We start from the raw sequence: 932,046 nt of genomic DNA, 5'->3' as shown, positions 1-932,046 counted from the left end.
CAACTGGTCTACCTGATGCTGAAAGGTAAGTAGAGCCCCCTTGAGTCTGAAAGGTAAAACTAGGAACTCAAAAAGTCCTACAGGTGTGGTAAATGCCAATTTGGTCTCAGGGTCCAAAGGTACCTACCAATAGCTTTTTGTGAAGTAAATTATAGAAAGGTTTTGTGCACCATCCAACTTGTCTAGTATCTCATCTGCTCTAGGCATGTAGTATGGATGAGACTGTGATGACAAGGAGCTTTCTGTAATCCACACAGAATCTAGTTGTCCTAGCTTTCTTGGATACCTGCACCACAGGTATTCAACTCTCTTGGCTCAACATGCACTCTTGCCAAAATATCACCACTGTTGGTGTAAGGCCTTATCTGTAGTTCCTCTGCTCTGTTGCTAGCTCATCAACTTCCCATCTGATTTAAAATATCAGATGAATAACATCATTTCACCTTTGTCTATACTTCTTTCCTTTCCTGTTCCTGTAATGATTACATATTGTTTTACCCTATAGCTGTATCATTTAACTTTATTTAATGTTAAGAATGCTTTGGATAGAACTAGTATAGAAATTCTTTATAAAATTAAAGTTGCATATTATTTGCACCAAGTGGTTATTAAGGGAGAAAAATATAAATGAACATCTCTAAAACACACCAGGTAGTTTACAAAACAAAACTATTCCTTGTGACTAGAATTGCTTATTTTAAAGTGCATCACTTTAAGGATTATGCTTTTAATAAAAATTAAATAGCCATGATTTGGTTTGGTGACCTGCTAATAGTATATATGGAGATCATATGAATTATGCCAAAGATTGTCAGATAGTTGGAGATAGTGCCCAACACTGAAGCAGTTTCTGTTCAAGTTCTGAGAAAGGTCTCTTGTTCCATTGGCTAGCAAAATAGGAAAGTGGCTTAAAAGTTGATAATTTGACTCTGGGGGACAAAAGTAGAGGAGCCATAGTACAGTTTTGGTAATGTTGCCTAGCAGCATTGCTGGGTCTCTGATAGATCAGAATCCTGTCCTCTCAGCAAATGACTGATTGGATGGGGAATATGGAGGGGAAAAAAAGACAAACCCTTGAAAGAGGCCTGATAAGGTAGCTGATGTAAGAGAAAATGGAGTACGCAGGATGAATGGTTCAGCAAAAATCTTCCCCTAGGCATCAACCAATGTCTTGAATTACAACACAAGGTCATGTTTTCACCCATATAGGCATAGGGAATTAGAAGGAAGGGCCAGACTTGATCGTGCTTTATTATGTCTGAGGAAAATATTATTTCTGAGATTGTTTATTATGTCTGGAAACAATATTGCTCCTAACATATTTTCCCTTAAAACAATTTCTTTTAACAGAAAGGTATTTTAGGAAACTCAGGACTGAGGCATTTTAAACCTTCTTCCAATGGACATGGCACTTTTATTGGAATTCTACTTAAATGTGTACCTATAAACTATATTCCCCTTCAGATTTCTGAATGACTGCTTTTACATCTATACGATACCAAACCTTATTACCACAGATTGACTAAAAGTCTGTTGTAACCTGATGGGATAAAGCTAATCCAAATCAACTACCTGCCATGATTTTATGACACCCAGTTATTTCAAAAGCACAAAAATAATTAAAGTGGAAATATGAGTGGATGCGTTTTCTGAGCTGTGGGATTGTCATAGAGTCTAACACCCCCTATGGCTATTCAGAGTAGCAGGTCCGGTGCAATAACACATTTTATTTTAGTTTCTAAAGAAACTGTGGCTCAAGTAGTCCATCAATTAAATTCATTCTGAAAAAAAGTATGACAGCTGTGGCAGTTATAAAACAGAGGTGCCTTGTTTCACTGAGTGACACTAATTATAGATAAGAGCTTTATAAACACACCTCTCTGTTCTCTGGACGCTGAACAACATACACTGAAACTCTGGCATAACAAAAACAACATGTACGTATAAATAGAAATTAACTGTACGTATCTAATTGAACACAGATAAGAAAATAAATCAGGAACACTTAAGCTCATTTCTGATACAAAGTGTAATTTTCTACTCTTTTGGCAATGCTAAAAGTGGCCCATTGGAATTTTTCCATTTGTGGTATTCCAAGACCTGGTCTACACATAAACATTCACTGTTATAATTAGATTAACCTCCTAAAACTGATCTAGTTATTTTGATGCAAGTCTTTGTGTGGACACTCTTCTTTTAGAATAGAAGTGGTTAAAAACTTTAGCTACCTGTATTCTGAAATAAGCATCCACACACAGATTTGCACTCAAATAACTAAATCAGGCTTTAAAAAACTGATTTGGTTAGATCAGTGCAAGTATTATGTAGGATAGGCCTATGAAGAAAGCGTTCTACCTATGCTAAATGCTTGCTCTTGAAATGGAGAGAGATATTGCCATACAAATGCAATGTATGTTTACCATATAGTCAGAAATGTCTAAATGTGAACTCTGGAAGAAATCATTAGAAATATTTATACACATCTATGGGTTCAAAATTAACTGAAATTGCTAAACCATGGTGCCATAAGGCACAACACAATGAAAAAAGCTGTTCAATATGCACCAGTGGTCATAAAAGCAAACAGACAATGATTGACTGTATAATGACGGAAATAGAAAATAATACCAAATATATGTCATTATATATTAGTTATGTCTCATTGTGTTCTGTCCAGGGCACCATAATTGAAAAGTATATAGCAGAAATAGAAAAGATGAGTATGACTGATTCAATTTCTATTTTTCTTAAATGCATGAATTTGTGTTGGCTTACCCACCACGGCAGTGGCAGAAATGCTGATGCCAGACAAAGAAGACTAGGCCTTTCACACAGGCTTAAGTATATTGTAGAGTATGACAGATAACAGTATTGCTTGTCAGTACATTTGTGCTTAAATATATGATACTGAACTCTCAATTTATGAGATCATGACTTAATTTGATGACTTCATGAGTACAACATTTTTAAAAAAATGTACTGTGGTCCTCAATGCAGAAACATACAGCAGACTAAAATGAACAGATTTTCTGTTTGGGAAGGTAAGTATGATATACTTACTAGGGGAACCAAATCTGCCACTTCCATGTGAGGCTAAAGAGCGGGGCTGAACAGAAATAGCATGCGTCTCTTCCACCTTTACAGAGCAACTGAATCAGTGTCATCAAGGAACATCCCACCACCCTTAAATCCATCCTCTATTTCAATTTATGGTCTGGTGGGGCTATCACACACCTCCCTAATGGCAAATTTCACGCTAAGAAACTGTGGAAGTCAATATGCTATACAATGGCTGCAGATAAACAGCCATTGATTTCTTACAATCTAGTGTTTTAACTGAGATGATTTTTTGGTCCATTTATTCCAAAACACCTTCTACAAGTTAAATTGAACTTTCAAATTTGGAGTCCATATAGTTTTTGATTCTTTAGTTGCAAATGGTCTTAACTCCAATGCTCTGGAGATTTTCAATGGTCTTATTAATGAAGAGATGACTGATGCTACTGATACAATAGTTACTTCTGAAATTATGATGTGCAGGATGATGAATTCCTTTTTCCTCCAGTGTCTGTCTCTCTCTTCTCTTTCTGTATCAGATGTACTAAGTGGTTACTCATCTGTTTTGCACAAGAGCTGTAGCCTCCAAACAAGCAGAAGTAAATGCTTGATTTGGATGGTTATGCTGAAGTAGTCAGAGATAATCTGACAACTCTTTTCCCATCCTGTTGTGTGCAGTTTTCCCTGAAAATACATATATGCATATAGTATGACACAGAGCATCAGCCTCTAATGTGAACCCAATCAGCTGTGGGGGGTGCTTCCTGTAGGGGGAGCTCACTGATGAAGAATCCTCTGTATTAGAGGTCATCATAGGAAGAGAAGGAAAGGGAAGTGCCTAATATCAAATTTATTCTGAACAAGGCTTGCGGGACAAGTCGGGGGCAATTATTTTTGGAAACACAAGGCTCTGTCCTAGCTTCTGTGTTTCTTAACATGAGGAACTTAAAAGTTTTATTTCTTTAAAATTATAATCCTTTATTTGAAGAGGAGCGGTATTATTAAAACCAATATTCCCTAATTATTTCAAGATTTGTGATACTGATAATTATTTTGAATTACCTTTCAAACATTGATAATCTTAAATGTTCCATCAAGGCTTTCTCAAATCTCCATGGTACCATTTGTGTAGACATATTGATCATCAGATATGAGTTCTTATCTGAACAGATGAACCATGGTTAAGGTTAGCAATGAGACATGACAGGGCATGCATTGTTGTCCTACAATTGCATGTTTTGAGTGTGGCATGAGGTCAAAGGCCAAATGTCTTTAATTATCTGAGAAGTACAATTGCAGGACAACAATGCACACCCCAGAGTGCTTTACTGGGATCAGATAATGGGTTTGTGTTATTTTGGTGGGGGGAGGGAGGAGAAGATGATAAAGATACACAAATTATTTCAGAATCTGTATTCTGACAAGATTGTTGCACTTGTGCAATTGCTGTACCATAATCACACAGCTATAATAACCCACTATTAACCAATCAGGTTACCCAATTTCCAAATAACATTTTACAAAGTTTATTTTTTTCTCTAACTCCTGCATACAGCACAATAATGGAATTTTAAATTAACTTCATTATAAGATTAGGTTAAAACAAGGCACTTAGCTTGACAAAGGCCTAAACAACGGAAACATTGGCAACCAGGCAGCTTGCAAAAAATTTCCTTCTTTGATTTTTGTTACACAGAAATAAACATGAAATTCTATGTGTCTTTTTTATAATATGAAGTTTATTTTAAACTCCAGTGTGCCCTTAAATACACTGTCATTTGGAAATGTGACTGTTTACTTTGAGTTATCCCTGTGAATTAAAACCACAAATAAAAACATCAAGGAAAATTTATTAGAATAGAATAAGCACACTATAACCCTCAAATGAAAAGGGCTAGGGTAAAAAAAATTGTGTGCTAAAGACTTTCTGACCTCATTCTATAGTTTTTTGATTAATCGTTTCTAAACAGTCATAACTCAGATGCACTAGATATTTTCAATTACTATTGTTAGACAGAAAAGAAACTACAGTTTCTTCAAACCCTATTTTATTGAACTTGTCTTTGAGACATTGGAAAGGTCATTCTATCATGTCTAGAAACAGTTTTTATTCAGAGCACGTCTGGAAAGAAAATAAACAACTATTAGTTCCTACTATAGTTCATCATTTCAAAACAGTTTAAACCAATTCAATTAGTTCTTGAATTTAAAAACATAAAAATGAAAAGATGTGGATTACAAGTATCAGTGACTAAGTGTTATTTGGCCTTAACTGCTTCTTCTATGCTTGTGCCATCTAATAAAAGATATGGGTTTCAAGTGACTAAATTCAGGAGCAAGCTTGTCAGATTGAAGAGTTTACCATTCAGTGCTTAATATCAAATTTTTAAATTAGTGCAACAATAGAACAAATTATTAAAGCACTATGTCAGTTGCAGTAAATAAATTTGGGAAGATCTGAGTGATTTACCCTAGATTTACACTTGTAGAAAGGGGACTGAGGCAGGGTTTTCTCCGTGGAGGACAGAGAGCTACAGAACTTGTTACCACTGGAGATTAAGCAGAGCCTGAGTCATGTTTAACATGTATACTGAGTTTGGCAAGATGCACCTATTCTAGAAGACATTTCCCAAATAGCTGGGGTGCTAAATCACCTTGACTGTGCAGCGTAAGCTGTGGAAGCCGAGGGGAACCCATCCGTTTAAAAGGACTCCAGTCTCTATTTTATGTTTGTGAGACACCAAGATACCAGTGTGATAGGGACACTACAAATGTGTCTAATTATAATTTATGAAAGAAAAAGTAAGCATTTTGCATTCTGAATTTTTTATCGATATTGTTCATCCTACATTACAATAATTTTGTCTTATTTAAAAGTTATTTAACAAAGAATATTTTGTGATTTAAAAATTAAGACGGGGGCCAGATCCTGATATAAATCATCTTGGGTCCATTTGTCAATAGAGCCACACTGACTGACACCAGCTCAGGGTCTAGTGCAAATATTATATCATTGAAATATAAGCTTTTAAAAATAGCTCAGGTAAACAATTTAACAAAATTCCTGTAAAAGAAATTCATGTTGTCAACGTGGTCCATGATGAAATGGGCAGTTAATCTCAGTATACCAGACAAAAAGGAGAAAAAAATCCATTTGCAACATTTTCTCTTCCATTTGCCAGGAAAATGCTAAATTGATATGGTTGTGGTGTCCATTCTGAAATGCAGAATTTTTGTATTATTGTTTGCCATCTTCATGGAAGTTATTCTAGGAAAGGTAAAGTAAAAGACAGGTCTTGTATTTAGCTCTGAAGGTGGAAAGAAATGTGGTCAAGGGCTTATGGACCACTGCCAAGTCTGATCCTGTGCACTGATATTGCATATCAGCATCCTAGGATAAAACACGCAGCTCCAGTATACAGTACCTGAAGATCGCAGCTGTTAAGGTAGACATGGTCACAGGTTGTTCCTAAGATAACTGATCAAGATCATGAATTAAATCCTGCCCCCACTGAAGTCAACAGACCTCAGGAGTTTAAATTGGTGCCTGCCAGAGAACCAAAGGTATACATGGAGCACTGGGGTTACGTTAGTTAGAAGACTGCCTGCCACATGTTGTACCATATGGAACTTTTCATGGGGTTTCCCTTTCAATTCCAGATACACATATTGAGTGAAATTTAGAAATTAATTAATATGTATCTGTAATGTCACAACCACTAAACAATAAAAATTAGAGAGGCAAGACACCTCCTGAAAGTGATCTCATTTGAATCTTTCAAAAAAAGAATTAACAAAGAATATAAAAATATATATATATTGAAAATACTGCCATTAGCTTAAGTAAAAAAGAAAACATAGGAAAGTTAGTTATCCAGCTGGACTTTTATAATGAACCTAATTCTAGGCAAGGTGAAGAAAGCTCTAAACAATAATAAAAAATCTCTTCTTGGGAAATGTAGTTATATTTTTATCTCTTGTCTAATGTTGGCCATGCATTTCTCTTAGTAAAATGTGGAACACAAAAGTTTTGTAGGTGTTGAATTTTACTGTAGAGGGTGCTATTGTTAATGACAACTATGAGAATGAAGTGTAACCTATAGAGAAAATTATACTGTATGGAAGAAGAAAAGAGGCAGAACTATTTATACATGCTCTTTTTCTTAATAAACATGGCTCAGCTGTTTTTTGTCTGATGAAGAGTGCTTATGATTTTTTCTAAATGAAGACTTTTTTTATGGTCTGTACTAATAGTTTGCTTTATGTCTTGGATTGACACTGTAGTTTATGTACTATCATAATATTTTGAAAGATTTGTTCATCATTGAAAGTCCAGTTACTCTGATTAATCTGAATTCTTATGACCAGGTAATTTACCCTCACTGGTTCATTGTTGTACAATATTTCACATCAAGTGGGGTTTTTTTAAAAAGAAGGTTTTTAAATTAAGACATAGCACAGCAGGTCTTCCCAGAATATTATATGGGAATGAGCAATTTATCTTAAGTATTTTTCTTTTTAATGTTTAACTTTTGTTTTTCACCCACTATCATTTGTAATATTGATGCAGAAACTTAATAATAGGTTTGTTTGTGTGTTTCCCTATTAGTTTTATCCTTTTGAGAAAGTACTATTTTTATCCGCTGTTTCTTATGGCAGCCAAGACAAAAAAGGCATACTTCATTACTTTATTTCCATATGAGCAATTATGTGAATATCTCTGAGAATAGGATTTATTTGTGAGATTGTGCTTTCCTATACTGGCTGCTTCTGAGGAAGCCTAGCATAAAATATTGCACTGTAGTTCTTATAAAGAGATACATTTATAAACAAAATCTCGGACAGGACAATAGATTGCTTGTTGGTTTGTTTTTAAACAAAATGTTGAGGACATTCCTCTCCGGTTTACAGTAGGTTTGTAATTTTGCTCTAAAATTGAACAGGCTCTCTCTAATTCTCAGTGTTTGGTTTTATTTCGCTCTTTATGTCTTAATACTTTTTAAATAACAAAATTTGACCTAGAGCTAATACAAATTGAAAAGATTCTCCTATAAAATGTGAAAAGTCATCTCAGACTTCTGCACTTTTCCAACATCAAATAAATACAATTAGGAACTGATCATTAACCATTCCAAAAGAGGAAGACTGCCATAAAGTCTAAAAAAGTACAGCAGTTTAATGTGAAGATCATAATAAAACAAAGTATATAGCAATATCCTTTATACATTCTTATTAGCTGTAGTATCATCTTCCTTGATCAATTAAAGATGTCTTTAGGTTCCTTATTCATTCCATCTCACAATTTGCCTAGATACCCTCATCTAAATTCAGGTTATCAATATCTAGAATAGCAGTCATTGTCAGCAAATTTGTTTTTAGAGAAGAGTTCTTCCCCTGTTGCGAAAGGAGTATGATTAAACTCCTTAAAAATGTACAGCTCCTTACTCCAAAATCATTATCTCCTACTGAGAAAGCCAGCCATTCAGGAACAGACAGATTCAGCACTTCCTCTCCCTCAATATCTTTCTAGACCAATGGCCCCTAAACTTTTTACCACTCCTCCCAAACTGGAGTTCTTGCACAATATTAGTCATACAAATTTTAAGTGTCTATATTGTATGTAGCTTTTCTGCAGAAAACGAACTCTAGAAGAAAACATAAAATCATCATTGATAAAGTCTGCACAGATGACACACAATTTGGGGAGTGATAAATAATGAAGAGGACAGGTCATTGCTACAGAGAGATCTAGATTGCTTGGTAAACTGGGTGGAAGCAAGCAATATGCATTTTCATATGGCTAAAGATAAATGTATACATCTGGGAACAGAGAATGTAGGCCATACTTACAGGATGGGGGACTCTACCCTGGGAAGCAGTGATTCTGAAAAAATGGTGGTGGTAGCAGATAATCAGCTGTATGGATAATGAGCTCCCTGTGTGACAATGTGGCCAAAAGAGTTAATGTAATCCTGGAATGCATAAACAGAAGAATCATGAGTAGAAGTAGAGAGGTTATTTTACCTCTGTACTTAGCACTGGTGCAATCACTTACCAGAGCACTCTGTCCAGTTCTGGTGCCCACAATTCAAGTAGGTTGATAAACTGGAGAGGGTTCAGAGAAGAGCCATGGGAATGATTAAAGGGTTAAAAACAAGCCTGATAGTGATAGATTCAAGGAGTTCAATCTACTTAGCTTAACAAAGAGAAGGTTAAGGGGCAACTTGACAATGTAAATATCTACATGGGAACAAATATTTAATAATGGGCTCTTCAGTCTAACAGAGAAAGGTAGAACACAATTCAATGGCTAGAAGTTGAAGCCAGACAAATTCAAATTGGAAATAAGGCATAACATTTTAACAGTGAAAGTAATTAACCACTGGAAAAATTTACCAAGGGTTATGGCGTATTCACTATCACTGACAATTTGAAAATCAAGATTGGATGTTTTTCTAAAAGATGTGCTCTAAGAAGTATTTTGAGGAAGTTTAATGGCCTGTATTACACAAGAGATCAGACTAGATGATCACAATGGTTGAGTCTGGCCTTAGAATCTATGAATCTAGCACTGTCTGACAATTCCTTTTCCATTCTTGCCCCGGTGGTCTTCACAGCCTTGCTTATTTCATATGCTGTTGTGTTGAGTGTTCCACTCAAATGAGCTCTTCTAGCATAATTACATCAGTCTTCCCCTTTATTGTCAGCCTTATTTATCTGAACTACTCAACAGAAATTAAACACAGTTTAATTATGAAACTTCACACAAAATAAGTTCTGTCTCTTTTTCCCCCACTGTGCTCCTGTGGTTCCTAGAACCTTTCAAGCCAGCCCTTGCTATAGTGTAATATAGCCTGATTTTCAGAGGCATTGTACAGTTGAGGCCCCCAAGCAATCAGACCAACAGAGTCCCAGCTTCCAGACAAAGCCCATCTTCCCTAGCTCTCCTCACTCTGATGATACCCAGTTCTCCGTTCTTGATTCTCTTTGAATCCTAATCTTTCTCTCAGAACTGAGTTAGAGACAGTAGTTTCATTGGGCCTGATCTTCACAATCATTCAAGCAAAACTCCCTTGAAATCATTGGGGAGTTTTTTATGAGATGGGGCTTCAAGACTGGCTTTTATAATGTTCTATTTGTGCTACTCATTAATATCTCCTACATACCCTCCTCTATTCATTGCAATGTAAATGGGTAACCTTGAGTAACTTTTATATGACATTATGTACTTGCCATTTACTTTAATTCTTGCTTAAGAGAAGTAAATGCATCACTTCCAAAAGGGAGATCACGGTTTACTATTTCATTCTGGTATGTGTTTGACCAGTGATCTTTAAATTTATTTCTCCATTTAATTTAAAATGCCACAGCACGTTACCATCTTCTCTTACTTTGCTAATGACCAAGGCTCAGTTATTTCTGGATAATAGTCTATCATTTGCAAGTTTGAGTAATACTTTGATATGTGCTGTTTTCACTTTAGTTCACTTATATGCCATATTTATTTAGATAATGGAATTTATAATCTCATTGAAATAGACTTTTTAGAGATCCCGGAGAACCTTTTCTATCTGCCCATCTTAAATTCTGCACTGCTAATGCACTATCTTTAGAACACGCAACATGTTGCTTGATATAGGGGTTGGAAAGAAAAAAATCAGAGAAAAAGGACATATCCTGTACCACTGAGCAGCTGTTTTAGTTCTCACTTTCTTGGCATTTTCATGTTTCGTCTTAATTGTCTTCTCCATACTACTGTAGTCATGTTGTCAGGCAAACTTTTTTTTGCAACTCAAGGTAGTTGCAACTCTGAGAAAAAGCAAAAACCTGGCATACTCTATTTACAAGTATTATCAACATGGGTTACCAAACCCCTACGTACATTACCTTGGATGATACTCAGAGACACCTAGATAGGCTAAATATTTCTCTGTGTCGACCAAGGAGCAAAATGTTATCAGGGTGACAATAATTTACAAAGATAAGAGTAAGGCTAGCTATTATAACATGAATCTTAAGAGATGTTTGTTCAATATCAACTATGAAAACAATATGATACAGTATGTTCTATAAAGAGTCAATTTTGTGCATAAACTAGGCATGTTTAATGTGTAGTTTTGAAAACGATCTACAAAATATAAATCTAAAATTCAACATGTACCATGCACATACAAGTATCAATTTTATTCAATATTATTCTAGGAGTAACCCCGAGTGATATTATTGCCAAAGTCTTAGTTCTCTAAAATGTTTGCAAATATCTCAGAGTATTTTGCTTTATTTTTTTCCTGTGCAGCCAATAGCTAAACAGAGTCACGTATTAATGATTGATTACAGATATGGGATGAAATCCTGGCCCCACTGAAGTCCATGGAAGTTTTCCTATAAACTTCTGTGGGGCCAGAATTTCATTCATGGATTTGTGGCAGTGAAACAAACATGATTCTATAATTTATTTTAATAAAAAAGCTTATAGGTGTATGATACTACTGTTTGGACAGCCTGTAAGTCTCTTGCTTTTCTTTAGCTGGCATTTTTGTACCAGTTGGAAAGATATGTAATAAAGACATAGTACAGTAGATGTTTTGCTATTTGGATCTATAATACATCTATAATATATACTACAGTAAATCATCCTAAATTAAAAACTGTAAATTAAACATTTTTTCCTAAACTAATAATATGATCTCTATGTCACAAATATGAAAGCAGCATGTAATTTATATAGTGATGATGTCAGTAGTATATTATTTAAGTTCTTAATGGAAGATGAGTCTTAACAATACAGGAACAGCTTAATATTAGCTCTATGCTTTGTTTTAAACTGAAAACAACTTTAAATGTTAGGTTGCCATTGTTTCTTTTTCATATTGTCAGGATTACTCTTTTAATTTGTTTTAAACAAAATAAAACAAAATAAACAAAACTGGCAAAACTCCCATTTCCTTCAATTTGGCCAGGACTTTGCACTTATACCTCTGATATATTGTCATTTCACATTGACTGTTGCAATTGCATGTTAACTCTTGAAGTTAACTCACAGAACTGACGTACCCTAAAGAATAACGGAGACATTCAACTCTCCCTGTACAAAGCCCAACACAAGAGACTAAGGAGAAAGGAGCAATACCCATGCACTGTGAGCCCTGGTCTACACTTACCTGGAGATTCGGCGGCAGTCGACGAAGTTACGCAAACTACACAGAGTGGCTTGCGTAACTCACGTTGATTGCTCTGATACACTGTGCTGTGCCGACAGGAACAGCGTTACGCTACTAGGGGGTGGTTTACCGGTGTCGACTCCCTGATCGATTGAGCGGGTCTACACTGACCACTCAATTGATCCAGAAAGATTGATCTGGCGGTGGCGAATTTGCCGCCGTCAGTATAGACATGGCCTGAGTTTGAGCCCAACCCTTTGGAAGCTTTCAGAGAAAGTGTGTTGTGTGTGTTTCTTGCTCTTTGCCTGCATTCTGCAAGGGCTTCTTTTGGAAGTTGTGCACTGAGACCAAAATTTCTGGTTTAAGAGCAATATTTTAAAGTGCTCTAAAATCCACATGTGGACTGATTTTACTTAAGAATAGAGGGAACGCTAGTAAGCATTTAGGGTAATGTAATCATGGCTCATACTCTACTCCTACCTGTATTAGTGTGATCGACACAAAGCAAGTTGTTGGGGCATTTGGTGAAGGGGTTTCTGATACATAATCTCCTAACATGAGCTGTTTGTGCAGTTTTGTTGTAGCTATGTTAGTCCCAGGATACCAGAGACACAAGGTAGTTGAGGTAATATATTTTCTCTTACCAGCAGAAGTTGGTCCAAAAAGAGGTATTACCTCACCCACCTTGTCTCTCTAATGAGCTGCTTATAACATTTTCTTATGCTTGTAACTTCTTTGGTGCAAAGCTAGGGAACATGGTGGGTCATAGTAGTGTGTGTTGGGGGGGGGGGGTGTTGGAGCAGTGCAAGGAATACGGGGGGTTTTGCAGGGCACAGAATAGGGTCTCTGCCTCTTGGACAATCTTTGCGACGTAAGACTGTGTGTGCTCTGACACAGATGCTAAGAGGCCTAGATGACGACTCTTTTTTATTAGAGTAAGGGATCATCCAAACCGTTTTTGAAAAACCAGTTGGATAACTACAATTTTGATAAAGTACTGGGTCTCCCCTTCCCCCCAAAAAAGTAATTTTTCTGTAAACTCTCAATGAGTAAGGGATCATTCTCAAAGGGACCTTTGATCTCTGGGAACTCGGAAGGCCTGGCAGAGAACCATAAAGGGGGAAAAGTTGGGCTCCTTCTCTAACACTGGGAAAAGGATGTAGAACCATCTGTGCCCTCCCCTTCCCTCTCCTCCAAATGCTTTCTGTCCCCTGTAATCCCTCCACAAGACTTCCTCACCAGGATAACAGAGGGGGTTCCAGTGTTCCCCTTATGTTCCACTGCTCCCTGATCATGGGAAGGAACTCAGAACTTTCCTTTTTTCTCATGCTGTCTCCAGCAGTGGGAAACAGAGCTCCAGGCTCACCTTTCCCCTAGTTCTTCATTTCCTGGTTTTCAGAGATTTGAGTGTGAAAGAGCATGAAGAACCAGCAGGCAACCTTAACTCTATGTTACTGAAGTTTGGGGGAATTTAATAGTATTTTATGTCCCAGCCTGTTCCCATTGAAAATACTGATGTCAATGGAATCAGGCTCTACATTCCTATTCTGAGTAGCAATTTTAATAGAACTATTATGTTATTTGTATTATAGTAGTGGCCCCAACTGTGATCAGAGCCCCATCACGTTAGGCATGATACATACACATAGTAAGACAGTCCTTTCATTGAAGAGCTTACAGTCTAAAGAGACAAGGTAATCAAAGTCCCCTCTTTTTACAGATGGGGACCTGGAATAGAGAGAGAAGTTAAGCGACTTGCCCAGTGTCACACTGCAAGCCACTGACAAAGCCAGGATTTAACTTAGACTAAATCCCAGTCCAGTGTGTTAACCATCACACCAACCTTCCTCTCTATACACAGATATCACTGAAAGTAGGTTTTTCGTCCAAGGGATTTTGTGGTACAGCAGAGAAATGGCAACTTCAACAAGAATGTCAGATGAGATGAAAGAAGTAAGCAAAAAGGGGTTTTATGTTGATTTCGCTCTAACTTTTGGTTCACTCCCTACCCCATTTCTGACCCTTGTCTCATATGGCAAAGATTACTACTGTGCTTCTTAGTGATATCCTGAGGTTACAAAAAGTAATTTCTTCCCTTTTCTGGTATACATGTTAATTGGTTAATTTGTTTATTAACATGATTGAAATTAAGTAGAAAGGGTAAGGGGATCTTTAAATGAAGATCTAATGTTTAGGGTGTGGTTGTGTGCTGTCTAGAGTTTGTTGCATAATAAGTGTGTTCATATTTGTACAGGAAATTGCTGGTTTTACTAATTACTAAATAGCATAATTTATATCTCCTTTTAAAACAAGTTTCATTGTGAAAATAGACTGACTTTTAAAAACTTGTGGCCTTTCATTTCTAAAGACCTACTTCTTTTTGTGACTAGCATGAATCTTTGATAAAATTTCACATGCCATAAATGTAACTGCAAAGGATCTGACAGATTTGAAATGTTTAGCAGTTTGTAAAGAGGAGAATGAATTACTGTTCGATTAGGTTAAAAGCTGCTGAGATTCTAGTGAAGTACTCGTCACAAGGTGATCGTAAATGCCAAAAATGATGAGAGCAACGCTCAGTGCTGGCACCACCTTACTTAACCACATGTTTAATGATGTTATGAGAAGAACAAGTATGTAAAATATGAAACTAAGTAAGACAGCACTAAATATTAATTATAGGTGACATCAATAATGTCTTAGTGAAAACGGATTTTCAACATACAAAACTTGTATAATTATTGTAATACCTTTACTTTATACTTAACATTGATTTTACTGGAATGAGTAAGATTTGGGGTGTTTGCTGAAACAGCACTCCTGTCCTTTACCTTTACACACAGAGAGCGTCATCCCAATTCATCTCAGTATACTGCAAAAATCTGACAAGTTTTCATTTTTATTAAGCTTCTCTTTATTCCTTCACTCCTTTCCCATTCTGAACTGTGGGTTTTTCACCTTTATCCTTTCCTTCTCCATTATTTGGTCCTTTAATACAAGTAATCATAACAACATTCACAAGAAAACACAATACAGATGTAAAAAATGCTTTTAAAAGTACTTTCACCCACAAAGACAAACAAAAAAATTAATTCCTACATAATCATTTCATAAAATATTATGAGAAAAAAAATTGGAAAGGTCACTGTGTTGCTTTATACCTGCTATTATTTATGAAATAGCAGCATAGTAGTATTGATTGAGTGAGTAGCACCTCCTTAGTTAAAGTTACTCAATAGCTCCCATTATAAGGCCCTATTTTCACTTTAACCATTTTGGCTGAAATTTTCTATGCTGGGTGACTGCTTCAGGCTGAATTTCTTTGGAAACTTTCACCTAAAATGGCTCAGCCATTTCCAAGAATGGCATTACCTAAATTGTTTTGCCCATTTTAAAAAGAACCCAACAAATTAATCCTACAACTGTTTAGCTGAGTAGGTTTAGCACCTCCATAGTTTGGAGCAGGGACTTGAAAGTTGACAAGATGGTCATCCTAATGTCAGGGGTCTACCTTTCGCCATCCCAAATTTGGCCACATTATTAGCCTCTGAAAATTGCAATTTGCACATGCTCAGTAGAGACCTGTTAGTTTGCCAGCTAAATTTGCTGAAGATTCCATCTGCACTGGGCATGCTCCTAGCTGGAACTACAGGGAATGAGTAGGACTTTCCCTGCAGATGTTTCTCCCTGCTGCAGCACCAGGCACAGGAGCTGAGATCATGGAAAATACAATTTCTTTTGTACTCCCCTGCTGGCACCCAGGCAGCATGGAGGGAGGAGGATAAAGCAGCAGAACTGAAATGCAGGTAGAAGCAAGGGTTGCAGGAGCTAGCGTGCCTAGAGAAGCTGGTGGTTGGAGGAATACAAAGAGGGATGGAAACAGGAGCTTATGGTGGTGAGTGGATAGGAGCAGAGTTTGGAGGAGAGAAGGACATATTGGCTCAAAGGAAGATGGGGTGAGGAGGCAGGAAAGACTGTAGATAAGAGAGAATGGGAACAGGCCAGGGGCTGGGGTGGATTGGGGTAGAACAAATAAGAGCATGGGAAAGAGGCTGGGGCCACTGAGGTAGAAAGGACTATAACAAGGGTGGCCAAACTATCTTGGGAACTGCAAGTGGCTCTTTTACAGTTCAAGTGTGGCTGGTGGAGCCCCCATGCCCCACCTACCAGACTGGGGTGGGGAGTTTTGGGCTTCTGTCCCTTGGGAGGCACCTGCCAGGGCTCAGGGCTTCTGCCCCATGGGGTGGGCCTGCTGGGGCTTCAGTCCTGCAGGGAGGGGAGGCTTGGGGTTTCTGCCCCGTGGAAGGTACTTGCTGGGTCTCAGGGCTTCAGCAGGTGCACCTCGTGGGGCAGAAGCCTTGAGCCCCTCTGTCACAGGGCTGAAGCCCAGAGGCCCAGCAGGTGCACCCCGGCTCTCGAACTTCTGAAGATTGTTGTATTGGAGGCTTAGTAACTTTTGCCACACCTGGCCTATAACTACAAGTATATATTCCTCTCCAGAACCCTGAAATTGAACCCAGGACTTCTGACTCTTTACATTTCTCTATCAGCAAAACCAGCTGAAATCCACCAGCAAAGTGTGTGTTTGATTTCCCCCTTCAGGTGGCTGGTCCACACAAGGATAACAGCCTGTTGCTGCTACCAGTTACTCTGTTAATTCAAGTGGTAGAGTTCTATGCTGTGGATCTAAAATCCAAATGCTGCTGATGACCCAGTGTAGGAATCAGTGTGGTTCCACATGATGGAATATCTATTTGTTCAGTTTGCTTTTTTTAAAAATGTAGGAAATTACACTAAAAAAGCCTTTATTAAAAGAATACTATGGGTACAAAGTCGAGCACTTAAAAGTTAAGAAATGCCAAAATATAAGTTGTCTGTGCATTCTTAATTTGGCTCCAATATGCATGTGTATTATAAAATAGTTTTTAATTGTGATCACTTACTGTTTTGACAGCCCCCATCTCATTCATCTTTAATTCTGACATTTCCTGGCTTGAACACTTGACTTTACAACCTTAACATTCTTCTATCATGGGGTTTGGGTTTTTTTAATGTCGTATACTAGTAGATTGAGTATATCAAAAAAGGTGTTGGTACTACATGAAATATATATAAAACCAATAATATGCTGTTGAAAAAGACATACAGTGTTTACATGGCAAATGATTATAGTGGTGTGACACAGGTAGTGGAAGATAACAGAAGATATTCTTCTGAGCCCCTTCTAAAACTCAGAGGCAAACTTCTTATTATGGTTACCTAGCATCCAATAAGGATCTGATCCTGTTTGTCACATCCTCAAAATTCCCCCTTGAATTTAAGAAGAAATTTGAGTGCATGGACATTCAGATAGTTTAGGAGGCTCACAATTCATTTTACAAATTTGAATCATTTAAAAAATATATGTATCATTGTTTTTTGAGTGGTGTGTTGAAGCTTGCAGCTATGGGTAATTGGGAAAAGGTTAGGCCTCGATTTAAATGATGTGGGTGATTTTTGGATTGATAAGCTTCATGTCTGGAGTCTGATCCAATTCCCAGTGCAGACAATGGAAGAATTTCTGTTGATTTTAGTGGGCACAGGATCTGAAGGGTAGAATAGCAATGCACTGAACCAAATTTGCATCAAATGTCTCCATCTTTAAGTCTCCTCTATTTCCATAACCAGCACCTATCTCACTGAATAGAAAAGAACCTATGAAATTCTTGATGCACAATGAATTTATGACTACAACATACCAGGTGCATGCAACTTAATGCCAAAGTAAGTTAAATAAGATGACCATATAAATTAAAAGCCTTTTTGTATGATACACAGGAGACAGCATGCAAAGCATTTTAAACAGTGTTAAAAAGAAAATGTCAGATAGTATAGACCCAAAATGGGATCCACTCTCTACTTGCTAAAATCTAGCAGCAAATCATCAGGGCTCTATAAATACAATTCTAAAAAACAAAACAAACAAAAACCCCCACCTTCAATTATAAAAATCAAAATAAATATTAAGCAAAATAAATTAGTCATAATTTTTTTTTTTGTCCCCCAAAATCCAACCAAAACCTTTCCCCTGGCTATCCACATTTCTGTTGCCATTACCGAAGATGATGTTGAACTGACTTCATTGGGAGACAGGAACCAAAGAGTGAGCTATTTCATTTTGGGCTCTTTGAGAAACTTGGAGAAAGAAGCTCTTACCCCACTACTCAACTGCCAATAAATTTGGCATCAGTCCAGTCCAGTTACAGTGGAAGGACACTTCCCAGAATTTCAGGATATCAATTGTGTGATGACACAGCATTCCCTGATTGACAAATGTAGCTTAATCCCTTCTCCCCCCAAATTGGTCCTGATATCATAGCCTTTATTATACAGCGTTCCTGTACACTGTTAAATAACTACCTTGTTTCATCCCAAAAATAGCTTCAATTGTGAGTGAAGTGATTCCTCTATTTATTGTTTTGTAATATGAATTTGGAACACTATAAAATATCTATAATTCTAAATCATAGGCTTATTTATCAATTTCCAAGAATAATACTTGACAAAATGAAAACAAATTACACTTGATTCAGTTCCTTGATCCCTCTCCTAAAAAGCTAAACTAACTCAAAGTCTATCATCAGGACCTCTGTTTCTTTCTATGTGCTTTAAACCCTATATAAGATACTGTTTAAAAGTTGAAGACAGTAATTATTAGCAGTTGTATAGAAATGCTGAGCATTTATCTTGCATCACCCTAGGCTCAGGTGCTAAAAACCTGCATCAAGATTGAGTAATTACTGCTGAATCATAAAGGTAGGTTCCTTGAATTAGCTCCAATCAGGATATACAGAAGGTGAGAGTGTCTGTTTGGGCTAGAACATAGGTTACTCTAGGAACACACAGGCTTAGGGAGCAAGTTTAGGGTGAGGTTTATATTTTATTGTTGAGTTACTGATAAACCAAACCCCAGGAAGGGAGAGGCGTAGGCACTTATTCTAAGGACTGTGTAAAATGGGGGTAGGATCTCAGCATGTTCAAAAGGCAACCATCAATCATCTCTGCAAATGACTACAGGGATACAATCTCAACTACTATGAATTATATACTGAGTAGCTGGGATCAATGAAGTGCAAAACTGCTGGAACTAGACGTAGTAAAAAAAGTGTTCTAGGAGAGATTCTCAAAGTGCAGTGCATTAGAGACCCTAATCTCATAATCTAAACGTGTATAACTTTAACCCCAGGAGTAGTCCAATTGGTTCCTTCAAATAAAAGTAACATGCTACTGTTTCCAGCATTGGGGCCAGGATTGTATTTTTTACATCTTGTATGGTGCTGATCACATTGGTGCTTAACAAATAACTAATACCTGCTGAATAGATAAGGTGTTATCCTTACAAACAACAGCTGAGGAAACTGAGTCCACAGAAAGGCTAATTGATTTGCCTAAGATAACACAGGATGTCTATAACAGAATCAGGAATAGACCAGATTTCCTGATTCCAATTCTTTTTTCTTCAGTCATTCTTCCATGTGTGCACCCTAAGGGCCTGATCCAAAGCCACTAGAGTCAGTGGTGGTTGTTTGTGTGGTAGCTCTAAGATACTTAAGGCAATACACCTTTTATTTTTTTGGTTTTTACCCCACCAGTGTCCTTTTAATGGTGCGTGTGCAAGACTAAAATCTCTTTTCTCCCTTGGTATAACTTCTGATCTCTCCAACTGTATCATTTTTAGGAAGAACTGTATGTTAATAAAAGTCCTATTGGAAAACACGTTTGTAGAAGTAGCTACATGCATCACTAAAATCTAGAGATGAATGAACTGGATGTGGAAACTAAAATCCCCCTAGTAACTCCCACACCCCCAAAAGTAGCGGGCTGTTCAAATTTTAAGGTTTTGGTTCAACCCCTTAGAAAGAGAGATCTTTGAAACACACGTGGTCTTAATTCCCAAAGGGGGTTCGGTGTTTGCATCGTTTGGGCCCAGCTGCTTATACCCAGTGTACTACCAGTGCCGGAGTTTATTCAATAGCCTGCAATGGTTCTTGTCCTGTGGCACACTTAGTTCAGTGCAAGACCAATCCACCCCAGTTTAGGAAACAATCCCTACCCAGTCCCGCAAATTAATACAGCCTAGGGAACCCGCCTCTTTGGACTCGTCCCTGCTTCCTCCCGAAATCCATAAAGCAGGAGATTTTTTCCAAGCTGACTCACACGCCTAATGTCAGTCCTGTCACATCCAGCTCTGCAAGCTGTTGCTTGAGCTGTTGCTGCTTTGCACTCAAGCCTCTTTCCCCCCTCATCCACCCACCCTTCTGTGGCTCGCTGGCTGGCTGGCGTGGGCGGAGTCTTGGGGGAACCCGCCCCTTGGACACGCCTACCGCTCCACTCCCCCACTGAACAGGGACCGCAATGATTTAGAAGTTCAGGAATCCCACGTGACGTCACCGAGGGTGATGTAATGCTTCTCTAAATAGAACGTATTGTAACCTTCTCTCAGTCCAACGTGGTTCCTTCACCCAGGCTGCTGGTCCTTTCCCTTCTACACTTGTTCGGTAAGTTCTTCTTAATACTGAGCTGCCTTTATGAAACTCACTTTTCACTGCAGTTAAACCCTCGTTTCCTGGACGCTTTAAAGTACTTGTTTGCATGGGACTGATCTTCTAGGGACGGGGAGTATGTGTGAATTAACTGGGGAGCACGGGGAGGGGGGGGGGGAGGCTCTAAAGTGAGGAGGAAGAAATCTCATTAATTGCAAAGGGGTTTGTTTTTTGTGTTGTTGGCTAATAAACAGTTGTTACTACTAAGCCCGGGACTGCTCCGGGGACTGTTATAAACTGCTCTTGGTTTGTTTTCAGTTTAACTGAGATATGATAGTAACCATTTGAGATTTCCCCCCTCCAGTTCCAGGAGGCGGTTTAGTGACTGCGATGTTTGATCGGTGAGATGCTTCAATGAAGATAGCTTTTTGTACGAGTGTGTGTGTATCGCTCCCTCTCGCCCCTCTAAGTAACTGGGGCGGGGGGGTTATAACAGCTAGGAATCAGGAGGGCTTTTTGGGGGGAGGAGAAAAGGGGGACTGGAAAAGTTGCTGAAGCTACGAGCGCAGTAAGCAGTTCGAGGGATCGGAAAGGGAGCGAGGGGAGCAACTATGAGATTCTTCAGTTTAACACACTAGCCAAAAAGTTGGAAAGTTTTGAAACTCTCTCTCTCTCTCTGTGTGTGCGTGTGTGTTGAAACAAGAGCTAGCAAAGTCATTAGTATGCTGCCGGGACCGTATGCGTGTGTATGCATGTGTGTCGAAGAACCGCTGACATGTAACCACTGCTGCCATCTCCGCTGTCTGCAGGGAGCGTGTAGTAGGTAAATATTGGTGCAAATAACTTGTACTCTTGGTTAAGCTCTTTCTGGAGAGGATTTTTTTTAACTAGACACACAAGTCTGGAAGACTGATTTCCCCCCTCCCCCCCGTTCCTCTCCTATCTTCCCCTTATTTCTTTCCGACATAACATCTTTTCTTGCTGCTGCTGCCGCCGCTGCTGAAATGACAGCTCTTTGGCTGCTGGAACTGCTCTCAAACTCTTCTTGAAGCTTTCGCTTTCTTCTTATCTGAACGTGATTTCAGTCGCTGCAACTTTAAGTTTTGGAAGAGGCTTCTTAGTCCAAAGTACCAGAGGCTCAGCTGCGTACAAGTTGCTGGTGCGAGTGTGTGTTGTTTTTTTAAATGGACTTTTTTGGTAACTGCACAACAAACTGATCTCACCCCCCGCCCCTTCCTCATCTCCAGTCCCCACATGATGCCTATTGTTAAGGCTCAGGACTAGAGCAGGCTGTGTGTATATTTCGTTGTTAGGTGTCTGCATCGCTATGTTTGGTTGTCTCTCCACCCCCACCCCCTTTCTGACATATCTCTGGGAATAAGACTGAATACTGGGCCATTACGTCATTCTGCAGACTAGTAAGTGTTTGATTAACAGCCTTAGATACTGTAGGGTTCAGGGGGTTAGAAATGCTGACAAAGCAACTCTCCCTTTTACAATCCCACTGGCTAAGCACATCTTTTTTACACCCTCCCCATCCCCTGGTTCAATGCATATCTCCTTTATCCCTCCTCTGGTTTAGATTTCTCTCTCCAGCTAAATTTTGTCCTTTCAGAATTATAAGAGCTTCTGGAGTATAAGGGGAATACCTGCTAAACTCTGTGTTTTCTGTTATTTATGTCCAGATATGATGAGTGAGCTGACCTCTCCAGGGTTTATTATAAATTTTACAGTCTGAAAGAAAGAAGTGGTTCAAAGGCATGGATAGTAATAAAATAAAATGAATGTCCATGTGTGTGTCTTTTAAAATTAAAATGCTTTAAAGAGCACTTATTCAAGCAGCATGACCAGAGGGTTTCTGTATTTTATCAGTAGGAAACAATATACAGAAAGATAAAACCAGAGGTTAAACCAAAGGACAATAGAGTTCTTGCGTTTTCCTTAAGAACGTACATTTCAAAGATAACTCTTGTCCTAGCCCATTGAATTGCACCAGTTTCCTTGCCTGGTCATTTGGACAAAATACAGTGTGTCAAATAATAGTGGAGGAAGAACTTTCTTCTAAGAAACTGTCGTGCAGAAATAATCCAGGAACCATACTGTAAATTTTTAAAAAAAAAAAAATTTTCTAGAGTTACAGGGTGAGAACAAAATGAAATAAAATCTATAATCTGACAGTTTGTGGGAATTTGTTCTGAAGTAGATACACTTGGGTAGAATTTTTTTTATTAGAAAAATGTATAAATTTGAATGCTCCCTTTGGCATGCATTTGGATGAATTCCGCATTAAGATGTAAAAATACTTTTAAAATGTTAAACTTCTTATTTGTTACTGCTTAGCCCTAAAGGGAGCAGTGCAGGTTGCAAAGCACTAGAGAAAAGTGTGGTTAATGATCAGTGATTAGTGATAAGTGATTAGTGGTTTTATTCAAACTGTTACCTCTGACCAGAAGCACACATCAGAGGATTAACAGGCTCTTTAGATAAATGCTCATTAGTGGAAGGAGAAAAGCGAAGATAATAGGCATGCACGCAGGGACAACTTTCGAGGAAAATCATTCCTGTCTCTGGAATAATAAGCTCTATTAGCAGAAAGCCTTTTTAATTTAAAAGTTGCTTTTATCTTGTAAATCAAAGTTAGATGTAGAAGGTCACACTGCTATTATAAGCTAAATTTTCCCATATCCACTGGATGTGGATTATCCCAGTAGTGATATTTATTTAAATAAACAATTGAATCTTTAAAGAAACTGAAAATTCACAAGTGCTAAAGCCCAGCATCTTAAGGTATCCACTTCTAATATAAAATGTGAAGCCTGCTGACAGCTAACTAGATGGCGTAGTACTGTTCTCTGTGAATATAAAGTTCTGGATTATAAACTGAGCAAGTAGCTACTTGCTAGATGGCCTTCAACACTTACAACAAAGTTGATTTTGTGCTGGGCTGGAGGCTAGACAGTTCTACAAGTTTTTAGTCACAATTTCCATGTCCGTTAATTTAGTGAGTTGAAGGCTAGTGGAAAAATTAGTCTCATTACAAAAAGAAACTGTTAGAGAAAGAGAGAGAGGCAAATAGTGCTACCTGGGGGGTTAGCTCTTGATTGGAGCAGTGATTGTAAAGTACGAGACCTGTCCTCTATTGGTTTAATAAAATAAGATGCTGGAGGTCATAAATACAAATATATAGAAATACACAGTGACACTTTTTCCCCGTCTGTCACTGGCAAACGGATATTTAAAAAAAAAAAAAAAAAAAAAAAGTCGCTAGGAGAGAGAAGTTGATTTAGTGACTGAACAGAACAACTCATTCCTGATTTTTGCTCTCCAGATAATGGTAAGAAGTCTCTTATTTTCCTGTAAATTGACTAAGTGATCTTTAACTACTGATAAGGATAATGTCTCAGCTTTATTCGTGTGTGGTTTGTAAAGAATGTGTTGAATTTGTAATGTTTCTACTGCCTTGACTACATAAATCTTATTTATATTTGTTTGTATATGTCTAGATCATCAAGCTTCCAAAACTTCAATGTTTTTATGTACACATTTACCATGGAATAGTAGACAGAAATACTAAAATTTTGAATTGAACAATCTGAAATGGCCTATTTATTGTAACTTTAATTAGACAGAGTTATGAGTAGTCAGATTACATTGTATGCGATGAAGAGATTTTCTAAAGACAAAGAAGTTTCTTGAAATTTTTGACATGAGGTTGGAAGTAACTTGGTCTACTTGGAAGGGACAGTAAGCTTTGCCTTGGACTAATGATATTGGAAGTCATTTATTCTAGAATTTATTCTACAAAAATCTACTTCTGTTCCCAAATCTTAACCTCTATTTAAAAAAAATTACAATCAGAGAATCTTATAAAGATAAATTGATAATATAGGCTGTTTTTACAGAAACCCTGCTCTCGGAACAAGGGAAGGTCTTATCTCTTTATTTAGCCTATGGGAAAAAGAGAGAGTAAAAACAAGTATTAAAAGCGAAGATAAAACAGGAAGAGGTTGTGTCCATAATCCTGCCCACTTTACCGTGCATTGGGGCTACTTGCATGAATAAGAGGAGGAAGATTTGGCCCTGTGTTTTAAAATTTGGTGTTAATTTGCTCAGTGTCATTTAGAAGAGTCTCTGAAATACCCTGAAATTTCCTAAGATTGTTTTATGCCCTTCAGAGGAGTGTTTCATATGATACCGCATCTGTTAGAGCAAGAATTCATTCCAATAACGATGGAAGCGAGGTAACTTTACATTGCCTTGAGATACCTCTTAGAGCTCAATCCTTTTGTCTTCAGTCAGGCAAATCCTTATTGGATATCAATGAGAATTTTGCATAATGATTTGGCCCCTAACTATTAACAGAGCTAATTTTAAGACACTTTTTGCTTCCTTCTGGGACCCCAGTCAAGATTTGTGTATCTCCAAGGATGCAGGAAGGTATCGTTACCCAGCTTTAAAATACACTCTTCTTTACTCAAAGATCTTTTCCCTAGAAATCTGTCACTTTTTGTATCTCTCTTTCTAGTTAGCAACCTGCTGGATTTACTGCAGACCTGTTGCTTTGATTTATTAATAAATCTTCTGCTTATGGATTGGCCACCCTAAACTAAATTAAGCTTTATTTTATTTTAGCCCAAATTTAGCACTCTTTTTGTATAACCCTCTATATTCATCAAATTAATTTTGCTTTCTTTTTTGCAATAACCTAATAAAATAGCTGCCTATTTAAAGTAGTGTTCAGTTGGTAAAGTCTATACCATGTGGTCTTTACTTGAACAAAATAGGAATTTTTCTCAAGTAAAGATTATAGAATTTAGCTGTAACCATTTATTACATATGTACCTCTGAATAGACAGAGATATGGTCCCATTAACGACAGAAAGCAACAGGTCTTTCAGTTATGCATATAGCTCTGTTTCTTTGTTGAATAAATGAACTTGTATTTAGCTGATTTGAATTTTGTTCCGGTCAACTTTTCACACAAACTTTTATCACAATAAGCTGGTAACTTCTTTTAGCTGAAACATTGAAAACATTTTTGAGATTCACACGCTTGCTGACTCAGTCATAAGTGATATTGTCACAGCTGATCAATCAGCTAGTTATCTAGGTGACCATTCTATGGTATCCCAACACACAATTTCTGTAGCTTGGTTGTGTGGGGTTTTTTGTTTTTGGACAATGTGCTATGTGTCAGGTAACCTGTGCTACTTGTCTCTGAAAAAGTGAATGCAAAGTAAAACATAGTAAATTCTGTAAGTAGTTCTTTGTTACATACACACTCGAAGAGTTCTTTGTTTTAGGGAACTATGGATTTTTCTGCTTTTTAAAAACATTATTATAAAGACAGTCACAATTAATGCAACTTTAGCTTTTAGTAATTTTTAGCCTTAAACTTCAGCACACCTTTCCCTCTTACTACAAATTGCATTGTTACATCAATTTAAAATCTTTAAAAGATTGTTCTTTAATGTAGACAAAACAATTATCTCAATTTCTTTTCTTCTCTAATATGAATATTAGCCATGTTACAGGAATAAGATCAGTGTTTTTACAGATTTGTGATACATTTTACATCGCTATGTATAATATGAATGTGAATGTCTGAAAAAGTTACATTGCTGTAAAAAAAAAATGTAGGTGTACTCTCTCAGATATAAATGTAAAAGTAATAATTGTTGCTGTAAAAATGCTTGCTGGAGCAAAAATATTGTGGTGTGTTGTTTGAGCCAAGTAATTATTTTATTTGTACACTGATCATTTACCTATACAGTGATACTGGTTGAAGTGGTAACTCTGGCACTTTATGAAAACACTAGATATGCTATTATTTTTAAACTTATTTTACTGTATAATTAAAAATATTGGCATTCAACACTTTTATTACCCATCAAGCTTCATTAATGGGTGCTGCAGCTGTAAATCTGGATTTAGAGATTTTAGAAAGGGAGATGGCTGTATTGGTTTTGTAGGTTTCAAGATGGTGATACTACATACTATTTTATAAACAAGAAGAGATTGACTAAGGATTTTACTGAGGGCTGTAGGATTTTCAAAGTAAAACATTCAGAGCTTAATACAATTTCCTTAGCTTACTAGATGTTATGCTTTGGTTTTCGTTTGTCTTCTTTTTTGAGAATCCACTCAAGAAGTCAATCCCCACACACTTCAGAATAAATGTTTCAGAAAGTTACACTTACTAGTGTTTGTTTAATTTTTGTGTTTAGAATCTCATGTTTTGAATTAATTAGGACTTGCTATCGTGTCAGCATTCTGCTCATGGTGATTTTAGGATGTGGCAATATAGTCCATCACAGCAAGGGGACTCCAGTGGACTGATTTAAAAATTACTATAATGCATTGGGGGAGGGGCTGAGGAGAAAGCATATTCTTTGGCCATATTAGCTTAACAGAATTCCCTTGCACACCCAAAACTCCCATTGAAATCTATGGGAGTTCTGAGTACCCAAGGAATTCAGCCATTTGATGCTTTATGCTTGCTTTGTCCATTTGATGATCACCCCTTAAGATATATTCAATTTCCTGCATCTGGATACACTTTAAATAATAATTCTTTCTATTTCTACTTCTTTGCCTTCTTCTGCAAGTGATTTTTTTCTAATACTACCACCCTCATTTGCCCTCCATTTCAATTCCTTACCTTCCCCAGGACTTTGCATCTCTGGTGCACTCCATTCCAGTGGCATGATCTGGACAATCCCAGTGATTACCTAGGTTTGAAGTTTCCCAACTAGCAGTCCATGGTACTGAGGCCTATTCTGGTTGGCTCAGTGACATATTTTTTGTGTGTTTTATTGGGTAGGAAACAGAGGGCTTCAGATAAATTATTTAATTAAAGTTGAAAAATCTTTTTCCTTCAGTTTGACAGTAGGAGCCTTTTTACCTGTTACAATGTAAGCCCATGGACTCCGCTGCTCTACATTGTGTGTGATGGGGCATCATTTATAGCCTCCTCCTTTGTAGCTGTTCACAATTACTTAGAAGTTCATTTAACTAATGTGGGAAATAAACAGGGGCCAGCAGTTCCCAGATTTTTGTTCTTCAGTACCTGACTGGCGTCACTTGAGTAATGGTAGTTAATATAAAACATTCCACACAGGGGGGTCTGTGGCACAATAAATTGAATTTAAGATTAGGCTGAGGATATGTTGTATGAGGTGGCTACAAGAGGATGAGCTAAATTGAGGCGTTACCTTGAGCACACAAGTAAACTGCTAACTAGTCTATATGTTGTTTGTCCATATTGCACTTGCTACTTTTTCCCCCTTTAAGATTGAAAGGTGATCTAAAATGCTCACTTTAAAATATTTTGAGTACAGAGTTCCTAATGTGTTGTGTTTGGACACTTACATATCCATAGAACAGTATTTTACCTAATTAAGCAGCAAGACACTCCAAGGTGTGAATTATTGTAATAATTGACACTGTGTTGGACATTGCCATTAGTTCAATGAGGTGTGAATTAGCACACTATTATTCACACTTGAGTGTTTCCTGCAACTGTATAATTATATTTTAAATAATATTTATATTTAAGTGATGAAGCTTGTAAATTGTGAGTATCAAATCATGTTGTATTTATAGTCACCACTCAGAATTATTTTTAGTCAATCAGATCACTCCCTGATGTCAATGAGTGTAATTGTCACTAAACTTAAAGGGAGAAGGTGCAGACCCTTAAGGTTGACCTGCACAAGAGGATATGGGGGGGTGGGTGGGTGGGTGGGTGTGTGTGTGAAGCCTGGAAGGGTTTTGTATGTTAAAAATTCAGATCTTACCTACTTTGGAACAATCTGTGGTGACTGAAGAAATAGCAAAATTAAGATATATCAAGGAAGTGAAAATTGAGAGGGAAGGGATTTTTAGTCCTATTGTTTAGAAGTCTTTTTTGTTGCTGTTAACCACTAACCAATTAACTTCCATACTTAATGAATGTTTGAGGGAAAATAAAGCTTTGTTTAAAGATTCAACATTCCCACAATTCCATTCTCAACATTGACCTCTCCAGAGACTTTCCTTGCTACCAGGTAATCTTCCAACAAGACTAGGGAGGATTAATTTTTATATTTTTATGCTTTTTAAAAAAAGAAGTGGTGGTCTATCGTCCCCATCACTAGGTCTCCAAAGACACACACACTGTTTTCTAAGTGACATGTGAAACCAGAAAGGATCAAATGAAGATCTATAGAAGTGTAAAGATACATGTTATGGTAGAAACAAAAAATATTAATCATAATAGGGCCTAGTTGTTATCTCACACTGATATAAATCAGGACCAACTTTGCTGAAATCAGAGAGTTACAGTGGAATTTCTCTTTTGAGAGGAGAATCAGGTTTGTGGAATTTATTCTGAATGTAGTGTGTCAGTTGTGTATTTGTGCAATCTTCTTACTAAAGCAGAAACCTGACTCATCAAGTTGAGGATGTCTGTTTCTTCTAGATGAACATGTTTATATAGCTGTCCTTCTATTGTGGCTACTCTTACTGTGTGTGGGAAGAGGGAAATATTAAGAAAACTTACTTTGTGCTCAGTTCATATTCCTTCCACTCTCTTCCTCTCACAAGCTGTATGTGTAGAAGTTCCGTCTACTTATACTGGATCTCTCCAGCAGTCACCCTCTGGCCTTAGGCTTGTATAACATATACCAAAATCCCACTAAGTTTTTTTTTCAATTACAGATAGGTGATTAATTTGACTTCTAACACTGATGCAGATTTTGCTCTTAATTACACCATTGTGAATTGCAGGTAACTCCATTGATGTCAATAAAATTATATTTGTGTGAAAACAGGTTAAGCAAGACGAGGATAGGGCCTAATATTTTTTTTTCTAATTCTAAATGTCTAATTTCTGATTCACTTTCCTGTAGCCCCATGGAGTTGGCAAATTATAATATTTTGATTGATGGCAAGGTTTTTCACACTTCTGAAGGAATGCTTTTGCCCTGTTGTATGTTGGCATGGTTATGGCTCAGGACATTTACAAATAAGACACTCACTACATGTTAGTTTCAATTTAGAGAAAAATTAAACAAATATATTTACACAGCAGACTTCTGTGTGTGCTGAAGAAACTGATCTGATGCTCTGATATACAGAGTCAAGATGAGAAATGTTAACGTATGTGGACAGATATTCACTGTTGTAAATCCTGTGTAGCCCCATTGGCTTAAAGGAAATTGCACCAGCTGAGGATCTGGTCCATAGTGTTCACAAAACTGCACACAGTAGGTAACTTTTGCATATTCTGTTTTGTAAGAGGATACTGTGAAGAGTTTTAGATCTCACAACTGAAACTGATAGGGAAACGTCCTCCAGTTTTAAACAATCTAGAGGCTATAATAATAATAAACCTTATTATTTCTTGCCAAAACATTTTTAAAAGCACTATTTAAGCACACATTGTTTTGTGTTCCCTCTGCTGGCTCTGCAATTGACTAAACCATTATTCTCAGAGCAATGCTGTGCTGAGATCATCAGTGATGATGGTGTGAAACAAACAAGTTTTAGCACGAGAAGTCACTCTATAATTTGACAGAGATGTTGTCTGCTCCAAAACATCCCCATTAATTTCAGCTTCAATGTAAGTAAAGAAGAAAACAGATTGACTCTTAACAAAACATATTCTACTCTCTGCTGTGCTGGTGTAAATCTAAGGTAACTCCATTTGAAAGAAGTTTGTTTAGGTTTACACTGGTATAGTTGAGAACAGAATTTGGACTTTTATCTGAAAAATAAAGGCCTGAATTCTGCTCCCACGCATGTAGATATAAATCAGGAGTAACCCTACTGACTAGAATAGCTTCTATTACACTCCATGAAATTGAGAGCATAAGTCCTTCCCCCACGTGATTTTTAAGGGTAGCTTCTCCAAAAGAAAATTAAGATAGTGTTAATCTGAGTCAACTGCACTACACGTCTGAGTTATAACTTTGAAAACTAATTATGACAATTTAATGTTTTGCTCAGAACATTTCTGCAGAAATTTTCACAAGTGTTCTTATTTGTTGTGGCGAGCATTGAGGGTGCGATGAGCTGGATGGTTCTTGTAAAAAAATTAGTAGGATGAGAAACGTGGAGATCAAGACCCTTTATTCCTCAATTTCAAGTCACTTCCCTCTCTCTAAGGGCAAACTTGGAAAGAAGAGCTACATCTCCCTGATGCCACCAGCTGAAACTGAACATCTGTGCAAAACTCCCAAATGTATCTTTTGTGGATGACAAAAGCCCCAGCTGCCTCCTGCTTAGCTACCAAGCTCTCCAGTTTGTATCTGACAACTTCCATTATGCATTGTCCATACAAAATCTTACAGTATATTGAAAAGTTAGGGGTAGCATGCCGAAAAATTTTATTTCCAAAATTTAAGATTAATACTGAAGTTAAATTCAAAATACTTAGCACAAGGCATATTATAGTGACCTTATCATTGAATTAAACATGAAAATATGTATCTGTTTGAATTCTCTGTGACCACTTCAGGCAATTTTCTGTGTGCTGCAGAATACAACAGCTGATGTTCCACAGATGCTAGGATACCTTGCAGTGAAATTTAGGACCAGTCTGCTGCAGAGAAATATGGTCACTGCTAGTGCGCTCTCTGTTAAGAGGAACATCCTTTCTATGTTGCTGGTATATTTTCTTCCCACAACACTGCAGGCCTTGATGTAAATTTCGTATTTGTATCCACCACTCTTACACAAAGATGGGCAGTTTCCAAATCTTAAATGTGGGCTGTATGTTATAAAATATTGATTCTTTATAACATCTGGTTACTGAGTGGCAAAGCTAAGCCTGTAACTTTGGAAACTGTTTTGCAGGGGTAGACCCCTGCACTTGTAGGGAATAATTCTCAGGATCAGGGCCTAAGTTATTCAGTTTACTACAGGAACAATAGCTAGTCCTAAATTCTTTTTTTTTTTTTTTTAAGATCTATCTATATATATATATATATATATATATATATAAACACCAAAGTATGTATATTGGGAAAAGGCTACTCATATATATATATATATATATATATATATATATATAAATAAAAAAGACATGCCTCGTAGCACATTTATTTAACCATTTTAAAAATAATCAGTATAAACATTCCAGCACCCTATGAACAACCCTATGATAACTTACAGTCCTGGAGTCAAATCCTGCTTGTTACACCCAGCATTCGTGATTGAGGTGAGCATGATATGAACTCTAAATGTAAAAGTTTTCACAACATCTCTCCTCTCTTGCCCATCCACATTACTATCACAAACAGGATCTCCTACCTCTAACACTATTTAGCACTATTCATTCCTGAGCTGAATCTCACAGCCAGTGCTTGATAGGGTTAATGATCTGTGATTGCAGAAGGCGATAGAGCTGTGAGCTTGAGGGGGAAGACCAGGGGTAGGCCTCACCAAGCTACACAAATAATCTGTCTGAGGGCAGGTCTACACTACTGCTTAAATCGATCTAATTTATTTCGCTCAGGGGTGTGAAAAAGCCATCCCTCTGAGCGACGTAAGTTACAGTCACCGAAGCGCTGTCCACCCCCGGCGCTATGTGGATGGGAGATGCTCTCTCACGGACATAGCTTCCTCCTCTCGCAGCAGTGGAGTAATTATGCCAATGGGAGAGCACTCTCCCATTGACATACAGTGTCTTCACCAGATGTGTCGCAGCTGTAAAGCTGAAGCACTTCCAGTGTAAATCTGCCCCTTCCTCATAGCCCCATGGGAGTGAGTGTGTATAGTGGTGGGGAGTGTAAGACTGGGGAAAGCATCACTGAAATCATGCTGATAGTAAGGTGAAGAGAGCGGAGGTGAGTCCTCTGTTGGTGTGGCGGTTATGTGTCTCCAGGAGATCCCACAGGATTTTCTCTGATCCCATGGGGTTGTTAATCACAGGAATAAGTTTCCAAGGGAGGTTGTGGAATCCCTGTCCTGGGAGGTTTTTAAAAACAGGTTAGACAAACACCTGTCAGGGATGGTCTCAGTGTATATGGTCCTGCTTCAACGTCATGGGCTGGAGTAGATGGCCTCTCAAGATCCCTTCCAGGCCTACATTTCTATGATTCTATGGAAAGGGTGAGATACCATGTCCCATGGATGGAATGTGAGGGGAGGAGATGGTCTGGACTTAAATGTCCAGGTGATAAAGGGCCAAATCCTGCTCACATTATTCATATAAATAGTCATAGTAACTTTACTAGGAGTGAAGTTAGCAGGGTTTGTCCCATAACAAACAGAATAAGTTTGCGGACGACACTAAGCTGGGGGGAGTGGTAGATACCCTGCAAGGTAGGGATAGGATACAGAGTGACCTAAACAAACTGGAGGATTGGGCCAAAAGAAATCTAATGAGGTTCAACAAAGAAAAGTGCAGAGTCCTCCACTTAGGAAGGAAGAATCCCATGCACAGCTATAGACTGGGGATCAACGAACTGGGCAGCAGCTCTGCAGAAAGGGATCTGGGGGTAATGGTGGATAAAAAGCTGGATATGAATCAGCAGTGTGCCCTGGTTGTCAAGAAGGCTAATGGCATATTGGGCTGCATTAGGAGGGGCATTGCCAGCAGGTCACGGGAAGTGATTATTCCCCTCTATTCGGCATTGGTGAGGCCGCATTTAAAGTATTGTGTCCAGTTTTGGGCCCCCCACTACAAAAAGGATGTGGACAAGCTGGAGAGAGTGCAGCGGAGGGCAACAAAAATGATTAGGGGGCTGGAGCACAGGACTTATGAGGAGAGGCTGAGGGAACTGGGCTTGTTTAGTCTGCAAAAGAGAAGAGTGAGGGGGGATTTGATAGCGGCCTTTAACTACCTGAAAGGGGGTTCCAGGGAGGATGGGGCTAGGCTGTTCCTTGTTCTGTCATCTGCCACCACCAAGAGCAATGGTCTCAAGTTGCAGGGCGGGAGGTCTAGGTTGGACATTAGGAAAATGTTTTTTACTAGGAGGGTGGTGAAGCACTGGAATAGGTTACCTAGGGAGGTGGTGGAATCTCCATCCTTAGAGGTTTTTAAGCTGAGGCTTGACAAAGCCCTGGTTGGGATGATATAGCTGAGGTTAGTCCTGCTTTGAGCAGGGGGTTGGACTAGATGACCTCCTGAGGTCCCTTCCAACTCTAATATTCTATGATTCTATGAAATATATTTATATATTTTAAAAGATCAATATGAAGTAATTGGCAATATAATAAATATTCAACTTCATTATTGATTAGAGAATTTTTTTAAAAGCTTTTGGTTTAGAATAAATCCATGTTTCCCAAATAAACTATTGTAAATTGTGAGCTGGTATGAAGATTTGGATAAAAAGGTATTTTTTAAATAAAGAATAAAAAGCAAGTTATAAGGAATTTTCTCCTAGCATTTTATAGGGGAAAAATTCTTAATTTGCTCTGACAACTTTAGTTCTTCAATTGTTGTTATAGTTGTGATACAAGACATGATGATCTTGGGGGATGGGGAGCATGTTGTGTACTGTTACTATATTTTAATAACATTTGTTGCAGTTCACATTACAAAATTGGTAAAGTATTTAATATCCCCATGTTCATTTTTAATTTAATATAAATGTTTTGAGTCATTTGTACATAGAATATTTTTTCCATACTTCAACATTTCTAATAAAACACTGAATACGTTTCAAACTTTCTTATTCACACTTCCTAATCATAATCCTCTCAGTTTCCTTGTCAGCACCTTTTTTGGTCTTTCTCTGGACACCTTTATCTAATATCTCTGGAGGTTAACCTTTGACATGCTCTATTACTTGCTTCTTGCTGCTTTTAATAAGGTGAAAAGAGGTCAATTTCAATAAAGGGGCAGGCATTATTAAGAGACTTCTGCAGAAGCTCTTGGTGACTTGTCCATCTTGGGCAACACTGGGTGCAATATATTTCAGAAACGCCTATAGTTCAAAAAAGGAAATTCCCATTCAGATGAAAGATTTTCTCTTTCCTTGGAAAAGTGTTCACTACTTTCACTAGAGAGCTTCAGGACACTGTTTCTCTTTAGGAGGCATAGACCATTCCTGCTCCCACTGGACACTATGGGAGTTTTGTCATTGACTGACTTCAATAGGAGCAGGATTGGGCCTGTTATTTCTTAATTGTTACAATTAAATGGATCATACAACATGTACTTCATAATCAGTGTTGGCTTTTGTTGCTGTGGCTTCCTTTCCTCAGCTATATGAATTTAAAAAAAAACAAAAAAACTTCGAAATATGCTGAATTCTTCTAGATGTTTCAAAAATGAAAAACATAAATGGACTGGAAATATTCATGTAATTTTTTTTTCACTTGATTAATGATGCTTAATTTTTCTTGGTCTGTGATCCTGAAGTACAAAGATTATGAAATCACACACCATGTCAAATAAGTAACTATTCTACTGTATAAGGAAAATATTTGATCTTGTTGGCATGGATAATGTTTGAAATTTAAAAGGAGGGGGTATATGTTTCTCTCAAAACCAAAATATTTAATAAAAGGGAAGGAACTGTCCCAGGAGGCTTAGCGGAACACACAGAGATCTCTAAATTGATATTTTAAAAACTGCCTACAGGATTTAGCCGCACACCTTCCATTAAAAATTAATGAAACGTCCCATATTGCTTTGAAAGATCTTAACCCTGGATTTTATTAGAGGAGACTGTTGATTTGCATACTCCTATCAGTTATTTATTGTATCTTGTGCCTGACTTTTTAATATTTGTACACTTAGAGTCTGTAAAATGCAGATATTTGAAAGGCACACCTGCATAAAAAACGTCAACAGCCCAGCAACAGAGATACAAAATGACTGACTGAAACTTAATTACAATTTGTAAAAAATTTCCCCATTATCCCTAGAAAACAAAGTTGGATTGAAGATGTTGAAACAACTTCCATTTCCTTCCCATATTCTTCAGCCAATGATTGATCTCATGCAGCCAACTACTATTGTACTCCTTTCTTAGAAGGAAACATAAGTCAGTGTTACCTGACAGAGGCTTAAGCACCACATCAGTTCTACACAAACTAGTGCATGAAGCTAGTTTAAATCTTTTTGTAGCATTAGATACTAGTAATCTTAAGAGTAGAAGGAGAAAGTGGTACTCTGTTAGAAAAGTTCATGTTTGGAGTAAAAACAAAATGGAGTGGTAAATAATTAAGAGGACAGGTAATTGATACAGAACAATCTGGATTGCTTGGAAAATGGGGCACAAGTAAACAATATGCATTTTAATATAGTAAATGTATACATCTGGGAACAAAGAGAAGAGCCATGAGAATGATTAAAGGGTTAGAAGGCATGCCTGGTAGGCTGAAGAGCCCATTATCACTATCAGAGAAAGGTATAACACAATACAATGGCTGGAAGTTGAGGCAAGACAAATTCAGACTGGAAATCAGGCATACATTTTTTACAGTGAGGGTTATTAACCACTGGGACAGTTTACCAAGGGTCGTAGTGGATTCTCCATCACTAACAATTTTAAGATCAAGACTGGATGTTTTTCTAAGAGAGATGACCTACGAATTATTTTGGGGAAGTTCGATGGCCTATGCTAGACAGGAAGTCAGACTAGATGATCACAATGGTTCCTTCTGGTCTTGGAGTCTATGGAAATCAAGAAATAAATGAATAAACAGGAACAACTATTCAATATTTTAACACAGAAATAAAAAATGGTTTGTTTATGACAAATGTAAAATATATAGAGATGGAACCACAATTTCCCCAGTATGTCATAAAGCTGCTGTATGTTGTGTTTCTTTCTCATGTCAGCAACTTTCCGAATGAGTAAGAACGAACATGTAGGTTTATCTTGGCATATTCCTTTTTTGCCCAGTTTATTATTCACTTTTTCAGGTGGGCAGGCAAGTATATTTTTGTTGCATCATTCAGTTCTGTTCAACCATTTCGTAGCTGGGTTTTCAATAGCTCTGTTAATAACTTACCAAGGAGACATGTCTGCAGCTTTCATTTTTAATTTCTTAGTCTGCCCTGCGATTTAATTTTTAGAAAACAGTTCTTACTTGGGTTGCAGGATTGGTCTCTAAAGCAGAATCCTTGGGGTCTAGGCCCAGCAGGTCCAAAGGGCCCAGAATGTAGCTGTGAAACAAAAGTGTAGATCAACCCTCGCTGGCATCTTGGGGGTGAGGAAGAGGAGGATTTAAAAAAATAGGGGCCAGTTTGTCCATGCCGTTCAAGTTTTGACTAACACTTTCGGTGAGGAATCAAGGAATCTATCTGGTTTAGCGGGGGAGTATTGGGGTGGGCTGGAGAAAGATTAGAGAGTCCAAGGATTTAGTGGGGAGCAAGGCTGAATGTTTGAAAAGGAATAGGGGAAGATTAGTCTCTTTGTAGATGTGGGGCTAAATTGAGTGGAAGAATCTGTCCAGAAGCCTAAAGACTTTTATTAGTGGATTGGTGGGGCTACGAAGCTATGGTGGATCCAGACCCTGTTTAAATTTAATCTACCCCTGCTAAAACCAGTGACCTTAAAGAACCCTAAATTAGTCGAATGACCTTGATATTAGGATTTGTGCATGTTAAATGGTCAAACTCTGACCTTAAATAAGGTGCTACCAAAATATATAAGGGGTAATTTCCTCCCTTAACACAACAAATAAATGTAACTCCTTTTAATAGAGAGGTAGTGGAGAGTATTTGACTTACAATATTTCAAAAAAACTTTAGGAAACCTTTTTTTCTTTTTTCCCCCTAAGCAAAACATCAACAGCTTCTGGTACCATTCCATGTAGTAACTCCCATTTATGTACAGGGGAATTCCATGTACTGAACAATTGCAGGAAAGGCTCGTAAAGCCAATAGTTCAGGAATGACCTGCACCTAGGAAAAATCACTCTCTTCCCCCACTTCTGCTTTCTTGTTGGGTCTTATTTTAGAAGATCAAATATGAGCAGTGCTCATCTTTGTTAGTTGTAGTAGGGAATTATTATATTCATGCCATGAAGAGAGTTTGCACACATTTCATAATTTGCAGCAGACTAGACCGAAACTCTGGCACTGTGGGCAAACTATGGTTTAAAAACAAACGCCTACTTATATTACTTCTCTCAGCCAAGTTCTAGGGTGGCACCCAGCCTTGCATCAAACCCAAAATCTGTAGTCTGAAAAGAATTTAATGTGAACAACTAAACCTTTTATTAACACTGGAAGATTGTGAAGCTATAAATACAGAGAAAGTGAGAACTTGGGCCACTATTTAAAGGCCAGAGAATTTTAGGAGAGTTTCAAAAATAGCATGGGTAAAGCCACTTTGGAGTTGGGGTTGGGAAGAAAGATGAATTTCCTGGGTTGTTAATTTTTGTGTCCTCTTGTTCAGTGGAATGCAGTTTTTGAAAATATATATGTATGCTTTAAGGTGCTTATGTGAAATGCAAATGTAGGTGGGGGGAAAAAATCTACAAGCCTGGAGCAGCCACACTTTCACTTGTGTTGTTCACATCCTTTTTAGCAATCTGTGCTAGAAACAAGGTGTTTCAAAAGCAGTTACAGAGCTCCAAGTTCCATCATATTGCATTTAGTAGAAACAAAGCACTGTAAATTGACTGCAAACTGGAAAATGGCAAACTAGTTTTGCCTAGCTTTGAACTCACGCAAACACTGAGGGGTCAAACTTTAGAAATGCACATTGAACCTGTGCTCTGTTTACAGTGAGCAGAACATAGTTTTGAGGGCAACAGCCTTGTGCCAGGAAAGCTTGCAGTCCCTAGCTCTCTCTACCATTCCACTGCTCCTGACTAAGAAGGGTGAAGGCTAGAGAAGAGTAAGTGCATCCCTCCCTCCCCATTTCCCTGTGGGAGAGGAAGAAGAGCCAGCACTCACACCCTCCTCTTCATAAAGCATCCCTCTAAGAGGCCTTGAGGTTACCTCTCTCATCTTTTGTTTTCTGGACCGCTTGGTGGCCAAACCCTACATCTCTGTTACTTTGTTCTATTTTAACCCTTGGTTACCAGGAAAAGCTGTTGTCTCTTCAATCAAAACAGAATATCCTCTGGATTGGTGGCCTTCCTCTACTTTCACATTAGCAGTAAGAGCTGGAAACCACTGTGTCTTGCTGCAACTCTCTGAGGCGAGATGTGCCTGGAGCACTGAGAAAAGGGTAACTGTGCCCTGGTTTACACTGTCCTGGTGATTTGGTGGCAGTTGACAGGAGTTATGCAAGCTATGCAGAGTAGTTTGCATAACTCCCGTTGACTGTTGTGCTTCCCTTCTGTGTCTTCACTGCACTGCGCCAACGGGAACCGGGTTTCCGTCAGCACAGAGCTACACCACTTGAGGGGGGTGGTTTACCAGTGTCGACTTCTGGATCAATTGAGCGGGTTTTCACTGACCACTCAATCGATCCAGATAGGTTGATCTGACAGCGGCGACTTTGCCTGTGTCCAGGAACTTCCCAGAGGCTAGCCTAAGCAGTGCTTCCTCTAAGCTAGTAGTCCCCAAACTTTTGGGGTCACCCCCTACTTCCTCCCAGGAGCCACAGTTGGGAGCCAGGGCTGGGAGTGGAGCCAAAGCCATGGTCGGGGGCTGGGAGCCGATGCCCAAGCTGCATCTGGGACTGAAGCTACAGCTGCTGAGCATGGGGCCACTAATGGAGCTGGGGCCAGGAATGGGGCTGCAAACGGGGCCGTGGCTGGGAGCAGGGTCCGGGACCCAGACTGTGGCTGGGAGCCGAGGCTGGGGCAGCAGCTGGGGGGGTGGGGGCTGGAGCATAGATGGTGGCAGAGCAGGGCTGGGTGGTGCTTCCTCCCTGCCCCTGGGGGGGCTGGTCCACGCCCCGCCTTGCCTCCCTGATGATTCCTCCTGTGCCCACCTAGGTGAGCTTGTCCCACAGTTTGGGGACCTCTGCTCTAAGCACAGTGTACTATGAAATGTTTCTGTCCTAGAGAGCAGAAAGAGCCAGGTAAGTGAGAGGTAGAGTATTTGTAGGTTTCTCAGTAATGGAGGGGTGGATAGGTGATGGGGAAGGAGTATGTGTGCAGATGCCTGCTCCTAAGGGACTTATTCCTGGATTAAAGGTGGGAAGTGGGCTTTATCTCCCTCTTTCAGGTGGGGCCTGCCAGGAAGGGAGTTTGTGCCATTCGATGATAATGGAGGCATGGAGTTGCTCCATTAGCCACCTTCCCCTCCACCCCTCAGGAGACCACTGACAAAAGTATCAGGGGAAGTATTGGGGATGAGGGAGAGGGTAGGAGATGTTTCAGGAACAACAACATCGTCAGCTCCTCCCAACTCATTAGGATGAAGTTCGGCCATCCATGTTAATATTCCTTGCACTTCCTCCATGGTGAGCACTGAAACAATTTGAGTCTTTCATTCCAAAGTGCAAGTGTCATGTTGGTTAAAGTGAACCTCTACTCCAGTGAAGCAGTTCTGTGTTCAAAAAAACCCTCTCATTTATTCACTGGAAAGAGTAAACAACAGTTTACATAATAAGATTTAATTGTGCATACTAATAAAAAAAAATCTATTTTTAAAAAATGTTGTTGTTTATCTGGTTTCCTAGTGGGTTTTTCTTTATGGGGGATGGGTGTCATGGGTTAGGTAATTCTCTTTCTTGTGCTAGATGAATTAAAAATCATGTAGTAAATTGATTTGGTATTAAACCAGATCGGTGCCAGCACAATTGTAGAAACTGCAGCAATCACTAAGATATTTTTAATTTCTGCATTTCCAAAGCCTTGGAAAAAATACTCGTGCGAAAACCAAATCGGGGTGGGTAATGAAGGTTAAAATTATTTATACAAATCACATGAGTCGGAAAAATTATCTTTATTCAGCAGCAACTTTCTGCCCATCAAATTAAAGCAACAATGAACACATTGGTGTTGGAATGTGAAATCAGTAACTTTCTAGTAAGTATTCTACCTTACATTTATTTGATATCAGTTTGCTTCAGTCCAGTAATTTTCTTCCCCACTCATGTTCTGGCTTAAAATAAAATAAATGTGCATGTTCTTGTAATCTGATATGTTATATCCAGCAAAAATCAATATTTGTTGTCCAGGCTTCTTAAGACTGATTGCAATCTCTATGTGTGTGTCCTTGCTTCAGTTCTGTTTCCTGGTATCTCTTAAACGTACTCATGATCCCTGCCTCACCTACACACAAATTGCATTTTCATTCAGCCACTTTTACAGGTTAGTTTAGAAAGCACTGGAAGCCTGGTGGAATTTGCCCTCAAAGGGGCCTGTTTATCACCCCAGTCTTCTCATAGGCTACTCGCTTTGGGGGTTTGAAAAATTGTAGCACTTTCATGCAAACTATTATTTTTCGTGGCTAATGCAAGCATAAAACTGGCAGTACTTCACAGCAAGCTGGTTTATTTCTTTCAGTTATTTCTTAGTGAACATAAAGGCCCTGCCTATGTAGTACAAAGTCATTCACTTAAATTTAATCTATTAAGTGGATTGTAAATGATGACAATAAAGCAGGTTATTTTTTTTCATGTTATCCAGATGTGACACATTTTGCGCACACATTCACCAGCAGAGGCTGCTGCCACCATATGCTTCACTAAATAAGTGGGCGTTCATGGCAGTGAAATTCATATACAGGAAGAAGCTGGAGGTGGGAACGAACCAGGGTCTCTAGTTTACCGGGCAAGAGCTTAGCTAGATAAGCTAAAGCAACAGCTTTTTAGCATCCTGTGACAAAGAACTTTTTAAATCTGGACAATGCCTGACTGAGACTAAAATAAACATAACTTCAACTACAGTCTTTTTGTATCAGAGATTAATTTTATCAGTTTCATTTTTCTACACAAATAACTTTTCTAAAAATCAACCAATAAAATATAACTTCCAGTTCAATTTAGGAAACTCTAGGCATTTCCTCCCACATAAAATTTAGTTACAATTCATGATTAGTCTGTAAACTTTTGCTGTAGAATTTAGTTCAAAGAAAGATTAAAGTATCCGTTTCTTGCCTGCATACATTATGGCTGTGATCCTGCAAAAGCTACTCACAGTGCATAAAGTCTGAGTTATGTCTCAAGTGTGTATGTCTCTTCAAAGCCAATGGGGCTACTCATATTGAGTAAAGTTAAGCACACAGAACCATAGAAATATAGATGTGGAAGGAACCTCAGGAGGTCATCTAGTCCAGGCCCCTGAACTGAGGAAGGACCAAGTAAATCTATACCATCCTGACAGGTGTTTGTCTAACCTGTTCTTAAATCTCCCTGACCGGGATTCCACAAACTCCCTTGGAAGCCTTCGCCAGTGCTGTACTGTCCTTTATAGATAAAAGTTTTTCCTAATATCTAACCTAAATCTCCTTTGCTACAGATTAAGCCATTTCCTTCTAGTCCTGCCTTCAGTGGACATGGAGAACAATTGATCACTATCCTCTTTACAACAGCCCTTAACGTATTTGAAGACTGACATCTGGTTGTCTCCTGCCCCCCGCCCCCCCTGCTTTCAGTCTTCTTTTAAGACTACACATGCCCAGTTTTTTTAAAAAAAACCTTTTCTCATAGGTCAGGTTTTCTAAACCTTTTATCATTTTTATTGCTCTCTTCTGAACTCTCTTCAGTTTGTCCACAACTTTTTTAAAGTGTGGTGCCCAAACTGGACAGAATACTTCAGCTGAGGTCTCATCAGTGCTACATAGAGGGGGCCAGTTAGCTCCTGTGTCTTAAATACGCCGCTCCTGTTAATACACCCTGGAATGATATTAGCCCTTTTTGCAATTACATCACTTTGTTGACTCCTTTTCTATTTGTGATCCAATATAACCCTCAGATCCTTTTCAACTGAACTTCTGCTTAGCCAGTTATTCCCCATTTTGTAGTTGCACATTTGCTTTTTTTTTTTTTTTTTCCTTTCCTAAGTGCAGTACTTGGCATGTGTCTTTAGTGAATTTTATCTTGTTGATTTCAGACCAATTCTCCAACTTGTCAAGGTCATTTTGAATTCCACTCTTGTCTTTCAGATTGCTTGCAACCCCGCACAGCTTGGTGTCATCTGCAGTTATATAAGCATGCTCTCCACTCCACTACCCACATCATTAATAAAAATATAAAATAATACTAGACCCAGGACAGACCCCTGTGGGTTCCCACTAAATATGTCCCCCCTAGTTTGACAGCAAATCATTGATAACCATTCTCAAAGAGTAGTCTTTCATCCAAGTTGTGCACCCACCTTCTAGCAACTTCGTGTAGACAAAATTTCCCTAGTTTTGTTTGATAATGTCATTTGGGATTGAGTTAAATACTTACTAAAATCAAGATAGATCATGTCTATAGTTTGCCTCTCTTCACTACACCAGTATCCCTATCAAAAAAGGAAATTAGGTTGGTCTGCCATGTGCTTTTGATAAATCCATGCTGACTATTCCTTATAACCTTATTATGCTTACGAGTGCTTACAAACTGATAGTTTAATAATTTGCTCCAGTGTCTTTCCAGGTATCAAAGTTAGGCTGACTGGTTTATAATTCTCTGATTCCTCTTTGTTTCCCTTTCTAAAGATAGAAAGGACACTTCTCCAGTCCTACCGTAACCTCATCCATCCTCCTTAGATCATCCATCCATCCATCCTCCTTAGATCATTGCTAACCATTTTGAGATTGCTTCAGCTATTCCTTAAGTACCTTAGGGTGAATTTCATCAAGCCCTGCCAACTTGAATATGTTTAACTGATCTAAATATTCTTTAACCTGTTATTTTCCTATTTAAGCTTGCATTCCTTCCCTCTTGTTGTTAGTATTGTGTTGAGTATCTGGTAATGATTTACCTTTTTAATGAAGACTAAAGCAAAATAGGCATTAAACACCGCAGCCTTCTCAATGTCATCCATTATTAGCTCTCCTTCCCTGCTAAATAGAGGACCTATGCTGTCATTTGTCTTTTTTCTTGTTCCTAATGTATTTATAGAACCTAATTTTCTTATTGCCTTTTATGTCCTTTGCTAGATGCAACTCATTTTGTTCTTTGCCTTTCTGATTTTGTCCGTACATGCCCATGCTATTCTTTTGCACTCCTTCTTAGCAATTCATCCATATTTTCACTTCTTGTAGAGTTCCTTTTTGATTTTTCATTTAAAGAACTCCAGATGGAGCAATATGGACCTCTTACTATTCTTCCTATCTTTCCTTCACCTTGGGATAGTTTGCTGTCACTCCTTTAATTGTCTCTCTGAGAAACTTCCAGCTCTCCTGAACTCCTTTTTTCCCCTTAGACTTTCTTCCAGTAGGCCCTTACCTATCAGTTGTCTGAGTTTTTGCTAAGGTCTGCTTCTATTTAAGTCCATTGTCCTTATTCTGCTCCTCTCACTCCTTTTTTACCTTGGAATCATGAAATCTGTCATTTCCTGATCACTTTCACCCAAATTGTCTTCCACCTTCAGATTTGCAACCAACTGCTTCCTGTTAGTCAGAATCAAGTCTAAAATGGCTGTCTTCCCTAGGTACGTCTTTCACTTTCTAAAACAAAAAGTTGTCCCAATACATTCCAAGAACTTATTGTACATTATGTGTTTTGCCATATTACTTTTCCAAAAGATGTCTGGGTAGTTAATGTCTCTCATTACTATCACGTTTGCTTTTGGATATTTCTGTTGTTTGTTCTAGAAATACCTCATCCACCATCTCCTTCTGATTTGGTCGTCTGTAATAGACTCCCATCCTGACACCCTGGTTTGTTCTACTTTTATCTTTGCCCTTTCAACTCACCTCCTTCTGGACCTCAGAACAAGTGCATATATAAAGCAACACCTCTTCCCTTTTTTTTCCACTGCCTGTCTTTATTGACCCAGCTATACCTCTCTATACTAATATTCCGATCATGAGATTTCCCACCAAGTCTCTGTGATGCCAATTAAATAATAATTTAGCATTGGAACAAACACTTCAAGTTCTTCCTGTTTATTTCCTATATTTCTTGCATTTGTATATAGGCATCTAAGATAGACCACAGTAGGAGACTGTTCAATATCTTGTTTTTTCCTGTGACCTATTATAATTTTCCATGGCCCCAACATTTAGACCTTTTTAAGGTCACCTACTTGTGTAAGTCTTTGCAGGATCAAGGTTTTAGACTATTAAATTATTTTGTTCTATGTGTTCATCCTAGACGCACACAAATCAACAAACACTGAATTCCCTGAAATGTTTTATAACTAAAATATTAGCAGATATTTTTCCCTTTAAGGAACAGTGTGTGGTAGATGGCAGTGACTGTTCTCCAGGATAAGAATGTGTGAGCTCTAGTCTTCCCAGGAGTACATAGAGTTTAATCAGTTAGACTTAGATCTTGGGCTTGTTCTCTCAGCAAGACAGTAAATCACGTTAAGAAGATGCGCCACAAATTCCGCTGACTATCAATGCAAAGCTTTAAGTGTAACAGCATTGATTTATTTAAGTGTGTTTTTTGTGCCCTCTGAGAGCTTACCATCTGCTTAAGTTGTTTACTGTATGTAAAAAGTCAGCATTTTACTGATGAATTATCGAAAAACGATAGATTTACTTATTCTTTGTGACACCTGTTTAGGAATAATTTGTTAATTACTACTTGGGGGTTGATTCTTGTTTCCTTTCAATTTAATGGATTTAGTTAATATCATTTAGTGAATAGTTACTGTAATGCAACAGTAATATCTCTTGATTACCTGTTACAGTTGCTCCAGTCCTGCTTGTGGTATTCAGCTCTTGTGGGGGGGAGGCCACATCCTTAACTGGTATAAATTAGCATTGGTCCATTTAAATCAATGGTGCTACAATGATTTACACCAGTTGAGGATCTGGCTCAAAGATTATATAGCATGAGATTTGGTAGCATAATGGCCCAATCCTGCAAGCACTCATGTGGAACTCACACAGAGTACAAAGCTTGCTTTGTATAAGGAACACTTGCAGTGATCGGCTCATGCGTTCAGTATTAGCAATTGGCATAGCATATCAGCCTAAATCCTGAAACTTGGACCCATGTACACTTGTTTTGTCTAGCTGCTAGAGTGTTAACAGCTGAGCTAAATAGATATTGATGTAACAAATTTTCAGTGTGCTAATTAGTCTAATATTTTTAAGTCCTACAACCCCCCATTTTATTACTGTACATTTGATGCACAGCAAAAGAGTTCGAACTGTTTGAGAATACACTAAAATAATGAGCATGTGTGTTTTATTACTGTTTAGTAGTATTCGCATGTGTTGCGATGGTGGATGTAAAGAACTAAGGACCCAATAATCTTTACTCTTGTGGGTAGTCCGTATTCATGTGACTAGTCTCAAGAAGACATTGAGTCTTCTAGTTCAGTGGTATTACACATGCACAACTTTCACTGAATTCAACTGGAGTCGAATGCTCAGCAGCTCTGAAAATCAAACCTAATGAAGATCACATGCAGGACGAGGCCCAAATACTGCAGTAACCAAAACTCTCTACTTAAAGTAGAATTACATGAAATTGTAAATACTATAGAGCAGTTTTATTACAATATATTTAATTATCGTAGTTATTTTTCTTTACACAGGTTGTCTGAATGAAAGCAGACACTTTCTACTTTTTTGTATAGCAACAAAACAGACATATTCCATAGCAATACCTCCTAATGCATGGTGGGGCCTTTTAGCGCAATGCATTTGAGAGAATATGTATTCAAATAATGTATAACAAAAGATAGATTTGTCTTTGGTAGTTAATTATTCCACAGTCATAAGTATAAATAGAAAGTAATCGTGTTGTGGTGGGTGGGGAAAGTAACAACAACATGCATCTGCTTAGCTTCCTAGTGATTGGGAAATTTTTGTGAAGGGAGCATGCGTGGTTCCTGAGATGGCACAGAAAAGAACACCTCGTGTTACTCAAGCTTGCACCATTAGACAAGGAGTAGCACTGGGAAGCTCAAGAATAATTCCTCTTCAGTTCTATTATGGAAGGGGAAGTGGCCACAACAGAGGACCATGAGGGTGTGGATGTGTTTGGATTTAAAGTGTTTTTGATGGGAGACGGGGAGTGAGGGTGGGTAGAGACTGTTAATGTCGAGGGGCCCAGTTCATCATTGCTTTGCATCTTGTCAATCACTTATGCCAGTGCAAAATGGGAGTTAAGTCAGCTTCTGTACTGATGTGAGGCCCCAACTCAGCAAGCACTTCATTTGGACTACTCACATGCTTACAGTTAGGCAAGTAATTAATGTCAATAATGTCAATGGAACTACTTGTGTACTTAAACTTAGGCATGTGACTAAATGCTTACTGAATCGGGGCACTAATGACCACACCAGGACAAGGCAATAGTGAATGGGGACCAGGATCCATGGAGCTCCAATAAGGTTATGGAGAAACCAAATCAGACAGCTAACCATACAACAGAATTACAATAGCAATGGTACTTAAAGTAGAGCCGGTTAAGGGCCTGGTCCTGCAAACCCTTACGCATATGTTAGTACTTGGAAGGCCAGTCACATTAGTAGGGCCCAATCTTGCAATCCCATAACTCTTCAAAATCTTTTTGATTATGTGGTGTAAACAGAGGACTTTGTGGCTCACAAATTTTTGTTCTAATCTGTTCTGATACTGATGCCATATGTAGCTTTAAGCAAATCGCTTATTCTCGTGTGATCCATCTGTTAAATGGGGACAATATCTGCATACTTTCTGGCGGCGATTTGAGTGTTAATATATCTGAAGTGCTTTGGCATAAGTAATAATGTGGCAATAATAATAATTATTAGGCCTTATTTCATCTTCAGATCCCTGAAAATCTGGTAACTTTCCAAATTTGCATTTCTCCTACATTTGGAAAATATGCTGGAGAAATGTGCAAAACACCCACTGCAGAATCGTAGCCAACATTATCACAGTTAGTCAGATTTTGCTAGCCAGGAGAATTTCTTCCATGTTGAACTGGGTTCTGCAATGGCATTCAACATTTGGAGCTCCTTGGTCCCTTTTTTGAACTTCATTTAATATAACTGCCTTGCCATAGAAGAGAAAGCGATTGGCTGAAAACAAATAATAATTTCACTTTTTTTTTTTAAAGTTGTGATGTTAATATTCTTTTTAAGAGACTATCTTATTCCTATTTTCTTAATTTTAAATCCATTTAAATAAATAAAGACCTGCAATACAAAAGCCTTCTGTGCTATTGCCAGGGCTTTTACGGCACTGATCGCATTGATTTCAAAGGCCATTTGTTTTAAATAAATTTTATTTTTAATGAAGGCTGTGGTTGTCCATTTTGTACACAGAGGGTTTAAAATCACATTGTTTATATACCTTAAAGATGAATGTCAATTGCATCAAGAAAATGCAAATATTCCCCTGTGCTGGAGGGGTATATTTCCGAGAGAAACCAGGCCAGGAGTGCTTTCAAAATTCTAAATCTGTTTTATGTGGTGCACAAGATACTGCCGTCATCACTCAGATGCAGGAAAAGCCAATGCTGGGCTTAAGGGGGACAAATTAGACTTGACAATGGATGAAAAGACAAATAAACAATGAAATAACCATTTTTATTTGAGATTTCTCTTTAACATTCACCTTCATTTATCAGAGTTCTGCAAAACATCTGCATCAAACCTCAAACTCCGTTTAAGGTTCAAGGTTCAAATCCATGCAAGCTCCAATTCTATGCAACCTTCTCTCCTTGTCCCAAAGCTGGTCTCTTTCTTGCCTCAATAAGTCCCAGGACAACTTTCCCTATATTTTTATCTTCAATCTCTTCAGTGGGCTCGTAGGGTGTTAAGTGAGGGTAGAGAGGGTATATTGCCTTTGGCAGATGAAGTTTGGGCTCACACTCCAAGATAGTCTGCCTGAGTGGATTCTCCTCTCACCCCTGACAATTGGACTAAACAGTTCAGTTTGCAAACTCCTCTTACAAAACAAACCTTGCAGCATTTGCGCAGCTCTAAAATTTCTGTTGCCCATCCCCATTTGTAAAATCCGTAAGGACAAACATCTAAACAACTTTGAATGAGCCTCATGCTAAGCAATCTGTTCTTGTCCTTCCTTTCTTCTTAATACCACCCAATGTTTAATTTTAAGCTGCCTTGCAACTAGTCACATACTTACGGTATTTGGGATGGATTTGCCAGGGTCTTGTGGCAGCTAAAGGATCCTGGTTATTGAAGCTTTGGAATCACAGACTGAGTGTTAGAAACTAGTTGCCAGCTCCCCAACACAGTTCATGATTGTAGTTTTATCATTAAATCCTATAAAGTAACTTTTTTTTTTCTTAAACAAATAATCAGTGGGAAACAAAGGGATATAAATACTGTTGGACTCATAGGCAAGGAGGACTTGACGTTTGGGAAGGAAGGAAGAATAGATTTTTTCCTTGTTTTGTGGGGATTTTTTTTTTTTTTTTTTTTTTTGGTCTGCCTTCACACCCGTGAGCATGTCTGTCTCCTTTGCATCATCCTACTCCACGCAAGGCCCTGCAATATAGCCGCCATCCACTTGAGTGAGATTTGCACATACTGCCCTTCAAAGCCCTTTCTTACGTGGCCAAACAGGTCAACTGTGAGAGCATTCAGGGCACTCCTTTCTCCTCAGGCTGTACGGAATGTCTCTTCCTACTAATGCTATCCAGTGCTGGAGGTGAGATGCTCCCAAATGCATGGAAGTGTGGAGATTATTGGTACTAGGCAGTATGCTGTCCCCAAAATGTGATCTAGTCAAAATAAAATACAACTTACTTCGGAGAGGCTATCAAAATGTCAATGAAGCTTTTAATCCCTCCTTTTTTATTAACAACAATACCGCTTTGCATTTTTTTAGCACTTTTCATTTGTAGATCTAAAAGCCTTTTGCAAACTGGGGGGTCATTATTATCCCTGTTGTGAAGTTGGGAGAACTGAAGCGCTGAGAGTTTAAACTATAGGAAAAAATGAGAAAGCCAGGAGTAGAACATGGGTCTCATGACATTGGTTATGCCCTACCACCTTCACGAAATCATGATGGATTCCGAGGCTTTCCTTAGAATCTCTGATTAAAGAATGTGCTACGTTGTCTTTAATAATAGCTCTCCTGGTCCAGTGAAGCACTTACATTTGTGCAGAACTTGAAGCACACATAAAGTTCTATTGCACGTGCACATCCTTAAGTTTCTTGCTGGATTGGGTTCATAGGATCAAGATGGTGCCAGAGGTCAGCATATCTCTTACAATGAAGAGGATAGAAAGAGGTAGACTAATGGCTCTTTGTTTCCCATTCCTCCTCTTCTTCCCCCCCACCAAAAACACCCCCCACCCCCATACACAAACAAAAACCCACTCACTTCATGTTGGCAGATGATAAAGGCCCTTCCATCTCTATGCTCCCAGTGATCACTTGTTTTTATTTCCTATAAGGCAGGTCTTGTTTATCCAATGCACTTCAGGGAAATAGGATTCTAAGATTTATCCATCAGCTTCCATTGTTGCCTTGAAGGTAAATAAACTTTTATAACAACCAGAATTTATAGAAGAAGGGCTCAAGAAGCTGTGAGAAACCTGCCAGTCTGTAATGTAGTTGTTTCTGTGGTTTCATTTCTGTTGCTTTCAAATGTTCTCACATGAGCTCAATTTAGAATTACATATTTCAAAGTTTGCTTAGCCCATGTTCCTTTAAGGCTGCCTACAGGGCCCTCTTCCCTTTTTGCTTTTTCTCTTTTGTTTTCGAAACGCTCTTTATTATTTGGAAAATGTCAAAGGGATTTGCACGCACCAAAATGAATAGCCTAGCAATATACAAGTCATGCTGCAGAAAGAATTGTCATTAAATGGTCCATAGTGTGTGCAAGTCTTCAGACCTGTGCATCTCAGGAAGTGTTTGTAGCTGACCTTGCAGTAACTTACCAATCAGCAGTGGTAACTGAACAATGGACCTTCACTTCTGAAAGCATGAACATTTACTGCTTGAGCTGCAGGGCTACATCCTCTAGTTGGTAGCTCTAGCAGATTTATTCCTGTAACCCTACCAGTTCTCCTAAAGTGTGAGTTATATGTGCCCTGAGCGTAAACAGTAGGTCTGGTTGAAATATTTCACATGAAAACCTAGTCCATGTCAGCCCCAGTGCATGTAGTCCTTAAAAACCCTGCTCTTCCCGATGAGAGCCATCTCCCTCCCCCAAGCCTTTCTGTTCAGAGAGCATCATCACCAGACCTGTGTCTTCTGCCACACCTAAGCTCCTTGTTGGTTCTCTTCCATTCCTCTGCTGGGACAGCCACCCCAGTCCTTCCAACTGAAGTGCAAATTCCCAGCAGGAATCCCCCAGTCTCTCTGTGGGGAGATCATTCTCACAAGCGGAGCATCCCTCACTCCCCTGGTCCCTCTCACTGTTCTCCCTAGGTCCTTCTATCTGGAGTGGAGATGTCAGAAGGTAAGTCCCTCTGCTGTTCCCCAGCCTTCAACTCTCTCAGGCCCTGGGCTTTGGCTTTGAGCCAGCAGGAACTTTCCTCTGCTGCTCTTCTGCCTCCTCTGGCCCTGGCTCAGGGACGACTACGGGCTGCTCTCCTTGCCTTCAGCCTTCTCCCAGGAAATACTTTCTGGCTCTGGCAGCACTGAAAGTCCTGCTAGTCTCTTTCTCTCAGGTAACCCTGACTCACCAAGTTTCTCTTCCCTTTAGGGCTCAGGTACCTCCTTTTAAGCCCAGTTGGAGTGCACTGATGAGATACAAGTGCACTGGGCCTGTGCCCTCTTAAAGGAGGAAATAGGATGGAGGAGAAGAAAGAAAAACCAGAAAATAAAAAACTTGAAAACGTTTTCAAGAAAAACTTTTTCTTGAAAAATCAAATGAAAATTAATTTATTTTCAAAACTTGAAAGATTAAAATGATTTCAAAATTTTTCCTTTAAATTTTTTTGACCAATTCTAATAGCCCAGCCCCTGGGTCTCCCACAAGATCAAGCTCTTAATACAGTACATGACCTATTGTGCCATATTTAAAAAGTGTGGCCTCAAATATTAGCTCTTTTCCTCCTTAGTCTGTCTTTATAAAGAAAAGCAGCCTTTAACTAAAAAATGTTGATAGAGACTCATGGATTCACCATATTTAGTTTTTATTTAAATATTTTAAGAGACTATAATAAGTTTAGGCCTTAAACATATTTGTATTAAATTCATTTTAAACAAATAAAGTTTTTATTTTTAAAAAGAAACTATAATAAAATAAAAAAGCCAATTTAAATACAAAAATTTTTTGACTGTAATAACTTCTGCAGGTGCAAAGGGAATATTTTCTTCATTTAAGTTTATTCAACTAGTGCTGTTCAATAACTAGTTTATTCAAAGTTGAGAAACTGATCAGGAGTTGGAAAAGCTGGAGACCTTGTTTTCCTCTTCCAATTCCTGAATAAAAACGTGTGAAAGGATGAGTTTTACTAGTTCTAAAATCCTGAAGAACATTGTTTCTGGTCACCATCAGTTCAATTCTCTAACTGCAGGTAATACTTCCTTTGTTCAGTAAATACATTTTAAATGTAAAACATGTTTTGATAAACGTTTCTTGTATATCCAGTACACTTAAGATAGTTTGATTTAACTAATTTTAAAAAATGTTTTACGCATTTTAATTGAATTCCAATTTTCATTCAAATAGAGCTTGACTCAAATCACAAATAAAATTAATCATCCAGTAAATAAGAAACGCATCATTCACCATTTTCCAACATAATACAAATTATTAATCTGAATAAATGTATGTTAAAATATATAATTGCTGAAATAAATGTGTATAGATAGTGTATCCTCCTGGTTAGCAGAAAGAAGTACCAAATTTGGTACTTCCAAGTCTATATTTAGTTGCAAATCAACATGTTTTAATGGTAAGCAAGGAGAATTAACTTTTCAGTTATTTGCCTAGAGAAAAGTACAACTGCAAAACAAGATCTAAAATGATTATTTCAATGAAGATTTCCTGCTTGGTGATTTAAATCATGATTAAAATTGGTGATTTAAATCACCTTGATCTAAACCAATCCATCCTGTTATATTCGCCTGTGGAATAGCATGTGTCATGGATCACAGCAGAGAGAGCTGTGCCTGCAAGCTGTTGTTCTAAAATCCTCTTGCCTTTTTGGCAGGTTTTCTATGGAATAGTATGTTACCTTTAACTTTAGAGAATGCCATGCATCACATTTTCTAACCTTTCTACAAGGAAAGGGAAATATCCTTTTGTGTGGTCCTCATCAGTGCCTAATGTGACAACTAAGCTTCACTTCCTCAAAAACAAGCAACCAACCAACTCCCCCTCCCCCCAAATCCCCAACAAAAAAGGTGTGGAAGATGCAAATATTTATGGCACAATATTCAGAGGAGCCATGTGTCTAAAAGCTTCCTGTTATTAGACTGTCAAAGATGTTTGCCTTTGACATCACTGTTTATCAACTGAGTGAAAGCATGTTCAGATAGTGTAAAATTATCTTTTGATTTCTAATGAAAAAAAAGCATATATCCATGGCTCTATGCCCTCTGACAGCAACTGAGATTATACACATTTAAAAAAAAATACAGAAAGCTTGTCCAATCCAGGCAGCCCAATCCTACCAGGATGGTTTTACAGCTAGACATTGAATTAGGCTCAGGAGATACAGGTTCAATTCCTGGTTTTGCCACTGACTTCTTGTATGACCTTAAGATGAAATTCTCAAAGGAACCTAATGAATTGATGTACCCAAATCTCACTGAAGTGTAATGTAATTTGTGGCACCTAACTGCCTTAATTTCTTTGTGCTTCAGATCCCTGCCTTTAAAATGGGGACAGTAACACAACCTGACTTTCTAGGGGGCTGTAGAGAAGGAGGGAGATATGTGCAGAATTATGTATGGAATATTATATATTCCTCATTTTAACTCTGTGATATTTATTCTGGATGACTGAATTAAACCAAAGGAGGCTGTTGAGGGGGAGCAAGCAGAAAACAAACCTTATCTCTGTCATTGTCTTCTCTAGTAAGAATACCAAGGGCCTTCAAGAGAACGGTTGGTGAGCAAGTCTTTGGGAAATATCTACCTACAGGTGTCATCGTCGTGTGTTGTCTCGTCGTTCCCCCCCCAAAAGCCAGAGCCTAAAATCAAAAGAACACAGCTGTTAAAAACCCCTGCCCAGAGAGCAAAAGTGTGTATGGAAGCTGAGTGGGCAACAACTGCTTGGTGAGAGGCACTGGAGGGTAAGAGGTGAGAGAGAATAAGAAATTGCACGAGGACAGTATGTTTCTCCCTGCCCAGAGATGGAGGTAGCTGGGCTATGGAATGAAGAGAAGTGTGAGTCTCTGGGGTACCTAAACTTGCCTGTGCTTTTAGGGAAATGATCAGTTTCAGGCAAGACCCAGGTGTGCAGACCTTTGTGGCTTTAGCCCTTTTCTCTGTTTGCTGTGTATCTTTGGGTGAATGGATAATACGTCTGTCTGGAACAAGCTGTTTTGAGTCAGTTTAATCCGCCACTGGTCACAGGCTCCCAGAGAGAAGTTTCTTGCAGATACCAATTACAGTTAGGCCTGTTGTCGTGTGAACATGGTTGGAAATGGGGGGCTGCAACTGCAGGGTCTAAATTCAGAGTGATAGAGCCGGGAGGTTCCATCTAAGGAGAGGTGAAGGCAGCAAAACTTATCACCTGATGGGTTCACTGTTCAGGGAATACAAGGGGCTACAAGGCATTGCTTGCCCTGTAACCATGACAGGATGGTGGGAAACATGGGGTGTCTGTAGCATGGTGATGCAGTCTACAGAGAGGTGCACGGTGGAGTTCCACTCTGACATAAGTGCAGGTGAAGGCTTTTCACCGAGAGAGAGTGCCCACACAGACTGGGGAGACATCACGTGTGCAGCTCTCCCCTGTGCTATCACAGAAGTGTTCTGAAAATCAATCGATCAATGTTTGTGAGGCACTCAGACACTGTGGTGATGGGAGGCATATAATTAGGTAGAGAGAATCAAGCCAACCATACAGACAAGTCCCCTCATTATTCCTCAGAGATTCTTATTCCCCTCCCTCAACCTCTGCACGCTCCTACATGGCATGGAGTGTTTAACAAATGTCACCTGAGAAACATAGCTCGTATTTATGTCATACTGGTACTTTCTTTGTTTCCAGTTAATAAGCTTCAAATGATGTCTACTAAGGACCTGATTCAAGAATCATAAAGACAGACCCTTAATTTTCTATTGCAACACAATTTCAGGTTCATAAGCCTTTGAGAAAAGCCTCTACCATTTTTCCTCTCAATGCCTCCTTTGTGTTTCAGAAAAACTCAGGTAGGCATTTTGACTGAGTAGAATAATAAATTAATAAATAACATGGGTTTTTCTTCAATGGTCTTGTCTTTCTTCTTTCCTAGTAGACATAGGGCCCAGTCCAGCAAGGTGTTGAGGATTCTAAAATCTCTGACTTTTCTCAGAGTTTGGGGTGCTCATTAACCCTTAGGAGACACTCAGTGCCTAAAATGATCAAGCTTTTTTCTCCATGTAACAGAAGCCTCTGCTGCACATGTACTAAAGGAGAGGTTAACTAAGCTTGATAGAAACTGCTACAGATGCAAAATGTTTTTGCATTATAAACCCCGGTTATAGATATCATGACTTCAGGAAACATTCAACTTCATCTCTTCTTGGTCTCTGACTCAAGATGAAGTAAAGACTCTGTAAAGAGGTCTGATCTGTTTGGAGTGAGGTGGTCAATACTTTCTGAAAATGAGGTCCCTTTTTAATGTATTTCAGTTTGGGCTCTTAAAAAGTGAAGCACTCAAAATCACTAGTCACTCTTCATAATCTTGGCCAAGAATTTTTTCTGAAAGGATTGCAGTTCTAATGGCTGATGTTTGAAAGCGATGTGTTTACATCAGTATAAGTTACAAATCTGGTTTTTTGGAAAGGTTTGAAATTTCACCGCTTTACGCTTGCAGCATGTAAAAGTTAGTTTTTTGCAGATTGTGAATGTGCAGTCTACGGAGGATTTCCACCAATTTGTTTTGTTTCATTGTGATGAACTGCTTTCTTAATGGAGGCAATATTCTTTTAGCCACAATGGCTGCTGTTAAAAATCCATTTGATAGTGTAGCAGTCTTTTCTGAAAGTGATTTTTTTTTTAATGTGTTGCTTTTGTTACTCTCATAGTAATGGCTTGATCATTGCCAGAAATTTGTGGCTACTCACTAGCTGGGAAGTTGTTTCATTGTGATGAACTGCTTTCTTAATGGGTGGGGAGAAGCAATCTGCTTATTCATTTTCTGCAGCCACAATGGCTGCTGTTAAAAATCCATTTGATAGTGTAGCAGTCTTTTCTGAGAAGGAATTCTCTGTATTTTCAGGTTGTTACATAGTTCAAACAGATCCTTTCCCACCCTACTTGATCCTCTTTTAGAGTCTAGTCCTGGCCCTCTGTACTCAATGATTTACAACTGATTTTCATTGGAAGCAGTTTACATTAGTTATGTAGGAGGCTGTTAGGATGATTTTAAAACTAATGCTTTATTTGAATGGGAACAGTTGGAATGGATAATTACTCTGCTCTGCATTTCTATACATGCGTGCATGAACCTAAAAGTGAATGACGCTCACTTGACAGAGGCTGCTAAGCTGTTGTTAGTAATGTTAAATGTAATGTGCATCAATGACTTCCATTAGTTTTATATGTCTAGTACATCTATATGAAAAGGCTAGATCTGCCCTTGATTACCAGGGTTGGAGTGAGAATTTTTAGTTTTTAATCTAATGCTTTGTGGTGCTGAGTATAGCCTGATGGATTGTCCGTGCTCTCAGAAGACATTCAGCACCTCAAGGAATTGGACCCTGTGCCAATCTCATTAAACTTACACATTAGCGTTGCCCACCCTTCCCATTGGAAAATCGTGCGTCAGACCCCCAAAAATCATGAGATTGGCTTAAAAATGATGAGGATTTTTTTTTAAATAGAATGTGGGTTCTCTTTATTTCCCTCCGGTTTCTGAGCCTTTAAGGTGCTCTCAGGTGACACATCTGGCTGACAGCGGGAACCCCAGCACCTGGGGCTGGCTGACAGCAGGAGCCCTAGCCGCCAGGGCTAACAGTGATTTCTAAGTAAAATTATTAAACCTGACTGATGATCTTGGGATAGAACTCTCAAATGTCAAATCCTTTGAGAGTTCTATCGCAAGATCCTGAGTCAGGCTTAATTTTATTTAGAATTGAATCTCTCTCTCAATTAATTCGTGAGAGCTGGCATGTCTGGTATGTCTTACCACAATTAGACACCTGCGGCTGGCCTGTGCCAGTTGACTCAGGTTCATGGGCTCTGGCTTAAGGGGTTGTTTAATTGTGGTGTGGAGCCTGGGCTCTGGGACCCTGAAAGGTGAGAGGGTCCTAGAGCTTGGCCTGCAGCCTGAGCTGGCACATCTCCACCGCAATTAAACAGCCCCTTAGCCCAAGTCAGCTGGCACAAGCCAGCTGCGGGTGTCTAACTGCAGTGTCGATATACCTTAAGAGTCTGATTCAAAGCTTATTGAAGTTAATGGGAACCTTGCAGTTGCCTTTAGTGGGCTTTAGATCAGGCCTTGTTATATCTTTGTTCCTTTTAAATGGTGTGGGTTTCTCTAAGTTCTTCAAAAAATTATAAAACTATGTTCCTTTTGGCCCACTTAAATGAATGATTAAAGGCTGGTGGGTAGATTAGTATGGCCCCCTTTTCCTACACAAAAAAAGCATTCATTTGCCTCTTAAGTTTTCAGTTATAAAGGAAAAAATGGTATAGGTTGATCTGTGTTTGACGATGTTGAGGTATATTACATTCACAATGCTGTATGTCACTGTCTCATTGCAGAATTTTAATTTAGGACTCTTTCATAATAAACCAGAAGGAGAATTTTGGCTGGCAAAGTTTTCAAAGTTCACATTAAAGCCCTTAAACTGCTGCTGGCATGAAAGTCAGCTAAACAGTCTTGTGTTGTTGTTTCCCCCAGGATGTCTTTCATGCTTTTTTCTCTTCCCGTTGGAAATGCAAGTATTTATTTGCGTGCAAGGTAGGTGAATTCTTTTATCCATTTGAGTATCATAAACCAAACAATTAGTATACTGCAATCTCAGTACACTTTTAAAAAAAACAACGCTTCCAAAGTCTTTAGTCAATATTATTATTGGAGGGAAAACTCTTAAGTAACTGTATGCAAACAACAACAATAGGCAAAGTTGTTTGGTGTTTAGTAATAAAGGTTGTTCTGGAAAACAAAAAAAGTGACTTGTAGCACAGAGTGCCACATGCAGCGAACTCAAGGATAGAAATATGAGATCAGTCTTTAAAGGGATGGATAACACACTATCTGCCAACACTGGAAAATCCCAAAAGATTAGTCTATTTGCCAGATGTTATTGGGAGTTCATCATTGACACCCTCTGCTTCATAGTCTTCATCTCTCCCCGCAGTTGTCTTTCCTGCCCTTTGCAAATTTTCTGTCTTCAGTGTGCAACACTTAAGTTCCTCCTTGAAGTTGATTTTTTTTTTGGCTTCATAGTAATAGGCAAGTTGTCCCCTTGACTTATGAAGATGATCTGAAGCCTTTCTTGTTTTTCTTTAATACACCCACTGTAACTCTCTTGGCATTAGCATATCTATGAAAAAGCCACTACTGTGAAGTATAGCAGCTTCTTCAGTTCTGGAAGTCTTGCTGTAGTTGTGAAAGGGCTTGTGGGAGATATGGGACCAAACTTCACACAACCCCATTAACTTCAGTGAGGTTTGGTGCTCAAGGTATAAACTGGGATGGATTTGTCCCATAGGGTATAAATCTGCTGGGTCTTTTTATGAATAATCTCAGAACCTAAAACCCCTTTTTTCAGCAATCTATTTTTGTGCTGCCATTAGGTGCAATCATCTTGATAGTACCTCAAGCATTGCTCCTTAGTGGGTGATATTGTGCTGAATTAATCAAAGCAATATTGAGTACAGGGAAGTCTCAGATAAATGACAACAGACCAAAAAAAATAATTGAACAGATAGAATGATTTCAACTAATAGAATTTTTAACTTTGTTGTGTGTGGGCTTGTGCCTCAAGTAATTATGTCCCAAACACAGCAAGGTTAAGGCTTGCTCAGAGAAAAGAAAAAATGTTTAATTTTGTTCTTAAGATGCTTGGTTGTATAGTATAAATTTTTAAAATATGTAGAACAATGTGAGAGTCAGAGGATGGCTGGCTGACTGCATACTGATGAGTTGAGTATGAGATTCTGACTTTGTCTCACTACCCACAGAGATTCAAAAAACCACTCTGCCTTGGGGGGGAGGGGTGTGTGTGTGTGTGTGTGTGTGTGTGTGTGTGTGTGTGTGTGTGTGTGTGTGTGTGTGTGTGTGTGTGTGTGTGAAATGATTACAGAAGTATTGCTTCCAGAATCAGAGCAATATCTCTCTCCTTATAAAGATTCAGTTTGAGTTTTAGAACACTTTTGTGCTGAGGCAACTATCATGAACAGTTTATCAGTGCTCCTACTACTCCTTCCTTACCCTTTAACCTCTAATTTTTCTATGTCCTTTGTGGACTATTTTAGTTAATAACTCAATGGTTATTTCTATATAATAATATATCCTTCTGTATATATCTAAAATAACAGGTTACTGCTTATTGTGTGTCCTTGCTTGAAATTCATATTGGTGGTTGGACAATTAAAATACCCATGCTTCTTATAGGCCCTGAGCTCCCGTATCTGGTTTACATAGATGCCATGTTTCATCATGGTTCTAAAATATCCAGAAACTCTGTGAGCAAAAGCACGTAGTGGTAGGAGAAATCAAAAGTCTAGATAAATATCCTGAACTTATGTTTAAAGCTAGACATTTTAAAATCAGAAGGTCCAGATAACTTGCATTCAAGAGTTTTAAAAGAGCTGGATGGGGAGCTCATTTGGACCATTAATGTTGATTTTCAATAGGTCTCGAAGGACCGAGAAAGCTCCAGAAGACTGGAAGAAAGCTAATGTTGTGCCAATTTTTAAAACGGGTAAATGGGATGACGCAGGTAATTATAGGGTTGTCAACCTGACATCAGTTCCAGGCAAGATAATGGAATGGCTGATATGGTACTCAATTAATAAAGGAAAAAAGGAGGGTCATGTAGTTAATGAAAATCAATATAGATTTATGGAAAATAGATTCTGTCAAACTAACTTAATATCTCTCTTTGAGGAAATTACAAATTTGCTTGATAAAGTTGAAGTAATTGAGGTAGTTCTCTGTAAGGTGGCTGACTGGTTACCACACGACATTTTGATTAAAAAACAAAAACAAAAAACTAGAATGAAATAAGATTCACATAGAACATATTAAATGGATTAAAAACTGGCTAACTGATAGGTCTCAAAATGTAACTGTAAATGGGAAATTGTCATTAAGTGGGTCTATTTCCAGTGGTGTCCTACAGGGATTGGTGCTTGGCACTACATTATTTAACATCTTTATCAATGACCTGGAAGAAATAATAAAATCATCACTAATAATGTTTACAGGTATCACAAAAATTGGGGGAGTGGTAATTAATGAAGAGGACAGGTCACTGATTCAGAGCAATCTAGATTGCTTAGTAAACTGGATGCAAGCAAACAATATACATGTTTTAGTCAATTTTAATTGACTAAATGTAAATGTATACATCTGGAAACAAATAATGTGGGCCATTCTTACAGAATGAGGGACTCTATTCTGGGAAGCAGTCACACCAAAAAGGATTTGGAGGTATTGGTGGATAATCAGCTGAACATGAGCTCCCATGATGCTGTACCAAAAGAACGAGTGTGATCCTGGGATGCATACAAGGGGGAATCTTGAAGAGGAGTAGTGAGGTTATTTTACCTCTGTATTTGGCACTGATGTGACTGCTGCTGGAATGCTGTGTCCAGTTCTGGTGCCCGCAATTCAAGAAGGATGTTGATAAATGGGAGAGGATTTAGAAAAGAGCCACAAGAGTGATTAAAGGTTTAGAAAACATGCCTGATAGTGATAGGCTCAAGGAGCTCAATCATATAGCTTAATAAAGAGAAGGTTAAGGGGTGACGTGATCGGTCTATAAGTATCTACATGGGGAACAAATATTTAATAATGGGCTCTTCAGTCTAGCAGAGAAAGGTGTAACACAACCCAATGGCTGAAAATTGAGGCTAGATAAATTTAACCTGGAGATAAGATGTAAATTTTTAACAGTGTGAGTAGTAAACCATGAGAATAGTTTACCAAGGGTCATGGTGGATTCACCGTCACTGACAATTTTAAAATCAAGATCGGATGCTTTTCTAAAAGGAATGCTCTAGGAATTATTTTGGGGAAGGTCTATGGCCTGTGCTACCCAGGAGGTCAGATGAGATGATCACAATGGTTGCTTATGGCCTTAGAATCTTAGGATCTATGAATTTGTGAAGATTCCCACCAGGCCCTGAGACCCTCCCATACTCAGTCACTGCTCACCTAATTATGGCCTTATTTTCCCCCTGCCTAATATTATATTTTGCTCCACCCAGGAAGATAGTGGCATGCTATCTCTGCTTGCTGTGCCTGGAGGCAGCCAGTAGATCTACTGCTTCCTATACATGTTTGTAAGGCAAATGCCCCTTGCCCATTTGTCTCCCCCTATAGCCACATCCACTCCTTCTGTCACTTTTGGTGCCTCCCCCTAAATTCCTTCTTGGTATTTCACTCTCCTTTCTCCCTTCCTCTTTTTTTTGGAGGGTTTCCAATCTTCCTCCTCACTCCCCTTTAGAGTTCTCTGCCTTTGTGCCCTTCTCTGTTTGAGTTTCTTCAGTTCTCTTCTTCATCCTCTTCATCCAAAGCCACAGCATGGAGTAAGATTTGAAGAAAAGCTAGAAAGAGTGAGCCAACTTCTGGCTTTTTCATGAATAGCAAGAACAGTAGCCAAAAGCAAAGACAGCAACAAAAATTCTGTTTCTCTTCTATCCCAGTTGACATGAGACAGACAGGTGGACCTGGAACAGATAGCAAAAATTCAGGACTGCTGTAAAGTGCTATATTCCCTGCATTACATTTTGTCCAGGCCAGCGGTAAATGAACTAAGTGACTGCATTAAATCTGAGGCACTTAAAAGCCTTTTGTAGTCACAGAAATTGGAATCCTTGTGTACTTCATTTGGAATTCACACTGAAGTATGCAACTGGCCAAACAGTTCACAGGTAGCAATGGCTGAGTGCCATTGACACACCTTTCCTGCCACACACAAGATGCATTCTACTGGAGTGGAAGTGTTTTTTTGTTTTTTTTCCATATACAAATGCCATAAAACTATAATCACAAAAAAGCCCCTAAAATACTACTGTGGATTTCAGCCCTTGCAATCTATCACATTAAGGCCTACCTGGGGACTCTGGAAAGTAATCTCTCTCTAGCATCCAGAAACATTTAGGAATGCTTTAATCCTGAAAATAGGGGGTTTCTATTGGAAATGCTGACAGACCATTCACTGTAGCAGCCCGAGCGGCCAGTACTATAATAATAAGTTGTGCATGTGGAAAGCATGATGCTAGTGTTAGAAAACAAACACTTCAGCTGAACAGTCCGTGAGAAGGAAAAGCACCATACTCCATTTCATTGCAGTGATCCTGAAAATTGGCAGTAGGGTTTATTCAGGCAGGGAGAAACTGGTAACAAAGTTGGTCATTAACCCTGTGTGAACTATATCTTCAAAAATAACAATTTGTAATAGCACTACCTGAATTGGTCACTAATATTACCAGCGGGGACTATTCTGTACACTTTAAAATTCTACATTGTCTGGAGATTGCCTTTTTGTACTGGTGGGTATTTTTTTTTTCAATGTTTAATCTAATTTCATATTGCAAAACCCCAGGCTCCTTTAATGCTGTTTAAATTGTGCTCATGGCACTGTGATCAATTAGTACCAAATAGTAGTGGTATAGTAGTACTTATTACCTTGAGTGCTGCCACAAATGTCAATAGGATCCTTGTGCTGTTATTTTGAAGTCCCAGTGTCATCAGTCTATTACAGTAGTAAGCACTACACTTATAAATACTTTCAGGATTGGGTCCTATGCTGGGAACAGTATCCACCCTACCTTCTTTCAACTGCACCAGTATAAGGGGCCCTGACCTGCAAATACTTACGTAGGTGAGTTACTTAAGTTAATGGGGTAAGTATACCCTTTCTGTGAATATAATTATTCACCTGAGTATGTGTCTGCAGAATTTGGGCCCTGACCTATCCTCAGCGTGGCACACAATCTATCCTTTTTAACTGTTAATCACCGGGTTGAAAACTTTGCAGTGTTCAGTAGGTTTGCCGCTGAAGGCTGAAAAGTCACTTTTTTTAAATGGTTAAAAAGGTCGCACAGCTGCAAATAATAATAGCCCAATGAAAATCAGATTCTGACTGCAGCCCACTTCAAGAATAACATTGAAACAGGAAACAAGCCTGCTTGATGTTTTTAGCAGTTAAAGCAATAAGAATACGGCTGGCTCTTATTTATTAATTTATTTAATTTTTCGAGAGAAAAACTTCAAAAAATTTAGAGAAAGGAGAGCAGACTTTCTGGGTATAAGTGTAGTAGTGATGATACAGCTCTGTGCAGCCTTGTCGAGAAGACTTAATGAAACGTCCAACTTAGAAGAGGATGCAGTTTTACTTTATTTTGAGAGTGGGTCTTTTCCTTTTGCTTGCTCTATGTGTTTCAGTTTATTAATTATTCTAAAACATGTTTGCAAGTGCATAATGCAAACACTGAAAAAACAAACAAACCCTTTTTTGACACACAACTTCATTTCTCCTATATGTAGCATTGGCTGAAAAAGCCCTGGCATACTTTTGTCCTTTAATCTTTTAATTTGACTACCTCAGCTTCTCCTAGGCAGAATGATGTTTCCGGGGAATGGCAGGCTACAACAACGTAGCAGATTTCCTCACATATGTATCCTGCCAACAAGACTCTTCACCTAGTCGCAATAGGGCAATAAATGCTGACAGATGTTAACATCACTATTAAAATTCAACTCCCTTTTCAGATACATAATGTATTCAAACCCATGTTAATAATATCAGAACTGATGCTGACATGTCAGTATCATTTTAAGTGTTCACTTATATTCATGATTCCTGTTTGCAGCTTCAAAGCTGCTATGTATTGAGGAATTGATCACAGAAGCCAAGAATTCAGACTTTAGTTTTTAACCAATCATTCTGGATTGATTTGATGTTCATATGTGAATTAATTGGATGGTGTTGTGAATATCACATGTAATTCTATGGAAAATCCATTGTAAAAGTAATTTGAGTTTTAAAAGCATTAAAGGTTAATTTAGATAGAGGTGTTAATATGATTTTTATTAGATGCAGCAGGCCTTGGTGGGTTATTTTCTCATGCATGCTGTTGTACGTACATACTTTCGTAAAACAGTTGAATTGCATGTGCATCTCAACAGAACCTATGAACTGTGTGCTATAGGGCATATGCAACCATCACTATTCTGAACTGGGGGATGTGAGACACCCACATCATGACAAGAACTCCAAATTTCTCCAAAGCACAACTGGAAAAAACCCTGCTCTTGAGAGGTAGCCGTGTTCTTCAATTTTAATGAGATCACACATGCAGATAACTACTCTGCATAGTGTAATTTGACTCTAGAGGTTTGTGGTACTTGATAGCACATTTTATAGGGGCAAAGTATGTTGGACAATATTCTACAGAGACAAGGTGGGTGAGGTAATATTTTTTTATTGGACTTGTCTCTCACCAACAGAAGTTGGTTCAATAAAAGGTATTACCTCACCCACGTTGTCTCTCTAATATCTTAAGACCAACATGGCTATAACTAAACTGCATAAAACAGGGCATGTATTTTTTTCCATACTGAATTATGGATAATTGTAAAAAATATGTTTGCGACTGATTAATGAACATTGTACTTTATAATTTTATTTATCTTTTAGTTTAGCTTGTCTTAACATTTTCAGGGAAGTGTGATAGGAGACTTGCAATTATTTATACATTCATAATAAATGATTAGACACAGAATCTGACATTTTTGAGGGGTGTGGAGAATAAAGACAAAGACCAAATTTTCATATGGAATTCCTGTCTATATTTAGTGTATATTTAGGTGCCAATATCCATATTTAGGCATCTAAATAATATTAACAATTGTTTAATAATTATCTAACTGATTAATTATGGATTTAGGTATTTAACTTTTGGTATCCAGGTTTGAAAAAAATTGGCCTTATTTCTTCATTTATAAAAACAACTTTCAATTAGAGAAGAAAATGCAATAAGAATGTCTGGTAGCATTTTTAAACTCACTTGTACACTTGGGATCAAAATTATTTAGCTCTGTTTCCTTTTCACTAAGCGTCCTCCATTCTTCTCCCATTGAAAGTGCAGTTGTCTGCCTCCCCTGAGGATGAGGGAAAGGAGTAGCTCGAGTGTTTGGCATTGCTTCAGTTGCAGGAGTAATTGAGATATCAGATAAAGTCTTTCATTATCCACACATAGTTTTTCCTGTGAAAAAGTCTTTCTAGAGTTCTATTTAAAAGCACTTTGGCAAAAGGCAACATTCCAGGGTCAAATAAAGGTGGGATTTTAAATTGAATTTACCAGAGCTATTTTAGGTCAGTCAGTTTTCTCTATTGCTTCCTTGCTTTAAGTCAAGACAAGACAGTACAAAAATCATTTGAATCCTTCCATCTCTAGGTTATTGGGTCAAATCTAAAGGGTCTATCTACACACAAAACTAAAATTGGTTGCAATTTACATCTTGCACCTTCAGTTAGGTCAGATAAATCTGTATATGGACACTATTTCTTCTTTCAAATTGAGTGCCCTATTTCAATTTAATTTAAAATTGACTTAAGTGAAATCAAAATAGGACATTCAAAATCTGAAATAAGTTTCCATACACAGATTTATACCAAAATAACTAAGGGTGTTAATTGCAAGGCAGTTTAGTTATTTCATTTCCAGTTTGTGTTTAGACATGCCCTATCTCTTGTCTAAAATTTATTAACTTCTGCTGGCTGTTCAGAGAAATAATTTGCTAGTCTCAGCCCAGATTTAGTGTACAGTTGTCCACATTAGAAAAAGCAGTTGGCACTAAGTCTCATCTTTATTGGCAGTCTTGGCAGAGAGGTTAAGGGCTTAATGGAAATGGCAACTGACTCCTTGCTCATAGAAATTGTCTGTCTGGGTCAGGATTAAAGTATAGAGGCAGGATATCATGGGGAAGCTCGTGCTGCTGTTGGGTATGTGGTACCTTACCTGGTAAACAGGAAGTATAAGTCTCCCTGGCAGTTAAACCAGTACCTTTCAGTAGCACAAAATTCATTTTAAAAAAGAAAAAAGGAAATGTTTGAAATCAATCATCTGGAATTTTCACTGCTGTAGTAAATAAGATAATGGGGAATAAGTGCTTATAGGTACAGGTCTGGACTGATGGTCACGGTAAGAATGCAAAATGTGTACAGGATATTTACAATTTGCAGGATACTCTCAGAACTTCTAAGTAAATAATACTGCTTTGAAAATTAGCATAAACAGGAATCTATAATAATGCAACAGAATTGTACGGATGCTATCATAATGATAAAGGGACATAATCAACTTGACATTTACTGTTTTTTCCCCTTAAAAATGGGTTCAAGTAATTTCTGGTTCAACACCTGCCCAGGAGGCCCTCAGCCAATTTTGGGAGCTTTATAACCAAATTTTTCTACTTATTTAAATGTCTTTCTCTCCTCTTTTATTGGGTGAAAGAGTCACACAAACAGAGAAAATAACTGGCTAAGCAGGAACAGAGTGACATTGAATACACCCGAAATGTTGTCCAGTGCAAGCAAGCTGAAAAATGTGTGTTTTGTTCTCTATCTAATTAATTTATTATAATCCTAGATATTACTTGTAAAAATAGGTTCAAAATAGTGTGGTGATTGTCCATTTAAAAAAATCCTTTATAAAATAATTTTGTCCAAATCAGTCAGAAGCACTGCTCGAATACTGATGCAAATTCAGTTGTAAGAGTGCACTCTGAGATTTATGTATTATATGGAGAGGCAAATGTTTATTCTCTCCCACCCTCCCCCCGCCCCTTTTTAATTGTTTGTTGTTTTGTTTTGTTTTTTCATTCTATAACCCATCAGCTCTCTCCCAAGGGGTGGTCCACAATTAAAATACTGGACTGCCATGGCCTGTGAGGACATTACAGTTCTGCTCTCTGCTAGATTTCAAGTCTTATGATCCTTAGGATCTAGCAAGACTGCATATATAATACAATATATGCTAAAAGTGTTACTCAAAACAAATTCACTACTCAAAATGCAGGCTCTTTTGTTAGAAAAATTCCAGTTAGTCTGATTTAAATGTTGTTCAGCTGGAACTGAAGAAGGAAAAGTAAAAACCCTAAATTCAGGATCTTTCTGAGCAGACATGGTCTTATCTAATAACAACACTGAATATGCTTTTTTTCCTCCTAGGCAGGTTTTCTGTTGTAACAGCCTAATGGCTTTTTTCTTCCTTCAGAATAAATATATACTCAGGAAAGAGCAGTAAGAACTTAGACTGTAGGGAGCCTGATGAATATTAGTAAGTTAGGATCCTGAAATGATTTTTTTCTTGTCAATTTTGGGAGTTTTGGAATTAATATTTTTAACTTTAAAAAATGCTTCTATTTTGCATGTTTCCTGAAGTTTAGGGTGCATATAATTATGGGTTCCATTTTTTCCCCCCACCTTTTAACATGTAGATTTATGAGGAATCAAAGATGAACTTGGAGCAGGAGAGGCCTTTTGTCTGCAGTGCCCCAGGCTGCTCACAGGTGAGTGGAGTCAGCGGCAATATTAACTGAGCCCTCAGCGTTAGCTCTGGCTTGTATAATGCCTCCTGATACATTAACACATGCCTAACAATAATATTTTCCAAAACCCTCTATTTTTCTACAAAGATACTATTGCAGAATAATTAAACCAAATATACAGCTATTCATGTATGCATCACTAAATGTTTTTTCAAGCCTTTCTCACTCCCAAACCCAAACTAAATATTTCAAGCAACACTGCGCACTCCTTTAATTATTCAAGTGGTAGACAGCACAGGAGGGGAACATGCTGGCTTAGTAGGGTACAACTCTTCTAATATTTGTCCTTGGTTTTCACACCCTTGTACAAACCAGTAAGTTTTGTGTGTGTGCGCCTGTGTGTGCATGTGTGTATTTATTGCCATTTCAATGGCTAATGGTTGTATCTTATAGGACATTTTCATAATAAATATGCTTCATTTAAAATATATTTTATAACCAAATTCTGGCCCCTGATGTACGCATGGGATTCCAGTTGACTTGAATGGCAGCCCCACATGTGCATTTGAGGACATAATCTGGACCATAACATTACATGTTTGAATTTTTCCTCCTTATAAGTGAATTGACAGGCATTTTACCCACTAAGAACTGCATTTAGAATTCAGTGTTTCTTCGACACAATTGGTAATTGATAACATCATTAATCCCTAAAGCAATGTATGAACTTTCATCCCTTTCATTCTGCATGCTAGTCTAGTAACTAGAATACTTAAATATGGAGTAATTACATATGGGCTTCCTTTAAGGTGTTATCATATAGACCTGCTGTGTGAACTTGTATAAATAATTTATCTTCCTTAGCCTCAGTTTTCCCTATCTGTAAATGAGGATAATACTTCCCTATTTCGCTGGGGCATCATCTTCAGTCCTTAATGTTTGTAAAACCCTTTATGCTTTTCTGATGTGAGCTATAGGGGTGCAAAGTATATTATTGTTAGAATTTTACATGTTGGTAATTTCATCCACAGTTGGAGTAGAAATGTGAAAATCTTGAATTCAGTGGTTGGCATGTAACTGACATGCTCCACCATTTAAGTTAATCGGAGTCTTACAATTGACTTCTGTGGATTTTAGATCAGTCCATAAATGAGGAATGTGTGCATTTGTAGTTTTAAGTCTCTGTGTACACAGCTGAAGCTTCACTAGAGGCCCTGCCTCCAAGAGTTCAGTTTTTAAAATATCTCCAAGCTCTTCAGCAAATTTTTTATCTAATCTTTTTAAGAGTCTGGGCCAAGTTCGCAAGAAGCATCAACTGATTGACCTTCATCGAAATCAATGGAATTGAGCACACTTAAGCCAGTGGTGAATTTGGCTTCCACCTCTACTGGACAGTTAAAGAAGAGGGACATCAAATAGTCTATTTATTTGTTTGTTTAATTAAAAAAAAATTTAAATTCACCTTTAAATTATAGCGCATCTTCTCTTTACTATAAAAACATCAGTGTATACTGTAATATTGCAAATTACTTAAGAGGTTTAGGGCCTTCCTTCTGCATCAACCAGTTCATATATTCGAAGAATTAGTTAGTCGGCCTTGTGCACCATAAACAAAGTGTGATTACAGAAAAGACACAAGTCTGGATTAGAGAAATTACTTCTTCCCCCGACCCCACCAGGCCTTCTTTAGGCCCTGTTGATTTTCACTCTGAAGATGGAAGCACAGCATTCCATGGAGGAAAATTCATTTCAACAGTGTGTTTCTTCTCACAACATCAGCATGGAGAGTCTTTCCCACATTCCGTTTGTTCTCAATGTAAATTTTTAGTGCTTTTATTTCTTCCAGATGAGTAAACACCAAACCAGGATTTCACAGTGAGGAAAAGGACTCCCCACCCCCCTTTCTTGGAACTTTATATTTTTTGACCTCTCATCCACATTATGTACTCTCTGTGAATACCTGTATGCACATAGATGCTGCAGAGTGTAACGTACCATAGTTGTTTATAACATACCATAGTTACCAGCAGAGGTACTTAGTCTGGGTTGTGCCAGTTTAAAAGTACCAAATCATATCCATTTTGCAACTACCAGTTTCTGTCTGTCTTCTAGAGACCTGCTGCTTTAAAATGCCACTCTTTACAAAGCTATCCAGACACATCTTAGCTTTCTTTGCTACTCCTTGACTACCCGTTGAAGCAAAAAATATTACAATAACTAATAGCAAAAATATTACATTTGTCCAATATGTACAAAAATGTTTTTTCCAGATTCTTTCACTTACATGTTGACCTCAGATTATTTAATCTACAGGCTACCTCCATTTTCTGCTCTGTGCCTAGTAAAGTTGTGTCCACCTGCTCTTTCGCTGTAGGAAGTTTTTTTTTTTTACAGGCACTATTTAGAACACAATGTGCCTAGATGATTTTTTTTATAATTATTAAATATTCACTCCAAGTTTTTGTTCTTATTATTTAAAGAAACAGTTACAATTTATAATTCTGTTATCAGGATTATAAATATAATTACACCCATTAGTATATTGTGTAAGGTTTCCTATCAAACATAGCCCTTCCCTCTTGTCCTTTGGGCAAAGGAAAGGAAATTAGTTTAATATATATTCCTGGTTGTAAATACCATTAGAAATCAAGTACCATTTGTATAGTGGCTGGACTAAATCAGATCTGATTAGAACCAAGTTGATCTGTTGCAGGCATGAATCATATGGAAACAAAAACACATGATACCTGGGCATCTTTGGGTAAGGAAAGGCTGACTGTTTTGATTTTTTTTTTCTTAAATTGTTATTAAACAAGGATATGTTGGCGGTGTGGAAAACCAATCTAAATTTTGCTACTGGTGTGTATTTTGGGTATATGACTAGATAGGCCATCTGCATTTTAACCCTTTTACTTGGGTGTTGTCCAAGACATCGCTGCAGCAAATTAGTTCTCACAAACAGAGTATAAAGATAGTTCTTACTTATGCTTACTTGCATTTTAGAATTGTTTTTGGCTGTTCCTGCGTCATTTGGATGGCTGGATGCATTTTTTTTTAAAAAAAATCTTGTCCATTGCCAAAAATGTATTAGAGAACTAAATACTTCTTTCTTCCTCTCTCTCTGTTTGTCTGACAGCGTTTTCCAACAGAGGATCATCTGATGATTCACAGGCACAAACACGAAATGACTTTAAAGTTTCCTTCAATAAAAACAGATAATATGTTATCAGGTAAGAAGACATGAATGCAAGAGTCAAGTGAGATACCTATTTTGATGTTGATGTTATGACTCCTGCTGGAAGGCTATTGCCAAAATACCTCCAAGAGGTTGATTTCAAAAGTATTCCAATAAAATAACAAGTAGAGATGGAACAAATTATCTGGCATACCTCTGGACAAGGTGGTAGCTGCTATTTGTTTGTCTTTTCTGAGGATTGGTATGAGAGAGGGTGAGATTTTTTAACCTTAGCCATGATGGTTTTGCCTTTATACCAGATATATGGGGTAAAAAGCTGCTCCAATGCTGCCTCCATTTACCAGCATTCCAGTGAAATATACGCACGAGTGGCACTACAGAAATCAGTGGTGAAAGGGTTACTGAAGTACATTTGTGCAGTTCCTACAGGTGTCATGATTTTAACTTATGACAAGCTCACCTCAGCGCCTATTTTATGCCACTTATAACATTCACCTTTTTAAGATACTGACCCACTTTGGTAGGTAGAAATCAGCAAGTTGAAAAAAGCCAAAATGGTGAAAATAGCTAAAGTGCCCCTTGGGATAAAAATATTACTAGGTGCAAAATTATCGTCACATTCCCTTAGTCTTGAGCTAGTTTTGAAGTTTTCTCACACAAGTGTGTGTGTCCATGCCCATACACACATTGGTGGCTTGCTAACATTGCGTGGTGATCGTAATTTCTGCTTCTTTCCCTTTTGCTTGCCCTTCTCATTTTCATAGCGTATATTTATAAGACATTAAGAATATTCTTAAGATTATATCCATAGAATTTTTAGAAACTTTGTTTTTTTTACTGTTTTAGAACTACAAAACATAAATGTAAAAATAAAATGTGCTAAATTATGATGTCCAGTTAGGGTTTATACACTTTATTTGACATATTAACTCTTCATGGAGACAAATTTTCTAAAGAGGGCTCCTTCTGAGTAGGTTGTACCTGCTGAAAACATTTAGTACATCCTTTGCATGCATAAATTCCATCAAAGTATGTTCATTTTAGGTGCATCAGTGCAATAATTTAATGGATATGCAACGGATTCAGGCTTTTTTTTTGTGTGTGGATAAAATTCAGGATTCCCCATTTTAAACCGCAATTCTGAGTTGTGTGCATTTAGCTAAAACACAAACAAACAAACAAAAAACCCCAAAACCCGAGTAGTAGTAGCGGAAGAGGACTTTGGAAACAATGGTGGTGCAAGTATCCAAAGAGTTCTTCACATATTCTCCTTACATATTTTCTGTAGTATAAATTATTTATCTGCTAGTCTACTCCACTGGATTTTTCACAGTGAATCTATAAAAAAAAATTATTTCGGAGAGGTTCTTCTATAATCATGCTGCGCTGAGGAATAACAGCCTCCACAGGCTCTTAGACGCTCCTTTTCACTGCTGTGATGAAATGGTGTGGAGCTTGTCCATTGGACTGTATTAGGAAAGACATGGCACAGATGGGTCAAGACTTGCTATATGTTTTTCCTTACAATTGTGCCTGTTTTAGTCAATAGTCAGGTTTCTTTGGTTTTGCACTTACAGGAAGATACATATTTTAAAAGGAGGGGACAAACAATTTTCAGAGATTAGCTTTAAGCCAGCCAAATCATATCGCTCGTCACTTTTAGGGAATCACTTCCTCATTCTCGCTGGGTGAACTAAATGCTGGCACCATATGAATGGGTGAAAATGTATTTGTAAGAGGTAGAATGACAATGCATTTATCCCAAGGTGCTCCTGTGCATCTATTATATGCAGCATTTACTGAGTTACTAATATTCAAGATATTTAACCAAATTAAGACTATTAAAAAAAAGGAAACATTAACCTGGGCCTATGAGCATGCGATAGATGGTGGGCACTCAGCTACAATGTTAATAGGTTCAGTATAAGAATTTAGGTAGATGGCGATTACACATATATTCCACATATACATTGTGGGACATACATAAATATCTCGGATCTTTGTCAAAGGTAATTAAGATATTTGTTTTCTCTTTCATACCACTCACCTTATATATTTCAATACATCTCCATCTCTATTAGAAATGCTTACAAACATTTCATCTGGGTAATGTGAGTTTGTTTTGGTTCTTTTTGGTTTTTTTTAAATCATGTCTTTGGTATTTAACAGTTCAAGGATGACAGACGCCAGATTGAATGTTCTCTCTCCCACCCCTTGAAAATGACATTTAGAGTCAAAGTTTCAAGTCAGGCAGGCAAAACTGCACAACATACTGAAAAGCAGGATGCACACAAATGCATATCTGCTTGCTGTGCCCGTAGAATTAGAGCAGTGGTTCCCAACCTTTTTGACTTGAGGGCCACAGATATAATTTTTAAAACCCTGAAGGGCCACCCAGTCTCCTCCAGTAGCCCCCCCACCCCTCCACTGCAGCCAGACGGAAGGACTTCAGCGCGGAGGATGCCTCCCTCCTTGCTGATCTCCCGTCCCCTTGGCTGCAGCAAAGGCCTGCACCGGTCTTTTAGCCTCATAGCAATGCACTCCAGCTGGGTCCTTGGGCAGTGGCTCCCTATGCAGTTCGTGGGAGAGGAGCGGTGGGCCACTCTGAAAGCCCCCATGGGCCGCAGGTTTGGAACCACTGCAGTAGAGCATAAAAAGTTTTTGAGATTTCAAAACCCTTTCCTGTCCTAACGGGTGAGGAAAAGTTGAAACCTTGACAAATTTTTGTGAACCAAAATTCTGGAAAAATTTCAGTGCAGGTAAATTGAAACAGTGTGTGTTGATAATTTCAAAATGTTTTGTTTAGGTTTTGACTATTTTTTTTTTTTTTAACTCAGATTAGCTTAAATTTCTCAGCAAAAAGTCATTGCAAACTGGAAAATTGAAATTTTTCATTGACAATTTCATGGGTTTTTTTTTTTTTTTTTTTTCAAAATATTTTGAGTTGAGAAATTTATCAAAAGTGACCCTTTCTTATGAAAAGTTTGTTTAAACAAATTTGCATTTTCTGACAAAAAGAGTTCAAAAAAATCCTGTCTTTGCAGTTGGTGGTGTAGAAATGCTTCAAGGCGCGCGCGCGCAGAGTTCAGCTTTTTGAGAGCTGCTTGTATGACAACATGCAAAGCATGTTTGGGAAAGGCAGGGGTGAGAGGACGGGCTAGAGGAACTTTCAGTGTGAACATTCCCTGGTCTTTTTCTCTTTTCTTTTTCCAGCCACCTTAGATTATGTCTGTACTACAGCTTATATCAGCATAATTTATATCACTCAAGGGTGTGAATAAACCACCCCTCTGAGCAACATAAGCGCCAGTATGGACAGAGCTATGTCGGCAGGAGAGTTTCTCCTGCTTGCGGAGGTGTTTTTATAAGTGCAGCTGCACCGCTGCAGTGCTGTATGTGTCAACATACCCTTCGAAGCTACACCTTGAGTCCGTAGACTCTGCTCCAACCATTGGGAGTAGCCTGAGTGGAGTGGCTCTATTACTACTCAGCAGCCTTTGGGGTATGAGTCCTCCACTCGTTTCCTTGGGTTGATCTCTGAGGAAGATACTTGGCTGACTGCTCGGGATGAGATTTGCACCCAGACCAGTAACTGTGTGCACAAGGCACATGGTTACCCAGCTTACATTCAGAAGTACAGAACTTTATAAGCACAATGGACATGTGGTCATGTTTGAGGGACTCGCTCTTGAGTTTCTAAAAATGCCCTGATGTTGGTGAAAAAGGGAGGGTGTAGAGATGGGCACACACAGAGAGAGCAATGCACATACCTGTGTGTTATCCCAACCACGAGAGCATCTGTATATTTTTGCGGACAAGTCACCCAGCCTGTAAGTTATGAGGTTTTTTGCAATTTTCATTTCAGAAGGACTGATAGTTTTCCCAGTCTGTAGGAGACACTGAGAAGCAGTCGTTTCATCACCCAGAAAAACCCTGGGGAAATTTAAATTCCTTAAAGTAAAAAATGTTTTATTCTTGGATTTCATAAAGAAAAAATGAAATGATATATGAGAGGAGGAGACAAGCTTTCCCTTTAGACATTTGTCTTCTTGTCTTCCCTTTTTTTGGCAAAGTTGTTCCTGTCATCAATATCCTTCAAAGAATTGTGGCTGCAATGCCCTATAGCAAAGCCAGGTGTGATATTTTCAATGCTAGCCAGAAGTTAGACCTTTCCACTGTTTCCCGATATGACATGTACAAAATTCTTACAAAAGAACACTCTCTTAATATCGTGTCTTGTATTTATATATTAGCTCCTTCCAATATTCCAAAAAAGACGGTGAAAATGAGGTGGTCAGGAATTTTTCAACAAAACACTTTGTCATAGGAAAATGCCTATTCAATTTTGAATACATTTTCTTAGGTCTAGGATGATTTTTAGCCTGTGTGATGGGCAGCCCTTCAAGTTTCAGCGCTAGACCTATTACACTGACTTTGTTATCATTGTATGAAAGTAAAACATGGGTAAATACATAACTTCAGTGCTGCTTCACAGCTGAACAAGCCAAATTCCTGTTATTAATGCACAGCAGACTAAACAGTTTTTTAGAAAGATGAAGCATCAAGTTACAGCCTTTGGCTCTGTGCTGTCCAATATCTACGTTATGGATGAATAACATTTGCAATGGTTTAGTGGTCAATATAAACTTTAAAAAGCTGGAGTTCTATAAAATATAATGTTTGGGTTATTTTATGGCCATCACTTGGTTTTGAAGGGGTTTTTTTTCCCAACCAGCACCAGGCTGTAATATTTCCATTTATGTCTTGATAGATGAAATTCTAGGAGTCAGTTCTGGTGTTGCAAAACACATTCTAGTAGACAATTCAAATAAACTTTCAGGATAACATGCTAACAATGCATTTCCTCCTAGCACTGTGCTTACTGGGGCTGCTGTTTCAAAGGCAGTCCATTCAGATTGGTCCTCCTTTTTTGGGGCATAACTTTGACATATTCAAAAAAATCAGTTTAATGTGAAACGCAGTGAATATATAATAGATTTTTTTTTTTACTTTGGTTAAGACTTCAGATCTTCTATTCCTTCACACTGTGTATTTTAAATGAGAATCCAAGGGTCAAATTTTCAAGTGCTAAATGCACATAGTTTGGCAAAATTATCAAAAAGAATTCAGCTCCCATTTATGCAATCAAATAAGGGCCAGATTTTCAAAAGTGGTCACCAAAATGCACTCCATGTACTGAATTCTACATAATTAAAAAAAAAAAATCTGGCCACTTATTTTGGTGCTGGAATGGGAGCTGAGTTCTTGGAAATCTGCTTTGGAAAGTGGGTACTGAGCTCTCTTGAAAATCTATCCACTAGTGTACAATCAGTTGACTCATAATCTGTGCTCAATTAGACAGATGGACCTTGCTTTCGGTTGTATTACTCTCAAATTTGATGTTTATGTTTTACTTAAAATTGATGTCACTCTTAGCCTTTCTGGCAATAACAGTGTGACTTTTGAACACTAAGTAAGTATTCTTATCATTCTCTCTCTAAATTTGATCACCCTGAAGTCCAACAGCTAGCTAATGGACATTTACCAAAGCAGTTGTGAAGTCAGTGGGACTACATATGTGAGTAACTGCTTGTCAGTGTAAGTGGTTCACAGCCTAGTTCTTAGCTGTTAACCCCTTCTCCCCACACAATTTCTGTGGACCTCTGCACTTGCTGATTTCTGCTGGTTACAGAAGTACCACAGGGTTGTGGGGAAGTCTGTTCTTGAGGTATGTCTGTCTTAGCTGACAGCCAGAAGGACTGCAAACCTTTATGAGAAATCTTGATCTCATGAGGTTGCCAGCCTGATTTCTAGACCACAGAAATTCCATACAGGAGCAGATCCTCAGCTGGCATAGATGATCATAGACCTATTGAAGTCAGTGGGCTCGTGACAGTTTATACCAGCTGAGGAACTGCTCCCAGGTTTTTGGGTAATTATTCAAAATATCTTCCAAAGGGGTAGATTCTACCCCCCATGCTCACCCTGAGTAATACCTTGCTCCGTTTATTGCATTGGTGTACATTTACCATTCCACCTCTGTACAAATGGCAGAATCTGGCCTTCAATTTTTTGAGGTTACTTCATCACTACTGATCACTTCTAAGCTTTTGACACAACATAATACTTTGTCTCAATCTCTTATTCACAGAATAGATGCTGGTGATCAGGGCTCCTACTCTGTGTCTACTTGCTGTATTCAGCTGTGTGTGCCTTAGAAGTGTTTTGTTATCAATGTTTTAACCCCTCGCCGAATACAGTAGATTGAAATAATGCATAACTTCTTGACGGGTCATGTACCTTAACAAAACATAGGCAGATCTTAGCTGTACTCATCCTCTTCAGCTGACTTTTTCTAGATTCAGGGATAGGTAGCTCTGTAAAGGAGCTGTTTGTTTTAATTTTATTTCTGTATTTATTGCTATTAGCCTGAGTGTGTTATTGTGCAACAGAGCTCAATCTGTGATCCAATGTTAATTCTAGATTATGGCTTTTTATGAGATTTGCCCAAAAAACCCTCAACAAACCCCAGCTAACTTCTTTCTGAAACCCTGCTTTCTGGTGCTGATTTGATTGCAATGATACCTACCTTATTTAATATGACTATATCATTTAATAAGATAAGAGTTTGTTTTATGTATTTACTACAGATTCTAAATCAAATGTCTCCTTTATGTCAAGGAAGGGTTGGCACCCCTTCAGCTGGAGTTACATAACAAAGTACATTGCATTTTAGAGTTATTGTTCATCCCTTTGGATATACAACCTGCTCCTCCCTCCTTTTAGAGCACTTGCAGGCTGTGTGCCAAATTCAACCCTGTGTAACTCCACTGAGTTCAGTGGGGTTAGGCTAGAGATGGCACTACTTCTGGTTTGGTCCTGAAGTGTCCTCAACTCCCATTGATTTCAGCTGCTCCTAGAACTGGCTCCTTATACCAAGATTTCAGTGAAGGTGTTTGGAGAGTGTCATGTTCCTGATTCTGGTGATTGTTAGATAGCACCGTAGCTGTCAGTGTAAACTAATATATGTACACAAATTCGCAAAGACTAGGTTTTTGTTCCTTTTCTCAGTTGTATGTTGATTGAAACTCACAAATATAACACTTAAGCCAAAAGAAATAAACTAGACTTTTAATAAGGATTTGCTTTTTATATTATATCAATGTTCCATCAGAACAGTGTCTTAAAAATAACCAAGGTGTGTTTCGATTTAAATTACAAACCGAAACCAGTAAATTTACCAAATTTAAAAAACCAAGCAGAATTAGGGCCGGATCCTCTGCTGCTGTAAATTGACTCTGTGGAAGTCAGTTAAGTAGCATGATTTATACCACTGCAGGATCTGGCCCTTACTTTCCAAGTGGATATGTTATTTCCTTTCTTATGCATTTTTTTTGGTGTTCTCTTTGTTTAGGCATCACTATGTGTATCTGTGCTGATCATGTAACGTGCATTCTGTTTGGCAACAGAGACTAGAATCTGACCCATCTTGACTAGGCTCAAGGAACTCACTTAGGTTGGATGTGTGCAACTAAGGTCCGAATTTGGTCCGTTATGTGCTGGTGGGATGAGTGAGAGCAACACTTGTTTTCATCCTTTATGGGCTGAATTTTAAACAAACAGTATGGTAGTAGGTTACTGTATGAATGTGGGTCAGAACAGCCTCTCCATACAAAGGAAATAAGCAGCAGCTTGAGCTGGATTGGTAATCATGCCAGGGGAGGAGGGAATTTTTGTGGATTAAATACGTGGTACTAGTGGTATTTACTAATTTGCCACATGTATATAGATAGACCTGGTATTTTATAAACAATACTAATTTCCCATTAATATGGTACTGTAGTTATAGTGTCATTTGGCTGATGGGGAAACTGAGGCAGACAGGTTAAAGCTCTGCCCCAGACCACAGAGGGAATTGATGTCAGAGCTGACATTAGAATTAGGAGTTCTTGGTTCCCAATTTTGTGCTCTGCGAACTAGATTATCTCCTTTCTTCTGAGGATGATTCTCGATGAATCAGAAACCTGTGGTCAGTGTTGTTACTGAAGCTGAAGCCTCCAGGACACTTTACAGTTGCTTACAAAATAACCCTGTAGGATCTTGAAAAGAAGCCTCAAAGCTTTTTCCATGTCGCTTACCTTCTTGGGCCCCTCTGGGTGTAACATTAAAGAGAATGCTGTCCTTCTCTTAACTATTCTGGTGGGGTGGGGGTGGGGAGGGGAGAAGGTTTCCAGGAGTTGAGCATATTTAAATTAATTTGACCATAATTCTTCTAAATTTTTCAGCCTTTTTAAATGACTGACAGGGAATTTGATACTTTTTCTCCATGTTTTCTTGGTGTGGTCAATGTCTCAAAAATCTTTTCACGTTTCTGATGTGATTGCACCTCCTCCCTCAAAAAAAACCCCCAAAACCAGAACCAACTCACTCAGTAGCACTCCTCTGTATGACTGCAATTTTACCACATGTTCTACAGGACAAAACTAGGCATGCTTGAGCTAGTCTTCAAACAGTTCAGGCCCAGAATTGCATAGCTAATCTGTGCACTCTGCTGCCAAACACATACATTGCGTCTGCATGGGAGTGTATCTAATGAACAATTTGCATACAGTCATTGTAGCTTTATGCCCCCATGCAGTGGTGATTTGTGCAAATTAAGGGGACACAACTGTCCACCTATCTTGTCCGATAATCTGGCTCTTAAACTCGCACTTAAATCTAGTTGGACAGCTTCTACAAATAAAGTGCTGCACACTTCGTAAAGCAGTGGTTCCCAAACTTTTTCTGTGCTGTGGCACACCTTGATACTTTTAATTATTTTGAGGCACACCACCATATAGTCGCCAAATTAACTCATGAATATTCATGAGCCAACTCAGAACTCTTCAAGTCGTTTTTTTAAAGAATTCCGTGGCACACCGGTTGGGAAACACTTGTAAAGCACTCTTGCCCAAACCCAGTCCCTGCACCTCACATATCATGTCAAAACTCCCTGGCTTTGTTTTGCTTTTAACAAAGTGGTTGTGGAGGGGAGGGCAAGGAGCCGGTAGATATGGGAAAGAGATGTCTCAAAGTGTGTATTCTGCTTATCCTTGTTTTACTGCAAAACATCCATTGTAGATCCTTTTTGATATCTGTTCTCAGATCAGACTCCTACACCTACCCGATTCCTGAAGAACTGTGAGGAAGTGGGCCTCTTCAATGATATTGACTGTTCCTTAGAACATGAGTTTAGAAAGGCACAAGAAGAAGAGAACAATAAACGGGTATGTTTTAGTGGAATGGAATCTTTCCCCCTTCCCACCTCCTAAGTGTTTATGGATGCTGTGCGAAAGCAGATAGATCTCCATTACCTGGTAGAAACCTATTTGGTCGGAAACTAGGTGGCACTATAGATTGTGACATGTTTTCTAACTATTGTAATCATTGACAAAAAGTATAACCAAGGTTAAATTTCCTGAAGTATATTAACTAGCTTTTGATTGCTAGGTTTATACTTAAGTAAACCTGTGCAAACAACACATCTCTTAAGGGAGAAACTTGGTAAAATCTGATGTTCTCACAAATAGGATTTCACACTTGATTCTTTTTATTTGCTAAAATATGTTTTAGGGGAGTTGTGGAGAGGAAGTAGAAGAAGAATCTGCATTGAAACAGCTCTGATTTGATTTCTGCTCTTGTTAAATATCCCCCCATTGTACTCCTAGATTTAATTTTCATCACTGCTAATTTTAATTTATATAGATTGTATTTTTTGTAAAATATTCAAACTAAAGGGAGACAAATCTAGTTTATAGGGTACAGGTTGAGAGAAATTACAGTTCATCATGGATCCAATTTCCAGACATGACTGGGTATCCATAAAGTTAGGTTGGAGCATCTACATCACTTTACAGTGGACTAAGTATGCTAAACCACCTGACACAACATCCTAGTCTTTCGGATATCATAAAGCTCTGTTATAATTTAAAGGTGATTATAATGAAGTTTAATGTAGTTAAACAAGTAAGAGTGATCAATGAGTCTCTAAAACTTTCAAATAAGTACCCAAACTTTTATTTGCTTCCCTGAACTGAAACATATCTAAACAATGTGAGGCTTCCATCCTCCTGCTACTGTGGGATCACCCAGTCTATCTGCAGCTTCCTTTCTTCTTCTTTGCAACCCTCAGATATACCTCTCCTTAACTTTCCTTTGGGCCCCAGTTACCTCTCAGCAATCCTCACCGCCGGGCCCTTAATCTATCACTTGGCAAATAGGTTTCCCTAGTATTGAACTTCTTGTTACAGGGCCCAGCTATTCTGATGATGATCTGTGTCTGTTAGTCTAATTTAGGTCTTAAACAACACTTGAGGCTAAAATAAGCTTCCCTTGCTAAAACCAGCAGGAGGCCCACCCATATTCCCTACCTCCTGGCTTGGTTAAGCAGCAGTCCCCCATAGAGCATCCTGCCTCTTTGACTGGGGTATTGAGTGCTCCCCGTTCAGATTTGGTCCACATTAACCACTGTATGGTGTGCTGGGCCTTGGCGGCTGCTGCTGAATTCAGATTGCACAGACTCGAGGACTGTGCACACCAAAGTGCATCTCTGAGCTTATGAAATCTTAAGCAAGCAGCATTAAAGGCCTTGCAGCAGGATCTTTGAGGTACTATAAGAAAATGTGTAGAGCAAGAGCTATGGGGGTTCTTGGAAGGGGACTGCAGCCTGCTGATGGGGTGTGAGGAGGGAGATGAGATGTGTTGAAAGGTCATGGGAAGGGAGTTCAAGGGGTTATTTGAAAATGGCTTGGAGGGAAGGAGACTGGGGTTAGCTATTAGGGAGGGAGGGAGGGTGTCATAGCCATGCTAAGGGCAGGAAGGGACATGTTCCAAACACAAAAGGGTCTGGTATCAGGTCAGGGAACGGGGAAATATTCCAGCCAGTTACAGACTGACATATAATGAATGTTATGAAACAGTCACGTAAAGAGAGTAAATGTGTCTAATCTTAGATTAAACTGCAGATTAATGCTAGTATGCAGCTAGTTTGCAGAAATAGCAAATTAGGACATTTTAGGTGTTAAGACTCGTTGCTATATTTGCTTTCCACAAGCTACTCTGAGTATAATTATTTTAAGAGTGATGTACCTGAATACTTGGATGCTAATGTTTCAACTATATTATTAAATGTATTAACCTTAATTTGGAATATTGCAGATTATGTACTATATATATTTTTGACTTTTAAATCAAACTCTGTACTTTTGGATACCATACCCAAATGTATAAAAACTTTTTTCCTAATCCTGTGTATTAGATAACTTTAACTTTAGTTTTAATAAAAATTTCTACACAAATTATCAGTGCTGAAGAAGATTCCAGAGCAGCGCCCACAGTGTGGTATTTATCTTGCAGGAAAAAGAGACAAGCAGCAATCTCATGAGTTTGGGCCATGTGAAGTTAACCACAAATGATACAGTGTGATGTTGCAGGGTCCGTTTCAGATAACCAGGGGTAGTTGCACAATCTGATTAAAACCTAGAGTAGGGCATCAAATTACTTCATGATTGTCAGTTGTTTGAGGTCCTCTGGAGGTCTTATTCTGCCCTCCTTCTGTCAGCCACTGAAGCTGCCATGCACCCCCTCTAGGTAGAAAAATGAATGTTTTTCAAAAGAAAAGCAAAAGTCACAGAGGCGAGTTAACCTGTAACATTTGTTTTGTGTTTCCAATTAGCCTGCTACACATTCATTCCTACATTACCAACTGACTGTAAGATATTAATCTGGAGCTGGCCCCAGTAAGGCCATATGCAAATGCAGTAGACAAAGGAAAATCACTCCTTCATATGTATTACTCATGAAATGCTCTTAATAGTTCCACTCTGAAGTGCAAATGTAGCTTTCTGTAGCCTTCTGCAGTGGTGGTAAGTAAGTTTAATGGGAGCAGCACCGATATGTTACTCACCATTGAGAAAAGGCTTCCAAATATTTTTGATTAGGTGGATTCTTGGTGCTGTATTGGACTATGAAAAAATGTTAGTTTATTTTACTGTGGCTAAAAGAGAAAACATAGGATGACACAGAGATTCTATGAGAGGACATCTGTTTTCTTTCCTTGCAGTCCATGGAATCATAGAAATGAAGGGTTAAAAGGCACATTGAGAAGTCATCAAGTCCAGCCCCCTGTGCTGAGAGGCATCCCTGATTAGGTGTTTGTCTTACCAGTTTATAAAATCTTCAATGAGGAGGATTCTACAACCTCCCTTGGAAGCCTATTCCAGTGCTGAAGTTTAGAAAGATTTTCCTAATGCCTAACCTAAATTTCCCTTGCTGCAGATAAAGCCAATTACTACTTGTCCTGCCTTCAGTGCAAATGGAGAACAGTTGATCACCATCCTTTTTATAATAACCCTTAACATATCTGAATACTGTTATCAGCCCTCTCCCCCATCTTCTTTTCTCAAGACTAAACTTTAACCTTTCCTCATATTTGCCCTTCTTTGATCCTCTGGTTAATCACTCGTCCTCCATGAGTTCTCAAGATCATTGCTAATGGCTGTGAGATTGCTTCAGCTAATTCCTTAAGTATCCTAGCATGATTTTCATCAGGCCCTGCTGATTTGAATACATGTAACTTAGCTAAATATTTTTAAAACCTGTTCTTTTCCTGTTGTGGTTTGCATTCCTTCTCCCTTGTTGTTTACTGTTAAGTGTGTTGAATATCTGGTCGCAATTTACAGTAGAACCTCAGAGTTATGAACACCAGAGTTACAAACTGACCAGTCAACCACACACCTCATTTGGAACTGGAAGTAAGCAATTAGGCACAGCAGACAAAAAAAATTTTAAAAAGCAAATACAGCACAGTACTGTGTTAAACTAAAAAATAAATGGAAAAGCAGCATTTTTCTTCTGAATAGTAATGTTTCAAAACTGTAATAAGTCAATGTAAACTTTTGAAAGCGCAAGCATAACATTGTGTTCAGAGTTATGAACAACCTCCATTCCCAAGGTGTTTGTAACTCTGAGGTCCTACTGTACCTTTTTAGCGATGACTGAAGCAAAATAGGCATTAAACACCTCTGCTTTATTCACGTCTCCATTATTAGCTTTCCTTCCCTGCTAAAGGGAAGATCTACTCATTCCTTCATCTTTCACTTAATTCTAGTGTATTTATAGGATCTATTCTTATTGTCCCTTGCTAGATGTAACTCATTTTTTGCCTTACACTTTCTGATTGTGTCCCTATGTGCTTTTCCATGTGCTATTCTTTGCACTGCTCCTTAGCAATTTGTCCATGTTTCCACTTGTAGGATTCCTTTTTGATTATTCAGGTCATCAAAGAGCTCCTAATGGAGCCATATTGGCCTCTTAATATTCTTTCTTGTCTTTCCTTCTTGTTAGGATAGTTTGCTGTTGTGCCTTTTAATATGGTCTCTCTGAGAAACTGCTAGCTCTCCTGAACTCCTTTTTTCCTTAGATTTTCTTGCCAGTTGTCTGAATTTGTTAGTCTGCTTTTGTGAAGTCCATTGTTCTTATTCTACTGCTCGCACTCCTTCCTTTCCTTAGAATCATGAAATCATTTCATGATCACCTTCACGCAAGTTGCCTTCAACCTTCAAATTCTATGAGATTTTCTGTTTTGATTTAAATTGGTTATGTGGAGAATTCACACCCTAATTTAGTTGTGAAAGGCTGCATGCTGTATCCTTAGGCTTTGCAGAGTTTGATTTTTTTTTTTTTTTATATATATAATTTTGATGGCTTGTTGTTTATTTTTAAGCATTGTTTTTGATTTTTATCATTTAAAATTCTCAAAACTGAGGGAAATTATGGGAGGTTCAAATTACATTGAGGTTCAAAAAGGTAAAGCTTTATAACCATTAAAACACAAATTGTCAACATCGCATGTCAAAATATATAAAATAAATATTCTTAAATCAAACTCTAATAAGTTCTCAAGCAGCATTTTTCTTACTTTGCCTATCTGTAAATTTCAGTTATTATCAATGGAAACATTTTTCCTTGGTTTATATGTGGGCAGTGAAATTGGCATTTATTGACCTTTACCAATAAAAATCTAATCTTTCCAAGACTTTGTATCCTATAGCTAGTGCACTGATTCTTCAAGGAAAGGTGGTCTTGTAGACAAGGCACTGGATTGGGACTCAGGCAATCATAGTTTGTTCTTTTCCCAGCTTTGCCATAGACTCCCTGTGTGACTTTGCCCAAGTCAGTCTCTCTCTGCTTCAATTCCCATCTATGAAATGGGAATAATAATGCTTCCTTTCTCCCTCTATTTAAACTGCAAGCTCTTTAGAGCAGGGACTCTCTTGTTATGTGTTTATGATAGTAGCTAGCACATTAGGCCCCCAATTTTAGATGAGACCTCTAGGCACTAGTGTAATACAAGTAGTAATAATTGACGTCCCAGACCCAAATTTAAATGACAAAAGGAAAGTTACAAGTGGAAGTGAGGTTGGTGGTTTCTTTCTACTCTCCATATGTGTTTGTCAAACAGTCTGGGTAATTTGGCATAATTTAATGTAACTGTTCAAGAGAGGCCGAGGCCTGGAAGACGAAGGATACTGCAGGTCAGGATTAAGTGTATTGACAGAGCCATGTGGAAGAAGCTTTCACAGCATCTGGCTGCATTATTTCTGATTCAAACATCCTGACCACTAAATTCACTAACAGAATTAAAAAAAAACAAAAATAAATTAACTTCTGGGAGCAGGAAAAGGAAAAACTAAAAAGCCAGTGGTGCCCAAGTCAGGGAGCCATCTATGAATCTTTGACACTAGACAGCAATTGATGGCTCCGCCTCAGACTCTGCAACCCAAACCAACAAGGTAGGCAGTGGTGTCAGATCAGATTATCATCTCAGCCTGCAAGCGAAAGGTTGTAGGTTTACACTGATCTGAGCATTAAGTATCCAAAGAATTTGTCATAGGTTAGATGTGCAACTTTGCTGGTACTGGATAGGGCTTGCTGGCAAATCTGCTCAGGAGCAAGCAGCACAAGTCTGAGAGAGCAATGTCAAAGATGGGGAAAAACGATATCCATCTCCTACCAATTAAATGGAGTTAGCACATTAAAACTCCTCTTACCTGCATTCTGTACTGGTTTAAATCATGTTTTGTTTAATGCACACAAGAACTAGTAAGAATGTTGTGGGTCAGCACAACAGGTGTGATTTTGAAATTTCCCATTCAGTATCTCTGTGTATGTCTACACAGCAACTAGACACTCACGGCTGGCCTGTGCCGGCTGAGTTGGGCTCGCAGGGCTGGGACTGTGGGGCTGTCTCATTGCTATGTAGACTTCTGGTCTCGGGCTGGAGTCCAAGCTCTAGGACCCTCCAGGGTGCAAAGGTACCAGAGCCATGCAAGCCTGAGTTGGCTGTCATGGGCCAGCCGTGGGTTTTTCTTTGCTGTGTAGACATACCGTCTGTGTTCCAGGAGTGTGTGCAAGCCATGGTGGTGGGATGGGAGATGGCTATTGTAAAAGGTGGTTCTGTTGTAACATAATTTATTCTGCTTCTTGTATCGATGGGGTAAAGTTAATACTCCCTTTTTCTATTGCATTCGTTAGCCAGGATTATTGTGTTATTTTCTAGGCACCTCATTACTAGAGAGGTATTGACAACTTGGAGGGAGTCCAGTAAAAAGAAACCCCAAAAAACAGGGTTTTGGTGGTGAAATGATTGAACTGTAAGGAAGGATTTTAACCGTCCACCCCCACTAAATATGTATAGTTTGGCTACATGCCAACTAAGAAAGGACATAATCTAACATGCATTTGAAAGGCATAACCTGGACTTGCCCCTTCTTCCAGCTCCCCAGGCCCCAGTGTATTCATTATACCAACTGAGACTCTTACACATCGGTAGAATGTAAGTAGATCTAAAAGAGGCTGTGTCTTTCTAATGCCATCTTCCCATCAACAGTAAATTTGACCTTATGATTCTGTGATCACCAGAAAAAAATTTGTGTCGGATATTCTCTGAACTCTTACCAATAGCATGCATCATAGCAATGAGGAGGGAGGAGGTAACACCTGGCACCAGTTGCAGTGAAGAATGTGGAAGCTGACAACATATTGGGTATGTATCTGAAAGGAGAGAAAGTTTTAGCTGCACCTCTGCCCTCCCTCCCCCGGTTCAAATTCGCCTAATATAATCCTGTTCTATAGGTTTGCATATTTTTCAGAAGATGAACAGGAAAAACAGATCTTGCCTAAATAAATGGGTGTTTGGTTTGTTTTGATTTTAAAAAAGAAAAGAAACCTCTGCTGTTCTGTCAGGAAATTAACAGACAGATGGCAGTGCCATAGTTTTGAAGGAAAAATATTAGATTTAAAAGAACATTTTTTTGCCACTCACATTTAAAGCTCGGAAGCAAAAAATATAGAATTCTCGACTGACTTTAGTGGCAACAGGAATAGACTCAAAAGTTGTTTTGTGGAACCATCCACAGTGAATCCTTTAGAAATTAGCAGCTGAAACCAGCAATGGTGGTGAGTAGGTGTCTTTTGACAGGCAAGAATTACATTTTAAACCACTAATTTGATGCCTAGATATTACAGTGAAGGGCTCATTCTGAATGCTTAGCTAAATCTTGTTTGCTTTGTATAGATATTTGGCTCTTATATCTGTGTACTGTATTAGAACTTGCAACAATATTGGCAAAGCAGTTTATACACAATATGTTTTCACCTTAGCAAATGTATATTATCAAAATTCAGTCGTAAAAAGGATGGTGCTTAGACACAGACACCTTAGAAATATCTAGATGGCATGGGCCTGGTTAGGAAAGAGCAAACGGATAGTGTTTGTCCAAGTGTAATTTTTAAAAGCTTTATCATGGTTCATTTTGGGCAGGTATATTAGTTTGCAGTTAGTACTAGTCACATACAGTAACCTTGATTTGATGCAAAATGCAACAGCATTTATTTGTATGAAGCTGATTGTTAGAATAGTGAAAGGTGACTGCTTGGGAGATTGGATGAGGAATGTTGTTATAGTTTCAGTAAAAGGAATTTCTGAAGTTCTGATAAAAGTTGTCTAAGGTTAAAAGTTCTGATAAAAGTTGTCTAGCTACATTAGAAGCGCTACAAATGTGCAGCTGCACCAATTTAGGCTCCACAATCTGAAAGGAGATCTTATGCTTTTCCTGCAGTTCCTGCCCCACCGCATGCAGCGAGGCAGTTGGAGGGGTGGTGGTGGAAAAGCATACATTTTTGATTGAGCCAAAACCTTTCTTTAACCATTATCCATCTGTATTCCTCTGAATTCCATTTGATGAGTCCCAGTGCTCTGTGAAAGTGCTCTGAGTAAGATAGCCAGATTGACCCTCTTTCTCCCTTTCATTGTCCCTCTGTGTGCCAGTGATGAAGTTGAGTCATCCTCTTTAAATGTCCTTTTTTTTTATTTGTTTGCCACAAAAAGTGAGCCTGCTGGTTTAATCCCAAGATTTTTCATGACAGCATGGCATGTTAATGAAGCCATTCCATCAGGCTTTCTTTATGTATTTTTTTTAAAGCATAGCTTTCTAATTACCTGTTCATATTTCAGCAGCCTGGACTTTGTGGCACATACTGGAGATAAACCTTCACTGTAATGGCTTTCTAGTAAGACTATCTCTTAGCTAAGGCTCCTAAATCTTGGCAACCTCCTTCTAGTGAACACTCTGCTATTAAACACAAACTCTTCACTCCCCAGAGCCAAATTGTAAGTGGAGTGCAGTGTACATGGCTGGGTAATAAGATACTGCTGATACATTTTAGAGCAAGGTGCACTTTTACTTTATTTATGAAGATAGACATGGTGGTTGAGGGCTTAATCACAGCTGATAAATCATTTTAAGAAAGCCTATTAGAACCATATGCTGATTCTTTGCATTAATATGATATGTCTGTTGCTAGTCTAATAAGACAAGGTTCTCTCCCTCTCTTATCCTCCCTTCACCCCCACTCCTGCCGTGTGTGTGAACTATTTATCTGTTTAAGTGGTATCATTAATAAAATGAGGTGAAAGGAGGAGAAAAAAAAATTCCAGCATGAGCAAGCTGTGTGTTCCTGGTCATCTTTGTTTAGATGGAGTTCCAAAGCCAGTGTAAAAAAGCTGAGAACAGCAAACATACGAAAGTTTTGGAGAACAGCAGAATGGCCTTCACTCAGCATAAGGTCGTCATTTTGGCCCAGGTGGTTACAATACTGTAGCAAAAGATCTGCAGGAGGGGATGGGCACGCTGACATTTCAGTTACCTTTCCTTTCCTTTGCTCAAAGAGGTCCGCTGCAGGAACAGGTTCCCTGGCTCTCTAATGAGATCCATATGGGCTTTGTTAGTCAGTGCCAAGCCCTGTTTATAACTAATTGGTGCGTTTGCTTGCAGATCTTTTCTATTATTTCTGATTTTTTCCCCCTACACTTTTTATTATCTTGCCAAAATTCAAATGCTAATAATTGTATGATTTATCATTTGTTTATAGCTTTTGTCTAATGCTTAAATGGAGGTATTTAAAGGATTTCAAAACCGGAACAGCTCTTGCACTGCCTGGATTTCACTTTATATACATAACAGTCATCTATTTGTAGGCCTCCCTGGGGACTCTTAAAGCTGTACAGTTGGGATCGGTAACACCCCCTAACCCCCTCAGTATAGTTCCTTACTATATAAGTAATGATGATTGTTGCTATATGGAGGGAGTATCCACTGGGTAAAATGCATAGGTAAGGATCTTAATTTGTACCCCAGGATCAAGGCAAATCTAGTAAAATAAACAAACAGGGCACAACATAAATCCAGTGGGGTAGGAGCATTTTCTCAGTAAGACAGAAGATCCAGATCTGAGGTACTGGGAATCTGTGGCAGTGCAGAATGGGAAATTTGAGACGCTAACCTTAAGCCATATTTATGTACAGTTTAAAATAGCTTTACCTTTTTCAAATGGCCTCTAAAACCACTGCGAGGCACTTGTGTGAAAACTTGCAGAGTGAATGTATTGTACCTTCTAGAGAATTTTGTGGAGGAAAACAAGTACCATATTGTCCCTCCTTCTGTCATTGGTGTCATTCACACCATTCATAGTCAGCTTCTCTCCACTGTAGGCAAGATCCCCCTTGCCTGCTGGTGTCATACAATAATATCTGAAAATTTGTGAGATTGTAGTAACATGTTCCCTATGTCCGACTTCGATCAGTGAGTCACCTTTGTATCCGGGCCAGGAACATCTATGAACATTTCTAGTGAACCATGCCTTAGTATAGGTCTTTCTAGAGAGGTATTAACTCAGTTTACCTGGCCTATATAAACCGGGACTAAATAAATGTTTCCAGTTGTAGGCCCTAGGAAATGTGTAATAGTTATCCAGAAACACGTAAGGTCAAATCACCCAGGGTTACTTTAGTCAATATCCTCTTCAAGAGGACACGTTTCCTTTCATCATCTGGTCTTTGTCCTGGGAGCTGTTACATTTCTAGTGTAACATATGGATTTGGGGACTGATTAGAGAAACACTATGCACCAGATATTTGGGCATGCCCAAATGCAAGTCAGGTGGTTGTGGGCAAAAGGTGACTTAAAGCATTCCTTTGTTCTAATCTTGGTGCTGCTCTGTATATACCACCCTTCGTGAGCAATGCTGGAACAGCCTGTGGACTGCTCTAATTTATGGCAGCCTTCAGAAGCCACAAAAGGCTGAAATAGGGACGTCCCTGTTTTCTAACCATGCCCATTTTTGTTTTTAAAAAAGAGGGTGCGTGCCCCAGTCAGTAACACACATGCATAGAGTGGTGGGCGCACACACTGGAAATAGGTTCCAAGCTCAAAAAGTCAGATCCAAACTCCAGACCAGCTCTCTGCCCACTACCACCAATGTGCAGAGATGTTTAGATCTGGGATCCTGGTGTAGCCTGAGGGCTGTAGAAAGGGCAAGCTGCAAAATTTAGATCTGGGATCTGATCCTAAGACCTAAGCGGTGTTCAGATCTGATTGGTTAGTTTAGGTACATCTCTAACCCGTATGTTCAATCTCCCTGAAGCCTGTTGTCCTCAATCCCAAACACCCTTTAAGCTTGTAATTCAGATAATGTTATAAAAATAGTATTTCATTCTAGGATTTTTCTTGTCTTTTATTTTGTCTTACCAGCGCTCCTCGTCCTCCTCCTCCCCCCCCCCCCCCCCATGGACTGCTGAGGATGAAACTAGTTTTCTCATGCTGTCCTCACCAGTTCAGCTGATTGTTTTGCTTTCATTTTGTAATGCTCTTATTGCAAAGTTAGCTAGTGCAGATTCCTTGGCTAACAAACATGCACAGAAAAATTATGCGACAAGCATGTCATATTCCATCTACATTTCTCAGATTGCAAATATTGCTTTTTAAAAGCATTTGTTGGCGGGGGGTAGTGATTTTTATCTCTTGTTTAAGTTTGAGAGAAAGGGAAGATGGTTCAGCCAGAGGAGACTGAAGGAACCGTTTTATTAACTTTATTGTTAATTCTGTGGTGCATCCTGGTAATAAAATTAAAGGACTAGAGGAAAGTACAGCAGCTGGAATTGCAGCCTGTGAGAGTGAGCCATAGCAGTGAATGAACCCTATAGCAGTGAATGAAGCCTATAGTTGAGTGATCTATTTGGAGTGGGTTATATTTATCCCTGGTGCAACTCTATTGACTTCAGTGGAGTTTCACAAGGAATGAGTTTGGTCCAGTATAGCTTAAGCAAAGATATGAAGGGAAAGTCCTCTCACAGATAAAAATGATGTTCAGGTCTGAGTGTTTGAATTTCTGAAAATATATACAACTAAACTTTTACCTTCATCAGAAAGCAAGAAGGGTACGTTTTAAATGCTGTTTCCCTATTCCAGCGTGTCTCTCTCACACACACACTCCCACAGAATAACAGTCTCTTATCAAATGGAGAGTAGGTTTCTCCCTTTCCTGATGTGAAGATGACCCAGATGTGTGATCGGGTATGGTCTCTGGGAAAAGAGCATGTGTTGGTTCATCATGTGAGTGTACATGTCAAGTGCAGATTTGTCTGCCTGCATGGGGCCTAGGGGGTAGGAGGGTTTAAATTGTGGAGCTAGAATGAATTCTATGGTACAAACAGTCTCTTTTGAATTTCTACAACCTATTAGTCACAGCAAGCTGCCCTTATTGATTTTGGTAAGAGAGGTCACTTTTAATCCTCTAAAGTGAAAAGAGCTGCATATGTGTGCTCTCCATAGCATGACATTAAAATTGACACAACTCTGCACCGGCTCTATGAAAATTCCCTGAACCTAGATAGATTATTGCCTTGCCTTTCAGTGGGTACAAGCTGCCATCCATAACACACCAAGCCAGAATCAGTGTAAAAAGTTCAAAATGTTCATGAAAGAAAGTGCGACAACCCCCTCCCCCCCCCCCCCCCAAAAAAAAAAAAAAAAAAAAAAGGCTGAGAAAACTTATGACCACACTAGAAAAGCTGCTTCTGTGGAAATGGGCCATTAGTTCCCCCCCCCCCCCCCTGTTTCTCTCTCTTTTGTCAAAAAAGCAATATAGAGAGTTGTGATTATCATATAAAAGGGTAAGCAAAAGCTGACCCTTCTCTATGATTATGAGGAAAACTTTATCCTGGCTCCTGGCCCATGCTAGTTTTGTTTATGTTCTTCAGAGTACTGAACCTTTGAATGCAATTTGAATAGTCCTACTCAAATCATAAGTGTGTCTCAAAATAAACATAAACAGCAGAGATGAACTCTCAATAGTTCCCTTTTCATCTCCACCACCCCTGCCTCTGGCCTTGTATCCTGCTTAATGATTAGTCTGTGGCATCTCATTATTAAGAGAAGATCTTCCTGAGGAAAAATGTGCTTAATGAGGTTAGGAAATACCTTATGGTCATGGAAAAGTAGTAATTTTTTCCCTTTTTCTTGGCAGAATAGGAAACGGTAACTGTCCATGTTGATTTTATGCCAGATTTTATTTGGAAATCTGTTCTTGAAGGTTAACAGGGTTTCTATGAGCCTTAGTAAAAATGTACACTCTGATGTTTCGGAATCTTTGTTTGGCTTATCGTGTAAGCTGCGCATTCCCTCTCCCTTTCCATTAGCGCTAACTTCTTTTTAATCATCTCCCCCAGAGCAAGGAATTCTCAGCCTTATTCAAATACTGTGACAGCCACTTGCAATTGGTTCTTTTTAGATGAGTCCCAGAAACCTTTGTGCCCTTCCCCAGTGGAAGGGGAAGTGTTGCTAGCATTGGCACAATACATTATGGGGCACTCTTAATATTGGTGGATTAGCAGTTGCAAGTAACTGCAGCTTCTGCAGAAGACCAGAGACAGGGAAAAACAAGAGATGTGAGACCGATGGTGGTGTCGACCAGTGGCAGTGAGTGGCTGAGGGCCACTGACTCAGTATTTCTGGGTAATAGGGTGAATCTTGCTTTTCTAATTGAGGGACATCTGGAAAATAAATCATCCCAAAAATTTTTGAGAGGACAACAGTAAAGACAAGGCAGTGTGTACTTATTGTAATCCCTGTGTTTATTATCCTACTTGAAACCTCTATACTCTACCACTCTTTAGTAAGAAACCCAAGATTTTTTACAATTGTTAATTAAGTTTTGCAGCATCCTTCTCAGTAGAGTTTAAAATAAGAGGAGAAGTGTGTGTGGAGCAGAGCTTTGCCTTCTCTGCTAAGAGAGAGCTCCTCTTCTTGTCTTTTCCCCCCTCATTTGAGGGAGCGCTGCTCTTTCTCTTCCTGTCTGCTGAAGGAAAGAGGGGAGTCTGAAGAAGCGGTAGTAATGGGGAACTAGTGACTGGCTGGAGTTTCTGGTTTCCCAGTTTTCATAGCAATTGGTGATGCAGCATCTGACTGGCACATTGGGAATGAAAAGCTGTTCCCGCTATGAGTTTCCTATCTGGTTTCTATCCTGTACATAGGAAGCTCTGTTTCCTCTTCTTGCTTCCTTTTGCCCTCCAGGATGAGGGAGACCCCATCATCAATTCTCCCTCCCATCCAACATGAACAAAGAGAAGACATTCCTCCACTGCCAATTCCTTCTTATCTCTGAACTGAAAAGACAGACTAGTCAGATCTCTTAAGTCCTCCCTTCCTTACCTAGCACGCCATGGTGTGGATGGGAATAAAAGGTGGGAAGGAAGGAGATCAAGGAGCAGAATGGAGAAAAGCCATTAGCTTTAATTTATGCTGAACTGGCAAACCCTATCCCTGCTTCCTGGGTTACAGTTACAGTGGTGGAGAGAATAATGGAAGACTTAGATGGATGAAAAGGAAAAGTTAGTAGGGAAAACTGAAAGGCACAGATGGGCAAACATGGGTGGAAAGGGGGGAAAAAAGTCAAATAACTAAAGAGAACCCTCAGATAATACACCAAATAAGTCAATTTTTATTGCATTGGAAGTGTGATGCCAAAATATTGCAGTGAAATAGTCATTAGTGGTGCTGGTCAAAATACTGGAAAATTGGGAGGTGGAAATTGTGAAAAGTCATTGACTTTTGTTTCCCCCAAGGATTTCAATTATCTTTGAAAAATTCAAATTCAGAAAATTTCAGCCAGCTGTCTTTATGGATGTTTAATTTAAATGTCAGGGAACAGGACAGTACAGGAAGAGGAGGAGAAGGGAGAGACCTGATTATGGATGGGAGATAAGGATGGTTTTCCTGTATAAAGGGAAGAGGAAGGGGGGAAACCTGCTTTGGTTTTATGTTGTTTAGGTTGGGGCACTAGGGTTGTTTGTTTGTTTGTTTGTTTTTATATTCTTCCTTTTTTCCTTCACATTTTGTATGGAGCATATGTTCATGTGCATGTCTCATGGGATACAAGTGTGTATTTTGTGCCTGATTTAAAAATCCAATAAAATTTGCCATTGGCAAGTAGTTGCAATTAAATACCAGTTAAAGCTCTTGGCAATCCACTTATGTGTGTGCATGAAATCTTTTGAAATCTTTTAAATCTTTCTATAATACAGGAATGTGTATCGGGTTTTTCAAAATTTTCAGAAGAGCCCTTAACCCCTTCTCCCATTCACAATCCATTTTGTTTTCCTTCTTGCATCCTATCCCAACCACCATTTCAGCAAAGCATTTAAATACATGCTTAAGTCTCATTTACGTCAATTGTTTTATGCATATGCATAACTTTAGGCATGTGTATAAATGCTTTGCTGAATAGGGATGGACTGTTGAAACAGAATTTTAATATGGAGACCTGGAATGAAACAAAAACCTCCCATTTAAATATATTTTAGCTACTGCCTGTTTGGTACCATACATAACTGTTAATATGTCAGTTTTGCTAGTGAGTACATTCAAATTATGGAAGGGTTCAATGACTTGCCCAAAGTCATTTGAGAGTCAGTAACAAAAGACTTTAGTTTCTAATACCCTTCTGCAACAACTTGCTTTTTCTCTAATAAACATCTTTGGTTGTTATGTGAAAAGGAATCACTAGAGGTATTCATGTTGAGTAAAAATGTTAGTGATATTTCCTGTAGGAGATAATAAGAAATATGAATATATTGTTTTAATAAATTCTGAAAAATAGCTTACTTTTGATTTATTTTTAAAATCTATGTTGATTGTAGTTCTCTTGAAGAACCTGACAGAATATTTCTCATAGATCTTGGTTTTTCCCCCCCCAATTGTTAGATATCCACATTTTTCAGTTTTTTCTAATGGAATTTGACATGAACCTGGTTTGTATGGCTGTTCTTTGTTTGTGTATCAGTGTCACCATAACACAAGAAATACATAATGTCTGTGCTCATCCCTATGCAAATCATGGATATTTTATTAATTTCTTAGTGAGAGAGTGCCTTAATTTTGAAAATAAAAAATTCAAATCCATTCCTATTGGGTTATACCATTAAATACTGTTATTGGCCAAATTATGGCCTAGCATCCAAGGTGGCACAAGGGAGGTGAATATGGGGAGATGGCACATCCCCATATTCTCTTGTGTCATCTACCCACATCACAGATAGCAGCATGGGATGGGAAACAGGCTCTGCAGAGCTAATACATCCCTCCCCTGTGCAGGTGAGCTGGAGGAGTCAGGGAGTGGAAAAATAGCATTCATGGCTGATTGCTTAAATCAACTTCCTGTCAGTGGACAAGGACGAGGGCAGCCTGTATGGAATGAGTATGTTTTACCTTTTTGTTGGTAAAGTGTTAAATACAATGTTTAAAAAGAAAGGGAAAATAAATTCCATTGTTTTGTTTTAAATTACTGGGATTTCTTTTTGTTTTCTTGTCACATTTCAATATTCAGTTCCTCTCATCCCATCTCAAGGACAGCTAATCCTGTATCCACCACTTGAATAGCATTATCCTGACAACATGGCAGTGAAAGGAATCCAGACAACAGGGATTCTAACAATGCCTGAGGGCCCCAGGAATAGGAATGCCCTGAAAAATGTGCTCTAATCCAGCTGCCCTTCGTATTGTCGTCCCCCTATCCAATTTACTAGAGAATTTCCCACTGGTTCTTGGCTTGTTCCCAAATGAGAGTGTAATCTTTAAAAGATTACACTGCATAATGAAGGGACAAGGAGCTCTTTATTAACTGGAATGGGGAGTCACTCACTGTTAGGAAGGGCAGATGGATGGACTGTATCAGCGTCTCTTAGCTCTGCTCTCTACCTCTTCTTGCCTCTGTGATAGGATGGTAAATTGGGAGTGGGTAACCACCACAACCAAACTGTAGGAAAAAATGGAATGTAGGTTATGATTAGGGCATACTCCTATAATATGGTGGATTATACCATAGCTATTACATTGCCAGCAGAATTAAATTACTAACACAATACCACAGCATGCTAAAAATTTCCCTTCTTGTTCCAAAGTTGATCCATTTAAAGAAAATTAATATAGTATGAAGGATCTGAGAAGGTAAGTAATTTGCAGCACAGTCTTTATATATTTATATATATATATATAGCTTGGGACATATCCTTTTCAGCTTGACTTCAAGAGAGAGTTGCTGATTTATGCCATCAGAGGATTTGGCTCCCTTCCTGAATGGTGGTGGTTCTATACTTTCAAAAAGGGATGGTTTTTAAGAATTCAGTGAAGCGGCCAAACTCTCTGCTGGTGTAACTTCATTGACTTAATAATTACACTCTGAGAGAACGTGGCCCAAGGCTTCTACGGCAAAATATGTTAATGCAATATTCTTTATTAAATGTTTTTCAAAATTGTTATTTAATAACGTAAAAAAAGTTCAGTACCAAGTCACTCCCAGGGCGTTGTGCCTTTCAGCACAACTTCTGGACTTTCAGCTTGCAGCGTGATTTCAGTCTCACCTCCTAGACAGACAGGGATGTGTCCAGGAAAACTTGAAACTACTATTTCCAATAGTATAGACTGTGCAGGGCTGTGGATATCAAGCTCAGTTAATTTTTCAGGGGCACCAATTTCTTCTTGTTCATCACCTTCTAATGACTAGATAATTATCCCTTTGAAAACTTCAGAAACACAGCACATAATAACCATAAGCGTTAAGCCAGCTGGCATCATGGAAAAAGCTAACAACACTCTAATTTAAAAAGACACCAAGAGAGAAATGTAGCTGAACAGTCTCTCTCTCCTCCACTTAGAGAGTTTTTTTTTTTAATGAAAAAATCTTGTCCATACCCTGCATGCCTAAATATTTTTGTAAACTATTCTTTTCTCTTTTAATTGTATCATATTTTGATACACCACTGCAACAGGTACATACTTATTAAAATGACTTTTCAGTTATTGTACATGCCCTTTTGATACTTTGGGGAATATACAAGGAGGAGGAAAGGGCTACTTCCTTCCCTTAAAATAGTGGTTTTCAACCTTTTTTCATTTGTAGATCCCTAAAAAATTTCAAATGGAGGTGTGGACCCTTTGGAAATCTTAGACATAGTCTGTGGACTCCCAGGATTCTGTGGACCACAGGTTGAAAGCCACTGTTCTCTGGTAACAACAATCTTTTGTGAACCCTTTAGATATAGTCTGTAGACCCCCAGGATTCTGTGGACCACAGGTTGAAAAGCACTGTCTTAAAGGGATTCTTTCTAAAGATGAATTAGAATTTTGGACATCAGGCAACTGAGTGGGTAAGGGAATTGAAACTTATGCTAGGGTGAGAGTTGCCTGGTATAATTTGTTTTCTTTTTTCTGTATGGGTCCTTAACAAAATATCACAGCCCACAGAAAAACAACACTAACAGGGAACTTCAGAATAAGTGTCAGATGAAGTCAAGTTGTCTTGCAAAGAGCAAATGCAGCTAGTGCCACTTGTGGGCTGCACATTCTCAAAGACAAAAACAGTTGGCTTTTTGTATTTGCTGTTCATTTGAGCTTGAAAGTGACATATGCATGGAAAATTTCTTCTCTCACTATTATCCTGGAATTGGGAGGACTTGGAACTTTGGAAATATAAAAAGTTTGTTTTACAGTTCCCATTGCATAATTTTACTGTTGTCTATAACGAGGATAATATTTTTTTTCTGAATTTATTTTTAATTACTTCATTTATATAGTCTACTTGGGTGTCTGTCTGTCCAGTAGGGATTCCTTTCCATTCCCTGCCTTGCTTAGTGTTACTTTTAGATTTCACCCATTTGTTTGAAATGTAGCAGCCTGCTAGTGACTTCATCCCAAGGCTTCTCAAGCCAGGTTCACCCTGCTATGCTGTAACTCTCTGATGATGATGGAGTTGCATAAGGGATCCATTTGGCCCCTTGTGTGTAATGACCAGGGATCCTAGAAATCCTTTTGCCATGTAAAAACGTGGAATTTGCGTTTTTGTAGAGAATCTTTAGTTTTCATATTTTGTGAAAAAATAAAACGTACAATAGAACTCTGTTTATCCAAGCCTCCATTATCCGGCTCTGTATTAACTGAACTAGGCCGTCAGCCCCAGTTTAGTTAATAGAGAGAGCTGAAGCCCGAGCCCCACTGCCCGGGCTAACAGCGGGTGCCCTGTTGCCCAGGGCTGAAACTCTCTGGATTATCCAAATTTTTGACTATCCAATCTGGCCCCAATCCCAATTAGATCAGATAAACAGGGTTCCACTGTGTATCAATAAAACATTGTGTTTATCTGATACCTATATGTATTGTGGCTAAGGAAACTAAAATTCAGTGTTTCATTTTAATTGTGGAAAAACACAGATTTTTATGTTTTTTGTTTGTTTGTTTGTTTTTTAAATCATGGAAAACTAGGACCCCTGGTAATGGCCATGTATTTAGCCAGTCAGCTTTCTGAGCTGTTGGTTGCTCTCTCCTTCACATTGTCGATGTAGAGTTAGAGTCAGTCTTGGATTTTGGAAACTTCTGCCGACATGGTGCAGAATGCGGTGTCCTAACAGTGGCAGATATGCTGGTGATGCAAGGAGTGTGCGGTTTTTCCTCTGCTGGGAGTGAGAGTTTGTAGCTGACCTGTGCAGTCTCAAAAGTGGGAAGTGCTGACTGGGAGATGTGTGAGCAGGGTGGATGGAAGGAAGGTGCACTGATTCAGTGGATCCCTTTGCCGCCTCCTCTGTCCAGGCTCGTATGGAGTCCTAATCAGAGCAAAGCAGCTTCAGCTGCTGCAGGGAAATGCAGTTTTCCCTAATTTATGGATGAGTTTTAAAAAAAAAAAAAAAGTCCGCCCTGAATTTCAAGCTATTTGGGACATCAACCTGCCTTCCAGACATCCATCTTGGTTCCTCTCTTGGATAGTAAGAGATTTAATGACCTCTCTGTGATTGGTTGTATTTGCTTGAGCACCTTCCTAAAAATCCTACTTCATAACAGGGCCCAATGGTCTAACAACCTCATGCTGTAGTACAGGGGTTCCTAACCTTTTTGAGTGAAAGCCCCACTAGTTAACACTAGGTAAAACACACACCCCCTCCCCCCAATCTCTCACCAGCCATAAACACATAACCCCTATAAACACTGATGATGATGATAACACTAAATTACATTAATAATAATAATAATATAATAATAAAAAATTACTCTTACCTGAATAAAAAGCTAAGCCTCTTTCTGTCCCTAAGGCACTGAGGATAATGGAGGCAGGCTCTGGCGTGTTGGCAGGGGCTGCTCCAGGTCCCCATTGGTGTGGGGCTGTTCCTCTCCACCTAGGTGCCACTCCTCTGCTCCAGCTGGATTGGAGCTTGGGACTGCTGTTCCCTCGGGAGGGGGCCTGCTCCTCTGCTACGCCCAGTGCGGAGCTCAGGGGGCTCAAAGACCTCAATATTACTGAAGCCTCATGGACCCCCTGTGCTCTTTGACGCCCCTCTAAGGGCGCTGAACGCATCCCGGGTTGGGAACTGTTGCTGTAGTACAATTGGATATGCTGGAAACTTTGAAGGCAATCATTATACAAAAATGTGTGCACTTTTGTGTGTTCCATCCCCTTGTTAATAGGTAACAAAGCCTTGGCATTTTAGTGTGCTTTTGTGCCACCGGGCTTTTAACTGCTGTAAAGATAAAGGCATAACATTTTCCTAGCCATATTAAATAGGGCTGTAATTCCATCTATAGATATTAGTAACTTCATAAAGTGTCAGAGCAGAGCCCAAAGATAGAGTGTGAAAGCCTTAATTTACTCTGTGAAAGTTTTGGGCATATGTTATTTAAAGCTATATTTGATTAGAGCTGGTGTTCCCATTTTTCCACCAGCTCTATACTATACTTGTTTCAACAAAAGCTTTTGCCCACAGTTTGACACTTGGGCTCTTTTATTGTTATTTATCATCCTCTCCATTTCTCTGGTCTTTTCTTTTTTCCTTTTCAATTTCCTTCCCTGAGCTTGACAGTTCTTGAGGTTTAAAACACTTCACATTCTAAGGAATTCTGTCTTAAAAATAAGTTTTATTCTGTACTTTTCTGCTCTCATTTTTTTTATTAAAAGTCAAATACTGTACAGTAATAAAGATGTAGGCTGGGATTTTCAACGGAGCCTAAGAGAATTAGGCACCCAAATGCCACTGAAATTCAATTACAGATAGGAACTTAACTCCCATAGCACCCTTCAAAAACTGCAACTGCAAATATGAGGCATGGGTAAATCAATTCTGATAAAATAAAAACTGACCTAAACCTTTGCCCAGTTCTGGAACAAAACCTTTGAGTACAAAAAAGTTCAGTTAAAAGTGTATATTAATTTTTATTCTCCTCTGAAACTCTGGATTCAGCTGGGACCAGAAGCTGAAATAAAGAAATGCTGAGAATAATGCTCCTGTATTTCCAACATGATTGAAATCAGAAAGTACTGCAGATCTTTCTTGAGAGAGAAGTTGTGAGTTCTTAGCCTCATATCTCAACTAAATAATTTTTGGATGATTGGCAGAACCAAACCTCTTGAGTCTTACTCAGAATACTATATAGATTGTAAGCTCTTTTGGCAGGGCCTGTTTTCTGCTATGTGTTTATACAGCACTTATCACAGTGGGCCCCAAACTAGAGTGCTATTTTAATACAAATAATATATAAAAATAACCAATTATGAACCTTACTTGCATGAGCAGAATCTTTGAGTTTGTTTAGTTGCAACAATAAGAGTTTGCATAATTAGCCTCTAAAAGAGCACCTTCTTCCACGTAATAAAATACTGGTAGAATGTAGACAATTTAGCATATTGCAGCTCCATCAGTTTACTATATGATCACTTTGCATGACAGGTGCTAATACCATAGAGCTATAACAAGCTAATAAATTCCAGCAATGCTTTCAAAGTGTGTAAGAAATCATACATTTTCACAGGAAAACAACCATTGCCAAGAGCACATTTCCTTAGATAAAAAAGTAGCTGTTTATGAGAAGGGCAAGGTAATGCCTGGACATATCTTCTAAAAAGAACTGAGTTGGCAAGAACTATCATTTAGAAAGTACAATGTTTCATGCAGATACTGTCCTGTAGAACTATAACTTGAAGGAAGCGGGGGGTGGGGAAGAGAGAGAGAGAGATTAACATACATAGTCTGCTGCATGGAATACACAATATAAATCTCTGTCCTGCTCTAAGCTGTGAATGCCTCTGCAGGAGTTATAGTAACAGACAAATTAGCATAATGTAATTGGCAGTCAAGGTCAGCCCCTCTCCAGGAGCATTAGCAATGTTTACTGTAGGAAGAGACAGACAAAGTATTGTAGGATAGTATTTTGTCTGCTCCTTTTTGAAGGGACAATTGCCATTTTAGGACTCAGTAGATCACAGCACTCTTTACCAAACTCTGGTAAAGTTTCAACTATCTTATTTCCTCCTCAAAACAAAACAACAAGAATAGCAAAGATTTCCCCCCTCTCTCTCTCAAATTTTAATGCAGAGAGAGGAATATTTTTCTCTTTAAAACTCCTTTTTCTCATGAACCAACTTTCTCAGAATGATAAACTAGCATCCTGCCTGATACCTTGTAGCCATTGTTATGAGGTCTTACAATTTCTGATCTCATGGTTTAAAGTTTAATTAAGAAAGCTGGTGAGTATAGCCAAGTTTGCTATATATTTTTGGAGTTTTGGAGTGTTTGATAATTGTAAACTTCAGGGCCATGTAAACTCAGACAAACCAAAACTCCTGCTCACAAAACTCACTGGAAACTAAACCGGTTAATTTCACACACAGATTAAAACCTAAGCATAATCCCATATCTTGAAAGAAGCACTGTACAAAGGTGCAGCTCTTCCCTCTGCCCCCTCCATTCAGTTTTGATTCTAACAGGTTGGCAAATAAAAATATTTTAACTCCTCCCATATAGTTTGAGCCAACTATTACCCTATATTATTTGGTTTGCCCTAGATGACCAGTTGCTTAAAAAAGCTTTAGAAACATCATTCTTTGGGATACCCTGCTTTTTTGCCCTTCTCTCCTGGTGTGCCTCTAAATTATCATGTCTCATGGGAGGCGTCACTTATAACCTCCTAGCATACTGGCAAATGGCAGACTTCAAAGTGGTATTATAATGGGGAAACCCATTTCCATTATACACTGGAAGTGTAATCAGATGGATCTCTAAAGCAGACTCATTCTCTAGCCTTTTGTTGATCATCTAAAGACACATGACAACAACTATAGGGTTCCAATATATTTTGATTCCTGAGGAAGCAACATCCTCCAACCAAACCTTGATCACAGTGGTTTTGCAACAGGCACTTTAACTGCCTTCACTGGTGTCAGTATACTATTTGCTTCCTTCATATAAGACCAGGAGTATGGCATTATTTTCTGAAGACTGGTTTGTCAACTTTAGCTATCTGGTCACAGTAGCACTCCACTCATTCGTGCCTAAACTTGCACCTAGCAAGCATCCTGACTAGCCTTTGTTAAACTGCTGGCATACTCTTCTTCTGAGCTGTAGTATTGGGAAGAAAAGACCACCCAACAGGAATGATACAGGCCTTCATGTTGATATCCCCTTTATCAAAGAAATATACCTAGCCATCTTGTCCTCCATTGGAACCCTAGTTCTCACTTGGCTGAATCATGTTCTGTTCTCCCTGATGAGACTGAATATCCAGCTGTATCACAACATTCTATAAGATGACAAATTTATTTACTCTTTGGGTAGGGGTAAAAACTGAGTAACTGGTTCATCATACTTGTCAGACATTTCCTCACTGTTTTAGAAGCATGTGCATTGTGAAGGTATGTATTATATTTTCCCTGGGATGCACACACCTTAGTAGTGCTTATAATGGTAATTATGCTTGCACATCAAGATAAGTATTTTGCTTGTTAACATTATCAAATACTTGAATATAGTACAGGATGTTTGTTTGTTTTACTCTCCATTTACTCCAGTCAAAACAGAGGCTGCATATGCCCAAGTGATTTTCCCTTGGTGTCTGTTCTTTTTCCACCTTGTGTAATCTTGCTGAGTTACTTCGCCTAATTTTTCAAGAGTGACTAGTGATTTTAGGTGCCCAACCTGAGATACTTTAAAGAGACCTGTTTTTCAGAATGTGCTGAACACTTACGTGTAAAAATCAGATCCCATAAAGGTGTCTCAAGTTGGGCATCGAAAATCACTAGTCATGTTTCAAAATTTAAGGCTCCTAACTATGATTTTCTGTTTTTTAGGCACCAATGAAAATATTTCTATATACTTTGCTGTCCAGCTATTTTCTTTTGACATTTATCATGCTCTCAAAGGGCAAGTAAGCAACTTACAGTAGACTTTGGCTCATCAGTTCCTTTCTAGCACTGTTATGGTGATGGATATGTTGCTCTGTCATCTGTGTCAGACTGGACTTCGAGTGTACCCATACTCCATGCTCCTCTGTAGAGCTGCCTGACTTTTTTTTTCATAAGTCTTCTGTTTACAGTATATTACTGTATTCAATTGATTCTGTAGACATTCTATGTTGTGTTCAAAATTATTTAATGAATGTTTTTCATCTATTGCTCTCAAAGTGCTTTAGCAGCATTATTAGTCCTGTTTTAGATACAGGGCAATTGAAGCACAGCAATGTTAAGAGGCAGTGACTTTCCCAGGGTCATGCAGTGAATTCGTAGCTGAGCCAGGAATAGAATGCAGATCTCTGTCACCCTATCCCTTACAGTATATCTGACCTTCAACAGCTTTCTTGAGTTTGTGTGAACCATCCTCATGATCTCTACTTCTCCGATCCCCAGTTCACTTAATAACTTTCCATTCCAGATTACTTTCTGATTAGCGATCTTGCTTTCTTTTTGTTTTTAATAACTCCTTCCTCTGCAATCTCCAGATAGAGTGTGGCCTTCTGATATGCATTAAGATCCAAGTTGCAAAGCTCCCCATTCACAGGCAAATGAAAGACAGAATGGATAACAGCCCTTTGGCATGAAGACTTTATCTTCATTTGCCTGAAATAGAGCTGAAGGAGGATCGTCCTCATGCATTTTCAGTTCCTTCAACTAGGCTTATTTCCTTGCTATTGTTAGCCAAACATTCTCCTTGCTCCTGGCTAACAGCTCAAACAATGCATTGATAAGATATGCCACAAATCTTTCCCCTTTACATCCTAAAAATTGCCCCTAAATTGGTTATTGTGTTAGAGGGGTAGCGTTTGAAATGTATATGACAGAGGAACGGTTCCATGCGCCTTCAAATCCGCACTGTTGCATTGCATTCCTCTAGACCTCAGGACTATCAGCACCTTAGGTAAGGCATGGACTAGAGATGTGTTGCCATCATTACTAGTGTATGATGCAAGAAGTGACACTGTCTGTATGTAAAGGAATGTTAAATGCACAGAGTAAAGAAATGGGGAAAAATTGTTTTCCTTAAATCTCAATTGTAATAAAACTAGGTGTTGCGTGTAAGACTGATAAATATAAAATGTACAGGTGGAAATGTGAATTTCAAGCTGATGGTGTCTCTTTAATTTAATTTTGAGGGGGATGTGACTTTATTATTGAAACAAAACACAATTACAACATTCGAGTCATGCTTGCAGCTCCACAGAACATTAACATCATTGTCTCTCCTACCAGTTTATCTATCCCCAGCCCTTACTATACTTGCTGAGAGTTAAGGATCCCTCATGAGACAGTGTCTCTAACCAGGAGAATTTAACTTTTTGAAACTCTTTCCATTCCAGTTACCTAGACCTCGGTAATCTGGTCACCTTTAAAAAAGTTACTTGTGACTACAAAGATTACGGTACCTGAACATCCCCAATTTGTACTCATGATTCTAAAAGCTCCCTCAGTCCAAAAAGTTTTCTTTCTCCCTTCCAATCAATAACGGCAAGTTATTTAGACACTGGGGTGTAGGCTGCAAAATCCATAACTTATTCTCATGAATTCTGTTCTGGATTGAGGAGGATTGATGAGTGAACTTGAACCTCCAAGGAACAGCAGAGCAACAAAACTTTGCCCTGCTCAGCTTCTCCTTAAGAGAACCTCTTCACTCTCAGATCCCTAGCCAACCCAGTTTCTTGACCTTTGAACTTTAGCTAACAGTGGCCATGATGCTTTTTGGCCATCAGCCAATCTCTCAATCTTTCTCTCTTCCCTCCCTTTGTATTGGACCCTATGGTGCTTCATCCAGCCAGTCCCATCAAAGCTGCTGCAGCCAGAGGAGTTCAAGAGAGTTTTTAGTATGAGCATTTATATCTGGGGTAGAAACACTTCCACTTGACCTCTTATCAGAAAAGTTAAATATATTGGTTTGTTGTATGCAACTTCCTGAATGGAAAATTGTGTGTGCATGCGTGTGTGATTGTGTATGTGTGAGCTACCAAGCTTGTGCTTCTTGACCCAGCAATTTGCCTGAAGAATGCTCTTGTCATTGTATACAGTGAAGGAGTCATTCCCATCACTCACGCATGATGCCAGTGAAATCAGTGAAGTGAGTGTCACAAAATCGCTAAATAAAGTTTAATAAATTAGATGCCAAAACTTTGTCCAGTGAATTTGCTACTAATGGTCTAGAAATTGCTTCAATAACATTGAAAAGCACCCCTTTAGCGCGTGGTTTCTAAGACTTGTAGTCTAAAGCAACACCTGGAGGATTGCTACTGGTTCTACTTCATGTTGGATAAAAACAAACTTTTTGTTTTAAAAAAAAAAAAAAAAAAGACAATTTTTCAGCCAGCCTTTATCTGGTTTCCAAATCCAGCAGCTACTTTTGTATGTCTAAGAGCTTGTCTACACAAACACTAAATTCACGGGAAACTGGGGTATAAATCTAGCCTGCCGTGCACGAATGTCCATGTGGATCCTGCTGTTGCACATGAAACATTTCTTAATGTGCTTTGATCTACCCCACTTCTTGAAATGGGAATAGATTAAAGCTTATTGGGGAACTTTTAGTGTGTGGCAGCAGGGCCCACATGGACATGTAGGGTACATCTATGCAGCAAAAAAAAAAGCTGCTGTGCTGAGTCTCAGAGCCCAGGTCAACTGACTCAGACCCATGGAGTATTAAAAATAGCAGCGTAGGCTGGAGCCTGCGCTCTGAAGCCCAGTGAGGGGGAGGGTCTCAGAGTCCGGCCTCCAACCCAAGTCCCAAAGGTTTACACTGTTATTTTTAGCGCCACAAGGCAAGCCTCACCAGCCCAAGTCTGTTGACCCGGCCTCTGAGACTTGCTGCCGTGGTGTAGGTTTTGTTTTTGTTTTTTGTGCTTTGTAGATGTAGCCAGGCTGGTGCAGGGTAGATTTACCTTCCAGCTTGCCGTGAGCTAAGTGTTTGTGTAGAAAAGCCCTAACTGATTATCCTATAAAAACTGATACATGCCCATTTTGATCACTGGCTGTATGTACAATCAGTTGTGTCTATAAAAATACGAATGAAAAATGGCTGTGCAAAACCAGAGACTATGGCTTAAAATTTAGCCTTTTGAAAACAGTTTTCATACTTAACATAATAGTGAAGTAGCTATAGTGTCATGTTGGAGGCTAAGAAGTAGTGTGATTTAATAGATAAAGCTTTGGATTGGAAGTCAGAATCCCTGGATTCTGTTCCTGACTTTGGCAATGACCTGCTGTATGATCTTGGGCTAATCACTTCCTCCTCTGTGCCCCCTTCCATCCTTTGTCTTTTTGTCTATTTAAATTGTAAGTTCTTTGGGACAAGTACTATCTCTCCTAATGTGTCTATATACCACCTAAAGTAGTGGGGCCCTAATGTCAGTTGAAGTCTTTAGGCACTATTGTAGTAGAAATAATAAGCTAATAGGATGCTAACTGATTTCTTTGGGTTTTTTTACACTGATCTAATGGGACCATGTCCAGACCTTCAATACAACATTACAGACGTAACAGAGTTTTTCTTTAGACGACGTTTTATAGAGAATGTATTTTCCTGTAAATATGTTCTTTATAAAAAGATTTGTTGTTTTCTGTTTGGTGCTCCATCTGCTCAAGAAAGTAGATTTTAAAAAAGCTAACTCCAGCATGGCATATAATGTTTCATTAGGAGACATAACCTTGTTTATTTGTTTTTTAAAATTGTATTTAGAAAAGGAAATCAGTTTGCACCACTGACATGTTGCCAGATTCTTGTTTGTAAATGCTACAATAGGCAAGTTGGAAGAAAAAAATACTCAGTTTATGACTTGATCATTAAGTTTGGCAAAATTTGTGTACAGAACCATGCAGCCAATTGTATTTCCTGTGCTCTGCAGCCTCCAATTAGCAGGATGCAGTGCAGTATCCCAGTGCAACATACACTAAATGACCCTAATTGTACCATGCACGTTTAATGTTACTGAGGTTTATTTGAACATAAGAAGCTCTTTGTTTTCTGTACTGTTTGAGTGACTCTCCCAGGCAATTGATTGCGTGTGAAATAAATAATCCTTAGGAAAATGCAGCATGGCTGTAGTAAACTTTGTGTTATAGGCATGCAGTATATCTTTTTTTCCCATAGGAAATTATTTTCCTTTTAAAACTTAATATGTAATACCAACATTGGTGAGATGTAGCCCCGCTGTTCCAAAATTTCTTCTTCCTTTAAATGCTTCCACTAATTTCCCCCATATCATGTTTCTTTTTTCTTTCCTGTAGTATAATGGCTTATCATAGGTACATCTGGTGCATATTGTATATTACTGCATATGTAAAGGAGGCTTCAGAACATATGTCAAAAACTTAGAGAGACATGCCGAAAAGGGCAAGGGGTGGATTGTAAGGGGAGGCCTGGAAGACAAGGGGCATCTTTCAGTATTCATTTCCACTGGTAATTAGAGGGCAGCACTGAATGTCTGTAATTAGATCATGTCACAAAAATTAAGATAAAAGACCAAACGCACTGAATCCCCGGCATTTTCCTCAGGATCTCAGAGGAGTCAGAGAGCATTTGGTTAGGGCTAGCAGCCGCAGTAAATGGTAAATGTGGGAATCTTAACACACCATAGAAAGGAGTTTTTTATGTAGAAGTTTTCTCTGAATGGCACAGGGAAAAGCCCAAAGGATGTGACTCTGCTTCACTAAACATACTGAAGCAGAGTTTCAGCTGGTGTAAATCAACATGGCCCTATTGAATCCAACAGCTGAGGATCTGGCCACAAAGATGATTGAAAAAACGACTGATATTGCAAGACTGGTGATCTAGAGAACGGTGTTATAACCTGCCAGAAACAACAATCGCCCCTCTGTGCTCCTCCAGTTCATCAGCAAATTTACCAAAACCTTCTGAGGGCCTGCTCCTGTCCCATTTGAAGTCCATAGAAAAATTCCATTTGAGTGAGATCCCCACTCCTCCTCTGACTCCTTTGTGCCGTGTAAAAGGGGCCCTAAAAAGCCACAGCTGCTGGTGGATGGGGCTACCTCCAGCACAGCATGGGGGAGAGAGCTGTAAGGTACCTCTTGAAATGACCCCTTCCCGAGCCCTGTTGTAGAGAGTGTGCTAGGGGCAGGATCGGGGTGTGTGGGCGGGAGATTAAGAGATTGGGGGTGTGCTACAGTACGCAGAACTGTGGTGATTCTAGCCAGCCCTGTATCCCATAGCACAGGGTGAAGGAGGTTGCCACAATGTAACTAGGCCACCAGCAGTGTCTTAAATTATGATGGGGGCATCTCCAGTCTCCTAGAGCAGTTCAGGATTGGAAGGGCACAAAGGGACTTAAACGTACCTTAGTCCCTCCTCCCCCTGGACGAAGAGTTCTGTGCTGTGCTTCTTAGGGCTTGTCTTTATTGCAGTGTTCAACTCAAGCTATAGCTCAAGTTTTCCTTTAACCCAGCTTCCATCCACACGCACAAATCTGTAGCTCGAGTTAGGTTGTGCCTTCTAGCTGGCCCAGCGGGGGATAGGTTGAAGCTCAAGTGCTGCTGACACTCTAGCTGACAATGCAGTGGGGATGCAGCAGCTAGAGTTACAACAGCTTATCAGCTACTAACCCAATCACACTGGGCTGCTAACCAAATTATTCTGTGTCACTGGAGTATTGCTTTGCCCTGTGGTCATTCTCACGTGAGCTGGGCTAGGCTGGTGAGTGGAATAGCTCAAGTGTAGTAACGCTAGCTAAACTTTTCAGTTAAGAAAAGCCCTTCGAGATGCAGCATAGAATCTCACCCGTTGACTTCAATAGAATAAGATCTGGCTTTAGTTTTATGTTTAGAAAGATAATTTCAATATTATCACTAGACTCCTTCACTGATCCTGACTCACCTTTCCTCAGACTGTGGCACACCTCAGGAAGGCTTTCTGTTAACATCTTGTAGAACGTACTATGTAACACAGTATATAACATCTATTATAACAGTGTATAACATCTATACATTTTAAAAAGAATTCCTCATTCATAATTCTGCCAAGTAAATCAATATCTGCTCTCAGGGTCCATTTTCTAAAATTATTTAACTTTCTTTTTTCTTTTTTCTCTCCTTTAAACAAAAAGGGACTTCCCCACAGGTTCTGTGATGGATACCTAGGGTATAATTTTCAAAATTACTTGAGTGACTTAGTGTCCGAAATTCCCTTTTTCAAAGTGATTTAGGTACTTAGGCCCTTGAGTCCATTGACTTTCAATAAAATGTAGGCTCCTTTGACTACTAAATAACTTAGGTGCTTTTGAGACTGTTACCCCTAGTGTCCAGATACTCCAGTAATGGATGCACTATAAATGCCTGCAAAGATAGATAAGCATAGCTTCAAGGCCTGATGTCTTCAGTGAGAGCAGGATTCCCTCCTGTCCGCCCGATATATCTATTTATTACCTGTCATTCTTGAGAATACAGTGTATTTTGTCAAATTTTTATAAGTTCACTTCATAAGGTCACATTTGTAACATGACTGAACAGCGTTACCAGAAGTTTAAGAATGCAGGAATACACTTAATGCGCCTGGCCATTGACTCTTCAAGCAATCATGCAGCAAGCTGTGATGTGTATTTGGGGAAAAAATATCAGTCCCCCCCAAATGCATTTGTCCTCAGTTCTGTGATGTGTCACTAGCAGCTTTTTAAAAAAGTCTCTTTTATATTCTGGCTGTTTAGTAAGGTTTTGATTCTCTTTGAAATGTGTGAGAAATAGATCTTTTGGCATCACTTCGGTACTTTTAGGTGTCCGACCTTTTTTAATGACTCCATACCTTGTACTAAGGAAAGGAATTAAATGGATTTAAGCCGTCTGCAATAGGATATTCCTAGTGCTCTCTCCCTATGCTTAATGTTACTGCATTTTTTAAAAGTTCTTGCTATGTGCTTAATGTCCTTTTCACCTTTTTAGTGCCTTTTCCCATACAAACTGTACAGATGTTATAGTTTGAAAATGTATTTTATTACACTCTTCATCTACTAACCTCTACCCTGTTTCCTGCATACCCATTCTTTTCTTGTTTCCTATAAATTTTACATTTACTTTTTTTCCCTGTCTTCTTTCCATAGCATTAGCAAAATAATTCTTGCTTTATTACAGTCAATTTTTTGTGCCAGTTCCTCTGTTGGGGTTGATCAGCGTGTACGAACTCATGTACAGTGGTACAAAATTTGTGGTAGTTCAGTGGATGGGCTTTGGGAACAGATAATGCTGTATTCTTTGTCTTTACCATAATTGATTTAAACAATGAGGAAATAATATATCAATTTTATCACCAGGCAATTGTAGTGAGGAATTTTGGTATCTGGATTGAAAAGACCTTCTTTCCTAGTCGAGAGAGAATGAGAATTAACACAGAGTTAGTGATTCTGATCTCTGGTTACATATGGCTATAAGCACTCTGGTGAAATATGCTGCTATTAAATTACTATAGTTAGTCTATAATTTTACTTGACAGTGGCCTCCAAGTTTCTGAGCGAGATCTTTAGTTGTATTCTAAGCATGTCTCATTCAACAATAGTGGTATCTAGGTTCTATTCCATCTCTTCATGCAGAGGGGTGTGCGTGTGCGTGTGTGTGTGTGCGCGTGTGCGCGCGCGCGCGCAGGTAAGGTTTTGTTGAGAATTCTATTGTAAATCCTATTTTGAGGAAAGCACTCACCCCCCTCTAGTTTAGTCTGAATAAATTAACCACTGCAGCAAAGCTCATTTTAAACAGGCAACTCCTACATGATTTGTTGACCATTTGTGTAAAGCTGGTATGTGCTATACTTACTAAAAACATGTCTCGAAGACTTGATAGCTCAAGGGAATAGTAAGTGGACACAGAGCCTGTCTATGGTCCAAACTCCAGGTCCAGAGATAGTGAGCCATGACTGAAAGTCAATATCATCTAATGGATGCTTAGTAGCCAATAAAGAATGGATCCATATTCCATGTTCTGTGTGCTAATGGACAGGTATCCATATTGCAAATATCATCAGTTGGCTGCCTGTTGGCAGTCTCACCAGAGGAGTCAGTGTTCAGTAGGCATGGGTAGTACCAAGAAAGGAAAGGGGAGTTTATCCTCTGTGACTGTTGAATTGCTTGTTTCTCTGCTGTAACTGCCATTAGGATGTCCACTGGTGGTGTTTAGGATGTGATATGTGCCCCTGTCCATTAGACCCTGGAAGAGAGCCCCAGAGTCTTCTGCCTCTAGATAACGCTTCATCCATCAGACAAGCCATTGAACATGGGAGAAAAATGTCTCTTGGAGAATGAACTTCAAAGACATAAGGAAAGGGAGAACACTGATTTGGGGACCCAAATCAGTCTGGCTCACTTGTCTATCTCCTCTTGTTGGGGGGACAGAGAATTCCCATTAGCTTTAGTCTCCTTGTACATCAAGTTTTTACTTAAAGGCTAAATATTATTAAAAATGCAATGGTGCGCACCAGACCAAGGAGCCTACTGTAAAGGCTTTGCTCTGTTACCCAGGGAAGAAGGGAGACCTACTTTCTTTTGTTCACAGTCCAAGTCTCTCTCCTCTTTAAGAGTGACTAGGAACTTTGGTTGGGGCACTGTATTTAGCCCTTGGAGAAAATAAATCCTCATGTAGCTCTTCAGAGAACAGACTGTCTTCTCTGTGTCTCTCCAGTGCCCAGGCCAATGGGCCTCATTCCTGTTGAGAACCTTTGGGCATGCAAGGTATAATAAAATGATCAATAATAACATAGCTCAAAAATGTCCTCTCCTGGATGGTCTGGAATAGTGCCAATTAGAGCTGGCCGGGAAAATTTTGACAAAACAGTTTTTCATTGGAAAAGGTTTCTAAGGACAAGGATGGAATTATTGGTGTGAGAGAGGGATCAAAATAGCCAATAGCCCATTTGTTAGGTCTCCCACATCTCAGGTGAGTGTCTTAGCCCCCAGGCTATTGGCTATTCTGAGTGGTCTCACTCTCATTTTTTGTCAAAAAACTTCATCAGAAGTCTCAATTTCATCCCAACGTAAAACAGGAAGAATTTTTAAATCTTGAAAGTTTTCACAGGACAGGAAAACCATTTCCCACTCAACGCTAGGGCTGATGGCTTCTGAAGGGAATCTCATCCACTCAGTCATCTTCCCTCAGAAATGTTGTGGTAGTGATATAGGCATGATCTTCTGGCCGTCCTGGCAGAAAAGAATGCAGAATTTCTTAAAAGAAAATATAACTGGAGAGCAACATGACCAAATAAAGATATAATAATTAGTTTGAGGTTTCTCTGCTTCACTCACTGTTGTTGTTAGAATTTTTTCCCCTAACTGTGAGGGCTGGCAATCCCTTGAAATAGTGTCTGCATTCGAATGAAGCCTTTTAAAAATTTTTTGGTGGAGTTCAGATCTATTTTGGATCCGGTTCAGGGCTCAGCATGGATATGAGCACATTTTAACTGCTCTATAAATTCATAAGCATCATTCAGATGCAAATAATTCAGAGGTTGCAAAACTCTTTGCTTGTAAATGTAAGTTATGCAAAGTTTGACATGGGAAATCTCAGGCTCTTTTTTTTTTTTTTTTTTTGGTGGGTTAGTATCTGTGTACATATAGATCACACCTGATGACAGCACTTGCATTACTTGCAGGAATTAATTCATTGGATGGTCCAGCAGTTATTTTAGTTTTTCATCCCTCATGCATTTTGGCTACCTTTGACACCCCATTGACAATATGAGGTATTTATTTTAAACAATTAAAAATTGTAGACTGCATTACAAGTTTATGCAGGTAGGGTAACAATTACAGTTATAATATCTCATGTGCAATCAAGATTTGTCATCATACACATTGTAACTCAAACCATCAGTATCTCAGGGAAGCTGAAATTAAAGGAGAGGGTCAGGCAAGTATCATAGAATGAAAACATGACTAAAGGAATGGAAATGGTGACTCCAACCCTGCAGTGAGCTCCGCCCATGCAGTGCAGAAGTGAAATCAACAGGGATCTGCACAGGCACAGGGGTCTGAATGATGTAGATCTCATTGCAGGGTCTGTATGTGTCTTTTTCCAGTGGTTAGTGCTCTTTGGCTTGCCTGTTTCCCTTGCATATTGTGGGTTCCCAAAATTATACATCCCAATGCCCTACATGGGTGGAATGGGCAAAAATTGGATAGGAGCACAGAAGAAAAAAACATTTCCATTGCTCTCTTCCCTACTCTGAGTCCAAGCAGCTTTGCCCTGTTACACCTGCAGTGCCTATCCAGGATAGAGGAGGAGCTTAAAAGGAAAACTGAGTAGTTCACTTGTGGGCAGCTGATGGATGTGAGAAACCCTAGAATCGGAAGATCTGCAAAAGCATCACTGTGGAAGGCCCAGCTGCTTGGGGCCCTTGTCTCTTGAGGGTCTACCCGACCTGCTAAGGGAAAAGGATCTTGGATATCTGCAAGGGTGGAGACTTCTTCGATTTATTTTGTTGACATGTGTTTGCTTTTTCCCTCTTGTGTGGGGAGGCTGGTAGAAGGTGATCCAGGGAGGCAGTTTCATAGCACTCCAAAGTGCAGGACTCAGCTGCCTACCATTGGGCCCTGGATTGGAAACCAGTGGAGAGGGTGGGCCTGGCTTCCCTACCCATCCCCTCAAGGGCTGGAGTGAAAAATCTATCCTTGATACTCAGGACTATAAAGACCCCATATCCCAGAGAGTCCTGCTGAGCAGTGGAAGTAACATTTGTTGAGCTCTCCATACTCCAGAAGGGTAAGAATGAGGCCTGGCCAGAGGGCCCGAGTCACAGAAGGGGACGGATCACTTCAGGGCTAGAGTGGCAATCAACCGGGGGTGCCGAGACAGAAGATCGCCTGTGACACCCTCACCAGACCACTAGTGGCACTTGTGGGGAGCAGACCCCTTCACAGGTCAGTGGCAGCAGGCCTAGTGAGCAGATGTTGTCTGAACGTCAGAGATCTATATGGGAATGTATGCTGCTGGTTCATGCAAATAGCCCCTTCTGGACAGGAAGTGTGTGCAGGCAGGTGAGCCATGCTGCTAGTGACAAGAGGAGGCTGTGTGCCATGGCAGAGGGGCCTCGTATTGTGTGGATTATGTTTATTTTCTCTGTGGCTCCTACTTAGATCCACAGGGTAGGAATGCCATACCTTCTTCCTGCTCCTGTAAAGCACCAGACCTCTCTACACTGAGGAAAACATTTGTCAAACTCCACGAAGAGAACAGGGATGTGGGTTAGGTTTGGTCGTAGGTAACATTTTAATAGTTTAGAACAGTGAATAAATGGCATGTTAATAAAACTTGCAGATGATACTAAATTGGATGGAGTTGCACTAATGAGGACAGAAATAAAGCAGAGAGACCTGGAGAAATTAGAAATATTGGCCAAAGCTTAATTGAAATTAAGCTCAAAAAAATTCAAGCAAATACTTATCTGTGGTGGAAAACTAATCCAGGGAGAAATCCTGAGGAGTGGTCAGGCTAAAAAAGACTTAGTCATGATAGTGGACAGCAAATTAGACCTGATTTTGCAGTATGATATGGCAACAAAAAAGGTCAATGTACTTTTGGAGTATCTATACAGAGGCATGATGTCTTTGGTAGGAAAGCAATAATCCTGTGCCACCATGCCTGGAATATCTTTCAGCTCTCTGCACACTGGGGCTGAAGTACTATTATGGGGTTTTACAGTGCCTAGCAAAATGGAGGCCCAATTTTGGTTGATCCCTAGGCAGTGCTATATTAAACATGACTGTTACAAGAATATTATTGACAAACTGCAGATGTTTCAGGGAAAGCAACAAATAATGAAAGGTTGCTGGGTAGTTGGGTTTAGAAGGAAAGATTAAACAAGTTATGTGTGTGCATCTTGCATCTGTAACTTGTCTGGTCATTGATATTAATAGACTATTTTGCTTTCTATGATGTACCTGAAAATATGATTTCTTCATTACTTTCATTGGCAGGGTAATTCCCATTCTCCTTCTCTACTTTCCCTCCTCACAAAGTAAATATTCCTTCTTTCATTTTGTATTATAATTATAATTATAATTAACATTTACAGTTATTCCTTGCTGATTGTTAGGGTTTCACTGCAGGGACACAAGAAATCCATTTGGCTGTGGACTTGATCAGAAGCTTAATGGGTGAATATGTGTCTTTTCATTTACTTCACTGGGTTTGGGGTCAGGCCTGAAATGAATACCGTTTAGAATTCAGGCCAGGTGGCCTGATCTCCCTCTGGATTCCTGTCAAACTGTGCAGTCAGGGTTCAGAAATCTGGATGAGGTGGAGAGTGATAGATATAACACCAAAAATACCACATGTGTTATCTCATTCACTTCATGGGTCGTGCAGGAAAACCCTCTGTCTGCAAAAGGACTTCGAAGTCTAGCAGCCAGTCAGCATAGGCACCGAGATCTGCTTTCTCCTGGCTAGTTTTTTTTTGGGTAATTAGTAAATTATCAGTGACATCTCCATCACTTCTGACCATCATAGGCTCTTTGTTGCCTTTTTTGTCAAAGAGCTTCCAAAAACTCTCCTCCAGAGCTCCCAGTAAGATTCACTTCTAGCTGTTTTCTTGCTCCTCACTAGCTCTGTCTGCTGTTACCATGTGTTTTTATGTTTTTACTTTGCTTATCTTGCTGTCTCCCTCTCACCCTAATTTCCAACATTCCAACCTCTTTCCCTTCCAGTACTGCTCTGTGGCCGGTATGGCTTGATATGATCTGACAACAAGCTGGATATTAGCACATTATTATTATTTATTATTTTATTTTGATGATGTTGTTTCACTTCCAAAACAGGCTCAAAACCAGAATTGTGCTAAAAAACTGAGCTTTACTTTTCAATCCTGAGCATTGTAGTCATCATAGAAGATATGTGATTCTAGCTGGGAGAGAAGGGGAATAAGGGGATTCACTTTCATGCCTCTGATTGAATGCGGCATCCACATGCACTAGCTGGCCGACTGGCCGAGCTTCCAAAAATCTTATGCTCAACAGCTTTTGTCTGTCTGTCATGGGATAACTTTTGAATGCCAGGTCCAAACAATTCCAAAATTTTAGGAAATGTTCTAGTTATCAGTGGGCATAACACTATTCATTTTGGGGGGAAATTAGAAAACTAAAAGGGGGGAAATGGTGGACACATGGGGTATGTCTACATTGCAATTTGATAGCCGCAGCTGGCGTGTACCAGCTGACTAGGGCTGGCAAGGTTCAGGCTAAGGGGCTGTTTAATTGCAGTGTAGACGTTCCACTCTCACCTACCTTCCCACTTGTAGGATCCCAGTGCCTGGGCTCCAGCTCAAGCCCAAGTGAACTAGCATGGGCCAGCTGCGGGTGTCTAATTTCAGTGTGGACATACTCATGAAGTCCCTGCTATCTGATTAGCATAACCACAGCATCAAGCATCTCTGCAATTCTCTATAGCTCAAACAATTGGTTGATGGTAGCCAGCATAACATTACTTCTGCTCATCTTCCCAATGGAATTTAACACGTTGACACCCAGAATGACTTCTTTCCCGGACAGCAAGAAGAATAATTGTTTCTGGGGGGGAGAACATTGGAGTGGGGAGAAATGGGGATGGGGTCATGCACACATGTGCATGTACCCCTGGCCTGTGGGGAAAATGGGGTCCCTACTATGTGGGAGGGTGGAATGGGGGAGAAGGGTGAAATGGAGGGAAGAGAATAATGAGTTCACACAAAGCCCCTGCCATGGGAGGAAAATGGGGGACCCTGCTATAGGGGGAGGAAGGAATAGGGGCACACAACCGCTGATAAAGGAAGATTGTGGGACCCTGATATAGGTGAATGAAGGGAAGGGGAGAGTAGGGGCATACACAGAGCCCCTGCCATTGGGGGTGGGGGGGGAGGGAGAATGAGGGAGTCTTGAAATGGGAGAAGAGGAGCTACACAGAGCCCCTGGCATTGGGGGGAAAGTGGCAATGGAGGCACTCAGAACCCCTGGCAGTGGAGATATTGGGGAGTTGCAGGGAGTCCCTGAAAAAATGGAGGTAAATGGGAGGGTGGCACACAAAAAGCTTGTGCAGAGTGGAATAGAGGATGCAAGGGCCCCTCATGTGTGCAGTGAACTCAGCCTACATAAGCTACATAGTGTTGTGACCTCCTATTAGTGGTGGGTGGAAGTTGAAGGCTACTGGTCTTTCTCTTGCAAAACAATTCATAGATTGGCGGTAGAAAGTGCCTTCAAAGTTATTTTTATTCAACAGCCTCGTGGGGCTCTAGGACATTATTGCTCTACGATGCCTACTATATTGAGAAGAAATGGCTGTCTCATGAAATACTGTGTACTGTTTGCTACTCTAAGACCATAAAACTCGATTCCCTTGTCATTCTAAGCAAGTCTAGTTCTCGGTGAACAGCCCAGAATAGTAAATCAAAATGCCATGCACTCACCGCATGAAAAATAATTTTCAAAGGAAATATATATATCTTAATCATTCAGAGGAATATGTGCTATGCATCTCCATTATAAATCACAAGTCACAGAGGAGTGATTAGTCTACTTCCAGGTATTTTCCATTGATATTGCCCTATGAAAATAAATAGATATTTTTCTTTTCTTTGTAGTTGTTAGTTAGCGTAAGATATATTGACTGGAGATATGCCAGGAGCCAATAACTTTTCATTTTTTGTTGACACTTCTAGATTCCTATTTTTAGGCATGCAGTACATGGACACAAAATAAAATGTTTATTTTTTTCTCCCCCACTTCTCTGCCTTTCACAGAATATCTCAATGCATAACACAGTCGGAGGCGCAATGGCAGGACCAGGGACCCACCAGCTCACAAATACTAGGATGCCAAACCATGACACCAGCGTTGTGATTCAACAAGCCATGCCATCTCCACAGTCGAGCTCGGTCATAACACAAGCACCTTCCACAAATCGACAGATTGGGTAAGTCCAATCCCTGTATTTCTGTTTTTCTTGCTGGTGGTTGTGGCAATGGCCCATATGTTGTGCTTTAGATTCTTAAGGGGTCTAAATAAATGTGCGTTGATCCCATCACCACACAGGAGAGACCCCTGTGATATGGGATGCACAGCATGTGGAAAAACAGCATCAGTCATGCAACTATTCTAAAGCCTATGTTCTAGAATACTAGATTGCTGTATTTGGAGAGGAAGAAGCAGGAATTCCATCCAGTGTTTTGTTTTTATGTTGTTAAATTCCAAGTTCAAAACTGTTCTTAAAACTCTGTTGGGAAGAAGGAAGAGACAGATGATGTTTCTGGACCTGATCCTTCCAAGTGCTGAGTGCCCTTACTTCCCATTTACTCAGTTGGGAAAAGAGGGTGCTCAGCATGTGGCAGGATCAGGCTTTCTATGTTTTTAATGCTGTATTTATTTGAGGACCGCCAAGAGACAAAGTACAAAGACAATCTAGGAAATATTAAGGTAAATGGAGTTTTGGCACTGAAAACTATTTTTGAAATGGTGCCTAATTTAAAACGATAGACCAATATTTATTCCCATGTAACTATGATTTGTAAGTTCTTATGCGGACTATACTCACACCATGAACAGTTATTGTGTTTAGATAAACTTTGTGTTGTCTATGCCTAAATCTTCAGAACAGCATGCACAAAAATGTATGCAATACAACCACAAAATTTATTTTAATTGCACATGAAGGCATTATAACTGAACATATAAAGATTAGTTATTTGTAAACATTTTATATGCCAATTGTGTGCACAGTTTTGCACATAAGTCTGAAAGCTTGGGCCTATCTACCTGTGCAACATATAAAAATGGGCATAAACGGTTATAAAAATTTAAACCACTGGACGTTCCAGAGAATGAAACAGCATTAGAGAGATTGTTGTTTATCTTTTGTAATTTGATAATGCCTATTATGCTTCGCACAATCCACCTACATGAAGACAGTCAGTGCGCCAGATTATGGTCCAAGTAATTGTTGATCTGTTTGCAGATTCCTAAAAGTAAATTTTAGGGTGAAATATTGGCACACAAGGCCCGAAATGCAGTCATAATGTGCTGTTTCATTCTGCAGGGTTCTGGAAGGCTGTGGAGAGTCCATACCAGCAGACTTAGCATGGTGTTTTGTACTGCAAAGCGGTACTCCAGAGTGATTCTATGCGACTGGAGAGGGCAGTTTGTGGGCTGGCAGGATGTGGCTAGAGCAGTGTTTCTCAATTGGTGTTCCGCAGAACCCTGGGGTTCCGCGGGAACACTGTTAGGGTTCCACGAGCAGCTGTTCTCCGCGCCGCCGAAAAAGGGAAGATGTCCCGGATTTTTCGGCAGAGGGTATCGAGTGTAAGTGTAATTTAATTGAGAAACGCTGACCTAGTTGTTTATATATAATTTGCTTAGTTCGACATTTTTTTTGGCCCCATATGTAAAAATACTGTTAAGAGTTTGGGGGGTTCCGCAATTATTTATCCAGTTCAAAAGGGTTCCGTGGCCAAATTTAATTGAGAAACACTGGGCTAGAGGATCTTGAGACAACATAGATCCACTTGCACCAAACACCACGATGGTGAAAATCTTAGGCAATCTGCTGCAGAGGAGTCCCGCGTTCTATCCACAGGATGGGGAAGAGAGTTCCAATTCCAACCCCAGTGTGGGTCCCCCAGGCAAAATTCTCTCACTACTATTTCAGAGTTTACACTTAATGCAGCAATGTGTTAATGTATGTGTTTTAGGCACATATACTGGATGTAGATGTGCCCACATATATTCAATAGATTATACATTAGCAGTATTTATTATATACTAACGTTGGCTCACGTGGTCACAAAGTGATGTTGTAGGATTGAAATGCCTTCTACCTGCATCTCCATAGCTGTGAGCATGAATGAGTGAATGAATGTATGAGTGAATGAATAAGTGAATGAATGTATGAATAAGCCATCCATTCAATTTCTACCTTAATGTACCTAGGAGTAATTATGACTCCAGTTTGGAAAAGAACCTTTAATGCTCAGTGTTCGTGTATAATATTGGAGTACACTTGGCTTCCAGCAGCTATTTAAGTACAGTGACCAAGAACTATATGTGATTTTGCAAGACCCTGTCAATCAGGTTTTGGGTTTGCAGCGGTGGGATTCAGGGTCCATTCGATCAGCATCGCCAAAGTTTGAGAAATTTAAAATAAAAGGGCCAGTTTCCTGATCAGTTGCTAGTGTCTGCATTGGGTGACCTCATATCATGACCTATATCTTAATTCTGTCAAGTTGTTGTTGTTTTGTCCTGCGATGATCATATCAGGCCATGAAATTTGAGAATGAATTTGGCAATCCATTCAGGGTCCTTTGTAAGGGTTTGACAATGTGTCCAATCCGAAAAGCTTCATTTTCTTTACAGTACTACAGTGAAGACCATTGGGAAGTGTTAAAGCCTGCTCCCGACACAGCTCCTGCATCCCATTGCGTGATGGATACATCTTGGTCCCATCTCTATTGATTTTCATCCACAGTGTGCCTCATTTGCAGTCTCATGATAGCAGATGTTATTTTCCAAGATGCTTTGATATCAGTCATAGGATCTTTCATCTTTTGACTATGTATTTCAGCTAATATTTCCTTAATAGGGCATAAGTATCCTCAACCATTGTCAATCTGAGTTTCTGATCTTCCCATTTTGGCCAGGTCATTGGCCAACTCACTCCTGTATACACTAATGTGTGATGGTAAAGACCATGCCCCGCTGAGATGTTCCAGAAGGTGTTCTCTGGCTAATAGGAGTCTGGCAACCATATTCCCAGCATTCTGTCAAGTGATTGATTCATATAAGAGTGCTGTAGGCTGTGTGTAGAGATGCTGTATTGAGAGACATTTGTAAGCAGCTTTGGTCTCTGTGTGAATGAGGCCTGTGTGTGACACGACCTCCAGAACACTACATTCTCCATTCTTCCCTCATTGAAGGAGGTTTTGTTTTTTTCCTGGCATGTCCTAGGAGATAATGGCTGCATTTTGGATGTCATATATTTCTCAAAATCTTGAGCACCCTTGTTGTTTGTCTCTTTGTTTAGGCTTTTCCTTGTGGTGCCTGCTGCATTTATTCATAGAACTTATCTTGTCAGTTCCATTATCTTTATTTTACCGATTCTAAATATGGTAAAGATTGTAGCCAGGCCTCATCTTGGAGGAATACAAACTAGCCAATAGTTTCAATAATAAGCAATTGATGGTAAAGCCAGAGATGGTCTAAAACTAGAAAATTCAGAACATAATTACAAGCACATCAAAGGTTGGTGGTTTTGGTTTGGGCCTTTAAAAAATTAGGATCAAGATCCTGGTTCAGATTTCGAACACCCTAGAATCTGAAGTGTTTAGATCTCAGGCTTTGGTTTGGGCCCATATGCGTGTAAAACTTTAGGAAAGTTTGCTCCCTCCTTCCCTAAAATTGGGAGCATATACTTACCTTAACCATGAATTGCCCCAGAGAACGTGCCTCTTAATGAACACTAACAGTTAAAGATAGTAACTGAATAAAATTCCTTTGATTTCAGTGGGAGCTGCAGCAGGCCCCAAAGGTTATATAGAACCATCTTGTAGTAATATTCTGATTTTTATCACAACCACAGATATTTAAGTGTCAAAATATGGCCAAGCCACCTGCAAATGTTTTCAGTGGCCAGAGTCCAACAAAAACAGCAATGAAAGTCTGCGTTCAGACCCTGCACTTAGGCTCTGCTCCAGCAAGTGAGGCTGGGACCCACCTGTGCCCACGCACATTTTGTTTCATCGTGTGCAGTGAGTGTGTTCACAACAGCTGTGATTCTTGACCGATGTTGTTTGTTCTATTTCCCCTCCCCCTCTCCCTCCCACCTCCACTCCATGCTCTGGCTCTGAAGCTTTGCAAATAAAATGAGACAATAAAATATTGACACAGGCATGGAAAACATTACAGGATGAGGACAGTTAAGAAAGGCTTACTGGGACAATATATACATATTTTTTCAGATATTAAATAGCTGCTACTACTTAACAGGCACCAAGCCAAATCAATCAGAAAAGGGGAGGAACATGAAGAGTAATAACTTTAAAAAATGCAGGGTATTGGCTAACGCCATATGCCCAGTTGAAAACAAGCAGCATTATTATTATTGCAACAAGCTAGCAGGCTGGTATAAACATCCCAGATAGTATTTATGTGGTTAGGCAGTCCTTACCCAAGGAAAAAAAAATCACGTGGGAGGAATCCTGTAACTAGTAACTACTTGTGCTAAAGAAAATCAGTCGAGGAACACTTAACAGTGAAGGGTGTCTTTGGTTGATTAATAGCACATTGTTTGAGGTTTAGCTGCACAGCGTTAAAACAGTAAGGCAAACCAAGTCAGTCAGGGGAGAAAAATGATATAAGACCAGCATTCATCAAAGGTATGGAAAGGCAGATGAGCTGAATCAGCACCTTACTCAAGATATGAGACTTTGTATTAAAATGTACAATGGCTGAGTTTGTCATTTTATTACAACATTTCAAGCAGGCAGTTCAGTTCAGTAACTGTGTTAAACCCAGGAATGGGAAAGTAATGGTAAGGCAAGTTACTGACAACACAATACTCTCATTGCTTTATGTGTAGACTTCTTTGGCGAGTGTAAGAGCTCTTTTTCCATAGTAGTTAACAGTCCATTTAATAGGTGGCTGCAGCCTTCCTGGAAAATGTACGCTTCTTTTTTTGAAACTGAGTGGGAGACATAACTGATACTCACTGTGTCTGTAGGAGAACCACTCTCTGCAGCGGAAATGGAACAAAAAGAGAGGATTCAGTGTTGATGTATACTGAGAACCAACAGTGTGCTTAGCACTGTACTAATCATAGAGGAGGATTGAAATCAAGTGACTTGGGCAGTCAGAAATGGACAGATTTCTTTGTGTTTTGGAAGATAACTTAAAATAACAGAAATTCTAATAGTGTGTTCTAAAAACTGAATCTTTATGGTTTGCACACTCCTGTCAATTCTGTCTGAAGTGTGGTTTTATCTTCTTGGTTTTGAATGACTGTAAATATGAAGCTTGATTACTCACAACTTACTTTCTTGTCTCCTTTTTATTTTGCTGCTTTTATGATTTATTTTGAAAACGTCTTGCCTTATCAAATCAATAAAAGTGTCATCAGTGGAAAATAAATAAACATAGAGGGAGACCTGACCCCTACAGCAATGATCTTAGAGTTTAAAAGTGACAGACAGCATGGTCCATACAATATACACTATTATCAGAGGAAAATTTCAAAGTATTACAGGCACTTTTAATGAAGACAAGGTGGCCATTTGGCACAACATCAGGGAAAGAAATTGTAGTGATATCTGGTAGAATGGAAGAGAGTGATGGAGAGAGTGTGAGAGAGAATTAAGAGGGTTTTAGGAATGTGGATTGGGAGAAGCAGATTCTTGAAGGTAAGGATGAGAAGCTAGAATGTGGTGAGGTGAGAGGAAGCCTAATGAAGGGATTTAAAAAGAGTGAAATCATCAGTAGTTGGCAAGGAAAATTGTTTTATCAGTGGTTATGGATTGCAGAGAGCAAGATGAGATGCAGGGAGGAAGGGGAGAGAGGAAAAGTTTTCAATCAAGTTGAGCGATGACCAAGACCTAGCTAAGAGTTGTTTGGGAGCTGTGGGACAGCACAGTCCTTTGAACCGGGCCCTTGAATGGCTTCTGTTGGGGCTTTGGCTCCATGACACACTGAGATACCAATGCTGAGCCATTGACAAAACAAGGTCTCCTCATGGTGCTGGTGCCTCTGTGTACTTGAGATCTAAGGTCCCAATGGCAGGGGAGCCATTCAAGCCACCCAGCCTTCCCACACAGCACCAGTACACCTGCCCCAGGACATCCCCCCCCACCCATTCCACTGTCCCTACATCTCCACTCACTCTCATGCCTGCCTATGTCTCAATATCAATGGATGATCATATGGTTCCTTCTGACCTTAGAGTCTATAAGTCTATGTCTCCCTTCTCCACCTGCTCCTTCTACTTCCCTCCTCACCCTCTGTCTCCTGGGGGAGGATAGCTCTGATGTGGGGCCTGGAGGGTTAGTGGTGTCACTGAGGGATAATAGATTTATGGGGGAACAGCTGGTAAGGGGACCATCTGTGTCCCCATCCACGCCTCCAAGCTTTGGGAGACTTCCTCATCCTTCCCAGCTGTAGTATTGGTCGATGAACCTAAGCTGCACAGAGTAATGACTCTCCCCTCTGGCAAATCACAGGAGTTTCACCAGAGGGACAAACCGCCTCAGGAGCAGAGTTGTTAGCTGTGTTCTGGAGATTCCCTCCTACCCCTCAGTGGTGGCTCTAGGCATAAGCAGACTAAACAATTGCTTAGGGTCCCAAGCTGCTCAAGGGGCCCTGATTTAGTATTACTCCCAAAACACCATTCATCTTATTTAACATGCATTTCTTATTGTGTGTACGTTGATGAGTGTTGTGTTGGTATATATATTTTTTGGTTTGTGGAAATAATGCAATTAACATTTTTTAGGGGATGGATGAGAGGCAAGGAGGGTCCCAAATATTTCTGCTTAGGGCCCCTGCTGTGGGCTAGCACTGCTTCTGCTGCCCCCTATTATAGTGTGGGAGGTCATGTAGGCAGATGCTTAGGCCTCTTCAGCATCTGCTCCCTGAATTCCTGTGCAGGATCAGGTTCTTAGAGCCCTAGCCACGATTTTTAAAAAATGGGTTCCTAAGATTAGGCTGCTAAAGCCATTGTTAGGCACCTAAGTAAGTGGCTTGGCTTTTCAAAAGGGATGAGCACTCAGCAGTCCCAGTGCACTTAGTGCTATAGTTAGAGTGCAGGAGTAGGGCTGGTCTACTGTGGTGGCGGCAGTTGATGAGAGATACACAAGCTACATACTGTAGCTTGCGTATCTCCTGTCAACATACTTACGTTTATGTAGCACAGCGTCTTCATGGCACTGCATTGACGGGAGACGCCATCCCATCGACTGAGCTTTACTCCTTTCGGGTAGGTGGTCTAATTCAGTTGACTGGAGAGCACTCTCCAAGCAACTGAGCAGGTCTACACAGACCCGGTCAATAGATGCCTCTGCATCGATGCCTGCCATGGCAGCAGTGAAGACATACCATAGTTGGGGTGGACCAAGCATATGGCCACCTACACCACTTACAAGTTCTGCTGTGGGGCTGCCTCAGGCCACAGTGTTTGGGTGGGGTGGGCAACTGTGCCTCCTGTGTGCTTCAGAGAGGGTCTTAGCTCCCAACATGCTGGTGAAGGCGCCAGTGAAGGGGCCATGGAATTGTATTTATGCAAATTCAAAGGCCAAGCCTCCTCCTAGGGAACATATAGGGGCAACAGCCACTCTTCAAACCTGTAGATTTGAACAGAAGCCTTAGAGAGTGGGAGGTGAGGGGAAGGGAATGAATATCAGGCACTTGACCAGCCTCTGCTTACTTGTCTGAATAAAGCCTAGGTCTCCTGGGTATGTTGTGCAGGAAGTTGTCAATTTCACTTTTAGGTGATACTGCCCTAAAGGTTCATTTGTGATATTCTGTCTCTTGTTATATGATTTGAGAATTTTCCTTTCTTTCTCCTTTGCACTGTCATGCAAAAGTTGGAGCTTTACCCACTGCTGTAGTAAAAAAAAAAAAAGCACGTGTTTTCCCTGGCTGTAAACTTTTTCTCTGTTCCAGGTGAACCGTTTGTTCTAGAAATCTTTTCTGTCATGAATTCTTTCACTGTTACCAAGCAGACTTGAGCCTGAATCCCATCATAACCGTGTGAGCAGCAGTCACAAGCCTCTGTGACACTCAGGTGAAATTATTACAAATGAGGCATTCATAGAAAAAGGTGGTGCCTAATACAATAATTCTAATAAGTAAGTATAGCATCAAGGGGGACAGGAAAAATAGCATGGCAAAACTTTCTTTCAGGCAATTTCTCCCTTCCCCGCCCCATAGCTGGTTGGTGCTTTGCCAAGATCCCAATACACACTTACACAACGCATGCTTGAGAACTCCTCTCACTCTCTCTCCTCCCACTACTTCTCCTTGTTTGCACTGAGATGGTTCATGAGCTGCTGACTCAGATCCTCTGAGAGCCTTCTGATACTGCTGAGACAGGAAAAAGAAACAACACCAGTGTCTCAGCCAGTGTACAATAGGGTCGATAACATTTCACACACATCCCAAACCGTATACTCCTTTACCTCCGCAATGTGTTTCTTACTATAAGGTCCAGGGGGGATTGGAGGCATTAAGATATATCAAGATGATGTTCAGGAGAGTGAGTGAAGGATCAGTGTGTATATATATAATAAATAGCCTGTCAACCAGGAATGGAAACTGCTCTGTATCCTTTTTAGCTGACTTTTTAAATTAAACCCCATATTGAAGTGTGTAGTAATGTTGGTTTAATTTACTAATGAATACAATCTCATTGAAAGTGCTTCAGCTACTTTAAAATGAATAATTAATTTCTCATTTAAAAAAAGGGGCGCCTAAGGTATCGTGTAGATTTGTGGCACTGCTTTTGTTGTTGTTTCTTATTAGAAGGAAGCTCTTTACATTTTCAGCAACAATCTCTACTGTAAGTTATTTTATCCCTTGAGTTTTTGTCCTTTTTGCATGTGTCACAGCTGTGCTGTGAGTTTCCCAGTCTTCAGCTCCTGTTCTTCCTTATTTTTTCTATACAGTTCTCTATACAGTTTTCTATACAATTTCTGTTTTAGGCTTGGTTGGCATTCCTAGGCTTAGTCTGAATCTCTGCAGAGAAGAGAGTCTTAAGTTGCCTCTTTAGAAAATGTGTCCTGCTGATCAATAAAAATGTGATCTCATTATTGTGTAGTGGACCTTTTTACCATGTCTAACCAAAAGCATTAATACCTCATAGAACTGGGTCAATTCTCACATCTCAGTAACAGTTATAATGTAGGTAATATACTTGACAGTCAGGGAAGACAGATTTACTTAACTCTGACAATCTGTATCTCTTAAATACATTCAGTAGATATAATATGTATATTTTACAAGTCTTTTCTAAAGGTGTCCTCAAAATTTATAGTCATAGCTTCTTATTTACACCCTTCTTTGAACTAAAACAGATGTAAAATCGCTTGCTGGTAGAAGAGCATTTTGGAGTTAGTGTGTTTGATACAACAGGTCAAGCTTTTCCTGGATCAGGAAAGATCATTAGATTTCTGCACAGCGGAATTGCACAGCTCTGTTCTTCATCACACAGGCTTCCACTTAACATGCTCTTATGCATGATCCCAATATGTGTTTTATCTGAATGTCAGACCCTTTTGATGGGTACCTAATCTGCAGTAAAACTCTAAATCAAACAACATAGACCTTGCTTTTTGTCTGTTGGTGTATGTCAGCTCTCCCTCTCTGCAGCAAAAGAGAATTAATTTGCAGGTTCTGAAGAACAAATATGAGATGCACCGTATAATTTCAGAGAAGGGATAAAATGTGTGGTGGTGTTGGCTCGGTAGTAGAAATGAATGAGTACAAAGTTGAGAAGAGATTTATGTATTCTGGAGAACCCTGATTACTCTCTCGCTACTCAACAAAAAGTTATAGAATGATTTGTTTTTCCAAGATAGGAATTGGCACTGATGTAGTGAATAATAATACCTACCTCTTTCATCAGTAGATGTTAAAGGGCTTTACAAAGGACATAAGTGTCATTTAGCAAAGCCTTAATGATTATTTTCTACCTGTACATGATTGAAAAACAGTGATGATAGCTTAATGAGAGGTTCTAGGAAAGAGGTGGGTCTAAGAAAACTTATGGGTTGTATTTTATCATCCGCTGTAGGAATTATTTTGGGGACATTCTATGGCTTGTTATACAAGTGGTCAGACTAGATGATCAAGATGGTCTCTTCTGGTCTTGGAATCTAAGAAGAGATAGAACTCCCCATTGATTTAAATTAAGACTTCTGTTTAAAAATCTATCACATAGTGTGGTCCCATATTAAGAAAAGTTTTTGGTATGGTATTTATGGATAAGTTAAGTACATATTTTGAAAACCACAATTTACTAGGTATGAGTTAGCGTGGATTTATCAAAGATAATTACATGAGATAAATATAATTATTTTAAAATAAAATAACTATTGGTAATAAAGAACAAATAGTTTTAATATATCTAGGTTTTCAGGAAGCTTTTTGTCAAAGTTCCTAACAAAGTTCCATGAATGGTTATTATTTTAAAGTTTCTTAATATGGGTTAGGTAACAAAGTATTAAGATGGAAAAGGTGATGGCTATTAGGTAAAACTTGAAGGCGTGTTTAAATGTGTGCTCTCTTGACGGATAGAGGGGTGGTGTCTATCAGAGAGAACTTACTTCAGAAGCGGGCCAGTGTGATTATTTTTTAGGTACGGTCCCCACCCTTAGAACCTGATCCTGCTGCCACAGAATCGTACTCTCTGAGTCCCATTGAACTCAGATGAACGCAGTAGAACTCTGCCAGGGCATATGGTTCCTGATTTATTTTGGAGAAAAACAAAGCGAAAAATCTTTGTGCTGTTCCCAACTTTCTCTGGTGCAAGTGAAGTGGAGCGATAGGGTCCATATATATTTAGCAGGGCTTCAGAATGTTTTCATAGACAATTCTCCAAATAAGCTAAGGAGCTGGATTTGGCTGTCAGCCATTGGAGAGTTGTGTGTACTTCCTGGGGAATCTTAGGTTATTTTCTTTCTCTTTCTCTAGTTATTTAACCGTAGCACCCCAAAAGCCAATAATATAAATGTGAGGGCTCCAAATAGCCATTTCACTCCTTTCCCCTAAAATAACTGAGAGATAGGATGTGTGTCAGGAAATGCAATAAAGGAACATAAATATATGAAATCAAATGCACTTTCCTAAAAAATTATGCATATTGTTTTGTTTTTTTTCTCTTCCCTGCCTATATCTTTGTATCTTCCCTTTCTCTCATTTCAGCTCCAGTTTCTTTTGACAAGATAGAAATAATAGAGTTAGCATCAAATTGTTCCATACATGAAAATCCTATAACTTGCTTTTGGTTCCTCATGTCTGTTCAATTATTAGGGCTGACAGCAAATCTACGGCCAGTTTTTCTTTTTTCATATTTTCACAAATAGCTTATGATTTTTCCAAAGTGATTTGGAATTACCGTTGAACCAGACTAGTTCATTGAATGACTTTTGTTCTGTAGGTTATTGTGAGCAGCTCATTGAGAGTACTGTAGTTTTTTTAGAGGATCTGATCTTGCATTTAGTGGCAACGCTTTCCTTGTCATAAGTTGGTGCAGGATGAAGCCCAGAATCAGATTTCTAGCGTTACTATTTTTGTTTGTGATTTCATAATTTTCTTTCTGTAAAGATTATCTACAGTTCACTTGAAAGTCCCTGTTTCTGTGAACTTTCTGGGTAATTAATTCATTCATTTATAATATGTGCAATAAAATAACACAACAGGGACACAAACACCATCACACTAAGTTTGTCAGTGAATGTATTTTGCAATATGCATCCAATTCTAGTAATTATGAACTGAATTTTTTTATCTCCAACCAAGATATAATTGGTTCAATTAGTGTACAATATACTGGTTCAATGGCAATGTATGATATAGTGTTTGAAGTACTGAGAAATCAATTAAACGTGCATTTCTGCACAGAATCTAGAGTTAATGAATGTCGTACTACAGTTCTGGGTGGGAGAGGAGAGCCCACTGAAGATATATTCCACAAAAGTACGATATTATAATATATGGACATTATTTCCTTTCCATTTGGTGCTGATGTTAAACTGAATGGGATTCTCCATTTGACATGCACATACAACTCCCATAAGGAAAGGAAACAATATGTTGTCTTGATGAGGAAGAGGCTCAGGTTAATACTAAGGGACAATATTTTTCTTCGTTATGATAAATAAATTCTGATGGATGTTATAGATTTTGGACAGTACATAGAATGTTTTAAACATTACAGAATTGGAAATTTACTGATTTATTTATTTATTTATTTTAAAATGGTTTCTAACAAATGCAAATTAATCAAGTGCAGTTTCTAAAAGTAGTTTATATTAAAACCATAGTGTGACAATAGTTTAGATTCTGATTGAGATGCTAATGGAGGGAAGATTGATGGTCTCAGTCATGTCCCCAGGGAATATTTGTCCACAGCACAAAAACACAAATTTTTGGCATAGCTCATAATGACTGTCAGTCTCTATTGAAGAGAGATTGGAGATTTGAATAGCAAGGTAATGCGGAGGTGTATGGGCAGAGCTGTGGGTGGGAAGCTTGCACTGCACCTTAGCATGCACTGTGCCTGGGTCAGGCCAGTGTTCTGATTTCCCATTTTGTATTGTAGCTGAAAACCTCTACTAGAGATATAACTGTGGGCTTAGTTTCCCTATAAGAATTTTCTCTTTGGATACGCTGAACTTCTTCTAAACTGGAGATTACTACTGTGAATCAGTGTAATGTTTTGGGACATGTTCATGAGCAGATGAATTGGTCAAAGATAGGAAGATTCTTTAGGAGTTAAAAAAAATATTTTTGATTAAATTAAGAGAGCCATTATTCACGTTGACTTGCATTTAAAGTATTTATATAAAATTTTAAGAAATGAATTACAGATTTAAACTCGTAAAGAATTTGGCCCAAATTGAACCATTTCCCGAGAGTCTCATTGAATATTCTTGATTTGTGCTTGTTTCATGTGGTTTGTTGGCCTGAGGTTATGTGGTACAGGATTTAAATTTAGCTTTGACTGAACATATGTGATCTAGAGGTTATAAAAATGAGAGCTAGGTCATACACTACTGAGACTAAGGACCCTGTTATGGAAAACTTTACCTCTTCTTGATTCCCTAAAATTTCCTTGCAGCACATTTTACTTTCTTCTTCCCACTCCACCGTGGGTACCAGGCCTGTATAAGAAAGAGCATTAGAATAGCCCTGAGTTCTTCTATGGTATCTGTTGGGGACATCAGAAGCAGGATAACATTTCTGCTGTGAAGTAGCAAAGCAGCATGCTTTATGCCGGGCAGTTGCAAAGCCCACTATTGGTGGAAAGTGATGTCAGTGAGTTATCTTGTCTGTGTCACAGACACATGCTGAAGTGCTGCAGTGAGGGATTATGAGGTATGAGTTCTGGGCTCCATGACAGAACTGAAAATCCATACTTGCTGCCAGCTTTCCCTCAGGCTCTTTCATAGTCCCATTGTTCCAATATGGAATTTATGACACAACACTGAGTTAAATTGTAGTAAACAAGGTTCATCCAAGTGACCGTGAGGTTAGGCTTCATACAATTGTGTGAGAAAGTTGGTGTCAGTTTCCAGTCTGGGGCTCTCTTTCTGAAGGCCAAGCTAACCGGACTTAACTCACCCCATTGGGTATGTCAAGGAGCACCTCACAAAACAGTTATTAGAGAATTCTTCACCTGTTCAATATACCTTGGTAATAGACAAGCCTTTTTCAGAGGTCAGGTAGAGTTCTCTCATCATCAAAGCTATGGAATCTGTGGCTGCTGATTTTCCTCAGCTCCAAAATTTAAATGAAGTATAGAGAGATGAGATCCTGCACACCCCTGGTATTGATCTTCTCTTGCCAAGCAAGAGACCATAAGACCATTTTAATTTCATTTTGGCTGTATAATTTTAAGTGACTAGTATTGAGGAGTAAACTTAAACTTTGGAAGTTCTCATAGGGCTTGATTGATACAACAAACTTGATATCAGTGGGAACCCAGTGAGTTCAGTGGAAAAGTTTGGATGCTTACTGAAAGGTTATTTAAACTACGTGAGTCAGCAAAATTGGGTTTGAAAACCCACAATAATAGGTTTTCCTGTTTAGGAGACTGGAAACACAAGAATTAGACAATGAGTTTTCTAGACAGGGACTGTCTTTTATTTGCTACTTGTTTGTTCAGCACCCAGTACAGTAGGGTTCTGATCTTTGTTTGGGGCCCCCAGATACTTCCTGTAATGCAAATAATAAATAAACATATAAATTCCAACCAGAAATGCAGAAAGAAGCAAAACTTATTATGGGAAAAAGAAAAGGAAAAAGCGAACAAAACTCAAAACTCAAAAAAGTTCATTTCAGACTCAATTTGAGTGACAGCTGAAAATGTGTTTTAGTCAGTTCACTGTTCCCTATGACTAGATCAGTGAGATGCTTCCAGTCCTCAAAGACAGCATAAATAACCCAGACCAACAGACCTTTACCACAATGACAACAGATACTCCATAATACCTAAGGTTGTATTAATATCTTCCTTGCTCCTGCCATATTCTGCTTGCACATGGTTCAAACAGGAAAGCACAGATGCTCCTGCTATGTTTACAGGCTTCTCCCTTGCATGGTTCTGTAGTGGACAGAATGCCAAAAACAAGGCTGCCAAAAATGCTTATTTGAAAAACCTTGTGAGTGCAATGATAGAGCTGTTTTGGGAGTGTGTGGGGAAGGGGTGGGGGGTGAAAGAACTTTTTTTTTTATTTTTTTTTATTTTTATATTTTTTTTCTCTCCATTACTAATTTCTTTAGACCTGATCATGCATCTGCTTACTTGGACAAAACTTCCATTGACTGTAGCAGGAGCTTTTGCCTTAGTGAGGACTCAAGATCAAGTCCAAAACTTCTAAGAAATAAATCTCTCTTTAATTTCTATGAGACTTTAGAAACCTATGAGCTATTCAAATTTCTATGAACTCTTAATTTCTAGATGGTTCCAAATTCTGATTTGAAGGTGATCAGTAATTTTCAGTATCAGATATTAAACTAATTATTTATTGATATCTCCACTGAGTTTTTCTTTCTACAATGGAGGAGTCCCAAAATAGTTGTGAACATCTTGAATGTTTTTTCCTACTGCTCTTTAAAAATAAGTATTACCTGTTCCAAATGCCAGAAAACTAGCAGCCTTAGTCAAAAGGACTTGCAGGACTTTTACCATTCAAATGATTTTTCAGACCACCAAGAAACTCTGTAAAAAAATGGCCAAAGAACATCCTGTTAGCCCCCTGCAGCCCATCCAGTGCTTCTCATGAGCCCACTGCCCTGCTCAGAATTGTAGCAGGGATGTTCCCATGTAGCCCTGCATAGTAACTGGGCCACAGTGTAGCAGAGAAGTATGGCAAATTCCTACTTCAGTATGCTTTGCTTTTTAGTAGTAGGGACAAACGCAGGGTACAGACCCAGGGCACAAGCAGAAATAGGAGCCTTTCAGCCCAGAAGGGAATGGGGGGATAAGAGACTATAAAAGCAGTGAGCAAATAAATCAGCACTCCTAACGCAAGATGATGCATTGGCCAAAAAGATGAAACCCAAAAATAGTTGGAATCCAGAATGCCAATCTGTGATTGCAGATTTCAAATTTGGCTGCAACTCTTGTTTCCAGTCAGTTTTGTATGAGAATATTACAACAGAGAACATGCCAGTGTGTGACTGATATTTGATCATCTGAAACACTCTGTGAACATATACCATACATACACACCTGAACACACTAAGACTGCAGGATTGCACATGAACAAGGTCTTTTATTACTAGATGTGGCACCCAGCTACTTCCAGTTTGATGGTGGCTGTAGCCCTAAAAGGGTCTGAATTTGTAATCTTGAAAGAGACCAGATTAAAGTGCTTTCACCATACAGTAGAAAGCCATGTACTGTAACTGAGAGCAAGCAGTTCAGATTGCACTCTCAGATTCTTTCTATTAGCCTTATCAGATCGGGCCATCAGAGAGCAGAGAGATAGGTAAGTCTGAAAGACCTCTGAACCCAATTAAAGTTATACCACAAAGAAATCAAATTCATGTGGTTTGCATTTCAGAAAGTTACATTTGGTGGGTTGTACTTACTTTTATTTAGTAACCTAATGCAGACCATGTGAACATTCGAAATGCTTTTAACAGTTAAACCAGCTCAAATAACACAGAACCAGAGCAGCAATAAAGAATGAATTGAGACTGATTGGAACTGCATCCAACATTTTTTTCTCTCCCCCTTAAAGGAATATTTATGTTTATGTCTTCAGCTTTTAGCAATGCAATAGCTATTCTTTATCTTTTTAAATAGATGTTTCAAATGACTAGTTTAAAAATTGCCCTTAATCTGCAGTTTGTTTTTTTTTGTGCAGGGTTTCAGAGTAAATCAGGATATGCTGTGGAACCAACAGTTTATATTAGTGGTCAAACACCTGTAAAATGCTGGCATTTAAAATCCTGGGCAAAATATGAACAAAAATATGTGAGATTGAGAAAATTGGTGTTTAGGTTTGCAATAATATAAATATGCCTGCCGATTTTCTTGTTTCATTAGTCAAGTGCTTTTTGCTTTCTGTGACTATATGTTCAGCTCATACACATAACAAATCAGCATCAAACTGATGCTGGGTTAGTTTGTTACTTTGTTTCCCATTATGCTGTGCAAGGAACAATTGAATAAAGAAGTTGAGCCCTTCCCCTATGCAGATATCATAGAGGAAGATGTGAAGGGGCAGCTAATTATAATACCTTCTTCTTATGCAGTGCTTTTCATTGGTAGATCTCAAAAGTGCTTCACACCCTTTAATGTGTCTACCCTTACAAACACCCCTGCGAGGTAGGGAAGTACCTGTTTGATAGATAGGGACTGAAGCACGGAGAGACTAAGGGTATGTCTATACTGATGGCGGCAAAGTCGCCGCCGTCAGATCGACCTATCTGGATCGATTGAGCGGTCAGTGAAGACCCGATCCAGATGTCGACTCTGGTAAACCACCCCCTTAAGTGACGTAGTGCTGCATCGACAGGAACGTGGTCCCGTCGGCGCAGTGCAGTGAAGACACCGTGCAGAAGGGAAGCACAGCAGTTAACGGGAGTTACGCAAGCAACTCTGCGTAACTCCCATTGACTGCCGCCGAATCGCAGTGTAGATCAGGGCTAAGCAAGCCTTGCCCAGGTTCACACAGGAAGTTTGTGGATGAGCAGGGAATCACACCCAGGTCTCCTAGGATAGTGCTCTAACCACCCTTCCTTTAACTCTATACCCCCCATCAGTGCTTCTAACTTCAATAAAGTGGCATAGTGTACATCCAAAGGCGACAGGCAGAGCCAGCACTAGGCATAAGCAGGCCAAGCAATTGCTTAGGGCCCTGAGCAGCTCAGAGGGGGCCCCTTATTTGCTTTTTATTATGTGTTGGGGTGGGGGGAGAAATGTTCCTGCCTAGGGCTCCCAGTGGGAGGAATACTAGTTTAGTAGATTCCAGGAGCATTCAATGGGCAAGTTTCACATTGTGCTCAGACCTATAGTCTGCCCACCAAAAACTCTCAATGGCTTCAGTGAGATTTTTGCCCGATTAAGAGAAGGATATCAGACCCACCGATTTTTGTAAAATTTGTATTTGTTCTCCTAGAGTCCATCCTGAAGGAGGAATTTTTAGGAGGAAAATAAAAAGACTTTGGGGGGCAAATTCCACTCTGCTGCCTGGCCCAGAGCCAGCTGGAGATCAGTGAATGAGCCAGATTTCCTGGCTTCCAAGCACAACTGCAGTCCTGGGTAGATAGCTATTTCCCTCAGCAGCTGTCTTGGTATGGCTCTGTAATTGCTTTACGCCAGCCACTGCCTCTTGTGTGAAGTCTGGAACTTTACCCTCTCTACACGTCCCAGCCCTCTGGGGATGACACTGGAGAGACCCTACATATGCACAGAACCACTCCCCGTTTTGATTCAAACTTGACCTACTTTTAAATTGTTTTAATTTGATGAGCACTGGTCTGCATTTTAAATGTGCACTCTGTGTCACTGAGAACTTTTTTTTTAATTGCTGCTCTTTTTGCGGAACGTGCAAACTCCCTTGCAGACTCTACAACAGCACATGCACATTCAGTTCCCAGAGCTATACTGATGTTTGTTTCCTTTGAAGGAATAATAAAGGGTGGGAGAAAGACTTGTGTTAATTTCAAGTCAGTTAGAAACAGGAAAACTGATTCATGGTGAGGGGTGGGGGGAAATCATGCTTTTCAGAGAGTATGACAAACCATGAAACATTAATAAATAGCAAGTAATTTGTAGAGTACACAGTCCTCTAAGCCTTTACAGAAGATCATGTTCATTCACAATGTGGAACTGAAATGTCAATCTCATTCACTCACTGCATTTATTAAAAACAACGAGAGCTCTGTGGCACTTTAAAGACTAACAAATTTAATTTTTGTAGGCATAAGCTTTCGTGAGACTCAGCTCACTTCATCAGATGCAGAGGTAGAATGATGATGATGATGATGATTCATCAGGGGGGTTGAGAGCCAGAGTCCTGCTGCGGCAGGGCAGGGGGGCCTGCAGCACAGCAGCTGATGGCTCTGGGGCCCCCACCACCACTGCCTGAGGTGGCTCAGAGCTGCAGGGTCCCTGCTACCCACAGTGGATGACAGCAGCGGGGTCCACGCCGCCCACGGGAGCTCGGAGCTCTGGGGCCGGAGTCTTGGAGCGCCGCCTCCCCCCAATCCCGCCGCCTGCAGTGGCTGAGAGCTCTGGGGCCTCGTTGGAGCTCTGGGACCCAGCTGACATCTCTGGCCACCACCCTTAGCACGGGGCTGAGACTGGAAGGAAAGTGTCACGGAGATCTCTGAAAGTCACAGAATCTGTGACCTTAGTGACAAAATCTTATCCTTAGTTATTAGCTATTTTACTTCCTTAAAAATTTCAAGAAAATGATAACTTCAGTGATAAATAAGAGTGCATGTTTGAACACTAACAATTTGAAGAATTAGAAGAGTATTTTCTTTCTGCCTTCCCCTACCAAAATAATCTAAATGTCAGTCTCTCTCAGAGAATGAACATGAGAGAGTATCGGGCTCATGCCTCCTTCTTTCAGCAGATACAACCCTGGAAATAATTTTAAATATCACATTTCAGACCTATTTTGCAACACAAAGTAAAGTGGAATGAAACTGCAGCTTTTGTAGTGAAGATGTGGGGTAGTAGGAGGGAAGTTTTGTTACTCTTTCATTTTAGTCTAGCTGAAGTTTACTGGATTCATGAACTTAGCAAATAGCTTCACATGGATTACCAGGCTCTGTGGGAAATCTTCAACTACATCATTTTCATCACACTTTCCACATTGCCTTATGCCAATCAAGACCCTAATCAAGACCCAATGGACTATAAAGCTTGTAATAGGGCACGTGGATTTTTGATTTCTCCTCTTTGAGTGGATAGCTATGCTCAAATACTTTGTGTGGTGGGGCTGGCGGAGTGGAGGGGGAGAGCTGATAAATGTGAATAACTGCAAAACATTTGGAAACACTTGTTCAAGCTCTACTGCTCTTCCACCCTCACCTCGCTTTGCTTCCCTCTCAACATGCAAGGAAGTAGTGGGTGAAAGGTTGAAACGAACTCCTTTGGGCCTGGTTTATGTTTCATCAGGTTCCCGTTTCCCAAGGCAAAGTGATGTCATTCGAGGGAAAATCAGAAGAAGGTATTTTATTTAGAATTAGTTCTTTCTTAATAATGGGCTTAGTGCAGACACTATCCTCACCCTCAAAGAATGCCGCTAGTGGGAAGGTGGGGGGACAGGTTGGTGGAACCTAGTTTCCAGATAGTGTCCCCTGCTGGGCTTCAGTGGGCAGGAAAGCCCCATTCACCTCCTTTCTTCCTGGCAGGCTGGTGGTTGGCCCAGGGCACAGAAACTAACATCTCTCCATTATTTTAAATGAGAGAGGTGTTTCTGTAAACTGCTAACACTTAATTCAATATCCCAGTATATTGAGAATAGAGAGCGCTAGTTCATAGAACTCAAATAAAGCTGTCAGGTAACAAGTTCATTCTGAGTCTTTCTCATCTGTAGTGATTTCTTACAATGTGTCTCACCCTACCGCAACAAAATAAGGATAAAATTGGTACTTAGCAAAACAACGAGTTAGATACTAGTACTGTAGTCACTCTGTAATCTACAACATAGTTATTATGTATTCTGCAGAAGCTCACACATAGCCTTGAATTTTAAAGCCTGTTTCATTAAGGCAGGGAGTTCTGTGCAAGTAACCAGGTTTATTCCCTATGCTGCCAAAAAAAAAAAAAAAAAAAGGTGCCCTGGATGCGTTAATTTCCACCTAGACTGTAACTAGAGGTAGGCAGAAGGGACCTCAGTTTAATGTCTCATCTAAGAGTCAGCATCTGTAACAATATAACACATTCCTCGTCTCCTGATACTGTAGTGCAGAGTCAGCATTGAGACTGTGCCCAAATCTTGATGTGGAATTTGAACCCCATGACCTGCTGGCCCAGAGATGAATGGAAGCAACTGAGCCATTCTGACAATAAAAACCAGAAATTATTAAGAAGTTTAATTCCTTGGCACCAGCAGTCCCATTATTTATCTTTGCCAGCAATAGGATGCCTGGAGAAAAGAGAGGGCTGGTGCCAAGGGGTTAAATAAATGTGAACTGGGGAGTTCCTCTACATGATCCTTTTTCTTTGTTTGTTGATGAGGTGTAGGCACTTGGCCATGTAAAGACACGCATCTCTCAGTATCAACAGAATCAGGGAGTGCATTGCTTTTTAAACAGAGGAAAGCTGATCTCTGGAGAGAGTTTTCTTCATCACCACATTTTTAATGCTGTCTGGCATCCGTATGTTGTGTAATCTCCATATCACTATCCACAAACAAAACTTGGTTACAGTGTCTAGCAAGTGAGCCAGCAATCAGAGGAGGAGAAAGAAAATGGGCAAAATTTACTATTGTTTTCTTTTTAAATTATTGATTGAAATGTGAGAGTGAGGGCTGGAGCAAGACAGGGATAGCACAGGCATGTGCTGATGAAGATTCTCCCAGTCTTATTCATAGATTCCATAGCCAGAAGGGACCATTGTGATCAACTTGTCTGATCTCCTGTATAGCACAGGCCATAGGACTTCATCCAAATAATTCCTAGAGCATCTCTTTTAGAAAAACATCCAATCTTCTAGTAATGCAGCTGAGTTGTCACTGTTCGAAGTCTGGGCCTCTCTTGAGTGGTGACTGCCAGCTACAGTGTATTGAGTGTGATATGTACTGAGGACTAAGATGTACTCCTTTTGACATCTCGCTCAGCTACAGGTCAAAGACAGATTTCAACTGTAAGGGCCCAATCCTGCTCCCCATTAAATCCAGTGCAAAAGTCTCATTAACTTCAATGGGATTTAGATCACACCTTAAATGTGCTGGGGCAAAATTGTCATACCTGCACCATGCCAGTCAGTGCCTCAATTTGCCTCATGTGTTATGTAATAAATCCACTATTTTTCATTAATGACATGATTAGTAGCAGGGCCTTGCTTCTTGCTGAAGGTGTGAAAGGGGGTCTCACTGGAAGGGCAGCACATGATTACTTTCTGTCTTAAAGCTGTGTTTTATTGTTCAACCTGCTCTTCTCATTTCTAATAAAAGAAAGATGGTAAAAATATATGCCATTTTTCAATAAATTAAAAAGAGCTACCTGTTAGCTGTCACTGATTCATGCAAAACACCCTAGAGCAACCCATTTCCTAATGCTGCTATGTTTTGCCTGGAAGAGGAGCTCAGTTGTTATAGTGTAAATGTCTGGCTGACAATATTGTAAATTCAACGAGAGTTCTGTGGCACTTTAAAGACTAACAAATTTAATATTTGCAGACATAAGCTTTCGAGAGACTTCAGCTCTCTTCTTCAGATGCAGTAATACAGAAAATAGGTAACACAGAGGCATTTTTGTATTACTGCATCTGAAGAAGAGAGCTGAAGTCTCTCAAAAGCTTATGTCTGCAAATATTAAATTTGTTAGTCTTTAAAATGCCACAGAACTCTTGTTGTTTTTGCTGTATACAGACTAACACGGCTACCCCTCTGGAAATATTGTAAATTGTTACAAATGTGAAAAAGGCAAATACAAACCCTCCTCAATTACTCTAATGTTCTCACAATCATATTTGTAAACAGCCCAGAAAAATATAAGTCGTCTCTGTGAACATCAAAACCAGGGGCTCTTTCACTCTCCACAAGACTGAAATGTACACCTACAGGTAGCCTTCTCTTGCTCCCATTGACATATGCAGGATGAAATTCTCATTCCACTGAAATCAAAGGGAACTTTGCTGTTCATTATAGTGGGGCCAGGATTTTCACCCCCTTATGCCTAAATCCTACAGCGATGAGTGCAGTAGAAATACTTAAAATTGAAGATGTTGCCCTTTTTTGACCCAATGGGCTAGGTAAAGTTTGGAGGACTGTTGGTGTTCTAGCTGGGAGTAGAAATTGGTGGTAGCCAGGTATTTTTTGATACAATCTTCTTTATTTACATGGAATGTTCACAGTCCTGCATCTCTGCATGCAGAAGCATCGAAGAACAAAAGAAGCAGTTTTCTAGTTTACCAGCCTCTTTAGTTAACACCGCACCCAAAAGCTATCTCTAGCGTTTTTCCAGGGTCACACTGTGCTCACAGGCTCCTGCTTGGCTTTTTCTTGCCTCTTTTCCACTCTCTCTCTCTCTCTGTTCTTGTATGTGACCTCATTATCTGTGTGTGTTCTCTCACGCTCCTACACACACTTATCAAAGCAATACTCAGCCCAAAAGCTCCTGAGTGGGTTCACACAAACCTTTTGGGCATATCTATGATTAAAATGCTACAGTTGCCCAGCTGTAGCGCTTCAGCATAGACGCGAATCCGTCTCTCCCAGAGACAGTAGCTGGGTTGAAAGAATTCTTCTTCTTTTGACCTAGCGCTGTCTACATAGGGACCTAAAGTGGCATAACTACACTGTTCAGGGGTGTGGATTTTTTACACCCTGATCAACATAGTTAAACCAACTTAATTTTCTAGTGTAGACCAGGCCTTTGTCTTATGTGGGGTTTATGTTCATGATTATGTTAAGTTAAGGGTGAGTTCACACCTATCAAACTCAATGGGATTTTAATCCAACCCATAACAAGGTTTCACTCCACTCATAACAACAGATTGAAGGCAGGATAGGGCTTTGTAAATTCTGCTTCCAGGGCCTGATCCTAATCCCATTGAAGCGAATGGGAATCTTTCCAATGACTTCATTGAGTTTTGGACTGGAGCCCTATTGAGAGATTTTGTGCTTTTACCGAGGGCTTGTTTACACCTAAAATGCTGCAGTGGTGCAGATGTGCCGGTGCAGCTGCACTGCTGTAGTGCTACCTACGCCGACAGGATGGGTTCTTCCATTGGTGGAGATAATTCACCTCCCTCAGAGGCGCTTGCTAGGTCAACAGGAGAATTCTCCCATCAATCTAGTGCTATCTTCACCAGGGGTTAGGTCGGTTTAACTATGTTGCTCAGGGGTGTGGATTTTTCATGCTGCTGAGTGATGTAGTTATACTGACCTAATTTTCTTGTGTAGACCAGGCCTGAGGATATGCATGCACTACAAATGCTCCAGTGGCACATCTGCAACTATGCCCCTATAACGCTATAGTGTAGATGCTTACAACTGTTGCTGTAATAAATCCACCCTCATGAGAAGCAGCAGCTAGGTCAGTGGAAGAATTCTAGCAGTTTCTACACCGGGCCTTAGGTCATCTTAAGTACATCTCTGAGGGATGTGAATTTTTCATTCTGCAGACCATTTTGTGTGAGAGATCTTCTCCTGAAGTCCACTCTGTGGATTTCAAAATGTTTCATTATGCAGATCACCAAGGAATTCACTGACCAACAGTGTTTTGTACACGCAGTTTCAGAATCACCGATCTAGTTCAGCACAATGATAGTATTTGTATATTTCAGAAGCATCCCCATTAGATCCCTCATATGCCAATCTCTTTTCATTCTTCAGTTTTGTTCTGGATTTTTGGGATGTGGGTAATGTTAGTTTCTCAGTGTATACAAAAATAATTCACTCCCAGCTGTTCAGATGTTATATCAAAATGGTGTAATTTCAACAGCAGTGTACATAGTTTCTCCAGATTATATGAGATCAAAAATATTTATAGGAGAATACTGAAAATTTTATTTCACACCTCTGGCCTCTTCCAACATACCCCAGTGAAAATTTTGCATTATTATATTAATATGTTCCCTAACAACAATTTTGTAAACCTTCAAAGAGATGGTATCATAATTTGATACATTGCGTTAGGGTCTGGGATTCAGTCTCTGTGAAGAACATTGGCTGCTGGGTAGGAGTGTACAAAATGTGTCCCAAACAAAAGACAGTTGTGTAAGTGTGTGTCCTGTGTGTCTCGTAACTTGTAAAAATATTCAGGATGACTTCTGGTTATGTATGATATGCTATTCTCAGTATCTTGGCATAGTCTAGTAGAGTGCAGAGCCAGTTGGTTCTGGTGAGAGCTTTGTCAATAATGCATGGATTTTTAGTGTCCCTTTTTTCCTCCAGTGAGGCAAAGGTTTCATTGTTTTATTGGCTCTCTGGAAGAACTTTTGTTTTTAGCTACACTTTTGTGTATAATGTTACATAGTTTTTGTATGTTAAAAGAGTGCTATTAGTTTGGGTTGTCCATAAAACTGTAATTCTGTCCCCTTTATGCGTATACTTTATGATACAGTCTTTAATTACATGATCACACACTATTTTTATCACAGGCCCTTTGCCTCATTTAATGCACTGGATTACTGTTTCTTATTGAATCAATGCAGCTGAGTGTCTGAGACTAGTATCTGCCATAGGGTAACCAGACGGCCCAATATTATTGGGCCCATCTCAATATTAGGGGTTTTATCTTATATAGGCAACTATTTCTCCCTCTGTGATTTTTTTCCCTCCCACTCCCTGTGGGGGAAAAAAAAGTGGCCTGATTTTTCACACTTGCTATCTGGTCACCCTTGTCTGCCATAGTGGAGAACTGGGATCTGTTCCCGGACTGGATAACCTGAGGTGCCTTGCTTAATATTAAAGTTTGTGAAGGGTACAGAATTATTAATACCAGTTAGTACAAGTGAGCCTAGCCTTCCAATTGTCAGTTCAGCGCATTCTCCCCTAAGTGTAACCAATAAAAAAGGTTGGGGGAGTGGGAGTGCAGCAGTGTCAATCTACCAACTGATAGATCTGAAAGAATCAGATCAGAATGGACCACTTAGTCTTTTTACGTCAGCAGAAATTCATAGATCAATGAGATGAGCAATACCCAAGCCATAGCCCTGTTTCTGTAACATGACCAGCTCTTAAACCAGATTGAAAGGGCTCCAGGAAATCTGAGGGCTCAAGATAATGCTCTAGATAACACCCGTGCTGCTTCTCAATGAACTTCTAGATAACCTTTCCCCAAAAAGAAAGGTTACGGGCAGTGTGACAATTGAGAAGATTAGCTGTGTTGATATGACAACGTTAAGAGATTAGGAGAGTAGCTTGGTCCATGAAGCACAGCATTTTGCTCCTGTTGGTTGGACAGGGCTGCTTTGAGAGGTTGTCATAGCCCATGAGACTGGGGCGGGGGGAATAATGAGTTTCTGTTTATGTTCTCTATTACTTTAATTGCTCTATTGGTGTAATTCTTTATGTGTTGTTAACAGATTGTAGAAAACTGATATGCGGTATTTTTGGAGTAGTTCCAGTAGGCTAGAATCCATACCAGTGAAAGTTGTCTAAAAGAAGCTATTTGTTCTGAATGTCTCATTTGCAAATATATATAAACATCTTTTTGTAGGGGGTTTATATTTGGTTTGTAGTTTCTGAAAAGAACATATTTTCTGGACATAGTATAACAAATTTTAGTTTCCTACTACTTAAATTTTGTATTTCACATCTGAACTGGAAGCTCAAGTCCACTGATATATAAGGGTATATAATGCACTTTTTTGTATTTCCCATTTACCCCTTAGCTGCCCACTAAATGCTTGATCCAATGCCCATTGAAGTCAATGGAAAGATTCCTATTGAGTTCAGTGGGTGTTGGATCACGCTCCTTGTGGATATAACATTAGTGAGAAATAGAATAGAATTGTGTTTGATGTTTGGGGGAAATTTAATCTTGTTCTGTGCAGAACATCTTGGCTAATTTAAATGAGTTTACAGAGATGCCATCAGTATCTGCCATATTAGAGTATTATTCTGTTCTGTTGTTTATCATGACCTGTACCATATAGACAACAGAATTTTCAATTAGGGAAATGTATACTCCTCCTTCATTTCACTTTTTTTTTGGCATTGCTGCAGTTGCCCTAGGTCTCTTGCCCAACCAGACAGTGTGTGCATTTGGGCAAGTAACAATATCATCAAAATCTGTGTCTAGTGTCTGAGAGAGAGAGATCTTTGTGATATTACTACCCCTCACCGAAGTACCTGAAACTGTGTCTGGAAGGAAGGAATTTTCAGTTATTTTATCTGGAGTCATATACTGCAAATAGTGTCACATATGTCATTCTAATTGTGTAACAGAAATTTGGGGGTTATGTAGAAAAAGGAGAGTGTCATCTGCAAATAGATAAGATGATTTCATTTGTGTTGTTCTTAGCCTGGAAGCCCTGGATTTGTTGGTGTGCCTGAGGTGGGTGCTTGTACACTCTCTCTTGCTAACAGGTATGAATTATCTAATCTTGCTCTCTAGTTTTATACCACTCACATCATCATAGTGTCTGAACACCTGACGGTGGTCAAGGGTTTGACTGAGAGGGGGAAAAATAACCAAGAGAGATGATAGCATTGCTACATAGCCTTCATCAGTGGAAACAGATTAGTTTGTATCCTATTAGTGATGAGCATAGCTCTGGACTCTGCATAGCATATGATTGTGGTCCAAAGTGTAATCATATTTTCTCCTCCTTCTAAATCCCAGCCAGTGTGTGTAGCATGGCAAACAGAAAATCTGTCTCTTCTTTGGGGAAAACAAGACACTGAAGAAGAGTGGGGAAAAAAAGATGTCTCAAGGTATAAAAAGAAGAATGGAGTATATGGGAAATCAGGTGGAGGTGAAAGGAGAGGATTGTATTTCTTTTGGGCAGGGACAATAACTGCCCACTGTTTTGCACAATGCGTAACCCAGTGAGGCTCTGACTGGAACCTTCAGGTGCTATTTATATTATACATAAGTAATAATAAGGATAAAAGGAAGGCAGCATTTTGAATCTATGATTTGACATAGGTTGACTATTTAAAAAAAAAAAATACACGTGTACACACACAAAATCTAAACATTTTCCTGGCTCTGAATAGGGCAAGTTGCTTTTTCTTCCAAATTGTCTCCTTCATCTTGATTTTGCAAAGTTGAATGGTATTAATCATAATGTATTTTAGTTCTGGTGTCTATTTACTATTAATTTACTATTGCCTTTTCCAAGCTTTGACTTGTGTAATTAATACCCATGGCAACTCCTTTTCTTCTGAACTAGCATTTCTCCTTGAGGAAATTTGTTATAATCAATCTCCGTTTCTCACTCTAGTCTAACCATTCTTTGTCCTAATCTTCAATTCCCAATGCATTAATAGTGCATCCTTGACCAAAATAATCTTTGACCAAAATAATTTTATCTTCACCTGTTGTGTGCCTTGTCCTGAGCTTTGACATCTTTTCCAAAGAGTTGCCTTGGTGGGTAATATCTTGAAAGGGCCTCCATTAAAGTCAATAAAAGTTCTATTATGTTGTGGTTCTTCTTCCGTACCCATCACCATGGTGTCTTTGTGCATGCACATCTAAAGGCAGACTTTGGTCCTGTATTCATGTTAGTTCAAATGTATGTATTTATTTACCTTTTAAAAGTATATGCTGTACCAAAATGACTAGCATCTGATATCTACACGTCCCACCAAGAAAGACTGAGTGCAAGTTGTTAGAGTCAAGGATAGAAAAGGAAAACAGTAGAAGGAAAGGGAAGAGGAATGGTAGAATACGGTAAAACAATTTGCCTTCCATCTATTTTGCTTGTTCTTATCCCAATTAGGGCCTTGTGGTCCTTACTCAGACAAAATTCACATGGGAATCTATGAGAGATTTTTCTAAGTAAGGACTGTAGGATCAGTTCCAAAATTGCTATTACTTCTCAAAGTATGAGGATAATCTCTACCTTCTGTTCTTGAAAAAAATAATATTGGACACAAACAAGAAGACATAATCTTGCATTATTATTCTGACCTTCCTTACATGCTGCATGATTCCCCCCCTTCTTGTGACAATACAAATATGTAGTGGTAATTGCCTGAGGGGCTTACTCCCCCAGTTTGGTTTGACTCCACTACACTCTTTCAGTTTCCAATGGGGTCATAGGCAAGACCTCTGCAGTTGTCTATTTTAAAAGTTTAAGCAAAAATTCCGTCATGTCATCTCTTTCTAAATTTTCAGGCACACCCAGCAGATGTAAATTTGATCCAACCCTATTCTCTAGGTCCTCCATTTTTAGTTGTAAATTAGCCAGGTCATTACTGAGCACAGAAACATCATCCACACGGTATGCATTTTCTTACTCTATCTCCGAAATTCTGCTGCTTACTGCTTGAATCGAGAATCCTTTTCTCCCATCACCTCCATAAACTCACTGATTTTTCTTGCCCATTTTTGTTACATCCTTAAAAGTAATCTCCTGCACTTCCACGTTAACATATTTTATAGAGCTGTCACATTTAAGTGTAACATACTATTTGCACTGAAGGAACAAACCCACATTCCCAACCCTAATCATTTAAAAATCATGAGCCAAGCCCCCCAAAAAGATAATATATTTGGGGTTCTTTTAGTTTGCTGTCTGGTTTTTGCTCCTTTGGGGAACATTTTGGTCATGTATTCAAGCTTTTCTCCTCCATGAGGACTAGAAATTGGTTTTCTTTTGAAATTAAAGCAGAGATTCTCATGTAATCACTTGATTCCAGGTGTTGGGGCTTTAAGAAGTACACCAAATATCGAGAGACTCACAATAAAGTTGTGAGAGTTGAAAATGCTGAGACACGCAAACTGATGTAGTGAGAGGTCAGATTAGTGAGAAAGGGATGGAAAAGGATCTCTCACCTTGGCAAAATTCAACTATTTGTTTTCTTAAGCTTTGTCCTGTGACCTTAACTGCTTCCTAGCTTTGCTTCCTTCATTTTTCATGTTTACCAAGAAACTTGTACAGCTGGGTAATACTATTACAGAGCATGGTTAATGCTTTATAGCAAATAACATGTTTAATAAATTTAGTCCTGTTTATGAATAATCTGTAAACTGACTGATTTTTATCAATTTGCTTTTTTCAATTCAGTTTTTCAGTTCAAATCAATAAATGTTTCAAGAAAATTAATTTCAGACAATATTTAAATAGCCTGTGAACTATTTTCTGGACTATTGCTTTGAGTATTTCATTTGCCACTCATAATTTGCTGTGTGTTTACTGGTCACCAGAATCACATAGTATTGTTTCTTCTCCCTGTGTTGTTGACTAAACCTTTTATTGAAGAAAAAAAGGGGGGGGAGGGGAGAAAAAGAAAAGTCACAGGTAGGGAAGTGGGTTTGAATTATACATTCATGTCACAAGCACATTCACATAAGTATGAGTGAGATTTTTGTTTGTTTCTAACTTTTTTTCAAACAAAAGACTGCTCATTCAGATGTTTACAGAAAATGAATAAAAAGGATTATGCGCATCATCAAAGTGAATTCTCAATTTTTCTTATAAATGGAACTGATTTGAAAAATTTAATTTTGTCCAGTTCTTGCCACTTTTGATCCTGTAGTCTAAACAAAGAGTTGTCATTTTTTTCTTTCTTCCTTTTGTAACATTTTCACAGTGACTTGCAAATGTTTAAAGAAACTGGGAATCGGGACCCAAATGTTTTAAACCATGTATAGGCCCAAGCCACAAAGACTAGGTCCAGATCCTACGTTTGTCAAAATCTTAAGGTGTTGGGATCCAGAGGTTAGGTTTGGGCCCATATCTGTTTCAAACAAATCACTCACCTTTCACCCTGATGGGATCATCTTGGATATGTGCTCAGGGCATAGCTCCAAGGCAGCCTCCCACTTGTTAAGGTTTACCGAGAACTAATTTTGGCAGCTAGGTTATAAACCCATGAAGGGTTACATTGAGGATCTCTCTCTCTCTCTCTTGTCAGTAACAAAGGAAAATTGCATTTGAAAAAAGCAGAAGTGATGTGAACTACAGTTCAAGGTTTTTGATTCAGGCAAGTTTCTAATCCAGGTCCGGTGTTTATAAATGTATAATGTGGCTCTTTTATATACATTTTTTTTAGATTGTTTCCCATCCAAATTAAGGAACCTTCCTCCCACATAGGATGATGGAATGGAAAAGAAGGTGGCATCTGCCATAAAATGCAGCAATCTCTCTAAGGAAAAAAATACTAGTAAATAATTCTTGCTCACTAGGCCAGAAAGGGTTGGGAGTACTGCACGCTCTGCCCTGGTGGGTTGGGGGTGACTCTCTGGCTGATACCCTGGCATTGGCACACTACAGATGGATCTGTGTCCAGCTTCCTTGACCAAAGGGAGAGTTACTGTGAATCATAGGGCCTTTGGGAATGGGTGGGAGAGAAGAACAGTATACAAGTGAATACACGGTAAAAGGGTCCTTCTTTCCAACTTTGCAAAAGAACTGAAAATCAAAGTCGTGTGTACATATACAGTACCTATGAAATATTGCAGTGCCTAATTCCCACATCAAACTTTGCCAGCATGTAAAAAGAATTCCATCTGAATTAATGTAAATAGGACTTACATGTGGTTTTTTAGAGGATAGCTAACCAAGCACTAACAAATATCACTATTTTATCCATGTTGGAAGTGGTGTTCTTGGGCCAAATCTTGGTCTGAATTAAGTCAACAGCAAAACATTTGTTGGCTTCAGTGGGACCCAGATTTCAGTGACCCCCTGTCCTGCAAGTACTTTCAATGGGATTGCTCACTGTGGAAAAGTTAAGCGTGGGTATAAGTGTGTGCAGGATTGGGGCATTAGTGTGTGCATTTTAAAATGCTGTACCCCTTGAAAGAACACTTTTTGCTATATAAATAGATGCCTTTCTTTGTCAGCTCAATTTAGAAGAGCTAATAGAATTGGCAAAAACTTGGGATTTCTGGATTTCTGCCAGGAAACCAAACTTGCCTGTGACGCAATAAAAATTCATCAAATTCAAGATGTTTCCGCGAAACATTTTGAGTTCAACAAATTGGCATTTTTCCGATGAAACAGAGTTTTGTTGGAAAATTTCTGACCAGCTCGAAGAGGTAACTCAATATTCTCATTTTACTCCAATCTCCTTGGTCTTTTATCCAGATTGTGCTCTATGAAAATAAACACAAAACAGCACAGGACACAGTATTTTCTGGGTTATGTCATTGGCTCTGAGCATTGTTTATCCATCATGATGTTAAGGGCACAGAGATTTTGTTACATTGTTTCATCTTGCACCAGACAGATTTCACGAAAACCCTTCTGCATTTCATCTCCATTAATGTCTGTTCTTCCTCTTTAGCAGTAGTCAAGGTGTGGATTGCTTCCAAATCCCTTTAGTACTGTTTCTTTCTTTTTCTTCTATGCTGTGGCTTCTTAAAATTTTGATAAGTGTAAAAGTAGAAATAATTAAAATATGGGATTAAAGCAGTGTGTTGTCTTTATCAAAATGGAACTAAAACATTTGGATTTTTTTGGAGGGGGACATTTATCAAATGGTTTTGATAATGCTAATATAATTAGAATCAAAATGAAATAAACATCTACCAAACCAAAAAAAAATAATTTAAAAAGTTTTAGGTTTAAAGTATTTTTGAGTCAGTTACCGTTAGCTCTTCCCTCTCAACCCTATGCCTCCAAAAGTTACACTTTTTTTATACAAATCCCCCAAAACAAAAAACACAAGACACAAAATCAAACCCAGTCCTCTGTTCTGCAGAACTCATTGCAGGATGTGTGTCTAAATATGGAAATGAAAAATAAGTGATCCAGCCAGTTCCTTACTGTCATTCAATCCACCCAACTCATACCTTTCACTAACCCTAACTTTGCCCTCTCTTTTGTCCTGTAATGTGTTCTTGGATGTATACTGTTTGTTTTATATGTTGTTTGTTCTTGGCTTGACAGAATTCAATTTTAATTTTTTTTTTTTGTAATTTCAACAGATAATGTTTATTTTTAAGTATTTTTTCTATTTTTATCTATTTAAATTTTCACAGTTTCACATAATTATTGGTTTTAAGAACTTGTTTTTATCGATTTACATGTTCACAACTGTTGGAAATCATAGGGGAGGCCAAACTATAATTATTTAAGGACAGTAGACATTGAGCTTCAAAAAATTAAAGCTTTATAACAATTAAAAATCAAATTGTCAACATCACGTGTGTAAATATACAAAGTACATATCCTTAAATCAAACTCTAATAAATTCTCAGGCAGCATTTTTCTTACTTTTCCTATTTGTAAATTTTGATTGTTACAGATATTTTTGTTGGTTTGTGTGTGTACAGTGAAATCACCATTTGCCAACATTTATCAGTAAAAACCTCGTCCTTCTAGCCCTATTTATGTTATAAAAAACTCAGTAGAACTCAGTAAAACTCAGTAGAAAAGTTCAGCAAATTGGAATTCAAAACTAGTTTTCATTCCAGTTGCATTTAATAATTATTTGGGTTTTTTCTGCTGAATTTTGACTGTATTATTTCTATTTCAAAATCAGGAAATAATATCAAAATTAGACCATTTAATTTTCAAAGAAACCTGCCATGACCCCAATCCTGCAAGTACTTAAGCATGTACATAACTTTACTCATGTGAGTAGTTTCATTGGTTAAATTTTTTTCAAGTGCCTAAGTGACTTAGGTTCTTAAGTCCCATTTTCAAAAGTAGTTAATTTTTAAAGAAGTTTAGGCTACTCAGTGCCTGCATCGCTTTTGATGAGACATACATTCCATGTACTTCAGTGAGACTAGTTGTGGGTAAAATTTCATATGTGCTTAAGTGTTTGCAGAATTTGGGGTCCATGGCTGTGATTCAACAAGTACTTAAGCATGAGACTAACTTTAAGTACATGCATAGTATTGTTGATCTCCACATGTGCAGTCCCAACTCCAGTTAAATTCAGTGGGACTGCTCGTTTGATTTGAAGTTAGATTTCTGCTTAAGTACCTTGCTGAAGTAGAGACTGTGTGATACCAACCCCTGGTCTACACTTACCTGGTGATTCGGCAGCAGTCGACGCAAGTTACGCAAACTACACAGAGTAGCTTGCATAACTCTCACTGAATGCTGTGCTTCTGTTCTGCGCGGTGTCTTCACTGCACTGCGCTGATGGAAACTGCATTCCCATCAATGAAATGCTACGCCACTTGAGGAGGTGGTTTAACTAGGTCGACTTCTGGATCGATTGAGTGGGTCTTCACTGACCGCTCAATCAATCCAGAAAGGTCAATCTGACGGTGGCGACTTTTCTGCCGTCATAAACAAAGTGGAAATACATAAAATGGGGGGGGGGAGGGGGGAACAACCCCCCACTCTATGCAACAGAACTCCTCATAATGCCAATGAGATTTGTGTATGTTTATCAGTGGCAATAGACAGCTTTTAGTTTGTAACATAGGTTGTCTTATACAGTTCTTGGAATGGTGAAAATTCTTTCCCTGCTTTTCTTTGTCTTTGTTTTGTGGGTTAATCTGGTATTCTTAAAAATGAGGCACTGATAGAGACTTGGTTATACTTGGATATAGAGCAGGCTGTCACTGCAGACTTCCTCATCAAGCTCTCCATTGCCACCTCAGTATTGACCTTTAGCACCTTCCAGTCCTGATCTTTGTTGAGCTGACTGTCTCCCAGGCCTAAATTGTGCCAAATTGTTTCCTTGTCTTGTGTTGCTGGACAAAATGTGACGTGAATCAGCTGCCCTTTGTGATTCTCTCCTCTTTAGGGCACAAGAGATTACATTCATAACAGCGGTAAGAGTGTATTCATCTGTAAGCAGAAGATAAGATCCTTTTCTAAACAATGACCATTCACAACTCTTAAACTCTACTGGGAAATAATCTTAATCATAATAATACTATGGAATGTTGTTATCAAGCATTTTTTATCCATAGCTTTCACATGTGGGTGAATAAGTGAAAAAGCTACTTTTCTTCAACGTAATTGTATATATATTTATTTATTTCACCTTCTCTAGAATAGATCCATGGTGTGTTGCTGCATTAAATATTTTAATATACAACCTCTATTGGATTTCTTTAAGCAGAACCTGCACTAAAATGAGCTTTTTTCACTTTTTTTATTCTTGTCTGGCAGGAGCCAACCAGTAGTCATCAAATGAGGTGCATTCATGGTATTTAAGTACTTTGCAGGCAGTGGATGGATAATGCTGAGCCATAAACCCTGTGTATATGTTGTGTCCAGCCTATGGCCATTGCATGCCCTAGCCGGTTGTTGTGGCATAGGTGCTGGAATTAGGGTGCTGGGCATGTACAGCACCCACTGGCTTGAAGTAGTTTCCGTCACATACAAGGTTTACAGTTTGGTTCATTGACTCTCAGCACTCCCACCATGCACGTTTTCCCAGCACCCCTGTGTTGTAGGGTTAAAATTAGGGGTGACATGAGTGCAAGGATAGGTGATGGTAGGTGGTTGTTGGGAATAGCGGAGAACAGAGGGAGGAAGCCTGGTGCTGCCAATTGCAGAAGAGCTCCGTCATATGGCAGGAATCTCTGTCCTGGGTGACAGACAACACTGATTAGAAAGGCTAAATGTCAACATTGTTCTGGACTGGTAGTTGGAGGTATTCCAAGAGTATTTGAGACACAAGACTTTGGAGTTTTTCTTCTCCCAAGCTGCTTCCATGCCTCCTTTTTTCCTCTACTCTCCATCCCCTGGTACTGTAAGTCACACTGTCAAGTTGTGAGTGCTGTCTCTTCAGACCTTCAGATAAATCTTTTACAGCACCAATTTTAAAAGCTGCAACAGCGTCTTTCTTTTTTCTTCTCTTCCCCCCCCCTCCCCTTTTTTTATTTATACAGCCCACTTTGTTAGCCTGGTAAGGGTGGAGGGTGGCCTTCAAGAGCGAGGAAGAGTCAGAGGAGTAAAAGATGTGTATTGACACATGTGGCTTTGCATTTTTGCAGAGGTCGATAGCACTCTGCTTAGTGACCACAATTTGATTACAAACACTGTGTAGCTGTGACGCTTTGCCAAAAATCCTTTGAAAGGTGGCCTGCATTTTTGTTCCCCCTTGTCTGATTCATTTTTAAATATAATATTACCAGAAAGGTTTAAGGACAAATTTATTGCTAGCAAAGAGGGACCAAAATCCCCAGGGCTGAATAAAGAAAATGAAAACATGAGAAGTGCATTTATTGGCCATTTGAAAATAAGAATGCAGTCTTAAAAAGGTTTCTTTAAAATGAAAAATGGGTGACTGAGTTGGCAACTGCCACTAATCTAGAAGTTAGTGCCTTTGTAGTGATGCTGGCTGCAATGCTAAAGTCCTTAGTGGGGCCATTTGGTAGTGCAGCAGGAGGGCTTCGTAGAACATTTGCTCCCCTTTCGTTTAGAAACCATCCTGTATTTGGAATAAGTGCAGCAGAAGTGGAGTATATTTTCCATTGTCCTGTTGGTATGGTGGTGGGGTGATCCTGATTAAATAGAATGGAAATACTGTCACATTTTCAGGAGTCAGCCTTTCAGAACTTATTTTATATGGGAAAGGCACTGATGTTGATTGTTTAGAGCAGGGTCCTAGAAAGTTGAAGGTTGCCAGGTCCTTTTGCTGATTCTGCCAATGATTTGTTCTGTGAATTTTGGCAAGCTCACATAATTTCTCTTTGCCCAAGTTTATCCTTCTATTAAATGGGTATAAAACCTGCCTTGCAGAATGTTTTGAGGCTTCTGTTATTAAAAGTTTGAAAAGCACTTTGAGTTCCTCAGATGGCATGTATTGTAGAACTGTACATTGTTATGATGTGTTTGAATTTGAAAATGTTTTTTCTCATAGGGAAGGAAAACACCATGTCAGAAAATATCTTAACTTATCTTTTCCTTGTTTGTTCAGTTCTGTGGCATTCTAATAAATTATTGGCCCAGTGTAGTTTCTATTGTTGTTAGTAGGGATTTTTGCTCTTGACTTCAGTCTAGTAGAATCTGCTGAATTTAGGCCTTACGTCCACTACAGGATATGTTTTTAAAGGCTTGGACTGGCATGGCTGAAGATCAAAGGCAGCAACCATTAGCAGATAAGTAAAATTCTGAGTACCCAATGTAAGTAACATCTAGTAAGCTTGTATTTTCAACATTATTTGCTATTCTTTTTGAGCCATATCATGTCTCAAGCATGGGCGGTATATTATCCATCCTGCTCTTGGGCGAGCCCCAACAACAGACGCAGAGTTACCCAGGTAGGCCAATAATCTAGTTTTCTATACAAGTTTTGGAAGGAAGGAATTTAGACTGGCAGGGATTAAGTGGGCTGGAGAACCAGTGCAGATGGGTTCATTTGAACTACATGACCCAGCTGTCAGATTTTTGTTTGTTTTTTTGTTTTGTTGTTGTTGTAAAGGACAGCGAGATGTGGCTGGTAATGAGGAAGACAATACTTATCAGCTAAAGAGAGATTGGAGAGCCTTGTTTGTATTGTGCAAAAAGGGGAATGCTCTGTGGGTTTTTTTTTTTTTTTTTTTCTGATTGTACCCTTAAAAGGGGAAGATATTTGGTTATTGTGCTTGTTTCATGTGCCCAAAAGTGGCGGTGCACCGTGTGCAGATATTCCATGAATGCAAACAGTAATCCAGCGTTGTTTGTTGGCATGGCACACAGCAGGTCAGGCGCCTCGAATTTCTGTTCCGATTGGGAGCTCATGATATGCTGCATGAGCAGCTGCAATATGTTCAGAACACTGACACCAACAGTGGAGTTCAGTGCAGGATCCAGCCTTTCAGCTAGAGATGGCGGGTGCAGAGGAAACTGGGACCGTTGAAAAATGCCACAAAACACAGTCGGAAACCCATGGAATGACGGGATAGAAATCACTGCATCATGAGATGTTGAGCCCGCACCTATGGTGCACTGTGATACTCTCCACCTTCCCACAACTACTAGTAGTACAAGGTGGAAGTTACACAGTGGAATAGCTGCCCACAATGCACTGCTCTCTCTGTTGATGCTAGAGCACCAACCATGGACACACTTCATTGACATGAGTGCTGTGTGAATAGGCACAAGCATTGTAGTTATAGCGCTTTTTGATCATCGCTGTAACTTGCATAGACAATATTCTCTAGTGTAGACAAGGCCTTAATCTATAAGAGCTTGAGTCTGTGGCCCTCTTCGTTAATGAATTACATTGAAATCTGATGGCAATTCATAGGTTGTAAGCAGTAGCTTGCTGGAACAGTCATGTTAAATTCATGTTTACTTGATCAAGTTGCAAACTGGTAGACATTTATTTAAAATTTACACCACATGAATGTCTGAGGTAATAGGTAGATATTGTAATGTGTTTGTTTAAAACAATATTTTACCACAAGGTTCTTTGGAGATGAAATATTTCACTTTCAAGTGTGTCCTGGGTATTGGAAGAAGAGGAGGGGGAAGTAAAGAGGGATTTGGGGAATGTAAAATACCAAAGAAAGCAAGATTTTTCCAAGGAAAAACATGAGGAAGCTTGGTATGAGCATTTAATGTATGCTACAGTTTTTAAAAGGAAACATTAATGGTGAAATGTGCCCTCGAAGGACAAGTCAGTAATAAATTTCATGTCACAAAATTACCTGTCAGTGAGATTATGTTAAATAATGTAGAATTATTACTGGATTTGAGGGAGGGGAGGGAAAAACATTATAACTTTATGGGAGAATGTTCAAAGTGTTTAGAGTAGAGCACACAAATTCCATTATTATTAATGGGATTTGTGCACTCAACTCCCCTCAAACTATACTGAAAAATGTAGCTATTGCTGTTCATCCTCAAAGTATAGACATAGTAAGAGAGTAATGAAAGCCAAAATTTTTCTCCACGGGAATTTTTTGTTATGCTCTGGACAGAGAATATCTTACTAGCAGCCTATGTATACTACAACATGATTAAGGTCTAGAGGCATTTCTTTTCCCTTCCTACAGAAATAGCCAAACAAACAAAAGAAAAAACAACTGATTTCACATGCCATGGAAAAATCCATTCATATTATTTACAAGAGTGGGGAATATTACCGCCTCTTCTACTGTTAGTTGCAGGGTGATGAGCATTTTCTCTTCTTTGACTCAAGACAGATTTTAGCATGATAGGATTGGAATTGTTAAAACATTGTTGAGCATCAAATTTTGATATATTGTGACTGGAACTGAGACCACTTCCTAAGACAGAGAACAGAATACAGCAGAGAATCTATGAAGGTGGAGGGCAAGGAAGGAAAGGGGAAAAACATACAGTTGAGGCTTAAATATGACTGAACATGTTGCCATGGGATTTGATCTTATCCTCTTTACAAGGGAAAACTTGACTCATGGGCGTTAAATGATCAAGTCATTACTCACTTATGGAATAATAAAAAAAATCATGGATACCTTTTATGGGATTTTTATAAATAATGATTAATGCATGGTATTTCTATATATGAATACCAAGTAAAGACGTGCTGCAGGCTAACGTTCACAGCATGCTTCACTTCTGTGTGATCTGTTGCGAAATACTTACTATTGATTTGATTGATTATCTTCACGTTCTCTTTTTTAAAAGTTGTTTTGTTCATTTATTCATACTGCGTTAAAATAGTTGTTGCGTGCGCATATATTGGTCCATTATTTGGTCCATTTATATTGGTCCATTATTTATTTATATATATATATATATATAAATAATGGACCAATATAAATTATAGGAAACCTGGGATCAGATCCTAGGCAGCTGCTAAGGAGCACAAAGCACAGCACAGCTCAGAAGGGAGATGTGCATAGGTAGTTTTTAAGCTACCTTTCCCTTGCCCAAACCTGGGCTGGCTCTGCGGTTTTCTAGCTTCCCTAGCAGACTTACACCAGCTGCCAACAGTCTGAAGCGTTGATGTACCTTTTCCCACAATTGAAGCTCTTCATGTCAGTTGCGGAGGAAGGGTGTAGGAGCCATTACACTGGCTCTGCATCACTGGAGGATCTTCTTACTTTTGGGCCAACTTTAGCACTGCTCAGCCCATGATCTGGGTTAGTTCATGCTTTCTTTTTGCTCTAGCACTATTTTTATTTCTATGGTTTTTAAAAATCTGCTGTAGTTCAGTTTATGATGCTAATTTTATGTATGGAGAGGAGTCCATGTTATTCTAATTCCATATGGTCTTTCAAGGGACATCCAGGACTTCTGTGGATGTGCTCCAGATTTGCACTTGTGTAACTGAGAATTAAAACTGACCCATGATCTGTAAGATCTCTCTCCTACCTTTCCCTCTTACCTCCAGCAGCTTCTCTTCTCTCCCTCTCCAAATGGCACACTGTTTCTTCTGGCTTGTGGGCAGGTATATAGAGACCTATCTCGTTAGCTGGCCAGGAGCCATTGCAGCAAGCTTCAGCTAGTAGAACTCCTTCTGCCAACCCCATTCTCACCTGCCTCTTACTGGGTAGCCACAGTTTTGTTCTCCCTTTCCACCCCTCATCCCCAGTGGTCTCTGCTGTTTCCATGGCTCCGCCACTTGCCTTAGCTTTGCTGCAACTGTAAGGAATTCCCTTATCTTCCCCTCTTCTGCACCACTACTGCCTCCTTCCTGGCTTATTTCAGCCTCCTTCTAGCAGTCTCTCTGTTTACCCATTCTCCCCTGCTGCTCTTCCCCTGTGTTGTTCCTTTTTCCTTGGCCCTCTGGATTCCCTGTACAGCCCCCGCTGCATGCAACAATAGCTCCACCAATGCAGCCATTACCCTAGCTCCCCTCCATTTTCACCTTCTCCCAACTGCCCCTCACTTCATACTCTCCATTCCCCAGTCCTGAACTTAGAGGAAGAAAAAATGAGGAATGAAGGAGAGGTGGAATTTCCAGAGGGTTTTTAGAGAGAGAAAATGGTGAGCTTTGCAAGGGCTTGCATGATCTTCTGAAGTGACCCATAGATGTTAACTGTGGCAATGATCATCTTCCAGTTTGGGTTTGCTAAAACTCTAACTGAATTTGCTAACTCTTAACTGAGATATAGCAGAGGCCTATTTGCACCACAAATTACAAGCGGATTCAGTGGGGGAAAATATTTAGTTATGCACTTCAGTAGTTTACACATATCTGCAGAAACTCTGAAAAACTAAACTTCACAAGCTTGGGTATGTAGCAGCTGGGCATATTTATTATGAAATAGGACTCTGAGTATGGCACGATTGAGTGTATCACCTTAGGAACCCACTCAGCTGTAACTGAGATACTGAGTTATGACATTCAAAGCTAGATCCAAACTCATCCCAAATTCAGGCGTGTTCAGTTTTAGGGCTCCGGTTCAGGCCTAGTACGGAGATTAGTCTAAATTGCGAATCGCATCAGAATTTTTCCATAGTTCTGTGTGGGCATGTTCATGTTTCATTCAAAACTGGAATTTAAGTCCATCTATTATTTTTTTTATGCCATCTTCAAATTCATGAGGTCTTCTCTTCAGAAAATGAAAATACAAAATCTCTTCAAGGAATTCTTGAACGTGCTTAAGGACTGTTCAGTTAGGAATTGGCCATGTCAGGCAAGGGAGGGGGATACGTTTGCAGAGCTTGACCTGAATTCCCCATGGGGGAAGAAACATTTAGAAGGAAATCTGTGGAACCAGTATTCTCAGTCAGTGAAAAATTACCAGAGACTGGGATGTTAAAAAACTCTTACTGATGTTGATTCTCACCACCCAGCTAGATGGTATTTTATCAGATGCACAAACTGTATTTTTAGGTCAATCTATCCTGGATGCCAAAAAAATATATGTGGCCTCTTCTTTCTTGTTAATTCTATTTCCATAGTAAAGTGTGTGTGTGTGTGTGTGTGTGTGTGTGTGTGAGAGAGAGAGATTATAGCTTTAAAATATTAAGCAATAAAATCTAGTTTTTTCCTCTGTACGAGTCTAGCTGGTCTGACATCCCAAATGTTAAAATAACATAGAACCAGCACCAATGTGTGTCAAACTTCTACAACCAGCTATGGAGACAAAGCCATGTGCTGACATCAGTGATTGTGTAGAATCACCATTCCTGACAATGAGAATTAGACAGCTACATATGTATATACAGAGAGAAAATACATTTTCCACTGTGTGAAATGCCAGCAGTAGAGAATCCATTGGAGTACACAGAAAACAATCATTTATGGGAAAAAGCGTATACAATTCAGTATGTAGCAGAGAAAAGAGAAATAATTATTTCATTTTCACTTGTTAGGAAGACCTCGTGTATTGAAATTCATGCAGACTCTACCAGTGAAGTATGATGTGCTCATTGGATTCTTTATTTTAAAAAGTGTCTTTCAGATTTTCAGCAGAGTGCTCTCTCTCTCTCTGTTGATACATACCTAACACTGGCTCTCTGGTTTTTGCTGCCCTAGTCAAATTAAAAATAACATGTCCTCTCCTCACAGCCTGCAGTCACTTTCACAATATACTGACCTAAATCTTTTGCTGCTGCAGATACTTCACTTTCCTAGGTGCCTGCCTGTTCTGCCTGTGTAGTAGATCTGGCTTATTTAGATGTATGCACTTAGCCATTGTGAATGGTGATTCATTTCATGGGACAGGCTACCAGATTATGCAGAGTCCTGTCAGAACGGCAAAATGCCATCTGACAGGGATTACAATTGGGTGGGAGGAGGTCCACAGACTAAAGCGTCTAGATTGTTTGGCTTTTAAAATAAGATCAATAATAACGTGGTGTGAGACTAGGTCATGCTGCCTTTCTTGTGAGGGATTTTGCATTATGGGAGCTGTGAAATGTCTCCACACTTGTGATTTCAAGATCTGTTGGTGTTGGAGGGGGTTTAGAGAGGCAGAAAAATGTTGAGGGAGCCCCTGGTTAAAAGTTTGGCAGCACATTGCTGCAACATCTTTTCCAATTGAACAGATTAGTATTTCTTAAGAAATGCATTTCAGTTCTAAAATTCTTAAATGGGTGCTGCCAGTGCTCAGAGAGGCATTTTGTAAATACAGGAAAGAATTAAAACTTCACACATACTCTCGCTGCAGGATGCAGAGGGAATTTTAGATTCTGTAATGTGCTGGCAAATTAAGCCAATAAACTGTTACCTGTGCTGTTCTGCTCTTTAAGTGTCACACACAGAAACCAATCAAATTACTGGACTTCCCTGGCCTGTATTATATGTACTGTATTAGATATGGACAAAAACTCAATGCCAGCGACCAAAGTCATATTTTATATCTGCCTCAGCAAGTCATGTGATATAGATATCATGAAAGTTCAAAGTGTTTTAACCATTAGGAATGCAGCATGTAAGTGAACTAATGTTAATTGCGCTCAGATTGGCTGTTGGATGTCACAGCCATGCCAGCAAAAAATGAGAATATTTTGTTGTTGACTTGAAACTTTAAAAGTAAAAAACATTTTTAAACATTCTCTTGCAAGGACCAATTTCTAATTAATAGAATGTACAACAATAAATATACTGAAGAAGGATAATATGCACCTGGACTTAATAATAAATGCTTTTCTTGTCAAATCCTTGTGGAAGAGTACTATAGCATTTAATTGAGAGTGATGCTTTCTCTGTAGAATTTTTTTAATCAACCTATAAGGCCAGATTCCCATTTACACTGAGATCCCTTTATGCTACTCTGGCAGCCTAAAGGGGCCTTAGTATAAATGAGAATCTGGCCCATAGAATTCTGTTCTATTCTGAGATATAATTCATTATTGAATTCTGTAGGACAGTTGGAAAATTCTACAGAAAAGGATATCATCCACACTAAAATGTAATAGAATTTTAGAGTATTAACTATATAATTCAATTGTTTTAAGTCCTTTTAACGTCTTTAGGATTTTTCCATAAGGGATAACTTATGTAAGCTACCGAGATTTAAAATACAGCACAGAAAAACTGTGAATTGGTCTGCGTAGACTTAGCAGTATTCAAATGATTCCACAAACTCTTTTTAGGGCCAAATCCTGCTAGCTTTACTAATGCTGGTAATGTTACAGGCAAACTGCATTTGGTTTGTGATTACTTATATATGCTAGTAAATTATCATCTGATTAAGAATTGTAGCTGAAGCATCGATATTTGACCTTGATTCCTATTAGTAATGCACCTGAACTCTTCCCCCCCCCCCTGTGCTTTTCTAAACATTTGATACAACGCTCCAACTCCAAATAATAGTATCCTAAAGAGCCAATATGTTCTTCTTGAGAAGCACTATGGATTTGATCGTGTAGACCTTCCGTGCCTAGAGCCCTCATTATTAGAGCAGAGCTTCTGCTTAAGCTGGTTTAAATGGCTGCTGAACTGAAGTTCTGCTCACAGTATCTCCATTACACTGCATTGAATGTGCCATAGACAGGTACTGTGACAAAGGCAACTTCATTTAAGCAACTGTAGTGGTAAGAGCTGAGGTTGGATTTAAATTATGGTTCTGGTGGTTAAAATTAGACCTATGCTACAATTACGGATAAGATCTATTAACTGTTCAGCTAGTAATCAATTTAGCTGTGTGTTTAGAAGCAGTCATGGTCCAGAGTTAATTTTTTTAGGCCTGATTCTCTACTGTCTTGCCCCTTGTGTAACGTAAGTGTAAAAGATTACCAAATCAGAATGATAATGACACTTGCACTCCCTTTGCAGGGATGTAAATGACAACATATTAAGAGGCAAGGGTGGGGGAGGGACTGGCGAATCAGGCCCTGTGGATGTGCCTTGCTCAAGGAATCACTGTTACTTCAGAGTCATATTCTGATGAAAATAAAACTTTGAACAGATCAGAAGAAGTGTTCCTAGCTGTTGTTGAATTATGGGATGTTGGGTCATCTCAAAAAAGGGTATGTGCTCTATATATTATGTCTATTGGACAGTTAAAGGAAAATATGTACGTACTCTTTTGATGCGGCCTCTGCTGACTCCTTTTCAGATGATGCTATTACTAGTACTAAATTTAAGAATACTACAAGTTTGAGAAGAGTAAAATGGGCCAAGTTTTATCCCTCATGTAACTGCATTGGCCTCAGTGGAGTTATGGGAACAAGTCTGGCCCACTGTTTTTACCCTGATGTTACACTTGTGATGTTACAGTTTTACTGCAACTACAGTAGAACCTCAGAATTACAAACACCTTGAGAATGGAGGTTGTTCATAACTCTGAAAAGTTCGTAACATCAACAAAATGTTATGGTTGTTCTTTCAAAAGTTTACAGCTGAACATTGACTTAACACAGCTTTGAAACACTACTATGCAGAAGAAAAATGCTGCTTTCCTTTTTATTTTTTTAGTAGTTTACATTTAACACAGTACTGTACTGTATTTGCTTTCTCTCTCTCTCTCTCTCTCTCTCTGTCTCTCTCTCTGTGGCTGCCTGATTGTGTACTTGTGGTTCCAAATGAGGTGTGTGGTTGGCTGGTCAGTTCATAACTCTGGTGTTTGTAACTCTGAGGTTCTACATTTTGACTAAAATGCTAAGGAGTCCTATTTGAATGCTAAGGAGTCCTATTTGACCCATGAATTCATTGAATTACTATGCATCTCAGGGCCAAATTTGGGACTCAGGTTTTACTGAGAAATTTGTATCTTGAAAATAGGATACAATTGATTAAATTGATTATAGGTTATATTCATGAATTAGAATACAAGCCATCACCTGAAAAGTTGAAATGAGCAAATGGCAGGAGTTCACATCACCAGATCTGAAAAAGTCTTTGTAAGGAAAACAGAATTTTTCAAACTTCCACAGTCCTGCAAACTGGACCATGGTGAGCAAACATTTTTTTAATTGATGGTACTGTATATGCATTTATAGAAGGTACTATTTTCTGGTAAGTATTTATCAAATGAAAATGTGCAGTCTGCTATAACAGCAGTAGTTAATGAATCATGAAAAACAAGGATATAGTTTTTGGAAAGTTCTGAAATAAGATATGTCCTGACAGTACAACTGACTTTTCACATGAGCCACACAGTGCTTTGATCTGAAACACTACTGGTTTTTTTTATTACTGTCCATTTTGCAGAAAGATCTCCTATATCTAATGATAGTGTCTAATGGCAATAATGACACTTCATAATTTCACATTTATAGTTTTTTATATGGAGACCATTGTTATTGGGAAGAAATTTTAAAAAGTTGTAAAATTATACAAAAGTGCAGCAGACTCTATACATCTACATTACCCTGATCTATTCTAGTGTGTATAGTCTGTTGGAATGTTATTCATGTGTTTTGTTGTCCATTTCGAAATATTTTGGATCTCCCTGTCGTCCCCTCCCCCCCCAATTATTATGCAGATAAGGCTCCGTCCAACTTGAAAATATGTTTCTCCTTTTTCTGCAGATTAAGCAGTCTGGTTCAGGGTAAAGTTTGCTTCATAATCTATAAATGGCTCTTACTCCTTGATCTGACTCACTGTGTTACCATGAAGTCACTTATATATCAATTTATTTTTAGAATCTTAAAGAAACAAAAGAAACAGGGAGCATTTGTTTCTATCAGAAGACAACCCCAAACTGATGTATTCCACTGTAGGGAACATTCTTTCAACTTGACCTGCAATACAAGGCCCCTCTGCCAATGTATTCTTAGAGGGTATTGCACCCTGCAGCTGACTACTTGTGACTCATTTAAACAGAAAATTGGTAAAACTAGACACTTCCACATCCTACAAAATGTATTTTTTTCACTGTGTGCAGGGCAAGGCTTTTTTTATGAAGGGGAAGAAAGACAGACACAGAAGAAGATCAAATAAAGAATCAGCCTTAAATCCAAACCCATCATCCCTTTTAGAATACAAACATTGTTGAATATTTCAAATGCAATTAAAATTCTCCCAGTCCATCATGGGGGCCACTAACCCATCTAGCAATAAACTTGACAACAAAAAATAGTCTTTGTAATATACGAACTAAATAGATTTACATAAAGTCTATATACTTATAGATCAATAAGTATGATGACCAAATATATTATAGTGGACCATGCAAAAGAAAATTGTATTCAATAATATTTGTATTTGGGACTCTTGATATTCCTGGATCAGAGCAGTGCTGGGGATAAAGGATTTTGTTTTGAACCACTATCTAGGTTTTTTGGATGTTAAAACCTCAGCGTCATAATTGAGTAGCTTTATGCGTCGGTGTTTCTGCTCTATGGACATGGAGATAGATTCCCCTTATCTTCGTACGAACTGATCAGCTGCGTGTAGAGCCCTGCAAATCTGCAGATATCTGCGTTATATCTGTGCACCATTTTTGCGGATCATCGATTGGACGAGGATACAAATTTTGTATCTGTGCAGGGCTCTAGCTACATGGCCCCAGCCCTATTGCCCAGGAATATGCAACGGCAGCAGATTGTGTCAGGCCTCAGAAATGGAAGTACTTGGAAGTATCTGCATATGTGTGTGCTATACGGGAGCAGTTCAGCCTAATTGAGTCTATAATCCAATACAAGTGTGTGTACTCTTGTACTATGTCTTGGTTGCTGGTAGAAGTATAAGCATTGCTAAGGGCTGGATTGACAATGCATTTAGTTGGCGAGTTAGCTGAACAGTCCCTTGTAAATGCTCCATAATTATCTGTTTGTATATTTGTTTTTCCTTTGCATTTTATTTGGGGGGAAAAACGAATAATGAAAAAATGTTAGTGATCACGGTGTATTAACAAAAACCAAACATGCACGCAAACAAACAACTACTGAATTGAGCTCCATTTTAGTTGGGAATTTTTGATACAACATTGCCTAAGTGCATAGAAAGTGTACCACTGGTATTGAAGTGGTGATTGATACCAGCTAACCCAATGCGCTTTTGGTCATTTTTCATTTGGTTAAAGTAACATAATCTTGTATGCCAGAGATGCTGCTAGTACACTGAGTGCTGCAGTCGTGATATTTCATTACAGTGAAATAATATCCTTTATTACAAACTTACGACACTTACATAAATACATATGCTGTGCATATTGCCCTTGTTCTGTGTCTAATTTCACATGACAAAGTACAATATGTCATCGTTATCTCAGGCTATATTACTTACATTGAAAGTCACTACAGAAATTTCAGAATATGTTAAATAGACATTGTGTGTTTGTAACCAGATAGCATATATAATTATCATTATCACAATATAATAGATTTACACTATTATTCTTGATGTGAGGTGAGGCTATAGCAGATTGAGCAATTTACACCCCTTCACACTGTTGCTTCAGCCTTATCCTGCAAGTCCTCGAATACTTTTTTCATGTCAGGGAGTCATTCAGGAATAAGAATTCTAATTTGTGCTAACTGGTAAATACAAAAAGACAAGACACAAACATTTAGGAACAGCACCAAGGCAAAAGGGGGAAAAAATCCTCTATTGTTCTTCCCTCCCTTCTTGTGAATATTTCTGAGCAGCATCTCCAGTAATGGATCAACTGAACAGATGAACTCTTGCCAATTCATGGACTTCTCTAAATAAGTCCAGCCTCTAAGAAAGAAGCAGAGTTGACTAAGGGCACACACAGAGCAGTATTTGATTAACTGATGGGACACCATATTGCATGCATTGTGTTCTCATTGGTGTTAAGTGATAGCAATAACAGTTAGTGGCTGATAGATTTCTGATATTTTTGAAAATTTAATAGCCTTCAACTAGAGATTGTATACCTTTTTTGTCATGGGGCATCACCTTGCTTATTGACTTGCTTTTGAATCTAGTGAGGTCATTAATGATGATCTCTGCACCAACTAAGATATTCCATATAAGAGGCCAACATGACACAACTATAGTAGCTCTGTACAAGACATAATTTAATAAATTGTAAAGCCTGGATTAATCTTTGTGTGATACTATGTCAGGCTTCATAAATACTTAATGGATGCCTCATTGTATTGAATTTATAACATCAGTGACAAAACCAGTGGTCCTGCATATCCTTTGTGTGTGCCATACACCTGACTAGTGACCAGCCAGGGCTTGTGAACTTCAGATGCTAAAGAATTTAAAGATAATAAGGAATATAATGATCTGACAGTGCAACAGGCATTTTATTGCCACTCACGTAGCTTGATTGACCAGTGCCATTTCAAAATGAAAGAGAGAACCACTCAAAGTGAAATGTTACAGTGCAGGCAGTATAGTTTATTTTAAAACACTCTTCTAAAATCTGTTTTTTTTTTTCAATGCCTTCAACATTTAAAATCTGAAATACTGAAAAAAACACATTTTTTGTTTTCACCTGACGTTTTGCTTTTTAAAAAATCATGCTGGACTTGCAGCAGCTGAAAAAAGTTTTTATTTATATTTATTTATGTATTTATTTATTTATTTTGATGGGGGGAGAGGGTGGGCAGGGAACAACTGGGGCCTTTCTAATGGATAGCAATGCAAAGACACATGGTTTGAAGAAAAACATAACCTTGAAAGCAATTTTTTTGCTGGTGTTCTTTATAAAAAATGAAAGAGGAACGGATAGCTGCAAAGGGCTTACTTTTGGTCAGTCTTTTAAGCATGTGAGGGAGATCTTGGATTATTATACGGGGGACTTGTACAATGCCTCAGGATATATCTCAGGAACTCTTCCTTCCTCTGTCCCTTGCAGGCACTAGCTACCTGAAAGGGTAGTTCAGGGCAGTGCTAGGGTCCCCTCTGAGCACAGAGTGAAGGGCATGCTACACCTCTTGAAAGTATGGCAGAACTGCTCCTGCAGAGTGTGCTCCCCAAGATACCACAGCAGGAATTTTGGCTAAAGTGAGCCAGGATTTATCCTCAGGCTCCCCCTGCAGTACTCACTCTGCACTTCTCAACTCTGGATACCAAATTCTATCTATATTTTGAATGGCTCAGTACAGATAGATGAATGTTCTCTCCAGTCCTTTTCAGACTTGGGCCTCTCTTCTGAGACTTCTGATAAATGTGTTTAACAACAGTTATGATGCGGGAAGAGCCCTCAACTCATTTCAGTTAGGCCGCCTATCAGCTGGCCAGCCATTAGTGAGCCAGGCTGAATTTGAATTGGCAACCTAGCTTCTGAAAGGCTTTATATCCCATTACCAACACTCTGATCCAACACTTTCAGGTGTGAGTGACTATCATAGGTTCCTAAATCTATATTTTGGCACTTGACTTTCAGCGGAGCTGAGCACTTGTAATTCTCATTGACTACTGTTGAAATTGTGGATGCTCAGACTCTGAAAATCAGTTCCATTGATTTTTAAGTTAGCGCACATGGAGCTGATCCTAGACATGTGCTGTATGTGCAGCTGCATAGGGGACCACACTCTATCCACATGTCCTCCCAGCACACACCAAGACCTCACTACCAGCTGGCCCACCATCATCACCTCCCTCTTTCCACAAGATTAAATAGGGGATGCAGCTCTCTTTATCCTCCACTGACCAGTATTATGACTTCCCTGCCAGATGACTAAACTTTCTTTGACACTGCATTGTACTAGTGCTAACCATTATGACCACCTTTCTCTCTCCCTGCCACAGTTAAAACCCCTCCACCCAAAATGTATTATAATATTTGTGATATCCCACAGATCACACTTCACGAAAATCCTAGGGTTAGGCTTGGACTTGTTAGAGAGGGTCTGAGAGGTTTAAGAAAGCTAAGCTATTCTATTGTAGAAAATAAGCAGAGATAGAGTAAAGACCATCAGGATGAGAGACACTATTGAGCAAGACAGAAGTGTTAGGAGCTTGAAAAATATTATACCTATTCCAAAGTTACCTATGTTTGAAGACATAGGGTTACAGGGGATCAAACTGCAACCTCCATCCCCCACCCCCAAAGAATTGTGAATTCATTGAAGGAGATATTGTCCATTCGTAAGCCACAATGGTTAATCATTTCAGCTGTCAAAATCCAATTGTCATTTGTGTGTCAGTGCTTCAAAACAATGAATTCTACCCATACATCTTTGCAGTGGGTCATTTTAAGTACCTGCGATCCTTTTCTATCTGGCATATTTTTCAGGGGTATAGCTAATCAGCTTCACAATTTGCTTAGGAAATCTTTCTTCACACCTTCAAAGCATAGAAGGCTTTTGAGTTTTCAGAATATTTTGTTGAGCTTAGTCACTCTGGCCCTGATCCAAAGCCCACTGATGTTAATGGAAGGCTTTCCATTGACGTCAGTGGGCTTTGGATCAGGCCCCCTCTCTGTAAATTGATTCATAATCTAAAAACACTGCCTGTTTCGAAGGCGACAGCAGCACAGTTTATGTCTGTTGGCTTCTGGAATTTCTTTAATGCAGTCCAACTCCAAAGCATTCTCCTTGTGCTCAGGTCTAGACTTGCCTTCACATTCTGGCTCAGTGATGTTTTTCTATTCCCACAAGAGGCGGTAAAGGTCTTTATCCCGCTACTGAAGCTTTAGATGACTGGATTGAGCAAACAAAAGCTGTAATGTTCTCACTGCTTTCCATCACCTACCAATGAGCAGAACTTCCTCCTTTCCCACCCCCGAACTTTCCCATTTCCTCCACTTCCTGTCTTTTCAGATTGGGCAATGAATACTATATATTTCCTGAAGTTGACTAATGACAGGACATTGATGTCTGCAGCCTAACCAGTCTGGCCAGACTTGGGATGGATTCTCATATGAAAGGATTCACTAGGGTCCGTGTCCTTGGAGGCTAAAAAAGTCTAGTCTGGCTTTGACATTTCTTTGCCTTTTCAGGTGATTATCTAGGACTGTCTTGAGTAGCATCATGCACATAACCTAATATATCCCATTTAATTATTTTGATATTTCTTACATTATTACTACTTTTGGTCACTTGGGCTGAAAAAAACATAACATATTGGAAAGCTATGGGTCTGCTCAGTGGAGCTGCACCAATGTATAATCTGCTGGGGGCCTAGGCTTATAACTCTAAGTCAATTGCACTTTTGCTTCCTCTTCAATGGTACTTTTGCTTCTTACTTCTGTCTAGTGAAAATGTGGAAGATTGAGGAACTGGCATCTCCCTCTACTCTCAAATCCGACAAACTTTCAGGCTTCAACATTAAGAGATACAGCTACTTCTCAGCTTGTGTAAATTGTTGTGGTGTGTTGACATACACCAACTAAGGTTGTGGCTCAAAAGTTCAGAGTGCTTGGAACTAAATTTCCTAATTTTCCTGGTTATATTTTATACAGAGTATAAATCTCAAGAGGGGAAAATAATGTTATGAATTTCAGTTTATAGCTTTAGCGCACAAAGGAGAGGCTTTTCCCCTCTGAAGTGGCTAGACACTCTCTCCTCTTGGTTGCGGGATTTCATTCTCGTTATGTCATTAAAGCTTCAGTTGCCCTCAGTTCCTTTTGTGCTGGCCGACTAGATGGATGGATCTGCATTTCTGTATGGAGCAAATTATAGTGATATTTTATGATAGAAAAGTCAAATCCATGGACCTTCACTTATGCACCCATCAGCTTGGTTATTAATGACATTGGTGTGAGCAGAGGTATTCTCTGTGGTGCAGAAATACAGATTTATAGATTGTGGTGCCATTCAGTCTCTCACTGCTTTTGGTTTCACTGTGTTTTCTCTCTGGTGTATATATTTCTTGCATACCTAGGCTCTCTTCCTGATCAGTGATGGGAATAGTTTGGATCATTTATCTTGTAAGTTATATATCTCATTGTGCCACACTGGCCAATATTCTGGAGGCAAAAAGATACAAAACAGCAAGTAAATGGGTGTAGGTGTATTTGGGATGGTATAATTTTTCTTTAACAGAACATTTATATCTTGTGTGCAGTGTTTGTGGAATACACATACACCTTTTGGAGCCCATGAAACATATTGTACAGTATGATAACATTTTGGTACAGGGTGATCACATTGTGTCAGAATGTCCACCATATAGTGTTGTGGCATGTTGACACAATAGGCACATCATCAGGACAGCCAATTTCATAAAGATGGCAACATTATGCCAGTGGAGATATTCTTTCTTTCTTTTTTTCTTTCTTTCTTGCCACCATCTTTTCTTAATACATCTGTTCCTTTTCCTTCTACAAAGGGGCTTTGCTGTTTCTAGTTCAGCCATGTGCACTTTAGTGCCTTCAGATTCCAGATGTGTCCCCAGATCATTAGTACCCACTACAGTGGTGCCTCATTTGAAACAAAGTGATGGTTGGCTCTGGGCTATATTTGGGATCTTATATCCAGAGTCACAGAGGTAAATTTTGTTTTCTGTGAGACTCTAATTTCTGCCTACAATACAGTAATACATGTTGGAAATATATCACTGAAGGAGCCTTTATGCGCATGGGATTTAACTCCTGGCACATCACAGAGAAGCCCATATCTCCTTAAAGCTCATAGTGGCTTACATGGCTGCTTGCTTCTTTTCTCTCGGCTCCCCTCTCCTCCCCCCCTTAAAAAAAAAAAAAAAAAAAAAAGATTCTTGGGAAGCTTATTTTGGAAAGTGTCCCCAAAGGAAAATATCAGGCACAGCTGAGCACCCATTTGATTGGGAGATGGGAGATCTTCTGAGTTTGTGCAACAGATAGAACCCAAAAAGGTATTTCCGGAGGCATCATGTCTGAGAAAGGTGTTCTTTTATTACTGTTTTGAGTTGATAAACCACCAATTCATTTAAAAAAATGGAATATTCCCTTTACTTCCAAGTAGATAATCACTTTGTCTATTGAACACTTCAGTGTCAGCCACAGCTCAGCTCGATAAGACAGCAAGAGCCACAAACAATTTTTTTTTCTCTCCCATTGTTTTTTTTTTCTTCTGATCACCGTGTCCACATTGTAGACTTTCAAATGAGAGTTAACAGATGCTGTTCCACATAATGTGACGGCTCTTGAGGGGAGCTTGTTCCCACCAGACATTTTACAACAAATGTTTGAAGCTGACTTCTCACTCCTTCTGGTGCATCTCATGCTGGAAACTTGGATGAAAAGGCACGTGTACTGTGGCAGGACTTCACTTTGAATGACTTTGAATCACAGTGGGAGACACTGACATTTCCACTTACACTGAAACATGTCACTTTCAGGTATGTGGTAATAAACATGAGTGTTCAGCTGAATAATAGAGATGTTGATTTTTTTTTTTTAAAGTCCTTGCCTTTGTTGTTAGCAACATGTTAGGTTGTTTATGAAAGCTGGCAGATTTCTTTATAAAAATATTATTCTTTTCAGCATTTATACTGTTTAATTTTTTGTATTTCATTCACTTATCATTGTGAAACTAGATCTGATGATTGCATTTCCTGTTTATACTGTAGGGCCATATTCTGAAGCCCTGTTTTAATTTTCCCATTCGCCTTGGTGGGATGCTTAAGTTAGGACTTCAGAATTCGTCCCATAATCTGTTTCATCTCCTAGATTTCATGTTATGAAGGGAATAGCAAACATTTTCTTTTACTTAAAAAAATCATACATTTTTGGCTTGACAATGTCCTTTAAAACAAAACAAGGAAACAGGTTGGTTTTCTTTCTTTTTTTTTTTTTTTTTTGCTTTGCAGTTACAAAACCATTTCAGGATTGTTCAATATGTATAAAAATGTAGTGGTGTGGAAACCCAAAACAATTACATTTCAGTGACATAAATATGACCCAAACCCTAACAGATCTGAAGTCAACTATCTAATGCTACCACACCTACATCTGCTAAGAGAATATTTGTTGAACAACGTTTTCAGTGTATTGTATCTTTTTTTTTTTTTTTTATTAACCATTAACTTTTTAATGATGATTTTGGGAATCAAGCTGGATGTTCAGTAGCTTTAAAGTTATGATTGGATCTAGTACAGCTCTCTTCCTCTGTATCATGGGGCATGGCTCATTTGCTGGTGGATTCTCTATACTGTAAAGTCTTTAAACCATGATTTGAGGACTTTAATAATTCAGTCATAGGTTAGAGGTTTATTACAGGAGTGGGTGAGTGGGATTCTGTGACTTGCATTGTGTAAGAGGTCAGACTAGATGATCATATTGGTCCCTTCTAACCTTAGAGTCTATGAGTCTTTTGGAAACTGGATGATATTTTATATTAATCTACAGGCCAAGAGTCATATAGGAAGGATGAAAACCTTAATTCACTCGGAGGAAGATTTTTAACAGTGCTGAAGGGATTTCGAAGCTTGTGTACCACTGAAATACAATGCGTCCTGTGCTCCTAAATATCTTAGATGCTTTTGGAAATATCCTTCTCATGATAGTGCCCTCTTGTTTTGTTCTGCCTCAGGTTTACTAACCTACTGTACTATTACAGTACTGCTTGTATGAGCTGGGAATTTGGAAATACCTGGGTTGTCTGCAGAGTAGTGAAGAGTATTATCATTTGGTCAGCACATAATTTCTACTGTGGTTCTTCTCAAGATTGACAGTCTCGGTATTGGGAATGTGAGTCAGATTTTGATTGAGACTGTTAGAATGACTCTGTAAATAAGTTGACCACTCAGCAGGAGTGAGAGAAACTGTGAGGTTTAGTTGGACTGAGAGAAGAGCTAGGGAGTTCTTTTGCAAGAAGTCCAAAAACAACCTTGAGAGAGACTCAGTTAAATGTGGTTAACCATTACCAGCTCAGAATGTGTTAGCTTTTTAAGCATCCTGAAAAGCAAAACATCACTGGAGATGGATTACTTTTTTCTCCCCACAAACCTGAAAGGAGTCCCTGGGATATATTTTGAGTTTCATTAAATATACGTAAAATATTCACATGGGCTGCAGTTTTTCAGGATCCTTTTTCTCTTTGTTTTGTTTTTTCTTTTCTAAGATTGGCCAGCTGCTTCATCTCATTATCTGCTTTTATTTTCTTTCTGTCTGTATTTCTGTCTTTTGCCTCTGGAAATGAATCCTGGTGAAGCCACACTCTCTTATCCCAGACATAAAATACCATATCAGACTGGAGAAAAGTTCCCAACTCCATGTAACTAGAATAAGGTTGATACTGAGCTCCTTCTAATCAGAAGCCTACTTGTGGTCTAGATCAATTCAGAGTAAGCATTCTTAAATTCAGGATAATGCCAGAATGCCCTGGGAATTTGACAAATTGTTTTTTGTTAGTGTAATATTGTCATATTTTGGTTCTGTAATTGTTAGGGTAGGCTGCAAATTCATTCTTCCTATTTGCATGTAAAACTTCTATATGCTGTGGTTTTGAGAGTAAAATTTTGAACTCTTTTTATTTTATATGTCACATAACTACTTCTGTAGCCTTCAGAGAACTCTCCATGAAGGCAGATTATGAAAGCTAGAAGTTCACACATACCAGCAGAAATCTTCAAGTATCTTCCATTTTTGTCAGATGCATCTTCCTGGCAAACTTTTGGTTTCTTTGCTGAATGTGCTTATTATAGTACAAAGACTGTTCAGGAGCGAGCAAAGAATTGTGGAAAGATCCCTGAAGTTATGTTCCATTGGATGGCTGAGGGTGCTAAGTCTTCTGTTGATTTCATTAGGGATCTACAACTGGTTTGTCTTGAAAATTGAACTTTTCATTCTCTGATGCTTCAAAATATTTGAACCTTAAAGTCAAAATTAAGTCAAAATGGGAAGACTCTCTAAACTTTGTATTGTATTTGATGAAAAAAGACAACATCAAACCCCCAGCTCTGGCCAACCAGACCAATAATTTTTTTTTAAACAACATTACTTCATTACTTCAGTTTCAACTGTTTCGAATTCAAACTACCCACCCCAAATGTCCCCAGAGGATTCTAACAAACCCTTGATGAATCCTTGAGGGTCCATAATCTCTTAAACACCAAATTACAACCAGCCTCCTTGTGGTCGACCTCAGAGCATCAGTGCTTCTCCTTAACCAGCTAGAGAAGTTCCCGTTCCCGTTGAGTTGTATAAGAAAGGTACTATCACTTTGCTCATCCACAAGCTAAATGGAAGGACCAGGGACCTCTTCCAAGACCAATACAACTAGATGAGTCAGCCAACAGGAAGAGCTGCTCACAGCTGTGAGATCTGATGTGAGAACTTATCTCTGGTGCTTTGGACAAAACAACTGATGCCTCCTTGTCATCTAAAGATAGGTTTTGAAATCAGTGGGATTTAAAGGCATTCAGTACCTCAGAGGAAGCACTTAGCAGCTCACAGGATGGAGGCCACAGCGAATGATTATCACCTTCCCCAATCCCCTCCGAAACCCCAAGTGAATTGTTATGGCAAGGCATGGCAGCTTCATAATTGTAGTCTCAGTTTTTAAAGTCTAACATCACCTCACAGTTTCCCTCCCTCTTTGGCTTTCTTCTTCCACTTTAGGCATTCTGGCCCCATCACATCACATGGTTATTAGGATTAAGGTTTGTGGTGCACTGCATTAGGGACTTTGAGAAGGAGTACAATGCAATTTACATTTTCCACAAAGCTTTTGGTACCATAGCATTTTTATATGGTATGTATCTTGGTAGAAACCCAAATCGGAGCCTTCTGTTTGTTATTAGCAACATTTGCTTTCAGTTCAACACCATTTTTTGCAGGAAAAACAAACCTGAAAACAATAACTCTTGTTCATTGACATAAACCGGCTGTCAGTTCCTTGAGGGACCTGGGCTGATAAAAACCAGGGGAAAACTATTTTATTTGCAATGTAAAGAATTTTAGCCTGTGGAGATTTTTAGTTCCACAGCAGTAAAGGTAGGGAAAGCAACTAGTGAGGCTGTTAAAGGTTACATTCCCTCCCTCCCTCCCTCTCTTTTTCCCAGTCCCTTGAGTCATAATTTAAACTCCAGAAAGTGAGAAGCTGTTACTAATACTAACATGCAATTTGGAACAACAGGATTTTGCATTTACCAACTTTGTCTTTTTTTATTTTATTTCATTTTTATAGGTCATGCTGAAATTTTATTTTGCTATTTGGTTTACAAAGGGCTTTTCTGAATGGTGAGACTTTTATTAAGATTTGACAGTTGCACAGTTGTAACAGTCATGGAAACAAACACCTTGTTCAGCAGCTGGGCAATAATTATCTCCTCTTGATACAATTACACTCTCTAATTAGATGTGAATTTAGCTCCTATATGTTGAAAATGACAGAACTGGTCTCTCGTGTTTTGGACTTCTGACGTCGCCTTTCCTTCAAGAGATGAGTTGGACTTGCAGATGAGCTAACTTCCCACCTTGTAGTGAGTTGTCTGGTTTAGAAGGAGCAGCTACATAATGTTTATACAGCAACTTTCAAAGTCCTTTACAGACTTTAGGCATAATTCTGAGATCTTTACTCAGGCAACTCTCCTAATGAATTCAGTGAGTAAAAACTCACTACAGAACTCAGGATTTTGTGATATCTAGGCACTGTAGTCTGTACAGTACATTTTGCAGAAAGACTCCTATTCCTGCAGAAAGTATCTTTTAATAACCACAGTGATCTGAATCTGTGTTTTATTTCATCTGAAAAAAGGAATCTCTGCCAGCACAGTGCCCCTCAAATTTGTTGTTGGGTCGTTGAGTCAGTATTGGCACACTTTTTGCAAGTCTTTGTGCCAGCCAGCTTTTGTGCCAGTGAAGCCTGTTTTAAGTAACTACTTATGGAACTGACAAAAATCAGTTGATCAAGAGAAGAGGCGTTCTAAAAAAAAGTGAAGTGTTCTCTGGACCAGATTCCCAGGGCCGCTAAGTTTATTTTCCACTGCATAAACAGCACAAAGTGAACTTAAACTGGCCAGAAAAAGCTCCTGGAAAATACCCTTCTGTATGGGGAGGAATCTCCATCACTACCATCACCTATTGAATCACTACTTCATACAGAATTTAGCCTCTCCTTGGATCTCTTATTCAAATGCTGGCTACATCAGATTCTGCTGACTTTGAGATCCGGTGCATTTGCAGCCCATGGTGGGATGAATTGGTGGAACTCAAGAAAAATTTTTATTTTATTTTATTTTTTTTACACATCATAATAAATGATAGGCTGGTGCTACTGTCAGTGTTGTGATTTTTTATGCCCACTTTCCCTGAGCCTCTTTTCTGTCTTTCTTTTCTCTGAGGTAACCTCTCTAGGCTCAGATGCAATTGGGCTCAGAATGAAAATTGAGCACGTTGGGGGAGTGAAAGGCATGGGGCTTGCAAGTGTGGAAGGGCTTTAAGCCTCAGCCTACCCGAGGTTAAACAGTTCAAAGCAGCTTTTGTCATAAACGCTGTGATCTCTCTCTTGAACATTGTGGTCTCAAAGTTTAAATCAGCCATTCCATGTTTCCTGCTTTTATGTTGCTACATAAGACAGCTCATTGTGAGATAAGTGTACTCTTTGTCTTACTGTAAAACCTCTGACCCCTGATTGAACCAACGCTCATGGATAGTAGTACAGCACATGCTTGAAAAGAAGCTTTCATCCTTGGAAAGTACTTTGGCAGCTGCCTCCATGATAGCATCACTAGGTGTGATTGCTGTCCAGCATGGCACCAAATGTCTCACAGTGGGGAAAGCTCATTTGATTTTGATTTGAAAGGAGGCAGATTACAGTGCTTGGTCATCTTCATAAAGTGGGCGTTATTCAGGGCTACTTAAATGAACCAGTTACAAAGAACAAGACATTTAATGTGATAGGCTCTAGAAATATTTGATCTCAAGTGATCTAGACAGCATACAAAAGTGTGTCTGGTTTTGCCCCCATAAGCAATGTGTGTCAGAACTCAAATCTCCAAGTTATGGTTGCTATATTTAACCAGCAAGAACCAAAATCCTTATTTCGTTGACAATACAAATGTGTGTCTCCACATGGCATTTTGTAAGTTAAATCCGCTATTGGGTAAGAAAAAGGGACAGAAACCCTTGATTTAAGAATAATGCGTAGTGCTGTTGTTTTTTGTCATTGGTACATTTTACTAATTTTCAGTAAAAATACATTTGGCCATTTTTAAATGAGAGCAAACCTTAGAAGCTGCCTGTTTTCAGATTATTTCTTGTTCTCTGGTAATGCATTAATTTTAATTTTGAAATGAAAAAGTATATTACTCAACCATGTTGGAAACAAAGAGTAGGAATAAATGGTCAGTTTTCAGAATGGAGAGAGGTAAATAGTGGTGTCCCCCCAGGGGTCCGTACTGGGACCAGTACTGTTGAACACATTCATAAATGATCTGGAAAAAGGGTTAAACAGTGAGGGGGCAAAATTTGCAGAAAATACAAAACTACTCAAGATAGTAAGTCCAAAGCAGACTGCAAAGAGTTACAAAGGGATCTCACAAAACTGGCTGATTGGGCAACAAAATGGCAGGAGAAATTTAGTGTTGATAAATGCAAAGTAATCCACATTGGAAAACATTGGATTACCTAATTATACATATAAAATGATGGAGTCTAAATTAGCTGTTACCGCTCAAGAAAGAGATCTTGGATCATTGTGGCTAGTTCTCTGAAAACATCCACTCAATGTGCAGCAGCAGTCAAAAAAGGTAACAATGTTGGGAATCATTAGGAAAGGGATAGATAATGAGACAGAAAATATCATATTGCCTCCTTATAAATCCATGGTACTCTCCCATCTTGAATGCTGCATGCAAATTTGGTTGCCCCATCTCAAAAAAGATATAGTGGAATTGGAAAAGGTACAGAAAAGGGCAAGAAAAATGATTAGGGATATGTAATAGCTTCCATATGAGAAGAGATTAATAAGATTGGGACTTTTCATCTTGGAAAAGAGACAACTAACGGGGGATATGATAGAGGTCTATAAAATCATGACTGGTGTGGAGAAAGTAAATAAAGAAGTGTTGTTTACTCCTTGTCATAACACAAGAACTAGGAGTCATCAAATGAAATTAATAGGGAGAAATTTAAAACAAACCAAATGAAGTATTTCTTCACATAACTCACTCGCTGGTGGATCTCCTTAACAGAGGATGTTGTGAAGTCCAAGACTGTAATGGGGTTCAAAAAAGAACTAGATAAGGTCATGGAGGATAGGTTCATCAATGACTGTTAGCCAGGATAGGCAAGGATTGCTGTTTGCCAGAAGCTGGGAATGGGCGACAGGATGGATTACTTGATGATTACCTGTTCTGTTCGTTCCCTCTGAAGCACCTGGCACTGGTCACTGTCAGAAGACAGGATACTGAGTTAGATGGACCATTGGTCTGACCCAGTATGGCTGTTCTTGTGTTATCTCAGAACATTTTTAACACAAAAACCTGGAGCGCTAGTCTAGCGAGGGGAAGTGTGGAGCAAGGTATCCTGTGAAAAATTCATTCAGTAATATCTCTGGAATAGGATATTGACATAATGCACTTATTTTTAAAGACTCAGTAGGAGCCAAATAAGTATTCATACAAAATAAAAAATGTTTTTTGTTTTTTTTAAATGTTCTTAAAGCCTTTCATGCCCCCATTTAAGTCAAAGACCGTTTGGAATTGATTTCAGTGGAAGAAGGATCAGGTCCTTAACAATGAAATCTCCAGGGAAGGGACAATGAACCAGATCTGTTCTTTCTTACGTTAGATTGTAAACTCTTGGGGATGAGAATGTTTTTCATATGTCTGTACAACGGGGCCTTGACCCTGATTGGATCCTCTAGGCACTGCCATAATATAAATAATAATAAACAAACTGATGTCTGGAATAACTCCTCTGAAGCAAGTGAAGTTACTTTAGTGTAAGATCAGAACTGGGACTATTTTTGTCTTTAAGACACCAAGCATGTTTATAGCCCTGTGTAAATAATAATAACAAATATGTCCATGTAGCATTTACAGTTTTCTGTTGTAGTCCAATTCCTTTATATCAATTTTTTCTGAGCCTTTCTTTTCTCTATGTGACCATGAATGTCAAATTTGTATTTAAATTCAGGCTATGCAAACCTTGGAAGCAGAATTAGTGCATCTCTGATATTACTGAACACCCTTGCTAGCAGTCTTCTAAATCAGTAGCATTTTGTAAGTACTTCAGTGTCATTTATGAAAGTACATCTGAGATTCAGGGTACCTTTCATTTACAAGTCATGCAAGGGGATGGCACTTGGATTGACATTCCAACACCTTCCTTAGTCAGTACAGCAAAGCTTCAGCTGACTCTTTCTTTTCACACTGGAATTTAATAGATACAGCTTAGTGTGTATGTGTGCATCAGCTTCTATTTTTATGCACCATTAATCCTCATTTAAGGCCAGACTGAAGCCAGCCCTTACAAGGGTATGCAGTGGTGAGGGAGTGGGTAAAGGGTCTGGCCCCCTATTCGTTGCACAGCCTGTATAAGAGCCAGGCGCAATTGCTGCCCTTAATATTGGGGACGTGCTCACTACCATCTCCTCTAACGGATGCACAGAATTCCAAAGGAGGCGAGGAGCAGGCGAGGCTATGGCCTCTCCTGATGTACAGGAGGAGGGCAGATGTTGCACCCTCTTACTATGGGGTGTGCTTCAATGGCACAATTAAACTTTGAAATGGTACATTTTTTTCAAGCTATTAACAGTCTTGCCATCATGTGAGCGACTTACCTCAGTTTAGATGCTAATTAAATCAAGGGAGTTAAAACTCTAATACTAGAGTGTAGACTTATCCTTACTGTTTGTGCACGTTTCCCTAAAAGCTGGAAAGGAAGAGAGTATGAAATGAAGTGATGCCCATGGAACAGGCTGAGCGTGCAAGCTGCCTTTCTGAGATGATGAAATGTGCAAGGAAATGGTCTGATGTGTGTAAGAGGAAGGTTTGTTCTGTTTTGAGACTACTTCTTTGCCTGGAAGAACTCAGGGCACCAAGATGAGGAGCCTTTTTTAAAAACAAAACAAAACAAAAAACCCTTGCTCTTAACTCAGAAGACCTCACTTTTTTTTTTCCATGTGGTTTTGCAGTTGCTCTAGTCCACTGGATCAGAAAGGAAATGAAAAAGAGAAGTCTTGGTGGCACCTTCCTGCTGTAGAATTCTCTGACTACCCAGCTGCTGTCTTCTCCAAATACACTACGGAAACTGTAGGCCTGTTTTCAAAGCCATTCAAAATAGCTGGCTTCTCCAAGTAAGGCAGGCTCAAGCCTGCTCTCCTGTTGCTTTTGGTAATATTTCAGAGAATCATCCTGAAAGTGATATATATAGTGGAATTTTATGCTTTCCAAAGGAAGGAGTGCTTTAGTAAAGATATTCACTTCTTGTTTGTTGCTGCTGATAGTTAACTAACCTAGCAGAAAGCAAACTATTTAAATTTGGAGTAGGCATTATTTCAGTCCATGTTGCAAACAAAATATTAGGTAAGAATGACATGACTTTGCTATTTGTTCCCCTTCTATTAACTTTGTTTAATGTATTCAGGTGTTGAAATCTCTCTCCTTTTACGCAGTATTTTATAGCAATGAGATAATTTTTCTTTGTCAGATTTCAAGTAAAAAAATTAAAGCCATAGCTGACTAGAAAAAAAAATTTAAACGGAAAGACCCAGCAATTTTCATCTATATCTTGAGACAATTATGGGATGAACAGCACAGCATTTTTCTTATAATACTTGGGCCTGCTTCTGCTCCATTAAAGCAGATTATCTAGTCTGACCTCTTGTTTATGACAGGTCACTAAACGCCACCCAGCCAACCCACATGATGCCCAACAACCAGAATTAGGCCAAAGTATTACAGCCCTCCGGAAACTAAACTATTGTGTGCCATAGGCAGAGAACAGGAGGGACTGAGCTGCCTCGGTACCTGAGGCCCCTGCAATGGCAGAGAATTGATTAAGTGAAATATGCCCTAGAAAGTCAATGAGAATATTGCCTTTGCCTTGAATGAAAGCAGGATTAGAACCTTTAAAAACTAGTAGAAATTGTTATCCTTGTATAATACAACCATTATATTATTGTAGTCATTAAGAGCTAGATCATGGCTTCAAACCATGTCTCGCTGCAGTTGTGTATCACACTAGCGAGGGTTCGTGAAACTATCATGCCAGAGGCAGCCACAAAGCCTTTGATGGTGCTCTGGTGACCAAACAGCAGTGACCACTGCTATGGCCTTTAACAGGTCAGCCTCCTCAACAGCCTAGTTCTAGGTCAGTGCATCTGCCGTTGGTCCACAACTTTTGGGAAGTCCAGTCCAAGTGCAGTGACCAAGATTGCATCTGTTTTCCCCCCAGCAACAGAAGGGGGAAGGAAGGCTCCTTGTCTCCTCTCTTCCATGCACACAAATTATTAATTATTTGTGTTATCACAGCGGTTAGTCACTGACCAGGACCTCCTTGTGCTAGATATTATATAAACACCTGTGCAGCGCTTGGTACAACCAGTTTTTAAATGTACAGTAGAACCTCAAAGATATGAACACCAGAGTTATGAACTGACCGGTCATCCAAACACCATGTGAAACTGGAAGTAAGCAATCAGGCAGCAGCAGAGGAAGGGAGGGGGGAAAAAGAAGAAAAAAGCAAATATTTGTACTATGCTGTGCCTGTATTGCATCTTAGGCATGCAGAACAGAAGCAGCCTGGGGTCTGCGATGTTTCCTGTTTCACCTCCCCCCCTCCCCACCACCCTACTCCACTTGGAGGGGGAAGCTGTTTTCACCACCACCACCTGTCAGGAGGGTCAGTTTGAGCCCAAGAAAGAAGCTATCACAAGGAGCTACTGTGCTGCTGCTGTTACAGCCAATATTTGGCCTGGATATGGAGTGGAGGAGCTGTGCTCTGGAGGAGTTTTAAAGGGCCATAGTCTGTGCATTGATGCGGCCCAAGCTTTGCCCATGGCTGCACTCCTGGATCCTGCCAGCACCTCTGAGAGTGTAAGGGGCAGGTGAGGGGAGGGGCGCTAGCAGTGGGCTGGCACCAACCCCCTGCCACATGCTGCCTTTGGAACGTGGCAAGCAGTGCACTGAGCAGGGTGAGTCCTGGGGAGAGGCAGCTGAGGGCTGGGGCTTGTAGTGCCAAGGGTGCGGGCCCCCCCCATTCAGCCCAAAGGCAAGAAATAGGAATAGGGCAAGGAGCTGCTTGCAAACCAAGGAGTGCTGTCAGGTGCCACCTTTGCAGAGATCTCTCTCAACCTCAGCTGGAAGACAGTGACTGCAGGGTACTGTGCCATAATGTTTTGTTCAGAGTTACAAACATTTCAGAGTTACGAACAACCTCCATTCCCAAGGTGTTCGTATCTTTGAGGTTCTACTGTAGTACCATATATGGAATCTCAGTTCAAGTCTTAATCCCTGAGGGCTGGTGGCATTGAGTCCATGTGTTTAAGCTCTGTAGGAGGGTTCAAAGAAGAATATCTGTAGCTATAATGGAAATGATGCTCTAGAACTCAGGAAAGAGTTGTCCTCTTCATTCAGAAGGACAGTAGTGAAAACATAGGGACTGAGGGTCAGGGAGAACATAGTGAAAACCAGAAAAAGGTCCCTGGTCTTCCTAGCATGTTTGGGAGGGCCTTGTCCCACTTACTAATGTACCACACTGCCTTGTCTATCTACGTTACCCCTTAAAAAATGGAGAATGCACTATGTACAGCTTCCATCGCCCAAACAAGGCTGCACAAAAAAACAAACCAAAACAAGTTTTCAGGACCTGAATACATTTACATGGGATTCAGATTACTGAATTGGGCCAAACAATGTTGCCATCTCTCATTTTATCACATCTCACAATATTTGTTGAGGTTTTTTTTTTCTTTAACGTCTAAACTGCTGTAATTAGGAGATATATACATCAGATTCTCAGCTAACATTTATAAAATATGAAGTTTCTGGCCCTTATGTTTGTGGAGAAAAGCTAGAAAATTTAACCTCCTAAAGGCTCAAATACCAGAAGGCAAACAAGAAGAATCAATTTTTTTTTAAGAACTTCTAATTTTTAAACAATTTACTCATTTTGGGGGGCCTGACTCATGATTTTTGAACACTTGGGATTGACAATACCATGTAATTCAGAAGTACCCTGAATCAAAAAAGTTAGAGGAGGAGACGGTACAGTAGCTCCTTACAAGCGGATGTTTGCCATGTGACAAAGTAAGCAGACTGTTTCAAATACCCAAAAGTTCTGACTTGAAAAAAATATTCGTGAATAGGATTTGTCAGATCCTGAAATATGTTGATGAGATTCACATACTCTGATATCCTAAAAAATTCTACTCTGATTTCCAAAACACAATTATGCAAAGTACATCTGTAACTTTATGCAATAAGTATTTAAAAAACAACAACAACAACAACAAGGGAAATGTCCAACCATTGTTTAAGCAATGATCGGCTGAGGTGCGGAGGGTGAGTCATGAGTTTTACAAATTGGTAATTTTCAAGATAAGTAATTTTTTATTCAAGAGACTACATGGAAGAAATCTCTGTGCATCCTCACAACACTGGTGTTCCTTTTGTGTAGCACAAAAAAAATTAAGTGTTTAATTACTTTTCAGTATATAAACTGTTACAAAGAAACTTGCTAAAGAGGCTTTAATTTCTACTGTGTCTCGATTTGTCATGCCTGTTTTGATTTTACCTTAAAAATGTAAGATGACAGCTAAACTAAGTAGCAAATTATGCTTTACTGTTGCAGCGCCTGAGCCTTCATGCCTTACTCTCCCAAAATTCCTATTGCTTCATTAGGAATTGTACATTGAAGACGACAAGGTTTTTCCCATCATTTCCACTGAAACATTGTTCTGTGAGGTTTGCAGCCCCACATGCATGATATTACTTTGTGGGAACCAGCAAATTAAATTCATTTTATTTATCACTATTTATTATTAAATAATAGTTGCTGGGGACCTGCTCCTGCTGCCCTTGTACAGTTCTCTCTTGGAGAAATATCACATTTTAAATCAATGAGAGCTTTACCATAGGTCCACTCCTTGAGTTTTTAAATTTTTACTGTGGCAGTTGCCATGGTCTGAGTAGGGGCAGTGTACTTATATTATGGGATGTTCAATGTAACCTTGCAAGTAATATTTAATATGTAATGCCTAATAATCATTCTGTCTCTAAATAATAGATGAAGGAAGAAATCAATGAAGCATAGAGCTGTAACATTAGAATGAAAAGTATTCTGGAGTGTTTTCTCAAATGTATGTATTTTAAAACACCAAATTAAAAAAAGAAATCTTTGTCCTTAGCTTTTCCACCCAGCACACACCCACAGCCCTCCCCGTCCAAGAGGACAGGCAGTCTAGGTTACTGCTCCCTTACTCTCTCATATACACACACACGCGTGTGTACACACTGCCATAAGCTGTCCAAGTCACTGTTCTAAAGAGAGGGGTGGGGGCGTTAAAACTGTTCTTAGTTAATTCTCCACCCAATGCGTTTCTTTGATTAATGGATGTTGGCATCTTATGCTGAAGTTTTCTGATTTTCCAGCATTTATGCAATAGAAGAGCCAAATGTCCTGGTCTGGAACAATAGAAAAAAACTTTTTTAGTCTATTTTCAGGGATGGTGGCAATGGCCCACATTAAATACTGGTGTGAAGAGGGAAAAGAGGTATGTAAAGAAAATTAGTTGCTGAGTGACATTATTTTGTTTTTGTTGTTGGGTTTTTTGTTTGTTTGGTTGGTTGGTTTGGTTATTTTCAGTTACTAGGAAAAACAGAACTAGCACCAGAAAACAAGTATGTCTTCTAGCAAATATATTACAGCATGTGCCAGGCAAATTTTCTGAGAATCAAAGTAATGTGTGGCCCAACCCTGCAACCCTTCCTTACCCTGAGGGCATTTACTCACTCACATAATTAATGAGTTATTCAAATGTTTCAGTGCTACTCAACCTGAGTAAAGGTTATGGAATTGGACCCTGGGGGCAGGTTCTATAAACTCTGGCCTGTCCTGCACTTAAAATTTAGGTGAACATAGCTACGACAATCAGGGGTGTGACAAATGTACATTCCTGAGCACCATAGTGATGCAGACCTAACCCGTGGTATAGACACATCTAGATCAACAGAATGGAATAACGGTTCTGTTGACCCCTAGTGGTTGGGGAGGTGGTGGTCCGACATTGATGGAAAACCCCTTCCATCATTGTAGGCTGCGTCTACACCATGGGGTTATGCTGGGATAGCCTCAGTGCCATAGCAATGCCTCCATAGTCCCCATAGTGTAGACATGGCCTGTTACATGCATGTTTAACTTTATTCATGAGCTTCAGTGGGCTAGTCACCTGAGTAAAGTTCAGGTCCTGTGTAAGTGTTTGGTGCCTCAATAAAAGAGGTGGTAGTGTTCTTTTACTAACTTTACTGTTTCCACAAAATCAAACTCCATGGGAATATGGAACAGTAGTCTGAAAAACACTTTATCCTTTTTGTGTGTTTTTTCCTACCAACCTAATCACTCTTAACAATAGAAAGAAGCAAGAAACCAAAACAAAACAATTTAATTGCCATCCTGTTTATGGAGGCGGTCATAACCAATGTGTAACAAAAACATTTTTCCTTATTGTTTTTACTTGTTACTAAAGAAGAAAAACTCAATATAAATTCTGATTTGTGTGAAATTATGTAAGCATGTGAATCTTATGAACTAAGAGGTTTTGCATTAATTTCATAGCACTGCTATTCCATTTAGTATTCTTTTTAAATTTTAATTCTCAGCATTCTTCTGGTGGATTCAGGGAGCATTAGGAGAACCCATCCACTAGCTAATTTAACCTCTAAAAATTGTCCTAGCTGTTAATGATAGACTATAGCATAGTGGCTATTACATGTCTCAATTATATTTCAAAGACTGTTCTTTTTAGTTCTAGGTCTGTAAAAGTTTAACTTCTGTGGGGGAAATTTTTTTTACATCAATGTGATTATAGAGTAATTATTTTTTACCACTGTTCTAAATCAGAAATAAAAAAATTTCAGACATTTCACATGTACTGAAAAGCAAATTAACAAAAAGAGGTCTGTTTTATATACAGGTATGATATCTGTTAAAACAACCATGTTAGAAAAAGGCTAGCTTTTTGAATGGTCAACTTAAAACTAATATGGCCCGCTCCTGAAAATCAGTGCCGCAGACGTAGGAGTTCTAAAATGAAAAAGGACAACTACATAACCTTTTTTTGTCTTTTGTCTTGGCTGCTTATAGAGATAATACATCTTTATATGGCTGAATTGCTCTTTTTATCATCTTTTTTTTTTATCCCCACATGTGAAATGTTTTGGATCAAATACAAATCATTTGTTACAACCTGTAGATATGAAGGCATTAATATAATGCTGTGTATGATTCCTATTTGAAAGTAATAGCCCATAAAATATACTATTTTCTTCTCATTTAGAAAATGGAATTGGAAACTGACAGCAACAGACAAAAGTATTTGACTTATAGTTTTTGAAGTACTTCAAAGTGATTTTATTGAAAAATTCAAGTTATTTCTTTGGAACAGTATTTTTCTCCCTGTAACTATTAATTAATCTTGTTCATTCATCCTTGCTCTAATCAGCTACTGTAGGTACTGGTAACTGTTCATAAATATGAAGTTTCATTTGAATTCTGAAGACAGTAGCACATTAATTATACATTTATTTGATGTCTTTACCCATCCCTTTCCTTTACAGTGGCTTATTTCATGATTACATTTCCTTGAATTTCCCTTAGGCAACTGTAATTTTTATTCCCCTCATTTTTCAAGGCTCAGAGTGATAGGAATCACATCATACTATTTATAACTTGAGGAAGACAGGCTTATTCAGAAAGAATAGCCGCTTGTGAATCAGACAGTAGACTGTACTCAGTATCCAAAAAAGATTAACTCTAGTAGTGAGATCACACTTCTCTAAGGATAAAATATTTTGGATAAGATAAAATACTGAAATCTTGACACGATGTCATCATTGGGACCATATATTAAAAAAATGACATGCAGCTATGTATATAAATGTGTGTGCAATTTTATGCTTAAATTGCACTTGCCTTTTGTGTGTACAAATGGGGTGATTGGAATCAGCCATTGGTGCCTACAATTGCCTGGTTAGAGAGCTTACAGTTGTGATCATGTGTGTAAGTAGCTGCACACTTTGTGCATTGTGCACATTGTTACACAGCTAATTAATAAAAATCAGGCTTGACATTGAACTTTTTCACAAGTGCAGGGGATTTGCGTCAGTGTCAAGGACAAGTTCCCTTGTGGGTTATTACATTGTTCTTACCTTCCGTGCTCTTGGATTGATATGGTACGCTTCTTCCTTTTCGATTCCTAAACTGGTGTATAATATAGCTGCCACTTGTTTTGGCTGGTGCTGCTTTCAGTTCCACAGATGAACAGCCACGTTTTGTTGATGGCTGAATGTCTGCTGGTGAGGATGAAAAGCAAGTGAAACTGGGCTGGGGCAGGACACAGTAAAGGATGACATTGTTTCTTCTTCCTCAGGCCTAGGCAGGGATCTAGGAGGAGTAAGCTGAGGGCAGAGGTGAACTCTTGAAATATTGCATGCGCCTTTTACAGGCTTGTAGAAGACTTTGTGAATAAGTTAATGCTGAATGTTCCATCTGATTTGCAGGCACTCTTCCGTTCCCTACCCCTAACCCCAGATACTCTCATCCATCCACCACTGGGTGGAACACAACAGCGTTTTATTTTAACAACAGACACTACACAGTCATTTAGGGATGGGGTTAAGGAGAATATTGTACCCATTTGAAACTACAGGAGGTTTGTGGGCCAGAACATAAGAACCCAAAGTGGTATTTAACCAGGAGAACTTGGTTGTAATCATTACTCTTGTGAAAAGAGTTGTGGGCTCTTTAATTGACACTTTAAGTAGATAGGACTTCAGTTTTATATCTCATTGGAAAGACACACTTCTTGCAGCATAAGGCTCCCTATGCCAACCAACTGGGCCCCCAGTAACCAATCACTTTTAGGATTCATTTGGCTATGAGGGCTGGGCTAATTAGCAAGAGTTTCTGGACTATGAATTATGGTGATTGCAACATTTGTGTCTCAGCTATTTGCATGTTGTCTGACTGTGACTAAGAACAAGGTGATCTGTCTCCTCTTGTATCGGCCTCCGCACAATGAGAGAGCCAGTCATAATGCAAGGATGGTGTGGAGAGACATCCACACGTGCAAATTGGCTGTACTATCTTTGCCCCTGGTGAAAGGCCACAGAACACCTAGGCTTGACTGATCAACAGTTTCTCACAGGTGTGAAGACTTACTTATATAAGTGCTCACCAGTTCAGACATTTCCCATACGCTGTGAAAGTGACTAGAACTAGGTTTCATTGGAACACTGATCTTCAAATGCAGCTTGTCAGATTAATAACTAAATGACCTAAAACAGAGCCTCCTTTCATAACTCCTACCACTGAGCCTTTAGCACCTACCTATGAGTCTGGTCTTTCTCTCTCTTTTTAATTAATTCTGCAAAATTCTGGCTGCTCAGTGTTTCCTTTGTAATATAGCAGAACCAATCAGCAATCTTAAACCAGCTGGTTAGATATATACTGGCATAGCTCATTAGTGCAGTCATAAACTTGTTCATCAAAATATTCTGGGGATGTTTTTATTGCTTTATTATGTTTGTAAATCTCTTTGTTTGCACACACTGAACACTGATTGAGATGAATGATGAACTGCTAGTTATAATTTCTGGGATGTTTACTGAGCCAGGTATAATAGCCTGGTTTATGACTCTCTCATGCTTTTAAATCAGGTATTGCTGACATCATTCACGCTGCACCTATCACCTATTTAATGAATAGACACCAAATCAACTATGTGTACAAGACTGTGTCATATACAGAGTGCTGGAAGTAATTATTGCTAATAAAATAATACAAGGAGCTGTTGATTTTGTGGCTCAGCATCATCTCTATAGGCAGTTGTCCAACCCTATACTTGCCTGTATCAAAAGATACTGCTTATCTCATGTACTAGGATTCCAAGAGTAAGCCCTATTTTAGTGTCTGCATCAGAGCTCTGTGCCACAGCTTGCAGAACAAAGTGATAATAGTGGATGCTGCTTATCTATCTGCCAATGTCAGTAAATAAATTAAAACTCCATTTTCCTCAAAAACATGCCCCTTGTCGAGACTAGCTTCTGTCTGCTTTTCACTCTGCTGCTATTTTCCCCCCAGTCTGGGTCGTCTTTATAAAAGATTATTCCAATTTCACAGCTGTACCAAAGAGCTTCAGCATCCACCAAAAAGAGCACGTCTGCACTAATTCACACAGAAATGTAGGAGACGGTATCAAATAGACAGCTAGATGAGGTCTAGCCCACTGGCCCACCAGCAGTTCATGGTGTTCCCAGGAGGACACAGGCTGGGTTTCTCAGGCTCCAGGCTGATTAAAACAAGGGTTAATGTTAAGGCCATATCAAGTCTCTAGTTGGGGGTTAAGGGGGTTAGTGGAAGAGGCTGACAGCTGCCTCACAACTGGAGGTAAAAAGGGGCAGAGATAGCAGCTGCTAATTTGGAAATAACATTAGAAAAAAATGGTAAAGAACTGATTAGATCTGAATATGCTTATGGGTTTTTATATTACATGCTTGTGCGTGTGTTCGCTCAGTATATTTCTTGAAATGTCTAACTAGATGTGGAAGACCAAAGCTAGACAGCAATATACTGTGGATATTGCTCTCTTAAAGCCCTGAAGCTGCATTTCAGTTCTTTATTCTTTGTTAAGCACCAAGAGAGTACTCAGTGCTGTATAAGACACAAAATACAGACAGTCCCTATCCTAAAGACCGTGCAATCTAAGCAGTGCCTGACACAAAGCAGACAGGATCCACTGGGAATAACTAGCATGCTTTTTTAAATATGTAGCTTATGGTTGGGATTTTCAAAGGAAGCTCTTTGAAAGTCCCAGCCTGTATTACTATATTGTTGATTATTTCTTGTGAGCCACACAGATGTGCGCCTTTGAGAGGGATTTAAATGAAAAGAGGTTGGCAGATCAGAATTAGAATGCAGCAAAGACTGTGTGGTGGAAGGCACAGTGAATTGGATGTACCGGGGTTTGATGTCAACATCCCATACCATCATTTTAAAAGTAAAGAATGAGCCCCATTATGGACATAGGCATCAATCATCAGGTTAGGATCTGGATCCAAACTTCCCCAAAGCTCAGGACTGTTTCGATCCCAGGTTTGGTTGGGCCCACCTCTATTTAAAAGCATAGTGTGCTTGCAGGACCCATGAGATTTCACATCAAAGAATCCACAGAGGACCACATCGGTTTTCTGGATCTAAAGTATGTTCCCACAGCCACGTCCAAATCCTTAAAACTTCATTTTTGTAATTTAACGTGTCTGACAGAGAATTGTCATTGCTTTCAGACATGTTTTTTTAAAAGCTCTATTGAAGTTTGAAAAGGATCTATGAGGGATTGTTTCCACTAAGTTCAAGACGGTGGACAAGAGAGTATGTGGGAGTTTGGGAATTTTGAAAGCTTTGTTAGTTCTTGAGAATTGGCAAAGCTCAAACAGACTTTTAAAAATAAATAAATGAATGAATGAAACCTAAGGGGCTTTAGGCTAGGTAATAGGATTCCATGGTACCTGTGATACCTGCAGTTTGTCCAACAAATTCAGCATACTTTGCCAATAACCGCCATGTGTCAAATTCTGCACAGATTTACTCCTCATGAACCTCCACTGAAGTCAGTCGATAAGTCTGAAGAGCAGGTAGAACAACCCTTGAATTTGCCACCCATGTTTTTTCCTAAAAACCTCTAGTGCTACTTTTTAATTATAACCCACATAAAATAGTCACACTAAAAGATAAACTACATTAAATTACTGATAGGCATAAAGCCTCCCATTTATCACTTCTATCTGCCGTAAACTTTTTAATTCCAAAAATGTATTCATTATTGACTGAACAGAGCAAATTTTTAGGTTCAGCTAATATGTACCCAAAGCATTATGTCTAAACTAATATAAAGATAATGAAATGGCTCTTGAATTCTGGATACAATTAGAACTTTCTTATTGGCTTCCCATGATGTCATTAATGCCCCCTAAATGCTCTGATCTGAATCTCATTTTTATGGGTAGATTCCATTTCACAATGTCAGTAAAGCAGTCCAGGTTATGCATTTCAGAGAGATTATGCACTTCCCGGAGTTAGGGGTGAGTTAAACTCATCCAGTCTTTGGCCTTAAATCTTACACGCACCACCACCTAATCCAGGCTTTAGTTACCCAGAAAATTCAGAAATGGACTGCATACCATATCTTTGTCCTTAATTTTCTTACCTGGTGTTTTAGCAGATTGCATAACAAAGAAGATAAAACCTGTTGCCAGCTCACTCCGCAAACCCCTTGCTCTTTGTCTGGTTTTTTCCATGCACAATGACGTGCCTCAGGTTACTAAAAATGAACACACAGCCATGTGTGTCTTTTTTGTGGCAGTCAGCTTAGTAGTTGCTCCATTAGGTTGCAGAAACCTGGAAAGGTCTATAAAACATTTCCTTCTCAATCCTGAGTAAATCACATATAACATAAGAATCATGCTTCCTGTAATTAAGCAACTGTCATCTTATTAGACATTCTCCTCAGAAAAATGTATTTTAAAAAATTGGATCTACAATTTTTCTTGCTTCTGAGTGATGGAATGTTGATATTAACAAAAACAATGTTTTGCTTAATTTGAGTTAGAATATAAACTGTTAACTGTCTCTTGAAATAACAATTTGCAGTTCATTATATTCTCCTCCTGAGGATCTCGAAACACTTTGCAATCAGCTAAGCTTTGCAACATCCCAGCATATAAGGTCTCTGCTGCTGAAATCTCACCACCTTTTTGCTGCAACATAGGAACTCTAATAGCGCACAGCTAACACTCCAAAACAATGTATGTCAGGAAGCAACATCCTATCTATTTGAAACTTCAGGAGAGTGTAGGTCTGAGAGTGTAGGTACCTGAGTTGGAATGATGATGATATCAGCCAGGCACCGTCAGTAGAGCAGGTGATATTGTTTCCCCTTCTTTGGAAAAGTTAAATGAAACCATCATTTTTATCACAATTTCCAGTGGAAGAATTGTATGCAGTGTTGTTAGAGCCACGTTGGTTCCAGGATATTAGAGAGTGGGTTGGCGGGTAATATCTTTTACTGGACCAACTTCTATTGGTGAGAGAGACACGCTTTCCAGCTTACACGGGTCCCAGACCTGAAGAAGAGCTCTGTGTAAGTTGGAAAGCGTGTCTCTCTCACAGACAGAAGTTGGTCCGATAAGAAATATTACCTCAGTAACCATGTCTCAGTGGAAAAATTGACCTTTATTTTAAACAAACAAACAAAAACAATTTTTTTTTAATGGAAGTTTTAAAGAAAAACAGATACTTTCCAAAAATTTTAATTTCCGTGAAAACCCAGTTTTCCATCAGCCCTAATGCTCATTCTTATGAATAATTCTACGGACTCTTTAGTAGATACAAAATGTCAGGCTCTAGTGGACAACATAGGTGAAAAAAAATGTCTTAATACATTTTCTGACTGTGCTTATTAAAAACAGAAATGTATTCTTCCTCTTTTGTTCAGTCTACGCATCTGTTTGGCTTAAAAGAGTGATGTAGATTTCTCACAGGAGCAAACTTGAGGAAAAAGGAATGCTTGGTGGTGAAAACTGCCCTTGGCTAGTGTGACTGGGTATAGGTATCCTCGGGGTAAGGAGTGGCAAAAAAAGATTACTTAAAGGAGAGAGAATAAGTACCTGCAATATCTCAGAGTGATTTATAAACTGTAGTTCTGAAGGGAGCTAAGTCCAGATTTTAAAGGTATTTGGTGTTCCTGTTCTCAGTGGTGCAGTGCCTAACTGATTTAGGAACCTAAATCTCACTTTCAAAAGGAATTTAGGCAGTTGGGAGCCAAAATCCCAAGTGCCTGAATCACTTTTCAAAATGAGAGTTAGCCTCCTAAATGAGCCAAATGGTGCAGTGCTGAGTGCAGCAATGCCTAAATACCTTTACAAATCTGAGCTTAGCCTTTAAAAATAAAGGGTCATGGGAGATGCCCTTTCTCCAAGGGAAGAACACATATTGGACTCTGGGGTAAAAGAACCCTGCTGATAGAATGCTGAACAACAAAGAGTATGACAGACTCTGAATTTACTCTGTTTTAGGAACTATGAATGTTGCTGTAGTGTAAACTAAAAAACTAGGTACTCTGTGCAGTGAGAGAACCCTTTTGTTGGTTGAAATAAAACTCTAAGACCCACAATGGTGGTGTGACTCAGTCTTCAAATCTTGAAGTTAGCTAAACTCCAGCAGGCTGTCACTGCTAGTCCTTCTATTTATTCTCATTTCAGGTCTTTGTTTTACAAACAAGGTCCTTTCCTTTTGTTGGGTCACACTGTGAACCTGTTGTGTTCATGACACGGAAGTGGCTGTGATACCACACATTAAGCATACCAACTTCACAGAGGATGCAGTAGAAAGGAAAGAGCCTGGGAAGGAGTGGGCCCTATCTCTCTGATAATTAGCAAATGCAACAAAATTTAAGTAAAAAATTGATACCTGTTTTAATTCAGTGACTGTTTGTTTAAGAGCCAAAGCACGCTGTCCATTTGTTTGTGTGCCATTACTTTTGTGCAATTTTCAGCCATTTGTACTTGTGCAAACAAAAACGATAGGCACCACAACCCATTTGCATATGCAAAATGAGCAAAAGTGTGTGTATGTAAAAATGTATAAATTCCATCATTGTATGCACAAGTGATTGTACCCAACCTTGCACATGCAAGCAACTCAGGCATGTGCAAGTAGATGCCAGATTTAGTGCCTTTGAAAATTTTGTCATAAAAGATTTTGCTAGTATAACTGCCCCTCTTTTTAAGGCAACTCTCACAGATTTCGGTACATTCTAATTTCTTTCTTTCTTTTCTGATGGGGGTGGTAAATCTGTCCCTTAGGATAAATTGCATGCATGTCTGGAGGGAGGAAATTACTTAGAGAACTCATAAAAACAGAATGAAGCTTAGTGACAAAATGCAAGAAATTACCTTGCACATTGCTATATTTTTTTCTTTACAGTAACAAATAGTTAATTGATTTATTTGTGATCATTAATTATACTGATTGGACCATTACTTTTTGCTTCCTTCTTTAGGCCTAAAGCATGGATCACTTTGATTGTCTTTTGTGATGTGTTAGCCACTTTGTTACAAGATTTCCAAAGTATGTCGTAATTTAAATGTGTTATATAAACACACACACACACACACACACACACACACACAACTGGTGCATAAATTGGACTGAAAAGAAAAAAGTTACAGACAGATGATAGTTGCCCTGTAAAACAACAGGCAAACCAGCCAGCTGTGAAGGAAGCTGACATTTTGTACTAAAGCAGAAACACAATATGATAGGGAAATGCGGTTCTTTGTTCAGATCCGTTTCCTATTAACACTTAGAATGTTATGATTGTGCATGCCATCCCCTGAGGGCCGCTTGGTTGGCCTTATATGAATAGTAGTGGAATATGTAAAAATTCCACTCACACTGATTTTAAAAGGTGAGCACACAAGTGAGAGACTATGGCAATTGGAGCATGATATTTCAAATCACTGGCTATTAAGAAGGTACAATCTTTTTTGGTATCAAAGGGATAGGGCGTAAATAGAGGATGTAAGGCCAGCAGTAGGCTGGCAACAGTGTGATGGGCTTCACTGAGCAGTTCTGAGTCTGATGCCAGATAAAGACCTCTGTTTCACTGCTCTGCAGATATTCAAGTAGCTCCAGGTATATGATGCAGAGATGGTGGATGGTTCACCTTGAAGCATTGTTTCCTGCTAAGTGGGATACAAAAGAGTCAAAACAGCAGCCTGTATGTCTGATTCAGTATGCCTTGGTCTAATAGGGGGGATAGATATTTGCTGGAGTCAGAGGAACAAATTTCGCCAGTTTTAGAGGGAATGCCCAATCCAGACATATATGTGCACAAAAAGAAAGAGACGGGGGAAAAACAAGCAAACTTTGGAAGTTTAGAAAGATAATGAGAAATGTACCAAGAGCCCCTTTCCCAAAGATACTTAAGTACTTTATATATACTATATGTACATAGGGATCATAACTTAAGCCATTTAAAGGCATGCAGCCACATTCTACTTAATAGTTTGGGATAGAAAATAAATAATACCATATACAGGGAAACTACAAGGTACTGAAATGGACCGAATGTAATTAGCTAAACCAGCATTAATTCAGGACACAAATTGCTTCTACTCATCAAAGCTGTTCCATGAGATATTTAACCACCACGAGGGTCAAGGCCTCACTGTTACACCTCACGGAAAAGACACTTCTAGCTGCACAATATTCTCTTACACCATACTGAGACATTGGTTCAAGACTGATTCAGATACGCAAGTGCCACCCAGTGCATCACCAGCACCATTTCCTGCAGCACTTAGGTTTTCCTTGGAGGTCTTTCTGCTCAAACCCAATTCTGCAGAATGTGACCCTCCCCAGGAGCATCCAGGTTGTGAGGCATGTCACCACCACCACCGGCCCTTAGCGTGAGGAAGTTTTGTCTGTGCTTACTGTGGATCAGCTCCCTGAAGTCACCAGCCTCTGGCAACACAAGCATTACCTCTGTACGCCTCACTTTTTCTGTACAGGTTAGCAAAAGGCACACACCAATCCCTGAGACCTCCAAGTATTCTCTGCGGTGTCCAGCCCCTTATCCACTGAACACTCACAGAATTGTCAGGCCTGCTGTTCCCAAAGGAACAGTACACCGCAGCTTATTAGTTATACCTTAGAACTCTCTGCTTCTGCTGAACACACAGCACTTAGGTATGTTTGTAGTAAAAACAAAAATAAGTTTATTTTCAAAGAACAGAGATTCAAGGGATAGAAGGGTATTGGAAACGAAATGGTTACATATCAAACAGAAGTATATTGCGTGTTCTAGAGACTAAACTTATCTAACAAGTTATCCTCCTGTCTAAAGAAACTTATCTCACCCAAAGTTCTCTCCAGCGTTTTCAGCCACGCCTGGCTGAGATCCCTTTTTCATGAAGGAAACTCGCTTCATAGGTAAAGGATGCCAGGGTGTCGTCATTGCCCCCAGATATACCGGAACAAACCTTTGATGTGCACCTTAAGGTAGGGTGTCTCCTCCCACCTCTGTTTACCTCTTCCTGTTAGTTTCCTTCTGAAGTCCCCACTAGCCCTTCGTTAGCATTTGACTTAGACTGCTAATGGATGCCCATTGTGAATCAAACAGATACTCAGTTTACATGTAAACCAATAGATGGATAACATCCCTTGTATGAAAAGAGAACCCGCTTTTCATGTTTGCTGGTAACCAGTTCCTATACACAGACATAATGTTCAGTGTATATACATAACTCCTCACACAACACCTATGCGTGTATTTTGTATTAATATTGCTGACCAGTTGGACACAGGCTTTTATTAGAGACCACACATGACATTCTTTTGTGAATCCGAGTGTAAATACCTGACCCAGAGGTGTCCTGTAACTCTTAGGCCCCACTTATGCCCTCTTCCAGTTGGCATCAAAAGGCCCCTGGATCACACACAGTTTGAGATCTGACAAGATCATAGCCCAAGATTGTGGTGCTTCAAGGGTATTTGTTGAGTCCTCAGTAGAAATTTTGATAAGGACATGGTTTTTCTGTGCATTAGACAGATGCAGGACAGGCTTAGAAAATAATTTGCTGACTTTTCTGCTTTGGAAAAATGTGCATCCATATGATATATTTGCTTTACAAAATCTCATTGCACTGTTCACCTCCATGTGTGTTAGGGCATGAACTGGGAAAGGAAGATCTATAGAAACAATTTGAAGATTTAGAAAGTGGTCTCAAAGTCTGTAAATGAAAAGGAGAAATGTATCTTGGGTTATAATCTCTATTGGTGCTCTTATTAGTATCCCGGCCAGATGTACAGCTTGAATATGGCTACAATCAGATGCAAGTACTCCACTACAACTTTTTACTACAAAATATTGTATCTGTGTTTTTGTGTGTAATTTTTCTGAACCATCACCACTTCTGCTTTTCTGCCGTGAGATTTGAATAGCTGAGTCTGAAGAAGTTTGAACAAAGATCTGTATAGGAGCTTTTTTTTTTTTTTTTTTTTTTTTAAAACTGATGATCAGTTGGTTTGTTGAGCTTTGGAATATAATCATTTCCAGTGTGCAGTGTTTGCTTTAAATCCTAAAGGGCACCCAAAGATTCCTAAAAGATTAGTGAACAGGGTCCTCCAAATCTGTATTAATGCTCTTCTTTGACAAAAATTGATAGCACCATTGAGAGAGTGTGGTGGGGAAGATAAATACAGTGAAAGAGCAAACAGCAAAAGAAAAGAGAGTTTTAGTGATAACATGTTCCCCCTAGATGTCCTAGAACATGTACAAATAATGAGTGCTCTGAAAAAAAGACAGAATCTGGTTAAGTATTGTGTCAGGAGAGTCTGCGATCTCAAGCTATTAAATGCTGCCGTGCTCTTTCAGACTGTCATAATTCAAAAGTACAGTGACAGTGTGGTAGTTGTGAGCCAAGCTGCAACCTAGCCTGATGAAAAAAACAAGAAAAGATCAGTGCATGCATTGGGATGAGAGGCGGTTATCTCATTTTCTTATGAAAGGTCCCTAAAATACCCGCCATGACCTCTTGTGTGGCAGAATAAATATCAGTGATGGAAAAAACGGTGACATATTGCCCACGATCCGACTTTGAAGATTGGGCAGTGTTATATTAAAGCAAGACTGGAAAGTTCTGCTCAATACGTTTTAACTAAACAACTTCTAGGAACATCTACCTCCCTTCCTTCCGTCCCAAAACAGTAATGAATCCAAATGGCTAATAAAACATAAGAACTCAAAGATGTTGTACGTGAGCCATGTTTCTGGACTGATTTTTATTTTTAATGTCAGTTTTCCCACAGCTGTTACCTTCAGAAATGTAGTATGCTATCATACTGACAAGCTAAAATGAAGAGAGACATTTCTTTAGGTTATTGACTTCTCTGAGCATTTTGTTAGGAAAGGCTTCATTCTGCCGGTTTGCTTTTGTGTAGAATGTAGAAATCATGACTCCCCTATTAAACTGTTTTTGATAAAATCTGTTCACCTGACTGCAGACTGACACAGGCAACAGGCAGTTATGTACAGTCCTAAAGGCATCATATAAATTCTGAAACTGTCTTGTAAAATTAGAGTGAAGGTAAGTTACAATTTAAAATTGAAGTAGCATTCATATATTCTCTGTGGGTTGTATTTGCTCCTGGATTATGTTACCATCTATCAGTGTAACCCAGAGTGTAAGGGTCACTGACAGCTGCAAGTCTCCCTGGAGAGGTGTGTCAGTGGTGCAGTAGCCCACAACCTGGGCAGTGGGGGCACATAGGTGGCCAGCTCAGTCTGTAAAGTGTTAGTGATGGCTGCAGGTGAAGGAGCTGAGCCTAGAGCATATGTAGGATGTCATGATACAGTGCATCCCCAGATAGTCTCCACTGCTAGGGCTTCCACAGAGCTCCCAATGCTCTTTAAGCCTGCCCACCCCAGTGGAAACCATAACAGAGGATGGCAATACAAATGCTGCCTGCCTTCCTCTGTAGGTGCATACCCCATACTAGTTTAGCTGCCCCAGCTAGTAGAGTGGACTGTAGTTTCCAGCCTGTTGCAATATGGGGATCAGTCTAGCTTGCTATCTGTGTTTGTGCATGTGGAGAGAGAGAAAAAGGGAGAGGGCAACATAATTTAAACATTTAGAAAGCTGTTAGGTGTGTGCTTTGCAAAGTGGTATATTTCAGTCCACTAAATATAAGACTAGTTGTCTCCCAGGTATGCACTTGGGCTAAACTGGAGGCTGTGTGAGTCACTGTGCTCCAAATACATAAAAGGAAAGAGTAAAGGATTATGCTTAGGTTATAAGTAGAGCTAATTGAATAACATATTTTTCAGTTTGCTGGCAATTCCCAAAAGTTTTTTTTTTTTTAAATGTCTTGTTTGATCGGAAACAAAACATTTTATTTAGATTTTAAGCATTTTTTTTTAATATTTCTAAAAGTTTTGAAATAAAATCAATGGAAATTTTGAAAAGTAATTTCAAACAAAAAAAATCAATGTTTTGTTTAGAAAATGGCAAAATGAAACATTTTAAATATTTTTGGAATTTTTAGGGGCTCTCTTTTCTGAGATGAGCAATTCAGCAAAACCGACACAATTTCATGAGATGTTTGTGTTGCCAGATCTGTATTTTTTGCTGAAAAAGTGTCATCCAAAAAATTTCAGCCTGTTCTAATGGGATTTCAGTATGTGCTTTTAGTACTTTGTTGCATCAGGGTCTGTGTGACAAGATGCAAGTGACTAGTATGGCCATACTACCTAAGGCTGTGATTTGTCAGATTTTTGTAAGCTAAACAGGATTGAGCGTTTTCTATAGTTGGATGGCAAATCTTGCGTGTGTTCTAGGAAGTTGTGTCGGTAATTCAGTAGGTGGTACTCATTATTTTTAATCAGTACTAATCTGATATCTGGTATTAGTGGGCATGGCTCTGCTGGAGGCCACGTCTTTTGGATGAGATGTAGAACTAAGCTCCCTTTCACCTGTGATCATAAAATAATGGGTGTATTTGTTCAAAATTAGTTCAAAATTTCAAATGATCTTGGTAAACTGGAGCAATGTCTGAAATAAATAGGATGAAATTCAATAAGGACAAATGCAAAGTACTATACTTAAGACAGAATAATCAGTTGCACTGTTGCACGAGTACAAACTGGGAAATGACTGCCTAGGAAGGAGTACTGCAGAAAAGGATTTGGAGGTTGTAGTGGATCACAAACTAAATACGAGTCATCAAGGTAACACTGCTGCAAAAGAAAGCAACCTCATTCTGGGATGTATTAGCAGGAGTGTTGTAAGCAAGATACAAGAAGTAATTCTTTCCCTCTACTCCGTACTGATAATGTCTCAACTGTAGTACTGTGTCCAGTTCTGGGTACCACATTTTGGGAAGGATGTGGATAAATTGGAGAAAGTCCAGATGAGAACAACAAAAATGATTAAAGCTCTAGAAAACATGACCTATGAGGAAAGATTGAAAAAACTGAGTTTGTTTAGTCTGGAGAAGAGAAGGCTGAGGGGCAACATGATAACATTCTTCAAATAAGTAAAAGGTTGTTATGAAGAGAAGGGTGATAAATTGTTCTAGTTGTTTTCTGTGGACAGGACCAGCACTAATGGTCTTAAATTGCTGCAAGGGAGATTTAGGTTAGACATTAGGAAAAACTTGTTAACTGTAATGATAGTTAAGCACTGGAACAAATTACCTACAGCCGCAGTGCAATCTCCATCATTGGAGGGTTTTAAGAAACACCTGTCAGGGATGGTCTAGAGATAATATATGGTCCTGCCTCCATGCAAGGAACTGGACTAGATGACCTATCGATGTTCCTTCCAGTCCTACATTTCTATGATTTTAGTTTGGATTATGGCTTATTGTTTATCGTGACCAAAAATCGACAAAACCACAGCTTTGTTATGCCCCAAAATACAAAAATCTGAATTTTAGGTGAAATGATCCTAAAAGTTATAACACTTTTTTTCCCAAATATATCAGTGTAGAGCTTTTTGTATTAAAAATTTTAATAAATTAATTCAAATAGGAAAAATCCAAAACACAAAATATTGATATAATGCTTACTAAAATGGTACTATGCTTGCTTTGATGAAATAAGTTTTATACAACCCTAATTTACATGGCTTTATAGCTCTAAACACATTTTATATAAAGTAAAGTAATGCTGTGGAGGACCACTTTCTGTAGGTAGGACTCAAGAAGATATCACTGCATTGGTTACACTTGATTCCCATTTGGAACATTGTTTTTTTAACGAAAAGAGCTAGAAATTAATTATTTTTAAGTGCAAGATAAAGTAGTTCTATAGAGCAGTGTTTCTCAGCAATCAGTCCATGGACTGGCACCAGTCCTGATATCTTCCTGACACAGTTTAGGAAGGCAGCAAGCCGGTCCGTGATATCAGAAAGGTTAAGAAATACTGCTGTAAAGGACTGTAGCGCAGCCATGACTTTTTTCTTAAAAATTGCAAAATTTTCTTTATCCCTAACAAATCATTAGTGTGTGACAAATGACCACTCTGAACTATGGTGTCTTGCCCAAAAATCCCATTTGGGTAACTACACTGTGTCTACCAAAATTTCCTGTGTAGGTTTTGGTTCAGTGCTGACTCAAATGGAAGTGTTCCACCTACTGAATCACCAACACCACTGGGATTTCCTTGGCGGTCTCCCACCTAAGTGTTGGCCAAGACCAGCCCTGTTTAGTTTATGAGAGCAGGCCAGATCACAACCTGAGGCTGGTATCACTGCTAGCCGTATTACTCAGTGGGGATATTTGGTCATATACATCTACGAAGGGAGACCATATTGCATTAAATGTCTAAAATGAGTGTTGTATATATTGTTTGTAAATAACTTTGTGGTCCTTTCAGAGTGGAAAAAAAAAAGCTGCATAAATGTAAGAGTTAATAAAAAGAGTGCATATTTTGGTAGCTTGACTATTTGTATAATAACTTTGTGTTACACTTATGTGATTGGAAAATATATAAAAAGTAGGAAAACAGCTTCTTTTAAGGTTTGATGGTTTAGGACTACATTATTTAGATGTAATTCTTGAAAATCTGCTGTTGATGTCTATAAATAAACCCTAGAAAATCTTCACTGGAATGTTGCTTAAGTTGATCAGCAAGTGTACTAGAGTTAACCATGATCAGCTAATACATTTTTAAGAATTATATTTGTCTACCGTAGGTGCTAACTGGTATTTGAGAACATATTAATTAATATGTTAGCTAATATATTTGCAAAACACACCTTGTTTTCCTAGTCCAGACAGGACCCTCTGAGATCCTGTCTAAACACGCACAAAGTGTATGACATTAACTGTACTGGTATAGTAAAAGTGATACAACCCTCCTGGTGTGTATGCAGTTATACTGGTAAAAAGGTGCATATACTGGTATAGCTTATTCCTTTATGAGAAGGGATACTCTTTCTCTCTACCCATAGCAAGCACCTTTATAGCAGTATAAATGTGTCCATGCTAAGTGTTGTGATGATATAACTAGCTTGGTTAAAAAAAAAAATCAGACTTTTAATTGACACAGTTATACTGGTACAAAAACACTCTGTAGATCAGGCCTGAATTGTCTTCCCTTCATCTTTGCTAGTGAGGGTATTTGCATGAGAATATAAAATCTTGGTTTCTTCATGTTTCCTCTTATCCTGACATTTTACTCTCCTTTTGAATTTCCCATTTGAAGTCCTAATCCTGATTATGACACTATATTGGATATATATAACAGAAATGGAAAATAAAAAAGCATTAAAGAACTGCTGGCACCTGGTGGTAAATACTTGAAAAACATTTTTAGCAAAAGTTTGGATTATAAATCGTATTTTTGGAATATGTCTTTCCTCATTCATTAGCACCTCATTCATTTTTGTGAAAGAAGATCTTTATTTTTTATTTCCTTTGTCACTTCTGCCTGTTTCCCACCTACAGCCATCTTATTTGTGACATTCCAAACACAAGGTTTTAAAGGGGTGTCAAAGATGTATCAGATCTTATTATTTCCCAACAATGGCATTTCATTAGAAGCAAGCACAGATTTAATTTGGAGGGAAAAATCCAAGTTTCATGCAAACATGTTTGAAAATGAAGAATCAGGAATGAAAACTATGGCAGAGAGAGCATGTGAGAGTGTGTGTGTACACATACAAAAGCCTAGAGGAGAGGATTGCTTGGAGGGTCATTTTGTTTTTCTGCATTTTATTTCACTGGTTATAGGCATCATGAAAGAAATGAGTTTTGTGGGAACTGAAAGAGGAGAGGGTAGTCATTTGATGAACTGGGCTGGGAGGTTTTCATGTAGGAAAAGGACATGAATGAGTTGAGTTTTCAAAGGCTGGCATTTTTGATGGAGGGAAGGGATAGGATGGATAAAGGTGAGAAGGGGAAATTTAAAGTTGATATGATGGGCAAGTAGACATAAGAAAGATAATTTTAGCAGTTTGCCAGAGGCTGGGAATGGCTGACAGGATGGATTAGTTGATGATTACCTGTTCTATTCATTCCCTCTGAAGCATCTGGCATTGGCCACTGTCAGAAGACGGGATACTGGGCTAGATGGACCATTGGTCTGACCCAGTATGGCCATTCTAATGTTCGTGATGTATATGCAAAAGAACTCTTTGACAGTACGGGTCACTTAGGTGTACAGTATGAGTATATGCAGAGGGAGAGATTCTGTGTTCTGCTGTGGCCCATGTGTGCCACTCTGGTGGTATGTTAAGAGAATCTCTGTAGCACTGAGCACTACAGAGATTTTGTGTTGCTGCAGGCTGTGGAATAGTCCATAGGTAGCTCTCAGGAGGTTTCCATAAATTAGGTATGTAAGGTGCAAAAGTGCAGCCCGGATTCACAAGGGCACATTGGTGTCTTAAAGCCACATTTGCCCCCTCCTGTGCACAGCACAGAATCTAAGCTCCATTGTGAGTGTCTGCATAATATATACATATAACAAAAAACTACTTTAAGAGAGCTTCTCTTATGACCCTTACAAGCTGAGCTCCTACAGTGTTTCAAAGCAGGTCTTCCTTCTGTGCTCCTCACAAAGTGTGCTAGATCCCTCCCTCATCCATTTTACATCTTATAGACCTTCCTTGGCTGTCCACAAAAGATTCACAGGGGCTAAGTTATCCAACATGAATGTGTAGCATGGCCCTCCTCAGCTGCATGTTTTGTAAGATTAGTGAGAAAACATGTGGAAAACATATGTGGAACAGGATTTTGAAAGGGTCATAGCTCCATCAAATCAAAATTAATTTTCACCAGTGCCCTCAAAACCACTTGTTGTTGTGAGCTATTTCCATGGCAAGGTTCAACTTTCAACTCTCAAGATTTCTGACTGGAGAGCAGTTTAAAATAAAGTTCAAGAATTTTTTCTTAATTATGGAAAGTGTACATTTTTCACAGTCCTACTCAAAAATGGCGGAACCATTTTAGCAAAATATTTCCAGAAATATTCACTATCTGGCAGAGACCGAGCATGGAGAAATTTCATCCAAAAGGTGAGAGAGACAGGTGGGTGAGGCAATGTCTTTTGTTGGACCAACTTCTGTGGGTGAGAGAGAACCAGAGAAGAGCTCTGTGGAGTTTGAACGCTTGTCTCTTTCACAACAGAAAATAGCCCAACAAAAGATACTACCTCACCCACCTCGTCTCTGTCATATCCTGGAAACAACACTGCAGATCCTAAAAGATGAACATTTTGGAAAAAGCTTTGAATAAAAATGATTATGTAAAATTAACAATAATGGTTTCTGCCATTATTACTGTAATAATATTTCTGTTAAATAATATTAATTATTAAATAATAAATGATATTTCTCTTAAATCATTCTTGTATGCATATATTCACATTATATTTATAAGAGGTATATGATATTTATATTGTATATAGAAACGTGTTTGTGTATATAAAAATATGCTGGTATGTGTTCTTAAACATATATATAAATTCACCATAGCAGTGAGGCATACGAAATAACAGCCAAATTCTGGAGGCTTTTCAGTTTTTTCAAAGAATCTACCAGATAAAACTCCTGTTGTTTTTTTTTTTTTTAAACCTTCAAAGTTGCTCAACAGTTTCTGAGCTTTTACAATCCCGTTGCTTTTAATGGGAGTTTCAGGTGCTCAGTATTTCTCAGGGTCAACCTCATGAAAATCTTGCCCAAGGAAGGAGTCAGCCAAAACTGAGTAATGACTTCTTGGTTTGGCCCCCCCAAAACACAGAAGGACATGAATCACATAAATTGTCTTAGTGCAGTGATCGTTAGACTACCTGTCAGTGACACATCATAATATCTAAATAGATCAAAGATACAGACTAACCTAAATTGGTAACTTACTCAAGCAAAATGAAAGCAAACAGAACAAAATGTAAACAAACCTTACCAAAACGAAAAATAAAAAAGGACAATCAACCAAACACTAAACAGGATAAATGGGCCTTAGAAGATTGCGCTCTGAAGCTTGCCAACCTTTGGGCTTCTGGCAGGCCTCCAAGGATAGCATATTCCAAAGGCAAGGGGCCCTCATCTGAGACAGCCCTCCTGCAGTCCCCAGGGAGTTTTGCCCGAAGAACAGACAAGAAGAACATCCCAGCCAATCTTAACAGCCACCATGGGATTACAGCGTCGGATTTCTGGAAAGTGAGATTAAGCTAAATTTCTGATTTGTGTGAATTTAGATTAAGTGAAGGGACTCTTGTTGTTATTTAGCAAAAACAGTTTCCTTGGTTACATTGGAATAGTTTTATTTTGTAGTATGATGTAATTGGTTTGTTTAGCATTTAAGCTAATACCACGTGTGCACATTTTTAAAAAATGTTTCATCACTTTTATTTTACCCTAACTCAGCTCGGTCTCAATAGCTTGCAGCAACACAAGATTCATAAACAGGTTGATGATCACGACTGTTGAAATTTTTGTATCTGAGAACCTGAATGTTGAAGGGAGTGCACAATTTTGTCAAATTCAGGTGCTTCACCAGCATAGCACTATCTACATATGTAGACCGCCAAGTAATTCACACACATGGACGTATAAGGGAGTATAGCTGGATGTTAAGCAGCACCCAGGAGTGTATTTTCTGTGAAACTATCATGACAGGTCATGGCATCAACAAGCTGTCCTTTTTTTACTGTGGCATTCCTGAAATCCCTTTCAGTGACCCCAAAAGTTTTGCAAGATGATAATGATCCTTGTTAAGTAAAGAATGTAACTAGAGTAGAATGGTATGCCAATGCCAGGGAGGGCTTCTCAGTTCAATGGGATACAGATGCAGAATTCCTCTGATGGGTGATAAACTGGCGCCAGCAGACAGCTGAACAGTTATATTTTCTATTTAAGTAGTGATCAGAATGTCTCTATTTTATTATTAAAAATGGTCTAAAAGATTGTTTACAGAATTTTGTCAGTTGAGGGAGGTTCCAGGCTATCAGTGTGCCAATGCATAACAGGCTCTGTTAGTATTCCCAAGTATTTCAGTACCTGATGTTCTCAGGGGAAGGAGTTTTGGTAAAGAGCAGTAAGATCTACTTTTCCAGCATTGCCAGTGATGTTTGTAAATGTTCTCTATATAATCTATTGACAACTGTTTAGTGCATCAGAAGTGCAGCCTATGTTAGGGAAACTACCCTGAGATATTAAGAAAAAGAAAGTTAGGCTCAGATTCTGCTGAGTACTTAAACATTCCTATCTTGAAGTGAATTCAGTGGGTCCGCTCATGTATTAAAGTTAAGCACGTGCTTAATTATCTTGTTGAATAGGGGCCCTAATTTTTTTTACTAGAAAAATGTTTCATAAACATTAAAAATACATGATGTCAAGCATATCTCTTAAAAAAAAAAAAAAAAAAAAATAGGCCCAAAGACATTTTTATATCTTGAAGTAGTAGTAAAATGAAGTCCTTTCTGGGTGTGTTTCAGTCTTTTGAATGAGATTCTGCCCGGTAGCCTTTGTGTCTTCCCAACCATTCAGTCCTAAAAATTTGAAACATTCATATCAATATTAGAAGGAAGAATATTTTAAAAATTTGGCTATCACTTGCCATGCTAACTGTGGGAATTGGGAATATTCATCTTTTCCCTTCCTTCCCCCCACCTCCTGAGCAAAAGTGTTGGTGGTCAAATTCTAGAACGAAAATCCTAAATACATAAATTAGCGCTGGTGGAACTCTTCTTCTCAGTTTGAGAAAAGGTCACTGGTAAAATGCATGAATGGTTGTATAACTGCAAATATCAGAAAAAATATACTACAAATAGCCGTGTACAGAATTAGGCTTCGTTTTTACCCCCATTTTAAAAAGGAAGGTGGAAGATAGGTGTTTCCCATATTAAAATAAAATATGCTCTATCAGCTAACAGCTTTTGTTTTATAAGTCACACAGCTTAAATTCTTAGGCCCAGTTTGTGACATCCTTACTTACATTTGAGAGCATAGACTTCAGTGAGACAACTCCTGTACCTTTCATTGCAAGTCAGGAGCTCACAATAACGAATGGCCAGTTGAATTACCAACAAAGAAGGCACTTCTTTAGAAGCAAGTAACCTTATTTTCTGTTTCTAGATGGTGCCTTGAATTTACAGTGCCAAAGTGAGAGAGATCTGAGCTCCAGAATTTGTTCCCCACCCCACTCCCCAACAGGAGTTAAGTCCCAATCCTGATTTAAAAAAACAAACAAACAAAAAATGGAATACAATTTATTTATTTTATTTATTTGCAGATTGAAGGAATAAAACAGAAGGTTAAAGAAAATCTGTAAGGAAGAAAATTTCGGGAAAAGACTAAAATTAATGTTAGAGTCTGATCTGAACTGTTATTCAGTGCTTACTCCTACAGTATTACTGACTTCCTTTGCTCTGCTCCCCAGCTCAGACTTGCCTTACCGCATTACAGGTTTTATTCCACTTCTTGCTCTCCCAATTTGAGGTTTGTTCTCTTCTTATCAGAAGCAAATTGGGCGGGGATGCAGAATAGAGCTGGGCAGGAAATGGTTTTCACATCCTGAAAATATTTCCAAGAGTTTAAATAATTTTCCTTCCTCAAGCTGGGATGAAAAATCAAATTTAAAAAAAATCAAAAATATTTGTGATCCAAAAAAAAACCCAACCCAACACATTTTTGTTGTTGTTTGGGTCCATTAAAATATTTGTAACTTGTTTTGAAATTTTTATTTTGTCCTGTTTTTCCTCTAATTGAAGTTTAGCTTAAGTTTTGAAATGGAATATCATTTCAAATAGGAAAACTGGAATTTTTCATTTTGAAACTGTTGACATTAAACTTTTTGAAAGTTCTGAAAAGTCATCAAACCTAGTCCTGTTTCACCGTTTGGGTTTTGGCAGATTGGCATTTTTTCTTTTAAAAATTTTTTTTTGAAAAAATAAACCATTGGAAAAACTCCCAACCAGCTTTCCGGTGGAAACAGATCCTATTCCCCATTTCTTGTGGAAAAACAAGACTGAGGTATTTGAGATAACAGGGACAAAGCTTCCTAGAGTGAGAATAAAAATCATTATGGTTCTCGTTTCGCACTATCATACACTGGTGTTAATAAGTAACTCTCTTCAAGCAAATGGAATTACGTTTGTGTGAACGAGAGAAGAATCGGGTCTCCTGTTTGCTGTTCATGAACACTGACAGTTAACATGGCATTTTTAAAATAGTGGGTGTTTATCTTCGTTCTTTCCCCTGACCCAACTCATGTGCAGTGTAGTGTGCTGGCTAGCTGCCACCTTCCATGTCACAGGTGATTACATTTCTTTGTTTTTTATGGATAATATGTGAAGTGCTTTGGGATCCTTCAGTGTGAAAGGTGCTATGTAAATGTAAAATATTATTTTGTATACATTGCTGAATTATTTGTTGTAGGCATTTGTGGTTTACAGCTGTAATAAAATAACTGTCTAGGCAGACTGGATGACTCAGTGATATGTAATTGGATACAGAGCTCCTCACTTTCAGATCACCAGCTCAAAGCTGGCCCAAGGCTATTTGGCCTATGTGTAATGAGTAGGTGATGTTTCATTCTGTTTCCTCGTGGCTAAATGTCCACACCACAAAAAAACTCTAGCGCAGTTGTCGTTAAGAAGTAATGGATGGAATGTGCTAGGAGACTTAACTACTTTCACATCCTTAGAGGTTGTCAACAATTCAGGGAGCTTATGGAGAGACATGCTTTACCTCTCTTAGGGCTCTGTCTTGCAAAGTGCTAAGCACTTTAACACCCACCCCCCCATCCAGCAAAAGATTTAGGGTGGAATTTCTAGAAACACTTAGATGATTTAAGAGCCTAAGTCCTATTGAAGGTCAATGGGAGTTGATGCTCCTAAGTCACATAGGTGCTTTGGAAAATTCTGCTCCCCCAGGTGGAATTTTAGGCAAGTGAGTAGTTCAGGTGAAGTTAGCGGGTCCAGTCATGCGTAAATTAAGCATATGCTTAAATCCTTGCTGGATTAGGGCCACAGTGCTCAGCACCTGGTGAGGTTGAGCCCTAAACTGTAGGCACTTGGGCAGACAATCCCTCAGACTCTGTCCACTATAAAAACACAGGACACCCAAGTTGAACTGAACACTGAATAACACCACATGGGTTTGCAGTGGTCTGTGACTGAAAAGGTTCACTGCAAGCAATTTGCAAAGAAATCCTTAGGAAACCACCTGGATGGTTATTTTAAATTAAAAAAGGAAGAGATGCCACTTTTTAAAAAAAAATAATTTTTAATACTAGGTTTAAGGCTCTGTACATGTGATAGTCATTAAAGCTTATTTAACCCTGAAATTATCTGGCCCCCTTAATTCCACAGGGACTCTAAGGATTTTGGTTTAAAAATGAAAAACAACGTCTGGATGACCAAGGGACTTCCCTCAGTGTGGAATAATGTGTTTGAGAATATTGTTCTTAATCAAGCTCATAAAAAAGCCAAGTAGTGTATACAAAATATACAATAAATACAAGTCCTGGACATAGGGCCTTATCTTGTGCTCATTGCCCATGATTTCAACAGACACTGGATCAGACCCATTGAAATTGTGGGTGAGCAGTGCATATATGTGTTTAGAACCAATGATTTTATCCAACCACATTCTCAGCCTATTTTCACAGCCTATTCAAGCAGTCCATGCAATTTCCTTATTATAATATTGCTGCTTTTGAGATAATCCTAGTGTGCTATGAGATCTGAGCTCTCAAAATTCAGATGTTGTTCAGACTGGAACCTTTTAGCAGAAGCAGTGAATTTGTAAGTTTTTGTTACACCAAACAGCTGTGGTGTGTCTCACCACCCTTTCCCTAAGGATGAAATATGCTGCAGCCAGGGTGTTGTAAGCATTCCGAAGCAAGCCAGCTAAGCTGGAGTCATTACTGGATTGGCTTGGGCACTGCTTTGAAGAAGTCTCCCATTAGAATTAAAACATCTCACAACTCCCAGCACAACAGACCTATTCTTGAGTGTAGCTGACCACTGAAAATATAAGGATAGTGGTAAGATGGGGGGAGGGAGAAGAAAAAGAGGCTAATAAACAGATTAAAAAGGGGCAGTTCTTGTGTGTGAGTGGAATTTCCTCTGAGTACAGGATATTCTTTATCATTAACTGGACACAGGAAGGAAAATGGGAAAACAGTGTTTCCTGTAAGGGAAAAAAAAAATCAATAGGCCTTGAAAATACCTGAGATGGAAAGAACCTTTTGCATTCCCACCAACAAGCATAACGGATTTTAAATTCTTTTGAGGCATGAACTTGGTATAAAACAGTTTGCCTCTTGAAATAAGACTTTAAAAATGTACCCTATTTTTAAATAAACAAATAAGGCATCGCCACGAGCAGTACAGGTCATACTGGTGTTATCTCTGTTCATTTTCAGAAATCTCTAATTTGAGAGAATCTGTTTGAATCCACATTGTTTCTTTTAAAAAAAAAAATACTGATTTCAAGGCGCTCTTTTCTTAAAGACAATATTTCTGTATGTAGTAATGACTTAATAGACCACTTAGCATAACTTTATTGTCACTCTCTTGCCCCTTTAACACAAAAAGATAGCCATGGAGGGGAAAGTGGTGCCTGTGCTTGATTTGGGCAAACAGAATTTTCTCTTGCAGCTACTTTCTGCTTAGAGTGGGTGGCAGATCTATGGGCCTTACTCCTGTGAATAATGCCATTGGAGCCAGTGGGACTAGTCATGTGAGTAACGGCTGCAGGAGTGGATATATGTGCATGTGCAGAGAGATCCATAACACCTCTCTGCTCAGGATAATAGTTTTTCTGTCTGCAAATATTTGCTTTAGTGGCAGCTCCTCTCCTACTAGAGATGGACCAGAGTCTCAGAACTTATGCCTGTATCATATCTTTATTTTCTCAAAAGTTGGGGTGTTTGGGGGCGGGGTTCTGCTTTGGGTCCAGTTCAAGTTTATAGCCATCCCAGTGGCATAACTGAAAGGCAGACAATGAGGTTAAGCTATGTAACCCAGAGCTGCAAACGTAAGAAAAACAAAATAAAAGGGGGGAGGGAGAAAGGGAGGGAAAGATGAGCTATCTCAATTTGTCAAGAAAATGAATATAGCCTTTTTTAAAAGGAGGAAGAAGAAGAAGAAATGAGAAAAGGATTGAGATTAAAATAAAACAGCCAGAAAGGCCTGGAATTAAAAGAAAGCTTTAGGAATGATCTAACTTTTATTTTATTACATTACAGAAGACAAAAAAATCAATAGCTGGTAATTCAGGCATAAATGAATTATACAGGCCACTGACACAATGGACTAAACTTTTAACAACCACATCTGATGCCGTCAAGCCACAGGCTTCGGTGGCGCCAGTAATAATTATGGCCAATCACCTCTAATTCAGTGCTGCCTTGCTTGATAAAGGTGTCACTTGGAGTGGCTGCTGCATCAATATCAATCAGGGATGTCACGCAGGAGGGCATCCTGCTTTCCCCCTTGAATGGGACAAACCACTGCTTTTTTCCCTTCTCACCCTGCCTGTGTCCTACAATGATATGCCCAGAAAATTAATCATTTAAATTCATGACTGAAACCAACCAAGCTGAAATTAGCAGCATTGACCCCTGGAAGTATATATCTTTAAGATCATTGATATCCATAACAGCATCCTGGGGAAACTTAGTTACTTAACAATAATATCTATTGCTTTGCAGCATATGGAGCATTAAATGGCTGCAGCGATCAATCATTCAGCTGCAAAGAGCTTTTATTGCCAAGATGCTACTAAGCAATAGAAATTATTTTGCTATAAAGTTAAACCATAATAAGAACAAAATATCATTGGCTTTTGTATTTTCACCTGGTTGTATGAAAACTCTGGGTATCTCCCCCAAGTCTTTTGTAAAACTGAAGTTTACCCTGAGCTGTCCACTGAAGGGAAATGTATGGAAAAGGTGGATGTGGCTGGCAACCCAGATATGTCAGTAAAGGCTTTTCAGTTTTAGTTATATAGGGTGATGTTTGGGTTTTCTGAGCTGCATGTTGAAATTCTTCTCTTGATCTATAATTAACGAGGGCCCATTCTGGTTATCCTTGCAGTGTTCTAAGTGCAAGTCATGCTGATTTTCCTATAGTTCAGTAACGTATGTTTTCACATTTGGCATATTCAAGGACAATAGATGTGATCAGAAATTTAATGTTACGTTTTAAAAACATAAGCATTGCATTTTACAGTAGAGCTAAGTTTTTACTCCACTGACTGAAAGTAATTGTGAATGTTGAACGGTAAAAGAAACCTCAGCGACATTGAGCTACCCTGATAGACAGACAGTGTATTTCAGCCCTATGTAATATAGCTGCTAACTCTGGAGAGACTTGTATCATAAAACTACAATATTTTATAACAATGGTTTGAAACATTATGGCTTAAGACAGTTTCACGTGAAAAGTTTCTTCTTTTTAAAGCAATCATTACCAGTTCCAGTGTAGTGTCCATTTAAGTATAGGGAATATTTCTTAAACTTATAGAAGACTCAAAACAGAAAAATCTTTTTAAGTTCAAGACTGAACAGAGAGTGTTGCTGCAATGGTTTGATTGAATACTGTAGAGTTAGGCTGTTGTTTTTTGTTGCTTTCCATAGAATTTGACATTCTCTGGAAAGAAAACACCTGCACATTTCAGTTCACTGACAGCCCAAGAAACTCAAATAGAAACCCACAATTATCCTGCAAGAATGAGGGGCTTGATTGCAAGCTCTCACCAGGTTTACACAGCTTGAAGTCAGTGGAGTTGCTCCGATTTAATGAATCAAACCCGTACAAGTGCAAATGCCTATACTGATTATTTATTCTCCTCACACCCTAAAAGATCCCTCACACACTCAAAATTTTCTCTCCTACCCTCCAAGTCTCCTTTTCCCTCCCTTCTCCTTTCCCAGTTGCTCTCTCTCCTTCTTGAGATCCTGAAACATATGGGCATTTTTGTGTGTGCAATACCTTCTGATCAAAACCAGTAAATCACTGACAGCCCAGTTCCCCGAGTTTTACTCTGATTTCGCAGGCAGCTGCTCTGGCCATTCTGAGGCGGCACTGTTTCTTTCTCTGTTTATCCGTTTCCAATGGCAATTGCACCACCAAGTCTCAGTACCTCTGGAACTTGGCCTGGGGCTGTTTTGGTTACATTGAAGTTTTTGCTTCAGTTCTGCCAGATTTAAATGGTGACTTCACCAGCACTAAGCGGGGAGGAGGGGAGGTAGTGTAGAGAGAGAGAGAGAGGGCCAGTGCATTACATCATCATTTGGACTGGTATCAAATGGGAAGGATGTGACTCACTCGGGCTAGTTAAGCTTTGGCTCAAGTTCTACATACACTCATTCCAGGGCTCTCATGTTCTGCACCTCAGCAGGGAATTCAGGCTCAGTGATGTCCATGAGGTTTGTTTTTAAGTTTCTTTTCCTTTTCTGATTTCTATATACTTTTCTGCCATCCCCCCTTTTCCCCTTTCTTCTCTGCCTGCTTCTTGATCCCCCTTTTCTGCTCTCCTTTCCACTTTGCTAGAGTTTGTTTTCTGATGAGTGTAATGTGAACTTGTAGGGCAGAAACTGGTTTTAAAACGAACCAAACCCAAACAAGGAGCAACAAACTCAAGAGAAGTTTTGTGTCTCTCTCCCCCCGCCCCATCACTGTGTCGCTCCTAATCGGAGGAGACAGGGAGAGAGTTAAAATGCAGGAACCAATCGCTTGAATGGTGATGTAATGCTGGAACTGCAGGGTTGTTAAGTAATGTGAGAGCAAGGGGGTCAGGGTTGCAAAGCATTTACCTGCTCCCAAGGGGGTTTAAGTTTATTATCAATTGCAGTGACTGTAACTGGCTTCAGACTGCAATCTCTAATTATTCACAGACTCTCCTTTTTTATCTTTTATTATTAAAAGTAAAACTATATTGTGGTGTTTTTAAAAATGTGATATTATCACAGCTGCAAATTATTTTCCACCAGGGTTTTGATATTTTTTTAATGGTTTGAAACTGAGTGTCTTTTTCACCAAAAAAAAAAAAAAAAAAAAAAAAAAAAAATAGAGCAAGCGAGGATGGCTCTTTAAGTGTAAAGGGTGAATTTGTAACTGTATGAAGAGAGCAGCTTAGCCGCTGTCTAATAGAGCAAGTAAAAGGTCTCACTGTTAAAGATACTCTCTAGAAAATAAATCATTTAAGGAGGCAATTTATGTAGCTCATCCCTAGAAGCCTTGGTGCTCCACACTAATGCCCTGTTGACATCATTCTGACTCTGCCTTTTTCTTTCTTTCTTTCTTTTTTTTTTTCTTTTTTTTAATTAATGATCCCTGAGGCCCCAATCCTGTGAAGAAAACTACATGGACATAAAGTGCACCCATCCAGTGCCACATGGGAGTCTGTGGGGCTTTGTGCGTAACTGTGCCTATTTTTGCAGGATGAGGGCCTCAGGGGGCTTATTTTTTACTATCCATTTGCAGACGTCAAGGCATTTTTCTTGAGACTAACCATGTATAGAAAAATATGATATTTCCTCCATAGATTCATGGTGTGCAGATGCAAGCACGTTGCCATTCACATGGGGCAAATAGAAATTAACATTGAGGAAATGCCTATCTGTATGGTGCTTACACTGTGGCTACAGCTACACTGACGGCAGCAAAGTTGCTGCTGTCAGATCGATTTCTCTGGATCGACTGAGCGGTCAGTGAAGACCCGCTCAGTCGATCCAGAAATAGACGTACTAAGACCACCTTCACAAGTGGCGCAGTGCAGTGAAGACGGCGCACAGAAGAGAAGCAGAGAAGTTGACAGGGGTTACGCAAGATTTTTGCATAGCTTGCATAACGCCTGTTGACTGCTGCCGGATCTCGGAGGTAAGTGTAGACAAGGTCTTAGATGTGGGCTGAACAAGAGATCACTGGTATATATAGGTGTCCTCAAAGTACCCAGTCTATTCGCCCGAGCACTGAATCAAGTTTCTGTTTCAAAAGTTGTCTGCCATTAAGGTACCATTCCTCGAAGTAACCCGTTCAGGGAATTTACATCACTGATGATGCTAACAAGGATAGTGGCTTCCACTGGTTCAGCAGTAGACAAAAGACCCGATTCAGCAAAGCACATAAAATTTGCTGAATAAAGATGGTCTTAAGCATGTGCTTAAGTGCTTTTCTGAACTGGGACCAGTAAGTAAAGTAACAGATACTGCTCTCTGTTACAACCATGCAACCCCATTACCTTATTCTGGGCCAAATTTAACCCCTGACCTTCACCTGGGTCTCCAGACACCCCTTTGCAGATCCTATCTATAATTTTCCACACAGTAGACACACACTCGGGTAGCCCATGTTCATAATTGCCCTGATTTTCAAGCTGATTTTTCAAGCCTCGCCCATGTGCCATACTTAAATAACTTTAAAGGCCAGTCTCAGGGCCACACTGAATATTTGGCCAACAGTGTGTCACATACAGTATAGATTTACCACATGGGTCACATTCTCAGCCTCCATTGAACATATGGGTGTTGTGGAGGAGACTTGTACTGCTTTGAGAGTTCCAATAGGAAGTCTGTCAGACTTCTGTGTTCTCCTAGAAGCCTTAGGAAGTGCACGCTGCAATGTTTATTGCAGCTCCACTACCCTTTGCAGTATGTGATCCTCCCTATGCCTTACCAGTTCTGGTAAATGGCATAGCCTTATCCTCGTCCTTCCTCTCCCTGACTTTTTTTTTTTTGGGGGGGGGGGGGAGGGCGGCGGGGGGAGGAGCAGCAAAACTGTCCATGCTATCCTTGTGCAGTGCCTGTTTCCTGTAAGCACACTGTGGCTGGCCTTGTGCAGAAGTACAAAGTAGAGGATGACTTGTATTATCCTCTTCCTCTTGTGCACAGATACAGGCCTTGCCCCAATCTGTGTGTCTATACAGAGACCTATTGTGACACACATACTGTATGTGTGTTATTTCCTGTATCAGAACAAAATGTATATAAAACATATACAGGCTGATCTAGCAGTCCAGTGGCAGCAGATTGCATTACACAGAGAGATAGAAATGTAGTTTGGATCTCCTGTATCTCAAGCCATCAGGGGCTTGTAGTGCAGAGGAAGCAACCTGCCATATCCCTGCAGGGCTGAGAGAGCATCGTGTTGCTCTTAAGGAACACCCTATGACTGATGCATGTAGTCACACGGATGGCCTTCACAAGGAGCTGCATCCACCCCACAATGGGCTTGGAGTCAGGAGAAAGGACTTAAGGGGGAAATCCTGAAGGCTGCCCCCTCCAAAAAATATATTTCAGGTCAGATTTCTGGTCACTTCTGCTGCTAGAATAAACTTACTTTAGGGTAACACCATAGAAAAGGAGATTGAATCTCTGTCTCTCTAAATGTATATGCCTTTAAGAGCTCTGTTTCTACCTCTCATATATATATATATCCCAACAATAAAAGCATATGACTGATAAGGCATAATTGCTCCCAAGAAAAACCAAACAATACCAGGTTTGCTAAAATGGAACCGGTTCATAGTGATGGGTGCTTTTGAAACGCAAATAGATATAGCTTGAAACACCTGATTTTTAGATGTGCTGAGTCCCGACAACTCCACTTGACGACAGTGGGAGCTGTGGGTGGTCGGCATTTCCGAAATTCAGGCTGAAGGTGTTTCAAGTTGGAAACCCAACATGAATAACTATTTTTGAAAAATGTCAGCCATGGTTATTAGAGCTTTGCAAAACTTCTGCAAGGAAACCTCAGTTCACAAGGTTTCATGTTTCATTTTTAAAACAAATTTCTTAGAAATTGATGCCAACATCAAAGAAGATTCAGCCAGACTTTCTCTCCCCACACAGGCCCAGGGTCTCTTCTTTATCTGCAATTGTCTTGTGCGTAAGGGATTCAAGGGCCTGAAAAAATCCTCTTGCAATGTGTTCTGGGATGGCTGAGTGGGCAGCTGTCCTCTCTTTTTAGTGTTTGTGGTGCTAGCAAATTCAAGCCATTCTTTTCAGTTCACAGAAATCATGTTTAGGGGAACTCTCTCGTTGCCCTACCACTTGGCAGCGGTGTGTCTCCAGACACTGCTTTTAGTCATACTGATAATGAGTGTCCTGACATTTTTCTCCACGTGGTGTCCATCAAATGAACCATATTATTAGAGAAGTCCAAAGACTACTGTCCCATGTTTAGTGTTTAAAATTAGAGCTGGGCAAATAACGGATTTTTCAGTCTGCTGGCGGTTCCAAAATATCAGAACCTTTTTTTGTCATTTAAAATCAGTAAATCAAAACATTTCATTTAGAAAATGTCACAACAAAACATTCAGACTTTTTTCATTTTAATATTTTTTATTTTGGACCAAAACAATTTGGTGAAATTGACATGGATTCACTAAATGTTTTGGTCAGCCCAAATTTGCATTTTGTGCTGGAAAAAAAGTTTTGGCTGAAAAATTTTGCTCAACTCTGTTTAAAATTTAAATTGGTACTGAACTAGGGGCAGGCAACTGGGCTGCTCCCTTGATTAGAATATTTCTGTGGCTTGCAGAAGGAACTAACTTGATGTTAATTCATACTTTCTTGGCTATGTTTAGTACTCCAAAAACTGAAATCAGGTGAGTGGGTCAGCCACTCCTGTCCAATTGAACCAATGAGAGGGTCAGTTATTAAGTTCATCAGCTCCCTTCTCTCCTTCAGGATTTGACTACAGGAAAAAAGGGGATCCTATAGATTCTTAGTGAAGGGGGTTGTCTGGGAGAGCAAGCGGGAGCTAAATGTGCTGGTTTTGCTACAGAACTGGAAGATTTCACTGCATTTGTTTCAAGATTTCAGCTTAGTGTGAACCCAGAACTCTAAGTGAATTGCAAGGGGTGCCATCATGATAGTTTTCTGCAAAAACTGGTGTGTTTTTGCACACCCATAGATGTTTTGCACTATCAGCTTGATTTTCACCATGATTATTAGTGTGCATCAATGGAGTTATACCAGTGTAAAACCGGTGTGTAATCAAGAAGATATTTGATACTTGTTTCTTATGGTAAACCTATTTTATTTGGTGGTAAAACTATTTTCATAGTTATCAGTGTCTTTTTCTTCATAGTCATTTTTCTCCCCTTAGCCCTAAGTTATATCTGAGTCTTTGTGCCACCTCATGGAATGAGAATTTCTTTTCTATAGCAGCATTTTTAGGAGCATAATTTAAAAAAAGCAGTCAAGAAAAATCAGGCACAAAGTCTCGGGGCAGGGCTTTAAGCTGCTGCACCCATTTTTGTAAGGGGGAAGAGCACATTTGGCCAGCTCTTGTGGCCTTGGCTGTGTTGGAATCAGAGTCATTTTCATGTTGGGTATAGTAGTGATGATGGCAGTACAAGCCTCACATAGACTTTCATTCAAGGGAGCACAAAGACCAAATTGTGTCTAGTGCCTGCACTGGTGATAAAGGGACAGGGGGATGCCTCCTCACCTCCACTTGCTCCTTTGTTCACCCACACGTGACTGGGCGTACTCGAGCCCCAACTGTTGAAATCACCTTCTTTTTCCTTGAAAACTACAGTTAAGATAATAAATTAAGTTATTTTAGTATTAAGAGATTGCTGGGTCTTTCTCTACACTTAAATAATTGATGGACAAGATGAGTAGATAATTGACCCCCTGCATCTAGCTCCTGTTTGACTTTAATTATTTACCAGAATCCCTTGTAAACTATTTGGTACTCATCATCATAATGTTAATCTCAGTGAATTCATTTGGTGTTAATGTGGTTGTGATTTGTAATTTCCAAACAGTATTCCTGTCACAGTTTAGTGTTTGTTAGTATCCACTTACTGTGTTGTTCCCTCTCTATTGCAAAAGAACTTGCCTATCCTTTAGTTTTCCTACCTGGCTCATGTGGTGATTCCCCTGATTTGCTCCTGTATTTACGGTATATTTCTCTTTATCCCAAAGAAAGATGGAGCTCTGTGGAAATGCTCCAGGTGGTAGTGACTTTCTGCACCCTGTCACTTACTAATGCCTTCCATTTCAACACCAAACGTTAGGAAGCCCGTGTCTTTCTGCTTACCACTCTGCTGGCATTCCTTTTTAGATTTCCTCAGAGAGAGAACCTTACTACAGCCTTCATTTTATTGTCTCAGAGGGTGGGCTGGTGGGGGAGACACCCCTTTATCTTGGCCTGGAGACAAAATATTTGTTGCTTGCTAACATATTCTCCCCTGTGTGCTCTGTTTATGGGTGGAGTGCACTGTCCCACTGCCCGAACAGTTTCCAGTTTGGCCAGCCAATTCTGGAGAGAGAAGAAAATGTCTTGACTTAGGACCTGATCCAAGTCTGTTCAAATGAATGGGAGTCTTTCCATTGACTTCAGTGAGCGCTGGGTGAGCTTATAAAGCTCTTCTCTCTTTCTTCCCCTAAACACCTGCATCTTCGCAACACCTTCAGGGCGTGTTCTTCTGGACAGTTACTTTGTTTCAGAGATGACCCAATATATAGATGAACACAAATTTTGGATCACTACCAATAGTTGGGCACCACCCCTCCCACAGGATATTTGTCTACTCTTAAACGTGTCATACAGAGTCTATAGTAGATTGCTTCCTTTTGTCTAACCCCATCTCCTCTGAACAGATTGTAAAGCCTTGATTATCAAATAGTCTGACTCTAATTTTGCAGCCCAATGAAACACAACACTTGATCCCATTTGTTTTGTAGAATTCTTAGATTCAGACACAGTCAGTAAAATACCATGCGCTTAATAGAACACTTTGGGTTCCACACCCACTGCTATAATTAATTTAATGCCTTAGTGCCTTATCCTTATAGCCACAGCAAAAATTTCCCATGTTAAAATGAATAACAGTGATATGAACACCTTGGTTACAACTATGAAAGAAAGATGCAGCTTTCTGCACATCAGAATTACAGCCAGGCAATTTTATGGGATATATCAGTAGGTAAAATTACCCTTCAAAGTAGTACACTATATGGAATACAGTACACTTTATTTTTGTATTGCACTTTTCATACAGAAGTATCACAGGGCACTTCATGTGTCACAACCGTTTCTTCTATACATTCATACATATTAATGCTGCTAGGTACAATAACATCTACAAAAACATCCATATAAATAAGGTATTGTTTCTGATTTGGAATCCAAGATAACTCTGATTATATCACATCCTCTCCTAAGAACTATTTCCTGCAGTTTGCGAAAGACAGTTAACCAGATGAAGAGGAAGATATTGGGTCACATTCTTTGTTGGTGTAAATGGGTGCTGCTCTGCAAATGCCATTAGAGCTGTGCCTATTTACTGCAGAAGAAGATTTGGCCCATTTTCTCTCTTACCCTGTTGCTCCTTTGACCATAGAAATCTCCATTTATCTGAAGATTGTTGATGTCTCTGAAATAGTTTGAGTAAACGGACTTCTGCTGTAAAAATATATAGAAATATAAGTGGTTGAGGGAGCAAAATAATTAAAGCTAAATATGGGCCCAACCCACACATTTATTGGACAGCTCCAGGCTATGAACTAAGATGTACTATTCCCCTCTCCTGCCCAGTGTTGGGCTGTGCTGATGAATATCTGAGTCACATATGACCTCATTACAGCATCAGGTATTAAATCTTTGCTGAGAAGTGAGAAGAGACATCCAGTATTATTATGGGAATATAAAGTGTGCATTTACTTAAAAAGTGGGTAAAAAAGATTCTGCCTGCAGATGTAAAGTAGAATGGACCAAACATTTTCCATCAAAACTTTTTTTTATTAAAAATTGGGTTTTTGACAAAGTCCAAATTTTTGTGGAAAGCTTTCAACTTTTTTTTGTCAGAAAACTGAAAATGTTTGCCAAAAATTTAAAACATTTTGCTTTTCAGTTGTTAGAGGATGGAAAGTGGTCAATATTGTGGGTTTTTGTTTTTTTGACAAAAGTCAACATTTTCTGCAGAAAATTGATGAAAATGATAAATAGTTTGTTTTCTAAATGTAAAATTTCAGTGGGGGGAAGGGTGGAAAAATGTTGTGACCACCTTTAATTCAAAGAACAACGAAGTGACAAAGCTAATGTTAGGGCATTCTTCTGTTTTTGGATTCTGGAGGGCCTTAGCATTTGGTCTTAAGCTTTTCACATTGCACGCAAGAAATATGGTTGGTTTTAGTATATTCAGTAGTGGCACATTAGATATCCATGCATTGCCTAACTGATCTCTTTTGTCTCCTTAAATATTAGATTTTAAACTTGAGAAGATCAACATTTTGCATTGTTTTCATGAGACAGTGCTATTCTGAGGTGATATTTTGGAGTAGAGATTCAATTGAATTTGGTGCAGTGGGACACTAGACTGTTTTATCCAAGAGTCTTATATTGAGGACAGAGCGTACTGGATTTCAGAGGAATAGCTGAACTGTACATGTCTTCTGTATATAGTAATTATCAAATGGAACAAATATTAAAATACACAAACAAATTAACTGATTGGCTCACGGTGAATTAACAGACTCAGTCAAAATTCCAAAAAGAATTAAAAAACATCCCTCTCTTCACTACAAAAACATGCGCACCCCACTCAGGGAAAAACCTGATCCATAACCTGGTGGATGAGGATGAATTTTGCTTTGATTTGGTTTATTCCAAGTGAAAGTGAATGTAAGCCTTGTGAACCCATACTGGAAAACAGTTGATGTGAACCTGTGTGAACCGAATCTACGAAGTATCACACAGCTCCAGTGGAGGTAGAATAGCAAGGCACTTGGAGAACTAGGAGAGCAGACATCAGTACTGGGTGGGTAGCAAGGAGGGGGAGAGTATATTTGGGCAGCAATAGCAGAGCTGGTTGTCAGGGAAGAGGGGCATTAGAGATGTTTTGATAAGGTTGCAGATGGGGCTAAAGGATTAAAAAAGTAACTAACAAGACATGAACTTATCTCAAATATTTTACTGGTATATTTTTTGTCTATTGCCTGCCTATCTGTGGTGTCTGTTTACAGGGCAAGGACCATGTGTTCATATGTGTCTGTACAGCACCTAGCACTAAGAGGTGCTGATTGGGGATTTTTGGTGACTGCTGTAATGAAAATGATATATAATAATTTTAGGTGCTTCAACTATGATATTTGTTGCCATTTACTATTCTAATGATATTAATTTAAATTATAGAAAGCAATTGATTAAAAAGTTAAAATAAAATAAAATAAAACAAAAATCCCCTTCCCAGAAAAAAAACTTTGAACCAAAACTTGAGCCCATATGAAACCAGGGTGGTTTGAAAATTTGTCGAGAGTTTTCTCCCACGCCTGGCTTTTGCAAGCTTCTGTATTTTATGCTTCAAGCCAGGAACAGCAAGGGAAATACCAAAATGCCACAAGGAAAGCTGGCCACAAGATATTTCCAACCTGCTTGGACACCTTAAGTACCAGAAATTTCTCTCTCTCTTTCTCAAAAAATGAAAACAATTTCCCCTCTTCTGTTGAGAGATTTCCAGCCCATTTTTCAGAGCCAAAAGACTTGGATAATCCTTTCAACAAAACCTCTGAACCTTCTGAGCTTTGTCCGTCACTAGGTGGGGCTCCATTTGGTAATATTTCTGTAAACAGAAAGGTATATTTGACAGTAATCTAGCAGTGAAAACTGCTCTCATTTTAAAAACTAATGGCACATTGATGCTGTATTGCAATGAAACCCTATGTACTTTAATCATTTGTCCATTAACTAATGACTATCCATACACTGTTACATATATAACCACACATCACCCACACACGTGCCCCATTATTTGGTTATTGCTAAATTAATTATTAATTATGGAACATAATGTAAGGGTTAAGAAAAAAGTCAGTGGGCCGAATTCTTCACTGACTTATGCCCTGTGCAACCTCATTGAAGTCTTGAATTAAATAAGTCTTGAGTAGTAGGATCAAAGTGGCAATTATTTTTATTTATTAAATTTTAAAAAATACTATCTACAGTAAAGAGTTTGACTCTCAGAAACGAGATGGGATAATCTCATGTTTTCCTCTATGTTGTGCATTCACCTACTGTACATCGTCTTTTACTGCAACCCAGATTCATTTTTGTTCTTTTAAAATGCCTCTGTGCTGTGTCCAACTGTCTAGTAAATATCAGGGATCATCTCTCTCTTTTTTTTTTAAAACATTGTGAGCAAATCATTAACCTGGACAGTGTGTAAACTTCCTGGCTGGGGATTGCTAATGCTCCTGGATAAAAAGAACTTGCTTTCTTGGAGGATACCTGGCTTTCCGGTACACTGTAAATGACATTCCTGGCCATCAAGTCCAGTAGTGAGTCTCATAAAGCTTTCTGCAAAATGTATTTTTAAAATCGAATGAGAACAAATCATGTATAGTTAAAGTTGATCAGGTTTTTTAAGCAGTCTCCATGGTCAGCTCAGGGAAGGGGTTAGGCATGAAGGGATATGAGATGAGATCAAATTGTTTTTAACAGAGGCCAAAAGGCAAATGATTGACAGATTTAAGGGGTCTATTTTCTCATCAGTGTGTTTGTGGGCATGTGAGATATAGCTGTAACTCTTATTAGTGTTAATGGGAGTTTCCTGAATAAATCCTCTGCACATCAATGGGAGTGAATTCCTATTGCTGAAGAGAAAGTGAGATTATTTAGTTTGCAAATCCCCTTTAATGCCTTTGAAATACTTGTCCCAATGTAAAAATCTCATCAGTACTCCTGGCAGACTGTCTCCATTCATTTCCTGGGGAAAGTTTTCTAAGGTTTTTACCATGAATGCAGCTCCACTAGTGTTGTCATTGGTGGGAGACCTGGAGAAGAAGAGGCTCCCATAGCTGCAAACCTTTTTTCCACCATGATTTCTGACCCTGCACTATGTATGTCTATGTGACACAAAACTGACAATGCATTACTCTCACCATGATGGCAGCAGTGGTGGAAAATTTTTGCTGAAAAGCCTTAGAGTAGACAAGGCTCATAAGATTTGAGAATGTTGATAGCAGGGCATCTCTTAATTGAAACCTTCACATTGCATTGCAATTAAATTTCTTTTACTATTAAGTTCAGGGTATAATCTCCTCCATTCTTCAGCTTTCTACATGGCTGTGAAAACTTTCTTCTTTTATCTTCCCCACTTTTTTGGCCTAGAAAACCCCATCACCAAAATTTGCCTTCATCTGTAACAATTCTAAGTTTGAATGGGATCACTGAGCCGAATTATGTTTTAATTTAGACTTGCTTTGGGCAATGTCAATGAAGTCAATTTTAAGGCCCCAATCCTGCAAACACTTACAAATGCCCTTACTTTGAAACATGCACATCAGTGTTTGCAAGATCATGGCCTAATGGCCCTGGAAAAGGGTATATGGAAGAGACTTGGGGAATGCTTTTTCTCCCTAAGACCTAGGGTTACAAATTAAAAGATAACATTTCAGAGTATTCAGTGGGGGACACATACTGTGCCCAGTCCTGCCAAGACCTCCACACAAGAACTCCCGTTCACTTCAGTGGGAGTCCCATGAATGGACGACATGTAGGGTTGTGCCTTCTGTGTAGGTTTGTACTTTTACTTAGCATGAGATAGCTCAGAACTTTTCAGAGCTGAAACATCTGCCCAAGGCTTTAAAATGTAACTAGTGATTTTGGTGCCTCAAAGGGGCCTGATTTTCAGAAATGATGAATACCCCATTCTGAAAATCTGGGCTCTATAAGGAGTCTCAAGTTGGGCACCCAAATTGCTAAACACTTTTGACTATCGGTTTCTGTTCCTAAGGAAGCATCCTAGATTGTTTTTCTTTTCTCTTTTTCTTGTGAGATGAATCAGGGGTCTATAAAGAAATCCATGAAATTCCATTTAAAAGTTGAGTTCTATTAGTCAGAAAATGAAGTCCTTTGAGTGAGAGAAACAAAACACATTAAATATTAAATACAGCATTTAGGAGGGATTTTAATGGACTTCTTCCTCAAGATAGATCACAACTGAAAAATATGTAGCCTAAGTCTTATAGGAAGTCTGACAAAAACTATTAGATTTGCAGGTGAATTTGCATTTCTTGAATAGCAAGGTCTCTTTTGTGAAAGCAGTTTGGATTAATGTTCCCCAGCAGATGATGTGAGGATATCATTTGGTTGTTTCTCTCTGCACTGATCCTTGACACATTATTTTTTTTAAATATTGTCAGATTGGCCAAAGCATGTGTTTATGGGATTGCTCCTAATGTCAGACTTTCCCTTTTTTCTTTATCTGGAAGGGGACATATCGTGTTCCAGGCCGTCATAAAAACAAAATATTTAAAGTATGTTTCAAATAAAAAAAGAAGAAGAAATGCTTAACTTAATAAAGATGTGAGATTAATTTACAAAGGAAACACTGGCCACGGACCAGCAGAAAGTCAAATATTTTGCCAGCAGTTTGCAGTTCGGTCATCCTTGCATATCCAACCTCCAGCCGTACACCCTTTACTTTTAGAAGTGAAATCTGCCTCGTTTACTTTGAGTTAAATAAACTGTTTTTGGTTTACTCAGTTTAAAAACAAAAATATAGAAGGTCCAATTTTATTTCATTATGCCCAGGGGTAAAGCAGTCCTAGGTAATTACAACCACTGTGCTGTTTGCGTTGTCTTAATTAAAGAGGGGTTTTGCTCATAGGTCTTTGCACAACATAACAAAATAGTTTGTGGTTTAGCCAGCCTCAGCTAAGTGTCATAGGACCCTACTCACACGAGAAAGGCCTTCAGCCTTCTTAAAAGTAGGATTGCGGGGATATCATGCAAGAGTGAGTGAGTGGAGTTGCTCACCAGTATACAGGTAGTTTAGAGTTCTTCATATTTAGTATAAAGAAGCAATCACAAATCATGCAGTGAACAATATTTCATGCGAGTCTATGCGTTAAGTGGCATACTTGTCATAAGCAACGAATGTGGGTTTCAGTAAAGTCTGTTCGCAACAACAGGTACTGCAGAAAATCACAACATTGGTCATGCACCTGTGACCAATACTGCTTATTTCTATAGACGTTTCCAGCAAATAAGCATGATTCTTCTTGCAAATAAGCATGATTTATTTCCTAGCAAATCCTTTTCAAGAGAAAGCATCTAAGGGTTTTAAATAATGCACTTGGGATGGATAAGAAAAAAAACCCAAACTGTAACTAAGATGCTCAGTAATTAGGAAAGTTAAATTGGGTGCATTTGCTGGTTAAATAAAAAATTCCTCATGAAAAAGTAGCATAGTAAAGAGACTTTATCAAGCATGATTAAGTATTAGTACCTTTCATCACAATATTAGGTTCTCTGTTCTGCTGCTGTTTGTTTGTTTTACAATCCAACTTGGGTAAATATCTTATGTTGCTTTAAATACTCCCAACTATAATTCTTAGCTATTAAAATCATCACCCAGTTACTTGATTCAGTGATACGGGAATACAAACTAGTTTTTCATGTTCATAAATTTGATTGACACCTGTCTTCCTTCAGTTGCTCTGAACTTGTAGGTTTACTCACATTTATATCATTACAATTTTACAAATATAAGTGGGCCAGATCCTTACACTGATTTACATCAGCTATCTCCATTGACTCCAGTAGAGTTGATTTATGCATGATACTAGCCGTAGCATTTTAAACCAAGTTAACATGAGTCAAATATTAAGCTCTGTCATCTGTGCTTGGTCTTTGTCACAAATGTGCTTTGTCTGGTCCATTCTAGTCAACAGGAAAAGTTCATATGTAATCGGTATCCTGCAAGGAGGGCTTCAAGATTGGAATACTGATGTTCAGAGTACCTTAGATGTCCTGTTGGGTGACCAGCCAATAGAACAAGTTTACCAGGTTGTTTATTTAACAGCGGCATTGCCCTTGTGTTTGGAGGAGTTGATAAATTTTTCAGACAATGTGGAATTTTCTTTTTTTAAGTTAAGGAGCTTGATTCACCCCCATGGAGAGTAAGGATGGTAAACCCAGGTCCATGGACTGACGCAGTTTTCTTTGCCTGAGAGTGAACTTGCCCAGGAAGAGTGCAGATTGTTTTTGCATCGCATCCTGCCAAAGGGTTCTGCCAAGGGAAGGGCAACTTTGAATCACAGTCAGGGCTTCATAGGAACCTTACTGGCAGTGGCAGAGATTGGCCAGAGAATGAGCTGAATCAGCATACACTTTATCTACCTCAGCTTTTCAGATAGCGCCATCCACTTCTTGAAGCGGCTCTGGCTGCTTGAATGGCATGGTGGTAAAAGGGTGACTGTGGCCTGAATCAAATGCGTAAATCTGAGTAACTCCAGATTAAATCTGTTGCATGGACTGGGTTGTTCAAGGGACTGGACATGGATTATAAAACCTTTCACGTGTACGTTCAAATCCAGACCATATAAAACTGACATACCAATAGCTGTGTGATAGCCTATAGGAAACACATTGTTGGTCTCAATTAAGTTCATAGTAGACAAGTGTCAACAAGACACAGTGACACAGCCTGGCATCAATCTAAGCAGAGAGGCTAAAAACCCTAGCATACAAACTATGTACATACAGCCTCTCTCTGCTCAGACCGTTGAGCATGATGTTTTTTTGTATTGAATAAGGAGGCGTGGTCTCATCATGGACTTGTGGTGGCTTCCATGTGGAACAGATCTTTACTATGTGTGTGTTTTACATGCATAGCTTTGAATGTACAAGAAAACAGTCACTTTTTATTTCCATTTGCATTCATGGCTTCTCATGAATATCTGAAATAGACGTTTATTGTGACCATAACCCTACCACAAATTAAAATCAGATCCCAAGTCCCTTGTGAAAAGAAGCTCATTATCATGTATGGAGACATCAGAAATGACACTTCGCTCTAAACCCCAAACACCACATTTATCCAAGGCTTACGGTTAAGTCTACAGTGGAAATAAGACCAGGAGCTAAGAAAGGTTTTTTTCGATACATGTATAGCCACAAACTAAAGAACAAACAGCTGGTCTTAATACTTTTGCCAAATGCAAAGTATCTTTCTCATATACTGCCTGCATTTTCTCCTTTTAAGTAACTGATTACCATCTCTAAGATAGAGATAAACAGAGTTCAGTGGCATTATATCAAGGATACATTTGGCTTGCTGGCCTTAAACCTTTAACTTCTCTTAAAATTTTCTGAATCAAAAAAAATTTTTTTGTGGTAAATTGTTAGGTTGCAAGGTGACTCAGGAGCTAAATTCACCCTTCTCAAGCTTCACAAACATCAGGAAATCATGCTGGTTGCCCAACCTGCAACCACACTTTACCAGTATTCTTTGTACTCATCACATTTGTTATGCTTTTAAAGCACAGTGAAATGAGTAAGCTATGTCTTCCAACACCTGGAAATCAGCCATGCTCACTGCTGTGCAAATTCCAGCTTTTCTCCAAACTGAGATCATATCATGCGGGAAGACTATTGTATGTAGTGCAGTCTTGTAGATTTATTCCACTGCAGAATGTGACCATCAAAATAAAGGTGTAAATGACATAAGTCTTTCACTAGGATGTTGCTGCATGTGCAGGTGGTTGTTAAAATTTTCCAAGTAGGCTGACCATATGGATTGCTCCCCTCTATGTAATATCCAATTTATTTTTAGTTATACTGATTCTGAGGGAGCTGCCGCTTTTTGTCCTTTTGTCAATTTACATATTCATTAGATATCTACCTGTGTTGGGACACGTGCACATAATTTAAGGAAAATGTACATTTTTTTACTCTTTTACAAAAGATAGATGGAAGAGGACATCCCCACCCCCAAAAGCAAGCAAACAAAAAAGCCTTTCTCCCCTCCCGACCTCCACCCTCTCAAGCAAGCACTTGAAAAATGAAATAGGGCATTGCACTCTGCTCTGAATGTCCATATGCTCTTATTATGTCAAGCCAACAGGGGAAGCAAGTTACGTTGTGAAAGGTCTTCCACTGACAACTCCACTGTACCATTCCACACCTTTTAAATCTGGAAATGCTTAAAGTCAGATGCTTCAGCTGATTTCAACTCTTATGGTGGTTCTTCACATAAAAGGGCAGTACTCTGGAGTGGGATATCGTAGCATCTGCTAGTCAGTGTTAGTTCAAACTTTATTGCTAGTCCTGGGCTGGCTGCCTTTAGAGGCAGGACTTCAGTGAGTGATATGCCTCAGAACATCATCACAAAGCCGATGTAGACAGCGGCTTTGTCTAAACACAAAAATTGTACCACTGTAACTATACAAAAGAGCTAAAGAGTTATCTTCCCCACCCCACTGCCCACAAGCATGGACACAGTTATATCAGTATAAATATACTTATACCGTATAAACTTATTCCTGTATGGGGAATAAGCTTATACCAGTGTAACTGTGTCCACACTAGAGGTTGTATTGGTATAATATATATATAAAAAATAAACCAATACACACTTTTTCTTTCTTTCTTTCTTTTTTTCTTTCTTTCAACCTACCAATAGGTCTTAAACATCGCACACCATCTCTTCAGGTAGAAATCCATATTTGTTTTTAAATTGATTGGCTTTGAAAATAAAATGTGTTTAAACAAATAATGGGAGGAAATTAGTTCAACTTTAACTAATTTTGCAGATCCAAAAAATAGAGAGGTTTGTGAAATTTCAGACAGTAATAGACTGTTCTGCACTCAGGAGTTTTCAAAGCCCAATCTCAACTGCTTCTAACATTGCCACTTACATTACTTACATTACAAGGGAATTTTTTAGCCACAATATTGTTTCAGCAACAATCTTCATAAGGAAAACAGGGAAAACCAGAAATATTGTAATACTGTACTAATTTGAACTGCCAAAAGGGCCAACTGAGGAACCCTTACAGCAAGAACAGATGAGAGAAAACTGTAGAAATAAAGTGGTGAATAGTGCTGTGATGTCGTGCACTTTTGCATTTTTTTCCCATGACTGAGGACTGGGCTTGAGTCTTTTATACTGAATTGGAATAGTGGACTTTATCCTCATCCTTAACATCAAATTCTGTCTTGGGAAAATAATTGTTCTTTAAAGGAAGATTTCTGGCCCAAAGAAGGCACTAGGGTGGGAGAGGGGGAGGAAGGAGGAGGGAAAAAAAGGTTACAGATGTGAATTGCCAAGCCAGAAGAAACCTTAACACAAATTAGAAAATATAGATTTAAAAAAACCAAACAAACCCTATATGTTTTTATGGAATATATTGTATCATTAGCCTGTTAACTCACTACTTCAAAATATTATTTAGGAAAATGTCTTAAATTTCAACTGCGGATTAGAGATGTATCTGTTTGATCCTGTTCTAATTAATGTTAATAGCAGCACTCACATTAACTTCAATGGGAACAGGACAGTGCCTATAGGAATGAGAATAAGATCTGCCATTATAGGCTCAAATCCTTCTTGCCTTATCCCTGTGAATTGTCGCATACTTTCATTAAAGAGTAAAGTGATCAGGGTTTGCCCAGTACTTGCTAGGATAAATATTATGGGGGAGGAGGAGACTATTCATTCTCATCTTTCAGGTCATAGACACATTACTAGTAACAGGGCCCCCACATTGCGGGGGAGAGGGGAAGGGTACACTTTACCGGGACCTGGAGGTCCAGCCCAGGCTGCAACCCCCATTACCATGAGGAAAAAAATTTTCATGGCTCATGAGATTGTATGTATGGGATGAGGGATTGTGGTATGTGTGTGGGAGGGGGACCTTGTTACAAGTTTGTACTGGGCCCGAAAAAATTATGCTTGGGCCCTTGCAACTGTCCAGGTGTAATGGGATTTTTCCCTTTCCTTTGAAGCTTTGGTCACTCTCAGAGATTGGTTTACAACTAGATGTAATAGGTATTGAGCCAGGTTCTCAGCTGGTGGAAATTGACTTAGATACAATTGTCCTCAATAAAGCTAGATCAGTTTACACTAGTTGAGAATCTGGCTCATTTATTTTTGCTCTTGTATGGATGTTGATGCTTTTATATTGTTTTCTCAGGATATTATGACGACTGGGTCACAGTTTGCATTCTGTCTATTCCGATTTATATTGTTTAATGGCATTTGCTTAATGAAGATATTACACATAAATGGGCACATTTTGGAGGCCACCAGGTATAAGAGTATATAAAACTATTTAGGAGAGAAGTTCTGAACATACTTGTTAACACATTCCAACTGAAATGCCTCTGATTTGACCACCTCTCCTGGGGTGGGCTCTGAGTTACTACAGAGAATTCTTTCCCAGGTGTCTAGCTGTAGGTCTTGCCAACATGCTCAGGGTACAACTGATCACCATATTTGGGTTGGGAAGGAATTTCCCCCCGGGTCAGATTAGCAGAGACCCTGGGAGTTTTTCATCTTCCTCTGCACCATAGGGTACAGGTCACTTGCAGGTTTAAAATAGTGTCCGTTGCAGATTCTCTGTAACTTGAAGTCTCTAAACTAGGAGTATAACTCAGCCAGAGGTTAGGAGTCTATTACAGGAGTGGGAGGGCAGGGTTCTGTGGCCTGCAATGTGCTGGAGATCAGACTAGATGATCATGATGGTCCCTTCTGACCTTAGGGTCTATGAGTCTATGTTCTTGAGAACTGTTCAGGAGAGTACACCAAACTCTTCTTATAAAATCAAGAGGTTTTATATTTTTTTCCTTTTAATTTTTTTATCACATTTCCTCTTTTGCTGTCAAAAGCTTTGAAGACAGTAAGCATCCACCTTGACTTGTACTGTATGTACCATAAAACTGTGCTTGGAATCAAGCAGGTTATGTATCCCTTAGTATTATTGGTTTTTATTATGAGCATTGGCTTGGCTTGGCCATTTGCATTCATTGGGGGGGGGGGGGGGGGGCGGGGGAAAGCCCTAAGATTTAAGATTTTCAGGTTATCTGGAACTTGATCTGCAACATGAAAGGCTTCTGTAACCACAATAAGAATGAAAAAAAAAAAAAAAACACAACAACCCTGAATTGTTGTAAATTTAACTCCATACACCCACAATGGTAATGACTGCAAAAGTAGTTTTGTCAATATTTATAAATCAATGCAAACCAGAAACTGGATGTTTTAATTTACCATGGTTTAAATGTAACTGATACCCCCAAGTTTAGAGCTTTAAGCTTTGTAAAGTGCAATGTTATTGCAGGGCATGCATCCAATTTTTAAAACATTATATAGATTGGAGACAGATGAGCTTTCCAGAATTATTTTAGGCCTATTTTGATTAAATGCCCAAGATGCAATTTCCAATGGAAATTAATTGCATTGATGTGAAAACAAATGAACTCCAACCTCAAAATCAGCTGCAGCTTCATGTTCAATAGAATACTTAAAAGGGATGGAGCAGACACAAAAAACACTGGTGTGAATTATAACTTTAAATCAGCTTTCACCCATTGAACGTTGCTGGAAAAATAGACCCTAGCTCTGCTAGCACATATTTTTCAAGATAATATTAATGTCAGCATCTAAAAGGCAATTCCTCACATTATAGGCCTAATCCAAACATGGTTAAAATCAATGGGAGCCATTTTATTAACTTCATTAGGCTTTAGATCATGTCCTGTGACACTTCGTGGTGAGGCATTTCTGCTATGTACATCATCCAGCAATATACAAGGAGATGGGAGATTTTATTAGAAAAAGAGCAGGTGATTTGATTCTATCTCCTTAGGAGCACTTGGGTGTTTTTGTTACTTTTTGTTACCAAATTAGTTTAGGAATCAGATTAACTCAGTCTTTCCAGTGTCCTTAGGGCAAAAAGTAGCTTGAGACCTGGTCTAAACTCGCCACGAAATTTGGCGGCAGTCGATGGGAGATACGCAAGCTACATAGAATAACTTGTGTATCTTCCGTCAACTTCCTAAATTCTAATTAGCATGGCGTCCCCACTATGCTACGCTGACGGGAAATGCCTTCCCGTCAATGCAGCATTACTCTTTTTGCTCGTGTGAATTTATTCAGTCAACTTCCTGATCGATTGAGCGGGTCTCCACTGCCGCTCAATTGATCCCGCAAAATCGATCCGGCGGTGCTGACGGTGCCGCCCTCAGTGTGCACATACCCTGATATACATATGTGCCCTTCCTCAGTCAGTAAACAACTCCCATTGACATCAGTTGCATATGCGGACAAAGAAGGCAAAGTATGGCCCTTTAAATAATGAGAGCTGTCAACATTTGCTCAAAGTGATCTGTATTGAGCTACATTTTGAGCAGTTCTCTTCATTTTTCTGTTCCCTTAATGATTTGCTCTCCATCCTATCCCTCTCATTGTTCCCACTAACGTGTGTCAGTGGGAACTTCTAACACGTTTAACAGATGCAGTTCATGCAAAAGTTCCCTCCACGAAATGGTTTAATATTCATTTTGATCATCATGACATTTTTAAAGGAATCAGAAGAAGAGTTGGTGCGATGTTACTGACCATATATAGGTTCTTGGCAGCCTTACTTCCAGGATATAACTTGCTAAACAGGTTTGTGAGGAGAGAGAGGAGCCCCCCCCCCTCCCCGCTCTCTCTGACACATTCGCCCACCTTCCTTCCAAGAAAGAGGTTTCGAATAGGTGAGGGTGTGTAATACTTAGGTAAAATGAAGAAGTTCATTCCGTCTCACAGAGCATGGAATGTTTGAAAGCTATCATAATGGCAGCAGAAGGGTCAAAGAAACTAAGAACAATATGAAATACATAAAATATGCCATATTCTGGATAGTGTTGGTAAGGCACAGGACTAGAAGCTAGGAAAGCTGGGTTTGATCTGCCACAGACCTCAGCTATCACCTTAGGCAAGTCACTAAACTTCTTGGTGTGTCATTTTCTGTGAAATGGGAATAAAGGAATTTTTTTAATTTTCTAAATCACACGTCTTGAAGAGGATAGGTTTTTAGCCCCATTTATAGAATTTAGATCGGTTAATAATCTAAATATCAATTTGTTTCTCTTTTGATAGAAACTATGAGCAGATTTTACTGTCTGTGTTGTATATGGCGCAGTTGTCTCAGGCAGGCACTACCAGAGCAAGTGCAGCAGATTCAGTGTAGTTTGGAGAGAAGTTTGCACATTGTAGGTACCATGATGTTTTTCTGTCATGAATATTGTTTTTCTGATTTTTGGCTTTTGCAAGAAGCCCTTACACACTGCTTACCTGTTTTGTAGTTGCAAATATATTAAATTTGTATTCTTACAGAAAATCCCATGTACTCACATTTCTTCTTCTTCCTCAGCTGCTGTTATCTATGCGATATGTTTCCACTCTAGTCCCAACACAGTGATGCCACAGCTCTCACAATAGTATTACATCTTTTTGTTATAACTACTGTTAATTAGTGTTTGTATTACAGTAGCACCTTCAGGCCCCAACAAATATTGGCACCCTCTTGAGTAGGCTCTATACAAATACATAATGAGGTAGTATTTTGCCCTAAAGAGCTTGTCGTCTAAGTAGATTAAATGGACCAAAAGTGGGAAGAGGGAAGTATTGTTCCCATTTTATAAATGGGGAACTGAGGCACAGAGATTTTAAGTGAATAGCCCATGGATGTCTAAGGCCAAGCTGGAAATGAAACCCATATCTCCTGAGTTCCAGTACAATGCCTTAGCTCTAGGCTGTCCTTCCAACCTGTTTGGTGACAACATTCCTTATTTGGGGAGTATCTGAGAAAGAAAGGGGGTAAAAGAGCCTTTAAGCCATCTGAAACACAAGACTCAGCCCTTGTTTTTTCCAAGATTGCCTAAAGGCACACAAGAATACCAGCAAGTATATCCTTTGTAGGCACCCCAGGCAGGCAAAATTTTTGGAACATGGGGCATGAAACTTCTGCTACAGCATCCATCATCTTGCTGAGGACAGTGAAAACATGTGCTGTCATCTTTGACATTTTAATTGAAAAGAAAGCTTACACAGATTTCAACCTTAAGTAGTATGTTTATACAAGTGTATACAGAGAAACAAGCTGTCAGTTCAGAGCAAGCTCGGTGCTACAAGATTTGGTTTAGTAACTGAACAATTCAACATTAGCTCACACACCTTACCTTGTTCCTTGCCTCAATAATTTTTAGTAGAAATGCTTTGCCTAGAGGCACATGGTTATTAAAAAAGAGGTTCAGCTTGCTTAAATTATTAGCTCATGGTAACAAGCCTGCACTGGAGAAACTGTTGGTCCTTTGTTTTCACAATTTAGCTGTAATTCGCCATCTTATTTTCAGAGACAAACTTCTGCTTTGTTTGAGAAGTTTAAAAAAAATTGAACAAAGACAGGAAGAATAAATCACTTGAAAACGATGACATTTTTTTTCTCGTTAGAATAAAACTGGGTTTAAAAAACTCGGTTATCCTTGTGTTCTTATTAATATTTACTGGCTTCATAATAAGAGTGAATAGAATCAGAAAAGTTAATTGATAAGTTTGTTTTCCCAAATGTCCAATCTAGGGAGCTGTTGTTTCTAAGTGCTCACTGAAGTTCTGTTAACCTGTCAACCTGCTGAAGGTGGGGAGAACCTTTTTCTTCATCCTTGTTTTCTTTTTGTGAGCTATAGTTGTTTTTTGATGCAAAGTTACGAAAATCAGATACACGTTTGTGCTGCTGTAAAGCGCTCAAGAATATTTAAGTGACTGGGTTGCTGGAGTGGCAGAACATTTGAACACCTGTATATAGCACTAGTGTACCAGAACAGCCATGACATGTTCCATTGTCACCGTTGGCTGGTGGTTAGGGTTCTTTCAAATTGTTTAACCCTTTGACATTTTTATTCACTGAGCCCCACATTTCTCAAGTGTCCAATAATTCTGCATGCCCAACTATTTGGATGCCCTGCTTGAATAATCTGCATGTCTCAAGCTGGATGCCCCAAATTTGAAATTTGAAATTCTTTTGGCTCAACTATTTTTAAAATTTGTTTTAAGGTAATAATGCTGTATAGGATAATAAGATATGAATACATGCAGTCAGTGCCCTCTCTCTTCTTCCTAGAGAATTGGTTTTGGTGTGACAAAATTACTTGTCTTCCTGCATGATCTTTTGGTCTTGCCTGAGCTGAGAGAATGCAACAACACTTTAATTAGATAAAGGGCACTTACTAGTGCACTCAACATTACTGAAACATTTTATCATGTTTTGCTGCATTCTAGTTTTCTCTTTATACTGTTATTTTTTTTAATTACAGTGCAGGTTTTATCTAAGCCAATTCTTCGTTTTAATCTCTACAGCCTGCCTTTAGCTGTTTTCCCTAGTTTTGCTTTACGCAGAACAATGGCATAATTATCAGTTGTGGAGTGCCAGCCATGTACAGAACTTAGAGGAAGACAGTCTCTGCTCTGAGGAAGCTAAAGTCTAAGAAACTAGGCTAGCTCTTTCTCTTTGTATTGTTCCACTAATGGGTCAGGCAAGAAGACCAAGTGAAATATTTAGAGAGAAAGAAAGATTGAAACCAGCAGTTTCTAAGATCCACAAGTACCAAAAGGCAAATGTTAATAAGTTCTCTGAAGCTTTCAAGGACCTGCTGGTCCTTGTACTTATGCCGAATTCCCAGAGGTTTGTAGAACATGTGTTCAGGAAATATAGGTGGTATTTACACAATTTGAGTTTCTAAAGGCAAGATTTATTATTAACTAAACCCTTAAACAGAGTTTGACCCAGGACTGCTGCGCGCGCTCTCTCTCTCTCTCTCTTTCTCTTTCTCTCTCTCTCCGTGTAAGTGTAGGGGGAGATTTCCCCCCACCCCAAATGATCTTCAGAGGGCCCCAAATTATTGTCAGGCCAAAAGATGTATGAAGTTATTTATTGTTAAGCAGTGGAGCAGCAGCAGACCGAAGGGTCTTCATCCTTTATATAAATCATAGCACAAAACTGACACAGTAGCCATAAAACTCATAAAATCTAAGATTTTCCAGTGGTCTAACTAGCTTCTGGACTTCTGGAAGATTGTTTGTGTTTTTAAACAGCAACATTCAGGAGCCCCCAAAAATGACCTCCCAATAATAGAACCCGAGAACCGACCCGGTGTGGCCCACTATATACACAGCCTCATTTGTGGTGCCTTACTTTCATCAGGGTAGGTGAGAAGTGCAGCACTCTTAGGAAATGTTGGAGGTGTTACTCCACAAATCGACATTATAAGGAATGTAAGTATTTATCTACATCTTCTTCCTCCGTCTTCTCCTCAATCCTTGCCCTTCTGTATTTAAGCATGCCAATCCCTATCATTAAAATAAAAATAAAACTCTACAATTCTGAGGGAGAGGAATTGCTCCTTGTACTCAATTTCTTACGTGTCAGTGCAATGAATTCCATCAGTGACGTAACTTCTATCTGATAGCTATTGACCACGCCCTCACTATTTCACATGCTACTATAACTTCCTGTTTTCTGGCCATGATTACCGCAACTGTGCTCCACTCACGTGTGTTCAAAGTGTCATGGCTAAAATATATCTTCTGGGCTTTCTGCTTTTTACCACCCAGACTACCTTTTTCGGAGCTCCCCCTCAGCTTCAGCTCAAATCAAACAAACTACTTATCTTTACTTTTTAAGACCTTTCACAGCTTAGCCTCATTTTAGCTAGCTGCTCTAGTAACTTAGGGTATGTCCATACCGACGGCGGCAAAGTTGCCACCGTCAGATCGACCTATCTGGATCGATTGAGTGGTCAGTGAAGACCTGCTCAATCGATCCAGAAGTTGATGCTAGTAAACCACCCCCTTAAGTGGCATAGCGCTGCATCGACGGGAACAGGGTTCCTGTCGGCGCAGTACAATGAAGATGCCGCACAGAAGGGAAGCACAGCAGTCAATGGGAGTTACACAAGCTACTCTGCGTAGCTTGCGTAACTCCCATCGACTGCAGCCGAATCGCCAGGTAAGTGTAGATCAGGGCTTATTGTGAGGTCAACCTCCACTTTCACTTTGCCAACTTTCCCAAGTCGGTTTCTCTCTCAAACACCTCTGATCTTTTTCCACACCACCTTTTAAGCCCGGGGAAAACTCCCTGATATAATTCACGCAGCCACTACCTTAAAAATCTGCCCACAGGTGTCGTCTTTGCCACAGTGCCTCCAAAACTGTGATAAGTGATTATGGCTAAGCAGGTTCAGAGCTATGACTTTCTCTCTTTCTCTACACCCTTGCTCTTTCAGGCTTCCCTATTCCTATCATTCTCCACCATCCCTCTACTGCCAATTAAAAAAATAAATATATAAAAAAACAAAACCAACAACAAAAAAGTAACTAATTAAGATGCGCCAATTCTTCATTCTTTTAATTTTCATGCATGTTATATTCCCATCCTCTGTCCCTCATCTGTTTTGTGTCTTTTAGACTGTAAACATGCTGGGGTAAAGACTGTCACTTATATACATTTGTACAACGCCCACCTAGTTGGGACATTTGAGCCGCTACTATAATATAAGTGTCCATACTGATGATAAAAAAAACTATACTCATCATGGAGAAGTCTGAATTGTCTGTAAAATAAAAACAAAGATCTCTGCTATATTAGAAAATATCAGCTTCTTCAGGTGCCGCTCCCCCCCCCCCCCCCCCCCCCCCAGAATACAGTTGCGTTCTGTGCTTAACTTTGCTAAACAGAGCTCTTGTTTCTTAGAGAATTCTGCTTTTTGATGATGCAGGAATCATAACGTTGTTAAACTGTGGATGCTGTAGGTCAGGTGAGATTTACAGAATTATGCAGGGGATTCCAAAAGAGTGCACAGTATAATGCTTTTCTCCTGTGAGAGTAGTAGGATGAAAGTAGACAGAATCACACGTTTAAAGTGTCCTAGCTTTTCAGAATGAATGTCTTTAAAGCTGCAGGCAATAATTTATCAAGTGGAAAAAGTATATCAACATCAGTATGTTTTAATAGTGGCACTGTAGGTCAAGTGATTGAAGGCCACTCTGCAATAACTGAGTCAGCACTTATGGTCAGTGCTCCTTCTCGGATACAATTCCTGGTGGAAATATTTCCCCTCCGCCTGAAGCTGGAAGTTTTATCCTTGTAGTTCCTGGTGCACTTTTCAGATACTTAAACCCAGTGGTAGCACTGCAGATGTCCTAGGCTTTGTAGCATGTTTCAATTTGAAGGCAGCTCAAAATACATATATATAGTAACACTTGACAATGTGTAGGCAGCTGGTATACTATGACAGTTGCTCATTTGCTGATAGTTGTTTCATCCTTGTCTGATTGTTCTATCCACTTTTGTGTCTCATCCAATTGCTTGGGACTGGAATGTGGGTGGTAATGAATCGTGGTCAGAGCAGAGTGGTCAATCCTAGTGGGTTGGAGCCGGAGTCAGGAACCAGGAGCCAGAACAAAGAGTCAGAACCGAAGGTCAGAATCAGAATCAGGGGCTGAATGCCAGAGCCCAGGGTCAAGCCAGAGTCAGGGTCAGGAATTGGAGCTGAGGGTCAGAACTGGGTTACCTGGAGTAAGGGAGGGCACGAGCAGAGTTGGGTCTGGGACAGGCTTGAACAAAGCAGGAGTGGGACTGGAACAAGGTGGGAGCAGATGGTAACACAGCTGTGGGTGATTGCTTGGAGCTTAAGAGCTGGTCTTAAGAGCAGGTCTGCTGATCCCCTCAGCAATCGGGCAGTTTGGATGATTAAGCGGTTCAATTGGGGCCAGCTGTGCTCATTAGACTTTCAGGAGATTAAGCTATCAGATAAACAGGCTAGCTGCAGGCTCTTAATCCTGACGGTACCCCCTTCTTTGAGCGCACCATCCAAGAATCCCAGGGTTCGGCTTGTCAGGATGGGTTTCCTGAAACGCCTGCAGCAGACCTGGGGTGTGAATATTTTTCACTTGTTCCCAGGATCATCTGTCTGGACTATAATCCTCCCACTAAGTACTGGAGTTTCCCTCCAATGTGTCAATTTTGAACCAAATACTCCTCCTGCCCCTAGATGGTGATAGGTGGGGGTAGACCATGTTGGAAACAGCTTTTCAACATAAGGATTCAGCAGAGAGACATGGGTGGATCCTTAGAGACTCAGGCAACTGTAAACTGAATGCCCTGGATTGAGCCATTCCAGACCTTAAATGGATGTAGATACTGGTGGTTTAATTTAGCCAATGGGCAGCCACAACTTGTTGCCTACGGCAAGGTGGGTTTGGTGCTGGTTGGCATGGTGCTTATCCTCTTAATAGATGTCAGGTATTCCTTCAACTATTGGTATATCTGGCAGAGGTGGGAAGTTAAGTCTGTAGCACAGAGTATCAGAGACTTTGCCGAGATGTCAATGTGAAAACGATGATGAAACCCATAGCTGGTGAAGGAGGGGCTTTGTTGGGTGGAAGTGTGTGAAGCATTACTACATGCAAATTCAGCCTAGGGAAGTAGTAAGGAAACTTCTTCATCTTGGTGATAGTTCAAAAAGAAATGAAGATATTACCCAAGGATCTGATTAACCCATTCTGTTTTCCTTGGTGTGTGGCCGAGATGAGGGATTCTGTGCCCAGGAGCCTTAGAAATTGCTACCAGAAACGAGAGATGAACTGAGAGCCCCAGTTCAACACAGTGCTCATTGGTAATCCATAGTAACGAAAAACACTGTCAAGGAAAAGGCAAACCATTTCTGGGGCAGTAAGGATGGCATACCATTGGACCAAAATGTGCCATCTTGATGAAAAGACCAACCACCACAAAGATTGTCGTGTGCCTCTGAGAGAAGGCAGGGAGGTGCTGGAGAAAACCAAGCAATTTTGAGTGTGGGATCTTGGTTTGGATACAGAGATCACAGGATTTTAGATATTTTTTGACAGAAGGGCAGAGGCCCCACCATCAAAAAATCTTTGACATCAAGTTCCAGTTCTTGAAGTGACCAATTAGTGGTATAGCATAACCATAACTTCAGGATCTGAAGCCTAAGCTGACCCTTCAGGACATAAATATGGCATTTGTGGTAGAGGACATCATCCTATAATCTAAACTAAGCAACGGTTTTGGTACTGGCACCATCCAAAGCCTGCTGGATCTAAGCAGTGAATGGAGGTCAGGCAGCAATGAACAGATGGAGGACATCAGATTGCTGTCTGTTGTCCTGTTAACAAAATTGGATGCCTTCAGAACCATTGAAAGAGTTCCTTTGCCAAAGTCAAGTTACTCATCCTTATGGTGCAGGGTGTCAGCCCTTTTGTTTCTTCACCCCAGATGATAGGTGACTACAAAATCAAACCAGGCAAAGAAGAGAGACCATCTGATCTGATGGTGGTTAAGGTACATGGCTGTGCGGATATATTCTAAGTTCTTGTGATCTAAGGCCCTGGACTGAGAATCTGGCTCCCTTTGTTGATGGTTAACATCTCCTTGTCCCACATATTATAGTTTCTCTCCACCTGGGTTAGCTTACATGAGTAGAAGGCACAGGAATGCAATCGGCCATGGGGGCCTGCTGGTTGGGACAACTCTGCCCAGAGCAAAGCTTGACATATCAGCCTCAACTGTAAATGTTGTTGTGAGGGCTGAATGGGTCAGGATGTGCTCTGTGGTGAATCTCTCTTAGTTGCTCAAAGGTCGATTGGATTCTAGGGACCAGGTGAACTAGGCTCCCTTACGCAGGTGGTCAGTCATAGGGACGACTAAGCTAGAAAACCTCTTAATAAATTGTCGGCAAAAACTGAAGCTCAGGAATTGCTGTATCCTGTGGACATCTTTTGGTATCGCCCAGTCGGATATGGCCACCACCTTGTGTGAGTCCATGGCTAGCCCCTTGGGAGAGATGATACACTTGAATTATTTGGGTATATCTTGGCCAAACTCACACTACTGAAGCTTAGCATTCAGATGGTTTTTATGAAGTCTTTCTAGGATGCTGCATACATGATGATTGTTAAGGGCCTAGTCTTCCAAAAAGATGAGGATATCATCAAAGTAGGGAAATACAAAAACAGTCTAGCATGTCTCTGAAGATATAACTAATGAAGTGCTGGAGGGTTACCAAGACATTGCACAGGTCAAATGGCATAACTAGATATTTGAAATGTCCGTGCTGGGTACAGAAAGTGGTCTTCCACTCATCTCCCTTCCTAGTCCACACCAAGTTATAAGCTCTGCAGCAGTCTAACTTCATGAAGACCATGGCAGAGTGACGTCATTCAAAAAGCTCACTTTTAAGGAGCAGGGGGCACTGGTTCTGGATGGTAAATTTGTTTAGTGCTGTGTAGTATATCCAGGGCCACAGAGATCCATCCATCCTTTGTCTTTTCAAAGCAACACCAGCCAGAGATGTGGATGGACGGATGAAACTCTTTAGAAGGTTCTCTTCAAGATAGCTCTGGAGAGCCTGTAGCTAGAACTCAGAGAGGGAGTAGATGTGACCAAAAAGGATCTTTGCTTCCAGCTGATGGTCAATGTGGCAGTAAAAACTGCAAACTCATTCTTTTTATCAAACATGTCAACAAATTCTTGTTTATTGTGGATATTGCAGAGGTGATAGGAGGGGACACGGAGAGTGCCAAGATTCCTTGTGAACTAATGGCCTTGGACTCGAATTCTACAAGGAGAGCTTCTGGCCTGTGGCTCAATTTTGGGAAACAAGACTTCTGACAGTTCAGGGAGCTGAAACTTACCGTACCTGCCCACTATCAAATATGTGGATCATGTGTGGGAAGCCAGGGAATCCTGAGGATAACTGGAGGGTGTTGGGCTTGGATGAACCCAAACAGGATGGTTTTTCTATAACTATGGAGAGGGGTGACCTCCAAGGGGCAGTCTGGTGGGTAACTGGTTCCAATGAGAGGAGCAACCCATTGATAGATTCCACCAAGTCCGGAAATCTTTCCCACTGGATGGGGATCATCTGTGCTTATTCAAAGTCCAAGTCCATGAAATAACCAGAGACCCCTAAATCCATCAGTGTTTACAGTTGAACCTCAGACATGGTGGGGTGTTGAAGTTGGAGGGGGTGTCAGAGATGTGTTGGATTCTGGTTAATCATCTCTAGATTTCTGGCAGATAAATATCAATATTTGGTACTGGTGGGAGGGGAACCACACTAGCCTAGTTCAGAGCCTTCTGTTGGGGCTGGGACTTGTCTTTCCTGGCTGGGATGCAGGTCAGGCCTTTGCAGGACAGCCTGATATGATGCGTCCAGGTTCTCCGCAGTAGAGGCATAAGCCTGCCATTCAGTGTTGATTTTTCTCAGTATTGGAAAGGCTGAGCCAGGCTTGGTCAATTTGCATGGACTCGGTCTGTGGGAGCAAAGCCACAAGGTGGCAAGGTGGAGTTAGGGAAACCGTCAGGACATGGGAGGCTGAGCCTTGCTTTTGGAAGTGTTCCATCATACGGTTATTGATCTTAATGCACAGTTTGATTAGCTCATCCAGGCTGGGCATGGACTACTCCCTTCCCTCCCCCACCAGCTTATCTTTGATTTCTTTGTTGATGCTGATCTGGAAGTGGTAACATTGCATAGCCTCATTCCACTCAGCATTTGCTACCAGGCATCGAAATTCTGCAGCAAATTTGCAACTGATTGGTGCCCCTGCCACAATGTTTGGAGTACAGCTTCTGCTGTGCTCATGTGATTTGGGTCATCAAAGATCACCATCATGGCTTGCCCCAAGTTTGCAGATTGATCCAGGAGCTGCAAAGCCAAGGCCAGGGCCTTGCTGGCTAGCAAGCTGATAAGTCCTGTTGGGCTTGGTCAGTGGGGAATGTTCTTGGTTGCAACAGAAACGGAAGCTGACACAGAGTCAGGAATCCATGGAATTCATCACAGTTGCCATCAAACTTATCCTGCAATGGAATCTTTGGTTCGCAGGGAGCCAGGGTGATGTGGCTTATGCCTGCAGTGTCATATTCTGCACCTACAGGGCTGCAACCTGAGCCCACAGTTGTGTACCCACTATCTCTAACAGGGAGACATTTTTCTTGGTGGGATCAGTGCCAGGGGGTATCCAGGCCCCTTTCCCCTTGATGACAGGGGTTACTTTGGGGGGGGGGAAGGGGTGAGTGCTTAAACTGCTACGAACCAGGACATGGGCAGTTAAGCCTGGTAGTTGGAGCAGTGTCAGTCAGGCCTACTGGTCAGAGCGAGGGGGTCAGGAGCCAGCCGTCAAGGCCAGGGCCAGGAGTCAGAGCCAGTATCAGGAGCTAGAGCCAAGGGTCAGAAACCAGGAGCTAGAGCCAGGAATCAGAGCCAAAGGTCAGAACCGGGTTATCTGGAGTAAAGGAAGGCAGATGCAGGACGGGGCCTGAGGCAGGAGTGAGGCTAGGACAGGGCTGGAACAAGACAGGAGCAGAAGCTAACACAGCCATTCACAAATGTTTTGAGCAGCCAGCGTCTTGCCGCTACTGCTGGTCTTAAGAGCAGGCTTGCTGATCTCCTCAGCCAATCCGCCAGCTCAGTAGGAGCCTCGCTGCGCACATTACACTGCCTGGGGATTAAGTAGCAGGTAAGCAGGCTAGCTGTGGCGCCTTACTCCTGACACATCTACATAAAGATAAGCCCTTTGGGGCAGTACCTGACACAGCGGCTCCACAATCCCCAAATGGGCCTTCTATTACAAATAATAATAATAATGAACATTGACTATCATCTGAATTGGGGCTCTGGAGTTAGGAGCAGGATGGGACGTATCACGGTTTAGATTCTTTGATCTGGAGCTCTTCCACACACTAGAAAACGTGCTAGCGCAGAGTTCTTGACTGCTTTGTGCCTGCCACTTTTAAAGCAGTGAGGGTCTAGGCTAATGTGGCTGAAAATAACCCAGTGAACCTCAGCTAGAAATTTCTGTGAACTGAGATGGCACAAGACTACAGTTAAGCGAAACGGTCCTTAAGAATGAAGCATGTGGTTACCAGACAATACAAAGCTGATTCAAATGGGATTCTCATTGTTGCAGGCAGCATGCGTCGTGTCAGGAAGTAGTGCTTGGTGAACTATGTATTGTGTTGCATTTGATACGCTGTTGGAGTTATCTTTATTTTAATCTATGCATATCGGTCCTGAGCGTGATCCCATTGAAGCCATAGAGAAGTTAAAAGATTGTAAAATGTCTCCACTGGGTCCACTTATGGCTAGATTTTCAGAACACTTGAGCACTCACAAGTTCCATTGAAGTCAAACAGCTGTGAGTGCTTAACATCTTTGAAAATTAGGTCTAATTAGTGTCTAGATTAGCATGTTGCTTTCTTTATAGAGCAGTTCCCTATCTGCAGGCTGTTTGTCCAACAAACCTATTTACTAGAGTACAAAACAACTAATGCCAAGGGCCTAAAACCTTTGAGTCAGCAGCACTGACCAACAGGTCGGGGGCTGTACATAATCTTCAGCATTTTAATCAAGAGTTCAAAGACGGGAGGGGAACGGAGGATAATGTGCACTTCCAGCATAAAACATGGTAATACCTGTACTGATTTATCTGCTGCTACAGAAGTGCGTGCGTGTGTGTGTGTGTGTGTGAGAGAGAGAATCAATGGCTTGTTTCCAGTGTGAGCACTGGCTAGTGTCAAACTCTCCTAGTATAGAAATGAGTCTGGCGTGTGTATATTATGTAGCATTTTTATTAGTGGTAAGAGTGGTGTAGACTTTTTGACTAAGAGAGTCAGCCTTGAAACACAAAATCTCTGATTGTACCGCAGAGTTGGGAAAGATCGTACTCGGGGAAAGGGCAAGCAGGAGCTTTGGGGGAGGGAGGGAGAAGCCCTAGAAGTAGTAAAGTGTTTTAAAAAAAAAGTGTAAAGTGTATGCAGACCCTCAAAGCTAAGCAGCATGAAAGGTGAAACTGGGTACAGCGAGGTAGCTTATTTGCCATTTCAATAAATACAAATAATTCCCTTTTGCCTAAGTCCCATATTCCCAGGCTCATTAAATCAATTTCAGAAATTTTTTTGGCTCTGGAACATATAAGCAGAATTCAAACCGTGCAGTCCCTGGAGGATCACTAGCATAAATTGCATAGGTCAGGCCAAAATACGTTTCTGTCAAACAGCCTAACACCTAAGGTTATTATGAAGCTGGTGAGTTGTACAAAAGGCCTGTATATGGGATCGTCCATATGAAAGAGTGGTGGTGGGAGGGTATAAGCTATTGTCATGGTATTTGTTTTACTTCAGTCACATTGAGAATCAACTGATACTTTATTTAATAGGATTCTTCTGTGAGCTCACGTGGACTCACAGAAGTGAAGAAAGGGAAAATCCTTTTAGGTCATGTAGTCTGTCTATCCTTCTGTAAGATTGTACCCTAGAATACATAGACTCAGTGGGGTGGGGTGGCTTGGCTTCCACCACTTCAGTTGGGAGATGACTGCAGTCCAAGAAATCCAAATAAAGATCAAGTTGCTCCCAATATTCTGCCTAATTTTTCTCATTTTTAGTTTTATCTCACTACTCTTAATTAACCTCCTTGTACAGCCCCACCCTACAAAACTTCTCTCCATCCTTGACACTTGAGTCATGCTCACTGATGCGGGTAGCAGCTGCATTCCAGGAAGTGGGGGTAATTCAGACCCTGGGGAGATAAAGCAACATTTGCACTTATTCCTGCTTACAGTGGTAGGGAGATTTAAAGTGCAGCCTGATCTCTCATAGGAGCCCCTCTGACAGTGGATAACTAGGGGGTGAGCTGAATTGTGCTTCTCCCAAGCACTGCGGTTATGACTTCCAACTCCTTGGCCAGAGCAGCTCACTTTGGGGGCTGCAGTGGCTGGCTGTGGCCCCCTCTGTGAAGTGGGGGAGTGCTTATTTCAGGGCTGAATAACACCTTTGAAACGTAGAGGCTTCAAATATTTGTAGACTTTTCTCATCCTCTGCACATACAGATTGTTTACCTAAATCATAAATCAGTCCCTCCAGCTTCCTAATTATTTACATCCTCTTCTCTTAATGCCTTCCAATGCCTTTATCAGTATCTATCTGCTAATGAATTCAACACGATTACTGAAAGCACACACTGGTCTGTGATGCTCTGTCTGTGACGCCCAAAAGTGCACTGGCCTTATTTGTTGGCATATTGCATGTCGTCTTTCCTGATTTTTGAAAACTAGTACTACATTTGCTTTGCTGCAAGCTTCCAGCAACTCATCGCTTCTCCAGGACTTTTCGAAACAAGCTGAATAATTTGTTAACTAACTCTCCTAATGCCCAAGGCTGCATGTGATCTGGACTGCCTGATTTTGTCTTCAAATTGTTCACTTTCCCTCTCTTTTCAAGGGAGTTATTACTTCCCAAATGCTTTTCTTCTTAGAGGCAGCTATTAAAAAGTAGTTCAGTACCCCAGCTATTTTTGAATCCATTCATGTAATGATCCTTCTCATTTCTTAATGGGTCTGCTTTCCTTCTAGTATTTATTTCCCCCTGGTATATTTGTAAAAACCCTTTTTAATCCCTTTAATGCCTTTTGCTAACATTAACTCATTCTGCTTTTTTTTTTGCACCTTTTCCACCCTCTTACATGCTCTTTACTCTCGCTCTGTGTATTCCCATTTTTTCCATTTCTAGTATCATGAGTGACATGCTGACAAGTAAAATTAGGACTGTAGCTTTGGAAGGAGGGAATGGGGTTTATAGGAGAAGATATGTTTGTATATACAGCAGTGAAAAATGTTCAAATTAAAGTAACTTACAGGTGACAAGATTTCAGTATTCTGCATGTTTGACTATCATGCACTGTTTTGTATCTGTGGGTAGAATGTATAATAATGCAATGACTATAGAATGTCTTGCCAGGAAATAAAGCAAATTAGGGCATTCACTAAGAAATAGCAAAGGAAATCAAACTTGGATTTTACTTGCTGTTTCCTTAATACTTCTGTTATATGGTTCTACAGACAGTGGCACAATACTGTATCTTCTAGTTCTATATAATTGTCAACTGCTGTTTGTGATAGTAATGTCTGAGACTGAAGAGCTTGCTTTAGTCTCCACAGACTGTGACAACATTTTCTCCTTTTCTCCTAGGCCTGTCCCGGGTTCTCTGTCTTCACTACTACATCTACACAACCGACAAAGACAGCCCATGCCTGCCTCTATGCCTGGCACCCTGCCCAATCCTACCATGCCTGGATCTTCTGCAGTACTAATGCCAGTAAGTTATTTTATTTTAATACTGTATCAGGCATTATCAGAGGCAAAGATCTGCCTCACTCTACATCATGAAAATGAAGTGATCCAAAATAGTGAATCCAGAGTGTTGTGTAATTTTGAGTCATTTTCTGCCAGTTTTACACAGATGTAATTCAATTAACTTCAGTAGAGTGACTCCTGATTCGAACCATTTATGTGATTCTAGAATCGAGTCCTTATTCTTTATTAGAGTTTTGGGTCCTGATACTGATCTTACTTACTGATGTAAATCAACAGTGTCTTCATTGAAGGCAGAGGAGTTACAAAATTGTGAAATCAGAATGGGGCCCTTACTAGACAAATCACATGCATGGTGCCAGTATAATCTAAAAATAGTCATTCACTTCATGTGAGGAGGTAGTCAATAGGAAGTAAAAGTGATTTATTTTTCAGACCCAGTAATCAGTCATTTGCTCTAGATGCAGACCTGTCCTACATAGTTGCCCTTGCCCTCAGCTCCCACTGACTACAGTTATTCCCTCGCAGGACGTGTGCAGCACTTTGCAAGATGCAGCCCCTACTTTTCAACAGCCCTGTTAATACAAAACTTTTGGGAGACAAAGGGCAGAAATTAATGAGTGGGAGGTTAGAAATAATTAAATAAAGCACTCATACTTCACTGTACTGAATGTGTTCATTTTGCAAGGCTGTCTGAGAGCTAATGTTTGTGTTGTTCCTAAAATAAAAGTATACTCCTCCACCTCTTGGAAGGAAGAAACATGCCATTTGTTTTATGTATGGTGGGACAATGGGTTTGATTCATCCTGCAGGTTTGGATTCTTTTTTGTGTTAAATCTTCCAGAAATGCGAGTGTGGCAGCACAACCCTGAACAGAAATGGTTTCTTTTGGGCAGTCTTCCTGGGAAGACCCCCAAGGAGTCCCACGTGGGGTGAATTGCCCTTTAAAGTACAGCTTATTTTCAGGTTCACGGGGTGCAAATTGCTCCCACTTCACCCAGAGAATGAATCCAGTCATCTGCTGCTAAATGGAAAAAAACATTGAATCCTACCACATCTCTTTTCACTGAAAACATTAGAGAGAAGCAGTTTTAACCAGTAAATTCTCCTTGTTTCCAATTGTCTTTTGAATGTATCAAGGTACCATTATATAGTGAATTTAGCTTCAAAAAAAGCTAAGAGTTGGTAGGGTGGTTTTGTTTCGTTTTGTTTAGCTGCCTCAGCCAGACTCCAAAGCTTCATTAACATGACCTGGGATATATGGAAAACTCCCTTTGGTTGAGCAGTCCCAGAGAAGAAGAATGAACCCAACTCATGTTCCATACACTCTAGATCATGGATTTTTATTTATGTTTTCAACAAGCTCAGCTGGACTGCAGTGACAGCAGAAGCCACAATTTTATACAGTGATGCTTTTAAAACCACTTAGCTCAGAGTGTTGTTATACTAAAGGGGGGGAAATCATTACAAAAAAAAAAAAGCTCAAACCTGGGTGGCTGATATGTTTGTTTTGAAAAGAGGCATTTTTAATGGCTCTTGAGAAAAACAGCGTTTGTAGGACAGATTTGGAGAACAAGCAAATATAAGCCGTTCACAAAATGTTTTTTTTGAGGGATGACTCAAAGAAATAAAGCTCGGTCCCTTTGAAGAGAAACTGAACATGTGCACTTGAAAATATCCGTAGACTTTATTATATTGTCTAATTTCTTTTTCTTTCTTTCTTGTTTTCTTCCTTTTAAAGATGGAGCGACAAATGTCAATGAACTCCAATATCATGGGGATGCAAGGCCCAAATCTCAATAACCCATGTGCGTCACCCCAAGTCCCTCCAATGCATTCAGAAGCCAAAATGGTAAAAAGAAACAATTACAAACTCCTTTTTTATATTGTTTTTACACAGCCGTTACCTGGAGCAATGAAGGCTCTAGGCAGGGATTGCTTGCCTCATTCTTAGTCATGAATCATGTGATCTGTATCCATGCCTGTAACTGGATGTCAGCATACATGCACTTGCAGATGTTAGCAGTCTCCATTGGCTCTGGGTGAGATGGATTTAAAGAGAGTGGACTGTCTGATCCTTACCATGTTTAATAGGAATTTTGGTGAAAATGAGTGAAAAATCAGCAAAAGGGCTGGCTGGTTCTTTGATGGTGTCTGCCACTTGGGTTAAATAAATTGTAAGTAAACAAACATTAGAGTAAAGGGGAGGGGGTGGGGGGAGTGTGCATACTATCTGAATTTTCCAGGCAGGCAAGTGGCATGCAGTGTGATGTCAGAGAAAAGTGTCAGAAGCACAGACTGAACAATGTTTGGAAGATCAGGACTATTTTTTTCTTGAGTGCAGCTGATGAAGTTAGTGCAACTGACAAAGTGATGATTTGGACAAAAATGATTTAGTGTTTTAAATGAAATTGTTACTTCTTATCAGTGCTTAATTTGTGCCAGCACTTGCCAGGGCTGAGCCGCCCGGTACCTCTAGGCTTGGAAGTTCATAGCCCTGACATCTCTGGGCTTGTTGCATCAGTTATGAATGTAAGAAAAACTGCTTGAGCCCCAGCACCTCTTTCATTGCAAATTAAGCACTGCTTCTAATATTTCCTGAAGTTATTGTGATGTGTGTAGTGTGTGCTCAAACCTCCCCGGTAGTATGCAGAAGATTTATTTGTATAAATGCCATTAGCATTGAATTTGTAAGTCCCTCATCCCCATACACCCACTTTCAGGGGAGCATACAGTAATAATACCTTGTAGCTGTGCCCGTCAATATATGCTTATCTTATCATTGAAACATTAATGTTTTGTTTTAGTTATGTAATAATTGTTGGATGGCAGCTGTAAGTGTAAAGATACAGGTTGCCAGATTCAATATGTGGGTCGATTTCAAGATACTTTGGGCCTGATTGTCCTCTCATCCCCATGTAAACTGGGAATGAGCTCATTGGAGTTAGTGGAGTTACACCAATACAAAAATAACACATGAGAGAGGAAACTCAGGCCCCAAAGTTTAATATCTCATCTAGCCTTAAGCTATCACATGCTTATATTTCCTAGTTTGATTAGTAGATATAGAGATATAGTGTCTGTCTATAAAATGATTGACATTCGTCCCAAGGCAAAAGAAAAGATTTGCCTGTCAGTAGGTACAGCTATGCAAAAACTATGTATACAGTGTAAGACCAGAAAACATATACGGTTTTCCTGTCTCTATTTTCTTAGTCATGATAAGTCATGCATTCACCTCACTATTAGTTTGGGTTAGGCTGTTAACCCAAGCTTTGTTAACACCCTGTCTACAACCACACTCTGTAAACATACAGCCAGAAGAACAGTTGTAGCCAAAAATGCTGGCTACTTCAGCCAAGCAAAATCTGTGGTCGAAAGTTCTCTCTGTGCCACACAGTAACAGTGACATGCCAAATGGCAACAGAATCTGCAGCAGAGCTTGTTAAATCTTTTTGGAATAGGCATGTGTTTTTTCAACCCAAGCAATGGTAAGCCAAACCAAATATTCCTTGGCTGAATAAATCCAAAACTGGCATCTATTTTGGAGACTAAAGTTTCTGCCCGCCCCCATTCCTCTCCGGTCCCCCTCCCCCCCCTTATTTTTTTAACTGGAATTGTGAGGCTACTTATAAACAAAATTAAATTATTAGTACATCTGGTGAGAATTCTGTGCTGTAATATCTGAAATTACACTTTAAAGCAGATCGCTCTTTAATCTGAAGAAACTTGTTTTGTCCCAAACTCTGATACATAAAGGGATTGCTCTGTGAAAGCGTCCGCAATCTGAGTTGCTACCTGAGTTGGTATCAGTTCCAGGACATTACAGAACAAAATACTGCCCAAACAACTGCAGATGACTCTTCCAATTGCTCCTATGGGCCTTCCTCTTAGAAAGGCAGCAGCACAGGTATTAACCGATAGAACAGAGGCACCAATTACAGACCATGATCTCCCGGTTTTGAAGATTTACTTTTGTAATATTTCATATTATGTATTTATATTGTATGTTGCAGTTAACACAGGTAACATCCCCTTTCATTCACCCTGTAGGCATTGTGACAGGGCCAGACCTGATGGCTACAGGAGAGTAGTAGAGGGGATCTATATTAGCCCCAGGATCAACAAATCCCTGTTCCCTGGGTGATCCAGCTGGGGTTACTCCAGGGCAATTAGGCCAATTAGGCCAGTTGAGGCCAGTCAAGGAGCTTGCCCCAGCAGTTAAAAGCCTCCCTCTCAGGCAGCTGGGGGCAGCTGAAAGGGAGTTAAGAGGAGGAACAGAGCGGAGGAGAGCTGCTACAGGGTTTGGAGCAAACACTGTTGCTACCACAACCCAAAAGGTACCAGAGACAAGGGGGGTGCCCATCCAGGCACGGCCAGGGATCCAAGGCACACAGGCCTGAGGGAGAACCCCTTCCCACCCAGTTCCAGGAAGCGTACTGCGAGCAGTGGGGCTGAGGACAGGCGACCCAGGGAAGGGAGTAAGTCATGGACTGAGCAGTTTTGAGACTACTCCACACAGGGTCCCTGGGTCGGGGTCCAGGCCCCCCCCTGCTCCCACCCAGGCATATTGCCGGCATAGCCGAAGAGGGCGCAGGACTCACGAAAGGGCAGAACAGGCTGCCCTCGCCACAGCATATAAATCTAAACTGTAAAAATATAATAAAGGAAGAAAAGATAGGAAATATTTAGAGAGAAACGTTCCTTATGACTGTTAATGAATGACAATCTGAATTTTAACTTCGGTCTTCATCACTATCATGTTTGTTCTTTATTAATAAACATCACAATTTTCTTCCTGTTCAAAGCCTGCTAATGTGAGGTGTTGAGTACCTCTTGCAAGTTGAAGTCAGTGGAAGATGAGAGCACTTAACATCTCACAAGATCGAGCTGCACGTTAGGAATGAATTTCAGATTTCTTCTCAAATTATTAATGCTATTATCAATGATGCATCCAACTCCACATATGTGCCATTTTGCTGGCTGCACTCTGTGTTATATTCATATCACATACTATACAAAAGTCACTCAGGCAGCCTAGTGACTGGAGCAGTGCTAGGGACTGATCCAATGGCTACTGTAGTCAATGGCAGTTGGATCAGCACTCTCCATAGATCTACATAGTTCACTCTTTACCCCCAACACAAAGAAGTGCAGAGTATATTCCACTGTAGGCTCCTCTTCAGATATGAGACCTAGATGTAATGCCGAATCCCTCTTGCCTTACATGGGACTAATAGGATTTAACCCATGGTCTAGGCATAACTGTGTTTAGGTCTCTCAGTGATTACCTTGCTCCTATAGAATAAATGGTCATAAATCATCTCACTGTAGACATATACATATATGGAGACGTTTCAATATAGATAGCAAAATCTAAAGAACTTTGTCATAAAAACTTGTCCCAAGCCAGTTTGTTGAGACATGGGGACAAGTGTATAATTTTTAAATCAGCTTTTTCTACCTGCCATCTAGGGGCAGCAAAATCCAGTGACCTAATGTTAGGTTGGTTTTTTTTAAGGTTTCTTTACATTAAAATATATTGCTTGAAATATTAATCTGCTGTAGCTAATAAGACAGAATGGATTTAAATTATAATCACAAAAATTTACAGTTTATTTTATGGTATGTTCCTTCAGAATATTACATATGGTTTTATAACTGTCTGTTAATGAATGAATGAATTTCTAAATCAATATTACTTTCTTGTCAGATTCATAGTTAAAATTCCCTTGCTCCCCAGCAAGCACTCATATTATATATTTCCCCCTCCTTCTGAAGTAAAATTATTAGGTAAAAATGCATCTAGCATATGAACATGTGGCTAAATACACTTCAAGTATTATGGACCTTGAGTTGCCAGCCCTGCCTTTACAGTCACATTGTTACCTGCTCACATACCATACCTGCAACTAGTCGAGTTTGCAATTTCAGAGACTGCCATATTCAGACCTTTGCTTTGCCCCAGTTCTGATATCTTGAGAACCGTTGAGGTCAGAAATGAGTAGTATGCACAGTCCCATTGGAAATGTGAATATCCGATTTCTAAGAGTTTTCGACTCCAGCTTGACTTAGGTAGCTGCTATCACAAGAATTCTTAGAGCTGGAACTAACATTATATACCATATGAAAACTTGGAATGCAAACTTTCAAATGATGCAAAGCATAATCTCTGACTCTGTGTCTCTACTAGAATATTTGCTGCTAAAATCATGCCAGAACTGAAGTAGAGGATGAAGAACAGGTCGATACTCAGAATATCCCGATATTAAAAAGATTTTTTTCCAGTATTTTTCCTATTAAATATTAATTGTGTAAAAATGTTTCAATGGTTTTACAAAACCATAATGAAATGTACTATTTGTTCCCCTACTGTGCCTCCCTCTCCTGGCAGAATCTAGTGGGGCAGGTGGGCTTCAGAACCTGAGCTCCTGCCTGAGCCAGAATTTCAAAGCTATTTTTATAGTACTAGTATGAGCCCTGCTAGCCCAAGTCTGTTGACCCAGCCTGGGAAACTCACGCTTGCAGGTTGTATAGACATACTGTCAGTGTCTTTTTTGGGGGGGGCTGGTTTACAAGTAAGTTTCTTGTAATCTTTATGGAGTATGCCTATGGAGCTATTCACTAGTGTTAATGCACTTTAAGCATTACTGAGGCAAACAGTAATGATATAAAAAGTTGCATGATATTTTTAGCTGATGAAAAAGTACATACATAATATATTAGAAAAGGAAAATCCAATAAGCCAGTAATGAACATGTTCCTAATTATAATGACAATACTAATCATATTAACTGGGCCTGATGTAATTTATCTAAGAAATCTTTGAGAATTTTCGGGGAAGAGAAGGACATAAATTGTAACACTCCTCAGACATGGAAAACATTACAAAGCTTTTGCATTTTAGAGCTGAGATTTCAAAGGCTTGAATATCCACTTCCCAGTGCAATTAATGGAAATGGAGTGTCTAGATCCTCTCTGTGGCTTTGAAAAACTCAGCCCAATTGTAGATAAGTCCCCCTTTCCAGCAGTCTTGTGGAGGTCCGGATAGCTGTGTGTTCAGTGTAGCTATCAGATCTGAATGTGTACAGTTTCTCCATAACTACAGAGTTTCAAGTATGTTGAGAAAGATCAGCTGTGTAGGTAGGAGTCATAGCTTCCATTTACTTACAAGTTGGCTTTCGGAGTGACCTATTAAGTTCTGTGCTGCTTTAGATGTCATAAATAGTTCCTGTTTCCTCATCCACAAGGAGTTATGAGGCTAAGTTAAGCTAAATGGAAAAAATGTTGGATTTAACACTCTCTCTTTCAAGTCTATTGATATTTGCACTTACCTCAGTTGAGCTATTGTAGCTACTCTTGAACATGGAAACAAGAGCTCCTTATGATATCAGTAGCATCTTGGGACATGGCTGGTCTCTTGAGATTGTTTGAAAAAGAAAGCAGAGCAAGGTACAAATACTGGCCCCAGCACTGTAATTTCTCCAGGTGGGAGTTTGACATGAGGAGTACCTGCAGGAATAGACTTACTAAAGTTCTAGATTTACTGTTAGCATTCCATAGCACAGCAAAAATATTGGAAAAAAACAAACAAACAGTTGAATACATTAGTGGATTCCTATGCTTTAAAGTTGAACCCACCAGGACTAAAATCACCTTAGTGGACCAATAAAAATACTTTCAGGAACGTAAACATTTCTAAGCATTGGCACTGGATCAGAGATTGGAAAGAAAAATGTTTTCTCTCTGCCAAACCTTCAACAACAATTTATCACATGCCCACTCAGAATCTAGCAGAGAAAGCAAAGCAAGACAAAACAACTGTGTAAAATGATGTTGCTTTATAGAAAGATCCTCTCATGAACTATTGCATGGTACTTTTTCAAGGCAGTTCAAGGGTTAAGAAGTACACAGCTTCTGCAGTTGTTAACATGAATTGCAAATTTAATTCCTCACTGCCTTTACTGAAAATATATCTCTTATTATATGACTTTGCATTTTAAGCTGGTAAAAGCCAACTTTTCAATGTAATATTGCTGTTGTGTTTCAATAGTTCTATGAGCAAAATTCAGTAGCTTTTCCTGTAGATGGTATGTATGCCTTGCCTTGGAATATTTAACACCATGGGTAATATAAAACTATGGATAAAGCTAGCCATAGTTTATTTTCTGTACTGAAATGAGACCATATACCCTTCATGCTTAAATGCTGCATTATTGAACTAAAGTAATGAGAAACTAATTCTTTTTAAGCCCCCAGTAGCTCAACAAGTAAAGTAGGGGAACAGCCACTTTAGTTAGTCATGCAGGCTATGAATACATGTTGAATATTTAATCTCACTTTTACCAAGTGTGCACAAAGTATTGCTGACACAAGTTGTAGCGATTCTTAGCATTTTTCTTTCTTTGTGGCACTTTATCTGCAATGATCTTATTGACTATTTGACAGGAAGAGCTTGAATTTTTATTATGTTGTTTGCCTTTATTCAGCTGGGTGTTACTCAGCTGGTCTGTCTTCCTCCTAACCAACTAACCTTCCTCCCCTCTCTTGTTCCCTTTCTCCACCCCATCTGTTTTCTCATAGGATTTACTGTCTTTGCAGATTTGTTTCTCATTCTCCTTCTTCCTTCAGTGTCCACCCTGATTTTGTAACCATAGCAATAAATGAAATACAATCTCAATATTTTCATGTTCTAGCTATCATCTAGCCAAACACATGTGCTGCTGGATCTTGTTTTTGTGTGTGTCGTAAGATTCTAAAGACTTATGTCAGATGCATCTGTGTACATAGACAGCAGTAGTCTGGTTCAGAGGTCTCCCTTTCAGACAAAGTTCTGTTCATGTAAACTCATGTATGTGGCTGTGGGAATCGGTGCAAATAAAAGCAACTCCTTGTGTCATTGAAGCCAGGAAAAAAGGAAATTTGTTGTGTTATGGGGAAGTTCTGCCTCACAGAGATATATTTCAGTCTTTTGCTTGGAATTTGTACAGCTTTCACTTTCCAAGATTTTTGCAAGAGTCACTAGTAATGGAAGTTGTTTTGCACTTTGGGCAGGTCTGCCAAAGTCTGGCATTCGCTTGGGATGTACAGTAAGTCTCCTCACAACATAAATGCTCTCAGAGGTGCAGGGGAAGGTATTTAATACAACATGAACAGCTCCAGATTTTATCAGCCCAGGAAACTTATTGTACCATAAACAAATCCTCATGTTAAACAAGTTAGAAAATGCTGCTTTTCTTCGCTTTACAGGTTCTAGGTTTTTCTTGTTATTTTAAGTTATCTTCTTTTTTCTCTCTCTCTTATTATATTATGTACATTGTGTACACATAGCATTTTACATTTTCAAAGCTCTGCACATACATTAACTAATTATTCATCTGGGGTAATTTAGTATTGTTACAATGTTATAGTTTGGGAATTGAGGTCGAGAGGTGAATTGAGTTGCCTAGGGTCACACAACTTGCCAGTGGCAGAGATGAGGTGGGGGGGAAAAAGGAGTTCCTGGCTTTCAACTCTGAGTTCGGTCCATTAGACCATGCTATTCCTCTCTGGATAGGATTTACTTACAATCATTGCACAAGAGTTGGGCTTAGGAGACGGTTTACACATCCAGTTCCAGAGTGGGTTTGGGGGTCAAAGCCAAATGGAGGCGGGGGTTTCAGTTTGGATTCAATAGCACTGAAATCTTCTGAACTACTTTCATGAGATTTTGGCTCAAAGTTACAAATATTACGGATCAGCTCTTATTGTGAAATTTCTGTCATCTTCTGTGATGAAAGTTTTGTAGGATCAGATTTCCGTATGCTACAGGTTCCACCATTTTGGATGGAAATCTCATGAGAGCACCTATTTTCGTAAGATTTCAGAAACATCCAAACCAGGCCTGGAAAATAGTTTCTTTCCCATTTTGAATGTAACACAAACTTGAAATCACAGGGGGTATGAGGAGGTATTAGGATCCAAGGATTCAGATGCAAGTCCCCTGACCCCTGCAATATAAAAGTATTTCATATTTTAAGTTTCTTTAGAAATAACAGGGGTTTTTAATGTGTATATCTATCTGAGACAATTTCTTTAGGCACTGAGAATGTAAATATCTGATTATTTAGTTAGCTAATAGGATTTACAAATACAGGCCCCAGTCCCACAATGAGCTCTACAAAGGCTCAGAATTAAACCCCTATGAAGCTTATTGTAAATTAAGGGCCATAGTTCAAATACATCTTAGAAACTGAGTTAAGTTGGAAGGGACATTCATACATTTCTATCCCTCTTTAGTTTGATTCTTTTAAGTATGGACAGTCACCCTTTCTGGAAGTGAAAGGGTCACAGACCGTCCTCCAGATGTTCAGGAGAGCAGCTTTTCTCATTTATGTTCAGCTAGTTATCAAGGCGGTAGTTTAAAATGCCTTGGACAGACTAGGTCCCCCACCCTGGAAACACTTACGTAGCAAACTTTACTGTGCTACACTTGCTGTTTTTACTAGCAAAACATTGGCTTATTAAATGTTTATCTGAGCTTTTAGCATATGAAGTGCCATGAATAATGTTTTCAAATGTGTGTTTCAAGCAGACTACACAGGATATGGTGTAGATAGTTACATCCTCTACATTATGTATCCCACCTATAGTGTAATTTCTTTCAATTGCCTCGCTCTGTGGGAGTCAAGCATGGCTTAGAGAATTCTGGTGACACTGTGACCAACAACCACTCTCATCTTTATTGGGGACATTTTATTAGCATGCAGCAGTTTGTAGCCTTGGTAGGTTGCACCTCTGTTATGGTTAAGACAGCTGTAATTTGCTTCATTTCATATAATTAGCTGGTGCCTTGAACTCCAGGAAAGTTAGCAGTGTGTGTCTCAGATCGTTAATGTCTGGGTGCCTCATGCCTCTTTAATGCTGTAGGGGAAGAGTATGTCTGGTGTACTTAAGGAGGTTGATTGAATGGCCCTAAGTCTTTTAAGAATTATAATTATATAGTTTTATGCACACTATTGAAACCAATTGGGACTATACTAGGAAATGTTAGAAAATAAAGCTGTTATTTTAAGATAGTATCTAACTAATCATCTAATACAGCTATCAATGGGAATGTACTTCCATTGATAATTAAGTTCCACTTACTTATATCTTCCTGCATCCAAGTTAAGGGATACTTTAAGGTATAATTCAGCCCCAAATTTATATTGTGTTAAAAATTAGATGTCACAAAAACTGAGAGAAATAGAAATGTTTGCATCAATTTTATTTTTCAATCCAGGGAAACAGTTTATAAACAAAAAAACAGAACAACAACACCCCCCCCCCCCCACCATTTCCTGGTAACATTGAAACACAAACACTACAACATTGTGCTGTTGCTTCAGAGCTTGCCTTGAAACTCACTAGATAGAAAAGAGAAATGGACTAGTTTTGTTTTCAGTTACATTTTTTTTGATTCCTCCAGTTTTTTGATAATCTGAGGTGATATTAGTGACATAGGTAAGGAATATTTAAAAAAATATATGGTCCAGGTCTTCAGCTGCTGGAAAGTGATTTATCTTCATTGACTTCAATGGAGCTATGCTGATTTACCTCAACTGAGGACTGGCTCATGTTTTTAAGATCTCTGCAGTGGACTGGGGAAGAATCCTCGAGCCTCTCAGCACAAAGAACTAAAGGATACCCCCCCTAGACAGACAGGGGGAAGTGCAAAGACAGTGAGAACACAGTAACATGAGTATGTCTTTGCTGTGGGACCCCTCAGACCTGGATTAGGCTAACCCAGGTGCTCAGACCCAGTACCAAACACCTGGGTTAACTGTGCAGTGAAGACATCCTTGACTCTGTTCTAACTGGCTTTAACAAACTATGGGAGGATAAAGTTCAGTTTTTTGCTCTATTTTTGGTGGCGTCACTTTGCTTAGATATCTTTTGTTTTCATGCATTGATATTTTACCCTCTCTTCCATCATCTTATAGGAATATTATTTGACTATACAATTTTCAGCATTATTTTATATATTTATTTATGTGATTTTTTTTTTAAATAAATTCCTTTCTGTAACTCCAAATAGACCATCAAAAGATTTAAAACTTTAATCTGTGACTTTGGACAGTTACAGAAAATATTTGTGTCTTGTGTGTCAGGTATTTGTATTGATGAATAACGATTCTGAGCCAAAAGTTGCCATCTCTTTCTCTGAAACCTTTGGATAACTCAGGCTATTAAATCTAAGCCATATTATTTGGGAATGTTCAAATTAGCCTAAAAGCCAGCTCTCACTATATACACAAACAAAATTCATTCTTCGTTCTGCATCTGAAAATACGTATGTAATCCAATGCTGCTTTTTAAGTTTGCAAGAAATATTGTGATATTTTTATTATGGTATTTCAGCTCACACTCATGCTAATATGAAAAGTTTAGTAATGGCATATCCTCAGTACAGCCCTCAAGTGCCAAGGTTACACATGAAGCCTGGTGGGATCAAACAAATGTTTAAATATGTACCAAAGCCTAAAATAGTCTTTACTAGACCTGTACAAATTATTTTAAATTATATAAATATTTTTAATATGTCTGGCTTCTGACAGAACACTACTATATACCAAAGTATGACATTAGCTGCCCTGTGCCAACTTTTCAAATTTTTTTTCTGACACACTTAGCATCGTTATTGGTTCAGACTAGAGCCTGCTTCTTGTATCGTATGTGGTTCAGCAAAAAAGTTTGTGGAGAAGATAGACCTAGATTTTGCTACTCCTAATGGAGAGACAGAGTTCATTAGGACAAGGTTCCAAATGAGCTTTATTCTTGCTGCCAACATAGTGCTAAGGACAGAGATATCCATGATAGAGTGTGACATCCCAATTTGCTTTCTGATCTGATGAGCATGTACAGCCGTTCTGTAGGCTGGTATGGTATGTCTGTGTGTGTGTGTGTGAGGGAGAAGAGAGTGTACATTTGGGTTCCTGCAACAAACATCTTTATCTCATTTCATAACTAGAATGAACATGATCTCCTTGGATTCTCTTAACTAGACTGTCATATTAAAGCCATGACTTAATAACTGGAGATAATAAAATGGGGGAATTCTCATAGCTTCATTTTAACAGATGGCAAAGCTTTGAGATTTTAAAAAATGGATAAATTGAAGAGTTCTGGGTATTTCTTTTGCAAAGTCAGTTGGTTAAATGACTGCTTTTATATTTTTCTTTTCCAGAATGATTCATTCCTTCTGTTTCTGCTGTACATTCTTAATCTATATAAACACATTTTATCTCTGGCTTTTTATTTATCTGTGCATTACTTTATCTTTTGATAAGAAAGCATTTAAATTTCATGAAATACTTTAGAATGTTGAGGATCAATAAATAACTGAAAAGTCATGGGTATTAACCAAAGCTCACTTATTAACATCTGTCTGTGATGACTTCCGTTTACATCAACAATGGGAAATTTGTTCTGCTGCACCAATTTACAGTGAACTGTCTATCTTTTAAATGGTGTTAGTGGTGGATTAATTTGACGGGAAGCTTGATCTAAGTAGTGTTTGTATTAGATAGTTGAATAAAGGATTCCCAGAGGGAGTTTAAGGATTATGCAAATAACTTGTGGATATATACATCAGCACAGAGAGAATTCATATAGGAGACTTTCTGCTTCCATGATGAAACTAGCAGCTATGGAGACTTCCAAGAACACTGGGATCTGTCACTTCAGAAAATTGTGTAGACTGTTCCATTTTACAACTTTAAAAATTAAATGTGTTTCTCTCTGATACTGGAAGGTTCAGGATGTTGTTATATTAATCTAATTAGATTTAGGGGGTCACCTAATGCCCCCCCAAAGCCCCACATAAAATATCTTTGCATAGAGTAACTCTGACAATCCAGGGAAGAGGAAATGCAGAGGTGGAACACATGCAGCCTAGCCTCAGTCAGTACTACAGCCCATATAGTAGCTGTAGTAGTATCTCAGTTATGGTGTATACTCTCTCAACTCTAGCTTGCTATTGTCTGGTGAAACTGCAGTTTTCATTTCCACAACCCATTTCCTTGGCCTGCCCATTCCTGCAGTGAAACGAACCATGGGGTATGACAAAACATTGTATTAGAGGGTTGTGGAGGCCTCAAAGCAGAAATAATGCACTTCTGCTGCAGTTGGGTCTTTTGGCATGGAGAACTTTAGAGGTCAGGCTTAGGTCCTGAATCCTTTTAACCAGGGCCAGCTTAATGCATAGGCACCAGAACTCTATGCTGAGAACCCCAGCTCCTGGTGTCATGTGATCACATCAGAATCTCCGTTTTTGTTTAAAAAAAAGTACATTCTCGTTCTTGTGACTATGAAGGAAAGTTTGAAGTCATGACCTGCGTGTAATCAATGCAGTGTTATCTACCTGAATTTGCAGGTAGCTTGAAACTATAATTCTGAGAGGTATGATCAGACCAATGCATTTCAATGGGGTGTTAATTCCAAAACCTATTGCTTAGTTTATATCAATGGAGTGTTAACACCAACAGCTCTGGAGGGCCTTGCTGGCACCACCCCAGCAGAGGATTGCATATGTGGCGGGAGAAGAGTGTTGTGAATTAGTTTTGGAGGGTTCTCATGAAGCCACTTCTCTTCTCTGGGTGAAGGAGAGAGGAGAAGTGATAGATCCCTGCTGCTACTTCTGTGAGGAAAAGGAGAAATCATGCCATTACCCTTGCCTCTTTGAGTTGGGAGGGGAATCTCCTTGCATTCAGACATCTCTAGTGTATTTTAGGTTTTATGAAATGTCCATGACTTTTTCAAATCTCACAAAATATTTTTTCCCTCAATTGAAACCATTGTTTTTCATGGGAAGTTTAATTAAAAAAAAAAAAAGTTTTCAACCAAATAGAAGCCTCTGCTATGCAAGCAATAATTCTTCTTTTTGTCAAATAATTTTTGTCCAGCTTCCATGAGTAACAGGGGAACAAACATGTTTGGAAAAAAATTATTCAGTAGCCCAAACCTCACATTTTTCCAAGCCGTCTGGAACTTGTATCTCAAGTTTTGAATTCTGCTTTAAATCTAAAACTGGTCATAAAATTAGCCAGCCCCTTTAAACTGCATACTTATCAGGGGATCAGACAGGTGCAAGTGAGGGAAGAATGTGACTGTAACTCTATGGATATGACCAAAACTTCAGTCCACTCAGTCCCATTATGAGAATTTATATGACAGATTAATTTTCTCTTTAGTATATGTACTTGCATTAGAGCTCTAAAAATATGATGTGGAATTTTGTAGTTTCTTTAGGAAGTAATTCTACATGAATATAAAGAGAGGGCCTGATTCTCAGTCACACCTTTTACACAGTTTTGTATCTGAACATGTGGAAGAAAACTTGCATCGCATGGCTCCATGCTCCTTTATAAAATCTCTCTTATTACACCTACAATATGTAATGTTAGCATGGCATTAGCGAATGCTATACCTGCCCACTTTAATCCCCACATGCCATTCAATGTGTCTCCCTTAATAAATTATGTACTTAAGAAGCAATAGCAATAGCTGAGATTCTTGAGACAGGAAGAGTCACATTACCAGAAAGGCTGATTAAAATTAAATTGTAGCAGACAACAGTTGTGTTACAAAGGAGGGCTCTATTACAGCCAACTCACTTTCTTAGCTAACCTCTGACTTATTTATTTCTCCTGTATGCTGCAGTCTGCATACTCTTTTTAGTTGTAATGAGCATTAATTGATTAGCTGGATCTATGAAGAGCTTGAGCACTAGTAAGTACTATCCCAGTGGGTACACACTAAATAGTTTATGAGGTAATTAGTATTTTAATGCCTTTTCTAATGAGCCTTTTCAGTAATGAAATCTCATGAGAATGTTATTGGTTCAGATATATTTCTTCAGACACAACAGAAGGTAAGCTAATGCCGTTAAGAGATTTTAAAGCTAGTTTATAAAACAGCTTTAGTAACTTATTTCTGAACACGTGCCTGATTCATTTTCCTTTATTAAAAACAAGTGCAATTTTTATTTTTTCCCTTGCTGCTGTGTAGCTTGTACTCCCCTCTCCCCATGCTTCCTTACAATATACTGCCATTTTAGATTCTTGAGATAATTTCTGAGGCTGATCTCTTTGACTCTTCAGTAAGTAAATAATACCATACTGTCTAAGTGTGTTGTTTCAGATGTGTTCTCATCTCATCCTGGGGAAAAAAACCAACACACTGTGCCTGGCTGCACAGTTACTTGGATTTATGGCTGGTGTCAGGTTTGAGAGAATGACCAACCTCACAAGGCCTTTCAATGTCAAACCAATGCCTATATTCTGGAAGCTAGAAAATGGACCAGAGACTGTGGTCTCACAGGCAACCTGAGCTAAACACCCTTTTCAGAGTTTGGGGATTTATGGGGATTATCCCCAGAGTTTGAGGATTACCCCCCAGTTTGATGGGGCAAGTACTCTGCCTGGCATGTTTTTATTTCTAATACTTAAAATAAGCAGCTGTAGCAGAGCTTCAAAGGGTTTTTGCTAGGTAGAGCTTTTAACGGTGTGTATCATTTCATCTGTGACTATGGTAACAACACCACTTTTTACCTTATAGAGGCAAAGCACAGTCAGAGATGCATAATTGAAACAATTTGTTATTCTGCACCCATAAATGCACCCCAAATGTAAGGAATGAAGTATAATGTTAGTGATAATGATTAACTTTTATATTGCATCTTTCACCCGAAGATCACAAAGCACCAGGCAGACCTTATAAACTGATTTACAAACTGTGTATAGAGATTACTTCCAGCTCTGAAATGCAGCCTTCTCTTGGCAGGCACAGTTTAACAGCACATAATAGTGCTACAAAACAGTTCAGGCTGGATCGTGAAGAATAGATGCTTTGGAAGCCTATGTTTCACAAATCAGTCCTATCTGTTTGAAAATGACACATACATTAAATGCTTTTGGAAAACTTTAATTCTAATGTAGTTATATAAAATCTAATGCTAGACTTAATAGATTTAATGAAACAATAGGAAAACCCACAAATAGTCCTCATGATGTGATATAAGATGTAACGGTCCTAGTTACTCCCTGTTATAACTCCATGGGAGTATGTGGAATTTCACCAAGGATGAATTTGGCTCGTAACTGTTACACTGTTGTTAAGATATTTCTCTATCTTTCTGCTGGAAATCTCTTTCTGTCTCTGTAGACACCTACCAGTTTATCTTGATAACTAACTGTTGGTATCGGTCTAGCTAAGGTTTTTTTTTAAGGCATCCCACCTATCACTGTGGCTCCTAGTGCTAATCAATGGCACTAAATATATTGACTCTCAAATCACCAAATGTAATACATTTCTAACACTTATCGAAACATTATGCAATTTGACTAAACATATTTGGGATCTCACAATATGGTAGATGGTGAGTAACACTCAAAGGACCAAGATCTTCCAACATTGTCCATGTAAAGATCATCCGCCATCTTCACACCCTGCAATCAGAGTCCCAATAATAGTGGAGAGGATAAAGATTTCTAATTCAGCTGTTAACAACATTTGTTGATCCTTGGGCTCAGATCGCTCCCTTGGAACTATTTGTGGGGGCACCTCTGTACATTGATCCTTTCCTCAGTCATGCAGAAAATCCTCACTTGCCGCTGCTACTCTGTTACCTTTCTGCAAGATCACGGAACCAAGCACAAGAAGGCGGTGAGGGAGACTAGAGAGCCAAGGACTAGAGAAGGAAGTTCTGGGGTGCACTATGCACATTCTCCAAGGTCCATGTGTATTACAGTCCAATGCATTGACAACCAAAACAACCCACGGAATATTTTGGTGGAAATTCTATGAAGGAAAATTTCAGGGATTCCTGTTCTGTGCTCAGTTTTTTACACACAGGGGAAATGATCTGGCCCTCGGTCTGTAAAACATCTCTGCTTTGTCTGAGGTTAGCATCTATGGCTTGCTTTGCTGTAGTGGCCTTTGAGCTTTGTTGGAGCCATCTTTGAGCTTTACTGGGGGACAGGTTTTGAGTCCTGTCAGAGTGAAGCCCAGTGGCTGACATGGGCTAGGGAAAATCCAGAGCAGTGGGCAAGTTTGTACGGGTGATTGGGTGGCTGGCAGGTCAACCCGTATCAGAGGCAGTCTGGACCCATGGTCTGAGTGCTCACTAAGGGTCAGTAACCAGGAGATCCAATCCACGGGGCTGGGTCAGTGGATTAGGAAGGCAAGTGCGGGCAAGTCAGTAAGGGAAAGTCAGGTGACTCATCAGGGCAGCAAGGCAGGGTCAGATGAGCCAACAGCAGAGTCAGATGAGGCAGTGGTGTGACAAGGTAAGGATACACAAGGTAGTGAGACAAGGTGGCATGGGCAGTATCCTGTTGCTCAGATAGCTTCCTCTTCCTTTTGAGGTCTTTATATAGTCCAGGTATCCAATGAGAGTGCTGTCTGTCCAGCCAATGAGGGACCTCACATGTAGCTGCTGTGGAGCCACAGGCTGTGTACAGGGGTGATGGTTCAATGTACCGTTGTGGCACAGAAGTTAGGGAGGCCATCTAGGGACCCACCACATTGGTGTTCAAGAACAGGATCCTGACATTCTGTTCTTGCTTTTTAACTAATTGAAGCTACTTGTACATTTTGGAATGTACTGACACTGTTTTATTAACTTGTTCACAGAGTTGGTGTTTTTGTTTGAACTGCTTGAGCTATTGCCTGTTTTTGCAGAGACTTTTTAGGGTATGTTTGAAACCTGATGTATTAATGCTATTATGTGAAGTACGTCCTGATGTTAACCTCCAAAGTTCATTGAAGTCAGTCGGAGCCTGTCCATTGATTTCAATGGGCTTTCGATCAGGCCCTTTATCTCTTTTCCATTTTTTAAAAGAAAATTGTCTCTTGAGAAAACTCACTAGTGCTCAAGTCCTGCTGGCCTTTTGGTTGCCACTTGATGTGTGTGTTTTAATTAGAGTGGGCTAAACAGACTAGGGAAACATCTGCCTGATGACCAAATTCTCTTCATTCCTGAAAGAGCATCTCAAGATGGTTTCCTTTTGTTAGTTTTTATTTTATTCTTTTATTCAACTGGTGACTAACATTTATGGAGGCAGCAGTAGCTCTTAATGTTTGTTACCTGTTCCTGGTAGCTTGACGCATCATCTGTTGTTTTTTAACTTTCCAAGTAAGAGCTTTGCTGCTTGCTTCAGGGAGACCACTTACCTACTTAGTTAGGCTAGTGCTTAATTACCTTGCTGAATCAAGATCTAAATTAGTAAATTAAATTACTGCGTTAGCAACTCTCACAAGTCTGAGTGTTAAAGGTGACATGTATAATAAGGAAGAGATTTAGGATGAGAAGAATAAAATCTGGTAAAATCAGTCCAGGAGAAGTCAGAAATGGGCTGCTGGGTTATATTAGACAGAGATTAGCATACAGAAAATGCAGTAAGGGTGCATTAAGTGTGATTTTACCTGTTTTCTATCTCAAAGTATAGTAGGTATATGGCATAGGACATGCATGCCCTTCCTCAATTCCTACTTGCTATTTTTGGGAATATATCCATATTTTAATGAAGTATCACACCATCTTTAGATGTACCCCCAATTAGTAGATAAGCATCTCCTTTTCCTCCTACTCCTCAATTACATCTCACTCAGAAGGTTGCCACAATGCATTTTTCTGGCTCAGAGACTGCAATTGGCATATAATTGAAATAAAGTAGCTGCCTATCCCATTTTGTATGGAAAGAACATAAGAATCAGAGATGCATATTGGATGGTAGAATATGATCCTTCCTTTACAAGTGGCACCTCTTTGAGTTAATAATGGCTTTGCTAGTGTGCAAAGAAAAGATTCCTGGCCTGTATTTGTTGATGCAGCTGAATCCATTGGGATCCCAATGTGAGAGTCACCCTGAGTATAACGCTCGCATTAGTCTCTGTTCTGTTACACAGAATGCTAGAACTGATCGCCAGAAGCTAATTAATGGATTCTGGCTCCACCATGTCAGTCTATTACTAAATACAGTGGCTAGTCACAAATTATAGTTTACCGAATGGCTATGTGCATGAGGAAAACATTTAATCAACACTAATAATTAGGCTGTTATAAAAACAAGGTTTCTAGATTGCTTTGGAGCACTGGACAAAATAACTATAGCACTTTACTACTGCAAAACCTATTGCTGCCATAATAATAATGGAGAAGTAAAAAGCTGCGATATTTACATTCACTTTCCAAGTGTGCCACCAAATCGCAACACTTTCACAAAATAGTAGTAGTCATTATTGCAAATACTGAACCAATCCTTAGGGATGTGAATTTTCTTTGTTGCGAGACAAGGCATTAAAGTCTTCGCAAAGGGATATCTTTCTGATTGAGATTACATTAATGCTGCTTGAGTTTACATATATGCTGCTTGACCAAGTCGATGCTTTGTTACTAATACCCATAACAGTTAAGCTAGTAGAAAAATCACTGCTGGCAGAGTAGTTCAGCAAATCACCAGGCAGCCTGTGCTGCTGACACACTTTCGTTCTTGAGCAATGACTTCATACCTTGTGCTTTTGTATTCTTGGGAAGAGGAATCCATAGCTTGGAGAGTTGCTAGAAGCAGCATGGTTAAATGAAACCTCAACAGTAAGCAACTCGTGTTACTGAAGCATGTCACTGAAATTTTTGGCACAAATTCTAACTCTGTGCCTGGGCTTGAGATTTGTTTTAGAGTTTGTCATCCCATAGATACTGCTTTAGACTTTCTGTATTTTCTCTCTTTTTCTGTGTTGTCCAGGAGAACAAGTGAAAGAATAAGTATATGCATTTTAGTTTGTTTTACTCTGAGTTTTCTATGGTTCAGTTCCAGTAGCATGACTATTAAATGAATGAGGTTGCACATTTGCCAGAATAAAATTCCTAGTGACCCATTGTCTGTTGCGTGCGTTGGTTGGTTTGTTTTAAAAGTTTGCATGAATTCAATGGGAATGAAAGCAAGGGATTAATAACATCTAATAGTTATACTGTAGACGGGAGTGGGTACAATCTACCAAGGTGTATCTATCCTGACCTGCAACATCTTTTCTCTTCCAATCCTGGGTCTCCCTTCAGTAGATTCATACATGCCAAGGCCAAAAAGGATCATTGTGATCATCTTGTCTGACCTACTGTATAACACAGGCCATAGAACCTCTCCAAAATAATTCCTAGAGTATATCTTTTAGAAAAACATCCAATCTTGATTTTAAAATGGTCAGTAGGAGAATCCAGCACGCCCCTTGGTAAAATGTTCCAATGGTTAATTACTCTCACTGTTATAAATTTCTGACTTATTTTCAGTCTGAATTTGACTAGCTTCAACTTCCAACCATTGGATCATGTTATATCTTTCTCCGCTAGATTGAAGAGCCCATAATTAAATATTTGTTCCCCATGTAGGTACTTACATCAAGTCACTTTTTAACTTTTTCTTTGTTAAGCTAAATAGATTGCGCTCTTTGAGTCCATCACTATAAGGCATTTTTTTAACCCTTTAATCATTTTCATGGGCCTTGTCTGAACCCCCTCCAGTTTTTTAATATCCTTCTTGAATTGTGGAATCATACTGAATTTGGTAGTGGTTTTACAATTTCCTCAAAATTTGGTTTAGGATGAGATTACAAACTCATTTTTACTTTTGACCTAATCAGCATTTAACACTAGTTCTCCAGGTTCATAATTTATGTTAAGAATATGTTAGCCCCATGACAGGGCCATGACTTCATAAGTAGAGAGAAGAGAGAGTGTGTTTTTCCCTGCCTGTTTATGCTGCTGACTTATTCTGAAGCACTTTTGTCCCATATATGCTGTGTAACTGTCTGATCTTAAATAGAATGTCTGCAGTAAAAATGGTGAAATTTAAGGTAGGGGCTGATTAACTTGGATAAATTTAGGATAGAATATAGTACTGGAGAGACAGAGTCCAAAATCAAAGAATTTAGGTCTGGAATAGAATTAACCCAAAGTCTGAGTCAAATGGGGGTTGAGGGTATGTCTGTACTGATGGTGGCAAAGTCACCGTCGTCAATCGATCTTTCTGGATCGATTGAGCGGTCAGTATAGACCCGCTCAATCGATCAGAAGTCGATGCAGTAAATCCACCCCCTCAAGTGGCGTAGCAGTGCAGTGAAGACAGCGTGCAGAAAGAAAGCACAGCGGTCAACGGGAGTAGCTTGCGTAACTCCCGTTGACTGCCGCCAAATTTCCAGGGCTCAGACCAGGGCTCAGATTCAGGTTCCGGTGAGGGCCTCTGCCAAGATTTTAGTAGAAGAATGTTTTAAATTTGTGCAGATGAAGAGAATCTATTGAAGCAGATTGAAATTATCCAAATTTCAATTTTTCGACAAATGTGTTTATCAAAAATTCAATTTTAATAGAAGCACCCAAAAAAAAAACCCCTGTAAAATTCCCTCTAAAATTCCATCAAAAATGTTTGGCGCTTTGAATCAGCTCTACAAATGATTTGGGAGGACACCATCAAGAGTAGAAAGTCTAAAGCTATTTGCAAATTTTGGCGTAGTATTGTTATAATCACAAATCTATCCTCTGTCAAGGGACTATAACCCTGTCCGTGTGGAAGGGTGGATTCCATGAGAGCATAGGCATTAGGTATATGCCTATGATATACAACATATAATGATGTAATAAGAAGTGGTTAATAGCTTCAAAGCATGCACTCTACCTTATGCCTGTTTTTATTTCAATAACCATCAGTAGTTCCAACTATGGATAAAAGTATCATAATTATGGGCCTCATCCTGCACCCATTGAAATCAGCAGGAATTTTGCCATTCATTTATGTGGGCACAAGATGAGGCAGGTCCTATATAGAACTTTAAAAAAGATATCCAGGTACTGTTGAAATCAACTGCAAAATTCCCATTAATTTCAGTGGAGCAGGATATCCCTGTAGGTTTTACCATCTGTAGCTCTGTACATGACTGTTAATCATTAAACAATCAATTATTTGTATTTTTTGTGAATGCTAATTAAAACAATACCTGTAATTTCTAAATTAGGTCATTAGTTAAGGCAATCTTCAAGGTTATTTTGTGTTTATTGGGTTGCTAGGGATACCTAATACATCAATATGAGTGGAAGCGTTTAATGCAATAGCCAGATTTTTTGAAAGATAAATAGTTTTACATGTCTCAGAAGTAGAATCCAATTGGCTGAGGAATTGGCTTAAGACCTAAATTTGACATCATTCTTGGCAATTGCTAAAAATCATCTTTTTTTTAACATACGCTATATAAAAATATACGCTATATACTTCTAAGATTCAAAATTGTCTCTGAGAACAATGAAATGCTTTTTGATAATCAATTTTTTTAAAGAAAAACAATTTACTGAACAATCCTGTGCAAATCAACATAGCATTGCATGTCCATGCTTAAATATCCTCTTTCATTTAAACGCAGTTATTGCATATGAAACATGAATATATTATAAAAATTAAATATAACTATTTAATAAATAAATAAAACATATTAATCCTTCCATCAAATCCATACATGGTTTACAGACATACAGTAATTGTCTTTTGGAATCTAATGACATACTTCAACTTTCAGCAATTATATTTTTGCTTAATTCCAATGGAAGATTAAAACCATGTGTATTCAGGTTCAGATAGATGTGTCGACTACAAGGCTGTAAACCTGAAGAAAATATGTTTTTAATAATCCTTTAGTATTTAATTATCATGCAATAACTGTCTTATTAAATCTAAATTAAATTCTTATTTGAGGCACATAATTGAAAGTGCCACTGGGTAAAATCTAATCTGTTAGGGATGATTTGGAACAACAATGCCAAGTTTTCTTTTCTGCAGTTTTCAGGGTCGTCCAAACATTTGCTTAATCATCACAGTGGAATCTTGCAACAATCAGTTTTACTACAACTGTGGCTTTTGAAATGCTTTTGAGGTCAGAGTTGTCATCTTTTGAGAATTCATCTCAGTTTAAAAGATGATTCTCCGTGTGGAAGATGAGGAATTCTGAAACCTTTACCAGATGCCAGAGTGTGCGGGGGAGATGAGTGAATGCTCCCTTCTAGCCAGTGAGGAAGGGACGTTGGCTGTGCAGATCACGCAGTCAGGTGGCTCTAGGAGACCAAGCATTGGATGCCAGATGAGAAAGGAAGAGTATTTCTCTATAGTAATTTATATTGTGAACTAATTTACACATAGGTAAACCCGATGCTGGGTATAAATCGGTGCAGAATTAGGCCATTATTTACTGTGAGGAGTTTTGTAATGTTTATTACTGCTTTAAAAAAAGTAGTGATGCTAAATTCAGTTTAAGTTAATCAATACTACTGATGGTTTTGCTTCAGTGAAGACAGCTGAAGGCTTCTATGTACATTATTGAACCAAATTGCTTCTAAAATTCTAAACATTGTTTATGAGACTAATAGCTATTCAGACAGACCCCTGTAAAGACGTGTTTAGAGCAAAATTGTTCTCTCAAATCTTCCTTGTGGAGTTCAGTTCTGCTCTCTCACCATATGGAGGTCTCCCCTTGACAGTAAAGGCAGTTCTGCACATTCCAGGAGAGCAGAATATCAGAGTTGTGATTTGCCATCTGGATCTGACATGAGAATTTTTCCCTGCTGGTATGCTTAAAATGATTACTTACTGGTAACCTACTCCTGCTTTACGGGACTGCTCTCCACATACGTCAAGAAAAAGAATAGATCTGATTTGAATACGGCATTCTTGACATAGACAAAACTCTGATGGATCTGAGGAAGTCAGGTAAGTTGAGATTCCACTGCAAAGAACATGATAGATTCTGGATGTTGATGAGGCATGGATAATGAGGAAAATGGATGTGGGATGCACAGAGATTTGCAGCATTGTTGGAGCAAAGCCTAGAGAGCAGGGATAAGCAACAAAGTTTTTGACCAACTCTCTGGTCCTTGCTACCCATTGGCTCCCAGCTCTGTTATAGAGCCAATTCCTTGGCCCCTAGTTCAGTGGGTTCCCCCTCCATATACTCCTCCCTAATCTCATTCCAAATTGAAAATTGTTTTCTTCTTTATTTTTATTGATGGACTGTAGGGATGAGGGGAGGAAAACTACAAGGGGAAGAAGAAGCCTAAAGAGGGAAGGGAAAGGGACATTGTGAACTGTGGGCAGAGGTGAGAGCTGATGGGGGTAGATGGGATTGACATGAGAAGTATAAGTGTGCATCAAGAAGGGGGCATAAGTGGGACATCAGGGCGCTGCAGAGGTTAGTCAGGGAACAGGTACATATCAGTGGTGATAACTATCCGCAGGATCAATCCAATGCCCACTAAAATCGATGGATGTATGATTTGGGCCCCATGTGAACACCTGTCAGCCCTGTTGTATACTTATGAATAAGTTGGGAATTTTCCAACACAAAGTTTTAATTTACTTTAAAGGCTACTAGACACCAATGCAGAACCATGTACAATGTCATTTATGAAAGCCACAAAAAATCATCAAAACACACATGAAGATATGACCAGTGAGATAGAGAAGTATGCACTCTAGCAACTTTCGCTATAAGTTAATTGAACTGAAATGATATTATACAGTGCTTGTCACCATAGTTGTGTGTGTTAACAGCTCTGAGGGTCAGAAAGAGGGAGGCAGTTGCTGCTTTTTGAAATAGCATTTATTTCTAGAGGCCTGAGGCTAGCTCTTCAGTTGGTGTAGATCAGTGTAGCTCCAATCTATAGAAATTGCTGAGGATCTGGCCTATAGCTTATATGTATATTTTAGGATGCATCTTTTAGATATCCACTGCCATTTTTTTTAGAAATGAAAAATCTGTGGCATCTGAGGACTGGGATATAAAAAGTAATTGAATGTGTATCAATGAAAGTGTTAAATGTATTTCATTATATTATTCTTTTCAAGGCCGGTCAATAAAATTAGGCTCTTAAAAAAATCTCCCCCAAATTGCAAAAGGCAGAAGTATTTGGCTTTCATTTTTAATCAAACAGGCTAAATATTCATGTTTATGTGCCTAAATGAAACTTTTGTATGCAGTCTTCCACCCCATCTGCATGAATAGTAGCATTGTAACAGGATGAGGTCACTGCAGAAGGGAAAGTGAGGTAAGAACACAGCTGAATCTACAGGCTTCTCTGCTACATGGTGCACCAGCTTGTTCTTAAAGCAACAGAGTTCTTTTTCTTGTGCCAGAGTCACTGTGGGCACTGCATGTATGGCTGAATGCCTCTCACAGGGACCTAGCTACATACTGCACTCTGTGGTCTGATGCAAAGTATACACCTTCTTCAACTTTTACAAACTGCACTTCGAAGACCTCTTTACACCTCTAATATAAGTGAAAATCTATATAGTTTATTGCAAAGCCTGCATTTAAAAAAATAAAGATTTATTGGGACACATTCTGCTCTGTTACATAGTGTAAGTCCTGAGCAGCTGCTTTTTAATCACCAGTGCTAGTCAGGGTTTACCCCCAGTCTAAAATAGAGCAGAATGTGACCCATGAATGAGCCCCTCCTTCGCTAATTTAAAAAGAAATGACTCAACTTTATAAAGACTGATGGTTTCCTATTGGCGTCACCTTTGTACCTAGTGGGAACTTCTACAAATATACAGTATGGCATAGCCCAGTGTGTCTCAGCTTAAGCAGTGGACGGGTGACATAGCAAAGCTACATGGAAAAAGGAGCATGAGATTTGTTAAATCTGTTTGTCAGTTCATATTTTGCCTATTCTTCACGTTCACTTTAAAGGATGTAGGAATGGGTTGCCACGGGTACCCTGGCAAGTAGTCTCTCCTCACCCACCATCATAATTAGAGCTGTGAAAACTTGGAAAAACCTGTTCGGCAAGCAAGCTCTTCTATCCCTTTTTCCACAAGTCTCTCCAAGTTCACAAGCCTAGGGAGACGTTAAAGCCACTGCTGTTTTAAAGTTTGGTATGTCTGCTCCTGCCTCGCTGCTCAAGGTAAAGGCTAAATGGACAGTGCTATTCTCCTCCTCTTTGCTCTTCTCAGTTTGACTGTCTGACGGCAGCCCCAGAAGCAGCAAATTAATTCATTTAACATAGAAATGAGATTCTGCCTTTGCTTCCTTTCCTCTTCCCCTGCTGCGGAACTCGAGTCCTGTCTTTGCTCCAGACTTGACAGAAATATCTTCTTGAATATAGAACCCCTCCTCTTGATGCTTCCACAGCAGCTGCTGCTGCTTCCTTGAGCCACTTTAGGCTGATAGGACCCTTGCAGGACATAGTCAGACCAGAGCATTCAACAGTGAATTTCTGCAACAGGAGGTTTGTGCCCCAGCCAACACCAGGTTTTCTTTGCATGTTCCCTTCCCCCCTTCACCTCACAGAGAGCGACTTGAGCCACTTAAAAAAATGTTTTTAAAGTAAAATCGTAAAAGTTTTAGAAAGACTTTGTGGCTCATTAGGCGCCCTCACATTTTCCAGCAAAGACAAACCAGGTAGGAGATCAGGAGGCAGACGCAGGGCACGAAGCAAGTCACAAAGCACGCTCCCTAAGCTGAAGTCTTTCATATACTCATTTGTTGTTACCTGAGGAAAGACCACATCAATCCTGAGAAATTAGACAGGATTTTGAGCCATGCAAACATGTATTTTTTTTATAGACCAAAAAAAAAAAAGAATCTACTACTCTTTGTATTGTTTTTTCTTGTTCCCTTTAGGCTGATCCATGTGTCCCTGAAAACCAGGAACATCCTAGCTTTTCCTGCCCTCCCATGCCCCCAATTTGCCCTATTGTTCCTCATGAGTCTTTGAGCCAGTGCTCTCTCACGTGCAGTCTCAGATTCATATGGAATCAGGGAATCCGACTGCAGGCAGTGCTGTGCGTGGTGACCTTCCCGACAGCTCAGCCACACCATCGCTAGCAAGCAGCTACTGATCTGCTGTGGTCTGACTAGCAGCTGCACTTCTCACCACCACTTCTGCCCCAGATGTGAGCTGTGGATTGTAGTAGGATATAGCAAGAGGAGGTGGAAGAAGGGAAGACAAGGAACTGAGCGTGTGTGAAAGAACAATGGAGAGGGGGGAAGATAGGAAGGTGAGAGCTGGGATGCTAAAAGGAAAGGAAGAATAGCTAGAAGTAGGGGGAGGAGGGAAGAGGAGGAGTGAGCAAAGGAGAAAATGAGGAAGAGGGAAAAGAGAAGGCAAAAACATAGACTATGTATGATCAGAAGCTAGACCTGCAAAGAAAGTGACTGAGCCTGGGAAAAAACAATAAAAGGGACCCAAAAGAGTAAATATTAATGTTTCCTCTCCAGTGTAGCCTTTACTGTAACAGCTCCTAGATTTAATTCTGATAAAGAAGAGGGTTGCGGTGCAGAAGAAAGAAGGAAGCTGCTTGAATGAGGAGTAAGAGTGGGTACCCTTCTCTCTCTCTCCCACCAAGCGCCCCATCCCCCCACCAATGATCATCTCTGTATCCCTCAGTTTTTCCAATACCTCTTCTGTGATAAGTGCTTTTTTGAAATTTTAATTATATTTTCATTTTTTTCCACCCGGGCCTTTTATTGGGTAAGGGATGGAGAAGCAGGCAGAGAAGAGAGGGAGGACTCAGAGGTTGGGAATAGAACACAAATAAGCCTTTCACATCCTGGTCTGTAGTTCACATCTAGCCCACATCAATAGTATCTGAAAGTGACAGATGTCTGAAAGCCTAAGTGCAATGTGTTCCTTGGTGGTCTCACTCCAGTTCCTAGCGGAGGGGAGTCCAAATCACTGTTGGCCCTAATTGGCATCTTTGCTGGCAGCCTCAGAAGAGAAGCCGAAGAGCGAATGGACACACAGCCTAAGATACCCTGTCATGGATGGTTCCTCTAAGTCTGGGTTAAGGCAGGTTGGCAGGGTAGCCAAGGGAGGCTCACACTGGTCTCGTCTCTTCTTTACTAGTTCTGTAGATAAACAGAGAAATTCAGACTTGAGAGTTGTCTCTCCAGCACTAATTTCACTTCTAAGAAGGTTTTTTCCCCTTCTGCACCCATTTATTTTGCCTTCATCTTGTCCTTTTTTAAAAAATTAAACTTTCCTTGAAACTAATGGATTCAAGATAATGGGGCTAAATTCACGGTGGGTCATGTTGGGCTAGTGCAGTTTGGGGAATGCTGATCATGGCAGAGGAATGGCTGTGGTAGGGCGACTAGGGAATGTGCTGATGAAGAGCAACCTCTGCTAAGGAGCTTAAAGCTGTCTTCACATGGCAGACATTCCAAGACAAGATTGCTTGCCTAATTACCCCTTGGGGTGCAGTGGGCCTTGCTAGTACAGGGACGTGTAGGTTACACCTCCCTGCCTCTTGATGGGTGAATTTTACCCAACTTGAGTGTTGGATGTAAGTTAAAGTGTCTTAGTCATGTCTTAGCCTGGCAGCTCTCTGGCATGGGCTAGGTTTGTTTCTGCTTACACAAAAGCAACTTTTTAAAGAACAAAGCTCCCTGTGTATTCTCCCTGTGGCTCTGTGATCCTAAGCAAACCTCATTTAAAAAAAGAATACAACTGGTGTTTCCATACTCCTGACTGCTTCCCCCCCTTTGACTTATTTCTATATACATGCATGACTGCTTGACAGGTACTGTTCCTTTTGAATGGGGCCCGCTCACTCCCCCAGTGTCATCGTGGAGGTAAGGGCTTCTTCCCTGACTGACCTTCAGTCGGCTTAGGAAGAATATTTAAGTGATCCACACCCCAAAAGATACTGGGTGGCTGGCAGCTCCATTGTGGAGATCATTGAGGAAAGGGAGTAAAAGGGGCCCTTTGACCAGAAGCTCACACATCTCTGAAGCAATTGGAGGGGAGTACTTTCCAGTGATGATGGGGGATCCCTCCCCGACTGGTTTTTGGGGTATTTAAGGAGTGCTATATTTGTTCCTTTTTATTTTTTGTGGATAGGTCACATTAGCTGCATTAATGTTCATACACCTGATGTTTCAAGAGTAGTAATTTTAGATTTCTTAATTGGCATCTCAAAGGGGCAAATACTGAGCGGGTGTAAATTGTGATAACTCCAGTGACTTCAAAGTGACTCTACCTTTGAGAAAACTGTAAGCCCAAGTCCCTCTCTTGTATATGGAGCACGGCTGCGGTGATTGCATTTTTCAATGATTACAGTGGTCCTGCCATAGCAAAATATTGTAAAACTTGTTTTTCATCATAGACCAGGTCACTGTGTTAGTTGTACATTTCCATTTGTAAGTTCCATACAGCTGCTTTAAAAAAAAAAAAAAAAAAAAAAAAAAAGGCCCTCCTTGCCAAAATCCCTAGCTACATAGTAAAGATTGATTAAACATGTTTATGTGTAATTTAAAAATGGTTCTTTCAGGAAGCATATGGTTTTCTAAAGACATGTTTAAAAACCTGAGATTTTACATGGGTTTATTTATATTAGCAAAAAGGTCCTGGAGTACTAAGAAAAATCCCATGATAGATGGGGTTCACCATGTGAATTGTCAGAGCTGTTTTATATAGTTTTACTCTATCAATATGTTCTTTCACAGCTCCTAATTAGTTTTGTTAGTTGACTTACAGAAAAGCATATTTAAACCGAGAAGTAGGTAATGCCACAGCAGTTGTAGTATTACTGAAAAGCGCGCAGTCAGAAGGCAATTGTAGTAACAAACTGGTTCAACCAAAAAGCAATCTTCATTTGCATCAGCATGATTAATGACATTGCTTTACCTTGTCACAGTACACTGCAATAGAAACAGTCAGGACTTTTTAAAGCTTTCAGTGTATATTTGTAACATATGTTAGATATAGTAGAAAAATTGCATATAGATACTGTGTACGTCTGTACAAAAATAGCCTGCTATTGAGGGGAAAACAAAATGAAAGGTAACTCTAGTCAATTATAATGTTTGGGTTTTTTTAATCCAGTCAGAAGCAAAAGTGACTGTAAATAGGCTTTGGTTGTTTATATCTGAAGCTGTATCAAGGAATGTTAGGTGAAAAGACTTAATATTTCAAAGGCAACAATTCAGGGTGATAAATATGTAGTGTTTCACAAATTTCAGAGTACAGTATACATGTAATTGATTTACACAATATACACATTCATATGTCTGCAATGATTTTCCAGCTGGGAAGATTTGGATGGTTGGTTGGTAGTTTTTTGTTTTGTTTTTTTGAGCATCAAATATAGTATTGTTTCTATATGTGTATATATAGATATAAATGTTTCTATATAAATAGGTTTGCTTTAAATACATTCCAATTCAGTTTTGATTAACGGTAGTACATGGATTGCTTGCTTGTATGTACAGGATCTAAAACAATTGGAGTATATGTCATCACTTCTTGTCTGTACATGTGCAGCACTGGAATATGAGTTGTTCTGATTTTAAATACCATGCCTCTTTTCAATTTTTATGACATGCCCAAGTTACTGTATGTCTGTTGCATACCATGAGTGTTCATTATTGGGAGGAGGGGAGGAAATCCTGCCAATCCACATCATTAATGCAAGTTTGTCAAGTGATATCAGTGGCAAACTAGGATTTTGTTCCTAACCACCTACAAATAAGTCCCAAACTGCTGGTTATGCCATGATGTCAGCTCCTATTCCTCATTCATTACTTGATGTGCTGCAATAGGTGAATTACAGTTACATTCCTCCCCAGGTTTTGATTTGATTGTACTGTCATACAATGTGTTTTGAAAAATGAAAATTCCTCCTTACTAACAACTACGTTCGGAGGGGATTTCGCAATGCTATTCATTACATTTCCTATGCAAGCAGTTTTAAGCCTTCATTATAACATTGCGTTATCTACCGCGGAGTAAACTATTAAATTAGTTTCATTTTTTCCCCAGTGGATTATCTGTACTGTTAATATAATTTCAACAAAGTACAGATCATCATTCCAGTTCACTGTGTCATGATTCAGCATTTAACTTTGTTAATGAAGGATACTGCATCATTTTGGCTGCATGATATTAAAAATATCCATTTTCAAATGCTGTTTATCTGGCACAACAGCAAGTCAGGTCATTGTCATAAATACTGAATTTGCAGGTTAGATATTAACGCACAAATACCTGTTAAAAAGGGAAATCTCTGCTGGATGGATGGTTCAGGAGTAATGGGATATAAAACCTTTCCTGCTAGGCCATTGTCCGGCCACTCTGGAAGAAAGAGAGGAGGCAATGGAAGCGGTTTAATTAGGTCACAACTTTATTCACTTAAAATATCTGCAAGTACCTGAAAATAAATTGTACAGTGCAAATCATCAATTTCCTTAATCATTTCCACGTATCCCCAACCTGAATCCAGCCCTCCTGTTGCCGGGACCCTGCATGCTTCCTTCATTTGAGGGTTAAAGGGGGCTAGAAAAGAAGGGAGGTAGATTTCCCACTGTACCAGATGTAGGAGCTCTGAATCCCCCTTCTTCAACTACCTAAAGCAGTGGTTTTTAACCTTTTCTCATTTGTGGACCCCTAAAAAATTTCCAGTAGAGGTACAGACACTTTTAGAAATCTTAGACATGGTCTGCGGACCCATAGGGGTCCATGGACCATAGTTTGAAAACCACTGCCTAAAGGGATGTTTTCTGTCAAAATTCTTTTCCAATCCATTTTGTCTGATAACTGTATCCTTTCCAGAATAAGTACCTGCACTGGACCCCCGCCAGAAGTTTTATGCTTTAAGTTGCAACATTATAACCTATCCTCCTCCCCCTGTCTCGTACTGCCCCACTGAGTCCCGAGCCTGCTATGGGGAAGGTGAAAAAAACCACTTCACTCAATCAATCTGGCAGTGAGGGATAAATTCTTTCCCAGCTTCCAGAGGAAAAGGGGTGAGTAGTGTGGTGCCCATGGCAGATCATGATGGGTCCCAGTCCTTTTTTCAGATTTCATGGGTAAGTGGGAGGGGGCTGCTAGTTCGATCAAGGAGAAAGACGGCTTCTCTGGAACTGCATGGAGTATAAAAAACCCCACAACTGGTGAGCTGGAAGGGCAGTGCCTCTGGAACTGGTCCAGGTGCTTCCTGGTCCTGCCCACTCTGTCTGTGTAAGCTTTCTCTCATCCTCTCAGTAGAGAGGTCAGAGATTGAATGGGCATGGAAATTTGAAACCCAATTGAAGTGGGAATACTTCAGGTGATTTAACTGGGTTTTGGATTAGGTCTTTAATCATAATTCTAGAGGTATTTCTTCTAAATCAGGGGTGGGGCATAGTGAAGAAGCTTTTACTCATGTGGTTTATGTTGCACTTTGTTTCTGTGAGCTGGAGGACTTTGGTCTCCAGGTCTGTCAATCAATCACTTTCCCCAAGCATTCAGTTCAAACTGTTTCTTTGAAAGGCAGCAGGTGGATAATATTAACTCTGAAATTTGAAACTAATCAACAGAACAAAGGAATTAAAATCTACTTCTGTTTGTATGTTAATTTGGTAGCTCTGCAGCATCCATAGAGACTTTGAAATCAAAATACTGTGGGTGACATTTTTAAGGATACTTAGTTTGTGACCTAGATATTGTAGCCTTGTGACTGATCCGTCTCAACCCTCTGAACATTGCAGATGTAATTAATGAATGTCTACATTGCCAAAAAAAATCTTATTTTGATGATAGTTATTTGGAACAATGGGCTGAAGATTATTAACTGTAATTTTGAATTGTTCTTTCTTAAGGCCCCGAAAGGAAAAAGCAGAAATGTAACCACAATAAATTGTTTGGGGGCAGGGGGTGGTTGGGTCTGATCGAGTCATATAGCTCATATATTGTGTAACTGGGAGAGATGCCAAAAAACATTCCCTTTACAAGTAACTATAAACTATGCATAAGGTATGTTTTTTCCTCTTTGTTTCATGGAAACATCTCTGTATTGGCAAAACACTTGAGTTAGAAAAGTTGGTCTGCTGTGAAATGTATGCCAGGCTTCAAGACCAGTCTAGATTGTCCATTAAATATATTAACATTATTTCCTTTATATTAGAAATTATTGTTATTTATACTCTGCATTATTAAAACCAGAGACCCTGATCATCCCCCTCTGTTTTTGGGAAGAAAAGGAACTAAGATCCATCAGACATCTCTTAAGGGACACAGATGATGGGAGCTGCAGCTACATAGTGTGTCTGCGCTCCTCAAGAAGGACTGTGTGAGATTGGTGCTCCACGGTGCTTTGAGGGTGTGGGGAAGGGGACTGTCCTCTCCCTGTGATCCTGCTAATTTCGGTTTGGAAAATCAGTGAGTTAATGGTTCTTGAAGCAGCATTACGTCCTGCTGGGCGTGTTCTGAGGTTGCTGTTGTGTAGTCAGGGCAGAGATTGTGCCAATGACAGCACACTGTCTGGAAAAGGGGTGCTCAGAGGTGCTGCATGGAGGGAAATCCATTTGGTGGTCCCTTCTTTGCAAATCTTGGGGAATCACAGGCTTGGGTGTTCGTACTCCCTACCTCCTCTGGGGGGCCTGTAACGCCTCCCCCTTGGGAGGAAGATTTGAAGGAAAGTCAGACCAGTGAGGGGAAAGGTGCAACTAAATGGGACTTCTTGTGGGCACAAATCAAGCTGAACTTGGACTTACTACTTAATTGGCAAATGCCTGAAATCATATTCTGATAATTTAATGCAAGCATTCCACACAGTTTGACATACAGTCCTGCTGTGACTCACAGTGACCAGCTTTGTGATTCATTGCATTTATAAAGCCCCACATACATGCAAATTTAAGTGGTAAGCTTTCATTCAGCAAAGTAACCCAAACTCTTGGCAGGTGCTGAGACTTTATTCTGATGACCATTAGATAGTGAAATTGGCAGAAAGTTGCAAAATAGATTCATATAACTTTTTTTCCATATACTTTTTTCACCCTTTCCTTTGCTAAATTCATCAGAAATTCATCCAGTCACTGAAAAGTTTGACAAAACCATTACAGATGATTGGTTGTAATCATTAAACATAAACACCTCACATGATTAGACCTGGAGGACTTTATTTATAGAACTATATAAGGTACAGTACGGTAAATGAGAGGGGGTTTTTCTTCACAACCTTTGTATGGTAAAGGTACAGATTGCCAGATACTAGAAAGGGAGCATAAGTAGCCAAAAAAGGAGCTAAACTCTACTCGAGTGTGATTCTTGTGTGTCTGTTTTGAAATTATTGAAAGAAATTATGGAGTATTTTAATTGCTTGTGGACTTTATACATTTTTATTCTGATACTTACATTTAAAAAAAACCCAACTACTCAGCATAGCATACTGAACTTGAATTGTGGTTTCTATCTTTATTGCTATATTGTATTTCTTACTTTCTGTAACTCTCACGCTTTCCTCTGTATCTAAGCTTATTACACTATCCATTCATATATGCTGGGACTAGATCTCACATTCATTGACATGACCAAATGTTTAACTAGATACTAACGTTTACTGGCTCTCATTGAACACAGTGGGCCAGAATGGCCACTCCGTTTACACAAGTACAATCCCATTGACTTCATTGGAGATGCACTAGTGTAATGGAGAGGAGAATGTGGCCTTCAGTGTATAGGTGGATGAACATGTCAGACTAGTAAACACACCTATCATAGACGTGCAACATTAATGTATTGTATAAATGCTGTGTGTTGTGGTTGTTGTTTATTGTTGTAGGAGCCTAAACAACTTTTATTTACTGGATTTTGTAGATTTAAATTTATAATCATAATGTAGTTGAATACATTTAATATAACTGTATTTATAAATAAAACCTGAATATTTAATATTACTGTGGTTTCTTCTATAGAAGCTTTTCCATCTAATAAATTAACTTTAAGAACATCCACAATATTTAGCAGTGGAACAAGGCTACAAAATTAATACTCTGTAGGAGGAAAAAACAAAACTAAAATGTATTAGTTAACAGTTGGAAAATATTTATTTATAGTACTTTTGTCTTAAGTATTATTTGGCTTTTTCCATTCCCATTGAGATCAAAGGCAATTGACTGAAATGGGAGCAAGATTAAGCATATTATTTGGAATTCATAACCAACTTTTACTTTTGTTTGTTAAGAAAAAGGAAGTTCAGATCAGGAGATTATAAAGGCTTTACCCTCCTGTGCATGGGTGTGAGGTGAAGTGCCTGTTAGGGAAGACTAGCCTATGGCTCCTCCCCTTCTCCCCTCTCCCTCGCTGCCACCTGGAGCTGCCACCCCACTGCAGCTGGAGGAGCCCCACCCCACTCCAGAGCTGGGTCGTCCCAAGTCCTGACATGGAGGCACCAGTGCCAGGTGGTCCCAGCCACCCCAAATCCTGGCCAGTAGCTCCAGCCAGGCAACCCGAGCTCCACGTGGCCCCAGCCACCCTGGAGCACTGGCCGGGCGACCCAGCACTGGCCGAGTGGCCTCAGGTGGAGTCCCCGTCAGGTGGCCCCAGCCACCGGTGGCTCCAGCTGCCCTGATTCCCTGCCGGGCAGGTTAAGCTGCATGTGGCCAGGGCTGCCCCAGATCATAGGCTAGGCAGCCTAAGGGTGGCCCGGACCAGCTGGCTCACTTCCCTCCAGCCCCACCGTGTTTGGGGCAATCTAAGGGCAGGAAGCTGCTGCAGCACCAGCAATGCAGCAGGAATGTGCAGGGCCATGCCTGGCTGCTTTGGAAGGCTAAGACTTGCCCGGCCCATGCTACCCAGTGCCCCTGCTCTTGTGCGGGAGTAAATGCCCTTGTTGTTACATTACTGTATATCATACTAACCAATTGAAGATTGCAGATCTAAATGCTTATGCTATTTCCATGTTTCAGTTGTCATCTGGGAATTTATATCTATACTTAGCATAGTAAGATTTAGTAGGGCCATTTAAGCTCTTTTGGTGTTGTATAAATCAAATGTATCCATTTGCTTATCTAACTATCTTAAGACTAGTGGCTTTTACCTTTTCTCTCATGGTTAAATATTTTATGCAATTTGTAACTATTCATATTCTCTGTTTATAAAACCCAGAAAATAGTACTAATGGAAACAGTAGCAATCATATACTGGTAATTCCAGGTTTCCACTATTACGAAATTATTAATTAAAATGTGGTTTTCATTATTTTAGATCATTAAATCAATGAACTGAAAGCAGCATTTGCATTTTAGTACTCCATTTATTGTTTTCAGATGTTAAAAGGCTGTCACTATACAGCAGGCAATGATAACAAGCACTTGCTATCATCACAGACAGTTTTAAGCAATTGTTTTGTCAATATTAAATTTTTTTTAAAAACACAAAAGTATGTTACAGTACATGCTTTATTTAACAACCACAGTTTCATTGTTGTTTTCTGTTTTAAATGAGGGTAAAGAGAGGCTCTTTTTCTCCTTCCTTCATTCCCCAGAGGCATTTTAGATATCTTGTAAATTTGGAGGACATCATCTGGATTGCCCCCATTTCTTCATTCAAAGTTGTTTTCTCCTCCTCCTCTTCCCTGATAATTCTGAGCCCATTCTTTAGTCAAGCAAGCAGATTAGTAACTTTCTCTGATGCTTATGCCAGTATCATTCTGTGAATTGGCCATCAATGGACTGCCTTAGAAATGGATGTCCAGGGCTCTTTCTCACAGACTAGCTGTATCTTGAGTCTAGATATTGCAGCATATGTTAACCTGCTTGCTAGTAGGAGGCATGCTGCTTTTCCAACCCATGTCCATAGCCTCCCCAGCCAGAGCTGCACTGCCCTTCTCACTTCACTAACAAGGCATGGTGAGCTGTGGAAGTCTCCCCAGCGCAGCAGGCAGTGCTGTCTGCCTCTTCTTCCCACTTAGAACTCCTCCCTGCCAAGCCTGAAATGAAAGAAATTGCCATATTTCTTGTTCAATTTTTTCTTAAAACTAAAAAAACCTTTTTAGACTGCAAGCTCGTAGAGGAGAGGGACCTTCTTTGTTATATATGTCTGTGTAGCACCTACCAAATGGGGTTTTGATCTCTGATGTGGGCATGTAGGCACTACTGCAATTGTGGCATTAAATAATAATAATTTCTTTAAAACTCTTCCTCTCAAAAGAGGCCTAATGGTCAGGCAGGTATGAAAAACACTCCCTGACCAGCTAGTGGTCTCTGCACAGATTCTCCTCACCACCTACCATACACTGATTTTTCCTAGACCCTGTCTACACTTACCTCCGAGATTCGGTGGTAGTCGACGGGAGTTACACAAGCTACGTAAAAAACTTGCATAACTCCCATCGACTTCTCTGCTCCTCTTCTGCATGCCGTCTTCGCAGCACTATGCCACTTCTGAAGGTGGTCTTAGTACATCAATTTCTGGATCGACTGAGCAGGTCTTCAGTGACTGCTCAGTCGATCCAGAGAAATCGATCTGATGGTGGCGACTTTGGCAATATCCAAGCACTATGAGCTGTGCTAAGGAAGGAGTCCCAGCCTTAATTTGAATTTTTTGCTGGCTAATGTGGGTTTAAGTCAGATTCTCAATATTACTTTGCTGTCATTTTTGCAGTTACAATAATATAAATGAAAGGGAAACATGGAAAAGTGACTTACTGACACACATTCATGAGGTCTGTGGCTCCTTCTTACATTGTATTTTGACAATTGTCCCGTTAAACTTGAACTGTTTTGTGTATTATTTTTAATACTCATTCACCACACATTACACGCCTGATCCAACTCCCCCCAAAGTGAATAGGATTTTTTCCACTGACTTTAAAGGGAGTTGGATGAGTCCCTTAATGCTATATTAACTAACATACGTACTGTAGTGGCCCGTGGTAACATATAATTCCAAGTTACATGGAGTAAAATTCCTTCTGAAAAGTGGTTTCTTTGTGTCAGCTGCTTTTTGACTTTCATTAGCTTGGCTGTTTTGGCCTTGGGAAAGGGGTTGATTGTTAACAAAATAAATTAATCCAAATTATGGTCTAATTATTTGGAAATGTTCATAAAGTACACAAAGAATCTATTAATTTAAGATTAAAAGAGGAAAAGAGTAAACTCCTACTTTATTTGCTCTGCTTTAACTTTTTTAGACAGTCATGTAGAGACGGGCCTGAATACTGCAGACCTGAACACCCTTAAAGTTTCAAAACTATTAGAACTGGAACGCTACATTGAGATGGATCTGTTGTGAAAGGTACAAAACCCACTAGTGTTTGCAGAATCAGGTATGCTAACAAACTTATGATAGGTTACTTTCATTTGCTTGGCAGGGGAGCTGGTCAGAACGCTAGAGCCATGATAAAGAATAGATGTTCAAGCAAAATGTTTTAATACTGCTCCCATTGGAAGCTTTTCTGTTGACGGTAATGAAAGCAGGAACAGGTCAACGTTTCTAATATGAATTAATGGAAGACCCATTATAAGCTTGAGAAAGTCCTTAACACGTGGGAAAATCACACCAAGAAAAGCCAACCTTTTTTTTTATTGTTTCTTCATTGTTCAGGTACAATGGGCTAAGGAAAATAGTTGGGGTAAGAAATTCCATGTTTGATCAGGTATTCCCTTGTACTGATAGTGGGGAATATTGCTACAACCAGCTAGCTACCACTAAAAAGAGAAAAGAAAACATTTTAACAGCACCCACTGTAAAAATGCATTTACTGTAGCTTAGTATATCTGCTACCTCTGTTTCTGCATGTCCCTAACAAGCTTTTGCTCCCCAATGGATCATTGTAGTTCTCAGTTCTTTTTAAGCCATCAAAGTTCAGTTTTTCAGACATCTCAGTCAGCACAGGATCAATGAGTAATGTCAGATGATTCCTCCAACCCCAACATAGCCCAGGTACATCTCTCTCTCTCACTCACACACACACGCCAGTTTCAGTTCTTTTGCAAGATCTGATAACGTCTATGGTCTTGAACTTATCATGAGAATCATCAGCGTCATCAAGGGCCTTCATTTTTTCTTAGGCACCCTGAGTGTAGCAGAACTTTCCACATTAATTTTAATTAGTCACAGATTTTGGAATAATCTACTGAGATCATCATTAAAAACTCAATATTTTCCCACATTACTACATAGTGGCATTTGAAATACCATGGTGATTCCCAAACATAGCATCTCCCTATACCAAAATGAGGGATTGTGGTATCTCTAATACCACAGTGTGGGTACATGGGCACCTCTGTGTTTGGCCTGAAACAATTCATAATTTTTCAGGAGAAAAAAACTCCTATAAACTTCTTTTGCACTAGCTCTCTCAAAAAGATACTGTACCAGTACTAGTGCCTTCAAAAAGATTGTGTGCTAAGATTCACTATTCTGCCAAAAAGGACTACAGAAGGAGCAGTGGTTTTGTGGGTTTGAAGGTTTTTTTCCTCCTCTGTAGTTGTGTTCTGATCCCCAGAGCTTGGGTTTTGTTTGGTTGTTTTGAAGTAGCAGGTTTGGTTAATTTACTGTACCGTCTAGTACTAATTGATATCAGCTGTCACCCAGCAATCTAGTATTCTGGGCTAATCTTCACATTTTTTGAATTCTCGGTCTACAGATATGCACAAAAGTTGTCACATTAGGTTGATACAATTTGGTGAACTGTGCCCATGTTTAAAAAAAAGATGGAAAAAGGTCCCTTTTCATCAGATATAGTTTTATAAATTACATTTTACACTGAATTTTTTTTTTCCTTTGGCTGAGATAGAAATGTTTGCAGTCATTATGGTGTGCTGAGGTTCTGCAATACTGGATGCTCTGTAAATATCATAGAGACATAGAATCAGCATTTACATTAGGCTCTTCCCTTCAGTGGTCTCAAATTGGCTCTTTTTCACATAGTTGGAAGCAGTCACTGTCCCAGTTAGGGAACTATTGGAGGATGGCAGTTCAACTATTAAAAGTATTTTTTATGTTTTTTCTTTGTAAAACAGGTGGATTTCAGGGGCTGTGAGTGATGGGACAGAAATCTGGGGAGACATACAAATCCTATGAAACAAGAAAGTTTTTTAAAAAATAGGATAAACCATTGACCCCAGCAAAAATAGTCTCCAAATATTTCCTCTAGAACATAGTAAGCCTAATTCTACACTGCTTTGCAGCTTGTGCAAAATGAGCTTAAAATGCTAACAGATTAGAATGGTAACATTTTCACCCACTTTGAACATGTCTAAATGACTACACAAGATGCAAGGTAATAGAGAAACAGACCCATTAATTTTTACGCCAAAGACATAGAATTATTTTACCTACCACTAAAATACAGCTGTCTTTGAGATGAAATGTGGCAGCTTCTAAAAACTCTGAGCAAATCTACACAGTAGTTTAGGGCAGGAAGAGAAGAAGAATACCATATCCAATTGGGTTGTAGGTATACTTTTAAGTAAGCAAAGTGTAACTCAAATTAGAATTTGACTGGCCATGTATGGGTTTACATAGTTGCTCTTGGTAAGTCTCATGGCACCTGTAATTATTACAAGTGGTCAAGACTTCAGTTTTACTCCTCATCAAAAGATGGCACCTCCAACAGTAAAATGCCCCCTCAACCATGATGAATAACTGATTTTTGCTAATGCAGAGAAGAATGCCAGCTGAATAACTAAGTTCCTGAAGTAGCTAGATTTTCCTTGGACATTTACCATTCAAGTACTAACTAGGTCTGGCTGTGCTTCGCTTATGAGATTTGAAGACATCCCAATCCAAGGTGCCATGACTATAGGCAAAATGAGCACAGCAGGGAGTCAGAGGCAAATAAGTAGGAATGATTAAAATATAGAGGTTAGTTGGCAGACCCAGCTCCTTCTCACACGATGCACCCAATGGGTCTATTACCTTCCCTTCCTCCTATGTGTGAGTCAACACCCTGAAGTGAGCAGTGCCAGGAAGGGGAGGGGTGAGGGAGAGAGTTCTGTTGCTATGGAAGGAAAATGCAATGGTTAGGACATTACCAATACATTTAGTACAAAATTCAGAATTAAACTATAGTGATGAGCCATTAGTATCATTGTTCATGAAATGCAGTGGAAAAAATAGTACTTAAAATATTCTCCATGCTTTTTCTACTATAGATTTGATTTCTTAATTTATTTAGCAGTTGAGTTCAGCTCAGCTCTGCCCAATGAGTAGATGTATTTTTTTTAATAATCCATTTTAGTTCCTAAAACAAAACAAAACAAATCCATAAAAGGGCTCATAGCTGGTGCCGCACATGGCTTACTGTGCCAGCTGCCAGTTTGCTGTGTTGTTAATATTTGATTTATAGTTTCACAAATGTTTGAGTGGGTGGGACACAGCTTTTTTGGTTCCTTGTTCTTATTTTGTAATCATGTTTTTAGTTCCAGAGCTATAGTCGCTGTGCACAACAGCACAGTCCTGCCATGAGTGGGTGTATGCTTTTTAACTTCTACAGCATTGAGTCCTCAGCCGTGGTAGGTCTCCTCTAGTCTTCCACCTTTTTTGTCATTTTTTTCCCTTGGTATGCTGCATGGGGAAAAGCAGTGCCAGCTCTTTGAGTTCTCTCTGAACTGTTGCCTTCATGACCATTAAAAACATTAGCAAACCCCACCCATGTTTAATATTCCATACTCACACTTCTATACTCTATACTTGCATGGAAGTGAAGCTTTAGGAAACTTTCAGGCAGGCCTGCTGACAGGAGGGAGGGTAAGGAGGCAATTGCCCAGGGGCCTGGTGATTTTAAGGGGGCCCAGCGATTTTAAAAGGGGCCTTGGCCATGGGCGATGGGATGAAAGCTTCCCCTTGGGGAAGCTAGCTCCTCATCCTGCCTCTTCTGCCTGTGGCCCCTGCCTACACTTCATCCTTGCTAGGCCGTGCTCTGTTTTTTGCCACATCCCGCCCCACTAGTCCATCTCCCTGCTTGGCCCCCTCCTCTCTTGCACAGCCTCCTTCCCCACTTGACCTCCCCACAGCTGTGTCCCCCCTCCCTGCCTGGCCCCCCCCCACAGTTGCTCACCACACGTGTCCCTCCTCTCTTCCCCTGCTTGCCCCTCCCACCCCTGCTTGCTGTGTCCCTCCTCCTCACTCAGCCCCCCCAGCTGTCGCCCGCCACCTGGGGAAAGGGGGAGGGACACGGTGGCGAGTGGTCTGAGCAGGGGAAGGACAGGGCCTGGAGTGGACTGTGGGTGGGGCAATGGGAAGAAGGGGCGGTGCAGGACAGTTCTGCCCTGGGGTTCAGAATTCCTGTCGGCACCCTGCTTTCAGACTTCTACAGAATGCAGTGGACACTTCCATTTAGACTGGCTTAGTAGCAATAATACATTGCACTTGCAGAACACCTTCCATCCAATGATCTCAAACCGCTTTACAAACCCTAATTAATACAGATACGAGATGCTCCACTGCAGGAGCTTCATAAGTACATAGTGTGAATGGGGGTACAGAGAGGATGCAGATAATTTAGTAGGTAGTGAAGAGATGTTGCACAGAGTGAATGGAGGAAAGTGCATAAGGATAAGTAAGGAGCATAGCTGGATGCCTAGGTTGACGGGATGCACAGAGTGAGCACAAATGGGGAGTGAGCAGAAGGTTGGGTGTGTTTACAGAGAGACAGGAGTGATTGAAAGTAAAGATGGAAGAAGGAGACTTAACTCCAGCTATTAATATAATACATCAGCAGGTGCAAACATGCAGATTTCAGTTCTGTAATTTCCACATAAAATCACTGACAGCACAGATCACCCATTCCCCTAGGTTTTCCTAAATAACAGAGAAAAAGCAGAACCACAACCACCGTTTGCAATCTAACATTATATCTTGCAGTGCTTGCAGACACCCATTCAAAACCACATACAGAACAATATCGTTTATGAAATCCATGTAAACCTTCTACTAATCATCAAGACCCATGAATGTATAACCAGTGAATATAACCAAAGTTCAAGGGTCCTTACTGGTTGTTCAGGATAAGGTTGGGGATATGGGGAAAGGTGGTATTAGAAGGGAGGTAGCGTAGATTGAGAAGAGGAACTGATCAATGGAGTATAAATGGGTTGTTAAACATATGAATTTGACTTCCTTGCTTGTTGGGTCTTGTACTGGTGAGATATGTAATCTTGCAAGTCTCTGAGTCTTAGCTCAGAGTTAATACAGTATTTTGTGTAGGTGTGTATATAAGAGAGTACTGTCACACTGCCTACTTATGGGACACAGCTAAGAGCATCAATTTCAGGTCAGACAGAAAACAGGGTGTGTATTCCTAACTGATGGTATATTCTATCATAAGATTTCACCAAGGCAGTAACAAATGTGTGCTTCCAAATGATTATACTAGTTATTATCAAGCTACAGGCCCTCTACCCCCTCATGCACCACCCAGAAAAAACAGATTTCTGTGAGAAATGATTATTAAAACCAGAAATCACATATATTAGCTTCTTTCAGTTCCAAACAACCAGCCACTTACCCCCAGGTCAAAATATACTTCAGAATCTTCACACTGGTAGCCAATCCTTTAATAAACTAAACTAAAGGTTTATTATTATAATAAAAAAGAGATAAGTTATTAAATGGTTAAAGTGAATCATGTACATTACAGTTGATTTCAGAGTTTGTAGATCAGGATAATAGCAATGATGTTAAATCTGCTAGCTTGCAATAAATCTCTCTGAATCACCCAAAAGATTGAGGGTCCTTAGTTCATTGTTCAAAGTTTCCCTTTGTTAGAAATCACAGTCCAAAAATGTGGAGCAGGAAAAAGGCAAAAAGTTGATGTCACCGCCTCCAACTTATACCTTCAGCCATGTGCATGGAAAGTTATTGAGTCAAAGATGGTGTCTTGGATCACATGTTCTATGTGCCCTGCTGCGTCACTGGGATTGCATTGGCCATATGCTCTCTGAGACGTCCTGAGGAGTGGCCCATTGGAAGAGTTGATTCTCCTTAATGGCCCATTAGTTTGGTTTGCTGGTCTTCATGTAAATCTGTCTTGTGGGTGTTACCCAGGAACACAACATGTTTGCAATACAAACGCATAGCAAACACTCATAACTTCATATACAATGATAATACACACACATTAAACAGGATTACATTGTTCAGTGGATTACAACTTTTCCAATGATATCTTACAAGGCATACTTTGTATAAGATTTATCACAACTGTGCAACAGTGTTGATACCTTAGTGTAAATGGACATCTTTCTTTTAATACAGCGTCACAAGTACTATTAGAATTTTGTGTGTGCATGTGCGTGCGTGCATATATGTGTGCGCACACAAAAATCTAATACGATTCTTTTCAAGTTGCCAAAGCTGTTTGTATGTATGTAGTGTACATAATATCACTTATAATATACACATGCACACACATGCTCACAAATGGTTCTGGTGATGTGAGGGTAGTCCTGCTAGAATTCTATGTAGTGCATGAAGCCTATTACCCAGATAAACTCTAGTCAGTTAATTCATCCCTATTTTTGGGCCCAAGAACCTGCTTCAGCACAGTATTGTGAGAAAGAAGTTAGAAAAAGGAAAAGATAAAAGGTGTTCTTTATTGAAGGTGAGGGGTAAAACGCTTCCAGATAATTTCTAAGAGAAAAGTCAATATCTTCACCCACTCTTGTCATTAATCTGTAAAATTGTTGTCCAATTTCTGTTGCACTTCAATACGTTAAGAGATTGCTGAGAAACAATCGGAACAGCTGTAGTGTGCATGTAAATCCACCCTTCAGAGGGCAGGTTAATTCAAAAGAAGATGCAATAACCAATGTAAAGTTTCTGAAGTCTTTGTTAATGCCTTTATTAAGCTCTCTAGGCCTTTCACAATTAAAATCTAAACCAGAGATACCAACATTTCAAAACAAAATACTTCCAGGGACAATTCTTCAAAAGAGTTGGGTTTTCTTGGGGAAGGGGAAAGGGTGGGTGTTGTGGGTAGAGGTTATTCACATACTGTAAAACTTAGATTGTTTAAAATACAACTGTGTTCATTATCTAGTACCTAAATTGTTTGGGGTTCAGATCGACATCCAAAAGTTTGGATGCTGATATGAATCCCTCATAAAGATTCCTATTTGGTTTCTATAGCAGTTTCTGCCTGAGGGAGCTTACTTGTGACAATTTTCTCTTTTTACTTCTGTTAAGAGTTTTGACACGAAAGTACATCATGTAATTTATGAGGCACATTCTCTAATTATCTTACTTTTAAATTTAAATGACAACAATGTAGAAAGCCTATAGAATGATCATTTTAATCTTGACTAGAGCCCGTGCCATTTCTCTCCTATTTCCCATCCCATAACGTTTTTTCATTAACTTGACTAATGAAGAATTGTCAGCTTTGTTTTTGTGCCTTACACGTTATGGTCGCCAGCCAGAGTAGTTCATATTGATTTATGATCATACTGTGACCCCTCTTACTCACACTGGTGAAGAGTTACTCACCCAAATAGCCCCACTGAGTAACCCTCATGCTTGCAGTATGGAGGTCACAGTTTAGCCATTACTTTCCATTGCGCTGATGTCAAGGCAGAAGCAGCTTTCTGCTTGGTGTCAGTACATCATTGTCATAAGTTTAAGCAGGTAAAACTAATTGCTGCTTCAAACTGGGTAAATAGGGCAGTAAAAGAAACCCAAATCTTTGAATTTTATGATGGCGTTATTTGTAAAAGTAGTTGCTCTGGATTGTTTCAAAAAATCTGTCTTTCTTTCCCAGCATCCTTCTACATACTGTGTAGGACCCATTTATAAGGCATATTATTCTGACTCACTTAGCTGAACAATATTACAGAATTATTTTTCTATGTAGCAGGTGATGATATTGCCAAAAACCTCTGTTTTGTATCATTTCACATGGGTTTGCTGGTTTTGATTGACATCCTAACATGCTGTCCTGTAAATCAGCAAGGTGGGAGTACCTAATGAACATCAAAACACAGCCCCTACTGCTGCAGAATGTTCCTCTATAATTCTGATGCTGGCTAATCAACATTGCGACAGTTTGAGTTGTTTTTGTTAATAGAGATGAAATTATGGGTGTAACTAGCTGGCAGTCTTCAAACAGACTTTTGCAAGTTGTTTACTCAGCTGTCCCTGGGCGGCAGCTTCATATGTGTGGTGAAATCTATTCTCCCATCACCTCTACAGTGGATTCCATTCACCCCATTTTGTTCTCAATGTAAAGAGGAACAAGTTTTGCAGAAAATAAGTCAAAATACCATGGATTATGATCCTTAACAGGTGTTTGGTGTTCATTGTTTGGTTCATTGTTCCCAATCATCAGAACCATTCTCTTGACATCACTGGAGAAAATTTGGTCATTTAAATTCCATTATTGCTAATCTTCCATTCATTTACAACTCCAGAAGGGCAAACAACAACAAAATTGTATATGGCCTGAGCTACACAAAAAGGTGTTTAACTAAATGCTTAATTTTAAACAGTTCATCTTTGTGAATGGACACTATTTTGGTTTAAGCCTGGTTTAAACAAGTGTAAGATGTCCACTCAGAGGTTTGCACCAAATAATACATCTGGTTTTTAAGGTGATTTAAGATATCCCAGTGTAATTTCTAAGCGTAGAAAAGTCCTTACCAAATTTTCTTTGTTGTTCTTGAAGTTATGAATCTTACTTTTCATTAATAATTGTAGCAAATTTAAGGTCCAATGGGCCAAATTCATCCCTGTCCCTATGGTTTTCAGTCAGAAAGTAATAAATAACTCAAGAGTAACCATTCAGAGGTATGGACTTTAAAGCATAGTAAAATAGTATTGAAACCCTGTACATTCTTTGTATTTAAATAACAAGTGCAGTAAATAGGTCAACTAGAGAAGTTATGTGTGTATATTAAAAACCCCATCTGTTTCACAAAAAGAACATAAAACGAATACAAGATTCTAGGGTAAACATTGAGAACTTGTAAGAATTGGCAAGACCAGTTGCCACTGAGGTTTGTTTGTTAGTTTTTAAACAAAACCTCTCAAATTTAATCTGAAATTAACCAAAACATTGCTTAATATTTCAGCCAACTGTGATGAGAGGACGCTGTGATGTGGTAGAAAATTAGAATGAATATTGTTCTTCTGATCCAGAAGTGCCTGAATGGAATTTTGCCCCTGGTGCAATAGGTGCATGATGGGTGTGAAGTTGTTTGCTAACATTTGAAGCAGAAAGCATAAGCTGCTGATAGAACTATATACGAGACTTGATGGTGCTCTGATTCAATCCCCGTTGCAAATCCTGAACATGTTCCTTTTCCTATGCAGAGGGGGAGAAAGGAAGGTGAGAAGGTCAAAGGAAGTAGGAGGAGGTGAGAGAACTGGAGGAGAGACCAGTCAATCATGTTTATCTACTGTACAAGGGAATAAACTACTTTTCAGTTAACTAGCATGTATGTCATATTTGCCAGGTATATTACAATAGGGCAGTAGCACTATATAGGTTGAGATGAGCATGCTGTTTTTGACCCATGTGCTCATGCAGTCATGTGGAGTTGTCTTTTTAGTTTTTTCTGAGAATTCAAATCAAAAGAACTTCAGCTGGTGACTCTTCATTTTTTGTAAAAAGCCAATAAAACCTAGATAGTTTTCTGACACTGCCAAACACTCAGTCCCTTACTGCAGGCAGTTTGTTGTGATTCATATGGTCCTCCACACCAGCTTTCTAAACTGGAGTATTTTGGCTACAGATTTTCACTGTCATAAAGGTGATAAAAATGTATTAAAACTACACAAAAGCTTTGGTTGGCTTCTGAGAAATCAGTTACAACCAGACACTTTGCTAACCAGAAATGCTGGCATGGAATTAAAATAGACAGGGCCAGATTCTGAGTGGGTGTAAATCAGCATAGTTCCTTTGCTGTCAGTAAGGCTAAGCCAAATTTCACCAGCTGAGGGGAAAATATATATTTCATATTTTCTGTACAGAATTATTTCTTACAGTGAAAGGGATGGATGCTGCCTGCAGGAACTTGTCTGCTAGCACCAAATCTGTATGAGAAAACAAGCAGTAATAGAAGTGGGCTTATTGCTTAGCTTTTCCCTTTTTACAGAGCAATTTATGAACTGCTTTGCAATTTTTGAACAGTTGTTTATAAACTGGGGAGGGATGAGAGGGAAACAAAATTGAAAAAAAAAAAATCAAATAGCCAACTCCTCAAATGCAGAATAACTCTATTCTGCCAGGTGATGACAGACTTGCCTCAGGCTTTCTCTTTGAAGGTGCTTAATTTGCTCCACTGGCTAGAGTAAAGGAGTGAATTTATTAGCTGCTGAGAGAGGTCCCTTATTTAAAAGAGATAAACTGGCAAACACAGCGAAGAGAGGTGGGGGATTTCCCCCTCGCTCTAAAGAGGCTCCTTATTTACCTTGGGTTAATATTTCTTAGTCATTCATTGCTTGGGTTGGGGTGGGGGTCAGTTTTAGAGGCACAATCCTTGAACTGTGATAAGAGGGAAGAGAAAAGCCCATATTGCGTTTATAGGGCCTGGTCCACTCTTAAAACCATGTCATTTGAGTAAGCATTATTTATGTGTAAGGGTGTGCTGGATCTGGCACATAATTAGATTGTACTTTGTTTATGGCATTAACTTGCAAAAGCAAGCAATATACACCCATAGATAAAATACATAAAAGAGAATATCATGTAACATATATTTTTGTTCTTATCTATAATAAAGCCTGATGAAAATTATAAATATGTGGATAACAAGCTATCAAAACCTATTGTATCGTAGACTTGAGGCACTAAAGCAAAGAATAAATGAGAGATAAAGAGTATTCCTTATCAGTTTTAGCATGGGAGACTGAGACATAGTATTCTTGGATTAGGTTTTTGGCTCTGCCACTGATTCACAATAAAACATTGGGGAAATCTCTGTGTCTCAGTTTGCCATCCGTAAAGTGGGTATAAGAGTGTTTGCATCCACATCACGCAGGGGAGTTGTGCAGTTTCATCATTAAACTGGGTGAGATCTTACAGCCTGTACTGACATTAATAATCTAATTCACTTTCAGGGTTGGGCCAATGTTTATGCAATGCTTTGAGATCCTTGGATGAAAGTATGAAGTGGTGTTATTTAATCACGAGGGATTGTATCTTTAATTCCAAGGCTAATTACGCATCATGGTTACCAACCCCAGCATGAATTTACATTTACAAACTAAATACTCAAATATAAAATAATTGTATAAATAGCATAAAATTAGCACTTTAGAGATATAGTCATTCAGATACTGTAAAGATAATCTCTACATAGCAGTACCATGATTCTGCTGCAGAGTACATTGAGGGTTTTGGAGAATTGAGCCATAAAATATATATATTCCAAACTCTGGAATTACATGGGCCCTCCCATTTGTCTTGTAAGAAAAGAGAAATGTATATCTGATAAGTAACATAAAAATCCGTTCTTTAAAAAAGTTAGGACTGCATCAGGTAGCTCTTTAGTTTTTGCTCTTGGCTAGAAGGCTGTTGGCTGAACAACATGATTAGGTGTGAGCTTATTCAAAATCTGGCCCACTATCACATTAAATAAAATCATCACATTCCCATAATTATGCAAGGCAGCACTGCATTTAAGTTTAATAGTTTCTTTCACATACTGTTGAACAAACCAGATTTTCTGCAACAAAAGAGTAGATTTTTTTTTTTTTTTTGGCAATTCAGTACCTTCAAATTAATGCTTTTTTTCTTTCTGACCATCATTTTTATTTATGAGGGCAGGGAGTAAAACATATTGAAACAGTCTTGGTCACAATATTTATAGATTCTGAATGCATATTAAATTAATAGGCAAAGGAGGAATGGAATTATGTTCATTTTGTAACATTGTACTCTAAAGGCAAAAATCATTCCCGCCAGTGCATCTGTAAATGTTTTAGCTCACAACTGAGAACCAGGGTAACATTGTTGAACATGTCTGAATGGCATAGCACAGCTGAAGTGTCACCTACTGAATACGGAACCCCATAGAGAATCTAGCTAGGGTAATTAATGAATCCATTTGGAAAAGTCAGTGCCCTTCAATTAGCCTGAATGCAGTGAAGCAGATGGGATCCCATCCTCCAGGGAGAATACTGAGAGAGATCCTAAGAAATACTACATTGGACTGATTTATCTGGGTAATTATAAGCCTCCTTTGCACAAAACTATTCAATATGGCTTCAGTGAGAAAATTAAGAATTTATCAAATGTTGATATGTGGCCTAAACTATCAGCATTAGTGGAATCATCTGTCAAACAGAATCTCTGTTCAAAATATAAAATTAATCCTCAGACGTAAGAAGCTCAAAGGAAAATTCAGAGGGTGAGGAGGGGAGGGGAAGGAGGTTACACTCCTGGGGAACCTTTGTTAAAGGCTCAAATGAGCTCATCTGCAGTGGAAACATCCATTGCCATCCTAACTTGATATGGTGTTCTGGCTCTGAAGTGCTTGTAAGATTTTTACAGTTTCATAATATTCAAGTTTGCCTGGAGAAGCTTTAAGAAAAAACAGATTTTCTTTTTACATCAAGAAGAGGAGGGTGGGGGAATTGAATGAATAAAATGATCTGCATTGCCACCAAATAATCATGGGCCAGTTCTTACTCCTATGAGAATCCAACATTCATGTGAGCATTCAGTGAGTCAAAATACAAATTGCTTGAGTGAGAGTTGCGGGAATGCACCCTGTTTTTTTTTTTTTAAGGCCTAAATTAGAACATTGTGCATGTATGTGTGTGCGAGATGGAGATGAGGAAGTTTGATGCTTTATATGAGCCATAGGGAAAAAAAGTAACTACTGTTTATGGCAGTGTTGAAATCTCAAAAAATTAATATTTAGTTACATGAAGTCACTAGATGTTTTTTTTCCTGCTGTGATGGGCTCTGTATCTGAAGGGAGGAATAAGCCATGTGTGCCACATTGTACATTTATAATTTAATGCAGCAAGATAAAGGGCTTTTATCAAAACAACTAAAATGCTTATCTAGCTGGACCAGTTATGTTACCATTGTACTGGTATAGTGGTGTGTATATATACCTTGCGGACTGGGGGGAGGGGGGGGGAGGGGATATGTTGGAAGCAGGCATATCGGATCTTCCACACGTGTGTATATATATTTCAGGTTACTAGCAACAGCTGTGCTCGCCTCTTACCAGTCAAAGGGCTGGCTCTTCCCACAACATTTCTGAACCATTTCTGAATTTCCACCAATAGTGCCAAAATTTTCCCATTTTGGAGTGGATAGGGAGGGGGAGAAGTTACAAACAGCAAAAATAACTGACCAGTTTGAGTTGGTTCTTTCATTTTATTTGGTTTGAAATTTTCAGCGTGAGATTTAGGAGAGATGCTAAAAGCCTCCTAAGTCCTTTCTCTCACAAAACTTTTGTTGAACCTAGTCGATTAAGGATGGAGTAAGGACTGCTGGATTTTGGCCTATTGTCAATGATGGAATAAAATGATTCTTTCTTCCTCTAAAACCTCCTTCCCAGGTGGTTCCTTTTTTGTCGTTTGTGAAAACGAAGTGAGCTAAATGAAATGTCATATTATCAGGGTTTTGCACCTTCTGTACATTCTATGGAACCAATAAGATAGTCAAGAAATATACATGGATTAGCTGCAGCAAAAGAGTAACACAGACAATATTCATAAACAACACATTTAGTTGAGGGCTGGACATACATGCCAAATACTCCTCCATAGCAAAGACACTGTTTATTTTTTCACAAAATAATTCTCACTTTCTCACTGCACAGTTCATGTGCAGTCATATTTTAAAAAGAGATTCTCACCCAAACAATTCCCCTTTGGTCTGGAAATAAATGCCATGTATTATGGTGCACATACCCATAGCGTAGAGGGGTGAGGAATTGGATAATGTATTCGATAGTGCATGGCTGCTTGTAGAAGGGTCTGGACTCGGAGGGTGATCCACTGAGAAACATTTTGAAGATACTTGTATTGGAAATTAAAAAAAAAAAAAAATACTTTACCAGCTCTCTCTTCAATCTGATGGTAGAATTTTAACAAGGGACCTTTGAGAGCACTTTCAGCACATCACTGCCCTCCTGACCCTCCAAAACACTCTAATAGGTCAAAAGAATCCACAAACATCCCTTTTTATAGCTTTCGAATGCTGGCAGGTAACTAGGAAGCTTCATCACCCTAAACATCAGCTCAGTGTTATGCTGGTGAGTCCGTTGGAACAATATCACCATTGAATTTGAAATTAACAGTGTATTCATTGATTTTAATGAATTAAAAATTAGTTCTGGGCAGAATGTCAGACATAACGAATACATTTATAACATTGTCCTGCTGGCACAGAAGCTGTAGCTCTGTTTTAGGCCCATCTTGAGCATTCATCAAAAATGTGTTGTGTTTTTTATTTTATTTTGTTTTTAATTTTTCCTTTTCTCACATCAAAAAGCTCTGGATAAACGCAGCGATCAGTGTACATAGTCAGAGCTGCAGGGGTGAGAATGTTCCATCTTACCATTTCCCTGTAGGTCCAGCTGCAGACGAGCTGAAACTGGCACAGCATGGCCTGTAGCTGCACCTTCTAGCCCTGCACTGATAAATAAGCAGGCTAATTGAATTAATAAACAGATAGCTTTTTTTCCTGCCAGCTGGAGCACCATCAAAATGTGTAATAAATTATCTGTCGCTGCTTTAACTACAGGGAAAAAAAGGAAAAATTAGCTGCCTCAACCCTTCCTCCACCCCCACTCCCTCTGCCCCAGCCCCCAGTTTGGTTTAGCTTCACCCTCCCCTGTCCTTGTCTTCTACACTTTGGCAGCCTTCCAAGGAGAAATAGTTGTGAGAGAGGAACTTATTTGGCCAGGTTGATAATGGGTTATTAAGCTTCTAGACTGTGGTAGGATGCTAACATTCCATGCTATTCTGTGGGAAAGAGAGATGGTCTGCCTCCCTGCCAGGATGCGTTCAAATCTAAGCCTGCTGCGGTTTAAGCACACAAGAAACTTGTTAAAAAAGTGGGGTGTGTGATGTGGTTCACTAGCTTAACACAGCAGTGTCTGCTTTCTCTAGTTCTCTCTCTGTTAATGCCAAACAGCTTTCAGGCTGCTCTGATACAAATTCACACAGCCTGCAGGCAAAGACGACAAGGGCCTCGCTCTCCATTTCCCTAAGGAACAGTACAAGGTGGTGCAAAGACAAATGGAGCCATCTAAGAACCCCAGCCTTTTTTTCATGCTCCCCAAGCCTCCCTGTGTCATCACTTCCCTATCTAAGAGTTGCCAGAATGAAAACTCTGAATCTCCTAAACTGCAGGGAAATTTGGATTCAGATGCAATCAAATTCCCATCTAGCCACAATCTAAGGACAGGTTGCATCATCTCCTGTCCACCCTCCCTGCCCGCCACATAGCTAAGGGAAGGACTGTGCGTTGCATGCACCCCCTCTTCACCCACCCCCTTGCACAGCTGTGCCTAAATGGCACAATTTAGCCCTTAGCCTATAAACTCTGTTGAGCAAAGACTTTCTTAATTACTCTTTTGCACTTCTGTACTGCTTTTCATCCATACAGTTCAAAGCATTTTACAAAACTTGGAAAAGCATCATGATTCCTATTTTACAGGTGGGGAAACGGAGAAGCAGAGAGGTTAAGTGAGTTCCATAAATACAGTAGTAGGTAACAGCACCCACCTCCGAAATGCAGCTCTCTCTAAGGTGGAACAAACTAGCTATGTTACAAGTGCCACAGTTGCAGTACCAGCACAACATACAGTAGTAGAAGCAAAGAATGATTTCTGTGTTTCAACTTGTAGGGGGAATATTAGGTAGGTAGGATGAAAATACACAATTGGAATCTGGCAGAGTTTTATTTTATACATTTAACTTATCACTGTTAAAGTTTGATTTGCCATGTCTGCTACAGTTGCTGTGTTCTTTTTGGCCTTTTCTAGCTCACCACATCCCTTTTGCCTTGCTATGTGCCATCAGCCATTAGCTTCACAATGAGAAAAGCAAGCCTGGAATTAAAAAATTAAAAAAAATTAAAACCTCTCCAAGCCTTATGTTTCTGAAGCAGCAGGAAACTGGAGCTGCTGTTAGGTGCAGTATTGTGCGTGCTGAAGTGTGAGATCACAGCATCATGATCTTCATGAGAATGTGACTTTTGCTGGTGCATGTGTCGGAAAGACTAACACTGATGGCTGATAGCTGAGACAGTAGACAGGGAGCTGCGTTAAGCATCAAAACAAGTCTTTGTAAGTGCTTCTTCCCACCCCCTTTCAAAGAACGTGAGTTGAAAAAGGTGGTGGGGAAATTGGGTCCCCAAAGTGCCTTTCAAGGGCTACATTGTGCTATGTAGCATAGCCCATAGTAAGAGATGGGTGAGCACCAGGAAGCAATCTGCACGCACCACTACAGTCCTGTGTGGGGGACACTCTGCTGTCTCACATGCGTTTGGCAGGTGCTGCTGGCCAGTACATGGTGGTGGGAAAGGAACCATGACTCTGCTTCCTTCCCACTTCCATTGGGGCACTACATTGCCCTCAGGAAGCAGGGAGAGGGCAGTCTCTGTGCTTCACAGAGTGCAGGGGTCTGCAGTTCTGCTCGGCCCTTATTCTGATTGCACAGGAGAAGGCTGCTGTCCTGCCCGCACACTGTGCAGCTGCCTAAGAATTAGGGCTATTTCTCTCCTCTGTTGCATGGTGCACTTGGGGCAATAGGGTGAACCCACACAAGAGCAAGCAGAATACCCTTCTTGTGACTCCTTGAGCCCTGGAGGAGAGACTCTGCCAGTGTGTCAACCACAGTGCTTGGGCATGTGGCCAAGTCCCAGACGTCTTGCATGTATGCTGTAGCCTCCATTATGTGCTAGAGGGAGGCCGAACTGCTTCTTAGAGTACACCACGTTTACACCCAGCCGTTCTGAGCACCAGCAGGATGACTCAGGAGCTTACCAAATTGACAACACCCTTTCTTCCCCCCACCCCCAGAATAAGGAAGGAAGCAGACGTGTTTAGATTGAGCAAGTGCGATTTAAACAGCGTTTGTCAAGCCACTGTGTATGGGGCACAATCGTTTAAAAATGCATACCATCCTGAGGAAGAGAAGCTTATGTATGGGTGAGGACTGGGTTGGAGAAGCAGGGAGGTGGCTGTGTATAGGCCTTGGGGTGAATGTGAAGCACCATGTGTCTGTACCAAAGAATGTTGCTTGAAGGGAGCAGAGATTTTTTTTTTTTTTTGGGGGGGGGGGAAAGGAGGAGTGTTGTGGAGCTGGGTGGTGAGAGACATGGGAGCAGTCTGGTGTGCATAGGAGGGAGATGTACAAGGGAACACAATGGAGGTATGCAGTTCTTGGGGGGAGGGGGGCTAGCAGTGGAAGAGGAGCTCTTAAGAGGGAGGACACAGGAGACATTGGTCTCTGCCTGTGGCCATCGAAGAGACAATGCATATCAACCCAGATTAGCTATCCATATTAGTAACGATCAACACTGACATATTTATTTAAGAAACAGGCAAATTCCCAAAAATAAACTAGGTTAAAATGTTGAGTTAAGGTTGTTAGACTGTACTGTCTATATCTACATTCTATGCATTATGTGTTTGGATATTTAGAAAGAGAGAGAGAATAAGAATATTGTATATGGAAAATCATCAGTCATTGGACTGTCAGAGACAGGTAATTGAAAGCCATCTGTTTAATTGCAGTTATGGTACTTTATTCATACTGGAATTCAGCTTTTTCTTATGCCATATCTACACTAGCGAGCTTACAGCAGCACAGCTGTACTAATGCAGCTGTGCCGCTGTGAGATCACTTGTGTAGCCGCTCTGTGCTGACTGGAGAGAGCTCTGCTGTCGACATAATAAAATCACCTCCATGAGCGGTGGTAGCTGTGTTGGTTGGAGAATCTCTCCCGCTGACATAGCCTTGTGCACCCTGCCTCTTATGCCGTGTCTTTTCACACCCGGAAGCAACTTTGCCGATATAAATGGTATAAACTTTGCCGATATAAGTGGTAGTGTAAACATGGCCTTAAAAACATGAAATAATCCTATTTACCATAGTGTCTTTTCTCCAGAAAGACCCCTAAGTACTTCACAGACTATATATTTAGGGACCACTTAGTTTTAGAAATGAAAAATAACTTCACTTGAAACTACATGGGAATGTTTGGCAGGCAAAATCTAATTATCCATGTTGAATTAGTCAGGACTCTAGGCTAACAAACGTCAATACTCTTTGAAACAGTGCCAGGGGATCTTTAATGGCTGTAAGTAGTCAGGGCCTTGGGTTTCCATTTCAGACACTCACTGGTATAATCTTGAAACAAAATCTAAAGATCTGATTGCTATGCTGTGTATACAGCAGTGGACTCTTGTGTGTGTGTGCGTGCGTGCGCACGCACTCGAGTACTGCTGCATCTGGGATTAAAACTATAAAATGCAGGTTTAAAACGTATGTGCATCAGATTTTGGTCCTGCTTGTACCTCTTTAAAATGTGTTTAGTCCAGTAACAATGAGTTTACAAAATTACACCAGTGACAGCAAAGCAAAGTCTCATGTACTTGGGTGTTCAGTCTCCTTAAATAAGCATGACTAAATGTGATTATTGTTACTAGGTATTATGCAGATGGAAATAAATAGCCGTCATCTTTTACTAGTAGCCTCAATCACTCTTTCAGTGGGTGTGTGCTTTTGGTCTGAGAATTCAGCAAGGGAGTATAATAATCTCAGTTTCTGTTTTCAAGTGCAAGGATAACTTGATGAAGTTGCTCAGATACTATGATGATGGGATAAAAACCTGAATACAGTTCTCTTTTGTGTGTTACATGAAAATATATGGGTTGATTTTTCAGGTTGCTCAGCACCCAGGCCCCATGACAGAATAGTGATGATCAGCACTTCTGAAAATCAGCCCACTAGGACACGTCCCTTTCCTTAACTGCCAAAAGCACCCATCAGAGGCAAACATATCCATTTACTTTCCGGGATCCACACCTACAGGAGGACGGGGAGGTTCTTCTGCCCCATTCCCTAGGAGTTATGCTCATAGAAGCAGGTTTAGTCTTTGGTGGGAGCTCAGTTATAGGTCAGCCACTGAAGGCTGCTGAGAGTGGGGCACTGAAGCAGCATACACCCCAATGCTCTGTCCATTTGTACGCAGTGCTGTTGGTCCCCCCAGTACAGTGAGGCTTGTGGCTACTTGACACTATTATAACCTCTCTTCCCAACGTGGGCTGTATTTCTGCAATCTCTGACACATCACTGCTACAGCCATAGTTATATAGAGTTCAATCTATAGCGCACTAGAAAATATTTGATAGAAAGTTAAGCTACAAAAGTTGGATCAAAATACTGGTCCAAATTTCTACTCCCTGTGCATGGTTCAGTGGTGCTTAGATTTGGGTTTCAGTGCATTTTTTATTGAAAAAAGCCCTTACCATAACAGTCACATCTGGTTTGGGGTCCAGATTTTGAAACATCCTCTCCCCAAAGTTAAAGGGTTGTCGCATCTGAGGTTTTGATTCAGATTTGGTCTGAATGGGGCAAATCCTGCAGCCCTTTTTCTTTATTCAGATGAAACACCAAATGAAATCAATCTCTACTTGTATCCATGTATTTCAATACTCATTGCATGATCAAACCATATAGAGATAGCACTACAAAACGCTACATATGTGACTATATAATAGAAAAAAATGCAGTTAAACATAAAACTGCCTAATTCTTCATTCTTTATATACAATCTCACTGGTGAAGCAGTGTAGGACAAAAGGAGTTAATCTCTATTCTATTATATGGTATTATTTGCCAATAGTATGTCCCCTTGCTTGCTCTTGTGTGATCATGTAATTAAATAACCCTTAGTATCCCTTGGAAGTGTATGAGGCACCTCGCACCACCTTCCCATAGCATGAGGAAGTCTACTCTGCCTGCCCTGATCTGCTCCCTGAAACCACTGCTTCTAGCAACACAAGCAATGACTTCTAGGCCTCCAGTGCCTCGTTCTCTTTGTGCAGGTAGTGATAGGCACACACCCTCCCTGAGTCCAGGGAGTATTCCCTGAAGTGTCCAGCTCCTTATCCTCTGAACACTTACAAAATTACCAGGCCTGCCGTTCCCAAAGGCACGGTTCACAACAGCTTATTAGTTATATCTTGGAACACAGCTCTGCTGAACACATAGCACTTAGATATATTAGTGAAAAAAAGAATACGTTCATTACCGAAGAACAGAGTTTCAAGTGATAGTGAATAATAATATTGGAAACAAGTGGTTACTATAAGACAGAATTGTATTGCCTGTTTTAGAGATTAAACTTATCTCACAAGTTACCTCCAGTTTAAAGAAGCTTATCTCACCCAAAGTTCTTTCTAACATTTTCAACCAGGCCTGGTTGAGATCTCCTTTTCATGAAGCAAACTCACTGCCCATTTACTTCCTAGGTGAAGGGTGTCTCTTTGTACCCCTAAATATACCAACACACACCTTTGATTTGTACCTCAAAATAGGCTTCTCTGTTCCCGTTTCTCCCCCTGCTGTTTATCTCTTCCTGTTATTTCCCTCTTTGAAGATTTCACAATGCTTCATTTGCATTCAATTCAGACTGGTAAGTGGAGGCCCACTGTGAACCATACAGTACTTAATTTACATATAAATAGACAGCTAAACATTTCTTGCCTGAAAGAAAACTCGTTTTTCACCTTTGCTGGTGACCAGTCCTTAGACACAGACCTTAAGAACGTAATTTTTAGTGTTCATACATAACTTTTTGCACAACAGCCCTTCCTGAGTTTTACAATGATACTGATGACCAGTGTGACACAGGCTTTTGTTAGAGACCTCACAGGATCCCTTTTGGTGAACCAGAGTGCAAATCCCAGACCCTGGGGATTCCTGCAGCCTTATGCCTGCTGCCAGTTCGCATCAAGAGGTCCTTGGGTCACAGATACCATATTGTAATCATCGAAATGTAAGGCTGGATGGAACCTCATGAGGTCTTCGAGTCTAGCACTGAGGCAGGACAAAAAATATCTAGACCATCTCGGACAGGTGTTTGTCTAACCTATTCTTAACCCCCAAAGACAGGGATTGCACAATCTCTCTGGGAAGCCTATTTCAGTGCTTAACTGTCCTTGAAGTTAGAAAGTTGTTCCTAATATCAATACCTATTTCGCCCAGGCTGCAGATAGGGCCAGTTACTACTTTCATTGGACATGAAGAACAACTGATCACCGTCCTTTTTATAACAGCCCTTAACTGGACCCGATGACAGTCTTCAAATATGTTCAGTCTTCTCAAGACTAAACAGGCCCAGTTTTTTTAACCTTTCATGCTAAAACTTTTATCATTTTTGTTGCTCTACTCTGGACTCTTTCTGATTTGCTCACATCTTTCTTAAAGTGTGGCACCCAGAAATAGACACAGTATGCCAGGTGAGGCCTCATTAGTGCCGAGTAGAGCGAGTCAATTACCTCCCATGTCTTACATACACCACTTTTGTTAATGTGCCCCAGAATAATACCAGCCTTTTTCATAACTGTGTCACACTGTTGACTCTATTCATGATCCTCTATAAACCTCCAGATCCTTTTCAGAAGTACTACTACCTAGGCAATTATTCCCTATTTTGCGGTTGTGCATTTTTTTCCTTCCTGAATGTAGTACTTTACACTTCACTCCTTTGTATTTATTGAATTTTATCTTGTTTATTTCATACCAGTTTCCAATTTGTCAAGGTCATTGTATGATCTTTCTAGATCATTTTGAATTCTAATCCTGTCTTCCAAAGTGCTAGCAACCCCTCCCAGCTTGGAGTCATCCACACATTTTATTAGCATACTCTCCACTTCCTTTTCCAAGTCATTAATGGAAAAATTGAATAGTACTGGACCCAGGACAGAGCCCTATGGGACCCCACTAAGAATATCCGCCCAGTTTGGCAGCAAACTATTGATAACTACTCTTTCAGTATGGTCTTTCAGCAAGTTTTGCACCTACCTTTATCTATCTTTATCAATTTTATCTACACCACATTTCCCTAGTTTGCTTATAAGAATGTCCTATAGGACTGTGTCAAAAGAATTACTAAAATCAAGATATATCATGTCTACAGCTTACCCTATCATCCACTAGGCCAGTAAGTCTGTCAAAGAAGGAAAACAGATTGACTTTTGGCATAACTTGTTCTTGACAAATCTATGTTGGCTATTCCTTAAACCTTATTATCCTCTAGGGCAGTGTTTCTCAAGTGGTGTTCCGCGGAACCCTGGGGTTCCGCGGGAACACTGTTAGGGTTCCGCGAGCAGCTGTTCTCCGCGCTGCCGAAAAAGGGAAGTTGTCCCGGATTTTTCGGCGGAGGGCATCGAGTGTAAGTGTAATGTAAGTGTAATTTAATTGAGAAATGCTGATGCTTGCTTATTCTGACATTTTAAGCCTGTTAAGAGTTTGGGTGGTTCCGCAATTATTTATGGAGTTCAAAAGAGTTCCATGGCCAAATTTAATTGAGAAACACTGCTCTAGGGGCTTATTGAAAAATTATTAACCAAACAATTTGTATCTTTCCAGATATTGAAGTTAGGCTGACTGGTCTATAATTCCCCTCTTTGTTCTCCCTTTCAAAGATAGGTGCTATGTTTGCCCTTCTCCTGTCCTCCCATGAGTTCTCAAAGATAATCGCTAACACTTCTGAGATTGTGTCGGCTAGTTCCTTAATTACCCTAGGATGACCTGAATACATCTAACTTATCTATATATTTTTTTACCTGGTCTTTGCCTATGTTGGCCTATGTTCCCTGCCCCGAAGATCAAACAGTTGATCTTGCTGAAGACAAGGAAAAATGCTTATAGTTCCCCAAATGTTTGTAACTGGCAGCAGCCTCTCATTGCCATGTGTGTGTGTGTGGGGGGGGGGGGGGGGGCTCTTGCTATTGCAGGACTGCTCTAAGTGTGAAGTTAAAGGGATGCAAAGGCTAGACAACTGCCGTGCTGCACTGGGACAGGATGAGGTAGCTAGCTGGTTTCTTACCAGGATCCAGATCCAGGGCAGCTGGCCCACCCTGCCATTGGGAGCCGTGAACAAGGAGCTTGTAAAATACGCAGACCAAATGGAAGTGACCCCTGTTGACTGAAACCAGCTGCATGTCAGGCTTCTCACTGTCTCTCTTGATTTGCTATAATAAATAAATGGATGTGGCAGAAGGGACTATGGAAAGAAAACAAAATAATGTATTCTCCTTAAAATCACGTCACAATCATGGCCACAGTTTCCACAACTGAAAAAAAAATGGTTTATTCGCACATTAGATTCCCTCCCCACATACACGTTTTTTGGCTTTGAAAAGTATGCTGGTTAGAAGAAGACACGCTGTAGTTCAGTGTTTTGACACATACAGAGTGGGCACATTTGCTAGCTATTCATGATTTATAAATGTACTAGCTAACCAGAGTTTGGGGGGAGGGAGGTTTGCATTTTGCTTTGGAAAACAACTAACTTTGGCACTAACTTTGCTGAGCTCATACCTAAGTTGGTCTTAGGTAATCCAATGTGAAGACTACGTTGATGTGACAATATGGCTAATGCATTGGTACCATCCAATAATTGAGGGGGGAAATTCTTCCATGTTCAGCTATTCCCACAATGAACAAAAGAATCCTATCCTGCAATTCCTTCTGAGACTAAACTCCCTTTGGCTATTGTGGGATAACTGAAGGTGGAAGAATTAGAAGAATCCTATTGACATTAACTGTAGTTTTGCCTGAGTTAGAACTGCAAAAATCAACTCCAGTATCAGTAAAAGACATGAGGACATAACTGAGGCAGGAATTAGCATGCAGTAATGAACCACAGTGAGCATCTGAGCTTTCTAGCTCAGACATAAAGGACCTTAATGGCAAGATCACATTTAACCAATTGTTTTTTAGCTTAGTGGGGAGGACAAAGGTTTGTTTTTATGTGCTAAAATGTTGTAAAGTGACTTGTGTTCTTGGGTCCTGAAATCTAAAACACACATCAATGTTCTTTGAGACAATAAAACAATATCTGGAATACTAGTAATTTAGTGTGGATCTTGCTTTGTTCAATGCATCATTTTAGCAGGTTGTTGTCTTTTTTTTTTTTTAAACAAGACTACATGAGACTGTAAACTTAATGAGACAACATAAATAAAAGCATCAGAGAACACTTCTTTCCTCACTAGCATAGTAGTGAAATCATGTGAAAATCTGTAGCTGTTAAATTATGATCCAGATGTTTAGTGTCCTATAATTTTTGACTGATGATGACCAGAAAACTAAATTATAACCTAACAGACACTGAAGGTGGTATGTAAATCACCATACTTAAATCAAGAAGCAAAGTCTAGGGGAAAAAAATCAGAACCAGACACCTTCAGGATTCAAAATAGTTTCTAAAAAACTGGAAATAAGAAAATATATACTCAGAACCCCTAATAAATATATTATTGATTTCAAATCCTCTCCCCCCACCCTTTTTCTTCTGTTTCAGAGGTTGAAGGCAGCATTGACTCATCATCCTGCAGCCATGTCAAATGGAAATATGAACACCATGGGTCATATGATGGAAATGATGAGCTCCCGACAGGACCAGACACCACATCATCATATGCACTCACATCCGCATCAGCACCAAACGCTGCCACCTCATCACCCATACCCGCATCAGCACCAGCATCCAGCACACCATCCTCATCCTCAACCCCATCACCAGCAGAACCACCCACACCATCACTCCCACTCGCACCTTCATGCACACCCGGCACATCACCAGACCTCTCCGCACCCGCCACTGCACTCAGGTGGACAAGCACAGGTAGAACCACTTAGTGAGCTGTCGTCTTCTTCTGTGATGATGCAAGTTTGAAAAAAAAAAACGATGACATGTGCACGGCTTTTCAAAAGCAAATCCTCCAGCTGCTAATAGATGTACTCTATTGTTGGCTGCCAGGTCACACCCTTACAGCAAGGGCTAACTCAAAAAATCCCAGATCAAAACTTTAGAAACTAAGAAAAGAATGTATTTCAAATTTCTAACTTACTACAAAAAACCCCCAAAGCTTCTTCAAGCTGTGATTTCTGCACATTGCCAGGTGTACATTTATGCTGTTGGTATGTTACGGACTTTGGCACACTGTGTAAACTGTTCAGTACATTCTGCCCTCAGAGATGGTCCTACAAGCCCCAGTGAGGTCAAGGGCATTGCACATGTATATATGAAGGATGAATTTGACCTTGTATGTTTTTTTTATATAGCATAGGAACTTCAATATATAGTATCACAAGACACTTAACAGGGAAAGTCAATCATAAGCCTATATCAAAAATAAGGGTTCAAGTATAGATGGCTTCAAACCAAATCCACAGATCTAAGCACACCTATACCTTAGTTCTGGATCCCAGTTTTGCCGCTGGCCTTTATTTCAGTCCTGGGAACTAAACCAAAAACTAAGGTCTGACTGCTTTTGTCTTTTGGTGACATTTCAGATCCAAGTTTTCAGTCAAGGCTGCCTCTAGTTTTAAGGCAAGAATTAAAGACTTCAAGTTATTCAGTGTCTTGGAGCGAGAGAGCAGCTACTGTAGATGGGGGCTGCTTTTCCACCTCAGCTAACTAGAGAGTTATAGAATGGAGACAGAGGGAAGGCCAGGATTAGCCTAGAGAGTAGGTAGATGAATATGATGTCAGAGAGAGAGGATGAAGCCAGTCACTGGAGGGAGAGATTTAACCTAGGAAGGTAATTTTGAGTTGGATTCAGATGATGGGAAGCCAGCGAAGGTGATGGAAGATGGCGTGAAAGTGTTGGCTGGCTGCAGCATTCTGGACCCCCTGAAATTTAAAGAGTAGGGATTAAGGAAAACTATTAGCTGAAAGAGGCAGTAATGAACTCCTTTCAGCATAGGCAGAGCTGACATTAAGAGGACTTCTGACTATATTTTAAGGTGGTGAAAGACAGACAAGCCAGGGAGATATGAGAAAAAAGAAAAGGCCCTGGTGTCAGGATATTAGGCTGGAGAGCAAAGTTACGATCTGAGTTGAGAAGGATGGTGGTAGAGTCACAGATACAGAACAAAGAGGACTTATTACCCATGAGTTAAATCCGTGAAGCATTTAGTTGCTTACAAGTAACTCATAGGCGGCTCTTAGAAAAACATACAAGACATTAAAAATAAGAGGATTTGGCTGACATCCCACTATCCAGCCACGTTAACTATTTACTGACATCTTGTTTTACTTTATTATTGCTCTTGCTGCAAGTAGATGGGATTTCCCAACAGTATTTACTGATGTAAAATGAATTGTTGGCTTTAGTGAGAGGGGCTAAATAAGGGAAGAACACCAGACCTTCCCCTGTGAGACAATATGCAGTTTTCCTGCATTTGTTTTACTTTGATTTCTGTTGTTCTCCCATCTGTTAATTATATTTTTCAGTGCTGTTTAACAACTGCAATAAGAGACCCCCTATGACCTTATAATGTAGAAAGCAAAAGACGTGTGATCTGGCTGTCCTTGAAGTCAGTGAGAAAGTACTTGGGGCTAAGAACATTAGACAGACTTGGGAGATCTCTGTTCCGTCCTTGACTCTCTGTGTGAGCTTGGGCAAATCACCTAATCTCTCTGCACCTCAATTCCCTGACCTACCTCACAGAGCGCAGAGCTGTTGTGAGGATATATTAGTTAGTATGGGTGAGGTGCCATACGCTTTGGATAAGATCGCCAAGGACAGACAGACTGAACATCCAGCCAGGCTGTTTTAAGGACCTAACGAGAGATCAGTCTGCCTGGGGCTCTGTTTTCAAGGAGGCTCCATCCCTCTGCGATTTGCCTTGAGGCGCTGAGATACTTATGTTGAGCCCCATAAAAAAGCCTATAAACAAACAGCAGAACTCCCATTGGCTTTAAACAGGAGCAGGATAGGGCTTTGATTTAAGCTACCAGTGTATTGATGAATTGATTACAAGTGAAAAAATAAATGAACTAAATTTGAGGATGATAGACTGGCCAGCCTAATGAGCTAGTGTATTGGCACCCCACCCCTGTTACGTGCCTGAGGATTTTGGGCTTCTTGCTCTTTACTTTAATGATTAATTGATGTGGGGCTTAGTACCCCTGCTGGCTGGAGCTGATTCCACTGTGACACTTCAAGCCTTGGCAGAGCTCATTTCAGACAGGGACGTGACGTTTGACGCGCCCACAACGGAACGGGAGACAGTGGGCACCAGCTGATACTGGACGGGTCTTGATCTCGTAAATAGGCATAATTGTCACAAAAAGGCTGAGACCCCCTGGCTGGAGGCTAAGTAGGATCTATAGATCAGCGGCTTCCCTTGACAACACAACAGTCTCCTTCTGAGACACAATAGCAATAACACTTTCTGAAAGGGGGCATTAACAGGGATAAAAGAAGGGTTTTGCGAGTAATAAATATCAGGTTATTACTTTCTAAACCCATCCATAATCACACGGTATTGGCCTCTTTGCTTCAGCAGCCACATTAATTTTATGGTGCATTTTACTAATTATTAACTTCCTTGTTCTGTTGAGCCTGATACTTCAGTTCCACACCTCCTGTCAAACAAAGGCATGATCTGAATTGCTGTGTGCTGCATACCCCTTTATCATAACTTTCATTATTCTACACCCTGCCCTTGTGTAAAATCAGAATTAATTTCATGCTTTTCAACAACCATTTTGAGACACACATGAGCCTAATGAATTATGTTTTGCTAACATGAATGAATGAGTACTAATCCTGTTAAGGTGCAAAGAACAGAGGAAAGTACTGGATCAAGGATCAAGGTAGAAATAGTCATTTAGTGTGTCCCTTTCTGAATGATAGATGTTTTGCTTTATGGTAGCTGTTTTGCCTCAGGTATTTGAGGTGAGTATTGTTATATTTTTCACCCTGAAATTTCTTTCGATCAAACTTGCCACCATGGCAACTTAGGCATAGCAGGATCGTTTACATTTTCTTTTGTTCTTTTTGTCATTCTACCACTATGTTGATTAGGATACCCAATAAGCAGTCCTTAAAAATGCATGAACCCTAATGATAATACTTATACATCCCCCCCCCCTTTCTTGATGGGGCATGCAACATGTGGGGAGTCGGGGGAGCCCAGGTTGGAGAATAATGCTTAGACAATTATCAAAATAAGGTCTAGTAGACTTCAGGGTCATGCTATATATGGGGAGATTCGATTAATTATCCCATGTGACATGATTAGTGATGCAATTGCAGCCTTTCTAATTAATACCTGCCAGAGATGGAAGGAAGATGATTTGTTAATTGGCTCTTCCTATCCAACTACTGAGCATTTCTTACTGAAAATTAAACTATCCACTATTTATTCAGAATAAAACCCCACTATGAAAAAAATATTCTATAGCTATATGTCTGCACAGCCGTCCCGCCTTACGGAACAGACACAGAAAAGCTTTTTATGCTGGATGGACACAGAGAGTAATAGGCAAAGGAAAGCTTTGAGTGTCCAGAAACATAAATAACAGATCTTTGATGTTTCAGAAGGTGGTGTATGTGAGAAAGTGAAAGAGCTTTGATGTTATGTTGACATTAAAAGCGATCTTGAGGCCTCTACATTTCAGACATGTTGCTAAAGAAGTAGCATGGTCAGCCCCAGTGGATGGGGAGCAGCTGGCATTGCTCAACACTGGCCTTCTTTAGCCAGTTCGGGGGCTAAAGGAAAGTCCCAAAAATACTCCTCCACCACAGTGCTAATAACTACAGTGAATGCATCTACATTAGCAATCTGTAATTCACCACTGGTGCAGGTCCACCAGTGGTAGCAACATTAGAGAATGCAGTGTAGACATGATTGCTGAGTTTTTACATGTGGAAGAAATGACTAATTTTAAAAATATCAGTTTGTAGTAAACATCCCGTAAATAGTATGTCCTGGCATTTAAAAAAAAAAAAAAAAAATCATTCTTCAAATGAGTTTTTTCATGAGGGATTTTCTGCTCATGTTTCTTTTTATGGGATTTTTTACAACAAGGGAGAAACTAACCAACTATACAGAGATACAGTGAAACTACTATACATAAAGTGCTGTCAGTGCATAAAATAGACAAACTGGAAAATAGAATAATAATGTTTGCTGTCTTCTGTCAGTGATGGTGATCTTTAGAATAAAGCTTTCAGACTGAAAAGTGATTTTGCAAGGTGATGGTATGCTTTTAATTGACAACTGGTAGACAAACAGATTGTAATTACCAGAATTGAAATGTAGGCCTCAAATCACACAATTTGCTAAGCACTCCCAACCCCTAATGTCACAAGAGACATCTTGCAGGTTTTGGCCATTAGCCAGAATACCAGGATTAATTCTGATTTGACAATTGAGGCTTCCACTGAGTCCTACATTCCACATTAAAGCAGTAGCATGATTAAGGCTGGGATTTTCAAAGGTAAGCAAAGGAGTTCAGCAATTGATGCCCCTTTACTTTTAATAGGAGCCAGGCAGCTAACATCTTCAGGTGCCATTGATAATCCCAGCCTAAGGTTTTAAGGGTCTGTATAATAGCACTACAACTGGCATCTCCAAAGTTGTGTACAATACTTGAACATACATTAAGGAAGATGTGAAACAGAGATGTCCCAAAACTCTGAAAGGGATGAAAAAAATCCTAAAACCTCCAGTCTTTTACTTTGATTAATTAAAAGTCACATGAGAAACCTGACATTCCATTCTTCAATCAGGTGTTTTCTTTGTCACAATTTAAATATAAAAATTTAATAACCAAAGGAGGAAAAACAATTTCCCCTGCTGCTATTCAGGAAGTCATTCAAAAAATCTCCCCTTGACCATGTTGGCTTTTTGTCAAAGAATAATTTATGTGGCATCTGGTAGAGCCTTTCTACTTGTGCCATTCTCATATCTTGCCAGAAAGTCTGCTGTCTTAGAATACACCCTGGTCATATTTTTGTTAAATGTCAGTTTATATCACTTTTTTTCCCCTTCCTTTTTGGAATTCTCAGCTTTGACCCACCCACCCATCAGCTACATCAAATGTGGTTTTGTTCCCCTTAGGTTTCACCAGCGGCACAGCAGATGCAGCCCACTCAGACAATACAGCCGCCTCAGCCCACTGGGGGTCGCCGGAGGAGGGTGGTGGATGAAGACCCAGACGAGAGGCGGCGGAAATTTCTGGAAAGGAACCGAGCAGCTGCCACACGTTGCAGACAGAAGAGGAAGGTCTGGGTGATGTCACTGGAAAAGAAAGCAGAAGAACTCACCCAGACAAACATGCAACTTCAGGTGCGAGCTACTGTCTATATTCCCAGGACATAGAGGCAGTGTTTACGTTCAAGGGCATTTGGTACACCACCAGCCCCTGGCTGTCATGTGCTACCACTGCACATTGGATTAATAATGAGAACACCACCATAATTAAAGTTTATTTATCAAGATATACGCTCGTAAATTTAAAAAACATTTCAATTTCAGCAAAATCAGCCAGGAAAAGCTGTTTTGAGCTTCAGAGGCTTTACTGGACTGAATCATATTTATTTATTTTTCTTTTTTCTTTTAAAGTGACCATAACTCAACTATAAAAGGCTTCTTCAGAAAAGGCTATGCAGCTAAAATTCTAATTCAAAGCTAGCGGGACATGATTATAAATAGAACGGCCTGGTGGTAAGAAAAAGAAGGGAAGAGAATGTAAATAAAATCTGAAAGTGATAAGTAGACGTAGTCAGGCAGCAGCAGGGTCCGCACCAAAAGCATCTTGATTTTGTCTAATTAAGGACTGGCTCTTGCAGGTTGCCAGGAGTCAAAAGTCCATGCTCATTTAGGTAATTGTCTACTGCTGCCTTTCTTTTAAATATGGAGGCATGAATTATCTTGAGCAGAGTAGACGCTGCTCTGATTAAGGTGTAGCTCTGCATCCTGGGACTTGTACCATCCCTAGCAGCAATGCATATGATGGAATCTAGATGACAGCAGCTACATATTGTATTGTAGAACTCAGTGAGCCATATTAGGTCTGTGGACTATGTTTTGGCCTTCACTGGTGCCACAGTGTTTTCTAAAGGGATTAAAGTACTGAAGAAAAGAGCTCCTGGGCTGATGATGAACTGCTAGCTTACAGCACATGCCAGTTGGCATCAGTACATCTAATAGCCAAGTTGCATTAAATGAACAGAATGTTATAAAATAATGACCAGAATCGTAGAAATGGAAGGCTGGACAGGACCCCAAGAAGTGACCGAGTCCCCTCTGCTGACGCAGGCCCAAGTAAACCTACACCATCCCTGACAGGTGTTCCTGTCACTGGAGGTTTTTCAGAAGAGGTTGGAAAGAGTCCACAACCTCCTTTGGAAGCCTATTCCAGAATTTAACTATCCTGGTAGTTAGAAAGCTTTTCTTAACATCTAACCTAAATCTGCCTTGCTGCAGATTAAGCTGATAACTTCTTGTTCTACCACCAGTGGACATGGAGACCAATTGCTCACAGTCCTCTTTATAACATCCTTTAACATATTTGAAGATTGTTATCAGGCCCCTTCAGTCTTTTCTCAACATGCCCAGTTTTTTTTTTTAAACCTTTCCTCATAGGTCACGTTTCCTAAAATAGAGCTGTTTTGTGGCAAACTAATCCTGCTTGTACCAAAGGGCATTTTGACCATATAGGAGGAGAAATGACATCATATAAATCTACAAATTAAAATGCAGTTTTTGAGCCACTTAGGACTCAGGATAGGTGAGTCTAACATACCATGGATGAGCGAGCTATGCTATACTGTGAAATTGCAGGGAAGAGTAATAATTTTTATAAATCATCACCCATATGATCTAATGAATCTTTTCCCTCTCTGATTCTGAATATGATTCATTACCCATAATAATGAAGAGTGCAGATTTGCAAGCAAGATAAGATTATCTTACTGTTTAAAAAGGCAAAATGACATTTATTTTATATCAAAGAAAAATCTGAAACGGATTTTTTTTTAATTTAAAAATGTCTTTGTTAAGGCTTTTTTAATTAACATTTGTGTTATTTGCCATTGTACCAAGCAAAATTATACACATAATGTACTTACTTCAGATATACAGCACTGTGTATACAACATGCCATAAATTAACAATAATGGTGCTTAAATAACACTATTATGACACAAATGGTAAATACAATTAGAGGCAAGGCTAAAACACTAGATTACAATTGCTCAAATTGGCACTGATATAATAGAAGGAAATTGTCCCAATATCTACTGTGTAAAAGAATTCTCAGGCAATGAGCCAAATTCTGTGCAAAGATCAATCCTATTTACCTTGATTTTCTTAGTTATAGTGACCGGAGAAGTCTCACTTGTTTAACAGTCTTAAGAAAAGTCTCTTTTTCTTTTTCCTAGAATGAGGTTTCCATGTTGAAAAATGAGGTAGCACAGCTGAAACAGTTATTGTTAACACATAAAGACTGTCCAATAACAGCCATGCAGAAAGAGTCACAAGGATATCTAAGTAAGTAACTGGTGTATTTGCATTGTCAACAATCATTCATAAGAACAGCAATCCAAGGTACCAGTCCCTTCCTCCATCTATTCAGTACTTTCGTTTAGACGAATCTTTCTGAACATCATAGAATTAAGATTTAAAATGAACTATCTGGGGGATGAGCAAATAAATTAAAGGAGCACTCTCTTAAGAGTGATACGGACCCTAATCATGCAATTGACTGCTTAAAGGCAAACTACTGCTAGGAGACTCATTGACTTCTATAATATGCATCAATCAGTTGCAGAATTGGGGCCATATGTTTTAATGATCGCTTTATTTTACAAATTATTAATGTCTTTACCAAGGACCAACCAAAAATGGCATGGTGAGGTTTAAGCATAAAATAAAACTAATCTCTGCCACAAGTTGCTTGCAGGAAAGGCCCTGCCCCTGCCGTGAGAGGCACACAGATAATCACTTGTTCCCATGCAGAGGAGCCCCATTGAACTCAATGCTCCAATCCTACAAATGTATGACAGACAACAATGCTAGTGGTCCAGTAAAATACCTCAGAGCTGATCCTTAACTTGTACTTTGGTAAGTGGTGTAATGGTGAAATCCAAGAAATTCTAATCATGGAAAGGAAAAGTAACCAGGAAAACCTTACAAACATTTTCCTCCAATGAAAATGGTATCATACTCTGAACTTGGTATGCCTGAGGTCCACAAAGCTCCTTCAATCTCTTCTTTAATATTCATCTGTCATTAAAAAAGAAAAAGCTAATGCAGATACCGTAGCTACCTCGAGAGAAATAATCCAAGTGCACATACTGCATGCGTAGTAATTTAGGAACAAGTTCTCTGCTATGCTAAATTTCTGCTCAGCATGGTAGAGGGAGGAGATTGTTATAACTCCCTGATTCTCTGCCAGGCTCCAGAATAGGGTAGAGCGGCCTGAGAGCTGTTCTACTATTTGACAATATTTCCCTAAAGCAACAAACAGCCAGAGTTCAGTGTGCTCCAGCTGTGTCTCTTTCTCTCTTTTACCCCCTCCCCCACCAGTGGTTTCTCCAGGGAGGGCTGCATAGGTGCCTACTATGCCAGCTCTATGCCCTACATTGGGAGAGAATCATCAATATGGGAAATAGGACCAGATTCCATCCCCACTGCATCAAAGTGGCCCTTTAATATTACTTCCCAAGAAAATAGCATTTCAATATCTTTACTATTAAGTCTTGCTTGAATTAACATTTCTGTGCTGTGCTGCATATTTCAATCCTCTCTGTTTCAGCAAATAAAGCACTTAAGCGGCCCAGTGTTACCAACTCTCGTAATGACTCATTTTAAAAAAAGCAAGTTTTCTAGCTCTCATGGAGAAAAGCTTGGAAATGGGAACCTGAAAGGCTCAAAAAACCCTTGCAGGCGAATAAAAAGCACTCCATATCTACTATAGTTAAAATCTCGTGATTTTTGAACGACTGGAGTTGGCAGTCACGGCAGCCTTGGTGCTACGTCTTCTATTTAACAGTACTGTAATAAAGCACAGGCATTCTACATGTACACATCATTTTAGTTTGTATGTTCTTTTTTCCCCAGGTCCTGAGAGTAGTCCTCCTGCAAGCCCCGTCCCAGCTTGCTCACAACAGCAAGTCATCCAGCATAATACCATTACAACTTCCTCTTCCGTCAGTGATGTCGTAGGAAGCTCCACCCTCAGTCAGCTTGCCAGTCATAGAACAGACATGAACCCAATTCTTTAAAATGGATTGGTCAGAAACTGCTATGGGAGAGTGGGAGCATATCAAACGTCTTTTGTGTTAAGGATATTTTCAACACTAACTCAGCCCTGGAAGACTCCTCAATTCGTGGAAGACTCTGGCTTTCGTTTTTATAGTTATTAAAATATGCCTTTTATACTTAGTTACAAAAATGGGAGTTATGCAATTAATATCCTAGTAGCTTGGGAAATGCTTTGGTGCTTTCTCCAATTTTTTGGTACCAGTTACTTGTTTATAAACTGAAATGTTTCTGTACATATTTGTGTTTCCTTCTTACCAGTCTAGCCTGAGGCCTCAGAATCATGGAGTTTTGTTAAAGAGCAGCTTGTTAGCCAAAGTCATACATAGGTAGCTAGGAATAATTAGGCTTATAGACGTTCAGGGAGTCTGGTGATAGCACATTAAAAAGTGAGTTAGCTTTGCCATATCATCAGAAGCCCAATTCAGAGCCTCTTTCAGAGAAAAGAATGGTTATATAATACATGGATATCAGAACAAAATCAAACCCAGATAATATGCCCTCGTGTCTTGCTTTCCTCTTTCACTTCCCTATTGTCCTCCTTCTACTTAAGCTCTCTTTTGTCCTTCAACTGTCCTTGCATCTTTCCTCTCTAAACTCTTTAGCTCTTTCTCCTTCAAGCTCCCTCCTGCCTTCACATTCCAAGTGTCTCTTCTCCTCGCTGCCTTTTTTCTTCTGAGAATACTAATGAGGAAGAAAAGACTTCCTATGCACCCTATATTCCCCTTCCCCCCAAAAAAACACTTGTTGGCATGGTCTCTGCTTTCAATAGCCCTTCACCCACAGCTGGGCTGCACTGATCTTTTGCTTTTTAAAAAAGAAACATGCAGAAGTTTAATTCTCCTGATTTAGTGTTTTTAATAAACAGTGAAACAGTTTAGCCACAGGTGATGCTCGATTGAAAGCCAGCTGTGCTGCTGCTAGGGGGAAGGAGGCCTTGTAAGCTTCTTTTGTAAATGTCCATGGCAGAGTACAAGAATAGCAAATCACAGCTGTTTATTACAACTCTTTTTTTACACTGCCAACTGTTAAGGTAGAAAAGCCATGTAGTATATAATAATGCAGAACAGTTCTATTCACTAAACCAGTGACATTGTTCCATCATCAACTGCTAATAGCCTAAGATTTGTATTTGATTTATAGCCCATTAAATCAGCTTGACCAGTGAGGAATATGTTGTTGTTAACTATCAGGAAAAGATCAGTTCTTCACAGCTGATCTTTAAACATATGTAGGACAGATCCTTAGTAGGCATAGATCAGCATAGCTCCATTCACTTTAATGGAGCTATGCTAATTTACACTAGCTGAGGATCAGTCCCAGTATGATATTAAAAGCACTTTTTAGTGGCTGTATGCTACACAAGGCTGATGTAAACTCTGCTATATGCTGTGGATGAAATTCACCCTATGCAGAGGGTCAACAAAAGCCCTAGGCACGTCTTATATCCTAATTAAGCCCTATTTTGAATGCATAGGCCTTGTACTAGCCCTTGCACAAAAGTGATTTCACCCTGGGTTAGTACCAGTCACATATGGAAAATCAAGCGTTAAGAGCACAGTAGATAACAGCCAGTTATGTTATTTTTCAGCATGTTTGGATCTGATTCTGCTCCTGTTGAAATCAGTGGCAAAAATCCCATTGACTTCAATGGAAGTAGGACTAGGCTCTTCTTCTATTGTGATAAATGTTAGGAACTGCATTTTTAAAAAACAAAAGCTAATTAATATTACTCCTGGCAAATACTCTACTGCTGAAAACGCTTCATTCTGAAGTTGAGTTGTTTTCCTCAAAGGTGGTTTCATTGTTTTTAGAGGAATAATAGTTTTTTAAAAAGGGTGTTTTTTATTTAAAAAAAACAACCCAACCTACACAAACAAATGAAAGCCTTTTTCCCCTGTGAAGCACTGAAGTGAATAGAGCCCATTTGGAAGAAAAAGCAATTTCCAGGGATCATGAATCACAATTTCTGAATTCATTTGTATCTGAGTAACTCAGTTAGCTTTTTATCAGTATTCTTCAACAGCCGTCTTTCCATTTATGCAAATATTTTTGGAAAAAGAATGGAGTGTACAGTATAAATCTTGACTTGATTATATAGTCTAAGAACCAAAACAATTAAGAAAAAATACAAATATAAAGGATTTTCTATTATATTTTAGACAAACATATACTTTTAAAGTGTTTTAAATATTGAATCTATAATTCATTTTTTAAAGTCCAAGTGTAATAGCTGAATGGTTTTGCTTCCTCATAGCTAAGGAAATTTTGTTCAAATATACAGCTTTAAACATAAAGTTCCAGTTGAATCGCCAATATAAAAATAGTATTATCTGTCCACATTTCATGCCTCACCATCCAACTCTGTGCCCCCCCAAAATGCCAGTATAGTGTTAATTTAGTTAAAACTTTTTGTTTTGCATGGATAGCACTTAAAAACATTTAAAAAACAACTGTCGATAATATTCGAAAACCAATGAGCGACACTGCACTAGAATTAAGATTTGGTTTTATTTTTGTTCAGTCTCAACTGAAATGTTAAACTGAAAGCCTCCACAGTTGGAAAAAAATAAATAAATAAAATCTTGCCTGAATTTTGTTAAATCCAGCAACTTGACCGTTTGACTGATGTATATTATATATAGCTCAATGTGTCTTTTTTTTTTTTAATGCTAACTAGGCAAACCAACCACACTTTAGCCTAAATGTGTAATTATAATGAACTATCTCCTCTCTATGCTATTGGCCTATTGGTATAATTGTTATTAGTGATGTGGAAATAAGTAAAGAATGAAAGCTATTTGCTATTGCTTCTTGTAACTAAGTGCAAGGTTCACAGGCCAAAACAACATGCAGCATATCAGTAAAAGGACCAACCATACCATGCACCTTTCATTGCTCAACAGATTAACTTCCATCATGCTTAAAATATGTTTGCTTTTTGGAGGACTGACCCTGCAGCCTTTATTTAGGCAAGTAGTCCTTACAGGTCATCTCACTGGAGACGCTGATCTATCTGTGGGCTGCAGGAAGAGGGCCTATATTGTTCTCCAGAGAACATCTCCTATTTAGCAGAAGCATCGTGTTTTTAAATTCCATTATTCTAAATGCATTTTCTGTGCTGTTTCATTCAAGGATAAATTCTGGCTTTCCATGAGCTACTGCTGAAGGCTGGTGTGTGTTACACCTGCCTTTCTCCAGCCTATTGCAGCTGTCAAAGTCACTGCCATTGAGCTACTAGGCTGGCTCCCCAGCCTTATTTCATGGGCGTTAACAGTACAGATGGATGATTCTGGCCCCGTTTCTCATTCAAAATGAAGCATCCAAATGTGAAACATTTCTGTGTACATCATCTCTCACTGTGTGACGCTGAAAGAAAGTATGTTGGAAATCCCAGCCATGGATGAATGCAATATTTTACCAAAAGTGCTGTGTTGTGATTCAAACATTTTGTCCCCCTGAGTCAATTTATGCAAGCCATATTCATAAAACTGCCTGTGGGAGACCAGTAGTTTGTGTGCTATCATGTTGTGTTTTATAAGGACAATGATGATGATGTAGAGCATTTCATGCTGCTTGGAGTTAATTCATGCGGTATAACTAAATGTATGCAGCCTGTGTTCTGAAGAGTGGAAAGTCAATGGTTCAACGTCAGGTGATTAGTTGCCTCAATATATATGGATTTTAGCATGTTAACTGATCTTGTCCTGTTAACTAACAAAACCAGCTGTAACTGTTGTTAAAAACCTGACTTTTGGGGGATTTATATTTTTTTAAGCAACAATATTAGGTGTTTAAAACAGCCTTTAAGTTAGCATAGAGGGTGCTTTTTAGTAGCTAACACCACATTTAAAAAAAAAAAAAAAGTATATAGTGAATTTATGAAAATTCATGAGGACCAAAGCAAAATTTAAACAGGAATCTATTAATGTAGTATTCACATAGAATTTTATAAAGTATTTATTAATAAATGTTATTTTAACACATTCCATTTGAACAGTATTCTTGTATAGAATCTGGGTGTTTTTTTTAAGTTACAATATTAGTTTTGCAATAAACTACTCTAGGTGTATGTGTATCTTAATCTTTTAGGGTCTCAAGCAGAAGTTGTCCATCTAAGATGGAAAGGTTTGCTGAGGTCTATTGTATAGAAATTTCTAGGATTGATTGTTTTCTTTAAAGCAGCATCTGCTTTTTGTAACAACAAAAGTTATGAACCTACAATTGTTTTTTTTCTGAAAATGTGTTCTCTCATTTTAGAAAGCACAGGTAAGCTAAAGGGAAATAATACATAAAACTGGAAAGCCTGTCTTTATTAGGCTGATTATATATATCACCCATGGAGCTCTAACCCCATTCTTGCTTCTCTTCTAATATTACATAGTGAGTTGCACTATACTGCCTTATCATTACTCTTTCTGTCCTTTACTAAGCAGTATTGACTAGCTTTAGACCACTGAAGCTCCATTTTATATCAGATAAAATTATTGGAGGGGGGAGAAAAAATCTTAAATTTGTTCAAATAAAAACAGTGCCTATGAAACAAAACCAGTTACAATTAATATCTTATTTCTACATTTCAGTTATTTATATTATTTTACAATTGCACTTTAGCTATCACTCTCTCTTTCTCGCTCTCCTTTGTTGAATCATTTAAACGTTTGCACCAGATACATTTATATGCTTTCACTGGTGGCATATCTACAGCTTGTCTGTCACACTCACCCAAAAGGAGGCGAGCTAAGAGAAGCTGAGTACAGCCAATCTGCAACATGACTTAGACTTTACACCTGCCTCATGATGGCATATAAATGTTTTATTATGCAAAGTATGTGAGGCACCATCTAACGTCTTTTTACTTATAGTCTATCTCATCCTGAGAACCAAAGTGTCCTGCATACCGTAGGGCAAGTGAGTGGCTCTATTGTACATGCCCTTTGACTGTTGTCCAGCCCATGGTAGCTATCGAGCGGCAGTGATAACAATGGCCATACAATGTGCTTGAATTTTAAGTCCATAAAATATAATGTTGCCTTGTACTTAACAGGGGACAGCACCTTTTAAAAAATAAAAAAAAAATAAATAAATTAAAACCTAAGAACAAACAAAAGGAATTAAAATCTCCCGTGAAAAAATTCATTCATCTGACGTAGTCACCAAAGATGATAGAGTTTCTGTTCACGTGTGACTGCTTGTGGTTATTTGGTTTTTATCACTTGTTTTGTGCTTGGAGCTAAATTGCATCCCAGGGCTTGTTTTCTTTCTGCGAGTCTTCCATATCTTTCAGCAAACTTTAAAGACAATGTAAGGCCAAAATGTCAGTGTGGACTAAAAGATTAATTCTCTGTGTTGGAAGTCTGATCCCTTTCTAAGGTTTTCCTTTGCCAGGAATCGATAATTATGTTCAGTTAAATTTAGACCAATGTGTAATATCTGGTATGCAGGATCTGTAGGCCCTGTCTTAGTACAAGTTAAACATTGCTTATGTTTAGTTGCATGAGGTGGAACCATTTCAGAATCTTTGTATTGATTTATAATGTAGCGTTTGCCTTGTGTCACAGCTCTAGACAAAAGATAATCTTTTGATTCTGTTTCACACGTTAAATTGTAGCTTTTACAGCAATTGCAAGAGAAACAACAAGAGACGGGGAAAACTAGTATTGATAGGTAAGGATAAGATTATATCACAGAGCTCATGGAAGTCACAGATTCCATGACTTTCAGAGACCTCTGTTACATTTTCCACTGGGGGGGGGGGGGGGGGAAGGGTTTGAAGAGAGAGGGGAGCTTGAGCTGTCAGCCCTGTGGGGGGGCCCTGGAGCTCAGCCATTTGGATTATTGGGGGGACCCACCACACTCAGCTGATGTGAGGGAACCGACAGCTCCCAGTACTGTGGAGGGGGCCTCGCAGCTGTCAGCCACCATGCAATGGGTGCTGGACCTCCACACACCCTCCAGCAGCAGGGCTCAGTCTTTCATCCCCCAAGCCCCCTGGTCAACACCTCCCTCCCCCCCATTATTTTTAGTAAGCCACCGAGGGCAGGGCTTCCATGAATTTTTGTTTATTGCCTGTGACCTGTCCGTGACTTTTTTACTAAAAATAACCATGACAAAATCTTCCCCTTGACTGTCAATAAGGTTAAGTTTGAAAGGAAATGGATTTTCCATCCCTCTCTCCCTGAAGCCTGTTAAATGATCCCTGTCAGGGATAACTTTTACCATGGCTCAGAAAGATACTTCTGAAAGGCAAACCCTTTCTCCACCAAGGATTTGATCTGCAGCTCTTCTTCAGGCAAAACTCAATTGTTTCCCATTCCATATTTGTGGGCTTTCCCCCCACCCCCATATATTGCTCAATTTAAAAACTGATCAGTTGCTTCTTTTATATGTAGTTACTATACAGGAACACTGATTTTTAAAGAAACTTTTAGCACTGCTTGGAGTAAGCCTAAACTATGGAAGTCTATAGATGTATATTAAAAAAAAAAAGGTGCTGTCACTTTAAGTTTTGGGCTTGAGGTTGTTTGTATTGTACTAAAGGTTTTTTGTTTGTCTGTTTGTTTTATTCTGTAAAAGCAACCACCTTCCTTGCTGGAAGGAGAGAAATTTTTCTTTTTTTTTTTTTTTTTTGGTACATAAGTGTAAATACATGCTGCGGCATTAAATATGTTTAATTTTATGTTAAGCTTTTTGTTGCGTCATGAACACATTTATTGTTACAAATGGACAGTGCGTTCATTGAGACTGTTTGCCTAGTTCAGATTTTTACATCTCTTTCTAGCTACAAGAGACCAGATTTTGTGCATTTGTACAAATGTTAATAATATCACTGCAATTCCAATATAATAAAGCACTCAAATGCAAACAATGCCTCTAATTTGCTGTGTCCCTTTGTATGAGTCAGGCAGGTAGTGGGTGGTGGTGGGGATGGAAACAGCCTGGGGGTGGGAGGTGATAGACTATAACCTGCCTGAGAGTAGCCTAAATTGGTCAGCAGAGTTTCTCTCTTAGCTTTCTCAGCAGTGGAGATAGTGAAGGATGCAAATCTTCAACTGGCTGACCTTCCTATGAGGAGCTGAGAGCCTTCCTTTTTTATTGCCATCAGTGGAAGAAAGTCCTATGCAGAGACCACTATAAGGCCAACACGACACTTAAGCCCCGTGCAGGATTCAAGTGCTGTACAGGCCTTAATTTCACCCAGTGACAACGAGGGCATGCAGCACCTTGCACGATTGAGCCTTCGCATTGAACTCCTCTCCTCTGCAGAGGGCCTACCGTAGGCCTCAAAAATTATGTCTATACAGCACATTCAAACCCATAGCTGGTCTGCCATAGCTGTCTTGCTGCTGTGTAGACTCTGGGAACTTCCCCTCATGTAGAGGCCTAGAGCCCTGGCTCTGGCCCCAGCCCAGAAGTCTACACTGCAGTGAAACAGCCCCGCAGCCTAAGCCCAAGTCAGCTAGCACTGGCCAGCCACAGGTGTTGGGTTGCTGTGTGGACATACCCAAAGAGTGTTAGTAGGCCTTGCATGAGCCCTCTGCACGGGGGTAGTCTACTATGTAGAGAGACTGGCCCCCACCTTTCTAATTAGTGAAAACTGGATACTGCCCTGCCTCTTCCAAGACTCCACTGCTGCCCCACTACTTCCCCCAAGACCCCACCCATGCTCCACTTCCTCCCAAGGCCCCACCCCTGTTGCTCACTGTTCTTCCTCCCTCTCCACTCCCTGGATCATATCAAGGAGCCTGACTGCAGGTAGGAGGCAGGCCAGGCTGAACAGGGGCTGGTGCAGGTTAATAACTTGGCACCTCCCCCGGCCCCACAGTGACTTTTCATTCGGGTGCCTGTTAGGGTTTCCAGGTCCCTGGCAACTGTAAATGGCACCCGGACACAGAAGTTAAAAACTGGACTGTCCAGGTAAAATCTAGACAGGTGGCAACATGATATGTATCTTCTACATCCCAGCAGAATTGTATCAGATGCCTCTACTCCTCCTTGACGCTCAACGTTTATATCTAACTAATTTCAAGCTGGCGTGAGCCTTCCTCTCCAGCAGCAAACCCAACTTCCAGGGAATTCCTGTGCTTGCCTGGAAATCATTCAGGATAAGAAAAGAGCAGGAAAACACTCTTTCGAGAGCTGAAAGGCTGAGAAAATTGGGTATGTTGGCAAGTCTCCTGTTGCTGTGTCACTATGCCCGCATGTTGTTCTAACTCTTGGAGCCAATCCCAATACCCGTACACTAGGCCTCCTCTCCTTGCACCCTGTGCAGGGTCAGTCAAATTGCAGTCTCTCTCTCTCTCTCACCACAGATTGATTCTGACCAGCCGCGCCAGCCAACCCAAAAGGGACAGGGAGAAGTTAGGACTGTGCACCCCATCCCCATTTGCAATGGCTTGCAGCGTTTATGCAGGAGGACACACACTGCTCCCTCCTTAACGGTGAAACAGTGCCTGTGCTCCCCTGACACTCAGAGGCACACTGGCAGCTGAAGCGCCTAGCAAGGCAGGACAGTTCTGCATTGCTCCTAAAGCAGGGCTCTAGCCCACAGTTTAGCTCAGGGGTCTTCAAAGTGGGCTGGGGTGGAGGAATGGTGTGGGGGGGGGGAGGGGCGCGGAAGCCCCTGCTGCCCCAGTCCTCACAGCAAGGAAGCCGCGGGAGGGTCCTCACAGGAACCCCTGCCGGGGGAGAGGGGGGGGGGGGACTGAGCAGAGAAGCCCCACTGCCCAGGGGCTCCCAGCTTGGAAGCCTCCCCCACCCCAGACTGTAACCCCACTCCCAGCCCCACCTGACAGGAGTGCAGAGTAAAAGGTTTGAGGACCACTGGTTTAGCCTGTGCCTGTCCCGCAAGACTCCACTGCTTAGTGTCCAAGTTACTAAAAAGGAGCGTCCTACCTTTAAAAATAGCTGCCTCTGCTGACACATCACAAGACTATTCCTGTCACTGCAGTTATATTTACTCCTGACAACGAGCTAGGAGACGTGTATTTATTCCAAGGTATCCCAGTCCTCGACAGCCGCATCGTTGGTTTCCTTCAAAGCACCCCAACCAGATTGTACTGTAGTTGTTCCCTTCTCCACTCTTACACTTCATCCCTCAATGTTGCTCTGTACAACATACATAGCATAAAAAAAGTTTTTTGTTTTTTTTTTTAATTAGCAACATTGCTCACTCCTTCCTTCATCCTGGGGGCAGCTGAGGCCCAAACCAACTCTAAGTGCAAACTGGATTAGCCACAGGGCTGCTCTAATTTACAGCAGCTTGAATAGGACCCCAGAGATTGTTCCGTCAACCAAAGATCCATAAATCCCACTGCACTTTGCTTCATCCCCTTGCGCCTGGACCTGTATATCTCCTTACCCTCAGCTGTCTGATTAAGACACCTTTTAAGTTCCACTGTTCATTCAAGTGTTACAAGAAGTATTCAGTACAGTACTACAGAAAAGGACTAAATATATTGTATGCAGTCAATAAGTGTAGTATTAATGGAGAAACATTCCACTGGATAAAAATCTAACTCCAAGAGAACCAAGACCGGTGATGAATGATTACAAACCAGGTTAGGAGGTGGTGATAAGTTGGCTCCCATCACACACACTGTACCCCATGAATGAACACAAATACATCAGCGTAAATTTGAGGGTGACAGAATCATTTTAGGACAGGTAGACATTCCTAAAGAGGAGAAACCCTGGATCCAGAAGTAAACAGAATCAAGAACTGATAAGCTGCAAGTGCATCTTCCATAGAAAATTCAGAAGTAATGATGATAGGGTGAAAAAAACATAAAAGAGAACAACAACAACAACGTGGGCTATACGCTGCCTTCCTGTCAGACACAGGAAATGTCTGAAGTCAAGAGATGTGCATGGCATGGAGTGAAGGACAAGGTGACTGTAAGCTAGTGAAAGAAACCTAAATACCAATTCATTGTCTAGTACCATTAGGCAAGTAAACAATATTTAGTTGCAAACATAGAGGAATAAAGTATAAAGCAGGAGGAATCACCATGGCAGTGTACAAAAAAAACTGGGAGCCTAATCCTGGAGTATTGTGCTTGATTTTGAATGTCATAGTACATGTAGAATAGGAAAAGATACAGGGGAAAAAAAAACCCAACTCAACAACAAAGCTCTGGGTTTATAGCAACAAGAGTTTAGAAAAATTAGGTATTACATTGCATGCGATGATATGAACAACATAATCCTGAGGTGTGGTCAGAAGGCATATGCTGCAACGATAGCATAGGAGAATGAGAGGGCACGAGCTAAATCTAAGGCCTTGTCTACACACACAGGTTGTATCCATTTAGCTAAATGGGATTAGAAACTGATTTAGTTAAAATTGGTGCAAACCCTTTTGCGTGGACACTCCTGAAATCCGGTTAAAGGTGCTTTATAGTGATTTGGCTTACATTTCTAAGCCAATTAGTTTAATCTATTCAATTTGTGTGCGTGTAGACATGGCCTCGGCAAGGAGGCAACACAGGGTGAGTTTAAGTGCCCAAAGCCTGATTGTCTGCAACTCTCCAGTCCCATGTTGCTGCTCAGTAGGCACAAAGGGACCAGAAAGCAGGCTGCTTCTCTGTCTGGAGATTCCTGCAGCATAGGGGAACTTCCCCCCCCCCAAACAGAACTGGAATAGGTCTGGGAAGGTCTGCTATCCCCCAGTGCAAACATCTGGATGTGACCAGAGCCCATGCTGTGCTCCAGCTATCCCTGACTGGCAGACAGCCCTTAGCTAGCCAGCCAGCCAGCTAGGTAGTTTACAGCAGCCTCTAGACTGTTCAATCTATGCTGTGGCCAGGGTCAGTGTAAAACAATCCAGAATCAGGAAACTGCACCTTCCTTCTCTGCAGTGCCCCATTCTGAGAATCTGGCCCATGTGCAGTAATGAATGTGCAGAGCTGACTCTGTAAAGGAAAGCAAAAGGAACTGCACTGAGAATAATTTCAGAAAAGAGTCAGATACATAATTAAAGGGGAAAAGTTGCAGTTATACGGGTCACATGCTGAATCCAGCTCTCCATTGTTACTACAAATTACATATTAGAGATTCTTTACACACTGACTGTATGCAGCGGGGACATTTATCTTAACATAAGATGCACAGTTTGCATAGGCCCATGTGCTTGAAGCACTTTTACTTCAGTTCACTGTGAAGTACCTTTTTCTCCAGCCTGCTTCGTATTCTCCAATGCAACATAATGCCATATTATGAAAATGACCCTTTAAAGCTGATAAAATATTTAAGACGTGTGTTCTGATTGTGTTATGTAAGCAAACACCAAGAGAAGTCTGACCATTAGTGAACCTGATCAGCCCAATCTCCAAGGACCTGCTTTGAGAACAATCAAGACAAGCCTTAGATACAAGCAAAGTGGCCACTCACGCAGAAAGCAGCAGAGGTGTAATCTGCAGGGCATCCAGGGATTTGAGCGTGCTGACGCCCTACTGAAAAATTATGCACCTCTGGGAAAATCAGCAGGTGTTTTTACAGGGTATTGTATTCATCTGATAGCAAGAAGAGTTTAATGAAACAAAAATACTTGGCCAGAACTTCTGAGTTCATTAAGGAAGTTGAGATGAGGAAAAAAAATTAAAATAAAGGAAGAAACAATGTTAAAGCATGTTGGATTATACTGATTTTTACAATTAGCTGCAGTAATAACCTTTTTTCATGGTACACTTCATTCAGTCCCTTTTTTATGTCTATAGATCAATTGCTGATTCTTCATTGTATATCATCAGAGCTAATTTCAGTCTAGCAAAAGGTCGTTATTGAATAAGACAAGAGCCACAAAGGCAAACTCTGTGTGTGCATGCATGTGCGGTTTTGAAAGAAATTTTGCAAAACAGATTCATAATATAACATCCCCAAAAGTTCACTTTGCATGCAAAGTTATCATCAACACGTATACATTTTTGGCATCCCACATGCTTTGATCTGAAAAAATTGATCTTTGGAATGAAATGTCAAGATTGGAAAATTTGAAAATGCTAAGGGATTTTTATTTTAAAAATGGGTTGTGTTTTGAGGGAAAATTATTCTGTTAAATAATTTATACTGCAGAAGCGGCTACAAGCCTCAGTCATAGACCAGGGCCCCATTGTGCTTGGAGCTGTACAAATACAGAACTAAAACAATCCCCCTCCCAAAGAGCTGTAGAAGATGAGCCAAAATGTACGTAAGCAGAGTCCTACTTTTGAATGATATCTCTATCTCACATTGAAATGCAGTAGGAAGAACACAACTCTTCACATTTTCTTGGCAAGTATTTCACACAGCCCTACCATTAAACACACAGTTTTTGAAATATCCATCCCAATTAATCCTTTAAAATATTACTTCCACACAAACACAGAGTTGTGGCTGCTAAAAATAATCTCTCTGGCTGATGACCTGCTCAGGCTCTAGCAGCCCCATGACTTCCACGAGACAATAAAATAAATATAGCTTCACAATACAGTTCATCCTCGCTGTAACGATCCTGTCGGGATCCAAGTCATTTGTTCATCATAGCCAGGGGTTCATTATACTGAAAGAGCCCCACTGCTCAGGGGTGAAAGGGTTGCGGATGACTGTTCCTGCGGCCCTGCCTCAGCTGCAGAGCTGGAGGAGCTCTCAGCCCCTGCCGCAGCCATGGGGCTGCAGGTGGGATCCAGGGGCTGGGTTCATTGAAGCTGAAGATTCATCAGCATGAAGGGTGTTACAGCTAGGGTGTACTACTGTATAAGCCTCCAGTGCCCTTTGTCCACCTCCATCGCTGCACCTTATGATAACTCCAATTGACAGGCCTACTGGAATTACTGTTGTGCATCTGGCAAGGGGATGCCTCATATTGGCCTTGGGGGAAATAAATTGAAGAGTGGTTCAAGTGTAAGAAGTGACTACAAAACACGGCATAGGGCGGATGCAGTTTATTCTCTCAGTGATTCTCTATCAAAGGTGCTCACTTTACAAGCAAAGAGAGTGGGGAATTTTTATTTATTTAAACTGCCAGCCCTTCAAATTCAACCCAAGCTCTGAGATTTAAGAGAGGTTCTTATCTTCTCAAACATCTTCAGTAAGCAAGATTCTGCAAGCCAACTTCTATACAATAGGGATGGGCAATATAGAAAACCCTACAATAGACAGACCTTGCCCTCAGGTACAGCTTGCTACCCTTCAGCGGGATTGCACACCTGTACCGGACAGCTAGTCACTCTGAGTACCTGTGTAAGCTCGAAAGCTTGTCTCTTTCACTAACAGAAGTTGGTTCAATAATAGATATTACCACACCCACCTTGTCTCTCTTCTAGTCAGTAAGAGATTCTGTTGCCGATGCACAACTAGGACTAGAAGTCAGCTCGCTTTTTCAGAGCTGTGTTGACTCTGCAAGACTGACAATAGTCAAATTAGTTTTAAAAGTTCCTTTTTTCATGAAAAAAGTCAGTAGATATGATGCTGAAGACACACAGAGCACAGCCATTAAACAAGAAGCTGCAATTTTTACACAGTCGTCACCTTTTGTGGCAGCACGGCACCTCTAAGGGCTCTCAAGGAGACTTTCAGTCACCTCTTCACATGAGTGGTTTCCTCAGCCGTCTGTCATGTCTAACGTCACGCGAGGAAAACGGTATACTGCTCTTTTCTACAACAGGCTAGCATTAGTATCAGTGTAACCCACTCCCCTCATGTGACATTTCAGAGACTCTCAGAAAGTGTTTCTGTTTCATTAAGGAATTTATAGAGAATAAGCAGCTTGTGGGGTTTGGAAATGTTTAGGGATGATTCTGTTTGGATCAGCTGTCCATCAGTTTTGGAACGGGATAAGTGGGGCCTATTCAATCCAAACAGAAATCAAGTATAAAACTCCTTCTCTTCCCAACTCCCAGAAATCACTGGCGGCTTTCAGAATGCAACATTTACTCTTCTGGAAGGCTCCATTTCTAACGCATTATACGAGAACAGTAGGATCCCATCATTGTCACAGAAAAGAAACTTTCACAGACACTATTCACCTAACTGCAGACGGCAGCTACAATCAAAAGCCAAGGAGAGCTTTAAAACCCAAACCACCCAAAGGGGACTGGGAAAAAAAAACGTTTTAGTTGGATCAGTGCTGGTATTGGAGACCTCTGCTAAACAGGCAAAAATCCAAGTCTACCAAAGGGGAGAAATAGAGATTTTAAAAACTGATCCTATCACCCATTTGTGACCTTACTAGAATAGTCACTTCCACAGAGATAGCAAGAGACAGAACACTATGAATACTTTGCCCTTCTAGTCTGCCTTTCACCAAGCATTTTATGAACTGTAATTTAGTACCACAACAACCCTGTGAGTTAGGCAAATGTTATTAACCACATTTCTACAGACAGGCATGCAGAATAGGCTTGTCCCAAATCCCACAGTTCTTCAGTGGCAGAGTGAGGAATACACCACAGAAAGGTTGACACTCAGATTCCTGCTCTTATTAGTCAACTGCATCAGGCCCCATCCTGAAGACTTTAGGCAGACAAGTATTGCCTGCCTGAGGATTGATCAGTTAAGTCCTTGCTAGAATTTGTAATACCTACCCTTAAGAAGAGGCGAGCTGCGTAGCTTCTCCTTGTGTTCTTCAAAGCCTGTCCACCTTTTAATCTTACAAGACCTTTCCAGTGCCATTGCTTTTAACACAGATTATATTTTCCTCTTCGTTTAAATCAGATTCTGTACATAGATACAGATACACACACTCTGTACCAATGATACTCAGACTGAGGCTTGCGAGCCACAGGTGGTTCTTCAATGCGTCTCCTGCGGCTCTTTGCAGCACATGATATTAAAACATGGTGTGATTTAATTATTAACCAATCAGGATGCTTTTACTAGGTTATTAACCACTTGTAGTTGATAAAATATTAATTAGGCCTGTCAAGCAATTTAAAAAAATTAATCACAATTAATGACAGTTTTAATCACACTGTTAAACAGTGATAGAATACCATTTATCTTAGAAGATCAGGGTTGGAAGGGAGGTCATTTAGTCCAGTGTTTCTCAATGACCGGACCATGGACCAGCACCAGTTCCTGAGATCTCCCTGACACAGTATAGGAAGCTGGTCTCTGGTATCAAAAAGATTGAGAAACACTGATCTAGTACAACCCCCTGCTCAAAGCAGGACCAACCTTGACTAAATCATCCCAGCCAGGGACTTTGTCAAGCCAGGCCTTAAAAACCTCTAAAGATGGAGATTCTCCCTAGGTAATCCATTCACGTGCTTCACCACCCTCCTAGTGAAAAAGTTTTTCCTAATATCCAACCTAGACTTCCCCCACTGCAACTTGAGACCATTGCTCCTTGTTCTATCATCTACTACCATTGAGAACAGCCTAGCTCCATCTTCCTGGGAACCCCCTATTTAAATATTTAAATATTTTTGGATGTTTTCTATATTTTCAAATATATTGATTTCTATGACAAACACAAAATACAAAGTGTACAGTGCTCACTTTATATTATTATTTTTATTACAAATATTTGCTCCAGAAAAAAGATAAAACAAAAGAAATAGTATTTCAATTCACTTCACACAAGTACTGTAGTGCAATCTCCACCATAAAGGTTGAACTTACAAATATAGAATTTATTATTATTACATAACTTTCCTCAGCTGAGTGAGCCCGTGTTTGCAAGGGAGGGGGATTTTACCTCAGGGACTTGGCATGCGACAAGGGAGGAGAGGCTGGTGAAGGGAGGCTGAGTTCTCCAGGCCCCTGTTCTCTAATCTTTTGTGCTGATGACCCCATTTGGACTATAAAAAAAAAAAAAAAAAAATTGTGACCCTCCTACTAGAAAAACTGTTATCCCCCTACCTTCAGCTCCAGGGGGCGCTGGGCTGTAGCGCTGCTGGAGGCTCGGGGCTTCACCCCACATGGGACTCCAGGCTCCAGCCCGGCTTAGAGCATGAGGCTCCAGGTCAGCTCAGGGCTTCAGTCCCAGCTCCCAGCTGGAGCTTCAGCCCCTCCCACCTCCGATGCCTCCCTTCCTGCCCAGAGGTATGCAATTAACGTGTTGAAAAACATTAATACGTTAATTTTGTTTTCACTTAATTGCAGGCATTAACCACAATTAATTGACAGCCCTCATAATAATACTTGGTCAGTCATTTTGCTGTGAGAATAATATTATGTAGATAAAAAAATAAATATTTCCCCATCATACTGTTTAAATATGAACCTATGGTACTATAGTAAATGAAACAATGAATTCATGCTACTGTGGCTCTTTTGGGTAATGCTGATCACTCATTTGGCTCCTGAACCACAGAGGTCTGAGTATCACTGCTCTAACACAATATTACCCCAGTCTCTGAAATAGCTTTTAATTTGCCCAACCTAAGAGCTCGCAAGAGGTCACGTGACTGGGAAGCCAGATGAATGTTCAGTAAGACCATGTTCTATGCAGAGGCAAGGGGAATCACTTCAAGTCCTATCGTCTACACAGGCATATGGTTACATACAAAATGGTTGGAGGGAAATCGCGACCTGCCTTTGTACACAGACCTCTACAGCCACCCTCCAGCTTGCCTGACTTCTAGATGCCCTTTATGGTCATTTATGCCACCACAGGATATGACCCGTGGAATCTGCTGGGTGCAACGAGCGGACAGCAACAATAGTCGCTAATCACTCTTTCACCACTGACCCAACCATCTGTCCACCAGATTTTGATCTGCCAGGGCACCTGTGGTTATTTCTGAACAGGTTTTGAACAGGACAGGGTAAGTCTGCGGCAAACCTTTTTAAATGGGGTTTTTCTAATGACCTGCGATGCAGCTGTGGTCAAGTTCAGACTATGTTACATATCCTTGATGAGTGCCCACTGACTTATTTCCATGGCGGGCTACTGGCTCTCCACCTGGCTGATGACGCCACCATCAAATTACTAGACAATGCACATATGCGGATGGGGGGAAATATTTGCCACCTGTCGGATTTTGCTGGTTTTTTTTACCTAGGTCCTAGTCATGTAATCCTCGTTCACACGACGGTCAGTGGGGTTACTTAATGTGAATGAAGGTTGGAGGATTGAGGATTTTTATGTATTCAATTATTCAGTGTTAGTTACTGTTTACTTTCAAACTTAAATGGGTCAAGTTTTCTGAACTGTACTTTTCTACACCTAACAACTCACTCCTTCAAACCCCAGTACTTATACAGACATCTACTTACCAGGCTTGTAATTTTTTCCTTGGATTATTTTAAAGATACCCTTTGGTGTTGTCTTCCTCTAAATATATACTAACTCCTTTATAAGAATTATTTATGTGGAATTTCTTTTCCCATGCACTGCTGAAAACATCACCTGTTTTAGTAGCAGATTACTGGTCTGAGTGCAAAAATATTTTGAGGCGTTAACTCAGCACCACTTGCTAATGGAAAATCTAGTAACCAAAACTCTTTTTAAAACCACAGTAAATTTTTATATTTGTTACCTCTGGATTTCCATTAAATGCATTAAATTACAGCAACATTTAATGAAGCAAATAAAAAAAGACATTATGTATAGAGCACTGTGAAAAACAAGGTATTTAGCTATGTGCACTCTTGTATATTCTTAATAAAAGTCCTTACCTTAAGGTAAAAACCCAATAAAATATACTGTAATGTGCCATGGGACCTGCTATTGATTTGCAATACATTACCCCTTTAACCGCATGCAACTTTTGCAGAATGCACAGCAAGCTTATTTATGTTATATATACATAAAAGATCTTTTTCCCCGTTATAAAGATTTATTGAATTTCCCTAGAGTATATTCCGTCTCTAAAAAGTTATTCATTTCACTACACCATAGTGATTGTAATAAAGACAATGATATACTTTCCTAATCCTACACTTGCAATATTAAAAATCCAAAAACATGAGAATCAAAATCACAATAATATGTGCAGCAATCTTGATTCAGGCAACTTGCTTTTAGTATTACAGAAGTAGTTTCACAAATCTGTTACTCCACTGAATCACAGCCCTTTGGGTGAGATCTGGAAATACATGGTCAAATACCATAACATTTTGTTTTTTGGAATTAAAGTCCCAGTTTTTCTTCTAAGAAATTATAAATCCAACATTATCATTTTCAAAATAAATTCATACACCTTCCCATGATGTTTTTCCCATCATATATAAATTTCTATATTAAAAGAAACCTTAAAGGAAAGTTAAATCTAATCATAATTAAAGTCAAAGTTGAGTTATGCATAATGTAATGAACACAAGGAATAAAAGAGTATTCCTTGAAATTCAATCCCCAGTCCTTTCATGAGTACCATGAAGGATCGCACTTCAAGAATGATCTGCAATTAACTAGCATTGGCTACTTTGATTATTATAATTGTGTCACAGGCAGTCCTCTTCCTTTTAATTTCACAGAACTGTTGAGAAGCTTGAGAGTTTATGGTTTAATTACCACTGAAGCTAAGGGTAATTTTGCTATTAAACTCAATGGGAGCAGGGTCGGGCCCTGAAGGGAACCACCAGTCTGAATTTTCCCTTTGCATTATTACATTGTCTAAATCCCCAATCCTGCAAACACATAAATGTGCGTTTAACCTTATGCATGTGAGCAATCCCACTGAAATCTTTGGGATTATGCAAGTGTCTAAACCTTAAGCATGTGTGTATGTATTTTCAGGATTTATGGCCTAAAATAGAATAACTGCAAAAGATTTGGGGGAAAATGTGTCCTTTTCAGTTCATTTGCTTTGTTTACTTGACACCACCTTGTGCATAATCAGGTTCATTCTTCTTCCTACATAGTCATTTTCTTCTCTTGTTTATGTAGGTCTTTGACTCAGAAACATGGGACAGAAAAAACATAGGAACGGAGAGTGCAAAGCCACAAAAATGGATTGGGGGTGGGAGAACTCAAACAGGTGTAGTACCTGGGACATTACTTTTAACTGATTTCAAGACAATGAGTAGATTTCAAGTTGTTACTGTCCTATTAGTGTCTACTGACAAATGTAAAAGGCAACTCTCATGACTTGAGGGGCAGTTGGTAATTACCAGGGATGTGAGAATGTTTTGTGACAAAGACTACGCAAGTGTAAGGCACCTTGTTTCAGATTTAGGCGCTCATGCTGAAATCAGATAGAGGTTTGTGTGAACCATCTGCCAAATCTTACTGCCGTCTCCGGATTCTGGAACGCTTTGTAGAAGCTTAGTGTAAGTCAATTCCTTTCTGGTTTACACAAAAGTGTAAGTGAGAGGGGAATCAAGCCCCAGATGTGCATCCTAGATCTTGACAAGGAAGGGAAGGATTTCAGATCTGTATTCCACATTCTGTGCATTCGACCAGCAGCAGCAAAATGGGCTTTGTGACTGGCTTCCTAGCTATGTTGTTTAAAGTACCTGTCAAGAGTGAGCGTAACAGTGAAGAGCCTGTGCTTTTTGTTTTTCCTTTAACATTCTCTTCTTCATTAGATCCACTCACCCACCGAGCTCCTCTCTGCAGCCTCCCACTACCATGTAATGACGCACACATGGCAGAGCATAAAGTTTTAATTTACAAGACATTAGGATGGGGGGTTTCCTGGGCAGAACCAGCTGCTGCAACAAGCATCTTGTGGTTTAAAGAAAACTAAGGAGGAATTTAGGGTCATAGTTGGTTACAATGGAAAAGATCCGTTAGATGGAGCCCATTCTATGGCAAGTGCAAGGTGCATTCCCCTGCTAGACCCTGGATTAGCTATTAAACTGATACTACATTTGGCTTTGGAAAACAAAATGGTCAGTAGCACGATCAGAACGTTTGCAGTGACTGAACTGTGGCTCTCAGGCACTGGCATGGAGGACAGCTATATTCCATTTATGTGGATCCATGTATAAAAATTGGGGACAGATTAAACAAGAAGTTAAATAAATACCCAGGGGGCAGACACACTTGCTTTTTAAATGGCACTTGCTCTGCCGAGTCACTCTGCTTCTGCAGTTATCAAATGATGCCACTGAAGGAGGAGGAGGAGAAGATAGGAAAGAGCCAGGTCAGAGCCAGAGAAAGAAACGGTGTTTTGTTTCTACAGCCCACCCTGCCCTCTAGTGATGTAACTGGGAAGTTCAGCCGCACAGCCTGTTCTGCACCTCTTCAAACAAGCTTACATTATTTAAAAGCACGCAGTGTACAATACATTTTCTGTATGTTAATCTCAAATGCTTTCTAGTGTATGTTGCGTTAACTGCCAAATGGCCTGTCCTGAAGTTCTCTGTTCACACGCAGAGAATAAGCTCATCCTGGGAATCAATGGCACAAGCTTCTCTACACCAGCCCACTAATGTGCCTCATTCTTTATCTCCTCTACTGGTAAGCAAATTCATTCTCCCTATCCATTAACTCATTGGGCTCTCTGATGAGGCCTGAGACTCCCTCCCCCACCCACCAATCAAATGTCAGATCATGAATATCTGAACAATGCAATGTCAGCCTGGTCTGGAGCTCCATTGTTCCTCACCTACCACTTGCTTTCACTCTGCCTTAATCTGTTGACAATTACTTTCATCATCATGACTTTTCCTGGTACTGATAACAAGCTTATACACTTCTATAATTATTCAGATCAGCAGGATCTCCTTTCTTCATGACTGGTACAATGACTGCCTATAGCCAGTCATCTGGTACCTTCTCCTCCTCTCATACCTTCTTCACATATTTTTCCTAAGGCTTTGATAGTACTTGTCCCGTTAGCTTTTGGCAGCTCAGCTGTTATATTATCTGTTCCTGCAGACTTCCCCTTTTTAATAGCTTCACTGCTCTTTCTATTTCTTCTTCTGATGGTGGGTCAATGCTATCCATTCTGCCTGGCAAGCTGTTCATTTAACATGTCTAGAATGCTCACAACTGGATGAATGACAGGATTCAGCGCTTTGTCAAATGCTCCTTCCATACTCCCAGTAGCTTTTTGGCATGTGATGTCAGTTCTTTCTTATTGGTGATCTGTTGATGTTTCCTTACAGCTTAACTTTTTTGCATATCTTGTTTTCTTGAGGCCTCTTCTAGTTGCTGAGCCTTTTTCCCCCAGAACTTTTGTCTGTCCAATCTTTGTGATTTCTTCACCACTTTCCACAAATGCTTTAACTTCTTCCGCTTTCCCAGTAGACTTGGCTTATTTACACTTTTCTTTTCAAGTTCTTGTTTTATTGCTTATCCCACTTTTCCTTGCTTGCTTACGCCTTCCAACAACTTCCACCACTATATTTTGTATTGCTTTCTTGAATGCTTCCTATCCAGTCTGAAGTGCAATTTCTTCATCACTGCAAATGAATGGCCTGAAATGCCCTCCGATCATCACCTGGTCCCCCTCCCATCCTTTACTATATCAAGATCAAATTTGGCTCCAGTTGCACCCATCTTTTTCTTGGACTTAAACTTAATCTTTCCTATTCGTAATTCATGATCATTGCCACACTCAGCACTCCTACAGATTCCAACATCCAGCAGTGACCTTCTATGCCAGGGGTGGCCAAACTGTGGCTTGTGAGCCACATGCTGTACAGTTAAAGTGAGGCTCGCAGAGCCCCCCCATACCTCCCCCCACTTTCTCCGCCTACCAGAACGGGGTGGGGGAGCTCAGAGCTTCTGCCCTGTGGCAGGGCGGTGGTGGGGCTAGAAGATTCTGCCCATCAGGAGGGTGGTCTCGGGGGGAGGGGGAGAGGCCAGTAAGTTTGGCTAGCCCTTTTCTTTATTCATGATAATGTGATCAACCTGGTTTTTGGTTTGACCATCTGGTGAATTCCATGTAACCTTGTGCATAATTCTGCGAGGAAACCAAGTCCCACCAATAATCAGTTTGTGTATCTCACAGCGAGTTCTTAACTTTTCCCTATCATCATTTGTTGCCCAGATGCAGTGTGGTCCAACACTGTTCATTTACTTACCATATCTGTTACCAACTTTTGCATTCTTATCGCTCATTATCAAAATCATATTATAAATCAGGTATCTCATCTACAGTGCTATCCAGCTGTTGATAAAAATCCATCCTTCTCTTCCCCTTCTGCTGGTGTATAACAGCAGATCACAGCACATAACCTCACACTGAGATACAACAGTGTAGAGATGCATCCCCCAGGTGGTAGATAAGGGGTTGCCTGCCTTGGGGAAACTCAAAGGTTGCATCAAATATTATGAAATCAGGTGCCGTGAACCAACTGCATCTAGGAGAAAGGAAACTGAATTTAAACCGGGACAGGCAGGGCTTGCTTAGCCTCAGTAAACAAGTCTGTCTAGAAGAAAGAAAACTGATTTCAAATCCGAGCAGTCCAAGCTCGTTAGCCTTGGAAGGTCAAGTGGATTAGGGTGTAATTCTGATACCTGTTTCTAGCAGCCAAGAGGCTCTCACATGGCATTTCCAGCAGCTCGATAGGGTGGATTGACCTAACAAGCCATTACATCCAAAACTTACTTGGTATAGTCACAGTACAACCAATCAGACTGACTTATACAGATTTTGACTCAGGCCTATCAGATGGTCATGGATTTCAGATAATGGCTAAATATATTACATGTATTGCAAGCTGGAATATCAGATCTGTATTCGCTCTAAGCCAGACTGAGCTCGGGCAGAGGAGTTAAGGAAGTTACAAGTTTCCTTGGCTGCCATACAGGAGACACGTTGGCTGGGTACAAGAGAGTTCACAGTTGGAAATTATACTTTCTTTTATTCTGGGCATTCAAGTGGACAATACAGATGGGATTGCTAAAACAGTGGACAAGAGAAGAGTTATTTTATTGAACAACTGGAAACTGGTGTCTGAGCAGATTATCATTGCAAGGTTTACCATTGCCGACAATCAACTATGTAAAGTATTACTTATAAATAAATGCCAGCCTGAGGAGACCAAACAAAACAAAAATTTAAAAAAAAACCCAGAATGAGCATTTTTAATCACCAACAATATTATCCTTGACTTCATCTCCCCCTTGCACCACTCTGCTGTACTCTTCTGACCCCATCTCCTTCCTCCTATTTACTGTAACTAGCACTGAAATGTTATGAAACTTTGCAGAGATGACAAATGGAAAAGTTGATTTCTGGAAAATGCTCACCTGGAGAAAAAAAGCTCTAAACGTTTTTGGAGAGAGAGAGAGACTTGCCATGCAACAATGATGAAGACAGACCCTCGCTCTGATCCGCAAATGCCTCGTGCATTTTTTAAAAAATTAAAGCTCTACTCTTGCAATAAATTCCTCACAAGTCTGATTTCAGTAAGGCTCTATGCTGGCCCAGGGGTCAATGCAGGATCAGGACCTAAGAAACCAAGTACACTGCACATGCGGATTATGCTAGCATGATAAAAACCCAACTTACTTCACAACCAAGATTCTTCTTCTATTTCAAAGGTATTCATCCTCCTTCACATATATGTATATGGGAAGTTTGCAAACATGATCATTTTAGAATATTGATTTTTTTTCTGTGTATCAGTCATTTTCTTAGCATGTGAAAAATGTTGCTTTTCATACTGAGATAGCTCTAAAAATCCATCCAGCTGTTTTTATGAAAATTTCCTAAATAATTTGTTTTTGTAAAAAAGGAGCTTTGTTTGTGTTTAAGAAATTTATAAGTAACTAAAAACAGAGGTTTAACCTTGAAGAGGATGACTCGTCTTAAAAATTACTGTTATATCTGAAAATTGTATACATACTATAGTTTTCACACTAAGATCACTATAATTGAAAGGAGTTAGTGACAAACCTTTTCCCTATTTCTCCTGTTTGTTTACTTTGTGCATTTTACAGCATTTTGTGTTTAATCCACGGTCGTCTTTCCCCCGTACAGTCAGTTTACTCTCTGCTGAAAAAATCCTTATTAACATCAAGAGATGCAGAAAAACCCTCATAAATCTTTTTGAGTAATTTTTAAAAGAAACTTTGAAGATGTGCTATTTAAAGGCACTCAGAAACTGATATTTACATTTTTTTGGTTAATTTCAACATATTCAAGCTGAGAGCATCCCCTTACATCACTGCTACTACAAGATAAGGAGTGTATACTACATATGCACATGCCATCTATGACCCAGTTCTGCAAACTTTTATGCCTGTGCTCAGCTCATGGTAAAGTTAAGCAAAGGCATAAATTAAGCACAGGCAGGATCAGTGCCTATATCAGTATCAGGAAGTTGGCAAAGAGACTTAGGACACTGAGGTAGATACAAACTGCTCTCTCTCAGGAACTGGGGAATATGAGAAGACTCAAAATTTGGGACCTTCTTTTGCAAGTTTAATTTTAAAGCTAACAACTTCAAAAGGCTCCAGTAAGAACCTTTGGGGATTAATTCATTCTTTCCTGTTGCATTGTGCGGTTATTAAACTGTTCAGCACAATTGCAATGACTTGGCTAGAGCCAACTGTTTCAGTTTATTTTAACAGGGTGTTTACCTTATTAAAGTAATAACAAAGAAGAATGATTGTATTAATTATTACAACAAACTAGTTGCCACAAACCTCCACAGCAACCCCCTAAAAATGATTAGTTACATCTGTGAAAAGTCAAACTACACAAGGTCTCTTTTTTTTTTTTAAAAGTTCTGGAGATTAATGGATTCTTTTCAAATAAAAGCGATTGTTCTGCACCGGGATGATGGGAAGAGGCAGAATGTCCCCTAATGCACAGTAAAACACTTAGGGAGGGATTCACTGTTGCCCTGCACCTTTTGCAGTCATTTACACCTCTGCAGAGTGACTTTAAAAACACTACTATTTTATACTGGCATCATTTAAAACTCACTTTATACCAATGCAATGGGCTACACAACATGAAAGGCAATGGTGAATGAAACTGGGACTGAGTTCTTCCCTCACACTAGCGGAGTGACAGTGATGTAAAACTAGTGTTAGTGAAAGGAGAATCAGGCCCTGATGGCTTTGGTTTCCATCTTAGTACATTCTCTGCTGCACCACACACACATCTCCTAGATCACAGATTCATACATCTGAGTAGCATGCATAATGTTCTGTATCTCAGACATTGGACAGATATGGGTGATTACTATTGTATGGAAGTGGGATTTCAGTGTTAATTATCGATACAGGGATTTTCTCTGTTTGAAATGACATACGGTGAGCACAGACAGCAATTTGCACAGCACTTTATTCTGCAACACAAATCAGGATAGGCAACAATGTTATGGGCATTCTCAGCTGTGTCCAGTATCTGTGCTGACGGGATGGGGACAACAAAAGAGCTTGGTGCAGCTTCCCAATTCTAATGCTGCTTCTATTCCAACTCCAGGGTAATTTAGAGCAGTCTTCAGGTTTATGGAATAAATATGAAATTAATTAATTAGAATTTGCTTTAATTTGGTTAAGGAAATACATGCATTGTAAAGAAAGACCTTGACTAGCAAATAGAAGGAAGGCCTTGAAAATGATAAGTTATAAGGTCAAAAGGAATGAAGCAAGGAGGACAAAGAATAACTGAGTTAAGAGGACTTTCTAAAAAGAAGGCCTATGACCAACATGGGTGAATGAAGATTGTTTTAAATAAAAGAAAAAAAATCTGTTTTTGGAACCAACATGGACCTTCCTACCCCACATACCAGTGTTATTTTAAGAAGTAAAGCCTATGTGAACCCAGGTGCAATGAAAAAGCTATTGGTCAGCAGGAAGGAGGAGAGGTCTTGGGAAAAAAGGAGGTTGTAAATCCTATCTGGATCAAGACTGGAAGTAAGGGTGAACTGTCTCCAATCGATGGTTAGCTAAACTAGTAACTGGCTATGACACCATGTGTTTGTTGAAAGGTATAAAAAGTGTTATGAATCTGAGGGTTCTTGAGTAGACCCCAACCTGATCATGCTAGAGAACATCAGGATATGACAGTTTCCCCTAGGTTTGGTGTATCTGTAAGTACATTGATCACATGCTTATGAATTGTTTGTTACTGTGTTGGGTGTAATGACTGCTTATTCTTTAGTCTGCTAGGCATGTTTAGAGCAATTGTATAAAATACCATTTGCCTTTGGACTTAATAAAGAAAATTTTGGTTAGATTAGTGTTGTGGTAATATCCCTGTATTATTATTAATTCCAACTGGGCTCCCCTAATCCATGCCAGATGGTTATATTCCCGCAGGGGTCATTATACCAGCTGAGACCAGCTGGCGCACAGTACAGTCAGGCCCTCACCATGCCTCCTACCAGGGGCTGTAGGATGGGTGGCTTAGAAGCCAGCAATGCCAGAGCTATGCTAACTAGAGATTCCCTAACACTGGGATAACCCCAAACTGGGGAGATCTGCCTCTTTCCAGCCCCATTGTGCTGCAGCAGAGAATTTAGCCCTATGTTTCTCTTTGAGTAGGATGTGGTGCCTGCCCTAGTTATCATTTATGTGAGAGTACATAGCCTTGTTAGAGACATTATGACCAAAGGGAACTGCTGTTTCCTTGGGGAAAGAATGTTGCAGATGGGGTGTATTAGCTGGTATTCAAAAGTTCAGGTAGAAGAGGATGGTAACAGGACCATGGTTATCCCTGTATTTGCTGTTCCTGCAGTGCATGGAAGCATCTTCAGTGGTACTGATGCCAAGAAAATGGCTAACTTCTTGGTGCTGAATATGCACTATAGCTCAATGTCTCCATCACATTCAATTAACAGGATTTGGAACTTTGTGTTTTGCGTGGGATCCTTTTTTCCATGGGCCAAATTCTGCCCTTGGATGCTTCCATGTGGCTCCCATTACAGTCAATTGGAGTCTCATGCATGCATCCAAAAGTAGAATTTATCCAAAAAAGAAAAGAATTGGCACTTCTGTTATATATAGGCAGAAGCATTTGGTACCTCTGATGTGGAATTTTATTTCTGCATGGAAAAGTCTGCAGAGATCAACAGGGTTTCTTTTGTTGCCTACCTATTTAAGTATGTTAATTTGTATAATATCATCTTCCACCTTCCAACACTTGTGCGGCATTACTAAATTAATCTAAAAGGAGAGGGGGCAGCTGGGTAGTGGGAAAACAGGACCATCCCACACAGACAGCGTTCACAAATGCCAGTATTTACTACATTGGAGAATTCATATGTTTAATGAAACAGCCCACCCACCATCTCTGAATCCTGGCACTTACAATATTACACCATGTAAGTAAAAGAGGGTATGTTTGTATTTAAGTGAGTGTTTCAAAGCCAAATGTGGTAAAGAAAATACATAACTAGATAATAAATTACATGAGATGTTTGCAATCTTATAAATCAGGGATTCTTAGGAGTTTTTGTATTTTTCTCCACCTCTCTTTTCAAGGGAAGAGGAAGAGCCATCAATTTATGTAGTTTTCATGTACTTAATTATATTAGCAAGAAAACCTTCCAAAACGTGCCTCCAAATCAAACCAGTTGGACTGGATATACATTGATGTAACTAGAAGCTGTCTCCAGAGGGTGAGACAAAATTACTTAAGGCAACGTGCTAGGTGAGGTTACCGTATTTCATGCAGGTGGAAGTTAATTTCTAAATATGTTTGCAGCACAATGTGGCTTGCTGCATTGCCATAAACACCAAGATTTCTCCACATGTCACTATTATGAAAATGGGCATCCTGTTTGACCAAAACACTCTCAGCTAAACTTCCCAGACTATTCCAATGCTGTGGAGGATTTATAACCGTCTTCTACAGGTCCTCAGATATCATACGGATGATCAACTGATGGATAGCAAACTGATCATGATTCCATTTGCATTGCTGCTTAGACATAGTAATGGTATACAGTAGTATTAAAGTTAGTAACCATGGGACATACGGTTCCATATGTTGAGAGGGGTGGGGAGAAATCCCTTCTGAAAGTTTTATTGAGGAACTGGAATTAGTAAGAAGCAGCCTTGGGCTACCAAACTTATGAAGGGGCTCAGATTTCCATGGGGAAATCTAAATATACTTTGGGTCATCCAAAGGGCAAGACACTCCTAGAAAACATATGCCAATCCTTTCACAATGCTCCTCAGCCTTTTCCCTCCATCCCCTCATCTCCCTAGCAAAATGAGGACCCATCAGGAGCTCACTGCAGGTAGGAGACCTGGGGCACAGACACAGAAAGAGGGCATAGGTATAAAGATGGGAAAGTAAGACCCCCAACAAAATATAAGTTTGCTACGTCCGAGTAGCAAGAGTCATTCACATGTGCCACAATTTAGGGCAAATACACCTGTATTCCCCCTCTGGGGTTCACAAAGGACACCCACTTTAGGTTTCCAGCTCCCAGCCATCACCCTTCTTGGCTAGAGACCCGAGTCTCTCTCCTTCCTGAATGGGGATTTTAAGGCTGCACAGCTCCCTGCCTTACACTGTGATATCCCCAGAACACCAGAATGCCAAAAAGGTCAGTACCTGCACTTTGGTTTCTTAATGAAGGTTATGACCAGTGCATGGCTTGAAGTTGTAAGTTAGCACACAGCTCATTTGAAGCAAGCCCAGTTGTACTTAATATAAAAGCATTACACAGAAAACATTAAAACAATAAAAGAACCTACACACATAGTAAAAAGCTTACCAGAGGCTACCCCCAATTCTAGCCTCAGGCTCTGGTTGGTTTTAGTCCTTCATAACCCACAACTGGGTTTTCCCTGTGGTTACAAGTTCATCCACCTTAGATCCAGAACCCAGACTAGGCAGATCAGCCATGTCTTTATACAACTTGAGCCTTTGATCTTGACCTTCTGTAACAGGTAATCATCAGGCAATAACCCTCTCCTCAAGGTGTAACCTCAAAAGCTGGGGTTTTTGGATAACCAGGGTTGTGGAATGTGCGCTAACCTCTCCCTAGGGATTCCCCGGGAAATCTACTTAATACATTGTCCCAAAAGTCCATACTTGTCCGGCACATTTTCAATGTAGTCTTTTGAACTCCCAGGTTCCCATCTGCCATATCTCCCTTTCCTCCCAGCCCACAATACATAAATTTAATACAATAAGGTCTTTCCAGGATATTGAAGGAAATTGCCTTATCTGCCATAGCAAGGTCTGAGAAAGTCTCAGGGGTTGTCTACACTTAGAAATGTACTGAAATGGTTAATCCAGAAGAGCTCCCCTGGTTGACACTCTTATTCTGGAATACAAGTGGCCACACAAGAGGCTTAAACTGAAATAACTATTCCCGAACGATTATTCCAAAATAGCTATTTCAGTAAACTTCCAACTGTAGACAAGCCTTGCAATAAAAAGGCTTTGCGGCCAGCACTTCAAACATATACCCCATTGTTTTACTTTATTTTGGGGCTGAGAATTATTTGTTTAAAAGTTTTGTGGCCTTACATAGGTTAAAGAAGAGGACTTGATTTCACGGAATCATGGGCATTAGATCTATTAGCAATTCGGTGCAGGACTGTTCCCTGTGGTCTAATTTAAGAAGACTTTCCTGAAGGCCCAACTGTGCCCTTGAACGGCAACAAGCAGCTCTCACTGATGTCAATGGCAATCCAGACACAGACTTAGGGTCGTAAATTGCCCTGCATGCTTATAATAAAGACTGGCGATATGAAGAAAGATGAGGGATTTAAAGGACCTCATTCTTTGTGTGAGTGATTGATATCATTATGTAGAAGTACTGAATATTTAAATGGGCTGGGGATCTAATCTGATGATGGATTAAAGTTAAAATATGTCATTTTAGAACTCAGAATAGCTTTTTAAAGAATTTTCTCACTTTCTCATGCTCTCTGGAGTCATTAATTATACGTTTTGGAGGATCAGTCTAAGGACATACCTTAAGTTCTTGTCAGATAGGCATAGAAATCCAGTTCAAATTATTCTTCCCACACTCCAAGCCAATTAATAGATTGAGTGGAGGTTTCCTTGGTTAACACTCTTCACCTGTGACAATCAGAGGTATATTATTTTGTCCACCTGAAATGGATTCTGGATACTCATATTGGGAAAACCTTTTTTCCGGGTTCAATAACATTTGGCATAAATTTTACCTTTAGAACTTAGATCTTTCATTAAAAAGTTGCACGGCAGTAAAGACTTCTTACATTTGAATATTAGTCCTCAAAGAAAGAGTGTAGTGGTAGCAAGAGTGCAACAGTATTCTTTAAAGATGCAGCAAGTTACATCCTGTCCAAGTTTAGCTTCAAACTTGGGAGAAAGGAAATGAGCCTTGACTCTGATTTTCATTGTGGTAAGAAGGTTTACAATGGATCCAGGCAGGTGATGACACCAAGTTTTGATCAGGGGGAAGGCGGGGTGGAAATGTAGGTGTGCGTACGTGCACATACACCTTACTATTCCAAGTAGGGAGGGCTCCAAACTAAAACCCTAAACCTAAAGACCATCAAGCTCCAAACCTTTATCACCATCCTTTGGAATCATACTGGACCAGAGGTTACCAAATGAAACTTGGCGTTTCTCAGAGACCATGTATAAAGTGATTTGATTGATGATGTTTCAAAGGTGGCAATGAGAACACAAGGAGATTCAACAGGCAAAAGCAGTTCGTATTTCCATTAGCAACAGTATTCATAATTCATCCTCTTTTACTCCTTTACCAGCAAGGCATGTACAACAATGGCTCCCAAACACTCATACCTTTCAGTATGGATACTTGAGGGGTTTGTGACTGGTGTTCTTAGGCTCCCAGCTCCATACCTTAACGATGCACAATGATGTTCCTCTGCTGAGCTCAACTGTGCTTCCTACTCCTTGATGTATTCTCTAACCCACACTGTAGTTTGCCTCATGTAAAATCCAAGGAACACAGGTTAGAGCTTGTACAAAGGAATGGGAAATGATGGATTTACTAATACTTGGTCGATGTCTTAGGATAGTAAACTAGTGTATTTGCCTGAATAGCCTTGGGACAACTGTCATACATGATGGTATCAAAATCAAACATACATACCTAGATCTCATAAGAACATAAGTATCGCCATACCGGGTCATACCAATGGTCCATGTAGCCCAGTGTCCTGTTTTCTTACAGTGGCCAATGCCAGGTACTTCAAAGGGAATGAACAGAACAGGGCAATCATCAAGTGATTTATTCCCTGTCGTCCAGACCCAGCATTGACAGTCAGAGGCCTAGGGACCCCCCAGACCTATTATAAGTTGGAAAACTGTTTCCAGAGAGTAATTAGTGGTTTACAGTCAAGTTGGAAGGGCATATTGAATGGGTCCAACAGGGATCAGTTCTGGATCTGGTTTTGTTCAATATCTTCATAGGTATTGGCATAGAGAGTACACTTATGAAGTTTGTAGACGATACCAAGCTGGGAGGGGTTGCATGTGCTTTGAAGGATAGGATTAAAATTCAAAATGATCTGGACAAACTGGAGAAATGGACTGAAGTAAAGAGGATGAAATTCTTCCACTCTACTCTCTGCTGATTAGGCCTCATCTGGAGTATCGTGTTCTGGGCACCACATTTCAGGAAAGATGTGGAAAAATTTGAGAAAGTCTAGAGAAGAGCAACAAAAATTATTAAAGGTCTAGAAAATGACGACTTATGAGGGAAGATTGAAAAAATTGGGTTTGTTTAGTCTGGAGAAGACTGAGGGGGGACATAGCAGTTTTCAACAACCTAAAAGGTTGTTACAAGAAGGAGGGAGAAAAATTGTTCTCCTTTAACCTCTGAGGATATGACAAGAAGCAGTGGGCTTAAGTTGTCCAATCTAAACCATCCTTGCTGCATTTGGAAAAACTTCTTTACTGTCCAGTTAAGCACTGGAATAAATTGCTTAGGGAGGTTGTGGAATCTCCATCACTGGAAATTTTTAAGAACAGGTTAGACAAACACGTGTCACGGATGGTCCAATTAATGCTTGGTCCTGCCATAAATGTAGGGAACTGGACTAGATGACCCTATGAGATCCCCTCCAGTCCTATGATTCTATAGGGTTGGATCTCTGACCATCTTGGCTAATTGCCATTGATGGACCTATCCTCCATGAATTTATCTAACTCTTCCTTTAACCCAATTATAGTTTTGGCCTTCATGACATCGATTGGCAACGAGTTCCATAGGCTAACTGCGCATTGTAAAAGTAGTAGGACTTTCTTTTGTTTGTTCGTTTGAAACCTGCTACCTATTTAATTTCATAGGGTGACCCTTGGTGGTTGTGTTATATGAAAGGGTTTAAAAAAAAAAAAAAAAGAAGAGGCTGGATAGCCATCTGTCTTGGGTGGTTTAGACACAACAAATCCTCCATCTTGGCAATGGGTTAGACTAGATGATCCTTGCAGTCCCTTCTAACCATATGGTTCTATGATTCTATAAATAACACTTCCTTACTCACTTTCTCCACACCATTCATAATTTTAATAGACCTCTATCCTATTCCTCTTCAGTTCTCTCTTTTTCAAGCTGAATAGCCCCTGTCTTTTTTATTTCTCCTCATATGGAAGCTATTCCATACCCTTAATCATCGTTGTTACCCTTCTCTGTACCTCTTCCATTTCTAACACATCTTTTTTGAGATGGAGTGACCAGAACTGCATTCAGTATTTGAGGCATAAGTGTACTATGGATTTATATAACAGCATTATGAATTTTTCTATCTTATTATCTATCCCTTTCCTAATGATCTGTAACTTTCTATTAGCTTTTTTGACTGCCGCTGCATGTGGGTTCCAGGACTAGCTGCTCCAAGAAGCAGTCATTAACGGTGTCTAGAAACTTTCTCTCCGCATCCCGTCCTGAGGTGACTTATATCCATCCCATATGGGGATAGTTGAATCCCCCGTTATTATTGAGTTTTCTATTTGTATAGCCTCTTAACCTCCCGCAGCATTTCACAGTCACTATCACCATCCTGGTCAGGTGGTATATTCCTACTGCTATACTCTTATTCAAGCATGGAATTACCATCCATAGAGTTTTTATGATACAGTTTGAGTCATTTAGGATTTTTACTATATTTGACTCTATGCTTTCTTTCACATACATGAGAAGTAAGCAACCTACATAACAATAATAGTATAATAATTTTAGAAAAATAAATAAAATAATGCAATCTCTCACAGGGGTGGTGTGAGACTGGTTCCTTAAGTATTTTGGAGTTCTTCACATTAAATATTATTACCACTAATATTATCATTCATTAAAAATGAAACAATTATTCATTTTTTATTCTGAGCCAGGCAAAGTCAGTCTTCAGCCTGAGTCATCTCATGGTTGCATCATTTGTCTTCTAAAGACTCTTCAAAGCCTAATTATACACACCAGCAGACAATGAAATTACCCTATTGGTTAATGGGCGTGGTAATGTTTATTTCAGTACTTGAAGTTACTTTTTTAGGCATTGGTACATTAGCTAATCATTAGGAAGTTTGCCCTTAGGAAACTGTGTTTAGCAAAACAAACATCTCTCTTTTTTTAATGTGAAACAGTTGACACAAAGGATTATATGCAAGACGAGGGTTTGAATTTCTAAGGGGAAGCTAGAATGCTAGAAGCCTCAAAGTATCCTGACATATCTATTGTGCCAGCTCCACAAAAGCAAGACAGGGCCAAAAACCACTTCCATTTAAGCCAATGGGAGTTCTGCCATGAATATCAATGATAAAAGACTTACAGTTAGGAACCTAACAGCCGCCTCCTTTTAGCGGACTGGGAGAGAAATGAGAGTGGTTGAAGCATACTAGGGGTATTCACGTTTTTCCCCGCCAGACACAGCCACCCACAGTCCTGCTTAGCAGAAATGATTAGATGCTACTGTAACTCCGAGTGCATCACAAACCTTACAAAGTACTGCTGGAATCTGGATTCTAGAACTAATGTGCAGTGTCGGGACATGTTCATTTACTCCACTTCATGATGAGATAGATTAGGAGTTCTCTCCTGAACTCTGACCCTAGCAGAATTCCAACACTGGTGAAGGCTGAGAGGCAACATGAGAAAGGATTCTCATGCCCCATTCAACTAGAACACTGAGCTGAGGTGCATTTCATCAGGGATATGTAATGAAATGGCCTAACTACGAGACATGCTTTCCGAACACTTGTTACAAACAATGGTGGCTTCTTTTGCTCACAAAGTGCCTCTTTTTCCTATAGGTAACATAGAAATCGTACCACTATTTTGGGGTTAAGTGTTCATTTTTTGGACCTAGAGTAGGAAAACGAAAGGTCACTCCAGATTTTTCCATCTATGATAAAACAATAGTAATGTGCAGTTTTATCCAGTGATCTCAAAACATTCTAAGAACTGGATTGTATCATATACATTTATAGTGGGGTAACTGATGTGCAGAAAGGTTAATAAACTCACCTGAAGACAGAAAGCTAGCAATATGAACAGAAGTAGAACCCAGGTTACCTTTCTAACCTGCAGGTGAAAAGTACCATGTGTTATTCTGGATTAGTTAATTAGGGCTGAAAGAGTGAGCTATGCAGAGGTAGATAGTGAAGATCAGTTTAAGAGTACATGCAAACATGAAGGAAACTTCTGTTAAACCAAAGTATATAGTGCCCAGAGCCTGTGGACTGGAAGCAACTACTAAATGCTTATTTGAAGCACAGGATATTCCTTCACAAGTTGTAGAAGCCTATTTCATACCTACAAATTTGTTTAGCCTAGCCTAGCAACTGGGACGGGTCACACAAGTAAGTGCTACGCAACTGTAAGGTACACAGAATCGGAGTCAGATTGTAAGTGCCATAGGGCAGGGAGTGTGTCTTATGTGTCTGTAATGCACCATGCACAGTGATGGTACTATATAAATAAAATTACAAACTACACTACTATTTAGCTACACAGGCTTACTCTTCTCATCCCCACGCCCCTTTAAAGGGCAAATATACGTTTTGGAAAAAGGTACCTGGAGTGACAACCTGGAGCTCTGAAATATTCTAGATGTAGAGGAGTTCGAACATGGGCAGTAACAGCAATACATCTCGCCAGCATGCCTCAGTGCTGACTTGGAGATACTGAGGGCTCAATCCACTGTTGCTCTGCACCATTCACGCCTGTGAAAAAGCAAGCCTGTGTGACTAAATAATAGCACAGTACCATCTGTGTGCGTGGTGCTTCACAGACACGTAAAATGACTCAATCCCTGGCTCGAGCAGTTTACAACCTAAAGGCCAGATTCTGCCAACCTGCCTCATGCTGAGTGCATAGGAGATAAATGCTACTAAATCAGAATGGTGGAGTTCAACGCCTCCTTTGTGCTCTCTCAGCACTGCTGTCAATCAATCACTGTTGCCCTGCATCTTGTGTAATCAGGCCTCAGGTCTCCATATCCAGGAGATGAAAGGGTAATTCAGTCTTCCTGCCCATTTAAACCTCAATCTTGCCATGGAGACTGCCAAATGGGTACCAATCGTGCTGGCAGGTTTTTGTGATATAAACACCTGTCCCCTGATAACGAGACTAAGGTCACCAATTTGCTTAGCCTAGCCTAGCAAACAGCTGTAAACAAGGAACATCTTTCAGTTCGACCAACTTGGCCAGGATCTTACATCCTTCCTGCCAGTCCTGTGACTTCCAGCGCCTCCATAACTAATGGTGTATGTAGACCCCAGGGGGAGGAGAGTTTAGTCGATGTGCAGGAGGGTCAGCTCTCACCCAGTGAATGGAATCTGGGCTTTATTGAAGTCAATGGCAAAACTGAGGCCAAGATTTCACCTCATAATTTTAATGTGAGCATGCTGAGAGATGTGTTTATTTCCCTAATGATTCTTTGCCAGGTCTATTTCAAAGTGCTGAAAATGAGAGGAAACATTTTAATTTCCATTAATTTGAGAAGACAGCAAAAGAGGGGGGGGGGAGAAGAAATCTATCCACCCAGTCCATACCACCTAAAAAGATTCAGTAAAAATAGCACCACTATAATTCCATTAGGAGAAGAACAAAAGTGACATCTGTTGAGTTTCCACCATTTTATTCCTAATTAAATTCATGTTTATAAATTAAGATGGGTGTACAGATGGGATATTTTCCTTATGGTGTCATGGGGATTCATTTATAAACGCCTTCACTTTTACTGGACCACACTTTTTACAAAAGTCATCTTGTATAAACAATAAAAATCTTTTAATCATTTTCCATCAAGCAAAAGTCAGATAAATATTTTTAAAGCATGACACTGAATTTTCATTCTGTTTATTTGCACTCCCTTGGTATCAACATACTCTTACAAGCCAAGGACCTTGAGTGTCATGGGTTGATGTACATTATGAAGAGGTTTATTAATGGAATTTTAAAAAGGAGGCATTTTAAAAAAGAGAATGCAGAAAACATATAGCACATTTAAAAGGACATTTAATAACCTGTAGCTATAATCTTCAACCAAGATCTCTCAACAGTTAAACAGGGAAGGGGATCTGGTTAGGGTTATGATAGCAGAACTCACAAGAAATCTCAAGTGCTACTAGAAATGGTGTTGGCTCACTGATGTTGCTTCAACTCAGCACACGGACAATGCTAGAGTTTGGTGTTACAGGGCATTGTGTTGCTGAAAGTATGGGTTTTTGGATGAGATGTAAAACCAAGGTCCTGATGACTTGTGGTTGTTAAGGATCCTATGAGACTTCTTGAAAGAGTACAAGTGTTAGCCCCGATATCCTGGCCAAATTTTAATTTGGGTAATTATGTACCATCTTCCTAGATCCCCCTTATTGTTCACCTCCTATTGAAGACTTTTGTACAGTGCTAAGCAGCTACTGCAATCTACCACAACAGCGGATACAATTGTGTATTTTATTATTAGAGAGAAACCCAAATCAAATCCCAGGTTCTATAACTCTTTGAAACCTGGGGGTATGTTTAGATGAAAAATTCATACCTGGCCCCTCTGTGAATGTGCTAAATCAAATCCACATATCAGATCTAAATATCACCAAACTTGGGGAAAGTTTAGAAGTGGATCCTTATATTATGGTTCAGGCCCATCTCTAATTATAAAGAGCTTTGGGATCCTTCTGTCTGTGAGGAGCTATTATGAATTAAATCGGCATTTTGGATGCTCTGCAAAAGGGTTTCAAACTTATTTGTTGGAAAGGGCCAAATTACATTTTTCACTATGGTACAGAAGCAAGGTCTTATGAACACAGGGCCATATACTGCTCTTGATCCGCAGCAGAGGTCCAGTCCATAGAAGTTTTTCCCTTGACTTTACTGGGTTTTGAATCAGACACAACAAGAGGTTTGTCTAAAGATTGCAGTAAGAATCTGACTTCTATGTAATAATTAGTTTCCACAATTTCAAAAGTAGTCTCGGATTTTGGGTGCCCAATTTTGCTCTGCTTTTCCAGGTGCACTCAACGCTTGCAGCTACCATTATGAGTGACTGAAAATCAGGTCTCTAGTGTCTGAAGTTGGGCTCTGTGGGCATGTGTTATAACAGATCTATATAAAACTGATGTATAAATATATTCAGATTAACTTTATTTAGGAAATTTGGCTTTTAAAAGTTTATGATTTTTTTAAAGGTTTGTGATTTCTATTTTTCACCTATAGAATCCTATTGGACTCAGAAATAAAATTGAACAAAAAAAACGTTGCCTTTGTTACCCTTGTTTTTTTTTAAACTATCATAATCACTGAAAATCGGGCACAAGAAAAAATTTAGCCCTGTCCTAAAAGAGGAGGGAAGAGGTAAGAATTATGAACCTTGGAAAAGGCTATTAGATACACACTAGACTGAATACAAAAAGAGAAAAAAAGTCTTTGCAGTAAAGTTTAGTGGATTGTACCTTCATTTTTGGACAGTCAGCATTATGCCTTGCCAATTCATAATTAACATCGGCTGTAGTTAACCTTTCCAGAGCCAGATGCAAATCGCTAAGGTCCTTTTAAAATCTTGCACTACAAATGCAAAGACCAATTTCCCAGTAAGAAAGACAGAATCAGCATACACATTACTAATTTTACTAGGTATCCTCTATATCTGACTTGTTAGTAATATATTTTGTAACGTAGTTATCTTAAAAATAACCATGTAGCATTGCTTCGTGGGAGTACTCTACAGTGTCAAAAAGGGGACTTACATTGGATTCCTTATTCTGATATGGGATGATGAGCTGTCAGCATAGCAGCTTCTTTTCCTATATCTTCTGAAAGAAAGGGAATGCTTTATATCATTCAACTGTGATCCATCTGGCCAATTAAGGGGAAGACATGTTCCAGTCCCTTCCAGATGCTTTTAGATGGTTACTGTGGACATGGGATCTCAAGAAGAAAAATAGGGAGATCCTCAGTGATGTAAAAAGACTTCATGGGACTATGTGTCTGGAAGGGTGATTTTAGAGACAGTGAGAGAAAGATCATTCTCGCAAATTATTCTTCACTGTCGCATCAGCATGGAGTCAATGGTATTTGTGCGCATGAAAAATAAACACTGTCCAAATGTAAAATTAAACAGCACTGGCAGGGACACTCCTGAGTTGGAGTGTAATTTGCTTGCATTTTACTACCTTCTTTTTCCTTAAAACTTTTTAGTGTTGCGTCACACCTCTGTCAAACAAGACCTCATTAAGCAGTTTTATAACCTTTCAGGGAGGAAATTTTACTCCAAGTATCTTTATCACTAATGAAGTGACACATTATTTCTTTATTTGTATCCACTGCTGCCCTAAATGCTTTCAGACATTTGGCTTGAGATACGTTTAGCTGTTGTTGCACTACAATGTTTGATATGTAATCCTGCAGGGGCGGCAGAATGGGGGCCAGAGGCAGAAGGCCGTATTTTCCCATGCGTGCACAGACAGAACTCTTATTTAACATTGGGAACTACATATGGACATCAGGAACAGGGCTGGTATTTATACCTTCCCTCCCCATTTGAGTGGAGTCACAGTGCTTAGAGGGATGCATTTAGAGTCACCTGGCCAGGTATATCTCACAATCTCTATTATTTTTCTCAGGATTCATTAAAAACAAATATGAACTCTGATGATAGATTGTGGGTGAAAATAAAGGACAATGTGTTGGTTAAGCTTACAGCTATAGAGGAGTCTAACAGGTTTTTGGGGAGTATGATGGGAAGACATGTCATTAGTACTGAAATATATTCATTACTTCTTGTATGCGATGTTGTCATAGCAGTGTGATCCCAGGATATTAGACAGACAAGGTAGGTGGGGTAATCTTTTATTGGGTGGGTGAGAGAGACAAGCTTTCTGAAGAAGAACTCTGTGTGAATCGAAAGCTTGTCTCTCTCACCAACAGACATTGTTCCAATGAAAGATATTTCCTCACCCACCTTGTCCTTTGTTACTTCTTGTAATGTTGCCTGCTCATTCCCAAATGCCTAGTCCTCATACAGGTCAAGTCAGAAAAAATCTAATATGCCCAATCCTCCAATGAGCTGTGGGCACAGACTCTTGTGCAAAAACCCCTATTTATTTCACTGGAAAAACTGGCTCTCTAATATAGATATAGAGGCCTGTGTTAACTGTAGCCATTCATGAAAAAGCCTTGCTGCTAGTCAATTGCTCAGAAGAATCAGAAGCTGCCCACACACATTTTGTTTGAAAATTACACATGCAACCACAAGCTCATGGACTTGGTTGCAGACTAAAGGAGGAACATTTTTTGGGAGCCCAGGGCTGATCTAGTACTGTAGATCCATTTTCCCTTAGAAACTCATGAGTTAGAGTGCTTCTGCATACTCTATAGTCTCATTTTCTGAAGATCACAACAAATGGAAACAATTAGAAGTATGAGAGAGAAATCTGACCCCAGGGTAAATAACACAATCCTCCCCAATGCACAATGCTGTCACAGGAATTCCTCACATTTATACTAATCTGCTGTCATTCTTTTAGATGGCCCTCAGCGCTCAACCACAATCTACAGGTAAACAGAACTTGGCAGTAACCTAGGGGAGAAGGGTTTGGGTGGCACAAGCTACAAAAGAATAATGCAGATAGGGTGAAGATGTCATGAAACTAAACAAGTTCTGTTTTGTAAGAGTAAAATAACTTTGTAAATTGCTTATACGACAGTGTCGTGGAGTTTCAATGTAATATGAGCCAAAAAAGAGACAGCTTTTCTCTTGACTGCCTCTTTTGGCCATGCCTGACTAATTCTCCTTTCACACTGCCTTTTATGCTTGGAATAGCCTCCCAGTTGATGTTCTCCAAGAATACATCCACTCTTTCTTCAAGAAAGCCTTGGATATCCACCTGTTTCTATGAAATTTCCCTATTGTAATAAACACACTTTTTCCTCCTGTATAAGTTCGGAATAGCATTGCTCTGTATTATACTGAGCTGTGCTTTCAGGCATACTGTTAGAGCAGCATATTTACCCATATGACAGCGCGCGCGCACATACGCACGCACACACCACTATGCAAATAGTAGATTATAATAATAGGCCGATCATGAGGGCCATATTCCAGCAAATGCCAGTTGAAATCACAGAGCACTTGCCTCAAGTACAAGCTGAATAAAAACCTGAGTGAGAAACTCAGGAAAGGCCAGTGGGTGGGGATCTCCCACCACACCGGGCAATGAGGAAGGGACGCTATCAGGGAGTACTAACAACACAAGCTAGGGATAGGAGGGGGAGTTTGTTTCTACTTTTAGCAGAGGAGGAGGAATTGGGTTTCACCTCTAACACTTTGCGAGGGATACCCGAAGTCGTGAGTCACTGTGTTACCTTTCTGCCTCAGCAAGTGAGTTTTGCTAGAGTTTAGACATTGTGTCATCTCCCTGCCACACCCATCTATCTTCCTCCTCACCAGCGAACTCCTCAAGGCTCTCCCAGCCTAAACTTTGCCTAGGCCATAACACTCAGCGAGCGCCAGCCTCTGAGCTCCTCAGAGAATTTTCTCTGCAATGCACAACACCTATCACTGTACATTCACAGAAGATATTAAATTTGCTGCTGTTAAATTTATAAACTAATGTACTGACTAACTAGAGTAAACGCACCTCTCCCCCTTCAAACACAGCACTGAATTAGTTTATAGTAAAAGGGTACCGCTGAGGAAGGGCCTGCAACCGCTTCATCCGGCAATAATGATGAAAAGGCCAGTAGCTGAGGTGGGGGAAGTGCCTCTGATCTGGGAGGGGTAGATTTCTCTGGGGTCGAGGGCAGTGAGCCCTAACTGTCAGACTCCAAATCCAAATGCGGCACCAAAGCTTGAGGGATGGAAGACTGCGGCACCAAAGTTCCTCTCCTGGAACCAGGCTGTGGAATCCCCAAGTGAAACCCCCACCAGTAGGGCCACAGTCCGGGCCAATGCCATTGCTGCAGTCTGCCTGACATGAATAACCTCCTCGCTGTCCGATGTGCAGCTACCCGATGGCCATGGTGCGCCAAGTCCGAGTATCACACGGTGCCATGCAGAGCGCACTGCTCTGGCACCAAAGAGTGGTGTGGGGAGCCGGAGCAGTGGGTGTGCCGGGACCCGCTCATCCTTTGGCTAGATGAGACTAGGCGAGCAGTGCCATGGTGCCGGGGACACATGCCGTGAGGTCAGCAACCTGCATTGCCCTGGGGGTCCATGGTGGTGTTCTGTCCGGTGCCGGCCCTCCGGAGACTGACAGCAGGAGCCCAGTCTAACACTGTCCTGACCCGGAGAGTGTGGTCTCGACTCCGGGGACCACCTACGCACTAGTGAATGGTGCCTTGAAGAAGGGGACTGTCAGGCAGATTTGTCCCTCGATACATTGCCAGATGGTGCCAGTGCCGAATCTTGGAGCGACCTACTATCTCTTGGTTTCGGTGGCACAGGCAATGCCAGGAGGTCTTTCATAGCTTGGAAAGCCTCAGGGATCAATCGCACCACCAGGCTACCCGGAGTCGACCGGTGCTAGGGTCGGTGCTCACAGTGGTGAGGGACCCCCCTGAGGCAGGGAGGGCTAGCAGCCCAACTCGGGTCTTGCCTGGTTCCCTTTTGCTTTTTTTGCGGGGGAGCATACCTGCTCCGTGCAAGTTGTCTTCTGCCTCTTCTTTGGTATCAGAGATGGTGATCGGTGCCGAGATGAGGCAGAGGGTACCGGCGGAGTGCACGGCTGTCATACTCAGTACCAAGTTAGATCTACCAGGCTCTGATCTCAATCTAAGTGCTGACTCCATCCGGATGGCCTTAAGATGAATCTCTTGTTCTTTCTCAGTCCAAGGGTGAAAGCTTTTACAGATTTTGCACCTGTCACTGACATGCGGTTCTCCCAGACACTTTAAGCAACTTTGATATGGGTTGCTCCTCGGCACAGGCTTCTCACAAGAAACACGGGGATTAAACCCTAGGGAATGAGGCATGACCTGACCCTGGGCATCTAACAACTAACAACCGGAACCAATTCAACTACCGTATTAACTATTAGCTAACAACTAGAACAATGAAAAAACCACTAGGTTTAGCGAGGGAACTTGCAAAGGCAAAAGACGTTCCAGCACAGTCACTGGCGGCAAGAAGGAACTGAGAGGGAGCTAACAGCACCAACATGCGGGTGCATACTTGTACTGCTGCAGGGGACGCTAGAGTCAGTTCCTACAGGCAGTACTGAGGGAAAAAGCTATCCGGCACCGGTGCATGTGGCGAGCGCACACACCTACTTTAGGAATGGACACGAGCAAACACTCGAAGAAAAACAAGCTTATTAACAAAAGCATGGATTAAGTGTTACCATGTAAAAGAGATAAAGGAGGAAATAGTTATAAGAAAATGAAAGTGAAAACACGCATCTAAGAGCCTAAAACTTAATCTAGCAAGATACAGTCTTTGTTCAAGACTGTTTCTTTTACTCAGTGTCTCCTTTTCAGCTTTTTACTGGCTGGCTTGGCCGGGACCATCACATTGTTTGTCTCCTTAAGGTGAAGGATCAAGATGGAGTCTCTCTCTGTTCCCTTATATCCCCAAAGGGGCTGTTTTAGCCTGACAAGCCAGGAATGCCTCCAGGGGATTCAGTCTCCTGTGGCTCTATAGGTTATAGGAGCTATGTTAATTCTATGTCTCTCAGCCTTAGGATAGCCCCTACCAGTTTAGCTATATAGTTTTGTTTACTGCTAATACCTAAACTGAGGTAAACCCACACTCCTTTGTCTAGGTCCTTTGACAGACCTGTTTATCACCTTTACCTAGGTAGGCTGTCTTGCCTTAAACATGTTCTAGTAACATCAGACAGAGGGAATTCATAACTTCATATAAGGTTAACATGTACGTCTTACTATATTAATAACCAGCATGTTGTTAGCTTTCATATGATACCTCACAGTGCATTTTTGTACTAATATTATTGCATAAGTGTCTAGGATGTGAATATGGGGTTGCTTAGAGTCCCACCCTCCCACTTTAACCTCTAGAATGGCCCAATAACATGTCACCCAGGGCCAAATTTTGTAGTCATCAAAAAAACTGTGGAAGGCCTCAAAAGCAGCTGAACCAGAATGGATCTATTTTGCAAGAAATCCTATCTGCAGAGAAGCAGCACAACTCCACACACCCCCACCCCTGGGTCCTACAGAGCAGTGCTTCAAAGCAGCTGTCTTGGGTGCTACAACCTTGGGCCAGTGGAGGAGCAGAGGCACAGCATCCAGTAGCTCTGTGACAACAACCCAGATCCAATGACCTAAGCCTCCCAGCAGAATGAGAATACGGGATCCCTGCATGCTGCTGTAGCCCTACGGCTGAAGTGGAAGCCATGAGAAGGAGACACTGGGGCTCCATGGCTTGCCAGAGGAGGGATTTCATCCCCCCCAACTCCCACAGAGCACAAAAGCCATTTACTCCAGCTTTGCAGGGGGATCAATACTTAACACTATGAGAGAATGCAAGAGTGTGTGTGTTATAAAGGAGACAAATAAGACAGGATATGAAAAAGAATACATAAAATAGCAAATGATACAGAGAAGGTAGATCAGGCGCTTCTCCTCGGCCTGTCTCAGAACAGAAGAAGGGGATGTTTGATGACATTAAAAGATTGCAAATTCAAAACTGATTAAAGAAAATTAATTTCCCATTGTGTGGAAAATGCGAGTGTGGAAGTCCCTGATGCAGGAAGTGGCTGAGGTGAAGAATTTAGCAAAATTTCAAAGGGATTGGACATTTATATCATAAACACAAAAATCTGCAGTTACCATAGTTAATGATGATCATTTTGGAAGGGATACGAAACCTTATGGTTCAGGGTTCAAAATAATCCCTAAACCTAATCTCTCACAGTTAACACCTAAAGTGGAGGGCAGCTCATCTCACATCTATCTAATGCAGGGTTCTCACACCTTCCTTTGAAGCACCTGGTGTTGGCCACTATCAGAGACATGACACTGGATCAGATGAACTGATCCTTGGGTCTGATCCAATCTGGCAATTCATATGAGTGTACCATTTAGTGTACCATTTTCTATTTCTTGTGCCAGTTTTAGCTTCAAGAATAGATTTACTGTGTGTCCCTTCCTATTTTTAGTAAGGATAAAAGTAATCAGCTGTAGCGTTAACAATGTATACTCTATTGGGGGAAGGGGAGGAGCGAGATGATTTGCTAGTTTGGAGGCTGCACTACTTTGCCTTATTCAGGATTTTGATTTACTGGTCATTCCACTACTTCCTTGTTAATAGTCATAATAACTAACCCATGAGAAAGGGCTGGAAATTCCCAGCCAATCAAAAAGGAAAACACTGAACAGGTCAAAGCAATAAAGCATGAAGCATTACTCACAAAGTCTATGAGCATTACAGTTATGCTACTCATGGCAAGGGTTGTAATGGCAGGAGAAAATAGCACCAAATGAATCCATCCCATTAACAAGGATCACAGTGAAAAAGGAGAAATGGCAAAATAATTAACCCACTGAATCTGTCATTTATAAAACACATGCCTGAATTATGATTCTTTCGGGACACCAAGTACTTATAAAGGAAGCCTCATTAATCTGTGAATGGTGGGGATTATTTTCAAGAAACCATGTCAGGTTAAATTTAGCCCCAAATTTTAGTTTTGGTAAATTGAAGCTATTACAAAAGCCACACCCAACAGAAATTTTCCATTTTTAAAAAATTCTAGTGTAGTCAATTTTGTTTAAAGACTAAAATGCCCCAAACAAAACAGTAAATGAATGTTCTTCTGCAGCAATGTTAACATTGTGTCGCTATGATAAGGCCTAAGATTCAGAAGGTGAAGCGCACTAGAAACTACTAATAAAGGACACCAACTAATCTATTTTCATTGTCCATGAAGAGAGAGATTCAAAAAGTAAGCAATCAGGATAAATGGCAAAAAATAAATTCAATTTTTAGAATATTTTCAGCTTTAATAATCAGTGTCATCAGTAATAATGGACCCAATCCACACCCACTTAGTAGTAAGTTTAATACTTAGTACTATGAGTAGTCCCTTTGAACTAGATCCAAATTTCACAGACAGGCTCAGTCTGTACAATGGGCTGAAAGCCAAGACACCAGATCCAATCACTTGAAACTTTAGAGAAAGTTCAAATCAAGATGTAACAAAATCCAGTTCTGAACTTTGCAGTTCAGGCCCTTTCATAATCATGACACTAACTTCATACAGGTGTCAGGAGGCGTCACTAATATTCATACAGTGCCTTGCGACTACTGGATGGAAGGCACTATAAAAATGCAAAACATGATGAGTATTTTGGAATACATGTGTCGTACATACCACAAAGGCACAAATCCTGAGTGGCTCCACTGGGGCCAATAGAACTACTCAGGTGAGAAGGGGAAATTCTCATGAGGAAAGTGCAGGATCTGGCCTCAGATGATATATCAGGCAGAGGGGAAGAAAGCTGCATGCTATTTTTTACTTTGATATTAAATTTCAACATGGCATATGCCACAGAAAAGAGCACTTATGTACTATAGTAACTATTTCACAAACATGCAATCCCCAAGGTTTAATGCCCTTTCCTGCTAGTCATGGCCATGAACTCCAGGGACATTCATTACAAGTAGCCCCTGACCATGTTCTCATTGAAGTCAAAGGATGTTTTGCCATTGCCTTCCATGGGAGCATGAATGGACCACCAGACATTGCATATATTTATTTCAATATTTCATGTTTCCATTAGTAAAATGTGTGATTGGGTCATCCTATATTCAAACAGTCACCAAAATAAGTATTTTAAATTATTCCTTTGCACGTGCATTTATATAGCCATAAAACAAAGGGTTGGACACAAGCTGCTACTGAACTTTTTATGGCCCTCACAGAATGACTACTTTAGTGCACAACACATACCTCCAAAGGAAACTTTTAAGCATGGAGACCTACTGTAAGAGGATGAAAGGAAAACCAAACATTGTTTCTTCTTTGTTGGCCCAAAGAGAAGCTTTACCAAAGCTAAACGGACAGTTCCTGGAACTTAAAAATAAAAACTTGTCTTGTTTCTGGTTCTAAATCAGCACAGCACCAGCTGCTCTTAAAGATGCAACTGAACCTAAAGAAAAGCTCTGTGTAGCTCGAAAGCTTGTCTCTTTCACCATGCCTCACCCACCTTGTCTCTCTACAAGTCCTCCATAGCACATTCATGTTCAAGACTGCACATAAAGGTAGTGGAAATATGTTTGATTGTACTTTTGTTAACTATACATTGAAATGAAATGCTAGCCCAAGCCAATGAATTTTAAGAGTAGCTACTGCCATCATCTTATAAAGCTTTACAATTTGTGACCTATTTAATCTTTAATAATATTTTTTAAATTTTCCATCTTGTCTAAGTATTTATACCATGATTACATTCACAGCTTCCAAATTACTTCTTTTTTGAGCTATGTGAGCACTGATTTGGAAGGAAGAATTATAAATAGAAATCTCTAGAGAGTCTTTAATGCAAGTAAAGAAGGACTGCTGCTGAGGATGAATTATTATTATTTACTTGTATTACAGTAGCACCTTAAGGTTCCTACCAAAATTAAGGCTGCATTGTGCTAGATACAGTACAAACACAACGTACATTTTAAAAAATGAGTTTAGTAGTTGTCTCTTAAGTGAAAACTTCTCTGCAATTTCCATGGTAGATGTGTATCTTTAATCAGAGTGGTATTGTGATAACATCCACAACTAGTCAAAGTCATCTCATTATCCAAAGTGCCTCTGGATTCCTCATTAATGCTAAATATAGTAATGCATTCTATAATTAGCAGACTAGGAGACTATATCACATTCTGGCATGCAGTGATCTGGCCTCAGTAACACATGCATTTTTCACTTCCTACACAGGACTATAGTCTTGCAATCTATCTGGGCATGAAGCCATAAATCTTTAGGAAACTCCAACCAGTACAGAATGCTGCAAACATGGGCAATAGCAAGCACATCAGGCCTGTCCTCCATTTTCTACACTGGCTTCCAATAGAACATGGAGCCAAATTCAAGGTTTTACTCATTATCTTCAGGGAGCTCAATGGCATGGGCTCAGAATATCTAAATGACTGCCGAAAGATCTAGGATGAGGATTGTTATTGAAAAGCTGAGAGGTCTCCTTTACCTCTCCTGGTCTCCTAGCAGTTTATGGGGAGATAAAAATTCTGTGCTAAGTAATTTTTCTTAAATGTTTTGGTCCTGAGACTTGACTTGCCAGACTTTATGCTCCTTTCTATTTCTCTCAGTAGGATTTAACTTCCAATTTTTAAAGGTTGCCTTTCAGCCTCTAACCACTTTTTTTCCTTTATTGTTTAGCCATGGTGGCACTTTTTTGGTCCTCTTAGTATGTTTTTTAATTTGGGGATACATTTAAGCTGAGCCTCCGTTATGGTGTTTTAGAAAAATTTCCATGCAACTTGCAGGCATTTCACTCTTGTGACTCTCTTTTAATTTCTATTTAACTAGCCTACTCATTTTTGTGTAGTTCCCCTTTCTGAAGTTAAATGCTACTTTCGTGGGCTTCTTTGGTGCCCTCCCCAAGAATGTGAAATTAATTATATTATGATTGTTATTACCAAGAGATTCAGCTATATTCACCTCTTGGAGCAGTTCCTGTTCGCCAATTAGGACTAAATCAAAAATTGCTTCTCCTATTGTGGATTCCAGGACTAGCAGCTCCAAGAAGCAGTCATTAGTGGTGTCTAGAAACTTTATCTCTGCATCCCATCCTGGAAGGACATATACCCAGTCAATATAGGGATAGTTGAAATCCCTCATTATTTCTGAGTTTTCTATTTTTATAACCTCTCTAATCTCCTGGAGCATTTCACAATTACCATCACCATCTTGGTCAGGTGGTCAGTAGTATATCCCTACTGCTATATTGTTATTCAAGCATGGATTTTCTATCCATAGAGATTCTATGATACAGTTTGAATCATTTACGTTTTTTACTATATTTGACTCTGCTTTCTTTCACATATCACGCCACTTCCGCACCAGCACGACCTACTCTGTTATTTGGTCTAAATTTGGTCTTCGAGACCTCTTGCCTACTTCTATGTCATTGGTACCTACATGTACCAGGACCACCGGATCTTCCCTAGCACTACACAAGTCTCTCTAGATGTCTCAAGAGACCTGCAACCTTCACACCTGGCAGGCAATTCACCCTGCAGTTCTCCCGGTCACCAACTATCTATATTTCTATTGATCAAATCCCCCATTGTCTTCATCATCTATCTCTTCCTAATAACTGGGATTCCTCCCTCCCCAAAGAGGTATCCTCAGTGCAAGAGGATACCATGACATCATCTGAAGGGAGGGTCCCAACTCTGGGATTGTTTCCCTCTGCTCCACTTTGATGTTCTCCTTCCCTGAGACTTTCATCCTCTTCAACAGCACAGGCTGTCAGAATGGGGGTGGGACTGCTCTGCTGTGTCCCAGAAAGCCTCATCTATGTACCTTTACTGAAGCCAAGTAAATCACAGACAGTGTCAACATGCTTCTACTTACATCATGCTTAGAGTCGATGTTAAACATCATCTTGAATGGTCAGTGGTTGGCACACAATCCAAAGCCAGTGTATCTAGGTGGTCACCCTAGATCAATGGTTCTGAAACTTATTTGATCGAGCACCCCTTCTTTGTGTCTGTAGTAATTTATGCCCGTCGACCACACAATATATGTACTGATAAGAAAAAAAAAAACTACTAACATTCAACTCTCAATAAGCATTAAAAACAGTAAGGCATTGATTCAAACAGAGCCAAGGATCCATTGTAATAAGAGCAAAAACCAAAAACAGATTGTGGCAGATGCTTACAATTAAAATAAACACACCACATCACAGCAAATGAATTAATGCACAGATGCCAAGAACTTTGTATAATGCTATGCAAGCTTAACAGAAATCTATCAAAATGCACAGCCTCAACTAAAGTCAAATACACAATGCCATGCCATGCCATGCCCTATAGAAATCAGCTTTACTAGGTATTCATTGTGGTGGGTAAAATGTATGCAGTAAGTTTTTTCCCACCCCCCCTAAAGCTTCTCATGACTCCCCCAGAATACATTCTGTGCCACCCCTGTGGGAGAGCTGCTCTGCAGTTTGAGAGCCTCTGCCCTAGATCATACACTTACATACAAATTCCATCTCACATAAGCAGCTCAAAAAATCAAGAGCAGAAACTGTCTCCTAAATAAATTGTTATGGTCCACCTGGAGATCCAATGTGCAAATGCTGTGTAATTCAGGGCTCGTTCTCTGCTACTCAGCTGGTAAATACCATGGTTAAACCACATTAGATTAGTGGTTAAACCACATTAGATTAGTTTGGTTAACTAATGGTTAACTAACCATTAGATTAGTGGACACACAGCATCATCACGCCATGACAATCGTCACAGGAACACTGAAACCAAACAAAACTTGTATAGTTGCCAGTCCTAGCCAATATTTCTTCATCAAATATCTGGTGTCTGAAGGCAGTCGATGGGCTATCACTCAGGTACAGCAAATGCCAGACCTGCCAGGTTTAGCAATGTATGGGATGCACCCCGCCAATGACGGCATAACAGAAATCCTATTTGGACAGTGTGGCACATTTCCCATCCAGCTGATGACATCACCTTCGCACGGAGGCAGACAGATTGGGAGACAGCCTCTGTCACTCCTAGGAACTCTCCAGGCTGGATGAATGGCTACCTGACTTTGGGTTCCCATCCTGCTTTTTGGAGTCAGCTTAACAGGTTCAGGGGTGGTTTGGTTTGCTGTGCCACGACCAGCCATGTCTGGGGTCCCACTTTGCACCTGTGGTGCTTGGAGGGGCTGCACATATGCTGGATGGTTGCTCTTTTTGAGTTGGGCTCCCAGGAGGTCTTCTCAACTGGAACATTGCTGATTCAGAAGCCATTGACTGGCTCACCATTACTTAGCAGGGTTTTTGTTTGTTTCTAACGTAGCCTTGCTTGTCTTGCCCATTGACACATTCTGGGGTGCCATCCAGACCAGTGAGGGGTTGTGTCACCACCTACCCCATAACCCTGGAGGTCTCTCAATGCTTTGCTGTTGCAGCTCCCAACCTAAGCCGCTCTCAACTAGCATGCTAGCCTGCAGGCCATCCCCCGAGTGTCTGTGTGCTAGACATTTCTGGTTCAGCAGCTCTGACTCCAGCAGCCTGTCTACAGCCCCACTCTGGCTTCCACCAGCCTTGGTTACTACCTGCAGAGTGACCCCAACACACTCCCAGGCCCGGATTTTCCCAAAAACCTGCGTTCTACAATAGCCAGCCCTCTGTTGGACAGTTCATATACAAAAGTTGTGTTGCTCCTGTAAAGAGTTAATATTCAACAATTTGTTACTTCAGCTGGATTTACCAAACAGCTGATTTTAAATGTAGTGCTGGATTGGTTTAAATTAAAAATAAAATATGTTAATTAACAAAAGACGACCGGAATTTCAGTGAATTCAAGTAGAAGAGATAATATTAGAAATGGTTGCAAGCAAATAAGAGTGAAAACATATCCACAAGTCTAAAACTTAATCTAGCAAATTTTGGTTCAAGGGTTTGTTTAAGATGGTCTCTCACCCACAGTCTTCCAGCAAGACAGTGACTGACCCCCTTTTCCTTGGTCAGGATCTCCTCTTCAGTGGCCCAAAGATGCTGGTGCCTTTGTCTTCTTAGGAGAAAGAGATAAAAAGGGAAAGAAAACATCATGTTCTTTTCAAGTTCAGTGAACCTCTGAAATGTATTCTTCAGAGGTTACCCCTCAAAGCACAGTTTATCCAAACAGTGAGGAAGGTGATATGGAGTATGTTGGTTAAGGAAGCTCCATTCTCTTTCTTCCCCCATGTGTGTTTGCTAAAATGCAAACTGTTCTGTTTCCTGCCATCTTCTCCCCCTGTTGTTTTGAGGACCCTGTTTACTTCTTATATGTAAATTGAGCTAAACACACATTCCTTTTTTTAGGATGGGTCTTTCTAACGACTTTTGCCTAAGCAGGACTGTCTGGTTTTGAACATGTGCTATCATCATCATCATCCAGGAGATTTCACAACTTTATAAAACTTCATGGAAAAACTTTTTTTAGTTTGTATTTCATCTTAATTCATCCTTTTGAGCCTCTTTTTAGAAAGTGTCCAAAGGAAAATGTCTTTAGACACCTTTCATGTTGGTTCAGTGGGCGTCTCTTCCCTCATTTCCCCCCCTTGTGTTTCCTAATGAGTGGAAAAACTCAAATTACATTAAAAATATTACAGCATGATGGCCTGGGAGGTGGTCACTGAAATAAAAAGCTGGACTAATAGTCTGCTGAAATGCAATGTCTTCCAGAACTGCATACGTTAGCTCCCAAGTGACAGTTAAGGGGCATGGATAAAAATTTAAATATTTAAGACAAAATAGATCTCACAGCCATTAAAAGTTAGAGATGGAAAAATCCTATTAGATCATCTAGTCCACCACCCTGCTGGTGCAGGATGTTCCTATCAGTGTGTTCTCCAGTGCTTTGTTCAATCGGGTTTTAAAATGACTCAAAGAGAGAGACTTTAGTTCATCAGTCTTGAATGTTTTTACATTTAAAATGCACTGTAATGAAGATGTTGGTGGCTGAATTGATTTAATTCTTTTTGTATGTTACTAAGAACACACAAAGATTATACAAAGTGAAAAGTAGGCTTAAAATGTAATATTTTCACTGTTTATATTGCTTCTCTCTCAGGCTGCAAAATAAAAATAGACTAGTCAGTTTTATTTCCAATCTGTTTCACTTTCTAGTTCTCATGTACTAGCACAATCCTGCAATGACTGCATAGGATTATTTATTTATTTATTTCTATTGGAATTTTAAAAATGTTTCATGAAAACATTTCGATGTCTTAGGTTCTGTAAAACTTTTTATTTTTTAAACCTAAATCTGATCCAAAATTTGAATGTATACTGTCCTCAAAAAACATGAACTGGGTAAAAACATGGTCCTTCTTCTGACCTGAGTTCCATGTGTCCCTGACGTAAAAAAAAGGGAACAGTATAATGTCCGGTTGCAGGGCTCACAGTGACATCCCCCCACACAGTGAAACTCTCCCTACCAAATAAAATATAAAAAGTATATTTCAATCAGTGAAAGGTGGTTGCTACAGTGCATGAATATTTACTAATTTGTTTTCGCCAATTCTCGGGTTGGTTGAATTTTTTTCCATAGGTTTTTTTTTTTTTTTAAAATAACTCTTACCAAAAACACTATAAAATACGTAACACGTGGGAGTATATTTTCTCCTCACTTTAAGCTTTTTGCTACAATCTGTGAAAACGTGTTACAGTATTTTGCCCTCTGCAAAAATTTGTCAGCCATATATGTAGTCAAAAGTTGCATTCACTGGTGGAAATGGAAATGGTTTAATCTGAATCAAATTTGTAAATATTCATAAAAATTCCATATTTGCAGATGAATGCATGTGAAAATGTCACATTTTGCATGAATGCTCATCAAGACAAAACTAATGGCTTGACACAGCTCTAAACAGAAGTTATTCATTCACATCTATTTCTCTACTCTGCTTTTTCTGATTGCAGCACTGAAGAAACATTTACTGGCTGAGAGCCTAAACTATTTCTGCTACTATATTCTTGGCAATATTTCTCATCTGTTCTTCACTACCAAAGATAACGTCACATCATACTAAATATATACAAATTAATTTATAAGAAAATGAGCTACAACTTGTTTCAGCACTTGCAATAATTCCCAGAACCACAGAGTGGCACTAGCTTTCTTTAGGTGAAATGTAAAAACAAGGAATAAAAGATGGTCTTCCATAGCCATGTTGAAGCGAAATAGCAGCAATCAAATACGGAATTTGCCCACAATGAAAGGCTTGGGACCATTTTATTAATATTCATGTGGTCCACCAGAGGGCAGTGTTGTAGTGGTAACTTTAACTTAGAAACACTTTATATTATATGCAATACATTGAAGCTTTATGGGACCATAATTTACTAGACAGTCACAGCTCATTTAGAGAACTGTGGTATATTGCACAAACAAACGTTCTCTTGCTATTCACAGATCTGATATGGTAATATAAAAGAGTGCATTTACTCTGAAAAAGGGCTGAAAATGGCATTGAATGGCATCTTTAGACTAAATAGTTTCCACTGAAGGAGAGGGAAGTCATCTTGCAAGCAGAAAAAAAAGGATTATTTTTCTAAATGTCACCCTATAAACTCACCCTAGAATCTAGTAATAAAGCTGGGTCTCATCCAGCAGCACCTCTTAGAGAGATTTGGCAAAACAAATGATGCTTCCAGTTACACTTTTGCAACCTGGGAGTCTGGATCTTGTATCTGTGCAACCCCAGTGAAGCTAACAGGGTTGCACAAGTGTAACTAAGAGCACATTGTAGCTTGCAGAATCCTCATTACCGGTGATTTATAACTGATAGCCCTGAAAGACTCAACCTGTGCTCTGAGATTGAAGTTAGCTTCTTTTGGGCTCATAAAAGGCATCTGTATAGACTGTGTTTACTTGTAAACTGAGCAAATATGCTACTGAACCATTGAAACAAAATAGATATGGAGCTTAACTGTGTCTCCAATTAAGCCCTTTGAAACAAGCAAATATTTATATCCAGATTTCAAGGCCAGAAGAGACCACTGTCATCATCTAGTCTAATCTTCTGTATAACACAGGCCATAGAACTGCCCCAAAATAATTCCTAGGGCATCTTTTAGAAAAAGAGCCAATCTTGACTTAAAAATTGTCAGTGATGGAGAATCCACCATGACCCTTGGTAAACTGCTCCAATGGTTAATTACCCTCACTGTCAAAAATGTACGCATTACTTCGACAGAAATTATATCCCTATTATTAATATTACAGCACAATCCTGAGATATGCTGAGTGCCATTAATCTCTACAGAAGTGGAGAGGTATTGAGAGCACCCAGAATTTTTCAGGATCAAGGACACCGACCTCAAAAGATGGTGTAGTCCTTTCACAAACATTGCTTTCACAACATGAGCTTTCTAAGCCTGTAAGGGCCTTCAGACTCCTGGGGGCTTTGGCAACATTGAAGAAGGCATCCGCCCTGCACAGAGCAGTCTGCTATGTACACACAAAGCCCGATTGTATCTCTGAACATTAGTGATAATCTTCAAACACCTACATGTTTTGGGAGCTGGTTATTTAAAAGCCATGCCTTGTCCTATAACCCCTCTCATCAACTTAGACTGGCGAGGAATACTTTTGTTGTCAGTAACCGTGCTTGAAATATCTGGGGCCAGCAACAGATTCTCTCTTTTCCCTTGCATTACTAGTAGAGCTAGAACTGTTGGAGTTGCAGGACAGGATTTAAAGATGCATTTATGTGATTTTGCTTCTGTTTGATTGTTTTGATCCTTGACTAAAGGACAGCATCAGGGGTATAATTAATGCTACCCTCTGTGGGTATCTTTATTTAATTAATACAGTTAAATTTTATAGCTAAGGGGCAACCCCTCACCCCCTCTTTCGTGTGCACAAAGGGTTTGATACACAATAGAAGTAGCATATTACGGAAAGGCAGACTTTGGTGGTACACAGGGTTGTGCATTCCCCTTTATACCAGAGACCAGCTCCACAGGCACTCACTGACTGCCCACAAAGGCTCCTTGGAGACAGGAGGAGTGGACCTATCCCTGCATGGAACCAACATCCATTGTTCCTTGGAGAGCAGTGCCATGAAAGCTAAAGAGATCTCTCCAGCCCTTATGCTGGAGCGCCAGCTCCAGAGCAGATTCTCTGCCTGGAATAGACAATTCCTTCTGCTCCTACCCCCTCCTCCCCAAGATGATCTCCTAGTGTCCAGACTGAGCTCTGGGGGAGGATTGTTTTTTAAGTGCCCAGTCAGCATGGTAACACAAGCTCTATGGGTCATTAAAATAAACAGTAAATAAATGTTTGGCATGTGTTAAGATTCCAAAGTGTATAATCTCCCCATTCAATGTGGTCTCAGTAACGCAGTAGCCGCTGTAAGAATGCAGTCTTTTTGCATGGCATCAGCGTCGTCAGGCAAAGCTCAGAGCCAGAATAAAATGGGGAAAATAAATGCTTTTTTTAAAAAGCCAATTAGAGACGTTGGCTATTTTATCACTTCAGTTTCCTTTACGTCAAGCCAACTTTCTCTCAAAGCTATTTATTCTGCTCTGGTTCAAAACCACAGATTCTGCTCAAGCACACCAATGCTTTTGATTCTAAAACAAAATCCTACAATGCAAGACTTAAAACAAAGGGGTAGTGCTTCCCTATCTGGAAGATGATCTTCTGAAGTGGAAAAGACGACGTGCAAGCTTATGGTATTAAACTTTCAAGTTCAAATGAAATCCAGCTGGCTAGGATCCATGAGCACTCTTGCAGTTTTACTGCTCGCACTATGTATACTTCTAATCCCTTTATTTTTGTTTTCTTTAATTGTTGGGGCCTGAGATCATAAACGCCTTAGCGTTTCAAATCTGAAGCATAGCTCTTGGTAATTTGTTCTAATCAACTGTAGTAAGAAATGTCTGCTCCATAACCTTGAATGCTGTTTTATTCCCCTGACAATAGAAAATACTCCTTGCAAAAAATAAACATCTGGTTTGAATTGAACATCAAATTGCAGTTACTTTAAGTGCCAACTATTAAGTTACCTCAAATGTTTTATGTTTTAACATGATTTTTCAAGACAGCTAAATTTTTAACTGAAGCACAAATGTACGCGTAAAATTACTTTAGAAGGTTAATTCTCTTGAGAACACTTCCCCCCCTCTGCAGTACAACTTGGTCACTTTTTCCTGGCCTCCACTTACAAAAAAACCACGATTATTCACAAAGGTTTATTAACATAACTAAATACACACTAAGTTACTCACAGAAGAAAACGGTCATCTAAAACTCACTTGGGTCCTGATTCTGCAGTGCAGGAGGACTGGATGCTCTCCTCATAGTTATCGCAGAGGCCATAGACCTGGCTGCAGAATCTGCGGCATCTGACGCCATTTGTAGGGAGGCCCTGGCCACCATTCTCCCTTCCTCCAGGATTGCCTCGAACGCCTGTTTGGAGGTCTGTGGCAGGGAGTCCATGAACTTTTCAAGTGACTGCCAGATGTTAAAATGGTATCGCCCCAACAACGCCTGCTGGGTGGATACCCTCAGCTGTAGGCTTGCTGTTGAATACACCTTATGGTCAAAGAGATCCTGTTTGTTAGCCTCTTTATTTTTAGGCGTAGAACTCATCTGGCCCTGTCTGTCATGCTCATTGGCAACCACGACCACTAGTGATCCCGGGGTGGGGTGGGTGTAGAGGTACTTGAAACCCATGGCCGGCATATAATACTTCTTCTCTGCCTACTTGGAAGTGGGGGGCAGCGAGGCTGGGGTCTGCCAAAGTGCCTTGGCCAGTTTTATCACCCCAACATGGACTGGGAAGGCCAACCCAGATGGGATTGCAGATGTCAGGACGCCAAAGAATTCATCGACCAGTTCTCTGAGCTCCTCTATCTTAGTCCTAAGTTGCTCGCCACTCGCTTTAACAGATCCTGGTGGGCCCTGAAGTCATTTACTGGGGCCAACGTAGAGGGCCCCACTACCGCCTCATCTGGCAAGGAGGAAGAAGAGGCTTGAACTTGAGGGGGTGCCAGGTCCATCTCCCTGGGCGGGGTGGCCACCGATGGGATGTCCAAGGTGCCCCCTCCTGTTCTGAATTCACATCTAAATCTGGAGCCACCCCCGGGGCTACCAAACAACACGGTACAGAGGTTCCCATTGTCTAATAGGTATGCGGCACTGCAGTCTGCAGGAATCCTCACAGGTTCCAAAACTGCCAGGGACCAGACAACTGTCCCTGAGGCCAAGGTCCCATCTGTGGTAGCAAGGGAAACCCAGCCAGATGGATGGGAGGGTTGTAGGAATAAAATTGTAATTGTAACCCTGTAGATTAATTCATAGCTTTTAATTCATACCCTTATTTGTGTCAACCTCTATATGGTTATTATTGATATCATGTAACATTTGAACTTCTCTCAGTCATACTCCATATTGTGAATGTAAAACCCCATTTTGACCTATGTACTCCATCTTGTGTAAAAACCCCATTTTGACCCTATGTACTCCATCTTGTGTCAAACCTTTCTAAACCTTTAGATGAATAAGATAGTTATCTGAACAAGGTATGAATGGAGGGTGTATGTGTGTGTGAGTCAGACCCAAACTGCCAGCTTGTCCTGATGAAGTTGTCCTGATGAAGTGTGAAGTCCATCCTAGGCTGAAGACTGTGAACATAGCCCCAAAAAGCAAAGAAGGATCCACCCCAGAAAAACTTAATCAAACTTAATCAAGACATCAAAGAACAAGCTGAAAGTCACGTCTGCTATTGTACCAGCAATCAACGGTCACAGAGAAGCGACGTGACACAGCAGAACTGAAAAACCTATAAAAGACTGGGTGAGATTTCAAGGCTTTGGGGAAAAACAGCGTTCTACATATCATCTAAAGAAAAGCGTCGGTGCGCGCCCGACAAAGACCCTGCTCTCCTCGTGCCCAGCTTCCCTGGCCAGGTAGCTGCCACGAGCCACGAACTCCAGCAACGGACCCTAGCTACGATCTCAAGCCACGACCAGGACTGGTAGCTATATATAACTATAGAACGCTTTCTGGTGTGTTTGGGCGTGTGTGTGTGTGTGTGAGAGAGAGAGAGTGTGTGTGTGTAGGTATAAGTTAGTTATTACTTTAGTTTTTGTCAATAAATGTGGCATACTGCCTTTTCCCCTTGAAAAAGTCCCGAGTGCTTAATTTTGCACAACAGGGTGTCCTGTGGGAGGGGCTACGACTTCCCCTTTGGAGTCCAAGGAAGTGCCCCTGGGTGACTGTGGAGGGGCCAACGCTGCTTGTCCCTCCGCACCACCTTTTGAATGCTGTACTCTGGCACTGGGGAGCAGTGCCGGGAGCCCTCGCGTCAGGTATCCCGCGACTGCGTCTTGTCCTTAGGTTTTCTGTAAGGACTTGGCGAGCAGTGTCGAGGCTCCGGAGATCTGCCTCGGAAGTCCTCAGATCAGTGCCGGGGCCTCAGAGAACAACAGCGCTCTGGGGACCGGAGGCGGGATCCCGACCTCTCACAGGGCTCCGGGGACCGGTACCACAGAGCCGGTGACCACTGATGGCCCGGCAAGCAGCACCCTACTGACAAGGAGCGTTGTGGTCATCTTTCCCCTTGACAAACTCCCCGAAGAGGTAGTCAGCTCACGGTGTGCAGGCTTCCCTTCCTTAGGTGTAGATAGCATCAAAGAAACTAGGAGGTCCTTCATTGCCTGGAATGCCTCAGGCGTGGCATGGACCACCAGGTGATGAGGCCCAGTGTTCTTCACTGCAAGGCCCGGGAGCCAGTGGCAGCTCCCATCGATCCTAAGTGAGGTTCCCTGACTAATTGGTTATATTCCAATTTATTTTATTTTTTAATATTTGAACATGTACCGAGCCTATCAAAGTCTGCCTTCTTTACATGTCATATTCACTACATAGTCCGATGTGTGCCAATAAGTACATCTAAGTATATCCGTTGTATAATAACCGTAACATTACTATAGCAACCAACGTAGAACTCGGTATGTTCAACCGTTTGTGTTGTATATTATTTTTCAGCTCCAGTGAGTTACTGGAAAGAATGGATAGATTCTTAATTTCATTGAAGAGAAAATTGGAAAGTGAAACAGGAGAAAAAGCAGATCAGTACGTAACTGTGGATATTAATGAAATGAACAAAAGTAGATCTACAACTACAGAAAACGAGGCGGCTGGAGAAAGTAGCGGCCACGATAAGGCCATAAGGTTAATGTGTTAATTTAGTAGTTGATGTGGCTCTCACTTCAAGGATTTTTGCCAAAGCGGCCTCCACTTGAAAAACAGTGAAGATCACTGTCCTAACTCTTCCCGGAGCCAGAACTTGCCACGGGTACATCCTGCATAATCACCACAGCTCAAACTAGGAACCCCCAGCTCTAAGGGCAGCAGCTTTTTCATGTCTCTTTCTAACCACACAAGCAGCTATGCAAAACTTACTTATGCTGGGAGTTAGACAGCTGCACTGATAGAAAAGACTTCAGGAAGAGATAAGGTAGAATGCTCTACTCACTCTTGGATAGCAATGCAACCACTTCCTAGGACAGCATCTCTACCTTCTAGGGTTTTTGGGGAGAAGTTAATTGATTATTTTATCCTCTTATCCTTTCAACATATTCTCCCCCTCAGTTCCCTGCATCCTAGTATCTCACTTGTAGAAGAAAGAGCAACCTCTCCGAGTCTGTCCATGGATTGCCAATGGTTATCTTAGGACTCGCAGTCAGCATCATATACATGCCCTTGGGAGAACAGACGACATCTCACTCATTGACTCAGGTAGCCTGTGAGTTTGGGCAGTTTTTAAATAATCTACTTTTTAAAAATATAGCTATAAAATGGTTGGGGCGTGGCACATTTTACAGCTATTTATGGCCTATTACACTGCCAGCAACAACTCCTCTAAAAACCAGGTTGTTCATAACCTGATGACCAAAGGGATGCTCTGAGGTATCCTGAGGGCAGAATGACCAATCCCAAAACCAACACGAGTGCTCGTCTGCAAAGGCTGGAGCAAGGGAGGAAGTTGTGCTATGGGTGTGTCTACACTACAGCTGCACCCATGCTCGCAACAGTCTAAGCACTTGCATAAACTGGTTGCATAAACACATTTTTACCACTATCATGAAAATCTGCTGAGCAGGTGAAGCAGTGGCACGGACATGTCCTCCAAGTTGGAGGGAAAAGGAAAAGCAACAATCTCCCACCATGCTTCTGGCAACCCAACCTACAGGTGCAGGGATGAAGGGAGAGAGATGAAATGCTCTTATTCCTTCCTCTTGGGAGAGAAAGAAAAGATACACACTCACCAGCCGCCAGGAAGGAGAAGGGAGGAACAATTCAGCAGGCCAGAACAGCCCAATGAGCACCTCTGTCTAAACATTTTCTTTACCCAATCAAAGGATTACAGCACTTCCACCATGCTGCAATCACTCTTTTCACAGAGCCTTTGCTGCTCTGCAGTTTCTCCTCCAGGCCTTCCTCTCATTCTTCCCACTCACTGGCTAGAACACTTCTCTGCTGTGCGTGGTCTTTCTTAAAGCTACAGTTCCTCTCATGACTTGCTGCCCATCCACATAGGCCAGCAAACCATCTGTTCTTCAGGGTTCCTTTGCCTTCCCTCTCCTCTTCTGGCTACTGCTCTGCCAGGATTAGGCTAGCAATCCCAGCCTTTCATAATTACCATGGCCTGCACCCTGGCTTTGTGGGCCTGTTGAATAATAGTCACCTTTCTATCCTCTTCAAGAGAGTGCGATGAGATCACATCCTCTCTTCCTCCTTCCTTCCCCTAGTGGACTGGGTTTGCCAGAGGCCCTGTGAGATGATAGGGCCATCTTCTTACCTCCCTTTTTCCCGTGAGGGAGACTCAGCAGCAGCTTCCATACGACTGGGGGCATTTTCTCACTGCTCCACACTTTGTCTAATACAGCTGGGCAGGGCCCAAGCATAATTTTTTCGGGCCCAGTACAAACTTGTAACATGAGCCCACTCCCACACACATACCCATGGGGAGTTGCAGCCTGGGCCGGGCCCCGCAGGGCCTCAGGGCCCCGGTAAAGCATACCCTTCCCCCCGCCCCATGTGGGGGCCCAGTAGCTGGGAGCACTGCTGTAATCAACACTCTGCCAAACACAGACCCAAACAAGCAGAACATGGATTCGTGACCTTCACCAGCTGGCCCATCAGCGGGGGCTGCAAATACTGGCAACAGTGCAGTCTCACTTTCTGCACGCACCAAGCCTCCACAAGGCAGCTCTGCAGAGGAAGCCACAAAATTAACCCAACACAGTAAACTCTTCAGCCAACATACTGTATTCCTGAAATAATGAGTCTCTACGAAGGACAAGCACACACAAGTTAACACCCGCCATGAACACAAATGCAAAAACGTGGTCACATTTTCTTGCTGAGCAGCAATGTGGAAAATTAACATGAAAATAGAGAAACAAGCACTTCCCTTGTATTAGTTACTAACCATTTGTTTTCCCTTCTCAACCTTTGACTGGCAGGTTGCCTTTTGTCACGGTAATCTAACAAAGATGCTATTAAGAGACATATGAACTTAGAGGGATACCTGGGGTTTTTCCACACAGTTAGTTCTCCTTTGATTGCTGGATTCCGCTAAAGTTAATTATATTGAATCAACATGTTTCTGCCAGAACTCTGCTCTACTTTACCGTTTCCTATGGCCTAATGAAGGAAGTGTGATTGTCAAGTGTTTCCCATTTTGTTTCATCCAATACAAAAGGATCACCTCCAGTGTCCTTTTGCTATTAACTCTAGCTCTGAACTCTGTAAACAACTCTGAGAAGTATGTATGTTTGCTAAAATTACTGAAATGTTAGTTCACGGGGATGCAAACAGATGTTTCCTTTTGGTAGCCTTGTTTTCCATGTGATAATCCAAGATGTACACTAGACCTAGCTGAATCAGAGAGGAGTATTTTTCCACAGACTGATTAATTTCACAGTGTGTCAAAAATAATGAAAGCATATCCTCTCAGCTACAGGAAAGAAACCAATAACTGGTCTGTTTAAATGTTTTCCCTTTTTGAGTGGGCTATCATTCCTTCCTAACACATAGTACTTTGTAAATAAAGCAGGAAATTAGAACGAATGGGTTAGACTCAATCCAGATATAATTCCACTGAAATTAGGGAAAGTTAGTTTGTTTTTTAAGTCAAAAGCACTACCCCAGGGATTAATTTGGCCCAATGTTGTGTTAGTTATGCTGATTAACTAAATTTCTAAAAGTAACAATTTAATTTGGCGTATAAACAGTTACATCATGTTTTTAAGTCTGTCCCACTCTTCCAGTGTAATTTATTTGATAATATAAACAGTCTCCACTACATTACAGCTGCCCGTTCTCCAAAACAGTCTTTTTTACTCAGTGATATACAAGTTTAAGTAATTATGAGTTGGTGGGCAATAAAGTCTTCTTTGAGCAGTTTGGGAGTTCCCTTTCTGGGCAAAATACATGTAATTTGGCTTATTTCAGATGAAAATATTTGCTTTTCGGAAATACATCTTTATGAATCAAGGACAAAGTCATCTATGGAAGAGATGCGTTAGCACTATCCAGAGAGGATCCCCTCTGCTCTATTCTTGTCTTCAATTCACATACAGAGTTTCCTTTTAGTGGTTAACAGAGAAGGATAAAAATTGTGTGTTTTGGCATTATAGTTAATAAAGTAAAATTGTATATTGTAATTCTTGCCTTCAAAGATAATTTTTAAGGCTGTGACAGCATTTTCCTAAAGAGAGGCATAAAACAGCTGTACAGTTAGAGTAAGTGTTTAAAAGCTGAATGTGGTAGGAAAGTAGGGGGCATGGCAAGGAACGTGCTCTGGATCAAAAATAGAATTGGGGTGCAGGGGAACGGGGTAATCCGGCCGTGCACAAAGGGACAGAATGTTGCAAGGAGGAGAAATGGAGCTCTGTGGAGGAGGAATGCAGCTCTGCAGGGGGCCAGGAAGGGAAACAGGCTTGTGTTGAATGCGATGGTAGACATGAGATCTTCGTGACAGGGTGCAATGGATCTCGAGCCACTCTGCAATGATTTATGAATAACGTACATTGGCCTGGTTATTGGGATGTTTACTGTGTGAATATATTAGCTTAGATCCATAGGGAGCAGTCTGGAAAAGAAGCAGGAAGGAAAAGAATGTCTCAAGATAGATGCCTCTCAGCAAACAAGGACAGCGCCAGAATGATTAGCTTTTGCTCTGATGATTTTGTCTCCATCTCCAGACAATCTATAAAACTGGTTTTGACATGCACAGGAAAAGGCCCACAAACAGAACAAAAGAACTCTGGCAAGATTTAAAGGGACCTCTGTTGAGAGAGTTGCTAGCTGTTTGGGGGAACTAGATTAGACACCAGTCCACACTGGGGATGTCTGAGTAAGTTAGGTCTGCCTAGATTACCATCAGGGTATGGTACCTTAGATAAGATAGACGTGTGTAGGCTACTTGTTTTAAAATAATTTGCCTCCTATGTTTTGTTCCTACTGAAAAATAACTAATTCTAGGGTCTTAAGAAGACTGTCTGGTCACGATGTACACCGCTGTTCAGAGATTCCTGATGGGAAGAACCACAGACGTCCAAATGCAGTTGGATCTGCTGGGTGGGCACGGTTGACACATAGGGTACTGTAGCCCAGGGCATGGTCTAAGAGAGGGAGAATGCAAAATTTCACTCCGGAAGAGCAGCTTGACACCTGGGGGAATGCACTCAGAGGGGCCGGTAAGGGGGTATAGAGTTGCAGCTAGCCTTTCACCCATTACTGGAGAATATACATATCAAAGTGGACTGCTATCCAGGTGAATAATTATTAATGTTTATGCACACTTCTTAAAAACTAACTAGGAAATCCCCCACACAAAATGTTTGTTAACTCTGAGTTAAGGTTGCTAAGCTACATATCCCCCCAAAAGAAGCCATAAAATAAACAAAATAAGTAGTTGAACTACAGCCCATCTATTCCAATCATTAGCCCACACATCTCCACCCACAGCTTGGAAAAACCAACATTTATCTCTGAGCTTTGACCATATGTAGATGCAGATTTAATCTGAATAAAAATACACAATTTTAGATCATTAATAGATCATCAATTAACGTAAGTTTTTCTAAACAGCAGGAAACATCTTTCAGCCACGACTTGCAACCTAAGTTTGAGATCAAGTTTTATCTGACAACTTTACTTCAATGTTAATAAAATTGTGCTTATAGCATTATATGTGGAGGATGATTCCCCACTGAAATTTAAACAGAAAACAATGAGTGGCTGGCAAGTTGAGCATTAAAATATGTTGTGAGGAGTGATTAGCGCCTCCCACCGCTCTGGAGAGCCCTCCTCTGAACAAGCTAGGAAACTGACAGGAAGAACCTGCATGTATTCAACCTTCATCTGAAAGATCTCTGGAAATTCAGGGGCCAAATGTTTAAACTTGGATGCTTCAAATGAGGTCATAAATCCATATTTTGGCTTCTAAATAAGGGGTTTGATTTTCAGAGGTTCTAAGCCCTCACTACTCCAATGACTTCAGGGGGTGTTTGACATAACTGGCCCTTATTTAGGTCTACATATGAAATTCTGACAAGTCTTTTGGATGGAGGTAGAGAGAGAAAATAAAATGGGGTGGGGGAGCCAAAGAATACCCTGAAAAACAAAAATAGTAAAAACAACCTTTAAGCCCTGCTTCTATGTCATGCAATCTTTCATGGCCTGGCACAGACTTCTACCGTGTGAAAGACTATTTATGTTTAAATGAATTGACCCATCAACTATCCCATTCCAAAAACACCCACATACAAAGGAGTCAAGAAGCAAGCAGGTTAAAATGCCTTTTTTTTGCCCTCGTACAAGAGAATTGGCTTAAATTAAAAAAAAAAAAAAAAAAAAAGCTGGAGGTGAGATTGACAGGAGTGTTTCAAATTGTATCCTGCTAATGTGAATGGGGGAGACAATTTTTATCTGTTACATCGACAACAGATTATAATGGGGGTTGGACTAGATGACTTCTGGAGGACCTTTCCAACCCTAATCTTCTAGGATTCTATGAATAAGGAATACCAAGCCATATAGACCAGCTGAAACACATGGATGTCTCAGAGGCATTTACAAGCACAAGGCTAAACACAAAACACATCCAGAACCCAAAAATTAGGTCGGCCTCATTACGAACCATCACTTTGGAATTCATCATTTTCAAACTACAAAAAGTTTTCAGTGCTAACAAACCATAAACAAATATTTTAACTGAATAAAACTTGCCCTGTACCACATGTTTTAAGACATTGCCAGTGGCTGTTAGTGGCTTTCAGTGAACCATCGGCTAGTTCATCCTGTGGTGACTCAGCAATCTGTTTATTTGAAGTTAACGCGACTTGGGAGGAAAAGTACGTATTTTTCCAGAACTACCAGTTTCTGAAAGCTGCTCTCTTATGTGCTTTGCTGGTTGGTTCTTGCTCCCATACTCAGGGTCTAACTGATCACCATATGTGGGATCAAGAAGGAATTTTCTCCCAGATCTGACCGGCAGTGACCTTGGGGTTTTTTTCATCTTCCTCTGCAGCATGACGTGTGAGTCACTTGCTGGGATACCTGAGTATGTCTCACTTAATCAATTCCCTGCCACTGCAGGGGCCTTGGGCATGGGTGCATCCTGGTCCCTCCTATTCTCTCCTGTGGGCTCTAATACTTCAGCCTAATTTTGACTGTTGGGCTTCATGTGCAGGTGCTGGCTGAGACACTGACCTATGATATACAGGTCAGATTAGATGATTTGGAGTCCCTTCTGGCCTTAAAGTCTATAACTCTCTGACTCTTTAACAGGGGCATACCGAGGGGGGAGGGGAACCAGACCCACGGGCACTGGCCTGGTGTCGCCCCGCCCAGGCCGGGAGTGAGGCTGCCCCATCCGAGTCAGTGCCGGGCTGGACTAGGTGCGTGCCGCATGGCGGGTAAGCGCGGGGGGCGGCAGCAGTGCGCAGGAGGAGGTAAGTGGTGTGTTCCCCCCACCCCCTGCAGGTATAGACACTCCCCGGGGCAGTTGGGGGGGCGGTGCTGTCCTATGGGAGCTGGGGACCCCTCCGGCTCAGCGCAGGGGGTTGCGTGAGCCCTGGGGGGAGGGGCCAAATGCAGGCTTGGCCCCCGGGCACCAGAAACCCACAGTACGCCACTGCTCTTTAACCTTCCTTTCTCCTCCCTCAAATCAAAAATCTGCAATGTGTTTATATTACATGACAAGTGAGACTCATCTAAATGAAGAGATACTGGCCCTGATTCTCTATTGCCTCTGGGCTCCATATGATGCAAGAAGGGAAGGGAGGGGTAACTTTGGCCTTATGCCACCTTTGTACCTCTCCATATCATGGGAAGCTGTCCAGCCATGGGCATAAAAGCACCTACCCTGGGATACTCCATAGTGGGGAGACTGGATGCTTTACATTCTCATTATACAACTAAAGTGTAAAAAGGAGCCATGCAGAAGTGGAGAATCATTCCAATGACAAATTATTCCAGAATAAAATGACCTGGCTGGTGTGAAATCCCAGATTTAACACAAAGTAATTAAATTAATTTGTCCGAACCTTCTCCTGTTGAGAACACTAGCTATTTGCAACTGCAATCAACTTTTTAATTAAAACAGAATAAAAGACGTTTCCTCCACTGGCTTCCAACTCTATTTCCCCAACCCATACAATGTTCCATTTCAAGCCTGTAGATACAGTAGAGTTCCTTTGTATCTGAACAGATGAGGAAACCCACTGCAGATGATCAATTATTGTAGTTTAGTAAGCAGATGAATAAAGCACAACAACAAACCAACCAATCAAGTATACTGCATCAAACAGAACATCACTAATCTGCACTCATGTAAGAGGAGGCTAAATATGGATTGGTGAAGTAGCTCATGTTGAGAGGAGATGGTGGCATCAGCACTACTGGGCCAATTAAAAGCAAGGCCCAACGTATGCCATGGCAAGCTTCACCTGAATTCTGCAACAGACTGGCAGAAATTCTATGGCAGGTTTATATAAATTACAAATAAAGAGAGGAGTGTTATTGCACTATTCATTCTAATATTGAATTCAGTCAGTAAATAGCCTCTGTGTTCATTTTATGCTGTTCACACATTTTCAACAGGCTGCAGATTTTGGTGTTGATAATGCCAAACTGCATTATGGAAGCTGTCAGGGATAGAAGTAGGAGGTTTTAACAGCTGAGAAAGGCATATGTCAGTCTTTTCAATATGTAGGGAGGCACACAATGCAGTGTTTGTGGGGTAAGCACTTTAGCTGGATATTTCGCCTATAGTTATCAGCAATGAAATGGTTAATGTTTGGCTTTACGTTGCCATCTTTAGGTTTCAGAATTAACACCCTATTATGATGAATGGGAAAATTCACACATCTTAACTACTGTTTTAGACTCTTTGCAAACGATGTTACTGTATCAGTTTGCACTTGGTTCACATTTTCAAGCTGATCTTTGCAAACTTGAGGCCTGACTTTTCTTTTTAAATGAAAGCTCAGATTCTGAAGCACAATTCTGTGGCAAGGAATACATTCTGCAAAATAATTCCATGGCCATGGAATCTTCTAGGAGGTCTTGATAATAGGTGCCCAAGGCCAAATTTTAGGACATTACTAAGTGCCCAGGGGAGAGCCAGGAAGAGACAACCTGCTGTAAAAGACAAATTAAATATATTTAACCACTAATTTCTTCTGCCACTTTTCACACCCATTTCATGTGAAAAAAGACAAGAGTTCTCTCAGTGTGTGTGTGGTCATTGATACATACACCAGTGAAGTGCACAGCAGAACTAAATGCTAGGGAGAGCAAGCACAAGGGACCCATAATTTATTCATCCTCATATTTTTCCCCCCCTTCAAAATCAAACATTACTTTGGGTCTGATACTATTTCCATTGGCAAAACTCCCAGTTACTTCAATGGAAACACGATCAGGCCCTTACAGAGTAAGTGATTACTAGGACAGATGCCCCGTTTTCTTCAGCAATATTCCAAGTTCTCTCATAGTCAAAACCTTTGTGCCTTGTAATGTAATATATTTACTTGAGATGTAGGTCCTTGTATTGCAATATGGCATATACCATGATATTCCTCAATTATAAACAAACAAGTAGGACAAAATATAATAGTTTTTCCTCCTATAATGCCTTTTCTGGGTATATTCATATGAAGAAGCAATAAAACTAATGGTTTCTGACTCTCCTGGTAACAGTGATATATATGCTTGACATCAGCCACTAAGATTGTTCACTCACTCAAACCATTTAATATTAAGCACATCTGGACATGTATTGAATAATGAATAACATCTATTTATTCTAGAGGAAAGTATTGACCAAGGTAAAAAGTAGTTAAAGCTTGATCTTCAATCATATCAGACGTTAATACCACTTACATCAATTTTGAATGCCTTCACAGCAACTATTTGGAAATATCTCCCACTATAGCCATGAATTTAAAAGTTCAACAGCTTTTCCATGTAAACTAAAGGGAGCTGGACATCGAGGAAAAAAGTTATATAATGGTTTCACAAAACTTTGCTGCCGGCAAAAGAGGATGCATGCATATCCATAGGCAATGTGATTTGTTAACATTGTACCACCTCTCAATAGGACTGCTGAGGAGATAAACACGTAATGCTTTTGTTTTTCAGCCAACCAGGGCATAGTATTTTCTGTCTGCATGTACTGGCACAAGAGAATGCACTTAGTAGGCACTCAGCTTCATCTCATTCCTTACATATAACACTTGAAATATTTATTTCACAAAACCATCCATGTGTCTTATTATCTAAATAGTCTACAGTGCAAAGTCTATACTTAGACTATCCCTTTGTTTAGTATCTAAATGATTGCTCAACAATCACAACTAAATGAACAGACAGACAATGGGACAACATATTGGGAGCTTATTAGACATACTGAGTCAAAAGGAGGTTTGTCATCAACTTCACTGGGGCCAAGATTTCACCCATTGTCTTTTAACAAAATGAAGAATTCAGCGGCCATAATCAAATCTTTAAAGTTTCCATTCTCAAATAAAGATTTGGAGCTATACTATACTCTTATGCCATGAAATTCCTCTTCACACTAGTTAGAAGTTATCCAGAGAGAGAGGGCAAAAATGTGTCTGTCCCCTCCAACACACACAACCATTTAATTGGTCCCCTCACAAGTCATTTTTTTAATAAGTAAACAAACTTCCCTCTCACAGCACCACTAAGCGGTTATATTTATAAAAGCCTCAACTCCTGCAAGGTGATCTGCCCACATGAACTCCTGCACCCGGGTGGAGTCCCAATGATTTTGTGGGACTGCATGGGTACAAAGGCCTACATGCCTCTAGGTGGATGCATCTCTAAAGAATGAGGGAAGGGAAAAATAACTTATTTTTGCACAAACATATTCCAGTAGGAATAGATCTTAGGTAAAGTAACTAACAATGTTTTACATACTTATTTGGTGCCTAGGAGCACTATAAATTGTGCAAATTATAGGACTATTATACCGGGAAGCATTTTGAGTTGGATTGTGGAATGAAAAAGTGACAATCTTAGGAACTGTTAATAAGGGTAATTTACCAACCAACATATAGTGGTTTTATTTGTAGGCAAGCCATTAGTTCTCATTAAAATATATCGAAGCTGATTAAAGTAAAAGAACCAAATATACATTACAATGGAAAAAACAGGATTAATATCTTATTTCTACCCCATAAACTTACTGCACCTATATTAGCCAATTCTATTACCAGTTACTATGCTATCAGTGCCTGCGCCTGTGGAATGCATATCACATTGGATATTTTCACCAATTCACTCCAAAAGCTACTTTATCAAAAAGTTTGTTAACATCTTTACGTATTTTAAGAAGGCAGCTTTCTTCTAATGGTAATTTATTCACACTGCACCAATCACATTCTGAACTTCTTTATAGTATTTTTGTAAATACAAATGACACACAGATTTGTTTTGATAAAAGATCTCAAGGGGCAATTATAGCAATAAATTTATGGACAATTACACAACGATAAATGTTAGCATTTCAAAGACAACTCATTTTTCTTCTATGGGAATTAATGTACATGCCTGAGAAAAATCAACATTCTAGAAAAAACAAACAGCAGTAAAAAAACAATTGTATCTATGGACAGACTGCCAAAACTATGTTATATTTAGGGTACAAGAAAAATAATCCCAGCATTCCAAAAAGTATGCAGAATGGGGCCTTTAATTTGTATATCAAGTGAATAAATGTAAGATCACCATTTCATCTGTAGCAACTCTTCTCAAAAGAGATGTCCAAATGAAGAATAAATGTTAATGTGTGTTGATGCATTTTTGTCCAAGAGTTGGATGTTATACTGTTTGCCAATTTAGCAGAACACAATTTTCCAGCAGCTCCATTTACGATACAAAATAAGCCTACATCCACCGTGCAGACAAACCCTGAATTTTGTGTGGAGCTACATGTTTGAACAGCTATACTGGATAGCTTTCCTCCTACCTGTCTATTCACCCATTACATTTGTTGCAAACGCAATGAACGTGTGAAATATTCTGAGTGCACCTACTGTAATCTAAAGGGTAAATCTGACTGTACATATTAACCCTACTAACATGCTGATTCTGACCCATTGCACCTACTGTATTCAACATTCATCTGATTTTGATAATTTTAAAAGGTATGCTGATGAAACTGCAAATGATATGATTTAGAGAGAGAAATCTTGGGTTTATTTATTGGGCTTTTTTAAACTCTGTTTCTACTCCAAAGTCACACTACAAATGGCATTGTGGGATTCCATGTCTAGTGTCTCAATTTCCATATCACACTGACCTCACTATACAAGTAAAAGCGTTATTTCCTAACAGCCCTGGAAACTCAATCCAGGCTCCAAAAGTCAAGCTGCATTGTAGTTTTTCCTGTAATATTGGTACTACAGGCCAAATCAGGCTCTCTGGTACACCTGTACAAATCTATCCCTTCAGACAGTGCCCTCCATGATGCATTTGCAACACTTGTTGTAGTCGATGACTTTGCATAGGGGTAACTGATTTCACCTGTAGTTAGAACACTGTACACAATTCTGATGATTTATATGCAAGTAGGACTAATATCTAGATTCTGGGTTCTTGCAGGGTGAAAAGCAGCAAAACTCAGAGGGAGTAAAGGTCAATCAAAATTTATTTTTGTCACTAAAAGAAGCTCTAAATGATGACTCTAAATACAGACTGAGAACAGATCAATTCAGTTAGCATGTTCTATTTTACATACTCAGTTTTTAGAGTAGAACTGCAGTGGGAGAAAAAGGCAGATGTAAATGCTATTATTTGGCTGGTAAAACAAGAACTATATAATAACATTCTCATAATTCAGGAACTGACTTTCCTCCCCAGTTGTTAGTTCAGGCCCACAGCACAAAAATGTTTACTGGTCCTGAAAAAATTTGTAGGGGTCTGCTAAACTGTTTCCAGCCCAAAGTTAAGAAACATTAGACTTTAAAAATCACCCATATCATTCTGATAATTATCTTGCCTTTTTACCAATGACGTGAACTGCCAGAATTAAAGACTAATTAATACAGATTTATACAAACCTAGAATTTTAGAAGGTATGAACCAGTCATTATTATCTCTAGAAATTCTTTGGGAAGGGCCATTATCAGAATTCAAGAAGAAAAGAATAAACAAATTGGAATGACATGTATTTTACAGTCCAATAGGATCAGCCAGCCAGTCATATACACAAACAACTTCTACCACTGTGAACCTGGGACCCATATTTCCCCAATAGTATAAAGTATTTGTTGTTAGCTCTAATGGTTCATGAGATATCAACCTTAGAGATGACCACTGGTACACTGATCTGATAATACGTTATTGGCCTATACCCAAGAAAACCTCTAACCAGTGTAATTTTCAGTACTTGCATCCCTTGGCATACATAAAATATTTCTTTACAGATATTAAAATATTTTGCTTTAAGCCAAAGTCATCCTAGACTAACCCAACATACTATAACCAAAACAAATGTATGGTATATTGGAAAAATATGTTGAGAAAACATGACAGGAATGAAGAGACTGATTTAAGAGAGTGCAGCCTTGGGTAATATAAAAGTAGTTACAACTAATGAAACCAAACTGTATTTTATACTGTATCATTTTAAAATCAATCTGGAGACACTTTCTTTTAGCAAATGGGTTTATTGACATAACTTATCATAACAGTGTACAGCATGTATGCATCTCCTATTCGAAGAATATCCAGTGATAAGAGCTAAAATAAGTGTATATACAGTTTAATGGTATTCACTGATCCCCATTAATTTCTAGCAATAACAGTGGTGTTGTCCACTGATAATCACATGGAACCCATAGTTATATAGATGTTTGAGAGAGACAAGAGTTTAAGACACTTAAAAAATTAACTCAATTTAAGGACTGATCCTGCATTCCTTCAATCCAATTCCATTCAGTCCTGCATCTTACAGAACTTAAGTGAACATTTTCCTGCATATGGACTACAAGATTTAGCCCCCGGTCTTCATAAAAGATGCAGCCCCACAAAACTTCAGACTGAGTGTGAAATCCTGACCCCACTGAAATCAACAGAAAAATTCCTATTGACTTTGACAGGATCAAAATTGCACTTTGAAATCCTCTCTGCACATAACAGGTAAGAGTTAAGGCAATTCTCCCAACACTCCAACTTCATTTGGACTCTAAATGAAAAACCATTTCCATTCAGTCATTGGACTCTAAACAAAGGTATCAGTTACTATGGTGTCTTTTGTAAATACTTGTTTGTTAAAAAGCAAACAGACATCACCACATCACTTCATTTAGGCTACTGAACAACCATGAGGCCATAAACAAAACTTTCTGCTCAGCACGAACTAAGGTAAAATGTAAACCATACAGCTTGATGTCTTCATATTCTATCACCAAACTCCTGAGCCATTCAGTTCCTCAAGAGTTCATTTAAGACTCTATGTAAAATGAATAGGAGCAGAAGTAACATCAATGGTCTCAGGAACATACTGAACTCCTTCTAAAATATTTGCATATAACTGTAACCACAGTTTGGACCTTTTTAATTAGCTCATTTCTAGACCATGCAAAAAGAATTAACGTAAACTAAACCACCATATTAAATAGTGGCAGAAGCACATTTCTGTAAATATTTAGGGAAATAGAACTCCCAGAAAGCAGAGAGCAGCTGGTCATAAAATGACTAACACTGCTCAGAAAACAAAAATTCATTCAAATAAAAGTAATAAACTACTGCAAGAGATTAAATCAAGATAAAGGTTTAACTTTATCATTACTCAATTAGCTGAGCAAAAACACTGGGAAACATAGATTAACATACAAAAAGTAATGATTTCACAGTGAGGTACAAGTAGATATAAAACTAATTTTTGTACAGTTAAACTAAGAGAAAATTACTTATTGGCATAAGTTTCACATTTCTGAAATATCCTCCACCTATTATTGTTAAAGAAGGAAGGCATCTATGCTACCTATCAATCAATAATTCACCTTAGTATCCAGTGAGGCAGCTACAAAGATGGATTATTTGAAGGCCAGTGATCCACTGACCAACCATGTACCCAGACAACTAAAAACACACATTAAAGTATAGAAGTACCAAACAGTATTTATTTAAAAACACAATTTTGAAATAATTTCCTGTAAACATGTTACAAAACTTGTGTTAGTTTTCCCTAGTGGCATCAGCAATATATTCCTGCAAGACTAAAATCAGTTGCATTATTGTTTTTTATTTAAAAAGGTATAAAAACCACACTCACACAATTGTCTTGCATTCCATTTGAGTTAAAACAGCCACATCATTCAAACTCTCCATGTTCAGATTACTTGCATGTTGCAGAATTCAGTACTGATGCGGTTCCTAAAAGTCTTATTCTACCAATGCTTAGGAAGTGATGAGGGGTTTAAAAAGTCAGTGTTCAATAAAATTCAGACATACTTCTTGTATCATATCAGTGATTTGTGTTAGTTGTTGGACCAGTCAAAAGTAAACCTGATCTTCTCAAACACAGTGCAAGGTTATCCTGAAAGATACAGTACATAAACTGATGGCTGGGAGGATGGATTCACCACCTGCTGCTACATGCATTAGCTCCCACACCCTTTTGCTCTTCTTGACAGCAATTATTTTAAAATGCAGAGTTATTTCCTTAGTGATTTTTTTTTCTCTTCAAGGGAGTCCTAATATTTTAAAGGGTTGGGTGTGGGTTTTTTGTTTTTTTTTTTAAATAATAATAAACGTGGCAAACCAGACCAAACCCAACCCCACTTCACCCCTTCTGGTAACTGGCATGTGCCCAACAGGGGAACTGCAGCCCCCTCCCACCTGCAGGAAGGAACATCCATACACTGAGACTGCAGCGACGGAATTCATTGTACCAAGCTTGAGTCCTCTGCGTCAGACTCACCCACGTAGAGCTGCAAGGCACTGGAAAGCTCCTAGAAGGCCTTTACCCCGTGGTGCCTCTGCTCAGCCCACTCCAGCACAGCCCACCTCTGCGGCCTCTTTGCTCCGCAGCAGCGACCCCCACGTGTACCAGAAGCAGCCTTAAATTCCACGCAGCCCCGCCCTCGCTGAGGCGGCCAGCGAGGGGACTACAACTCCCAGCCAGCCTTACTGCACCCGTGACCCCGGCGCGGGGCCTGCTGGTAGTTGTAGTTTCCCCGGGCCGCCACCGCTAATCGGCGAACCGCTGCTGCAGCAGGTGGTCCTCCCCGCGCCGGGCGCTGTCGGCGAAGCGCTCGCAGGGGAACTCGATGAGATCGGCCTCGCTGAGGGCGCAGGCAGCGGCCGTGCCGCCGCGGGGCGGGCGGTGGGACTGGAAGCCGGAGAAGTCGGCGGAGACGCCGGTGCCCATGGAGCGGAGCGGCCGGCGGGTGGAGTACATCTGCCGCACGTGCACCGGCGCCGCCTGCCGCCGCCCCTGCACCTTCCTCCGCACCAGGCGGGAGGCCCAGGCCGCCAGGGCCGCGAAGAGCAGCAGCGCGTTCACCGCCAGCAGCACCAAGGTGAGCAGCTGCTGGTCCGGGCCGCCGCCGCCGCTGCCGGCCGCGCCCGCCTCGGGCAGGGTGACTAGCCCCGCGCAGTGGTCCCGGGGCGCCACCGGGCAGACCCGGCCGCCCAGCATCCCCTCCACGCAGACCAGGTAAGGGGTGTCGGGGCGCAGCTCCCGCAGGGTGGCGGCCGGCTCGCTGCGCTCCGCCAGGTAGACGAAGCGCTGGAACTTGACGGCCGCCCCGAAGCGGTCGAAGAGGAGCCTGAAGCGCACGGGGCCCAGCAGGCGGGGGCTGCGGTGCGGCCGCACCGCCCAGCGCACGCTCACCGAGCTGGCGCCCACCGCCTCCACCGACAGGTTGCACAGGAAGAGCTTGTTGAAGTCGCAGGGGTCGGACACCAGCGGGGCCCCGGCCCCGGAGGCGGCCAGGCGGTGCTTCCCCGCCCGCCGGGGCCACGCGGGGCCGGCCAGAGGAGGGGGAGGTCCGGAGCCGGCCGGCAGGGAGGCCGTAGGAATGGAGTCGGCTCCGCCGCTGCCTCCAGCTGCGGCCGGCCCCTCCTGCGCGCCCAGCAGGCGTATGGTGGAAGCGGAGGGTGGGAAGCCGGGTCCTCCTCCGGCCGGGCCCGGGCTGCGGCTGCTGTTGCTCCCGAGCCCCTCAGGAGCCGGCAGCGGCCGCCGCTGTTGCTGCCCTGATGCTGCAGGCGGCGGGGAGGCCCCGGCGTGGCAGGCGGCGCCGTCGGGCTGCAGCAGCTGCGCGTCCTGCAGGTAGTCGAGGTACTTGCCGGCCAGGGCGGGCGGCAGGCGGCACTGCACGAAGACGGTGAGCAGCCGGCCCTGCGCGTGCCAGGTGCCCAGCCAGCCCTTCAGGCCCCGCAGGCGGCAGTCGCAGCTCCAGGCGTTGCCGTCCAGCTCCAGGCGCTGGAGAGCCGGGCTGGAGGCGAAGAGCTCCCCGGGCAGCGTGGCCAGCGCGTTGTCGCGCAGGCTGAGCTCCCGCAGTTTGGGCAGGCGGCCGAAGGCGGCGGCGTGCAGGGCGGCCAGCGCGTTGCGGCTCAAGTCCAGCGCCTCCAGGCTGCGCAGCGGCTCCAGCAGGGCGGCGGGCAGGCGGCTCAGCAGGTTCCCGTCCAGCCGCAGCTCCTTCAGCGCCCCCAGCCCGGCGAAGGCGTCCGGCGCCAGCTGAACTAGCCGGTTGCCGCTGAGCGACAGCTTGGCCAGGCCGGGCAAGTGCTGGAAGAGGCCCCCGCCCAGCTGCTGCAGGCTGTTGCCGGAGAGGAGCAGGGTGCTCAGCGAGCGCAGCGGCTGGAAGGTGTCGGCGTGGCGCAGCGCGCTCTGCGGGTTGCCGGACAGGTCGAGGAAGCGCAGCTTGGCCAGGCCGGCGAAGGCGCCGCGGCTCAGCCAGCGGATGCGGTTGGCTTCCAGGTGCAGATAGAGCAGGTTGGGCAGCCCGGAGAAGGTGGCGTCGCCCAGCGAGCCCAGCGCGTTGCCGTCCAGCCGCAGCTTCACCAGGCTGCCCAGGCCGGCGAAGGAGGCGGCGCTCAAGCGGCCGATCTCGTTAGCGTTCACGTAGAGGATGCGCAGCTTGGCCAGCGGGCGGAGAATGCCCGGCGCCAGCGCCGCCAGCCGGTTGTTGCCCAGGTAGAGCTCCTCCAGCAGCGCCTGGCGCTCGAAGGCCTTGGGGTGCAGCCAGCGGATGCGGTTGTACTGCAGGTCCAGGCGCTGCAGCCCCGCCAGGCGGTGGAAGTCGAAGGCGGAGATGTTGGCGATGAAGTTGCCCCCCAGGCTGTAGGTCAGGATGCCCTGGGGGTCGGCGGTCTTGGGCACCGCCCGCAGCCCCCGGTTGGTGCACAGGAGGTGCTGCTGCTGGCAGTCGCATGGCTCCGGGCACATGGGCTCCACCGCGGGCAGCTGCAAGAGGAGGGAGAAGTAGCCGCCGACCACCCACGGCAGCAGCAGCATCAAGCCGACCCTGCGAGGCGCTTCCATCCCGGGACGAGGTGCGGGCGGCTTCCCCCGCCGGCTTTGTGTCTCTCCTGCATCCCACCCCCTACCCCAGCGGCTGCTACTCGGCCCCTCCTCCGGTCTGCGGGACCAGGTCTGAGCTCCGCCGGCAGCAGGAGCTCCAGCGCGCCGTGCCCAGCACCATTGGCTACTTATTGCATTGGCTGAGCAGGGGGAGCTGTAGCTGCTTGTTGCAGTCGGCCGGACTCGAGATCCCGGTGCAGCGGGAGCCGCCGCAGCCCCTCTCAAGTCCGTCTCGCTGTCCAGAGGCTCCGTTTAGGCTGCAGCCGGCTTCTTTCTTCCCCTGCAGCCGCATGGGGAAGCTCCGTTCTGGCCGCTCTCCCTACCCAGCGAGGTTCACGAAGGCCGCATGCGGGCCAAAGAGTTTGTAGTCCCAAGTGACCCTGCGGCTCCTGCTCCTCTCTGGTTTTAGAGCGGGGGGAAGGGAGGGAGGGAGAGCTGGAAAAAAGACAAGCGCCGAAAGTTGCCGAGAAAACTAAGCGGAAATTCGTACTTCCCACACTTTGCCCCCAGGGACTGGTGGATCGGATGGAGAGAGAGAGAGGACAGACCTTGCGAGGGGGAAGGAAGAGGGGAGGAAACATGCAGCCGATTCTGCCTCTGCTCAGCCTAGCCAGAGAGCAGGGGCGCAAAGTGGGAAACTAAGAATTAGAAACGACTGGGTCTGTACAAAGGGGTAGGGTGGAGGACGAGAGAGCACTAACTAAACATATGGTCTGCAGATAAAGCACTATGGTTTTAATTTAAGGGGAGAAAAAAGAAGTAAACGGCCCCTTATAGTTGTATTTAGAAACCTGCCAAAGGCAATAATCAGGGTTTACCACAGATTTAGGTTCCTTTTAAACAAATGGTTATTAAAGCCTAAACCTCCTGTAGTACAGCAGAAAGTGAACTCTAAGCCTTTCTCTGCACCACTGCAATCCTTCTCTAACATGCTAAAGAAGTGAAAGTTGTCAGTACAGCATCAACAACATGCCACATTCTTTAGACAAGTAATAGGACCCATTCCCTACCCCCAAAAAGTTTACAGTAGGTAGGTAACATACAGTGCAGGGAGATGGAAAGAAGACAACAGAAAGCCACATAGGTGAACATCAAAGTAAGGCATGTGTCTGGTTAGTTCCATGATTTTTTAAGTGTGTGGGGAGGGAAGTCAGAGTTAGTCAGACACTAACATATTGCTGGTGGGAAGATTAGGATTTGAATGAAGAAATGCTTATTAAAGGAAGGCATGGAGGAGAGAGTGGGTACGTGGCAGACTGGTGCTCAGAGGGTGGTCTAATGGCTGCATGGAATAAGACACAAAACGAGTAGGAAAAGAGCGGTGACTTCAGTATGCATGCACATTCTTCCTTCTCTGCCACCAGCAGGCACACTTGATGGGGGGAGTGTTGGTTGAGGGTGGGTTTAGTTTGTTTGTCTTGTGCTTTTAATGAATTCATGAGAAAGAGGGAAAGGCTTGTCTCAAGCTTAGGTGAAGCTTTTAACTTTGCAGTGAAGTTAATGATTCTTATTTCTTCTGGCAGGGAATTCTGTATTTGTAGGTTGGCCCTTTTGAAGGTTCCTTCTCTCGTAGTCACAGTGTAGGGCTGGTCTACACTACAGAGGTTTGTCAACAAAATTCAGCTTTTGTCAACAGAACAGTGGAGGTGTACACACTGAAATGCTCCTCCCACCGATATAACTCCCCTGCTATGTCAACATAATAAAACCACCTCAAGAGAGGTGTAGGGCTTATCTTGGTGTATTTAGAGCGATGCAGTGTTAGTGTAGACATAGCGTTCCTTACATCTGCTGTTGGCTGTCATTCTTGTCAATTTCATAGCTCTGCTGGAGCCATGAAATTGAGAGGAAAGCCAGGCAGCTAGATCCCAGCTGCTCGCCACTTCCCTGCAGAGCTGAGCGGCTGGACCTACTGCCGGCTGGGAGCAGGGCAAGAAGCCTGGATGCTGGACCCCACTTCCAGTGGAGAACAAGAGTGAAGGGTGGGGAGTGGCAGCCTGCTGGGAGCGTGAGGACGCGCACCACCAATTCAAGGAGGGTAGTGTGGACATCAGACCTAACATAGGTTGACTTTTATCTCTGTAGTGCGGACAAGGCCATACTCCTTATTAGTCTACTGTTGTAGGAGATCAGTCAGGGAGGGGAAGATAGAGATAATCTCTCAGGTAACCAGGACCAATTCTATATAGGGCTTCGAAAATCAACATGGCAACCTTGAATTGTAATGCTTTCCATGGGGAGCCTCAGGGTTATTTATATGTTTTGGATGAATTCAGAACTTTGTCAACCTTTTAAAAACATGCACTCATGTCTAGCAATCTAAGTCATCAATCAAGCATGGTTTTAGCACATTTGAATTAATTTGGTTGAAACTTCATAACAGATGCTGAAAAGCACCTACATTTGTAGGATTATCAGTATCTAAGGATGGAAACGAGAGGATTGTCTGCCTAACCGAGGTGGGAGACTTGGGTTTTACTCACAGAATTGCAAGCTCTTCATTTTGAGCAGTGTGTGCTTATGTCTGAGGAAGAAACACAGTTACAAAGTGAATGTTACCTGTTTCATTTAATAAAACTCTGAGGTTTTTTCCTTTGTTTTCCCAGGTTGTGGAGAATAACCTTGTCCAGTTTACGCTCTTGATCCCTAATGACCCCAGTGAAGAGTTCCACCCCATTTTCCAACTTCGTCTTGACCTTACATCAGATGTATTTGTTTTTCCAATCTTTAATATGCAGGTCAAACAATATGAGAAACTGGCCCCTAAAGATGGCAGGGTTTGAGGCTTTCTCTCCTGGTTATCCATTCTATTACTCTGCTTCTAAAGGTTTTTTTTTTGTTTTGTTTTTTTAATTTTGAGGCAGAACCCAATCAGCTGGTGGATGGATTTCTTTTAATGCAAAGTGACTCATTATACAGTTTATTTAGAAAAAATTACTCAGAAAAGTGACTGTGAAATGTCTGTTTGTCCCTTACGGAGTTCTATCCCAAATGTGCTCCCTTTACAAGGGAAGGGGGAAGCATCACTTCATAAATCACCACAAGTCATAAAGGTTCTGTAGGTCAGATTATGCTCAGTGCGTTGCCTTTGCCTGCATTTTATGCTCTCTGACATCTAGCCAAGTATTGTTTTTAGTGGGTTTGCAGAGATGTAACTAACTGGAATTTACTAAACCATTTTATTGGTGATGCTCAAGAACAAAGAGAATCCATCTCAGTCCTCCTTACCCATATGTATAGGTGTATGTTGTGAGCCGCATGCAGCTTTTACAATTAAAGTGGGGCTCATGGAGCCCCCAGAGCACCACCCCACCCCGTTCTCCACCTACCAGATTGGGGTGGGGAGCTTGGAGCTTCCACCCTGCGGCAGGGTGATGGGGCTAGACAATTCTGCCCAGCAGGGAGGGGGGCGTCTCAGAGGATCAGTAAGTTTGGCCACCCTGGTATATGGGGCTTTGCACTGCCAAGAGGAGTGTGTGTGTTTTTAAAAAAAAAAAAAAAAAAAAAGTGTAAACTTAGTAGAAAAAATAACATAAGCAATTATGACTTTAGGAGCACATCTGCTGAGGTAAAAGATGCCACCTTTACTGCTTCTTTTTGGAGCTAGAACATAAGAATGGCCATATTGGGTTGGACCAGTGGTTCATCTAGTCCAGTATCCTGTCTTCTGACAGTGGCCAATGCCAGGTGCTTCAGAGGGAATGAACAGAACAGGCAATCATCAAGTAACCCATCCCTTGTTGTCCACTCCCAGCCTCTGGGAAACAGGTTAGGGACACTCCGAGCATGGTGTTGTATCCCTGCTCATCCTGGGTAATAGCTATTGATGGACCTATGCTTCATGAACTTATCTAGTTCTTTTTTTGAACCCTGTTATAGTTTTGGCCTTTACAACATCCCCTGGCAACAAGTTCCACAGGCTGACTCTGCATTGTGTGAAATAATTCCTAATGTTTGTTTTAAACCTGCTGCCTATTCATTTCATTGGGTTCTTTGTGTTAATTGAAGGAGTAAATAACATTTCCTTATTCACTTTCTCAACAGCAGTCAAGGTTTTATAGACCTCTATCATATCCCCTTAGTTGTCACTTATCCAAAATGAAAAGTTCCAATCTTCTTAATCTCTATTCATACAGATGCTGTTCCATATCCCTAATAATTTTTGTTGCCCTTCTCTGTACCTTTTTCCAATTCCAATGTATCTTTTTTTGAGATGAGGCAAACAGATCTGCACTCAGATTCAAGATGTGAGCGTACCAGGGATTTATATAGTGATATGATATTTTCTGTGTTCTCTATCAATTTCCTAATGTTTTGTAACATTCTGTTAGTTTTCTTTGACTGCCACTGCACAATGAACAGATGTTTTCAGGGAACTATCTACAGTGAGTCCAAGATCTTTCTTGACTGGTAACAGCTAATTTAGACCTCATCATTTTGTATGTATAGTTGGGATTGTTTTCCAATGTGCATTACTTTGCATTTATCAAGACTGAATTTCATCTGCCATTTTGTTGCCCAGTCACCAAGTTTTGTGAAATTCCTTTATACCTCTTCGCAGTCTGCTTTGGACTTAACTATCTTGAATAATTTTGTATAGTCTGCAAATTTTCCCCCCTCACTGTTTATCCCTTTTTCCAGATCATTTATGAATATATTGAACAGCACTGGTCCCAGTACAGACCCATGTGGGGTACACCTCTATTTACCTCTCTCCATTCTGAAAACTGACCGTTCATTCCTACCCTTTTTTTTCCCCCCTATCTTTTAGGCAGTTACTGATCCATGAGAGGACCCTTCCCTGTTATCTCAGGACTTTTCTTTACTTAAGAGCCTTTGTCAAAGGTTTTCTGAAAGTTTAAGTATATTATATCCACGGGATCACCCTTGTCCACGTGTTTGTTGATTCCCTCAAAGAACTCTAATAGATTGGGGAAGCATGATTTACTTTTACAAAAGTCAGGTTGACTCTGCCCCCTACAAATTGTGTTCATATATGTCTGATCATTCTGTTCTTCACTATAGTGAAGAAACTATAGTTTCAACAAATTTGCCTGGTATAGGCTGGTAAACCTAACTTCAGTAATTGCTGGGATTGCCTCTAGAGTCTTTTTAAAAAATTGGCATCACTTTAGCTATCCTCCAGTCATCTGATACAGAAGCTGATTTAAGTGATAGGTTACATACCTCAGTTAGTAGTTCTGCAAGTTCATATTTGAGTTCCTACAGAACTCTTGGGCAAATATCATCTAGTTCTGGTGACTTATTAATGTTTAATTTGTTTCAAAACCACCTCTAATGACATCTCAATCTTGGACATTTCCTCAGACTTTTCACCTAAAAAGGATGGCTCAGATGTGAGAATCTTCCCTCACATCTTCTGTAGTGAAGACTGATGCAAATAATTGATTTAGTTTCTCCACAATGACCTTATTTTCCCTGAGTGCTCCTTTAGCACCTTGGTCATCCAGTGGGCCCCACTGATTGTTTATCAGGCTTCCTGCTTCTGATGTACTTAAAATTTCTTTTGCTGTTAGTGTTGGGGTCTTTGACTAGTTGCTCTTTGGATTTTTTTTTTCTTTTTTTTTTGGCCTGCCTAATTATACGGAACTCTTCCAGTTCCTTCATTCCTTGTTTTCATAGGCATGTAAGAAGCCAGAGAACTGGCCTTAAACTGGGTCTTGTTTGAGGGCTAAATAATGCCAACTGTGGACCACAGGCCATTGTAACTTCTTGGAACACGTCTTTGACTATCTTTTAAACCAGTAAGTTGTTTGGAATTGTTCAGGGGCTTGGTATAGTAAAAGTATTTGAAAGTAGTTTTAGTGGGCAGTGTGTGCAAGTGAGGTAATCAAAGGAGCATAATGAGTGCAATAGATCACACACAAGTAATGGTAGTGGTTGGATCCATGTGATAAAATCCTATCAGGTGAGGAAACGTCACCCCAAATTTACCTTAGTCAAAGCCCCAGGTTGAACAATACTTGATTATGAACCAGTAAGTTTAAGGCAGGGGTGGGCCACAACTGCGTATAGAAATTGTATGGCGGGCCAAACAGAGGGTCGGGGGGGGGAGGGCTATGCGGGGGGAGCGGCTCCAGTCAGGGCACCAGTGGGCCCACGTGATGGGAGAAGGGCAGAGGGGAAGGCTGGGAGGGAGGAACAGCCACCATGCTCCAGCCACGGCATTGCTGGGCTCACATGGTGGGAGAGGGGCCAGAGGGAAGATGCGGGGCTGGGAGGGGGAGCAGCTGCCACCGCGCCACACAGCTTGTTCCACAACCTTTCCACAGACCACTGGTTGAACTGGAGGGTCTGATGAAAAGCTCAGACAGGCCATATGCGGTCTGTGGACCATACTTTGCCCACCCTTGGTTTACGGTCTGATATCTTATAACCCTGCATAATTGATGGTAAGTGGGAGTTTACTCCCTTTGGAAAGAGGTGTTTTGCAGTGATGCATACCGTTCTTTTGTCCTTGGAAAGTCATCATCAGAGTATAATGTGATATTTTTTATCTAAAAAAGCCTTTTAAAGTAACTTCTAGAAGTGTTTAATCTTGTCTTTTCTTTTCCTTTGAGCCTTGTACTATTGGACCCATGGTAATTAAGGCATTTAGATATTGTACCAGAGAGATTCATTTAAAAGAAAAAAAATGCTTCTGTAAAATGAAATACATGATGGTATGGTATAAAACCATATGTACTCTTGGGACTTCCTGCGTAGTTCATAAGTCATTATATGCTTTAACCTCATCATTGCATATTCTTAGCTGATAAATAAGGGATCACTAACACATATGTAGCGTTATATTATCCATGTGCGTGGCAGAATTCAATTTTTATTTTTTATAATTTTGACTGATTTTAAGCATCTTTATTTAAATTTTCACAGTTGTGGAAAACTTGGGGTAGGACTTCATGCAATAATTAGTTAATGACAGTAGACCGTGAGATTCAAAAAGAAAACTTTAACTGTTAAAACAAATTATCAACATTATATGTCAGAATATACAAAGTATCCTTAAATCAAACTCTTAAGTTCTCAAACAGCATTTTTCTTACTCTGCCTATCTGTAAATTTCTGTTGTTAGTAGGGCTGTCAATTGCAGGTAATGCATGCAATTAATGCAAAACAAATTAAAGTTGCAGTTAATCAGTTTTAATCGCACTGTTCAACAAGAGAATACCAATTTAACTTTCTAAATATTTTTTATTTTTCTACATTTTGAAATATATTTATTTTAGTTACAACACAGAATACAAAATGTACAGTGTTCACTTTATATTTATTACAAATATTTGCACTGTAAAAAGATAGTATTTTTTAGTTCACTTCATACAAGTCCACTCAGTCCTACTTGTTGTTCAGCCAATCACTAAGAAGACAGACATTTGTTTACATTTATGGACCATAATGTTGCCCTCTTCTTAATTAGAGAATGTCACCTGAAAGTGAGAACAGGTGTTTGCATGGCACTGTTGTAGCCAGCGTTGCAAGGTATTTATGTGCCAGATATGCTAAACATTCGTATGCCCCTTCACGCTTTGACTCATAGACTCTAAAGTTTTACATTATTTTGGTTTTGGGTGCAGTTATGTTTAAAAAAAAAAAAAATCTACATTTGTAAATTGCACTGTCATGAGATTGCACTAGAGTATTTGGATGAGGTGAATTGAAAAATATCTTTTTTACAGTGCAAATACTGTAAAAAATAATAGTGAGCACTGTACACTTTATTCTGTTGTAATTGAAATCATATTTGAAAATGTAGAAAATCATCAAAATATTTATAATTTAAATTGCTATTCTATTTAACAGTGCAATTAAAACTGATTAATCACGACTAATTTTTTAAGCTCGTGATTAATTGCGATTATTTTTTAATCGTTTGACAGCCCCTAGTTATCAATAGAAATATTTTTTCATCAGTTTGGGTGTCTGTCGTGACATCAGCCTATACCAGTATTTACCAGTAAATCTAATCCTTCCAAGTCTAATTATATACAGCCTCCTGGGTTTTAAAGAGATCCTTGAATTTGAAGTTTAAGCTATGTGGAGTGCTGAAAAACAAACATATCTGACAGACTAATCTGTACAATGTGAGTTTCTTGGTTAGATATTCTCAAAGTTCAACAATTAAAGCATCTCCTGAGTGGTCAATTTGTTTTCTTTGCTAGTGAGTATGTTAGTGTTCAACATCAGTGCCAATAATGCAGATACCATAAAGCAGGATAATGTGAGCATGCTGATGCCAAAATGTGAAAGAATAATTTATTTTTTTCCTTTTAAAAGTTTATGGTTTACTTGTGGAAGCAATCCATCTACCATATGTAGTTTATATTGGTTGAAATTACCAACTGCATGACAGTTTAAATAAGGGTAAACCTCTTTCTGGTGTGATGGCTTGCTTTCATTTAAGAATGGAATGTCACTTCAGACATCCAGCTCTTTTTCAGAAAGAAAGCATGATTCCCAGATCCACAGTTAATGTTATAAGCCTTGTCTGCTCAGTGAAATAGAAGCTACCAGATGTTTAATAGATATCTGGACATTTTCCTAGGGGGATTCTAGACTGTAAAGCATGGTCTGCTGGTTGCAAATCTTTCAAAAATTAAATATTTGAGTAAAGGATGTATAAGGATTATTTAACATGTGGCCTAGCTAAAATATGCTCTTATAATTGTTTGTTTTTCTCTAAGAAACATAACCAAAAGCCACTGAATTTCTGCAAAGTACTGACAGTAGTTGTATTATTTACTAGAGTGCAGCCAGTCATTTTAAACACCTTTTGTGCTTGGTGTTATGCTTCATATTGATTATAGCAAGACATGCCCTACTGAAGATTAGTTGAACAAATGCATAATGTCCAAGAAGTGCCAGCCTGTTTCTTAAACTGCATATTTCAACTACATAATCAGTACCATTGTAAATGTCAGGGATGTGATTTGTGTGTACATGTGCACCTAAATAACTATCACTAGATTAAAAACAACAGCGAAATAACATACAATTAATCTAATTACTAAATCAGAGTATGGATGTTTGTTACTAGCATAAATATCCGTAGAAGCAAAGGGGAGGATTATGTACCTGATTTCACCTTTCAGAGTTCATTTACACAGCAATTATGGTTCGGTTATTATCTGGTTTTTGTCAGTTAGATTGACTAGTAAAGGCCAACCCGGTTACCAGTGTTTGTGTACTATCAGACACTTACTTCATGGGAGATAAATACAGAACTTCAGATAAGTACATGGTTTCTTTATAGTCCAACAGCTGTGCCCCTAAGTGAGTGGAAAACACTACTCCCATCAGGAACAAAGAGATGCATATGTTATGTAAAACAAATGCTATTCAGGAAAAGCAAATTAATTGTAGCTGTGGTTGCAATCCTTTTGTATGGTTATCTGTTTATGTATTCAATCTTTGCAGTACTGTTAGAGCAATTTTTCCATAACCATGTAGCTGAATTGGCTGCTCTCTCCTTATAAGGACATTTGTGATCGCGGCTACTGATGTATCGTCCTTTTACAAAGACATTCATTTTTGGTGTTCTGTGGCATTCTTCATTACTCCGTCATCTTACAAGGTATGGGTTGCTGTAATAGTTAGAGAATCCATAGGAGAAAGACCTTGAAACAAAATATGGCTCAGACCAGGAATCCTCCTTGTGTGTCAAACTGCAACTGAGTTATTATATATGATCTGTTAAACATATGCTGCAAAGATAAAGTTTAGAATCCATTGAAAACACAATGTATTTCATGACTCTGCTTTATCTCTTAGTGCCTTTAATTAAATCTAAGGAAGTGAAGATTAAACTAGTATTAAAAATAACTTTCCCTCTTTATTTTGATTAATTTTAGCAACTTTTATTTGAATGGTGGCTATAGTATGCTGTTGTTTGAATAAAATATTTTAATTCTGAATGAGTGTCCAAGGAAGAGTTATGGAATTATAAAATCTGTCCCATAATTAGTTTGTATGAGACTTAAAGAATGAGACACTATGGGCCAGATCCTTATTTGGTGTTAATTATCGTAGCTTCAATGAATTAAGTAAAGCTATGCAGACTTGCACCAGCTGAGGAGCTAGTCAGAAAGCCCTGATACAGCAGTATGTCATTACGGCAGTATCCCTTGTGTGCTTTAAGTTAAACTTGTGCTGAAGTATTTTGCTGAATAAGAGCTTATAAGCACTGCTCACTGCCATGATATGTACTTTGCTAGTCATGAATAACCAGATCAACTGCTTATTTCAAACACCGCAATAGTACTATACTTAATTGAAAAATCTGCAAGAGAAGGCACTCTGCTGAATTGTCATATGCTGAATATAGAAAGACTTCTGAATGAAACAATTTATTTCTGAAAATTGTCACCATTTCTTCCTGTGTACACTTTGTGACACAGTATATATACACACAATTAAAAACTGTGGTTTTAAAGGACCGGGACACATGATAAAACCATCCATCTGTCTTAATTATTCTGTAGTCCATAGTGTTTTAAGTAAACTGATTAACAAACCTGTGCACATTTATAGTGGTGGTCTTAAACATTCTCTCTCTTATTACAGTAGGCAGTGAGGGTTGTTTTTTTTTTTTTAATCTTGTAATTAAAATAGTTTTTTTCAGCCAATTCATTTATATAAGTTCTCTTATAAAGTGTTTGCAGACTTCTTCAAAATATTTGGTAATTGAAGCCAAAGGGCTTGGAAAAATTAAATGAAAGCAGCATCATTATGCTCGTTGCATTCTTTATTTTTTTAGAAATATTTGTACTTTGATTATACTGTATTGCTTAGTACCACATGATGAAATGTGGTATTGAATCAAAGTTGCTGCCCACACTATAGGAGAGCTTTGTTTAAAAGTCTGATATTGATATTAATTGTATCTAGTATGTTTAACAGTTGTTATATCACAAATTATCACAGAAGGATATGTTTCAATAAGTTAAAAAGCCAGAAGTAAGTTTTACCATCCATTTGCTCAAACTAAAGTGAGGAAATTGCTGCCTGCCTTTTTAAAAAACAAAACAAAACAAAAAAACAGTAATACTACCAGGCATTACAGGTAGAGCTGCTAATAAAAAACCACCACATTAAAAACAGTAAGGTAATGAAATCAAGCATTCAAAAGTTAAGAACTGCCAGTTTCTTCGTTGAGTAGTGTCCCTATGGGTGCTCCATTGTAGGTGTGTCTGCGTCCCTGCGCTGCTAATCGGAGAACTTTGGTATCAGTGTCCATTGGGCCCACACATGCGCTGTCTCCCCTCATGCTGCACCACAAGGCGTGGGCTAACGATCCTCCGTTCTTTCTCAACTGCCCCTAGCTAGAGATGGAGCCTTTAGCTGTCTGTTAGCGGATCATTAACTCTTTTTCAATTCTAATTTTTAGTTTTTAGAAACCCTTCAGCCTTCTTTGACTTTTATTTGGCCATGCCTAAACAAAAAGGAAAGAAAGGAAAGACATTATTCTTGTGTCAATCCCTCGTGGTGTTTGTGACCACCCCCCCACCCCCTCCCATGGATATAGGTATGCCAAGTCCTCTGGAGTTGAAGTATCATGCTTGCAGAAGGCGATCCCAGTCACGGACAAGCACACCCAGTGCATTCACTGCCTTGGCAAGGGTCACATCCAACAAAATTGTTCCCTCTGCCAATAGCACCGACCAAGATCCTGCAAGGACAGAGAGCTCTGTCTGAAAATCGTCTTTATGGAGGCAACTCTTCGACCACAGCCCTCTGGTGAGCATGAGTCTTCCCCTGAACCTTGGACTTTGAAGGATAGCGGATCAAAGCAACAGTCGGGATTCTTCTCACAAATCAAACGAGAGTGGGAAGTCCCCTCAGCGAATCCAGGGATAACCGAAACCAATATCTAGCTCGCTCAGTATCCTTGTGTGACACACTGCAACAAATTTTCACCCTTAGGGTGTGATTGTGTATCATTCATGCTCATCCTTATAGTGTAACTGTGTATTGTTTAATGCAAAGTATGTCATGTAAGGTGTCTTTGGAATGCTCATGGCATACTGAACATTACTGTTATGGTTGTCTGTTTCTTGCAATGTCTGGTTACAAAGCTCTGCTATGTAATATTCCCAAATATATCTCCTGTGGCTTGAAGCAGATCTAGGCAAGCACTAAAAGCAGAGAGGTAATTCATGCCTCACTAAGGCATGCAAAAACAACCCAGCTGTTCCAGGAACAATGGATTAACCTAAGATCTGATAAGGGGATGCTCATTGACTCTGGATGTGGAGAAGACCATCCAAGAATACTGTTGGTCACCTGACCCTGAAGGGGGGAGGTGAGGTGCCCGAGGGGGGCACAGGGACATTTGAAAAAAGGGGACATTTTGGTCTCTCTTTCACAACCCAGCTACGAATAACATCAAGCAGCTGACCACAGGGGAGAGCCTGGTTGGAGGCTGACCAATCAGCCTATGGTGAGAACCATCTAAGACTGTAAGGCTACTGAAAGTGTTAAGCTTAGTTTAGAATGTGATTTGCTTTTATTTCATCCTGATCAAATCTGATTTATATTCCTCTGATTTATAATCACTTAATCTTCCTGTACTTAATAAACTTTTAATTTTTATCTAAAGCTATGCATGTAGTTTGGGTGCATATAGAGACTTCATTTAAAGTGACAGAGCTGGTGCATATCAATTTCTTTGTCAATTTATCAAACACAAGAGTTTGTAGAGTCCAGGGGCCAGCACTGCCCTCTGTAAGATGGCAGTTCCTAGGTTTGCATATAGGACTTGGAGTGTTTACTGGGTCATTCTATTGCATAATGCCATGAGTGGCTGGCCAGAAGCACTTACTCACTACGTTAAGGACTGCTTGCTTGCAGGAGGCTGTGCATGGGATGACCCAGGAGTAGGGGGTTCACACAACGGGGACAATGCAAAACAGGCCCCAGGAGTGAGGAATTGGGGTGACAGCTATACACTGGTCCAGAATGCGGAGGGGAACATCACACCTTGGCACCACTGTCCCTGAGGTCATCCGGCACCCACACCTCACAGTGACCGTCAATGTCCGGTATCATTGATAGGCCCACAGACCCTTTGGGCGTTGACAAGGGCAAGCGCCTTAAGAGGCTCCAGGTAAACGAGCTAGTGTCAGTACTTCCAGCGGCATCAGCCCATTCAGCACTGGAGAGAGCAGTACTGGCGAGGCCCTTATCCCACCCCAGCACCAACTCTAGGACACTCGGTACTGGCAGAATCCCATCAGGTTGATGACTGGACTAGGTTGGAAGCTGTCGACTCTCCACACCTAGATACTGAGATCACGGACCTGAGTCATGGCTGACCAAGGAGTATTTCCCCCACAATCATACCATAATGATACCTACCAGGATCAGGAACTCTCTGGACTGGTAGAAGAACCTGGCCAATACAGGCAAGGGGATCCCTTTTCTTTTCTCATGTCAAGCAAGGGATCAGACTGATGAGGTTTCTTTATACTCATCCCAAGCTTCATATGGGACTCAATATCAACAGAGTCTGAGAATGTACTGCCCGATAGCACCGCCACCATGTTGGTACAGTCATCCATGGGCACCTCCACCAAGCCCTATATGACCACAGTGGTCATACTAGGGTCCCTGGGTGGTGCACCAACAGCTTGCCTCAGGGCATAGATCATCACTTGAGAACCTTCCAGACATGGCCCCTTCATTACACCAAAAGGAAGGGAGATTGGAGGCCCTTCCTGGACTTCAGAGCTCTCAACAAGTTCGTTAAAGCTCAGAAGTTCAAGATGGTCATCTTATCAACGATTATTCCGTCACTGGAACGTGGAAACCGGTTTTTGGCCCTCAATCAACAAGATGCTTACTTTCACATTTCAATACTTCCAGCTCACAGATGTTTCCTAAGGTTCATCCTGGAGCACAACTATTACCGATAGAGTCCTGCCCTTCGGACTGTCTTTGGTCCCAAGAGTGTTCTCCAAAGTCCTCTTGGTGATGGCCACCCATCTATGATCATAAGGAATAATGATCTACCCTTACTTAGATGATTGTCTCCTCAGAGCGCTCACTTCAGGAGGCTCATTGAGCCAGCAAGGACGCAATATGTTTGTTCACAGAACGGGGCCTGCAGATCAATTCCCAGAAGTCAAGTCTCATACCAGTAAAACATGTAGAGTTCATAAGGGCCTACCTAGATGTGCTGCAAGCCCAAGGTTTTCTACCTCAAGACAGTTTCTATCCCTAGTATTGCTTATAGTCACAGCTCAATACAGCCCTCAGATGCCAGCCAGACTCTGCCTCCAACTCCTGGGGAATAGCATCCAGCATGGCAGTGATTTCACACACTAGACTGCACAAGCGATGCCTATAGATATGGTTCAGCTTGGTTTACATATTGAACAGGGACAGTCTGGTCAAACCCCTGTCACACCTACCAGGATCAGGAACTCCCTGGACTTGTAGAAGAGCCCGGCCAATACAGGCAAGAGGATCCCTTTTCCTCAAACACTGCCTTTGTCACTTCTTTCCACTGATGCATCCCTCATAAGATGGGAGGTGCATTTGAACAGCCTCACAACACAAGGCAAATGGTCAGCTGCAGGGATATGCTTGCATATCAACCTTCTCCAGTTGAGAGCGGTCAGGAATGCCTGCACCTATATCCTCTTGCTTATAACAGTATCACATATAAAGATCTTAACAGACAACATAGCCTGCATATATTATATCAACTGGCAGGGAGAAGCTATATCACCCTCCCTGTATTCCAAGGTGATGAAACTGTGGAAGTGGTCATCTCTCACAATGTCACCTTGTCCACAGCTTACCTCCCAGGCACACACAAGTCGACAGCAGACAAACTAAGTCTCAAATTCCCACACAAGAGCATGAGTGGAAAATACACCTGACAGTACTTCAAAATGTGTTTGCACAATGTGGAACACAGACTTGTTCACCACTTACCAGAACAAGAAGTGCCTGCGATCCTTTTGCAGTGTAGGCATCGTTCAGCATTCTGTGGGCAATGCTGTCCTTTACCTGTGCAACAACCTTTTTTATGCATTCCCTCCACTTCCTCTCCTGCTAAAAGTCCTGTTAAAGATGAAGAGGGACAGAGTTCATGTAATTGAGTGCTCCCACGTGGCTGAGACAAACATGGTACCCTTACTTGATGCAGCTCACGATGTGCCCACCAATCTCCCTTCTGGCCACTCTGCATCTTCTCTCCCAGGACTGGGGGTACACCATACATCCCAACCTGGGGATCCTCCACCTCAAGGCATGGCTCCTACATGGTTCCAGCACCTAGAAAGCTCATGCTCAGAGGAAGTACAGGAGATCCTACTACACAGAAGATAGTCCTCCACATGTCACTCTTACCTGCAGAAATAATCCACATTCCAGACTCGGTGCACATCCCAATAAATCTCTCTAGTCTCAGCAACTCTTCCACATATTCTGGAATATGTCCTGACCCTTAAATTAAAATCGGGATTATCCCTGAACTCCCTCAAGGTCTGCCTAGCAGCTATGACAGCATTTCACCAACTCGTAGAGGGATACTCAGTTTTATTGCATCTGACCACTAAAAGGTTCCTGAAGGAAATAACACACCTCTTCCCTCAACCGCTCCTTTCTATCCCTGCTTGGGACCTAAATCTAGTGTTGAAAGGGCTGAAGAGGCCCCCTGTTGAACCTATGGCAACCTGTTCACTAGCATTCCTATACATGAAAATGGTCTTTCTGATTGTGATTACTTCGGCTAGAAGAATGGGGAAATAGCAGCCCTGATGGTATATTCCCCATACAGCATGTTCTTCCCAGATAAGGTTACACTTAGGCCACATCTGAGGTTCATCCCTAAAATGACTTCATTATTTCACATCCGTTTATTCATCTTCTGTCCTTCTTCCCTAAGCATTACTGAGACAATATGGAGGCCATACTGCATACCTTAGACATGAGAGACTTGGCATTCTACCTCAATAGGACAAAGGCCTTCAGGAAGTCCCCATGACTATTCCTCTCCATTGGGGAAAGATCTAAGGGCTCGGTGACATCAATCCAAAGACTTTCCAAGTTGGTCTCAGATTGCATCAGACAACACTACCAAACCATAACATGACCCCTCTGGACTCGATACATACATATTCCATGAGTTCAATCTCCTTATCTGTTGCCTTCTTTAAGGATATCCCCGTCTCAGATATCTGCAGATCAGTGCCATTGGCATCAGTCCACAACTTTGCAGAACATTATGTGATCACTGGGGACTCTGCCTCTGATGCCATCTTTGGCTCCACAGTACTATTATTGATGACTAACCCAACTCCAAAGTCCTAGCCCTCCAAAAAGGGTACTGCTTAGTAGGTACCTACAGTGGAGCATCCATAGGGACACTACTCAAAGAAGTTACTGACTTTGTGCAGTAAATATGGCCTGGTCTACACTGGCAATGGAGGTCGACATAACACCGCTTACATCGACCCCCTAAAGTATGAGTCTTCACTGGCACGTAAGTTCCGTCGATTTAAAGAGCAGTAAAAGTCAACCTAATAAAACCACCTCTGCAAGTGGCGTAGTGCTACATTCGAATTCCATGGGTTGAATTTGCATCAGTGTAGGCAGAGTGCAATGTAAATCGACGCCATTGGCCTCCAGGAGGTATCCCCTAATACCCCGTTGTGACCGCTCTGGACATTCACACTCTGCTGTAACGTGGCAACGTAAACAGGAAATAGTTTCTCCCTTCAAGCCCCGGGAAATTTTGAATGTCCATTTCCAGTTTAGACAGCATGGAGAGAGCTTTGTAACTGTACTGCTCAGGGCAACTGCACGGCCCAAAGGCGCTCTACTGTGGAGTCGACCAGAGGTCTTGGATCTCATCAGTCTGTGGGGCAAAGAGTCTGTTCTGGCTCAGCTCCAAGCCAGCAAAAGAAATTTAGATATATATGAGAAAATATCTTGGGGCATGTTAGAGAAGGGGAAGTATTGTCCCCATATTACAGATGGGGAATTGAGGCACAGCGAGATTAAGGCTAAATGGTCAAATGTCCAGCGATTTTGGGTGCCCATCTTGAGATGCCTACCACCTGATTTCTAGGAGTACGTGAAATTTGTATAGCACTTTATTCAATGCACAGCTCTCATCTTCACTTGCAGCTGTGAGTTGTCAGCACTAGTTTCTTAACACATGCTGTGATGGAGTCCCCCAGGAACCATGCTCTGGAACCACTCAGGATGCAGCCAGTCAGGACTCTAATGCTTCAGAGTCTGCCACCTCGGGTCTCCACTCACCAGTGCAGTCGCCTCCTGACTCTGGCCTCAGAGGGTCCAGCACCTCTGCTTCACCAGAACTCTCCCTATGGGTCCCCCTGGATGGGACCCTGGGGAGTTCTTCCACACCCTGAAAGGGCCATGGACCCTACCTTGCATTCAGAAGCGATTCACAGCCAGCATGGGCATCAGAAGGGTTTATTAGATCTCAGGATCACAGTGTGGAAAGACTTTGCTAGCAGCTTAATTAGGAGTTACAGCAGCGACCACCCGAGGAACCCCCCCCCCCCTTGGGGCACTGGCTTTTCCTTCCAGGCAGGCTGCCCCTTGCCCCTCCCCAGTCCTTTGTCTCCTTCCCAGGTAAGGTGGCCACTCCTCTTGGTCTCCACTTGCCACAACTTGTTGCAACTGAACTTCATGAGTAACGTATGGAAAAACTGAGGCACACACACAGCAATCAGAGAAAACCCCTAGAATATCTCCACTTCGTCACACAAGCCAATCCCATCTGAAAATATGGAGATTGACTTTTTATTTAAGCACATATTCAGCATGCATCTTTTAAAAAGTTAAATACTTGTGTCAATTTCCAAATGTGAATATTTTCTTAAGGAAAGAGATTGCTACTTTCTCTCCAATAAGCATAAAATGCTTTCCTGCATTTTTTAAATTTTATTTTAATCTCATTCCACCTTCTGATAAATGAGCATAGATAATATACTAGGCCAGATTCTCATCTGTTGTAAATTAGCATAGCCCAATTGCTTTTGATAGTTATGCAGATTAATATCAGTTGAGGAACTTGTTTATTGACACCCAGAGGTTTCTGATCACTCCACTTTTGACACTCACACGTTCCACAAACTATGGAGACCGATTCTTGTGCATTGCAACATGTATGAGCTCAAAGAATATTAAAGTGAAATTGAAGATTACATTCAACAAAGTAAATGCAGTTTTGTCAGTAAGTGGCTTTGGAATATTGATTGCTCAAGTTGGAAAAGAATAGGCAAGACAGACAGTATATGTTGACAGTGAGAGGGTTGGTTTTCTGTATACTATAAATCAGTGTCTCTGCAGTGATTTCATTGGACATCACTCGATTTGCATGGGGCTTAGTCTAGTAGCGTTTAAGCTCTTGTGATAATACACATTGTTACAACTGATTAAAAATAAGTGATATTATCCAATAATGTTAAACTACATTCAGCATTTTATTAAAAAAATACAAAATTATCTTTTGTATTTGCTTCCCTAATTATTCACTTAGTGTCCCCGCTCAGCTTTGCACTTTTCTCCTAAACTGACCCTTATGGTTAGAACAGCTTTGCCTTTCCTGTGTGCCAAGTGCTCTCTTCCTTTTTAAAACACACTTCTTTTGTGAAACTTTTTGCTGCAATCACTGTATAGGTTCTTTATTCTCATTCTTACATTAGAGACTGATAGCTTCAGAAGAAGATCCTTATCTTTACCTGCTTGTAAAGAACTATGCATTTTTATGGTGTTATATAATAATGCCATTAAAATGTGGACACATTATACACAGAAAAGAGAAGAGATAAATATCTGAAATAGAAGTGATAGAAGACTATTTTTTTGTTGGCATGTGCTATCTATGCATAATTACAGCCTGCAGTAATAGAAAAAGATTTAGTAACTTGTCTATTTCAGTGGAGGACAGCTCCAGGGTGGAGTGAACTGGATGAGGCTATCAAGTTTGTAAATAGATTAAACCCACCAGGAGAAGATAGTTTAATGGCAGTTCTACTAAAAGTCCATTTTCTTGAAAGCTGAAGTGAGGAACACTGCAATCCATCAGATTGGACTTTAATCTCTTGATCACCAAAAATGACAAACGCCTTCAGTTCTTGCAGCATTTTTGTTTAATTATAGAATTTTTTTTAAAAAATCACTTTTCACAAAATTCATTGAGATTATAATCCACACTGTGGTAGGTGGTTTATTAAAAGTAAGTGATACACATCATCAAACCTGACAGCTGTACTTAAATGTAAGAGGGAGATTGTTATCCTTTAATTGAGATGCCTCTGGCTACAGAAAATATATTTGACAATATAGAATAAGATGTTTCTTTTAAATAAAATTCTAAACTTACATATATCTATTGGACTCAAATTTTAGTGCAGCATTTGGGCGTTACATGTAATGGAAAAGCGTCAGTTCTACTCAGAACATGAGAAACATCTTTTGTCATCTCTTTTTTTATCTTGTGTGAAAATGTCTGTAAAGTTGTCAGAGCTAGCCAAACAACAGACTTACAGTGGGTCAGGAGAATTGTTTTAAATATGCAGCATTTACTCAAGTGGAATATTCCAAATTACTGATGAGAGTGGCGAGTGAGTTTTGAACAGGTAAATTTGGGAGGAGTAGGATATTGTCACACTGTCTGTACTATCCAACTATACTTTTTATCACAGCCTTTCAAGTCTAAGACCTGCTGGTCAAAGCACTCAACTTGACCTCAACGCTGGTGGCAATAACATATGAAGAGAGTTGTTTTTTTAGATAGCCAGTTCCCAATAGATAAAGTTTTATAAAATAATATTAACAGCTTTCATGGTACCTGGAGATAGAAAATAATCCAGTATGACTCTCATCAAGATAATGAAGATCTGATGCCCTAAAAAAGGTGCAAGAAACACTACAGTAGGCAATGGAGTCGTCATCATCGTCTCTAAATTAAACATTGTTTTTAAGTGTGAAGCACAAGGTTTTATATTCCTATCTGTAGAAGATCCCCTGTAGGGGGCGGCGCCGGTGGCTCTCCCTCGGTGTCAATCTCCGAGGGAGGCCACACCTCCTAGCGCCTATGCCCTTCGGGGAGTTCAAATTAAAGGGGGGCTGCCTCCGGCCCTTAGTAGGGTGAGCCTTGAGTTCAGGCCGCTCCTTAGAGGTAACAGTCTCTTGCCCTCACAGTGCAGGCAAACAGTCTATGGCCCGGCCCCCCAGCCAGGGACAGGCAGGCAGTGGGGAATAGCCTTCAGCCCTCAGCAGGATGAGGCAATAGTCTCAGGCCTAGTCCTCTAGCAGGGCAGGCAGATAATGGGGGAAACACAGTCTCGAGCCCTTGGCAGGGTGAGTAAACAGTCTATAGCCCGAGAGGTCAAGGAAATGGTCCAAGGCCCTGGCCCTTAGGTAGGGCAGGGCAAGGCAGAAGGGCAGCAGTCTCTAGCCCTTAGCAGGGTGAATCGCTAGTTCACACCTGCCCTTTGGCAGGGCGTGGCAGGCAGCAAGGGACAGGCGCTGGCCCTTAACGGGCGTTCACCCCTAGGTCAGGGTAGGAAGGGGAAAGGGGGACGCAGGCCCACCGTCTCCACTGTGTCCCAGCCCAGGGCCCTATCAGTGATGGGTGTCCTGTCACTGGCTCAGCGGGGCTCCGGCTGAAACACACTGACTCGGAGTGAGTGTAAGCTCAGCCAGACCATAGTCCGCTTCCCTGGGCTTCTTCCTCCCACTCTCGCCCTAGAGTACCTTGTTGTCTGAACCGTGCCCTGGTTCCTTGTCACTTGACGGCAGGTCCGGGAACTATTTGGGGTTTTCTGCGGAGGGCAGTTCCTCTAGGTTTCAGGATCCGTGTTCCCTTCTGGCTCACTGGGGATTGTCAGCTCGGGTAGGTCCTCAGGGCCCCAGGCAGTAGGCAGCTGCAGTAGCCTGTCCTCTGGGTCATAGGATCCAGGGGTCTCCTTCAGCTTGTCTGGTTCAGGCATCTCCTCCAGGTCCTCAGGGCCCCATGCCGTGGGTAGCTTCAGCAGCCTCTCCTCCAGGTAGTGGTCAGGTATGGCTGTAGGCTCAGGCACTAAGGGAGAGGCGTCCTTCTCCCTCGGCCACTGGCCTCTGACTGAGTAGGCAGGCCTGGGTTTTATAGGCCTAGCCCCACCTACTTGCTTCCGGTCAGGTGCTGCACTCCTGGGTTCCAACCCCCAGGGGGTGGGGGTTGGCTTTCCCTCAGTGTCAATCTCCAAGGGAGGCCACACTTTCCGGCTACTCTATCAAAAAATTTTTAGCATTAACTATAACTCCTCTGGATATTCTTTTTCACATAGATGTCCAGTCCCTTTTTGAGTCTTGCTGATGATTTCATTTGAAGATAAACTCTGCATCATGTAATCCCTCCTCCAGTAAAGATCTAGTGAGGATAAGACTGTTGCACACAGGGATGCACAGTTCTCAATCTTTCTGGCTACTAGATATTTTCCATTGGATTTTCACCACTGTTACATTTTACCCCAAATATTTTCCTGTAGCAAAAATTGCTACTTTCTAGAAATTTAAATTGCTCCTAAAGCAAAGAAAAAACTGAAAGCTCTTTCTGCATCACCACTTGCAGTTTACTATAAAACTGCTCTTGTTCAGCCTGCTTAGGTATTTCTTTTGGCACACAACAGTGCTGGAGTTTTGCCCAGAGTAGCACAATCTTTTTATCCACTGGAGACAGAGTTAGCCACGATCTCAGCCACCAGATATTCTGCCTTCTATTATACTGTACTTGAACATATTTTTCACTATTTTTGCTACTGCCACCTCTGAAGCTCTGTGATGTTCACACTTTATCATTTCATTTCTCTTGCCAGCACTTCTACTGTTTCCTCTGAGTTTATGGTTTTCACGATTCCAGTGTTCTCTTCCAACTCTTGCTTTCAGTTGCTGCCTACATTGACTACTTGCTTACAGTTGTCATGCCAACTCATAAGCCTAGAATCTCAACTTGAGTGGATGCCTTTTTTTTCAAGCATGCACTTCAGTTACTTAGGTGCGTGAACAGAATACATGAGTGTGGGCAAATAATTAAACCACTATGGGCTTGACACATGAATTTCCAAGTATCCATTTCTATTTCAGGAGTGCTCTTTGTCATTCTTGCCCTACTCTCTGGAATTCACGCCCCTGCCACTGAAAATATGTAGATTAGAAGGGGACCAATTAGAAAAAAAACAACACATCTTAGTGGTTAGCTACCGTTTTATTTTCCTTATTTAAGCAAAACTACTAAACATATTAAGTGACCTAGCTGGAACTAACAAGAAATCCATAAATGATTAGTTTACTCAGTCTCTCTGAAAGTTAGATCGTACTGAATTTGATTTACATTTCATGCTGAGTCAGTCAGGATATCTGTGTACCAATTTTCCAAATACCCAAATAAAAAATTCAAGAAAAGTACAGGAAATTAAAAATGGGGACTTTTAACTTTTTTATACCCAGGTCACATATAACAATTATACCTTGTTCCTTTTAATGTATTTAACAAAGTTGTATGTATGATAGGTTCCATGAAACAGCCATTATCCAAGATAAACAATATTTTAAATAGCTTTAATATAACTGACAGCCACATTCACAGGTGAGTTCCATAATGGAACATATATCACCATTTAAAGGAAATTGGTTTAAAACTGTTAAGAGGAAGAAACATGGAAATTTTATCTCAAACTCTCTGCAGCTCTTTGGAGACTTCTATAGGTGAGCATGTGCCGGACTGCATAGGATCCACCTGAATTAAAGAAATGCAAATGTACTGAACTTTAGTATTTCATGCATCTTTTAAGATGGCTTTTCACTTTCATCACCGTGTTATTTCATGCACAAAGTTTTAAAGCAGTGCATTATAGCACAAGTTTGAACCAGTGCGTAATAGGGTGACGTGTTCTTTTGAGAAAAATACACCGAATAAAGTCAGCTGATTCAGGCTTTTTTTCATAGTGGACTATTGGGCATTTCCTTTTCCTCTAGTACATCAGGCTAACAGTACTGCTTTAAAATAACCTGCTTTGAAATACAAATCATGAACTTGAAGTATGCTTAAGTTAGTTTTCATTTCAGGTTGAAAAAGGCAACAGAACTTAAGATGGCTGGAGGAACGTTTCATCCAATGGATGGCTATTGTGTATTATAGCTCTAGGACACTGGGCCACACAATCTCACTGCTGCACCACTTCCGAGATAAGAGCACACTAGCTTACTAGGTAGTGGAGCACTTCACTTTTCAACTGTGAAACCTCTTGCTAATTGGAGCCAACTCTAGGACCATCTAAACAAATAACTCTCTTGCATTGTAAGGTTGGCGGGGTAGAAAATACACACAACTGGAGAGAAACTTTAAAATGACTAGCAGTAATTCCCTGCATCCTACTTCCAACAAGAAGTAAACTGATACAAAAGACTGTGAGAGAGACGCATAACCAGTCAAATCCTTCACATAAATGCTAGGATATTTCCACCTTGTCTGCTTCTTTTTATCCTGATAATTGCTTTTCATGTAACTTGCACAAGTTTTCCTGCAGGAAAGCTATTGGACTGGGAGACGATGTCTTAGATGAACCATAATCTTAAAAAAACTGAGACCATGGCTCTGGGAGCCTGCCTCGTGAATGCTTTTCCATCAAATTAATTTTAGTTAGAAAAGGAAAACTTATTTACTTTGGCCCTGATGCTTCTGGTTCATGGGAGCAGAGATAACCAAGAGCCAGGGAATTCAAACTAGACAAAGAACATCTGCAAATGATGTTCTGTTAAAACATACTATCCCAAGAAGCCTTGGTGATGGTCTAAATTTCAGTCTAGGCCACACGTGCTGCATCCTAGGGCTCATTCAGAAATCCACATCTTTTCTTTTCACAAATAGCAAGGTGTAGAGCTAGCTCCTTGTTGGTCTGAAGTAAGGATTTCAACTGTGTAGCAGTATATATCAGAGTAGGTGTATGGAAACCTGAACTCATTTCAAACTGCTGAATATGGCTTTAGAAACTTAGGCCTTCTCTGGCTGCACATTGTCCAACTTTCTGTATGTTGCATCCTTTTCATCAATAGAGACAAACTTCTTAGAAAATTCATATAGGGAGAAAATTAGGAGTACCGTGCTTTCTAAACTCTTATGTACTTCACTCTGTTATGTGTATCATTAATCTCTAAGCAATACATTACAATGATGCACAAGCCTACATACTTGGAATATCCCTGGTAAAGGTGATTGCCATAAATTAAGCCATCTCTTTGTAGAAATTACTTTAGGCATAAGGAGGCTGAATTAACAACAATGCAAAGAGCAACACTTTCTTATACAAGTCACCCTATTTCTGTTCCTTAATGCTCCTCCCTAAGAGTGAATATGCTAATCTGGAACAGCATATATTAAAGTGTATTTTTACCCATGGAGAAGTTGCACCAAATTTTACTGTATAAAGTCCTATATAGTTTTTCTAGTTGTATTTGTCCTGCAATACACAAGGATCAGTTCTAATTTTCCCTAACCTCTCTGCTATTGACGTATTTAAATTCACTCAAAGGAATTATTTTGGGTATGTAACAGAATGTTCTAACAGATGGTGTTTTCATATGGTGTTCACAGATGGCATAGGTACTTTCCCCATAGGAAATGGGAACCAAGCATTTGAACTTACTGCCAGACACTCCATGTAATGTAGTGTTAAAGAAATTAAATATAAAATTTCAGAAAACTGTCATTCATGGGGAAACACCTCATGAAGGCAGCTGAATAACCTCACTGCAGTATGAGTCGTGTGATGGTTCTTTTCAGAGGGATTTGTAGAATTTTTTTTTAAGCTCACTTTTTTTTAGAATTATAATTTTCTGATCTCACTAAATTTTTATTCTCATTGAAACCCTAACCAGATATCCTCCCGGTCACTGAAAGACTTGACTTGACACCTGCAAGAAAAAGGTAAGAACTTTGTCACTTTGAAGAGAAGATGCCATAACTTTTCCTCTTGAACGAATGAGAGTATATGAAGTGTAATGGTCATGAATGATAAAGCTGCTTCTGTTGCTACGCTAGGAGATAGAAGTAGTAAGGGATTCTTAGTTTAATGTTTTCTTTTGCACTTAACTTGAGCAAGTTAAGATCTCCTAACTTTGTACTGCTCTTCCCAATCCGATGCCAAGGGAAGACACTTTAATTGTTTACTGAACACTATATCAGCAACAGCTCAAGTTGTTCCATAAGGATGTTTACAGTCTTTGTGTTCTTCTGTTACAATATTTAGCAATCAATGTTTGTTTCACAGATAGGAATATTATAGGTATAGTTTACAATAAGTAAACTACTTGTAAGTACTTCTCATTAATATTTATTGCCCTTGCTACTACCACTTTTTTTACTTACTCTTTTTTAAACAAGGATTACTTACCGGAGATGTAGGGGCAGACATGATTTTGAAGTGTTGAACTAATCAGTATTCAGTAGTTTTTTAATTAGAGTTCTTGCTGGTTGTAAGGTGAGATTTGTTGCCTAAATTTGAAGTTTAAAATTTATGCTGGATGATCAGATGCAAGATCAGTTAAACCTGGTCAACAGCAGAGTCTTAGCTTGTAATGACCCAGTCCTTCTTGAAGGTTCCAGTGATTCATTCTCAGCTCTTTCTCCATTTCAATGGAGATTTTGAAAAGGTGATCACTTATTACACCTTTACAATTCAACTAGGGTTTTACACTTTTCTGTTTTATTCAAGCTTTCTACTCACTGTGTAGAAAGAACATTGCAGTAAAACACACAATTCAGTCTTCTGGAGACCTTTTTGTTTCCCACAGATGAGCAAAAAAGTTAAAGTGGTGTTTTCCTTTCAAGCCTCATTTTCTGAGCTCTATTATCCATTGCTCCACTGGGGATACAGCCCACCAGAATGAATGGTAATTTGGAGAGGGGAAAGCTAATTGCTCTGTTAGTTTCTCTGCTGTCTTGACACAGCTAATGGGACTGATCCAGATTCTTCTAATAGCAGGCAGGACTTTTCACAAACCTTGTCTCCTTTAGGTACTTTCAGGATCAGGTCAGCAAAAGTACCAGATACCAGCTGTGTAAAACTAAGTTAGACCATAAGATCCACTAGTTGCAGCTTCGTTCTAATTGTCCCACAATCACTTTACCACCAAAAGGGTCTCTTTACTTGCATCTGTTATCACCTGCCATGGCCCTAATCTATTTTTATGCCTGAATAATTCTCAATTCTCCCTGGTGTTATGGGAGGAATGTAAATGGTTTCAAAGTTGTTTCCAATGAGAAACCACATATGCTCAAAGGCCCTAAAGTTGGAGAAGGGCTTGCATTCAGATGAAGCCTTTGTGCCCTATGTCCTAATTTTGTGAAACCATAGGCAAGGTTCTGGTGTGACAACTCCATGCCAGTCTAATAACATTTGCATAGATTCACTGAAATGACTAGTAATGTCCTAGGAGATAACATGCCGAAGTGCTATATAGGGACCATAATAGTGTTTTTCTTCTGATTTTTCCAGCTCAAGAATGCAGCCGCTGGCCCAAATTCTCTTCTGTGCAGAGATCTGCATGGGAGAGGGGTGCGTAAGGGAGTCAGTTACAGTTCTTCAATTCTCATGGCACAATCTACACCAATCTCACTGTAAGCAAACTAGCAAAGAACCCCATGGGACTGTATGCCAGTTTGGGGTAGCAATGCGTTCTCCTTGCCCCTACCCTGGAGTCAAATGGGGGGGGGAATGTCAGTCCACGGGGGCGAAGTACACCAGCAATGCATCAGCCAAGAGCTCCACCACCTAAGGAGAATTCTCAGTTGGCTAGATCAGGCTGCTTTCCACCAGAGAAACACAAAGGGTCTGGAAAGCAGAGAATGCCGTCATTTCACACTGAGAAACCATATGATAATGGGGTTCTGCTGAGCTAGGCTAATCATCTCATCACATAAATTAGCTCAGCCTATCAGGATTCAGGAAATCTGCCATGCGAGCTGATGTGAAGTTTTCCAATGTCTCACACTCTCTATTCAAGCAGCAGCCTGATAACATCTGCTGCTATCCAGGTAATAAGACAATTTAAAAAAATGCTTCTATGGACATGAAGAAAGTGAGTGAGCCACTACTGATAAAACCGTCAACTCAAAATTTACATTAGTGAGAACGTTTCCATGGCTCTAGAAGACTAACAATAGGAAAACCACTCCTAAGAGCATGTAATGCCTGTCCAGAATAGGGAATGTATATGCAAGGGCAGGAAAGCATACTAGATAATCTAAAGTTTCTTTTGCAACCCCAGTATCTGTGGATACCTGTATATTTGTGCATTGCTAAATAGTTCTTATGATATTCTACATCTTTTGGATTTAACAAAATAAATTAAAAATCTGGTTATTTCATTTTTCGATGGATTAAGTTGCTAACATTTTTCCAAATTCTAAGGATTTTCATGAGGAAGAAATTCTAAAAAAAACCAAAAACAAACAAAAACCAGGTGGCTTCAGAAAGTTAGAGCCATGTTATTTTCTCACAGCATTTTACCAAGTTGGCATTTTCAGCAAGACAGACCAAGAACAAGTAACATTTATATCCATTTTATTACTCATCCTCTATTTCATGATTTTTTCATTTGGCAATATTTTCACTATAGTACCTTCAAAACATTTCTGAAGCATTCGGCAAGGCAGTACATTTACACTGCATTTTAAATTTTATTTTATAATCCATTTGTCTTCCATCCTTTTCTAGAGATAAATCGGCCAATCAAGTCCAATGATCTTTCAGGTTGGTCATAAGGTAAGATATGTCCTCCACCTCGAACAATTACCTTCAGGGTGCAAAGAAAGAACAGATAGTAGTAAATCCTGAGCAACAAAAGGCAATTTTGCCAGCAGAAATTAATTAAAACTGTCTGTGTGTGCATGCTGAGTTAGAAGGCTGAACAATAATCTCTCTTTCTAGTCAGTAATTTATAAACAAATAAATCCATAGTCAAAGTCATGTGATCTTAGACCAGTTAATAATAGGATCAAAAACAAGCCTAGTTGGTAATCTTTGATATTTAGACAGGCCTATCATGGATACCATTGCATCATGCTTTGAGTCTCCACAGGAAAACTAGCAGTACCATCACCACCACATCTGGTCTGTGATTTAAACTGACTAGTCAAATATTCATCCTAATTTGCAATTATTTAAAAGAAGAGCACAAGTCTATATTGTATGATTTAATTTTAGAATATGAATTTTCATTAGAAAATTAAAATAGTAGGTGCAATCTTAGAGTAATTAATTTTAACCAACAGATTTTAGATTATTTTCACCTTAGTTTATAGTCCTTTACTTTTTGACTTAACATTAGACATCTCTCCCTTTTTGTGTATTCCAATTTTTGCTTAAATTCAGAAGGGAACACGTGTTACTTTATTTAATTATTCATATAATTGAAGTGTGAAACTGTTTATATGATTGTTTTTTTAAAGCATCTTAGATTATAGTGCATTCCCAATTTTCCTATATTCAATTTTTAAGACATTTCTTTTTCAGTGTATGAAGCTTGTTCCAGTTCATTGGGTATTTTCTCTCTTCCTCAGCCCCTCCTTTATGAAATGCTAAAAGTAAACAACTGTTTGACGACATCTTCAAGTTATTCCAAAGAAGATCTTTTACTGGCGCCCACAATCCCAGTCTGGAGTAGTCAGACCGAAAGTAGGGGGACAAGCTCCAGCCTTGGCCATTATCTGACAAAGTGACTTCTGTGCAGACATACAGCTAGATTGAGGACACCTAAACGAGTTATTTGTATGACAAAATACAGCTGTTTGAGTTTAAAAACTCTTTTGGCAGCTGCTGTCTGGACTACATCACAACCGAATATATAAAAGCGAAAGGTCATAGTCTCATATGCGTTCCATTCTGCCCTCCACACCCCCATTGCACCAGTAGCATGACTAGAGTAAAAAGATCTGTCAGCATATCCATTAACCCCTTCCCCTCCAAGATCATCATTTAGTCATAGAAATTTGCAGCACAGCTTTATAGAACCAGCACTTATGGTGTGAATAAATATGCATATTAAATGTTGATTAACCGTTATGTTCATATGCCTTTTATCCCCAAAGGATCCCACTGCACTTTAGAAGCCAGTTTATCAACTACACAGGGATCCACTACTGAAAGACGGCAACAGCCTAATAGCACTTTGCTACGCTATATATCAGCTCAACAAGAAGTGAAGAATACCACCACCTCCCATTTGACAAAATGTCCTTTATCGTTTCAGAGGTAGGCAGAAGGTAATTATCCAAATATGGCCCATACAGCCCCCTTCTCTCAGGATAAGAGTCATGTGCTCTTTACACACCACAAGTCTTAAGACTTTTTCACATTTCATTCAGAAGACTGCACCTCCAGTAGTTCAGTATCTCCCAACATCCTGCAGAGGCACTGCTCAGTACTAATGAGAAGGCAGAATACTGCTCAATCAATAGGTGGCAAGGTGGCACTTCTTCCAGCACCTAGATATGCCTGAGGCTTAATAAAGAACCAACAGGGCCAGAGCCTGCTAAATTTCAAAGATCTGACTGGAGCAAAGCACAAGGTGGCATGGCTTGAAGTTTCTGAAAATCGGTGATTTGCGACAGTGGGTTCTGAAGCAGCCACTAGGGGTAACATTTTCAAAAACTGCCTAGCGACTTAGACTGCTTAGTATCTAAATCACTTTTGAAAACAGGATGAAGGGGCATTTTTGGAAGTTTTACATATTTCATTTTTTTTCTTGTAGCAAATAGGCATTTGCAAATAAAACCATAACAGTCCCCATCTATTTAATGTATATCATGAAATTATAATAGCTAGTAAAGGCACAGCAAGAATTATTAAGCATTAAGTAAGGTTAGCTCAATACAAGACTGGACACAGTTGCAGCATAATTAAACGCATCACTAAGTACCAAATGTGGACTGAAAGATGCAATAAGGTTGGTTGTCTTTGTGATCAGTCACCTTTATTGTTGTACTGTACAAGGAAAGCAAAACTCACTAGGTTAACATCATCAAATGTCTGACTTAAAACCTGGAATGATAGCTTATCTTTAACACACCATACTGTGCTGCTCTCTCAGAACACTGCAATGCTTTATACAAGATCATGCTCTGCAATTCTTCAGCACACAAGGGCAAGTAAAAGCCTCGATCGATCTAGAGTTTCAGCTTTAACTCTTAGTAGTTCAGCTTTTTTAAAAAAACAAACAAGCAGATATTAATCTGTTTGGTCCATTCAGTTAAACTAATAAAATTATTTCCTTGCATCTGATAGTTTTAGACAAGGATTCTGCTTTACATAGGGACAGATTTTAGTTTTGCATTTATTTATTTTTAATGAGACGAAGTGGTGTAAGTACCAGAAAACTTCCAGTTTCTAGGGATTCTGACATTCACATCAGACAAGAAGGAAATGCAGGAATACAAATTTAAGCATATTATTCTGTCACTGCACCTCACCCCTTACCAGGAAAACCCAACCTTCCAAGGAGTGAGAGAGAGTTTCATCTTCATGCTAAACAAATTGTGAGTCTCACCCAAGTAGGGAATGCCAGCTACCCCAAATTATTTAGGACATACACTAAAGGACAATGTTGCCAACTGAACTAAACCACAGCCACCATATTCATTTTACTCTGGCTTTCGGATCAGTTTAAATGCTCTATACCAGATAGCCCTCCATTCCCTAATCCAATCATTACCATGACCAGAAGCTGCAAGTAGTGTCACGGAGGCCTGCAAGGCTGTTCCAGAATTCTGTCTTAATCAAACAAGAGCTGCTTCACTAAAATGAGTCAACAGCTGCAGCTCCCCTCCCTCCTACTCTGCTTCAAAGAGATAAACACTGTTGGGGAAAGCAAGCGGGCAGAGTTCACAGACTTCAACTCTGACACTCTTGCAAGGAACAAAAAAACCAGTAGGATGCAGGGTCTCTGCTTACATTTACTGTGACCCAAACTTCCTTTTTGACCTCTGTGTTATTAGTAAGGAGGACAGTGTCTGTAGGATGTCGCTACACTGGATGTGGACATTCAGGAATTCCAGTGAGGCTGACCTCTCAGGCATGAAAAAGTTACTCTTCAAGACAGGCTGGACTCAAGTTTGTTTAATCACATCACTAGTATGCATGCAAGTTGTTCTGGTTTTGGTTGTTAGAAGTAGTCATTTAAAAAAAAAAAACCACCTCACTCAATAGTCATTTTATTCCTCTATTGTACTATCAGAGTACCTAACCCAATTAACAGATACCCTGTATTATGACATTTTACATCTGTACTGCTATCATAGGGTATAACTGCAGCTTGAGCAGACACATTCGAGCTAGCTTTAATCTAACTAGCTTGGATATCAGAGCAGCAAAGCTGCAGCAGTGCATGCTTCAGCGCTCAGGGCTCTGGGCGTGTTTGTGTAGTCCATGCTGATGTGTGCACTGCTTTGGCTTCATTACTCACTACTAGATTAAAACTGGCCTCAAGTATGTCTCTTCGAACTGCAGTCACACTCTGAGATTGTGCATCGGCATACCTTGAGTGAGATCCTTCAGTGGAGCATGCACTATAGATGCAATCAGTTACCTCCAGCACATATACACTCATCTTAGCACATATAGGTACAAGCATTGGTCGTAAAATTGTTCAGATTCTCTTTAAATCCAGCTACAACATTTGACCAACAACCTGCCAAAGTGAATTCCAAAGGCTGACTAACTCACTGCTGTGTAAACTGGTGTTCTTTTTTGCTTTATATTTACTTTCCATTGAAAGTGACCCTTTGTTCTTTTATAAATGGGACAATGTAAAATGAGAGACTGATCTTTTTCCTATCTACTCCCAATTCCAATACCTTGATTAAGTTCCCCAGTTAAGCTTTCAGTCATTCCATATCAGCTCCCCACCACATCTAACAATCTTCGTTACCTTCTCTAGCTGGACCTTTTCAGTACCTATGGTAAAACCTTGTTCTAGCAAAGGTTGATGCATTTGACTTGTTGGGGGTTATAGAATAGACCTCGTGGGAGAGACAAGCACTTGAGGTCTTAGGGTGGAAGTGGAGGGAGAGGGAAGGAACTGTGTGTTCTTTGCTCAGTTGAAGTATGGGTACCTTATCACAATTCCTTGGAGTACTGGCATGCTGTCAAGGCAGCTTAATCAAACTTCCTCATACTCAGAAGATTCTGCTGGTGAATGCAAGTATCCTCTTCCTCCTCTACCATACCTATATAGCACAGAGTAGGTATTATCCTATATGTTCAAGATGGGCAACCAAAATTCATAGAGGAAGACTAAACACTTCTAAAATATGGATCTCCATAGAGCTCTTAATCTCATTAGTCTAATTTTTAGAATGGACAAGCACACTGTTTAGTGCACCTACATGTATAACAATTTAGGGCAGGCTTTAATAAGCTTATTTGATATATTCAATTTCCTAGAAAGATGTTTTAAAGAATTAAACTCACTGGTTTTCAAAAGGGTAGCAAGTGTACTCCGGCTTCCAGAAGTCAAGGAAGCACTGGCTAAACCTTGTAACTTCTTTTTTTAGGACTCTAACAGGTTTTTAGAGCCATTTCCAAAGTCCTCCTTCCAGTCAGCAGTGGAAGGAATTCCCGGGCTCAGGAAGAGTGAGGATGGCAGAGCAGTTTTAAAAGAAGTTATAAGGAAATTAATTACACTTTGATCAATTTGTTTCCAAGATTTTACCAACATCTGTAGTGACAAAATTAGTATCCTGGTTATTACTGTGATGCAGAAATAAAAACTCTGTCTTCAGAGACTCCTGTATTAAAATGCCCCAATTGTTTTTGCTCTGTCTTTGCAACTTTCTCTATTGGCTAGTAGCTAGTTAACTTTAGACAAGTGGTTCTTTGTGTCTTAATCTTGGATATCAATAAGCATGTACAATTAAGCCAGTGAGGGGAATACTGCAAAACAGATGTGGACAGTCTTAGACATAACTGGATAGGGTAATCTGCAGGAAGCACCAAGCAGAGAAGGCCAAATCTTTTCTTGCTTTTAGATCTCTGGCAAGGCAGCACAGTTGGCTAATGGTTGGTTTTTTGAGCAGCCTTGTGGCTTTTTGGTAATACTCTGCAGTGTCACGCAGGAGACCAGCTGGATTCCTTATGTGGGTTTATTTTTCCCTGGCTGGGTTGTTCTGCGGAAGCAGCATGCTCTGTGTTATCAGGATCTAAGACACAACCTATAATGCTTACTAGAGATTGGCAGAGCTAGGCTTTGAAAAGAGACTTCTCCGGTCCTCAAAGGGAAGACTGGTAAACACATGGAAAATGAGGGAATTAAAATCAAGGGGACATGAGGACACCAAAAGGAAAGAACAGTACTACAAAAGAAGGGGATCCACAAGGTTTGATTCTGAACCAACAGGGAAAGGTGATGGGGGGGGGGTGGGGAGGGGGAGAGAAGAGAGTCTCAGCTCATGTTCGGCATCCAGTTGATACACGTAAAAATATCAAGTATTAGTAAATAAACATTGACACCTATGTTCTGTACTCCAAGATCTCAGCTATTGGCTTGAGTCATTTGTTCCTTATACTGTACTCTAGTAAAAACCTTAAATTCATTTCTCATCTGCTGTAGTAGCTTATTTATTGTCAGCTGGCCACTAAAGCAATGAAAGAAAAATATTTTAGCCAAGCCTGTGTAAAACATTCCAGGTAGCATATTTTAGTTTGCTTTGATTCAAAATTTAAAGTCTACAGCACCTTCTATTAACTCTTTGCTCTGTCGCTCACCACAAAATGCATGGACCTTCCACACATGCAACAAAAAGCACAAAACAAGAAAGCTTTCACAGCTATAGAAAAAGTATCAAGTTCTAATTTAAAATGGCCACATCTAGACCTGTACCCAATAGGAAAAGATAGAATAATATATCCAACAACAGGACGCTGTGGGTATGACTGCGCTGCAAAAAAAAAAAGAAAAAAGAAAAAAAAAGGACCTGTAGTAGAAAGTCTCAGAACCCAGGTCAACTGACTGAGGCTAGCAGGGCTCATGCTACAGGCTAAAAATAGCAATGTAGATGTTCCCAGTGGAGATGGGGAGACCACACCATGTTGCCAGATTTCAGAGCCCAGGCTGAGCCTGAACAGTTGACTTGGGCTTTGAGACTCACTGCTACAGGCCTTTTTTGAGCAGTGTAGACATACCCTGGCATACCTTGTAAGATCAAAACCTTTGAAGAACTGAAGTGATATGGAATGAGTAGGCCAGGTCTTTTACCAGATAAATAGGTTCGCTCTGTTAGCTCATGAACAAATGCGCGCGTGCACGCACGCACGCACACACACACACACACACACTCTCTCAAAAAAGAGTGTAGATTTACATAAATAAAGAGAAAGGGAACAAGGGACAACAGACAGCCAAAGGTTAACACAATAAAAAAATGGAACAATGATGCATGCGTGCACGCTCACATGCTCAGAGGAAGAATGCTCATGGGAGACTCATTCCGCCCCACCACCTTCCCCCCATAACATAGCCCAGACAAGTCACCACTATCTCAAGATAATGGTATCAAAGGCAGTGTCTATTCTATGGTAGCATTAATGGACACTAGCTACAGACAGAAAAACCTTTTATATTTGAATCTTGCTGCTATTTTCAACTGTGGGGAAAAAAAGTTTAGCTATTAAAAGCACTCCTACTGCAACCCTGTTTGCGAGTCTCTCACACGCACACAAAGTCTCTCAGCTAATTTTAGAACAAGGGAATGGCTGGCTAGTTTGACCCTTCCCCCTTCCCAGTGGCAGTCACTGCAGCAGTTCTACACACTACAAATACTAACCACAGTGCATTCTATAGTTTGAACACATTATTACACAAGCTATTCATTGTATTTTATATATTGGTCATCAGCTGCATTGCTTGCAATCCAATATAACTAATATTCCAGGAGCAGGAGATTTCCTAGTTATTCAGCCAATAACCATGGGAATCTGGAATTTCTAAATAAATTGAGGGTTACAAAGAACAGTATTTGTGACTATTTAAATCCATCAATATTAAATAGCAAACAATTAAAATCCTATGTAGGTTTAATCTAGGCAGATGACAGTCGATCAATGAATTACAATTGTGCAAATAATGTATTTTCCACAAATATTGGTTGACTTCTAAAATTAATTTCGCCCTCGATCACACCCATTTTTATAATAAAAAAATATTAATGGGACAATAGTGCCTAGACGCTCCAACCAAGATTCAGGCCCCACTGCACTAGGGGCTCTACAAACATAAAATGATGTGGTTTTTGCTTGCCACCTAAAGCAAATGGCAGTAGGTTGAGAGGGAGATACTTTGAAATATGCACTCAAAATGTGCACACACTTTTTGCATTCATTCCATGAACATTCCAGTGATCCTGCCGACCACTGCAGTTAATGGTGAAAGCAAATTTTGAAGTTAATTTCAGTATTTGCTTGCATGCTCATCCAATCCAGGAACTGCAAAACCCTGTGACCCAACAGCTAGGAAATAGCTGAAATGAATATTCAGAATCAATGAAAATTGAAATGAAATGAAAAATTTGGAAAGAGAGTCAAAGACATCACAACTTGCTTATACAGATTCCACAAATAGAAAAACTAAATCAATTAGTACAACACATTCGCTGCAAATTATTCACACAGCACTAATGTTGCACTTCCCAGAGTGTTAAGAACAATGCACAATGTCGTGACATTCCATTTTAGGATAGCAAGAAGCCTCAACTATTATTGTCTGGTGGCAGCACAACACACAACAAAAGGCAAATTTCTACTCAGCAATATCTGTGTAATCTCTCAGAAATCAGGGGATTGCAGGTGCATAAGCAGAATTTGACCCAACAGAACCTACTGAATGTTTGATTGGATTTTTTTATCCATTCCCTGGTGGCAGGAAGGAACCTGTGGAACTACAGGCTGCAGCGTGGGATATTATCTGGGATTTATTCCCTATTCCCAGGGCTGTACATTCGGGGAGGCAGGGGGATCTTCGCCCTTATCCAAATGGCCTGATCCTGAACCCAGGTTCCCAGAGCAACAAAGTACTCCAGCCTCAGGGTTATCCACCAATGTCCCCTGCCAAGCTGCATTCCCCTTTTCCTCTCACAACCCACCATTCCCAGACCCAAAAATCCTCAAAAAATGGTGCCAAACCTATCTGTGGAGCAGGTCTGGCCTAACTAGTCAAATCATTGAATTGTTTAATAATGGCTCCTTAAAAAGGCATAATGTTTCTCATTATACTTTAGCAAGCAAAGGAGCAATATGGACAGTTCAAGTAGGGGAGCCAAATATTCACTCAGAGCATTTAATACAGACAGTCTGAGCCCTCATTTATGCTGGAGAATGTACCTGTCCCCCTGCTTTAACCAAACAAACAAATGATTCAATGGTCTGGGGTGCTTGGGTATCTGACAGGAGTGTCACCCCCCTTTGGATTCCATTAAACTCTTCAGGCAGGGTATCATCCTTTAATTGGATCTGTCATGCTACCCACTCCCAGATTGAAAGGAAATGCACCATGATTAGCCCCCTGCCTCCCCCCACATCTCCCCCTCCTTCCAAAGTATCAATTACCAAATCATCTCCCTAGTGGCCTACACCCCCCTCCAAAAACCTATAGTCATTAATGCATCGGGACTTCAGATATCTATCACCTTGTTTCCTACTGATTGGTTTTTGAATGATACCTTTGCTAATTGTTCCCAGTTTACCAGAGTAGGAGAAAAAATGCTGCTGTGGGCAATTACAAACTCAGCAGAGGTTAATCTCCAAAAACGACGGGATGTTGTTAACTATTTGTGGGAAGGGTGGAACTCTTTACAGGAATCTGACGCAGCAGCTCAAGTCCAACGCCTGGAACATGCCCTGGGGCTGCTATACCGAGGGGGAATATTGCAAGGATCTGCACTAAGCTCCACTGACCACCTGCTGGGAACAGTTATTTTAACTCTTGGAATCCTCACCAAAGGCCTTATGACAAATTTGGTGAGAAGTGTCAAAACAATTTTATGGGGAGAGGCTTGTAACCAGGTCCAGCAAACTCTAACAGATCATTTTGTAAACTTCTTACGGGATGCTCATTTGGGGGTATGGGCTTCTGGACTAGAGGGTACCAATGTAGCAAAGCAATTAAAAAGCTATAGGCCTTTTAGAGCCAGTTGGCGAACAACCCTCGGGGACTGTACCCTAGCTCAGTGCACTCTCAATATCAAAGGAGTAGCTAGAGGGAATTGGTCCTCTGCCACCCTATTACAGGCAGGTTTCGGAAGTGGGTGCGAATGGGGATGGTCCCGAGAGCCAGTGTGGCAGGTGCGGATTGGAACAAACGATACATGGTTTCTGGTATTGACACATTGAGAGTCTAACATACTATAGTTTAAGTTAAGAATCAGAGAGCTTGGCAGAAAATAAGGTTTCATTTTTGGCAGACAGAGACACATGCTTCTGTTTTATGCGACTAATACTAAAGAGAAAGTCCATCATGATTATAGTCCATTTTTTCCATTACCACACGCTTGTTATTTGTAAAGAGTCTACAGATCCAAGTTCCACAGAGAATGCTTTTGTTACTGCAGAACAATTCTATTTTATAGCAAGAAGAGGAGAGGATCCCTGCCAAAGTTTTAAATCACCTACATAAAATGCAAAGACCTGGATGCAGTTAAACACCTCTTACTCATCAAACACATGTGATTCTCATTTCTTTCCCTGCATATTACGCAACGTTAGAATACATCTTTTATTCCTAGATATGTTTGATATTCATGGGAAAAGCAAATCGTGCTGAAATTTGCCAAAAGCCTTTGATTTTGGCAGTAAGTTACCTTTAAGTACCTTTTTCTCACATCTGCAATTGGCATATTATGGTCTGAATGAGATGAGACTTTCAGTACAAAAAAAAAAAAGCTTCACATCATGGAGCCTGGCAGAAGCACACGGGACAGGGTCAGACACATACACAAAAGGAGTACAGAAAGGAGAAAAGAAGGCATTCTAAGACCTTGTCTACAGACGCGTACTATGCTCAATATAATTTGTGCCACCTAAAACACATCCACACACAAAAGCTATTAAAAAAGCTGGAAAATATGTTAGATATTATTTGTGGTAGGCTAAGCTTTCACGGGGTTGAATCCTGTTTCACTTTGAAGTATTTCAGTGCTAGCATATATGCACACTGGCTAAACAGTTCATCTAGTCCTCCTACTGCTGTCCCACAGCACATCTGTGGCCTTTCAAAATCTTCCAGAATGCCACTGGTGTAGAGAAAACAGTGCTAGCATGAACATAGGGCAAACCCTATGTCTCCTTAACACCGTTCAGCATGTGTAAAAGAGTGTGCCTCTCGGAGTGCTCTCTGCTGGCCATGGGTAGCTCTGCAGTGCCCTGCCTTGGTTTCCCCTTCTGCTTAGAGTCCACTAAAAAGTCCACACAGTCCAGATATTCAAAACAAGCCCCATTTCTGGTTATCAATGTACTAAATCCTGCACAAAGTCTTTCAAAATAGAATTCAAACCTCCAGTCTGCCTCATAATTTCAAACGGGAACCTGTCTTCCTGCTCTCCCAGTGTTTCTTGACATTCTCTGCATTCTCCACAGGCCACCTTCCTGATAGTGTCTTCCTGCCTGCTGACTCAGGGCCCTGAAGGAGCTTTCTTACTCCCTACAGTGTCTGCATGCATCTGTCTCCTCACCTGCAGCATCTTCTCTCTCCAGACATGCCTACACTTCAATAAAACATATGGTTGGCCCATGTCTGCAGACTTGGTCTCGCAGGGCCATAACATCGCAGAGTAGATATCCAGACTCAGGCTGGAGCCCAGGCAATAGCATCCTCCCTCCCATTGGGGTCCCTGAACCCGGACGTCTACACTGTAATTTTATAGCCCTGCACTCCGAGCCTGAGTCAGCTGACATGGGCCAGCCACAGGTGTTTATTGCAGCATAGACATATCCTTCCTGACCTACCACAGGCCTGATTGGGTCCCTTGACCCATTGGTCACATAATCTTCATTCTACCCACCTGAGGAGGTGAATTAAGATTGTCACAGGTGGACTGAGGCCCATCTTCTGTTTAAGGGGCCAGTCACCCTGTGACAGTATTGTCAGCGTGGATGTAGTTGAAGAATGCGTAAGGCAGATCAGTAAAAATGCTCCAGTTACAAACTGTTCAGTTTTCTACTGTAGACAAGGTTTAAGCCTTTGACTTGGAACAAGAAGTATGAATGCGACCAACATCAATAGTAACAAAATATGGCAATACCGATCAGCTGTTCAGTGCTCTATGTGAAATGAGATGTAGATCTCAAATCCTTCCTACTGGACAGGGTCCACAAAAAACATGTAATTGAAAAGGCACTTTTATTGGCAGCTCCATTCAAGACAGCTCCAATAAAAGTGGGGGGAAGAACAAGTGCACATGTGCACTGAGAAGCCTACAGTGCTGCTGTCCCTGCAGTACCCATCCTGGAAAAAGACTATTTCAGTTTCTGTAAGAAAAATGTGTAGCAAGTTCTAATTCCAACAGAATCATTAACAAATATGTGGGATGTCTGTGTTCTCCAGGACCATCATTTTTATGGATGGCCCTCTGAATTGGATCCTTTAAATTGCTGATGAAATTATTCTTGGCCCCAATAGTCGCATGAGTGTTGTGTGTGTTCTGACTCTTTTCGTTTTAACAGTTCCTTGTTCAGGCATAAGAGATTCACATCAAATTCTTTCTTAATACATTTTTCTTTTCAAATAAGACCAAGAAGTTACTAAAAATAATTGAGAGGACAATTGTAGTATGAAAGAGGGGCGGTAAGATTATCTAGCACTGTACTTGCCAAAGGATTTGGTACAGCACCACCATAACTGCAACCAGTACTCTTAATGGCTGGAACCGTCTCCCCGGTATAATTTGTCACAACCTTCAGGTCTGGGGAGGCAGGGTTTCACCCATCCAGTGCCACAGGTGGATCACATTACCTTTGCTCTTCCATGATAGTGCTCATGGGAAAAAATACAGAGGGTGGTTTCCTGTTGCTTTCCCTCCAGTTTGTGATTGTCATTGGTTAAATTGTGGTTTAACTCTTCCACCTTTAATGGCAATTCCTCCATCTGGGGTGACACTACTCTCCCTAGGTGCTCACTCATCCACAGCCGTTGACACTTCCTGAGGCTTCAGTCAATCACAGATGATGCCATTATAATAGCAGGTTACCACACAGCATGACCTGACCTAAGAAAACTAAATATATCCTCAGCATATAGACAACTGCTTATTTAGAGTCCATGTCTTAAGAGCTTCCTTTCACTACCTGATAGAATTCACCAGCTTGGCGCACATAACCAGCCACCTCTTCGTCACGCGGATGGATCTTCCATATGAATCTTTCAGCATTTTTGTAATCTTCCACTTTGCTCCATGGCACAGTAGGCAGAAAGCGTTCCGTCAGGGGAGCTGCTACTATGATATCAAGCTGTCCACTGTATAACAGAACCTGGAATGGGGACAAAGCAGTCAACATTAAAGAAATCGCAAAGCTCAGTTAAACAAATTTAGCTTGGCAGTACTTTAGATTCAATGCATTAAGCTCTAAGTGGCCATGTGAGCCTTAGAGCAGAGTAATTTCAAAGGCACAAACAAGACTTAAAGCCATCTTGGCCTCCCACAACTGGACCCTGGTCTGTGCTGCACAGAATTTCAGCCCTGTTCTTCCTCTTTTCCTGGGCGGAGATCCACCACCACCACCATCATCATTGTAATTTCCATACTATGCCCAAATTGGTGTAAAAAAGATCTGTGTTTTAGCACAACTATCTCAGTAGTCTTCCATTAACTTCCAAAAGACAATCAAAAGTACTCAGCTCCTTAAGAAGGCATATTGGTAGCATGTTATTTGGCTATGAATCTTTGTAACTCCTAGAGACGCATTTTGTATTTTAATTACAAAAAGTCAATGCAAAAACTCAATCTGTGATTGAAGTTTAGTAAAATAGATAGTCCAACGCAGCCAGGAATTAAGCAGATCTCATTTAACAGTCTCAAAATTATAGATAGTCAAGACTTTAATAAAAATCATGCCAGCCATTGTAACTCACTTCTGCAACAATGCAGTAACAGTGATTAAGAACTACCACATCAGATATTTCTATGATGCATTTAACACCCCTGTTCAGGGAAAAAGGTATCTTATTTTCACAAGAATAGCAAAAAAAGTGCTTTGACTTCATATAATACAAAGTACAGTACATAAATATAATGGTATATAAATAAAATCAGGATGAGAACTTAGTTAAAAACATTTATGTTTATTTTAAGATTTACTGTTTTCTTGAAAATATTGCTTACATAAAAGTTTGACATGTTAATAAATGCAGTTAACCCTTTCACATCTGGCCTGAGCATTTACAGAAAGTGGATCATGATGGGAGCACCCCTAACCACAAAGCAACAAATTACACATAGGTAACTGTTCAAACCAGTGGATATCTTCTGACTCTCTATAATGGGGTAAGTGTGCCGTGATCTGCCGCTGAAATTCCCTGTCTCGCGGTATTTGTCGACAGCAACTAGGATGCTGCGAGAATTCCACCAGCGGGTAATTTAAATGTTGCCCGCCGGCAGAGTTCAGTTTGACACCCCTGACAAAGATTACCTGAGAGCACACCCTAATGAAAATGTGCACACCTTAACGAAAATTCTCTGGGTGCACACCCTAATTAAATGTACTGCGTATGCCTATGCCCCAGGCAAACCTTATGGAATTAAATTAAACCTTAATGAAGTACATTTTATACCTCTCTCGTCCATTGGATTGAAATGCAAATATTTGTGTACTATTATGTGACTGTATGCAACTTCTTTAGGAGGAGGAAGGATTAATGCGATCTCTGATAATGTGAACTTCAAAAGACTATGCTGAACAATGTAGCAAACATGGTTGACCTTTTGGGACAATACTTGAAGTGGAAATCCTAAGAAAGTACTAGGGAGGACTGGATTGCAAACCCTGAAATACATACAGCCTTTGAAGTTTTGCCCTGAGCTGGAAGACCATTTCTTTGCTGATCATCGGTTACCAGAAGACAATTCGAAGACCCAATCTAGATTCTCCAGGGACAAGAAACAGCCAAGAAAAGACTTTTGAATAAATATCCTGAGTTTAAGATGACTCAGGACCTTCTTCTTGATCCAGCAAATGGACAGGACCTTTGGTCCACAGAGGGCTGCAATCCTTAAGGAAAGGTTGGAAGGACTTGGCCTACTGAGGCCCCAAAAGACTGTGTGCTAGTTCTGTGCTGAGGCTATTAGGAACCTGTGACCACAGAAAAGACCCCTTTGTAGGGTCTGAAGAACTAACCACCTTCCAAAGCCCATATTGGTGTTCGGGTGATCTCTGGCAAGCTTATTAGCATGCATCTAGGTTCTTGTAATTGTTTTTAATTTGTTTTCTCTATGATGCTTTTATCCTAAGAATAAATAAGCTTGCACAGAAAGAGCTGTGTGGTAACTTATAACTCTTGCAATTATTCTGTTATTAGTCTCTGAAGAGAAGGCAAAAGAAGCCTGCTTAGACAGCCTGTCTTTTCTGGGAATAATATAATAAAGGCAGGGAACTGTTCAGCTGGGAGATACCCAAGTCAGAAGGGAGAGAGATGCATGTCTCCACCAAAGAAACGTGATGACCAAGGAGCTAGAAGCCTGGAAGTAGGTGCTCTTGCCATACCATACAGGGCAATTAAGGGGCAGATGGCCTGAACTGTGACACAGGGGTTCAAGGCTTTTTACTTTCCCACTTGCCAGAGTAAAGAAAATTGGTTGAATCCTCAAATTAAGTGTGCACATTTCTCTAGGAACATGAGGGAAAGTGTATTATTTGCATTTAAAAAAAAAAATTGTCCTCGCCCCATGGTAAGGTTTCATTATAAATCCCATACAAAATGTAAATACTACTTAAGTATCAATCAGAATCTAACAGCAGTCTGGTAGTGCTCAAACTAACAAAGACCTTTGTATGTCTAGAGCATGAACACATTTGTGTGTGCTATTTATTCCTTGTTACCAAAAATACTAGTAAAGTTAAAAAGGTTTTTCTTTAAGGCTCATCCAAACTAGTTTGATCAAATAACTGCATTGTTTATATAAAGGAGCTATGCCTCAAAGAGCTTGATTTCTCATGGCCACTACAAAATTTTCTGCAGCTGTTAGATATAATTATTCCCATACTATTGAATATATGTTTTGCTCCAGAATATAGGCTAGAACACAGAAGAGTATTATACAGACAAGATTATGCTTTAACAACTCTGGTAAATCTTCTATAAAACACTCTTTATGGAATTTAACACAAATTACATACAGTTTAAACTACCATTAACTTGTCCCACTGCTTGTTACGGACAAATCTACTTCTATGAAAGAAATAGTTATATAGTTATATAGTTTTATCTACATAAAAACCCCAGCAAAATGAACTTTTGTAGTACAAATACCAAGTCTTTAGACTGACTACAAATCTACTTAATACGGCATTTCTCAATGATTCTTCTGGTCAAGTTACTCTATATAAAGAAATAACCTAGGAGAAAAGGGAAGACTAATTGCTACTTTTATGTGTAGAGCCCCTGATATAGCATGATTGCTTATGATTTTTTCCAAGGAGAAACACAATCTCTCTCGAATGTCATTGTGGAAAGTAAAGTGATGCTGAGGAAAAAGCACCGAGAAGAAAATCTTTTCTGTATTACAAATGCACTTTATTAATAGATGGTCATAGCTTACTTTGCAATATCAATTTAACACCATTTCACTCTTCTAAAAAGTTGTTGTTATAAATTTCTCCTTTTGCTCTTTCCTTATGTTTCTGGGAATTGGTTACCAGTAATTATTAGTTGCAGCATTTTAGGCCCTATTACACAAACAGGTACTAGACTAGATAGTTGCGTACTAAGCCACAGAAACTCCATCAACTTCCCAAATGAGAAACTCAGAAGACATTTTAATGGTGGTGGAGATATGCCAGATCCAGCTCTAGGGCTCTGCCCCATCTCAGCCTTACAATTCTTCCTGCATCACTAGCCATCTAGGGCACACAGCGTCTAGTGAGGATGTCAGCTTAACTCTGAGAATGTTTAGGGTCCATTAAAGTCCTCCATGTGAAAGCCAGCTGTGACGCAGACAGGCAACAAGACAGCTTTTAAGTAACGGGGCTTGTATTAAAGACATTCTGCCTTCCACACTTAACAGAAATAAAGTCTGATTGAAGACATGTTCAAATTGTGCTCTGACTGATGCCAGGTACTTAATATTAAATACATCTAGCAGTTTGGCTTGCTGAAGCAAGTGAGATTTATTCCAGACTTTTGCAGTAGAAACTTACTCTGTGGCCACAGGACCAAGGAAGAAAGGGCTAATCAGAGGCCGGACGCTCCTCTCTTTAGGGGAAGGGAAAACTGTTAAGATTCCCTCACAGAATTTTTCTCAAAGTTGTTCCATTGCTGGGTGAGGTACAGGGGAAATGCAGCATTTCTCCTCACCCTTGCAGAAAAGCCCGTGGTTTGGGTTCCCCTAGGACAGGGACCCCTACCCATAGAAACCCTAACCTTAGGCCCCAGTCCCATACTCCTAGGAACCCTAACCATGGGGACGAGATCGCTAGCCACAGGAACTCTAACCCTAGCCGCAAGTCCCCTACCAGTAGGAACCCTAACCCTAGGGTGGGGACTTCTACCCATATGAACCCTAATCCTAGGCTCAGGCCCACTACGCATAGAAACTCAAACCCTAAGGCGGAGAACTCTACACATAGGAATCCTAACCCTAGCCCCAAGTCCCATCCCCATAGGAACTCTAAACCTCGGACAGGGACACCTATGCATAGGAAACCTAACCCTAGCCCCAATCCCCTACTCATAGGAACCCTAACCCTAGGGCGGGAAACCATACCCATAGGAACCCTAACCCTAGACCAATGTCTGCTGCCAACAGGAACCCTAATCTTAGGCCGGGGATCCCTGCAAATAGGAACCCTAACCCTAGCCCAAGGCCCCTACCCATAGGAACTCTAACCCTAGGCCAGGGATGCCTACCCATAGGAACCCAAGTCCCATACCCATAGGCACCCTATCTGTTGAGTGGGGACACATATCCATAGGAACCCTAACCCGAGCCCCAAGTCCCCTACCCACAGAAACCCTAACCCTACAGCAGGGACCTGTACCCATAGGAACCCAAAGCCTAAGCCGGAGACTCCTAGCCATAGGAACACAAACCCTAACCCTAGGGATGGGACCCCTACCCACAGTGACCCTAACCCTACCCAAAGTCTGATACCCATAGGCACCCCAATTCTAGGGCCGGGACCTCTACCCATAGGAAACCTAACCCTAAGGCGGGGACCGCTACCCATACGAAGCCGAGCCCTAGCCCCAAGTTCCCTACCCATAGAAACCTTAACCCTAGGGCGCGCACACCTACCCATAGAAACCCTATCCCGAGGGCAGGGACACATACCCATAGGAACTCTAAGACTAGCCCCAGGATCCCTACCCATAGGAACCCTATACCCTAGCCGCAAATCCCCTAACCATAGGAACTCTAACCCTAGCCCAATGTCCACTTCCCGTAGGAACCCTAACCCTAGGGTGAGGAACCCTACCCATAGGCACCCTAACCCTAGGGCGGGGACTCCTACCCATAGACACCCTAACCCTAGGGCCGGGAACACTATCCATAGGAACCCTAACGCCAGAGCGGGGACCCCTACCCATAGGAACCCTAATATTAGGGAGGGAACCCCTACCCATAGGAACCCTAACCCCAAGTCCGTTACCATAGGCACCCTAACCATAGGGCGTGGACCTCTACCCATAGACACCCTAACCCTAGGGCGGGGACCCCTATCCATAGACACCCTAACCCTAACCACAAGTCCATTACCCATAGGCACACTAACCTTATCCCCAAGTCCCCTACCCATAAGCACCCTAACCCCAGGCCGGGGACTCCTAACCCATAGATACCCTAACCTTAGGCCAGGGACCACTTCCCATAGACACCCTAACCCTAGGCCGGGGACCGCTTCCCATAGGAACCCTAATATTAGGGAGGGAACCCCTACCCATAGGAACCCTAATATTAGGGAGGGAACCCCTACCCATAGGAATCCTAAGCCTAACCCCAAGTCCGTTACCCATAGGCACCCTAACCCTAGGGCGGGGACCACTACCCATAGGAACCCTAACCTTAGCCCCAACTCCCCTACCCATAGGATCCCTAAACCTACGGTGGGGACACCTACTCATAGGAACTCTAACCCTAGGATGGAGACACCTACCCATTGGAACCCTAACTCTAGGGAGGGGACCCCTAACCCTAGCCCCAAGTCCTCTAGCCATAGGAACCCTACCCGTAGGGCTGGGACCCCACCCATAGGAACCCTAACCCTAGGGCAGGGACCCCTGCCCATAGGAACCCTAACCCTAGCCCCAAGTTCCCTTCCTATAGGAACCCTAGCCTAAGGCGTGGAGCTCTACCCACAGGAATCCTAACCCTAGCCCCAAGTCCCCTACCCTCAGGAACTCTAAACCTAGCCCCAAGTCCCCTACCCATAGGAACCCTTACCCAGGGGCGGGGACCTCTTCCCATAGGAACCCTAACCCTAGCACCAAGTCTCCTACCCATAGGAACCCTAACCCTAGCCCCAGGTTCCCTGCCCATAAGAATCCTAATCTTAGGGCGGGGACCCCTACCCACAGAATTTTTCAAAGCTACTGTAGTTTAATCTACAGTTAAGGAACTTGTTAGTTCAACAGTTCAGATAGTTCTCTAAGAGCATTCATGCAAATACTTCACTGAATTAGTTTCCTTTGAATAATATGACAGACTTTTAGACTGTAACTGCCGAAAACATAATCTGTGCCTTACAACAATATACAGCTTTCTCTCCTTTAAACATATGCAATGAAATTTTGAAAAAACTTCTCAACCCCTGGAATAAATAGTTTTGACAACTAAACTGCCAGGCATGATTCTTGTCTCCATTCTAAACATGTTAGGCAATAAAAAAACATTAGATTCCCTTCTAATTTTTAGCCTTGGGGAGGCAAGTAATTGGCCAAACCATGAACACAAGTCACATCTTCCTGAATACTCCTAGTCTCAAAGTTACAGAAACAGCTGGAAGTTGTTTCAGGCTCACTGTTTAACGCAGAGAAAGTTGTGCTTGGCTAGTCAGTCTTATTTCCTTTGGGTTTTTTTTAAGCTAGTTCCGTTACCATAGCTTGCCCCACTTACAGGACATCATAATACTTTGCAGACAAGCTTGTGCTCCTTTCCCAATGATCTAGTGACCTTACTGTCTAATATTTTGTGGTTTCCGGTTTGGGGAAATAATTCAACAGCAGCCTAAGATGTTTCAGGCTGTGGAATGATCCCAGTTGGCTGCCATCTATCTCCATTTTGAACACTTTCATATTCACAAACCAAAATACCCCAAAAGATGCCGAGTTAGTAACACATCTGCAAGAAAGTGCTGCATACTTATTCATTCTACTGCTGGAGAGTCCTAACTCATCACAACTCTTGTAACATGTAGTAGTTTATTCCTTGTACAATTTGGTTCATTATATTTATTTGCCTTCATACAATAATGAATTTTGTTGAATTGTATCAACAAATGTTCCAAAATTTTTTCCTTGGATAATTAAGTTAAAGCCAAACTAGACACCAAGGACAAAAGTAACTTCTTGAAAGCTAATTTAGAGTAGCAGTAACAGCAAACTGCATTTAGATAAATTAGTTTTTATATCTCAGAATTTGACTGATCAGAACATACAAATATTAACACAAAGCCAGTCCCATTTATTGTACTTCTCATTTACTCATACTTTCTGTAATTGCACTGCCGAAGAAGCAGATTCTCAGTACACTGGGTTGTAAAATCTAGGAAACCTGAGTCGTCATAGCCTGCTTTCAATAGGTTGCAATTGGAAACTGCCACACATAGTGAATACACTAAGTCACTTGCAACACTTTTTGGTTACTTTTGGACGACTGCCTCTGACTGTATTAGGAATAGTTGGAGTTTGACACTTTCTTGTTGAAACTGAAACTTTTCATGGAAAAGAGTTACTTTTGATGAATTTCTCAACTCGAAAATTTTGACAAAGTTTAGAAATGGTTGAAATATCTCATTTTCACATTTTTAAATGAAAAACTTCATTTTTCTAGTTGAAAAAACTTCTTGTTTCAAAATTTTAGCTAATGCTATTACTATTTTTAAATTAAAATGGTCAAAATCTAATTAAAATATTTTGTAATTATTGAAATGAAACATTTGATTGACCAAAACCAAAATTGTTGTTTTAGATTTTCAGTTCATGAAAATATGAGATTTCAACTTTTCATCCCAGTTCAGGATGGGAAAATTTTTCAAGGTTTAAAATTTTCATGGCATGTGAAAACCATTTCCCTCCTTTTTCTAGTGAGATGAGCATGATAGATAAAAAATTAGCTCCAAATAAGGTTTCCCCTCTCATCAAGCCTCCAGATGGTGGAGGAGAACAGAGTCCCTGTAGAGCAAAAATTTGCTTATGCCAATTAAGTCTTGTATTTATGTTTCAGAATCCCAAGACATGCTTCTAATTCAGGTTCTGGAATTGCTGTGTTGCAAGGTAAATTCTATATAATCTGAAGAAAACAGATTGTAAAAAACATGCAGCATCTTCCAAAACTCGAGTTATAGAAGACAAATAGGTACCATAATTAATGCTTTCAGTGTTTCCCCTCACCAGAGTCCATACAATTGCACCTCATTCAGACTCTCTTCCCTTTCCTTACAAGGAAAAAGGAAGAAAACACAGGCAATGTTCTCATACACTTCAGACAATGCACGTCTCAAAATTAGCTACGTCAAGTATTGCAGAAAAAACACTATACACATGTATTTGTTTGGATTCATACACTTACTTTGTGTTCACACTCCTTTCGTGCTTTTTGTGCTTTCCACTAACCATTCTATGACGTGAGTATACTGGTAGGAAAGTTTTCCAAAACTAAGGTTTTATACAACTATTTCAGAATATTAATTGAAGTCAACGTTTAAAATTCTGCTTGTGACTATTCATATCAGAAATCAGATTTTAAAAATAGCACTAAGTCAGGGGATGGATACATACTAGGCAGGGCATCACATTCTATTCTCTGACTCAACCTGACAGCCAGACTAGGTGGGTCTGCACCAGTTCCAACCCAGAAGTGAATGATTGATAGTAAGAAAAAAAGAAACTAGAGAAAGCAGAGACAACCTGTACCTGCCAATAGTGGAAGGGCAGAGTGAGGGCAACCGGCTTCAGCAGTGTTACTGAGCATGCGCAGTTTGTGTTAGTATGCTCAGTACAAGCCAAGATTAAAAATATATATATATATGCTCTAGATTGAACAAGCGTTAGTTCAGGAAAGTCCTATGGCCAGATTAGAAGATCATAATTGTGCCTTCTGGCCCTATAATCTATTCCTCTTAAAGTGCACTACAGAGTTACAAATCTTTGTAAAACAAAACCCCAAATGCTGCCTTTGCCCCACCCTCAAAATCCATCTGATCTCATCCCTCCTGTCAGTCCTGGGTTTGGTCAGTGTGTCCTTAGACCAGGCAGCCCTTCTTGCATTCCTTAGTTCTATCTTCTTGCATGTGACAGTGGTCAGCCCCCTTGCTTAGAGAACCAGTCACCTTTTAAAACATTCTCTGTCCCCATATTGCCCATGTGCTTCATGGGGGAGTTATGAGCTCCAGCCACATGCCCCTCCCCTTCAGTTTGTGTGTAGAATCACCCAAAGTAAATGGCCCTACCAGTAGAAAACCCACTGTTCCAATAGGGGAGAGTCATTAACATCTATGACCCTTGATGGCTCTGCCATAAGTTGTCAGACAGTCTTTGCACTAGGTATTAAGCCTGTTAAATGGTCCTTTCTCCACCATACCTCCTTTTTTTGTGGACTATAACAAGCAATGAAATAAATAGGTCTGAAAGATGATTTTTTGACCTCTAGCTCCTGATAAATTAATGCAAATTAACAACCAATCTGTGATTAACTGCAAAGACAGAGCAAAACATTTGTATTCCTGTGCAGAGCTACACAGAAATACAATTCTTCACCATCAATCAACAGAGGGAGGGAAAAGGACATCAGCCAAGCTACAGTACAAAACAGTCAAACGAAGCAATCTTAGCTTTTCCCTAGGATTTTGGAACATAGCCTGATTTATTCCAGATGTAATCTACAAGTCTCATTTGTTTTGCTGATGGCTAGAGAATGACACTTCATGTGTGTCTCAAATCTGAAATGACTAGGTGTTAATAATAAAACTGTCCTGCAAGTACTATTCACAATACTAAGCAGGTGATCTGGGGTCAGACTTCACAAAACTGTATCTAGTTTTACATCAGTAAGGGCTAAGGATGCTATGGTGGTGGCAGTCTGATTTTGACTAGGCAAGTCTTATGTAGATCAGGAAAACATTTAGAGTTCTACTGGGTCTTTGTGTGACCTTGCCCAAGATCATTTAACTTCTTCTTGACCCTTCAAAATTTTCCCATCCAAATGTAGATGATACCTATCTTGAGAGGCTCATAATACCTATGAGTCTTAATTCATTAGCATTTGTAAAATGCTTTAAGATAGAAGAATTTACAAAACAGATAAATATAATACAACAGCCACACTTGATGGCCACTCAACAGAAGCTGACTTTAGTCTTCTGAGTAATAAGATAGTTATGTGAATAAGATTTTACAAGAGAAAAAATAAGGACTTCCTTAAAAAGATGCAAGTTTGACTCAACTCACCCACTCAGCAAGGACCCAGAAACATCTACAGCTTATGAGATGATATACCACAGGGAACAATAATTATACATTTTAATTTTTGAAACATTTTGTAAATTTACAAAAGTTTGCCAGATAAAACAATCCACTGAAATAAATCCCATATGCAAAATAAAAACAAAACCCTCTCCCAGTACACCTGCAATACAAATCAGGATAATAAAACAGAAATAATTTTAAAATGCCTTCATTTCTGCCTTGCAAGAAGCCAGAGACACACTACAATTGGTTCCATGGGAAGACCGTTCCAGGGGTTCGAGACCTCAGCAGGAAGAACCATACCAAGATCATCCTATGACAGTCAGCAGTTCCTATCCAGCCATTAAAATATGGCATCAACTTGCATGTGCAAATTGCCATATTCTATTAGAGATTCAGTCTGAGAATAGTTTAAGGGCAAGCTAAAATAAAAGTACACTGTCATTTCTAGCCTAGTGGTCAGACTCTTGCATCGTAGATTTTTATAATATGCCCAAACTGAAATACTGAGCTCCAAAAACATCCCACCAGGTTAAATCTTAAGGGAGTGGATGTAAATGGCTGTGGACAGACAGGTCTTAGCTCTCTATCTAGTGAACTCTTCATCTTGCTGTAAGGCAGATTCTCAATTTTTGTAGACTTTACCTGAATCCAGGAGCACGTAATGACCAACCCAAAAGTATGTGGCTCGCCCAGAGCTCAAACTGCATCAGGTTATTTGACCTCACAGGAATTATTCTAAACCCATACCATAACTCAAATACTTAATTCAACAAGTCTGAACTGCCTTATGCATGCTCTCTAACTGCATTTTTAAAATCTGTGTATTACTTATCTAGTTTGAGCTGTAATTTTGTGCTAAGGTTCCCCCCCCCTTCACAGCACCGATCTAGAATACTTTATACAAGTACACATAGTGTTTTAAAAGAGAGATATTTGGCAGGCAGGATATTCTGAACACAATTAATCTAGTTTAACCAGTAGCAACTTTTAGTAAAAAATGAAGTACACACACTGCAAATGTGCATTAGCATACATACTTATTCTTTCAAAGAAAATTGGAAGATTACATTGAAAACTAGCAGATGAAGTTCAGCTAAGAAATGTACCAAATGGAAATCCATTTAAAAAGAAGTTTTGGGTTTTGTAGATCAAATTTGAATAATGATCATGAGAATATTGAAAAGCAGAAAGTTCTATACCCCTTAGGGTCAAAAGACAGCAGTTTTGCAATTTAAGTACAAATTGCAATTCCAAGTGTCCAGACTAAGTTAATTCCTAAGAAAATTTGTATAGCAGATCTGTATGTCTGTTTTTCAAATCTAATGGTTTTATTTAAAAAATACTGCCAATTTAAAAGGATATACAGGAAGAGTAAGAAGGATTCTTTTATCTGCTTCATTCTCATTAATACATGACTAAAATATATCCATTTCCTTAAAGGGAAAGCAGAGGCTAAGAATTCAAGCTAGGATAAAAATAAGTGTGGCATATTTCACATCTTAAAAAACTCACTACAATAACAAATAAAATTGTGATACATTCTGGTTCATATACTGTTGCTGTAGCAAATAAACATGTAATTATGACTAATTCAATGATTCTTTGCTTTACCTTGAGATACTTGTACATAATAAAATAGTTCTATTGAAAGTGTCCAAGTTAGATGTTATTCTTTTAAGCTGAACGCATTATATAATACAGTGCAGTTTTGAGTTTAGGAGTTGTCAAAAGATCTTTCTGGACTTGGAAGACTACTTCCAAAGGATTCTAATGAACTATATGGATGTGATCCTCAAAATGAAATTCCCATTGAGATCAATTTCTCATATGGTTTTGCCATATACATCTGAAATGTCTCTTCCATTGTCACAAGAGACACATAGCTTGACTGTTCCCAGTATATTTATATGGTGCCAAAATTATGATAGGCGATTTAAAGATTGTAAGTTCTTCGGTGCAGGAACACTGTCTAAATGGACAGATGAGATGAGAGTGTGAGATGAGAGATCAGAGAGTGAGAACTGCAACAAGTAGCAAAAGGATAAAGAGGCAAATGTTTAGCAAATTAAAGTAGTGCATAGTGACCTCAAAAATTCCAATTCAAATACACTTCAGATTAATAATTAACTGATAAGCACTTGCTTTGTGAACTTTCAGGCTACTGAACTGAATAAATTGAGTGCAGTTTTCCTTTAATCGGAATAAGTGACATCCAAATTTTATTGTTTGGTGTAGAATAAGCAAATAAAATAAGCACAACGGTATGGATTTTAAGTTTTCAATGTGCTAATTAGGCAGAGAAATATTAAGACTTGAATTCTGGGGTAGAGTGAAGATGTAATTAGCTACGATTTAATGAGCTGTGTAACAATAAGAGACAGCGCTATGTAACTTTACAGCTACAATTTCCTGATGAGATGAACTCAAACACTGCAAAACCTATCCCCAAGGCAAGTTCACCTGTCTAATGTAACTGTTCAGAGGTGAACAACAATATTCAAACACTGGCCTACAAAGTTTCCAGGGACCTGCACAATGTCTTGGCAACAGGAAGTGCCTATAGTTTCGAGGCAATCCTTGCTCTGATTAGAACAATCACCATTTTCCACTCTAGTTTCAACATGTTTCAGTTCATTATGATCTAGTTTATTAGATGGATGAGTTCATCTGTTGACAAGAGAATCTTCTAAGTGCCCACCGCATGTGCATACAATATCAAGGGCATCCAACAATCACGTGTCACAGCAAATAAAGTTTGGATGATGAGAAGGGTGCATCTGAAAAGAATACCTATTTGAAAACATCTCATACAAAACTGGAAGCATGAGCCTTCAAAGACAGTGAATTTCAGCCCTGAAAAAAGATTTGTAACATTCACAAAGATCAAGAAAAACGTATTCTGGTTAAAGCATAAGAATGGGAATCAATAGATCTGGGATCTTTAATCTGTCTTGCCACAGCCTTCCATGAAATAATCTCCAAGTCTCGACCTCTCTGCCTTACTCCCCTCCCCAATCTGAAAGTGGGAAACACACCACCATTGAAATAAGGAATAGTTAATGCTTACAAGGTGCTATGAGATTCTGGAACAGAAGGCACTACTGGATTTCTACTGCAGTAAGCAGGGTGGATAAAAATTCATGATTTTTTTTTTAATTTAAAAAAAATCGAATTTTTTAAAATTTAAATCAGATTTTTTAAATTTTTTTATTTAAATCAATGAAATACTAAATTTCTCTCATTTAAAAAACAATAGTTACAATAAAATCTCATCACAAACATGCTAAACCTACACCTACAGTCTCATAAAAATGAATTAATGGCTCTAGTCTGTGCAGCCTAATTATCAGCTCTTGCCTCTTGAAAGTTCTGGGCTTTCAGTTTCAGTTTCTCAGTAGACTAAAGCCACGTGTACAAAGAAAACAGGCTGGATAGGACTATTGTTGTTCTCTGCTTATGTGGTGAGGGAGCTGGGTCAAGCAAGGCAGAGGAATTAGTTAAGACACTGTCTTAAAGGCACAGAGAATATTTTCATTGTTTTCATCAATGCTGCAAATGTGGTAAAGATGAGAAGATACTTAGAAGAAGAAAAGGAAGGATGCTTCTTAATAACACGTGGCTGCAATGCCTATTTAATGCATCTTTTAGCCAAAGACTTAAGTATGTCTTCTCCAGGAATAAAAGAAAATGTTGTTGAAGTTGCAAAATAATTCCATTACAACCATTTTGCTTCAGCTTCACTGAAGAGAGCAGGAGAATCCAAACTAATTCTCCCTCAAGATGTTCAATGGAATTCTGTGGTTGATTGTTTTGAACAATTTATTAAGAACTGGCCTATTCTCATAAAACTTTGTGAAGAAAACCGTGATAAAATAGATGGAAGTATCTCATCCAAAAGTATCTAACATTGGATTAAAGAGGCATTCATGTAGAGGATATGCTCAGTATACTGAAGCCTATATCCATAGCCTTAAACAAACTTCAGAGAAATTGTTGCTGCATTGCTGATGCTGTCGAAATTTGGAAGGCACTTCAAGAGACATTGAAGAAAGAAATACCTCACCAGCAAATTAAACTGCAAGGCAATAAAGAAGCACTAACTCCACCTCATTTTCTTGTGAACATTCTCGACCCCAGATATAAAGAAAATGCCTAACTTCTGAAGATGATGATGCTGCCATGGCCTGGGCATCTCAAAATCACTCCTCAGTTATGCCAGTCATAATAAATTTCAGGGCTGGAGTAGAACCATTTAAACGGTACATGTTTACTGAGAACGTTTTGAATAAAGTCACTCCCCTGAATTGGTGGAAATCATTAGCCAGGCATCTTGAAACAGAGTTCCTTCAGTTATTTAGCCAACTCTTCACAGCAATAACTTCCTCTGCAGGAACAAGAGAATATTTTCATCATTTGGTATTATTGACTCAAAGCTAAGAGATCGACTGGGAGTTGAAAAAGCAGGAAAACTCATATTTCTGTTTCAGTCTATAAATAAAAGTGACAGTGGGAGTGGGAAAGATGAGAGCTAGTTGTAGAAGTTATAAGGACAGCGTACATTTAGTGTTGTGATGAATTGTCTGTTAGAGTTAATAAACTCTGAAAATTTAAAAAAAAAAGGAGTTTAAGGACAGCCATCAGCCGGCAACTCAGAAGCCTGCTGCAATTGCAAATGTGAAAAATGTATGTAACATTTAAGATTTAGTTTAATAAAATATAGGTGCTATTGTGTTTGTGTGTGTGATTTAGTTTGTAGCATTCCTAATGTACTGCTGCTGCATCTGCAGCTTGACACAGGTAATAAGTATTATGTACAATGTCCTAAATTAATAAAAATCAAGTTATCTTAAAAATTTCACAAAAGTATACCCTCCTAGATATTGTAAAATGCTGTATTGAGTTGTAAATTAATATGTTTTAGTGATCACATTTGCACCATTGTTTAAGAAATATGTGAAGTAGTATCAGTGGGAAACTTGATTTTAAATCAATGATTTTCTTGGATTTAAATCGCCTTGATTTAAATCAATCCACCCTGGCAGTAAGCAAAGTTAATGTTGCCACCAGACTCTTAATTCTGCCTCCTTGGATATGAGAATTATGATAGAGTCTATACTTGCCTGGTCACGTACGATTTCTTTCAGCAGACTCTGTTGCCTCGTTCAGTATACAGCTTGGACAGTGCGTAGCAGAACAGAAGTCATTCAGACCTGTGCTTTATTTTTGGCCATATTCTACTTGCAGTTATCACAGGATCAATAAGAATTTATGCTGCTGTTCCACTAACCACATTGGAGCCCTCAGCAGTGCAGAATGTGTAATGAATGAGATCATGCAATTAAAGAACATAGTCATGCAAATGTACATGGAGGTATAATTAAGGCCATGTAGGCAGCCTTAGTTTTGGCATTTCCTGGGCTCCAAGTGTTCCTTTTAAAACAGTAAACTTCATTCCATATAATATTTCATATGAATACATAAAGTAATGGAAGCAGCATGACCCAGCGGATAAGACACCAGACTAGAATTCAGTAAAGCTATGTTTTATTTATGACTGTACCACTGAGTAGCTGTAGGACCTTGGGCATGTCACAACATCTCTGCTTTAGTTTCCTCATCTACAAAATGAGGACAATAATGCTTGCCCACCTTTGCAAGTGTTTTCAGACCAATGGATGAAACTGTTATTCTGTAGATGCAGTAGTCCTTTCCTGGAGAGGGGACACACACCTTTTAAAGGAAAAGTAGCTTTCGGCACTGCAATTTGTCCTGAACTGAGGAGAGGATAGGGGCATATGTAGATTCCAACATTTAAGACTACTACTAATATCCTTTGACCTTTTCATTAACATTTCCCTCCTTGTAGTACAACAACTTCCCAGAGCCACATATTCACAAAAATAAGAGTTAATGATTTACTTTATTTCTGTTTACATATCTTTGCACATCTGTAGTCAAGTGCACTTACAAGCACTGCATCCTCTGTAAAATGGCTCTAGTAAGAGAATAGTGGACAACATCTAAATATAACAAATGCTTTCATCAGCCACCTCAAGTCCCAATTGGATAAATCAAGATGGAAAGTGAAGACCAGACAATTAAGTGTTACGAAACATAATAGCTAATCTTCCCCAAATAACTGCTCCAACAGGCAAAATGACTGTTAGCCAGGAGACCTCAGAGCCAAAAGTAGCCCACCATAACTCTTTGACACAGAAATATAAAGTTCATATGATTCACAGACATTAGGACACCACAAGACAAGAAATTTGCCTCTTGTTCTGCATAGCAACTGCACTACATTGTGTCCTGATTATTCTACCCTTGTGCCTATATCAACAAGTGGCAACCGTGTAATCTTCAAAAATCTTGCTAACAGGACAGTTCCCTAAATGAATGTCACTCTCAGAAGCTACTGTCTCATCCAGTAATACGGTTTTGAAAAATTGCGTGTACAGTGCATCTCTTATTTCAATTAAGATAACAACAGCAGCCAACATCTTAACGCTTAAAGACTAAATATGCATGAGATCATTCCTGAGGTCTTTCCCTTTTTTCAATAAGAATAATGGAACTAATGCTGCAGTAGAGTACTGAAAGATGGCCAAGTTGAACATTTGCCATGTTTTATTCGCTGTCTGAACCTGTTGGTATATTTCCTTAAAAGTGACAAGATAAAACATCTTCTGGCAAAAGCTTGATAAAAAAGTCTGTAAACATTTCAATTAAATTCTTAAACAGCTGCGGAGGGGAGGGGGAGAGTTACCAAAACTGAAGCAGCAACAAGACAGCTTGATAAAATCCCACTATTTGCAAGCAGTGGGGGAAATTAGAGCCAAAACCCTAATACATAGTCAAGCAAATGCTCATACCCACACAAATCAAGAGCTTGTCTAATTTTCAAGTAATGAAAATATTTTAGATGAGATTTTGCAGCCTTTGTCTTTAGTGAAAAATAGGAAATAGCAGTCAAAACTCATTTCAGTCTTCGGGAACATGCTAAATATCTGAGAAGAATCTGAAAAGAGGAAACAGCAAGAGATTCATGAAATTCTGCTTCCCATGAGGATGCATTCAACTTTACTATTCTAAACTGTAAGCTGTTCTAGTCAAGAGTCTTCCCAATGCATCTGAGCTCTCTCTCTCGTTAACAGCAATCTATCAAAATAAATATGTTGACAGAAATTACCAATATGGTGTTCCAGCAAGAGTATAGTATGAAGAAAAAGTGTCCATTTAGAATGAATAACTTTGCTTTCTCTCCACTTTTTACCAGTACATAAGAACATAAAAAACAGCCATGCTGGGTCAGACCAATGGTCCATCTAGCCCAGTATCCTGTCTTCCGACAATGGCCAATGCCAAGTGCTTCAGATGGAATGACTAGAACAAGTAATCATCTAATGATCCATCCCATCAGATATTCCCAGCCTCTGGCAAACAGCAATCCCTGCCTATCCTGGCTAATAGCCATTGATGTATCTATCCTCTATGAACTTATCCAGTAATTCCAGTAGCCCTTCTAAAGCAAGAAATATATTCAAGGCAGAACATACTGGCTGGCTACTAGTTTCCCTAGCTCCAGACCTTCACATTCCCTGCCCACTAAAACTGCACCCTTCTCACCAGTTTTGCCTGTCCTGCTCTACCTGTTGAGTAGTTCTTGTAGAACAGATAATCTTACATTTCTTAAGCAGAACAAAACTAACTATGTAACCCCAAGTGCTGCTTCTGTAAAAGAGTTACAGAAGGTATGCACACAACTAAAAAAAAGGAAGCAGAAAAAAGCAGTTTGGTTTTATGGCAAACTATCTGGAGGTTAGTTGAGACACACAAGTACCCTTCAGAAAACAGAAATTCAGCCCGAGTGAAAGGAACAAGCCATGGCACATAATACAGAAGATGGGAATTAAGAGAATAAGAAAGAATTTGAAAAGCAAATACCTAAGGACCTAATGTATAAAAAAATCTCCCCAAGAGGTAGAAAACAAGGAGTAGGAATGACATTTCATTTAGAGCTGACAGTGTTATATAAAGTATGATGAGTATAGAGAAGGTAAAATTACCTTCCTCATAATACAAGAATAAGGGGATCACCAATGAAATTGAAGGCAACACATTTAAGAGTAACAGAACGATACTTTAACCAATGCCTAAACCACCTGTGGAACTCACTGAGGCCAAGAGCTTAATGAGATTTAGACGTATTAGACATTTATATGGATAATGGGAACATCCACCATTTCATTAGATGTAGGGATTTAAGTATTCATGCTTCAAGCTAGATCACTGTCTAGGAATAGAAAAAAAAAAAAAAAGTGGGAAAATTACTACATGTAACAGGGAGGCTTGCCCCTGAAGGGATAACCAACCCTGATTACTGAAAGAGGCACTTCTGTGAGAGATTAGCTGTTTCTCTATAAAGAGCAGCAGGAACACTGCAGTAAAGAGGGGAAGTTCAGGAAACAGCAGGGAGTGTGAAAGGCTCCTGCAAGGAAGACTCTGCCTGACACCAGGGAACTTGAGTGGGAGGTCAGAACCAGAAAGCTGAGTCTCCAGGAAGGTAGAACTTGGGAGCGGCCTGCCAAAGGAGTGGAGGAAACTAGGAAGGAAGGTTAGTGTCTTCGTAGTGTAAGCAGACTCCAACAAAGAGTCCTGGGATATGGGACTGAGCCTACTGGCAGGAAAAGCCCAGGAATGACTTGACAGGAGGGGAAATGGGTAGTCTTTGTTTGGGACTTTTGAGTTTTATTTTGGAGCTTATTGCACATGAATAAACTCAGACAGCCCCTTTTACTCCCCAGGAAGGGGAGGTGAATGGTCAAGAAAAAGTGTGTGGCATTTGTGTAAGAACCCACTGAGGGGAAAACGGAGGTAGCCTGCCTGTAGTGTGACCCAAGGCCATGAGGGGGGTACATAGGAAGCAGCCAACCCAGTGACATTACATAATTGTACATTACAGGAAATCTTGCACCTTCCTCTGGAGCATATGGTATTGGCCACTGTATTAGCCTGGGCCAGTTGTTCCACCCAGGATTTGCATTCCTAAATGAATTGTATCTGCTTCTGCAAGTACACATTTACCCTTTGTGCACTCATTCCATAAAACAATCTATCCCAATCCATCACAGATCTTGGAGGGTGGGTTCATATTTAAGATAAGGGACAAAGCCATTTTCCTCATCAGCACACAAGTTCAGAAGCTGAGAAGTTTTGTAGCAGAGAATACTTAAAATAGTATCACATCATTCATTCATGGTGTCAGTGATGAGACTCTTGTGAGAGGAAGTCAAACTAATTATATTTTTAAAAATTACAGTGAGTTTCTGTTGTTCAACTAAAGCAAACTAGAAACTTTTCAGGGTACCCACAATGTTAGTGACAAGCCATATTAACTTTGTAGCAAGATGGGCAACCCCCAGCAGCTAGCTGAAAAATGCTCAATGCTATTTAGAAAACTGAAAAACTCACAAGTTCTGTAACAAGTCCTTCTTACCTCAGACGGGCGAGTTCAGCAAAGTGACTACTGTATTTTCATAAGAAATCTGCACTTTTTTTTACATCCCTTGGCATCATAGACACATTTAAGAATCTTGGCCCAGACCCTGGGTTGTCACGAAGCTATTTTGCTCTTAGGCCAGCCACCACCTAGCTCTTGTTCTCAACATAACCAGTGTGGCCAGAGCATGCCTATGGTACACTGATCTCTGCCGGCCATATTGCATCCTTGGAGCTGCTGTCAGCCAGTGCAACTTCAGAGCAGCCTTCAAATCTGATATACAAGGCCAGAGGACTGGACCCAGCATAGCACTAGCTCAGAACAGAGGAACATAAAGACCACCTTTTCACCCTGACCTCTCCCAAACTGCACTGGGCCATCCCCATCAACCATAATGGATGATCCGGGCCCTTAACTTTTCAATAGGCTAAACCAAGCATTAAAAGCTTGATTTTAATGTTTTTTCCTAATCAGATTATTAGTTATTGATGTCCTGTTGTCAAAGGAAAAACGATAATGGCTTACCTAAGAATAGAGTGGGTGCTACAAATAATGCTTGTGGGCATTCTTGATACAATTCCAACATCAAGTGAGAAAACACTCTTAATCTACACGTTATTATGCTCTGTTAAAGACCAGTCGGCCCCCATTCCTATCACTACCAATTACCATATGGCATTCTTTTTTCTTCACACATCCCCCACAATGAATCATGATGTGTTAACTCCCAACTGTATTTTTAAGTGCATTATTGCTCACCTTATTACAAGTCAGCATTGTCAGAGATCAGATAATGGGTGAACATTTCTACTTCCTTACCAAGACACAATCTTGTTTACCAAAAATTTACAACTATAACTTTCATCTATTCATTCCTGATACCAAGCTATTTCTGATTTCTTCCAGGGAAGGCTCCAAGGGGCTATCAGCACCAGATAGACAGCATCTCCACTGCAAAGCGGGTGGGTTACAGCCTGAAGTCACAGTAGCATCTGAACTTTAGCTTAGACCCCTGGATGGGCCAGTTAGCCTGGATTGAAAGCACCAAACTCAAGTCAGAGGTTTGTGTGCACAGACAGGAGCAGGTTTGGGGTAAAAGCCTGGGTTAATTCTATAGTGAAGATATACCCCCAGGATAGGAAGTTAGAAGATATTACTTTCTTACCCTGTAATGATCCATAATTACAGCCAACCATGGCTTTATTGTCTTCATCACATCTTCAAGCAAATGCTGCTCAACTGTGGACCCATCATGAAAGGTAAGGTTTCCCACATGGATAGCTTTCCTCACTTCTGAGAGTGATAAAAACTCTCCAAAATATTCCTGGTCATCAGGCTCCTGTTACAAGGAAAAATGTGGGTGGGGAAAGCTGCATTAAACAAAACAAAACTGTACGCATATGTTTCTCAATTCACACCTCAGAGGTTCTGTATCCCAGCATACGAAGTACTACATGAAGGAGGACCATATTTACTGACTACACAATTTCAATTTTAACATTGAAGTACTGAAATAATTTGACATGGTTGATTGTATTAGTTTCAGATGAGGGAACACCTTCCCCCTCCCCACCGGCCCATAGAAGGACTTGGAGAATTTCACTTTCTTACAGAATACAGTTGAGAAGTAAGAGATTTTTCAAGGCTATAAAATGGTTATGGCTGAAATAGCAGAGCCACAGTCATGTCTCACTGATTTACTAAAGTAAGCTACATGGAAAGTTCAGAGATCACATTTTTTTTTTTTTTTTTTAATTAAAGTGTCACCAGGCATTTGGGAGACTGTAAGTCTAACGTTAGCTTTGGAACACTTCAGTTCAGTTCTACAGCTTCTGCCAGTGTACACACTGCCTTTATATTTCAACATGCTAGAATACTTAAAAACTGTTATAGGAAATAGAGGTTACTTGCTTGAATTGAAGTTAGTAAACTGATTTAAATTCCACCTTCTCACGGGCTTTAATCTAAACCACTGAATACAATATCAGTATGTATTAAAAAAAATGCAGAGTCCAATATGCATTATCCCCTGAACTGGCCATTTCCATAAAATAGTTTTTGCATGCAAACATCTGACATTGTACCAAAAACAGTATGCACAAGAGAGAATGGTAGTTTATTCCTCTCTCAGATAGTTCCATTCAGAGCATCAACTTCTTCTCACAATCTCAAAACTAATCATCTTCCCAGTTTTAGTAAAGGAGTTTTCTAAGTGAGATTTCACATGTGGTTAAAGCATACAAGTGCAACTCACATTTACCAGGGATTTGGGATCATAAACCAGTAATTCTGGTAGATACCCTGGAAGGTAGGGATAGGATACAGAAGGACCTAAACAAACTGGAGTATTGGACCAAAAGAAATCTAATGAGGTTCAACAAAGAAAAGTGCAGAGTCCTCCACTTAGGAAGGAAGAATCCCATGCACAGCTACAGACTGGGGACCGACGAGCTAGGCAGCAGCTCTGCAGAAAAGGACCTGGGGGTAACAGTGAATAAAAAGCTGGATATGAGTCAGCAGTATGCCTTGGTTGTCAAGAAGGCTAATAGCATATTGGGCTGCATTAGGAGGAGCATTGCCAGCAGATCAAGGGAAGTGATTATTCCCCTCTATTTGGCATTGGTAAGGCCGCATTTAGAGTATTGTGTCCAGTTTTGGGCCCCCCACTACAAAAAGGATGTAGACAAGTTGGAGAGAGTACAGCGGAGGGCAACAAAAATGATTAGGGGGCTGGAGCACAGGACTTATGAGGAGAGGCTAAAGAAACGGCTTGTTTAGTCTGCAAAAGAGAAGAATGAGGGGGGATTTGATAGCAGCCTTTAACTACCTGAAAGGGGGTTCCAAGGAGGGTGGGGCTAGGCTGTTCTCGGTGGTGGCAGATGACAGAACAAGGAGCAACAGTCTCAAGTTGCACTTGGGGAGGTCTAGGGTGAACATTAGGAAAAAGTTTTTCACTAGGAGGGTGGTGAAGCACTGGAATGGGTTACCTAAGGAGATGGTGGAATCTCCATCTTTAGAGGTTTTTAAGCTGAGGCTTAACAAAGCCCTGGTTGGGATGATATAGCTGAGGTTAGTCCTGCTTTGAGCAGGGGGTTGGACTAGATGACCTCCTGAGGTCCCTTCCAACTCTAATATTCTATGATTCTATAACTTAAGTAAGGACTTGATGATAAACTTGATCAGTTTAAGTGCTTAACTTTAAGCTTGTGAATAATTTCTTTGAAGTCAGTAGGACAACTCATACTTAGAGTTAAGCATGGGTAGATTGGGGCTAATTTACATGTAACACACCATTATTACATTCAGGCAATTTCCTAACCCTGACATACAGAATAAGATATTTGCTTATGTTAGACAGTAAATCTCTTTTGTTTGGAGGCTTTTTATTATTGTAATTGTAAGCTTACCTGGCAGTGCAAAAAGTTAAAGTAGTTGCTACATCCTGTAATATTCTGAATGTAGGAAGTACCTGTTTCACCATTCAATAGAGTATCAAATATCTGGAAGGAGACACCAAAATAAATGTATGTATTTAAAGTACAAAACATAAAATCGCAACCGATTCTCAAACTTGCTCTTTATGTCATTTTCTTAATGAAGTTTCAACTATGAATTTCATTCCATTTATTAATATTAAAAAGCTATTTAAGTTTCCTATGAACAGACTGCACTGGCTTCCAGCTGGTTTCTGGGTACAACTCAAGGTGTTTCTTTGAAATATTAAGTTCTTTATGGGTTTACTACTTTAATCAGCTGAAGTCTTCAAACCAATTGTTCTTGATTTATGTGCCCAGGGTCAGAATGTCCTGCAAGAGGCTTTCAGATTTGGAATTTTCTCATTACCTTGGTTCAATTGTCTGTTGCCTATCTAGTCACCCAAGCTTTTCCTCAGATGGTGGGTTGACAAGAAAGGGACTTTAGGCTTTGAAGGTTGAGGAGGTTTATCATTAACTCTGTGATATTGCCAACAATTAAAGAGGTATGCCTAGAGTACGAAAAGAAATTTTAATAAAAAAAGGTATTTTGCCTAGAAACTGGTTTAATCCCATTAGCCAAAAAAAAAAAAAAAAGGAAATTAGAACCCTGTGAATTTTGCAATCCAGATCCTTACCAGATTATTTTTGGGGCCTGTTCTAACTCCCGTTAAAAGACAATGGAAAGATCCTTAAATATTCAGCTTTAAAAAATCCTCAGACCCCCTTTTTATAAAAGATTTAGCACTTTAACATAAATTCTTACATAAATTAAAGCTATTGTGTGTCTTAGGGAAGGATATGTTGAAGAGTTAAATACGTCAACATATAAAAAAGGCAACTACATATGCTTTTAAGAGAGAATGAGAGAGAAAGTTTATTGAAACTAGACCCATGATAGTTCAGAGACCACTTTTCCCAGCCCTTAGCCACCACTGACTCCCTGAAGTGGAAACATTAATGTACACAAACGTAAAGAAACTAAGGCAAGGTTCACATATGTAAAACAAAAACTCCAGCCCCAGTCCAGCAGAAAGGAATTTGAACTATTATTTTTATAAGTCATGTTGGTATCCCTCTGCTGTTATAAAAATAACTGTCATGTTATATTGACTTACTGTCATGAGCTTCGAATTCAAATTAATTTTAGTATTTTATTAAACAGACGTTAACCATAAGTGCTGAATTGTTATTTGCATGAAGGACACACTATAGAAGCAAAATGATTCTTGACTTCGGATTTTTTTTTTAAATCACTTTTGAAATCTGTACCAACTGAAAGTTATCCTTAAGAAATATATTTCTTTGAAGTCTGCCACTCTGTTTAGCTTTTATATTTTTCCCACTTAGAAATTTAAGTTGGGTGGAAGTATAATTTATTCTATTAATATACTGTAAACACATTTATCATTTCATCTATTAAGAAATTATTCAGTTCTTCACTTTTGCTCCCAAAACCAGTCTTTCATGCTAAGTCATTTTTAAAGATCAAAGTTAAATCTTGTTTCAACAATCAAAGACAGAGTCAAAACCAGTTTACAACATCTCGCATTTCTCCCAAATTACTACAATCACAAATAAGGTCACTTAAAATGACAGCCAGGAGCAAAAAGGCTCAAATATATATTAATGAAATGTGTTTATGACTCTCAAATGTCTGCCCTGAACAAATAGGTATTGCAGTAACTTTTATTCCTTGTACAGGTACAGTAAGCCAGTGGAATATGCAGAAATGTTTCAAACATACTACGGTGGATAGGGTTAAATCTCTTTTTTCACTTTGGGAGTTGACACCTGTTTCTTAATTTTTCACTGAGACTAAAATTAAGGAGCTGGATACTCAGCTGGTGTAAATCAGCTTCATGGTCTAATAACTTTTTACTGCAAGGTTACAAAAGCTATCTTTGAAGTTTATTTTCCCTATGACAAATATACAAGCTTATCTGATACCCTGTTAGTCAATGTATTTAGTTCATCTGTATCATGGCAAAAATACCAAATACACATGACCCATTATCCTTTAATGTGAGGTTCTGCATACCATCCACTTCCAAGACCAGGTCTTTAGTGTCTAGAGGTGAAATTCTGGCTCTATTGACTTCACCCCTCGAAATCCTGAAGTCAGTTGAGCCAGGGCTTCATGCTAGAACTACTCCCTGTTTGGGTTTCTTACTCGTTGGATTGAAGAGTAAATACAGGCCTCTGAGGTGTTGAAGAAACTTTATCCTCCAGGCTAAGATAAAGATGCTTATCAATATTTTGATTCAAGCATTTTATTTTTGTGGGGTTGAGAAACAGGTTCAAATTTAGTTTGTCCATTATGCCAGAAAATGTACCCTGTCAATAGATACTGTGCCAGTTTCCCCACACTGTTCTTCTTTCACGAGCCATGTATATATACTGAGCAAAGCTAGCTGATTCTGAATGGTGATATCGCAAATTTCCATGTCACAAGTTTGAAATTGGTATTTTGTGACCAAAGAGGATTCAGAATATAAAACTCTAGTAACTACATAGCACATAAAACTGTCACAGTTGGGTACCTAAACCTAGGCTCCTAAATCCATATTTAGCCACCAAAATAAAAATGTGTTTATTTTCAGAAGTGCTTTGCAATCCCTCTCACTGAAATCAAGGGAGCTGCAGGTGCTCATCTTTAAGTGTCAGACAACTTCTATTTATGTGCCTAAATATGAATTATGGTGCTTAACAATCTATTTTAGGTACTTATATGGCCCCCAGTATTGTAGTATCTAAGTACCCTATGTTCTTTGCTATTTTTATCCTCTCAACACCCTTGTGAAGTAAAAAAGTGCTATTATCAGAGAGGGCAAATGATTATCCCAAGGTCACATACGAAATGTGTACCAGAACAGAGAATTGAACTCAGGTCTCTCAAAGTAACATCCCAACCACTTGGGCCATGTTAACTTTTATCACACTGATGTCTGTATTTCACACCAAACTAGTAAATTGCCAAACCCCAAAAGGAGTAATCCACTGCCAACCTATTTATCCAACCCCTGGGGAGATGTCTGATAAAGCCTATCTTTTCCCTAAAAATGTAACCATTTTCTTATTTTAAGTCTACTTTGCAAACATTTATGAGAAGTATTGTCTGTATATTAAAAATGTCTAAGCAGAAAATGTAAAATCCACACATCATGAATATGATGCATATTCTCCCATTATAATGTTTAAGTTATATTAAAAAAAAAAAAGGTTCCGTATTTAAAAAACACAACATAGACTATAAATACAGATTGATAGTATAATGCACTTCCAATGAGTTACTTCGTGCAGAGAAAATTTCTGTGTGAAATTTTCTTCATGGATGCAACCTCATTTTGCAATATGGGCATCCATGAGCGAGTGAGCAGTATTCACTGCAGACACTGGCTAACAACATCTATGAAATGCAGCCACTATTTTTGAATATAAAGGTTTTACAGCATGTTCAAGTATATGCAGCAGTTCCCTAGACAGCATTTCTTCTAAGTTTCATGGGTAAGTTAAACCTTCAGGGCATTCAAGCATTTAGTTAAAGAAATAAAAACAGTTAATGAAAGACAGGACTGTATAAACATATTCTAAAGCCACTCTGTTTTAAATGAGGCCAAAACAAATTCTATGGACAGTCCTTTTCTTTCCTTTCATTCCCTTCTTCTTCTCCCCCATCTGCCACAGTATAATAGGCACCTTCTCCAGCATCAAACTTCTGATCTTCATTATACTTCTTTCTGACCCTTTACTCAGTTCAGCTGGTTTTAATTGCTAAAGGCCAACATAGGGGCCTCTCATACCTACTTCAAAGGCTTCCCTCCATTTCTTCTGCTGGATATAAATTATTCCCAGGTCAGTCTGCTGCTGGACATACTCCCTCTGGTTCTCATCCACCAAGCCAATTTGATACAGGAATTGCGCATAGCCACCCAACATCTAACAGACAAGCACACAAGAATGGAAGCTGACAAGTTAGGAAGGCATATTTTACTATTCCAAGACAGCCTTTTAAAAATTCTAAATCAGTCACTGAACTCAACCGAGTACAATTTTAATTTAAAAAATTAATCTAGTAACTGGATGTTTAGAAACATTTGGCAAATATTAAGTCACATTAGGAAGTCACTTGGGGAAACTACCACCTTTTAATCAAGATAGGGCTGTAATATGAGAAAAGCACTCCATTTAATTAAGTATAAAAAGAATAGAAAAATATGTAAAGCTTACCATTTCGGGATCACAGAGACCGTTACCAATAGCAACTCCTTTGAAGTTGATCTTAACCTTGGATATGGGACTGTGGGTATGGATGTAATAGCCAATAGCAGGCACATACTTCCCTGCATAAGACTGGAGAGAATGGAATGGTAAGTGATTCAATTTGAAATAATATTGTTTTATTGTGTATTACAACTTGAGTATTTCTACACTACATAGACTAGCAATATTTTATTTTGTTTTCATACAGTCAGTGCAGGTTTCCATTTTTTATTTTCTGCCTCTTGCTGATATGCAGCTAATTTATTCCTGATGAACACAAAGTTTAAATAAATTCATTATCAAAAGTGATTTAAAACATTAAGGTTGAAATAGTCAAAGTCACCTAAGGGACTGGAATAACCTAATTCCCATTAATTATAATGGAAAATGCACAACCAAATCCCAAAGAAATCCCACCCTAAAATAGTTTGGCTAATGATTTCATATCTGCCATAATAAGGTTTATCCTTTGACTGGACTGGGCTGGTACAGGGTGGTAAAGTGCTAATATAGATGTTAACTCAGATGACCACTGAAGATAATTAATAATGATGTTTAAGCTATTTCATTTTTCATATAAGGCCTGATCTATACTTAACTTTTCCAGCCATAGCTGTGTCAGTCGGGGGCAAGATTTTTTTTTTTTTTAAACCAACATAGCTATGCCAGTAAAAGCTTTAGGGTAGAGGTAGTTATTCTAGTGTACCACAGCACTTATGCAAGGAACTGACATAAGTTATACTGGTGTAAACATTTTCATACTGATATAATTGCAACCACACTACAGGGTTTTACCAGCAAAACTCTACTAGTGTAGACAAGGTCACAGATTTGTCCAATTTACTGTGAGCGATTTCTCATTTGGTGCCATAAGCAGGTGATGTTTGGGAGAATTACTTTCCCTTTCAAGAAGAAACCAAGGGGAAGGATTTCAGCAGAACCACTGGTCATATACAAGTCCCATCAAGGGAGAGCCGAGCTGCCAGCCCAGTAGAGCTCAGTGCATGCACAATCTACTATGAGCAGCATCTCTTTTTGGAAAGTCAGAGACAGCTTATTTTTAGGTGGAGCTTGGAAGAATTCCACAACCTTTTCCTCTCAATTTGACCTCTGGATTTATTTGATAGGAAATCATTGCCAATAGGCTCAGTCATACTTAGATTAAAACAGACACCAAACATAGAGTAACTGTGAGATTTGTCTCTATTATATACTTTGATTCCAATATGTGACTCAGTGACAATACCTTTAGGAAACCAATTCCTGAATAAAGAGCAGCTGGCTCAAGCTAAACCTGGCAAGAATGAAGCGGTGCTGAACAAGAGACAAATGCTTCAGAAAAACTACCTTGCACAATGGAGCCCCCATTCATGCTTGGCTCTCTGGCACTACCATAATATACATGTTTAATAATAATTCCTGGTACTCTAACCCCTTTTTTCCCCACCCCTTCCCAGACCTTCCATCAAAAGCATCTATTGCCTGTTCAGAATAGTGTGAGGAGTCTAAATCATCCTAGGCTCATTGCTAGGCTTAGACAATAATGGGCATCATAATCAGCTGCAAATAAATGCCTTTTCCCTTCAGTTTGCTAAGAAACCTCATCCCTTCCTCTCAGACAATAATCATCTCACTTGAATGGGGGATGATACTGGAAGCGATGCAAAGGCTCCAGAGCTATTGTAGAATGCAGTAACCTTCCTCTTCAGGCCACTGCAAATATACCACCCCTGGGCTTCAATCTATTCTCGGTCTCCAAAGCCTGATCTCCAAAGCCCACCAAAAAGTCAAGTCCCAGCTACATATTCCATCTCCATCCGTAAGAACATAACAGCCATACTGGGTCAGACCAAAGGTCCATCTAGTCCAGTATCCTGTCTTCTGACAGTGGCCAATGTCAGATGCTTCAGAGGGAATTAATAGAACAGGTAATCATCAAATGATTCATACCCTGTTGTCCATTCCCAGCTCTGGCAAACAGGAGACTAGGGACACTTCAGAGCATCGTTTTCCATCCCTGCCCATCCTGTTGAATAGCCATTGATGGATCTATCCACCAGGAACTTATCTAGTTCTTTTTTGAATCCTGTTATAGTCTTGACTTTGACAACATCCTCTGGCAAAGAGTTCCACAGGTTGCCTGTGCATTGTGTGAAGAAAAACTTTCTTTTGTTCATTTTAAATCTGCTGCCTATTGATTTCATTTAGTCACCCCTAGTTCTTGTGTTATGAGAAGGAGTAAATAACACTTCCTTATTTACTTTCTCCACACCAGTCACGATTTTACAGACTTCTATCATATTCCCCCTTAGTAATCTCTTTTCCGAGCTGAAAAGTCCCCATCTTATTACTCTCCTCATATGGAAGCTGTTCCATACCCCTAATCATTTTTGTTCCCATTTTCCAATTCCAATACATCTTTTTTGAGATGGAGCAACCAGATCTGCATGCAGTATTCAAAATGCGGGCCTACCATGGATTTATAAAGAGGCAATATGGTATTTTCTGTCCTATTATCTATCCCTTTCCTAATGATTCCCAGCATTCTGCTGCTTTTTTGACTGCCGCTGCATACTGAGTGGATGTTTCCAGAGAACTATTCAGAATGAGTCCAAGATTTCTTTCTTGAGTGATAACAGCTAATTTAGACCCCATCATTTTATATAGTTGGTATTTCGTTTTCCAGTGTGCAATACTTTGCATTTATCAACACTGAATTATTTAGTAGGCTTCCTGCTTCTGATGTATTTAATAAAAAATTCTCTTACTTTTAGAGTCTTTGGCTAGCTATTCTTCAAATTCTCTTTTGGCCTTTCTAATTATATTTTTACATTTCATTTGCCAGAGTTTATGATCCTTTCTATTTTCCTCAATAGGATTTAACTTTTACTTTTTAAAGGATGCCTTTTTGTCTCTAACTGTTTCTTTTACTTTGTTGTTTAGCCACAGGTGCACTTTTTTTTTTTTTTAACTTCTTACTATGTTTTTTAATTTGCGGTATGCATTTAAATTGAGCCTCTATTATGGTTTCTTTAAAAAGTTTCTATGCAGCTTGCAGGGATTTCACTTTTGGCACTGTACCTTTTTATTTCTGTTTAACTAACTTCTTTTTTGAATAGTTCCCCTTTTTGAAATTAAATACTACTGTGGTGGGCTGTTTGGTGTCCCCCTCCACACACACACCCCACAGGGATGTTACATTTTATTAGGTTATGGTCACTATTACCAAGCGGTTCAGTTATATTCACCTCTTGGACCAGATCCTGTGCTCTACTTAGGACTAAATCAAGAATGCCTCTCCTCTTGTGGGTTCCAGGCCTATCTGCTCCAAGAAGCAGTCATTTAAGTTGTCAAGAAACTTTCTCTCTGCATCCTGTCCTGAGAAGACATGTACTCAGTCGATATGGGGATAGTTGAAATCCCCCATTATTATTATTATTATTATTATTATTGAGTTTTTTATTTTTATAGCCTCCGTGACCTGGCAAGGCTCAGGGCTAAGCACTCAAGGTCCAAAGAAGATATTTCTTTGTTGAAGGAGTTTGGTTGTGGAACAAGCTTCTAGAGACAAGGCTAAACTGGAATCTGGCCACCTTTAAGGCACGCTTTATGGCCTCCTTTTGGATAAAGCTTTTCAACTGTAGCAAAACTGTATGAATATATTTAATGTCATAATGCTAGAGAAGGAGAAGATCAAAGGAGTCCAGGAAGTACAAGCAAATACTTAAATTCCATCCTATCTTCAGAGGAAGGAAGAAACAGAATGTATTAGTCAGAAGTTTACTTATTTAAATAAACCCTAAATAAACCATATAAATTTAATATTGCAAGTTCCTAGAACACAGATTCAGGTAGATTATAGGATATGGAATATTTCAGACCAATATAAATTACTGTGGTAGCATATTTATATAGTGCCAGAAGGGTGTACAGTGCTTTACAGGCAAATGAGAAAGTCTCTACTCCAGAGAGATTGAAAGCTAATTTATGCTAATCCAATGAAACTAACAGCACATGGTGGGTAATGGCATAGGGAATTGGACTGACAGAGTATCTTAGTTTTTCCACAGAGAGCAGACTGCATGTTTTACTTTATGAAACACTTGTTTAAGTGTCTAAGGCTGTATTTATTCACCTATTCCTATGAAAACAGGATGGTCTGTTTTCCAAACGTGCAAAGTATAATAAAACTAGCCTTCCTGAGGATACTGTCAGACACTGTCTCACCCACACTATTCAACTTCTGCAAATTTATTATGCCCCTGCCAATTGTTATTAGCAAAGAAATGGCTTTCCCAGCTAAGAAGTCAAGCTGGAATCTGCCCCTTCAGAGACAAAGTAGTTGCAGAGAACAAAATTATAATGAAAACTATGTCCTTTGAGCAGAATTACACATGCATTAGCAGTTACTACTGCTAGACTATTGACTTTGACACAGTTCTTAGATATAGTTAGTTACCATGCTATTTATATTTTAGTAAATAAAAGAGCTGTCTCTAAATATTATCTACCTCCATAATGGAATTCTTTAAAAAAGAAAGCCCCAACGGCCCAAACTTGCACTGGTTGAGTTACAGCAGTACAAATCCTTGAATGGACACACCTCTGCTTAAATCTCATTATGTCACTTTAGGTTGCCCCTGTAACAAGGGCAAGTTTAACTACAAGTATTATATTTAAACCAATTTAGTCAAATTGGTACAAATGTATGCATAGGCCAGTGGTGAAATCCAGGCCAAGGGTGAAATCCTGGCTCTATTCAATTAAATGAGAGTTTTACCATTGACTTCGAAAAGCTAGGATTTCACCTCAGACCTTTAAGACCAAACAGACGGTGAGGGAAAAGGTGTAGGGGAGGGGGGAGAGAGAGTTGTATTTAAAAATAGATAAACTCTAAACAGAGAAACTTATAACTTTATAGCTTTAGAATCTGAAAAGCCACATTGTCAACAAAGTTTTGGCCCAAACTATCTGGCATGAAATGTCACTCAGATTCTTCAATGAAAAGTTAAATGAACCAGACATAATAGTTACCATATTGCTTCTTCTAGAAAGACCCTCAAATACATTGTGCTTGTTTACTGAAGAGCCAGATGGATTGTGCTCCTCCTGCTGCCTAGAGTAATGAATGGTTCCAAGAGTGGTGCTAAATTTAAAATCTATATACTTTACAGCTTGCCAACACACTTGTATGTGCAAACAGATTTATGCCCCCAATAGAAAGACAGAAAAAAAATACAGTTCAGAAAAGAGTAAAAAAACAAAAAAAGCCAATGTATTGTCTGGTTTATGTTCCCGCATATTATTTACTACTGTATTATAGCAGCATTTACAGGCCTCAATTCAGATCAGGACTACTCCCCCTTTGTACATACAGTCCCCCCAAAGAACTTGCAATCTAAACAAACAAGAAATTATTGTTTAAGTGTTTTCCCACACAGAATCTCTCTAAACTTTTGTTTCCAACAGATTTTTTTCAAACATTCCCTTTTCAATGAGGAGCATGGGTGAATGACAGTATGTTCACAAGCAAGTGGCCTGCAAAAACATGCTACCTAAAAGTACTCTGTGCTCTGTGCCAGCATACATAGACAAAAGGAGGAACATGCAGAAATCTCCTCACCCATCTGACTGTGCTTCATATGAGGATTGACTTATTACATAGCACGAGACTCAGTTTGGTTTCTTGTATCCCTCCCCTCCCCCATGAAAATTGTTTTCCAGGACCCTTTTTAACTTTTATTCCATTATTTCCTATACCTCTTAAGTCTTTTTTTACTGTGGAAAAACACAACTCCAATACTTTTAGTGTAAATAAATAGTAAAAGTTCTGTGGCCTGCTATATGCATGAGGTCAGATTAGATGATCATGCTGGTCCCTTTTGGCCTTAAAGTCCATGAGAACATGGGAATTTTAGACGTTATTGGCAATTTTTACACATAGATTAAAGGATTATATTTTTTTAAATAAAATTGCAGTTTTCCTTTAAATGCCAACAAATATTATAGCAACCAGCAACTAAATTATCTTGAGGCATGACTATTCCAAGCAAAATTCGTGTCTCCAGAGATCAGCACTTGACATTGCAGGAAAAAGCTAATGACTATAAAGTAGACCAGTAACACATACTGTAGGTACACTCCATCAAAGACTGTCAGGGTGTTAAGATTCATGTGGTCCCATTTTCAAAAGGGCTATAACTTAAAAATGATATGAGCAAAAACTGAAGTGTTGATGTAAGTTGCACTTCTGTGACTTTTTAGGCACCCAGCTACTCAATTTGCATGTACAAAAACATAAGCAAGAAAAACTGCTCATACAAGAATTTGATAGGTAAGACTGCCTCATTCTGAAAATCTGACCCAGTATATCATTTAAAACTAAAAGGGCCTAAAAACAGAGATGACACTCCTTTTTATCTCCCAGCACATACTTTGGATTGTTTTAACCTATTTCATATGTAATGCACAAAGACAATAATCCACAATAAAAACAGAATTTTGTCCTTTTGAATTTAAAACTGATTTTGGTACAGGCCCCTGGGAATTTAAAAGTAGACCCTGGCAATAGTTAACAAAACTTGGCAAGCACAACCAAATTGAATGAAACACAGCAATCTTTCACAAGCTCATGAGTAGAGAGACAGCCTTCTGACTCTATTTAATTCAAAAGTCAAGTCCTTAAGTGGCTGAATAAAGAATTAAACAGTTTTCAGAAAGGTTTCAGAGTCTAAGTAGTTTGAAATACCATTCTCCTTACATGGTGCCTCAAGCTTTATGATTAAAGAGAATCCAGGCCAAAGCCAATCAGAAGAAACAGTACAGTATTAAAGTTAATTGAGTGCTTGTTGATAAAGGTGCCAGCGTGACAGTACTGAAGACAGTCCACATGTACAAGACAGGCAGTGATGGTACAGAACTCCTCATTCCTCATCTAGGAACCTCAAAGGTGATAGATGATCACTTATATTAGATGTACATTCAGTTTTCGGAATTCAGATCAAGGTTGTCAACAGGAATACAAAATACGGCAGTCAGAATGCAAAATATGGTATGAAATGTCAGACGAATAGGAACTGGACGACAGCCACTGGCTCCTTTCACAAAAGCTAGGCAGGAGCCTTTAAGTGTGTAACCAGACTTCTTGCTGAGGGAAATAGCCCACTGTTAGGGACCAGGGTCAAAATTTTTATCTTTAGCCACCCAAGTTCAGATACACAGAGCCCTAGTTGAAACACACGTAAAACTACAATCCCATATGTCCCCACACAGAGCCTCCTTAGTCAGGGAAGGGAGAGGAGCAGAAGACTCAGTCTACAGAACCTCACCAGGCAGATCTAATTAATCAGGAAGGTGCTGTAATGGTGAGGGATGTTGGAAAACCCTAAAACAAACAGAAAAATAAACATGGCATTTCCAGACATAGTGAACACCTGCAGCCCCATCATACTCAATGGGAGTTTCACATGACACTCAGCCATGGTGCCCAAGTATGAATTTTGGTGCCTAACTTTAGACACCGAAGTTAGGAAGTTTCTGTCCAAGCAAAGAAAAAGGACTCCTAAATCCAAATACCTAACAGATGCTCACAAACCGTTACACCACAACGTTATATTGGTATGTCATCATTAGTACTAGTGATTCTGCATTATCCAACAGTGTCTGTGCCTGGGAAGAATGAACCACAGAAAATAAGAGTTACAAGCATCAGATATTGAGGCACATCTGATCTCCCTTCCCAGCCACAGTGCCAGTTGGTTCACGGATGGTTATCTGCAAGAGGAGGAGTTGCACTCTGATTTCTTTCTGTATTCTGGAAATTTCTTGTACCAACAGGCCCCTGGGATTTAACTGTGATCTCAGGGAGCATAAGCAGCTTGGACAGAAGATGGCTAAGGTTGCACATGGATTCTCTAATCATCTGTAAATCTACATATGTTCTTTGTACAAAATAGCTACAACCAAGCCACGGACATTATGAAGAACTATGCACATGAATTCTGTAGGCTAACAGACATGCAAGACCACCTCTTTGCTCCTCACCCTGATTAGTATCTACACTCACATACCATCCTTCTGTCACATAGGTTGGCAGGCAGAGAGATCTTAATAGTGGAGGGCTATAGGGATTTCAGGTTAGGAGAGTTTCACAGCCTATTAGTCTATTCCCTTCCTACTTTTGAAACGACAACTCAATTTTCCCTAACCCCCATCCAGAGGCTGGCAGGGAAGACCAGTTCCTTGCTATAAGCATAGGTATTTGCAAAGTAAGGAGGCTAAGCCATCTTGGATTCCTCTCGATATACCACACAAAGAAATGCTAAAGAGTTGGGGTTGGAGTCTGGCAGCAAGAAGTGGGAAAGTTCTGTTGGGAAACAGCTGGAGCCAAAGGCACTAAGGTAAGAAGGAAAGGTTGATAGAGTTGGTTCCCTTCCATTCTGCAACCCCGCTGAGATAAGCCATGCTTTCAACTTTCTTATACTTTTATCTCCACCTGGGCTAAGAGACTTCTGCTTTATTTGTGCTTGAACCTCGAGTCAAGACATTTGCAAATGTCTTTTTACAAATAAAAATACAAAGAGTTTAGACCCTTTCCTGCTACAGTAGGCAGGTCACAACCCTAGTCACCCCTGCCTTTTTTCTTTTTTCTTCTCCCTCAATTTCAGTCATTTTGAATCTTAGGCAGGTGATCTTTCGATATGTAGTAGGCTTTCATGGTATTTCACGTTTTCAATTACATTGTACAGTGCTTCTGGGAATCTTAGCCATGAAGAGGCAGTGATTCACAAACACATTTAAAAATAATGAATTACTGCAGATGAATTAAATGCAGACTAAACTCTAAGTAGTTTTTTTTTAAGCCCTGTGTTATCATACACTTCTCTCTTTAGTGACATTAAAGTCAGCTAGAGCTCTAGAGAAGTTAGAGTGAGGAAAAGACTAGCAAGACAGACACATTTATTCATTCTTAGTCATACAACTTAGGGGCATGCACTCATTCAGGTTCTGGTAAATGTATCTTCATGGGTCATATATCAAATGGAAAAAGGTTTTGGGAAAAAAAAGCCTACACACTTTTTAGTTTAATGGATAGCAAAAAGTTAACCTCAAAGAAACAAAACCTGTTGTACATAGACTCTTTCTTAGAAGCTGAACTAACCATAGATATTTTACTCTCTTGACCTATTTCTTAAGTTTTAGGCTGTTTTGAAAATAATAAATAAAGTTTGTTTAACATAGCCCAAGGGCACAAACTTTGAGATACAGCTGGCCAGCCACTCATCAGGTGCCATGCCTGATCTGTAGAGTTCATACCACAAATGAACACATAATATTGGTTTGTACTTGCATCTTTTTTAACAGACTGATAGAAATGCCTGTTTGAAGGCTACAGCAATAAAACCGCAGTTGATCAGTTTTGCTTGATGTTGAAGTTACAAGACAAAGAAACCCAGAGGCTGCACTTTGGGACAACTCAGCTGGCATATAATGGCGCCAGACTGAAGTGCATAGGGACACAGGATAAGACTTCATCATACACACTTCTCTGATAAAGTAAGATTTTACCAGTTACTTACTATTTACTTGTACTATTTACTCCACAGAGCCCAGACATCTATGGGAGAGTGAGCTCATGCTCAAGCTTTCTGGCTCATGCATCTGAATTGTTAGCTACATACCAATTACTATTACTGTTAGTTATGCACAAACCAAAGCAAGCAAGCTGGGCTTTTGGCTCCCTTGCGAAGTATGCAGTTGGGAAAGCCATCTTCTTATCTGTGGACTGAGTAAGTCTAATATGGAATCCTTGAGGGAAATTAAAAAATGGACCTCTCCAATGTCATTCTCAAATTTGTTTTTTTCTGCATTTTAAAATTGTACATTATTGTCAAAAAGCATGTTCTGAAAATAAAGTTCTCTAGATGCTTCCACTCAAGATAGAAACTTGTCTCAATAGAGCAATTAAAAGTTCCTGCTTCAAAAATGGGTAACTGAGGTTACGAAACCAAATGTATTGCAAAAGTTTGCCATTAAAATTGCACAGCATTAATCCAAAAATGAGCTGCAGGAAAGAGCTGCAGTCAGAAAGATCAGATCTTTGTAGGGCCCTAATCTTACAAGTATAAATCCAGTGTGTACTGAAACAATAAACCAAAGCTTTTCCATCCAAAAGTTAGCTACAGTAGGTTTTGGGAAATTGTCTGATGACCTGTTTCCATATAGAGTACTTCCAAGAGAAAGATCACACTAACAGACTGCTTTTAGAACAGTGCCTGGAAGGGGATGAACAGAAATAAGAAAGGATATACATCACTACTGTTCCCTAGATATTATATATACACACATACATACATATATATATATAAATAAATAAAAGGAGAAATATACATCTTTTTAAAGTTACTAGTTGAACTTCTTGGACTAGTAACTGCCTCATCCTGAAACAGAAAGGACAGAAAGTGAAGAGTGCACACTAAAGAGTGAAATATGCCAGTACCAAAGTTAAGAAACAGATACTGGTATACATAAAGAATTATAATATATTTCAAATAGCTTGTAGGCTGCTAAGAAAGAATACAAGTTTTACATGAGAAAGACAGTGATTGCTCCTACTTCACTCCTCTGAGAAGAGTTAAAGTCCCCCCATCTTTCTGCTCATTGTACTCTAAGTACTCACTGACCATAGGGGAGGGCAACGAAGATTTATTCTTCATGCTCACAAGTAATTATAAAGTAAAGCAGTTTTTTTGAAAGAAAAAAAGTTATTTAAACTCACTTCTCCTGTAGCATAGAAGTCATTTTTCTGATAGTCAGGAAATAGCTGGAAAAACTGGATGAGTGCACTGAAATATAAATAAAAATTTTAAATCAGGATTACATAGAAATTAATCTCACCCCAATTAAGCAACATATTTTCAAGTAGATTTACGCAAAATGCACAGCAGAATCCCATGTGGAGTTTTACAGGACATGTTTGTTAGGATTAATACTCTCTCCATTAGAAAACTCGTATCACTAGATCTATGGCATTTAAAAAACAAAACAAAACACAACCCTACTCTTCCTTGAATGGGCATGTCAAACATATAGCTCTGGAATGAGTAATCTTCTGCCTCAGTGTTCACAGATTTTCTGGGACACATAGCAGATTTAGAGAACACCACACTCCTAGCATTTTCAAATTGACCCTTAGAGAGCAAAAGGTTTTGAAACACCATATTTAGACATTCCTGCATCATTTGAGAGAAAATTTGCATAGTGTCCACCCATGCTTTGAAGTTTAACTAGCTCTTGTTTTCTTAATTCAATCTCAGTGGAATGTGTTTTGACAGTTTCAGCTCCGGAAGATATAAAAGGTACAATCGAAGGAAACAAATCTGTCCTTTCAAAGAATGCAGAGAGAGAAAACTGCAACTCCCTTTGACTTATGCCAGTGCTAAGAAAGATGCTGTCTTCTCTCTAAAGCGGTGTCACAAAATAACCAGCAGATATCACTGTGGTCATACACTTTGAAGGCACAAGGATCCATTACGAAGACTGTAAGAGTGAGTCAATTTGCTAACACAGTAGGCAAGCAACAGCAACAAACAAATAAATAAATAAATAAATAAATGAGAGGATTGAGGTTTTACAGGCTAAAAAATTGACGACTACTGCTCAATTTCATGTAACTAGACCCAAATTTCTTATGAAGATTTTAGACTTGCCTTCCTTTCCCTTGCCTCTGAATTGCTGGAAAGAAGGTTGGATTCATGAAAAATATGAAACCTATAAAGGGACAGCTGAAATCAGTTTTCTGCACTACCCTTTCATAAGCTGTTCTTCAGCTCTCAAAGCCTGAAGCTAAAAGAACTAAAAACCAGCCCATAAACAATGAATGCTTTGAATTAGCTTCTCTTTACATATGTCATGCAGAAGGAGATGTGTCACATGCCTGCAGTAAATAGCCACATAGAAGGTCAGCTGGAATTTGTAACAAAGTCCTAGAGAAAAATCTAGTAACTAAAAGAAGTTCCAAAACTTATGAAATTATTTCTTGAATTCCATGTTAAAGTCAAGATCTCTACCAGTTAAACAAGAAAAATATTTACTATGGGAGTAACACAAACAAAAAGGCAAGTCTTTTTGAATATATGGTGCTTCAGAAGAGAAGAGAGCGAGCTACAGCTCCATCATGCCAGGTGCTCGGCACTCTGATCCAATTTATCAGAGCACTTCAGCCTGGACCAGCAAAGCATGTGCTTAAGGGCTTAGCACCATGTAGGATCAAATTATAATGCTTAAGAATACAGAGAGAGATGCAACCCTCAGCAGATTTTGTAGGAAAGCAAATATTCCTAATACAATGTATTCCATATAGCCCTCCATCCTTCTAAAGATTCTGTTCTACAGACCAGTGGAAAGGAAGGATTAAATTTTTGCTCTGTATAGGAAGTAAAAAACAACAAAACCCTCACAACTTTAGGTCCTTCTCAACAGGCACAGGCCACCCATTTTGAGTAAATTATTAAGACTGTAAAGCCCTGTTCCAGCACTGAAACCCCTGCATGCAAAGCCCGATGTCTACACGGAGCCTCACTGGGGCTCCCCTCTGTGCTGTTCTCAGTGCAAGGTCAAGGCCTAAATCTTGATTTACTTTGATCTCTTAAAGATTGTATTGGCTGAGGAACCTCTGACAACAGTTTTTGAAGGAAGGGTTGGGGACAATGATGATAAGAGGCTGCCTAGCAAGAGGAAGTTTCAGGCAGGGTTTGTTTATTTATTTATTTTTTTTAAAAGACTAACATTTGGAAACCAACATTTTGAAGGAGGATGGGGGAAAAAAGGGGCCATTTTAAAGAGCATGAGCAGAAATCAAGGAAACATTTAACCAAAAGTGGCTATAAAAAGCATAGTGGGGAAAGGAATGGAGAAAGACACGAAGAACAATTAGTCCTTATGGAAAGGTCAAGAAATTCTGTTATCGCCTCTATTTCCTGCATCTAGGCATTACAAAGATCAGAATGAGATACAGAAGCACACTCAGGCCAGCAATTTTTCCTCATCTTTTTGAGTCTCCATCCCCTCCCCTAATTTCTCCTTAATCGTTTGTGGTTTTCTTTTCTTTTGTTAAATGTACTGGTTACTGAAACAAATAAATGGATGCATTTTAAGTTCATTCCTGCTTTAGAAAGGTTACTGACTGCAGCAGTAATCCCTTTACGTGCTCAAATTGGGACTCTCTCTCTACAGCTAGAATGAATTGTAAATGTATCCCCCACATATGATCCTAAAGCCATGCAAAAAATCTTTGTAAAAAAAATTCTTTTCTGTAAATTCAAATTAAAATTGTTTTAAAAGTTGTCCAGAAGATGTCAGCAGTGCTAGCTTTTGGGAAACACCGATGGATAGGAATAAACACAAAGAAAGAAGTGAAGTAAGGTTGCAAAATTTACCTGTATAAATCTCTTCCTACATCATCTTGGTTTACTGCATATCCCGTATCATCAGTAAAACTAAAGCCAGTCCCAACCTGATAATGAAACAAAAACTTATGGGATTTGAAAACAAAATTGCTTCTAACTCCTTAACACTTTTTTTGCCATGTGGTAAAATAGGATTCTGTAAAGTATATGGTTTCGCTCTCAATTCAAAAACTGTAAATTAGATTAGAACTAATTAGGGCATTTAAAAAGTTAAACTTTATTTTTGCACTCAGGACAGACTGCATTTTCTGCACTGTTTTCTGAACTGGCAGTCTCACCAAACGGTGAGAAACAAACCCAAACTTTCATCTTGGCAAGTAAGAGAAGAGGGGAATATATCCTTGACCCTTTTTAAAAAAAAAAAAATTGCTTGTAAGTACACATTGTTATAATTTGTAAATCTCAGTCTATACTACACCCGATCACACTGTAGTATGAAAAGAATCTTCCAGTAACACACAAGGTGATGTGACTAGCATTTGTCACATGTAGTTCTGTCTTCTTCTACATGTCTAAAGAATCAATTACCACAAAAAAAGATTTAAGAATGGAGCTTGGAAGTAGAACTATCAAGACAACATTTTAGAAGCATATATAGTTAACTTTACAATATAAAATAGGAAATACACCTAACACATAGACTTTCACATTTTGTACTTACTGGATTGTCAATGTAAAGCATGGAAAATGTAGATGTCCAAGGAAACTTCCGTTTATACACTATGAACAGAAAAGACATTGCTGGTAGACATTACCACTAAAGTTATTTAATCAAGGAGTTATGCTACGAAAAGAGCTACCAAATAGCAATACAAAAGTTCTCACCACTCATCTCCACTCCAGATAAAAATAAATATATGTTCCTATAACTCTTTTCAGTGGCACAGGTTGGGAACAGTCATAATACTTGATATTAATATGCCTATGAACAAACTAAACAAGCTACTGTATTTTTTCAGCATATTCCATATTATAGATGAGGCTGGCAGCACCACTTATAAGTAAGGTTGCCTGACACTTGTCCATTATAAGACCCTGTTTTCAGACACTTATAACTTTGCCAGAATAACCATTCTGATTGAAAATTTTCATGCGCAGTGTCTGCCTCAGGCTGATGATAGAAAAGATGGATTCAAAAAAATACATCTAAAGTTTCAGTCAAAACTGGTTCCGCTGTTTCCAAGAATGATGCTAGGGAAAAAAATACATGGTTTTGTCCATATTAAAAAAATTCTGGCAGCCTATTCTTTGCCCAGCTCTAGCACCCACATACTTTGTAGTGGGGACTAGAAATTTGTCAGGAAGTGGCCTGGACATCAAGAATGTGCCTTTGTCATCTCTGTGACAATCTGCCTCAAATTAAAAAAAAAAAAAAAAAAAAAAAAAAAAAAAAGGAGTTCACATTTGCTTAGTGAATTTTACCAGCTAGAACATGCTCAAGGCTCTCAGAGCTCCTAGAGCTGATAGACTGCACATGCACCATCCCCACAGAGCAACTGAGCATGCTCCATCCCCTCAAAGGTCTTACCTGTGACTAGACTACATATGCATCATCTTCACAGAGCAACTAAACATGCTCCAGTGCAGGGATACAGGGGTGAAGCTGGATGTTCTTTTAATGGCTGTTCTGAGCCAGGCATGGGAACGGAGAGCATTGGGCCTGCCTCTCCTGTGCTCTCAGTGACCTCCCTGCTGATGCGCAGGCAGTGAGGAGGAGGAGCATGTCTAATTTGAATGTGGAGGGGGCAAAAGCCAGACTAGGAGAAGGGAAAGGCATAGACTGGGACAAGGAGTCTGGTGAGACTGGGACTGGAGAGACAGAAACTGAGGGGCAAGCCGTCTGGGACTGGGACATTGGTGCGGGAGGAAGCTGGAAACCAGCTGGCTTAGGGGGAAAGGGGAGAGACGGATCTTACAAAGAACAGACTGTGGCAGGTAGAACTGGGACTGGCTGGGCAAAGAGACAGACAATGAGCCGAGGGGAGGCAGAGACTTGGCTACGGATCTGCAGAGTGGGAGATGGAGATTGGATGAGGACCCCAGGGAAGAAGACAAGGACTGGGAACCTGTAGGGTGGGAGGAAGGACTGATTGGGCAAGGAACCCAGAGAAGAAAACTAGGACAGGCTGGGCAAGGAGACTGGGGCTTGGCAAGGAACCGTGGGTGGAGAAGAGACAGGACTGGGACAGGGCAGAAAGGGTACAAGAGGAGTCAGTGCCCAGTAGAGCACACTCCCCTCCAAAGCCTGGAATGGAATCCAAGATTCCCAAGTCTCACCATTCCTCTGCAGCCAGTAAATATTGGTGAAATCCACAGGCAAAGAGTCCTGTCTCCCTCTAATGCTCATCCACATACAGGTTGACAGCTTAGTATTGCTATCAGTTACTCTGTTAGCTCAAATAGCACAAGTCTGTGTGGTGGAGCTAAATGTCCCAACTCTGCTGATGACCAATGTGGGTTTCAATACAATGCTACAGATTGAAAAAACCAAATTCCATTATATCTTTTTTTTTTTTTTTTTTTAAACAGGAAGTTACATGGAAAAAAAACCAAGTTAAAGGGTTAACAAAGTTCAAAGTACCCAAAAGTTAAGAGATGCCAAAATTAAGGTTGCCTGCCTGTATAACCTCAACACAGCCCCATTGTGCAAATGCATTATGATAGCATATTTAAATTACACAATCACATAATATTTTTTCCCACAGGACCACAGTCTCATTCAGTGCACAGGATGGACAAATTGGGGTCACGTAGTGAAAGAGACTTATCTATAGGACTCCTACTTCATTTGCGGCAGAAATTGGATGGTGTGAAGTGAATGGGATTGCAGTAAGGAAAAAAAAAAAAAAAAAGGGTCTTACAGTTAGGACAGTTGAATACTGCCCTGCAGAACTGGATTTTATCCCTGCCTCTGCTAAAGAGTTCCTATATGACCCTGGGCCAGTCACTAAACCAAACTTTGCACAGATGGTCATGAATTGTGTGTTCTTCATTTTCTGGTGGCTTGAGACACTGGGGTCTAATGTGCAGAAGTGCTGAGCATTCACAGCTGCAACTGACATCACGGGCAAGTGGTGTTTTGAATGTATAATGTGCTATATGATGCTACTTATTCTGAACAATCAGGTCCAATGCGTCTCTAAATTAATAGAAACTTTGCCCTTAATCCCTCTGTGCCTCAGTTCCTCACCTGTACAATGGGGATAAACACTACCCCCCTCATCTCACAGGGATGTTGCAAACATGATGAATTAATGTCTGTGAAGCACTCAGTTACTATACTGATAAACACCATAGAAAAGCCCATGAGGAAATTAATAATTTTGTCTTCAGAGCAAGATTTAATAGTGTACTGTATATCAGGCACAGGCCACACCTGGCTCAATGAGAATCAAACAAAATAACGAATAGTTGCTCATTAAGTGAGCACTGCCCATCATGTGCACTGAATAAAGCATGGGTCCTGTGGGGAAAAAAATAGTACATGATCATGTATTGAAGACAGTACCATGGTGCGTAGGCACAAAGGGAACAAATTGAGTTAACAGGCCTCCTTAGTTCTGGCATTTCCAAACTTTGGAGTGCTTGACTTTGCAACCTTAATATTGTTCTTTTAATGTAATTTTTGTGGATAATTTCAAATGGAGGATAAATGTACTGTGCATTTTAGGATAACGTAAGAACGAGAAGCTGTAGAAGCTTTCATAAGTTGGTTGCTCATTCTGAGCTATGTTGACTCGCTGAGGAGATGGTGGGACTGCTGACTTAAAGCACTCAGGTCACATCTGTATAAATCCTTTGCATAAATACACTAATGTTTAACCAAGCCAAATTTTGGTAACTTTTTTTCACATATAAACTCTGTGATAATGTAATGCCAGTTGGAAATCCAGCTTTATAGCATACCAGTATCCAAATATGACCAGCATTTCCCATTGGGGGCCAGCTACAAGGAAGTCTACCTAGTGAGTGAGTTTAATTCGGATTCATGTGATAAATATAATGAATCCTTTAACAGATTTTAAAACAGAAAAGATCATACTATACACATTAACATCATATAGATGTGAAAATAAGTGTAACTATTTTTCTTAGAACAATTTTCTCTCTTTTTTTGTTTTGTTTTTTTGCTCAGAATGCAAGATATTTTTCCAATTTCATATTCCTAATACAAAGCTTCTATACATTCCATATATGATATATCATTAAAATGGAGTGGGGAATGAAAAGTAGAATTAATGGAACATTAATTAAGGGGGTGAGAGAGTTAAGTGTTCAAACATCAGACAAGGCCAAATATTAAGGTTGTGGGATAAAAACGTATCACTCAGCCATGCTGCAAATCATATGTATTTCAAAGACTACAATAGTAAGACATTTCAAATTTTTAGGAAGTCAAAGGAACCTAATTTTTTTTTTTTAGAAACAATTTCATATGCCTCTGCCCATCTGGGGGAACCAAGGAAATACTGCAAGAAGAGATGGTTTTAATCCAGTCAAATCATGTTACAAGTCTGATCTAGTGAGACTCAATCAGATTTCCAAAGCATACAGATCATCTGCATCAGCAAAATACATGCTCCATGCACATGTGTCGCTTGCTCAGGGTCTATTATGAACCAGAGTTTTTGAGATTTAACCATTTTCTACCCCCATCCCTCCAAAGAAAGAAAATTGTGCACACTCCCATTACTTAGTTCAGTTCTACACTCCCTCCTTTCACAAAATAAAAGGTTATTTTTAAGCTGAATGAAAAGAGAATAGTTATTTTGGTAACAAAATGACCAGAAAGTCACACATTTTAAAAAATATTCTGAGTTGCTTAAAGCTTTAGTTAGCTTCCTGTATTGAAATAAAATACATTCCAAAATATGCACAGAACAAATAGTATCAGAAGATAAACCAAATAGTTTTCAAATCGCCTCAAAAGGACAGATTAAAAATTGCTCCAGGTCACACACACACAGCAATCAGAGTACAGAGTAGAGAAAATAATTCCATGCCTAGAAGTATGTTAAAGCACTTCACAGCAAGGTGTAAAGCTAAAGCTATTTCTACACTACAGAGTATATGCTGGCAGAGCCTCCTAGTGTAGACACAGTATACACCAATAGGAGTTTTTTCTGCCAGTGTTGGAACACCACCTCCCCAAATGATGTTAGTTATGCTAACAGAAGCAGTGCTGGCACAGCTGCATCTATGCTGGGGGTTTTGTCAACATAGCTATGAGAGTCAGGGTTGTAATTTTTTCACACCCCTGACCAGAGAACTATATCGATTAAAGTTTTAAGTGTAGACGAAGTCTAAGTGATATAAAAAAAGGACTTTTCAGAATTCAGAGAACACAAGCAACGCTTACATCTGAGATTCTTGTCGACAACATATGGGCCATGTTCAACAAAAAGCCCAAACATTGATGTTCCTCCTGGTCCACCTTGGAGCCAAAGGAGGACCGGGGCATCCTCTGGCTGCACCTGTTTAAAGAAGAGAGAAGAGAAGTAGACACCATTGTATTATGTGAAATGAAATGCCCATTATTTGTTACCCTCATTGGCAGGAATCGGTTTTAGCCTTTTAGAGTCTGTAAGGGTCTGTCTACACTGCTGCTGGGAGGATGTGATTCCCAATGCAAGTAGATAGACTCGCACTAACTCAACTTATGCTAGCACGCTGAGAATACAATAGTGTGGATGTGATGACACTGATGGCATCTTGGGCTAGCCACCCAAGCTCAAACCCAGAGGGCAGCGCAGGTGTGACTCAGGTGGCTAGCACAAGCCACTGCCAACACCACAACATCCACACTGCTATTTTAGCAGGCTAGCTTGAGCTAAACTATCATGAGTCTGTCTACCTGGGCTGGGAATCATACCTCCGAGCTGCAGTACTGACATACCCTAAGTGGCTTATAAATCTCTCCGACAATTAATTCTTGTATGTATGATTTGTTTATAGGGGATCCTGGCCCAAAAAATAGCTACTGCTAGTGACAGACAGACTACCACTACCAAGCAGTAAATGGGCAAGCTTCAGAGATGGTGAAGAGAAAAAGGCAGGTTTCAAAGTCTCCCATTCCAGAAGTAAAGAATGACTGGGACTTGTGTTGGGAGTGGATGGAAGAAACGGAGACTGGATTGCAGAAAAACACCGGTGGTGGGGGAGAGAATTGAGAGTAGTTATGATTATTTACAATTTGTATTGCAGTCCTACCTAGTGGCTCCATTCATGCAAACACAACAAAAAGTCAGTCCCTGCCCCAAAGAATTTAAAATCCAAGTATAAGAAGAGACAAAGACAGAGCGAATACAAGATAATAAGAGAGTAGTCAATGGTTTGGCACAGAGGAGCAGGTGATGGGAACTGAAAAATGCTCATTGTTAGTTTCACTTAACTGTTTCTAGCTGATTTTATTAAATTCATACTAGCACAATATTTGGGCTCACCATACTGCAGGGTTTAAGCTATTTTCACTGGGTTTTTAATTTTTTCTCTCTATGCATACAACAAAATCTTGCAAAACAGAAGGCATCATATAGAGCCCTAAGGGTTCTCTCCCCTCCCCCCAGTGTTTTTGAATGGTTTAAGGCATACCATCTCAATTTAAGAGAAAAGATTTTTTTTTTTTATTTCACTGGAACTCCAGCATTAAGAACAAATTTTTCAAAAGTCCTTAAGTTGCATTTTCAAAAAGGACTTAAACCTAGAAGCCTAAGTCCCACTGAATTCAAAAGCGCCTCTTTGGAAAATGGGATCTCAGGCAAAAAATTTTCAAAAGTGCTTAAGTCTACCATTTCTTTATCCAAGAAAGCCAGAAAAACCTGGAAACACACTGTGGAGTGCCAGATACTTTATTAAAAGATATTTATGCATCTTTTGCCAAAGAAACAACATCATTTAAGGACAGCTACTTATGATACTAATAAGTATATATTCAATTGGACTGCAGTGGTAGCTTTTTAATGAATTCTTCTGGTGCCCTCTACAGGACATTTCTTTAATTTGTGGAAAGCAAAAAATAAAATAAAATAAAATAAAAAGTTTAACTCTAGAGGGTAAAAAAACAAAATAAAACAAACAACAAAAAACATAACAAAACTTACTATATTTGTCTTTTACTCTCCAGCACTAATTTTCTTCTTTTTTGTAACAGGTACAAAAAGAAGTGTTAACTGGTTTCTCTAAACAAACTTACTGCTGCCAGTTTTAAGTAGCAACCCTCCGTTAGAGATTCCTTCTGGAGTCCAGTTCTGTATAAATAATGCTATCAGAGTAGGAAGACCAGGAATAGGGCAGGTTATTTGACAAGAGTATTGAACACAGAAATAGTGGGGCTGTCATGTCACCACCCAGGATTAGTGAATTTAAAGCCATCTTACAGTTAATATTAGAGCACATCTTTCTTAGAAGTTGTCTATTTTTATCCCCAGAGCAAGTTCCCTTTCCCTAAGATACTCAGAAGTTAACTGGTACTAATAAAGGCTTAAAAACCATGATGCAATGAGACTTGTTAGCCTGATGGCTTCCACTTTATCTCCATTTAAGTTCACTGTTGAGAGATTTCATTATTTGTACTGACTTCTGAAATCCCTCCTGAAAAGGGCCTGCTGCTGACCCAGAAGCCATTTTTCTTGTACTACACAGAACTGTCTTTCTTTAAAATATTTTGGAGCACTCAGTAATTCTTTTCAAAGCTTTTTAATGCCCCATTTTATAGACATCCAGTCCCAATCCTTAGCTGCTGTAAATTGTCTTCATGCCATTGAAGTCTATGGAGCATATCAAATTTACATCAGCTGAGGATTTGGCTCCTAGTTTGTATAACTGGACATTGCCTCTAAAAATCAGAAAGTTGGTCTGGGAAAAGCTGGTTTCCCCAAAGACTTTGGGTGAAATCTTGGCCCCACTAACAAGCATGTCAAAACTCCCATTAACTCCAGTTGGGCCAGGATTTCATCCAGTATGTGTGGGATGCTTGTTGCTGGAACTGACTTTCACAGACATGCATCTCATTCTGTTGCAGAGTCTCTTTGCACTTCCTCCCACATCCTTTTGAAGAATCATATGTCAAAAAACAAAGCAAAATTTGCCAATTTAAAATTAACTGGCTTGCATTAGACCAAATACTCCTCATGTTATCAACTGCTGATTCAAGCATGAACTTCTTAGCTTTTTCCAGCCACATTGTATGCTACCTCTTTAGGAAAGAGATTTCTCTTGCTAGTGGAGAGAAGCCTTACAAGACTTGGATGACTGTATAGTAATTTTGAGATGTAACATTCCTTCCACACTTCATGTACTGTTACTCCTACACAGGGGTGCATTAGGCACTTCAGAGGTGTTGACATAACTGGCCCATTTAATTGTTTACTAAATACCCAAGGGATAAGGAAATCTGGCAGGTGTTTAAGATTTAGTGAGGTCCAACAGCAGAACAGGGACTATTGGTTGGCACAGCAAGAAATTAGATGAAGGGTGGGGAAGAATAAGAGAAAGGGAAATGCCAAAGGAAGAATAGTTTGCTGAAGGTTTTAAATTTGGGGAAAAGAAAAGAGTTTATAAATATGTAAGGCATAGCATTTAGATGCCACCTCTCCTTACTCTAGTGAAGTCAGCTATTCTGTGAATTCTTTCCTCAGTTCCTCCCCATCCCCTGTAACCAGAATGTTTTCCTTGCTTTGACAGGTCAATCCTCTGACACATCACCTTATTAACCATGCTTTCCTAGGGACAGGAAAGATCTTAACATACAGTACTTGGCACACCTGGTAAGTAGTATAGCTCGCTGAATAAGTTTTATTTACATAAGTTCTTGAGACAGAGACCAGATGTCTGATCAGCCACCCGACAAAGTCAAAACAGATAGATATTATTTTGTGATGACCCAACTGTATAACACAACAAGGACAGCTAGAGCAAAACAGCAGAGGTACACAAGACCAAACATAGTGTTAGCCTCAACATGCTTCCAGTATGCAAGAGTCAGAGTAGTCAGTTATGTCAATGCAAGGAGATTAGTACGGAGATAAATAAATAGTTATCTAAAATCAAAGACACTTAGTCATTGTAGACATTAACTTATTTTCAACAGTTACAAAAGTCTGGATAAACAAACCTCCTAGAATTAGTCAAATCCCTAGAGTCACTACTAACAATCATAGGGTCATGGTCTGAGATACTGAGTGACTCTAGTCTTGGTAACATTACTTTGCCATACCTCTCAAATCCATTTCCTCCTTTAGATAGAGGCCTAATTTAAACGCTATTCTACACGCTGGTATAGCACATCAGTATCCTCCAAGAGCAAAAATAATATAGCTGGGCTAATTGATTTTTTTATATATGTATAAACCACAAACATTGGAGACTGCACACGTCCTACATCAAGGGATTCATTTTGCTAACAGTTTGGAAAAGGTCATCTATCTAAAGTTTAATACTAATTGAATCCCCCTGTTGCCTAATAAATAGCTAGAGCAATACCAAAGGCCAAGATTAGAAAGTTAAACGGATTTTCCCTTTAAAAAAAAATCACCTGTGATTTATTTTTTAAGAGAACAGAGTTACAATGACAAGTTTTCTATCCTATACATGATGCAATAAGCATAATTAGAGCTTGGGATAATTCTCAGCTAAGAAATAGATTGACAATAGTCCAATCTATACAGGAGCTATAAAGGAGGAAGAAGCAGAAGGTGACAAATAAGGAGGTTAGTGAGATCAAGGATAAGGAAGAGAATAGCACAGAGTGGGTAAGGATACAAGAAATTAATTGGCAATAATAAAAATGAGGTCCTGATAAATCTTTCATTCTCACTTTTGCCTGTTTCTAAAAAGCTGTTTTAATTAGGAAAACCCCTCTAGACACAGCTTCTCCACATTACAGCAAGTTTGCACAAGTTTGATACACACACACACAAACTGATCAATTTTGGACTTTGCAAGCCAGTCTACAGCAGTTTCAAGCCAACCTGCAGCCAACTAGAATGTTGTGGTTGGTGAATGGAAAGGGAAAAAGTACAAGCAATCCTCTGAAGAGGAATTTATTGTGTAGGCTGGCCACCAATAAACAGATGTTCACTCAGATATTTTGTTTGGCTTGTGCTATACCTAGCATTCAAGATAAAGTACTACTATTCTATAATGTTAGCTTTCTATTGTCAATACAAGAATCAGTGCCATCAAGGAGTGGGGGCTGAGGGGCATGTTTTGTTTTTTAAATGCCAAAGGAGTATTTCATCTCAGTAGTATGTTTACCTCAGCAGGAAAGAACCAGAAGAAGAGATTGCTGTTGTGAGTCTCGTTCACTGTGAGATAGCCAGAGTAACTCTTCACATTTACTCCTGGGAGAGGCCCTACCAAACTTAACTGTCTTCCTAGAGAGAGACAAAAAACCCAATCAAACAAGCATTAATAAAGAGAAGAGTATTCAGGTTAACGTGTTTGTCATTACAGGGACTAAACCCAGGGACATGCAGATCTCTTACTCACAAGAAGAAGAAGAGAACAGTGAGGAAATAGCCTAATGCCCACTCACTTCCCATAGCAAATACCACCCTTCAAGCACCGTTATTTGCTGGAGCCTATCCTTTCTCCTCAGGATCTGGAATGGGAATTGGGTGAACACTACATCTTCATCACCCTGAAGATCCCAACTGTGAATGGGGACAACATCCAAGAGCACTTCTGGTTCTGTATTCAGGCTGTGGAAATTTTGAGAAAAACCTCCCTACCTTCCCCTCAGTGTTAAGGATATTAGTGGGATTCTAAGCTGCAAGACTTCAAATTGAAACTTCCCAAAGGCTGGGATGGTTCAGATTCTATGCGCCAGTTCTAGAAATGGGCCTGAACTTAGAATTTACATGCATCTCAATTCCAGGCCCGCTGACATAGTAGTGGGGGGCGGGGGGAGGGGCAATTGTCCATGGTCAAAGCAATTAAAAGGGCTGGGACAGAGGAGAGGATAGATATGTATCCTCCTCTCCTCTACACACTCCCTTTCCCCCCAAGGCCCTCAGCACTTACTCTCTCCGCCCCCTCCCCTGAGCTGAGCTTATTTATTATGCGCCATGGAAGTTCCCGGGCAAGCTGAGGAAACTATATCTGCGACTCAGCTTCCTGGGTTCATCAGTAATCTCCCTGTGGAGTCCAAGGGACCCAGGAAGCTGAGTAGCAGATACCATCTCCTCAGCCGCTTGGGAACCTGCATGGTGCATAATAAGTAAAAACTTACAGCAGAAGCCAAATCAGATTTCAGCCATCCCTTTCTAGGGGGGCCACTGACTGTTCTGCCCTGGGGCCCGGAATTGCTGTCAGTGCACCTGCTCGATTCTGAATGTATTACAAACACACCAGTACAGCAGTCAAAGCTCTGTCTGAGGGGGAAGAACACTGACCCCCTTGTTAAAAAGCAACAAGCAAAACAGATATGACAAAAGCAAATGGAGTTTCTCACATCAATAAGGCCCTCACCAAGATGCAACTTTTCTTGTCCAAGATGCAACATCTGAACCAGCTTAGTAAGCTCTTACACATCCATGTATTTTGCTACATATTTGTACCAGATAAAGTGAACAATTTTAGAGTTGTTAAAATGAGATTGAATAAAACCTCACTATTAATGCACATCATAATTCTCATTCTTCTATCTCCATACTTCTAAAGGTACTTCCACAGCAGAGGGCTATAGTTAGGTCTCAAGTTTCTAAGAATTCATTACTTTCAAAGACAATTGTACATTATGTTTAGTAGTATGTAGCATCACAGCTAACTAAACCTGCACTTGCCAAGTGAACAGTTTATTATGCTATACCATCTCCTTATTGTGCAATGTCTTACTATATGGGTACACTTACACAGGGGTAAAAGCCCCACAGCATGGCTGACTCTATCCTTGCAGGGTCCCAGAGCTCAAGTTCCAGCCTGAGCCTGACAGTCTACACAGCAATTTTTCAGCCGATCTAGCTGACTTGGGCCAGCCACAGGTTTTTTATCACTGTGTAGACATAACCTATATCTCCTAAGCTTCAGTTATTGGCAGTGGGTTTCCCAGTCATTAGTGCAAGTTAGTAAGGAGCTACTGAAAGTTTACAGAGAGATAGGTTTTCTAGGCAGGTAGTTTGTAAAGTTGTTCTTACCTTCCTCAATTCTCCCACTTTCAATATAAGGTGTAAGGAAGAGTGGCTGCCCTGGGTCTCCTCTTGATGGCGTAGAACATTTGATCCTTTTAAACATGCTGCGGAAAGCACTCCATTGTTTATGAGCACGACTTAGCTCGAAGGTCACACTCAAGCTCAGCAAAGCCAGCAAAACAGTTGCCTTACACATTGTCATTTAATCCTCTAGAAAAGAAAACGTACCACAAGTCTGAGACAAAAAGGAATTTGCTGCTGCAATCACTTTGTTTTGCCTAATGGTTTGTCATGTCACATAGTTTTATCCCCATCTTAACACGAGTATTAGGAATCTTCTAAGCAATCTATTATCTAATGCAGAACAAAGCACTTTCACTTCTTTAAGTTGTTCTCACTTTCACAGCAATAAAGCAGAAGTGCAAGGAGCTGCTGCTGTCTGACAAGTACAAAGCAGACAACTTGCATTACCAAAGGGAAACCGGAAAACTTTCACAAATATTTTAAGAGGCAAGATCAGTAATATTATTCTTAAACCAGAGAGCGACCCAAACTGTCTGGATCTTTAGCATCTTGAACTTTGGAGTTATTTGCCTCTGGTTCAGGTCCACACCCACATCAGAGTTAAAAAGTGTTTTTTGCATTTTAAAACCAACCTACTCAGAAGTCTTGTGTGTCAAGTTCAATATTGTTTCTCCTTCAATGGTTGTAAGCACAAAAAACACAAAAACAAGCAACAAAACACCAAAACAGAAAGCAGAATACTTAGATTAAATACTTACGTTCTTTGGTGCAGAGACCATCTTTTTCTTATGTGTGCAGGGTGCCAAGCACAGTAGGACACCAATCCCTGATCGGGACCTCTAGACGCTAATGCAATATAAAAATACATCATTCTAATACTTCCTTGTGGCGTCTCTGATGTCAGCCACTGGAGGGGTAGGGAGTAATTCATAGGTAAGAGAAAGAGTTTTCAACTGTTATTTTTAAAGTATATTTGTAGTTTTCAAACCTACACACGGAGGATTTGATCTGGACTGCACTGTTCCAGGGCATTAGGCCCTGGAAGTACAGGTATGGCCTAGCACAGCTGGGGATTCTGAGGGATGTAGTCCACCAGGACAAACTGGAGTGTCTTGGGATCACATGACTGATCACATGAGCAAGGCAGACAATAAAAGTCAAGCTCAGGTGCTCAGTCTGGGAGAGAGCCTGTGTGAGAAGCAGGGGCTGCCTGAAAGTCTCTCTCTGGTGAAGCTTGGAGAACAGCTGTTACTTCCCTCATGGCAGAGCCCAAGGAAAGAGCTGAAGAAAGGCTGGGCCAAGAACTAAACCCCTGTGACCAAAGGGGAAAAAGAGCTGTGGGACCTCACTGAGGGTCCAGTAAAACAGAGTGAGCCCAAACAGGGCTGGGGCAAGAAGCTGGCAAGTAAGCCAAGGACAGCCTGGAGACAGTGTGAACCTTGTAGCTTAGCAGTTAACCTGCTGCCTGGAACTCTCATATTAAGAGATGGTTCCCAGGACTGAGGAAAAAGACTTGAGAAACCCCCGGTACAAAAAGTGAAAGGTGGGGGTCATGTTGAATGTTATTTGAAGACCCAGAAGGAAGATCTTATATGTTACTAAAGTTTGTGGCATGCAGTTATACAGAAAGGGGAAACTAAGGCAGTGGTACATCTGAAAAAAGAGTAAGCAGAAGAGCAACCCTCTTACAAGCATGTAGGTACAACAGGTTATTCTCCCCCTTCCCCCCAACACAGACTGACACACACCCTCTCTATCTCTTAGAATTAAAAACAGTGTTACTTCAAAGAGATATCACAAAAGAAACAAAACATAGGGAAGTGCAAACATTTCAGCCATCTATCTCAGTTTTATTGAAAAGGTAATACACATATAAAGACAAATATTTACAAAAGCTGTTATTACATTTAGTGCCCATTCCACACTGGGGTTGGAACCATGTTAGAAGCAGCAGTTTAAAATAGCAAGAGATACTGCTTCCTACACAGTTCCTCTGTAAACATAGAGGAGGCCTAAGAGACCAAAATAAATCAATGATAATTCCAATTGTGTTCAGAGATCATGCAGCAACAGAACTGCTTTCTAATGCAAAAGAAGTTAGAGCACTTCTTTCCCCTAACTCTAAATTGACTTCCTTTTATTTCAGCTCTATGGCAAATGAACCTTTACTGTCACACACATCTCTGCTAAGAACAGAATGACCTCAGAATGTTTCCTCTTGCTCTTCTTTCCAGTTTTGGATCTTTGAGAAAAATCATTGCAGGAGAAAATTGATGCTTTTGCTCTGATTTTTGTAACTGTTTCAATTTGGCAAGTTTTTCTTGCAATCCCACTATTTTAAGTCATTCATTTAAAGACACTAATATCTGTTTTAAGTAGATCTACTTCAACATTCTTGTGACCTTCCTATAAAGCAGACACCAATAAAAGAGCCCTCCCCCCACATCATAACACACAGGAAGTCTTCAGAGTTTAAGAACTTTTACCATACTTCAAATTTTCCCAATATGAAAAAAGTTCATAAATCTTACTGAAAATCTATTATGCAAGGAGAAGAGTCAGCAGTATCCCTAAGATTAAGCCAAGTGTAAAGTGCACTCCACTCTATGGGAAAGGAGCATTTTAAAAAGGTTTGTGATGGAGAAAGCTTCTGGTGTGTATCAAGGCTCTCAGAACTCCAAATCAAAGTTCGAAGTGCCAAAGGGCAACATGTCCTCCCACCCAAGTTACTTCCAGTGCTTAAGGTGATCTTGCTGACCCCCTATTATAATGCAGCTCTGTTTTTGAAAGCGACTGCCCAGATGGATGTTTTACTTGTTAGGGGATTTAGTAGTCAAACAAATGCTAACTGAACCTTGTCTGTGTTGAGCCCTTCCATGTTCCTCTTGATCAGGGCCCAGTTATACAACTGTACTTACTCATGCAAACAGTGCCTGTAAAAGGGCCCTCTGAGGTTACTTGCCCAAATGATGGGGGAATCTGACCACACCCAGTGATTTACACCGCATGCCAGTTGTTGATATAAATCCACACTGCATGCATATAGTTAAAAGATAAAGGCAAAGGTCTGGTATATCGATTTTTGTAGTATTCCAACTAGCATTGCCAACTTTCTAATTGTGGGTAACTGGACTCCCAGACCCAACCCCCTGCTCCGCCGCTTCCCCACCATCTCCCTCTGGATCATCTTAAGGAGCCTGCCAACAGGTGGGAGGTGGCCCCAGTTGAGCAGGTTATTTCACTAGATGTCTTCTGCCAAGGGCCCTTGCCCTTTGAAGGCCTTCATAAAATCTCCATAAATCTCTCGCTTACCCTGGGAATTCACCCCGACCCTACGGAGAGTGCAACAAAGTGCTCCCAACTAGGTGTCCACTCTGGTGCTCCTGAAGTTCCTCCAGGAGGGTACTCCTGCTCCTTTCCCCCCAGCTGACTGCAGTTTCCTCCCTTTTAAAGGCCTCCTCCCTCCCATACATGACTGACCGGTCTGGAGGGGTGGGGCTAGTCCTGACCTCATGTCCTCTCTGGCCTCCACCTTGCCAGTGTGGAGTCTATACAGCCCATCACAGTTCCATTTAGTAGGCCACTGCTAATCTACTGTAGGGTTGCCACCCATCCGGGTTTTACCCGGACAGTCCGGTTTTTGGCTTGTGTCCAGGTGCCATTTAGGGTTGCTAGGTGTCCAGTTTTTGGGACCTGGCAACCCTAAATGGCGCCTAAACAAAAAGCCTGTTTACCATGGAGTAGGGGGAGGCAGTGGGTCATTAACCAGGGCTGCCTCCTATCTGCAGGCAGGCTCCTTGAGATGATCCAGCAAGAGATAGCGGAGGGAGAGGAGCGAGCAATGGGGGAGGGGCCTTGGGGGTCTAGTTATCCGCATTGAGAAAGGTGGCAACTCTAGTCTATTGGAATACTATAAAAACCAATATATCAGGCCTTTACCTTCATATTTTAACTATTTGCATGCACATGGTGTGGATTTATATAAACAACCAGCAAGCTGTTTTAGAAGGATGAGTCCCATTAAGTGCTACCTTGGAATAGCATACATAAAACAAGTAGTTTCTAGGATCAAATCAGCTACTTCAATATCACTCTAGGAAGCTAGTAATTCAAAAATAAAGATGAGGTAACAGCTCACATTGATGTTTAAGAAGCTAGCCTAATACCAGTTCTTTATAAATTGATGTTCTTTTCAAATGTGTTTAAGAAAATTAAAAGTTTTCATTAAAAAGATTAGCTTTTCTGTGACAAATCCATCTAGAAGTATGTTGAGCTATTTTGATGGAACAAATTTATTTTAGGCCAAATTCTTCAAAGCGGAAGAATTCAATTCACTGCAAGTGTAATCCAGCCCCAAAGCTATTTTAACCAGACAGAGGAAGATCATCCCAGTGTAATGGTGATCCTCTCATGGTGTATAATAGATAGAGGAGCTCTTGGATACCCTTATCCCTATACACACACCCCCGTACTGTAGCTATAAGCAGGGAGAAGGGGTGTTATTGCAGGAGAGGGTCAGGATGTCCTTCCACCATGATCTTCTGCTACATCTTCAGCCCCTTGAGGCCATTGCTGTAAAAGTAAGTGAGAGCAGCCTCGCACAGAACAGCAGAAGGATCAAGAGGGTGCAAAACTGAGCTTTAAACCAGATTTACACATACACACATTCTCTCCCTCTCTCCCTCTCATCAGTGCCTTGCGCAGTTCAGGTACGCCTCAGGATCTGTCCATTTATTTAGAAATTTTAGAAAGGACCCAATGGTAACACATGGATTTAATGTTTCCACTGTATCTTGTTGGCAATGCACAGTTCCTGTTTCAATTTGTATTTTTAGTCCTTGTTCCCATAAAGCTACTAAAATACAGCCATTCTTACTGATAATTATTCAGTGGCTTATATGTATTGATTGTGATCACAATGCTTAACAAAAACAAAAAACTATGTGCGTTTTGATCTTCTCACTGTCTAGCAATGTAGCACAGGACACAAGCTGCACAAGCAGCAAGTATATAGATGGTTCCTTAAACTTTTTCACTACTTAGCCATGTGCAAGAACATCCTAGTTACATAGTTCAGTAGCAGCAAGACTATTATAAGGCTTTAGAAGCTAAGGCAAATTAAAAATATGGAATTGAAAATGATGTGTTGAAGTTAAACTTTACACTTTCGCCATAATGTGAGAAACACACTACTTACACCTACATAAAGTCAGTCAACCATTTAGTGAACACACAGCCTAGCATTACGAGTTATTTCCTTTTCTGGATTTAAAGAGGGAGACAACGTTATCCAACAAGCCCAGCATTGGGGAATGGAGACTAGTGAAAAGGCAACCTGGGTGACCATGCAGGATGCCATTTCACTCTTCAGACCCTACTGATTCAACCTTGTATGGTGCAATACAGCCAAGCCAGTGTATTCCATGGACGGCTAAACCTAAATTCTGCAGTACCCTTGGAGCAGCATACTGGAAACTGTGCTAGCTTCGTTTAATTTTTTATTTAAAAAATAAACAAACAATCAATACAGTAGCCCATGCTACTCCTTTGAAACAGAATGTGGAGACAGGATGAAATGTATTTAGCTTCCACATAAGTAACAAGAGATACTGTACTGATTTCTCCTCTTCATATTTCCTTCATTTAAAAAACCCGCTATTTTTAAAACGTAAATGAAACAGCCACAGATTTTTTAGTCTACTGCAGAAGGGTGCTGCAGAACCCAAAGAGTTTGTTACATGTTTCCACTAAGGGGAGCAGCCATGAAGTAATTAATCATAGAATCATAGAAGATTAAGGTTGGAAAGGACCTCTGGAAGTCATCTAGTCCAACCCCCTGCTCAAAGCAGGACCAACCCCAACTAAATCATCCCAGACAGGACTTTGTCAAGCCACACCTTAAAAACCTCTAAGGATGGAAATTCCAACACCTCCCTAGGTAACCCATTCTATTCTAGTGAAAAACCTTTTCCTAATATCCAACCTAGACCTCTCCCACTGCAACTTGAGACCATTGCTCCTTGTCCTGTCATCTACTACCATTGAGAACAGCCTAGCTCCATCCTCCCTGGAACCCACCTTCAGGTAGTTAAAGGTCTCTATGAAATCCCCTCCTCACTCCTCTCTTCTGCAGACTAAACAAGCCTAGTTCCCTCAGCCTCTCCTCATAAGTCATGTGCTCCAGCCCCCTAATCATTTTCATTGCCCTCTGCTGGACTCTCTCCAATTTGTCCACATCCTTCCTGTAGTGGGGAGCCCAAAACTGGACACAGTACTCCAAATGTGTCCTCACCAGTGCCAAATAGAGGGGAATAATCACTTCCCTCCATCTAATGGCAATAATTCTACTAATGCAGCCAAATATGCCGTTAGCTTTCTTGGCAATAAGGGCACACTGTTGATTCATATCCAGCTTCTTATCCATCTTTTTTGGCATCTTTAGGGGAACTAGGACAACATACATCCATGTTATAGCTATTGTTTCTGTCTGTCTGAAGACTCAGGGATCTTTTTCACACTGGGAAAATGAGGTGTGTCTGCCAAACATGGCAGCTAATAAGTTACTACACTACTGTCTTTCTGTAATGGATGTTAAGTAGTGTTTTAAACACATTATTTAACAATACATTAGCCAACACATCTGCTACACATGCAGGAAAGGATTAGAATTCAAAATTATCTTGATAACCTAGAGAATTGCTCTGAAATCAATAAGATGAAAGTTTAATAAAGATAAGTGCAAAGTATTAAACTACTACACTTAGGAAGAAATAAAAATGAAATGCACAAATCCAAAATGTGAAATTACAGGCTACGCAGCTGTTCTGTGGGGAGAGAGGGGGGGGGGAAGATCAGGGATCATCCCTGATCTAATTGAATGAGGCAACAGTGTGATGCTGTTGCAAAAAAGGCAAATGTCATTCTGAGATGTATTAACAGGAGTGTCATATATAGGACATGAGAGGTAATATTTCTATTCTATTCAGCACTGATGAGGCTTAGCTAGAGTAGTGTGTCCAGTTTTGGACTTTAAGAAAGATGTGAACAAATTGGAGAAAGTACAGAGAAGGGCAACAAAAATGATAAGAGGTTTAGAAAACATGACCTATGAGGAAAGACTGAAAGAACTGGGACATGTAGTCTAGAGAAGAAAAAGCTGAGAACAAAGGCGGCATGGGGGAAAGAGGGGTGGGAAATCAATGATTTTTTAAAAATCAGATTTTTATTAAAACTGGATTTTATTTAAATGAAGTACACTTTTTTAAAAAATAAACTTATTTAAAATTAAATTTGAAATTGACAACTTATGTTAAGGTCTAAGTATCTTATAATATATTAAATATTTAAATTAAATACAAAAATATTAATCCATACAAGTTTGCTGCCAAGTTTTAAAGAAAGGCAAATCACGGAACTGGTGGAAATCACTGCCTAAGCACCTAGAACCAGAGTTTGTTCATGTGCTAAACCAGCTTTAGACGGTAATAGCCTCTTCTGCAGGTATAGAAAACATTTTCTTCATTTCAGTTTATTCAACTAACTCAGTTTAGTGAGCAATTCATTCAAAGTTAAGAAACAATGGGGAGTTGAAAAAGCAGGAAAAGCGGTTACTAACTTTCTGTAACTGTTGTTCTTCCAGATGTGTTGCTCATGTCCATTCTATGTTAGGTGTGTGTGCTCCCTTGTGCACAGCTGTCAGATTCTTTGCCTCTGGCGCCCTCTGGAGCCCCGCATTCATGCAGCAGTATATGAAGCGCCACCTGTCCTGTGCCCCCTCAGTTCCTTCTTGCCACTAACTCCAATGGCGGGGACAGAGGGCTGGTCATGGAATGAACATGAGCAACACATGGACGAGGAGGAAGAAGAAGAAAACAATAGGATTTAGGAAAAACAGGAGAAAAAACAAACAGTTAGCGTTCTCTATCTGGCAGGATGGCAGTGCTGCTTCCAGAGAAGCCATATCTGAAAGCAACAAGAAAGTCAGTTTTCCATGATCAGTGTCAGTTTTCTCACCTTAGGTTAAAAAAAGTGACAAGTAAATTTTGTACTTTTTAATTTAATTGAACTAAAAGGTTTTCCTTTTGGCTCTAAATATACTTCCCAACTAAGGATCAAGATTTTGCCACTCTTACAATGCATTGTACTGCTACATTATTGCCTGTTCAATCCCACTGATTTACTGCAAGGAGTAGTTTGCAGAGCTACGTGCCACTTAGTATAATGGGGTGGCAGAATCTGACCCTAGAAATTTTCAACATTCCCTCACCCCTCAATGCTTGCATTGCTGCTATTCATGTTCTCAGAATAAAGAGGACTTCAGTTTCTAAATCTCAGCAGTGGTAGGACTAGGTCAGCATTTTAAGAGGATCAATTAATTGACTGTCAAGAGTGCCTTTCATTTCCTTCGCTGTAGCTATTCAATGAAGTGCAGGTGCCTTCCTTGAACAGCTATTGCTGCTTTGGAGCCCTTGCTGGAAAGTATCCATAAGGTTTTTCTTCTTGATGACAGAAGTTCTACACTGTTAAATATGAAGCTAAGAATGACATGCATTAAGTGCTACATGGGTGCATGGTGCTCTGTTATAGGAGAGCTATACCAAACAAGTAACAGTCTATAGTCAAGAAGACTTACATCTTAAAAGCACAAGGTAGTTCTACTTATTCTTGTATATACACAAAGAATGGCAAGTTCATTATTGATGCAGAGTGGAACAGGTGAATCTTTAGAAATTCTGTGAGGGAGTAGAAGACGAAAATTTTGCACATAAGGAACGTGAAAGGAGCCACAATGTCCTTAAGTGGATGAAAGAAAAAAAAGAAGGGAGGGGTCACGAGAGAAATTTGGGCAAGGTGTAGTGATTTGGACAGGGTGCAGGAGAGGAATGTAGAGATGTAGGCATTGGAATTAAGGAGGAGAATCTTGAAGGCAAATGGCATAGGACTAGGATGATAATAAATATATTTTACTTTGATTCACCTCTCATTTTTCTGAGCTGGACAATGTCTCGAGTTAGAGCTACCACTATATCAGTCTAGCACATTTCAGTAACACTAAAATCACTCTTCAGTAAATAATTGAAAGCAATTTCAGAATTCTTGCAATAAATTGATTTACACATCTTCGGGTTTTTTATTACCTTCCCAGCCACAACAGCTTGATACAATAGTCTTTGGTTTACCATGGAAATGGATATTCATTATTTAATCTTCTAGTGAAAAAATTCTGCTCAAAATGGATACTGCACAATGAAAAATGGATAAACATGTTCCACTGGCATCAATTTATGACCACCTCTTTAATGATGTTCCATTCATTTACAAGCAGAGTTCTAAGTCATCCAGTTCAGTTTATAAAACTGAATTGAAATACAATTCAACCCACAACTTCGGGTTTTATAGCACTTTAAAGCAATCTCAAAGTTACTTCGGGGGAGGGGGTGTTGGGAGGAGGATTTGAACTCCCATCCTGCATGTTCACTGGGGCAAATATGCTACTCATCATTTAAGGAAAGGAAGGATGCTTTTGTGACACATAAGTAGGAGGCGGCAGCAGAATGGGCTCTATTCACAACCGCACCACATACTTTCTGGGTGACCACAGGTAATTCATTTGCTCCATGTTTCTCTTTCTTAGTTGTAAAGTAAAGATAACTTATCTAACCTCATGCTAAAGCTGAATGTTTAGCTCCTCATTGACACACACTGCAAATAATCCAGATCTTAACCCAAATCACAAACCAGAGATCTTCAAAGATTGGGAGAGCCATGGAACACACACAGTTGGCCAGGCCAGCTATTCAGTAGAGAAACTTTTCTAATCTATTTAGAGATCAAAACTATCTTTAATGGGCCCACTCTCCCCTAGTACCAGTACTTTCAAATCAGACACTGTTTCTCAACTTTCTGGAACACTAGTTTTATTCAGAAAGCTAACTTCAATAGGAGTGATGGCATCTAGTCAATTAAGATACCAAAAAAAACCCCAACTAATTTAAATCAATCTTTGCAGACAGCTTTCCTAACAAAATAATGACCATATATTAACACACTGGGAAAAGGATGTAGATAGGCAAGTTACTCTAGAGGAATGGGGTTTGACCTGGAAAGAGGACCAGTAACCTCAGTCTGTAGCACAATAAAAGAAAAATTCTATAAGATACTGTTTCAGTGATATCTGACACCAGTCAAGTTAAAAAAATATATCGAGACTGAATACGGAAAAATATTGGAGAAATTATGTTGAAAGAGATGATTTTATGCATACATGGTGGACATATCCATCCATAAGAAAATATTAGGGTGCAATTCGTAACCAAATATCACAAATTGTTGGATATTTATTTCCAAATGACCCTTTGGTACTCCTCCTGGGGCTTCCTAGTGGAAATGGTCACACAAAAGGAAATGAAGAATTAATCTCTCATCAGGTAGTAGCTGCTTGGCTATTGGTAGCCTCTCATCAGAAAAAGAAAAATAGCCCAACCTTTGGGGAATGGTTCAAAAATATATGAGAGATTCTGATTACAGAAAAATTAACACATTAATTATGTACCAGCAAAATGGACAGAGGACAGATATTTGGTTACCTTTTATTCAGTAATCAGATAAAGTACATTCATCTGCCAAAAAAAATCCAGTACTCCTGTACAATTTTTTGTTTAATATTAACATTTGACAGACATACCTGGTCCGTTAAGTGTGTGTATAGAGATTTCACTCAATTTAATAAAATCACTGGAAACAACACGGGTGTTGTAATGATGCTCACTCTAATATCATAATACCCTGTTAAATACAAAAATCTGATGATTGTATTCCTGTGTAATGTCACTTTAAACAAAAGCTAACAGTTGTAATGATTGTTTTGTTTCTGATATTTACATGGCAAGGATTTGTAAATTTGTTAATACTTCCTAAATAAATAGTTAATAAAAAAGTTGAATGTTAAGAGTGCATTGTGACTTTCTGATGGAAGTCCTTACTATTTACCCCAGGATTATGTAATACGCTAAATTAGTTATAAGAAGAAACCAGATACGAACTGTGCATATTTTCAATAAATACTAAAAGCAAAACAGTTTTAAGAACTGGAGTTGTCATTTAATTTGAAAGCCTTTCACTTTGAGATTGAGTGTACTAAATATACACATTATGTTGCTTTTTACTTATAGACAGGCTAGGAAAGTGTTACTACACTACTACAGACAGACAACCAAAATGCCATGTTTCAGTGTATGCCTGATAACTAGATTATGCTTGATGGTCAATCTAATCCCTTTACTAGTCTCAAGGGTTTCTCTTTTGTACATCATTGACCTTTGAAGCCCAGAGTTTAAAAAAAACTCCATTTGGTTATAAATTAAGTAAATTGGTGGACAAAAATGTTACTCTAGATTAATTCCAATGCAAGAGGGTGAATGTATTATAAAGTCCTCTCTTACAAAACATTCCTAGCACACAATCCTTTGCCTTGTCAAACAGCTTTAACATGACAGTGCATCTCAATTGCAATGAAGCTAAATTTGCAAAGTAGAATTATTTTAAACCATTACAAGTTAAGAAAGGAATCAGTTTCTGTACTACACTTTAGAGTGGTTTAGCATTCCATTTTGTTTGGCAAAGGCTCATGACCCCTTCAGCGAGGACTGAAATCAATCGCTGTTAGTAGCAACTATCAAAACACACATGGAGCCAAAAAAATTTGTTGAATAAGTTACTCAGTCACAGCAGCCAAAAATTCATTAATAGACAGAACCGCAGAGATTCTTCTCTTCAGCTTCATAATTCATAAAAAGTATTAAAAGAATCAGTTATATATTTCAACATTTCCTCGTTAGTCTTGGGTTAAGTGCACAGAATATAAACAGCTCACCTAAAATGACAACGAAAGACATTAAAAATGAGTTCTTACCTGTTAATCTGATTACCCCAATTCTTGCTTAGCAAGCCCAAACAAAAAAGAATTTATTCACAGCACCCGCAACAACTGGGTGGAGCTATTTGTTAATCACAGCCTTCAAAACTTTTCTTCATAGGTCAGCAATTGTTCCAAGGAAACTGATTAAGCAATAACCAGATAAGTTGCTTGAACAGCTCAACAGAGAACACCGTTTGTGTCCACAAAATGGCAACAGTTCTGATGAAATGGGCTTCAGCTGCTGGAAGGCCTGCACTCTAGTAGGTTCATAAACTTCTCAGATGCTCACTTTCTCAAGGTAGGAGTTTTCTAGATCAGACACTTCTCTAAACACATGAATAAGAAAACATTTATCAACCATCCATTTGTTTTATTTTAAAAAAAGATAGCTAGCAAGATTCTTCCTCAGGTATTTTTACATGGCCTTTTTACATCAAATTCTGGATTCTTCTCTTTAAAAAGCATTTGGGCACAACACTGGTAGTAAAACTTCACAACAGAGAGGAATGGCACTGCCATGTCAGCCAGGAACGTTAGCACAGTGCTTCATGTCACCTGATCTTTGTGGAAAATTAGGTCACTAGCCACTTCTCTAAGCTGATCTAGGATTTCATAATGATGCTTTTATCACAGTTGGCTACATACACAACATTCAGAGACTAATGTGAATTTGACAGGGGTCCTGACAATTACTTTTACATAATATTGAGACTCAATAGCCAATCTGTACATAAATTGGCAATAAGGTACCATTATAGGTTTTACATTTAGAGAGACACACCCATAACTATGGCTAGATAAAATTGGTTTGGCCTCAAAGTTACATTTACTCTGAAGGCTAATTATGGGGAAGTTTGTTTTTTTTTAAATGGAGAAAAAAAGAAATTCATTCACTTTTTTAAGTTAAGGTCATTAATAAAAATGTTATCACAATTTCTTTCTGTCCCTCTGGCGCCAAAATGGCTTGCCCCATTCAAACTTTCCACACAATTAAATTCCTTTGAACTCATGCAGAGGTCATATATAAAGAAGAGAGGTTATGCCTAGTGCTGGGCAAAATTTTTCAGCCGAAACTTTTTTCCACTGAAAAATGCCTTCAGGTCAATTGAACCATTTCACGAATTCATGTTGATTTTGGCGAATTATTCAGGACAAAAAAAAAAAAAAAAGAAAAGAAAAAGTTAGGAAATGTTTAACTGGGGGGGTTCATTTCAGTCAAACCATTTTGATTTTTTGGGCTAGATTTACAACACCAAGGTGGAGGTGATAGTAGTGGTGCCCCCCCCCCCCCGCAATACTCTCTAGTTAGGACACTCACCTGGAATGTGGGAGACCCAGATTTGAATCCTGCTCTGGAGTGGGGACTGGAATCCAGGTGTTCTCGCCATCCCAGGTCAATGTCCTTACTACTGAGCTATAGGGTGTTCTGGGGTAAGTCTCTCTCAGTCTCTCCTGTTGAAGTTCATGGGGGGAGGGGGGGAGGAAGAGAGGAAAAAAAGGAGAGGGAGGGAGAGAGAGAGAGAGAGAGAGAGAGAGAGAATGAGAATGACTATATAGCCTGGGACCCACCCGGCAGGACACACAGGTTCCAGTCCCTGGTCTGATAAATATTTACACATAGTGGAACAGTTTCAACAGACGAGACAAAGACCCAGCACAGAATATCCTATAGTCTGATAGTTAGGGAACTCACCTGAAAGAGGAGAAACCTAGGTTCAAGTCCCATTCATACCTGATTCTCCCACAACCCAGATTTTGAGTTTGTGAATGCCAGTAGTGCCAAACTGCTTTAACTCTAGCCCTTTGCTTTTGTTTAAAAACAGTTAAAAATGGCCAAAAAATCAAAAAGAAACATTTCATATGTCAAGCAAAATGTTTGGTTAAACCCAAAACAAATTTTCTCCCAATTTTTCAATTAGCTGAAAATTCCAAAAAATAAAATAAAAACATTCAGTTCAGGTCAACCTGAAACTGAAACATTTTGGAAATACCAGCAAACCAAACAAACAGTCTATTTGCACAGCTCTAGTTATGACTATGTTATTAGGTATTCTATTGCATTTAACTCTAACATTAGAGTATGTAGGAGAGATTCGCCATCTGGTGGTTGGTCAGCATGCCTTTTCCACCATTTATAGTTACTCCTTCATGGCTGTGAAATAACTGTTTTTTCTTCCTGCAACATCTCTCCCCTGCCCGCCCCCAACATCAATTCATTTGGTTGCTAATTAGTTGCTTCATTTAAGTCACTCAAAGTTTTGGGGGAATGTATACAACTTTGGCTTGGTCTACACACAAATAGCACTGATGTAACTAACTTGATTTCTAACTGGATTTAGTGAAAATCGGTGCAATTTCTGTCTGTAGAGACTCCCTTTGTGTTGGTAAAATAAGGGACCATTTGATTACTTCTGCTGGTCTTCAAAATGTCAGGTTTTTTACTATGGGCCTGATCCAAAACCCACAGGAGTCAAGGAGTCTTTCTATTGAATTCAATGAGCTTTTGGATCAGATCTTCCTATCAGCACTGAGCCCTGTATCAATTAATCAATTTTAACACTATGCTGACAACTGAGAAACTACATGAGAGCTAGAGACTACCTTGGACAATTCTTAGAAACTACTGCATTGAAATGACATTTATCTGATCAAATCAGACTTCCTCAACTGTATTCCAACTAGAACTAAAGGATTTGCAGGTCTCAATCAGATTGTAGTCCTATGGGGCCAGGCCCTACACAAATCTGGACAGTCCCTTCCCCAAATATATACAATGGATTATGCCAGCATTAAATCAATTTGATTTTTGATTGATGGACTATTGCATTTGGTTACAACTGCAGGTGTGATGTACTATAATACTCCCATCAACGCTACAGCTGAGTTCTTAAATTCAGAGTTTAGAGTTTGCAAGAAGTATCTCATACCTTGGATTACTTTAACAACTTTGCAACAACTTGGATTACTTTAACAATTATCAATAGATAAACCAAAAACTACACACTTCCTTTAGGATATGGAAAAATTGAATGGAAAAATGAAACTGCCAACAATTATAGTCAATTTAATGTGCATCTGGCTCAATATTTCCAGATCTATATACTTGCTTATATTTGAATCTCTAACTCAAGCTCTGTTAAATAAGCTTCAATATGGTTGTATTATAGACCTGTCTAAGTGCCTTGTGCTAAGGAGAGGTGAAACTAGTGAATTGGGTGCACTGTTTCTACAAAGGCAGTGGACCAGTGTATACTGAGAATGTCCAGAAGACGGGGCATCTAAGTGTAACAAAGTGGGGTGCGTAGATTGCTAGTCTGCAGAGAGAAAGAGAGGCTGGTGGAGCACGGAGTGAAGCAGAAGTTGTCAGTAGTTGGGGAAGGTTTCCTCTGGTGGGCATAGACAAGGCTCTCTCACATTGTAAGCAAGTGGCAGTGACTCAGCTCAGGCACCTCATGTAACCCCCAAAAGTGTCACAGTTGGAGACTCAGAAAAACGTCTGATTGTTTGGAAGATTCTTCAAGTTTTGAGGCTGCCTCCTCACAGTACTTTCTTCTAATCTGTGACCCAACAGAATCCCTCTCTTCCTTCAACCGCACCGCTCCTACTGCAGTCCCCTCCATAATAGCTGCTGTGAAAATGTTATCACAGGGCTCAGACAAGTCCGGCAACTTCTCTGCTGGACCCCCAGTGTTGGACAAAATACCCTGGACTAACAGGGGCTGGAATGCTTAACAAGATCTTTTAAAAGCTATAAAGACGACTATTAAATAAAAAGCACATCAGTATCTCTACATCTTCAAGGCATTGTTACACACTGATCCTTACAACATCCCTTTGATGTAGGAACTAGAGCTACCCCCTGCTCCAAACAGTGTATACAGAAAGTGTCCATAGTTTTATAGTTGAGTCCATACTATAACCAAACTCCAGCGGTTTCTAGGGGCATTGTTGGTAACAGGTATCAGAAAATAAACCTCATCCTAAATTTTCCTCCCCACTTTAACTGTTTGGAGGGCTTTCTGAACAGCTATCCTCTCTGCCCCATAAAGACACACTGATCCTTTTTTATCCTGGTCAGAGCTAACAAGAACCACCTACAAGCATGAGTAGTAACTTATTCTGCATCTCTTCATGCAGGCTTTAGGTTCTGATCTTGGAGTGTCTGAAGAGAGGATCCTTGCATTCCTATGCAGAAATCTAGGCTCCCAGTCTATTATGGCAAGTATATGGTGAGCTGTATGCCTGAACACAAAGGATGTCTATTTCAGGGCCTGTCCTGGAGCTCCGGACAGCTCTGTAAGAAGTAGCATTTTGTCCCCAACTGAGCTACTGAAATTAACAGGAGACTGCTGAGTGCCTATGTACCTCAGCAACCACCTAACATCAGACCAGCCATAGGTTGCCATCCATCCTCTCCTACCGAAAGAGTAATGGGTCCAGCTGCCCTGGAAATCCCCTCCCCCAAAAACTTTGTGTTTCAGTAAGGATTATTGATTCTATCTCACTCAGTAAAAGATAAAATGACTTGCCCAAGGTCACACAGATTCAGCATGGCAGAGTCAGGTCTCCTGAGCCTGGTTACACAAGTTTAGTCAGGAGGTCATCCTTCCACCTGTGGCCCCACAAGGCAACATCTACACCACACACCACTTTCAGCAGTGTGCAGAGTACGCATAGCTGCCCCCCCCAGTGAAAAGCAGGCTGCCTCCACGCAGCCACGGGTCACCAAAGGCCAGAGAAAGGCTCTGGCAAGGGGAGGCAGTGGGGGAAACTACAACAGCTCCCTCCTGCCCGAAATTTTCACTGCAGCAAGGAAAAGCGCTGGGGGGGAAGCAGCCTTTCCCCTGCCAGAATCTTTTCCGGCAGCCAGAGCCTTTCCCTGCAAAAGGGAAGGGCTCCAGTGGCAAAAGAGCTGGCAGGGTCTTTCCCAGCTGCTTCTCCCATCGCTGGGGCTTTTCCTCCCACAGGGCCAGGCTCCAGCAGCAGGGAGGCAGCGGGACCCTGCACAGCTCAAAACAGCCGCGCAGACAGGAAAGCGTGAGCAGAGCGCCCCGTAGGGCCCTATGTACTTGGGCACATCCCCCACCGGGCTCAGGGGCGTCTTTGCTCGCCTAAGCAGCGTCTCATCAGCTACACGGCTAAGTTAACCCTCGCTGGGGTGCGTGGGGGGGGGGGGACCCCGAGTACATAATCTACATGCCAGGCAAAGACGCCAGCGGTGCAGAGGTAGCCTAAGGCTGGCGCTTGTGCACACACTCACTTCCTTCCTCACGCTCATCACAAAGCCCTCTGGCAGGCAGAGCTACCTGCCTCCTCCTGCCCCTGCCCCTTCTTTCCCCTCTGACCCCCACCGCAGACCCGCCCTGCAAACGCCCCCTCCTCTGCACCCCCTCCCCAGAGCTGCAAGGCCCTACCCAGCCCTCTGCACTCGCCCCAACACCCCCTCCGAGGCTCCGCCGCTCAATGACCCGGCCCGACCCCCGGCTGGGGCGGACTGCGGGCCCCTGCAGCGCCCACGGGAGCCGCAAATCCACCCAGCCGCCCGCAAGAAGGGGACGCGCCCAAGACGCTGAGATCCCGGCAGCCGTCACTCACCAAGCCCGGGGCGGAGGGAGCGGGGTGGGAAAAGAGATCCCTGTCAAACACACCCGGCGGAGAGCCTCCGCCAATCACAGCCGGAGCAACCCCCTGAGGGCGGGATAAGGGCCAGCTGACTTGACCCCATAGTACTCCAGCAGGTCGCATCCAACAGGGAGCACAGCATCCACCCTCACAACCCTGTATAGCACGCCGCCCGCGTCACAGACTTTGTAAAGGCGCCTGTACATATGTAACCCCTCCCGCCTTTGATTTGCGGCAGTAATTCTGCTGAATACTTTAGGAGCTAGGACGGGGAACGTGCAATGCAATGTGAGCCGTGCTGCATTGCACAACTCGTTGTTTGTGTTTTGTTACTACACGAGAAAATGGAGGCTGGTCTGTTTCCATCCTGGTCTTTGAAGAGTTCTTACCCCGCTCGCTTCATGCACTTCTTTGCCAGGTGGCAGTCACTGCCCCTTTTTAGTTCTTAAAGGCCCCGCATTTGAAAGAACTGAACAGCTGATAAGTCCGCAAATATGTAAATTTCAAAGACTACTTAAAAATCATGGGTTTTTTTTAAGCAAAACTTTGTGTTCACCATAAGACCAATATTATTGCAAATGGGAGGGAAAAAATTGGAGCTTACTTTAACACTTATTCGGTTTTCTGTTTTCCTGAGCTTGAAATATAAAAATAGCCTCATCAGTTTCACTCTGATTTATAATCACTGTTGCTTGCAGTGACATACAAGTGAGCAGGAGTTCACAACAGTTGAGTGCTAGCACTTGTGAAATAAAAACTAAATCTTTCATGGTGTTTCATCTGAACAAATGTAACTCTTCTCCTGGATGGGTAATGGAAGCAAAAAAGGGGCCAGATTCAATATCTCTGAGGTACTTCTTTGCAAATAACTAAATGGCCTCAACCCCACCCACCTATCACCCAGAAACCTGGGAAAACTAAACACTCCCTTCCTGGATGATCTTAGCTGACAGAACTTCCCCCACTCTCAAGCATGCCAAGACTTGCATCTGAGACTCACACAAGGAAATCTTTGTTAAGGGAAGAGAACACAGTCATAAACCTGGGAAAGCAGAGCAACAGAACATACATGCAAATAAAGAGTAAAATTAACCCCCTGCTTCAGTAACTTTGGCAGTAGTCCATCTAACTCCCTTCCCTCCTGCCAGTGAGAATGCCCCACAGGTAATACTTCCTTGACAACACCACTTCACCTGTTCAAGAAACTCCACTAGTGGTTGAGATCAACGAGTAGCAATAGTTCAAGTGTCTTTTTACTGGTCTGTCTCCATCACAAGAGACAAAATCTTTAGTCTACTGTCTTCTGGACCACCTCTTGCAGCAAAGTCCTCAGTCTGCATTGTTTCTTGCAGCAAGAACCCCAGGGGATGGAAGCAAAGAGTACTTATGCTGGACTAGTGTTCTTGCTGCTTGAAAATCAGCTCTTTGCCACAAAGTAAGGGCTCTTTTCCCCTTTGGGAGTCCACTACCCTCCAAAATACAAGTCTAAATGTAGTTATAGTGACAGTGATGCGCTGTATCTCAGAGTAGCACCCTGTAGCCTCCCTATTCATCCTTTGTATATGGTTGTGATATTTCATATAAAGCATGTCTTGTAAAGTATCATATGAACTGCTGAAACTCGTTCTTTCAAAATACATATATCATTATTGTGTATGAAGTTATGACATTTTGCTATATGGTTGTTATTGAAATATTTTGTGAGTCTGGAAGATGCCATAGCCAGCTCTCCAGTGGCAACAAAGGAGGAGATCCACACCCAGGCAAGTGTTAAATGACCATCACCAGCAGGGGAATTGTAAACAAGAGATTTACCGTTCTGGGAGAGACAATTGTGCAAGCACCAACAATGGGGATTGTTCAACTCTGTGACTTAGCAAGGTCCACCAGGACATGTATGAGCCAGTATTCTTCCAGGGATATGAATTGAAAGTATAAAATAAGGAACAGTGGCATCATGAGTTCACTTCTGTTCTCCCCCACCTACTCTGAAGGCAAGAAGAAGGCTGGGAAAACAAAGACTTTGAACTGGGGAGATTGGTCCCAGGCTGACGAGGGAATTCAGCCAATATATTAAGACCTGTAACCTGCCTACAACATCCAATGGGGCAAGAAAAGCTGTTTGATTCAAATCTTACTGAGTCTGATAAAGTTTAGGATTTAGAATACGTGTTTACTTTTTGTTTATTGGGTAACTATCTCTTGATTTTTATGCCTATCACTTATAATTACTTATTATAATCTATCTTTCTGTAGTTAATAAATTTATTTTAAAATTTCATCTTTACCAGTGAGTTTATTTAAAGTGTTTGGAGAATCTGCTCAGATTACAAAGGCTGATGGTGCCAGTCCCCTATCCTTTGATGAAGTGGCAAACTAATTAATGAGCATGCATTGTTCAAAAGAAGGTCTTGAGCAGTGTAAAACAGTACATTTCTGGGGGTTCAAGTCTGGGGGCTTGGAGAGGGATTTGCTGGTGTCTCCATCTGTATAGTTCATGACTGCCTTAGACAGTATTCATGCAATTTAGCCGGGTGTGTCTCTACATGTTAAGGGCTGTGTGAGAGTAGGCACCTGGAGGGGTTTGTTGTTTGTCACCAGCATAACATTGTGAGAGACAGCCCAGGTGGGGGAGTCAAGGGGACACAGCGGCCCCACAATTCCTTGCTGTACTCCAGGAACCTGTCACAGTGATTTTTTCTCCTCTGGAGCTTCTGACCATAGGGCTTACACAAGAAAATACCAGTCAGAGATAAAAACTTAAAGGAATTCCCACAACTTGTCAAGTCAGTCTGCAGTTTAGGAGTTCTTGTGGACTTCTCACTGATGCTGAGTTCTCACACAGTGCCATCCATTAGAAATGGATTTATGTCTCTGACTAACTAAGAGACTGGAACCCATCCTTGCTGCTGCCCACCTGTCTTTGGTAATACAAGCCTGGTTCAGTGACAGCATCTCAATGTACCTGAGCCTGAAAGCATTAGCCCTTAGACAACTACAGAATACAGTAGCTTGCATCCACAACCACATCACTCTTTATTGTGCTCATTCCACTGGTTTTCCATAGTTCAAGTTTAAGATCTCAGTTCTTTATTTTAAAGTGCTCAGATATTATGGCCTGGGCCCAGGATAGGTAAAAGATCACTTTACACTCTGGCTCCTTGGCAGTAACTGGCACAATAGAATTGTCTAATGCAAAGAAGAAGCTCACCTATGCTGCAGATAGATCTTTTGAAGGGCAGGTCAGAGACTGTGGAACTCGTTGCATGGGAATTAAGCAGTAACTCAGAACTCCCTACTTATGGTACAGATCTTCTTTTACCATGTCATCACAAAACCAGAACAGAATATCAGCTTAAAAACGCACACATTTTCTCAGGAGGAGGGGAATGGAGAAGGACAAAAGTCCTTACTTTGTTTAATTCATTCTTGAAATAGGCTTAGGTACTATGGTGATGGATATACAATAAGAGCCTGATTTGAACAGAATGTAAAAAAAAACATTTTGCAGAGAAAAGGGAGAAAAATGTACAGCTAATATGAGGATCTGATCAGAATTGTCGTGATCATCCCAACGTTACTATTTTTTATTGACTCACTCTGTAAACAACAGCTTCACCAGCAATTACACAACACATACAATGCTTGTTATTTAGAAGAGAGTGGAAGGTTATCCCATCATGTTTATTAATTTCCCACCACAGTACTGCAGCCACATTTGTTTAAATACAAACTATAGTTTTCAGCATCCATCGTATTTTAATACATGTCATAGCAGGGTCACAGAAAAACTAGATGGGAAAGGAGAAACTGTATGTTTAACAGCCAAGACTGTTACTGTAGCTGAGATTTGTTTAGCTGCTACTTGAAGGGTAAGTTTGGCTGGAATTGAAAGCTAAAAGTTACTGACCGATTGATGTAAGTATCACACTTCGCTCAAATGTTACCATATCCCAATGAACATATTGGATTTTGCACTGCAACTTCTTGAAATGTTGTTACACATCAACAATGGGGCCTGTTGCACAGTATGAGGAACACTGTGCTCTGAGGCATGCTAAAAATAGAACACTTAAAAATTGCTACAGTCTAGAGAGTATTATAATGGCTGAATCAATGCTCTGGTGAAAAAACAAGGTCAATATTTTATGTCTCATTAAAAACAGTGCCATTTATGCTACTAAAAACCCAAAGAACAACAACTTATATTCAACTCTGACTGAGAGTTTTGATTGATTTAAGCTTCCTGCGACTGGATTGGTTGGTTCTTGGTCTTCCTGGACCACAATTGGGTTATATTTCTTATTACCACATTGGTCCTTTCCTGATAATCCTCCTGGGGCTTGCCTAATTGTTTCTCAAAGACTAAAATGAGATGGATATCTTCATTGCCATCTGTGACCAAATGCACCTCTATATTCACACTTGGCATGCTATTGTAATAATCTTTGTGCAAAATATACCTTGGGAGGTTGTGATGCTGACAGGTCAACTCAGATCAAAACCACAGACTAATTCACTTGTGGGTAGATATTAAAGATATGCTGAGTGTACTGGTATCCATGGACCAATTAACTTGTATGTGTATATCAAAGAAATGTTAATGTTATTGTCGTCACTTACCTATAACCTGTTGCTTAATATTGCATTACGTTATGTACACCCTATAATTAGATAACCCTAGATTAAATTGTATGTTAGTGTTAAGATGTAAATGTATTAGATGCGTAAACTTCATGAAGACTAATGAAGGGTTGTTGCTGGCTATTGCATTGTGTTTACATTATGTTTACCCATTATGCTTACCCATTACATGAGACTGGAGTCTTGGAAATGTAAAAGATTGCTAACTTCAAAGAATGGATTGTTGTGTTCGACAATGGAAGTTCACAGACTCTGTCTGCGTTTAGTCAAAAAAGAAAGATGATGTGATGAAAACACTTGCCAGATTGTTTTCAATGAAAAAGCTTGAAAACCTCACTGCTCTTTTGGGGTGGGGAAGGGATGTTGTGGCCCAGTGGTTGAGTCTAACTGTCCACTCTGCACTTCAGGGCAGCATGGCCTAGTGACCAAAGCCTGTAAGGCTCCCTTGTGGTCAGAGCTGCATGGCCTAATAGCCAAAGTCAGGGTTGATGGGTGGGAGGCGGCTGGGGTAGGGACTGCTGAGCTGTCCCAGTTCCATCAGGTCCCAACACAGGGCCCTTAGAGGTGAATGGATCACCCCTAGGTCAGCGGGGATTCCCCTGGGTTACTTCCCAGGTCTCTGAGGTTGTCAACTGGTAAAGCACCTGGTGACTCCATTCCCTCTGAGGTTGCTGCAGATGGTAGGGTGCCCGCCTGGGTTATGGTGTCTTCAGCTTTGTGGTCTGGGGCTCTGGCAGCTCCCAGGCAGGAGCCTACAAGGTGCATCCTATCTTCAGTGGTCAGCCCCAACTAAGTTGTGCTGCTCTTTTTTGTACTGAGGCTGTAGGTGGAGCATGGCCAGTAGAGCCAAAGAGGCATGGCCTGCTTGGCCTAGCCAGTACAGCGTGGGGCTTGTACACCCCGTCACCCAGCTATAAGAATGGATATCTCTGAACTGTTTGGACATTCACAGAGGAGCGCTCCAGAAGTGAGACAGAGATCCCCAAAGTTATTTTGGGTAACCCTGAAAGACTTATGCAAAACTAGCAGATCACTCTATCTCTGCTATCATTTTGATCTTACAAACTTTAACTCACCTCTTAATGTATTTTACCTGCTTTAACTTCTCATTTCTTTTCTTAGCTAATAAATCTTTAGTTAATTTACTAGAGCAATTAGCTACCTGCATTGTTTTGGTGTTAGTTTGAGAGTAGCATTGGTCTGAGATAAGTGACTGATGCTTTGGGGTTGGGAGTAACCTAATGCAATGTGATATTTGGTATAAGGGACCATTATCACAAAATCCAGTTTGTCTGAGTGGCAAAATGGGCTGGAGAGCCTATGGGGACTGTTTGTTACTCCATGGTAAAACTAATATAGTGATACAGGAATGCACATTTCTTACTGGCTTGGTTAAATCTAATGATAGAATATGCCACCGGTTTTGGCATGTCTGCGTTAGTTTCCTGACATTCCCCACATTCATCCCTTTGGATGCTCAAACAGCATATGTCCTCATGGCTTCTCTGTTTCCAATCTTCAGCTAAAAGCTTGACTCTCCTAGAACCTAGCCAGAGGTCACCCAACTTCACTGAAACTTTACTGGCCCTGGGCTTGGCTTGATTCAGTCTTGCACAGTATTTCAGCATTGGGCCAAAGAGGTGCAGTGCTTAGGTCATCCATGAGCAAGATGGGATTTCTTTTCCTACATTGCAGGAGTACCAGAAACCTTGTTTCCAGCTCTTGGTGGATCATCCTCATCTTTGGTTTCCTATACTCCGTCATTTGGGCTAGCTTGGATTGTTCTTCCTTTATTCCAGTCCAGAAGGTGATAACCAGTTCTCATGCAACAACACTTTTTTATGTGATATCATATCTGAAACCAATAAAACCATTTCCAATAAATGCTTTGGCAGAGGGCATGGAACCTCTTAGACACATCCATCTATTTTACTACTCTTTCCTTTAGATTTTCAGAGGCAACAGATCAAGTCCCTGGATCAAAATGGGTCACATGACCCTGTATTGATGCTTCCTCTGAAGAAAGAATTCTTCTCATGCGCTTGCAGGCAAAAATATAGATTTTATTCAATGGGGTTCCATCAAATTCTCCTCTAAAAGCCATCTGCCCAATAACAGCTTTCTAGTGCCGATAGTTCCATCCAAACACTTGAACAGCACACGTGCACCTTTTCCCATTGTCTGATATGCCATCACCAAGATAGGTATGTGCACATGTGGGCTCATAGTTCTTCTTCATTCACAGACACAGCTGCATCTCCATTGTGTCCTATTACTATCACTACTGAATAAGCTATAGGAGATGCCATTTACAAGGAAACAGTCCAATTAATTGGATGTCATCATCCCTTAGGGAATCATGTTTACAACTGAGTTGAATGTTAATGTTCAGCATTCGGTATTCTAAAAATGTCAAAAGATCCACTGAATAATCTCAGTAGCTACTCTTCTAATGCCTTGTCAGAGATAAATATTAATTTGTGGGATATGACTACAAGCAGTTGCCCTACAAAAAACACTACAAATAATGTAAAATCCATCTTAGCATCCTATGTACAATAAATCCATGCACAGATAATGATATAATGATAATGTGAAATATCCAGTCAAAGTCATATCAATGAAAATTCATTTAATTTTTTACTTACAGGCATCTAAGGACAAATCAGTTAAGACAGTTTTGATAAAGGCTGCTTGTGACATAAACATTCATTTATCTTTACATGCCTATAAGTAAAAATTAAATAAGCATTTACTGATATGAATTTGCCTGAATGTAGGTTTGACTGTTCATTAGCATATAAGGTGACTGTTGCTCACAGATGCAGTGTGCACAAGGCACTACATTAGATGAGAAGGTTTTCTATCTAGCCTCACTAAGGATGTAATTGGTAGTCATAAAGTCATACTTTATTAAGACTGATAACTAAACATCCACTGGTGTTCCAATTGAAGTCTAGGAGAGCTAGCCACTGATTTTAATAGGAGCAGAATTTGGCCCTGTATCATGAAAAAAAAAAAAATTCAGGATTAATTTAGTCAATAATGCCCTGCTTTCCCCATACTACATGACCAAGAATATGAAAGATAATTTTAACATGGGAAAGAACTTTTAATTTTATCAGAACTAAAACAATAAGGACTCTTATCTGTTCTCATCATGCAACCATAATCCCCTGTTGATATTCATAAGAATTAAGAAGCCTAGAGATAGGAAAATGGACCCCTGACTGTGGTAAAATGTTTTAAGAAAATTCTCTGGAGCTTTATGATAGCCACAGAAATTATATATTCTATTTTTCTAGCGGGAGGGGTGTTTGTTCTGTATCCACAAAGAGTCATGAAGAGTCCCCTGTCTTCCCAAGGTTACACATGCACATTATTCAAGACCCTGCCTTGTGGCCAGACTGCTCTATGAAATGTCATTTTTTGAAGTCCTGCTGTTTCTGCTATGAAATCCCTGGAAGGGAATGTACACTACTCACTTCAGCCTATATCAGCCCTCCCTGAATGGATCCCTCCTCAGGAAGATGAAGATCTCATATGTTACTGGTGTGCAAAATTGAGATGAGGGGAAATGTATTTTCTCAATCTGAATCCTTCCTATGCTATCAGGCATCACTTAGGGCACAAACAAGGCTCTGTCATCGATGTCTGTTCTAGGCCACTCTTGGCATGTCTTCTATGCTGTTAAGTCCCACAAGTTTTCCCTCTCTAACTACTGTTCAACAGAATGATTCTTTTAGTTGGCTGCTTTTGCGTGTTCCTGCAGCCACCCAACGGCATGCCTGCCATGGCAAATGCTCTGACATCATCTTTACTATATGTCCTAGATATTTCAATCATATTTTCTCGAGAAACTTTAGAGTTAAGGAGTTGAACTCTCTGACATTTCTTATAAATTAATTCCACTTAATACCCAGCATTTTCATGAGGCATTTGCATTCAAAGGCATTTAGATATCTGTCTGTACCTTTGGTGGAATTTACTTTGCTTTTATTTTCTAACAGTTCTGAGAGGAAAGTACTCCTAGTGCCCCAGTGGCAGAACCACCATTGTTAGATGGGACTCCTCTCAGAGACTGAAAATACCATCCTTTCACTGGTGTGATCAGAAGGGACATTGCTGAGTGACATGCAATAGTCTCTCCATAGTGCTCCCTGGGGATCTATCAATTCTTGATATACTTTATACTATATATTATAAATATAGAGTTTGTAGGACAGAACCACTTCACAATCACATTTATAATCCCCTCTCCTTCCAGCTCATAAAATGTCAATGTTATTATTTACAGCCTTTTTATGTACCATTCATCCCTTTTTATGTTTAATTTAATGAGCAATTTCAGGATCCTATCATTTGAGGCGGTCACCTCTGACAAATTTTACTAGAATTTGCATTTCACTGAAAGCTTTCACATGTTCAGAATGTCATCATGATAGAGAGAAAGGATTTATTTGCCTTTATTGATTGATTTATTTATATGGTAACTATGCAGTGAATGTAAGTAAGGGAGGCTCCTCAGGCTAGGTGAGAGAGTCTTTGTTTACTTTTCTTTGAGTCAGATACAACAGGCTCCTGACTCACTGCTGAAAGCTTACTTTCACCCTGAACCTTGATGTGTCAAGTTAGGCTAATGTATTTTATATAATGTACAAAATGAGTATTCAATATTATTGAATCAGTTACTGTACAAAATGAAATCAGTCAATGGAGAATACAACAAGATGTAATAGGGAGACTAATGTTCATTTAGTGGATAAGGTACAGGTCTGGGCTGTCTGTTTCTAATCTGGGTTTGGTCACTCACCTACTTGTGATTTAAAGAAGTCTCTTCACCTCTCTGTGCCTTTGTTTCTCCTCCTAACTCTTTGTCTGTTTCAGCTAGTTACCTTGTAAACTCTTTGGGGGAGGGACTATCTTACTGTGAGTTTGTTCAATACCCATCACAACAGCTTCCTAATCTCTGTTGAGGCCTCTAAGCACTCCTATAATACAAATAATAGTTTTAGAAACAAAGCTTTCATAAAAAGGTTATTGGAGATTTCATGGAGCAAAATCCTGGAATGGGAAAGAAAATAATATGCAAAATTATGAACTCATCTCATCACATTATCATAGGGCACTGGTGAAGTAAGTGTGTCATGCAAAGGGCACATTTCATTAGTTTTGTAATCTGCACTGGCTGCTAAATAGTTTCATGACAGAGTTGAAAGGCTTTGATTAACCTATTGAGGACCACTTGGTTTGGGACCTGGTTATGGTACTAGTCAATTTTTTCATTAATGACTAGGATAGAGGAATGGGAATATGCTTATAAATTGGTAAATGCCACCAAGCTGGGAGGAATTGCTAGCACTTTGCAGGACAGGATTAGAATTCAAAATGATCTTGACAAATGGGAGAATTGGTCAGAAATGAACTAGATGAAATTCAATAAAGATAAGTGCAAATTACTACACTTAGGAAGGAAAAATCAAATGTACAACTAAAATGGGAAATAACTGATTAGGCAGTAGTCCTGCTGAAAAGGATCTGGGGATTATAGCAGATCACTAATTGAATATAAATCAGCAATGTGATGCAGTTGTGAAAAAGGCTAATAACTTTCTACGCTATATTAACATATGTTACATGTCATATTTAAGACATGGAAGATAATTGCTCTGCTCTACTCAGCACTTGTGAGGTCTCAGATGGAGTACTGTGTCCAGTTCTGGGCATCACACTTGAAGGAAGATGTGGACAGATTGGAAAGAGTCCAGAGGAGAGCAACAAAAATGAGAAAAGGTTAAAAAACCTGGGCATGTTTAGTCTTGAGAAAAGAAGACAAAAGGGGGTGGGAAGAGGGAATCCTGATAACAGTCTTGAAATATGTTAAGGGCTATTATAAAGAGGACATTGATCAATATTTCTATGTGTTCATTGAAGGTAGGACAAGAAGTAATTGGCTTAATCTGCAGCAAGGGATATTTAAGTTTGATATTAGGAAAAGCTTTTTAACTATAAATGGAGTTAAGTACTGAAATAGACTTTCAAAGGAGCTTGTGGAATCCCTGTCAATTGGAGATTTTTAAGTGTAGCTTAAACAAACAATTGTCAGGGATGGTCTAGGTATATGTGGTCCTGCTTAAGCACAGGGGGCTGGACTAGATCTCTCAAAGTCCCTTACAGCCCTACATTTCTATTATTCAAACTGTGTAAAGATACTTAAGATAGCGTCCATTCTATTTTAAATGTCTCATTGGTACAGAATGGGAGAGGACTGCTGGCAGGGCATTCTCCAAGAGAATTCACTCTCTTTCATGCTGTTCCTCAGCCTAGACTTCAGACATATTTTTTTCCCCAGGAATTGCCTAATTGATTGAGAGAGACAGGGTAGTCAAGGGAAATTTATTATTAATCTTATGGTGGGGCAGAATTGTCCTGTTGGTGTGGGCCAAATCATATTGTATTTATTTAATGGCTTTTAATTTTGGATTGTAAGTTTTAATGACGGGAAAGTACCAAGAAGAAAGGATAGAGGTTTAGAGAAATTGAAATAAACAAACTCATTGTGCCACCTATTTGTTCCGTTTGAATTTTAGTATAAAATTAAACTCATCAAAGTCTTACATTTCCCAGGGCAATGCTTCAATACCTGACACAAGTAGTATTTCTTTGATATTGGCCTCTTCCCCATAAACCTACATGGGCTGAAAATCCTATTTCTAATTTTCTGTCTGATTGAGAACAATAGAATGGATTTGTAGGAAAACCACCTGCTTATCTGACAGCTGCCCTTGCTGGAGTGGCACTAAGTTGGTGTCTATTATTTTTGATTACTCACTGAGAAGTATTTTTATTTTAAAAAACCAACACGGAATACTCTGACCTTTGAGAACCAGGAACAGTTGTCCCTCTTGATTTATTTTCTCCTCCCACTAGTGCATAAAACTGTATTGATGTTGCCTTGTGGCATCACAATTTTTATTGCGTCACAGTGAGATAAATGGTGGCTGAAATCTTGGCCTTCTTGAAGTCAGTGGCAAAACTCTCATTGACTTCATTGGAGCCAGGATTTCACTCTAAATAATTAGGGATAAATCTGCGGGCAAACTCCTGTTGAGTCAGATCCTTTGTGGAGCTGGGCACACCCAACTGGAATTTAGGATGTTCAGCTGGTACTTGGTACACTGCAGGATGTTGCTCAAGTGAAGTTTTGCCTGAGTAAAAATCCTGAATCTCAGGATTTGACCTATGATCAATATCTTAAAAAACATAAAAAACCAGTAACTGGAAGAGCTTTACAGCCTATAGGATTTCTATTTAAGTATGTACAGTAGAGAACCTGAATTTGAACATATCTTATTTAAGACACTAAAAAAGCAAAGCAGTTAAGCCCATGCATAAGTTTAAACTCAATTGCATAAATCAATATGCAAAATTATTTTAAAGACAGCCTTTCCCAATGGGGCAGGTCTACAACATGAGAACATTTTTAAAACAAAAACATTAACAGCAGCTTTCTTCTGTAGTAATTTTTTTTATCTTCCTTGCTATTGTTGAAGCTATTTGTGTCTCATTAAGAAAATTCTACCCCACAACCAGAGCTGGGAGAATAGAGAGAAAAATTATTCTCGAGCATTTACTCCTAAATAGACACTTTCCTTGTCTGTGCACATTTATTTGCCAAATGCAAATTAAAAGTGCTGCAAATTTTGTTCTTGAAAATGTTTGCAGAAAGTGAATTTCAACGCTCTTGCTGAAATAAAATGCCTTTTTGAGCATAAGCTGAACTAATACGTAAGGATTTATACCATGTGACTTAGGTAACCAGTCATACAATTTGACTGTTGAATTGTGAATATTGAATATTTTAAGGAATATTTGCAGTGAACAGTTAGTTGACAAACAAATCCATAGACTAAAATTTATTTGCCCAAAGAATACAGTGGGTAAAGTGGAACAGCGAAAAAATTAATAAAAATCTTAGTATGTTTGCAGACAATTCACAAACGGAGAAGAAGGCTATAATGACTGAACAGTTCACCCAACTCTGCTGTCAAACAAGCTCCTTCTCCTGTTATAATGAGAGCATAAAGAAGGGGCTTTGATATCACTGTATTGTCATGGTAATCATGATGCCATGAATTCGGCATGATGACTTCACCATTGGTTCAAGTAGGAGGAAATTATGGATTGTGGGAGAAAGGCTTTATTTAAATGTCAGTATAGATAATTGGCCAAAGGTCAAGAAAAATTATGCATAACACATGACATGTAAATGTATTGGATTTTTAAGTGTGATCTATGTGAAAATTTTCCCATATAAAAATCCCTCTTCAATCTCACTATGCAACATATTTTGTGTTTAGTAGTTTAGTGTGCTTAGCACTATCAAGAGAATTAAAACCTTTCAGAAATGGTGATTGAATGGCATGAAGTACTGCATCTCCCCTCCCCACATACACCATAATTTGCAGTGATGGTATTGTTTTTGACAATCTTAGCAGAAAGCCTAGTACTAATTGGACATGCAAACTCCTCTCTGACACCAAGATGTGGTCCTTTCAGGTCAGAGACAAGGTATATTGGAAGGGTGATATGGGGGAAAATTGCACTTTCCCTGTTCATGATGTACTGATCTGATTCCTGTTCTGTGAAAAAACAGACAACTTCACTACCCAGAATTATTAATGATCATAAACACTATGTGAAATCCTGGTTCCACTGAAGTCAGTGGCAAAACTCCCATTTTAGTGGAGTCAGGGTTTTACCCTAAGTACCTGATCCAACTCTCATTAAAATAATTGATTAATGTTTTACAAAGTATTGTTTATGTATCGCTTAGTCACATTATAAAATTACATAAATATTTTTGAATTTGTCACCTTTGTATGATTTTTTTTTCACATAGGCCATGAATCAGCAAGAACATGTGCCTCATCATAAGCACACAAGGAGTCCCATTGAGACACATGCTTAAGTATCTTGTTGAACAGGAACCATAGGCCCAGATCCTCAAAGATATTTAGGTGCCTAACTTCCATTGATACCTCTGAAAATCTGGCCTTAGTTTGCTTTAAGGGCTTCATCTCTGCAAGAACTTAGACCAGAAACTTTCTCGTTCCAGAGGAAGAGCTCTATTTTTCAAGATAGAAGAGCCACCCTGAAATCAATTTGAATTTTAAAAATTATGTTTACTTGAATGGAATGATTTCTGCATATGAAATGACAATAGGATGGAGCAGAACTGAAAGTCACTACTTGTAATTAGAGCTGTTTGGGAAGAAGTAAACAAAAATGTGAAAAATTGTCAACATTTGTTTCCTGCTTCTCATCAAAACATTTTTGAAAAAGAAAAAACAAATAATAACCCAAGCCACACTATCCTCCTAGAGCCACTGGGCCTATCCCTCCCAGCTCAACCAGCAAGAGGTCCAAAATCTATATTAAGGACCCTTGAAGTTTCATCCCCTTACAACATCTATCAGCCACAGACTCATGTGCTGGAAAATCATAACAAATATTGAATAAAGAATAACAATATATTTAACAAAGGATAACACAGACACAGGCCAGATACCCTGATGGGTCTAAACCCCAGGGACCCAAACCACGCAGTGTCTTGAAAAGGGAGTAATAACAATATAACTAAAGGTTCACAACTCACACCCTATGGGCACTCTCAACAGGGATGGATGACAGACGAACATGGAACTGGATGTCGGGAAGGATGACAGGAACAGACGGGATCACAGCGGGACAGGAACGAACAGCAGTGATGGATGATGACAGGAACACAGGATTACATGAACAGGTGAGGCCTCTTGACCTTCTCTATCTTCTGTCTTGAGCCATCATATCGGGGAAAAGCACGGGCTGCCACCTGGGAGGATGGCGCCCAGTGGGGGCTTCCCAAAGTCTTTTATACTATTCGGCTAACCAATCAGACTGCCCCATTTTCCCGCTTGTCTTACCCAGCACCCTAGGTTTTGCACCCGGCACCTTCATGTGGTGCACACAGCACACTAAATCTTTGCACATGGTCCTAACTCAGTGCACCCGGTACTCTGGTGTTGCATATGGCACTATTTCCTTATGGCACTTTTAACCTTTACCTAGGGGGCTATAATTTCTATCATTGACCAAGAACATGCCTAATCTAAAGGAATCGTTAAAATCTGTAACAACTGCACCTCTGAATAAAGGAGGATCAGGACTGTAAGACCAACCCACCAGGAGGGGCTACTAGGGATGCTAACCACGAGACCACCTCATCCACCAAAGACTCCATTACATTTGGTGGAGAATCCAGGCACGGTAGTGTCCCAGGCCTGATAACAGGGCAAGGGAAAACAAACAAACAAACCAACCAGGGATGGATATCAAGAAACTGCTAAAAAGGGTTTTCGAAAACCAACAGCAACAGGCCACCCAGCAGCTGCAACAGCAGAGCCAAGTGCTCCAGCAGCTTGCTGCCCAGCAACAGCAGCAGGTGGAGCAGCAGCTGACTAAGGAGATGGCAGTGCAGCAGCAAGAACAGCAGCAGTGACTCACTCTGCAGATGGTGATGCTCCACAAACACTTGGGGTGACCTTAAGCCTAACCATGAGTGGGAGGAACGCCAATCCAAGCCCACCTGTCCCAGTAAAGTTGATCAAAATGGGGTCTATGGCATCCCTTGTCACTTTCGAATGGGTGGCTGTCACAGCCCAATGGCCCAAGGAGAGCTAGGACACCTTAGTGGAGCCTTACTTGACCAGATTGGCTCAGGTAGTGTATCGGGGTCTCGTTGCGATGTCTGCCAAGACCACACACATGTCAAAGCGGCCATCCTAGATTCCTTCAACCTCTCATTGGAAACCTACTGACAATGGTTCTGGCTTGAGACATTTCCCCCGGTGCATGGCCAGAGGTAGTCACCCAGAGCCAGAAGGAGCACCACTGGTGGTGGCTTCACCCAGAGAAATGTGCTGGAATTCAGGTGGCAGAAAAGATCATCGTAGAACCAGTCACCCAGATCCTTGCAGTTGGGGGACGCGAGTAGGTGGTGAAACATTGGTCAGACACTTTGGCACAGACAGTGTCATTGGCAGAGAACTACCTTATGTCTCTTGGGCTGGAGGCTGAAACACCAAAAGTCAGTCCTGCATGCCCCTGGTCCCCATAGAGGTCTGATGCCTGAACCCTGCCAAGGATAAGTAAGAAAGCTTGGATGCCCAACTGTAGTGGAGGGGGGCACAAAGGCAAGAGAAGAACCTGGAAGTCTTCCGCCCTGCTGTCCAAGAGAGCTCTGTTTCGCCCACCCGAACCACCTTATCCGAAGACATTTCTGCCCTCAGGAGAATCAACCAAGAAACCTATTCCTCCCACCAGGAGCTGTTTTCTGTGTGGTCAACAAAGACATTTCATGGACTATAATTACGGGCAAGCCTGGACAACTGATAATAGGGCTCAGAATAGGGTCCCTGGGAAGATGTTGGTCCCTGTGCAAGTGGCTGGAATAATTGTACATAGGCTGATCGATTCAGGCTGTGGCCAGATCATAGTCCGGGAATCAGGAGGTAAAGCTGGGGACGTAATCTACCTCCAGTGTATACATGGGGACATACAATCCTATGCAATGAGAAAAGTATGACTAACCATCCAAGAACACTCTGAAATGGTATGGGCTGGGGTGTCAACAGACCTGGCCTACTTGGTCATACTTGGGTGCGATTGGAAGTTCTTCAAAGAAGTGGTCAAAGGGTGACGGGATGCCTGTGTAGAAAAAGTGGAGCTGAAGCAGAAAGCCCCAGGAAGGTGGGGGATGGCTGTGTAGCCATGAGGGGTCTAGGGAAGAAAGATGCTCAAACAAAGACAAACACCCCAGAGAAGTACGATCCTGAACCCGACCAGGGCCATAAGGGTACGCAGCACCTTTCAACTTAGACCTGCTGTCCCAGGAAGGGGACTTTGTGGAAGAACAAAGAAATGACCCAACCCCGAGCAGGGTTTATGAGCAACTCATCTGCATAGATGGTAAAGTAGTGGACACCCATCAGTTGAAAGAGTGGCCTCATTTTGAACTGATGGGGAGAGGGCATACCAGGCAATGACAGATCCTAAGGAAGGAACAGTAAGATTGCAACTCCTAGTGCTGAGGAAATTCCAAAGGGGGATGCTGCAGTTGGCCAATACAGCGCCATATGCGGTCATTTGGGGAGAGAGAAGGCTCTTGACAGGGTAACCCTGAGGTTCTACTGGCTGGGTGTCCACCCAGAGGTGTAAAACTGCTGTGCTTCATGCCTGGAATGCCTGTGGAGGGGCCAGAAAAAAAGGTTCCAAAAGGCCCCCCTGGTACCACTGCCCATTGTGGGAGTGCCTTTTGAGACAATAGGTGTAGACATGGTGGGCTGACTAGAGAAGTCCACAGCAGGGCACAAGTGCATACTGGTAATCTTGGACTGTGCCACCAAATACCCCAAGGCCATTCCCATCTGATCAGCAATGGTGGCTGTCGTTGCCAGTGAACTCATAAAAGTATTTACCCAGTGGGGATCCCTAAAGAAATATTGCCAGAGTAAAGGATAAATTCTACCTCACAGTTGATGGAGCGATGCGACCCTACTGAAGGTCAAATCCTTAAGGACTTCGGAGTATCATCCCCAAACCGATGGATTGGTCAAGCAGTTTAACAAAACATTGAGGAGTATGTTGAGGATGTTTGTGACCACTGGGCCTCAACACTAGGACTGTCTGATTCCCCTTTTCTTGTTCTCTATCTGCAAGGTGCCCCAGGCATCCACAGAATTCTACCCCTTTGAATTACTATATGGGAGACAGCTGAGGGGGGTTCTGGACCTCCTCTAAGAGACCTGGGAAGAACAAAGCACCAGCACGAACAATATAGTGAGATATGTTATACAACTACATGAGAAATTGAAGACCTTGGGGTAGTTCGCAAAAGAAAACCTACAGAAGACATAAGACCCCTGGAGCAGGCCTATAAAAGAGGGGTCCAACTACATGAGTTCCAGACCGGAGACTGAGTGCTACTTCTGCTACCAACATCAGGGTCCAAGTTACTGGCCTGCTGGCAACCTCTTAGAGGTTGTGAAATGGGTAGCGGAGGTCAATTAGGAGATTTAGCAACCCAGGAAAAGGAAGTCTACCCAGGTGAATCATGCAATCTGTTGAAGACTTGAAAGGGACAAGAGGACCTTCTCATCACCCCATTCCCTGCAGTCCAGAACTTGGCTGGGCTGTAGACCCTTTTCTAAAGGTACTGGTGTGTAGCTTTGTGATGCCAAAGCCTGAGGGCCAAGAGCAACTAGTACGTCAGCTGGTTGAATTTGCTCCTGGAGGTATTTTTGGCAGTACCTGGGTGAACCCACCTGATGATCCATCACATAGACACAGAACCAGGGCAGAAGGTATGTGAGAGCCTATGGCCACTATTGAGGAAGATGTGGAGGTGGCTCACTCAGAAAGCCAGGCCATGATAGAACTGGGAATCGTCAAAGAGTCCCACAGTGAGTGGAGGAGCCCCACTGTGCTTGTACTCAAACAGGATGGGTTGACTTCTGGAAGATGAACACAATTTCAAAATTCTGTGTACCTCATGCTCAGGGTCTATGAGCTACTGGAAAAACAGGGGGCCCAAAAGTATATATCCACCTTTGACTTGACAAAGGGATACCAGCAAATCCCCTTAACACCTGAATCTAAAGAAAAAACATGCCTTCTCCACGTCATGGGGGCTATATCAATTTTAAACTATGCCCTTTGGACCTCATGGGGACACTGCCACTTTCCAGATGCTGATGGACAGAGCACCATGGCCACATGGGTCATATTTGGATGCCTACATTGATGATATCATCATCTACAACATGAGCTAGGCCAAGCGTATAAAGCATGTTGCTATGGTGTTATGGGCTCTCAAGAAGGCAGGTGTGACAGCCAACCCAACCAAGTGTCGATTGGCCACCCAAGAAGTCACTTACCTAGGATATATCATAGAGGAGGAAGCAGCTACAACCCTTCTCTTCCACAAAGAAAGAAGTCCATTGGTTTTGGGGATTAGCAGGGCACTATGGACAGTTCATCCCAAACTTCGCTACCATCATTGCCCCTTTCATGGACCTGGTAAAAGACATTGCACCAAAAATGGTCTGTTGGGCCAAAAGCTATGATGAGGCATTTACAGAACTACAAGACCAGTTCACCCAGGAACCTGTGCCATTTCACCCTGTCTTCTCTGAGCCCTTTATTCTTTAAACAGATGTGTCCAATGTCAGAGCAGTACTATCTCAGGAATTCAGCAGAGAAGAACACCCTGGGGTCCTCTATCTCTATCTATCAGAAAATTGTTCCCATAGGAAGTTGCATAATCCGTCATTGAGAAAGAGGTGCTGGTGGTGAAATGGGCCATTGTTGCCTTATGATATTACCAGCCCTTCCACCTGGGAACTGACCATGCACCACTATGCTGATTGCACTCAATGAAGGACCATAATCCTTGCAATATGCGGTGGTACCTCTTGCTACAGCATGTAGCTTTCAGGTGATACGTTGTGCAGGCACAGAAAATAAAAACACAGGCTTCTTTTCATGAGATAGGACACGAACCCACCCCAGGACATCACAGCCTAGGTTCTTAGGGGGGCGGGTGTGCGATGAGGTATACAAACATCACACTGGGCCGGAAGGAGTTCAAGGATAGTACTTGGCCCATGCAGTCCTGCCCCTCCAGCCCTGCAGAGCATGCTCCAACTGGAGAAGGGGTTGAAAAGGAAGCAACCCAGTTCAGAAGGAGGGAGGTTGGGGAGGACAGACCTACTCTGAAGGCTCCTGACAAGCATGCTGAAGAAGCCTCCCTGAGGGAGTAAGACTATAGGCTGAGCCCGACTGGGACTGATGGTTTTTCTTTTCACCTTACCCTCCATGCATCACTTTCTCTCCCCTCCCTCAGTCCCAGGTAACTCAGGGCACCTGTGAAAGCCAGATACTGTTGAGCCTCCTAGGGCCCTGACTTGAAGCATGGTGCAGTGGGTGAACCTGGACTCCCCTACCACTTCAGGAGGGACTTGAACCACCTGCTCATCTTACAGCACCTCTGATTAAAGGAGGACAAGGATTGTAAGACCAATCCACCAGGAGGAGATACTAAGTGTGCTAAGCACTAGGACATCTCGCCCACCAAGATCTCCATTGTAAGTAGAAGAAAGACTTGAGTGTATTGGTTGATCACAGGATGATTATGAGCCACCAATGTGATGCGGCCGTGAAAAAGGCTAATGCAGGCCTTGGATGCATCAGGGGAGATATTTTCAGTAGAAACAGGGAAGTGTTAGTACCATTATACAAGGAACTGGTGAGACCTCATCTGGAATATTGTGTGCAATTCTGGTCTCCCTTGTTTAAGAAAGATGAATACAAACAAGAACAGATGCAGAGATGGGCTACTAGGATGATCTGAGGAATGGAAAACCTACCTTATGAGTGGAGACTCAAAGAGCTTGGATTGTTTAGCCTTACCAAAAGAAGGCTGAGGGGAGATATGATTGCTCTCTATAAATACATCAAAAGGATAAATACCAGGGAGGGAGAGGAGTTATTTAAGTTAAGCGTCGATGTGGACACAAGAACAAATGGATATAAACTGGCCATCAACAAGTTTACCCTAGAAATAAGGTGACGGTTTCAAACCATCAGAGGAATTAAGTTCTGGAACAGCCTTCCAAGGGGAGCTGTAGGGACAAAAAACCTAACTGGTTTCAAGACTGAGCTTGATAAGTTTATGGAGGGAATAGTATGATGAGATTGCATACAATAGCATTTAGCTGATCTGTGACTACTAATATCTCCAATATCTCAATGACTGGTGATGGGACACTAGATAGGGAGGGCTCTGAGTTACTACAAATAATTCTTTCCCAGGTGACTGGCTGGTGGGTCTTGCCCACGTGCTTATGGTCTAACTGGTCACCATATTTGGGGTTGGGAAGGAATTTTTCCCTTGTCAGATTGGCAGAGACCCTGTGGTTTTTGGCCTTCCTCTGCAGTATGGGGCACCGGTCATGTGCAGGTTTAAACTAGTGTAAATAATGGATTCTCTGTAATTTGAAGTCTTTAAATCGTGATTTGAGGACTACAGTAACTCAGCCAGAGGTTAGAGGTCTATTACAGGAATGGGTAGGCAACGTTCTGTGGTCTGCAATGTGCAGGAGGTCTTTGACAACACAAATCTTTGTGTCAAATGTCACACTCTGCTTATGCAGGGTGTTTACATTTTTACTCCTATAATATAAGCAAAGCAGTTGGCCAAAGTTTTTATTAATAATAAAAAGACCCAAACATTTTCAAGTTAGGTAAAATATTCACTCTCAGCCTGAGATTGTGTGTCAAGTTTCATTCTGGGAGAAACTTGTTTAGCTAGGTTATGAAATTCCAGTTTATAATGTATATTATGTCGTCATTGTTACTTTGCTATAATAACCCCAGTGGACTAGATTTAGTCTAGGGTAAATATGAGTTCCACCAGCATAATCCCACATGTTGGCCTTTTGTAATTGTAACGGACCCCACAGATAAGGTTGTGGAGGTGCAAAGTGGCTTATCTTCTGGAGGCCATCATAGCCCAAAATGTGAGTAGTAGATGATGGAGAGAGGAGGCCAGGTGCGCCTTGATCCAACACATCCTCTTTGCAGCCTCTGTTGGCAAGGCTGTGGATCCCATGGAATCCCTTAGAAAGTAAACAGCTTCCCTCTAACAAAAGTCCAAAAGAAGGAAGATGACTATTCAAGTGCTTGGTTTCCTTGAGTGAATCATCTGGAGCTCAACTGATCAGTCCCACACAGGGATTCATACTTTATATCTCTTTGCACTTTCATGGGTAAATCCAGCCCAGCTTCAAGATAATCATGGTATTAAAGGGCATGTCTACACTAGAAACTTAAGTAATTAAGTAACTAGTAATTACTTCAGTGATTCATGTTCACACTGCCCTTCTTCTGTCGGTGGTGCGCACCTTCACCAAAAGTGTTTCCACCAATTTAAGAGGGGCAATGTGTGGGGCTGAAAGCCCAGGGTCTCAGCTCTGCATGCAGCTCCCTCCTGGGAGCTAGGCTGTCTTCCGGGCTCCTGGCTCTCCTCTGAGAGTTTTATCTGCCTAGCTAATAAAGTAGCTCCTTTCAATCCACGCTTGTATGAATTTAGACATTGTTCTCGGCAACTCTAAAGAAGGGAGATCTTTTGGTGGAGCAATAAAGGAGATAAACTCTAATAAGAGGCCTTTGCGTGTGCAGTAAAATTGTCTACTTTGTACAGTAAGAGCTAGTTAGTGTTAAATATATATGATAAGCTTTACTGTCAAAAGGGAAGAAAACAATGTAAGTTATTGAGAAAAAGAAAGATACTCTTGCCCCTTTCCTTTGTGTTCATAGCACTTCGGAGGCTGAAGTTACAGGACTGTGGTCCATTTGTGCTGGATACTCTGCAAACATAGTCCCTGATCCTGAAAACACATATGAGCATAATTTTATTCACATGAGGAGTTCCACTGAAGTCAGTGGGACTACACATAGAGGCTAAGTCATGGATGTTCCTCCATGTCTGCAGGATTGGTACCATAAAATTAAAGAGAGCCCCTATCCCGGAGGGTTTATAATTAAGTCTAGGAAGGAAATAATTTTCCCATCCCACATGAACTTTTGAATTTTTTCTTGTCCTGAATCAGGACACAAAGTTGAAATCTCAAAAATTCAAGTAAACTGACAAACCAACCTCCCCACCCCCACCAAAACCCAACAATAACTGGGTCAATCGATAATTTTGAAACAGTGTATTAATTTTTTTGAGTTGGAAAACATGTTGACACCGACCCTTTCCCAGGAACAGTTTCAGTTTTGACAAACAGATATTTTTCAGCAAAAAACATTTTGAGAATTTCACAACAAGATCTATTTATAATTCTGCAATTGAATTTACATAGTTGGACCCTGTTCCTATGTGTAGTGCCATTTAAATAATCTTTTATAGATCCTGGCAGACTTTGTACTACACAGATTGCAGTATAAACCTTTGGGACTCTCTTTTTTCTTTTGTTTGTAAATACAAACTCAATTACAATAAAAATATTTGTTAACATTAATTAAGATTGCATGGTGTGGAGCTCAAAAGCTTGTCCCTTTCACCAACAAAAGTTGGTCCAGTAAGAGATATTACCTTACCTTGTCTCTCTCAATTAAATAAAAGTACAGAAATTCTTGGAATTTTATCATTGACTTCAATGAAAGCAGAGTAAGGCCAGTATTGAATGCTTCAGGAAATCCCACCTGTGTGGAAAACAAGCTTTCAGATTTTCTTCATGCATAATGCATAAGCAAAAGAGGTTGATCTTTTTACATTGCAGATCACTATTAATGTTGATGATAGTGTCCCTGTAACAGGCTTTACTGCTGAGTAACCCTAAATTGAAAAGCTGGAACACTTTATAAAGATGCAAAGTAAATTATTATCCTTATTTAGCTCCAATCAGGATGTAAGAAAAGTGGGAACTTTATCAAGAGCAGAAAGTACTAGGATACAGGAAGTCTAGGTACATGGAAAACCTAGGCATAGTCAATCTCAAGGAGACAGCTTAGATTGAGACTTATGTTGTGTTGTAATTATCTGAGTACCTGATAAAACCGAAAACTCAGGAATGGATAAGTGGGACTATATACAGTATATGCATACTGTGGAGCAGGATGGAATCTGCTTACAAGCTCTTTAAAATTACATATGGAATAGTATTGTAGAACACCCACTGCATTTGCACTTTTGTTTCTTTTAAGTTGGTGTCTCTTTTGATCTAATAATTTCTCTCTAAATTTCACGGTCTTACATACTCTTTTCCCCCTCATTGAATAAAGAGGTTATGTTCTGGAGTGTGAAATAGCTCTTTTAATCTACTGGACATTTCCTTAAACTATGTTAATTTAATTTTGAACATTGTTGGAATGGATATGCCATAGCCTCACATCTGCTGTATCACAAATTTCAACCATTTCTTAACCTTCAGAGTCACACTGTTTCATAACCAGATCTGTCAAATCTCATTGATTTTGGAGAGAAAGTGCCTCATTTGAGTTATTCTGAAGACAGTTATTGGAGTAGTTCACTCTTATAAGAAATGACTTTGCTGTGTCTCTCTCAATGACACTTTTGCAATCCCACTTTTTAAAAACTGTAACTCCTTCCTCACTTAAAGTTAAACCTGGACAAATAATTTATTATTATTTGGCAATTTTTAATTGTGTTGTTTACAAATTATCTTTGCAAAGTGTCTGAACAGGTTATGAATTTCTTGAATTAATTAATTATTTTAAATTATTTGCCTAATTACTCCTGGTCTATAGCTCATTAATGAGAAATTCATCCTGAAAATTCAAAATCTAAGTTGTCTTGACTTCTTCTTCCACGTCAAATGCAGATATGCTTTAGAGCTGTCCATGTGCACCATGGGGAGGGGAAGTCCAGCACTTGCACAGTTGGGTCATCAATTAGATTTTTGTTTGGTATGTCAGCAGCTGCCTAGGTGTCAGACCATCTTCTGTGAACATCATTTTCTTCTGCAAGGAGGGCTGTGGCACGAGACCAGAAAGTCAATGGGAAGAGGGGTGTTCCAGGTCATGGTGGAGCAGTAGCGTGGGGGAGATGACAATCTGCTTGCGATTTCCCCTGCTATGGTCGTAAGCACAACAAATGTCAACAAAGTGGCGACTGAATGTCCGGAATAGGCCGCCAAGTCAGCAAAATAATGGTTGTCTTGACTGAATACTGATCAGGTGGTATTTATCTCTTCCCTGATTGGAATCTTAGAATAAGTTTTCTGATGTGAATACCCACAGATAGGAAAAAAAGTTCACTTTCCATTAATATTCTTCAACATCTGCCTAAAATGTATTCTTTCCATTAACATTCCTGTAAATAAATCCAGTCATTAGAATATTCACAAAAAGTAAATACTAATTGTATGTGAGCACAGACAGTGCAAATTAATGTATAATTGTGAACAAATATTCAGAAGGAAATGTTTGTAGTATTCATCCAGCTCTATTCAAATTTCCACAAGTTGGAAATCCTGTAATTCACTTTATTACCTTCCTTTTGGATGGGAAATTAGCAATACCTCACCTCTCTGCGTGTCACCTATTTCCTTGTATTGCAGCTTCTGTCATTTTGGGGGACAGACACCGGATCAGAAGACAAAACATGAGGGGAGAAGGACACCAGAATACAAGTGAGGAGTAGATACCACTGCAAAGCACTATGTATGCACCCCTTCAGTGAACACCATTATAGTCTCGATATTTACCACACTGCAGTATTCTCCTGTGCCATGAGTTCTCAAATTGGGGTCATAACCCTCTGGGGGTTGCAAACAGGTGTCAAACAAGAACCCTCCCTTCTCATTTTACTTTCAGTCTTGAAGCCTTACACTGTGAGACACCAGCAACCAAAATGTTTGACAAATAACCAAAATGTGGAACATCTGTATTTTGTGTCTCCTGACTATGGGAGGGGAGCGTGATATAGTGATTAGAGAATTTTGAAAACACATATATTGGGCGCATTGATTCTGAAAGTATGGCTGGTTGGATAAGATGTGTGTGTGTAATATACACGACTTGAACTCTATTCCTAACTCTGCTTGAAGAGACAACTGCTCTGTTTCTAAAATGGAGAAGGCCTTCTCATACCCATTCTCTGAGCACAAGGACTTGGTAAGTAATAAGGATTGTGAAGTACATGAAAATGTAAAGAATAGCCAGAATAGATGAGATCCAAACTCATGATTTCTTTCTAGCTCAGTGTATTTTCCTTTAGGCAATAGGGTATTTGGCTAACAAGTCTCTTTCTCTCCAGCTGTAGAATACTGCCTACCTCCGTAGTGCATTCAAAATAGGCAGCATTATTCAGCCAAAATGTAGAATGTGCTACAAAATTTAATACATGTGAGAGGTCTGGGAAAAGGATTTGGGGAAAATGGTTGAGAACTACTGTCCTACCCATGATATTTGGTGCATTTCCTATGCTTAGATTGGGTGACACTATAGCTAATGTAACTGCCACGGACAATCAAGCTTAAGATTTTAATCATACCCATTGTATTGTGTTCTGTACACAGACGGCTAGAGAAAGGAAAGGTATCAGAGAACACAAAACAATGAACGACAAAGAGGGGTCAGGGAATGAAGTGTTTTGTAAGAGAAAAAGAAAGTCAGGCACCTTGAAGAAAGGTAAGCCACTAGACAGGGGGAGAGAGAAGCAGAAATAGACGGGAGGACAGAGAGGAAAAGAAAGAGAAAAAGGAGGCAAAGGAAAACACTTGCCCCCCATTTGGAGAGGGGTGCTGGAACAATTTGTATCGTGGGTGGCGCTGAGAGCTACGGAGCCAAGCTGTGCACCCTGTGTGTGATGGAAACCAGGTCAAGCCAGGGGGTGAGGCAGCACCCCTGGGTCCAGCACCTGCGCCTTGGAATCTTACTGAAGTCACGGGGGGGGGGGGGGCTGCGTGTTACGGCGGGTTAAAATGGGGAGCGGGGGGCCGCTCAGCCGGCGCTTTGGGGAAGAAGGGGAGCCTCCAAGCCCACGCGCCCTGCAGGAGCTTTGCGGCTCCAACTGCTCAATGAACCACGCGGGGAACAAAGACGATCCTTAACCACCGCCGGGTCCTCCCCTCTGCCCGGGGCGCGCGAGCCCGGAGGGCTCCGCAGACACCCCTCTGCCCATTGCCCCCTCGCTTCTGCACGGGCCAGCAGGGCAGCTGGGGAGGCACCACCCCGGCCGGCGGGCGGGCGGGCAGCCCGCGTTTGGCACCTGGGAGGAGCCGGAGCCGCCCAGGGCCGGGCAGCGGCAGGAGCAGGAGGAGCAGCAGGCGCTGGCTGCTGCTGGCTGCTGCTGCCCCGGGCTTCCTTCCCGCCTCGGGCTGCGCGCCTCAGCCAGGGGCTGTGTCAGCCTGGCTCGGCTGCCGCTCTCCTTCCTTTGTGTGCGCGAGGGGGGCTGAGGAGGAGGGGGCGGGGGGCTGAGCCTGGCTGTCAGCAGCGCTGCCCGGCGGGGAGGGAGGGAAGGAGCTGGCGGGGCGGCTCTGGGCGCGCTCCGTTCCCGGCGAGGAGGCAACTGGAAGCGCCGCGGGGCCTTTTCCCTCCCCTGCGAGAGCGGCGTCCGCCGGCTGCACGCACAGCCCGGAGACAGACGCCTGAGTGAGCGGCGCGCAGCCAAGGCTGCCGGCCGCAGCTCGCTAGCTGGCTGAACAGGAAGCGCAGCCCGGGCTGCGGCGGCTGGTGTTGCTGCTGCTGCAGCTGCTGCTGCTTTGCACCGTGCGGCTGGGCTCCCGCACTTGGCAATGGGCTGGGGGCAGCGGCGGCAGCCGGGCAGCAGCAGGAGCAAGAGCAGCAGCTGGGCTCGAACCTAAAGGAGCCGGAGGAGGGAGGATGGCAGCGTCCAGCAACTCCAGTTTGTCCGGCTCTTCGGTTTCCTCCGGTAAGTTTCTCCCACTGATCCTTGTATATATCCTCGGCGGGCACGCACCTGGCTGCAGATCCCCGGCTTAGCGACCCCCGGGAGCTGCTGATTTGTAGCGCTTCGATGCAGCTGTTGCCTTAGTTTGTTTTCATTTGGCCAGTGTGTCCAGCCCCCATCTCCTTTCCTTCCAGCCTAAAGGGAAGGCTCCTGGCGGTGCTTTCCTTTCACTTCGTATGCAGTAAAAGCCGGGGGGAGGAAGGAGAGGGATGGAAACCCTTTGGTCCTGACTGCCCTGGGGTTGCCGGGCAGAGCAAAGGTGCAGTGAGTAGCACTGCTCAGGTACCCCAAATCCTCTGCTCATTGCCTCCAGGGGGGATGGACACTGCCCTCGAGAGGAAAGGTGCAGCAAGAGGCCTCCCGCTGGCTGCGTTGCCTGGGTTTGTTTCAGGAATCAGCGGTTTGCGAAGCATGCGATTGTTCCTCTGGCAAATACCTGCGCTTTTGACACTCGCCTTGCAAAAGGGACTAGTCCGTTCGGCTCCTTAGCCCTGCTTAGGCAACTGGGTAACGCGTGAAAGGGGCCCCATTGGCAGGCAGCCCCTCTGTGTCTTGGCTTTTTAATGTCCACCAGAGCGTTTGTGAGGGGAATGGGTAGGATTTCCCTGATCTTCTCCAGGATTTGTGGTAATTCCTTTGCATTATGGTGAGACACGGATTGTCATTATTTCTTTATATTGTGGCAGTGCCCAAAATGCCCTAGGCATTTTCTGAAATGCAGAGGAACACAAAGGTCCCTGCCCCAACGAGTTTGCAATATGAAAATTACCAACTGAGACTTTTAAGAGTTCTGCTGTTTCTTTCCTGGAGTTCATGGGTTCTCAACCTTGGGGGTTGGGAACAGGCTTCAGAAGGTTAAGATCCTCCCCCCCCTTTAATAGCTAGATAGGAGGGGGGGGGGTCCTTGAAACTTTTTTTTCCATTGTAAAATGGGGTCATGGCAAGAAAAGGTTGAGAACCACTGCTGTTGTTTGTTCGTTCAGTCTAGTGAAGTAGCAAGAAGAACTGAGAATGGTACAAAAGTAGTAGCATTGCTGCTCTAAGTATGACAATTTTCTAAACACAACCGCATATTGGGAAAATAATTCCTTTCTACTTTCTTCTCAGCTCATTGAATCTTTATAATGATGAATCTAAATTATGGTTGACAAGAAATTGGAAATCAACCATGTCATGGTAATTAGGAGGGAGAAATGTTTAGGGGCAAATGTACTCACTATACTTGTGGTTTGGTGCTTATGCTCTTTACTATAAAACATTTAAAAAACTAGATCACTTATTATAATCATGAGAGATGTTTTTCAAAGACAGAAAATTTATTTAGAGTTTAAGTTCTAAAGGCAGGCACTGTCTTCTGCTTTGTGTTTGCAGAGCCTAGCACAATGTGGCCCAGTTCTTGTTAGCCCTTAGGTGCTACCTTAGTAAACATGATTAATAATAACAAAGTCATTAAAAGAATCAAGCTGTTTTGACTCTAGTGAGAACTGTAAATGTTTAGCAATAAATATTTTAACTATGCTAATAAACATGACAATTGTATTTCTATGATGTGTAAAGATGGACTAATGTGTAGTGTGTATCTATATCATATTTATGTCACTACTTTCATTAAATAATTAACTTCCTTTTCCTTTAGGTAATTATTTTTGTGCTTTTAGTTTTAACAAAGTGATTTTTTTTCTCTGTTGGTGATAATAAAAAGCCAATGCTCCTACATACGGTAAAGTGTCCAACATTAGCAGCCCCATCATATCTGATCTTGTGGAGCCACATTTTGGCTGTCTGTGGTTTCAGTTCTCAGAACTCAGCAAGTCTTAGAGCACTTTTAAAATATCATTTAACCACATATGCTTGGTTTTAACTTTACTCCAATAGAATTATATTTGAGTTCAACTTGCCAAGATGAAGTCTTGCAAATGATACATAATTATTTGTACTCAGCGGAAGTGGGTAGGTTATGGTACATTTTAGTAATAGAAAAGGAAGTGTGGTCTAGTAGTGATAGCACAATGCTGGGGGACAAGACTCCTAGCTCTACCACTGACTTGCTGTTTGACCTTAAGCAAGTCACATACTATCCCTGTGGCTCACTTACCTAGCTCAAAAATAAGTATAAATACATAAATACCACCAAGGAAAGTTCAAAGTTCAAATAAATTAATGTTTGTAAAGTGCTTTGAGATTCTCAAAAGAAAGATTCTTTAACAATTAATTACTCCCATATTTCCAAATGCATTTTTAGCTTCAACAAAATATATTATTTTCCTTTTTGAACTTGTAAATCTTAAGCATTTAGCTCAAGGGTAAGTGTCCTGGGAAGAAACTGAACTGTTAATTTCAGGGAAATATCCATCCTTTTTGTATTTAGCGATCTATCGGTGATTGTTATAATTCTTTTCTGTCCTTAATGTGATGTGTTTATAATTCTAATATATGCAGTAGAAGTTAGATTTGAGCACTAGGATAAAATATATGTGCATTTCTAGGTGAATCAATGTTTTTCTACATTACTGGTTTTTATGTTGGTTGCTACACTCATGCAGGCCTCCCAAGTGGATACGCTGTACCAGTTGGATACCAGCTTCTGGCCAACCTCTGAACAGTTGTTCAGTTGGGGAGAGGGCTTAAGTAGCTTCCTTTAACCAGTACCCTTGATATGACAGATGCTCTGCAATCCCCATCAAGAATTTGGCCAGCCTGTGTGGTGTGAGCAGACAAGCAGGGGTTGGCCAGAATCTGATCCATGAGGAATAGAAATATTGCATGTTCAGTGTGGAAATTACTGCTTGAAGGACAGAGGGGAAGATAAGCTTGCCTTTTTAACAATTTTTGATAGGACAATTTCCTCCTTTTCTCACCTAAGCTTCTTAGACCATTACTAGTCTTCTTCCTCAGTGCATGCCAAACTCTGGTTACATGCTTTCTTATTATAGGTAAAGAGGTGCCAAGCTGAGCATGGATCGGTCGTAGAGACAATGTAGTTTATGTTCAGCTCTGAGGAAAAAAGTACTCTATACCCACCAACTCCTGAAGCTGAAGGACACATTACTGTGTTTGACTATCTGCAATGTAACATTTTCTCTTTCCTATGCCTTCTTTGCTTGTCAGAGAGGAGAAATGTATGGCTCAAGTACTTTTTGTGTGAAGAAACTGCAAAAGAATTTTACCATTTAGACGTTTTGGGAGCCCAGATATATGGTGTCAGCATCTATCGACTTCAATGGAAGTCCGGTCAAGAGCATAAATTGGTCCTCTGTTTAAACTGTTAAACAGTAATTTTAAACATGCTTTACAAACATTAATGATGTAATACTCACAACACTATTGTGAGGTGGTTAATTACTGTTTTACAGATGGGGAAACTGAGGCAGAATGGCATAACCAGGGCTGCAGATGGAGGTAGTTTTAGAGCCACAGTTTGAACTCAGAAGTTCTTTGTTCCTAGTCCTTTATTTTAACAGTTAGAGAACACCTCTCTTCCAGGGAATTAATATTATCTAATATTGGTCTTCTGTAGTCCTACTGTCATATTACTAATTATAGTCTCAATATTGTTGGATACTTGCCTGGGGCCTGATCTAACTCCTACTGTAATCAATGGAAGTCTTTTCATTGACTTCAGTGGGAGCTGGATCAAGCCTTTAACGCAGAAGAATGGGTGGAAATTTGTGCTATATTGTATATATTGTACTATTTTTGCTATATTCTATATATTTGTGCTTCAAATTCTATATTACTAGGATCTGAGAATTATATAAACTGCTCTTTAAGTCAATTTTTTGACTTTCCCATTGAAAATTAATGTGACATATGCATATATGAAAATGTTGCCTTTTGTGACTAATAATCCACATCTGGGAAAGTGTTTGAGGTAAAGTGGATATAGCTGTGTGAAAATGGGAAGGTAGCAGTATCAAGTGGTTTTAGTCAGAATTCTTTTCTGGAGCCTTAGTGGATTTGCACAACACATGGAGTGTTGAATTTACAATTACTTCCATTGTGAATGCCATCCTAGCTTCCCAGCAAGTCTCCTGTACCAAGCACCCAGGTGAACTGCTGTCTCACACCATTCCTGTTCCTGCACCTGCTCTCCTCAGGAGTGCTGATTCAACTATCATCAATACCTTTTCTTTCCCTCATCACACCATCCCCTCCTTAGGCTGGCTCCCACTTTTACACTTCAGCCTCCTTTCTCTCATACCCACTCTCCGCTCCCACTCATGGTCTCTGCATCTCAGCTTACTGACCCCCTACTCTCACTCCTGGTCTTCCCCTCACAGTTCAATCCCCTAACTTTCCAGGGTGACAAACTCTCCACACCTCTGGCTTCATCACCCTGTACTGTCCGTCCTCCTCTCCTCCAGTAGTACAGGTGGCCGAAGCCTTGTTCATAACTGACAAAGTGCAGGCTCCATTATCATTTTCTATGGGACATAATTTCCATGGTGTGTGAGTATCAGGTGAAAAGAACACATTTCCTCTTCCCTGTGGGCTTCCACTCCTCAGTGTTTGATCACACATGGATCCTGTCCCAGAAAAATATTGTGTGCTATATCACTTATCAGCAAGAAGGAATTGCCAGCAAGAGACTGATATGTTAATTTTAATCATAACTTTTATTAAAATACAGTTGATATGTTTAAAAATATTTCTCATTATGTATAATCAGAATGCTGTGCTGAACAAAACTGTTGTACTTCTTTTTGAAAAGTGGGTAAATCTAGCTTTTCTTTTCCTATTTACAAATTTTAATATACTAGTCTTAAAAATAAACATTTATCCATCCTGCAGTTCAGAATAAATACCTTAAAGTATCATTGGCCAGTGGTCCTTCGTTAATTAATGATGAAATGTATGATTTGTAAAAACAATTCTTGTAATAAATCTTAAAATGTCAAAGGCTATTTTTGTAAATGCGAACTACGTGGTTTCACACACACTGTGCATTATGAAAGGGGGGGTGGGAAAGAAAAGACATAGCAAATAAAGAAGAATATCAGGCAATTCCAGTAATTTAACAAGGTCAAAATAAAATATTAAAGACTCATGACTCCCTGGGGGGCTCTGAAGGTGCTAAGATGTGAAATGGGCATATATTGTAAAAATGAAAGACAACATAAGCTGATTTTAATTAAGATGCTAGCAAGTGAAAAGAAATGAAATTGGTATTGTACACCAATTCAGAAAGATTTTAATTGGGAAAAAGATTAGTGAGTGAATGTAGATTTATTCTTGGTGATTTAATAGAGATAGTGTAGTGGAAGTGGAACATGAAAATTATATAAATAATATTGGTATTTTTCAGATAAAGTGCTTTTGATTCTAAAATGGACAATACAATTCCTTTCCCTTCCCTTTTCTCCTTGCAGTATTTCTGCTAACTATGGGTTCAATCTTGACTTTAAGTTTACAAGTCATTTGTCATCTGTGTTTGAGGAGACTGGAGAACCTATAATTCAAGAAAAAGTACAACAAAAATTCAAAAGAAAAAAGGCCCAAGTGCCTATCCTGGTTTAATGACAAATCTAAAATTTACTTACGAAGAATGCTGACTACTGAGGATAATATTAATTAGGTAACTGTTACAAAACATCTCTGCTTTAGAATTTAGTTTATATTTATTTGCTGCATAGAAAGTCCATTTTTGCCTCTTGATCTACTTGTCTAAAAGACATATGCTTAGTATCAGACATCCAGTGTTTCATGCTGTCATTATGATGACCACTTTGGATCCCCATTCAATTGACTAAGTTCTTACCTTCTGTTTGTCTGGTTTAAGGCATGTTTAGATGTGCCAGAACTCTAAGGGATTATAAAAAGGGACTCTTGAGATTACTGAGATTTATTGCACTACCACATACATTACTCATACATGGTTTGCTCAGGATGTTTTTCAAAAGGATTTTTTTCAGTAAACTGACTGGCTTATGTCAATCTTAAACTGGAATGCTTTTGCTAAAGATTTAGTTAGAAAACATGTTAATTGTTTTAAAACAAACACAAAAACATGTTCCTTATTCTGAAGGGCAGTGATGACAATGTTTTCTTTCTGCTCTTTTTGTGCTGGCAGAAAATGTTCTAATGCTGGGGGACCAGTCTGTTTGTTCCTCAGGGTCTCTTGCTTTTTTAGAAGAGAAGAACTAGGAGAATTCTATGTTCAGGAGAACTATATATTAAAATATGCCCCATTAATATTGCATGAAAAAGCTTTTGTTGCAGGGAAATGTAACAGGATTTGTACAAGAAGCTATATATCTATAATTTCATATACATCACTTTCTGTACAGGTGTATTCACAGTTCATCTGAGAAATATATAGCAGCTAGTGTAAATGCATAGTTTTAGCTGCTATGAATAATAATCCATTTTGTACTCTTTTCTGACCTTTGATTATGAGAATATAAATTTGAGTTTTGCATTTAGAGATGGATATTATTCACTATGAATCATACATAGTTCAACAGCAGTAGTTTCATCACCTTGTTTTACCTGGCAATAATCCAGTTCCTGAGGTGGGAGAATCAGCAATTTATTCCTGGGACAAGGGAACTAGTGTTGCAATTCAGTGCCACAGTAACATTAGTGTGCTTTAAGGTTTGCGGATAATGTATTAGTATGTGACAATATGGACTCCTGTCTTTGGTAAGATAAGTACAATAGAAAAGTTTTTAAAATGTAGAAGAATTTGAAGGAGTAGGGTGCTGTCTTGATCTTACCATTAATAAGGTCATCACAATAAGATTATCCTCAGAACAGACCATTTTTTAAATTGAACTAATGTTATCAGATATTCTGATTCTCCTTGGTCAAGATGGTTTTCTTGTATTAATAATTGATAATAGAACAAATTCTAGCTGAGCTCCCCAACCAATGATGGGGTGTAACCAATAAAACAGGTGCCAGCCACTGTTACTCAGTGTGTCAAGTCAAATCTCTGCATGTCAGTCTCTAAGATGTAACAAAGTATTTTCTTGTTGTTTTATCTTGCCATCTCCTCAGCTCTCATTCAAGCACTGATGTTCTTAGCTCATAGAAATTGTGATAAAATATAATTCTACTACCAAAAGAAGGAAGTGGAATGGTGGAAATAGGAGAGAACACTACTTGCTGAACCTCATTTGCCACTCTGTGTAGCTTTGTTAAGTAAAGGCATGCTGAGTTGAGCTGCTGGAAGTAAACAAACTGCCTTCTTAGTTTTAAAAAAAATGACATTTGTTGATCATGCCAGTTATTCACCAGTGGACTAATTTGAAAATCCAAAAACACTTAGGTCCCTCTCCTGGAAACACTCATGCATGTGTTTAATTTTACTCCTATAAGTAGTCCCATTGAAGTCAATTTAATGTAAATTCCTTAATACTGCACCTTACTGAGTGATGTGAAAGGGAAGAAAGGTTGAAAGGTGGATGACTGGTGAGAGTCGGTGAGTGGAATTCAAATTGATTGGTTGCCTTAATTGACCATTTCTGTGCCTTTCAGTACGTGTACATTTTTAAATTGAAAGTATTTTGCCTGGGAATTAGGTATATGCCAATTTTGTGTAACTCAAAATGACCAGTAAGTCAATAATCAACTAGCTAAATCTCTCTTTTTTGGGGGATTTTGATGATGTTTATTCGCTCTGTCATTTAAGCTTTAAAAATTCTGATGTCAGTTGTAGTATGGAGAAGAGTGCGTGGGTGTGTGTAAAAGAAAAGCCTGTGTTTCTCATGATGTGATGTTTAACCTTCCAACTGATGCCAGAAGCAAGTGATCTACAATAAATCTATAAACAGTGGACTTTTTGTGTAACCGTTCATCAAGTTTGTATTCTTTTATATGTTTTGATTATAGCAGTGTGATTGTGTATCAATCACTTGTTATTTCAAGTTTAAATATATCTTTATCTGAATATTTAATGTAGGTTGTAGTGTAAGAATGTCAAAATATTGTAATTTCCTAATGCATATTGAAAAATTAGTTGGTTACTCATTCAGGATCTTTTCAAGGCACATAAGGGAACAGAACAACACCCATCTTGCAGTCATGGGCTGAGAGGGACCATATGAAGAGCAGAGACAGCTGTATAGTATGTTTCCTGGCATTCTGTGGTTCTTATGCAGCACTTCTGCTGCAGAGACATAATGTATTAAGGGAGGCATGTTCTGCTGGAAAGTGAGAGGAGTCAGACAGCTATTTTAATGTGGAAAGTTTCCCCTTAAAAGACCTGTAATTTGCTGAAATATTTTTCTGCTGCTCTGAACAGTAATGAATCAATCTAAAAGCCAAATGAACCACTTCAGAGATGTCATATGAGTGGAACTGATGGGAAAGACAGTGGCAGCACAGTGGCAAGCCAGCCATTTTCAGCATTTCCAAGGTGTCCAGGTGACATGAGAAATAATTTGTATACCTATATACTGCTGAAGTTCTGCAGGGTTTTCAGTGTGATGTCCTGCAAGTCTCAGGCTATTGTAGGGATATGAGCCTATGCCTTCTGTCACTTCTGCACGTCTAGCAGGCCAGTCTCACTAAAGGGAACATGCAATGAATCATTAAGAGTGCTGAATGTCTTTCAGATGAAACCTGCACAATTGTGCCTGTTTATGTAGGAAGGAGAGCATATATCCCGGTTCCTATTTTTAAATACATGTAATCATATGTAACCTTTTGCATACTTTATTATTGGTTGTTTAAAAGGCCATAGATATACTGCAATATTTTCTCATGATATAAGATCTTAATATAAGATCAAATTCTGCCTGCTATATAGGGATAAATATACATGACAATGGCAGATTATTGATGCCTGTATTCTGGCTGGCAGTGGCCCCACACACAGAGCACCACTTCCATGCATAGTTTTCTAGTTACACACTGATATATTTGTTTCTATGTGTAAAGTGCATAGTTGCTGTTGCTGGGTAAGGTAGCATGTACATATAACAAATGGGCATGTCCTGCCATCCTAGAGTCAACAACCCCTGAAATATGGAAAAGGTTCTTGGGATTGAAATGTAGGATGCTGAAGTTCTGTCCTGAAGATCACAATACATCCTTTGTAGTATAGCCAATATTATAGTATGTAATATAGAATAGCCGTCTGGTTAAAGCGGGAGTGCTCAGCTCCCTAATTCTAACTCTGCAACTGACTTGATGTGTCCTTGAAAAAGTTACTTGACCTTTTTCTGCCTCAATTTCAGTATTGGCAATCCCCAGTGTTGAAAAAAATCATGAGTTAGGACTCTCCAAATAATATTGGCTTACAAATCATGACATAAATAAACAAATGTTATTTTCACTTGCTTTTTGGTTTCTGAGCATTTAAGTGCATTTGGGTCACTTTTTCAAGCTTTTTTCTCCCAACCATGAGGGTTAGAAAGTTGTTGTATTTTTAAAATGAAAGTGGAAATTTTCATATAATCACAGGATTCCAAGAGCTGGGACTTTAAGAGAAACACTAAATATTGCAAGACCTGTAATAACAATCACAAGAGTTGTCAACACGTCATTTACTCCTCTGTAAAATTATATGTACGTAGTTCACAGATGGGTTATGAAGCTTAATTAATTGTTTGTGAAGTTTTTTGGTGATAAGCCCTATGTGAGCGCAAACTGTTAGGACCTGACTACGGGGTGTTGAGTTCTTTCTGCTCCCAGTATGGCTGAGGTGGTAACTCAGATGGTTGTATGATTGGGAAACTATTTATCTATTTTCATGCAGTCCCCATCATAGTAGTATTTACTGTTGTTAAGGGCCAAATTATTATAGGTTTTATGGTTAACCTAAAAGGTAGTATTGATGCATTAAATATTAAATGTGTGATGTATTCATACTGTGTGGATGAAGAATAAATCAGTTCCTCCAATGATGCATTTTCAAGAATTATGCAGACATTTAAATGATACATAATTTGTACAGATGTTTGCTCATTGAAAAAACAGGTTTTCCTTCCCATTTGCAAGCAAGCAGACTGAGAGGATGGGTAGCTTTTAGTCACATGCTGCTTTTATTCTACAGTTGTTTTATTTTGAAATTTGAAACCCCTGGTTAGGTTGCTTTTTTTCTTTTATTGATCAAACCAGTTACTGGGGAAATTAAAGTATACTGCACCCTACAATGTCTGTACATAAATTTGAGTCTATTGAAGATTAGATATTTTGATTCCAAGCTTCCTCTGGCTATGAAGGTATGAATTTGACATATCAGTGGCTAGTGTAATTTTTCATTCAAGCTCAGTGGATAATAGTAAATGATTGGACATGATTTAAACAAGGATGGCTGCCTTGGATAAAACTTTAAAGCTTTGGATCAAGAATGCTTGAGGCTAGGAGAAAAATTAAAGACATGAAATGATGATAAATGGGCTTGTTTTTTCCCCTCCTTTTCTTTCTTGCCTGAATACTAGGAATAGTTTTAAAGATTGATTTCTTGATGGTTTTCCATCAGATGAACTGGAAAACAACCTAGATTAGTAAATGTCAGGTTGGTTGGAGTCCAAGAAATTATGTAGAAAAAGAGATTTTATTTAATGCCATAGGAAAGTGAAGGGAATGTATAATTTTGAATTCCCTTTACAAAATGGTGTGCTGTGTCAGACAACAATATTTAACAGAAGTAGATTTATAGACATTTTTAAATTATAGACTCTGGTTACCATTTTAGTAGCAGCTGAGTATATGTGAGGGAGAGAGAAAGAGAAGTCTTAAACCTAAATATACATATTGATTAATGTATTACTAAATGTTGTGTTAGTGCAGTCATGCCACTAACTTGTGCTCTGATCCCATCAGATCCTGCTGGCTGAGTATGAGAATGGCAGACCTCCAAGGAACATCTAAAGACTGCAGGAAATTATGTTGGTAGTTTAGTAGATGCTCTTCTTCCTTCTGATTGAACATAGTGTCAGGGGATGCTGATCTCATGGAGGAAGATGCATTCTTTTGAATGAAATTTAAAGAGACTTACGGATCCTAAAGCACTCTTTGAAAGAGTAGAGGGTTATAATTTGGTGTCCTTCAAAATTCCAACTTGAGCAATTACATTCTGCTTCCTAAAATTCCAGTTGAGAAGAAAGAGGGAATAGGTATTGTGTAGTGTTGATGTACACACAAGAGTTTGTGAAGACCCAAGCCTTTTAGGTTTTGAACATTTAGAATTCACATTTTCCAGCTTTTCTCTATAGCCATGAGGGATAAAAACTAACTTAAAATAAATAAATAAATAAATAAAGTCCAGGAGCTGAGACTTTAAGAAAACCCTCAGTATTGCAAGACTTGTGGGGAAAAAACTGAATGAATTCCTAGACTCCTTGTACATAGTGTGTAAATCAATTTACATTTGTAATGCACTTTGAGTTCCTTTGGTATGAAAGTTGCTGTACAAACTTAAGATCATTATAAGTAGTGTAATAGAGTATGCTAGAAAACCTCTCTTATCCCAAAGTATTTTTATTCTTGCAACCTAGTCATTTTGTAATGTCAAGAGGTAGGCCTTCCTTACTAAAGAAGCAGATGGAATGTCATTTTAAAATTAGTGCATAGATCTGAATCTGTCATTTTCAAAGTTTTTTTTCTTTTATGTGGATTTCAGTTGTGTTTGTTTAGCACTGGAAGATGTTCAGAGCTGGAGAGATGTTGCTTCATTCCAGAGTAAGATTTTGTTAGGAAGAATAGATTACAACTACAGTAGAACCTCAGAGTTATGAACACTTCAGGAACGGAGGTTGTTTGTAACTCTGAAATGTTCAGAACAAAATATTCTGGTTATTCTTTCAAAAGTTTTTACAGCTGAACATTGACTTAATACAACTTTGAAACTTTACTGTGCAGAAGAAAAAAAAGTTCCTTTCCCTTTATTTTTTAGTAGTTTACATTGAACACAGTACTGTACTGTGTTTGCTTTCTTTCTTTATTTTTGTCTCTGCTGCTGCCTTACTGAGTACTTTGGTTCCAAATGAGGCATGTGGTTGACTGGTCAGTTTGTAACTTTGGTGTTTGTAACTCTGAGGGTCTACTGTACTAGTAGAAAATATTTATATTAGTGCCCAGAGGTACCAATCAGGATTGGGTGTCGATGTTACATAAACACAGAAAATTATTATTATTTTTTAAAATTTATACTGAGGTAGCATGTAAAGGCCACAACTAGGCTGGGCAGTGTATACAAACATAATACATGACAATCACTTTCCAAAAGATCTTACCATCTAAAGACACGGAAACAAACAAAGGGTAGGAGATGAGGTTATAACCTATAAACAAATGAGTGATGATGATCTGGTACAACTTTATCATTTACATGCCGTGTGTGTGTGTGTGTGTGTTTAAACTGGAGTGGAGGTAAAGAGTACAGGAATATGGCGGGGGAGACGATTGAAGAAGCCTCGCCATGGTAGTTGCTTAATCCTATTTATATGACACTAATAATTATCCATTGCAGAGTATAACATTTAATAATCAGCAATAATGATAGCCTAACTGTCAAATGTAGGAGAGAATCTGATCACAGGTATTTTTACAAATGTAATAAGCATATCAGAGCAAATTTTCCTTTAAATTTATTTTAAAAAACCTACTTAAATGTCAATAGAATTGAACAATATATTTTACTTCAGTTTTTACAGGGGAAAAAAAGTTCAAATGCACATCTTAAGTAGCTTTAGGAAAAAGCATTTACTGATTCATGGAGCTAGAGTACTGTTCAAAGGCTTCCAGAGTGTCCAGAAAACAGAAGTATGCAATAAATTGTCTGAAAGTGAAGTGTTTGCATAGAGGAAAGTTCCATCACTCTCTAGGTAGGGTTAGAGGTACAGCAAATTTGGGGAGAATTGGATACTGTGCTCCCATTTAATAATAAAAGTCTCAGTTGTAGTTATCGTATCTAGCACTCTATATAACTCTTTGCATTTTCAAAATGCTGTACAAACACTTAACACATCCTCACAACACCTTATTTTGCAGATGGAGAAAAGGAGGCAGAGGTCAAATTAGTTGTCCAAGACTACCTGCTGGCCATTTAGCAAGGATGGGTTTAGAAATTTGAAATTCCAGGTTCGTAGTCCCATGCACAGTACATTGTACTGTCTCCTTAACTTCATTGACAGATTTTACTCATGTAAAGATTTGGGATTGGCTGACTTTTTTTTCTTAAAGTAGTATGCCTGTCTTTTCTCTAGAAAAATCTGATGCACTGGATTTAGTCAGCAGATTCTCCTCATAAAATTAGTTTTAAAATGAATGCTTTCCTAACCAAACTTGATTTGTTTTCTGCCATTTTTTCCTCCCTTCTCTTCTTTATCCTCCTCCTCTCACTGTAAGACCACATAATACCTCACTAGACTCTGAGGGCACAGATTCTTTGATTTCAGTTATACTAAGGTAACTGATGCAATTACTCATAATCTGACGCTGACATTCCTCGATCAATTTCTTTTCTGGTAGACATTTCAGAACAGAGTAGTGGCTTGGTACATATTTAAGGTAGTTGATGCTGTTAATTTCTGACACTGTTGAAGTACCATGTGGAGTGACAGCTGCTGAGGCAACAACGTGTAGTGCTTTTACTCTTTGAAAAGCAAAATATTGTGGGCATGCAAAACCTTTGCAAATGAGCAAGGACGTACACATCTGAAATTTGCATATTTTCTTTTTAACAAAGGTATATTCATGGGGAAATATTATCTCATGTACAGATATTAAGTCAACGAGAAATATTTGAACTTTTTTTGCATATCTGTAATATTTTTGTTAGCTTCTGAATAATTTCTTTTCAACTCCCTTACCTTGCCATAAAGAATAAAATTTAGAGAAATACGCTTCCAGTCAAAGGAAGAGCTCTGTGATAAACTCCATTTACTTTATTCCATAATTATCTTGGAACTTGTATAGTCTAAATGAGTACAGGCATTGCCCTCATTTGATCTTGCTTACACTTCAATGAAGCAGATGGAACTCCTTTGAAACCCCAAACTAAGTAAGTAAAATCCACTTATGTGGGTCTAGATACTGGTAACATCATAGCAGAATTTTCAGAAGCCTTCTTGATCCATCGCTAACTCTGCGCTCAGCAATTGAATGATCTGCTGTGATCCATTTATCCATCTCTTTACTGATCCCTACTATGATGAACCACCACCATTCCTTTTTCTGATAATTTTCTTCAGGCATACAGATGAAAATAACCTCATGTGAACCAACATGCACAAGTCTGTGCCTGTTGATTTCCCAGAGCAAAGTCTGCTTCGTGCTAATATTTCTAATATAAGTATGTCTTTTCCATCTAGAGGATACAAAAGAGTTTTCATCAGTTTCACATCTTAAATGCTTTCATTTTCTCCTTATCAACAACATTAATTTCCCAGGATTCACATCCATAAGTCACTTAGGATAAAATTAAGCTTTTCATCAGTTGAACCTTTGTACCTTTCAAGATGGCACAGTTTTTCCTCACTTTTGTAAGGGGGCCATGGCTGAGTGGGCCATCCCCAGTCTTCTGATTTCTTTGGAGCAGCCTTCTTGGTTGTGTTTGGTCCACAAACAATCAAAGGGTAAAACTAGTATATGTGATATCCGGTTCAAGACTACTTTACAGAAAAACTGGGCGAGGGGGTTTGTAGGCTGGTGGCACGGTCCAGCCAGCGGTGTTGCGACACTTCGTTGGGCCCAAGCTCCGAGGAAGGTCACAGCACCTTTCGCTGAGGGGAATAAGCTCCCTGTTTGAGTCTGTAGCCCTGGTCCCTAGGCGGGGTGGGCTTCCCTGGCAGTCTATAGCACCCTAGCCCTCACGTAGGGCAGGGGGAAGGCCGGGGAGCCACAGACCCCTTATCACAACAGGCGGTGTGGGCCAGTAGTCTATTGCCCCCAGTTCCCAGACAGGGCAGGGCAGACGAGCAGTCTGTTGCCCTAGTCCTCAAGTAGGTGGGGCAGGTATAGTCTACAGTCCCCGGCCCTCAAGCTGGGCAGGACTGGTGCGGCAATCAATAGCCCCCAGCCCTCAAGCGGGCAGGACAGGCATAGTGGTCTATAGCCCTTGGCCTTACAGTCAGGCAGGGCTGGCAAAGCACAGGGTCCTCTCGCCAGCAGTGTAGAGGACACCAAGCACTCCTGGGATGGTTAGGGAAGAGGGGAAGGGGATGCAGGCCCACCCGACTCCACTGTGTCCCAGTCCAGGGCCCCATCAGTGGCAAAGCATTTTGCCACTGAGTCAGCAGGGATCCAGCTGCAATGCGCTGACTGACTCAGTCACATTCAGCCACTCTCTGGTCAGCTGTCCCAGGGCTACTTCCTCCCACCCAATCCCCAGGTACCTGCATCCACATAGCTCCCTCCAGGTCGCTGGGGGAGGCGGCAAGCGGGTGTCCTGTGAGTCCCTCACCGTCGACTGGTGGCAGGTCTGGAAACTCCTCTGGGTCATCCACAGAGGGTAGCTCCTCCAGGTCAGAGGGTCCCAGGGTTCCTCCAGTCCATGGGGTTTGGTCCACTCCGGTGGGTCCTCCACGTCAGGCAGCTCCTCCAGATCAGGGCCGGTCTCAGGGGATTTCTCCCACCCAGCGGGCTTGGACAGCTGCTCCCAGGGCCCGGTGGCCCTCTCCAATCACTTGGGCCCGGCAATTCAGGCAGGCTTTGGAGGCTCCGGTCAGCAGAGCAGTTGCACCAAACAGCCACAGGGCCTGGGTCTGGCCTAGACTGCAGCCTCTGGGAAGACACATTTGCCTCTGGCAACAGTTTCCCCCTGAGTGAGCTGCTGGGCCTGCCTTTTATACTTCCCTCCCTGACCCTGGCTCCGCCCCTCTGCTTCCGGGTGGTTTGGCCTGCAGGACCTGGGTCTATCCAGCAGGGGCGTCGCGACCCTTCCTTGGGCCCAGGCTCCGAGGAAGGCCACAGCGCTTTGTTACAGGGTTATTTTAAAACAAACACGCATATTTACCAGCCTATCCTGACACCAAATAATCAAATACACAGTCTTTAAAATCTACAGTCCAGGAACCAAATTCTCTTTTGGGAACTTCATTCAACTTAATAGACCTATTCTGATACTCCTGCTTCTCTCCTGAGAGGGGGAAAAAAAGTCAAGTGAGACTTAGGCCTGATACAACTCTCTTTCAAACCAATGACTCTTTCTATTGACTTCAGTTGGAGTTGGATAGGGTCCTTAGTTGCATTCTTGAGAGCATAAGTGTTATATCTGCGATCATTAACTAGGTCACCTTGTACTAACCTAATGGGCCTTTATATTATTTCAGTGAGACATACGATGATGTTAGGGGCAAATCTCTAGACTAATATTTAAATAAATAAATGCACAACCAATTACCCATTTTACTTTTTAGTGTCACGCCCTTGTACACTTTTGTTTCAACATTTATTTGAACAGAAATATGTAGCTGATGTGTTATAATCTACTGGTTACAACTGATGAGGTTCTTGATTTTATTTCTTGTTTTGCCACTGGCGTTTTATATGACGGTAGCCAAATCACATTTGCTCCCCTCTTAGTGCTCTGGTTCCTCATGCTGTAAATCTGAGTAGAAGATCTTAGATAATTATGTTTTTTCCATTGAGCTTCCCTGATTCCTGATTCTGATTCTTCTTTACACTGAGGTCCCTTTACATCACTTTGGCAGTGTAAAGGTGACTTAAAGATGCTATAAATTATAGTTTACACTGCCAGAATGGTGAAAAGGGGCATCCATGTAAATGAGAATCATTAGTCTATTGTATACAATAAACAATCTCTCTGTTCTAATTTTTTCTTTGAACAGGTTTGATTTTTCTTTCATTAAAATAACTCTTTGTATGCAGTGAGCTGAATGGAGCAGATTGGGCTTAGTGCACTATTGGAGAGTGGGGGAAGGAGTGTGTTCCCATGCCTTGCATCTGAGCCAAAGACCAGGCTCAGTCTTGATCATTGCACTCCCTGCCTATGTCACCGTTTGTTGTCCAAATGTGGTATTGAGAAGCAGACTGGGGTGCAGTTCTAACTAGCAAAGCTGGCCCAGCACAATGCACCTGTAAAATGAGATTGCAGAGACTGCATTTTCCCTGCTTTCCAAAGTCATTTTGCAGATAGTACCTCTTTGTGTGCTGCTGTCAGAACCCCTTTTTCCACCCATGAACTGTGTCTAAAAGCCATAGCCTATATTGTGTGAGACAATGGGTTCACTTAAATATTAGTTTTCAAATACAGATTCTACCAATATTCCCCATTTTATACGTACACAATTTCCAATTTGTATATTTCCAATATGTAGTGTATGTCCACTGTTGATGGGGATATGTGAGAGAATCATTTTTACATATAGGAATTGGGAAATCAAATCAGAGTTTTTCAGATTCTAAACTAGCAATATTGTGAGAAACTCTGGAGGAAACCTTCAGTAAACTCATACCAGTTGTAGATAGCACCTTTTTAAAGAGTGTAGACATTTGTAATTGGGTGTTCGAAGGGCTGGGTGGTCTAGTGGTTGGTGTGCCTGACTTCCGGTCCCTTGCTTCCCTGGCCATGGTGCCTCAGGCTATGTATACACTGACGGTGGCAAATTCGCCACCGTCAAATAGATCTTTCTGAATTGATTGAGCAGTCAATGAAGACCCACTCAATCGATCCGAAAGTTGACGCACTAAAACCATCCCCTCAAGTGGCGTAGCGCTGTGTCGATGGGAATGCATTTCCCGTTGGCACATTTCAGTGAAGACACTGTGCACAATGGAAGTTATGCAAGCTACTCTGTGTAGCATGTAAAACTCCCCTCGACTGCTGCCAAATTTTCAGGTAAGTGTAGACCTGGCCTCAGTCCTTAGAAGGTGTGGTAGGGGAACCTGGGCCCTCCCTCCCTCTCCACCAGGTCTTCAGACCAGCAGGGTCTGTACGGCAGAGAAGTCCACTGCCCTGTGCTACTTCCTACCTCTGTCTCTTCAGTGTGGAGCATAGCCCCCATAATTCAAACAGTCTGTAGTGGCTTGCTTGAGTAGCATCTCCTTGTGGACATTTTGCAGCATCCTGCCTCTGCCTCAGATCCCTCTGGGTGGGGCGGATGTAAGATTGGAGGGGCCTAACTCTACAGGGTCTCTAAAGTTAAAATCACACAGTTCACTCACTGCTAGCTCCTGTGTCTTCACCAGTCAGCCCTGAACTGAGCCAGGTTCTCCTTTTTTTCCCACTCCAGGCCTGGCACTGGCTGCAGATAGCATGGTGGGGCTAGCTGGGCCTATAGGCTCTCTTTAACACTTTTCATGCTGGTGTGAAGTTTTTCTGCTTCATCGCAATATTATTATGGTAGATATGAAGTTCATAAATATTAATTGTAGTTAATTCTATAAACAAGCAAACTTTACCACAAAGGCAAAGGATGGAGAGCAATCTCCTGTAAAGAATGTACTGGAAATAGAAAACAGAATTCAAGCAGGTTTTCCATTGTGAGATCTTATTTGAGCTCAGGAAGAAATTGGAAAAAGGCTATCCCTCATTTGCTACTCAGCAAGGCAACACTACGTTAATTTCTTCTTAAAATCTAGCTAAGATTGCTTTTGTGTCCAAGCAATCTCTGAAGCTCTCAAACCTGGAACTCTAAGATGATTTTATTAGTACGATAAACTACTTATCCTGTACTGTTAGAAATAGTATTCAGAGTCGAGGGTGGGTGTTGAGACTAATGTTCTTCCTGGAAGCATGAAAGACCCTCTCTTAACATACGGATTATTGCCATATTGATTGCTATGGCTCCAGCAATCGGATCAGTATCTATTAATAAAGGCCCTTTATCAGCATGGCACCTATGTGATCTAAACAAGTTTGGTAAGTCTTGTCCTTTAAGTGCTATAAATATTTCCATGTATACAGAAGCTCTTAGACATTTAAATGACTTGAGGATAATTAGATCAGAACACATATATTGTTTGTGTGTAGTTCATTACCTGACATTTAATAAAACAATCACAGTGGTGCTCAAAGAGAAGAAAAATTTTAAGCAATTTAAAAAAATTGTAATTCAGTAAAGAGAGAAATGTCAGAGATACTAACTCTCCTCAAAAGATTAAACTTAAAATAGACATTCTTTGTGATAATCAAAATAATACAGTTTAAACAGGAAGTGATTGCATAATTAATATGTACACTCACGCCTCTGCCATCAAGTTCACCATGCTTAAATCTTCATGATTTGCCATTGTGAGCAAGAAACACATACTTTTTGAAACTCTTTAAAACCAGAAACATTTACCTAAAATGAATACTCCAGCTATCTTTTTAAGTTTCCACAATTAGTTTCCGTTCTAAGTTTCATTTCCCCACAACTTTCTGAAACTTTAATCTTCACAGCTTTATTTATAGAATTAGTTTTTGCCAGAAGATGAATTTTGGTTTGAATGCCTGAGCAAAATGGTTCAATAGTTTGAGTAGGAAGGGAATGGAAAATGTCTTATTTAAAAAAATTTGGCATAGAACTAGCTTACTTGTCCCGGTTAAAACTGGTTTTGATTTGACCAAGTTAAGGGCCTTTGAAAATTCATGTACAGAACAGGCACAGTAGATTTCCCCCTCTCTCTCCCACTAAACTTTAAAAGTTAGTGATTGTAAAAGGATTTGGTGTTGATACATGTGTGTCTAGTATAACTGAGTAGAAAATAATGTACTGAAATATATTTCTGCAAATCACTAGGGAAACTTGGGTCCAAGAGGAGCTCCTGTGGGCCTTTCAAGGTGTAAAGGGAGTAAGGGAGAGCTCCTGTGCACTTTGGGTCACATTGGGGCCTGCATGCAGGGGATAAGGAGGTGTAAGAGCACCCATTACTCTCCTGTGTTGTCTATATATACAAGTGGTATTAGCAGGTGAGGAGAGAAGCCTCTGCAGAGCTGCTGTGTACTCTCCCATGCATGTAGACAGGCAGTGGAATGGATGCAGCAGTGCATGTATCCTGCACTAGTTACAAAGTTGACCTGGCACCCAGGGGAAAACAAGGAGGTAGATTCAGAATTTCTGAGTCGCAATATCCTTTCTGGTCTGCTCCTGTCAACAGTTCAACAAAATTTTTAAGTTTCTGGGTTCAAGATGATCTGGAATGGCTTGGTGGAATGAAGGGGAGCGCATGCTAGGGTTTCTTTCTAAATCTGATACCTCCTCCACTTTGTTTCATAGAGCCATTTTTCATCCTCTTGATCCCTGACAAATGAACTGCTTATGATAGCAGCAGGATGGACGTCAAATGACCAGATAGTTTTTTTTATCAGGCGAGGGGATTTAAGAGACTGCATAGATATTAACTAGTTAAGCCTTTTGGAAATAGAATTAAAAATAAACTTAAAAAAAAATACTTGATAAAAAATGAATAATGAAGTGACCTCTACCCTTTAATCTCCAGAAACACTTTTTGGTAGACCAGTAAAAACACTTTCAGGGTTAGTGAACTTTCCTGGGAATTGGTTCTAGACCATAGACAGAAATGTTTTGATCCTGTCACCAGACCATCTTATCGGGTCTGGGCTCACATTTTCTGCTGCTTCAGTTTTATCTCTTGGACTCATCAGTCATCCCACAAAGGTGTTCTCTGTCCAGTAAACTAAAGGTCAAAATTAAAACAAAACTCCCTTTGGCAACTGTCTCGCTCAAAAGATTCACACGTTCAGCAATACAGTGCCTTCTGATACCATACTGTGACACTGGTTCAATAGTGAGTCAGAAGGAAAATAGCATCTATTGAATCATCACCAATCCACGGACATTGACTGGCTTGTCTTTGATAATTTCCTCTTCCAAATGCTCTCCAGGACCAACTACGATTATCTTACGATATTTGACAAGGTCAATGTTCAGGGTGTTATGGCTGCAGGATTAAAGTAGTATTAATTTAGAATATTGTAAATGTATCTAGCAAATGACTCGATCTGTATAAGTTTTTAGTGGCTTATGCTTCAAAACAGAAAAGATGTATTTATAAAAATTGCAGTACAGCATATATTTCCAGGATACCAGATTGTAACATCAATATTTTAATTAAAAGTGTGGGTACCCAGGCAATGTAATTCATAATGTATGTAAACATAGTCAAGTTTTGGCAAAAGAGTATTGTTCACTTACAGTAGGGTACAGGATATTCCAGAGGTATTTTTATTATTCTGAAAGTCATTTGACATATGTTGGTGGAGCATTTTTATTTTTTTGCAGTTTCTGTAACTTGCTGTATGGCTTTTCACTAACATCTTGCATCTGATCATTAGACCTGTGAAAAGCTGCAATGCTTGTCTGATGTTATCTCTCCATAATAGTGCCACCAAGGTATTATTTTGCTGCATTGTTTAGTACAGGAAATGGCTTTGTTTTCATCTATAATTGTAGCCTTGCTAAATGTTTTCTTTTGAAGTCATGTTAGTTTTGACAGTTTCCTTTGCATTTTGAAATATGTATTAAAAGGGATAAGGTTATAATCAAATGTTTCTTAGTAAGCTAGTATTTTTCAGTTAATTCTCTTTTGTGGACTTTTGCTGTACTTTGCTTTTACTTCAAGTGTGGTAATGGAAAGAAAAGTAACAACATAAAAATAGCACCTTCTTTCTCAGCAGATCATTCTGCATTTCCTCAAGCCGTTTCTACAGATTTTACTGATTATTATCTGAAGTTTCATACTAACACTAGCACTAAGGAGCCGATTCAGCTATGTAAAAGTGAAAGTGAAATGATAGTAATAACAATAAATATTATTTATATAGCTCATTGTGGGTGAAATTAAGGCTTTGTTGAAGTCAATGGCAAAACTCCCATTAACTGCCTTGGAGCCAGGATTTTACCTAAAATGTTGAAAGCATTCTTTGGACATTAATTAATCTCACAACGCCCCTGTAATAGGTGGGCAAATACTATTACCCTCAGTTTACAAACTGAGATGGAAAGATGAAGTGACTTGCTCAGTCAGCTGTGGCACTACGCTTATAACTCAGGACCTAATGACTCAGTCTGGTGCTCATTCTTGCATACTACACTGTCTTTCACAATATAAATGCATGTTAATTTGGTACTTTGTTTTCTGGCTTATTTATTTTTCTTAACCATTTCATTGTATCATGGACTTCCCTAACATTATTTTTTCTAGTTAATTTACTGCAGTTCTATTTCTGACCAACAGATATTTTCTCATCCTTTTATGGCCATAACAGAGAGCATTTTAAGTCATTCTCCTTACTGGGTTGGTTGCCTTCTCACTGTGAGATGTGAGCATCTTTATCTTTTCACTGTTGTACAGTCACATTTAACAGATGCAGTTTCATTGTTCTGGTATCACCTTTTCCCTAGAACTTTATAAACTTTTGTTGTTGTTGAGTAATTCATTCCTGAAGATAACATTTACTTATCTTAAATTTGTTTTCACATGGTTAATAGATGTATTCTACTATCAATGTGTAAATATTTGTTGAAGAATATTTATAGAAATATAGAAATTTTTCATATAGAAATAAGAATTTACCCAATTTTTGTGTATACTTATTTTTTTTTATAGTGCTGTAAATTGCAGACAATTCAGTTTTACAATGTGAAATTCATAGATGTGGTTTGGTTCTACATTGTATTCTATACAAGAGCCTCAATTATTCTTATTACAATGATTTCATAACAATGGTGGAAGTGCCAACTCTATCCCGCATCTTCATTGTGTCTCTAGAAACTAATAATTTATTATCTTTTTTAAAAAAAAAAATCCTATTATTTCTCCTGCCATACTAGCTGTCAGTTGTAATGTCCTACATTCTCGTCTATCAAATGATAATTATTTTTGAACATATTGGCATATTATTGAGGTTTAATAGGTATTAATTCCTTTTCTTAGGAAGGAGGTTCAGAATATCTAGAGCTCCAAGGATACTTTTTTTTTTCCCTGCCCCATGCTCAAGTCCATGTCCCTCAGCAATCTTTCCCTCAAAGGATAAAGACCAGGGTCTCCCTTTGGAGCCCTTCAGTTTTACTTGTTAATTGGCAGGAAGTTTGCTCTTCAGCAAAATAAGGTACTTCATTCTCCAAGGAAGAAACATTCATGCTCTGCAACAGTTTCAGATGCCTTGGGGGTGACACCTTAATAAAGTTTGAACATAAGTTTGTATATGTAGTACGAAACACTATAGTACGAGGCCATCCATGCATGAGTGTTTTTAGATTGTATTTCTCAGACATACTTCATGGTTGTGCTATATAGTATGGAGTTTTAATTCATTATAAGCAAATATTAAAATCTGAACCTGGATATCACTTGTTTTCCACTAAACACTGTAATTAGAGATGAGCCAAAAGTGAATCCTGAATACCTTTGAGTTTTGAAAGCATTCAGATTTGAATCCCTGGATCCAAAGCTGTCCCTGCCATTTTGAACTTAGGTCAGATCCAAAACCAAGAAGGGCCTGCTTCCTGATTCCAGTTGGGTTGCAGCCAGAATCTAATAAGAATAGCCATTTTTACATTTCAGCCAAAGGTGGTGTAAATCTCATGAGAAGAGATGATCATGTGAGATTTCTGCCATTCAAGATAGGGGAAGTTTCACATGATCAACTATTTTCACAAGTTTTCTGCTACTGTAGGTTCTTATCTGTTAACTATAATTTGGCCTCAAACCTGAACTCTTGTTTAAAACTAAAACAGATGTGTATTCAAACAACTTCCTTGTCCTATCTCTAATTATAACACCATGACACTACTAGCATGTTACTTTTCAAAAAGATAGGAAGGCGGTGAACGAAAGCAAGAGTAACCATCTGTTGACCTGCTTAATACATACGTACATAATAATGAATTCAGTGACCATCCTCTCACCTCTATGGCCTTTGTAACAGACTCTGAGTCCTAACCATGATCATCAATCACTTATGTGGAGACTGAGATGGAGGTATGCTCGATGTGATAGTTTCCCTTCTCCTTTCAGCATGGCAAATGCTGAACAGAGGACCAAAATATTTAAATGCCTAATGTTTAAAAACTAGGAAGCACTTACCAAATCTGTGGGCTATTCCAGAGTCGCATGCAGGGCTGTGAAAACCCCTGGGATTGGTACCATTTCCTTACTTACTTTAATTGCATTGAATAAAAAATAGGACTTTAAGTTTCTGAGTTACACCTGTGCAATGCCACTGACTACAGTAGGGTTGCATGGCAATAAAAGGGGGAAGAATTTGACCTCAACCATGTGTATTCCTCAAAAATGTAGGATAGGCACAATATTTAGATCCAGCTTTCCTTCAATAGGTCCCAAAAATATTAGCCAAAATATTACAGAAGTTGGTAATCAGCTTCATTCCAAAATTGTGAGTAATCATTTAAATCCAAGTGTGCTTGATTTTTGTGGAGAAATTTAATGTTATTGGAAAACCATTTACATTCACTCTCACTCTTTCTAAATTGTGAACAGGCCAGATGGTGCTGTTCTATATATGAGGAAAGCAATAATTGCAGCTCTCAAAATGAATGACTACTTTTAGTGGCGTGACACCAATTTTATACGAAAATGAGCCCCAGTTTATTGACAGAAGCATGCATAGTGAAACCGTGGCATAAGGAAATAAGAGTGGACTTGCATCTCTGCTTCTCCCACGTGTTATGCTTTATATATTTTAACAAATGTGTTATGTAAATAAGAACCATTAAAGAGATGTATTTGTTTGTGCTGAAGAGTCAAAAAATCCCCCACGTCCTGCCAACCATTTTAGAAATTTTAAAACTTTGTTTCATTGCTTCTGCTCACAAGTTGTATCTTTGGTAATTTGATAAAAAGTGTTGTATAGGTTTCTTCTCTGCATTTTAAAGGATAACCCCTTTTCAGTAGCAACTGGTGCCCATAAATTAGGGTTGGGACAAGCAATTAGATAACACCCTCTCCCCTTCCTCCCCCTACCCCAAAACTATTATTTCTGACCCCACACATGTATGCAATCATTTTTGATTTTCCAAATAAAATCAACTAACTAAAGTATTTGCTCCCCCAATAAATACATTCTGCTCCCCCCCCCCAGCTCCTCAGCTGTAATTCCCACCCCTGTTCCTACTTAGCATGGGTAAGCAGCCACTTTCTACGCTATTTCCTACCTCGCCAGGTGACAGGCTCCCCCTTTAATATCCCCTCCCCAGGTCACAGATTTCCCTGCTGCTCTCCCTTTCATGCTTCCACTCCTTTTGCCAGGTCACAGCTTCCCCCTTCTTCCTCTTTCCTTCCTTAGTCAGAGGTCCCTAACTTCACCAGCTACTCACTCAGTCTGCCTCAGCTTTCCCCTGCTAAGGGCCTGGTACTGTGCCTGAGGCTGCCCCACCTCTTTGGGGCTATCCTGTTTCTTCCCCCAAAGGGGACTGGAAAGGCAGGCTATGAGAGCGTGCAGTTATCAGTCCTGCTCTGTACTGTCAGTGGAGGGATGAGTTCTCATGGAAGATAGCCTTCCATCGGTCCTGCCTGCCCCTGACTGCAATTGGGGGTGTGATTGCAGCACTTGTATGCCTATCCAAGCTGGCTTTAATCTAGCTTGTTTGGATACCAGTAGCAGTGAAGAATTGGCTGCATGGACTTCAGCACAGCCTAGCTGCTCAAATACATACCTGTGGCCATGGCAGACTTGTACAACCTATGCTGCTGTGATTTAACTGCTGTTTGTACCCGAGATAGCTAGATCAAAGCTAGCTCAGGGACCTCTGCGCACGCTGCAATCACGCACTCCCCAGCTTCAATGTAGACACACTGTATGGTGCTGCCCTGAAAGGCTAGAATCTGCCATTTCCTAGTCCTTTCCCTGACTCACCTCTGCTGCTCTCTCCTTTGTGCTGCGCAAAGGAGGGAGAAAAGAAAGACTTTTGTGTAAAATATGCATTTGTTTTGTTTTGAGAGAGGAAAAAGAAGAGGGGATTTAATATATGGGACTAAGCCCCATTAATCCCTCAGTACCAGACACCATTGTTTCTTATTAAATAGGCCATTTGATCTTCAGGATGTAACTTTTAAAATTAAATTAAGGTTAATCAAATTGGGAGAAATTGTGCGATAACAATTGCAATTTGGGAGAGGCTATAAACCTTATTTTTCATGGTTTTGCATGGCGTATGTAAAAGTGGATTTTTTAAAATAAATTTTACAAAGAGCCAAAACAAAAATACAATATACCTATAACATGAATAACTTGACATGCATCACCAGTTGTATCTTTTTCTCTTATTGCTGCTCCCCCCCCCCCCCCCCCCCCCGAATCTAGTCTAATTCATTTGCTTGATTTAGCAGTTTGACCTACAGAATTGAACTGTGCATTGTAATATGACCAAAGAGTAGAGTTTACTTTGCTGTATGTGTAGACTCCTTTTTAGGTGATAAGAGAAAAATCCTCTATGCGATTTTTCTGTAAAGAATCAACCTTCTGATAAAAGTATTTAGGTTTATTAAAACTTTGTTTAACTTGGGTTCCAAGTGATGAATCTTATGTACCGCTGAAAGGCAACATTGAAAATTTGAGCCACAGACCTCCTGTTTGACCAGTGTCATAATAGTACATTAGAAAACAAATTTTAATCTCATGATTGTCTGATGCAAGGAGAAATTTGTTTTTGCGTTTTAACCTTAAAAGCAGAACTCTGTTGTAAAAGTTATTTGCTTGGCCATATTTAGAAATATGTCATGAAGAAAAGAAGATGTTTAGTTAATATAATACTTATGAAATATGTAAAATGCCTACATGGTGATTATGACAGTGTAGATGTCTCTAATTATTGTGGATAGAATACAACAGTGAAATGCACTGTATAGCCAGATTGCCAAAAACAGGAATAAGTGGCATTACATTTCACTGATGATGCAGGCTGTGAATATGCAAAACTAATGTTCGCTCATCTTCTCCCGCTAGTAATAATAATGCAAAGAGGATGGAAGAGGTTAGGAGACATGATGTAGCAGGAAAAGTATAGTAATTAGTATTTGGCACGTTTCTGTAGAGGATCTCAGTGTTTTATGAATATTAAGTGTTTAGATGGCCACATTAGCAATGCTGATAAATAGTATTATTTACAGACAGGGAGACTGAGGGGCAGAAATATTGAGTGACCTACCTGAGGTCATGGAAGTGTACAGCAGAGCCAGGAATGAAACCCACATCTCCTGACTCCCAGTCCTAGCCATTAACTACAAGATCAATAGAGTGTTGCTAACTAAAAAGGAGAGTGTGTCTACTCAAAACATTTTAGCTAAGCTCATGAAAAGGTGCTGTAATTCCATCCAAAAATGATCATGGTGCAGGTAAAAGCACTCCTCCTCTAGCTTGCCTCTTTCCTCAAATCTTTAAATGCACTGTATATTATGAACCATCCCCAGCAAACTCCCTCTCTCTCACACACTCATATGCATGCGTGCGCAAACACACACACATGCACTGGGGAGCCCACAAAGAAGCTGTTGCAATCTGGGAAACAGGAACACCTTCTTCCACGAAACAGCCCTGACATACGTGGAGTAGACAAGCAGTAGGACATCTGGGAAGCATTCTGTACTGGTGACTTCAGCAGCATCATGGAGTTCATTATCTGACAAAGGAAGCATCAGAGGGCGTATAGACGTAAGACAGATGCATGGCAGGTGGAGATGATGAAGTTGTCATCTTGCCTTGGTTGCCAAACCAGTGCCATAGCTTACCATAACTCTGACATTTGCTATGTTTGGCAGTGTTTTCTCTCATGAGTTTTTCACACGCAGAGAAACACGATGGCAACTCTGCCTTGCATCATTCCTGCAAGTCGGAGTTGCAATATTAAAAATACGTTGTTGTGTGCTAGAACTCTCCCAGTAAAGGTTGCCACGGGTTTTTATATTATGAAAATAATCAGAGTTTTGAAGGTTTATTAAATATCAGGTTATTGCCTCTGGCACTCTTTGGAAACTGGAGTATGAATATGCATTTTAGCATGTGTGTCTATTTGAACTGTAATATTTTTACGTGAATTTAGCTGCAAGTGGAGACATCAATTAGTTCAATAAACAGAAATCTCCATAAGGTGCCTTAAAACAGAATAAAGAAAACAAAGGCAGCTGTTTGCAGTACTTATAACAACACCTTCATTGATATTGATATTATTTTGAATGTCCTTTATCTACATTACTAAAATTAAATTAGGTCTCCATTACTAAAATTAGACTGGTGATTCATTGGATTAGAAGTTCTTTTTTCTGATACTTAAATAAATGAAAGGGGACCTTCTTTTGATAGATCTGTAATAGAATTAAGTATTCTATATCTCATCTCCTGAAATCTTATGGATAGAATATTAACTTTGTTATATCCATCAGATTAAAGAACATATCAAAAGATGGAGATGGGCCAGGATTTTCTGAACTGGAATGAGTTTGGTACAGGGTGGATTGATTTTAAATCAATGATTTAAATCACCAAGAGAAAATAATTTATTTAAATCCAGTTTCCCACTGATACTTCTTCACATTTCTTAAACAATGGTGCAAATCTGATCACTAAAACATGTTAATATACAACTCAATACAGCATTTTACAACATCTAGGAGTGTATACTTTGTGTAATTTTTTAGATAACTTGATTTTTATTTATTTAGAAAATTGTACATAATACTCATTACCTGTGTCAAGCTGCAGATGCAGCAGCGGTATAATATGAATGGTAAGAACTAAATAGCAGACAAACACAATAGCACTTATATTTTGTACTGTTACATAATGTTACATAAATGTTACATAATGTTTTACCTTGTTACATAATGTTTCACCTTTACAATTGCAGCAGTCTCCTGAGTTGCCGGCTGACGGCTGTCCTCAAACTTTTTTTTTTTTCCAAATTTTATTATCTCTAACAGACGAGTCATCACAACACTAAACGTACGCTGTCCTTATAACTTCTACAACTAGCTCTCATCTTCCCCACTCCCAAGGTCATTTTTATTCATAGACTGAAACAGAAATACCAGTTTTCCTCCTTTTTCAACTCCCAGTTGATCTCTTAGCTTTGAATGAATAATACCAAATGATGAAAATATTCTCTCTGTGCCTGCAGAGGAAGCTATTGCTGTGAAAAGTTGGCTTAGCAGCTGAAGAACTCTGTTTCTAGGTGCCTGGCTAATGATTTCCACCAATTCGGGGGAGTAACTTTGTTCAAAATATCATCAGTAAACATGTATTGTTTAAATGGTTCCGCTCCAGCCCTGAAATTTATTATGACTGGCATAAATGAGGAGTGATTTTGAGATGCCCATGCCATGGCAGCATCATGTTCTTCAGAAGTTAGGCATTTACCTTTATATCTGGGGTCAAGAATGTTCACAAGAAAATGAGGCAGAGTTAGTCCTTGATCCATTCGCTTCTTTACTGCCTGCAGTTTAACTTTCTGGTGAGGTTTTTTTTTTTCTTCAATGTCTCTTGAAGTGCCTTCCAAATTTCGACAGCATCAGCAATGCAGCAACAAATTCTCTGAAATTTGTTTAAGGCTATGGATATAGGCTTCAGTATACTGAGCATATCCTCTACATTCCTCTCTAATCCAATGTTAGATACTTTTGGATGAGATACTTCCATCTATTTTATCATGGTTTTCTTCACAAAGTTTTATGAGAATAGGCCAGTTCTTAATAAATTGTTCAAAACAATCAACCACAGAATTCCATCGAACATCTTGAGGGAGAATTAGTTTGGATCCTCCTGTTCTCTTCAGCTTTCTGTACCATATACTTGGGTGATAGATTTTAAACCTAGTTAACTAATTAAACAAACCATAAGGATTAGATAAACTAAACTTTTTTTCTAGCAACATCCAACATCACAAACAGCTTGGGAATTTACTTGATAAATCACACTTATACTAAAAGGAATAGAGAGTCTTGAAGAACGATGCATTGCAAAGTGAATTATTTAAATTACTAACCAGTTGATCCACATTGTTCTTCAAACATATTCACATCTTCATCCACATCATTTTCAGTTTTCATTATGATGTTTCATTCTTGCAACTAGGCCCTGCATCTCCTTCTTGCACTGCTTTCACTTGACACGTTTTCCTTTTTTATCCAGGGAAGGAATTTCTTCAAAATATTCCCAGATAGGGTCTCCCTTATACGCAGAAGCCATGACAGTTTTTCTGTGGCAAAAGTGTGGGGGAATATAGGAAGCTGTGTGTGTACTGAATAACATCTTCCCTTTGTCTTTCCAGTCCACTCCACTGTTCCTTTCTACTCTGCCTCCATCTTTTGTCTCTCTGTCTTTAAGACAGTGTCTTAACTAACTCCTCTGCCTTGCTTGGCCCAGCTCCACTACCACATAAGCACAGAACAACAACAGTCCTATCCAGCCTGTGCCTTTCTTTGTACTTGTGACTTTAATCTGCTGAGAGAGAAACTGAAAGCTCAGAACTTTCAAGAAGCAAGAGCTGGTAGTTAGGCTGGATAGACTAGAGCCATTAATTCATGTTTATGAGACTGTAAGTGTAGGTTTAACATGTTTGTGATGAAATTTAATTGTAACTGTTGTTTTTTTAAACGGGAGAGAAATCTAGTATTTTATTAATGATTTAAAAAAATTGGATTAAAAAAAATCATTGATTTTTTTTTTTTTTATCCATCCTGGTTTGGGTAATCAATGTATGTGAAGAAGAGATGTTACTCAGATAACTGTAGTTTTCATGTGACACACTGAATCCTTTATTATCCTTGCAGTTGAATTCTTTATTATCCTTGCAGTTCCTGTATAGGCAAAACTCCCACTGACTTCAGACGTTTCGGCTCTTTAGGGCTCGATCCTGCAACATGCTGAGTATTTAGGCCATTGACTTAAGTGGGATTACTCTAAAGCTCCAAGTTAAGCCCGTGCTTCAGTTCTTTGCATGGTTGGGGCCCGAGTGCTCAGCAACGTCCAATGTTGGCCTCTTAGGTTATGATGCACTGCTGCTTTAAGCAAGCCTCTCAGCCCAGGCAGACAGACTTGTGCTAGCGAGGCTTGGGCTAGCATGCTAAAAATAGCCAAGACCCTATATCCACACTGCTAGTTTTAGTATGCTAGCTCGAGTCTATCTACCCGGGCTGAGAGGGTAGCTCCCAACTGCAGTGTAGACATACCCTTAAGATCTGCAGATCTGGGTCCATTTTCAGGAATATTACACATCCAAAGGATGTGTTCATTACAATAGACGATATATGTGTGATACAGTACATGCACATATTAAAAACTGTACATACATTCCTGTTCCTCTCCAAATGTCATTTCATAGCTGAGTCATGCCCTGATTCTTCTCTTTGGGTATCTGGAACATATATGCAGAGCAAATCCCCAGAAAAGATTGTACAGAAAAAAGCTCTGATTCAGGCATCTGTACGCGAGTAAAGTCTCTTGTTTTAGTTTGCTGTCTTCCCCTACAAAATTAAAAAAAAAAACCCACAAAAAAAACCAACCGCCATATATTTCCTTGATTTTTCTTTCCATCTGCCAACCACCATTGTAATGGCTATCATTTGGATTTGAAGGTAGAGTGTATCGCCTCTTCTCATATTTTGCTGCAAATGTCACTCTGTTAATTCATCTGTTGGTCATGGAGGGGTAGGGCCAGCACTTAGGGTGAGCGCCTTTCCAAAAGGCAAATGGGATACATGCAGGAGCCCTGCTCCCCTCTGTGGCCCAGTCCCATGCTCCTCTTCCCTCCTTCCTGAAGCCCCACCCCAGGCTGGAAGCCAGAGTCAGGCCATGGTAAGAGCCACCCAGGGAGTCTGGACTGCTATGGGAAGCCCCAGACCCTCCCCCTGCCCAAGTCAGAGTACCAGTGTGCCTGAGAGCAGCCCCTGCCTCTGTCCCCCCAGTACTGCCTGGCTCCGGCTTCTGGCCTGGCTGGGGGAGGGGCCTTGAGGGAGGAGTAGGAGCAGAGGGTGGGTGAGGGCTGAGGCTGACACCGCCTCTAAACCTCGGGGAGGTGCAGAGTGGTGCCACAAGGAATTCAGGAAAAATGCTGTCCCGGAGTCATTCTGCCTGGGACTAGGACTTGAGCTCTGAATTTTGGGACTTTCCCGGCCAATTCAGAATGAGTGATCACCTGACCAGCACTCAGTCTTCCTTCCAAGGACCACGTAGGGTTTCATTTGGCAATGGAAAGAAGCTGATTGTTCAATGGTCTTTCATGTAACTGGGTCATCTGTACAGTAAGCTTGAGCTGTGCTGTGAACTGCTCTCAAATTATTTTATTAGCATTATGAAATGTATGCTATGTAACCCAAGCCAGTAACTTTCACATCTGTTGCAATGCATTTTACACACTGTAAACTGCGAAATATATATTTTAGAATTTTACAGTTCTCATGACTGAAACGTCTTTTACTGGTGGCTGTCCCAGGATAAGCTGGCCTTTAACCGGGGTTGGGTTCAGCTTCAGGAATAACTTGAGCTAACTATTGTAGTGAAGACCAGCCCGACAGTCACTTTCTTCTCCTGTCACATGACTCTTTGATTTATTGCTGCCACTTGGGGAGGTCGACTAAATTTGGTACAGGTGGGCTCACGATATGGGGAGCCTATGCAAGCCTATGCACTGTGAAGCACCAGTCCACAGGGGAGGCTTTAGCTTGGAGAGGAGAAGGAAAGGGGGTTGTGGATCAGTGGAGGGGTCAGAGAAATAGTAGTCATGGGGTTTGCTACATCCTGAGACTGTTGTAGATTAGCTTTGCTAGCGCTGATGTGAGGAGAATTTCATTCTCTGCCGCTGAACCTAATAGTCAGACCAGTTAGGCTATGTGTGGAGCAGAGGGTTTGCTCCTTAAGAATTTATTTTTTCTTACAAGCATGTAAATACAGCATTTTAACTAATGAAGCCCCATAACTGTATCACACCCATTGCATAGATATGCTTTTGTTCATTGGTCACAGGCTATGTGCCTCAGTAAGCATATCTATGATAGAACCAAGAAAGGAATCGAGGATTCCAGATACACTTTTCCCTGCACTAATCTAGGGCAGATCACTAGAGACATCAATGTTTCCTAAGAAGAAGACACAGAAAAGACAGCCTTTGAATTAAAAAAACCCTCTATTTTCAAATATGATTTTCAGATTATATGCTTTCTTTCCAACTTACATTTGTGGGCTGAGTAAAATGTGTACAGCTTTCTGTTTGAAATGAAAAAGCACTGCACTTTCTAAAATGCATGTTTCACAGTATGTATTGTTGAGAAATTAATTCCATTTAATTTCATTGAAAGAAATTTGAGCATCTGAAGGTGGAATAATAGTCTGTAGTGGAGTTCTCTTCCAAATGCGGTTAAATGTTATCTTCTTTCCCTTGTTATTTCTGGAAAAGTTCATGACTGCTGAACTAGGTATTTCTAAGTAATCCATTTTCACATATCAACTTTTTCTGATAGAGAAGATTGGATTACAATAGAAAATTTTCTAAATTTCTATTTTATTAGTATGTATTATAACCAAGATATGATGATGACCAAATTACAAAGTATTTCTAATGTAATAAACACTAATATTACAGGACTGTACATATGTTAAAAGTGGGGAGTTTTTATGCCTCACTTTCAATATACTGCTAAACTCAACACATTTCTGTTTGTCAGAGACTGTTCAAAATGAGTAATGTGTGGTGGAGAACTAGAATATACCCTTCTAATTTGTAGAAGACTAGGGAAACTCTCCCCTGGAAAAGTATTTTGAGAATGTGTGTCACCTGGTACAATTCATGCATTTCGGAAGCATAAAGTTTCTCTATGGAAATACAGTAAATATTTGAGACTGGTATAAAAGACATTTCAGCTAGACACGGATTAGCTGTATCTAGACCCAGGGAAGAACTCCACTAGATGCACCTTGTCCTTTCCCTTCAGTTTGAATACTGGTCAATGAAATACATAGTTAAACACCTAATATTAATGTAAAGTGTAGGAGAGATGTTTTCTCCATCCTTTGTCATCTTACATGGAAATCTGCATGCCTGGCTTGTGCACACATTCTGAACACACGGAAACCCACAGGACTGCCTTTCATTTGAAACATGCAGGCTGTTGATTATGCTACAATACTTTGTAGCCATATTCATCCCTCTTAGCTTCAGTAAGTTGCAGCAGGGATGAATTTAGCCCAGTACCAAATTCAGCTCTTGGATGCACTCACACAACACCACTAACTTGATCTTTCCATAGACACCAGAAAAACGTCATGCATAAACATGAGGATCAATAAGGATTCCTCTGATAACGTCTTTATATAAGCACTGGGAAATATTTCTGCAAATGGACTTGTTTTACTTTTAAAAGAGGTTTTGAAAAAAGATGTTTTTTCATTTTCTGATTCTTGATGAAATGATGTAGTGGATGCTGCATTGCTTTCTTTTGTTCCTGTGCTAGATGATACTAGATTGTAATTTATCCTTATCATGGGTGTTAGTTGTCTATGCATTATAAAGTGGTGGTTCTTGGTGTAAAAGGCAGTTAAAGACTCACAGATCTAGTTTATTTTAGTAAACTTCTGTAAGATCTGGTTCTTTGTTCAAACTTTATTACAAAGTCCATGCAACCCAAGTATTGGGAGATTTTCCAGGGGTCTCAGGAAAAAAGTAGTTAACCCTTTGTCAATTCAATAACTGCAGCATAGCTGTTGCAGTTAATGTAGTGATGTCCTTGTTGTTACATTCATTTAGTGTCCATCATTACTTCTGCTATTGTCTAGATTTATGTATTTTGTTAATCATAAAATAGTTATTTTTCCAGGCATGATTCTTCTTTAGGGTAGAGTCTCTGATCATCCCACCATAAACATTTTGCCTATTACAGGGATAAGAACAGACATACACATAAGGCAGTGTTTGACATATAGAAATCCATTTCAGCACAAAAAATTATTAAAGTCACTGAATCCCAGAGGCTAAAAAACATTCAAGAATGATAAAATGTTGCATAATAGTTTTAAAACCAAACCCAGGATTTCATTTATAACTAGCATATCTGAGTCAAGGCGTTTTTCATGCTAGAACTTGTGGACAGGATTAACAGAAAAGGTAATAGCACTTGAGCAATGTACATGCTAATTTTAATATGCTTAAAGCTTATTCTTTTTTATTCCTTGCTAAATCTTCTCAGCTGATTAGTAAGAAATCACTTTTGAGCTGGAGCACAGAGGAGTGTAGTACAAAAGTAAATGAAAGAACTGAAGGCTGATTTACTGGTTTAGTCTGCCAACTTGTCTGGTGTTCTGCCATTAGTCACCTTGAGTCTGGAGTTCAGTTCAGAATGGCACTTGTCAATGACTTTCCAAAAGGATATGGGATTCATTTTTCATGATGATGATAATGATGACAGCACAAACAATGGAAACCAGAAGGGAAATAGAGCTCTTTGTGCCTCTTTCAAAGAAGGAAATATGACTTACAGATACTAGACACAGTGATATTTAGTGGTTAATGAATAACTGCACATTGCATTGTCCTTCATCAAAGGTTGAACCATGTTTTGAAAGCAGAGATCTGGGGAACAGTCACATAGACTGCCTTCAACCAAACTCTGTGCCAGGTACCTTTGTGAGGAGCTCTTGTGCTACGCTAAAGAATTCTTGTCCTATTTTACTGGAAAGGTCAAATCTGAATTATCTTCTGGGGCCAAAGGAAACCAGGTCAGAACAGAATGCAAGGACCATTCCAGCTTCCGTGTTAAGGTTTGGCACAAACTGAGGCCCTGGAAACACTGAGGCCACTATATGTGAAACTGACCGTTGGCTAGTGAAGAGGACTAGTGTCCACTACTGTCCTAGGTCATCAGTGCTTTTTTCAGAGAGGGCAGCCAAAATGTACTGTGCAATAGCCAACTGTTCTTAATTAGAGCTGTGCAAAATTTTTCAGTTGAAACTTTTTTTGGCAAAAAACAAGGTATTCTGATCCTCATGTAAGCAAGTCACAAATCCTACCATAAAAAGCTGATGCAGTGTAGTGTTGATGACATCAAGTAGTGATGATACCCTTTATAATGTTAGACACTTTTAGAACACCTATTTCCAGGCAAATCATTAATTTAATCTGTTTGTGAAGGAAAGGTTCCTTGGCTGGGGGAGATCTTGGGAAAGTTGGAGAGTTGCCCACACTCATTCTTATGTGGGTAATAACACATCTGTTATGCCACTAGTCTTTATGCTTTAAATTTTGCAGTATGTTAGTATTGGATGATATTGTGTATGTTGTTCGCTGATTGTATTTTGCTGTTTGTTGATTGTAATTTTTTTCCTATCCTAGAATGAAGTTGATTGTGAAAGTAGAATTTTCATTATGTTAGTATCCAATTTAGGAAGAATTTCTGCAGGTGTAAGTTTTACTGGACACTGTTGCTTTGCTGAACAAGATATAAATTTAATTTGGTTTGTGTCAGAATTAGGTAAAGTTGTTTTCAGCTAAAGATATATGAGTCAATTTTTAATTACATAGACAAAATTGGATCACAGCAAATACAACATTTTTTCCTGAGTTTATGTTTAGTACAGTAGTTCTTAGAAACAAGTAGACAAATAAATTTGGCCATTATATTTCATGTTTCTTCAACTAAGAACATATAAAAATGTGTACCTTTCAGAGCAGAAAATTAGTATATACTTTTATTAATGAAAAACTTTTCTCTTTAAAAGCATGAAATAGATGGGTAAATCATCAGAGATTAATTTACACCAAACCAAGAAAAATCTCCAAGGAGGATAGAATGTGAAGAATTCCCAATACAGAAAGTGGAAATCAAATGAAGCCTGATCTGTGTGATTTCAGTTTTTAGTTATTTATACAAGTAATAGGAACTAGGCTATGCTAATAAGGAAGTCAGCCTTTGAAGTACAAAGCGTATGCAAATGTAGGAACCAAAATATGGAGTTTAGAATATAATTAAATGAACCAAAGAAATATTGAGAGTGCAGAAATATTTGCGTGAATCCCGATGGCCCACTTTATCTCTACAGCAAATCCCATTTAGAAGAATTACTGATTAAAAAATAATAAAGTTTAGAGGTATGATTTCTCTATGTCCTAAATCACTTGGCTTATAATTGCAGTTGTTAAGGCAATATTGCAAGTTATCTCAGTTCAGGGATGGACATTATTGCCTACTGCTTATGTAAATAAAAGGGTGCAGCACTTGACTTGCAACCCTTAGATCTTAGCAGGCACAGCTGGCTGGGGAGCTACTCAGAATTCCTTAGCTCTGCTCCTTCCCAGCTCCTCCCCTTCTCTCCCCATCTTGAGACAGCGCTGCCTCAGTACCAGTACTGAGCCTCTTAGAGGATGAGTGAAAGAGGAGGAAGAGTGGAGGGAATAAAGGAACCAGGAGAATGGAAGAGAGAAATAGAAATATTTGGGGAAGGGGAAGAGATCATAGGAGGAGGGGAGAGGGAATTGAGACACTCGTAGAAAGGAAGATATCGAGAATGGCTGGGAGGAAAAGATATGAAGATGAAAAGGAGAGAGGAGAGATGAAAGGAATAAGAAAATGAAAATGAGATATAACTTTTAAGGCTAAAAACTTTTTATACTTGTCCCCAAAGCTCACACTGGACCTTACTAGTTTATTTGCTTACTGGACCTCTCCTTTAAATCTTCCTGTCCTTCAGCTGAGTTTATAAATATTACCCCCTCCATACTTAATATTGTTAGGGCCCAATCCCACAACACAGTTCAAGTCTCACTGACACAAATGAATAAAGATAGTGAGTAAATGTGAGTAAAAGTTGCGAGATTGAGCTCTTAGGCTCTCATTCTGCAAACGGTACATGAACAGTCCCATTGATGAGACTGTTCACAGGGCGAGTGTTGTAGGATTGGGCCCTGACACTAGTAAGCATGAAAAGTGTACAAAAAATCAACTGAAGTCACTCCATAGGACTACTTATGTGAGTTAAATTATTCACATGCACAAATGTTTGCAGCATTAGGCCCTAAGTAATGGTTCCAACGTGTCGCCTGATTCTGCCATTGGATGCCTACACATGGCTTCAGTCTTCTTTAATGGATAACACAGGCAAGCATCTGAAGGCAAAATTTGTGATAGGCTTTTAAGGTAATACCTAACTGAGGTGATTATTGCTTTACCAACCTAGATTTTATCTTTGGTGATAGTGTAGCTTAGGTGAGGAGTGTTCTTTCCAATTGGATGGCTGTGCATTTGGTTTACCCTGTAAAGTCTTTTGTAAGATGGTAGAGACTAGAAAAAAAATTAAATGAAACTTTATCCTGTGGAAAAAGGATATATGAATAAAATATCTTGGCAGTTTTTTAATCTTTACATTGTGTGCGTTTCTTTGTATTTCATTTGCTCAGGAAAATAAATTGTTTTAAAAGCAAAATGGAAACAGATTGTGCAGCAAGTGTCTCGCTTACTAGAATATAAATCTCAAAGGGTAAAGAATCTTTAAAATGATGTCATATTTAATTAGCTGATTACAAACTTTTGACCTCCAGAAGAGTAGAAAGCTTCACATTCATAATCTTGGCAAAACTTCATAAGCTGTAATAAGAATGTAGATATAAGAATAAAAAAAGATGAATCTCACATACTAGCTAAACTAAATATTTAATGATATTGAGGGCAATTTCATGAAATGTTACTGTCAAAATGAATAAATTGTTTTGATTTTCATTACTAAATGTCTGATTTGAACTCTAAGTGGTAAAACACTTTGAAACATGTGCTGCATTTGTTCCTTACTTACCAGTTACTTTAATTTTTCTGTGCTAAGGAAATGGTAGAGTTCACTCCCACATACTTGCAGTTCCCTTGCATTATATTCCGTTTGTTTGCATCCTGTTTTGTTAAACAGGTAATGATTAAACACATTTTCAAAGAAGTACAGATACTGGTGAAAAATGCACTTATGTCACTTGTGGTTCCAAAGCAGATGAGGGTGCAAAGGCACTCTGGAAATGTTTGCTTTGTAGATAACTCCCTTCACCAGTGGGACCCCTCCATCTCTCCAGTACCTTCAAGAACCGTACACCAATCCACTTGCAATAGCACTGTTGTGTTCAAATGGTGCATCAGTCAACTAACTTTCAGTGAACATCCAATCTCAAATAGGTGCTGGGAATGCACAGGCACAGCACCATTTGAGACTATTTCCAATGTCAATAACCCAAACTCAGAAAAGGGGTTGGCAGAGTCTCACTTGATATAATAGAAGTGAATGATTGACAGACTTTCTTACCTCAGAGTTCTTGGTACATGTAGTCGTATTAGCACAACTATAGGGTATCTTTCTGACAGGATGGGCAAAATCATGACAAATCATATTACTGATAAGTTATTTTCCCTTACTGGATGTTAGGAGGAGAAGTGATCTTTTCATTCTGAGTTGAAAGCTTAAGAATACAGGTAAGCTGAATTGTAATACTTTATACAAAACTGGGTCAAGCAAACTCTGGTTTTAGTCTCTTCATGTGGTGTGGCTGAGGTAGTTGTCTTGGAGTTATTATATTAATCCCTAATTGTTATGCAGTGAAAGGAATGCTGCTTATAATAGACTGACTTCAAACTTCCTACATGTTTCCTATACAATCAGCATTTTCATTTAAGTCTGTAATTTGTTCTTTAATGCCTGTATTAAGGAGGAATGACATGACTGTACTGACTCTGAGATCAGACGTGCAGAGTGAGAATAAATGTATTGTGAAAGAAACTACCTAGCAGACTTTGCAGACTAGTAATTAAGTTTTTTTTCTATTATGCTGCCTATGTTTTAATTTACTTTGCACATGAAGGATTTTTTTATTAAGGAAGCTAGAATCTGAAGGTAATGAAGCAGTTTTCACTGCAACATAATTGTTGTGAGAGACGGTCTAAAGGTTTATGCCCCCAAATTTTACATAGTTGGCATTTTTTTTTTTTTGTTTGACTGGATCAAATCCACCTAGACCTGCCTCTAATTCTGCTGGCTTCAAAGCTTCATGGGCACAGCAGTCAACACCTTCTGCCCTATCTCCTCAGGTTACACAACCGTTGGAGGCTGCTCTTTGTTTACAGGTTGGAGCAGCATAATTCTGATTTCTATATTACACAGCCATTCAAGACTTCCTTCTTTTCACTGTTATGTGCCCATCGGGTTTATGAGAATGAGGTTAGGGACACAGTGAGAATGGTCAGTGATGGTGGAAGGAAAGTACCTAGCGTGCTCAGAGGTATACGTCTGTGAAGATGGGTAACATCACCTACAGTTACGGGAAGGAGCCACCCAAACCACCAACTTGGGTAGTGGGAGAGCATTCCTACTAATTTAAGGCATCTAAAATGTATATAGTTTAAAATAAATGTCAAATCCAAATACTATTCACCCAAAGAGTGAAAATGACTAGTGATCCAAACTTAAATGCTGGTGCTGAGTGTGAGAGGTCATAATTTTAGTGACTCTTAAGGGAGTCTGTTGCATGTGTACACTGAGTAAACCAAACAAGGAAACAAAACTTTAGGGATTGGAATGTGATAGGAAGAACTCCAGCATGGGGAAGGAGGATGATGTGTAAATGGCAACCGTTGCCCAGCTCAGATATGTATTGGTTGGTGAAAGGTGCAGATTTCATATCCATAAAATGATGGCATTATGCCTCTGGATAAGGAGGCTGTAATATATTGCGAGTGAAGTTACTGGTGCAACCAATTGGGCAATATAAACTTAATGGAACAATTTGCAAAAGTAACTAAGTTATTTGGGGTGCCTCAATTTTTGGGTGACCAATGTGAGACATCATAAAATGGCATGATTTTCAGTGTGTGCGGACTCAGATGTTTTTGAAAATTAGGCCCATTTAAGGTATCTCTATTTGGCACTCAAAAATAGGGGCATTCAGAATCACTGGAGGCTCTTGAAAATGTGGCCAAAACTGGAAGAAAATTCATGGCACTAATTATATTAATTAGTATTTTAAAAGTGCTTTTAGATCCCCTGTAAAGTACAAAGTGTTATCGCTATGCTGATGTTGATGCAAACAAAGAACTAGGAAGAAAAATGCCTCATTGATGTAAAACCGCAGCATTTGTGTTTTGATTAAATAAGAAAAGGGTCATTAATTTATTTACAACCAAATGTTGTGTGCAGCTCCTTCCAAAACTTTGTTCTTTTCTATTTGGTTCTAGGTTTTGGTTAATATAGAAAAACCTGCAGTACATCTTAGTCAAATTTCTGCTGTGGTTCTTTGGCTTATCTCACTTGCGGGGGTCACTGGTTAAGGAATGGGACAGAGCAGCTATACACGTTGGTTGGAGAGAGCACCTTTTAAGTTTGTGCATGCTTATCATGTGCTTTGTCAAAAGAGGAGGATCCTGGCAACTCAAAACAATGAGTCACATGGGTGACAGGTTAAGTGCAGTTTTAGGCATGAATATGCTAGGGGTGGGGTAATTCACATATGCTTTTAACAAGTAGACAAGACTAAAGAGGACAATATCAAAGTCTTTGGCTAGATAAAGGATGGTGCATTGAGTACTATTGCCCGAGAGGAGAATTATAGTGCTTCCTTGGCTAGGTAGTCACCATGATCAAGGAAAATTCAGTTGTTTGGAAGACACTTTATGTAAGGGGTTTACATCCAGAGGAGGGATGGTCCAACAGTTAAGGCACTACCCTAGAGTTTGGGAGACCTGGGTTCAGCTCCCTGCTTTGCCACGAGCCTGTGTGATCTCAGGCAAGTCACTTCCTCTTTGTGCCTCAGTTCTCTATCTGTAAACTGGGTTTATAATACATCCTACCTCATAGGAGTGTTGTGAGGATAAATATAATAAAGATTGAGGTGCTCAGGTATTATGGTGATGGGGGCCAGATAAGTACTTAAGATAGATTTATTGTTCAAGTTGCAGTTGGTAAAGGATAGGTAACCACCTGAAGATGCCCTTTAAAGGGAGAGGGTGGGGGGAGAAGGTAGCTCTCTTTAGGAAATAGTCAATCCAATATTTCACTGCTTGAAGGCTTGTATTCTGAGTTTCTCAACTTACCTAGAGGGTAAATCAACAAAGTAAATGGTGTATTGAGTCTGGTTCTTCTTCATTTCTTCCTTTTGACCAAGTAATTGAGATAGTTAGGCTGTGCGCTAAGAAGACTATAATGGCACAGGTAGACAGAAAATCTGTTGTTTGTGATTGCTTTTGACATTTTGACTTTCTTGAGTTGACATTTAAATTCAGGGGATTTATATAGAGAGAGACCTAAACCAAAACTTGACCGTTATTCATATTAGAATTTTGCAAATGTCTCCAGTCTGTACAATCGACTAAACTAAATCCAAACTCACCTGAACTTTGGAATGTTCAAAATCTGGATCAGATCTGAATTTTACAGTTTGAGACTATTTATTTCTGGTTGTCATTATTATTTACTATTTGTGAAGCTCTTTTGTGTTAAGCACTGTACATACACATAGTAGGTATCAGTCCCTTCCTTGAAGAATTTACACTCGAAATAAGACAGGCAAACTGTGGGAAGGGAAACAGAGGCATAAAGAGGTGAAGTGGTTGTTCCTGGTCACATGGCAGGTTAGCAACCCTGGGAATAGAACTCAAGTCTCTAGACGCTCTGTCTAATGCCTTATCCACTAGACCATGCTGCTTCAGTCTATCATTTGATGTCAAATCCTTCAAGATGCAGAAGGGCCCTCAACTCTTATTGACTTTAGTGGGAATTGAGGACATTCAGCACTACACAGTGTCAGGCCTAAATCCATTTGTATCAACAGACAATGGACTGTTAGCCCTATTTAGCAAAGCTTTTGTAGTTACCACATCAGTTCACAGCAGATGAAAATTAAGCATAAAGCACAGAAAAGTAGCAATAGTTTATTTAATTCTCTGGATCTAGTTCTCCACCAACTGAGCTATGCTTGCCATAGGGCATGGAAGTGCAAAGTTGCTTTTAAGCCTTTTGCATCGCTCTATTTTTAAGCCAGCTGACAGATCTTAAAGTAGTTGTCAGTGAGGAATCAACATCCAATGGGGGTGTTTCTAGTGGAGTTCTGCAGGGATCATTACTATGCCCAATACTAGTCAACATTTTCAAGAATGATTTGTATGTAGATATAAAATCATTACTGATAAACTTGGCAGATAACATGAAGCTTAGTGAAATGGTAATAGGACAGGGCAGTCATATAAAACAATGTGTATCACTTGGTCCCATTCAAACAAATTGCATGTTAATACAGCCAATTGCACAGTTATACATTTAGGAACAAGGAATATAAGCTATACCTAAAAAATGGGAGACTGGGCCCTTGAAAGCAGTAACTCTGAAAAGGATTTGGGGTCATAATGGACAAGGAAATCAGCTTGAGCTCTCCTCAGTTCAGTACTGTGGCAAAAAGAGCTAATATGATCCTTGGATATATGAACAAGGGAGTCATGAATATGAGTAAGGAGGTGATTTTAGCTTCTTATATGACATTGGTGAGTCTGGTACTAGAATATTACCTCAAATTCTGATTGTCCACAATATAAAAAGGATGTTGAAAAAGTGGAGAGGGTGCAGAAAAGAGTCACAAAAATTATTTGAAGGCTGGAGAGAATGGCTGACTGTGAGAGACACAGAGAACAATTTTTTTTAGCTTATCGAAAAGAAGATTGAGAGGCAAGTTAATTACAGTGTCTAAGTACCTTCATGGAGAGAAAATACATATACTAAAAGAGGTCTTTAATCTTGTAGAGACAGGCATAATACAGGAGCCCATGTCTGGAAGCTTAATCCAGCCAAATCCAAATTAGAGATTTGACACAGTTTAACAGTAAAGGTAATGAACCACTGGAAGAAAACTACCAAAGGAAGTGGTGAATTCTCCATCTCTCATTGTCTTCAAATCAAGATTGGATGCCTGTCTGGAAGAAATGCTTTAGCAAAATATGTTAGGCTTTAGTCAGATAAGTTATATGGCTCAAAACAGGGATAACTGGGTGAAATGGAATGGTCTGTGATACAAACAAGGTCACACTAGGTGATCTAATAGTCCCTTCTGGCCCTAAATTCTATGAATAGAATGACCAGATCTAATAATGTTGCTTGGGTTCAGAAAGGTCTATTTAACATTCTAGATACAATGTTGAGCTCACATACTTGAGCCCATGTCTAAAAATTGGACCTAAACCTATTTCTATTTCTCTTCTGTTTGTACTGTACAGTTTGTACTGTAAGCATCTTATCTTGACAGAACACTTTCGTTGTTCACTTACATCATTGTTTAGTATCAGTACAGTGCTAGAAACACTATTAGTTAAACACTGCTGCAGAGCCAACAGAGGAAGGACAAAATACTGAAGTGAAACTCACAAAATGATTGTTGCTTTTTAATAAAACAACAACAACACATTGAACAATGGCATTTTTAAGGACTAAATTATCTTTGAATACTAGGCTATGAATGTAGTGACATTTTCCCTAAAAGTTTTGCTTTCTGAGTATTGCAGTGTTTTTGTGTGAGATTTCCAAAGGCACTCAACATCGGCCTTCTTTTTAATGAGAGCTAGATTAGGCCAATTCAGTGCTTTTGAAATTGCCACCATTTGTTTCTACTTTATTTTCTTCCAAAGAAAAAGGATTTCTGGAACAAATAGATAACAAGTCGGCATATGTTTTTATCGCAGGCCAACTCTTGGACCTGAACTTGCAATCCCTATATGCAAAACTTCCATTGAAGTTGATGGGATTTTTGAGTGCAAATCAATGAAAGCATTGATCCCATCATGAGGAAGGTGAAGGTCTCTTCTTTAGTATCAGTGCAGATGTCAAAAGTGATTTTTTGCTTAGCTGGGTTGCCTTTTTCTGGCTTTTAAAAAGAATTGCTTTCTAAAAAAGATCAAACAAGGCAAAGACAGCAGATATCTGATAGGGGAAAAAAAGCTCAACATATTATGTATTTTATGATTAGTACCCCTGTGGAAGATCTGAGCATTGTAACAGGAAATAGAAACATCTTTGTTCTTTTACATAGAAAGTTCAGTGCTGGAAGGAGTTAAGCACCCTCAGTTTCCACGGAAATCAAAGGAAGTTGATAATGCCCATCAACTTGTAGGCGAAGCTCATGATCCCGTGAGAGCCTTATATGCTGAAAATAATCCTTTTAAAATTTAGCACTATTCTGGTTCCTGATCTCTCCCCTGTCTGAGACATTGTTCTGCATTTTTCTTCCTGCAATATTGGAGGTGGATCAGAATAGTGCATGAGGCTTTAGGTTTGATTATGGGTTCTCCCCCCACCCCGCACCCCCTTGCTCCAGATGTTCTGCCTTCAATCAGACAAACAGAGCAGCGATTAATTGCTCCATCATGATCCTTAGCATCATAGTGTTTCAAGCTGAATTTGGGGCAGCAGCAAGCATAATCATTTCCTGTGTCTTTCTTTTCATAAGAACATCCATACAGGGTCAGACCATGGTCCATCTTGCCCAATATCCTGTCTCTGACAGTGGCCCGTACCAAAGCTTCACAGGGAATGTACAGAACAGGGCAATTATGGAATGATTCATTCCTGTCTTCCACTCCAAGGTTCTGGTAGTTAGAGGTTTAGGTTTGCCTTGAGTGTGGGGTTGGGACCCTGATCGTCTTACTCAATACCCATTGATGGATCTATCATCCATGAACTTATCCAGTTCTTTTCTGAACCCAATTATACTTTTGACCATTACAATATCCCATGGCAATGAGTTCCAGAGGTTAGTTGTTTGAAAAAGTACTTCCTTTTGTTTGTATTAAGCCTGCTGCCTATTAATTTCCACTGGGTGATGCCTGGTTTTTGTATTGTGTGAACAAGTAAATAATACTTCTCTATCACTTTTTCTACATCACTTGTGATTTTATGGATGCCTATTATATCCCCCTTTAGTATTCTCTTTTCTAAGATGAACAGTTCTGATCCTGTTAGTCTCTCCTTGTATGGAATCCATTCCATGCCTTTGATCATCTTTGTTGCCCTTCTCCAAATCTTTTCCAGTTCTTCTGTGTCCTTTTTGAGATGGGGCGACCTGAACTGGGTACAGTATTCAAGGTGTAGATGCATTATGGATTTATATAGCAATATTATGATATTTTTGTCCTAATTTCTGTCCCTCTGCTAATAATTCCTATCTTTCTGTTGTCCTTTTTTACCACTGCTGTGCACTGAGTGGAAGTTTTCAGAGAATTTTCCATAGTGACTCAGATCCTTATTGGATGGTAACACTTAATTTAGAACCCATCACTGTGTATGTATAGTTGGGTTTATTTTTTCCAGCATGCATTGCTTTGCACTTATCAGTGCTGAATTTCATCTGCCATTTTGTTGCCAAGTCATCCAGTTTTCTGCAGTCCTCCCTGCCACTCCCCCCGATAACCCCTCACAGTATGCTTTGGACTTAGCTATCTTAAATAATTTTGTATCATCTGCAAACTTCCCCATTTCACCGTTTACCCCTTTTTCCAGATTATTTGTGAATATGTTGAATAGCACATGTCCCACTACAGGTCCTTGGAGGATCCTTGCTGTTCACTTGTCTCCACTGTGAAAACTGACCATTTACTCCTACCCTTGTTATTCAATGAGAGGTTCTTCCTCTGGCTACTTTGTTTCCTTAAGAGTTTTTGGTGAGGGACTTTGTCAAAGGCTTTTCAAAAATCCAAATAGACTATAGCCACTGGACACCCCCTTAGCCACATGCTTGTTGACTCTCTCAAAGAATTCTAAACAGATTGGTGAGGCATGACTTCCTTTTACAAAAGTTGTGTTGACTCTTCCCTCAACAAATCATGTTTAACTATGTGTCTGATAATTCTGTTCTTTCCTATAGTTTCTACCAATTTGCCTGGAACTGAAGTTAGGCTCATCTGCCTGTAATTGCCAGGATCTGCCCTAGAGCCCTTTAAAAAAAAGTGTTACATTAGCTACTTTCTAGTCAATTTTATGTTTGAGTTCCTTCAGAACTCTTGGGTGAATACCATCTGGTTCTAATCACTTCCCACTGTTTAGTTTATACATTTGTTCTAAACCTTTTCTATTGACAGACCTATTTGTCACCCACATCAGAGCTAATCTTTTTGGATATCTCCCCTACAGCCTCTGCAGTTAAGACCGATACAAAGAATTAATTTAGCTTCTCTGAAATGGCCTGTCTTCCTGGAGTTCTGTCTGTCTGTTTGGCAGGCTTCCTGTTTCCAATGTACTTAAAAATTACTGTTAGTTTTTGCATCTTTATCAAGTTACTTCTCAAATTCTTTCTTCGCCTGTCGTCTTATACTTCTACGTTTTTACTTGCCAGAGTTTGTGCTCTTTCCTATTTTCCTCATTAGGATTTGAGTTCCAAATGTTAAACTATACTTTTATTTTTTGCCTCTAATGATCTCCACGACGTTGCTGTTTAGCCCTGGGGCCCTTCTTTTGGTCCTCCTCTTGTTTCCTTTTTTAATTTGGGGTATGCATTTAGTCTGATCCTCTATTATGGTGATTTTAGGTAGTCTCCATGCTGCTTGCATGTTACTGTGATGACTTTTTTGGAAATTTTTCCCCACACTTAATTACATTATGGTCACTAACTAGAGCTGAACGGGTCAGTAATATCTCTTGGACCAGATTCTGTGTTCACATGGGACTAAATCAAGAATTGCCTCTGCCCTTGTGGGTTCCAGGATTAGGAAGCCATCATTTATGGTGTCTAGAAATTTTCTCTCTGCATCATGCCCTGAGGTGACATCTACCCAGTCAGTATGAGATTAGTTGACAACCCCCATTATTATTGGGTTTTCTGCCTTTTTAGCTTCTGATCTCCCTGAGCATTTCACCATCACTGTCTGGTCAGGTGGTCAGTAGTATATTTCTTCTGCTATATTCTTCATGCATGCAATTTCTGTCCATAGAGATTTTATGGTAGTTTGATTCATTTAAGGTTTTCACTTTATTTGACTCTGCTTTTTTTAACATGTAGTGCCACTCCCCCATCAGTGCAACCTGCTCTGTCATTCCTATTTATTTTGTACCCTGGCATTACCATGTCCCATTGATTATCCTCATTCCACAAGTTTCCACGTCTGTTATGTCAATATCCTCATTTAGTGTCTCATTTAGTTTCCCTTAAGGAGCCAGCACTTCTGGGAGATTGGGATCTAACTGGACCATCTATTGAGCTCTGTCCTTCTGTTTGTTCCCCTTCCCCGCTGTAGTGGAACAAACTGAAGGCTGATAGATACTCCAGTGAGAAGGCCCTCTTGGGAGCCACAAAAGGGAAGGTTTGCTAGGGATTCAGTAAGGGAAAGGGGCTCAGTTTAGATAGTTCATTGTAGTATTTGCAAGCCCACAGAAGAGCCAAGACTCCTCTAGGGACACCTCTGAGAGGGCGAGTCAATCTTCCTTCTCTCTTGGGAAACAAGTCAGACACTCTTCCCTAAACAATGACTCTTCAGGGGTAAAGTCAAATATTCCCCTACCTCTCAATCCTATTACCCTAGTCCAATTCACCTTAGAAGGAAAACACTCCAGAGTCCTCTTCCATGTTGTTATGTAGTAGTCACTTAGCAAGGAATCCTGTATCCTTTGACGTTGTCTTCTTAAGAGGAAGATCTGGGCTGTCTTAGGAATCTTACGCTGCACTTTTTCTCCGTTTAGATATCTGATGATAATGACTGCTGGGGCTTTAGTATCTGTGCTGGACTCAAAAGGGAACATCAGACAAAGAGAGAGTTCAAAGAGGGAAATTATTCTTTATGAAAAGGCTTATGAAAGCCAAATAAGCTTAAAAAAACCAAAACCAAAATAAAACAAAAAAACACCTACTCCAGATCCTCAGCTACTTCCAAGAGCTCCAGCTCCCACCCTGAATAAGGTGAGCTCCATTTAACTCTCTTGGCTTTCTGTTGTTATGACCCTGAGCATCAGGAGTGGTGTTTGAAACTGTGGGAAAAAGGCGATGACCCTCACTGAGATCCAGCTAGAAGAGCTGATGGGCATGCTAAATTCCAAGAGTGAAGATTTCCCATCAAAAAACAAAATTGAATTTTCACCTTCCTTTTTTCCCCTTCTTTCAAGAGAATCATTGGGATAGATTGGGAATCTCTCAATAAAGAGAAGAGACAGTCAAATTCTACAAGGTACTCAGTATCAGGAGTCAGACAGCAGTGATATCCCTCAGAATAGAAATGCTGAATAGACCCGCTGTTGAAAGTTATCTGTGGGGTCTTTGGGAAAGGTAAGAAGATAACAGCCAGGTTGTTAAAGAATTTCATATAATCATAGAAATGAAGGGTTCCAAGGGTGTTCTTGAAGCGTCTTTTGTAGGTATTTTAGGTCTTCACAGGCAACTGTCTGCTTCACTAGGACCAGGGTGTCCTGGTGGAGCAACCTAAAAGTCTCATAATTCCCAAAACTATGGTGAATTTAAGCGTAACAAATTCCTCCTTCACCTCATCAGCCTCAGTGTTTCCCCTTCTGGCAGTGGGGGCCTGAGGTAAATCAATTGTATTCCAGAGGTTTTTAATTCCTCACTCTGGTTTATTTTTCAATATTTACAAGGTAGGCCTCAGGTTACACCAAAGTAGTACTCTTAAACCAACAAAAGAAAAACTCATAACATAAAAAGGAAATACCTTTCCCTGCCCCTTCTCTGGGGCATTACCTTATTATGCTGGGTTTTGGTTGCCAGTCCTTCCCCAAACAGCAGAGCCTATAGGGAGGAGAGTAGCCTTCCACCTAGAAGAAACCTTTTCTCCCTGCTGCAGTTTGTTTCTCATCTTTCCTCCTCTCTCAGAAGAGGGTTTTTTTTGAAGGTCATCAGCAACCCCTAATAGACTCGGGTGTCTCTAGTTAACCTGAGGTAACCTTTTTTTCATTTCATAGGAAAAGGGCCTTGTGATGGGTTCCCCCGGGATGCAGTCTGTAAACTGTGGAATTGCTTTTTCCCCTTAACCTTCCAGCCTGGGCTGACTCCCAACAATGCCTCACAGGTGACAAAAAGCAGACCCCTCTGAATCCTGTTATTATACAATGCAACGAGCAGGTGGAGCCCAACACCATTAGATAACAGGAATGTTTACCTGGGTTGCCTCTTGCACTGTGATGCTGTCAGCAAGCATGCTTGCACAGATGTTCACAGCCAGGCACACGCCCAACTGAAGTACATGAATGCTTTCCCTATCCACTCATGAACCAACTATAGGTAGAGGCACCAGCCAATGCTCCCCAGCTTTTCGGCACTTCACCCTGGAATTATACAGTCTTGCTCTGGTCAAAATATAGCCAAAGTAAGCTCATTATGTCATCTGCTCCTCCCATGATGTGGAGAAGTTATGCATAAACCCTTGTCCACTGAGCTGAGATTCCCCAAACACTCCAACCAAGATGCTGTTTTAGGTAAAATTATAAAACAGATTTATTAACTATAGAAATTTTGAGTGATTATAAGTGGTAGGCATAAATGGTCAGAGATAGTTACCACAGAAATAAAAATAACTTTGCAGTCTAAATTCTTATACACTGAACAGGATTTAAATCGAACAATATCTCACCCTGACAGATGATACAAGCAGGCTACAGATTCTTGATACACAGGCCGTGTTTGCTTTACAGCTTGGAATCCCCTCATCCATTCAAAGTTTGTCTTCCAGACTTTCCTCCAGAAAGTTATGAGTAATGAGTAATGAGTTATGGGAGAGTGAAGACAAGTGATGATGTCACTCCCCCTCTTTTATAGCTTCTTCCAGCTTTGGGAAAGATCTGTGCATATGACATGGGGGCCTGCCCCCATTGGTCAAGCAGCATTCATTGTGTACGTGTTTCCTCTCTGAAGTCTTTTGGGATGGCCATTGGGAGAGTGGGTTCTCCTTAATGGGCCATCAGCATGTCTGCCTACTCCATTGTTGTACCTGAACAGCTGGGTGTGGATGTTTCTTACCTCACAACATCTTTCAGTAGCACACATAGCAAAACTTCGTAACTTCACATACAATGATAGCACATACAATTCAACAGGATATTAATGTTCAACATATCAAGACTTTTAAAATGATACCTCACAAGGCATACTTTATACAAAACATCATAATTATATGACAGTGTTGTATATGGGGTTTTGGAGTGTTGCTTTTGAGACAGAATATCACAGGCCTTCACCATTCTAGGGTACATGCCTTCCACCACTCTCTTCTACTGTCTTGTCTGACTTTGTCACAGGAGTCAGTACTAAAGAAAATATCCTGTTAACGGATTAATGGGCATAATTTACAATGATTCAATGACTCTTGGTAGCATTTTGGGTAAATAAACTTGTTTTAAAAATCTAAAAATGGCATAAATACAGAAGTGAGAATTCCAGTCTATTGGATAGATTTAACATTGTCTAGAACTTACATTGGCATGAAAGACTGGCAGTTCCAACTTTCTTGCAATTTCACGTTGGGTTATTTTCTTTCTTTCTTTCCTTTTCTTTCAATAAGCTAGCATTCATTGGGGAAAATGCACCCAATACTGACAAAGATACCTGGTACTTCAACTACTTTGAATGTTGCCATTTAAGAGTACACTGCTGAATATCTTCATTGTACAGGATTGGTAGTGATTTTCTGCAGAAAGATTTCAAATAACTAAGGAATTGAATTTTAAAACAATATTAAAAAATTTAGGGAAGTGGAGGATGGCTGCACATGCAGAAAATGCAAGGGCATACCAGGGTGAATGCTGATGCATACCCCTTTTTTAATCATGTACAAGTGTGCCTTCACTTTTTGAAAATTTGGCCTTAAGGGTCTGACTTAAACTGGCGAAAAATAATAACCAGAGTAAAGACTATGACTTCTATCTTTACCTTCTCAATTGTGCTACTGCATCCCATATGTTAGAAAAATGCATTCACTGTTTATATTTACTAATGTGTTTAACTTCAATACAATAAGTTACATTAACACTAGAGTTTCATACTCAATTTACCAGCCTTTGTAGAGTTAAAGTAGACCTTTAATCTTCACTTAACATTCCTGTAATATATCTGTATACCTTTGAATGAGCTGAGTCATTATCTATCAAATGTTGCTCACAGGGGAAGCTGCTTCAACTCAGTCAGGATATAGAAATTAAAGCATAGTTTCCTGTCTGTGTGTCAAAAGAAGTCACTTTAATTATTTACATTTCTGTTACCATTTCCTACCTTTGTTTTTAAATATGTTTGAAACTATTTTCAACTGAATTAAGTACAGTTCTAAAGATACACTGTTATACAACAGTGAGTTATACATCAGCCAACTTTCAATTTTTAAATATGACCCAGATAAGTTCTTCATTGGACATGTTACTAGATATTTAAGGCAAAATTTTGCTGTCAGAGACAGCCTGTGGAACTCTTATGCATATTTTCCATTCTGCCTTCTTGAAGACCTTCTTTTGATGTCAGTGGGAACTTAGCTTGTGTAGCAACTGCAGAATATGCTGCAGAGATTTTTACATTGTGGATTGGAAACAATTTTGCCTTTGACAAGGAAAGAAAAAAAGGCCTTTTTTTTTCCTTACTATATTTGGCTCAGGGATGTTAGCAAACTTTCCAAATAACTATTTATGAACTGATTTTTTTTTTAAATCAATGAGTACTTTGGAAAAATAATGTTCTTTCCTCAGCATATTGAGGACCAAATCTTGCACTCAAGTGAAATCAATTGGATTAAATGCATATATCTAGGGATAGAATTTAGCCAAAACCTGCTACCACTGAAATCAATGGCTAAACACTCAAACATTTCTAAGAACACAAATCCAGCACAGAGCTATATAGTTGCAGGGAGGGGTGCATGTGTGAGAGAGTGAGTGAGAGTTGTCTATTTCCCCTGTGCAAATATTGGAGCAGGATCTGTTCATAGCAATGTAAATGACCACAAGTGTGTCCTCAAACCAGCCATTCTTTCAAATAACTGAAGATTTCAGTGATCTGGTCAAGTAACCATTTCACTTTTTCATTTCATGAAGGCCCACATCTTCCCTTCAATGTACAGCTAGAATATCAGACTCTGTGCTGGAGAAGCAAGCAGATGGAATCTCCCTCCAACTGTTTCTCACCTACACAGCTGCTCTGCAGGCACTTCTGCAGCTCAGACATTCTAGTAGCCACTGTGTCCTTAAAGAACCTCCTACATAGGGATAAGTACAGGAACAGCCATGTCACAGTGGATCCCTTGGCATACTTTGATCCATCCTTTGTGTGTTAGCACACAAGGAGCCACCATTGTACTGAGCTCTGTGTTGGCATGAGGGGGAGGCAAACACACACCTCATTTGTAACATCTTGCCCCCAAATCCTACCCACCACAGCCCAGCAGAACCAGTTCCACAGCAAGGGACCTTTCCTTCTTCCCCTCTCCCATCCCTGTGGAGGAAAGAACAGGATTTGCCCCAAAGCGGCTAACGTATATTAGGCTTTTAGTTAAATGATAATAAGGAACAGGTAATTGATTAAAGGGCTAAATTATACTACATTCTGCCCTCACTTACAACTTCCACAGCCCTTAATGGGGATGTATGAGATGAGGCTGGGGTAAATTAGTACAGAATTTGCCTGAGTCACTAAATTAAGTCACCAAAGGAATAAGTGTTACATTTTATTAGATACTGCCAAAAGAGATCCTACGTTATCCAGTAATTGCAAAAGCCCAGTGGGTTTGTATCAATATTTACTTATGCACTGGAGCTACTGAAACCTGGTGATACTGGGCAAGATTAACGTAAACTGATGTAGGCAGGTGTACATTACATCCCGTGCCCCCCCTACTCCCCCTGCAAATACATGTCAGCTTGACTTCTTGTTTCTCTGGCAGATTCAAGAAGCCGATGACACTGCTACCTGTCCTCCTTTGGAGCTTCTGCCATCAAAGGAGCAATTTAAAATTCTCTGGGGGCTTTAAAGGAGTCCTATCACTGGTGTTGCTCAGGGAATGTACAAAGCACTGCATCCTTTGGTGGCTTCCAGTGAGCTTTCTTCCTTGGAGGCTGTCTGCCAGTGTTACATCTCAGAAGCCAGCATAGACTTTGGGCTAAATTTAATTAATTATCTGCTATGCTGCTGCAGCTTTTAGAAGAATTTACACTTGTTGGCATTTTGCCCTGAGCATCTACCTTTAATGAATCCTTCACCTACAGTGGAAGATTCTTGTTAAATGGCCTTAATCCTACTTTATCTATTTTAAGTTTTTATATAGCATCTATCACCATGGTATCTAAGTGTGCTTGAAATTAAACAGCACGAAAGTCCAGTGCAAAAGGTGCTCTTTTTTTCTCTCCAGAGGAGAGACGTGTCTGTTGAAGATGCAATCGTCTCAAGATTTACATCATTTCAGTCAACAACTTCTGTAGGCGTATCTCAAGTAGGTTATGAGAAAGCATTACTCTCCATATCCCTGATAGCTGTATGATACATTGTCTAATCTATTTCTCTACACACACGAGTACTATATATTATTATAGAATGGTGATGTAAAGTGGGCCTATTACTCTGGCCTGATTCACCACTGCATTACTTGATTTTATCCCAGTGTAACTCTTGATTTTAATGGCATTACACTGGTATAAAACTGGAAAAAGGTGGTTGTTAATCAGGCGGCAAGGTGAAATGTATACCTTTTTATTTTAAAGGCTACTAATGGCAGCTGATCACATTTTGATGTTCAAAAGTAAGGACTCTCTCTATTCAGTAGTACAGAATGCCACTAAGTAAAAATAATGCAGTGACTTCTTGATTATTCCAGGCGGATGTTGGGATGGAATTCATTTAATTTTATGCCGGGGAAGATTTCTTGAGGGATATTTTTAGTGTGTTGTAAGTATGTTTATATCCTGTAGATTCTAATGAGGGTTATGATTTAGCTGTTTTTGTTTTAGGGAGGGAAGAACCTTTTAACTCTCTCTGATATATTTGATTCAAATGTATTTGGTACAGGTTCCTTTTATTAACTGGATATTACTGATGTTTCCATACTATTTAATATTTATTGTACCACTTTCAAGTCAAACATTTGGCATCTCTGGTTTTCTCTATAATGCATTTAGTGTCCCTGATATGTCATCTGCAGATCTGACAGCACAACAAATATGCACCGTTCCATTCAGTGTATCTGCTTGAACAAGAAATATGATTTATTCCTGGATTAATTCTGTTACTGGAATACCCAGAAAGAACAGTTGACCTTGACCTTTTAAAATTGTTCAGTTTACCAAGTATGTCATCGGTGTGTAAAGTCTATTGCACAATTGTATTTTAGAATTATGTCTCTCTTTAGAAGATATCCCAAAGGTCACCAAGGACTTCTCAAAAGATTTTCATTGACAAGTTGTTTATAAGATAAAATATCAAATCATAAATAAACAATGAATAGAGATAGAATTGGATTCATAATAACTGTAAAAAAAAAAAAAAAAAAAAAAAAAGGGGGGGGGGGGTGTGAGGATGACTTTTTTCCTAGTTAAAAAAAAAATGCATCAGATGAAAAACTAAAGTAACACATAGACATGTAGTGCAGCAAGCTGAGAATTTTATTCTTGAATCAAAGATAATCTCTTCTTACTCCTGGAGGAATTCTGTGCCACTGCGCAGTGCAGAATTTGTAGGCATTTTGGCTGGAACAGTCCCTTTTTTAAATCTTATCCCAGCTGCCCTGACTTTTTTGGCAAAAGTGGGCATTTGTCCCATTTTCGCAAGAGCAAACAGGATAAATGCCCACTTTTGTCAAAAGAGTCAGGTGCGGAGAAACACGTTGGGGGGAAACGGGCGAGGTGTCCAGCGGTGATTCACACCCTGCACAAGGGGTGGTTGAGGCAGGGCTTGGGCGGGGGGGCAGGCAGGGTTCGACCAAGCAACAATGCCAACCCTGCGCAGTGGGGAGGGGGCTTGGGCGAGCAGCACGGGCCAGCCCTGTCTGGGGGAGGGGGGAGAAGGAAGGGCCTTAGGCTAGCCCCACGTGGTGTCCTGTTTTCCCTTTGGGAAATATGGTCACCTTAAGAATTTGTGCAGAATTAATGCTCTGCAAAGAATTTCCTTTTGCCCTGCAGAATTAGCACTGCAGAGCTGCTGGCCACCACTAGGGGCTGCTGGATGCCTCAGAGCCCAGCTTGCAAATAGAAGACACTGTGGAAGGGATGGGGTTGGAGCTGGAGGGCTCTTGTCAGCTGCAGTTCCTGGTATGTCCTGAAGGAAGAAAGCGGTGGTCAGGAAACTCCATACAAAGCCTGGGATGCAGCATCAGCTGTTTCTCCCTTTGAATCCTGGGGTCTAGGAGGGAGGGAATGAAAGTGTCTGTGCTGGCGGGTACCCCGTAGCTGGATTCTGGGGGTGAGGGGATGTTGGTGACTGGGTTGGGGGGTGCTCTGGGTTGGGACTGGGCTCTGGGAGGGAGGAGGTGCGCGTGTCTGGGGGCCCCGCAGCTTGGTTCCGGGGAAGGATGGGGAGTGGGTGTTGGGGCTGAGAGAAGGGCCTACAGCTGGTTTCAGGGACGGGGAGGGGGGGAGAGGAGGACAGAGAAACAGGAACTGGGTTGTTGTAGGGATTTCTTTAACTCTCTACTCCTGGGAGAATATTTTTTGTTATCTGTATTGTTACAGACATATTTGCTGACTGGCATTTTGAAGTAATTCTCCAAAATATTTTAAATTGATGTGATTATATAGTATTATTTTGACAAATAAAATATGCAGAATTTTGCAGCATTTTAAATTTTTTAGCACACAATTCCTCCAGGATTGTCTTCTGCAGCAATCTCACCTGTGCCTCCATTTCTTTTTTCTTTTTTCGGGTGCTTTGTCCTTGACACAAAGGATTCCCTTAACTTTATGAAAAATCCTCAGGTGTCCTACAAGGATTAAATCTTGTCTCCCTCTCTTTGGTCCTGTATTGCATTAGCTCCCCATTTCAGATGAGCAGGAATGGATGTAATTGCACTTGGAGGTTGTGACAGGGGGGACACACCTCCTGATTGCCTCCTGGCAGCTGAGTGTGGAACTGCAATCTTTTCCCCAACTCTTGTACTCCCCCGGTAGGTTGCCAACCTCACTAGGCAGGTCTTCAGTGACTCAGTCCTCTAGCCAAGTCACAGCCTCTAGCAGGGGGCCGTGAAGGGCCTAGCAGAGTGTTTCTCAATCTTTTTGATACCAGCAACTGGCTTTATTGCCTTCCTAAACTGTGTCAGGGAAATCTCAGGGACTGGCACTGCTGCATGGACTGGTTGTTGAGAGACACTGTCTAGCACACCCCATCAGAGAGCCCCACAGTGCTGTTTGTTAATCTTTTGGGGGATGGAGGTTGCTGAGTGGAGGTTTAAATACCTTATGATTAAGTGGCATTTATCCAGGTAAATTTCTTCAGTGCAGAGAAGACCTAGACTTTGAAGTTTAAATATTATTGAGGTGAATAGGCTTCTTTGGAGCGGAGTTCATGCTGCACCACATACTTTAGGTGAAAAAGAGATCTGAAGGTCAGACTCCGGTTTTTGCATTTCATGCGTGAACAGCACATTAGTAAAGGTACTGCACCTACATACATGTTTTGGACTTCAGTGGTGTTATACAATGAGCACTGCGGGCCTGATCCAGTCTCCACTGGCATCAGTGGAACAACTCATTGATATTCGTGGAGCTGGATCAGGGTTTGAGAGCATAGCTGGAAGACAGTTGTGTTGCACAGATATAACTGAGGGCTGAATTTGGGCTGCAGCATCTTACTGCTAGAAATGATACAATGAGAAGGGAAGATAGTTTGAATTTGCAGGGCTGGCAGTTAAGCTTTCTCCTGGTGGATGGAGAAATCTTGCTATTGGATCTGTGAGATGCAATATACAGTGAACTCCCTAATACCATTTTCAGGTCACTTGTCAGACTAGAACTGTGCTTTACATTTAATAGGATTGATTAGTTCTGTGAGAAGTTACTGAACATTTTTCCAGTGTAGGGTTAGGTATTCTATTCCACTCTAATTTAGTTCCTTGATGGCATTAGAATCTGCTACCTAAGCCAATTCATTAACACTCATTCATCTGATCAGTCCTACACAGTAGGACCAATAAATCTTGGTTTAGTTTAAAATCAGAAGGTAATGTTTTGAACATGAAATTGTCATACCTTTTATTAGAATATTGAAATTTAAAGGAGTAGGGCACATCAGTCAAAAATTAAGTATTATCAAGTAGTTAATTGTTATTTCATTAAACAGAAGTGGTGGGTTTGTTTGAAGGTATTTTAATTAATTGGTTTGTTTTACTACTTAAAACAATACTAGCCTTTAATGTAAGGTAGATGTAGTAGGGTGAAAAGGTGCCCCTCAAGGGTCTGAGTTTAAAGCCACTGAAAGTGAGCAGTGTAATGGCAATAAGCGTATGTGCTGAAATGTTTGCAAGATCAGGTCCTAAGACAAACCCTTTCAACACAATGGCCAAACATGCTGTTCCAAAAAGATCAGAGCCATAATAAACACTTAGTGGCAGATTGTCTGCCCTGACTTGCTCCTTTTGTGCTGCTCAGGCAACGTAAGGGAAGCAGAAACCTTATGAAAGTCTTCAACTAGGTCTTAACCAGCATTCAGAAGTTCCCAGTCGGCATAGATCTTGCACAGCCACCTCCTTACATCTTCCTCTGTGCAGCCATGATACAGAGGGGTGCACTGAGATTGGGGAAAGGGAGAAGCTGGTGCATAAGGCACTCTGGCTGTTGTGAGCTGGCATATGAATCTTAAGGGAATGTTGCCAGCTGGCATAAATTAGAATAGCTTCAAGATTGTTCTAACTTGGGCCAGTGCTTGGGCAGAGAATCATCAGGGTGCTTTAACTGATTGGACACTGTGGCCCTTAAATATTATTTTTATGGTATTTGATATATTTAACACTATGTTGAAAATATTACTGAGCAAGCCTTCTGTAGAACATTGGGTTTTCTCCCCTCTCTGTATTGTGTGGCTTGTTTTGAAAATGCTCACTATTAATATTAATAATTAGTAATATTTATTATTGGTATTACTGTAGGGCCAAGAGACCCTAGCTGTAATCAGGATCCCATTGTAGCGTGTGCTGTACATATTCACAGTAAGAGACAATTCCTGTCCAAAAAAAGTGTACAATCTAAATAAACAGGAGAAGGAGGGAAAAAGGAAGTGTTATCATCTCCATTTTATGGAAGGGAAACAGAAGCATTAAAGGATTGAGTTACTTCCCTGAAGTATTTCAGTGTGTGCCTGGCACAGCCAGAAATTGAACTCAGATCTCTTAAATCCCAATATCTTAAAACACAGATCTCTTAATTGAAGAACCATCTTTCTTCAAGTGTCAAGGTATTCCTTGTTCATACGTCACTGGGCTTTCTTTTCTTTTCTTTTCTTTTCTTTTCTTTTCTTTTCTTTTCTTTTCTTTTCTTTCCTTTGTGTGCAATCAAGGATGTGAAATTGAAAAATTAGCTCAAAGCATTCAATAGTTATGCAATTATTTTATTGTTGTACAATTTATTTTGAAAATCAACTTTTAAAAGAGAGGAGAATTTACTGATTATTTCAGCCAGTCAGCTGTCAAAAATCGACTTGAACTTTAAAATTTCTTTCCAAACTGTGGCAGCATTTACTGTGATATAGTTTATATATAAACAATATTTTTAAGATTAAAAACTGTGGAATATCTTGTATGTGTATGTATGCACACACACACATATATATATATATATACACACGCACACACACATATGCTCATACAAGATGTTTCTCCAGTTTTATTAAATACAACGTAGTGTGTAGCTGTTTTTCATAGGATAATTAACAAGTGTTCTAATTATTGTTGTCACCATTGATATAGGTTCTACCTGTTAGAATATAGATCTTGCTGCTAAATATACATTTTTACTTAACTTAGGATGTTTTGCCCAGCACTGGTCTTTATGGTTGTAATAACAGGGAAACTTAATTCTATAGTTTGTGCCTGTAGCTAAAGGGATAAACAAACTTCATTCATTTCTCAATTCTGATATTCACTGTGGTTCAGCATAGCCTGAAGAGAATTTTTTAAATGTCTGCTTAATTCTGCCTGTAGAGCAGTTTATTTCACAAACTAATTGCAAATATTGTGGTCCATATTTATTAAAGTTGTGCTTTAGTCATCACTGCAGAATTTTATTTCTATTTTATATGAACAAGAAATCTCACTTCTGAGAAGGGAAGATTCTCATCATAGTATTGATGTAGAAACCAATTTTTAAACAGGAAATGAATTAAAAAATGCTTGGTACTGCTGCTTGTTCTAGGGTACAGATAGTTTTAGATTAAGGTTTCCCAAGAGAATGAATAGATTCTCATTAAGTCAGACACTACAGTGCTTAGTATTGCTTTTGAATCTGGTCCACTAATTCCATTGGGAATTGATTTAGGGCCTAATTGAGGTGGGCGGGAAAGATACAATTCTGCTTGACAATAAATCAATTTATATGAGAAGGAGAAGGAAGAAGAGTGCCCCCTTTTTAAATGTTTATCATTTGGGGAGCACTGAGCTACACTATATGCAGCCACCCAACAGCAGCAGTATACATAGCAGCATACATACATACTGGCAGCAGTTAGACCGATGTACTGAAACTGAGCTGCCTAAGCAGTAGGGACTGTACAACTCTTTGGAAGAGCAGTAAGGTGGGTGTCTTTTTCTGATACTCATTAAGCTATTGCAGGGAAGCTTCTTCTGGGCGTGACAGCACTGTGCGGTAGTTGCCCTTTGAATACTCCATTCTGCAATAGAAATTGGTTATCAGAAGCCTGGTCTAAGATCCTTTTGTTATATTTTTAGTGAAGTGAGATACAGCATAAATAATATGCCATACATTCATTGAGATTATTTATCCTCTGTTCTCAGAAAAAGCTGCATCTCTTCCACTGTTCTTTTTCACATTTATGAACAGTCCCAAGTATATAACAACAATTTTTTAAAAATGCAATAGTGGTTCTTAATGATTCTTAAATTATTTTTATAGTGATTCTGTAGCTGTCAGAAATAGTTGGATTAGCTGATTTTCTCAATAGCTAGGCAATTAGTGCTGGACTGCCATTTATTATGCTAAACTGAGTAGTTTCACCGTCCCCCTTCTCCTCTATTGGTTTTATTCACTTGTCTCATATGCTAAGATTACAAGCTCCTTGGGGCAGGGACTGCCTTTTTTTTTCTTTTTTTAAATACATATATACAGGATCTATCATGCTGGACCCTCAGTCCCTGATTGGATTCTGTAGGTACTACCACATTACAAATTCTCAATGATAACATACTGCTGTGTTGCTGTCGCACATGGAGTTCTAACTAATCTGACTGTGCAATGAACAAATACTAGATAGATGCAAATTAAATGTTACCGCTGTGAAAAACCACTGAAATACTAATTCTGACTTTCATCTAAGATGCATAAGCTTTTTTCAAGTGTTCTAACTATTACTTAAATTATGATTGCTGTGAATGCATCTTTTAAGGCAGACTTGTAAAACATTACTCGTAACTTCGTATTTGTGAGGCTGGTAAACATTCTAAAGGGCTGATGTGTTAAAATAATTATACAGCTAAAAATTAAATTGCTCTGGACATGTTTTGCTCATTTCATGTTCTCTTAACACAAAGTGGGCATCTGCCAGAAGGTATGAATCTCATAAGATAATTACCCCTCTGAGGTTTAATTTGGCTTGGCTATGCCTTCTTTCAGAAAGACATATGAGTGCCTCATGATGATCCTCATACCCTCTAATTTGGTGTATTTCTAATATATAAATTAATTGAATGAATGGATCAAATATTATACATACATTATATAGTGTATTAAAGTAGCAGCTCATATCGGTTTAGAGTTTTATAGTAAATAGTAGCATGTAGTAAGCAATATATTTAGTTTTTCCTTATATTGATCTTAAAGCTCAATCTAATTTTTAAAATGTGTTTGATACTCTGCCATCATCAGCAGACATTTACTGTGTCAACATAGTTTCTCTTTATATTTAGCTATCCTTGAAAATAACTAGTTCATTGCGAAGTTCAGATTTTTAAAAGCACAAGTTTAAAATAATTTTAAATACATACATTTGTACAGTTGTTGATGCATCAGTCCGGCCTGCTTGGTCAGTCCCTCTTTCCATTTGAAGATCAGGTGGCAGCACCAATCAAACTGCACAAAACATTGGCACACAGGATGAGTTGTTCTGAATTGTGGCACCTAACTTCCACTGTCCTCATTATACCTCATCTGGAGGGGTTTGCAAAAGCACATTCTGCCATGCTTATGACTTAGAAGAAGGAAAAGAGGAAAATGGCTTTTTAATCATAAGGCAGATAAACATGAGGAAAAGTGGCAAAAAAAATCTCTTGCTCAGCTCAAAGCTGTTGCCCAATTCAGCCCACAAGAGCTCATTACCCTCAGGGCTCTGAACTCTCAAGTGAATCTATGCCAGTTACTCCTGTTTCTGGGACCTTCATCTTCAAGATCAATCAGTAGCTCTGACAAGTTTGCCTTAGTTGTCTAACAAAACCTAAAGGAGTGGTAAGAAAATCCCAAAAAATGTCGTTCCAATTTCTCATTCTTTTACATGATTTAACTTCCTTCATAGCTAAGACATTATTTGAAGTGAAAATACTACCATTCCTATATCCTCACACAGCCTCTCTGTCTCCTAAGATAAGCAGCCTGGCAGCTTTTCCAAAGATTGCAGGTCTTGTTACTCCTATATCCACTCATTGGAGATTTACTGGACCTTATCAGATGATAGCCTGACCTTACTGTGTTCCCCCATGCTCTGAAGGAACGTTAGTCCTTTCTGAACATGTTGTCAGCTTTGATTTTGAATCTTCCAAGCTATCATATTGTTTGGGTTTTTTTTAATGCTGTTTCTTTATAACTAAAGGAGAGGATTGAACATGGACTTGGCTTTGATGGATGAAAACTAGTGTGTTGTCAGGAGGGGCAAAATACGTTACAGTCATAGCTATGCAGAAGAGATTTAGATAAAACATCTTTTAAAACATCCTGATAAATGTTTGTGTCATGGTGGTCTTCTAGCATCTTGGACAAAATGGCTTCTGCCAGGTTCCATAGTATATTTAATTTGTCTTCATAACCAATTGACCAATAGTTTAAGCAAAATCATTCTAGTAGGATGAGTCTCAGGGTCTGCTGGAATTGTAGCTTATATGCATATCTTTAAAAACAAAACAAAACTAAAAAGCCACCTCACAGGAATAGGGTATTTTTATTACTGTTAATGAAACTAAAGGCACCCACCTTAAGCTTATGATAAAAATGTGATGGATAAGCTTTTAAATACTTACTTGACAGTCTTTTGAGCATATGTTCATAATGCACAGGTTTCTTTTGAGAAACAACTTTTCATAGAAATGTTTTATTCAATAACTTACATGAGAAAAAATAAAAAACCTGTTATAAGAAGTCGTAACTTCTATTTTCTTTATAAAAATAAACAATCACTCTCTGACTCATTATAAACAAGCAAAATCCAATTGTATAGTAGAGAACCTCATTTTGGTTTCACTTTATTTAAATGTAGTCATCTATTACAAAGAATCTCTATGCATTCTGAAATAACTAAATGTGTTATTTATTTGCCTATATGTACCTTTTATACTTGCAAAACAGAAAACTAGGATGTTAATTGACTTCATACTGCAATCACATTCTTGCTTTACATAGTCAAAATGGCTAAATTCTGCCCTCATTTACACTCATGCACACCACTCAAGACAATAGAATTGCACAGGCATAACTGAGGATATAATTCAATCCTATGAGTCGAAGTTTGGATATACTTTGATTTGAAAAGATAGCGTTATATCAGGTAGGTACAGAAATATTGTTCGGTCGTCTCCCCTTTGTTAAAAGAAAACAATCTGAATGAAAGAATAGAGTCATTTCTGACTTCGAATTCTGTGGATCATAAGCAATTTCAATTATCATCGAGTCAATAGGATTTGAAGGTTCTCAAGACCTTACAGGATTTGGCCCTAATTACTTTGAAATACATTGTATCATTATTGATACAGATGGGAGTTGATCTGAAGCATTTTCTCAAGGTGACAGGAGTTAATTTTGAATGTGAAATTTTAGGCACATGACTCCCATTAAACCCGTTAACATTTTGTGCAGTGCTTTAACAGTGAGCTCTCTACAGTGAGTGACTAAAACAGGACTGAATGGTGTTACAGTTCAGGGCAACTGGACCTGTTGTTCTCTCTGTATGGTCCAGTAAGGGCACCCATCTTAGGGTCCCAGCTCCTCAGGCGTCAGCTCTCTTGGGGAGAGATCTGTGTCTCTCTCCCTGCTAACCGGAGTATTTTCAGGCTGAACATTTTCCTGTCTACACTGTATTAGTTCCCAAAATCAGACTGCCTAAGCAGTCTTGTTTCAGAGATGAGAGACAGTATAATTGCCAGCAGTTACAAGTTACCAAACAGCTCTTTCTAAGCAAACAGCTTTATTCTTAAGGAAAAAGCATTTCAGAGAAAACATATATTAAACACAGTAAAATAACCTAAATGTATGCTAATAAACTTACCAGAGATCATACCCTAAATCCAACAAAGGCTCTGGTTTGTGGTAGTCCTTCAAATCCCACGCAGGGGTCTTTTTTGTGGTCATGAGGTTATAACAGCTTTCGCTCAGAACTAGCTCCCACATCTAACAGGGCCTCAATGGCCCAAAAACCTTCCAGCACTTCCTTAAGGATTCCATCCCCTCTTTGACCACAGGTCCTGGCCATTTGCTGGATCAGAAAGAAGGCCCTGTATTAGTTTTAACTCAGGCTATTTAACCAAAAATCCTTTCTTTGTCTTTTTGGTCCCTGGTGAATCCAGTTTGAATCGGTATATGCAAGCCTCTCTCCAGATGGTGGTAGCTCTCTGAAGGTGCAACAACCTGAATGAATTTGCTTAACCACACCATTCTTTATAGAGCCTGGGAGGCTATGGTCCTCTTTCCTCATGGAAATACATACAGTCTCTCAATAGTACATAAATACTTGCATTTTTAATACAATGAATTCCTCACATAAACTTTATTCAGTAAGGTTTAATTTACTTCAGTAAGATTTGTTAAAGATGTTGTCACATCCATCACAGATATGACCATACAAAATATTGATACGAAGTGTGAGAATACTGGTTCCTTTCAGAAAACATTAGACTCTGTATTTCAAATTTTATTCTGTTCAGTTCAGGAGAAGGCATATTGCAAAAGTATGATACTAGAGGATCTCTTTAGCAGCAATAAAAGTGCTGTTCTATAGTAAAAGATTTCAGAAAGCATTTATAGACTTTCATAAGGCAATTAAAATTACTCCTGAGTAAGGAAACTACAGGATAAACTGCTTTTTTCAAGAGGAAATGGTGTGTAATGCTGTTCTAACAATTTTCCAATATGTTAGTAGTAGATTGATTGATTGATATGATTTTATGGAAAAATATGTATTCAAATTAATGTATTTTTCTGACATATGATGTTTATGTTGATAAGGATCTTATTATTGGGTTTAGATTTAGCAGGCTATAGTTGTTCAAGAAAAGCATTGCTAGGAGAACCATTAGAAAATATATCCTAGACATTTTAGAGATACTATAGAAAGACTTGTAAAATCTTAATTGCCATCTAAGAAAATATGAAGTGAGGCTCAGCTTCAGTGATACCTGATAACGATCAATCAAAACTGTTAAAAAAGTAGTGAAAATACAAACGTTAACACCACGTCAACTAATAATTAATTTAATTGGATCTGAACTTGATTGATGTACTCATACAAAATTGTACATAAAAAAGAGGAATTCCATTTCATTTTAATAAAATAAAAAAGTGTGGAGGAAGGTACTGGTAATTGAAGATTCATGAGAGTTCATCATATTTTAATAAAATAAGAGAGAATCTACTATAGCTTTTTCTCTCCTTACCTGATATAGGCTAATTTACAGAAGTAATTTCATAAAAAATTACAAGATATTCCCATGCAAAACAAAGTCAAAGGAGGACCTCCTCCTGTCAGCCTTAACTCTCTTTTTAAGGTCATTAAGAGTGGGAAAATGTGGGGAGTGAGTGGGGTTGTACCCTTCATCTCTGAAGACTAGGTTTGAATCCTGATTAAACTCCCAATTCAGCAAGGTACTTACACATATATGTAATCCACTGAAATCAGTTGTTTTTGCCAAGTACAGTATATTTTGTGATAGTTGCAAATTATTGAGTGAACAAACAGTTAAGCAAATTCACTAATTCATCTCTCTCTGATCTGATCTCTGTCCGTATGAATTAGCAAATTTCTACTGTATTCTGATTACAATAAATCTGCAGTGCAGGCTTTCAAAAATATTTGTGTATGTACATATAGAGAATGGTGAATGCAGGGGTGGATAGGAGAGAATAAAGAGTTTATAATTGTTGAAAAGATGTCGACTAGCTTCCACAATCAATTACAGGAATAGGACCATCTCATTTACCCTTGAATAGTCAAAAGAAAGAATGTGTCCTTGGTGAGAGAGCTGATAAAATGACACATAGCAGACATAACAGAGCCACCAAAAGCAATGATTTGGATTTTGCTAAAGGTTAATAAGTTTTCAGGGAATGTATTGGCTCCTTTGATGAGTCAGATAAATGGGCACTGTGTCAATTTCTGAGTGCATTTCTGGAACAGGGAATATGCTGACACTATTTCGACAGAAATATTTCTAGTTGCAATATTTCACCATGATGAGTATGACCCTTTTAAAGCTATTTGTTGGCATTATTGCAGTTATTTCAGTCAGATGTTTTTCAAACCATATATGGGATATTTTGTTGGCTCCTGTGGTCATTTGCTCTTTTTGAGTGGCAATATATATGTAAATGAAAATGAAAAACTGAAAATGCAGTGCCACATCCTCAGAAATGATAAAATGACTTAAATGGAACTGCCCTGATTTGCACCATCTGATGATCTGGTCCTGATTTTTAGCCAGGAACTAACTGGTTATTAGTTAGAAATAAAACTGTATGTGCATAAGATGTGCCGTCTGCTAATGTGATGTCACTTGTTGTTGCCAAAATGATGGAAGTCTCCAATTCTTGTGAGGCCCGAATTATATTTTTCTAATTTATTTTGTCCCTCAGGTTTCTAGCATTAAAATATGAGGTGAAATATGCTACATTTTAATTATTCTGGCTTTAGTTGGAAAATAAATAATCATGCCAATCATCAGGCTTAATGTTTGGTGACCATATTAGGTGTAATGACAGCCATTAAGTAAAACAGATGTTTGACAACCAAGCAATAACGTAGCTATTCATATAGTATTTTTCTGCATCTTCATATTTAGAAGTATTTTAGAGTATACAGCATTAACATCTTTCTATAGTATGAGTAAAATTTTCAAAAGCTCCTAAGTCACTTAGGAGCTTAAGTTTTGTGAAGATTGATGAGATTTAGGTTCCTAAGTGCCTTTGACACTTTTGAAAATGTCTGTTTTTTCTTTGTCTCTCTATCCATTGAGACTTTCATAGAGTCCCTCTCACCATTAGATGCTCAGTGTTGTCTCTGAAACTTATAAACTCAAAATTCAACAGTTCTTCACTTCGTAGTTTATGCAGAAAAGCAAGTACATTTTTTAAAAAGTAAATAAAATATGGCTCTTTTGAAAACATTTTTAAATTCAAATGAATATGATCATTTGAACAAACACTGATTATATTGACAATTAAGCAAACCAATCATGTGGTTCTTTTAACTTTTATCATACAAATGTGGCTGCAGACGGATAGAGTACAAATCTCCGTCTGTTACAGTAGGGGCATTTTGCCATTCCTTATAGTAGGTTTGTAACGTTGCTATTTATTTTACTATTCAAAAGTTGACAGCATTTTGTCATTTGGTGCACAGTAATTTTTGTTACTGAATTGAATTCATTCAAAAAAATTCTGTTTTTAATCTGTATTTTTGTAAAATACACGTAATCACTTCAGATTACGTTTCCTATGGAACTGTGCAGCTGTATTTTATGCTAGTGAAAGACTTTTCCTTTTAAATTTGAAGCAGAAGGATTACAAAGTGAATGAGAAGAGATAATCTAGAAAGACTGTGCGTAGTGGTATGAGCCAATGAGAGTGACATATACAGCAGTCTAATGCCAAGTTTAAAGTAGGCATAAAAGTAAAAGATACAAAATAGCTGTCACTTTATATTGTTTTTATTATAAGCTTAATGTTTCAGCATAATTATTGTGTAGGATGGAATTGCACACATTTTGCTAGCATTGTTGACACTTTAAATTATACATTATTGCTGATTATTTTAAAAAGGAAACAGCACAGCAGGAAACATCTGAAGTCTGAATGAACATGCTAATTTATAAACTCTGCTGTAAGTAAACAGATTTGGCATTTCTTGTTTGGTACGTTATGCTGGAGGTCAAGCTCTCTAATAGCCCAAAGAAATAAGTTAAACGTTGTCATAATTTACATTCTTTTAATTTTTTTTTTAAATGGCCATCTTCTGATGGAAAGGAAAGTTTTTTCAGTAAAGCTGCTGGCTTCTGCATGGCTCTGTATTCTGTATGAAACATTAAACAGTGTTTGTGACACACTGAAATCTGTCAACAGCTCTATTGCTAATTATTAACTATAGAAGAGAATTAATTTTGCTCTTCACAGGGCACAGTCTGATTTAGGAATTCAGTGAGACTCATCTGATTGTGTGGTTATTCACTATTTAAAGAAAAGAATAGCCTTTCTTAAAGTGCAAGTCAAATAGGATTATAACTGCTGCTTCGATATAAATAAGTAAAATAAAACCCCAAATGATAAAGCAAAATCTGAAAATGTTGTATATTTAAAATAGTTTCCAATGTTACTGCATCTGGTGCAACAATATGGTGAACTGAGATAGTTGTGTGTATACAATTTGTGAGAGACTCCAAAACAAACAAGAGGATAATGAGCACTCGTTACTTACTGTACTCTTACTAGGGGTTTAGATAAGAAGTGAAAAATGAACATTTTTAATTGGTAAGTAGTAAATATGCAGTGGAAAACAAATAATGCAATGATGGTTTACATGTTGGAAGAATAGTGACCTTATGCTGCGGTCTCTCCTTCACTTCCCCAGCCCTTCTCCAATCATTTGTATGTTATAATTGTAATTACTTTTAAAAAATCTCAATAAATAGTGTTGTTAATCTCACTGTTCTGAAATACAGCCCTTTAACTAGCAGCTACATGACAATGTAAATATATATTTAATGTGAAAACATTATAAACAAAAAACTATGTTTAATCTTCATTTTGAATAACATTAAAAAGTTCGTTCTGAAACCAAGATTAAATAATACACTATAGTAATGGAAGTGTAGTACGGTATATTGTGGAACTGTATAAAATTTATCATTTATCAAATTTATCAGAGGAAGACTGAAGCTGGAGCACTGATGGCAGAAAATTCAGGCTTAGACACACAGACTGAAGTACAAAAAAAAAACCGAGAGTCCTGTAGCACCTTTAAAGACTAACAGATTTCTGCGGGCATGAGCTTTCGTGGGCTGCAACCCACTTCGTCAGATGCATGAAGTGGAAAACACAGATTGGAAGTGTGTGTGTGTGTGTGTATGTGTGTGTGTGTGTGTGTGTACATCCAAGGGTGAGAAACAACAATGGGGAGGGCATGTGCTAACAAAGTCAATTCAGTTAGAGTAGATGAGGCCTATTCACAACCGTTGATTAGAAGGTGAGAATGTGTGAACAGTGACAATTACTTCTTGTAATGAGATAACCATTCCAAGTCCCTATTCAGACCCAGTCTGATTGTATCACATTTGCATATGAGTTCCAGCTCTGCAGTTTCTCACTGAAGTCTGTTTTTGAAGGTTTTTTTTTTTTTTTTTTTTTTTTTTTTTGAAGTACAAAGATTTTCGATAAACCTGCACTGAAGCCATGCCAAAAGCAAAAAGCTTCTTTTCCACCTCTTTCATAGTAGCTGCCAAAACATGGCTAACAAGCTATTTGGGGTGACAAACTCTTGATCAATCAACCCAGATTGCCTGCATTCCACAAAAGAGCCCAGCCCTACTTGCTGTGGAAGACCAGGATTTCTCAGAATACCCAGAATTAGACACTGCACAGAACCACTGTTTTACTGTCAGCTGGAATGTAGAAAGAAAGCGAATACTATTCCACTGTGACAAAGTGGGAATGTTCTTAATGAAGCTGTGTGTGTGTCTGTTTCCCCTATGTATTATTCAAGTATTTAGGTGTTGGGTTAAAGGTGTGATTCTATGATAATAGTCAGTAGTTATAACTGTAGAATTTAATTTTGATCCATTATCCGGAGCACTGATTTTAAACTGTCAATATCATACTATATGGAGAATGTTCACTGAATTCTTTTCAATACTTTTGACAAGCAGCAATGGCAAGACATCTTTAAGTAACAAATGCTTTAATTCGCTACATGTCATATATGGATCTTAGCAGTGAGAGCTCTTCTCCAATGTGTCGTCAATCCTAAAATTTAAAAGAATCCATAGTATAGCTTTATTTCCATTGGATTAGATGTACTTTGACTACATAGCTCTTGGTGTTTAAGCTACTGTACTCCAAAATTGAAGAAGCAATAAAAAAAGCTGATGGACTCTTTCCTGAATCTTCACAATTGATCATCTTCTTCGTGAACTGCAATAATTGATTCAGCCTAAAACTGGATTAAAATAACTCTCAAATTCTGTTCTTCAATCACATTCCAGTGAATAACAGGTGACGTCTTTGGTAGCATAATAAAAATCTGGGCCATGTGTGGAAAAAATGAGACCTGAAGTCCATGCCCAATAACACATACACAATTATGTGCCTTGTATAATTACCACAGTTGCACAAAAATAATTATTTAGGTCTATAACCTGTAGTGGAGGTAATTGCTGTGCAAACAGAATTTGAATTTGGACCTCAGGGCTTGATTTGTCAAAAGTTGTCCCTCATTTATCAAACATCATTTTTTAAAAGATGTTGGCCCTTTGTCTTTGTTTCTTTAATTAAACAAACATTGTTACATGGATCTTGCATCTTAAAGCTGTCCAAAACTTTTAATAAGCTCTTTCACTGTAAGCTTCATACTTATTCAACTGCTATTCTACTCCTTCAGCCTAACATGAAAATATCTTTTTTAGCAGTTTTTTATTCTTTCTTCTTTGTGAAGACTAAGCAAATTAACTGTAGAACTAATCTGCCTTTCCTCATTCCCATTTTCTAATTTTACAGTATCATTTTTGCTTGACCAATTTTCTCCTTTATATTTTCTGTCTAATATGACTGAGCTACTGTATATTGAGAATCCTTTGATTAGTTGAAATATTTTCTGAAGTCAGCATTCAGCATTTCTTTTGTTCCCTCTATTATCCATTTAACTAACTTCTAGGTAGTTTTTTTAGTTACTGTATCACAAATATTCTTCCAAATTGGTTGTGTTTCAAAGCCTTTAATATACAATATTCTCTTTAGTATTGTTTATGTGAGACTGTGTTGCCATTTCTAGTCTTTCCAGCTCTTTTTGTTAAATGTATGTTCCTCTTCTGTAGTATATTTCCAATATAATAAAGAAGCCAAATAAAATCCTTTGGGCATTTTTTAGTGTTTCAAAGTCAGCCTTCCTAAACTCCAAAATGTTTGTGTTATAGTTAATCACAAAATCTCAGAGGGTTGTGTCTCATCTGATGTTTTATGCACACTGGTTCTTAAAATGTCTAGTTTCAGCCTGATCTGTAACACAATACTTAGCTCACTTTCTCGAAATTAGGTCCCAAATAGTTGTGGAAAGTGTGAGTCATTCAATAAAATAGCAATTAAAAAAAAAAAAGCATGTAGTACCCCTAGGAATATGTCCACACATTTATTTTGCATACTTTTTATCCCAGTCAGTACCTAATGACTATAATCAAAGCTAATGTTAGTAGGCATTCACCTTCGTGCACTTGGGCAATATTTTTTTAAAAAGTCATGAAATCTGGACTCATTGGTCCCTCTTCAAACCACCTGCATCTGTACAGAAGAATAGACTGAAACAAAGGGTATTAAGTTGTCATAAAGTAACCAAGGTGATCACCCCAAATCTGGTGGAAAATCTCGATACTCTAGTGATCTAAACCAGATTTCACCTGATGGTGAAGAGTAAAGGACAACCCAGGTGATTTCTTATCACTTACGAAATGAGAGGGGAAAAAATCTGCAGTATGTAGGGGCTTAATCAAGAATCAAATTTTGAAATGTATCTCTTGGCTAGCTTACAGTTTTTGGAGGATGGATATGAACAGTTTTCCATTCTGCTAAATAGAGGCAGAAATGATGTAGCTAATGTTATGAATAGCGTCCAAGGGAGCAGGAAACCAAAAAGGAGTGAATTACAGGAATCTAGTCTGCAAGTGATGATGGGAATTGTATGACTACAGTTAGGCCCTTGGAGGACAGAGGGAGTGGACTTTCCAAATAATTTAGAGATAGTAATAGATTTCCTGAGCCATGTATGATACCTGAATTCTGCACCTGTCCCACCACTAGTGGATTCACCCCCTATTAATGGGACAACAAATTCTACCTGTGAGTTCCATTAAATATTTCCCTCAGCCATAAACATGACCATTGTTGCTCTGGATTGAGTTTAAACCACCATTTCCATCAAACACCATCAAACATCACTGATAGTATTTGCACTATATAAATGGTAGGTAGTGTTATGTGACTCTGGTATATGCTATACACGTATATATGAGTAGGATGGAATCCTGCAGCGTCATGCGTGAGTGTCTTTTAGTAAAGGCATTCGGTGCCCCTCACCACTTGTTGAGAGTGCCCACTCAAGGATGTTTTCATCCACTGAGGAGTGAATCCATCCCCCTTCCTTCAGGGCCAGCAGCCTGATAGATCTGTCATAATCACCAAGTACAGTTCTCTAGTGACCATCACCATCAGAAGATTGTCCTCCACATTGACTAGTGCTATCTCCATACCACAAGTCTGTCTGAAACCAGATTGTACAGTGTCAAGCAGTTTACAAGCATTTATAGCCTCATTTATGTATCAGAACATAGTTTGATTAGCTTTTTCTAACTGCTACAACTGAAATTTATCTATAAGTGTCTTTCCATCTGTCCAAACTGTGTATACTTTGTCATCTATCGATTCTTAGGCTTTCTTGTTCCCAAATCAATATAATAGATAAACCAATAACTGGTATGTTAATGGTTAAAGAGGTTAATGGAAAAATATTTCTAAATTAGTAAACCAGATTTTGTTGTGTTCTGGGAAATGCAGAAAATTTTCAAAGGAATTTTAGAAAGCAAGGCATGGACGTAGGTATAAACTCAGTAATAAAATACATGGGGCCAGATCCTCAGTTACTTTGTATATCAAACAGTGTTTCTCTACTGACCCAATGTATGCACAGAAAAGAATAAAGTTTTTGACAAAGTATTGTATATGATTCATGTTGTTAAGTTGTACTGTGTTGAACAATATATGAAGAACCAGTTTTGCAGAAGACAGGGAAGAAGACCATATTTAGAATTGTAGTCTCATAGGGAAAAATGAGTGTTTATCTGTACTTGCAATTTAAATAAATTTCACTGATTTCATATTAAAGTCTTCACATAATATAAAAATACTTGCCAATTATAATGAAGTAGAAAGCTAGTTACCCTCAGATTGTTCTAATATATGCACCGCTTTTGGTTTGAGAGCCCTTTAAGTTTGGCAGTGTTGTCTGCAACAGATGAAGTGGATTTATTTGAAATTCGACTCTAGTGGACTTCATGAAATTGTTGCAGGTTATCATCCCAGGCAATAACTGTGATAATTGCTAGGTTTTTGCTTTTTAAAAACAAAGTAGATAAAAGTGGCATACTGTAGTCAATCATTAACATTTCAAGTAAACAAATTTTTGCATGGAGGTATATAAAATAGCTGTGTGTTTATAAATTGACAGGGAGAGTGAGCTGTTAAAATGTAATTTAATTAGATTAGCATAACTGGAGTGGGAGTTTAGTAAATACCAAATGCTTTAATTAGCTTGCATATTTTTATTTGGAAGATTAATGATATGCCCCTACATGACTTTTTAGAGTGTTTAGCAACATGACAGTTTAGTGCCAAACTAGTATATGTGACCCCTTTAGAAGTAACTGTATATTTAACTGTTCGTATTCAAGATGGGAAGTAGTGTGTAATACAGTGCTTTTGGGTGGGTTGTTGACTGTGGAGTCTCAGTACTTAGGGACATCTGGATATTAAAGCATGAACCACTACAACCCAATTGGGTTTGAGCAAAAAAACCCAATTCTGTTAGCCCAGGCTGTAGCAGGCTTGTCCAGTCTGACCTCTGCTGGTGGTGGCTGGGCCATAAGATGAGCCTGCTACAGCCTCACTTCATAGAACTATGATCTTTAGTTCAGGTGGTAGAAACTCATGCTTTTAGATCCCGAAGTCTAAGGTTCAGTTCCCATTGCTAACAACTTTTCCTGGGGAATCGTGTAATGCTTTCAGTAAGACAGAGTATCAGCTGTTTGTCTGTTCTCTGCATCAATGGATCATAATTTTAGTTTTTTACATTCAGTTGCAGTTTCTCCACTCTACATTTTTTATTGCTAATTCAGTTTCCGGAAAATGTGTAAATCACACAGTGGATTAAATGAAAGGAAATTAATTGAATAATCCATGTTGGAACTATCAGCTCTGTACATGTCTGAGTCACATATGTTTATCTGAATGTTACTTACTTTAAAGCCTTGATAAATAGACTAAAAACCTGATTTGAAATCAGATCTTTTTATTATGCCAAACCAAGTAAATACTATTTGAACTCCCTCCCTACCTGACGCAAAAGTTAATTAAATTATAAAGTGAAGGAGCTATATGTAAATTGGAAATAAATTAATTCTATCATATTTAAATAATTTTTTTTAAATGGTATTGTCCATAAGTGGCAAAAGTGATATTCTTCTTGCACATCTAGAACCGTACTGTAAATGAGCATGCAGTTCCCTTGAGAAGGAAATGTGAATGTCGCTGACAAGTTGTGGTCTCTCTACAGAAGACATATGCTGACAGTTTGACTGAGTGGCCAATTGATTCATTTCTTCTTTTTTATTTTAGATGGTGAAGAATATCAGCCTCCAATATGGAAATCCTACTGTGAGTATATCAGAAATCAAAATATATATAAAAATCATCTTAAAAGAAGTGTCAATGGAAGGTCTTCTCTCTCTCTTTAAAATTAAAACAATTACTTAAGTGCATTCAGCTCTTGTGAAAGTAGCTGCATTGACAAATGATATAAACTCATGTTTTCTGTTTATTCAGAGAACAGATACAGCATGGGTAGCAGCAATGAAAATTCCTGCATGCTCCCTTACTGATGTGACCCTAGACCAGGTCTACACAACAGAGTCAGGTCGGCGTAAGGCAGCTTATGTTGACCTAACTATGCAAGTGTATACATTACAGTGTTCCTCCCGCCACTGTAACTTGCCCGCTATGCCAACCTAATAAATCCACCTCGGCAAGAGGCGTAAGGTCAACGTAGTTTGGGCGACGCAGTGTCTGCATTATTTGCATCTTCTGTTGGTTATCAGCATGGCTGACAGCCGGAGCTGTGAAATTGATGAGACTGTCAGTTTCACTGCTGGTAGGGTGCTGTTTTGAACTTGAACCCACAGGGCAGTGAAGGCTGCCCCTGCAGGGCTGACAGCTGGAGCTTTGCTGCCAAGCACTGAAAGCCTGGCCTGTGGGTTCTGGGGGCAGCTCACAGCTGAAACCTTGCTGCCCGGAGCTGAGGTCCTGGGCTCCCAGCTCCCCAGGGAGCTCCCAGCTGGGAGCCCAGATACCTGGCTCTGAGAGCCGTTTCTGTGGGTGACAGAGTGATTTGATCTCCCTACCCATTTGGATCTTGGTTTCCTTGTTGCGACTGTCAAAATGGATTCCTGTTATGGCAACGCGTTCTTCACTCTAAACACTCATTGGTTCTGAATTAGACTGAGTGCACCAACCTTGTTCATACAGGCCACAAAGCTACCTTCAGGTGATAATGGTTTTTGATCCCTAAAAATTTAAGCTGGTTTTAAAGTGGCGGCTTAGAAGTAAAAGGCCCAATATATTATTTTCAATCTTCTGGACCATCCAGTTCTCCTACTAAAATATCATTTGTATGAAGTGTAATGCAGAACTGTTATTGTATGCTGCCTTTGTTCCAGTTAACTCAATGCTACATCATAGTACAGTGTGAGACAAAGCAGCTGGCTTTTAAAACCTTGATTTAAAATTTGATTGTAAAATTAATCTTTTTTATTTTAAAATTTCACTGAAAATTTTAGTAACTGAAACTATAGTGTTGTTGTGGATCACCACATCATTACCAAAATGAAAATGCACAAAAGCACAAAGCAATGAAGTTGTGGGTACTTCAGGTACTGATTCACCAATGTATTTAAACATGTGCATAACTTTAGGCGCATATCTTTAGGCACACAAGTAGCACCATTGACTTGAGTTACATACAATCTTAAGTACCTTGCTGACTTCAAAGGTGTCTCCTTAGGCTATGTCTACACTACATCTTATGTTGACAGAAGTTATGTCACTCAGGGGTGTGAATAAAGCATCTACCCCCTGAGCGACATCATTTACACTGACCTAAGCATCCCGCCAACGTAAATTCTGCCACTCATGTAGGAGGTTTTATTATGCCGACAGGAGAACTCTGTCCCGTCGACATAGATCATGTTCACCATACACACCACAGTGGCGTAGCTGCATCGGTGCAGTTGTGCCGCTGCAGTGCTGTATTTGTAGACATGCCCTCAGAACCTAAGCTCTGTGCATAAATGAGCTTAGAAAACTAAGAGTTGTTGTAGCCCTGTTGGTCTCAGGATATTAGAGAGACAAGGAGGGTGAAGGTAATATCTTTTAATTGGACCAACTTCTGTTGGTGAGAGAGACATGCTTTCGAGCTTACACAGAGCTTTTCTTCAGGTCAGAAGAGCCCTGTGTAAACTCGAAAGCATGTCTCTCTTACCATCAGAAGTTGGTCAAATAAAAGATATTACCTCACTTTCACCGTGACTCCCTTAGAAAAGTAATACAGCCCCAAAATGCATTGTTTTTGCACAGACTACATAGAATTATAAGATTAATGCTCTCCCTAGATTTGTTTTTTGCTGTTGCATTGTTTTTCCTGAGAAAAACTAATTCATTCTGACAATGGAAACTGACTGTGATAAATTAAGCCTCAGCAAGATTATGTTGACTTCAATGGAATTAACACATACTCAAAGTTATGCTTACACTGAAGGAGCTTGCTGAATCGAAGCCTACATTTACTATCTCCTCTGCTAATCATGCTGTACTGAATTTTATTTTTTTAGAGACAAAGTGCTTCCTTAAAAGAAAAAGTGCAAAATTAGCAAAACTAGGGACAGGTAGCCTGGAGAGCTTTAAATCAGAGGGTTTCTTATTTTTTAGAGTGAAATCATGGCCCCATAGAAGTCAATGAAAAACTTCCATTGACTTTAGTGGTCCCTTAGACTTTCAGACCTGTTGATATGTGTGATACAGACTTTTTATGGAAGATTCCGGGACAGATCATGAGCTTTTCACATCCTCCCATAGCTGTATCACTTGTCTTGTGTTGATCAGATAAATACAATGCAGTGAATAATTTTTTTTCTTACTTTCGTTTCATGAAAAGTTTACGTAAGCCCAAGTTTACTTAAGCCAACAGATCTAATTTATAGAGCATGATAAATAAATTATTCAGATATATTCAGGATCCAATTTTGTGGTTGACAACAAAGTTGTCTCAGCATATAAACTTCATGCCTGAATGACATTGAAAAAATTAACACAGTCCCGATTTGTATTGTATTTAAACACATTTGATAGTAGTATAAAATTACAAAGTTTACTGTTGAGAATATTTCTCTGTAGACATGTTTTTCATTGCAGTCTTGGTTTCTTTGAGGAAAAACTACTACTTTATTCCTTCCAAGAAACTTGACAATTTGATAAATTAATCGGAAGATTACACCCAGCGGTGGTATTAACCTATGACATGACCCACTACCGTGTCACATCATAGTTTTTGTTTAAATTCATGTATGTATTTCTCTCCATTTATATTTAATGTCATTATTAATGTATTTTTAGTTAATTTTCCCCTTTTTTCAATTTGCCAGAATATTACTAGAATATCCAGCATACAATTTTTAGTTGAAAATGTCTTTAATTACTGAGACAAGGTAGATGAGGTAATATTGGACCAAATTCTGTTGTTGGAAGTAATCTTCAGAGCTCTGTGAAGCTTTAAAGCTTGTACCGTCCAACAACAGAAGCTGGTCCAGTAAAAATATTACCTCACCCACCTTGTCTCTCTTATATCCTGGGACCAACACAGCTGCAACATCACTGCATATAATATTTAATTTCTGCATAAATTTAGAGGCACTATATTATCTTTTGATATTTATTGACATCATAATCCAGCCCCAATCATGTAATCTGTACAGGCCTTATATCCATGCAGAGCCTCATTCAAGTTAACAGTGCTGCACATGGGTGCAGGGATCCACCCATATGGAGGAGCTTGCGGGAGCTGGGCCTTATCCAATGACATATCCTAAAAGATTGTTTTAACAACATTTGGAATCAGACCTGTGCAGGTCTGCTGCAGAGAGGATGCCTATTTTTAATGTCCGAAAGGTCTTCAGTCAATGGTTGCACTGTCAGAAGATGCACCAGAGGCACACTAAACATGTTTCTTCATTTTATTGGGTGATGGAGAGGACAAGTGATCACTACTAGGATTTTACTAGTGGGAGCCCAGGTACAAGTTAGAAAGTAGCTATCAGCCCGTGAACACTGAGCTACATCTTGGCTAGAAATTTAATCTCAGTAATCAGTCAATAAGTAAATATTTTTCCAACCACTACATTATCTCTGTGTTCTGTGGTACATTAGGAAGATAATATTAAAAGATGCTTTTTCCCCTTGAAGAAAGGAAGATAAGAACTGTAGTGTAAAGATTCAGAGACACTTAGTAGACGGATACATACTAAACGTTGAAGATAGTGTGATAGTACGAATTTTGTAAATGGTAAGAAGGTTAAACTAAAAAGTGGAGATATGGTGGAATGCAAAAACTGTATTGCAGTGTTCACCCACTAGGTGGCACCATGTGCAACATACTTACCTGCGCTGGTAACTGCCATCCTTGGCAGCGCCTTAAAGTATCTTAAGAGAACAGATCTCTTATACCACTCTCCATGATGGAAGCTCTGTAGTCAGTCCATCTCTGGTACAGACGCCTGATCTGCTAGTAGGAGCCCTGTAACCTACCATATACAAGTACATGACAACATCAAAGCAGTATCCACATTATTTATTATTATTAATTTGTGTGTTATAGTTGACTTACTGCTTCTTCTTCCATGATATTGCTGAGATCAGACCTCTTTTCTCTCCCCACCCAGACAAAACTCTTTTCCATACCGTTATCTTCCATCTGATTACTGCACAGATTAATTACCAAAAGCCTCTCTGAAAACCACATCTCCCCCTTCCACTCTATACAAAACACAGTTACTAAAATAATCTTTCTTGCTTTTCATTATGACTGAATCCCTCCACTGATTATTCTCACTCTGCCACATCAACCTCAAGCTTCTTATTTTGCTTTCAAGGCTTCTCATCATTCTGATCCTCTCTACTATAATTATCCTCCTTGAACTATGTTACTTCATTCCCCTCTTTCCCCTCTGCTCTGCTAATAATGTGAGCCTGAAAGCCCCATTTGTCTACTTCATCCCAATCACCTCCACACTGTCTTCCAAACTGCTTCCTATACATGGAACACACCTTTGCTGAGCTGGTCTGCAAAGCCATTACTTTGTCATCATTTAAATATTTCCTGAAGACCCACTTCTTCCACAATAGGTACAAAAAAGCTTTCTAGATTGTTATAAATTGTTTCATTTATTTACCATTAGTATGGCTGAACATTTTTGACAAGTTCTTTTTTTTTGTTTTTTTGTTTTTGATTTTGGTTTTTTTTGGAGTTGAAAAATGGAATTTTATCCATGACTAAATTTGCATTTGACAAAATTTTTATCATTGGAAAAAAACTTGAAATGAAAACTGACAAAAAAAAAATTGTTGTTTTTTTCCATTTTGAAATAGTAGAGACATTTCCATGTTCTTATAGTATTTTACTTTCCTCATTTCCTCCCTTCCTCTCCGTTTTTTTCCCACTGGGGAAAAAAAATAGTTAATTCCCTCTTCCTTACCTCTACATGCCTCAGTTGTCTGTGTCTTTTTAGACTGTGTATTCTTCTGTTCTTTTTTGGACTTTCTTCCTCTGTGTTTGGAAAGTGCTTAGCCCATTGGAGGTGCTAGCACAATCGAAGTAAATCATAGGTATTAAATAAAGACAGATATTCAAGCTTGACTTACTCCAAATCACTTCGCACAATGTCAACATACTATTTTTAGATACTTAAAGATTTTTTATTTGAATATTGGTGTTATTTAGTGCTCAGTAATGTTATCTATCCCCTATCAAGTTAAATGCAATGTCATTTTTAAACATGCTTCTTAAACTCTCATAAGGTCTTGATTCAACAAGGGATGTATACATGTTCCTAACTACAAGCACTTGCATAGTTCCATTTAAAGTCAATGGGACTGTTCACATAGACGTTTATAGTTAGGCACCAGTAGTTTGCTGAATCACCAGTATCCCCAACTCTAAGCATTCAATATCATGAGCTTTTTTAGAAGATACAGTCTGGGTTCTTCTTATTTGCCTTCTGGGTATTCAGTCTTTAGGGTTTGCTGAGGGCCACAGGTTTTCATATTCTACTGTGCAGTCATGAGGGCTACAAAATACTGTTCTTTCTTTCTTTTTAAATGAAAGCGGAGATCCTCGTTTATTCACATGGCGCAAGGAGCTTGGAAAAAACACCGTTTATTGTGAGACTTGTGAAAAAATTATGGGAGCTGGCAGCACTGCATCAGCCATGTCCATCTACCAATTCATGATATCGGATATATATATATATCCATGACCGGATTATACTCCTCTGCATGAAAACCTACATAGGAGACAGGAAATCATGAAAGGTTCTCCTTTCTCATTTTCCATGTGAATGTCCAACGAGGGAGGGGATAGGGTTTTGCAACCCCTGCTTCAAAACTATCAGGGGGGCATAACCCCCAAAATTTGCATATTCCCGAAGATTAGCAAGGAAGTCAGAGGAGTTACAAGTCTGTGTGAAAGTCCAATACCTCCACGCTTCCTAAGTTTTGTCACAGCTTTTTCATCTCTCCTTTTGAAGGGTGAGCCATGGTACAAAGGGACTCTGCAGAAGAGGTTATACAACAACTAGCCATATTAACTTTTCAGCAGATACGTCACCGTTTTCCAAGGCTGAGGAGTTTCCCATCACTCACCTTCTTCCCACAATCTGCCATCCTGCTAGGCACAGATACACGGCCCAACGTATCCATAGCCTATTGGGATCTTGGGCAGAGGGGTCACAATATCATGGAGATGGGATGCCCCTCTCCCCTTTATATGTGTGATGAGCTCTACATACAGAGGGCCTGTCTCAAAGGGAGCAAGCCAAGCTTTGGGATTTTTACTGGGGCTGAGGAGAGGAACTTGTTTGCATTGTAATTGCTTGCTGTCATCATGTGTCAACCCACATTCACTACTTGAGGAATAGTAAGAGGAAGGAAGGGACCTTGCTAAATACTTGAATGGAGGAGGTGGAGATCAGCTGTAAGGACTGATGAGAGAGGCAAGATCCAGAATTCACTCAGTGGCTGTCCCTTGCTTTAGAACCCTTAGAATGAGTTTGATTTTGGGAACCCTTGGGATGAGCAGAGTTGATCTGGAGTATATTTGAGGATCTTAGGTAGTACATTAAAGGGAAAAGGAAAGTAGGAAAATGTTGGCATATGGAAGCACTAGCGGTCTCATCAATTCATAAATAGTTATCACTTGTGTCTTCAGTGTGCATTGGTAAGATTCTAGTGAACTCTCCTGGCAGTTTTTGCAATTCTTTTATAGGCAATTCAAGAGATGGGTGTTTTATTTAAAAATTCTATTATTGAGCTCTTCGGTAATAATGTACGCAACAGAGGTTTTATCTTGAAATATTCAGAAGGATTTGTTATATCTATCTTCCAAGCAAAGTACAGAAATACACAGTGCCAGTAACGATACAAAACTAAATTGGGCTTATGAATAAAAAATAAATAAATATTGCCATGTACAATTCCATAATAATTTACATATAAATGACTTGGCATGCATGCAGTCTAAAAATGTCTCTGTATCCTATCCTATCCTTTTTTTTTTTTTTTTTTTTTAAGTGTTTGTATGGATTCTGAAGCATCTGGCTAAAAAAAACTGAATAAAAGTTTGTGTATGTTGCTGTCCTCTAATTCTTATTGTGTTTTTATGTTTGACAGTGTATCAGTTACAACAGGAGGCACCGCGTCCCAAGAGGATCATTTGTCCTCAGGAGGTCAGTTCTTCTTTCACTGTATCTTGTATATTGAAGATCTTTCATATACACTGAGAGCAACTGTTGGTTTACGTTTTCTCAGATGCTGTGAAACATATCATTTTATATAATTGTTTTCATATTATAATGTAGGTTTTTAAAAATGAGTTAATATTTGTTAAATTGGTATATAGGCAGGAATAGACCAGATTTAACCATTACAGAGACCCTTTGTGGAGAGGCTAATCAGGCAGCGTATGACTGTGCTGTATGTAATGCCTAAATGCTGTTTCCCATTTTTGTAGAGGTGTAGGAGAAGGTCCATATATCTACATATTTAAATATATGGAATATGTCTTCACACAATTCATACAGTTTGTTTATAAAAAGCACTTTTTCATGAAAGAAGGCTTACTTGTCAGATGTTACCAAGAGCATTCAAGATAACATGTTGAATTAATAGCATTAGACCTTTGTTCTGGCATATCATGGAAACTTTAACGTTTGTAGAAAGTAAGAAATCTTTGGAGCTGAAAAGGCTGCTTAATCAACATTTCCCTGCTTGCCTGCTTTCATTTTTTTGCCATTCATCTCTCTTAGTTTATGTAGTTGTCTGTTGAATTTGGTAATAACTCCTTCCATCAGTACTGTATCTTGGTGTGACGTTCCTCCTTGCAATCCCAACTGGTATATTGCTGTGTCACCCCAATCCCCCCATTCCTGCAGCGTGTCTCACTCTACTTTTCTGTGTGAACCCCCAGTCTTGGGCAGCTCACGCACAGCCACCAGCAAGTAAGTTGCGCCCCCTCCTCCCCCGACTCAGTGAATGGGTACCTCTAGCTGGCCACTCATGGTATTATGCAATGGTATGACCCCCCCCCAGCCAATATCTCCAGTCCCAGATACAACTCTAGGAACTGCTGTCTTATCATGTTCAGTGCTGCCCACTGCACACTTCAAGCTCATTGGTACATCGATTTATCAAGGAAATTGATATACACCTGCCTTGTTCAAATGGAGTCTCTACGCACCTTAAACCAGGTGCACTGCTTTAGATAAAACAAACAAATAAATTTATTAAGTACAGAAAGATTTTAAGTGATTGTAAGTCAGAGGAAAGCAAGTCAGATTTGAGCAGAAGGAAATAAAAGGCAAATTGCATTCTAAACTAAACTTAACACTTTCAGCAACCATACAGTCATAGATGATTTTCTCACCACAGGCTGGCTGGTCCACCTCCAGCCAGGCCCTCCCCCTGTGGCCAATGCTTCAATTGCTTGATGTTGTTTGTAGATGGAGTGGAAAAGAGAGAGAGAGAGAGAGAGTAAAATTTCTCTCCTTTTTAACATGTTCCTTTGCCCCCCTCTGGGTCCTCACTACCCTCTTTCAGGTCAGGTGACAAACAGTATCCATGCATGATTTTCTCCATGTCCTGAGACACTGGTTCTTTGTGGATTCACTTGCTGATGTCTGAGTTGGTTCTTTGTTCTTGGAATGCTGAGCAGGGTTATTCTATAAAAATCTTAGTGAGGTGTGAATTGCTTCTCATCTCTGTAGAGTTTTGCCTAGATCAATCTCAAGCCATGAGACACATATTTGGGAATATTACATAGCAAAGCCTCATAACCGTACACATGACATTGCAACAGACACATTACTATAACAATATTGTTTAGTATGCTATGAGCATTCCAGAAACATCTTACATGACATACTTTGCATTAAACAATACACAACTACACTATAAGGGTGAACATGAATGATACACAAACACACCATAAAGGTGCACATGGGGGTGCAATATGTCACACTTGGTAATTATAAAAATAGGGTATAGTAAGTATATATTGATTTCTCCAATCAATCAATAGCATTGTGTTGGCTTTGGCTTCTAATATGTCAAGGACAAAGTGGCTCTTACAAATATATATTGTGTTGCCTTCTGTGATGAGCGGACTGACTCTGGGTGTGGGAAAAGTGGTGGACATGATATACCTTGACTTTAGCAAAGCTTTTGATATCGTCTTCCATAGTAATCTTATCAGCAAGTTAAAGAAGTATGGATTGGATGAATGTACTATAAGATGAATAGAAAGCTGGTTAGATCATTGGGCTCAACGGGTAGTGATCAATGACTCAATGTCTAGTTAGGCAATGGGTAACAAGCAGAGTGCCTCAAGGGCTTGGTGCTGTGGCTGGTTTTGTTCAACATCTTAATTATTGATCTGGAGGATGGGGTGGATTGCACCATCAGCAAGTTTGCAAATGACATTAAGTTGGAGGGAGTGGTAGATACGGTAGAGAGCAGGTATAGGATACAGATGACCTAGACAGATTGGAGGATTGGGCCAAAAGAAATCTGATGAGGTTGAACAAGGAAAAGTGCAGAGTCCTATACTTAAGATGGAAGAACCCCAGCACTGCTACAGAGTGGGGACCAACTGGGTAGGCAACAGTTCTGAAAAAAAGGACCTGGGGGCTACAGTGGACAAGAAGCTGGACATGAGTCAACAGTGTGCCCTTGTTGCCAAGAAGGCTAATGGCATATTGGGCTGCGTTAGTAGGAGCACTGCCAGCAGATCAAGGGAAGTGATTATTTCCCTCTATTCAGCACTGGTGAGGCCTCATTTGGAGTACTGTGTCCACTTTTGGGCCCCCCACTACAGAAAGGATGTGGACAAATGGGAAAGAGTCCAGCAGAGGGCAATAAAAATGATTAGTGGTCTGAAGCACATGACTTATGAGGAGAGGCTGAAGGAACGAAGCTTATTTAGTCTGCAGAAGAGAAGAGTGAGGGGGGATTTGTAGCAGCCTTTAAATACCTGAAAGGGAGTTCCAGGGAGGATGGAACTAGTCTGTTCTCAGTGGTGGTAGATGACAGAACAAGGAGCAATGTTCTCAAGCTGCAGTGGGCGAGGTTTAGGTTGGATATTAGAAAAAACTTTTTCATTAGGAAGGTGGTAAAGCACTGGAATAGGTTACCTAGGGAGGTGGTGGAATTCCATCCTTAGAGGTTTTTAAGGTGCAGCTTGACAAAGCCCTGGCTGGGATGATTTAATTTGGGTTAGTCCTTCTTTGAGCAGGGGGTTGGACTAGATGAGCTCCTGTGGTCCCTTCCAACCCTAATCATCTATGATTCTATGTTATATAGTTACGATAATAAATATTATTCTATATTAAATATTATATATAATAAATATTTATATATATATTATATATAGTTACAATAATAATATATATATTATATATAGTTACTAATAATACTGAGCTCTTGGCTATATATATTTTATACAATAATCAAATGCAATTAAAAATATACAGGCTACGGTATTAAAAACCCTGAATATACAAGATATAATATATAGAAATGTATCAGTGTGATTTTCTCAAATGTCCTAATTATCTGCTTTGTCCTCCTCCCCATGCTATTGTCTATTTAAATAGCCCCTGTCAATGTAATATCTGAGTGCTTCTCAGACATTAACACATTTATCCATGCAACGCTTCTGTGGCATGGGAAATATTGTACTGAGGCACAGACAGATGAAGTGACTTTCCCAAGGTCACATAGGAAGTCTGCAACAGAGCGAGGAATTGAATGCAGATCTTCTGATTCCCAGCCCAGTGCCTTAACCATAATACCATGCTTTCTGCAGTCTTTTATAGATGCCAGCTAGCAATGATCTGAAAGTAGAGTAAAATCTTGGCATAAGAAGAAAAATCTTCATGCTCTGTCAGCTAAGGGTGTATCCAAGCTGAGCGTTCAAGATCATGATAGCGTGTCACACTCTCCCCAGACAGAAACCGTTCAGCAGTGGGGTGGCTGAGGTCTCATCCTTTCCTTGCAGTCATGGCTGGAGGGCCTCTGGTCCACGGGGCCAGGACTACTGCAGCTTTCCCCACACCTTGCACCCAAGTGTTTTGGGTGCCCCCCATGCAGAGAGTCCCCACCCAGCCTCATTCTCAGTGCTGGGAGGGAGCCCTCTGCAGCCCTGCTTTCAAAACCAACCTTAACTGCAACCCTGCCCTGGCCTCACCAAGTTGTGGTTACCACAGCAACACCCTCATGAAGTGACTCCTGAGTGTGGCAAATTGCCCTGGAAACAAGACAGCTTCCTGAGGCACTTATCTATGCCCCAGTTTGAGCCTCACCTGTAACACTACATTTTTCTGGCCTTGTGTTTTCACTATGGAGGCCGAGAGAGAGAGAGTGAGTTACATGACAAATTTAAACAAAATCACAAGCACTTCTTGTGGACTGATGTTACTTATTTAATATGTACCTGTGTAACAGACCTAAAACATGTGTAGCTTTTTGGAATTAGCTTCTGAATTCCTTGGTTATGCAGTGCCTCACTTGTCTAGGCCAATGAGTGGCTACTGCTGCCTTGGGTGCTATAACCTGTTTTAATGGGTGGGAATGTTTGGCTGAAGCTGCTTTTTACTCTTTCCTAATTATGTTAAAGTGCCAGAGAACCTTTAAATTCTACCCAGATGGCTTCTAAAGATGGGCAGAAGAAAGCTAGGATTAATGGCTAGGCTACACATAAATTTGCACCGAAATAACTACACCAATTATAATTCACACCTTTTGTTATTTTAGTGCAAATTATGTGTGTGGACCCTCTTACTTTGGATTAAGAGTGGCTTTTTGATTGTTTTTAGTTCACTTAAACCTAAATGAAATAGGACACTTTTATTCTGAAATAAGAGTGCCCACACACAGACTTGCAGCGAAATAACAAAAGGTGTGAATTACCAATGGTTTATCACAGGCAAGAAATCCTAGCAATGTACTGTACATGCACTTATTCTTTTAATAATTTAGTCTGTAGTGACACTTTTTTTTGACCCTTTCATTTAAGTTATGGACTTTATTTCTATAGCCCTTTAAATGAAGTTTCCATGCATAGTTGTTATATACAACCTCACAGAAATCTAAGAAAGGAAATTCAGGACTTTGTGCCTAAGGTACCAACCAGCTTTTTCTCAGGACATAGTTGTTTTTAATGCAACTTTAAGTATTCTATTTTGATGACTGATGAGGCTTGATTCATTAATAAGTGATGCCTTGTTAGTGCTAGATTTTTGTGTCAGTTACACAGAGAAATCTCAGAGCACTTTCTTTTTTGTAAATGACATGAAACTAATGTTCATAGCTGTAGTAACTTAAAACTTATCCAGCACCTCAAGGGCAGATGTTAGGTGAAAATGGAGGGAGACTGAATACAGCTGCTGTCTATATGAATATCACTAGGGCTGGACTTTGTTGAGCATAATCTCTTCTTTAGTGTAGACTCTAAACTATAGTAGAACCTCAGAGTTACAAACACCAGAGTTACAAACTGACTGGTCAACCCCACACTCACTTGGAACCAGAAGTACGCAATCAGGCAGCGGCAGAGACTTAAAAAAAAAAAAAAAAAAAAAAAAAGCAAATACAGTACAGTATCTGTGTTAAACATAAACTACTAAAAAATAAAGGGAAAGTTTAAAAAAAAATTTGACAAGGTAAGGAAACTTTCTATGCTTGTTTCATTTAAATAAGATGGTTAAAAGTAGCCTTTTTCTTGTGCATAGTAAAGTTTCAAAGCTGTATTAAGTCAATGTTCAGTTGTAAACTTTTGAAAGAGCAACCGTAATGTTTTGTTCAGAGTTACGAACATTTCAGAGTTATGAACAACCTCCATTCCTGAGTCATTTGTAACTCTGAAGTTCTCTTGTACTTCTAACAAATATGATCAGAAATTGTAAATAATTTTAACTTTTTTGTGCTTATAGGAAGACTTTTTCTCATTTACCATTACTGACAACTGTGCTGAACTTCAGGATGCATTCATAAAATCTTGCTATAATCAGACACCTGCTGTAACATATTTTATAGCTCCCCATAAGTCAAGTTCAACTCTTTTAAAAAATGTTTCAGTACTCTGGATTTTCATCATTCCTCCATCTTCCCCGTTGCTTCTCCTCTACATATTCTTTGTGCCCCGCATTTTTGTTCATCTGCTACTAGTTAACATGCTGTTAGTGGGACATTTGCAGAGGTTTTAGCCTCCAATTATGGCATTACTGCTGCTTGTTTTTGTGTAGATTTCTTAATGATTAATTATACTGGAGACAGAATTTACCTATCCTATCTTGATATGTAAATGATCTTGGTAAAAGTTAAGACACGATTGTAAGTAATTTATGGCTCTGTATCTTTGAGCTTTCTTACATTACACTCTTTCTCCACTACCACCCACATAAAAATCTTGTCACCAAAAAGAGGTCATCACTCCATATGCTGAACTGTTGAGAGCTGGGATATCTAATGACGTCTAATTAATCACCAGTGACAGTATGAGTACTGTGAATATCTTGTCTTTCAAATAACACTGGATTTCTGCCAGTAATAAAACTCCACTGCTGGGAGTCTTTAACTGTACCACCTAGAGAGGCATTTTGGATGTTTGTCTTATCTTGACTCTCTGGATGTCTCTAAGTGTGTAAGTTATAGGGTGGGAGGAGGGCAGGGAACATTCCTCATAGCAACCTTCTCTCCAGATGGACCTAATGAGAAGGTGGAGGCCATCTGCAACTGGACAGCACTGTGGACCACCTGAGAACTTCAGGACTTCCTGGGCTTTGCAAATTTTTATAGACAATTCATTATCTACTTCTCTAACAAACAGCCCCCTGACTTCTCCTTCATAAAGCCATTTGTTTCACTTGGTCTCTTGAAGCCCAACATGCTAGAATTGTAGTACTATAGTTACATTTTTTCCAAGATTAAACTGCTTAGGAATCAGTGTTGTAAAATGAACGTGCCATTTATTCATTTATTACATTTAGAAGGCCTCTTAGTCTCTCTAGGTCTTGTGAACATGAGGTTTCTAAATTGGTTTTTAAAATGATTTGTTTTAGGTGAGAACTTTACGTTAGCCATCTTCTGAGCTACTGCACAAGACTTTTTCCCCTTTTGTTGTATAGGGGCTTACAATCTTGTCTAATTCTTTTGCTGTTCTTCAGTCTGAGGTGCAGTTTGCTGTTAGCTCAGAGTGGTAATCCAGCCATAACATGAACTAATCTGAAAATTAACTCCTGGGTTTTTGGTTTTTTTTTTTGAACATTCACCTCTTACTAGGCTTCTCTCTTGCAGTCAGACTGAACTGAGAATATTTTTTATGGACAGTGGATTAGAAATTATTATAAAATCATTAGGCATAATTCTAAGTGCAAAAGATATCTGGTTAAACTTGTAGGGAAACTATCTTCGTTGCCAGCAATGAGCACCCTGACATTGCTAAGTCTAAAGTCTTGATTCTCTAAGGTCTTGATTCTGTCCATAGATTGGAGGGGCACATGAACTAGTTGCAATTCCCTGATTTAGGTCTGCTAGCCCTGGTGTAAGTTAGGGTTGCAGAGGAGCAGCCTTAAATTCTATGGATGCAAGGTCCATGAGAGATCCTATGCCAGTGCGGTAAGACTGGGCATAATGGAGCTCCACTCTGCTATGGCTTCTCTCTTCCTTGTCGTATCCAGGACCCATTCCCAACATATGATCACTGATGCTGGGGGTAGTGCACCAGAGAATCTAGTGCAAAGGGGTTAATAATCTCTTCACACACACAGGGTTGTCTGAGTCATCTAGAATGTATGTATTACTGTACCTTTTTGGTATACACAAAGGGCCAAAACCTGTAGTCCTTACTCAGCTAAAACTCCCATTGACATCGGATGAAGGTTTGATAAATAAAGACAGGAGGATTTGATTGTCAGAGCAATTAAAGTAGCATTATTTAATCTCTATGATTTGAGAATAAATGATTGTTACCTTCATGACCCCTTTCTCCTTTAAACATTTAGCCCTTGTTTTTTATGCACAGATGAGAGGATATTTCTCATAGAATAAAGTTAAGGAGAAATAACATTTACTAAAAATTTTTCTGTGACAGTACTTAAATGGAAATAATTCTTCAGGGTGTCTTCTTATTTCAGTGCAGTGTGACTTAGATGCTGATGATATATTTGAAATGAGAATATGCCACCTTAGGGCATATTCACCTCCCACATGCATGATTCCCAATTGTTTTGTGGGGAGTTATCCTGCACAGTGACATACGACTTTATTGCAATGTGCTGTGCACCGAATATCACTCTGGGTCAAAGTATCCTTGTCTAAAAAGAAACCACAATTTTAAGGATATTAAAATGCAGTAAAGCTTTAAAATTATTTAGAGGAACTATACTGAATTAGCCAAGTTAAATAATAGATTTAATGAAAGAGATTAATTGAGTTCTAACTATTGAGTATAAACTCCAGGTACTCCAGACTCTGTTTTGGAGAATATGCACTAACATAGGAGGGAAAATCATGGCCATGGCATAAATGTTGCAATAAGTGTTTTGGTGGTGCGACGGGGGCAAGGGGATATAGTTTAACAATCTAGGCATCAGGGTTGGAATGAGCTTCAGAAGGACAGTTTAGAGGTGAGATTGTTGTATTGGTTTAATTTGAGTTTAAGCATAGGAAGTCTCCCACTCTAAAATTAAATTTGTTTGTCCAGCTTGTGGATGAGTCCTGGAACAGTAATGTTTACAGGCTCCTCCACTACAGCTCTGATTTCTTGAGTGAGTTAACAAATTGCTTATCTACCCTGGTATTGGAGTCACTGAGACTTATTGCCCTGAGTGATCTCAGTGTCCATGCAGATGATGACTCTTCTGGATTCACCCATGATCTCATGGCTGCAACAATAACCTTAGAACTATCTCCTGGCTGAAACTGTAGAACCTTAGAACAACAATACACTTAGAAACCTTATGGTTTCTGGCTGAATGGATGATAAGGGTTACTTTTAATTGTGTTTGGTTTTTTTTGTTTTGTTTTGTTTTGTTTTGTTTGGAATCGGTGATCGCACTCTTCTTAGATCGGACCATTATTACAGTTTGAGGTTAGGGCTCACACTTACTCTCATTGGAGAGAAGTGACCTATTTTATTGGACCAGGCTGGGTGATTATGATAATCACCATATTTGTCTACTGGCATGGTGGTCCTGAAAGCTCTCTCTCTCTCTCTCTCTCTCTCTCTCTCTGCACTCACCCCACTGCACTCACCTCAATACTGTTTAAAGCTCATCTGGCACAGATGATGCATAAATGGTGGAAATTGTGTTGGTCAATTGTGAAATGTGACCATTTCTTCCATAGAGAAATTGTGCAAAATTGTGTTATGGCTTGTCGGCGGGTGTCCTCAAACTGGTCCGGTCGCTGCGGTCCTTCCTCGGGTCCTGACCCCGGAGGAGGCCACAGCGCCTTCCTGCAGGGGAAAAGTTTGCTCTCCAGTAATCTATCGCCCTGGCCTCAGCAGGGCGGGCGGGCAAACAGTCTATCGCCCTGGCCTCAGCAGGGCGGGCGGACGAGCTGTGAACGGCTCTAGCCCCTAGGCAGGGCGGGTAAACAACCAGTTAGTTGATCTGGCCCTTAGGCAAGGCGAGCCAGAAATGGTTCTGCTCTGACAGCCGTAGGGAGGTTGAGGCTGTCCCGGGGTGGCTAGGAAAAAGGGGGGGGTCCAGCTACGAGATGGCCCTACCCAGTTGCTAGGCCCGGTTTGGTCCAGGGTTGGTCGGAGTCTCGGCTCCGGTCTAGGTCTCAGCCGGCGGGGCAGCACATCTGCCTCCGGCGGCGGTCTGCCCCTGACTGAGCTCTGGGGCCTGTCTCTTATACTGCGGGTGCCTTGAGAGGCTCCGCCCCGCTTTGGCTGATTGGGTAGCTCTGGCGGCCCTATCACGGCCCGGCTTTTGGGTTGCCGGGCAGATTGGCCTGCCGGCCCCTTCACAGTCCGGCTGTTTGGTTGTCGGCCAGGCTGCTCTGTGGGGCTCTCCCTTGTCCACCCCAGTCACTGCGGCCCTTCCTCAGGTCCTGACCCCGGAGGAGGCCACAGCACCTTCCTACATGGCTGCAGAGGAGATGGTGAAAGCTTTGTTCTCTACCAGGTATCTGTGAAGTCCAAGTAAGCAGAACTGTCCTCGAAGTGAGTTTATTTATTTTGGGCTCATGCACAGCATGTGAGGAAATGTAACCCCTGACTGAGTTTGTCAGTCTTGCTCACTGAGATCTATGGAACTTCCCCTGAAGTTCATGAAGAAACTTCAGCTAGTACAAAATATGACTACAAGCTTCCTTGAACAGTGTTAAACCTGTGCTCCATAGACTGCACTGTTTGTTTTCAGGTGTAAGTCAAGGTGTTGATTTTGATCTATAAAATCTAATATGATTAGGGCTTGGTTATCTTGAAACCCCACGTCTCTTCATGCTTACTCCTGGCAGTTGAAATTAAAGGGGATCTTCTCAGTGATAGGCCATAGATTGATATAGCTGTGGTAGAACTTTTTCTGGGGCTAGACCATCATCTCCGCAATGGAATTTCATCACTGGTTTGATGGAACCTGAGTTTGTGGACCTTTAAGATATGTTGCAATATCTCTCTATCCAGATTCCTGTCTAAAGGAATGGTCTGGAAGAAGTTGAGTTTCTGTTGAGGTTTGTGAAGGTATTTTTAAGTTGACTTTGTCATTCTAGTTTATGTTACATTCTTGAACGTGATCCTAAATTTCTACAGACAGTTGAAAATAAATAAAAACCTCAGCCTTGTTGACTCAGCCCTATATCCTTCTGAGATAAATTGAGTACCATGACAGTTACTCTGTGTGGGTCTGATGAGACCTTATAAACTGAGGTTTTGGCTTCTCTGTAAGAACCTTAAAGGTGTGATTTCATTTAAAACCTAGGGTTTGCCCTCATATCCTTTGCCAAAAATTTCCTTCTTGCACCTCTGTGCAGTGTGCTGCCTGCTGTAAGGAACTCATGCAGCCTGGGCTGGGCTTGTAATTGAATTAGTATTGCTTATGCAGTATTGGTCATTGTGCCAGAGGCCACCCACACCAGTTATATAAGAACTCAGCAAATGCCAGTTAGTGTCTGCTCAACACAACAGCTGCCTGGCTCTTTATCACTAGGTGCAGTGCTTCATTCATGAACTAAAGACTGTCACTGCTTCAGTTGAATGAGACTTTTGTGAGTATTATCATGGTCCATGACATGCTGACCAGCCACCTGAGAGGCGGTTGTATTCAGTGGTATCACATGCACCTGAGGCTAGATTCTGATACCCTTACTCAGGTTGAGTAGCAAATTATCAGAGTCTAGTTCATAGGTTTATTAAGATACTTCAAGATGAAAGGTGCTATATATCATAGTTCAGGGCAACTGCACCTGTATTTCCCCTCCGTGATCCAGCAAGGGTGCCCATTCTAGGCTCCCAGCTCCTCAGCCATCATCTCTCTTGGGTGAAGACCAATCTCTCTCTCTCTCTCTCTCTCTCTCTCTCTCTCTCTCTCTCTCTCTCTCTCTCTCTTTCTTTCTTTCTTTCTTTCTTTTCTGAGCAGGGTTTTTCCCATGCTGCACAGTTCTCTAACTACACTGTGTTATTCCCAGGAAGCCAGAATGCCTAAACAGACCAGGGTCCTGCACTTTGCTTTCTCTTTGAAAGCTATGAACAGCTGTAGTAGCCAGCAGTCACAAGTTACCACACAACCCTATATAAGCAAGCACACTTATTCTTAAGGTGAAAGCATTACAGAGAAAACATAAGAACAAATGTTACTATATTCATGCTAAGAGCTCACCAGAAGACACGCATCAGTCTTACGGGGCCTCAGTTGACCAAAGTCCTTCCAACCCTTCCCAGGAAGGATTAGGGGTCTGCTGTGGGCAGGAGGTCCTGTACATATGCTGAATCAGAAAGCAGGCCCTGAGTTTAAACTCAGACTATTTATCCAAAAGCCCTTTCTTTGTCTGTGGGTCTCTGCAGAATCCAGTTTGAACTAGTATACGCAAGTGTCTCCAGATGGTGGAACTTCTCTGGAGTTTTACAACCCAAGTGAATTTGCCTAATCACCCCAAGTTGTTCTTAGTTCCTGGAGGAGCTGTGGTCACTCTCCCACGTGGAATTACATACAGTCCCTGGCCCACAATGATACGTAAACCTAATACAGTAAGATCTTACCTAGGATGACCAGATGTCCTGATTTTTATAGGGACAGTCCTGATATTCAGGGCTTTTTCTTATATAGGTGCCTATTACCTCCTGCCCATGCCCTGATTTTTCACATTTGCTATCTGGTCACCCTAATCTCACCTAGACATTGCAAGATATTGCCATATCTGTTACACTATGTAAATGCAAAATATATTGCTGTCCTTCTCTCGTTAACAGGATTACATTACTTTAAGATTTACTTTTCTCTAATTTTGTGCTTAGATGTATGTATAGATGGGTTTCATGTGATCAGATTTGAATGGTAAATATTTAACAAAAGGAACTCTAACACCTACACATTTTTGTATTTTACTGCTTACTTTAACTTAATAAGGGCAATGCCTCCCTCCCACTCTTTTCTTTCCCTTTCATTTAACCCCTCTCTGCAATCTCATCAGAAATGAGCTAGGAAAGTTAAAACCAAAAATTTAACTGGCAATCCAGCTAAAAATTCTCTGACCATCCATTGTTTTACACAAGGTATGCATGCATGTATCCAGAAATTGAAAACCTGTGTTCAGAAGTGCTTCAGATTTTGCTCTATATTCAGTGTACAATATTATTCTCTTTCTTTTGTTCCTGCTTCTCAAATATCCAAAGTGTTACTGTGCTCTATTATAGCTCTTTACTGTTCCGAGGCAGGAGATTCAAGGGCTTGATACTGCTACTGTTGTTGGACTGTTGAAAGGAAGTGCAATAAAGTCCTGATCTAAAGCCCACTGAAGTCCATGGAAAGACTCCCATCGACTTCAATGTGCTTTGGATCAGGTCCTAAAAGGGGCACAACTGATAGTAATTTCTTTATATCATGTCTGAGAGATGCCCAGCCTCCCTGACCTTAGGTCAGATGTCTCAGTTTACAGCACAATGTTTGGATTATTGCACCAGTAGAAAATTACTTTTTCCGTAATTTCATATTTTTGTAATTTGGAAGTATGGTATCTGCCTCAGGTGCACACAAAGCTCATTTTTAAAAAAAAGTAGAGAGAGTTTATTTGATTTTATTTTAAGTTTACAAGCCTACATTCTGGTTCCAATTGTACTTTTAGTGCCATATAATAGGGCAGTATCAAAGGCTACAGCTATAGATCATAGCTGGAGAGAAATTATAGTGCCAGTCGTAAAAAAAATTCCAGCTATATAAAATATCCTTAGGGATTGTCCTAAAAACACACTATACATACATTCAGGTAATAAGTGGGCATTACAAATTTGACATTTTATAAATTAATATTCCAAAAGCACATATTTTCCTATAAATGTTGAGCAAACTTTAAATAAAAACCTTATAGTAAACTTTGGAAAGAGGTGCCCCCTGCTGGTTTAGTATTTGTTTCACTTGTAAACTGCTGGAAAATGAGTATGTACTTTAGTGTTATCTAGTGCTTCTTAGGCTGCCTCATATTTCTTTTGTCTCCGCAAAGTCCAAGATAAGCTATTTTGTAGATCTGTTCTTTTTGTCTGTGTTTAACAAATGTTGATGATTTGATGAACTTTGATTCCTTATGATTGATGTTTAACTTTGTCACTTTTTTCTTGTACTCAATACCTAGCATATACTACACAGTGGAACACTCACATAGAGTAATACCAAACCAGTTTCTTTACAATTGGCAATGAAAGTCAGAACAGAAATCTGATCCGTCTCCTTATGAAGAGCCACCATGCAGTTGTCTGTGGATCACATGCTGAAATTGAGACTATGTAATAATTAAGCTAAAACAGGCAATTAAACAATACAAACAATTAACACAAAGGCTTTAGATAAATTAAGGCACCCCAACTCAGAGTTCATGGCAGATTGAGGCCTGATTGATAAACCAACATGTCAGAATATCTGACGTTTGAGTATAGGCATGTTACTCTAATAGGGCTTGGTCCAAAGCCATTTCAAATAATTGGAAGTCTTTCCACTGACTTCAGTGTACTTTGGATCAGGCTCATACTTTGCTGAGACTTGAGGAATTTCAGATCAGAATTAAATCCATAAACACTGATGGATGTTTTGTTTTGTTGGTCTTTTTAAAATCTCCTGAGAACATTACATTCTTTAGCTTTAGACATTTGCCATTTCTAGGCAACAGTGTTTGAAAAACAGCACAGGACAAAAATAGTCTTGTTATGTAGTATAAATAATAGATTGGAGAAAAAATTGGTAAATTATTCTTCATCTGTTTGATCACAACTAATACAGTTGACTCACATTGCTCCATTTGTTTCACCATTCACTATTTTTATAGTCATCACAAATCCATGAAAATAAAACTGCTTATTTGTATGTTTAATTTTATTTTACACTGTCATATGTTCTCTGTGTACTATAACTTCAGATTAACACAACTTCATGTATCATGGTGCACTCGTTTAAGTTATCTTTTTTAAATCTGCAGTGTTTGATAGTTTAAGCATATGCTGTGAATTTGATGCCGAAATCTTCATTGATGATCAGTGTTTCATTTGCTTGACCTTAATTTTAATGTTGCTGGTGTAATTCTGAGTATGTGTTTAATATTTTTCTTTCTTTTTAAATTTAGGTGGAGAACAGACCAAAATATTATGGAAGAGAGTATGTATTATACTGTTTTATTTTTAATTCTTTCATAATTAATCACTTGATGATGTGTCACACATTCCTTTTTGAAATTACTAATACAGAAATAATCAACAATAGCATAATAGAGGTGTTCTGACAAAATATTTTGTTTAACTTTCCATAGTCCTAGCAATGTAATTGTTTTGAATGTCTAATATTCCAGTTGCATATGGATTTAATATTGTTGCCCAACCAGGCAAGGTCTGTACCATCACTTTAGCCTGCATTTTCAACTAGAGATGGGCAAAATCATGAATATTGTCCAAAAACAAATTCAGGGGTAGTTTTGGAAAAATGGTTCTGATTCTTTCTTGATCTTTTTTTGGTTGCAACTTTTAACCCTCTTTTATTTTTACTGTTTTTCTCAGTCTTGTTCCTCTGATTCTTCCTCCTTTTTGATGTGTGTTTGCTGTACTTTATTCTCACTGATACCCAGTACTACACTGTCAGTGAGAGTATGAAACTGCTTAAGGTCTAAATGCTGCCTTACTAGCATTTGCCCTTTAATACAGTACTTTTATGAGGCCTGCTGTTAATCCTTATTGCAAGATAAACTATATAATTTCATATTTTATTTTTTTTCACACCCAGGGCACAGCAGCTATCAAACTATCAAAGAGCCAGCAGCTTTCTCCTAATTATTATAGTTGCATTTTTTAAATATAAACTGTGACAGTAGAGAATTCAGTCATAGCTGCTTGAGTACAGCAGAGTTTGAAAGACAGCACCTAGATAATTGAACCACCATGCTTTCTAGCTTAGAACTTTTAAAATCATTTATCATTATGTTTTGTCCAATAAATCCGTTGATTTTTTGTATTACAGCTAAGAGCCAAGAGAAAACTAAAAGCCTGAACTCATATTTGTTAATTGGACTTTGGCATTAATGACAGTGAATTTATTAATAAAGATTAATTTAAATTGTGTAATTTTAGAGATACTCATTGTAATTGGTTGTAGTAGAAAATATCTGTGATTCATCCGCACAGTGGGAAAGTCCAAACCAATCATATCATTTTAAAAAAGGAAGCATGTCTAGTAATGTTTTGGAAAGATCATTTAAAACCTAATGCTTCCAACATGTATTCAGCATGAAAAAATGACTTAAGTGCAATTGATGTTCAGTTCTCCTTACATCTAAAATGTTTTTCTTGTTCTTTCCCTACCAAACCAGAGGCAGCATTTTAAGCCTACCATTTCCGACATATTATGTCAGAAAAAAGAGTGCTTAAGGCTAGTAGCTTTTAACGTATTTATTGTATTTTTAGGCAGCAGCATGTAAAACAAAAGCTTCTATAAGCTCCAAGAAAAGGTTTAGTGAATCATCTAGCAAAATATATGCGCAACGTAGTATTTAAACTACTCTAAAGACTGTATTTTGTCCTTCTTTAAAGGTCATAGCTGAAGTGTACTGATCACTATAAAGTCAGCTGTTTGTCATAGGGCCACTTCCTTTGATCATGCGGGAATGAATCACAGTGTCACTTTCTTCAGAAACTGGCCAAGGAACTTTACTGAAATAAGGAAAACAATGTTATCCCTAAGGCTACTCTGGAGCTATTTCTCTACTATAGAGCATCTGAGTAGAACCTTCACCTGCACCTGCCTGCCTGACTTTCTGCCACACATGTAAAGATGCACTGCAGATATCCTCACATTTTTTAAAACCATAGATATAAACAACAAAGGAAGATTTGTAATAAGGATACTATTTAGAATACTTGCATTCATTTTAATTTATCTTGTTTTATTTTCAAGTGCTGTCATTACTGCTCTCATTTCATTCCTCTCATATAAAGTAACCATCATAGGAAACTCCAGGCCTGATCGTCCTGCTTCCTAGAGCTGGCTTTAAAAAAAAACAAAAACGCTTGGAGTCTAACTGATCGCCATATTTGGGGTCGGAAGGGAATTTGCCCCCAGGTCAGATTGGCAGTGACCTGGGGTTTCTTCTGCCTTCCTCTTCAGCGTAGGACACAAGTCACTTGCTGGTTTGAACTAGAATAAATGATGGAGTCTCTGTAACTTGCAGTCTTTAAATCAAGTTTTGAGGATATCCGTCAGAGGTTATGGGTCTGCCACAAAAGTGGGTGGGTGCCCAATTGTGTGCAGGAGGTCAGACTAATTTATTATGATGGTTCCTTCTGGCCTTAAAGTCTATGAGACGGTGTGGGGGGAGGGGGAGAGTATTGTAAAAATGTTTCCCTTTTTGTTGACATTTTATTTTATTGAAATTTGAAATTCTAGAGAACTTCAAGAGAGTAGAGTTGGTTGAAGTTGACACTCTCCCATTGACTTCAGTGGGAACTGCATTGGGCCATAATACTTTTTTTTGTGTTCTTCTGTGTCTAATTGTTCCTGCTCCTTGAGCTGCCAAGTATTGTGCTGGTAAGAACTTGAAGATTCTCCCACTATTTTTACTGCTCTAAGGTCTTTGCCTAAATTCAGATGGTCATGACTACAGTGTTTTCCTATAGCTGGGGTAGGCAGGTGCACAGCTTCTTTCATGGGCCAAACTCAAAGATATTATTCTAAAATCATCCAGTGCAGTTACTCATATGGTGAACAACATTTTCTCTTTGCCCCTCCATTTCTCAATTCAATCTCATCATCTGTGTGATAGCTTGATGTCCGTTAGACAGGGAAGTGGAGACCTGAAGTTGTTCCCAGATTGTTCCACTGGTGCAGTTTTTGGTATTGCTATCCCATTACGATCTACTACTAATCACATACGTCTTACTTAACTCAACCATGATTTCTTGTGGTTTTAGTTCTACTTATGATTATTCTGTAAATTGCTGAAATCTCTCCCCTCAGGTTTCATGGGATTATTTCTCGGGAGCAGGCAGATGAACTACTTGGAGGTGTAGAAGGAGCATATATTCTCAGAGAGAGCCAGCGGCAACCTGGATGCTACACTCTAGCTCTCAGGTAAACTCAGTTTTAATAAAACGTTTCTAGATTAACTAGATATTTGGAAGGGATGGCAGAGATAATACCAGTTCCTTTGATTGAGTGACTGTCTGCCTTTAATTACTAGGATTTGCAACTAAGGGTGAGTTTAGACTTCCAGCTGCTATTTCACAGTCACATTACTGCAGTAGCCTAGCAAATTTTTTACCGTCTGCATTTGGCTAGGAGTTTGTGACCTTTCCCTTTGGATGCAGATCTTGCCATTGTTGTACATGCTTTTGTTACCTAAGGCTTAGACTATTGCAGTGCTTTGTACATGGGACTACTCCTTAAAACCATTTTGAGACTGACGCTGGTACAGGATGCAGTAGCTTGCTTATTGAGCAGGGCATCGTACTGGGAATTCATGACATCAGTGCTCCGGGATCTGCACTGCTTGCTCATTGGTCTCTGGGTAGAGTTTAAGGTCTCTGTTATGCCTTACAAATCCCTAAATGAGCTGGAACAGGCCAACTTGAGGTGTTGCCTCTCTCCCCATCCCATACTGTCACAACTGTGGTCAGAAGGGGCACATGACTAGATCCCGCTCACTATAAATGAGAGGGAGGTAGTTGGCAGGATGCCCTCTGTGAAGGCTGCAGTTCTCTAGAACTAGCTTCCCCTGATTGGGCTGAATTTGGTGACCTTCCAGCATGCTGCAAAAGATATCTGTTTGGTTGAGTTTCTTAGAAGGCAAAAGGTGTGCTCCTCCAATGATGGGGTGGAAAAAAGGAGTCTGTAGATGGCTGGCTGAATTCCTGTGGAATGATTACTTTTATGCCGCTGCATTTGATTGTGTGAATATTGATGGTCGGGTGCCTGAAACCTTGGATAAGGGTCCTTTTATATATTGAATCTAAATAAAATTGTTAGAAATCTAAAGTTTACCTTAGCATCTTTCTTTTTAAAGAAACCTCAAGCTACTTACGTGGAAAATTGTGTACATCTTAAAACTGTTATAGTTTGATGGGAAATATCCTTCAAATCCTGTCACCTTTCACAAAATAAATATTTTAAATTGTTATTAGGCAGTTTTAAGAACATTACTATTTTTGTGGGACCTGCAAAAAGAGTCTTTAATTTTATACTCCCTTTCGTAAGTCTGTAACAAAAATTTCCTAGAAGAGACTTCCCAGAGCTATGAACATTGTACTAATATCATCCTGACCATTTATATGGGTGCACAAACAAGGCCATCAGTAAAATCCAGAGTTGGTGGTGCTTGCTTTGTAAAAAGTGTAGGAAATGAATAGCAGTGTTTGTCAAATGAAAAAGACCAAAACAGGTGATTTTCAAGATTCTTAACAAGGCATTACAAAATAAAGGGTAAGAAAACTATAGTATTTGATTGTCCTTATTAAATATAGATATATATGTATAGTGGTTGTAATAGAATACTTCAGTTGCTAACTTCTAGGGCTAGATTTTCAACCTAATCTCCAAATTCACATATGTAAATGCTTGTAGATTCAAAAACATTAGTTTGCTTGCAAATTGGGAATTTATAAGAAAAAAAAAAGTTACGGCACAAATGTAGAGACCTTTTTGGAGCTTATTTAACCTGTAAACCATTTAACAAAGAAAACATGTACATTTGGACTGAAATGCTGACCCCACTGACGTCAATGACAAAAACCTTCTGTTTACTTCAGTGAGGCCTGGATTTCACCCTTGATGTGGAAAAAAGAAACATTTTGAGATGCTTTCTTTTTAATATAATTTTTAAAACTATATACTATACATGCCATAAATAGCCTCTTTATAGGCACACTCCAGAATAGGCTTTTGTCACTCAGTATAAGCATACCTCTGATGTGTTGTGCCAGCTCCCTCAAGATGAGCATTGTTTACTAAATGCGCACATTTCTGGGTGCTTCTGCTTTCTTGTTAAACACTATCTGGCCTCAATCCTGCAGTCAGATCCACATGAGAATAATGGGGGTTCTGTGGGTGGCTCACCCACACGGATGGAATTTCCATATTAGGACGTAAAAAGTGTGTGTATAATCAGCAAGATTATCTCCTGATTGTTTTGATATTATGTAGTCTCTTTCTGTCTTTTTTTTTTAAAATGCAGGTTTGGTAATCAGACCTTAAACTACAGGCTTTTCTATGATGGGAAGCACTTCGTGGGGGAGAAGAGGTTTGAATCTATCCATGATTTGGTAACAGATGGCTTGATAACACTGTATATAGAAACCAAGGCCTCTGAATATATTTCCAAAATGACCACAAACCCCATCTATGAACACATTGGATATGCTACTCTGCTTAGAGAAAAAGTATCCCGAAGGCTGAGCAAAACAAAAACTGAATCAAGAAAAGCTAGCGTAACAAGTGAAGAAAACACACCCGTTGAAAAGGTAAATATTCAGTATTAGATGGCAATCAATCTAATACTTTCTTTATTTTTAAAATGGTTTGAAAATCTAAAAGGAAACAAGTGTTTCTTTAATAATAATTAATAACTTAATTTTGCTGTCATTAAAAAAGTGTCCATGAGCCACTGAAATGTTTCTATCCTGTTAACTGGCTGGTAACCAGTCATGTGTACTCAAAATTACTATTTAATTGGGGCTTTTGAAAAGATGATAAAAACTTCCCATCCATTACCAATACAAATGATTTTATGTATACAGTGTGGGACCTGACTGCCTTAGAACTGCCTTTCTTTATGCACCATCACGAGGACTGAGATAAGCTGAGGTGTTCGCTTGTCCATGTGCATTCTAAAGTCATGGCATTCTCAGTGGCAGGTCCCTGACTGTGGAACTTGTGCCCATTGGCCATTCACCAGATCTCAAGTTTGTAAGCTTCCAGTGCATGGTACAAAAGCTCCTCTTTTCTGCCAATCCTTTGGTGAATGGGTCTGAAGTGGGGTGTTGTCTTTGCCTTCTTTCCTTCTCTTTTCTGAGTTAAAATGGATTTTTCTTGCCATCTCTTAACCTGACCATATGCTACAGTAATGTGTGACCTAGAACTTACTGCCTTAATACTTCGAGAACTCCATCCACTTAGTAACCAGGTAGAAACATGAGATTAAGAATTACACCATATATTATAAACACTCTTGTAAGCAGTGACATGTGGATTTTCACTTTTCGAGGTGGACTGTGCACTAAATATCCCAAACAAAACTTTCTTCCTGATGCAGATGTTTTTGGTGAATTAGCTAATTCACATTTGTGGGAGGACTTTTGCGTCCTGACTCAGATGATTTTAATGTTCAGTGAGAGAACTGATATTTGGGAAGCAGTAACTGTTCTTGCTGGAAGATAACATGTATCACAAATGAAAATTGTTTTCCTCATGCCTCTGTCCATCCCACTGAAAGACATTTCCAGGCAAGTAACTTTCTATGCTGGTTCACATATCAGCATAGACTGAACACGTACTGGTTTGGATTTCCGACACAAAGTAAAACAGGACAGACACAGGCAAAGTACAGCAGTTTAGGAATTGTTCTCAGTAGTAGCTCTTATTCTTGAATAACCTGGAGTGGCATCCAAACATAGTCATCCTCAGTAGCAAAGGAGTTGGATTAATAGTGCTGGTTTTTAGCAAAGTAACACAGCCTGGAGAAGATCTTTGGACAACAGGATTGTGAAAAAAACCTTAATTCAGATTCTGTTTCAACACAAATCCAGTGACACTGATAGTATTTGGAATCACTTGGATGGTGTTTTAAAAAACAAAATATAGGAACAACAGAAGTTGGTCCAAATAAAAGATATTACCTCACCCACCTTGTCTCTCTAAAATATGGGATGGTATTACATAGACAGATGTCTTGCTCATTCTGCTGATTCCTGTGATTGGACACTAGCTGTTTTTTTATTGCTAAATCAGGTACAAGAGTCTCTTTTTTTATATATATATTTTTGGGGGGGGGGGGTGGGGGGGAGGAAGGTACAAGGAGTAATGAGAAGCATAGTTTAGTACAATATGAATTTTCTCTGTATGGGAGAGTCAGTAACACCCCTAGTGATGGGTTGCTAGATTATGCTCTGGAAACTAGCAGTTTCTTTTATGTTAAAAATATATTTCACAAACAGTATGGTGACTTTAAAACATTAGTATTTGCCATTAGTGGAATAACAGTAATGACTATAGTCCTAAATCCTGGGCACATTCCTTAACTTTTGAAAACATGGAAATATGGTATAGAAACAAGACCAAAGCTATTTAAAAATGTTTAATCTTAGTTGCAATTCTTGTCATATTTTTGTTATGAATATCAGTGATTTTTCATATGCTGCAATGCCCTGGAGCACTTAAAAGGGTTTTATTTTAATCTACTTATCTTTATAATTGATAATATTCTCTTTTGCATTGGGATTTTGGTTGAATTTTTCAAGTTTGGGTGATTAAGGTAAGGTACCTAAATAAAAATGGCCTTTCAGAGGTGCAGAATGATGCTTGCTTAGCAGCTCTGAAAATTGGGCTACTCTGATTCAAATGCCTAAATATGAATTTGCACCTAAATCTGAAACTGTCTGACTATGGATCTGATCCAGCTCCCAGGGGAATTAATGGAAAGACTCCCATTGACTTCAGTAGGGGTTGGATTGATCCCTTTGTGTGCTAAGGGGAGAAACTTTCCTTACTTACCAAGTCCCCAAAGGGTATCCATAATGGAAATGCTTGGGATCTTAGGCCTGATCCCATAAATATTCGTGGACTTTTGTAGCTTCAGGCAAATAATAAATGCCTGCAAAGTTGGGACCTTCATTAGCAACAGGCAGGTTCCTGACTAATGGATAAACAGCAGGGCTTGAATTGGGCCAGTACATGTCCATTCACCTGTTGGCACCTCTCTGAGCTGTCTGGTGGGGGGGGATAGGAATGGGATCTGCTACCACTGAGAGGGAGCAGGAGGAGGAGCTGCTACCAGAATCCTTTTCCTGCTGTCAGGAGCAGGAGCCACCAGTGCCAATGGGTGGTGAACGGGGGCTTCATGAACATCGGGGTTAAGGAGATGCTATTCCAGCAAAACAGTGCCTGCTGTCTGTTTGACCTGAAGCATGTCCATAAGGTGCTCCACAGATACAGCCAGTGTTTTTTAAATCTGAGACCCCCAACATGGGGGACTTGAGCTCATCCTTAGGTGGAAACCAGGTAGTATTTCCACCATGACCATTCCATACAGGTTTCCACCAGGGAGGGCTACTTTAATTTGCTATCTAATCTCTAATGGAGGCAGTTCACCCCTATTCTATTCTGTCTATTTGTTGAGACACAGTATTTATCACAGTGGCATCTGCTCATCACCACATTATTTGGACAAGTTGATGGGCATAGCTTTGATGATGGGCGGAGTTTGGAGGAATACCACTGCCTATTTTTTCCTAATCTGACCCCTGATAAAAAAAGGGATTGGGCTGTGAAATAAGACAGCAAAATATGAGTTTATTTTTATAGCAGTATAATAATAAGATGCTAAATTCTCTTTGGGTTGCTCTGTGTATTTCTATGCTACACCTAAAAAAAAAAAAAATTTCAAGGAAAATTTCTTGAGGAAGTAATGGCTCATGCTTGGTTGTACCAAAGATTTTGCTTTTGTTTGGGGTTTGTTGCACAGCATTATAGATGCAAGGCATATGTCTTGGTCACAGATGAAAACCTTCTCTTTCACCCAAAGCACTAATAAAATGAAGGCAGCCAGAAAGAACTAAAGTAACATTCTGACTGACACATTTCTATGCAGTAAATTATATGACTTGTGTGTGGATACGATTAAATTTTGTACAAGTGAGTTTTCTTTGGCATTTTGGAGTAAACAGATGAGATGAAAATTTTGAATAATTGAACTGTCTTATAGAATGGGCTGTCTGGAATATTTTGAACATTTCTTAATGCTAGGAAAGAAAATAGTGAAGAGAGGCTTTCATTTATTTCCCCAAAAGGGCTTGAGAATTTGGCACAGTACAGGGTAAACTCCAGTACTCATATTACAGATTAGGTTTTTTTGATGTGAAATTTCACTGCATATTGATACCATTTCCAAAAGCTGTGAAACTGTTGCTGAGGGCATTAATTTCTTTAGTAGATTTGTTACACCATTTAGGGGATCTATCCATTCTTTCTTGTCCTGTGTTGACAACAGAAATTATTAAACATCTCAGTCATTCCAGAGGTTCTTTTCCCCTTTGGGTAGGTCAATGGAAGGTTGTCACAGAGGCACTATCTAGAAAGAGGATGCACAAATTTGAATAGAATGACTTGGAATTGCCTGCGGTATCTGTCTACTCCCATAACGTAGATTCTTGGAGGTTGTAATTAGTGGAGTCGTGCCCATTGCAGTACAGGAAGGAGCTTCATGTGCCAAATTAAGCAGTTTTTTGTTTGTTTGTATATATTTACTGATCATTTTTGGAGTAATCCCAAGAGAACATTTGAGCTACCTGATAATGACTAAGTATCATGCCAACCTCTTTCTGTCTAAGTGGGTAGCTGGAAGGTTTGTAGTCATACACTCTCCACATTTTATTTAGAGTGGGTTAAAACATGTTTAATCCAAAAGGAGATTAAATGCTGTTTTAAGAATGAAAGAGATGCGGGGATGTAAATTCTGCAAAATACTGGTTCAGCAAAATATGTAATAGTGACAGTCATTTTAACATGTTCAGACTTAGTAGGGACTTAGCTGGTATTGCATGAAAAAAAAAAAACAAATCCTATTGGAACATTATATAATTGAGCATACCCAGAGCTCCTCTCCAGTCCATTGTGGGGATTGCAATTTTATATTCTTCATTTGTCCTGTTCATCAAACACTTTTATGTGGGGCAAGTGCAGAATATGTAGTAGCAAGACCCACGCAGATAAGCAGCTCACAATATGAATGCAGGAAGAGAAGTGTTGCTTGCTATAAGCAATTAATCTTCATTTGAAAGAGAAATTTACGGTAGTCATTCATTAGTAAAATATGTGGTTCTGAAATTGTGTATTGCCACGATAACATGGCCGTTTTTATGACTCCGTTAGGTGCCCTGGACACTACCACCAAGGAGAACATTTTCCCCCTCTAATATTGTACTGGTGGTATGAAATTTAGGAAAATATCTTCAAAAGATTTTGCATGTCAAAATGATGGCAATAAGTTTAGGTATCTCTTTAAATTATAACTATTTATTTGATGGAGGACTAACTGTAAGTAACTACAATAAAGTTTAGGAAGGCATTATTAGAATGTGTCTGCAAAGTCACAGCGCCCAGTCCTCCTTTTGTTGAACTTGGGGGCAATACTCCCATTGAATTCAATGAAAGTAGGATCAGGGTCAGTGGGTATAAGTCAATTCAAACATACAAATTGTTTGTTTGTTTGGTAGAGTCCCATCATGGAATGCCTACACAGACTGCCCTATGATTATAGGCAGTTGGTGAGATGTGCTTGTTACAATAAGGAGCCCAGATAATCTATGAGGAAAAACTTGGCATTTGGAACAAAGATCATGGAGGACTGTGGTCAGAGACTGCGTTAAACAGCAGGATAGCAGCAGTCTGTGATGATGTTCTGTTTTGTAGAAGCTGAAATATTGCTGCTTGACACAGTAACCTGTTTTACCCTTTTTGCTGGAAGCAAGTACCAAGCATTTACGTGCAAATGATAGAGCCCCGAATTAATACTGCAGATAAAGAGCTGAAATTACAATTATCTGATCGAGTCTGGAAGGTCTTCGATTACCTCAGTTAAAACAATCCCATGAAAATAATAATCAGACAGATCAGAAAATTGTTCCTATTCAGGAACAGATGATAAAAAAAGAATAATTTTGCTGGAAAAAGTAATGGGTGCTGTTGTAGTAGTTAGTCATGCTGCTCTTACACATCTTCCCACAGAAAAGAATAAGATACTCTGAGACCAAGGTATATTGTTCTCAAATGGCATTTCATTTTAGATGTAATCAGATTATGGAACTAGATCTCATTGAGGTCACAACATTTCATTACTATAAATCAGAATTAGCTGAAGACAGTCAAACTTTGGAAATCTCTGGTTTGGTTCTGATTACACAAGCATCCACACATTTGGATTATTATTCAAAGCTCAGTTGATCCTTTTGAAAGCTTCTCCACCCCATCTTTCCACTTTTTTGTGTGTGTCTAGTATCTAGCTTCTCTGCTGCGACAGAAGTCCAGATAGTATTTCATGTACATTGAAAATTTCCTTTCAGAAGTGTCCCAGAGTGTGCTGCATGTCTCTAACAGGGCCCGCCCACTGCCTATGTAAGATTTGAACTGTGCTGCTAACCTGGGGCCACAAAAGAATCTTCAAAAGACAGAGAGGGAGGGATCTTTACAGAATTGCACAGGAGGGAGGAGATATCTATCTGAATCTGTCACAACTTCCAAAAGGTTCGGAGGCAATTTGGGGAATGTTGCTTTGTCTTAGATACTGTGACAATTGATGAAGAAATGAAAATCTGGTAACAGTGTGAATAAAGACAATTTCTCTAATTTTTAAAATAATGTTTGTTGATCTTGTAAAATATATAGAGAACTAATTTATATGTTATGAGCAAAACAAAAACAGATGAATTATAAGATATGTACAGTATATTAATCTAACAATACTGAGAAGTTGATAGATATCTCCTGTGCAGAAGAAATCAGTGTATAAATTAATATTGACTCAAATTAATGTCATGAAATTGTGAGAGAGAGAAAAGATCACTTAAAAATATGTTCTGCATAAATGTAGCTACTAGTTAGCTTTGAATTATGAAGCTCCTAAACTACCACTCTCAGGTATAAGACTAAAATCTATCAAAATTCCAGTTTTTGAGGTCAATCTTCAAACTCACCTTCATCCAGTTTATCCTGCATCCCAGCTCTTAAATCTCACTCACATTATTCTCCATTGTCTTTCATATTCCTCCAACGGAAAGTGGGTGCAAAATTCTACCAAATTTACAACGGCTTTGTTTGACATTCACTCTGCACAGGTGTAAAGCACTTCACAAAGTGTGGGTCAAAGAAGAATCAAACCTGAGATGAGAAGGTCCTCACTCCCTACTCTCATAAGAGCTGCTCCTGTGGGTGTGATTGCATTCACTAGCTTCTACAAATATTTATGTCTCATCAACACTACAACCATTTCAACACATAATGCTTACATGAATAATGATCTTTGCAGGATCAGAACCTTAGACAAGTTAAAGGGTCCCCATCTGAGCGGAAAGTAGGGTGACCAGATAAGTGTGAAAAATAGGGACTGAGGGTTGGGGGTAATAGGCGCCCATATAAGAAAAAGCCCTGAATATTGGGATTGTCCCTATAAAATTGGGACATCTGGTCACCCTTGCAGAAGAGCCTGTCGATGCAAATCTCTTTGCAGGCCCTGGGCCAGATTAGCATTAGTTATTTGAGTCCAGCACTAGGGACTTTACTATTGCTATTGATTTTTACATGGAGAATGCTCAGTTACCTCAGTGATGAGTGGCAGTATAAAACCCTTACACAGATACTTTCAGCTGCATATTGCCCATTATTTTTAGTACTGTTCTTCTGAGACCTAATGAATAAGGCCTTGTCTACACTAGAAAAATAAGTTGATAAGGCTGCCCCGGCTCCCTGCGGGGAGTGGGTGGAGAAGGGCCTGGGTTTCTTGCCCCACTCCCAGCTGGGAGCAGGATCCAGGCACCCGGGCTTCTTGCCCAGCGCCCAAGCAGGAGCGGAGACCAGCTGCTCAGCTCTTAGGGGGGGCTTTCTTGTCAATTTTGCTCCAGCAGAGCAGTAAAATTGACAAGAATGACAGCCCCATCGCTAATGTAAAGGAGGTAGTGTCTACATTGACACTGTATCACCCTAACTAAGCTAACAAAAGTCCTACACATTGAGGTGGTTTTATTATGTCGGCATAGCAGGGGAGTTACATTGATGGGAGGAGCATTTTAGTCTGTACACCTCCACTGACCTTTGTCAACAAAACTCTCTAGTGTAGACCAGCCCTAAGAAAGAGAATATTATTGTTGTATACAGAGACAAAATGTATGTGGCTGCCAGGAGTTTACACATCAGAAAACAAATGATGATGTTTGGAGGGTGGGTTAAGTTGTCTTTCCTTCTGCCTAACTATAGTCATATCTACTGCTCTGCCTATAACAACAGTATTCTAAAGAAAAACACACTGGTACCCAGCACTGCAAAATGCCACACATGTACATCTATGGCTGCAGAAAAAATAGATATACTAGTTGAGAAATAATACAGTATATGATCATGCAGCCCTAGTTATAACATTTCCTGATTTGAGCGCTTGATCATTCAACCTTAATCTTTCTATACGTATTTTTTTACATTTAATGTTGAATCTAGCTAGATTCTCCTTTCACATTATATTGTAGGGTGTAAAAAGGGGATATGCATGCAGTAGTTTTAAGGGTATATTAATTTTAGCAAGTCATTTTATATTTTCACTATCATCAAGATAATGCCTTCTTGAAAACTAAAACTTCCTGATTCCACAACTGGATAGTTAATTGTTTTTTGTCTTTAATATAAACATCTTGGTTTTTCATTTTCCTTGTTTTGTTTTCTGGTAAAAAATGGTATATTTTCTGTGGCCTTACTTAAAGTTGTGCATAGTATTTCTTTTCATTGTCCCCCTCTTCTGCATGCACATAGCCAGACAGGAAGTTTCCTTGAAGCCCTCTTCAGCGCTCTTTAATCAGGCAAAAGTCCGAGTCTGTGGAGAACTGAAAAGGGCCCTCATATTAACAGTGATGGAACTTAAGAGCATCAACAAGAAAAGAGACTTCATTGTGCATTATTTATTTGTGTTACTTCTCTGAGCTGTTAACCTAACTTGTTACTCTCTGCATAACAATGAAATGAGCTGCTGTTTTTATTTTGCTGGTTTATAGATGTCAATGAAGGGTTTCTCTCTCTTGCCTTAATCTGCATCAGTGCTGTGATTATTCCTTCGGTCACTGTGCAAGTTCTAGGAAAATTAATATTTTACTTTATGTGCAACACCCATTCACAAAGCTGATACAACAAAATGATAATAAGCCTGTTCCTGTGCCCATTGAAATTAATGGAAAGATTCCCACTGATTTCTTTGGGCCTTGGATCAGGCCCAACAGGTGGGTATGTGCTTGTAAAGGTATCTATGTTGTTTTTATAAAAGTCTTTCCTAACACTATCTTTAAAAGCACTTAATCAGATCATGCAAATGAGGTGCATCTTCCATACCTAAACAAATCAGCTGTTGATGGATATTTCCTGAAGTCAAAATAATCCTATAAGTAAACTGATACATGACATTTACAATGTTGGGGTTTCTTTTTAAAGCTTCTAAACACAACTCCATTGGACATTATTTACCTCCTCAAATACCAGAACCGTATCTGCCTCAATCCTCTATTGAACACATTTATTGATCTTATCATTTTGGCCTTTTTTCTGTTTCAAACATGAGTGATTAAAAAGATTCCTCAAAAAGTGAAATGTACATTACATGCAAATATACCTACATTGATGATTTTAAAATAAAACGCATACATGAGGTTTTAGTCTTGACTGGTATGAATTGTAAATGGTTTGGCGCTATTAAAAATTGTATACGCTAATTCCCATAATGACAGGGGTGACATGCACTGGGGCAGCAGTCTGCAGCTTAAACATTGCATTTGCTTAGTCACCGGAAAATAAAATGCCGCTGCATAGTTAAAAATCCATATTAGAGTATTCTGCATGAATCTCTGGGATATTGTATATGACTATTCACTAAACTTTTACAAGTGTCCCTGAACTGCTGCTTATTCAGATTTAGGGCAGATCTTCAGCTGGTGTAAATTGGCATAGTTTCATTAAAATCATTAGAGCTACCCCAATTTCCACCAACTGAGGTTCTAGCACTAATGTCAAATGAGCATATTTGAACAATGGCTAACATTTAGATATTTTAGAATTTATTTTGAAAGCAAATATTGCCAGTGACTTTTATTGTCATAACTTATTTGGCTGTTCTGTAAGTATCTCAATATAATGTTCTCCCTAATCCAACTCCTGTGCAGTTACTTTTGAATATTCTTAAACTGTGTGACCTTTAATTTTGACTTTCCAGGGAGTCTTGCCATATTGACATTCATTCCACCACCTGCAAGATGTCATGATTTTTGGTCCTAAAAAATGCATGTCTAGTCCATCATATTGTGAACTGAGGCTTTTTCCCCCCTCCCCTCCTAACTCAGGGTGCCTTAAACAACCATTGATAAAGCTTGGGAAAAGAGGAAATGATGGAGTGAAAAGTAAAAGTACAAGAAAAACAAAACAGTACCAGTTTTCAGAAAGGAAAGGAGTAAACCTGTTGTTTACTGTTCTGTGTGAGGCTTATTCTTCTTCCTTAAGAAAAAGTAACATTAAAAGAAAAAATAATTAGGTATCCTATCCTATAGGCTTCTGTTTTTTAAAACTGTCAGCCCTATAGAATAACAGAGCTGTGTTTTTTAAAACTGTCAGCCCTATAGAATAACAGAGCAGCATGGGTTTATAAAAAAAATAAATATTGCCAGTCAGACTTGATTGTTTTGGAGTTATTTTTGATAGAATTACAAAACCAGTGAATGAAAAGAATGAAGCAGATGCAATATAACTAGAAACCTGAATCACATCGTTCTGTGTGCATGGTGTGTGTAATCTCTGGAAATTCATAAACTATCCACAACACTCTGAGTGTCTCCTCCTGATCAGTATAATTATGCAGAAGCAATGGCTAATTTGCTAGATTTTATGCATTAGAGTATGGGCCAGGCCACACACATACTATGCAATATCTCTACTACTTGGATTGGTCTAGTCAAGATCTGTCTGCCCTTTTATATGTATGGGGACAGATAGTAGTGTTTGGGCCACATGCCACTGTGGGGTGGGGTATTGGAGTGCAGAGGAAGAATGCTGGAGCAGCACACCCAGGAGGATACTGGCTAGATAGACAAACACTCAAGGTCAAACACTCGGAGACAAACACTCAAGGTCACTCTTCGAAAGGCCCCTTGCCTATCTAACTGTCCTTCCTTCCATCCATCTAAGTTCTTATACCACTGCCTGTCACCATGGTACCTGGTCACTCCCTTTGAGACGGCTGGGGCTGCCACAGCCAGGAGCAGTGCTTCTGTTTCTGAAAATGATTGTGCCTGACCCTTGTTCAGGGTCAAAGAAGTGGGGAGAAGTTCCTTGATTCTTCTGTCTCCTTCCCTCCCCCTATACATCCCTGTACAGATGGACACAATTTAACTCATAGTATAAGTGACCATCTCATAATACCCAGCCTTTTTATTAGTTACATCCAGATTCTTTAGGATTCTTACTTTTCGAAGTGCAAACACCAGAGACCCTACTGCCGTAATTGGTCAGTCATATTTTTTAAAGAGTCTTTTAAAATTGTTAGCCACAACTTTTGGCCTGGGAAGAGAAGGCTAGATTGGGGGAGTTTGGACTGACTATTCAGAAGAGGTGCAGTGCAACTCAGTCAGTCTTTAGGAAGGAGCCAAACAGTTGCAGTGGGCATCCAGAGAGGAAAACGGTGAGCAAGGAGTCCAAATTTTGATAACAGCATAAAAGTATTTCTAGATAAATTTACTAATTCCCACATGATGCACAAGACTGAACCTCCTATGGACTATTTTTGTAAGAGTCAACTGAGATGACTTATGAATGAGACTAGGTGGGTGAGGTAATCTTTTATTGAACCAACTTCTGTTGGTGAGAGAGGCATGCTTTTGGGCTCCACAGAGCTCTTCTTCAGGTCTGTGGAGCCTGGAAATTTGTCTCTTTCACCAACGGAAATTGGTCCAATACAAGATATTACTTCCTCTACCTTGTCTGTCTCATAATCCTGAGACCAACATGGCTACAACACTGCAAGCATGGTTTATGAATGTAATTGCACCAATTAAACACAAGATGGCAGCTTTATTTAAGAGTTTTCATGGCCTTTGCTACTGCTCAATTTATTTATCAGTTGATGCTGATAGGTGCTTGCCTGTTAGCACCACAGATAGTACAGATTAATGATTAATTGGAGTTGTGGCTCCGTTAAGTTTTTACTAACTTTCATCCCTCCATGTAGCTTATTTTGCTCATAATTGACCCCACTTAAAATATAATGCTTTGGCAAACAAGAATCAACACAACCACATAGTACCTTGCTTTGACCTTAAGGTTACCGTTCAACCTTGAAGTTGGTTCTAAATTAACATTTAGCTATTTAAACATACTCTGATTAAAGATGTGTATGGTAATCATCTCATGCAAGAATCCAGCCCCCAGTGTTTACTTAAACAGTGAGGGCCGTCACACACACAGACGTTGTAGTTTATTTATTTTACTTTTTTGAAGAGTTGCACATGTAAAGAAATAACCTGTCCAAAACAGCTAAGTGAAGGAGACTTATCTGCCCTCCTTAATTCATATCACTGTGAAAGGAAGGTACAACTATTTGGTTTATGGTTGGATGTTTAAGACAGTGTGGTCTAGTAGATAGAGCAAAGTACTGTGAGAGACGTATTTTATTCCAGGTCTATCACTGATTCATGTTAACTCAGACAAGCACTCAGCCTTTCTGTGCTACAGTTCCCTTTCTATTTAAAAATGAGAATAAATATAATTAACTTACCATTGAAAAGTCGGTTAAAAAAACTGATAATAGGAAATACTTTTTCATAGTGTGTGCAAGTAACCTGTGAAACAATTGCCACAATTATCCCTGTGGGTAGGAGCATGGGTGTTTATATGAATAACAAAAATATCCAAACTAATAATGGAAGGAGTTAAAATAACTTTTTTGGCAGGGATATATGCACATACTTCAGGGCCCACGAGCCAGCCTCGCATTAATGGGGACTATGAGGAAACTCTCCTTGTAGGCAAATTATTCCAGATCTGCCTTCTGTAAGGGTTCTTGTCCCTTCTTCTGCAACAGTTGGTACTGGCCACTGTTGGAAACAGGATGCTGGGCTAGATATACTACTGGTCTATTGTAGTATGACAATTCCTATGTTTCTACAGTCCAGAATATTGTAGTTTTATTAATCATCTTTTAAAACCAGATTTGACAAAAGCATTTGATATATTCAGTGCTGGCTCATGTGAACAGAATAGCCTACTCTAAAAGGGAGTAAACTATTTAGGGCTAACCTGTAGCTTTGACACACAGTACGTGTATGGGGCAGCGTGTTTGTTTGTGCTGTCCTCAGAGCAGAATGGGAGGTAGACCCTGCTGTGGGAGGGGATTAGAGGGGGAAATACCCTGCAATAGCCCTGTACCTGACACAGCAAACATTCCCTGGTGCTCTGGCAAAAGCTACGCTGGCCATTGCTTTGGAAAGGTCTGGCTAAGGCTTTGCCCATTCCCCAACCCCGCTGAACTTAAGAAGTTGGAGGAGCGTGATCACACCACATGCATTGCGTCGGGGGTTTGAGTCCCCACCAGCTGCGCTTGTATCAATAATCGAAGCAGTGCATCGTGGGTAGCTATCCCATAGCACAATTACCCACAGTGCCTTTTGAGAAGGTTGTCGTCCTCCCATGATGCAACGTGCTCCCTCCCCGCTCTGCTCTTGTCCAAAACAAACAGATGAATGTTTTTTCGAGCCATTTTTCCAAACCTGTCTCTGCCATGCGCACGCCATTGCCAAAGAGGCATAGAGCCCAGTCAGCTGTGCTATGTCATTGTGAGCATCACAAATATCTCACGACTTATCCTGCAGTATTTTCAAGGCTGAGAAAGAAGCCGCAGTGTGGAAAATCGCAATATTACTGAAGCTGCCCTTCTACAAGCCATAGAGCGAAACAATTCCCGTTTGCTTCATGCTGTCATGCACCATCTTCAGTTGGTGGAGCGCCGCTTCTGGTCCTGGGAAACAAGCAATGACTGGTGGGACTGCATCGTTACAAAGGTGTGGGATGATGAGCAGTGGCAGTAGAGCTTTCGTATGCAAAAGGCCACTTTCATTTAACTTTGTGCAGAGCTGTCCCCAGCCCTGAAACACATGAATACTTTCTTGAGACCTTCTGTGACAGTGGAGAAGCGAGTGGCCATCACTCTGTGGAAGCTAGCAACGTCAGACTTATAAAAGACTTCTGCTAAGAAAGGTAGTGACTTTGGGAAACATGCAGGATATAGTAAATGGGTTTGCCGCAGTGGGGTTTCCAAACTGTGGTGGGGCGATAGGGATGTGTGTGCCATCTATCTTAATATTGGACCACCTGGCCACAGAGTACATAAATCGAAAGGGATACTTCTCAATGGTGTTGCAGGCCCTTGTGGATCACAGGGGACACCTCACCAATATCGATGTTAGGTGGTCTGGAAAGGTGCATGACATGCACATCTTTAGGAATTCAGGTCTGTTCAAAAAGATTCAGGTGGTCACTTTCTTCCCTGACCAAAAAATAAATATTGGTGATTTTGAAATGCCAACAGTGATCCTGGGGGATCCTGCCTACCCCTTGGCTAATGAAGCCCTACACTGGGCACCTGGGCAGTGAGAAGGAGTGTTTCAATAATAGGCTCAGCAAGTGCAGAATGGTGGTGGAATGTGTATTTGGCTGCTTAAAGGCATGATGGCGCAGTTTTCTCACTAGGTTAGACCTCAGTGAACACAACATCCCAACTGTCATCTCTGCCTGCTGTGTGCTCCATAATGTGTGTGAAACAAAGGGGGAAAAGTTCCCGCTCGGTCAAGTCGTGGAGGCTGATAGGCTGGCCGCAAAATTTGAGCAGCCAGATACCAGTGCCACGCTGAGAGCCAACCACAGAGCACTGCGCGTCAGGGAAGCAATGAAAAACCATTTTTGCAATGAACCACAGTAATGTACATCTGTCAGTGTTGTGCCTCGCCTTCGCATCCCCCACCATCACACCATCATTCTCCTCCCACCGACAATCCCTGAGCTCTCAATGAATAAAGAGTAATGTTTTTTAAAGCAGTAAAGTTTGATTGTTAATCTGTTACAGTGGGGGGAAAGGAAGATAATTTAGCATTTTCATAAGGGTGTGACTGTGCAAACAGCAAAGCATGCACATTCCCAGTTCTTAAAGGGGCTGTCACCTCTTTCTGATCCCCTCCACCGGCGTGGAGTGGAGCACATACTGAACCCTGCTCAGCCTCCTCCTAGACCGCTTGGGGGTGGGGGCTGAGAAACAGCTTGTTAGCAGAGCGTTTTGTAGCCCCTACAAAACCACTGCTCTTCCTGGAGTTTGACCAGATACCTCAGCATGTCAGACTGATCCCTCAGAATATGCAACATCCCCTCTTGTGTTGCACGCTCCTGCTCCTGGGCTGATTTTCTGTTTTCCATGTCCATGTTCAGTTTTTCTGACAATGACATCTTCCAGGCTCAGAGCTCAGCAGCTGCATAGGCATTCATTAGTTCGGTGAACATGTCATCCCGAGTTGTTTTTTTCACCCTCTAATCTGGGAAAAGCGCTCTGCAGGAATAGAAGCTGGAATGAAGGCCAAGATGTCCATTGTGAAGGCAAGCAAAGCACAAAGTTTCCATTGTTAGCTGGTACCATGGACGAAAAGCAATATTAAAGTGTAAAAAGAACTCCTTCATATTCACAAGGCAACGCCAGACCGGCATACCAATCTGTATCTATTGCACGGGTCAGGGTGGTGTTCCAGCCATGGTAAGTAAGGGCCCATGTATCCATTATAGGGAAGTTTTTGTAGCACTGAATTCCCCAATCCACACTTAACCAAAGAGCAGGATCATTAGGCTCCCCTTTACCATCCCAAAGACTGGTTTGGCAGGATGTGGTCCAAAGGGATTGGGGGAGGATGTGGTCCAAAGGGATTGGAGGAGGATGTGGGTGAAGTTTCGCTGGAGAAAACATAGAGGCACCCATTCCCGGACCCCTAGCAACCATGACAAGAATGTCATGGCTAGGAATTTGTCTGTTCTGGGGCCTAGGACACCGTCCATGGCAGGGGAATAACACGCAGTGACTATATTGGTTGGGTACTGTAAACTTGCGCCATTTTCTCTAGGTGACCATGTGTGATATCAGTCTCCTGAGGGTAACACAGGCAGAAAGTAACGAGAGTTACTTTTATAAAAGTATAGTTTTATAAAAAATGGTAACATCCATAAGTCAGTAGGAGAGCACTTCAATCTCCCAGGACACTCTGTAGCTGACTTGAAAGTTGCCATTCTTCAACAAAAAAACTTAAAAAACAGACTTCAGCGAGAAACTGCAGAGCTGAAACTCATATGCAAACTTGACACAATCAGACTGGGTCTGAATAGGGACTTGGAATAGTTATCTCATTGCAAGAAGTAATTGTCACTGTTCACACCTTCTAATCAAAGGTTGTGAATAGGCCTCATCTACCCTAACTGAACTGACTTTGTTAGCACATGCCTTCCCCATTGTTATGTTTCTTACCCTTGGATGTATATATATATATATATATACCTCTTTTCTGTGATTTACACTTCATGCATCTGACGAAGTGGCTTGCAGCCCACGAAAGCCTATGCCCACAGAAATTTGTTAGTCTTTAAGGTGCTACAGGATTCTCGTTGTTTTTGCTGTATACAGACTAACACAGCTACCCCTCTGGAACTTTACAGGCAGAAAGTGAAGATTTGCTGCAAGCATCTGGGTACACGCCTGGCCCTTATGCTGCTATGCTGTGTTCCGCAATGATGCCAGTTCATTTAATAGCAGAGTGGCAGGGAAAAGTGTCCTACTGTGGCAGAAGAAATAAGGCTGGCCTCCCCAGAAACCTTCTGCAAAAGATTGCAGAGTACGTACATAAAAGTTTCTTGGAGATATCCATGGAGGATTCTTGGAGCATCCCTGTGTACATAAATAGTCTGTTCTGGGGGTAACCCTCTGCTTAAGTGGACCAACACCCAGGAAGCCCATCCCCACAAACATACAGATTCCATTTTTTGCAGAAATAAGAAGCTGGACTAGGGCTATAACCACAGAAATACGATTTGCTATACACACTCACCAGATCTGCCTTCCCCGGCATCTTGATCAGTCACACTGTCCAGCATCCTGCTCGGCTGCTCTGGGGTAACAAACAGATCCTTGCTCTCAGAGAAAATAGATACCCCGCGTGCCTGTCCCCTGTTCTCCTTCTCCTCCTCCTCCTCGTCCACAGTGTCTTCCTCATTCATCCTGGACTGGAATTCTACAGAGGTATCTATGCTGCGTGGTGGTACAGTGGTGGGGTCACTGCCGAGAATCGCATGCAAATCCTCATAAAAGTGGCATGTCTGATGATGAGCCAGAGCAACTGTTTGCCTCCCTAGTTTTTGGATATGCCTCCTTCCGCTCTTTGATTTTAATGCGGCATTGCTGCGCGTCCCTGTTGTGGCCCTTCTCGACCATACAATGTGATATCTTCTCATAGATATCCAAATTTATTTTGCTGGCTTGGAGCTGAGCCAGAACAGACTCTTCACCACACAGGCTGATGAGATCCAAGACCTCAGGTCGACTCCATGCTGAAGCGTGTTTGGGGCATGCAGTCACCATGAGCAGTTCAGCTACAAAGCTCTCTCCATGCTGACCAAACAGGAAATGGGAATTCACAGTTTCCCGAGGTTTCAGGGGAAGGGCTGTTTCCTGTGCACGTGGCCGAAGTGTAGCAGAGTGCGAATGTCCAGAGCAGTCACAACAGAGCATTATGGAATACCTCCCGGAGGCCAATGACATCGATTTACATTGCTCTCTATTTACACTGACACTCATTTGATCCATACAATTCGACTTCAGCACTACGCTCCTTGCAGAGGTGGTTTTATTAAGTCGAATTTTACCACAATTTAGGTTGGTGGAACTGACATGCCAGTGTAGATGCATACATTATGTGGTCAACGGAAGCCACGTTCCGTTGACATACATTGTCCATGTAGACCAGGCCTAGGCTTTCTTTGTGTATTATTTTACCAACTGATCAGTAAAGCTGTAAGAAATAAAGGACTGTAGCAGACAATGTCTAGAATTCTGATTTACATTCATAAGCCTGGTGTGTTAAAATATAGATCTATGCAGAGTGATCTGGGGAATTCCAGTTGTTATAAATTATCTCGTTTTTAAGCTTTTCTGTTATGATGTAGAGAAATCATCTTCCTTCGATTCCATACTAGTTCAGTTAATCCAATTTCCCATCCATCTGGTCTGTAATGCACTGCCAAACTATCAGACCAGCCAAATGGCTGCAGAGCTAGAGTTTAGAACAGAGCCAGTATGGCTGGAAATAAAATCTGCTGGCATCAAAACACCAGGATCAGAGCAAAGAGAATGTACTTTAAAGGTCTCTGTTCTAACCATCTGGTTACTTTTAGACCTTGAAGTAGTAGTAAATAAGAAAGAGGGCTGTTCCTTTGCTTATTTGCAGAATCTAGAATGGATCAAATAAGTGAAGTCATAATTTGGTATAATCTAATGCACATGAGATGTTGTATGCAATGTGCTATTTGTATTGCTTTAATATAATGCTGTTCAATATAATATACCTGTGTTTTTTACCACTTCATAATAAAGTGGCACAAGTTCCATTCATTTAGTAGTGTAAGTGATACATAGACCTTGTGCTATCTCTCTGCACTTAGTGAATTTCACACTGAAGCAGTAGACATGAGTAACTCACGCATAGTCTTCTTTCTGCCCCCTTCATCCACAAAGTTAATGACAGAAGCTTTGCACTGCAAGATTTTTGTATTTTTTTTTCCTACCAGTGGGGTGTGTGTAACATGCTCACTTCTCTTGTGATATGTACTAGGCACATAACAGCATGATATGGCCCATTATATTGACTGATTTGATGCCCTAACTTTTTACCATCTGTCAGGTAGAACTGAGCAATTTTTAACTGGGTATCTGTCAACCAGTTACACTGATTACAGAATTCAGAGTTTTATTGATATAAGTAAAATATAACATTCCTTTGAGATACAGTTCAGTATTATATTTGGGAATGGAGTGTTGTACTGTCCAGAGTTGGAGCTAGTACAGTGTAGTGACTATTTATATGGTGAAAAGTTCCAGAGGGGTAGCAGTGTTAGTCTGTATACAGCAAAAACAACGAGAGTCCTGTAGCACTTTAAAGACTAACAAATTTAATTTCTGCAGGCATAAGCTTTCGTGGGCTGTAACCCACTTCGTCAGATGTAACATCTACAGAACTCTCGTTGTTTTTGCTGAATATTTATATGTACTCTGCTTCAGAAGAACCCTTTGCAATGCTAACAAATGGGAGGCAAGGAAGCAAAGCCTTTTTGTGACTCTCCAGCAGTCTATAATTGTTTGAGATAGACTTTCAAATAAAAGAAAATGACCACATTTTACATGTTTTCATATCTTATTGCCTAACTGCATTATATCTAAAATGTGTGTCTTTATTTTTAAATAAAGATAAACATATACACATTCTGTAAATGAGGAATATGGGATTTACATTTTTTTAACCAAAATCCACCATTTTCCATTGTATGTTATATTTGAATTATAACTATGAATGTCTGCACAATAAAAACATCTGTTTTTCTTACCAGGGGCAGTTAAGGTTTTGAATAGTGGTACTGTTCCACAAGAATCAAATAATGTCTTGATATATTAATTATTTTAATAATCACAGAAAAAAAGTATGATGTTGTAGTAGTTGCTATCAGTTACACATATGATACACAGACACATAAAAAGCTAATTCACTGAATATCTAAAGTTATTCTTGAAGAACCAACTTGAAATATGCCTAGAAAACAAGCATCACTGTTCTCATCCACATGCTATTGAAAACTCAGTTACTGAATATTAAATTCTGTTTCCTTGTCATAAGCCACAGACAGAAGGGAAGTCAATACTAAATATATTGAAACATCCAATGCAATAATGAGGATATATTTTTCATGAGACTCTTCACATATCCTACTTGGACCATAGTTTTGTTAATAATAGTCTTTTTTTTTTTTTTTTTTTTTTTTTTAAAGCTGCAGAACAAAAGTCAACAACTATGAAATAATTTTATAATAGCCCATGTGGGACCATGGAAAATTTTGGATTAGCTGTGGGTAATCCTAATTTATCTTGTTGTTGTTGTTGTTATGTATTTTAAGATGTTACCAATGGCCTTTTGGGGTATAATTACATTTTTCACTGGATGTATAATTTAGTTGCGGGAACAACAAGACAAAAGGTTATTTAGAATCATAACTGACAACCAGGAGGCTGAAGTACTGACCTCAGTCTACCTCCTGACAGGTCTGTAGCTCAAAGTACATTTAAAAAAAAAAGCAAGAAGCCTGGCAGAAAGGATTTTCAGTCCACATGTAGGTGCAAAATCACAGCAGAATACCCAATCACCCAAACAGCCTTTCATTTTCAGTTTCATGATTGTTTTGTTTGCTCTTTTCAGCTCTAATATGAGTGCTTGTCATGCATTGTGCCAAAGGATGGTCCCTTAATGTTGAAAAACCTATTTAACTTGCAGAGGGGTAGCCATGTTAGTCTGTATACAGCAAAAACAACAAGAGTCCTGTAGCACTTTAAAGACTAACAAATTTAATTTCTGCAGGCATAAGCTTTCGTGGGCTGCAACCCACTTCATCAGATGCCACTATTTAATTTGCTCACTCTCATTTTTCATTTTATCACTAGAGTATACTACTCTATATAACATTCAGTAATAGTGTCACACTGATTTTCTCCCTCCATCGTAGCTCCCTCCAAATCAGTGATCCTGTTATCTAGCAAACTGAAAACCTGAGCGTTACCACTACAGTTCTGTACTTACTGTGACTGAGCAAAAAATGCTAGAGATTTTACTTTATTTTTTGGCATGGTATTCTTCAGTTCCAGTCTTTTACCACTGTATAGATTACTGTACCCTGTTAAATAGCTGCTGCATTTCAGTAGTGGGTGAGGTGATTCTTCTGGGCCTGGTTTGTATTGGCTCCTTGTCTCAGCGTCTGTTGCATGTATATAACTTTGCACAAATAGTTTTACATATGAAAATTCTCTTGCCTGTGCATACAGACACTAGGGCTGGAAAAGGGCAGTTGTGCAAAGGTGCACACACAAATAGGAACTCAGGATCCAAAACCAGTGCCTGTATCTTTCTAGAGTGGTAAATCTGTACAGTGCTTGGGGATTCTTCGTGAAGAATGTGCTATGTGCCTATGTGATTGTAGTGATTTAAGTTATTTAGAATGTTAATATATCTAACCTGTGTCGTGCAGTTAATTTTCTTACATTGTGATGATTCTTTAGTTACACTGAAACAAAACACTCAAAGAGGTGGATATGTCTGTATCTGAGAAGCATGAATCCTGTCCTGCTGATAACTTTCATGAGAGTTTTATGTGCTGGGTGTTAGGACTGGGCTTTAAATTGACACCAAAAAACAAAACTAGTTAGTTTTTCAGATAAATACTTTTTTCTGTGTATCTGACTTCCCCAAGGGCCTGTGATAGAGGAGACAGCATCCTAAATGGAAATGTAGAATCTCCAGCAACTTTTCTTCTTTTTGTACTCCTTTACCAATCTCAGTAGCAAATACAGAAAAGTCAGCTACTATGAAAAAGCTGGAAACGGCTAATGAAAGTATATCTAATTAACCTTTCTAATAGTAATTTACACTGGGCAATTCGCAGTTACTGGGCAATTTACACTGGGCAATTCGCAGCCTCTGTTATCAAAGATTCTGTTTTATCACTATATCAAAGACCATGATGCTTTAAGGCAGGGGTGTCAAACTCATTTGCTAGGGGGGGCCAGATTTGAATTAAATGTACTTCAAGTGGGCCATACATACCATAAATCGAAATACTAGGCACAACCATTTTTATGTAGTAGTATATTTTATTTGCTAGATATCAGGGATATAAAAACTGCAGTAAATTCACTTCTACAACCACTACTATTTTACGATTAAAAGAATCGATCAATGATTAAGAATAATACTGCATGATGCCCCAAGACCACACTGCCCCTCTCCTGCCTTTTGGAGCGCTGTGTCTCGTGCACACAGCGCTCCACGTGCTGCTGCCAGAGTACACAGACCTCGTGGCAGCACGTGACGCCGCGACATCTCACAGCGTTGTACTCTCTGGCGGCGTCGCACACTATCGTGACATCTCGCGGCGTTGTACTCTCTGGCGGTAGCGCGCGCTGCCGCGAGATCTCACAGCATTGTACTCTCGGGCAGCATTGCACGCTGCTGCCAGAGAGTACAACGCCACGAGATGTCGCAGCAGTGCACACTGCCGCCAGCGGCCGGACCAAAAAGGTTGGTGGGCCGTGTCCGGCCTGCGGGTCAGATGTTTGATGCCCCTGCTTTAAGGCTTGACCATGACTTCACACAGCATTTAAAACTGTCTTGACACTTAAAACTATTGAATCTCATTAGATTAAATAACCTTTCTACAAATATCCTTATACATATAGTAGAGCAAATCCAAAATACATAGATCTAGGGACAGTTCTAGAGTTATTTTTCCAAGTACTGCACAAATACTAATTAATCTTCACTAAGACCTTTGTGAGTTAAACACATTACCTTAATTTAAGAATAGCAAAATTGAGACACGGTGAGCATAAGTGGCTTGACCAAAGTCACACACTGATTCAATAGTAAAGCCTAGATTAGCGCAAAGGCTATTTGGTCTTCTAGTAATTTTCTAATTCACTAGATCACATTACACGCTACCTCTGATTCAAATGCTTTTAGATAAAAGTTTCATAGACTCAAAGGGTGAGGTCAGAAGAGCCATTCAGTGTGATATCTTGCATTATATGGAATTCTCACTTACTACGTATCTAACCTCATCTTGGGTCTATCTCCAGTGACGGCACTTCAAATGTTATTGCATATGTAGCCCAAACTTCTCCTTCCTTTGCTCTGGGCTATTTCATTCAAGCTTATCTTTCCTGTTTATAGTACTTTCCTCTTCTCACAGAGCCAAGCTTGAGAGCTTTTGGTGATGTAATAAAGGAATACAGGGAACTGGTTTGTCAAAGGTGGCTGTACCCAACAGCCAAAGGTATCCAACAGCTGATGAGCATTTTAAAATTATGGCCTCTAGTACAAAGGAAAAATGTTAAAGTGTGGCTAGAGTCAATCAGATGAAAATGTAAACATTTTAAAATAAGGAAGCTGTGTTGGATCGCCAGCTATTGTGGTTTGCATAGGAAAGTGTGTGTGTGTATGTATGTAAAATAATACAAAATATATATTTTTTATTTAATTTTGTTCTATTTTCAGTCTTCACTGATCTGTCCCTCTGACTTCCTCAAAACCAGCAGAATCCCAGTTGTGAAGAAGTTCCTGCTGCTCAGCTCACTAGTCACAGCAATGAGCAACTTTGCTTTATTGTTCAGCTGCTATTGCTGCTGCCACCTCCAACTACACCTCTCCTTCCCACAGTAGGTTGAGCCCAAAGAGGTGAGGTGCAGTGATTGTAATCGGCCCACGTCCAATCCCGAACTGAAGGACAGTAAGATTCTGGGCAAGACCTGAGGGACATTATGAAGCCCCATATATCTAATGGCTGCCCTTATTCACTTTGACTTTTCCCTGCAGGGGGAAAGGGAGGAAGTAGGATTAAAAACCACTCTGCCCCAGAACATGAGATTACTGATTCACGTGGGGGAAAAGAAGCCTCTTTCAATTTTGGCCTGCCATCATTCAGCAGCATAGGACTTCTGGGCAGGGGGAGGATGAGCCACTCCTACCACTGCCATGTAACAGATGAAGGGCAACCTGCCTGATCAGCCTTTGGGGAAGCCAGGTGTTCCCTTCTTTTTCTCACTCTTGGGTAGGCAGCAGTACATAGGTAGGGAGATGACCCATAGCTCCATTTGGTATCACTCTTTGCCATTGCTGGACAGTTAGGGTTGTGGTGGCAGCAGTTCCTGTTTACGACCTCTTCCTGCAGGATACATCACTGCTGCTTTCACGTTGTTTCCACTATCTAGATGTAGTCCTTCAACATCGTGAGAGTACATCCAATCCCCATTGCAACCCAAAGCCCTCCTTGGGTCTGAGATGCTGTGGGAAAGAAAGGGTAAGAGTTGGACACAGTAGGATTTTTCAGTTTTACCTGAGCTCCTTGGAAATGGAGAAGCACCATCAATTAGAAACGGAAGTTCCTATTGCTTCTACTAGGGAACAGAGCAGCTAGATCCTCTTCTAATATATTACAGCAGCTTCTTAGAAGCAAAGAGGATAGAGTAATAAACACTGAGAATTTAAAACAAACCCCAAGATCTGCCCTTATACCTCCAGTGACATTTCCTATATTTAAAAGTTCATATAAAATTTAGACACACCTTAAAACAAAATCTTAAAAATTAAAGTTACACAATGCCTTTTGCACACTGCCTTATTTTAATGCAGTGACTGATGCAATCAGAGTACAGGAAAATATTCTTATTATATGAACTTGGATTTAGATAGTTAATGAAGATGGCATCTACCTTGTTAATCTGTCATTAGTCTTGAGTGACCTTACCATGAACTTTCAATAAGGTTTAAGGGGGGAAAAGTTTTCCAATTCAACTGCACAATTTTCATGCTTGATAGATAAGCATTAGCAATTAAAATAATAATGACAAGCTCAATTCAGAAAATATTTGGTTATTTTACACAGTGTTTGATATCGAGTAGTCCCATTAAATTCAATGTGAATGGTAGTAAGCACTGTGTTCACTATTGTTTGAAGGATGAAGCCCCATAAGAAACTGCATTGAGTCATCCTGATAACATTACAAATGATGTAAGATGAAAGAAATTCTGCTTTAAATAAATATTGGGCCTGATTCTCCATTGCGTTACATCAGTTTTAGGCCAGTGTAAACGTAATCTATCAGCACAAAGCTAATATAACAGTAGAAAACAGAGTACAAAATATGTTTGAGCATGGTAAAAAGCATTTTTAATATCTACAGTAAAGATTAAGAAACTAGAAAATTCCATCCCCTAACATTTTCCTGTCTCGACAAAATGAGGTGTGAAAACAACCCTTTTTAAGAATTTAATATTCAAATTATGCAGTTGTGGTCACTCCAGAAAAATTATTGCTGTAAGTACCATTGTGTTTTTACTTCCCCACTTTTGAGAGATCAACTGTAGGAACTTCTCACTGGGGGTGATATCCAGTAAGTTCCTTTGGTAGTTTTATTATGCTTTGAAGGTGGTGTTTTGCATTCTCTGCCTTCTCTTCCTGTTAGGAGTTGGGAGGTGGGGATATTGCTCTGAAAGCATGTGTATCAGGGTAGATCCGAGCAACACCAGAGGAACAGATCAGCAGAAACTCATCCTCCCTACCAAAAGGAGTCTAGTCTTGGGACTATGGGGGCCCTGCCTTCCCACTGGTGAAGAGGCAAATGAGAAGCAGTGGAACTGGGGGCATATCTGAGTCAGAACTGAAAAGGGATGCAGGGTGCCCAGAGCACCTGGAATAGTACTTTCCCCAGCACGTCTCTTGGCCTCCTTCCTGGATATTATGGCTCACAGCAGTCATGCCTGCTTACTTGCTAAAGCTGGTGGTTGCAGCTGCTCTTCTGGCTCCGCTGGAAGAGAAGGAAATGGAAAGGAGAGGAGGAGAGCCGGTGAGAGCAGCACTAGCCTTTGAATGAAGGAGGTAGCTCCTGGCTCTCTATGTAAAAACACTATTCCTGATGCCATCCGAACAGCTGATAGGAGCCTTCATTGACATCAGTGGGAACACAGGGTGCTTAGTGTCATTAGGATAGCACTCCCACTCACCATCTTGCAGGATAGGGCCCTTTAGTAGCAGCTGTTAGGTACCATGCAGACCCACGCTGACTCACTTCTGCCTCACAGCTGCGCCTCCCACTCCCAGTATCCATAGATTCTCCTTAGTCTCTTCCATTGCAGTAGTCATACTCCCAAGGAGCATTTGTGGTCCCTCACTGGGATTCTGCCTGTCAGTCTCCCTGGTGTGGCTCTAAACAGTCCAGCTATAGATGTTGTTGGAGCAACATCCTCGGCCCCAGTCTCCTACAACAAAGGGGAGGTAAAGGCTGAGAAATGGTTATTCAGTCACAAATTAGAACTATTAATTGTTTAAAAGCGTCCCCCCAGTGAGGAGGCTTACTATAGCAATCTCTCAGAATATAAGAAGGAGATTTTTTGGAAGCAACTGGTGTGTTCTTTGATCTGCTGTATAGAAATATCTTCCTTCCCTGTGGTTCTCCTTCAGTCAATACTTTTCGGTATCCACACAGAAAAACATTCCATACCACCTTTTTTCCCCTCATTATTTCCCATCTTCCCTTCCCAGGACAAGAAAAAGTCTTTCTCTTGGCTTGTACCCACTTTATGCATCTTCAAAAGTTCCACTACAGATACTCTGGTTACTACAAAAGGGATGTCAACACCGCAAAAGAAAACAGTCACGTTCTGCCACAGCACAGAAGATGCAGCAAGGACCAGCAGCAAAGTGGCTAATGGGAGTCCCTTAGCAAAAATTTGCAATGCTTTGAAAATTTAGGGGTTACACTGCAGGATCATCTGGAAGAACAAATATTCTAAATAGAATTGTTCTTGGCCAACATAGTACTCTTGGAACTGTTTATTTAGGAAAGAAAGGGGTTGAAATTCTCATTTTTAAGTAATTAAGTTCTAAATTGCAGAAGCAAAGCAACCTATAGACACCCACAGAGATTTGGAAAACAAAGTATTTAAGAACCTCTATTTTTTGCCATATATGAACATACCCAATGTCACATTATATATTTTACCTGGATGTTTTACCATCCATGCAAACTACTTTATTGCAGTGGTTCTCAAATTCTGCCGCCAATGCCACACAGACCATTTCCTGGTGTTACATAAAGAGGTTTCTAGTCAGATGGGACCAACTCATCGTATAACAATGTGCATTGTGTTAAAAATAGGATAAGCATTTTCCTAAGGTCACTATTCCATGTGAGCAATTGTTGCAGTTGCTGGCCCTTGCAGTTGATGCTTATTGAGAGGGGATGTGGCCAATACCACTGCAAATGAGAGGGGAGGTGATCCATGAAACAGTTTCGCTATTGAGACAAGATCTAGGCTATGAAAGACCCTGGGAACCTCTGCTCTGAGGGTCTTATTTAAGCCTACAAGGAGCAGGCTGCCTGCAGCACGAGGGAGTCTGCTTTAGAACCAGAAGGCTGTCTCCTCACCAGGAGCCTTGCCACTCAAAACCAGCTGCTGCATTTGAGTAGGCTGGGGAAAAGAGGTTCCCTAAACCACTGCTAATGCTTCTTGTGTAGCTGGGGAACGAAAGTGGCTTCCAGTCTATCCACACTGACTTCTCTTTGGATAGTCTAGGAAGGAGGGGCACCCTCTCCCCTTGTCTGGGTAGATGGGAGTGGGGTAGGGCACCTGCCACAAATTGGTTGGTTGGGGACATCACCTCGCCCCCTGGCATATAGGACCCAGTAGATGAGCTATCTCCCTGAGCAGAGGTCCCAGGAAGGTGGCCCCACTGTCACCTCCTTGCCATAAAGTGAAGGCTGTGTGTATGCAGGGCTGGCACCACTCTGCTATCCAAGCAGGGGGCTCTACTGGAGAGGTGGGATGGTGGCTGGAGGGTACACAAACATACACAAAGTCCTCTGCTGGAGTGGCAGTAAAGCCTCCAATCAAGGGGCCTCATAATTTTACTCCTCTGAACAGATATTACGTAGTTTGGGATGACCTATCTGAGATCCTTGGGCACAATTTTCAGAGGTGTTGAGCACCCACAGTTCCCACTGTGATGTGTGTGCTCAGCAATTCTGAATATTAGGTCCACAAAGACAGCAATTCCTATTAAATCATTTAGCCTACATGGAATAGGTTTTAATCCACCAAACAGGATTATTTCCCTAAAGCATATTTTCCATAGCTTTGTCTAGTTCTCAATAATTCATCTGATTGGTTTTCCACCATTTCTCCTAGAAGACATTCCAGATTGGCTACATTATAGGTGGTGTGGTGTAGGAGGATTGCCTGACATGTTCCATTAAAAGACCCTGTTTTTAGTTGCTTATAACTTTGCCAAACTTCAGACATTTGGGCTCAAGTTTTCCATCGCAGGTGTCTGCCCCAGACTAAATATTTTGGGGGAAATTTCAGCCAAAACAGCTCCTCTCTTTGCCAGAGTGAGGTTAAAGAAAAATACATTATTTTGCCCTTGTTAAAAAAGTCTTATAACAAGAGCTGGTCGAGAATTTTTTGACAAATTTCTCATTTTGAAAAATTTCTGGAAAAAAGTTTCAAAGATGTTGAAATGGGGCTGTTTTGACATTTTCTAAACAAAATGTTCTGGGGTTTTTTTTGGTTCAAAATTACTTTTTGTTTTGAAATTTAAATTTAGTTTAAAAATTGTTTTTAAAAAAAGTAAAAAGATCAAAATAAAAATGAAATATTGTGAAATTGTCAAAACAATATGTTTAATTTGATCCAAACTGAATTTTCTTTCCGTTTGTGAAAATTTTTGAGATTTTGATGTGTGATTCCAATTTAGGAGAAGAAAAAGTTCCCAGAATGGGAAAATTGTTTCCTGCTCAACTCTACTTATACCATTTCATTGAGAAGCTCTTTCACCTCGATGCTCTGGAGCAAGATCTGAAATTTGACTTTGGGATGGCTTTTCTGTCATGGATGTGATTTTTGCCAGACCCGTGAAAAAATCAACCCAAATTTGACCAAGTTATAAGATTTTGAAAAATTCCAGTTTGCACATGCTCGGTAGGGATTGGTTAGTTTGGTTCCTAAATTCTCTGAAAATTCCATCTGCACTGAGGATTTTTCAGCCCAGAGGTGCAGGGGCTGAGCAGGACATGAGCACCAGAACTGAGGGTAGGAAGTCTGTCTCTCCGGTGTTCTCAGTGCTCTCCCAATTGGCATCCAGGCAGAAAGGAGGAGGAGGAGGAGGAAACAGTCTGACTGAAATGCAGAAGATTGTGGAACTGGGCCAAGAGGACCGGAAGGGGGTAAACTGGGACACCGATCCTGAGGGAACTGGGATGAAAATAGCGTGCTGGAAAAGACTCTGGGAGCTGGGAGACTAATGTGGAACTGGGATGTGGAAATGAGCAGTAGGGGAGACTGGAACAAGCAGCTGAGAGGTCTTGCAAGGGCATTGGGACACAGGCATTCTAGAGGGGCCATGGACAGAAGGGGTTGGGCATGGGGAGGAGGAAGTGAAAACAGTGCAACCTTAATTCATTCCCTGTGTACATATGCATTATGATACACTCTTTAATTACATGATCACATATTGTTTCCACAGGACCCTTTCCTCATGTAGTGTGCAGGATGGATGGGGCTCAGCTAGTGAATCAGGGTTGTGTGGTTAATGAGCCTCCTATGTCATTGTTGCAGAAGCTGAAAGGTGTGTAGTGAATGAGGCAGGGGACTGCAGGAAGAAAAAGGTCTCAAGGTTAAGGGGATGAATGCTGCATAGAGAATTGGAATCTATCCCTTCCTCTGCCACACAGTTATTGTGTGATGCTGGCCAGATCACTTGAATCAAACTTTTCACAGGTGGCTACTAATTCTGGACTAATTCTTCCTTTTCTGGGCACCCACATTGACATCCTGGGATCTGATTTCCATTAGTGCTGAGTGCTCACAACTACAACTGAAGTCAATGGGAGCTTTTCTCTGAACATATGCAGTGCTATGAAATGCTAAATTCTCTGAGAAATCATGACCCAGGTTTTCAGATTGGGAGTGCAAAATTAGTGGACTCTTTTGACATTAATCGCTCTGTGATTCAGTTCCCCACTTGTAAAATGGGGTTATCATCATTCACCTGCTCATCTCACACAGTTGTGAAAATAAATTTATATTTGTGAAGCACTCAGATACTGCAGTGATGAGCACCAGAGAAAAGCCCATGAGGAAACTAGTAATTCTGTGTTGAAGAACAGGATTTGGATGGTGGGCAGTAAATAAGGCACAGGGCCATACATTGAATAATTAGAATAAAATGAAATACTGAATAGCAGCTCATTCAGTGAGCACTGTCTATCCTGTGCACTGAAGGAGGTAGAAGTTCTGTGGAAAAAATAGTTTATCATCGTGTAATGAAAGACAATCATAATGCATAAGTGGTCAGAATTAAGGAGGGATTAAGGTAGATTTTTTGGATATACAGCCAATGGGATATACAGCCAATATACAATCCTGGCCCCTTCAAGTCAATTACAAAATTCTCAGTGAGTTCAGTGAGACCAGCATGTCACTCTAGGTCTGGAAAGTATATAGGAAATTATTTTTTTTCTTTGCTTTGCAAAAATTTACTAGCTTGACAGTGAGTTCATTGAGTGCAAGACAGCATTACTTTGGAAAACAGCCCCTGCTCCATTTCATTAACCATTGGAAAGAAACAAAAGAAATAGGTAGTGTTTGGGTTTTTTGGTCAAAATGTGACTGAACAGAACATTCCTTACCACTAAGATAGAGGCCTGTGAGCTTCCTGGCTGACACAAGCATAACTTTTAGAGTCCTCTTATTGTAATAAAGAGAGAGGAAAAAGAATATTGTGCAGACACCTTTCTCAGAAAATGCTTCACAGACTTCCTCCGTTAGTCAAAACATATCACCTCCGTGGTCATTTTCTTTCTATCAGATAGAGGCAGGAGTCTCGCTGATATGCTGAGGACTCTTATTAACATTTCCTCTTTACTATTGATATTTATTATGTGTAAAGGTCCCAGTGTGTACTAGACACTTTATGAACAAATAAGGGGACAAGTTACTTGACCTGAGCAGAGAAAACTTGCAGTCAGTAGGGGTTTTCCTGAAGTAAAATGAATATCAGTGGGCCATTTTTATTTATTTATTATGTTTAAGGATTTATCTGGCATGTATAGCCTTAGTAATTACTGTAGACGTTGTTTTCCGAAAGTTAGAAATTTCATGGGCAACCCACAGTGGAATGCAAATACGCCATGGGTATGTTAAGAGCTAGATTCTGAGTAAACCAAAAAGGAAACCCCAGCCAACCGAGAAAGCAATGTCAGAAGCTAAACCAAACAGATGAACCTTTATAACTCTGTGTGGGCTGCCAAACTCAAGGTCTAGAAAGCCATGAAAGGGACTGAATTCCAAACATAGAGAGCCACTAATGAGAAGTTCCCACTGCCAATCCAGAGGAGTTCCACCCTGGAAACTGACAGAGCAGAGTACTTTATTTCATGATAGGGCAAAGAGTGAGGTAAGCTGCACTTCACAATTAAAAGGAAACTAGAACAGAGAGTTCTTTAGCACATATGGTAGGTCACCCCCACTGAAGGGGCTGGCCAATACATTTTGTATCATGTAGAACTTCAAGTGAGCCTTCAAGGTTTAGCCCTCAGCAAAGCACATTGTTAGTTCAACTTGTTGGTGACTAAGGCATGGATGACCTTTGCAAAGTCTGCTTTAGAGAGGAAATTTCACAGCCTCATGGCTAGTTTAAGTGACATAAGACGTTACAGGCCACGGTTTTTACTTGACAGTCCAGGAGCAGTACTGGACCTAATAAAATCCAACCTGGTTGGAAACCATTTTGATGAAAGTCGCATACACCCCCTCTTTAGACAGTTCAACACCACCTCTGCCCTTTTCCACCATATACATCCCGTATGTGTCAGCACAAGCAGCAGAATGTAATAGCATGTTTTTGCAAACTCTCAGTACAAGCACTAGCATCTAGAGCTAATGCTGTTTTAATATTGCATTTTCTAATATCTTTTTCCAACACATCTCTGGTATTTCAAAAGTTACAATGGAGCACTCAGTGGCACTCTGGGTTAGTGCAATGGCTTTTTTATCTTTGGAGACTCGGTTCAACTATGAATTCAATACAAATGAAAAATTCATTCAGTGCTTTCAAACTGCCATGCATATCCTCACATATCCAGTCCAGATAACAAATTTGATTCTGTTCAGTGAATAAAAAAATGAATATAATAATTAGATTTTGAGACTCTGAAATTCCAGTTATCTGAATGTTTCTGGTATTCCATGAGATATTCAGCTAATCATAATTTACATGTTCAGAGTCTGGCAAAATTACATCCATCTAGCAATCTTTGCTTTAGAGCGGCCCAGGACTCTTGGTAGCCTGGGAGTTGGAAGTAAGGATGAAATGTTCTTTAGCATATCCATGGGGGCCCATGCTATGCATGGCTTTGCCTGGCACACATGGTCCTTCATTTTCATTAGCCCTTTACTAAATTCAACAAATGTATCCAACTAATTAAAAATCTATACTATTGTGCAAACTGTGCAAACCTATATACTGAAGTACAGAAATGCTGTGTTATATGGGCATAATAGGGCATAAATATTAAATACTCTTATTATACTTTGTTTCTCAAATAGATGGGTGGTGCATCACATGGACTAAGCCTCCTTGGATGCATAGGTGCTGGAACTAGGTATGCAGGAGGGGCCGCAACCGTCCTGACTTGAAGTGGTTTCCATTATATACAGGGTTTACAGATTGGTTCAATGGCTCTCAACATCCTCACTATAAAAATTGTTCCAGTGCCCCTCCTTGGATGCTGTGCAATGAATGAGACAGCTGTTCAGTATTTATTTTTATCTTCACTGTTGAGCAAATGGATCCCCTGGTCATTCGTTACACAGTCCCGTGCTCATGTATTGCATGCTATCCATTCTGTCCACTAAGAGCCCAAATATGATCTCAGTCAAAATAAGGTGTTGATCCACAACACCTATGTCTTAATCATTGCACCTCTTCCACCCTATACACTGACTGACAGAGGGATTCTGTTGAAAATAGAGTCTAGGGTACACTTAAAGTCTGTGTCATTATTATGCAGTGCACAAGGGCAGAGTTCAGGTTGCACAAGTAGTCATAATTTAGGAGTTTCCTGATTTCTGAATACTTCCCGTTACAACCTTTCAGTATTTTTTTTTAATTTAATTTCCGAAGTTTTAAAAAAAATAAGAAAACAGAAATTCTGTAATATGGAAGTATAGCATTTGTTAGACAGCAGTGCTGCTCAGAAGTGTCTGAACCTTTTGGTGGTCAAAGTTTCAAAAAGTTTTACCTAAAAAAGTTTTAACTTGAAAGATGATGTTTGACAAAGTTATAAGCAACTAAAAAGACTGTTTTCAGATGAAATGTTAGGCAGCCTTAACTATGGCTATTGGTTTATTCTCCAGCAATATTTTCTCTCATTTATAAAGTCATATTTCATTAACATACATATGTGGTGTGGACTTGAGATTTTTACAGAAGCAAGGTTTGTTTCCCAAGTAGACTGGGGTTTGGCAGGAATTACAGTTGAGGATTTCTGATGATAAAATATCTGAATTACCTGTTAATATTCAAGGGAAATTCTAGGCATTAACAAACAAGTGAAACAAATTTTTTTTGTCTTTTAGTTTATAGTGGTATTTTTACTAGAGCCAATTGACTTTTTGAAGAAATAGAGGAATTTGGTTGCTATGGGTGAAACACTAACTGTAGGCAAAATCTGCCTGAAATGAATATTCCTTAGTGAATTGGAAGCAGGAGTCTCCCTTCCCTCCTCTTTTTACTTCACATGTTGATTGCTTCATCACTAAACTCATATTAGAGTCTGTTCTTAAAGGAATTGTAAGACTTAGCGTAGTTCATATACATATAGTATACTTTTAAGAAAAAGTACTTTTTGGTATTCTAGTGCTGGGTCCTCATTCCAATGTTTGTAATTCTTCATTAAAACCTTGAAAATAAAATGTCTTGCTCTCAAAGGATTTTTTGTTCCTTTTTATAAATATTTAACCGTATTTGTTATGGAAATAGTTATTGAAAATAGGGGCTGCTTGCCAGCCTGTAAATTCTTTGGGGCAAGAATGTCTTTGTACAGCACCTAGCACAGTAAGAACCTGGTTCATGACTGGAACCTCCTGCTTTATCACAATATAAATATATAATACAATAATAAATAATAGTAAAGGTCTGACTGCACAATGAGAGAGAGTTTTACCTGAATAAGGTACTCAGGCCCAGGGAAACTTTGTAAAACTATAGACAAAATATTGGTCCAAATGTGTTCAGTAAGATGGCCCACTCCCAAGAAAAGACAGGCAATTACACAGAAGTAGGAAGCAGATGATGGAGAACACGAGGTGAAAGCACTGTCATGATGGGAGTTTACACTTAGAACCATCCAGATAGTGCTGAAGTGTACTAACGTGTCATCAGAATATTGACTGACTTCTTCACTACCAAGAGCATGTTTTCTCTGTCTAAAAATGAAAGAAGACCCTAACAGTTGTAAATTTTTTTTGACGTTGCTTTTTGAGGGAAGGAATGGCCACAAACAGATTTATTGGAATGCTAAAGAAAAGTTCCTAATTGTCAATTTGCATTTTTCTGATCCAGTGATGTATTGGAAAAGTCTATTAAAATCTCAGCATTTCTTTTAACCTGGAGTACAAAATTTTGCATGACATTGTTTCGTGTTAAATCAGTGAGCTAATTTCTTTATTTGTCCCTGTTTTATCTCTAAGACTCCTTTGAGCCGATTTGGTATTAAGCACTCAACACGGGCTTTAAGAAGCCATGCTAACTCTACCAGAATGCCTTACCAAAATCTGGTTAGGTGATGCTACCAGACTGGTACAGACAACTGAATATCTGTATGTCTCATATTTTCTTGGCCCATATGAATCTGAGCAAAGATCTGTGGGTGTTACTGACACCAGGGTGACCAGGTAGCAGGTATGAAAAATTGGGACGGGGTGGGGGTAATAGGCGCCTATATAGAACAGAGCCCAGAGTATTGGGACTGTCCCTATAAAATAGGGACAACTGGTCATCCTACTGTCACCCCACTGGTAGTGTTGGTAGATGGTCTCCTCCTGGTGATAGATGAAGACGAGGTATCAGATTGTGTTGACTTGCCTGTATGAACCCTAATAGAAGTAGGCAGATGTGCTTTTCGGTGGCTTCAGTCTCATCTATCTGAGAGATGCCAGTGGAAAAATTTTCAATAATTACATCTTTGCCCCAAGCACTCCTTCAGAGAGGCCTCCATAGGGCTCATCTTGCCTCTCCTCTTGTTCCACGAGTGCAAGGGATTATTGGGCTGATGAGAAGGTAAGAACTATATAATGCTTTCTCTGTCCTGATTACATCCAGTTTTTTTTGTTTGTTTGTTTCATCTGTTCCAGCCAGGGGTGTAGAATACCTTGCTCTGTATTTGCTAGATTGGTAGACTTGGCGAAGCAGCCAAAAAGCACACTGAGGAATATATCTGTCCTTGGTGAGGAGTATCTCTGTGCGCCTGATATTTGTTACTAGAATCTGCTGCCTGAGGGTATTGTTGGACACCTAGCTGCTGTTTAACATTCAAATACAGCAGAGTGTAGCAAGGCTTTTTTCCACCTACTTGTAAGCTGGAAATAGCAATGGCTTCTTTTGGAAGTGGATCTTGCTAACATGATCCATGCCTTTGCCACTGCCACTGCTACATTACATTATTGCAATGTGCTCTGTGTTGAGCTACACCTTAAATCAAGCTGGAAATTGAAGCCAGAGCAGAACGCAGCAGCTCATTCTCTCTCTCTCTCAGTAGGTCATGCTCTCCAAGACCACATGACATAGGTGCACTAAGAGCTGCATTGGCTGTCTGTGAGTTTCCAAGTAGAATTCTTAAGATTTTGACCTATTAAGCCGTATAGGTATGTCCACACTGCACCTGAGGGGTGCGATTCCCAGTGCAAAGTAAGGAGATTGGCCCTAGCAGTTTAAAAAAAAAAAGAGCAATGTGGCTGTTGTGGCACTGGCGGCGGCTTTGACTAGCTGCCTGAGTCCCCGTCTGCCCAACCTCCTGAGTCCAAGATCAGCACCCCTTTGCCCAAGCTGGGCCAGTGCCGCAATGTCCACACTGCAATTTTTCGCATGTTAGCTCAAGCTGAACTAGTGTGAGTATGTCTGTCGGTGCTGGGAAGCACAGCTCCCAGCTGCAGTGTAGACATACCCTTAGTGGTTTACTTGCCCATTAAAGAGACCGCCTCTATCCCTATGTCACACTGCCAAATGTGTAGTCAACTCAGTTGCTTGAACTGGATTTTCCTTGGTAGAAAAGAGAAGGAGCTCCCAAGTGAGGGCCCTCAACTATGGAATTTATTGCTCCCTTTGGGTCCAAAACATCCCATATCTGACCCTAGGGGTGTCCTCTCTTTACCCAGGTTGTTGGGTCAGGGATGGGCATGATATGAGCTGGTATTTGTGGGAAATGCAGTGTATAGTTTGTATGTGATTTTAGTTGGCTATTTTCTGGTTTCCATGGAAACTGCTGGCTTTCTTTTGTCATTGGTCTTTCAATTATATCAGAATACTTAAGAGCCCATAAAGGTTTTTCCCAAAAATATTTATTATGGGTTAAAATAAAACAAAGGTCAAGCAAGATGGCAGTCCCCTTACTGAAATTCCACTGTATTACAACCATAATAACTTGTTAAACTTCTTAAAGCAAAGCAGATGGCTTTAACTGTGAAAAAATGCACTTGAACCATGAGGGAATTCGCTTATTTGAATTGTGCCTACAATATACATTTTTTACAGCCTAATTTTTAAAAATTTGGCACCTAGGAGCTGTAATTCTTAGTGCTGTGGTCTTAAAAATGTTTTTGTTTTCTTCCTAATTTATAAATGAACTTAATGTGAAGAGGGGTAATTAGTATAGGGTGAAAACATGCTATCCAGTGAGGATGTGCATACATTCAGAGTTTTCTTTAAATGCACTGAAGTCTGATTTTAATTCCTTTCTTGCACACTGGAATGCTTTTGGTAAGTTTGTGTCAGCTGCATGCTGAGTAAACCCTTCATTAATACCGTCTATAATAAGTATGTCTGCTCTGTCCGACAAGGCTGATGTGCTATATGTTACAAACAGCTGAGAGTCAAGGACAGGGGTAGTCAATCTGCAGACCGTGGCCACATCCGGACCGCCAGATGCTTTTGAATTGACTCCAAAATCTTTTTCATTATTACTATTATTATTGTTATTATTATTTTATCTGGAGTCTGGACCTTGATGGTCAAGACATTTGTACCTTGACAAAAAATAATTGACTACCCCAGTCTAGGACACTGAAGCTGGGAAATGTATCTTGAACAGGCTCCAGCAAGGACATGACTGTGGTATGCCTTTTTCTAGTATTGTTTAGATTGTCTGTCTTACAGTTGATGTCCTTGGAGAGCAAAAATGAAACCAAAAAATGTCTATGATTCACATCAGACCACTCAAGACACATTTCTTTTCTTATTGCTCATTTTCAGCCGTGAGAATAAGCTTTTTATTTTGTTTCAAAACGTACTTTTAAAGTCATGCCTGTTTGTTAACTAGTCATGCTAACACATTCTAGACAAGCCTGAGGTTTTCTTTATAGTTCAACAAAAACATCAGCGAACACCTGATAAAACAAAAATTTTGTGTGTGTGTATTGTGTGTAACTGAAAGCACAATCTCTTGAAATTCTTCAGCAGAAAATTGAGAGTTTATCAGAGCAAAGTAGTAATGTGCTTAATGTGCAACTAAATAAAACTGACAGCACTTTCCTAAACAGATCCTGATCTTGTGTGCATTCAGAGTCTACAGGCCCATTTCTATGAGATGCCAAGCACATTCAATTCCTGTTGACTTCAGAGAGAGTTGAGGGCACTCAGTACATTGTAGGATTGGACCTTTAAAGAGACAAAAAAAAAAAAAACCCCTGAGGTTTGCTTTGCTTTGCTTTGTTTTGTTTTTTTGTTTTTCTAGCTCCTGTTAGCACTATCGAGACAGTACAGTTAAGAGGGAGCTTGATGCACTCTGTTATTTTTTGTGTCTCAACTGAATTGTTTACCAAGCCACAATAAGCTAGCTTCCGCTGTGCAAACCCACTGAAAGCAATGGGCTTCTACTAGTATAACGAATATAACTATAACTAGTATAAATATATATATATATATACACACACTAGTATAACTAATATAACTATAACTCGTATAACTAGTATAACTGAGGGCAATTGGTTTGTACAAGTATAATTGTAATTGAAACCTCAATCTGTGTGGTTATGTGCAAGAAGGAAAAGGCCTACCTTGATTCTTAGATCCCAAGTTGAAATGCATAGCTGGCCATTAGAAAAAAAATTAATGATAAACTGAACACATTTAATTTGGAAATCGAGAAACTCTTTGAAGCAGGGTTGGTCATTTATTATACATCCATGCAGTGCCTAATACAATGAGGCTCAGCCTGGATGGGGCCTTGAAGCACTACCACAATATAAAAGTTTAATACTAATAATAAATACGTAGTCCCACAATGCCATTTTTAGAGTCAAATCACAAATAGAAAGAAAAATAACTAATTATGCAGTTGCTTGTGTCTTAAATTTGCTTGTCTTCCTTATTCATTAATAGTGGATTACTTTTTGGACTATAATTAAGGCGCCATTACATCTAATGAATCATTCTGCATATTTTTATTCTCTGAAGGGAGGCTGCCTGTGTTTCATTATATATGTACTAAATAATAGCAGTACATCTGTGATTTATAAGCTTGAGTAAATTTATGTTTCACTAAATTCAGCAGAATACAGTAAAATCATCTTTAAGCTTTCTAAATAATGGCTCACTGTGATGCTCAGTACTCTGAATAGAAAGATGGGAATGGACTCCCTAATCTGAGATACTGGATTAGGATCTGATTCTGAGTGGTACTGTGTTGCCTAACTCCCATTGGCTCCAGTGGAAACTGAAGATCTTCAGTGTTTGCAGTAGACAACCAGTGGCTCATAGGGTCTACCCTTTTATTTCTGTGACATGCACTCCTCTGCTCTCCCTCACTCCTTCCACATCGGCAGCAGCAGCAGCAACATCGGCAGTGCCCCCGCGTGGTGTGCAGGGGGATGTCTGCGCACCCGTGTCTCGCTCTACCCCCGCTGTGGGGGTGGCAGAGGCTGCCTGGGGAGGGGGGCCTGATGGGCTCTGGTCCCCGCGGCTCCCTCCTGGTGCCCAGCGGAGGGGCCAGGAGTACGCCCTGGCTGCCTGCGACAGGGGGCGGCTCCTTCTCCGAGGGCCTGGCTGGCGCGCCCCCACAGTATGGCACCCAGGGGCATGGCCCCTCTGGGTTCCCCCTGGGTATACCACTGAGTCCAGTTCTAGAGCCCTGACCTAATATTCAAAACTCTCTAAAGGATTGACCTTAATAACCTGAAAGATAGCCTTTCCCTTTGCAACTGGGACATCCTGCCACATTCCATTGGACCAGTGAAACTGTTCACCTATATGAGGAGGCTTATGAGTGCTGGAGACATATCAGGAGTTGGACCTAAAGTATGTAAGTCTCTCTCACAAGTGAGAATAATGACCACAGAACTAACTGCTTTCAGAACTAAGGCACCAATTGTGCAAAGATCTAGGCACTTGCTTAACTAGCTGTGAGTAGCTAGTCCCATTGACTTCATGGCGCTACTCATAGTGTATAAAGTTAAATACGTATGTAAGTCTTTGCAAGATTGCTGCTTAAGTGCAAAACTCATTGCAGTTTAGCTTTCCCTCAGTTTCTTCACACACGCACAGAAACAAACAAAAATAAACAAATGAGCTGTAAAGTCAAGCTATTTATCCTCTCGGGTGGGAAAGATGAGAAGTAGTAAGAATCTCAAAATATGGTTTTAAATATTTGGAAGGCACTCAGATACTGTGATCACAGGACTATACAAGTACCTAACCAGATTAGATAGAACAGCTGTAAAAATTGTATTGGAATGGTGGCAATTATGTATTTCAAAAAAGGCTTCACTTCATTTGCTGTGCAATTTAGAAATGTTTGTGTTGAGGAGATGGAATTTACTGCATTTTTAGTGTATGTTGCTTCTAGTACCATATAGGTAGTGAAATAAATTCCAGGCAGAGTAGTGATGTCATTCTCTCCTTTTTTTTAAATCCCTTTTTTGTAGTGAGAGCAGCCATCTGTCCCTCTTAGAACAATCACTGAAGCAGCTGTGCATGTAGTGCCATCAATAATAAAAGCTTCTACTTCATACCAGAGGGCAACAGGCTGGAGGTCACTGGGAGTTATAAGGATGATCAGGGTCAACTGATACCTGATGCCACGCTGTACGGAAAAATAAAACTAGGATTATACAGCCTTTATGTGTGCATTGACTAGTAGAGCAGTAGGGTCCCCCTTTGTCTGTGCTTTGTCTTTAGCAGCCATGGGAATGCATGTGTGTTTTAGGTATATTTCTCCACTACCACCTTTAGGGTAAAAAGAAAAGCGGGGAGGAGGGAGGTGGCAAGTGATGAATAAAACAAATGTTGCACAACATTTCTTTTGAAGACAGAAAAAGGACATTGGCCATCAGTAGTACTTTATAATAGTTCAAAATATACACTTTCAAACAATCTGAGTATTCTGTAACAAGCTGTGCCATACAGCGAAATGAATCATGATTTTGATGTTGCATCTGCAGTATAATGTAGTTCCCTCAGTTGGCTATGGGAATAGAGAACCTGATCCAGAGTCTGCTTCTGATCAGACATTCTAGAGGTGCAGAAACCTCAGAGGGCTGCATACATTGGCTGCATCTCAGGCTCACCTGTCCTGGGGAGTTGGGCTTTGTACATAATGGGGTGGAGAGAAAGGAAGTGAATGTACATGTTGCACAGGATGGACTCCAGCTCAGGTAAGTGAGGCCTTCTTCTCCCTAAGGAGCCCAAATCTTATGGCTAACTTTTACCCTCCTTGCTCTGGGTCCATATAAAGAATGGGCAGTAATAACAGATCTAGGCTATAGTAACCTCCAGGAGAAGAAGAGGAATCTATGGGACCAGGTTAATTTTTATTAAAATATAGATAGATAGATAGGGATAGATAGATATATACACCTGTGGAGTGGTGGCTGGTGAGTGCACCATCTACCCTCTTTTCCCTAAAGCCAGACTGCTAGATAGGGGGCAGCTTTTGCCTAATGGAGCCTCTTGTCTTGTTTCCTAGGCTGAGTTCCAGTTTTAAGCAGTCTGCCAAAGATATACGTTGGGCCAGGCATCTTTGGCTCTCCTTGGATGGCAATCATCTAGGAGGAGTCTGCTCCCTCCCACACACACAGGGAAAACATACTATGAAACAATTTGGAAGAAATCAGGCAAGCCACACGACAACCACAGCTGCAGATGCTGATAGGCACAGGAATAGGTCCAGAATAATAGTGCAACCCTGGGCTCCTCATCTACCCATCCTCTCTACACCAAACTTAAATTACACATATGCAAAACAGCTTCCCATGGCCCTCACCTTGTTGCCAGGCCACAGAAAGATGCTGGAACAGCACATTGTGATCATATCATAAAACACACAATTCTGTAACAAAACTAACCTCCTCTCTCTTTCTCTAGAGACATGACTGCATTAGGCGGAAGCTGTTTGTTTTGTCAAGTGTAACGGTTAAGGTTTGTTAAATTGCTTTTGATGACAGTACTCCTTTCAGCTGTGTTCTCTCAGTGTCTCTGATGTATTGTGTTCTCCTATCCACTAATTGTCCACTTCATCTCCTAATTTGTATGTGTAGTTGATGTCACCATGTAGTGGCTTCATAGTTTGCAATTTTATTACAAGAAAAAGTCACAAGACCTTGGGGGGAAAATGTGAGCAGCAAATCAGAATAGAAATGTATAACATGATGGAAAATATATAGACAAATTTCTAGTTCACACCCCTGGGTATTAAACTGTGACATTGCAATCTATGTAGGCTAAGTAGATTAATGTTCGTATAAGTGTTTACAAGAGTAAAGGCTGACATTTTTTGTCTCTAGAACACAGCCTGAAAACAATCAAAGCTGAAAACAAAATCACATTGCACTTGATGCTGCAAGTGCTTATCATCCTCAACTCCCACTGAGTACCCTAATGGATAAGAGATTTCAGACTCTTGAAGGATCAGGCCCATAAGAATCATCTCCTATAAGCTCTGTTTTATAGGTTGCCAAATCATTAGACAGCACAATCATACAGTCTCAGCAAGTTACTCATGCTACTCACTTTATATCAATCTTTTCTTTAACTTGCAGTGTTCAAGTTCACTCACATTTAGCTATCTTGCTCTAGGGGAAAACTCATTGCAATATTTGCTGTTAGTTCCAGAAAATGCCTCAACAGGCTTTCCAGGTCTGCCAGAGTTCCTTATGCAATACAGAGTTCCTTATGCAATACTTTCAGAGGCCAGCAAACTCTGATGAGTGGTTAGTGGCTCAGAAATTAACGTCTATTTTTGTCTGGCTATGCAATTTCTGGGAAACTTCTCTTAAAACTATCCTCCTCCTCATTTTATCATAAACCCACAAAGACTGGATTTTTGGTTCTCAACATGAACAGCAGCACAGACTTTGTCACATAATGTTCTATAAACAAGCCTAGAGAATTAGGCTTCAGTATTGATTTGGTCTCATCCTGGGGGAAGATTATTGCCCCCGCATCATAATATAGTATTAGATGGGATATGACAAGAAAGTGAAATAAACAAAAGATTTGCTTCAGCTGCAGAAATTTACATTTTAAATTTCACTGTCTATGGTGCAGCCACCAGACATTTACGAGACATGTGTTGCTATGAGATAACGCATACCTTTAAGGCATTGTGACCTTTGAGGGAGATAAATGAGAATTATCCCTTATGCAATAATACATGACATGGTGTGTGTTTATGGTGCAATATGCACTCTTGGTTGGTGTGGTGTGAGGTCAAATATCCAGTCCCTATGTCCATTCAGCAGACATATTAGCTATATTCTCTGGAGTTTATTATTTGAATTCACTTGTTTTAAGGTTCTGGCTGGCTGAGTTCTGCTTTATTCAAATATGATCACATGATGTTATAGCTCTGAAATGTTGTCATTCAGAGTTTGATCCTGTGATTTAGCTTAGTGGAAATCAAGGACTATCAGCACTTTATAGTCTCCGGCCCTCAGTTAGATGGCTTCTTCGCATCAAAGACATTTTGAACTCATGACAACTTCAACTTTGAACTACCCTAAAAGTAACACTAAAACATAAGATGTATCAATAACCAAATATATTCTACCCAAAAGGAGCTGTGATTATTAGAACTTAATATATATAGTCTAAGTTTATAAAATACAGAAGCACTTATTTAATTTACTCTAAAAGTTATATAGAAATATACTAGATGTCTGTTATTTAAAGAAAATATTGTCATAGCTTTGGCACCTCTCGAGAACATTGCCAATAAGATAACAGGATCACCTGAGACTTTTGGCAAAATTTGGGTTAACTGCTGTATCTGGATTCTGATTAAACTACAGACATAATTATCACTGGTAGTTTTATTATTTATAGATGCGATAATTGTACAGAGTGCTTTACAGATACATTCATTTAAAATGTGCCGGCTGTCCCAAAGAGGTTGCAGTCTGACTCAGTCAGATGCAGTACGCAGGATAACAGTTCAATCACAATAATATGTGCTGGGGCCCTATATAGAGCAGGAGGGAGTACAGATACAAATTCAATGAGAAAGGCCCAATTTGCAAATGAACTGGGATCCCAAAGGATCTTCTATTAAGATTGCTTCAAAGCCCCCCTTCAGGATTTGGGAGGAAACATGGGAGGTTTATTTTTGGGTATATTGAATTGGAGATGTTAGAGACAGTCAGATGTCAGACTAAGATGTTTGGGAGGTGGAGGAGACAGATCAAGCACAGAAGGATAGATTTGGGTGTTGTGAACATCAGAGTGCTAGCTGAAACCATGGAAGCAGATTGGGTCGCCAAGGGAACAGTATAGAAGGGCAAGGAAAGGGGACTGAGGACAGAATCCTGAGGGATACTGACATAGGGGATAAGATCAAGACCCACCAAAGGAGATGTTAAAAGAGCAACCAATGAGATAGGAGGAAAGCAGAGACTCACAGAAGCCCCTGGGGTGGCGGGGAGGAATGATTCACACTGTTAAAGGTAGCAGGTAATAAACATTAAGTACAAAGGACAGGCCCATCAGTTTGGCCAGGTCATTAGTAACCTTGACAAGGTTGGAGCTGGATTGGAGAGGATAAAAGAGAGAGTGGGAGGAGAGGAAGTTGAGACAACAGGAATAAATAGGCTAGACCTGCTGTTACCATGTTAATCTCATGACTCTTCAGGGCGACTCAAGGAAAGCATAATAATACTTTGTATAATGTCCTCCTTCAGATCCCTCTTCAAGACCCACTTCTGCCATGATATCTACAAGATATTAGCTGACTAGTAGTGGCTAGTTTGAGAGGCATTTGGGGCTTGATGGCATTTTTTTTGTTTTAAAAACATATATATTTTAACGATTATGTGTCTTACTCCTTTCTTGTACCTTTTCTTCTTAGGTTTTGATAGGGACCATATCTTCATGTGTATGTGGGCAGTACCTAGTGCATTGTGTATAAGATTTATAACAAGAACTTTGCATCTTTCTTCCAATGTAGATTTAAAAAATCCTGAAATCTGTTTTGGATTCATTAATATTTAACACACGGCACATCAGACCTTCAAAGTGCTGTGTACAGGCTTTAATGTAATGTTTGTAAGAACTAAATAATGTTTGGTTTATTCAGAAAACAAATACAAAATTAGAAATGAAAATACTATAATGGACTCTTACTGAAGTATAATAGTTGTTATGAAATACATATCTTAAAATAGTAAGTAATACATTTATATAGCAGCATACAGAATTCTAGCATTCCAGCTCCCATTATTTTTAATTGGAGATGTGTATGTGATCGCACACCACTTAAAAATGTAACCACTAGTAGTTGTTCCAAAATTTGTGTATTATATTAATACTCCATAAGAAGCTTACAGCACATATTATTTTTAGTAATGGTCCCTCTAGTCTCCTGCTGAATCCACCTCATTTCGCTATCGTAGTTTTGTTCACTACATTGTTTTGAGAAAAACTCAGAGTGCATTAAGAGAAATCTGATTTGGGAGGATTAAAATAATCTTAATTCAAATTTTCTAATAAAGAATATGTCTTTCCTTTGGGAGTTGCAGCAGGTAAAGTGTGGTCTGTATCTATAGATGTATCAGTACAAATATAGGGGTGGGATTGAGAACGATCAGAGGGGAAATGAATATAAATGGAAATTGATCACTGTCGGCTGACATACAGTCAGGAGGTGTGTAAAGATTTTAATTCAATTCTTGGAGTATGTTTACTGCAGCTGGGGCAGCCCCATTCTGCTTGCATGAAAAATTTCCATTGACGTCAAATGAGCAGTAGGATGGTGGATGGAGATTAATGGCAGCGTCCCTGGTTTACTGAGACTGTGCTCATTAAAGCAGGGAGAGGCACTCTGTGAATCTCTGCTTTACCCTGATACATGTTAGAGCAGCCAGGAGGCTGCTGTAGCTGGCATTGGCTGGCAACAATCCCCCAGGGCCCCTTCACAAGCCATCGTAACTAGATTGCATCATCATGCCCCTAGTATGCCTCGGAGTGGAGGGTGGCATAGAAGCTCACCTTGCTGGTTCTGCTGCTGTTGAGGACTCCATTAGGCCCTGGGAATCCTCAGATGAGGGATACATCCAGACTACTCTTCCCTTGTGTCATCTGAGAAGAGCAATGCAGAGGGACTGACTTAAGGGGATGGAGAAAGAGGTCCCAGCTCTTGTCTGCTGCTTTATGCACATGATGGAGAGTTCTTTTGATTCATGACATGAGGAGAGGATCTTTGTGAAATTAATCCAAATGCTGAGGGGTGGATGGGTTGCAAAGAATATAACTCTTATTATATTATTAAATCTTACTGGAATTGGTAGGTATAACTCCCACCCTTCCTTTAAGACAGCTATAAGAAACAAGTAAACTCCTTTATAGTGGTCACCACCCAAAACAAAGACATATGCAAGTCTTGAATTAGAGCTATGTGGAGCCTGAACATGCATAGTGTGGTGCTGTCTGAAAGAAGCTTGGGCTGTAAGCAAAGGAACGATCTTGTGTTGTTTTGTTCTTCCTGTGTGCAGGGGAACAGGACTTTGTACATTCCTTGTAAATAAACAAGATTGCATCAGTGGTACCTGACTCCATCATCAGTTTCTGCTCCTAACTCGAACAGCCTGCAAGATCCCAAGTTTTTGGCTGGTTGATCAGGCCCAAAGTGCGTAACAATATCTTAATACATTGAAAAACCTAAGATCCCATTCCTGCAGTCCTTACAGAAGGCTAGAATTTGCAGATATTCAGCTCATGGAACTCCTGTTGACCTGAAAGAGAGTTATGCATATGGCTCCACTACAGCATTGTGTCCTTTAAGGGGGAACTCACAACCTAGAGGAGCTCAGACCATTCAGTCAACATTTTTACTGATTTCAGGAGGAATTTTGCTTAAAAAACCCCCAAACGGAACACAAGTGAGGGCTCAGCTGATCAGTGTTCTCAGCGCCACAATATTTGATTACATAGTCATTTCCTCAAGATCGTTCTGTGCTCCTCTCACAGCGCTGGTGGAATCTAGACTAGCTGGGTGAGAAGATAAACAATTTCCCTTCTGATGGGAACATCTATCAAAATATTCCAGGAAAAATATGTTCCTCTTTGAATTAAAAAAGAAGCAGCAGGAAAGTTCCCTGTACTCTCTCTGTCTGTTTTCCTAACCTGGAAATCAGCTTCACTCGCATGAGTAATCCCTATTCACACAACTAGTCTTATTGACCTCAGTGAGAGTAACAATTACTTACATTATTAGTAAGATTGCAGGATCAGGCCCTGAAGCTCCACTCCATGTACATCATATAATGTTCAATGTCCAGCACCGTTTCTCATGGAGAGCTTGTTTCTCCACGTTGTAACAATGCAGAAGCCTCTTTTTAACTTATTCTCTGTTGTATAGGGTCTACATACTGGTTTAATAATTTATAAATACAGCCTTTAGTTCAGTAGCCCTCACAACCATTTCCCCAGGCTTCTTTGTGACTTATTATTAACTTGCAATACTGTGTCATCCATGCGTCTTTTGAGCTGGCTGCTCTGAGTGTCAAAAGGAAGAAATTAGAAAAAAAAATCAATACAGTTTACAAGATTAACACACTGTTCATCTTTTATTTTTTTCTAAGGCTAGAATGTATCATCTCACATATTGTGGAGCATATCACCTAGTAAGGAAACTTTGTTTATTTGTTTATTTGCACTTTGTTTATTAAGGGCTCGGCTGTGAATTTGCCACAACACCTGGGCAGGGAACAAAAAGGTGTTGCGCTGCCCCAGGAGCGGTCCAGAAAAAAAGATTGTGACTCAGAGAGGCATTATCTGCCTTCTATTTCATCTCTTCCTCCTGAACCATGATATGCCCCTCAGCAGATTAATGGACAGAGCCAGGGCTTGCCCACTTACCCACCCCTTCCTGCCCATCCCAACTACTTACATGAGGGCTGTAGCGAGAGATGCAGCAGACCAATAGGGACTGTTCTCCCTCCCATGCTACCCACAGTATGGCTATCTGGTGCAGGGGAATAACAGGGCATTTTTTGCCTCTTCTGCACAAGTGTGCAGGATGAACCACAACCTGGCCTTTGCTTTCAGCAACTCTTGAGTGCTGCCCACACAGCTAAAATTGAATTCATGCAACAACAAAAACTAAAGATTTTTGGTGTAAATATTTATTCTTCCCTATCCCTGAAGTCTGTTTGTTAGCAACCGTTAATAGTGTTTTGTGGAGGATTCATTCCAATCATTCACTAATCTCTTTCTAAAAAGGCATGCTGAAAATGTTGCCACAGCTGAGCAGCACTTTCCCATCCCTTATTATCTAATTCTGGTTTAGTGATATTTACTGTACTGTAAATGCCCAACTTACTGTACAGTGCCTATTGCTTACTGAGTGACTAGGCAGCTGAAATCCTATACTTCATGGAGATCCTCTGATCCCCTCTACATCTTCTATTTGGTTTTCATTGTTATCAATTTAGACAATTTGTTAAAACTAGCAAGATATTTTCAGCTATCAGGAGTCTACCATCTTAGCCAAAGGTATGACAACCTTAGCCAGAGATAATTTAGTTAACACAATGTCCTGTACAATCAGTCTTTTAAAAAGAAAAGAAAAGAAAAGAAAAGAATGAATAAATTGAAACACTTTTCAACTCTTGGACTGGATTGAGGCATGGGGAAGGAATGGAATCAGGGTTCATTATTTTGAGAACAAGTTCAACTTCTTTGATTTTGCTGCTATTTGTTCTGTAAGTAGGGGGAGGGGGAAATATGTGTCCTCTAGCATTGTGCCTTGACTCATAACAGTTTTCAGCATCCTTTGTTAGACATTGAATCTAGTGCGGCTTCATATGATCAAGCCTGTTAAGAGAATGCATTTACTGTGCACCTGCCTGTATACTTCCTGTGTTTGTAGTGAATCCTATTAAACAAACACCTGGCAAAGGCATCAATATGGTGGATAAGGCAACCTAGTGGATGAATAAAATGTCAAATACAATAAACAACAAATACTGATCTGCCGTAGACATACACATGAACTGGGTTAGCTTGCTTCTCCTTCTTTAAGTCAATCAGTTAAAACAATGCTATGAGAAAAGTCGGTATTTCCATTAGGTACTGTATGTCTGTCCTTAAGATAACATGTAATATTTTAAAAGTAATGTATTGTAATATGTAAATATTTTAAGATGTACACTATATCATCGTCATCCTGTATTTTGAATATCATATCCACAATATTACATACAAATATAGCTTATATAATGAGATTTGTATCAGTTCAGTGACATAAATACAAATGCTAAAGCATTAAGAGAAAGCTGACCTCTCTGACTTGAATTCAGTTACACTGAATATCAGAGAGGACCTATTTAACGCTTATGTTTAGGGTTCATGGCTATAGAAGTGATTTTAAAAAAGCCAAAACTAGTTACTGGATTATGATTTTCTTTGTCAATGTGACAGATAAATTTAAACACATTTGAAACTGAAGTACTGAAATATAACCTGCTGCGTGTTTAGGACAAAAGCTTTAAAGTGATATGTTAAAGCTCTAAGCTTTCCTTCCTAAGGACCTTCTCCTGCTTCCACTGAACTCAGCCCCTCTGAGGAGTCACTATTATCCTCATTGAATGGGAACAGGAGTAGATCCTATACCAGTGCTAGCTAATGTGACTCCCTGAAGTAGACACTGAAGATAATTGGAACAGGTATAACATTCCTCTAGATCTAAGCCCCAAATGTCTGCTGGGGTTAGATACCTCCATCAAATTGTATGTCCTGTCCTAAAGCATTAAATGTCTGATTAAGAGCTGATTCACCGGAGAAGATTTTTTGGGCTCAAAGCTCTGGTTTCTGAGCTGGCAGCGAACAGGAGGCATCAATGGAATGATGCACAGAATCGCACCAGACACCACCTGGGGGTTGAGCAGTATCAATACTCCGCATTTATAACTCCCTGCTGATCAGTTAATAATGCCACTCAGTTGTGCTTTCAGTTGGAAAAGAGGGTGAGAGCAGTATCTGCTTATTTAGTAAGAGGGGCCTCAGTGAAAACACTAACTACCAGTATTACATGGGCCTCTAAATCTGATAGAATGGAGAAAGAGAGATGCTGTCAATTCCCTGGAAAAGAAAGGAAATAAGTACATTCAGGACAGAAACAACTATGTCATGTCACATTTGAAAAGCTGAATTTGCAGGTCACAGAACTTGTTAAAAGCCCTAAGTAGGGCACTATATGAAATTACACAGCCTGATCTTACTGATGGTTGGCCATCTGTCCCTGCAGGCTTTCATATGAGGAGAGCATAATTTTTTAGAGAGCATGTAAGGTCTGTTGTTGTTTAGATGAACCCCCTAGGATTTCTAAGGAATTGGAGTATGGCTAGTGCCAAAGGAAGAAACGACTTCACAAATTAATACAAGTAAATCTGTTTAGATCATTTAATTTTGTATTGTCTTTGGGTTCAAGTGTGGGAAAGAATGGGCATAAAGACAGAAACAGAACGGATGGCAGGGCTATTGCTGTTCAGGGTTTCAGAAACAACTCTCCCAATATTGTCCACCCCTGTAGTACCTTCCCTCTGATTACTTTACAGACACTAGAGAATGAAGCCTCACAATACCCCTCTGAGGTAGGTAATTATTATTGTACAGATGGAGAAACAGAAATGAAAAGATTAGGTGACCTGCCCAAGGTCATTCAGAAGACTGTGGCAGAGATGGGAGTAAAACCCAGATCTCCCATACCTGGCCTTTAACCACATTATCCTCCTCTCAAACATACATACTACAGAAACTGGAGTGAGAGAACAGCTGTACTGGAGTCACTTAGGCCCCAGACCTGCCATCTGATGTGTTCTAAGATGCACCCCTGGCATCTCTGCAGAGCTCCATTGTCTTCAGTGCATCTCTGCACAGGCTCAGGGGCTCCCCCTGTGATCAGGTTGAATGGCTGGAGCCTTAGTTTCCAATTTTTATTGAATGTGATCTCATTGTTCACTGCTAAGTGGACCGCAATAAAATGCATGCCAGAGAAATGCTATTAATCCTTGGAGTGCGACTGGATTTTTCGCTTGTACAGGATATGAAAAAGAAGAGATTTCAGCCTGGCAAGATTAAACACTCATCAGGGTTTAAAGAGTTTAATCTGTTGGTGTTCAGACCGGAATGGCTCATAAGTCTCCAAGTCTGAGTGTAATTGGATGCAGCATCAGAGCCATTTTTTTTAAAACATGCTACCAACAAGAAGTGATCTTTCCTTTGAAATTTCTTGTGGTATGAGGCTGTAAAGCTGTCGCCCTGCCTGTATTTCTTCAGTCTCTCGCTGGATTCCATTGCTGGGGAGGAGGGGGGCTGTTTAGTATATGAATTCAGACTATTGTTTCAGGCACACGTCTGCCTTAAGAAATAGCACAGAACAGGCCGTTACTTATTGAGATGCAGAAGCTCCTTCCATCACACAAGACGGCCCATTCAAGTCACATGCCAGAGGTCTCAGCAGAATGGGCTGCAGCTGCTTCAAATCTGCTGTCTAACATTAGAAGCAGTTGGACAAACCTGAGTACAGTAAGCCTCCCAGCCTCTGAGGAAGACAGGGAAAAGATCTGGGATCCAAGCACTATGTTCTCTGAGGATTTGTGGCTTGAAAATGAGAAAAACTGCGCTGTCGTTCACAAGTCTAAGCGAGGAAGGAAGCGCCAAGAGTTGCTGGCAGTGGCACTGGGGGTTAAGGTGGGAGTAAAGGGGGCACTATTATGGCAACCTCTGAAACTCTTTGCCTATTCACAGATCACCTCGTTGGTCAGAAGAGCAGCTTTAACTCAAAACGACAACCATTTCAACTATGAAAAAGCACACAATTTTAAGGTAAGAACAGTTTTGGAGTGCTTCTCGTTTAAAGTATTTTTGTGTTTTGTTTTTCCTGTGTGTAGTTTTTCCACTGTGGTTATGTATTTCCATGTAACTCTTTATGTCAGAGGAGTATTTCAGAAAGCTGTTTTCTTCCTGTGTTAGGATCCATTGATTGTATAACTCTTAACACATGTTGATATGGCTATTTAATATGAAAAACAATCTTTCTCAAGGAGCACGAGCTAAGTCAAGAACCTACTTGATCCTGCCAAATGAAAGATTTATATATGAGCTCCTTAGATCCAGATTTATTTTATTTTCTTTATGAAAATGACATTTGAGATTGATCATCTTAATCTTAAAATGAGTCAGTTTTGATCATAAAAATCTGACTTCTCAACATCTAGGTTTTTATAATGTGATGTTAGTGTCGTTTTAACAACACACATTTGTGCTACTTCTGCTTGCAAGAAGTTGTGAAAGCCCCAGTACCTACTAACAATAAAACAAAGTGCTGTAGTGGTATTGTCTGATATCTTTTGTTCATGCACCGTATGCCAAGGAACTGCTCTTGGAGTCCCACTGAGCTATTGGATATAGGCTTGTGCTTGCTTGTCAGACTAAAATGAATAGCTATACAAACTCAAGGATGCTTAAACGGATTGTCCTGTTGCTGGATTATAGATACAAAATCAGATTCTTTTTTCCAATCACAGCATCTGGAATGCTGTGTGCGCTGGGGAAATGACTCAGTTTTAGAAACTAAGCTCCCAGTCATCTTGCTCTAACATCTTTTGCCAGAAGGACTATGTTAGTTCCAGAGTGTGCCAATCCCCAGTTATCATGGTTAGAGCTGTCAAAAAGTGGTTTGATGGTAATTGGGAATGGATACACAGTGTCTGAGAGGAATGAAAAGGAGATAAACAAGAGAAGAGAGACATGTATTATCTCTCTGAATTCCTCTATTTTCTTAATATTCCCTGGGGATGATAATCTAGGTCATTGTCAGAATAATTTGACTCATTATCAGAAATAGTATTTTATCATGCTGACTTCTGGCCTTTTAATAAAAGGGAAATTAACATTAATTAAATTTTTTTAGCAAGTATGCTTTCCTCTTTGTTCATCTATTATGCTTTTCCCTTAAGACATTAAACTCTATGTCTGTGCTGTGGTTGGAACTTATCAATAATTCAGAATTAATGAGTAAAACCTTACATTCAACATTTTATGCTCCTGGCCATTCCCCTTCCTTAACCCTGCACCCATATAAAAGTCAATATTTATCTCACTGCTAAATATTAAAAGAAAGAGGAGAAATATTCTATCCCTTTTTTCTTAATTAAAGAATCTTTTATGCTTTCTGGTTTTACCTTCATTATTATTTAAATAGGAAAACTGTTTTAGTTTAACTAGAAAATATTTTCTCATGACTGGGACTTTTTTCCACTTTGACCCATACATTCTTTCCTTTCCTCTTCAAAATTCCCCTTGTTTTGGCTTTGATTTATAACTGGAAATGTGCCCAGCAACTTTGCATTTGCACAATCTAGCTGTTGTACACCCTTTATTGCTTTCTGTTTGAAAAGGGTCATTTACCATAATGTGGTAAATCACATTATATTTAAATATTTCAATGGATGGGTTGAAAAGAAGGTTTAGAAAATTATTTTAGCCTATAAGCAAATTATGAATTTTAAGAAAGAAACACTTCTAAAATAAAACGTAACCTAGACAGTTAGGTTACTCTGAAGTGTTAAATTTACTTAACACCACAAATGTTACTCACCATTAAAAAATCTACATTCTATAGGATGATACTAAAATGCACATGGTGATTTATAAAAAATCTTGAACAGTGTGCTAAGAACGGAATATTTAGATAAACCAGTCAACCACTTTAAGTTTTTAATTTATTGACATATTCATTTTAAAAAAAAGTTAAGAAGTAGTACGAAAGAGAGAAAATGGTTGGAGGGTTTTTGGAGCTTAAATGCTAGTTGTCATAGACATGTACCCAATACTAATATGGTACTGTGGAACCCAAGTAAAATATAATGGGCTATGCCATAGGGATGCAAAGAGGTATTGTGCCCATTTTTATTTTACTGAACACTTAAAATATATTGTACTATATATTTCACTGTATATGAACAGGGATTTCATGATATAGGGTCCATCAGAAAGTTTGGTGTGCGTTATTGTCAATGAATGCACACTAAAAAAATGTTTTCCTTGGCACAGTTGAACCTCTTGGGATGATGAATTTTTTTTTTTAAAAAAAAGGCTACATATTTACTATAACTGATTAGAAATATTGTGTAAAAAATGGGTACAAAGCTCAGAGCCAAATCTAGACCACCCTGTGCCCTTTTTAAAATCTTACAATCAAAAAAGAAGCATTTGGGTATAGAATACGAGTTTGACAGGTTACACCTGAGATTCTGCTCTGGATCTATGTTTTCTGATTCCAACCCTTCATCTCCCAAAGTTCAAGGTGTTCAAGCCAAATAATTAATGAAGAGGATCTAGGATGTGTTTTACATTTTTAATACCCATTTTTAATTTTTAATCACTATATGGGGGGTTGGTATAAAAGTTACAGTCTGTCATGCATTGTAACTTTGTATTTGAGTAATATTGTGAGGAAGGTTATGCTAGATGCTAGTGGAGATATGTGTATGTATAGTGGTGGAGGGAGTGGAAAAGAGCAAAACAAGACTTTTCTGTCTTTGCCCCACTAAAATAACTGCACACCCTAAACTTCAGGAACAAAGGGATCACTCCTTCTTAGTGACCTTGGAGAGGCACAAATGACCCTAAACAGGCTGGGGAAGATTTAGAACCATGGCCCCGCCCTCCTACCTACAGGCCAGCAAAACTGCCTGACAGCAAACATCCTATATTTTTTGCAAATGGCTGAACAGTTTGCATTGTATCAGATCAGTGTTTGGAAACTGAAATTAAAAATGGAGTAGATTCATTAGATGGCATGCCTGAAAGTGGAAAAGATTTATAAATCAGAAAAAGAAAGTAAATCCCTGAGGACAGGTCTTGATGGACCAAAAGGTGCTTTCTTCAATTGTATTAACTCATTCAAGTTAACTTAACATAACTGGAAAGTACCCTTAACTCTCATAAAGGCTCTGATCCTACAAACACTCATACAGGTGGTTAACTTTACTACCTTGAGTAGTCTCATTAACTTCAACAACACTACTCATGGTAGTAAAGTTAAGTGGGTGCGTAAATATTTGCAGAATCAAAGCCAAAGCGCACGTCTACACTGGAGCTGGAGCGTGATTGAGCTAGCACGTTAAGAATAGAAGTATATCTGTAGTGGCATGGCTGACAGGATGGGCTAGCCACCCTGAGTGCAATCCCACCCTAAACCCTAGGTACTTCCTTGAGCAGCTAACCCAGCCTGCTGCCCATACCACTGCAGCTACACTGCTGTATTTAGCACACTAACTTGATCAGAGCTAGCGAGCATATGTCTATCCAAGTTGGAATTTACACCTCTAGCTCCAGTGTAGACCTCCTCTAAAAACACCTTTCAGAATGTTTTCACTCCCTGTGATATAGATTCAGGAGAGAGTTAACTCCATTGAGCTAACATAACTGTAGAAAACATACTTTTTGTCCGTCGAGACACAGCCTGATCTAATCAAGTCACAGCAAATGTGGAATGGCATATACTCTAAAGTTACCTTATACAAAACAAGATCTCACTTTTTTAACAGAAATTAACATAGGACCAAATTCTACCTTCATGTATTACTGCTACACAGTCTTCTAAATTTCCCATTACCACAGATTTCAAGTGGTGTAGGGTCCTGATTCTACATCGAGAGTAATGAAATGTTTACTGAACCATGTGCCAACACAGAGTCCCAGCAACATCAATAGGGATCAAAGGAGATGTCTCTGGACATCAGCATGCAATTGATTATAGGATCAGGGCCCAATGCAGGACAGAATTTGGCCCATTATTATTGTAGAACCTTAGAAATAACATCAGTGTTTATTGCAACATATAAAATTTGGTGAGCAGCAAGGATTTAAATTATGGCATGTGCACTCTTAATGGTTTTTTATGTCTTTTTTTTTTTATTACACTTATGTGACAAGTAATATTTTCATTGTCCCAAAACAAAACTGATAATGGTTTTAATACTGTTCCCTCTGAAGCCAATGGGAGTTCTGCCATTGTTTTCAAGGGGTTTCAGTTCAGGCCCCAGAGCTGAAGTAAAGTGCTCCTGCTTTCAGCTGGGAGTCTGATAATCTCTTTTTTTCCTTTTGACACGAAAGAAAGCAAGCTTCAAAACCAGGTTAGATAACCAAAAACATTGCCTGAAAGCAGGACTAAATATTTCATATGAAGAGCATATATTTCTGCCCAGGGCAGTTCTTGATTTGCAGCTGTAGTATTGTTATTAAAGGATTCACTCTGTGGCTTTGGTGAAATCACTTAACTTTTCTGCTTTAGTTTCCTCATCTGTGAAATAGTGATAATACCTACCTCACAATGGTATTGCAACTGTTAATGACTTTGTAAAGCATTGTGCACATGCAAATTCTCAGAGGAAGATGGAATGGACATTGAAGAGAGTATGGAAGCAGTGGTAGTAGAGAGGCAGTAAAAGGAGCAGAGAAGAACAACAAGAATGAAGACACAGTGTAATACAATGTGTCAAAGAGAGAGGATTAATGTGAAAGAGAAACTACTTTTCAGTGAGAGCTGGAGAGAAAGAGAGAATAATACAAAGAAAGGAGATATAAATAAGGAAAATGAAAGGCAATGGCATGGAGATGGATAGAGTGAATGGGCCAGTGGGAGGAGGGAAAAGAAGAAAAAACTGAAGAAGGGATTAAGCAGGAAAACACACATTTTAGACTAATACATTTTGTTGAATAGATTTTATTTATTTTATTGTACTATCCCACAGACAACCTATATTTCTGGACCGTAAATTTGGAGCAAAGGCATGGCATTTTGAGCACTTATGCAATAGTAATACTACTGAGTCCCCTGCATTCTATAGCTAAATGGTGGGGAAAGACAGGAAAAAAATAATCCAGTTTATCAGAATGTACATCAGACCCTTCATTATTGGGTGAATAGGGGGTATTGACCCCAAGACCTCAGCTCACATAGAGAATTGTCCCTTGCAGTTTCTTTTTAAAGCCTGGCAATATGCGAGGACACCAGCACAAGCAGCTCAACACTATTCTGTAGACACAGAAGATTCTTGTGAGAGTCCAAAAATGTGAGAAAGGGGGACTCAAAAAGTTATCTTGATGATTCTTCCAAAAGCATAAGCCTAGTTCAGCAGATAGTGGTGTGATCATAGGGATGAGGGTACAAGATAAAAAAAATCAGTATTTTTAGGAATCTTATTGATATTGAAAGTAATGGTAGGCCAAACTTCAGAGGATCAGTTCAGATATGTATCTTAAATTATGTTAATGCTTATCCAAACCTCTTGAAATTTCATCTAGGAACCTCAAAAGATCACACTTTTTACTTGTGAGATAGCCAGTATTTCTCTGTTTCAGCTGGATCATAAATGCTGCAAGACCCACCTTTTTTCATGGTATTTCACTTGGTACATGTAACTTCAGCCAAAACATGGCGATGTGAAAGTAAGATTAAATAAATACATTTAACTGAATTTTTGGGGCCTCAAAATCGATGGTAGTTGAGAGTGCTCGGCACCTCTCAGGTTTTGGCCCTGAGTGAATGATAATGACCTTTTCCCATTAATGCAAGAAAAGACCAGGACATAATCAGCTACCATCTTCTAAATACTCTACGGCATAATCAGTTAAATTATACCTTTGTGTAAAGTGAACAAGCAGGCCTTAAATATCTTACAAATTGTGGTGTAGTTTAACCAGAATGTAAAATTGTGCGGTTTTAGTAATGCTGAACAACCTTTTACAATCATCTTTCATAAAGGATTAGCTTTTGTAAACCATTGTGATGCAAGAGATACTGAGAATCTAAAGATTAGTGATATCCCCCAAGCAGAAAATTTTGCACTTGCAATTAATTGTAGGTGCAGACCCACATATTACATAGTTACACATGAAAAATAGGTAGCATTGTAGCCATAAATAATTGTGTCTGCAATTTTGTACCCATAATATTATGTTGGTGGCCACATTTTAAAATTTAAGCCTAAAACTCCAAGGGCAAGATTTTCAGCTGATGTAAATCTGTGTCAGTGAAGCTATGCCATTTGCACCAGCTGGGGATCTAGCTTTAACTGATGTTAACTGATCCCTGTAAGACAACCTATGAATTGAGCAAGAAGTGATAGAAACACATACATATCAGCAAGGTTTACTGCAAATAGGTGTTTCCCATTAGTATATGTCCTGATGAGAGCTAATACATTTCAGAAGTATAATTTGAGTTGGTCAAATGTTCCAGTTTAAGCCTTTTAGTACTAAAAGAGATGGAAAAATTAGCATTGCTTTAAGCTAAATAGCGATTGCTTTACAGCTGCAATTAGTTACATAATTATTGACTACATGGGTAGTTAGTCAGGAGTAATTTGTTGTCAAGCTATGTTAAGCGAAAGTGTAGTTTTTAATCATCAAAGTAGAAAGACAGTAAGATATTTTTTAAAATACTTCATTTTGCCAAGAAATAGCAATGTTGTTATTAGTTAATACCATCTCATTTCGGGAAAGAAAGTAAAGTGAAACAGGAAATGGGAAAAAACATTAGTTTGATTTATTAATTAGGGCACGTTTTCCAAGACAAATGGATGGAAATACTTGAGGATGTTCAAAGATGTTACAACTGAACTGGAGACTGAACTCAGCCCAGTGTAATACCATTGAAGCCATCAGAGTTACAAAAGGGATTAGTTTGGCCAAGACAGTTAATTAGGTCTATAATGTATGTTATATTTTTGAGCAATTTTATTTGGTATTATTTTCAGATAGGTAGTGCTGATTTCATAAGAACATGATAAGTCTGTGAATTGCAGGAGCCATGATTTCTTGATGAAATACACTAAAGTAAAATGTAATAATGCTGTGAGTGGTGATGTAGACATAGCGGGGCCAAGATTTTAGCAATGTGTATGCTTGATTGAAAATTGTACATGGTTTATTTGGAAAAGGGCAATAACTGCACTTTCCCCAACTAAATATACTATATTAAAATTTAAAATAATAAACGTTTCCCCCAGTCAGTAGTGACCTTTCAGCAAAGTACCCAGGGGAGGGAAGGAAGAAAGAAAGAAAGAATCAGCAATCTCAGTGCACACAATTTATGTTCTGTTAAATAAAGTCTCTAGGTAAATCTAGCCCATGCTGTGTCCATTTACACAGGACTATACTGACTATTTACCATACTGTTCGATGAAAATTGCGGAGAGCTGTAAAGGTGCCAGTGTTAATTTTGCACTATATAGCTGTATTTTAAATAACAAAAAGATCCCCCATTATAGGTTCTTTAAAATGCAGTTGATGAAGCAAATGTTTTGTGCAAAAGGCAGCTGAGGAAACTGTGTGTTCTGTCTGCTCTTTTCATGCCATTTTTCCCTTATTTTACTGATCTGGGGATTGTAGTAAAAGGAGACTGTGATTTTATTGAATAAGGATCTATTTAATTTTTTTGTCTGTGTGAGATACTTTACTTATTTAGGTGGCTTGGCTGGGATAGTAGTTTGCCTATGTCTGTAATTGATTCAGATGTGCAAAATCAGATTGCCCAACTGTTGCCTAGAATGTGCACACAAATTGTTCATAACTCCTTTTGATTCAAATTTACAATTATCCCCTTGACTTTTGTTTAATGATTTTTTATTTTAAATGATGCAAATGCCCTCATAATGGATCTGTGCCGTTATCATATTGTACTAATATCTATGTGATATTCAAAATGTTAGAACTTTGAAGTTATATGGAGGGCCAAATTTTGCCTTCAATACCCGTTGAGTCCCTCTGAAATCAATAGTAATGCAAAGGTATTGGAAAGCAGAATTTGGCCACACAGCACGAGAGCAGAGAGTTTCGATCACTGAATTCTATCTCCCTCTCTTTCTGATGGCCTGTTGAAGGAGTGTATGAATCTCTAATTTTATTGTAGCTAGGCTGGTAAAAGAGTTGACTACAATGCCTGGGATTATTTGTTTTAATTTTGTCCATTTTGATAGTGGACTAAACCCAATTACCACGTCTGCATCTTGCACAGCACTAAATGTAAGTGACACAAAAGAAAAACATCAGCTAACAAAAAATATTTTTTAAGTAATTTGTTTCTGTGCCATACAGTATCGAGATCTGTGTTATGATAGGCCTATTGTGAGATAAGAGAAACGCAAAGATCAAAGCAAATTTCTTTTCCCAGGATTTATTTCATACAGACTTTGGAAAGAAGTGTGTACTGTATGCTAAAGATTTACTCCTACTGAGCCCTTTGTTGTTTCTCTCTTTTATTTGTTCCATCTGTCAGTCCATCTGCCTCCTGATGACCCCATTTTTTTCTTATTTGTATTACAGGTCCACACATTTCGAGGTCCACACTGGTGTGAATACTGTGCCAACTTCATGTGGGGGCTCATCGCTCAGGGAGTCAGATGTTCAGGTAGCTTTACACATTTGATTTATCTTGATTCTTTCTCCTGAAAAATACAAATGTAAGCTTCAGGAGGGAGGAATGGGGGACAATTTCATAAAACATAACAAAAAATTCCTCTATAATTAGTCCGAAGGCTGAATTTGCTGTAGTTTGGCCCAATCCTAGAAAGTGCTGAGTACCATGTACAGATTTTTAACAACAATAAGAAATGGCAAAGCAGGATCCAGTCCTGCTTTTAGCAAGAGAGAATGGGGGTGGGGAGAGAAGGATAAAGATCTTTCTACTCTTCATATCTGAAGAACAGAGAAACTAGCGGCACCAGGGGTTTTTTTTTTATTTATCCTACTTGTCTCTGGACTGATGTATGGCCTTACAAGCATATGTAAACATTTTGGGAAGAAGATAATGATACATTTTTGTTTTGGAAAACTTGATCCATTTTTTCAAAACAAAAGACTTGGAAATATTGTCCTTTTTATTTTTCCTGCTTAGTTAGCTTAGAAGTAGAGGCATCTGTCCATGGACATTTATATAGCAATACCTTGGCAATGTGAGTGCCCCAGCATTTTGGTTTAGGTTTTTCATCAGGATCTTGTCAATTATCTTCCTTATGGTAGTGCCAGGTTTTGTTTTGTATGTTTTTACATCTTCAGAAATGAGACCTGAAGATGGCACAATACCAGCCTGCAGCTAGACTTCAGAACTCATCTTTTTGCTACTCGTTATTGAAAAATGTCCTTCTCTAGGAAAAGACGATCACCTTTTAATGAATAAAAATACATATGTTGCTACAAATCTCAAAATATCCTACCTCGTGGAAAAGGCAAAATGTTACCCTCATTTCCAAAAGAATTAATTTCCTGGTTTTTCTATTTCTTTGTTAACCATATAATAGTTTTTTAATTATTTTTTCATTTGTTTGATACATTGCTGCAATAAACCAAGAACCATTGCTCCATGATTTTGTTTGATGCAGGAATTAAAATGTTGTTTGACACACCACATGCAATTTTTGGTAACTACATTCTGCTAATCCAATTTCTCCTTCCACTTTCAGTTGAAGATAGCACTTCCTCTTACTTTCTGTTCTAACCTTACAGGTGTTACTGTGTACTGATTAGCAGCTGCCACCTGCAATTCCACATTACATTGAATCTAAGGGGTGGGTGAAGTGACTCTATGTAAAATTTGTAAAGCAATTTGAGGATCCTTCAGGACAAAAGTTGCTTTATAAGTTTAAGATATTAATACATGCATGGCCCACTTACTGTACTTTATTACTTCATCTTCTCTACCTACAGATGGGTCACTGACAAGATAAAGAATATAAAAAGGAAATTAAAAAGGAAAATTAATAACCATTTGCTGATCAGACTATTTAATTCTAAATGTAAATGTGTAAGAATTGCCGATGTGGATCTAATTAATATAGTTGGATTTGTTTCCCTAACTTACAATATTTAACCTTTGAAAAGGTTTATTTATTTAGTATGAAGCTTAATGCTCTCCCTCGTTAAATTACCAACGTTTAACTTTAAGTAGACAAACAAGTTTTTTTTTTTAATCTCACATGAAATGTTCTGCAAGAACATTGAAAACAATAAAGGGAGTATCCTAAATGCAGCTGGCCAGATTTACTTAGATTTCACTAAACAATAATGATGCATTATGCAGTAGTTTCTGTCTGAAGAGACCAAACAAACTAAATGGATTCCATTAAATATATAGAAAGTATGATTTTTTTGTGATAATTTAATTTTCTTTGATTGACATTTTATGGAAAATAATATTGAGATATGTTTTAAATAGCTCAGAGAGTTATTTAAAATTTTAGCAGTTCAGCCAGTAATCAACATGCAAGAGGTATATTTGTCTGACCAGTGATAATTTCAGGAATGTTCAGGTGCCCTGTGATTATAGCATAAGTGACTTAGTTAATAATAGCACACTTTTGCTTTGCTTCTCTTCACATAGTATCAGTGAGAAGCAGAACTGGAAATGCTTTACAGTAATAAGCAAACTTCTGTGAAAAATACATTGGAGTGCAGTGGTTGTTCCTGACTCTGGTTTTTGCTAACAGCCTTTGGGGCTGATGCAAGATAGTCATCTTCTGGGGTCTCCCATCTTCAGAATCTCAGCATTGCAGTGACTCTCCAGGGAGCTGAATGTCACCAAATCCTGTCAATGTTCTTGAATGAGTCAACCACAGGAGTCACTAGAAAGTGACATGAAGAATTTTTTATGTTTGTTTTGGTTTTGTCTTTGAGCTGAGGGTTTCGCTTTTTGTTTGTATAGGTTCATGAAACCATTACTTAGCAAAACTTAACAACAGAAGTATTAATTCTGGCAAAACTTTATTCACAGATTGTGGGTTGAACGTGCACAAACAGTGCTCCAAATATGTGCCCAATGACTGTCAACCAGATCTCAAGAGGATCAAGAGAGTCTACTGCTGTGACCTCACTACCCTAGTGAAGGCCCACAACACACAGAGACCCATGGTTGTGGATATATGCATTCGAGAAATAGAAGCAAGAGGTTTGCATGATTTTCTTTGTTTGACTTGAGTGTAATGTCACCAGATCTATAATATTACATGAATTGTGTTCAAGGAGTAGTAGATCCACTTCAAAATTAAATGAACTTTGAATTACATGTTAAATTGGGATTAAAAAATAAAACCAAGTAGATTGAAGAGTGGATAATAGTAATTTTTTAGTAAAAATTCTGTTTTGCATTGGCTAGTAAAGTCCAGTTCTGTCATTGCCTTATGCAAATTATTTAAATTGCTTTTTAAAAAAAATATTAGACATCTTATGCTAGGATGCGAACTATTGATGTCATACTTTTTAAAAGGGCAAATTTTAAATTCATGCATATGTGTCTTTTCACTTGGTTTGTTTACCCTTGACAGATATATGGACAATATTTTCATTCCAAAGCAATCGGAGTTTAATTCAATGCAAGTTACGAATACTCTTAATTTTAAACTATTTCAGAACATCATGTGCAAGAGAACACAAATGAATGGAAATGGCTCATACAAAATGTGAAAGAGGAGTGCAATATTTGGGACATGTGGCAAGCCTCTTTTCCAGTGAAATTCACGTTACATTCTGTTTCTGACTGATGAATGCCATAGCCAAAATCAGCGTATCACCGCCAAAAAGCCAGCTTGTGACATGCCTTTTACTGCACTGACATGCATTCCACATTTAAAAATTACTATAACCCCAACTGCAAAATGATTACAAGATAGTGATCATGTCTATGTTATTGGTGGCTTATATGTAAGTTGTGCCATCTGATAAGCCACATTTCCCCTGCTACTCATATTTTGCACAGAGATCCCATAATGCTGAATTTATGACATGACAGTAATTTGCATGGCAACACACTGCTGCCAGACATAGGGATTGCAAAGCAGTGCAGGGGATTTAGCCACACATCTTCCATTAAAATTAATAGAAGATGTGCAGCGAAATCCCCTGAATTGCTTTGCAAATCTCAGCCAGGATTATATCATCACTGCAAAAACAAGTAAAAGGAAAAGCTGGGTTTGAGAGAGAATAGTTTTACTGAAACATAAGTATCTATATTATAAAGGAAACACTAGAAAGCTACATTGCATTTAATATATAAATATTTTTTCTTTTACAAATATCAATTAAGATTAAATCGGTTGTCCTCTTTCATTATCAGTACCTTAACTGCTTTAAGAACTTTAAAAAACTCCTCCTGTTGGGATATTGGTTTTTGTCATGATAGCAGAGGAAGCAGAGGAAGGCTAGTGGTTGCTAGTTGGGTGATCACAATAAGGAACGGTTGAGTTAAAATAAATAACACCCATGTAAGCCACTTTGATTAGCTGTATCTGTCCACTTTTCTTTCCTGTAAGGATGGAAACAGTACAAGATTTGTGGAGGGTAGTAGCAAACAGATCTCAAATCATGCAAAGAATAGTGGGAGGGATGTGTTGTGCAAAAGAACAGTGCATGCTGTACGTACCAATTGTATATAAAATTTAAGATCGACAGCAAAGTCAGAGAGCAAAAATGGCCACAGGAAGGCAGAGTTAATTGCTGGCATCGCTATACATCTTTAAGAACACAGACGTAGGGAAGGCATAATTTAAAGCTATAGTAATTACAGACTAAAAATGAGAGAATGAATAGTAGGTGAACACACCGTGTGCTGCCAGTATAGGCAAACTGCAATATTTTGGATCTGATATTGTGTATTCTCTGCCAAACTAGTAAAACCAGAAAATGTAACTAATTTTTAGTCTTTAAAAATTACTTTTTCTTCTTTAAAATACTTTGAAGTTTATCATTAAAATTTTTGTTCTTGTCACATCTCATGTGGGATTATTAACATAACATAAAATAACTGTGATGTTATTGATTTTAAGATTTGAATAGATTGAATATTTGTTGATATAATATGTATCTGTTGACAGCAGAAATAAAGCTAATCAGATTTTTACCTTGCAGGTTTAAAGTCAGAGGGCCTTTACAGAGTCTCAGGGTTCACTGAACACATTGAAGATGTCAAAATGGCCTTTGATCGAGGTACAGTGTGTTTTAATATTAGACAGGTTTTCAGCTAACCTTTTGGTTTAAAGAGCCACTGTTCTTGTTGATATTTGGGTACTCAAATACCATGGTAAGGAAATCGGTCTATAAACAGAAGCCCAAAATATGACTATCTTTTTTCTGATGATATTACTGTTTACCAATTTCTGTAGCACTTCTCACATCAATAAAATCATATTTCATAGCTGGAATAAAGTAGATAAACATATAACAAATAAATGTATTAGGGAAAGTGAAAGGTTCAAATGGCTGATAATGGGCTAGAGAGCCTTTCGCCTCTAGCTTACCACTTCCGACAGGGATGTTCCTGAGTGTCTAGAAGGCATCTAGCACATTGTGGATGCTACCATAAACAAATAATAATAAACAATAATTATCTTTGTTCAGAAAGGCAAACTGCAGTTGTCATTGTGCTGAACGTTACACTCAATGCTAAAACTGTCAAAGTGCAGTCATCTTAAAAGGCAAATGGATTTACATCATGTATGGGAATTCACAGAATGGGTCCAAAGAACTCTGCAAAACCTTTAGCTAATTTTATATAAATGATTACTTAAAAACTCTCAGGTTCATGCAAACCACATAGCCCCTCCCACATTAGCTAACAGCACTCTGCTGTCTGTCTGTTTGTGTAATAGAGAGACAAGGTGGTTGAGATAACAACTTTTATTGGACCAACTTCTGTTGATGACAGAGACAAGCTTTCAAGTTTACACAGAGCTCTTCTTCAGGTCTTCAGCTCTGTGTAAGCTCAAAAGCTTGTTTCTCTCACCAACAGAACTTGGTCCAATAAAAGATACAACCTCATCCATATTGTCTCTCTAATATCCTGGGATCAACATGGCTACAATAACATTGCATACAATTTGTGTGTAATTCACTTACATACAGGCTACTTCTATATTTGCGTGCTTCTTTGGGTACTTGTCTGTGTACTGCGTGTACAAGTATCCCATACCCGTGCCGAGTGTCTACATATGCTGAATGGGTACATACTGTGCACAGGCATATATCCATGTCCATACTGCCCTTTTTCTGTATATGACAGTACTGTCATTTCTGGGGCGGTAACCCAGAGTCCTGTGCATCACAGGAAACACTTTGGGAACTGCCTTGCTGCATGTTGCAGGTACTGCACTCCACCTTCACACATCTGACAATGGCAGCTTCCATTCGCCTCTCTCTTCTGCCAAACTGTGTTGGAGGCATGGATCATATGATGATATGGTTCTGCTCTTGCTCACTGGACAAATGTTCATGCAGTGCAGCACTGGATAGAATCAGTCTACCCAAATTTGAGATGGCAAAGACAATTAACCCATTGGGGGAAATGAAATCCAGTGGGGTCCCAAGGAACAGATGTGCTGAGCGCTAGGATTGCAATGGTATGCCCCAGGGTGGATGACCTTTGGTGTTGGAGAACCTTCACTGTGTGGTGGGATCACATTGGCTTGGAAACCTGGGATGATGACTAATGCCTGCAGAACTTCCGAATGAGGAGGCAGAACTTGCATCAACTCTCCAGTGCCAGACCATTTGATTTCAGAAGCTCATAGCAGTGCAAAAGCGGGTAAGTATCAACCTTTGGAAGCTGGTGATACCTGACAGCTACGGGTCAATTGCAGACCAGTTTGGGGTTGTTGAGATAGTGGTTGTACAGGTTTGCTAGGCTATCAACCCATGAGTGGTTGCCATAGCCAAAATCCTTGAAATGGTAGGGGGATTTCAGAGAGTGTGGTTGCTAAATTGTGCAGGGGCCATCAATGGAACACACTTCCCAATACTTTGCTCACTGAATACTTTGCCAGTGACTATGTGAACCACAAAAGTCACTGGTTCTTCAAGACTTAGAGGACAACAGGGGTACATGAACACAAACAATGGGCACACAGGAAAGGTCCATGACACCAGGACACTCAGGAGGTCATGACTGTGCCACAGGCGGGGAAGAAGGAACTTTATTCCCCTGGAACTATTTGATTCTATATGGTGTTTCTGTGCTGACATTTGTTTTGGGAGACCCCGCCGACTCCTACCATGGCTCATGAAACCTTACCCCAACATCACCAATCCCAGAAAAAGGAAATTCAACTACAGACTCAGTAGTTGCAGGATGGTGGTGGCATGGACTTTTGGGTGCCTGAAACCCCATAGGTGATGCCTGCAGACCCATTAGGCTGCCGATGTGGCCAGCACATTTTGGATTATCATGGCGTGCTGTGCCTTGCACAACATATATGAGGCTAAGGGGGAATACTTCCACAGCGAGTGGGTACAGGACAGATCTGTTTTTCATCTTCCTCTGCTATCTCTGTAGTGCCATTCCTGTCTTTCCTCCGGAATGGTTTCTCTGTTGGCATCAGAATGTCCTGCCAAGTCAAAGACAAGGGTAACATTATATTGCATTTTTCCTTGGAAAATAACTAAATCTCTTCATGTAACGCAACTGTGCTGTTGAAGCCACAACACTGATACATTTTAGAATCTCAGGAATGCAGCTGTTACAGCCCCCTTCCTTCGCATTACTTCTGCAATGCCATGAGGAAGGAGCTGAGGTTAAAAATGGTAAGATACCTGCAGTACTGTTATTAAAATGTTATGTTTAGCGTGCATGGATGGACTGCTTGAGATGGCATTTGGTTCATTCAGGGGTAACTTTACAAAGTCACCTTTCTGTTCTTTAAAGCCTGGCCATCACTTGGAGAACATAGCAGTTTTTTAGAGATGGGAATGGAAGAGAAAAGTGGCATTCCAGTCCTGTGGAGGACACCTGGCCACTTGTGCCAAAGAGATGTTTGTGATAATGGTCAGCTCCCTATATATTGCTGGGTGGAGGGGTTTGAGGACCTATGTAGTTGCACCAAGCACATTTGCCCTGCTGTTAAACATGAAGAACCATCTTGAATTTCTGCTACACCAAAAATTTCCTGACATATTCTCACAGGCCTGGGTGTCAATTCGAGAGGAAACTGACAGTATTCTGTGCTAGCAGTTGAGTTGCCTTGGAAGAGAAACAGAGAACCCCAGAAAACATCCACCCATCCCTTAATGCCCTTTGCATCACAAGGAAGTGCAGCCCTTGTGTCCACCGAACAGCATTGAAAGGGACAGGAAAAAGAATGTGATTTCACAAGTGTACTTTCTTTCTTGAACTTTTGGATTAACACCACAAGTCAATCACCTCTCTGTTGCTAAGGGACATGGCATTTGTGCAACTGCTGGAGTGGATGCTTCACTCATCCTTGCTTCTGCAGAGCAGTTAACCATGAGGAGAGGACAGACACCAGTGACTGGAAATGGTAGAAAACATTTGAAATGGTCACAGGGAGAATGGACTGCTCTAACATTCCTCGGACAACCAGACAGTTCCCTTTCTCTTCCTGGACCTAGGCAGGCCTGCACACAAGGAACTAAGCCCTCCAGATTCCTTCTGCTCGGCTCCCATTCATAAGAAGGAAAGATGGGGACTAGGTAGTGGTAGCAGAATGATGTTGGGTCATTCCACAATCATAAGTATCATTAAACTGTTCTTTCTCCAATTGGGGTCTTTTAAAACTCACCCCCCTCCCATTTCCTCCCTGTTTTGTGCTGCCCACAGACTATTGCTGTCAGTGCTGGCCAAGAAATGCACAGACACAGGGCGCAGGGACTGCTCATTAATAACCTGTTATGGCTTCTGCTAAATGCATTATAGTGGTTCATGGGATTTTGATAAAATCATTGATTTACACACACTGTGGGCTGCTCTGAGACCCTATTGGGATGGGGTGTAGTTGGGGGGGGCCAGGCTGAGGCATGTATCACCAAAGAAAGAGGAGATATTGTTGGGGAAGGTGGGGGTCTGTTCTAAAACTTACTAGTGTTAGATTCTGGTTCCTGCAGCAGCTCTGGCTTCTCAGACTCCTGGGCAGGGGTTGCCACTTCAACCAGGTCTGCCAGGTAGAGGTGCAGAATCACATGCTCTTCTTCCCCCGGGGCTTTCTCCAGAAATTCCTCTGAGATCCCCACTGCCTCCTCTCCCTGCACCTCATTGGTCCTGTCATACGATGAAGCCAGCAGGGTTGAGGAGAGGCTTGTGAGTCACTTCAGGCTCTGTACTCACAGCCCTGGGGAGCACCCAGTCCAGTTCATTGTAGCATGGGCATGTGCTAGGTCCCCTCCTGGAATGATTGTTGGAGTCCTTCACCCTCCAGTACAAGAACCTTCATGTGCATCCAGCACTGGGATGGAATCTGGTGAATGCCAGCGTCTGTGAAATCTCCTGGTACAGGTGAATGTTTCTGCAAATTGGTGAAGTTTTGGAGGACAGTGTGTTCTGACCACACATTGATGAGCACCTGGATGTGCTCTCAGACCACAATCACCTGTACCGATCAATTGATTTTAGCAGCAAACTGTTCCATAAAGGTCAGTACAGGTTGCTACTATTGCTGACAAGTGTGGGGGTCAGAGACCTTTATACTTTTCATTAAGGGTCCGGCAGCAAAATGATCAGTTCACTGTGGGAATGACTCTGGAATACTATTGCTACTCGTGTACTGGTATATGCCCCTTGCCCCTGTTTACACTATAGTGTAGAACAAGTACAGGGCCATGCCACAGTGGAGGTGCATACATATCTACACCCTTCATGCATGCTAGCATTCGTGCACTAGGCTGTACTTCAAGAACTTTCTTCAGATGTGGACAATAGGGGGGTTATGGCACAACAACACACATGTATCCGTGTTCCGTCTCAAGTGTAGATGCCTCTACGTACACACACAGAATACAGCTTTTCTTGTATACTTATCACCTTACCATGTTTGGGAGAAGATATTTCCTTTCTTTCCTTGTGTGTGTGATATATATCACCCTTTTCTTCTCCCATATATGGTATTTCATTCCTACTTTGTGTCTTCAAATATTATTTTTGCAATTTTTTTATTTGATAAAAAAACAATATAAATGTTTTAAATGGTGTAGTTCATATTATCTTAGAAACACATTGCATCTGAAGGTTTCCTTGTTTGGAAGACAATTCCTGTAAAGGCTACCCTGGCTAAGGAAAACTAACTACAAAAGGAGGGATTCTGAAGTAATCATTCTCAAAGTATAACTTACAAACATTATGAGGATGTCATTTATTTAGTCTCTGTGTTGGACGTGGCATCCTTTCTGCTGCCACTATTCACACACCTACAAACCTCCTTGTTCTGTGAACTATGTGTCTCCATATTATGACTGTAGCAGCCTGGATGGAACTTACAAGGAGAAGCACAAGTTGCAGGAGGGAAGAGTTTGGAGGATGCACCAGGAAGCCAGTCTGTGTGCACATGGCTAGAATGTTAGCTGCAGTTGCAGCATCTCTGTAAATAGCTTTCTTTAAAAAAATCCAGTTAGTTTACACACATGGAGTCTGTTCATTTAATTACCCAGCACACAGTGCAGGAAACGATGATCTAAAAGGAAATAATGTTACTAAAGCTTTTAAGACACACATCCTCTTCATCAGGCTATAGGAAATGAAATGCAATGGAACTTCATAGAAAATCTTGCTTAACATTGTGTGCCAAACTCTGCCATATGATATACCTGTATGCTTCCTGTTGACTTAAATTGGATTTTGAATGAAGGCAGAATTTTGCTCCTCGGTGCCGTAGGATTCTTAAAAGGACAGTGACTTGTTCCTACAAACACATTACAATATAAATAAGAAATGAAACTGAAACATTAAAATCACTGGAGGAGAATGTTATCTCTGGATATATTATCTCAGATTGATAAATGCTGATGAAGCTGGGATATTTATTTTTAAAACATGAGATGTTGTGCCCAGTTCTTATATACAGTATGTTCCTTTATACTGCCAAAATGGTGTAAATGGGCCTTACTGTAAATGAGAATAAGGCTTATTGAGATAGTGACAATGTTCTGTTTCAGCAATTTTTAACTAGAATAAAAGGAATAATAAGGATTTATTTAATCTAATGAATGTGGACGCTGTAGAACAACAATTGCTCTCTGTACCACTGTTGACCTGCTGCATTCTGATGGAATAGAAAACACTCATTGTGCAATTTGTCCACAGAGTCGCCATTGTAGTAAATACATTTTGTCCTTTTATTTATTATTGTTTCTTTGATTGGTTGGCACAAAACATTTGTTATAATATTATGCTGTTAAATATTTCTTGGAGCATTGTTGGCGGTCGTGTAAACTGTGCATTAATGTCTCTTTTTTACTGGATTTGGAGTTTGACAATTTTTCAAAGAATCAAATCCTAAAGTCTTTAACTTGGGCAAATCTCACAATGACACTGGGCCAAGGACCATTTAAGGAAAATGTAGGTTAAGTGTAATTCAACACTGAATGTGCATAGTTTAGATTTGAGGAAGGTAATACCAGTTCTGATCCCTTTATCTATAAATTATTATTTATATCCCTGCTAAAATGTGCTGTGCCCTTCATACAACATAGAAAAGACATGATCCTTGACTTGAAGAGTCCAAATTTAGACATAACATAACAGGTGGTTTGGGAAGAGCAAGGAACAAGGAAAAGAAGAGTTGTGGGATGGGAGGAAAGAACAGGAAAACTTAAGTTCTGCTATATTAATGTGTGCTGGATGAATTAAATGTTTACAAACTAGTATATAACAGCTTTTAGTATTGACATCATAACAGCTGTTAATGCTATATGGCAATTTATCCTATTGCAGAGTTGTGGACAATTATGGTAATACAGATAAGAAAAAGGTATCATTGTAAAATTAATTGGGTTCTTTAAGTTAATAGCTCTGATTCTCCTCTGTTTTATATACTTTGTCCCTCATACATCTTCTGAGTTCAAAGCCATTAAGGAAAAAGTTTTAACAATTCTAAAAATTGTAAATAAAAATACAAATACAATCATCCTGGGAAAATAGAAAATAAGTATAACTTACCAGAGTTGCTTTAAATAGGGAAAAAAACATCAATTTTATTTGTTGAAGATTTTAAATTTGTGAGTTTTCATATAACAGAAAATGTATTCTTATTCCTTTATACTTCCAAAAATTGTCTTCAGTTGCATTTTTAATAGACACACGTTTATTTTTGATGTGCCACAGTCTTTGGAGACAATAATTTTGTGACTTAGGGATTAATATGCTTTTGCTACAGTGAGCTTCAAGCAAAGAGATAAATATGTGTTTGTGTGGCATTTGATGCAGTTGGATGGTGCCAGTTTAAGGATGAAAAGTTCCAGAGGGGTAGCCGTATTAGTCTGTATACAGCAAAAACGAGAGTCTTGTAGCACTTTAAAGACTAACAAATTTCTGTAGGCATTAGCTTTCGTGGGGTGCAACCCACTTCCTTAGATGCATGAAATAGAAATCAGATAGGAGATATATATATATATACATCCAAGGGTAAGAAACAACAATGGGAAGGGTAGGTGTAAACAAAGTCCATTCAGTTAGAGTAGATGAGGCCTATTCACAACCATTGATTAGAAGGTGAGAATGTGTGAACAGTGACAATTACTTCTTGTAATGAGATAACCATTTCAAGTCCCTATTCAGACCCAGTTTGGTTATGTTAAGTTTGCATATGAGTTCCAGCTCTGCAGTTTCTTGCTGAAGTCTGTTTTTGAAGTTCTTTTGTAGAAGTATGGCAACTTTCAAGTCAGCTACAGAGTGTCCTGGGAGATTGAAATGCTCTTCGACTGGTTTATGGATGTTACCATTTTTATGTCTTATTTGTGTCCATTTATTCTTTTGTGTAGTGACAGTCCAGTTTGGCCAATGCATATGGCAGAGGGGCATTGCTGGCACATGATGGCATATATCACATTAGTAGATGTGCAAGTGAATGAGCTCCTTATGGTGTGGCTGATGTGGTTAGGATTTGTGATGCAGTCACTAGAGTCGGTGAGCAGGCAGAGTTGGCAACGGGGTTTGTTACAGGGATAGGTTCCTGGGTTAGTGTTCTTGTTGTATAGTATATGGTTGCTTGTGAGTATTTGCTTCAGGTTGGGGGTCTGTCTGTAAGCAAGGATAGGTCTGCCTCCCACGGCTTGAGCGAGTGAGGGATCATCTCCTAGGATAGGTTGTAGATCCTTAATGATGTGTTGGAGAGATTTTAGCTGGGGTCTGTAGGTGATGGCCAGTGGTGTTCTGTTGTTTTCTTTGTTGGGTCTGTCTTTTGGTAGTAGGTGACTTCTGGGTACCCGTCTGGCTCTGTCTATTTGTTTCTTCATCTCTCCAAGTGGGTATTGTAGTTTTAAGAATATTTTATGGAGATCCTGTAGGTGTTTGTCTCTGTCTGAGGGATCGGAGCAAATCCGGTTGTATCTTAGGGCTTGGCTGTAGACAACGGATCGTGTAATGTGTCCAGGGTGGAAGCTGGAGGCATGAAGATATGTATTGTGGTCAGTTGGTTTTCGGTATAGGGTGGTATTAATGTGACCATCCTTTATTTGTATTGTAGTGTCCAGGAAGTGGATTTCTTGTGTGGACTAGTCCAGGCTGAGGTTGATGGTGGGGTGGAAATTATTGAAATCCCAGTGGAATTCTTCGAGAGACTCTTTCCCATGGGTCCAGATGATGAAAATGTCATCAATGTAGCGTCGATAAAGAAGAGGAGCTTGGGGACAAGTTTTGAGGAAGCAGTGTTCTAGGTCAGCCATAAAAATGTTGGCATACTGTGGGGCCATGCAGGTGCACATAGCTGTGCCAGTGACTTGAAGGTATAGATTGCCTTCAACACTGTAAAAACATTGAATAAATAGCACTTCCATTTAGTGTACTAATGACCTTGCTGTTAAATAGAGACAAGTAATGGATGCAACATTCAGCTTTGCCATATCTGTTTTGATGCAGCTGCTGTCTTCTTGAAAGCATCTGTTTTCAGTGTAGCATTTTTAGCATTCAGCACACAGCAATTAAATAGAGCTGTCCAAACAATGTTTTATAATACTAATGCTACTGTGCCAAGTACGTGTGGATAAACAAGAGACTGGGGCAGAGTAAACATTCTGTTAGGGGTATTGATGCTATATTAAATTAAATACTGATGTAAGTGTTCAGACTACTCAGATATGTCAAAAAAGGCTATTTGTTTTAAACACTTAAGCATATTGATATCCTCTTGATGAGTACATGTAGCTCCTGTTAGTGTTAATGAGAGTTATGTGAACGAAGAACAGATTTCTTCAAGATTAATACTGTAGGTTTGTACAGAACATCTAGAATCAACATGAGCTGCTTTGTCCTGCAGTGAAAAAATAAACTGAAGCATGTTTACAGTACATTACCTCTCAAGAAAGACTTTGTTACCTTCGGAGCAGTACATAAGGGCATAGACACGTATCTATTTGAGGTACTTCTATGGCCTCCGTTACCCTAGTATCCGAGCTCCTCAATATGTTTAATGTATTTATGTTCACAACACGCCTCTGAGACAGGGAAGTTCTACTACCATTATAGATGGGGAACTGAAACACAGAGAGAATAAGTGTCTTGCCCAAGATCATACAGTGAGTTGGTGGTGGAGCAGGAAGTTAAAGCTGGGCCTCCCAAGTCCCAGGCTCCCACCCTAACCCCTGGACAATCCTTCCTCTCTTGTGGATGGGCATACTGGATATGGCATATTTACCTTTCACTGGGGCTGGTTGAAAAAAGGCAAATAGGAGAGCAAGCGTGTCACTTTCAAGTGCAGGGCAGAGAGGATTCCATAAGTCCTAAGCAGTTCTCAAATTGAAGAAAAACGTGGACCTGAAGGAACCGAAAATAAGGATGGAGAGAGGATGCTATACACACAAACAGAGGTATCCATATAATCTGACATGGATGTGGCCAGTTTCTGAGAAAAGTAAGGGATGTTTCTGACGCGCAAAAACGAGTCCTTTTCTCCTCCCCTTCAGTGGGATGGAAGGAAAAGAGATGTTTACAACCACAACAGAAATGCTGACTTTTGGAGTCAAGTCAGAGTGCATAATGGAAAAAATTCTTCAAATAGTTTTTAACTTGAAAACTAACTTTGATTCAGCCATGCTTGCAATTCTTTCATTTTCCCTTTCAGTAGGCATTTCAGTGGTCAAGTTTTACTAGCACAAATTGTGAGTTTTAAGCTAACATGATTGAAAGAGAATTTTGAAAGATTCTGCTGCAGTATATGAAATTCAAAATTCATGTAATTTTGGTTACATTCGTCATCCAATCATTTAACAGAACAATACCACATGACTTATGTAACTAAATGCCATGGCAGGATTATTTAAATTCAGATATTTACCCAAGACAGTTCACAAGCTGTTTGGATAGGGAAATAAATTTAGAAGATACTAGAAAATTTCAAAGCAACTAGAGGGTTTTTTGATCCATTTATCACTGTGGCCCAGATAATAGATCATGCAATCATGACTCAAAAGAACAGGGTTCTTTTCCCAGCTGTTGTTGGTCTGCTTGATGACCTTGAGCAAGTCACTTCACCTCTGTGTGCCTCAGTTTCCTGATCTGTAAAATAAGGACAGCGATTTGTATTTCCTTTGTAAATGGCTTGAGATCTGTGTGTAAAAAGTGCTATATTACAACATATTGGTATGTTATTGGCAACATTTAACAAACAGGCAGAATTTAGCACTTGCATTAGTCATCATAAATGTTTAGACTCAGTATTAGAAATCCTGTGTGGGATGATGGACTGTAGATTTTGCTGTTGTATTTGCCAGATGATCTAGAAGCTATGAACAATCAACACTTACAAAATAGTGGAGGAACTAATTAATATACTGGAGAATTGGAGGCTATATGTTCTTAACTAAATGTTTCAAATGCTTTCAGAAGATTATTTCTTGTAAGGATGGAAGGAATAAATCTTAATCAGGATTTGGTAGGCCTCGCTTTGCTGAAGTAAAATTATGCTATTTTAACTAAAGATTTCTTTCTTCTCTTCTAGACGGTGACAAGGCTGATATCTCTGCAACTTTATATCCAGACATAAACATTATTGCAGGAGCACTGAAGCTATATTTCAGAGACTTGCCGATTCCTGTAATCACCTATGAGACCTATTCCAAGTTTATAGAGGCAGCAAGTAAGAATTGCATAACAATTCATATAATTTTAATTACATTTTTTTCCTAAAAATGTTTTATATAAAAAAAATTCAAAGTGGAAGTAAATACATTACTTTGTTCATTGCTCTTTCATCATTTTCCTCTTTTAAATGAAATGTTTACATCAGTGTTGATATAGAGCTGTTCACCTGCAACTATTAAAAATAACTGGCTGTGTAAATCAGTGTAGCTTCTCTGAAGTCAATGGAGTTACAGCTTACGGTAGCTGAGGATCTGAGCCGATACATTTGCTGTAATGAGAGCTGTTTCTGCAGTTGTCCTAAAAACTACAGTTCTACTTTAAGGGGTTAAACCACTAACCAAGCTCCAGTTACTGGGCTAGGCATTGGGGAAATCCCTAGGCACAGAAAAGAAAGCATCTTCCCTCTATTCTACAAGCTACAGAGTAGTAATGGAGCTGTTCCTCCTCTGCTATTCTATTCACAGGGCAGAGTAGCTGCTACAGTGCTTGTACACACACACAAGACTAGAAAGTCAGTGACTAGACTGAACAAGACTAGACACACAAGACTAGACACAAATTAGACTGAACTAGACACACAAGACTAGAAAGTAAGTGAATCCACTGGATCCTGCTTTTCTTACCTCATACCCAAATTGCCACTGACGCAGTATTGCAATGAGCCCCACTGAAGCTGGGCTTTATGGAAAGTGGTGGGTGCACATCCGCTATGTTTAGTTCTCATGTCCTTTGCTACCTTTGTGCAGCAGGACAGCACTGTTTCCAAAGCAAAGCTGGCAGAGGAAGAAGCGGGATTTACCCCAGGTTTCTTTGTTAATGGTACTGTGTTACACATGATGATATCCCATTATGAAAACTTGCTGAAATGGAATTGCACTGAAACTAGGTTAGTGAATGATTCTGAAAAGATTCCAGAAAAAATCCATTTAAGATTTCTAATAAGAAATCATGCATTTTTTAAACTAACTGTGTCCTATGGATTTTAAAGCTGTACTTAGAGCAAAGAAGCATAGCCAAGGAATAAGCATAATGTTCTAAACTCCCATACCATTCCCCCTTCGCTTTGTCCTCTCCACACACCCTTTACAATCTCACGGGGCCTCTCACTTATGCTCCTCTCTCTTTTTCTTCCCTCACCATATCTCTCCAATCTTGCTAAATAAAGAACATGCTCAGATCAACTCACCAACATCCACTTATCAACCTTTTAAAAATCATGACAAAGATTTTTAGCCTTCTAAGGTTTAATCTGTTTGGGCTCCTAAATTTCGATGAAAAATTAAGTAGCAAATATAACTCACTCAGCCCAGAATTTATATTGCAATATTTTCTTATATAATTCCTGACTAGATAGTTGTACATTGTCAAATAATATTTAAATTACCATCACAGTTCCCACATCATCCTTATCTACAATACAATGCATTATTTTGTGATGTTACTTGATTTTAGTTTCATTAGCAAATTTTTAGTACGGTCCAATATATTTGACCACTGTCTCTCAATGGATATATTTAACTTAAATTCCCATTGTAAGGAACTCATGCAACCTGTGCAGGGCTTGGATGTGAATTATAGCTTACCCCCTATTGGTCGCTGCATACCAGAGCCACCCATGCTAACTATATAAGAATTCAGTGAGTGCCAGTCAGAATCTGCTCAGTGCAACAGCTGCCTGGTTCCTTACCTGCTAGGTGTAATGCTGTGTTCTTGGAATAAAGCCTGACACCACTTTAGCTGAACCTGAGTCCATAGTATTATCTTGTTCCATGACACCCATCTTCCTTTGACAGATAATCCAGATATCACATAAATTCTGAGACTAGATGAAGGATGGATGCAAGTCAGACTATTAAACGCACTATAAAAGAAGGTTCAGGTTCTGTAGGCAGACATGCAAGCATAAAAGTAACTTGAAATTACACAAAATCTCAGTTATTGATTGCTTCACATTTGAAAACCCATGTTATCAGCTACCTTTGCATCCTTGCAAAAACTCTCCATATATAAATGTAATATTTATCCCCCACAAGCACATTCAAGAACTGGAGTATATCATTTGTCCTTATCAATGATTCCAAAACATTATTGTAGATTCTTGCTTTATTGCCTATTTACATGTGTAATACTATAGACATTAATTCTGTTTTGTGTTTTATAGAAATCTCCAATCCTGATGAAAGATTAGAAGCTGTTCATGAAGTGCTTATGCTACTTCCTGCTGCGCACTATGAGACACTTAGATACCTAATGATTCATCTCAAAAAGTAAGTTAGTTTGCGGGCAAAATAACCCTTGAATGGCTACATCTTTCTACTTTGAAACAGAGATATGACAGAAAGCAATAATAAGTCTCCATCACAGCACAAAGGTTAAAACTACACTGCTACAAATAAGATGAGAATAAACAAGCAAGAATAATAACTGCCTTCCATCAGCAAATCTCAATATACCTTAGAAATGTTAATTTAGTTGTAATAAGACCTGTGACAGGGCCAGACCTGATGGCTACAGGAGAGTAGTGGAGGGGATCTATATTAGCCCCAGGATTAACAAATCCCTGTTCCCTGGGTGATCCAGCTGGGGCTACTCCAGGGCAATTAGGCTGATTACGCCAGCTGAGGCCAAGGAGCTTGCCCCAGCAGTTAAAAGCCTCCCTGTCAGGCAGATGGGGGCATCTGGAAGGGAGTTAAGAGGAAAAGTAGAGTGGAGCGGAGGAGAGCTGCTACAGGACTTAGAGCAACCACTGCCACATACCACAACCCCCAAAGGTACCAGAGACAAAAGGGGGTACCTGTCCGGCCATGGCCAGGGATCCTAGGCACAAGGGATCTGAGGGAGAACCCCTCCCCACCCAGTTCCAGGAAGTGGACTGTGAGCAGTGGGGCCAAGGACAGGCGACCCAGGGAAGGGAGTAAGTCACGGACTGGGCAGTTTGGAGACTACTCCACACAGGGTCCCTGGGTCAAGGCCTGGGGCAGAGGGCAGGACTGGGCCCCGCCCTGCTCCCACCCAGGCATATCATAGTCATAGCTGAAGTGGGCGCAGTACCCACAAATGGGCAGAACAGGCCACCCTCGCCATAGTGGTGTCAAAAGTGGGATTGGTGCCCAGCAGCTAAGAGAGAGACATGAGGGGAGGGGGGAATTTTCTTTTCCTCCGTTCGCCATAATGGAAGACGTGGTAAAGGCCCTCGTACAGGCCACGGCAGCCCAGCAAGAGGCCACCAGGGCCCAGATGGCCACCCAACAGGAATCTGTGCAGCTTCAGCAGGAGACCAACCAGTTGCTGATCAACCAGGCCAACCAGGATCTTGCGAGAGGTGATGGCCCACCTGAAGACCCTGACCCCCCAGGCCCCGGGACCGGATGGAACATGCACACTACGGGCCACCAGGTATTTACAGAAGATGACGGCTGAGGATGATGTCGAGGCATACCTCCTTACCTCCTTACCTTTGAGAGGATAGCTGCATGCGAGGCTTGACCCCTGGCCCAGTGGGCTGGTATTCTTGCCCCCTTTCTATGTGGAGAAGCCCAAAAGGCCTACTATGACCTACCTGCAGCAGCGGCAGCCAACTATCGCCAACTGAAAATGGAGATCCTGGCTCGATCAGGAGTGACTGCGGCTGTGTGGGCCCAGAGTTACCACGACTGGAGGTATCAGGAAGGCAAGGCCCCGTGCTCGCAGCTGTTTGATCTTGCCCAGAAGTGGCTGCAGCCGGAGATCCACTGACCAGAGAAAATCCTAGACATTCTCGTGATCCACCGGTATATGAGGGGGTTACCATCAGACCTCCGTTCTTGGGTAGGGCAGAATGACCCCTCGTCCTATGATGAGTTAGTTGCCCTAGTAGAACAATGGGTAATGGCCAGAGGCCTTTTCCGGTCACCAAGAGAGGACTTGCCCCGGGACAAACGACCGATCCCAGTTCCTGGAGCCCAGAGCACCAAGAGCCAGGGGAGGACCAGTTGGAGGACGAGGGAGACGGAGGGCCCACCGGAGGCTACTAAAGGAGGGGGCCACTTGGGCAGGGAAAATGGGGGCCAACCCCCTAGTCCTAAGGACAAAGTGGTACCCTGAGCCCCCTACCGGTGCTATGCATGTGGGGACTGGGGGCACATAGCAGCCCAATGTCCCAAAGCAGAGGAGCCCATGCAGTGTAACCTGGGGCATTGGGCAGACTCCTGCAGCCTAATCCACCTTGTGGGGGTGGCATTAACCCCACATAGGTATACAAGGCCTGTAAAAGTAAACGGAGTCGAGACTCTGGCATTGGTGGACTCCGGGAGCGCCATCACCCTCATTTCAGGGAAATTTGTGAAACGTAGCCAACTATTACAAGCCAAGCGCACAGGGGTAACGTGCGTCCATGGGGAGGTTAGCTATTACCTGACATCCCAGTGAATATTGAGGCTCAGGAAGGGGTCACAAGGGTGATGGCGGGAGTGGTTCCCCGGCTCCCGTATCCCGTCCTCATAGGAAGAGACTTTCCGAGATTTAGAACTCTACTTCCCCGAGAGGGCTCGGAAGAAGGGGAGGGCCCTGAGTCTACTGGACTAGCTCCCCCTGATAGCCACCACCTGATATTCTCCGAGTTCACCCAGGATCTATTTCTGGCCCCTGGGACGGGACGAAAGACCAGGGCAGAGAGGAGGGCCGCTAAGGCTCTGTGTATCAGGATCTTGTCCCAGGGCATAAAATCTGCCTTGGTAGGTAGGCGGACCTGGGCCACAGTTAGAGAAGCTGCCCCGAGAGAGGAAGGGCCCGAAGCAGGCCCCGAGCTAGATCTCCCCACCCTAGAGGAAAGGGCGGAGTCGGGCCTACCAGAGCTGGGACAACTAAGCCCAGTACAAGAGAACTTCGGCCGAGATCAGGCCGAAGACCCCAGATATAACAATGCCCGAGCAGAAGTGGCAGAGATAGAGGGGGTGCCCCTAGAGGAAAAAACCCGGGGACCAGGGCCATACTTCATGATGAGGGGGGACTTGCTGTATCGGGTCACGGAGGTGAATGGAGAGAAGATACCACAGCTACTGGTGCCCCAGAAGCACCAACGGGCCGTGCTGAACTTGGCCCACAGCCACCTCTTTGGAGGACATTTAGGCATGGAGAAAACCCTGGCCCGGATGCTGAGGTGGTTCTTTTGGCCTGGTGTACACAAGGAGGTTCGGCGCTATTGTGCAAGCTACCCCGAGTGCCAGCTACATAGCCCCCAGCCCCACCTCAGGACCCCTTTGGTGCTCCTCCCCATCATCGAAGTCTTCTTCGAGCGGATCGCCATGGATCCGGTGGGTGCCTTGGAAAAGATGACCCGGGGGCACCAATACATCCTCATTGTCCTCGACTATGCCACCAGGTATCCGAAAGCCATTCCTCTGCGGAATACTATCTCTAAGGTGATCACGACAAGTTGGTGAGGATTTTTGCCCGGGTGGGGTTACCCAAAGAAATATTGACGGACCAGGGGACCCCATTTATGTCCAAACTGATGAAGGACTTATGCATTCTGCTTCATGTACGGACCCTACGAACTTCCGTTTACCACCCACAGACCGACGGCCTTGTGGAAAGTTTCAATAGGACTCTCAAGGCCATGATAAGGAAGGTGGTGAGTCGAGATGGCAAAGACTGGGATGCCTTGCTGCCGTATCTCATGTTCGCCATCCGGGAGGTTCCCCAGGCCTCCACAGGGTTCTCCTCCTTTGAACTCCTGTATGGACGCCACCCCCGGGGTATCCTGGACATCGCCAGGGAAATTTGGGAAGGAGAGGCAACCCCAGGGCGGAATGTAATCAACCACGTGCTCCAGATGAGGGACTGAATAACCTGAGTCACCCCCATTGTCCGGGACCTAACGCCGAATCAAAAGGCCAAGGCGTCAGAGATGATAGAACAGAATCAAGATGTCTTTTCGACTAAGCCGGGTCGGACAACGGAGGTTTTTCACCAGATCATCACAACCTCCGGGGCCAGGGTCACGATGAGGCCCTACAGAGTTCCAGAGGCTAAAAGGAAGGAAATTAAGACAGAGGTAGAAAAGATGTTGGAGTTGGGGGTCATAGAAGAATCTCATAGCCAGTGGGCTAGCCCAATCGTGCTGGTGCCTAAGCCTGATGGCACTACGCAGTTCTGCAATGACTTTCGCCAACTGAACGAGGTTTCACAGTTCGATGCATACCCCATGTCCCGTATAGATGAACTCATGGACTGACTGGGCAAGGCCCGGTTCCTGACCACCCTCGATTTGACCAAGGGGTATTGGCAAATCCCTCTAGCCAAGGAGGCAAAGGTGAAAACCGCTTTTTCCACACTAGACGGGCTGTTCCAATACACTGTCCTCCCCTTCGGACTACATGGAGCCCCCGCCACCTTTCAGCGCCTAATGGACAAGCTGCTACGGCCCCATGCTGAATATGCCGCGGCATACCTGGACGATGTGGTCATCCACACCCCAGACTGGGAAACCCACCTAAGGAAGGTGGAAGGAGTCTTGAACACCCTGAGACAGGCTGGCCTCACCGCAAATCCTGCCAAGTGGGCCATAGGACTTGCCGAGGCTAGGTATCTCAGATACGTCGTAGGGCGGGGTGTGGTACAGCCTCAGCTAAGCAAGCTGGAAGCAATCCAGAGCTGGCCCCGGCCTAATCGAAAGAAGCAGGTCCGGGCCTTCTTAGGGGTGATTGGATATTACCGGCGGTTTATCCCCCACTTCACCTTCAGAGCCAGTCCGCTGACTGGCCTGATAAAGGCCCGAGGCCCAGACATGGTGCGATGGACCCCCGAGGCGGAAGAAGCCTTCAGAGACTTACGGACTACCCTCTACAGTGACCCCATACTTCTCGCCCCAGATTTTACAAAAGAATTTATATTGCAAACCGATGCCTCCGAAGTAGGCCTGGGGGCAGTCTTGTCACAGATAGTAGGGGACGAAGAGCACCCGATAACGTACCTCAGCTGAAAACTTCTCCCGAGAGAGCAGAGATATGCGGTCGTAGAAAGGGAATGCCTTGCCGTCAAGTGGGCTATGGAAGCCCTCCGTTATTACCTGTTGGGACACCACTTTACCCTCGTGACCGACCATGCACCCCTCCAGTGGATGCAACGGAACAAGGAGAAAAATGCCCGCGTGACCAGATGATTCTTGTCCCTCCAGCCCTTCCAATTCACGATACAACACAGGGCTGGAAGTTGCCATGGAAATGCGGATGGCTTGTCCCAGGTTCACTGCATGTCGTTCCATGTTTCCCACCCGGTGGGATTGAGTGGGGGGGAGGATGTGTGACAGGGCCAGACCTGATGGCTACAGGAGAGTAGTGGAGGGGATCTATATTAGCCCCAGGATTAACAAATCCCTGTTCCCTGGGTGATCCAGCTGGGGCTACTCCAGGGCAATTAGGCCAGCTGAGGCCAATCAAGGAGCTTGCCCCAGCAGTTAAAAGCCTCCCTGTCAGGCAGACGGGGGCAGCTGGAAGGGAGTTAAGAGGAGAAGCAGAGCTTCTATAGGAGGAGAGCTGCTATAGGACTTAGAGCAACCACTGCCACATACCACAATCCCAAAAGGTACCAGAGACAAAAGGGGGTACCTGTCCAGCCACGGCCAGGGATCCCAGGCACAGGCCTGAGGGAGAACCCCTCCCCACCCAGTTTCAGGAAGTGGACTGCGAGCAGTAGAGCCAAGGACAGGCGACCCAGGGAAGAGAGTAAGTCACAGACTTGGCAGTTTGGCGACTACTCTACACAGGGTCCCTGGGTTGGGGCCCAGGGCAGAGGGCAGGACTGGGCCCCCCCTGCTCCCACCCAGGCGTATCATAGTCGTAGCCGAAGAGGGTGCAGTACCCACAAACGGGCAGAGCAGGCCGCCCTTGCCACAGACCACATGCTTCCCCAGTAAGTGGCAATACATTTTTTCACAGTACTCTACCAAAAAGCTCCGCTTATTGTACTGCTCAAAACTTTATCATGTTCAGTGTATGCCCCAGACTGTGTGGGTTTGTGAAAAGAGTGCTAACTATTTAGATCTCATGCTGCCTTTTTCTCCCCCATATGAAGTACTCTTTCAGTTATTAAGGAAACAGCTGCAATTCATTGGTACAGAGCTAGTCCAATATAGAACAAAGTCAGTTTTTCTGTGATTGATAAAATGTTATTTTGTGATGTTATTCTACACACATATGTAATGCATCATCTCATCTCAGCAAACCATTACTGTTGCTTCTAATATGTCAATTCAAGGCATTGTATATTGATATTGTATTTTGAAAGTGATTTTCCTTCCTGAATTGAAGTTTCACACATACTTTTGCTAGTTCATTCCTTAGGAGCAATTATATCTGGTCAGCAGCATTTATGAATGTGCACTTACTTTCTGAAGCCATATGAAAACATAACTAAAACACCTGGAAAAAAACACCACACTGTCACAAAAGAACAAAACCCAATAATTTTCCTAAGTGAGACACAATGAATAATTTGGTTACACTATGTAATACAATAATGGCAGTTCTTCTTTGAGTATGTATGACAAGAAGCTGGATATGAGTCAACAGTGTGTCTTTATTGCCAAGAAGGCTAACAGCATATTGGACTGCATTAGTAGGAGCATTGCCAACAGATCAAAGGAAGTGATTATTCCCCTCTATTTGGCACTGATGAGGCCACATTTGGAGTATTGTGTCCAGGTTTGGACCCCCCACTACAGAAAGGATGTGGACAAATTGGAGAGAGTCCAGTGGAGGGCAACAAAAATGATTAGGGGGCTGGAGCACATGACTTATGAGGAGAGGCTGAGGGAACGAGACTTGTTTAGTCTGCAGAAGAGAAGAATGAGGGGGGATTTGACAGCAGCCTTTAACGACCTGAAAGGGGGTTCCAGGGAGGATGGAGCTAGGCTGTTCTCAGTGGTAGTAGATGACAGAACCAGGATCAGTGGTCTCAAGTTGCAGTGGGGGAGGACTAGGTTGGATATTAGGAAAACCTTTTTCACTAGGAGGGTGGTAAAGCACTTGAATGGGTTACCTAGAGGGATGGTGGAATCTCCATCCTTAGAGGTTTTTAAGGTGCGGCTTGACAAAGCCCTGCCTGGGATGATTTAGCTGAGGTTGGTCCTGCTTTGAGCAGGGTGTTGGACTAGTTGACCTCCTGAGGTCCCTTCCAAGCCTAATCTTCTATGATTCTGTGTCAGAGTGGACCCCACTGTAGGTGCGCATGCACCTCATTGCATGCAAGACTGGAATTTCTCTGAATTGCTGTGTCTGTCAGGGCCATACGTACTCCCTGGGGCACCTCGGGGTTCCATAAAAGTGAATTAAGGGTGACCCTCCCTGATTTTCCTCTTTCCACCAATGACAGTGAGATGAAATCTTGCAAGTATCTGACCCACTAATTCTTAGGGTTGGCTAAGCCTTCTGAAAATACTCTTTAGAACTCTTCTGATGACCTTGATTTTCGACTGCTGGTGATCACTTGGACCCCTCTGGACTCGGGACTGACAGCTCTCTACAGATCCCACTATAGAGGGTCCTTGACATGGTGGACTCAACACCTGTGTGGCTTCACATATTGTCCATCCTGTGATGGCCTAATTCTCTTAAAAGATGACCCTGGTTGGTGCCTCAACTGTCTTGGAAAGTCACAGATTCTGAGCAGATGCTCAGTCTGCTTGTCGTTCTTTGGTAGGACATGTAAGTTACGAGACATGAGGCTGAAGCTCCATCTTCTGGAACAATCCATGGAGGTCTCCTCCAACCCTGAGGAGATGAGCTCTAAGATCCTGCTAGTGGACAATCCAGCATCATCCAGTGCCCCATCTAGCAGACAAGCTACCCTGAAGACTGACACAGAGAAAACAGCACTGATGTCCCAATATCAACGGCATCGAAATAGGCACTAACACCTCCGGTGATGAAGCCTGGCTATCTAGACGGGCTTCTTGGAAAACAGAAGCAGAGACTCCAAATGGAGCTTAGTGTCCTCCCATAAGGACAGACAATATGAAGCCTCTGGAGATAAATCCATCCGGCCCTGCACAGTGTTGAGGGTTGAGGAGAGTGAGCTGTCTCCAGTGCCAAAGACCCTGCTGGATCAGGGATCCAATGATGCAACCCTCAGCATCAACACCAAACGCAGAATGAGCCCAAGGAGAACTGGAACAACCATCAGTGTCGAAGCACCTGCAGGTACTAGTACAGACCCTGGTAGCGAGAGTGCCATACACTTTGGTGCTGTCCCTGGAAGAGATCTGCCTCTCCTCACTGTCACCAGGGCATTCATTCTCCGCATCTTCATGTAGCGAGCCCTCTCCTCTGAGATCAGCGGTCAAACCACAGAATAGTCTGCTGGCTTCCTTTGCAGGGCTTTGCCACTATCAGTTACCATGGCCCTATTGGGTTACTGAGGTCCACCATCTCGTACATCAAAAAGCCAGTCTCCACCACACTCAAGGGGTCCCTCTTCCCATCAGTGTCTCTGGCCAGATCTCCTAGACTGAAGTACCAGGAGGAACCAGATCCAGGGACAGGACAACAACACCAGCACCCTGTATCACCATCAAAGAGAATCTTGTCTTCATTTCCTGACAAAGCAGTATCCTCAGCACTGGTATCAGTACCTGATGACTTTAAACATTCCAAAATATCCATGTGAAGACTGTTGAAACTCTGGAGATAGAGACAGCAGTGATAATCAGAGAAATCCCAGAAAGCAGTTTGACATCCTATTAGTTTCTGTTTCAGCCAAGATTGTCTTCCACATAAATGAAGGAATGCTTGACCCAATTAAGGGCTTATGGCAGATGCCATCTATAAAAAACATCCACTGCAAAGCGTGTCAAGAAGAGGTACCAAGTACCTCCCGTGAGATATGAGTATTTCTTCTCTCACCCAGCCTGACTCCTTAGTTGTGTCAGAGGTAAAAGAGAAATCTAAGTTGAGCAAGAGTACCCCCAAGGACCCCAAATGTCTCACCCTTTGGGAGAAAGTCATACTCCTTTGCCTCTTTACAGCTGTGTGTAGCCAACTGTCAGGGCTTTCTGAACAAGTATGACTTCTGAACACCGGGCAGGATGTCACTTTTCCTTGCAAAGTTCCCACACAAGAGCAGGGAAGAGCTAAGAGGCACAAGTAAGGAAGGTCAATTAGCAACCAAGATGGTGTCACAGGCTATGATTGACGCTTCCAACACCATAGTAAGGTCTTTGGTCATTGCACTAACAATGTAGAGAGAATCATAGTTCCAGTTGGGTATTCCAAGAGAGGTACGGGACCCAGAAATATATAGCAAGTGAACAGACAGCGCTCTGCACTTGCTAAAAGACTCAAAAGCCACAGAGACTGTCCACTGCAGGTTCAGAACATTCTTGTCCTAAGCAGGACTTCTGCACCAGGAAGACTTACTCCTCCAAACAGAAAAGATTTTCCATATGGATGGTCAGGAACGATATAGACCCAGTAGAGGCACCAATATTGAAAAGTCTCAATAATATGGAGTTCCTAAAACAGGCTGGACTGACATTTGGCTCTCTCAAGTTCCACCTAGCAGCAATATTGGCATGTCACATGCCAGTACAGTCGCACTCAATCTTCTCTCATCCAATGGTATCAAAATTCTTTAAGGGACTCCTTCATCTTTACACTCCAGTTAGAAACCAGACTCCCTTGTGGGAGCTCAACATTGTTTTCTTATAATTCGTGAAGACTCTGCATGAACCATTGCCAGAGTGCTCGCTGCATCACCTTATCATCAAGATGGTCTTTTTGGTGACCTTCACTGTTGCTTGGAAAGTAGGGATGTAAAAATTAGTTTAATTAAAAAACCGTTTAAACGTTCTAAAAATAGAACATTTAAACAGTTAATTGCTGAGGGGCAGGAGGGGGAGCTGCGCTGGGCTCACTGCCAAGGAAGAGCTGCGTAACTGCGGCTTCCCCCCACTGCGGTAGCTGGGCAGCTGTCACTCGTGGGGAGCTGAGCCCAGCTGTGGCTCTCCCCCTCCTGCCCGCGAGCAAGAGCTGCCCAGCTGCTCTCACATGCTGGGAGCCAAGCCCATTTAAAACTTTTAAACAACTGATTACCATTTAAACGGTTAACCTTTTACATCCCTAATGGAAAGTCTGTGAGCTTCAAGTCTTCACGGCTGGACTACCTTACATATCTGTCCATAGGGACAGAGCGATGTTGAGACCACAACCCAAGTTTATCTCTAAGTTAATCTCTGATTCACCTGAACCAGATGATTACCTTGGCTATGTTCTTTCTGAAGCTGCACTTGATGCAGGAGAGAAGAAACTGCATGCCTTGAATGTAACCAGGGCTTTGCTCTGTTACTTTGATAGAACCAAGCCTTTTGGGCTGCCTCTCTGCCTGGTTGTGGCCATTTCCAGCCCATCTAAGGGCCAGATCGTCTCATCACAGAGAATCTCCAAGTGGATCACACAGTTCATTTCCACCTGCTATCCACCTGTTGCTGGAAAGCCTATCCCTCTGAACACCAAGGTGCTCTCCACCAAGGTGCAGGCTGTTAAATGCTATACCCTTGACACAGCAGCCAGAGCAGGCACCGTGTTCAGGAGGGCAGCGCCACTGTCGTTGCATGACTGATACGGCTGGAAGGCCTCCCTTCAGTTATTCTGAGAAACCATTGTTTGCCAGTCACCTATAGTGGGATCCACGCTGACACATACTTGAAGAAAGAAGTTGCTTAGCCACCAGTAACTGTAGCTTTTCTAAATGATGTAGTCAGTGGGGATCCCACAACCCACTCTCCATTCCCACTTTTTAAGTCCTCAGCTAACATGGGGTTTTGAACTGTGAGGGAATTGAGGGAGGATTGTGGCTGCTCATCCTTTATGCCCTTGAGGAAAGCGTTCAAGGAGGCACAGGGCTCATATATGGCCCTGATAGACCCTGAACTCATGTACCCTGACAGACACTGCTGTTCAAAGAAATTCCAGTCTCACATGCCTGGGCACATGTGCATTGACAGTGGGATCCACACTGACTATAGCATCTCAAAGGACCACAGTTACTGTAGGGGAAGTAATCATTGTTTACACTGTAATTATCCTGTGATTATTCTTTTTGATAAAATAATTACTACTAATTCCATATAACTGGAAGTTTAACCACATGACTGAATCACTACAATGTTATTCCTAATGTATGTTTTAAGAATCCAAGTATGGCAAATACATTGCTTTCATCCACCTCCCCCATTGTTCTCTTTGCACTTGTATATGTATATGATGATCCTATGTTTCTCATTTCTACTTCTGCATCTGAAGAAGTGAGCTGAGCCTCACGAAAGCTTATGCCTGCTAAAATTAAATTTGTTAGTCTTTAAAGTGCCACAGAACTCTCGTTGTTTTTGCTGTATTTATACTGTAATTACTATCAGTTTTGTGGTAAATTTTCCAGTTATATAAATAAGTAGCATTTAAAGGTGTCAGAAAGCAAAACCACAGTGAAATTGCACGGTAATTGCTGTGTAACTACAGTGAAATTATAGTCACTAAAGGGTAACCAAGAATGTATGTTGCAACAATGTCATCTAACAATGTTTGAAGCAAAACAGTCCCATAAAATAATGGTGCTATATATTAGATTTTTCTAATAAGGGAACTGCTACTTCTAATTTTATTTTTTCCTACTTTAGGGTTACCTTGAATGAAAAGGAGAATTTTATGAATGCTGAAAACCTGGGAATAGTATTTGGACCTACTTTAATGAGACCCCCAGAGGACAGTACTCTTACTACCCTGAATGACATGCGGTACCAGAAACTAATTGTGCAAATTTTAATAGAAAATGAAGATGTTTTGTTCTAAACAATGAAGAACTAATTTCATAGCCACTTAACTTTGAAATTATTAGTTTTACGGAAACCAACATTTGTTTGTAGTTTAAAAAAAAGGAAGAGACAGTTCTTGGGCTGCACTTCAATTTCTGCAATATTGCAGATGAATGCCAAAATGTTTAATGATGCCTATGTCTCATAGACATATGCCTCTTTTTTAGGGGAGGGAAAAAAGGTCAGAAAAAGATCCTTTTCCTTGTATCTTTTGCCTTGCCTCATGAATATTTGTTTTGAGAAGTTACAAATAATTTTACTAACTTAAGGAATGCAAAACATATTTTAATATGGCTAGAAAAGCAAAAAGGTACTTAATCGGTGTTACTTGTATACAGCTATACATTTCCCCTCTCCATAAGACATAATATGTCAGTCATGAAACAGAATCTATATTATGAAGATATTTTACTATAATTAGGTGCTAGAATGGTATTTTATTTTAGCAAACAATAATTCAATATGGTGCATTAATTATTTTCCATATTCCTGTCCTGCATTTTTGCTATGATATACCGAAAACATTTACCACTAGTGCAGTATTATCCTGACATACCTCTTTTATTGCAAATGCTTTTAATAGAAAGACTTCTTTTCATTAGTGTGTATTCTAACTTTCTTTAGGTTTTTCTTTATATTTTAGGCATTAAGATTGTACAGTATAGTACATTTTTAGTCATTTGGTATTTTCTATCAAGTATAGTCTTATTTTCTTTTCTACCATCCAAATGTGGTGTTGAAAATTTCAAAAGTCTGGTGGTAGTATCAGTTTCACATGCCAGATGTTTGTTGGAGTACAGTAATGTGTAAGTTAAGTGATGCTGGGACACTGGATATTTTCTGGCCTTGTTGAAAAGTTAGCACTTTTGTTTTGCTTAATTATGATTTTTTTGTAAAAAGCAATTTGTTTGTCATGTTTCTGTATTTATAAATGTACAGTAAATCTGCTGAAAATGTGAGTATTTCTCTTGAATGTGTTTCCTGATGGTTTGTTTTTAAAAACAAGAATGTGTAAAAAATATGGGAGTTGGTAAATTGAATTACTACCGAATCTTTGATTTTTCTCCTCTCACAAACATTGACCTACATGATTCGTAATCTAACTGCAACATATTTCTAATGTTATAATGGTTTCTCATCATGAGATTTTTTCTAAAAACCTAGACAGGCAGCATACTTTAATACCAAACTGAATTTTCAATATGAAAAGCTATAATAATTTCTTCGTGATTGTATGGATCACATGCGTGGTAACTCAGTGATACAGTTTTCTGAATTATTTCAGGGAGCACAGATTTCTATTCAAATTGAAAAATGTGTGTAACTATGATAATGATGGGGGGAGGGAATACTGTAAATTTGTTTGTCTTTAGAGAAATGTTCAAGGGCTAGGTAGATTAACCCAGATTGCACAGAAGATGCTAAATAGTTCTGATTTGCTAATACTACTATAAATCCTTCTAAATTGTACAGGTTTATTTGTTGTAGGTTCTGTACTAAAAAAATCTCATAAATATGATCTGGAAATGGTTTTATTTTGTGAAGTGAAATATGCTTTGTAATTTATGATAGCGTAAATGGAAGGAAAATCCCATTAAATGTGTTAAGAGTTCTGGCGTCTGTCATTTTGACTTTATGGCAACCTGGAAAACGAACAAACAAAAATCAATTTCTGTCAATCCTCCCAACATTGCTGAAAAGTTCATTGTTTGTAAAACTCAGAACTTGTTTTACTGTCAACAGTTTTGAACTGGTAATGGGATGCTCATACTTCTGCAACTTCTTTACTGAGCTCTGCCACCAAATGTCAGTGCTCAGAAGGTCAAATAAGCAGACAACCAATATATCAACCCAATCAACTATGCACCCAATGCATATTCCCAGTAGTGGTGGTCACCAAAGCAGTTTTCTATTCTACTCCCTTGCATCCAAGAGTTTGAATATGACAATTTCCCTTCATTTCTTTTCAGTCAATCTGTATTTTGTTGTTGTTTAAGAGAGAGCTCTGTTTTACTGATATTTTTGTGTTGGAGAAAAGGTAAGCGAAGGTCTACAGTCCTACCTCTGACTGCTTCACCTCTCCCTATGCAGTGTGGATTGGTGTCTTTTTGACATACCTCATACTGTAGAAGGTAGTGCCTTTAGAAATATCAGTTAGAAGCAGCTTTGGATGGAGAAGGTCTCTAATTTACACTGTGGATGTTACTTTAAAAGAGAGAGGGAAGTGGAACAGAGGGAGAGAGGAGTACAGTTATTATTCTGCACCCTCCAAATGTTACTCAGGAGTTGATGGTTGGTCTCTGCCTCAGCTGGATGACAGGTAGCATCGCCTATGGAATGTGAGACTCCAGTGCCTCTCCTGCCACCTCCCCGATTCTAGTTCTAACTGAAGCAATGAAAAGCCAGCAGAGCCTGTTCCTGTGAAACAGAATGTTTGCCAAAGAACAGGGCCAGGCAAACAAACTTCTGCAGAGCAGGGGATGTGCCAATGTGTACATGTGCCAATGTGTACAGTGAGCTGGATCATACCAAGTCTCTTGCCCTCCTCTCACAGAATACAGTAGAGACTGATGCTGTGATGGCTTCTTCTTCACCAGGCACTGCTAAAGAGTGGTGAGAACAGTTTGCAAGATGTTCCATAATGTGTTTGCACAGTTTCCGTAGTTTGCAAGATGTTCCATCCCCTGTGGCATGCACCACTTCACTGCTGGACCATCTCCCCTGAAGGCCAAGGGGCACTAGACACAGGTGTAGCCTCTGCTCTAACAAGAGTCCATTTTATCGGTAGTTATCCTTGAGGTGTGAACAGTAGTATAGTTGAGGGTAAATGGAGAGTACCTGCCTGTCATTGGAGGAGTAGAGAGTTTAATTTATGTTAAGTTTATCCACTTTTTTTTTTTAAAAGCAGTATACCACTGGGCGGGATCCTTACTCACAACCAGGTGCCTGAAAGAAGCTGTTGTTCTCAACCTCTTTCTCCTTTAGTTTAAAGAGCTCAGGTAACTCTATCAGCCCACTGCATATTCACCAGTACTGCAGGCACCACCCACCCTCAGGTTTCTGCCATTCAGCCGCATTTGTGGCCTCTACTTGTATATGATTGTTGCTACTCCACCTGCAGGCTACACCACTCACCAGCCTCAAGTGTCTTTCCTGTGTGTTAGCGGACAAGGGCTGCAGTCACATGACTCCCTACAATAATACTAATGCATCTTAGACCTACTCACATTAGCAGAGAAACATTTCATTTTTCTTCCTTGTGTTTCTTAGTGGTGGTTGGTAAGTTGCTATGGGTCCAGTAGAACAGTGTTGACTTCTATTCTTTAGACCCCGGTGACCCGTCCGTGCCTAGGGTAGCCACCTGAAAATGCCAAGGTCAGGGCAGACTGCAAAAGGAGAGCAGATTCTCCCAGCACTGGTAGGTGGCACTGAAGCCAGACTTCCCAACCAGCCACAAACTGTGCTTCTGATTCCCCACACTGGTTATCAAGAAGCCCAAAATAAAAAGCTCCTTTACTGCATTTCAGTCTCCAGCTCCCAATCAGCCACTAGGTCCAGTAAAGAGACCAGTTTTTTAAACTCTATGCTCTTTACCAAAAAGGTTCCTCCTACACCAAAAGGTCAGCCACAGTACCAGATCAATATAAGTTTGGATCTTACCCAAAATACCACGCTGCCAGCCAATCCTTTAGTAACTAAAACTAAAGGTTTATTATAAAAAGAATGGAACAAACAATAAGAGAAATATTAAAGGATTAAAGCAATCAGATACATACAAATGATTTGAAAGTCCATGAACATCAGGATTCTAGAAGAACTGCAGAGTTTGCAAGCTTGTATAATCCCTCTGGTGTACATCCAGTACTTGGATGGGTCTCAGTCCTTTGTTTCACAGCTTCAGTTGCAGATGACTTGATCCAGAGGTAGATAGGTGGCAGAAGTCTGAACCCAACTGAAGACAAGATGGATTCTGTGCCCCTGCCTTTTTTTGTCCTCTGGCCTTTGCCATGCTGCTTGTGGAATTTCACAGGAACCAAAATGGAGTCCAGAGTCACATGAGCAAGTTCCAGTGACTCATCAGGTATATCCCTGGCTTCTCCCCCTGGGCTCCTTGTACCTGTGAATGTCTCAATGAGCCATTAAGCAGGCTATTGTTCTGCAGCCATCCTGTCTGAGATGCCACTCAGACAGCACAATTTGAAATACTGATACACCAAACATATCTATAACTTCTATTACACATATAACACATGAACATAAACATCCTCATCTTACTTAGCACATTATAGCTTTTCTAACAGTACCTGATATGGCATATCTCACATGAATTATTATGATTTTGACATACTGATTTCAAACAATATCATAAATGCCTCCCCACCCCCCACCCCCGATCCAGCCAGCGTGACACCCCCAACGCGAGACTGGTGTAGAAGGGAGTAATCAGAGCTCCCGAATACACCTCAAGGGCCCCCCTGATCCAGCCAGCGTGACACCCCCCACATCCTGTGAGGCTCACTGCTGGCTAGTCCCAAGAGAGGGAAATTGTGGAGGGGGCAGTTGTATGAAGAACTAAAAATGAAGTTACGTAGCAGTAAACAGTATTCACAGCGTCTGTCTCTCAACTCCAGTTCTCTGCCAGTGTAAACACCCTAGCTAATTTTAAGATGGAACTTAATAAATTTATTAACAGAATTCCATGATGAGGTTGCCTGCTTTAGTAGGGGACTAGACTTAATGACCCAGGAGGTCCCTTCCCTATGTTCCTAACGCCGGTCAAGCTCCAAAACTGGTAATACAGAGTGCAGAGCTGGGCTCATTGGCTCTACATTCAGTTTCCCCATTTTCAGTGGCTAACCCACCCCATCAGCAGAAGAAGACTACAGATCAGAATGGAAACTGAGGCACAGCTGGAAAGATAAGTGACCCTGTGACACACTGGTTACAAAGAATGACCACAAATCTTTCTTTAAAATCCCTTGTCCTGCTAGGACCAGTGACACTCCAAGTTTGTTACATCTTCCAGAGATGGCAATGGGTTACACCACAATTCTATGTGACAAGCTGGTGAGGAAGTTACTGCAATGCATCAGACAATGGACAAATCAGAAGAGAGGAGATGGTATGTTCAATCTGCTATAAGTAAGTATGAAAATATTTAGGATATATGTATCAAGGCACTTATAGCCCCCATTACCAGAGTATCTGAGCTGCTATGCTTCCTCTGGACCAAATCCTCAACGTTGCCCACAGCCCATATAACGAGGAGTGTGCACAGGGGAGACTGTTGGGGAGAAGGAATACTCCCAAGCCTCAGAGCCTTGCCACAGCCACTGCTGCATCCTAAGGGCTACAGCAGATTCTAGCAGCTGTTGAGGGAGGGAATGGCCACAGCTCTGGATCCACCAGCCATACCTAAGCACCATGCTGAAGCATACAGGAGTCCCTTTAGAGTTTTTCCATAGAACATGTGGGGTGCAGACCATTAGCAAAGACTTTAGAATGCTGCTTGTCCCCCATGCTCCTGGACAACAGAACACTGATTTTTGGTCCTCCATGCCCACAAAGAAGGATTTACCCTTTTTTTTGTATCCAGTACATCTAGTTAAGTTAACTGTAGCATCTAATTAACATACACTAAAAGAATTAAGGCATCAGTTACTTTGCTATTTCCCTTACATAAACTCCACCAACAGTAGGCAGAAGCAGCATAATCTGCTGACAACCTGCAAAGAGAAAACGCTCTCTGACCAAGCAAACAGCAAATAACTGAATCAGCATTTTGACAGAGGAGAGTAACAGCAGCATATAAAGTTTTCACTTCCAAAGAAGCTGTTTCTATGTAAACACTAACCTCCATAACAATCTTGTGTCAGACAGTATCTTGTGACTCTGATCTGCACTGATGACTTTCAAATGCAGAATAAGTTTCAGTGTTCTTTTGGCCAGACATGCAACTACACACACACAGTTCACTTCCTTCTCCACCCCTTACTAAGGAGGGGTGTGTACTTCCAAAACTTCATAGAGAATTTCAGACAGCCTGCATCTTTCTCAAGGATGACAGATCTCTTTCACTAGATAATTTTTAGAAACAAAACCCCTGATATGAACAACTGAATTTTGAGGACATTTGAATCTTTATCTGACTTTAGCAGTTCAGGCCCATAATAATCATGGAATAATAAGAAAAGTAGCATTTCATAATTTCTCTGAGATCAGTATAGAAACCACTATTACTGGTAGTTATATTAATATAATACAATGGTCAGGTAATGTGAATCTATAACCTGGAAAGGCAACAACATGAATCAACTTTTAGCAATATTTCACCAGTAAAAATCTGAGAAGACATGTACTGCTAGTCCTCCCTAAACTCCCTTCTCTCTAGGCACCACCATGGCAGTTGGAACCTGCTTGAGTTCACACTACTTTACTTTCCCACCCTACCTAGACCCTGATCCTTCCACCAATTAGTTATGTACTTAACTTTACTATTGTGAGTAGTCCTATTTAAATCATTAGGACCACTTGCAGTAATAAAGTTAAGCATTTATGTAAGTGTTGGAAGGATCAGGGCCTAATGAGTCCCATTGGAAGTGTCACATGGGCAGGATTGTCAGAAATAGGGAGAACTAGTCAAAGGATGACAAGGGAGATAGCCAGACTGCTGGTGCAGGAGAGAGACTAAAGGCAAGTTAAACACTATGGCTGAGATCCATCTGATTCTTTACTAATGGATCACAGTCTACACAAGCCCCAAGTGTCATTCTAAAAGGTAGGATAATGTGATTTTAGTAATCCTGCTGCTGCCAGGTATGATTTCTAGCAAATTTTCTCTTTCCTGAGTTTTTCTGTGGCTTATTCATATGTGTCTAATTCAGTAATTGATGACAGTGACATTGATAAAACTCAAAAGACGAACATTGATTAATTGATCCTTGCTAAACCCGCGGTACATAATTTCCATTTTCCTGCTGAGTAAACTGAGGCACGGAAGGTCAATTTCTTGCCCAAAGTTATATAGCAACTCAGAGTCTTGATTCCCACCCCCTCTGTTCTAATTACTAGATTGCATTCTTGGGGGATATTAACTGCAGTAATTTTTTTAAATGACAGTGAATGGTCTCAGAGATGATAATGCTTTTATTCAAAACTACAACATATGAATTTTTATGGAAAAACAGGTCATGTGCATGCATCCAATACATGTGAAAAGCTGACCTGGGGATCTATAGCTATTGAAGTAGTTTAGCTGACAGCACACAGTGTCCATTGTTAATAGCCATGGCTTTTGTTATATACCCATGGAGCACCTTATCTGATCTAATCCACAAGGCAACTACCCTCTCCTCCTTCGAATCTTTTTCGTAAGATGCACTTTTGCTGTGATTCCTACAATAAATTTGTCAATCAATTAGGACTAGGCCTTGGGGCATAGCAGGTATTTAACAAACCAAAAATAATTACATGTATTTATACTTAATATTTTGTGTATGTTTTCTGTCTTCTCAAACGCTTCACCTGTGTTTGTCCGGATCCCAGTGCTGCCATCAGATCTGCTTCTGCCATCAGTGGGCTTTCAAGGGCCTGCCCACGTGGATCCAAGTGAAGGATTAGGGGATTGTGAGTTCTTCAGGAGAGGGACAGCACCTGTGTGTATGTTATATAAGAGCTAGCACAAGGGGACTTGAATGGAGCCACTGTGCTATACAGTACAATAATCAAGTGCATTTTCAGACGGTTCTGAAATATTGGGGGCCAGTATTAAAACAAATGGGCTGTAAAAAGAGAAAATGATTCCCCTAGGGCTGGCCTCGCAGCCCTGAAACCAGTCCCTGCGCTGAGCTGTCACTGGCTAGCGGACACGGGCAGGGGATGGGGGCTCCATTCCTGCCTCCGCCTGACGCGCGTCCCCTTTGGCGGGCCACGTTCCTTCCCCGCGCCCCGTCCCCTCCCCGCCTGTCACAGCCGTGGCGTGAGCTGGACGGGGGCGGGCTCTCCGCACGTGTTTGCAGCGGGCTTGGAACAGGAGCCCGGGCCGGATCTCAGCGTGGGCCTCCCGCGCGCCACACAAACCCCCAGTCCCGGAAGGTGCCATGCCGGCTTCAGGCGCAGGCTGGAGTCCGGAGAATGACCCCGCGGCTCCGGTTCCAATCCGCCCCCCCGCCGCCGGGCCGGAGTCGACTCGGCAGCAGCCAATGAGCTTCCCCCAATGTGCTCACCTCCACCTGCCTCCCTGCCCCCACCCCCAAACACCTGGGCCACTGCCGGGAAGGCTGGAGAAAGCGAGGCGGGCGGGCCAAAGCGAGCGTTTCTCGGAACGCATCCTCCTAGTCCACGCCGTCTTTCTAGCCGGCTACCACCCCCGAGGGCTGCAGAAGCAGGGGGGGCTCATCTGTGGGGCTGCTTCCTGCACGGCCGGTTAAGGCGCGGCTGGAAGGTTTCCCTGCAAAGTGCGCGGGCGGGCGCCTGAAGGTCAGCCGCGGGCTCTGTCCCCCGGCGGGGCCAGCAGGAGTTCCCATGGGAGCCAGCTACCTGCCGCGCCGGACTCTCCCTGACACGCGCGGGCCCTAGGGCTGAGGGAGCGCTGCCGCCGGCCCTCAGGGGCTCCCAGGTGAGGGCTCGGCTTTGCCCCAGCCGCTCAGGTGCCTCCCTCTGCTTCTCGCCGGGCTTCTCCCCTCTCCCCCCGCTCTGCCCCTCGCGGAACTGGCCCAGGCCAGGTGGCGCCGCGGGGCTGCCGGCGGAGCGGGGCGCTCGCTCGGCGGCTGTGCGGTCTTCAGCCCAAAGCCTTTCTCGGCGGGTCCCCTGGGGCTAGAGGGTGTCAGCGCCTGTGGAGCCGGCCCAGCCCGACTGCAAAACTTTTCCCCGGCGTGTTCCCTAGATGGCCCGGGCCCCGTCGGGGGCGCGGCGGGGACTCAAGCCAAGCGCCGCTAGCTGACGGCCGGACTCGCTGCACCTGGCTGGCGCGTGGGCTCGCGGGTGGCCCCGGGGACACGCAGCGCGCGCTCTTCCCACGGCACGCGAAGTACAGCGCTCGCAACCCCCCCCCCCCACACACACACACAAACACACACACCGACCGGGGTCCCTCTGCTGCGCGGGCAGCTTCCCAGGGCGATAGGCTCGCGGCAGGCGGGGGGACGCGATGCAGCCAGGCGGTGGGGAAGAGCGGAGCGTGCTCCGCATCTTCCTTTAGCCTCCCGGGTGGCCGGCCTGAGCTCTCTAACTCCCAGCTAGCGAACCAGGAAACCGTCCGTCCTCTCTGTGCGCGCCGCTTACAGGCAAGCCTCGTGTGGCGGGTCTGGCTCCGGGTTCATGTGGCTTTTGCTGGGGTGCGCGTCTTCTAGTGGCGCTAGTCCGCTTTACTAGTGGGGATTAAGTGGGTGCCGCTGACCGTCATGGCTGAGGCTCTCTTGGTGGCTTCGGCGTTGCGATGCAAAGCGGGGAAGACCGTGTCCCGCGGGACGTCAGAGGGAAGGGAGACCCTTTAGCCATCCGTGTGTGTGTGTGTGTGTGTGTGTGTGTGTGAGAGTCCAAAGACCTGTCGCAGCGACGCTTGCAGTTTAACCCTCCTGGAAGTTCGCGTGTGCATCCAGAGGTGAATAACCTTTGGCGGGGGATCAATTGCACAGATAGGGGAGGGAGAGCTGGGTCTGGATAAAACCTGAATCGGAAGTCCAGCCACATTTAAAGTTGATCTGCCCTGTGTCTGGATCTGCGTCTTTCCTTTGGCTGGGGTGGAAGTACTGAAAGGGTGGCAGAGGAGCTGCCGGACTTGACTGGTGAAATAAAGGCTGTGTCACAAGACCTTCGGCTTCTCTCTCCACCAGCAAAGCTGCACTCATGACTTCTGCCGAGCATCTGACGCTTTGGCTGAAAAGTTTAGTTCAGGGGTTCTCAAGCTAGGGGTCGCGAGCTGTCAGCCCCCACCTATGCTGGTAAAGGTGGAATGGCATGGAGCGGGAGGAATGATCACTTTGGGGGGAGTCTTCACAGCCTGAAATATTTTCAAAGGGGCCTAGCAAAAAATGTTTGAGAATCCCTGTAAAGCAACGTCCCCTCTCCTCTCCCCAGTTGCTAGTGAGCAGCACAAGTGCAAAGCGTGTGGAGGGGCTAACTCCCCAAAACTGTTGCTTTTATTTACTCCAAATGAGTAAGATTTCTCCCGCTCTTCACTACTTTGTGTTTAGGTTACTAAAGGGTCGGAATCTGTACTAACCCTTCTCTTTTTGATCAGGGAAATGTTAGTGGTTTGCGATATTAAGGGTTAGTGTGTGAGAACTTCTAGGGTTTGACAGAATAGCAGGGACGTAGCTGCCCGGAGTTGGTTGCAGCCCTGTTGGTCCCAGGATATGAAATAGACTAGGCAGGTGGACGAGTTGGTCCAAAACAAGATCTTACCTCGCCAGCCTGGTCTGTCCCGACTGTCATACAAAGATCCCTGCAAAACAGGGACCGGTCTGCAGGCCTTGTGTGTCCCTGATTCCTAGTGACCTACGCGCTGGCTGTTTGATCCATCAAGAACTGCAGGCAGGGACACTCTGGACATAAGCTCTTTCATGGGGTTGGCTTTATTTCCAGCTCTGTGATCCTGAGTGTCTCTGGTCACAACCCCCTTCCTAGAGACAGCTCACCTCAGTCACACTCCTGCCTCCACTCAGGGGACCGACCGCACTAGAGCGATGCACCCGGGGCTGAAGGGGCTCTCAAGCCGAGCCCAGTTGCTGTGGCAGCGGCTGCCACCTAGTCAGCAGGCAGGCTCGGGCACTGAGCCAGCCCCCAGGTAGAGAACACCCTGTCTGTGACTCAGAGCAGGGCAGGCTGCCTGCCAGCCTGGCCTCGGCCCCTCTCCTCCTGCTGAGCCTGGTCAGTTTCTCCGCTCCCCTGCCCTGGCAGCTCAGTCATTCCCTCTCTTTTCCTCCCGCATAGGACAGGAGCCGGCCAGCCGCGCCGGGAGCGGCCCGGGGAGTTCCCTGCCTCCCTCGCACGTGGTCGCAGCCAAGCGGAGGCGATCCGGAGCCGGGAGCTGCTACCCCCTGCCCCGGCGGCGGCTGGGGGCCGGGAGAAGATGGCTGACAGCCCCGCGGCCCCGGGCTCCTGGTGGAAAGCGCTGACCAGCGGCAGGAAAAAATCCAAAGAGGGGCTGGGGGCCGGAGCGGCGCCGCAGCCTCCGGCCGAGCCCGCCCTGCCGCCGGCGCCTCCCGGCCCGGACTCGCGGGAGAACCAGCAGCCCAACTTCAGCAGCAGCGAGCCGAAGCTCGGCGAGAAGCCCGGCGGCGGGGGCAGCAGCAGCAGCAGCCGCAGGAACCTGAAGATCTCCCGCTCCGGCCGCTTCAAGGAGAAGCGCAAGGTGCGAGCCTCCCTGCTGGCCGAGAGTCCCAAGGTGTTCGAGGGCAGCGCCCCCAGCCACGCCAGCGAGGAGAGGCAATAGCCGGGGCTGTGCGCTAGTTGCCCACCCGCCGCCGTCCGATCGGGACTGGCCCCTGCAGCCGGCCCCCCAGCTCTGGCTCCTGCACCACTCTAGGAACCGTGACGCCGTGTGGGCGAGAGGAGGAGACCGTCACCTGCGGCTCTTACAGGGTGACCTGAGAAACGCCTCGGATCGCCTCTCCTCGCGGCCCCGGCTATAACCAGGGACGAACGAACCTGTTCCCGCCTTCAGATTCAGAACTTCCCAGACCCAAATAATCCCAGCAGCGCCGCGGGTCTCTCTCTCGGGCTGCCGCCCTTTAGACTGGAATAGCGCCCTGGCTGGCTGGAGCTGACAAGCGCTGCTGCTTATTGTGGGGGTGGAGGGGGGGGACGTGATACATTTCTTGATCAAAAATAGCTCAAGCGAACGAGGGTGAGTTTTAATAATGAAATAAAGATTAAGGGTAAATGCAGATTTTTCTTAGTCGGAATCGGAGTGGCAAGAATGCTACAGGTGCGACTTCTTAGACAATGTACTGCCACACGTTAATCGTCTGCTCTGTAGAAGAACAACGCTTATATATAGACCAACATCTCGGACGAGGAGCGGGACATGCTCAGTTGCATTCCCAGTAGAATATAACATGTTGTAGTGTCAGCGCTACAGCAGCCTGTGTTCGTCTAGACAGCGGACCTTCCCCTCCTCCCCGCCTCCCTTTGCAGTAGCTTTTCCAAATAGGTGGCTATGAGAGTGTTCACTGCTCTAATACACTATGATAAACCCACTTTTAAAGGGACTGAGATTTGAAGCATTTTTACTTCATATCAAGGCCAAGAACTTCCAGGAGTACCTGTAGATCGCTAACAATCATGGTCCTGTTTGCGTCTAGTAGATACGTCAAGCAAAAGAGTAAACGAATCCCTCTTACATTCAGTGAGTTATAAAAGGGTTATTGTAAGTGAGAGGCGCTTGGACTCCTTTTGCTCCCATCAAAGTGTTAGGATTTGCCTTTTGCATATTTAAATACATTTTTTTTCTCCCTTCCCCCATTCAATTTCTAAGTAATTACAAGCAGGTGGTGGAGAGATGAATTTGTAGCTTTCTTGTAGTGAAGGGCAGTTTAGCATTTGTAATTCAGCTCACTAAATAAGGAACGAACACAATGCATTGAGTAGTATGGTTCTCGGGTAACTGATGGTCTCAATCTAATGAAACTCAACAAAAAAAAACAAAACGTAAATACCTTTTGGGGAGAGAAGAGCCTTGCTGATGCTGAACAGAATTGTATTCAGTATGTCTGCAGACAACACTAAAAGCAAGAATGCTGGCTATGAACATGTAAATTACTATTGGTAGTGGTGGTGGTGATCTTAGTGTGTATCTCTGAAGACAGGCTTGAAGTTCCCAAGGCTTTTGCTGGTTGCAATCAAACAGGAAGTGGCATTCTTAGGGCTGATTCTCCTAATAATGGAATAAATTCTCAAACATCTCTTGAGTTTTCAGAAAGGCCCTCTCACAAAGCAAACCATTAGCTAGAACAGGTCCACTGAGATTTAAAGAGGAAAACATCTTGTCTATTTATAGTATCTAAGGTAAATAAAAGGGATTGTGAAACTCTCAACCTAAACTATGCAAAGTCAAATTCACTTTCCGTAAGCAGGACTAAAGACAAGTCATTGTGGCAGAAACTGAAAATTCTTTCCCAACCTGCTAGAAACTACTCAGAGCGATGCCTGGTTGTGATATCGAATAGGCTCTAAGCAGTCCTCCTCCTGAAGTTCTATTTATTCTGATTTCTGAGTAACCTTAGTCTAGATTAAGCAAATAATTTACTGTTACCGAAGTGGGATAATAGCATTCTTCAGACTAGTGAATGTTGTATGTAGGTGCTCCGTTAACTATAATTTAGTTTTGGGTGGAGTTATTTCCATGGAGTGTAATGCTGAAAATAGGCCAGGAAAGCCAGTCTTCCCAGTTCCACTATGACAAATTTCACTTCATCTACTGCTGGGGATGTTTAATTTATAGACTTTTAGAAACCTCATGCCTGAGTAACTCTTCTACTGTCACACAATTTAGTCTGATCAATGATGTTATAACAGTTCACTCTATTTCTTTATGCTGTCAAATAGTCACTGTTGAGGCACTGTAACAATGCAGCATTTGTGGGGGAAAAAGATATAAATGGGAGCATTTCCCTCCCCATCCCATTTACTGTTTCTGGATATTACAGTCCCTTCTTCTCTCCCTCCTCCCTTCCACAGCCCACCCTTTGCACATATACACTCTATTAAAAAAACAAAACAATCCCCCCACACTAACTTACAAAGTGAGATTTCAACGGTGGGTGAGATAATAGAAATCTCTGGGTTACTCAGTGAACTTTGACAAGTGACTGGCTCTTGTTTGGAAGTAAAAGAGGCTGCGCTGTCAGTGCTAGCCCACTGGGAGCCCTAAGCAGGAATATTTTTTGCCCTCTCTCCCACAACACACAATAAAAAGTGAAGAGGGGGCCCCCTTGAACTGCTTGGGGCCCTAAGCAATTACTTTGTCTCATTGCTGGCACTAGGCACCAGCAGACTATGTTCATATTACCTGAGCTAATCAAACAGGCTCCCTGTCCAAGTTAAGGTGTAGCTCGATCCATCCATGGAGTTTGTCAAAGTAACTATCTCCCCAAAAACTCAGGTGTGTGGGAGCATGACAGGCTATTTCTCAGGGTGGGAATGCAGGAAGGGAAGATTCAGTCCTGAAAGTAGGGAATGGACCTAAAAACAGGGCCAGTGAAAGGAACACAATTAAAAATTCAAATGGAAAAGAGATCAGGCAGGAAGAAAAGAGTCTCTGCTGCCTGTGAGATGTAGTAGTTTGATTGCAGATTAGGATGTTGACAGAATGTAATGCTATGTCCTGCTGAAAAAAGGCCAGGAAAGCCAATCTTCCCAGTTCCAGTGTGTCTATTACAGCAGTGTTTCTCAGCCTTTTTGATACTGCCTTGCTGGCTTCCTAAACTGTGTGTAAACTGTGTCAGAGAGATCTCAGGGACCGGCACCAGTCCATGGACTGGTCGTTGAGAAACACTGTATTACAGGAGTGGGTGGGTGAGGCTCTGTGGCCTGCAATGTGCAGGAGGTCAGACTAAATGATCATGATGGTCCCTTCTGGCCTTAAAGTCTATGAGAATAGCTTCAGAGCACAGCTAATTCCTGTGCACTACATGGGAGAAGAAGGGATTAAAAGGAGGGGGATCCATCGTTATTCCTCTGTGTTTAAGGCCTGGCAAATCCTTTCAGGACAGCAAGAAATATAACGGGATGTAGTGCTGATCAGTGGAGGTTCCATTTCTGGCACGACAGCTGGCTGACTGTGTAATTTCTGACAAGTCACTTAGGACCTCTATGCCTCATCAATCATGTCTAAAATGAGAATAATCCCTAGTCTTTATACAATGTTTTGAGATCATCAATTGAAACTCTCTAAACAGCCACAAAATATTATGTTTGGATTCTATTTTTTTTTTTTTGGTTAGAATTCGGTTAGGATGTTCAAAATGTTGCTGTTAGGGTTTAATACCTGTGCTGGTCAATATCTGACCAATAATCAAATATCATGGCATCATATTTTAAAATCCCCATGTTACAAAAGAATAAGAACTCAGAACAGGGGGAGAGTGTGACGTCATTTTACCCCAAAACAGCATGGACAGCAATAATCTTCCTGTCTTTATCCTGCCCTGGAGGCTGGAGCTGTTGGGGGGGAGAGTAATTCTGGCTCTTGGCTCAGTCAAGCCCTTGGCTTCTCCACTTACACTATCAAAAAGAAAAGTGCTGTCAGTGCTGATGGTGGTTTTTCATAAACTTGATTTAGTCACTAGAAAATGGACTGTGACCATCATTTAATTGCACAGAGGCCATCCACTTCCAGCTGGTAATGTATTTGGGTCAGAATTGACTTGGGCCACATATCTAGAGGTGAAAGTCTCCATAGTCTGTTACCAACCCCCACATCTAATGAACCCTGCTGGTTTAATTAGCATAATTGCATCCAGATTACAAATAATGCTAGTAAATACATAATCATATTAGTTATGCAATAATTGTATGGAATTTTTGTCAGGAGGTTTTCTTTCCTGTTGAGTTGATGGAAGTGGAGCTGAAGGGACATGGTTGGAGAGCACTTGGTCAAAAATAGTGTATGTCTATGCAATAAATGCCTATGGTGGGAATTGTATTCAAGATATTTATATATTCCCCTTCTCCCTGCCCCACCTTTTTATAAAATGTATATTTGAGAAAAGAAATCCAGGAAGTGGGACAATTTAAAAAAAATTGTAATTACAAAGAGACAGGAAGATGAGGTTCAATTTAACTCTGCATGGTAGCTTTGTAGTTACTCCTAATCTGAATATCATTAAGAGTTTGAAATGCTTAAAGAAATGAACTTTTGGGGCTCAAAAATGAACCTTCAGAAAATGGTAAGGAGCTTTTTTAAGAACCTTGCAAAATATTACCTTAAAACCTATTCAGTCCTGCACCTGCTGAATCAAAGAGAGAAGGGAAAGATAGGGTTTAACTGGCTGGTGACTCATGCCTTCCTATTGTATGCTGGTCATGTTGCTGCTCACTTTTGTTGCGAAGAAGATTGGGTAGGGCAGTAGGAGGTTTCCTTGACCACCTGCACAGAGTGACACCTCATCTGAAAGTCATATTTGGTTCTTCTGAAGCCCAAACATCTGAAGGAATTTAAAGGAACCAACATCTAATGCTGCAGAGATGTTTGTACCTGAGGATCTAACGTAAGATGAACTGCAACGAGACTTGTGCCCTTCATCTACTTCTAAATTATATTTTTATAGTTCAAATTCTATTTAATTTACAGTAGAAATATCAGGTCTTGTTTTTTGTGGAGAATTATTGGGATAATATTACAAGACCTTGATATCTGAACAGCTATATTCCCAACCCTGAATTGAACAGAAGGATTAATCATGCCCTGGCTATCCTTAGAGCAGCAGCTCAGCTTTCTGCGTCTTGTGATGTCATGCCCTCTAGTTCTCTAGGGTGTCTGGCAGCAAAGCTGGGAAGCCAGAACACAGTGTTTATGTTTCTTTCTTTGCTGCAGAAGAATCTTTGGTGCAGCATTTCTACATTAAGAGGAACAACCACCCTATCCTATCCTCATTTATTCCCTTGTACTTCACATTCACCTAATTATTCTTCTCCCCTCATCACTAACCTATGGTAAACAGGGGTATGACATGTCCCAAACATCTTAAATGTAGGACCAGAGCTTTGCATGTAGCCTTCAAATACATCCTAATGATCAGTAGCTCCATCCAAAGAACTGAATGTAACACTCACATTTAAATACTTTATCTAGACAAAGCAGTATGTGTGCACTGGAATACAAATTTATAATAGCCTTAGGCCCTGATCCTATCTGAGTACCCTTACTCAGATGAATAATCCACAGTGAAGTTAATGGGAATCCTCACATATGTAAAGATAAATGTAAGTCTTTGCATAGTTTAGGGTGTCAGTTCATGATATTTGACAGTTGATATGTACAGTTTATCGATACGAGCAATACTTTGCTCTTGCGTGCCTGGCTTTTTTTGTTGTGATTCCTTCTCCTTCTCTTTTGTATTTGCAAGAGCACCCCTTTGCCAGTTTTGATCTTTTTCCTTATTCCTAGGAACAGCTCACTGTTGCTTAAGTAAACAACTGCAGTCTTTACCTCACCTGTCTGTCTAATGCCCTGAGCATTCAACACAGAGTTAAAAACTCAGCTCCTTTGTACCAATGACAGTTAAAGAAATACAAACCTACGCATTTGTTCAAATCAGGAAATAGGCATACTATACATCCTACTGTTGCAGAGATACAGCCTTTTCTTTTCACCAGTTTTTCCATTTCAGGCCTAGAACTCTATTTTCCTAGTCCACATTTTGTCCCCAATCATGTAAATGTTTACAGAGGTGACCCATTCCTTTGATTTCTATGAGGCTGGTCAAGAGCACAAAGTTACTCACATGCATAAGTGTTTGCAGCATCTGATACATAATGACCAAGAAAAAAAAACAGCTCAATTTTACCCTTCTTTATAGAAGGGTAAACTCTATAGAAACTATTGAAAATTTTGACAGTGATTTACACAAATAGAAGCTGAATTGAACCTTAAATTAGGTGCTGTCATATGAATATGCTCACAGGTTTGCAGACACTTGATTGTAATTGCATATCTCCACAAGTGTTCTTGATGACTGGAGTTTCTAAGAAGCTCAGTGTTGACCCTAACTGCTCTAACATAAGTGGGAGCAGAGTTAGAACAATGTTGAGTTATTTTGAAAAACCCACCCAACATGATTACTTCTTATACCATTTCCTAGAAAGGCTGTAGCCCAAAGCACTGCAGGAGAAAAATTGAACAAGCAAGAAGAGCAAGATTATCTTATTGGTGGGTGGGGTGTGTGTGGCGGGTGATGTTTCTAGTGGTTGCTTGTATCCCCCTTTAAAAAAAATGCTACTGGCAGACTCCATACTCAGTTCTGAAATTGTTTAGTAAGGTAGAATTTTCTTTAAATACAAGTACAGGATAAATTTTTAAGGGCAAAAGCCAGAGCAGTTCATTTAAAATAGTTTTTAAAAGAATCAAGACAAGTTTCTGGAAACTGAATATTGTGGGTGCAACCATTGCCTAAAAGAAGGGGACCGACTCTCATAGGTTTTGGTTTGTTTCTTTGATGTGATGTCACGACTGAGCAGGTGCATGAGGTAGTGCTCTCCTTAGCAAGAGGCATAAAACCACAAGTAGTCATTCTCTCATGAATTAAAGATACCTTAGCACTTTCTGCAAGACGGGTTGTATCTCCAGCGTCCAGCTTGATACCAAATTGAATAACTATATTCAATATATTGAAGTTCATTTTGTTAATGCTTTAGCTATAGCAGGTATGAATAACATCTGCTATACCATTGTCTGAAATGGGAAACTACTATGGCAAGAAAGCAATGTACAGCATTATAGTTTCAAACACTACTGCCCGCCTCTCCACAACTTCTTACCTTGATTTGAAAGCTGAGATCATATTTTTATCTACTCAGTTGCAAAACCTAGAAACACTATCTTTGCAATTACAGACAATCAATCACTTTTCCTTTACACATTATGTAGAAGTCAATATTATTTTGCTGTTATAATGGTTTACTACACAGGTGATTTTGACAGGTGATTTAAGGCACTATTCATTCATTTGAATAACCTTTCCAGTTGCTTTTTGTTGTACTAAGGGAGCAATTGGCTGTGTCCATCAACTGTAAAATTTTAGGCTTCAATAAACTTTAAGGACGCTGATACAACCCATCTCACAACCACACATCCAACTCTAATAATACTTAACAACTTGCATAGTGCTTTACTTCTCCATAGCACTGTCTGAACATTGGAGAATGTTATAATGATTAATTAAAGTAGATAAGTATTATCTCTATTTTACAGGTAAATTGGTAGGGCCAAGTTCAGATCTTATGTAAGTAACTGCATCCCCACTGGATATGCACGTCTTGTATTTGCTATTGCCTGAGACTGGAAACTAGACTAGATGGAAGATTGACTCAGAAAACCAACTTTTAATAAAATGAGGATTAAGGTGCAGATGAGCATTCTAAAATTGTTGGTGTCTAACTGAAATGAATCGCCAAACCTCTTGAGGTTTGCCCACCACCTACCCACACAGTAAAGTACAGATGCTATGTACCTCTAGCACACAGTTACAGATATACTGCATATTATATATATAATCTTGGGTCTGATTTTAAACTGTACCTAAATGACTTAGGACATATGTCTTATTGACTTTCAATGGGATTCATGGTCCTTAGGTCTCCTATACAAAGAAAATTAGTTTTGGTATAGCCAAGGGTGAGAATTTAAATTGATTTAGTTATGAAAATATAACTCTCCTTCTAGATGCTCTTATTCCAGCATAAGGCTATCTCTACACACTACAGGGACTATACTGGCATAGCTATGTTGGTGTAGCTATGCTAGCATAACCTCATAATGTAGCCCAAACCTACACTGATGGAATGGATTTTTCCATCGGTGTAGGAACCTGACCTCCTCAAAGTTAGCTACGTTGATGGAAGCATTCTTCCATCGTAATGGCTGCACCTACACTGATGATTCTGTCGACATAACTGTGTCAGCGAGGGATATGGTTTCTTCACATCCTTGACCAACACAACTACCTTGACCTGACTTTTAAGTGTAAACCAAGAGGGCCTTTTTTGGTTTAGTTTATGTCTTTTTTGTAGGGGGTTAAGCTTAAATTGAAAGAAAGTACTCTTACACTGGAATAAGCATGTCCATAAAGGGGGGTGTACCGATATAACTATACCTGTACAACTGATAAAACTTTCCAGTGTAGACAAAGCCTATGCCACTTTTCCTATTAAAACTATCCTCCTGACAAGTAAAGTAAAAGCTACAGCACAGAGCAGTCACCATTGGGTTAATTAATGGCAGACGATAGTTTGCCAGAATGGCACATACCAGACTGCAGGATTCCATGTTAATGTATGAATTTCTTTTCCTGTATTTTAAAGCATTCATGCTCAAGGGAGAGTTTCTCCTCCCCCAACAGCTATTCTTGCCTTCCAGCTGCTACTTGATCTTTCCCAGCTCTTGTTCAGAATTCTTCCTTAAAGAATCTTTCAGTAAAACTTTTTCAGTCAGACTGTGGTATAACATTTCTGCAAAGCCATTGTTCCTTTGTTCTCTTCCTCCAGATCGGCTTATACCTGTAAGCAGCTTTCTTCATAAACCCAAGAGAAATCTTCTCTTTCCTTTTGTCTCTATTGAGAGATCGAGACCAAAAGCCCAAGTCAGTTATAAGCCCTGAGATGTGTGTTTTTTCCAGTGTTTTGGTATTGGTTACTGCCTTGGCCTTTACCTGTTCCCTTTGCCAGCCAGGAAAAGACACACCCTCAATCAACACAATTGAAAGTCATTTAATTAAAAGCTATTCAAACCTTTAAAAATGTTTGCTTCCAGCAAATCCCAGTGTGAAGCAGCAGTCATTTGACACCTTTCAAAAGCTGCCAGTTTAGAGTACAAACAGCAGAATGATCCTATTTGTAATCATTTTTAGGTCTGAATTGTTACATAAAGACCTATATTATGTTTTGGGGGCAAGGGAGAGGAGCAGAGAGTCGGACACTTGCACATACTTCATTAGTTCTTTCTGGCATTTTCTAGTTGTGTAGTGGCTGCAGTAAATGGTACCAAGGATTGCAAGAATTTCTCTCTCTCTCTCTCTCTCTCTCTCTCTCACACACACACACACACACACACACACACACACAAGTAGTGTAAATTTAGGACTAGATTTTTCAGCACTTGCAAATTGGTATTTGTATGCACACATAGCACCGAGCTGGTCACATCTGTATGCAGATATTTCACTTGTAAATATTGGGTGCTTTGGGTAAGCATTGGGTGTTTGCATGCATGAGCTGACGTGCAAATCCACATGTGACATTGCACACACAACTTTTTGAAAATCTGGCCTTTGACGTCTCAATAAATGCTTTTAGTTTTGAATAGAGAATCCCCTGAGTGTTCAAGGTGAAACACAATGCAAGCAGGCTCTGAATAGAAACACCAGTGTTCTGAATCTGCCCTACCTCCTCCCAGGCTATTACAAGAGTTCTGAGAGAGGAACAGGTACCCGCTCAAGCAGCAAATTAAGAATAAAGATTTTAATCTGACAAAAGCTATTTAATGGAAGGTTTAAAAGTCACAGGGAGACCGGAGAGCCCAGCTCCATCTCTCCTACTAAAATCAGAGGCAGGGCGTCTCCTCTCCTTGGTTTGTGGGGGTAGTGTTGTGGTCAGCTGGTGCAGTGAAAGCTCCCCCCACCTGTTTCAGTCTACTTTAACCATGATTCTGTGTCCTTGTTTTCACGTGTTATGGTGAGGCTTACTCAGAGCTTGACTCACAAGGCACTTGGAGGAGTGCCAGGTTTGCTTGATAAAGCAATTGCATGAATTTATTAAATATACGGTGAGGGCTGAGGGCAAATAAAGAAAGGAATTCCCCTTGCCCATTCGATTCCCAGTGAAGTCAATGGCAGTTGTATAAGCATCTCTGAGGGTGGAATTGGGCTCTGAAACTCCCGGTTGATATCAATGGGACCAGAGTTGGGCCAGTGATGAGCGCTTCTGAAAGTCTCATCTTTAATGTTTGCACATTAGAGAGCTCAGATGAAGATCTACTCCTTTTGTGGCAATTTAGTGGACACACTTTCTTGTTCCTAATAGTCGCCAAGTCACTTGCATCTTGGTACTTTGAGGGAAAACATACCCTTGGGATTTCAGGGGATACAATGAGTTGACAATTGCGGCTGTAGTGAGCCAGTATCTTTTGCTTTTAAAAAGGTAAATCCTGGAGGCATTCTGCCGGAGTCCTGAACTGGAAACCTTATTCTGTGTCCCAGATATGGGCTGGGACTGGAGGAAGAGATGTTGTTCATGGTGGAGGCTTCTTACCTCTGGAAACTCATTCTTCTTGTTGGGTTTTTAGAGCCCAACATGATGTCCTGCAGGGGGTCATCTGTTTACTCAAATGTTTTGCTTGAGCCAGGTAAGTGGGTCATCAGGTTTTTTTTTTTCCTCCTGCTATTGGTGGCTAATATTTCCATCAGTCGCTGTGTTGATTGCACTCTTATTGGTTACTGCAGGCAGATGTTTTTATTACAATGTGTTTTATTACAATGTGTTTTTGATATTTCCTGTGGATTTGCCCAGATGCTATAAAAAAAATAAATACACTTAATGATGTGGCTGTGTTGCTCTGCCAGGTAGTTGTGCAGTCTCACCTATTCCACAGACTGAGACGGTTCAAACCCAGTCAGTACTTGAGTGAAAGACTGCCATGGAATAGCTGTTTGAGCCAATCCTTAGTGATCAGTTGGTGGCACTTCTCTTTCCTCCATTAGTACTGAAGCATTCAGCTGAAGGCAGAAAAACATTATCTGAAAAATGAGATGCAAAACTGAGCTCCTGATAATGTGAGAGACAAGGTGGGTGAGGTAACATCTTTTATCTGACCAACATCTGCTGTTGAGAGAGAAGCTGTCAAGCCATACAGAGCTCTTCTTCTTCCTGATAATGTGTCAGTATTATTAAAGTTCCAGTAGCCTACCTATGTAAGGTACTTACATTGCCCCTATTGCCATAGTATCCGAGCACCCCACGACCTTTTGTGTATTTATCCTCACAACAGCACTGCAAGGTAGGGAAATATTATTATTCCCATTTTACACATGAGAAGCTGAGACATAAGTGGCTTGTCCACTGGAAGTCACTGGCAGAGCAGGGATGCTTTTCACAAAAGTAGGAGGGTATTGACCAAATTCCAAATGTGTTAGGGAGGGCACCAAGAAATTACCTAACTTCACCATAATTCAAATGAATCTTGCCATGTCCTCTTCAAGCTGTAATGTAGTGCAGCTGTATGAGGTTATATTTTTGCTACATTTCACACCCGAGGTGGCTGCGATTCTGTGAATTGTGTACTGATTTCTATGCAGACTATCTGCAAAGTGCTTTGGGATCCCTCTGGATAAAAGATGCTGTATAAATATAAGTTGTCACAATAGTGCCTATTAGGCTTCTGACTGTGGGTATGGTCACATTGCAGAAATGCAGGCACATGCACTGGCTCACAAAATACCTTTTAAAAACAATCTTTGCTTGCCTGATGTTTGATAAAGTAGGCTTCAGCCATGCACAGGCTAGCATGTCACACAGTGTAAAGAGATACAATATTGTACAATGTCTAAATAATATAAATATTCACAACAATTATAAAGCAATAAAAGTGATCTCCCCACCCCTGGGATGGGCTGGTCTGACAGGCTCTTAAGTCCACATTCTTTAGAAGGAACTTGCATCCTCAAATGTCTTTCCTATTGGAGATTCTAAAGTCTGTTAGCCATAAGGCACTAGCTGGTCTCAGCAGACAGCTCCACTCTTGTTCCGGTGCTGTGTCTAGTGACTCCCCAAGCTTGGGCCTTGTCTACATGGAAAAGTCTTTGGGGTATGATTTTTAAACCAATAACCAGTCAAGTGTCCACACAGGAGGAGGGGGGGGTTATACCTGTTCAACTAGATCTATGTAACTGGTAAAACCTTCCTGTGTACACCTAAGGTCGAAAAACGACTCACTTGCGGTGAGGTCTTTGACGGTATGACTACACGGGATTAAAAAACCCATGAGCCTGAATCAATTGACCCAGCCCAGCCGTGGATGTGCTGTGGGGCTTTTACCTCTGTAGATGTACTCTCAGTCTCTTGTAAGCAGTGTCCTTCAACAGTGGTCACAGTCCCATAGGAAATGGCTCTTCTGCACCCCTGATATACTTGTTGTAGTAATAAATCCCAAAGGAAATCTCTGAAAATGCCTTCTTTTACAGAGAATGTTAAAAGTAAGCCAAAGAATGTAGGCTATATTTACAGGATGGGGGACTCTATCCTGGGAAGCAGTGACTTTGAAAAAGATTGGGGATTGTGGCAGGTAATCAGCTGAATATTAGCTCCTAGTGCAACTCTGGGCCAAAAGGGCTAATGCGATCCCAGATACATAAATAGGAATCTTGAGTAGGAGGAGAGAGGTTTTTTACCTCTGTGCTTGGCAGTGGTGAGACCACTGCTGGAATACTGTGTCCAGTTCTGGTGTCTACAATTCAAGAAGGATGCTGATAAATTGGAGAGTTCAGAGAAGAGCCATGAGAAAGATTAAAGGTTTAAAAATAATTCCTTATATTGATGGACTCAAGGAGCTCAAGGAGTGACTTGATTATAATCTATAAGTATCTACATGGAGAACAAATATTTGAAAATGACCTCTTCAATCTAGCAGACAAAGGTATAACCTGGTCCAATGCCTGGAAGTTGAAGCTAGATAGATTCAGACAGGGAATAAAGTTTTTTTTAAACATTAAACAAGGAGGGTGAGTAACTATTGGCACAATTTACCAAGGGTCATGGTAAATTGCTAATGCTAGAGAATCCATCAAGATTGCGTGTTTTTTCTAAAAGAGATGCTCTAGGAATTATTTTGGGGAAATTCTATGGCCTGTGTTACACAGTAGGTCAAACTAGATGGTTTCTTCTGGCCTTGGAATCTATGAAAGTCTGGAATGGAGAAAAAAAAAATCAGGAACAGTTAAATAAAAAGGAAGAACAATTCCCTCCACTGCTGGGATTATTGGGTGAAACTGTGTCATGCAGGAGGTCAGGTGATCCTAACACCCATTTTAGCAATTTATGGGCTCTTAAAATCTTACCTTGTCACTCTCCTCAGCATCCTGACAAACCCTGTCAGTTTAAAAACATGCGGATTACACATTTTATTTGCTAGACTGTGAAACAGACTTTTCTTACTGATACTCTGCCATGGATGTAACTTGCCCAAAGATTTCCCCCCCTCACACTTTATTAAATTTCCCCCTCTCTGAAAATTCATGAACGGAATTCTCTCTGTTCTTCAAAGTCCAGGAATACAAAGGGTGTTTCCACCATCTTGATACCATGAAGGGAAGTGCACCCTTGGGATTTCAGGGTAATCATCAAGTTGACAATCGCAGTTATACAGAGCCAGTGTTTTTTACTTTCAAGAGCAGGGGTATGACTAATAACTTGGGCACATTTGGGGCTCCCTCTTGACTCATCAGGCCAAACAAGAATCTGCAGGTTTCATTGGGCATTCCAAAGCCAGCTCTGATACATTGTTCATTATAAGAATATATTGAGGAGAGAGAATATTTTAGCTCTTCTGGAAAAGCAAAAGTATCATAAAATAGCTTCATAAAGGTCACACCTAGGCTGATTGATTTTGTTAGATTAAAGGGATTTAATGTAAAGGTTATTTAGCATGGTGCTTGAGTCATTAAAACTAATGAAAGTTTTACTGTGCCAAAAAATTAAAAGCATGAGACCTTTTAAAAACAGTAACTGACCCTCCATCCTGCCCAAGATGCTGGTCTGGTTTTGGATCCCACTTTCCCCAAATCTAGGTGGGCACTCAACTCATTTACACCCTATGTTTCACTCACCTTTCCTGGTAGTTTATTTCATATGCATGTTTACTATTACTTTCTGTTCCATTCTATTTTTGATATTAATGTTTAGGTTACAGGTCCCCTAGTTTTGATTCTTTCAATGATGTGAATTTCTCCCCAGGATTTTTTTAATTGCATGATGTAATCCATCCAAATATTTGAATAGCACACATTTCACTTGCTGAGAACCATTTATTTATTTATTGGCTTGATGTAAAGTTTGTGTCTGTAATCAAGGATATTCTTCAATAAACTTAGGGATATACGTCTTCAAATCTATTTCTAATGGAACAGCTGGTCCCACAAGACAGTAGTGATATACATTATACAGCCTCCTGATCAGCAAAATGCCAGAATCTGTCATCTTCAGAGAAGCCACCTGCAATGGAGATCAGAAATCTCCACCCCAACTCAAAACATGAAGAAAGCTAACCCCTCAGTACATTCTTCATGCACTTGCTTGGAACGTTCTGAACACTGTAGAGTGTTTAGCTATTGATTGTACCATTGCTAAAGGGTTCAATGAGTAGGAACAACAGCAGTTGAGGAATAAGACATTATGTGCTGTGTGGTGTTTACAAGTGCGGTAGGTATAAGCATGCTACTGAGGTAGCAGACATAATAGAATGTCTTCAAAAGTACAGCATCTGTTATAAAACACAGCTCTGGACATACATGTTTATATGGGGCCTTTACATTCGATGGACAGGCAATTTTATTTACTGAGGCTATAGCCAATTGTCTGGCAACAAAACAGGGCGCTGGGCTGACTCACTATGTGCTTTATTGCATATGCATTCTGAACTTCAACCAGTTCCCCTTGAAGTAAATTCCTGTATTGGGATTCTAAGGAATACTTGGCCTTCAATAAAGTTGATTCTGAATTTCAGACGATAGATAGAATGTTTTATTTACCAGTTGAGAAAAGCGTTCTTCCTGCACGGTTGTTCTACAGTTTTTGAAAATCTGTGAGGTTGAGTTTTACTAATAAGTTCTAGGTGAACAGAGTTAGGTCAATGCTGAGCACTTCTGAAAATCCAATTCTCCATGTCTAATCACTGAAACAAACAAACATTCATTTTGAAGTCCATGGTAAAACTCCCACTGACTTTAACAGAAGCAGAGTTAGGCCAACAATGAGCACTTTTGAAAATTTCACCTTGAAATCAACACTATGTTCTTTTATTCTATACCTTTTCTTCTCAGAGAATCTAGATTACCTGGCTAGACTTCTAGCAAACGAGCTGTCATCAGTGCAGATTCCTGATATCACTTTGTTTTTCTTGGATTATATGATATCATTAGATCATAAAATTGCATAGTCCCACAACCTGCTTTATGTGAATGTGCAGCTGCCAGGTCATGCATTTAAATGAACACATATTTGAATGTAAGACTGAAAGGCTGTACGTTCAAAAAACAGGCACTGGGGTATTTATCAGTATTTTCTTTTTCTTCTCTGGGTTCTTCTTTTTTAATAGAAGAAAAAGAAAGAGCTCAAAGAGAAAACACCATGCTAATATGATGACCAATTTTAAATGCACAAAAGTCATTACATTCAAAAAAGTTAGGTTCCCACAGCAGTCAGATCTTGTGAATATTAGGGGGGAATTAAAAAGTGTACCACACATAGAAATATTAAATACTTCTGCAAATAGGTGCCCAGTTACAGTTGAATGCAGCAGGTCACAATGACATGCACTATAGATCTGAATGTTTTGGCAGTTTAACAAATTGAGATTGAGGTTTATCCACAGATAATGGATATTTCTGGGCACTTTTATGAACATTCCATAAAAGTTATGTGCGGTGTGCAATTGTATGGCAAACATATTGCAGCGCAGCACTTATTATCTACACTACATCAGCAATTACACAGCACTGGTATATAAATACATCATATTATTACTATGTTGTGAAAGGTCAAGCCAAAGTCTAGGTGCTAGCATCTCAGATGTCAGTTGAGAATCCGGCTCTGGGTCTTTTGTTTAAAAATTAGCCTGGTTTAAAAAAAATGTGTGTATATCTATCTATCTATCTATCTCCCTAAAGCTCAAGGATGGGTCTAAACCAAAATTCTGGGCCTGGTTCACATTAGAGTTCATAGGTTAAATGTATCTCTAGAAAAGGTGACTCCAAACAACTCAATTTGGAAGACTCAGATCTGGATCCATATTTTTGAACTCCCAAGTTTGGGGGTGCTCAGAAGTAGAGCTTTGGTTTGGCCGATTATACAGAGAGGCGTTCTTGATCCAGATTTAGTTGAGGCTCATCTCTACTAAGGAGCAACAATACTTTGCATCTACATAGCACCTTTCAGCTGGGACACTCCAAGTACTTTTCAAACATTAGTTGAGGCTTACAATCCTCCTGTGAAGCAGGCAAACATTACACCTCTTTTTGTGTAGAAGAGAACATCTGGAATTTGCTAAAGGGGTGTGTGTTCTTCCATTAGAAAATAAAACAAGGGAGAAGGCACTTTCTGTCTGTGTGTTTGGGTTACTCTAAGCAGAATCTCTCTTCTCCATGAGGCTCTGGTACTCACAATACCATGTCAATTTCTCACTATGCAATTTAAGGATATTGGTTGTAGAAGCCAGTAAGCTGAAGGTAAGGCTGGAACAAAGGTGGATTTTACCACTTAACTGTCAGCTTCCAATTCTGAAAATGTATATTTTGGCACATCTAGAATATCAGTATTGTGATTTGTTGTTTTAACAAGCAGGCCTAGAGGAGGGCAACAACATGCCACTTTCCAAAAATGTGTATGACCACATTTTCAGCACAATCAGTCTGACCTATTGTGAGATTGTAAGCGGCATATAGGAAGAATGAAGAGGACAATGTGGAAAAGGTGAACGAGGAAACAAAGATAAAGCTAGTATAATTCAGCCATATCACTCCAGCTGCAATCTTGTCAGCATTTGCAAGCTAAACAGGGTCATGACTTGTTAGTAACCGGATAGCATATGCCCCAGAGGAATCAGACAGCAGATATCGGTATTGAAACAACCCTGGAGCATGGTGCTAGGGGTCACTGTGCTATTGCAGGACTTGGCCTATAAATTAATAATTTTCAGTGCCTCAGTTTCTGGGTGGCTCTCAAAGGGCATGACTGCACTGCAGCACCCCTACTCACTAAATGTGGCTGTGTTGAGGGCTGCCCCCATTTCCTTTTCATTCAGGATCTCTTAAAAAGTCCAAACATTCCAGATATTCAAAACATTCCCCCTTTTGGAATTTATTAAGTTTATTAAGTCTGCACAAAGCCTTTCAAAAGAGAAAAGCTTACAAAGCCTTCCTCCCAGTTTCAGATGTGCCCAACCCCTCCTCCCTGAGGGTCTTCCTCCCAATACCTTTTGCCTGAAGTTTGGCTTTCTTCATAGCCTGTCCCTGCTGGTGTCTTCTTTACTTCCTGCAGCATCTCCAGGCAACTGCCATCCCATGTGCAGCTGTCTCACCCTTTTTATAGGCCAGGATGCCTTTCATTAAGTCCAATCGGGCACCAAGGCCTGCAGCTGAGGATCCTGCGTCCTCTTAAAGGGCCCTGTCATCCTGTGACAGTGGTCAAAATAAGATACTTTGAAGGGGTCTGATTTTCAGAGGAGGTTGCTCAGCGTTTTGTGAAAAATCAGGTCCCTTTAAGGTGTCCCAAGTTGGGCACCCAAAATTTTGGGTCACTTTTGAAGATGTGTCTTGGCTGACAGGTAAAACCAGTTTCTCTCTCTTGCTTGGAGGAATTTCTCATTTGCTCATCACTGTGATATCTGTGGGCTGACTGAGGGTCATTCAAGATCTCCATGCACTATTTCCAGCAAATATAATGTCAACTCCCTGATGTTCTGATCAAAAGCCATTTTAGTAATTACATTCTGCCTACCTAAATTCTCCTGAACTGCAATTAGCATTAGTATTCTTCTTCATCCGCCATCCAAAACTATTATGTTCTGTTGCTGCATACAACTAAAAAGTTGCTGGGTTCCACTCAAGAAGTGCCTGCATTGCATTAGCTGGTGAATGACTCCTGTGTGTGTGTGTATATGTATATATATATATATATATATATAGTGCTTTGGTATCCTCTGTGTTATATTTTCTGCACACAAAGTACCAATATGTGCTTCCAGTCAAGATGCTTAATTTTAGCTTAAGGAAAAAAAACCAAATGTTTCAGGGGACAAAGAGAGAGCACATTGTGAGTTCTTCCCTCCTCGAAAATCTTCTGTCTGGAATTGTCTCACAGCTCATGCTCCCAGTACTTAGTGGAAAGACTATTTAAATTTAAAGGGGCAGTGTACAGAAAATAAATGAAAGTTCTATAGCTCTAAACATAATTTGGGGTAAAAATATATATATATATATATATAAATAACATGACAGAATACAGGTTCAAGGTAGGGCACTGTACAATTAAATTTAACAAAGCTCTAAAACAATTAAAAGCAGCAATTAGAAACAAAAACCAAAAGACACTTGCTTTGAATGTCAACATAGATTTGTACTTTCACAGTTAGAAAAGCTCTAGCATAGAATTTTCAAAGGTATTTAAGGGTGTTGGACACATGCCACTACCATAGACTTTTAACAGGAACTGAGCACCTAAATCCCTTAGTCATTTCTGAAAATTCTATCTCTGGCTTCTAGTGTCTCAAAATTGCCTTCCAGACAAACTAAACAGCTTGCTGCTTCTTAAGGAATTCAAGGAATATAGAAAACTATATGATTGGTCAGGAATGCTAGACCACAACCAGTAAGAGCCTTGGGTATTTGATAGCTAAGAAGACTTCAATATTAATATGAAACTATACAGGAAGCCAGTACAAAAAGAGTTTAAAATATGAGTGATAGGCAGGGTTAACTGACTGCTTGTAACAATGAAAACGGCTGCATTTCGAATAAAATGCACCAAAGAAATAACAGTGAAAATGAAGAGTTAAAAAGTAATTTACAAGTGAGTCTATAATCTTAGTGAATGCAAGATTCCTATAATTTTACTGACTATCCAATTGACATGCCTTGATCTGTCTAGATGTAACAACAGCAGGAAGCTTGTAGGAAAAAAAAAAGACCAAAACCCAAATGAAAAAGAGGAAAACTCTTGAAAATTAATTAACATCTCTAGTTTGTCAAATCCCTTAATTTCTCTCTTCCAAAGAACTAGATTCAGATCTCTCCCCATGGATAATGATGTACTGCTAATACTTTAACTATGGGGGGGTCCTCTTAAAAACTATCCTCCCTGTTAACCAGTGTCCCAGGTTGAGGAGAAGAGACCAGTGTTTCTGTTAATTTTTTCCATCAAATGGCAAAATGTCTCTCTCATAGCCTAGGAGGGAGGTAGCACCACTGGGCAAACAAGTTTATATTGAGATGCCATTTGCTAGAAATATTTATATTTTGTTCCTTGAAAATACCAAATGAGCAGATCCCTGCCATGGAGCTAAGCCAAATTACACCAGCTGAGAAGCAGTCCTTAGACTAGTTTGTTGAAGCTGTAGCATATCATCCCACTTGTGCAAAGGGAAAGTAGAAGGGCAAGGGAAAGCCCAACTCTCCTCTGGGGATTTTTTTTAAAATACCTGTAGCCTGGTGGAACTTGGTCCATTCCAAAGTAAGTATGAAGAAGGCAGCAATCTATCTTGCTGAGGATGAAGCCATGAATGACCATTGCGAGGTCTGAAGTAAAGAGCAATGGCCAAACCTTGTGAAGAACCTGGAGATAACAGCTACTCTAGAAACCAGCAGGGGTTTGCATAGTGAGAGAGAGAGCCTAAGTAATTCCCATTCCAAGCTTGTCTCTGTGTTGTTTTCCTCACCTTCTCAGCTCCTACAAACTTCATTTGTCCTATTCAGCCTGAGCTGAAGCCAATCACCCCTTAACCAAATAAAGATGTTAATCACGCAACTCGGTTTGCAAAGAGTCAACAGTAAAGCAGGCATTGAGCAAAGTGTGAGGTGACCTCAGCTCATTCCCTTTTGAAATATTCTCTAGCTGTTTCATTTCCACAGGGAACAGCATGGTGCACAAGATGGAACTCAACGAGGGAGGTTCTGAGGAGATTGTGACCATCACCACCTTTTGTGATCTCCTTTCCAGAAATAAGACATCAAAGAGCAGTTCTGTCAGCTCCAGCCAGGGCCCAGGTTATCAATACATAATGGTCAGCAGTGTCAAAAGAGACTGTATAGGTTAAGAGGGGTTAAAAACATTGGTCCTGTTATTTTAATAGTTGTCTCTTAACATGCAAATGATTGTGGTATCTGCTGGGAGTGTCTCTGGGATCATTAGGTTCTGTTGGTCATGTAATGTGGCCGTGTAATTTAAATCGGAAATGTTGAGGGTCTAGTAACAGTTCTTGTTGCTTTGTCATAAATTTGTCTGTTTTACTAACTGCTGCTGTCACTTTGTTAGGGAGAATGTGTAAAGAAGAGGCATGTAAAAAAAATTGTCTGCGCAAAACTGTTACCGAAAAATTATAATACTACAGTCTTCAAAGAAGAATGAGGGAGAGAAGTTGCCTAGTATTATATATGTGACAGAATAAGGCCACACTGAACCTGTCAGGTCATGAGGTGCATTGGGGAAGATGCAGAAGGACATCATCCTGACAGGAGGTCGTGGGGCAGGTATCCTACCTCCAGGACCATGACTACTGCTACAAGAGTTCAAGGTGCATTCCCAGCTCTATTGGCTGGTGTGGCAGGGAAGTGGGTTCATAGCCCCATTGTTTCCCTGTCTAATCTGAGGAATTCTAGCATCATCTTTGTACTGTCTTGACTACATACAGCACCTGGCCAACTCTCCTCAAGTCAGTGAGGGGTGAGGGCACGCTAAACCTCTCCATGGTTCTTGACACCTCATAGCTAGTGGGCCTGATTCTATGTGGGCTGGAATTATGGGTGGTCCTTGATTAGGGACAGATGCATGGGGTGGGGGGCAGCTCATAGTATAGACAATAAATTATGCAAACAGCGAAGTACAAAAGATTAATGGACAGATACTGTCGACAATTATGGAGAAGATAGCCCATAATTATTGTATATCATTATGACTTTCATTATTTCTATTACAGCAGTGCCTAGTGGCCTCACTGAGATCAGCAAAACCATATAGGTTCACATGATGAGAGTACCTGCCACAAAGAGCTTCCAGACTAATTAGACAAACAAAGGAAGTTATTATATTATCACCCTTTTGACAGTTGATGAGAGAAGGCAAATTAACTTGCCTAAGGTCACACAGGGAGTCTGTGGCAGAGTCGGGATTTGAACTCAGGTCTCTTGAGTCCCAGATCAGTACTTTAACCACAAGTATCATTTATTACAGTCCAACCTACTGTATATTTGCACAGTGAGCACTGTAATATTTTACCAAAGTGTCTTTGAATCTTCCAGAAATTTGGAAATGGCCACATATCCCTGCTATCCAGCACTTGGACCAGAGGACAGTGAAAAGGAGACAGACAAAGTGAAGAGCTGATACTCACTGACAGGTGCACACAGCAAGCGTCACAGAGGCAGCGCTACAATTGCTTAAGGGACAACAGTGATATTTTTGGGTCTTGGACCCCTTGTTTCTTTATTAGAGCCCAGAGAGGTCAAGGACAAGGTAGGTCTCACCCAGTCAGAATCCACTGTTAACCTCACAATACCTGTTCCACAAGGCTCTTTAATTCTGTGAAACAAATTCAACTGAGGAGGAACAATTTCTTCTTGGATTCAGAGCTTCCTAAAATGAGAAAGTGGAGAGGAACAAAAGGTGGATTTGATTGGACAATTCCACTGTCACTGAGACAGCACAGGATGACTCTGGGGACTTTTGGCTGCATGGAGAATGCAGCCCTGAGCCCATAATAAACACAGATCTGAGGGTGTTTTTAGCATGTGTTCCAGAGGGGTAGCCATGTTAGTCTGTATACAGCAAAAACAACGAGAGTCCTGTAGCACTTTAAAGACTAACAAATTTAATTTCTGCAGGCATAAGCTTTCGTGGGCTGCAACCCACTTTCTCAGATGCAAGAAATAGAAATCAGATAGAGGGTATATATATACATCCAAGGGTAAGGAACAACAATGGGGAGGGTAGGTGTTAGCAAAGTCCAGTCAGTTAGAGTAGATGAGGCCTGTTCACAACCATTGATTAGAAGGTGAGAATGTGTGAACAGTGAAATTACTTCTTGTAATGAGATAATGAGATAATGTAATGAGTGGGTTGCAGCCCATGAAAGCTTATGCCTACAGACATTAAATTTGTTAGTCTTTAAAGTACTACAGGACTCTCGTTGTTTTTGCTGTATACAGACTAACCCGGCTACCCCTCTGGAACTTTTCACCATGGAAGGCACTGAATTTTGCCGTATGAAATGGAAATCTACCAACTTCATGAAAAAACTTGCACAGATAAAGACAGACATCGTCTTCCTCTCCAAGTGTAAACAAATGGACATCGTACCAAATGGACTGAAAGTGAAAAATCCCTTACGATCGACATATTATACAGACTATGGTGAGAGATTGTGTCGCACACTCTCAAAAAAACTACGGAACCACCTGATCAGCATTCTGTACAGCAAACAGGAGAAGATCAAGAAAGAACTCTCAATGCTGGATAATCTCATGAAAGGCCAAACTTCCACAGAATGGGCCATTTACAACACTAACTTTGCTTTTCTACAGAGGAAAAAGGATTCTAAACTATCAAAACTCCTATATGCCACAAGAGACCACAACTGTGATACCCTTGACTCATCCAACAATATTGTAAATCTATCCAGCTATACACTTAACCCAGCAGAAGAGTCTGTCTTATCTCGGGGACTCTCTTTCTGCCCCACAACCCCCACACACATGATACAATGCTGCGGTGACCTGAAATCCTACTTTCTCCGTCTCTGACTCAAGGAATATTTCCACCACCGCACTGAACAACACACTAACCCACAGATACCTTCCTACCAACGCTACAAGAAGAAGAATTCTGCATGGACTCTTCCTGACAGTCGAAACAACAGACTAGACTTTTACATAGAGTGTTTCCGCTGACGTGCACAAGCTGAGATTGTTGACAAGCAACATCGCTTGCCCCATAACCTCAGCCATGCAGAATGCAACGCCATCCACAACCTCAATAACAACTCTGACATTATAATGAAAGAGGCAGACAAAGGAGGTGCTGTAGTTATCATGAATAGGTCGGATTATGAACAGGAGACTGCCAGACAACTCTCCAAAACCACATTCTACAAGCCACTACCGTCCAATCCCACTGAGGAATACCAAAAGAAACTACATCTACTTAAGAAACTCCCTAAAGAAACACAGGAACAAATCTACACAGACACACCCCCTGAGCCGTGACTAGGTTTATTCTATCTGCTACCCAAAATCCACAAACCTGGGAATCCTGGACGCCCCATCATCTCGGGCATTGGCACTCTCACAGCAGGACTGTCAGGCTATGTGGACTTTCTTCTCAGGCCCTATGCCACCAGCACTCCTAGCTATCTTTGTGATACGGTTATTTGGGTAACATTAATGTTACCCAAATAACAATACCACTGACTTCCTGAGAAAACTACAATCAATCGGTGATCTCCCAGAAAACACCATCCTAGCCACTATGGATGTAGAAGCTCTCTAAACCAACATTCCAAAGATGGACTACAAGCCATCAGGAACTTTTTCCCTGATGATGATATGGAACACCTGGTAGCTGAACTTTGTGACTTTGTCCTGACCCACAACTACTTCAGATTTGGAGACAATCTATACCTTCAAGTCAGTGGCACAGCTATGGGCACCCGCATGGCCCCACAGTATGCCAACATTTTTATGGCTGACCTAGAACAATGCTTCCTTAAACTCGTCCCCAAGCACCTTTCATTTACCTATGCTACACTGATGACATTTTCATCATCTGGACCCATGGGAAAGAGTCTCTCGAAGAATTCCACTGGGATTTCAATAATTTCCACCCCACCATGAGCCTCAGCCTGGACCAGTCCACACAAGAAATCCACTTCCTGGACACTACAATACAAATAAAGGATGGTCACATTAATACCACCCTATACCGAAAACCAACTGACCACAATACATATCTTCATGCCTCCAGCTTCCACCCTGGACACATTACACGATCCATTGTCTATAGCCAAGCCCTAAGATACAACCGGATTTGCTCCGATCCCTCAGACAGAGACAAACACCTACAGGATCTCCATAAAACATTCTTAAAACTACAATACCCACCTGGAGAGGTGAAGAAACAAATTGACAGAGCCAGACGGGTACCCAGAAGTCACCTACTACCAAAAGACAGACCCAACAAAGAAAACAACAGAACACCACTGGCCATCACCTACAGCCCCCAGCTAAAATCTCTCCAACACTTCATTAAGGATCTACAATCTATCCTAGCAGATGATCCCTCACTCGCTCAAGCCATGGCAGGCAGACCTATCCTTGCTTACAGACAGGCCCCCAACCTGAAGCAAATGCTCACAAGCAACCATACACCATACAACAAGAACACTAACCCAGAAACCTATCACTGCAACAAACCCCATTGCCAGCTCTGCCCACACATCGACTCTAGTGACAGCATCACAGGTCCTAACCACATCAGCCACACCATAAGGAGTTCATTCACCTGCACATCTACTAATGTGATATATGCCATCATGTGCCAGCAATGCCCCTCTGCCATATACATTGGCCAAACTGGACTGTCACTACGCAAAAGAATAAATAGACACAAATGAGACATAAAAATGGTAACATCCATAAACCAGTTGAAGAGCACTTCAATCTCCCAGGACACTCTGTAGCTGACTTGAAAGTTGCCATACTTCTACAAAAAAACTTCAAAAACAGACTTCAGCAAGAAACTGCAGAGCTGGAACTCATATGCAAACTTAACATAACCAAACTGGGTCTGAATAGGGACTTGGAATGGTTATCTCATTACAAGAAGTAATTGTCACTGTTCACACATTCTTACCTTCAATGATAGTGAATAGGCCTCAACTACTCTAACTGAATGGACTTTGCTAACACTTACCCTCCTGTACGAAGGCGCTGTGGCCTCCCCCGGAGTCTGCACCTGAGGAAGGGCCGCAACGACCTGGCTGGACTGAAACAGTCCCAGAAGACAAGTCTGCCCAGCAACAGAAAGGCCGGGTTGTGACAGGGCCGGCAGAGCAACCAAAAGGCCAGGCAGGGATAGGACCACCCGGCCAGCCCAATCAGCGACAGCAGGGTGGAGTCCCTATAGGAAGGGGCAGTATAAAAGACAGGCCCCAGAGCTTAGTAGAGAGGAGACTGCTGTTGGAGGCAGATGTGCTGCCCCACTGGCTGAGGCCTCGGACAGATTGGAGCTGAACTGATACCAGGGACGCTCGCCTCCCAGAGTGGAAACCCCAACCATCCTCCGATCCTTCCTCAGGACCCAGAGCCTGGGTAGGGCCTCCGTGCCCTGGCTGGACCAGGCTACCAGACCCCAGTGACTGGACCGGGCTCCCAGATCCCAGTGACAACCCGGATGGGAGATACCCCCTGAGGCCGGACAGGACCTGGAGGAGCTGCCCAAAGCTGAGACCCCAGAAGCCGAACAGGACCTGGAGGAGCTGCCTGATGCCAAAGCCTCCCAGGAGCCCAGTGACCTGGAGGAGCTGCCCGTCACCGAGGAGCTCCCCGCCCTGCCACCAGTGGACGAGGAGAGACTGGCGGGCCTACCACGGACCCAGTACCACAGCGACCCCGAGGACCCTGATGAGACAGGTACCTGGGGATACGGGGAGGAAGTGGCCCAGGGACAGCCATAGACAGTGGCTGAGTCTGGGACAAGGACCCCATTGGCGTGTTGCGGCGGGAGCCCCACCGACTCAGTGGCAACACCTTTGCCACTGCTAGGGCCCTGGGCTGGGATGCAGTGGAGACAGGTGGGCCTGCGTCCCCCTCCCCCTTTCCCTAGCAACCCTGGAAGAGCCTACTCCTCCCTACTGCTATAGCTATCGGATCCCTACCGCTATAGCTAGCGGATGCCTGAGGGCCGGGCCATTGAACTGCTTGCTGGCCCGCCTTGCCTGAGGGCCGGGGCCACAGGCTACTCGCTGACCCGCCCTGCCTAGGGGTCAGGGCCCTAAACTGCTTGCTTGCCTCAACTGGCCTCTGGGCCCGAGGCAATAGACTGCATCCGTGCCTCACCCCACCGGGAGGTGGAAGGCTAAAGACCATGGGACTGCCAGCCCTGTCCGAGGGCCAGGGCTAAGACCTGGGCACAAAAGCTAACTGTTCTCCATTTAGGAAGGCGCTGTGGCCTCTCCCAAAGTCTGGACCCGAGGAAGGACCACAGCAACCCGGCCGGATAGGACGGATGTTCAACACTTCCCCATTGTTGTTCCTTACCCTTGGATGTGTGTATATATATACACCCCCTATCTGATTTCTATTTCTTGCATCTGAAGTGGGTTGCAGCCCACGAAAGCTTATGCCTACAGAAATTAAATTTGTTAGTCTTTAAAGTGCTACAGGATTCTCGTTTTTTTTAGTATGTGTGTTTGAGTAGGAGTATTCGGAATGCAACACAACATCTCCACTATCAGTTCAGGATCACTTTAATCAGGACTGCAATTTGCATGTGGAAAAGCACTGAGGACCAGATCCTCAAAGGTATTCAGGTGCCTAACGCCCACTGATTTGAAGGCACCTAAATACCTTTAAGGATCTGGGTCAGTCTGAGTCCTTCATTTTGCTTCACTGTCAGGCAAAACCTGCTCCACTGGTGTGAAAGATCCAGTAAGCTGTAGTTCCAGTGCAGCTCCCTGAACACAGAGGGGCAGCCTGTAGGAGGTAGGGGGTGGCTAAATGATCGTAAAGATATTTCACCAAACACTGTGAAATCCTTTTCATTCCGCAGGTTTCCAAAAAGAACTTTTTTTGGTTTATTTAGTCTTTTAAGCAAAAATGTTTATTGGCTTTGAAATTCCACCTTCCCTTCCCCCCAAGTTTTCCTTTTTCCATTTTGCTTCTGAGAAAGGGAGAAAAGAGGAGGGAGGGGAATGAAAAGCGCCAAAAGTTCTTTTTTAGATTTAATAAAAAATGGCAATTTTTAAAAAAGTAAAAAAATCTTAATGGGGGGGAGGGGAAGGGTCATTTTTCAATGGGAAAAAATGTTAATTTGAAATGTGCTGCCCAGCTGTAGTGAAGACCCTGCCCAGCCATGTGTATCCCTGGTATAGCATGCTATTTGGGGGGGCCCCCTGGACACATGCTCTTAGGGGACTTCTTCCACTGTAGCGGCTTAATGTGTGTGGAGAGAGAACCATGCAGATCCGCTGGCCATTCCCTTGTGCAGGGTGGGACACAGCAGATGAAGGGACTACGGCAATCCAGACTGCACTGGCCATATGGGGAGAAGTCCTTCCATCCCCATCCCCCAGCACATAGAACCCTCCATGCCCTAAAAATTTGGCCTGACAACTGGGTTCCCCTTGCCACCGATGGATGTGGGCAGTCTTGCCTAGTGGTTGGAGCAGGTGCTGGTAGCTAGGGATAATAGCCCAAGGTGAGAACTAGAGTTGGGGTACATCTATACAGCAAAGAAAACCCCGTGACGGGCCCTTGCCTGCTGACTCGGGCTCAGGGGGCTGTTTCTTTGCTGTGCAGGACTTCCAACATAGGCTGGAGCCGAGCTCTAGGACCACCTTGCTCGGTCCTACAGCCCTGATACCAGCTCGAGCCCAGACATTTACACAGCAATGAAAGAGCCAGAGCTAGGCATAAGCAGACTAAGCCATTGCTTAGGGCCCCATGCAGCTCAAGGGGGCCCTATATTCGCTTTCTATTATGTATTATGTGTGGGGGGGCTCCCAAAAATATTCCTGCTTAGGGCCCCCAATGGGCTAGCACTGTCTAAACAGCCCTGCAGCCTGAGCCCTGCAAAGCTGAGTCAGCTGGCATGGGCCAGTTGCAGGTGTCTAGTTGCTGTGTAGACATCCTTAGAGGTCTGATGTCAGCACCAAAGTCAGACGTCTGAGCCAAGGCTCATAGCTGGGTTGCCTGGAGCGGGGCAGGGACATACTAGCACAGAAGCTGCTTCACCCATGGGTAAATGCTTTAAGCCAATGGTTCTCAACCAGAGGTACGCATACTCCTGGGTCTTCCAGTGAGCCTGTCAACTCATCTAAACATTTGCCTCATTTTTCAATAGGCTACATAACAAGCACTAGCAAAGTCAGTACAAACTGAAATTTCATGCAGACAATACCGGTAATTTGTTTGTACTGCTCTATATAGTATATTATATGGTAACGTAATGTGCATATACGCACTGTATTAGATGTGTATTTTATGTCATTTACTTGATGTGTGCAAGCATGTTAATGAGGTTGAAGCTGTCATGGTGTGTAGGTAGTTGTGATGTAAAAATGGATAGTTTTTAAAACAAGGAGCTGGAAGTGACGGTAGTGGCGACAGTGAAAATTATAAGAAATTGAAAATGACTGGGAAAAAAAAAACCATCATCAGTTCTGCGAGGAATATATGGCTTTTGGATTCACACCTACAAATAGCGATCCGCCTCAAGCTTTGTTTCCTTTGCAGAGAAACGCTACTAAATAACAGTATGAAGCCGGTGCGTTTGCAACGACATTTGAAGACAAAACCCCCTATGCATGTGGGTAAGCCAGTAGAATTTTTTCAAAGAAAGCTTTCTGAATTGAAGACTTGCCAGTTTAAAATGAAAAAAAAGCTTTCATAAGCACTATTCCATCTGCAAGTGAGTTGAGACTTGGAGGTACACAAGACAAATCAGACTCCTGAAAGGAGTACAGTAGTCTGGAAAAGTTGAGTGCCACTGCTTTAAGCAGCTAGTGAACTGCTGCTGCTGTTCTGACTCTTGACTCTTCCAACCAACGAGGTAGTTTAGCCTATCAGGCGTCTTACTACTACTACAGGCCAGCTTGCACTCATCAGGTTGCCTGAAGACTGGCTCTGCTGTAGGCCCTGAGTCCTGACATCACTATGCCTGGTCACTTTTGGTTCCTAACGAGTTAACTCGCTGGCACTTCCTGAAGAGCAGCTTGGTAACAATTAGTGATTGGATTGCTTGATTCAGGCACTGGTTCCTTCCCATTTTACCTTTAGAAGGCAGGAGTTTCTTGGCTGCTAGTCAAATGATTGCTTAGGAGGGTGCATCCAAAAGGTTCTTTCTTATTGAATCCCAGTGAGCAGGAATTCAATGAGGTTACACATACAGCAGAAAATAATGCAGTTCTAATAATTTATTGCAAATGGTGAAACAGTGTGGGAAAGACTATGATGTCCAGGAACCCCGCCCAACAAAGTTTCCAGTTGAGACTAGGATTAACTTGCTTTCACTATTGCTTTTGCTTGTCTAATACCTTGAATACTGACTGTATTGTGACATCAAAAGACTAGGATCACTTGTCCCCTCACTGCTTTAAGGTAAGTAAGGTATAATGGCATCTGCTTTCTAAAGACACTTGTCCAGTCAGTATTATCAGACTCTTCAATTTGTGTACTGTGATCGCTATTTTGTACTCTCTTACAGAACATACCTTACAATCTGTTCAAATCTAACCGGACTAACTAATAAGAAAACAAAAGAACTAAAGGGTAACTGGGTGTGGTGCCAACCTTTGCTCATGCTTTGTTTGTTTGCGGTTGTTAGGAAGCAGGCTGAACCATTTATCTTGTTCAGTGAAAAACCATACACTAATATTTAATTGTTGTCACAAGGAAATGGGTATGTTCTTATAGGCGCCGTTTTGGTTATGGAAAGGTAGTAGTCACTTGGCATGTAATCTGCATTTCATTTGTGGGGCTGTGGCTGGAATCTTTAAGTTGTCCATCAAATGAAGCTGTCAGTGTTCTTTGTTAATATTTCAGGATTAATACTAATTATTATTATATTGCCCTGGATAACTGGAAACCTCTAATACAGCAATGCACATATAGCAGGCAGGACAACTATTCCCCACATTTTATATTTTGATCATTGATTCATTTTTTTTAAAAAAAATTCTTCCTAATATGTTCACTTATATTTTTTTCAGGGGGAGGGACAAATGTTACTAATGACAAACATTTTTATTAGGCAGGGGTAATCTAAAACAATGCCTAATCAAGAACAGGAGCGACAAGGTGGGTGAGGTAATATGTTTTATTGGACCAACTTCTGTTGGTGAAAGAGACAAGCTTTTGAACTATACTGCCAGGGAGCTGATGCTGGGCCTGATCCTGCACCGCCCCATATTTGCACCCCACCCTTCTGGCTCTGTGCCCGAGGCAGGTGTCTCCCTCACCCTGCCCTAATTACAGACCTAAGGATGTCACGTGCTCTGCAGCTGTGTGCTCACTGGGCTGCAAGCGGGCCATGGGTTGAGAACCACTGGTCTAGACAGAAGTCAGGCTTGAGAACCAAGAGGCAGCTGTGTTAAGCACAAGCGGTGGGGAAGCAGCACAAGGGGGCTTGGACTTAAGAAGCAGCCTGGGGAAACAGTAGCACATCTGAACAATCAGACTTAGCTGCTTAATACAGGGAAGAGAGTGGGGTTTGGTTTTCCGTACAAGTCTCTGAGAAAGGGGCATGCAAGCCAGCAGAAGGAATGCTAAGCCCAGGGTGGGGTTGAAGACCGACACTGAAGGATGGGTGGAGGAAAGCCCAAGAAGGGGGCTGAAGGCTCTCTTGTGTTGGGATGTCATGTGACATTTCAGTTTGGATCTTTTGTTATCCTGGAAAGGGGCTGAACTTTGAGACTCGTCTGGGGGCTAAGCCACAGAAGACCTGGTGAGAGGCAGGTGGCTTGCAGGAGGTGCTAGAGACAAGGGCTCCTTGCAGTATTGTACCCTGACACAAGGGGGTGCAATAGCTGCTGAGTACGCCACCTTACATTACCAGCAAATGTAAAACCATGCTGGTCTCTTTTCTTTCAGATCTGGGTAATACTACAGAGGCAAGAAAGAAAAATGTATCCTGCCCTTGCCTATTGTGTAGTCAAGATAGTTGGAGGGTGGGAATGCATGTGGTCTAGATTTTAAAGTATTGTAGAATTAAATTAAATTTACCGACCATGTGGATTCACACAGCTAATAAGTCTTTGCTGGCTTAGTCTTTATTAATCAAATGTTCTTTTTTTGAAGATATTTATATATTTCACTCAGTATTACACCATTTGCTGTATAGAAGGAAGAGAGACAAAAATCAGAGAGATGTGAGAATGAGAGAGATTAGTTTATCTAAATCATCACCTGGATAATTTCAGTTAGGTATATCCACATTTTTTTTTTATAATTACTACAGCAAATTAGCATACGTTTGGGACCTGTGGACATGCTACAGTCTCTTTAAAGAGCAAGTAAATATGCAGTGAGAATAATAATGTTAGTTCATGCACAAATTTGCTGGGGTCAACACAATCGCTTCTTCCAAGAAAAGCATTTATTACTAACTTCAAAATGGATCTTATAGAGTTAGGGGTTTGATTCAAAGAATTATTTCTGAAAGACATTGAATTAAATTACACAGTGTAGAGAGGCAGCTGCTTCTCCCAAGATCACGGAAATTGCAGACAAATTGAAGCTTATAAAGGTTTGACCAGAATAGATTATATGGTCCCTTGACATGTCCTTTATTAATAAACCAAGACTGACAGACTACAAAATCCTGTTTCATGTTAGCCTGTTGTGCTTTGACATTTTCCTGCTTTATTCCAGGTATTACTAAGTACATGAGGTCTGGGCTGGAACATGCCCCTATCCCACTGATAGAAAGATTAATGAGCATTTCCACACTTGGGCAGCGACATGTCCGTGACCCTGCAGAACACTCCCCGCCTGGAGAAGGGGAGCTTAAAAAAGTGAAACTTGCCAAGGAGAGGGGGAAGTTTGCCCAGGAAGTGAGGCTGCTAGGAACTGCTAATGAGCTCCAGGAGCAAGGGGAGTCTAGCTGGCGGCAGTGGCTAGCCTTTCCTTCCCCTGCCCTCCTTGTTTAGGGAGACTGACACTACAAACCTGATATGGGGAAGGAGCCCAGCCAGTGCCCTGTGGCATGCAGCCAGGGGCTAGAAGTCATTGGACTCAGAAAGGACCCCAGGAGTTAAATGAACTCCTGCCAGGGACAGAGAGATTGCCCAGGAGTGGGGGCTCCTGTATGGGACAAAGGGGTAAGAGACCCACTAGGTATGTCGACAATGCCATTAAAAAACCTGTGGCGCCAAGTCTCAAAGCCCAGGTCATGGGCTAAATATAGCAGTGTAGTCACTCGAGCTGGAGCCCAGGATCTAACCCAAACATCTACACTGCTGTCTTTAGCCCCATGAGGCAGAGTCAACTGACCTGGATCAGCTGTAGCCATGCTGTGGCTCTTCTATTGCAGTGTAGACATACCCAAAGAGACTACACTGAGACCAGGCTGAGAGTCAGCCGACTACAGGTCAAGAAGATGGTCAGCAATGGTCTAGATACCATGGCCCACCACAGTAGCATTTCATTTCAGAAAGGGGAACTACACAAAAATGAGGACGTTAGTTAAACAGAAATAAAAAGGTACAGTGCCAAAAGTGAAATCTCTGCAAGCTGCATGGAACATTTTAAAGATACCATAATAGACGCTCAATTTAAATGTATACCCCAAATTAAAAAACATAGTAAGAGGGCCAAAAAGCAAAAGAAGCAGTTAGAGGCATAAAAGCATTCTTTAAAAAGTGGAAGTTAAATCCTATTGAGGAAAAAAGAAAAGAGCATAAACCCTTGCAAGTGACGTTTAAAAATATAATTAGGAAGGCCAAAAAAGAATTTGAAGAGCAACTAGCCAAAGACTGAGAAAATAACACCAAAAAAAATGTTAAGTACATCAGAAGCAGGAAGCCGCTAAACAACCAGAGGACCACTGGACAATCGAGATGCTAAAGGAGCACTCAAAGAAGAGAAGACTATTGCAGAGAAACTAAATGAATTCTTTGCATTGGTCTTCATGGCTGAGTATGTGAGGGAGATTCCCAAACCTTTGCCATTCTCTTTAGGTGACAAATCTGAAGAACTGTCCCAGGTTGAGGTATCATTAAAGGACGTTTTGGAACAAATTGATAAATTAAACAGTAATAAGTCACCAGGATCAGACGGTATCCATCCAAGAGTTCTGAAGGAACTTAAACATGAAATTGCAGAACTACTAACTGTGGTATGTAACCTAACATTTAAATCAGCTTCTGTACCAGATGACTGGAGGATAGCTAATGTGATGCTATTTTTAAGAGAGGCTCCAGAGGTGATCCCAGCACTTACAAGTTGGTAAGCCTAATTTCAGTACCAGGCAAATTGGTTGAAACTATAGTAAAGAACAGAACTATCAGACACATAGGTAAACATGATTTGTTGGGGAAGAATCAACATGCTTTTTGTAAAGGGAAATCATGCCTCACTAATCTACTAGAATTCTTTGAAGGGGTCAACAAGCACATGGACAAAGGTGATTGAGTGGATATAATATACTTAGATTTTTGGAAAGCCTCTGACAAGGTCCTTTACCAAAGGCTCTTAAGCAAAGTAAGCTGTCATGGGATAAGAGGGAAGGTCCCCTTCTGAATTAGTAACTGGTTAAAGGATAGGAAACAAAGGGTAGGAATAAATGGTCAGTTTTCAGAATGGAGAGAGGAAAATAGTGGTGTCCCCCAGAGCTGGGAATGGCTGACAGGATGGATTACTTAATGATTACTGTTCTATTCATTCCCTCTGAAGCACCTGATGATATTGGCCAGTGTTGGAAGACAGGATACTGGGCTAGATGGACCACTGGTCTGACCCAGTATGGCCATTCTCATGTTCTTATGATATGTCTGTACTGGGAGCAGTATTCTTCAACGTATTCATAAATGATCTGGAAAAAGGGGTAAACAGTGAGGTGGCAAAATTTGCAGATGATAGAAAACTACTCAAGATAGTTAAATCCAAAGCAGACTGTGAAGAGTTACAAAGGGATCTCACAAAACTGAGCGACTGGGGAACAAAATGGCCGATGAAATTCAATGATACATGCAAAGTAATGCACACTGGAAAACATAATCCCAATTATACATATAAATTGATGGGGTCTAAATTAGCTGTTACAACTCAAGAAAGAAATCTTGGAGTCATTGTGGATAATTCTCTGAAAGCATCCACTCAATGTGCAGCGGCAGTCAAAAAAGCTAAAAGAATGTTGGGAATCATTAGGAAAGGAATAGATAATAAGATAGAAAATATCATATCGTCTCTTTATAAATCCATGGTATGCCCACATCTTGAATACTGCATGCAGATCTGGTCACTCCATTTCAAAAAAGATACATTGAGATTGGAAAAGGTGCAGAAAAGGGCAACAAAAATTATTAGGGGCATGGAAAAGCTTCCAGATGAGAAGATATTAATAAGACTGGGACTTTTCAGCTTGGAAAAGAGACAACTAAGGGGACATATGATAGAGGTCTATAAAATCATGACTGATGTGGATAAAATAAATATGGAAGTGTTATTTAATCCTTTTTATAACACAAGAACTAAGGGTCACCAAATGAAATCAATAAGCAACAGGTTTAAAACAAACGAAAGGAAGTATTTCCTCACACAATACACAGTCATCCTGTGAAACTCTTTGCCCAAGGGTATTGTGAAGGCCAACACTATAACAGGGTTCAAAAAAGAACCAGATAAGTTCATGGAGGATAGGTCCATCATTGGCTATTAGCTAGGATGAGCAGGGATGCAAAATCATGCTCTGAAGTGTCCCTAGCCTGTTTGCCAGAAGCTGGGAATGGGCAACAGGGGATTGATCACTTGATGATCACCTGTTCAGATCATTTCCTCTAAAGCACCTGGCACCAGTCACTGTCGGAAAACAGAATACTGGGCTAGATGGACCATTGGTCTGACCCAGTATGGCTGTTCTTGTGGTCATTTAGATCAATTTTGCTGTTGTTCAGTAGGGAGAGGTCATACTGAAGGGAGATGTATCCATTGTATACATCTTAAATTTATATAAGAGAGATGGGTGAGGGAATATCTTTTACTGGATCAACTTCTATTGGTGGAAGAGGGAAGTTTTTGAGCTCCACAGAGCTCTTCTTGAGGTTTGGAAAATTAGATAGTCAGTTACTGTACTTTATCCTTGGTAACTTTTTAAAAAGTGAATGCCACCTAGTGGTCTAAGGGAATTAATGCTGCTAGTATAGTGCTGCTTTATTTGTTCACTGTTAGAGGCAAATCAGTGATATGTGTGTATCATCTTGCTTAGAAATGTTTGTGCAGATCAAAATATTCAGCCCTATAAACGTATTGTAAATACTAGAAAGGATGCAATGAAGCAGATAGTTTTACTATGTGCTGGGATTGTCCCAAAATGTAAACAGTTCTGGAATTTATTACAAATATCTATATGCATATGATGAGGGGACAACTCAGAATGACCATTACACTTCATTAGAAATTGTCAAAAACAGTCAAAAGTCAAATGAGACACTGCTTCAGTTACTGATGCTAATTATCAAGATGGTGATCGTAAATGGAATGATACAACTCATTCATGGTCATTAAGAAAATCCATTGCAAATTTCCATTTTAGCACATTTACTCTAAGTGGCTGGATTTCAAGTTGTCTTTTTATATATCACTTAATTTGTTTGTTGTTAAGCAATCACAACTCTTCTCTATACTAGTAAACATTATCTAGACTGTAAGTCTTGCAATGAAAATAGGGAGACTAGTATGGTAAATAGTTAGTTTGTTTTCACTAACTGTGCTGAATTTAAAGGAGCCAGATTACACAACAGCAAGCAAGTTAACTGATCCTTAAAAGGACACTGTCAACTTGAAATCTAGTTGGCTGTAAAAAGTGAGTTTAAAAAGTAGCTTCAGAAACTACACCTACCCCTAAGTCACCCTGACAGTGCTTCTAATCCAAAGCCACAAATGTGGTGTTACAATCACATTTTCCTTTTCTTTGCTTGGGTTTTTAATATTTTTTCATTTCTGAGTTGTGACAGATCCACACAAACAGAGACAACTGGCTAAATGCATATAATCAGTTTTCACTGTTTCCTCCATAGAATCAAAGCACTGAGGGTTTTTTTTGTCTTTTTTGTCTTCTTTTTCTCTTTCGTGTTTCAGGTACATGAATATCATGTGTTATTTACAACACTATCCATTTAAGCAACATTTTACCAACTAATGTTCCTTTCATTTTGCGTTCTGGAGTGTTTAACATCACAAAGTTTCCTCTGGATTTCATACTGAAGAAATGCAATAAAAACCTATTTAACAGAATAAAAAAAGTGGCCCACAGGAAATTAAAATGTGTACTGTCTGGCATGTGCATGCTTCACTCACAAAGTGCACAGATACAGTGACTGTGCTTAAGAAGCCCAGAGATCCAGTCTCAGGTTCTTCCTTATGACCAACTCCTGCCTGTTGCTAAGTGCCTTCTATTCCCATTGAGTTACAGTGCACCCCTCAGACCTGGGACCTATTGCTTTGTGCTAGGGGGAAAAGTGACTTGGGATCTCACCCTATGTGAAATGCAGTACTTGCATAATCATTAATCCTCTCCTGTTTATCCCTGTTTTTTATATAATAGTCATGGGTTGGAGTGGGAAATCTCCAGTTTCTCTCATACACAAATTCTCTAATAGAAGGCAAGCATACTGTTGAGCCACAACTGTGGCCTCCTCCTGAATGCTTAAACAAAGACAGCCTTTTAAATCTTCAGTGATCCATACAACACGTTATTGTGAAATGTTCCTGCTGCTAATTCACTGTGATGTGAGCTACCACCTGGACTGCTTACTGCGATCATCCGCAAAAATGGAAAAAAACCAAAGTGATTGTATCTTCCGACGCTCTGGAAAGAAAGAACCTCATCCAAATATGGTGAGTGAGGGGGGCCCTAACTCCATTCTCTGAAGAGGGCTGCATTACAACCATGGGCCCTATAAAGTTAGGACCATGAACAACTGTCAGTCCACAGCAGATCTGCCCCCCTGATAACAATAGGCTTCATCCGGAGAGGAGTTGCAGGTGCTTAGCAGCTTGCAGGATCAGGCCCCAAGGAAAGTTTGTACAAAGATCAAGTATAAAAATTTGCCCTGTGCCTAGTCACTCTATTTTTAGGGCCAAATCCTTGGCTCAGTTATGTTGTCCAACTTCTGTTGACTTAACAGGGTTAAGGGCCTGATCCAGTTCTACTGACTTCAGTAGGTTTAGCAACAGGTTCTGTGTTCAGAATTTGGCCATTAGCAAAGTTATTATTGCATTCAAAATCACTTAGGGCCTTTCTAAACAGTTCTTGTTCTGCAGAGGCAGTTTAAAGCAATACAACTCTCTAGTGTGGACAGAGCTATACTGGTATACAGGTACTTACACGACACTCAAGTTAAAATAGGTATGTAAAAATATTTTCACGTAAATGTTTTGTTTAAGAACTGGATGGAATGTCAGGGCTATATTTTTCTGGACCCTGTCCCTTTGAGGATTGGAACTCTGCTGCCAAAATCAGAGGAGACCCAGTTCCAGCGAGCAGGGATGTGGTCCCAGCAGTGTGGTGTGCTCCTGTAGGACTCCTGAAATAGTTTTTGTGCAAGCTGGATTTTTTGTGCTTGTTTTTTGGGATATTTTTCATTTATGGCAAAAGCTTCATAAAATGTTCCTGTTTCAAACAGTCCTGGGTCTGGGAGTGTTACACTTCTGTCAGTATAACTGCAAAATTGAGGGGAATAAGCTATTCCAATACAGGCACCTTTATATAGGTATAACTGTCCACACTGCAGAGCTTGTGCACTTTAACTAGTTAGGCCATGTCTATATGTACAGTGCTACAGTGGCGCAGCTGTTCCAATGCAGCTGTGCCACTGCAACGTGTCTGGTGAAGATGTTCTATGCCGACACAGCGCTGCGCTTATGGATGCTTATGTCAGTGTAATTTATGTCTCAGGGGGATGGTTTATGCACACCCCTGAGTGATATAAGTTATGCTGACATAGACTATCATGTAGATATACATAGCCTTACTACACTGGTGAAGTTAAAGTGGTACAAAAACTATATGTAGACCAGGCCTTAAAGTGGCAGTAACTGAGAGTACAAATTAGGCACACAATTGCAAAAACTAAATTAATTAATACCTTGATGAACTGAATGGGTAGTTTAAAGCACTCACAAAGCGGCTGCCTAAGGCAAGGCTGTATCTGGTCACATCTAGTAAGCTGTCTTCACAATTCTATAAAGGCCTTAAATGTCTTATTTTTTAATACAAGCTTGTGTCATGGCTACCATATTAGCTGACAGCAGGAATTGAGGTGGGGACCTCCAGAGCTAAAAGTGTGAGTTGCTATAGCTTGAGGTAAAGAGCCAAGGTCATGGCCATTCATATCCTCTGTTGATCAGCACAGAGAGGGACCTCTAACACACTCACCAGTAGGTTACATTTGCATTCTGCAGAATCTGGGTACCTCAAGCCAATTAAATTCAGCCATGGTGCTGAGCAAATGAGCTGGGGTATTCTGCCACAACCACTCCCTGCCCCCCTCAATTTAAATGAATATATTGTTGTGAAAAACGGTACAAAAAGTGATTTTTCTCACCATTTGCCTTCACTCTCATTTATACGGTAACAATTGTGTCAGTAGCCATTGGGGTCTGTAGATACTCACATGTAACAGGGTTGTTAACCTTTGGTAAACCTGAATCACATTGTGTGACTGAGGCAGGAAATAAAGACCAGCCTCTCTTGAGAGAGAGAGAGAGAGAGAGAGTGTGTGTGTGTGTGTGTGTGTGTGTGTGAGAGAGAGAGAGAGAGAGAGAGAGAGAGAGAGAGACACACCTTTATAACAGTAATGGAGAGTCTGTTCACCTGTTTATCTTTTTTTATACACATTTTAAACAAAGAGTAATGAAAGTCTCTGATTCCACACCAACTGGCTGGATTAACCTATACTTCATTTCTTTGCACAGGGAAACAGGATGAAAATAACTAATTTTGGCAGCTGTGTCCAATGGATAAGGATCCCCTTACTGGGTCCGATTCAACAGTTATCTGAATACACTTTAGTTTTGTGTTGTATAACTCACTTGATTTCAATGGATTACACCACCATGATTCTACAGTACCGGAGTAATGAATCTGACCTGTTTTCTGATCACTGATCTGATAATGTGCTGTGACCAGCCTGTCTGAGACTAATAAAAACCTCACTGAAAGCCAGGACTTGATTTCCAGGCTTCAGGACAGATTTTACAGATGTTCTGTGGTGGAACCAAGTACATCTGAACAGGTGGTTAGCTGCTGCAGATTTGGCCGAATGGTCAGTATTTTGATGCTCCTACCTCTGCCAGCCATAAACCTTCTTGATCTTTATGTCTAAACTGTTCTGCAGTGTTGCTGTATGTTATTAAATAACTGCCCGTCAGTGATAGGAGAGAAGATTCCTCTACATGTGTTTTGTAGAGATAGTCCCTCAGGCTTCGGGATTGGTATTTGATTTTAGCTCATTATAGAAGAAAGTGTGAACGCTAAATCTGGGGACACTAAATCTGGGGAGTTGGTTTGGACTAGTCTCTCATTGCTGGCAAATATTTTGGGTCCTGGTGGCTGAATGTTAGAAGAAATGACACCCTTTTTATTGTCACCATGTCTACCAGCAATTCTTCTTTTTAACTGCTTCATTTGTTCAGCATCCCTTCATTTAAAAAGGGATTCGCTACGTTTAGGAATAGATTTATTTATATTCAGGCCTATTTCTTTCTCTGCTTTACTAAAACTCTTCCTCTTGCCAATCTCTTTAATGAACAGGGCAATTCAATAGGTTTCTACACTGTTGGATTTTTTGTACAAAATATCATAAAGTGCTTTGCAGTGACAGTCAAAGTGAAGTGAAAGGGAAGACTTTAAAGGCTAACTGTAGAGGAGTGATTTAGCAGCTTAAAGGGATGGAGGAAGAGTGCTTTAGGTAGCTGAACCAGCACAACGGAAATAATGATACCCAAGAGTGGAGTCTCCTGGGAAAGGACTAAGAAGAGGCTAAGACTGGAGGAGCAGCCCTTAAAGTAGATGGATATTAGTTCAGATTATAGAGTGCAACAAAACCATGGAGAACTCTGAAAAACAGGAAGGTAAAACTGAATTAGATTCCAAAATGGACAGAAAACCATTGGAGATAAATAAAAGATTATTAGTGTGATCTCATTTTTCTGGCCCTAGTAGTTTTGCCTCAACCTTCTCTGTTCTCTGAAGCTTACAGAATTGTGATTTATATAAATTAAATTAAATGGATAAGGATTTTAGTAGAGATGGTAAGTGAGGATAAACTCTAGTTGTGTGCTGGAGCAGATACTAAGCAGAACTGCAGAGAATGGAGGTGTTGAGAATTAAATTTAGAGTCAAAAACGACTCCAAGATTTATGGACCAAGACCAAATTTATCTTCTGAATGAAAGGTGAATCAGAGAAATAGGAATATGGAGATTGTCTGGATGGGTAAACTGATAGGAGATTAAAGCGTCATTAACTCAGTCTTTAAATCCTTTTGAGTTGGTTTTATCCCTGATATCTGAGGTTCAAGCTAGGAATGACTCTGAGTTGTTCTAGAAATAAATTATAGCAAAGGTAAATATTAGTTAAGGTGGTCATTCAGGTGCGCTATAATAAAAAGAGTAAGGGAAAATTATAGAGATTTCACTGAAATGAGAAAAAGGGAGCAATCAGATATAAATTAGAGCAGAGAACTGCTAGAGATGACCAGCCACTATAGGGTAAATTGAGAGTGTGGTCAGAGATAAGGAACATCATTACCCACACCAAGAAAAGTAGTTGTTTCATTAGTGGGGTTTACTCAGGGTGAAATCCTGACCCCACTGAAATCAGCTGTAGTTTTGACGTAGACTTAGGTGGAGCCAGAATTTCACCCTAGAAGTCTGGATCCCATGTGGAGAACAGAAAAAATGTATAATGTGCCAGGGGAAAGATAGAAGGAAAGGCAAAGGCAGAAAGTGGCTGTTAAAACAAAAAGGAGCAGTTGGGTAAAAGGACAAGGACATAATCAGTGGAAACATGATGACCTTGTTGCCTAGAAACTTTTTTTAGATGGTGTTTTGTTAGTGACTTTATCTTTGGCTGGGGTAAACTTGGCAGCCACTGCAATCTAGAGGTGCTGGCGGATTGCTAGCAACAGTTGTTGGCTATGATTCTACAGGAAGGTCATTTTGCCCTCTGTATTGAGACTAATTCAGTTGCCTAAATGTGTTGTGTTGGGTTCATTTGTGCTGAGCACCTGTGGAGTTTGGCATCAGCCTTCTATGGTGTATTGTAGAGGAAAAGGAAATTTGAAATTGTTCAAGTGACTTCGCAGAAAGAGTTTCTGCTATGGGGCCTGCTCTTAATACAATCCAGAGGCAGTTTGATTAATGGTGAGTCATACCTACCCATACAGTGACTTTACTGACCTCAGAAATAACCAGACTGAATTTTATTTAATCTTTTATTTTGTTTTTTTCAAGTACATTTCATACTTGTAAAATGGGCTGCTGCGCTGGACAGCTGGACACTGGAATATGTCTTAACAATAATACTTGTACCTTTATTTTTATTACCATAGTGCCCAGGAGAATTAGTCATGGATCAGGACCCCGTTGTACTAGGTGCTGTACAAACAGAATAAAAAAAGACTGTTCTTGCCCTAGACAGTTCACAACCTAAGTATGTCATGGGGAGGATCGAGGAGTCCCTGCCAACTGGATGGACTAGCTGTAGGAGTGAGTGGGTAGTTTACTTTTCATGTTTATTCACGCCTTTCTGTTGAGACTGCCAACATCTGCAATATGGCTGTAGAGACCACTTGGCTGAAAACGTTCCAAGTATTTTTTTTGCTGAAAAATGGCTTTTTATTTCTAATTCTTTTTTTCTTTTTTTTTTTTGGTGACTTGACCATGTTTTTCATTTCTCATGAAAAATCCTCTGCTTTCTTTCTTGGAAGTTTCCAAAATTTCAATAACTTTCTAAAACAATCTTCAGAAATTAACATTTGTGGAATTTTTTAAAGTAAAATGTCTTTTGAAGACACGGGAACAAACAAACTTTAACATCTTGAAAGTTTACCAGAAATGGTTTCATTTTTTGCAACCAGTTCTACCACCAACTCTTTTCACCTGGGCCACTTACCAGCTATCTGAGGATAACTATGAACTGGATTTGAATCACTGACCAAGAGGTGAAAGGCTCTATATCCCATTCATATTCACCTGAACATGGCCTCTGATTTTTTGCACACACACACTGGGGCATTTTTTTCTACAAAATGGATCCAGATAGTGCAGCAGAGTTAGACTTTTTTTTTAATGTATTTATCATGGGCCAAACATTGTTATTCAGATATAGCTATGAAGCCATTCTCCAAAAAGGGCCATGGTTTTGGAGTTTAAGGTACCCACCCTATCTGCATCCACAACATATATCATTTGAAAGCTTATTTTATGTACATTTAGATGAGGTATGATGTGGAGCTGTCAAATGGTGAGGTATGCTTGTAGGTGAGATGAAACAATGGTACCAAATGAGAGGGTGTCATTTATTTATTTTTTGCAGTTTCAGAAATGCTGCAACATGACTGACTATAGTTCTTACTGTTTAAGTTAATTTCAATGCCTTACTGTGGTGTTTAGTAGTCACGGTTACCAAAAGACAATGTCTTAAAAGATTTTTATTGGGTTTGCATGGGCAAGCATTTTGAAAATAATGAACCTGTTTAACATGTAGCAAAAATGGCATATATCAACATATTGCAATGTACTAATGTGAAATATACTCACATCACATATTCTTAATTGTATCTCACAAGTGATTATAATAGTTTTCTATGTTTTAAATTGGAATTTGCTGACCAGATCAGTCTCACACTTAAAGTTGTGCACCAGTAGCAGTAGATTGCATGCGCACAGTTTGTACTGCATAGTGAGTAGATATAAATGTATATGACTTCTGACTGTAATGCTTTGCTACATACAACATAGCATCTAGTCTGCCTGGTAGAAGGTTTTAATCTGTAATTGCCTATGCATGCAGTACTAGCTTTTGAAATATTCTTGAAACTAGCTTTTTAATTCAGTGATGCTTATGCATAGGTCAGTATTAGAAAGAACAGCTTCATATTGGGTTTCAATCGAAGTACTCACTAAACAAAAATGGAAATTTTGTAACTAACAGATATACTCTATGCTTAATTAGATATGTCTGTATAGTTGTACAACATGAAAAGTGGTGGTGGAAATGCTAACTTACTTCAGGAAGGTACAGTATAAAGATATTGAGGATACAAGACCATTAAAGCTTACATCAAGGAGGAAAAAGCTCTCAGCAAACTTTGAAAAATATGTTATTTGATAAGAAAAGCAAAACTGTCAAAAGCCACCAGTGCTGGACAGAATTCTGTCATGCTGGCAGCAGAAACCAGGGGAAATGAACTGTATCGGTTGCTGCTGGATGAATTTTTCTAGCTTGGTTGTATATCATCTAATACTCTATCACAGGGGTTGCTTTCAGAAATACACAAGCAAGTTGACTTTGACACATTAGAGTTGCATTGAACCCAGGAAACAAAACAGACTCTGAATCTGATCAGATTCAGTTGTGTTCACCTGCTTTTATATTCACCAGAACAGTTCTCCAGCAGTTTGTCCTGTTACGTTGTTTGTTTGATTGAGGAAAAAGAGAAATGTTTTGAGAGAGCAACCAATCTAAGGGAGGCAGCACTCCAAAGAGGAGATGACACGTTATTGTGCATAATATCTGTGGAAGATTTAATTGCCAAGAGTGCAGTTTATCTCTTAATCTACCTTTCTTCCTACTTGAGTAAAACGAATCTTATAGCAAAACCATCTAGTTACACTGCAACAATAGTCACTTTATGTCATTTCATTTTATCGGCTGATAGACGAGAGAGACAATGATCTCATCCTGTCCAAGCTGCTACAAACATATACAACCTTACTTCTCTCAGATGTAGAAACCGCAAGCTATTTCAGTAGCAAAATACAGGCAAGACCAGAAAGACAATGATTCTTCAATTTCATTCTATGGACAAGGCAAGTCTACCACTGCTCTATGCAGCACAATAATATTAGCTGATGATTCAAGCTGCCAGCAATCTGAATCAGGAACTTAAGTCATCCAAATGTTTTGGGGATGTTCTCCTGGCGAGTGAGCCTGACGAACAGCTTTCAGATGAACAAGTGGTTTTGTATAATGCCTCTTCAACCCTTCAGTCTGTATTAGCCAAAATGAAAGTTTCAGAATATTATCCAAAGCCAGGTGATTGTAGTTTAGAAGTCAGCTACTTCTGTGCCCAGTTGGTGCAGCAATTTGTCCTTTGGTTGCTACACAGAGGCATATAATTCAACCAGCAATGGGTATCATCCTTCAGAAGACCTTCAGAGAAGGTGCCTCTCAAATGCAGAGTGCATAGTATTTAACAGTTCTAAAATTGACACCTCTGCACATAAGCCTTGCTGCATAGCCACATCTTGAGTCTGGGTCTCACAATTTAATTTAATACTACACCTTCATGGATTCTGCATCAATTATGATGGTTCATCATTAGTGCTGCAAAAACTGAAGTAAGCTCCAGGAAGGTGTGTTCCTCATGCTGTGGAAATCTTACCCATGAAGGAGAGAGCATACATATCAACATGGAAACCACTGATGTAAATAATAATTCCATCCAGTGGCTAGAGTGGTATTTCAAGAACAGTCTACAAATAGTTCATAATCACAAGAAATATCACTGGAGTATGGGAAAGAAAAGTCATTTATTCTCCCAGGATAAACAGAGTCTCTTATGCAGTGTGCAGCATTTGAAAAAACCTAGAACATATCCAGAAACAGCTCACCATGAAAAAAGCACTTGAGGAAAATAAACTCTTGTAATTTACAGATGAACCTGTCTGAGATCTCTTCTGGTGTTTTTTTAAGAGTATTACCTTGTGATGTCCTACCAATACCAAATGATACGGATATTGTTACTCAAGTGATTCCATTTTTGGACTGGTTTCAACCGCAAGCTTGCAACAAAGAGCAACTACACAGCAGTTGCATGTGCACCTATTGTGGATACAAAACCAGCTGACATGGTCTCAGTCCATACTACAGTGTGAAATGTCAGAAGCTGTAGAACATTCAAACATGGATCAGCAGCTCTATCTGTTGCTCCCCATGTTAAATGGACTATCCCCAATAAACTTGGTACTAATGGGATTCACCTGGGTGGCCTTCACACCCTGTGCTGTTTTATTGCATATATTGGGGAGATGCAGGACAGCTAGACCATTTGGTTGATTCTGGTGTGTATGCAGCTTGTTCTACAATCAAAGGCTTGCATGTAAGCAATTCAATTGTGTTCTAAGTGACTTGATTGTAGCATTTGAGGTCCTGTGTGCTCTAAAACTTTATTCAACTTGATTCAGTAAATATTTTTTTAAAAAAAGCTGGTTTGGAATTTTCCAACAAAATGACTTTTTGAGAGAAAATACCAATTTGACACCTCCCATATGTTATTTCAGTTTTGACAATTTCAATGAATGTTTTTTGATTTATGAAAATCTTTTTGGGAGAATTTCTTCATCAAAACATTTTTATTTTACATTTTTGAAATTCAATTTTTCCAGTTTGAAGCAACTTTTTGTTCAAATACAAACTAATTATAGTAGAGAAACTTTAAATTGAAACAATAGGCTTCAATTTGCCCTGAACAAAATATATTTTTGGTTCATGAAAATTTTCAAGATTTACACTCTGTCCCAGGAAAATTTTTCATATAATGTTGAAAATTTTTGTGGGATGAAAAAACCTACCTTCTGCCAGGCTCTACATATAGACAAGAATATTAAATTACTAGAAAAGGAGTCTGAGCTAATGTCTAGAGCAGGGAAACTGGGGAATTAGTACTCCTGAGTCCTGTCCCCAACTTTGTGTGACTTGAGTTCACTACCTCCTCTGTAAAAATGGGTCTGAATCCTTCCCTTTCTCACAAGGGTGTCACGGCTATAACTATACTACATACAGGGGTGCCATAAGTCATTGTGATACTCTGTGCCTAAGAACAACACCCCAGAAACTCCATATTCACCAGTGTCATGTAATTATGATATGTTCTGCAGAAGATATGCCTTGTGTGGTATTATTTTAAAAGTCTTGATCTTGCTGAACATTAATACCTTGTTGGATTGTATGTGCTACCATAGTGTGTGAAGTTATTAAAATATTGCTGAAAATGACACTAAAACATGTTGCATGGCGGGAAGCTCCCACTAACAGCCTTTCAGGCACAACAATGGAGTGGCCAGACAGCGTTAATGACTTTCTCTCACACATTCAAGGATAGATTCCACTAGCAGGACAGAGTCCACTAATAGATTCCACTGTTTACAGTAGAGACTTCACCAAGAAAGCACGTATACAATGAAAGACTAACTGACCAATGAGGACGACTCCCCCAGATCACAAGCATCAACTGGTCCAGCAAGCTGGAAAAGACTATAAAAGAAGGGGAGTGACATCATGACTTGACGTCGCTCCCCCACAGCTAAACACCTGGAGAAACTGCTGAAAGAACCGTAGACTGGGGGAGGGGAGTCCCAGACAGGGAAAGCAGTCTCTGCCTGTGTGAATTGAAAATCTGTAGCCTGCTTGTACCAGCTCTCAGGGTGAGACATTTCTAGATTCAAATCCTGTTAGAATTTAGATTGCATTCTTATTTTTTATTTTCTTTGGTAATTATTTCCAGTCTCTTTACATTTTCAACTTATAATCACTTAAAATCTATTTTTCTGTAGTTAAACTTGTATTATGTTTTATCTTAACCAGTGTGTTTTTGAATTGAAGTCTGTAGAAATCTTAGCTCAGTGACAAAAGCTGATGCATGACTTCCTCATATAAAGGAGGAAGTGGACTTATTAATGAATTTGTGCTAGACAAATTGTTGTCTAGCACAAGACAGTATTATCTTGGGGTGCGAGCTATGTGGTTAAGCTGGGAGAGCTGGGGGCAAACTGGCAGGTGCTTGTATCCTTGTTTGCTCAGAGAGAGCATTCTTGATAACTCAATTGGGGGTGTGACACCATCTGCTGTCGGGTTGGGTGATAACAGGGTCTGGAAAAACTGTCTGTGTGTCATCAGCCAGAGTATAATGGAGAGCCCACCTCAAGCTAAATAGCTGATAAGGGTACCCAGCGCTTTCACAGCTCCCAGGTTGTACCTCCGGGGTTTTGCATTCCATCATAGTCATTTATAATGTAGCCCCTTTGCCAAGTGGTGGTAGATTTCAGGGCCTTGTGGGTCAGTTTCCTATTTGGTGCAGTGATGTAGTATTTTTCTTACTGTTATTTGTTTATATAATGTACACAAGTCCTGTTTCCTTGCACAGGGGTGGTAGCAAACTACACAACAACCTCTTCTTGCAGAAATCTTAGGGGTTGAACCTTGCCTTGTCTCAAGAAGGAGCTGCATTGGCTCTCCAGGCTCAGACAAAACTCAAACAGATCCATCTGTGTCCATCCACTCTCTGCATCCCTTCTGATCCTTCAAATACCTGCACTTTAACCTTAGTGCAAGGCTCTTCTTGGACCACATAGTCTGGAAAAGGTGGCTTGGTCATTTAACCCTCCTCGTGTGCACCTGCTCTGCAATACAAAGAACACTTCATCAGGAAGATGAACGTTTTTACCCACACCATATCCTTAGCCCTCTGAGGGCATGTACTGCATGGCATCCTTACTAATTCTAGGGAGAGTTTCCTCCTGGGTGCTTAAATATCAGTGACTCCTCAAGTAAAAGCCATGAGCATCTTTTGCCGTAATTCAAAGCATTTTGAGATCCAGGGATGAAAGATGTTGCAAAACATTGGGCAAAGAATCAGCTCCTTAGTGGCATGTAATAGTTAAACATTTCCGTTTAAAAAAAAACACTGAAAGACAGTTAAAACTATTAGCTGTAAAAGTACATTTGGATTTTATGAACACAGCTGCATTTAAAAGGATAAATTATGCTAAAAGTAAATGTGCCTACTTGATTCAACCCCCTCTTTGGTCTATGCCTAGATATGGTCAGAAGGAAAAGGGAGAGTCTACCAGTTCAACTGTCTTGAAAAATGTCTGAAGACTAAATGGAATCTATAGTGTAAGAGTTTATTTTAATTAGCACATCATAGATTAAGAACAGCAAGTTGATGTTATATCACCAAATCAAGGCTGTTTCCATGGGAACATCTTTAATTGCCACAACTGCTGTCAATATGCCAGTAAAAGCAAAAAATAAAAATCTGGACCTAGGTTCCGGCTCCTTAACCACATGGCAACTATGTTGCCAAGCTCTGTTATAATGGAAAGGATATTTACATTTAGTGATATGAGAATGTCAGTAAATACAAGGTCCAGGCTGTGAGATGCCCTTGACTCCTACTGAAGTCCAAAGGGTTCCAAGGCCTTCAGCAACTTGTAAGATTGGGCCCATGGTATATAATTTCCAACTACTCTAGCTGTACTGTGTCAACTCTCATTACAGCAGATGGGGTCTGAAACAGTTTGCATCAATATACTAAATCTGGCCCTGTCTGAGTGATATCTTTTGCAGTTAGGATCATGACTAGCAATTGAGAAATAGGTCCAGTGATGAAGGATGTGGAAGTTGAAGGGAGAAAGGAAATAAATATTTTCATAAAAAAACAAAAGGTAGAAAGTTAGATTCTTTCTTCCCCTCCACTAATCTGCTAGCTCTCTGCCCTGAAAGTACAACCTGAAAAGGGCATTATTTCAGAACAGAAAAGGAAAGCAATGAAAATCAGAACTGTTCCTAAACGTGCTCATTTATTATTTTTCCATCTCCTGCTTACCTAACTGTTCTTCTCTTCTAGCAAACAGCAGGCCCTCTTCTGCCATTGGCCCTCATTGTTCTGGTGTGTGCACCTGGGTTTCAGTACCTGGCACACCTCTTTTATGCCTTCCTCACCATCTGTCCAAATTACAGAAGATCACATCCTGCACTTATATCTGGAAATGCTGGAACAAATTGCCTCACCCTCTTCTTAGAAATCTCTACAGAGGCTTCCTGTCCATTTCAGACTTCAGGATGGTTGTTTCCTCTGTGACACTCAATGGACATGTTCCTTGTGTCCCTGACAGAACCTCTTCCTATTATCCAGCTCATTCCGCATATTCCACAAATATCAAATTTTCTACTGCTCCTCTTTTTCCTTCAGTGCTCCCATTAATTGGAATAGTCTCTCTCCACTTAATAGACTCCATAACTACTTCAAAATCCCACCTCAAGAGCCATCTTTCTCTTGGCCTATGATTCTTCACTGTCTCACTAATAAGGATCTAATATAGATGTTTTGATATCACACTTGTAAAGAAAATATTTTTAATATTATGATCCTGTTCATAAGACTGCAATTATGTAGGTATATCTTTAATTTAATGCAGTAATTTTTTGTTGTTAAGCAAGTGTGTTAGTGGTACATTGTTCCAGAGTTTTGTAGCTAAGTGCTGAGACTCTGGGAACGATTTCACTAACTGTTTGCTCAAATGTTGATTTTAAAGATACAGAGGGCCAAATTCCACACACCCCCTTTTTTAAAAAAAGGCAGAGAGACACAAGATTTGGAACTAGGTGCATGTTTATGGATCTAAACTTGTAGTCATAGTTACCATAATATTGTGTGAAAGTCAAATATTTGCATGTGCAAATCAGTATGTAAACATATTTTGATAAATTTATGCCCTAATCCTGCAATCTGACCCACACAGGCAAATTCTCGATATCCATTAAATGTTATATTATGTGACACAGGAACATGTTAATCTCCACTAGGGGGAGTATTACTAAAGCAGTACAACATGATTTGTGGGCACAAACATCAGCATTTTTCAAGACCGTGTTTTCCTCTTCCACTTTTCTTGTTAAGATAGAAAGATCTCTTTATTTTGTAGTTATTGCAGCCAGACCTGTACTCATGCTGAAGTCCAGGGCAGCCATGTGTAGTGTTTTTCTACCTCAGGTATTTTGGCCAAAATTTTCAAATCTAGCTGTCTAATGGCAAGATATGTCACAAAGAGTACCAAAAACAGGTTTATGGACAGATTTTAAAAAACAAACCCACTGATATCCACACACATTTGCATACACAGTTCCTGTCACTGTCCATGCAAATAGAGTATTTGCACATGCAAAGGGGGAATTAAAATCTCTATCTACTTATTGTGAGTAAAAATGCCTCAGTTTATCTAATTGCTACTTCTTTGTTACTGAAACAATTGACACACCTTAACTCCTGGATCTCTTAATTCCTGTGGGAATGGCAGAGCCAGGAATTGAAGCCAAATCTAGTGCCTTAACTATGCAATGATAATACATTCTCCCATAGACACACCAGAGAACAACCTAAAAGTATGCAAAGAAGACTCTAGGTAGCACAGAAATATAGCAGTATATGCTATTTATTCACTACTATAGGTCCAGTTCTGAAATCCTAACTGCAGCTATACTGAAGTCGTGAAGGGTTTTCCCAAGTAGATCATGAGAAAAGACTTTGGGATTTGGATCAAAAAGAACAAGTGAAGAATAATACTTAAATTCACCAACAATAAAAATATTAACATTTTTAGAAGACATGATCTCTGAATGTATTTGAGAGAGAGATTACAAAGGGTACTTCTGCTGACCCAATTTTTCAATCCCTGAATGCCTGATGTGCATTAGTATGGGTTATATGAAATGTGTATATTCTTTCTCTAATTTTGTCCAGGCGAAGAAAAAAGCATTTACACTTTTCCCAGATTTAGGATCATGTTATCAGAGATGACAATGTCTCAAAAAGCCCTACCTCAATCCCCCATAAGAACACCCCACAAGAAACATATCAAATATTAAATCAATACTAGCATTTACTATGTGTATTAAATGAGATGGGTGAAACTTCTATGAATATTTGCATTTTTAACTAATATAGTTTTCTTTAATTTGATTGGATAGTGCCAAATATACACGTTAGTATAAAGTACTACAAATAGCATTCAAAACAGAAGATTTTAAACTTATTTGCTCAGATTGTTTCTTTTTCAATTAATATTTTAGGTAACAAATTCATGTGCAGCAATGTTTGTAGAAATTATTAATTTTAAAAGAATTATGGAGATTATTCACAGAAGGCAAATTTACGATTTTCTTTCCATGGAAACTTGCACCAAAAATCTGATTTCCCTTCTCTCTTTCCTCCCCTACTCCCCACAAGGTTTGCCTCAACTGACAAACCAATGACAAGAGAAACCCCGTGCATCTGTCCCACCACAGGATGGGCTTTTACAATGCTGAATAGTCTCTGTGAACAACTCATGACTGACAATAAATAACATGAATAACAAGAATTTGTAAATAATTTGGCAATAATTTTGAATAACAAATTCAACAAAATTATACCTTCCTTGTGAACAGAAAAAAGGTGAAATGTGTTAGAGTGAATAAATTATTCAATTTTAGGGGTTTATAGTGCCACCTATCACTGCAATATCTGAGTGCCTTCCACATTAATAGCAATAGTGATGTTCCTAGTACACTTCCTGCAGTCGGACACCTCTCAAAAACGGCGTTTTCCCATTACAGGGGCAGAACTCTGTTTGTGGTGGGGCTTGGTTTTTTAAAAAAAATTGTATTAATTTACTTTTTTTTAGTTTGCTTTTTTTTGGGTTGGTTGGGGGATTTTGGTTAGAAGGGATGTCAGTGTTATGAGCATCCTTCTGATGGTGGAAAGACCTTTTTAAAGAGGAAAAGGACAATCATGTAGTAAATAAGAATAATTATAGTCAACTGTAGTACTAAGTTCAATTTTAGCCCCTGGTATAGAATATGGAAGGGGAGAAGTTGTTTGTATTAACTGTTATTCCTTCTTTCATTAACCACATTTTGATTATGGGTACAAATGCTCACTAGCTATCACTCACCTATCACATACCACACAGGTCATGCTCAACATGCTTTTATGGGCCACACCATCCTCTGGACACTTACCAACTATATACACACCACAGACTGTACCCCTGCCTATCTTAGCTTCCCTGTACTTCTGTATCATAATGCCATTGGTTTGTGCTGTTGCTAATTTAGGCATCAGTAGTCCCTTAGCAATTACAGGCCTACAGTGAATTTATATTTTTTACATATTAGTCAGACATGAATAGCATCACTGTCATTTTTTAATTTTCAATCTATTTTCAGAATGTATTAGTAATATACCAAATCAAGAAGAAAAGGATTTTCCAGTAAAGGGGTGAAGGTAATAACAGTTTTAGGTAAGCCCTTCTGTGAAAGTGTTTTTCAAGCGTGTAAATTCAAACTGGGATTAATCTGAAGAGGATGTGTAAGAAAAGGCAGGTGTAAATCCCAGGTATGGTGGGTGAGCATAATGGAAAAATGAGACTGATGAGCTAGGAGTGTTATATGGCCATGTTCATAAAAGCTAGTAGGAAAGCTACTCACTGGTAAAACATTCAACACCCATTAAGGGCAGGTACCTAAACCCACAGCACCCAAATCAGCTCTTGTAGCTGCTCAAGCCATAATACATGGGAACCATAGAGAAGGTCACATTGATAGTGCTGGATCATTACAGACTGCCTTATGGGCTAAACACATACATTTTAATGTAGGTCAGACAATGTATTTTTCATATAATCAATGAAATATATATTTAAATATTCCAAAATTAGAACTTTTTAGAATGGTAAAACATATATCCCATGTATTCAGAGCTAGATATTGTAAAACTTCAGTAATATATTGTATGTACACATACACTTGATATAAAACTATATTACTGATATAGGTATAACATATACTAAGATAATTAGTTAAATATAAAATATATAAAATCCCTTATAAAAATGAGGGGATAAATTTGCCTTTTGAGGGCTGTGCAAATTGCATTCTTTCATCTTGAGTTCAGGGAGGTAGTCATGAGGAGAAGCTGGATTTCAGCTGGGGGAGGCAGAAATCAATGGAGCTCTGTGCAGGTGTCCACTTGTGCAGAGCTGCTTATAGTTCATAGGACCTTTTTTGGCCACTTGCACTACCACTGAATTGTTTTAGTGAGATTTCCCCGTGACACTGGAAGATCCAGTCTTGAACAGGCCTCACCCTTTTTTTGCAGCTACACCCAGATCCCTGGATGACTAAACTGAGTTAGACACATTTTAAATAGTTTGGCACTAATCCCTTTTTTTCTGACTAACAGGCATATGGCATGTGTGCCAAAGATGGCTACTGCTGGCCAGGTGTCAAGTACATAATGCTGCCGTGTGCTTGACCCATTTGGTATATAAACTACTGTGGGTGAAATTTACCACTGCACAGAGGACCAACATAAAACCTGTGCATCACCACAGTCCCACTAAAGTCCTCCAAATAGGTTTTAGGTGGTACTTAATTCGTGCATAGCCCCTCTGCACAAGGTGAATTTCATTCTAATTAGGTAGGATGGGTTAGAAAGGGGAATAATCCTAGATTTTAGAAGACAATCCACAGGAGCAGCAAGAAATAACTTTTTAAAAATATTATTTGTCTACTTTGTTGTTTCATCAGTACTCCTGTCTCTATTTTTCCTCTTTATGCTAAGGTACTACTTGCGTATAAAGATATAACCTAATCTAACCCAAATAGGTCATTTTCAGAATACCGGTTTCAATTCTACCCCATATGAATTTGTGCAAGTAATTGTGGGGTTGAGTAGCCCATGAAACTGATTTCTATCTAAGATTAAGAAGACTGTCTTGCAGAATTGACACTAAACTAATTTAAAATTTGGTACTTTAATCTCCCAAGTACATTTTCAATTTGTCGTTTTTCTTCCGCTTCACCTGCGATACAGGGGTTTTTTCAAAAGTGCAGATTAGGCACCAACTGGAAATGGATTTAGAAGATTCTGAGACCTGTGGAAGCAACTGGAGCAGATTACTGAGACCAAAGATTACCTAGTTTGATAATCAACCTGAAAGCTGATTTTAGAATAATAAATATCAGAATCAGGCTTCCCAGCAGACAGGACAACATGGAAAGGGATTTCCATGACCTAAAATTCCAGGAAAAGACTTTCCATACCCACAAACAAGGATAGTGGTCCACAGGCTGCCAGGCTGGCCTTTCAATATCCTCAATGAGATAAGATTTCCATTGTCTGGATCTATGTGAAAGGGACTTGCTGTGCCTTGGTGCTGTTTAAAAATCTTGCAGGACACTGACAATCCTCATTTGGATTTTCTAAAACACCTAAAGATGATTTTCACTGATACAGAACCAAGGAAATGAGCATTGTGGCCTGAAAGCCCCTGTATGTGGCTGCTGATTAAACAACCCCCAGCTGAGGTTTTCCTGCTACACAAAAGCAATCACAAAAGGTTTTCGTTATTCCTGAACTATCTGGACAAAGGCTTTCAGGCCACAATTTGATTCTATGTTTTTTCCTGGGTGAGCTTTCTATGAAGGAGAATCATACAGATTAAATTTTTGGAAACAAATACAGGAAAATCTGCTGGGATGAGCAAACAATATTTGGCCCTTATAATTTAGAAGGCAAAGTCCTCTTCAAGAGCTACTCTTGTGAGTTTAGAGATTTAATTTGTAGTCTGATCAACTCCTAAAAAACTCCAATATTTTATATGGTACAATTTGGGGTTTAGGGCTCCCAAAATGGTCAAAGTCCAGGCGCTGGCTATGTATCTTTGTGATGCATGGGGATGTGATTTTTAGAGTGGAACTGGAGCCGTTGCACTTCTCTGTTTAGCTAGCAACAGTTTTAGGATTTGGGATTTTAAAAAAATTCCTGGATCCAGCCAGTTCCAGGGGCTGGGTGCATTTTTGTTGTGCAGTTGCTGGAGTTTGCAACAGGATCTGAGATCTTTCTTTAATTAGACACTTACATTTGTGGAGGAGGTGAGGGGCGTGGGTTTAAAAACTGCCTGGCTCCAGGATGCAGAACTGTGTGACTTTCAGCGCTATTGGAGCAGGATTCGCCAGCTGGGGTGGAGTGAGATGGTGCAGTGTGGGGGCTGAGCCCTCCGTTGGAATTTGGGGAGCCAGAGCCCAAAGTGGGCCGGGGCTGGTGTTTTTACAGTCCTCCTGCCCCGAGGCGTGCCAAGGCCCGGATCTCCCCCCTTCAGGAGAAGCCAGCGGCCCCTTGGGCTCTGTGGGGATGGTGCAGCTCGGGGAGGGGTGGACCAAAGATGCTCAGGATCCAGCTTTGACGATTTCCTGGGGGGAGCTGCGCGAGCCTCTCTCCCTTTCCCCAGCCCCTGGGGGGCAGCGCCTTCTCACCTGCGCCTAGGGCTCGGATCCGCCCAAGAGCGAGCCGGGCGGCGGATCAGGTGGGAGGGAGGGAAAGCCCCGCCCCCGCCTTCCCACGGCGCCGCCCGCCACCTCCCAGCCGGCCCTGTAGAGCGCAGGTGCCGGGCGGGCGGAGGATCCCGCGCGTCTCCGTCGCGGGGAGGTCGCGCTGCGGCTGCAGCCCCCAGGAGGAGCAGGTCAGTGAGCAGGCTGGCGCGCGCCCTTGGTGGCCCCTGTGCGTGGGGCTTCCCGCCTTCCCCGTCCCATCCCTCCCGCTCGCCCGGGGACTCGGGGGCAGAGAGTCTCACCCCCGCGCTCCTGGAAGGAGGCACCTCGGCGCAGGGCTCGTTTCCCTGGCGCGCTCTGCTGCCTCCCCGTCCTCAGCTCCGTGCCGAGCTTCCCCGGGGCTCGCCGCCCACGCAGCCACTCGCCCGCCCGCCCTTGGCCATGGAGGCGCGCGCTCCCTCGGGGGAAAGGCGTCCGCGCCGTGCTTGTTCGCCCCTTCTTGCGAACTGGGGGGTGGGAAATCGCTGCCTGCCCAAATGCAGCTGTTCAGCCTGGCCGTGCAATACAGCCTGGGAAGTGCTTGGACGTGTGGGGCTGTACTCCAGAAGTGTCGAGGGCACTAGATAGCCTGGTGCCCCACAAGTGTCTCTCCCGCCCCCCTCCCCCAAATGATTTGTAGAGCCTATGTTCTTATAAACAGCCATGCTCCTAGCCAAGATTTCAAATGGCATCTTTGGCGTGAAAGTGACCCATGGTAGGTGTGACTGCTGAGCCGGCTCTGGGCTTTTCTTGCAGCTTATAGGAAGTGGATCTACTCAACCTTCTTGTTGGTGCAGCATTTTTTAATTGTTAGCTGTAGTGGTTATATAAATAATTATAACTCCATTGTACGAAGAAATAAAACAGCAAGGACTTCAATGGGGCCAGGATTTTGCCCAAGGTGCATCTGCCCAAAGTTAGACTAAAGCCAGCCCAAAATGAAAGCAGGGATGGTGGATGATAGGTAAGATAGCAGTAAATAAGAAGGTAGAGGGTACAGTCCTTTGAGATGTAGTTTCTTTCAGCAAGCAAGAGGTAGTACAGTGTGGCTGGCTACAGTGTGGATTTTGTGTTAGTTATGGATTTTAGTTAGCATCAATTTTTTTTTTAAAATTCTCTTCAAATCAGAATAACTTGTAAAGAACTTATAAAGTTTGTTGTAGTTCCCGTTTTTCCTGTAGTTCTTACCCAGAGAATCTTGTGCACACGCTATCTGACGTAATTATTGTTAAATGTTAATGTTTAAAGTTAAGTGCATATAAACAGAGGAGTGTGTGTTTGTGTGAGACTATTGCCCTTAGTGACATTTAGAATTCGTCACGTTAGCATAGTTCTATCAGGAGAGTATATAGCTAAAGGAATGCTAGAGGGTTTTTTATACTTCAAATGTTGCACATTCATGAGAGTGTGAGATTATATCACAGGCCATAAGCGTTTGGAGGAAGTGTGTGGTTGTGTAGTTACAGTACATTAGGAGTTCTAGGAATAGGAAAGAGGCATCTGGGTCAACATGCCAGTCTTTTTTTGGTTTGTTATTGAAGACTGGATAGTTCTGTTAAATATTTTAGAATAGTAACAAAATCTTGCTAAAAATCGTAACAATTATCTGTATGGAAGTAAAAAATGTAGTTAGTTCAAAAGAAGAGAGGAAAATCGGATACATGGTAGGTGGTAGTGGTCATTTCTACACAGAATGATCTTGGAGCAATCTTTACTTAGGGTCTAAAATTTCCAAATGCTTCCACTGTTTTAACCAGTGAAATACAAATATTGCTGAAATCATCTTCATTCATAAAATTGGTGCCTATTACAATGTATGTCGTGATTGTTTTTGTTGAGCTGTCTTAACATCTCAGACAGTGTGTTCTACAGACGTGTGTTTGTGTGTGTGTGTGTATATCTGATGTGAAAAATTAAATGAAACAGACTCATAAATCAAAAATGTAAGTTTAACTTTTTCTTTTAAATCAGATTCTTCTTTTGTCTTTTCAGTTTTTATAATTTTGTAACTTGAATATATTCATTGTTAAACAAGGAAACACTGATAGGTTATTCCTATCAATTTAACATTGTAAACATATAACGTAAGTCGTCTTTGGGCAAGTTTTGCTTTGCCATAATAGTACATGTAATACCTAGCTGCTGAAATATTTAAGACTGACTCCTCCTTTCCTACCACTTTCCAGGCTTAGAAGTTCTTAAACTCAGCAGAACTCTTAAGGTTCACTTGCACAGCAGGGCAAGCCACAGAGAAGCTATGCAGGGGGTTAAGCAACCTCATTCCTTGATACCTCTCTGTGTTAGCTTGTGGAGGTGGAGGAGTTGTTGGGCATGTTCTGGATGCTAGTGCAAGTCCAGTACATGGATTCATTGGCCTGACTGTTGACATGAGTGGAGTGCACAGTGGGCATTGATGTGCTGCAGCTGGCCTTTTAATAGTTTTTGCATGGCCTTAGGTGGGGAGGGAAGATTCTGGTCCGTGTCTCTTCCCCCCCACGTCCCCCTTACAAAGTTCCCCTGGACAAGACTCATTTACTTAAGTTTTGCACACGGGTTCTGAATTCATCTCTTAGGAAAGAATTATCCTCATGTTTTGTGCTGTTGGATGTTTTGCCTTAGATAACAATAATAAATTAAATATGGACTTGGCCTCAGTCTTGCAAGAAACTCTGTGAGGGTGGATCCTTATACTCACCCGAAGCTCCTTACAGGAATGTGGCCTAAGATGATATATGCAACCCATTGCCATGTTAATGCAACACTGTTATTGGTTATTTACTGCTTATATTATCTACAGGCTTCAATCAAGATAAACCTCTTCCCCTTGTGTTAGGCACTAAACAAACTTGTATGAAAACGTGGTTCCTGTCTTAAACACCTTGCAGTCTAGGTATGAGACTGTAATTTAAAAAAACAAACAGAGTTAAAGCTGTTGTGCTGTTGGAGCAAACTACAGTCTGTTTTTAAATGTACACAGTCTGGAAGTACACAGATATTATGATAGGGGATGTATAAATATTTAGATAAATAGAAATTTGGGCCTTAATCTTGCAAGCTAGTTCATATAGGAAGACCCTTACTGACTTCAGTGGATCTGTGCACAGGTGTAAGGGTCTGTTCAGGCTAAATTCAGTACAGGGTCAGGACCTTAGATCCATAATTTATTGTTTCTGGATGCACTTGAACATCTGCTCTATTATTGTGTGAGCAAGACTATTAGTTTTAAAATGTCATAAATCACTACACAGGTGAAAAGTGAAGGCATGTTACGGCTGCAGGAAAATCTTTTTATTCTGGCACAACAGAGCCTCCAAGGTCTTTAGAGAGTATATAAACTTAATATGACTTGTCATTTCTCAAAGATCGGTGTTTAATTAATCAGCATGTTAACATGGCTATTATAGCATCATCTGCATTATTCTGTCGTTACCGAATTCTTACATTATTAGAGATTCAAAGAATTATGTTTGTAAGTTTCATTTACTGTGAACGTTTTCCTCACTTTGGAAAACTGAGGCAGTCAGAAAATAGTTATGCAGTTCTGAAACTCAGTTGGTTGGTCATGGTGAAATCTACACAGGGCTTCTTAGTTTTTCATCCACAAGTGGTATTTGGTCAAGGTAGTCCTATGGCTGTGCACGGTGGACGTAAAATGCTATTGGATCAACGTGATAGCACTTTATACCATCTCTGCATAGGTTTAAGTGATGATATAAGGTGCATGGCATTGAAAAGCAGCCCCGAGAAATTTGAAAGATACAAATTTCTGAAATTTGAAAGGAAATATAATCAAGTTTATCATGAAATTGGTAGTTTAGGGTTGACACCAACCACATTGAATGATCAAGAAAGCTTTCAGTTGTGCCTGTTTTGCTACTTAGATATAATGAAAATGAAATAGCCATCATTTACATTCCTGGAAATTGCAATGTCTGTCCTGTATGGTAAGTAAGAAAGATGACTAAGGATTACAACGTTTATGCTTGGTTCCTATAGCTGTATAAAAGCACACACTTCCTACTAGGCTAATAAAATGAATTAATTTACTGAGATAGTATCTAACTTTTAAATAGACCTATTTCATAATTATAAGCATGCAAACATGGGACAGCTAACAGGAGTTTTGCAAGGGAGTGTAGAGGGAGAGTGGGGAAGAGAGACCCTGTCCCAGGATCAAAAAACACCCCAAAAAACCAACAACAAACCAGTAAAAGGAAGAGCTGAAGGAGTAAAAAGAGAATGCAGGCAGAAGTCCAGTAACACAGTAGGGGCTATTAGTTTATTGCACAGAATGCAACATGTATGATTACCTGCCTCATGGGTGGGTGACGTGTGTGCATTCAGTGCAAGGAGCTCCAGACTGCATATGGGCTTTGGAGACCAGAGTGGCTGAAATGGATGTGCTAAGGGAGACAGAGAGGTACATAGATGAGACTTTCTGGGAACAGTCCCACCGCTAGTCTGATAGCCTCTGTACTGTTGAGGAGGACTATGAGATGCTCAGGGAGATTAGAGAGATTATAAAAATAAAAAACTCAGTAATAATTGGGGATTTCAGCTATCCCCGTATTGACAAGGTACACATTACCTAAGGATGAAATGAAGAAATAAGGTTTCTTGACACCTTAAATGACTGCTTCTTCGAGTAGCTAGTCCTGGAACCCACAAGAAGAGAGGCAATTCTTGATTTAGTCCTATATGGAGCAGAAGATCTGGTCAAAGAGGTGAATATAGCTGAACTACTTGGTAATAGTGACCATAACATAATAAAATATAATATCCTGTGTGTGGGAGGGGAAACCAAAGCATCCCATCACAGTAGCATTTAATTTCAGAAAGGGGAACTACCTAAAAATGAGGACGTTAGTTAAACAGAAATTAAAAGGTACAGTGCCAAAAGTGAAACCCCTGCAAGCTCCGTGGAAATTTTGTAAAGACACCATAATAGAGACTCAGTCTAAACGTTTACCCCAAATAAAAAAAAAAATTGTGAGGACCAAAAAAGTACCACCATGGATAAAAAAACAAAATAAAAGAAGCAGTCAGACGCAAAAAGGCATCCTTTTAAAAAATGGAAGTTAAATCCTATTGAGGAACATAGAAAGGAGCATCAACTCTGGCAAGTGAAGTGTAAAAATATAATTAGGAAGGCCAAAAAGATTTGAAGAACAGCTCGCCAAACACTCAAACTAGCTGGACAAACAAAAAAATGTAACAGCAAAAAAAAATGTTTAGTGGCTTCCTGCTTCTGATATACTTAACAACCCGTGGGGCAACTGGACAATCGAGATGCTAAAGGAGCACTCAAGCACTATTGTGGAGAAACTAAATGAATTCTTTGCATCAGCCTTCACAGCTGAAGATGTGAGGGAGATTCCAAAATCGGAGCTGTTCTCTTTAGGTGACAAATTTGAGAAGTGTCCCAAATTGAGATGTCATTGGAGAAGGTTTTGGAACAAATTGATAAATTAAACAGTAATAAGTCACCAGGATCAGACGGTATCCATCCAAGAGTTCTGAAGGAACTTAAACATGAAATTGCAGAACTACTAACTATGGTATGTAACCTAACATTTAAATCAGCTTCTGTACCAGATGACTGGAGGATAGCTAATGTGATGCTATTTTTAAGAGAGGCTCCAGAGGTGATCCCAGCAATTACAAGTTGGTAAGCCTAATTTCAGTACCAGGCAAATTGGTTGAAACTATAGTAAAGAACAGAACTATCAGACACATAGGTAAACATGATTTGTTGGGGAAGAGTCAACATGCTTTTTGTAAAGGGAAATCATGCCTCACTAATCTACTAGAATTCTTTGAAGGGGTCAACAAGCACATGGACAAAGGTGATTGAGTGGATATAATATACTTAGATTTTCAGAAAGCCTTTGACAAGGTCCTTTACCAAAGGCTCTTAAGCAAAGTAAGCTGTCATGGGATAAGAGGGAAGGTCCCCTTCTGAATTAGTAACTGGTTAAAGGATAGGAAACAAAGGGTAGGAATAAATGGTCAGTTTTCAGAATGGAGAGAGGAAAATAGTGGTGTCCCCCAGAGCTGGGAATGGCTGACAGGATGGATTACTTAATGATTACTGTTCTATTCATTCCCTCTGAAGCACCTGATGATATTGGCCAGTGTTGGAAGACAGGATACTGGGCTAGATGGACCACTGGTCTGACCCAGTATGATATGTCTGTACTGGAAGTAGTATTCTTCAACATATTCATAAATGATCTGGAAAAAGGGCTAAACAGTGAGGTGGCAAAATTTGCAGATGATAGAAAACTACTCAAGATAGTTAAGTGCAAAGAACACTGTGAAGAATTACCAAGAGATTTCACAAAACTGGGTGACTGGGCAACAAAATGGCAGATGAAATTCGATATTGATAAATGTGAAGTTATGCACATTGGAAAACATAATTGCAACTATACATATAAAATGATGGGGTCTAAATTAGCTGTTACCGCTCAAGAAAGAGATCTTGGAGTCATTGTGGATAGTTCTCTGAAAACATCCACTCAGTGTGCAACGGCAGTCAAAAAAACTAACAGAATGTTGGGAATCTTAGAAAAGGGATAGATAATAAGACAGAAAATATCATATTGCCACTTTATAAATCCAGGGTACACCTACATTTTGAACTTTGTGTGCAGATCTGGTTGCCCCATCTCAAAAAAGATATATTAGAATTGGAAAAGGTGCAGAAAAGGGCAACAAAAATGATTAGGGGTATGAGAAAGCTTCTATATGAGGAGAGATTAATAAAACTAGGACTTTTCAGCTTGGAAAAGAGATGACTTGGGCAGGACATGATAAAGGTTTATACAATCATGACTGGTGTGTATATAGTAAAAAAAAAAACAACCAGGTTTGTTTACTCATAACATAAAAACTAGGAGTCAACAAATGAAATAAATAGGCAGTCGGTTTTAAATGAACAAAAGGAAGTATTTCTTCACACAACAGGCAATCAATTTCTGGAACTCCTTGCCAGAGGATGTTGTGAAGGCCAAGGGTATAATGAGGTTCAAAAAAGAACTAGATAAGGTCAGGGAGGATAGGTCCGTCAATGGCTATTAGCCAGTAAAGGTAGGGATTGCTGTTTGCCAGAGGTGGGAATGACTGATGGCATGGATCACTTGATGATTACTGTTCTGTTTATTTCCTCTGAAGTACCTGGTATTGGTCACTGTGGAAGACAGGATACTGGGCTAGATGGACCATTGGTCGTCTTATGTTCTTATGGCCATTCTTACGTTCTTATGATATCATGACTATTGAACCACTTGTTAACTGTATCACATTTTGCCTTTGTCATAAAGTCACAGATAGGATTGCAGCATATGGCACTAGATCATTATGTATTTGGACCTTCGTTTCCTTACTCCCTTGTTAAAAAGCATTAAAGATACATTGCCTTCTTTACCAGCACAGTATTATGCAATGAAAAGTGTACATACTCTGACACTCTCTGCTTTGTGTAAAATAGTACTTTTTGCTGTTAGACTTTTGCCCAAATCAGTTACATTTTTTAAATGCACTCTGGAAAACTGTTTTTTTCTTTTATTCACTGTATAAAATATATTTGCCTGTTAAAGTCGTCATGAAAATATACAAGGAAAATATGATGGGCACAAGAGGTGGGTGGGTGGGTGGGTGGGTGGGTGTGTGTGTGTTTTTTTTTTTTTTTTTTTTTTTAGGGGGCGGGGCGTTTTGTATAAGGAGAACAAAGGATTTCTTTTCAACTTAATTCCAAAAAGAATACTAGCTTCTCTTGGGGTTGTTTTCAGTAATTCCAAAAGCATTTGTCAAGTTCATAGCTGGAATTTGATCAGGTAGTTGCTTACTATTACTAAGAACACATTTCTGTATGTTAGTTTACAAATCAATCTTTTAAAAATAATTTAATCGTATATTCTAAGGCCCAACCAACCACCATGTTGAGGCATGAGATTAGTATTGAATCAAAGGGAAGAGTGCCTCTCGCTGAATCGCCAGCGCTACCTTCTGCAGCACGTTGAGTTTTGGGGTATGCCCTTAGCTGATGAAACCCCAACCTGAAGTGGCATTCCTGCATTTCCAAGAGGGAAAAAAACCCTGAAAGTATTTCATTGTGATTCATATTTCGGTCATGCCTAGCTTGGAAGAGGGAAATGTAGAATGAGTTAGGCAGAGATTTAATGAATCATCTTACATCTTTGCTATTTAAGTCCACAACTGGTGCCACCTAACTCAATTGATTTTTTTAAGCTGATTTCAAGAAGGGCAGTAATCCATCCAGGACTTTCCATTCAATGGGAGTGCACTTTTTTCAGATCAGATGGACGCCAAGCTGCACAGTCTGAAGGACTCTAGGGCCATCCTCAGTTTGCTGGGTCTCTACATGCCTCAGGCCTCAAGATGGCAGTTCCGCCCTCAGCAGCAGCAGCCCAGATATCAGGCCCCACATTTTGGTGCCTAGAGGAGGAGGGACAGAGACAGGAGTTTCAGGAGGTGCTGACCAACCTCCTCGTCAGGCCAGCAGCAGGGCCCCTTGCGACGCTCCAGCGGATAGCGCCGGCCATTTTGATGTTGCACCTGAGGGCAGCCAACCAGCTTCCAATCCGGATCCTCCCTCCCTGCAGTTCATGAATCGCCTCGCCCCCTTTCTTCCTGTGTGGGCTCGTGTTGCATTGAACTGCTGGGTTCTTGGGATTGTTGAAAGGGGCTATACCCTGCAAATCCCCTCCCCCTCCCGCCTTCAACCACTCCTTCCCTGTCCCTCTTCAGGGACCCCTCTCACAAGCAACTTCTCGGGCAAGAGGCGGAGAGCCTCCTCAAATTGGGGGGATACCCTTAGAAAACCTGGTTCCCTCGGTCACACTGATATCGGATGCCTCGGACCTGGGGTGGGGGACACACATCCGCTCCAACCACAGCACACAAGAGACCTGGTCGGGGGGGGAACAGGGACTGCACATAAACATCAAGGAGTTCAGGGCGGTGCGGTTGGAGTGCGGGGTATTCCTCCCCCTTCTGAAGGGCAAGGTGGTCCAAGTTTGACGGACAACACAGCCACGATGTATTACATCAACAAGCAGGGCGGGGTCCCCTCCCCAGCCCTGTGTTGGGAGGCAGTGCACCTGTGGGACTTTGCAATACAACACAGTATGCATCTGGTGGCTTCTCACCTTCCTGGTATAAAGAACGCCACAGCGGACTGCCTCAGCAGGTCCTCCTAACCTCGCCATGAATGGTTGCTCCACCCGAAGGTGTTCGACTTGCTCTTCCAGAGGTGGAGGGTTTCCCCAAGCAGACCCCTTTGCATCTGAGCTGAACAAGAAGTGTCGTCAGTTCTGTTCCATTCGCGAGCTGGATAAAGGGGCTCTGTCTGATGCCTTCCATCTTCCTTGGTCAGGAGCCCTTATGTATGCCTTCCCGCCTATACTGTTAATCCAGAAGGTTCTGTTGAAAATCAAGAGGGGCAAGGAGGATGTCATTTTCATAGCACCTGCCTGGCCACGGCAGCATTGGTTTACGACACTGTCGATTGCCCCCCTCTAGTTACCTCGCTGGCACAATCTCCTCTCCCAGGACCGGGGATGGTTGCTGCATCCGGACCTGGAATCTCTGCACCTGACGGCATGGAGGCTCTGTGGTTGAACTTGGAGGAACATGCCTGTTCGTCTCAGGTGCAGCAGGTTCTAATGGGTAGCAGGAAACCTTCCACTAGAACATCGTACCTAGCCCAGTGGACAGGGTTCACCTGCTGGGCAGTGTCCCGGGGAGTTTCGGCCCAGCAGGTCTCAATCCATACGATTTTAGACTACCTGTTGCACCTTAAGCTGCAGGGCCTAGCTTTTGCCTCACTGAGGGTGCATCTGGTGGCTATTTCCACATTTCAAGTCGTTTTTCTCCCATGATATGGCAGTCAGGTTCCTGAAGGGCATAGAGAGGCTCTACCCTCAGGTTAGGGATCCACTTCCTCCCTGGGATCTAAATTTAGTGCTCACTAGGCTCATGGGGGGACCCCATTCAAGCCTTTAGCTACTTGTCCCTTGTTGTTGCTATCCTGGAAGGTGGCCTTTCTGGTAGCGATCACCTCAGCTAGAAGGGGGGCTGAGATTAGGGCACTTACCTCAAAACCTCCGTATATGGTTTTCTATAAGGATACAGTCCGGTTGCGGCCTCACCCGGCCTTCTTGCCCAAGATAGTGTCCCAATTTCATTTTAATCAGGATATTTTCCTACCTGTTTTCTTTCCGAAACCCCATGCCTTGAATGAGGAATGCTGTTGGCATACTCTCGATGTACGGAGGGCCTTAGTTTTTTACGTAGAGCAGACGAAGTCATTCCGTAAGTCCACACAACTCTTCATGGCAGTGGCCGACAGGGTGAAAGGCTCACCAGTTTCAGCGCAGTGAATCTCCTCGTGGATAACCTCCTGTATTAGGTTCTGCTACGAGCAGGTGAAGGTGCCTCTCCCCGGGACGGTCACGGCCCATTCCACCAGGGTGCAGGCTTTGTCGTCAGCGTTTCTGGCACAGGTGCCCATTCAGGACATATGCAAAGCTGCAACCTGGTCCTCAGTGTACACCTTCGCCTCCCATTATGCCATCATTCAGCAAGCATGTGATGACGCCATCTTCTGCAAGGCAGTGCTGCAGATGGCTCACTGATGAACTCCGATCCCACCTCCAAGGTATTGCTTGGGAGTCAGCTAGAATGGAATTGACATGAGCAAGTACTTGAAGAAGAAAAGACGGTTACTTACCTTGTAACTGTTGTTCTTCAAGATGTGTTGCTCATGTCTATTCCATAACCCCCGCTCCGCACCCATCCCCACTGTCGGAGTTGTCGGCAAGAAGGAACTGAAGGGTCATAGGGCCAGCGGCGCCTCATAATGTATGTGTTGGGGGGAGGGGGGGACTCCAGGGGATGCCAGAGCTGGCTCTACAGGTACTGCTAAATGGAAAAAAATTCCAATAACCATGCACAGAGGTGTGCACACACCTAAAATGGAATGGACATGAGCAACACATCTCGAAGAATAACAGTTACAAGGTAAGTAACAGTCTTTTCTTCAGCTTAGAAGATGACCTTGAACTTCCATTAAGCCTCCCTTTCTTTATTTAACACAGGCCAATGATTAACTTTGCTAATGATTATGGATCAAATTCAATATTATTTTTATGTTTAGCTCTTAAATGATAAGACATGTCTCTCTCTTTGAGTGGTTGGCTTAATACACATGCTATTCAAAGGAAATGCTGTGTGTGGGTTCTTCCCTTCCACACATGTATGCATTCACTTTATGTCAGACTGAGTTGCTGTCTACCTTCCTCATTTGTTTTTAGATGAGAGGGGCGCTTTAACATGTGGTTCTCATCATAGTAATCTTAATGCACTTCTTTATGGTGAACTTAATGATCATTTTCTTCTGTTCCTATTTTAGAGCTAGAGGGCCAAATTCTGTTCTGTTGTACTAGTGCAAATCCATTGAATTCAGTAGACTTGATTCATGGCCATGGTCATAGGGGGTGCAAATGGCAGCAGCCTTCTACCTCAACAGAGAAAGCTCTGCCTCAAAATGGAGTCGTGCCCAGGGGAGAGTAGCTAGCATTTGCAATGTCATCTTTGAATAAGGCTCTAGCAGAGAAGGGCTGATTTAATTTGCAGCCTGGGCTCCACAGGAAACCTGCTGGAGGAGTGTGCAGTCTGTTTATCCTTTAGATGTCAATATGGTGTCCCTTCCCTGGTCAGTGCTGCCCACTTCTGCGGCAGTGATGCCTGGCTGTTAGCCTCCTGGTGGAATGGGAGTTTCAGTGGACTTTCCACTGCAAATGGCCCCACATCAGATTCTATGCTAGCAGACAGCTGTGCAGCCCTTGGGTGAATCAAGCTCAGTGGAAATGCTCCAGATGTAAGTTGGTGTAACTAAGAGTAGAATTTGGTCAAGACAGTTTGCTTAATTACATTATAGTATTTTCTACCAAGGCACTGATCCTGCAGTCCTTATGCAAGCAAAAGTCGAATTGATTTCAATAAGAATTTTGCGGGGATACAGGCAGGAGGAACAGGCTCTAGTTTTCTGTTCATTTCATTAAGAAAGGATGGGCCACGTTCTGCTCTCAGTTACAATCATGTAAATCCAGAGTAGAATTTCCCTCAGTAATTGTAAATAGTTTAGTTTCTAAATGTTCAGTTCTTCAAACTGGCATCATTGCCACTTAATAAAAGGCAAGGCCTTTATTTGTCAGACTGTGAATAAAGATGTGGCGCTCTTATTAGAAAGCATACATGAGCTTGTGGTACTTGTATTTCTGGTGAGCTGCATATTGCTATTAAACTCTTATGACTTTCTTTGCACTGCTCCATTCAGTCCCCAAGGACTCTAATACCTGCAGAGACTGGCTCCTATTTTATGTTCAGTGTAATCTCTTACAAAGAGGAGTGAGACTGTGTGCTCTTTACTTTTGTTCTTTCTTGTTTTAATTTCAAAAAGTCATTCACACTGAAAAGGTCAATTTGCTCTTTGTCTATGAAGGAACATAACATCTGGTGCTTAAAAATTACATGGTTTGGTTTCTGATTTGCAATGGGTTGTTTTCTTTTGGAATTAAAATCCCAAATGATTAATTCCTAACATAGAAGCTTGTTCCCAAGTGTTTCCAACTGTGGTTTAAGTATAGCAAAAAAATTAATCTTGCTATGTAACGTATATTCACTTTTCTGTTTTTGTCTATTTTACTTGTGTGCCTATTGTGTTGCCTTTGTAACATTTGTGGTGCACCTGTACCAGCAATTTCAGCTGTTCTTTAGTGTTTGACAGGAGCAAGTGGTGGGCACAATTAATCATATTGTCTGTTCTTCAGATCATGAAAGATGACTTAAACAGATGCTTCATAATGCAGATTCTCCAATGTATCATTTTTTATAAATCTTGTACTTTTTCCATGAATATAAAGATTTTGGTTTTTACTGAATATTTTCCGGAGTAGAACTCAGGGCAATATTTTTAAATTATTCAAATGTAATTATTAAATTAGTCAAATGTGAATTCTGCTATCTAAAAGTGATTTTGAAACCTGGAGCACAGTTGATGGTTTGCCTTTTTTCTTCTATTAATCAACAGATTATATATACATATCACCCATCATGCCTTTCTGAGCGCTTGCAGAATAACTGACATTTCTCCCAAACTGCTCTGGCCCCTGAAAATGTCAATTATAAAACAAAAATAAAATTGCACAGACATTGACTTGTCTAACCCAGTCAAAGTGCATGGATGCTGTACAATTTCTCAGTAATATGTTCAGACTGACTGAAAGGGTCTGACTGTTGTACCATCTGCATTGTTATATCTTAATGACTGTGCAGTATGAAAATCTGAGGGCTGTAGAAGGAGAACTCTACTTCTTAAAAGGGAATTTTGTGCTGCATAAGTGAAGACATTTTACCTTGGAGCTAGGAGGTAATAGTCCCGCTCTATACATCTGGTGCAATTGCATCTGAAATGTTCCAGGCATGCCATTACCAGAAAAATATTAACAAACTGGATCCATTTTAAAAATATTCAAAGACTAGTGGATTGACTTATGAGGAAAGATCAGCTAAACAAGTGTATCTAGGCTAGATTGTGTGTCTGGGGGGTTATAATTCTACTAATATTTCACAGGTGCAGATACCAAGAAGGTAAAAGAATTATTTAGCCTGGTGCAAGAAAGTATAACTAGGAGTAATGAGGTGAAATTAAGAGAGGCAAAAATTAGGCTGAATATCAGAAAACCTTCTGAACAGTGAGAGCTATTAGACCATGAGAGTTTCCCAAGGGATGTAATACAAGCCTTGTTATTTGGGACACTTAAAATTAGACTGCACAGAGCACTAATAAATGTTGCTGTGGCAGGGAGATGGACTAGAAAACCTAGCAGCTATTTTCAGTCTCTAAATTCTGTGATTTCTGAGCCTCATCCTGCACCATGGAAGTTGGTGAATTTTTTTCCACTGCTTCAAAGATATTGGGATTGAGCCCTCTCGGCCCAGACTAACTGTGGCCACCCCAGCTTCTCCCTCTCTCCCCTTGCCCCCACAAACTGCCAGCCTGTTAACTCAAATGCTAAATTTCTCATCCCTTTTGTTCCTTATTCCCAGGAAAGGCTCAGCCCTCTCCAACCCCAATTAAAAAAACAGAATTGTAAAACTGCGTTCCCTAGCGCACCCTTCTCCCTCCCCTCCCCCCCGATTGAATAACAGTACTGGTAATGGGGGAAGGGAGACATATATCCAGTATATCTACCTTTTAAATAACTTTGAAAGAAGAAAAATAAATAGTTTGAGGAAAAGAGAGAAGGGGGGGCAGAAGCATTTTATAAATATACTATAGTGTTTTAAAAAACGCTCATTGTGACAGCAAAAGTAGTAGAGGGTGGAAGGAAAGTGTGAGCGAGTGCACATCATTATGATGGTACCTTGAGGGGTTTCCCTCTTACCTTGGTGTTAGCAATCTCCTAGGCATATTTCCTTTTTAGATTCGGAGTTTATTTAGCCTACAATATGGGTATTCATTGCCAAGGAGTACCCTCCAGTTGTTATCTGAAGACACAATCCTTGTTTTAACTAATAGTTGGGCAGGTGGGAAGCTGAGTGCAGTACAATCTTTAACCAAGGAATCAAGCTAGCAAATGTGTGAGTGAAAGCATGAAAGACTTTATTGCCTCTTACTAAGAGAACATGGTGTGGTAACTACACATTAATGAGATAAGTAGAGAAGAGGTCTGATACATATTCCTATTCAGTAACATTTGTAGATCATACAGTTTTGGACCTATATCTTAAGAGCCTGATTTTCACTGGACTTCATCTCTGCTTCCACTGGAGTGTGCACACCTTTATGTATGTACCCGTTTCCTAGCACTGCCATTACTGTGTGCAAATAACAAAGCCTGCACTTTCACAGTCCAGTTGGACAAATTCAAATTTTACATGCAAAACCCACTGAACATACCTGTTAGTGCCTGTCCATGATAGTCATTGTGCTGGAGACAGGTGAACTTCTGTGCACATGAAAGGGGCTGCAGTGGGTTCTGAATAGGTGATGCCAGCTAGGGATGCTGAGCCGGGGTTTGGGGCTGGGGTGGAGGCTGGAAGGGGTGCTGAGTGTGGGGCTGATGAGGCGGTGAAGGAAAGTTAGCTAATAGGCTTTTTAAAGGTAAAGCTTTGGAATGTAAATTAGAGTTCATTATTTTTCTTCTCCCACCTCCAAGCCCCTTCAGAGTATGCTTTACCCCACTGGCATGCACATGTTCTGTAGCAAAAAATCTATTTTTTTCTGTTTGTTGTAACAAAAAACTGTTTTTCGTTTTCACTAAGACTATTTCCCAAACCCAATTAATATTAAAAACAAAAGTCTAGTGTTGCAGAGTAGAAAAAATGAAACACACACTGTCAGTACATAAGACTCATTGCCCTTACGGGCATGCTTTTGAAGGGCTTAATTGAGGAAAGGAAACTTACTATAGTAATGGCTTTTTGTAGCTGAGAACAATGGGGATCGGACAGTAGAGGTGCTGCTTTCCCCAGACGACTAGCTAAGATAGGATAAAAGAGATTGTAACCAACCCACACTGCAGAGTGTCACTGAGGGTGGGGGCAAACCATGTAGTGCGTTCTGTGTACCATGAGCTGGGAGGTAAGTGATGCGGGTGCTTTGGATTCTAGCCCTTGGTTTGTGTCCAATGATCACTTGCCCACTCCTAGTGTTAAAAGAAAATGGTACTTTCTAGGTTTGGCAGAAAGAAAATGTGCAAATATTTATAGAATCATAGATTAGGGTCGGAAGGGACCTCAGAAGGTCATCTAGTCCAACCCCCTGCTCAAAGCAGCACCAACCCCAACTAAATCATCCTAGCCAGGGCTTTGTCAAGCCGCACCTTAAAAACCTCTAAGGATGGAGATTCCACCACCTCCCTAGGTAACTCATTCCAGTGCTTCACCACCCTCCCAGTGAAGATGTTTTTCCTAATATCCAACCTAGACCTCCCCCACTGCAGCTTGAGAACATTGTTCCTTGTTCTGTCATCTACTACCACTGAGAACAGCCTAGCCCCATCCTCCCTGGAACCCCTTTCAGTAGTTAAAGACTGCTATCAAATCCCCCTTCATTCTTCTCTTCTGCAGACTAAACAAGCCTAGTTCCCTCAGCCTCTCCTCATAAGTCATGTGCTCCAGCCCCCTAATCATTTTTGTTGCCCTCTGCTGGACTCTCCAATTTGTCCACATCCTTTCTGTAGTGGGGGGCCCAGAACTGGACACAGTATTCCAAATGTGGTCTCACCAGTGCTGAATAGAGGGAAATAATCACTTCCCTCGATCTGCTGGCAATACTCCTACTAATGCAGCCCAATATGCCATTAGCTTTTGGCAATAAGGGCACATTGTTGACTCATATCCAGCTTCTTGTCCGTTGTAACCCCCAGGTCCTTTTCTGCAGAACTGCTGCCTAGCCAGTCGGTCCTCAGTCTGTAGCAGTGCATGGGATTCTTTTGTCCTAAATGCAGGACTCTGCACTTGTCCTTGTTGAACCTCACAGACTTTTTTTGGCCCAATCCTCTACTTTGTCTAGGTCACTCTGTATCCTATCCCTATCTTCCAGAGTATCTACCACTCCCCCTAGCTTAGTGTCATCTGCAAACTTGCTGAGGTTACAACCTACCCTATCCTCCAGATCATTAATGAAGATGTTAAACAAAACCAGCCCCAGGACCAACCCCTAGGGCACTCAGCTTGATACCAGCTGCCAACTAGACATGGAGCCGTTGATTGCTACCCGTTGAGTCCGATGATCCAGCCAGCTTTCTATCCAACTTCTAGTCTATTTATCCAACCCATACTTCTTTAATGTGCTGATAAGAATACTGTGGGAGATGGTATCAAAAGGTTTGCTAAAGTAAAGGTATATCATGTCCATTGCTTTCCCCACATCCACAGAGCCAGTCATCTCATCATAGAAGACAACCATGTTGGTCAGGCATGACTTGCCCTTGGTGAATCCATGTTGACTGTTCCTGATCACCTTTCTCTCTTCCAAGTGCCTCAAAATGGATTCTTTGGTATCCATTCAAGGTATATGCCATGTGCTTTAAATAGATATAATAAAAAAGAATAACTTGACTCCTGAGGCAGCCCAATAGGAGGGATACAGGGCTGCTCTGCCGTCATATGTGGACTTACAGGCAATTCAGTGCTGGCCTGTAGATCCAGTGGGCAGAGCTCAGTCCTGGCCTCTCTGATCTCATTTGTGGTCCCTTCGGGTTGTTCCTGTCATTCAGGAATGTGGCTACATCACACTGGCTGCTTGTAGGCTGTTCCCCCTGTACCCTGCTGCTGTTGAGGGCCTCCTGCTACCAACCATCTGCTTGCAGGCTTAGCTTTCAACTTTTTGGGCCAGACCTTCACTTCCCAGCCAACTTGGCTGCCACCATTTTCCTGCTGTTCACACTCACCTACAACCCACTGGCTCTCTTCCTGTATGCCCACCGTATGTGACCTCTTTGTCCATTTTACTTAGCATCATGGAACCCTTTGCTGGCTGGATGCTGAAATGAGGCCCTCCTGTTAGTAGAATGACCTGTGACCAATGTTTTTCTTTCAATGCATGCTGGAAGGGGTTGGACTTGGAGGGATCACTATTGATTCAGCAGGGTCACTACTGAATGTTGAATCCTGAAAAAAGATATTTAATCTAAAGCCCACTTGCCAATTAAAAAAAGGTGCTGTGTCCTCTGCTCCTGATATTGAGGATTTGTCCCATCTCTCATTGATTCACTCTGTCATGGTGTTTATTGCTTTTGTTTAGTAACTACATTAACTTGGGCATTGTAATTTCTACTGTTTTGTCAGCTAGAAGATGATGTAATAACAGATGAGTTGCTAGTATTGCGAGTTTAAATATCTCACGGGAGAGCTCTTAGCATTATCCTAAAGGTAAAGGTAGTGTGATGCTAAACTGTAACTTGGTCTTTCCTTTGACGACGCTGTGACCCTCAGTGCCAACTGGCAGGGGGGTTATAGGAATGTCCTGATCCTGTTATAAATATTCTGATTCACCAGAGAATATCAGGAGAGATCTTAAAAGAAAACCGGATCACACTGGTCATTAATATCATTGTGAAATGTGTGTATAGATACTGTGTAAGGAGTTATGTATACTGGAAATATGTTCTAAAGTTTGTATCAGGGCAGAGTTGACAAACAGATTTTTTTGTCAAACAAAAGATGTTTATTACCCCTCTCTCTGTTGGCATGTAAATTAAGCATTGTAAGCCCCATTTACATAAGACGTCAATGGGGGTGGGAGGGAGGGAATGTGAAATTGACAGGCAGGCAGCACACCAGAAAATAAGCCTCAGGATTATCACGAGTCTTAGTACAGACAATGAAAGAAGGCAAGGAAGACACCCGTTGATTCTCCACCTAAGAAGTAATCGAGCAGTACAACTACATTCATGAAAATAGGATCACAACCAGCCTTGGCTGAAATTCTGCAAAGGGCATTTGGAGTGAGACAGAAGGTTTAGACAGAAGGTTAGCCTGTTAGGTGTAGTCTCTAGAAAGATTGTTACGATTTTCTTTTATATGTAACCTTTTGCTTCCATTATCCTAACTTACTATCTCTTAACTCTTTGATAGTAAACTTATTGTTTTCACTGTAAATATATCTCAGTGCTGTGGTAGTATACAAGGAGCTGATCCTATAGGTTGGTGTGTACGACGTTCCGGTGGGGATAGCAGGCCTGGTATTTCTGTGAGTGTTTAGTGGAGAAGGGGCTGGATGCTACAGGGGAATGCTTCAGAGGGACTCGGACTGAGATGCACCTATTATAAATCTGAAAAACAAAGTAAGGGTTAACATTGCCCAGAGGGGAGTGCCTGAGTGACTAACAGACTGATAGTGTCAGGGAGCTGACACCCACAAGCACAAGCAAGTTTTCTTCACGCTGGAGGCAAGGTGGTATCAAGGTGGCTCTCAGTCATAGGCACCCAGAGAACTGTCATAGCCATCACTCAAGTAAATCCAGCTAGGAATTTTTGGACACACCAATCCATTATTCTTAGCGAATGATAAGAAAAACCTAGCAGTATTTCACCAATGCTCATGAAATACAACTATGGAGAGCTCCATATTTAAAAAAAAAAAAAAAAAAAAAAAGAAAACTCGACATGAACCAAAGTCAGCCGTCCTCCAAAACCATAATACTAAACTTCACCTGTACAAAATATTCAAATTCTGTATTTATTAATAAATTATTTGTATGATGCATTTGCCAAATCGTCGTCGTCCTTCAGAGCCAGCAGTTCTCTATTTGTAAATTATTATCCTCACCCTTTTATTGGAGAATATGAAAGTATTTTTTATTTAGCGTATTACTAAAAAATTCTGAAAATAAATTGAAAATTAAAAAATAAAAGTGATGCTATTCATGTCTGATTTAATACCTGAAATTTCTGGTGCTTTATGTGCTGTCTTTTGGGAGTAGTACTGCACTTAATGAAACTCTATTCTGGAAAATAATTTTTTGTTTATTTTCCAGTCATATCTTTTTTTTTTTTTTTTTTTTTTTTTAATATTGGGCCCCATCCAAAAATCCTTGCAAAGTTCTTAATCTATCCTTCGAAAGACAAAATTCTCCTTAAAATGGAGTTTCGTCCCAATAAGGGTTTCAAGATTTGGCTTGTAATTTGTTCTTTTTAGCATGATTGCATTTCAAGGCTATGAGCTGGATTAATCTAATAGCTGAAGTAGGACAGGTTGGCATATGTACATTTAGAATTCATGGAAGTTGTCCAGCTGTGTGAGTTGGCTCTTTAGATGAATGGTATCATCAGATATCTGTAAGGAGAGCTGTTCATACTGTAGTACTAGAGTCTACAAAAGTTTTCAGTCTGCTGAGAGTTAGCAGTTTGACTGATACTGTTCTTGTGTTTGTGATATGTAAGGACTTTTTTTTCCCCCCCAGGACTTAGAGTTCAGCTGGAATCTTTCATAACCAAGTGAAGCTAGAAACTTGACAGATGCCTGTGCCACCACCACCTCCTCCCCCACCTCTCCCGTCTTCTGGAGGACCACCCCCAGCACCTCCACCATTGCCATCTTCATTACCTTTGGTAAGGTCTGCTTTTCATTTTGATTAGTGTAGCAGAGTAATTTTAGCCAGATTATTGTGAATATAGAAGGGAAAAGCCTGCAATATTTTGGGTCAGGTGTTTGGAGCAAAAACCTAGGCCTCTTGTTTGCTATGTGTATGTGTGTGCATGCAAATTTAGCACACAGAGCTCGTTTTTAGTTTGAAAATGTGCAGCTGGGAAGTATTGATTTCTTCATTCATTTCATACAGCTTATATTAGGGCTCATCGTGTTTTATCCTTAGGTGTTTTCCTTTTGGGGGATACAGCACGTGTACAGCTACTGTATGTACCAGATCACCTGGTTGCATGTCACCAATAGTTCATATGCCCTTGCACTGAGTGGGTGATGCCCTGGCTGGAGCTGCAGATTCTTATTGTACACTGGTTATACTGATCCTTGGGGATGCTTATTCCTGCCCTTTTTGGTGTGTTGCAATCACTTGTTTATGGGGTGTTTCAGTCTATGACCGTAGAGAAGATAATGAAACCTTGTACAGCCATATTCAAGGCCCAGCATCTCTGATATCCTGGTACACTTTCTCTGCCACTGCTATACTCCTTGCAGCATGCATATGTTTTCTATCTCTATAGAAATAAGGGCCTAACTCTTTCAAAAATAGAGCTTGGTTTCCTTGATGTCTCCTGGTGCTGATATAAATACACACTTCAGACCCTTGAATTTCTCTTTCCTGCTCTGCATCCGTGCCCATTTTGTTCTTGTTTGAAGGAGTTTCAGTTTTATGTTCCAACTATAATAATAATTGTCCCCTCCTATGGAGGAATTACCTTGCACCTTCTTTATTTGCCGTTCTGTATTTTAAGGAGTTCACAAACTGAAGCATCCTGCAAAACTATCAAAAAGTGCATGGAGGTGAAGGGGGAAGGGAAGAGGACAGTGCTTGGACTGAAAACATACAGATGGAAGAATTCTGGCTTCTCCGGTTTAATTTTGATCTTTAGGCCTATTGACTGGCGTTTTCACATTTGTGTTCCTGACGTTTGTCTTGTAAATCCATAGTTAGGCACCTAAATAAGTGACCTGATTTTCAGAGCCGCTTAACACCCACAATTGCCACTGAAGTCAGTAAAAGCTGCAGTTGCCCTTCTCTTAACATTAGCCACCTTTATTTAGGCACCTAATTTCAGGCATCCAGTTTGATAATTTTGGCCATGATGAAGGAACAGATCCTCAGCCATGGCCCAAGTGCCCACAGCAAAGGGGGTGCGCATATGTGCATGCATATAGTGCAAAGGCAGCTTAAAGCTCAGCATTGCACTCCCAGATCCTGGTATAGGCAGTGCAGGGCCAGTTTCCCAGCACAGAATTAGAACTGTCGTCAGGCTATTCTGACTTGTCCCAGGTGACTGAGAACCCAGCCAAAGATCAGCATAACAAAGGGGTGTCCTGGCTGTGCCACTTTTCCCCTAGTACATCAGCAGCAGGAATGGGTGGCGGGGTAAGAGCCCCTCAATCAGTTCCATATAAGTTAATTTCTGCACTGGGACGATCCTCTGACTGGTTTTAGGTCCAGTTTACATGGATGGGACAGTGTAATGTGGCCACACCACACCTTAGAATCTGACCCAAAATGTCCACCAGTTCAGTTACGAGGTCACCATTCTGGGTTGGTTGGAGGCAGCTCTGCTCCAGGTTTTTTCCTGAGGGGCTAGATGGCACCTTAACAACCCAACATTCTACCTCCAGCAGAAAGTGGCAGCATTCACTGCTGTCTACCTCAGAGTTGTTCCTCTCCAGAACTAATAATGTTCTATGGCAGACTGGTAACCGGCCTAATTCTTTTTCAGTGTTAGTATCTCTCTTCCTCCCTCCCCCACTTCCTGTGATAGTTGCAGATCCCTTCTGAAAGACAGTGTAGCAGAGGCCCAACTAAATGTGTCTTACTGCAGGTCTGGGTACTGCCTCCAGTTGCTTTCCTATGTAGCATTATATCCGTTGGGAAAAACAGAAATATCCGAGACACAAGGAGCTTTTAGAATGTTCAGCAGCAAGCTTCAGTTAGTGCGTGCTCTGCCTCCAAAGAGGCTACGCTTTACCTTGAATTTTGCTCTCCCTTTATTGCCAGAGGATGCTGATATCTTCCCATCATTTCATTTTAATGAATTACAAAATGTATTTCTAATTTATAAAGCATACACAGTACATTACCCAGTCAGCTGGAATTTGGAAAATCTTCCAGTAAAAGTGCATAATTTAATAGGAGCAAATGGATCCTGCATTAAGGAATTAGTAAAACAATTCTGCCAAATATTATTCTCGCATAAAAGTGAAAAATCTTTCCTGCTAAAGTTGTCAGAGGGAAGACCATCTTTTAAGAGGCCCTCATTGTCTAGTCAGTTTTACAGAAGCAAAATGCTGACTGAGGTCAAAGCCATGTTATAACTGTGGATCTGGCTAAAGGTGTTAAGTGAGGAATCCATAACAACTAGCTACAGACCCTAGATTCTTTTGCTAGGAAGATATTTTTTAGAATTTGGCATCTGTATCTTACAGCTGCTAAAACTGCCCAGCTGTTGCAACAGCTGCTGAATTTACTGCTGGAGAATGGAAATATAAATTGATACTAGGTAGTAATCTAAAAGTACCAAACAAATAAGCTTTGCCTAGTCAACACACGAAGATATAAGTAAAGGGGTAATTTTTATACCGATTCAGTTAAACCAAGGCAAGTTTTGTGTGTGTGGACAGACATAAGCCAGGTTTAAACCGATACAAGTCTCCACACACAAGTGTTGCACTAATTTATTTAAAACTGATTTAAGTTAAACTGGTGCAGCTTCTGTGTGTAGACAAGCCACAAGGGCTGCATTTAGTATTTAAATACCCTGCATTTTCTAGCACACAATCATGTGCATACTGTATATTATTTTTGAAAAAATCCTAGATACTTGTACGTGGACCTCTGCCGTTTTCACCTTTGCTGTCGCTAAAGGGAACTTGTCAGGTTGGCCTTCAGAATAACAGGGAACCAATATATGATGGGTATTTTATGCAAAAAAAATTGATTTATCCTGAAAGATGTTGTAGCTGGAATGGAAGCTTATCTTGGTATTTCATCTAGAAGATAGCACAGCTTTTATTAGGTGATCAAGCAACACTTTTGAAATGTTGGTATGTGGGTGTGATCTGGCATCTGGCTTTGCTGCTAGTTAATTCAGGTGAACCTGAACCAGAGAGCAAGGCCTTGAGCTTATGCAGATGAGATGGCATTTGTTAAATAAGAGCCAATCAATTACTTCCCTCCTTTGTTTTTGTCATTGTGATAAAAGTAGCTGATTCAGGGCAGTCGAAATCTACCAAAGGGAAAAAAGGGATGCTGAAGAGTTAAGGGAGCAAAGAGCTGAGGTTGGTGGAGGAAGTTGATGTAATGGGAATGGGGCCACAAAGAGAGAGAACACAGGGAAAGAGATTAAGAACAGAGAGGAGACTGAGATGGAACCAAATTTGGAAAAAAGATAAGTCATGGAAACAGCTGAAACAGAGCAGGGTTGTTGGGTTCAGTTGATGGAGCTACAGGTTTGGTGGAGAGTGTTTCTGAGAATCCAGTACTTCCTCATTTCTGTGTCCCAGAAATCCCTTTCTTTTTTTTCTATCTCTCTTTGGCTTTGCCATTGGTGGATTGAGATGTGGCCCTCCAGTCCATACTTGGCAGGCTTTTTGGCTCTTGTGCCACACCTGTCTTATTATGTACTTATTTGTGTGACATGGTCAAGAAGCACGTACATATGCAATATAGGTAGACCAACCATGGATCAGGTCTATGCTGCACCAATTTTAAAAAATGTTACTAATACTTTGGAGAATATTGGGTTACCCTGGCCACTTGAGACGTCAATAACTTTCACTGTCCAGGGTAGGTGAAATAGTTATTACATTACCTACTTGCCTGCATATTTTATCAAGATCTAAGATAAGTCTTGAGATTGCTCATTAAGCCATGATCCTCAGTGATTTTGCATCTTTTTCTTTCTCCAAACCCCGAACAGCTGTTTGGTCTTCTGTCCCTTGCACTCTTAACTCCTTCCTTGAGTCAGAAGAAAACTAGTTTGGTTTATACTGGATTTTAAACCTCTTGACCTTGGAGATATTCTGATATGAATGCTTTAATTATAGAACTGTGTTCTATTTATTTCTTTGTTGACTTGGGTGTGTATGGTTGGGGGTTTTTTTTTTTTCCCCCATCCATTTCCTTGTAATTCTATTACAAGGAGTCATAAAATAATACTGAAATGATACAAAGATGGAATTCAAGGCATGTTAGGATCCACCTGTGCCCAACAGCTGAAAAACTACTGGTTGCTTGAGCATGTAATAAAACAAGACTTGAATGAATTTTCAAGAGAGAATGAGAGTATACATGCAGCAACAGATGTATGTGCTGTTTGTTCAACATATATATATGTGGCACCTTAGGTTGTTAAGTCAAAATTTAAATGTAACTAATGGGATTAATTGAGCATTACTTTGTATGCCTGCCTTCAGTGGTCATAGATAAAACTGTGAGAGCAAGGGGTAGGAAGAAAAAAAAATGACGGTGCATAGGTTCAGGCACTGACTTAGAGTTTTAAATCTCAGCCTTTCTAATGGAAAGGGGACAATTTAGGAGTTTGTCCTCGTACTCCAATAAAATTGAAAGAGTTTATGTATCACTTAGACTTTCCAATCACTGGCATCTTTCTGTTTTCCATAGCTAAGGGCTCTTTTTCTTTTGAAATGTATATTTTTTTTTATTTGGTGGGGGAGGGGTTCCTATGACAGTCCAGGATAATGTTAAAAACAGGCACTGGTCTAGAACTAGAAGAATTACAAAGATGTTATTGCTGAAGCTTTCAAGAGAAGAATGAGAGTGGATGTTTTGCTTTGGTAACCCACAATTAGTTTTTAAAGTTCAGTGGTTGGTTTACTGATCCGCTGCATGTATTTCTAATATTATGTTCAATCAATATCTATTAAAATGTTGATATCTTAGGAAGTGTGTTACATGTAGTAGGCCTTCACAGTAGAAGATGTTTGTTTTAATGATTCAGGTATTTCTGAAGATTAAGAAAATATTTGTGTTCCCTTCAGAATTAATGTTGTTCCATATAATGAAGTTTCAGGGCAGAAATTAACTAAAAAGTCACAATAGGTCAAATAATAAAAGCCACTAGAATTATACCAGGAATATATTTGGCCTATTGTTTTGTGTTAAAACCAAAGGTGAAAAATTCATTGCTTCAGGAAAGCATTTAGTTAGTACAATGTAAAACTTGAATGTAAATGTAAATTATTACATGGGTTAATCATAACTGTTCCTGAATCCTTCTTTATTTAAATAGAGTTCAGGGAAAATTACACTAGCTGCTGCACATATGGTAATCTACCAGTTTCTTCAGTTGGCTATTGTACCTCACTTTCTACTCTTGCATTTAAAACCTCAGAGGAACAATCCCTCTCTGTATAACAGTGCGATAAATGCATAATTTACACAGAGATAGAATTTCCAGCATTAGGGAAAACATCAACTGATGTCTGAAGTGGGGATTTATTTTCCTTCTTCTCTTCCATGCAGTTGCTATGTTTTGTCATAGAAAACCTTGTAAGCCTGCTTAAGGAAATTGGAAAACTACAGTGTTCTCTCTGAAGTTGTGTGGGAGTTGTTTTGCTGGTTTGACATTTTTGTGCTGCTAATGTTTAGAAAGGGAAATAATATATGTAAAACAACTTGGTTGAATAGAGTGATAATTTACTGAATCATGCATTTTGGACATATCTTTGAATACCTTTAAGTCAGGTCCATGATTCATGTAACTTCTGAATATTTCTTAGTGTTCTTCCATTAGTTCTGTTAAGAGGTTCGCTCAGATATAGGGGTGAAAGGCCACAATATTTTTGGGCAATGTCAGCTCTTTACTCTGTTTCAAATAGACTTTGACCTCTGTCTCTTCTAACCTCTAGAAGGAGTGATCAAATACCAGTTTTGGTTTGAGGTCTCTTTTCAAGTGGTTGTATTTATTTATTTTTTTAATTCGGTAGTAGCTAGAAGTGTCTGCAATCAGACTCTCAGATATAAAGAAAATAAGCAGAAAAAATGATGACTCTCCTTTCTGCTGAAGAGGTGACTTCGGAGGCAGTCAGTGTGGCTGCTCATCTGAATGCAGAGGTTCTTTTTGAAGTGATGCAGTGCGCTCCCTCTCAACCTAACTTTGAGGTGAATTCTGATCCCACAGAATCGCTGGGTATGGAACTAGGGGTGCAAGTCAAGTCTGGATCTCTCACAAAGCAGTGCAGCTCATTACCACTAGGCAGTCTTGATTCTGTTGCAGCCTTTAACTACTAGTCTGTTAGAACTTGAACTATCAGTCAGTTTTTACCCTCAAAGTATCCATATTTTCATTAAGGCTTTAACTCCTGAATCGTAAGATCTCCCAACTACTACAGTGTTTCGGCACATGTAAAACAGATTTATTATCTTAGATGTTGCTTGAATTTGTCTGGCTGTAGTAACGACAAAGGGGTAGGCTGGATTGCGGGAAGGCCTGAGGAGCGAAGCATTCCTTCCAGGTTCTCCAGTACTTTCTTATTAACTCTAGAAGTCGGATTTCTTGACCACAGTCACCAATGGACTAAAGAAAAACACTTTTTTTTTTTCTATTTAGACCAGCCAACTCCTGTTACTTTTATCAGGAATCTCGCGATATTTGGCAGCTTTCTTAAAGCCCCACCAGCTCCTGGGGATAACTGATTACATGAGAATCTAATCTTTAAGTGAAAAGGAAACTTCTAGACCTTGTTGTGTAGAGGAAAGCTTGAAAATACAAACCAAGTGTACTCTAAAAGCTCAGAAGGCAAAAGAATTACCAAAATATTTTTAATGTCATGATTTTGAAGTCTGACTCATGATTTTTTGGAAGTTTGGACCTGGCAATACTGTACCCATCTGACTTTTTATGGTATGCCCTGTGTATTACCACTCAGACTACACTCTGAATATTGAGCACGGGCCATTCTCTTCCTGGTCCACTAGGTAAAAGTGGTAATGAGAAGCTTAATTTAACTACACACACAAAAAAAGGAGAACTTAGACTCAATATAGTCTCAATATTTTTAGTTTCATAGGGAGTATTTTAAAAATGGTGTAATGTTATCTTGCTTTTTCCCCAACTATTTGTGAGTGGATCTCAATGAGCCTTAGGTAACAAAAGAAACTTGCTCTGTGAGTGTCTTGAGTACGTAGTCCACTGCGTAGTCTCTGATAGTCCATAGTCTCTGATATTGCTGCAATTGGAAATCATTTTCTGCTAGAGAGTAATATCACTATACAGGCCATAACCACTCAAATAATTGGGGTATTTGTGGAAATCCAATTAACTGATTTTTTTTTTTTAATAGCAGAAGATGCTGGCTTGCAAAGGAGTGTAGTCATGTTGAACTCTTACAGCTCAAGCTGCATGAAACTGTAATCTTTTTATTTAACCTTCTGTATTCATAGCTTTGAAGTGGAGCAACATAAATACTGAGATAAACCATGATGGCATTGCTCAATTTATTTATGTCTGGACTAGTACGAGGACATGTACTGCACAGGGGTGTGCACAGGAATAAAGCTTTGGCCACTTTTGGAGAGGCACTTTCTGTGCCCCCTGTGGCTCCCTCCTGCCCCCTCTCCCCCGGACTGGCAGACCTGCTAGCTCACTTTCCCTACCCCAGCCCTGGAAGAGTTCTGATCATACTTACTTTGTTGGTCAGAAGCACACTTCATTTAAACTGTGTGTTCTGTGCAAGGCTGTTTTCATAATCGTCTCCATCATGCTGAATGTCTGACTTTAGTAGAAAACATTCCAAATTAGAATGGCCATAAGTTTTTCATCCCTATGACTTGTGCATAACTTTGCTGTGTGTAACTCACTGGAATACCAGTAGGCTATCTACAATACATACACATACTGCAAGTGCACATTTTGACTGGTGGAATTTGCAATAGATGTCCATCAGTAGCTAGTACTGTCCTTGCAACCTTTCAATTAAAAAAAAAAAATCCATACAATGCCTTAAGTTAAACTTCTGTACATTGTGGGAATGTGATGTTACAAGAAACTCAAAAGATGTTAATTTTTTCCTAGACTTAAACTGATTAGTTTTTCATGGATACAAAAGGTCACTTAAAACCTTTGAAATGTGTTTGCATAGGTAGCCAGACAAGGTGAATCATATAGTTTCTTTACAACAGACCTACATTAAATGATGATGTCTGTAAGTCCGAGATGTTGTTGTTTGTATTACTGCAGCGCATAGGAACCCCAGTTACGGACTAGCACCCTACTTGCTGTGCAAACAAAGTCATTGTTGCCAACTCTCATGACTTTATTTTGAGTCTTGTGATATTTGGCATTATTCTTAGTCTCAGCTCCTGGAATTATATCATTACATGAGACTCTCTCAGCTTTCGGGGGGGACACTAGCCCTCATAGGAACAGAAAAACTTGTTAGTGTGACATCTAAAGGCACATTAAAAAACTCAGTATTTACTATTTTTAAAATTGATTTTTTTTTAAAGCCAATTTTGTGATTATTTTTTGCGGGGAAGGGGTACTGACTCATAATTTTTGGAGACTTGAGATTGACAGTACTGCAGAGTTCATATTGCCATCCACCTTGCTGCCCTGTGTGATTGTGTGTCTGAAATGGTCAAAAGGCCTGCTCTGTAGAAAGAGAACTTGATACAAAAGCATTGGCCAGCGTGGTCAAACTTGGATGCCAAAAAGTGAGGCATCTACAGTAAATAAAAAGTGGCTCAGCACTTCTGAAAGGTCAGATCACTTCTGTTCTGTTAACTAAACATGAATTTGGATGCTTAAATTTAAACACTCATGTTGGAACCTTTTGGCCATAATCCCTCAATCCGCTCAACATTTTGTTTGTTGCAGAGCTGATCCAGTTTTTAAATACAATGTACAATATTTTATATTGTCTGACTGTGCAGTGTCCGTGTTACATGGGGAGAATTTCACTGACTGGACTGAGGCTTGGTGGTGGTGGCGATGATGATGATGGAAATGAATGCTGGGTTCCAGCTGCAGACAGTTAAAGCTTCGTCTACGTTACTTTTTTTCCTTTCCGTTTCCTGCTGTAGCTACTGGAACAGATATCGCAACCGCATGCAGTATCTTTGGGGACCATATTGTGTTAAGTTTATGTATTGTTGTGTGCAACTTCAGGGGGTGAGGGTTGCCATAGCTCTGGCAGGAAGAACTAAGAACAGGGAGTGGTGATTAAGGAGAATCACTCAGATTGTATACATCTCGAGAGAAGTACCACCCTTGGGGAGGCTTGCATATACTGATTTAAACTGGGTTTTTTTTCTGGAGACTAACAGATGAAGAAAGGGTTTTTGCTATACAAACTAACTCAGGGCCTTCATTCTGATCCAGAAAACAGACAAGATCTTTTGTTCAAGGGGAAAGGGCAGCAATCAGAATTTGAGGAGTAAGTCTAGTGTAGACATAACCTAAGTACATGCATTGCATTACCTTTTAAATTGGATAGAATCAGATTAGAGTTTTCTGAATGATTAACAGTGAGGCCATAGTTAATAATTATTGAGAAATATGAGAACGCTCATTTGTCAAAATCAAAACTGTTTGCTAGGAATGATCAGTTTCAATAAAACATTTGTTGGATGACTTCTCAGGTCCAGGATGGAATTTCTGGTCGAGAGAGCATAATGGTTAGGCATTCATCTGGGATGTGGGAGACCTGGATTGAGGTACCCTGCTCTGAATCTGGCAGATCGGGGACATGGGCTCAGTTCTCCTATGTCTGAGGTGACTGCCCTAACCGCCAGGCTGTTGGTTATTCTGAGAGATATGTATGCATCTCTCGTTTTCTCTTCCTCTCCCTTCCCCTGTCAAAAAACATTGAAAGATCTCTTGTTTTATCCTGATGTGGTTTAGGAACATTTCCAGAACCTCAAAAATATTTGTGGAATGGGAAAACCATATCTTGCCCAGCTCTACTTCTATCACCTGCTATACTAAAGATGCATTATGCAGCCCAGATTCTTGGAATCCAACCACCCTCACACACACACACCCTCACACACACACACACACACCCCCCGCAAACTCCCAATACACCCTAAGCAGTCTATTTCCTTTTAATAACAACATCTAATTTTATTATTTGTTGACTGTCCATCTCATCCCCAAATTTATTTTTATAGCTACATGACATCTGTGTTGACAGATGTTTTTTAAAATGAGTTTATGAAATACATTGTGCCTGATTCTTACAGGAATTGCCCTGTTGGAGCAGTGGTCAAACTAATCCAATATCCTATCTCTAGCAGTGCCCAGTACCAGGTAATTCAGGGGAAGGTGCAACACTGCCGCAGACAGTGGTGGACTAAGCTACTCCTAAACAAAGCTTCTTCCTGATCCCCATTACTTAAAAGTTGACTTATGATCTCAAACATTGGGGGGAAGAGGATTTGTATCCCTTCCAAAACATGTGTTGTGGTGGTTTTTATTATTGTAACACTATATGTTCTCGTTATCCATATAAATCTTCTATCTATTTCTAATTCCTGCTAAGCTCTTGCACACCACTGCTTTCCAATTGTGTAGTCACTTACAGCTGTGTAAAGAGGATGCAAAATACCATCATTCTGACTTGGTAATGTTTTAGACTTACTGTGCACTCTACAAATAATTACACAAGGTGCAGGGCAATGAGAACTGGGGCCACTGACATGTAAGTAGCTCATGTGGAATATGTGGGTCTTACAGAAAGCAAGCCACTATCATCTAGTGCAGCTAATGCTGGAAAATCTTATTCCTAGACATAGCAGCAAGTTAAGATTAATAATAGTCTCTCTCTCCTCTTCACCATTGCCAAGGAAGATCAAAGTGCAGGAGAAAGATGCTGGTGCAGGTCCTGTTTAGGTCAGCACAATAAAGTAATATAGAGCTGATGTCCTAACAGACCCAGCTCTGACTCATTTTCTTTGTCAGTGAAATATAATTGAATGTGCTTTCCACTTACATTTTGATGTGTACAATGCCTACAGAAAGAGGGGACGGATGCATTTTGAACACAAGTTAACTGCATACTCAATTTGTTTTTCTTTGTATATATCTGTTTGTAAACTCTTAAGGGAATCAAACTAATCCATTTTCCATATGTCTTTAAATCTTATTAATTTAAAACAAGAAAAGCCCTAAACACCAAGCCCGTCAGACATATATCTGTCTTTTTAGAGCTGTAGGCAGTGTGGCCCCAAGAGGCATGGAGGCATTCCTTTATCTTTTAGGGTCACAGTAGGACCGGGAGTTAGGGGATGTGGGCAGTTCATTTCCAGGTGTACTCTCACCACTCCTGCAGTTGTGTGTATCTTTGCTGCACAGCCTTTCCTTTTCCACCTCCCCCTCACTCCTCAAAAGTTGTCTTCCACATTGGGCCCTAGCACAATTTTGCAGCCAATCAAGATACTGGCTCTAATTTTCAAATCCCTTAATGGGCTGGACCATGGCAATTTTACAGTCTCTCTCTGTCTGTCTCTGACCTACTGCAGTATCTGTAATCAATAGGCACTCAGCTGCTCCCAACCCAAAATGAAGTTCTGAGGGGCTAAGAGTAGTGCATTCTCATTGGCAAGCCATGGGCTATGACCTTGCTCTTACTACAGATTGAGAAGGGTCTGAATCATACACACCTTTAGGATGAAATATATGAATGCTTTTTCCCTGCAACCTCCAGTTAGGCCTTCCTCCAACAGTGACTACAGAAGGGCCTACAGAAGAGATAAACAGGGCTCATTATGAAATGGTTCATTACACATTAACAGTGTTAAATGAGTCAGAGGATAGAGTACAGTGCCGTTGGATAGAATCAGGCTTTATTTTAGTTTATGATTATGGCCTTTCAGTGCTGCAGTGATGGGTTAGTGAGTTAATTTTCCCTTCCGCAGGTTGGTTTGTTGTGAAATGGATTGTGACAGGGTTTGGTGGGCAGTCCTGTCCAGAAAGGGGCTGTGTTGCTGACTGCCCTGTAAGCCTGAGTGCCTCACAATGCCTTGCTGCTGAAGCTCTCAACCTGGGACCTTCGCAACCAGCCTACAAACATGCAGTTCCCGCCGAGTGTCTGTGTCCTTAGACAGCTCTGGTAGGTGCTGACTCCAGGGGTGCCGAGGGGCTTGAGGCACCCACAGGAAAAGAAATAGTGGGTGTTCAGCACCCACCAGGGTGATTGGTGTCCTCCACCGATCAGCTATTTCCCCAACACGGCTGCAGATGAGCTATTTGGCTTGCCCAGCCGGGATCTAATCAGCTGTTTCGACCATGCCTCCCTGCCCTCGGGCCGCTGCTCTGGCAGCCTCGGGGCAGGGAGCCTGGGGCCGCTAACCAGGGGCGGCAACTCCCAAGACATGCCCCCTCCCCATTGTGCAACAACAACAAAAAAGCCTTAGGTCTGGTCAAGGAGGCAAAGGAGCACTGGGCATTGTTCAGCCCCTGCTCGCTGTCACCGTCTGCCTGTGTACACATGTGCAGGTAGGCGGGACTGTCCCTCTTACCTGAACATGCGGGCAGCTGACGACGTGTGTGGCTGCAGCTCCCAGCCAGGCTATGACCCCAGGCTGCAGGAGCAGGTGAGTCCTGACTCCCGGTAGAGGGATCCCAGCTATGCTAGGGGGAGGAGGGGGAGCAGTGGTGGCCATTGGAACCCCTGGAAAATTGGGCTCCCCCCGCAGCAGACCTGCAAGGCTAGCCTAGGGACCTGCCAGGTGTGGGGGTGGAGGGAGGGAAGAGAAACCCCAGATGGGAGCCCCGCAGAAGCTGGGTGGGGCGGGAGGAATCCCTTCTGCCTGTGGTGGGCAGAGGGAAAAGCCCCACTGCCTGGGGAAGCCCAGCAGTGGGGGGAGAAGCTGGGCGGGCGGGTGGGATCTAAGCCCTGGAGAACCACATCAGAAGGCAGGCGGGAGGGGGGAGGAAGAAGTCCTGAGGTGGGGGGGGGGAACCCTGGACCTGGCCCAGACCTTTTTTCCCCTTTTGGGTTGACCTGGTGGCCCGGATAGGAAAAGGGGTTGACCTGGTGGCTGGCAGCCACCACTCTGGCCATTTGGCCCAAATCCTCTCTCAAAATCAGGCAAGAACCAGGCATCCAGTTCCCAGCCCCGGTGCTCTAACCACTAGCTCCCACTCCTCTCTCAGAGCCAGGAGAGAATCCAGGCATCTGGGCCCCCACCCCCGCTCTAACCATTAGGCCCCATTTTGTTTCCTGACCCAGGTGAAAACCCAGGCGTCCAAGCTTCCAGCCCCCATGCTCTAACCCCTGAGCAGAGTGGGGGCAGGGTCTTGGGCGGACTGAGGGTGAGGCCTCTGGGGGGCAGGGTAAGGCACCCACCTGCAAAACCAAAAATCAGAGATTCAGGAGGGAGCAGCCTGTCTACTCTGCCCACCCATCTTAGTTACAACCAGCAAGATGACTCCAGCACACTCCCAGTCCTAGATTTTCCCAAAACCATGTTTTGCAATATCCAGCCCTCTTCTGGGCTGTTCAGAGAAATAATAAGCTTGTTCTGAAGACACACACAAGTACATTACAGTTTATTAATTGGGGTAAATATACCCTTTCATTTAAACACAGCATTGAATTGGTTTATGGTAAAAATAACCTATGTACTGTTAATAAATTTGTTTTAAGTGATGCCAAGTAAAAAGAGTCAAGTTAGGAAGGGCTACAAGCAAATACAAGTGAAAACACACATCTAAAAGTCTAAAACTTAACCTAGCAAGGTACAGGCTTCATTTAAGATGGTTTTTCACCTTTATTCAGTTCCCAGAGACTTAAACCCCTCCCCTTGGTTGAAGGACCCATCTTTCCCAGGTTGCAAGAGCTCTGGCCTCATCTGTCTGTCTGGTGATGGATGCCAAGGCTGGCTTCTCTCCTTGTCTATATTTTCCAAAGTTCAATGACTTTGTTTCAAGAGGCAGGATGACCTCATGCTGCTCTTCTCTTCCTGTGGGCTTACTATCCCCCTGTATGTAAATGCTTCCATTGCTTTGATTCTGCCATGTGTAGTTCACATACGAGCCAGGTATATAGCTGCCTTCTCTCCTGTCTGGGAGGGAACTTGTTTCTCCCTGTTTGGCTCCAGACTTTAAAACATAATATCATTAAGTATCCATATTTCTTCAGATTGTGTGAATACAGACTAGGGCTGTCAAGCGATTAATCATGCTGTTAAACAATAATAGAATACCATTTCTTCAAGTGTTTTGGATGTTTTCTACATTTTCAAACACATTGATTTCAGTTACAACACTGAGTACAAAGTGTACTGTGCTGCTTTATATTTATTTTTTACTACAAATATTTGCAGTGCAAAAAGAAACAAAAGCTCGCCAGGCCCCTATTCTCTAGGGAGTACTCCCAGAGCGAGGCCCCGTCTGGGGGACAATGGGGCATGGTGTGGAAGGGGTAATCCTGGGACCGAGGCCCTGGCTGGGAGCAATGAGGCACAGCATATGGGGGCAGTTCTGGGAGCGAGTGGCCAGCCAAGGGAAATGGGGCACAGTGCAGGTGGGAGCAGTCCCAGGAGTGAGTGGCTGGCTGGGGGCAATGGGGCATGATGTGGGAGGGTCAGAATCCCTACCTTTCTGCGGATGAAAGCCACTTCTTTCTCTGTTCTTGTCTCTTCTTTTCATGCCTTCTGGTGGTGGCTTTGGGTTACTGCGCCTGACCAGACATAGTTAGGTTCCTGCACAGCTGATGATTCCTTCTCTTCCCAGAGGTCTGTGAGTAACGCATTAAAAAAAAATAATCACAGTTAATGTCTGCGATTAAATGAAAAACAATTAACATGTTGTTAACTGATAGCCCTAATATATACGAAGCCTAGCTCCTTCATGGCTCCAATACATAGAGACATCTTGCTCTGAAGAGGTGCAAGAAGTGTTATTGCACAGTAGGAAAGGAGCTACTCGCCGTACCCATCTGCAGAAATGGAAGAGATTTCAGATTTGGTGCCAGCCCAGAGGGGTCTACCCTAATACATCCACCTTCCTGGTGATCCTGGACTACCTGTTGACTCTCAAGAAATCGGGACTCTCTATCAGTTCATCTGAAAGTTCATCTAGCAGCAGTTGCAATCTTCTATGAGCAGGTAGAAGGATACTCTGAGACTCAGATAGGTCAAAAGATACAGCAATTTCAACACAGAGAGACTCCTCATTTGTCACCTTCTCCAAGGGTGTATCCCTATATTAGAAATCTGCAGAGCAGCTACTTGGGCATCTGCACGCACCTTCGCAGAACACTATACCATCCTGGGGGATTCGGCTGCAGATGCCAAATTCGGTGCCATTGTACTATCATCCATATCAGACTCAACTCCAAAGTCCCAGCCTCCAGTGGGGATACTGCCGGGAGTCACCAACAGTGGAGCACCCATAGGAACACTATTTGAAGAAGAAGAAATTACTCCCTTTGTGCAGTAACAATGGTTCTTCTAGATGTGTTCCCCCTATGGATGCTCCACGACCCACCCATCTCCCCTCTACTCCGGAGTTCTAGCAGTTGACTCTGCGGTAGGGAAGGAACTGAGGAGGGAAATGCCTGCACACACTGGCTGACCTTGTGGCAGGCAGGGAGCAGCACATTCGTGGGTGGATGGACTGCTACCAAAGTTCTCCAATCAGCAGCGCAGGGATGGAGACACACCTACAATGAAGCACCCATGGGGGGACACCTCTCAAAGAACCATCATTACTGCACAAGGTGAGTAACTTCCTCTTCTGTGGGTTATTCCTCAAAGTGAAATTTATTCAAGCTGTGAGGAAGGTGACATGGAGCCTGGTGCTGGAGGAAGTTCCATGCTCTTTCTTTCCCCACTTGTGTTTGCTGAAATGCAAATTATTCTGTTTTTGCCATCTCTTCCTCCTGTTGTCTTGATGGTCCTGTTTACTGCTTATATGTAAATTGAGATAAACACAGATTCTGTTGTTTAGAATAGACTTGTTTTAACAACTCCCCCAACATACCTGATTTACTCACACTTCATTCATAACTCCAGCATATGTTCGTAACTCTTACCATGTAGTGTACATACATCACACAAGAATGTTAATGATCAGGGAGTTACTAGTTTTCAAATGATGCCTCACCAGGCATATTTTGTACCAAGATTATTACAGCAGTGTACGGGCTGTGAATTCAGGGGTGCTTAGTGCCACATTGATGGCCAGGGCTGTGTGACAGGACATTGTTCTGCTCCTGTGACTCCTCCAGCCACAAATCACTTCTGGTCAAACACCCTGTGCAATTTATTTAAAATCTTCTTTCCCACCACCTTTGCAGACTTGTGCAGCTCTGTATTTACAATAGCTAAGGGTACGATTCTAGCATGGAGGTCACGTAAATCACAGATTCCATGACTTCCCAGGATCTCTGTGACTTCTTCTGTGGCAAGGCTGGAGCAGCGGTCAGCTGATAAGCGAGAGACCCTCCCCCACCCGCTGCCGAGTAGCTGTCTGGCAGCCAACCCTCTATCACAGGCTGACTAGGAACTGAGTGGTCCAAAAAGCCTGCAAGTACATTTTTGCAGGACTGTTCTCTTGTTTATGAAGGACAACTCCACCCTCAATTGCTGTGGGAATTAGATCAAGAATGCATTTCTAAATCAACAGAGAGAAAGTACCCAGCCCAACCTGAATACCTGCCTGAGTCAAGAAGGAATTCTCTTTTTTGGGGTACCGTGCCGCCGTAGGGTCGCCACCTGACTTGTTTTTAACCAGCCTGGCCTGTTTTTCTAGTGTCTTGCCAGTGACCGGTGAAAATGTGCCCTTCCCCCCCCCACGGCACTGATGTTCCCTCCGTGAACCACAGTAAACATATGCGACCGTGTCCATGCAGCGTGTAACTTCTGGCGCACACAGGCCACATGGCTGAGAGGAGGGCACACTGGCACAGCACCTGGGTCCCACTCTGCAGGCTGGGCCCTTAACCTGCTGAAGCTGCAGTGGCTCCTCTTAGCACTGGGGACTGGGAAGTGGGATGGACCTGAGGCTTGCCGGTAAGGAGCAGTGCCTGGGATGGGAGTAGTAGGGGCTCCTGGGCGGGGGTGGAAGGGAGCTCCCTCGAGGGCAGAGGCTCTGAGAGACCGTGGGGCTCATGAGAAGGTAAGAGGCAAAGAGGTCTTGAACTGCCCCTAGTTCCCCACCTGCACCACTTCCTGTGTGAGAGGAGGAGACAAGGGTTAGGCTGCTGATATGCACTTGAGAGGAAAAGGAGGGTCAGGCTAGTGGGGTCCCTGTAAGAGGTGGAGGACCGTGTCTGCTTTTTCTGTGTCTTGGAGGTGGCAACATTATACCATGGGCACCCTTAAAGTTTGAAAAATGCTACACAGTTTTCCTTTTTAAAAAATAACTAATGTTGCCATAATTGGTAGAATCTTTCAAACAGTTAAATGCCTTTTGCTCTTAAATAACTAGAGAGGTGCTCAGCTTCTAAACTATTTATGCTGATCACAGCCCTGTGAGATAAGTCAATGTTCTCGTCCATCTGGTAAAGAGAAAGTGCAGAAGATTCACATGGCTATAGTGTAGCTGTGGTGTCACACAGAGTTGACGTCCATCATGAATTGGTCTTTGGAAGTCTTCCTTCAGCAAGAGTCAGCATGGGAGGATTTAGGTTTCTTAGCTCCCTCAAAATTGCATCTTCCAACTTCATTCATGGTTAGCCTCAGGCTCTACTTCCTTCAGCCTCAGTTCTAGAAATCTTCAGTAAAATCGTACCTCCTTCTGCACATTGGACATGACCCCACCACTGCAGTCATCTTGTTCTCAACTGATGCAAGATTACAGCTTGCCAGGTTGTCTAAGTATCTGTTCATTTCTGACAAAATCAGACCAATGAACGTGAAAAATGCATCATACTTTTTGACACTGAAGACTTTAGTTTCCTCTCTCCCCTCAGTTCTTTTAATGACCAGGTTTCTTCTCCATATAACAAGGTTGTCATCACTATTGTGCTGAACACTCATGTCTTAGTTGTCGCACAGACATCCCACTGCCCACATAGAGACTCCTGAAGACATTGAAATGCCATTGACGCAAGACTGGTCCAGCGTGTGACAGCTTTGATTATAGAACCTCCTGCTGTCAACAGACTATCCGATAGATCAAACTATTTACCCATTCAGTTTCATTGGCAGGTCATTCATTTCCATTTTATAGGGGACATGCAAAGCTTTGGTTTTGTCACCACTGATCTTAAGTTCCATGGATTCTGCAGTTTTTTACATCTCTTCCAGCATTAGCTGCAGTTGGTCAGTTGTCTCTCCAAGTAAGGCAATATCATCTACATATTCAAGATCCTCTAAAGATAACTGTTTTAATTTCACACTTTCTACTTTGGCCTCAGTCAGCTTTATCAGATAGTTTTTAAAACATAAATAATGTTGATAATAGAACGCATTCCTGGTGTACCCAGTGTGATGTTCCCCTCTGCAATCTGGACTTGTATATCGCTGTGTCACCTCAATCCCCCCACTCTTGGGGCCTGTCTTGCACTTGGCTCGCTATGTGAACCCCCCACTCCTGGGTCAGCCCACGTACAGCACCCTGTAAGCAAGTGGTCCCATACCTAGTGAATAAGTGCTTATGGCCAGCCACTCATGGGAATACGCAATGGTGGGACCCCCAGTCAACATCCCTAGTTCCAGATTAACCCTAGGAACTGCCGTTTTACAGAATTCAGTGCTGCCCACTGGACTCTGCAAGCTCATTGGTTAGTCAATTTAGCAAAGAAATTGATATGCACCAGCTCTGTCATTCTAATGAAGTCTCTACACACACTCAAACCACATGCACTGCTTTAGATAAAACAAACAATTAAGTACATAATGATTTTAAGTGATTATAAGCCAGAAGAATATAAATCAGATTTCATCAGGAAGGAATAAAAGCAAATCTCATTCTAAACTGGTTTAACACTTTCAGTAGCCTTACAGTCTTAGATGGTTCTCACCACAGGCTGATTGGGCAGTCTCTTGATTTTGTCCTGTAGATGGATTGCTAAATGTCTCCCTTTTTAACATGTTCATGCACCCACCTCTAGGGCTTCACCTCCCCTGCTTCACTGTCAGGTAACAAAAGTATCCATGCATAGTTTTCTTCATGTGCCAAGTTGATGAGCGTCCCCTTATCAAATACTTAGGTCAGTCCATTGTTCCTGTATGTATGGTTCAGCGAGGCGTGAATTCTCTCTCTGCAGTCAGTGTTTGACTGGATCTGCTCCAAACAATGTGAGACATATCTGGGAATATTACATAGCAGAGCTTCATAACCACACATGTGACATTGCAAGAAACACACTATCATAACAGTAACGTTCAGTGTGTGATGAGCATTCCAAAAACACTTTACATGACACACTTCGCATTAAACAATACACACCTACACTATAAGGGTGAACATGAATGATACATAATCACACCATAAGGGTGTACACTGGGTGCATTGTGTCACACCCTGACTCTAGTGCAAATTAGTCTGTCGTACAGCTAGCTTTGACACGTGAAAGAAAAGGACATAACATTTTGGCAGTTTCATCTGCTATTTACAATGGAACCAAGCTTCAGGATTCATCTGAATCTCCTACATGAAGAGGAGTTGAACCATATGATGGTAGTTCTTCCATAAACCAGAGATGGGGGAAGTGCCTGATATAAAGACTGTATGTTCAGTTCTACAGTGATGTCAGTATCTGAGGATGGGATCATGGACTCTTCAATCATTAAGAGATGTCAGAAAAACGATTCTTTTGGCTGAAGAGTGGAAAGGTTGAATGTTGATATATACAGCATGCAGGAGACGTCATGGAACTCGAACATGGAGAGCTCTGGCTCGTAATGATCAGGCCTTTTGATTGTGTCGATAGAGTGCTAAGAAGTAAAGCGACTTGCCCAAAGTAATACAGGAAATCTAGCAATGTGGGGAATCTCAATCCAGTACCTTAATCACAAAGCCTCCTCCCCATGTTGTACAATGTAATGTATTGGCTAGGTACAGTCGTTCCTATTAATAAAGTTTATGGCCAGAAGGGACTGTTAGACCTAGTCTGACTTCCAGTATATCACAGGCTATTACATTTCACCTAGTTACCCCAGTATTGAGTCCAATAACTTGTGTTTGGTATTTGCTCTTGTTATTCCTTTCTTCACTAGATTAAAGAGCCCTTTAGTATCTGATATTTTCTCACAGTGAAGGTATTTATACACTGTTATCAAGTCCTATCTCAGTCTTCTTTTTGATAGCTCAAACAGGTTGATCTCTTGAAGACTCACTGGAAGAGATTTTTCTCCAGCCCTCAAACCTTTTTTTTTTTTTTTTTTTTTGGTGACTGTTCTTTTTTGCCTCCACTCCAATTTTTCAATATCCTTTTTTAATTTGTGGACACCTGAACTGTGTGCAGTATAGCTCTCGCCAGTGCCATACACAAGAGATAAAATCATCTCCCTACTCTGACTTGCTACTCCCCGGTTTCTATACCCAAGGGTTGCATTAGCCCTTTTTGCCACAGCATTGCACTGGGCACTCATGTTGAATTGCTTGTTTGCTATGACCAGGGCCCCCATATGGGGGGGGGGAGAAATGGGTACACTTTACTGGGGCCCAGAGACCAGCCCAGGCTGCAACCCCCATTACCACGAGGAAAAAAATGTTCATGGCTCATGAGATTGTATGTATGGGATGAGGGATTGTGGTATGTGTGTGGGAGGGGGCCCTGTGTTACGAGTTTGTACTGGGCCCGAAAAAATTGTGCTTGGGCTCTGTATGCTTTTAAGTCCCTGCTTTCCAGGATACAGTTGCCCATTCTGCTGGGATAACCTGCATTACTAGGTGTTCCTTGGTGTATCACTTTACATTGGGCTATATTAAAACACATTTTGTTTGAAGGGGCCCAGCTTACTATGCAGTCCGGATCACGCTGTATGACTGCCCTGTCATCTTTATTATTTACCATTCCACCAATCTGTCATCTGCAAATTTTGTCAGTACATTCAGATCATTCATGAAAATGTTGAATAGTATTAGGCTTAATACCAGTCCTTGTGGAACCCTGCTAGAAACTCCCCCGTTTGGTGGTGATCTCCCATTGACTACTACTTTTTTTAGCTCTGTCCATTAGTTCTTAATCCATTTATTGTGTGCTTCATTAATATTGTATAGTGCTAATTGTTTGAAACAGAAAGTGGGGCAGCCTTACAAAAGTCTCAGTATATATTACATCTACACAGGAAGTATCATCTGAAGTGTCCAGTATTGGCTTCTGCCATAGTATATAGATGTGAACCACTGCTCTGATCTGATGTGTTAAATCATATGTAATATCCAGCAATAAGGAATTTTTGAGATATGAATGTTGGAGTGCTTAGTACAGTAAGAAGGAAAGTATCTATAACAAAGGGATTTAAAATAACAGCATGAATATTGTCTTTCAATGCAGAAACAACATGGCCTCCACTTACCAGCTTAAGTTTAGGTGGCATTCTTGTAGGACATGTAAGGGAAGAATATGGTGTAGCTCAATGAGGTGAGAAATAAAGCATTTCTTTACATTGAGGCTACCGCATGTCAGACTTATTCCATTTCTGTAACAAATTATTTAACATGACATTCTTTTTGTGTGAAATAATAGAGCAATAACCTAATGGTTACCAAGGAAATGAGAACCAACCAATTGAATTTCATTCTGTTACCTTAGCATCTCTTGCATTTAGTAAACCGAATGATCTTCACATTCTTCTCTGCTTCCCTTTTGATTTTCAGTGAAGGATTGAGACATTTCCTATTCTGTAAATGTAGTTGCCCCACTGGTGCAAAGAAACACCAGTTTGTAAGAATGATACTCTTCATGTTGCAGCTATTCTCCCTCTGTGACTACCAGGGAAAATATATTCATCTTCCTGCTCCAGACATTTCTATGTATATTTTTTAAGATTGAAGGTCTAACCTCAATGAAGAGTTCATTTTTGTCTTCTGGCTGAACCAGTTTCCACAATTATATAGCTATTTCTGTATAACGCCAGCATAACATGACAGTGAATCCCTGGCTAAATCTGTTTCCTTAACAGCTTTCTGAACGGTACCCAAGAGATGATGCTTGAAAACTCTGTCTGCCGCTAATCAGTTGGAACAGGTTTCCTTGCTGGAGTAAATTCTTATTTCTGTCCTGATTGATTGTGAGACAGGAAGCAGACAGAACAGCAATGAATGGAGTGGGTGGGATACTTGTGCTAAAGGTTACAGGCATTCACTTCACTATTAAAATGTCAGACAGTGTGTAGGTGTGAGCAATGATGCAAACAAGAAATCCAGTGGAGAGTTCTGACAGGTGTGCTGACAGGTGTGCAGCCAAGCAACACTGCTACACCAAAACTATCTTGACCTTGTAATGGAAAAAAAAGAATCTGTATGAAGCTGCTCAACAGCATAATCAATCACCAGGCACATCAGCCACTCTGGCCATAAAGCTTCTATCTTAATGTACAACATGAGGAAGAAAAACTAGAGGAGTGTGAGGGGGAGTGTTTGAAGTAAAGATTCCTACAGTTCGATTTTACAACAATACATTTTGTATTTGCAGAATGAAGTATTCCCCCTTTGGGGCGGTGGGGGGGGGGGAGGAGGGGCGGGGCAGTGTGAGAATATCTGAAGGGAATTTAGGATTTATTAGAGGCACGCTGTGTCAGAGATCTTTGTGACAAAATTTAATCTACTACAGATTGTGTACTGAAATACGCAGTAATCCAATGCCCTACCTGCTCACAAGCATGGAGCAGGCAGGCAGAGTGGATGCTGGCATAATAAGTGGACACATGAACCCGGAAACAAAACCACAGCTGTTGGATCTAATTTTAAACCTAACGGTCTTGATCTGGTAGCTGTAGATCCTAATTGACAAGCTATTGCTAAATCATTAGTGGGAGAGAGGAGAAGGAAGAAGGAAGTTTGAAGATACTGGTGAAAATCTTTTGATCAAGGCAAGATATATTTGTCCCAGTTATGGTTCGTCCATTCGTCACAGTGAGTATTGTGAATTTTTAAGGAAAACTGATTGGAAATTCCAGCTGGTATATACCCTATAACATTGCTTATATCAATCAGCCTTGATAACCCGAATTATATATTGCTTGTTCATTTAAACTTCTTTAAAGTGTATGGGAAAGCATAACTGTTATGTAAATTAGGGTACTATCTAAGAATGAATATATTTTTCCAATGTCCTATTGAAGAATATATGGTCACAGTATCAGTCACAAGGTTGTTATTGAGTTTTTACCTCAGGTGGCAGGAATGTAATAGGCATTACCATCATCTAAGAGTGCCACCTAGTGGACATATACAAATCTGTGTTTTATTATTTTTTTAAAAGCGTGTAGAGGGTAAAAATAAGCAATAAAATGCAAGTATAAATTACATTTTAAATTAGCTGGATAAAATTTCTAGTCATATAGTGGCTTTTAAAAATTTTCAATCTTATTTTCCATCTTCACTATTCTCAGAAAGCAGTAATAAGCTGCTAAAGAAAAGGATCTTGTGTGTTTCTGTTATTAACCATGTTTAGGAGGGATAACTTGGCTATAAAGTTGTTGTCTTCTGGACTTGGCTATAAGGACTTGCGCTGAGCTGAAGATTCTCATGATCTAGGACAATCCAGTGTCACCTACTCACTCGGCTTTGGACATCTCAAACTTGTCCTATTTTACCTGTTTGAAGAAAAGCCAGATTGCCAAACATCTGAAATCTGAGCAGATTTCTGTTCTTTTATTCTGGAGGGGCTCTTATTTTTAAAGAATATTCAAGGAAAAGAACCCCAAGGTTTTATATTAGTGTGGTCATACCCAGACAATGACTTGTCTACATTTATAGGCCTTAAATACACTAGAATATTGTTCATTCAGCTAAATTGATTTTTAAAGCAATCTATTTAAACTGGTACAAACACCGAATACAGAGGCACTTAAACCCAGTTTAAATATCCAAAGTATGATATAATCAAGGTTAAACACAAGATACTATAGTGTGATCATACCAGGATTGCAGATTGCAATGCTTATGATTAAATGTTCTTTTATAATGAGGAAGGAGAAAAACAGGAAAAAATGAAGTGTTCTCAAATTGCTCATGAAATCTTCCTTTCCTCTAAAGCATTGAAGGTAAAATCAAAAGACCTATAGGGTTTGCCCTCCGTGTTCGAATTACAGAATGGAGGAGGGAAGCAGGCCTGGCAATTCTAGGAAAATTGGTAGCTCATTTACCAGGAGGTCAGACTGAAATGTTTCGCTCAGATGAAATTAAACAGTGCTAGCAGAGCCCTCTTTAACTTGCAATTTCCTAGCTTTTGTGTGTTTGAAGAAAGACAGTTGTATTGATTCCAATAATATATAATTTAAGACACAGTAATAAAGATTTCAGGATAACTGCCTGAGATGCTTGCTTCACTCTGGATTTAATCTATTAAAATTTATTTCTTGTGCTTCCTTTCTCATAATTTGCCTCACTGCCAAATATTATCATCTTCAACAGGCAAGTACAGAGCCCCTAAAGCACCGAAAGGAAGATCAAAAAGCTCGAAGTGCATTGCTAACAGATATTCAGCAAGGGACTCGCTTAAGGAAAGTTACACAAATCCGTGACCGAAGTGCACCACAGATTGAAAGTAAGTGTGCAGCTTTGTCAACTCTGAGCAAGAGACCCAGGGCTGCCAAACTCTTGGCCTGTGTAGTCCTGTAGAAGCCATTTGAACTACTTGCATGACTACAGTGTACAAAATTGGTCAGCCTTAGACAAACTTAAGGCTAACTTTAATATGCACGACTATTGAGATTTGCCAAACTTAGAACCTACTCTAAACCATAGGTTCTAGATTTGTTGTTTGTTTAGCATTTTATAGCACCATATGTGCATTACAGTAGTCATTTCACAGCCAAAATTGAATTCATACCCCTCTCCAGAAGAGCTTACGTTCTGAATGAGAATATATAGAAGAGAATTTGTTGGCTCTGGCAAAATTAGGAGCTCTTTTTTCCTTCCATGTTTTGTTTTACTTATCTGGTAAATCCTAGAAACAAAGCTGGACCTACTCTGAAACAAGAGCATTTATTGTTTGCCTAGCACAGGTTTCCATTTAGCTAGAAATACATTATTTTTATTAAATTGCTCCTGGAAAAACTGATTTTAAATGTAAAGGGTAAAAATAGTTTTTAAAAGAATTCCTAGAGGTATCTAGAGACATCTGCAGGTCATTCCATTCTCACACAAACCACTTCCAGGCTTCTGGGTGACTGTTGGCAAGTTGTCAGATGTTTCTCCAGCATCGCTAACACTGAAGGAAAGAGTGTGGCTTGTTGTATGTGTGCGAAAACTTTAATCTGTGTTGGATACCCCGCAGATCAGCAGGGGAAGAGTGATACTCAGATCAGCTGGGTCCAGTGAAAATAGTGATTTCTTAAAAGATTACAAGTGACTTCTGTCACTGTCAGCTACTCTTCAAAATTGTATGAAAGATTAAAATCTGAATTTTTTTTAATGGCAGTCTAGCACAGCTCATCATAAAATAATGGCTGAGTACTAGATTAAAATGTTCTGGTGTTATTGATGCACCAGAGGGTGCTGTGCTCTAAGATGTTGGTTAAATAGTAAAGTTATTTCTTTTGCACCCTCAGTAATTTTCCTTGCTGCGTATTTTAAAACAACAAAATCAGGGCTGCTGTTTGCTGGTGCTAGCCCTTTGAGAGCCTGAATGTAGATAACAAAACACATCTATAAATTCTTTCTCTCCTTGTAACAGAACCCAAAGGACCTAACAGAGATGGAGGTAGCCCAGCACCCAGCAAAAGTGGTGCTCAGTCATCATTGGGGGGCTTGTTTGCAGGTGGCTTTCCCATTCTGAAACCAGTTGGCCAAAGAGATATGACAGGTAAGGATGCTTTTCTGTAGGAGAGAACAGATGAATGAAACTAGAATTGTAATTTGAAATCAAAACTCCATGTTGCTATTGTGATTTTTTTTTTTTTTTTTAAATCTTTGATTTATTTTGGTACCAAACTAATATAGCCCTTCATGTACACCTGAATCCTCCTTGTGCATGCCTCCGCCCTTAGATGCTAAATAATAAACCCTCAAGACCAATTATTAGAAAAATTGCCTAATATAGAGATACTCTATGCTTCTAATCCAGTTCCTCAAATCTATTGCACCACAGATGTGCATATTGCTTTAGAGGCACATTAGAAAAATCCCTGCCCTCTGGAGCTTAAAAAGTTAGACCCCGATCTAGCAAAGTACTTAAGGCCAGACTTTCAAAGGTATTTAGGTGCCTAAAAATGCATATCGGCACCTAGCTTCCATTGATTTCAATAGGCACTTTGGATGATATCACTAGATGTCTAAATATCCTTAAAAATCTGGCCCTTAGTCAATGGGACTTAGGCACCCAAGTCATTTTTATGAACATTTCAGCCTTAAGCGCCTACCTAATTTAAAACACGTGGGCAGTTGCACTGTCTTAAGTGGGGCAACTTTCCTACTTATTTCAGCATGTGCTTAAGTGCTGCGTAGGACTGGGGCCTAGGGGACTAAATCTCCATACCCCTTGGTCATGTGAGTAGTGCCAATGACTTCAACAGAACTACTTGGATGCATAAGGGCAATTTCTATGAATGTATGTTTGTAGGGAAGCCCCAAGTAAGACATGACACAGCAACAGTAACAAAAGCAGGGAGGGAAGGTGTGTGGTAACGCTAAAGGAGTGTGAGTTATGCTTTAGTTGTGCTCTTGTTAATTTTTGTTTAGCTTCTATGGTCTTTATATCAAGTATTAATTATCATCTTGTTATGATATTGGCAATTTGTGGGAGTAATGAACACTAAGGCCTGTATCCACTAGAGGAATTTTCCAAAAATTTCCCACTGTTGTTGAGATCCTCTTAGCTCAAGGGGTACTAGCAATGTTGGGCATTGTAGTGTAGACAGAGAGCCTGTTGTTGCCACTGTTTTATGTACCACATCACCTAATCCCCCTCAGAGCTGATATAATTGACATGGTGCTTAAAATGGTGGCAGTAGATAGTGGCCCATATGTATTACGCACCCCAAGCTTGTTAACATTTTGCAGCTGAACTGCTGTTGGCAAAGATGGGAAATTTTAAGAAACTTCCCTAGTCTCGATGGCGCCAAAAAGGTCAGCATTAAAAGTGAGCTGAGAAATGAGTCTAGAAGGTTGCTTAGTCTCTCCACAACCACTTTTACTTTTAGTCATTCCAAAGTAGTCTTGGCATAACTGCAAGGGTAGATATCATATACACTATTTTAGGGTACATTAAATTACTCACCTAAGACTTTTAAAACAAGGACTTAGAAATTGAAACTAGGACCTGCAATACTTCCCCAGTCGCTCTTCTAGTGGCTTTTATATAGACATGTATCTCCAGGTACAAGAGGAATTAGATTTCTGTGTCTGGTTACCCTGTTATCAGGCTATTGCCATAGGTCATAGAAGGGTCATCTTCACAGATAGTGGGCTTCATGTCTCCATTCTCTCTCTCATGCAATATGGGATTGAAATTGTCACTGTGTGATTGGTTAAGCCACTGCTAAATTGATTCCTCTTCCCCTCCCTCTCCCCACAACCTCCACCCAATAAACCGCAAAATTGTCATAATTTCCCGTGGCAGTCAGAGACAAACTTTTCTGAACCAGAAGTGAAAATGAACAGGTGTTTTATGAGATTTCCTAGCTGGACTAGAGACAAGAGTTAAAAATAAAGATTAAAACCTGAGCAAGAAAACATGAATTTTATTCCATTTCCTCTGATACTTTTGCAATATGCTAGACCGGGATCAGTAATGCATTCTGAATGCACTGTGTTAGTAATGCAATATGAAGCTCTGGAGAAAATATTAGTTGATTTCCTTAAAAATGTGTCAATTAATTAATCATTCAATTAAGTGAAAATGTCTAGAGAGAGTTAATTAGAACAGAAACTGATCCTTCTCTCTAAGGACTGCATGTGTATGTTTAGGGGAGCTATGGATTCAAATATATTGCTTCAAATAAAAGTTTGCTTGATTGTTCGCTTTTGATAAATGTTGGACCTTTTGACAAGGTAAATTGGCTTGTCACAGAACTGCTTCCTAATCACTGAAGGCAGCTGTGGGTGCCAAATGTTGGAGTTGCTCTTTTGGAACTAATGTAGGCTCAGAAACGCAGCATGGTGGGTGCCTGCCGTGTCATCATACCCATGATGTATGTGGCTGAAATAGCCACATAGTTATGGGGCTGAATATTTTGTTATTGCCCACCCCAAAAATCGCATGCTGGGATGGAGGGATCCACAGAGAGCACATCTGCACAGTGTGCAGGTAGTGAAGGTCTTTGTGCACTTTCCCCGCACTGGAACCGCCCTAGTGCTGTGACCTATTGTGTCTTCCCCATCCATTGCTGGGGCAGGATTTTCCCAGTATGATTCAAGTTTGGGACAGAGCTGGATCAGCAAGCAAAGAAAAATATTTTACCAGAGTTGGTGTTTTTGAGATTTTGGTTTATAACATAAGCTCTGCTGCCTGATTTGCAAACTGATGAATCTGCATTCTCCCAGTCTTAGAGTTAAGAAATCATGATGTTCATCACCCACCTTCCAGAGGCTGAGAGAGAATTGAAATAACACCTGCATTTTTTAATTGGTTATTGTAAAAGGTAGACTAAGTGGAATATTCTGAGTGCAACTTTCTGAGTGGACCAGAGCAGGCATGACCAACCTTTTAAACTGCAGGCTGTATTCTGTACCAACATACAGGTTGTTCTGAAGGCTCTTGTCTGTCCTTTCATCTGGCTCTGCCTTGTGCATGTGGAAAGCCTTTGTCTTGAGCTATCACTGATGACCTCCAGAATTTTCCCTAGAGTAGTTTTCCCCTCCCCCCCACTCAGGTTTGTCAGGCTCCTCACATAAGGGTTAAACAGAGGCTTGTGCCTCTGCAGGGAACAGGCACACTGCCTGTTATGTGGGGAAACTGAGGCAAAAGAAATGAAGTGACTTGCCCACGGTCATCCAGAAGGCCAGTGGCAGAGGTCTCCTGAGTCCCAGGCCAATCCCCTGGAATATGCTGCCTTCTCAACCCCGTCCAGATAGAGACTGTCCATTGCAGCAGTGCTGTTTGTGGCATGTGTGTGGTGGGGGAGAGTGTTGACTCTCCGATGGTATTTTAGTAAAAGTTAATTGGATCAACAGGGCCAGCTCCTTTTCTGCACTGTTTTTATCTGATGCTTTGAAACAATGCTCACGTGTTGGTCTTTAATGATCTACCTTGAATCTGATGTTTCTGTTTTCCAGCTGGCAAGGCTGGGCAGCTGCCTGGAGTACGAGTGCCTCCTCCGAAGTCTCCAGCCCCATTGAACAGCAATGGCAAAGCAAGCAGTAATGTTTCAAACCCACCTGATTGTCCAAGAGCAGCAAACCCATTGGAGTTACCCAGCGGTGCGCGAGCTGCACCAGCGAGGCCCAGCATGCCTGCTCCTCCTCCACCTCCGCCAGTGTCCAGCAAACCTTCCCTTGTTTTCCCACCTCCTCCACCTCTGCCCTCGCCTTTGGAAAAACATGCAAAAGTGCCACCCCAGAATTTGGTCCCTCCTCCTCCACCACCACCTCAGAGTGACAAGCCTGCCAAGGTCCAGGCAACAGCTTCGTACCTGCCTCCGCCTCCGCCTCCCCTGCCCCTGGCACCGTCTTGTGGACTACCAGTCAGAACAACTGACTTTTCTAGCACTTCTCCCCCACAGCATGATTTCAGGGATTATCCCCCTCCAACTCCGCCCCCTCCCCCACCGCCACTGCCTCCTACTTATTCCGTTTCTTCACCCAGGGGATCCTTGCCGCTGCCACCCTCCTCAACCTTTCACAGTGCTGTGAACAGCAGTGACGTTCCACCCCCACTGCCTCCCAAATCTCCACACTTGCTGTCCCAGTTCCAAAAGCCTGGTATTCAGTCCATGCCTCTCCCTCCCGCCCCTCCCTTCCCTCAGCCAGCTGCTGCAGTGCAGAAGAGGAGACAAGGCAGAGGTGCAGGTAAGTGTTGAAACTGAGTTTTCAACCCATACCAGGCTACAGGAAAATACAGTGCTAGGCTGGGAGCTACAGTAGCAGGAGAAGATGGGGGCTGGATCCTGCTGCTCCAAGCATTCTAAGTGTAGACAGGGTCTCTGAAGTTGGCAGCGTAGATCACTGGGCTCCCAGTGAGAGCAGCTGCTCCTGCTGTGGGTCTGTCTGACACACTGCGGAGAGAACTAGTCAGTGCTTGGCTTTCTCTTCCTGAGAGCTGAGCAGTGCAGCATGATGGAACCAACTCTGGGACAATAAGTATTAAGTGAATTTCCTGGGGAATCCCTAAGGAAAGCTTAATGCAAATTCCCCAATCCCGGTTATGCAGAAACCCAGCCTTTTGAAGCTACGCCCTGAGGTGAGGGTCATTGCCTGCTGATCACCTGTTACAGAAGGTCAAGATCAAAGGGCCCGAGCTGTATTTAAAAAAAAAAAAACAAAAAAAAAAAGCTAATCTGCCCAGTCTGGGTTCTGGATCTAAAATGGATGAACTTGTAACCAGGGGGGAAACCCAACTGTGGATTTCAAAAGACTAAAACCTACCAGAGCCCTAGGTTGGAGTTGGTGGTGGTCTCTGGTAAGTTTTTTAGCATGTGTGTAAGTTCTTTTATTGTTTTAATGTGTTTTCTCTGTAATGCTTTTTCCTTAAGAATAAATGTGCTTGCTTAGAGCTCTGTGGTAACTTAGCTCTGTGGGAAACACACTGGTCAGGGCCCTGTGACAGAAAGCAAAGCACAAGCACTGGCTTTTTTGGCAATCTGGCTTGCTGAGGATATCGTAGGGTAAGGCAGCGAACTGTGCAGCCTTAAAATTCCTGGTTAGCAGAGTGAAAGGTGGGTCTCTGCCCTATAGAGATGACAGCAGGGAACTGGAAGCCTAAAGTGGGTGCCCTTGTTGGACCATGGAGGGGAAATTCAGGTGCAGTTAGCATGAAACTAGGACATATATAGTGGCAGCATGTGTGGGATCTATGACTGTGGATTTCCATAAGTGCCAACAGCAGTGGAAGCAAGTACTGTAGATGGGCAAAGTACAAAGAAATATCTCATAGCCTCTACGGGAAAGGAATAGTGAAAAGAGAGACCGGAAAATGAGTTATGAACAACTGAAAAGAAGGCAGCTAGTTGAGCTGTGTAGAGAAAGGCAACTCAGCCTGAAGAGTGGATAAAAGTAAAGCTAATCAACTTGCTGTATTCTGAGGACCAGAAGAGGAATGATGATCCAGCCCATTGACAGAGTCCAGCAGGTGGGAGAACTCTCAGAGCCAACTCCTTGGAGAGAAGTAGGGAAGAGGCTGATAAAAGCAGCCTCTGTGCTCCATCCTGACCAAATGCATCATTGCAACAGGGATTGGGGACAGATCTACAGGTAAACCTAGAGAGGTCTAGAGACTCCACAGGTGAAGAGGGACTGACTGCATCTGGAAATCCAGCTGCCTGAAGTCCAGGAGTGCCAGTTGGAAAAAATATGACATTGGGTCTGTGGGATTGAGAAATTTGCAGTTCCCGATAATAAGAAACAGTTGAAGGGTATGGTCTTAACCTTGTATATTGGCAAGAATGTGTAGAGAGAGCAATTAATTTACTGTATTTTTTAAAGCTAAGGGAAATGCCTTCTAAATATAATGGGTCAGCTGTTCAGATATAGTGATAAATATAGAATAGATTGAATCATTACAACAATAGTGTTTGGAAAGAGGCAGTTATAAAGTAACCTGACGCAATCAGTCTCCCTTCACCTATGGAGTCTCTCGACTCCTCTAGGTCTACCTGCCATGGTGTCATTTGGCTTTGGACTAAACATTGTGTCAGGTCTGAAGTCCAATCAGTTCATCTTTCAGAGGAATGTCTTAACTCATTCATCTGTTACTGTATCTTCTCTTTATGTGCTATCTGCTTCTTTTAAAGTAAGCAACACTGGGAAGTTAATTCCACCTCCACTGCCTCCAGCAAGATCACCATCAACTGAGCTTACGAGCAAGTATCCATATACCCAGGTTTCATCCTGGCCAGCTGCACATGAGCCCTATCCACAGCACAGAAATGGAAACATGCAAATCATTGGTAATGTTTTCTAAACTAATCCTCTTTGTTGTACTCAAAAGATTTCAACACAAAAGCCTGATACGTACACATATTACCAAAAACCCCTCTCTCACTAATCCTTATAGTAACTGTGAAAGTCTAGTGTGCATGAAGTCTACTCTGAAAAAGCAGAACAACTAGAGCTGTTGAGATATGCTCTGCAGTGTCCCTCTGTATAAGAGCCTTATACAAAATTAAAGTTATAACTTTTCATTAGAGGTTTTTTTTTTTTTTGTTTTTTTTGACTGTTCGATAGAATAGAAAAGCAGACACCTTTTTTAAAATTCTACAGGATGGTGTAATATGCTACACAAAAGTTACAACTTTCTATTAAATTATATTGGTTTTTAGAGTAATATCTACAGAACCCTATGGTTTCATCCCTCATTAAATTCTCTAGGACAGAGGCTCCCAAAGACACTTTTTTTGTGGTTCGATGAGTTGACTGTTTGTTCTTATCTTTGTTTCTAGCTGCTTCATTATTCTAAGGCCAGATGAGAATATGTTTCATACTGTACTAAGATCATTGTAAACAACTGTGTTGATTGCCACAGGCATGTTATATGTTTAGTATTGGGATGGTGTTGGTGCAGTTGTGAATGAAAAAGGGGATGGTTCCCAAGATAACCCCTTTTAAGATGGACTTTTTCCATAAGCCACCTTAAACTTCACTGGCATATCAGTCAGGCACTTTAATTGTAATAGTTACCTAGGTCATCAGTTTTCTTCCAGTGATAACCCAGCTTTGTGAATGGTGGCCAGAGTTTATTTTCCTGGTAATGGACTTTTTTTGTTTTTAAAAATTCTCCAGATGACTTTGAGTCTAAGTTTACTTTCCATTCTGTGGAAGAATTCCCCCCTCCTGATGAATTCAAGCCATTTCAGAGAATTTATCCCAGCAAAGCATCTAGAGGTAAGTGTAGAGAAATCTTGTACAAGCATGACTGGACTAATGCTGTTTTTCCTACATCGTTAAAGATGTTGATGGGAATATAAATAAAGTAACACTGGGCAACAATTTAGTGTGAAATTATAATTGAGTTGCTAGGATATTCTCACTGAAAGTATATCATGATTACTGTTATAATGAATCCCAAAGATACGATAACGTATAAAGTGTTTCTAGAAAAAGACCAAACAGTAACATGGGCTGACATGCCTCCAGCTTAATTGTATTCATTACAGTCTTTCAGTAGGAAGCTCTTACATTTAAAAATAATGTTATATATGCAGACTTGGGCTTGACTCAGCCCATGGGCTTGACTCAGCCTTAATTTGTTCATAAAGGAATTGTGGCTTAATAATGAACCTGTAATCACTATATACAAATATAAAAAAAGACAGTTCCCAGCTTTCAAACCTGAGAACTTTAAATTTGGGTCCTAACTCTATTTGGCACCTAAATAAGAATGTCAGATTGTCAGAAGCACCAATATACTGGGAGATAACAGGTGCTCAGCCTTTGAAAATCAGATCGCTGTGTTTTGGGAGCACAACTTCACGCACCCAGCTTTGAAAATAGGTATTTAAAAATAGAGAAATAAAATCACAAGTTTCTATTCTAACCTGCAGGCTACTATTTGTGTAGAACCCATGTGTTCTGTATTATGTGGTTCTCAACTAGGGGGATGTGTACTGCTGGGGGTATGCACAGGTCTCCCAGGGGGTATATCAACTCATTTAGATATTTTGCCTAATTTTACAACAGGCTACATAAAAAGCACTAGCGTTTAAGTCAGTACAAACTAAAATTTCATACAAACAATGACTTGTTTATACTGTTCTATATACTATATACCGAAATGCAAGTATAATATTTATATTCCAGTTGATATATTTTATAATTATATGGTAAAAATGAGAAATCAGAAGTTTTGCAATAATAGTGTGCTTGTGACATTTTTGTATTTTTTTTTGTCTGATTTTGTAAGCAAGTAGTTTTTAAGAGAGGTGAAACTTGAGGGGGGGAATACACAAGACAAGTCAGACTCCTGAAATGGGTACAGTAGTCTGGAAAGGTTGAGAGCCATTGTGTTTCACCAACTCCCTCCCCCCCAAATCTCCTTCCTTGTATCACTTTTCTTAAACTGTTCCTGGTTCCCATGAAAGGGCATTGTACAATATTCTGTAAGCATATACGGAAACAATAGACATCTTGTAATTGATGGTATCCTATATATATTACAGATACTTCTAAAAATCCTCCACTAAGAACTCATGTGAGATGAGAAGATCCCTCTGACAAATCTCTGGTGCAGTACTGCAAAGGAGGAGTGAAGAAAACAAGATGATTTATGAATCAGAGGAGGCTTTGTTAAATGAGTAGAGATTATATTTTAATGCTGCAGTGTCCGACCTTATTTGATATTTTTAAAACTGGAAAAGAAATATTTTAATTATACACTCTCTGAACCAGCCTTGTCACCATATGGCAATGGATGGGAGAGTTGGCACAGGCTTTTAAATTATTGTTGATGCTTTACTTCAGGAATTTTTAAGACCAAGCCTCATACAATTTAAATTCTTTAGTAGTGTTCACTGCGTAATTCTCATTCAAGTCATTATCAAGAGATGTCATCTCAAAACAGTATTCCATGCATTAAATGCATCCACGTATATTCTTCTTTGTCACTTTTTAAGTACTTTTAGTATTCCCTGGAGAGCTCTAATTATATTTACAGGAGTTTTCAATTATTTATCTGAAAATAAGATACTATATATTGTATGGTTATTGGCATGACTTTATTATCTCATTGTAAGTTACTTTGCTGCTTGCTTCCTACCTACCCCCCGCACTGCTGCAAAATGGTCCTTCCATGAATATTACCCCAGAGGGGTCCATAATTACAGGGATCTATTGGTCAAACCTATATTGAGGCAGGAGAAAGGGGCTGTGGACCTCACTGCACAGAATACACTGCACTATCTCAGGTTTGCTAGTGGGTGTACCTATCCGAAGGGAATGAGCTGGAATGTGACTATCTGGGTTGGACTGCCTAACAGCACTGCCATGCATTGGTAGGTAGGGCAAAGCTTTTCCAAAGCACTTCTCCAGAGGTCGGAAAGCAAGAATTGAATGAATGCATGTGCCAATGCATATGTGTTTAAGGGCAGAGCTGGACCGTCATGTCTTTATAATGTGACCCCTTTGTCCAGTACAGATTCTTTCCCTTTAAATACTGCTTATTGCTGCTGCTATGAAGGAGCTCACCTGCCATTTGTTTGACAGGTTTTCTAGACATTGTCATTCCCCCTCTCCCGCACCCCCACCTTACCTCCAAAGTGCCCCTCTCCAATTAGCTCAAGAAGCTTGAATATCTAAATACTAGAAATTAGATAACTGGTACTATTTATACTCACCAGTCCCCATTGAATGGCTTCAAGGGATGGTTCCCAGAAGTCCTCATTCATTTACATGCTCCATGCAGTTCTTTTCACCCAAATACTCAATGCAAGCCATGAAGAACTGCAGTCTGGAACTGCAGATTGATTCCCAGGATATCTCAGTTTGCCTCAGGCACCTAAAACTTTCCTCCCCCTTCTGCCAGTTGCAGGGGTGGCTGACAGGTTGGTGAGCTCATGCAGGTTTCCTTAATTACCTCACTTGAAATCAGACTTTTCCTTGCAGGTGTGCCTGTAGGTTGGCTTGTCTCTGCCGGGCTTAAGTTGTACAATAAAAATGGCATGGTTAAGGGTGCTTTGATCAGCCTTTGAACTCACACATGATGTTTCCCTTGGAGACTCATAATTTCAGGACCCGATCCTGGGTTCCCACAAAGTGGCCTTAATCTCTTGCTTTTCAGGAGCTAAGGAGTGTGTGGATGCCTTGAAATCATTCCAGAGATCTTACACTCTGGCAGGCACCTCCTCCTTAATCTTCCCCTTTCCAGAGGAGCAGTGGCTGCTTAGCTAAACAGAACTGATTTTGTAAGCAGTAGCCAGAAGGGGGAGCAACAGGCACTGCAGATCGGAGGAGGAGTAGGTAGGAAACTCTTCCCACTAGGCATGAATCTTTGGGGGGAGGGGAGGGAAGAGGAGGAGGCACCCTTGGCCACTCCATAGGTTAGCAGAGGTGGTACTGCGGGAAGAAACTCAAATGTGGAGCCAGAGCAAAAAGCAGGGTAGGTTCTAGGAGGACGGCTAGATTTGACGGTGTGGGTTGGGGAAACTGATGGAGTTACGAGTATTCAAATATGCATATGAAGTTAAAGCCTTATTAGCATAAAATCTGCAGCATCCCAAATTGCAAACATAACAGGTATGTTTAATCCAGTTTAGGGCTGTAGTTCTGCCCCAGTGCTGTCTATCTCTGGGTAGTGCCTTTCTTCGCAGTTAGCTAGTAGCCTCATCACCGCTACGGTCATGCCTTTGCAATTAGCTGGAATGTCAGGTAAAGACAATCCTGGCAACTGTGCTGTGGACAACTGGGGGAGGGAAAGTTGTTCACATGGTGCCTGACCGGTCAACAAAAAGAAGGTAACCATGTTTGGAACAGATGGATAAGCAGGCAGGTACCTGTGTAGGCTTCATATACTACCCTGCCCAAAGGACTCAGGATCAGATTCTGAGTGAACTCTGGCTGTTTGACAGCTACTTTGCATTGGTGGAGCCATGGACCATAGCAATGAATCTGGCCCTGAGTCTGATTGGATAGAACAAAGTTCTGGAGTCACTGAATTATTTCCTGGAAGAAGAGCTTTTCCACCTGGAGAATGCAGCAGCACCATAGGGCTTGTGAAACGTAACCCCTTCCTGGCTTTTTTCTTGCCTGGACTGATCCCTAAATAAAGAGTTGGCCTGTGTGTGTGACATACAGAACAATGAATGCTGGCACCAGTGTTGTAATTAAAATAGTTAACTTTGCTTGGGCATATAAAGTCAAATTGAGGTAGGAGTCAACATGGGCATTGCATCTTTTCTCACAGAAAGCATCTAATAAGAGGATGCTCGGCAATAGTATTCTGCTACAGTATTATCACCATTGTGCATTAAAAGCAAATGTGGAGTATGATTTCTTGCCTAGTCTCGTCTGTACTGGAACTTGTAATACTATGTAACATTTTGATAAGGATTTTTCAAAAATATTTATTAAAGCATCTCTTAGCTCCTCCTTTGTACTTAGCTTGTGTGCATTAAATGGAGATGCCATTTTACTGTTTCGGTGAGGGGGGTACTTCTCAAAACCATGCCTCAGCTTTAAGGGCCTAGGCTCCCTCTATAGTGAATAACGAAAGAGAGGCACTTCAGGAAACAGGATTCATAAACACCAGCACACGAGGTGGTGCCTTCCTAAACTAGCCAATAGGAGGTGCCAAGCCACTGTGTCTCTCACACTTGCACACACTCTCTTGGCCCGATGATTGATTTTGTTTGTTACCCACAATGGGAAAACTTCAAGAGGAGATATTAAGGAAGCACCACCTCAGACTATCCCATAGTCCAGGTGTCTGTTCTCCCCCATCAGGTGGAAGGGGAACTTGAACAGGAAGCCTCCCAGATATCAGCTGACTACCTTAACTAGTGGTCTAAAAGTTTTGAGGGAGTTGTCCCTGCGCCTGCTCCTGCTCCAGCCCCCAGCTGTTTTGTCTAAGTCTGCCTCTCCTAGTCTGAGCTGGTAGGAGGGCTCTGAGCATGTGTTCACTAGATCAGGCTCCCCCAGGCAAAGGCCCACCTATCTTCACGAGGGTTGTGCCTGGCTCTGGGGCTTAGGTGTCCAGACACCTGGCATGGGCCTGCAATGCACATGCCTAGAGGCAGAAATGTAGGTGGTTAGAGAATTTTTACTGTAAAAATGTAAGCTCATTTGGTGCCTAGGCACCCACAGGGTTCAGTGGCACAACAGGCATTTGTGAATCCCAGGTTCCCTAAATCTGGGATTTAGGGGCTTAAATCCTCTAGTGAATTTAGCCTCAACTATTCAAAATACAACTAACTAAAACTTAATCAGACTACATTTTTATACACTACATGATACTGGCTGACTTTTCCACTTTGATTACACATGGACAGAGCAAAGAAAGTGGATGCTGAGTATCAGAGTTAAGGAGGGGACAACTTTGTTGTTCAGTATGTGGAACTCACTGTGCTACATTAGATTGGGTACATTCATGTGGGTACATGATAGACATTTAAAAATGTGAAAGACAATAATAAACTCTTAGGGTCCCTCCCACCCCCCAAAACCAAATTATTTTCACTACTGCTCCTGGTGGGGTGGTTCAATGTCCATGACTATTTGAGTCCTGGATGCTTCTGCCCAATCAGTAAGGCACTGTTTTTGTCTCAGAAGGCACCACCTCAACTCAGTCTAAATCAGTAACTGCAGAGGGTATTGCTTTCCCCAGTTTTGTGGGACAAGTGCATGCAATGATAGTGTACCCAGGAAAGGGTCTCAAACCAAGCATTTTTTTAAGCATTACTATAACTGAAGACAAGGGCAAGAGAGCACCTGGTTCAAAGTACCTTTTCAGAGTAAATGTTTTTGTACAAAAAGTAACTTCGTACCTGAGGCATAGGGCTGCAATGAATGTATTTATTAATTTTGCCACACAGCAGTTCCTAACAGCTACATAATTCCCACAAGATGATTGCAAACCTCTACATATTAGTTCCCACAAGAAATTTTCCAACAAGCTTTACAGTGTCTTGATTCAGTCTGAAGCACCTGCAGACAGGCAGCAAGACTGATGTGTTCAAACAGCTGCATGAAATGGTGGGTACTAGCTGCTGCAGAGAACAATACAAAACAGTGCACTCTATTTAAAGCAGACATCTTTGCTCCCTGCCGCCCTTTGGCTCAACAGACTCCTAGAGCTAAGCCAGAATTCAGAGTGAATCTGACACAACCCCCTCCACCCACTCAGTGGCTTTGAACTTTGTCTTTATTCTGCAAGTGTTAAACATACATCTTTAGAATTTAGCAAATCCGGCCAAGTATTTTACTTTACAACATACTGTGTTTCACTTAATGGTTGTCAGCCTCATTCAGGGCAGGTTTGGCACAAGTGCTTATTTGAGTTGTGGACAAGTGGAGTACATCTACACGGCAAGTGGCAGCCTGCAGCCTAGAGTCTCAAGCTCACACTACACTGCTAAAAATAGCCATGTAGATGTTGGGGCTCTGATGCCTAGGGAAGGATGCGGAGTTTCAGGGCCTGAGCTTCAGCCTATGCCACAATGTCTACACAGCTGATTTTAGCACTGTAGCACAAGCCCCAGTCTGTTGACTGAGGCTCTGAAACTCTCTGCCACAGGCTCTGGCACAAACCCCTGGAGGCCCCAATCCTCCTCCATGCAGGATCCCCGCAGTCAAAGGGATGCCGGAGGCACGGCATTTTGTCCACAGAGTTCAGGGCTGGATTAGAGCCTTAAGGTGTAAGAATGAGCTCCCTAGCATTTTCACCTCAGTGGTGTGCTTTTAGAGCAGAAGACCCCTCTCCATGCTGAGCAGAACTCTTGTCTTATAATTGAAGATGCAGTATCAGGTTTGGAGGATTTGATTTGGCCCCTTATAACTATGGCTCCAGTATATAAAGAGCACTTACAGAAGCAAGATTGGAGATGACCTTTTTTTAAAAACTCGAACAGAAGGGTCAGACATTTTTACCTCTTGGTTCCACATAAGTGGACCAGCTCTTCTTCAGTGAGTCAGCATATACTCTAAATTGTTCCCAAGAGCATAGATTCATGTTAATTATACCATAACAATGCACTCATTTATGCCTAGACAACACAGAACAAGATTACACACAGCAAATTAGTTACTTGCATGTAAGAGAATCCAACATTCGTGCAAACACCACAATCAGCACTGCCTGCCTGTATTTCCCTAATGTACAAACCTATCTATCCAGTTGCTGGTATTCCATGGTTTGGTTTTTTTCTTGTCTCAGTGAAGCATCACTTAGCGTAGTTTTAGTCTCACTGATTTCATATATTCAGTAAGGATTCTGTCACTAGTAGTGTGACATTTTGGGACAGTATGTGCTAAAGAAAATAAACATTTTATTTCAGAATCTGACAAGCAAACTTTAAACTCCAATCTGTTGTGATGGGGCTAGGTATGCATTGCATTTAGCCTGCTTTGGCAGCATGTGGAGTTGTATTATATGATATTCTGCTGAACACTAGCCTCTTCGGCACCTCTTAAATTATGGATTCCTTTTTTTGAATATGCACAATATTGCTTTGGCTGTTTTAAATTGCTGATTCCATGTACAGCAGAATATTGAAAATTACAAACATCTATCCAAATCATTTTAACCTCTGCTCTGAAATGTAACTCATGCACTATAAAATGGTAAACTGTCAATAATACACAGTGCGGTGACCAACACATAGTGGCCCATATCTAAATAGTTACTATGGTCACCGTCTGACACTTGGAGTGGCAGCTACACTGTCTAAGAGCCATGGTCAATGTCACCTACAAGGCCCAGAGCATGGAGTGTGGGACTCTGAGAAAGGCTTGGATCACCTTTGTCCTGTTTCCACTTCAAGCAAGTTAGAATGATTAGTTCATATTGAAGGAGGAAGGTAAATTCAAAAAACAAATAATAAACCAAGAGGGGATAGCAACAGAATTAAAAGGGAAGAGCAATAACAATCAGCAAATCAGTTTGACCCCAGCCGTATTTCACTGGCAGAAAAAGCTTTTTGAAATTATATTCCACAATACCCTGGATTAATACTATTGTTTGAGGTGATTTGTTGAAGCCACTACAGCACTTTAATAAAAAGCGCATAAACCGAAAGGCATCATTTTATGGCTGTATATGGTTTCTGTAGCCCACACATAAATATAGACTTAAGTGTCTGCTGGTCTGAATGGATTTATAGCTGTAAGTAGTGGATGAAACATTAGTAAAAACTTCCTTAAACTATGTTTATAAGATGTTTGACTGATTCCAAGCAGCTGAGAGCTATGTATTTTGTGGGGGTTGGGTGCAACCCCAAACAAGGAGTCAGTTTCAAAGGGCTGGTAAATTGATGCTCTCTTTCTAAGAAACTTCAGTTCCTCAATGGGAGCTTCTCTTGTCAATCATCAACCCCACTCTACAAGAGAAACTTTTTGTTTTGTTCATGCTGCTTAACTATTTCAATGGGTGGGAATTACCACCTTGTCTCCATCCAGCTCCAACACTGTCCCTTGTTTCATAAATTAAGGTGGTTCCCTTGCTCAATCCTCATCCTCTGCACTGGATTAACATCTTAAAGAAAAGATGCTATGGCAAGAGCACATGGAAAGTAGACTGCATCACTGGAGACACATGAATTAGGTCCAAATATGAATCCAGAGGGTAAAATGGAATGCTGATGAAAAACTGCAAATAAACCATTTGTATCCTCCTCTCTGCCTTCCTGATGCTAACTATCCAGCCTCCCCTTACTCAGTTTTAAGGATGTAAAAGAGTAACAGTCAGATCTTAGCGTAGTTGTGAATTTGTGCCTTGCAATGAGTAAGCATCAGCTCAGTCACAATCATTTCATTTTTCTTATGCTAAATAATACTTCAGAAAAGAAAATAAGAGTTACACCCTAAATACTTCAGGGTGTAACCAGCACACTCAATTTTGAGATCTCACAGAATCATCTTTCATGTGGCAACATGGTCCCACAGCCAAACTACTCCCCCTAATATTATTTTCAATGCCCAGCCTATATTCTAACAAAAAAAGTTGCTCTTACTTGTCACTGTATTAATGTGTCTATCAATGCTACCTTGGACTCATTTGATAATATAAGTGTACTAGCCACTCAGCTTGATTTTGCCTGCATACACAAGCAGTATGAATCTTGCGGGCAGTGGGGGGAACCCCATGCATCAGGAATGCAAGAGTTGTTTTCCAAGATATGAATAGGTGAGGGCAGCAATTAAGCCCCATAGGCAAGAGCCTACTCATTTGTACAGGCACAAGGCGGGAGCGGCTCCACTGAAGCCAATAGAGTGACATAAGCAAGCTGAGAACCAGGCCTTCTCTCTAATTCAGACTGTCAAGCCCAGCTGTTTTGTTTTAAATCACTGCAGTTTCCAATGTGAAGTGGGAACCATACATGTACCTGGTGAAATTCTAAGCATATGAGCTTTGCTACCAAGCCTGATCTGTGTGTGTGGGGTGGGGGGTAAAAATGAAAAACATTTGTTTGCTTTGAAGGATTATATGGAAATTACCCTGGATTGAAGTTATTCCTTGTTTGAATTTTTTGTTGCCCAAACAAACAATGAAACATTCTGTATTACATTAGTTAGCATGCACACATGGACCAATCAGTGTCTTTCTCCCTTCACTACACACAAAACAGGACCACCACATGATTGGACAAATGAAAGCAATTTTGTTAACTTGATACAATTACTGAGGAACATTTTTCTAGAAAGAAAAGGTTTTTTGTTTTTTTCCTGCAAATTCAGCTACGTAGAGACCATCTTTCAAGGCTCAAAGAACTTTATGGTCTTCTTGTGAATGGTCGGTGTTCACTGTGGCTGAAATGAGATAACAGTGGTTTAAAATCCACGTAGAGCAACAATCAAATGGAAAACTAAGAGAGGCATTAACATTACAGAAAGGAAAAGACTTCTGAGACAGTCCATTCAGAGAGGTATCAAAAAGGGAAATAAAGATAATGGAGACCTGATTCTACAATCATTTAAAGTGGTGTAAACGAGGAGTAACACCCCTAAAGTAACTGAAATTATACCAGCAAGATCAGAATGACTGTCTTGCATTTATACATTTTGTTTATACATATGTACAGGAGTTGTTTTTTTGATAACTTAGTAGTTTATAAATTGAAGTATTAAAACATTTGCTTACTTCACTTGAAGAACTTAATTTCTGTATCGACACAGTCATAGAAAAGGTCTACTACTTCAGCAGGATCCAGAACCTCTGTACTGGTGAGGATGTCCTCCATAGCTTCTAAGCCTTGTCTTTCAAGATCTAACATGATCCTCATCAGCTTCTGACCTTTATCCTAAAGGTAAGAAACAGCCAAGTTAAAGTACCCATTAACCAAATTCAACTAACTTTCGACCACTCCCCTCTGCTGTGTGAGCACCTTCACACTATTTGAAAAATATTCCCCCACACTCCAAAATACTACTAATTTTTTTCTTCTACATTAGTGTGGTAGAGCCCTAAGCCAAAATGAAAACAATGGTCTATCATTTATCATGCAGAACATACAACAGAGATTAGTAATAAAAAAACAACTTTAGTAAAACAGTGAGTAGTAAATTCAAAGGAAATAAGAACTTTGACCATTGTGCACAGCTTGAAAGTGGGGGATAAAACAAAAAAGAAGTTTCTTTGTTTCAGCTCAAGTCTGCAAAGTCATTAACAACAAAAATACTGCGAGACACCCAGGAGAAGGATTTCCCAAAAAACAGGCACTGGTACAGAGAACAGAATGTAAAAGCATATCCCTTGGAAGGTCACCCTCTTTACTCCAGTTTAGTCACAGGATTAAAATTAATGAGTTTGCCCATTCACCTCTTAACCTCTGTATCACATCAAAGTGAACAGAGAAACCGTTGAAGAGAAACAGCCCAGTAAACCTTGCAGCATCTGATACAGTTTCAGCATCATGGGCCCTGGTTAATTTTATATTTGTTCTTCAGGATGTTCTAAACTTTCAGATCGAAATATTGAATACTTTTCATACAGTGTGTGCTGACTCAACCAGATTTTCCTATTTATTCTCCATGATTTGGAGGTTGGTTTCAAACATTCTCCAAACCCACTACTGCCAATTTTTAAAATTTTTATTTTACATGGTAAATTAAACTTGTCACGTTTTCCACCTATATTCGCTGAAGAAGCCTTCAACTCATCTTAAGTAGCAGTTATTCTGCCCGTCCCCTACCCCCCACCCCCATAGATCTGCTGGACTTTTCTGATTATGGGTCTATATGACTCTACAGCTGAAAGCAAAAGACTAACAGGTTGAGGGCAGAAAGTTTTTTAAAGGAACAGGCTACAGTGTTTGTTTTTTGGGGCTTAGACCTTTGTGAAAAGCAAAAGCCAAACTTTTTTGAGAGATAACAGAACTGGGGTGGGGTTAGTTTTAGGGTATTACTGTGCTAAAAGAGGGTTTTCAATAGTCCTTTCTTCTGAAGAACTCACTGTGCACAATCATTTTCTTTAGAGCAATGCCATCTGATTCTTGAGCTAATAATGAAAACACATCTTGTTTCATTCCCTTAACAGATGAGATGGGATGCACTAGGAGAAGATCTAGTAGGTAGGATTGTTTTCCATGATGTATGGCATTTGGTGGAACCATTGTATTTACCTTGTTGTGCTGATGATGAAATGGGTGGGGGGAAGTCATCAACCTCATGTACGCAGTTTGCCAAAATGGCACATTATTGATTGAATTCAACAGACAGATGGTTTAATCTTTAGAACACTGGTGCTGAACACTGGTCTGCAGCTGTAGACCCCTTCTATAGGCAGCATCTAGCAATCTGATCCCCTTTTATCTAACGAGGGTTTGCAGGGCAGCCCTTCTTAGGGTTCTGGGAGTCTGAACGGGGCTGTCAGCAGAAGATCCTGGCTTCTCTTGCTTTCCGCTAAGGACAGTGCCATTACTGCTACCCCCTATTCAACAGCTGTTCCCATTCTCTGTCAGCTCCTACTCTTCATTTCCTTATGTATCAATGCAGCAGAGCAAGGAGGAGAGGAAGCAGTCAGTGATCTCACAAGATAGCCTCAGACCCATCCCTACCCAGGATTGAGTATATGCCAATAATTTGAATGGAGGGTTGAAGTCCAAGGAGGGAGCCTTGGACAATGGGGAGGAGATGCCAACATGCTCTATGGTGCTAGCCAGTGTGGATTTTTATAATTGGATCTGTACTGATGACAGCTACCTACTTGTTTATTCTGCCCACTTTATTGCGTGTGTGGTGAGAAAGATATCTCTTTCCGGCAATTTTGACCAGCTGTAGACTTGCTTGGTTTAAGGTCACTTTCTCATAGACTCTAAGGTCAGAAGGGACCAATATGATCATCTAGTCCGACCTCCTGCACAATGCAGGCCACAGAACCTCACCCATCCACTCCTGTAATAGACCCCTAACCTATGGCTGAGTTATTAAAGTCCTCAAATCATGGTTTTAAGACTTTAAGGTACAGAGAAGAGTGAGGTGTGCCCCATGCTACAGAGGAAGGTGAAAAACACCCAGAGCCTTTGCCAATCTGCTCTGGAGGAAAATTCCTTCCCGACCCCAAATATGGCAATCAGTTAAACCTGAGCATGTGGGCAAGACTCACCAGCTAGACACATAAGAAAGAATTCTCTGCAGTAACTCAGATCTCACCCCATCTAACATCCCTACACAGGCCAATGGCATATCTACCACCAGTATTCAAAGATCAGTCAATTGCCAAACTAGGCTGTCCCATCATACCATCCCCTCCATAAATTTGCCAAGCTCAGTTTTGAAGCCAGCTAGGTTTTTTGCCCCCCACTGCTCCCCTTGTAAGGCTATTCCAGAACTTCACTCCTCTGATGGTTAGAAACCTGCGTCTGATTTCAAGTCTAAACTTCCTGATGGCTAGTTTATAGCCTTAGTTCTTGTGTCTACATTGGGGCTGAATTAAATAATTCCTCTCCCTCCCTGGTATTTATCCCTCTGATGTATTTATAGAGAGCAATCATATCTCCCCTCAGCCTTCTTTTGGTTAGGCTAAACAAGCCAAGCTCTTTAAGTCTCCTCTCATAAGGGAGGTTTTCCATTCCGCAGATCATCTTAGTAGCCCTTCTCTGAACCTGTTCCAGTTTGAATTCATCTTTCTTAAATATGGGGGACCAGAACTGCACACAGTAATCCAGATGAGTCACACCAATGCCTTGCATAATGGTACCAATACCTCCCTATCTCCCTATCTCTACTGGAAATACCTCATCTCAGCAGTTCTGCAGAAAAGGACCTGGGGGTAACAGTGGATAAAAAGCTGGACATGAGTCAGCAGTGTGCCCTGGTTGTCAAGAAGGCTAATAGCATATTGGGCTGCATTAGGAGGAGCATTGCTAGCAGGTCGTGGGAAGTGATTATTCCCCTCTATTCGGCATTGGTGAGGCCGCATTTAGAGTATTGTGTCCAGTTTTGGGCCCCCCTCTACAAAAAGGATGTAGACAAGTTGGAGAGAGTACAACGGAGGGCAACAAAAATGATTAGGGGGCTGGAGCACAGGACTTATGAGGAGAGGCTAAAGGAACTGGGCTTGCTTAGTCTGCAAAAGAGAAGAATGAGGGGGGGATTTGATAGCGGCCTTTAACTACCTGAAAAGGGGTTCCAGAGAGGATGGGGCTAGGTTGTTCTCGGTGGTGGCAGATAACAGAACAAGGAGCAACGGTCTCAAGTTGCAGTTGGGGAGGTCTAGGTTGGACATTAGGAATATTTTTCACTAGGAGGGTGGTGACGCACTGGAATGGGTTACCTAGGGAGTTGGTGGAATCTCCATCTTTAGAGGTTTTTAAGCTGAGGCTTGACAAAGCCTTGGCTGGGATGATATAGCTGAGGTTAGTCCTGCTTTGAGCAGGGGGTTGGACTAGATGACCTCCTGAGTCCCTTCCAACTCTAATATTCTATGATTCTATGATCTGATGCATTGTAGAACCGCATTAGCTTTTTTCATGGCCACATCACATTGGCGGCTCATAGTCATCCTGTGATCAACCAATTCGCCCAGATTCTTCTCCTCCTCTGTCACTTCCAACTGATGCGTCCCCAGTTTATAGCAGAAATTATTGTTATTAGTCCCTAAATGCATGACCTTGCACTTTCCACTATTCAATTTCATCCAATTTCTAATACTCCAGTTTACAAGGTCATCCAACTCTTCCTGTATCATATCCCGATCTTTCTCTGTTTTGGCAATACCTCCCAACTTTGTGTCATCCACTAACTTTATCAGCGATTCCCACTTTTTGTGCCAAGGTCAGTAATAAAAAGGTTAAATAAGATTGGTCCCAAGACCGATCCCTGAGGAACTCCACTAGTAACCTCCCTCCAGGCTGACAGTTCACCTTTCAGTATAACCCGTTGTGGTCTCCCCTTTACCTAGTTCCTTATCCACCTTTCAATTTTCATATTTAATCCCCATCTTTTCCAATTTAACTAATAATTTCCCATGTGGAACCGTATCAAATGCCTTACTGAAATCTAGATAAATTAGATTCACTGCATTCCCTTTGTCTAAAAAAATCTGTTATCTTCTCAAAAACGAGATCAGGTCTGGCATGATCTACCTTTTGTAAAGCCATGTTGTATTTTATTTTATTCCAATTAACCTCAATGTCCTTAACTACTTCCTCTTTCAAATTTTTTTCCAAGACCTTGCATACTACTGAGGTCAAACTAACAGGCCTGTAGTTACCCAGATCACTTTTTTCCCCTTTCTTAAAAATAGGAACTATGTTAGCAATTGTCCAGCCATATGAGCCCTGAGTTTACAGATTCATTAAAAATCCTTACTAATGGTCTTGCAATTTCATGTGCTAGTTCCTTTAATATTCTTGGATGGAGATTATCTGGCCCCCCTGATTTAGTCCCATTAAACTGTTCGAGCTTGGCTTCTACCTCAGATGTGGTAATTTCTACCTCCATATCCTCATTCCCATTAGCCACTCTACCACTATCCCCAAGCTCATCATTAGCCTCATTAAAACAGAGGCAAAGCATTTGTTTAGATATTCAGCCATGCCTAGATTATCTTTAACCTCCACCCCATCCTCAATGTTTAGCGGTTCCACTTCTTCATTGTTTTCTTCCTATTTATATGGCTATAGAACCTTTTACTATTGGTTTTAATTCCCTTTGCAAGGTCCAACTCGACTTGGCTTTTGGCCCTTTCTCACTTTATCTCTACATGTTCTGACCTCCAACAGGTAGCTTTCCTTGCTGATCCCTCCCATCTTCTACTCCTTGTAGGCTTTCTGCTTTCTCTTAATCACCTGTCTGAGATGCTTATTCATCCAGCTTGGTCTACAACCCTTTCTCCTCAAGGGAAATCTTCTTTGATGGCCTTTATTAGAGTGGACATCTAAGGCTAAACAAATGCTGAAGGGACCAATATTGTTCAACCAGTAGCTAACAAATGTGTGAACACCCACATGCTTGCTGAAACAGGAATTGCATAACATGTCATATCTTGAATGTCCCTTTAACTAAAAGTTATACATTATGAATCATTCCAGACTCCAACATCTCAATACTCAGGGATATAGTTCAACCTGTGATATTCCTGCCACCATCCTATTATGGAATGAATATGACATAAGTTTTATAACACATTCCAATATCCAGTAACACTGTTCAAAATAACTCAGTGTATGTTGTGACAGAATACACCCCTGTATTCACACCTGACACACTATTGTAATAATTTTTGTACAAAGTATACCTTTTAATGTATCGTTTGAAAACTCAATTTGCTGGTCAGTGTTGTCCCAATAAAGTATATGTGACAACACTGTGTATGTGAAGTTATAACACACGTTCCAAATGCCACAACCCTGCCCAGACAGTAAGACAGACCTGACTTAACGAAGGAATGTGTGATTGCCTTAACATGCATTTAAGCAGTAAACAGAGTCATCAAGCAGAGAAAGAACACAATGGAAGGTTAAAGAGGTGAAAACAACCCAGCAGGGAATATCCTTCCACATAGACTGTCTCTGTCTCAGCTAGAAATGCTTTTTCAAGAAGAGGACAGAAACTATAAAAAGAAGAGACAAACACCCCAAGGCTCCCCATTCTCTCCCTTCCCACCTCATTCTGTGCACATGAGAAGACTAAAGGAAACAGCCATTGGACTCTGCGGGAGGGGTCCGGACTTGAGAGCTTGGTCAGTAATCTGCTGGAAGCATGTGGTGAGAAAGTTTGCTTTGCAACTAATTTAGTTTCTTAAGTGGATATGAGTAAGCATTTTATCTTTATTTTCCTTTAACCATTTCTGACTTTTATTCCTCATTACTTCTCCTCACTTAAAATCTCTCTCTTTGTAGTTACCAAACTTGTTTTACCTAATCCAGTATGTTTAAACTGAAGTGCCTGGGTAACTATTTAAGGTAATAAACTGGCATGTTATTCTCTTATACTAATAATGGACTTAACATATTTGTGCTGTTCAGGAGAGGTCTGGGCAGTACAGGATGTACATTTCTGGGGAAAAGATCCAGGACTGGGGGTGTGTTGGGTCACCCTGCGGTATAACCCAGGCTAGTAAGGACCAAGGTGTAACTGGCAGGCTGCAATTACACACAGACAGGGTGTGGCTTTCATGTTGGAAGACTGTTTGTGAGTGACCAAGGTGGGAGCTACTTCAGCAAGACATTGTAAAGCACCCAAGTTTTCAGGGCCCCCCACTGGTCTGGATTGTGCCCCTGTATGTCACATATGTACAGTGATAGCCACTGAAAGCTTGAGGGACTTTATGTGAGTTTTGCAAGATCCTGTAAGTTTCCCCTTGATTCCTTTAATGGACAATTTGGGTGACCTGTCAGTTTTTTGTAGACTCTCTCTAAACTTTGATAGTGTTCAATAATGCAGCAATTAAAGAGGAAAAAAAAAACCCATGATCAATGAGCTCTATACAGAAACAGACAACTTTTATATTTTTCAAATTCTACTAAGCTCAGAGTCTGAATAATGAATTCTGCCAACATTTGGTGGGAATTTTTTTTTCATCCCGTGTTTAAATAAATAAAAATTAATATGAAAAAAAAAATGCAGCCTACCATGGTTAAAGTGTTCTCTCCACCATTAAAACTTCTAAGCATCTATTCAGATTTTTAAGGGGAAAAAACCTACTCATTTCCTTTTTTAATTAGATTTAAAGGTTTCTATTGAAAAAGATTTGACGGGAAATTTCCTAGAAAGAATGAAGCATAAGTCATACAAACATTCAAAACCTTTGTTCCCACAGACAGTGTTTTGGATCCCGGGTGTATTAGTTTTAAGAAAAAAAATGGCTTTAAAGGCACCAGAAAGAGGCTTTACCTGATCATTCTCAATGACAGATCGGGCCCACTCATGTGCCTTGTACAGTTCGTGTCTGCGGTCAGGCTTCTCCTGGAACCGAGGTTTCTTTTTTACAGGATCGTCATCACCAAGAAAAGGCGATTGAACTTTTGGTACTAGTTTGACATCATCAACGAAGATGAAAGGTTTAAATATGGACCTAAAAAAAGAGATAAGACCCTTATTCATACCCTTATTCTATATATCATTCCGCAGTATATCCAGGCTATTTTGCCAACAGAGATTCATTGAACAGTATTGCATGTGAATATCTATATTATTGTGGCAAGATGGGGTCAGATGTGGCACAAAAATAACCTCTTCTAAAATGGGAATATGTGCCACAAGAAGAAAAATCCACTTGCTTTCAAAAAGAACTATTACTGCGAAGCTTTACATAATAACCTTCCTTTCCCCCCTCAATGTCAGTATCTCTATTTCTGTGAATTACAGCACTGAGCTTCCTCCTTCTGATTTTTTTTTGGGGGGGTGGGGGGGAGGGGAGGGAGCATAAATGTTTTGATCATATTTAAATCCCAGTGTTTATCCCCAGACTATTCTCTTGCTTTCTTTTTTCCTTCTCTCTCTCTCATCCCACATTTTAAATAGTCTGTGGAAGCTGTGCTTAGGGTTTTCAAAGAAATTAACTGGCTCAGAGTCAGTCTCCCAACCTAAAAAACTTTCCAGTTCTCCTACATTTACACAATTTTTTACACAGCAGCAATTTATACATCAATGAAGATGTATATTGCATGAAGAGCTTTACGTCCTACCCTCAATACAGAATTTCTTTGCTGAAACAAACTGCAAGTGGATATATTCAAAGGCACCAACTTATGTGGGTTATAGGAAGATTTTTGGCCAGTTATTACACAACCTGCTAAGTACCTTTGAAGATTTGGCATTGACCAGCTGTGTCCAAACAGAAAGTCAGGGAAAGGGTGAGCAACTGGTTACACAGAAAATACTGTAATACTTCTCAACAAACAAAACATTTCAATCTGGAATTAGATGGGAGCTCAAAATGGAACACTGGATTTGAAATGTATCTTAGCGTATGGGAAGTTTATACCTAAAATCTAGATCTAACCTCTTGGTTAGGAACACAAGAGCAAATACTTCCAATAAACTATTAAGTTACCTGCATGTCACAGATTTATTTTCAATGCAGTGTCCTGCAGGCAATGTGAAGGAGGATAGCAAAAGGTGGGAGACTTTTGAAAAGAGGATTGAAAACTAATGACAGAGCAGGAAATTAACATCCACCACTGCTGCTCTATCCATCACTGTCAAGAAGCCCTGACACCAAAAGGTGCTGACCTGCACAGCTTGGGGCACGACCCGTTTCCTTTTTACTGATTTTTCCCCCCCCCCCCAGAGAAAGTATGTGACGCAGAAGCGACAGTAGCACAGATATGGGCTTTTATTCTTTATTTGTATTCTAGTTGCACTGATTGTCCCAGATTGACAGCCATGGAGATGAAAATGCTCTCCGTACAGCCAAAGCAGGAGCAGTGCACAGAGTCTCAACAATGCAGCTCAGTCTTATACTGAAGTGATCAGTGCTAAGGGAGACAGTCCAGTCTCCAAGCCCACTGAATCATTGGCATCTGCAGAAACTGCCAATCAGAGTACCAATTAGGTAAGATCACAGACCCCCCTGGTGCCTTATGATGGGGGTTTTGTGAGGAGGATGCTTGACCAAAGCACTGCACTGACACTAACGTTTTGCATACGTTAATTTTGGCAGGATGTATTTCCTGTCTGGGCTCAGGATGATAAGAAGTGTGGCTGAGAAGGAAATCCTTGCGACTCCGGGCTGGGGAGGCAACAGTTAACAGACAGAGCTTAGATGCACCTGAGGCTCATTAGGCTCCCTGAGACCCAGCCTTATTAATTTATAAGAAAGACAAGTCCCCTGCAAGGGGTTTCCAGGGAGTGAGACAGCAAGCTGGTATGGCCAGAGTAGGAAAATGTTTCTTCATCAAGACACACTAACTCAGAGACTGTAAGTTTGACTTATTATATTTGATTATAGCCTTGCTAAAAAAGTTTTAATTTGAAGAGGAGCAGGAACCCTGGTGTGGCTGTTTTCTTAACATCTTGTGTGCAAACCTTGCTTCATTTGCTTTGTGGGGAGAGGGAAAGACTTTCACAAGTTTGTCTCTTTACAGCCAAGCTAAAGACTGTAGCTTTGCCCCATAAAGGAAAGGAATCCCAAAGAGTGTTTATAGTTTTGCTGCAGCCTTTATGCTACACAGATGGGAGAGTAACTGGTCTTGGTAAAACAAAGGGTGTATTTTGGAGAAGTAAGCCTACCTGCTGTCTTGTTCAGGGTCCAATGAAGACTTGAGTTCCCAGGTGAAGGGTGAAACTCCCTTCAGCACTAAGGGATCTCTGTGGGAGCACTTTAGTTACTTAGAGTACTTAAGGAATTAGCTAAAACAACCATCTTTGAGAACTTATGGTGAATGAGTGAGATTCCAGGTGACTAAAGAAGGAAAAACATAGTCCCTATCTTTATAAAGAGGAACAAGGAGGACTAGAGGCATTATATAGACCAATCAGTCTAAATGTATATAAATGGAAAGATACTGAAACAAATTATTAAGCAATCAATTTGTTCAAACCTACAGGATAGTGCAGTGATAAGTAACAGCCAACAAGGATTTGTCAAGAACAAATACTAAACCAATTTAATTTCCTTCTTTGACAGATTAAGATGCTTAGTGGACAGGAGGAGGGAGGGGAGAAACAGTAGATGTGGGACTCTGTCAAAAACCTTACTAAAATCCAGGGTATCACATGACAGACTTAAGACAACTATAAGGAAGTATGAAATTACTATAAGGTGGGTGCACAACAAGCTGAAAGACAGTATTCAGAGTAGTTCTCAATGGTTTGCTGTCAAATTGGGTGGACTTATCAAGTGGGGTCCCAAATGGTTGGTTCTGGTTTGGGAATATTCTGTATTTTCATTAATGACTTGGCTGATGGTGTTCAGAATATACTTAACACTTGTGGGCGATATCAGCCTGGGAAGGATTCCACTTTGGAGGACATGATTAGAATTCAAAATGACTGACAAACTGGAGAACTGAAATCTACAAGATGCAATTCACTTAAGACAAGTGTAAAATACAGCATTTAGGAAGGAAAAAATCAAATGCACAAACACAACTGGAAATAACTGGCTAGGCAGTAGTACTGCAGAAGAGAATCTGGGGGCTATAATGGATCACAAACTAAATGATTCACTGTTGTCAAAAAAAGGCAAATGCCATGCTAGGATGTATTGCCAGGAATATATATATATATATATATATATATATATATATATATATATATATATATGTTGCCTCCTATATATGTTGCCAATATTTGCTATATTATTTCTACCAACTGCATCTGAGGAAGTGGGCTGAAGCCCACGAAAGCTTATGCCTACTGAAATTAAATTAGTTAGTCTTTAAAGTGCTACAGAACGCTCGTTTTTATTGCCAGGAATGTTGTATACAAGACATGGGAGGTTATTGTCCCGCTCTACTTAGCATGAGTGAAGCCTCCCTGGAATCCTGTGTCCAGTTCGGGGTGCCACCCTAATAAAGATGTGAACAAATGGTGGAGAGTGTCGGTGGAGAGCAACAAAAAATGATAGCTTCAGAAAACGTGACCAATGAGGAAAGGTTGAAAGAACTGGGCATATTTAGTGTAGAAAAGAGAAGGCTGAGGGGAAGTCATAAGTTTCAAATATGTAACTGGCTATTACAAAGAGGACAGTGATCAGTGGTTCTCCGTGCCAAGAGGGTAGAACAAGTTGTAATTTGTTTAACTTGCAGCAATAGAGAATTAGGTTAGATATGAGGTAAAACTTTCTAACTAACAATAGAGATAGGTAAGCACTGGAATAGGTTACACCAAGGGAGGTTGTGAAATCGCCCTTATTGGAGGGTTTTAAAATGGGGTTAGACAAACACCTGTCAGGGATGGTACTGATTTATTTAATCCTGCCTCAGCACAGGGGTGAGGAATGGACTAGATGACCTCTAAAAATCCCTTCCAGGCCTACATTTCTATGATTTCTAAGATCACTAATCATCTGATTGTCGTAACCTTTGGCTGTCCAAAGGGATAATCAGACTGCCATCCTCTCTCCCAGATCATCACTTTTCCCAATAAAAGGGGCAAATATTTTCTTAATGGCACTACAAAATGGAAAGCTGTATGTGGTTTAGTTTAAAAAGCAATGCTGGGCAACCATCCTGGGATTAACAGCTCACAGTGTGAGACTCATTAGGCCATGGGTTGTTCCCTACAGTATTCTCCAGTACTCTGTCCTATCCAGTTGTAAGCACCTAAAGCAATGGGGGTTTTCATTTCTTCTCTTGCGAGGATGTTCCAATATCCAATAAACCTTTACTTAAAAATGTTTCCTGCTATTCATCATATATAAAACTTTCCTTTTTGCTAATCTTATGGCATTATACAGGACTGCAGCCGCTTAGGCCACCCTAAGCAGTTCCTCTCCTCCTTTCAACTTTACACACTGTGTATGTAATGCTCAGATTTGCATGTTTTTAGTCCTGATCGGAACTGCAGGTACAGGTTTGTGTGTCAAATCTTTCTTTTACTCTCCCTGCCAGGGAAGTGATTGAAATGGCCAGGCAATGAGAAATCAGGGGGAGACAGAACCAAACCGAAACACTAGGCCCAACAAACTGAGTAATGTTCTTCTGCTCCCACCTTAACAGCTGTGATGTCAAATTGATCTAGTGTGTGTCATGTAAATTGGACTTTTTTAAAAAGCTGAAGGGGTCACTTTGGATGCAGGCAAAGGTTCTCAGTCTAGTCACTGAAATATTAGTGACCAGTCATGGCTGTGTCAGACTCCTCTACTCGGACATGAAGTGTTTTTTATACTACCGCAAAAACTTTGGTGAGAAGGGGGCTATGTGATCAACTTACAGGTTTTAAAAGAATTAGATTTGAACCTATGAAACAAAATCTGAGTCAAGGCTGAAATTGTCCTTTAACTCTGTCCCAAAAGTTATTGAAATGAACCATTGTGCATTCATAGACTAACACAAGGAAATACGGAAACAGGAAAGTGAATCATAGCAAAAAGTAGTTTGGTTTTCAAGCGTCTATTTTTCCAGTTACTACTTTATTTTAATGTATAGGCATAAGTATTGTACTTGTCCTTTTTACTGAGGGATTTACATCCTGATCTAAATCCCATTTAGTCAGTGGAAGACTTGGATTTTGGATCAGGACTTTATGTAAAAAAAACCCTTAACCCTCCCCCTTCCCCCCTCCCCCATCAAGTGTAAACCATGAATATTCCAAGAAAAGTTTCACAGAGAACTTATATTAAACATGATGCAGCCTATAAGCAACACAGATTGTCAGACATCTAGTTAGCACCATGAATATGCGCAAGTGCTTGGTTTTATTACATAAATCCCTGTCTCTCTCAAATTTGATTGCAAATTAGAAATGCTTTAAATGCTACTTGCACAATACCATTAATACCCAATCTGCCTTTTGTAACACTTTGAGAGCATCTGTATAAAACTAAAGGGCTAAAAAATGTTTTCCTCTGGTGGTTTTGGGTGACTGAGTAGAGATTGCAACTTCTTAGAATTGCCACACTAATTATCTTAACTAAAGTTTAGGAATAAAAATGTTCGAATATTGTTCGTTTCTGTGGTTTAACAAATTTCTTCAAACCTCAAACTTTTTTTTTTTTTTTTTTGGGACTATGTTGGAAATAAAAGGTCAGAACAATGGACTATCACTAAGTTTCTTACAGTAGCTGCTCAGCCATTATTACATGGGGCATTGAGAAATTATTCTCCTTCTTGGGATTAAAATATTTAAAGTGAATTTACACTAATTTTACTACTTTCTGCTGATACCCTTTACTTCTGTTCCCTTTTATTTATGAAGGATGTTGCATTAAAGGGGCTTGCCTCCCTTTTGAATTATTTTTCAATTACCAAACCCAGCACTCTAAACAAATTAAAATGCCACAGTTGAGAAGATTTAAGTGTACGACCTATTATATGGAATGCTAATGCACCATACACCAAGATTAGCAAAACGTTTATTTGTCCTAGTACTATGGCTATTTATTGGAATTTCTATTTAAACTGCATTGAAAGAGAAACCCATGTCCTGAAAACAAAGGAATGGTCCAAAGTGTGTATGGGAAGATGATGGGTGGTGTGCACAGGTGGGGCTGAATCTTCTGATATAGGAGAGAGAATTTTAAACACAGCAACATCCCAATTCTATAGCTAGGTTCTTTTTAAATTCCACATTATATAACGGAGACTCTTGGCTTTCTGGCTGAAATGGTTAAAATGGATGCCTTCAGTAAAAATCTCAATGGCTCCAATTCTACACTGTCTCAGCTGTGTTTGGATATAGTGTAGTGGATAGGAGCATCTCCCTGGCCCTGGGAGTTAGAACAGGGGACTTCCTCTAGTTGTAAAGGATCTTACACCAATAGAGGATCATGCACAGTGGAGCTCCCCCCTCCATCAGATCCCCTCTTGCCCCTAACATGCCCGTACATCTCCTCCCACACCTGAAGCACCTCTGACTTGCTCCTTCCTGCCCCTTGTGCCAGGGATGACCAGTGCCAGAGTTCCCAAGGCAGCATAAAATGACCTTTGCCTCCTGGAGCCCCAACTCTCAATAGAGAGTTACTTGCTGCATCCTGTCTCTCGGGAGAAAGTACAGCTCACTAGATGGGGGCAGCAGTAACTTCCCCTGGAACTTCCCTTTACACCATCAAGATCCTGGGTTTGGCTGGGGAAATAAGCAGTCTCAGGAGTTTGTCTTACAGAAGCCTCCCTACCACTACGAACAAGCTACTCTGCAGACCAGATAAGCTAAGACTCTATGGCGACTTTCCCTCCTGTCTCTGAGGGCTGTGAGGGCAAGCAGCTTAGAGCTGCATGCATCAGTTCTACATGGCTCTTTTTTGTATCACTGGAATTCCCCAGGGACCATTATAGCCCCTGCCTGCCACCGGAGCACGGGTCAACATCTGCCTGAGAACTTCAGTCAGTCATGCTAAGATTCCACATCATCTAGTAGGGAAACAAATTTTTCTATCCAACTCAGAAATCAGAAAGCCACCTTATGCAAGCTAAATTCCCCAAGAGGGCACATTCTAGTGTGGCAGCTTCAGCCTTCCCTAAAAGAATCCTACAAAACAAGGAAATGTAGAAGTGGAAGCCTCTGTGCTGAGGCAGGACCAAGTAAACCTAGACCATCCCTGATGAGCATTTGTCCAACTGGTTCTTAAAAACCTCCAATGATGGGGGTTTCATAACCTCCCTTGGAAGCCTATGCCAGAGCTTAACTACTCTTATATTAGGCAACATGTTCTAAGTATCTAACCTAAATCTCCTCTGCTGCAGATTAAGCCCATTACTTGTTCCAGGATCTTTCCAGGTATGGAAATTAGGCTGACTCATCTATAATTCCCCAGATCCCCTTTGTTTCCCCTTTTAAAGATGGGTACTATGTTTGAGTCCTCTGGGACCTCAGTTGTCCTCCATGAGTTCTCCGAGATAATCACTAACAATTCTTAGATTGCTTCAGCTAGTTTAAGAACTCTATCATGAATTTCAGCAGGCCCTGCCAGTTTCAATACATCTAATTTATTTAATCTTATTCCTTAATCTGTTCTTTCCCTATTTTGACTTGCATTTTTCTCCCCTTGTAACTAGAATTGTGTTTCATGGTGACCAGATACTCATCTATTTAGTGAAGACTCAAGCGGAATATGTATTAAACACCTCAGCCTTATTGATGTCATGTTGTTAGTTTTCTTCCCTGCTAAGTAGAGGACCTACACTTTTGTCTCTCTTGTGCCTAATGTATTTAAAGAACCTCTTGTTATTGCCGTTTGAATGCCCCATGCCATCCCACCTACTCAGCATAAAACCAGAGCAGGTAACTAATGTTGGGGGACGGGGGGAAGGCATTGTGGCTCCATCCTCACCCAACCCCTTGTTCTTGTGTGGGGAGCACCGATCAGAATTGTGGCACCCTTCTGTGAAGGAACATGATGAAGGGGAAGGGAGCTTATATGCACTGTCTCCCTCTTTGTTCACCCATGCAGAGCCAGCCACAGGTGGGCCCTAAATCTGTCACTGAAAACAGTTTAATCTCTTTCAATATACATAAAGAAACAAAGCAAGAATCTCTTTATTAAAGCCTACACCACTCACCTTGAGAAGGGTACCGGACACTCTGACTTACCTTGAAGGGTCCGGCGTGCCAGTGAAGAAGTGAATACATGGAGAATTAGGGTTCTGAGGCAAAACAGATGCTATGCTAGCTGTAGTAAGGAAAGTTTCGGAATCCACGCAGACACCACTAGCTTTGTCACGCAAGACATCGATCATTGTTTGCACAGTGACCTTTCCTGCAAGAAGGAAAAAAACACCTGAACCAGAAGTCCTGATCAGGGACATCATTATAGTAAACACATAGAAGACACCTAACATCATGTGTCCTGATCCCTGTCTGACCTTCCCTTCCTCATCCGGTCATTTACATAGGTGACTAACAGCCATCACGAAGACTGGGGATACTGCTCAGATGACATAACCGAGGAACAGAACACAGACTGGGCTTCCCTCAAAGACCTCCACCTGCTCTATGATCTGAAGCAATCCGGATCTTCTTGGTCTGAAGGTGGACAATGGATCACAACCCTGACCTGAGTTTTGTGACCTGTAACAGTGCTGGTATTCCACTAGCCACAGCAAGAACCATCCTGATTCACTTCCCCCGTAGCCAATATCACCCAATTATCCTTCAGATCAGCCTGGAAGCATCTCTTGCAATTGGTGCCAAAGCCATGTTGGAATTTCTGCAAGACTGACTGGCCTGCCTACACTTCAGAAACAGAACATCGAATCCCACAGCTCAAACTGATACCTTGAAACTTTGGTCGTTTTGCAAACGTTCTAAAATCAACCACTAAGAAGTATATCCTGCACGGTCATCGCAAGACCCTCATCCACTGCTGGACACAAGAATCTGAGTCCTTCCTGAGGAAATATGAAAGGAGCGGCAACCCAGATAAAGCCACTGCACTGCTTGTGTCCTTGAATTCGGCATGCTTGAAAAGGTGGAAAGAGACTGAAACCCTGATTTCACCCTTTTTTGAGCCGCAAGGCATGGGCTCTTTTGTGGCAACTTGGAGAATCCCAGAAAACGTAAGTGCTGACTTTTGGTTTTGCCAGTGGGTGTGGAGGCCAGTGGTCAGGTCCAGCTCCCCACCCACATGGCTTCCCCATGGGGCGTCCCCCCCTCCCCCGCCCACCTTGGCTTCTGCCGGGGGCCAGGGTGTTGGGTCCAGCTCCTCCCGCCCCGTGGCTTCCTCAGGCAGTGGCAAACACTGGGGCTTTTTTTCCCCACCCTCCTGGCTTTTGCTGGGGGTCTCCGGGAGCCAGGGCTTAGTTTCCCCCCACCCATCCCTGGACGTCTGCTGCTGGGCGTGCCAGCTGGTGCCCAATTTTCCAGTGGACACACATTGGCCACCACTGCACATGATGACCTGCAGAACCTGCCAAAGACAAGATTAAAATCCCGCAACCCTCTCTGGAACCACATCAAGACCCTGACACTCAACTTTAACACTAAGGCTCAATGGAAAGCCACCTAGAGCGTTTTGACCGCTCAAAACAAACAGTTCATTGTTGCCTCACCCTGCCAAGGAACCACTGGGTTTTGATTTCTGTTGGAAAGACTGGTGCAGATTGCCTCATTTTCCTTTTAAAGAGGGTTTGTTCACATCTCCCATGAGATGTCCTGATGTGATTCAAACACCTGTTTGCAATTGTGGTCATCGGTCACAAATGATGGAGCACATTGTATCTGAGTGTCCCCTTCATTCTTTTGCTGGGGGCCTGGAGGATATTGCTGCAGCGGTGAGCTGGTGAATGTGCTGGCTACCAAACCTAGATATCAATTTGTAATCGTTGCTGCCTGCCCAAGCCAAACGAAAGAAGAGAGCCCACTGAATTCAAAGGAAAATACTTTTACTTAAATGGGCATTGCATCAGGCCCAGCACAAACAGTGCCATATCATACATGTGGGAACATACCCCTTGGTATTAGCAGCTTGTATTTACAAAACTTAAGCCCTGAAACATACTAGAACAGATTACAGATACCTTGCACTGTCTCAACCTTTCAAGCAATGGACCTTTTGCCACTGTAAATGGGTCTCCAGCCACAGACCCAAATGTGAATTTGGCCCATCATGTCTAATGGATTGTAAGTAATTAAAAGTGCAGACGTAAGTTTCACAGCTATGGGGGTGGTATAGATGATCTATGACATGGAGCATCAAATATTTCTGGTGACTTTTGGTGCAATTATCAATGTTTAACTAGATTGTATTACAGAAGAACGACAGATCTGTTACAGTTATGGATAAGTCCCAGCTTTCTATTTAAAGCTCAACTCTAAGTGCTCTAATTAGTTTGTTTTTTTTTTTCCTCCTGACCCTCTTAGAGTTCCTTCTTCTCTCCCTCTTACACAAATTGAAGATTACTTTGAGTTATGGACATTGGACCACACCACACTCACTAGCATTGTGCACTGCAGAGAAAAAATTTTTGTATCCAGTCTCCTGTTGTTCAAGAACTAGATTTCATTAGCATTTCAAATATCTGCAAAAGTCATCCTTAATATAGAGCTTTTAAAGATAATGGCAGCACTCCTTACGCATGGCCGAATGGGTGCCTTGAACAAAGATTACACCACACTTATGCACAGCAGCAGATGCTGCAGGAATTCCAAAAGAGCTCTGGCTACTTCCAGCTATCTTAAGTGATTAGTAAATTCTGGAGCAGAACATAAATCCATTTCTGCTGATAGCATTTCAATCATCTAAATCTACTCTGGTTATAAAAACATCCAATTCGGCCGGGGGGTAGGGGGAGAGGTCTAAGTGCATCTTCATTTTCTGTAACAGAACTCAATTCCCATTGTTTGCAACCATAGCTTGGTTCCACAGGCAGCTGGCTAGCACTCCACTTCCTCACCTCATAGTATTACTGTGATACGAACATCCTCCTTCTGGAAAAACCTTAATAGAAAATGATGAAGGGGCATTGTGTAAGTCATCTTTTCAGGCGAGAAGATGCATTTGTACGATTTTGCTCTTATTCCCATGCATCATAACACCTACAACGGAAAGATTACCCAAGCGCACAGACTTGGATGATGGAGTGTAAAGCTCTAAGTTTGTGGGTTTGTTTTTCTAATAGCCTCATTCTAAGTTTAGGTTGAGGAGGACTTAAGGTTTCATGCAGGTGTTTTTCTCAAGGCAATTTGTCCTATGGATTTTTCTTCCACATGGTTTATGGAATGGCATGTGAACATGCTCTCCTCGTACCTACTTGAGACTACAGGCAAACATCTGGTTGAGAAGTGGGAATTAAATAGCAAGAAAAAATTAGTAAGGAAAACAGATGAATTCTACTTACCTTCTTCTTTTTCTAGGCTCTCCTGGCCTGAACAGCAATCTAAATGGTCCTCAGCTAGAGAAAACACTTCTGAAAAATTGAATTTTGTATCTCCAGTCCACCAGCCTTGACTTTCTGCATAAGTCCTAAGCTCAGGATGCTCAACATCAATCTTTGTGGTTAATGAAAGCTGATTGCAAATGCACTTTACTCCCTCTATGGAAAGAGCCACACATCACAATATAGCATTAATTCAATGTAGCCAGAAACAGTTAGAGGAGCAAAATAATTGTGATTCGGAAACTAAGCCATTGATCAATCTAGATTTTCTTTATCACAGGGCTTGCTCATCACTGCAAGTTTCAGGGCCTGATTCTCCAATGCGTCTTGTGTCATGTTTAGACACTTAGCCCTGTACCACGTGGTTGTACAGTGCTACCATATCAAGATGCTATCATTTTCTACCATCTCTGCACAGTAGAAGAAACTCTACAAGGTGTAAAGCAATGGACAATCAGGCTTTCAGATTGCCAGAAACTAAGTTTAACACTTTACTTTCAAAACTCTGTTTGGAAATGATCTTGACCCATTGCCCGAAACCACGTTAACTTGCTCATTCAATAAGAGTACAATCAACCCAAAGGAATTGACACATTAGTGCTTCATCCCAGAGTTGATCTGTACGACATTACTTGTTGTTTGAAGAAAAACATTAATGCCACTATTTAACACAGCATTATACACATTTGCTAAACAAATTTCCACCCCAGAACTGAGAAACTTATTTGAAACTAAGTCACCTAATTATAACCGGCAATTTTAAATGTATTTGAAAATTGGCATCATTTGAGAGACCAGCAGAAGAAGAGCTCATGTGGAATAATTTATAATCCAGTTTTCAGCCAAACAGGAAAACTGGTTTAAAGATTTTTTTTTTTTTTTTTTTGCATTTTAAATATTTAAATAAATATCTGTAAAAGTCTAATGTATACTAACATGTAGAGTCTTTGTGAGAACAAGACTTGTTTTTAAATAAGGTTCTATAGTTGTTAAGACTAACGGATTGAAAATAAGTATTTAATGTATTTCAGTTTTTTGTATTGCTTGCTTTTTGTAAAAATTTTTTGCGTGAATTGCTTGTATTCATACATATACATGACAGCAAGATTAACGACTGCTACTGCAGATATTCACAAGAGGGTACATAAACACATAATAGAAGTAATGGAAATAAGTGCTTAAACTATACTCCATCTAAATGAAGCTTGATAATGAATTTTTAAAATTCAGGCTAAAGTGACTTATGAAATTTTTACTTTATTAGTGTCATTAGCAACTGTTTCTATAAACAGATTTGCCCTTCTAATGTCCTCTGAATGAAATTTAAATCGGGATTACAAATCCAAATTAGAAGCTGGTATAAGTATTACTGCCGCCTACAAACCAACTGCAGAAACCAAGGGTCAGTGGCAGAGTAAAATGTTTCAGTATGTTCTGCTTCACACGTTCAAATTTAAATTGCACCACTAAAGGGCATTAATCTCTTAGCTGTTCATTTTTAGGAGACCGTGTAAGATTGGAGTAATTTTCTTGATTTGACCAACTGGAAAATGTATTACTACTAAGCTGAGCAAAAAACCAATTAGCATCCCTTTAAATATTACAAAAATTAAAAACCAATTTTTTTTTTTGTTCTTTCCAGTACAGTCAAATTGACAGAATTACTCCACTCAGTGCTATGTTCAGATCAGCAAGAACATCAGTATAATTCATTCTGAAATGTCTATTTCCTGGATAGTATTATTTATTTATTATTTATTTATTAATTAAAGTATTCTTCATCACAATGGGAGTTTATCAAGCAATTCTTTTAAGGAAGAAAATTCTGTGCAACTACAACAATCATTATGTAGAAGATCCTATGTGATCCTGTGGACTGGGTTTGAAAAACCCCGCGTTCTACAAAGCACTGATGAACAGCAAGCTTCCCCTGCTGAGTGTAGGATACTAATGCCCATGACTATTGCAGCATTTAAGCTTTATTTTGAAAAAATTTAAGAATAGCCATTATAGTTGCAAAGAGAACCTTCTGTGGAAACCAAATATAAAATGATGTAGGCTTGGTCTACACTGCTGGAGAAATTCAGTAGCAGTCGACGGGAGATAGGCAAACTACATAGAGTAACTTGCCTATCTCCCGTCAATTCCTAACTTCTATCTACCGCAGCATCCCCACTACACTGCGCCAACTGGAAATACCCTCCTGTCAATGCAGCATTACTCTCTTTTTGTGTGGGTGGATTAACAGCATTGACTTCCAGATCAAGAAAGCGGGCCTCCACTGCTGCTTAATCGATCCTGAAGAATCAATCCTGCAGCACCAACAGTGCTGCTGTCAATATAGACATACTCGCTGTGTCACATTCCTAGATCTGCAGAAAGGTTACTCCATTTCCTCTGCTGCTACTGGTAGCTTTTGCAAGCAGCAGGAGTGTGAAAACTAGTTAGTTTCACTGCTACCAATAGGTTCTTGAAGAGCAGATGTGAAAAACAAACAACTTCATGCTTCTGCTTGAAAAAGCTCTGAGCAGCAGCTGATGCAGGCAATGGAGTTATACACTAGGAAGGATGACTCAGAATGTGGGGGAAAGGTAGAGTAGCAGACACACTAATTGCTGCAGCCAGGTGGTTTAAATAAAAGATGCAATCACTTAACCTCAGTAGATGGGTCAATATAATAGGGTTCAGGAACATCACTCTACTGCTTCCCAGGAATTGGGTGTCTCCTCAGGGCACTACGCCTGACAGTTCCCTCCTTCAATCTTTGGTATCTATATCTGGCTAGAAGAATTATTCCTCTGTCCAATAGGTATCTGGTAAACTTTCAAGCTTTGCCTGGAGTAATAGCATAACTGCAGAAGGACAATCTGTCCACGCAAAAGAGACATTTAATGGGCTAGACTGACAATAGATTGCTACCAGAATCATGAAGCTTTTCATTGTGACTGATTTGATGCATCCAAGCCAGTTAGACTTTTCCAATTAGACCTTTCGATAACTCCTTAATATCTTTACCCCAAACAAAAGGGGAAAAAACACCAAGAGTTGAAGAAATATGTTATGCAGCTTCCTTCTTATAACCAGTTTGCCACCAGTTAAAACTCACCTGTGACTTTTTCTGCTGCCCAATATTTTCCAACAGTCTCTAGTATCCAGGCTTCTGCTCTGTCCACAATCAGAAATGCATTTTGGAAAGTATGGTAGGAGCTCCCATCTTCATAATAATTTCCACCTTGTCCATGCTTTTCCAACAAAGAAACTATTACATCTAAGGCTTCTTTAGCTGTTACACCTCTTTCTAGGCCAAGCCTTTTTAAAAAAAAAAAAAAAAAATCCAAAACACGGTTTAAGTGAAAAGTCCAGTGATGTGCTGCAGTGACTAGTTTGTCAAACAAAAAGCTTGAAATAGTATGATCTGCAGTTTTATGGATGTCAGATGGAATCATTTCTATGGTGCTTAGCAAGAGAAGGGCATTTAGAAGTTATTGATCAGATATGAGCAATTTCTGCTTTAAAGGTTCCCTAAAAATACAGGTACAGAAATTTGTAATCAAGTTCTCATATTATCTAAACTTGTTTCTCCAGCCACAAGTCTCCTCCAATTGGTAAAATTAACACAAGTACTAAGTGTAACAGGGGCAGTGTCTTAAGACAGCTTGCAAGATTTTATTTACCCTTTCTAAGGGGAGGGTGAATTTGACTGGTAAATAGAATTTTCCAAGGCTTTCTGTCATAAGGTATCAGATCTGTACACTTGTTGTATACAAAACACTAGATACTTGTGAATAGGTATTGCAGAAGTATGAGAGAATAGTCAGTTACCTTATCTTTTATATCCCTTCTCTTCCTGTGCTCCCACACTTACTGTCCATCATACACTCCATACAAAATTAATTGCACATCAGTTTTACAGCGACAGTTTTATTCTATAGACCAATGCACTTGTTGAGTGTCTGTGGGCAACTTTATGGTGTTAAACGTCTTAAATGTTGATTTGGAAATACTAAAATGCAGGGTACTTACCAAAACTGAACGTGAATGGTTTGAAAGGTGTGTAAAAGTAAACTTAAGTACTCCTTTTAGAAATCTAATCAGAATAGTAAAATCAATGGTGTTTAGCATATTGATCTGAAGTATTTATATTCAAAATGAAACCATCCTAGTTAAGAAATTAGCTAACAGCTACTTAGCTTTATTTAACTGCTGTCTAGGCAACAGATTAGCGGTTTCTATTTATTTAATCTTTTAATCTATTTCTGCCATCAGCTAAGTACAAGCTCTTTAGAAACCTTAATACACACAAACATGACTTTTTATATCTCAACTCCGGCATACCATATTGCACATTCTTTATTTTCAGTGATATTAAACTCCCACATTATTTAAAAAAAAAAAAAAAAAAAAAAAAAGTAATTTACTGTAGGAATAAAAATCTCTATTTAAATCCATCTTCTAGAGAATCTCAAACTTTTATAAAAATGCATTGTGTCCCAGCACACTTATGGGGTAGGGAAGTCCTATCCAATATAAGCCCTTCTGATAGGTGGGAAAACTAAGGCAGAGGTTAAGAGCCACATTTTTGAAAATCTTTTCTCTAAAGTTGGGAACAAAATTACACAGATGGGGGCTGATCTTCAAAGCTGTGAACCATCCACACCGCCAACTGAAGTCAATCTGAAAATACAGCCCTGGGTGTCTGAAACTGGGCAACAAAAGAAGGGTCCCTTTTGAAAATGCAGCTTTAATGACTTCATATTTGCACTTCAAGCCTGTGGCATAGCCAATGACTCCACATCAGGTTCTCAGTCCTGTTTTTTAATTATAAATCCATTCTTCTGCTCTGTTCGATCAAACAAACCTTGACATTCCACAACAAGAAGTTCAGGGAAACAAAGGATGGAGAAGGTTGGTTTAATTGTAAAATAAGAACTTCACACTGTTTCCAACTAAATGTATTAGTTGAGAGAAGCCTAAGAGTCCTTATCCCAGAGAAGCGTCTGAACACCAGTGGAAGCAAGTCGAGGCCAGGGAGCTGCTTCCACTCCTATGCTGGTGAGCATCTCTGGAGAAAGTATCATGGCTGTATGGGCTTCCTCTGACAATCAATCATTCTCTCATCCTTCAGCTCTGCCATCTTCCTGCTCAAGCAGTGGCACATCTCTGACCAATGTCCGTTCAATTCCAGTCGCTCCCTCTCAAAGCCAGACTGTCTGACTAAAAAAATCAGACAAGACCTACTATTCAAAAAGTTAGCAGATACTCCAAGATCTCATCCTGAGTGTGCAATTAGATAGAAGGGTGCAGCTGATGGGTAATGGCCAACCAGCAGCATGTACTCCAGCACTCCATTACTGGGAATGCAGGCACCAACTTACTTTTCCATTGACGTTACGGACGGTCATGCATTTCAAGGGTATAGTTCTGTTGCTGTCATGGGATTTCAAATACCATTAAGCATTTTTAATATTTTAGTTTTTGCATAAGTTTTGTTTCAAGTTCTTTCCCCTGAGGCATGCTGGAGTATGATGCCCCAAGGAATCAGATTCCCCACTATAACAGTGGAAAAAACCAATGCACTGGCAAATGTCTTTGCATTACAGGCATATTTTTGCTGGTCAGACAGTCACTGCATTTGGTGCAGCAGACACTTCACACCTTTATTTTTTCCTTAAGACCCAGTCAAGAGGATTAGGTTATAGTTTAAGGACCGGGAAAGGCATAGAGTGAAACTAAAATCTGAGAAGGCAAAACCTGATTACAGATTGAAGTTTGTTTCCCTGGTAACTGTCTTCTTTCCAAAATGGGCAGCATGCAACTCCCCCAGCTAAAGGCTTTGGATGCCTGATTTCCACACAAACTGATTGGCCTCCTAATCCTCTAGGCTGGCTGTTTTGTGAACGACTCAGATATGCTCGAACATGCAGGAATGAAATCAGAAAGGCCAAAGCACAATTGGAGTTGCAGCTAGCAAGGGATGTGAAGGGGAACAAGAAGGGTTTCTACAGGTATGTTGCCAACAAGAGGTAGATTAGGGAAAGTGTGGGCTCCTTAGAGAATGAGGGAGGCAACCTAGTGACCGAGGATGTGGAGAAAGCTGAGGTACTCATTGCCTTTTTTGCCTCTGTCTTCACAGACAAGATCAGCTCCCAGACTACTGTACTGGGTGGCACAGAATGGGAAGGAGGCAAACATCCCGCAGTGCTGAAGGAACAGGTCCAAGACTATTTAGAAGGATTGGACATACACAAGTCCATGGGGCCGGATGCAATACACCCGAGGGTGCTGAGGGAATTGGCTGAGGGAATTTCAGAGCCATTGGCTATTATCTTTGAAAGCTCGTGGCAACGGGGGGAGGTCCCTGAGGACTGGAAAAAAGCAAATATAGTGCCCATCTTCAAAAAAGGGAGGAAAGAGGATCCAGGGAACTACGGACTGGTCAGCCTTACTTCAATCCCTGGAAAAATCATGGAGCAGATCCTTAAGAAATCCATTTTAAGGCACTTGAAGAGAGGAAGGTGATCAGGAATAGTCAACATGGATTCACCAAGGGAAAGTCATGCCTGACCAACCTGATTGCTTTCTATGATGAGGTGACTGGCTCTGTGGATGTAGGGAAGGCGGTGGACGTGATATACGTTGACTTTAGCAAAGCTTTTGATACTGTCTCTCACAGTATTCTTATCAGCAAGTTAAAGAAGTATGGGTTGGATGAATGGACTATAAAATGGATAGAGAACTGGCTAGAGCATAAGGCTCAAGGAGTAGTGATCAATGGCTCCATGTCTAGCTGGCAACCGGTCACATGCAGAGTTCCCCAGGGGTCGGTCCTGGAGCCAGTTTTGTTCAACATCTTCATTAATGATCTGGAGGATGGGGTAGATTGCACCCTCAGCAAGTTTGCAGATGACACTAAGCTGGGGGGAGTGGTAGATACCCTGGAAGGTAGGGATAGGATACAGAAGGACCTAAACAAACTGGAGGATTGGGCCAAAAGAAATCTAATGAGGTTCAACAAAAAAGTGCAGAGTCCTCCACTTAGGAAGGAAGAATCCCATGCACAGCTATAGACTGGGGACTGACGAGCCAGGCAGCAGCTCTGCAGAAAAGGACCTGGGAGTAACAGTGGATAAAAAGCTGGATGTGAGTCAGCAGTGTGCCCTGGTTGTCAAGAAGGCTAATAGCATATTGGGCTGCATTAGGAGGGGCATTGCCAGCAGGTCGCGGGAAGTGATTATTCCCCTCTATTCAGCATTGGTGAGGCTGCATTTAGAATATTGTGTCCAGTTTTGGGCCCCCCACTACAAAAAGGATGTGGACAAGTTGGAGAGAGTACAGCGGAGGGCAACAAAAATGATTAGGGGGCTGGAGCACAGGACTTATGAGGAGAGGCTAAGGGAACTGGGCTTGTTTAGTCTGCAAAAGAGAAGAATGAGGGGGGATTTGATAGCGGCCTTTAACTACCTGAAAGGGAGTTCCAGGGAGGATGGGGCTAGGTTGTTCTCGGTGGTGGCAGATAACAGAGCAAGGAGCAATGGTCTCAAGTTGCAGTTGGGGAGGTCTAGGTTGGACATTAGGAAAAAAAATTTCACTAGGAGGGTGGTGAAGCACTGGAATGGGTTACCTAGGGAGGTGGTGGAATCTCCATCATTAGAGGTTTTTAAGCTGAGGCTTGACAAAGCCCTGGCTGGGATGATATAGCTGAGGTTAGTCCTGCTTTGAGCAGGGGGTTGGACTAGATGACCTCCTGAGGTCCCTTCTAACTCTAATATTCTATGATTCTATACACACTTATGTTTCCAGAAACGATATGCACATAATGACATAAAATTGGACATAAGATATCTGGGGTCCAAGTTGCTGGAGTCAGGATCAGAAGTCTGGGATGAAGAAGGCAGCAGGAGAGGAAGAGAAATAGCACTGAGTTGCTGCCAGCTCTTCTCCTGTTTAGGTCCAAGGATATGTTTTTGTGGCTTGAAAATATTGAAGAAAATGGGACAACCTGACAACCTCAGAGCTGATGTGTCTGCACAGGGTCCTGAGTGTCCAAGGCTGGCTCTTATGAACCATGAGATCAGATTCTACAACCTGTCTTCATCCCCACTCTTATTGGGGGAAACAATTCATTCGCCTGTTTCAAACAGATGAGCACTCCTGGCACTGCCTGTAAATGATTGGGAGTAGTGAATAAAACAAGCAATTTGATTAGGAAGTCTGACCTACAGCAGCCTGGTAGCTAGGGAAAAAGCCCAACATAACTTCTGTCTAAAAATCTGCTGATCCCGTAACTTTCCGTCATCTTAAGCCTTGCTAATTACCTTAACATCAAGCTCTTGAGTAAAAATCAACCCTTTGAGGCCACTGGATGGGGAGTTGAAAGGGGCTTTCAATCCATTCTATCCCCAGACTTGAATTCTTCATTCACAAAGGAGCTCAGTGACATGCCCTCCAACAAGGCAGTCACAGCAAAATTAAAGCATTGAAGAACTAAGAAGTTTAGGTTAACAGCTTCAAATCCTAACTGTAGTTTGACTTTCAAACAAGCTATTAAAAGGTGAATGAGAGGTTTAAACAAACTGTTCATATGTTTAAGGTTATAATGAATAGGTATTTGAAAAGACACTGCTACCTTAAAGAGAAGGATCTTCAGTTAAGAGTAACGTCATACAAGAACCAACTTGGCCAAATGAGTTTTAGGAAGAAAATTAAATTCTATTACTACTTTAAACCTAAGAATACAACTTTCTATAATCATTGTACATCTTTTACCTATTCAGAGACTCAATTATATGGACTCAGTTCTATTCTGAGGTGTGGGTGTGTGTGTGGGTGGGCTTTTCACCACAACCAGGCTCTCTGTGCATCTAAAGAGCTAAGAGTGGTCTTCAATACAAACAGAGCTGTAACGCTGGAGAAATCTAACATTCACCAAAACATACTGTAAAGCAGACACTGTTTAAAAACCTAGGGACTAGAGCTCGTCACAAGTTTCCTGACAACTATTTTTTGTTGGAAAAAACTGATTTAGTGGACCAAAATGTTTTCTCAAAATTTCTTGCAGAAACTTTTGTCAAAACAAAAGCAGGTTTCCATTGGAGACCTACTGGTGTTCCAGAGTGGACAGCTGCACATCAAAGCCAAGGAGCTCCAGCTGGAGCAGGAGCTCTGGAGACTGAGGCTTCGTGAGGTGGACCAGGAAGCTTAGGAGGCCTGAGAACCTGGTTCCAGCATGGATCAGAGAACAGCTCTGGGAGCCCTGGCTACAGCTAGGGCTCAGCTCTCAGCACCACAGCAGGGAGGCTGGGAGTCCTGAGAATGCCAGCCCAAGCAGGTGCTCTCAGGACTTCCAGGCTCCTTTCAGTGGAGCTGGGAGACTCGAAGCCCTGGGATCAGCTCTCAGGGTCCGTGGCTTCAGGCAGCCCTGCCATGTGTGGTCTACCCCAGCTGGCTTCCAAGGCTGTCCATTCAAGAGTGAGGTAAGCCCAGGGAGCCACCTGGTCCAGGAGACTAGAAATTGTCAGGTCCCTGGTCTGGGGACAGTCTGCGTGGCCCAGCAGAGGCTTAGTGAAACTGGCAATGTCGGCATGCTGATTTCACGGATCACATTTGGAAACACCATGTTGTCAGGTTCTAAAATTAAATGTTCTGATTTGCCAAGAATTTAAAAATATGGCTTTGTTCTGATGAAGAATTAATCCAAATTCCCCCCAAAAAAACACCCAAAAAACTTCTGAACTGAAAATCATAGGTTGGACAGCTCTAAGGTACTCATTGAGCCTCTTCAGGAGACCAGTTGCAGAACATCTACTGAATCTCACTCGCTATAACAAAAAGAAAGGACTGACCTTTGTGGTAATGATTCTGGTCTGTACTATGTATTCTGTTCTGATTGTACGTCATTCTTGTCTCAAAGCTCTTCCAAGCCATGACTTTAGACATTTCACTGCAGCCTTGTCTACACTAGAAAGTTACACTACTCTAACAACACAAGCACAGTCAGTACCGTACAAACACCTTTTAGCGTGGATGCAGCTATAGGTTGAAAGGCACTTTATATTAGCGTAGCTGTTCCTATAAGGGATAGTGAACAACTGCCTCCACATTAGTGGTTGGGTCAGCATAACTACATCTGTGTTTAAAAAAAAAGGGGGGGGGGGGAGAGGAGTTGCACCCTAGCAAACGTGATCTTCAAGGCCAGACAGGCTTTAATCAGCCTCTGAACAGAGTCAAACTAAACAGGGCCTGGATTTCCTAGAACTTTTAACCCCCCTCTCCTGCACCAATTTCTTTGCATTCCTCAGTCTGTCCAGACAGAGTGATAAACAGTGTATCTTCCACTTGGGCATCACAGCCCAACCCTAACAGACTAGTCCTTGCTCCATGTTTATCTCAGGAGCCAATCGGCACGCTCTTCACCTATTTCTTACATGATCAATTGACTGCCACTGCAGTTTATTGATAACTATGGGTGAGACAATGCTATTAAAAACAGCAGTCACAAACATTTTGTGTTTTTACCTGTTACAAAAATAGCAGGCAGATATTACACAAATTATGACATTTAGGAAATAGAAATCTCTGGTAACCAACAGCTGGCAGCTCTTTTCAAGCAGATGTGTTAAACCTTAAGGTGCCTAGGCACTTTAATTTATGCATCATTTCTTCTCGTATCCACTGTTAAATCAGATAAAAATAAAGCCTTCTGATTGTGGTGCCTAGGACTTTCCAGAATGAACTGTTAGAATTGTAAGGGAGTAAAGCAAGAGTGACGCTTCAAGTTTAGAACGAACTTTTTGTTTTGCAGTGTAGTTGGGGTTTCCTGTGTGTGCCTAATAGCACCTCCCTCCACACACACACACATTTTTGGAGTCCTGGTCCACATTTGCTGGATTTTAATTCCTGATTTGCCAGTGCCAGAATTACAGAGAAATGCCGAGCAGGGTTCTTTCTTTCTGCATGAGATATCCCTAAGGAGTTGAGGTACAATTTAAGCCAGGAGGGTGATGGAGTTGGCCCCTCAAAAGGGCTCAGACTCTCGTGGCCTATTCATGTCTGGCTCAGATGGTATTATTTGGGCTGAAGTGCCTGAACAGTCCTATTGGTATGAATTCTCTTATGCCAGCTATAAAGTTTAGAAAGAGTTTCAAAGGAAAAAAGCTTATTTTCCAAAACAATAAAAGCAAAACATGTACCAAGATTAAAAAGCCGATAGCTAAGACTTAATGCCAATGTAGGACTTGAAAGTGGGGGAAGGGAAAATTAGGGCAGAAAAGACCATGTTTCCTAGGGTATAGCTACATGCTGGGGACTATACTAGCATATCTATATCACCATAGCTATGCTGACACAATGCTATGGTGTAAATCAGCCTGCAACAATGAATGGGACTTTCTTTTTTGGTCACCACCTCCCTGAACAACGGAAGCTAGGTCAATGGAAACATTTTTCTATTGATACAACTGCATCTACACTGGGGGTTAGTGAGTATATCTACCATATTCAGGTTGTGGCTTTTTAATATCCCTAACTAACATAGCTATGTTGACATATTTTAACTGTAGACCAGGCCTTAATTATGCTTTGAATTTCTCAATGGATTGCTCTCCCAGTTAGTCTCAAGTAATGCGACTGGCATGATCTGCAAATAGCTGAAAAGTGGCACTGTCCGTTCCAGCTGTGTCTACATGGCCTACAGGCATTGATTCTGTACTTGCTAGATCTCTTTTGGGTGGTACTCAGAATATGGAGAATTTGTGGTGTTACCTAGTTTTGTAAAAGTTTTCACAATTAAAAAGGGGAATTGCAACAAAGGGCAGTTTACAGCGATCTCTTGTTCTCCTTTGTGTGAGCAATCATTGGCTTTGATCTTTGTCCTCTCTTTCACTGTATGAATTGTTCAGACAGTGGGTGATGCCCAACCGTTACTGGTTTCTCCTTAAGCTGGCATCTACTCACGTATTGCTGTGGACCCAGTGTTACTAAATGGTGTATTCACTCAACTGCTCAACTTGATTTCAAACCTGCCATGATTCACACTTACTACAAAGAGAACTCTTTATCCAGACTGTTACTTGTTAAAACCTAGTGGCCTGTGGGACAAATATAAGTTTGATAGTATCAACCAGCCCTAGGACATGCCATTAAAAAGAGATTCTTTGCTAAATGACAGGATACAATCATTTTATTCTGACCATTACCTCCATTTGTGGCAGTCCATTTGTTCCCTCGCTAGAAGTTTAGGTTTTCTATTGACTCATTTGTGCCTTTTCCTTTTTTCCTCCTGCTTGGTTTTGTTTTTTGTGTTTCTCCTCACTGCTACTCAGTGTTCAGCTTCAGGCTTACAATGCAGAGCAAGCTTTTCAGGCAGCTAGTCTGAAGTGAATGAACATTCAGAAGCTTGTGTGCCAGCATTCAACAGAAGGGCAAAGGGTTTACATTGGAATGCATGTGGTGAAGTGGGGCTACAGTAACTTACTTATTCTAGGGCTTTTATCCATATGTAGGAGTAAGCTTCCTAGTTCAGAGTCAGATGTTTTAAAGAAGAAAACAATAGGCAAAACAGAGCTGTGAGTTAATTACTTCTTCCTTACCCACAGTGGACTGTACTACCACTTTCCTTATTCTGTCAATATATCACTGCTGGTCTGTATGGTCGGCAGACATGCTCCAGGTTTTAATGAATGCAAACTAGGTAGGAGGGGCAATATTTGCTAGTTCGATACATTCCAAATGTTACAAAATGTTAACGTGATCATGTTCAGGGCCCTGTATAAACAGTATCTATAGGTGGCATCTACAGCCTATACAGTTTTAAAACCCAACCAGTGTCTACTTTATTGATATATTGTGCCATTATTGCTAATACCACAATACTCTGATCCAATACAGCCATCTTGCAACCTTTAATAGGCCAAGTGATTGATCCATAGTCTAGCTATTAACCACCCACCTGACAAGATCCATTCCCAGCAGGGATTCAGTTTCAGAAGCTGGCTCTCTGGTGGTGATGGCTTCATTAGCGATGCAGACGCCATGTTCATTGGCTCCCATTTCTGCCCCCCAAAGCCAGGCAGGTCTACTTAGCACAATAGCATGAGTCTTCGGCACCTGATCAATTTCAATGTATGTACACTGCATTGGGGGTGGAGAGAGAATGCTAAATGAAATTGCAAGCTAGCCATTATCTTGCTCCACTAAGGTACATTTTTTTTTTTTTTTTTTTATGTACTGAAGTCTAGTCAAAGAGATTTTAGTCAGTTACATTCACACATCCACAAATTCTAAAACATGTAGTATTTCTAGGCCTTATAAAATTGGGCAGGGAGGGGACGAGAAGGACCATTACAATTGTCACACGATTGGTATGTCACTTGAAAAAAAATGCAGCTAATCTTCACATTATAGAAAGGGTGAAACATTTTTACATTCCATGCTGATAGTACCAGACCTCCAAAAGATTACACATATCACAAATGACAAGATAAGCTGGAGCTAGAACTCATACAGCAGCAATAGAGATATCATACCTGTCAAAACAAAGGGGGACACACCACATTTTGTAAGTAGTAATGCTGTTTAGAAAGATGGAATGCATATACTTATGACTATTCTGAACCTCAACCTGGATACAACATTAGGTGCCTTATGAAACACTTACTCCATTACTGCAACAAAACATAACAAGCTATAGGATCTCCCCAGAAAACACCAACTGTATCTACTTAAATTTGCTGGTTGTATATATGTTGGAGGAATAAAGAATGTAGGAGTTCATCAGAACACAATGGTAGTGGTCACATTTTTCTATCTTTAAATGCTAGAGAGATGCTCAAACTGCAGAGTAAAATAAAATGTGTATGAAGGAAAACTGATGGATTGTTCTCTTGCTTGGCTTTTCAAAGATTTTCATGCACTATCTGCATTTTTCCTCTTATCTGAACATATCCATAGACCTCTAATTGTAATTTTAAATGGCCAACTGCAAAAACTTCAAAATTCAGGCAAATCAATATAGATGTTACTTTCGTGTGATCACTACCATTGTAGAATGTATTCCTGAAAAAAGTTTCTGACCTGGGAGGTCATCCTGCTGGAGAGAGGTGATTGCAACACTTGATATAAGTGATGACCAGCAACCTCCAGCAGACTTAATTGAAAAGGAAGTTGTGTCCATCAGGACAGAATTATAACTGGGCCAACTTATATTTAAACTTGGCCCTTTTGTTTGAGCTATTTGGCGATACAGCAGGATTTCTACAAATGTATTTGCATTTAAATATTTTTGGCAAACATTGCAGGCTATAGAATGCTCATGAACTGTTTGCTGAAAGTATTCAATATTCATTCATACTTGAATAGACTGGATACCCAAGTGACGGGGTATTATTTCTGTTCCCGTAACTTCGATATTCAGGAATTCATCCTGTTTAATTTATTGGGGCTTTGATTTTCTTGGGGGAAAGGATGGGAGTGCTTTAGCGAGAGGTAGCCGGAAACAGCCAGGCCTAGGGAGTTCTAAAACCTTTTCCTTTTCCACAAAATCATCATATTCTGATTATGTACATGGACACCCCAACCCACAATTAAATGTCTGGGGTTCCTTCCCAACCCTGAGGGCACATAGAAAATAAAAACCACTTGAAGCAAGACTGATTGCTGCTCATTGAGATTTTCACTGTCACATTCACATATTAGCAGCAGTTAAAGTCCATTCCTTCCACTCTTGTTGCAAGGATGCAGTACATTCCACAAGAAAGGCATCTGCTGAGCTGTGAAAATGCCTGGAGGCATCTAATTTAATCTCTCGTTTCTGAAAAGGTCTCATTCCATAATGAAGAAAATTTGTTGAGCACAGTGGGAGCTAGTTAAGTAGCAAACCAATAAATACTGTAATATCCTTCTATGCGGATTTCTTTTCAGATTCACTGCTGTCTATTCTAAAGAGGCCAGAACACACAGAAAAAGAAGAGGATGTTCTTAAAATGGACTGAATTAGCTTTTCCTACCTTCTTCCCAACAATACAAGGGAACAGTAGCAGAAAAATGGTATTGAGATGAGCAGGAAGAAAGAAAGCTGGGTTTTCTAGTCACGCTGGCTGCTCTAAAAAAGCCAACATTTCATGAGGAGCAGCACTGCAGGAATTTATTCCCATATACTTTTCCTCCTGGCTCTCCATACTAGACTGCATGTTGCCAATTCCTGCTATATTTTTCTTAAAGCTCGTCTGGAGCCATGTGCTTGTGAGAACCTCAGCTTCCATTTTAAAACTGAGCACATTTCTGGTCCTCTTGGTTAAAGCTTGACAATGACATTCAAAGCTTGACATTCAAAAACCAGAATGCAATTAACTTTTTTTAAAAATGATTATTCTAACTAATTGTGATTATTTGGGGGGCGGAGGAGAGGGTGCTGAGTTGTAGTGGGGCTGTCTTGTGATTTCTGAATGAGGTTGGCCTTACTGTCACGCTGTATGCGCCATTCATAGAAAACTGGCACTCAAGTCACTACTGTGTAGCTAAAAACTACAAATGCTGATCACTAAACTTATACTACATCCTTAGAGTAATACCAGTAAAACACTATTGGCTTCATCCTGCTCGTTTGGTAGTACCCTATAAGGGTTTAGATTTGCAGGGTAAACAAGTGTGATTTCACCAATCTGATGAGCCCATCTAGCTAAAATTTTAACCACAGCACACTATCGTTTTACTCAAGTCTGAGGTATCCTACAAAGTGGTAGCAACATAAAAAGAAGTGCCAAATTTTTGTAACTGGCATTTTTAATTTTAGAATTGTAGCAATGATCACTTAAACATTTCTTCTGTAAATTCAGTATAGAGCGATAAAAAGCTGCATGTGTGCTTGTAGCACTGCCATACCTGCACTTCGTGCTGCTGCTGCCTGAAACAGGAAAAGTTGAGGGGAAAATGGGGGCAGTTGCACCTGGGGATAATGGAGTGGGAAGATACTAAGAGTGAAATGCTGCTCCTTTGAAGTCACCCTTTCTACTCCAAGTGTCTTTATAGAAACTCGGTAATCACTAAACTTAAAATTCAAGAGCAGATAAGTCAAGATGCCATGAATATATATAAAAATATATTTTCTCCCCAACACCCCATCAATAGCTGCAAAACCCACCAATGCAGTAATTTAGCATCATACTGATACTCAACATGGCAAACTGAGCAAAGAACCCACAGATTGACAGACCATGCTCCTGGGAGGCTGCTTGTTGCCACTCCTGCGGTGCCTCAATTATCCCTGTAGTGTCAGGGCTACCCAGCCCTAACCTCAGAGGCGGTAGCAGTTAAAATGTAAATATGTAAAACTATTCAATTTGGCAGCATATGTTTCTAGTACTTGAACGGACAGATTGCAGTGATTTGCTAGAATGCCAATCCTAAAAGCAGCAGTAGCACTCTTGCAGAATGTGGTGCCAGCTAGTACCAATGAGGGAATATAAACGTGAAAAGAGTGACAATGTACAAGAAAGCAAGAGAGACTTTGCATGTAATTCCCCATCACCACATTGAGAATCATGTGGTCTGGAAATTAAAGGCATTTCTTCTGTCTCACTGATAGTACCAAGAAAAAAAAAATCTGGTGATGTCAGAGTACAAAGCTTTCCAAAAAGACAGGGAATGAAGACAAGCGCAAGAGATTCTCTTGTATTAATGAAAAGCATCTATTGTGCTGCTTCTATTGTAGTTGGACAGCAGGACTCTGATTCCCAGCACTGCCAGCCAGCCCAACATGGAAATATCAGCCAAGTCAGACTTTGGCCTTGGATGAGAGAGACCGTGGTGATGGGGCTGTTTTAGAAAGGCTATAGATTCTGGGATATAAGTAGAAAAGATCACGCACACTATCCAGGTGCATGCTTTCATTCTGGATAGCTCTGTGCTAATGCTGCAGGGCTCATAGTAGTTTTTGGTTTGCTCACTTCTGCTCTACAAGGCAAGTAGCATAGCTTGAAGAACTTTGTTTACCTTTCTATAAAATGCCTAGTACATTTAGCACTATGAATAAAATTGGTGCAAAAGACCAATACTGCATATTGTTTCTGTATTCAGATTTCAAGCAGTAATTAGTAATACCTGGAAGATTTTGTGTATGTATATTATCTCATCACTAGCTGTACTGTCTAGCCATTCTAATCAAGAAGACCAAGGATGGTAAGATTGTGATTTATTCAAAGGTGAACTTGAGAGGGCAGAGAGAATGGAACTGCTTACTTGCAATTCATAGTAGAATTAAACATTTGGTTTTGTGTCAATACCACCTTCCCTTCAGGGAATTTGAGGAATTGGAAATAAGCTAAACATTAGTGTAAATATTTTCAAACAAACAAAATACCATTAAGTGCACTGAGGCACTGCAGTCAGGGAAAATTCTCAACAGATGCTATGCGCCAAAACTGATTCAGCAATAAAGAATGTGTTTATTACTCGCATATATTAGTCTCTTGGGTGTCAAGAGTAAGTGAAACTTTAATAGTATATAAAGTTCATTGGCATTGAAGACATCTTCAAAATACACAAGACAAATCGGATTTAAGAACACTACAAAAGCACCATTAAAACTGCAAATCTGGTATTCTAATGTCACCCCAGATAGATTTTGTTGTTTGGCGACTTAATCTTTTGGGGAAGGGTTTAAACTGGATGTTCTCTCTGCATTGCTCTGTACAGGTTCAGATATTGTTTGGTATTACCTGTTTTTAAACATCTTACTTTAGGACATCTTATTCCCTAGGTTCTTTACCATTAGTAGTGATTGACTGTCTCTTTAGCTTCCATTTCTAAATGAAGATAATCATGGAGCCCCAATTTCTCTCTACAGACTTCCTAGCAATGTGGCAGATATTTCTTACCAGTGCCAGAGGGATATAAACTACATTAACTTTTTCCTGTTTATTGGATTGGCTTATTTCTTCATGAGAAGGCATCCCATGTTTTGCATTAGAATAGCTTCATCAGATTCAGAACGCTGCAAAAAGATATGCAGACAAATTTCTACCATACAGAGATCACAATCCCTTATTAAAATAAATCTTCTATCACTTAATAGGGTTCTAAAGAGGTTACCCTGAAGACTACAGAAAAGATTCTCTGAAAAGATAAATTGTGTGTGGTATTTTTGTTTTTTAAAACAATCCTCTAAAACTCTAGCAGGAATATTTTTTAATTATCTGGTTCACCTTATTTACCCCCATTAAATTCTATGCATCCCCCCCCTCCGCCCCCCTCCCGAGGGTTGAGTGACTCAAACTGGGCAGTCTAAATTATTTAAATTTTTATAAGAGCCATCCTAAATGGTGAATCACTTGGATGATTCTTATACAGTCTCTTGTAGTCTGCCAATAAAAAGTTAACATAAGAACGGCCATACTGGGTCAGACCAATAATTCATCTAGCCCAGCATCCTGTCTTTCAACAGTGTCCGGTGTCAGATGCTTCAGAGGGAATGAACAGAACAGGGCAATTATTCAGTGATCCATCCCCTGTGGTCTAATCCCACGTTAGGGACACCCAGAGCAAGGGCTTGCATCCATGACCATCTTGGCTAATACTCACTGATGGACCTATCCTCCATGAATTTATCGAATTCTTTTTTGAACCCAGTTAGACTTTTGGCCTTCACAACATTCCCTGTCAAAGAGTTCCACAGTTAGTTGACTGAGTGTTGTGTGAAGTACTTAGTTATCTTTGTTTTAAACCTGCTGCCTATTAATTTCATTGGGTGACCCCTGGTTCTCATGTTATGTGAAGGAGTAAATAACACTTCCTTAATCACCTTTTCCACACCATTCATGATTTCAAAGAACTATCATATTCCCTCTTAATCCTCTCTTTTCTAAAATGAACAGTCCTAATCCCCTCATATGGAAGCTGTTGCATACTGTTGGGTGAGATGTTCCATTTTTGTTGCCCTTCTCTATACTCTTTCCCCGATTCCAATATCTTTTCTGAGATGGGGCAACCAGAACTGCATACAGTATTCAAGGTGTAGGCGTACCACGGATTTATATAGTGGCATCATGGTATCCGCTCTTATTTATCCCTTTCCTAATGGTTCCTAACATTAGCGCTTTTTGACTGTCACTTCACATTGAACAGATGTTTTCAGAAAACTATCCACAATGACTCCGATCTTTCTTGAATGGTAATAGCTAATTTAGACCCCATCATTTTGTACATATATAGTTGGGATTATGTTTTCCAGTGAGTATAACTTTACATTTATCAACACTGAATTTAATCTGCCATTTTGTTGCCCAGTTGTGAGATCCCTTTGCAACTCTTCTCAGTCTGCTTTGGACTTAACTACCTTGAATAACTTTTTGTATCATGTACAAACCTCACACTTCACCCCCTTTTTCAGATCATTTATGAATATTATTGAACAGCACAGGTCCCAGTACAGATCCTTGGGGGACCCTGCTATTTACCTCTCTCAACTGTGAAAACTGACCATTTATTCCTACCCTTTGTTTCCTATCTTTTAGTTACTGATCAGTTACTGATTCGGGAGAGGACCTTCCCATTTATTCCACAACTGCCTACTTTGCTTCAGAGCACTTGGTATGGGACCTTGTCAAAGGATTTTTGAAAGTCCAAGTACACTATACCAACTGAATCACCCCTGTCCACATGCTTGTTGATACCCTCAAATAATTCTAATAGATAGGTGAGGCATGAATTCCCTTTTACAAAAGCCATTTTGACTCTTCCCCAATATATCTCCTTGATCTGTGTGTCTGATATTTTGTTCTTTACTATAGTTTCAATCAATTTGTCTGGTACTGAAGTTAGATTTACTAGCCTATAATTGCCAGGACTACATCTGGAACCTTTTAAGAATTGGCATTACTTTAGTTATCCCTCCAGTCATCTGGTACAGAGGCTGATTTAAATTATAGGTTACATACCACAGTTAGAAGTTCTGCAATTTCATATTTGAATTCCTTCAGAACACTTGGGTGATACCATCTGGTGCTGATAACTTCTTGTCGTCTAATTTGTCAATTTGTTCCAAAACCACTCTGACACCTCAAACTGGGACAGTTCCTCAGATTTGTCACCCAAAATGAATAGCTCAGGTGTGAGAATCTCCCTCACATCCTCTGCCGTGAACATTGATGCAAAGAATTTGTTTAGCTTCCTCACACAACCTTGTCTTCCTTGAATGCTCCTTTAGCACGTCGAATGTCCAGTGGCCCCACTGATTGTTTGGCAGGCTTCCTGCTTTTGATGTACTTAAAGAAATTTTTTCTGTTAAGTTTTTGAGTCTTTTGCTAGATGCTCTTCAAGTTCTTTTTTGGCCTGCCTAATTATATTTTTATACTTGACTGCCAGAGTTTATACTCCTTTCTATTTTCCATAGTAGGATTTGAATTCCAGGTTTTTAAAGGATGCCTTTTTGCCTCTAACAGCCTCGTTTAGTCATGATTGCCTATTTAGATCCTCTTAGTACAAATTTTAAAAGTGCACATGGTTCGCCTCTATTATGGTGTTTTTAAGATGTTTCCATGCAGCTTGCAGCATTTGATTCTTCTGACTGTTCATTTTAATTTCTGTTTAACTAGCTCTCTCATTTCTGTGTAGCTCCTCTTTTTGAAGTTAAATGCTACCATGGTGGGCTTTTTTAAATATATTTTTCTCCAACAAGGAGGTTAAATTTAATTACATTATAGTCACTATTACTGAGTGGTTCAGCTATGGACCAGATCCTCTTGGACCAGATCCTGTGCTCTGCTTAGGACTAAAGCAAGAATTGCCTCTTCCTTTGTAGGTTCCAGGACTAGCTCCTGAAAGAAGCAGTCATTAATGGTGTCTGGAAATTTTATCTCTGCATCCCATCCTGAGGTGACGTACCCAGTTAATATGAGGATAGTTGAAATCCCCCATTATTATTGGGTCTTCTGTTTTTGTAGCCTCATCTCCCTAAGCTTTTCATAGTTACTGTCACTATCCTGGTCAGGTGGTCAGTAGTATATTCTTACTGCTATACTCTTACAATTTGAGCATGAAATTTCTATCTATAGGGATTCTGTGGTACAATTTGATTCGTTTAAGATTTACTATATTTGACTCTGCTTTTTCATATATAAAGCCACTTCCCCACCAATGTGTCCTACTCTGTCATTCCTATATATTTTATACCCTACTACTACTACTACTACCACCACCATCTCCCATTTATCATCATCATTCCACCAAGTTTCTGTGATGACTGTCATTATCCTTATTTAACACCAGGCACTCAAGTTCACCCATCTTAGTATTTAGACTTCTAGTATTTGTACATACGCACTTCTATATATTGATCCATTTTATTGGTCTGCCTTTGTGTGATGTAATTGAATGGAATTATTTTTTGTATTTGACTGTTTCTCTTCTATTCCTACCTGTACTTATATTTAGTAAAGAGGAGAGGCTAGGAGTTGATAGAATACCTCCTTCAATAAATCCTCCCTGAAGGGACATCTCTATCCAAACCATGTGCTTCTCCGTACCTGGTGGCTTCCCCCCAGCCTTTAGTTTAAAAACACCTTTATAACCTTTTTAATTTTACATGCCAGCCATCTGGTTCCATTTTGGTTTAGATGGAGCCCATCCTTCCTGTATAGGCGCCTTCTTTCCCAAAAGGTTCCCCAGTTCCTAATAAACCAAAATCCCTCCTCTAAACACTATATGTCATCCACACAGTGAGACCCTGCCTATCTAACTGGCCCTGCAAGTGAAACTGGAAACATTTCAGAGACTGCCACCATGGAGGTCCTGGATTTCAATCTCTTATCTGACAGCCTAAATTTGGCCTCCAGGACCTCACTCGAACTGATAGGCAATTCACCAAGCTGTTCTCCCAGTAATCACAAACCCCACTATCTATATTTCTGTAACGCTAACTCTCACACAGCCATCTGCAGCAGGGATCAAACATGGGGCCTCTGCAGCTTAATGCATGAGCTTCTATCGCATGAGCTAAAAGTAACAGGTCTCTTAGCCAAGTTGTAGCAGGCTCATTGATCTCTAGGGCAGAGGTCTTCAAAGTGTGGGGTACACTCCAGGGGGAGCATGGAGGAACATTGTATGGTGAACAGGAGCCCCTGCCGCCCCAGGGTTCAAAGCAGGAAAGTTACGCTGCACTGCCACGGCCCCTGGCCCTGACTGTGGCCCTGCTTCCAGCCCCAGCTGCAGGGGTGTGGGGGGAGGGGAGACAGGAGTAAGGGGGGGCACAGGGTAAAATGTTTGGGGAGCACTGCTCTGGGGGCAGGTGGCACCTGTGTACTGGGTTGCTAAAGTACCCCCAACGGCAGAAATCTCCTTCTCAATAGAGGAACCTGAATGAATAAGACAAGGGCTTGCAACTTATCCCTTAAAACTCAAGACGTTTGTTATGCATACATTTTTATGGACGTGGGTAAGGTTTAGACCCAAGTGCAGATCCAAAATCATTCTGCTGTATCAAGTGTAACTCAAAAAGGGCCCTAGTTATTGCTTTACTAAACTGGTTTTTACTTGTGTGCACTTGTTTATGGTGTCTTAAAAGAGGCACTATCACTATAACTACTTGATTTAAGTAAAAGACCAAGTGACCACCACAATGAGCTTTTGAGAAAGTTGCCACATAATACCCCTAGTCAAATGTTCAGTGTCTTAGGAATCTGCTGATAGTTGAGTTACGATTGACTTGGAGGGAAGGAATTGTTTTGACAAGCTAACTGCAGGATCACTGGTTGACTGTACCACAAGTAAAGTATTTTGTGCACGTGATTTTAAAAAACTTATGACTAAGTTTAGAATGACTTAAAGTATGTGACAAATGCCCCTTTTACTCTTGTTCTGGGGTATTTGCACAAATATGCAATTACCAATTAAATATACAGATTACAAAGGTGGTAGTTTGGTCAAATCACAAAGCCCTTCCTGGTGAAATGAAGTATGCAACTTTCCCAAATCCAAGCAATGCAGAACTGGGAATGGGAGGCAGATTCATGTGTCAATCTCACTTATGAAGTGATCCACAAAATGAACCACTGCTTTAAAGGAATTCAGAATTTGAACAAGTCAAGGAATCAAGAAGAACATAATGTACTACTACTAAGTACCTGCATTACCAAGTAAAACTTATGGATTGAGTACCATAGGAGGGAAGCTGATATAAAGCCACAGCATAGGATAGTGAGAAATTATGTTCATTTAAAAAAAATAGAAGCGAAGGAGGAAGGAGACTAATTAATTACTAGGTCCTAACAAAGGACTGATGATTTAGAAAAAAAATGAAACTAAAATCTGAAAGTTTGACATGTCCCTTTAAAACAAAACTGATAACTGAATTCTCTGTCCTGCTTGCTTAGCAAAAAAATTTATAACATAAGAGAGTTTTATAGCAAAAATAAGTAAAAGGACACCACTGACTGTTCTAGAAAATGGTATGGAATCTATTGGTGCTTTCTGAGGCAGCCCAGGGTGTTTTCATCAGCTTTCTTTAATGTTTTTTCATCAGCTATTGAAATTGACAGGTCTATGAATTTGCTCAAGATGTGGGCTTAGTCTTCCATGACTAATTTTTTTTAAATAATTAAACAGCTGAATTCATAAACTCCATCTCCAAGTTTGTGAACTTCCAGGGATACAACTTGACAATATATAGGGAAGTACTGTCCAATCCAATTAAGTCTATGCATAGCTTCTGTGTGTAGTGCTGAAAATGTGCATTTGCTACCAGAAACAGCAATCTGCACACTAGACAGGTTTTTCACACGGTAACATATGCACGAGTTTCAGCTAATAGAAACCCAAGACAAAATACATGTTATACTACATTTATATTACAAAACGTTACCTGAAATCGTAGTGGAAAAGGTGGCTCTTGCTAGTTTAATATTGTTTTGATGTGACATTTTCAAACCTTGTTAAATAAAGTATAAACGCGGCCACACCAAATAACAATTTCCCAGGCTATTAGCAGATTATTCTGGGTTGCATCCATGCCCCAGTATTTAATTTTATGAGAAGTCTGTACACACTACTGATAGTGTAATATCTCTATTTAGACTGTAAACTCTTCCAGGCAGGGAGAGTCTTTTTTGTTCTGTGTTTGTACACCACCTAGCACAATGAGATCCTGATCTATGATTGGCACTATCCTCGTACAACAAAATTTTAAAAATTTAAGTTTGAAAATGTTTTGGTGGCAGCCAGTAATATGTTATGCTGCATCTTTCTAATCAAATGAATAAGGCACACAAAAAAGGGGAAATAACCTGATAAGCTTTTGTCTGTCTTCATTTATATCTTACAATGGTATAAGAACCTTTGTTGCAAGATTCCATGGTAAGGAATGATCCACAATAAGGTGGATGAACAGAACATATTGCTTATCTTTTATGTTAAGATACAACACTCTACCAAGGAATGTTTTCCATCTTTAATTTTCTAAAACTAAGCTTTACAGCTACACTTCATTTTCTTTACTGTCAGGAATGAATGCTACAGTAACAGTGTTAGGTTCTGCAAACCAGCACATAAATATTTGTTGCCATTCCCACCTTATTAGGAGAATTTGATCTTGCAAGAAGGAGTAGCACAGACCATAGCACAAGCAGCTTGGTTATAAACAAACCAGCCTGTCTGCTGAAGAAAATGGCAGCCCAAAGATTCCCCTCAGCGTTACACTTAAAGAATGTAGTTGCCACTGTGGACTCCCAAGAATCTTCTCACCAGCCCTCCCCAACTCCTAAGGCTTGCCCTAGTAGACAGGCTCAGAACGAAGCATTATTCAATCATTCCGGATCTTAAAAAATTTGCGTTTAGGGAATAGGGACTCCAAAATCTGACAGGAATACAAGGGGCACCTTTACCTTTTGAAGCGACACTTACTTATACTGTAATCTTTAGCACCATGAAGACCATTACCTCAACTTTGCTTCCTGGATCATGAGCGGCAGCAGCAAAGTAGACGACTTCCTGTACTTCTTCTCGAGGCCGTGCAGAATTTTTTCCAAACACAACACAACCATCTTTAGTGCGTGGTGGAAAAGCAACAAAACAATAACTGGGAGGAGCCCCGGCCATCCTAAAAAGTGAGAGGAAAAAGGATAATGCAAGTCTGACTAGTATTTCAAGAAGCTTTCAAAAATCCTTATTCATAGCTATAGCAGGAGAACAAATATTCCACTGTCATATTCATCTTATTCCCTTGTCATGTCAGTTAAATGCAATTAGTGCAAGAGAAAGAGTTCAGTTTAATTTTATTTGGGATTCGATTAAACACAATTAAATTACAGTGAGCTGCAGACATCCCATACACAACTGCGAAGGCAGAGATAAAAGGGGCAGGAGAGAAGTGAAGGTGATTGTGCCTTGGTAATTAGATCAGTTAGCTTTTGAGGAAGAAAAATACTGAACAACTGATGCAGAGTAATACTTGACCTAGATGCATTTTGCTGACTCAGAAATAGGCATTGTACCAGAACTGAGAGATGCAGAAGACTGTGTTAGAGGAAGACTAGAGTATTTAACAGTTACAAACCAAGAAAAAAAAAAAAAGTCTGAGTGATCTCTCAAATGGGATAATGGTATAACGGGAACCAGGACAAAAATACACATAAAGCACAAGTAGTAGCAGAGGCTGTCTATCAATGCAAAGAGCAGAGTTACAATGGGTAATTGCTAAACAATTGAATCTGGTTTTCTTCTATGGTTTGTCTGCAGTTTGTTTTTGAACCTCCAAGTTAATTGATTGCCTGTTTGTAAAGGCTAACCTGGACAAATGTTTTTGTTAGGATACAAATGTTTGAAGCGTCCAGACTGCCAGTTAACTGGTTAACCTTCATAAATACATTATTAACTCAAGGTAAAACACAACCTAGTGTAGTCAAACTACTGCATGATTATTCTGTCAAACCATCACGGTTTGTCTTTAAGCAAGAAACTTCAGCTGTCAGATGTAAATTCAAAAGAAAATTCAAGACGCAGGAACACAGGTAGTACAAGCTTCCCTAAAAGGAAAGCTGTTACACTGAAACTTATTTGGACAAAAAATACAGCTGTTTCCTTAATTACTTCGAGAGTTCATCATAATACCTCCCCAATTAATAAAAATTAAATCTGCCCCTTCTCTGCCTGCATAAGTAGCTTGAAAAGTAGCAGTTCTTAGACTTAATCTAAAACTATGTGATTGTAAAGGTTCCCAACTACCATTGCTTAAATCAGTGGTTCTCAACCAGGGGTACATGTTCCCCCGGGGGGTTTTACAGAAGTCTTGGGGGGGGGGGGGGGAGTTTCATAAATTCATCTTATTTGCCTAGTTTTACAATAGGCTCTAGAGCCCTGCAGGACAACTGGGATCCCGCAGGACCTACTGCCATCATAGCAGGAGTGGGATAAAATTCTACAAACAACGCATTAGCAGGGGGAGTGAGTATTGTAGGGTGGGATGGGAGCAGAATTAAAAAATAGGAAGCAGCTGTTACATTCCGTAGACCAGCACTATAAAGGCTCACAGGAAGGAGCTGAGGAGGGGCTCACCAAAGACTCACAGCAGGGAGGTAGGGGCAAGTGGTCAGTCTGGGAAGGAGAAGCCTCAGTGGGAGGGGAGCTGCCCTGAGTGAGCGGCTGAGACTGTGAGACCCCTGAGCCTGGACTGTACTTGTAAATAGTTGGTGGTGGGGAAAAGCCTGTGAATAAAGAGCAGTAGTGGGAGCATGAAGCTGCCACCTGCGTGTGGTTTGTGGGGCAGAGGACCTGAGCAGCAGGGGGACTGGTGTGACCCTGCTACAGTCCTTTCCTGTATCTGTACTTCTCATCCTTTGATTGAGACTGCCTGTGAATAAGGATCATTCTTAAATCTTTCCAAAGACTAGCACATAGTAGGCATTCCTGTAAATACACTTAAAAGAATGTCTCTTGCTATATTGCAACTACAGAGCCCATATATATATACACAAGCTCATATTCTCATATGTCTACTCGTCATACATAACTGTATGGTGCCTCCAATGTGGACACTTCTATTCAACCAAAAAACTCCACATGACTATGCTAACTTAAATTTGCACTACATGATAACTGGCACACGTTTCTCTGAAACGCTGTGCTTAGCTGCAGCAGTTCTTGGAAAATAGCATAGGCAGATGTGATAGCAAGCAATGGTTTTGGTTCATGAAACGTAGGTAACTGCTGGTTTCCAATATTGTGAAATACAGACATCAGGTCATTAAGAGTTAACAGAGATAGTTACTGTCCAATTTTAGGTTAAAAGGCCTTATCCTCTACTGGTGTGAATTACTAAAAACAATGGAACTACAGAGAGAAACAATAGCTGTGGGTTTAGCCCTGTGCCAGTAGGTCTTACGTCACATTCTTTGTGGGAGCAGTTAAGTAGTTCCTGGTAGATTTGTGAAAGACTGATAATACACTGCTTTGATGTAGATCGGAACAGACAAGGTGAAAATCAGAAAACAATCCAATTCTGCGGTGCAGTTTGACAAAAAATTAGTTACAAAGGGAACTTAGAAAGGTAACAGCACAGAAAGCTATTTTTTAGTTGTCTTTCTGGTTACTATGGCAGTCTACTTAAATCAAAGGTACTTCATATTGTATAGGCACAAATTAACATGTTCCTTTATTTTCAGTATAATCTCTCATTGTGATAAATTTCATTTAAAGATAGTAGAATTAAACTCAGTTTGACAAAGTTGCTATTAAGAGCAAATCGGTGTTAACGGATAATACTTTGTTGGAGAAAGAAGATATAGAACAGAATGTCTCAGAGCCTTACACCCACACAATGGATGTCGCACTGTGAAACACCAGCTGTGACCTACGTTAGAGTTTTAGAAGCCATGAGTCTGAACAACAGGATTAAATTTTTGAAATAGCTATGCCGTATTCTTAACCTAGAACTACATCAAGTCAGATATGGATTACAAACTAGAGATTTGAAATTTTAAAAAATGGGATTTTACATCTATCTGGGTCTAGAATGTTTGGTTTATGTAGATATTGACTCTGGCTTCGTTTCCATAATATGAGTGCCTTACAAATTCTAAGTTATATTAAAAAGGATCTTGAGTTCCCATTAACCTCTCTCGTGTTATTTGATTACTGTTTATCCACATAGGGTTAAATTCTCAAAGCGATGTACAGAGAATACAACTACCATTATTGTTCATTGAGTCTATGCAGGTGAGGGCAATGACACAATTTAGTAAAAGATTCATTTACATGGATGTAGTCTCTCACTTATGTATGGGCTCTCCCTGGCTTTGGTTTTTATAGTGCTGTTCTAGCAGTGCAGACATGCAGGATACTGCAATCTATCCTGTAGGATACTGCACCAACGCATGCGGAATCTTTGGACTTAGTGTGCCTATGTTCATGCATTTACCCCTTTATTTTCATATTTTAAAAACCAAATATGCTGAAATATCCTCCATGTATTTCTCATTTTAAATGTCAAAATTTCTTTAAGTAGAAGGATGAGCAGAGAAGAGGGGAAGTCTCCAATTTTTTTTTAAATGGACAACTATATTTGATATTGGGACCGAGGTAAAGATCCCTAAAAATGGAATGAAAAACTTTTAAAATTACCTATGAGTTTTAAGAGAAAGCTTAAGGCCAGAATGTATCAGTAGATCATGTAATCTGACATCCTGTAGATTAGAGGCAATTAACTTCACCCATTTATCTCTAATGAGCTCCATAACTTGACTAAAGCATACCTCCAAGAAAGACATGAAGTCTTGACATGAAAACATCAAGAGATGGAGAATCTCTTCCCCTTGGCAGTTTGTTCCAATGGTTAATCACTTCAATGTTAAAGAATCTGTGCATTATTTCTAATCTGAATTTGTCTAGCTTCAGCAAGGGAGATTTAGATTAGCTATTAAGAAAGCTATTCTTATGGTTAAAAAGCTTAAGAACTGGAAAACTCTTCCAAGGGCCTCAGTGGAGGTTAAGAATAGGTTAGATAAACACCTGGCAGGAATGGTCTAGGTTTACCTGGTCATGTCTCATCGCAAGGGATTGGATTTGCTGTAAATTAAACCCCTCACTTCTACCTTCAACGGACATGGAGACCCAACTGATTACTGTCCTCTTTGTAACATCCCTTAACATATGTTAAGACTTCTCAAATCCCCCCTGTTCTTTTCTCAGGATTAAACATGCCTAGTTTTTTTTTAACCTTTTCCTCTTAGGTCAGGTTTTCTAATCCTTTTATCATTTTTTGTTGCTCTCCTCTGGACACTCTCTGCCATTTGTCCACATCTTTCTTAAAGTGTGGTGCCCAGAACTGGACACAATACTCCAATTGAGGCCTCACCAGTGCCGAGTAGAATGGGATAATTACCTCCAGTGTCTTACACATGACACTGCTGTTAGTACACCCTAGCATGATATTATCCTTTTTTGCAGTTTCATCACATTGCTGACTCATTCAATTTCTCAATCCACTATAACCCCCAGATCCTTTTCAGCAGTACTACCACCTTGATAGTTATTTCCCATTTTGTGGTTATGTGTTTGATTTTTTCCTTCCTAAGTGTAGTGCTTTGAACTTGTCTTTACTGAATTTCATCTTGTTGATTTCAGACCAGTTCTCCAATTCATCAAAATTGTTTTGAATTCTAATCCTGTCCTCAAAGTGGTTGGAACCCCACCCTGCTTGTTGTCATCCACAAAATTTATGAGCATACTCTCCATTCCATCATCCAGGTGATTAACAGAAATATTGAATAGTACCAGATCCAGGACAGTACCAAACTGCAGGCCCACACTAGATACAACTCTGTCTGACAGCAAACCATTGCTCTTTGAGTATGGTCTTTCAATCAGTTTTGAACCCACCTTATAGTAATTTCATCTAGATCACATTTGCCTAGTTTTCTTATGAGACTGTCATGTAGATTTGTGTCAAAAAGCCTTACTAAAATCAAGATACATCACATCCACATCTTCCCCCCCCAAACCACTAGGTCTGCAATCTGTGAAATAAGGAAGTTAGGTTGGTTTGGCATTATTTGTTCTTGACAAATCCCATGTTGTCTTTACTTATAAACCTTTTATCTTTTAAATGCTTACAAATGGATTGTTTAATAATTTGTTCAAGTATCTTTCTAAGTATCAAAGTTAGGTTGACTGGTCTATAGTTCTCAGGTCCTCTTTCTTCCCCTTTTTAAAGATACAAACTATGTTTGCCCTTCTCCTGTCCTCTGGGACCCCTCTCATCTTTGAGAGCTCATGGGGGATAACTGCCAATGGTTTCGATACTGCATCAGCTAGTTCCTTAAGTACTCTAGGTGCATTTCATCAGGTCCTGTCAACTTGAATGTATCTAACCTCTTTAAATATTCTAACCTGTTATACATTCAAGAATGTCGTTAGCCCTATTTGCCACAGCATTACACTAGGAAGAAATAATTTTAAAATAGTTTCAGGATTGCTACTCAATATTTAGCAAAGAATGAGTTTTTGGAAACCTCTGAATTCACTACATATAAATATTTGCAGTACCACCAAAATGGGCATATGTTGCATGGGAAAAATTATAGGGCTTTGTGAGATGTTAAGTATGAAAACCTTCATCTATGGGTATGTAGGACAGTTACATTTCCAATTACTTCCTTTCCAGAAGTCTTAAGTGTAAATTGCCAAAAAAGTGAAGTGTTGTCATTTTTTTCCACGTGGAGAATTTTATTCCCAAATTCACTCTAAGGAAAAATGTATTAAATTCCATTACACAATTGCATGTACATATGAGCCATTTGCTCAAACGACTATACAATGCCACGTTTTCCTCTGACCTAAGATGTTAGTAATGGCTCTTACCACGTTTTATGGTCATCTAGTTTATCGTTATTTTAAGTCTCTGATCGAGTAAACAAAGGTGCTATCCTCTTGCTTGTTTATTGACCTAGTAATAAAGGAAGGATTTTTCAGCATGCACTAGACGCACTTAAAACTAGTTTAAGATAATTTCTACTGTGTATCTGCAATTTAATTTTAAAGATGCAATTCTGTTCCTCAGAGGTTTCAAAAGAGAAGGCACTTGAGACAAGGTGGTAGGTCAGAGAAAAAGAGAAATGAAATGGAGGAAAAAGGAGACTGGGTTTAGTTCTTGGTAAAGGAAACACTTTTTTTTTTTTTTTTTTTTTTTAAAGTAAGTATTCACTTTGTGCAAAAGTTGCTACAGGAATGAAGTGATGTGGGATGGTGTCTTCAGAAGAGGTGGTCCATTAGCACTTCAAGAAGTAGTCCTCATACTTTTCCATAGTGTGAATTCATGTCCTAGGACAATATGGCACTTTAGTGGAGAAAAGCAGCCGCAGGAAGAGGAATGGTGTTCCAGCAGTTGGGGCACTGGCACTGGTATTTGGGAGGTCCCTGCTTTGTCACAGGCTCTCTGTATGACCCTTGGCAAGTCACTTGCACCTGGTCTACACTTCAGTTTTGCTGGAATAGCTATGTCTGTTAGGAATGTGGGGGGGAGGAGGGGATAAATAAATAACAATCCTAACAGACCTAGGTATGCCAGCAAAAGTCCAAGCAGTGTAGGCACAATTATGCCACCAAAACAGTGCTTTTGCTGCTACAGTTTATTTCACTTGGGAACCGAAAACTCTTCTGCTAGTATAAAGTTGCATCTCCCCTGAGAGGGCTTACCAGTATAGTTATCCTGGCAAACCCTTTCTAGTGTAGCCATGGCCTATATCTCTGTGCCTCCATTCCCGTCTCTACAATGAGGATAATAGTTCTCTACCTCTCAGAGGTCTGCAATATAGACAATGAGACACTAATACAGCACACCCTTGCTATAATGAACCAGTCAGGATCCAAGCCATGGGTTCATTACAGTGAAAGAGCCCACTGCCAGGGGAGGGGGAACCTGTTGACTGTTCCTGCAGCCCCCACCATACTGGCAGGGCTTGAGGTGGGATCCAGAGACCAAGATCATTATAGCCGAAGGTTTGTTATTATGAAGAGCGTGATAGCAAGGTTGTATTGTACTTTGCTAATGGAAGGTAAAAGTAATAGATGGATGGATCACTCAGTGTATGCTGACTTCCTCCCAGACATCTGGAAATTTGACCAGGATGATTTGGAGCCAGTTTAGGAACTGCACACTAAGTTAGCTATGTTTTTATAATGCTTACATGTTTGTTCCTAGTTTAACATCCCCAAAAGTGTCCGCCATGCATACTGAGGACATGATTTCCTCTTAGCTTGATCGAGTGTAAGTCAGTTTTGTCCATAATAAGGCCACATATTGCTTCTCTGCAAGAATTACTTTCATCAGAAGAAGTAATTCTTGTCCCAGTAATTACTTGTCCCATGGATGCTTTTATAGTGGTTTAAACCCAAGTGCAGATCCACGCACAGAAAATTCCATCACCAATTTCACAAAGGTATAATCATGTGAAAACAGGACTAGATAGTGGATGCTTTTATAGTGGTTGTTCCTATAAAATTTTGGAAACATTTATCTAGTGTATTAGAATTACAATATTTAGGTATTAATACTTTGCAAAGGCTTCCTGTTTAGCCAGTCTGAATCCTATTTCTAGAACAGTAAGACTGCACGTAAGTGTTTTTTGCCTACAACTGATCCTTTGTCTTCAGATTGCAAAAACAACTGTCTTATAGTGAAAATGCAGCATTTCAGTAACTAGGAAACAGTCTACAGAAAAACTAGACGTGTGGGAAAGCTGGGTCAGAAAAAAGGACTGTCTTGAAGTTTAACTAGGCTTTATTGAACTGAATGAATATTCAGTCCTTGCAGTGTTTTAATTGTCTGTCTTGACAAAGAGCCCTGCAGCTTTATCTCAGTGAAACCAAAAGATTCTCCTCATTAGTGTCATATATGAAATCTAAACATCTTTTAATGTCAAAAAGTCAGGTTGACTAGGGTTTTAGGGTTACAAGTGGCTTTTGAGATACAAAGCAGCTATCTGGCCAGTAGATTTAATTAACATTTCCTTAACAGTGGAAACTCAAATATCATAACCTCTGCAGAAGCTATTTGTCTGTAGATCTATTTCTTTAAGGAGTCTAACAGGGCACTACAAGGAAATATTAAAAATAACTAGTGGTTCTGCACCACCTATATTCTCCATTCTGGTGAACTAGGAGTTTATTGTTTGATTGGGATTATGTCTGTCAAATATTCATATTTTTATATACAAAATGTTACAATGTATCAAGGTGTTCCCCAAAGAGTCTAACCTGTAGAACTCTGGGCTTTCATTTTCTACAGTTACACAATCTCTTCCCTGAAATCCTCTAACATCTCTTTACTGATTGTTCTGGTATTACTTTAAATGTATTTTCAAACGATTTCCCCATATATATATATATATATATATATATGTCTTAGCTGAAATCACATGGACTAGTTTTTACTAGAAAGTTACATCATGATAGAACATGACTTGGGGAAAGAGGAAATTAATGAATTGGCAGTCAGTATGGACAAGTTGCCTATGTACATGTCGTTGGTAAAACCCTATGGAAACCATAAGTTAAGCACAACCAGCTGACATAATGTTAACAATAACATGCCAGCTTGTTTTCAAACTGGGGAGTGTGGCCCCCTGGGGAGGACATGGAGGAACGTTTGGGAGGGGGTGGGGGGTCATGATACACAAGGCATTTTTTACTTACTTAGTACATAACAGAACATGACATTGACAATTACACACATTGAAATAGCACGAGTAAACATTTAACTGATATAAACAGATGGACTTTTGGGGCCAATATAAAGCTGCTGATGCAGTACATAGGAGTGTGTTACAATGCATTTAATTATAAGCCAACAATCATTTCTATAGCAACAACTACCTTTCTCGCTTTCCGGTTTTGTATATCAGAGGGGTTCTCAAACTGGGGGGTCAGGATCCCTTAAGGGGTCACGAGGTTATTTTGGGGGGTCGTGAGCCATCAGCCCCTGCACATGCCGTGGCTGCAACTGTCAGCCCCGTGCATGGCTGACAGCCAGAGCCCTTCAGAATTGGTTGGCCGGAGAGCAGCGGCTGCTGGCTGGGTGCTCTGAAGGCAGCACCAACCCCAGCAGCAGTGCAGAAGTAAAGGTGGCATGGCATGTAGGGTGGGTTGTCACTTTTTGGGGGGAGGGGTCATCGCAACCTGAAATATTTTCAAAGGGGGTCCTGGAAAAAAAAAGTTTGAGAACCCCGGTATGTCATATCCTGTCATTACAACAAGCAGTTGTGCAGTGCTTATTCTGTTGGTGAGTTCAATATGTTTTCATATCATTACGTGGTGGAAAATGGATCAGTACTTATTGCCAAAATATGGTACTGTTCTGAAACAAAAGGCAGAAGGTGAAACGGCTAAGTCAATTGAGAGAAAAATCTGCACAAATAAGAAAATATGACGCATATTTAGATTTTGGTTTCACTTCCCTTGCAGTTAACAGAGAAATTAGGCCTCAGTGTGTAGTGTGTGCAGTATCTTTAGCAAACAATAGCCTGAAGTCAACAAAATTAAGACACCATCTAAAAACAAAAAATGGTGATCTAGTAGGAAAGAACGGGTATTTCCAAACAAAAGCTACCAAAAAAAAAAAAAAAAAAAAAAAACACACACACACAAAAAGACCCCATAATGCAAAATGCTGTATCCACCCCTGCAAGTGCTTTTAAAAGCATCATATCAGGTTGCTTACCACATTGCCAAGAATAAAGAGCCTTACACAACTGGGAAAAACTGATTCTCCCAGCAGCAATTGACATTTGCAGGACGATGCTTGATGACCAGGCAGCAGAGAAGTTAAAAAAGATCCTGCTATCAGACAACATGGTCAGCCATCAAATCTCTGACATGTCAGAAAATAATCAATGCACAGCTGATCTCTCGAATGCAATCCAGTTGGATAAAGCAATGGATATATTGGAAGAAGCTCATTTAATTGCTTATACTCTGTACTCTCACAAAACATCAGTACTGGAAGATTTTTTTGTTCTGCAAGCCAATTAAGATGCGTACAACTGGATCTGAACTGTTTAGCATTTTAAACTACTTCTTAACTTCTCATGAGTTGAAGTGGGAAGCCTGCATCAGAATCTGCATTGATTGAGTCCCTTCTATGTCTGGAGGTTGGGCAGGCTTGAAAGCCAAAATATTTGAAATTGCTCCCCATATATTGTGAACTCATTGTATGATACACTGTGAAGCCCTTGCAACTCAAAACATGGATTGGGAATTTACTGATGATCTGAGTTCTTCTATTAAAATCGTGAACTTTTATCAAGACACAGTCCACAAAGGCATGTCTCTTTGCAATGCTTTGTGCAGGACTGAAAGTGGAGATGCTTTGTTGTTTCACCTAGAAGTCAGGTGGCTATCTGGGGGTGGGAAATATTGCAATGTGTTTATGAATTTAGAAACAAAATGCAACTTTTTCTAGTAGATTTGAATTCAGCAACACAAAGACACCGTGATCCCCGTTGGCTTGTGCTTTTGGCTAACCTTGCTGATGTTTTTGACAAACTGAATTCTCTAAATGTCACTTTTCATAGAGCAGAAAGTATTATTTTTGATCTGCACAAGATATTGGCATTCAAGAGAAAGCTAGATCACTGGAAAACAAAGATCAAAACTGGTTTAAGCATTCCATTCCCATTGTTAAGTGACGCTATCAACAAAACAGAATCTGAACTACTGAGTGTTCTGAAGCCAATCAAGAATCTTGACTTCTCTCAGAGCTAGTTTGGATAATTATTTTCCCAAAGAAAATCCAGTCATTCAGGGGTGCATTATCCAACCTTTTGTATCTGAGGCAGTGACCTTGTCCCATCTTCCAAATGACATTCAGGAGAAGCTAAACTTCAGAGTGACAGGACACACTGGACATTCAATTTAAAAAAAAAAAAAAAAAAAAAAAAAAAAAAAGTCTTCTGGGGAGGATTTTTATTTAAAATTGGCTCAGAATATCCATCTTCGTCAAAGTGCGTGATCCAAATTCTTTTCATTTAGTTCATCTTATTTGTGCGAGAGAGGATTCTCTGCGCTGGCTGTACTAAAGACAAAGTACTGTTCAAGACTTGAAATGGAGAACCACGTCAGTGTCAATTTCAAAAATCTCCCCACAAATTGATAAACTGTCCACAGAGAAAAAAGCACTGCCTTCACATTAATTAGTAAGTAGCTGGGTATTTGAAACATACAGGTGTACGTAATTTAATTAAAAGTGTTAAGGTCACTGTGGCTTATGAGTAGACTATCAAGGATACTTTTGCATGTGTCTATTTTTGTCTGGGTTTGGGGGGGGGGAGCACCCAAAAATTGTAATTTAAGGTGGGGGGGGGGGGAACTCAGCTCAAAAAGTTTTGAAAACTGCTGACTTAAAGGATGTTGGCCCATTGCACAGGGTGAGAATTTCACCCTACCATGCATATACCTTGCTAATTAACACAGTCATTTCACATTACTGAAATTTGCATGGCAGTGAGTAAGTGAACAAAAGAAGGCAGAGAAGGCATCAAAAGTATTTTTGTTCACTTATTTTAAAAGATGTAGTTCAGTTTATGTTGGTTGTACCATAATTAAACCTAGTAAGTGTGCCAAGCATACTTTGTAACAATCATTACTACTTAACAAAACACATCACTGCAGAACTCCGCTCTTTAAATGGCTGCAGAGAAACAGGAATAGGCAGCAATTTTTGGTGCTAATTATGAATGTGCATACCAAAGTTTTACTGAATTTACAAAGATGTAAGGGGAATCAGTGCACCCCAGAGAAAAAATCTGGCCTTTGAGGCCATATTAAATAGAATTATGTCTATAAGAAACAAATCTGTACTGAAAATTTACAAAATATAGGTGTGTGTAAGTATTCAACATCAAGTGCATGCAGTCAACCTTTTTTTGAATAGTTAGATTTACCAGCTCTTTCTACAGAGTTAAAGAGTAAATATTTAAAAAATTGTCATGCCTTGTTTAGCAATAAAGAAATAATATTGTTCTCTAACTATTAGCCTGCCACAGGAATCTCAAATTAACTAAGTATCTAAATGTTTTTACTTGCAAATAAAAAAAAAAACATAATTAAGCAAAGTCATTTATAGTTTCAGATTTTTTTTTAACTTGTCTACCTATTTTCAAGTCATAAAAGGGGGCTTTGGAACCTTAACTCTTTGACAAATTTTATCTACTTTAGAATTGAATTTAGAATTTAGATTGAATTAAGTTCTCTCCAGTCTTGGATGCTCTGAAATCAATGGGAGTCTTGTTTTCAATGGGAGAAAGCTCAAGCCCCTTCAAATACTTGGTTTTGTTTGGGTTTTGTTCTTGTGTTTGTTTTGAGTACAGCAGTTAGTTATTTAGATATGTTTTTAAATTATTAGAATTAAGAGGAAATAACAAAGCAATCATTAGCCACAATGTGTGTCCTGATGGCTGTCAGCAGTTAACCCTATTCCCATATATATGCATAGCAAAATATTAAGGTTGTTATATTTTCTGGTATTATATTTATTTAAATTATGTAATTTAAGATTAGTTCATAGCACAGCATGAAAAGTGATTTATCCATGACATTTCCTGTTTTAATGAGTCTGTTCAAACACAATTGCTTCTCTCCTCAAAACTAAGAACCAATATGTAGCATGGCTTTACTCATGACTAGTATGATTAGTCCTATTAATTTTGGTGACTGTTCATGTGAACAAAGTTACACCTTTTCGTGTTTGGAAGATCGGGGTCTTAATATGTAGCCTTATTAGGACATTAAGCGGTCTTCCTCTTCAGCTGTTGATAAAACATACTATCCTTCTGAATTATGGATATAAATATTAGTATACAGTATAGATATAGGTTCCAATTCTGTAGATACTTTAAAGGTAACTTTACTCACTGGACTACTCTCATAAACTAAATTAAGCATATATGAATGGTTTCCAGGAATCTGTGTAAAGCTTCATTTAAAAAAAACAAACCAAAAACAAAAAAAACCACATCTGAAACCTTTTCTTAATTCAAAAACATTTTCTGAAGTGGTATCAGATTCCTTTTTCATATTAGGAACAAGGACAAGACATTGAATTTTGAGGCTGATATCAGTATTATTTGAGACCTTTAAGTCACATCTTCACTCTTAAGATTCTGCATAGCAAGAACAAACAACAATAAGTAACTAATGATTTCATCTTAGGCTTTGTGCTTAAACAAAACCAAAAAAACCTCAGAAATATATTGCATTAGTGTCACAATAAGTCATCCCCACTAACTGCATGAATTGCTTATCTACAGTACATTTCTTCAGAATGCTCCTGTACTTAAGTAAATAAAGTGATATTAAAAAGTTACAACCATCACTTAATAAACCAGAGTAAAATGCCACAATTGTTCTCTGCAGTCTGAGCAAAACACACATCAATCGCCCCCCAGAGCAATAGCCTGGGACTCCCTCCCATGATGTGCTCTAACACAATTAAAATCACTGCTGTGGAGCAGGTTTAAAGGAGACAGAATGAGGAACAGAATCTAGACATAGGAGAGAACCATATTATACTGAACTGCACATAGACATCAGGTCTTAACCCTTGTGCCTGAAAGAGTTGGAGCTCGTGCTCATACTCAGGTGTCACACTAGCTAAGGCAGCCCAGATTGCTCTAACACCATGGAAGCAGGTGAATGGAAAATTTCACACAGACGCTGAGCCACTCAGCGGACAAACAACGGTTCAGGCACTTGAGCGGCTATAGCCATGGGGCAAATATCTCCGGACCCACCTTTGGCGCAGGGGTAGGTCTGGTCACATACCGTACTCTTGGTATACCCTAGAGCTACAGCGACACACATGAACACGGTTATCGGGCGTGATTTAGCCCCGCATTGACCTATAGCTGTGGTTTTCAGGCTGCGGTCCCTGGCCCGGTGGGGGGTGCACAGACTGTGCCTAAGGGGTCTGCGAAAGGTTGTCATTACCAGAGAACCGCGCTCTCCAGCCGGGGGCTACGGACTCTGGTTAAGATTTCCAAAGGGGTCTGCGCCTCCATCTGAAACGTTTAGAGCTCCACAACTGAATAAAAGGTTGACAACTACAGCGCTGCATCAGAGAGGCACGGGGTAGCTCCCCCCACCTCTGGATCTCTTCCCACATCCTCTAGCCCGCTACAGCCAGCGTGGGGAGCTCTCTGGCTAGAGCGCTATGCCCCCCGACCCCTGAAGGCAGCCGGGGGCAGGGCTGGCTCAGCGGACCCCCCCAGCGGTCCCCTCCCGCTCCCACAGGCCCTGGGCTCAGGAGAGCAGCGGCTCAGCCCAACGCCCCGAGCGCGGGGTGGGGGAGATGGTGCTAGTCCCAACACCGGCTCAGAGGCGGCGTTTGCAGGCACGGTTTGCGCCACGGCCGTCCAGGCTCGGCCTCCCCTTCTCAAGGATGGAGGCGAAGCAGAGACGGGGAAAGCAGCGGCTCCTGGGGCCGGGCATCTCACCTGCCAGGCGCTCGGGCTGCTCCCGGCCTCCTCTCCAGCTGCGGCTGCAATAGGAGCCGCGAGGGCGGCAGCGGCGGCGGCCTTGCCAGGTAACAGCTGGGCTCAGTCCAGTCCAGTCCAGTCCCCCCGACTCCCCACGTGAGCAGCCCGCCGGGAGCCGTCCCGCCCTCTGAGAGCTCCGAGCCGGGGGCAGGGCCAGGCTGGGGGCGGGGCGGGGGCTCGCTCGGTGGCAGCTGCTGCAGCCTGTCGCTGCGCTGCAGCGGGCGGTGGAACGAGGCCGGGGTGGGGGCGAGACGCAGAGGGCCCGGCGCGCGGGGGCGGGTGGCCCCAGGCAGTTCTTCTGCATTGCCCCGGGTGGGGGCGAAAGACAGGCGTGAAGCCCGGGGCAATGCAGTGCGCGCTTTAGTTTGGCAGGTGAGAGGCGAGAGGGAGGTGAGACCGGTTACCCCCGTTGAGAAAGGGGAGATGTAAAAGCGCGGAGGGCCTTTCACCTGGGAAAGGGCAAAGGAGAGAGATGACAATACCCAGCCATCCCCTTATTCGGACCCATCTCACTTACCCTCTTTCCAGTCAGAGCAGCCCCTGTGCCGGGGTCTACAAATCAACAAGCAGACCACAGGGCAAAGAAAATCGGGCCAAGAGGCTTGATAAGGGCTTATGGTCCTTTCACTTAAAAAAGCCAAGTTTGTCCAGGAGCTAACAAGGAACTTGGAGATTTACAGGAATACATGTTCCCAAATTCAGAAGGTAGAATGTTAGTTAGGGTGCATTGTCCACATTTTCCAGTGCAATCTTGATTTTATGGGCGTGTGTGTGTGTGTTTATGTGTGAGAATCCAAACCATGCAGATGCAATAAACAAGATCGGCAGCTGGTGTAAATCAGCACAGTTCTGTTGACTCCAGTATTCCACAAGAACGCAGAACAGGACTGAGGGAAGACAATGGAACTACACCAACGTACACATGCTGAGGATCTAGCCCAACATTTGTAAGAATCGGAAATATACTGGTGAATACAATTGAGAACTGCTGCTGAATATGCCAGTATAAACAAAAATTAGAGTTGTTAAATACTCACAGAAGAATCCTATGTGGATTTTCAGTGTCTACTTTCTCATGTATACTAACAGTTCAGATTCCTCAGGATTGAAATTGTATTCATGAAACTACAAGGGTGAGAAAAGATGGTACAGAGAGGTACGGAGATGGTACAGAGAGGAGATAACCCTGGTTGTACTTCCTTTATCTAGTTATACCAGTGAAGAATAATCAATTTAAACACAAATAGCTGCAGCTGTATGCAAGATGCCATTGTATGCTTAAATGCCAGGTTCTTACTCATGCACCATAGGAATGTAATTCATTTCGCTATGATGATATAAAGTGACATAAGAGAGCACAACTGCTCAGCCAACGTCATTGTGATAGTATGCCACAAAGACAGCAGAAATGATTCCAGTGCAGTGACCCTAAATGTGTCATAATCTACCAGACACATAACATTGCAGCACACAACCAAACTTCTCCATCTTCTGTTCCATTTCTTAAAGAAGGCCTTTTATTCTGGGGAAACTGTCAGTCTTAGCAGACTGAAAGCATACATCCGTTTACCTCTTGCTTGACTTTCCTAATCTTCCTTGCCAAGTTTTCTGGCAAAGTTGTAAAACTATCCCTGTGACATATTCATTTTCGTATAACAATAGATAGTGATATCACAAATTAGGTTTATTCCCATGGGATCAAACAAAGACTGTAGAATGTAAGATGTGTAGTGTAGAGACTTACTATGTGTTTGTGTCTGCCTCTGTGGGTCTAGTACATTTAGTAATAGCGAAATTAGGCTGTGAGGAGGAAAGCTGAAATCCAGGTAGAAGTGGCCACAATAATAACAATGGGAATACAGAAAATGACTGGTAATGAACTTTAATTTTATTAAATTCAAAAGATGCCTGTTGCAATATTGCTGCGTATCTTAGATATACCAGTAAGTCTGCATGTGTGGTTGCTAATATGAAGTTCTCTTTACTGAAATGCTTGCAACAGAGCCAATGACTATAATTGGTATTTCATTTCCATCTGCAACAAATACACCCTAGCCTAAGTATGGTATATTTTAATGTAATGTACGTCCTAAATAGTAATTTTTTTTCATATATCACATTTAAATATGAAGCATAGAGTTTCTCTTTGTTTGGCGTGTTTATAAAAACATAGCAATGCTTGGAGCTAAAAGGTACATCACAGCTCAAGCATCAAGGAATACTGTGAAGAAAGTCCCAGTATTATATGGATGATGCAGATTATTCTTTAAAATGACTGGATAACATGAAACAGCCTTATATCTAATACTAATGTGTCATGTCTCAATAATCTGTGCATAAACTGCTATGAAGGCAAATCATAGCGTATATAGCAAAAAAAATCAGGCTTTAATAAGATGGACCGAAAATACCGCTATTTGATTTATCAGCCATCTGGCACAATCCAAGCAGCACTCATTCATGGGAGGTTATAGTTTTTTGTATTAGTTACCACAGCAACAGGTTTTCAGAGTATGCTTTAAAGTCATGCACATGTCAGCACCCATTTGATTACACAGTATACCTTATGCACTAGTGGGCTGCCAGAGATGAAATATTCTTCCCAGTTTACATTTTTGTTTGCACCAGCTCTTCCATTATATCATTAATGTGCTTTTCAGGGCATTTAGAACTTGAATATGAGTTTTTAAAAGTTACATACAATGTCTTAGCTCAAAAGTGAAGAAAATTATTACTATAAGTCATTTTCAGGTTATTATGATACAGAAATTAGTAGGTGGTTTTAAGGTGCCTTCATATAACTCAGAAATATTTTAAATCTAAAATAAAACATGCATAGTTTGATCTAAACCGTATTGATATATTGGGGGAAAATAAATTAAAAATAGCCAACATTGATTCTTCCTCTCACAGACACAAATTTCTGCATATGCTCTTTCATCTTGTGTAGCTTTATGGAAATCAGAAAATGTCCAAAAGCTACATGAATGGCCTTCATTAGTTTCACAGCATATAACCAATGAAAAATTGGTTACTAGACAGAGGAATAACAAGAAGACTTTTCAAAAAGTTTGGAATCCTTGGACTCCTTTGTATATTATTCCTTGTATAGTTGTTTTGATAAAGAAATGTCAAAAATAAAATAGCCATGGTAATGAGATTAAAGAATTACTGGGCATGTACAGCAGTCAGAAGACACTTGGTAGTTTAGATGGTTGGTAATGGCTGTTGTATGGAGTTGTTTAACCATAGGTCATTGAGTCAAGCTTAGCCCAAATTATTTGTGACTGAATGATATTAACTGGCAGAACATGAAGGATGAAATCCTGTCCCCACTGAAGTCTGAGTTTTGACCATTTCTGCTCTATGTATGTCTTGGACTATGTGCCTGTAGATAGGCAACAAAAAATACACTATCCATTAACAAGTTCTGTCCTGGAACAGCCCTGGGTTTGGGCTGGGGATGGATTATTTCTGGAGATGGAATCGTGGAATACCTCCTGCCTTACTAAACCATGAAGCATTATGTTCAGAGTCTGTGAAGACAAAGCCCAGCAGAATAGCATTTACTATTTGTATTATCATAGTATTACAATTACTATTTTTTCTGCTAAATGTAGTCACATTGATTCTTTCTCCAGAGGTTGACATTGTGTCATTAATGGATTTTTTGTTTTTAAACAGTGAAGACGTGTCTATCTCCCCAAGGATTATAGAGGCCAGCTCTAAAATTATCCTGCTTACTCCTAGATATAGGGGAAGTAATATAATAAAAAAGGGTATTATTATGTTCATTTATTGAAGGGAAGAGGCAGGGGAGGAATCATCAGCTGTTTTTGAAGAAATCAATTCAATGGTAATGAAATGAAAGAGGAAGTCATAGTGACTGGGTTGATGGAATGCTTACAGTTTTAATAGCAGATGCGGAATCAATTATATTTTCTGTGCCATTTAATCTCCTTAAAGAGGTCTGACATAGATTAGAAAACTAGGACCATTGTATCTGCACTGAAGAGGACCAATGAGTGGCAGTTGACTTTTGTCCAATATGGAAAAAAAAAACAAAAAACCTGGCACCAAGGAAATCATTACTAGATGGTTAGAATATATCTTTGTGGGGGGTAGGTGCTCAAAAGTCAGATCCTAATGATCTAAAAAAGTCCCTTTTGTTTACCGTTTACCAAGTAGTGACACAAGTATGGTTGAAGATAGCTGAAGTAAAAGGGGGGAAAAAAGCACCATGAAAGCTTTAGACAGACAAACAAAAATGTTGTCATCACGTAAAGACCATATTAGCAGGAGATCTCATATGGTGTGGCCCATGCACACCATTCCAGCAGTGTTCAAGGGCTGTAAAAGCTCTGCAGCTGGCCAGTGGAGAATTTCCCCTGGTGCAGATAACAGGGTCTACACCGCCTCAGCCTTTCCGTCCAGGGGTCAGTCAGAGGTAGGATTGGGGAATGAAAGGGGGCATGTCAAGGAAGTCTCAATAGTGATCAGGAAATTCCATGAGACCAGCTGTCCTGGGGAGATTTTTGCCACTGAGGGTTGAAAGCTCACAAGCACAGCTAATTCTTGCCACATTCCAGCTGCAGCTAAGCCAGAAGCAGAAAACAAGTCAATTCCAGCTTCGGAACAACCTAGAATCAAAATCATTGTGCAGGATAGGATTCTGAACTGAGCCACCTACAGACTTGAAGGGATCATAATCAAGGTTCTAGTTTTGCCAGTCTCAGGTTTTTATAGTCCAAGTCTAATCCCTTTTAATTAGAAGTTTTTAAGTGGAAATGTAACAAGAGGAACAGCAGAGCTACACAAACTAACAGTGTTTACTATTGTCAAGGAATTATTTTCTTGTGGACCAGCAGAAAACTAAATCAGAAAACATACAGCATTATGATTGATTTAGGAGAAGCTATATTTATTTAAAATTATACATTGAAGCTAGTCTGTTTTTCTCTGTAATCAAAGAATCATTCAGCATTGAGGAGGTATGAAACTTTTGTTGCAAACAATGGGAATTTCACCAGGTTATGGGGTATGTTTAGGAGTGGGCCTGAACCCAACCCCCCCTCCTTTCCCCCAGATTTGAATAGTCCTGAAATGGGCTTTGGAAATCTAGATCTGAACTGTGAAAGATAAAAAGCAGAACTGGCATAGAAATAGGTTGAAGCAGTGAATTCTAATCCCAGCTGAGATTCAGATCTGGGGTTTTGGTTGGGGATGGGGCCCATCAGGAGCACAACCTGAAACATCTAGAGATTTGAGGACCAGTAAATGTACTTTTAGACTGAACCACTCAGCAAGTCTCTCATAAATCATTTCTTTTAAGAGAATTTATGCTAGCAATTTATTTAATATGCACTTGGATCACTTTGGAATTTACGACCCATTCATACACAGTGCTCACTAAAATGCAATTTCTTTGGACTAGCTGCATTAATGACATTGCAAGGACACAAGGGAATGAGGAACAGGAAAAGACCTCTGACCCAATATATCTATTCCCTGTGTTTCAACAGTATCGTCATGTTTTAACTGTGAACCTTCAATCTTCTTTTCTTATCTTCTTAAAATTATCTAAATACCTTTTAAAAAACAACTCGATTGCAGTAGCTTTACTTAGCAAATTATTGCATGCATTCCTTACTCTTTGTGAATAAAATTATTCTATTATGCTCATGTTTTCCATTTAAAATGTATTTCTTTATTTGGGGACTGATTCAACTCTCATTGAAATAGCCGCCTTTCCTTTGACTCCACTGGGAGTTGGATCTAGCCCTGTAAGATGACATCCTTATGGTTTTTAAAGACCTCTTTCCTGTGCATATTTTTACTAGCTCACCTAAAAAAAATCTTCTCTCTAATGAAAGTCAGATTTACTTCTTTGATCTTGTATGATAAACAATCTCATGGGCATGAAGATGTTGGAAGTTACACACAAGATTCAATATACTGGAATATATGTTTTGTCTAAGGACATACACAGTTTAAGTAGACAGACCTTTTCTTTACATGAGACAAGAAAAAAAGTTCAAAATATAGTTGTTTCAGCTAAATTTAAGTTTGTAAACTGTGCATTTTTATTTAAATTGATATTTATAAATAGAAACTTCCATATTTAAGGCAGAATACAAATATTTATTTAAATTGGTTGTTTCCAGATTTTGTGTTGCACTATTGCCAATCCTAAGCCTTCAAAAATCGTGACCCAGGTCCTAAAAATCATGAGAAATTAAAAAAAAAATAAGCTGGGTTTTTATTTGCTTGTGTGTTTTTGAATTCACATTTTCAACCTTTTCTCCCCACCCAGAAGGCTAGATACTTTTTCCATTTTCTTTTCATAAAAGCTCAGATTCTGAGGTAATAACATCATGAGTTGGGTGGGCTGTTGGGAAAACACCAAATATGAGACTTGTAATAAAATGACAAAAGTGTCCAAACACCTTTTCTGGAGATCTCATTTGGGATGGATTGGTCCCAGATCCCAAATAAAAAAGGTAGCACAAAAGTCATTAAGGGATATTAACATAATAAAATGCCCCAAATGGAGTGGAGTGCCTACCTATGTCTGCACCCTATATAGTTACCACTTTCCCTCTCTTCCTCCTCCCCTCTATTTTTTCTCTTCTGTTCTTTTCTGACTTTTAACTTATATTCTCATTTTATTTTTGGTATTTTTTGCTATTTTATTTATTTCCCTTGTCTCGTCCCTTCCTGCCTCACACATTCTCTAGATTTCAGGCTCCACTCAGAGTGGAGGGATGGGAATCTGCTGGTGGCTGGGCAGGGCTGCACCTGTTCTTGAAGCAGAGATGAGGGCCAGAGGTGCAAGGAAGAGAAGCTTGGATCAGTTGGCTGTTTTGTACATAAACTTCTCCAAAGGTTGCCTGAATTCAGGGACACTATGGGAGCAGAGCTGGTGAGAAAGTGTGATTTTCTTCCCAGTGGACAGCATCAAGTTTTCTTCAAGATAAGTCATGTGAAAACCAAAATATTTTGATTCTGAAATACTACTGCAGTGCTTCATGGACGTTGTAGTTTGAGTTCCTCATGCTCTCATTTTCTCTACAGGCTACATGATACACCACAGACTTCCCTTTTGAGGAGGGGATATGGTGCATCATGAGAGTGTGTCTCATAGAACAGAACAGGAGCATGAGGTACCTAAACAATACCCATGAGATACCCTGGCAATCTTTCAAAATCCAAATACATAAGTTTTCAGGCATTCATTTTTTTCACATAAAAATCAAAGTTTTCTACAGAAAGCTGACACTTTATTAAAAAAAAATTAGTCAGAAAACCAATTTTCTGTGGGGAAAAAAGTTGTGACGGAAAAATTTTTAGCAGCTCAAACAGGCAACTTTTACAAAGCTGCTGCTGCTTTATTCACTATTGCAGTAGCAGGATTGCAGTAGCGAGGATCTTAGTTCATGGAGTTTTCCTTGTCTCAATTCGTCTTATGGTCCATCTGGCAACATCTAGGGAGTCTCTGCCCCCACCTTGGGACTTGTTTCTTTGAAATAAAAATTACCAAATCTCTGGTATAGCAGTAAGCATTTCTCTGCTAGAAAAACTGGAATAACCTAAAATGTGCACAATCCTCACAGCTTGGAGAGCTAGCTACTTTCCCAGTAGCTCTGCTCCTATGGTGCTCCTAAATTCAGGCAACCTCAAATTTTTAAAAATCACAAATCAGGCCTCAAAACAAAGCAAGCAAGTCAGGTTAAAATTATGAGAAAAATTAATACATTTTGGGGGGGTGGGAAGTGCCTTCTGAATTTTTAGTCTTTAAGAGTCATGTTTTCAAGCTTTTCTCACAGCCATAATGGCTAGACATTTTTAAAAAATGAAAACGGATGTCCCATAATCACACCAACACCACAGGAAGTATTATGAGACTCTTCTTAAAGGCCTAGAGATTGGTAACATTAGAGAAGTGATGCTAAAAAGTGAAATTTTTAAAGCTAATGCTGTGGCGGTAAAGAAAACTTCTTTTCCATCATGGTGCCTGCAAATTCCATAGCAGCACAGTTCCTCTGACAGGTTAACAGGCTGGAAAATCTGGTTTGCCTCTGCTTGGAGACAGAGCTGATAACAAATGTGAATCAGACCAGCTGCTTCAATAGTAGCAGGCCCCTGTCTGAAAGGGCCAGGTGTGACATTTTCTTACTGAAGTTCAGCCGGTTTCACTTGCTAAATTTCTGAAGGGGGCTTGGAGAATTTAAACTTGTAATCTGGATCCATGTCCCAAATAGCTGGTTCAAGTTGTTATTTAATTCATATCTCAGATTTATATAGATGCATCTACAGCATAAGCTTACTTTACCGTATCTTGTAATTTACAGCTTGGCCTTTTTAAAAAAAAAAAAAAAGACAAATAAATCTCCAGAACTGTAGTGGCATACTGTTAAGATTACTGTTATGAAAGGGTTTTTTTAAACATGATCTCCTCCTAAGCAGGAGGTGGCATATTGCAATTCTCACTGATGTTACCAAGTGTGAATGCTAAGTTTGATCAATTACCAAGCTTTCTTTTGTTCCAGGAGCATACATTTCCTTCCAAAGAATTTTTGTTAAAGTGTAGCCACAAATATACAAAGCAAGACTTTTTCATTCCATTCTGGGCACCTTAACAATTTTTGTGTTGCCTCATTGCCTTCCCTGCAATGTCAAAAAATGGTAGGGAATTCAGAGGGGAACCATAAAAATACCTCCTAAGTACAGATTGATGGATGAAGAAATATTAAAGAATTGGGGGTAGAGGAAAGGGAGAAGTAAAGGGCATTAACATTGTGAAAAGAGGAGCATTAGATTAATTGAGGAGTTAGATGGATAGGGAGGATATATTCAAGAACAGCTGCTCTATTTATTCCACTGAAAATCTAAGCTGGTATCAGGAAAATAATTACTAACAGTGAAACCTATTAGACCTAGTAGAGAGATCTAAGACTCCCAAAGGAAGTGTCTTGCTTAAATTATTTAAAACTCCCAAACCTATAGAAAATATACAGTAGAGAACAATCTTACATTTAGCTTGGTCCAGGAAGGAAAGAAATGGACAAGGCAATTCACTTGTTCTCTTTTAATAATTCTTGGGCACAGCAGATATAACCATGCCTCTAGCTCACTAAACATTTCATACTAATTATAGTAATTGGGGAAACTTGAAGCAGAGCCTTAGACTATAACTTTCTAATATTCATGTAGTAAAAGTAACATCATGTTGTGGGTGGGATGAAATCTTGATGAAGCTGGTGGACATAATAGCTGCCCTTCATTCAGGATAAATGTGAAAAGAAGCTTAATAGCTTTTTTGAGTAAGATAACAGATGACAGAGGCCACCTCCCAAAACACAGGCCACATGGAAGGAGCTGAGCTATGTGGGCAGAGTGCAAATGCTGGGGGACTGGGTATTGATTTGGTGGAGCTGTATGTGAGAGAGAGAAGCAGCTAGAAATAACACAAGACAGATGGAGAAGACAGCAAGGAAGCTCCAGAGAAACACTTGTACCATGACCCTAAGAGAGTGCTTTTGGGTGAAGTGCTGGCTGGAAAGAGGCTTGGAATTATGAAGGGGAGGAAAAAAAAACCACAAACAAACAAAAGAAAAGTTCCTGAAGGGTGTTAGTCTGTATACAGCAAAAACAAGAGTCCTGTAGCACTTTAAAGACTAACAAATTTAATTTCTGCGGGCATAAGCTTTCATGGGCTGTAACCCACTTCGTCAGATGTAAGGAATAGAAATCTTATAGGAGGTATATATATACATGTCCAAGGATAAGTAACAACAATGGGGAAGGTAGATAAAAGCAAGTCCAGTGAGGCCTATTTACAACCATTGATTAGGAGGTCAGAATGTGTGAACAGTGACAATTACTTCTTGTAATGAGATAACCATTCCAAGTCCCGATTGAGACCCAGTTTGATTGTGTCAAGTTTGCAGATGATTTCTAGCTCTGCAGTTTTTCTTTGAAGTCTGTTTTTGAAGTTTTTTTTTTGTAGAAGTATGGCAACTTTCAAGTCAGTGACAGTGTGTCCTGGGAGACTGAAGTGTTCTCCAACTGGTTTATGGATGTTGTTATTTTTTATGTCTGATTTGTGTCCATTTAATCTTTTGCGTAGTGACAGTCTGGTTTGGCAAATGTACATGGCAGAGGGGCATTGCTAGCACATGGTGGCATATATCACATTAGTACATGTGCAGGTGAATGAGCCCCTTATGGTGTGGCTGATGTGGTTAGGACCAGTGATGGTGTCACTAGATTCGATATGTGGGCAGAGTAGCAACGGGGTTTGTTGCAGGGGTAGGCACCTGGGTTGGTCCTCTTGTATGGTTGCTGGTGAGCATTTGCTTCAGGTTGGGGGGCTGTCTGTAAGCAAGGATAGGTCTGCCTCCCACGACTTGAATGAGTGAGGGATCATCTGCTAGGATAGGTTGTAGATCCTTAATGATGTGTTGGAGAGATTTTAACTGGGGACTGTAGGTGATGGCCACTGGTGTTCTGTTGTTTTCTTTGTTGCATTTGTCCTGTAGTAGGTGACTTCTGGGTACAAAATAAACAAATCTGCTGTGTTCAGGGAAGCAAAATTTTTATTTACATCTTTGTAAATAAACTGGTTTAGATTAAAGAAACACCTGACTCCATCATCAGTTTCTCCTCCAAATGGAAACAACCTTCAAGACCCCAAACAGTGGCTAACTGCTCAGATCAAAAGATGCAAACAGAAATATTACACAGAAATGCAGCATCATGTGACCCATCCTGTGCCCAGGGTAGCCAACTGATAATGCCAAGGTCAGGGCAGGCTGTTAAAGGAGAGCAGATTCTCCCAGCACTGGTGGGTGACACTAAAGTCAGACTTCCCAACCAGCCTCAGACTGCTTTTGATTCCCCCAAACCGGTTATCAAGAAGCCAATACACAAATAACACAGCCCCCTTTACTGCATTTCAGCCTCTGGCTCCCAATCAGCACTAGGTCCAGTGAACAGACTAGTTATTTAAACTCTATGCTCTTTACTAAAAAGGTTCCCTCTGACCCCAAAGGGTCAGCCACAGTACCAGATCAATATAAGTTTGGATCTTACCCAAAATACCACACTGTCAGCCAATCCTTTAGTAACTAAAACTAAAGGTTTATTGTAAAAAGAAAGAAAGAAACCATGAGAGAAATGTTAAAGGGTCAAAGCAAATCAGATACATACGAATGATTGAAAGTCCATATACATCAGGTTTCTAGAAGAATTGTGAAGTTTGCAGGCTTGTATAGTCTCTCTGGTATAAATCCAGTAACTGGAAGGGCCTTAGTCCTTTGTTACATAGATTCAGTTCAGTTGCAGATGAATTGATTCAGAGGTAGATAAGTGTTTGAAGCTGAGTCCGGACTGAAAGACAAAATGGCTTCCCAAGGCCTCTGCCTTATATATCCTCTGGCCCTGGCCATGCGGTTTGTAGAGTTTTACAGGAACTAAAATAGAATCCAGAGCCACATGAGCCAGTCCTGGTGCCTCATCTGGCATGCTGCTCATGAAACTTTACAGGAACCAAAATGAAGTTCAGAGTCACATGGGCAAGTAGTCCAGAGTCATATGGGCAAGTCCTGGTGACTTATCAGGTATATCCCTGGCTTCTCCCGCTGGGCCCCTTGCACCGGGGAATGTCTTAATGGGCCATATCCATAATTTCCATCTTACATATAACACAAACGTTATCATCTTACTTAGCACATTATAGCCTTTCTAACAGTACCTGGCATGGCATATCCCACATGGATTATTATAATTTTGACACACTGATGTCACACAATAGAATAAATGCCCTTCCCCCCCCTTAAGTCAACCAACGTGACACATCATAAGGAAAGACAGCAAGAAAGTTTTGAAAACAATTTCAGAGTATAAGCAGCACTCCCAAAGCCTTGACAAAATCTGTCTCGTTCTAGTAAATAGCAAATCTAAAATTTACATATAAAATGGGCTTTTAGGGCTGATCCTGTTCCCACTGCCTTCACTGGGTGCAGGGTTCAATCTTTAATCACTGTAAGCAGCTGTGAATGAGCACAGAGTGTACTGTCTTATTTAACCACAAAACAATAAGAAAATGGTAGAAGGCACAACAGGCAACACAACTGCAGAGGAAGAGCCCCAGTACATTATAACATCTCTAATGAGCAATCTCCAGTTCTTCAGCACAACATTTTACAAATAAACATTTAAAGAGTAATTATGCACTGCATACACACAACCCACTGGAAATTTCACCATCTGCCATACAGTTACAAATTTTCCTTCTTCCTTTCATGTTAGTTACACTGGCTGCATCTTTAGCACAGGCACAATGCTCCTAATTGCACTAGAGCCTGTGGATTAAGTAGCAGGTACAGGAGAGCACTCCAGTCAGAATTACTTGTTCCCAACAAGTCTCCTCATCTTCACAGAGAGACTTTGATTACACAAGTGGTAAAATTGTTGAACCTGCTTCCTGAACCTATTGCCGCAGGCTTGAGAGATTTGTTTCTAGTCCATCTGAAGGATTTTTACATAGCTACCATGCAAACTAAGGAAGTAGAGCCAGATCTTCAGCTGCTGTGAGTTTCCATAGCTATACGGATTTCACCAGAACTATGCCAAGTTACACCAGCTAAGGAGATGTGTGACACTAGGCCCAAAAAAGCCAAGCAACTTTACAAATTGTATGGCCCAAATCTGACCTTTAGAGATATAATATAGGAAAATACAATGGTAGTGTGGGTCATTCCTTACAAGTAGACTACAGCTTTGATATACAAATGTACTGTTGGTAGTTATTAGATGTTGTTTACATATATCTTGTTAGAGGTTAGCAATGTAGATAAGCAATAGAACAGTGATAGACAGAAAAGCAGTTTAAGAGTTCAAGAGGAACATATGAACATTTAGCTGGAACTTGAATGTAACAATACTATTGTTTTTATTTTTCTTTGAAGTTTAAGTAGTGAATACCTGTGAATGCTTGTAAATGGCCAATTACCTTGTGCTAATGTAACTAGTTACCAGTGTGCTCAGGACATAGGAGATGATACTTCAAAGCCACAAGCAATCATCTATTATTTGTCCAAGGAGGTACCTGCTGTCAAAAAGACAGCCTGCATGGATCTATAAAAGACTCTAGTGGACTGATCCTTTTTATCTCAAATCTGTCCAAGATTGTCAGGGAGAGTTTGCATCGCAAGACTGGGATCCCAGCGACCAGCCTGGAATCATCCTGCTAATTCTCATGGCAGAACTTGAACACACTCAGTGCATGGACCATTTAGTCTTTATTTCTCTGGACTGAATTTCTAACAAAGCTCTCAGCAAGGACTGATGCCCCCCAAGCTGTCTGGGTAATTTCAGAGACTTTGCAATTTAAGAACTTTGCAACTCAGTTATCATCTCTGCTTTGAAACTGACCTAAGAGCTTCATTTTCAGCTGTGTATGTCTACTGACCTTTTAACAATTACTCTTTTGTTTTGTTAATAAATATTAGTTTAGTTAATAAGCATTGGCTTTAAGCGTGTATTTGGGTAAGATCTGAACTGTTCATTGACCTGTTTGGTAATGTGTATCCTTTGGGATTGGTAGAACTTTTTTACATTATGATGGATAAAGGTTTTCAGTAATCCCCATCGTATTTGACTTGGCTGTCTGGGTGCTAGCCAAAGGGCTGGATAGCTTTAAGGAAACTGTATTTTTGTCTACTGAATGACCAGTGAGGTCATCAGAAGCTGTTTGTTGCTGGCCTGGTATATTTTATGGAAGAAAAACCACCAGTATTTAGGGCTTTGCCTGCCCCATTCTTTGCAGTTTGCCCTGTTTAAGCTATCTCAGTGTGGCTCCGCTGCCAACGTCACATGGACCCTCAAGTTTTAATATTCTAGTGGTGTGTGTGTGTGTGTGTGTGTGTGTGTGTAAAAACTTAGGAAATAGGGGTGTATCTTACCGTTAGTGTTTAAGAATTTAATTGGCAATAGGAAAATTTCACAGCTTTCACCAATCCAGCACATCCAGTGAACATGAGAAACAATGCTTACATTCACCCTTCATCCCCTACCAGAGATGCTGTAACCAAAGACAACATGCTTGTCAGCTACTGCAGTAACATTCCAAAAGGAATATTAACAAAAAAAAAAAAATCTTGCTTATAGAAAAGAGGAAAGGAACCCAAGCATCAAAGTAATGCAAATGTGCCCTTTTGTGCTAATTTATCTTCATCCAATCCCAGATCCAATCCTCTTTCCCTCCCCCCCAAAGTAGTGAGTTGAATAATAGGACCTTTTCTCCCTCTGCATCCCCCCCTTGTACAGAATATTTTCTTAAGTAGAAAGTGCTGAATTCAGAACAAACACCACCCCTCCTTCTGGCTTCAGAAGATCAGATTCTGTTACTTGCAAATTAACATATCTTAACTGACAGACTATGGCTCCACTCCTGCATATGCTTAGCTTTAAGATGCGCATAGTCTCACTGACTTCAAGTTGTTCTGCTCCTGTGCCTAAAGCAGGATTGGGGCTGATATAGACAAGAAGTCACAAGGGAGAAATCTTGCTCTGTTCCAGAAGAGCAATAGTTTGAAGCATCAAAGGAAAGCAAGATTGACAGCTTAGAGGTGAGCTGCACCTGTGATCTCTCCTCCAGCTCCAACACCTGACAGATCTCTCTACCTGCAGTCTTCCCCGAATGGAAGTCTGCAGTTCACCCCACTTTAGACTGGATCACAGGCTACGACACCCTGTATTTCCTATCATCCTGCCACAGTATCAGGGTGAGTGGGTACTTTATACCCCTCTACAGTCCTTCAGGAGTGCACCCCTCAGATGACAGACTTAGATGGAAGCCTATCTACCACTCTCAGCCTGGATCCTAGAGTGGCAACCCCCATTTCCAACCATATTAACAAGAGACCCAACTGTTATTGGTACCTGCAAGAAGCTTTCCTCTGATCCTGTAACTGGCAGCTAACC

General features: G+C 40.4%; 7 protein-coding genes and 2 long non-coding RNA genes across 29 annotated transcripts; 5 read left to right on the top strand and 4 right to left on the bottom strand.

Annotated features, from left to right (window-relative positions):
* Window positions 1-20,638: 20,638 nt before the first annotated feature.
* Window positions 20,639-326,012, top strand: CREB5 (cAMP responsive element binding protein 5). 7 transcript variants are annotated; one of them, XM_067562002.1, is made up of 12 exons: window positions 20,639-20,755; window positions 62,695-62,783; window positions 67,406-67,477; window positions 70,593-70,686; window positions 79,797-79,918; window positions 118,570-118,742; window positions 248,435-248,561; window positions 250,299-250,409; window positions 311,833-312,156; window positions 317,391-317,618; window positions 319,715-319,823; window positions 321,396-326,012. In XM_067562002.1, the coding sequence occupies exons 3-12, from the start codon at window positions 67,424-67,426 to the stop codon at window positions 321,557-321,559; spliced, it is 1,506 nt and encodes a 501-aa protein (XP_067418103.1). In that variant the 5' UTR covers window positions 20,639-20,755; window positions 62,695-62,783; window positions 67,406-67,423; the 3' UTR covers window positions 321,560-326,012. The 7 variants fall into 7 exon arrangements, 6 of the variants coding, with proteins under 6 accessions (XP_067418103.1, XP_067418102.1, XP_067418104.1 ...); XM_067562003.1 differs by lacking the exon at window positions 62,695-62,783 and adding an exon at window positions 57,626-57,685 and having other exon boundaries at window positions 20,716-20,755; XM_067562001.1 differs by lacking the exon at window positions 62,695-62,783 and having other exon boundaries at window positions 20,659-20,755.
* On the bottom strand, window positions 296,477-399,259 carry TRIL (TLR4 interactor with leucine rich repeats). Of its 6 annotated transcripts, none has more exons than XM_067561995.1 (3): window positions 395,966-399,259; window positions 372,420-372,507; window positions 316,511-317,570 (listed from the first exon to the last, which is right to left on the bottom strand). In XM_067561995.1, the coding sequence occupies exon 1, from the start codon at window positions 398,531-398,533 to the stop codon at window positions 396,236-396,238; it is 2,298 nt and encodes a 765-aa protein (XP_067418096.1). In that variant the 5' UTR covers window positions 398,534-399,259; the 3' UTR covers window positions 316,511-317,570; window positions 372,420-372,507; window positions 395,966-396,235. The 6 variants fall into 6 exon arrangements, with proteins under 6 accessions (XP_067418101.1, XP_067418096.1, XP_067418098.1 ...); XM_067561997.1 differs by lacking the exon at window positions 372,420-372,507 and adding an exon at window positions 319,634-319,710; XM_067562000.1 differs by lacking the exons at window positions 316,511-317,570; window positions 372,420-372,507 and adding an exon at window positions 296,477-296,622.
* On the top strand, window positions 396,398-425,222 carry LOC137162310 (uncharacterized). The gene is made up of 3 exons (XR_010922350.1): window positions 396,398-396,566; window positions 423,494-423,542; window positions 425,113-425,222. It is a non-coding gene; the product is annotated as an uncharacterized lncRNA (long non-coding RNA).
* Window positions 425,223-426,163: 941 nt separating this feature from the next.
* CPVL (carboxypeptidase vitellogenic like) lies at window positions 426,164-509,821 on the bottom strand. Of its 3 annotated transcripts, XM_067561992.1 has the most exons (17): window positions 509,682-509,821; window positions 505,586-505,719; window positions 504,262-504,593; window positions 503,035-503,135; window positions 493,109-493,196; window positions 492,333-492,536; window positions 490,453-490,571; window positions 485,558-485,672; window positions 480,860-480,918; window positions 480,169-480,245; window positions 477,510-477,576; window positions 466,700-466,822; window positions 466,277-466,408; window positions 462,404-462,496; window positions 460,162-460,335; window positions 438,946-439,128; window positions 426,164-426,412 (listed from the first exon to the last, which is right to left on the bottom strand). In XM_067561992.1, the coding sequence occupies exons 6-17, from the start codon at window positions 492,526-492,528 to the stop codon at window positions 426,302-426,304; spliced, it is 1,449 nt and encodes a 482-aa protein (XP_067418093.1). In that variant the 5' UTR covers window positions 492,529-492,536; window positions 493,109-493,196; window positions 503,035-503,135; window positions 504,262-504,593; window positions 505,586-505,719; window positions 509,682-509,821; the 3' UTR covers window positions 426,164-426,301. The 3 variants fall into 3 exon arrangements, with proteins under 3 accessions (XP_067418093.1, XP_067418094.1, XP_067418095.1); XM_067561993.1 differs by lacking the exon at window positions 503,035-503,135; XM_067561994.1 differs by lacking the exons at window positions 493,109-493,196; window positions 503,035-503,135.
* A 26,093-nt stretch (window positions 509,822-535,914) lies between these two features.
* On the top strand, window positions 535,915-730,174 carry CHN2 (chimerin 2). 2 transcript variants are annotated; one of them, XM_067561989.1, is made up of 13 exons: window positions 535,915-537,034; window positions 612,111-612,149; window positions 619,485-619,540; window positions 634,140-634,171; window positions 637,016-637,129; window positions 639,228-639,513; window positions 690,398-690,475; window positions 698,984-699,068; window positions 701,427-701,600; window positions 703,556-703,633; window positions 714,577-714,714; window positions 716,881-716,986; window positions 728,368-730,174. In XM_067561989.1, exons 1-13 carry the CDS (start codon window positions 536,986-536,988, stop codon window positions 728,537-728,539), a joined length of 1,407 nt encoding a protein of 468 aa, XP_067418090.1. In that variant the 5' UTR covers window positions 535,915-536,985; the 3' UTR covers window positions 728,540-730,174. The 2 variants fall into 2 exon arrangements, with proteins under 2 accessions (XP_067418090.1, XP_067418092.1); XM_067561991.1 differs by lacking the exons at window positions 535,915-537,034; window positions 612,111-612,149; window positions 619,485-619,540; ... (1 more) ...; window positions 637,016-637,129; window positions 639,228-639,513 and adding an exon at window positions 689,768-690,175.
* Window positions 730,175-736,849: 6,675 nt separating this feature from the next.
* On the top strand, window positions 736,850-742,005 carry PRR15 (proline rich 15). 2 transcript variants are annotated; one of them, XM_067561987.1, is made up of 2 exons: window positions 736,850-737,179; window positions 739,495-742,005. In XM_067561987.1, the coding sequence occupies exon 2, from the start codon at window positions 739,634-739,636 to the stop codon at window positions 739,994-739,996; it is 363 nt and encodes a 120-aa protein (XP_067418088.1). In that variant the 5' UTR covers window positions 736,850-737,179; window positions 739,495-739,633; the 3' UTR covers window positions 739,997-742,005. The 2 variants fall into 2 exon arrangements, with proteins under 2 accessions (XP_067418088.1, XP_067418089.1); XM_067561988.1 differs by lacking the exon at window positions 736,850-737,179 and adding an exon at window positions 737,708-737,846.
* Window positions 742,006-748,696: 6,691 nt separating this feature from the next.
* Window positions 748,697-757,529, bottom strand: LOC137162071 (uncharacterized). The gene is made up of 4 exons (XR_010922266.1): window positions 757,460-757,529; window positions 755,019-755,161; window positions 753,330-753,360; window positions 748,697-748,833 (listed from the first exon to the last, which is right to left on the bottom strand). It is a non-coding gene; the product is annotated as an uncharacterized lncRNA (long non-coding RNA).
* An 11,810-nt stretch (window positions 757,530-769,339) lies between these two features.
* On the top strand, window positions 769,340-851,649 carry WIPF3 (WAS/WASL interacting protein family member 3). 4 transcript variants are annotated; one of them, XM_067561980.1, is made up of 8 exons: window positions 769,340-769,571; window positions 815,549-815,696; window positions 840,306-840,438; window positions 841,570-841,698; window positions 845,109-845,840; window positions 847,781-847,936; window positions 848,769-848,870; window positions 850,145-851,649. In XM_067561980.1, exons 2-8 carry the CDS (start codon window positions 815,604-815,606, stop codon window positions 850,183-850,185), a joined length of 1,386 nt encoding a protein of 461 aa, XP_067418081.1. In that variant the 5' UTR covers window positions 769,340-769,571; window positions 815,549-815,603; the 3' UTR covers window positions 850,186-851,649. The 4 variants fall into 4 exon arrangements, with proteins under 4 accessions (XP_067418081.1, XP_067418080.1, XP_067418082.1 ...); XM_067561979.1 differs by lacking the exon at window positions 769,340-769,571 and adding an exon at window positions 795,288-795,700; XM_067561981.1 differs by lacking the exon at window positions 769,340-769,571 and adding an exon at window positions 796,196-796,263.
* A 2,826-nt stretch (window positions 851,650-854,475) lies between these two features.
* On the bottom strand, window positions 854,476-917,229 carry SCRN1 (secernin 1). 3 transcript variants are annotated; one of them, XM_067561983.1, is made up of 9 exons: window positions 917,017-917,176; window positions 902,474-902,633; window positions 890,499-890,680; window positions 880,659-880,861; window positions 877,514-877,708; window positions 874,269-874,434; window positions 865,968-866,148; window positions 858,772-858,931; window positions 854,476-858,440 (listed from the first exon to the last, which is right to left on the bottom strand). In XM_067561983.1, the coding sequence occupies exons 2-8, from the start codon at window positions 902,630-902,632 to the stop codon at window positions 858,773-858,775; spliced, it is 1,245 nt and encodes a 414-aa protein (XP_067418084.1). In that variant the 5' UTR covers window position 902,633; window positions 917,017-917,176; the 3' UTR covers window positions 854,476-858,440; window position 858,772. The 3 variants fall into 3 exon arrangements, with proteins under 3 accessions (XP_067418084.1, XP_067418085.1, XP_067418087.1); XM_067561984.1 differs by lacking the exon at window positions 890,499-890,680 and having other exon boundaries at window positions 917,017-917,229; XM_067561986.1 differs by lacking the exon at window positions 917,017-917,176 and having other exon boundaries at window positions 902,438-902,546.
* Between the last annotated feature and the right edge of the window lie 14,817 nt (window positions 917,230-932,046).

The sequence above is a fragment of the Emydura macquarii genome, unplaced genomic scaffold, assembly GCF_026122565.2.
Source record: "Emydura macquarii macquarii isolate MOO-44397 ecotype Brisbane River unplaced genomic scaffold, CSIRO-AGI_Emac_v2 contig_2422, whole genome shotgun sequence".
Classification (NCBI taxonomy): domain Eukaryota; kingdom Metazoa; phylum Chordata; order Testudines; family Chelidae; genus Emydura; species Emydura macquarii.
This window is presented reverse-complemented; position numbering and strand designations above follow the sequence as displayed.

Coding starts and splice junctions, on each gene's coding strand:
- WIPF3 (XM_067561980.1), top strand. CDS start 815,604: ATGCCTGTGCCACCACCACCTCCTCCCCCACCTCTCCCGTCTTCTGGA. Junction 841,699..845,108: donor TGGCCAAAGAGATATGACAG/GTAAGGATGCTT, acceptor TCTGTTTTCCAG/CTGGCAAGGCTGGGCAGCTG. Junction 845,841..847,780: donor GAGACAAGGCAGAGGTGCAG/GTAAGTGTTGAA, acceptor CTTCTTTTAAAG/TAAGCAACACTGGGAAGTTA.
- CPVL (XM_067561992.1), bottom strand. CDS start 492,528: ATGACAATGTGTAAGGCAACTGTTTTGCTGGCTTTGCTGAGCTTGAGT. Junction 466,823..477,509: donor ACTTCTATGCTACAGGAGAA/GTGAGTTTAAAT, acceptor CATTCTCTCCAG/TCTTATGCAGGGAAGTATGT. Junction 462,497..466,276: donor AATGGAGGGAAGCCTTTGAA/GTAGGTATGAGA, acceptor GTCTCCTTCCAG/ATATTTGATACTCTATTGAA.
- CREB5 (XM_067562002.1), top strand. CDS start 67,424: ATGAACTTGGAGCAGGAGAGGCCTTTTGTCTGCAGTGCCCCAGGCTGC. Junction 70,687..79,796: donor AACAGATAATATGTTATCAG/GTAAGAAGACAT, acceptor ATCTGTTCTCAG/ATCAGACTCCTACACCTACC. Junction 317,619..319,714: donor AGACAAACATGCAACTTCAG/GTGCGAGCTACT, acceptor TCTTTTTCCTAG/AATGAGGTTTCCATGTTGAA.
- TRIL (XM_067562000.1), bottom strand. CDS start 398,533: ATGGAAGCGCCTCGCAGGGTCGGCTTGATGCTGCTGCTGCCGTGGGTG.
- SCRN1 (XM_067561983.1), bottom strand. CDS start 902,632: ATGGCCGGGGCTCCTCCCAGTTATTGTTTTGTTGCTTTTCCACCACGC. Junction 890,681..902,473: donor ATCCAGGAAGCAAAGTTGAG/GTAATGGTCTTC, acceptor CCCCCAATGCAG/TGTACATACATTGAAATTGA. Junction 874,435..877,513: donor GAGCCTAGAAAAAGAAGAAG/GTAAGTAGAATT, acceptor TCCTTCTTGCAG/GAAAGGTCACTGTGCAAACA.
- PRR15 (XM_067561987.1), top strand. CDS start 739,634: ATGGCTGACAGCCCCGCGGCCCCGGGCTCCTGGTGGAAAGCGCTGACC.
- CHN2 (XM_067561989.1), top strand. CDS start 536,986: ATGGCAGCGTCCAGCAACTCCAGTTTGTCCGGCTCTTCGGTTTCCTCC. Junction 612,150..619,484: donor TCCAATATGGAAATCCTACT/GTGAGTATATCA, acceptor TATGTTTGACAG/TGTATCAGTTACAACAGGAG. Junction 699,069..701,426: donor TCAGGGAGTCAGATGTTCAG/GTAGCTTTACAC, acceptor CTTTATTCACAG/ATTGTGGGTTGAACGTGCAC.